Source organism: Canis aureus, chromosome 3, assembly GCF_053574225.1.
Source record: "Canis aureus isolate CA01 chromosome 3, VMU_Caureus_v.1.0, whole genome shotgun sequence".
Classification (NCBI taxonomy): domain Eukaryota; kingdom Metazoa; phylum Chordata; class Mammalia; order Carnivora; family Canidae; genus Canis; species Canis aureus.
Genome location: NC_135613.1, coordinates 42,248,273 through 43,259,749, shown reverse-complemented (window position 1 = coordinate 43,259,749; position 1,011,477 = coordinate 42,248,273). Strand labels below are relative to the sequence as shown.

Genomic DNA, 1,011,477 nt, shown 5'->3' with positions numbered 1-1,011,477 from the left:
TTTCATGAATCCTGCCCTGGCCACCCAGTGAAAATGAGCTCTTCATCATCTAACATTGCTTGTATAATTTGGCAATTAAAATTTTTCAATGCAATAAATATTTATTGAGTGTTTACCATGTGCGAATTACCATATGAGGTACCATACGGGATTCCAAGATAAATAAAACCCTTTTTCTGTAAATAGAGTATAAAACAAGTACTCAAACTTATAAATGCAGAACATGCTACGTACTATGAGGCATGGCAGACAGAGCTGTAGGGGTTTGGAGGTAGGAGGGGAGAAGGGAGCTAACATTTGCTGAATGGATGTTACAGGTTAGACCAATAATGCTGGATGCTTTATGTTGTCATTTATAATATACCGATTTTATAAAGGTGGAAGATAGGGTTCAGCAAAGTTAAAAAAACATAATCAAGATTACACACTTGATTTAGTAGTGTAGAGTCAGAATTTGAATCCAGGGCTGTCTGGCTTCTAAGTCCCATTCTTTCCACTAACTCTCATCTAGTTATAAGTTTAAGAACATTTTCATGAAGAAGGAGGCATTTTAGATGAGGCTTGAATCATAAGTAAATTTAGATAAATGAGAGAGAGGGAAATACACTCTCCAACATTTAAAATTCACAAGCAAAGTGCAGAGCCAAGAAAGAACAAGATGAATTTGGGTAATAATGAACAGTCAATTTAGACTGGTTCATAGAATATGTGGAATGGGCTAATAATAGAGTAATAACTGTCTTTTATTGTGTCAGATACCACTTTATATACTGTGAGATGATATATTAGTTAACTTTTACTGCTTTGCATACCACCCCCAAAACAATGTGGTTTCAACTAGCTCACAATTCTGTGGGTTAGCAGTTTGGGCTGTGTTCCACTGGGAGGGTTCTCTGGGTAATCTCACCTGGGCTCACTCATGTAGTTTGTAGTTGGCTTGTGGATTAGTTGGAGCTCGATGGTCTAAGACAGCCTCAATATATGTCTAGGGATTGGCAGTCAGTTGGAGGCCAGGCTGGGAAGCTGTGTTTTTCCTCCCCGTGGCCACTCCAAAAGGCTTGCTTGAGTTCATTCACAGGGTAATCCTAGGTCTGCAAGCATGCAGAGTGGAATCCTCAAGGCCTGTGAAAGCCAAAGCTCATCAGCTGCATAAGGTCTGTTACACATATTCAATTGACCAAAAGAAGTCACAAGGCCAAAACAATTCAAGGGGCAGGAAAATAAGGAACTGTAAAAGAGTTGTTGTTATCTATAAACTGCCTCAGATGAATATTATTATCCCCATTTTTACAGATTTTTTTTTAAAGAGGCTTGAAGAGATTAAACAATTTTCCTAAAGTTGCATGTCAAAGCCAGAAATTGAATCCAAGGTTGTCAAAGCCCAAGCTGAGGGGCGCCTAGGTGCCTCAGGGGTTGAGCATCTACCCTCAGATCCAGTCGTGATCCCAGGGCCCAGGATCAGGTCCCGCATCAGGCTACCTACCCATGGGGAGCCTGCTTCTCCCTCTGAACTATGTCTCTGCCTCTCTCTGTGCATCTCCCATGATAAAATAAATAAAAATCTTTTAAAAAAGAATCATATAAAAACCTCAATGTATGCTGAGAAGTCAGCCAGTAAACCTTACCCTTTATTCTTGATGAAAACTTTTCAAAAACTGGGTTTGGAAAGTTTATTAAAGAGGTTCTGCAATCACTATGACAACTCCCAAATGCAGCAGCTTGACAAAGGTTTACTTCTTGTTGACATCACACTTGGCGTAGTATATTGTGTGTGTGGTGGGAAGGGGGATGGGCAGGGCTGTTTCACTTTGGCGTTCAAGGGACCACTTCTATCAGTGGTCCACCTTCCACAGGGCCTCAGATTCCTCTGCTGGATCTTTTGTATTGAGCCAGCTGACAAGCCAAGGGAGAGAACAAGAGGAGAATCACACTAGCCCTGCTCACATTACATAGGCTAGAGGGAGTCACATGGCTTAATTCAGATGCCAGAAAACTGGGAAATGTAGTTCAATAGCAAGCCAAGAAAAAGGAAACTGATTTAGAAGGTTTGTGCCATTGAGCTTCTTTTTATCCCCTTTACATGATGCATATTTAAAACTAAGATAAACATTTATAGTTATTATAGACCTAACAGAGTTCTTTCCCCAGGAATGAATATAAGAACAAATTCTTTTTTTTTTAACATATATTTTTTACATATATATTTTTTCATTGGAGCTCAATTTGGCAACATATAGCATAACACCCAGTGCTCATCCCATCAAGTGCCCCCCTCAGTGCGTGTCACCCAGTCACCCCCACCCACCTCCCTTTCCACCACCCCTTGTTTGTTTCCCAGAGTTAGGAGTCTTTCATGTTCTGTCTCCCTTTCTGATATTTCCCACTCATTTTTTCTCCTTTCCCCTTTATTCCCTTTCACTATTTTTTATATTCCCCAAATGAATGAGACCATATAATGTTTGTCCTTCTCCGATTGACTTATTTCACTCAGCATAATACCCTCCAGCTCCATCCACGTCGAAGCAAATAGTGGGTATTTGTCATTTCTAATGGCTGAGTAATATTCCATTGTATACATAGACCACATCTTCTTTATCCATTCATCTTTCGATGGACACCGAGGCTCCTTCCACAGTTTGGCTATTGTGGACATTGCTGCTATAAACATTGGGGTGCAGGTGTCCCAGCGTTTCACTGCATCTGTATCTTTGGGGTAAATCTCCAGCAGTGCAATTGCTGGGTCGTAGGGAAGATCTATTTTGAACTCTTTGAGGAATGTCCACACAGTTTTCCAGAGTGGCTGCACCAGTTCACATTCCCACCAACAGTGCAGGAGGGTTCCCCTTTCTCCACATCCTCTCCAACATTTGTGGTTTCCTGCCTTGTTAATTTTCCCCATTCTCACTGGTGTGAGGTGGTATCTCATTGTGGTTTTGATTTGTATTTCCCTGATGGCCAGTGATGCGGAGCATTTTCTCGTGAGCTTGTTGGCCATGTCTATGTCTTTCTCTGTGAGATTTCTGTTCCTGTATTTTGCCCATTTCTTGATTGGATTGTTTGTTTCTTTGCTGTTGAGTTTAATAAGTTCTTTATAGATCTTGGATACTAGTCCTTTATCTGATACGTCATTTGCAAATATCTTCTCCCATTCTGTAGGTTGTCTTTTAGTTTTGTTGACTGTTTCTTTTGCTGTGCAAAAGCTTCTTATCTTGATGAAGATAAGATGAAGATATTTCTAGTCCTCCTCAACATACCATGAGATGCTGATAGTAACTGTTTAAGAAGAAAAGAAAAAAAGAAATGAAAATACAGGGAAAAGGAAACATATCTACAGATGACATATTTTTTATCTGTGGAATTCAAACAAAATTATAGTAAATTAGAAATAATTCACAAATAATCTCATCATAGATTTAGAATATAAACTATACATTTGTATCAGATCAAATCTAATACACCTTTTTAGGTGTCCTGGATGGTCTCTTTCTGATGATAATGCCCTCTGCTTCCTGCCTGTGTCACCTTTTAACTAAACTCCCTAAGTTTACTAGAATCAAATGGTAGCCCTGACTGCCTGTGCCACACTCCACACAATGCATTACTGCCTTTAGTCACCACTTCCAGACATGGGTATAAAGCTGGTTGGCAGTATGCATTTTACCTCTCAAATAGGCTCCCACCACTGGGTTGGATGACACAACTCAGAAGTGCAAGAGAGTTACTTTCCTGTGGGGTAAACATTGACCACTAGGGAACGGGAGACCAAAAAGATCTGTGTAACTTTCTTCTTTTCTGCCCATATGAACCATCTGTATAGTTCTTCCTTGCCTTTCTGGAAAGATCCTCAGTACTAAGCAACACCCTTTGTAGCCCATTGTGAAGTAGCTTATTGTATGTGTTGCCTCTTTCCTTACTTCACTTACCCTTTTTTTCTTTATTCTCTGGGCCTGTGCCTCCCAAATTTTCAGCATTTTATCTTTATCTAAAGCTCTGTTTCCTAGAGGACCTTGTCAAAGCTTATGTTCACTCACAAATAAACCACATTTGTTCTATACACTAATGCCCTATCTAGAAAATAAGATTAAAAATTAATATCTTTCAAAATAATAATTAAATATTGCTTTGGCTCAGATAGATTTATTTAAAAGAAATAATGAAAATACTCTGGGAGAAATAAATGAAGAAATAATAAGTGGGCATATAAGTTATGGTCCTTATTTAGGACCTTGGGAAAATGGAAAGAATTTTGGAGAGAATTCTTTGTAAGGTAATATATGCTTAATGGAACATCACTTCAACCTCCCATGAGATTCTTTATGTAGCAAGGTAAATTGAACGTGAAAATTCCACTAGAAAAAAATGAAAAGTCAGAAGTATATATTTATTTAAATGATACAAACTCTATAGATTAAAACCCATCTTATCAGAGTGCCTAGTTGACTCAGTCAGAAGAGCATGTGACTCGATCCCAGAGTTAGGAGTTTGAGCCCCATGTTGGGTGTACAGATTACTACAAATAACTTAAAAAAAAACTTAAACAATATTATTATCTTAAAAAAAACCCACCTTATCAGTATGATGATAAAATCATTTGGTTCTTTATCATTCATAAAGTACTTTCACATATGTTTTCTCACTTATTCTTCACAATGATAATGATATCTAATAGGTGATTAGAAAAGGTTTAATGTTATCTGTACTTTAGAGATTTTTATTTACTTTTGGGATTTAGTTATAGGTGGGCTCATTCCAGAAAAAAAAATTGAGATGCTTAATCTCACAGTTGAGAGGTTGGATAGCTCTCAATTAAAGGACTAGTATGAGGATACTGGAACTCCCACTCAAGCATTTTGACTCCAGAGCCCATGTTTTTTCCCACTATACTTGACAGTCTTCTGTTACAATATGACAATGAATCAAAATACACGGATTTATTTTAAAAGCACATCATGGGTGCTCGGGGAGCCAAGGGCTTTGGTGCAGACATGGCCAAGTCCAAGAACCACACCACGCATAACCAGTCACGAAAATGGCACAGAAATGGCATCAAGAAACCCCGGTCACAAAGATACGAATCTCTTAAGGGGGTAGACCCCAAGTTCCTGAGGAACATGTGCTTTGCCAAGAAGCACAACAAGAAGGGCCTGAAGAAGATGCAGGTCAACAATGCCAAGGCCATGACTGCGTTTGCTGAGGCTATCAAGGCCCTTGTCAAGCCCAAGGAGGTTAAGCCCAAGATCCCAAAGGGCGGCAGCCGCAAGCTCAATCAACTTGCCTGCATCGCTCATCCCAACCTCAGGAAATGTGCTCGTGCCTGCATTGCCAAAGGTCTTAGGCTCTGCTGGCCAAAGGCCAAGGCCAAGGCTCAAACCAAGGCCCAGGCTACAGCTGCATCCCCGGGTCCGGCTCCTGTTTCTACTCCTGCAGCGCAGTCTCCCAAAGGTGCCCAGGCCCCCACAAAGGCTCCAGTGTAGAGGCTTCTGCCTGCCAGTGTGAGGACGGAAGGACTGGAATGACCCCTGGGCTTCTGTCTGCATGGGCCTGGTGTCCTCCTGTGCTATTTGTACAAATAAACCTGCGGCAGGATCTGTCAAAAAAATAAAAATAAAAATAAAAATAAAAGCACATCATGTTTAATGGAATGGAACAGATTCCAGACACATATAAATTCTTAGAAGAATTTATCATAAGTTGGCATTATTTTCATGGTCCTGTGTGTTCATATCTTGTAAAATTACCTCAAATTATTTTAGGAAGTAGGAAAAATATAAACAAAGAATGAAAAAAATGAATGCATGAAGTTAATAATATATTTCAAATTTGAAATAATACTTAGGGGGAGAATACTTGTACACATTTTGTTGGAATAATCAACCATAGTATAGTACTGAAAATTAGTCACCCATATTTCACACTCAATATTGCAAAAAAAAATTTTCCAGGTAAGTTAAAATATTAGTTTCCTTCATAGTAGGCTCTTAAGAGATATTCATTAATTGAATAAATATCTTTAAAAAATTAGAATTCCTGGTGGGTTCATAGGTGATTTCTGGTTCCAAGAATTTATAAAAAGAATTGTATTCCATGACCAAGTGGGATTTATCCAGATGTGTATGTAAAGCTTGTTCAAAGTTCAAAACTCAAGGAATGAAATCCATTATATCAACAAGCTAATATAGAAAAAATATGATCAATAGATGCAGAAAAAGCATTTGACAAAATCTAACACCCATTCACGATAAAAAAAAAAAAAAAAACCTCTCGTAAATTAACAATAGAGGGGAATTTACTCAACTTGATGAAGAATATCTGAAAAAAAACTACAGCTAACTTCATACTTGTGGTGAGAAATTTAAAGCTTTCCTATTAAGATCAAGAATAAGGCAAGGGGGATCCCTGGGTGGCGCAGCAGGTTAGCGCCTGCCTTTGGCCCAGGGTGCGATCCTGGACACCCGGGATCAAATCCCACATCGGGCTCTCGGTGCATGGAGCCTGCTTCTCCCTCTGCCTGTGTCTCTGCCTCTCTCTCTCTCTGTGACTATCATAAATAAATAAAAATTAAAAAAAATGTTTTAAGAACAAGGCAAGGATGTCCTTCTTCACTATTCCTTTTTCAACACCGTGCTGGAAATCCTAGCTAATGGAATAAGAAAAGAAAGGAAATAAAAAATACACTGATTGGGGAGGAAGAAATAAAACTGTCTTTATTCACAGATAACATAATGGTCTATGTAGAAAATTCCAAAGACTCAAAACAAACAAACAAACAAACAAAACAAAACAACTCCCCCCCCTCCGGAACTAATAAAGCAATTATAGCAAGGCTGAAGGATGCAAGGCTTAAGATACAAAAGTCATTCATGTTCTTATATATCAGTAAGTGGGACAAGTAGAATTTGAAGTTAAAAGCACAATATCATTTACATTAGCACCCCAAAATTAAACACTTAGGTATAAATCTAACAATACATGAGACATATACAAAGAAAACTACAAAATTCTGATAAAAGATACCAAGGAAGAACTAAATAAATGAAGAGATATTCCATGTCATGGATAGAAGGAGGCTTTTTAGGGCAGCAAAACTACTCAGTAAGATTCTGTTATGATGAAGACATGTTATAGAATAGGCAACACCAAGAGTGGATCTTAATGTAAAATATGGACTTTGGGTGATAATGATGTGTCTGTGGAGATTCATCAATTATAACAAATGTGCCACTGTTGTGGGGGAATTTTGATAAAGGGCAAAGTTACAGCTATGGAGGCAGATGGGATATGGGAAATTCATGTGCCTTCTGCTCAATTTTGCTGTGAACCCAAAATTACTCTGAAACAAAAAATTAAAATTAAAAAAGAATTTTCTCTCTGTGTGTCTCTCATGAATAAATAAATAAAATCTTTTTAAAAATAAAATAAAAAATAAATTTAAAAATTTAAATGTTATGGGAAGGAGAGGAAGCTATACATCAATTCCAAATGTGGAAGAGGGATTCATGGAGGTGATCTGAGACAAGGTGAATTTGAACGGATGTGCACTTTAAACATTTGCACAACAAAATGTCTCTGGTTTTCAGTCTAGCTGCCCTTCCTAAATTCTTTCCAATGGCAGAGGAGTTGCTAATCTGATTGGACTAGGACAGGTAATGGGCTGTTCTTACCAGAAAGTGATGTTACTGTATGCCTGTAGTTATACATCCAATATTGCTGCCAGCCTGCTTTCCCTTCTTTTCTTTTTTAAAAAAGATTCTTATTTATTTATTTATTTATTTATTTATTTATTTATTTATAGACAGAGAGAGACAGAGAGTGCACAAGTAGGCAGAGAAACAGGCAGAGGGAGAGGAAGAAGCAGGCTCTCTGATGCGGGGCTTAATCCCAGGACCTCGGGATCATGACCTGAGCTGAAGGCAGATGCTTAACTGACTGAGCAACCCAGTGCCCCTCATTTTCTTTTCTTTGTCCTTTATGTAACAGGAGGGTTTGCCTTTGCCTGACACATCAGGTTCTTCTCTAACTTGCTCCATTTACATAGTAAGCTTTCAGTCTCATACTGCCTTCTTGTTTTAGGAACACTGTGGCAAAGTGTGACCCTTAGTGCCAGACCCAGCTATTTCCTTCCACCATTTCCTGCTTCCAAGACTATATAAAGTATAGGAACTTTTCTTCTTTCTTTTTCTTTCTTCTTTCTTTCTTTCTTTCTTTCTTTCTTTCTTTCTTTCTTTCTTCTTCTTCTTCTTCTTCTTCTTCTTCTTCTTCTTCTTCTTCTTTCTTCTTTCTTCTCTTTCTCTTCTTTTTTTGAGGTGTCATGGCTTCATCGCTTCTGGCCTCTCTTGTCTCAAATGGAGACTAAAGCTCTACTCTGACTCAAAGTTAGGCAGTTGTGCAGATACTTATTCAGAAATGGATATATGAAGGGAATAAGAAGGTGAGTTCTATGTATGGAGACTGCCTCCACAATCACATCTGTTCGACCCATCCACTCTGGCCACAGACCTTCCCCTTGACTCAAGCTGGACCATTCAGAGCTCTTTCCTGGGATTTTTCCAACTTGTACTGGGATAGGAATACTGTTATATGCCCATGACCTTGCAATGTGACTCTAAAGCCATTTGTAGCCATGTTCCCCATCATGTGACTGCCATAGAAGAATGAAGTTAAGAATTATAGACAAGCAGAATTGCTTGATAGGTCCCTAGAAATGTCAAGACACAGCTTCTAGTTAGCTTCAGCTTTTCTTAGTTTCATTAGTACATGACATGCATCAATTCACTTTTCTGCTTATGCCTTTTCAAGTTATGTTCTATCATTTGCAACCTAAAGGGTTTTGACTCTTAGAGAAATTGGAAACCTGATTCACCAGGTTCGTGTGACAAAGTAAGCATGGTCATCAAAATGGGAATAATGTGGGCTTAATACTCCCTGTTAGAGAAAATGCTAACAGAAGATCCCAGATAAGGCTAATTAATCATAGGTTCACAGAAATAAATTTAACAGACGTCCCGCTAAAGTTTATATCTGCATAACCCCAAACATACCAGCTCTGGTACACAGAGGCTTAATGTGAGCCACTGCACTATAGAATCATATCCTCTCATCCATTTCCAGACCCAGATACTCTTCCAGGCCCTCAGAATTTCCAGGAACCTACTACAACCTCCTCTGTGCCTGCTATGAATCTCCCTCCCCCAAAATGATATGTAGCCTATGTTACTATGCATTCAAAAGAGAGAAATATCCACATTTGGGATTAGGGGGTAGAGCACTATTGGATTTAGGCTCCAAACCCTCACTGCTTTGTGGCTACCCATAAATACCACTATGGATATTATGGGATCAGATGGTCTGAAGCTGAGTTCTAACTGAGTTCACCTCATAGATGGTTCAGTGCAACTTGCATCCATTTATAAGGTAATTTCTCTAGTCCTGATCTCAAACAAATATCCTGGCCAATTGAACCTCATACTGGATCCCGGATATAGCTATCATAAGGGGAAAAGCCAAGATGTTAGAGATCCTCTTCCGTCACAAAGTAAAAAACCAAAACAATATAAATCTCTTGGAGAGTTGCAAAGTATAGTAACATTAAAAGAAAAAATTACCCTTTGTTACTAGGTTGAAAGTTGATTACATATTTTTAGCTTCTCTACAGTCATTCACTCATTTTATTTTCTTACTTAGATCCTGGGTTTTGCAGCCACATTAATTTCTCTTCACTTGTTTTTTTTTAAAGATTTTATTTATTTAATTGTGAGAGACACACAGAGAGAGGCAGAGGCATTGGCAGAGAGAGAAACAGAGGGAGAAGCAGGGTCTCAGAGGGAAACCTGATGCAGTACTCAATCCCAGGACCCCGGGATCACAACCTGAGCCAAAGGCAGATGCTCAACCACTGAGCCAACCAAGTGTCTCTCTCTTCTTATTTTTTGATATTGTTTTAGTGTGTTACTTATGTTTGGTATTTGCTTATGAGCTAGTGGCTTTAAGATTTCTCTTCTTTTAAACTATATTTAAAAAAATAAACATGCGGGGATCCCTGGGTGGCTCAGAGGTTTGGTGCCTGCCTTTGGCCCAGGGCGTGGTCCTAGGGTCCTGGGATCAAGTCCCGCGTCGGGCTCCCTGCATGGAGCTTGCTTTTCCCTCTGCCTATATCTCTGCCTCTCTCTATGTCTATCATGAATGAATGAATAAATAAATAAATAAATAAATAAAATCTAAAAAAAAAAAAAACCTAAACATGCACAATAAAAATCTTCTTATTCCAACATATAAACAGAAAAAAAAATGTTAGGGAAAATAATAGTCTTGAATATTTAATGACATGAGTCAATAGGGCCAATGAGAGCTGGCATATACCTGAGTTATATATCAGTGAACCTCTGCCTGCTAGTCAGTTTCACCTTAAGGACTGTTTAGAAATACAGTTTTAAAATAAGTGCTTAATATAGAATGTGAAGGGAAAAAAGATCCTGTCAAATATTTCAGGTTTTGGAAAATCTTACTTGCTTAGTTAATCTATTTATCCAGGTAAGAAAATCTGTGTTTTAAAGCCATCATTTAAAAAAAGATTTTATTTATTGATTCATGAAAGACAGAGAGAGAGAGGCAGAGACATAGGCAGAGGAAGAAGCAGGCTCCCTGTGGGGAGCCTGATGTGGGACTCAATTCCAGGACCCCGGGATCATGACCTGAGCTGAAGGCAGATGCTTAACCACTGAGTTACCCAGGCATCCCCAAAGCTGTCGTTTTTTTAAAGATGATTTTGTGGATTTATAAAATTCTAAATAGAATCTTAGTTTTACTTTTTAAGAATGTATCAAAATAATTCTAGAAATTGCCTCTAAAATGGAAGAGAGGGGATCCCTGGGTAGCTCAGCGGTTTGGTGCCTGCCTTTGGCCCAGGGTGCGATCCTGGAGTCCCGGGATCGAGTCCCATGTCGGGCTCCTGGCATGGAGCCCGCTTCTCCCTCTGCCTGTATTTCTGCCTCTTTCTCCTCTCTCTATGACTATCATGAATAAATAATAATAAAAAATTTTTTAATAAAAATAAATAAAAAATAAAATGGAAGAGATATAAATAACAAGGCAGTTATTGAAAAAAAATGACTATTTAGTGGAACATTGTCCACTAGCAGTTACAGTGAAATAACTGAAGTGGTATAGTATTAATTCAAAGACAAATAGAAAGTTAGGAGACAGAGAATATGCTCCAAATGAAAGAACAGATAAAACCTCAGAAAAGGAACTAAAGGAAACTGAGATAAGCAATATGCCTGATAAAGATTTTAAAGTCACTATCATAAATCATCATAAAGATGCTCACTGGACTGGAGTGGAAGAACTCAGTGAAAACTTCAACAAAGAGAAAGTATTTAAAAGAGAACCAATCAGAGTTGAAGAATACAATAACTGAAATAAAAAATACACAGAGGGAATCAACAGTAGATTAATGGGTGCAGAAGAATGGATCTGTGATCTGGAAGACAGAGTAATGAGAGGAACCAAACCTGAATAGCAAACAGAAAAAAGAGTTTTTAGAAATGAGGATAGGGGTTAAGGATCTCTTGGACAACATAAAGCAAACAAATATTTGCATTATAAGAAGGAGAAGGGAGAGAGAAAGGAACAGAGACTTTATTTGAAGAAATAGTAGCTAAAAACTTCCCTAACCTGGGGGAGGAAATAGGCATCCAGGTTTTGGAAGCAAAGAGAGTTCCAAACAAAATGAAACCAAGGAAGTTCACAGCACAAAACCGAATAATTAAAATGTCAAAAATTAGAGATAAAAATAAAAGATAAAAAGTTATCTTTCCTTCTTTTTTGTCTCTGTGGCAAGACAGAAGCAAAAAGCTATATGCAAGGGGAACATCCCTAAGTTTATCAGCAGATTTTTCAGTGGACATTTTATTAGCCAGAAGAGAGTGACATGATATATCCAGACTTGAAGGTAAAAAAAAACTCTACAACCAAGAATATTCTATCTGGCTAGGTTATCATTCAGAATTGAAGGAGAGAAAAAGAATTTCCCGCACAAATAAAAGTCCAAGGAGTTCATCACCACTAAACGGGCCTTATAAGAAATGCTAAAAGTACTTCATTAGGTGGAAAAGAAAGGCCATAATTAGAAGTAAGAAAATTATGAATAAAAAGATGTGAAATATGACAACATATACATGAATTATGGGGGAAGGGAGTAAAAAAAATTCTTTTAAAATATGTTTAAATTTAAGTGACCATCAACTTCATATAGACTACTCTATACTTAGAATGTTATATATGAATCTCATGGTAACCACAAACCCAAAACCTGTAATAGATACACAAAACATAAAGAGAAAGAGAGCCAAGCATAACACTACAGAAAGTCATCAATCACAAGGGAGGAGTAAGAGAAGAAAGGAGCAGAGAAGAATTGCAAAAACAAGAAAACAATGAACAAAATGGCAGTAAGTATATATCTGTCAATAATCATTTTAAATGTAAATGGTCTAAATGATTTAATGAAAAGACATAGTTTTGGGGCACCTGGGTGGCTCATTCGGTTGAGCATCCAACTCTTGATCTCAGGGTTATGAGTTCAAAGCCCTGCAAAAAATAAAAATAAAAGACACAGTTTGGTGGAATATATATATATATATATATATATATATATATATATATGATCCATCTGTATGCTGGCTATAAGAGATTCACCTCATATCTAAAGACACATACAGATTGGTAGTGAAAGGATGAAAAAAAGGTATTCCATGCAAATGGAAGAAAAAAGAAAAAAGAAAAAAAAGTCAGAGTAGCAATATTTACATCAGACACAACAGGCTTTAAAGCTAAGATTGTAAAAAGAGAAAGAAGAGTATTACATAATGATAAAGGGGTCAATGCTACAAAAAATATAACAATTGTAAATATCTATGCATCCAACATTGCAGGACCTAAATATATAAATCAAATGTTAATAGACATAAAGGGAGAAATTGACAGTAATATAATAGTAGTGGGGTACTTTACACTCCCACTTATATCAATGATTGGATTATTCAGGCAGAGAATCAATAAGGAAACAGTATCTTTGAACAGCCCATTAGATCAGATGGACTTAACAGATATGCACAGAACATTCCATCCCCAAATAGCAGGATACCCATTCTTTTGAAGCATACATGGGACATTCTCCAGGATAGATCATATGTTAGGCCACAAAACAAGTCTCAATAAATATAAGAAAATTGAAATCATATCATGAATCCTTTCAACCACAACAGTATGAAACTAGGAATCAATCACAAGAAGAAAAAACTGGAAAAAAACACAAATTCAAAGAGGCTAAACAACATGTTACTAAATAGACAATGAGTCCATGAAGAGATCAAAGAGGAAATAAAAAAATACGTGGAGACAATTAAAAAAATACATGGAGGCAAATGAAAATGAAAACACATGGTCCAAAAATCTTTGGGACACAACAAAAACAGTTTTTTCTTGAAGATTTTATTTATTTATTCATGAGAGACACAGGGATAGAGGTAGAGACGTAGATAGAGGGAGAAACAGGCTCCCTGCAAGGAGCCTGATGTGAAACTTGATCCCAGGACCCGGGGATTAAGACCTGACCCAAAGGCAGATGCTCAACCACTGAGCCACCTGGGTGCCCCAACAAAAGCAGTTCTAGAAGAAAATTTATAGCCTCAAGAAATAAGAAAAATCTCTAATAAACAATCTAACCTTATACCTGAAGGAAATAGCAAAAGAAGAACAAAGTCCAAGGTTAATAGAAGGAAGGAAATAGTAAAAATCAGAGCAGAAATAAACAAAATAGAGACTAAACAAAATCAATAGAAAAGATCAGTGAAACCAAGACCTGGTTCTTTTTTTTTTTTTTTTTTAAGATTTATTTATTTATTCATGAGAGACACAGAGAGAGAGGCAGAGACATAGGCAGAGGGAGAAGTAGGATCCTCACAGGGAGCCCAATGTGGGACTTGATCCCGGATCCTGGGATCACTCCCTGAGCCAAAGGCAGACACTCAACTGCTGAGCCACCTAGGCGTCCCAAGACCTGGTTCTTTGAAAAGATAAACAAAATTGATAAACCTTTAGCCAGAGTAATCAAGAAAAAAAGAGAGAGGACATGAATAAGTAAAATCAGAAATGAAAGAGGATAAATAACAACTGACATCTCAGAAGTATTATAAGAGAATATTATGAAAAATTATCTGAGGAAATGGATAAATTCCTGAAAATATATAATCTTCCAAAACTGAATCAGGAAGAAATAAAAAATGTGAAAACAATTAATAGTAACAAAATTGAATCAGTAATCAAAAAACTCCCAACAAACAAAAGCCCAGGATTAAATGGATTTACAGATAAATTCTACCAAACATTTAAATGAGAATTAATGCCTAGTCGAAAACTATTCCAAAAAATACAAGAGGAAGGAAAGCTTCCAAGTACATTCTAGGAGGCCAGCATTACCCTGATATCAAAATCAAAGACGCCACAAAAAAAAAAAAAAAAGAAAAGAAAAGAAAGAAAGAAAGAAAGAAAAAGAAAGAAAGAAAGAAAACTGTAGGCCAATTACTCTGATAAACATAGATGCAAAAACCCTCAACAAAATATTAGCAAACCAAAGTCAACAATCCATTAAAATAGTTATTCACCACAATTGAGTAGAATTTATTCCTGGAATGCAAGGGTAGTTCAATATTTGCAAATCAACCAGTATATCACATAAACAAGAGAAAGGATAAAAACCATATGATCATCTCAATAGATGCAGAAAAAGCATTTGACAAAATCCAACATCTATTCATGATAAAAACTCTCAACAAAGTGGGTTGAGAGGGAACATATCTCAACATAATAAAGGCCATATGTGAAAAACTCACAACTAACCTCATACTCAGTGGCAAAAAACAGAGCTTTTCCACTAAGAGAAGGATATCCTCTCTTACCACTTCTATTCAACATAGTACTGGAAGTCCTAGCCACAGCAATAAGATAAGAAAAAGAAATAAAGGTATCCAGATTGGTAAAGAAGAAGCTAAACTAACTATTTGCAGATGACATGATACTCTATATAGAAAACCCTAAAGACTCCACCAGAAAACTATTTGAACTAATAAAAGAATTCAGTAAGTTTGTAGGACATATAATTAATATACAGAAAACAGTTGCCTTTCTATACACTAATAATGAAGTCACAGAAAAAAAATTTAGAGAACAGTTTCATTTGCAATTGCAACAAAAAAGTAAAATAACCAGGAGTAAACTTAACCAAGGAGGTGAAAGTCTTGTTACTCTGAAAGCTATAAAACATTGATGAAAGAAATTGAAGATGACAACAAATAAATGGCAAAATGTTACATGTTCATGGTTTGGTAGAATTAATATTGCTATAATGTCCAAACTACCCAAACAATCAACATATTCAATGCATTCCCAATCCAAATACTACCAACATTTTTTTTCATGTAACTAAAACAAATAATCCTAAATAATCCTTTGCATGAAACCATGAAAGACCCCTAATAGCAAAGAAATCTTGAGAAAGAAAAACAAAGCTGGAGCTATGACAATCCCAAATTTCAAGATATACTGCAAAGTTGTAATAATCAAAACAGTATGGCCTTGACACAAAAATCAATACATAGGGGTGCATGGCTGGCTCAGTCAGAAGAGCATGCAACTCTTGAACCCAGGGTCACAAATTCAACCCCCACGTTGGATGTAGAGCTTACTTTACAAAGGAAAAATAAAGAAAAGTCTATACATAGATCAATAGAACAGAATAGAGAGCCAAGAAATAAAACAACACTAATATGGTCAATTAATCTCTGACAAAGGAGGTAAGAATATAAATGGGAAAAGATAGGCTCTTCAATAAGGGTGCTTGGAAAACTGGACAGGTTTATGCAAAAGAATGAAACTCAATAATATTCTTATGCCATACACAAAAATAAACTCAAAATGGCTTAAAGATCTAAACGTGAGACCTGAAACCATAAAACTCCTAAAAGAAAACACAGGTAGTAATTTTTTTGACATCAGCCATAGCAACATTTTTCTAGATATGTCTCCTTAGACAAGGGAAACAAAAGCAAAGATAAACTATTGGGATCACACCAAAATAAAAAGTTCTTGCACAATAAAGGACACTATTAATGACACAAAAAAGGCAACTGCTGAATGGGAGAAGATATTCACAAGTAGTATATTCAACAAGTAATTAATATCCAAAATATAGGGGATCCCTGGGTGGCTCAGCGGTTTAGCTCCTGCCTTTGGCCCAGGGCTGGATTCTGGAGTCCCGGAATCGAGTCCTGCATCCGGCTCCCTGCGTGGAGCCTGCTTCTCCCTCTGCCTGTGTCTCTGCCTCTCTCTCTCTCTCTCTCTCTATCATGAATAAATGAATAAAATCTTTAAAAAAAATCCAAATGTATAAAGAAGTTAAATAACTTAATGACAAAAAAATCCTCCAATAATCTGATTAAAAGATGGGCAGAGGATCTGAATAGACATTTTTTCCAAAGATGACATAAAGGTGACCAACAAACACACGAAAAAAAGCTCAATATCACTAATCATCAGAGAAATGCAAGTCAAAACACAATGAGATATGACTTCACATCTATCAGAATGTCTAGAATCAGATAGACAAGAAATAAATAAGTGTTGGTGAGGATGTAGAGAAAAAGAAACCCTGTGCACTGTTAGTGGGAATGCAAATTAGTGCAGCCACTATGGAAAACAGTATGGAGGTTCCTCAAAAACCGGAAAATTAGAAATACCATATGATCCAGTGATTTCACTACTGGGTATTTACCCATAGGAAACAAAAACACTAAATTGAGAAGATATATGCATCCCTATGTTTTATATGCTTCCCTATGAAGCATTATTGATAATAGCTAAGATATGGAAGCAACCCTAGTATGCACTGATAGATAAATAAGTGTGGTGTACACACACACACACACACACACACACACACACACACACACACAATGGGGTGTTACTCAGCCATAAAAAAGAATGAGATCTTGCCATTTGCTGCAACATGGATGAGCCTAGAGGTTATTATGCTAAGTGAAGTAAGTCAGACAAAGAAATACAAATACTATATGATTTCACTTATATGTGGAATCTAAACAGAAAATAAATGAATAAACAAACAAAAAGCAGATATAGGCAGCCCCGGTGGCGCAGCGGTTTAGCGCCGCCTGCAGCCCAGGGTGTGATCCGGTGACCCGGGGTCGAGTCCCACGTTGGGTTTCCTGCATAGAGCCTGCTTTTCCTTCTGCCTGTGTCTCTGCCTCTCTTTTGCTCTCTCTAAATAAATAAATAAATAAATAAATAAATAAATAAATAAATAAATAAAAAGCGCAGATACAGATTTCTAAATACAGAGAACAAATTGGTGGTTACCGGGGGAGGGAGATAAGGGATGAACAAAATGGGTGGAAGGGGAGTGGGAGATACAGCAATAGAAGGTACAGCATAGGGATAATAGTTAATGGTGTTGTAATAGTGTTCAATGGTGACAAATCATATTTATAGTTGTGATGAACATAGAATAACTACAGAGTTGGAGAAACACTATGTTGTGCATTTGAAACTAATGTAACATTGGGTGTCAACTATACTTAAATTAAAAAAAATAAAAAGTCAATTAAATAGATAAAACCCCAAAGCTGAAACAGGAAGGCACAAAAACTTAATACACAAGGAAAAGTAAGAAAGTAAAGAGTGTTATAGATATTGGCTACTCTGGAAAAAAAACCAAAAACAAACTAACATTCATACCTCATGCTATTTATCAAAATAAATTAAAGTTATATTACATTTAACTATCTTAAACAACACAGAAATATTTTAATATATAGCTTTTTGGTCTTTGAGAAAAAAACTGAACATAGTCAACTAAAACACAATAAAGAATTTAAAAAATTGAAGGATTTGACATGATGCTTATATTATAAATCAAAAGAAATCATAAATATAATTTAAAAACTAATAAGAAACCGGGGAACACAATTTTCAAAAACATGACAGCTAAAATATCAGTGTCCGTAGTTACATAGAACTCATGGATGTTGATGAAAAAAATGCATGAATTCCCAATTAAAAAATAGGACCAAAACATCAACAGTCTGTTCACACACACATACCACACACACGCACGCACGCACACAAAGAAAAAAAAGACAAATGCTTAAAAATATATAAAAATATTCAATGTTTTGAGTTATGGCAGAAATGGCTAACAGATCATCAGACCTTATGCTCCTTCTCCACAGCAGCTTTTAAGTTAGGAACTACATTTCTCAGCCACCCTTTGCTCCATGAAGGACCATATAACTGGTCTTTGTCAATGGAATGTTAGTCATTTGTTTCTCTTCCCAGGTCCACCTTGATCAACATTAAAATGCAGACTTGAACAGAAAATAATTCATTAAAAGATGGAGTTGGAGCTAGTGAAAAGATAAAGCATTAACTTGGTCAGAATTCTTTCCTTTTTGGGGGGATATAGATGAGTGGTAAGTGGGGGAGGTTGAATTATTTTCAGGCTAATGATGAGACTGAAATTTTGTACATCCTCTGATAGAGAAATGCTTCTAGTTTCCAGAACCAGCACCAGCATGGGTTCTACTCAAAGCTGCTGAAAAGTAGAAAAATTGATACAGAGACTAACAAAATGAAGTACAGAGAATTCTTGATTTTTCTGTACTTCAGATTTTACTTCCCTGGAAGCTATGTATCCATGTATTAATAGTTTCTATGTAGTACAACACAGGATGACTTTCTTTTCCTTTTTTAAATTTGTATTTTCTAATTTTTCTGTAATAAATATATAAGATACCTATGTAAATAAACAGAAGAAATAATGCTAAATATAGAAGTGAAATTATTTGAGTGTATTTCCTTATTTTCTTCATTTTATTTTCTTAATCTTGTTGTCATCCTTTTGATATCTCTGCCACAAGGCAATCTATAAGCCCGCCAAGTCACAAGTTAAGATTCCAGGCTTTGTGCTATATACTAGGTTGGCTATTCGCAATTCTGAATTATGTGAAGTTCAGGTTATTCCTTCTCACACTTTCTTACTAACAAGGAAAATGTTTCAGATATCTGTATTATATTTTTAAAAAGCAGAATGTAAATTATAAGAATAAATCTATATTCATAAGAAAAGTCATGAGAAAGAAATGTACCAATTTGTAAATAATTTTAGCATTAAAAAAAAAGATGTTATTTATTTATCCATGAGAGACGCACAGAGAGAGGGAGGGAGAGAGAGAGGCAGAGACACAGGCAGAGGGAGAAGCGGGCTCCATGTAGGGAGCTCGATGCCAGACTCAGTCCTGGGACCCCAGGATCACACCCTGGGCCAAAGGCAGGCCCTAAACCACTGAGCCACCCAGGGATCCCCAGTAATTTTAGCTTTTAACCTAATGTCTGAAAAAGCACAAGTTGTCCAATTTGTAGGTGGTCAATTAATGTTGGTTGAATTTCTTTTCTTTTTTTTTTTAATTTTTATTTATTTATGATAGTCACAGAGAGAGAGAGAGAGAGAGGCAGAGACATAGGCAGAGGGAGAAGAATGCTCCATGCACCAGGAGCCCGACGTGGGATTCGATCCCGGGTCTCCAGGATCGCGCCCTGGGCCAAAGGCAGGCGCTAAACCGCTGCGCCACCCAGGGATCCCCTGTTAGTTGAATTTCAATTTGTAATCTCACTTTTAAGGAATCTCTCATAAGGACATAATCCTAAGGGGGGGGGCAATTTATATAAAAATATATATCTAGCATACCCCTACATTCATGAAAAATCAGAAATGAGCTAAATATTTAAAAATAGGAATACGGTAAGTAAACACATTTGGAAGCAATCTAGTTGGTGTTTAGTCTCTGGGTGGTAACAGTTTTGCCTTTCATAAATTATACAAAAGTTTACTGTTTTCCAAGACAATGTTTGACAATACTCATAAAAAATGACACAAGGATATGCACATATGATATAAAATTCATTGAAAAAAAGAAAACAAAAATATGTATGCAATGATCTCAAATATGAACCAACCTATATCCAGATTAATTAAGGCTAATCAATAATTTACAAGAGATGAAAACAAAGTTTTAATAGTAAGTAGATTCCTTATGTCTCTTGCAACCTGTGAAAGAATCTATATGTATACTAATAATTTTTAAAAGTATCAACAAAGGACATTTATTGAAGCCATTCTAAATAAAGTACACTAAGAGATTATTGAGTCTGTCCTACTGTTGAACAGTTTACAGCTACTAGATAAAGTAAGGATACTTAAAAGAAATGAAAAGTCTGCTTTTGCTTTCTAGTCTTGAAGGCATTTTCAGAATTCTCAGAATTTCCTATAACATGGCTTAGATCTTCACAAAGTTCTGGAATAACCACTGGAATTCTCTTTACTAGATTTTAGTACTTAAAAAAAACCCCATTATAGGGGTTTTATTATGAGATCTGGGCTACCACAGGACCTCAGGAAATTAGTTCTAGATGTGGTGGTCTCTAGCAAAGACTTAGATAATATTTTTTTCTTAAGTGCATCATACTTTAAATATGTTTATTCTGTAAATTCAGAAAATATGCTCTATGGCAATTTCCACTTGAAAACAAGTAAGATGCATTTCTATGCCTTGAGAGCACAATTGAATTAACATTTTTTATTATGAGTCCCCAAAAAGTTGTAAATAAATTTTCATTAGTAACTGCTTTAAAGATTATCTCAAGTTTTAAAGTATTTTTTCTACAAATATTTATATTAACTTGTCAGCAAAATGCATTAATTCTTTAAAAACCCAATCATTAACATCTCTGTGGTTTTTTCTGATACTCATAAAAAAATCCCTCATTTTTATAACACTAATCAGTAAATGCATTTGATTTTGTGTCCTGCTTTTCCTATTTACTATTATGTCATATGTATATTTCCATATATGAAGATTTTTCATGTCTGCTTTAAATCAATATTTTTAGCTATATATAAGTATTCATTCTTTTTGAAAACTCAGTGAATTAACTGAAAATTTAACTGAAAATTCACCTTTTACATTTCAAAAATGCAGGGATAAGGCATTTATTTTTATCTATGAGAAATATTTTTATAAAAAAGTCTACACGACCAGGAACATATTCTCTCCCCAGGCAATCTACTAATTTTGCTGCTTCAACTATAAATTCAGTAAAGATACTCACAAATCTTTCTCTGCAGTTCTCATCTCTTTTTGGGATTCCAATTTGGATCCCAAACTGCCCCCTGAACATGTTCATTGGGATGTCTTGATATAAATTAATTTTCTTGATTAATAGATAAAATAGGCATATTTACTTGTCAGTATTTTGTCTTATATGTAGCCAAAAGGAATTCTTGATTAGATTCATACCATACATTCTCATCCCTGGAGGAGAGAAAAAGTCTTTGGAAGAGAGATTTTTAGCATTTTTTAGCATGCCTGAAAGTAACAACAGATAAGGCAATAAGTATTATCCAGAGAGAGGTTTGTTGTTTTGTAGGTATTCCCATAGAAAAATGTCAAGATTTGTCATCACTGTCCATGGCAGAGTCAAGAACATAACGTCCTTGACATGGTGACAGGAGGTGGCAGCAAGTATAATGGAACTTGGAATCTGAGGGAAGGATAAAGGATAAAAAAGGAAGAATAAAGAAAAAGGACTTCCAGGTCTTCCCTTTTTCTTATCAGATATGATCTAATTTCTTGACATGACATAAAAGAGTCTATTTTTCTTGTGATTTCTCTCCAGTCTTCTAGGACTAGTCAAAGGTATTAAAATAATATTGTATGTTTATTGGAGTCAGGTAGGCCTGGATTTGAAATCTATCGATGACATTTGCTAGCTGTGTTACCATGAACAAATAATTTCAGTTCTCTGAGCTGCCATTTCTTCATCCACCAGTGGATTTTATAGGAGCATCAAGTGAAACAATTATTTGAGACACAAACCTTAGTGCCTGACACACATCAAATGTTCAGTAAATAAATGTTTTCTATTCTCTTCCTCTAGACAACTAAGCAACCTAAGAGGCAAATATCTATAGATACTGACATTTGGCAGAAAAATTGTCAAATAAGGAATTAGGACAATCCCAAAAGAGTATCCGGTGTAGGTAAGAGAGAACAGAGAGGCACAAGAAGGATGTCCAGCTACGAGAAAAATGACGTGAGAGATTATCTGCTGTGTTTGAAAATATGGAAAGAAGACTTCTTGTTCTGCCAGAAAATTTAGGGATAATTAAGACATGTTTGGGTGCTTTTATTAAGAGAATCCTTGTGGCTTAGGTGAAAATAATATTTTGTAGTTTTAGTAATGAAAATACTGAGTAATAATTTAACCACAAATGATGATGTAACTATTTTGAAAAGATGAAGAAAAAGGAAATGTGTACTTCTGTGGGGATTAGAGATCTGAGAGTCTTTCATCGCAGAAAGCAGGCAGGTAATATTTAAAATGGAAAGAAAAAAGATCAAGAAATAGCACTTAACATGTAATTTAGAAGTATAGAGGTAAATGCCAGAAGAAATGGCTGAAAGAGTTGGAAATGCTTCCTTATGCAGAATGAAATTAGTAATGGAGTCTGGCAGGATGGACAACTGTTCCAAACTACTTGTAGTATTACTTGACTTTTTAAACTAGAACTTGGATTGCTTTAATTCTAAAAGAGAGAGAGAGAGAGAGAAAAGAAAAAGAGAAAATTAAAAAAAAAAAAAAGAGGAGAGAACTGAATGTTTATCCACTTTCCTCCCTCACAGATTGATACGGTATTTTTTTATCAGCTATATATTTTTGTCCTAAGTATGAATGGCAGTGTTATAAGTTCTTGAAAAATTGAAATTCAGAAAAAAAGGGAGTAAATGATAGGGAACAGTTTTGTAAAGATTATTTATTTATTTATTCATGAGAGACACAGAGAGAGAGGCAGAGACCTAGGCAGAGGGAGAAGCAGGCTCCTCACAGAGAGCCTGATGTGGGACTCGATCCCACGACTAGGATCATGCCCCTAGCCTAAGGCAGACACTCAACCACTGAGCCACCCAGGTGTCCCAGTAGTAGGGAAAATTTAAAAGAGTTCCCAGAAGCTAGGGATTGAAAAAATTTAACGTGATTTGATTGTTTTAAGATGAATTGAGGTTGGGTGGTGTTGTGGTTTAAATATTGCTCATATGATAGGATTTTATTTATTTATTTATTTATTTATTTATTTATTTATTTATTTTTTTTATATGATAGGATTTTAAAGGGACACCAGTAGAGTGTTATAAGAAGCTAGTTTCAAAGATTGGGGCTGACATCTTCTAATCCAGTTCTTACTAAAAATACCACTCTATCTTCTAAATTTACAACCCAATGGTGTTTGAGGACTTTACCAGTTTTTCCTTCTAGAACATCAGCTCCTTTAAGCTCAGATTCCAAGTTTTCCACATATACGTATCCCACACAAAAGTTGACACAGTATTAGGTATGTAGATTATATTAAGAGAACATTCAGGAAAAGTAGTATTACACTAATTCCTTAAAAATTTTGTAAAATTTATTTATACATTCCCTGTAAAAATTTTAAATCTCTTTTCATATTAGCATTTTCATTAGAAAAAGTGGGCCTATTAATTACTTCATCCTCTTTTCTCATTTCTCTCTTTTTAAAAAAACATCATATTGAGTTTATATTAGTTAGTATATGTTATTTGCTATATTGGACAAGTATTTGCAATACCTTTATATAGTCAGTATCTTTAAAAATTATTCTTTTGATTATTTGACAAATATTTGTTGAGGATTTTTATTGTGTCAGGTCCTATGTCAGAAGTTGATAGCAGTGAAAGGTTTCCTATTTAGGAAAAAAAAAGGTTTCAAATAAAAAGTCATATAACTAATGTGTGATTGCAAATTGTGCTTAAAGAGTTTTAAGTGAGAGTTAAAAGGGAGGTTCTCTTATATATCCTTCGGTTCAGAATTCTGGATCCAATCTTTCTAGCTTAAAAAATTCAACTTCAAAAAAGTGAGTATACAGATTGGCTTTCTTTAATAAAAGCATAATAGTGTGCTAGGAGGTAACAGGCACCCATTATCCACATAGCTTTTTAATCTTTTCTGTATTAATTCTTCTATTTATAGCCACTCAATATATAAAATGCAGCTGCCTGTAGTATTTCTACTAGTTGTAAACAACACAACAAAGTCTTAGCTTAATTAAAATACTATAAATAGGGGGAAGAATCCCAATTCCTTTCCCTTTTCTTCTGCTATCAATAGGATTAGAATATTTTTCCATCCAACTTTGCCTTCAGATGCTTATCAAGGCATTCTCAGAACCACCAGCTAATGAGAGGTATCAGCAAGTCAGGGGGGGAGAGAAAGAGGCTTATTTTCCAATTATGAATGTACTGATTCATTAACCCTGACTCAAGCATTCATTTTAGATTCAGGTTGTCATGGGCTTGCATTTAAACAATAGTGGCATGTGGATCTATGCCATTTTTCAACAATGTAGTATAGGGATGCCATTTAAGAAACGGCAGAAAAAGAAGCTGAAAAGTAGTAAAATATGCATGGCCAAGGCCAAAACTGTATAATCTTTCAGAGAATCATAATTATTTTTACTCATCATTGGCAAATCTCAAAATACATTATAATAGTGGCTTATTCTACAAACTTTAAACTAAACAAAGAAATTCAAAGTGGAGAGATCATTATCTGATCTGATACTACAACTTAACTAAAGACATTGAAAAGTTAATGGTAGTATTAGTTAAAGCATCAAGTTAAAATAGTTTAAATATTAACTTACTATTATTCCTCAAAGTTTATGAACATACTCAATATTTTTCTAAAACTATACCTCCTTAGTAATGCACCAGTATAGTCAATTTTTAATAAAAAGTTTCATATTATCTTAATTAACTGTTTTGTTCAAATAACCATCTCAAACACAGTCTTTTGCCTAACCTAAATGTGCTTTGAACTTATAAGAATAATTTATACTACTGTTTGTCATAAATCAGTAATTTGGATACCAGCCTCAGAAATTTTGTCCATTTCCAGGCATCAATTGTACTAATATTTTTTCAAGTATTTTTTAAATTGACAAATCTCATTTTAATTAACTTGACTTAAGTAATAATATGATTAAAATCAAGGGATTGGTGTGATACCTTTATTTTTTTCAAATAAACATTGAAATAAAACTCAGAGGCCACAGTCCATAATTGTTATCAGCTGGAGTGTTAGTTTGAGGCAAGCTACAACTCTCATTCCTTTTAAAGCTACTGAAAGCTGAGATTTTTTAGTTGTTCGTTACAGATCAACTTAGCCTATCCTGAGTGATGAGGAACATACCTTTTATAATAATAGTTGTGTATTATCCTTCAAATTCTTCAAGTTCTTTTCAAATCTTTTAGCTGACTCCAAAACAGTAAATGCACAGAGTGAGAATCCAAGAAGCCTAGCAAAAATCAGCAGTTAGGAGGCAAAGGTTTCTAACTACAAGGACCTAGAGAGAAAGAATTTGAAATCCAAATTCTGCCAAGTGAGAAGAGTCTGATAAACATTTTAGACTTTACACTAGAACTTCAGAAAAGCCACATCTTATGGGTAGTTTAGGACTAAGGGTTCCAATCTAGAATTAAATGCAAAATGGAAATAAATTCACTATAACAAAACCTAAAGCAAGCTTCCATTTTACATTAACAGAATACAGACATGTGGTTATCAGAAGCAGAGGATGGGAAGAGAAAAAAGTGGAAGAAAATTAGATCATCAAAAAGTACAGATTTCTAGTTATGATGTAAATAAGTACTGGGGATATAATGTACAACATGATGATTACAGCTAACACTGCTATATGATATATAGGAAAGCTGTCAAGAGAATAAATCCTAAAAGTTATTATCACAAGGAGAAATATTTATTTTTCTTCTTTCTTTTTTGAATATTATATCTACATGAGATGATGGAGGTTAGCTGGACCTATTGTGATAATCATTTCACAACTTATGTAAGTCAAACTATCATGCTATACATCTTAAATTTATATAGTATGCCAATTATTTCTCAATAAAACTGGAAAAAATAAGATTGATGTGATCTACCAATAGCTTAGCTGTCTTAGTACAAACTCAACTTTCTCTGGAGGAAGGATATAAAAATACATTATCTCTATAATGCATCATCCACAATATCCAGGACAAAATATTACTGGATATTTGGAAAAGCAGGAAAACATGAGTCAAAGAGAAAACATAGTCAAGAAAAGCAAGCCCACAGATGACCCCTATGTTAGCGTTGAGACAGGACTTTTAAAACAGATATTAGAAGTATGCTAAAGGACTACAAATAAGAGAGGAGCAAAATGGGTAAGCAGGGAGTCCCAAAAGAGAAAAGAGAACTGTAAAATAATAAAATTGAGATTCTGGAGCTGAAACATACAATGTCAAAAAAGAAAAATGTACTGGATAAATTTTAAAAGACTAGACACTGTAGAAAAAAAAGAAAAGTCACTTTGAAGATAAATAAATAGAAATTATCCAAACTGAAGAAAAGAGAAAAAATTATTGATAAAAATAGCCAAACTGCAGACATGTGGGACAATAAGCTGACATACGTGTAATTAGAGTATCAGAAAGAAAGGAAAGAGGGTATGGGATAGAATTTATCTTTTTAGGAAAAAAAACAATTTTCTGTTTAGGAAGAGTTAAAAATTTTCCATAATTTAGTAGAAATACATCAACTCACAATTCCAAGTATTTAGAGAATTCCTAAGAGGATAAATAGAAACAGCACTACAGGGAACCCTGGGTGGCGCAGCGGTTTAGCGCCTGCCCTTGGCCCAGGGCGCGATCCTGGAGACCCGGGATCGAATCCCACGTCGGGCTCCCGGAGCATGGAGCCTGCTTCTCCCTCTGCCTATGTCTCTGCCTCTCTCTCTCTCTCTGACTATCATAAATAAATAAAAATTAAAAAAAAAAAAACAGCACTACATCTAAGCAAATGATCGTCCAATTACTAAGACCAAAGATAAAGAGAAACATTTTAAAATAGAGAAAAATACATATTATAATACTCTTATTTTCACCAGAAAATCATGGAGCTACCAATCAGCTCCATTACCAATATCAAAAATGATATAAGAGGCATCATTTCAAATCCCACAGACATTAAAAGGATATAATAAAAGAATACTATAGTTTGTGTTAATAAACTCATCATCTGTTAAGAAATGGGCACATTTCTTAAGAATCACCAATTACCAAAACTTCAACTTTCAAAAGAAGAAATAGAAAATATGAAGTGTCCCATATCTATTTAGAAATTGAATATGTAATTAAAAACTTTCCTACAGAGAAAACTTGGGCCCAGATGGCTGTACTACCAACTCAATCACACATTTAAGAATTAAATAATGCCAGTTTTAGACAAATCATTTCTGGAAATAGAGAGAGAGGGAGCTTTTTCTAACTCATTTTATGAGGCCAGTAAATCCTGATACCAAAACTTGACAAAGATAGTACCAAAACAGAAAATTAAAGATCAATAGCCTTCATGCACAATAGAAGTAAAAATTATTTTAAAAAAATATTTTAGGGATACCTGGTGGCTCAGCACTCACACATCTGGCTTTGGCACAGGTCGTGATCCTGGGGTCCTGGGATGGAGTCCCACATCTGGCTCCCTGCATGGAGCCTGCTTCTCCCTCTGCCTGTGTCTCTGCTTCTCTCTCTGGGTCTCTCATGAATAAACAAATAAATAAATAAAATATTTTTTAAAATTCTTTAAAAAAATTTTTAAAGACTTTATTTATTTATTTATTTATTTGTTTGTTTGTTTATTTATTTATTTATTTATTTATTTATACTACCAGTTGGGGGAGGGACAGACAGAGAAGGAGAAAGAATCTCAAGCAGATTCTACTGAGCAGAGCCTGATGCAGAGCTTGATCTCACAACTCTGAGATCGTGATCTGAGCCAGAATCAAGAGTGACTCTTAATGGACTAAACCACCAGATGCCCCAATAGATGCAAAAATTCTTAGCAAAATATTAACAAATTCACTCTTGCAAGGGTGATATATCATGATCAAAAGGATGATTCCAGGAATGCAAGGTTGTTTTGAGACTTAAAAATTAATGTGGGGCATCTAGGTGGCTCAGATGGTTAGCAGTCTGCCTTGGGCTCATGATCTTGGAATCCTGGGATGGAGCCCTACATTGGGCTCCCTGTTCAGTGGGGAGCCTGCTTCTCCCTCTCCCTCTACCCTACCCCTGCTCGTGCTCTCTCTCTCAAATAAATAAACAAATAAATCTCTAAAAGTAATCAATTATGTGATTCACCACATTACCTAAATAAAAGGGAAAAATAATATAATCATTTTGATAGATGCAGAACAACAAGCATTTGAAAAAATTCACCATCTTTTTTTGAGAAGAGTTTTAGCAAAGTAGAACTAGCAGGGAACTTCCTCAATCTAATAAAGTACAACTCTGAAAAACCTATGGTAACATTCATACTTAACAAAGGACTGAATCCTTTTCTTCTGAGATTAGACAAGGCTATGTTTTCACGATTTAAATAAATTGTAGATTGAAATATAAATGTTAAAATCATAACGCTCATGGAAGAAAACATAGGAGAATATCTATGCACAGTTTGTGCAGCCAAAATTTTGTAGCTATGACATTAAGAAAAATTAAAAAAGTGAAAATGTAAGCTATAGAAAGAAATAAAACATTCACAATACATTACCAGCAAATCACTGCTGCAAACACACACACAAAATTAAATAGGATAAAAACCTCCCTAGTCAGTTCATAGAAGAGGATATATATAGATGACCAATAAATAAATAATAAATAAGATTTTTAGTATCATTAGTCATCAGGTAAATGCAAATTAAAACCACAATTAGGGCAGCCCGGGTGACTCAGCAGTTTGGCGTCGCCTTTGGCCCAGGGTGGGATCCTGGAGACCCGGGATCAAGTCCCATGTCGGGCTCCCTGCATGGAGCCTGCTTCTCCCTCTGCCTGTGTCTCTGCCTCTCTCTCTATCTCTAATAAATAAATAAAACCTTAAAAAAAACACACACACAATTAAATACGACCTCATAGCCACTAAAATGTAAGGGATTAAAAGACTGATATTACTAAATGTTGGCAAGGATGCTATTATGGGTTGGATTGTGTCCCGCCAAAAAAGATATGTTGAAGTCCTAACCATCAGTACCTTAGAATGCGGCCTTATTTGGAAACAGTTCATTGTAGATGTAGTTAGGTAATATGATGAATCACAGTATGGACCCAATATGACTGGTGTCCTTATAGAAAGATGGCAATTGAAGACAGAGATACAAGGAGAAAGTCATGTAAAGATGAGGGCAGAGATTAGAGTGATAGAAGTCAAGGAATATCTGAGGCTATTAGTAGCTATAAGAGAAAAAATGATCCTCACCCAAAGCCTTTAGAGGCTTTAGAGGGAGCATGGCTTTCCTAATATCTTGATTTTGGACTTCTACTCCCCAGAATTGTGAGACAATAGAATTTAGTTGTTTTGATACTTTGTGATAGTTTGTGATACTTAATTGTGGCCACCCTAGGAAATGTATACAGGTATAAGGCAACTGGAACTTCTATATATTCCATATATTTCTTATTGAGCTAAACATACACTCACTATATGACTCAGTAATTCTGCTCTTATGTATATATCCAAGGGAAATGAGACTTATATGCCCATAAGAAAACTTGTACGTGAATGTTCATAGCAACTTTAGTTACAGAAATCACACCCCGACATAAATAAAATGTCCATCAACAGGAAATTGCATAGACAATATGATATATTCATGATATTGAACTCTACTCAGACATAAAAATGAATGAACTACTCATAAATGCAACAATATGGACGAGTCTCAAAAACATGCTGAGTAAAAGACACCAGACACAACATTTAATATACTGTATAATTCCATTTATCTGAAAATCAGGAAAAGCAAAACTAAGCTATTATGCTAGAAACCAGAATAATGGTTCCTTCTGTAGATTTACATCCAATGGGTCATGAAGAATGTTCTGATGTGATGGAAATAGTCCATATCATGGTTGGGGTATTGGTTATGTGGATGTATACATTTATCAAAACTTACCTAACTCTCTTTTCTGCTTGCTTCTCCTTCTGCCTGAGTGCTACTCTGGCAGCACCATGCTCACTCAGAGCTCCCACCTCTTGCTAAGCTAGCACTTCCATTGTCTCCCTCCAGCCACCATCACAATCATCTACCCAAACCTCATTAACCATGATAAGATGTTCTCCAAGATTTGGGATGGCCTACAGGCTATGCCCAGAGGTGGAGAAGAATATGGTCAGTAGGAGAGAGGGCAACATTGATGACTCACTCATTTGTGGAAATGCCTTCACCTACGGCCCTGAGGGTGAATGATACCTAAAGTACAGTCATCCCCAGTATTGTCATTGTCATGAACCATAGCTTGCAGGAAACCAGCTTCACAAAAAAAGCCTACAAGACATACAACAAAGATGACCTGAAGTCAGTCAAAGGCAAACTTGGAGCACTGAGGCCAGAAAAGAGAAAACCTTTTATGATGGGCTGAAGAACCAATCAAGAACATCTTTGCTAATTTCAAAACCTACAAGTTCTTTTTTTTAAAAATATATATTTTTAATGTATTCAAGAGAGACACACACAGAGCGAGAGAGAGAGAGAGAGAGAGACAGGCAGAGGGAGAAGCAGGCTCCATGCAGGGAGCCCGATGTGGCACTCGATCCCAGGACTCCAGGATCATGCCCCGGGCCGAAGGCAGATGCTCAACCACTGAGCTACCCAGGCATCCCTACATGTTCTTTATTAGCAAAATCATGAATCCAGATGGAATGGTTGCTTTGCTGGATTACCATGAAGATGGTGTGATCCCATATATGATTTTCTTTAAGGACGGTTTAGAAATGGAAACATGTTAACAAATTTGGCCATTTCTTTGGATGTATCACCTGCTGTCATAACTGGACCCTGCCTTTCATCCACATAATACCAGGACTAAGACAAATGGGACTGATGTCCTCTTGAGCTCTTCATTTATTTTGACCTTGATTTATTTGGAGCGGAGGTATTGTTTTAAGAAAAAAAAAAAAAAACATGTTGGGTAGGTTGTCTGAAAATAAAATGCATTTCAATTCCTTTGAGAGAATGTTTCTTTGTTTAATACATATTTCAATCCATCCTGTGTTGAGTCCTGGAGAAGCTAGAGTCTGGTTAAAACCTATTGTAGACTACTTTTAGGAAGTAGAAGATTGTCTGCAGATAACTTCTACAGTGAAAACCACTTCTGGGACTGGAACCTAAAAAACAAGATCCAAACATCTTAGTTCTGACTTCAAGTAAAGAGAAAGGCCAAGCTCATAGCTGAGCCAATATTTGAAGTGGATTCCTTATACATTTCGTCACCTACAAATGGGAGTAGTTAACTCTGGAAGAGATTACCAAAAAAATTTAAAAAGAGACTAATACAGTTGGAAGTAAATACAACAACAAACAACTTATCTAACTCTACACTTAAGATCTTTACATTTATTGAATATAAATTATATCTCTATAAGAGTAACTATTAAAAAAAAACAACACCCTTCTCAATAGAAACACAAAAAGCAAAGTTTAACTTCCACTTCTGGATAGAATGGAGAAATATGGGGTAGGTCAAATCTGTCAAAGACAACTAGGGGGCAGCCCCGGTGGCTCAGCCGCTTAGCGCCGCCCACAGCTCAGGGCCTGATCCTGGAGACCCGGGATCGAGTCCCACGTCAGGCTCCCTGCATGGAGCCTGCTTCTCCCTCTGCCTGTGTCTCTGCCTCTCTCTCTCTCCTCTCTGTGTATTCTCATGAATAAATAAATAAAATAAAATCTTAAAAAAAAAAGACAACTAGGAAAGCCAGCTAAAATACAAAAGCCATCTATGTCAAGCTCAGAGAATTGTAGAAATAATGAAGAATAGACAGATTAAGATTGTGAAGACAGAAAACCATGAGATCTGAGCTGAGGGTCTGCAGATGCTTTCTCTTTAGGAATTTTCACCAAATTTTTGGCAAGCAAGAGGGTGACACTCAGACTTTGCCCAGGGAGAAGTGACCGCTGGGGTCAGAAAAACAGCAAAGGTTTTGGGGATTTCACATGGCTAGAGAGACAAAATTGTAGACTCGATGAGTCAATCCCACTGCCAGTTTTATGTTCCAGATTTACCAGATCCCACAAGGCTAGAGGTTAAAGAGTGAAGGTGAAAATTTTTCATATTTACTTAGGAAACTCTACAGTTTGGTCTTCAATTTACCTTTCTGACTTTTATTTTTCAATGTACTATAACTTATAGATGCTAATCATAAGGAACGTTTCACCTTCCTTCCTTTTCTTTCTTCCCTTTTTTGCTTTGTTAATTACAGTTTCTATGCCTGGATGCCCTTTTCCATTACATGTCTTCAAATATGAAAATCAATCTATTCTTCAAAACCAATTGGAAAAATTTTTGTGTGACTTTGGGAAAGTTTCTTACTGAAACCCAGTGTTCTCTAACAAATGAAGATAAAATATACCTGCAAGATTGTGGTGAAAATTAAAAGAGATTATATAAATGAAAATATCATATTGGGTACCTAGCACATTGAAGTGCTTCAAAAAATTATTCTTCACAAAGGCAATATACAATAAATTATATTTACATATACCAACAAAAAAGAGAAAATGAAAATTAAAAAATAATACCAGTTATAATAGCATAAAACACAAATCACATAAGAGTATATATAGCAAAAATTGTGGAAGAGCTCTATACTGAAAGCTAGAAAACATTACTCAAAGTAAGAACTAAACAAATAGAGTGGTATATCATGGTTTTGAATTAGAAAATAAATATTTTAAAGATAAAAATTTCCCCAAAAGCTGATCTATAAATTCAAAAGTTTCAATCAAAATTACAGCCAGCTTTTTTGGACAGAAATTATGAACTGATTTTACTTATTTGTTTGTTTTAATTTCAGCTTTATTGAGGTATAACTGACATATAAAATTATGAAGATGATTTAAATTTCATATGGAAATACAAACAGGATGATATTGATGTAAAGATAGACAAATGACCAGTAGAACAGAATAAAATCCAGAAACAGGCCCACACATATGTAAAATCTAGTTTATAACAAACACAACACTATAGGGGAGAGGTAGTTATTTCCATAAATAATGTTGGTGAGTTGGATATATCCATGAGAAAAAATTTTGATTCCATACCCAACATTATACATTGGACTATGTTAAAATTAATAACATCTGTTCATCAAAATATCTTCAGATGTTAAGGAGACAACTTAGATCGAAAGGAAACATTCACAATACCTATATCTGACAAAGATTTCATATCAAACATATATATTGAACCCCTACAAAGTAGTAAGAAAAAGAGAGATAATTCATTTACAAAAAAGGGCAAAAACTTGGTCACCTCACAAAGAAAGGTAAAGAAATGGCCAATAACCATAAAAAAAAAATGCTTGACTTTATTGTTTTTCAAGAGAAAGCAAATTAAAATCAACGGATACCATTGCTGCCACCTGAATGAATAAAATTTAAAAGTAGGAAAATATCAGGTGAGGTGGTAAAGCAAGAGAATTCACACACACTGCTGGTGGGAGTGGAAAGGAAACAACTGTTTTTGCAGTTATCTACTCTAGCTGAGTAGGGACTGAGAAGGAGCCCAAAGGGATTTTCTGGAGGGTATAGCTTGATCTGGGGGCTGGTTACATGCATGTGTTCAATTTGTGAAAATTTATCAAGCTGGATTCTTATGATAAATGCACTTTCTGGATGTGTATTACATTTTAATAAAAATTTTAAAAAATAATCTTTCCCTTCCCTTCCTTTCTCTTTCCGTCCCTTCACAGATAGAATATTGGCAGGTCCCATGGCTTTTCCAGTCATGCTTAGATAATAAATAGTCCCTTTGTTTAGGCATTAAAAAATCCACTCTAGCCTAATAATCACATAACTTAAGCCTGGTCCTGGGTAACCAACACAACTTCAAACTCTTGTCTAATACTAAAGCTTCTCATCCCAGTGGGGGCCTGACCTAGGTGGGGAAGCCCACAGAGGAAGCAGTGATATTCCTGGTCGGCTTCTTCATCAGTTTCCAGCTATTTCTTCTCCTCACTGGCTGCTGGCTTGTCTAAGCCCCTAGATACAGGCCAAGGCACAGAGGATTAGGGGAATGGCACTGTTTTATATGGCCGGAGCAGCTGCAGTGTACTGTGCTCCCCACCCCCCCACCCCCGATGCTGGCTCTTATGAAGTGCTTTTGTGGGTTTTCTGGAGAGTGTCCCACTGAGACCTCAGATGGCAGTGGCTCCCCACCTCGCCCGCCCTGGGCTGCCCAGCCCCACCCGCACGATGCTTGTCCTCTGGCAAGCTGCCTGATGAGCTGCTCCCAGGCCTGGGCTTCCAAACATACCCTACACAGACTCTCTCAGTTGGGGTCCTTTCTCCTTGCTGGGGAGTCTTCTTGAGCATGACTCATTTTGAGGAGATTTCAGATCAGCTCCTTCTCATGGGATCTACATCTTTCCTTCCTGGAAAACACAAACATTTGCCCTGCTGTTTGTGGAACTACAGATTGCTGCCAGTACATTCCTCTCTCTGTGCTGCAGGCTAGTTGCTCATCTTTAGATGACTGGATTAGGTTAAGGCACAGGTCTTCATGTTCCCCAAACTTCTGAGGTGACTTCTGAGCTCCCTCACTTGGCTTGAGGTGAAGGAAAGTGACTCCTTTTCTTCTATCTGCAGAGCCAGTGAGTGAGCAATGCATAGCACACTGACTGTTCTCTCCAAAGAAATCCCCTCTTGATCTTGCCTTTGAGACATCATCTCCTCTACACTCTCAAGGTGAGTCTCTTAGTATCTTGCTCTAGAGCAGTGGAGACACAGTCCAGGACTTGGGACCTATTGGGTTGTTCTCAAAGTGAGACAGCAAAGTGTCATTTTAACATCCTCTTACATAACTAATCTCTTTCCTCATCTATCATAGTTTTTCTCTCCTAGCTTTTGTCACTTTCAATCTTGTGTTTTAGTTATTGATGTGCATATCAAACTTCCCCTACTAAACTATAGGTTTTTGGAGAACAGGGTTCAAATCCATTTTAACTCTATATGTCCCATAAAACCTAGTAGAGTGCTGGTACAGATTTGGAGCTTAGTGCATATCAAGATAATGAACAGGTAAATAATTAGAGCTGCCCCCTACAAGACTGGACACATTGAGCAGGGCTAAACCTGACCTTTTGTTTGGTATGCAAAGGTACTAAGGTTTCCTGATTTTGTGACCATGAGTTACAGGATTTCCTGATTCTATAACCATGTTTAAAACACATTCATTCAAAAATAAAATAAAAAAATAAAAATAAAACACATTCATTCATTTCCTATTCACTCAACAAATATTTCCTGAGAATTTATTATGTGTCAGGTCTGGGTAAGTGATAGGAAATAAAACAGACATAGCTTCTACCTTTTTGGAGTTTAGAATTGAATTAGTATGGATTCGACATGAGTGATGAGTAAGCTTTGGCTAGGTGGATAGGAAGAAGAACCAATTCCTGCAGGGAAAATAACTAGCAAGTACTCTTGACTCAAAGGTGAGAATGTGAGGATGTGTCCAGAGAGTGTAGATGAGCCAAGCTGTAACAGAGGAGCCTGAAGCAAGCCCAATCCAGGCTTGATCAGTGTACTGTGGAGAATGAAGTGATACTACGGAACAGACACAGATAGGCTTGGGCAAACAACATTTGTCTCTGAGGGTGGCTCTGAAATCTGGTTTACCTTAGCATGGGGAAGTTATATTCCTTAAAAATATGATTTACAGTGTCTTCTAAATCCTTTGTAAATGTACCCATCCTGGCTAATGAAAATAAGCCCTGGGATATCTTTTTGTGATAGTATCTGTCTCTCAATTGATAAATAACCTTGGTAATTTAACATGACATTTAAAGGTTCTTGCTTCATGATGTCACTGAACAAAGACTTGTTATCCCCCCTTAATTCTCCCAACTCCACAGACTTTCTCTCTCTCAGCCTCTCTCTCTCTCTCTCTCTTCACACACACATAGGCACACACATCCCAAGAAACTCATGCTATTTGGCTGCTCTGAAGTCAGGTACTTACTTACCTTTCATTAAACTGATTGACAAGAAATTTGGAAAGTGACCTTGGGGAAAGAAACGGATGATCCCAACTGAACCTTTAACAAAATCATGCCAAGTTTGCCTGAGGGAACAAAGGAGTTCTGGAAAATAGGCTGAATTGGTCACATTTTGTCACCATGAGAATATCATGCACAATCATCTCAACTGCAAAACTCAAAGCCACATGGAGAACTAAGTGTGTGGTCTGGAATATTAACAATACATTTTAATTTGAAGGCATTTTTGCCTGTAGGGCTTTGGGCACTTAAACAGAAAAAATAACTAAAAACAAAAGAAGATCAAATAAAATGACAGGCCAATCATAATCTCTAGTCTACAAGCAAAGAGCTGCCATGACTCCTAATAACATGTGAATAAGCAAGATTTATGGAATGTTGTGTAACAGGATAAAATATTTTAAAAATAGAGAAGAAACATGTCTTCATAATGCCATTGTTTATTGGTTCAAAACAACTCTAAGATACCTACTGTGTAATGCAGTATAACTTGTAAACCATGGGAAGCTCAAAAGGATCCAAGCACTAATATTGAGCCATAGTACTCAGGGTGCACTCGGATAGCTGCATTTATCTCTTATATGGCAAGAGAATTCCTTCGAATATTTTGTGGTCCTGGCAAGCATCAGTAGTCAATGTTACATCATGGCTATGGCCCATGCCATAGGTGAAGATCAAAGACATGGCTAGAATAAACATCTACCTGGAAGTTGGAAAGGATGTGTAAATAGTTAGAAGCAAGGGGAGGCTAGAAGTTAAGATCACGTAGACAGGAATGGGAACATACTATTTGGTGCAGGAAGTGGAGACCTAAAACACAGTGCAGAAGCCACATCTTACAGCCAGAGAGAGAATGGGTTCTTGAAAATAACAACAGCAACAACCCAAAAGCCAAGGCACAGAGCCCGGTGCAGAGAATAAGTCATGAAGTTTGAAAGCCAAAGTGGGTGAGTGAAGACATGAGGAGAAGATTCCAGAAACAGGGCTGGGTTGGAGTTGTCTTGGGAAACCAAATGGGGAAGTAGGGAGGTCTGTGCTTGCTCAGAGTGTTCAGACAGAAACACTATGTGACAATGAACATCTCTTTCAGATGACTGCGACAGAGATATTTCAGCTGACAGATGAAAAATCAGCACCAGATGCCTCCAAAAGAGAGGCTGCTCATGGGATTGCTGTTTTTTTCTTCCCCAAGAGGAAGAAAGTTGAGCGATAAAGCAATGCCTACCCTCCAAAAAGGCCTCTGAGTCTCTTTCATGGAATACATCTAATAAGAAACTCAAGCACAAACATGGAAATGCACCCTGTAAAATGCTCAAACTACTCTGTGGTCAAATACATTGAACTGGGGATAGGTGTGCCTTATTCAGAGATGGGCCAGAGCCAGCTAATGGATTAGGTCTACCTGAAGATCAAGCTTTTGCACTATGCACTGTGACAGAATAATGTTTGGTTACTTCCAACCCCCTTTCTGAAGCCGTGTACTTCCAATCATATTTAGCTGGAGGTGAGTTTTTTTCAATGCTAACTGAAGGTTATAAAGGATACACTGTGTTAGCATAAAAATAAGGGACGAGACAGATTAAGAGACACTGAAGACAAGTTCTAACATATTTTTAATTGGAGTTTCAGAAAAATAATAAAGAGAATGCAGAAAAGGAAGAGTTCCGAAGATAATAGCTGAAAGTTTCCAGAAATTACACACACACACACACACACACACACACACACACAGACAACTAATCCTTAGATATGGGAAGTTCAAAAAGTTTCAGGCAAAGATAAGGAGAAAGAAATTATCATTGAGATATAAATCATAGTGAAACTACAAAATATCAAAGGTAAAGAGAATACCTGAAAAGCAACTTGAGAGTCAAGACTTCCTACAAAGACATTGCAAATAGCCTGATTGAGTGACTTTTCAACAATAATAATGAAAACCAGAAGACAATGAAAGATATTTTTAAAGCACTAAGTAAAAATAATTGTCAACCTATAATGGAATATGTGGTAAAATAATCTTCCAAGAAGATGAAGGAAAGATGAACATATCCTGGCTAAAATAAAACAAGATAACAGAATTTACCAATAGATTCTTATTAAGGACAATTCTCAAGGATGAACTTCGGGTAGAAGTAATACCAAATGGGAGGTCTCAGATGTGGAAAGAAATGATCAACAGAGATTTCTGTAAATATGTAGGTAAATCTTAACAAATAGTGAACACATAAATTATATCTACTTTATCAAATTAAAAAAATATGAAACCAAATACATAATAATAATAATAATAATAGTAATAATAATAATAATTTGGGAGAAGACTGATTTGATCTGAAGCACTTTGTATTTGTATCTTTGTATTTGGAAAGTAATAGATTTTAATACTAGACTTTTTAAAGTATCCATGTTAAAGTATTTGGGGTAGGCAGGCCTGGTTGGCTCAGCAGTTGTCTGCCTTTGGCTCAGGTCGTGATCCCAGGGTCCTGGGACTGAGTCCCGCACCGGGCTCTCTGTGGGGAGTCTGCTTCTCCCTCTGCCTACGTCTCTGCCTCCTCTCTCTCTGAGTGCCTCTCATGAGTAAATAAATAAAATCTTAAAAAAATAAAGCATTGGGGTAATTACTGAAATAATATGGAAAATATAACCTTCAAACTCATAGAAGGCAAATAAAGAAGGGGGAGATAGCCTACCAAGAGTAAAAGACCTCAGTATAAGAGGTCTTTAGGTTAAAAAAATAATAAAGTCCATATCAATATGAGGAATTCTTACTCATCATTTCTTCCGGATTCCTCAGGTCCCCACCTTCATCAGTAGTATCTGGCAGTGGAGAAGATGACTCAAATGCAGACTACCAGAGGAGGAAGGACTTTTGTGCAAAGAAGCAGGAATTAAAACAACTGAAGAACTATAGAAGTTCTAAGGGATAGAAGGAGGGAAAGGATGCAAGAAGGCTCTCTGTTGGCGGTCTAAGAACACATGTGTGGTCAAAGCAGTTCAAAGACATGAGAAAAATAGATTCCTTAATATTGATACTGCCTGAAAAATGTTGAGAGGTAAACTCAAGCTAGTGAAAGAGTCAAGTCAATGCTCAAAGTAGCTGCCTGACTCATTGAACAAAAGAGGCTGTAAGCACTGAGGAGAATCCAGTGTTACAGGGAGGTGGCATGCGATAGACCGGCTTCTTTCTCATGTTTCCATAAGAATATCTGTTTGCTGAAAGATAGCTTATTATGTGTACAACCCCACACTAAGCACTACATCCCCAAGATCATTTGACATAGACCTTGCTCTCGTGGGGTGAGAAAATTCAAGTACATAAAAGGTTGAATAAAAGGTTCTGAAGAAAGAGAAGTAGAGGTGAAGACTTTGGGGAATGGGTCATTGGGATGAACAGGACCATCAAGTGTGAGTGGAGGGTGGAACTGATCAGTGGCAAGCATACAAAGCTGAACACTGATGTTAGCATCTCAATGGACTTTGTTTTTTTTTAGTTGCTTCTTTGTAGTTTAATGTCAAAGATTATAAAGGTGCTTAAACACACACACACACACTGACACTATTAAGACACAGTACTTGCGGAGTCATGGATCTTCTTGCTTCTGCAGTAACAATGCAGTGAACATTTGTCACTTTGGCCTCATGTCTGAACCTCCTTCCTATGTTTGGGAGTTTCTCACATTATGAGATGTAGCCCTGATTCCTCATAGATATTAAAATAGTAGACATTTTCTTCTCCAGCTTCTGTTGTAGTGTTGGTCAGATGAGCTAGGTTCTGCTAAACAGATTACTGAATTGAAAACTGGTGACGTGAAAAAGCGGGGTCTGCTTGTGCTCTGTTTAGGTGGCAGCAGTGGCAGTGAGAACAGGGTGCAAGGATGGTAATTGGGCAGTGGAGGCTCTGGTGGCAGTAGTGATGATGGTGGTGGAGGTTGTCAAGAGTTGCAGCTTTCTAGAGGCAGCAGGGACAGTGGTTCTAGTAGCAGCCTGACTGCCTAGTGTCTAGTGATGCTGGCAGTGCCAGCTGAGGCATTGGTTGCCCAGAGATAGCAGCAGTTTTGCATTGTGATTTTGGTCTTTGTACCTGGCACTCTAGCCTCCAAACCTGGTTCTCTGCAAGACACTGCAAGCTCCTCAATATACTTTTCTGCTTAAATTAGCCTAAGTAAGTTTCTGTGGCTTATGCCTAACAATCCTGACTGATAAATGGGGTAAAGTCTTTGCTTTTTAAAAAAATGTGGGTTGGGATGCCTGGGTGGCTCAGCGGTTGAGCATCTGCCTTTGGCTCAGGGCATGATCCTGGAGTCCCAGGATCGAGTCCTACTTCGGGCTCCCTGCATGTATCTCTGCAGTGCCTGCCTGTGTCTCTGCTTCTCTCTCTCTCTCTCTCTCTCTCTCTCTCTGTATGTGTGTCTCTATGAATAAATAAATTAAATTAAATAATAAAATTTAAAATGTGGGTCAAATTCCATAAGATACTGTTCTTGTGAACCAAACCAATAATGCCTCAGAGTTAGTTTTTCATTCATTCAACAAATATTTATCAGACTTCTATTTTATGACAGACATTGTGGCAGACACTCTGGATGTGTGACCAACACAGATACTATCCTTGCCACTGTACAGCTTACAGCCTAGCAGAAAATACAGATATGACATAAATAATAAAAAGTGTTTTACCTGAATTCTAGAAAATGCTAAGTATGGTTATATGCTATGGGAAGCCTAACAAATTGGGAAACTTAGCCTGGTTTTAGGTACCAGGAAAAGCTTATCATGAGACATGAATGATTTGCAGGAGTGAACAAGGGAAAGAGAAGTAGAATGACAAGATAGCATTTTATTTTATTTTATTTTTTAAGAGACTTTTTAAAAAAGATTTTATTTATTTATTCATGAGAGACACACACACAGAGGGAGAGGCAGAGACACAGGCAGAGGGAGAAGCAGGCCCCATGCAGGAAGCCTGATGTGGGACTCGATCCTGGGTCTCCAAAATCAGGCCCTGGACTGAAGGCAGTGCTAAACCACTGAGCCACCCGGGCTGCCTCACAAGATAGCATTTTATTTTTTATTTATTATTATTTTTTTAAGATAGCATTTTAGATGTGGGAACAACATTTTGAAGATCCAGAGGTGAGAGACACAGGTGGATTTTGAGAATCTAAAAGAAATTTCTGACTAGAGGAGAGAAAGTGAAATATGGGGAGAACTGATAGAAGATATCAAAGACGTTAGTGAAAGATTGTGAAGGGCTTTGTAAACTACGACACTTCTGTGGATTCCTGAGACCCTCAGTCGATGGAGTCAATTGCCACAACCTGTATTCATTTGCCCGGTGGAAAAGAGGACACAGAATAACCCAAAGAAAACTTACAAGTCAATTGAGTTACTAACTAGATTATTTTGTATTGTGGGTTGAATTGTGTGCCCCTCCCCCAAATTTGTATTTTGAAGTCTTAACACCCAGTACAACAGAATGTAACTATATTTGGAGATAGTACCTTTAAAATGAATTAAGGTAAAATAACGTCATGTGAGTGGGCCCAAACCAACAGGTCAGCTTTGCGCCTAGCAAAGTTGGTGTGGATTTGTCTAAGAGAGGCTAGTAGACTCAAAGGAGCTTTGAAATTGGAATAAGGAATACAGAAACCTGCCAGCTGGAAGTTGTGGGGAGACAAAGGTAATCTTAACAGATGCAGGAGACATAAAGGCCAAGGGCCAAAAAAGCTAGGGGAAGAGATGCACATCATCAGGTACCAGTAGAAGACAGAGGATGAAGACAGGCCATGTACCTCACGACATCAGAGCAACCAGACAAAGGTAAAGTCTCCCAACAGGCATAAAGCAGAAGAAAGCACTATATTTGACTGAGAAAGCAATCATTTGATTCAGAATAATAAATTACACAGTGACATAAAGAATAAAGGAAGTCTGTGGCTCATGACATTCATATTTATTGTTCTTACAGTTAAGGATAGCTCTAGGACCATAATGCAAAGAGGTATTGGTAATAAGAAAAAGAAGTGGGGCACCTAGGTGGCTCAGTCAGTTGAGCATCCACTTCTAGGTTTCAGCTTAGGTCATGAACTGAGGGTCCTGGGACCGAGCACCATATTGGGATTTGCACTCAGTGGGAAATGGTCTTGAAGAATCTCTCTCTCCCTCTCCCTCTGCCCTCCACTCCCCATAAATAAATAAATCTTAAAAAAAAAAAAACCAAATAGAACTTAAATTTACTTTAACATCTAGCACAGACTCAAAAGACTACAACTATCTGATATCCTGAGAAAGTTTCTGCAAAGGGGTGGCCCCAACTGCACACAATTCTTTATAAAGCCAATTAAATGATTCAGCAATAGCTCTTTTAGGTGCAACAAGAACATAATATATATTGGGCAGTTCCACAAAGGTTTAAGAAACTGTTTTGGTTGGACTAGATTATGTCATGCTATAAATACCTTGTATTTGGTAGGACAAATACCAGGATTTTAAAAAAAGATCTTATTTATTTATTCATGAGAGACAGAGAGAGGCAGAGACACAGGCAGAGGGAGAAGTAGGCTCCGTGCAAGACTCGATCCCCAGGACTTGATCCCAGGACCCCAGATCACGACCTGAGCCAAAGGCAGACACTCAACCACTGAGCCAGCCACCCAGTTGCCCCAATACCCAGAATATTGATGCAATAGCTAGGAAGGTATTGGTGGCCCTAAATTCACATTTCAGGTTTTTTCTACTTAAATGTATAATTGCCAAACAATGTAGGAAAATTTTCTGTGAGCTTATCTTCTATTGATTCCTAGAACAGAATATTATAGAAACATAGAACTACACTGGGGAGTCTAGACACAAACATCTCAAAGCATTGGAAAATTACAGTGTGATAGAAGCTAAGAACTAAAAGTGGTGGGTAATTTTGACCTTGTGATGAGTTTCTAAGTTTGGAAGAGATTGAATTTTGCATATCAAGGTCAGTAAGTTGCTGATTGTGGCAAATATTTGAAATGAACTCCATATTAATAGTTCTCCAATGATTTCTCAAAAGTCTTTCATATTTGGGAGTTACAGAATTGGCATGATTTTGTTTAAGATATTATGAATGTTTAAGCTCTACTTCTGTTTTATTTTCTGGTGCCAGAGGTACATTTCACACTTCCAAATACATTTATGTGCAATCTAGAAAAAGACACTCCCCTCCTTTTCTGGATAGACCTAGCTGTGCATTGGGGCACAGGGCTCAGATCTCTCTACTGGGCTCTCTGGTGTGGCCCAAAACTGTACAACTCTCCATGATGACTCTGGTTGGGGAATTTTGTTGGTATTTTTTGTAGTTTGTACTAATGAGATGAACAGTTCAGACACGGATTCCTAATGATGTGAATCACTTTCATCCTAAAAGGCTTGTGATAGACAGTCTTCAATGATCCCCAATTCCTGGTATTTATGCTCCTGTGTAGTTTTGCATTGAATAGGGCTTATTCTGTAACCAATAGAATATCCCAGGAACAACAGACCTCTAAGTCTAGGACATAAAGACATTGCAACTTCTTTTTTGCTCTCCTGGATCACTAGCTCATTCTGGGGGAAGTGAGTTCTCATGTCATGAGGCCTCTCAAGCAGCACTAGAGAGCTCCTACCAACAGCCAGGTGAATGAGCCATTTGGAAGCAGGTTCTCCAGCCCCAGGCAAACCTTCAGATGATTTTGGCCCTGATTTTAGGCCAGCATCATGACTGCAACCTCATGAAAGATCCCAAGCCAGAACCACCCAATTAAGCCATTTCCTAAAGGCCTAATCCACAGAAACTGTGTAAAATAATATGTTTATTGCTTATTATAAACTGCTAAGTTTAGGAACAATTCACATTGCACAGTGATAGATAAAGAATAGGGCCTTCATACTGTCTTGATCTTTTACCTTTAGTAAAAGTTTGAGACATACACAAGCTTTGTGTTTGTGGCACTTTGGGGGCAACTGAGGAATTAGAGTCATGGATAGTGTAGGATGAAGTGGGCTGGTGAGAAAAGGCAAAGTAGGTAATGGAGAATGTCAGGAAGGAGTAGGTAAGAGTGGGAAAGAAGGGTGTAGTATGCATTGACAGGGAAATCCTGAACCCCTTGGAAAAATTCAAGTTAAGGAGAATTTCCCCTATTATGTAGAATGGGGACTTCAGCATCTTTAGATTCTTAAGAGTACTGAAATTAGGGACACCTGGATGGCTCAGTTGTTTAAGCATCTGCCTTCTGTTCAGGTGATCCCAGGGTCCTGGGATGGAGCCCTGCATCAGGTTCCATGCTCAGTGGAGTCTGCCTCTCTCCCTCTCCCTCTGCTCCTCCCCTGCTTGGGCTCTCTCAGGAGTGCACTCTCTCTTTCTCTCAAATAAATAAATAAATAAATAAATAAATAAATAAATAAATAAATAAAATCTTGTAAAAAGAGTATTGAAATCATTCTTTTGTAAAAGAGAGTAAATCAGCTATCTATTGATTTGTAAGAAATAACTCCAAAACTTAGTACCTTATTCCCCCTACCCCAATTTATCATGTCTACATAAGTCTATGATTGGACTAGGATATTCTACTGATTCTGTTAGGGTTCACTCATCCAGCTCTAGTCACCACACAATTCAGATGGGGTGTGTTGGTCTAACTCACATGTCTAGGATCTCATCTAGGATGGTTAGAAGAGCTGGGATTGCTGGGACTGTCTCTTCATGTGGTCTTTCAACTGGCACTTCTGTGTGGCTTGGTGGTCTCAGGGTTCCAAGAGGGTGAGTATGGTAATCTCAATGTATATCTTCTGCTGAGTCCTATTAGTCATTGCCAATCACAAGTCTGGCTACGATTCAAGTAGTAGGAGACAGACTCCATTTCTTGACGAGAATACCTGTAAAGAATTTGTGGTCAATTTTAATCCACTACTATGATGTGGGTCACTTCTTGAAAATTCAAGTAATACAGAGAGAGGAATAAAGGAAGAAAGCTATAAATCACATCAAATCTCATCATCCATAAATAAGAAATGTTAATATTTGATAAACACCATTATTTAAAACATATCTAGGCACCTGGGTGGCTCAGATGGTTAAGCCTTCAACTCCAGTCATGATCTGCAGGTCCTGGGATGGAGCCCCACATTGGGCTCCCAGCTCAGAAGAGAGTCTGCTTCTGCCTCTTTCTCTGCCTCTTGCCCTGCTTGTTTTCCCTCTGTCATTCTTTCTCAAGTGAATAAATTAAAAAAAAAAATATATATATATATATTTAAAAAGAGTCTGTTTCTTAATTTGCCTCTCTCTCTTTAAAAAAACAAAACAAAAACAAAAGCATATCTATTTGGGGGCACCTGGCTGTCTGTCAGTAGAGCATGCAACTCTTGATCTCAGGGTCATGAGTTCAAGCCCCACATTGGGCCCTACATTGGACGTAGGGCTTACTTAAATAAAATATATCTGTGTGCATATATGTAGAGGATGGACAGATGGAACAATAGAAGGATAAATGGTTGTATAGCTAGAAAGAAAAAACAACTAAGAGGTGAGAGTCATTTATTTTTTAACCTACATGTTATAATTTTAGATGAAATGGATTGGCTACTTGTTAAAAAAGGCAAGGAAATGAGCTTTCTTATCATTTTCCCTACTTCTTCTTCCTGCCTATAGACTTGCTTTGATTTGGTGAGAGTTTACAAATTTATTTTTTTAAATCATAATCCTTTTGGTTGCTTAAATGTAGCTCTGTATTTAAATGAATGAAATGATCACAGGGCTCCTTCATTTTGGCAGGTTAGTCCCTTAAGATTTCCATGTCTTAGAATATCTGTCAATTGCCTTTATCTTTGAATCATTTTTTGGCTAACTATAACATTTTTCTTTTCCTCGGAACATCAGAGACATAGTTCCATTGTCTTCTGGCAGTCCATATTTCTACAATAAATGAGAACGATAATTGCATTTTTTCCTCACTTGTAGAAGGCCTGATTTTTTTTTTTTTGGTCTAGAGTCCCAGAGAATCCTAAAATTTTTTTAAAAAAAGATGTTATTTATTTCATGAGAGAAACAGAGAGAGGTAGAGACACAGGCAGAGGGAGAAGCAGGCTCCATGCAGGAAGCCCAACATGGGACTCGATCCCAGGTCTCCAGGATCACACCCTGGGCTGAAGGTGGCGCCAAACCACTGAGCCACCCGGGCTGCCCTAGAATTTATTTTTTTTTAAGATTTCATTTATTCATTCATGACACACACACACACACACACACACACACACAGAGGGAGGCAGAGACATAGGCAGAGGGAGAAGCAGACTCCTCATGAGGAGAACCATGTAGAACTCGATCCTGGGACAGCAGGATCATGCTCTGAGCTGAAGGCAGACAGTCAACCACTGAGCCTCCCAGGTGCCCCAAGAATTCTAGAATTTTAATGATTTCCCCAGAATATACTTTTTGTAGCATTTGTTTGTATCAGTTTCTTGGGATTCAATCTGTAAATTTAATTCTTCCTTTATTTTATTTTTATGATTTTATTTATTTATTCATGAAAGACACAGAGAAAGAGGCAGAGACATAGGCAGAGGGAGAAGCAGGCTCCATGCAGGGACCCCGATGTGGGACTCGATCCCGGGATTCCAGGATCATGCCCTGAATCAAACGCAGATGCTCAACTGCTGAGCCACCCAGGCATCCCTCTTCCTTTATTTCAGAAAATATTTCTTGCATTATATCCCTCCATATTTTTAATGCTTTATTTAATTGGTTCCATCATAGTGATCCCAACCATTCTTAGGCTGGATTTTCATTACCTTCCTTATCTCTTATCATCTTCTAGTTACTTTAATACTCTTTGCCTTTTTCTTTCACATTCATGTTGATTATCTAAAGCTTTTTAAAATTACATTATATATATATATATATATATATATATATATATATATATATATACTTACTATTTCTAATGTCGGGTCTAGAGTGATTCCATTTGGTTTCTTAATCTGTTTGCTTTGCATTCTTTCCATTTGCCTTTTCTTATTATGTATCATATTGCTTTTGAGCTCCTCCTTTCTTGAATTCATAGCTTTATTTAATCTTTTACTAGTATAAAGTACTTGTAGGATGTATACTTATGTTGTGTTATGTTTTCTCATAAATGCTATTTTTTTTTCTCTTTTGCATGATATATATTTCCTTTTTTCTTTCATTCTTTTTCTTGGTGACATCATATGTTTACATATTTACCCTGCCCTTTTTTCTGCATCTGTCCTATGTAAACCTTTGTCTTTTTTTTTCTTTTTTTAAGATTTTATTTATTTCTTCATGAGAGACACAAAGACAGAGAGAGGCAGAGACACAGGCAGAGGGAGAAGCAGGCTCCATGCAGGGAGCCCGACGTGGGACTCCGGGTCTCCAGGATCACGCCCTGGACTGAAGGCGGCGCTAAACCGCTGAGCCACCAGGGCTACCCCCTTTGTCTTTTCTGGTGTCAGTTTACTTTCATATCTGAGTTTACTTTCATTCCCTCATCCAGTTTGAGACTGCATATTGCATTCCATCCACTTTGCTGAGGCCTAAGGACTCAGGAGAGTAGTACTAGATTTTAGTGGAAACTGATCATTGCCTTTCTGTGAGGTCTAAGCTCTCCTTTTTTCTGGGATTCCATTAATTATTCTGCTCTAGGGCCCCCTTTACCCTGCCAGAGATGTATCTCATTTCAGTGTCCTTGGGTTCAATCCCCCAAAGACAGCACAATCCCTGAAAGATAAAATCTGTATGGATTTGCCTAATCCATTGTTTTCCCAAGGTCATATTAAGGTAGTGAAAATAGAATAATATAAACTCCTACTTTGAGAATGAAAATATTAAATCAGGAATATAATGTCTCTCCTCAAGAATAAAATTGGCCTCAATTGAAGGAAAGCTCTGTAGCAAATCACTTACATAAAAATACTTGTTTATAAAGGTACAATGCTATAAATTTCCTTTTCTGTGCTGATAGGAAAAAAAAATGAAGAATATAGGATATTTCTTATTCAGGTTGCTAAACAAAACAACTCAAATGCTGACTAGTCAGATCAAGGTGAAGCTCTAAACTAAGATTAAAATTGACTGTTTTTTAAAAATTGCAAATAACAAAGATTCTCCATTGATTTTCTTGATATTCAATGTTAAGTGATAAGGACTTTTTCTTGACAAGTTATTTTTCCATTGATCTTCTCATTACTTATCTGACATGTAACCCCTTAGCCTCAGTGTTTGAATGTACTTCAAGATTTTGAGAAATGTTTTATAAAATTGCATGAAGTCATAAAACATGGCTGGTGAAAAAGTTAATATTGTTTCACAAAATATATATATATTATTGCCCATTTCAGATATAAATAAATTTGCCATGAATTCACTATGATTTCACTATCCCGTCTCTTTTTACCATAGTTCTATGGGTCTTTGTTTTCAAATACTATAATAATCATTGAATATTTTCTTGTGTTGAGTTAATTTACTCAGTTGATTCTCTTGGAGTAGTGTTTGTAACAAGCTTGCTAAAAGTGTTTTTGACAGTTTCTAAACCTAACCTCAACATGAAGTCAAGAGGGATCAAAACAGATACAGTGTTTGAAGAGATGAAGACTGTCACAGAAAAGATAACTTTTGATTCTTCTACAATTAAATGGTGGTATGGGTTGGATTAAACATACACTACCATATAGCCAGTCAAACTCTAGGCTGAAACTTAACTGATCTCGTGTGCAGCAATATCAGTCAGAATCCACTACTTTAAAAAAAGAAATGCACAACATAGATTATATTGAGAGTCAATTTTGTGTCAACAAATGGGCTTGCATATGCGTCAGGTAATTGAGCCATGTGAAATTTGTTCTCTCATAAAATGTGTGTTTTCTAATAGTGATGGATCTTAATCAGATTAACCTGTCCTGAATAGGGGAAGCTAGTCTGTGAATTCCCCACCCCCACCTTTTCTTATGATAATGAAGATCTGGTGTCAGTCACCCTGGGCTTATGTTTCCTACTAAGCAGTTATGAGGAGTGTGATCTTGGGCAACATATTTACCTCTTTTGAGTCTTGGTATCCTCTGCTGTAAAATAGGCTGTAGTGAGAAATACATAAATAGAAATTTTAGTAGCAATTTATAATATGTGATTAATACTACTAAGTTTCTTTCTTTCTAGCATATTTTGAAGACAAAGTAACAGAAGTTGGCAAGGCATGGGGGTTTATACATATTTTAAATAAGAGATGGATCCCACTTCAATTAGCTTATCATCTGACAGGTCAGAGTACAATGGTGATTACCAGGTAAAACACAGGGCAGTCACTTCATCTGTTTATGTCTGACTTATCTATCTTTTAGCCATGACTAAAGTTTCTGCCTAAAGTAATAAGGATTCTCTTTTCTATTCTATTCTATGAATAATTCTATTCTATTCTATGAATAATTTACATAATGACAAAAATTACTAGATGTGAAAAAATGGTAATAGAAGGAGGTGAGTAGAAATGAAAAACATGGGGGTGCCTGGCTGGCTCAGTCAGTAGAGCATATAACTCTTGATCTCAAGTTTGTGAGTTCAAGCCCCACATTGAGAGTAGAGCTAACTTATAAAAAACATGCAAATTAAAAATATGGAGGACTTACTGGTGTGGTGGAAAAAGCCCAAAGGGTTGACATTAGCTCAATGTCAGAGACAAAACTTCATTCTTTGCAGAATATACTTGGGAGACTTTGGGTAAATGAAATTTTCTTTGGGCCTCAGTTTTCTAAAATAATAATAACAACAGGGATGCCTGGGTGGCTCAGTCAGTTTAGTATCTGCCTTCAGCCCAGGGCAAGGGGATGGAGCCCTGCATCAGGCTCCAGTGGGGAGACTACTTCTGCCCCTCCTCCTGCTTGGGCCCTGGGTCTCTCTCTCAAATAAATTAATAAATCTTTAAATAACAACAACAACAACAAGCCTTTACTGAGTGCTTACTATGTGCCAAGCTCAATGATAAGGTTTTCCATTCATGAAAAAAAAATTCCTCATAGCTACTCTAATTGATAGGTACTATTACTTTCTTTATTTTATAGTTTATATCAGAGAAATCTGAGGTTCAGGAAGATTAAGTAACCTGCCTAAGATCACGCAGCCAGTAACTACCTTTGCTGTTGCTTTTATGGAAGTAGCATGACTCCAGATTCTGGGACCTGGTCCAAACAATAGTGAATTCAAGATTTCTTTTCCTCTAAATTCCATATTTCTGAGTGTGGTGAAAATGCAGTTGGCTCAAGGATTTTGATAACAATATTTTGGAAATTGCATTGACTGTATTTGTGCCTTGGGTCTAACCAGTGGAATGTTCAAATCAGAGTCTCTCTTGGTTTCTGTACCCTTTGAACTCAAAACCACATTATTGTCAGGATGGGATCTCAACGCGTAACTTTGCCCTCTGGTACTTTAAACAATGATGTGTTAATTATGCTCATCTGGATTCTCCTAGGCACTAAATTACTCCCAAAGGAAAAATTACTTTCTTTTTAAGGTTATTGAATTACTGACTAGTTCCCTGGCACAAAAATCTACTGAATGATACCCAGATGACTTTCCATCATCACATCTTGTTGTTATTTTGATCACCATTAATAGAATGTTTTTTCCTTGACAGTATTTCAGTAATCCTACCCCTTGTGTAGGTACTGTTAATATTGTCCCTCTTTTCAGATCAGCAAACTGAGGCTCAGGGAGGATGAGTAGCAAAGATGACTAATGACATAATCCCTCCCTAGGGAAATTCACATTACCTAAAAATATTTGAGTGCTACTAGACTTCCAGTTATGCTCATTGCTTTATCTTCTTCTACATGACCCCTCACCACTGTCGGCTGTACTGAATGGTATAGGAAGTCCAGGCATATCTGTGAAGCCCTATCTGACAGCTTTTCCACAAAAGGGAAGGGAGTGTGTAGATGATATAAACTCCTACAGGGCAGCCCCGGTGGCGCAGCAGTTTGGCGCCGCCTGCAGCCCGGGGTGTGATCCTGGAGACCAGGGATCAAGTCCCACGTCGGGCTCCCTGCGTGGAGCCTGCTTCTCCCTCTGCCTGTGTCTCTGCCTCTCTCTCGTTCTCTCTGAATGAATAAATAAATAAATATTAAAAAAAAAACTCCTACATATGCCTGCATACCTAAAACAACAACATAATGGACAGGTAGGTGAGAAAGTGGGGAAATAAAGTTAAGAATTCAATGAAAAAAATAATTTAAAACTACCCAACTTCCTGTAGACCCAAAAGGCAGTGAGATAAATCTTTTCACTTTCAGCAGTTGTTCTGGACTTTTTACAGCCAGCTAGTCTCATGAAAACATAAAATGAGTTTATTACATTTTTTAAAAAAGTCTCTATCAGACTTCCTTCAGGCTTTAGGCACATGCTAATGATATGGACAAAACTGATTTTGAATGGAGTTCCCACTAAACAAATGAATGGTAGAGACAAGAAAGTTATATGAAAGACAGCCAACTCTTTCTGCAAAACCACAGCAATACACAAAGCCACAATGGGAAAAATTGCATGCATCTGGGAGGAAGGTATAAACTAACATGTTATGGGGAAATCAAGGGGGCTTGAGAAAGGGAGAAGGGTCAGAGATTAAAAGAACTCAAAGGATGGAGGCAAAACCCTAAAAGAAACCAAAGGAAAAATAAAAGCAAATTCTAAACAGCTCTCCTTACAAATGACTTTCATATGCATGGTAAGAAGCGAACTGAAAGAAAACAAATACCAAGAGATATAATAGACACATTATGTAACAAGGATTACGAAGGAGAGGCTAAAACCAGAAACAGATTCAGAATAATTTGGAGATGGAAAGTTTATATAAGAGATAGACACAACAGGCTAGGGGGAATTATGCCAACATGGGTCAAGAAGGGAGAAAGAATGTCACATAATAAATAAGTTGGCAGTGGGACAAAATATATTTGGATGGAAATAAAAGATAAAAGGAACATAGGACTAATCTAGGAAATTATTATAGACCATCTGGGTCAGATAAAAAGGCAGCTTGGAATGTTTATGCAGATAAGGGTGTCCATGAAAACCAGTTTGGTCTGGGACAGCTATACTAATATTGTATTACAGCAGAGGGATGTACTGGTCACATTTCTGGAAAAGATAGTGGATTCAATTAGAGTTCAGCTTTTGCATACTTTTTGGAGGCCAGAAACCTAGAAGATGGCCTACAGACAAGGATCCAGAATAATTGAGGGCAGGCTGTCACCAGACAGGCTTCCATCCCTCACTCTGAACACTGAACACCAGTGTTCAGTGGTGTCTGTGAAGACTTGGTGATCCCCCCTTTCCAGTCACACCAGCACTTTGGTCAAATGCTATGATTCGACACAGTTCTTATTAACTCCCCATTCCCATCAGTCTCTTCATAGACTTCTTCCTGCGGCAGCTGCACTTGCTCCTACCCCACTCTCCAAGTCCATGTAGCTGAATGCTCTCATAAAAACACAACTAGCCTCTCCCAGCAGCCTCTGGCATCCTCGACTAGTCAGAGGGCTTTGGCCTGGGGGTTGTAGCCAGGCAGCTATGGAGAAAGGGAACAAAACAGAGCCAACAGTTGGGGTTCTGGTCCACTTACCCTGGGACCCTCTAACTGGAGTAACAACAACAACAAGCAAATTGAATTGTTTTATGTGCAGTGACAACCCTGTTGACTTCCTGACAACATGACCAACATTTTGAGGACTTTCATAGCAGACTGCTAGATTTTCATTTCTTGATTGCATCTTCTCTTCTGGGCTCCAAAGCCTCTTTTCGAAGCAGGTATCATAGATACATGGGACTTGAATTCCCCCAAGGATAGAGACTGAGTCTCTCATCTCCCACTTGCCAGAGATTAGCATCCTGTCTAGTAATTGTGGATGCTCACTTATCATGTGGAATGAGTAGAATGATTGGGGAATGACTCAAAGGAATTAATGCTTAAGTATAGGATTTTAGGCAGTTATATTGGTAGTAGGGAAGCCCATTTGCTAAAGAGCTGGTTGGGTGGGAGGGAACAAGAATGATGCTTACCTGGTGTCCTTTAGTTTATACCTCAATCTGGAATTCCCTCCTCTGCTCATATAAATACAAGCCCTGGGCATGCTTTTCTGATCCAAGAGTTAAAAATTCCATCTCTGAAGATTGAAAAGCAAAATTATCCCAAAATAGATGTTCCTTGTATATTTTTCTTATCACTTCCACAAGAGTGTCAAGATACTTGTGAGTCAATTCCTTTGGGCCCCATGCAACACCTAATGGTCTTGCATAGAATTCTGTAGAATGTCTTGGTGAAATGAGTGTATATATTGCAATGATCTCAGCCCTGCTAACATGTTTTAGGCTAATAGTACCCAAAAGGCTAAAGGATTAGGATCACTTAGGGAATTAAAAAATGAAAAGGAAGAAAAAGAAAGAAAAACCCCAAATTCCTGGTTCCAGTCCTGGCCTCACAGAGTCTAACTTTCTATAGTCTAAAGGAATCTGTGTTTTCAAACCTCATGAGTTTCCAAAGCCTAGCTTGATTTAGGAGTTACTGTTTCGACCAAATGAATTTCTTAAATAAATAAAAGGCGACTTATTTTGTTTTAAAATATCCCTAGTTAACTTCTATACTATTTTTAGAGACACCCAAAGTCACACATGATAGTTGGAGTTAGTTTTAGTTTAGAGCAATATGTAATAACCTCTGCTCACTGGAACCTTCACCCTTGAAGGAGTAATGAGCCTAATTAGTAACTACAGTTCTTTTAAATGATAATTTTGTCTCTTATGTGGGCAATTACCGAATAAAATTCATTAATATTTAGCTATATCTTCATTCATCCTGTATAATGATAATGATCTATTAGTTCATCTTTCAATAGTGCCAATGGGTAGGGAGGATGTGTATAGGGCAGTGTGCCGAACAAATTACCCTCGATAATTGTCAATTCTTTATGTTGTCTGCTTAAGGGATTGCTGGATGTGACTGGACTGTGACTGAGAAAAGAGAGAAATAGAGGAGACAGAGTAGCCATTTTAAGACTGGATATTCAGAAAGGAAGAGAAGATAGCCAATTCTGGAGTTAGTTCCAACAGAAACCAATTGCTTGCAGTTGACATCCTCACTATATTTTGTGAATTAAAAAATGTGGTACAGAAAGGGGGACATTAAAAAAAGAAGTTTTAACAATCTCCAAATCCAAGGGGCTTTCTGTTTCTTCAGGGAGATGCTAATGTAGCCATAATTTATGGTAAAATGTAGCAGAGGTTAAAATCAAAAGTATTCTGAAAAGGAGAAATTAGCTTAGGAGTATACCAAAAAAGACTAATGACATTGACTTGGTCCACCAAATATTAAAACATATTATGAAATTATAGCAAATCAGTATCTGTGGCACATGTGCAAAAATTAGATGAATTGAACAGAAAGAGAGCCTAGAAAAAGCCTCTATCATATATAATTGTTTAACAAAGAAGGAGATAAAGTCAATCAGGGGTGAAGGGCAAGCTTATTCAACAAGTAGTTCTTGGGCAGCCCGGGTGGCTCAGCGGTTTAGCGCCGCCTTCAGCCTGGGGCCTGATCCTGGAGACCCGGAATCAAGTCCCACATCAGGCTCAAGTCCCACATCAGGCTCCCTGCATGGAGCCTGCTTCTCCCTCTGCCCGTGTCTCTGCCTCTCTCTCTGTGTGTCTCTCATGAATAAATGAAATGAGTAAAATCTTTAAAAAAACAACAACAACAACAAAAATCCCCAAGTAGTTCTTAACATATTACAAAGCAGATTTGGATCAAAATGAATTAGATCTTTCTCTCATATCAGCACTATGAGAATACTCAATGCTAGCAGGTCTATGGTGAGATGGAGATTGTCTTACATAGTGAGTATAAATGACACCAACCTCTCTGGAAATGGTTTTGTAATATGAATGAACAGACTTTAAAATTTCATAACCTTTTGATTCAGTAGTTCCATTTCTAGTTTTACACACACTTATAATCATATATATACACATAGATATATATACACACATTCCTAAAAATGTGAAATTTTAGTTAAAATTTAGTTATAAAATATTCACTATAATAGTAATGAAAGTGGGAATAGCATGGCTAATTAGGAGATTATTAAGCAAATTGTTACAAATTAGGAGATTATTAAACAAATTGTTACAAATTATGCTACTTTCATGTAAAGGAATAGAATGCATTTGTTAACCACATTTGTTCAAAGTGATTTATTGGTATGGGAACTTGCTTTTGTTATGTTAGAGGTAAAAGGTAGGGTACTAACATCTCAATTATATTTAAAACACATATGGGGCACCTGTGTGGCGCAGTCAGTTAAGCAAGTGTCAGACTCTTGGTTTCAGCTCAGGTGGTGATCTTAAGGTCATGAGATCCAGCTCCTCCTTAGGCTCCGCACTCAGTAGGGTGTCGCTTGGAATTCTCTTTCTGCCCCTCCCCACCCACCCTCCATGCTCACATGCTCCCCCTCTCTCTTTCTCTCTCAAATAAATAAATATATCTTTAAGAAATACAACACTTAGAAAAAGGACTGGAAATATATATCCCAAACAGTTAATTTTGTTATTTTGGGATAATAGGATTATGGCATTCCCCCTCTCCTTTAGCGTATTCCCTTTCTAAGTTTTTTTCAATCATCACATTTTAGAGTAGATTCTTGACCTTCACAGGGAACATATCCTAAAACAGTTGCTAATCCCTAAAATGCAAATACCTTCACTTTCTTAGACGTTAGTTTCTCTTTATTGCCATCACCAGCACTATCAATCTGCTTTTTTCTCACAAAGAACATTTCTGTTACATCACTAGAGTTACTATATCCTTGATAATGAGAGGAGAACAACAAAGCCACACTGCGCTCTGATTCTGGGTGGTCTGCTAGCTGTAATAGTAGCAAGGAATAAATTCCCTCTCCTCCTTTCTAAAAGCCCTCTTCCAAGACACCCCATTAATAATAATGATGATAATGGGATTCTTTAGTATGGACAAGCGACATTCTCTGATTCTCAAGTGAAGAGTAAATAAATGCATCTTTAGAAAATGTTGCTATTTTTCTTGATTAAAGTTAATGTAATGTTGACCAGGCAGGCTTCCCAAATAGCCCCTAAGTGACTCCTATAGAGAAATTTGAGAGGGACCATTTTGCTAGACTTACTTATCAATAAGCCCTTTTTGTCTTGCACCATCTTCAAAGCACTCATGATTAAAATTCACATCAGAGCAAAATTACCATCTGCCAGGTCACAGAACTTGGGTATTTTCCTTGAGTAAATAAACCTGGGAACAATGAACTATCAAATGCCAGAGATTATACTAAAACTAGAGCATGGGTAAAGCAGTAGAAATGAAGAAAAGAAAAAGATCAATTTGATGTGGGGTAATAGAAGTATGACTCTTATTAAGTATTGACAGGTACAAAATGTTATTCTGTTTATTGTTCTATGACTGAAAGCAACTATAACCCCAGCCTCCCCCCAACCAATTTCTTCATCTAATAATAAAACTCTCGATAACTCAAGGTATTTTCCATTGCAGTGTAAAGTATTACATTTAGCAGCTCAAAATACCACACCTTTGAATGATCTCACAGTCTCTGTGGGTCAGGAATCTGGGCACAGCTTAGCTGAGCCTTTAGCCAGGCTGCTGTCAAGTGCTGGTCATGGCTTGGTTCTCATTTGCAGGCTCAACAGGTGATGGATCTACTTCCTAGCTTACTCTGGTTGTCGGCAGAATTCATTTCCTTGCAGTTGTAATACTGAGGACCCTAGCTTCTTGCTGACTGCCACTCTCAGCTTATAGAAGTCTCTTGGCATGTGGCCCTCTCCATAAGCTTTTTTACAACATGGTAGCTTACTTCTTCAAAGCCAGCAAAGGATGAAGAGGGAGTCTACCAGTGAGATGGAGTCTCCTCCATAGTCACAGGAGTGACATTCCATTGCCTTTGCCATATTCTATTGGTTAGAAATAAGTGACAGGTATTGTACACACTCAAGGGGCAGACATTACAAAGGTATTAATACCTCATTAATAACATGAGGGCCATGTTAAAGCCTGTTTGACACACCAGGTTACTCAGTGTCTGGGTTTTCTTCAGTCAATGAATTTCTTCTGCTTCCATTCTCCCAAGGGCCTTATATATGTGGTGTTATGGCTTGAATTGTGTCCCCCCCTCAAACCTCACATGTTGAAATCCAAACATCCAATACCTCAAAATGTGATCTTATTTGGAATTAGGGTCTATATAGAAGTAATCAAGTAAACTGAGGTCATTAGCATGGTCCCAATTCCATGGGTTAGGGCCCACGGTGTCCTTATAAAAAGGGAAAATTTAGAGACAGACATACCTATGTGAGAACACCATCTGAGGATGAAGACAGAAATGCAGGGTGATACCTCTTCAAGCCAAAGAATGCCAGAGATTGCCAACAAATCGCTAGAAGGTAGGGGAGAGGCATGGAATGGATGTTCCTTCACACATCTCAGAAGGAACCAACTCAGTAAACATCCTGATCTCAGGGTTCTAGCTTCTCTAACTGTGAAACAATAAATGTTTCTTGTCTAAGCCATCCAGTTTGTGATACTTCGTTTCAGTAGCCCTAGCAAACTAATACACATTATATTAGGAGTGGGGCTTCTGGGGTCATATGACATCTCTGGACCCCACTAAGGTCTAGGTGTCTTGTTTGGTCTTTAAACATTGTCCTCTCTACTGCATCTGTTGTTGATGTATAAGGCCTTACCACATTCCTATAACTTGCGTTATCTAAATATTATTAATTGGCTGGGTTTGCATGTGGTCTACATGAAGCCTCTTTCCTCCTCTAGCCCTCTCTGCCTCTTGGAGTATGGATACATTTGGCTGCAAGCCTGTAACTACTCAGAAGTATCCAGGAATCTTTGAGAATTCCCAAGTCCATTCTTTAGCCATTGCTGCTTTGCTGGATCCTGGTTGAAAAACCTCTTCAGGAAACTTGAAGCCTCCTTAGGGAGGTGAGGTACAAGCTCTCAACCCTGAGATCTCTTCAAAGTTAAATGTGGTTGGTGACATGGTCCCTGCAGGACTGATCCCAGAAAGGATCAGCGACCAGAGCTCTCTTCCACCTCTAAGCTTACTTCCTCTTCCTCACATTCCTAGTCCAGAGAATATTTTTATATCCTGTCTATGATCTTATGTTATCACACTATCTTCCCATCTCTCGATTCATGGTATAAACTACATCACATGAATCCTCCAGATTTTACTTTTGATATTTTGGAACTCAAAGCAAGATTTTGACTCTTTGTTCTTACTAGGACAATAAGCTTAGACTAAAGGTGGAGTTTTTTTTTAAGGATTTTTAAAAAATATTTTATATACTTATTCATGAGAGACACAGAGAGAGAAAGTGGCAGAGACACAGGCAGAGGGAGAAGCAGGCTCCATGCAGGGAGCTCGATGCAGGACTTGATCCCAGAATTCCAAGATTCCAAGATCACACCCTGGGCTGAAGGCGGCGCTAAACCGCTGAGCCACCAGGGCTGCCCAAGGTGGAGTTTTAATAGTAGAAGTTTGGGAGAATAAAAAGGAACTACTAAGAGGAAAAATACCACGAGTCAATATCATAATATCATCTTAGTATAGGTAGTGGTTGACAATGACTTATTAAGAAGGTAATATATTTAATTGGTATTAAAGGAATGGGTAGGGTTTTAACACATTATCAAAAATACTCCCCTACCCCCAATTATAGCCACATTCTCTCTGCTTACTCTATGTTATTTTTCTTCATAGGATTTATTATTGCCAGAAATTACACTATTTCTTTTTTTTTTTTTTTTTTTTTTCACTATTTCTTTATTATCTCTCTCTTTTAATAAGTTGTAAGCTCCATGAAACCTCATCTTTCTTTTTCAATGCTGTGCCCCCCGGTGCATAGGATAGTGTCTGCCATATAGGACATGCTTAATAAACACATATTGAATGAATGAATGAACACCCAGTCAAAGATAAAATATATTCTAATGGCAAGAAATATTGTAAATAATGACAGTGGAGGGCAGCCCGGGTGGCTCAGCAGTTTAGCGCTGCCTTCAGCCCAGGGTGTGATCTTGGATACCTGGGATAGAGTCCCATGTCGGGCTCCCTGCATGGAGCCTGCTTCTCCCTCTGCCTGTGTCTCTGCTTCTCTCTCTCTCTCTTTGTGTGTCTCTCATGAATAAATAAATACAATCTTTTTAAAAAAAGAAAAAAAGAAATTCCACCCAGTCCAGAAGAATCCAGAATCAATGAGTTCCCCGTCTTACAAGATCTTTCTTAAAATCAATTAGTCTGAGCCCTCAACGTTTATATTGCTCCTTCCCTAACTTCTGAGATGTTACTAAAATTCTAAGAAGGTGGTACTCTCTCTTCCTAGTGTAGCTTGAATAAACTTAGTTTTACTCGATCAAAGTTGTATCTGATGGTCTTTTTCAAGAGATAGCCACATGACTTAGGTGAATGAAGAAGGAGCAAATACAGTGTGAACTGTAGCATATGGTTATATGAGTCAGGATGTGAGGTAGTATTTGATTTTCATGTAGGTGGGAGACAAGACTAGAAAGATATGTTGGGGTCTGTACTAGTAAGAGTCCAAGTTGAGAAAACAATGGCAGGGGAGAGAGAGAGAAAGAGAGAGAGAGAGAGCACACCAGCACAAAGGGGGTGGATAGCGACCCACAGTTTAAGCAACTACATGAAGCAGAGTTATAGTGCTAGAGCTGGGGACGGAAGAATGAAGATGGTCTGACCAGAGCCCAGATGTACAGAGAAGGGCTATGTGGTTTTGCTGGAACCATGGAGGAGACGTCTTCATGGCTGATACAGTTATTAATGGAGAAAGTAGAGATTGCCAGAAGGATGCAGCCACTTCCAAGGGAAGGTGCTAGAAGCAGAGGAGGAAGGATTCTCTACCTTCCTACTTTCTATGTCCTGACAGTGACCTCTACTGGCAGAAATAACAGGGAGCCTGCCATCAAGGAATCCTGGGAAAAGTAGTGCAGACTCCGAAGTTCAGGATTGTAGAGCAAAATAGAGAAAAGCAAACATGGGCTGACAGATGTCAGGTAAATAACCAGCACAGGGTCAAACTGAGAAATGCAAGTAAGGCATTTGGACTTCTAGATGGGTATTAAGGGCCTGTAATAAGTGGAATTATATGAACAAAGTCTTGGGAAAGAAGAGGCTAGCTTTCTACCCCACTCTGTCCCACTCAACCCACCAACCTACTGTGAGACTTTTTTTCTCTCCCTCCACACACATGTATTTGGAAAGAACGTGGCTTTATCTTACCCACCCTTTCAATTTCCCTCACTGTCAGGGAAGAAATCCAGGGACCAGGAATAGGAAATTTTATCATGGTGCTATTCACTGTCAGGGAACATAAGGAAGATCTGTAATGGAACCCAGGACAGGGAAAGGGAGGGAGAAATGTATCATTTTAACATAATAATGACCAAGATTATTATTTCACAAGATATATGGTCAACAACCTTAATATTAGCCATATGAATTTCTCATGTTGGTGAAATGATGTCATCTTCAGAAAATAAAGGAATATCTGTGGTTGTACATTATATTGGTTCTAGCTATTTGGGGAGAAAACCAGTTCCAGCCTGGTGAAAGTTCCATCATTTTGCCCTTCTTCCTATGGGTCATATTTGGGATGTATCTTCTAGCTGTGCCTTGAATGTTATTACCAAAGTTCTGTGTTTAGTTGAATCTCTTTCCCTTTGTCCCTGAAAGGACATGAAGTTATTTCAGCTTTTTGACCCTTCTCCTGGTCTCTGCCTCCACTTCTAAATGTTGATTGTGACAAAACTGTGCTATATTTCATAATTTGGTTACTTTAGACTTATCTGGGAGCTCCAAATTCTACAACAGAACCCAGTCTCTGGGCTTAAGTACGGAGTGGGCATATTCATATCCACAATGCATGCCCTGGTCTCATTACAAAGTTTCTTCAAATCACTTTACTATGAAGAGACTAAGTTCAAAATGCTTCTCTCCTAGCACCTGGTTTCTCTTTTAACCACTGAGGGGAGGGGCAGGGGTTTAGGTTATCTTACCACATATATCCTTATATATTAACTAGAGACACAGGGATATGGAGGCAGGCAGGAAACCCTTCATTCCCCAGGGATTGTGGGCACACATCTCCTACTTTTGCAACCACACAAAAAATACAGCTGGGCTGTTATATATAAAGGTTGTTGAGAGGTGTGGCAGTGAAGAGGATAGAGTCATCTAAGGCTAAAAGAAAGATGACTGCTCCCCTTAGAATAGTAGCCTTGAGACTCAGAATGTTCCATTAAGCTGAGTGGATGGTGACAGCTGATCAGATGAAAAAAATCAAGGATTTCCCAGGTTCCTTCACTTGGGGGAATTTCCAGGATTAGAAAAATTTCAGACCGATAGTCCTTCAGACCCCAGAAGCCACATTGAGGAGGGTCATTAAGGAGCAGCAGTAGGAAAATTGATGAATGTTCCCTTGAGTTTGGAAGAGGGCTTGGAGTTTCCTGACAGAATGAAAGGGAAACACTGTTCTGGAGCAAAGGGAGCAAAATCAGCAACAAAGAAAGTGTAATTAATGATACTGGGGCTTTTCTCTGATTCCCTTTTCTGGGTTTTTCTCCCTGTTCCTGAGAATCACCCATTCCCCTCTGGGAATACCTGCAAGGTCATGCACATCTACCTGTGTTTTCCATAGCCAATGACTACTACCAGGTACCAGGTAAGCTGGTCCCCTTATCAGAAGGTAGGACAACTCTTGGTGCCATTCAGATTTCAGTTTCCTGTGGAATGAGGCTGAGGCCTGATGTTAGCTGGACCCATATCTTTGTTCAGCTTCTTCCAGGTTTTTCCCATTTCCCTTCTTCATTATAAGTTTCACCCAGAGAAGTCTTATTAAATCACCTATATAAGAATTTCTGCCTTAGACTCTGCTCATAGGGAACTCAATTTAAGGCAGGCATGGTCTATTATTCCATTTTTCTGTGATGGAGGGAGAGGGTAAGAAGTATCCATTTAAAAAGGGTCCAGTAGGATTGGCAGAATGAAAGCCCTTGGGGCTGGAAGTAGGTCTCCACCTAATAGGGTCCTGGACTGGAAATGCTCTGTGTCCTTGAATATTTTCTGCTGCTCATTTTGTATGTCTCCCAGCTCCACACCATAGTGGGAGAGGCTACTGGTGCAATGGCTCTTCTGTGGTGTGCAAGTCCTGCTGTTGGTTGGTAAGCCAAGACCTCCTTCTCTGTGATTTGTTATATGGGATAAAAGTCAATATCCATACCAGCAAGTTCTGAGTTTTGAAATCTCTCATTCATTCATTCATTCATTCAAATTTGGATTTATTCATTCAAAATTAGAATCACATCCCCCCTCTGAACCAGGCACTGTGCTAAGTCCAAGGCAAAGAAAGGAATTTATAGTTAAGCAAGTAGGGAAATCCAAGATAGTGTGATATGTGCTATGATGGGGAATGGAAGAAAGAGCATGCTACCTGAGGAGTGAAAGTGAGTGTAGGACTACAGCTCATGGTGCTTATGTCAGAGAATACTGTAGAATTTGCCTTGATTTTTTTTTAAGATTTTATTTATTTATTCATGAGACAGAGAGAGAGAGAGAGAGAGAGAGAGAGAGAGAGAAGCAGGCTCTATGCAGGGAGCCCGATGTGGGACTCGATCCCAGGTCTCCAGGATTACACCCTGGGCTGAAGGCAGGCACTAAACCGCTGAGTCACCAGGGATCCCCTTGCCTTGATTTTTAAAACAGTGACCTTCATATGGAATCTCAAGGCACCTTGATTAACCAAAATAATTTTGAAAAACAACAAAGTTGGAAGACTCATACTTCCTGATTTTAAAACATATTATAAAGCTACAGAATCAAAAGTGTGGTACTGGCATAAAGACAGACATATAAACCAATGGATAAAATAGAAAGTCCAAGAACAGAGCTCTACATATGTGGTCAAATGATTTACAAGAAGGGTGCCAAGGCTACTTAATGGGGACAGAACAGTCACTTCAACATATGGTGCTGGGAAAACTGGATATCTACATGTTAAAAAAAAGTTGGACCCTCTTCCACACCATATACAAAATTAATTCAAGATGTGGGCAGCCCAGGTGGCTGAGCGGTTTAGCACCACCTTTAGCCCAGGGCGTGATCCTGGAGACGTGGGATTGAGTCCCACGTCGGGCTCCCTGCATGGAGCCTGCTTCTCCCTCTGCCTGTGTCTCTGCCTCTCTGTATGTGTGCCTCTCATGAATAAATAAATAAAATCTTTAAAAAAATTAATTCAAGATGGATTAAAGACCTCAAACTATAAAACTCCTAAAAAAAATACAGGGAAAAGTTTACTTACGTTGGACTTGATTTCTTGAATGTTATACCAAAAGTATAGGCAACAAAACAAAAATAGACTAATGAGACTACATCAAACTTAAAAACTTTTGTGTTTCAGAGGATATAATCAGCAGAATAAAAAGGCAGTCTACAGAATAAGAAAATATTTATAAATCATATATCTGATAAGGGGTTAATATCCAGCATATATAAAGAGCTCCTATAATTCAACAACAAAAAAATCAAATAATCCCAATTTAAAAATAAGCAAAGAATTTGAATAGACATTTCTCCAAGGAGAATATACAAATGGCCAATAAGCATAAGAAAAGATGCTCAATGGGACACCTGGTGGCTTAGTGGTTGAGCATCTGCCTTTAGCTCAGGACGTGATCTGAGAGTCCTGGAATGGAGTCCCACATCAGGGTCCCTGCATGGAGCCTGCTTCTCCCTCTGCCTGGGTTTCTGCCTCTCTCTCTCTGTGTCTTCATGAATAAATAACTAAAATATTTTTTAAAAAGAAAATAAAACCTCAAACTTACAAGCACATTTATATATTAACTTTACTTCAGGAGATAAATGAAGTTATATAGAGATTGAACCTAGTGAGGGTGTGAGACTTCATCTGGCCCATTTCCAACACCTTACAACACAAATATTTGAAAGAGCAAATGATTGAATCAAGGTCACACACTGGTGTGCTGTGTAGGGATGCTGAGATGTTTCAAAAACCAAGGAACAAAGAGAATGAAGTTCTAGGCCTGGGTGTCATGCCCTGGATAGGTCCCATCTCTCTTGGCCTTGGTTTTCTCCTCTGTTACTGGAGTGGTATGAGTGACCTAGATTGCTGCCCTTTCCAGGACAAAAGTGGCTGATGTGCTCACTGAGTATTTGTTCAATGAATGAGGCAGGCATAGACTGAGGTTCTGTAACATCTATCAATTTATTACTCATTTAGCATGAGTATCCTCTTCATCAAATGCTCATTCTCCGCCCCCCTCCTTGTGAGATTTCTCCTGTCAGAATATTCATTCATCTGTTAATGGTCAACCTTGGATGCAGGTAATTATGAAATTACTTATTTGATTGACTAACCAAGTAACATCAAATGTGCCTTTTAGCAATCTGATGCTTTAGAAAAGAGAATGCAAAGTCCACTCCATACTGCTGAGCACCGAGGACCACGTGACCTGACACACCTCTACCCTCAACAACTTGTATTTTTTATCTCCCCATTAAGGAGTGGTTCTTGATTACCCAGGGCTTTAAAGGAAATGTTCTTCTAAGGCCTATCAATCAATCTGTCAGCAAATATGTATTGAACATCTATCCAACATCTCTCTAGGAGTGGTGTAGGAGTGACAGAAAAGTTTAAAACAAGCTTGGCTGGGACTGCTAGGTGCCATGCTCCATATAGTCTTCTTCAAGGAGGCTAGATTAGGCTTTTTCCCATGGTGATGGTAGAAATTACAAAGGAGCAAGTCCCAACATGTTCTCAGTTTCCTGCTTGCTGATGTCTCCTTGGTCAAAGCACTTCTCATGGTCAAGCTGAGTCTCTACGAGTGCATGGATCCTGGAGGCCTGAATTCACTAGGGGCTGTTAATGTAACAACCTATGCTATTTAGAGGAAAGAGTCTGACAACATTATATAAGCTCTTGAATTTAGTCATGCCTAAGGCCAAATCACCCCTGGTCTTCCCTGTTTATTAAAAAAAAAAAAAAAAAAAAAAAAAAAAAAAAAGTAAATTAGTTCCAGTCCTAACTCCTACAAGAGTCTTATCTGTTACAAACACTTATAGAGAAACTAAATCTCTAGGCTCTAGGAATCCTAATCTCTGTGTATATGAAGTGTTAGATTGACTCCAACCTTTCATGCTTCTCTCTACTTTGAAACTAATTTAATGCCTGACAAAAATGATCACTGCACACCAGTATATATCCTTCGCTAGCAGTCACCTAAGGATGGATTGACCTGTATGAGTCACAGTACAAAGAGCATGGGTGCATGAGCTGAGTCATATTCCCCAAAATATTCTTGCACATAAAGCTGTCTCATTGCAGTATAGCTACACTTCTGGATTTCCACAGATAATAGGACAGATGTAAGATGCTGAGATGGAGGGAAGTAGAAGGTGGCTGTCTTCATTATGGTTCGTCATAAAGATTTGTGTGCAAGTCATTTGGGAGGTAATCTGAGGAAGTGCCATTAGAGTCATGGGAAAGCGAGACAGGGAAAGGAAGGATGCTAATCAGGGGTAGAGTAGGGAGCCAGTTACCGTGGGCCACTGGTGCTCCCTCCCTTTGAGAGCTCTGGGAGACAGTGTGGGACATACTTCAGAGTTACCTGCCATTCACTTGTTACTGCAGGTAATCTTGACTATTCTGACTTATATAGATACAAAAAGCTATATTTGCTGCTTTTTAAAATGCAAGTCAACAGAGTTCCACATGGGCTATGAAATATTTCAGAGGTTCTAATTTTAAATGGCTACAGGCCTCCTTAGGTCAGCTGCTTCAAAATCCACTCTGCTTTCACAGTTAAGTTCGGAAATATGGAGGACCAGCTGTCTTCGAAGAGCTCAAGGTTATCCCCTACCATGTGGTTTCATGTGGTTTTACACTCGTGAGTTAATTTAAAAGAAAACCTCTTCCTGTAGGCAGTTTTTTTGGGCTCATCTAAACCTATACGCCTGGATAATAGGCTCTTGGCCCCAAATCACAAAACATTCCTAAAAGAGTTTTTCCCCCTGAGGCTATTTCCATTCCTTTAACTTTTATTCATTTATTAATAATCTAAAATGCTCAAACCAGGAGCTAGACTAGACCACAGATAAAACGTTGGCCTATGGATCCCATCTGGATTAGCTGCCAACATTTAATCAGTACTGGTATTTGGTTAGCTGCCTGTGGCTCCCCCACTGAATTAGTTGTCAACATTTGAAAAGCATGAGATTTTTACCACCAAAAAAAAAGAAAAGAAATCCAAAATCTGGATTTCCTGCTTTTCTTGAAACATTGGGTCTTGCAGGGCAAAGACTGATCAGAAGTGATGCAGCAGGGCACCTGGGTGGCTCAGTGGTTGAGCATCTACCTTTGGCTCAGGGCTGGTCCCTGATCCTGGGTCCCAGGATCAGTCCCACATCGGGCTCCCTGTGGGGAACCTGCTTCTCTCTCTGCCTGTGTCTCTGCCTCTCTCTGTGTGCCTGTCATGAATAAATAAATAAAATCTCACAAAAAAAAAAAAAAAAGAAGCTATCTAGTGACCAGGACTTTTGGACAGTTCATGCATTCCCTCAGCTGGTAACAGTCTCCATCCTGACCATTCCACTTAGTTCGGTGACTGGAAATGTCTCTGAAGAGCACATTTCTAGGAGGCCATTTAGCGCATCAACATCATGGAGTGTACTTAAAGGGTACACACAATTTCAGCCATGGTGGCTTTAACACCAGAGTTCTAGAATAAACATGGGACAGATAGAAACTTACTTTTCTATGCCAGGATTTGAATTGACAGTCAATATATTATCTACTCAGTGGGAACTGGATCATGAAGATCAAGACTAGCTATAGCTTTGGGGGAAGAGAATTCTCAGTCGATCTCTGAGACTTATTACTAATAAGCAAACCAATGCACAGAAAGTTGCAGCCTGAGAAGTCAGCAGGGACATAAAAATAGCTGTAGCAATCTCAAAGAAGTTTTTCTCAAGGTAGATGATAGTATGACATAACATTCATGAGCACTTACTGTGTGCTAAGCACTGTCATGAGGGATTCACATGAGTTTTCATATTTAACATACACAGAATTTAATGAGCAATCATTGTCCCTGCTTTGCACGTGAAAACACAGAGGCTCCAAGAAGTAGAGTAGTTTGCCCAAGGTCACCTGGATGCTAAATTGTGGGGTCAAGTTTGAGTCAGTACGGAGTCAATGGCTTAGCTGGATGGCAGAGGCCACTACTGCCCTCCTACTAGTGATTCCAGCCTCCTAACTGATTCCATAGGTGTGCAACCTGGCATAGTTTCTGAAATTATTTGCTGCTCTTAAATCTCCCAGTATATTGATGAGATGTGTTCTCAAGATGAAAACAACTAGAACATGGAAACTATGTGAATCAGGTTTAATTCGAGGCTCATCCAACATTTAAGATACAGTGATCAGAAGCAGCCCCCTGTACCAGAAGTTAACAAGGGATTATTGCGAGGTGAAATCCCAGCTGTGTGCTTACTAGCTGTGTATCCTTCAGCAAGTCAGACTTACTTTCCTCCTCTGAAAGACCAGGAAGGTCATCCCAGTCTCTCAAGGTCATTGTGAGGGATAAGTGAGGGATCGTACATGGGTATGGGGTTGACGATGGGTAGCAAAAATGCTAAATACAACCCCTTGCACTGTCCCTCAACAGTTAAAAATTATAATTTTGTTACTTAGAATGGTATTTGATGATACATATATGGTTTTCTCTTGCTGCCTGATGAGGCTCTTGGACAGTTGTCACTGAGTCTCAGCCTGTTTCACCATGAATGTTTCCAGATGCCGGATATGGCTCCTACCAGCCTCCACAAGTAGATTTCCAGGGGGTGGCATGGATGGTGAATAATACTCTTTAATCCCTTTATATGAGGGACAACGCCTTGTCACAGCACATTGGACTTAACATGTGGGTACAAGGAGTGAGATTAAGGAGATTGGACTCTATAAAACCATAACATCACTCTCTCCCTAAGCAAAAGGATCATGTCTGATTTGGGGTTTCTGTTCTGTTCATGTGCATTGGGAACATTCAGTGGTGCATATCTCTCAGTCTTCTTAGGCTCTAGGCTGTCTAAAGATTAAACATAGGGGGATGCCTGGGTGGCTCAGTGGTTGAGCATCTGCCTTTGGCTCAGGGTGTGATCCCGGAGTCCTGGGATTGAGTTCACATCGGACTCCCTGCGGGGAGCCTGCTTCTCCCTCTGCCTCTGTCTCTGCCTCTCTCTGTGTATCTCTCACAAATAAATAAGCAAAAATTTTTAAAAATTAAACATATGGGTTTTCTTAATGCTATTAATTTGCCTATAATTGTTTTTAAATTTTTCTGAAGCCTCAACTCAGTAATTTCCTTTTTTTTTTCTCTTGCAAGCAATGGCCAACCTTAAAATGAACAGTAATCTGTTCATTTGTCCTAAATCTACCTTCTACTGACAGTCCATGAAATTGTCATTTTATTAATCATTATTTTTAAAACTTGTAAAGACTTATTTATTTGATAGAGAGAGAGTGCGTGCATGAATGGGAGGTGCAGAGAGAGAGGAGATAGAGAATCTCAAGCAGACTCTGCTGAGTGCAGGGCTCAAGGCAGAGCTTGATCTTACGACCCTGAGATCACGACCTGACCTGAAACCAAGAGTTGGACACTTAACCGACTGTGCCACCCAGGTGCCCCTGAACTTGTCATTTTAGATGTAGAGAGATCTAAATTCTGTCTAACTCCTTGCATTTTAACCTCCCTACTAACCAGGTAGAGAGCAGACCAGGACCTGGCCTCCTTGCTTCTTGGTCTGGTGCTCTCTGAGCTTCACCTACTACAAGTAAAGAGTGTTTTGATTAAGCTCTGCTGACGGAGAAACTGATGCACTAATGTTTTGCTTCTGAAAGTAAAAGCAAGAGGTGGATGTCTCATTACCTCCACCTGTAACCCCCTCCAAATCCCTGATCTCTTTACTGGACTCCCTACCTCCGGTTCTTGCCTCTCCTGCTCATCTGTCCCCACAAAGAAGCCAGAGGAACACATTAAAACATCAGGTAGGTCATGGCCCTGTTCAGTCCAGAACCCTGAGATGACTCCTGTTTTATCCAGAGTATGGAGAAGCAAAACTTCTTGCAACGACTGACGGTACCCTCCACATTCTTCTCCCCACCCTCCACATACGTTTTTTTGTGCCAAACATGGTGGAACATATGTCCCTTGGACAGCACGCATCCCAGTCTCAAGGTCTGACTAGCTGTTCCCTTTGCCTGAAACTTTCCCATATTTGCCTGGCTCACTTGCTCACCTCCTATGAGCTTTGCACAGGTGTCACCTCCATAAGGCCTTTCCTGACCACCCATATTAAAATGCCAAAACCTTTGTCAGCACAAGCCTGTTTTTTATTTCTCCCGTGGCACTTACCACCATCTGTGTTAGTCTTCTCAGCCTGGCATAACAAAATACCACAGACTGGGCGGCTTAAACAACAGACACTTATTTTCTCACAGTTCTGGAGGCTATTAGTTTGTGATCTAGTTGCCAACACATTCTGTTTGTGATGAGTCCCTCTTGCTGGCTTGTGGACAGTTGCCTTGTCCCTATGTCCTCACAGGGCCTTTCCTCAGGGCTGGCACACAAAGGCGGGGCAGACAGAGTGCCAGTTCTCTGGTGTCTCTTCTAAGGATGCTAATCCTATCAGATCAGGGCCATATTGTAGGCTTATGATGTCATTTACCTTATTACTTCCTTATCCCATTTGGCCCACCTCCAAATTTAGCCACACTGGTGGCTAGATCTTCACATATGAATTTGGGGGGCAGAGGAGACACATGCATTTAGTCCATAATACCATCTGATACTCTAGATTGATTCCTTTTTTTGTTTATCGTCTATCCTCTTCCATCAGAATGAGGGTAGGGATTCTTGTCTGTTCTGTTTACTGCCTACAAAGGTGACTGACACACAGTGGGTGCTCCATAAATATTTGTGAAATGAACAAATGAAATACCTAGTCCATATGTAGTAAGCAGCCTCTAAAATGGCTCCTGAGAATTTCTGGTACGTGGCTAAGCCAGGCCTGTCCTGATCCATCAGCCAGTCCTGACCTGGAGAAACTATGAAATAATGTTTATTATCTCAAGCTAAAGTTATGGGGTACATTTTTGTATGTAACAATGCATAACTAACATACTTAACAACATAGGAATGATTATTATGTCTTCAGAAACAGAAATATGAACACTAAATTTGGTAATGATCACTTGAAATTGTGGCTGTCCTCATAATTTAGGGCTGTTCAATTACTACGGGCCTACACTATTGACAATTCTGGTATTTTTTTTCCCCTCAGGGTATAACGCCAGAGGTTAATAAACTGGCCCATAGGCTAGCTCCCTCTTTTTGTAAATTAAGTTTTATTGGAACACAGACACGCTCATTCATTTACATACTGTCTATGGCTGCTCTTGCAGAATTAAGTAGTGACAATAGAGCCCATCTGGCAGTTAGCCTCAAGTTTTCACTCTATGGCCCTTTAAGAAAGAAATTGTTAACACCAATTCTAAAGGGAACAATTATCAGAGTTCTCTGCCTTTCTTCCTTCCTTCTTTCTTTCTTTCTCTTCCTTTCTTTCCTTCTTTTAAGATTTTATTTATTCATTCATGAGAGACACAGAGAAAGACAGGCAGAGACATAGGCGGAGGGAGAAGGACTCGATCCCAGTACCCCAGGATCACACCCTGAGCCAAAGGCAGATGCTCAATCACTGAACCACCCAGGTGCCCCTGCCTTTAGTGCTTTCTGAGGAATCCACCCTTTGTTCTCTCTCCACAAATATTTAAGTCCAGTTAGGGCATCTATTTGCTCCCATCTACACAGAGAAGCAGGATTGCTTAGTGGTTTAGTACAGTGGCCTTAAATCTCTTTTGACTATGATCTACCACGAGAAATTAATTTTGTACCGAGAACACCATATACATATCAAGAACACATACACATATATACATACATGTATAATTAGAAGAAATGTATCACAAATCAGTACTTACTCTTTATGTGAGATGTCCTCTATTATTTTCTATTTTACTTCATGTAATTACAAAGTGCTAGTTTTTCCCACCAAACTGATCTTTCTAATAAGACTGCTCGGTTGTTGTGACCTGCTAAGTGAGCATCCCTGGTCGGGGCTGGGTGTGAGGTCAGACCAACCTACCTTCTAGTCTCAGCTCTGAGTCTTGCCATCTCTGGCATCTTGGACTGGGGACCTGGCTTGTCTGAGCCTCTCTTCTCAGTGGGAATGGGGGGGATTACGGGGGGGAAGGTACGGGAGAAAGTCTGTGTAAAGCGCTATGTACTCAGCACAGCAACAAAAATCACAGATGCTTTTGTCCTAGTTGCATATTAAATTAGTTTCTGGTCCTTCAACTGGGTGAAAAAGATACCCCCCCACCCCCCCACCCCCCCACCAAGAACCTCCCAGCAGAGGGCTGACAAAGTCTTTGGGAGCATTGTTCCTTTTCTGAGGTTCAGATAGGAGTGTGTTGGCAACCCAAAAGGCTGTGTATTAACTGACTTGGAATGCCTGCAGGCCTATAAACAGCTGCTCTTTGCCAAATGGGTTTAAGGAACCTCCCTTCCTTTTATTCAGTCCCACAGCTATTATATTTACCAATCATTGAATTCTGAGGGAAGGTGAATGTTTAACTCAAAAAGCAAACGATACTTCGACTCTCCCAGCTAGATCAGCACTTCTCTCCAGGCCACCCTCCTTTGGGAAGGAAAATTTGGTCTTACCATCCAGTCTTTCACCTTTTCCTCTCCAGTTGCCTGGACTTCTCTCAGTGCCTCAGACTGCTGCCTTAAAGTCCATTTCTGTTGGGGAAAGGTTCAGTGGCACTTTTTTAGGGGCAGATAAGCCTGGATAAAAAGGAATTACGTTCAAAACTGGCCATGGCTCATTGCTGCCTCTCCTCCTAGTCCCTTAAAAGCACCCAAGATCTTAATTTCAAGTCCCCAGGGGCTCTCCGAGACCGCTTCATGGCACACCAATTTTCACTCTCAATTATAGAGACCACAACCCCCACCCAGAGTTCAAAGGGAGAGTCAGGCAAACTCAATCAGCTGTTGCTCGTTTGCTGCCAGATTCACTTGGCACCCCAACCTTCACAATCAGACCTACTTCAGGATCTACTGGAGCTGGTGTGACAGTCAGAGCTCTGTTTCTCAGAAACAGGAGTCAGCCACCCCTCCTCATCTTGGTGACTTCTTATCTGATCCCCCAAGTCTGATCAGTGTGTCATCTCAACAAATCATTTCATTACCTCTGACCCTAGGGAGTCAGAAATGTTTTCTAGAAAGAATTATTTCTGAAGAACTTCCAGCTCCTGGCTGTGGGAACCTGAACAAATAGGAAGGGAGTTAGACGCCCCCTTTTGTGAAGGATTGCTTGTACTAGGACAGCTTCCTGCTTTCCCTGCTGCCTGGTGGGACAGTTGCAAGAATCCTACAGTTAAAAGGCTGGGGAAGGACCTTTGTTTTCCTCCTCTTAATCTCCAGCCCTCTTCCGGGCATAAAAGGAGGAACAGTAATGTTTTGCTGTCTGTTCCTAACTGGTCCCTTGGGTTTCTTGATGCCGTAGGAACTTGTCTGTCTTCCCAGAGAGAAATGATTCACAGATTCTTGTGTGGCCTTGCTGGGTTCTGGGGCAGATTAAATTGATTCAAGGCTCATAAGGAATGGGTTTTTACATGATACAGAATAGGGCTTCTCTATCAGCCACTGAGTCTTGAGCCCATCACCTTTATGGGCCTCCATGTTCTCGTAATGTAAAGTAATTAGACTAGATTAGGTAGGACTTCTCTGGCAACCCAAATTACTTGATAATGGCTGCCAGGGACCTTGTGTAGAAAGCTTTTGTTGGGCCACATTAGGCTCATAATTGATCCATGATATCTGTCATGGATGGCGGGTAAGGGGGAGCTATATCATCCATCACACGTGCCATCCCTAAGCTAAATGCTCCACCAATGAGTTCCAATTCTAGATTTCTTTCATTCTAAAATCTTGTACAACTGCTTTTGAGATCTATCTCAATTTAATCTCAATGTTTTACGTATTTGCCTTTGTGCCAATGGGAATGGAACAAAAGAAGAGAAAAAGATTGATCCTCCAAATTGACGCTGCCCTTTGAATTACGAAGACCTAGAAATCTGGTCTACTGCTGCTCTTTGAACAAAAGCATTTTAATTGGCTACAGAAACTGGAAAAGATGAATTCTTTTGTTAAAGCATAGCCCTTGTTTTCCTTGTCCTAAAGTGGAAAAAATAAGGCTTATCTCCTTTTTAGCTCACCAGGACATTATGGACAAAATTCTGACTTACAGAATGGTCTTAAAATATTACTTAATAAAAAATTAAATCAAAAACAATTTAAAGATTCTCATTTGAAATGAGGACAATGGATAAACCAACATTAAAGAAAGTAATAAAATATATTTCTGTATCTTGCCAAAAGAATAAAGACAATAGTAACAAGGACCATGGAAAACTGTTGGTTTCAATGGCATATGTGTCTGAAAAGAGTGGTTCAGATGACAAACCACCTACTTAGAAAGAAAAGAAACATTCGTCTATCAAAAATGGTAGGAAAAAGGGTGCATATTCAGTCAACTGAGTGTTAATATACATGCCATGCACGAATTACAAATTTTCAAAAATTTAGAATATGAGAAGATTAGCCCCATAACAACTATTCAGAATAAAATTTAATCTTGCTTTGGTGGTTTGAATAACTCCAAAAATTTGCAGTGCTGCTGGGCCATAAAATCAAACACCAGTGATCCTTACTTTCTAATGAAGTTGTGAATTGTTGGGCTGAATCTTTTTTGCCTCTATTGTTTTGATACAGAGTAATAAGGGACATTTTCTTTGTCATTTTTCAAAAATTGTTACTGGTTTGAAGTTGTTTAGATTTCTTATAACAAGTTGTACACTTTATATTTTTTAAAGATTTTATTTACTAGAGAGAGACAGAGAGACAGAGATAGCAAGTATTGGGGGGTGAGGTGTAGAGGAAAAGGGAGAAGGAGACTCCTTGCTGAGCAGGGAGCCTGATGCAGGGCTCAATCCTAGGATTCAAAGATCATGACCCAAGTCAAAGTTAGACACTTAATGGACTGAGCCACTCAAGTGCCCCTATTGTAATTTTTATTACTAGAATGTTTACATTTTCTTTTTTTTGTTTTTGTTTTTTTTTTTTTGAATGTTTACATTTTCAATTCCATTTTTTTCTGGGACTGTCCTAGAGATTTAGAAGTGTACCACACCCAAATAGTAAGTGCATATTACATTGCCTTCATGTGGGCAAAATATTTTCCTCATTTCCCTTCACTGAAAAATGACCCATTAAGCATGAATATTCTCCAGGTGTATAAGATAGGACTGGAGCAGAGTTAGGTTTCCCGGAGTGGAAGATGGAAGATGGGGACTTTCCCTGATGGCATCTCGTCCATCATATAACACACAGGGTACTTTATTGTCATCTTCTGTCCAGACCTTTCTCTGAGCTCCAGGACCTCACATCCACTGCACAATGATTTAACATCATTTATTTATTTATGAGCCTGGCGTGTGCCAGAAATTAGGGGTGCTGAGATAAATAAGATAATGGCTGAGATGGACATACAATTAGATAATTAAACTTGTTGATATGAAAGAGCTGATTAAACACACAGTATAGTAGGGAGACAAAGGAGTGGTATTCAATCTGTGTAGACTCCAATTACTACAAATATGTCTCAACTTGACCTCATTAAATCTGTCCCCACCCAAACTCCTACTTCAAGAAACTAAAAGCAGATGACATGCAAACTATGGGGGCCTGACATGACTTGTTAGAACAAGTCAACTCTATTACAGAAGTTGTTTCAAGGCATCAACCCTATACTGTGAAGCTGTGAAGTCCCTACAGAACCCTCAGAAAGCCAGGTGAAGTGGGGAAGCCCTAGAATGAAGTACAGAGAAACTGTAATTTTTGTTCTGTTTCTATCTCTGTATAACCTTCAGGCAAGTTATTTCACCTTGTTGTTCTTCTGTAGAAGGAGCACTTGGAAAGAAAAAAATGAGGGATGGTCACCTACAAAATAAGAGTCTCTGAGGCAGATATTGGCAGTATCATGCACTATTCAGTGAGGGCACCTTACCCAAAGGACATCTGGCAGGGGCTCCTGAGTGGCTCAGTCACTTATGCAGATGCCTTTGCTCAGGTCATGATCTTGGGATCCTGGGATCGAGCTTGGGATATAGGCTCCCTGCTCAGCAGGGAGTCTGCTTCTCCCATTCTCTTTGCCCCTCTACCTGCTCATGCTCTCTCTCCCTGGTTCACACTCTCTCTCAAATAATCAATCAATCAATCAATCAATCAATCAATCAATCAATCAAATCTTAAAAAAGATATCTGGCAGCCAGTCCCTAGCTTTTGTGATACTTTGGCGTATAATATTCCAATGGTTTGGGCAGCCCCGGTGGTGCAGCGGTTTAGCGCCGCCTGCAGCCTGGGGTGTGATCCTGGAGACTTGGAATCGAGTCCCATATCAGGCTTCCTGCAGGGAGCCTGCTTTTCCCTCTGCCTGTGTTTCTGCCTCTCTCTTCGCTCTCTCTAAATGAATGAATAAATAAATCTTTAAAAAAAAATATTCCAATGGTTTGCATCTTAGGTTGTAGGTTAAAATTAAGTGGGCAGTTTTTGAAGCTATACACACATCGCAGTAAAACCAGCACAATTAAATCAAACTCTTTGGGGCCTGAGAAACGCTGCTCTAGCTTAATGTGAGTGAGCACCAAATACCTGACTTCTGATTTCGTGTTCATCAAGGAATCTTCTCTGATTAATATTTGGCTTCCCACACAGATTTAACAGGGGAAAAAATGGTTAAAATGACTATTTCTGGGCCTGTGATATTTGTAAATCGGTGAATTCATGAATTGGTCTTCTCTTTTCCCAACATCCATCCTATGAATGGAGTTAACGTGAGTCAGCTCCTGAGAGCTTGGCCTGCTGTCAGTGTGGGGACACATCACATGTGTAAGCTGGCAAGGCTGGGGCCAGAGGCTAGTCCTTGGAGATCTTACCAGCTAACGAATGCCAAGTATCCTCAGGAGGTGGGCTACTACCTGTTCCCACAAGAAAAGTGTGTGTGCCCATGAATTGCTTTGTGTGTGGGCAAAGTTAGTGAATGTGTGCTGCCCTTCCCATACCTTAAGGCAGGATTTCCTGCTTCGTTCTTTTGTTCTTATATGAATAATTTTTTTTAAAGTGTAGACTTGGACTATTTAATCTGTAAGATTCTTCCCTAGCAATCATTATCTATGATTAGCTTCACTATTCCTAGTATTTTAGTAGAAGGATTCTTACTCCTATAAGGAGTGATTTTTTCCAGAATTTCCCTGTATCATTTTATAGTGTTTTCTAGTAAACTCTGTTAAAAAAAAAAAAAAAAAAAGGAGGGCACTTTGGGTGGTTCAGTGGTTTAGAGCCGCCTTCAGCCCAGCTGCCTTTGGCCCTGGAGACAAGGGATCGAGTCCTGCATCGGGCTTCCTGCGTGGAGCCTGCTTCTCTCTCTGCCTCTCTCTCTCTGTGTCTCTCATGAATTAAAAAAAAAAAAAAAAAAAAAGACTTTAAAAAAGAATGGCCATGATTTAAAAAAGAAAAAAAAAAAGGAAAGAAATACCTATTTGTTCTCAACCTGGCACCCACTATCCTATCTAGTCAAAATAGAGCTCATTAAATGCAGTTGTATTTTTTTCAAAAGCATGATTCACAGAATTCTCAGGGACAGACATATCTGGGGAAATCGTGTCCCAAGATAAAATTCAAATTTATTCTCAGAATTTGTTCTTGTCCATGAATAGCCAGAGCCTCAGCAGGTTTTTCCCTCCAGATGATAAAGTTATCTTTTTATCTTTTTTAAAATTATGACAAAATGTATATAAAATTTATCTTTTAAACCACCTTTAAGTGTTCTATCCAGTAGCATTAAGGACATTCACAGTGTTGTGCAACCATCACCACAATCCATCTCCAAATTTTTTCATCTTCCTAAACTGAAACCCATGAACCATAAACAGTACCCATTAAACAATTCCTTCCCATCTTGGTTTCCCCTACTGCCAGGCAACCACTATTCTACCTTCTGTTTCCATAAATTTGACTAGTCTGGGTACCTCATAAAAGTGGAATCATATAACATTTGTTCTTTTGTGACTAGTTTACTTCACTTAGCATAATATTCCAGGTTTATCCATGTTGTAACATGTGTCAGAATTTCTTTTCAGGGCTGGTTAAATTCAGTGTGTGCGTGTACCACATTTTGCATATGTATTTATCCATCTATGGACATTTGGGTTCTACCCAATTTGGTTATTGAGAAGAATGCTGTTATGAACATTGGTGTAAAAAAACGTGTTGAAGTCTCTGCTCTCAACTCTTTTTGGTATACACCCAGAAGTGGAATTACTAAGTCATATGCAATTATTTGTTTAATATGTTTTTAGGAATTGTCATACTGTTCTCCACAGTGGCTCCACCAGTTTACATTCCCACCAGCAATACCAAGGGTTCAGGTTTCTCCACATGCTCACATTTCTTATTTTCTGGTTTGCTGTTCTTGTTGTTAACAGCCATTTTAAAGGGTATGAAATGCTATGTCATTGTGGTTTTGATTTGCATTTCCTCAATAATTAATGATGTTTAACCTTTTTTCATATGCTTATTAGCTATCTGTATATCTTCTTTGGAGAAATGTTTATGCAAGTCCTTTGCCCATTTTTAAATCGGGTTATTTGCTTCATATTGTTGAAAGGTGTTTTTTATTTGTTCTGGATATTAATCCTTTTTCTGGATACTAATCCCTTTTGGCAAATATTTTGCAATATTTTTTCTCATTCTTGTGCGTTTTCTATTCACTGTGTTGATAGGCTTCTTGGATGCAAAATTGTTTCTTTTTTTTATTTTGATGAAGTCTAATTTATCTATTTTTTCTTTTGCTGCCTGTGCTTTTGGTGTCATAGCCAAGAAATCAGACCCAAACCCAATGCCATGAAGATTTTCTCATATGTTTTCTTCTAAGAATTTTATAGTTTTAACTTTTATATTTAGATTTTAATCCATCTTGAGCTAATTTTTGTATATGGCATAAGGTATGGGTCCAACTTCATTCTTCTGTGAACGGATATCCCGTCTTTCCCATACCATTTGGGAAAGACTGCCCTTTCTCCATTAAATGATCTCAGTACCCTTGTTGAAAACCATTCAATCATATCCACAAGGATGTCTTTCTGGGCTCTCTATTCCATTGGTCTCTATGTCTGTCTTTTTGTCAGTGTCATGCTTTTTCAATCACTCTAGCTTTGTAGTAAGATTCAAAATCAGGAAGTGTGAGTGAGGCCTTCAATGTTCTCTTGTTTTTTTTTCAGGATTGCTTTGGCTACTTGGAGTCACTTGAAAATCTAAATGAATTTTAGGATGGGTTTTTCTATTTTTGCAAAAAATGTTATTGAGATTTTGACAAAGGCTTGCATTAGATCCATAGATTACTTTGGGGAGCATAGACATCTTAGTAATACTGTCTTCTAATCCATGAGCATGGATGTCTTTCCATTTATTGGTGTCTTCTTTAATTTCTTTTAGAAATGTTTTGCAACTTCCATTGTACAAGTCTTTCTCCTTCTTGGTAAAATTTATTCCTACATATTTTATTCCTAAAAAAATCTGCCTCAGTTGGGCCAAGGGAGCAGCTCCAGAGTTGGAATGGAGGAGAGCAGCTATCATGATGCAAACCAGGGAACTCAGGAGGAGGAATACTGTAAGTATTAGAGGTAGAAGGTTTAGTTTTGTTTTGTCTTTTTTTTTTTTTTTTTAAGATTTTTTAATTGATTTGAGAGAGAGAAAGAGAGCACAAGCAGGGGGAATGGCAGAGGGAGAGGGTGAAGCAGGCAACCCATTGAGCAGGGAGCCTGATGTGAGGGCTCAATTCCAACACCTTGGGATCATGACCTGAGCTGAAGGCAGGCCCTTAACTGACTGAGCCTCCCAGGTGCCCAGAGGTAGAAGTTTTTACATCAACTGCTTGTTCCCAGAAAAGTCACTGGCTTAAGACTAAAAAATGCTCTTGATATGATACGTAACAATAGCTGTCAAGCAAATGTGTTAGTATTTTTGTGCCCTTCATAATAGAGAATGAGACAGACAATTGATCTTGGCTAGGATGCTAGATGGTTCTTTAACTGCAAGCTTTTATTTGATATTTATTACAAGAGGTGTCCATGACGGTTAGGTGGGATCTATCCTGGAAGCCAGCCTTTACTCCTACTAGCGAGGAGTGAGATTGCACAGGTTTTTCATGTCTGGATAGCGTTGTGGCTTTATTTTTTTATTTTTATTTTTTGCTATTAAGATACCAAAATTTTCAGGGATGCCTGATTCATTTTGCAGAAGGAAGAATCCACTGTTATTACCTTTTCATGTCTTGTACTTAATATCCCCCCCTTGTAGCACAAGGTTTCCTGCCACATATCATGGATCAAAATATGAATTATGAGTCCCTGGTTGAAAATTGGAGTATGTAACTGTGTCATAGTCCATTTCCAACCTATAGGCCCAATTTCCAAAGAGGCAACTGAAAAATGTCCTTACAGATTTCAATATAATATAGTGTTGATTTTTTTTTTCCTTTTAGAGCTGACAGCAACTAAAGATTACATTGAAACATTGAAGGAAGAGAGCAGTAAGAAACAGGCAGACAGTTCCCCAGCAGGCATCTGACAGGACTTGGAAAGTCTGATTTATTTTCAGAGTGATGGTGATGGAGTGGGGGAGGGAAGAGAGAAGTTATTAAGTACCAATTCAAAGGAGATCTTGGGAATGATACTGCTCATAGGTAGCTATAAATCTGACTTATGTCTCTCACTCTATTTCTAGTCAACACTGTTACTGTTACCCGTTTTATAAATAATACCAAGGAAAGGTTAGTAAATACCGAATTGCCAGCTCACCTGGCAAAAAGATGTCAGTTTCATTTGGTCTTATCTGCATAATGAAAGCTGCAAAATGATTAACTCACATGACACCTGTTCTGTGCCTGCTGATAAAAAAAAGTGGCATTTTTACCATACTGACTGTATTTTAAGGAGTATGTAATGATGGATGGACTGATTAATACTGAATACTAGATCCTGTAACATAGCATCTACTGTTACAGGATGACAGCTGCTTGTGTATATATGTGTTTCTTCCTTGGAAGGTTGCAAGTTTCTTGAGTTTTGGCCCCCTTTTTCATTCATCTCTATACGACAGGGCCTTGTCTAGAGTAGGCACGAAAGAAACTCATTCAAAGGCTTTTTTCTTTTTTTTTTTCTTTCTTTTTTTTTTTTGGCCCTCTATCTACCAGATGTGAAGACAGAGATAAGATAAATCTTTATCCTGGAGACAGAAATGAATAAGACAAATCTTTATCCCACAGAAGCTCTGAGTTAGTGGGGGGAGAAAATTATCTATAATAGGTATCAACAATAGAAATACAGTTCTAGTCATAAATACTATAACAGAGAGCTGGTGTTGATGAATATAAGTAGAATACAAGGTAAGATTAATGCATTTCATTTCCAATTCTTTGTGTTTGGAGGTGAAGGTGATGGGTAAAGGTCAGATCTGTGTCTTCTACTGGCAGACCAAATTAGAAACTTCATTGTGTCCTTCCTGAAATAAGTTCAGAAAGAAAGGCCAACAGAACAGTTCAGCTTTGCAGGCTATGGGAAACATTGGGGGCAGTCTTGTCCTGAGTTCTCAGATCTTCCCACACTTGGTTGGAAGACTGTTAAGAGATAGATGCCTGGCTCTCCGGGCTTGCTTTGAAAAGTTTTGCTCTTAGGTCTTCTGCCAGCTTGCTAGGTAAAGATGTCTTCTGCTAAATATAGGAGCAGGAAGACAAGGTTCAAGCAGGAGGCAGAAAGGGGCTGAAGGAGATGTCACTCTTAAAGGAGCCAAGGGAGAGAAGGAAGTGAAGGGACTAAGGGAGGAAGGAAAGCAGCTCCCTTTCGTTTATGTGTTTTTTCTCTGGTAGGAATTTCCATGTGCTGTTACTTCATTTAATCACCTCAACAACATTGCTAGGTACATATTATTACTTCCTATTTTACATAGCCAATAATTCCTCACTCAATACATATGTATCCTCTTTCCTGTGAGCACTGTGGGAGGCCAGCATTGCCCTCAAGACTGCTTCTTCGGCTGGCTTTCCATGGCTAGCTAAGCTGGCTGGCACTGGTGCACTGGGAGATGCCTTGGATCCCATCCTCCTCCCATTCCAACTAGAGGGCCACTAAACTAGGAAAAGCATAGCTGTATTGACTGAGAATGCATTCACTTGCATTTCCAAGGCAGCTTGCAATGGGGAAGCTCAGGTTCCCTAAAGGGAAGAATTTCTCTCCTGCTTGTGAAATTGCTCTGATTGCAGCCACCAAGCAAATTTACAACCTATTAAGGCCTGGCTTTTGAATATCCATGGAGAGGCAAATGAAAAGGAAAGGAAGTTAAACAGATACTATGAGATTTTATGATTTCATTTTCATTTCAAAGCTTTGTTATGGGTTGAGTGGGGAGGGGGCAGCAGGCTCCAGGGACCCACCTTCCCCCTTCCTCCAGTATGCAGGAATTAAGAGGAGTGAAACCTGGACCCCAGAGAGCTAGGAGGGGTTGTTTTAGAATTTTCTTTGGGGAACTGAATTAAAAAGATAAAATACAAATAAACTCAACAGATCTTTCTAGAATAATGTACTGTATTAGGTATTGGACATGAGTGGGCACAGGGATAGTGAGGTTGGTTACAAAGGAATTTATACAAGTCTAGAGCTGTTGGTTAAGTATCTACGCCAAACATAAGACAGATCTAGCTATGAGTTCCAGTTCTGATACTCACTAGAAAAGTTTGTGTGAATCCTTTCACTTCTCTGAACCTGTTTCTCATGGCAATGGAACCAATAATATGTGTCACAGAGATCACTGTATATGTCTACTGAAAATGCCTCCTAAGCAGATCATTATACCCATGCTTAAAGTTCTCTAATTCTTCCATCATACAGATGAGGGAGGGAACAGAGGACTAGCTGAGGACAAAGCACATTGGCAAGTCCTTGAAACAGGGAAAGGGACATTCCTTTACGGACTTAACAGCCTCGATGTTCATACTTTGCTAAGGGCAAAAAGCAATCTTAGCCCGACGCCCAGGAGCCTGTGAGTCTATTTTAATATATAAAAATTCCTTTAGAAATTTCTTCTATCTCTAAACCCCCAAGATACATGTTAGCAATCATTCCCTAAGCACATGGTCCACCGATATACATCTGAAGGGTCTCATGACTCAGGTTTTTTTTTTTAAAGATTTATTTATTTATTCATGAGAGACACAGACTGAGAGAGAGAGAGAGAGAGAGGCAGAGACATAGGCAGAGGGAGAAACAGGCTCCTCACAGGGAGCCTGATGTGGGACTCAATCCTGGATCCCAGGATCATGACCTGAGCTGAAGGCAGGCGCCCAACCGCTGAGCCACTCAGGCGTCCTGATTCAGGTTTTATTAGACGGTAATAAGTGACCTTTTCCCAACAATAGCTAACCCTCTCAAGGTCCTGGAAACCTTATTTCCAAAATTCCTTAGAGAGTACGCCCTCCTCAAACCCCTCCCAGCTCTCAGGTATATAATCAGCCACCCCTCACAGGCCAGGGGCAGCAGCTCTTCCTGCCCACTGGTGTTGTCCCCATGCTTTAATAAAACCACCATTTTGCACCAAAGACGTCTCAAGAATTCTTTTTTGGTCGTTGGCTCTGGACCTCACCTATACTCCAGAACTTCATCAATACTTGGTATAAAAAAGTGTGAAAAAATCAACAAGGCCCTGAGTCTTCCAAATAATATAGATCACCCATTCTCAATAGTCTTCCCACCAAATCCTGCTCTTTCTTTTCATAGAATCATCGTGACAAGTCATCGTACAGATGCTGGCTTCTTCTCTTCATTATTGTTTGCCTGCTCTAAGAAATGCCATCTCTAGGAGAGCAGGGACTGCTTCTAATTTTGTTCTTTAATCCACCGTATGTTCACAAATGCCTAGATCTTGGGTGCTCAATAAATATTTGTTGTGTGCCTGGGTGGCTTAATTGGTTACATGGCTGCCTTCAGCTTGGGTCTTGATCCCAGGATCCTGGGATAGAGCCCCACACCAAGTCAGGCTCCTGCTCAGCAAGGAGTCTGCGTCTCCCTCTCCCTCTGCAGCTCCCCCTGCTTGTGTTCTCTCACTCTCTATCAAATAAATAAATAAATAAAATCTTTAAAAAAATATTTTTTGAATGATTTAATGAATAAATGATGGATGAATGAAAAGTGTCTGGCACACAGTAAACAGTCATAAGATGACAGCTCTTCTTATTTCTGTCATTAGTAATAATGAGTTTTTATACTTTTTGAGGAGACCCCCTACACATGAAGCCATTGGAGTGCTGGAGAGCTTTACAGATTAAAATATGCTTGTGAGAAAGTATCTCACTGTCAGTCTCAAACTAATCTTAAGAGATAGGCAGGCCAGGTGTCCTAACCCCCATTATACCAACAAGAAAACTGAACTAGAGTAAAGGAAAATGCTCAGCTTCAAAGTCCCACAGCCAGCTAAGTAAGATCAAAGTGTAGATGCTCAATGTTCCTGCTTGTAGTAGAAAGAGGAGAGAGTTTCAAGCCAGAGCTGAACGGCGGAGAAGCCTCCAGCACAATGCCAGGCAAAGTAATAACTTGGCCTTTCTTCAGATTTTGGAAAAAAAGGAGAGGTATGGAGTTCAAGATGACAAGGGATATTTATGACTTAAGGAAATATCCTTCCAGCAACCTTCTTCCCCAGCTTCATAAAAATGTAAAAAATAAAATAAAATAAAAAAGAAAAGAAAAACTTTTCAGAAAAAACTAAATCAGGAACTGCCAATACTGCCCCATTTTGTTCAATCTACAGAGTCTCTGCCTGAAAAAGCCCAGAGGGAGGCACACTTACATTGTTAACAGAGTCACCAAATCAGCGGAAGTGAGTGAGAGTCTTCCTGAGATGGGATTGGAGTCCTGAGGCAAAGCCACCTGGCCTTCTCCCCCAGATCTTCTCTGTCCATGAGAGCTGACCTTTTATGGTTTCTCCCACCCTTTTGAATGCACCATTGTTTGGTGGCTGTATTATTTTGCCATGGCTGCCATAGCAAATTGCCACAAACTTAACTTATAGGAACACACAATTGTTTTCTCTGGAGGGCAGTTCTGGAGGGCAGAGGTTCAAAAACAGTTTCACTGGGCTGAGATCAAGATGCCAGGGCAGCCACACTCCCCTTGAGGCTCTAGGAGAGAACCTTTTTCTCACATCTTCCAGCTTCTACGAGCTGCTGGCATTCCTTGGCTTGTAGCCACATCATTCCAATCTCTGCCTCCATGATCACATCATCTTCTTTTGTATAGTCAGATCTCTTTCTGCCTCTCTCTTATAAAGATACTTGGCTACATTTAGAGTTTACCTACATAATCCAGGATAATCCTCCTATCTCAAGAACCTTAACTTAATCATAACGGCAGAGTCTCAATTGCCATATAAGGTAACATGGTTAAAACATATGTTTCTTTTTTTTTTTTAAAGATTTTATTTATTTATTAATGAGAGACACACAGAGAGAGAGAGAGAGGCAGAGACACAGGCAGAGGGAGAAGCAGGCTGCATGCAGGGAGCCTGACATGGGACTCAATCCCAGGTCTCCAAGATCACGTCCTAGGCTGAAGGCGGCGCTAAACCGCTTGAGCCACCGGGACTGCCCAAAATATAAGTTTCTATACATGATGAGATGAGCACTGGGTGTTATACTACATGTTGGCAAATTAAATTTAAATTAAAAAAAAAAAAAGAATATGAGGCTCCAGGAATTTGGGCCTTTTGAGATCTATCAGGAACATTATTTAGCCTTAACCACAATGATTAAGAATCAGGATTCAGATGATCTGAGCCAAATCCTGGCTTTGCTCTTATCAGCCATACAACCAGGGACAAATCACTTTACATTCTGTGACTCCATTTCCTCATCTATGAAATGAAAGTATGAATGTTAATAATCCCTATCTCATAGAATTGTTGAGTGGGTTAAAAATTAAAGCATAAGGGTTTTTGGTACATCTTAATACTCAATAAATGTTAACTGTTATTACTTCAACTCAGTAAATGTTTAACTTTCTTTTTCTTTGTTTTGTTATTCTTCCTTCTCTTAGCAATAGAAGCCCTTCTTCAACAGACTTTAACACAAAACCCAATATATAAAGCAGAACAAGGATGGGTTACCTTGGTTGAGGTGAGGAGCTGGTCTTTTTACCTTCAGGGCCTCAACCACTGCCAAGGCACCAGTGAGATTCTTGGGGTTCTTTTCACAGGACACAGACCAAAAAAACACATAGGCAATCTGTCCAAATCAATTCTGTCAATTGAAATCTGCTTATGCCTGTGTGTCAGGCCTGGGTACAGAAATTAAAAGCAGGAGCTCCATCAGATTGCCTGAGAGAAATCCTAGTTCTGCTCCTGGTTGTGTGGCTTTGCTCAAGTTATTCTGCGCCTTGAATTTTCTCATCTATAAAACAATAATGATAATAATGCCTGACTCATATAGAATTGTTACAAGAAATAAATTAATTGATGTTTGTAAAGTCCTTTAGGATAAGGTCTGACACATGACACATGGTAGCTGTTTTCTGTTATGTGCTGGAGGCAGTGAGAGCACCAGGCACCATCTGTGCCCTAGGGGACCTAATAGAGTGCTAGGGATGGCAGACAAGGGGCCTTGACCCAAGGCTAGGCTTGTGTGTGAATGTGGAGAAAAGGGGCATTGGGCAAGGAATGGGAAGTCTGAGTCAAAATATAGATGAGGTGTGGAGTCACAGAAGCCAATTGGCTTTGAAAGAGGGGTAGCTCTGTGGCAAGGGAAGCATTCTGGGTCATGGAATCAGGGAAAGATTGGTAGACAAAATCAGTCAGTGGGTAGATGTGGCTGGATGTGGGAGGCAAGGGGGTGATGTGAGAGGAGATGAAATCAGAAGAGGCCAGAAGAGGGACCAAGGGCCTTGAGTGACCCAGGGAAGAGTTTCCATCTATTCTTGAGGTCACACAGAGTTATGAAAGGAGTTGTAAGCTAAGGGAAGATCACTTCTTTTTACCTCCCCCTTTCTTGAAAACCAAGATTCTTGGGTTTCCCTGGAGGGTTAAGAGCTCCATTTGGCCCTCACTGCTTCTGGGATGGCTGATGGCTGAAAATAGACTCCGTGGGGGTCATTGCAGGAATTGAGTCCTGTCCTCTTGAGGCTTATCTGAGAGTTACTGACACAGGGATTTGGGGCTGATCTGGTTTCTGGGCCACCCCTTGCAGGCCAAGCTTTCCTTGAGGTGATAATGAGCTGTGGGCACAAAGGCAGCAGGGCTCTGGGTCAGGAGAACCAGCCTTCTGGAGGCAACTTTTGGATGAAAATTGTGACCCTAACACAAAGAAATGTAACTATCTTTGGTTCATCAAAGACAACACAGTAGTTCACAGCTTATAGGAGCTGTAGAACCCTACAGCTGGAAAAGCCTTAGCACTAGGTGGTTTTCAGACCGGTTCCCCAGAATTTTAGGGTTCCATAGAGACAGGTCTGGAACTGTTTTGGCCTAGGAGAAAGGCTAAGCAGTGGGGCTGAGTCCATCAGTCTCTCTTTAAACAGTGCTTTGTTTTATTTACTAAAGTTCTATGCATAATCTTGTTAGGAATATGGGTTTTAGGTTAAAACTAAAAATTGGATGGGGTGCCTGGGTGGTTCAGTTGGTTGAGCATCCAACTCTTAATTTCAGCTGAGGTCATGATCTTGGGGTCCTGGGATCGAACTCTATATTGGGCTCTGTGCTGAGAGTGGAACTTGTTTGGGATTTTCTCTCTCCCTCTCCCTTTGCCCCTCCACCTCACCCTCTCACGAGCTCTCTCTCTCTCTCTCTAAAATAATAATAATAATAAAATTAAAAATTGGAAATCACTTTCTTAGCCAACCTCCTCTTGTGACAAATGGGGAAACGGAGGCTCAGACTAGGGGAAGTTCAACATCAGTGGGCAGTTGCAAAAAATGCCAGATTTAAAGAGCTAGGCCTTTCACTATATCATAATTGTGATTCTAGAAAAGTCATTTTAAAACAGATAAATGCTTACACTGGCACTGGGCTCCTTCTCGCTCCCCTGCCATGGGTCCTCTCTTTTTCCCTGGCTGGCTTCTCTCTCCTTCCCATCCTCTTCTATCATGTTTTATCTCTTCTCCCTCCATGAAATTAATTTCTTTCAATTTCTTTCAGATTTTTTTTGTCAGTTAGAATTGGGAGGGTCCCATCGATCTCCTTATCATCCCAAGTTCCCTTTTCATTTCTGAGGTCTTTATGAGTATATTTATATGGACAGAATTAAGATAAATGAAATTGATTTCCCTTTTTTCTCACTTCCCCTATCTCATCTCCCCAAGCCCCAAAGAGTTGAAGCCTGGGCCTCCCTTAACACTTGTATATTGTTTGCTTGAGGTTCCTGCAGCAGAAACAGACAGTATTTAATTGCATATACTGATGTTGGCTGGGTATATTCACAGTAAATCTTATTTAATTTTTGTTTTGTTTTCTTTTGTTTGGGAGATTATTTAGGGGGTGGTTGATTTTGTTTGTATATATATATATGTATATATAACCTGTATATATGTTTGTATATATATATGTATATGTAAAAAAAAAAAAAAAAAAAGAAGGGATGAAAGTAGCCTGATATGCAGACCACATTATCCACTCAATTTGGAATTCTATTTTACTTCTGAGGGAATTGGTGGGACAATCAACTACTTCCCCTCAATGTTCTCTGGAAATTTTCAAAGACAGGAAGATGTGTTAGCCTTTCCCCCCCCCCCAATGGTGGGTAATTAGTCTGGGCTCTTGAAATCGTGCATAGTGGCCTACTTTGGAGAAACAGCTAAAAGCAGCTCTACCTCAAATCTATTCCCTGACATTCACATATGCATGCACACATACATGGACACACCACCAGCATGGCCAGAGGGTGTCCTGTGATCTCTACAGGTGCCCTCCCTGTGGGGAACTTTGTTCATCACCAGCTCCAGATGAGGGAACTAGGTCACCTGCTTCTCTCTGAGTAGGAAGGTGAGGGCTGCACACCCATTGGCCTGGGGCTGCTACAGAGCAGAGACGAGGTCTGACCACAGACTATTTCACTGTCTTTCATCTCAGGACACAAAATGCTTTGGTTTAGAATCATGGACAAAAGCCTTCACAGTTCATATTTCTCTCCCTGCCACTGTCACCCACACCTCCTCCTTTCTCTTTTTATTTATTAAAGGTTTTTCTGACAAGTAGATGGAGCACCATAGCCTTCAAAGTTCCTATCCACCCCCAAGGCCTCCTTTTCTCCCTTCCAGAGGGAATGACTGAGTCACATAGAAAGTCATTGCTGTGCATGCAAACAGAAGTCACCAGATGGGGGCAATCAGGAGGTGAGGTGAAATAGACCACTTGCACCCACTCACCCTCCCCCGGCTCTGCCCCACCACCACTAAATACAACCACAGCCACACATTTATGCATACCCTACAAATCATACCATATACACACTCCATACACACAGGACTGGTGGAAGTTCCTAGTTCAGAATTCAATGGAGGAAAATAGAATGCATTGTATGTCCCATGTCTAGCACTGTCCACGTTGCTGCTCCCTCCTTGTCTAAGACCCTGCTCCCAAAGCTATAGAGTGGTCAGAAGAACAGCCCCTGTCTCAGGCATCTTGCCCAGGACCAGCTTCTCCTTTATTTTTCCCAACATGTCATCCTTAGTCTCCTGGTTGTATTTGGGCTTTTGGTACTCAAGTTTGGTCCTTCCTTGGCTTGTGTCTTCGGTTTGAGTTTCCCCAGAAACAGCCTGAGCCAGTGGTTTATTTGGGAGGTACAGACAACCTTGGTAGGAAAATTACAAAGGAAGGCAGACAACAAAGTGTTCCAGAGAGTGGCTGGAACACTGTTCTGTGGGGAAGCTCTTGGAAACTGCAAACCACATGCCTCAGAATTATGCTCCCCAAGAAGTGAGGGAACTGGAGTATTTATACACCAATTCCAGATAGTGTCTGGCTATTTGTAGGGGCTGAGAACTCCCCATTGCTCCTGCTCTGCTACTACTGGCAGAAGAGCCTTTCATGGTTCTGGGAAATGAAGCTCTTGAGCACAGGGATGCAGATGCTGACAGTGGAATTGAAGGGTTTGAGAGATCTGGATGGGGCACTGATAGTGTTTGCTATAGGTTGCCAAGCCTGGCCCCTTCCTTGGTTTTCCACACCTGTCTCAAGGTGGGCCAATCACATATCTTCCTTGGGATTTGGAGGTTAGAATTGAAAAGGCAGAGCAAGTGTTAGTTCCTCTCTGCTTGCCAGGGGTGCTGCCCCTCACTGTTTGGAATAAATCCAGGTTTCTATGGGAGAAAATGAAGCTGACACACCAAGAGAAGTGAACATGACTAGAGGAGAGAATTCTATTGTTCTAGTTCATGGTTCCAGTTGCCTTGCGATACAGCTGAACACCCTCTGTGAACCTGTAAGGAATTCTCCTCTGCTTAAGCTATTTGAGTTGGGTTTTGTTCACTTGAACTCAAATGAGTTCTGATTAATGTACCCCTGTATAATCTTGTGCTGTCTCTCCCTTGCCACTATTCATAAATAAAAACAAACACACTGATAATAATCATTGCATTGATACTGTGTGTCATATTTTTCTGATAAACACTAGAGTGTAAAGGGAGAAGTGACTATCCTATGAATAGAATCTGCCTGTGGAAAAAAAAAAAAAAAAAGAATCTGCCTGTGATCCTAGATATTCTTATCTTTCTTTTCTCTACTTTCTCTAATGGTCCTTTTTTGGGCCCCAATGTTCCTCTCTGGGCTATGTGTTTTATATGCCCTATTTCTACCCAGGCATGTTTCTTACTTAAGTGCTATCTCTTTAAGATAGATTTCTTCTCTCAGACAATGTGAAATTACCGTGTGAAATCCACTTAAAAAATAACCTCCATAGTCCTCCTGAAATTTAAATTTCTTTTGGCAAATGGAATAGATGTCCATTTGAAAGCTGGAAAAAAAATGTTCATGCATGGCTGTCAGGAGCCTTCCAGTTGCAAAAGGGAAACCTACTGACTCACGTAGTGAAAAGTTCAAGAATAACAGCTTCAGGTATAACTAGATCTGGGAGCACAAACAATGCGATTATAGCATAGTGTTGTTATATCTCTCAGATCTGTTTTCCTTGATACTGGCTTCATTCTCAAGTGAGCTCTAGCCACATGATCATCTCTTTCTTCATCTCCAGCAGGTTTAAGATGATACCTTATCAGCAAAACCCTGAAGCTAATGTTCATTAATTAGCTCTCATTGGCCAGCTTGAGCTTGGGTCTTGTGCCAATTCCTTGATTTATCACTGTGGCCATCGGCATGTGGCACTCTTATTGGTCATGTTTCAGCAATGTGCCCACATCTGGATTTAGGGGGAAGAATTAGGTCCCTGATCCACATGGCCTGGGGCTGAGGAAAGGAGAGTCTCTAAGAGAAAACAGGGATACTCTTCTCAGAGAAGTGTAATTGGATGCAGGACCCACAGAAACACTAAGTCCCTGAACCAGAAACTACCTACTTGAAAAAAACACTGCAGTGTATGCATTTGCAGTACAATGTCTTCCCTTAATCAATAATATATTGCAACATCTAATCACAAATTTTGCTCTGTTTTTCTGGAGGAAGGGGATGTACAGAGCAGAAAGACAGAAGGACTCTGAAGTGTGGTGAGGATTTCTTGGCATCAAAATGTTAGCACTTTGGGAGAAGGAGCTCTCCACCTAGAACTGCTTCTGGCCTCAGTGCTGAACAGTAGAAAGAAATGAATGCACAAGCTGAAGCAGGCACTGGGAGGGGCCAGTGGTAACTCCCTGGGGCTCTAGGGAAAGCCTTGCCAGAGCTAACATTTGAAGATAGTTATCACGACTTTTCTATAATACAACTTTGTGTTCTCCAAACAGAAAGCCAGTGAAATCTTCTCTGATGCCCTTGAGCAGGGTTAGTCACTTCGCATTCTGCACACACCCTGCTATCTGACTCACTTAAGTAGCATTGTATTATAATTGTGTTTACATATCAGTCACTACCAGAAAGCCAGCTCCCAGGACTACTACGTCCTACCTTACAAATCTCTCCTCCTTTGGAATAACACGGGGGAAGTGCTTTACGGGAGCACTTATTATCTACTAACATACCATACATTTTACTTACTTACTTTGCTTAGTGTCTTTCCCTCCTTCAACCAAAGTATAAGCTCCTTGAGTACAGGGACTTTGTTTTCTACAGGAATGTATCCTCAGCACCTAGGACAGTGCTCAGCATAGTGTAGGTGCTCAATAAATAAATTTATTTGATGAATGACCATTCATGGGACTGGAGGTGGAGGAGGAGGATAACCAGGAAGGGATTTGGTTGGCCCAGGTTCTCTTAGTAGAAGAGGGTAACTGGATGTTGGCTAGGGTACAGCAAGTGTCCTCTACCATGGTGGATAAAACATGAGTCATCTTTGTTCTTTGTGTCATTTTTAAAGTATCTGTTTCACAGTGACTTCTCTTTCTTTTTTTTTATTTATTTTTTATTTTTTGTGACTTCTCTTTCAAACAATGATCAACTGTTTTGATGAACCAATGAATTAGAAAATATGCCATAAATGCAATATTGAAAAACTTGAACAATAACAAAAACCCCAGCAACACTTCATTGTATAAGGTTAGCAGGATGTTTGTTAAGTGAGAGACTGCTCCTGCTTTCTTGGGAATTTTATTTGAGGACCAAAAGGTTAAGAACATCCACACATCCTAAAGATCTGAGAGAATGACTATGCCTGACTCACTAAGAGGGTCTCCCAGCACTAGCTCTTAACCAGATCAGTAGGAAGAACTGTTTTTGAAGAATTGCAGGTATGCTAGTTTTCATCTTTCCTATCTACTTATGGTACTTTCCCTTTACCTTGAACCATATGATGACAATGTTTTAAGAGAATCACTCAGAGAGATTTGCATGTGTTCTCTGGAATTTGGAGGACCCGGTGACTCTCAAGGGAGAAATCTAAAGGCTGTTGCATGTGGCAAAGCAAAATACAGAAAAGACTTTCCTGGTTGCTGCATTTCCACTATGGCAAGTACAGGGGCATCTTCCTTGTGGACTAAATAAAGTCCTCCTGGAAGGGCCAGAGTTGTGTCACCTTAAGAGGGACCCATCCCAGGAGGACTGCCTGGGGTGGTAATGTAACTTGACAGAGGGGTAGGCTACCCTCTGGCCAGAGAGGAGGAGGAAATGCCTGTCCAGGAGAACTTTGGAAAGGAGGTGTCTAGTAGGGAACCTCCAAGGGACCCATTAAAGTGTCCCACAGGATAAAGAGCCAGCAATTGTGCCTCTGCCACATAAGGAGACCTCAAAGCCAGAGCACAACTGTATCAGTAAAGCAAACTTGATCCTTTACTTTTCTGTCTTCCTTTCAGATCCTTGAGGGGCCCCAAGCAACAATGCACTAAAGGAGAAGGCATAGAATGAGGAAAGAGGGAGGTACCAACCATGTGTCTGTCTCCTATTGCAGGTTTCCAGGTCTGGGGTAGGGGAGAAGTTCACAATGGATGAGTTTGGAGTTTTGATTATGTAGTGGACTGGGCTAGACTGGACTGGACTTCATGTTATCTCAGAAAGACCTACAAAGCCATGAGATATGACAGCAATTTCATCCATCCCGTTAAATCAGAGCCCCTGCTGGAATAATTATCTGTCTTTGCACATTCTGCTCCTGCCTCCTAGAGCACTCTGCCATTTCATCTGAATGATCAAGTCCTACTCATCCTTCAAGACACAACTTGAAAGACATTCATTCTATGACAACTTCCCTGGTGCCCTCATTCTAAGGAAGGAAGATGCCCACAACATTTCTTTTCTCCTTCTTTAACAATCAAGTGGTACATGGACAAGTGGCACTTGACATGCAGACAGCCAGAAACTACATCACTCAGTGTAGTGATGGCAGTTAGCTGTGTTCATGTGACCAAGTTCACATTAATGTCTTATCAATAATATGCCCACTTCCATTCCTGGGCCTTAAAATGTCTCACTTATACTCCTTCGTAATCTTTTTCCTTTTTGCTAGTGGGAATACAGACCCATTGCCACCAAGCTTCAACTGTTCAGATGAGGATAATAACATAGGGACCAGCAGAATAACAGAAAGAAAGGAACCTGTGTCTCTGAACAATAGAGGTAGAAAAATATCTTCCCTCCTTGGATTATTACATAAGAGTGAAATACTCCTCTTTGTTTCTTATTCATTATTTTGTTGGCTCTTTGTTTGAGATGTTTAGATTTTTGACATAACTAATTTGATTTATGATTCTAGATCTTCCTATAACTCTTTACCTGTCCATCTTTCCCAGTAGACTTCGTGTTCCCTTGGGGGTTGGAACCAGATGTATTGAATTTTGTTTTCCCCAGTCTAGCAAAGTGTTTGTTCATGGTAGATATTCAATGTATACATATAAGATGAAAGAGGACAGGTGAATTAAAAAAATTACAGTGTCTTGTAAAATCCCCAAAGACTTGGAATAGTTCTCAAATGAACTGCTTTTGACCACTAAAGCAAAATATTCCCCTACTGTCTCTGCTAACTTCACTTTGCTGCTATCCTGCTATCACTTCACTATGGTAGAGCCCTAATGAGTGGGCTTGTTTCAATCACTGAATGTTTTTTAATAATCATGTTTAGGTAAGAAAGCTGAGGCTTTCATTTCTCTATTCTCAAGAGTACAAGCACAGAGTGTTAAGTGGTCTGTGGGTTGGTGAGAAATGTTTTTCATGTGCCAAAATTATTCCCCATTCTTCTTCCTCAAGAGCAAGTGCTTTGTATCTAGTAGCAAGAATGAAGAGGAAGGAGATTTTCCAATAATAAAGTTCACAGTTGATTTTGCCTGCCTGATAGAAATACCCCAGTTAGAAACATTAAAAATTGTTATTTCCTACTGGAATGACCCTTTTCTCCTCACTCAAATTGAAAAACATAAAGAGTACTCATTGGATGCTTAAGATATTATAGTCAAATAGCTAGCAATATGTAAAATTTCTGCATAGACTTAAGACCATTTGTGATAGAAGTTTCTGATAGAATATTCTCTCTCTTTCATTTATTCATCCAGTTATTCTATAAATATTTATTGAGTAGCTACTATGTTTCTGGTATTCTATTGAGCATTAGAGATTCAATAATGAGAAAATTTTCACATGCCTAAATTATTTCCTATTCGTGTCAATTCCTTAGAATATAACAGGGAAGATCAATAGGTATTCGATAGTAATTTGAATGTGAGGAGGGTGTTACGGACTGAATTGTTTATGTCCCCCCACAATCCCTAATAATAATACCAATATGATAGAATTTGGAGATGTGAAGCTTTGCGGAAGTAATGAGGTCTAGGTGAGGTCATGAGAGTGGGACCCTCATGATGGGATTTGTGTTCTTATATGAAGAAGAGGGTGGACTAGAGTCCTCTCTCTCCCCTCTTCCTCCTGCCTGTCTCCCTGCCACATGAGGGCACAGTAAGAAGGTGGCTGTCTGCAAGCCAGGAAGAGGGCTTTCACCAGGAACTGAGTGAGTCACACCTTAGTTTTGGCTGGACTTCCCACCTCCAGAACTGTGAGAAATAAATGGCTGTTGTTTAAACCGCCCACTCTATGATTTTTTGTGGGGTTTCTTTTTGTAGCAGCCAAAGCTGACTAACATAGAGTGTTATGAAGGGCAGTATATCAGGAGCCCATATAAAAGGGGGGCTGAATCTGGTTTAAGAGTCATGAGTGCCCTCCTTGAAGAAACTTAAGGTGATACAAGTAGGAGGTGGAGAACTTGGCAGGTGGAACAGCTTGACTTTGATCAGGAAAAGAAAATCCCTTTAAACATTTCAGGTATAAAGGGTCTAATGTAGAGCTTCCAAGAATGTGGGAGAAGCTGGGGGAGTGAAGATCTGGAGAAAGAGTCAGAGAGTTGGAGAAGCAGGTGCTAACAACTCCAGCTTAAAGCACAGGTGTCAGTGGAAAAGCTGTAGTTTGCAGGGAGGTTTGAGTTGTGTCTATCTTGAGTTGTATCTATCTTGAGTTGTGTCTATCTAGCTGTCAAAGTTAGACCATAGACCATGTGGTGGGAGCTGTGGTGAGGTCTGAGAAGCCTTTCTAGCCACTGCCCCTAACCAAACTCTCTGTCTGACCATCACCAAACTGCTGCCATGTTGGACTGCCATGGTTTTGCATTAATAAAGGACTCTACTTCATTTTCCTTTTCTAAATATTACATGAATTCCTTTTGTTGCCAGTGAGGAAGAGAGTTCTATGAAATGAAGTTCTTAATCTTAGCCAGATGTGTGGCTGTCCCAAGTTTACCATAGAGAACCTAGTTCAACAGGTAATAGGGGAGAAAGTTCTGGGTTTAGTAAAACAGGATAAGTGGAGACACGGAGGTAAGAAAGCATGGTATGATTAAGAAGGGGAAAGATAGCTAAGCCAATGTCAAGATGTGGTACGAGTTTAGGTTGCAGAAAGTTTTGGCAGCTTTTTATGGCTATTGAAACACTTTTCTAAGAGGAACAGGAAGCCATTCAAGGATGTCAAACAGGAGAGCACCTGATCAGATTTCCATTTTGAAGAGGTCACTCTGGTTGCAGTACGGGGAGTAGATTGGAGGGGGACAGGAGTGAGAGCAGGAGAGGCAAGATACAGTACTAATTTAGGCTTGTATGGTGGAAATGGGGATGGAGAAAAATGGAATGGCAGGAAATGCATTTTGGAGGTAGAGAAAAGCTCCTTAGCTGTTGCTTTTAAAAAGCACCTACTTCTGGCTAATTGCTTGAGCCACATGAAATGGCCATCTTATAGGTAAAGATGACCAAGTATTGGCAATTTCATATGAATAGGATAATAAAATATATTCTCTAAAGTTCTGTAACAGTCATGTTGCTGCAGAGGAAGGGTGATTAGAACAGTGCTGTGACTTTCCTTAATGGCCAGAATTGGGAGCCAGAATGGGCTTTCTGCCTACATAAATGCCTGCAAAGAAATTTTCAACCCAAAAGGCCTTCAGTGGCAAGTAAGAGAAAATCTAATTCAAACCAAGTTAACCATAAGTTAATCATACTTATAGGCACATGAAATTGAAATACCTATGGTATAGGGACTAGGTTTGTTTAGGAGTTTGGTTTCATTCCTCAACTCTGGTCTCCTCTGTGAGGCAGTTTCATCCTCAAGCTGATTTCCCTCCTGAAAGGAAGCTGGCTGCAAGCATCTTAGACATGAAGGGGCTAGGGCACATGACTGGCTTAGTCTGATGACCATGAGATTCCTGATCTTGGGATCACGAGTTCGAGCCTCAAGTTGGATGTAGAGAATACTAAAAAATAAATAAATGAATAAACTAAAAAAAAAAAAAAATGAAGGGCCTCACTGAAGTCTAAAGGATTTCTTAGGGTCAGTGCTAGCCTGGCACTGCTGACCACCGGGCATGTGCTCTTGGATCCTGAGACTGTTGCCCCCAATGCTGAGGTGGCAGCAGGGAAGATTCAGTTTGGACTCATTTCCTGAAATTTGCTCTGGCAGAGAATGAAGAAAAAGAGTCATTTTTTCAACTTGGGGTAATAATCCATTTCATATAATTACATTGAGATGGTACTTTAAATGCTGTCTTCCTACCATCTCGTTGAAACACTGTACAGATATGGTCTTAGAGAAAAGCTGAGTACTGTCTACAAAGAGGTTGTAAAATGTTTTCATTGTTATAAACTCAGAAAGGAAATATGCTAGACATTAGCTCTGTGTCACAGTCCAGCTCTAGGAATCGTGTCCTTGTGAAGAACTCTCGTTCATCATTGTCCATAATTTTATACCTTTGGATCCTCTGAACATTTACTACTGACCTTGATAACCTATCTTAGTTTGAGGACCTGCCCTGGAAAATGTTGTTGTCTAGGATGCTTTCTTGATATTACTAAAGTGACCACAGATCCAGATTTCACGGGACTGATTGTCCCTCTCTTCTAGTTTAACATTTATCACAGATAGAAACATCCTGATCTGGGTGACAAACAGTATGGTCATGTTAGCTCTTAACCACTTGGCTTGTGCTGAAAAGCATCCTGGGTGATGGAGAAAAAATGGAAACAGAATGGGTCAACCTCAATATAGCCCTGTAATTTCTAGTATATACATTGTGCCAAGCCTGCATTAAGTGCTTCATGTGCTTTAACTCAATCCTTACAACAATCCTTCAAGGGCAACAGTATCCCTTGTGTTTATTTTACAAATGAGAAAACAGAAATAAAACAAAGTAAATTGCCCAAGCAAACGTTCTCAGCTATTAAGTAGAAGAGAAAGGACTCAAACTCAGCATAGATACAGTCTAAAGGTCAAGTAACAAGGCACAACAATGTTGGTATCAGTATCTGTATTGTCAAAGTTGTTTATATCTTTGGGCCACAGAAAATCCAACTCAAAAAGAGTTAGGCTGCATTAACTGACAGAGGAGGAGCCCTGAGGCCAGGAGGCCCTCAGGTTGGGTAGACAAGAGGTTCAGTGGCCATGGCAAGGACCCAGTGTGTGTGCTCTGAGGTCCACAGTGTAAGCTTCACGCCAAAGCTGCTTTCTTCCATTCCTGTAGAATAGTTGTCAGTAGCAATCAAGAGAACATGCTTCCTTCTTCTCACCCAGTAGAGAGAAGCTGGTTTCCTACGATTTATCTCTTTAGACTGAAACAACGTTTTTTCCCCAAAACCTCCCTCCTGTCTCATTTGCTCAAAATTGTTTAGGCCTGCCCCATCCCTGAACCTATGGGATAACTCTTGCCTGGGCCTACATTTGAGCTGAACCATCAAGCAGTCAGCAACATCGACAAATACTGTGGGATCGCTTTTCTGTGTGTGGAATCTAAACAAATGAACTCATAGAAAAAGATGTCAGATTTGTGGTTACCAGAGGTTGGGGGGAGGAAGGTGGCCAAAAGGTACGAACTTCCAGATATAAAATAAATGATCACTAGGGATGTTATGTGCAACATGACGGCTGTCGTTACCACTGCTGTACAATAGACAGATTTCGCTCGCTATCTGAAAGCAGAGTATTCCTATGAAAACTCTCATAAGCCAAAGTGGCTTCGAATGAAAATATCCTCTGTTTTGTGAAAGTTCATGTTATGCCATTTCATCTTTTGGAAAGACCTACATTAGTACCCTAATAGCATTTTTTCATATAAGTGAAAATCCTCCTCAAATTTCTTTTGGTTAGTGAAAACAGGTACTAATGTAGGTCTTTCATAAAAATGAAGTGACTTAATGAGAACATTTGGAAAATGGGGGACACTTGTACTGGAAAATCGTTAAAAGAATAAATCCCAAGAGTTCTCAACACAGAGACAAAAACTTTTTTTTTTTCTTTTTATTGTATCCCTATGAGAAGGTGGATATTAGCTAAACCTATTGTGGTAATCATTTCACAACTTATGTAAATCGAGCCATCATGCTGTATGCCTTAAACTTCAATAGGCTGCATGTTAATTACTTTCCAACAGAACTGGGGGGAAAATTACCTAGTAAGAGGAAACAGAGTATATCCTTGGAATACTATGTTTAGAAAGTTTTCAGTGAGAATTCCAGAGTAGTCATGATGTTAAGCAGATATATTATTTTCCAGACTTAAGCTGGAAGACTTTCTGCTTTCCCCAATTTGCCTCTCTTCTCTTTAAAACCTCAAAAATGCAAAAATATAATAAAACCTCAAAATGCACGACCTCCAGAAGTTTTCCTTTAATTCCAGAGCAAGCCACCATTACAAGCTTTTTTCCAAAACAACTTTTTTAATCTGTAATTTAATTTTACGCATTTGTGTTCTCTACATGTATATTTGTTACATGCACTGAAAACCTCTTCTTGAATGGTGCTGTGTACCCCATGGGTGCTAAATAAAGACTTGACTTGCAAAAAAAAAATATATATATATATCAGAATACCTTGTCCTGATGTTCAGTATTTTCCCAATAAAAAGATAGAGATTAAAAAATACTGGGGAGACAGGGAAACACATGGACTAGAAGGGCAAAGGCAAAGAAAGTCAGGACACAGCCTCTTCCTTTCTTGGGCAGAATTGACCATCAGGGGAAATAATGGTGCTGAAAGGCGCAAGGGAGAGGAATTTCTGGCCAGAGATTTTCGGTTTGTCACTGTTGAATCAACTCCAGGGGTGGGTAGAGTGGAGTGAACTGAGCTGAAATCCTAGCTCCACCTCAACTATGAATTGACCTTAAGCAAATTAATCTATTCAAACTTCAGTTTTATCTTTTATAAAATGGGGTCCCTCTTCTGGGTATTAGGAGGATTACATAGCAAATGAACATGTAGTACACAGAGTAAGTATTCTGTGAGTAGTTTCCTTTCTCTTTCCATTTATATTCTGTCCCCCAGAATACTTCTCCCTGCCTCAATCCCAACCTTAGATACTGGCTATAAGGCTGCATCTAGCTCTATAATTCCAGGGTTTCAAAATCATGGCTGACTGACTGGGAGAGACCTTTCTGGTTGCTCTCAGGAGTGTTCAACTATATACATGGGAAGGAGAGGAAGGTGTGATGAAAAAAAAATCCGTCTGCAAAAACCCAGCAAAAGTGGCAGAAAATCAAGTTTAGAACTCCTTTAAACCAAAAACGGAATCATGATAGGGCTGGGGAAGGTCTACAGCAAATGAAGGGTGGATAAACTGAACAAAGGACAGAAAGAACAGACATTCAGTGGATCTCAAACAAATGCTGTCAGCACTCTCGCCTTCCACATTCCCTCTCCAGTGTTCTGCATACTGAATCATAATCTTTCCCTACAGATCAGTGTCTGGAGATCCTGCCTACAAACAGTTTTTAAATTTCATAGCTTCTGGCTTCTTTCCACAACCAGAGAAAGACTGAACCACCCTCTCTTGTTGGTGTCAAGAATAAAATGGGAGACTCAGCTTGAGGGATTTGTTTACCGTTGGTCCAATCAACTGTGACTTGGAAGGGGGTTTGAAAGAACATGGTGACACCTACTTGAAATAAGTGGATAGAGTTGAAATTGGAAGATTTCTACACACCAAAAAGGAAATTCTGTTCCTAGAATGAAAAGGAGGGTGCCAGATAGATAAAGCAATAAATGTCTTCTATCCAAAGTGTAAATCCCACAATAGTATGCTAGGTTGGTCACATTCAAGTTGAAATTTCTCAAGCTAGGAAATGGCTACACTTTAGAGGTGAGATGTCCCATCAGAATATTCATGGGCTGTCCTATAGATAAATCTCAATTCCAGGGGTGCAAGATTCTAGGAGTGCATGTTATTTCCATAGACAGTGTTAGTCTAATCTAACTGGTGAATTAACCAGATATATCTGAGGAAGACTGCCCTGTGAGCCATATGGCCTTTTCTCACCATAGCTGAGTGGACCAGGGCTGACAAGCTGACCTGAGGCTGGGCAACATGTTCCCTTCTCAGTGGTCTGTGAATTCATTTGTGCATTGATCTATCAATTCAACAAATACTTATCAAGAGAGGCACTGTTCCTAGGCACCAGGCAGATAGTGTCCCTGCCCTTATGAACTTCACACATTCAAAAGGGCAAACAGATAAGAAATAGATGTTAAGTGTCACGACGTGTATAAAGCGAGGCATGAAACTAGAGAGTGCCTTGTTAGCCTGACACAGGAAGAAAAGATGGGTAAGCAGATTTCTGGAATTGTGCACTAGAAAACTGAGTTAGTAAGCTGTGAAATCCTCAGAGCCTTAAGGCATGAAGTCCCCAGATTGGGTCAGATGTGGCATATGTAAGAAGAAGAACTCTCTCTAGATAACAAATGTAGAGAAAAGTAGAAGCAACCGGAATAAGCAGCTTCCCGGAGGTGGAAGAAGACACCTCAGTTCCTGATTTCTCCTCTTCTAGTTCCAGCTTCCAGGAGGCCCAGAGGAAATGTTCACCAGAAGCAGTGGTGTGCTAGCAAGAGCTGGCACAGGGTCATGTGAGCTGTTGTGTGTCTTCCCAACTCTGCGTTCAGTGACATGACATTGTAATTTGGAATTTGCCACGGTGGGAGTATTTACACCATGGGAACCGGCAAATGCTACAGAAGTGACAGTCATGCTTCACTCCCAGCACCTAGCACAGAGTCTGACTCATAGTAGGCTTGTCAACATTTTCATATAGAGAATGATTGTGCTTAGTTATCAAATGATTGACTTGTTCTCCATGGATTACTCATAGCTCTCCATGGATTACAGCATAGGCTCTCTGCTTCTGTGTCAGGCACTGTATCAAGCACTTTATATACATTTGCTCATTTAATCCTTTTTTTTTTTTTAAGATTTTTATTTATTTGACAAGGAGAGAACACAAGCAGCAGGGGCAGCAGAGGGAGAGGGAGAATACTGAGCAGAGAGCCCAACTAAGGGCTCCATCCCAGGATCCCAGGATCATGACCAGAGCCAAAGGCAGCTGCTTAACTGACTGAGCCACCCAGGCGCCCCTCATTTCATCCCATAACAACCTTGTGAGGCACGAATATACCTTCATTTTATAGATAAGAAACTGAGGCACAGAGAGGTCAAATGAGTTCCTGAAGACCATACAACTAGTAGGTAACAGAACAGGCATGAATAAATAAAATGAATGGTAACTTGCAGGCAATCAGTGGTGGTGCCATGGGGAGCTCACTACTCGAGCATGTGGCTTCCTTCCCCAGGTGGACACACACAGCACATTGGAGAGCTGGGGATGAGGGACAAGTAAACTGGCTGGACCTCATGGTAAACGGTGAAGGAGGGGGTCACAGGGCAGTATGTGGTTCCAGTTCCATGTGTGTGCATGATTCCAGCTGGATCTGAGTCTTTTTTAGACTGGTGTGAGCCTGCCTGTTAGCGTCCTCACTGATGAGCTGCACCTTGGGCTGTAGGGCTTCTAAGGGGTCTAGATCCCCCTGTACCTCTAGAGCCTCACCATGTAGAACAGGCCTTTGCTGGTCATCGTGGAGTTATTTTTGTTTGGATGCAGCTGCAACTGCCAGAGTCATTTCCGCCTAGGCCTAGCAAATGTTTCAATGCGGCCAGACTTGAAAGCTGAGCAAACCTCAAAAACCTGGTGGTGGGTTGCCCCCTGGAGCCAGCAGCTGCCAAGGACCTGACAGCCAGACAGCCATTAGGCCAGACCCCATTAAGAGTGGGGCCCTAGCCTAGCAAAAGTTAGGAACGGAAGCTCTTACTTTTATAATGTAGTGGGCTCTCTCTCAGCAATCTGAGCTGCCACAGTCCTGACAAGTGACCACAGAGCTGTCCTGTTTTCTTAGCTCAGTGAGGAGGCAGTCGGAGCCCAGCAAGGCTGCTGTGGGTCCTCAGAGGTGGATGGACAGAATGGGATTGTTCTGAGCCAGGGCAAGGCCTGTGGCGCCCATGAGACCTGAGTTCAAATCTTGCTAGCTGTTGGGTTCTAGAGCCAGAACTTAACCCTCTACACCTCGATTCCCTCCCCTGCAAAATGGGGAGAGTCATTCCTATCTCAGGGCGTGATGGTGAGAATGCATGAATAAGACTTGCATCACAGCCATGCAGGTGTGATTATCAGAACAGATCAATTCCCATCACAGATGAAGGCATGGATGCAACTTTAGGAAATCACAGGCTCCTAGAAAGTTAGTGTATGGTGAGATCTAAGAAATATTCAGCCCAATTTTCTCTTTTTACAAGGAAGGAAACTGAGGCCCAGAAAGATTACACCGCTTATAAAGTCATGGCTGCAGCTGGAATCCAGTGTCCCTGGACTTTCTTATTCATCCAGGTGTCATTCTTCATTGGGGTAAGGCCATAGCCAGGACTGAACATTTGCAGGCTTTTGAGAGGGTGCTGGGAAGGAGGTCTAGTGACCAGGACACCCCGAAAGATGAAGCTTCACATTCCTGGTGTAGAGCAGGAGCTCAGTAAGTGCTGGATAAATGTTGGATAAATCCAATGACTTTGGATGTCCCTAAGAAGATGTCAGGGTTTCAGCACTAAATACAGCAATACTTTAAACTCTGGCTACTCTCTTTTTCCTGGGCATGCCCCATATCTCAGGAATATTTGCTCATGTGGTCACCGAGGATGCAGAAGCCCTTCTGCTGAAGTCAGCAGGGAGAAGTAGAAATGGCAGTGGACTGGCCCAGAGGATCTAGATTACACAGCGGCTCTGCCAAGGTCTAGCTGGTTGAAATTAACCAAGCCACTCACTTTCTCTGAAGAACAGTTTTCTAATCATCAAAATAAACCAGAACCCCTGCCTTGCCTACTTTGCAGGGATGGTCTCGAGATTAAACGAGGTCCCTTCATTCTCTCCAACATAACCAGCACAATTGGCAGTCAGTGTGGGGGAGAGCCAGGCCAGCACTCTGGAGTCAGACTGCCTGGGTTCAAATATAGCTCAAATGCTTACCTACTAGCTGCATCACCTTGGGCCTAACTTAGTCTCTCTGACCTCACTTTCCTCATCTATAAAACGGGGATGATATTACTGCATAAGATTAAGACCGAAGATTTAAAGAATTAATCCATCGGTAGGTTTAGAACAGAGTCTAATACTATGTGCTCAATTAAATGCCAGCTCTTATGATGATTAGCTTAGAGGGTAAGTTTTTTCCACCTTAAATTCTTATGTGCCCTCATTTGCAAGAGTCTGTTTTCTACTTCATGGGCCCCACCTAACTCATGCTGTCCCAACTGACTCTTGGTCAAGTTGGCCAACAAGCTCAGAATTTCCTCAGGCCAGCCTGCTTCCAGATGCCCAACACCCAGAACAAATAAGAGAAGCTGACTAGGCTTTAGTTGCTTTTACTTCCCACTCTCAGCAGATGGTGCCTGGCCTGGCACCGTCACTCAAAGGCTTGTCCACAACAGTGATGCCCTTGTCAGTCCTCCAGCAGTGTCCCTTGGCTTGGCTCTAGAGCTGAACTCTCTCAGTTCACACTCACAAAGCTTCTCAAATCGGAACCCCGTGCTGGAAGGCAGGGTCTACAGTCTTCCAGCCTCAAGTCCAGGCTGTGCAGGGGCCAGCCCAGCCCCAAGAAAACCAGACCCTTTGTGTTGAACCCAGATACCCTTTGTGCTCCTGATGAGAACCCTTGCTGTGCTCTCCTGCCTGCTAGCTTTGGTCAGAGCTCTAGCTTTGACTCTCAGGGATACAGGTTTGGGTTTACAGCAGTTTTCTTACCCCTCAACCCAGCAGGCAAAATCTGTCAGGGAGGGATGGCCTGGGTACATATTTCCCTGGGGCAAGTTGTGCCTGCCCCTCTTGTGCATGTATCTAAGAAGACCCATTGGCTCTTGACAGAGCAGGTGTGGTCTACTCTGAAGTCATGCCTGGGGGAGTGGGTGGAGGTTGGCACACCCCACATATATGTCCATCTGAGATCTTATCTGAATAAAGGTCTTTGTAACTGTAATTAATTTGAGGATTTTAAGATGAAATCATCCTGATTACCTGAATGGACCCTAAATGTTCTATAAGAGACAGAAGAGAGGAAGACACAGACACAGAGAGGAGGCGGCCATGGGAGTTCAGAGGAAGAGATAAAAGTTATGCCACCACCAGTTTGAAATACCTGGAGCAACCAGAAGGTGGAAGAGGCATGGGGGATTTCTTTCAGAGCCTTAGGAGAAGTGGTGGCCCTGTTAACAGCTTGATTTACAATGTATGGTCCCCAGAATCATGAGGGAAAAATTTCTGCTATTTTACGCCTCCTCGTTGGCAATAATTTGTTCCAACAGCCCTAGGAAGCTAACACCTGGTGAGCACCTACACTGAGAGCAGGCCAGTAGCTTCCTGCATCCTGTTGTGCGGGCATTTATTAAGCGTACTCTCTGCTTGCTGGTGCTGGGCTAAGGATGTTAAAAAAGGAGAAAGCATGCTTGTTAACCACAAAGTGCTCTACATACAAATGCATATCATTAGCTCCAATGATGATTGATTTCTTAGAATCTGACTTTTAAAGTTGGGCTGTGATTTTAGAAGTTGTCAGGTTTAACCTTGAATGCCCAAGTTTGGGCAGTGATAATACCTAGCTTTAAATTTAGCCCTTTTTGCGAGGTACTGGTCTCTCTACTTTTCATGTATTAGTTCATGTAACCCTCTTAATGACTAGAAGTACCTGTAACTACAATTGCTGTGTTGGGATGAGAAATTCAGAGTGCAGAGAAGTCAGATAACTTGCCCCAGATTCCTGAGTTAAGTGTGGAAACCGGGTACCTAACAGTGAGCCTTGCTTAACTGCTTGATCATTTGACCACGGTGTCTCACCCATCACTTCGTGAGAGCTTAGAAGCCAGGACCTGAGCCAGGTGCTGGGGCTGCAGGGATGAATACGATATAGTCTGCCCAGAAGACAGGGATAAGGGAAAAATGTAAACAAGGTATAATAATGTAAATGTCCAAGTTCCACATGGATTAAAGGTACAACACAAGTCTAGAAATTGGTTGCAGACTGGTGTGGGCAAGCACTTCTGCTAGATCGAAGACTTTATTCTGTAGGCAGGAGCAAGCACAGGAAGCTTTCAGGGAGGGCTCTGCAGAAGAGCTTGCTGGCAGCCAGGGGCCAGGAGGGCACTTTGAGGAGAGGTGGGGAGGGAGTGCAGATACACGACTCCACTGGACTTGGCTTATCAGGATGGTCCGGGTTGTATACTTCTGGCTCTCTCCTCCCTAGGTTGGCTCCCGTTGTACCTCATCTGGCCCCAGGGAACTCACATGCTTTCTCCCAGGCTCCTCCTGGTTGCCAGCAAGTCTGAAACTGGTCAGCTTGTCTTCAGCTAGTCCCTGAACTCAAATCTTTTCTGATTGACCTAGTCTCTCAAATGGCATTCTCTTTTATAACTCCCTTTCCAGTTCCTTCAACCTGGACCAAATTAGCATTCTTTCCAGGCTCCAATTTCCTATTCTCTTCTTATCCCTGGTAACCAGCTCTCAGCTGCTGTGCAGCTGCGCTCGAGAAGTAATGAAATAATTCATCGGTTTTTATTGCCCACCCTTGATATTCAGGGCTCTGTGCTAGATACTGTAGAGGATAAACAGATGTGTCTGTCTCCTCCACTTGATAAGGACCTTATCTTCTCCCTGTGTTAGCACAGTGCCTGACTTGGAAGATGCTCAATTTTGTCAAATGAATGACTAAACAAATGAAAAAATAGTTTCTGCCTTTAATGAGCCTGTCATCTAGTTGGGCAGATAGGCACAGCAATGTCTTTCTCACCTGACATCAATGGGGAGTAAAAAAATTCTAGATGCATTTTCTAGATAAATGAAACACATTCCTTTGAATATCAAATTGTATTTATCTTAGACAATTTAGATGAGAAAATTTAACTTCTTCCTTTCCTTTCTTCTCCTAGTAGTTATTACTCTTCATATAGCCAGTGGAAGAATTGAAATTGACTTTGATAATAGAATTTTCTGATCTGAAAACCAGGGTTTCACACTTTCAGCTGTGGCTTGATCCAGGGCTCAGACAATGCAATCAGGATGTAGTTTTTCTTTTTGTTTTTTTGTTTTCCTCTCCCCATTTCTGGCCTCTCTCTAAATGTTTGCTTCATTCTCAGACAGATTTTCCTTCTGAAGTACAAGAGGGTGCCAGCAGATCCCAAGGCTGCACACTTCCTTGTGTCAATCAGGAAGAGAAGAGGATCTTTGATATCTCTTATAGAGGAAGGAGGCTTGTCCTCCTCTGAAGATGCAGGGAATGTCTCTGATTGGGTTATACACTCTCTGAACCAATCTATAGTCAGGGAATTGGAATTCTGTGATTTCTATGGATCAATCAAGCCCACTATTCAGGGTGGAGTCAATCATACCCCAATACCAAGACTGAGCACTGAGAGGGGTGGTTCCCTCATAGGAAGTCAGAAGAACGACAAATGGATGTTCCAGTCAATGTTTATGACTCCTTCCCTTCCTTACTTTCCATTCTCACCTTCTTTTCTTTTCTCCTATATGGCAAATTCTGTACCAGGGCAGGGGCAAAAACATGAGAACATACTTCCTGCTCTTGAGGCCCTTCAAGACAGGTCAGGGAGTGATAAATGAGAGCAATAATTATAGCAGTGGACAAATGCTAGTAATATAGAGATGGGAACATAGAGGAAGAACATGGATGGTGCTACTGACCTGAGGATGACATAGAAAGTTTTCCAGAACTGTTAAAACATAAGCTGACTTAGTGGATTGAATAAAAGGTTACCAAAGAGTGAAGAAGACACATGGTATTCCTATCCAACAGAAGAGAAAATGTGAATGCAAATAGATGTGAAGGGCTGAGGTGAACCTCAAGGAGCTCTGTGAGGCTGGAAGAGTGGCGGAGTGGGGCATGGAAGAGAAAGGAGGAGACTAAGACTGTTTATCTATTCTATCATCCACTAAACTGGGCATCGCACATCCATCACCTTAATTAGTTCTAACATTAACCCTGTATGTTCTATGATGAGATAAACTTACTTACAGTCCACCATCCTTTCTCTTTTTCCATTTAGCATCCCTCCACTTCCTCTTCCCCTCATCTCTGAAGATAGAAAAGATTTCAAAAAATGGTGGATAATGAGAACCGAAGAAGTAGAATCCCTGCTCTCTGTGCAAAGACATGACATGTCAAGAACATGTCATGGGGGTGGGGGCCATGGTAAGGAGAAAGGGGATGGGGGTGTAACCTGATGGAACAGGGAAGGCTGGTGAGAGGTTTCCATTAAAGTAGAAAGGGAAGAGAGTCCCAGAAGGCTGGATTATTGGAAGAGAGGAGAGGGCAAGAGATTTGATGCATTTCAATGAATCTTGAATTTTAGTGCTCTATATTAATTACTTCTGTGTAACTCAATAAACTAGCTCAAACCTTAGTGACCTAAAACAAAAATAAACACTGATCTCACACAATTTCAGTGGGTCAGGAATTTGGGAGTGACTTAGTAGGATGGTTCTGGCTCAGGGTCCATCATGAAGTGTCAGTCAAAGTGTCAGCTAAAGCCATGACAAGGCCTAGAAGAGCCACTTTTGCATTGGCGCATGCACAAAGCTGTGGGCAGGAGGTTCCTCACTACATGGACCTCTCCACTGCGTGTCCTCATGACATGGTAACTGGCTTCCCCCAAGGTGAGTGATCCAACAAGGAAAGAATGGACTTTGCAATGTGTCCCCCACACAGTCATTTCAGCAGTATCTCGTTAGTTACACAGGTAGGCCCTCCTTATTTGGAGTAGGAAGGGCCTCCCCATTGGCATGAAAACTGGAAAACCACTGGAGGCCATCTTGGAGACCCTGATACTGCAGACATCCTTTTATGTTTGAGGAAGACATGAAGAAAAGATGAAAAATTCCACTCTGGGCCATATTCATTAAATGTGTTGTGTCTCAGGCAGTAACTGAACAATTTTGAGTCCTGGCTGTATGTGCTAATTTTGGTACTTAAAAAACCCATTTTACAATGCAAAGTATTACCCTAGGTCAATAGTCATCTTGGCCTACCCAAATCCAAAACTCAAGTTAGGAAGATGTGTTGGGGTTCTGCAAAGGGGCTTCTGACTCTCGATTTCAGTTTAGGTCACAATCTTACAGTCATGAGATTGAGCCCCACACTGGGCTCCATACTCAGAGTGAAATCTGCTTCAGGTTCTCTCCCTCTGCTTCTCCCCTCACCCACTTGTGTGCATGAGTGCTCTCTCAAATACGTACATACATACATACATAAAATCTTAAAAACAAAATTAAAAGGAGGCTTTGCAGTGACTGTCCTTGGTTGAACAGTAAGGGGATTGCAGAGCCCAGGTACATCTTGCCCTCTAATTCAAACTCATTCTACTGTTCTATCTATTGTTCCTAAATTTCTCTCTTTTTCTTATTATTTGTATTCATTTTTAAATGAATGTTTATAAAATATAACAGCATACATTCTTCAAGGGAAAGTATTATTTCTTATTTATGTTGTTATTCCAACTTCAAAAACAGTCTTGAATGTATGTGTGTATGTGTGTGTATACATGGATATACAATGTCTTGAATGTATATAATATATATTAGTTTATCTGTAGTTTTATTATTAAAGTTTCATTACCAGTCAGGGTAATGTACCAGCCAGGGTTCTGTCAAGAAAACAAGCTACTCTAGGTATTTCAGGTTGGAATTAAACTTGATAAAGGGAGATGGAGGCCTACAAAACCATTGGAAGGGCTGGGGGCAAGGATAGGGAAGGTGGCTGCTCATTGTCAAGGAATCTGTATATGTAGGGATCCCAGTAAAGCTACCACCAGGATCCCGATGCTGGTGGCATCAGAGGGCCCTGGCAACTCCACAGCTACTTCAGAAAACAATGTCTCTCCTTGTCATCCATCTTCCAGATCTCTCACTGACAGAGTCTAGCCAAACCCTTGCTGACAAGGGGCTCTGGGAAATGTAATTTCTAGGTTTTCAACCTCTGTGGTACAAAGGGGAGTTAGAAAGGGTGGGGCATGTACTGGGCATCAAAAGACATTATCTGGTGTAGGCATCATTGCTTTCAGATGGTTATGGCCCATCTTCAGGGGCAATGGCATCTGCTTACTATTATGCAGTGTTCTTTGGAAGGATGATGACTCAAGAGATAGACAGCTGAAGTCTGAAAAAGATATTTCTTTTTAGTCTTAACTTCAATGGCATTAACTAGGAGCAGTAATTATTGTCCATAATGGCTATAACAGCAGAGTCATTATAGGTATGGGTTTCAGAATTCTAAGACCCTGTGTCAGTATCTAATCTGTGACCTTGAGGACATCATTGAACCTTTCAACTTCTCAGTTTCTCATCTGTAGGATGGGGATAACAGACTCTCCCTCATAGGCTTGTTGTAAAGATTAAATGAAGCTAAACATACAAAGTACTCAGCGCAAGGCTGGGAACCCAGTAGATACTTACAAACTGGGAGCTATTCATATCTAATATAATACACTACTATTTACAAAATACCTCAACACATGTGACCTCATAGGCCAAACCCAGTTAAAAAGGGACACAGGATGAGGGAGAGAGGAAAGAGTGGGAGATGTTAATTCAGGAGAGGGTCCAGAAGGCAACAGGAAAGCCCTGGATGCAGATGAGGGAGACCAGGGTCAGGAGGGGATGGGGAGTAGCTAGAGGGGTGGCTCTAGTTGGAAGGAATGCTGGGTTTGGAGTTGGCACACCCACAATCTTGTCAACAGTCTTTTTCTAATGGTTCTGTTTAAACTGGGGGATAAGAAAGTAGTAAGTACTAAGGATCTATAAAGCCTATAAATGATGACCATGGATTGAGATGCCTTTTTTTTTTTTGCCAAATATTAAAACAGAAAATGTAAATTAGGCCTCATACCAGCCTCTGAGGGTTCTGTGGTTCCATTTATAACAAACAGATGAAGAGCAGAGGCTGTGGGCTTTGCTGTACCCATTAACTTAGTCTAATTATTTGGGGATTTTTTTTTACACAGAAATTAATCACAGATGAACTATTCAACTGATTTTATGATTTTTCCCTTTACTGATACTGCAGGAGGCATGCTCAGACCTTCATAGACATCTCTGTTCCTATCCTTTCCTTTGGGGACAGCAGCTCCATGCCGCGCAGCTCAGTCAGTTTTGGAGAGGTACTGTGCTACCATGAGGAGAGCAGGAATTCATGGCCACATTCTCAAGAAAGATGTTCCTTGGTCATTAGCCCCCCGCAAAGCTAACATTTCAGGGGCCTTTAGTTTTTCATATGGACATCTGCTCTTTTCTCAATCTATAAAAATGAGTCAAAGCATTTTTAGAATTTTTTTGCTATTTCTATTAATATCTAACACATTCTAATTTAAAGTACTGTTCTGCAAAGTTTGATTTAGATCAAGTCTGCAAGTACCTCTGTGCAGCCACACTGCAAATCCTCATCCTGAATAGAAACTGTGGCACTGGTGCTGTTAACTACAGCTCTGCCTCTTATTAACCATGCACTTCAGTTATCGTTGTCACTTATGTCAACCGCAGTTTCTTCTGTAAACACAGATTAACCACCCCTATTCCTGGCATTGTTGAGACAATTAAATATGTACCGTAAGACACACAGAGCTGTATTGGGCACATAGTGAGAACTCAATAAATAATTGTCATCGTCATTAGCTAGCATTAGTCCCAAGGTCAAATTCATAGAAGGCAGAGTCAAGATTTGACCCCAGGTAAGACTCAACAGTCCTCTGCCCTTTTCACTCTAGAACTCTGCTTCTCAGCTGCATAAAAGCTTCAGACTAGGCAGACAGGCAGGTCAGGGAGAAGAGTGAAATATAAAAGAGCACTAGGAAAGGAAATATGCACTAAGTAGCCAAATCAGAAGAAAAAAAAGGATGAGGGGAGGCTTCAACTAGGCTTAAATTGAGACTTGATAAGCTGATAGGAGAAGGGGGACTTCTTGTTTGCATTTATCCTCATGGTTTACCATCAGATTTTTCTCTGGAATTAGGAGGTCAGACTTAGATTGAAGTCCTGGCTCTATACTTAGTAGCTGTGTAAGCTTGGGGACATTCTTCATGTCAGTTTGGATTTTGGTCTCCAGTTCTCTGAAACAAGGGAATTAGGCTCCATAAAGCTCCTCTCTACATCTACTTGTCCTGGAAGAATGCAGTGCTCTGTTCTCATGAGCCCAGGATGTTTTGTACAGTTATCTTGTTTCACTTTGGATTGTAGATTTTAAGAGAAACCCAATCAAAATTCATTTAGAGGGGAGATAGAAAGGTAGGAGAGGAATATAAGACTCTAGGAATGCCTCACTTTGACCCAAGAGTAGGAAGGCATTCAGGCTTCGTGACAGTAAATACCAAAGGGGAATTCTCTCTCTCTCTCTCTCTCTCTCACTTGCTTGTTTGTCCTTTTCGTGCTACACATCTGCTCCCTTCTCTTATTTATCTTTGCCAACAAGTTCTCTACTTGCTCTTTAGCACACAAAACCCTAAAATGTACACCCCCCCACCAAAATGCCTACTTTGGCTCCTGAGTTTCCAGGACCTCACAGACATAGGCCCTACAGCCCAGTAACTAAATTTGTGCCTAATTCCAAGGAAGGAAATCTGACTGGTCCAGCTGTGGTCAGGGAATGTTCCTTGACCTTACCAGCTATGAGTAATGATCCTACAGTGGAAGCCAGTTCCGCTCCTCAGGCAGGGACATGGTAAGGGCAGGATGGGAAAGCCATACTCATCCTTTCCTGGCATTGGGTCAAAGAGTTACATCTCTCCCATACCAGACTATGAGTTCCTCATACTTCTTTGCATTCCCTTGGCCAACAGAGGATCTCAAGGATTCACAGGGTTTGTGGAAGTGAGGTGACATATAATAAAACCAACATCTAATGTCCACATAGATCTTTATACCTTACATCATAGTTTTCCCACATGTGATCTCATCTGACCCTCACAACAACTCTGAGCTGTATTATTATTCCCTCCATCTTATAATTGAGGAAAATGAGGCTAGCCCAAGGTCATATAGCTATTAAGTAGTGGAGTCAGGATTCATACTTAATTATTTTGGTTTGAAAATACCAGCACCCAACCAGAAGGTTGCTAAGGATCCTTCTGCTCCTAATAGCAACCAGTCCAAGAATATTGATATCATTGTGTTTTCAAAAACTCCCACATCCCAGGGCTTCTTGCTAATTATTTCCATCTCCCTCCCAATTTTAGCTTTGAATTGTGATATGGCAAATAAGATGCTGCATTTTAAAAAAAACCACAACACACTGGATCTCATCTTCTCTGTCAAAAATGCATTTCACATGGAAGCAGGGAGAGTAGAGGAACAAGGAAGTTCTCAACAAAAAGAAGAAGGCTCACAAAGTGCCTCCTGGCTGTGTCTTTAATGAGAAGCTCTGCTCTTGAGGCCACCTGGGAGGAGTCTGGGGCTCTGGCTGGAGTTTCCCAGGGAACACTAGTCACTGGCTGCCTTGGGCACCCACATGAGTGGCCCTCTGAAGTTGAACTGGCAGGAATGCCTTTTATTTCTTTTCCTGGCCTAGGCCATGCTCTTGGTTGACTTGCTAGTGTTAGTGTTTGTGTAAAACCTGACCTAGGCTTTCTGCTTTCATCCCTGGGGAGCGTTCCCTGGAGACGAGCAATGATAAACACACTATCATTGATTGATTACCCTACAATGGGTCAGGCAGAAAGTAAACATACATAATACTAGTCATCTAATTCTCCAAATCCTATGAGATAGGTAATATAATCTTTCCTTTTTAGAGCTGGTACTATGGAGGCTCAGAAAAGTAGTAACATCCCATAGCTAACAAAGAGCAGAACTGACATACAACCCAGATCTGGTTGGCTGCAGAGTGCAAGCTCTTAATCATCTTGGGGTCTCCTAAGCCTGGATGGGACACCACGTGGCCGAAACTGGACATGAATCCGATTTTGCCTTGTTCCAAAGCCTGCACTTCAAAGAGAGCACTCTGCTTTTATATGCTGTATATATTTGGGTTCTAAGCAATATATTATTTTGGAAATAAAACCCTCTAACACTAACTAACACTAACACCCTGTAACGCTAACTTATCCCACAATAAGAATCATAATAATTTTGAAATACACTGAACTCCACTGCCATTCAAAACTTCCTCCGATTGTCTTTTTCTACCACCCTTCCCCCGATTTCCCCTTCCTCCTTGACATTCAGCTATATCACCTTTCTGAGTCCTCCTTGCACTTCTGAGTAACCCTTTGACTGAGTTCTGACCAACACGAGGCAGCAGAAGTGAAGGGCACCACATTCAAGACTGGTCCTTCATTTTCATCCTTCAGACCCCTGTCTGTACCAGCCAGGCCTTGCTTCCAGAGGAGACTCACATCATAAAATTCTGATGCTTGGTCCATGACTTCATATACCTGTATATCAAGACTGGGGGCATTTTGCTTGACATAATCCCAACTCTGTTATCAGAGAAATTATTTGTTTTCTACTCACAGCTGGCATCAAGTATTGCAGAGGGCCTCTCTCCACTCTTGCTTAGAAAAGACTGTTTAGCCATTTCCTCCTGCTTTGTGGCCACATGCTTTATTCTCCTTAGTGTACGTCTAATTTTCCACCATCGGAGCTCTTGAGTCAGCCTGTAGCAAAGAGGACCCTGTCATTTAAGATGTTTCTCAGAAATCTAGGCCAAGTTCCTCATTTTACCATGGATGAAGCAGAGACCCGGTACTCAGCCACCTACCTGGGGACATGCTGTAGTGAGTGGCAGAGGTGGTACTAGAACCCAAGGCCAGGACTAGGGCAAGGAAGCTTGATTTAAGAAAGCTCTCACCTCAGATGCTGACCCTGTGTTTATAACAGAACCCTCTGAGACGTTCTTTTATTTGAGGAAATAGCCACGTTTTTGGCTGGGTGGCTTTCTCATCCTGCTTCCCACTCCCAAACACTCAAAGGCAAAGAGACTTCTTTTCATTTTGAATTGTCTCAATCTGTTTTAGCTCATCCAGCCCCCTGAAAGTCTTTGTACTGGATTACAGTCCGCTCCACCAGACAAAAGCTACACCCATCCTTCTTTTCCACATAGGCCTTTCCTTCCTGACTCATTCACAGGTTTGGCTTTCTGTGGGACGGCAACCTACAGATCCATAAAGTTCTTTTGTCTAGCTGGGCTGGTTTATGAGGTTTAAAGAAAAACCTCAATCTTCCCCCTGCCTCAATCTTCTCTCCTGTCCTCTCACACGACCACCACATGCCAGCACTTCCAACACCAGAACTGTGGGGGTTTCTTTCCCACATCAAGCAATTCTGTGACATCAGCTGGGTGTCCTACAATTTAAGTCACTTCTGGCACTATTTTTCTGGAGACAGCATCATATCCCACAAGTTAAGGGCTCAGTCCCACAAGACTACTCCCTCAACCCTCCAACACAACATACTTCAGATGCCAATCACAAGAGTACCCACAAGTTCCATCTGACTGGGCACAGGTTGGAGGTTCTCATGACCTCCTCCCCTTGGATCCAAGTATTTGCTTACAGAACTCAGGGGAACACCTCCTTACAATTACTGGTTTATTAAAGGATATGATAAAGGATACAGATGAACAGCCAGATGATCCATAGGATAAGGTATGGAAGGGCCCTGAGCACAGGACCTGAGCACAGCTGCTGTCTCTGTGGAATTGAGGTACTTAGACCTCTCAGTATGTGGATGTGCTCACCACCCCAGAAGCTCTCTGAACCCCACACTTCAGGGATTTTTATGGAGACTTCATTATGTAGGCATGATGGAACATCACTTTCATTTCCAGCCCATCTTTCCTCTCTGGAGGTTAAGAGATAGGGTTGACACTTCTAAGCTTCTAATCCTGGCTTGGTCTTTTTGGTGACCAGCCCACATCTAGGAGCCCACCAAAAGTCACCTCATTAGAACAAAAGACCCTACTGTCACCCAAGAAATTCCAAGGGAGTTAGGAATTCTTTGTCAGGAACTGGGATCAGAGACCAAATATTAGAACAAAAGATGCTTCTAGTGCCCTTACCACTTAGGAAATCACAAGGGTTTTAGGAGCTCTGTGCCAAGAATGAGGGGTAGATGCCAATATATGTATGTTCTCTATTATTTCACACTAGTATCACCTTAAACATTTTGAAAGCCTTTTTTTTTAGAGTAAAAAAAAACTTATTCATGAGAGATACACAGAAAGAGGCAGAGACATAGGCTGAGGGAGTAGCAGGCTCCCCATAAGGATCCCAATATAGGAATCGATCCCAGACCCCGGGATCATGCCCTGAGTGGAAGGCAGATGCTCAACTGCCACCCAGGCCTCCCAGTTTCGAAAGTCTTAACAAAGGGTCTTACAGCCAGATCTTTGATTTGAGCTATTTCTTAAGACCCTTTGGCCCTTTGAAGAGACTAAGATGTGAAACAGTGTTATTTTCCAATCTAGCAAGTCCCTGGTCCTCTAAATTTCTTCTAAATTGTGCTTGCAAGCACAACTGTTCTTTCTTTGGCTCATCTTACTCACTGTGGCCGCTGAAAGCACCCAATGAACTTTTCCAACACATGTTGGGAAATCTTAGCCAGGATCAGAAGTTTGCTAGCTATTTGCCATCTTTCCAGTTACTGTAGACAATGCTTTGTTAGTTGTTTTGCTACTGATAACATGGGTCATCATTCTTGCAGCCCACCAGCCTAGTCTCCACTACGGACGTATTTATCATTTCCCTGGTCTTTGCTAACAGTTTCCTCACCACTTTTCCAGTATCTTCTCAGCCACTCCTACCACCAAGGCCTAACTTTGTTCTCCTAAGTTATGGTTACAGCTACCCCACTTCTGGTTCCAATTTATGCGCCAGTTAACTAATGTTGTGCAACAAACCACCCAGAAAACTTACTGGCTTAAAAAAAAAGCTTTTTTATCTTTTCCTTTTTTATTCTTTACGTTTCTGTGGTTTGGCTAGATGGGTTTTCTGATCTGGGCTGGCTGGACTAGCACTGGAGGAGCACTGATGGCCCAGCCACATATCCGATGATGAGCTGGAACAGGACACCTGGGCCATGCTTTAATAAATCTGCCATTTTGTACCAAAGACCTACAACTCAAGAATTCTTTCTTGGCCATCAGCTCTGGACCCCACAGAATCTTACATATATTCAAAAACTACATTAATAGGAACTGAAAAACATGTGGCCATTCTGAAAGTCAATAATATAAAGTAAGCATTGTTTAAGGAAGCATTTCATGCATGCTTAGGGGACTGCTTACTATCCCAGTGTGATGGACAATTTTATGTGTCAACTTGAGTAACCCAAAGAATGCCCATACATTCTGTTGAACATCATACTGGGTGTGTCTGTAATGGTATATCTGATGAAAATAACATTTAATTTGATATAATTGGTATACTGAGTAAAGTTGGTTGCCTCCCATATATGGGTGGGCTTCATCCAATCTATTGAAGACCTATATGGAAAAAAAAATGGGTAAGAGGGGTTCCATCTGATCACTTGAGCTTGGACATTGGTCTTCCCCTGCCCTCAGCTCACTAGTTCTTGGGTCTTTGGAGTGGGACTAGAACCTCACTACCAGCTCCCCTGGGTCTCAAGCATGCCAACTGTAGACTTTGTACTTCTCAGCTTTCATAATTGTGTGTGCCAATTCCTAACAAGAAATCTCTTTATAAATATTAATTTTCAAACATCTATCTGTATCTCCATGTCTCTTATTGGTTCTGTTTCTCTGGAGAATACTTACTAAATATAACCAGTATTCCTGGAGTTGTGGGATGGGTATGGGGAATCATCATCATACATCATATGTAATACTGATCAAGTGACTGTTATACTCCAGGTAATGTTCGAAGTGCTTTATTTTTATTAACTCATTTAATTGTCATAGCAATTCTATGAAATAGACATTTTTATTGTACTCATTTATAAAAGGTAAATAGGAGATATGGAGAAAGTAAGTAACTTGCCCAAGGACACACAGCCACCAAAGACAGGACTGGGTTTGCAACCAGGCAGTCTGGCTGTAGAACTTGTAACCTAACTGATGTGGGAAACAAAGGCAGAAAGAAATTATTACATTTCCTTACTACCTACAACCCATTGACAAGTCCTTGAAACAGAATGACATTCCTCAGGGACTCAACTGCCTCAATATTAATACTTTGCTAAGGGTAAAAAGCAATCTGAGCCTGACCCCCAGGATCCTATAAATCTACTTTAACATATAAAAATTCCTTTAGAACTTTCCTTTATCTCTAACTCCCCCAAGATACATGTTGGCTATCATCCCCCAAGCATATGGCCCACTGATATACATCTGAAGGGTCTCATGACTAAGGTTTTATTAGATGGTAATAAATGACCTTTTCCCAACAATAGCTAGTCCCTTCAAGGTCCTGGAAACTTTGCTTCCAAAATTCCTCAGAGAATTACACTCTCCTTAACGCCCTCCCAACTTTAAAGTCTACAATGAGCAACTCTTCATGACCCTGGTGAAGCTCTTTCTGCCCATGGATCCTATACCCATACTTTGTAGCAAAGATGACTCAAGAATTTTTGCTTGGCCCTCGGCTTCAAACTCTAATGTCTTTTCCTATATCACTAACTATTATACTTCACTAACTTTCTAAGAAAAGGATGTGGTAGAGCAAGGAACAAGAGATGGAGTAGAGGCCACAAGAGGAAAGGAGTTAAGGGATGATGTAAGAGAGGTCTGCAGGGCCCAGATCATAACAAATCTTATGTAACAAAGTAGAGGTATCTGTACAGGTCACATAACCTTCTTAAGTGCTTCTTCCAAACCAGACACTGTCAGGAGCTAGGTATGAATGTATTTTACCCCATTCTCCTGACTCTAGTTGGTTGAACTGGATCCAGTCTGTGCCAAAAATAATTTTGCAAGATTTTGAAAATGGGCCTGAGAGATGCCGGGTTGATCTGGACTTGAATGTTGTACCTGGAAGCAGCAAACTCAGGAGCTTGCAGTGGGGGTGAAGGCAAGTTCTGCCGACCATGTGTCCTTGAAAGACTGAGGAAGAGGAATTCTAGATGCAAGCATGAGCAGAGAAGATGGCTGGCTGGTCCTCGAGCTGAATCTCTGGCCTCTGTCCCAGGAACGTTTTGCACCCATCCTGCTCTTTTGGTCTGACAGGTTCCCCCACATCTACCATTTCCTGCTTCTGCCAGAGCCCATTAACCCATGGTACTTAAAACCCAAGGTCTGAGGGATTTTGTACTACCAAGAAAAAAAAGTTTGAACTTATTTGAAGGTGATGGAAAAGCTCAGAACAACTTGAGAACAGAGAAGAGGAAGTAGGAGTAGAATTGGTCTGTCTGTACCAAGGTGTGGAGGTTCAAGGGAGATCGATTTGAGCTCAGGAGAATGAAGGACTTCCCAACATTAACATGGTCTGAAAACAAAGCAGTGTGAACCCTGAAGTGGGGTCGGCACTTGGGTGGCCCAAGCCCAGAATAATCCACCACATGACAGAGGGAATGCGAACATCGGGAGGGGCAGGACTTGGAAGGGGCGATGATTTCTGGGGTCCCTTCCACTCTGTAACTTGTGATTCTGTGACTCTGGATTGGGGCCTAGATGTGTTTCTGTCAGGACTTGGTTTCTGTGAGGAGGCATTCTGGGTTTAGAACACAATTGTACCAGCCACCTCAGGGAACATTTGCTTCAGCAGGAGAGCTGCTGGGATGAGACAGCTGGCGTCCTAAGCCCCTACGCCCTGAAGGGTGAGACAGGAGCCAGGGCCTTTCTTGTCTCCATAAACAATGTTTCTTCCCCTCACCTGCCCCGATGGGCCAGCCAGCTCCTCCACTCTTTAATGAGCCTCTCTCTGGTGAAGGCCCCAGGCACAGAGCCCCTGAACTGCAATTAAAACTCAGGCAGTGTCTGAAAGCCTGATGACTGACTCCTGCTGCTCTGCACACCCTTGCGATGCCTCCTTTGGTCCCCACCCCACCACAGACACAACTGGTGTTTCGGGTTCTAAACACCACCAATAATTACTTATTAGTAAGGAAATCCGGAAAGCCTAAAGAAAATAGGAATTATGCAAAATCCTAGCACTCAGAAGTAATCATCACTCACTTTTTTGGTGAACATCTAGCGAGTCTCCTCCACGCATGCTATAATCTAATGCTCTCACCCTCTGAGCCTCGCTGTAAACTGCTTTTCATAAAATCACCTCTCCCGGACATGTTTTCACGACAATAAACATAGACCAACCTTACGAGGCCCCGTCTCCTCCCTTCCTGGAGCTTTCCCTGCTTCATCTGGGTTTCGGCAGCCATCTCAGCCCAGCCAGCCCGGCCTGGGGCCGGCTTCCCTCCCCGGACATCAATAATTGAACAAAGGCCTCGGCTGACTGAGGGCCGAGCATGGCGGCTGCCGCCCCGGCCCCGAGGCCGCTCTGCTCAGGCGCAACCTTCCCGCTGAGGCTTTGGAAAGAGCAGCTGCTGAAAGAAAGGGGCGACAGAGAATTCTTTTGGCTCTTTGACTGGCTCCTCTCATTCGTCCTTTACAGAATTGTTGGTTTTGTCTTTAATTATCTAGCACCCAGAGCTTCTTCTGAGCAAGGCTGTGACTGAGAGGATGCCATGCTTCAAATAATTTGTCAAGGGAGCTTTAGGATTTTTGGCACAGACACTATAGAAAAGTTGAATGTGGCTGTGGATCCATTAGACTCTTGCCAAATGAGACTTGTGGCTTCTCAGACAACAGGGATGGTGCCTGATTCACAGGGATGATGTCCAATGGGTGGGCCTGCCACTAGCGTCCCCACTGGAATGTTTATCCTGATGGGAACCTGCCCCACCGCTCCTCAGTGGTTTATCCTAAAACAACAATCAATGGTTACAAACCTACGCTTCATCTTTAGACTTGTTTTTCCTCTAGTTGGAGGCATTAAATGTAGAACACGTTTTCTCAACTTGGGCACTAGTGACATTTAGGCTGGATAATACTTTGTCTTAAAGGGCCATCATGTACAATTGTAGAATATTTATTTAAAGATTTGTTTGTTTATAAGAGACAGCATACAAGCATGGCGGGGGGAGGGTGCGGGACAGAGGGAGAGAATCTTCAAGCAGACTCCCTGAAGAGTGGGGAGCCCCATGAGGGGCTTCATCCCATGAGCCATGAGATCACAGCCTGAGCTGAAACCAAGAGTCAGATGCTCAACTGACTGAGCCGACCACGTCCCTGCATTATGGAATATTTAGAAGCATAGCTGGTCTCTACCCACTAGAAGCCAGTAGCATCCCCCTCAGTTGTAACAACCAGAGATATCTCTAGATACTGCCAGATATTCCTGGGGAGGAGAGCCAAATCATCCCTGAATGAGAACCACTGACATAGAGGTTAAAAAGGTAAGCATTGCAGCCAGACCAACCTGATTGAAGTCCTCATGATGTAGGAAACAAAAGCAGAAGGAAATGTAGATAAAATGTCTTATAACCCACAGCCCATTGACAAATAGTTGAGTATAAAATTCCTCCAGTGAACTCCCAACTGTCTTGATATTAATGCTCTGCTAGAGGGAAAAGCAATTTTAGCCTGACAATAGCAAGGCCTCCAGTATCCTGTGAGTCTTCTCTAGCATATGAAAATCCTTTGGGAATCTCCCTTATTTTTACTTCCCTCAACTCCAAAGTATATAATCAGTTGCCCCTCACAATCCCAAGGCAGCAGCCCCTTCTGCCCATAGGTCCTGTCCCTGTGCTTAAATAAAACCACCATTTTGCATCAAAGACGTCTCAAGAATTCTTTCTGGCATTGGCTCCAGATACCAACCCCAAAACCACTCTAAACTACATTGCTGGCACAGACTCTACTGTGTCACCTTAGGAAAGTTATTTTTAATATTTTTGGTCCTCAGTTTTCTTATCTTTACAATGGGAAGTTAACAGTACCTACCACAAGCAGGTTAGTCAGAGGATTAAGTAATACAAGGGAAATAAATCAGATGGCAAAGTGCTCAATGAATTATCTAAATTTGTTTTTCACAATAATTCTTTGATGTAGAGAACATTGAGGCACCTGGGTGGCTCCATTGGTTGAGTGTCCAACTCTTGATTTGGACTCAGGTCATGATCTCAGGGTTGTGGGATCAAGCCTGGCCTTGGACTTCTACTTAGCAGGGAGTCTATCTCTCTTTGTCCCTACCTCAGCCTGACTCTTGTGTATGTGCACTCTCTTTCTATAAAATTAATGGATAAATCTTTTTTAAAAATGAGGTAGATGGGGGTGCCTGGGTAACTCAGTCAGTTAAGCATCTGCCTTTAGCTCAAGTCATGACTCCAGGGTCCTGGGATCAAGCCCCACATCAGGGTGCTTGCTCAGCAGAGAGCCTGCTTTTCCCTTTCTCTGTTGCTCCCCTTGCTTGTGCTCTCTTGCTCTATCAAATAAATGAATAAAATCTTTAAAATAAAATAAAATAAAATAAGGTAGGTTATTTATAGCAATACATTCATTTTTTTCTGGGCTGAAAATTGTGCTGGAGGCATGTTGAGCAACTTCCTTGATTAGGAAGTGGTTTGTGTCATTAATTCCCAGGGCATGGGAACTTTCCAACAATGCCTGGAACAGATTGTGGTATGCTGAGGTACCAGCTCCCTCAAACCAAGGGCAGCAAGCAGGATTTAGGGTGCCTAAACTCGTGGACTTCTTGGCTTACCCCATGTACTTCATAAATATCTCTTTGCTCCATGACCAGGTTGTACAAGAAAGCCTTTTCCTAACCCCCAAGCCACCATGCAAATGAAAGCCGTTATTATTATACAGAAAGTATCCCTCTGAGGATGTAAATGCCCAAGGGAGAGGTTTACTTACTCTGTAGGAGTTGGACCTCATTCACTTTTATTTATTTATTTATTTATTTTTCTATTTTTTATTTTTTTCTCATTCACTTTTAAAATCCCTTTCCCTACTTAAGATTTTGTGGAGCCAACATCTTATGAGGATGCTGGGAACTGCTGCTGATGGTGAGAGAAGGAAGACGGAGTAGCTAAAGCTAGAGACCTAGGAAGGGGATATAAACCCCAAGAAAGCAAGTAATCCGGCAGATTATACCGCAAAATGGTCCCCCTGGAGGCTGTTTCATCCCTGAGAATGCTCCCCTTCTGCTCCATCCTCAACTTCCAGAACCAAGGTCAATCAGGGATGAATAGAAGGATGAATATATAGGTAATAAGCTAGTATAGCAACATGTATAGGACAGAATGTAGGTGGCAGGGGGATGCGGGTGTTCACTATATAGCATTACGTCACTTTGCTGTATGTTTTGAAATTTCTCATAATATAAAATATTTAGGGATGCCTGGGTGGCTCAGCGGTTGAGCGTCTGCCTTTGGCTCAGGGCGTGATCCCGGAGTTCCGGGATCGAGTCCCATGTCGGGCTCCCTGCATGGAGCCTGCTTCTCCCTCTGCCTGTGTCTCTGCCTCTCTCTTTCTGTGTCTCTCATGAATGAATAATTAAAATCTTTAAAAAAAATACTTAATCCCTGGAAGAATGAAAGAAAAAATACCCTAAGTCCAGAGACCCCAGCTGCAGGTATGGACAGACCTCAAAGCTGCTTCTTCTCGGCTGGCTTGATGCTGCTGGGCTGTGGCCACCCCTGCTCGGGCAGCATGTTATGCCCTGGGGAATGGGGGTGGCCTGGAGAGAAGCAGGGCTCACTGAGTCACACTCCTGAAGGCTGCAATTTGATTGCTGTGTTACCTAATTTCTCCTTCCTCATCTGTCCCCCATGGGTGAAGAAGTCCTCTAGATGCAGCCATTCCAGCATGGTCCCCTGCTCTGGGCCTCTTTCTTCACCTCTCATTTCAGTGGCGATCTCACTGGGCTTCCAGACCCTTAGAGACCCCACACTGGTTTCTGATGGCGACAGTTACCGGGAAGAGCTGGGTGTAATCACCTATTACAGTTCCTGTATTTACAGTTCTACCAGGAGCCTAGCAGAATATATTTCTTTCCTTTTGAATTTCAAACTTGAAAATATGCTTAAAACATTTGCAGGGGGCAGTCTGGGTGGCTCAGCAGTTGAGCGTCTACCTTCAGCCCAGGGCATGATCCTGGAGACCCGGGATCCAGTCCCACATCAGGCTCCCTGCATGGAGCCTGCTTCTCCCTCTGCCTGTGTCTCTGCCTCTCTCTCTCTCTCTCTGTCTCTCTGTCTCTCATGAATAAATAAATAAAATCTTTAAAAAAAATTTGCAGGGGCACCTGGGTGGCTCAAATGGTTAAGCATCCTACTCTTGATTTTGGCTGAGATCAAGATCTCTCAGCATTGTGAGATTGAGCCCAGTACTGGGAACCTGCTTAAGATTCTCTCTCTCTCCTTCTGCTTCTGCTCCTCTCCACCCCAAAAACTTCAAGGTCTTTCTAAAGAGCAAAAAGTATCCTACAAATCCTTTCTTCTAACCTGTTATTTCCTATCAGAAGTAGTTATTGGTTGAGATTATAGTTTTTGGACAGGCACAGGTTTGAATCCCAGCTCTGCCACTTGCTAGCTCTCTGACCCGGGGCCAATACTACAACCTTTCCAAACCTCCTTTTCCTTACCTAAAAAGTGACAATTCCTGCTTAATTTTGTTTGGAAATGAGAAAATATGTTTAAAGGTCCTTGTGGGGGCACCTGGGTGGCTCAGTGGGTTAAGCATCTGTCTTTGGCTCAGGTCATGATCCCAGGGTCCTGAGATAGAGCCTCACATTGGGCTTCCTGCTTCTCCTTCTCCCTCAACCCCTTATGGTCTCTCTCTCATTCTCTCTCTCTTTCTCAAATAAATAAATAAAATCTTTTTAAAAAAAGGTCTTTGTGTGATGCTTGGCACAGAGTATGTTGTCAATTAATGATAGCTATTAAGATCATTATCATATTTCTCTTAGCCCTTGTTTACAGATGTCTAAATTTTTATATAAGTGAAGGAATAGTTTACTTACATATAAACTTTTTGACAAAATTTTTGACACAAGAAGGCCCTGACTGTCCAGCTGCTAAGTACCAGGATGACATTTTCAGTGTCTCAGGAATTTATACATATAAATATAAATATATATTTTATATATGTATATATTTTAGGAATTTATTTGGGATAGTCAAACCCAAGGAAGGCTGAAATACAAATCTAAGAGTCATTTTTTTGAATGAGATATATATAACTGCCTCAGTTGTTTCCCCAAAAAATAGGAGAGGGCACTTGGGTGGCTCAGTCTGTTGGGTGTCTGCCTTTGGCTCAGGTTATAGTCCAGGGTCCCAAGACCGAGGCCTACATTGGGCTCCTTACTCAGTGGGGAGTCTGCTTCTGCCTCTCCCTCTGCCTGCCATCCCCCCTGCTTGTGGTCTCTCTGTCTAATAAATAAAATCTTAAAAAAAAAAAAAAAAAAAGGAGAAAATTTAGCCCAAGAGTCTTACATCTCTTCTGATGAGCAGGACGGTTTACCTAATTTATATAGGGATGGGTGAGTTTAACATGACTAGATTGTTGATTTGCAATTTAAGAGAATATTTTCTCTTTCTAATAACAAATATGCTAGAGGTTAAATGAACAATAAGGTATTTATAAGCTTTTGTGGTCATCCCTTGTTTTACAGCTGGAGGTTACATTCCCGTGAGATTAAACAGGAAGTCTGAATTGAATAGTTCTGGAAGAATTTTTTAAAAACTTGAATATCAATACAAGAACACAGATACGTAATGGTTTCCCAGCTTCCTTTTCTTACCTTATGAGGAAAGAAATGACTAGCCTCATGCTCTGAGTTGTCAAAGTACTTATGTCAATGAGATTATTTCTTCTCAGGCCTTCCAATTAAATACCCCTGTGCCTTATGGTCTATGCTTCCATTTAATTTTAACAAAAACTGAAACAAAGATTTTAAGTTTGTGATTTGTGTCCACACACTGAGCAACAGCAATGGCATATCAGTATGGTGCTAACCACTGGAAGGAAAACACTGGGGAATATGGGTTAGAATGCTCCCATGAGCATGATGAGGTGCTTTCTCTCTGTAGATAGACCACTTAGGAATTCAAACAGAATCTAAATTTCCTCAGTCAGAAACCACAAAGAAATAGTAAGTAAATAGGACTAGAGAAAGATATAAATTTCTTCAGGTAAAAAAAACAAACCAACAAATGAATGCGATATAAAGGGAAAAGGCAAAAGGCAAACTAGGAAAGTATTTTCAAAATATGTGGCAGAAAAATGATTAAGATCCTAATTCTATGCAATGAACATCCTCACTCATAATTTTGATTGTCCATCAGATTGAACAACATTTTTACAATTGGGGAAATCCCTAGGAGTTCAGTCTCTACTGTGTTGAGTCAAAACCAAAATTCCCAGGTTCCCAGCTGGACATCAGGTACAACAGGAGACTGATATGAAAAAAGCAAAGAAAGGAATTAGGCTTTCACAGAACTTCGAATTCTTTCTTTCTTTCTTTCTTTCTTTCTTTCTTTCTTTCTTTCTTTCTTTCTTTCTTTTCTTTCTTTCTTTTCTTTCTTTCTTTCTTTCTTTCTTTCTTTCTTTCTTTCTTTCTTTCTTTCTTTCAGAGAGAGAGAGCACAGAGGGAGAAGAAGAGGAAGAAGCAGACTCCCACTGAGTGGAGAGCCCAATGTGGGGCTGATTCCAGGACCCTGAGATCATGACCTGAGCCAAAGACAGATGCTTAACCCACTGAGCCACCCAGGTGCCCCTATTTAAATTTATTTTAATGATGGGATGTCATAAACCTTGGTCAGTTGTTGGGGAAACCACTTGAGACAAGATGGGGGTAGCAGATTTCTGAAGATAGCCCTAACAATATCTCCCATCCCACATGCTATTTTACAAAGTGACCTTGCATGCCCCCCATCAAGAGGTAGAGGGTAATTTCTCTCACTTTGAATCTGAAACTGTCCTAGGAGTCACTGATAACCAAAGAATGAAGCAGAAGTGCTACTGTATAATTTCTGAGGCTAAGTTAGAAAATGTGCTATATCTTCCAGCTGGCTTTCTTGGGTCTCTCTTTCTAGGGAGAATGAGAGGTTGAGCCAGCCACCTAGACAAGAGCTCAATCACCTAGAATCTCTACGTTGGGATGCCACATGGGGACACTCGGTTGATAGTCATAGACATACCAAATCTTCCAGCCATCTCCACTAAGACACATATATGTTTGATGAAACAGTTTCAGACTCTCCATACTAGCCCATTTGCCAGCTGAGTACCACAGTTAAAGAACATAACAATCACCTGACTAAACCATACTGCAATTCTTTGCCCACAGAATTCATGACGTATAATCAAATGGTTAGCGTTTTCATCATCTAAGTTTTGAAGTACATTGTTCCACACCAATAGTAACTTGGACAAGGAGCTTTGGGGAAACGTTACAATTTAATAAAATAACCAGCTACGGTCTTCTATGTGTGACGAACTGTACAAGGTTCTAGAGATTATAGCAAAGAGTCAAAGAGATCCCTATTCTCAAAGAATTTATAGATAACTTAATAGAAGCTGACTTGCAAATAAATACTAGCATAATTACATGTTTCAGGTGCTGTGGTAGACGTATGAGATAACACTGGGGGGCATAAAGTAGGGATAGAAAATGATTATGTCACTCATGATTCTAGAGATTTTGTTACCTTCTTTTTTTTTCTAGCCCTTTGCTTCTGACATGGGAATATTGACTAGAAGTAGGAAAAGCAGACATCCTTGTCTCATGGTAAAACCTCAGAGTAAAATTTAAATATTGTAGGAGATGGTTTGGGGGAGTCTTGTTTCTATTTTTTTTTTTTTTTGGTAAAACTATATGAGATTAAGGAAATTCCTTTATATTCATCAATATATATTTAATTATGAAGGGATGTAGAATTGTCAAATGCTTCTTTCTTTTATGAACATGATTTCCCTCCTTCATTTTGCTAATGTAGTAATTTTACTCATTGATTTTCAATATTAAACCACCTTTACCATCCTGGAACAAATCCAATTCGGGAATAATATCCTTTTTATATATTGCTAGATTTGATTTGCTAATACTGTAGGATATTTTACATTAAGTTCATGAGAACGATAGGCCTGAATTTTGTCTTATAATCTTCTTGTCAGTTTTTAACCTCAAGACTATGCTACCATCCATTTTAAAAATACATATATATAGGAGAGTTTGTGCAAGATAGGTGTAATTCCTTCCTTTAGACTGGAGAATTCGCCAGTGAAATCACCTGGGCTGGAGATTTCATTATGGGAAGATTTCTTTTTTTTTTTTTTTTTTTTTTTTTTATGGGAAGATTTCTAACTAGAAAATTAATTCTTTTAAAAATTATTTTTCTTTTAGTTGAAATACAATAGTTGTTTCCTGTTAGAAAATTATTTTTTTTCTTAGGAAGAGAACAATTCAGATTTTTTATTTTCTCTTGTGTCAGTTTGCTAAGTTAGGTTTCTTTTATTTTTTAATTTTTATTTATTTATGATAGTCACACAGAGAGAGAGAAAGAGAGAGAGGCAGAGACATAGGCAGAAGGAGAAGCAGGCTCCATGCACCGGGAGCCTGACGTGGGATTCGATCCCTGGTCTCCAGGATTGCGCCCTGGGCCAAAGGCAGGCGCTAAACCGCTGCGCCACCCAGGGATCCCCTAAGTTAGGTTTCTCAAAGACTGGCCATTTAATTTGAAGTTTCAAATTTGTTGGCATCAATTTACTTACAATATCTTATTATCTTTTTTTTTAATTTTTATTTATTTATGATAGTCACAGAAAGAGAGAGAGAGAGAGAGAGAGAGGCAGAGACACAGGCAGAGGGAGAAGCAGGCTCCATGCACCGGGAGCCCGACGTGGGACTCGATCCCGGGTCTTCAGGATCGCGCCCTGGGCCAAAGGCAGGCACTAAACCGCTGTGCCACCCAGGGATCCCTCTTATTATCTTTTTAATGTCTTTTGGATCTGTAATGATCCCATTTTCATTTTAGATTTTGGCATTTTTTTCCCTTAATTTTATTGCTAAAGGTTTTCAAAGAGCCAACTCTTGATTTTCTCTATTTTGCATTTATTTTCTATTTTGTTTATTCTCTTATGACATTATTTTTTTTTCTCTCTTATGACATTATTGTTCTATTTTCCTTAGGTTCATTTTGTTGTCTTTTTATATTCTTGAAAGTGACACTTAAGATAATTGATTTTCTTTATTTCTAAATATAAGGCTCTAATATCTCAACTACAGCTGCATCCAACAAGTTTTAATAGATCACACTTTCATTATCACTTAGTTTAAAATATATTCTCATTTTATTTGAGTTTATTCTTTGACTCATGGTTTATTTAGAAATATATTGCTTAATTTCCCAACATTTGGATAATTCGACTATTTTCTAGTTTAACTCTGCTGTGATTAGAATGTTTTTTAGGTTAATTCTACTGTGGTCAAAAGACATTATAATGAATAAATCACATTCTTTGGAATTCACTGTAATTTGTTTTATGGCCCTACATATGGTCAATTTTGGTAAGGTTTCATGTGCATCTGAAAATAATGTTTATATTGTCCTTGCTGCAGTGTTTCATATATGTCAGTTAGGTCAAGTTATTTTACTGTGTTGGTCAGATTTTCTATGGCTTTATTGATTTTGGTTTTTGTATGCTATTTTGTCAGTTCCTGAGAGTGGTATTTTATTTTATTTTAGTTTTTCAAGTCTTTTTTTTTTTTTTTTTGAAGACATTTTTTTGACAGAGCAAGTGAGTACAAGCAGGGGGAGCAGCAGGCAGAGGGAAAACAAGAAGCAGGCTCCCTGCCAAGCTCCCTCCCAGGAGCCCAATTCAGGGCTCTCTATCCCAGGACCCTGGGATCATGACCCAAGCCAAAGGTAGATGTTTAACCGACTGAGCCACCCAAACATCCTGAGAGTGGTATTTTTTTTAAGTTTTGTATTTGTTGTATATTTTTAAATTGGAGTTCAATTTGCCAACATATAGTATAACACCCAGTGCTCATCTCGTCAAGTGCCCCCCTCAGTGCCTGTCACCCAGTTACCCCAAACCCCTGCCCACCTCCCCTTCCACTACCCCTTGTTTGTTTCCCAGAGTTAGGAGTCTCATGATCTGTCACCCTCTCTGATATTTCCCACTCATTTTCTCTCCTTTCCCCTTTATTCCCTTTCACTATTTTTTATATTCCCCAAATGAATGAGAACATATAATGTTTGTCTTCTCCGATTGACTTACTTCACTCAGCATAATACCCTCCAGTTCCATCCACGTTGAAGCAAATGGTGGGTATTCGTCGTTTCTAATGGCGGAGTAATATTCCATTGTATACATAGACCACATCTTATTTATCCACTCATCTTTCGATGGACACCGAGGCTCCTTCCACAGTTTGGCTATTGTGGACATTGCTGCTATAAACATTGGGGTACAGGTGTACCAGCATTTCACTGCATCTATATTTTTGGGGTAAATCCCCAGCAGTGCAATTGCTGGGTCGTAGGGCAGGTCTATTTTTAACTCTTTGAGGAACCTCCACACAGTTTTCCAGAGTGGCTGCACCAGTTCCCATTCTCACCAACAGTGCAGGAGGGTTCCCCTTTCTCCACACCCTCTCCAACATTTGTGGTTTCCTGCCTTGTTAATTTTCCCCATTCTCACTGGTGTGAGGTGGTATCTCATTGTGGTTTTGATTTGTATCTCCCTGATGGCAAGTGATGCAGAGCATTTCCTCATGTGAGTGTTGGCCATGTCTATGTCTTCCTCTGTGAGATTTCTGTTCGTGTCTTTTGCCCATTTCATGACTGGATTGTTTGTCTCTTTGCTGTTGAGTTTCATAAGTTCTTTATAGATCTTAGATACTAGCCCTTTATCTGATACGTCATTTGCAAATATCTTCTCGCATTCTGTAGGTTATCTTTTAGTTTTGTTGATGGTTTCCTTTGGTGTGCAGAAGCTTTTTATCTTGATTTAGTCCCAATAATTCATTTTTGCTTTTGTTTCCCTTGCCTTCATAGATGTATCTTGCAAGAAGTTGCTGTGGCCAAGTTCAAAAAGGGTGTTGCCTGTGTTCTCCTCTACGATTTTGATGGAATCTTGTCTCACATTTAGATCTTTCACCCATTTTGAGTTTATCTTTGTGTATGGTGTAAGAGAATGGTCTAGTATCATTCTTCTGCACATGGCTGTCCAATTTTCCCAGCACCATTTATTGAAGAGACTGTCCTTTTTCCAGTGGATAGTCTTTCCTGCTTTGTCGAATATTAGTTGACCAGAGAGTTGAGGGCCCATTCCTGGATTCTCTATTCTGTTCCATTGATCTCTGTGTCTGTTTTTGTGCCAGTATCACACTGTCTTGATGATCACAGCTTTGTAGTACAACCTGAAATCTGGCATTATGATGCCCCCAGTTCTGTTTTTCTTCTTCAAGATTTCCCTGGCCATTCGGGGTCTTTTCTGATTCCACACAAATCTTAAGATTATTTGTTCCAACTCTCTGAAGAAACTCCATGGTCTTTTGATAGGGATTGCATTAAATGTGTAAACTGCCCTGGGTAGCATTGACATTTTCACAATATTAATTCTTCCAATCCATGAGCATGGAATATTTTTCCATCTCTTTGTGTCTTCCTCAATTTCTTTCAGAAGTGTTCCGTAGTGTTTAGGGTATAGATCCTTTACCTCTTTGTTAGGTTTATTCCTAGGTATCCGATGCTTTTGGGTGCAATTGTAAATGGGATTGACTCCTTAACTTCTCTTTCTTCAGTCTCATTGTTAGTGTATAGAAATGCCACTGATTTCTGGGCATTGGTTTTGTATCCTACCACACTACCAAATTGCTTTATGAGTTCTAGCAATCTTGAGGTGAAGTCTTTTGGGTTTTCTATATACAGTATCATGTCATCTGCAAGGAGGGAGAGTTTTACTTCTTTGCCAATTTGAATGCCTTTTATTTCTTTTTGTTGCCTGATTGCTGAGGTTAGGACTTCCAGTACTATGTTGAATAGCAGTGGTGAGAGTGGACATCCCTGTCGTGTTCCTGATCTTAGGGGAAAGGCTCCCAGTGTTTCCCCATTGAGAATGATATTTGCTGTGAGCTTTTTGTAGATGGCTTTGAAGATGCTGAGGAATGTTCCCTCTATCTCTACACTCTGAAGAGTTTTGATCAGGAATGGATGTTGTATTTTGTCAAATGTTTTCTCTGCATCTATTGAGAGGATCATATGGTTCTTGTTTTTTCTCTTGTTGATATGATCTATCATGTTGATTGCTTTATGAATGTTGAACCACCCTTGCATCCCAGGGATAAATCCCACTTGGTCATGGTGAATAATCTTCTTAATGTATTGTTGGATCCTATTGGCTAGTATCTTGTTGAGAATTTTTGCATCTGTGTTCATCAGGGATATTGGTCTATAATTCTCCTTTTTGGTGGGGTCTTTATCTGGTTTTGGAATTAAGGTGATGCTGGCCTCATAGAACGAGTTTGGAAGCATTACATCCCTTTCTATTTTTTGGAACAGCTTTAGTAGAATAGGTATTATTTCTTCTTTGAACGTTCGATAGAATTCCCCTGGGAAGCCATCTGGCCCTGGACTTTTGTGTCTTGGGAGGTTTTTGATGACTGTTTCAATTTCCTCCCTGGTTATTGGCCTGTTAAGGTTTTCTATTTCTTCCTGTTCCAGTTTTGGTAATTTGTGGCTTTCCAGAAATGTGTCCATTTCTTCTAGATTGACTAATTTATTGGCGTATAGCTGCTCATAATATGTTTTTAAAATAGCTTGTATTTCCTTGGTATTGGTTGTGATCTCTCCTTTTTCATTCGTGATTTTATTACTTAGGTATTTACTCTTTTGTTTTTAATAAGGCTGGCTAATGCTTTATCTATCTTATTAATTCTTTCAAAGAACCAGCTCCTGGTTTTGTTGATCTGTTCTACAGTTCTTCTGGTCTCTATTTCATTGAGTTCTGCTCAAATCTTTATTAACTCTCTTATGCTTGGTGTAGGTTTTATTTGCGGTTCTTTCTCCAGTTCCTTAGGTGCAAAGTTAGCTTGTGTATTTGAGTTCTTTCCAATTTTTTGAGGGATGCTTGTATTGTGACATATTTCCCTCTCAAGACTGCTTTTGCTGTATCCCAAAGATTTTGAACAGTTGTATCTTCATTCTCATTAGCTTCCATGAATCTTTTTAATTCTTCTCCAATTTCCTGGTTGACCCTTTCATCTTTTAGTAGGATGGTCTTTAACCTCCACGTGTTTGAATTTCTTCCAAATTTCTTCTTGTGATTGAGTTCAAGTTTCAAAGTATTATGGTCTGAAAATATGCAGAGGACAATCCCAATCTTTTGGTATTGGTTAAGACCTGATTTGTCACCCAGTATGTGGTCTATTCTGGAGAAAGTTCTATGTGCACTTGAGAAGAATGTGTATTCAGTTGCGTTTGGATGTAAAGTTTTGTAAGTATCTGTGAAATCCATCTGGTCCAGTGTATCATTTAAAGCTCTTGTTTCTTTGGAGATGTTGTGCTTAGAAGATCTGTCATTTGCAGAAAGCACCGTGTTGAAGTCTCCCAGTATAAGCGTATTATTATCTAAGTATGTCTTTACTTTGGTTTTTAATTGATTGATATACCTGGCAGCTCCCACATTAGGGGCATAAATATTCATGATTGTTAGGTCCTCTTGTTGGATAGATCCTTTAAATATGATATAGTGTCCCTCTTCATCTCTTACTACAGTCTTTGGGATAAAATTTAATTTATCTGATATGAGGCTTGCTACCCCTGCTTTCTTTTGAGGACCATTTGAATGGTAAATAGTTCTTCAACCTTTCATTTTCAGGCTGTAGGTTCCTTAGGTCTAAAATGAGTCCCTTGTAGACAGCAAATAGATGGGTCTTCCTTTTTTTATCCAGTCTGAAGCCCTGCGTCTTTTGATGGGATCATTAAGCCCATTCACATTCAGAGTTACTATTGAAAAATATGAATTTAATGTCATCATAATATCTATTCAGTCTCTGTTTTTGTGGCTTACTTCTTTGGGCTTCCTCTTTCTTTTACAGAGTCCCCCTTAATATTTCTTGCAGAGCTGGTTTGGTGGTCACATATTCTTTCAGTTTCTGCCTATCTTGGAAGCTCCTTATCTCTCCTTCTATTCTGAATGACAGCCTTCCTGGATAAAGTATTCTTGGCTGCATGTTCTTCTCATTTAGGACCCTGAATATATCCTGCCAGCCCTTTCTGGCCTGCCAGGTCTCTGTGGAGAGGTCTGCTGTTAATCTAATAATTCTTCCGATATAAGTTAGGGATCTCTTGTCTCTTGCTTCTTTAAGGATTTTCTCTTTATCTTTGGAATTTGCAAGTTTCATTATTAAATGTCAAGGTCTTGAACGGTTTTTATTGATTTTAGGTGTGTGTGGGGGGATCTCTCTATCTCCTGGATCTGAATGCCTGTTTCCCTCCCCAAGTTAGGGAAGTTCTCAGCTATGATTTGTTGAAATATGCTTTCTGGTCCTCTGTCCCTCTCAGCGCCCTCTGGAATCCCAATTAAACGTAGATTTTTCCTTCTGAGGCTGTCATTTATTTCCGTTAACCTTTCCTCATGGTCTTTTGTTTTTCTCTTTTTCCCTCAGCTTCCTTCCTTGCCATCAACTTGTCTTCTATGTCACTCACTTGTTCTTCTACCTCATTAACTCTCGTCGTTAGGACATCCAGTTTGGATTGTATCTCATTTAACTGATTTTTAATTTCGGCCTGATTAGATCTAAAGTCTGCAGTCATGAAGTCTCTTGAATCCTTTATGCTTTTTTTCCAGAGCCACCAGTAGCTTTATAATTGTGCTTCTGTATTGGCTTTCTGACATCGAATTGTAATCCAAATTCTGAAACTCTGTGGCAGAGAGTAACTGTTTCTGATTCTTTCTTTTGTGGTGAGTTCGTCCTTCTAGTCATTTTGCTCAGTGCAGAGTGGCTAAAAACGAGTTGTACTGGAAACAGAAAGAAAAAAAAGAAAAAAAAAAGAAAAAAAAACAGAAAAAACAAGGAGGGGTATCCTCTGGTTCTAAATACTGTAAATCCCTCGACTTCCCCTGGAGCTTTCCAGTGCTGCTTGGTCAAGAACTTGCTCTTCCCCTGTCCTTCCAGCTGGTCTTCTGGGGGAGGGGCCTGCTGTGCTGATTCTCAGGTGTCTGCACCTGGGGGAGCTGCCCCGCCTCCTGCCAGGTGCACGGGTCAGTGGGAACTGTTTATCCTGTGAGGCCTCTGCTCCCTGGCGGTCCCAATCCGTTCCTGGTACAAGGTGACACCAGGAGGAGCAGCACCACTGGCGGTGGCCAGGTCCCCAGCTCTGGAGGCAGCTCCCGCAGGAACTGCAGCATCTCCCAGTCCGCACTGGCCTGGATGCTCCTGGGACGGGGGGCGCTGACCTGCACAGCTCAGGGGTGCCGGGGGCAGGAGCATCCTCGCTGTCCTGTGCCTTCCCGGCCTCCGCCTGTGGGGTGTGGGTGGGGGGAGCATAGGATCCTGGGCTGTGTCCGCCAGCGCCTGGGCTCCGGGGCCTGCGCCGCTGGAATCGCGCTCCCGGGTCCGCGCAGCCCCCTCCACGCGGAGCCGCCGCCTAAGCTGCTCCCGAGGCCCCGCGGGGTGCGCGCTGCAGCCCTTTACCGAGCTCCGCCCGCGGGGTGTGGGGCGCTCATCCCGGGGCGCACCTCCTCTCCTAGTGACCCCGGGAACCTGGAGGCTCCACTGCCCCTCCTGTGACCCTGCCCGAGTTCCCTGCGAGAGCCTTTCCGTCCGGGAAGAATCCGGTGCGGATTTTTAAAGTTCCCGCATCTCCGGGCCTGGGCTTTCCTGTCCCGGGGGCTCTCGCCGCCCCCCTTAGCCCGGCTCCTCGCAAGGCCCCTCCCCCACTTGGTTCTTTTTTATTTATTTATTTATTTTCCATCTTCCTACCTTGTTAGAAGCGAAACCTTTCTCTCTGTAGCGTTCCAGCTGTTCTCTAAATCTCAGGCCGAAGTCAGGTGCTCAGGATGATTTGAAAGTTATCTAGGTAAGTTGGGGGGGCCGGGTGAGTTGGGGACCCTACTCCTCCGCCATCCTGCCCCGCTCCCGAGAGTGGTATTTTAAAGCCACACTCTCACACAAATACATACCCATCCATCCTATGATTATGGGTTTGCCTATTTCTTGTAGACCTGCCAATTTTTGCTTCTTTAGTTTTGAAACTATGTTAATAATGCGTACAAATTTAGAATTATTATATCATACTGAATGATTGACTTTATCCTTATGAAATATCTTCCTCTTCTGTGGTAAGTCTTCTCAACTAAAAGTCTGTATGTCTCCTGATATTACTATGATTAAAGCAGCTTGCTTTCAGTTTACATCTGCATGCATTTTTAAATGGAACGTTTTAAAAATAAAATTCTGCATATTGTCATCAATTTCTTGGACCATAATTATTAGCAATTTAAATCTCTGTGCCTAATAATACTAATGTTTATATTGCCTATGAGTCTGTTTTGATCCTCTTTTTCTCTTTGTTTTATTTCTTGGTGTGCCTGTTAATTTTGAATGCTGGGAGCTATCAGAAAAACTATGAGGCTCTGGATGAGGTTATATTTCTCCAGAGAAAATTTATCCTATCCTCTGGCAGGCATCTAGGATGGAGGCAAACTGTTTTAATCTAATCAGTGATTGAGCTCACTTGAAGTTGAAGTACATCCTTTGTAAGGCTCAGTTGCAGAATTTTAGTGATTTGCTCCCCCTTTGATTTGTCCCAAGCTCTAACGTGGAGTCTCAACCAAGAGACTGGAGTACCTACCAGGGCACCTGCCCTTGGCTAATTCTAAATTCTAACTCCTCAGCATCACAGAACTTCCCAAATTGCTCTTAGATTTCCAGCCATATTCTTCTCACTTTTTTAGTCTCTCATTTCATCTGGTCTATGAAACAACAAATTTCTTGAAGTAAAGCTCAAATAAAGCGTTAGTTTTAGTTCTTTGCATCTTTTCTTTCTGGAGTTTGACCCCTTGATTCATGGGAGCCGTAACACATCCAAACCCAACTTTTGCCTCCTCAGTCTCATTAATTTCCCGAAAGTTCTGTTGTTTTCTTTCTACCATCAGCTGTCTTCCACCCATCTTCTCAGCCTCTCCTCTCACTTTTTAATATTTAATAAATGCTCCAGAGGAGAAAGTCATGATCCATTTGTCAGGCTCAAATCAGTAACATTTCCTTCCTTCTAAAATCTTGATCCCTCACATCCTGGCTGCCTCTGTATCTTTGTGGCTTCCTGCAGATTTTTGTTGCCTGTTTCATTGTTGTGTTTTATCTAGCTTTTCTACTTACCTCATTGTTCTGCTGCAAGTTACTCCAGCATAGCCACCGTTAATTATTTACTTTTAAATATAAAATGATCTCGTGTATAGAACTCATACATTTTCTCATAATGTCCATTATTAGTTGTGTTTTGTAATAAAATCTATTATACATATAAAACTCATAGACTCTAAGGTTACTACAATGAACTTGGATGTAACCATAGAGGCTTGAAGAAATTAGGCTTATAAATGGAAACCATAATGGGAAATCTATGAGTGATATAGTTCCAAAAAATGGTTCTATGGCTTTATCATAAGTCTTTTAAAAAGTCCCTAAGAGGTAAATTTTTACCCATGTAAATTAAACTTTCCACTTTACAAAGCAATAAGAAAATTGGCTCTGTGCCTGAGACATATGTGTCTGAGACATACATTATAAATATGAGAATATTTATAAAATAAATAAAAGAAGCTGACAAGGTTGTAAAGGGGATTCTTTTACTGAAAAAACATCATGCTTGAGTTCTACCAAAATAAAACAAGAAATTGATAAAGACTGTGAAGATGATGGTTCTTTTGAGTGAAGAGACAGCTACTTTGATCTTTCATGCAGTGAATAATTTTATAGAAAGATGGTCATATTACTCTACTCAAGAGGTCACGCAACTGAAATATTTTCTCTTTACTTCCACGAGAAAAAAGAAAAACAGAAAGATAGCAACCAGATGGTAAGGAAATAGGGTTTAACAAATTTCAGGTTAGCACTTAAATAACTTAGAATGTACGTTCAGCTGTTCTGACAGACTTAAAATAACATGTTTTTAATTATATAGATCAGGAGTCCTCAAACTATGGCCTTGGGGTAAAATCAGCCCCATTGCCTATTTTTGTAAATAAAGTTTTATTGGAACATCGACATATCCATTCATTTATGAGTTGTCCGTAGCTGCTTTCAAGCTACAAAGCAGAGTTAGTAGTTGTGGTATGGATCACATAGCCTGTGAAGTCTAAAATATTTACCATCTGATCCTTTTTATTTTTAATTTAAAAAATGCTTTTTATTTAAGTAACCTCAACACCGAACATGGGGCTCAAAATCATGACCCAGAGAACAAGAGTCACATGCTTTTCTGACTGAGTCAGTCAAGTGCCCCCCTAACTATCTGATCCTTTACAGAAAAACAAACAAAAAAAAAAAAAAAAAAAAAAACAGCTTGCCAATCCCTGCTATCACAATTTCTCTTTCATGTAAATATATGAGCAGTTATGATGGCTCTGCTCTGTGAGGCCTTCAGGAGCCCAGGAGCCTCCCATCTCATCATTTGACTTTCCCTAGATGTTGATCCTGTCTGCATACTACACTATGGCTCACCATTAGGTCTGTATTACAGCCACTGGGAAGGCATCATGTAAATTCCAGTCAAGCTATATCTATAGCAAAATAAGTGAATTATATGATAGTCCTCAATTTCCTCAATTTAAGCTATACCAGAATATCTTGGGGTTTTTTTTTTAAGGTAGCAAAGCAACATATTTTAGAAATGTATTTCCATTTTAAATTCTCTATGCCTGAAGTGAAAACTCTAGTTATCTTGTGTACCTCTACTCCCAAACATGATTGATGAATGAGGTATTGCAGTACAAAAGCTATATGGTGAAGTGGAAAAAGGATGTGCTTTAGAATCAGATCAGATTTAATCTCAACTTTCCCTAAACAACTCAGACAAATTCTTTAATCCTACTGAGTCTCAGTTTCTTCATCTGTAAAAATGGGTTTGCTGAGCAAGTAGTTGTGAAGAGTAAATTAGATGTGTATGCTGTGCTGACAGCTAGTAGGTATTTTGTAGCTGTTGACTTCTACTTTTCATGGGGTTCCCAGTTATGTCAACAAGAACTTGATACTTGGAAATATTAGGCAGACTGGAACCTAATTGTTTCCCTTTCATAGCAATGTACCAGGCCCTACACACATTATTTCTTGCACCAACTTTGTGTAGTTAAGTCCCATATATGTATCAATTATTTGTGAGGAGCCTGACGAAGAAGCACATCTTTGTGCAGGAAGCCAATGACCATTCTTGGGTGGTGGGGGTATGTGGCTTGAAAAGCATCTTTGTCTACTCTACTTCTGAAGTCAGTAATTGATGCCTTAAACTATAGTATGTAATTTAGTGTGGCAGACTTCATGTTAATAAGAAGTTCCTCAATAATTCATTTCCTAGACCTCTCACTGTAAATCATGATAAACTGATGTGGTTTTAATGAGGCTGTAATATGCTTTTCTGAGGGAATTCTGCTGAAACAATTAGTGTACCATGATTTTAGGGCATAATTGCCTCAAAAATGGATGCAGCTTGGGGATCCCTGGGTGGTTCAGCAGTTTAGTGCCGCCTTCAGCCCAGGGCGTGATCCTGGAGACCCGGGATCAAGTCCCATGTCGGGCTCCCTGCATGGAGCCTGCTTCTCCCTCTGCCTGTGTCTCTGCCTCTCTCTCTCTCTCTCTCTCTGTGTCTCTCATGAATAAATAAGTAAAATCTTAAAAAAAAAAAAGAATGGATGCAGCTCAATACAAGGAGATGACACTTTCAGGGCCAGTGATGGGCAGGTCCCCAAAATACTCTCCACACAGTTGTGTGCTTAGCACAAAACTCTGAGATTCTGGCCTGTGAAATGAAATAATATTCTCCCACTCCCTGGAAATTACTGTCCACCAAGGAAGAAATGAAACAAAGAGACATTGAAGCTTTCAGCACTAATTGTCTTAAACGCAGTAACTAACTCATTCCAGGTGCTTGATAATATTCCTCTGCTTTCTAAATTCCTTTGTTCATTTTAATGGGATTAATTTTGTTTCGATGTTCTTTGTCCTTTAACATTTTGCTTAATTCTGGAAGATGCCTCATGTGTTTTTTGAAAGGAGGGAGGGAAAGAGTTACTTCTAAACAGAAAACCAAACAAACAAATGCATAGTACTCATTTCCCCTGAAAATGTCTGAGGACTGTCTCATATACTACTACTTAGATTTATCCTTCCATATACTAGGTGTATGGAAGGATATTATAACATTTATCCACAAGGAAGATAAGTGACCACTAATATAAATTCAATTCAATAAACATTATTTAAGCACCTCCACAGGTGCTTAATACAAACAAAAGGCAACACATTATGAGGACATAAAGATGAATAAATGCTCCTAGGATCTCATAACATAAGAGAGAATACAAAGGCATATACACAAAGCGTTGATATATGGAATTGTATGAAAGCTGCTATTATAGAGTACTGTGTATTGAGGAAATATAATAACTTTCATTTGAATTGTACTTTTGTGGTTTACAAAAGGCTTCCATGTACATTATTATTCATTTGGATCCCACAAAAATTCCATAAAAGTATATGAAGATTATTATCCCAGTTTTTTTTTTTAATTTTTTTTATTTATTTATGATAGGCACACAGTGAGAGAGAGAGAGGCAGAGACACAGGCAGAGGGAGAAGCAGGCTCCATGCACCGGGAGCCCGATGTGGGATTCGATCCCGGGTCTCCAGGATCGCGCCCTGGGCCAAAGGCAGGCGCCAAACCGCTGCGCCACCCAGGGATCCCTATTATCCCAGTTTTAAAGATGAAGAAATTGTGGCTCAGAGTTGTTGAATAGCCCAAGGTCATATGGCAAATAGGAAAAGGAGTCAGGCTCTAAGTTCTTTGCTTGATTGGCATTATTATTCTGCTTTTCATATATAATATGAACAGATGAGCCATTAGCATGTTCTCTTTAAATAATGTTAAGTCCAATAATTTTCAGGAAAGGCTGACCTGCTCATGTCATATCCAAATCCTTCACTGGCTTCCCAAACCCTGAACCTGGTATATGAAGTCCAAGCTCCTGGACCTGGTATAGGAGACCCTTCATTGCCCATGGCTTTTGCTGGAGCCTTCAGCCTCATTGCTTGCAGTTTTTGGCCTTGAACTCCCAACACAGTGGCACCTGTAGTTAGTTCCCCATGCACTCATGTGGTTTCTCATCTCTGCCCAAGTGGTCTCTTCTACCTGGAATAGACTTTCTCCCCATTTAACCCAACAACCTCCTATCACCTTTACGACTTGGCTATTCTACTTCTCATTGGGAGTTCTGCAAACTCCATCAAAATCAGTTAGGTTTTCATTCTCTGTGTTCCTACAGTATCCTTAGTTGCATTTTCCTCATTTTATTATTGTTATGTTCATGAGCCTTTCTCCTCTATCGAAGTGTGAGCCCAGTGAGTACGGGAGCTAGATATTATTCTTCTCTGGTGCCTAATACATAGAAAGTGCTTAATAAATGAGGTCTGCAAGTGACTGAATTTATTTAATACATAATTGTCCCTGCAATGTGGCTCAGCACAAACCATCAAGGTCTACGGGAGGTGCCTTCTCTCACATTCTCTAGGATGCCCTTGGTAGGTGAGTAGATAAGTTGGTCCCTGGTCAGCACTGGCCTGTTCACAGTGCTTCTTACCCTAGTCTAGAGGCTATACTAAGGGTAAAATACAATAAAACTTTTTTTAATTAATAGGATACAACTAAGATAGCTTAAAATGTTCAAATAAGTGAATTATACTTTTATTAAAAGAGAGCAATAATAATGTAAAGTTTGACTCAAAGATGCTTTATTCCTAGAAGCAGATCATTAGAGGTAGATGGAACCCAGAGGATTGTCTAGGCCTGCACTAATGTGGAATCATTACACGTACACAAAACTGAACTTCACTACTAATGCAAATAAAGGTAAGACGGCGCTATCCTACTACCACATCTCTCACTCCAGCTACTCTTCCACTCTTCTAGATGGCTGATCAACACTTTCTTTTCCTTTTATCGTTTCCTGCTTCAATGAGAAAAGGAGTGTTTTACTAGCACCTGGAACCCTGACCCACCTGATAGGGGGATGGGGAGCTGCCCATTCCAGCTAGCTCATCTCCAGCCACCTCAAAGAGAACCCCTGACGTCACCTAGTGGATCATCTTATCTCTTCACAATCACCTCTATTTCAGTAAATGACAGTTCTTTCTTTCTTTTTTTTTTTTTAAGTTGTTCAGGCTGAAAAACTTGTGTGCCTTCTTGACTTGCCTTGTTTTCTCACACCCTACATCTAAACCATCAGCAAATCCTATAAACTCTATATCCAAAATTATGGGTCAGTTGGCCCCTCCTTCCCTGTTACCCTCCCTGCTCTCTGCCACCCCATCCTCCCCTTAGAGCTCTGTACTAGTCTCCTAAACTCATCTCACAGCTCCCTCTTTGCCTTTATAGTTTAGTCACCACCCAGCAGCTGGTGGGGGGATCCTTTAAAACACCCCCACATAGGCTCAAAACAACCCAAGGGGTTTCATTTCATTCAGAATTAAAACCAAAGACATGACGGGGCTTTTACATGACTGGCCCCACAGCACTTGCTCTGCTTCCAGCACATGGGCCTGCTCTCTTTTCTTTCTTTTATTTTTTTAAAAAAAGATTTTATTTATTCATTCATGACAGACACACAGAGAGCGAGAGAGAGGCAGAGACAAAGGCAGAGGGAGAAGCAGGCTCCATGCAGGGAGCCCGAAGTGGGACTCGATCCTGGGTCTTCAGGATCATACCCCAGGCTGAAGGTGGCGCTAAATCACTGGGCCATGGGGGCTGCCCCTACTCTCTTTTCTGAAACACACCAAGTATGCTCTTACCCTAAGGCCCTTGGTAGCATTTTCTCCGCTCTGAGCCAGAGAGACTCTTCCCTTAGACAAATGCTTGGCTTAATCTCTTATTTCATTCAGGTTTCTGCTGAAGCACCTCTGATAAGAGAGGCCTTTCATGTGTATACCATACTAAATTCTAACCCTCTCTCCTACACTAACACCCTCACCCAGCTGTATTTTTCTCCACACTTATTATCACCTGGCCTATTGTATACATAGCATAAGTTAACAAACTTATTCCATTTATTACCTCTTTTACCTCTAAAACAAAGTTAATTGTATGGACATAAACTTCATGTCTTATACTGAAGTATTTCCAAGAACTAGAATGGCACCTAACACATGGTGGGCACTCAGTACATATGCATTGATTGAATGTATGAGCAGATGAATGAATCACACTGGAAAAACTGAAAAGATCAGTAATACTTAGTGGTGGTGAAGAAGATATGGAGCAATAGCATCCTATTCTGTTTGCGGGGCGGGGGGGAATAAATTGAGACAATCATTTTCAAAAGCTTATTTGAATCAAAATAAAAAATAAATACTTCTTTTGCTCCAGCAACTCAATTTCTAGGAACTTCTCCCATGACAGTACTAGTTCACAAAGATACATGCCAAAAATAGCAAAAATATTTTTTTAATAAAATAAAAACAACCTTCATGACCATCAGTGGGGAATTTGTTAAATAGGTTTTGGTGCCTTGGAAAACAGCTTTGAAAACAAACAAGGAAGACCCAAATGTTAAAGGTGCCTGGGAGGTACCATTGAGGGGTGGGGGGAAAAGGTAGGTTACAGAGTGAATGAATAGAATGAGCCAGCTTACTTTCTTTTTTTTTTAATTTTTATTTATTTATGATAGTCACACACAGAGAGAGAGAGAGAGAGAGAGAGGCAGAGACATAGGCAGAGGGAGAAGCAGGCTCCATGTACCAGGAGCCGGACGTGGGATTCGATCCCGGGTCTCCAGGATCATGCCCTGAGCCAAAGGCAGGCGCTAAACCGCTGCGCCCCCCAGGGATCCCGCCAGCTTACTTTCTTAAAGAAGGCATGATACAGATTTACATGTATACATGTATATGTGCACTAGTGGGTACCCAGCAGGATGTCATCAAACAGGAGGTGTAATTATCTCTGAGGGGGAGTGGGAAGGTGATTTTGCTTATTTATATATTTCTGTGCTACTTTAAAAAATTATTTTTAAAAGCCACATTTCTCAGCCTAAAAGAGCAACGAAGATAGATATGAAGACTTGTTTGAATATTGGCTCTGCAATTTACTAGCTATGTGACCTTCAGCAATCACTTTAATCTTTTTAGAAATCAAACCCATTACTTGTCAAAGCAGGCAGCATATATGACTCCCACCTGGCTGTATGATGGAGAACTTCTCAGACACAGAACTACACTAAGGAGCAGTAGATAACGGAATAGATGGGATTTGGGGAAGAGGTTAGCATAATGCTGCTTCATGTCATTTAATATTGACATTAATGGGCTCCATAAAGCTTTTTCCCCTTTTTACCCGGATGTGAACCAGACGTCTTTAAGATTGTGGGAGTTAATTTTATCCACCCAGGCTTCCCAATCAATGCTTTTACTTGGAAGGTCTTTATGTTTAGGATGCTGAAAAGCTTTCCCCACAGTCAGGTCCATAGGGCATTCTAATACACTTTCTAGAGTTAAGTGCTGAGACCTTGGACCCTTGATGTGAGAAACGATAAATAATAATGACTGCAGCTCTTGGGAAATCTAAGGCTCTGTGCAAAGTCATAGAAAGAATGTTCAAGGATGTGGAGTGAACAAGTGAAACAGAATGTTAATGCTCCCAGCTTTTGATCCTAGCAATTAGAAGTAAAAACAGCGGCTACAATTTTGAATGTTGGACTGTCCCCTTCTAAGCATTTTCTCTGTCAATTGTCATTGCTTGTTAGGGCACCTTTCCTTTTCTTCTCAGTGTCTGTACCCTTGGTCCTCCTTCACACCCCCACCTCACTGAGCTGATGCTCTGTTGGCCTACACCATACTGTAGTCACCACTCTCTCTCTCTTCCCGCCCTCACTTGTGTCCATTTTCCGTCTCAACCAAAACATTCAGCTTTCTGTAGCACTATTTTGACATGTCCATCCTCTGCTTAAATGCTTCCTACTATGTGTAGAATCAAGCCCTTCTTAAATTGGTATTCAAGAACTCCTCCGTAATCTGATTCTCTCCTTTTGCCATAAGAGAAAGAATAGATTATGTGGTGTTAAGAGACTTGGGTTCGACTTCAAACTGACTAGCTCATTTGGATTCCTTGACCTCTGTTAGCTTCAATTTTCTCATTTGTAGAATGGAACTAATAATAATACATACCTCCCAAAATTGTTGCAGGGATCAAATAAATGAATGCTTGTGAAAACACTTTGTAAGCAATAAACATTATAAAACAGAGTAAGAGCGCATTGATTGAAAAGTTGTGTGAAATGCTAGGCAGTGTACTAATCAGGTCTCACAGCACCTAGAAAGCCTATGACAGTTTCCACTTTACCCATGGGTTAACCAATGCATCCTAGTCACACAGGAGCCCCTAGCAGAGCTGAGAGTCCAACACAGGCTGTATGGCCCTACAGCTCATGCTTTCCCCCACTGTGCAGCCCTACTGTCAGACAGGATGACGGGCTGATCCTAACAGAAGGACATCCATTCGGGCTTCCATGCCAGTTCTCCCTTCTCGGTGTTTCAGAACATGCCACACTTATACGTACTCCTGCCATATAATCTCTCCTTTTTTCCCTTAAACAGAGCCAAATCCTTCCCTGCACAGTTCAACTCCCACCCCTTGCAGCAAATCTCCCTTGCCTGCAGAACCCATTAAAACCTCTATCCATTTCTCATCAGCAAATCTCACCTAGCCCTGGATTGCACCTACTATGTATTTGTGTCCTCTGTGGGCTTCTGCAGGCTACAAGGATCTAATTCCTATGTTTTTCAGGATTCAGCACAAGAGATGTTGCTCAGTGAATACTTCTTGAATAAGTATTACCTACTTTACTATTCTTCAAACCTATTTATATGAATCACTTGGAGCAATTGTTAAAAATACATTTCTGTGCCCTATGCTGGACCTGCTAAATTGGTAACTCTGGTGGTGGGTGGAGCCAGGAAATTATATAGTTTAACAAGCTCCCCCAGGTGGTAGGGTCAGGTAAGGCTGGGAAATACTGGTCTAATTCAATGGTTGGTAAGCAAGGTATACACCTGAAATCTCCTAGGAAGCTTTCAAAGGAAGCAAAGCTATTTTCACCTTAACCTGTCTCAGAGAGTCTGATTCATGAAATCTAGAATATTTTTAGAAAAGCTTCTTAGGTGATTGTTATGTTTTCCTTTATCATCTCCGCTTCAGTTAAGAACCCCTTTTTTTTTTTTTTTTTTGCTTCCTGTGCAGTGTGATCTGCAATCTCCACCCCAACAAAAGAGACTAAAATATTGGTGGTAAGCATCATGTCCTATAACTTTGAATCCACCACAATGCCAAGGGCATAATGGTCTTCAACGAAAAATTATTCATTTGAATTAAAAGTTCTATCCCATTCTCTACCCAAAGCCTGTCTCCCACCTAACTTTCTTTAGACTCTACCATGTGTCCAAACCTACTTTTTTTAAAGATTTTATTTATTTATTCATGAGAGACACACACACAGAGGCAAAGAATAGGCAGAGGGAGAAGCAGGCTCCATGCAGGGAACCCAATGCGGAGCTCGATCCCACTACTCTGGGATCACACCCTGAGTCGAAGGCAGACATTCAACTGCTGGGCCACCCAGGCGTCCCTCCAAACCTACTTTTGATTGAATTTATTGTGTCTTTTCATTTACCAATTTAGGTATCTTCTTACGTTAGAATCCATTTAAGCTACTTCAAAATCTATCCTGAGTGTCTCAGTGGGTTGAGCATCTGCCTTTGGCTCAGGCCATGATCTTATGATCCTGGGATTGAGTCCCATGTTGGGCTCCCTGCTCAGTGGGGCCCCTCCCCTTGCTTGTCCTCTCTTTCTCACTCTCTCTCAAATAAATAAATAAAATAATTAAAAATAAATAAAAATAAATAAATAAATAAAATAATTTAATCATGTCACTATATAATTTCTGACCATTGGAACAATGCAAACATAATAAGAAGGCATATTAACACCCATAAACACTCAATAGTTTGTTTAGTTAGCTCAGAAGAAGACAGAGTAGAGCATGGGTGGAGTCAGCTTTGATAGACGGGAGAGGAGAAGGGCTAGTCTGTCTCGGATTCAGGGCTAAGGGACTCTACTAAGGCTCTATGAGATTCATGTATTTGTGATGCAAGACAGATATTGACAAGGGCAAAGATGCTTGATGAAGATGGGAACTCATCGTGTAACACTTTGAAAACATAGGAATGAAATAGGACACTGTGATCTCTCAGTTAATGTAATTTCTAACCTCATAATCCTCGCTCAACATGATATTAATAGGCTGATACTCATTACTTATTTGGTGTTCTCATTCTCTCATTTGCCCTCTGTCTCATTCTTGTTTCACTTCCTGTCTCTAAGATCCTCTAACATGCTGTTTTCCCTCAGGCCTTGATTTTCATTCTTCAGTTCTCCTCAAATGTGAGGGGTGTTGGTAAAGAAGCAGAAAACAGGGGGCACCTGCGGGGCTCAGTCAGTAAAGCAACAGACTCTTGACTTTGGCTCAGATCATGAGCTCAGGGTCATGGGATCAGATTCTGCATTGAGTGTGGAGTCTGCTTGGGATCCTCTCCTCCTCTCCCTCTGCCCCTTCCCTGCTCTCTCTCTTGTGCATGTGTGCTCTCTCTCTAAAAAAAGGGGGGGAGAGAGAGAAAGACATTTAAAAAAAGAGGGGGAAAGACTTCAACAAAGAATGTATTTGTTTTGTAGTTGTGTGTGTGTGTGTGTGAGAGAGAGAGAGAGAGAGAGACTGACTCATTAATTCTGTATTGTCCTTAGAATTGGGACTTCACTGTATCATGTAATTATGCATGAGGTTTGGATTTCTTTCTTTTCTTTCTTGTCCTTCCCTCCCTTTTCCTTAAGTTGCTCTGGGTTAAAATAAAGGCCAAACAATCTGCCATTGTGTATAATTTGCACACAAGGTGCCAAGCAGGCTGCCAGGTTTAGTCCTGATGTGATCAAGAATGGCTGAGCTACAAAGCCACTGAGAAAACCGGTTTTCTACAGGAAATAGAAATTTATGAAAATCAAACCTCTGCAAATGCCCTGGCTGTTAGGCTGGCAGCCTGCCAAATCAGCTGTGTTGGTGGAAAGGAGACCTGTGATGTGATCTTCCAGGCCAGACTCAAGCCAGGCTGGGGGCACTGCAGGGGGCTGGGGATGCAACAGCCAGGCATACAAAAGAGCTTCCATGTGATTTCACCTACAACACCAGAGTTTTGGTCTTCTCCTTGCTTTAATTCCCAGGTTGTCTAGGGGGTGCCATTTGTGGATTCCGGACATTCTTGGGCTCCCAACTACATTTCAACTGAAATCTGATCTACTTATAGCTTTTCCCCAACAGAATAAAATGTTAGGACCTTTATAGAATCTTGGGTTCTAATCTCAACAGAGTTCCTTAACTTCTGAGCCTCAGTGACCTCATCCCTAAATGAGAAAAATACCCACTCTGTGAATTGTGAACTTAAATGAAATAATGCCCAGTAACTGATAAGGACTGCTTTTGTTACCTCCTCCAACCCCAGAACAGGGTTCACAGGATGACTGGCCCTTTCTAATTACCCACCATGTTTGGACAATGCTTCAATGCCGGGCTCACAGGCCTGAGGCAGCACTGGCCTGACTCTCCAGCTTCTCCTCCAACCCTGTAACAATGGCTAACATTTACTGAACACTTACTTGGACCAGCTATTGGGCCATCCACCTTTATTTTAACATTTTTTAAAAAAAGATTTTATTTATTTGAGAGAGAGAGCATGAGTGGGAGGGAAGGGCAGAGGGAGATGGAGAAGCAGACTCCCCACTGAGCAGGGAGCCCGCTGCAAGGTTTAATCCCAGGACCCTGAGATTGTGACCTAAGCCAAAGGCAGATGCTTAACTGATTGAGCCACTTACAACCCCCAGACACAATGTTTTAAGGTAGTGTGTTACACAGCAAAAGCTAACTGATACACTATTTGATCCCTTCCTTTTGTGAGCAACAAATCAACTACCACACCTTAATGGATGCTAAGATACACACAACAGGGATACCATAAATACACAAAGATAGATAACCCTAGTTCATAGAAAGATTGTACCTATGATTTGACTTTAGAACAAACTGGACTAATAGATTTTGGTAAAATCATGAGCTGGTGTTTTAAAGTGCAGAAAGTCATATTTTTCTTAGTTTACATATCTCTTTTTAAATTGGAAGGCAAAATGAGTTTGGAACATTGTATCTATTTGGATCTAAACTTCCCAAGCTTCTTGATGAAATTCAGACTTTTTTTTTCCCATTTCTAAATCTTTTACCTTAGTAGTACTTGTGTGTTTATTATTTTTGGCAAAGTGAGATAGGATACCTTTTAGTTGCTCTGACCAAAACAAGATAGCATGTTCTGGAGGTTTACTTCTTTGTAAGTAAATGTTCACTTGCATGTAGCTATCTTGAGAGTCTGAACATTCTTCATTCTTTGAAAAGATTCTGCTAACTTTTTTTGGGCAAAATTTAAATAATTAAAGGTAAAAAAGAATTATTAAGATTCTCTGTTTCTCTCTTTGTACAGATCAGACTCCTTAATATGGGACTATGGCACTGGACTTATTTTATCACTAAGGCAATCAACACAGGGCCCAAGTCTGGGAAACTTAGATGAAAGCCTCAAAATGTTCTTATTTAAGAGTGAAAGCAGTTTTGCAACTCAGAGTTTTTCTGCCAGGGTTGGTCTTGAATGGAAGTCCTCCCACCAACTCCCTAGCTCTAGGACACAGCACTTTACTACTCTTAGATAATGATCTAAATTGCTCTGGATCTTGGAGTACCTCGTTCTCCCATCAAGATCTCTTGGATTTAGACCTGCAACTTGTACTGGATGCTGACATCAAGTCTTCACTTTCTGGGGCCACCCTGGGCCTCACCAGCCTTGATGCTGCTGTGTGCTAGTGTGCTGTGGTCTAAGCACACCTTAGTTTATGACATGTCAACAGACTGTCTACATCATTGAAGTCTACAAATCCTGAGATAAGAATGGGCCTAATCATCCCATTATTGATTCATTCTAAGTTATTTTATGATTCAAAAGAAATTACTTCGCAGAGGGCTCCATATCATGACTCTTTTTACATCTACCGGTCTCATGGGAGATGTTAAAAGCTTGTGTCCTAAGCCAGCCAGGATATTTGGTAACCCAACCAAGATGTAAATTCCTAGAATTCTATAGTCTCAATTCCCTGTCTCCCATCTGTGTCAAAGAGACCTGGACATTTTTGCAAGTACAAAAATATAAAAATATAAAATACAAATTGATATATATATATATATATATATATATATAATTATCACATATATAAAATTACCCATTTTCTCCCTTATCAGTTATTTTTTTTTCCTTATCAGTTATTTTTTTAAAGATTTTATTTGTTTATTCATGAGAGACACAGAAAGAGAGGCAGAGACATAGGCAGAGGGAGAAGCAGGCTCCCCGCAAGGAACCCAATGTGGGACTTGATCCTAGGACCCCGGGATCACACCCTGAGCCAAAGGCAGACGCTCAACCATTGAGCCACCCAGGCGTTCCCCTTATCAGTTATTAAATGCATTTTAAAATGTAGCAAAAAGATATTGAAGGGACGCCTGGGTGGCTCAGCGGTTGGGTGCCTGCCTTTGGCCCAGGGTATTGATCCTAGAGACCTGGGATCGAGTCCTGCGTCGGGCTCCCTGCATGAAGCCTGCTTCTCCCTCTGCCTGTGTCTCTGCCTCTCTCTCTGTCTCTCATAATTAAATAAATAAAATCTTTTTTAAAAAAGATATTGAAAACTACCTATTTAATCAGTAATGAATAAAAACAATGAATGTATGGATAAATTATTAACAAGACTGACTTTAAATTTGCTATCAGTTTTGGTTTCTAACACTGAAGACACTGAATCTCTTTGAGGTAGGCATTTGCTCTGGGACAGAGGAATGGCAGCCAGCATCACTCCCCTTTCCTGTTCTCTCCTTCTTCCACATAAAGGTGAAACACAGGGGCGAAGTCTGGAGTGTTAGCAGCTATGTTGTACTTATGAAGCAAAAGATCTGAGGGTAAAAGCCAACAATCTAAAAATGTCAGAGTGGAAATACAAAAAAGGCTTGGTCTTTGATGGCATCATTACATAACTAGCTGGATCAGTGCCAGTAACTTCCCACCTCAGGGTTCCTTGTTTTGTGAGAAAAATAAACCTCTATTACTTTAATCCTCTATTAGGTCTTCTGTGCGTCATAGATGAATGTGGAAAAAAGTTTACTTCTAGTGGTCACATGATATTAGAACTCAAAGTTATTCCTGAACATTTTGAATGTTAAAGTAATACATTAATAGCCTTTATTGGTGACATAGACTGAAGTTTATTTTAGACTTATTATAAACTATTATATATACACTTAGCCAGGACAATAACTTAATTATGTAGTTTGACTTCAAAATGGATAGCAGCTTGTGGACACATCCGCTATGTATGACCTTTTCTCTAGAGAAAACATTCATCTCTATCAGTAGAGCATCGTTAACATGAGCTAGTCGTTGAGACACATAAAAAGCCTCCGGAGATCAGATTGGATATCACAATTATATTGCTGAAACAGAATTCAACTTGCAAATATAATTATCCTTGGTTGTTAGAATGATCATTTTTCATTTCAAGTCTAATCTGGTCTCTAGGACTTAAAAGTGAGATGAAGAGTCAGAAAGAGGGTTTGGACAATCAGGCCATGCATGACAAAAAGCAACAAAGGCTGGGGTTGGTTAGTACGGACAGGAGAGTATGGAACACTTAAAACTAGCCTTCAGATCTATTAAGGGATACTGTTGAGAAAATGAAAGCCAGCTGTTCTCCATCTTTTATGATGAAAACCTCAAATCAAGTGGGCTTATGCTTTTGCATCTGGGAATCAGATTAGCTAAAAAGAACTCCCTCTTGGAAGGTGAATATTGAATATTCCTTCTGGGATTGAATATTTGGGTAAGATTTAGATCTCACTCTCTGGAGGCAGTGGCTTAAATTTAATTCTGGGACTCCAGAAACAAAACAAAACAAAACAAAACAAAACAAAACAAAACAAAACAAGATAGTTAAATTCTGAGTCTCCTTATATCCTTTGTTAATAAACAAATAAACAGATATGCACAGGATGGGGTCTCCTGTGGTCCCCCACCCCACCCAACAATGCTTGTCATTTACTCTTTAGGGACAACCATGGCTGTAGGCGAGAAGCCAGAAGGCCAAAGTCTCTGTAGGTGGGGGACAGGCCTAGAGCCTTCTGGCTTTCTGCCAGCCCCTAGAGACCTTCTCCTTACCTCAGGTAGGAGGCAAAGCAGCTCCCAGTGGATGCACGATGTCTGGAATTCATTAAACAAAAACCCGAGCTTTACTGTTCTCTCTTTGTACTCATTCTCATCTACAAGAGGATGATGTCTGTGTGGTCCTGCCCAAAGGCAGTGGTGAGGACTGACAAATTTCTCTAGGAGGTTGGTTCTATGATTTCATCAATGTGCATAATGTGTAAGCTCTAGGTTATTTTCCTCTAAGTAAACCTTTCCCAGGACAAACCTTTTCCAGAGCAAACATCTTCCTGGGAAAGGAAAGCAAAAGATTCCTTCTCTTATAAAATGTTCATGGGCCACGCAAGTCTTTAAAAGCATGAGTGCCTGGGTTCCAGTGGACGTCAGTGCACCTGGACTAGAGTATAGAATATGGCAGCTAACTGGCGCCATCTGGAGGGAAAGAGGCATCTGAACCAAAAAGCACAATTTGAAAACCTAACTATAAGGTTCTAGTGACATAAATCTAAACAGTATAGGACATTTTCCAAAAAAATGGAATTTCCTGCTCCTTTTCTCCTGCCTTCTCTAAAAGCACCTGGGCTTATCACAAGGAGGCTAGGACTCATGTTCACACAGGACCTCAAATTTAGACTTGACATCTCTCTCCCATTTAGGCTATGCACTCAGTCATGGGACGTCATTGTAAAGTGTCACTCTCACCACCAGTTGGCACCACCTGTGCCATGTTAATCATATTTGAAATAAATATTGGGATTATATTGTGTCACAAAGTGTCAGCCACTGATAATTTCTTTTTAAAAATATTTAAATTCAATTTGCCAATATATAGTATAAACACCCAGTATTCATCTCATCATGTGCTTCCTTAATGCCTGTCACTCAGTTATCCCATCCCCCGCCCCCCCCCCCTTATGCAACTCTTTGGTCCTCTGAGTTAAGAATCTCTCTGGTTTGTCTTCCTCTCTAATTTTTCATCACTCAGTTTCCCTCCTTCCCTTATGGTCCCCTGCACTATTTCTTACATTCCACATATGAGTGAGACCATATGATAATTGTCTTTCTCCAACTGACTTATTTCACTCAGCATGATACCTTCCAGTTCCGGCCCTCTCCTCTCCCCGTGATGGCGTGTGCTCGTCCGTTGATACCTGTGTACTCCGAAAAGGGGGAATCATCTGGCAAAAATGTTACTTTGCCTGCTGTGTTTAAAGCTCCCATTCAACCCGATATCGTGAATTTTGTTCACACCAACTTGCGCAAAAACAACAGACAGCCATATGCTGTCAGTGAATTAGCAGGTCATCAAACCAGTGCTGAGTCTTGGAGTACTGGCAGAGCCGTGGCTCGAATTCCCAGAGTTCGAGGTAGTGGGACTCACCATTCTGGCCAGGGTGCTTTTGGAAATATGTGTCGTGGAGGCCGCATGTTTGCACCAACCAAAACCTGGCACCATTGGCACTGTAGAGTGAACACAACACAAAAACGATATGCCATCTGCTCTGCCCTGGCTGCCTCAACCTTACCAGCACTGGTCATGTCTAAAGGTCATTGTATTAAGGAAGTTTCTGAACTTCCTTTGGTGGTTGAAGATAAAGTTGAAGGCTACAAGAAGACCAAGGAGGCAGTTTTGCTTCTTTTTTTTGTTTTTGTTTTTTTTTTTTTCAGTTTTGCTTCTTAAGAAACTTAAAGCCTGGAATGATATCAAAAAGGTCTGTGCCTCTCAGCAAATGAGAGCTGGCAAAGGCAAAATGAGAAACCGTTGTTGTATCTAGAGCAGGGGACCCTGCATCATCTACAATGAAGACAATGGTATCATCAAGGCCTTCAGAAACATCCTTGGAATTACTTTACTTAATGTAAGCAAACTGAACATTCTGAAACTTGCTCCTGGTGGGCATGTGGGACGTTTCTGCATTTGGACTGAAAGTGCTTTCCCAAGTTAGACGATCTGTATGGCACTTGGCGTTAGGCTGCCTCCCTCAAGAGTAACACCCTTCCCATGCATAAGATGCTTAATACAGACCTTAGCAGAATCTTGAAAAGCCCAGAGATCCAAAGGGCCCTCCGAGCAGCATGCAAGAAGATTCATCGTAGAGTCCTGAAGAAGAATCCACTGAAGAACCTAAGAATCATGTTGAAGCTAAACCCGTATGCAAAGACCATGCGCCGGAACACCATTCTTCGCCAGGCCAAGAATCACAAACTCTAGATGGATAAGATGGGAGCAGCCTTAGAAGCCAAATCAGATGAGAAGGGGGTTCCAGGCAAGAAGCCCATGGAAGGAAAGAAAGGAAAGAAGGCTGTTGGTGTGAAAAAGCCAAAGAAACCTTTGGTAGGAAAAAGGCTGCGGCTACCAACAAACCAGCAGCAGACAAGAAACCTGCCAAAAAGAAACCTACCATGGAAGAGAAGAAGCCTGCTGCCTAAAAACTTATATTTGTTTATTCTATAAAAGTCAATCATTTTGGACAGCTAATTTTAAATAAAGACCTGATCAAAAAAAAAAAAAAAAAAAAAAAAAACCTTCCAGTTCCAACCACATTGAAGTACATGGTAGGTATTCATCCTTTCTGATGGCTGAGTAATACTCCACATCTTCTTTATCCATTCATCTGTCAAAGGATATTTCAGGTCCTTCCACAGTTTGGCTGTTATGGACATTGTTGCTATGAACATTGGGGTACAGGTGTCCCAGTGTTTCACTACATCAGTATCTATGGGGTAAATACCCAGTAGTGCAATTGCTGGGTCGCAGGGTAGCTCTATTTTTAACTTCTTGAGGAACCTCCACACTGTTTTCCAGATTGGCTGCACCTGCTTGCATTCCCACCAACAGTGCAAGAGGGTTCCCCTTTCTCTGCATCCTTACAAACATTTGTTGTTTTCTGTCTTGTTAATTGTAGCTATTCTCACTGGTGTAAAGAACCACTGATAATTTCCACCAAAATCACCTGGGCATTTCATAAAACTGCAGATGTATTAGGCTTTCTGAAAATGAATTTCTTTCACACTTCATTAGAATTATTACTGGGAGGAAGTAAAACATGTTTTTTATTTTATCCAACATATATATGGCACCATTATGGGTTAGGCACTGTTCTAAGCACTTAACAAATATTAATGTACTGATGTATTAGGTCTTCTCAACAACTCTAGGAACCTAGGTGTCATTATTATCCATCCTTGACTGATTAGGAAACCAAGATGCAGGAAGGTTAAGTAATTCGCCCAAAGTTACATGGCTAGTAAGCATATGACTGATTCAGGCCTTTTTCTTTGTTTGTTTAAAGAAAACACTTCTGGGCAGCCTGGGTGGCTCAGCGGTTTAATGTAGCCTTCTGCCCAGGGCATGATCCTAGAGACCCAGGATCGAGTCCCACATTGGGCTCCCTGCATGGGGCCTGCTTCTCCCTCTGCCAGTGTCTCTGCCGCTGTCTCTCAGAATAAATAAATAAGATCTTTAAAAAAATAAAGAAAACACTTTCATTTTGGCTTTTATGTATTTTTAGTATATTTTTCCTGTTTACATCCAAAAATAGAAAATATGAATATAACTATAGCTGGGTAATGAATGTGGTCTGACATATTAGGAAATGTCCTATTGCTTTGAATAAAGAGAAAGAGCAAAAAGTCACAATAATTAAGAGATACTAAATATTTACTATTTCTTTGCTCTTAAAACTGTAAAAAAAAATAGGTTAAAAACAAAATAATAGGAGTACCTGGATGCCTCAGTTAAGTGGCTGCCTTTGGCTCAGGTCATGATCCCAGGGTCCTGGGATAGAGCCCCACTTTGGGCTCCCTGCTCAGCAGCTTCTCCCTCTCCTTTTGCAGCTTCTCCCTCTCCTTTTGCAGCTCCCCCTATTTGTGCTCTCTCACTCTCTCTGTCAAACAAATAAAATATTTTTTTAAAAAAGCAAAAGAATAGAAAAAGATATACCATGTTAATATTAATCAAAAGAAAACTAGCTTGTCTATATGATAATCAGACAAAGTAAATTTCAAAGTAAAGAAGGTCATTTTATAATGATAAATACACCCATTCATCAAGAAGATTCAATAACTTTAAATGTTTTCAAACCTAACAACAAAGATTCAAAATACATGAAGCAAAAACTGACTGAATTGATGGGAGAAATAGGTTAACCTACAGTTTCAAAGAGGTCAACACATCTCTCTCAATAATTGATAGAACAAGCAGACAGAAAACCAGTGAAGATACAGAAAACTTGAACAATACAATCAACCAGCTTGACCTAATTGACATTAATAGAACTACCCATTCAACAGTAGCAGAATATACATGTTTTTCAAATGTATAAATGTATATGGAATATTTGCTTAGCTAGATTATACTATGAACCATTAAACATGTATCAATAAGTTTAAAAGAATTAAAATCATACATAGCATATTCTCTTTCCACATGGGACTATAGTAGAAATCAACAATAGAAAGATAACTACTGGGCAGTCTGGATGGCTCAATGGTTTAGTGCCGCTGTCAGCCCAAGGCTTGATCCTGGAGACCCAGGATCGAGTCCCACATCGGGCTCCCTGCATGGAGCCTGCTACTCCCTCTGCCTGTCTCTGCCTCTCTCTCTCTGTGTGTCTCTCATGAATAAATAAAATCTTTAAGAAAAAAAATGAAAAGCTCTGGAATAGCTTTAAAAAAAAAGATAACTACTGTGAAAATATATAGAATCAAAAGGAAATTAGATAACATGTGAATCAAAGAAGAATCAAAAAGGAAATTAGAAGCATTTTGAGTTGAATAAAAATTAAAACATAACACATTGTAATTAGTGGCAATCTGCCTGAGTGGTATTTTGAAGGAAACTGGCAGTACTAAATTCTTTTTTTTTTTAAAGTTAGTTAGTTATGACACAGAGAGGCAGAGACACAGGCAGAGGGAGAAGCAGGCTCCCTGTGGGTAGCTCCATGTGGGACTGTATCCCCAGACTCCAGGATCACGCCCTGAGCTGAAGGCAAGTGCTAAACCACTGAACCATCCAGGCATTCCTACTAAATTCTTTTATTAGAAAAGAAGAAAAGTCTCAAAGCTGTGACTTTAGCTTGCATTTTACAAATTAAGGGAGAAAGAAGGTAAATTAAACCCAAAGTAGGCAAAAGACACAAACCAATAAATATTATGGTAGAAATCAGTAAAATAGGAAACAAAAAACAACAAAGAACATAAATCAACCTAAAAGCCCATTCTTTGAAACCAATAAAATTGATAAATGTCTAGCCAGACTCATCAGGAAAAGCAAGAGAATATATAGGTGGTATAACTACAGAATTTATAGATATTAAAAGGATAATAAAGAAATTATTAATTACTTTATGCCAAAAAATTAGACCACTTAAACAAAGTGAACAAATTACTTGAAAGATGTAAACTAGGGGCATCTGGGTGGCTCAGTCAGTTAAGCATCTTCTTTCACCTCAGGTCATGATCCCAGGGTCCTGGGATCAAGCCCTGCATGGGCTCCCTGCTCAGCAGAGAGCCGCCTTCTTCTTCTCCCTCTGCCCCTGCTCATGTGCTCTATCTCTTTCTCACTCTGTCTCTCAAATAAATAAATAAATAAAATCTTTTTTTTTTAGAGATTTAAATTGCCACAGATCACTAAAGAAGAAATAGATAAGCTAAAAACCATAAAGGCATTTAAAATATGGAAAAGTGTAATTTAATGCCATCCTGCAAAGGAAATTCTAGGCCCAAATGGTTACACTGGTAAATTCTACCAAACATATAAAGAGGTAATAATACCAATTCTACAAAAATTCTTCCAGAAAATTATAAAGAGGAGATTTTTCCCAATTCATTCTATAAGGCTACCATTATTCTGATACCAAATCTAGATAAAGACACTAGAAGAAAACTATAGCTGATTTCCTTCATGAACATGGATGTCAAAATTCTAAACAAAATATTAATGAATCTAATTAACAACATATAAAAGGATAATATACAATGAACAAGTTGGTTTTGTCCTAGGAATGCAAAGTTGATTTAATATTAAAAGTAAATAAGTCAATGTAATACGATAAAAATAATTTACCATATTAACAAATAAAGGCAGAAAAATCATATGCTTATTTCAATAGACACAGAAAAAGCATCTGATAAAATCTAACTTCTATTTCTGATGAAAAACTGATAGCAAATTGGGAATGGCAGGAATTTAGTCGGGTAAGGGGTATCTTTGAAAAATATAAGCTAACATTATACTCACTGACAAGACTGATTGCTTTCCTCCTATGTTCAGGAATAAGAAAAAAACGGTGTCCACTTACACCACTTCTTTTCAGTATTGTAATGGGAGTTCTGAACCAGCACACTAAGCAAGAAAAAGAAGTAACATCTAGATTAAAAAGGAGGAAGCAAAACTGTTTTCATTTGAAAATAGCAGATTTCTATGCAGAAAATCTGAGGGAATCTATAAAATAGCTCCTAGAAGTAATAAATGAGATTAACTATGTATCGATATATGACTGATGTGCAGAAATCAGTTGTATTTCAATATTCCAGCAAAGAACAATTGAACATTAAAAAATAATGCTATTGGGACGCCTTGGTGACTCAGTGGTTGAGCGTCTGTCTGCCTTCGGCTCAGGGCATGATCCCAGTCCAGGGATGGTGTCTCACATCGGGCTCCCTGTGAGGAACCTGCTTCTCCCTCTGCCTCTCTCTGTCTCATGAATACAATAAAATAAAATCTTTTTAAAAAGTAATGCTATATACAATAGCACTAAAATTATTAAATACTTAAAGAAAAACCTGGCAAAAGATATTCAACACATGATATTCAAAATTATGAAGTATTGCTAAAAGATATTAAAGAAGGCCCAAATAAATAAAGAATTCATGTGTGGGAAGACTTAATATAGTTAAGACATTACTTCTCTTCAAAGTGAACCATAGATTCAATGCAATCCCAATCAAAATCCCCACACAATTTTTTTGTAGAAATTGATGGGCTGATTCCAAAATTCATATGAAAATGTAAGGGACCTAGAAGAGTAAAAACAATTGAAAAAGAATAACAAAACTAGAAAGCTAACATTATCTTAAGATATAATAAAGCTCTAGTAGTCAAGACAATATGATATTGGTGTAAAGATACACAGATCAGCAAAACAGAGAGCCAAGAAATATATACATACATATATGATCACTGATTTTTGACAAAGGTAGTAAGATTATTCACTGGAGGAAGGATAGTCTTTTCAACAAATGCTGCTGGAACAATTAAATATCCATATGGAAAGACATGAAGGCAGGAAGGGGAGGGAGGAAGGAAGAAGGGGAGGGAGGAAGGAAGAAGGGGAGGGAGCAAGAAAGGGAGGAATAGATGGAGGAAAAAGAAAGGAAGAATGGAGGAAGGAAGGAACAGAGAAAGGAAAGAAGGAAGGAAGGAGGGATGCTGAAAGAGAAACACACACAAACTTTGATCCGTTCCTTTTACATTTTACCATATACAAACATTAACTCAAAATGTATCATAGACATAGATAATATAAAATTGTAAAATTTCTACAAGAAACAATAAAAGAAAAATTTTTAATCTTGGATCAGGCAAGAATTTCTCAGATATACCACCAAAACCACAATCTATACAAGAAAAAAAATTGATAAGTTGGATTTTATCAAAATTAAAAACTTCTATTTTTTGCAAACACTGTTAAGACAATGAAAAGTGGCAGCCTAGTTGCTAGCTTGCAAATTTTGCATCTGTAGGTCATTTATCTGATAAAGGATTTATATCCAGAGTACAGAAAAAAAAATCTCAAAACTTAATAATACAAAAACAACCAGCCCAATAACAAATGGACAAAAGATTTGAACAGATATTTCATCAGAAAAGACAGAAGGATGACAAATAAGCCCATGATAATATGCTCATCATCATAGGCTTCAGGGAATTGAAAATTAAAGTGAGATACCACTACACATCCTTTAGAATGACCAACACTTTAAAGACTGATCATACCAAGTGTTGGCCAGAATGTAAAGAAACTGGAATTCTCATACACCACTGGTGGGAATGTAACATTATAAAATTCCTTTGGAAAACAGTCTGGCAACCTCTTAAAAACTTATGCACCTGGGGCAGCCCTGGTGGCTCAGCAGTTTAGCACCATCTTCAGCCCAGAGCCTGATCCTGGAGACCCCAGATCAGATGAGTCCCACGTTGGGCTCCCTGCATGGACCCTGCTTCACTCTCTGCCTGTGTCTCTGCCGCTCTCTCTCTGTGTCTCTCATGAATAAATAAATAAAATCTTAAAAAAAAATTTATGCACCATATGATCCAGTCATTTCAATTCTAGGTATTTGCCCAAGAGGAAATAAAGCACATGTCCATACAAAGATGTACACACGAATGCTCATATCATCTATATTAATCTTCCATTGTTGCATAATAAATTGCCACAAATTTAACAACTTAACACACATTAAAAAAAAAAAACCAGGGATCCCTGGGTGGCGCAGCGGTTTAGCGCCTGCCTTTGGCCCAGGGCGCGATCCTGGAAGACCCGGGATCGCATCCCACATTGGGCTCCCGGTGCATGGAGCCTGCTTCTCCCTCTGCCTATGTCTCTGCTTCTCTCTCTCTCTGTAACTATCATAAATAAATAAAGATTTAAAAAAAAACCACATTTATTATTTTGTAGTCCAGGTATGGCCTAGCTGGGTACTCAGGATCTCACAAAGCTGAAGTCAAGGCATTGGCCATGCTGCACTCCTTTCTGGGAGTCAGGCCTTTTCCAAACTCACACAGTTACTGAAAGATTCAATTTCTTTTTGTTTTTTTTTTTATAAATTCATTTTTTATTGGTGTTCAAAAGATTCAATTTCTTGCAGTTGCCTACAACTGCAAGGTCCCCCCCTCCCGTTTTTTTTTTTTTTTTTTTTGCTAGTGGTCACGCAGGGGCTGGCGGTCACGCAGGTCACTCTCAGCTCCTAGAGGTTGCAGGCAGTTCCTGGCCATGCAGCCTTTTTTAGAATATGACAGCTTATGTCCTCAAAGCCATCAGAAGAATCTCTGTCTGCTAAGATGGAATCTTAGATAATGTAACATAATGACAGGAGTGACTATCAAATCACCTTTGTCATATTCCATTGGCTAAAAAGAAATCTTAGGTTTTATTCATACTCATGGGGAGGGGATCATACAAGGGATCACATACAGTGATCATACATGATTTACTGTTAGTCATCTGCAGGTGGATCTGCCACACCAGCTTTTATATTTGTAATATCTCAAGTTGGAAATAACTCAAATGCTCATCAAAAGGTGAATGGATAAGCAAATTGTGGTATATTTGTACGGTGGAATACACGGCAATAAAGATAAATGAATCATATATACAAAACACGAATCAATCTCAAAATAATGCTGAGTGAAAGAAACTGGGCAAAACCAAGTATTTACAGTATGATGCCATTTACATAAAAATGTAAAAAATTCACAATAATCTATAATGACAGAGAGCATATCAGTGATTGCCTGGGAATGAGAAGTGAAGGCAGGAAGTGCCACAAAGAGGTATGAGAAAACTTTGAGGAGTGGCAGATTGGTTCACATTCTTAATATTAGTGATAATTACATGAGTGTCAGAACTTACCAAATTGTACCCTTTAAATATTTCAATTTACTGTATGTCAATCATACCTCACTAAGCCTGTTTTTAAAAAGCTAGCATCTTCTTTCAGAATCAACTCTTTCAAGATATTCCTGCTTGTTAATAAAAGCTTCCCTTTTTATTAATTTTGAATTCATCGATGTACAAATTTTTCAAGTTTATTTTTTAACAGCAGATTCTATGACAGTAATACAGGAGCATTTTTTAATTCAGAATTTTAATTATGTACATAAATAGCAACATGAGAACCAGGAGTTCTAATGCTGGACATTATCTCTAGGTGAAAGGATTTCCGATTAGTCCACTGGTAGTATGGCATCACCCAAGATAACAAGAAGCCTGGTATAGTTTTTCCTGAAGAAGAAAGCCAATTTACTACATTCAGTACTGACTTCTCTGCCATTTTTCTGTAGAAAATGCATGGATTTTCCAATGTTTACCTATAACTGATTACAATGGGCAGAGCATGGAGCATTCTACTTATTTCCAGGTGAATTCTTCACATTTCCTGGCTTTTGAAAGTTCTCCTTCCACATATCTTCTACGACTATGTATTATAGGAACATTTGTGTAAGGTGGAGAAATTGTGGCAACTATTGGTATGTGAGTCCTACATTATGAAATATCTCTAAGATGTAGTCTGATTGGATTATACTTTCAAGGTTTTGTGGAAGAGTCAGATGGGCAAACAGAAAATTTCAATATAATATAACTGCATATACATATACACATAGGAAGAGAGAGGAAGAGAGAGAGAGAGAGAGAGAGAGAGAGGCTGAGACTTAGCTCACCCTGGGGTGAGTCTGTGGCACACAGAGAAGGTTTTGTGGAAATCATGAATAGAGTTTTAGGAGGTGAATAGGAGTTTGCCAAGTGAGGAAGGGAAAAGGCATTCCAGACAGAGAAAGTGGCAAAAGCCAAGGTTACATGTGGAGAGGTAAACGGAGTTTGGTAACATTAGACACAATGTGGGAAGTTGTGGTGGATGCGGTTGGAGAGTGTGAGTGAGGGCTGACATGAAGGGCATGATGACCTGGACATTATCTATTAGGCAGAGATTCTCTGAAGAATTTTAGGAAAGTGAATGATGTCATTAAAGAAAAGTATAATCCCATCTGTTGATTAAAAGGGCTTCATAATACAAAGTAATGGTAAGAACAGGAATGAGAAGATGGATTTGAGACATCTAAAAGGTAATATTGCAAGTCTTTTGGTCATAAGACCATAAGACCTTCTGGTGATCAACTGGTCATAAGTGAAGGAGAGAAGTCTATAGCAATCCCCAAGTTTTTATCTTGTGATCATTTCATTAACTGAAAAAGAAACCCAGAGGCAGAAGGTGGAAGCGGAGAAATGAGTTTAAACCAGGCATGTTGGGCGGACTGTGTGCCCTGGGCGGCAGCTGGTCCATGGTCCCAGGGCAGCTGCGGCCCGCTCATAAAAAAATAATAATGAAATAAATAAACCAGGCATGTTGAGTTTCAGATGCATGGGGGACATGGAAGTGAAAATGCTTTTTAAGGCAGGGAGATAAAAGGTCCAAGGATGACAGTATGTGTGGGAGGTAAAACTCTGACAGTGGCAACATTTTCCAAGAAAAATATGTCGAGAAAAGCATTGAGCTGAAACCCAAAAGAGCCTTTTACCAAGGGTCAGAGGCGGAAGGGAAATTCCTATTGAGGACCCAGAATGAATGGCCAGAGGTATTAGTAAAGCTAAGTAAACAAACTATCCTGTTCTATTGATGAATGTCTCTATTTCAAAAATTTGTTCCCTACCCCTCCTTCACCCCTCACCCGCTTTTACCCCCAGGTCTTCTGGTTGCAGGAAAAGAAAGCAACAAACTTCTTTGTCCTGAAAGAAAAGGATTAAATGGAAAGAATAAAATACAACATATGACAGCTGATCTCAAGGAAATATTTTTGGTTGACTGTCATGGGTTTAATTTCTTGGTGATTGCTATATATATCTGTTGACAATCTACATGTTTGTCCCCCTATAAAACCACGAGGGAAGGGTCAGAGGCCCAGCCTCCATCAGTATGACTATCAGCAAAATGCATCTTTTGACTACATTCTATAATTTCACTGAGTTATGGGATGGGCCATTCACAATGGCACTTTTTATTGGGTATAAAAATAACTCTAATTGTTATCAAGTTGGATGGGATCATGAAGCTCTTCACTGTATTTTGACATTGACAAAAGGAGGGGAAAATCCGAAATAGCTGCTAGAATTTTGTGGTTGTGGTTGGGAAGGATAATAAAAATCAGGCACTACATCACTTAGGGCCTTATTGTCTGAACTACCACAGGCAGACTTGAAAACATCTAGCTAGCCAGGGTAGCCCAGACACATATAACAACTTCTTTTTTTTTTCCACAGGAAGCAAAATCCGTTTCCTTAGAAATGAGGGCGAGATCTATTTAACAACTAGATCCAGGGTCAGGCATCTATGTCTCTATATAGATATACATATTCGTATGTACACACATGTGTGGTGTTTGTGGGGAGAGGTGTGTGTGTAGGGAGGTGGGCATCAAAACAAGCCTCTTCAAAGGTGAAGCAATAAACATTAAAAAAGAGAGACAGAAGTGATCGATAATATTGACTATAGCTTAGAGGTCCTGTAAGATACGACTGCTATTGAGTTTTCACAATATAGAAGTCTCTGGTGATCCTAGTGAATTTTAAACAAGTAATATAAGCAGAAGATAGATTTTATCATCTGGAACGCAAATGGGAAGTGAACCAAAGAAATAAAGATGGCAAATGAGGGAAGTGGCGGCGGGGGGCGGCGCCATGGCTGAGGGTTCCGCCGGGAGAGGCACCTGAGGCGGGTTTGTCCCCGCGAGGCGGCTCCCCAAGCCGGGCTGAGGGCCGAGGGCTGAGGGCCGAGGGCTGAGGGGCTGAGGGGCTGAGGGCCGAGGGCTGAGGGGCTGAGGGGCTGAGGGGCTGAGGGGCTGAGGGCCGAGGGCTGAGGGCCGAGGGCTGAGGGCTGAGGGCCGAGGGCCGAGGCCGTCCCCGTCCAGGCGAATGTAAGAACCGACGACGGTGCGCCCGAGAGCGCGGCGAACGAGGGCGACACGGGCCCGGTGGCCAGCGTGGCCCGCCCTCCACACGCCCCGGCGGCCGCGGCGGCCTGGTTCCTCCCGAGCGCCCTCAGCCGGACGGCTCCGGCCCCGCGCGTCGTCGGCCTCTTCTCCCTGCCGCGTTCCCGGAGGAGCCGGAGCCTCAGCCCCTGGAAAGCGACGCCCCCACTGGTTCGTGAGACCCTGTTCCTGGGAGTGCGATCAGAGACTCAGGCCGCCGGGCTTGGCTCCAAATTCCCCCCCCCCCGCCCCCAAAGCGAGCCTCGGATCCTTGGGCGACGGTGACCCCACTTGACCGCTGTCGCCCCCGCCCCCTCGGGAAGCTCTCATGGTTAAGTCGCCCCTTGTCGCGGCACCGAACACCGATGAGCGTTTTCTCCCTACGGTTTCTCAGACCATGCTTGGGCCCGTCCTTTTTTAAAACCAAAGCGGTTTCTAATAGTTGACCTGCAGTTCGGGGCGTGAGAGTCCTGGCCGCTGAACGTCAGCCGTCTGAAGGTAGGGACCTTGGTCTTTGCGACCGACCTCTTGTGTAGTGGGCCAGGCTTTGTGTCGAGTCAGCGTCTGAACTGTTTGGTCAAAGAACTGTTCTAGAACCACTAACCCAGCGTCTTAAAAACTGTTCTAAAACCACTAACGGAATCTCCTTTCTCCTGCAAAAGGACCCAGTGCTGCCTGAGAAATCCAATCAGGATTAATCCAATCCTGAGAAACTGCATCTGAAAAAAAACCCTGCCTATGTATGTCTGCAATATCCGCTTGGACCCCTCGGGTTATTCGGGGATGGAGAGTCTTCAGCACCGTTAACAGTAATGCCGTCAGTTGAGGAGATGGCTTCTTTGCAAAGAAAAAGGCTGCAGGCAAGGATTCTCAGCTCTGAAGAAGAAGAGAAATTGAAAAGAGATCAAGCTTTGGTGTCCGACTGTAAGCAGCAAAAACTGGAAAAAGAGGCTCAGAAGAACTGGGACCTTTTTTACAAAAGAAATAGTACTAACTTCTTCAAAGGTAGACACTGGACCACCCGAGAGTTTGAGGATCTCAGATCACGTAGAGAATTTGAAGATCAAAAATTGACTATACTTGAAGCTGGCTGTTGGGACTGTTTATTCCCATTTTTGGAAGATCAGAATATCTTTGCTTATGCCTGTGATTTTTTTCCAAGAGCAGTTGAATATGTCAAGCAAAATCCTTTATATGACTCAGAAAGACACAAGGTGTTCCAGTGTGATCTAACTAAAGATGACCTTCTGGAACATGTGCCCCCAGAATCTATGGGTGTTGTCATGTTGATATTTGTACTCTCTGCTGTTCACCCTGATAAGATGCACCTTGTCTTACAAAATATTTACCAGGCATTGAAACCAGGCAAAAGTGTCTTGTTTCATGACTCTGGGCTGTATGATCACACCATGCTTAGGTTTAAAGCTGGCAGCAAACTTGGGGAAAACTTTTATGCTAGACAAGATGGAACAAGATCATATTTTTTTACTGATGAATTCCTGGCTCGGCTCTTTACGGACACAGATTACGAAGCAGTGGTGAATGAGGGCAGCCCGGGTGGCTCAGTGGTTTAGCAACACCTTTGGCCCAGGGCCTGATCCTGGACACCCTGGATCAAGTCCCACATCGGGCTCCCTGCATGGAGCCTGCTTCTCCCTCTGCCTGTGTCTCTGCCTGCCTTTCTCTCTCTCTCTCTCTCTCTCATGAATAAATAAAATCTTAAAAAAAAAGAAGTGGTGAATGAGTATGTGTTTTGTGAGACGGTGAACAAAAAAGAAGGCCTGTGTGTGCTAAGGGATTTTCCTTCAGAGCAAATTCCGAAAATGTCCTAAGAACCCAACTCCATGACCATGGGCTGGGCCACAAATCGTGACCTTTCATGAGGTTGACATTTGTGCCTCTGCTTGAAGAGGAAAGTTTAAAGCCACTATTTTGTATATTTTTATATCTCAACTTTTAAAATGAGTATATATAATTTTTATATTAAAAAGTAGCAAGTGAAAAAAAACGATGGCAAATGATAGACTATTGCCAGTAAACGTAACTGAGAAAATATGAATAATATAGCGTTTGTTTTTGTTTTTTAAAGATTTTATTTTTCTCTACACCCAATTTGGGGCTTAAACTTACAACCCTGAGGTCAAGAGTCCCATACTCCACCAACTAAGCCAGCCAGATTTCCCTGAATAACATAGTACTGAGGGAAGTAGGAAGTATAGGGTCAAAGGTGGAGACGTATTTTAAAATAGGAGAGACCTGAGTACAGTTGCAGATTGAGGCAATGCAGCAAAAAGAGAGGGAGAAAATAAAGATACGAGAATATGAGGGGATAAGGTCAGAGAGGAAACAATGTGTTTTCTTGGGAGAAAACAGAAGAGAAACACTGGTGGATGGATGACATCTCATCCCTTAAATATGGAGGAAACATGACACTAAACCAGGCAGATGTAATTAACTGTAAAGATCCTTCTTCTCCTTGGTTAATGTCCAGCCTCTGAAGCTCCCTAGTGCTCTCCTCCTATCCTAGCCTCTTTCTGACTCATTTCCTGCCCCTCCTGCAAAAACTTGCATCCCATAGCCTAACAACTGTGGGTGTAATACCAGTGATTGAAATGCCACAATGAATACCCCTAATTTGGTTAACTTATCTTCAAACAATGAAATAGAGCTCAAAAAATTCAAAGAAACATTCACTGATTTATACTTATATTTTTAATTTGTACTTAAAGTGAAAGCATGAGACCAACTTGAAAAAAATGGAATCCAAGTTCCAAAGTTGCTTTAACAAGTTGAGCTGTGGTTGAGGCTGTTTATTTTTTAAATCCTGGAGCATCAGTCTTAATCTTCTAAAATGTTTGTATTAAGAGTGTTGGTCCAGGTGACCAGGTCTTCCACTTCTTCTTCCCATGACTCACTCTCATTACCACCATCTGGTAAAGCTACACTCTTCCACCTCTCCTTTGTTCTACCAGTCTTCATGACACTATCCATTTCAGTTTGTGTATCAGCAAAAATTTCAACTGTAAGAGGAAATATAAAAGAAATTAACAGACATGGCAGGGAACACAATAAAAAAAGATGCATTCCTGCATTTATACTAGTGCCTAAGATTGTGTAGTGAATGCAAGCAACCTTTACAACTCTCTAAATTGCACATTTTGCAAATATTTTGTCATAAATCATTCTTTCTGTTATGGTCTATCTTTTTATGCTTTGTTAGTTCATTCATTTAACGTGTATTTACTGAGTCCCCACTAAGTGCCAGTAAGCATATGAGGGAAACAGTGTCTGTGAGTGCTTCAGCTGCACAAGAGTGGAATCGTTGGGTCTAAGTGAAAACAGGCTTAGATTTTGACAAAGGAGGGGCAGTTGGCTGAATAGAGAAGGGTAAAGAGGGAAGGTATGAGCAGTCTACACTAAGGACACAGCATCTACTAAGGCACAAAGGTAGAAGAGGACTTGACAGATTTGGAAGTAATCGGAATTGACACATCAGCATTTATGCTGTGCCAGCTGCTGTGCTAAGTAGTCTATTTGGATAATATTATTTAACCTAGATATGATCCTTGTGACAGGCAGGTATTGCTATCCTTATTTTACAGATGAGGAAATTGAGACCAAGCGACCTACAGTAACTTGTCCAAGGACATTTAGCTAATAAGAATTCATCACAGGTTCATCAGATCCCAAATCCCTGTGTTAAACTGGAGAGTTTGGTGGGGTTGGCTAGTTAAACTGAGGCAGGATTAAGGAAGCCTCCTATATCATACAAAGAAGATTCATCTTTTTTCTATAGTCTTGTAAACAGGGAAATAAACTAATTATATTTTAAGGGGAGAATATAGATACCATATCCATATTGCTCAATATTTCTACTCAAAATGGGGAACTTGTTTTCTAGGAATGTTTAACCCTAATTGGTGCTATTTGTTTTGCTACCTCAATGACCTTGTTGCATTTTCCTCCCTTCTGCACAATTACCACCGAATTAATTGCCTACTAAGGGATCCAGGACAAATTCTGTTGTCTCATGCATTCATTTCCCTAATTACCTATCAAATAAACCTTATAATATTCATTGCCTTCTAGTCATGCTATGGACAAGGGTGATGAGTGAATTGTTCTCCTGGTCTCTTTGTTTTGTAGATAGATTTATAGAGAGCTATGAGCTTAGACAATTGCCATTATCCTGGGAGAATCTTGAGGTCTCCAATGATTGAATTTTTAGTTTTCAATTTTAATATTAATTTCTAGCTTTAACTTAAATTTAAATGTAAATTCTGTCTTTCCCTTGAGAAAATCTACTTTATTTTCTATGAACACATCATTGATCAACTAATTCCAGCTCTTTCTAACCATGTGTAGGCTGTTCTGAATTTACATGTTTTTGGGTACAAGAGATGCAGAGCCCAATTCACACCAGTTTAAACAACAGGCAAATGTCTTATCTTACAGAAGAGGAAAGTCAGAGGTAGGGCAGGATTGAATGATCCAGTGACTCAACAATATCATGAAGGACCAGTTCTTTCCACTGCTCTGCTTTCCCATCTTTGGTGGTGTTCTCAACCTTAGAGTCACAGCAAGAGAGCTGCAGCTATTCTAGTATCCACATCAGACATGGCAACATCCAGAGAGAAAAAAAGCAATTTTTCTCTTCAGAGTCTCATTTTTAAGAGTAGGAAAACCTTCTCCTGAAGCCTTTAGCATACTTCCTCTCAGGCAGAATTGTGTCACATACTGCTCCTAAGCTAGTTCCTGGCAAGGGAAATGGGATTACCATGATGGGCTGACACCAGTTGTTGGCCAGGAATAAACGTTGAGAGTCAATCACTTTGACCATTTGCCTTCTAGCTCCTGCTCTGTTAAAAAACAAAACCTAACACACACACACATACACACACACACACACACACACACACACACACACAAAACCCTCCTCAGAACAATAAAAAGAAATTCTGGTTTGAGTAGCTGAGCATAATGTAAAACAAATATAAAAATGTTTCCTTATGACACAGAAAAAATATTATTTTGAACTTCCTTCTTTGAAAAAATTTTAAGTATTATAAATCCCTCCAAGAAACGTTGTATATACTGGTTGGAATCAATACAAAGGTGAGAACTCTGTTACTATGTTAACAAAATAACTTATAAAAGCATAAACACTAATTGCCATATAGTTTGTATGCCTTTCTGGGGATGGATCCTGGAAACTCTGCTTATATATATATATTTTTTTTAACCTGAAAATAATTTAATTGGTAAAGATATTAACATTTGTTCTGACTGATGAGCTCTGATTATTGCCAAATGATTTATTTCCATTCACTTCTGTGTCTGGTTCAGGTAGGAAAACCCTATAGCTAATACAAGAATGAGGAGTTTAATATAGAAAATAGAGATTACACAGGTGTGGGTAGATGTGAGGGAGTGAAGGTCTGGAAGGCTATAGTTGGAGGACTGGAAAAGTAGTCACTACCTACTTTAGCCTGATGTGGGAAAACCAGGATTTCCTGGGGTAGTACAAGGAGCTGTACACATCTCGCCACCCAAAATGGGACAAAAATTAAGAATTGATGGAGATATCTGTGAATCCACCATATCTATAAGTAAGAGTTTGTGGAATTGCATGGAATTTCAGTCTAAGGAAACTATCAATTTCTCAGGAATAAAAACCTCTTCTTTCCTCCCACCTCCTCAATGTCTGGTGAATTTTTCTCAGTAGCAAACTATGGTATGCTAAGCCCCTCTACAAAAGAGGAGCACAGAATTCATTCCTTTTTCAACAGTCATGCCTCCCTTTCATATGCTGTATAAATTCACTATTGCTACATGATAAAGAACCACAAAAAAAAAAAAAAAAAAAGAACCACAAAATCTCAGTGGCATACAACAATAAGCATTTGTTCAGATCACATGTCTGCAGATCTGCCAGAGATTGGCTTATCTGGGCTGGGAATAGCTGGGAAGGTTGTCTGGGGAAGGTCAGCTCTATGGCTCTAATCTTTCTCTGCGACCACACAGGCATGTTCTTGTGACGGTGGCAGAAGTGAAAAAGAGCAAGCCAAATTGCACAAACCCTTCCCAAACTCGGCATACCACACTCACCAATATTCTACTGATCAAAACAAGTCACATGGCAAAATTCAAAGTCAGGGGTCAAGAGAGTACATTTTGCCTGTGGAAATGGAACAGGATAGTGAATATTTATTTAAAAAAAAAAAGATTTATTGGGACAACTGGGTGGCTCAGTGGTTGACCATCTGCCTTTGGCTCAGGTTGTGATCCCAGGGTCCTGGGATCAAGTCTGCATCAGGCTCCCCATGGGGAGCCTAATTCTCCCTCTGCCTATGTCTCTGCCTCTGTGTCTCTCATGAATAAATAAATAAAACCTTTAAAAATATTTATTTATTTTGGGGAGAGGGTGACAGTGGGGTGAGGAACAGAGGGAGAGAGAGAAACTCAAGGAGATAGGGCTCGATCTCACAACCCTCAGATCATGACCTGAGCTGAAATCAAGAGTCAGATGCTTAACTGACTGAGCCACCCAGGGGCCTCACAGATAGTGAATATTTCTGAACAATAATCTAACTTACCATAACCTCTTACATATAGTTTCTCCTCTTGGCAGTAAGATTAGACACTAAATATAGTTTATTCCCTTTTCAAAGATGACAGGTTCAGCATGGAGATCTAATCAGTTTTTAGACATTCTGTAAAGTGTCTCTCTTCCAGCTCACCTTTCATACTTTGTTCACTCATCAAGGGTTTATTTATCTTCTTCCAGGATCAGAGATGATAAAAGCGTAACAACTCTACTTCATTCTAGTATTCATTCACTCATTCATGAGCACTGAATGGCTACTAGATGAAGTGCTGTGCGGTGGCAGATTGAGAGGTAGGCCTCTTTCCTCAGGAGGTCATTTCCTAAGGAGATTGGCAGTAAAGAGACTTGAACATAGCATGTATGGAGGACAAACTCTAAGGTGGCTCATCATGATCCCCACATTCCAGTGTTCACATCTTTATGTAAACTCCTACATTTTAAGTGTGGATGGCACCTATTATTTATAATCAATAAAATATGGCAGAGGTGATGGAATCTCACTCCTATGATTATGTTACATTACATAAGACTCCATTTTGCCATCAGACTTGCCCTAAAGACTCTCCTTGCTGGCTAGATGAGGTAGGAGGCCATGTTGGAAAAGCCCACATGGCAATAAACTGCAGGCAGCCACTAGGACCTAAAGGAGCTCTTTGGCATACAGCTAGAAAGAAGCTGGGGCCTCAGTCCTAAGGACAGAAGAAAATGAATTCCATTAACATCCTTAGTGAGCTTAGAGGCAACCCTTCCCCATGCAAGCCCCCAGATGACACTGCAGCCCAGCTCACACCTTGATCATAGCTTATGGGATGCCAAGCAGAGGATCCAGCTACACCATACCTGGACTCTGGGCGCACAGAAACCGTGAAACAATAAATTTGTGTTTTTTAAGCTATTAAGTGTGTGGTGATTTGTTACATAGAAATAGAAAACTTAGAGGTTCCTGGGTGGCCCAGTTGGTTGGGTCCCGGGAGTCCTGGGATCAAGACCTGCATCAGGCTCCCCATTCTGTGGGAGCCATGAGATGGCATGACAAAAGTGCACTAATAGCCCACAGGGAAAGTTTCCTTGAGAAGGCAATACCTGAGCTGAATCTCAAAGGATGGATGGGTACAAGAAAGGAAAGGAAGAAAGGGTGTTTCAAGTGGGAATATGAAAAAACACAGCACACTTGTCAAATTTTTTTGAAATGAGGAAGGAAAATAGTCATGAGCCACTAGGTCAGTATTGTGTTTAGGGTGAGAGTGCGAGAGTGTGAAGAGATGTCACTGAAAAGGCAGACAGAGATTAGAGCATTAAGGACTTTGCCATGTCAAAGAGTATAAATTTTATCCCAAACGAAATGGAGAACAAAAGATTTTAGACTCAGAAAAACACAAGCAGATGGGAACTGTAGAAAGAAGTCTGACAAAGCATGAACAGGAATTATTGTAATCATCAACTGAACCAAAAGCTCTCTCCCTCTGGTGCAGATGTGAGCATGTTGGGAGCACAGGGATGGCAGAGGGCAGAGAGTTCATGGAAGAAGCACAGTACAGCTGGAAAAGGCAAGTTTCTTGGAGAATGGAATAGAGAAGATTGAGGCTGATAGGTCAGATAAGGAAATCTGAGTGGTACATCAAAACAAGAAGGAGGAAGAGAAGAAGAATCTGAGCCAGGGAAACGCAAGTCAGAGATAAGGCAACAGGGCTCTTGAAAAACCACTGAATAAAAGGCGGCTGCCTGTGCCTGGCATGCCTATGCTGTTGTGTTTGCAGGACAGGTATCAGGGAAATGCAATAACTAAGACTTCTAGTACTTTCCTGTTTACAAAGAATGTTTACATATATGGAGTCACTTAGTCACAAGAATCCCATGTTAGGGCAGAATATTAGAAACAAGTATTTACTGAGCACTTTCTATGTACTCAATACTGGTGAGGATGCAGAAACTGGTGCCTTTCTCATAACTGCATAGGCCTGGTATCTAAACCCAATGCTTTCCCCTCCATAGCTGATTTCTATTATAGGTTACCAATTCTCTTCTTGCTCAAGAAACCCCCTCAACTTATCCCAAATGGTTGTTTTTTTTTTTTTTAAGCTTTTATTTATTTGAGAGAGACAGAGAGAGCAAGAGAGCACAAGCAGAGAGAGTAGCAGAGGAAGAGGGAGAAGCAGGCTCCCCCTGATGCAAGGTTCGATCCCAGGACCCCAGGATCATGGCCTGAGACAAAGGCAGACACTTAAGGGGCTCAGCCACCCAGGTGCCCTCCAAATATTTTTTAAAACATTTTAAAATGTTTTAAAATTTTTTAAATTTTTAAAACATTTAAACAATTTTAAAAAAGATCACCAAAAACAACTCAACCAACATTAGTTCTTTCTTTTCAGCCATATTGCATATATCTCTGAGTCTACAATGATCTTTAGGGATCAGTTTATTTGGAGTTTTTTTTTGTTTTGAATGCTTTTATACACCTTGAAACTTACCCTTAGATTTTCAAATTGTACATTAACTTATTAAAGGGTGGTAAGCTTCAAAATGTAAATAAATGAATTTTTTCAAAGCTTCAATTCCCATGTAAGTAATTTACTGAATTTATTTTGTTAGAAAGAGTTAAAGCAACCTTAAAAGGAGAACACAAGATTAGGTCTCACTGATTTATATTTATCTGAACTTAAAAAGGATTTACATTTATTATTATGACTAATATTCTAGTGCTAAAAACAAAGCAAAACAAATAGGCTGAACTCAATTTACTTGGAGTTGGGCAGAGCTGATTTCTTTCAGTTGGATAATTGGCTTTGGAAAGCCTTCTACTTTCTCTAGCCAGCCCAGCCACAGCAGCAGCATACCTAGAATAAGAAAAAGAAGTCATCTGAACTTCCAAATGAATTCTGGGAAGTGTACATTACTTTTGAGAAAGAGAAGACAAACATATCAAATCAGACAGACAAGCAGAGCAACGGGGTTTGATTGTGCTGACGTTCTGAGTGTTCACTAGTGTGATGGTAAACAGAAATTATTCCAGTATGTTTCCTAGCAGAGTAGTCATTAGAAAAGCAAACAAATGTGGTGTAAGATTAATACCATAAAAGTAATAAAAGCATCAACTGGTAAGGCAAGGCACATTTGTTTCCTAGAGCTGACATAACAAATTTATTCTCTCACAGTCTGGAGGCTGTTTTTTTTTTTAATTTTTAAAAATCATTTATCTTTTTTTATTATTTAAAGATCTTATTTGAGAGAGAGAGAGAGAGAGACAGTGAGAGAGAGAAAGAGAGCATGAGCAGGAGTGAAAGACAGAGGGAGAAGCAGGCTTCCTGTTGAGCCAGGAGCCTGATAGGACCCTGGGATCATGACCTGAGCTGAAGGCAGACACTTAGAAACTAGTGTTAACATTTTCTTCACCTATTGAGATGATCATATGATTCTTCTTTCTTACTCTATTTTACATTGTCCAAATTTTTCAAATATTAAACCAAGGTTACATTCCTGGCATAAACCACACTTGGTCATGTATAATTAATTTATTATATTATTATTACATCTATGTTATTTACTATAATTATATATATGGGATTCAGTTATCTAAGATCTTTGCATCAATGTATATGGGGTATATTTATGTATAATGGATTTTTATTTTCTTTCTTTTTGGTACTGTCTTTGGTTTTGTTATTGAAGTAATGCCGATTTTATTTTGTTTCTTTTTATTAAATTTTTTTAAATTCCCAACTATTTCTTTACTTTAGAGAGAGAGAGAGAAAGAGAGAGAGAGAGTGAAAGAGAAAGCAAGCATGCAGGGGGCAGGGGCAGAGGGAAAGAGTCTCCTAAGCAAACTGTGCTAAGCACGAAGCCTGATGTGGGGCTCAATCTCATAACCCTGAGATCATGACCTGAGCCGAAACCAAAAGTCGGACACTTAATTGTGCCACCCAGGCGCCCCATTTTTTTTAAATTGGATTATTTGGCTTTTTGGTGTTGAGTTGTACAATCTTTTTTATATATATTTTGGATACTAACCCTTTATTGGATTTGTCATTTGCAAATATCTTCTTCTATTCAGTAGGTTGTCTTTTAGTTTTGTTAGTTGTTTCCTTCCTTTTCAGAAGCTTTTTATTTCCATGTAGTCCCAATATTTTTTTACTTTTATTCCCCTTGCCCCAGGAAACATATCTAGAAAAATGCTATGACCATTCAGAGAAATTATTGTCTGTGATCTCTTCTACAATTTTTATGGCTTCAGGTCTCACATTTAGGTTCTTAATCCATTTGGGCTTATTTTTTTGTATGGTGTAAGAAAGTGATCCAGTTTCATACTTTCGCATGTAGCTGTCCAGTTTTCCCACACCATTTGTTGGAGAGATCGCCTTTTTCCCATTGCATATTCTTGCCACTTTTGTCATAGATTAATTGGCCATATAATTGGGGGTTTATTTCTGGGTTCTTTATTCTGTTCCATTGATCTATGCATCTGTTTTTTTTTTAATTTTTAATTTTTAATTTTTAATTTATAATAGTCACACAGAGAGAGAGAGAGAGGCAGAGACATAGGCAGAGGGAGAAGCAGGCTCCATGCACCGGGAGCCCGACGTGGGATTCGATCCCGGGTCTCCAGGATCGTGCCCTGGGCCAAAGGCAGGCACCAAACCCCTGCGCCACCCAGGGATCCCTATGCATCTGTTTTTATGCCTGTACCATACTGTTTTGATTACTATAGCTTTGTAATATATCTTGAAATCTGGGATTGTGATACCTCCAGTTTGGTTCTTCTTTTTCAAGACTGCTTTGGCTCTTTGGAGTCATTTGTGATTCCATACAAATTTTAGGATTATTTGTTCTAGTTCTGTGAAAAATGCTGCTGGTATTTTGATAGGGATTGCAATAAGGAGTAATGTTGACTTTATAACATGTATTGGGAAGTGCCCTATTTTCAAGAAGAATTTCTATATATTGATATTATGTTTTCTTGAATGCCTAGAAAAATTCCCAGCGAAGCCATGTGGGTTTAGCTTTGTCTTTGTATGAAGGCTTTTAACTATCAACTCAATTTCTTTAGTAGACATAAAATTATTCAAATTTTCCATTTCTTTTTAAGAGAATCTTGGTAAATATTGTCTTTTAAGAAATTTGTTCACTTCATCTATGTAGTTGGATCTATTGGCCTGAAAAATGTATTTCACTTTCATTTTGGAGAGAGATTGTCACTGACTATAGAATTATAGGTCAGTAATTTCTTTCAGGAACTCTAAAACTGTCATTATCTTTTGATTGTAAAGTTTCTCACATATAGTTATTGATTGTTCTTATCTTTGGTTACTCTACATGCAGTCTCTGTGTGTATGCGTGTGTGTGTGTGTGTGTTTATCCATCCTTTGCTGTTTTGTTGTTGTTTTTAAGATTTTATTTATTCATTCATAAGAGACACAGGCAGAGGGATGAGCAGGCTCCATGCAGGGAGCCCGATGTGGGACTCAATCCTGGGACTCCGGGACCAGGCCCTGAGCCAAAGGCAGAGGCCCAACCACTGAGCCACCCAGGCGTCCCTATCCTTTGCTGCTTTGAAGATTTTTCTCTTTATCACTGACTTTCAGTGCTTTGATTACGATGTGCCTTGGTATGGTTTCTTTATATTTACGTCTCTTGGGATTCATTGAGTTTCTTAATTTCTAAGTTTATAGCTTTCATCAAACTTGGAAATTTTTAGGCATAATTATTTCTTCATGTATTTTTTTCCTGTCAGTTCCTTTTTGGGATGCCCAATCACATGTAACTTCTACCACTTGATATTGCCATACAGCTCATTGAGGTTTTCTTTTTTTTCCCCAGTCTCTTTTCTCTCCATGCTTATTTTCAAGAGTTTATATTGCTACATTTTTAGTCTCATGGGTCATTTCTTCTATAATATCTAATTTATTGTTCCCAACAGTGTATATTTACATTTTTAAATTTACTTTATCTGTAGATGTTCCAGTTGCATTTTGCATCTCTTCAATTTCTCTTTATTATAATCATGGGTTTTTTTAGATCCTTGAGTACATTTTATAAGATGAATAATAGTTGTTTTAAATGTAGGTCAGTATCTTACAAATCAGTTTGACATATACAAGGATATTTAAGCTTTCCTATGGGTCTAGAACAGCTTTTACTGGGGGTGCTAATCTAGCCCTATTGCTAAGGCATGACCCCCTTAATTCAATGTCCCCTTGAATTAAGAGGTCTTACATTCCTAACTAGCAAGAATACACACAATTTTCAGCCCTCTGCAACCTCTGTGTGAGCACCAAAACAAGTAAACAAGCAAACACAAAAAATAAAACCAACCAAAAAAAATTGGAATCTTACTCAGAATAAATATGACTTTGGGAAAAAAAAATGTAACTGGGGCACCTTGATGTCTCAGTTGGTTAAGCATCCAACTCTTGATTTCAGCTCAGGTCATGTCAGGGCCATGAGATCAGGCTTTGTCCTAGGTATGGAGCCTGCTTAAAATTCTCTCTTTCACTCTCTCTCTCTAACCCTCCATCCTCCCATAAAATATAACTTGATTTATACCTTTTATCCCTCTCTGATAAATCTTGGTCTTCAAAAAACTACACAAGTATTAACATTTTCCTTTTTATTCACCCATTTGCCTTTATATAACTGAAAATATATGATTTTAAAAATGTTTAGCATCACTAAAGAAATGCAAATTAAATGACTGTAAAGGAAGATGTCATAATTATTAAGTTAAAAAGTAAAAGTAGAAATCCAAATCTTTGTTCATCTTAAATTCTTTTTTTTAAAAAAAAGATTTTATTTATTTATTCATGAGAGACAGAGAGAGAGAGGCAGAGACACAGGCAGAGAGAGAAGCAGGCTCCCTGCAGGGAGCCCGATGTAGGACTCGATCCCAGACTCTGGGATCACGCCAAGTCAAAGGCAGATGCTCAACCACTGAGCCACCCAGGTGTCCCGTTTATCTTAAATTCTTAACAATTTTATTGGCACTGTAAGTTGCTACCTGTTACCTAGAGTTGTTGAATATCATAAGCTATTAGATTTTAGTTAGAAATACAGGAGATTGGGATCCCTGGGTGGCGCAGCGGTTTGGCGCCTGCCTTTGGCCCAGGGCGCGATCCTGGAGACCCGGGATCGAATCCCACATCAGGCTCCCGGTGCATGGAGCCTGCTTCTCCCTCTGCCTGTGTGTCTGCCTCTCTCTCTCTCTCTCTCTCTCTCTGTGACTATCATAAATAAATAAAAATTAAATAAAAAAAAAAAAAGAAAGAAATACAGGAGATTCCAGCTGTTTGAGTGGTCCTTGAAGTACTGAGCTCCCTGTGTCTAAGACCATCCAGGCAGATACTAAGTAGTTGCTTGGCAGAAATTAATTAATTAATTAATTAATTAATTATCTTTAGAAATTATTTTTTTAAAGCGATTTTTTTCCTTTGTCTATATTTCTTTTCCATGTCTCTATTTTAAAGGGGATATTTCCAATGCTCATTCTAATGCTAATTCTCTCCTTAACCACAAGATGGCACTCAAGGTTCAGTCTTTGGGGAATAAACTAAAGCCAGCATTCCTCCTTAGAAATGCATTAGGTATATAATTATGCAAATCTATAAAAACAATGTTTAATATCAATAGCCCTGAAAAGACAGCACAAACATACATTAAATTAATGTATTCATCATAAATGTTTTCTATATAACTGGAGAAAAGAAATCAAATAGTAACACACAAAATCAGTAGCTTACATATTATGTAAGTTAAAACACAAACTCAGATACAGAAAGTTAGAAATAATATATATTAACCCCTCAGTTTAAAATACAGTACAACTATGTCCATAGTATTTTTTATAAAAATAGAAGAGTTTTATGAAGGAGAAAGGAGTTAACATTGTTTAATAATAGAATTTGAGATTGACCAAAAAACCCCTTTTTTTCTGCAAAAGGTAGACTTGATTTGTGCTTGCAACTGGGTGGACCATATTTAAACATTACCTGAAAATTTTAAGCATATTTTTAAAAAAGATTTTACTTATTTATTTGACAGAGAGAAAGAGCGCAGCAGGTGGAGTGGCAGGCAAAGGGAGAGGGAGAAGCAGGCTCCCTGCTGAGCAGATAGCTAGATGTGAGACTTGATCTCAGGACCTCAGGATTGTGACCTGAGCCAAAGGCAGACGCTTAACTGGCTGAACCACCCAGGTGCCCCCAAATTTAAGCTTTTAATACACATATGTTAACAGGCAATTAGGAAATAATTTAGTTTTAGTTTTCAAATACAAAATGTGTCTATTAATAACTTCAGGCAAGCTGGTTAATCTCATGTTTCTCTCATTAGTAAACTGTAGGTATTACCTACATCTATGTTTCCAGAATTTCTGTGGAGAACTTAGGGGGTTGACAATCCAGATACAGAGGAAGGCTAGGGATTTTGTCTTGAAGCTGTGTCTGTATAACAAAGAAGGGGTTTGACTTGGCATGCAAGCTGATTTGCTACAGCTTTGCAGGAGGCTGATGGGTACTACTGTGGGGTTACACTTAGAGGCCAACTCTATAGCATGGCCAGTATTACATTAAGGAATAAAAGAATGCCTGGCACATAGGAAGTGCTTCACCATTTGGTTCCTGTTCCTTCTGTACCCCTTATGTGTAGACAAGAGCAATATTCTCCTCTAAAGCTGCAAAGAATGTAAAACTGCAGAACTGATAACTTTTATTTAGATACCTTACTGTCTGACAAAGCCTAGGTTACCTACACAGCTACTTCCATGACCACATAAGCATTCATTAGCCACAGAGTATGACATCAATAGTTTTACTTTTGCAAAAGGGAGAATATTTAAAGGAACAGCTTGCAATGTTCTGATTTTGTATCTCTATTTCTCCAGAGAAAATACATACAAAGTACTGATTAGCCTCTAGATTCATATTCTTTCCGATGTCTTAGTAGAAATAAAGCATTTGCATGAATAGTCAAGAGACAGGCAAGGCAACAGAGGAGGAAAAAAGGCCTCAGAAATGATCAAATGACCACACCAAATGATCAATTCATGAATATTTATGAGGTGCTTATAATGACAATGGGTTCCTATTAATACTAACTAAAAACATGTGTACAACTTAAGAATTTGCATAAATATTCACAAGTCATTTGCATTTCCAGTTTTCAATCATTCTTCTATAACTGTACCCTTAGAATTCTCCAAATAGAATCATTATCTTTCTATTAGAATTGGCCTTAATACAAGTCAGCATCTACATTTAATTTTTCTAAAAGTTAACTGCCTTCACATTTAATTCACCTATTAAGTGGGGAAACGGTAAGTATGCACCATTCAACAAACATGACCAAGTGCCTGCCAGGTACCAGGTATTGTGCTAAGTGCCAAGAATATAAAGCTACAATAATGGCTTGGCCCTAGTCACTCTCCAGATTTCTATACCACAGGTGCTGAAAGAGACAGGAACAGAATGCTATTGAAGGAGAGCAAAACCATTCCTTATAGTGAAATATGAAAGGTATTTTCCCCAATGCAAGGAAAATAATCAGGATCAGTAACAAAGTCTAAGCGGCAGGTGTTTCAGGAACATTCTTGAAAACAGATTTCCACAGTCCTGATATGTTTCTTCTTCTCCAACAAGTGACTGTGCTTTCATAAGAGCACAGTCACTGCCCTATTCTACTCTGCACAACAACAAAAATTTTCTTTGAAGATAGACTTTTTTCCTTGGCACCATTACTATCTATCTGGAATGAGCCCAAAAGACCATGGAATGTCGGGTCTCTCCTCAAGTAGCTTCCTCTTCATTGGTTATGCACCAGCATTCGAGATAATAAAATTTCTTGTTCTGTGTAAAAAAAAAAAAAAAAAGAAGAAGAAGAAGAAGGAGAGCATGGGGAGATGTGGAAACCTTCACAAACATATGTTGGGCTGGATCGTCACACCATCCTTGTGATGCATTTTTTCAGGAAGGAGAAAAGGGAAAAGAACCACATGTATCATGGAACTAAAATAAATGCGGTCATGATACATGGCCTTGCCTATGTTCTAGCCAGAGAAAATTTTACAATTTTAACCCATTTCTGACAGACTATTTTTATTCTCTGAAAAGTTGGGAGGTGTGGGTTTTTATCGCCTCCTCTCCTCAGGAACTAATATTTATTGAATGTCTTTAAGTCAAAACTATCTGCCTACATATCTATGACCTTAAGAGATCAAATGTAAAACAACTTTGCAAGGTAAGTGATGTTATCTCTATTTAATAGATAAGAAAACAAGCTGAGAGTCGGTAAGAATTTCCTAAGATCTGTCTGACCTGAAAGCCTATGCTTTTTCCCCCCTTTGCTACCTCCAAAGAATGGTGTTCTAGCTGAAAATGGAACTAGGGCCACAGTAGGAAAAGCATGAATAACAGTGGACCTTGTGAGTACTTACTATGCACCAGATAGTTTGGAGAATTTTACTTGTATTCATGTATCAATCCTCACAAACTCCTTGAGGGGTAGGTACAGTTATTACTGCCATTTAACAGACAAGGAAACTGAGGCACAAAGAAATCTGATAACTTGCCCTGAGTTGGTCAAGGAGTTGGTAACTGACAGACCCAGGACTGAAATTCAGACAGTCTGGCTCCCATGTCCCCGTGCTTAAGGACTCCACATTCCACCTTTTCATTCAGACCAAAGCCTAATGCTAGACCACCAGCAAAGACCCTGCTGGGAAAGATATCCCAGGCAGAAGGCACAAAGTGGTGAAGAGATCTTATGTCCTGAAATAATAGTGAGAAAAAAGAACCTAGTGTGGCTTAAGAATGGAGTCTTGATTGATGAGGAGATGGGGTGGGGGACACTAGGAGGAGGGTATGAAGCAGGAAAGATAGGTCTTTTTCCTTAATACTATGCAGATGAAAGGCTGTTAATTTGCATTTTCTTTTTTTTTTTTTTAACAGGAAATTTCAGTGCAAAATAAGCATTTTCAATATTAAAACAGAGATATGCATAATGGTATTATGTTACATGTATATTTACACCAATTACTCACTTATAAAAATGCCCAAACATTTTCTATTTGAGTCTCTATGAATTGACCACTTTATTATATTGTATTTTGGCAGAACATAAGACTCCTAATAATTACTTGAAAAAGAGGCTAATTCACCATACTTTAGATTTTTGCAACATATTGTTACATATTTATGCCACAACAAAATTATTCAGCTAAATGTAATATCTTTAAAAAAAACTTTAGTGAAAAAAAAACTTCAGTGTTTTTAAACAACTCCAAAATTTAAAAGAAGCAAGTATCATTTGATCTAAATATATTCTCATCAACCACCAGATGGCATGAGGTGTGAGAGTTTTATTCTGACAGGGTCAGCCATGCACATGATAATTTGACCTGTAACTTCAAATAATGTATTTGGAAAAATGTTCTAGCACTCAAACAGCTCACAATTATTTCAGCCATATGTAGAAGTGGATGGATAAGTTGAAAATGACATGGCCCTACTATTTCTAAATTTGAGGTTCTGTGGGATGCTGGCATTACATAATGAATCAATGATCAAACAAATAAAACAAAGCAGTTCTGTTAAAGGAAATAAAAAAGGAAGTCATGTCAAAGCAAAATTAACCTTATATTCTAAGTAGCTTTAACTCTAAACAAAAATTGAAACATGGCTTTAAGAAAAAAACATGCTTGTACTCCTTCAAATTCTGCTTTAAAAAACTTTTCTACTGCTTGTAATTTATTCTGAAAGCAGAAAAGTATTGAATGCAAAAGCTTTTCTCCACTTTGGCTTGAAGGGAAATTGTCACAGAAGTCAACTAAAAAAAGAATATCCAACTGAAAAACCCAATCTGAATTATGATGTTAACAGTAGGAGAGTACATTTTTTTTAAGAACTTCAATTTCTACACAAATTCAAAATACAGCACATGGGTGGCTCAGTGGTTGAGCATCTACCTTTGGCTCAGGGAATGATCCCAGAGTACCAGGATCGAGTCCCACACGGGGCTCCCTGAGGAGCCTGCTTCTCCCTCTGCCTATGTCTCTGCCTCTCTCTGTGTCTCTCATGAATAAATAAAATCTTTTTAAAAATACAGCTCATTATTTTTATTACTCCCGTATTTCTATCTAGAAATAACCACATTGCTAACAAGCCAAAGAGCTAAAAACTGAGATAAATGACCTCAGGTAAATGCCAAAAAAGAGAAGGATCTTTAATTCCTCTTACATTGTGTAGAACATTTACCAAGTACCTTGAAATAAGCACACTGGAATAAGTACTATAGCCTCACCAACATCACAGAGCTGGATGTAATCTTTGCTTTAACATGATGAAAAAGAAAAACTGCCTTTAGGACTCAAGTGACCAAAGATGAGATTAAGATTCCTTCGTTAATGTGGTCCCAATAGTCAATAATTTCTGAATATATTGCAGTTTTATATTTTACTACATACTTTTTTGTTAGATGAAATAATTTGGTTCCTGAGTGAAAAATCTGTGGAAAAAGATATTTGGAACTATGAAAAGGATGAAACACTAGCTAGTGATAGTTCTATTTTGAGGGTTCTATTTTGAGTTTTTTCCTATTTTTAAAAAGATTTTATTTGTTTGAGAGAGAGTGCACACATATGTGCAAGTATGAGGGGTAGCGGGAGACAGAGAATCTCAAGCAAACTCCCCGCTGACTGAGCGTGGAGCCCCAGGTGGGCCTCCATCCCACAACCCCGACATCATGACCTGATCTGAAATCAAGACTCAGCCGCTTAACCAACTGAGCCATCAAGGTGCCCCCTTCCTATTTCTAAGTCATATTTTGACAAGGATAATGGGAATGGGAGTAAAAGAATTAATGTGGAGGATACCGTGAGAGTCCTTCACTGGGTCTCATGATCATCTCTATTTTTGGCAGTCAACAGGTGAAAATTAATAAAGGGAACCCTCCCAAAACGGAGTTGGGGCCAGAAGGAGGAGCTCTACTACCTAGCATCAATTCCAAGAACTGTCCATTATGGACTCCAACAGAAGAATCATCAACAGGAAAGAATTCTCAATCACAGATACCAACGGGAAAGATGCCCATTGCATTTCCTATAAGAAATGGACTACTCCAGTAACTCAGCCAATGACAAATGGGCATCATTCCAAACATTTGCTTTTCTCCAATGGACTTCCTTTCAAAACAACTCTTCCCAACTTCCTCCTTTTCTATAAAGTGTCATTCTTCTTCCTACATTTCTTGGACTTGCCCTGGAGTTTTGACCTAGTTTGTAAATCCCAAATTGCAATTCTCTGCTACTCCTGAATAAATCCCTTTTTTGCTGGTCAAATAATCGACATTTCTAAGATTAACAGTAGCAAAAGATGTTTCCCATCTGGGTTCATAGGAAAGGAAAAAATGATACCTTCTCATTATTGTTCTTATGTTTAGAAAAGGGCAACCATTATTATTTCCAAAGATTTCTTCTGATGAGTCAGACAGTAGAAAGTAGAATGCAAATTACTTACTTTAAATTCCATTCTTTAGTATGTTTTAATTCAACTTTCTTCTGTTTATAATACTCTCCAATAAAATTTGGGTCTTCAAGCACTGAAATTAGAGTTTTGAAAAAGGAGTTGTGTATGCATTTTTTAATAATAGTTCTAAGTTTAAAATAACTTACTTTTCATTAAGTTGATATATGGCAATGATGTACACTATATCATTCAAGTCATACTACAATGTTCAGTCACTTAACAAATTTCTTCCTTTGACTTGAACTTTGAAACAATTAGACTTTTCTTCAGTTTTCATTATAATCACACTTGCTTATATATCATTTGTAGTAATGAAGGTGTTAAAATAACTCATACAAAAACTAAAGATCCCAGTTTATCAATATTCTAGTTCAGCACTATGAGTGAAGACATAAAATCTTGGAGTTGGAAATGATACGGTGTGTCTTGATCTTTCACAAAGCATGAGTCGTCAACAGATGATCATCCAATCCAGCCTCCGAATGAATCCCTTGCCAACAACAGAAAACTCCCCTCTATTGTTGGGAAATTGCCTATTGCCATTGCCGGACAGTAAGGTCACAGTGTTTCTCAATCTGAGTGCTGAGTTTCCACTGGTCTCAGTTCTGAGCTCTGGAGCGATACTAGCTAAGGTATCCTTTTCCCATGGGAGAAAGCCCTTCTAATATTTCACGATGGCTCTCAGAGCCACCTCAGTTCTGTCAGCTCCAACCAAGGACATGGTTTCTGGAGACCTAACCATCCTCATCATCCCGGTGGTGAACTTTGTTAATGTTCCTATGAAAGTTTACATACAGAACTGGCTCAGGATCTTGATTTCTTTTTTTTTTTCTTTTTTTTTTTATTGGTGTTCAATTTACTAACATACAGAATAACCCCCAGTGCCCGTCACCCATTCACTCCCACCCCCCGCCCTCCTCCCCTTCCAACACCCCTAGTTCGTTTCCCAGAGTTAGCAGTCTTTACGTTCTGTCTCCCTTTCTGATATTTCCCACACATTTCTTCCCCCTTCCCTTATATTCCCTTTCACTATTATTTATATTCCCCAAATGAATGAGAACATATAATGTTTGTCCTTCTCCGACTGGCTTACTTCACTCAGCATAATACCCTCCAGTTCCATCCACGTTGAAGCAAATGGTGGGTATTTGTCATTTCTAATAGCTGAGTAATATTCCATTGTATACATAAACCACATCTTCTTTATCCATTCATCTTTCGTTGGACACCGAGGCTCCTTCCACAGTTTGGCTATCGTGGCCATTGCTGCTATAAACATCGGGGTGCAGGTGTCCCGGCGTTTCACTGCATCTGTATCTTTGGGGTAAATCCCCAGCAGTGCAATTGCTGGGTCGTAGGGCAGGTCTATTTTTAACTCTTTGAGGAACCTCCACACAGTTTTCCAGAGTGGCTGCACCAGTTCACATTCCCACCAACAGTGTATGAGGGTTCCCTTTTCTCCACATCCTCTCCAACATTTGTTGTTTTTGATTTCTTTTGAATAGCAAAGATGTAAATGGGTTACTGTCTCCCTTGACCTGTGTGCTACACTTCTATCAATTCAGCTCAGATCTGCTATATTATTTCCTGGAAATCACATTACACTACTGGCACATATGTTTGTGGTTAATTATATGCCTTATGTCTTCAATCACATTAACATAAAATTTATTGAAAGCCAGATCATACACACACACACACACACACTTTATCTATCTATCCATCCATCCATTTCCCTGTTTCTTGTAATTGTCCTGGGTTTATAGTCTTGCACTATTTAACCAACTAGATGCTCTCCACCAGTCTTACCTACCTTTTTCTGCAGCTTCCTTCTAAACAATGATTGATTAACCTCTGCTAGCTTGATGAAATATGTCATTGATAGAAACATTTAAACTGAATAGTTCTCATTTTTGCCTATTAATATTACATAATTTTCATCAGTTCTTGTCTTTAGTTTTTTTCTTCCTTCAAACACACACAAATACACATATACATATTTTTAAAAAAGATTTTCTTTATTTTATTTGATAGACTGAGCACAAGAGAGCACAAGCAGAGGGAGGGACAGAGAGAGAGAAGCAGACTCCCTGCTGAGCAGGGAGCCTGATGTGGGGCTTGCTCTTAGGACTCCAGGATCATGACCTGAGCTGAAAGCAGACGCTTAATCAAATGAGCCATCCAAGCACCCCTATATATATATTCTTATGGCCTTTAGTAATATTTTTGTTGGTATTTAGACTTATACTCCTCCTTTCCTTATTAAGGAAGCAAATCTGGGCTCCCTAGGGTTCTTAGTGAGGTCTCATTATTTCCTTTAGATGATTATAAAACTAATATTAACAAGAGTTCTTCCTACACATTGGGCATTTGTAAAGTAGGAAAGCAGTGGTTACCATTACAATATACACTTCACAGATGAACAAACAAAATTTGAGTAATGTCTTCTCATTGAGCCTCTTCATTATCACTTAGACGAATTTAAATGTGAGGTTTGTATTCAAAGATAATTCATATATTTTCTTAATTTTTTTGAAATTACCTTCCCTACATTTTCTATTTGAATATGTACATTAGTCTCTTCCTTATATATTATGAAGCCCCATATGTTATGGTCATCCTTCCTGAATATTTCCATTAATATTTTATCACTGACTCATTTTCTTCATTGCTTTCTCTAAGAGTTGGAAAATGCCACAGTATTTGTACAAACTTTATTTTAATGCTTTCTATTTTATCCCTATGTTTTTTCATTCACCTATTCTGCCATTTGATCATAAACTTAAAACACTTATTATAATATGTATGTTATCTCCAACACACAGCTCATTGTTTAGACATGGAAAATGCTCAATGAGTGATGGTGACAGGAGGGAAATAATGCAGGGCACCGGGCACATGAGGGGAAGCAGGAGGAAAGGATCAGTGAAATTTTGTCCAAAGTTTTTGAAGCTGAAATTCCCCATCATGACCATATCTTATCTTTGTGGCAGTTTTGTATCTGTGATGGAAAATCATCTTCTACTGGTTTTGTAACCCACTTCTTTCTTTCCCTTCCTTCTAAGGATAACTGTGCATCACCTTTATTTTGTTTTTTCCATGACACATCTCTTATCCAACATCAGTATAGGTTGATTTCAATTTTGTTTTCCACTCCTGGGACTGTCACACCCAAAGAAATATAATAGCATCAACTTGCCTTAGCATGTTTTATTTTCACACACATGATCTCATACTAATCACAGAGCAACTTAACATAGAGTGCTTCTGTCAGTGAAAAGAAATGAAAAATAAGGCACAAAGAGTTAAATGACTAACATAAATTCACTTAACTGTATGTGGCAAAACCAGTTCAGAGCTCTGGAGTCCCCAACTTCCAATAGCATGCTCTTCTCACTGCAGCCTTTCCAACCTTGGCTGCACATTGTAATCACCTGGGGAGCTTTAAAAACTACTACTGCTAGGTCCTGCTCCCAGAGATCCTGATGTAATTAATCTGAGGGTGTGCCTTTTACATGGGAATTTTTACAAGTTCCTCTTGTGGTTCTAATGAGCAGTCAAGACTGAGAACCACTGCATTAGAATGAGATGCTGCTGCCTCTTCCATCTAAATGCATCCTAGGGATACTTGCCCTTATTTCCCACTCAAAGACTCAAAGAATGGAAGTCTTTTAGGCAAAAGCAAGCATCCCCATGATGCTCTGGGGTGTCTAGTCTGTCTGATGACAGCAAACAAACACCAGAAAGCCTCCTCTCAGTATTACAGGGTACACTGGTCTGAAGGAATTCTTTTCCTTTAACATAAACATTTCCTTATGGGGATCATATTCTGTCATTAAGGTGCTGTTGCCCACAACCATATGTATTGGTTTGTTCTCTGCCAAACTTTTATTTGCCATTCTATACTGATGGACAGAGAACAGTGGATTATCAGTACAAGTTCCCATATGATTGCCTATGATTATAAACTAATAATTATAATTATTGAAAAATGTACTGTATATACTTTAGAGTTTAATTTAGATCTCAGGCTCTATAGAGATGGCATTTTGATACCACATTATGGAGGCAGGATAGCATGATAAAAAGAGCAACAGATGTGAGTCAGAGTTGCTGGTTCAAGTCCTAGAGCCATAGTCTACTTGTACTAATTAATAACAGCCACCTTCATTGAGCACTCATTATGTGCTAGGCACTACTATAAATGCTTCAATGCTATAAGGTATGTGCTGTAATTATTCTCATTTTATAGACACGGAACTGACACAGAGAGATTGAAAAGAAAACTCACCTAAAGTCACACAGCTAGTAAGTAGCAGAGCTGGGATTAAGTCTCAGCAATTTACACTTTTTACCAGTATATAATATTCCCTCCTACCTGTGTGACCTTAGGTCCATTACTTAGCTTCTCTTGGTCTTCGTTTTCTCATCTGTAAAACAGAGTAATAATAATAATGCCTGGTTCAGAGGCTTGATATACTACTATGCATGACATATATTAGGCATTCAATAAATATTGGTTGACAAAGACTGGGATGATTAAGAAACACAAGAATATACTCTGTAATCCATACTGTACATGAATAAACTTACTATTATTATGGCACACGTAACTATGGGTAGATTCGTAGCACAAAGATATGGAAAAGAGTTAATACCCCAAATCAAAATATAACCACTCATCAATATTCATAAAAAAGTTTTTAAAAATATGCACAAGAGTTTCATAATCTTTGCAGCAATAAGAATATAACTGTAGAGGGGCAGTTGGGTGGCTCAGTCAGTTAAGTGTTGGACTCTTGATTTTGGATCAGGTCATGATCTCAGGATTGTGAGATGGAGCTCCACGTCAGGCTCTGTGCTGGCCAAGGAGCCTGCTTAAGATCCTCCCTCCCCATGCTTCTCCTTCTCTAAAAAACAAACTAAAATTTTAAAAAAGAATGTAACTGTAGAAACTGAAGTTATTAGAAGTTTCCCTTTTATTTCTCAGTAGCTGAAGAATCATTCTATAATCTCAAAGCTTCATCTTTATTATTGCCAGGAAATTAGGCTGTTAAAAAATAGTACTGGATCTCATCCAGCTGAATTATCCAAAGACAAAATGGCCAGCAGCACATGTAAGGTTTAAATTTAATTTTTAAAAATTAAGTGCTGGTTATTATTGAAGGAAAGCTCCTGAAACATTCTTTTAACAAATCCCTTGGGGGAGAACAGGCAGGGTGATTGTGAAATCTTGCATCAAGGGCTAGAATCAGTCTCAGAAATTCTTCTGGGCTAGAGGCAGCCACTAAAACTATTGGCTTCACAAAAAGGGATGAATTACATACTAACGGCATGGACATGAGAACCAAATTAAACATTTTGGTGTCAATTCTTTTGAAGAAGAAACTATAGTCAGTGGTACTTCATGATTTCCTTCCATTTTTAATTATTCTTTATTGCAAGACAATCATTTCCAAATTCCCCAAAGTTCTGGCAGGTGCTTTTCTTTTCTTTTTTTTCTTAGCAGTTTGGAGTTTCCAAGTACTTCTATATAGTTGCATGTTATTCCATAAGGCACCATTCTATGCCAGTTGGTTTGTTTTATGGTTAAAGGCGCTGGATGCTGAATCTTTCCCTAAAGCGTGCCAACTGTCTCTGGATACCTTGTTTGTTAAGGGTTCCTGTCTTCTGGATCCCATCTGAGTTCCTCAGTGCCTCCACATACAAGGTGTTCAAGTTGTGTTTGCTGGGTTGACTAGTGAGCACCAACCACAAATCTTTTTTTTTCTTTTTTCACAAATCTTTCAAATGAAGTAAATATTCACATACTCTGGCATCGAAAGTAATAAAATTATTTATACTGGTAGAGTTGCCAAAGATTGTGTTTCTTTAAGCACCATAATTATTTTTCCCAACTACTACTAATCTATAATTAGTGAAGAAGGTAATGTGTGATAATAAAATAATAACATCCTGAAAGAACATGTAATTTCTTAGAAATAACTGATCTAATTTATTTTTTAATATTTGTTAAACTTAGTATTACTTTTTGCTCTAATTTGTGCCGTAAAATTACAAACTTTTTTGGTAATATTTTGTTCTGTTGAAACCAAATATGAGATTACCACAATGATGAGATGAAATTCAATGAGACTAGGTGGAGTGGAGAGGGGAAACATTCCTAATGTTGTAGGAGATAAAGTAAACGAAGATTAATCTGGAAAGTAAAGAGCTCTAGGAAACATATGATTTTGGTTTAGGCAAGTAAATGTAATAGTGGTGAGCTACCACTAAGGGAGGCAATAAGGGGGAGAGGATAGTTTGGGGTCAAGATAACAAATTCATTTTGGGACATCTTGAGTAGGAGACGCCTATTACCCATGTTGGTGGTTATCCAATGCCTAGTAGTAAATATGCATGCAGAATTCAGAGGAGAGACTGACTAGAGATGAGGCTTTGGGGATTATTGACAGATAGGCATAGTGAACAAGGAAGACAAAGGCTAAAAAGTTATCACTGAGCCTGGGAATTAGGAAGTCATGGGTAACTTTAGCAAGCGCCATTTCAGCAGGATAGCAGAGAAGCAGGCTGGATAACCTATTTGGATCTAAATAACAAAACAGCACACTCTATAAGTTTTGATTAAATGGGACTAGAAAGTTGTCTAGTTCTCCCCTTCTGTCTTTTTAGCTCCTAATGTATGATGGCAACAGGTGATTTTCCTGAGACTGATATAATTGAAAGCCATAGGTTCATATGTTTTCATGCTGTCTTTCTACTTAATACTTTCTCTGGCTTTGAAGATAATTGTTTTTAGAATAAAAAATGCTCCTCTAGCTATGAAGATTCCACTTTTGGGGGTGGAGTAAAGTAAACCTCATAAGCTTGAGAACTTCATCTTTTATCCCTCTAATTGTCTATATTTCCTTCTGGCTTTTAATGAGACTTTAGCCCAGGGCTCTATACAAAAGAGGAACTAAATTAATAGTTGTTGAATGATTTGTATATAAAGGTAACAGAGAAGTTTATCACCTTCAGATTACAAATATATGTCAATTAGTCTTTGAAAGCAAGACAAGTTCAGAGTAATTAAGAGATTAATATATACTGAAAGGACAGAAGATAAGGCTAGATCACCTTACATGAACTTCTATAATATTCTGTGGCTTTTGATGTGGCTATTCCAGACCATGTCTTGTAGTAATCATTAAATGAGACTGCTTTAATTGATCTGAAAATATACATTAAAATCAGATAATGAGTATTTGCAAGTTTCTTTTTAAAAATTATTTTATCAGAGTAGACTGTTTCAGATAACAATACCCGGCCATAAGACATTACACTGATTTGCAATTTTTAACAAATGATCTAATATATCAATTTCTCCACTAATACATACAAATCACAAAAAGGGAAAACTATCTAAAACATATTTCAAAAATAAATGCAAAAAGTGTACACTCGTGTGTACATTTTTTAAAAGATTTTATTTATTTATTCATGAGAGACAGAGAGAGAGAGAGGCAGAAACATAGGCAGAGGGAGAAGTAGGCTCTGTGCAGGGAACCCGATGTGGGACTCGATCCCAGGACTCAGGATCATGCCCTGAGCCGAAGGCAGACGCTCAACTGCTGAGCCACCCAAGCATCCCCATGTGTTCATTTTAAAAAGAGAAACACAAGTTTAAGATATCTGCCTTTCACGACTAATATTAAAAAAGAATTTTAAGAAAAGCATCACACTTGCATATTTTCTCTTTCTACAATAAAGTTTTCTTAAATATTGATGCCAAATTTTAGTAAAGCTACCTTTGTTTCCTTTTTATTATGAGGAGAAATAAAACACCAGAATTGAGATCAGTTAATTTTCATACATAATCTGGCCATTTTCACAGAGGGAGAAAAACTCACTTTTCTAACAGTCCTGCCGGCATGTTTCCTTCCCTGTGCTAATATTACTTTAGCCTAATGGGAGAGCAAAGGTTGTTATAACATATTGAACAGGATTTGTGAAACACTTAAGTAAGTTCACTTCTAATTTTTTCTCCCCGCAAATATTTTACTTGCAGAGATTCTCAACACTCTACAAACAAAATATTCCTTTGGGATGTTCTTCAGACATGTGAAATCACCAATTAGCTGGCTTAAATAGATGCAGAAACATCAGATGTAAAAGATCTAATTTACGTCCGTTTTGAATTTGAAGTCCTCAGCTCTCTGAAGGAAGAAGCAACTTTTCGGTCAGAACAAGTACACCAGCATTAATTTTTTTTATAGGTGAATTGTAGGTACTTTAAAGTAAATATTGGCCTTGATTTGGAAATTCATGGGACAATATCTAAATTCTTTACTGCATCATTTACTTAAGTGATAATTACAGATATCTAATTTTAAGAGTAACATTTTTCAAATATATTATTGTTTTTGCAATCACACTTTAGTAGAAATCTAAAACCGGATAAAGATAAATTAATCACTACCATTATTGTTTCCAGAGCTACCTGCGGAGCTTTACACCACTAAATGACATATTAAACCAACATTAATTTTGCCAACAAAATGTTTCAGCATTTGGCAAAAGAGGTAACAAAATGAAAGGCTGCATTATATCTCCTGCATGAAAAAGCTTGTGATCAATTTGCTGTCACAGATCATTTAGCAGACAACAATGACCCAAGAGGAAGGAAACTGTCAACACACTGTCTTGTGAAAGAAAATACACCGTCTTTAAGCACAATCGTCTCCATTGTTTTTTTTGTCTGTTTGACGAGACGACCCCTGACCCTCTCCCTTCCCAGCAGTGTCCTGTTCAATTTCAAACTGTTAGCCTTCAGGGGCTTTCTTTTCTTCCCCAGAATAATTAAAAATATTACCCTAAAAGGTATAACTTTGGTATAGTTTGAATATACAAAGCAGAAGGTCTTAAACATTTGAGAATATTGCATTTTCAATTCTGTAAAAGAAACAGTGCCTTAAAATAAGAGAACATGAACACTTGTTAGGATTATTCAGATAGGCTACTAAGTTTACAGGGAAGTATGAAAAACACATGTGTTTATAATTTGAAACATTAACAGGAATTTATTGAGTATTATCATTGGCATTATGAATATGAAAAAGTAGAAGACATAATTTAAAACTGAGTATCAGAGCTTATTATCCTATTGGGAAAATAAGATATATACCTAAATTGGCTAATAGAATAACTTTATATATTAACATATAAACTGTTTCATCATTTAACACAGACATTTGGAAATGACAATGACAGATACTTCTTTGGCAGTGGTACTAAGCTAAAAAAGTTGGAAGAGAGAGATGTAACTTTGTCTTGGGAGTCTTTAGGGAAGGAGTCACTTGGGATATGGACCTGGAACAGTTGGGGGAGGCATTTCAGGCAAAGAGAACAGTACTAGTAATGGCTCAGAAGAGAAGGAGCATGGTGTGTGCACTTCCACAGATAGAGCATGTTGGGGGATGAGACAACAGTAACGAGATCATTGACTAGAGTGGAGAGTTCCAATTTCAGAGGAATTGGAATTTGATAAAATAACTGAAAATGGGCAACTCAGGTCTTCAGATTTAGGCAGAGAATGGGCTAGAGTTGACTCAGTAATCTGATTTATTAGGTGATAGAGAGTAATCAGAAGTTCTTGAATAAGGCAAGTAAATTATGAACCGAGTGTGTAAGAGTTTTTTCTGGCATTAGTATGCGGAGTAGAGTATATGAGAGATTAAATGCAGGGAGACAAGTTAGGAAAGAGATGCAGTAATTCAGGCAAGAAATGCAGAGCTAAGAGAGGGTGGGAGCAGAGACTATGAAGGGGAGGAGATGAATCTCTGACATGCTAATGAAATGACTGGGCTGGTTTTCTGATAGAGTGTGAAAGGTGAAGGAATCTACGGGTCAAATATTCTTCTAAAGCCCAGAAGACCATTTAATTTTGCTATTAACAGAAAGCATCTAGAGATTCTGAAGTAAAATATGAGTTTAAATTTAAACATGGGTTTTAGGTGATGACCTTTAGGAGTGTGACTGAGAAATTGAGACTGGAAGTAAGAGATTTGGGTCAAATCAACATAAAGGTTGATAGATGATGCCATTAGGGAAAACAAACGCAGAAAGAGTAAGTAAGTGTTTAGAAAAGAAAGATCAGAAACCAATTAAGAGTTAAGAAGAGCCAGTGAAGGAAACAAGAACATTCATTAAGGGAAGAAGAGAGATGGGGTAGTGCTAGTTCATGGAAGCAACACTGATCACAGATCATCATAACTAATACCATAATGAAAAGTTTAAAATATTGCTAGAAACAGGAGTGAAAGTTATCTGCCCAGAGTCACATAGCTAATATGTAGTGGTACCTGATAATTTTATTTTATTTTTTATTTTTTTAAGATTTTATTTATTTATTCATGAGAGAGACAGAGAGAAAGAGAGAGGCAGAGACACAGGGAGAGGGAGAAGCAGGCTCCACGCAGGGAGCCCGATGTGGGACTCGATCCTGGGTCTCCAGGATCACACCCTGGGCTGAAGGTGGCGCTAAACCGCAGAGCCACCCAGGCTGCCCAGTACCTGAGAATTTTAACACAGGCCAGATGATTCCAGAGCCTTTACTCTTAATCATGATATTACACAACTAAATATCCAGAGAGTTGTAGGGGTTTAATCAGTAGGCTCATAAGTTTGAGCCCCATGTTGGGTGTAGAGATGAAAGAGAAAGAAAGAAAAAAGACAGAAAGAAAGAGAGCAAGAGAGAGAAAGAAATTGACATGGAACAATATAAACTTACCTGGTAAGTTTATGTGGATCTTTAGGAAACTCAAGGCTGTTCTCTCTCACTGTAAAGAAAAATATGAAAGGATTCTGGTTGACTTGGAAGAATGAATACATAGCTTTATGTAAACTCTTTCCAAAGTCTCAATAAAATGGTAATAAAAGAATAAAAATAAAGCATAAAACCTCAAGAAGAGGAAAAGAAAAATAGGTAAGAAAAAGTTTCACAGTGAGAGGTGCCTGGATGGCTCAGTCAGTTAAGCATCCAACTTGTGATTTCAACTCAGATCATGATCTCAGGTCATGAGATCAAGCCCAGTGATGAGCTCTCCATCTAGTTCTGTGTGGAGCCCTGTATTGGGCTCCATACTCAGCAGGAAGTCTGCTTCTTTCCCTCTCCCTCTTCCTCTGCCCCTTCCTCTGCTCACACATCCTCTCTCTTTCTCTCTAAAATAAATACATCTTTTTAAACAATTTTTTTCAAGATAAAAGATGTCAAGTGGTAATTGTCTTAGCCAGAAATTTGAAACCTAATGACATGATGAGGGACACCAATAAAAAGCACGCAGATTTACACTTCAGAACTTAAGAGACAATGTAGGAAACAACACTTGGAAAGTGCCCTACAGTTTGATTCTACTGCATCTCTGGCAAACACCTGGTCTGACTCAACTCAAGCCTGAAGTGGCCCTAGACCAGTCCACTAACAACACAGGGACAAAAGCCTGTTTCTGACAGGAAAAGAGAGCCACTAAGATGACTGAAGGCAAAAATAGGTCATCTACAATAGTGGTGCATGTACAACACACACAGGAGGCAACACACAGGGCACACAGAACATTCTTTAGATCACGTTAGGCCACAAAACAAGTCTCAACCAATTCGGAAAGACTGCAATCACACTACACATCTTTTCCAACCACAACACTATGAAACTATAGATCACCTGCAAGAAAAACTCTGGAAAGAACACAAATACATGCTACTAACAATGAATGGGTCAACAAGGAAATCAAAAAGCATATAAAAAAAAATACAGGGAGACAGATGAAAACAAAAATACAATGGTCTAAAATCTTTGGGTTGCAACAAAAGTTGTTCTTTGAAAGAAGTTTAGGGGCACCTGGGTGGCTCAGGTCATGATCCCAGGGCCCTGGGATCAAGCCCCGCATCAGCTCCCTCCTCAGAGGGGAGTCTGCTTCTCCCTCTCCCTCTGCCCATCCCCCCACCACCTTGTTCATGCTTGCTCTGTCACTCTCTCGAATAAATAAATAAAATCTTTTAAAAAAAATGAAAGAAGTTTAAAGGAATACAGGCCTCAAGAAGCAAGAAAAATATCAATCTAACCTTACACCTAAAGGAGCTAGAAAAAGAAGAACAAACAAAACTTAAAACCAGTAAAAGGAAGGAAATAATCAAGGTTAGAGCATAAATAAACAAAATAGGAAATAAAAAATAGAACAAATCAATGAAATCAGGAGATGGTTCTTTAAAAATATCAACAAAACTGATAAAACTTTAGCCAGACTCATAAAAAGAAAAAAGGGAGAGAGAGAGAGAGAGAACTCAAAAATCAGAAATGAAAGAGGAAAAATAACAAGTAACATCATAGAAATACAAAGGTTTATAGGAGAATATTATAAAAATTCATATGCCAAAAACCTAGAAGAAATGGATAAATTTCTATCTCCCAAAACTGTAGCAGGAAGAAATAGAAAACATGAACCCGATGTGGGACTCGCTCCCGGGTCTCCAGGATCAGGCCCTGGGCTGATTCCCCATTCATTTGGGGAAAAAATGATTCATATAATTTGTTCTTTGAAGCTATAAACATATTTCTTTGATAGAAAATAAATAATATTTTTAGTTAAAACTAGCAACTAGATACTTTGCTAAAAGTTACTGGACTACCTGGTACAATGAAATACAAACAAGAAAAAAAGGTTCTAATTTTGCCAAGGAGATCCACACACACCATCCTGTTAAACTTGGTTGCTGTATCTCCTGACATCTATGAATAACAGGCTATCTATAACAACAACGTAATCATCAACAACCACACTAGGTCTGTACAATGGTGCTAAAGCTCATGTTCTTTAATGAGTAAGCTATGCTATTGGACTAAATTTCTTTTTTGCTGACATCCAGGAAGGCGTATTCCTGCAACTAACAGTAAAAAACAGTCCCTCTAAAGAGAAAAACCAAACCAGAAGTCCTATGAGACATCACCTACTTTAAGCACAGAACCCATTTTCTTTAAAATTGTTCTACTGTTAGGAGGATGAAACAAACAAAAAAAGCTGTCAATGAACTAATTCAGAGCATGAACTGAAGAAGGATCAAATGCCTATCATAGTATCTTCCTAACCACAAGAAGAATGGGATGGATTTGCAGAATGACCAGGTTTTTTTTAAAGCTGTAGGATATAAATTAGTATTATAATCTCCCTAATATTTCTATAATTCCTCTCTATTCTAATGATCACTGTCATAATATCTGGCAGTTATTATATTACAGTTTATTCAGATAAATATCTGAAACTTATTAGTATGACTCTCCTTTACTTAGCAAAAGCTACAGGAATATGCCTGGCGAAAAGAAAAATTATGTCAGGTGTGACCACTGATAGTGAATTTTACTATTTTTATACTCTTCTATTTTCTTTCAAACAAAGATTTTTAATGATTATATAAACTTGATGATTTTAAAAAACCCATGATAGGGATCCCTGGGTGGCACAGCGGTTTGGCACCTGCCTTTGGCCCAGGGCGCGATCCTGGAGATCCGGGATCGAATCCCACATCGGGCTCCCGGTGCATGGAGCCTGCTTCTCCCTCTGCCTATGTCTCTGCCTCTCCCTCTCTCTCTGTGACTATCATAAAATAAATAAAAAATTAAAAAAAATAAAAATATAAAAAAACCATGATAAACAGAAGATAAATATTATTTGACTATATAACCACATAGAAATAAAAATTCACTCAGCTTGGGAAAAAAAGTACATACAGGCTTATATAAAATCTCTTTGTGACACTTTAGTAAATAAGTAGCAACACAAAAGCTGGGAAGCAAGATAGCTGTTATGCGTTATCTCCTTCCAGACCTCTTCTCCTCCCTCTTCCAAGTTTTCATAAACAAGTTGAGGCCTAAGTTGGAAAGTACTTGAAAAACCCCTTTGTTAGTCCAACTCTCAACACTGAGTAAGAAGCTCTCTCACAGCATCCACAAAAAAGAGCTCTTAAACTTTACTAACTGAACACTAGTTCTCAAAGCAGGCTATTAGTGATGGCAGCCTTTTCCATTCTTAAGCAACTTGAATTTTTAGAAAGTTCTCCCTGCTGCCAGCCAGGATCTGGATGGGCGTTACCGCCAGGGATGCTTACAACTTCCACGGCATTTGCTGGTAAGAGAGATCAGTCAGGCATCCAAGTGACTATGTAATTTGTTGTGCAAACCAGAGCACAAAGTCAAAGGGGATGCTAGAAATAATTATACCAGGACTGTCCTGGGCAGTCTGGGACTCACTATCAGTAAGGGAGAGAGGGCCCAGGTCCAAAAGAGGAGGGCAGGATTGGGGAATGTCTTTGAGACCCCCACCTTGAGCTGGGTCTGGGCTCAGAGCTTAACATGTTGTCAATTACACCAAGTTCAAGACCTAGCTGCTCAGGCTAGGCAAGCAACACGTTATGTAAGGTTTGGGGAATGAGAGGCATTTGCATGTCTGCATACCAAATACCAGGCTTAGGCTTAGGATAAAAAATTAATTCCAGACCACTGATTATGAGGGGAAAGTCCCCAGTATAGTCAAGGTATGTTCTGGTACAAGGCAGGGCCAAGCCGGCAGATTCTGAACTATAGCAGCTACAATCTAGTAGGCCTGGGGAAGGTAGAGCTGAGTGTAGCTACTTTAGTTTTTTGAAACAAAGAAGAAACTGCCGTTTTCTATATGAAAGTCTTTCAAATATTTGAAAACAGCTTTTACAACTGCCTTTTGTCATTTCTTCCCACCAGCTAAATATATACAGTTTCTTCAGCTCAGTAAATGTGCTGCTCCAAATTGAGCATGCTGGTATTCCAGACAAGGGCCCACCACATCAGAGTGGAGTGGAGTTATCATACAACACATGCCTAGAGGAAGGGCACTTCCTATTAGTGGTTCACATTAAGTTTATGATCAAATAGCTCCCCAAGAATTTTTTCATAGAGTTCTGTTATCAAGTCAGGCCTCTCCCATTCTTTACTTGGAAATTTTAATCCTTTGATTCCAAGTGAATGACTTTATGCTCATTCCATTAAATTTGTAGGCACAAGGGAAGGGGAATGCCTAGTTTGAAGCTCTGGCTCTGCAGCTTGATCTCTGCAGCCTTGAGCCAACCACTTCATCAATGATCCTCAGCTCCTACTGAGGAAGAGTCTGAGGATCAGATGAATAAATATATGTAAAAGCATTCTGTAAACTATGAAGTAAAATCAAGATCTAAGTTTACACGTATTTCTTCATTTGTTCATTCTACAAATTTTTATTCAATACCTACAACCAGAGCCTACACTGGATACTGAGGATATAGTTCTGGCCTATAATCAACACCTACAGAGATGACACCATTCGCTGGCCCTTGAGTTTCTCATTTATACAATAAACTATCTGTTCCAGTTTTGTGTTACTTAGAAATGTGGCAATTCCCTTTATGCTTTTTCTAGACCTCTTTATTAACATTTGAAATAGATGAAAGATGATTCTTGCAGCATTCTAGTGACACTTTTCAAGTAGTTACAAGTAATTCTCACTGGATGCAGTTTTTCACAGACATCCACATAGTTCTAGACTACCATATAATTTAGGGTGAATGAGTTTTCTGCAACTTCTTTCCCACTCCTTGCCCCTTAGCAGATGTCTCTGCTATATCATGGACACTCTTTCCCTTGGAAGCTGCAAGAAGTCATTCTATTCTCTTCATGGTACCCAAGGCTACCACTCCTAGTCTGGCTGAGATGGCAAGCAAACTTATAACTATTTACTGTCTTGGATTTCCACATATTTCACCAACATAACTAAAGAATATAGTGAAAACCTGCCAAAGTACTATTTGCTGTTGCTCATCAGCAGGGTGATTTGGCAACTGGGGCAGCTTTTCTGTCTGGCTTGATGATACAGCTGGAGAAGCAAAAGGAGTGAAGGATGGCATCTAATGGGCAGGTGGACAAAAGGAAGGGCTGACTTCTCTCCAGTTTCTTTCTCATCATTCTTTTTGGCAAGGCAAACCCAAAATTTGTTGCACAGAATCATTTGCCATATAAAAGCCTTTAAAACCAGTTTTTAAATTTCCATTTACCAGGCTATGGATATAGTTTTTTTTTTTGGGGGGGATATACTTTTATTACAGAATATTTCTTTAAAGTGGTAGTACCACAGAGCTCAACGGAAGGTTAAGTAATATAAATTGTTCATTCATTCATTGCACAAATAGTAACTGAGCAGAAAGGATACAGTAGTAGATGCTACAGTATTCTGGTAGGTCAGAAATGTGGTCAGAGTGATGCAATAGGATACCTCCGTGTACTAACCAGCTTCAAAACTCAGGGAATGTTTGAGGGACTCCACAACAATCATGAAATGTTTGAAGGCACCAAAATGGATGCCTAATCGACATTGCTTGATTTGCACCAGACTCAAAGTGCTGTGGGGGAGCACTTGAACTTCCTCACAATTGTACAGACCCAGCTAATGGACTGGCAGACCCTGGAAGGGGACTGGAAAAAGAAACAGGGGACATCTGAAAGAAAAAGCATGTGAGAGATCCCTTTGGCAGAATGAGTCTGAACAGCAAGGCTTGCTATTAGGGAGATAATGACAGCAGCCGCTATGCCTGGCTGCTGTGCACAGCTGGGCAAGATATAGAGGAAAGAACTATGTCACTGGGGGCCCAATCCTCATTTGTGATGAATTCCTCTGGCATAAGGAGCCAACAGTATTATTCTGCTAACCACAAAGAGAACACAGAAGCAGTAGAAATGCTGGGTTAAATCATGAAGAGGTAAAACTAGGGTATCAAAAAACTACTCCACCAATACCAGTCAAGAAAGCAGAAAGATTGAAGAGCCTCAGGTATCATTTCCACATGGACTCTTAGAAGGAATACTTTCAGGGGTGATCTCTTCCAAACAAAAAGCTGAACACTTTGCTAATCAAGAGGAAAGGAGTCCCAGTTCAGTAAGATCTGGGGTACTGCAGGTGAAATCTGGGAAATATCCATCATAGAACAAAGAGTTAAAATCAGATGTCATATCTTTATGATGGGTAAATAAGTTTTAGTCAGTACCATCCATCCATATGACTAGAACATTTAAAACTACTAAGCTTATGATTGCTGATAATCTCTAAAGAACCACTTTTTAATTGTTTTTTTGATAACTGATTGGCTTGACAAACAGGTACAGTAGGAGAAATCTTAGGATGATTTCATTACTGAAAATGGATACAGAAAATACTATAACAGTTATTTGCTAAATCATTTATTTGCTATAAATGCATAATTAATAATTGGCAAAAACAATAAGGAGGCACTTCTTACATTGTATTGGTTGGCTGAAAAGTCTTAGAACTATTTGTTTGTACAGAGATTCATCTTTAATCAGCATTCGGGCTGCTTCCAAATTCACTGGATTTTCTAGAACTGGATTAGAAAGCATAACCTATAAGAAAAAATATAAACATTCTTAAACTCTTTTGCTAGAACAAAAAGACAAGCCAACACATCCAACAGTAACAAGTGTTTATTACATGCCTACTCTGTATCCATCTGGAGACAGATACAAAGACAAATGAGACATGGCCCTTACTCTCAGGGAACTCTTGGTCTATCTTGGTTTTATTTTTTATTTATTTTGTATTTTTTAAATTTTTTTCTATCTTGGCTTTATACTGTTGTATATTCAAGAGCCAAATATTAGGATCAAAGTAAGCTACAAGTTCCTTCTTAGCCTATTCTTTTTTATCACATGAATTTTTTTTTAATTTTTATTTATTTATGATAGTCACACAGAGAGAGAGGCAGAGACATAGGCAGAGGGAGAAGCAGGCTCCATGCACCGAAAGCCCGACGTGGGATTCGATCCCGGGTCTCCAGGATCGCGCCCTGGGCCAAAGGCAGGCGCCAAACCACTGCGCCACCCAGGGATCCCTCACATGAATTTACATTTGATTTACATATAAAGGAAACTCAACATTAGGCAACACTGAAACATTTCCGTTAAAAAAATAAGTGTAATTTTTAACATAACATATTATTTAGGTCATGGATAAACAAATATATGTAGTAAGGCTATGTATACTTCAACATCCCTCCAGATTATTGAATGATTAATTTGGTATCTATAGTTTTCTATTGCTGCTGTAACCAATTAGCACAAATTTAGCAGCTTAACACAATACAAATTTATTATTTCACATTTTGGTAGGTGGGAAGTCTAAGGTGGTTAGTCTGGTTTCTCTTTTCCAGATTTAACAAGACTAAAATCAAAGTGCCAGCTGGTTACACTCTCATCAGAGGTTCTGAAAGAACGTTTCCAAGCTCAGGTTGTTTTTAGCTGAATTCAGTCCCTTATCTTTGTAGGACTGAGATCACTGTTTCCTTGCTGGCTGTTAGCTTGGGGCCATTCTTAGCTCCAAGAGGTCTCTTGCAGGTTACATTTGGACCCCAACATCTCACAGCAATTAAGGTATGAAAAATCCTTCTTATGCTTGGAATCTCTCTGCTGTTTCCTCCTGCCACATACATTCTCCTCCCATTCTATTTCTCTGACTGACTCTTCTGCTTTCCTCTCCTATTGTTAAGGGGGTCACATAATTACTTTGGGTCTGCCTCTATAATCCAGGATAACCTTCCTATTTTAAGGTCAGCTGATTAGTAACTGCAATTCCATCTGCAAAGCCCTTTAACAGCAGTAAGTAGATTAGATTGAATAACCAGAGGATGGAAGTCTTGGAGCAATATCTTTAAAATTCTGCCTGCTATAGTATATGTGCATCTAGACTAAATAGGGGTCCCAGAGTAACCAAAACTTTTCGGCCAGACCATGATCTTGTTTATCTAGCACCGCAAAATTATTATTTGCCCAAATTGCAAATATGTATTCAATAATTTCAGTATTCTGGATATTACAACATGCAAATTAGATAAGATGCAGCCAAGATAATAACTACTAGCACACCTAAGCATAGATGAAGGTCAAAATGGATAACTGTGACTTAAGTGTCATGGAAATGATGACACTCATCACTAATGAAAGCAATAATCTGTTGTCTGACATTTCAAAGGCAGTAAGAATTTACTGCTGTTATTTGAGTTTTCTGTTTGGAAAACACATTTGAGCTATATCTCCAAGAGTAAGTATTCTAAGTTGCTTAAATAAGGATTCAGTGTGGATTACACCAAACCTTTCAAAGTGGGTAGGAAGCAGATGAAATCTATCTTCAAGAACAAGTTTTTGGTCTTTAGCTGGAGTGATAATCCTACTCAGAGAGGCACATCTGGTAAAGTTTATTCAATAGTCTTCACATTGACACTGTGCCTAAGACCTTTTGATATTATGTGTACACAAGCTACTAAGTATACTTAATGATTTTTAATAACTGGAATATATTAAAATGTGTGAGTCAGACACCCTGCTAAAATAGTAAAAAGAAAAGGTCTAACTTTTATTTTTTAATATTTTACTTATTTATTCATGAGAGACACAGAGAGAGAGAGAGAGAGAGAGAGAGAGAGGCAGAGACACAGGCTGAGGGAGAAGCAGGCTCCATGCAGGGAGCCCATTGCAAGACTCAATCCAAGGACTCCAGGATCACGCCCTGGGCTGCAGGTGGCACTAAACCGCTGAGCCACTCAGGTGTCCCAGGTCCAACCTTTAAATGAGCCATGTCATGTGATAGTGTGGAACAACAAAGCAGCTTTCCAGAGGAAAAGTACAAAAAAACTGGAGCATTAGTAAACAACAGCAACAATAGGTACTATTTATAATTTCCAATTAGTTAAGGCCTGTGAATTTGGAATTCCTTTTATGGATGGTGTTGCTATTTATCTTTGCATTAAGTACAAGTGTTCTTATCATCTTCTGTAAGATTATAAAAGTTTTAGGAGATGATTGGTATATTTAGACTTTAAATTTTTTACACACCATTTCAAAAAGCCACTCCCCTGGAAAAAATGTGATCATTATACATAATCTCATCTATTTTCTTTTTTAAGATTTTGTTTCTTTATTCATGAGAGAGACACAGAGAGAGGCAGAGACACAGGCAGAGGGAGAAGCAGGCTCCTCGCAGGGAGCCCAATGTGGGAGTTGATCCTGAGTTCAGGATCATGCCCTGAGCCAAAGGCAGATGCTGAACCGCTGAGCCACCCAGGCGTCCCTATATCTCATCTATTATTCAAAGGGAAGTACTCAGAAATTATGGTTTATTCGTGTACTGTCCATTACAGTGGGCACAAGCCATATGTGGCTATTTAAATTGAAATTAAACAAAATACATGAAAAAAACAGTACTCCTCAGTAACACTAGCAACATTTCAAGGGCACAATAATCAAGTGACTAGTGCCTACTGTATTGGACAGCATAGATATTGGATATTTCTGTCAGCACAGAAAGGAAGCACTGGCCTTGAGAGGGCTATTAGATAGCCATTAAAATATTAGATTCAACAATAGGAAAATTGAGATAAAATGGTCAGTGAAAAATAGGTTAAATAATTTATACATATAAACCATAATTGGAACAAAGTAAAAAAAATTCAGGTTTATTTTTTCATTAATGTTATTTAGCATTTACTGTCAGCATTGTCCTGGGTATTGGAGATGAACTGGACCTGCTTCCTGACCTCAAGGAGTTTGTAGTCCAGTAAGGGAAGCTTGCAATCCAGTAGGGGAAGACAGGTAAGAAAACAGTATGTGTGTTACGGTATTATAGCCCTCTGACAGAAATTTCCTTCGAGTACCACGCAATGGGTGGGAGACAAAAGAAATCCCTCAAATACCAAAGCCATCAATTCGACCTCTGAAGAAAGTCCGGAAAGGCATCCCAGTGGAGGACTCATTGGCCCTGACTCTTCCAATGTAGGCAGCTGCTTCCCGGACAGACTGAGCAAAAGGGAAGGAGAAAATGAGTTGCCAGTCAGAAACTGGACTGAGCACTTTTTAAGATGCAAGACTCGCTTGGGTTTGTAACTTTAGAATTGAGAACTCTATAAATACTGTTTTTAAACTGGATTGAACCAAACACTGTGAGTGAAGAAAAGCATGAGATATAATAGGAATGGGGCTGCACTGTGCTGTTAGGGAGAGTCCGAAGCCCGGGTGTCAGGAAATAGAACTGACATTAACCTTGCAGTGAATGGGCAACTGAAAGATTACACAAAAATATGGGAGAAAATATTAGCAGGAAATGCTAATCACATTAGGGTTGGGGTTTTTCTTTATAACTTTCAGTGATTTTCTTTTCCTTTCTATTTTTTTTTTTTTTAAATTAGAGAGAGAGAGAGAACCAGTGCACGAGGGTGGGGAGGGGAAAGCGAGAAGGAAGAAGAGAGAAAAGTCTAAGCAGGCTCCCTGCTGAGCACAGAGCTGTGAAACAACGTTTTACTTTTTTTTTTTTTTTTTTTAAGATTTATTTATGTGGGACACCTGGGTGGCTCAGCGGTTAAGCGTCTGCCTTTGGCTCAGGGCATGATCCTGGAGTCCTGGGATTGGGTCGCATGTCGGGCTTCCTGCATGGGGCCTGCTTCTCCCTCTGCCTGTGTCTCTGTCTCTCTCATGAATAAATAGGTAAAATCTTAAAAAAAAAAAAAAAAGTTAAAAAAAAAAGAGATTTTATTTATGCATTTTAGAGAGGGAAGGAGGGGCAAAGGGAGAGAGAGAATCTCAAGCAGGCTCCATGCCCAGTGCGGAGCCTGACTTGAGGCTTGATCTCACAACCCTGAGATCATGACCTGAGCTGGAATAGAGCCAGATACTTAATTGACTAAGTTACCAGGAACCTTCAGTTTTACTATTCTTAAGGCAGATTCTAATTCAGGTGGAATAGACAGAAATAGGACTCAAGTTGAAGGAATCCAAAAGATCAACCCCAGATATTTGCAAATTATGTTCACTTACTTTAGATTTTGCTCAAATGTCTCTTCCCAAACATGACCTAGCACATGTAGGTGCTCAGCACATATTTGCAGAGTGAATGAGTGAATATATTTGAACACTTAATCTTTAAAAAAGACTGCTTTCCTCGGTGCACTAAGATGGCTAGACAGAAAATTTTTTTTCAGAAATAAAAAATGGGATTTGTATTATAATTCTATATGTTTGAGAGAATTCAGTTAAGCCAGAATATGTAAGTATTCTAGATAATCAAATTTAATAGATTATCTTCAGATAATATTAATGAGTAGGTACATGGAAACATTACTGAGCTGGATTATAGGTGGTCAAAGCAAGTGCTATTAAAATAATTTATTTTAGGACCAGATGAGAAAGGAGGTTCATTGAGGGTCAGAAATAACACAACACTGAGGCATGCTTCTAAGGACAATGTGTGAATCCAGGGGCAAAGGAGCATTCCAGAGACAGGTATCAATCTGAGAGGAAGACACAATCCCTGCTTTAATTGTTCACTGGGTTTGATATGAAAGTTTACAAAAGAGAAAGTAGCAAAGGATAAAGCTGAACATTTTAAATTGTAGCTATCTGATTCACCTTTCTGAGGAAGGCAACACTCATGAATGAGGAAAGATCCATTTCCGATATTATGAAGTCAAGTTAGAAGCCAAAAGAAAACTTAAGACTATATTTCTAAAATTGAAACCATCCAGTTCTTTTTTTTTCCCCAAAGATTTTATTTATTTATGAGAGACAGAGACAGATACACAGGCAGAGGGAGAAGCAGGCTCCATGCAGGGAGCCTGACATGGGACTCCATCCTGGGTCTGTCTCCAGGATCATGCCCTGAGCTGAAGGTGGCTCTAAACCACTGAGCCACCTGGGCTGCCCCTATCCAGTTCTTTTTTTAAATAAAATATGTATTCTTTCATTGTAAAGGGCCTTAACTATCAATTTCACTTTAAAATAATAATCTTTCTAAGTTCTACTTTATAGCCTTGGTATAAAATTTCTATTGATTTAAAAAAGCTTATTCAAATCCTTCAAACAAACAAAAAAACAAATCCTTCAAACATTTAAATATTCATTGCACATCTTATTCCTTATATTTTGAGTAACTGGGATAATTGACAGAATTAAAGAGTGTTATATTAATCTCTTCTTACCTGGAGAGCAAGTAAGATGCTGCTCAATGTATAGTTTGTATTCCACTTTTCAGGGTCATCCAAAAAATCTATACAGACTCGACCAGTATTTTGATCTACTGCATTAAAATAACACATGAATATTGACACATGTCATAAAATTATTTAAGATTTATGAACATCAAAATATCATAGGCAAAATCAGAAAGCAAAAGACAAAGCAGAAAAGTATTTTCAGTGAAGATGACGGATAGCTGATATAGTGTAGCTATTAAAAGCATGGGCTTTGGTATAAGATACACAGAGATCTGAATGTTGACTCCCTGACTTGTCAGCTCTGCAATGTTGAGCAATTTAATTTCACTTCTCTAGGTCTAACTTTCCTAATATGTGAAATGGGGATATGATGAAAGTACCTTCCATCACTGAAAAGAACTTAAAAATATTTAATAGAGTACCTGATGTCTAGCAACTTCCCCCCAAGTGATAGGTATCATTTTAATAACTGTCTTATTGATATATAAAAAAACTTCAGCAAATGAATAAGGGAAACATTTCTGCTATATTTTTAAAGTTTTTATTTATTTATTCATGAGAGCGGCAAAGACACAGGCAGAGGGAGGAGAAGCAGGCTCCATGCAGGAGTCTGATGTGTGACTTGATCCCGGAACTCCAGGATCACGTCCTGAGCCAAAGGTAGGTGCTCAATCGCTGAGCCACTCAGGCATCCCACATTTCTACTCTAATAGGAAAATCTTGCAATAAAAAGTTAACTAAAAAGAAAATTTTGAGAAGGTGAAAAGAGAGGTGTTGGATTTGACACTGTACTGTAAAACTACAATAATGATAATTGCAGCGTGGGACATGAGATTAAACAATGTGGTAAGAGCCTTTAGAAACAAATCCTGGCCAAAAAAAAAAAAGAAAAAAGAAAAAGAAAAAGAAAAAGAAAAAGAAACAAATCCTGGCATGTATTAAAATTGTTGTATGTTAAAAAATAAATAAAATAAAATAAAACTGTTGTATGTTAAAAGTGCAATGATGACTCAGCAGCAAAAGAAGAGTATCAACAAATGGCATTAACAAGTGCTGTGAGGGCACCTGGGTGGTTAAGTAAGTGGTAGAGCATCTGCCTTTGGCTCAGGGTGGGATCCCCTGGTCCTGGGTCCTCCCCCACAGGGAGCCTGCTTCTTCCTCTACCTATGTCTCTGCCTCTCTCTCTCTCTGTCTCTCATGAATGGAAAAATAAAATCTTTAAAAACAACAAGTGCTGTGCAAACTACTCATTGTCCTCAGGTTAGGCTTCCTTTCTTCCATCTCTTCTGGAATAAGGAGCACTATGTCTGCTCCCACCCTCACCCCCAGTCTCCATCCCTGTGGTTTTAGATAAATACGTGGTTGCCCATATTTTCCCCAGCCTTTCCTCCAGCAAGATGTGGCTATGTAACTATGCTGTAATCGTGGGATTTCAGCGGAAGGAAAGTGTGCAATTTCTAGATCATACTTCCTGAAGGAAGCTGTTCTGCCTTGTCTTTTCCTCTTCCCACTGGCTGGAAATGGCCACAGAGTAAAGTCTTACATCCAAAAATGATACCTGCACATTGAGGATGGTGAAACCTCTCTGCCAGCTTTGTTCTATTATACACAGAGCAGAAAGATACATAGAAGCTTGGCCTATGCCCTAACACAATTAATTAAATCAGTATTTTTTTAAATGGAGTTAAATGAGAAAAATAAGACTATGTAATAACTAAAAGAATATTAAAATGATGATTTGATTGTGTTTGGGGGAAACAATCATCTAAGTTTAAAGGTAACTGCAAGGGCAGCCTGGGTGGCTCAGGGGTTTAGCACCGCCTTCGGCCCAGGGCCTGATCCTGGAGGCCTGGGATTGAGTCCTACGTCGGGCTCCCTGAGACATGAAAAAATGTTTAACTCACAAGTATTCAAAGATGAGCTTGTTAAAATTAACATTGAGATTCTTATCAAATTGGCAAAAAAAAAAATGTCTTTGAAGTTTCAATGCTCAAATTTGGAGTGCTAAAATGAGGACTTTAGACACAGTGACTGGTAGAAGTGTAAAAAACATCCCAAAAGGGAACTTGGCTTTAGGCCTCTAAAGAGAACTATATAGAGCCATCCTTTGCAGTTTGGGGACTAATAAATAATACTCTTCTCCTCTCAAGCTTATGGATAAGGAGACAGACCTAAGTGTTGAAAGATGTAAGTGAAAAGATATCAGCTTTACTGTAGGTAAGACTGAATTGGAAAATGCATGTGATCTGTGGCCTTCATTGAGCTCCACAAAAGCTTCCTGCCCCCCTTTCCCCCGCCGCTTTGAACTAAACACCCAAACTGGTGGCCTACTTGTGTCCTGCCTGGAGAAAGAGAGAGGCCACCCATTCTAAGGGAAGACTGGTAGGAAAGAAAGTGCTGAGCCACAAATGTTCACTTTTTTCTCCTATTTCCCCAACAAGTAAGTCACTCAAGGACTGAGGGAGGGAAAGAAGAAAAATCACAGGTTTTCTGTACTTTCCCTTCTAGAGACAGAGGTTCTCTGTACTCTGTGGAAATGGAAGGTATAAGGACTCAGGGATGAGAGCACTGACCTCTCACTACATTTAACTGGTGACTCCACAGGTGTTTATGTTAAGCAAGTAATAGCAAATGTACACAGTAAATTGTGTACCATTAATTTAATTTTATCCCTTAAAAATAAGTTTTTTTTTTAAAGATTTTTATTTACTTATTCATGAAAGACACAGAGAGAAAGGCAGAGACACAGGCAGAGGGAGAAGTAGGCTCCCTGCGGGGAGCCTGATGCAGCACTCGATCCCAGGACCCCAGGATCATGCCCTGAGCAGAAGGCAGATGCTCAACAACTAAGCCACCCAGATGCGCCCAAAATAAGTTTTAGTTACAAACTAATAATGTACTTGGAAAAAAATTATATAAATATACATAAAGTAAAATATGAAACCTCCCTTGCCTATTATGCCACTCTTTAGAGTTATTATCAGTTGGCCTGGAGGTGCCTAGGTGGCTCCGTCAGTTAAGCATCTGAGTCTTGGTTTCAGCTCAGGTCATGATCCCAGGTCCTTGGGATCAAGCCTTGCATCAGACTCCCCCTCTGCCCCTCCCCGCTATTCATGCACTCTCTCTCTCCAAAATAAATAAATAAAATCTGTAAAAAAATAAATTTACCAGTTGGTCTATACAAATATACATATAGACGTGTATAACTGTATTGTTTTTATTTTTTATTAAATGGAATTATATCTTACATATTCTCTGAAGTTTTTTTCATCTAACAATAAACATCAGCATTTTTATAGACATATTTATGAAAAAATACTGGAGCACCAGCTCTATGCCAGGTAGTGAATATTCTAGGAATACAGCAGTGACCAAAAAGTCTAGCTTTATATATCCACCTTGTTATGTATATAGCTGTTAAGATATTTTACTTAAAAATTCCTATATTAATGGACACTGAGATTATTTCCCTTTTCCCTATTTTCAAAATTTTTACTGGGAACAAGCATCTTTAAATATGAAACATACTCTTCCACACTGTGCTAGTTTATCTATGGAATAATTTATAAACACAGGATTACAGGGATTTAGGGCTATTTGCATTTTACAGCTGATTAGAAGCTGCCAAACTGCTTCCCAAAAAGGTCACACTAAGGTTATCATTATGTCAGAGTTTTTAACATTTTGCAAACATAAACGATGAATCATAATTGTTTTAATATGCATTCATTTTCTTACTAGTGAGGCTGAATATCTTTATGTTTATTTTTGTTATGTTTCTTCTATCAAATGTTCGTTTATAACCTTTGCCTGCTTTTTTATTGCTTTATTTTTTTCTTATTGATTCTTAAGCATTCTTTACATGTTGTAAGTATTCTATTTTACACATTGCAAATATTGTCCCTTTGTTTGAAAAAGTCGATGTATTTTGTCTGTTTATAATATTGTTGGCTGTAGAACTTTTTAAAAGTTTAGTAGTTGTCATGCTTTTTTTTCATAGTTTCTAGGTTTTATCATATTTAGAAAAGCCTTCCTCACCAAGTTGATTAAAAATTCTATTCAATTTTCTACCTTTTTAGTATCTAAAACTTTTAGACTTTTTGATACATCAGGAATTCATTTTGTGTATAACTTCAATAGCAACCTAACTCATTTCTTTCTAATGTTAATTTGTCAGTGCATTTTTTTATCATTGGATAAATCAGAGCCAATGAGAATACTGAATACAAAAAGTTAAGTTTATCATTTAGTCATTAAAAATAACCTTTTGAAGAATGTTTAGTAATGCAGAAATAAACATGTCACTTTATAAACTTCACATGTAGTCCTTAAACTATCCAAAAGAAATACATTTTTTTACTATGTATATAGTAAAAAAAAAATTGTTTAAAAGTTAAGAGGAACAGCTCTCTGAATTTGGATTCAAGGTGATAATTTTTTTCTGTCTTTTTATATTTTCCCCAATAACCATGCTTACTAATATAACCATAACAAGGTTGTTAAAAAGAAACATTTCTTAAAGATTTTATTTATTGATTTGAGAGATGGAGTGGGGAGGAACAGAGGGAGAGAGAGAGGGAGAAGCAGGCTTCCCACTGAGCGGGGAGCCCCAAGTAGGGCTCAATCCCAGAACCCTGGGATCATGACCTGAGCCCAAGGCAGATGCTTAAAGAACTCAGCCATCCAGGTGCCCCAAAAAGAAACATTATTAAACACTTATAAGGAACAAGGATAATAGGGACAGAATCCCAATGATAAAAATCTCATTTGGTCCTTACCATTTGGATGAAAAGGAATTGTTATGAATTTCACAACTGGAGGGACAAAATTGTACTGTGATGTAAAATTTATTGTCAGTTCGAAGAATAATCCTATAATAAAGAAACAAACATTTTTACTAAAGCATCATGTTGTACCGATTAACTGAAACCTGAAGATTCTCTATAGTTTAGCCTCTGAGGTCCCGAGAGTTTAATAAGTAAATTGGATCACAGGGTACATAGAGTCCTCTAGATAATTTCATAGACTCCTCACAGTCTAATCTGTATTTTCAGTCTGTTTCCCACCAGGCCTTTTCATCCACTAACTCCATCCCTGAACACCCGCCCCTTTCACTGTATTGCTCTTATTTACTGAACTCACTCTTCCAGAACCGTCTCTTGTTTATAAGCTTTTGCCATGCTGTTTACTCAGACTGAATTTCCTTTCCCTTCTAAATCTGACAAACTCTTACCTGTTCTTCAGGACTCAACTCAAACGTTACTTCCTTGAGAAGCCAGCCGGTTCCTGACTTTCCAAGGCAAAATTAACTAATCCACTTTCTTCTCAGCATTCAAGACCCATTAATAGCACATGTTAGATGTACTGTAATTAGCCACTGACATTTTTCTCCCCTACTTCACTCAACAACTCTATTTTGTCAATCCACAAAGAAAGAGTGCATGGCCATTAAAGTTTATAGTGGCCCAGTCTTCTTGAGAATTTGACTTATGAAAATTTTGGGAAAAATCATAAAGGACAAAAATGAGAGATAACTGTGGGATTTTTATGCAAGTAGAAATTTTTATACCTATTCTTTGATTTCATGGAAGACTTACATGATATTCCCAAATGATATGCTTTATTGCATCTGCTTCTTAAAAAGTGTAATGACATTAAAATTTGGCATAAGGGAAAATTCAAACCTAAAATTCCCATCTACATTGACAAGTGACAAGAAATTAAGCCACATGATGAAAAAATAACATGAATTCCTCTGGAAATCTAGAGAATTTATATACCGTAATCTTATTATACATGTAAAGAAGATAGGCTAATAATGGTATAAAGACTTTTAAGGGGATCCCTGGGTGGCTCAGCGGTTTAGCGCCTGCCTTCAGTCCAGAGCGTGATCCTGGAGTCCCGCGATCGAGTCCCATGTCGAGCTCCCGGCAGGGAACCTGCTTCTCTCTCTGCCTGTGTCTCTGTCCCCCCCCCCCCCCCGCCGTCTATCATAAGTAAATAAAATCTTAAAAAAAAAAAGACTTTTAAAAAGTAAATTGGTTTTGAAAATACAGACCATGCCAAAATGTATTCTGTAGACCTTCAATATTGGCTCCCCATTCCATCAGATCTTCACTTACAGGAAAGGCAGTAATACCCTTTAGTTTAAAAAAAAAAAATCAAAGCAGAAGTAAACGTTAAATTTTGCAGCTTTGAAAGTCAGATGTCAAGTTATAATGAATTCCAGAAACTCCACATTTTCTTTTCCTGATAAATTTATTTGTTGATTTGGGAAGATGTTATATATTTTATATTGTCTGATTACGCAGAAGTTAAGGTAGATTCCAAGAAATGCATACAACAATAAATTCATAATAAATCATAAGCATGAAAATCACAAGTGGGACTACAAAGCCAAGATTGAGATGTGGCTTATATAAATCAATAGCCAACTGAAGATTCCAAACAGAAAAGAAGGAAATAGTTGGAAAGATGCATCTTCAAAGCTTCAAAAAACTATATGGATGCTCTATGGAGGGCATGAAGAAAAGTTTCATTAAGAAAGACACAACTCCAAAATTACTCTGTGTATAAAAATAAAATTTTCTTTCACTTGAGTTAATGTCCCAATGGAGGGATGACAATCTATTTCATGGAAAAGTTTATCATTTATGCTGAGGGATACAGTTAGATACAGTCAGCAAATATTTCTGAGCAACCAACATAGTTATTAAGTATGTTAAATGCTGGGGACATCTGGGTGGATCATCAGTGGTTGAGTGTCTGCCTTTGGCTCAGGGTGTGATCCTGAGGTCCTGGGATCGAGTCCCACGTCGGGCTACCTGCATGGAGCCTGCTTCTCTCTCTGCCTGTGTCTCTGCCTCTCTGTGTCTCTCATGAATAAATAATAATTTTAAAAGTATATTAAATGCTAGTCTGGATAAACATTTTATCTCTATTATCTACATTTTTTATAGTTACATATCACGTTCTCTCTTCAGCAAATTCTCTTTTACCAGAGAACTACAGAGTTCAGGTAGAGCAGAAACAACATTAAGTATTAGGTTCGAACATCTTGGATGTTTGTTGTTGGACTCAAGAGTTGTTCCTAACATCTCCAGTGAAGACAACACTTCTACAGCAGGGATGGAAATAGAACAGTGCCCGTGAACTACCTACACCTGAAGCAAGTGTTGGTAGTCCTCGAAGCCCTCCCTCCAAGGTGGCTTTCTTTCTGTTCTCTTAAGCACTCCCTCCCCGCCTTCCCTTTTTTATTCTCCACACCATAAGCGACACACATAGCCTGTCGCACTTATGGACCTCACTGTGGGGGGATTCCCGGCAAAGCCTTCCTCTGTGTTGTAATTATAAAGGAAAGGCACCTAGGCGTTATATCTGATAGCCTTGGGTGGAAAAAAGTGCCTTAGACAGCGAGTAGTAGAACTTAAGAGCAAGGGCTTTGGGATCAGAAAACCCTGGGATGGGATCCTGGGGCCAAATTTTTACTGAGCCTTTCTGGGACTTAGGCTTCTGGTAGATAAAACCAAACACTACTTATTTAATAATGTAATTCATGAGCACACCCTGTCTCTACTAATCACTACCTGATATTCGAGGTTTAAATACACACAAATTACCACAATGTGCTCCATATTTTTAACTATTATGATTATGAAGTAATAATTCTTATTAAAAAGTAGATTCTGGGCAGCCCCGGTGGCCCAGCGGTTTAGCGCCGCCTTCAGCCCAGGGCGTGATCCTGGAGTCCTGGGATCGAGTCCCACATCGGGCTCCCTGCATGGAGCCCGCTTCTCCCTCTGCCTGTGTCCCTGCCTCTCTCTCTGTGTGTGTCTCTCATGAGTAAATAAGTAAAATCTTTAAAATAATAATAATTATTATTATTATAAAAAGTGCAATCGATTCATTAATAATACTGCCGTGGCAAATTAGGTCTAACTAAATTATGCCTTACAGAATAAACACGGATCAAAATGCTTTTAAAAACCTGTACCCCAGAGGCACCTGGGTGGCTCAGAGGTTGAGCTGCTCTGCCTTTGCCTCAGGTGGTCACCCTGGGGTCTGGGATCGAGTCCTGCGTCGGGCTCCCTGCATGGAGCCTGCTTCTCCCTCTGCCTGTGTCTCTGCCTCTGTGTCGCTCATGAACAAATAAATAAAATCTTAAAACAAAAAAACAAAAAACCTCGTACTCCCAACAAAACACACCTCTCCAGGTTCCCACACTCACCTTAAAATCGTTCTCCTTCAACTCTTGGAAGTCTCTCTCCAGCAAGAAGTAAGCTCTGCAGTGCATGATAAGGCTCTGGCACCCGTCCCCACACTCCTAGGCTTCACTCGGAGACAGATGCCTGAGACTTTGGGTCGCTCGGCACACCTGGCCAGCTCACAATGACTTGTTTCCTAGAGCCCCAGAAGGCTCTGTCCTCCCGAGGGAAGCGGCTCTAAGCTGGACTTACAACAGTGACTTACTTTCCTTTTCTCCTCTGACTCCACCAAACTTCCCCAACGGCGGCGTGTCACGCGGCGCCAGCCCACAGCCCAGCCTCAAGGCAGACGGGGGGGGGAGCACCTGGGCCAACCCGTGAGGTGCGTGCATGACGCGGGGACGCCCGGCGGAGCGCAGGGCCGCACGGTTGAAGTTAGGGAGCGCGGTTAGGCTACGCCTCACAGGTGTCGCCAGGCGCCCGCCTCCCGGGAGGTCGCAAATTGGTTGCTAAGCGACAAGACCCTGAGGGAAAGTTGTGGCACTTGGCCGCCCCGCATCCAATCAGCGACGGGGGGCGGGCCTCTGGAAACCCTCGCAGCCAATCGTCTAACCGTTTCACTTTGACAGGCTGTGAGATCCGTTGTCAAGGCAACACCCGCCCGCCCCCTCACCACGCCGACTCAGTCCAACAACGTGGAGTGTACCCAGCTAGTGTAAGACGGTGGGGATAAAGCCCTGGGATCTTTCAGAAGCCTTCACTCGAAGTCCTCTGAAATGTTTTCCTTTTTCTTTGAACATTAGAAACTATCAGGTCACGAGTGATCACTAGGCACAAGTCTGAGTTTATTAATCGTAACTTACATAGCAACGTATTCGTAATACGTTCGCGTACATTGTTATGTCATCGTACCTTGGGGGGATGTTCCAGGAACAGGGACGTACTTAAAATGTCTCAGGCTCCCATCCTTTGCCACAGGGTTTCACTCCTGCTGTTCCTCCTATCTAGACGTTTACCACAACCCTTCCACCCTCTCTCCCTCCATTTTTCCTTTTCTCATCTTTCGGATTTAAATTTGCCCACGATTCCTTATGGGAGCCCCTAAAACAAGACTAGATTCCTCTCTTTTGTGATCCTAGAGGACCCTGTATTTATCTCCTCATTAACATTTATCACATTGCGGACAGTCCAGGTGGTTCAGCGGTTTAGCGCGGTCTTGGGCCCAGAGCATGGTCCTGGAGTCCCGGGATCGAGTCCCGCGTCGGGCTCCCTGCATGGAGCCTGCTTCTCCCTCTGCCTGTGTCTCTGCCTCTCTCTCTCTGTCTCTCTTGAATACATAAATAAGTCTTAAAAAAAAAAGTAATGAGAGTGTAGCAAGTAGTCAAGGGTTGTACAAGATGGTCAGGGAAGGCCTCTGTCTGAAAAGGAGTCAGCTTTATGAAATTGAGGGCAGATACTTCCAGGAAGATGAAAATACAATAGTTCAAGTCAGGAAAAACTAGGCTTAAAAAAGGAACTAGGAAAGACTTGAGTAAGGGTATGAGTGAGATGTAATTAGGGTGGGGCCTTATAGGATGGGAGGTTTGGGTTTTATTTGAATAGCCACAGGAACCCATTGGATGGTTTTAAGTCTGAGAGCATCATGCTCTGATTTACATTTACAACATGACTTTGGCTGCTTTGTGGGGAATGGATTGGGGAGGGGGGAGATCTTTTAGAAGACTCCCTGTTCATTTTTTTTTTTTAGAAGACTCCCTGTTCAATTTCATCATGTCCAGGTATGATAGCTTACAAATTCCCAACAATATATTAATCTTACTAACATTTTGGCATGATAAAATGATTTTATTCTATATTTCGTAAAACTGAATATAAAGGAACTTTTCCATTTAAAACATCAACTAGGATCTAAGATTGATTTTTGGGGGGCTGCCTTTCAAATCCATCGGATTTTAACTTGGATTTATGCAGGACTGTGAATGTAAGGTTGAAAATGAAGACACAGCACTTCAGTGAGGAGAGAATGTACCAAATTTGGGAGTTTTAGCTAGATTTTTTGATGCTATCATGGTGGTCCTGTGACTCCTTCAACTCCAGTAGGGGAATACTGTGATAGTAAATGTAGGATCCTTTGTTATGTCTTTAGAATTCTGTTCTAGGAGCCCCTGGGTGGCTCAATCAGTTGAGCATGGGCTCTTGATTTCAGCTCAGGTCCTGATCTCAGGGGTGAGAGTCTGCTTGAGGTCCTCTCTCTTCTCCCATTCCTCTCCCTCCTCTGATCCTCTCTCAAAAAAAAAAAAAAAAAAAAAAAAAAGAAGAAGAAGAAGAAGAAGTTTTTTTTTTTTTTTTTATTTTGTTCTAGGGGAAATTATGTTAAGGTAAAATAAAAAGGTAAATTAAAAGGTAGCCCTGGTGGCTTTGAGGTTTAGTGCCGCCTTCGGCCTGGGGTGTGATCCTGGAGACCTGGGATCGAGTCCCACGTCAGGCTCCCTGCATGGAGCCTGCTTCTCCCTCTGCCTGTGTCTCTGCCTCTCTCTCTCTCTCTGTGTGTGTCTCATGAATAAATAAATAAAATCTTTTTTTAAAAAAAGGTAAATTAAAACATTATTTGTTCTGAAGTTTAAGAAATTGGTATTTCTAGCAATGAAATGAATTTAATGCAATGAAAATCAAGTTAGTGGATTCTCATTTGACCCCTCCTGGACCTCTTCTTGGGACTTCAGCCCAGTATACTCAATTGCCTGGTTCTCAACCAGCTGTTTCAAAGACCATTCAAATTCAAAATGTCCAAAATGAACTCATTATCTTTCCTCCTCTCCACTAGCCTTCTGTTTCATTTTGTTCATGCAGTTTCTCAAGCTGGAAATCTGAAGGCCCCCCTGACTCCTCTTCCTCATAACTCACCCTCAAGACCTGCTGCTTTTCTAGCTTCTTCTCAAGCCTTATCCCCGGTGCCCAAACTCACAGCCTTGTTATTTCTTGCTAGAACACAGAACATCTTCATACTATACTCTGCCTCCAGACTTGTGTGTGATGATACCTTATAGTAACGTATAGAAACTAACATGTCATTATGTAATTCTCTGCTGAAAATAGTGCAAGAGATCCCCCTCACCACCCCAGCTTACCTTACCTCCATCTACAGGGTTTTAAATGTGGATTGACCTCTGGGGGTGTGGGTCGGGGGTTATATTGTGGGCAACTTTGTATGTGTCTGTATATCTATTATGGGTACGTGTGTGCACATAGCCTTTTCTTTTGGTAGAATGGGGTCATGGAATTCATTAATTTTAATACTAGTGATGTAAGGGTCAGCCCAGGTGGCTCAGTGGTTTAGTGCCGCCTTCAGCCCAGGGCCTGATCCTGGGGACCCGGGATCGAGTCCCACGTCAGGCTTCCTGCATGGAGCCTGCTTTTCCCTCTGCCTGTGTCTCTGCCTCTGTGTGTGTGTGTGTGTGTGTGTGTGTGTGTGTGTGTGTGTCTCATGAATAAATAAATAAAATCTTAAAGAAAAAAAACAAGAAAATTAAAAAAAAATACTAGTGATGTAGAAAGCTTAAGAAACCATGCACTACAGGGTTAAATCCAAGCTTCTTAACATGTCTCTGCAAAACCTCTCGTGATATTATTCCTATCAATCCTTCCTTTAGTGATGCCCACTCTGCTTCACATTTGTTTTTTTTTGTTTGTTTTTTTTTTCTGTTTTGTTTTGTTTTTTTTTTCTGCTTCACATTTGAAGCAGCAGCATCACTGAACTGCTTGTCTTTTCCCTGTAGCTACCATCTTGCCTAAGCTCTCTACCTGAATTTTCTTCCTCTTCTTCTTTATCTGGCTAACCAGCTCTTCCACATGTAAAAAGACATAAATTCCTTCTCAGAATCTTCTTGCAGCACCACAGTGGGTTGTGTTCTCATTTAACCCCGGGCGCATCTTTGTGGGTCATTACTTCATTATTGTGAAATGATCTCTTTGTGTGGTTTTCTTCCTCACTAGAATGTAAATTCCTAAGGGCATGGAGACCCGTTTATTCATCACTGCATTCCCAGCACCAAGCACCTGACTCAGAGGGACATCACTCTATGCTGATTGAATTAAACTGAGCAGATAAAAAATTGGGGGGCCAGGAGAGTGACCCTTCCATGACAGAACGAGACATAAGCTGAGGAAGGGGTTTGCAGAGATGTGGGGTGGTGGGTGATTTAGAGGAGTTTGTTCGGCCCAATGGGCACATAGCATGTTCAAGTTGGGAGGCTAGTGACAAAGTAGACACGGAGCAGAAGAATCACTGTCAGTAGGAGCCCACCAAGCAGAGGGGCTGGAGAGGTGCAGGCAGGGTGGAGATTGTAAGTTCAACCCCAGGGCACCGAAAAGAAGGTGCAGACACTTAGAAAGGTCTGCAACCATTGGGTCTCGAGGGACAAACAGGTTAGAGCTCCTGGAACAGGTTTGGGAATGAAATTGCTGGGAAAGACAGCTTCCTGCCAATCTGCCTCTGGGGGCTTGGCTTTGTTGTATTTGGAGGTACTAAATAAATGGGATCACAGTTGTACTCGATGGCTGGCCAACACCCCGTGTTTTTACAATTAGCTTAGCTTCTGCGAAGATGGGAGATGGGCTTTGGTCACAGGCTCCTGTGCTGATAAGTGGAACTGGGGCCTCAGTGAATGGTGGGAGTGAGATGTGTGTGCACGCATTGAGCATGTGGGCAGCAACTGGCTAGGTGCGCTTCTTGCATGAATAGCAACAGAGCTGGAGACCAGTAGCATCTGCTATTCTGACATCTGAGTTACTTAAAATTGCAAACTTCTAAGTAGAAGCCTATCTGAAAATATTTTCTCCACATTGACTCACCTTCCAATTATAGTACATATTTTAATAATATTTCCATGTACATGACAGCATTGAAGTTGTGTCCTCGCCACTTATTATTCCTAAGCCATGTCCTTCTCTGCCTTGTTCATCAGATTTGTTGATTGTGGGTGTTTTAGATAAAGCAACACAATTGGGAAAACAGGAGAATAAATCCCATCTGTAGTCCTTCCATTGTCTTAGTTTAGTAGTTAGTCTGGGTAAATAATGTGTGCTCTCAGGACAGACCTGGATTGTCTCCCAAGATACCTATGTTTTAATAATAGCCAGCATGGCCTTGAAGAAGTTACTTAGGCTCCCTGTACCAGCACATTCTCACTTGTAGTGGAGGGTGCAGCCAGTAATGATACCTACTTCCCAGAATGACCAGGAAGCTGAAAGCAGCAATCGCTGCCAAGCCCCCAGTCACCAGCTGGCACAGATTGATAGGCAACACCCATGCTTACCATGTGCCAGGCACAAGGTTCTAAGTGCTCTTGGGGAATTCATTTCATCCTCAGAAACAGCTCTATGAGGTAAGTACTAGTATGATTCCAATTTTTGCAGAAGAGGTAAGTGCACAGTCACATAGCTGGAATGCAGCAGAGCCAGGAGGCGGCCCCACCAGTCTCCAACTCCAGATTCCATGCTTTTAACCACTTGGCTAGCCAGCCTCACAAATGTCTTGTGGTCAGGCAGCCCGGGTGGCTCAATGGTTTAGCACCTGCCTTCGACCCAGGGCCTGATCCTAGAGACCCGGGACTGAGTCCCACGTCAGGCTCCCTGCATGGACCCTGCTTCTCCCTCTGCCTCTCTCTCTCTGTGTCTCTCATGAATAAATAAATAAAACCTTAAAAAAAAAAATCAAACGTCTCTACCAAGTGAGCTCTCTGGCCTTCTTTAAAAAAAAACTACTGCTACTCTCAATAGTTTGTGTGTGCCTGTATCTGTTATTTTTGTTTTTGCTATTTTTGGTGTATCCATTTCCAGCTGTATTTCTACTTGTTTGCTTTCTGAGTTTTCCTCTGCTAAAATGTAAACCCAAGAAAGCCAGGCCACTGCTCTGCAATAATACAGTGCCTGGCATGTGATAAAGCCCCAGTGGGAATCTATTCATTGAATGAGATTTCTGTCTTCTCTTTTAGATTATAAATTCATCAACACCTCAGTCTGACTTCTGTAACTTGTAGAAAAATATGCAGTACCCTGTCTGCTGCTCAAAGAAAACCAACTACAAAATAATCATTTTTACATTAATTTTTATTACTTTTGTACCCTCAAGTGGAGAGTATATTTTACTAAGTTCTACCATATGCTTTTTTGGGCTTTCTCTCTCAGTCTTTCCCCCTAAAAGTAGGCCTAGAGGATTGAAAAGAGAAATGTTGCATTGTATTTCTTACGGTAGGCAGAATTCTAAGATGACTTTCAAGATCTCCACTCCCTGCATAATCCCCAGGACTGTGAATATGATGCATTTTACTCTTACGATTAAGTTAGATGGCATAGTCGACTTTAAGAAAGGGAGGTCATCCCTGGTGAGCCTGGCCTAATCAGGTGAGCCCTTAAGAAGGACTGGGCTTGGGCCCCTGAGTGGCTCAGTTAGTTAAGCATCTGCTTTGGGCTCAGGTCATGATCTCAGGGTCTTGGGATTGAGCTCCTGTGTCAAGCTCCCTGTTCAGCGGGGAGTCTGCTTTTCCCTCTGCCCCTCCCCCCTGCTTGTGCACATGTGTGCTCTCTCTCTCTCACACACACAAATAAAATAATAATTTTAAAAAAGGATTGTGCTCTTCCAGAAATTAGTAATTCAAAGTGTGAGAGGGGGATGCCCAGATGGCTCAGCGGTTTAGTGCAGCCTTTGGCCGAGGGCGTGATCCTGGAGACCCGGGATCAAGTCCCATGTCCGGCTCCCTGCATGGAGCCTGCTTCTCCCTCTGCCTGTGTCTCTGCCTCTCTCTCTCTCTCTCTCTCTCTCTCTGTGTCTCATGAATAAATAAATAAAATCTTTAAAAAAATAAATAAATAAAACCTTAACGTTGTGGTATTTGGTTGTGTGCTAGTGGCTAACAAATACAACTTACCCAGAGTGTACAGCTACTGACCAAGACAAGTTACTTGGCAAAAGGTCAGTCACATACTGAGCTGGGTTTACCCTGAAACAGTATGAAAAGAACCTGCCACCAGTTGGTACACATTAACACATGGCTTTAGACAGGGTTAGAGGATAAAAATGGGTGTGATATCTGAAAAACGAAGACTGAACTAAGGCTCAGATACAAACTTTCATCATCCTAGGTGAGCCAAGCAACCAGCAGTATAATTATTTAACATTTGCAAAGTGACTGAGGCCATCTCTGGCTTTAACAGCCAAGCATCCCCTCCCCCTCTTTTTAAAAACAATTCTTTCCCTCAGGACTTGGACAGATGTTTTCATTTTACTTAAACTAAAAAACTGTTTTCCTCATCCACCAGGAATATGTACCAGTACAAAGTGTTAACCTCGTTTGGATTTGAACCCCCATCCTCAAGAACAAAAAAAGGCTGAGGATCGCCAAATGTCAGCTCAGCTGTGAGAAGTGTTTTAAATCATATTTTGACGTATGTTACGCTGTTAACTAGAAAATGAAGTGCAGCACACATGCTTCTAGTAACTCTGGTTTCAAATCATATGATCCCTTCTTTGTCTTGAAGACCTTTTGATGTGCGTTCCCAATATTGAGTTTCTCTGCTTTTAATAATCTTATATTCCTTCCTCAATATAAATGTCATGAAAAATACCGAATGCTAATCTCCAAAGATCAAACAGGAAGAAAGAGGTGGGCAGCATAGTTCAGCAACTTGAATTCCTGAAATTTCTCATTTAAAAATTTTATTTTAGCTTATAAAACCCGAGGCTTAAAGAAATGCTCTATTCCCCTTTGTAAAGCTGCAGCAGAGGGCTCGCCCCCAGTTTCAGAATTGTGTTAATTACAGAATAATTCAGTCTCTCCCTCTAAGGCTCCTGAGGTGTGGGGGAGACTTGATCACTATTCATATCTGAATTTCTCAACAGAGAGGAACTCAGAGCCAATACATGCTGGCTTCTGTTTCACATTCTTCCCTTTAGGTAGGATGAGGTAGGAGAGTCCAGGTTTGCCTAGGCACGGGGGGCTCTCTTGGGCAAAAGGGCTTTCAGTGCTAACAGTACACTAAGCCCTGGAAAACTGTCACAGTTGGTCACCCTACCTTGGGCATCAAGGACATCTTCCAGGCGGGAATACTGTAGACAACCTGGTAACAGCTGCCTACTTGCTTCGGAGCTTGGTGTTTAAAGGAACCAAATTTGTTTTCTCTGTCAGGCTGGTGTCCAAATCCTATAATCCAAGTTCTAAAAAGAGTACTGGGCACTAAAAAGTAGTGCCCAGAATCCCATTAGGAGTGGATTTGGGGGGCAGCCCTGGTGGTGCAGCGGTTTGGCTCCGCCTGCAGCCCCGGGTGTGATCCTGGAGACCCAGTATTGAGTCCCATGTTGGGCTCCCTGCGTGGAGCCTACTTCTCCCTCGCCTCTCCCTCTTTCTGTCTATGAATAAATAAATAAAATCTTTAAAAAAAAATGGAGTGGATTTGGGTCTATGATGAAGGAATTCAATACCAGCCTGGGCACTTTACATGCACTCAAATGTTTTAGGAAGATCAGGTCTCACTTTATTTCACTCCCCACATAGGAACACCAATTGTTGAGAGATACCACATTCATATTATCTAAGTACAACTTTACTAAATGTGTGTATGGGGGGAGGGGAGGGAACCACTTAAACGATGTAATTATTCTAGGCTTCCTTCACATATATTGGTTTAAAATACCTTTTCATGGTGCTCTCAGTTGCCCCAGGGATGACTTTAGAATTCCAACATGGGAGAAGCTTTGAGGTGGCAATTGGCTTGGGGGTATAAAGGATGACATATGGTAGAGTGATGGTCTAGAGATATGTCCTGAAGCTGCTTTTATTTAGTGTATGTTTATTAGGGCTGGTTTGAAGGGAAATGATGGAAGTTATTGAAAGACTAAGCCTCCCGCCCATTGGCACTGGTACTGGGCGGTCTACGTTATGACATGTGCTTGAATAATAGGTAGAACACTTTGTGCTCTAGATATTTTACCACATTAGAAAATAACGTATCCCTGGGGCAGCCTGGGGCGGGGGGAGAGGTCGGTTCAGTGGTTTAACACCGCCTTCAGCCCAGGGCGTGATCCTGGACACCCGAGATCGAGTCCCACATCGGGCTCCCTGCACGGAGCCTGCTTCTCCCTCTGCCTGTGTCTCTGCCTCTCTCTCTCTCTCTCTGTCTGTCTCTCATGAATAAATAAATAAAACCTTTAAAAAAAGAAAATAATGTATCCCTTTGTAAAAGTCGTTTAAAACACATCTAATAATAGCAATGTCACCACTTTTTGAGCACCTACTATGTGCCAGATAACTCTTAACATACTGATACATATTCTCATTAAATGTTTGTATCAACTCTGACAGATAGATACTCTAGAAAAATCAGAAAATTATCTAGACTTTTTTTTTTTTTTATAATTTTGGGTCAGGTATACTTTACTGCAGTGTACATAAATTAGGTTAATTAGCTTCAATCCTATGAAGTAGTTACTTTTTCAGATGGATAAAAAGGGAGTTCAGAAACTTGTCTAAATGTGTGGTTACCAAGCGGTGAAAGGGAATTTTAAGCCCAGGCAGCATGACGTCAAAATCTTTACTCCCAGCCTTTATGCTACATTTACACCATTTTATGGATAAGGATATAGAGATTGCCTTACTTACTCAAGGTTATCCCGCTCCTGTGCAGGAACAGTTAAAAAGTCAGCAGTACTCTCCCAGGCTCTTCATCCAGGTCCCAGGAAAGAGGGCTAGACATACAGTGTTTTACGCGCTGAGGAATTTATAGGAGATTTTAAGGTAGCTTTTCCGGTACATTCTTGGATAGTCCTAAGGTTATAATTTTCAGAATCTTCCCAGACAATCTAAATAAACTGGTTTGACAATTGCTCTAATGCAGGGGTGGCTAATAAGTTTCATCCCTGGTGTTATTTCTGACTAATTATTAGGTTACCCAGGGCAGTCTGTTGAACATTTTAGGGATAACTCTGAGTCAACTGGAAAAGTATCAGTCAGTGAGGTCTGGCATGAACGCAAGAGGAAAGAAGGGCACTGGTGCTGTGGGTTCACTGGTCCCAACTCCTTCCATTCAGGGCTTCTGCTGGGTGGGGGTTGTGTTCCTATTCCCAATTCTTTGCCCCTTTTGCTGCATGGAGAACCTACATCCCTACATCATTTTCAGGCTGTGGCTGCAGGGCTTCTTACCAGGTGGAGATACATGCGTGTCCTACAGTCGGGTTCACCCTCAGAATTTGTGTTGGCCAAGAGAAAGTGAGACGAGGAGCATGGCCAAGCAGGAGGTTTTCAAGTGCCCACGTTTCAGTTCTGCTTCTTTCTCTTTGTTTTCTATGCCATGAGAACAGCCAGTCCTTCTGAGCCCTAGGAGCCGGGCTGCAGCACCAGACCTCCCTCTGGGAGCTGCGATGAATGACAAGTAAAGGTAAGGCAAGCACTGAGATGTGGGAGGTATTACTGCAGCCCAGCGGATGGATTCTGTTTCCAGAGTGAACTTTAGCAATACAAAGAAGTCCTAAACGGTCATTTTGCCCAAATATTACTTTTAGTCTTAGGATTTTCAGTCTCTTTGGAGTGATTTTAATGTGTGTAGACTCAAAAGATCCTTTCTTTTGTATTAGAAATTGTATTAGACTGAGCCCCAGTGATAACTGATACCATTTCGATGCCCCAGGCCTGCAGTGGTCATGGAGCAGCACCTGCTGTGGGAGGGAGCCTGACATCTCTCTGCCTCTGCTCAGAATCCAGGTGCCTCTAGGGTCAGGGAGAGCTTCCACACTGATCCATACTGTGTACTGTCCGTTCTGTTGTTTTGGGCGGGATTCGAATTTCGGTCAAGAGCACAGGTACACAAAGACTGATATTTAGAACCACTTTTCTTCCAATTGAATATCCCCTGCATTATCTGTATTCAGCGTGCTGGGATACTGGCCTTTTTCACAGTGGAAAGAATGTCCTATCTAATTTTTAAAGAAAGACCTTTCTCCTAACAACCATTCCTGGATAAGAATATGTACCAACCTGGTCGCTTTGGTGAGGATATGCACCGTGTCTGGCCTGTTCAGAAAAACGTTATGGTCCTTATTTGTGAATCAGCAGTTCATGGGTGCTTGGGATTCAGGTGGCCATAAATATGTCAGCAGACCTTCTCCCTGTATATCTCTATTGTTTGAGCCATCCCCCGCCTAATTTCCCAGGGGATTCCATTGACCTTGAGTACTTTGATGGTTTGTAAGACTCTCCTTCCTCTGAATTAACAGACTCCTTAATACTCTTGGCATTTATGGTAACAAGCTTCAGTGCAGTCATATCTTGGCTGCAAACATTTTCCTCTTTTGCGTGTGATCCCTTGCTCTTTCTCCTCTAATATAGCACTTCCTCCTTAGCATTTGAACTATTGGTTTAAAAAAAAATGATGTATAAATTAGGAAGAGTATGAGCTTCACCTCTAGCACCTCCCTTGGATCCCTCCTGCTGTTCTCCCTCAGGGGAGTCTCTAAAGGCTGTGGGGAGTGTAGTCTGAGCAGAGGAATGCTCACAGCCAGACAGCAAGGACTGATGGACTGCAACTGGCACAGGAACAGTGGAACATGCCACAGGTGACTGCATCCAGCCAACTGGGTCAGGAAGCTCAGGGGAGAGGGTAACCTCTGCAGCTGCTGCTTGGTGCTTACTGGGAGCTGGATCTTTCCTCCTCCCAAGAAAGACCAGGCTATCCCAGACCCTAACTTTGTGAAGTTACAACAGACAGTTCTTTTAGTTGTGCTAATCAACACTGCAAGGAGTCAAAAGTACACTAAGAGAGCAAGGAACTTGTCCACAGGAAGGAAAAAGCTTGTGATTACTATCCAAGAACATGGGTCTTGAGTGAACTAGACAAGGTAGCCTTGTCAAGGCCGGGGCTATTAGTTTTCTATAGAGAACAACTACAAAATATATAACCAATCGTCAAATGGTTAAAGCAAAAGGGTTTTTTCCTGCTAAATTTTTCATTAAGTAAAACTTGATTTTCCTTGAGGGGAGCTGAAGTGGCTAAAATGTTATTAAATGTTCATACAGACATTTCTAAGGATGTAGTGACCACCCCCCACCCTTACCCCACCCCCAGGCCTTTACTGTGATTCTCAATCTTTAGAATACAGGAGAGCTTGTTAAAACACAAATTGCTGGGTCCCACCCCCAGAGTTTGATTCAGTACTTCAAAGAGGAGGGGCGCGAGAATGTGCATTTCTGACAAGTTCCAAAGTCTGCTAGTCTGAGGACCACACTCTGTGAACCGCTGGGATAGGCAGGTAACAGAGTTCCCTTTAATCAGTAGTTAGTAGTTTGTAGTAAGCATTATCTGAGGTGGTGCTATAAATTTGCAGATGTTGGTGATTAGGGAAGTAAGAGTAAGGCCCAAATCACAAAGTTGAAGGGATTGGGGATGGTGGGAGGGGAAGACCTGGAGTCAGAAGGAAATAGGAGTGAAGGGCAGATCGAGGAATTCACATGAGAGGGAGAAACCCAACCTGACATCCATCTCACTGCCATGTGAAGTGACTGCTTTACTGAGTTTGATCGCTGAGGTGGTGACAAGAACTGTACCTAAAACAGATGGATAAGGCCCTGAAGGTTTTATTGTATTCCCTTCTGTATTAAATAGCAGAATGGACAAGTTCTTTGAACTTTCATAATGATACTCATTTTCCTTGACAGTGTGTATTAATTGCCAGATGGGGAACTCTTTCTTTTGGGCAAAGAAGGTCATAAAGATAAGCTGTGACAATTAAACGGCCACATTTCTTTTATTTTATCAGTATGGTTGGAATCTAAGTTGAACACGATAAGATGGACACAGCTTTTTCTTCTTCCGAGTTCTGACATGATTTTTGATGGCTAAGTTCACATGGAAACAAGGCAGAAAAGGACGCAACTTTGAAAAACCAAGTTTTACATTCCATTTGGTTGTAATTATTCATTATCTTGATTTTAGAAACTAAAATCTTGCCATATATAGTTGGATAGTATATGGTCATGGAATCATTGGGATTTTTCCCTTCTACCCGTGGTCACTGGCAAAAGAATGCCCAAGTCGTTAAAAGCCTACTGAAAAAAATCATTTCAATGAAATAGCAGTAAATAGGAATTATGATTTCTTTTTCTATGAAATGTCAAAAATTAGGAGAAATAATATTAAAATTCCCAAATACCTCCATGATAGCAATATTCAGGAAATAATATTATATGGTAAACATTTTTAATAAACAGCAGCATAAAGTAATCAGTGTTTAATATCATCTCTGGTGTGTGAAATACAAATGCACATATCCTCCATATAAAATAGCCTTTTTGTCATTACATCCATGCTTGTCTATTTGAAATGCCCGTAATAACAAATCAAACATTAGGTAATACAGTGATTAAATGCATGCAGTGAAAATAAGAAAAGATATGGGAGGGCAAGATAGCTGCATATTGCCATGATATATTTGAAGAAAATCTATATTGGTTAAAAAGAAATGAACAAAGGAAACAAAGAAACAGACCAGATATAAAAATGCAGAGATATATTTTCACTTCTGTGATACAAACCATAAACATAGTTTTGTGCAAAAAAAAAAAAAGAAAGAAAGAAAAGATCTGAAAATAAAGTCATCTTACAAAACATTGTCAACAAAGCGAAAGAAATTTTTCAGTTTGTGAAAAAAATACTATTTTAATACAAAAGGGACTGTGTTATGTAGTATCACAGTGCTATTATAAAACACATTATTACAAGTGGTTTTGAAATTTGGTTTGCTCACCTTAATGACCTCAGTAATTATAAAATGTTTAAAATAAATGTTATAGTTCTTTATAAAAAACTAACTTGAATTTATTTTTTAACCATAGTAATGTTTTTCCAGAGTACGTATTTTTACTGGCTCATGGAATGCTAATTTCCCTTTAAGGGACTCCTAGAAAAACTCAGATTCACTGAAATTGTGTTTACTTAAAATAATAAATATTCTTGGAAAACAATTGATTGTCGTATGATATACAAAATTGTGGTTTGAATCTTCATCATTAAACAGTTGCATAGCAACAAAAGGATACAAATATTCTCCTCTACCTAAAGTTAAGAAATGTAACTTTTGAATCAGCTTATTTATGTCACAAAAATATTTCTTAATTTATCTCCCAATAAAACCAGATATAGCCAATTCTTTAAGTTCACAGTACCGATAAGTCCATGTTTATTGTTTGAAGATTCAGTGTTTGGGAAAATTGCAACACATTTGGTAAACATATTTCCTTGATTTCTCATCCTAATTGCAATTTTTTTTTTTTTTTACAAAATTGAAAATCAATGTGCTTCTAATACTTTTGCATTCTCCTCATCAAATATCATTTCCAGGAATTATTTTATATCCCGGAAGTCTCTTTATAAGTTTTTTTAGCTGTAAAATAAGAAAAAAAAAAATGAGACCTTGAGACACTGTTCTTAGAATAAAGGAGTTATTTTCTAACAAGAGAAAATCAAACATAACATTCCTTTCTATATAGAACTTGAAACCCATAAGAATTCTAAACTTGGCAAAAGATGGCTAGCCAGTAAGTGGCATGAGATGCACATTTGATGCCTCCCTCCTAACTAAGGCCAAAAGGATTATGTTGCTTCTATTCACCACTTTAAAAATTCTGTTCATGGTAATCTTTGAAATGTGAACTCAGTGCCTGTTGTTGTTTTTTTAAATACTGTAATATTTTGCAAAATAGAATTCATAGTCTTTGGATTCCAACTAATTGTAGGAATAAGCTGTCATATAATAAGTTCTGGAGCCGGAATAAAATCTCTGAACATTTCCAGATCAGAAAAAAAGATGAGAGAAACTTGAACTCGGTATCGGTGTCATAGAGGTTCCTACTTCCCCAGAGTTCATTGATGGTGAGCACCCCTACACCTTGGACAGCTCATATGCGGGAGGCTGTAGGCACTAATGTGCTGGTCTGCAGCCACACCTCTTTTCTTCAATGGTATTGGTCCAGGGAAGCTCCTGTGAGGCTGTCCCCATGGGTGCTGATCTAGGCCAAGCGGCCAAATTCCTGACTGTGCTTCTTTTGGTTCCTCATTTCTAACGCAGCGGAGTGAGCTATCAACCAACAATCAATTCCAGCATCTGCATCTAGCCTTCTTATGGCCTGATGCCCTATATTTTTTCAAGCGCAAGTGTAAACACACTGTGGAAAAGGCCTTCCTGATCAGCAGAGGAAATTCACAAAGAGGCACACTTTGTGCCTTCCCAAAGAAGCCCCATTGTGTGGAAGGCTTCAGGGGATTTTACACTTGTCTTATGGCTCGTTTCCATCTGGGATTTCAAATTTTGCCTAAAGTTTCCTCCTTGATTCTGAATATCATTTCCATACAAGTATGCATAGACTCTAAATTGAACCAACATAATTCCTGAACATTTGTCCTGAAGATAAGACAGCAGGTAGACAAATGCTATGGTATATACATTTTGGGGAGAGACCAGTCATGGAGAACGAAGGCAAATACACAAAGCACCATTTGACTTTCCTTTTTGGTTTGATATTTAATCGCAAATTCTTTTCCTCTTCACTGGTTTGCAGTTTTTAGTACTTGAAACCAGATGTACCAATCCCAATGCCATGTCATGAGCCCCTGATGGAGTGTTAATCTCACAATGTTTTTTGTTTTGTTTTGTTTTGTTTTTCTGGCTGGTGTCTGCCCTGCTTGGTAAGACACAGTTAAACTTCACAGAAGATACTTGTTGCAATGTCTGCTAAATGAGAACCTTACTTTAATAAAAACATTTGAATTTAAATCTTTTCTACGACTTTCTAGTTTTTCCTGTATACCAACCACATTTACAAAAGTCGTGCAATTTACAGTTCTGCGGAAATCATAGATTCGGTGTGTCCGTGAATATTGGAGTCTCCTAGCAAAGATGGTTGCTTTGAGTCTATTTTGTAGGGCTTTTGAGACTTGTTGCCAAAAACAGTGATGCCCATACCACCTGGATGATTTGGGATCGACATGTGCGGTAGTAAGGGGATATTCGCTTCTTGGTTGGATCCTGAAGAGGGCAAGCTGGTCACATGACCAGTGCTTGTGGACCCACTGGCACTGCTTGGGGACCGACTCTTGGGAGGCGGGCAATGCTGAATGACTCTGGGAGGACCTGTTGGCTGGTAGTGGGCAGCTGGAAACGCTGCATATCCGGGAGGTATTGGGTATCCATTGATGGGGATGAATCGCTGGTTCTGAGGTATCGGTGGGCCAATGAAACCAGCAATCTGGCCCTGTGGTGTAATACCCTGGCTCGGGAACATATAATTGGGATATCTGGGGTTACTGAGATTACTCACGGGGCTGGCACTAAGGGAGGTGGTCTGAGTGGTGGCATTTCCTCCGGAGGGGGTAGTAGAACTGGTGTGACTGGAGAGTCCCTCCCAGGAGCGGAGCCGGACGTGAATATCTTTAAATCGTGGTCTCCTGGAAGGAATCTCGTTCCAGCACTCCGTCATGAGGCTGTACATTCTGGGTGGGCAGTCTTCAGAGCATGGCAGCAGCTGTCGCTTCCTCACCATTTCGATCACTTCCTGGTTACTAAATCCGTAGTAGGGCTGCAGTCCAAAACTGAAAATCTCCCACAAGACAACCCCAAAGGACCAGATATCCGAATCAGATGAGAATTTGCCATACATGATGGCTTCCGGGGGCATCCAGCGAATGGGCAGCAAAGACTTACTCTGCACCCTGTAGTAATCAGCAGAGTATATTTCTCTGGAAAGCCCAAGGTCTGAGATCTTGACGTGAAGTTGCTCTCCAATTAAAATATTGCGAGCGGCAAGGTCCTTATGGACAAAGAAGTGACTAGACAGGTACTCCATGCCAGCTGCAATCTGAATTGCAATGTGCAGAAAATCTCCGTGATCTAGGCTGGATTTTACGGTTCCGTCTTCGTCACTGCTACAGCCTACGTCGGAATGTGGGGATCGCATGATAAGGAACTCGTGGAGATCCCCCTGATTCATATACTCAAAAAGCATACACACAGGTTGCTCCTGGCTGACCGCACCTAGAAGGCAGACGATATTGGGATGGTGGAGTTCGGCCATCAGGGAGGCTTCCTGTTGAAATTCTGTCCATTGCTGGGGATTGTTACAGTCTTTCAAGGTCTTTATGGCAACCAACTGAGCATGGTCCATGCCTGGGAGATAGAGATGGCCCTTATAGATCTTTCCAAAGGCACATTCACCCAATTCTTCCATAAAACGGACAGCAGAGAGTGGCAGCTCTTTAGCCTTGCTCTGTATACAAAGAAAGAAAAAGTGTGGTTTCAAATATTTCTTAAGGCAAGACGTCTTGGCCTCTGCAAGAAGGGGTGGGGCATATAGGGAGAGGCTCTATAAATCAGACTGAATCAAATACTCTAGGTCCATAGGTCGTTAAAATTGTCCGCCACAACTTGGAGGAGGTGCCACAGGCAACGTGCTCCCCCTTCCTTCCCAGCCCATCCACATCCCTTGCTCCACATCCCATAAGCTGTTTGCAGCTGGTGCCTTAGAGTCTTTGCTATCCAAAGTGTGGTCCTGAAACAGGCAACACCAGCATCACTCAAAGCTTATGGCAGAGGAAGGCTCTCGACCCTGCCTCACACCTGCTGGATCAGAATGTGCAATTAACCAGCCCCTGGGTGATTTCAGCAAACCTTCCAGGCTGAGGGGTACTGCTGCAGATCTATGGCCTTGCTTCTCAGCCTGGCACACAGGGTGTGTGTGATTTGGTCCTACCCCGCCTACCCCTGCTACTTCTCTGTCCGTTAGTATCACTTTACTTAAATAGGTCTCCTCAGTGTCCACCCCTAAATATCTCAGCCATTCTTGCCTAACAATTCTGTTCCTACAATGCTTTTTTATTCTTAGGATATTTATTGGTTGAAAAGGCAGAGAAACCAAAGTGAAGGGCTGTCCTCCTGAGGTGCTCACAGTAGGAAGGTTTGGAATGTGCACCCCAATGCTTATCAAATCTTGCTCCCTCTCAAGCCTTTCCTGCTCCCTGAGGTCTCCGCCTTCTCTGGAGTCCTGGTGCTCTAGTGTCTGCATGCCACCACATGCAAGAGGCCCTGAGAGGGCAGCTTACACTCATGGCCTTCCCAGTTAGACAATCTGAATTTGAATCCTGCCTCTTCTACTTACCAGCTGGGTGCCTCTCGCCACAGTATTTAACCACCTTATGCCTCAATTCCCTTGTCCTTAAGGTGGGTTGATTACTTATCTTGTAGGGTTCTTTGTGAACTTTTAGTAAATTAACACTTGCAAAGTACTCAGCATGATGTCTGGTACATGGTTAAGTGCTATTTAACTTTCAGTTGTTCCCTTGCTGTTACTGTTCTTTTAATGTATATTTTGTCGTCTCAGTCAGATTTCAATTTCTTGAAGGGGAGGCTTTGCCCTTCATACCAACTGATAACCCTACAGCCTCACAAGTTTATTAACAGATGTTTAGACAGACAGGAAAAAAGCATCTAGCGCACGATGAAAATAAGTATTAAAAATTATCACATTTGATCTTGGCAACAATTTTTGAAATTCACCACAAATTTAGCCTGACTTCTAGACGAATCTGTTAAGAAAAAAATCACAAAAGCAATGCATTTGTTCTTAAACTAATTTAAAAAATAATCCCTGCACTTTGAATTTTTTTAGAAAAAGAATACTGCTCTGACCATTCCAATTAAAGCTGACCATGTTGCAAATACATACAGATTTCAGAGCTCTCTGTACAGTCTAAAACAAGTTTAGAAAATTAAGTAAAATATTTCTCTAATCCAAACACTATTAATTTAAAATTCATGATGATTAGCTCTGTTCTGGGCTGATATTTTCCAGGGCAAGGTGCCCATTAACCTAATTATATAAGTATAAATAAACATGCAGCAAAATACTTAAAGGGACAAAATAAAATCGACAATTTTGAAACATCAATTTTCCCATCCAAATATTTCCTATTTGAAATAGGTCTCATTCATTAAGGCAGATCTCAAGTGTTCTGTATTTGGAAATGTTTTACAGGAAAGTTACTTCTGCTGTAAGCAATGGTAACACATTGCTTTAAACATTCAGCAAATTAGAGCTTATTTATCCAGTTCTATTCATTATAGTATTACAGGAGCAAAAGAATAGAAACAACCTAAAAAGGGGATGCCTGAGTGGCTCAGTTGGTTGACTGTCTGACTCTTGATTTCAGTTTAGGTCATGAATTTAGAGTTGTGAGACTGAGCCCCAAGTCAGGCTTTGTGCTAGGTGCGTTGAGCCAGCTTAAGATTCTCTCTCTTCCTTTCTCCTGCACCCCTCCGCCCTCTGCTGCTTGTACTTGCTCTAAAAAAATAAAATAAAATAAAACTTCCTTTAAGAAAAAAAAGAAACAACCTAAAGGTCTACCTAGAGGAGACCTGTTACATTAAATAATAAATAGAGTATCTAGTTTAAGAATGAAGATGTTTTCTAAGTACCGATATGGAAAGATCTCCAAAATCCTACTGCTAAGTCAAAAATAACAAGCAAAAGAACAGTTAATGCTGCATGCTGCTTTTGTGTGAAAGGGGAGGTGGAAAAGAATGGATATATTCATAATTATTTGCATATGTATGAAGAAACTCTGAAAGGACATGCAGGAAACAGCGGTGGTTGGGGGGCGGGGGAGAACAGAGGTGGGAACCAGAAGGAAGGGAACAAAGCTGGGAGTGTTTTCACTTCATGCTTTTTAATACTTAAAAATTTTTTGAACCAAGAAAAAAGTAAAAAAGTAAATACATATGACCAATCTTTCTATCTGACTGTATATGGAAATTTCTTTTGCAGCTATAGGTCCCTCCACTATTTTTCCTTTTGCTTCCAGGAGCTGGATTCTTATGGGAGCTACGTTGATCTTCTGGGAGAACAGCATGCAGGTGATGGGAAAAGAAACCATTTGCACAAACCCTACTTTTTTCTCTTGTGGCACTCAGATGAGTTTGCTTTTTCTTTTTTAAGATTTTTTTTTTAATTTATTCACGAGAGACACAGACTGAGAGAGAGAGGCAGAGACACAGGCAGGGGGAGAAGAAGGCTCCTCACAGGGTGCCCGATGTGGGACTTGATCCTGGATCCTGGGATCACGACCCAAGCCGAAGGCAGGCAACCAGCCGCTGAGCCACCCAAGCATCCCAGATGATTTTGCTTTCGTGGGAAGACTAACCCCAGGTGAATTTCTCCCACATGATGTTCAGACTGGGATTTCTATCACAATTTTCCCTAATGATTTAAATGAATCTGATTTACATGAAGGTCCCTTGAATGGCATCATAGGGATTATTTACTGTTCCACCTAAACAGGATCTGGAAGCTTTGGTGAGAGAGAGGGGTATGTGACTGAGTACTAAAATTTTTGAGGGAAAACAGGAATTACTAATTACACTCAAAGAATATTAGACAAATGTGATTAGGAATTAGGACGACTCCTTTTTTCTGTCCCTGCTGAAATGCATTGGCAATGCAGCATATTCAAACTCTGTGATCTCTGGAGTCATAACAATCTGAATTTGCATCCTGGACCTGTTGCTTTCTATTAATATTAGTTAATACATAACATTTACTATATGCTAGATACTGATCTAAGCACTTAACAAATATTAACTCATTTAAGACAACATCCTGTAACATAAGTCCTGTATCTTAGCTGTTTGACTTTGGGTGAGCTTAACTTTTTTCTAAACCTCTATTTCCATATCCATTAAATAATATAATATGCAGCTTCCATAGTTACACTAGGGATTAAATGCAACAATGTATAAAAGTAATTTCTACCTAGTAAGTGATCTTTAAATCAATCTTATTATCCTTATTATGAAAATAATCCAGGAAGTGGAGTAAATGCAAATGATTTAGATCCATTTACAGTCTTAAGTAGTTCTGGACAGTTTTCTATGATTCCCTTTATATATTTTTTAAAATGGGGCAGCCCAGGTGGCTCAGTGGTTTAGCGCCGCCTTCAGCCTAGGGCCTGATCCTGGAGACCGGGGATCGAGTCCCACGTTGGGCTCCCTGCATGGAGCCTGCTTCTCCCTCTGCCTGTGTCTCTGCCTCTTTCTCTCTCTCTCTGTCTCTTTCTGTGTTTCTCATGAATAAATAAATAAAATCTTTAAAAAAATGCATCTAACTTCCTCCTAGTAATCTTTCCCTGTTCTCCTATAGTTATTGGTTTAAAACAAAAATCTTAAAATCTTAAAAATCTTCAATCTCAAAACAGAGTCTGTGTTATGGCAGCCTGAAGGTTGGTACATTGGTACACTCTCTAGGTGGCCTGCTCCTCTAGGATTCTGGGAGATGAAGATGGGTGGTGGGAGCAAGAACCCATGTCAAGAATACATGGTGGCCAATGGGACAAGAAAGCAAGCTAGCCAAACTTCTGGGGACTGGAAGAGAAGAGGGGTGGACAGGACCTTGGCACCGTCCTGACACAGGGCCCCTTGGGCTTCACGGCTAAGAAGACTGGCTGCATTCCCCTTCACTGAGGTAAGCAAATTAGTTCTTTTCTATTTGCTCTTGGAAAAAGAACTCTTACCATTTTATGGATGGAGAAAGAGGATTGAAAAGTATCAAGAATCTTTAGAAGAGCCAAAAAGAGTGCACTTGCACTGCAAGGCCTTCTGCTTTGAGCCACACCATTCTGTCTGAAACCAGAGAAGCTTGCTGGCCAGCAATCTGAACTTGACATTCAATGTCTCTGGAGGCTCAGCTTCGGGCCTGACACCTTACAGGGCTGTGAGGTCAGCCTTCAGTGTGTGGCCACTCCGCGGAATTATAATGGTTCTTCTTCCCTGTTCAGACATGTGAGAGGCCATTTTGACCCAAGTGTGTCTTGTCAGATCCCACCTGCACCCGGTGGGTCATAGAGCACAGAGTCCCAGCTCTTTTCTAGCCAATAGAAGGAAGGAACGGTTCGCCACAGCTAGTCATAACCGTACTTGGGGATTTGCTTTGGAAAGAGGCATGGAAGGCAACAAAAATGGCAGATTTCACAAAACCTCTCCTCGGAACACCTGTACGGCAGCCGGCATAGAAGTACCCAGAAAAACTGCTCAGAGCTTGGTTTCAGGGGAACAATTTACACAGTGATTTGCATTTTTAAAATGCTCAAGTTACTTGGTACAAATGTGTCTTAACTATAGACTCATTTTCAAATTTTACATAAATCCTGAACTAGTTAAAAAATCATAAAAACCCTTAAAGCAGCAGTCAGTAGACTGTACAGTGACGGCAGGAAATGAGCTGTATTGTTGAGGAACAGATGGTTTACATTATACAAACCCTTTAGGCTAAACTTGTTTAGGTCTGGCATATTGTAAATTATATTTTAGTAATGAAAGTGAAATGACCTCTGCTTGACCTCAAGTGGGGTTTGTCTGTTTGAACCAATGTAGTGGAAAACTATGAAAGAAAATGAAGTCATAAAGTTTTGGCAGTTCAATTTTGGCTCATTTCAAGTTAAGGGGTTATAAATCTGTTTAGTTTTTGTTTGACAAGTATTTGTCATACAGGGATGTACAAAATGTAAAGAAGTGTAAAATACACACGAGGCGCGGTGCCAAAGTAAACCAAGTACAAAGGAAAAATGGAATGAATTGGGTCCTGGGCTCCTATCTCTTTATCACTCCCTCCATTAGTTGAATGACAAGATGGGCTCGGTTTATTATATGCTGTAAGGCAATTAAGTACCTTAAAACCGAAACAGGCTTTCAGTTTAAATGTTAACATTTTTACCCCTCAAAGTAAACACACATCTGCCTCAGTGACGTTTTAAAAACGATACAATTCTGGGGGGAGAAAAATCAAAGTTAATGTAGAAGTTGGTACATGATTCTAAAATCCAAATCTGCTTCTTCCCTTAGAAATTTTTGAAGAGCAACTCAATTAGAGCTTAAATGAGCTCTTCACAGAAGGAAAATGAAGGGAGAACATTTTAGATGACAGTAGTCACTTAGCCATGGTTCCGATGTGACTATTGCAGTCCTGTCTAAACTGCTGATGGAGGCCAGGCTGATGTTGGTGGCTTCCTTCTCCTGGGTGACAAATACTAAATAGGATGTGGGATCCTTTTAGATATATTACCTTTAGATATATGCAAGCAATGAATCATGAGTAGAGTTTTAAAAAGTTATCATTATGTAGGTGGCGGATGGATAAGAGGACAGACTCAATGACTTTATCTCCTTCCACCTTTGGGAAGTTATACCTTAGGTGATAATACATTTGAAATGATTCCTCTGGGTGACACCGCTTATGACTGACCTGCCATTTCCTGCTCACATTATAGAAGTGATTACTGTAGGAGATGAGGTGAGGATTTCGTGATGGCTTGCATTTGTGTGCAGCACGGATCCATGGATTTGTGACTTTTTGCTTCTAACCTCAATAGGATATGAATGCTCTACTTTGGGGCCCAACTTGAAGTTGGACACAGATAAAAAGCTGATTGACATGAAGTGGAGGGGAACAGAGCCCAGGGCAGTTCTCCAGGACAGGAGGGTGACTCCAGCAGCAGATGTTGGGAAAGAACTGAACTCTCTTTATACAATTGACTCAAACCATCCCCTGTAGTCCCTTCAGCCCCTATACTGGTCCCTTTCCCGTGCCCTAATGCTCCAAGACTACTGCCCTTTTACAAATCTCATTTGCTATACATTTGTTAATTCTAGCTGGACCCAAGTATCTTCGGGAGAAGAGCATGTTCCATACGGTGGCATTTGTCATTATGTAGGTGGCAGATGGATAAGGAGCCTCATTAAAATTAAGAGCAGGATTTGGGGTAATAGGACATTACCAGGTTCTTTTTCTCTTTGGAAGCACAGTTCTCCTTGAGATCCAAAGATCTGTTGGGAACTTGCTCTCTGATTCTCAAGTACGAACCAGCATAGTCTAATTCAGAGCATGCATGGGAACCCCCTGGAAGGCTTGTTAAAACACAGATTGCTGGGACCCAATCCCAGAGTTTTTGATTCTGTAGGTCTGAGATCCTGCATTTCTGACAAGTCCAGATTATGAGGATGTTCCTGAACTGCAGGCTTCACTGTCAGAACCACAGAAATAAATGAATATGGCTTTCTGGATCAGACAATTACTAGGGGTCCAGATCTCTGCTCCTGGCATGATGAATGATTACAATGTGTCTGAAGAATCTGGCTGAGAAATTTTGACTTCTAGGAGCCAGAGAAAATAACACTTTGCTTCAAAAGATGCTTTGGAAATGCCAGTTAAAATAAACACAAGAACCATTGGCTGGTGTCTACTGTGTTTATATTCTGCTACTCTTAGTGAAATTCAAGGTTTTGAAATTAAATTACTCTATATGCTGGGCAAGGTCATCAGTTTATTCTACTTTTGTATGCAGCCAATGGTGTGGGATCTTTTTAAATAGCCAGTTGTATGCATCAGTTGACTAATACTTTGGTATGATACTACATACCAAGGAGCATTCAAGCAGAATAGTGTATGAGGACCCATGCAAGAAGCATTAAGAGTGAAAACACAGCTCCTACCCTAGATATCGGTACTCTGAGTTTAATAATGGTGACCATGGGGGCAGCCCCAGTGGCTCAGTGGTTTAGCACCGCCTTCAGCCCAGGGCCTGATGCTGAAGACCTGGGATCGAGTCCTGCATCGGGCTCCCTGCGTGGAGCCTGCTTCTCCCTTTGCCTGTGTCTGTCTCTGTCTCTCTCTCTCTGTGTCTGTCATGAATAAATAAAATCTTAAAAAAAAAAATAATGACCATGTATTGAATCCTTGCCCTGTGCTAGACACTGAGACCATAAAAATGCCTAAAATTTGTTTTTGGAGTGCTGATATGTTAAGCTGTAAGTAACCCCATGAAATTGGTTGCTGTGACTACTATCCCCATCTTACAGATGGAATCCTTGAGAAACAGAGTGGTTAAGTGATCCCACAGCTGGTAAGTCGTTATGTCAGACTGTGAAGGCTGTTTTCTTGGTGACTAGTCCACAAGCCCTTTGTTTGCTCTCTAAGTGCTCACTGCGTCAACTCATTTAACTTTTATCCCAATCCTCAGAGAGTCATACTACCGTGTCCCCATTTTATGGATCAGGAAATTAAGACATTCAAAGGTTAAGTGGCTTGCCGAAAGAAGCCTACCGATTAAGAGGTGAGGCCAAGATGCAAATCCAATATGATTGACTCCAAAGCTGGAGCATTTTTCTGGGAATAATTGGCACCTTTCATTTCGACTCTCAAAGGGATCCATAATTTTAGAAGCATAAAGCCCACTGGTATAAAAGTGGAATGTCAGGATGCCTGGGTGACTCAGCGGTTGAGAATCTGCCTTTGGGTTAGGGCATGATCCTGGGTCCGGGGATCAAGTACCACATTGGGCTCCCTGTGAGAAGCCTGCTTCTCTGTGTCTGTCATGAATAAATAAAATCTTAAAAAAAAAAAAAAAAGGTGGAATATCAAGGTATAATTGCTCTCTGGTCTCTGATCTAGACCTTACTCTGTGATTTTCTATTGTACTCATTAGTTGACTGGGACAAATGAACAGAACCTTTCCACATCAGCCTTTGCCTCCGTGGGGCACAAGAGTCCTGGAGAGTATATAGAGATAGCTGAGTATCTGGAATTAGCTATTGATAGGAATCTGCTTGACTCCAAAGCCTATTTTCCTTTCTTGTGCATTTTACTGGTTCTGAGGTAAACAGTGTTCAAATTGTGAACCAATTGGCTCTACTTCTAAACGGAAATGATTATGTTTTAAAAACTTAAAGCCAGAGCCATCTCATTTTGGGAGGTTGTGGACATTTTCAAAGACTATAGCTGAACTATAAGTGCCTTCCAGCTTATGCCATCAAATTTAGGAGGGAGTTTCAACCAACAGTCTGCCACACTTGTCCAGAGTTCAGCTGCACTTCTCTGGAAGTGATTTATTTTCAGAAGTGGTTCTTTTCTCTGTAACGTAAATTTCTGATGGTTAGTTTGAATGTTTGGTGGTCATCAGGGTTGATTCTGTGGTGGTTACTTGACAATGTCAATGGAAGAGGTTCTGTCCTGCCTGGAAACAGGCAGAACAGAAGCCAATATTTTTAATGTCCACTTGAGCCACCAAGTACTCATAACTTGAGCTCATGTGTTTGGTCAGTCTGAAAATTAAAGCAGTAGAGTGCCATGGGGAAGCAATGTGGAAGCACTTGGGCTCTGGACCTGGGCAGGCCCAAGTTCAAGTTTTCTTACTCCCAAATCAGGCTCAAATTAGCAGCTACTTCATAAGGTGGTAAGAGAGATCCCATTAAGATAATGCATGTGATATACTTTAGCTTACTTGTAATATCACTTATAATCCACCCATTTCTTTTTTTTTTTTTTTAAGATTTTATTTATTTATTCATGAGAGACACACACAGAGAGAGGCAGAGACGCAGGCAGAGGGAGAAGCAGGCTCCATGCAGGGAGCCCGACGTGGAACTCGATCCCGGGACTCCAGGATCATGCCCTGGGCTGAAGGTGGCGCTAAACCGCTGAGCCACCAGGCTACTCTAATCTATCCACTTCTAATGCCATTTTCCCTGGAAGTTAAGTTTCTACAGACATACATTGGAGCTGAGGCTCTGTGCTAGACAGCTTCCCAGCCCGAACTCTGGAGCTAGACCCACTCCACCCTCAAGGATTTTACTTAGGGTGTCAACAGGGTGTGGGGCAGAGGGATTTACGTCAACTGAATGGATTACCAGAGCCGTCCAAAGAGCTACCTTCAGTATCTACTGAGCTTCCGTTGCTTCTGTCCTCACCCTAGTTAATGTGGCCTGCTGGATCCTATGGCTTCCTCACAACCTACATTATCCTGTGCACAGCTTTTGGTAGTTGAAATATTTGGTATTTAAAATATTTGTGGTTGCTCATATCATCATTGTAACAAGAATAATAGTAACTTCAAGCTATTGAGTACCAGTGAAGTATCAGACATGCTATCTCAAAGTGATGAAAAGATTGGATGTGAGGGTGATCCATCCCTTCACTGATTGCTAGGGTTGATTTGGCTGATCTGGCTGCTGGTGGGGGTGTCCCCTTGTCCCCCCAAGGCTCCATGCATATCTGTTCTGAAGCTGTGCACTTGGTCAAAGAGGATGACCTTCCCAGATAGAGGAGGACCATTCTTTGGTCAAGGGTATAGAAGTAGCTGTGCTCCCCTGCTAGAACTTCTAAATAAGAAAAAAAAAAAAAAAAAAAAAAAAAAAAAAAAGGGATGCCTGGGTGGCTCGGTGATTGAGCACCTGCCTTCAGCTCAGGGCATGATCCCGGAGACCAGGGATCGAGTCCCACGTCAGGCTCCCTGCATGGAGCTTGCTTCTCCCTCTGCCGGTGTCTCTGCCTCTCTCTCTCTGTCTCTCATGAATAAATAAATAAAATCTTAAAAAAAAATCTCCAAGCACTATTCATATACTTGTTTTACAGGGGAGAAAACAAAGGTTCAGAGAATTTGCTTAAGGCCTTAAGGCAGGTAATCAACAGAGCTGAGATTTGTAATCATCTCTCTTTACTTTCAGTTCTCGCCCTTTGGAGTCTATCGAAGTACCTCCGAGAAATAGACTATGAAAAAATGTGGCTAGAAAGGTAAGTTAGGCCCAGAGAGTATGGATCCTTTGGTGCTGGGAGAAAGAATTTCATAACTTGAGACTGGCCCTTCCAGATTGGGGAATGTATATCAAATGGGAGCAAAAGTAATGCCAGACGATAAAATTAGCGAGAGAGAGAAAGAGAGAAGAAGAAGAAGAAAAGAAGAAGAAGAAGAAGAAGAAGAAGAAGAAGAAGAAGAAGGAGGAGGAGGAGGAGGAGGAGGAGGAGGAGGAGGAGGAGGAGGAGGAGGAGGAGGAGAAGAAGAAGAAGAAGAAGAAGAAGAAGAAGAAGAAGAAGAAGAAGAAGGAGGGGAGGAGGGAGAGAGGAAAAGAGGAGCAGAAGGAACTAGTGAAGGGCGCCTGAGTGGCTCAGTGGTTGAGCATCTGCCTTCGGCTCAGGTGGTGATCCTGGAGTCCTGGGATCCAGTCCCACATCAGGCTCCCCACATGGAGCCTGCTTCTCCCTCTGCCTGTGTCTCTGCCTCTCTCTCTCTCTCTCTGTGTCTCTCATGAATAAATAAATAAAATCTCTTTAAAAAATGAAGAAACTAGTGAAAGAAACAGAGGAGATAGGAGGAAAGCCAAGAGGAAAAAGTATTTCAAGATGGTGGTTCAGAATATCCAAGCCTCCAGGGAAATTAAAGAGGATAAAGACTTGGAAAAGGCCATTGGATAGAATTACATCACTGGTGATTCCCTAGAGGGCCCTGTCAATAGAATGATGAGCTCAGAAGTCTGGGGAGACAAAGGCTTTAAGGACTGAGTGGAACAGCTATTGAGGACATTTAGCACCAAGTGTGGTGATGCGGGGGAAGGCCAGGGCTTCAAAGGGGGGTAGCCAGCCCACAGCAGGGCTTTGTGGATGAAAGTATGTTGTGGCACAAGGGACAGACCCAGAGAATATAACCAAGTGTCAGTACAATTAGCAACTACTTTGGCTGGAAAGGGAAAGGAGAGAAGAATTGCCTGGAAGTGAAGAAACAGAGAAGCTGGCAAGAGATGAGGGTAAATTGAGAAATAAAATAGAGTTACCAGCTTCAGAAAGTGAGGCAAATCCTGCTTTCCCCCCAATGTTCTTTCTACCAGCCAGGAGTTGCAGGAGTCTGACCCATGGGCCTGTTCAGGCTTTGGCTGTGGCCCTTCCCGAACCCCACCCACTGTTCTTTGTTCTCCATTCTCAAACACCTTCTCCTCTTAGCTTCTCTGTGTCCCCGAGTCTCACGGAGCAGAGTCCCATAGGGAAAGATAGAAGCCCACACCCCCACCGCTGTGCTTGGCTGGGAGGCTGTCCCACCTCGCTCCCTCCCCAGGGAGACTGCTCCTCAGCCTTTGCTCCTTACAGACACTGCCCTGCTTTTCAGACACAGGACAACCGGGGAATGGTTTGGCTTGAAATCTTCTGCTGAACCAAATAAAAGGAAAACAAATGCACAGTACATTATACACGGGGCAGGGGGGCTGGAGCCAGAGAAGCATCTCTGGTCCACTGACTTCCTTTTTCCATAGATTAGTGGGAAACTCAAACCTCATTGAAGTCTAACTCCCAACTGCTTCATCCACCTCTCTGGGGACTCAAGCCAGGTCTGTCAACCAGTCTGTCTGTGATTGCTATTGCATCCTCTGAAGGGTATGGGTTTCTAATCTCCCTGAAGAGCCTCTTCTTCATCTGAACACTTGGTGGGGGTGGGGGGTGACTTTAGCAGCTCAGAAAGTGGAGAGAGATAGAAACAGTCTAAAGCCTGAAGGGCATATTCATTTGGATCCATAAAAATCCTGGAGTCTCTGATTTTTGAATTGACCAAGATAAAGTAAGAATAAGGCTCGGGCACACCAGCTTCCATGCTTCATATTCTTCTACATCCCAGCTTTCAAATATTCTTTTGATTCTATGCGGGTAGGGTGTTTGTTCTCAGGACTTTTTTTTCCTCTTTTGTTCTTATGTGTGTTCCTTCCTTCTCAATTTTATAGGTACATGTAATACTTATGTGTCAGTGACCTTTCAAAGCACTTTTAGAGATTGACTGTTTACAATTAGGAATTTTCTTTAAGGTCTTCGAAGTCCTTTGTGCTTTTTCCAGGAAGGGCACTCAGTAAGAACCAAAACAAACAACAGAATAACTCAAATTTGATTGGAGCCAAATCTCTGAAGAAAGTAAGAGAAAAAGAGCGAGCATGTATTTTTGTTGTTTCTTTCCCCCTCCTCAACCCTGTCAAATACACTTGAGCCATTCCTCCTTTCAGGGTGGCTCAGAATGACTTGAGAGCTGTGTAAGGCTAAATGTTCTTGTGTTGGAGAACTCTTGGCACTGGGAGACTTTGTAAGGGACACTGGAAATGATGAGAACAATCTTTACTTCACCAAGTCTTTGGGAAAATTTGTCCCAGTCTATTTTACATTTGTCTCTACGACCATGGAGGATAGAGGACTATTATTGCTCTGGCCAAATCTCACATGCCTTTGGCAGGACCGGAGCTGTATCATTTAGACGTGTAAGTGTTACACAAGCCTCTTAAGGATTTAGCCAGGGTGATGCCTGTGGTTAGTTTTCAGCCCAAACTGACCAAATGGAATCATATTCAGTTGTTTGCCTGACCCCCTCCCACTCTTCTTCCCCAGCATGATTTGTTCTGTGGAAAAATTATGGGGTCAGGCAAGTACAAGGATTTTATTTAGTTGTGAAAAATCCTATGTTCATGTTTCATCTCTTCCAATCTCTAGCTCTTTAATTTGGGGCAAATTACTTAATTTGTATGAGTCTCAGTTACCTTGGTTGTATGGTAGTGATTAACACCTATATTATAGAATAGCTGTGAGGATTAAATGAGATGATGAATATAAAAGCTCCTGGTATAGTTCTTGACAATTTGTATCCATCGACATAGCTTTCTCTATTTACGCCACAAAACTCTCTGAGATCTTAATTTGGAAGACTGCATAAATCCAAACCATCATGCCCACTGGACATTGTGCTTCACAAAACTAACCTCTGCTAATAATGGAATTGAGTTGCAGATTGAGGCTGACTTACAAAATTGACAATTTTCCCAAAAAGAAAGAACTCTTCCCATGGTTCCTGCCACAGCAACAAGGAGTCCACCTCTCTAGGATGCTAGTAGCTGCGCGGTGACTGCTGTAACCAAGCTGATCTGGGTCTCTCTCTGTCCAGAGTTCTGGTGTTTCTAAGGTTTCTCAACAGTTAATAACAGAAAAGATGGGGAAAGAGTCTCATGGAAAAAGACTATTGCACTGGAACTTTGAAAAATGGGAAATGTAAAAAAGGTCAACTGGGTATTACTTCAAGAATGTGCAATATTAATGCCTCTGTTTTCTTCTACTACCTTGTAAGGATTGAATGTAATACTATATAACATGCCATAATGTACGTAAGCTGGCTAGCTGGCAGCTAAAATGTCAAAACCAATTAAACCTCCACCTTTACCTGTCTCCCAAGCCACTTAGTGAACACAGTGGTCTTCAGGGTCTGTGGGGGTTTTTTAATGGTAAAAATTCACACTTAAGAAAACAGTGGTTTCACTTGGGATAGAATACTTACAAGTGAATTTTCAACATTTAAGAAATCCAATAACCAAAAAAAAAAAGAAAGAAATCCAAAAACTTACTAACAGATATGACTACAACAGAAAAATATTTTAAGACTTTAAAAAAAAAATCCAACTGCAAAGCAGACTAAAATCAAATGAGGGCTAGGAGTCAGTCCCAACATGCAACTCTACTTATTAGTTAAAATAATTAGTTAATTTGAGTGTGAAGACAGTTTTCCCTAAAATTTTATTAAAGAGAGACATCTTCTCTTTATTGAAGGTCAAACGAATAATATGGTCATTCACCCACAGAGAAGATAAATATTTGCAGAATGAGTGAATGAATGTCCTATGGAGTTGGAATAAGAAGAGACAGGCTTTTTGGATGTCTTCTAAATTATTTAAATGAACTCTCTTTGCCAAGAGGCCTGGGATTGAGGTTCTGGCTTTCTGGAGAGAAAGCCTCTATTGTATTTCAGCTTCAAGAAGCGGAGTGTGTGTTCTGTTTAAGGTAAGGGCCGGTGACCCTGGGTTCCTTGCCAAGACCCAGAGCAACCCATATGTTGAAAGATGAGGAGGGAAAACTAAAAGGAAGTGGCTTGATTTAGTAGAGAGATGAGAAGGCTAAGGTAGGCTATCATAAACCAGCATTCGAAGATCACAGGAAGGACAATACTTTTCTTTATGCTTAAACCAAAGAGAAATGGATTGAGGTTGGACATTTAACCTAACTTAGTTCCTAGGTTAGGATTTAGGTTATGTTGTTGTGGCAAAAAACACATCACATAAAACTTACCATTCTTAAGGGTATAATCTATGCGTGCTGTTGTGCAATAAAAAGGATTTTTTGACAGTGAAGTTGGTAAACCGTGTTTTTTTTTTCCTCTGTTCATCTCTTTCAGTGTGATTAGAAGAACGTGGTATTTCCTTCTTTTGAAATTTTGAAAAATAGCTCACACTCTGAGTCCTTAGGAGAGATGATGTCTTAAGGATTCTTTCTAGCCCAGACTCGATGGTGAGGCAGTGATGTGGCTGGTCCAACAACACTGGTATGGACACACTGATGAAAGAATGTTCCAGCTGCCTTGGATAAAGTTAGAGATACACAGTCAAGGCAGACGTGAATGCTAGAGCTTGTAAACTCTGATTCTAGATCATTTGATTTCTAAGTTGGGGAGGATGATACGTTCTGCTTTAACCTGAAGCCTACAGAATCTCTGCAGCTCTGTACTGCTAATTTTACCTTGGGTTTATATGCATTCAGCATTGACATCTCCACATTTTGACCTCTGACATGTTTCGGCTGCCTCTGGACAGGTGGTGATGAAGACTTCTGGTTATTGCGGCATACACAAATGAAGAAGAAGAGCAAAGCAATGGCCAGAGGAATAGCAACACTTGGCACGAGTATGTACAAGATTTCCATTTTATTCTTCTCCTTGGAATCCTTTGAATCTGGGTATAGAAATAAAAGAGAGCAAAAGTCATACTAGTTCAAATAACATGTATAATATTACACTGCATAGTTTAAAATGACCTCCTATTCTCCTATACACACAAATTCACTGGAGAAAAAAAGGAAGCATTGCTTATTACAATTTGTTTCTATCAAACCTTCAACATAATTTATTGAAGTTTAAAAGTTTAAAGTTCAAATGTTTAAAAATTGCAGAGGGACACTATGAAGCTTTTGCATGTATGTGGGTCCCCGTCTGATGCTGCCTCTCTTTAGCAGCAGACCTGCATTTCTCTGACACCTTAAACGTTAAAAAAGTCATGTGAATGGACCATAGATACCCAAGAGCATTCACGTGGACCACAGGGCTCTTCTTTCATTGGCTGCTAGCCTGGATCGACCACCACAGCATGGTGTTCCAGAACTCATGCCCTTGTCTTGCTGGTTTGGACTTACAGGGCCAGTCCCACATCTTCCAGAATCAATGTCACTCAAGAATTCTGGTCCCAGGGTCCACAAAGCCACTGGCCTGACAATATGGGGACCTGACCCAGTCTCTGATGAGTTGTGTGACCTTGAACAAATCATTCACCTCTCGGGGCCTCACTTCTTCTTGTCTGCAAAAGTGAAGTATCTATTTTGGATAGTGTCTACAATTCCCTCCAGCACAGCATCACTGAATAACTTGACACTTTTTGAAACCCCAGAATTCTTCTTAATTGATTTCATATGAACACAGTAACAATGAGTGCTAACACTCTGAAGTATATTTTTGAAATCTTATATATCTACTGTACCATTGCTTGGAAAAGAATATAATATGAATAGGAGGACATGAGGCATACTTTCTAAAAACTGATTTGAGTCTGACCTTTAAATACTTTGGGCATGTGATAATAAATTATTTGACTGACAAAACAAACACAAGAATTATCGGCAGTAATCAGAAAGGTTACATAATACGTGCCCTGATCACCTATAACCTCATCAACCATCTTGCCTTAAGAAAATCCAAAGTGTGAAAATTCAGATCCACCCAAAATTTGGAGATGATTATTTACTTAACTTAGAATTAACCACGCATCCATTCACTCATCCTCCCACTTGTTCAGTAAACAAAAACTACTATTGCCAAGCACCATTCTTGGTGCTGGGAATATAAAATTAAATAGGTATGTCCTTTGCCCTTAAGGAGTTCATGGTTGGGGAAAGAAAACAGAGAAAAGATAATTACAATATGTTATTGGAAGTGCTACAAGGGAAGTATGACTAGAGTGGTTAAGAGACCCAGAAAGTAAAAAAAAAAAAAAAAAAAAAAAAAGAGACCCAGAAAGTCCCTTTAAATAGTAAGCTTCCTTATTACAGATAAACAATATACTAAACATAGTTGGTGCTTGGACACACCTGCTTGGGGGAACCTATTGTTCAGTGAGATATAGCAGTAACTAAATCACACTGCCTTCTCCCTACAGATACAGACTCAACACATGAAGTTAAGAAGGGACACAAAACCTAGGTGTTGGAATTGCTGTAGGTTAACTCTCAGAGAGGTTTGAAGAGGAGTAAAATCTGCTTATTGGGTATAATAAAAATAACAGTTTTAATATTTATGGAGTGTTTTCTAGAACAAAATCATGTAGCTATTATTATTATTATGGGCCAGGTACTGTTGGAAGTACTTTTCCTTAACTCATTGATTTTATCCTCACAACGAACCCCATGAGGCAGGGGCCACCTTTATGCCCATTTTTACAGGTGAGAAAGCTAGGGGGACAGAGTGGTTAAGTACCTTGCCCAAGGATATGCAGCTAGTAATTTAAAAGCTGGGACTCCTCCCCTCTCGGTCTTGTTTCCTATCTCCTGCCCTAGATACTCCACTGCATGGCCAGTAATTTGAGAATGGCTGTTGTTTGGCACCCATTTTATCATGCTAGGACTTCTCTTGTTGCACAAAGGTAGGAAGGATGAAAGGTGGGAAATGACACAGAAGCTTTGCCAGATGTGCTGTTTTTGCACTCCCCACTTTATCCAGTGGCAGGTTAACACATAACCAGGCATCTTTGGAGGCCATTCTAGTCATTCTCATCTTGGGAACTGTTCTCAGGTCCTTTTGTAAGGATTGTGTCTGTATGTCTTGGGTGGATGGACAGAGAGAAAGAAATCACATGGAAAAATGTTTCCCACAGGGCCTAGCAGATAGAGCTTTTATAATAGGAATATAATAGATCCAGAGTGGATCATCTATCTATCTATATCTAAGATCTGTCTGCCTGCCTATCTGTGTAGACACTTTAGAGATGATGTAGCAGAATAAAGAACTGTGTGACTTAGAGTCAGAAACCTCTGAAGACTGCCTTTGTCCTCATCTGTGCAACCTTCAGTAGGCACTTAGCCTCTCTGAGCAAACCCACCTATAGATAAGAAGAGTAATACCTATTTCATAGGGTTGTTGTAAACAGTAAATGAAGTAACATAGGAAGTATCTACTCCAGTACCTATTACAACCCAATCACTCACTGTTTAACTCTTACCCTTAGAGTGGAAAAGGATTCAGAAATAAAAACTTTGGGCAAGGAATTCTAAATAACCTGAAGCAGGAAACAACCTCTTTTACCTCATCCCCTCATTTATTTACTTAAAGGGAATAATTGCTCTACCAATCTTATTTGCTCACATGAGAGATAATGCTCATGACAAAACATCAGAAAATCGAAAATTGCCATATACGTGTTGGATGCTATAATTATGAACATATAAAAACACTTTCAAATTTCTCAGTACCCTAGTGTGTGCTGGGGGGGGGGGGGGTGGATCCCTCTTGTTATTCTTGGATTTTCAGTGAAATCATTATGAGAGTAATGATTACAAAGGAATGAGATTAATTTAGTACTCATGTAACGCTAGTCATTTTTCTGGCCCAGGTTTCTAGCAATGAGGGAAAGTAGGGCTCTCACCTGTCTGGCAAACAAAGGAATCTATTCTGTTCTCATTCTGTATCAGATTATTCACAGAACGCCTGTGATTGTAAATGGGAGGTCTGGGACAAATCCCCCAGTGGGTCTGCAAGGAGCACAAACTTCAAGAAGCTGAATCCTTTAAACATAGGCAAACTTGGCTCCCTCTGATTACACCGAGGATATGCAAACGAGCCCACAGTGTCTTCTTGCCAAGTGAAATAATCAAGCAGAACAATACATGGCCATGTTGGAAATGACAGAAAACAAATTTCAACCGATTGTCAACCTGTGATAGCACATTTACTCCCCCCCACACACCTCTCTCCACATCAGGCCGGAAGAGAGTCAGTCTGGCTCAAAAAACTTTATATGAAAACATTCCACAGAACAACTAACCTTACTCATGGAAAATTAGAAAATTAACATTGGTCAACTTCTTTTAACAGCCTAGCATTTTTTTTTTTTTTTCAGTTCTGAAGTCTTTATTAGGGCGATCCAACACAACAGAGGAAGCCGCAGCCTGAACAAAGTAAAACACATGTGAGCCTGAAGTCTGGTTTACAAGCCTAAACAGAGCTGGGTGGGACGCGTGCTAAAAAATCCCCTGTGCTCTGGGTGCAGTGTGCGAAGTGCAAGGGTTTGAATGCCACACAGGGGCAGGAGAGGACAGGAGTGGCCTTTGCTGTGGGGGTCGCATAGCTTTTCACAAAAATAGTGACTTACAGTCTGACATAAAGGGTCGGCGGGGGCGGCAGAGGTCAGCGGCAGAGCCCAGCCCCCACCGTGGGCTCAGCTCTCAGGAACAGCCTAGCATTTTTTTTTTAATTTATTTATTTATGATAGAGAGAGAGAGAGAGAGAGAGAGAGGCAGAGACACAGGCAGAGGGACAAGCAGGCTCCATGCACCGGGAGCCCGACGTGGGATTCGATCCCGGATCTCCAGGATCGCGCCCTGGGCCAAAGGCAGGCGCCAAACCGCTGCGCCACCCAGGGATCCCCAGCCTAGCATTTTTATTCATCACTTTAACCGGGTACTTGGTGTCATCTCCATTTTATTTTTATTTTTATTTTTTAAAGATTTTATTTATTTACTCATGAGAGATACACACACACACACACACACAGAGAGAGAGAGAGAGAGAGAGAGAGAGGCAGAGATACAGGCAGACGGAGAAGCAGGCTCCATGCAGGGACCCTGACGTGGGACTCAATCCCAGGACTCCAGGATCAGGCCCTGGGCTGAAGGCGGCGCTAAATTGCTGGGCCACTGGGGCTGCCTTCATCTCAATTTTACACGTAGACTAAAGCTAAGAAAGAACAAATAATTTGACAAAGCCGGAAAGTGATAGAGTCTGGGTTGGAATGCAAGCCTGTCTGCCTTCAATGCTTCTATGCTTTTAAAATTATATTGCTAATAAAAATTAAAATATATGGAATTGTCCTTCATTATTCTCCTTAAGATTCCAAGGCTCCCTTTAATGAGGGCCAATATTTAGTAGAGATCACGCTATTAAACAGAATCATTTTAGAACAATGGACACATTCTTACTATTCACTTTAAAGGATACTGGACACCCTCAGTGCATTACAAAGAAAATTGGCTGGAGGGCAGCCCCCGTGGCTCAGCGGTTCAGCGCCGCCTTCAGCCCAGGTTCTAATCCTGGAGACCCAGGATCGAGTCTCACATTGGGCTCCCTGTCTGCTTCTCCCTCTGCCTGTGTCTCTGCTTCTCTCTCTCTCTCTCTCAATGTCTCTTTCTCTGTGTCTCTCATGAATAAATAAATAAAATCTTTTTTAAAAAAACTTGGCTGGAAATTAGAATGGTGAAGATTTTTAATACTTCAAAATAACCATTTAAAAGTTAAATGCACGTATTAGTTACATCAAATTAAATACTTGGGATTTTTGAAACCAACTATTTAGTCTGGATCACATGATTAATTTCCTTTTAAAAATCAACAATTTGGTATCACAGTTCACATCTAACATTCCTATTTTATTTTTACAAAGATATTCAATACTTTGATTAGTAATTAAATATAATGGAGAAAATACTCCTTTCTTATCCTGGGGCTTAAAACAAGGTAAACATGATTTCCTATTCAAGAGGTACTTTCATAAAGTGAAACATCATCTGGGATATTTGAGTTAAAACAAAAAAAGTCCTTAGATCTTAAAAATGGCAAAGGTGGGGGAAGAAATCTTACAGAACCTTAGAATCCTCCCCAAATAAACAAGTTAAATTATAATCTTTTCTGAAAAGAAATAAAAACTGTAGAAAACAAATAGGAATTGCTACCATCTATTATTTGAAAACTATAAAATAACAGTCTGTGGCAGATAGGAACTTGCACCAGCAATGTTTAAGCATATGCCTGGAAGCCAAAGGAGAAAATCTGTTAACTAGGCCTTCAGTTGGTATGCTGGGTCCACCATTCGGTCTCTCAATTTAATGATGGAAATACTAAGTAGATGATCTATTGCCTTATGTATTCTCAAATTAATTCTTTTTTTTTTTTTAAAGATTTCATTTATTTATTCATGAGAGACACAGAGAGAGAGAGGCAAAGACAGAGGAGAGGGAGAAGCAGGCTCCCTGCAGGGAGCCCGACGCGGGACTTGATCCCAGGTCTCTAGGATCAACGCCCTGGGCCAAAGGCAGGCACCCAACCCCTGAGCCACCTAGGCGTCCCTATTCTCAAATTAATTCTTAAGAAGACTCTGATTGGACATATATAGTGATTAAAATGTTTCTCTTCAGCAAATGTTTTAGACACATAAGTTAGGGACAGTAACTTATTGTGTGAGCACTTGAGAAAAATCTTAGTAACTAGAATCCAAACGAGGTCACTATAAGTTTCTATTAATTCTTAGGATCTCGGTTTTCTCTTCTACAAAAGGAGAGAGTTGGGCTAATCTTTGTTCTTTTACTGAAAAAAAATTTAGTTATGGAAAAAAATTAACAAAACTTACCATCTTAACATTTTTAAGTGTACAGTTCAGTAGTGCTAAGCATATGCACACTGTTGTACAACAGATCTCCAAAGCTTTTTCATCTTGCAGAACTAAAACTCTGTACTTATTGAATGATAACTCCCCATTTCCCTTTCCCTCTAGCCCCTGACAACACCTGGTCTACACTCTGTTTCTACGAATTTGACTATTTTAGAGACCTCATATAAGCAGAATCATACAATATTTGTCTTTTTATGACTGGTTTATTTCACTCAGTAAAATGTCCTCAAGGTTTATCCATGTTGTTGCATGTGTCAGACTTCCTTCTTTTTTAAGGCTGAATAATATTCCATTGTATGTATATATCACATTTTCTTTCTGGATTCATCCATTGATGGGCTTGCTTCCACCTCTCAGCTATTGTGAATAATGCTGCAATGTACATGGGTGTACAAATATCTCTTTGAGATTCCGTTCTTCTTACTATTGGTCACTTATATATCTTCTTTGGAGAAATATCTAAGTCCTTCATCCACTTTTTAATTGGGCTAATCTTTACATGCCAAAATTCAAAAGGTTTTCTAAAATTAAATCTCTTTCATTTTGATAGCATTATTTTAGAGTGGTAGACCAAGCACACTTAAACTTTTAGCAAGACATTTGATCAAGTGACCAATGATATCCTTATGGACCAAAGATGGAGGGTTAGATATTAATATCATTAGATAGATTTGTAATTTACCATGTGCCTATACCCTAACAGTGTTAATCAGCAAATCAACCTCAAATTGTAGAGAACTAAGCATGAGTGAACCTGCCTGTTTGACATTATCATCAACTACATGATGATGCCATATTCATCTAACTTGAAAATGACCCAAATCTAGGAAAGAAACCTGACTAAAGAAATAAAATTTTAGAGGTTTACTCAAAATAGACTAAAATAATGACCCAAACCAACAGTTGAAATTTTACAAATAGACATAGCTTGCCATTAGGTTCTTGCTTAAAGAAGCTCATTAAGCAAATCTACTAAATAACATTTTATGTAACAAAACCAAGAAAAAAAAAAGAGGAAAATAGAAGACTGATAAGTTTTAATGAAGACTTGAAGGCTCAGCTAGACTCAGCAATAGCATGATGAAATACTCAAAAAAATTTTACATATGGTACTTTAAGCAAAAACAAAACAAAACAAAACAAAACAAAACAAAACAAAAAACCCTTTTATTGACAATACAGAGTGATGATCAAAAATATCGTGGTCTTCTATCGTCACTAGTTTAAAAACACCAAAAAAGTGTTTTCTAAGGCAGCATTTTTAAGAAAGGCTTTAAAAAAGCAAGAAACATTTAGAGGAGGAGGAAAATGGGTAAGGAAAGTTTGGAAGAGTTATATACTCTTCCGACCAAATTAAAAATCAAATGAAGGATGTGCTAAGTACCTTCAAATGTGGATGATAAATGTTACCAGAGGTTACAGACTAGATCTAGATCTAGGACATAGACTTGTTCCTTATTGATTTTTTTTTTAATTTGAATTCATGGCCAACATTTTTTAAAAATTAGGGAGCTTTCACATATAAATTTTGGTTTCAGACTTACAAATCCAGATTTTGAGCAGTGGGGGCCATCCCATAACTTCTTCAGGGTGGTGAGATGTCCCTGTCTCTGACAGTCTCTGGTGATGTTCAAACAGAGGCTGGATGATTCCTAGGATTCCCCCTAAAGTTCTTTAATTTTATAAACTGAGTTGACATATCTTATTTAGGCACCTACTGTTCTTTTGACTTTCTTGTGAAGCAACTGATTTAAAGCTAGTGATGAATATTTTCCCTGAGTGTCTTCAGATCCAGTATCAGTCCTTTTCTACTCAGCTCTATGCTGAGGCTGACTTCTATAGACAGTATCATTGGGCATCCTTGCTCTCTGGCTTCTGGTTAGGTTCAGCCAATGGGAGACGTTGGCGGGACAAAAAGAATTGCCAAAGGCAAGAAGAGTATGGCTGACATGTTTATTCCTGCTCCCTCCTTGCTGAGTTGCAGAGGATTGGCTACCTCCTCCTACCAAAGGCCACAGCCTTTGGACATCTCTTTTTAGCCTCAGCTGGGCTCCATAGGGTAAGGTAACTAATCATTCCCTTGGCTCTTCAAGCCTAGGATGGTAATGCCTCCCACTTCTGTTGGCCCTGGGTTCGTCACCTTATTGGTTTCCCCTAATTCTGCCAAAGTCTTCATAAACAGTCTCTTTATAAAACTCTCCATAGTATGTTTGCTTGTGCCTTTTGTTTCCTACCAGAACCGTGGCTGATACAACAAATGGCAGAGATCATTGTGGTGGTATATCAGAATTCTGTCACCAAAGGGTTAAAGCGACAAGGAGCCCTTCCCATTGGCATGGTGGTAGGCCAAAAGAGTTAAGAGCTTCCGAAAGCTTATTGCTAGAGCAGCTGACACACTGGATAAATGACTCAATATATTTTGAGAACAATAAAAAAAAAAATCTCTGAGAAAAAATTATTTTATGGTTAAAAATGTTTATGGAACATGACTTAGTTATAAGTTTTGGGTAACTATTGTTCTTTACTTTGTCGAAAATGTATAGAGACTGGAGAATAAAGTACATCTTGAAAATCTCTGTAGCATAAAAATAACTCTTCCGGAAGACTTCAAACCATACAAAGCAGTGCTCTATTCCTCCCTCCATTTCCCCCTCCCCACCATCCAATTCACTGTAATGTTCAATTTTGGTTTGAAGAAATGGCTGAAAGACAAATTGCCTTACAACAGGTCTTCTATGAAATATGGGAGAAGGCTGCTGACAGAGTGAGTTAAAAACTGCAGTGTTCGCAATCTGGAAAACATCTGCCTTGCCCCGAACTGTAAACCACCACGTTGTAGAAAATGGTTTGTGACAAAGCAGAACCCAGGGCGGGGGTTTATAAGGTTATGGGACAAGTCAGGGCTCTTCAGGCACAGAACTGGGCACAGTGCCCTTTGGCAGACTGTTGCAAGCCAAGGACTTAAAAGGAAATAGAAAAGTAATAGGCCAGGTATGAAAACTGCAAGTGGAGCCAAATGGCCCACAACTTTTCTTATCAGTGGGTGCTCTTCGGTGAAGCTGGCTGAGGAGTCAAAACCATCCCCCTCTTGGAAGTTCTAGCTGTTTGGTAGAGGGAGAGACTTTTAGTGAGACCTCTCGGACATGCTAGCCTGGCTGGCGGAAGGAACGTGGCCTCTGGACTTCATCTAGAGTAAGATAAAGGGCCAAGGTATGAATATGAAAGCCCTAATATAATCAAAATTCGGCTTCCCCATACAATTCAAGAGAGGAACAAATGAGGGACAAAGAAAGAACCGAAGTCACGTGGTAAAATAAAGCCAAAGTAAAATGGCCAGATCATGAAAAAGCTGCTCCCGGAGAAACCAGCATTTTCCATAGTTCTGCCCCCAGGCTGTGTAGGAAAGCAATGATAGGGCTACGGTGGAACTGTGAAGCTGGGAGGTGTGCCTAGGTGCCAGTTGGAAAGAACATAGGCAAATGTTTCTTTTTCGACGTAGTTTCCACCCAACCCACAGTATTTGTGTTGGAAGGTGGCCACAGTGACTAGAGGTAAAGGTGTAGTGAACGAAGGTTTGCAGGCAGGCTCTCAGGGAAGATGGCCAACTCTGAGGATGGGGGACCTGCTGCCGGGAAGGGAGGAGAGAGCTGGATTTAACGGGAAACCAGCAAATGCTGTGAGCCCTGCATGGAGCTGCTGGGGGAGCTAGTCCTCTTCGGGGCTGAGGCTGAGTGGAGCACCTAGGGTCCCTCTGAATAGATGACTTTGTGGCTGTGGGCTCCATTCCTGCGTGTGCGGAGCTGCAAATCAGAAAATAAATGAACAGCATCCCAAACACCTAGAGAGTTCAGAATGATCAAAGGAATGTTCATTCCTCTGAATACTCTCAAATTTGTCCTTTAGGTGGTTGTGTCACGGTGGACAGAAGACTGACCTACAGTCTCATGGACTGGGTTTGAATGTTGGCTCTAGTAAAAATGTTGCCTCTGCTTCTCCATCAGTAGAGTCGAGAGGAGACCTTTATCCTGTGGTTATTACGAGGATTCATTCATTCAACACATTTTAAGTCACAGGCCAGATGCTGGCATTACAGAACAGACAGCAGTCATTAAAATGCCAAGCGCATGACAGCGCACAGAAATGTTGGGAACTATAAAACAGTGCTGAACGTGATTCATATTTTTACCATCTGAGTCTTTTACTAGATTGTAAGCTACACGAGGGCATGCTGTGACCTCCCCATTCACAAAATCTGAAGCATAATAGAAGCTCAACACACATTGTGTTTCAGTGAATGACTAAGTAAATAACTGACCATTCTAATTGTTAGATGCCTGGGATAGATAGGAAGGAAAAGACAGGGAGGATGAGAGGTCAGATCTTGCCCAAAGTATCTTTGGTCCTTTCACTTCCTCCAAGCACTACCTGGGTGCATGCACAGAGTCTTAGCAGAGCCAATTCCCAGAATTCATAGAAGACATATTTGGTTGTGTTTAATTTTATCTTCTGTCTTAGAGTGAGTTTGCAGATAAAAACGGTCTGTGGCAGACCATTCTCAAATGCCTTTATTCTAGAAAGTACAACAAATGCTCACATTCTGCATTTAATTAGGCCTATACTTCTTTTAGCCTTACTTGGTTGAAATGAAAACAAAAGTTATCAGTAGGAAAATGAGAAACCACATGGAGATTTTGAAATCTCCTTAACTTTGACTTAACTAAAGAATGCAGGAACATTCCCATGAGACTCCATCTCATTTGGGAGGGAGAAGGAAAAAGACTCACTTCAAATCTGCCCCACTAGCTTTTAGCTCGCTGTAAGATGAAACATTATTCTCAATACCTATCTATCTATCTATCTATCTATCTATCTATCTATCTATCTCAGCAGATACACATACCAGCTATAGGTTTGAGTCTTTAGTTCATTGCTTATTAACCATTTGGTCTTGGATAAATTACCCTTTCTAAGTCTCAGTTTTCTCTTCTTGAATAGAATAAAACCCAACTCATAGGGCTATAGGACTGCTATAAATGAGATAATGCACAAAAACTCTTAGCATGGTCTTTGGCTCATTGTAGGCACTCAATAAACGGCAACTGCTGTTTAATGTTATTGTTGTTCTATAGTTTAAATTGTGTAATTCCTATCCAGTCTCAAGGTTCCTCCACCCACCCTGGCACTATCGACATTTTGGGCTGGATAATTCTTTGTGTGGGTCATTCTGTGCATTGTAGGGTGTTTAGCAGCGTCTCTGACCTCTACCTAGTAGATGCCAGTAGCATCTCACAACCCTCCTCTTCTGCCAGGAGTGAGGACCGAAGTACTTGAGACATTGCCAAATGTTCTCCGGAAGACAAAACTTCTGCCGTTTGGGAAGCACTAGTATAGAACAAAGAGCAGTGAGTGGTCCTAGAGGTAGGAGATCTAGATTCTGTAGTTGATTTATGATCTTGGGTAAGTCCTACCACTTCCCTGGGCCTTGGTTTTCTCATATGATAAAAGAAGGCAGGAATTTCAACTTTCTCTTTCTTAATTTTTCTATAAATGAAAAAAGAAAGAAAATCAAATGCTCTTAAGAAGTGTTATAAAGTAGGATGCTATTATGATTAGATTGCTACAGGTGGTCTATCCAGGGGCAATTCTGAGAAGCCTTGCCCAGGAACAACAGATGATGCTAACCTGCTTTCTTTTTTAATTCTTACATTGAAGAGCCACTGGCCTCTCAGCAGCTGCTTCTTGATCAATGTTAAGGATTCCCTGTGCCCTTAATGTATATACTTGTGGCTTGGCTTGAAGAATTCAAGAGCAACTGTTTTCTTTCAAACTGAAATGAAAATGTTCTTTTTAATAAAAATGATTATTATAAGTGGTGAGAACTACCTTGTCATCTCTAGATTTAACATTCATCTAAATTTATCTCTTATATGACTAGAACTTAACCAGTCATCAGAAGGTTAACTGTGTCTTCTGCCATCTAATATGCAGAATGAAATATTCTCAGGGTTTCTAACATCATTGTATTTACTGATACTATGAGAACATAGAGTAATACTAGGATGGATTTCCTCATCAGCAAGGGAACACTTTTTGATGTCACATCATATTATGGGAATCTGTATACTGGGACCCAAAGGTGGAGCCTATTGTCATTCTTTTATTTATTTCTGAAAAAAAAATCTTTAAATGGGAGCTAGGGAGTGTCTGGGAAAAGAGGATGAGCTTTGAGTTTGGTCAGAGCTTTATGTAGATAGATGAGGTTCAAGGTCCAATCTCATCACTGGTGTGATTTATACCAGTTCTTTAACCCTCCTGAACCTCAGTGGACTACGTTAATAACACTATTAACCCCATAGCGTGGATACGAGTTTTAAATGTACATGAATATGTAAAGCATGGAGCATTGTGCAGGCACATGGTAAGTAAGTGTTTTGTAGGGGATCTTTCTCTCTCTATCCAGTCTGAAAAACTGTTTGAGGATTCCTTTCATTCCTCAGAGTATGTATTTGGTCTGATTGCTTCAGGAAGGTCACTGAAATGAAAACCACATATTTCTCAGGTATAATTTTGAGTCTTGACTAAACTAAACTAATTGTAGTAAAGCTTGAATCAGCTTATTAACAAACCTTCTAGTTTATGACCAAATTATCTTCCTACTTCTGCTGGGTATTAGTTGGAAATTGAGCATCAGAAGTCACCCAAAGGACAACAGCACTTACCCAGAGAGGAACGAACAATGTGTTTCTTCCCTAAAATAATTCATCTGGTGTTCTTAAGGACACACACCAGTATTCTGAGATAGCACAGTAGAGTACCAAGAAGATGTAGTTGGGTGTAACATCAGTAACATAGGGTTAATAACACTCATCACAGTGTAAGGGCAAAGCCTATGAAAACCCCAAGCACCATGCTTGACACATTACTCATGCTCAGCAAGTGATGCTTTTTCTCCTTTTTCTCCTTACCTGGTTTAGGAGAAAGGGTAGACAACTAAGTGGATGATTATAAATCTACATTTTATTTTTATTCCTTTCCTATTAGCATTGAATATAGCATGTGGGAAAAGTCATGAATTATTAAGGGCAAACCATTTAAAAAATACCGGATAATTTGCTTTGAAGTTTCCGATGGTGGCTCTGGAAAAGTTTTACTTCATAATTTGTTCTTTATGCTGCATATGAAGGCATTTTAAAGCCCAGCAACACAAAAAGGGTCTGGTCACCTCTTTCTCAAACCTGGCATGCTTCACCACCCACAAAATCATTTTGCAAGAGAAGACAATATAGTAACAGGTAACACATAAGAACAAAATTATTGAATAATAGTTTCCCAAATTTTCATCACTGAGATTTCTTTTTAACATTTTTATTACTTCTTCTTATGGACCTCTTTAGTATGTTTCAGCTTTCTCTTCTCTGTTCCATAACATTCGTGCTAACTTCTATTGCATCATCCACATTACATTGTGACTGTAATGTGAATCACATTTTATTTCTCTTTCAAACCCCCTGCTCCACGGTGGACTCTCAAACAACATTTGCTAAACTGGGAGCAAACATTCCTCTTTCAATGTTGACTATATATGAATTATAGCAGATTTTTCTTTATATATTGACTGTATAATAATTATATAACAGATAATATTTGTTAAGCGTTTACTATCTTCCAGACATCATAGAGTTTTTTTAGTAACCCATTCATTCTCCCAGTAACCACTAGGTGGATGTTATTATTATGTCCAATTTACTGCTATGGCTTTCCCTGCAGAGACACCAGACTCTCCCTCTATGTCGAGAGAACCAAGTTGACATCATCGATGAGAACTAGGACCAGGAAGATGGGTCCGTTCCACAACAGTCCCAAACCAGGTTTCACCTTTATTTTCATTCTGTTTCTCCTACCTTCCACATATTTTTCTAGAAAATGGAACAAACTGATTCAGGTATTTCATTTGCTTTCCACACTTCTGTGGCATAAAAGGATGACAGAGAAGACACAGTTTGTCTACATGTTGCCCTGGATGAGTGCGTAATGGCTATAGATTCATCCTACCTTATGGTGTTCTCAAGGACAAAGGGAAAACAGTTCTCTTTCTGTTTCTAGTACACCTGTTTTGCTAACACTTGGACATGGAGCATTGTGGGTAATATCTTTTTCTACATGACTGATTGTGATGAGCCTGTTCCCTTGTGTCTGTTATACCCACTGACGACAGTGGTTACGGGGATAAGGCAGTTTGCCCCCTGAGAGTGTGTGTCGGTACCCTAAAAGACGTCTTACGTAGAAACGGCAAGGTTTAACTGTCTTAGAAACATAGTTTGAGATCTAACAAACACTATCGCTCTCCTTTGCCCTCTTACTGACTCTCCTCAGGGCAGGGAGATGGAGAGGGGATCCTTTAAAGGTAAGTGGACACATTAAAGGCATTTACCACATGCTGGGATGTCACACAGGTCAGACTTAAAATTTTCATCCAAGGTGAAGCACCAGGGAGCCTCCTTCTGATTCCCTGGGTTGCGGCAGTAGGAGTGGCCTCCATTCAGCTCTGGGAAGCGGAGGGCGGTAAAGGTGTGCGTGTGGGGGTACTGGGAATTCCACGGCTGGCACTGGCGTCCTGATTTGGTCACACTGACGGTCCCCCGGTAGTCCACACCTGTGCTGTTATAGCACTTGTGATCTGGAAAACAGAAGAGAAAGGCTTAAACTGTGAGAAGGAAACAGGAGATGCTGGGGTTTCTAGCCAGCAGTTTCTGGAGGGAGGACTCACAATTAACCTCATGGCTCAGGCTTCCCTGTTGGTTAGGGGCCATGTGAGCAGTCTCCCTGCTTGCTAGGCTGGGACACAGGTCCTGCCTCACAGTTACATTCCTGGGAGGATTTAAAGCTTATGCGGCAGGAATAAAACCAGTCCCCCACAAACATTTTTAATACTGAACACACACACACACACACACACAAAATCAGAACTGGGGTTGGGACTTGGGGGCACAGGAGTAATTTTCCAGTTCGAAAAAGGAAAGGTTCAAGCTACACTCTTCTTTCCATGCTTGCTTGATGTCTTTAGACATGAATCGTGTGATAAAGAATCTAGTTCCGTAAAAAAAAAAAAAAAAAAAAAAGAATCTAGTTCCTAGAAAATGTTCATTAGGAGCAGTGTGTTATGAGTTTCTAACAGGAGTTAGGGCCACTCTGTGCTGAGGCACTGCATATTCTTGAGAAGCAAGTCCTCTTCCCAGGAGACCACAGGGCTGTCACTTGAAAGCACTGCAAAAATCCACTGAGTTGAAATAAGTCAAAAGATGGAGGGCCAGCGACAAAATAACAGTAATAACAGTAATAATGAAGATATTGCCATCATTGTGTGCTAAGCAGAGTTCTAAGCATTTTAGATGCAATAAGTTAACTAATAGCATAATATTAAATTCCAAAAGGAAACCAAAAAATTACCAGTGAGTTTAATTCTAGGTGAATGGGAAATCACAGAGGAACAGAGGTGAGAGGGCAGTGGATAGAGGCAAGCCCCATGTATATATATTTTAAATTGCAGTACAATGCACACATCATAAAATTTACCATTAGTGTATTTTGGACATTCAAAATACTGCGCAACCTTCAGCACTCTCTCATTCCAGAACACTTGCATCATTCCCAAGAAAACACAATACTCATTCAGCAGTCAATGTCCAGGCTCCCCAACCCCGTCCCTGGAAACCACTAATCTGCTTTCTGTCTCTATGGATTTGTCTATCCTGGATATTTCAGAGAAACGGAATCATCCAATGGTGTCTGGCTTCTTTCACCGTCATACTGCTTTCAAGTTTCAGCCCATGTTGTAGCATGTAACAGGATTTTATTCCTTTTTCTGGATGAATACTATTTCACTATATAGATCTACCACAATTTATCAACTCATCCACTGATGGACACTTGGGTTGCTTTTCTCTTTTACAGGTATTGTGAATACCTGTTCTGAACACCTGCATAAAAGTTTTTCTTTGAGCACCTTTTCTAAATCCGTCTGAGTGTACAGCAGGAGTGGCATTACTGGGTCCTATGGTAATTCTGTTTTAAGTCACTGAGGAACCAGTAACCATATTTAAAAATTATCATCTTCATGAAGCTTCTTGAAGACAGTGACATTAGATAATCCACCACTGCTTGCTAAGCCCACACACAGCCTTTAGCCCACTGGAAGGTAATCTGCCTACCAGTAAGAATCATTACTACAGATCGAGGTCCAGTTTGCACTGTGCCATGGGGCTGCTGGCCTCCAGACAGCACAGAAAGTCAGGAGTTACCACCTACTTTTATTTATAGGATCTGCCATGGGAATTCCAATCCGGATGCAGTTTGCAGCTTCGGGGCTCTCGGGCTGGGGGAGATCTTCACAGTTGGGCAGTTTCAGCCTCATCAGGATCATGGGATTCGATCTGGCAAAAATGTACTCCGTTTGACACAGGACGTTTTCCAGGATTTCACATTCATCGCGACATAAGTCCCGGGGCTTTGGGATGGATGAGGTTTCATCGCAGTAGGGGAAGGCGTAGTGGCACAGGGAAGGAATGGCAAACTGAGAGCACTTGTCAGATAAGTGGCTGGAGGTGCCGATCATGGTGAAGGCAGCTGGAAAACAAACACAGTTATTAGCTCCCAGGGGCCAGGGTTTATCTCCTTCGGTTATCTAGTCAACAGATATCAGATATAAACACACGCGAGAAGGAATCCGCTGTACTCAACCAGACAAGGCCAAGAAGAGATTTGGTTCAGATGTCCCAGCGGCTTTACTTTCACTGGCTTGAAAAAAATCATTTTGACTACAAAGTTAAAAAAACAGGATTAAGTTACATATGTCCCGTTTCCCAATAAAAAAAGAATTAATTAGGTTAAAGCGCAATATATTTTTCATTTTTACTACAAAGCAACAGAACTTTGTTTTTCATCCGGTACTTTTTATTAGTTTTATGAAGCTTCTAAAACATTTGACAGCTGCAGGGCTGAACCTGTTGTCTGTGGTGGCGGAGCCTGATCACAGGATTTAGTTCTGTGTCTTACCTCTGAGGTATATGACTGGGAAACTTGTTTAATTTCTTTGTGCCTTCGATACTTCCTATTGCATCTTCTGAAAATGAGGCAATTCTCTTGGAAGTTCTTAAAAAGCACAACTCCGTTGTTCCGTGTGTGTGTGTGTGTGTGTGTGTGTGTGTTAGTGGTCACTTAGCCTAACTTCTTAATGAGTACGTGTACAAAAAGAGTATACCTGCCTCCCTTTGCATTGACGAGGAGCTTGTACCTCACAAGACAGTCTAGGGGAGGTTGGTACACTGTTTCCCAATGTATGTTCCTCCCAACATTCATTCTGTAGAACATTCATAGTGTTTGAGAAACTAGGGTTCCAGGGCTGAACAGGTTTGGGAAATGTCGAGTTAAACAAAAATAAATGGCTTTTTTTTTTAACTATAATATTTTCCAGTAAGCAGAGGTCCATCAAAAATGTCTAAGAGAGCATTATTATAGATGGGTGATGAAATATTTACACGGGAACTCCCACTTATTTTTGCAAATACTTAGTAAAAAGTACGTTAAAATGTCCTTATATTAGGATGAAATGTGTCTTCAACAGCCCCTCCCCATCAGTCCTTTTTCTGTCCTCTGGCCTTTCAGAATCCTTCCTCCTCAAAGTTCTCTAGCTTGTGGCAACCACAGCTTTTTGTAGTTGCTTCTCCAGGTTAAATAGCTCCCCTGGCCTCCCCTTAGTTCCTTCGTATTCCTCATGGGACATAATTTCTAGACTCTTTGCTGTTCTGTGTGCCTGTCTCAAGTTTGTTCTTGCCTCATAAACCCGAAGGTCACCAGAAACTACAAGGTACTTCATTACATGTGAATTTCAGGTAAACATTTGGAGCATACTTACACTAAGAAGTTCTCCATTGTTTATCTGGAATTCGAATGTAACTGGGTGTCCTGTATTTTTATTTGCTAAAGCTGGCAACCTTATCAGAATCCTATAAAGGCAATTTTTTTTTTTACTTTTAAAGATTTTACTTATTTATTCATGAGATACATAGAGAGAGGGAGAGAGAGGCAGAGACACAGGCAGAGGGAGAAGCAGGCTCCACGCAGGGAGCATAAAGGCAATTTTAATGGCTTGCAGGGCTTCATGGCACCCAGGCATAACTACACACTAACCAGCAGAACCAGGTGTGCAAAATCGTACACGGTGGCCTACACTACTTCACTCCTGTGTGCTAGAAAGCGCCTCACTGTGAGATTTCCATTGAAAAGATACTTCCGATTCAGACAAATGAAGAAAGTAGTCTAACATACATTCCAGAGCACAGAGATCCTCTCTTCGGCTTCTTTGTGGTTCTGCTCCTAACCCCTCTGCCTAGCCTGATCCTCTGGTAAGAGAGGAGCTCAAGAAAGCGTTTGGTGAGGAAGAGTTACACAAGGTATCCATACAATTTCATTGGTGTTACCTACCTGTGATCTGATTTTCTATTTCCCCTTGCATGTGCAAGGACTCCATATAAACGGTGCGGTTGCCAATAAATCTTGCACATGCGATTCCTCTGTATGGCTGACAGAACCCATCTTCTTCATACTCATCTCTAGAAACAGAGCACAGATATTAATTAGCTGGTGCAGCGCATTCACACCCAGGTGGCTCTGACTGTGTGATGCCCGAAACGGTCGCTAGGGGGAGAAGCTGAGCACAGTATCCCAAAGGCTGCATTAAGGAGTCCGGCTTTTCCTCAGTTCCATCCATCACTTAAAACATCTGCTGGTCACGTTGGTCAAGCTTCCTTCACCCCCAGTAACTCATTCTGAAGCGCAAAATCATCCTTAAATATGGGAGAAAGCACTTTTATTTTCGCAGCTGGTGGTGGGCTGGAAGATGATGTAGTTATAAAAGTAAAGAGGAAATGAGTTGGGAATCTGGGCACATGTTCTACAGTATTTTTTTTTTTTAAGCACAGATTATTTCTGCTTCATTTGCTACAAAGGCGTGGGCACATTATCCACAAGATCCACTCCAACTGATGTGTCAATTAGGAGGATCCATGGGGTGAGAAGCTTGGTGCAGCTGGAAAGAAACCAGAGGGCAGTGCAGTTATGTGGCTCCACACTGCTGAAGATCCATTATCTCTACAGTGCACAGAGAGGTCCAGGCAACCCAGGGACTGCACAATTTCAAATGAGTCACTAAGTTCCAGGAACTCTAGAAAACATATCAATTAAAATCTTGCTTTCGTGATCCCCGAAAACTTTAGAAATAATCTTAAAAAATTTTTGTTGCCTCGAAATTATGATAATAAAAAAGGAGGGGGAGTAGATTTCATTCTGAAGACAAGGGGATGCCAGATAGTGTGGTTAAGTGACAGTGTGGCAAATGGCTGGAGATCTAAGGCTGGAGATAGGACCCAAGGTGGCAGATTCAGCTTGAAAGGACAGAGGCTGTAACATCCCACAAGGCCTATGATAAGCACAAGACACCAGAGCACAGAATATCCAGCTGGTTCTCAAAAGCAGACCACAGCCGAACAAAAGGCCACCTGCCACACTTTTAGGCTGACTTCACCCTGGATGCTCCTCCTCTGTTGATCTGGTTGGAATCAATACTTTGTCTGAATAAAAATATCACTTCTCCAGGGCACCTGGGTAGCTCAGTCGGTTGAGTGTCTGCCTCTGGCTCGGGTCATGATCCCAGGGTCCTGGGATGGAGCCCTGCATAAGGCTCACCCTGGAGCCTGCTTCTCCTCCCTTTGCCAATCCCCACCACTCATGCTTTCTCTCTCTCTATGCTCTCTCTCTCAAATACATAAATAAAATCTTTGGAAAGAATTATCACTTTTCCTCTTTGGAGCAAAAGTCAGGAGAAGGAAATTGTCTTCCTAGGTTTAACATTTGCATGTCCTTAGGCAATCTCTCTGAGTCCTCTGAGCTATGGCTTTCCTTATCTATAAGATGAAGATAATCATTGGCCTTTCTATCCTATAAGTGAAAGTCATGAGAAGCCTATGAAATAATGTAAACGCTTTTTAAAAAGTGCTACACATGCAGCAGTCACATATGCTTACTATTGAAGTATTTATGATTACCAAAGAAGACACTTATTTAAAGGACAATTATTTATTAAGCTCCTACTCTGTGAAATGGACTGTAGTCAGTCTAGGGCCACAAATGTGGGAGTCTAGAGAGCCCAAACTATCACAGGAAACCAAGTGAAAGAGATCTGATAAAGCTAATTATTAAAAGACCAGTTTCCAGAGTCTCTCTACTCCCCATTCACTGTAACAGTCATTTTGAAGGTGGACATGGGGGAAGTATCTTCACGTTAGTTCCCCAAAACAGTGTGTACTGAAAAGCTCTTATAAACATAACCTTTAAATACACATACAAATGAATATATCATATACCTGACATGAAGACATTGAAATTTTAATGTCGTAAAATCCTGCAAGCACTTCACATGTTTACTTTCATAAATCCTAGAGTAATGTTGAAGCCTTTTTGGCTTAAATTTTACTTGGGTTGTAAAATTAACTCCACTTTTATTGGGTAACTAATACCATAAACCTATGGGGAGAAAGAAATTTTTCGATGACCTAGCCTTGGGTCTTGGAAACCAAAGTACTGAGACCAGAAAGTACTTCCACACCACCCCCTGCTATTACAGATGATGCTTTTCTATCCCTAGGCATTAGCAGAGCCCTGGACTTTTAAGGTGTCATTATGAGAACACTTCTTCCTCCCCCACATTAAACTCTCAAGGCCTCAATTTATATCTCTTGGGAGGACAAAACTCTGGAATTACCCCCAGATATAAATCCCTAACCTACTGGGAGTTCCCATATTTTATGTGTGAGGCTTAGGCTAAACTTCTTACCACCTTTCCAGTTCAAGACTCTAAAAAGACTCTTTGAATCCTTTTTTTTTTTTTCATAATGAAAAGGAATGCAGTTCCTTGGCTGCATATTTCTTATCAAGGGCTTAGCACTGCAGGTGTATTGAATTTTTGACTGTGCCCAGAATTCCTGATATTTTGACCAGTCTTTTGGGGACAGATATAAAAAGCAAAACAAAACAAAACAAAACAAAACAACAGTGTGTAATGTCATCTGCTCAGGAACAGTTCCTGGCTGCTCTGAAGAATCTCCTCAGAAAGCTTTTGAAAAATACCAATGCCTAAGCCCCACCTCAGACCCATTAAATCATACTCTCTGGGGATGCAGCATAGGCATGCATGCTTTTTGAAAAGCTCTCGGGTGATTTGCATGTGGTCAAGAACCACAGCACTAGAAAAACAAACCTCTATTAAGTGTCTGACACTCTCCGTGCTGGGTACTATGCTAAGTGCTTTCTTCCAAGTAGCCCCTTATGTGGTATTATAATCCTTATTTTACAGAGGGAGAGATTCAGGTTCAGAGAAATAATTGGGTCAAATGCACAAAGCCAATTATAGGTGGAGCTAGGATTTGAACTTAACATATAAGCTTAAGCCATTGGATCACATTGTTGGATCTATCATGATGTTCTGCTTTTCAGTATTACTTTTAATTAGATCAGCCTAATCATAAATAAGAGGTTTTAAAATGAGCCTTTTTTCTGTACCAGGAACTGTTAAGTTCTGTGTACATATACAATTGATATTAAATCATTGAATCCTGACAACCATCTTATAAAAAAGGTGAAAGTGTATTCATTCCCATTTTACAGATGAGAAAGCTGAGAGTCAGAAAGAGCAAAGAACCTGTCTAAATACACATAGCAAGTAGAAGAGCTAGATTTGTCTAAAACTAGTGCTTGGAACCATGCTATACAGCTTCCCTCCAAATGGTTTATGAAAGTGTTTGCACTGCTTAGAGGAGCTTTCTGCTGTGAAGATGCTTGGGTGTTTGCTGGGTGGTGACAAGGTTTTCTCTTGAACATAGAGTCACAGTCACGTTTCATGCATCCCATTTTTCCTTCTGGCTTTGGCTGGAGGGGAACCAGTGCTCCTCCAACATTCATCAGCTCTATGCTTTTCTCCAGCTCATACTTCTTTCATCATTAATTTTGCGGAGCAAAATTAAAATAATGGAGCACATGGCAGCAAAAGGGCAAGGGCACTTGCAGTGAGTATGCCCAAGGCTGCATTCTTTGTACAGAGAAGAAGGGTGCATAGTGAACAGGCAAATGGAATTTTGCACATATATCACAATGGCTGGCACCAACATGTGCCAGCTACATTAACTTGATGTCAAGAAGCAGGAGTGCTTTGTGATGGGGACTCATGTTTTTCACAAAAGTAATTTAGGTACCATGTTGCCAATCCCTATCACCTTCTCCACGGGAGACCATGGAGGTGGAAGGATCTTGTAAGAGATAGTCATACAGGGCTAAGGGTCACCATAACCAACATGGTAGCAGTAGGGGTGTCCCATCCAGGGCCCTCTGGAGACCAGTGAAAGGAAAAGCGGCCACCGCAAGTCACAACCCAAGGGAGTTTTATAGTGACAATGAAAATCAATAGCCACAAGTTCCTGGCCCAATTTCTCAGGTCAGTGACTAAAGCAGAGAATTATGATGATGGAAAAAGTGCATTGCATGGTATGGGGCATGTGGAGACTATCTGTAGTTTTGGGAGCAGAGAGAAAGGATGAGTGGCTGCATGGGATTGGGAAAGTGAAAAGATGTAGAACACCCTAAGGAATGCCCAAACAGAGTTGTGCCAATTTTGGACCATGAGAGGCCCATGACTGCTCTTTTCAGCTTCCAGGAAGGGCAGGCTTTCCGAAGGCTGCCTCAATTTAAGGGACACAAGAGAACAAACTCAATGATTGTCTTAGATATATGATTTCAAAGGAAACCCTGAAATATGACTGGGAAAACTGGCATAATTCAAATAAAACCTATAGAGTAGTTTGTATTGTACCAATGATAATTTCTTCCTTTTTTTTTTTTTTTTTTTTAATGTAGGCTCTGCACCCAGTGTAGAGTCCAGAATGGGGCTTAAACTCACAACCCTGAGATCGAGACCTGACCTGAGATCAAGAGTCAGATGCTTAATCTACTGAGCCACCCAAGCACCCCAATAACTTCTTACTTTTGATCATCGCACTATGTTTATGCAAGACATTAACATTAGGAGGAATGGGGAGAAGGACATATGGAAACTCTCTGTACTATTTTTGCAACTTTTCTTAAGTATAAAAATATTTCAAAAATATCTTACAGGGGGAGAGGTGGAAACCTTACTGTGCGCAGAAAGACCTGGAGATGCTATGGGGTGAGGGGGTTAGGTAAGCCATCAGATGATCTCATTTCATCTTTATAACAACCCTAGAACACTCTCTCTGGGTCTCTCCCTGGGTGGCTGAATTGCCTTCACTAACAATTCACTTATTTGTTTGAGGCTTGGCCTACTTCTAAATTCAAACGCTTCCAGGAGAGATGACCTATTTGGTTGGGAAGTCTTCAGTGTAGATTGATTTTTGCTAGCTGCCGCAGGCACTGTCATCTTTATCGAAAACCATATAGGAAGGCAGGCTGGGGCAGCGGATGAGAGGTCTGTGTTGGAAGAAGGCAGCAATCTTTCCTGACTTTACAGTTAGGTCTGGGCCCAGCTTCAAGCCAGGATGACCCAGAAGGTGGGCTGAGGATGGAAGGTATGAGGCTCACCAATAGAGGGCACCTCTGTCATCTGGTTCATTATTCTCCTCTTCACAAAGTGATCTTTTCAAACACAGACCCGATCACCTCATTTCCTGCCTAAAATGATAGTTTCCTACTCATTTCAGGTTCCTGCCTACAGCCTACAAGGCCTTTCAATAATCTAGGCCCTCCCATTTTTCCTACCTTGCTCTTGCCAGTCAAGCCTATGAACTTGATCATACTGGCTACCTGAATGACTCTGCTAGTCTCAAAACAGGGAAGCCAAGTTTGCTGTTCCTCTGACTTGGTTTACACTCTTCCTGAGGCCTAGAATGCCTTCCACCCTCGCTCTCACTCTGTGAATGTCTTCTTGTCTTCAAGATCCAAATGCTAAGCTCCCCCCAAGAGTTAGTCACTGACCTCCACCCAGGCCGGCTTCTTTATCACACATCATACCTCTGACTCCATATTAGGTTTGTATGGTTACTGTCCACCTTGTGACCACTTTAAGGCAAGGACCATGTCTGATTCCGCTCCCACCCAGCACAGTGCACAACTCAGGAAACCTGCTGAACGAGGGAAAGGATGCTGCCAAGAACCATCCCCCTCCAGACCTTCAGAAGTGGAAACGGAGACCTGCTGCCTGACTGATCAACAACGGAACCAGACGTAATAGATGTGGGGCTGTCCCAGGCTAGCCCGTGGACATGCCAGAAGCACCCTCCAAACTGGAAGCCACTTTCTTCCTCTTCAGATTTTACACTGGAGCATGGGTAGGCCTAACAGACTTATTGATGAGTTTAAAAAGTTCCCCTTTGGGGGAATAAGACCAGTTAAAATGCATGCCTCTCCTTAGTGGGAAGAGAATGAGTGTAAAGGTATTTTGCAAACTATAAAATCTTACTCAACCCAGAAAATAGTAAACAGGTATTCAAATACTTGAATACAGATATTCATAGCAGCACTAGCCAAAAAGCGGTAGATACACATGATAGACTATTATTCAGCTATAAAAAGAGGAATGAAGTACTGAAACATGCTACAACATGGAAGCAACTTTTGTTTTTTTAAAGATTTTTATTTATTTATTCGTGAGAGACACACAGAGGGAGGCAGAGACACAGGCAGAGGGAGAAGCAAGCTCCCTGTGGGGAGCCTGATGCAGGACTTGATCCCAGGACCCCAGAATTGCAACTTGACATGGATGAATCTTGAAATGAGATAAACCAGACATGAAAGGTCACATATTTTAATGATCCTATTTACATAAAATATACAGAATAGGTAAATTCATAGAGATGGAAAGCAGATTGGTAGTTACCAAGGCCCCAGGGAGGGAGAAATAGGGAGTAACAACTCAATGGGTATGAAGCTTTATTTTGCTATGAGGAAAATATTTTGACACTGGATATGAGGTAGTAGTTACACAACATTGTGAATGTGTTAACTGCTATCCAATGGCTCACTTTAAAATGGTTCATTTTTAATGCTATGCGAATTTCACCTCAGTTAAAAATATTTATTTATATATACCCAAGGGACAAGGTTGAGGGACCTTGGGAGAGTGCCAATGGTTGGAATTTCAAGCTTCAGATCCAGGGAGAAGTTTTGGGGATGGCTTTATGGGCTGCTTCCAAGCAGACTGACTAAACTGCTGCAAGCATTGCCAATTTATGCAGTATTAGCAGGTTTCTTTGTTCTGATTCTTGTGGCTCTCCAACCAGAATGCCAGAGAGAGTGGCCTGCAAGCCCACAGCATGGCAACCTCCTGTATGTAGATCACAGTGAAGGAAATAATCCAACACTTTTGAATTTACCGCACTCTATGCCCCTTAAGAGCTCCATTTTGAGCCATGAAGATGAAATCACATCAAATTGCCTGCCCTCAAAGCTCTGAATCTTGGTCTGAAGGAAGGCGAAGTATTTCTAGATGTGTAGAGTATCCTTAGGTGTGCTCCAGAGAGCAATTTAGCAACTGTGACTTATCCTCTCTCATTTGGGAAGTAATTTCTTCCTTTTTTTTCTTTATTTAGTATCAAAATATTGTCATCATAGCAAAATAAAACTCCATACTCCTTGAGTATTTTTTATTTCTTATTTCTTATATTAATAAATATTTCTTATTTCTCCCACTCCCCAGCTCCTGGTAAGCACCAATCTGCTTCCTGTCTCTATGAAATTATCTATTCTGGAGAAGCAGTAATAACTTACCAGTGCCTGCCCAAGAGACCATCATGGCAACAGGTGGATGGAAAGTATACCTTACAAAATTTGTAAATCAGGCCACTAATATTAGCTGCTCAGTTAAAAGCAGAGCCATGGCAAACCCACACACATTGTGCTCTCCAGGGCCAGCTCTTAGGTGTGGGTGCAAAACTTTCCATCTCAGAAACAGGGTTCTCCCTTGACAGGTACAGTCACATCTCTCTCACTCTCTCTCTTAAAGATTTTATTCATTTATTTATTTGAGAGAGAGAGAGAGACTGAGCAAGGGGGGCAGTAGAGGGAGAGGGACAAGCAGACTCCATGCCCTATTCTTTAGGGCCCGATACCATGACCCCAAAACCACAACCTGAGCTGAAACAAAGAGGAGGCTGCCCAACCAAATGAGCCACCTGGGCATCCCAGTCACATCTCTTGAAGGTGAAAATTGGCTGTTTTTAATTTAAAAGGGGGGATACATGATAAAACTAAGAATCCAAGTAAAGAATGAAAAATTATTCCAATATGGATAAATGATCAGAGACATGGAAACTTTAAGAACAAATTAGAATCTGATGTGGTCTAAAAAGCTATTCCCTATCTAAAAATACCCTTCTTTTTCCTGAGAAGACTCTGGGCCATGAAGTATCTTTGGTTAACTGTGAACCAGAAGGACAGAAAATAATTTAATTATCTTCGGCTGTAAGTATACACCCTCAGAGAAGGGGCATCAGGACAAATACAGATGGAGATACGGAAAGAGCTGGTCAGAATGAAGGAGGGAAGGTGAGAGTCCTGGAAGGGGAGGTGTCTGGAGTGGCAAGAGTAGCCTTTGCCTGAGGCTGGCTGTGACCAAGAGATTACAGGTTAAATATGTGATCCCAAACTTATCTCACAAACTGTGTTCTCTAAAGACCAATCTACACGTCGGCATCAAAGAGGATAATGCGTTAACACACCTGACCTTAAGGGTCAGTTTTCAAAGTAAGCCAATCCAGGCACATCAACCCAGAGGGGCAATGACTCACAGAGAAGATCTCAATCTCTCAGGCTGAGAACTCACCTAACTCCTAACATCTCTTCTCTCACTACAATGCCTCTGTGAGCATGAGAGTCACTCCTGAGGTGACTGTGTCAAGTATCATGTGCTGTTTCCCATACCTGGACACTGACAATTATTAACATTTATTTCCTTAGCAAAAGCGTCCCTTACTCTTTCTCACATCACTTTTTTGCTTTAAAAATTAAGTTATAAAGGGCGCCTCAGTGGCTCAGTCAGTTAAGCATACAACTCTTGGTTTCAGCTCAGGTTGTGGTCTCAGGGTCGTGGGATCAAGTCCTGTGTTGGGCTCCTTGCTCAGCGTGGAGACTGCTTGTCCCCCTCTCTGGGCTCCTCCCTCTGCTCGCTCTCTCTTTTTTTTTTCTTTCTCTCTCAAATAAGTAAATAAAATCTTTTTTAAAAATTTAAATTTTAAAAGTTTTTTTCTTTGGCCATGAACCATTAAAACAAACAGATGAATAATGTTCTGTCATAGTTTCCACAGCAGCACATAATAGTTACTTGTATCCAACTTAGAAATGGGAAGGTACTGGCTTTGCTTCATAAGGATGTTTGGAAATACAAGGGTTGCATTTCACTTTGGAAAAGGAGCAGAATTACCCAGGCTTGTATCTCACAAATGCAATTTGAGGGAAAATTATGCATGTAATATATTTTATTATTTAAACACACATCTGAAATGATAGGACTGCCCTAGTACCTATTTGTAAGAATATGAAGATCACTAATAAAAGATTGAGTGATTTTTGCCCTCTCCTATTTGCTGAGGTTTTTGTGGTAGGTTTGCCTTGTATCTTCTAAGAAGTCCTGGGGTGTTTTCACTCTTCCTCCTATGAAGGGCCTACTTTGCCTGTCAACCTTGGGCTGGAGCCGGGAACACTTAGGTGGGACTTGGAGCCCCCAGATTCAGCCTCTGTCCCCACTGCCGACTTCTCATTAGAAACTCTTTGGATATTTTTTGGCAGTTCTTCAAATATCAGGCATTTGCCTGATTGAGATTGCCCTAAATTTGCCCATTGAGAATAAAAGGAGTTTAGAATAATATGAAATTCACACATACCAATCTGGTCAGATTTTCTACCACAAATGTTACTAGGAGTGCTTTGATTTGCTTTTCACTTTCCTTTTATGCCTTTGGCTCTGGGTTGAAAAAAAAAAAGGTCTGTGGAAAGTGGTAAAGGGAATTTAGGGACTTCTTAGGAGGGTTTAATTTCATATTGCTACTCAGAAGTGGGGTGAAACCCAATCCCCAATTCTTGCTTTTCTGTTTCCGCTCAGCTTTGTTTCCCACCCCTTCTGTGGATGGCAATTATGAAAGACTGTCATAAAAAGCAATTATGAAAGACTATCACCATGAAAAGCAATGGTGAACTCACTGCTTTCCCGACCCCAATCCAAAATAAGGCAATACAGAGGTGCCCCTGTCAAGTCTAGAATGTTACACATTTTTAAAAATTGTAGTAGAGGCAGAAATTCATGTTAAAATAAGGATGGATTTGTGATGCACCGAATGGCAATATAGTAATTAGACCAGTGATATCTGTTAGACAAGAGGTCTCTGAAAAATAATTGTGAAATCTGGTGGGTTCTTCAAGGAGAAATATGGAATAGGGATGGATTAGTGGGAGGAGGGGGCTCTTAGTTTTGATATTCAGGTGTTAACAATATAATCCCTGTTCACCAGGACTCTACAGTCTAGTAGAAGAGAAATATTAAGTGTGATAAATACAGTTACTGTTCCTCTTCCCTCTCTCTCTCTCTTTCCATTCCTTTTCCTTTTCAACCAACAAGTTTGTGGAACCCTTGAGCTGAGAATAAAAGAAGGGGCATCCAGTTAAGGCTGGGAAGGCTTCTGGAGGAGGTAGTTTAAAAGAGGAATAAATCAACAAATCGTGGATAAAATACAGTTCACCCTTGAACAACACAGGGGCTGGGGAGCTGAACCCTGTACAGTTGAAGATCTGTATATAACGTTTGATTCCCCCAAAAACTTAACTACTAATAGCCTACTGTTGACCAGAAGCCTTACTGATAACACGAACAGTTAATTAACACATATTTTATGTTATGGGGATTATATACTATATTCTTATAATAAAGTAAGCTAGAGAAAACATTATTAAGAAAATCATAAGAAAAAAAAATAAAAATAAAAAAATAAAAAAAATAAAAAAAGAAAATCATAAGAGATAAAAAAAAGAAAATCATAAGAGAAAACACATTTATAATACAATACTATATTTACTGAAAATAACCTGCCTCGAAGTGGGTCCACAGTTCAAACTTGTGTTGTTCAGAGATCAACTGTGGTAATGCTAGCCAAGGTAAGTGGAGTCAGAGGTAGAGTAAGGCTAAATGGGAGTAATGGGAGAAGGGAGGCAGGATAAGTCCAAGGGTTGGGCCTTAACCTGTGAAGTCGGGGAAAGTAAAGAGTTCATGATTCCATTACCTGCCCTGTGCATTCAAATCTTGGGTTTCATCTTGAAAACAAAAGGGAAAAAAAAAAAAAGAAATCAAAAGGACACCAGAAAGTGATGTGATTAGTCACAGTGTTTCAAATGGTGGGATTGGAGATCAGAGGCTATGGATTAGGGCCCAAGATGGTAGGTTCAGCTTGAAAGGGCAGGAGTCATAATCACCCATAAGGACTTGCAATAAACCCAAGACACAAAGTATAGACCATCTAGCTGTTTCAATGGAAAGAGCTGAGCCGGCATCAGAGGTGGTAGAAAATGAGATTGCTGGCAGAGTTGGTGTGAAAGGGGACTGTGAACTCAGGGCAGGCACCATGCCTGTAGCTGTTCCCTGAGCCTACCATCACATGGAGTCATTCAATTGGAATGGGACTTTACAGGCATCTGGCCCAACTCTTTCTAAAGGTGAGAGAACCAAGAGTGAGTGGCTGTGTGACTTGACTGAGTTCACTGAGTAGCAGATGGACAGAATGCAGTGTAGTGGAAAGAGCATGCCTTTGGAGACCCACAAACATTCAGGGTTCAATCTTAACAGGTGCTTTCTAACTGCATGTGGCCTTGGGCTAGGTATGTAATCTCTCGGAGCCTCTGTCACCATATCTGTTTAGCTGGCATGTTAAACAAAATAACGTATGCAAAGTATTTGCTCATGATAGTTGTTTATGAAGTATAATGTCCCTTTCTGTTTTACTTAATCTAAAAATATGTACTGATTTGCTTACTATATACCAGGCACTATTCTAGGCATGGCAAGAAGAAAGCAGACAAAAATCCTCACCCTTGTCACACTTATGCTGACTTAGATATTTACCTGGAAACTCTTTCTCCCACTCCTTTTTAATAATTCATATCTTGCAGTTCCTTCTCATTGTACCAAAGATTGGTCATGTGTAAAATTATGCATGTGTGAGTATGGCTTATGAAGTAAGTTAGAGAGGTCTAGACTCAGGGAAGAGAATTTTGATTAAACTGCCACTTCTACACCTACTTGGTCTGCTCCCTAAACTGCTTCCCATCCCATTACAGTGGATGGGCCCAACTGTTGCCTTGCACAGGTGGATCTCACCTCCTCACCTATTCATGGACAATTGTTCCTTTTCTGTTTATCTGACAATTGTTCCTTTTCTGTTTATCACCATTTTCCCATCTCTATTGGATCATTTTTCTCAATACACCAATGTGCTATAATATCTACCACTTTCTTTTTTCTTTTTTTTTTTAATTTTTAAAGAAGATTTATTTATTTATTTAGAGAGCATGAGTAGGAGGGGCAGAGAGAATCTCAAGCCGACTCTGCACTCAGCATGGAGCCCAATTGCGGGGGGTAGGGGGTGCTCAATCTCACGACCCTGAGACCACAACCCCAGCCAAAACTAAGTGTTGGCTGTTTAATCTACTGCGCCACCTAGGTGTCTCTTATTTTTTCCTTTTAAAGATTTATTTCTTCAGAGAGAGAGAGAGAGAGAGAGAGAGCATGACCATGAGAAGGGGCAGAGGGAAAGGGAGGGAGAGAGAGAGGCAGACTCCCTGCTGAATGCGGAGTCCCATGTGGGGCTTGATCCGATGACCCTGAAATCACCCAAGCCAAAAATCAAGAGTTGGACATTCAACTGACTGAGCGACCCAGGTGTCCCTAACTCCCATTTTAAAATAAATTCTTCTTGGATTGTGTCCCTGTTCAGCTACCTCCATGTTTTTCTGCTATTTATAGCAATACTTCTCTCAAAGGAGTTATCTACATCTGTTTTCCCCAGTTCTTTCACTTACTCTTGGACCAACCCCCATCAAGGCTTTGCCTTTCAATCCACTGAAAGAGCTCTTGTCAAGGTCAATAATCTCCATGTTACTAAATTCAATAGTAAATTTCCAGTCTTTATCTTTATTGACTTAGCAGCAGCATTTGACACAGCTCATCACTCCTTGAAACACTTTGCTTCACTTGGCTTCCAGGATACTGTTCTCTCTCGATTTTCCTCTTACTTTTCTGGCTGTGTCTTCTTGGTCTCCTTTGCTAGTTTAAGATTTCAGTCATTGAGAGCCTGATGTTCAGTCCTCAGACCTCTTTCTCCTGCTCTCACTCTGAACCTAATATTCTCATCTCCTAGCTTTATTTTTTATTTTAATTTATAATAATTTTTTTATTTTTTTATTTTTTTTAGAGAGAGAGCATTTCAGAGAAGGGACAGTGGGAGAAGGACAGAGAGAATCTTAATCAGACTCCACACCCAGCATGAAGCACCTTGCAGAGCTTGATCTCATGATCCTGAGGTCATGACCTGAGCCTAAATCAAGAGTCAGACATTTAACCCTCTGAGCCACCCAGGCACCCCCTTCTAGCTTTAAGTGACCATTTCTGTGCTAAGGACTCCCAAATTCATATCTCGAGCTGAGAATACTCTCTGAACTTCAGCCTCCATACCCACTTGGGTATCTAAAAGGAATTCAAACTCAGCATGTCCAAAATTGAACTCTATTTTCTGCCAAGACCATTCTTGAGTTCTTCATCCCAGTAAATAATAATTCCTTCCTTCCAATTGCTTACAGTAAAAACATCTGAGTTTTCCTTAACTCTATCCTTTCTCTCATAACCCTATCTAGACTATCAGCCCATGTTTTCACTTCCTTTAAAATTTATCCCCAATCCACCTTTACTGATACCCTCTGGTTCAGGCCACCATTACCTCTGCATGGTCTTTCCCAACAGCCTTATGACTAGTCTTTCTACTCACATTCTTGGCCAGTGGCTTCCCTTCTCATGCTAAGTGAAAACTGGAGTCATTAAAACATCCTGGCATAGCCTCCTGCCACCCCCACCATTTCTCTGACCTCATGCCTATCACTTTCCACCTTTTCCTTACTTGCCTGGTTATTACCCATTGCACTTAGTATCATCTGATATACTCTGTATCGATACTTTTGTTTATTATTTATATACAACCTTCATGGGGACAGATCACTTCTATGTCCCCATTGTGCCTAGAAAGTGTTAAGTTGTTGACAAAACAAAACAAAATATTTAATGAATGGATTAAATCTCCTTCACTTTTGATTTTAACTTCTTTGTGGTGGCAGCAAAGAGGGAGCCTGAGTTCATCTAGCAACCTCAAATTTATAATCAGTTTTTCTACTTCCCCAGCCTGGCCACTAAGTCTCCCAGTGAATTCAGTTCTGCTGAATGGAAAGAACAAAGAAGAGAAGAGGAAAGGGGGCAAACTTTGTGAGTAACAACATTCTCAGTCAAAAAGTAAGTTAGCTTCCAAAGCACTTCTTGAATTTGAGCCCTCTTGTCCCTCCTGCCCTAGGTACCCACCACCTCTCAGCTGATTCATTGTAACAGTCCCCTGACGGGACGTCAGCCTCCAGTTTTCTGCTCTTCCCATCTACCCTCCATGAGGCTACCAAAGGGCCATCTAAAATGGAAATCTGTGTTACCCCTATGGCTGACACTCTCCATAAAGCACACTGCCATCCTCAGGTACACAGTAAATTCTGATCACTTTAATAAATATAGGATTGAAAGGCCACAGGCTTTTTAGCTAGTCTACTCAAGTTACAAGGATTTTCTCCTCTCTTCTTTCTTCCACCTACCTTCATAAGTCATTGAGATCTTTCTCTGTGCTCAATGATATCCTCAGCTTTGAGGCAGATTAAAAAAAAATAACCTTTGACTTTTAGCTATGGATATCATTTGTATTCATACCTAGATGTTTGCAAAAATACTATATTGCCCCACACAGAAACAATATCCACAACAAAAAGGTGGGGATGGAGGGAAGAATGAATGTTTTCTGTACACCTACCATGTGCCAGGAACCCTCAAGGTGGTAGTATTTTCCACATTTTCTAGTTGAGAAAACTAAGGTTCAGGGATTAACTCTTGCCCAAAGCCTTAGGACTCACTCCAAATTTCCTGCTGTTTCCACTATGAGGAATACAATAACACCAACAAAAAAATATATATGAGAATGTGTCCACATACAATTTAGTAGAAAAGACACAAAATAGTATCTGCACAGATAATACTGTTATAGAAAATGGTTATATGTACATGGTCAAAGAAGGAATTTAGATGGAAATACTTGATCTTGATTTTATGGGACCACGTGTCCTCCAAATTGTCCCAATGCTTAGTAACGATACAGTAGTCAGATCATCATATTGAGAAAAAAAGCTTGAGGAAGAGGGCTCCCTTGTGTGGTCCAGTGCTTAGAGTCAGCAGAAGGAGACAATTTCTTAAGCAGTAGTCAGAGAAGGTTTTCTGGAGGAGGAAAGGAGGGTAGAAAAGGTAAGGGAGAGATTTAAAGCCAGACAGAGAGAAGATGAACAAAAAAGATCCCTCCTGGCAGTCCAGCTTGGTAGAAGTCCTCTCTATCCAGCAAGGACTGCTCCCACCTCCTAGATACTGACAGGAAAAATGCTGGCCAAGTAAAGTTTCAAGTTTCTCTAGGGCATTACCTAACAAGCAGGATGCTGGGACTGATCTTGGCATTGCTGAGTGGAAAAGTCATTGGGCTGGAAATCAGAAGGCCAGGGTCCTTGGTCCTGATTTAGCTGCCAACAAACTTTATTTCCATCTAACGTTGGATAGGTCACTAGGTCTCTTTTGTCCTCAGTCACTCCATCTGTAGAATATAGAAGTCAAACTATATGGTATGTTCTTTCCAATTCTAACTTTTTATGGCCAGTCTAGTTTAAGCTCTCATCATGTCCCACCAAGACAGTTGTGGTCTCCTCCTAACTGGTGTCACTACCTCCATTCTTTAGCCTGGAGATTGATCTTTCATGCTGTCACAATATGGGCTACCTAACAGGTGGACCAGATCATCTCTTGTTTACAACTGCAGTGACTCTGCGCTGTATAAGGGCCGCTGGAGACAGTCCTACCACGTTAACAGGGATCATAAGGCCCTGAAAGACTGGTCCCATCTGCCTCTTCAGCTCCTGCCACTGCCTCCCTTGGAACTCCAGGCCCTAGTGATAAGGAGCTGCTCATAGTTTCTGAGGATATCGTGCCAATATAGACATTCGTGCACTGGTTACTTCCTTCTGAGAAACACATTTTGACCTTTCTTCACCTGGCTCACCATTCTAGCTCAGTCCTATTATCTTTAATGTTCTTTCTAGAATCCCCCCAGAGTAGTTCATGTGCTCTCTCTAGCATCCTATATACACTTCATTCTACTGTGATTGTTGATATGTCTGTTCCTCTACCAGGAAGAATGTTCCTGAAGCACAGAAGCTATTCCTATTTTTCTTTGTAGTCTTAACACATCCTCAATCTCACTCTCAGCAGAGCCTAGTACATTCAACATGGTTTGTAGCAGTTGTTCAGTGCTTAGGAAACTGCACTGTGTGCTTCTCAGCTGTAGCCACAAAGACTCCCTCCAGATTCCAACGCCATCAGCCTTCGACGAGCCCACATTTGAATCCGATCTCAAAGGTGGACCAAGGCAGGTCCTTACCATTTCTTTAGTGCACTTAGCTAGCTCCCCAAGAACCCCGTAGCCCCAAATCTGTTAGTTTCAGAATAGGCAGGTCAAAGGTAGGCTCACCACTTCCCACCTCCATCCCCCAGTGCCTCTGACCAGAAACACAAAGACTTTGCAGTCCTGGCACCCAGGTTGCTGTTCCACGGGGCTCGCGGTACAGAATTTTATCGGACTCCACAAGGGTATTATTTTAAGCATTACTAAACACCCCTAACCTATCAACTCCTGGCTTTGTAGTCATTTCCAGTTGGAATTTCTTTGGCTGAAAAAAGACAGGTTTGTGAAAAGACATAAACATCTCTGGTGAGAGGTGACATATGTTTTCTCCTAGTGAAAGCAAGGCACTCCCGTAGATTCTGCAGTTTTTGGACACTGCATAAAATACATCTCTTAGGCAATTAATCTCCTGGCAGGCTTTGAGTGAAGCAATTACTCTATGTTTTTCTTTGTCATTGTTCGAAAGTTTAACAGTGCATCTATCTCCTTTATTTGCGTCTGGAAAGCCAAAGACCACCTCAAAACCTCTGCAGCAAACATATGTAAAAACACTTAGTGTTCACACGTTTGATTTAAATATTGACAAATTTTTTCATTAGAACATTAAAGCCTTAGCTTTATTCATCTTAAATGCTTTCCAGGAGAGTGACTTCCCCCATTAGAGTGACTCCCAGTAACTCAATACAAAGCTTGCCAGCACGAGAACCACGGAATCTGGTAATCTATTGTGCTCACATTCTGTGGTGAGGCAGCTGTAACTGGTTATGAACCAGTGCTGGAAATAGTATTTGGAGCTTTCTTGGCAGATTTCTTACATCGTTATTCAATATGAACTGCAAATCATATGCTCGTAGTTATGAAAATGTCAGGAAACTCCTAGTGTTCATGCTTTGTTTGACAAAGTTATTTTAGAGCAGTGTTGGAAGGCAGAGGCATCCAACATTTGGGACGTAGAAGAAAGAACATGCTCCCATGCTCAGCGGTTCCTGAGAAGCTGATAATTCAGTCCTCTACGACAAGAGCTCAGCTCTGAACTGAAGGGCGTACGTTTCACACAGTCTTGATTGGTCCAGGATGTGCGTCAGAGCTACTAGAGGTCTGGAAGGAAATGCAAGTAACTTGTTCACTTCTTGCTCAGTTTGGATCAACTGAGCTTCAGATCAGGGTCAGCAAACTGTTTGACTCTGACTCCTAGCAGCTGAGCCATGCCCCCGAGGACAGGAGCAGGACTATGGCAGAGCCCAGAGAGAAGGGTGAGAGCAGAAAGAGAAGGAGAAGGAAAGGGCTGGGTGGAGAGGGGGAAGGAGGGAGGAAAAGGAAGCAGGGGAGCAAGAAGGAAGTGGTGAAGAAAAGCAAACTATGAGATTACTTTCACATCTAAAAATAATGAAGTAGATTTGGATGACGTTTCCACAGTTATTACAGTTTAAATTTAGATTCTTATACTCTTGTAAGAGATGTGGAAATTTTGAAAAATAGAAGCATAAAGAGGTCAATTAAAATTACCTTGTATCCAGAACCCGATAATTGCTGTTAACCTATAGCATACATCTTTATACATACATATAACCACACTAATAAATTCTTTTTCTACCAAGTAGAATTATATTAGACATAATTTCTTCTCTTAGGTGTCATATGTATTTTCTACACTGTTTAATATTCTCCTAATAAATCCTAAATGATTTTTAGTGGCTGCAATTAAACATTTAGGTTGTGTCCAGCTTTTCATTATTTATAAAAATGTTGATCCCATGTCAGGCTCCCGGCATGGGGCCTGCTTCTCCCTCTGCCTGTCTCTGCCTCTCTCTCTCTCTCTCTCTCTCTGTGTCTCTCATGAATAAAAAAAGAAATGTTGAGGGGTGCCTGGGTGGCTCAGTCAGTTAAGCATTGGACTCTTGATTTGGACTCAGGTCATGATCTTATGAGATCAAGCCCCACATCAGGCTCCATGCTGGATGTGGAGCCTGCTTAAGATTTTCTCTCACTCTCTGCCCCTCCCCCCTCAAAAAAATGTTGAGATGAATATCCCTGTATAGGATTCTTTATATATATCTATGATTATTTCCCTAGGTTAAAAACAATGAATGGAATTATTTTCTAGGCCAAAGGTATGTACATCTTCAAGGCTTTTTACATATATTTTTAAATAGTCTTCTAAGAAACTTGCTATAATTTATTTCTTTTTTTTAAGATTTTATTTATTCATTTGAGAGAGAGTGTTTGTGCATGAGCAAGAGAGTACAAGCAGTGGAAGCAGCAGCTGGAGACAGAGAAGCAGGGTCCCCTCAGAGCGAGGAGCCTGATGTAGGACTCAATCCCAGGACCCTGGGATCATGACTCAAGCTGAAGGTAGACACTTAACCAGTTGAGCCATACAAGTGCCCCATAATTTATGTCTACCATCAGTATAGGATAGTGTCTATTTCCCTGCACTCACTGTTAATAAGTACCTTTTAAGATAACTACTAGATACTATCACTTTTTAAGACCATATCTCATTTTTAGCCTTAGTGAAGTTAAAACATCTTTTTCATTTGTTCATGTTTGTAAAACATTTGTATTAGTTATCATGTAAACTGCCTGCACAGTTTGTACATTTTCTCTGTTCCTCTACTGTTGGTATTCTTCTTCTTCTTTTTTTTAAAGATTTTATTTATTTATTCATGAGAGACACACACAGAGAGAGGCAGAGACATAGGCAGAGGGAGAAGCAGGCTCCATGCAGGGAGGTCGATGCGGCACTTGATCCTGGGTCTCCAGGATCACTCCCTGGGCTAAAGGCAGATGCTAAACTGCTGAACCACCCAGGTATACCAGTATTATTATTCTTATTAGGTGAAGAAAGATTTTCAGAGACTGACCAACTTGTCCAAGATCATGTAAGTTATGGGACAAATTTGAGTTTTATAAGTCAGCTTCCTGTCATTCACAGTGTTCTTTTATAAATTACTACAATAATCATAACCTCCTAAACCAAATCCACTGAATACCAAAATAAATAAAATCAAGGAACTTCGCAATAGTACAACAAGGTGCAATGTGCTGTAATGAGAACTATCAGATATCTTGTTCCTTGATTACAGCCACTAAGCTCTGGGCTTAGACTATTTATAGCAGTAGCCTAATAACCACACTTATAATGTGTTTTATTTGAATGGTCTCTAGTTTTCTTTCCAAACTGGCAGACTTAAAGTAAATCTGCAGAGAGATGATGTAAGGAGAGATGCTGAGGAAGGTGAGGCTTCCTAGGGTACATGGGGAGGCCATATTGGTTGACAGTATAGTCTACTGGTCAGAGAGGATAGGTAGTTTCCAAAAAAGGTTGATCTTTTTATAAAGATTTTATTTATTTATTCATGATAGACATAGAGAGGGAGAGAGAGAGAGAGAGAGAGAGAGAGAGGCAGAGGCACAGGCAGAGGGAGAAGCAGGCTCCATGCAGGGAGCCTGATGTGGGACTCGATCCTGGGACTCCAGGATCGTGCCCTGGGCCAAAGGCAGGTGCTAAACCGCTGAGCCACCCAGGGATCCCATCAGTCTGCTTTTATTACCATTATGTGCCTGCTATTCAAACAACGTCGTATGAGATACTCCTTCCCACCAGGGTAGATGATCCCACTGTCTGCCTTTGGTTTGCCACTGTGGGTGCTACAGCAGTGAACAAAACATCCTCAAACCACTGCCCCCATGGAGCTGACATTCTGGAGGGTGGTGGCAGTGGCTCTTCTCTTCTAACTTCAACTACTCATATTAACTGGCCAGAGACCAGAGCTACATGTGGCCATGTGGCTATGTCCTAGCCAAAGAGATGTGAGCATAAGTGAAGTGTACCACCTCTGAGTCAGGTCCTTGCAGAAATAAAGTAAAAGAGGAAGGAAAAAAAGGAACAAAGGGCAGGGTGGAAGGGAGAAAGAGAAAGAGGAGATATGTATAGAGAGGGGGAAAGAGGGAGAGGAAGAGGGAAAATGGGAGAAGAGGGGGAAGGGGAGGGAAGGAGGAAGGGATAATGGGAGGGAAAGGAAGGAAGGAAAGAAAAAAGGAAGGGAGGAGAGAGTAAATGGGAGAAAGAACAGAGGGCTGTGCTCTTAGAAAAGATAGGGTGCGTTCCTGATGGGACTATGGCCATGAAGATGCTGAAGAAGCCATCAACGACAAGATAAATGCCATGGGTTGAAGCTGGCAGAAGAATAATATGGACTGAGCTTGGGTCTCAGGATGGGCATGAGAACAGAGTTACCTTTCTAGCTTGGGGCAGCATCATCTGGACTAGAGAGAAATCAATTTCTATCTTGTTTATGCCATTTCTATAACTACCTACCTACCTGTATCTCTCTATCCATGTATCTATGTATTCAGTAATTTGTTACATCAGCTTAGACTATAATCGAATTAATACTGGGAGTAGACTATAAACAAATAAAGGAAACAAGTAGTTTGTCCAATGGCAAGTATATGCAGAAAACTGAAGTAGGGGTGAGAGTGAGTGCTGGTTGGTGGAAGGCTACAGTGTCACTGTCACTGTTAGACCTGCATGGCCCATCATAGTAATTGCTAGTCATACGTGCCCGTGTTGAGCACCTGAGTGTGGCTAGCCCAAACTGAGATGCATGGTAAGTGTAAAATACACTTTGGACTTCAATGATTTAGTCCCCAAAGCATGAATGCATAATATCTCATAATATTTTTATATTGATTAAATATTGAAATGATAATATTTTGGATCTACTGGGTTAAATAAAATATATTGTCAAAATTAATTTTACCTGTTCTTACTTTTTAGAATGAGGCTCCTAGAAACTTTAAAATGACATATATTTGCATTTGTGGCTCACATGACATTTCTCCTGGATAGCAGTGCTTTAACCTCCTATTAGCAATTCCTGCCCTGTTCTTCCCTCTTCCCAGAGGCTGCTGCTTCTATTGTGTCATTGGCTCCCCCAGTTCCCCACCCCCAATTCCAGTCTTCCCACAGTTCTTTTCATGGAGGAATAAGTCCTGCTCTCCAGGTATTAGGGTTTATCAAGAATAATCACAATCATCCAATAGACTCCTTCAAAGACCCAGGAGAGGGAGGCACCCTCCATGTGGGCAAGTGCACAGCTAACTCTTTGGAGAGCAGCTGAGAAGCCCCAGAAGGCTTTGGCTCTCAAAAGAACACCCTTCTTCCCAACTGGACAACCACAACACATGAACTTACCCCACAAAGGTTTTGCCTTTAACTTTAATGTTTTTGTTTCTAGAAGGCCCTGGTCAAAGAAAGTGGCCTTTGGAAACTAAGCCACAGAGTCCAAGAGCAAGGGCTTCAGAATCACGTAAAGCAGGGTTCACACTCTAGTTCTGCCCTTCTACCCATATGGTCTTGAGTGGTTTCTTAGCCATTCAAGGCAACCATTTTTTCAAAGCTAGAAAACTATGACCCACACCTCATACCATGGTTCTACCTTTAACACACGTGCCATGGATATAGCCCAACTCTCAGACTAAAGACCCCAGGTGCCCAGCCATCCCTCCTAAGAAGCTGTTCAGAATCAGGAATAAGGATAAAAAGAAAAATATGACTACAGGGGTATGAATCACCTTTGCTTCCACCGCCTCACGGAAAAATTCTGCCAACGGGGAGTGGGCTGGGAAAGGCAGTAAAAGGGGAACCACATTCCCATCAAGTACACACAATAAATGTCAAAATTCCTGTCATGCACGTACAGTATTCTACCTGGAGGCTAAAGGGTCAGGACTATGCATGAAAAAAATTAATTGAAATAGTTCGTCAAGAAGGGAAAACAGGGCAGCATGGTGTATCCTCAGTGAAATGTCCTTTTCACCAGGGCCCTCGGGTTACGCCAGCTAGAGAAGGCCTGTCAAGGTGATGCTGGCTGATGCACGATGAAGTGTTTCATTAACACTGTCAAATCATGACAACATTTATGGGTCCAAATGCTGTACCTTCGTGTGCTACTCAGACATAAATCTTCCCTTACTTCACATAGCTGGGAACAGTCGACATACCAACAGCTTTCATCCATGAATCACAGGGGGGAGTAAGTGCTTTCTACGCATTATTCCATTTTACTGTTACCGCAATACTGGGAGCTAGCTAGAGTTAGTTAACCCTGATTCACCAAGCCTCAAAAAGGCTTCTCGATTTTCCCCTGATCTGGTGAACACCAGAATGAGGGTGAGAATTGGTTCCCTCTAACGGTTGGCTATGCTGCTAAAAATATAGCAAAGTCAGGTGCACCATGTTTACATTTGTTATGAAATGTTAAACTTCTAGAGATGGAATTTTTGCTTTGAATATTTTAATTATTTTTAGGGAGACAAAATGCTAGCAAATGGATCTCCCTGACAAGGAAGCAGACCATGAGCATGTCTGTGATTGCAAATGCCTCTGGGAAGGGCACATGCCATGCAGGGCTGATATGGTGTTGTGGAAAGAGAGCTTGTCTGGGAGGAAGATGGACGCCAAACCTGTCAGAGTGGCGTTGGGGCATTTTTTAAAAAACTCTGGATCACTTTGCTTATCCATGAAATGGGAAGACTTGCCTCTGCACTGCCTGAATTCCTGGGTTTTTGTATGGTACTGCAGTGTGAAAATGCTTAAGTGAGCAATAAAACCCTACCTGAAGGGTTCCAGGCTACTTGGTGGATGCCATGGGTGGCTTGGTGTGACAGAAGGGCAAAGGCTGGGGGAGATCTGACTTCTTCTATAAGCCAGAGTGATTTTGGAAAATGTGATTTTTATAGCTTCTTCCCTCTCTCATTGGTTTGAGGAAAGAAAATTACCCTTAAAAAAAAAAAAAAAAACCAAACTGGAATTGAATTAGAAAATAGTGCTGTACAGCCGGATCCTGCTTACAAAGTACTTTCCACACATTATCTCATTTGATCCTCAAAACCACCCTCAGAGGCAGATATTTTAAAGATGAGTAAAATGAAGAGAATGAGCAGCTTCCATTCGATCACTGACTGTCAGCTGGCCAGATGGGGGGCTCAATACCAGGTCTGTTGATAGCAAATCTAATGTCCTTTCTTCTTCATTTAGTTTCCTCTGAACCCAGCCTCCATTCCTCTACTTCCCCATCTACCCCTTGCCCAAAAAAATCCTGGTTAGTGGAATATAATTTAACATCATTGGTCAATCACTGGTCTTCCTAGTTAATCAGGTGTTGGTTGAGGAGCATATTTGTTCTCTAGCACTCTCCTATATCTCAGGAGGTTTGAAAGACAGCTTAGACTTGGCCTTTACCCTCAGGGAGCATATAGTCTTTCTAGACAGGTGAGATATAAAATGTTGAAACAGCTAGAGAGGAGGTGTGTTAAATCACACTGCACGGGATCTAAGTGTAATAAACTCAGCAGAGGAAAGCACCACAGGAGGCTGGGGTAGTCAGGGAAATCTTCCTGGAGGAGATGGAAAGTTAATTTCCTCTCACAGTCAGAGTGGAATAGAAGCTAGAGGCCAGAGACCAGTTTCTTTTCTTTTCTTCCTTTTTTCCCCAGAGGCAAGTTTCTGAATCCCAGCCAAGTATTCTTTTTTGTTTTAAAGATTTTATTTATTTATTCATGAGAGACACATAGAGAAAGAGGCAGAGACACAGGCAGAGGGAGCAGCAGGCTCCCAGGGGGAGCCAGATGCAGGACTCGAGCCCAGGACCCCAGGATCACAACCTGAGCCAAAGGCAGACGTTCAACCACTAAGCCACCCAGGCGTCCCTCAGCCAAGTATTCTTAATACACGTTGGTGCCGGAGGAAAGAGTAGATTATACATTTAAAATGCCTTTTACTTTAAACATACACACACACACACCCACACACACACACACACACACACACACCCCACTCATGTATTACTTGGTTGTTCAACATAAGCCCTGCCAAGCAGATAGTTTTCTGAGGATGTCTGTTATGGTGGGTCATGCGTTAGTCGAAAATGAACCATCACAATATGGGTCACATTGTGGACAGTGCTCAGAATGACATACTGCTTTTGTAAAAGAGCTAGACGTTCTGAAGTAATACTCTTTGAAAAAAAGAAAAGGCATTCTTTCATGTGGCTTTCCCAACAAGGCAGCCTGGAAATCTAAACACCCAAGTAGTAAAGCTCCCCCCTTTCGAAACCTCCTTTATATCTACCATGTGCAGATCCACCAGGCATAAAGTTTAAAAAATTGTGACACAAAATCACGGTACCCTCCTTTCAAGTCTGATACAGCCAGTTTAATGTTCGACATCACTGCTCAGAGAAATACTTTTTGATCTGAGGAGATATGAAACACAGCCATCCCCTGGCTGGAAGGCAAGGATTCTACAGAATAGCATGGATTAACTTGAAAGTGCAGGGGAATTGGGATGGCCTTGTTTCCTTAGCGACCGAGAGCTCACAAGAAATTGTAAATCTATGTCTCCCGGTGCCAAACTCTGTATCTGGCATAGAGTAAGGACACAAGAAATAAATGTTGAGTGAATGAAGAGCTGCTTTCTTTGATGATTTTTTGCTTTCTAGTGCTTTGAGAGTCCTTATTACAAACATAATATTGACTATTTGTTGGCTCTTGTATGCTCACTACTTTAGAAATATGTTTTTATTTGCATAATACAACAATCACTAGTGGCAGATATTACTACTCTCATTTAATGGACATGAAACTGAAGGTTAAGAGAAATGAAACAATTTTGCACAGGTTCACCCCCGTCCTCATGACACCTCAGTTCTGATTCCAACCTCTGTTTACAAAGCTGCTCAGCCTTGGTGTGTATCAGTCAGGAAGAGAGAAAATAAAGGCAGATAATAAGAGCAATGCTAATAAAACACCTAATATTTATCAAGTATGTATACTTTTTAAGTGATAAATAGAGACTGTCTCTCACTTAATGATCATTGCAACCCTAGGGGGAGGTTCTAATCAACCCTTCATACAGATGAGTAAAATGAGACATAGATGCAAAGATTTAAGACATTTGTTGATGGTCACCTAGATAGTTAAGTAGTGGAATAAGGTACCAGATATGAAACTGTACATATTACTTACAGTTCCTTTTCTTAAAAAGAAAAATCTCAACTTTTTTTTGGCTCACTTACCCCTACTTTACAAAAATTGGACCATAACAATATAACAGTGAAATGATTCTGGCTAACTGAATACTCCAGTTAATGGAAAATTTATCACCCATCTGGTGATGTCCTGAGCCCTGGCTTTCTCACCTGGGAAAAGGGAAGGTGGGACAGGCCGAACGTGGTCCACGGTCCCTGCCAGGAACTGAGCTGGGCCGCTCTATGAGCCCCTCATCACTCACCACTTCTCATTGGTGCTGAAAGGCAGTGACGCCTGCTTGAATTGTGTCAATCAGAAAAGGCCATGTGCCAGTTCTGTTAATGCCATCTTAAACCACTTCTCAGTTGATCTGTCAGCACTTCCAATACCTGGGCCCTGACTGTGCAGCAGGAAAGCATGTCTCTCCCACCCTTTCTTTAAAGGTGCAGCAGGGCTGTGGGGCCAGGGGTTCTTTCAGTACTAACCTTCTGAGGAAGCCAGCTTTGTCCTTCACACCTGCTGCAGGCACTGATCTGCTCTCAATGACGGACCCCTCCCCAGCAGTCCCTCCTCCAGAAACTACTCCTCTTTCACTTCTTGACATTTCATACGATAGTATCAATTGGGTGTTCACTGGCTGGCAAGTGGCCAAGGAGTTCTGTTAGTCTGACTCGAATGACCTAGCTATGTCAGTCGTGCTGCAAGTTGCAGATGGCCCGGAGTGGCTAAGATGGGTGGCAAATGTGCAAGAAGCAGCTGATGTCTGCCACCACCATCCCATGATTCGGTCATTAGCTGGGTCTTTTCTGTTGATTCATTCCCATAGATGAGTGTCATCTTGGGCTCCAGGTCACTGATCATGGGCCCACACATAGCAAACTAAAGGCACAGAGGCATAATTCATGGGAAGGGGAAGGGAATGGATTGGGTGCTCTGTGGCAGGAGCCATGCTAAGCACTGTAAACTTTCCCCCTTGTAATCTGCACATGTCCCCATGAGGCAGAGTGTTAATACTTTCATTTTATAGATGGAGGTGGGAAGGAGGCTGTTAAATGTTCAAACTGCACCTCCAACCCAGATCTGATTCCCAAAGAAAAAACTGGATATTTTTAACTTTGTGCTCTTCTTATCTGAGCCTAAAATCTGGAACCCCCCGAGATTAACTTGCATCTGGGTTTCCTCCGAAGTGAGCTACTCTTAGGAGCTTCACATGAAGACTCTTGACAGACATGTGGAATTTGAGAGGTTGTGACATCGGACACACCAAATTGGACACATTTGTAATAGTTTCTATGCAAGATCGACCTCCCACCCCCCATGAAACTTCTCTTCCTCTTTGTCCCTTGTTTTTCTTGATTACATGGGAGAGGATATCATGATGGGGTTAATCTGTCTTCCAATTTAGAATCTTAACACTGGCTTTCTGACTTCTGAGCAGTGAGATTCTGGACTATCAACTACCACATTAACCTTTAGCTTCTTCATCTGTAAAACTGGGGCTAATGACTTAACCACCTACCAGCACAGCACACTGTGGAATAAAAAAAGAAAAGGTTTCTATCAAAGCTCTTCATAACCCGCTAAGTGCTTGGTCCACTTTTACTGACTCACTCTTTCTTTCTTTAAGATTATTTATTTATTTCAGAGAGAGAGAGAGAGAAGCAGACTCCCCTCTAAGCAGGGAGCCCAATGCAGGACTGGATCCCAGAACTCTGGGATCATGACCTGAGCTGAAGGCAGATGCTTAACTGACTGAGCCACCCAGGCATCATCCCCTGACTCATTCTTTCAATAGTGCCTCTTTCAAAGACTATCCACTGGAAGAAAGACAGTCTCTTCAATAAATGGTGCTGGGAAAATTGGACATCCACATGCAGAAGAATGAAACTAGACCACTCTCTTTCATCATACACAAAGATAAACTCAAAATGGATGAAAGAGCTAAATGTGAGACAGGATTCCATCAAAATCCTAGAGGAGAACACAGGCAACACCCTTTTTGAACTTGGCCACAGTAAATTCTTGCAAGATACATCCATGAAGGCAAAAGAAACAAAAGCAAAAATGAACTATTGGGACTTCATCAAGGTAAGAAGCTTTTGCACAGCAAAGGATACAGTCAACAAAACTCAAAGACAACCTACAGAATGGGAGAAGATATTTGCAAATGATGTATCAGATAAAGGGCTAGTATCTAAGATCTATAAAGAACTTATTAAACTCAACACCAAAGAAACAAACAATCCAATCATGAAATGGGCAAAAGACATGAAGAGAAATCTCACAGAGGAAGACATAGACATGGCCAACATGCACATGAGAAAATGCTCTGCATCACTTGCCATCAGGGAAATACAAATCAAAACTACAATGATTTACCACCTCACACCAGTGAGAATGAGGAAAATTAACAAGGCAGGAAACCACAAATGTTGGAGAGGATGCGGAGAAAAGGGAACCCTCTTACACTGTTGGTGGGAATGTGAAATGGTGCAGCCACTCTGGAAAACTGTGTGGAGGTTCCTCAAAGAGTTAAAAATAGATCTGCCCTACGACCCAGCAATTGCACTGTTGGGGATTTACCCCAAAGATACAGATGCAATGAAATGCCGGGACACCTACACCCCGATGTTTATAGCAGCAATGTCCACAATAGCCAAACTGTGGAAGGAGCCTCGGTATCCAAAGACAAATGGATAAAGGAGATGTGGTCTAGGTATACAATGGAATATTACTCAGCCATTAGAAATGACAAATACCCACCATTTGCTTCGACATGGATGGAACTGGAGGGTATTATGCTGAGTGAAGTAAGTCAATCGGAGAAGGACAAACAGTGTATGTTCTCATTCATTTGGGGAATATAAATAATAGTGAAAGGGAATAGAGGGGAAGGGAGAAGAAATGGGTAGGAAATATCAGAAAGGGAGACAGAACATGGAAGACTCCTAACTCTGGAAAATGAACTAGGGGTGGTGGAAGGGGAGGAGGGCGGGGGGTGGAGGTGACTGGGTGGCGGGCACTGAGGGGGGCACTTGACCGGATGAGCACTGGGTGTTATTCTGTATGTTGGCAAATTGAACACCAATAAAAAATAAATTTATAAAAAAATAATAGTGCCTCTTTCTAAAAAGCACAGTGTTAGGCTATCTGGTGAATACAGATGAATAAAATGCAATCTCTGCTCTTAAAATATGTACATTTTTGGGCAGCCCCGGTGGTGCAGTGGTTTAGCGCCACCTGCAGCCTGGGGTGTGATCCTGGAGACCCGGGATAGAGTCCCACGTTGGGCTCCCTGCATGGAGCCTGCTTCTCCCTCTGCCTGTGTCTCTGCCTCTCTCTGTGTGTCTCTCATGATTAAATAAATATAATCTTTTAAAAAAATTAAAGTATGTACATTTTTGAAGAGAGATTATATTTACATAAATAATTATAACAGAATGTAGGGAAATAATGGGTATCACAACAAAGAGAAACATAAGGTGCTATGGAAACTTTGAGCAGGGTAAGTGGTTGGGATTCAAGAACGTGGAGAAACCAGCATAGATAAGAGCAATCTAGAAGATAAAATCTATGAAACTTGACATTGTCTCGTTAAGTTTTGCATTCATGGGGCACCTGGGTGGCTCAGTCCATTAAGCGTTTGACTTTGGCTTAGGTTGTGATCTCAGGGTCCTGGGATTGAGTCCCGGCTCCCGTTCCCCACTCACAGAGGAGTCTGCTTCTCCCTCTCCCTCTGCCCCTCTTTCCTGTTTGTGCTCTTTGTCTCTCTCTCTCTCTCAAATCAATAAATAAAATCTTTAAAATAAAAATGTAAAAAAAATAAATTTTGCATTCTTTCATCTATTAAACATTTATTACATGACTATGTGCTGGCTACTGTGTAAATTACTGGGCCCACGTGGACAGGTTGAGTGGGAAATGCTGGCAGGCTGGCTATGGGGCAATTTCCAATGGGAAGCTGAAAATGCAGGTCTTAAGTTCAGGAGTCTAGGTTGGTTGGCAGATTGCAGCCATCCTTATAGAGCTAGCAGTTGAATCTACAGGAACTGATGTGCTCCTCCAGGTATACAGGTGAGTTTAAATGGCAGGGTAAGTTGAGAGGTCACAGACAGAAATTGTAGGGTGTCCATAAATATGGGGTTGAAAGAAAAAGGAATTTAGCAGAGCAGGTGAAAAAGTCTCAGAGAGGTAGAGAAAGGGTGAATAAAGTGTAACCAGCACCACTCTACTCTACAAAGATATAGGACATTGACCATGGAGAAGAAACCACTGGAATTACCAGTTAGTTTTTCAGTCTCCTTGCATTAGCATACAGCTGTAATTATCTGATCTCAGCAGCTAGTAACCATGATAGCACATATGGATTTGAATTCCAGTTCTGTCACTTACTAGCCACGTGACTTGGACGACTGCTTTCTGTGCGTCAGTTGGGGAAAATACCTTTATTTGCTTCCTATGATGATTAAGAGGATTCAATAAACACAATAGCCCTTATCTACAATAGCCCTTAGGACAATTCTTGACAAATGATGAGTACACAGTAACTGTTAGCTATTATATACAGGCCAATCCATGTAGAAAGGCCTGTTTTTCCAAAGCTCTTGGCCTCTGAATTGAGGAGCCAAAGATCAGATCAACCCCTTCATCCTCTGCCAGGCTCCCACTCATGCGGGACATGCCCTGCTTCGTAATGGAACCCAAGGCTCTGGGCTGGCATTCTTGGGAAGGTATGTCATGTGAACCATACCATTTTCTGGGGCTTTTGCTACAGAGCTGACCAGGTTTTGGAAACATAAGGACTTTTTATTGATGAGCTTTGGGTAAACCACTGTAAACAAGTCTTAAAAACCATCACATTAGACTTGTGTGTAAGTTGTGGAAAGTGAACCCAGATCTAACACATGGTAATAAGAAAAAAAAAAATAACAGGGAGATTTTGTTACCTTTAATCATAGGTTTTTAATCCACAGGTTTTCTGTTCATCGGTTCAAAGAATTTAATTAGCTCTTTTCCCTCTATGTAGCACCTCATATTTCACCATTATTTTACAGATGGGGGCACAGAAATGTGAAATGACTAGCCCAAATCTATCTTCTCTGACCCCACTCCCTGCCCTGCCCTGTGGTGCCTACTGAGGGGCTGTGGACATGTATCAGGGCAGCAAGCAGCTTAAAGTGGTGACTTAAACTCCCTCAGGCTTCATGATGCCCTAGGAGCCTGTGGCCAGCTTATTGGGGGCCTGTGCTCTTGGGCATTTTTGGGAAGTGTGGCAAAACTATTAAGTGCCTTTGAAATACATTTGGATTGAGGGAGTAGGAACCTGGGGAAGCTGAATTTACTTACAAGTCAACTGGATTAGCACTGAAGTAATTTTCCTTGTGTAAACCCAATTTTAGGGTAATGCATGAGCTAAATTTGGAGCAGGGAGGCTGAGACACAGATTTCCTGTGTTGTCGAGCTCCTGCAGATCTCAGCAGATAACAAAGCTATTATCCTGGCAGAAATGGAAGCATCCTCAAATCCTTGTCAGAAGGCAGCACTGACAAAAATTACAACCAAATGTAGTTTTATACTGATTTGCTTTCTTAAGTCTGGGTCCTAAAAGCAAAACATTCTCTCAAAGAAGAAGTTTAGTAAAAACACAAGAATGCTTTTGCTTAGGAAATCTCCAGGGAATACCAGGGGCAGACAGCAGAAGATTTCTGATAGAAGAAAGAGAATTTGGAACAAGTCCCTCCCTCTTTTCCTCTCTCCCTCTCTCCCCTCCTTCTTTCTTTCCTCTCCTTTCCTTTTTTCCTTCTTTTTCCCAAAATTACCTGGGCTCACAAAAATATGATCTGAAAGTATTTTTTTTAAAGATTTTATTTATTTATTCATGAGAGATACACAGAGAGAGAGGCAGAAACATAGGCAGAGGGAGGAGAAGCAGGCTCCATGCAAGGAGCCCGATGTGGGACTTGATCCTGGGAATCTGGGATCAGACCCTGAGCCAAAGGCAGATGCTCAACCGCTGAGCCACTCAGCCATCCCTGAAAGTTTTTTTTTTAAGATTTTAATTTATTCATTTGACAAAGAGAGAGCACAAGCAAGGGGAGTGGCAAGCAGAGGGAGAGGGAGAAGCAGGCTCCCGGCTGAGCAAGGGAGCTGGACGCAGGTCTTGATCCCAGGACCCTGGGATTATGACCCAAGCCGAAGGCAGACGCTTAACCAACTGAGCCACCCAGGCATCCCTGAAAGTATTTTTTAAATTATTTCAAGTTAAAGACTTTACCCCACTGCTCTGAACATACCCTCTTAGTCCTTTTTCTACTCTTGGCCCCTCCAGAACTATCTTGTATCCTGCTTCCAAGATAATACAGGCCTTGTGAGGAGCTTGTGAGGGTGTTCAAACTTCCTTGCCTTCATTTCTTACCTAGTAAAATGAGGGAGACAAAGCTTAACCCTCACAAGGATTGTGAAAGAATATGTAGCTAATGAACACTTCATGATTTTCCATTAAGATACACTTTAATTGCATTAGCACTAACCTTGAAATTGGAAACAAAAACAACCCTCATTAATTATCCTGTTTCTTAAGTAGGAGGAAAGAAGAAACGGACATGGGAGTTAAAAGACCCGAGTTCTAATTCCAGCTGTGATACTTGGTAGTTGCCTGTCCTTGGGGTTCAAAGTCAGACAGGCCTGGATTCAAATACCAGCTCCATGCCTCATAGGCTGTGTGACCTTGGGAAAGTGACTTGCCATCTCTGACCTTCAGGTTCCTCCACGTCAAATGGAGGAAGTAGTATCTACCTCTAGTGTTCTCTTTTCCCACATTACCATATTTCTACATAATAAAACTTGGTTAAAATGGACAAATGGGTAAGAGAAGGATAGATGGATTTTAGAATAGGCATAGGAGGAAGGTGAGCTACCTTCCATTGCTTTGGATATTAGAAATATTTACACACTGATTCTAATTGCAGTTGCTCAGTCATATGTTTATTCCACAAATAATTAAGCATTTGTATGTGCCTGCTGAATATGTGAATACTTGGCCTCAGTGAACAGTCAGACTTGGCCTATGTGGAGGGGACAAGGAGGCAAGCCTGGGGAGTGCAGAGGAGGGCATGTGACCCTGAACTGAAGAGTGATGTGAAGGCTTCCCAGAGGAAGTGAGAATGTTCCAGATGTAAAGAACAGCCTGCACCAAGACTGCTGAGCCAGCCACCACTGAGAGTCATTTAGGATTCTGGACTGTAGAGGGTGGGGGATAGGGATGGAGGCAAAAGAGGCTAGAAGGGCAAAGCAGGACAGGACAGATTAGGAATGTCTTCCTACATTAAGGAAAGATGTCTGTACTTATCCTGAGGGCAAAAGAGAAACACAGGAAGATTTTAAACAATACAATCATTTTGCAGCTCGGAGAGTCATATGTCTTAGAGCTCACAGCAACTGGCTTGATTTTCTTTACCAAAGGGGCACCTATGGAATGCAGATCTGTAATGACCACGATCCACTCTTTTGGTCCAGTAAAATGAGGGAGATCAGTTCCTAAATACAGTGTGCCTCAGACCTACAAGTGATAAGTAAGTGCTTACAATGATTACTTTTAGTGCTTAAAATTTAACAAATCCATTTGGGTCTTTGGGCCTGCCCAGATCAAAGGCACTAATTATTTGCTACTTGCAGCCCATATGCTAAGTGCCACTCAAAAATATTATTGGATGGTAGCAAATGGAAACTGGTTTCAAGTATGTAGTGATACACAGGGTCTGAGTTTTATTTGCCTGCAGGGTGAGGGTGAGAGTAAGATCCTTGGAAGTTAAAAGCACAAAAAAGACCACTTATTCCCTGCCCATCCCCCACAAGAAGGTATAGGAGATTATGCTGTCTCAGTTCTGACAAAGCTCAGAGCAATCCTGGGCACAGTGCTTCTCCAACTGGGGTTCCATAAGATGCACCTAAGAGGGCATGCACTTCAGATAACCTAAGAGGGCAGGCTAATGATGCAGATTGTCAGGAAACACTCTCAGAGATCGGACTCCAAAGTCCAGGGTGGGATCCAGGAATATACACTCTTCATAGGCTACGTGTAGAATGCCCACCAGACTTTCAGAAACATGGGGCAAGAGACAGAGGACAGTATCATCCCTCCAAACAGAATAAGGCATGAGAGTGACCTTGAGCTGCCTTTCAAGCAGGGGGTTATATCAGAGTTATCTGTGGAGTTTCTTCCATATTTCTATATCCTGGCTTCAACCCTAAGGATTCTGATTCAGCAGGTCTAGGGTGGATCCCAGATCCCTGAGGCTCTTTTAAGAATTCACTTCTGCCAGTTCTTCTAGACATTTTGATTCAGTAGGACTAGAGTGGGGTCACTTCCCCAAGGGAGGCTTGTGATCTCATATAACAGAAGCTTGTTGAAATTAGTTGCTAAACACATTTCCCCTGTCCTCCTGTACACAAAAACTCTAGGACAGAGGATATCCCTTAGACCTCTTCTCCGTGATTCTTCTCTATCAGTATTAATCACTTTCATTACTGATAAAAATCCATTCACTTCTTCGTTTTAAAATGTGGTATTGGTGTGTGTGTGTGTGTGTGTGTGTGTGCATGTGTGTGTGCACACGCATGTAGGGTAGAGTGAAGGCTCACTCAACATGACTTGTTCAGGGCTCAGGAGCTCCATAGTTATTCCCACTGCCAGCTTCTACTCATGTCACTTACCTCTATCCTAGAAGTGGTGTGCTGAACACATGTGGTTATTTGAAAGTTCTGGTTATTTGAGATTTTGCTTAGACCACAGTGACCACATGTTCTGTGACCCAGCAGTTACAGTTAATAAGTGAGTAAAAACAAAAACAAAAACAATAGATGGCAAAAGTAGGATGCCCAAATCAAAACAAAAATTTATATATCTATATAATATAATTAAACATGTCATTTCCTTGCCATTAAAATGATTATGACTTAGCACAGAGCCAAGCTTTGACCACTGCTGCTGAATATTTATGGCTGGCCCTCTCAGAACATAGAGGCAGCTACAGAAATATGCTCTTTCTCTGCTCTTACCTCCACTTGATGAATGATTATTTTACTTAGTAATAGAGCAAGCGAGACCAAATTTGAAAATACCTCAGGGGTGAGGCCCAGTACAATTATATTTATAAATATGGGTTATTGTAATCAGCTCTAAGTGGAGGACTTAAAATAGAAATTTAAAAAGTGAATCAATGAAAAAGTCTGTACATAGCATGAAAAGGACTTAATTTGCTGGCACTTTAAAGTGTGTTCTGGGGATCCCTGGGTGGCACAGCGGTTTGGCGCCTGCCTTTGGCTCAGGGTGCGATCCTGGAGACCCGGGATCGAATCCCACGTCGGGCTCCCGGTGCATGGGGCCTGCTTCTCCCTCTGCCTGTGTCTCTGCCTCTCTATCTCTCTCTGTGACTATAATAAATAAATAAAAAAAATTAAAAAAAAAATAAAGTGTGTTCTGAAAATTTATTAACAAAACCAGACTTAAAAAAAAAAACCTCTTGCTCCCCTATTTAAAGTTGAGAAAACACAAAAATGAAATATAATAGGCACCTTACAAAGATTATTTCCATGATAACACTGAAAAAGAATTGGTTATTATGGCCCAGTGAAGACTCTCTGGAGTACATAAAGGCTTTCTAATTACCTAAATTAGTTATTATTGCTCGTAATAATTGTCACATTTGAGCAGCGCTTGACAGAAGGCTTTGTGGTTAAGAGGGGCTGGGCCTTACAACCAGACATCCCAAGTTCAGACTCTGGCTCTGCTACTTACTGACCATTCGTGCTCATGTAAATGGCCTCATTTCTCTGTACCTCACCATCCTCATGTGTAGAATGGGGATGACATGTACTTGTAAAGGTTGTTCTAAAGATTAAATGAGATAACACATGTAAAACACTTAATAACATGCGTGTAATATACGACAGCTCTATTTTTCTCATACAGGCATTTCAACAACCATGTGAGAAAAGTATCATTGTCCTCATTTCAGACGAGGAAAGTGAAGTTCATGAGGCAGCAATGACTTGTCAACTGCATGCTGCTCCTTAGTGGCAGGGCAGGGACTCTAGGGGGACAGAATGTCAGAGTGCAAACAAAACATATGCACAGACATGTGAGGCAGACAAAAAAAGTGCCATATTTAGAAAATGGAAGAAAACCAAGTATCACAAATGACTGTACCTGTGGGCCAAGAATTGATTACTCATGAGAGGCTAAGCCATGCTGTATTGCTTATTAGAGTCCTGGGCACAAAATTGATGATCCTCCTTCTTTACTAATCAGCATCATCCCTGCAAATCCCACCACATGTGGCTTTAAGCAAAAATAACTACAAGAATAGATGGAAAACTACCCACAGGAAGATAGCCGGCCATGGTCAAGATGACCAACTACAAGGGCCAAGGTGTGGAAACAAACGCTGGCCCTTGCATATGCTAGCTGTAGGAGCCTGAGCAAGTTACATCACCCCACTGAGCCTCAGCTTCTTTGTCTACAATATGGGATTCATAAGACTGAAGATTTTGTAAGGAAAGGTATAAGGAAGTCTACGAGATAACATAGATAAGGAGCCGAGTTCAGAGTGAATGCTGGGCCTTGGTGCTAATGCTGTTTTGCGCTGGTTAATTGTTGTGGGGGCGCTGTGCTGTGCATCACAGAATGTTAAGCAGCATCCCTGGCCTCTACCTGATGCCGAGAGTGGCCCTGCAGTTGTCATAACCAAAAATGTCTCTAGATGTTGTTAAATGTCCTTGGGGGGCGGATGCAAAATCACCCCTGGTTGTGAACCACTGTCCTAGTCCAATGCCTGCCACATAATGGGTGCTCAATACATATTAATTCTTTCCTTCTTTATAGCTGAAATTTTCTTTCTTGGTGAGGTAAGATCCAACTAATTTGGAATCTGTGTTAGTTGAAATACTGGCAGAACTGAAGTCCATATTTTCAGTAATATGGGAAAAATTAGCAGTGTACACAATAATCCAGAAGACAAAGATTCACTTATGAAAACAAGCTATTTATAAACACTCATGTGAAAGTCATTTATATTCAACTAGTATATAAGTGAAAATAATTCTTAAACGTTTATTAATGTCTTGAGAAATAAATTGACTACCAATCATTTTTAAGCAAATTTAAATTGATAACTATACTTCAAAGTATTGAAAGAGCAATTATATTTTTTAAAACCCCAGCTATTTCTGATTTTGTCCTCTATTGCAGATTAACTTTGACTATAAAAAAGAAATGACTTTTTAAAACATTGAAGTAGGGATTCCTGGGTGGCGCAGCGGTTTAGCGCCTGCCTTTGGCCCAGGGCGTGATCCTGGAGACCCGGGATCGAATCCCACATCGGGCTCCCGGTGCATGGAGCCTGCTTCTCCCTCTGCCTATGTCTCTGCCTCTCTCTCTGTGACTATCATAAATAAATTTTAAAAATAAATAAATAAATAAAACATTGAAGTATAATTAACATATAATGTTATATTAGTTTCAGTGTACAATATGATTCAACAATTCTTTTTTTCTTTTTTTTTTAAAGATTTTTTTTTTTTTTTTTAAGATTTCATTTCTTTATTCATGAGAGGCCCAGAGAGAGGTAGAGACACAGGCAGAGGGAGAAGCAGGCTCTTTGCAGGGAGCCTGATGTGGGACCCGATCCCTGCACCCAGGATCACATCCTGAGCCAAAGGCAGGCGCTCAACCACTGAGCCACCTAGGCGTCCCTGATTCAACAATTCTATATTACTTAGTGTTCACCATGATGTGTTGTGGTGAACATTATTACCATCTTATTGACTATATCCTTATGCTGTATTTTCATTGCCAAAAATTATTTGTTTTGTAACTGAAAGTTTGTACTTCTTAATCCCCTTTATCTATTTCACCTATTTACCCTGGCAATCATCAGTTTGTTCTCTATATTTAAGAGTTGTTTTTTGGTCTTTTTTTCTTTGTCCATTTTTTTAATTTATTAAATTTCACATATGATTGAAATATGATTTTTGTCTTTCTCTGACTCATTTCATATAGCATTATGCCACTACGTCTATTCATGTTGTTACAAATGGCAGATCTCATTTTTTATGGCTGAGTAATATTCCATTGTACAAAGATACCACATCTTCTTTATCTATTCATTTACTGATGGACATGAGTTATTTCCATATCTTGGTTATTGTAAATAGTGCTGCTATAAACATAAGGGTACAGGTATCTTTTTGAAATAGTGTTTGAATGAAATTGGACCACTTTCTTATATGACAGACACAAAAAAAACCTCAAGACAGATTAAAGACCTGTGAGACCTGAAACCAGAAAACCCCTAGATGAAAACATAAGCAAAATGTCTCTTACATTGGCTATAGAAACACCTTTCTAGATATGTCTGCTGAGGCAAGGGAAACCAAAGCAAAAATAAACTATTGGGACTACATCAAAATAGAAAGCTTTTATACAAGTGAAGGAAATCATCAACAAAATGACAAGGCAACCTATGGAATGGGAGAAGATATTTGCAAATGACATATCCGATAAGGGATTAATATCTAAATATATAAAGAACTTCAACAACTCAATACAAAAAAACTCCTAATAATCCCACTTAAAAATGGGCAGAAAACATGAGCAGACATTTGTCCAAAGAAGACATACAGATAACCAACAGACACATAAAAAGATGTTCAACATCACTCATCATTAGGGAAATGCAAAACAAAACAGTGAGATATTACCTCATACCTGTTCAAATGGCTAAACCAAAAAGAAAAGAAATAAACAAGTTTTGGCAAGGATGTGGAGAAAAAGGAATCCGTGTACACTGCTTGTAGGAATGTAAGTTGGTTGTCCACTGTGGAAAACAGTATGGAAGTTCCACCCAAAATTAAAAATAGAAATATGAGGGGATCCCTGGGTGGCGCAGTGGTTTGGCGCCTGCCTTTGGCCCAGGGCGCGATCCTGGAGACCCGGGATCGAATCCCACGTCGGGCTCCCTGCATGGAGCCTGCTTCTCCCTCTGCCTGTGTCTCTGCCTCTCTCTCTCTCTCTGTGTGACTATCATAAATAAATAAAGAAAAAAATAAAAAATAAAAAAAATAGAAATATGATATGATCCAGTTATACCACTGCTGAATATTTACCCAAAGAAAACAAAAACACTAACTTTCCCTTTTAATAAGCAGGAGGGTTCCTGCTGGCCCAGTCAGTGGAGTATGCAACTCTTGATCCTGGGGTTGTAAGGTCGAGCTCCACTTTTAGTGTAGTGATTACTTGAAAACAAAATCTTAAAAAAAAAAAAAAAAAAAAGGCAGGTTAATGAGGATTTGCTTCACTCACACATCTAAAGCGGAGGATATTTTATAACTGCTGTGTTGAGATTTTCTACATTCTTACTAACTTTTTAAGCAGGAAATTCTTTTATATGGTTAACCTAACATCTTCCTGCTGCCCTGTTAGCCTATTTTCCATTGTTCAAGCTTCCGTGGAATACAAGACCAGCTGTTCATCAGAAGAGCTTCATTCTTATATACTTGGAGATTTTAAGTAGCATCAGGCCTGGACTGGGACTTCTTTTGACCAGTGGTTCTCAATAGGAGGCAAGTTTGTACCACTGGAGACATCTGGCAATGTCTGGAGACATTTTTGGGGTTTGTTGCAACTAGGGGCTAAAGAGCTACTGGCATCTAGTGAGTAGAAGCCAGAGATATTACTAAACATCCTTCAATGCACAAGACAGTCCTCTACAACAATTATCTGGCTCTAAATGTCAGTGGTGTCAAGGTCGAGAAATCCTGTTCTAGACCTTGGCTCTGAATGATTTTGGCAAATGAACAATGAGCAAACTGTAAAGCAACAACAACACACAATAAAACAAAGTCAATTAAATCCTGCTTGCCTGGCTTTGAGATACATGTTGCCTTCTTTAGGAAGCTTTTTTAATGACATTTGGGAGACCCTCTCTGGACACCAGAGGCTTTTGTTCATGCCCCCATCATAGCACTTACGACATCAGCACAATGCTGGCTCACAGTGGATGTGTAATAAAAGAGAGCTAAATGAATGTGCAGGTATGGGACCCAACAATGGGTCCTTGAGCATTTAGGGTTCGTGGGGTTGCTCTGACCTCCCTCTCTGGACATGTCCCATGTAAGCTCTGGGGGCCTCCGAGGGCCTGCTCTTGGTGACAAGAACAGAGACGGGGTGAGGAGCCAGGTTTGCTTGCCTCACTCTTCCCTGTCTACACCAGGAGCTGGAGTTTATTTTCCTTCTCTGCCTCACACTGACAGGAATATAGATTTGGTTCCATTTAACATTTCACTTAATCATCTGAAATGTAAAAATTGAACAAACAGATCTGATTCTACACTTTTCACACTCCTTCTTGTCGTGCTGCTATAGTAGAGCTGTTAAAACAAACAGGAGAAATGTGGAGGGCAGGGTTCTGCTACTTGTAGTAGTTAGTTGTTTATGCCTCAGTCTCCCATCCTTCTCAGGCCCCTCCCTAGCCCTACTCTGTACTTCTGGAGAGCAAGGCCTTCTCTTCCTCATTGCCCAAACACAGAGGTGCTATGGTTATTGACGCGCACCAGCTCTTAACAGGTGGCCAATAACTATCAAGCACACAGAGGATTCCAGCGAGTTAAAGAGGAGATCACAGTTGATCTTTTTTTTTTTTTTAAAGATTTTATTTATTTATTCATGAAAGGGAGAGAGAGAGGCACAGGCAGAGGGAGAAGCAGGCTCCATGCAGGGAGCCCGACGTGGGACTTGATCTGGGACTTGGAGATCACATCCTGAGCCAAAGGCAGACACTCAACTGCTGAGCCACCCAGGCGTCCCTCACAGTTGATCTTAAAGCTGTCCTCAGCTTCTAAGATTCTTTGCTATTTCTGGATTATGCCAAGCACACTTCTGTCAAGAAGCTTTCACACTGACTGTCCCCTTTGTCTGGAACACATGTCTCTCAGATAGACTCCCTCACTTCATTCAAGCTTTTGCTCAAAGGTCACTGTATCAGAAAGGTCTCCCTTAACTAAACTGAGTAAGGTAGCAGCCCTCTACCATAGCATTTCATTTCCTCTTGTTCTGCTTTCTATTTCTTCTTAAGCAATCATTCCTTCCTGGCATCACTGAGTTTCCCCTCAACAACGTAAGCTCTATAAGAGATAGATCAGAATCTCTCCCTATTTTTCTCACTGTAGATCCTTATCTCCTAAAACAGTAGCTGGCTTGTAGTAAGTGTTCAGTAAATATTTGTGGATCACATGAAAGTCTCATGGCCAATCTTGGTCAGGAATTGGTACCATGACCACCTCCACCTCTTCCCCATGCCAGCAGCACGTGATGGGTTATTGAGTGTAATTAGTTAACGTCCCCTCTCTTAATCAATTTCACATGTTCACATCTGGTCATTACTTAGTGTTTGTCAAGACAGCCTAATTAAGGTCTCCTGAAGAATCCTTACGAATGAGACAGGATCGTGGTGAGCAGAGCTTCCTGTTTTCTACTCTGTGGCAGTTGCCCTCTCCATGCCCTCAGGTACAGAGTCCTTTGAACTCTCAGTTTTCAGGTCTTTATTGTAAAGGTGTAAGTTAAAAACTCAATTTACATTGAGAGCATTGCATTCAGAGCAGTAAACTTTTTCTCAGAGCCATCGTAGAAGGTAAAGATAAAGAATTTCTATCCATATAACTGTAAGATACTCTCATAGTTTCATCTATGATCCTGAGCCTTTCTTTTTTTCCATAACCCCTTTTATATTTTTGTAAAGGAATTCGCTGTGTGTAGGCATCTGGCTTGTAAAAATAAATACAGAGTCTAGTTTTCCCAAATAACTTAGTCTAATCGTCGAGGGCTCCTGAAAAGACTTGTCTCCTGAGATGTGGCAATCTTCTGGAGCAATCTATTCCATGATCCAGGCACAGAGAGGGCACCTACTTAGGATGAATTATAGGCTCCAGAATGTCTGGATTTTGAATCAAGACTAACTCTGGACTCCACAGAGTTAGATGTTTTCTTACAGAGGGTGGATCACTAGTGTTCATTATATCCTTAAAACAGATTTGTTATGACTCAGATATGTACAGGTTTGACCAGTTGAGGGCATATACTAGCAAGGGTTTTATTATTTTTCCAGTTTAATTTTATAACTTAAACACAGAATGAATGTTGGGAGCATTTATTTATTGAAATTAAGTGAGCTAATATGAAATTATTAGAGATCAATTACCTATACTACACTTGATCTTAGCCAAAAGGCCGAGAAGCAATGAAAATCGATTACCTATAAATCAAGGTGTCAAAATTAATATTTGGGGGTATTATTGATAGACATTTTAAAAAATCACCACATGAAAAGATTCAATTTAGTGCAACATAAAATTATTAAGCACAAATTGTAACATTTTTAAAACTTAAAAAAATGTTTTTTCCAATTTTTAAATTCATTTGCAACAAAAATCCCACAAATGTATTTATTTCAGTAAAATGAGCGTATGTTACTTGAAAGGTTACAAATAAGTATTAATTAAATTTATTTCACGGGAAAAAATATCTGCCAATATGCAAACTTTAAAATATCGTAACTAATCTGTTACGATCATTATTTCTCTTTTCACAACCAGCTAGAAAATATAAACACTTTGTTTTTGCTTTTACAGTTTTCAGTTAGAATGCAAATGCTCCAGAGCAGAATGTTCCTTCAGTGGCCTCTGATTAGTTCAGATGCTCAAATGAGTTTTGCCATCCTTCTCATGCTACACTAACAATTGTAATAGCAGGTGGCACTGACTGAGCACTTAGAAGCTATTCATGATTATAGAGTGCTTCCTATGGGCCAAACACTGTCCTTGACAACAAACCAAGGATCACTGGGATTTAAGGCAGATCTAACATGTCAATCTGTGGGGCTTTGGCAAGGCTCTTCACCACTCTGCCCTTCAGTTTTCTCATCCTTGAGATGGAGGTAGTATACCCTCCCTGCCTCAGAGTTGTTTGTTATTACACACACTGTGAATGGAACACAGCGTGGTGGTGGAGGCACACTCTGATATGCAAGATTATAGGTTCTCTCCTCAGCCATCCCACCATACAATTCCAGAAGTGTGTAAACCTCACTTCCTGGCCTATCTTCACCACTGGATCCCACCAGTAAACATTTCTTGATTAAGTGGATAATATATGTGAAAGAGCTTGACAAATGGTAAAACATGCAAGATTCTATTATTTTTATTTATAACATTAATTCTCTTCCACAGTTTATTTCACTCACAGCCCTAATATTTATTTCTCAGAGTTATGGGTGAAATGATTTATTTATTACTAAGAGAAAATTACTTCAGGCTGACAAAACCCTAAAGTATGAAAGCGTCTGCTTTAGCTCTGTAACAATACTACAAAGCTTCTTCTGCCCCACACACAGCTGGGATGACAGACTGAGGCACAGAGCACATTCATGAACAGCAATCACCTCTAGCCAGGCTATACAAGACTGGTGCTGTAGTCTTAGCTTTGTTATCCTCATAAACATGGAGGGGTGAATACTGTGAGGAAACCTAACGGGAGAGTGATACACAAAGAGTGGCAGACAAAGCCAGGCTTGCACCAAGCTAAGTGTTCTGGGCTGTGCTTTTGTGTGTTGAGCCAGGAGTCCCCGTTTGCTCCTAGGTAGAGCTCAGCTGGGAATTCTGGCCTATGGAGGAACATGAGAAGTGGGCCACATGAGTCTCTGTAAGAGACTGAGGAACCTCCATGAGCAGATCTCAAGCCAAGAGAAGGGTCAAGAACACCTCTTTTCTATTTATCCCTGGGAGAGCACAGAACTTGTGCTGTTTGTGCTGTACCATCTGCTTCCCCTTCTTTGGCCATTTTAGAGGCTGTTTGGGGGGACGCCATGACTGAGGGCAATGAACTGGTGGTGGGGGGTCAGGGGGACCTGTTTCTGTGGAGGGGCACAGCATATCTAAAAGCCAAAATGCTTATGATGAGGTCTTCCTCCCTGACCACAGCTGTCTGGACTTCTCACCCACAGAGCATGCCCTCAGGTCCTGTCAATTGTGGCTGTCACTTAATTTCATCACTGACCTGGGTCTCCCCCTCCCCAAGTACCTGGAACAAATCTGAAAGGACTGAAGTTCTCTTAGAACCAGAGAAATATTGCTTTGTGACAGGCACATGACCCAGGATAAGGGTTAAACATAGGAGAGAAGGAGGCAAATGTTAAGCCTTACAGATGAGTAGCAACTGTGTGTAGATTTAATGGAGAATGCAGCTCTCTGCAAAAATGTGTCCATCCACGTAGCAGGTAGTCATGCAGCAACGCCAGTCCTCCACAACTCATGTGTTTCAAACTGCCCACCACAGCTGGGTCTCAATAGGTTATGGAGCTTGGAGAAACCAAGAGTGGGTTTGGAGGACACAGGCAGTGGGTTTGGAAATCTGGTTTGTAGGACTTGACTCTGCCTCAACCAGCTGCAGAAATGCAGACAATTTATGTCACTTCTCTGTTTTTTTTTTTTTTCCCCTTGGCAAAATGAGAATCATACCCAGAACAGAATGACTTTGTTCCAGGTGTTTCACTGCTTTCAGATATGAAATATATATACATACGGAACACTATTTTGAAAAATGCATAAATACAATCCTATTATAGACAGAGTAATGGTCCTCAAAGATGTTCATGTCCCAGTCCCCAGAACATGTTGAAGGGATAATTAAGGTTGCAGACGGATTTAAAATCAGTAATCAGGGATGCCCAGGTGGCTCAGTGGTTGAGTATCTGCCTTCAGCTCAGGGCGTGATTCGTGGGTCCTGGGATTGAGTCCTGCATTGGACTCCTGCAAGGAGCCTGCTTCTCCCTCTGCCTATATCTCTGCCTCTCTCTCTGTCTCAAATAAATAAATAAATAAACAAACAAACAAATAAATAAATAAATAAAATCTTTAAAATAAAATAAAAGTCAGTAATCAACTGACCTTGAAACAAAGAGATTATCCTGGATTAACTGGGCCCAATATAATCACAAACATTCTTTAAATTTGGAAGGAGGTAGAAAAGTCAGTTTAAGTGTGATACGGTACTAAAAAAGATTCAACTGGCTATTGCTGGCTTTGAATACCCAAGGGGACATGAGCCAAGGAAGGCAGACAGCCTCCGAAAGCTAGAAATGGCAAAGAAATGGATTCTCCCTTAGAGCCGCTAGAAGAAACACTGATGTTAGCCCTGTGAGACCCATTTTGGACTTCTGACCTCCAAAACTGTTAAGATAATGAATCTGTGTTGGTTTAAGCCATCAAGTTTGTGGTAATTTGTCATAGCAGTGATTAGGAAACTAATTTCACAAATTAGAAAACTAATGCCTTACCCACATGTAAGATTGTATTGCTGTCATCATTGACATTATCATCACCTCTGACATTATCATCATCAATATGATATAATAATATTTCAAATATTAGCTGGGGAATGCGATTTCTAGCAATGTGTAATTTTGCCAAAATTCTTAGAAACTAAACCAGATGGCTATTTCATGAAATGTGTCACAGACGGATTTTATCTTTACAAATGCTATCATATTGTCTCTATGTCAACACTGATAGTATTGTTCACATTATTTATTTATTTTACAAACCTTTTGTTCTTAATACAAAAGTACACTTCAGAGTGAATTGATTTTAGCATATTATTCTTTAAAAGGTTTATTTGGAATATCTTTGTTAACATAGCTAAGAGATCTAAACACCAATCTTGGCTCAATTATAAGCTGTAAAATTTATGGCATAGCATTTCACTTCTTTGGCTCGGTTTCTTATTCTGTAAAACATCTGACAATTGAACTAGATACTCTTTCCTAGATCCCCTCTAGTTTTAAAAATGTTGATTTTATTTTATTTTTATTTATTTTATTTTTTTGAAGATTCTATTTATTTATTCATGAGAGAGAAAGAGAGAGAGAGAGAGAGAGAGAGGCAGAGACACAGGCAGAGGGAGAAGCAGGTTCCATGCAGGGAGCCTAATGTGGGACTCGATCCGAGTCTCCAGGATCAGGCCCTGGGCTGAAGGTGGCGCTAAACCGCTGAGCCACCCAGGCTGCCCATACTTTTTGTTTCTATGCAGTATTTCACTTTTGGTTGCTATTCAATATGCTAGGACTATATAATATCATAATTTATTCTATTATTGATGAAAATCTGGGCTATTTCCATTTGGAAACTATGATAGCTTAGATTTTGTTTCTCAAATTAATCTGTTGGTGAAATATACAGCACTTCATTCCACTTAATTGAGATTTACATTCCAGCTTAATTTATTTCAGACACATATACTTGAGATTTTCTGTCCAGTGGGGAGAAGTCTAGGAGATAAAGTCAATAGGGCCAGAAGAGATTGGCTTTCTCTGGATAGTGTACCTGTGTAAAAAGGGACTTTACAGAGTTCCTTGTTTCTGTGTAAACAAAGAGTAATAAAATAGCTCATTGCTGAGGCCTCTAATAATGGTAGCCTTGTACAGTTTGTACAAACAATAAGCATGCCTACAACAGGAAGGTAGTCTGAACTCACCTGAAGAAACTTCAGATCACTGGATATGATGATATATTAAGTAGGACCGGTTTGTTTGCAAGTAACAGAAACCAAAGCTTAAGAAAGGAAAGGTGGACGATATTATGTAGTTAGAAGAGTGTCTCACTGAACTGAAGGACAGACATAGAACCAAGATGGATGCCTCACTGGATGCCTCTCCATTTCTATCTTTCATTTTCTTTTCATTGTTCAATCCATATAGCGAGTAAGCCTCTTGATTTTACATGTTGATTCTCTCTTGGTCCTCATTCCTACTGTGGTCCACTCAAGACCTGATGATTCAAACACTAAAATCATGGCTCTAGAGGCATCTGGGTGACTCAGTGGTTGAGCATCTGCCTTTGGCTCAGGTCATGACCCCGGGGTCCAGGGATTGAGCCCCGCATCAGGCTCCCCACAGGAAGCCTGCTTCTCCCTCTGCCTTTCTGTGTCTTTCATGAATAAATAAATAAATAAAATCTTTTTTTTTTTTTTTAAATCATGGCTCTAGAAGCCCTAGTTTCTGGATGGGGTGTGGTTGGAGTGACAGGGAATGGTCCCTAAAAGAACGGGTGTTGTTGGCTGAGGTTTGGGGACACATTCTCCAAGGTGCTCATAACAGAAACTTTGCAGAAGGGCAGTCTACAGTAGTTATTTAAGAAAAGCTACAAAGAATCTCATGAAATATGAGTCAGGCTTTATTACCTGAGCTTGTCGTGTTAAGACATGGCTTTATTCAGGACAAACATTAGTTTGCAGTGTTTATCCTGGGGTATAACAGGAACAGCTTTTGAAATCAGATAAAACTTTAAAAAAAGAAAAGAAATCAGATAAAACTAGCTTTCGATTCAAGTTCAGCCACTTCTGGCTGAATTTCACTGGACAAGTTCCCTAACCTCTCTTTGTCCATATCCCCCATCTATAAGAAGATAATACTAATGTTGCCCTCCCTATGAAGTTGCTCTGAGAATTAAAGACAGGTATACACATATCAACCACACTGCCTGGTACAGAATTTTTTGTCCTCTTTTCGAGTGTTAAAGCTGAGGTGGCATGGTAAATTAGAGGTAGGGGTGGGGATGGATGGAAGGGGGATAGTAAACTAGAATCAGAAACCTTGCAATCTGGTACTGACATCACTAGCTGTGGGGTCTCAGGCAAGTCATTAAACTCCGAGGAAAGTGTCTCATTTTCCTGACTAACAGAAAAGACAGGTTCAGTGGAGGACTATGCAATTAAGTTACTATAATCACTTCTAGGACTCAAAACACTCCCGGTGATGCTCAGGTGTTGCTGAGCATGTGTGAGGGAGAACAGCAAGGGGGGAGTGCAATTTGGTAAAATTCTCATCTCTCTCTCTCTCTCTCTCCTTTTATCTGTTTCATAAATTGAGGTTTTGCATCAGATTTGTTTTAGGGGGGAAAAAGTATGCTGCTGAAAAAATTACAAAGCATCTTGAAAAATACCAGATGACATGCCCTCTCAAGTCTTTCCTGCTCTAAAACATGAGGCTCTGCTAAATGCCTTCCATTGTTGAGCTGAGCTACCTCTAGAGCCAGAAGCAGCCTGGATATTTTCAGCAACCCATTAAGTCGTCTGTCATGGGACAGCAGGAAAAAAAAACCCTACAAAGGGCTGTGGCTAAAACAGAGAGAGACTCATCCAACTTGTCCAGAAAACAAACCAAATAACACCTTCCCAAAACACATTATTAATATAACATAGGAAATGTTAGCAGGATCATAAGGATGTCTCTTTCAAAGTGAATGAGCAACCCAGGCTTTGCTTTGATTATGGCTTATGACTTCTCATCTAACAGAGGACAGCTCAAGAGCACAAAGGTGTCCTACGTGGTCACCCTTACCACAACAGTTGGCCCTGTGTGGCAACTGTGAAAACATTTATTTCTTTCTTAAGCCCACCATTGATAGACGTGTTTAAATAGAAGATATTCACAAGGGGATAGCGGATTTAGCTTGTGCATTTTGTGCTATATTGAGCCAGGTAGGAAGCAGGATGAATGGGAGATTATTCTTGTGATAAGAAATTTGTTCTTAGAGCAACAAGCACATGAGAAAAAGAAAGTTTCCATTCTTTCTGTAAATGAAGATCATAAACAGATGATTTATATATTGAAATCAGATATGCCAAAAGCACCTTAAAGATAATCTGGTCCAGTAGTTTTCTACCTTTTTTGGAATAGATCTTTTAGCAGAAGCTCAAAAGAATGATAGAGTTAAAAACAGTTTAACAAGAACATTAATTCTGGTTGAAGGTGGGGTGGGGGCAGGGGGATTAGTCCTGACTGTTCTATACAATCTCCCCCATTTCTATCAAAACACCCCTCTTGGGACAGATCCCAAGGCACCTCCATGAATATTTGAGGGCTCCTAATCCTCAAATCACTTACTAGACTAAACTTCCCTACTTATAGATGACAAAACTAGGTACAAAGAGATCAGTGATTTGCCCAGAATTCTGAAATATGAAAGTGAAGACTAGGGCCAAACCCAGGGCTCCTGATGTCCAGCCCAGTGTTCTTGCCTTATATAACATGGAGTCACTCTGAGAAGACATTTGAAACTACCTGCATTTCACCTCTTGTGAGTCACTCAATCAGATATGGACCATTTAAAGTCTCAATGAAGTTCTTTCTTTTTTTTTCTTTTCTCATCTAAAGGATATTTGGAAAGAAGGAAGGAAGGAAGGGATGGAGGGAGAAAGAATGGAAGGGAGGAAAGAGAGAATTAAATTTCAACATTAAAAGCATGTTCAAGGGGGCACCTGGGTTGCTCAGTGGTCGAGCATCTGCCTTTGGCTCAAGTCAGGATCTCAGGGTCCTGGGATCGAGTCCTGCATTGGGCTCCCCTCAGGGAGCCTGCTTTTCCCTCTGCCCATGTCTCTGCCTCTCTCTCTCTCTGTGTCTCTCATGAATAAATAAAATCTTAAAAAAAGAAAGCATGTTCAACTACCCCATTCTCCATAGAATCACACTCAAAATTATATGACTAAGTAATGTGAGGGAGGAGAAAAACATATCAAAATGATTATTTGGTTATTAAGCTCAATGACTTTGATGAGTCTTGAAAGCAAAATGGCCCAAGGCTGCATCTACCCACTGACCCATCCCTCCAACTAGTAAGACACACTACTTGCTGCTGGGATATGGGGGTGAATGATTCCAAACTTGAAGAAACTCATCTTTGATGATGAAAAGCATCCTTGATGCTAAATCTTATTCTGGGAATGGAATGAGGAAGAGAGAGAGGGAGAGAAGAGCAGGGAAAGGGAGAGGAGGAGGGAAGAGAATATTATGGTGGTCAGTGGTTGGGGGTCAAAAGGAAGAGTACCAGGTAGGCATTCTGTGTGGGAGGGAGGTACATGAGAGTATTTCCATGCCCCTGGGATATGTACTGTGGGATACGGAAAACCAGACTGGCCATCAGTAGGCTGAGAGAATGATCTTTGGGATCCCAGGATATAAAGGGATGGAGGTGTGCCATGTTCTTCCTCTCCATAGGTGACCCCAACCAACGAAATATGATTATTAGTATGATGAGTTTTAATAAATTAAAAAGAGTCTATAACTCTAGTACAGTTTATAATCCTAGTCTATAGTCAATAGCTTGAGTATTGTGGCCTCTGGTCAGCTGATGAGGTGTGTCAATGTCAATGTAAAAGAAACACATCACCGGTTTTGTTCTGTGGCTGGGCCCAATCTGTGTTATCCTAGAGCATACAGACCTTTCACACACTTACATCACTAGGCTAGGGGATGGAGAAATCTCATCCCTAATAACTTAAAAAAATAAATATATCCATGGGTCAGGCATAGCAGCTTTGCATATGAGGGAGTAGATAGCACACAGCAAAGGGTTAAATGGTAAAGATGTCTGCTTCAGACCAGGACAGATGAGTATTCAGATCCTAGCTGCTCCTACCCATCTATAGGATCTTTGGCAAAGTGTTTCACTTTTCTGAGTCTCAAACAGGGATGGTGACAAATGTATCAAATTATTAGGGCTGCTTTAAAGATTACTTAATTAATATAGACAAATGGCCATTATTACAATAGGTCCATTCATAAGTGTGGGCAGTAACACTAGAGCCCTTGGCTAGAACTGAGCTCTCTAAGCTGTAAAACCAGAAAAAGGGTATCCGTCAGGGAAAAAGAGGGGCACTTTACTGATATTGATGGGCTAAACATCCTTTCCCCTACTTCCTCACCCTCTTCTAGGCTGGGAGTAAGACTTCACATTGATTTTTACTGAGGAAAACCATCTCAGCGCTTGCTTCTCACCAGGACAGCATTTTTTTTTCTTTCTTCCTCTGTGTAATCAAGAGCAAACAAAATCCAGATTCTCACCCATAACAATGGCCACGTGGGGTAGAAGCTGATTTCCTCTCAGAAAACACTTAATGCTAGAACATCGAGCTTTTGGGTCATTTCCTGGCACTCTGATGATATCATATCCCGACTTGTTTATTTGCTCATTGTTAATTGTTACTCTATGTACATTCAACAACAATTTGAGGTACTTATGTACTGACTAAACAGAGCATCAAAGAGCTCTTACTAAGGCAGCTTAGTGTTCATGAGATTTCTGACATAATTAATGTTTCAATGAATCAACTAAAGTTCATCCAAATGTGACTTCTGAGATTCTCTGCTTTTTAATAGATCCTTAGGAACATGACTATGTTTCTCCCTAGAGGCCTGTCATGACCCACTGTGGGTGTTCCCTGAATGAGCTATGAGACATCCCTCAACTTAGGATAAATGCAATTGATCTGACAGTGAGAACACAACAGACATTTTCTCCTCAGTGTGCAGAAGACATGTTACATTTCCCTTGTTCCGCTGGGAATATCAGATATCATCCTGTCTTCAAAAATTATAAGTTGTGGCCAGATTTTCACATATTCTTTCCTCATTTATGGAAAGTGTAGATATCGACATAGAAATGTACCCTAGCCATTGTTGACACTTTCAAAGAAGATGAAAAATGAGGGATGTCTGGGTGGCTCAGTGGTTGGGCATCTGCCTTCGGCTCAGGGCATGATCCTGGAGTCACGGGATTAAGTCCCACACCGGGCTCCCTGTATGGAGCCAGTTTTTCCCTCTGCCTATGTCTCTGCCTCTCTCTCTCTCTCTGTGTCTCTCATGAATAAGTAAATAAAATATTTTAAAAAAAGATGAAAAACGAGTTTGATGTGTACATTCCAGCCTGTTTATTCTCCAGTCCATGACCCTCAATAGAGGCTATCCATACTGACATTACCAAACCTGCTGGTTTGATTATTTCACTAATATTATCGAGGCTGGCTAAGATGTAACCACTAACTTGGGAAATAATATAGTTTATCAAAGATTAAATGTACCATAATTTTTAGTACAATCATTTTAATCACTTTTGGAGTGATTTTCCTGAAAATACCAGTGATAGTCTTAAGTCACAATGAAAATGTATTCCAAAACATAGTGAAACAAATTCTAGAACTCTCGTGTCCAGAACAAAGCAGACATCATTTTTTTAAAAGCAGATATCATTTTTAAGCTCTGCTCTTTCACTTCTGCAGAAAATGTTGTAGAGATTGGTTTTCCCATAAGATTTTATTTTCTGCAGTCTGTATTTCTTTTCAAAGATTTCAAACTAGCTCTTGATGTCTGAAAGCGTACTATCTTTTGCATATGCATTTTCCTTATTTTATTTAATGTAAACCTTGCCTGAATGCTTTTCCTAATTATGAGGTAACTAATTATCAGGATCACATTTCTCTGGGCCTGATCTTCTGCTCATTTGTATCACTCAGGATTCCTGGATAACAGAAACCAACTTGATCTACCGTAAGCAATAAAGAAATATTTATTGGTTCACAAGCCATTGCCTGGGAAAAGTGGGGGTAGAGCTGGCTCAGGGAAGACTGGATCCAAAGAATCAGATAATCCTATCTTTCTCTCATTTCTGCTTTTTGGTTTTATGGCCATAGGCAGTTCCAGATTTATATAGCAGTTACATATCTAGAAATACAAGAAAGCTCTTTTGTCAGCTCCATATTAGAAAAATTTTGTGGAAATATTAGGATTGGCTTGGCTTGTGTCACTACTCTTCCTTACCTAGGTCTCTGTGGTCTGAGAGTGAAGCATTCTGATCGGCACTACTATAAGAATCATTACAGTTGGCAAGGAGAGAAATATATCCTCCAAAGAAAGAAAAGATGCTCTGGACATACAAAACATATGTGCCCATGATCCTTTTATGAGAAGGTGTAATACTAATAGATCACTTCTTTCTGGATCATTCCTTACATTGCTGCGTGCTCAATGATATTGGGAAGTAATAATTGCTGGCACGTTCTTTTGATTAAGGAGATGGAATTGACTTGTGCCTATATGAAAAAGACTGTAGATTTTGAGGTTGGCCTAGAAATTTTAAATCATGTTATTTCAAAACCATAACTGGCAAAAATGCAGCTTTGGCAAGGTATCGCTCTTCCAGCAAGCCCCACTGAAAGCAGAAGTCTTCCTTTAAATAATCACAACCATTCACGGGAGACCCAGTCTACCAGCTTGCCATTCTCTGACTCGACTCACCAGTGGAGTCATTATCCACATGCAGGAACCAAACAAAATCTCATTACACATGTAACTCATTTGTTAGCCAATTCTTCACGTTCAGAAATTATCAGTTACTTGTTGACAGACTGATTGATAAAGGTTGCAAAAAGATTAGGATTCCTTTCTTCCTTCCTCCTTTTCTTCCTCCCTCCTTTCCCCTCTCTCTTCCTTTCTTCCCTCCTTCATTTTAATAAACTCTGTCATGCTACAGGGTTCTCCTTACTATATTTCTGTAACTTTACATCCAGACCTTGAAACTGCCTGCAGTTTCAGGAAGTGCTGCTTTATATCACCATTACCACTTATCACAGGACAATAATAAATACATTTCTGTGTAGATGGAAGAAAGTAAATGAAGATTAGATGACATTACTTTAAGTGGAAACTATGCCATCCAAACTGAAAAAGCTCAGTCTCTACCTAGTTTCCTGGACCCCAGTGGCTCCAGCTGGGTTCTGTTTTTCAGCAGTTGACCCATGCTCTGGCTCTGGCCTGCCACCTTTTCTCAGAATATATACCAACTGCTAATGTACTGTGTATGGTGGTTCAGACGCCAATGCACTGTGTGAATACTAATATTTTTAATAAGCCGGTTATCACAAGCTCGTGTGAGCCTACCATTGCCCTCCTTGACTCTACCCAATCTGTGATTTGTCACTTTTCCCAAGAATGTAGGGATCCTTTGCAACTTGCTGTATTGGGGGAAAAAAATGCTGTTATGGACTGCATGCTTGGGTCCACCCAAAATTCATATGTTGAAACCCTAACCACCAGGTTAGGATTAAAAGGTGGTGCTTTTGGTAGGTAATTAAGGTTAGATTAGGTCATGAGTTGGGACCCTCCTGATGAGATTAGTGCCCTTATATAAAGAAGAGACAAAAAGGCACATACCAGAAAGGCTATCTAAAGATATAACCAGGAAGAGCGCCCTCACCAAGAGCCTGACCATACTGGCACCCTGATCTTGGACTTCCAGCCTTTGGACTGTGAGAAATAAACTTCTGTTGCTTAAGTCACCCACTATATAACTTTCTGGGATAGCATTTGAACTAAGACACGTGCCATTCTTAAACGATCACATAATGAAGGATGGGGCAGGAAACTAAGATATACAACGATCTTTGCAGGATGCCTGGGTGACTCAGCGGTTGAGCGTCTGCCTTTGGCTCAGGGCATTATCCCCGGGTCTGGGATCGAGTCCCACATCAGGCTCCTTGCGGGGAGCCTGCTTCTCCCTCTGCCTTGTCTCTGCCTCTGGGTCTCTAATGAATAAAATAAATAAAATCTTTTAAAAAATGATCTTTGCAATGAAGGTGTAAATGATTAGATAAATCATTGGTAGAATGGCCGTAGACTTAAAGTCACCCAAGTTATTAAATTCACCCTATTTATCCTGCATATAATGTAACAGGGGCTTTTGATGTTCTCTATGTGTTTCAGGGTAGCAAAGATTCAGTCACTACTCAGGCCCAAGTACCTGGTGGAAAGATATTGGGACTTTTGAGTCAGACCACGTCAGAATCGGAGCTCTGCTTCTTACTATGAGGACTTAAGCAAGCTTCTTAGCCACCAGAAGCCACATCTTCCTCAACTGTAAAATGGGACTTCTAGTCAGGTTGTATTAGCATTACTGAGACAATGAACATTTAGCAAAGTGCTCAATAATTGAAGCTGCAAGAGTCAAGACCTGAATAAGGCCCTTGATGATCTTAAGATCAAGTAATAAGGAGTTTCTGCAGCAGAGAAAAAGCCCAATGCACTTTACCTAATGCATTGTGCTGCATGAAGAGTGAAAAAGGAGAGCATTAGAAAGCAGCCCTGCCTTCATGTGGCTTTCTGTCTAATCAGGGGAGCTAAAGGGAAAACACCTGCATGAAATAACAACAGGACAACACTCAACAGCAAAACAAAATACAAAACTGCAGATGCAGACTATGCATGTGAAGATAGTTTGGAAGAGAGAGTGGGTTTTGAAAGCTAGGATAATGCCCTCTAAAACACAGACCCTGGGATCCCTGGATGGCTCAGCCATTTACTGCCTGCCTTTGGCTCAGGGCGTGGTCCTAGAGTCCCAGGATTGAGTCCCACATTAGGCTCCCTGCATGGAGCCTGCCTCTCTCTCTGCCTGTGTCTCTGCCTCTCTCTGTGTCTCTCATGAATAAATAAATAAAATATTAAAAAAAAATAAAACACAGACCTTGCAATGGCAGAGATGCTGTCACTTTTGTCCATTGCTGTATCTCCAGCAACCAGACCACTGCCTGGCTCTTTGTGTGTGGTTGAGAAATACCTACCGAGTTAACTGATGAACAAATTGTTTGAATAACTAGTAGAAAAACACCAGACTAGGAATAGAAGGACCTAGGTTTGGATCCTAACCTCCCTGAACCTCAGTTGCCTTATCTGTAAAATGGCTATATAATCCCTACCAACTATGTAGGGTTGTCATACAGATAAATAATACATTTGTGTGAAAGGTAAGTATAATGTAGTAAAATGTAGCTTAAGAAGGAACTAGAACCCTAAGGATGGTTACAAATTTGGACAAGTGGTAAGAAGCAATTTTAATGATGCATTTATCCATATGTTCCTTAACTTGGGCTCTAAGACCAGCGAGGGTGTCCATGGAATAACAGGATAGAAGGCTGTTTTTCTTTCCCGCCATGGTAACCAATGGCACATGCTCCACTGCTGTTAACAAGATCAATAAACTTGCCACATTCAGAAATCGACAATTAACCCCTTTTACAACACTTAAAGTCACAGGCCTCTCTATTTTATATGGCCAAGCAGGCTGCTGAGCACATGGTTTTTATTATTGCCCCCCCCCCCCCGCACTGCAAAAAAAACCCCTACTACTAATAATTTAACACCTTATAGAACCTGTCCCTCTCTTAATGATTTTGCAGGGAAGCTCTGTGCACTGCAGCTGTCTTTGCAAGGGCCACCTCTAGGTCCATGCTGCTTGGGGGGACCATATTATCTTTAGTCCTGCTTACCTTTCTAAATGTTTTATGGTTTACAGCTGCGGTGAAAAGCATTTTGGGGTCGGCAGAGATTTATTCCCCTTTTTAATGTTTTTACTAGGCTGAATAAACACATTCTCGGGGAATGAAACCTCTGGTCATGTTGGGAATATGGAAACCGGGCTCTACTCCGTAATGGCAGCTCTTTCGTGACTGACGCTTGCTTATAACAACGAGTGCCATTGTTGTCTCTGAATGGGACTGTGGTCAGGAGCCCTCAGAGGGTTCCACAGCACCCACCCCACAAGCCACTCTGTCACAACCCTACCTGAAACCGCCTACCTCTTTGCAGGATCCCATTAACACCTGTAGAAAAATGCTGCATTTTAAGGGCTCTGGAGAGTCTGGAAGGTGGAGAATGTATAACTGACACTGTTTTTGGTGTTCTTACCTCCAGCATGTGCTCATTTAAATATTTTTGGCAAATGAGTTTTGATAAAATGAGTCTTTCTCCCAAATTCAAACGAACCCTTAATTTTTATGAGGTTTGTAAAACATCAGCATAATGATTTCTTAAAAAGGAAAAAAAAATATTTCCTCGAGCTTGCTCATTCCGTTGTTCTTGGCCAAGACTGCTCATAGAATTACCAGTATGCTATGAGAAAGATTATTCATATAGTGATTTGGAGCTGGGTGGAATCAGAAATTATTATAAATCTCTTCACATGACATTCCTGCAAGCTTTGCCAGCCCTGGAATAAAACGGGCTTGGAAGCCAACAGGCAGCACCTGTATAACCCACTATGAGGCAAAAGCTGGCCTATCATTAGACCTTATCAAGAGGTTTCCAAGTGGTGCTTCAAAGTAGGAGAATAAAGCACTTTGTCTTGTTGAGGACTCTGGGGGTAATTAGCAAGCATGTCACACTTGCAGACATATCACTAGTCGCATTGGAGAAACTGACATGCCTGGCTCATTTCTTTGCTTCCCAGTGGTTTTCTCGTCACAAGATCAATGGAAGGGCCCTTCCGTGAAATGACTCCTAGAGCCACATCTGGCCAATACCAATGAGAGTTGCCAGGGATCCTGCCTTTCTGGTGATTTCAGGCTACTGTGCTGGGCTCTGCTTTGCTCTAATGTACAGTCATGTTCCTAAGTCATGTACCTAAGATATCACCAATAATATCGCAGATATTATTACTGAATATATTCTGATATTATTCTCAGTTATTAAAAGAAGGTACAGTCATGTTCCTAAGTCATACACCTAAGATATCACCAGTTTGTAGATATTATTACTGAATATATTCTGATATTATTCTTAGTTATTAAAAAATAATTCTCAGTTATTGAAACAGTTATTCCAATAGGAAAAATACTTGGGAGCTAGGCACTTTCCTGCTCAGTAATAGGGATTTTTTTTTTCCTGTAGGAATGTCAATACTACAGTTTTCCTTGGGACGCCTGGGTGGCTCAGCGGTTGAGCATCTGCCTTTGGCTCAGGGCATGATCCCACAATCCCGAGATTGAGACCCACATCGGGCACCCTGCATGGAACCTGCTTCTCCCTCTGCCTCTGTCTCTGCTTCTCTGTGTGTCTCTCATGAATAAATAAATAATTTAAAAAAATAAAGTTTTCCCTTATAGCTGTAAGACCTGAGAGGCCAGGATGGAGCTATTAAGCCTAAACACTGTGCAAATCCTGTGCAAAGACTCTGGTTATATGGAGCTTTTGCTCAAGAGCACCAACATTTCTTTTCTGATCATATCAGCTCTGCTATAGAGCATGGTGATTCTTGGTCATTCTTATCATCTTTATCATTCATTGTTATGATTATATGATTATAATGTTATGTTATATCATATCATATATCATAATATATATGATGATTATATGATTATAATGTTATGTTATGATTATATGATAAATGTATCATAAATATAAATATTTATATAAATATATAAATATTCATAAATATAATGATTATAATCTGTTATGATATGATTATATGATATAATCATATCATATAATCATATGTCACATGATTATATGATAAATAAAGTATAGTGCCACCCAAACAAAGCAAATGGGTAGCTATGCACTAGTTCCTTTTCTATGAGTATTGATCATTATAATAGTAGACTGCATAATGCCAGTCCATATCTCTGAACACTCAGATTATATCTGAGCTGGGGAAACTCTGTAAGAGTAATATCAGTACTTACCTGTCCTTTCTTGCCAGTTAGTCACAGTCCTCTGGGACTAGTGCCTTTAGGGAGATCCAACTTCATGCATTTAAGGCAAGAAGTTCTTTCACCCCATTACATTTCTTAAGGGACAACATAGCGTGCGCACCAGCGATTTCTGGCCTTCTTCTCTCTTTAAACATTTTTCCCAACTCATTCCATTAATCTCAGAGGTTGTCTTTGTCATTGTTATAATTGTAAGATATACTGTGTATGCAATTCCTCATCCTCACCCCTTATTCTCATCCATCTCTGTCATTCCAGCCATGTTCTCTTTCTTCCCTCCAAGTTCCAGAGAAGAGATTTTTCCCCTTACTATTGAAATCTAACCCCTCTACCTGGCCTCTGCAGCTTTTTTCTTCCCACTGCCTCCAGGATTTTAATCCCACAACGGTCATTTTTTTTCTCTTTAACATCTTCAAAGACCGCTTCCAGATATTCTCTCTCTCTCTCTCTCTCTCTCTCTCACACACACACACACACACACACACACACACACACAGAGTCTTACTTCTCATTATCCCAATTTCCCTCTTTCTAATCCTGGTAAAACATTTTAAACATGATCTACATCATTCCCTCCAGCAATTTCCCACTGTGTTGCTTCTTGATTACTGGAAATTTGGCACCTTTTGCCATACTTTCTCTGAAATGATCTCCTGATGCCCAGCCACCATTTCACTCTTTAAATGCAAGATCTTAGGCTCCACTCAGATTTTCCTCAGACATCTTACCTGCTCCTAAGAAATTCTCTTCTTCCTCCTCCATGGTTTCTTTGATCTTGTGCTTTCCTGGTTTTCCTATCTGTCCATGATATTTTTCCTCTCTTTCACCTGTACCCCTCACAGTTATGCGTGTCACTTAAGGTTCAAACCTTGTTCCTCCCTTTTTCCCTATGATTATGCTGTTAGGGAGGCCCTTGTGATTCAGTTCTCTCTCAATCCTGACTGTCTTCAAGACCCATACATAATTCCCACATAATTCCATTTGGATATGCAACCATCACCTATATTAGTTCCAGCCCTCGGGAAGCAGATGCTAAGATAGGAGTTAAAAGGACAAGAGGTTTATTGTCAGTAGCTTTTGTGGATGAAAAGAGGGGCAAGACTGAAGCAGGCAAGGAGAGGTTTCAGACTGCCATCTGAGATCAGAGAAGGGGAAGGAAGAAGGATTGGGAAGGAGAAGCATCAGATCCAAGTGCTGCTCTGAAAGTCTGGGCCAGCCCAGAGGGGAGCCTCAGGTCAATGACTGCCTATCAGAGGAGGCAACATGGGACAGAGAAGATCAGCTCTATTACTCCTTCTGAGCTTAGTTACTGGTTGATTGAGAGCTGCCCAGGAAGTGTGATCCTGGCTTGTGTGCTCTGGCAGATGCCCAAGCTCCTGCAGCTAGAAGCTCTCTCTTCAAAGGAAATCTCAAACACAATCCATACGAAACTAAGTTTAACTTTTCCTTTCTCCTCTCCCACCATCTATGCTTTCCTCTCAAATTATCTCATCTCTGCCTTTGATATCAGCATCCTTCCATCTTCCAAGCTAAGATATCTCCAAGTAATCTTTGCTTTTTCCAAGACCCTTATCTTTTATATCCAACTTGTGGCTCTTAGATTCTTTTCAGTTTTCTCAACCCCTCTCTCTTCTCAGTATTACTGTTCTAATCCATCTAGATAACTGTCTCACACTGATTGCTGCCAAACACTTAGTCCCTTCCCTGACTCAGCTTCCTCATTTATTCTATATGTGTTGTGGTTCCCTAGGATTCAGTCCCGGACTCTTGTCTCCTCATGCTACAGGCTTGTCCTAGATGATCTTATCCAGTAATTGGCCTCTACTGAAATACCTATGACTCCAAAATTTTCATCTCCAGCCCCAGTTCTGTCTAGAGCTCTAAATCAATGTTTCTCAAACTTCAGTGTTACACACTTTTAAAGAGAAAAAATATATTGTATATCCCAGTGTTAAATTATTTTATTTAAAATGTTAAATATGTACCAACTCAAAACTAAGCATAAACTTTTGGTAATAGTTTGGTTTCCTTTCAGACTTTTTTTCCTACAGATATTTCACATAGTTGAGATAATATTATATGGATATAGGGGTGTGTGTGTGTGTCTGTTGTGTCTTGCTTCTTATTCTTGATGTTAGAACACAATCATTTTCTTAGTCAATAAAACTCTTCATGAACAATATTTTTTGATGGGCACATATCATTTCATTCTGTGGATGTCATAATTAGTGTTTTATAATGATGTCTAATGTTAAATAATGAAGCAGTAAATAACTTTGTACATAAAGTTTTGTTTGAATTTTTTTACAGTATTTTCTTCAGGGACGCCTGAGTGGCTCAGTAGTTGAGCATCTACCTGCCTTTGGCTCAGGGTGTGATCCTGTCTTGATCCCAGGATCAAGTCCCACATTGGGCTCCCCACGGGGAGCCTGCTTCCCCCTCTGCCTGTGTCTGCCTCTCTCTCTGTGTCTCTCATGAATAAATAAAATCTTAAAAAAAAAAAAAAGAGTACTTTGAGTAGATTTCTAGAAATGGGAAGGTAGATGTTTTCATTTCAGAGATGAGGAAACCTACGTTCTAGGAGTTTGACTGATTTTCCTGAGGCCACTTAGCCTATAAAGGGTAAGAGATGAAAAGGGAAATCTCATCCCTGGGCTATTTCTATTGGGACAGGCTACTCATAATGGGACATGAAGGGATGCTGTCTTAGGATTCTTTAGGGGGTAGAAGATCTGGAAACTAGCAAGGGCTAATTTATGATCTAATTCCCTAAAAACTTCAGCCTGATTTGGGATCAGAGGTACAAGGACATATACATGAGTTCCATGGGATCTTTCAGAGGGTCAGAAGATTAGGTAGGTATAACCTAGTCAGGCACTATTTTCTCAGTGTTCATTTGTGCTGAAGTCACATTTGCATTAGTACCACTGTCTTGGTTTTGTCCTTGCTTGAAAAGGCTGCAGGGGACCTTCATGGTGGAGCTCTAATACCCAGTCTTTAAATATCGTATGAGCTTACTCAAAATCAAACAAATGGCATCACATAGTTGTATTTGTATCTTGTCCTTCATCCACACCCTTGGCCTAGAGCTGCTGCAGATAGGAGATATCTGATGCTGTGACTCTGAAAGCCATGGCATCCCTGCCTTTATCTTGGGAGAGATCTGGTTATATTTAGACCCCAACCAAGAAGTGACTCTTCCTGCCAAAGGGAGTCAAAAATGTCCTGCTTATTGCTACAGCATGAACCAAGGGATGGGCAAAAAGTGTAGAACACTCAGGCATGCAAGAACTCTCAAATTAGACAATCAAAGTAGCCATCTAGGGTTTTACAGAATGTGTTGATAGTAGCTGATTTAGAAGAAAGACTTAAAAATAGACCAAGAGGGATGTCTGGGTGGCTCAATGGGTGAGCATCTGCCTTCGGCTCAGGTCATGATCTTGGAGTCCTGGGATCGAGTCCCCGTGGGGAGCCTACTTCTCCCTCTGCCTACATCTCTGCCTCTTTCTCTCTGTGTCTCTCATGAATAAGTAAGTAAAATCTTAAAAGAAAAAAAAAAAAGGATTTCTCAACCTCATCATTATTGACATTTGGAGCTGGATAATTCTTTGTTGTGGAGGCTGTCCTGAGCACTATAGTGGTTGAGCAGCATCCCTGCCCTCTACTCACCAGATGCCAGTAGCCCCCCGCTCTAGTCATGACATCAAAACTGTCTCTAGACATTGTCAAATGTCCTCTGAGGGTCAGAATCATCCCTCCTGAAAACCACTGAGTCAGACTAATGGATTCCAAAAAAGAAAGCAGCCCATCCCAATGCAGGAGGCAAATGAAAAGAAGGTGACTTGAATGGAATATGAACAAAATGTCTTCTAAAAGGAGGACTCCAAAGTAGAGAAGAACCAAAGGTCTTCTTTAGTCACCCAGCTAAGGGTCTTCTTCAGGTCTGTAATGAAATGGGATGGGCATAAAAAGAGAAAGAAGCCCTTTCCTAGTGAATATAGGTTGGTTTTTTTTTTTTTTTTTTTTGTGAATATAGGTTTTATAGACACATCATGTGTGCTAATTAGATAATATCATGTATATATAGTCCATAGACTAGAACATGGCTTCTTCACAAAACTCCTCCTGCAATTAATAAAAATTCCAAAGTTGTTCCTACAGTTATTGAACTGCATAAACCTGACTGAACATTATAATCAAAATCAAGGACTACCTTGATTTGATATCAAATAATCAAAAAGCAGGGCTACCTACAAGAATGCTGAGACCAGTCTCCCCCTACTTTGCTGCTCCCTGTGTTATGCAACCATAAGATCTTAGTATTAAAAGGCTCTAATAAACCATCTGATTCGGCTTATCAAGTTGCCAGCATAGCATCCTTGACAGATGACTGAAACCCTTTGCAAGGCAGATTGTCCCACTGTTGGGTAGCACTACTTATATGTTTTTATGTTGGGGACTAGAACTGGCCTCCTAGTAATGACCACTTGTTGGACCTGGTGCAGCACCTTGAAGCATCATGGACTAAGTCCACTCCCTTGTTGAGAAGTCTGAAGGTAGATCCTGAAGTCACCTAATAAAGTCTTATCTTCATCATCTTTTCTCCACTCATATCGACCATTCCCAGTACATTCAACTGTTTCTCACATGCCATCACCTTCACTCTCTTCTCCCCTCTTTGAACATTCTTTCCTCAGGACCCAAAGGGGCGTCATGAGCACCTCACAATTGCCTTCAACACTGATTCCAAACTTTCATCAAGGCCCTAAAATGCTCCATCATCTCTCACTTTCCTTGGAAGACTTGTCTTTGATCTCACAGACAGGGGGCAACAGGCGATACAACTCTCAAGATCATATCTTTTCCTTCTGCCTCTTCCTGTGTAGGTCCCCCTTACAACACCTTTTCTTATGAACTTACTTAAGTCTTTAGGTCTCTTTTTATCTTTATCTTTCCTCCAATTTGGAGAAGCTGTAGACCTGTCTCCACCAATCATTCTTTCTGTTCTGCATTTTTAGTTTTCCCCTCTCATTGCCCCTTCTCAAGCTTACCTTTACCTATATGTGTTGGCTTCCCATCTCAAAAGCCAGAATTTTCATGGTCATCCGTCCTTCTGCCTAAAGTTCTACAGTACTGAATCTGCTTCCTCTACATCTCAGCTCTGCTAAGAGTCATCTGTATTTGAAAGCTTATCTCATTTATTCTCACTTCACTGCAATCAGCATCCTCATCCAGCATACTCTCTATATGCTCCCTTTGCACCACAAATACCAGGGAATCTGCAAGTCTCCAAAGAGACCATTTCGTTTTCTATGCCTGGAATGGCATAGAATGGAATGATCCACCCACTGTGTGCAGTTTGCAAACCCCTATTCTTTTTTTTAAGACCCTGAGATGCCATGTCCTTTGCATGGCCTTCCCTAGAGAGTTAGGAAGCCAATAAAATAATCAGAATGATCAGTTTTCTAGTTGTGCTTCAAGAATTAAATGAGGTGATCTATGCTAAGTGCTTAGCACAGTGAATAGCACAGAATAAGTGCCTGACAAATTATAGCTATTATGATTATTAGCTCCTTCAGCAGGCTCTATTTCCTTTTCTCTAGGTGTCTCTCACTGTCTCCAGGATATTATACGGTGCTTGTCAAAGCAGGTGACAACTTCTTCACCAGTCCACCAGATTATAAGGACAGGGATGCCATTTTTTCATCCATATGTCCCCAAAATTAAGCATCATACTTAGTAGGAACTCAATTAATATCTGATGAATGAGTGAAGGACAATTCATTTGCATGAGCAAGGCAATTATTAGGTCTTGTACTTAATAAGGATATACTGATTCCATGCTGATGGTTCTGCCCTTTTCAGCAATGATATCACATTTCAAACCTCCAATTTACCTCTATGAAATTTGGAATGAATTAGAATGCCACAGGGGGGAAGGCAATGTTCCCTGAGACTGGTTCCCCAGTGGGGAGAATTCCTGTGCCAGATCTTGGGTGCTGAGTGAACCCTTGACTCTGGTTGGCGCTCTCTGTCCTTGGTAGGCCAAAGTTGCTCTGAACAGCCAGCCTCTCTGGGTTCAACTATGGGCCAGCCACTGAAGGTGGAACAAAGCAGCATTGATGCCACTATTCACAAAGCAGGCCCTTGGGCAAGGATCAGAGGACTTGCCTGTCAGTTTCTCCCTTCCCAGACATAGAGCTCCACTCTTCTCTGCCCTCGGGAACTGGGCTAGTGTCAGCTATCCAGGTACAGGAAGAAAAGGTATGGTATGCTGGGTGTGAAAGCGCTCAGAAGAATGTTGTCTGGTAGCTACAAAATGGAGATGAATTTAGTGGATGTTTCATTCTGATGAGTGTTGATAATTATTTCATTTAAGTAACCAACACTAGTCAGGGCCAAGGAGCTGTCCTCCAACATTTTCACCACCAGGGAAGCATTTTTAAATTTTACATCTCCTTGCCCCCAAGGACCCATGCTTTAAATGCTTTTGTCTAATATATAAATTTGCAGTTTTTATGAGAAAAACATTTACACACTGAACCCTTACTGTATGACAGGTACTTTGCTTCTGTACTATGTGCTTTGTATATTGTATCTTTTATTCCTTATAATAACCCTATGAGGAGAGTATATTATTTCTTTTTAAAAAATTTTTATTTAGGGGATTCCTGGGTGGCTCAGCAGTTTGGCGCCCACTTTTGGCCCAAGGCGTGATCCTGGAGACCCAGGATCGAGTCCCATGTCAGGCTCCTTGCGTGAATAAAATCTTTAAAAAAATTGTTATTTAAATGAGGAGAGTATATTACTTCTATTTAATAAATGAGGAAATTGAGTGAGGCTAACTTGTTCAGGATCACACACCTTACACATGACCTTGTTAGTAGTCAACCAGGTTGTCCAAAGTCATATGGCTTTTCAGATGATTTCAACTAAGTAAGCTAATTAAGTAAAAGAGTAATTGTTCTCCTTACTGTTACTTTTTTAAAAAAGATTTTATTTATTTATTCATGAAAGACACAGAGAAAGAGAGGCAGAGACATAGGCAGAGGGAGAAGCAGGCTCCCTCCACGGAGTCTGATGTGGGATTCCATCCTAGGACACCGAGATCATGACCTGAGCCAAAGGCAGAGGCTTAACCAACTGAGCCACTCAGGGTGCCCCCCATTATTGTTATTAAAATAATAACTATTTTTGTAAAATATAAAAATAGTTAACCAAAATTTATTTTTAAATATTGTCAATTAAAGCTTTCAATTAGCATGAGATTGCAAAAAAAATTTTTTTTACTTAATCTAATTCAAGACCAATAAGTTTGTTGCTCTAGTTGTCTTATGCTGTTTTTAAAAACTAATAGTAATATACAGTTACCAATAGGACTATTGAAATTTTATAGTCGGGCTTCTATTCTATTACAGTTACCAATAGGACCATTGAAATTTTATAGTCGGGCTTCTATTCTATTACTCACTCCAAGTGTCCAGGGAGCCTGAGACTTCCAGGAAAGACCACTGTCTAAGTACTGGGCTTTGCTGTTTATCCTTTGAAAACTACTTTTCAATGTACTGAATAAATGCTGAATGCCATTTTTGTTCTTGGTGATTTTTTTTCTAAACTTAGGCGAGATTCTGTTCATCAGGAAGGCATGCAAGGTCTTCCCTTTGACCTGAATACTTATCTAGAGAAAACACAATTTTAGGATTTCCTCAAGCTGTCGCTCTGATCCCTAAAGGTACAGATCATAAAGATTTCAAAGGATCCTTAGGGCCTAGAGAAGAAAGGAAAATCTCACCTTTGCCCTTAGTTTTGTGTGTCCCTCAGCCAAGAGATGTGCCCTCACCCCCACCCCCCAGCTTACTGGTGACTCCAGGTGTACGCAGGAGGGTCCGATTTCAAAGTACTCTAGGACCTAAACAAGGGCTTGAGGCTTTCATTTGTAATAAGAAAGACAGCCCAAAATTGTCTGCAAAATCTTTCCTACTCCAAGAAAGAAGATTCAGAAAGAACAGGGAATGAGTTCCAGCGAAAATGTACTGGGATTCCTTTCGCTCCGTCAGCAAGAACAGCAGGGAGACTGAGCTGACAGACCCACAATAAAACCACTCGAAGGAGGAAGCACAGAATATCACGCCAGAGGGAATTCACTGATCATGATCAGTGAATGATCAAAGATCATGACAATCCTATCTTCCGATGGCCGTCCATCAAATTGGCAAAATCCACTATTTGGCAAAGGTCTTCACTAACTTGGGTGTCACTTTCTGGAAAGCTGTGGGCAGAATCACAAGCTGAGCTCAAAGAAACAGTGTTTCGAGACCCAAGCCCTTACCAAGAGCCATGCTACAGAGGTGTGAACTGCAGCATTATTTATAAATGTTGAGAAATTGGGGGGTGGGGGGAAGACGAGTTGCTAAATGATAGTTTCAGTCAGGAGAACACAGACATTGGTAACGAGAGGCAGAGATTCTGTTACCATATAGAAAATATCTAAGATACAATATTAAGTGGAAATGGAAGATGGAAGCTATTGTACAGATGAAGTTACTGCAATCATATAGGAAGTGCACGGAGGAAAGGGTCGAGGGGCATTGACAACATTTATTGTGAGTGTATTATGTGCCAGGTGCTCTATAAAGTATGAATTGTTTCATTTAAGCCCTACCAAAAAATTCTGATAAGGAAGCTTCTATTCCATAAAGATAAATAAGAAAACCGAAGCTGAGGAGCATCTGGGTGGCTCAGTAGTTGACCATCTGCCTTTGACTCAGGTCATGATCCTGGGGTCCTGGGATCAAGTCCCGTATCAGGCTCCAGTCTGCTTCTCCCTCTATGTCTCTGCCTCTCTCTGTGTCCCTCATGAATAAATAAATAAAATCTTTTTTTTTTTTTTTAAAGGAAATCACGGTTGTGTTGTAGGTAATAGAGTTTGGTTTACATTCTTTTTAAAAATCTCTTCTTCACATGTTCTGCAGTGTGATTATATATTAAATTCAAAACATTTTAAGATGCATATTAAAAAATTAGAATTTGTAACCTTTAAGAATGTTCAGATAATATACTCAGATCTCATTGGACAGTGAATTTGAGCTCTGATAAGGCTTATTGTTCCATTAAGCACAGGAATGAAAATGTTACCCCAAATCAGATGTAGTAAACTTTTTTGAGCTCTGGTTATTGGGAGGATTAATGAGATAAGGCATGTCAGGTGCTCAGCACAGTGCCTGTGGGACCCTAGTAAGGACTCAACAGATATTATCTACTCTTAGTGCCAAGTGCCAGGTATTGCCTGAGTGCTCCTCACAAACACCCCAAATCTTTAGCTATTGTTATCTGTATTTTGCAGATAAGAAGATTGAGATTCAGAGGGATTAAGTAACTCATCCATTGTAACTCAGTTGTAAAATGGTACAGCCAAGTTCAGTGGCCTTTCCCCTTCATCGTACCAGTTTCACTCCAGCACAGGTGAAACACACATGGTGGCATATACTTCCCTAAACTGGTAGCACCATCTGGGGTGGATTTCCCCCACCCGTACATCAGCTCACACTAGTGAACTATCCAGGTAAGCTCAAACTTTTCTTTTTTTCTTTTCTTTTTTCTTTTTTTAAGCTCAAACTTTTCATTCTGGGATTCCAAGTCCTTTGGTATCTGCCCTGATTACATATATGTCAAAAATCCACTTTCCATTTTTTATGCACATAGGATCTTCCTTGTTACTGAGGTCCCCCGTGCCTCCTGCAGAGCACTGCATTCCCTCAGTATCACTACACCTCTCCATCCTTTACCACCCAGTTTAAGTCCAACCTCTGCCAGGAAGCCTACCCACTCACATCAATTTCTCCCTCTCCTGGCTTCCCACAGAACATATTCTCTATGTCATTTAATTATACACTGTATCATTTATTTAATCCTTTAGTTAACGTCTCTAAGACTTGATACTCTAAGGTTATTGGTTTCTAAGAGTGAAGGCAATTTAATATATGTTTCTTTTCAGAGTGTCTAGTATAGCACAAGTTCCTCTCACATTTGAAATAATCAGGATTCTTAGTTGCAAATGACAGGAAACCTAACTCTACCTGGGAGAAGCTAAAAACAACAAGAAAGCAGGGGTGGGGGGTAGGGGGAATCGGTGTTTATAGGCTCATGTAATTGACAGGTCCTGTGGCTTGGGCCATGATTGGATTCTCAAATACACCAGTGGAGCTGGGTTGGTCGTAGGGTCATCCTAAAGTGTGTTGGGCCAGCCTTACCAAGACCGAGAGGGGAGAAGAGGCAGTTCTCCCCCAGAGGAAAAGCAAGCTGCTCTTGTCAAAAGAAGGATGAATAGATCCTGGACAGGCAAGAACAACAGATGTCCCTGACTTTATTGAATCAGATTCCTTGGCATTTATTTAATACCACTACTACTAAGTGTTCTTCACTGGTCAGGCACCAGACTGTAACCCCATTAGGAACTGCCAGGCAGCAACAGAGCTCTTATTAACCTGATCTCAACTGAAGTGAGCCAGGCCTGGGGGCAGAGCTACAAAGGAGAGCTTACAAATCTCTGACACAGCATTTTAATACCACAGGGGATTTTTTTCCTTTCCCACAAATTGTGTTAACCCTTTGGGAACAGGGGGGCAACCCAGCGTAGAGCTCATTAGTGGCTTTCCTTCAGAGCTCTTCAAAGAGGCCCTGTCAATTGCCAATGTGATTTTTCTTAATATTGTGCAGACGGCAGGCTAATCCATCTTCAAATGATCTAATTGCATCTAACTTTCTCTTAAGAAACACTGCGTGGAGTTGCAAAGTCTTAATTGTGGGGTGTATGCTGAATGTCTCCAAGATTACAGAGCCAAGCACTCAGACCAAAGCTGGGGAATTTCCAGTGGAAACTTTCGGGGGAAGGAAATGGAAGGTGGCTAGTGGCAGACTGGGAAGCCTCATTGGGTCCAGTGCTCTTAAAACTAAAGAAGCGCCTCAACCTACTACTTAGGGATTTCCACTGGGTGTTCGTGGAGGCTCCGTCTGTGCCACCAAAGATTCACATTTCCATCCATGATGGAGGTGATGGGTAAAATGAAGGGTCACGTGGAGGGGAAGGGGCAGACAGACAAGTTGCTGGTGCTTCTGATGAGCTGGGTGAGAATAAGGACCCCAAGTGGACAATATTTTCTAAGAGGTTTCCCTGGTCTTTCCACTCTCTTAGCCAACTAACACCTTGCAAAGGGCCTAAAGAAATAAAACATTTACATCAAGGAGGTAAGCTAATGGAAGTAAGGGGGGGGGGCAGAGAGGGGAGGATTGGGGGGGGCAGAGAGGGGAGGATTGGGGGGGGCGAGGGGAGCTCCAGGAACCACACTGCTTCCCATGTTGGTGGGAGAGGGCACACACAAGCAGGTCATGTGAGTGCAAAAAAAAAAAAAAAGTCTCTTTAACGGAGTGTTTCCTTCAAACCTTGTTATATTATTTATGGTGTTTATTCCTCACAACTACTCTGGCAGGGTGCAGAGGGGTCCAGTTGTTTTCTGAGTGTGCATGAGGGAGAGCCGAGGCTCCCAGCTGAGGTGTCTGCAGCAGCTGGTGCCTGGAAGAGCTGGGATCCAGACTTCTGACTCCAGGGTGGACACCATTTGCTGAGCCCCTCCCTCAGACACACCAGGAGGGTACCGGCGGCCGAGTCAGGGTCACGTGCAGGCTGTCCCCCTCCCCAGGTTACTGGCCTGTGTAGGTACAGATAACACATCTCTCCCATTCCCTGGCAGGCCTGGGGGGAACTATCATTTTTTACTAGGATGAAGTCATTTATTGAACAATAACATGGTTTCTGTCAACATCAGGGCTTTAGGCCTTTGTTCTGTCCTCCCCCACAAACATATTTATATTGGCCTCAGCTAACAATATCCCACTTTCCAATTGCATTTGCAATCCCTTATGTCTCATCTAGTCCCCAGTACACAGGAAGTCAGGCCATAAAGGAACTGGCGGTAAACCTAAGGCACTTTATTAATTCCACTTTCAAGTCCCTCATGACAGTGAGAACTGGGAGGGCTTATTCAGGCTCCTGCACCAGGGCCCTGCTTTCTTGGACATTGGCCCATATTCTCCTCTTAATCTAGGGTTCCCAAAGGAGTCTCTACAGGCCATTTATGTACAATAACTCTGGAAGAAGAAGCCACAGAAAGCAGACCCCTAATAAGAGGAATAATAGCAAACTTCCATTGAGGGCTTGTTATGTGCCAGGCACCGTGTGCTAAGTGAATTACACACATTATCACACTTAATCTTCACAATCCTTTGAGTGGATGCTATGATTACCCACATTTTTACAGAAGAGAAAACCTCACTGGTTCTTCTGCAGCCCCATAAGTTTCTCTGCTCTAAACCAGGCAGCAATAGTATATTCTGGTACTCACTCATTGAAGGTTTGGATAGTAATCAAGTGCCCTCTTTGCACCAGGGATGGAGGACACGAAGTACAAATGTGTCAAGAGATTAGAAGAAGGAAATTCCTTTCAGGTAGGCTCTGCTAGCTAAAAAAAGGAAAGAACAGGGGTGCCTGGGTGGCTCGGTTAGTTGAGCATCTGACTCTTGGTTTTGGCTCAAGTCATGATCTTGGTTCATGGTATCGAGTCACCAGCCCTCAGGCTCCATGCTCAGTGTGGAGTCTGCTTCAGATTCTCTCCCTCTCCCTAACCCCTCCCTAAAATAAATAAATAAAATATTTTAAAAATAATAAAAAGGGGGAAAACACCTTCCTTATTGGCTATCCCCTCTTCTCTTAGAATATGGCCAATTACCTCATCCCACAGAACTCTACTTCTCCATTGCCTGTTGAAGGCCAAGGCCAAGCATTCTAGTTGACTAGAAAGTGGTAGATTTATTCTCTCTTTATCCCATGAGACTCAGAGACATATCATGTCTCTCTCTGTGTAGTTCCCACTCACCCCTGATGACAGAGAAGTCCAGATGAAGATGGAACCCATAATATGCTTCCTCAAAAAGCCTCAGAGGTTTGTGAGTGTGTGCATGGGGGTGTGTAGCTCTGTCCCAGGCTCTCTGAGTCATATTCTCATTTGATTTCATTTATTCTGTTTACTTTTATTTATTTAAGATATTCATTTTTTAAAAAGATTTTATTTATTTACTCATGAGAGACACAGAGAGAGAGCGAGAGAGGCAGAGACACAGACAGAGGAGAAGCAGGCTCCATGCAGGAAGCCCAATGTGGGACTCGATCCTGGGACTCCAGGATCATGCCCTGGGCCAAAGGCAGGTGCCAAACCACTGAGCCATCCAGGGATCCCCTATTTAAGATATTCTTCATACCAGCCTCCTCTCCTGTCCATTTCAGAACTTCTCACTTCTTTTTTTTTTTTTTTTTAAGATTTTTATTTATTCATTCATGAGAGACAGAGAGAAGCAGAGACAGACATAGGCAGAGGGAGAAGAAGGCTCCCTGTGGGGAGCCTGATGCAGGACTTGATCCCAGGACCCTGTGATCACGACCTGAATCAGAGGCAGATGCTTAAGCACTGAGCCACCTAGGCATCCACTTCTTACTTCCTTATAACTCTCTTAACCCACTCTAGCCCAAGTCACCAAACCACCCATTTTCTGTGTCTGGACTTTACAACAGCATCCTTCTACTAGTCTGGCAGCCTCCATACCTGCTCCATCCTCCAGACAGCTGTCAGAGTGCTCTTCTGAATGTAAGTTAGAACATCTCGCTCCTTCAGCTAAAACGCTCCCATGGCTTCCATTGCTCTTAGAACGAAGTCCACAAGGCACTGCAGCATTTGGCTTTTGCTTACCTCTCCAACCTCATGTCACACCCCCCAGCTCTCACTCACCCATCTTCAGCCACATTGGCCTCCTTTCCATTCCACAATTGTGTCAAAGTCTTTTGGACTTCAGGTTTTTTACTCTTGCTGTTCTCTTACCTAAAACAGTCTTCACCCAGCTCTTAACAAGACTGTCTCATTCCATTCCACAGATGTTGGCTCAAATGTCAGCTTCTTGGGAGGGAGATCTTTGCTCATCAAGCTGTTAAAGCAACTCCTTTCCTACACCCAGACAATTACACCTCACCCAATCTTCTTCCTATTTATCTGTTTCTGTGTTTATTGCCTACTTCTATTACTAGAACCAGGTTCCACGAGGACAAAGAACATGCCTGGTATCATTCACCGATATATTTTTGAAGCCTTGGCCTGGTACTTAGTGGTTGCTCAATTCATATTTATTGAATTAGCAAATAAATAGTTCAATATAAGCAAATGAACCTTCCCGAGGACTTCTGAAGTAGACATTTTAGGTTATTCTCATTGTGTAGCTCAAGAAACTGAAGCTCAAAGGCAGGGCCAGGATTCAAACCCAGGTTTGCACAGCTCCCATGCCAGGCCTCTTGTTACTATTCCAGAAAGTAACTCAAGGTCATCAAAACACAAGAAAGATGCATACTACAACATGGATGAACCTTGAAAGCATTACGCTAAGTGAGAGAAACCAAACACAAAAGACTCCTTTGTGCATGATTCCATTTCTATGAAATGTCCAGAAGAGGCAAATCCATTGAGACAGAGAACAGATTAGTGGTTGCCAGGGGCAGGGGCAGGGAGAGATAAGGAGTGACTGCTTCCTGGGTCCAGGGTTTCCTTTTGGAATGACGAAAGTGTTTGGCAACCAGATTGTGGTGCCAGTCCCACAACATTGTGAATGACCACGTGCCACTGAAATGTATACTTTAAAACAGGTTAAATGGTACATTTCACATGTATGTATATTTTACCACAGTAATAGCAGTGACAAGAAAAGGCAGAGATCCCCAGGACAGGCAGGTATCCATAGCCATTTGGAGGCCAAGGCAGGCAACCTTCTCAAAGCCCCGGTGCCCTGGCCCCTCTGCTGTGCTGGCTGCAGACATAGGAACAGTGCTGCCTCCTCTCAGCACCCTGACTGACCCTCTGCAGGATCTGCCTGCAGGATCTGCTGGCATGGTGGACTGTTGCAAAATTAACCCTAATCTAAAAGAATAACATTTCACTTTGCAATGTGGTGGTGTTTCTCTTTGCAATTTACCCTTTCTCTTTAATCAGGGTGATTCCCCCAAACACTCACGCATATATATATTTTTAATCCAAGAGGAAACGTAGCCTGCTGAATGCAGCTTTGAAATCCCATCCAGCTGCTCCTGTTTTTTTGAATTTCTATTTTTAGCTCTAAACAGAAAAATGATTCAAACAAATACTATTCTGGAGAAGATTGAGTTCTGTAGTGTTTTTGCCATGGAGAGTCTCTCTGGAACAGAAGTGAGGAAGGAGGTGGTGGGGATTGGGGTGGAGCTGTTGGCTGGAAGATGCCTAACAGCTCCTTCCAGTCCCAAAGCCAGGACCTCACTCACCCATTTCCCCAGTTTGTTTGTTTATTTATTCATTCATTTTTTCTTTAAGATTTTATTTATTTATGAGAGAGAGAGAGAGAGAGAAAGAGAGAAATAGGCAGAGACACAGGCAGAGGGAGAAGCAGGCTCCATGCAGGGAGCCTGAGGTGGGACTCAATCCCAGGACTCCAGGATCACACCCTGGGCTGAAGGTGGCACTAAACCGCTGAGCCATCCAGGGATCACCCCCATTTCCCCAGTTTAACAGAAAGCTTCTCCTTTTGCCTCCAAACATCAAGTCTCCCTGTGCTCTCACCACAGAGTGCTTTTCTAGGGTTAGAAATCCCAACTTCTTGATTTTTTTTTTTTTCCTGAATTCAATTAAATCGCCTGAGCAACCCTAGGGGCATTGAGCTTTTCAGGACGGCTTAGAATAAAGCCATAGTTGGATACGCACTGCCTTTTGCCAGGGAAAGTGGTCACCAGGGGGTAGTGGGCTCACCAAGAGGCCATGGCTGCCTGAAGACCAGGTCACTGATAAATGAATGAGCAAATGGCACATCATTCATTCAATCGGTACTTCAACAAAGGCCTACTAAGTGCCAGTTACTGTTCTAAGCCCATGATTTTAATTTTCATTGTAATCGAACAAACTGTATTTCAGCTCCTACTGTGCTTTGTAATGCACTGGGGACAAAGAGTGAAGAAGATGCACAAGATTGCTGCTGCCACTTGGTGATCCCTCCAGATTCTGGAGTTGTACTGTCCTCTATCGGAGCCACAAAACAGGTATGACTAGTGAACAGCTGAAATGCGGCTAGTGTTATTGAGAAAATGAAATATGAATTTTATTTAGTTTTAATTAATTTAAAAACTGAAGCAAGTGGAATAAGTTTGTTACACACAACTTTCTTGTTTTGGTAGGACTTCATTTTAATTTCACTGCTGCATCACATAAGATTTTATTCTTTTAGGGACGCCTGGTTGGCTCAGTGGTTTAGTGCCCGCTTTCGGCCCAGGGTGTGATCCTAGAGTCTGGGGATAGAGTCCCGCGTCAGGCTTCCTGCATGGAGCCTGCTTCTCCCTCTGCCTGTGTCTCTGCCTCTCTCTCTCTGTGTCTCTCGTGAATAAATAAATAAATTAAAAATAAATAAATAAAATGAAAGCATACTATTGATGCAGAACTGAGTGGAGATTTGGAGGACAGCACTATGACCAGAACAGTAATGGGAAGAAGAATCTGGAATAAGATAGACCACAAAATTCACAATGAATGTCAATTGGGCAGAGCCAAAGAAGTTGTTTGTGTGTGTTAAAAAAAAATAAAGATAATAAGATAGATAACATAAGGAGGCATTTTCAGTAAATACTATATAGCGATTTTGATTTTAAAAAAGGTCCCTTTTAACAGGCAAAAAGAATCAATGAAATTAGCTATCTAAAATCAGAATTAAATGTCCTAACAAAACTTTCTTTTACACAAATTTAACAGAATCTGAGCTTGTAACTTTGGCATGTATAAAGCCACTTTTAGAGGGAGAGATGGCAAAAAAAAAAAAAAATTACCTATGGATAGCCTATAGAATGTAAAACCTTTCTAATAAAATCAAAGATCAATTGACTCATAATTTAAAAACTTGCAGGTACTTTCCTTTTGAGTTAGATGAGCCAAGAGATAAAAGAGAAACTGGCCAATTAATATTTTAGGTACATTTTACTTAAATGGCTTCCAAACTGACACACAAAAAAGCCAATTTGCAGCCTATAAAATTGAACTCCAAAGGGCACCTGGGTGGCTCAGTCAATTAAAGGTCTGCTTTCAGCTCAGGTCATGATCCTGGGGTCCTGGGATTGAGCCCTGCATCGGGCTCCCTGTTTGGCAAGGAGTCTGGTTCTCTCTCTCTCTCTGCCCCTCCTCCCTACTTTTCTCTCTGTCCTTCTCAAATAAATAAATAAAATCTTTTAAAAAACCCTGAACTCCTAAAGTAGTTTTTAAAAATCTCTTACAGGGGCAGCCCTGGTGGCTTAGCGGTTTAGCGCCACCTTCAGCCCAGGCCATGGTCCTGGAGGCCTGGGATCGAGTCCCGCGTTGCGCTCCCTGCATGGAGCCCGCTTCTCCCTCTGCCTGTGTCTCTGCCTCTCTCTCTCTCTCTCTCTCTCTCTGTCTCTAATAAATAAACAAAAAATCTTTTAAAAAAATCTCTTATAGCTGTCAAAGAATTTCAGTCAGATATAAAAAAATTAGTTTCTGTCATGATGGTACCATAGCTGTTAGGTCAAAAATCTAGATTTAGTGGAATCTTAAAATGAGACTGCTGGTTTCTTCATTGCTTTTTTCTACTGTATGAAATATACTGAAAATATCTTATGCTCAGTTTTCTGAAGCAGACTCTGAAGAGCATCTTGGATACAGTTGTTAAAACTTTCATATATGCATGCAAATGGAATCATTGCCAGTTTATAGAAATGTTGAAAGGAATCAAAGGCAATGAATTTAATGATCTTGTGCTCTTTGCCAGTACTTGTTGATTGAATTGGTGAAGAGTTTTGCAATGATTTACTTTGCTGTTAACTCCAATTCAAGATTTTCTTTGAAACTGAAAGGACGCTTGCCAAATTCTCAATAATCAAAGACAAAAAATGGCAATATGATTTACGTTTTCTCACCAATACCACACTGGATATAAATAAGCTAAAGTTGCAGCTCCAAGAAAAGGAAAAGCTTATTGTAACCTAACTAGACAGGTATGAGAATGTAAGTTGTAACTGAGACTTTTCATAATACAAACCAAGAATCATAGCTTTTACACACTTAGCATGAATAAGTATGCAAGAGATTTTAATTGTAAATGGCAGAGTGTTGTAAATTGCAAAACCTGCAGAAAAAAATTTGAAGAAGGCTTTGTTGGTATTGATAAATTTAGTGCTGTTTTTGAATTTATGCAATATACAGCTGAGTTAATGTGAATATTGAGTTGATAAAAGATTTAGTAAATTTACATAATGTGGGTAAACATAGTTTAAAAACTGATATGTTTTTTGCAAAGTCAAATCAATTCTTCTGAGAAAGATGAACTGGTTTTGGAATATGGATGTGAATAATATCAAAGAAAAATAATTTCTTGGTCAATTTGGTTATTGGAAAACTGAGTAATTTGGAACAATTTGGGAATGGAAATTTGTTTTTAATTGTTCATTTTATAAAGCATAAGTATAGATCAAGTATTTCAAATGAAAATTTATTATCCAAATTAGGATGTGCTGTAAATACAACAGACATACTAAATTTTGAAGACTTCAATAAAAAGAATCTATCTCAATATCTTTTATACTTTATACTGACTTCATGTTGAAATTATAATATTTTAGATGTAGTCAAGTAAAAAAATAGGCATTAAAATTAATTTCAGGGAAGCCCGGGTGGGTCAGCGGTTTAGTGCTGCCTTCAGCCCAGGACCTGATCCTGGAGACCCGGGATGGAGTCCCATGTCGGGCTCCCTGCATGGAGCCTTCTTCTCCCCTCTGCCTGTGTCTCTGCCTCTCTCTCTCTCTCTCTCTGTCGCTCGTGAATAAATAAATAAAATTTTTAAAAAAAATAAAATTAAATTAATTTCACTTGTTTCTTTTAACTCGTTTCTTTTCTTTAATGTGACTACGAATAAGTCTTTTTTTAATAAAAAATTGTATTTACTTAGAAGTATTCAGAATGTCAACAAAACAGCTGCACCTTTTTTTTTTTTTTTTTGCAATTACAGAGTGGTATTCAGTTAACAGAACAACAATTATTTCGTAGAAGCTGCATCAGAGACAACAGAAGATGAAAAACTACCATCCTCATATATAACTAATTTGTGCTGTGCACCAACAAGAACCTGCTTTAAATTTTCATGCCAATTTACAACCCCCATACTGTACCAGGCAAGGTTAGTGGCTATTGAAAATACCACCAGGACAGGGCTATCTAAAGACATTTGGTAGTGTAGTAACTATACAAAAAAAGACACTGTACTGTTTAAAAACAAATCTTACACAGCCTTACATTTCAATTTTTTTCTTTAAAAGGAGTGAGTTGTGTACAGGGGGGTTAAATGCTTTACAGACAAGAAAAAAAACACTACGCTAGAACCAACTTATTCATCATCATCATCTTCTTCTTCACCTTCTTCATCTTCTTCCTTCTCCTCATCCTCATCTTCTTCGTCTTCCACCTCTTCCTTCTTTTTCTTGCTTTTTTCAGCCTTAATAACTCCCTTTTTTGCCACATCAGGCTTTCCTTTCACTCGGTATGCAGCAATATCCTTTTCATATTTTTCCTTCAGCTTAGCAGCCTTCTTTTCATAAGGCTGCTTGTCATCTGCAGCAGTGTTATTCCACATCTCTCCCAATTTCTTTGCAACATCACCAATGGATAGGCTGGGATATTCTCCTTTGATTTTTGGGTGATACTCAGAACCAAACAAGAAAAAGGCTGAGGGAGGCCTCTTGGGTGCATTGGGATCCTGACCTTTTTTGTTTCCCCTTTAGGGGGGAATGTAAGTTTTCATTTTTCTTTCATAACGGGCCTTGTCCGCCTTAGCCACGTCTTCAAATTTTCCTTTCTCTTTAGCAGACATGGTCTTTCACCTTTCTGAGGACTTCTTAGAAAACTCTGAGAAGTTGACTGAAGCATCTGGGGGCTTCTTCTTGTGCTCCTCTTGGCAAGTTTGCACAAAGAATGCATATGATGACATTTTGCCTCTTGGCTTCTTAGGATCTCTTTTGCCCATGTTTAATTATTTTCCTCAGCGAGGCAAAGAGTCGCCCAGTGCCCGTCTGGTTCTCACTTGCCCCGGCACTGCCTCTATGTAGCTCAATGTACTGCAATGGCTGTTGACTACTAATAAGTTTATAATTACTTATATGACTTGCATTGTTTCTAATAGGCAACGCTGTTCTAGAGACCCAGATAAATATCACAGCACCCACCATATTCTATTCTAATGGCCTTTAGAAAAAGTTAGGGTTCCATGGAAGCACATAGAACATCTACCCAGCCTAGTCTTAGAATAATTAGCAGAAGGGCACGGACATTGGATGTCAGCCACAAAAATACTAGACCATCTGCTAAAGTAAGAGATGTTTTTAACGACAGAGCCATGATACCTTTTCCATTATTTATAGAATACTTCCCATCCCAATGGCAAGTATTTGCATTTGGGTTACTTCACTGTCCAAGTTCTAGGAGTAGGTTCCTGACTTACACACTAAGCAAGGGCAAGAGGGTTGAATAGCATGGGTTAATCTCAGCTGACCTACATTGACCCCAGACTAATCTGCAGAGCCACCAGCTATTGGCAATCACTATGGAATGTATTTACTAAAGATAAATGATGTTGCATGAGTTGGTTAAGTCTGAATGTATCAGCTTGAAGCATTATTTGGTAGCCCTAATTGGATCTATAATTTACACCTGGTTTCAGTGGAGTCATGTCACATTAGGTGGAATGTGCCTATGTGACTGACCAGCTCATTATGAGACCTCCACTAGGACCTGACTAGACTTCTTGGTACCCAGATGCTTCACATGCATGCCAGTAGAGGTTCAAGACCTGCAGACAAAGGGTGTCCAGTGCAACCCACTTATCAGGGGGAAAATGCTTGCACCTGAGGTCTCTGGATTCTTTGTATTGGCATACTGGTCTCTTGCTGTTGCTGTGCTGTATCCCTAACCAGTAATAAAACTGCCCCATAAGGATAAACTGTTTGAATGCTGTGAGTCCTTTTAGCAATCAAACACAAAGTATCACTCATGTGTAACTCATGTAAGAGTTCATCAATTGATTGCCTTCTCAAGAGAGGAGGCAACAAATCAGACTGGCTAAAGCTTGAGCCTTGGAGTCTACCTGCCTGGGCTCAGATTGAGGCTTCATCCTTTGCTAGCTGAGTCTCCTTAAATGAGTGCATTGACTGAATATTTGTGGTACCACAATTTATGGCACACACAACACCCCCCCCCCCCCGGCATTTATGTTGAGAACTAACCCCCAACGTGATAGTATTAGGAGGTGGGGCCTTTGAGAGGTAATTAGGTCATGAGGGTGGAGCCTTCAGAAATGGGATTAATGCCCTTATAAAAGGGAGCCAGAGAGCTTCCTTACTTGACCATGTAAGCATAGAGCAAGAAGATGGTTTACAACCTGGAAAAGGGCTCTCACAGGAATGCACCCAGATCCCAAACTTCCAGCCTCCAGAACAATAAGAAATAAAGAAAACAGTAGCCATGCAGTCTACGGTACTGTTACTGCAGCCCAAACTAAGTGACTTACTTAATCTGTACAATGGGAAATTAATAGCGTCTACCTCGAAGGATTCAATGAGCTCATCCTTATACAAGGTTTTACAAAGATATCTGGCACACAACAGCATTTAGTGTTAACCATTTAATAAATTCTATCTTTAAAGTCTCAAGAAGCAGATTTCTGCAAGTTTTCTGTCCTTGTTTTTAAGCCCCAGGAGTTCATTAATATTGAGGTCTAGACTCAGAGCACCCCTCTACACAATTAAAAAGAACTTGTGATAAGAAAGAGCACAGGGATGATAATTTATCAACTTTTCCATTTTTCTAGACAGGAAACTAAAACACCAGGCTACCTTACCAAAACTATTGTATGCTATAAGATCAAAAAACATTAAAAAAAAGTTCTGAAAACTATAAATAGTTATATGAATGTAAGAGATCATATTCTTGTACCTTTTTGTAACTTCTCTTGGGAATTTTACCCTTTTTATAACTTCTCTTGGGAATTTCACCCTCTTCAAAGCTGTGCCCATTCACTTAGGCAAGATGACCATCATGTCCACCCTTTTAGTCCTGACTTCTGTCCTAGGTCCCAGTTCTAAAACCCAAATTGTCCACTGGATGGTTCCACCTGAGACTAGGCAGGAACAGCAACACTGAATATACTATTTTTAATTTACGGTTTCCTCCTAGCCTGCATACTTTCCAATGGCATGGGAATCAGTGTGGGGTATTGACACTGTTGCTAGGCCTGTTTGCACTCAGATTCATTCCTTGCCCTCTCCCTGCTCAGGATCCACAAGGCAGGTGACTTGTATAAGCTCAATTCTCAGACTTCCGGCCTCAAGTAGCTTCTTGTAGAGTTCCCCTATTGGAAGGCACTGGCAGTATTTTGGAAGTGGAGAGGAAGGGAGAAACCAAGTTGTTTCCCCTCACCTTCTTTCTGCCTAGGGTGATCAGTAGGAATGGCTTCTCATGCTCCAGTGCCCACAGAATGGGTTTACCATCATCCCAACCTCCAAAGATGACCCCTACCCTTGGGCTCTGGTCAAACCACCTGTTCTTTTTATCCTTCCAATCTAGGCATAGCTGTGCCTTCTATTTGTTGCTGATCTTTTGAGTAGAATCACCAACCTTTGAGCACAGTCAAGAATATTCATAACATTTCACTGTGTTTGTTATAAGATCTGTTTGTTTCTCTTAGAAAGCTTTATGGGTATACAAATCAGTAATGAACCTGTATTCAAGTCATACATGCACACCAGTGTCCTTATTTTCCCATCAGCCTTCAGGGTCTGTCAGTCAGGCATCAGGATTATCTGATGAGTGCTTTCAAAACACCCATGTGAAGACATCAGAGGGCTGTCTCCACTATCACATCACAATGCCTCCTGCTGTGATCCCACTGCTTAGCTCCAAACAGAGGTACCTAGCCCACAGAGAGCTACTTTTACCCAGGAGGGCCCGATGTCACACCAGTTCATAATTTGGTGGTGGTGAGGTGAGTTCTTGCATGGGAATTTTCTGTAAAATAATTTTCACTGATGGATCTAACTATACAATGTCGTGCTTAGAATGGGTAGCATGCAAGCACAGCCAGATAAAAGAGAACTATTGACACCTCAGGGCAGAGAAAGAGAACCCAAGGGTAAATTGTATGAAATTCAGAACTCGAAGAGGTCTTACTATTAAGAAGGCACTAGTAAATTGAATGTCAATGAGTCATCAAGTTTAAAGTTAGAAACATTCTTAGATGACATTGAATGCAAGCTCTGCATTTTGCAAAGAAAAAAACTGAGGCCCCCAAAAGGTAAGCAGTTATGTCCAGGGTTACTAGCTAGTGAATGACACAGAAAGGACTAGAACTCAGATAGGTACCTTTTCTCTGGACCCTTATTTCTTACCCTATGTGGACCAACAGCACCAGCACCTGCTGGGAAAGTTTTAAAGATGCAGAATGTCAGGCCTCACCCCAGACTTATACCTTTAGAATCTGCATTTTAACAATATCCCCAGGTTACCTACATACACATTATAATTTGATTCTGACTGGCAGGCCCTGGAGGCTGATGAAAAATAAGAACAACTGGTTTACGTGTGTGATTTGTGAAAATAGGTTCATTACTCATTGACGTACACTCCAAGCTTTCTAAGAGAAATGAACCAGACTCTGATTCCTTTGGGGATTTTTGTTCACCCACAGCCAGAGTTGAGGTGGGGGTTTTCTCCATTTCTTGAAAAGTACTTGCTCTGTAACTTACAGCAGGAGCTGATATTAAAACTCATAAACACAGGAAGGGAAAGTGTAAATGATGTAGAATGAGGACTTTTAGATTGGTTTTGCTGCTTGGCACTCACTTGTATGACTTGAAAAAAAGCTTTTAAGAATCAGAGGCCTGGAACACAGAAGGCACTTGATAAAAATGTGTTGATTAAATGAATAAAACCTTGTCATATGTGGAGAAAGGATTTCAGGACACAGACTCTCAATGTACAATTTAACACACATTTATAGAGCATATCTTGCATGCTAGGTGCTGTATGAGGTATGGAGATACCTTCATATCTATCATGTAGACTGAGCAGCTCATGGCCTGGTGGACAAGCTTTCAGAATGCATGTTCCTAGAAAGCAAGACCTTATCTTCCCTCTTTTCTTTTTAAATGTGCCCTGCACACAAAGATAAGCTTTGCCAATATTCACAAGTATCGTTTTAATTGGAAGCTTTCCACACCCCATTCATACGGTGGGAATTGTTGAGTGATGGAGGTGGACTGGGATATGAGAGTTTGGCTTCTCAACCTCCTGTGCTTTTCCATCTATTCCCTACTGGGATTGGGAAATCCTTCTTATCTAATCTTTCCACATTCCCTCCATCTGCCCTTCTCTGCAGAGCACTGAGTCTCAGGCAGTTTGACGAAGAGACAGAGGTCAGCTACTTCACTGGAGCAATGGCCCCCTGTGTCCTGGGCCAACTGCTGAATGCCTTCCTGGTTTCCCCTCCACAAGGCACCTCCACCCCTGGACTGCCTGAGTTGCTGTGTTGAAAGTTATCCTTGAGTTTATCTTGAGTTGAAAATTACATTATCACTTCCTGGGCTGAGCCAGCACCCAGCTACATTTCTTCACTGTGGCTGAGACTTGGAAGTAGATGAAAGAAGGAAAGAATTCATCAAAAGTAGGTCACTTTGTCTGTCTGCAGAAAGGGACCTTAGCCAAAGATCAACAAGAGAAAAGGAAATAAAGTCTTCGAGGTCTCTTGTTGGGGTTCACAGCAGGGAATGTTGTCTAGAAGGACTTTGGCTAGAAAGAAGGTATATATAGCCTCTTGGTTCAAATAGCCATGATGAGTCAATTACACTTCAATTAAAAAAAAAAAAACTATCAACAATGAGGATGATGATGCCAGTCAAGATTATTAAGCTCCTAATATTTGCCAGGAACAGTGCTAGCTACTACTTTACATGTATCATCTCATTATTTTATTTAATCTTCACAACAACTCTATGAGACAGATACCTTTTTTACCATGCTTTTACAGACTGATTTTGCAGGATCTCACAAATGATGAAAGAAAAAAAAAGAAACACAACTTAAATGTATTAAACTTTATATACTAGGCCCCATGCTTGATTTTTCATATGGTCACAGCTATATGAGATAGTAGAGTCAGTCAGTCAATAAATATCATTCACTTGAGGAATAATTAAGTGAATTCTAAGTGTCATATACTCTATAGTCATTGTCTCATTACTGCTAATGACAATACTATGAGATAGATCCTGTCATCACCATCTCATAGAAGAGGACGATTAGATGTTTGCCCTTCCTTCCTTCCTTCCTTCCTTCCTTCCTTCCTTCCTTCCTTCCTTCCTTCCTTCCTTCCTTCCTTCCTTCCTTTCTTTCCCTCCCCTTCTCTTTCCTTTTCTTTCTTTCCTTCCTTCCCCCCTTTCTTTCTTTCTTTTTTTTTTTTTATTATTTCTTCCTAGTAAAAATTTACTAAATGCTAGTAGCTATGTTCTAGGTATAGAATGGGATATGAAGCAAAGGAGGTCCTGAGCTTGTGAAGCTTATTTTGCAAAAACATAAACAAATGAATAATAATAAAAAAAAGACAATGTTAGGTAGTTGTGGTGCAACCTCAATCTGAGGAGAAGGAAGGGGGAAGAGAAGAGGGGGGAGGAGGAGGAGCACCATATGAGTGGTAAAAGAATTCACACAAGGCACAACAAAGGAGATAGAAGTTTATTGAATACATTGCAAGGAAGCAGCAGGCAGGACAGTGAAGGAGAGACTGCCTGTCAGAGGCAGAGCTAGAGAGCTGTAGTTAAGGGAAGGAAGTGGGTAGGTATGAGAATATATTGAATTTTCCTTTTTTTTGGTACCTGTGCCCGGTGTGAGTAGCCCATCAGTCAGCTAAGGGCCTATGGCTATTTTGAGGTGGGCCAGCCTGTTTGTATTCAGCCCGGTGGTCACTGTGGGCCCTTCTACTTTACTCAGTTTCCATGGTTCAAGCCTGTTGCCTAAAAGCAGCCTCTATCATAGTGATAACTACCATGATATAAATGAAACAGGGTTATATGATAAAAGTGACTGGGAGCTGAGGTAGATTCAGGGTTATTTCTCAGGAGATGACATTTCAGGTGAGAAGTGAATAGTAAGAGAGATTGAGTCATGCAAAGGTCTTAGAACAAAGCCCTCCAGGCAGGAAGGACTGTTAGCACAAAAATCCTCTGGCCTGAAGAACAAGCCTGGAGTATTCAAGGAGCACTCAAGTTGAACGATCAAGGTGGGAGTAGAACAAGGGACAGTCACAGGGGTAGGCAGGGAGCCTTCAGGCCAGGGCAAGGAATTGGGAATCTATACCAAATGAAAAGTCCAGAGCTGGGAAGAGGGCTTAGGAGGGCAGAAGGTATTTTTCAAAGCTCACTGTGGTTTCTTTCTTTTTTTTTTTTTTTTCTTTTTTTTTTTCACTCTGGTTTCTGTGATAAGAAATACCCTATAGGAAGCAAGGGTGGAAGGACATAAATTTGTGCTACAAATTTAGTTTGTTACAGGATTTTAAATGAGATATGATGGTGGCTTAGAGGAGGATGTGGTAGGGAGATGGAGAAGAGTGGGTGGCTGGTTAAAAGCACTTACTGAGGCTATGGAAGGCCCATTTCTGTGGCCCCAGGATACTGGGTAAGTAGTTTGAGGGTGAAATTTAGTCTTCGGAGTTTCCACAGAGGTTGGACGAGAGCCTGGCATTTTATAGGTAATTAATAAATGTTTGTTGAACTGAATTCAACAGTTATGGGATTAGATCTGGATATTCACCAGGAGAAGACCTAAAGCAATCATGAGTCATATAATATGGTGCTCCCTTCACTCAATTTAATGACCCCACAATACTAAAACTGAAGAACTTAAAATATGAACGAAATCCAAGCCATTTAGTGTTTGTGGAGCATCTTAATAATATGGGGATCAAAACACCTTCCCTGGAGAGCTGTTTTGGAACAAGGAGGTGATGTTTGTAAAGATTCCCAGCACACTGCCTTATTTTGAGGAAGGAATTCAACAAAGGGAGGCTGTCAAACGGAACAATGTCCTTGGGCCTCAAAGGACTTCTAAGACAGCATCCACCCTTAGTATTGTCCTTAGACACAGAGGAGAGAGAAGCCAGAAATATGGAAGGACAGTAAGGACTACTAAAAATCTGTTCTTCCACTAATGCAATGAGAACACCAGCAAAAATATCGTGAAAATCAACATTTGCAGAACTCTGGAAATTAGCCAAAGGCTTGCAACACTCTGAGGAGCATTTATTCAAGAAAAAAAGCGAAAATTTGGTTAAAACAGAGTTCTGTGGATTTTTAACATGCTCTATTCTCATTTCCCCCTTCTGAGTTCTGTGGTAACCTTGAAAACCAGCAGCTCTACCACCACAGCAGCTGTGAAAACCAACAGCCCTAGCAGTCACTGGAGGAGGCAGAGGGGATTGGAATGCCTCAAAATCCCCATCTCTAGAGAATTGGCTCCATTTGACCTGTCTAGCAGCATTCTGGAAAGTCCTATTTACAACTCTTGTCTTTATTTGACTAGATTCAGAACTTCTCAGTGGGAAAAGCCCTAGCCTCAGGATATCTGTTGAAAAAAACTCATAGTTGCCTGGGGTAGCAATACGAGCTGGGAAAAACAAGAGCCTGGCCAGAAAGCTCAAAAGCTCAAAGGGAAGATTTAAGGAACAAGATGTTCACAGGGGGCTTTGAAAATCTCTGACATATTTCTGGAGAGATAGAAGGATGTGTTCATGTGAGGGACTACGTGCATGCCCAGGAAAGACCTGAGAAAGTCCTAATCCTCACCTCTGGCTAGGTAATACTCTGCATGAGCATGAAATGGAAGCAAAGGCAGTGTTAAAAATTATGGGAATGCCGAAGGAATCCCCTGAAACACATCCAGAGCCCCTCTCCTACCCCACCCCCCCAGAAAAGAGTAGGAGACTCCGTGGTTTAAGGAAATTTTTGTCTTAGCTGATCAGTAAGCTAACTAAGCAATGACTTCAGTAGTCATATATGATAGGGAAAATAGATATACAGAATTATTTTAGGATAGTCACTAAACAAACAACACACAGCAACATCAGAGGAGAGGTAATCTAATTTGTGTTGCCACATTACATTATTTAAATGTCCAATTTTCACACAAAAGACCACCAAAAGTTAAAGTAATCTTAGTAAAGGAAAACAAAGCTAGAGGTATCACAATTCCAGATTTCAAAATATGCCACAAAGTTGTAGTAATCAAAACAGTGCGGCATGGCACAAAAACAGACACACAGATCAAGAGAAGAGAATAGAGAACCCCAAAATAAACTTATGTTTATATCGTCAATCCATCTATGACAAAGGAGGCAAGAATATGCAATGGGGGAAGACAGTCTCTTCAATAAATGGTGCTGGAAAAACTGGAGAGCTATATGTAATAGAATGAAAGTGGATCACTTTTTTAACACCATACACAAAATAAACTCAGAATGGATTAAAGACCCCAATATGAGACCTGAAACCATGAAAATTCTAGAAGAGAATATAGGAAGTAATTTCTCTGACATTCGCTATAGTAACGTTTTTCTAGACATGCCTCTTCAGGCAAGAGAAACAAATGCAAAGGTAAACTGTTGGGACTACATCAAAACAAAAAGCTCTTGCACAGTGAAGGAATGGTTAACAGAACAAAAAGACAGCCTACTGAGTGGGAGAAGATATGTGCAAAAAATCTGATAAGGGGTAAATATCCAAAATATATAAAAAACTTATACAACCCAACACCAAAATACCCTCACAAATTGTCCAATTAAAAAAATGGGCAGAAGATTTTTTTCCAAAGAAGACATATAGATGACCAATAGACACATGAAAAGATGCTTAATATCATTAATTATCAGAGAAATGCAAATCAAAATCACAATGAGATATTACCTCACACCTGTTAAAATGGTTAACATCAAAAGGACAAGAAATAACAAATGTTGGCAAGGATGTGGAGGGAAAGGAACCCTTATACACTGTTGGTGGGAATGCAAATTGGTGCAGCCACTGTGGAAAACAGTGTGGAGGCTCTTCAAAAACTTAAAAATATAATTACCATATGATATAGTACTTCCACTACTGGGTATTTACCGAAAGAAGATTAAAACGCTAATTTTAAAACATATATGCACCCTTATGCTTACTGCAGCATTATTTACAATAGCCATGATGTGCAAGCAATCTAAGCATCCACTGAAAGACAAATGGATAAGGAAGAAGTGGTATACCTATATGAAATATCACGCAGCCATAAAAAGGTTAAGATCTTGTAACAATATGGATGGACCTAGAGAGTATAATATTATATAGGATAAGTCAGACTGAGAAAGGCAAATACCATATGATTTCACTCATATATGGAATCTAAAAACAACAACAACAAACAAAAAGCGGAATCAGACCTATAAATGCAGAGAACAAACTGATTGTTGATTGCTGCCAGAGGGGAAGAGGGTGGGGACAGAGGTAAAATGGGTGAAGGGAAGTGGAAGCTACCATCTTCCAGTTATGGAATGAATACATAATGGGAATAAAAGGCACAGCATAAGGAATACAGTTAATGATATTACAATAGCATTATATATAGGTGACAGTATGGTAGCTACACTTGGGGCATAGCAAAATCTATAAACTTCTTGAATCACTACGTTGTACACCTGAAACTAATGTAATAGTGTGTCAACTATACACACACACACACGTCTAGTTTTCAATAAAAGGTAGTTATTGAAAAGATCAACAAAATCGAATAACCTTTAGCTACACTAGGTAATCTGACCAGAGAAAGAAAGAAAGAAAGAAAGAAAGAAAGAAAGAAAGAAAGAAAGAAAAGAAGAAGAAAGAAAGAAAGAAAGAAAGAAAGAAAGAAAGAAAGAGACATAAATCACTGAAATCAGAAATGAAAAAAGGGATATCACTACTGATTTTATAAGAAGTTGAAGAAATAATAAGGGAAATTATGAACGATTATATGCCAATGACTTAGATAATCCAGATGAAATAGATAAATTCTTAGAAAGACACAAATTACCAGAATTGACTCAAGAAGAAAAAGAAAATCTGAATAGACCTACAAGTAAAGAAGTCAAATTAGTAATTTTGAAACTTCCCACAAAAAAAGCTCATGACCAGTGGCTTTACTGGGAAGTTCTACCACAAACTTTTGGAGAATTCTACACAATCCTTCACAAACTCTTAACAAAATAGAAGACAAGAGAATACTTTCCAACTCATTCTAAGAGACCTGAATTATCCTGATATCAGAACTAGACCAAGACTCACAAGTACAAACCAAAATCTTTTATAAACACAGACACAAAATTCTTCAACAAAATACTAGCAAACTGAATCTAGTAACACATAAAAAACAATTAGACTATTACCAAATGGAAATTATTCTAGGCATGTGAGCTTGGTTTAAAAAAAAATCAATGTAGTAGATTACATTAATATAATAAAAGTCTTTAAAATGTGATCATCTCAATAGAGAAACAGCATTTGACAAAATCCAATACTCTTTTGAAACTCAAAATAAAAAAAAAAATCACACAATAAGAATAAAACTTCCTCAATCTGCTAAAGACATTTTTTAAAAAAACCCACAGCTAGCATCATAAAAGTTTTCCTTTCAGAATAAGGAAAAAGTCCAGAATGTCCATTCTTGCTGCTTCTATTTAACATTATACTAAAGTTTCTAGTCACAGTAATTAGGAAGGAAAAAAAAATCATACAGAATGAAAAGGAAAAAGTAAAATAATTTCTATTTGCAGGTGACACGATCTTATAGAGAGAAAATTATAAGAAATCTACAAAAAAACTATTAGAGCAAATAAATGAGCTCAGCTACAGTATAGAATACAAGATCAATACACAAAAATCAAGTTTAGCTCTATAGAGTATCAATGAACAATCTAAAAATGAAATTTAAAAAGCCGGTTCAATTTTCAATAGCACAAAATAAATATTCTAATAAAATAAATAAAAAAATAAATAAAAATAAAATAATCTAATAAAATATTAGAAATAAATTTAACAGATGGGACACCTAGGTGGCTAGGTTGGGTAAGCATCTGACTCCTGATTTTGGTTCAGGTCATATCTCAGCATTGTGAGATTGAGCCCTGTATTGGACTCTGTGCTGGGCATGAAGCCTGCTTAAGATTCTCTCTCTCTCTCCCTTTGCCCCTCCCTCAGCTCTCTCCCTCTTAAAAAAGTAAGAGAGAGAGAGAGAGAGAAAGAGAGAAAGAAAGAAAGAAGAAAGAAATTGAAGAAAAAAGAAGAAAGTCTTGAATATTGAAATCTATAAAACATCATTGAAAGAAATTTAATAAATGGAAAGATAACCTGAATTCATGGATTGGAAGATTTAATGTTTAGATGGCAATATCCCCCAAATTAATCTACAGATTCATTGCAATCCTTATCAAAGCCCTAGCTGGCTTTTAGGCAGAAATTAACAAACCGACCCTAAAGTTCATATGAAAATGCAATGGGCCCCAGAACAGCAACCCCTCACCCCTCACCCCCTGCATCGTGAAAAAGAAGGTAAAGGACAACGTCACAGAATGTGATGATCACGGATGCCTGGGTGGCTCAGCAGTTGAGTGTCTGCCTTTGGCTCAGGGCATGATCCCGGAGTTCCAGGATGGAGTCCCACATCAGGCCCCTGGTAGGGAACCTGCTTTTCCCTCTGCCCGTGTCTCTGCCTCTCTCTCTTTCTCTGTGTGTGTCTCTCATGATAAATAAATAAAATCTTAAAAAAAAAAAAAAAGAATGTGATGGTCAGTTTATGTCTTCACTTGGCATAAAAAAGGATGAAGTGTTGATACATGCTGTAAGATGAATAAATCCCAAAACCATAATGCTAAGTGAGAGAGGCCAGACACAAAAGGACAAATAGTATATGACTCTATTTATTTATTTTATTTTATTTTTTTTTAATGAACTTTATTTTTTTTTAATTTTTATTTATTTACCATAGTCACACAGAGAGAGAGAGAGAGAGATGCAGAGACATAGGCAGAGGGAGAAGCAGGCTCCATGCACTGGAGCCCGATGTGGGATTCGATCCCGGGTCTCCAGAATCGAGCCCTGAGCCAAAGGCAGGCGCTAAACCGCTGCGCCACCCAGGGATCCCTATATGACTCTATTTATATGAAATATCTAGAATAGGCAAATTCATAGAGACATAAAGTAGATTAAAGGTTATCAGGGGATGAGAGGAGTTTCTTTATGAGATGGTGAGAATGTTCTAAAATAAGAGAGCAGTTAGGGTTATACAACTCTGTGAATATACTAAAAACACTAGGTTTTATACCTTAAAATGGTCAATTTTATGGTATGTGAACTATATACCAGTAAAACAGTTATTTAAAAAAAAAAAAAAAAAAGAAGGGCCCCTGAGCTGGACCTACTTACAAAAAATACACCAAAAATCAGTTTAATATACCCATGGAGTCCTTTGCCTCTTGAGACTGGCACTTGGTGCTGGCATAGTGTAACCAAAACTTTGAACACCCACTCTTGTGACAAACACTAATCTGGCCCCAGGGATCACTTCCCTACACCTCTTGCCCTATGTTCTTAGAATAGAAGGCAAGTGTGATTCTATACTATGAAGATCTGCATGTTATATAACTGCCAGTGGAGGAGATGGACACTGCTTAGAACCCAGGAAAGACTGCAGCGGCAAAGGCACTTCAGTAAAAGAAATCAATTTGTCAAATCAATTTGTCAAATTCTTCCTCAGTATATTCTTGCACAACAAAGTATCATTCCCAATATTGCCAAGCATCCATTTTCTTGTTTTTCTTTGCATTTATTTATATTCTGAAAGTTCTTACAAATTAAAATAATGTTTGCAAGATTGGGGTGCCTGGGTGGCTCAGCTGGTTAAGCATCCATCCAACTCTTGGTTTCAGCTCAGGTCATGATCTCATAGATCACGGGATCAAGCCCTGTGTCAGGCTTTGCACTCAGAGGGAAGTCTGCTTTGGATTCTCTCTCTCCCTTTCCCTCTACCCCTCCTCCATTCTCTTTCTCTCTCTCTCTAATAAGTAAATAAATCTTTAAAAAATAATAATATTTATAAGATTATATTCTTATGGCTGAGATATTCTGCAATATTCAGTGTTATGAGTTGAACTGTGTTCCCTCAAAATTCGTATGTTGAAGTCCTAATTCCCAGGACCTCAAAATGTGACCTTATTTGGAAATAGGGCCTTTACAGAGGTAATTAAATTAAAATGAGGTCATTGGGATGGGTCCTAATAAAATATGACTGATGTCATTAGAAAAAGGGGAAATTTGGAAATGTGCACAATGAAGGGAGAATGCCATGTAACTAACATGGCAGAAATCAAGATGATGTATCAACAAGCCAAGGAATTATGGCAAGTCACCAGAAGAAGAAAGAAACCCTCCTCACAGTTTTCAGAAAGAACCAACCCTGCCAACATCTTGATCTAGGACTTCTAGCTTCTAGAACTGTGAGGTAATAACTTTCTGTTGGTTAAATCAATTCAATATTCTTTGTTATAGCAGCTGTAGAAAACTAATACATTAAGCAATTGATATTGTTCTTAAATTTGTGCATGTATAGGATAATGTGAAGCAGGATGCTGATTTATACAAAATCATAATATACATTTTATAACAATATACATAATACTATAATATTTTGTAATATATTGTATAATACTGTGATTATGACCCCATATATAATATGTTGTATAACATATATAATATATAATAATGTAGGTTTATTATATTATTATATTTCATAATATGTGCAATATTATGTGATTATTTATCACATGACCTCATTATTATGTTTGAATATGAAAAATAAAGTTCTTAGTTTATCTGCTATAATTGTTAGCAAATCAAACTATTGCTTTAGGAATTTCATTGATCATTATAGCTGTTACTGGCTCAAGGTAGTACAGTTTCTTCAAATTAAAATTAGTTTTAAAAAGTAAAAATGATAATCACTCAAATAGTTTGTCTAATTTGGCACTGTCGGGATCCCTGGGTGGCGCAGCGGTTTGGCGCCTGCCTTTGGTCCAGGGCATGATCCTGGAGACCCGGGATCGAATCCCACATCGGGTTCCCAGTGCATGGAGCCTGCTTCTCCCTCTGCCTGTGTCTCTGCGCCTCTCTCTCTGTGACTATCATAAATAAATAAAAATTAAAAAAAAAAATTTGGCACTGTTGTCAAAAGAACACATGCTAAAATCTTGTGTAAAAAATCTGTGTAAAACAACAGAGGTAGTCATTTTGCTGAACTGAACAGCTATACGCCAATAAATTAGGCAATCTAGAAGAAATGGACGCATTCCTGGAAAGCCACAAACTACCAAAACTGGAACAGGAAGAAACAGAAAACCTGAACAGGCCAATAACCAGGGAGGAAATTGAAGCAGTCATCAAAAACCTCCCAAGACACAAGAGTCCAGGGCCAGATGGCTTCCCAGGGGAATTCTATCAAACGTTTAAAGAAGAAATCATACCTATTCTACTAAAGCTGTTTGGAAAGATAGAAAGAGATGGAGTACTTCCAAATTCGTTCTATGAGGCCAGCATCACCTTAATTCCAAAACCAGACAAAGACCCCACCAAAAAGGAGAATTACAGACCAATATCCCTGATGAACATGGATACAAAAATTCTCAACAAGATACTAGCCAATAGGATCCAACAGCACATTAAGAAAATTATTCACCATGACCAAGTAGGATTTATCCCCGGGACACAAGGCTGGTTCAACACTCGTAAAACAATCAATGTGATTCATCATATCAGCAAGAGAAAAACCAAGAACCATATGATCCTCTCATTAGATGCAGAGAAAGCATTTGACAAAATACAGCATCCATTCCTGATCAAAACTCTTCAGAGTGTAGGGATGGAGGGAACTTTCCTCGACATCTTAAAAGCCATCTATGAAAAGCCCGCAGCAAATATCATTCTCAATGGGGAAGCACTGGGAGCCTTTCCCCTAAGATCAGGAACAAGACAGGGATGTCCACTCTCACCACTGCTATTCAACATAGTACTGGAAGTCCTAGCCTCAGCAATCAGACAACAAAAAGACATTAAAGGCATTCAAATTGGCAAAGAAGAAGTCAAACTCTCCCTCTTCGCCGATGACATGATACTCTACATAGAAAACCCAAAAGCCTCCACCCCAAGATTGCTAGAACTCATACAGCAATTTGGTAGCGTGGCAGGATACAAAATCAATGCCCAGAAATCAATGGCATTTCTATACACTAACAATGAGACTGAAGAAAGAGAAATTAAGGAGTCAATCCCATTTACAACTGCACCCAAAAGCATAAGATACCTAGGAATAAACCTAACCAAAGAGGTAAAGGATCTATACCCTAAAAACTATAGAACACTTCTGAAAGAAATTGAGGAAGACACAAAGAGATGGAAAAATATTCCATGCTCATGGATTGGCAGAAATAATATTGTGAAAATGTCAATGTTACCCAGGGCAATATACACGTTTAATGCAATCCCTATCAAAATACCATGGACTTTCTTCAGAGAGTTGGAACAAATTATTTTAAGATTTGTGTGGAATCAGAAAAGACCCCAAATAGCCAGGGGAATTTTAAAAAAGAAAACCATATCTGGGGGCATCACAATGCCAGATTTCAGGTTGTACTACAAAGCTGTGGTCATCAAGACAGCGTGGTACTGGCACAAAAACAGACACATAGATCAATGGAACAGAATAGAGAACCCAGAAGTGGACCCTGAACTTTATGGTCAACTAATATTCGATAAAGGAGGAAAGACTATCCATTGGAAGAAAGACAGTCTCTTCAATAAATGGTGCTGGGAAAATTGGACATCCACATGCCAAAGAATGAAACTAGACCACTCTCTTTCACCATACACAAAGATAAACTCAAAATGGATGAAAGATCTAAATGTGAGACAAGACTCCATCAAAATCCTAGAGGAGAACACAGGCAATACCCTTTTTGAACTCGGCCACAGTAACTTCTTGCAAGATACATCCAAGAAGGCAAAAGAAACAAAAGCAAAAATGAACTATTGGGACTTCATCAAGATAAGAAGCTTTTGCACAGCAAAGGATACAGTCAACAAAACTAAAAGACAACCTACAGAATGGGAGAAGATATTTGCAAATGACCTATCAGATAAAGGGCTAGTTTCCAAGATCTATAAAGAACTTATTAAACTCAACACCAAAGAAACAAACAATCCAGTCATGAAATGGGCAAAAGACATGAAGAGAAATCTCACAGAGGAAGACACAGACATGGCCAACATGCACATGAGAAAATGCTCTGTATCACTTGCCATCAGGGAAATACAAATCAAAACCACAATGAGATACCACCTCACACCAGTGAGAATGGGGAAAATTAACAAGGCAGGAAACCACAAATGTTGGAGAGGATGCGGAGAAAAGGGAACCCTCTTACACTGTTGATGGGAATGTGAACTGGTGCAGCCACTCTGGAAAACTGTGTGGAGGTTCCTCAAAGAGTTAAAAATAGACCTGCCCTCCAACCCAGCAATTGCACTGTTGGGGATTTACCCCAAAGATTCAGATGCAATGAAATGCCAGGACACCTGCACCCCGATGTTTCTAGCAGCAATGTCCACAATAGCCAAACTGTGGAAGGAGCCTCGGTGTCCACTGAAAGATGAGTGGATAAAGAAGGTGTGGTCTATGTATACAATGGACTATTACTCAGCCATTAGAAACGACAAATACCCACCATTTGCTTCTACGTGGATGGACCTGGAGGGTATTATGCTGAGTGAAGTAAGTCAATCAGAGAAGGACAAACAGTGTATGTTCTCATTCATTTGGGGAATATAAATAATAGTGAAAGGGAATATAAGGGAAGGGAGAAGAAATGTGTGGGAAATATCAGAAAGGGAGACAGAACATAAAGACTCCTAACTCTGGGAAATGAACTAGGGGTGGTGGAAGGGGAGGAGGGCGGGGGGTGGGGGTGAGTGGGTGACAGGCACTGAGGGGGACACTTGACGGGATGAGCACTGGGTGTTATTCTGTATGTTGGTAAATTGAACACCAATAAAAAATTAATTTATTAAAAAAATTTATTTTATTTTATTTTTTGGCAATAAAAAATTTTTAATGGAACTAATATATAGCAATCTATGAATCATATATATATATGTATATGTATGTATACATACATATATATGTATACAGTATCTCTGGCCATGAACAGAACACCCAAACAAGCATAATAATGATTAAAGTAGTCATTTTTGATAATTCTTGGCTTTTAGGCACATACAAACCATAACTTTATAAGTATTTTTTGATTTTGTCATTATGAAGGTTTACTTGTCAATGTGGAGGACAGATCCTATTTCATTTAACAGTTTGCTAGCTTGATTTATAACTTCTAAATATTTAGACGTTCGTTATGTGGGTCTCCACTTGTACTCATGCCCCAGGCCCTATAATTGTTAGGGGTGGGCCAGGACCCTGCAATGACAGAAGAAATAAAGCCTGAAGCTATGAACAGAAGCCAAACTAACATCTCAGACTTGCTCCTGCTACATCCTAAAATGCCATTCTGTGAGCTTCATGTGGAAACCTGATATAGTCCCTAGAGGCAGTGACAAGTGTCTCATCACCTTTGCCTTCCTGGGTCATTGTCTCAAGGACCCTTACAAGTCCTTCTCAATCAGGGATTATGTAGCTCTCTCTGTGGTCTTAAATGGCACTTGTCTCTCACCAGGTTTCCTAAGTTTAATACATTTCACTGTTTTAGACATTAGGGCTGTGCCGTGGACTTGCACTGTATTCTTTTTCTTTTGCATTAACTCTGCTATGCCACCCTCAAGTAAGCAGAGGAATGTTATACTCTGACCTTGGAAAAAATAATGCGCAACCTGAGAAAATGCTTGCAGAGCAATCCTCAAAGCTGTGGAATTCACAGTGGCTATCATTTTGCTAGATTCCACTGGTTCTCTTTCTTTCTTTCTTTCTTTCTTTCTTTCTTTCTTTCTTTCTTTCTTTCTTTCTTTCTTTCTTTCTTCTTTCTTTCTTTCTTTCTTCTTTCTTTCTTTCTTTCTTTCTTTCTTTCTTTCTTTCTTTCTTTCTTTCTTTCTTTTTTTTTTTTTTTTTTAAGATTTTATTTATTTATTTGAGTGAGAGAGAGAGCAGGAGCCAGGGGGCAGGAGAGGTAGAAGCAGACTTGCTGCTGAGCAGGAAGCCTGACACAGGGCTCGATTCCAGAACCCCGGATCATGACCTGAGTCGAAGGCAGACATTAAACCAACTGAGCCACCCCGGTGCCTCTCTATGTCTCCTCTTGCGGCAGGTTTGCCTGCTTGTTGGGGGCTATGAGGATAGGGAAAGGAGATTAGCATTCTATCTGGGAATTAGTCTTGATTAGAGAAGAACTCTTAGGAACAGGCCTAAGAGGTAGCAGTAAAGAAAAGGGAAAAAGTAGGACAGGTCACCAGTTTCTAAGGGAAAGAGAAAAAAAGTGCATCAAAACACCAACTGGTGGGGCGCCTGGGTGGCTCAGTTGTTTAAACTGCCAACTCTTGATTTCAGTTCAGGTCATGATTGCAGGGTCCTGGAATTGAGCTCTGCCTGGGGTTCCGTGCTCAGCAGGGAGTCTCCTTGAGATTCTCTCCCTCCCTTTCCCTCTGCCCCCCCCCCACCCCATACTGCACATGTGTGTGTGCGCGTGCTCTCTCTCTAAAGTAAATAAATAAATCTTTAAAAAAAGAAAAGGAAAGCACCACCGTCAATGCCTAAACAAGGAGGGTGAAGACTGAGCTGCAAAAAGCCCCACTGGATTTCCAACTTCTTTTATTTTATTTTTTTAAGATTGTATTTATTTATTCATGAGAGACTCAGAAAGAGAGGCAGAGACATAGGCAAAAGGAGAAGCAGGTTCCCTATGGGGAGCCTGATGCGGGACTCCATCCCAGGACCCTGGGATCACGCTCTGAGCCAAAGGCAGATGCTCAACCACTGAGCCACCCAGGTGCCCCTCTAACTTAAATTGTATCTTACTGTAGCTCTCTCCAAGCAAACCTGGCAACTCTCTTTTACTTTTAGCTGTGACTGAGCATCTTTAAGGACATCCACATCCTCTCTGTAGACTTCAACTCACAAAAGCCATATAGTATCTTTGTATAAAATTACAAACCATGAGAGACTCAGAGTGGGCTCAGCAGAGAGATGGTAGCTAAGGAAGAATGAAAATTTCAAGCAGGAAGGACATAGAAGTATTTAAAAATGATTTTGATAATAAAAAAGGAATTCTCTGATGCAAATACAACAGTCAAACTTCAACAGCCCAGTGCTTCACAGTCAAGGCAGATTAGCAAACTGCATTCATCCTACTTGGATGCAGATTATCTACCACATTTGAAACACAGATTATTAACAGGAACAAATAAGGCACCAGGGTGGGAAGCAGTTTTATAGCAAGTAACGAAAGTTTTCATTTTCATCTTTGTTTAAAGAAGACTTCAAAAGGATTCCACATATCGACCAATAGTGAGATCATTAAAAAAAAGAAAGAAAAATTAACTTCAAGAATGCAAAGCGGAATGACCAAATTTCTGACCTGTTTTAAGATCAATCAACATTTTCTACCTAGATAAGTAGAACACAATTAGCACTTGGGTGATTTTAAAGGCTCTTTTATAGTTGCCTTTAATCAGCTGACAAAATAGCAGAACAGGGTGGCTGAAGGCCAATGTTTATTTTTACCCATTACCTGTTTTATTAATGGGACTGTGGGCCACTGGGCCCTCCAGGCACACACAAATATATTACAATATCCCACACTGTAATTAAGTGGCACAGAGGGGATTAGAGCAAATTCAGTAGTCTAGGTCAGACATTCTGATGCTCTCGTGGTCGAGCCCAGTGAATTCTACTTCAGAAGTCTACAAAATATGGAATATATTTTATTGCAGAGCAAGGGTTTTAATAAATGGCTCTTATCCCCCAAATAAAAACATACATTAAAAAAATGCCCCAAGTGGATGCTCCTACAGTGAAGGAAGAGAACTCCTTAGCCAGAGTAAAAGACAAATGCATCACAAAGAGCATTAGTTTAAGAAATGAGATCGTTAGACTCCAATAACAAAGGACCCAAAATGAATCAAAGCCATGTAACTCTCAGTTCTGGCACAGTACTTTCTTCCCTGCCCTATGTGAGTCGGAACTTCTATCTCTGAGTTTTTTAAAGGGAATAAAAATAAAGTGATTGCCTAGCTGTTGGCCTGTTCAATAACTAGAGCATCAGGAATGCAATGCTTGCAGAAACACAAAAGAGATCCTTTTAGGCTACAGGCCTAACCTAGCACTATATCCTTTTTTGTGTGATTTGACCAAATCCATTGTTGTAAATGTTAGATTGATTTTAAAATAGAAAACGTAACTAGACTTTTGCTTTCATCAACGTGTTCAGAGTCAACAAGACCACACTTGAGATTACTGCCAGTGCTGGTCTCTTGTGAATCTTCATATCAGAGAAAAGGCCAAATGGAATGAAGGTAGGGTAAAATGGACTGAAATCTGTTAATAGTCTTTGGCCCACGCAGAGGACACCATTGCCTTTGCCCTAAAAACCTCTGGAGAAACACTTAGAAGTGACAAGTAGGGAGATAAAAATACTTACGAGGATCCTGGACTTGCGGTAGGAGGCGGGCCTGGAGAAGTGAAAGGAAAAGCAACAGTCAGGTTGGGTTATTGGAGGGTGAGCGTGGGTACAAACCATTACAGATGGAAGTTCTCAACCACTTCAGGTGATATTTATTTTTCTGGGATTTATTATTTTGTTTCAGTTCCCCACAAACACCTCTACAAGAAAACATACCAGCGAGAACCTGCCTATACCACCCCATAGCTCAGGGCCTGGGAAATGCTAGGACAAGTGCTGACAAATGAGTCACTAGAGTAGGGATCCTCCTGCTGTGCAGAGTTTGCAGCAGGAGGCTGAGTGGTTACAGAAGCACACTGGTTGAAAAGCAGGGGTCTTGGTTGGCAGCTGGACAGAGAAGAGGCATACATGCTGGAGACCTCATCTTCTCTCTCCCTTGCATGGTGGTTTTGGTTTAGAGTAGGGCTGTGGAGTCTGACAAATCTGGACCCCACTTCTGCTCTGCTATTTACTAGCCGGGCAATCCTGCACATGGTATTAATACTGGCTTTGGTTTCTTTACTTGTAAAATGGATGCAAGTGTACCAGCTTTGGAAACTGTACCAGTTTCTGGGCACATAGAACATTCTCATTATGTGCCCATTCCCTCCCTCCTCACCCCCCAGGGATGCTGGGGGCCAAAGGCCATCCCCCACAGAGGGTGGCTTACCAAACTTGACGAACAAGACCCCAGTGGTGGAAACCACCTTCTTGCCATTTGTTGCCACACACTGGAAGTAGCCTGTGTCTGTGGTGTCCAGGTTTCTGATCCGTAGCCTAGAGCCATAGTTGGTTGCCCGAAAGGAGATCCTCCGGGGCTCCTGGACCACAGGTGCATCATTTTTGAACCAGCGGATGGTGGGAGGTGGATTCCCAGAGACTTTGCAGTGCAGTTCAGCTGTCTGCCCCAGGGATGTGGTGATGTTATTCATCGGTTCATCGAGGGTCAGGTAAGAATCTGTGAGCACAGGGTGAAGGAGGCATGTGAGAGGGGCAGACTGCTAGTGAGTACCTCCAAGCAACCCAAATCCACTCCAATGTGCCCCAGGACCACAGAGTCACTGTACGGGAGAGACATAGTGGAGACAGACAAGGTATGAAATTATACATTTACTGAGAACCCATGACTACTGAGCAACCACCCACAGATCCTGCTACTTATGAGGATACTTGTTACTAGCCATCGTTTAAAACTTTATTTATTTATTCATGAGACACACAGAGAGAGGCAGAGACACAGGCAGAAGGAGAAGCAGGCGTCCTGGAGAAGGCCCAATGCGGCGCTTGATCCCAAGACCCCGCCCGGGGATCACGACCTGAGCCAAAGGCAGACACACTCAACTGCTGAGCCCCAACCCAGCTGCCCAAATCAAAGTTTTCAAGTGACTATATGGCAACCTATAGATGAGTAAATGTACCCTCTAAGGCAAGACAGAATGAGATTTTGTGTTTCAAAGCATAAGAAAGACACACAGTCCTTGTTACAGATTCAAACGATACTGTGAAGAAAAAGCAGCAAAATTCACCTCAAATCTTTTCACCCCAAAATGACACATCCTTAAAGTTCTGGCAAAGATCCTTCCAGTTTGTCCACTTTTGATATGAAAGAAAGCATGAAAGACTGGAAAAGTAGGAGCAACATATTTATATCCACATGGCACAAGATCAGGAAGGATGCTGAAAATTTTCCCACCAGTGATGATATAAAGGATATGGAGGTCTCTGGCAGACAAAGTAATGAGGCAATGAATATATTTATAATGTTACTCATATCAATCATTAATATGTTACAATATTTAATTCTACTTTTAATTGAGATATAATTCATATTTTAGGAAATGTACCAATCTTAAGTTATATAGTTCTCTAAGTACCAACAAATGCATATATCTATACAACAAATGCCCTTGTCAGATAGAGAACATCCTGAACATCCTAGAAAGTACCCTTAAGATCCTCTGTAGTCGAACATTGCTTCCACCTCCACCCCCATCTCCATTCTAGGCAACTGCAGTTCTGATTTCTATCATCATAGACTAATTTTGTCTGTTCTAGAATTGCATATAAATGTAATGATACTGTATGTACATTTTGCTTTTTTAGAAATTTCTTAAATATTTTAATAATGAAATACATTTTATTTAAGCTTATTCTTCAATAATATGTATTAAACCTCATATTAATATTAGTTGCAGAATCCAGTTACAGAGAAAATAATTTCCTATTTAAAAAATTAGGTTCGCCATTTTTTTTTAAATCGTTCTTTTGAAAAAAAAAAATAAATAAATCGTTCTTTTGTTTACAGATAAGGAGGTTTCTTTGACTTCATTTTCCCTGATCACCCTTTCATCTCCCCTGCCATACCCTCCCAGTGCCTTCCGTCCTTCCCTCCATCTGGGATGGCTTGTTAAGCTGCTGTCCTCTCTGCAGGACTATTAGCCCATAAGTGCAGGCATCTGGAATGTTTTGGTCATCACTATATCTTTAGTGTATCCTACTGTCTAGCAGCATTGTGCAACAGAAATTTCTGTAACGATGGAAATGTTCTATAATCTGCATTGTCTAAATGGTAGCCACTAGAAACAGGTGAGCTTCCGAGCACATGATACGTAACTAGAGCAACTGAAGAACTGAATTTTTAGATTTTTTTAAAAAGATTGTATTTATTTATTCATGAGAGCCACAGAGAGAGAGGCAGAGACACAGGCAGAGAGAGAAGCAGGCTCCCTGTGAGGAGCCCCATGTAGGACTCGATCCTGGGACCCTGGGATCACACCCTGGGCTGAATGCAGATGCTCAACCACGGAGCCACCCAGGTGTCCCTGAATTTTTAAATTCAGATTTAAACAGCCATATGTAGCTAGTAGATACTATATTGTACAACACAGGCGGACACAGTAAATTTGTTGACTTCAATGGAAATTTAAAATTTAAAAAAAAAATGAACTTTTTTTGAAGAGACCTGCATGCCTAATTTAAGCACTCAAATTCCTATACAATGCTCTCATAAATGCCAAAAATAAATGTTTCACTATTTACCTTAAGTTTCCACAAAATGATTAGGGAGAGATGTGAAAGTCTAGGCAGCCCCACAGGAGTATGTCACACATGTGAATGACATTCATCTTATGTGAGTGTTAGAAAACAGATTAAGTATTACTATCACTCACTGTGCTATTATGACACTTTTCATCCCACTTAAACCAATGAATAATTATCCTTCACAACACAATCATGAGCCCATAAATTATTTTGCTAAAGTCTTGCTTCTTTCCATTGATATTCTGATCTTTATCTCTGAACTTGTTTCTGTAAGCTCTATCCATATATACTCTATCTGTGAATGTTTTTTGTTCATAGATACAAGCACATGTGTTCCTAAGACGTTTGAGGTATGCCCACAGAGTAGAGAGACCAATTAGCAGGTGGCTTTATGGAGCTGTCATCATGGCTTCCCAGCTCCATCTCCTACCCAGAGAATGGCTAACTATATACCCTCTCTGTAGGAAAGAAACACAGAAATAGCAATGCCAACATAAGCATAGTGATTAATACTCTATGAGGCAGGTTCTGGAACTTGACTGACTGGGTTTGAATCCTGGGTCTGCCCCCAATCATCTGAGAGAACTCAGGCAAGTTACTCAACTTCTGGGTACCTCAGTTTAACTGAGAAATAGGAATAATAAATAGGACTCTAACAGGCAAAACCGTTAGAGGATTAAAATTAAATTGGGTGACGCATGGGAAGCACTTAAGCTAGTGCTGGGCAAAAAGGGAAGCACTAAAAATGTTCATCAATGTTATTACAATTCTTTTTAAAATAGTAACAATTTTTGTATAATGCTTTTCAGGTCACTCAGTCACGCGTTCTCTAACAATGTGGCAAGTAGGAAAAGAGCATTAATTACCACAATGAGGAAATTACAATTGAGAGAGGCACCGACTGGCCCCATGATCTCTCAGTGAGCTGGCTGTACATTGTGCCCAAAGCCTCTGGCACTAGCAGCCAATTCTCAGGCTCAGCCAAGCACAAAGTCCAAGTGAGCCAACAGGCCAATACAGTAGTGAGCACAGATAGACTATTTAGAATCCTACAATACGCTGGAGGTTTCAGTACCCACCTGCTCAGTAACCCCACAAAGCAAGAATCATTATCAATGCTTTATAATGAGGAGATGTAGGATCAGAGAGGTTAAGTGACTTGCCCAAGGTAGCATGGGTGATCTGAAGGTCTAATCTAGACCTGACTCCAAAACCTAGCTCTTTCCATCCCATCAGACTGCTTGGGCAACTCAAGCCCCACTAGGGGTAGAGACAGAATTTGAGTTTCTTCCCTAAAAAAGAGCAAGCTGGGGACACAAACACATACCCACAGGGCTGAGATCTGCCCCTAACTCCAGTCAGGATTGTCTAGCTCATGGGTCTAAGCTTTTGCTGATGTTCTTGTTTCCCTCCAGAAGCCAGGTAACTCACCTGACCTGATATATGAGGATCCCAGTCCCCCTGCCCATCTTCTGGCACATTTTTTTGTTTCTTGACCTTCCAATAGAGTGAGTTGAGCCTTGAGTTGGAGGAGTCTCCATAGTGATAAGAGGTTCATCACCTGGGTACTCCCACAACCTGACTTTCCCCTCTGAGATTCCTTCCTTCCTTCCTTCCTTCCTTCCTTCCTTCCTTCCTTCCTTCCTTCCTTCCTTCCTTCCTCCCTCCCTCCCTCCCTCCCTCCCTCCCTTCCTCTCTCTCTTTCTTTCTTATAGCTTTATTTATTTAACTTATTTATTCTCACCTCCCAGATTTCTATCTTCTCTTCCCCCCCCCATAGCTTTATTTATTTATTTATTTATTTATTTATTTATTTATTTATTGACTTACTTACTTACTTTAAAAAAAGAGAGTGGAGAGAGGGACAGAGGTAGAGGGAGAGAATCTCAAGCAGACTCCACACTGAGCACATAGCCCGAAATGGGGCTTGATTCCATGGCCCTGAGATCATGACCTGAGTTGAAAACAAGAGTTAGACGCTCAACCCACTGACCTACCTGGGAGCCCCCTACCTTCTTTCAATATGGAAGCACACCAACCCAAGCCACACTCCCAGAGGCCAGGATAACAGTTACTGGGGTGCATACCTCAGGGGTTAACATTACCTGCTGAGTTTTAGTCAAAAACGAAAGACACTTCTACTTCTCTTGGTTTTTTTCTGACAGGCAACAGGCGGTGGCAACCAAAGCCGAGCAAGCTTTGTGGCCAAACCCACATAACATATCACATAAAAGGGTGAGCTGGCTCTTTAAACTATTTCTTTGACTCCAAACTCTAGTTATTTTGCATATCATAATCACAGAGATACAGAGCTTCAAGTTTTTTTCTTCTAGGAACATAAATTTGCCAAGAACCAGAGAGTTCTATAACAGGAGGTAGTTTTTCAATTACCCTCTGGAAGTGTATTCAAATTTATTGCAAACAAATTAATAAGGGCTGATCTAATGTACAAGAATCAACCCTCACAGACTCTGGTGCCAGAATGCCTGAATTCATGTCTTGGTTCTGCTCTACATCAGCTGTGTTACCTTGGGCAAGTTATTTAACTTCTCTGTGCCTCAGTTTTGTTATCTGTGACATTAGTATACTAGTTGTATCTTCCTTGCAGGGCTATTTCAAGGATTATATGAACTAATACTTGCCAAATGCTTTTAATAGGCTCTGGCACAGAGCAAGTAGCATATGAGTTCCTGTTATTTTATTAGCTATATTTTTCTTTTCTTTTTCTTACAAATATCTTATTCCTAAAAGTAGGGAAATGATTATTCATTCAATTGATTGGTTTCCTGACCAAGTTTAGTCTTGATTTTTTAGAAAAGTACACCTGAGGGGTGAAGTCACCTGTCTGAGATCACATAACTAACACACTGCAGGCAAGAGTGGTTAATTTGTCCATGAATACCCACCTAAAAACAAAAATGAAGATTACAGGGTACTTTGAAATCAGTGTAGTAGCTGGCCCACACAGTATATGTCCAGAGATCAAAAAGGAACTGTAAATAAATCTTTGTATTTACTGAACAAAGGAGCCCTGCCATAAATACAGGGAATTTGGTTTTAGCTTTTTTACTGATAAAGAATAATGTTCAAATTTGTTTGCCATCTGTAGCTGCTCACTTAGAACACACAAATGGTCTGGTCCTCAGTTTGGCAAAGACTAGAAGCATCAGAACAACATTTGGCCTAAACAACATGAAAGCATTTTGTGATGGAATAAAATAAAATAAAAACGCATGTCTGTATCATTACTATCAGTCTTGTTGTTAACAAGCCCCTGGCTACAATCCATTCTCTTCCCAGAACCAGCTGGATCCTTCTGCAGCAGCCTCATGGGGCGCATTGGGGGATCCATTCCCTTCTCTACACCTAAAGCTTGGTATGGCCACTGCAGGTTCTGACCCAAATACCTGGGTGTCTCTGTGAAGAAGCCCAGGGCAGAGGAAACCTGCAAAGTGGACCCAATACCAGTTGTGCCACAAGCTAGCTGCCTATGTCAGACAGTCATTTCACTTCCCTAGACTCTGGCTTCATGATCTATTATATGGGCCTGTGCAGGCTGCTCCTCCTGAGTAATTTACTTTTCCATAAGGAGTAGACACAGAAGCACTGGATGGCAGACAGCAGGTACCAACTGGGCCTGATGCCGGACAAAGCAATGGGGCGTCAACATTTATACCTGGCTATCCATATTTTCTTTCAGTGACTTGATTCAATATCTCTGACACTGTGTGCTTGAGCTGTGGAAGCTTTCTCATCCTTCTTTCCCTTCTTAGGCCACAAATGCTGGCAGACTGGCCAGTAGCAGTAGCAGGTGGGATTTAATCTGGCTTCAGAGAGAAAAATTTTCCAATTCTGCTGACTCCACCCTCTAGCTCTGTGTTGCTGTGTCTCCCAGTGGTGGTACATAATGACGATAATGATAAAAACATCAATGATGATAATACAATGATAGTGGTAACAGTTAACACCTAAAGGGTACTTACTATTATGGTAGGTGTTGTTACAAACTATTATTATCCTCATCTTACACATCAGATACCTAATGCATAGAGAGGGTAAGGAAGCTGTCTGAGATTCCACACACAATGAGTGGAAGTGAATCAAATTATTGATTCAATGTAATTACAATCAAAATCCCAGAAAGTTATTTTGTGGATATCAACAAGCTCATTCTAAAGTTTAAATGGAAAGGCAAAAGATCCAGAATGGCCATAATAATATTGAAGGAGATCAAAGTTGGAGGATTGATGTTACCCAATTCTTGATATAAAGCTAACATAATCAAAACAGTGTGGTATTGATGAAAGAATGGACAAACAGAGCAGTGAAACAGAACTGAGAGCCCAGAAATAGACCCACATAAATATAGTCAACTGATCTTTGACAAAAAAGCAAAGGCAATACAAAGGAAGAAAGAGTATCTTTTCAACATATAGAACTGGAACAACTGTATATCAACATGCAAAAAAAAAAAATGAATCTAGACACAGATCTTATACCTTTCACAAAAATTAACTCAAAATGGATCACAGACCTAAATGTAAAATGCAAAATTATAAAACTCCTGGAAGATAACTTAGGAGAAAATCTAGATGATCTCAAATATGATAATGATTTTTAAATTTATTTTTTTAATATTTCATTTATTCATTTATTTGAGAGAAGAGTGCATGCATGTATCAGTGGGAGGAGGGGCAGAGGGACAAGCCGACTCCCCACTGAACGGGGATCCCAGTGCAAGGTTCCAGGACCCTTATGATCATGACCTGAGCCAAAGTCAGATGCTTAACCAACTGAGCCACCCAGGTGCCCCACAGTAATGACTTTTTAGATACTACCTGGGAGATATTATCCATGAAAGAAGTAACTGATATGCTGGACTTCATTAAAGTTAAAAAAAAAAAAGTATGCTCTACAGAAGACAACATCAAGAAAATGAGAAGACAAGCCACAAAGTAGGAGAAAATATTTGCAAAAGAAGCATCTGATAAAGGAATGCTGTCCAAAATATATAAAGAACTCTTAAAACTCAATGAGAAAACAAAAACTGATTAAAAAACAGTCTAAGACCTTAACAGATAACTCATCAAAGATACAAAAATGGCAATAAGCATATGAAAAAAATACTCCACATCAGATGTCATCAGATAAATACAAATTAAAACAAGATACTACTATATCCTTATGAGATACCAAAATCCAGAACACTGACAACACCAAATGCTGGTGAGGCTATGGAACAACCGGAAATTTCATCCATTGCTGGTGGGAATGCAAAATGGTACAGCCACTTTGGAAGACAGTTTGGCAGCTTCTTACAAAACTAAACATATTTTTACCATATGATCCAATAATCTCTGATGTTCACACAAAACTCTGCATACAGATGTTTGTAGATTTATTCATAACTGACAAAACCTTGAAGAAACCAAGATGTTCTTCAGTAGGTGAATGGATAAACTGTAGTGCATCTAGACAAGGGAATATTATTCAGCACTAAAAGAAGATGAGCTTATCAAGCCATGAAAAGACATGAAGGAAACTTAAATTCATATTATTAAGTGAAAAAAGCCAATCTGAAAAGGCTACATACTGTAGAATTTCAACTACATGACACTCTGGAAAAGGTAAAACTATGGAGACAGTAAAAAGATCAGTGGTTACCACAGGTTGGAGAGACAGGAAGGGGATGAGTGAATAGGTGAAACATAGAAGATTGGTAGGGAATTCTATAATGGTGGATATATGTCATTACACAGTTGTCTAAACCAATAGAATGCACAACAGCAAGAGTGGTCTAAAATACAAGCTATGGGCTTTGGGTGATTATGATGTGTTCATCAATTGTAAGATGTACCACTCTCATGTGTGATGTGGATCATGGCGGAGGCTGTGCATGTGTGCCAGCAGAGAGTATACAGAAAAATCTCTGTATCTTAATTTTGCTGTGAACCAAAAACTGCTCTAAAAAAAGTCTTTAAAATAATTAAATGTTCTCAGTTTTTATTCTGTTACAGAAGTTCTCAAACGTTCTGGTTTTAAGACCCCTAAAGACTCTACAATATATGAAAACATTTAAAAACATTTTTGGGCGCCTTGGTGGCATAGTTGGTTAAGCATCTGGCTCTTGGTTTTGGCTCAGGTCGTGATCTCAGGGTTGTGGGATTGAGCCCCAGGTCAGGCTCCATGCTAAGCACAGAGTCTGGAGGTTGCTTGAGATTCTCAGTCCTTTCTCCCTCTTCCCCTCCCTCTTGTGCTCTCTCTCTAAAAATAAATAAATAATAAAACCCCCATTTGTTTACTAATTTATTAAAAAATAAAAAAGTAAAAAAAAAAAAAAGTAAAAAAAAAAGTAATCTCATTACCTGCTAACTAATATATTTTACAAAAAATAATTATCTTTTATATACACGCATAAATAGTAAGAAGGATGGCATTGTTTTATATTGTCAGTTTATTTGGCTTAAGAACAGACAGCTGTTTTCTCCTCTTTCTATATTCAGTCTGTTGAGATATGTTGTTTTGGTTAAAGCATATGAAGAATATGTAGCTTTACACAGCTGGAAAAGGGAAGGATATTTTAATAGCCTTTTCAGATAATTTAGAATATCCTTCTGTATACTACACTAAAATTTGATAAGTCTTAGTTTCTTAGAGGTTAGTTGTGATGTGAGTCTGAAGCCTTATCAGTGAACTTGTCATAATCTGTTACATTATAATGGGTTGTTTCATCTTGGATTTTAAAGATCTTTTACCCATATATGATTTTGCAACATTACGCATTGTCCATTTAGAAAACATTATTCCAATGATTTATGTAGATCTTCCAAATGTGAACACATTTAATTATATAAGAGAAAAAAATCATTTTTGATTTTTGATTTTGAGAAAAAAATCATTTTGTTACTATCACCACCAGATATTAATATCATCATCAGTAAGGACCAGAAAGCTGTTGGGGCACCTAGGTAGCTCAGTCAGTTAAGCGTCTGCCTTCAGCTGAGGTCATGATCTCAGGGTTTTGGGATGGAGCCCCTTGTGGGCCCCAGCTCAGTGGGGAGTCTGGCTTTTCCCCTCCCTCTGGCCTTCTCCCCACCCCTGCTCTTGCTCTCTCTCTCTCTCCTCTGAAATAAATAAATAAAATATTTTTTTAAAAAAAAGACTGGAAATCTGTCAAGCTCATGGTAGTGGCTAAAAGTTTCCTGAAATTTTAATTTTTTGCTTAGAAGCTCAAATTTTATTATTGGCTAATACTATCTCCCATTTATTTGAAGTGCAGACTTATTTTGTTCATTCAAAAATAACTAACATTGTTTGATTTTTTTTTTTTAGTATAGTTGACACACAATATTATATTAGTTTCAGGTGTACAACATTGTGGTTCGACTTCTCTATATGTTATGCTATTTTCAGCTACCGTCTGTCACCGTATGACACTATTATAACACCACTGACTATATTCCCCTATATTGCGCCTTTTATTCCTGTGACTTACTCATTCCAGAACTGGAAGCCTGTATCTATCTCCTTCTCCCCTTTACCCATGTGCATCCCACCCCCTGGCAACCATCAGTTTGTTCTCTGTATTCATAGGTCTGATTCTGCTTTTTCTTTCTTTGTTTATTCATTTGTTTTATGAGATTCCACCTATGAGTGAAATCATATGGCATTTCTCTTTCTCAGTCTGTCATTTTGTTAAGTAAAAAAGTGGCTAGTTCAGTTCACAACTCACATGCTTTTGTGACAGCTATAGTACTTCAGCCAGCAGTCAGCACTCTTGTGTATTTCCCATTTTGCCATATGGAATATTAAAGACATGTACTCATGGGTCAAGATTTAAGTTAATAAATAATAATTAAGTAAATAATTTTTACTGCTTCATCAAAGACATTCTTAAGTACAGTTGTCTTAAAAAACAAATAAACCTACAAGTGCATGCTGGTGAAGATTACAAGGACTTCTAGCACAGTTTGGTATAGTTTGCTACCACTGTTTTGATTAGGCTAGGGTCCCAGCAGTGTTACCTAATCACTGCTTTTGGATCATCAGGATGGGTAAACTGCAGTTTAGAGGAATTAAAGACTATCCCAGCCAACCAAAGCAAAGCCAGGATTTGGATTCCATGCCCTGTGCTCTTCCTGTCACACCCCACAGCGGCCCTTTACCACCCCTCTGGGCCCTGGACTGGTGTAAAGCTCTCAGAACAAAATAGTTTAGCTTGGGCCCTGTGCACCATATGTCAGAGAAAGAAAGGCCTGTATGGCCCGTTTCCCATTTCTGAAGAAGCAGTCTGGGATTTGGGGGCAACTCTAAGTGATTGTGGCAGATCTGGGCAAATTTTGGGACTCTGAATAAAAAAGGATTTGATATTTTTTTATAATATAGGGAAATTAAATACTAGTATTCTTTTAGTGCTAGCATTTCCTCCATTACCCATAGAAATGGCGCTCAGAGCTAACACTTTTTTGAGCATTTATAAGGTGCCAGACACCACTCTCAGTACCTTGTACACTTTAACTTATTAATCTTGAAAACAATCCCATGGGTTAGACCTTTTATTACCCCCGTTTTAGAGATAAGGAAACAAGACACAGAGAGGTTAAGCATTTGCCCAAAGTCACACAGCTAGAAAGTGGAAGAGCCAGGACCCAGACGCAGACCTTTTGGACCAGGAGGCCATATATTAGCCAATACACACCATTCCCAATAAATCCAGACGGTGGTCCTTCATTGTCCCCCAGTCTCCCTAACCAGTACTACAGAATATTCTTGCCCTTTTTATAAGTCTATCCAGCACGTGACAATGCCCCGGGTACTGAGAACAACTAAATCACTACGAGTTACATATGACGTAACTGGAAGTCACCATTGAGAATGAGCTTTTTAAATCCAGTACAGGCATCGTTCATTCTGACGCTTAATCAACCTAAAAAGTGAACTGTGAGAAAAAAGAAGTTAGTTTATGAGCTTTCTGGGAATTGAGACCCTATTTCCTCCTTTTTTTCCTTTTTGTATTCCCCTTAGCACTCCAGGTGTTATTGTGAACTTCGTAGGCATTTAATAAAGGCTAGTTGATTAAGTAAATGGAAGGCTCAAGTGTATTTTGGGCAAATGAGCTTTGGAGACACCCCATTTATTACTTACCCATTTGACAAGACGTCACATCCACAAATCCTTCCCAACATTTATTGCTTAATTTTCAAAGTGCCCTCTCACTCTCCTCAGGGAGGGAGGTGGGGCCAAGAGTTATATTCTCATTTTGACAGGTGAGGGAAACTGAGATATAAAGAGTTTAATGGTCCTTTGCCATGGCAACCCAGCCAGTCGGCCGGGGAGCCAGTCACAATTAGGCCCAGGGCCTGGGTCTTGGTATCAAAGAGGCATACGCCAAAATCCTGGACTCCTACAGGACCGATCCTTCTCAGAAGAGGGAGGAGGCTCCCGACATGAAATAAAATGCTTAGCTAAACATAAAGGAAGGCTGCCAAACACAGTTAGGTCATCGCATTTGACTTTGAGGGAACATTCTGTTCACGCTATCAACCTGCATTCACTTTCAGCACACTTCACCATAAATATTTCTGACTCACTATCTCGGGAAATATTTTTTATCTTAATAAACTCAATGCAAAACATAATCTACATCGGCTTGCACATTCTTGAGTTGGAGCCACAAGCTGCATTTAATAAAAATCAGTGGAAATAGCAGGGGACTTCTGAATAACCACAGTTCGTTATCTGACATGGGGCTGCTGGGAAGTCTCGAACACACGGGGAGCAGGAGGTCGATAAGTTGAAGGTAGGGAGAGGGCTCAAGACCACTGGATGACCCCACTTGCTGGAACTCAGTTCCCACTAGAAGCACTATTTATAATCATGGGCTGCAGCGTGGTAATTAAGAACACGGCTCTGGATGCTTGGCTAAATATCTGAGTTCCACCTCTCACCTGCTGGTATTTAGCATCTCCAAGCCTCAGCTTCATCAACTGTAAAATGGGACCAAAAACTGTACTTAGCCACTAATGTTGGGAGGGTGTCGCATGAGATAATCAATTTCATAAAATCAAAAATGCTCACTACAGGGAAGATGTATACTTACCTACCTCCAGAGATTCTCAACCCTCATGAACATCACTCACCTGCGGAATAACAAACAAAACCAACACTGATACCTAGCTCTCACCCCTAGAGATTCGAATATAACTGATCCTGGGTGGAGGCTGAGTATAAGGATTTTTTTAGGCGCTCCTTTAAAGATTCTCCAGAGCAGTCAACAGGAAAACACATGGCTACATAATTATAACCCCCACTTTCTGGCCGCTAAGTTTTGCCTGGCTTCCTGCTAAGCCCACTTTTCACTGCTCAAAAATCCCCAGGATTGGGACACCTGGGTGGCTCAGTGGTTGAGCATCTGCCTTCAGCCCAGGGTGTGATCCTGGAGTCTCGGAATTGAGTCCCACGTCGGGCTCCTTGCATGCAGCCTGCTTGTCCTTCTGCCTGTGTCTCTGCCTCTCTCTCTCTCTCTCTCTGTCTCTCATAAATAAATAAAATCTTAAAATAAAAAAAAAAAAGAAATGGTTCTGCAAATGTGCACTTAGAGTGAAAACTCCTGTAAATCTGGACTAATGGGGAAAAGCAGCTGCCTTTATAGGTCTTTCTTTAGGAAGCACAATAAATAAATACACAGCAACTCAAAGGAGTTCAAGAAAACTTTGCTACCTAGAGGCTTGATTTAATGAGTAGGTCATTTTTTACAAGTAGGCCAATTGTATGTAAATGATCTCTTAAAAGCTCAGGAAAACTGCTTTTTCCTCTCAAGTAGCTAAGATCTACACAGAATGAGAATGGCTGGCCTCCAGCATTTAGATCACTTTCTGTCCAGCTATAATTAATAAAGGTGGAAGGAGAAAGGAACACGGATTCTATCAGGCACTTTACATATATTACTGCATTTCATCCTTTCCAGAACCCCATGACATACAAAGGTTTTTGTTACTCAATTTTAAGGAAGATACCAATAGAGGTTTCAGTGTAGCTAGGCCCAGCAAGGCCAGGACTGGAATCCAATTCTAGCTGACACCTTCCCTGTCCCCATTCTTAACTTGTCCCCTCTCAACCTGCTCGTTTCTGCCCCACTGTCATTAAGAACCTCTTCCACTATGGGTGTCTGGGTGCCTCAGTCAGTAAAGCATCTGCCTTTGGCTCAGGTGGTCATCCCGGTGTCCTGGTATGGAGCCCCATGTCGGTCTCTCTCATCAGCAGGGAGCCTGCTTCTCCCTCTGCCCCTCCCCCTTTTTGTACTCTCTCTCTCTCTCTCTCTCTGCCAAATAAATAAATAAAATCTTAAAAAAACAGACTATTAGCTCACCTGAATGCATCCATATGAGATCTCCTTTTCATGCCAAAGATGCCATGATCTCTATGTACCCTTATTTTTTATCGAGGAGCGGACTATCTAATGGGATCACTGGCAACTGCCAACAAGGTTACTCTAGTGACTTTTTTTCTAGTTTTAAACATTTTTGGACTTCTGTGACTTATTTAAGTATACAATTTATTCTACTACAATTTGCAACCATTTTTATTATGTAGGGGGTTATGATTATTATTGTTGACTTGGATCATGGACTTGGACTTGGATCAGCTTGGATCAACCCCATCCAGCTGACATTCACAAGGATACAGGTATCTGGTTTGACAACTGGCCCCTGCCTCTTAGAAAAATATTCCCAATCTTGTTTCTGACTCTCCTGGTCTTCATCGACCCTAACTATATACTACTATATAAAGTAGTAATTATTTTAACTCAATTCCCACCTTCAGCTGAATGCTAGGATGATAAGTAAATTCACAGGCCTAAGAATTCTTCAGATATAAGGTGCATCTACATTGCCATCCATCCCTAGCAGCTTTTCCTGACCCCGCAAAACCAAACTAAGTAATACCAGCAAAACCATCAGCTATTACCTTGCTTCTCTAGAACGTAGAGAAGTTCTAACTTGAACATAACAAAAGTCGTAAAGCTTTTGACTCTCAAGGTTAGGCCCTGCATGCCATACTGCAACCCGAAAACTGCATTCTTTCCCCTTTATGGGTGGGTTATAAGCCTTTGTAAAATGCTGACAGACCTTAACTGTAGCAGGACAGGATGAGTGGGCTTGCATAATGAACTTTTAAATTACCAGAGATAGTATCTAGAAGGCCAAGCCTGAGATAAGTCTCCGGTTTGGGCTTTGGGCCAACACAAACAGAGCACATTATAAGTCATCTCTATGATTTCAATACCGTGAATAGGAGAGATGCCTCAGCATCAGGACGATGTGTGATCCTCGCTACGGAAGTCTAGAGATGCTTCTGCGTCATGCAAAGGTCACAGTTTGCTTTCAGCCCTTTAGGGAGCTCTTTCTGAGGAAGAACCAAGCCACATTTAGGGCCTTCAAAGACGAAGTCATTGTGTATTTTTACTGCTCTGGCCTGACTCTGCGACGCAGCAGCTTGTCCAGTCATAATAAATTCTTAAGCATTTGATGGCTCTAAGGGATGCCCAGGTGGCTTTCAAAATAAAAGTTTGCCATTCTAGCCAAGGAGTTTCTATTCCTATAGGGACCACACAGCTATCCCAGCTCATTTTTCTAATCACATCTTGATTGAACAGATCCCGAATCCCTTTGAGTGCCAATCAGCATTCCAACGATTCCACTGAGGCCCACATTCCAGTTTCAGGTTTTCCCAGAATATAAACATCAGGGGACACGAAAGGGCACAAAAACCATTCTTTCCCCTCTTCTCCATTCATTGTGCAAGGTTTGTATTTCAAATTTTGAAAGAATCTGCTGACTTGGACACATCTCAGATCTGCTGCTAGGAGGGCAGTGCACTGGAGAGGACCCTGTCACCTGAATGTTCTGTTATAAATGGAGTGATTTTGCTTTCCAATTTTGAACCAAATTCCTCAAAAACTAGACAGTCTCTGCTCTACTGCCTTTTCAACAAAACAGAAAAGTACTAAGCAATCTGGAGGTGAGAACTGAAGTGGGTGGTATTTTCTCAATAGCAAGAGGCAAGAGTCAGTGAAGCAGACAAGTCAGGGAACACTGGGGCTATGTGCATGCCCTTTCCACGGGTATGGCACCTTACACTCTGTGTGGGTTTGCTATGAATAGATGTGGAAAACGTTTGATGAAGAAATGAACAAGTGGATGGACGTGCTCAAAGATCTCTCATCCTGGCTGCAGAATCAGACAAGTAAAGGGACAGTCATACTACAGTGTGATCTGAGTGTGTTCGGGGTGATGGAATACCCTAGAAAAGGGGAGCTTAATCTGCTTTCTGGGCCAGAGGTGTCACGTAGCAATCGGTAAGATGTTTAAAGAGGAGGAGATATCAGGGGATCCCTGGGTGGCTCAGTGGTTTGGCGCCTGCCTTCAGCTTGGGGCGTGATCCTGGAGTCCCAGGATCGAGTCCCGTGTCACGCTCCTTGCATGGAGCTTGCTTCTCCCCCTGCCTGTCTCTCTCTCTTTCTCTCTCTCTCTCTGTCTCTCATGAATAAATGAGTAAAATCTTTTTTTAAAAAAGAGGAGGCGATATGACCACTGTCCATCAGTAGCTGCTTAAGATCTTGAAGGGAGGAAGAGGAGTTATCTCAGGGTCTAATTTGAAAGTATAAGTCAGAGTGAGAGTAAAGCTAAGTGTGTGGTCAAGACATTGAGGGTTGAAGGAGAGGGAGGGGGAAGGTAGTGAGGCCAAGGTGGCCATGCCACAGTGGCAGAGGAGCCAGACCGTTCCCTGTCCTTTTATCAGGCCTAGTGGCCAAGACCCAGAGCAGAGTGGAGGGGCAGAGAAACTGCAGACTTCCTGTCCTCTTGCTGGAATCCACAAGCATTTGGAGAAGAGGAAGAAATAAGGGGGAGACAGACAGAAAATAAGCAAATACTCATTAAATACCTGTGTAGGTGCTGGGGACATACCTGTCCCATCTCTCCTCATGAAATATTGATGGAAAATAAACCAATAAAAATAATCAGAAAAAGGGAAGATGCGAGGAGGGGGATGCTATTTTCTACTTAGGAAGGGGTAAGCATGTCCAGCTGTAGAAATCAGGGAAGGCTTGACTGAAATCAAGGCCAGTCTTGAGCTGGGCCTTGCTGGAGAGCAGAAGTTGACAACTGGGTTCTCAGATCAGAGAGAGTGAGGCTGGGAGAGCAGAGGGAGTGAGGGCAGAGAGCAGGAGCCAGGCAGTTGTTGTGGAGAGTGGGGACATGCAAGGTGCCATCCTTGAGGACCGTCCCAATGTGACCCATGTGCCTCTGCTGACACAGGGTGGCCTCCACAGCTTCTGCCTCTGCTGACACAGGATGGCCTCCACAGCTTCCTCACTTCACTGTGCTCTGCAGTGAGGCATGGCTGATGGGAGGCAGGAGGGTTCTTTATCCTACCCGACTGCCCTGCACATGGCAAGGCATATAACATCCCAGGTCTCTAGCAAATAAATGTCCATGGCATCCCCCTAATCATTGTGATAATGAAAAACAGCAGCACACATATTCAGCCACCTTAAGGAGCCCTGAAGCATCTTCTATTTTTTTCCCCTCTCTCTCTCTTTTTTAAAGACTTTATTTATTATTTGAAAGAGAGAGAGAGAGAACACAAGCAGGGAGGGGCAGAGGGAAAGGAAGAAAGAGACCTCTTCCCCACCCCACTAAGCGAGGAGCAACATGGGGCTCAATCCTGGGACTCCAGGATCCTGACCGGAGCCAAAGGCAGACGCCCAACTGACTGAGCCACCCAGGTGCCCCACCCGAAGCATCTTTCATCATGGTCTTAATAACCATCATATAACATAATACCATTAAAATTTGTTTAAAAGACATCACTTCAGGAAAATGTGCTCTTGGGAAGCTCCCAGCCCCTCCCTTTGTACCTCCCCAGCTTGGCTTATGGTGGCAGGAGTCAGGGAAGGTCTGCTTTCGGGAAGTGGATGTGGAGGAAATGGCATTCTGTGGGTAAAGGAATGGTTTGAGGAAAAGTTCAAAGGCACAGGTGTCTAAAGTGGGTGGGAGCAACAGAGAATAAATCATCCTTATTTGCTTTCTGAGAAGCTTATGGATAAACAAATGGTAGGCAAGGAGGCCATAAAGAAAGGCTGGGCCAAGAATGAGGAAAGACCTCAAATAGTAATGAAGGATTTTGTACCTCATCTGCCTCATCTGGCCAACAATGGGCAGTTTTTACACAATACTAAGCCAGGAAACATGTGCCTGGACCTGAGCTTCAGGAAGTGTGAGCTGACCCAGTAGGGCAAGGAAGGTAGAGCTGATGAAGAGTGTGACAGAGAGGAGGGGCCAGAAGGTTCTAATTTTGTACTCCTATTTCCTACTCCCCAAGTAGTATGATCTCAGGAATCCAAGGAAAAGCAGTCACAGATCTCTGATCATGGATTTCCATCAGAGATCACAATGAAAGGATATCCCTAATTGGGGAAAATTTAGCTCCCCAAAGAGTATTTCTTTACTCTTAAAAAAAAATGCTTCAGTGTATATCTTTATGCTTTAATATTTTTTTCCTTTTTGTATTATTTCTTTAAGTTACACTTTTAGAAATGTCTCTCACTCTTTCTTGGCAGGGCCCAAATGTGAATCTTCTGTTAATTCCTCTAGAGGGCCTACCACAAAACCCAGCACGCAAGAGTTTTATGATAAAATGAGAGACCCTGATGCTACCTGCCTGCCCATACTAACTCCTAGGCCACAAGTACCTGGTTATCAAACACTGTGATTAATTGTGGTTAGGAGTGGCAAAGTAGTTGGAAAAGATCTAGCTATCATGGGGCCAGAAACCAGCAGTTGCCTGAGAACCATGGCTCCCAGCTTAAACGTAAGCAACATGGGGCCAGAGATTAAGAATTCATTTCCTTTCATATCCCCTTCATGTGCAGAAGAAGCATAAAGCAGAGATGCAGAAACATGTCTGTAAATTCTTGAACACTCCTCTTATCAAAAGATGAAGTCTGTGCCCCCTCTCCTTATACCTGGCAGGGTCTCTGTGAATCTTTTGAGGAACAGAATGTTACAGAAGTAACATATGTGAGGTGAGTTCTGAGGCAGGTTATGCAAGTCTTTGTAGCTTCTGGTAGTTTCTCTTGGGACAGTCTCTCTGGGGTCCTCTAGCCACCATGAAATGAGTCCAATTATACGGAGGTCACCATGTGGAGAGAGAGAGAGAGAGAGATTCCCATAGAGCTCCAGCTGTTCCAGCCCTGTGTTTGTACTCTCAGCCCAGATGTCTAACAGACATGTGAATGAGAAAGCCTTCAAGATAACCTCAGCCATAGCCACCATCTGACTACAACCATATGATAGACCCTGAACAAGAACCATCTGGCTGAGCCCAGTCAATTCCCAGAACCATGAGCAGTAATAATAAATGATTGTTGCTTGAAGCCATTAAGTATGGAGTGGTTTGTTATCTAGCAATAGATAATTGATACACAGTCCGCATCTGAGACTCTAAGGAATGAAATAAGTTCTCCAGAATAGCAGACATTTATTGAAGATGTACTTTGTGACAGGTTCTGTACAAGGAAGTGAAGGTACTGATTCATACTGCTTTCAAAGGGCTGCCAAAGGAAATTGGATATGAAGACAGATTATCAGAGATATTAGGAAAGACTGCCACAAGAGAGGAGCAGAGAATATGTGATAGGAATACACTCCGGGAGAGTTCTAAATGAATTTTCTCTGATGATGGGCTAGAAAAGGTAGAAAAGTGCCCTTTCAGATGGGAAGTGAATGAATGAAGTGAAAATATACATAAAGAACTTTAATCCTACCACATACTCAGTTCACTGAACACAGAAAGCATATATTCCAGGACCTGTCATGTACTAGGAGCTTGCTTACTCTATGGTTTTTGGTTGGATGGAGAGACAGATGGATAAGCAGACAGATGGATGGCACCAGGGAGCCAACCTGGAAAGAGCATTGGCTGCCCTGAGAACCAGAAGGCCAGGGATCAAGTACTGGTTGTGTGTGAACCTGGGTAAATGACTTCTCATCTATAGTCTTTGATTTCCTCATCTGTCTGATGAGAGGATAGGACTAAGACATCTCTGAGGTTTGTTCCCAGCTCAGACCTTCTAGGGTACCAAAGAGTAAGTATGGACATTCATGTGTTTGTTTACTTGGCCATCTCTGTAATTAAACAAATACATATGGAGAGAGGGAGAGAGAGAGAGAGAGAGAGAGAGAGAGAGAGAGAGAGTGAGTCAACCTGTCTTTGCTAAGACTGATTGAATGTAACAGAAGCTAACTCAAGCTGGCTGAAGAGGGTGAGGAGGAGCGGATGAGGTGGATGAGGAATTTAACATAGAGGTTTCTTGTGGAACTCTGGTAAGGTGTCTAGCCAGGCCTCAAGAAGAACAGGAACCAAGACAGGTCAGGACTCTCCCTCTGCCCTCTATCTTTGGTTCTTTCTATGAATCTGTTTAAGTCTCTTCTCTTTGTTTTTCTTTTTTTTTTAAAGATTTTATTTATTTATTCATGAGAGAAACAGAGAGAGAGAGAGGCAGAGTGAGAAGCAGGCTCCGTGTGGGGAGCCTGATGTGGAATTCGATCCCACGACTCCAGGATCAGGCCCTGGGCCGACGGCAGGCTCTAAACCGCTAAGCCACCCAGGGATCCCCAGTCTCTTCTCTTTGTAAACCAACATTCTTGGCTTTTCTGCACACAGAGGAGAGGATGATCACTTCATGTTACCTACCTCAAGTTAATCTCATGGCATTACCAGCAGCTTCAAACACTGGCTGTCTCTGAGTCTCAATTTCAAGTTCCCAGGAAAATCACGCTGAGTGGCCCAACCTGGGTCTAGTGTCCTTCACCTCCCTGGTCCAGTCAACTCCCCAGGGAGGGACAGAGTTACACAACATAAACATAGCTGCTGAAGGCCCATCACCATGGGTCATAGGAGCAGTTATCAGACAACAGGGAGTTTTTGTAAAGTAGGCAGCCACCCTCAAAGGTGTTTACTTATAAAGTCCAAGAAAATGAAATGACCACTGTATGGATTAGTGATAAGAATGATTAATCTCCTTCTTCACCAGCACTACAATCCTTTCCAAAGCCATTCTAGAAACTCTGACAAATTTCAGGAAAAAAGAGTTCATTTTCACACTCAACCAGGTCCTGTACAATTATTATAGCTTTCTAGCATCTTCAGAATGGTCCTGTGAACATTACGACAATAAAGACTCATTGGGAAACCTTATTCTAGGTTGCCAGCACATGCCAGAAAGACTCCTTTCTTGCTACTTTATCAAAAGATAGGATTTTAAAAACATAAACAAATGTCTTCACTGAACTCCCAGACCAATTACTGAAAGCAATTGAGGATTTGGGCATCACTTTAGAAGCCACTCTATTTGTGGATGGTCCAGCATGAGAATCAAGTCAAGCCATTAGGGAGATTTTACTGAAAGGTAAGTGCCTCAAGATTAATGCTACTGAATAAAGAAAAAGTAGTTATTTTTGACATTTTGATAATCACTTTAGGGTCTGGTTCTTATTAGCCCTATTTTTGCCTTTTAAAATGTATTCCTTTCTTTTTTCTTTTTTTTTTTTTTTTTACTTCTTCTTCTTCTTCTTCTTCTTCTTCTTCTTCTTCTTTTTTTTTTTTTTTACTAAAAATGTCAGGAAATTTGGAACAGAAACTTACAATAAAACATGTCCCCTGACCCTCTGATCTATCAATCTTTCAAATAAACAAAAATACTTAGAGAACCCTGGAATAAGGCATTTCTTAGTAGTTACCTGATATTAGTTGTTATATTGGTGATTACCATATGCAATTGATCTTTGGGAAGCAGAGAAGAAGAGAATGAAGAGAACAGGAAAATGCAGAGAATGAGTGTGTGTGTGTGTGTGTGTGTAAAAGAGAGAAACAGAGAAAGAATTCAATAACTCATTTCAGCTATAAATGCTTTAAAATCTTACAGATGCCAAAGGATACTCTCTGGCATATGTTTTCTCCAATCATTCCATTTTGCAAGCTACATTATTCACAAATGAGACATTCAAGAAACACCAATTCTGAAATAAAACTGCACACTACCAGTGGAAAAGCAAATAAAAGCAGCTAATGTACTGTGGCTAAAAAAATTTTCAAACAAAGTGGCAGTAATTTACTGCCCTTGCTCTTAGCTGGACCCCATGAATATAATTAGAACCCCCAGGACTGATGGGAAAGTGTGATTTACAGTAAGTCTCGGGATAATAAAAGAAAATGAAAAAGCAAATTGCGCATGAACATGAAAGCTGTATTTCTTCCGCTTTCAGCAACTGAATCCAATTTCCAGCCAGAATTTCAGGGTGAAACTTAGAAGTCCCTCAAGAAGCAAACTATGAGCCAACCAGCATCCATACTTGGGTGTTGCCTCAGCCGCCTGAATGACATAATTAATATTTAGAGATGGCAGTGATTAGAAAGGCCTACACTGCCCTATCTGTTTTGAGTGGGAAAGAGGGAGGCAGACCTGGGTTTAAGTAGTGACTCTGTCACTGGCTATCAAGTGTCCTCTGGCAATTTATTTAACATCTCTAAGCTCCAGCTATACCTGCTACCTCAGACTGGTATGTGGATTAAATGAGGCAAAGTATACAAAGCACTTTAGAGGGTGTTTAGCACATGCTAGTCTTGACAAATTTTGTTCTAAATTATAAATAACACGCTCTGTTAAATGACTTACAATAGCCTCTGGCACATAATAAAGTCCTATATAAGTGTTTGTCAATATCATTACTATATAGCAAAACCTCAGTTAATCAGAATATTTAGACAATGAGTTGTCTAGAGTTTACTTTATTTTCATTTTAAAAACCTCTCCAAACTACTTGTGTTCAAAGTCTTTGAAAATCTTTCTAAAATATATGAGTCTACTTTCTTTTTTTAAATTTTATTTATTATTTATTTGAGAGAGAGTGAGAGAGAACACAAGCAGGAAGATGGGCAGAGGGAGAGAGAGAAGCAAATTCCCCATCCCGTTGAACAGGAAACCTGACTTGGAACTTGATCCCAGGACCGCAGGATCATAACCTGAGCCAAAGGCAGATGCTTAACCGACTGAGCACCCAGGTGTCCTGGTGAGTCTACTTTCTAGGATAACTAAGTATAATATGTTAAGTATCGATTCAAAACTTCTTAACACGGATCTGGCATGGTTTGAGGAACACAAATCAGAAGCCTTGGGTTCTAGTACCAATTCTTTTATCCGTCAGCTGTGTAACTCTGGCCCTCGGTTTACTCATTTGTAAAATAAGGAAAGATACCTGTCATGCTTTCCTCATGATAGTGTTAATGACTACTAAATACAATCATGGACGTGACTTTACTTTGAAAACAAAAAATGCAAGGCAAATAGAAGACAGTATGTATTTGTTATTAGCACTCTTTAGGACATAATAATGGACTGTTTCTGAGAATGCATACACACAAGGGTATGGAGATTCAAGACTGCATCAAGAACATTGCTTTCTGTGTGTGTGTGTGTGTGTGTGTGTGTGTGTGTGTGTGTATGTGGTAAAATATACACAACACAAAATTTACCACTTTAACTATTTTTAGGTGTATGGTTCAATGGCATTAAGTACACTTACCTTATGTACAATCACCACTATTCACCCACAGAACCTTTTTCATATTCTCAAACTAAGATTCAGTATCCATTAAACAATAACTCCCCATCCTCTCTTCTCCTAAGCCCCTGACAACCACCATTCTCCTTTCTGACTCTACCAATTTGACTATTCAAGGTACACAGTGAAATCCTATAGGATATTGCTTTTTCAAATAAATCCCTTATTTGTTGTCTTATCCTTTTCCATCTTTGCTTTGAAAGGTGAATGTAGAAAACAACAGTAGTTAGTTGAGGATTTCGTTTTGTGAGTTCCAGATCCTTGAGGTTTGTAACAGGACCATGATTAAGGAAGAAAAAGCACACTGACTGCCCTGGTAGCATCCTCAAGCCCCGATGGGGTGGATTATTTAGTTTGGTCTCCATTGCAATTTTGGAAGACTTCTTAGAAGCTGTGATATTTTAAGGTTATGCAATGACAACAGGGGAACAGGGTCTGGTCTCACCTCTACCACAAAAGTACTGTTTGATATTAAGTGACTCATTCTCCTCTCTGAGTCATGTCTGTTAAATTGACGGGATGTCTGGAGGCTGCGGGATTAAATGATCCTAAAGTAGTGTCAACTTCATATTCAAATGTTTTGATGGCATTTCTACCTTGTAAGATTCCCAAAAGTATCATTCTTTCCCTCTCTCCACCTCCATCCGGGAACAATGTCTTTTGTCTAGTAAAAATGGAAGAAGAAGAGGATACCTGTGATATTTTTCCTAGGAAAACAAAGCAGGTGCAAAGAAAAACTCTAAACAACAAGAACAACAAAATTGAGCTGGTTTTAAATGTTCATGGAAGCTTATTCTGTGTTGTCACCTCTCATCTGACCAGGGGTTGGGGCTGGTGGTGGTGGGACCAGAGTAGAGTTTCATAACATATGCTGAAATGTTATTTAAAACACATGCACACACAGGAGCAAAAGCTTTGCTCAAATTCAAGGCTATTCTCTTTCACAATAGGAAAGAGAAATACAGAGTTAAATAAACCATCTGAATTGAGAAGATAGAGATAGTGATCATTCTTAAAGAGTCTCTAAAGTTACACCAAAATGTACACCAGCTCCAGAATTCAGACCCAATTCTGTTGAATGCAACTAGCAGTATAGCCAAACATGAGATGTCATAGACCAAAAGAGTTATGTATTTGGAGTGAACAACTATCGTTATCATTCATAAATGTTCCAACTTGGATGCATTTGTATGAGGAGACACTTCTGGGCTGATAAGAGCCTGGCTCTGGAAAGAAGAACAAGATGACCCAGATTCTTATGGAGGAGACACTTTCACACATGAATCACCCAAGAAAAATGGCAGTTGCTTCAGAACATTGGCTGCCTGCCCCAGAAGCTGATCCTGGGAGGGCTTAGTCTACAGGGACCCACCTTCAGTATGGAATGCAATTAGGATAGCAAGGCTAAGTAGTTCATTCATCTGACTTCTAGAGTTAGGTGACAACTTGTGCCTATTCCTTTTTCCTCAGATAGAGAAGCTCTTGTTTGAAAATGTAGCCCCACTTGACTAGGATCAAGTCAATTTTATTTATTTATTTATTTATTTATTTATTTATTTATTTATTTTTTATTTTATTTTTTTTTAAAGATTTTATTTATTTATTCATAGAGACACAGCTAGAGAGAGAGAGGCAGAGACACAGGCAGAGGGAGAAGCAGGTACCACGCAGGGAGCCCGATGCGGGACTCGATCCCCGGTCTCCAGGATCATGCCCTGGGCTGCAGGCGGCACTAAACCGCTGCGCCACCAGGGCTGCCCTCAAGTCAATTTTATTAATAATAAGTATTTCCAAAGCTGTGTTCTCCAAACAGCTTCATAAATATAAACTAATGGGACCAGTAGCACATTTAATACTGTAATGATAATTTGCAATAATCTTAGGAAGAGTTTTATAATATATCTTTCCAAAATAAGACAGAAGATAGGTTTTATAGGTCTATTCCCATTAAACAAATGTCAGGGACTGAGAATTTCTGAGTCACAGGATTTGAGAGATGAAAGAAAACAGAAATATGAACTATACCAACACCCCCCAGATCTTCCAGAGCTCAAATTCCTGGAAAGTGGTCAGGCAGACTGCTTCAATACCTTCAGGGAAAGGAAGAGTGCTTCTTCATGAAGGACTGGGCAGAGGAGATCAACTAACTAACTACATGAAATCACACTAGGTCTTTAGCCTTTTGGAACTTTGATTTTCTCATCTGCAACAGAGGGAACTATTTTATAAGATCATGTGGGAGTAGAAATAATGTATGTAGAGTAACAGTTTAGCTCTTGGTTATCAATGAATGTTATTCAACCCTCCTTCTTAATTAAAAAGATCTTCCCTACATTGGAACAAAATCTGCTTCTTTGAAACTTAATTTGTAGTCTCGATTTGAACCTCCCAGGGAACATATAACTATTTTTTCTCTCTTCTGTAGGGCATCACTTCCAACAGAGCTTCCTGTAGTCTCTTCTCTTCTACAGCCTAAACCCACCCAATTGCCTCCACCATTCCTTAGAACTAATGAATCACTCAAGTCATACCTTTAGAGAGTACCAACACAATTAGGGCCAGATCGGTTGGGATCACATCAAGGCAGGGTGTCTGCTTCCAAGGGGCCTATAATGCAGTCTGGCTAAAATATGAGCTAAATCAAAATATAAAATATTATTAATATAGAGGAGAAGGAGCAACTGGAATGACTAGAAAACAGAGAAGGCTTCAGGGGAAGTGACATTTGAGTTGGATAGTTAAGAACCAGAAGGATTTTGAAAGGCAGGAAACTTATGCTAGGGGAACAGCTTAAACAAAAGTATGGAGAAGTAAAAAGGTATGAAATGTTTTGAGAAGGGTGCTATGGACTGAATTGTATCTCCCCCAAATTTGGTGTTGAGGCCCTAACTCCCAATGTGGTTGTATTTGGAGTTAGGGCTTTTAAAGCATAAGTAAGGTTAAAGGAGGTCATAAGGGTGAGGCCTTCATCTGATAGGATTGGTGGCCTTATTAGAAGAGAAAGATCTCTCTCTCCTTTTCCCTGTCTCCACCCACCCCCTCACCATATAGTGACACAGTAAGTAGGCAGCTGCCTGCAAGCCAGGAAGAGAAGCCTCACCATAAACAATTTCCTGCCAGATGTTGATCTTGAACTTCCCAGCCCCCAGAACTGTGAGAAAATAAATTTGTTCTTTCAGCCATGTAGTCTGTGGTATTTGTTATAGCTATTTTAGCAGACTAACACAAAGGTAAACTACTGAGGAGTATAAAATAAAGACCCAAGAAGAGAATGAGTAGGTATATTGACCAACTGGACAGAATAACAAAATGTAAATGGCCAGACTTTGGAGACAGAGAGACCAATGTCCAAAATCTCAGTTTTGCTGCTTTATTAGTTGGGTGATGTGAAGCTAGTTACTCAATCTCTCTGCGCTCAAACTTCTTCTTTGTTAATGGTAGAAAGAAATAATATACATAAGGCACTATCCATGGTACTCTATAAATGTTAGCAATTATTATTATATTATTATAATTATTGTTGATCACAAAACTGGTACTGAGGTAAGACACAGAGTGATATAGGATAGATTTTCCATGCTCTAAATATTTCTTAAAAGTGTCCATTAGCTGAAAGATGGTACATATTCTCTATTCTTAACATTCCTGGATGGTAATTCCTTATCTTAGAGTGCCAATAATAGAAATATAATTCTAAACAAAGAGATATTGTTTGCAGAAGAACAGCAGAAACTATGAGAGAAAATGGGTATGTAATTTTGACATTCATGTAGTCTAAGGGGAGGGAATTTGAAGCGTGGTCAGATGTATCCTTGATCTGCTTCCTGCTTTGCAAATTCCTTTGCATCTATAATACCCAGCTCTGAGCAGCCCGGGTGGCTCAGCGGTTTAGCGCCACCTTCAGCCCAGGGCCTGATCCTGGAGTCACGGGAATGAGTCCCACGTCAGGCTCCATGCATGGGGTCGGCTTCTCCCTCTGCCTGGGTCTCTGCCTCTCTCTCTCTGTCTCTCAGTCTCTCATGAATAAATAAATAAAAATCTTAAAAAAAAAATAATACCCAGCTCTAATATCACCACCTCCACAAAGCCTTATCCACAACTCCCCCACTCCTTCTCTTTGTGCACTCACTTCTTTTTTTTTCTTTTTTTTTTAAGATTTTATTTATTCATGAGACACACAGAGAGAGGCAGAGACACAGGTGGGGGAGAAGTAGACTCCCTGCAGGGAGCCCGATGTGGGACTCAATCCCAGGACCCCAGGATCATGACCTAAGCCAAAGACAGAGGCCACAAATGAGCCACCCAGGTGCCCCTGTGCACCCACTTCTTTTAGTCTGTTTTCCCACTCAACTGTGAGCATCTCAAAGACAGACCCATATTATTTGTTTCTGTACCCAGGACCCACTGCAGTGTCTGGTACATAGCTCAACAAATGTTTGTTAAATGACAAAATGAGAACAAAATACAAATATTAAGTTGAAAAAGGTCACAGAAACAGAAAGATGCTAAAAACGATCTGTGGGGTCTCAAAAACATTATCTTAACTATATACATTTGTATGAGAGGCAGCAAGACAAGATATCATCATAACAGGAGTTCTATCTACACTCTTTCCAGCCAACAGTCACACCAGTGTCTTAGATGAAGACCAAATTAATATGGACACAATGTTGCAAGATCATGAGTATGCTAAATGATATCATTACATGATTTACATGACAGATTGAACATGTTGAAATATAGGAATAAAGCATAGTGAGTAGTGGGACATAAGATATTGATTACACAAATATGAGAAAAGAGAGATACAGGTATATAGCTAAAATTGTGAGAAACTCACAAGAGATTTGTTAACTAGAAGTTCATCATAAGTCAACAATAAGATGATGCTACTCAGAAGCTGAGAATTTTGGTTGTGGAAAAAAAAAGTGTAAAACAAAGATAGAGATGGCCCTGCTGTATCCTTTATGTCCAGGTACTCCTGGAGTGTGGTGTGCTCACTCTAGTGGGTTACCTTTTATGGGGGAGGAACATAGACAACAAGTTAGGAGGAGAAATAATGAAAAGAATGGCAACTGTTCAGTCAGAGCAAGAGATTACATGGGCAATGATATCATAATGCTGACACACTACCACAGTCATGCAGGATCTCCCCTAATCCTCACAGTAAACTCATGAAATCTAGGTGTCCACACACCAGATCCTCCAAATAAGAAGAGAAAAGGTCCCTAGGGGTCATTTGTCATTTTATCCTAAAGTTCAAAGCAACACTGGAATAAATGAAAATACATGTAACAACTTTCATAACACATTGTTGGGAACAATACATTATGACACTGATTTTGCCTCTTTTTTCAATGTACTGACAGATTAATCTAGATATATTTTGGCTTTCTTTGTTAATCACTAATATGGCTATAAGACATTACTTCAAATACTGCATACACACTTTAGAAGCTTTGAATTAAAACACAAAAAACAAAAAAGTCCTAAGTCATAGTCAAGTCTGAAATGACCAGACACAATGCTAAGCAAGGCAGAGCTCATATTGTCTTAACCTAGCATTTAATTCTATCTCAAAGTTAGAATGGATTATAATAGGAATTTTTGAATCCCCATTTTATACATGATAAAGCCAGAGCTCAAATAGGTTAAGTAATTTATTTAAGGCCATATAGCTAACTTAGTTCTAGAATAGACACCCAGGCTGATATGACTGCAAAGTTCAAAGAACAGCCTTTATCCATTTTCTGAGAAGGAGTAGACATAGCAGGGAGAGGAAGAATGAAGACCAATTGGCTCAGTATAAGAAAGACCATCTGAACTTTAGGAGGACTTCTCAAAGAGAAGAATAGGTTAACCTTGTGTGATTACACTAAAGAAAGTGTTGATGTAGAAGCTTTCTAATTAGAAAGAAAGCACTGATGTAGAATCTTAATATAGAAGGATTTATGAAGCTTTTGGAAGAAGAGAGTCACATATCAGCTGGAAGGTTGGATTACATAACCTCTAAGGTCCTTCAACTTGGAAGTAACTGAGTCTAGGTTGTAGAGAAACAGTTGACTCTGGCACTAGATTCATTTCCTGTCCTCTCTACAGCTGGAAATATTGCTCAGTTGACCCAGACTTTCGAAAGACAGTGTTTACTTATAATATCTTCAAGGAACTAAAAGACCTTCCATCATCTTAGGGAAAGGAACCCTTTTCTAAGCATGATACCAAAGTAAAAAAAAAATGATAAAAGATTGGTTTATTTGATTTCATAAAAATTAAAGTTCTCTGTACTATAAAAATACACATCATAAGCAAATTTCAAAGTTAAACTGATTTTTTAAAATGCAGATTTCAAATCAGTGAGAAAAGATAAATACACCAATAGTAGTAGAATAGAGGGAAAAAAGAATGAATATTCTTTAGAGAAAAATAATGGCTATTAAATGCCAATAAAATTCAATCTTAGTTATCAAAGACATGTAAGTTAAAACATCAATAGCATGTCATTGTTGCTTTCAAAACAGACAACGGATTGGAGCACCTGGGTGGCTCAGTCAGTTAAGTATCTGCCTTTGGCTCAGGTTATGATCCCAGGGTCCTGGGATAGAGACCTGAGTTGGGACTCCCTGCTCAGCAGGAGCCTCCTTCTCCCTCAATTTCTGCCCCTATCCCCATTTGTGCGTGTGCTCTCTCTCTCTCAAGTAAATAAAATCTTTTAAAATAAATAAATAAAATGGACATTGACTAAGAAAATGACAACCTAGTGTTGGTGAAGGAAAGCAGAATGGCGCATTCTCCTGCGCTATTGCTAGAGACCGTAAATATGCAGATAGGTTTATGATAACATCATGTGGAAGGCCTTGGTGGCTTAGCAGTTGGGCCTCTGCCTTTGGCTCAGGGTGTGATCCTGATCCCAGGATCAAGTCCTGCATCGGGCTCCCTGCAAGGAGCCTGCTTCTTCCTCTGCTTGTGTCTCTGCCTCTCTCTGTGTGTCTCTCATGAATAAATATATAAAATAAAATCTTAAAAAAAACACGCAAAAAATCATGAGGCTAGGTACTGTCTGTCCGGGCCCTTTAAAGCAATTTTCATCACAGTGTTATTTATAACAAAAAACTGGAATGATTTTTTCAACTATGGAGGATAGGTTAAATAAATTAAGAAATGCCCCTACAACAGAACATGTCTAATAAGGCCCACAAAAATGTTGTCATTGAAAATACTTAATAATACAGAAAGAGGATTGTGATATTGTGAAAAGACAAATGCTGTTCAGCAACACAGAATGCTCAATATGGCTCCATTTTGGTGACTATCAATATAAAAACGTGCATGAAAAAAGACTAAAAGAATATGTGTTAGCAGTGACTATATAATTTTGGTTTAATTTCATTTTCTGGGTTTTCTATAACAAATACATTGAGCTTCTATAAGTACTTTTAAACCTAGATTTAAAAAAAATTTTTTTTTATTTTTTGGTGTGAGTTGGGGAAGGGGCAAAGAGAGAGAATCCCAAGAAGGCTCCAGGATCAGCATGGAGCCCAAAATGGGGCTCCATTTCACAACCCAGAGATCATCACCTGAGCCAAAATCAAAAGTTGGTCACTTAACCAATCAAGCCACCCAGGCACCCCAAATCTAGATTTGTTAAAGAAGAAAACATTTTGAGGAAAATATCAATAGAAGTCACAGAAGACCCTCCAGGCCTGCTTCACATCTTAAGATCTGAGCTGCTGATCCCAACATCCTAACGAGGTCTCCTGGAGACCTTAGTTTTCCTGAAACCAGAGGTTAATGAGGCCTGTTTAACTGACCCTGGAGAAAGGACCCAAGCTATTTAGTTGGATTCTTCAGTGGTCTTTCAAGAGTTCCTCAAGCCTTTCCCAAATCTTTCTCTTAGCAAGACGAGTACTGTGGAGAATTGAGAGGACACACCTGGGAGGTTTGTGCAGCATGGGAGGGATGGGCTACAGCAGGTGACACTGACTTGATGCAAGACCCTCTATCATCAGCATCTAAGTGGCACTCATTTGAAGGCCAGCATCTCAAGGTCTGCCCAGGATTTATCTGTGATCCCAGCCCAAAGTTTGAGATTGTTAGACTGACCTGATTCCCTTTGGGAATCGTTAGCAGAGAGATGCCCATCATCAGCAGAAAGACTTCCTCTGAGCTCTTGTCTTCTGTGTGGTTCACCATTCCGTCTTCCATGTGGTTGCACCATTCCCCCTCCCAGTTGCTCAGTCCAAACATTCCTATTTACCCGAACAAACTTTATTATAAAGTATAGGCAAGAACAAAACACCCACAAATAGAAAACAATAATATCAACAGCAACAAAAAGTTAAGGTCTCTAAAACCATACACTAAGATTCTACCGCCTATTTCCCTAGTTCTTATAACACACATGCCTGATAAGCAGTTGGAGAGGATTTCAGATCACCTAGCAGTTCTTGATGTAAAAACAAAAACTAGAAAAGCATATGCAGATCAAATCTTCAGCTTGCAGAGCACAACCTTATCATATTAGGATGTAACATTGAAAAAAAAAAAAAAGGATGTAACATTGATCTCTGTGGACATTATTACTCTTGCATGACAACAGAGGGCCCGGAAGTTCAGGTTAAGTGACTGGCCCAAGCAAGGTTCCTTTATCAGTTAGTTGCCATGCCAGGGCTCAGACTCAGGTTAGGGGCAGTAGCAGTAAGTAAACACACTTTCAGGATTGAGACGTCAAACCCACCTCTGTAGCCCTCAGAGGACCAGCAGTACCGCAAAGAGCATGATAGAAGCTTATCTGTGTGTCTATTTTACTGATTTGGGGTTTTCTTATTTTTGTTTTATTTAGGCAAAACTCACATAACATGAAATGAACCATTTTAAAGTAAATAAATCATTCAGTGGCATTGAGGACATTATGGGTATTATGGAACCACCACTTCTCTCTAGCCCACAAACATGTCTGTCACCCCAAAAGGAAACACCATATCCATTAAGCAATTGCTCCCTATCTCTCCTCTCTACAGTCTCTGGCAACCTCTACTTTTTGTCTCTGTACATTTAATGATCATGGGGACTTTTTGTATCTGTTTCCTTTACTCAGTATAACATTTTTGAGGTTCATCCAATAATATTGTAGCATGTATCAGTACACTGTGCCTTTTATGGCTGAATAATATTCCATTGTATATAAGTATGTATGTATGTTTACCTATTCTAAGGATATTTGGGCCGTTTCTACCTCCTGGCTATTATACACAGTGATTCTATGAACATTCATGTCCATGGATTTGAGTACCTGTTTTCAATTCTTTGGGGGTATATATGAGTCTTCTTATTTTCTTATGTATTTTATATTTTATCTGACTATAAGAGTATAGGATATTTACTGAAGAAATTATAGAAATTAGAGGGAAAACACAAATTTAAAAAAAATCACTCAAGGATGATTAAGAATATTCTCTTACAGAAAAGATATTCTATATGCTAAAAAGCTTATAAACCCATGCTTTCTTTCCTCCCTATAAACATGGGTTGTTGTTATAGAACTAGGTAATCATTGAAAGTATGGACTTCGTAGTCATAAAAACCTGGATTTGAATCCTGGGTCTGCCATATACTAGCCAAGTCACTGCACCTCTGTAAGCTTGTTTTACCAGCTATAAAATGGACACAAGAGTACCTACCTCACAGGGTTTTTATGGCACATTAAATGGGATGATATTGTGATTAAAGTATCTAGCACAGCACCCGGGATTGAACAGACATTCAGGAAGTATTAGCTGTAATGGTACTTTCCACACACAGATTTGCTAAATCTACCTAATGTAAGGTTCGTGAGAGAGGAATTTTGTGTTTTTACCATTGTATCTTTAGTGCAGTACCTGGCACATGGTTGGCACTCAATAAATATCTGTTGAGTGAATAAATGGATATAAATGTTGGAGAAAAACCCCTGAAATTAGAAATCTGGGCAAGCTCCCTGGGAAAGCACAGCTTCCTGAATTCAGAAGACAAGTGGTGACCAATAGAAAATTCTTGCAAGCCATTTTGAATTCTGCACAAGCATATTAGAGTGGCTGGCTTTGGTCGAGTCTGACTTAGGGCCCACATAAAATGGAATCATATGCAGAAAACGGTCAGAAAATAAGTTTATCTTAGTTGTAGCAATTGGGTGCAGAGCTAGGAGCCCTCTGAGGCATGTGGTGAATTGAACTTCCTAGGCTGCTGGACCAGCTAAGTCCCGGTGCTTTTTTTTTTTTTTTCAAAAACAAATGAAGCATTTGATGGAATAAACCCAGGCAAAGAGATATTTAAGCATGGGGCCTTGACAGGAACTGCCCTGAAGTAATATCGCTTGGAACTAAAGAGATGATTAGTGAGCTTCTCATGGCCCTACAGGAAATCTTGCCGGGCACAGGAATGCAAAATTTTCCAACCTTGTCTAAAAACAGTTTCCCCACACTCCACTGCCTCATAATGATGTCTGTAATGGGTTGCAGAGCTCACTGCCTGCTGAAGGCCTCACTGCCTTCCTCCTGTTGTGGGTCCATCTCCTAGCAAGGGACTTGCCCTGTTGGTAGACTACCTTCAGGAAGGCTGACATGGATTTGTAGGCTTGGAGGTTCCCAGGAGACAGGCCAAGAAAATGAAGGGTTGACCTCTACCTCGGGTAGCTATTAGGAGGGCCTAGCCAGGGAGAATGTGAGAATCCTTTGTTCCAGGGTCACAGGCTCTTTTCATACAAGTATGCTTTCATACTTCTCCTCTAAAGCCCCATCACTGCTAAAATGAAATGATTTTTAGTATATGTGTGCATGTGACCTTCATTCTTAAAGTCTCTCTTTCACTGAGCGGTTGACTATTTTTGTCTTGTTCATTACTGCATCTTCCACCCCCAGTAGAGGCTTTGTCCACTCTAGGCACTCAATAAACATTTGTCGAGTAAATGAGTCTAAGGCATTTTATTACAAATTTCTTTTCTTTTCTTTTTTTAGAGAGAGAGCGAGAGCATGCGTGCATGTGAGGGCAGAAGGAGAGAGAATCTTTTTTTTTTTTTTTTAAAGATTTTATTTATTTATTCATGAGAATACACAGAGAGGAGAGAGAGAGGCAGAGACACAGGCAGAGGGAGAAGCAGGCTCCATGCAGGGAGCCCGACTTGGGACTCGATCCTGGGTCTCCAGGATCAGGCCCTGGGCTGAAGGCGGCGCTAAACTGCTGAGCCACCCGGGCTGCCCAAGGAGAGAGAATCTTAAGCAGGTTCCACACTCAGTGCAGCGTCCAATGCAGGGCTCCAGGTCGTGATCCTCATGATCTCAGGATCATGACCTCGGTTGAAATCCAGAGTCAGATGCTTAATTGATTGAGCCACCCAGGTACTCCCTATCACAAATATCAGTTCAGTTGGAAGCAATATAATATATTGGTCAAGGACATGGGTTTGAATTCGACTTCCCTGCTATGGGACTTTGGGCCAACTGCTAAAATTGCTTTGATCAGTTTCCTGATGTTGCTATAACAAACTACTACAGACTTGGTGTAAACAAAAATTTATTCTTATAATTCTGAGGCCAGAAGTCCTAAATCAGGCAGAACTATGATCCCTCTAGGAGCTCTAGGGGGAGTACAATCCTTGGGTCTTCCAGTTTCTGGTGGGTGCCCCAACATTCCCAGGTTTGTGGGACTATATCTCCCTAGTCTTTACCTTGGTCTTCACAACACCCTCTCCTCTGTGGGTTTGTATGAAATCTCCCTCAGCCTTTATCTTATGAGAACAATTGTAGGCATGTAGGTCCCACCCAGATAATGTGAGATAATCCCTTCTCAAAATTCTAATTAACTTACATCTGCAAATACCCTTTTTCCAAATAAGGTAAAATTCATAGGTTCTTGGGATCAGGACATGGACATATCTTTGAGGGGGGCCACCATTCAGCCCATGACATTTCTCAAAGGCTTATTTTTTCTCACCTGTAAAATGGACACACTATCTCTTAGAACTATTATGAGGATTAAGTGTGACAATGCATGTAAATCACTTCACATGATTTATGACATGTGAAACGCTCTTAATAGATGGTAGCTCTTAATAGTTCATGAGGTAAGGAGGTATTACTCCTGGTGGCCATATAGAGGTGATGGAGTTATGCCAAGTTATTCAGACATAAACTTTTTTTTGTCAATATTAGTATCAATATCTATCACTATATTTATTTATCAGGGCTGAAACCTGAGCTTGACCCTCTTACATGTCATCACATTCAGTACTCACAACAATCGTGGAAAACTGGTATTCTCCCCATTTAAGAGATGAAGAAAAGAAGAAAAAACCCACTAAACTAAAGCTCAATTTTCAAGAACCTGAGTTAGCCATAGAGCTTAAATATACACCAAGGACTTCTCTCTCCAAACCCACTCCTTCTTTATACTACCCCAGAAAATTGAGAACAGAAATGGAGAAAGTTCCAAGCTTCTGTACCTGGATAAATCACGTGTTAGAGACTATTATGGAAGTTGTCAACTGCAGTACAGATTAGCCTGGAAGAACTTGAAAATGATGGTTCTTAAACTTTGTTGCAAGTTAGAATCACTGGAAAACTTTTAAACCCTTCAATTACAGACTGGAGAGAGAGAGCCAGATAACAAAGTGCTTTGTATGATCTCTCTTCTCCTGCCCTTAGCCAAAAGACTTCTAAGTCCAAATGTCCTTGTGAGTCTTCGAGCAAAGCTTGACCAAAGCCATAGGCCCAGGACTAGAAAGGCCTATGATCTCTATGAGCAGGACCTCAGTCCACAAAGTTCTTGAGGCCAAACTCCAAAGCCATTTCTAAAGTGGGTGGACAGGAGGTTCAGCAGGAAGGTTTAAATCCAAACTAAAAGATGTGCAGGAAAGGAAAAGGATGGCCTGAGCAAATCAAGAAACTCTCTGCTGCCTCCTGTTTTATGCTTCCAAGATTGTGCCTGGTCTTAGACAGCAACTACTGAAAATGGTACCAAGGGAGTAAGGAATCTGAGACCCATGATGGGAAGTAGATAAATCTCTATCCTGATAGGAGCATAAACATTTCCAAGCTTATTTGACTGCTCCTCTGTCTCAACTGGGTGGTGGTTGCTGGGAGCAGGGAGCAGGGAGCTCTGTGCTCCTCACACAGCCAAATTGGCCTCTTGTGGAACACCCTAGGGCCTCATCCCTCTAAGCTGAATGCCCTACTGACAGCAGCACATGGAGGAGGAGACAAGAGGGCTGATGGGAGGGATTGGTGCCAAGAATTGGAGCTGGAAAGACCATTGAGTGGGGAAGCTGATCCTCTGCTCCTGTGATGGGCCCCACTAGTAAGCTCCTCCCCTCTGAGCAGGTTCTGAAGAAGCAAGATTGACCATATAGGGGCATTTTCCCTGTAATTTAGGACAGAATTCCATAGGCCTTATCTTGGAGGTTCCTTCCCTAAAACAAATAGGCTTATCAAGTAAAGAAGATTAACAAGAGTCCTATAGAGAGCACAGCTTGGTTGAAGGGTAACTGATTTCTATATCATGTGCTCCACCCTGGGTTCTAGCCAGAGGGACTAAGGACTTGTCAATTAGCAAGGGATAAAGCAGACACAGCAGAGCTGGCAAGAAGCTCCTCTACTTCTCTACTTTCCTATCAAGAAGGTATTCTCACTGCTTCCAGAACTAGACTGGATTTTTTTTTTTTTTATTAATTCCTATAAAGGAAAAGAAAACTAATGGTGGAGACTAACTTTGGATGGTTAGGAATAACTTACCTGAGTGGCTGACAACTATGCCAATATCTGAAAAGGGAAAGAGGATTCTGGGTAGAAGGAACAGCATATCAAGTGCCCCTGGTCAAGAAAAGAGCTTAGCTTGCTGGAGGAACCTAAAAGGGAGTGAGTGCATCGGGTGCATAGCCAGCTTAGGAGAACAGTGTAAGACTGGGTTTGAGAGACAGAGGCAATGCAGGATATGTAATAGGGCCCTGTTTGAAAGTGCTCAACTACTGCCCCAGATCTGCAATTCCTGCATTGCTCTGTGATTCTGCTATTGTCCTTCATTATCAAATTATAATCCCTCGATGCTTCAGATTTCTAACCTGCAGAGTTTTTCTCCACAAAAAGTACATTACTCAAAATATTGCCTTTTTTGAGTTAATGATCAGATTATAATCAGTAACGATAATCCCTTATGCCTAGATATTTTAAAGTATTATATACAGACACAGGATCTGTTTTAGAAAAGTTTCTTTTCATAAAAAGTAGTTCTTAGAGTTTTAAAACTGGAATGGGCACAAGAATATCTCATGCTCTAAGGAGGAAACACAGGTTAGGAGATTTACCTAAGATTCCAGCTGTTGTTTCATTACGGCAGCACCTTTGAATAGAAATATAACACAAGCCACACATGCAAGCATCATGTGTAATTTTATGTTGTCTAGTAGCAGCATTAAAAAGGATTAGGTAAAATTAATTTTATAATATATTTCCCCTTAATTCAATACATGAGAAATGATCATTTCAACATGTAGTTGATAGGAAAATTATTAATGGGATATTTCAAGTTCTTTTATCATGTCAAGCCTTTGAAATCCAGTGTGTGTTTTATAGTTATACTACATCTCACTTTGGACTGGAAGAGAGCTATGAATAGAAACTCCCAGTAGGCTGAGAAACTTACCCGCATAATAGGGCAACCTTATTTTTCCTAGCATCTGTCACTTTCCTGCATAATGGCCTTCCTCCTCTTTGTATCCTCAGGCCCTACCTCTCTCCTTAGCTCAGATAAGCTTCCTACTGCCTTGTTTTTGGAATCTCATGTCTGTGTTGGGTTCCCCATACATATGCCTATTAAATTTGATTTTCTCCTGTTAATCTGTCTCATGTCAATTTGATTCTAAATCCAGCTAGAAGGACCTCAGAGGACAGAGGAAGGTTTCCCTTCCCAACACCTACTGAAATGGTGCTGTCTTAAACATCACAGGCTACCCCAGGAGTTCCACCAGAAATTCTTCCCACCAACTACCAGTTTTGAAGATGGGACACTAAATGGATAAGCCTTCAAAGACCCCAGTCCTAGGAAGACTGTTCGTTAGCCTGCCAAGTACCAAGACTCCTGATCCAGTCCTTCTTTATGTTGTTCCTTCACCCACTGCCACTGCTCCAAATCCATACAACCAGGAGCACAAGTAAAGGATCCAGCTACCCTATTTGGGCTAAGTGTACAGGCCAGTCAATATCACTTAAACAGATTCTTTAAGTGCCAAATCAAGTAACAGAAAAAAAGGGACAAGAGGAAGCAACCACTCCTGAACCAGAGAACCTGGTCATATTTCTTGACAGGCAAGCTCTCAGGGAAGAGGTAGGCTAAGGGACCGAGGCCAGCATGTATCTATCTGTTTGTTATGACCACGCAAGCAGATGTCCTTGGCACAATACACAAGTGGTACTAGAGATGTGTTTGTTGGCCAGCAAAAGTCTTAGGTGATAGATTCAAAGGCCCTCACTCCAGAGGTGAGTAAAAGGAAGCTCAGAGTCATAGTAACTCCAGAACTCATGCTCATAAGAATCACACTGTACACTTCCCTACTGTGTGTAAAGCTCTAAGCTTCATAGAGAAAGCCAGGTCTCCATTTGAGAAAGCAAAACAGGACAAAAATACCCCCAGATCTAGTCTGTCAGCACAGAGAACTATTTGAAGTTGGAAGCAAGCCTCAGTATTTTTTTTAAGTAGGAGGCTCCCTCCCTTTCTGCTACCTACGGGTGCAATTTCCAGTCCTTTCTCCAAAAGAAACATTTGGCTTTCTACAGAGAACCTCTGAGACCTCATGTGACTGAAAATGCAAGAAGGGGAAAGAGGCCCTCATCACACCCCATCCCAAAATCCCCATGGGGAAGCTGAGGTGGGGCCCCCGTAGATCCATTTATTTTAGAAGGTACTCAGTTCTGAAGCATTTGTTTCAGAAATTACCCCCATGCCTCATCAATAGTAGCTTTCAACGGCTCTTCCCGGGTGGCCTTGTCTCTTTTAGATTTCATTTCCTGTTGGAAAGGATAAACAGGTAACTGTTTAATGCCACTGACTGGACTCATTTAACAGAAAAACAGGACCTGAGTGAGTCTGGGGAACCAGGGTGGGGTTGATGGGTGGAACAGAGTAGCTGGGTGAAGAGAAAGGCATTAAAGAACACCAACTGATGGGGCTTACTTTACTGCTTCTACCTTTGACAAACTTGGCCCAAGAAGGAGGGAAGGGGAATGCATAGGAGGGGGTGTAATCAGCTGCCACGTTGAAAGTGGATCCCTAAACTTGGCCTGGAGGCCTTGGTGGGAATCCTGGCACTGCCACTCACCACCAGAGCCCTTCAGCCAACTCCTTTAAGCCTGATGAGCCTCAGTTGCTTATCTGTTCTACCATAAAGGGTGGTATGAATTCGAATGATGCATGCAACATGTTTACCCAGTGCCTTGCACACAGCAGGTATATTCACTTGCAGCAGCTATGAATTGAAATAGCTGGGATATGAACCCAAGCAATTTAGCACCATGTTTCCTACTATACACAGCAGATATTGTGTTGGGTAATTAGAGCATGCCAATAGATAAGGGAACCCTTAACTTCAAAAAGCAGGCACAAACTAGGTAATTTCAATACAGCATGGTAAGGACTCTGATCAAGATAGATGTGGGGTGATGTGATACGCCACATATGAAGTATTTCAGGGTACCGTAGATGGCATGGTCAATGGGACTGATAAATGGATTCATACATTCTCTCTCTCTCTTTCTCTCTCTCTCTTTCATGCAAGGTCAGCAAAGCAGGGATGCTGCCTATCTTATTCAGCACTATTCCCATTAGGAGCACTAGGGGAATGCTTCAGACAATACTTAAGTAAAGGAGTTAGCCAGGAGGAGAAGGAAGTTCAATGCAATCCAGTCTGAAGAAACTGCATGAACAAAGGTGCAGAGACTAGAAACAGAGTGGTACATTTAGGGAATTAGAGGCAGGTTGTTGAAACAAATGGAGCATAAAGTACAGGGGTAGGGATGAGGTGAGAGGAGTCAGCAGGGGTAAGACCAGGGAGAAGCTTGCTTATCAAGCTAAGAAGTGGTGCTGGGGGATCCCTGGGTGGCTTGGTGGTTTGGCGCCGCCTTCGGCCCAGGGCGTGATTCTGGAGACCAGAGTTCGAGTCCCATGTCGGGCTTCCTGCCTGGAGCCTGCTTCTCCCTCTGCCTGTGTCTCTGCCTCTCTCTCTCTCTTTTTGTGTCTCTCATGAATAAATAAATAAAAACTTAAAAAAAAAAAAAAGTGTGGCACTGGTGTGGGTGAACATGCACTTGTGGAAGGCCAGAATGGAAAAGCTGAGGACATGGGCTGATTGAACAAGATCTAAAATCTCTAAAATATGCTTTCCCTACAAGCCTGCCAAAGTGCCTACGACTTTTTTTCCTATAAAGCCCAAAGTAATAATCATATTAACCCACAACAGCTGTTACTGCTTTCTCTCCAATTAGTTTATCAGATTTGCTAGCCAGGTCAATTTTCACAACAACCAGATGAGGTAATTACTTTTGTTATCTCATCTTACAAGTGAGGAGACCAAAGCACAGATAGGTGGAGTGCCTTGCCCAAAGCCACACAGAATGTAGGTAGTAGCTACAGGGTTCAAACTTTGTCACCTTGGCCCCAGAGTTCATTCTCTTAACCACTATGTTATTTCAAATCCATCTTCTTTTTTTAAAAATTCATGAGAGACACAGAGAGAGATAGGCAGAGACAAAGGCAGAGGAGAAGCAGGCTCCATGCAGGGAGCCTGACATGGGACTCGATCCCGGTTCTCCAGGATCACGCCCTGGGCCAAAGGCGGTGCCAAGCCACTGAGCCACCCGGGCTGCCCTCAAATCCATCTTCTAGTTCACCATTTTTCTCTTTAGCTGAATGCATCCACTATTTGACCCATTTGATGAGCTTCTAATTTCTATAACTGCTTTTCAGTTCTAGAATTTCTACTTAGTTCTTTTAAAACCTACTTTTTTTATCATATTATCCTATACTTGCCCTATGGTTTCTAATTTCCTCTTCACCATGAGGCAGTTTATTTATTTATTCTTCCCATGAAACATACACACACACACACACACTATATATTCTCTCTCAAATCGGTCTATTGTCTAGTTTCTAAGGTATGACCTTTTCTGTGTGTCTTGTCTGCTCACTCTTTTATTCCTCTCTTGCGTGTACTATAATTTTTATTTATTTTATTTTTTAAAGATTTTTTATTTATTTATTAATGACAGACACAGAGAGAGAGAGAGAGAGAGACAGAGACAGAGACAGAGACAGAGACAGAGAGACACAGGCAGAGGGAGAAGCAGGTTGCATGCAGGGAGCCTGGCGTGGGACTCGATCCTGGGTCTCCAGGATCACACCCCAGGCGAAAGGCAGCGCTAAACTGCTGGGCCACCAGGGCTGCCCTGTACTATAATTTTTAAAAGTAAACTCAACATCAGTAGGAATTTGCTGTTGTTATTTAGTGGTTTTGATTTTTAGAATTTTGTTTTTGTTAGGGTGCCACATGCACTGGGATGTTGAGACATTTTGTGAGCTGGTTTTAGGTTGTCCCCTGTCAGAGTTTCAGAGTTTAATCAATTCCAGACCAAGTTTTTACATTATCTTCTTGGTTTGTAGCTTGTGTACTACATGAGAACTCCAACCCCTAAGCCCCATATAGTACAGGTTCGGGCTTGCATTTCCCATCGGTGGCCCCAACAGCCCAGGGTGGTTCATAGACCTCCACACCACATCCTCAGTAGAACTGTCCTTTCACACTTGGTCCAGTCTTTCCTCACTGACAGCTTAGGCAGCAAGTTTGTTTCCTATGGCCTCAGTTCTCATCCCCATGGGATATTGAAACTCTAGCCCCTGAGAACCATACACATTTCCTATATTTATTATAAAACCTTTTGTTTAATTCCTTTTTGCTGATCATTGCTCTACTACTGAGCTTGCTCTTCTGGCACCTGGAGATTTCTACTTTTTGTGTGCCAGCCTGTCAATGATTTTTTCTTTTCATTGTGTATTTCCACCAGCAATTAGAGGGGAATGTCCCTTGACAGCCCAATCTATCAAATTGACCAGAAGGCTTTGATTATACATTTAGATACCAGTCTTTTCCACCTGGCTCTGTGTTCATGGAAGACGGAGGTCTTTGTCTAATTCATCTTTCAATACTAATTTTTCAGACAGTGCCCAGACCAGAGTAGGAAGCCAGAAAGATTTGATCAATGAATGAAAGAATTAATCAGCTTTCTTTCTGATTCTAGATGGGAATGAAAGACCATATACTAAATATCTTCTAGAGAAATAGGACACCAAGAATCCCTGGAAAGTCACCCATGCCCTCTGGAAGGCCATGCTGAACAAACAAAAATTTGGGGCCTGCCTAAGTCCAGCATTTTAGCAAGAGGTTCACAACTATTGACACTACTATTTTCCTAAAGGACACTCACTGCTAATTACAGTGTTGGTCTGGTAGAAATTCAAAGTCTGGCAGCCTAGGTTCTTGACTGGTGGTTCTGCTAACTTTTTAGTACATAACTGATGGCCTCTTATAGCCATAACTGGAACCTGATCAAATGATAATGATATAATTTTTACTGTTGGTGCCATAAGGAGTTTGCCAATTATGTTCACATTCTTGAAAGCACCTAGTAAAGTGCTTGTTACAGAGTGGGGACCGAGTTGACATTTAGTGTGGTTTATGTCTTCTTTCACATTAAAAAAAAAATCATAAGTATTTGTTGAAAATCTACTGACTCCTAAGCATTGTACTGGTGCTGGACAGAGAAATACCATACAGTCTCTTTTAAATCCTAAACTAGAAAAAGAATGTCCAAAATAAATTTGACAAGAGAAAATTATTCCAAATGTCCTTTTTTTAAGGTGAAAAGATAGCTCACCTCATCCCACCACTCTAAGAATGCCTAATAAAGTCTACAACCGGGATGCCTGGGTGGCTTGGTGGTTGAGCATCTGCCTTCAACTCAGGGCATGATCCCAGAGTCCCACATTGGGCTCCCCATAAGGATCCTGCTTCTCCCTCTGCCTATGTCTCTGCCTCTCTCTGTGTGTCTCTCATGAATAAATAAATAAAATCTTAAAAAAATAATAAAGTCTACAACCATCAACATAACCTTGCCAATTACTGTTCTATAAGGTTTTCTCTCTTCAGAGATTAAATACAACTCACAGTGAACACATGAGCTGACAAGAAGAGCTGATTATAAAAGGCATCTGATATAAAAGACAACGATTTTTGAGCTTTTATCACTATACTCCCAGAACCTGAATCATGCCTAACTAAAGCAGAAACTCAGTAAGTTTAATGAATTTGCACATATATAGACAGATGTGCCCATCCATATATATTGCCTGAGATAAGTTGTGACTCATTATTTCACACATACTTACTGAGGATTTCCTAAGAACAGGAGTCGGTGCTAGATTTTGTGATGGAGACAAAGAAAAAGAAAGAGGACAAGAATAAAACAGAATTTCATTTACAAGGAACTTTCAGGCTTAAGAATGAGATAGACAGGTATATAAATCACCATGATATAACACAGAAAATGCTAAGAGAAGAACAGGGAAAAGGGCTATGGGAGTTCCAAAGAAGGAAAGGCCACTTCCTGCTCAGGGATTAGATAAGACTGTGGCTAATATAGAATTCATTCTTGGTCTGGAAGGATAAGTAATTTGTGGCATGCAGAAGGGAGAGAATGGTTACTGGCAAAGAAAAAAGGAGTGATTCAGGTGGAAAGAATAGCTTTGGCCAAAGCAGAGAGGAAGAAAAGCATGGAGTATAGAAGAAGAAATAGAAATTTCACTGGAGATGCATAAAGGGACATTAAGGGGACTAAAGAGAAATAAGCCTGGAAGGGTAGGATGAGCCAGGCTGTAGGGGCTTTGATCGTGTTCTGATTTACCATTCCCAGACAGAGGATCCCAATCTAGTGGCCAGTGCTTAGCATATGGTGGAGCTTAATTAATACTACAACAACTTCATAGCAGGAACCTGTTCCCCACGTGCGCACAGGAAGCCGCCATCTGTACGCACAGGCAATTACAAACATTCCAAATACTCTGCCCTGAACCCTGCAAGCACATCAAATAGTCACTGTAAAAGGTCACCCAGCAAACAGCTCTGATCAATCCTGGCTCAGGCGGAATCAAATCCCCTAAATAAGATCCACTAGATGCAGTGTCAGGAAGGTCAGAAACAACCCTATTTCACATCTTGAAGCATTTTTACCATATGGAACATTTTAGAGGAAGAAGGGAAAGGAAAGAAGGGGGGGGGGGGAAGCTCTCCAGAAATAATAGAATTCCAAGTAATTAAATGTTAAATAATCACAAAGTAAGCAAGGGATTTATTTTGGCCCCCGCCTCCTTCTAATGATCTAAAAAGCAGCTGATTTCAAAGAAGGCCATGCCAGGATTAAAAATGGAGTTTCACTCACGCCCCCTCCCCCATGCCTCCACCTCCCCTATGCATCCCCATTTTGTACCTTTGTCGAGTTCACTTGAAATGTTCCACGATGAGGTAGGCACTAACTCAGCAGTGACTGACAACTCTGTTTCTGGAAAGAAAAAGAAGGAAGGGGAGAAAGACAAGGGTGATATTAAATATATAAGTAACTTATGGGCTGTTAGAAGCATTACAGGAGATTTCCAAAGGCCCTGCCTTTTCAGAGAGACCACTGCAATCCCATAGCTTATTAAACCGGAATGGCTGCTCTGCTTGCCAGACAGAGGCGCCTGCATTACAGAGGCTATCCAGATGAACAATCTGTAGGCCAGATTGAAAGGGTTTTTCTTTAAAACAAGGGCTTGAAAGTTAAAATACAAATATTTCATTAACAAAAAAACAAACCTAGAGAAATGACCACACATTATCAAACATAGACTCTGCTTTTTCTTGTGAGAGGACTACTCCTAGACTAATATAGTCAATAGTCTTTCCATGAAAAATGAGAGCTAAATTGTTCTTGCTACTGTTTTATTTTTTGTATTTGTGAATTGATAGGGTTTCTGTTAATAGAGAAATCTATTTCCTTACATTGAAACTTATAGTTAAGACAAATGAAAGCTAACTGTTTGAATATGAGAGTTAATTGAGGTAACTAAACTTAAAGGCAATTTTCAAAACCACCATAAATTAAAGCAAACATACAAATCAATGCACTATCAAAATTTAAAAATTTTAAAACTCTTCAGTAATAGACTGTAATACCCAAATGATGTTTTTGTTGTTGTTTTTGAAATTTTAAGTCACGACACCATCCTACGAGTACATTTTAATGGGGTTTCACTAACCTCCCCTTAGGCCGTATCTACACACACACACACACACACACACACACACACACACGGTGTATTACAGAACATTAGTACTGAGCAGGATCTCAGAGAACTCAGAACCAATGACATTAAGATATATGGCACCCAGGAGCACCTGGGTGGCTCAGTCAGTTAAGTGTCTGTCTGACTTTGGCTCAGATCATGATCTCAAGGTTTTGGGATTGAGCCCCTTGGAACTGAGTCTTGGGACTCAGCAGGAAGTCTGCTTATCCCTCTCCTTCTCCCTCTTTGCCTCACCCAGTTCATGCTTTCTGTCTCTCTCTGTCTCTCAAAATAAATAAATAAAATCTTTTTTTTTTTTTTAAAGAAAAAAGATATATGGTACCCATGCTGTCAATTCCCCTTCCTTCAATCTGGTGCAGACATCATTAAACAATTATGGTCCTTTTTGCTTATTAAATCTGGGATCTGCCTTAGAGTCTTTTCAACATAGTGCTCTAGGTAGCCACTAAAAATGGATCTGAAATGCAAGGTGAACTTTTTAGTAAGTGGAAGAACTGCAATTCAAATTCAGGCCTATTGTCCACACATCTCCTAGTAGCTCATGCTACCTGGTACTCAAATCTGTGGAACCTGATTTGTTTTTCATCTTACCTCTCTCTGACTTCACCTTTTTACCTAGATAAGCACACTTTCTAACATTTCCTTATTTACTGATGGGGCTTGGCTGCCACTTGGCCATAGTAGCCACACACCATAGTCAGTGAGCTTTACCAAGAACAGGATGTTTACCCACTGAGACCTTGCAAAGACTCACTTCTAGTTTGTCTACGGGGCCTCTGATCAACCTGTCACATACAGCAGAGACAAAAGAGTTGTTTGGTTTGTGCAGACCTCCTTGGTTTCCCTCTTTCCCTGTCCAAGCAGCAGTGGGAAAGAAAGACAAACCATACACATCCTCTCCAACCCAAATTGCCCCAGTCCCCTCCTATGTCGTGAGCTAAAAACAACATAGATTCTTTTAAGGGGATCTGAAGTCAGATGGGCAGTATGGCAGGAACGTTAAAGCACGTAAGATTCAAAGTATGAAGTGAAAAAGAAAAAAGTATTCCAAGTAGGAAAAATGCTTAACCCGAAACCACAAGAGAAGGCAGTGCTTCTGCATGGTATTAACAACTTGTCCTAGGAATGAGTATTTCATGCAAGTGATTTCATGAGGAAGATCTAATTGTCTACAATTGGGGGCCCCCATGAATGACTCCAACCACAGCTCCAATCTAACCCCAATCCTGCTGCCACCCACTTGGGCTCTTTGAATAATGGCCCCTTGTTTGCAATATTATGGACTACTGTGGTTCATCGTATAAAGGGCTCATGAAGCCCTCCAATACCCAGACTTCAGGGAGCTTGGGAATAGAAGCATGGCAGCCAGGGCAGCATTTCAGGCAAGGAAGCAAAAGGTGGGGAAGTGGTGGGATTAAGACAGACCTTGACAGTATTTACATTCAACATTTTCATAGCTTCATCTTACTGCTGCTCACAGTTAAACTGCCAGAAATATAGGTTTCATTTTACAGTATTAATTTTATAGAAAGTTAGCTCTATGTCACTTGGTTTTTCTAACCTGAGTTTGAGTTGCTGATTAAATATAATTTGGGACCGATGACAAATGAATAGATTCTTGGCACTGCTAACAGTAAAATTGTTCCCCATGTGTCCCTAGACACTAATTACTACTCGGCTCTTGGACTATGGCAAAGATAATTTCAATTCACAAGCTTATTAAGTGATTGTGATGATTCTGAGGAATTTCGTTCTCAGCCTCAAGATCTATTCCTTTAGATAACCACATGTTCAGCTTTTCAGATAAAATGATAATAAAAACAGATAAAATATCTTAAAATATGAATAACCTCCCTGAAAAATATTATCTTCCAAGGCCACATTTTTTAAAAAGAAAGGCTGATTATTTTATGTGAAAAGTTTAACAGTAGTAACTCCCTCTCCACAAAGAAATGATGTTTAATAAGCTCTCCCTCCCCGAAAAGGAAGGTTGGCCTTTAGGTGAGAAAAATTCAGTACTTCTCAACTTGCACTCTATGGAGTCCAAGATCAGTAGCAGCTTTAGAGAGAGACACAACCACCAGCCTTGACCATGCAGGATCTCCAGTGGTTGTGGCTTCTTTCCTACCTCCTCACCATGGCAAAAGGATGAGATATTTCCAAGTACATTTAGCACCTGACTAGCAACTTTTCTTTGTGTAAAATTACTGTGGTAAGAGCAAATAATATGTGCCAACTGGGAGATAGTAGAGTACTTAATAGAAACACGTACCTAGATTAAAATACTGATTTTATGATCAGGAACAAGTTACTTAACATCTTCTGACCTCTATTTTCTTGTCTGTAAAATGGAGACAATAAAAGCCACCTCACAGGACTGTGGTAAGGATTACATTAGATTATGGTCCAAAAAGGTCCTGCATACTGTCCAGCTCAGAGTGGACACTCAAGCTCTTTTGTGACTTCTCTGTCTACTAAGGCAGATAATAGTCATCCTCTAGGCAGACATATTCCTGTTAGCTGCTATGTCACCGTCTAGGTTTGAAATAACATTCTCCATACTTTTCAGAAAGACTCTATTTCTCATGCCTTACTAAACTAAGCCAATCTTTTCATTTTTGTGAGGTTTTCCCGAATTGGTCACCAGTTCTCTTAAGAACTTAAGTGCTTTTATGTATTTTTATCCAATTTAGGCAAATCAAGCATGTTTTAGAAAACTCCAGCCCTTATCTTCCCTGACCTCTGCAGGAGGGCAAACCATTCTTCTCCCGATTTGATCAATAGGAGCTATTATCTTTGCAGTTTCACTGATGATTGACTTCTTGGCACTGATTCTGCAAACCATAAGGTTTTGGTATTTAAGTCTGAACAGTGGGAGTGTTATTTGGAGGAAAGGAAAAAAAAAATCAGCCTTGAATCCTCCTAATTGATAAAAGCCTGTGCTCTCTGAAAGGATTACTGGTTCATCTCAGCAGTTGGCAGGTAGAGACTCAACGTTCACAGGATGTAGAGGCTCTTGCAAGAAGCACCCAGCCATGCCACATCCTGTATCCTGATCCAGGGATACGTGAGGTTACACAGACATAAACCAGCATATTCAGGACATCGGTGGCCAGCCCAGTGGTCACAAAGGCCAAGTATGAGGGGACAAATGGCTACCCCCAGTGTCCTTCATGACCGGAGCCACTGGGTCCCAGAATGTTACATCTGGATATACACTAGATATAACTGCTTTTCTTTTTTTTTTTTGCGTCCACAGGATTTAGTGGGGGTATCTTTACAGAGCAAAATTAGAAGATACAGGGGGAAAGAGGACAGGAGGACAGGACTTTAGACCCTCCTGCAACAGGAACAATTTCCCATTTCTCTGTTTCACCTATCAGATATCATGGAAAAGGGTCCAATGCTTTATTAAATAAATAAATAAATAAATACATAAATAAATAAATAAATAAATAATAAAATTTTTAAAATTAAAAAAAATAAGCTTCTAATTTGGTATATATGAAATGTTCATCTTCATTTTACAGATGAAGAAAGTGAGGCCCACAGCAGTTGGGTGACCTGGCGAAAATCACAGAAGTCCTAAATAGAGCTAGGCCTTAGAAATGGCTTAGAAATAAATGCATGCCTTCTCTCTGTGCTCCATTCGCTTCTGTCTGTGCCCCTAAGTTGTGACCTGTACCCTTAAAAGGAGTTCAGAGAGACACACTGGGCATTTTCAAACAGCTAGGGTCAGTCACACAAAATGAGTACACTTCTCTGTTCATGGTCAACAGGGGCCAGGGGAGAGTAGAAAGGAGGTGGGCGGGCTGATGGCTTCACGTTCTTGGATACACAGTGTCATTCTAGATACTGTTTGGTGATGGCTCTCTGCCATGGTTCCTTCCTATTTCCAGTGCCTCAGTGGAAGAAAAGCCCATGTAGCCCTAAGTTACCTTTACTCATAGGTTACCTTCCCCAAAATTACCTGTTTGGGAAAGTTGACAGTTGGGCAGGCGACATTCTCTAACAGTGCAAGGTGGTTTATCAGCCAGGGCTTTGCTCCTGCTCTGGGTTTACAGAGCATCTGGGATCCTGAATGAGTGGCCCCTCCACTCTGGGGACTTAACTTACTGAGAAGAGATATAAGTTAGAGACTTTCTCACCCTATGTGAGACAGTCAGGACTGGAGAATTACTATGCTCAGGGTTCACGACGACCCTATAATCCTTAAGGCCCTCAAATTGGGACTTCTGATATAATCTTTAAATGAAGTTATCGGTACAGTCACAGAGAGAAAAGAAGGCATGATCCTGCCACATTAAACCACATTCCCAACCACACAACCTACATTGCACTATGAAACCATGTTTTTAAAATAAAACCTGTAATGACTTTGTAAATAGCAAAATTACTATGCAGGTTGGCAAGCCATTAACTTGCTGAAAAAAAATTTTACACATACCAAAATTTGTGGTATTATTCATATTTTTATGTAGAGGGAAATGTAAAAAAAAGGAGGGGGAGTCCAGGTTTTCTTAATGTGAGAGGCTTGGAGATCTTGTCCACAAGTCCATCATTAAGTGCCATTACTATCTCCATTCTCAAATTGAAGAACCTGAAGCAGACACATGAAGGCACTTGCCTACTCAGGTTGTTGGAATAGGGGGAGGAATTCTGATCCACCTGGGCAGGGAAGTCTGACAGTAGAACCAGTGCATCTCCAACTGTACTAAGATCAGGGGGCAGGGGTATGCTGAAAGGTGTATCTGCTTGCTCTCTGGCTTAAGCCCCCTTCAGCCTCAGAGGATCCCTGTGAATTCTAAGCTACGCAGCCTCAGAGGATCCCTGTGAATTCTAAGTTTGAGAACCAGTACCTGAGATGAACACTTCCTCCCTGTTAATGCCTGGTTTCCTAGTTCTAAAACCCAAAAAGGATAGTGAGGGACACAAAGGGAGGGGAGGAAATACTTCTGGAGGAATCACCATTAAATGCCTTGTTTTAATTTGGACATACTATTTCCAAGTCTGCTAAATTAATATTACAGACCACATGCACTTCTTGTATTTAAAGGAATTATGCTACACAAAGCACCACAATAACACACATGTTCTTTACAGTCAATAGCAATAATCTTGAAAACTATCTTACTTAAAAACTATCATACTTGGATTCTCTTCCATGGAACTCTACAGAGTCACTCACCCACTCACTCATTCAACTTATTCATTCATTCAATATACATATGTATTAGTCCTTTCTATGTATAAGAACTGGGATGAAAAAGCATGTCCTGGTCCTTGACATTTTCAAGAACTCACAGTCCAGTGGGAGAGTACAGAAACACAATTATAAACAGTGTGATAGGGTAACAATAGAAACTGATAGAAATAGGCTCTTCCTCCCATGAGTCATTCCTCCTACCCCACCCCAACGAGGCTACAAACACCCAGAGTACTGAATAAAATATCACAAAACAATATATAATGCATAGCTGAGATTGAATGGAAAGAAATTCTCAGGTGCCAAAAAAGAAGAAAACTAAATGGAAGATGATGCAGAAGGTGCCTTGTAAATATAGACCCTCTGGCCTGGGGGCTCAGTTTCAATGTTCACTTGAAAGCCAAAAATGTGGCCAGAAAGATATCTGGGTTCTTGCTTAATGCCTTTACTAGAGCCTGGGAGAACATCCCCATCTGTGGGAAGGAGCTGAAAAAACACTTACTCCAATGGCCCAGAAAAGCTGCTAGATTCCTATAGTCTAGGAATTGGGAAGGGGTGGAGGGCACATCTCTTCAATAAATCAAAGGGTGTGTAAAGACCAGAGAAGTCCAATGTACCTTTCACGCAGTTTCTCTCCATGATTACAGCTTATATAATCATGGTACAGCATCAAAATGATGAATTTGACATTGTTACTGAGCACATGTCAAGTTCTGTCATTTTGTCATTTGTAGATTCATCTAACCACCTCTGTAATCAAGATCAAGAACTGTCATCACCACCAAGATCTCCTTCATGCTATCCCATTATAGTCACACCCATCACCCTCCTCCCAACCACTAACACCTGACACTCACTGATCTATTCTCCACCTCTATACTTTTGTTGTTTTAAGAATAATATATAAATAGACTCCTACAATGCCCTTGAGATCCACCCAATTTGCCACATGTATCAATGGCTTATTCTTTCTCATGGCTGAGTAGTATTCCATAGTATGGATGTACCACACTCTGTTTAACCTGGATGTTTGGTTATTTCCATTTTCTGGCTATTAAAAATAAAACTATTATAAATCCACTCACTGCCTTTTGCGCTATTTCAGTAAGAAGGAAGGTGAATCTAGAAGGAAAGAGTTGTATGCAAGAAGCAGTAACAAGGAAATAAACTGGAAAATGTGTTTAGAATGTTAAATAAGCCTTGATTCTAAAAATAAATATGTGATTAGAAGTACAACAGAGGTAAATAGAGAGTTCCAAGATAGCATTGAGGAAGGTATGTTGTCCAGTTTGGGGACGAGGAACCCAAAGGATCAGCGGGTGGCAAAGACTGTCCCACTCTGAGAGGAGGTCTGGGTATTGGAAATACCATGGCACATTAGTGGAAGAGCAAATAACTCAATAATGGTCATTCTCAGTTACACACTATCAACTTTTTCCAACAAGTAAACAAATGGTCATTTCAAAATCCAGAGCCTTCTAATTGTTTGTTTTTGTTTTTTTCTTAAAGACAAAAAAGGAATATCTCAGCTAATTTCTGGGCAGGCCGGATCTTCTTAGGATCAATGCAAAGTCATAAGAGAAATTTCAAAATGGCTCAAACTCTGATCTTCCCCAAGAAGAAGTTGAAATAAATGGATCCCCAAAGTTGGCACTCCCTCATTCACCCATGGTGCCACTTGACTCAAAGGATACTTAGTAGAACAAAAGAATTAGTTTATTTAGGGCTTCAGAGCACGCTGGCAAAGAAAGTTTAAAAAAAAAAAAAAAAGGATGAAGCATGCTGAGAAATGCTTAGCTCAGAAATTGGCCCTATCTCTCTATGTAGGTTTTTTTTTTTTTTTTTTTTTCAGGTGCTGCACTGAATCTGTCAATGTCAGATTCCCAATGTCAACAAACTGCACTCGTTTCTTCTGGTTTCTGCTTCACTGCTCTTCCTTATAGGCTTTTCCCCTCAAAAGTGCCTTTTGGCCATTTTTCCTTCTTCCCTGCTGTGTCATCTGTTTGTCTTCGGAGATTTGCCATTTAATCCTTCCCTTTGTATGGCCCATGTGAACTTTCATATTCTATAATCAATTTTGTAATAAAAATCTAATACCCTGTAGTTGTCTCTGGTCAATTCAAAAACAACTGTCACTCAGAAGAAAAAAGAGACCCAAGAAAGATGCTTTCCTAGTCCAATGCCATGACTCTTGACTCTTGCAAAACAAATGAAATCTTGGTTAAGTTCCACACACAATGGGAACAAAGTTAAATTATGCTGGGGGATCCCCAAAGGCACAGTGCATTAAGCATATAGCTCAGAAAAACAGAAGGCCACTAAGAATCTCTTCAAAAACTCTTTACTTTCACCCAGAGTTTGATATATTTGTTTGTTCATTGAATCACTCATTCAATGCTCAATAAAAATTTATTGAGCACCTACTCTGTTTCTGATCAGCTCAGTGCTAGCTAGGTGATAAGGACTTTACTTCATGGAGCTCACTGTGTGGTAGAAGCACAGAGAAGTAAACAAAGAATTAAATGATTGTATGATAAATGCTGTGTATGTGTGGTGGAAGTAGGAGTAGGGGGAAAATGGAACTAGCAGTCTTGAAGGATCCTGTCCTGACCAAAAACCTTGGTAACAAACCTTTATGGAGAGCCAGATGTTTAGATGGACACAAGGAACCTGGATAATCAAATTTCCTCCTTTGAATAAAACTGGATTTTATCTTTCTCAAAAAGTGAATAAGGAGCTAAGAACTCTATACTGGGTGGGTCCCACCTGCCATAAACACATCACTTCCTTTGCCTGCAGGACTTGGCTACTAGAAGAAGGCTTTGGGGATCCCTGGTGGCTCAGTGGTTTAGCGCTGCCTTCAGCCCGGGGTGTGATCCTGGAGACCCGGGATCAAGTCCCACATCAGGCTTCCTACATGGAGCCTGCTTCTGCCTCTGCCTGTGTCTCTGCCTCTCTCTCTCTCTCTCTCTCTCTCTCTCTCTGTGTCTCATGAATAAATAAGTAAAATCTTAAAAAAAATAAAAAAATAAAAGAAGGCTTCTACTAGAAGCAGAAAATGCTTCTCCCAAGTCTAGTGATTTGACTTTAGCCCTGCACACTTCCTAAATCAATTCTTTGACCGGGTCGGGGTTCTATGTGCTTTTCTCTTCTTAGCAATGTAAATATCTGCTGGGAATGGAGGGTTAGTCTAACCTAAGAGGTTCCAAATTTTCAGCTCCTTTTAGCTTTCTAATTTACAACTGGCTCTGGAAAGAGAAAATAATGTCCATTCAACATGCTACTATGCACGGGTTAAATGACTTCTGCTCCAGCCAGACCAGTGAGGAAACAGAATACATAAACCAGAAGGTTTCATGCACAAATTTCATCTCCTTGAAATAGTATAACACTGACATCAATAAAACCTTTCTCATGCTTGAAATAAAAAAAAAAAGATTTTATTTATTTATTTGAGAGAGGGCATGAGCGGAGGGGAGAGGCAAAGGGAAAGGGAGGAAGCAGGCTCCCTGCTCAGCAGGGACCCAACATCAGGGCTTCTTTCCCAAGACACTGGAATCATGACCTGAACTGAAGGCAGATGGTTAACCCACTGAGCCACCCAGGTGCCCCATCATGTTTGAACCTTAAATAGGTTATTTCTATGTTTAAATCACAGCAATACAATCATGCAATTCAACAGGAAAACAAATCTGCTAATTCAGTGATATTCAGTTTTTTGTTGAAAAGACAAAAAAAAAATAGCTGGAATTACTCTAATTTTCTACTGCACTTAATTCTATGGTCTATGCATCCTTTGACCATCAGTAAGTGGTCTTCCTATCATTCTGATTAGACAGTTGACTTCTTGAGGGCAAGGATTCCGTCTTTGCACCCCACCCGGTCTCTACATGATCCTGAAGAGGCCAGATGGGAGGGTGCACAGCACAGGGATGAAAGGTGTTACATTGCCTGAGAGTCAAACATGTTTATTTTTTTTAAATTTTTTTTAAATTTTTATTTATTTATGATAGTCACAGAGAGAGAGAGAGAGAGAGGCAGAGACACAAGCAGAGGGAGAAGCAGGCTCCATGCACCGGGAGCCCGATGTGCAATTTGATCCTGGGTCTCCGGGATCGCGCCCTGCGCCAAAGGCAGGCACCAAACCGTTGCGCCACCCAGGGATCCCATCAAACATGTTTAAATCCCAGCTCCGTCACATACTAGCTTATGACCTTGGGCAAATTACTTCATATCTTTAAACCTCAGGTTTTCATTCATAAAATGGGCATAAGAGTAATGACCTCACGGGACTGTGATGATTAACTAGGAAAATATTCAGACATGAGTTCAGCGCCCAGCAAAAGGTAAAGTAGCAGTTATCATTATTCAGTGAAATTTCTTTTTGCTTACCATAGATATAGCTTGAAGGGCATTTAATGTACTGATTCCAAACCCAGTTGGGGAGCATGTTAAACAAATCCAGATTCTGGGACCCCTATTCCTACACTACCAAATCTCCCTAAGTGAGTCTTACATAACCACCCTAGCACTAGTCTTCTATAAACCACCGGTTTAGAGAAACTCAAATTATGATATGCCTGCAAAAAAATGAAAAACACAGAAAGGTTTAACTAAACTGATAAACTTAATACAATTTAAGAATAGAGAGGAAAGGGAATTGGCAGACTAAACCTTATCTCATATCTATTGTAAAATTCCAAAGTGGTCAGCAATTTCAATATTGAGACAGCTCAATGCGTATTAATCAAGAACAAAACTAGTACCTGTCGAATGACTTCCAAAGCCAAGTACTTTTATTTAACTTGAAACTTCTCTTAATTGGTTGACCAATGATTCAGCCAACTGCTCTTTTAGGAGCAAAATTATCATCCTGTAAAGAACGAAACAATATTGTCTCAACCAGTATCTATGTTACACAGGATCTCAATGGCTGGGAATTCTGTTTGTGGAACTCCCTCCCAAATGGGTAAGTTGGGGACACTCTAAACCTATGCAGTCATCCTATCCTAGACATAGAAGGAGAAAGAAACAAAACCCTTTTCAGCTTTGATTCTCAGCCACTTACAGCATTCACAAAAAGAAGCCCACTTAGGATGCAGTTGAAAAAGCTATTAAGATTCCAAGCACCTTACAGTAACACAGATACCTTGTGTTTAGGTAGCACTCTTCATTTTAAGAAAGTCTGTACACAGAACAGACATGAGCTCATGACTCCACATGTAAAGGATCAAGGCCCGAGATAATCATACCCTGGTTGGAGCTGAAGAAACCCAGACTCAGTCAGGGAACTTGCCTAAGGTCCCCTGGCATGTTGTCAACTGCCAGGAGAAGGTAGCAGTCGTCTTCCCTCACCCGGCCCTGGCTCTAAGCAGACTCTTTATTACATGCCTAGTGAAGACTCTTCCCCAGTTGTAAGGTTTTTTGTTGTTGTTTTCTTTTTTCTTAATTTCCTCCCACATTGTTAATTCAATCATTTCAAAGTTCCATAGAGTGAGGAGTAAAATTTTTAAAAAGAACTATTTTCAGAAAAAAAGACCTATTGAAAGTGTAATTTCTACCTTCTGGTTGGCCCTGGAAATGAAGTGTTTAAGATAATGGAATTGAGGGACTCTTGGATTGGTGGAAATTATTTTAATCAGAGAGGTAAATTTAGGAGGATTACTATTATCCTACAAGATAGTAAGATGGTTCTGTTTCAGCCGTATTAGCCTAGGCGTGGAAGATCTAGATGGCTGGCAATTTTCAAATACTTAATTTGCCTCAAATTGCTCCAGTTTAAAATGCTTTTGCCCATCTGGACTGGGTTTCCTGTGCCATGTCATTGTTGATAGCCTAAGGAGATCAATAATTAAAATTAAATAGAGGGAAACATTATGCAGAGCCTAAGTTGGGACAAGAATCCCTTCCCAGAACCCCTTAGTTCAATCTCTCCCTCTTCTGAGGTCCCAAGGTGTTTCATCTAGTCTTCTCTTAAGACGTGTTACGGTTTGTAAGCTAAACTAACAATTGCTTTCGCCTGCTTCCCTACTAAAATTGTGTGTTTCCTGTGGCTAGAGAGGCAGTCTTACTTATCTCTACATTACATACAGCATCAACTGTTGCACTGCACACAGAATAGGCACTAGCAAATGTTTTCTGAATGGATACATGATGTAATAGCAGCCCTCTCCATGTATTATTACATTTATTAGTATAACATAGTGTGGTAGGATGCAAGATGGCCACAATTCATTCCTTCCTGTTACCCACACCTTTTTGTAGCTCTTCCCATGAAGAGATGGAGTCTACCTCTCCAACCTGAATCTGGGCTGGCCTTTATGACTTGCTTTGGCTAACAGAATGTGCTGGAGATCTTAGCCTAGTCCAAATCAAAGAACCACACAGTTGACCCACTGACTCATGAGATAAGTGCTTGTCACAAAGTTTTGGGGTGATTACAGAGAATTATGTGTGGGTAATAGATATTCATTGAATGACTGATTGATGCCTATTTAAAGATAAGAACACTAAGGCTCGGTGAAGTGAGGAACCAGCCTAAGCCATAGAGAGAGAAGCCAGTATTTGAATCCAGTCTTGCAAATTCCAAAGTCCACGGTCTTTTCACTAAATAAATTGACCAAATTTCAAATATTCCTGTGCATTCAGAAATAAGAGACAAATGTGGGAGGAGCTTTCACTACTGTAAAGTGCCATGGAGAACCACCTGTGGGAGTGAGCCACCCCAGTCTGGCAGGGCTGTTGGTCAGTGGTTCATTGGATCAGATGAAGGAGATGCAAAAGTACAGGATCTTTTTCAAACAATGATCTGGAAGGAATGATACTTCCATATCCACAAGCCCAGAGCTCCACGAATAGCAACTGTTACTCAAAATTGGCGATTTGGTCATCCTCTCATGCAACATACTTTATTAATTGCTCTTATCAGTAAGAAAAATAATTTTGCCTGTAATTAATTTTGTCACTGTTCTCTTCTACCATCAATCTGCCGAGACTGTTTTGGTTTTCAAACCTGATGAAAACAGTTTGAGTTGGTTCCCAGGGGTTGATAGCTGCATCTGAAATGTCATTCTACCTGCAGCCTTTAAGCAAGCAGTCTTGGCATTTGTGGCTGCAGGCCTGGGAACTTTTCACAACAGTGCAAGACCCTGCTTTGGATTTACCAAAGAGCCCCTCTTCTGTGAAAAGGATGGCTTTTCCTCCTCCCAGAACTGTCAAACAGCAGCATTTCAGGAGGCCTTTCTAGTCAATTGCAGTGAACAGGAACGACCAATGCTACTGTGCACATGATGGATGGGGCGGCCTGTTCACTCATGTGTGTCACCCACCAAGATAGGCTACTTGATCTCTGGCTGATAAGAGAATGTTCTTAATAGCTGCTTTGCTCAGAGAAGATGTAAACCTTCCCCATATGGAATGTGGTTATCCATTTCCAGTCAGGGATGACCAAGGTATTTGGGGGAATTTATTGTGGCTAGTGGAACCGTTTGGGAGAGAGAAGCAGTCTGATGGGTTCTGTCATTCTGCCTCTCCCTTGAATTCACAGTCAAGGTCCCACACCATGACACCATCTACTATAAGGCCTTCCTCACTTGTGCTGAACGGTTGCTGCAGGGACCCATTAAGCAAGTATACCTTCAGCACATAGGAGAAATTTATGCAGCAGTCTTGGATGAAGAAGGCTTTTCAAAGCTTGACACGAAATTTAAAAGCCTTAAAAAAAGGGAAAGATGATCAATTTGATTGTATTAAAAATATTCTACAAGGCAAAAAGCAAAAATAATATCAAAAAACAAATGAGAGACCAGGAAGAAAAAATTATTGCAACTTGAAAGGCAAAGAGCTAGCTGCCATGATATAGGAAGCAAAAGTTCTACAAATAAGCAAGGAGAAAGATCTAAGAATGCAAGAGGTAAGCGGAAATGAATAGACAATTTACAGGTAAGGAAATATAGGTGGTTTTTAAAGACATGAAAACATACTAAACTCATTGACAATATAAGAAACATAAATTAAAATGTCAATGAGATGTTGTTCCTCCCCAATCAGATTTTTTTAAAAGATTTTATTTATTCACGAGAGACACACAGAGAGAGAGAGAGAGAGAGAGAGAGGCAGAGACACAGACAGAGGGAGAAGCAAGCTCCCTGTGGGGAGCCAGATATGGGACTTCATCCCAGGACCCCAGGATTACGACCTGAGCTGAAGGCAGATGCTCAACAACTGAGCCACCTAGGTGCCCCTCTCCCAACCAGATTTAAAAGAACTTGATAACTCACTGTATTGAGAGGGACACGAGCAAACAGGCACCCTTATACTGGTAGGAGTATAAGTTGGTACAAGTTGGCAGTCGATGAAATTTTATTTATTTATTTATTTTTTTGTTTTTTTTTTGTTTTTGTTTTTAGTCGATGAAATTTTAAATGCAAATGCCCTGAATAGCAATTCTACTTCTAGGAATGTATCTTACAGATGTTCTCTAACATGTATGAGATGACATTTATATAATATTTTCAATGTAGTATTGTTTACAACTGAAAAACATTGGAAATAACCTACTTATCCAGCAACAAGGGACTGGTTAAATAAATTATAGCCTATCCAAAATCTACAGTGGAAAATGATATGACTGTTAAAATGAATAAAGAAGCTCTGTATGTACTGATTTGGGAGAAAATTCACCAAAATATAACCTTAATTTATTAAAAAAATAAAAATCAAAGTACTGACCATATCAGAGAAAAATAACACTTGCATAAAAAGAAAAAAATGCTTATGTGTTCTTGTATTTGTGAGTATATATTATATTGTATATAACATGTATATGCATTCATATGCTGTGTTCATATACATATTCTTATATGTACAAATAGACAACCTTATTTAGATATGTATTTGTATAAAATAGCTATAAAAGGGATACACAAAAGTTGGGTAATGTCAACATCTGAGGAGGGGAACTGGGGGCTGCAGGTCAGGGATGAGGAGACTTACTTTTTACTATATATCCTTTCATAGTTTAAAATTTTTATAGCACGTGCAAAATGAGAGAGTTAAAAAATAAAGAGTGCTCAATGATTATTCTTTTGTATGATGAGTGTTTCTCTCAAGGGTACGTGTAGTACATTCTGGTACCCCAAAGGAAGAGCACCATGAGTGTGGATGGGAGAGTAATAGAACTGATCATCAAAGACTGTCAAGGGATGTTGACTCTCGAGTTGAGTCTTCAAGAGCAAGTAGACATTAGCTAGGCAGACAAAGGTTCTTTTGTATCAGGGAGCTAAACAAATTTAGGGAACTACAAAGAGTTCATTATATACTGCTGCACATTCATTTTGCTTCTTTTCAGTACTCATCTTTATATCCTCCAGTGCCAGGCACTTATTAGATACCTAATATTTGCTGAATCTCATTGACTGGCAGGCAGAAAAGGACACGAGTCAGAAGTGCAGGACCTTTCCTAATGGTTTGCAATGATGGGAATGAGCAAGAGGAAGAGGCAGTGGGGGAGGAGGACTTCAGCAAATACAACACTAATGGGATAACCGTACTAGTCATATTTCCTATATCAGTGAAAGCTTCCAAAACACATTTACACATATTTTCGCAAACATTTATTGAAGAGTTAGGATCCCCATTTTCACTGAGACAAAACTAAGGATTAGACAGTGACATATCAAAAGTCATTGTTAAAAAGGGGCCAATTAAGACTTGAACCTGCGATGCTGTCCCCTATTCTACAGTGACCTCTATTTAAACCATCATTAAGGAAACCCTTTTTACTAGAATATGTGTATAGATTCCATCTCTTTAAACACAGATACTCTGAGCAGAAATCCTCATGACATAATTAACCAACAGAGGGATGTTTGCTCAGTTCTCTGGGCATTTTAGGTATCACCTAGTACTTATATTTCAAATTCTGACACCTACAAGGGTTGTGTTGTTTTTTGTTTTTTGTTTTTTGTTTTAAAGTTCACAAAACATCACAAAAAGAAATTCTCTCCAAAAAGTTACAATGTTAAAATATAAGGTCAGAGAATTTTGGTCACAGTGGACAGACATCACTTTCTCCTTTCCTATTGTCATATCATGTTCTCCACACTGAAATGTGAAATGTGGGATGCAGAGTTAGCCAGGCAAGAAAGGTGATACAGAAGAGAGTATGGCCATTACATTTCATGATAATGATGTTGGCGATGGTAGACTGACTTCCCTAACTTGCTTAGAGACCTCTAATAGCTACTGATAATCCCCTCTTAGGGTGTCCCTTTTTGTGTAGACACTCCCAGGTCTTCTTTTCTTTACCTCAAAGACACTCAAAGGCATTAATTCCTGATGTCTGCAAACTTCCCCAGGTGGCAGATGTCAATGGATATAGCAACTAAATCACAGTGTAACAAAAGTGAAATCTGTAGCAAGGTAAACCAACCAGAGCCCAAATTAGACATGGAGACAAAGGTGACCACAAGCTGTCTCTATCTGCCATTCATTCACTGGTGATTGGCTGGTTTTCTATACCACCAGGTGCAGAATGCCTGTGCTGGGTGCTTATCACCAGGCATGCATGGCATCATTCCAAATGCATATGTGGCAAACAGGCAAATTAAGCAATGACTACATTGCCTTGACCTTACAAAATAAGATCTTATTTAGCTGTATGTCAGCAATTTGGCCACCCCAAATATTTGAAAAATGGCTGCAAACTACAGATAAATATTTCTGAATGTTCTCAATGGGTAAGATAAAAATCACACAACCCATGCCATAAAGCTCATTTATATTGATTGTAAGTGAATCTATCAGTCCTGTCCTAAAGATAGGGTTTTTAGTTTACACACAGTTTTAACATGCCTTTCAACTATAACAGTGCCTTATGTTAGGAGGATTCTGGGTATTCTATTAAAATGCCAAGAAAGTGAGTTATTCCCCCTGCCCTGTCACTTTTTTTGTTTTTAAAGACAGGAAGAGAATCTGGCTTTTACCTTTTTTTAATGTAAACATATGACCTGATACACGAGGAACTAGGATTTAAAACACACAGTTGAGTTGCTAGAAAAGAATGCCATTCAAATATTTTATCCTTGACAAAAATACAACTTCCCTTCTCTGGAAAAGAGGTTTTGGGATTTTGTTTTTCAGGGTAAAAAGGTTCATGATGAAACAGAAAAGTCTTCTTGGATGTTAAAGAGCACATAAAGAAAAGACACTTAGATAAGTCAGGCATGTAAATCAGAAATTTGCAGAATACTTTCAACTGCTCAAGTCGTTTCAAAAACAGCACTCCGTTCATCCACCTAAGGGCAAATTTGGAAACTGGCAATTTAGCTTGGCATTGAAGAGTCAATGAATTACAGGACAGGGTGGGGTGGGGTGAAGCAAGCCCTCCCTAGACTATCCTGTCTGATGCTCCAAGTTAAAAGTGCTCCTTGGAATTTCAGCCAAAATACCCTCCCACCCCATCTCTTCCTAGGCAAGTCTTCAGGTGTTCATCTCAACAATGGAAAAGACCTATATTCCAGCCAATGTTCTCAAAGCATCCTGTGACTATGTCAGAATACACAGCTCTATATCTAAGAGCGCAACTCACTTTTATCTCAAAAATACATCCCTTGTGTCCTTTGTGTGCTGGTGGGACCATGAGGAAGTATATGGGAGCAGGGACTACCTGTTCCCTCTTAAGGGGCTGACAGCTAGGGAAGAAAAAACAAATGGAGATGAGGTGAAATGAGGCAAGATTGATCTGAAACTGAAGAAAAAGCAAGTGCTATAGACATGAGGCATTCTGAGCAATGAGGAAGAAACACTGGAAAGAAATGAGGGATAGCTAAGTCTGTTGAAGTGATTCACCAATATCCACACATTCGTTCTTCCGTATGGACATCACTGTTAGGGAGCAAAGCCAAAAGAATGGGAGAGATGATGAAATTCCCAGTCACTCTATTCTCTGAGACAAACTGCAGTCTAGAATCAGTTGAGACACATGATAAGAGATGTAGACACTACATCCTTAAAAACAATGAAGGAATCTAGAAGAATGTTTGCTCAAAGCAAGAGAAGACTAGTAAATAACTGATGGCTGTTTTCAAATATCAGAGATGATACGTGGAAGGAAGGTATGGTTTATTCTGTGACGCTGCAAGGAAGAGAATCAGGGGGCTCCTGGGTGGCACAGTTAATTAAGTGTCAGGCTCTTGGTTTCAGTTCAGGTCACAATCTCAGAATAGTGAGATCAAGCCCCACACAGGGGTCGGCACTCAGCACTGGAATCTGCTTAAGATTTCCTCTCCCCACCACACTAGTGCACACACATGCTCATTCTCTCTCTCTCTCTCTCTCTCTCTCATTCTCTCTCTCTCTCTCTCTCCCCCTCTCCCCCTCTCAAACAAATCTTAAAAAAAAAAAAAGAACAGAATCAAGACATACAAATTGTAGGCAACTGTTCCACAAGTTATAGAAATTACATCAAAATAGGTTTTAATTGAAAATAAAGAAGATTAAAAAAAAAAAGAAAATAAAGAAGATAACCTAACAGAGTAGGTCCCAAAATAGAATGGACTGGTCAATGACCACCAACAAAAACAAAAACAAAAACAAAAACAAAAACCCAAAATACTGATAGTCTGCTATTTTCAGACAATGGACTATTTTTTACAGGAAAGTTCTCATTTTATCCTCATAATTATATAAGGTTAATCAACAGCAGCAGCAGCTCCTTATTCACATTTTACAATATAATCAACTGAGGTTGATTAAATAATTTGTCCAAACTCATACAATCAGTATGAGGCTGAGCCAGGTTCCAAAGCCAAAGTCTACACTCTTACAATTATATTATATTGTTTAAAAAGGAGTTTAAAAACACAGAACAGAGCAAGTGCTGGTGAGGATATAAAGAAACTGGAACCCTTGCTCATTACCAATGGAATTGTAACATGGTGCCACCACTGGAAAATGGGATGGCCGTGCCTCAAAAATTTAAAACTGGCAAAGCTAAATTGCCAGTTTTCAAGAATTGCCATATGATTCAGTAATTCTATTTCTGGATATACACCCCAAAGAGCTGAAAGCAGGGTCTTAAAGACATATTTGCATACATATGTTCATAGAGGTATTATAGCCAATAGATGGAAACAACCCGAGTACCCATTTTCAGATGATTGGATAAACAGAATATGGTCTGGACATACAATGAAATAGTATTAAACCTTAAAAAGAAGGGAAATTCTGACACATACTACAAGGATGAACACTGAGGACTTTGTGCTAAGCAAAATAAACCAGGCACAAAAGGACAGATACAATATGGTTGCAATTACATGAGGTATCACCAGTAGTCAAATTCATGGAGACAGGAAGTCAGATTATAGCTGCCAGAGGCTGAGGGGAAGGATGGAATGGGGCATTATTGTCTAACGGGTACAGTTTCAGTTTGGAAAGATAAAAAAGTTCTAGAGATAGACGATGGTTATGTCTATAAAACAGTATGACTAAACTTAAGACCACTGAACTATATACGTAAAGATGGTGAAAATGGTTCCTTTAATTTGTGCATTATTTAACCACACTATTTTTTTTAAAAAAGGAATGAGATGTCCATGGCTGGAAGTGTTCAAGCAGAGACTAGATGTCCATAGGTCAGAGATACTGAGGAAGGAATTATTATTCCAGGAAGGGGCTGGATTAAATAACCTCTGAGATTCCTTCCAACTCTAAAATACTATGACAAGATAAGCACTTCATCAGTTACAGAAGTAAAAAAAATATTTTATTTTTCCATAAAAATACAGACTACCTTTTATCCTGGAGCTTCCTAGCCTGGACCTGGAGACAGCTGGGTCCTGGAGTTGATTTACAATCAGATTCTCTCATTGTTTGTAAAGCATGTTACCAGAAAACCATTTCCAGCTCCATTTTAATGAGGACCAATTTGTTATTATTATTATTATTTTTTGAAATCTCTGACTACCATTGTTAGAGAAAAGATACAAGAAAAGAAAATTCAGGTCTTGCAGTTCAAGGCCCTGAAACAATTATGCCTTAAATATACAGAGGTCTTCTTAATGTAAATAGACTGTATTTCACAGCAAATCTTCTTAGAACAAGGGATCCATTTCAGCATGACAGAGTGGGCAATGTAGCAGAGCTATAGTCTGTACTCAATTTGCAATTTTACTTCCGTTGACGTTGACTAATGTACAAATAGCCTGGCTTTAGTCTGGGAAACACTAGGTCACAGTGTGAAATATATGCTAATATAGCACAATTTATATAAAAATAGAGGAATGTAAATAGCTAACTGAAGCCAGAGGTAGTTGCTCTAGCCAAGTGAGGACTGAGAAACATTGATAATGCACAGAGAATGTTGTTCTCATTAAAACCTCCAGGAGCACTAACCTCAAATTTTCCTCCAGTTGAAAGGCAATGATAAATTTAAACTGAATTTTTGCTGCTCTTTGAAAGCAAGTGTATGTGTATCTGCATTACTGATCAGGATGTGACACGTTAAATAATCTAAATTAAAAGTCAGTATAATACAAAGATTAATTAACATTCCTAGTCCCCAAAATTGAGGAGCTAACAGAATAGTGGGGATAAGCTGAGAGTCCACCTACCTTAAAAAAATAAAAAGCAAGCACATTAAATTGGCAGGCAGCGTGACAAAGTGGAATAAACATGGCTAAAAACAACTGCTGTTTATTTAGTATTTATGGGTCAGGCATAAGAATTTCACACTCATTATCTCATTTAATCCTCATGATTTGGGTTAAGAACCAGGACAACATGGGATGTAATTCAGTCATTAATAAATTCCACTTGAATCATTCCATAGCAAAACCATGGCTGACTCATCTATTAGCCTATTCCCAGAGTCAGGCAGCCTCTCATACTTCTTACAGGTCCTGATTGCTTAGATCTGCATAACAGCAGCTGTTGAGCAATTCTGGGGAATTGAGGCTGAAAACCCAGAATTTAAGCTGAAAAGTAAAGTTGAAAATTATGTATAATTTATTAGATGGTACAGGTTTGGTTCCATGATGTTGCCCTCTTCCATGTCATAACTCACTGCCATATGGCCACACTTTTGTAAGAACCTCCTGGTTAGAATCTTCACTGGGCATCTATCTATCGCACATGAGGTAAGTTCAAAGCCCCCAGCAGAGCAAGCCAAGACTTTTATCATCTTATCTCCCACAACTCTGGCCATGCTAAAATTCAGCTTACCAGTCCAAACACTCTACCTCTTCATTCCTTGACTCTCTTTCCTGGGCTGCCCATTTCATCCCTCTCTCCTCCTCCCCATTCATTCTCTGATATTCAAATTAGAAAAGGGATCACATTTGTTTTATCCACCACTGCAATCTCAGTGCAAAGAATATAGCTGGCGCTGAATAAATGTTTATGGAAGGTAAGAATGGGAGAAATATAGAAAGACAATAAATGAAATAAAGGAGGGAGGTGGAGAGGGAGCAAATTTTCTCCTCTTGTCTTTCATCCTTCTAAGCAGACTCCATTCCCTTCTTTGAGCTGTATGGATACTGTAGTATACTCTGAGCTATATACACTCCTTCATACCATTTTCAAGCTTTTCTATTTCTATATTTTCTCTTCACCTAGGCTCAAAGAATCCCAAAGGTAGGGGCTGTGTCTGTCTACACAGACAAAGCTTAGCTCAGGGCCTGGCAGTAAATAAGAAATGATGGAATGAATCTTTTGAAGGTCTTAAAAATCCCACTTAAAGGAACCACTTTAGGTAGTAGTAACTTGGAGGTCCCAGTCAACACTTGGACTGGGTTCCTGTGACTCAAATGTGGAAGACTAGGTAAATAAATATCTGACATAAATATTGTCCAAGTAAGAACTCTTTCTGTTTTAGTGAACCTACATAAATTTATGCATTGAAGGTTTACCCTTAGAAATGCTCAAAAGATCTTTACTCAGAAGCTATTTAAATGCACTTTTCACAAGCTTAGTTATCAGATCTTCCAGTCTAGAATTGACTAGACACAACAAATTGAGAACAGGAAAGGAGATGTAGGCAGATAAACTAGAAAGTACTCTAAGGAGGAAGAAAGGAGACCCAAGGATTCAAAAACTTTAACAGCTCAGGGCAATTAGTACAGATTTCAACAGACCCTGGGTATGTACTCTACACCAACACCATCCAATAACTCAAAATGATGACCATGCATTATTATGAAAAGGTAGACCTTTTTAGTAAGACAGAGGTGTGTCGGCAATCCATCAGGGAAGATTTCCATTAAACAGCAAACCATTTGGCATTAAATAGAGAATCCTTCAATTAGTTGGAAAATTCACTTAGGTGGAACAGTTAATGAGATGACAATGCCAGATAGAAAATGTGTGCCTATAGAAACCAAGGAGACTTCATCTTGTATATCTATTTCCAGCTATCCAATGCATGGAAAAGGACAAAAAGAAACATCAGTATTAAAAGACACATTAAATCAGGATCCTAAATGCAATTCCAGGAGAGGCTGCATTCTCATGCATCCCCAAACCAACTTTTGAAGACTGCCTGAGCCCTTAAATGGCTCTCTGTATGGGAACTCTTTTGGGAATTTATGTTTGATAAAAAGAAAGTCACCATGAAGTCAGCAGGAGCAGCTAGCTCTGAGACCCTAATGGCATTTACAAGATTAGTACCCAATGTGGACTTAGCCAGGGACAATTCTCTATCTGAGCCACAAGGCAATCACCATGCACTTAATTTCATCCTATTCTGTATGGCACTCATTTGAGGACAAGAAGCTTTGAATGTGATTGGCTGTGGTCTGGCTTGGGGATGGCCAAGGGGGCAAATACTTAGGGCAGAGGGGGCAGCAGTATACAGGCCCCAAAACAGAAAAATTTCCTTCTTCTCCCATTTTGACTTCCCTGGGTTTCAGTTTCCTAGAGCAATCTGGGGACCCCTTGGGAGACAACATTCTCAATACCCTCTCTCCTACCTTTTGGCCACTCTTATTCATTCCAGCTAACTGAAAGCCCATTTTGTCCCAGGCATTAAGCTAGGCAATTCCATATAAATGATCTCATTTCTGTAGCAAATTTGGGAATGTCATGTTTCAACCTGGTCTTCATGAACTATAGGGCACATAGACAGAGAGTTTGTTAATGAACAGACCAAATTGTTTAGAAAGGATTATATGTGACTTGCTAAGAGAATGTAATCACTAAACCATAGTTTAGTGAGCCACATGGGATAGGGTACTTTGGGTCCCTCTGGATCTTCTTTGATCTTTGATCTTTACAATAACCTGGCAAGGTAGCATCACAGATGAGGAAACTGTGCTTATCACATGAAAATTCACACAGCTGCTTGAGGACAGAGCCCAGATTCAGACCTGGGGTCTCTTGCACCTTGCAGGCCAAACTTACTCCACTTTACCATGACAGCAAAAAAACAGGACATTTTCTTTTTGGAAGAGTTATAGGAAGTTTTAAAGCTGTTCTCTGATATAATATCATCCTGTATCAACTCAGTTGGAAATCCTGAGGTATTGCAAAGTATCAGCCCCAGACTCCTGCCTTACTGAATATTTTTAAAACTTAAAATCTGTTTCAAAGCAGCTTCAAGAATAGCCCAAAGTGGGGAACATAATCACAGATCAGCCTAGAACCCTGAAAAAGTGTGGAAAGGCCAACCTAACTTTTTTAGCCATTGTTTCTAGAGGGGTCTTCCTTCCCCTGGTTGCCCATCTCTCAGCAATGTGGGCCGTGCTAGGACACTGGACAGTACTTCTCCCCATCCTCAGGATCAACCAGATCCAGGACCAGAGGACTTGTTACCAGCTGCCAGGCTTTGGTCGTTTGGGGAATTTGCAAAAACTAAAGAATTCTTAGAGAGCAATTCAGACTATTGCCCTCTGGACCTCAGCTTCCATATCTGTGAAATGAAGGGTCGTAAAATCTCTTTGTGGTGGTTGTTACAATGAGTAAAGTGATAATATTTATAAAGTGTGGAGCATATTACCTGGCACATTGGAAGCTCTTAGTCATTACAGTTGAATTTAGTATCTTTAATATTCTCCTCTTGTGTTGTTCATGTTTTGTGTGCTTAATAAATTATAATAATTGCATGAGGTGACCTTCACTAAGGGGTTACTATGTGCCAGGCATTATTTCAGTTATTTATTTAATCATCACAACAGCCTTACAAGATAGGTACTTTTACTATTCCAATTTTTGCCGGTAAGAACACTAAGGCACAGATTAAATAATCTGCCCAGGTTATGTAGGTGGTTAACCAGGAAGTCTGATTAGATAGTTAATACACTTCCCACTACTCCCATGGCTGTAATTACCATCGTTATTATTTTGTATTATTATTATAGCTCCCTTTGGTCCCAAAGAGATTGCCATTTAACTCCCTGAAAGCAACTCCTAGGAACATTCTAATTTATCAAAAGCATCTATTTTAAACTCTTTGAGTCTGTGAAAGGACATCCAATTCTCTGACGCTTAATGCAGTCTCTTCAGCTTAACTTCCTGGCTCTTTAAAGACTGCTTGAGCAGGCTCCAAGTTTACTGAGCCTACCCAGAAAACAAAACCTTCCTAATGGCTTTGGTTTTGTAGACTTCATAAACATTCCTTGAATGATAAAAGGATCACATGTGGTGTTATCTTATTGAATAATGGTCTGGTGTGTCTTCTCCTAAATGAAATGTTGGAGCAGTGTTTTTGTAGGCCAGTGATACATTAGAATAATACCATATATTTATATAGTGCTTTGCAATTTTCAGAGTGCTTTCCCAATTACTGCCTCATTTGATTCTCACCGCAGGCTTGCAAAGCAAGCAGGGCAACTATTATTACCATCCCCACTTTACAGGCAATGTGGTCAAGCAGAAAGTATCCTGGCTTTGAAGGAAAACAGAATAGGGTTCTGTTCCCTGCTCCTCGATTTTCTAGCTTGTGGGATCTTAAACTAGTTTCTTAACCTTTTCAAGTGACAGTGCCTGTCATGGATTATTACGATGGTGATTTTTAGTTTTTACTTTTAGTGTCTTTTGTTACTAGGACAAAACATTGTTAAAAGAGGAAACCAAAGGGGAGTCAGCGAGAGCACAGTACTGAAAACAAATTGGCAAAAGTGGGCCATAGTCACATTCAGACACCGGTTGCAAATGGAGTCATTCCTGCAGGGGCCTGTCAGCCCAGCCTGGCATATCTCTATCCTGATTGTGTGATTGCATGAACACCTTTCTCTTCTGAGGGCCTTTCAGAAGGTAGGGTAGGATCACTCTCCAGGCAAGGAGAGGAGAGAACAATCCCAGCAGACATCCTGGTCTTTAAGACAGGCATCGATCCTGAATTCAGGAAGGTTCCACCTAGCACCACCTGTGAAGTTTCAACCTTCTGTGAGCCTCCAGCTTCACATCACCTGGTCCCAGCACCAGCACAGACTAGCCCTCCAGAACTGGGGCAGTACCTCTGTGAGGAAAGAGCAGAGGGTGGGGGAGCTGCAGGACCAGAGTCATCTTCGAGCTCCATGCTGGGCTCAGCAAGCTGCTTTACTGTTTGACTTTGGTCTCCCCATCAGTAAAATGCAAGACTGTCATGAGGATGGAAATGAGAAGACAGACATCAACCTTGAGCACCCGGCTTCCTATAGAATAAATGACCAAATGATGGTAGTAGTTTTCATAATTACTCTAACTACTATCGTTGTTATTAATCACTCTAAACTGATGCAGGTTTCTCCAGTGTGGTGGCATGAGGGATCCACAAAGGCATATATTTTTGCTTCTAAATGATTCCCAGAATCAAAAGCATCATCTGCCCTCCTCTCATAATCTGCTACTGTGATAACTACAGCTTTCGTGGGGCCATTCCTATAAATGCCCTGTCCTGGAAATCTAGCCTGGGGAGCTCTTCAGGGGTGAGGACCATGATTGTGGACAGACAACCCTTTGGCCCTGGATACAAGCATCCTTTGAGGGGCAAGTGCTCCTCAGTCCCCTTACACAGAGCCCCAAAGTGGCTAAGACCAACCCCTCAGCCTTTTCTTTCAGAGCCAAAAGGTGGCCAAAGCCATCCACCCTCTAGCTAAACCCAAACCTTATTCTCCAAGCTTAATGTAAACCAAGTGAGACGCCTGCTAACAGATGGAAAAGGCCAAGAGATTGAAAGCGACCTTGCAGATAACAGCTGAGGCATGTGTCTGCTCAGGCCCAACCTGATCACTCCCACTCTTGAAAGGACTCCATTTACAGAAGCTTTGGCTGAGAATACGTACAAGGCCAGTGGTGGTACTTTTCTAAAGTAAGTCCTCAAACCCCAAAAGTTTCTCACTGGTTGCCTGGAAAGGGCATGAAGACGAAGAGCACTTAACACCGCTACATGGCATGAGGCAGGTGTCCCACGGAAGCGGGGTCATGGCAATGTGACCGATGGGTCTGCACCCAGGATGGCTCCAGTTGCTCGTTTCCTCCAGGGATTTCCCACTACCTTCATCACCTCAGGCTGGCTCCTCAAGCTCCTCAGGCCTTAGCTGCCTCATCCTCATCTCCGAGAAATTACTACCAACTACATTTTCAGTTTTTGTGAAAGTTGGACCTTTGATATGGAGGGTTGAGATAATCCCTCCCCTCATTCATAGCACATTATCAACACTGGTCCATGAAAGACCCCTTCTTATTTGTGTTTCTGGTTAATCCCTTTAAATCCACATTCCTCTCCTCTACCATAGGCAGTCATCACACAGGGTTTGACGGGTATGCTTTTGCTCCCAAATACTCTCTGGCAAATGCGCATTATAGTTTTATGTGGATGTATTTTCATTTTTATCACTGGAATTGTTTTAGATCTCTTTCTGTCTCTTAACTTTTTTTGCTGCACGCTATACTTTCAGATTCATCCATGTCATTTAAAAGCTCATCTATCTCCTGACTTCTAACTGCCACATACTGTTTATGCTGGCCTTTTGTCCTTGGCCCTTTCTGGGCCATCTAGTCATTCTTTGCCTACCTCTGTGCACCCAAGGATGATCTTTACAGATACATCTGCCAGAGCCCAGGCCTACTAGCTTCTTCCCAGTTGTGTCTGACCAGTGGGAGGCACCAAAAAAGATTGAAGGGAGGAAGAAAGAGAGGTTAAGTCAATAGGTTGCCACCCTGCAAGCTTTCTTGCTCTCTGTGCCTCACTGAGAGTTGGGCAGTAGGTCTGTTTCTTTAAGGTCACAGCCAGCTTCTGTTGGGTCACCTTCCCTCTATGGCTCTGGTCTCTTTAGGCTCCAACTACATCATTCTCTCCCCTTATCCTTTGAACCTAGGGGTGATAAGGGTTTTCCCTACTTGATAGTCCTTGGGTGATTTATTGTCCCTGTTGATCCCTTAACCTCATCTACCACCATAAGCAGTATCTTTGCTAAATGCTTTTCAGCCGAACTCTCTTGAACAGGCCATCTCTTCCCTATTGGGACACTTAATGATACAGTACCCCAGGGTCTATATCCATTAAACTTTACACCTATCTAATCTTGCAGGAATGGTATGATAGCTAATTTTGCATTGACTTGGGTGGCCCACAATGTCTAGATGTTTCTGTGAAGGTGTTCTCAAATAAAATTAACATTTAAAGATGTGGACTTTGAGTACAGATTGCCTTCCATAATGTGGGTGGGCCTCATCCAAACAGTTGAAGGACTGAATGGAACAAAAGGGTGACTCTCCCTAAGCAAGAAGGAATTCCACCAGCAGAGAGCCTTCCAAATTGAACTACAGCATTGGTTCTTCCCTGGTCTCCAGGCTGTCAGCCCATTCTACAGATTTTGGACTGGTCAGCCTCCATAATTACATGAGCCAATGCCTTAAAATAAATCAATCTAGCTAGCTAGCTAGCTATATTGAGAGAGAGAGTATATACATATCCTAGTGGTTCTGTTTCTCTGGAGAACCCTCACACATATGGGCATCCAGATTGTCTCCAATTCCCAGCTACCACCACCAATGCTAGGATGAACATTCTTATATATGTTCCCTTATGGAACTATATGAGAATTTCTTTGGCTTGTATACCCAGAGGTGAAATTTCAGGGTCATAGAATGATATCAACTGTATTGTGTTACAAAGCATAATGTTATAACAAAATTAGAACATTTTGTAATTATTTACAGATCATTTACTGTGTGCCAGTCCCTATATATGGGAACTAGAGAGAATAATCTACAAAATAAATGTGATGCCTGCCCATGCTGAACTTTCATTAAAAAAAAAGTGTGTAAATAATCTGACACGTAGTTGAGGCCTAGGAAATGTGTAATTATTGCTGAGACCAAAATTATCTACACCATACATCTTACTATGCACATTCATATGACATTACTATTTCACTATCTTCATCGGTATGACTTTACTATTGCAGGAAAATCCCAGCCAGAAAGATAAAGGTTGCAGATAATTTCCTGGAAAATCCATTTAAGAAACATCAAACTGATCAACTTTTCCATAGAGACCATGACATAACTGTTGTCTCTCAGTCTTTGTCATACATGGTTGTGTTCACTAATTCTAAACTATTATGGCTTGATCTTTATGCACTCCAATCACATCCTTGCATTCAAAGATCCATCTTAACACAAATCTCCACATAGCCCTTCCTCTTTTTTCTTTCTCTTTTTTAAAGACTTATTTATTTATATGATAAAAAGTGAGACAGGGGAGATGGGGCAGTAGGAGAGGGAGAGGGAGTCTCAACAGACTACTTGCTGAGTGAGGGGCCCTCCACGGGGCTTGATCTCAAGACCTAAGATCATGACCTGAGCCGAAATCAAGAGTTGGACACTTAACCAACTGTGCCACCCAGGTACCCCAGCTTTTTCCTTTTTTCCTTTTTCAAGATACTGTTCTCCCTTATCACAAAAAGAAACAGCTTTGCCCTTTCAACACGTCATTACAGTGGTACTTTTAGGAAGCTAGCATTGACTATCTCTGTAAAGCATGTCTTAATTCTGTCTTCCTCTCCTTCAATGCAGACATAAAGGGAATGATTTGAGGTTAAAGTCAAGATTCCTGAGTTCCGGGATCCCTGGGTGGCGCAGCGGTTTGGCGCCTGCCTTTGGCCCAGGGCGCGATCCTGGAGACCCGGGATCGAATCCCGCGTCGGGCTCCCGGTGCATGGAGCCTGCTTCTCCCTCTGCCTGTCTCTCTTTCTCTCCCTCTCTCTGTGACTATCATAAATAAATTAAAAAAAAAAAAAAAAAAAAAGATTCCTGAGTTCCTTTTTTTTAAAAAAAGGATTTTATCTATTCATTCATGAGAGACACACAGAGAGACGTAGAGACATAGGCAGAGGGAGAAGCAGGCTCCATGCAGGGAGCCCGATGTGGCACTCGATTCCAGAACCCCAGGATCACAACCTGAGCCGAAGGCAGACACTCAACCATTAAGCCACCCAGGCTTCCCCATCAGTTCTAACCATATCCTCCGATGTACATCCACCACAGATGGGTAGATAACGTCTCCACGGCTCAGTATTCTCACCTTTAAATGAGAGGCTATTGCTTATGATCCCTAAGGCTAAATGGTATGAAAATCTGTTCAGGCCAGTAATCAGCAACAAAAGTGGTAGTTTCTGAGGAGGCTGAACAACAGCATTCTTACCCATATCTAAGAATTGGAAAAGGAGGTGAAAATCTGGGGACAGTGTGTGTCCTGCAGCTATATAGCCTGAGAGGAGAGTGTGTCAGAGGCAGGGATAAGAATGATCGAAACACACAGATAATGGTGGAAATGAAGACAGTGAAAAATGCTACTGCACTTGCTACATGTTTGGCGCTGTTCTAAGCTATATGAATTCATCTCATTCTTAGGACAATTCTATAAGGTCGGTACAAACTACCATCTCCATTTTATTGATGAGGAAATTCAGTGAAGGCACACAATTTTCCAGGGCTGCAGAATGGCAGCCAATGTACTGGCTTCATTTTCTTACACTCCTGTGAAGGTGCTAATGGACAATAAAACCAAATGGCTCACAAAAGGAAGAGGGAAAAAGAAAACACTGAGAAACCAGGGATCTAGATTCCCCTCACACTAGAAATTTCTCCCTCATGGTGAAAAGTTGATGATGGTCTTACCGTACTGTAGTATAGTTTGACAATAATGTATATCTAGTTAATGGCATCATGTTGCCATTGGACTAGAGAGTTGTGTATATTGTATCTATCAAATCAATTCCTGTCTCCCTGAGAGAGTAAATAGATGGTTCCCAGAGGGGAGGTGGGTGGAAGGGATGAATGACACTATTGAAGGGGAATAAGAGTACACTTATCATGATGGGTACTAAGTAATTTGTAGAATTGTTGAATCACTATATTGTATACCTAAAACTAATATAACACTGTAGGTTAATTATACTGGGATTAAAAAATAGAAATAATAATTTTTTTAAAAAACTGTGTCTCTTTGCTTCTATGAGTTTCCTGAAGTAATACTGGAATTTTGATTTTTAAAGTTGACTACTTTTTCCCTTTTGAGCATCTACAGCTTTTCCAAAATCATTGATTATATGCTCAAGCAGTCTCAAGTAATAGAAAACAGAGTCAAAGGGCATAAGGATGTCTGCATTCGAGCCTCCATCCTTTTCTGGCTGTTTCCTCAGGCCTGTCTTTTAAAATTCTCTGTGCTTTAGTCTCTTCACTGGGAATGTGAGAGTTGGACAAGGGCACCCAAGCAGTACTCACTCTGTGACCTTATCTTTCCTCTACCACTAGAGCACAGCAGGGGCACCTCTTTTTCATATTTGTTGCTATTTAACTTGTGAATGCATGCCCTGGCTCTCCAAAGGACTGTTAATTTCTCGAGGGCAAAAGCTCTGCCATATACTTGTTTAAAACCATATAAAATACATTTTAAAAAATTCCATAGCACTGTGAGCCCAGTGGATGATCAAAAATACTTTCCAAATGAATGAACGTACCCTTACAAGTCATGATTTATGCTTTAGCCAATTAAATGCTATCTGTTTTAGCAATTCTCAGCATGAACTTGGGAACACAGCAAGACACTGGATGTGGGCTGAAATGATGGAAGCCTCTGGGCTTCCCATTCACAGGTCCGTAACACTGACAAGTTATCACCCACCAAGGAAATGCCTGATGGAATACTGCCCCAGCAGATTATATAGCATCAACCTCAGACAGGATCTTGGGATCTCAAAGCCAGGGAGAAATTACATAATGCTCAGAAATTTGCTTTGGCACAGGGTGAGGACACTGTGGCACCACTTCGTGTGTGTTCAGCAATCTCAGCATCCCATGATTTTTCTGTTTGATACTTCCGGGCATGAAATAGAAAGAGCTCTGCATAACTGCTTAACTGGTAGACCAAAAATAAAAATAAAAAAGAAAAGAAAGTTGACCCACAAAAATTTCATTTCATAGAACTCACCCAAGCAGTTAATTATGCCCTCATAGTTATTAATTCACTTTTTAAAGACTAAAGATCTTCCACTTTAAGAATTCAGATTTCATTGCTATTTCTAAGGCAGAAAGAAATACAGAGACACAATTTATGAATCACTATCTAGTCCAATGCTAGGATGATTCCATTGACAAGATATGCATTGTCAAACTATAGTACTATAAACACATAATCAATTTTTATTCATTTGAGAGCTATTTCTAACTTGTAGGAAATCTATATTCCTTGTTCCAGAGTCTTCTTTTTTCCTCTTCCATCTGCCAGTCATTTGGTTTTACTGCTCCTTAGTACCTCCAAAGAAACATGAGAAAATGAAACCAGGAAGTCAAGAAGTTTTGGCAAATCACTTACTGGGCTAAAATGATATTCAACCTATGTTATCTTCCACTTATTTCAGGAAACCAAGAAATAACTGATGCAAATAGAATGAAGCTGGGAAAAGCCTTGGAAGCCTTCTAGTGTGAACCCACTTTATAAATTATAAAACTAAGGTACAATGAGGCAAAATGTCATGTTGGATGTCACTTAGATAGCCAGAGGCAAAGCTGGAATTAGGACCCAAGTCTTCAGACTCTCAGTTCAGTGCTCTCCCCTTAAATTATTTAGTAAGTGTGGTAAAGCCACATCTAAAAAAAAAAAAAAAAAAAAAAAAAAAGCCATAAGAAAATGATAGTTTCTTTTTCTAATATAATTCTAGGAAGATTAAAGTAATGTCTAGAGTAAAGATTCATATTCAATTAATATTTTAGGATAATTCAAGTAATACTTAATAATATTTGACCACCTATAATGTACTCCTTTACTTATGTTTTTGCTTATATTCTTTAGCACAGATCAATAAAGTTGGTTTTAATATTTCCATTTTGCTGAGAATAAAGCTAAGGCTCAGAGAGGGAAAAAAATCTGTTCGACGGGAACACAGCTAGTAAGGATTTAATTCTAGATTTAAATTCAAGTCCTCTGGCTCAATTCAGAGCTTTTACACTCATCTCAGTATTTCATAAATTCCAATTATTCACATCCTATTTTCACAGTTTTTGTTACTGAAACAATTATTTAGTTAATATTTCCCCTTAAATTGATTCATTATTTTTACTCAAATAAATTTAGCCTTCACTTAAGAAATAATATCCATGAAATTATGAGCTTAGTGAGTTAATTAAATACATGTGTTTTATGTATAAGTTAAACATAAAACTTTAAAAATTAAAAAATGTTTATTTACATGTCATCTAAAATTTCAATAGCAAACAGTGTTATCTAGGTCACACTTTGAGAAACAAGTACCTCATAGGCATGCTGTAAGGAATAAATATACAGCACTTAAAACACTTAGGGCTCTGTTTTCATCATTATCATTGTTATCATTAGTCAAAGCTTCCTAATCTTTGCACACACGAGAATCTCAAGATACCTGTTAAATGCAAATTCCCAGACCCCATTCCTAGATCTGGGATGAAGTCCAGGAATTAGTACTTTTAACAAACCTCCGGCATGTCTGTTGCTGATGCTCCTCAAATCATGTTTTAAGAAACACTCTGCCACAATATTGAGGACTATATGATTTACTGAAGCAGATGTCCCTTAGCTCAACTACCTCTATGAATACTCTAAACAAGTATCGATATTATTTTATAGTCATTAAATCACAAAGCGCAAGTGACTCCATGGGTCTCTTAGTTTGGACCCTATCCTATGATGCGCACCAGCCACAGAAAATTCCAGGTTGTCCTTGATTCTGTTTTCAGAGGTCTTCCTTTGATAACCCCTGTACAAATCTCTCTCTTCCCACTGGGACAGAGCAGAAGTATCCAAGGGGGAGCTCACTCCCCACAGACACCACATTCTCATGGGTGGAACTTCCCAAAGCAGCCAAGTCATAAATATGCTGCCGGCAGCCCAGTAGGAGCTTTTGATCTTCTGCCCAGTGAACCCTGCTTGTCATCTGCTCAGCCTCATTCATCACAATGAAGACAAGGAGCTAAATTAGAGAGCAAGATCCAGTGTCAGTGATCTCTTCAGAAGAGACAGAAAAGTCATCACCCTCTCCACAGGCCAAGAGGGCAAAGGGCATGGAGGTGGTGTGACTGCTGCAAAGCCAGGCAGGCCTGCAGGTGAGCTAGACCTGCAAATAGGATACTGAGGTGGAGGAGGAAGGGGAGGGACCTGATCCTTCTTCAACAGTAGCTCCTGCCTCAGAATTGCAGGCACTGAGAGTTGGGAGTGCAGGCACTGGTTGCTCAGGTGCTGTGAGTGCAGGCACTGGTTGCTGCATGGTCAGCTCAATAGGCAGCCTTTCAAGATGGTGAGTGGGAAACCACCAGCCAGGTGTTGTTTAGCTCTTTAGTCCTTTGTTTGAAATTAAATTAGCTGCAAATGTTGAATATAAGGAAATTTTATAAGTAATCCAGACTTCCAATTTTTCGGAAACAACTGAAAATCTCATAACACTAGGCCCACATTCCATTGGGGCAACAATTATCCGGTCACTTCCACTAGACAGAGGACTGATGTTCAGTTAGCATGAATCCACATCACTCTATAATGGATTATACCCAGCCTTCTTAGCTCAACCACTTGGCTGTCCTGTTGGCATTTGAGTTTCTGAACCATATGAACCCCATTTTACTAAGTAAAATACAGATGCCATTAACCACATTATCTTCTTTCTTCCCACAAACATCTATATTTGTTTAATGCTATTTTGTTTAATACTAGGGCCCAGTAACACATTGTAGGTTCAATAAAATGAGTTGAATCAATAAAGAAATTTATTAAGCCTAAAGCTGTGCTACACATTTCAAGGGGATACAAAATTGAACAAAACATGCATATGACTTCAAGGAAGGAGTCTGGAGCAGAAAAAAGAATATCAGAGTTGGAGTCTGACTTAGCTTTGCATCTTCACGGAAATCACTTAACCTTTCTGAGCCTGGGCTTCCCCATCAGGAAAGTAAGGATGATGATACCTCACAAGATTGATTGATTGATTGATTACAAGATTGTTTTAAAAGTTAAATGAAATAATGTATTTGAAAGCCCAGGCTAATGGGAAATTCCCTAGAAGTACAACAAAATTAGAAAGTAAAAATATGCATAAGAGAAGTAGGCATAGTGTGAAGAAGGAAGAAAATACAGCAGGTCAAGGGGCTCAGAGAAAGCTTCAGGAAGAAAATGGGCTTTAACTGAGATGCACACAGGCTCAGGTCCTATTGAGATATGATTGAGAAAATTCTAGGCAGAAGAAAAGGTAAGAGCGGTAGGGTATAGAGTAGCAAGGTGGGTTTGATTATGACAGGGAATGTGGACCATGAATATCAGGCTAAGGACCCAGAACCTGATCCTGCCCTGCAACTGTTGATATGAGCAAGACAAGGGCTTTATCATCTTCAAGTTCCCCTTAAGCCTAAGCTAACTCCTCTTACTCCCATTCATCAGGTAGATAAGACCATGGTTCCAGTGATCCTCCCCACACACACACTGCTAGCCAAACCATTTCAGATCATCCCTCTATAAACACCCCCATTAGAATGTCCACAATAAAGGGCTTTATATCAATCTAGGCATCAATCTTTAAATTTGGCCTAACTTTAAGAAGATTTATGAAAACCTTTCATGTGCGGTTTTGTAGATGATTTGTTTTTATCTCTCTGTGTAAATATATATATGTGTTTATCTCTCTGTGTATGTATGTGTGTGTGTGTATATATATATATGAAATGAAATATATATATATGAAATTCCACATATATATATGAAATGAAATTCCATAATGAAATGAAAGAATGAGTAGATTTCTACATCTCAAATGGTAGTAGAGCTACCCTGGTGCTTAGGTACTTTTAGGATGCTCAACGCATCCTAAGAACAATTTGAGTAAATATTAACAAGATCATTTTTAAATTATGAGAACACTAAAGCACACACTTAGTGCTTATGATGTACCAAGCCTTGTTCCAAACGTGTAAGGTAACATTAATTCCCATAATCCTTACAACAGCTTATGGGGTCCGTAATATTATTAATATTATTAGCATCTTCATTTTACAGATGAGGAGAGTGAGGCATAGGGAGGGCAAATAATTTGCCCGAGGTAACAGATCTAATAAGTGGTTGGTTTGAGCCCAGGTAGTCTCAATTCCAAGTCTGCTCTCTAATCACGATGCTATTCTGCTTCTCATGAAGAATACACACATCTCTACAAGAGGTAAGGATGGTGCCACAGAAGGCTTTGAGACAAGGACTGATCCCATCTGGATCGGCTGGGTCCAAGGACAATCTGGGACAATGATTAAGGGAGAAGAAGACCTTAAGGGAAGACTGAATGCCTAATTGCCCACAGACCCAGCTTTTGCTCCTGAAAACCAGAGAAACGTAGGTCAGAGCTTTAGAGTTCAGCCAGGGATGCAGGAAGTATGCTGGCTAATACTGTGGGCCCTGGAATCAGACTGCAGAACTTGGTTCCACCACATTCTGCTCTGTCCCCTAGGCAGGTTACTTAACTTCTCTGGACCTCCATTTTTTCATCTGCACAATGGGGGTTAATCCTACTTCCTATCATTTTTTGGGAGGATCAAAAGAATTCATATAAAGCAATTAAAATGGTGTTTAGCATATAAGAAGCTCTCCACAAATGCCAGGTATTATTCTTACTTCAGCTTTCCCCTTTTTCTCATCAGAATCTTACACGGTAGCTCCATGTATGGTTGGTTTTATTCCAGTTTTAAGTGTGGCTGATCTTAGGGTTCGGTCACATCCAGGCAGGGCCTATGAGAGTAGACCACCCTAGGTAAGCTTGATAGAGAGCTTGGAGCATCTTCTCAAGGAATAAAGAGGTACATCCAGGGTTTGGGCCAAGGAAGGACCAAGAAAACAAAAATAATAGTTCTGTTATTCTTATTTTGGCCTTATCCTTATGCCCAGATTAATATGGTCCGTAGAAATAAAGAATTGTTTTTAATCAGTATTTATTAAGTTTTATTACCTATTAATAAGTAATCGATTACCTATCATTGGGCTAGATTCTAGAAACACAGGGTATGATGTCCCTGCCCCCACAGAGCCCATGGTCTTCTGATGACAGATGGACCAAGCATTTTCCTAACAGTGATAAACAGTGTTGGATGGGGAGGCTATGGGAACAATTAGTAGAGGTAGCAACCTGGACTTGGGAATTTGGGCAAGATTCCCTGGAGGAAATAACATCTGACCCAAGACCTAAAGAATGAAATGGAGTGGTCCAGATATACGAGGAAAGGAATGGCTGAATCTTTAAGATTTAAGGACGAGGGGAGTAGGTAATGAGACTGGAAAAGTCAGCAGGGACATGCTGAAGAGACTAGATCTTATTCTGAGGGCACTGGGGAGCCAGCAGGGGGTGCTATGCAGAGGAAAGATGTAATCCGGTTATATCAACAAAGACTAATTGTCTAGAATGTGAAGAAATGAACCTGAAGAAAGAAAAGAAGTAGAAGTTAGGGTAAAGAGAAGAGGACGGAAACAAATACTACGTCTGTAAGAGAGGCAATCTCCTGGTGGGTAAGCCATTAGAGGTGGACGGCAGGCAAGAAAATGGAAGCATAGAGATTGATTTCTGGTTCTGACACAGGATGGATATCAGGGCTTTTCATGGACACAGGGAACACAGAGAGAAGCCAGTTTGGGTAGGGAGGCAGGAAGATGACATCAATTGGGTTTTTGATAAGCTGACTTTTGAATGATCCTTAGACTCCTAAGGGCAACAAACAATAGGCTCCATGAGTCTGTAGCTCAGCAGAGCCACCCAGGCTGGACACACAGATGGGAAGTCATCACTCAGTACATAGTGTCTGGAGTGACGGGAGGGTATGAAATTCTCAAGTGAGATTGCAAAATATAGACCAGACCATGAGGAACAGCAGCATTTCGTGGAAAGGTAAAAACAGAGGTTGCCAAAGAAGTGAAATAACGTGTCCATATCTACACCCTACCCCTGAGGACACGGAACGTTGTGTGGGCAGGTCCTTCATGTTGTTGATTATTTTATTCCCAGCACCTGGCACAGAGCCTGGTGCAAAGCAGCAACTCCATGATTATTTCTTGAGTGAATGAGTAAATTGTCTAAGGTCACACAACCAGAAAGTAGCACAGCCACAGTAGTCTGGACGACTCCAAACAGGATTTTTTTCCCCTGTGAACTGAGAGAAGAATCCAGGATTTGAAGTAAAGTGCTATGGAAGGTTCTCTGATTGCTCTATAACTCCAGGATTCCAAGGAAGGGCCTGTTCAATACACCTCAACACAAAACACTTAATGGGAAATTGTTCAATCATTTTATTATTTCCTGGGTCTGCACCACCTTCTGTAAACTGAACTCTGGATTGAGTAATTTCCTGCAGACTTGGACATACACTGACTGTGCCACCGTGGTTACCGGCAGAACCATGCACAGGGTGACCTTCTCTTTCTACCTGCAACCACAATGCAATGGACATGAACCCCAGCTAGCCAGTCCACTGGATGCCACAGTTAGGGCCTTTCAGAGAAGGGCCTGCTGCCACGCATGAAGCTGGTAGGTGTGCTCAATAATGCTGGGGCTTGGATAGTTCAATCTGTCCCACTCTATTCTGGCATGTTTTGCATGAAAATCAGCACTGCTTTTAGTGTTTGTTACAGGAATATGATATTTTAGGTAAGGTTCCTCTATATTTAAGTAAGGCTTATCTAAATATATAAATAATCAAGTACATATAAATATCTAAATATTAGATATTTTGACAAAGCTCTGTATTTAGATAAGGTTTCTATATTTTAGATTTCTCACAGGAAAAATAGTACATATGGTTTTAAAAAAAACTTAGAAGGAGAAGCATTAATAAGAGGATAAAAATATTTCATAATCCTACTAGCCAGAAATAATCATTATAATTTTAGATTACTTCCTTCCCCCTTTTTTTATAGGCTCTGCATCTAGTGTGAAGTCTAATGCAAAGCTTGAACTCATGGCCCTGAGATTAAGACCTGAGCTGAGGGTCACCTGGATGGCTCAGTGAGCCATCACCTGATGGCTCAGGCAGTTGAGCATCTGCCTTCAGCTCAGGTCATGATCCCAGGGTCCTGGGATCGAGTCCTGTATCGGGCTCCCTGCATGGAGCCTGCTTCTACCTCTGCCTATGTCTCTGCCTCTCTCTGTGTCTCTCATGAATAAATACATAAAATCTTAAAAAAAAAAAAAAAAGACCTGAGCTGATATCAAGAGTCACACGCTTAACCAACTGAGCCACCCAATTCTAATTCAGAACTGTAATCTACTGTCTACCTGTAGATTACAAACAGATGAAAAAGTATACACAGATATATATATATATATACACATAGTCATGCACACATATACTCCTACCATCTCCTAAAGGCCTAAAGGTACAAAATACAATGAGGAGTTTATGCGTCAGTTGTAAGGGGAATTTCCTAAACAGATTTCTGCCTAATTCACTTTCCAGGATTAAAAAACAAACAAAAAACTTGCGTAAAAAAAAAAAGTGTAAGACTATACCTCATCTTCACGTGAATGTTGACTCATAATGGGTTACAGCACACCACCAGCCACAGAAACCTGAATGCCATAGGGGATGGTGCAGCGCCAGAGCCAGGAGGGTCTCGGGACATCCTCTAATGCAAACCCCTCTCTCATCGTATGAATGAGAAAGCTGAAGTCCTGAGAGAAAGACTGACTTGATCTCCCACTTCAGCGATAAAGCCACACAAATAGTAATACAGCAGAATTAGGGTGAGGGCAGGCCACTTCAGGTCAGGTCAATGCTTATTAAACAGCTTGCATGGCAGATACCATATTGAGCTCTGGAAATACAGAAGTGAACACAACAGAGCTGATGACAGTGGCAGGGGATGGCAACTGGAGAAGGAGAGTAGAAGGTGTTAAAGGAACCCATATCTATGTTCTTCTGAAGGACAGTATCTCTAACTCTGTCTCCTCTGTCTTATGAAAGAATTGGGTTTTTTCTTCACTTGGGCTCTAATGATGTAATTTCTTAAGAAGAAATGGTAATTTCTTACACGTATTCCCAAAATTGGATGCAGGACATAAATAATTATATCCACCAGGTTTCATAAAATAACAGATTAATAAAAACAACCGTAATTGCTAACATTTACTGAGTGGTTACTATGTGTCGAGCTCCAATCTAACCCCTTCACTTACAGTAATTCATTTAGATTGAGCTTCTACTAAATCAAAGCAAGTCCTCTTAGGGACTAATTTGAGAAAATCCTACTTGATGCGACCAAATAACTAAACTTTATAGAGCCTAGAGAATTCAGTCTGACGAGGCTGTACCTAATCAAAGTAGAATGCAACCACGTAAGTGGGAAAAATAAAGGTCTTTGAAAAACAAGATGTGAAGGTTTGCTGGAAAGGTGGTATCATCAGGCACAGGAAATTGATCTGAAGCTAAGAACTTTGCAGACCAACTGGTTCAATGCTTTGGTCATTCTCCAGTTAAGGAAATTAGCTTCCCAACATGCAGTGCCAATTCCCTCAGTTCAAACGGAAACTAAAATTTGACTAACCTGAAACAATACTATTTTATTTCTCAGTTGGGAGGTTTTCAGAGGCAGTCAAACAAAGAGGAAAAAGTCACTCATTACAAAATAGAAAAAAGTGGCTCTAAATAGAACTGCTTGGTTGAGACAGGCCAGGGTATCACCCACAGGCCAGGGCATGGGATCAGGGCACGGCACCACCCAAGACTCTTTCAGCCTTTCTTGAAGCTTCCTCCAATCTACAAACTCACCTCAGACCAGGTAAGTTCTTGCAGTCCTCTGGGAGATCACACCTCCCTCCCAAATTACCCATCAGGAAATTTTACAAACCTTGGTATCTGTTTACCCCTGTGCAAAATTCAAAGACTTCAGGGTAGAACAGACTGTTCTCGCAAAAATCAACAGTGGGGACTCTGTCAACACACTGAGCTGGGGTGTGTCCTGCAGTCCGTGAGGTGGAGGGTGCGACACGCAAGAGACCCAGGAGGCATATCTTGACACGCACAGCTGACGCTCAATGAAGGAGATTCTGGCTGTCGCTCTGACAGTTCTGGGTAACTGAACCAACAAAGCGGCGTCTCCAGTTGCTCAGCATTTTATGCCTGTCGACTTGTTTGGCAATGTCCAAAAGAGCTAACCGGTTTTAACTACATCCGAGACATTACATGATAGAGCATGAAGATCATAATGGAAACTAATTGTGGGTGACCGGCATCCGACGTCTACCCTGTGCCAGATGCTGCACTCAAGCTGTACCTGCCCCGTAGGATTTAGTCCCCATAGCAAGCCTATGAGGGTTACTATGGGTAATAGTCATATCCTCACTTTAAAGAGGAACAAACTGAGGCTGAGAGGTTTAGTGACTTGCCCAAGGCCACAGAGCTGGCTAGCAGGGAAAATAGAATTAGAATCCATGTGTGTCAGACTCCAAAGCCCTTGTGATATTCATTTCTAAAACCACTGCCTCCCATGTTTACTTTAGGAGTTCGTCAAGCTTAATGTGTTATTTTGTTAACAAATTTGAAACCTAAAAGTCTCCAAAAAGGAGCTATCATCTTTAATATGCCAATGATCTAATAAAATTAAAAATGATCTTGTCTCCCTGGACACAAGAAGTAGAACAACTCTGGGTCTTATGCTCTGAATTGCTGTGTTCCCCTCAAATTCCTGTGTTAAAACCTAATGCCCAATGTGACGGCATTAGCAGGTAGAGCCTTTGGGAGTGAGTAGGTCATGAGGGTACAGCCCTCATAACTGCGACTAGTGCCCCTATAAAGAAGACCCCATGAGCTCCCTAGCCCTGTCTGTCATGTGAATTTGCAGCAAAAAGATAGGTATCTGTGAACCAGGAAGCAGGCCCTCCCTGGACACCGAACCTCCCAGCACCTTGATCTTGGGCTCCCAGCTCCCAAAAGTGTGAGGAATAAAATTCTGTTGTCTATAAGCCATCCAGTTTATAGTGGGGTTTTCTTTGTGTGTGTTTTGTTTTGTTATACAGCAGCCTGAACAGTTTAAGACACTGGAATTATACTGAATGAGATAATAAAAGCATAACAGCATAAAATAATTTCTCTCAACACTCCTGATTCTCAGAGGCTGTGATGTGCAGCTATGCAAGTCCCCAGGAGGAGTCCTCACATCGCCTTTCAGAAACTTTCAGAAACTCTTTTCCTTATTTTAAAGAAAATACTACAAATTATGATCAGTTTGCTCAGAGAGGTTTAACAAGCTGGGTGTTTCCCTAAACAAGTGTAATGTCTGGGAAAACATTAGATGTAAGGACACTGTTACTGCATTTTCCAGTGACAACACTATTTGTGATAATAACCAGCCACTGGTAGCCACTGTCACCATGATCGAGTACAGAGAAGCCAGGTGGTCTAGTCCTTCCTGCCTAGCCTCACCAGGGACAGATTATAAGTGTATACATCTGAGGTCACCCAAGGAGGCAGGAGAGTTCAGTGGGCAGCTTTGGAGTCATGAATACCTGGGATTTCTTAACTCCTCCAAACTTCAATTTCTTTCATCTATAAAATACAGATGATGATATTTCTTCATGGAGTTGTTAGCATAAAATAACTGATGGAAGGTAAAGTGCATAAAGTATTAAGAGCTCACTGAACAGTAGCAATTAATACTAGATAATCTTCTATTTCCTTGTACCTGCTGGGGCATAAGGCCATGGGAAAATTTGAACACAAAGCTAACATCTCAGTGAACCTTAACCTAGGTTTTCCACTATGAGCCTCTTCATACCCCACTGAGAAACTCATACTGTTTTTTAAAAGTTGCCAAAGCTTCAAGTCATGCCTCTAGCCCAGATAGCCAAGTGTTGAAACTCAAACTACGTAGTTGAGATGCACCAGCACACATTCAGAAACCAAGATTCACAACCAAAATCAGACCACTGTGTGTTAGTAATACCACATGGGTGAGCAATCAAAAGTGCCCTGCTGATGAGGGTATTATGGGCTTTCTCTGAATAACCCAATTAATTTCATATAAACTGCTGACATTCTCAAGTTGATCTATACTCACCTCAGAAGTATGAAGGGAAGGAAGTTCTTCCTTCAAAACCTTGGAAGATCAACTGTAGGTTCCTTATGGGACAAGGAGTGTGATTCATTTATTTCTGATTCCCTTGCTCCCAGCACAGCACTAGACATACAATAGGACTTTCACAAATATTTGATGAAGAACAGGTGGAATGAATAAATTGAATTCAGACTGCTATGTCAGTCTTTACAGAAGGGACCCGGATACTATCTATCTTACTGCTTCACCATCCTCAGAGAGATGCTGGTACCCTACACACTGAATCTACATTCTACACAATAGCAAGGAAGAAAAGGGAGTGGAAGGGGAGGGGCCAAGGGTGCTGCTTCTTCTCCCAAAAGACTTTCCTGGAGTTCCAAATAGCACCTGTATTTGGATCTCATTAGCTAAGGCTTAGTCACATGACCACACCTAGCTGTAAAGGCAACTGGAAAATGTAGGGCTTTCTGTTTGGTTTTAGTTTTGGTTATGTTTTTTTAAGCTGGGACGCAATGTACACAGCTACAAATCACAGTTCTTTTTCCAAAAGAGAAATGAATATTGGAAGGCAACTAGCACCCTTTAACACAGTATATAGGTTACTATAATTAAAGAATTAATTAAAGCACTCATTAAATAAACATCATTAAAATTAAAACTTTACTGGGTTCCAGATACTGATCTAGGCATTAAGGATATAAAGATAACACATGGCGTCTATTATTGAGAAACTCACTGTCTAGTATAAAAGGCACCATACCCTACTAGTCAATCAAGGTGATCAAGCAATAAGTTCTAATTCTTCTTAAATCTATCTCCACTCTTCATCCTCTATCATATCCAAGTTCGGGCCTTTACCTGGTTTTACTGAACCATCTTATCTAGTCTAATGAATAGCTTCCAAATTTTCTTTTTCTCTTCAAAGACACTCTTAAAACTTCTTGCTTAAGATCCATCATGTGGGGCAGCCCGGGTGGCTCAGTGGTTTAGTGCCGCCTTCGGCCCAGGGCGTGATCCTAGAGACCTGGGATCCAGTCCCATGTTGGGCTCCCTGCATGGAACCTGCTTCTCCCTCTGCCTGTGCCTCTCTCTGCCTTTCTCTCTCTCTCTCTCTCGAATAAATAAATAATAAATAAAATCTTAAAAAAAATAGATCCATCATGTGTCCCATTATGTCCAGACAGAACCCACATTCTTTCACTTGGCACATATTGTGGGCTCTCACCGACTTCTCCCAGCACCACCTCCCAGCCCCACTGCCCTGGATTTCCCCAACGTAGCACAGAGACAGTGTGGGATCACAGCCTATGCGATGACGTGCTCACCTCCAGGCCTTTGCTCATGCTTCATCCCCCTTGAGGCACTCTCTGCATACACTTAGCTGATGGATACCTAATCACTATTTGAGACACAGTTAAATCATCACCAACTCTAGAGGCTCTCTGTCCCATCTCCTTCCTCCTTCTGTAGCTAGTAGATGCTGCCCCTCACCTTCTGCTCCCTTAGCAGCCCCTGTCCATGCATCTCCCTGTACTATGTCTCCACATTGCAGGGAACTATTTCTTTTCTCTTCTAGATTATGTCTTTCGTCTTGGTATTCCTAGTTCTTGGCACACTACAAGCATCCATCCCTTCTTCCATTCATTCAAGAGGACATCTATCAACAAGTTAGATCCATCCCCTGCTCTGATAGGCATTACAATCTTAAAGACATCTAAATAGGAGTTGAAAGGAGAGAGGTATAAGAAAAGGTGTGAAGGATGGAGGGAGGAAGAAAGAAAGGGAAAGGGAGGAAGGAAAAGGAAAGAGAGGAAGAAGGATGAAAGGAAAGAAAGAAAGGAAGGAGGTAATTAAATGCCAGTTCAGCCCTCTGGTGCATCGAACTACTTAGCTTCCTCATAGTTCATAAGATATCTGAAAGCTGTTCTCATAGTCACGTTAATTCTTTTCCTAACTTAAAAATGATTTTAGACTTTTCCTGCCCCACATCCTCTAATACCATGTCTACAGTTACGTCTTCCCTTTCAAAACTGCCCATTTTCCAAGCTTGATTCCCTTAAGAATAAACATTTCTTTTACAAGATCTAATCCCTTTTGTATTTTTTTTTAGAAAAATGAAACTTAAGCATATCAGTAATTGGCAAAAAATGGAAAGGCTGGGAGTTCAAAGGTTTCAACCAGTCTTTTGAGGGGCTCTACAACACAGGACCCTTTTAAGGAGCCTTGACAGGAATGTTAATTACTTAAGCAAAGTCATGCATGACACACACTTACACCAAGTGTCTGGTCAAACTTTAACAACAAATGTAACTTGAGGTCTCTGGCTCATCTTTCTGCTAAACAGAGCTCCAGAATTCAAATGGGATTAGTGCCACAGACCTGTTCTTATTTAAAAATAAACCATGATAGAAAGCCTAGCATTTTCTTCATGGGGTCTCATGAATCCCTTCAGCTGCACAAACTCAGACTTTTCTCCCTTGAAATAGCAGCAATTTCAGGCATGCTGTATGCTTTGATGAAGCAGAGAGACATCTTCATCACGATATGGCTATGTATAGGTCTTCCATCACCAAAACGAATTTCCATCAGAGAAATTCTTACTCTTCCTCTGGATCAAAGTATTGAACATTGTCATTCATTCATTCCTTCATTCATTCATTCATTCATTCATCCATCCATTCATTCCACAAACAGTAATGAGGATTTTTCTACACATATAAGGCTGCGTGGTAAACTCACTGTCCTGCCCTCAAGGAGCTCAGGATCTACTGGGGGAAGACAGACTCATACATTAACTTGATGACATATGTGATAAACTGTGACAGCCGTGCACTCCAGAAACTGTGAGCTCAGCAGAGAGAATATTAATGCTAAGGAATTAGAAAAGGCTTCTTAAGGGGCACTTGGGTGGCTCAGTCGGTTAAGTGTCTGCCTTCAGCTCAGGTCATGATCCTGGGATCCTGGGATCAAGTCCCGAGTCTGGCTCCCTGCTTGGTGGGGAGTCTGCTTCTTCCTCTTCCTCTGTCCCTTCCCTGGCTCATACATTCTCTTGCTCTCTCTCTCAAATAAATAAATAAAATCTTTTTAAAAATTTTAGAAAACGTTTCTTGCAAGAATGATGCTTGAATGGGGTCACTTAAAGTAAACAAGTATGTTATGGATGGGGCTGGAGAAGGGGTGAAGAAATGAAGAGGACACCCCAGACAGAAGGTCCAGCTTGGGCTAGTCTGAACTTCCTAAAGGATACAATGAACCCAAAGAAGGAATTCAGGGGACACGTGGGTAGTTCAGTGGTTGAGCATCTGCCTTTGGCTCAGGTCATGATCCTGGGGTCCTGGGATCAAGTCTCACATCAGGCTCCCTGTAGGGAGTCTGCTTCTCCCTCTCCCTGTGTCTCTGCCTCTATGTGTGTGTGTGCGCGTCTCTCAGGAATAAATAAATAAAATCTTTTTAAAAAAAGGAAGAGAATTCAGCATGGTTGCAGTTAAGAATTTCAAAGAATGAGAAGAGCAATGGAAGTTGGAGTTGGAATGGTAAACTATGAATTTCTGGCTCCTTAATTCCTATTGATTCAGTCAGCAAACCCACCCAACTGTGCCCAGCAAAGAGGGCACACAGAACTTGGAAGTTTTAAAGGAGAGGCTGGGGAATAAGAAACTGAATACATCAGCTACTTCTAAATTATGGCCAAGTGCTACACTGAAGTTCTCCAATCATTCAGGAAGAACAGTTTATGCCAAGACCCTTAAAAGAAAGGAAGCAGAAACCTAGATGATGGGAGAGGTCAAATAGATACAAATTTAAGCTACTTCACATCTATGCTCTGAACAACTACTATTCCATATACATCAGCAGTTGGTGAAATGAGAAATCAAACAATAGGTCAAACTGCATAAGATGGAGACTGCTAGCTGCCTTCCCTCATCCCTTACTAACAGAAGCCTAGTACAGTTTAGTGTAAGCCACATGGCCAAGTTCTGGCCAATGGGATATAAAGATAAGTGTTATGTGGGATGGATGTCCTTTAAGCTCTTAAAAAGGTAGACAGTGAACACATGCTTCATGTGTCCTTTACTCTTTCACTTTTCCCTACCTGGAGTGCAATGTGATGGATAAAGCCCCATTAGCCATCACATGATCCTGAGGATGGTACTACATACTATAGAGGTACCATAAATGTAGACGGAACAGAAAGATAGAAGGAGCCATGATTTCAAGGCACCCGCATGTGAGCTTCAGACTTATTGCCTACTTCTAGACCTCTTCTTTGTGAAAGAATAAAACTTCAAATCGTGAAAGCAACTATATTCAGGTTTATCCTACCCATTCAGCCATATAGTTCTACTTTCCTTCCTTTCCTTTGGGCAAAGAAGAAGAGATGCCAATCCTGTCTGAAAATGTGCTTCTCTTACCCAGGACTCAGAATATGCACTTAAGGAAAAAACATGCACCTGGGAATTTGAACACTCATATGCCATTGCTGTTGCTCCTTTCCTTGAAACCACAATTTTGTATTTCTGTTGTCAAAATTGTCAAGCAAAAGATTATAAGTATAAAGGAAGAATGGGCAGCAGCTGGAGGACTCACCAGGAATAAGAAACTCTTTAACTGACATACTGTTGTTTGTGCACGAGGTGACAAAGGAATTTCCAAAGGAAAAAAGAAAGAAAATATGAGCAGAGAGCATGAAGTGTTTTTCAGACATACTTGTATAACCATAAATAATCTATGTCAACCAATAAGAAAACGAGTAAATAAACTTTGATATAGCCATACAATAAAACTCTAAACAGCTCTTTGAAGGGATGAGGTATTCATATACCCACTGCAATGGAAAGATCATCAAGGGATATTAATCAGTACAAAAGCAAGTTGCAAAATACTTCACAGGGAAAAGCTCCTGAATGAATGAATGAATGAATGAATGGTTAGATCAATGGACAGATAGACATACTGAGTTATGCCCTGGATATAATGTCTTAAAGACATGCAAACAATGTGCTTTCATTTCCTTCCTAGCAGCCATTCTACTAGTACAACCTCAGGAGACAGGAGGAGCAGAGCAGGAAAGGTGGATATAGGGGGAGTCCTACTCTCCTGCCTTTGAGAGAAGTACAAGAAGAAAGCAAATGCTTCTTGGCATCATGGATCCTCATCCCCCACAGTGGGCTGAAATTACAGAAAGGCAAAGGGGAACAGACTTATGCTTATTAAGGGGAAAGCAAAAAGCCACTCAGTGCACGTACTACACTTCCCACCAGGAACTCTTAGAAGGCAGGGGAACCTCCATACCTGGAGGCCCTGTACTGACACACAAGTGCAACAGCACAGGAACACTGGTATTTTCGAGCTGCAGGAGGGCACTTCAAGGCCGCCCTTGACTCTTGGGAAGATGTAGCAGGAGCCAGTCGTGATAGTAGACAGTTGGCCACGTGTGTCATGAATATATAATCTGGGTGAGGTTTCCACGGGGAGCACTGCCTACAAGTTCATCAGCCACAGAGTTATTCAATAGACACAGGCCCAAGAACGGGCCCAGGCAAACCCAAAGCCGAGGATGCCAAGAGGCCAGAGGCCCAGGCTTGAATCCAAGTCCCTTTCACGCCTCCACTGCTCCACCGTAACCAGGAAGGAGGCAGAACTGAGGAAGACTAGCTAGTTAGTAAAAACAAAAAAACACAAAAACAAAAAAACAACAAAAAAAACCCCACTACCTTTTCTTAGCACATCTCAAAGGTAGTGCTCTCAACTCCAGTATATTCGCATATGCATGTTTTAAAGTCTGGAAGGATATCCTACAAAATGGTGAATGGCACTGAGACTCCGGGCAAGAGTGGGTGGAAGAGTTACTTCTTACTTTATACTCTTCAGTCAGGTTTGAATTCTTTTACTGCGACTTTCTCTTACTTTTGATTTTTTTTAAAGATTTTATTGATTTATGAGAGACACACAGAGAGAGGCAGAGACATAGGCAGAGGGAGAAGCAGGCTCCATGCAGGGAGCCCGACGTGGGACTCGATCCGGATCCCAGGATCACACCCTGGGCCAAAGGCAGAAGCTGAATCACTGAGCCACCCAGGCGTCCTGTTCTCTTACTTTTAATATGTCTGAAAATTAGTTTTAAAAATATGTTCGTCAATGGAGTTGATTATGCCAGCTTTTCCCACGAGGTATCGGGAAGTTTATGAGCAATTCACAAAGTAAATCTCTGACGGTGATACAGGGCCCCTCCGATACACCGAGTTAGTGGGAGCAAAAGGACATGCGTGGAATCTGGGCCACTGCCTGGGCGCATCTGATAATAAATAGCTGATGCTTACTGAATGCTCGCTCATGTCTTAGGTATCGTGTTAAGCACTTGACGTGTATTAACTCATCTACTCCCCAGCAATGCTAGGAGTTAGATTTTGGAACTCTACGTAAAATCTGGGAATATTTGGGTGTGTCTGTGGGGTCCCTGGTTACATCCGCTTCTCTCTTCAGCCTCCCGAGAGCTGTGCTATGTTTCCTTATCATTGAATTTGGGATATGACAGCCAGAAGTGAGGCTGTAGGTAGGAAGTAGGTGAGCCCACAACACAATTGTAGTGCACACAGTAGGCACTCAGAAGGTAGTAACCACAGTTACTATAGATCTTGGAAGCACATACATCTGGCTGTCTCAGAGCCTTGACCACCAAGCTGCTCATCCAACTGAGATATGGCAGAGGGAAGGGGAAATGGAGAGTGGAGGAAGGAGCTGTGAAGGACATACCACTCCCCCATTGACTCCAGGTTTGTTAAGGATATAAGCTGCACTAAGTTCCTTTCTGGTCCTGAGGGAAAGATGGAATTTTGGCATTTTAGTTTCCCTCCAAAGAAGAAATAGAAACACAAAAACAGGAAGCCGGCTGAATTTATCTCTCCTGCTTTGATTTATGTCCCCTTTCAGCTCACAATCATCGTTTTTAAATTAATACTTTAACTGTCTCTCCCAAGAAAAAGGAGGGATAACTTATCTGTTTTTAAAAAGAATATAAGCCCAAAGGGCAAAGAATCTGGCCCCCTTGAAATAATTCTCTTTAGAAAAGTTATAAATAAGATTTCTGATTCAAAATTGAGATAAGATTATCTGAAGGAGATGGGAAAAAAAAAAAACTGCCAAAGAAAAGAATTTATGTCTAAATTAGCAAACTCCCTAAAAGGATTAGTTCCTTTTGGTTAAGAGGATTTTTTTCTTTAAAAGCCTCTTCCCAATAAAAAAAAAAAAAAATACAGTAAAATTAATATCTGTAAACCTCTTCAGACATGTGAACTTAATTTCACTTAACCTGGCTGGCCCCTGGGGTTTCTGCTCCTCCTGAGGTCCTTCTGACTGCCAAACCTCTCCTGGGGGACTCACGCCTACAGCCTCCACTGTCCAAGCTTTACCTCTGCAGTTCAGAGTTCCCTGTCCCCACCTCCCACCAACTGAGAATGTGTCTCCCCTCCCCTGCCCACCATGAGCTACTAATCACCAATCCAATTCCCTTGGACTCTGCAGGATCTGATATGGCTGTTCACCGTTCTGTCCCTCAAACTGTACCAACCTTCTTTGCCTCTTGGTCTATCTGCCATGTCTTCTGTTCTCTTCTTAGATCCCTCCATTGTCATAACAGAGAGTCTTACTAAAAAGTCCAATTTGTTACTCCCATCTCACCTTTTTCTTCATGACCTGACCCCCCTCCAATCTTTATTTAATAGGACCTGTGGAAGAGACTGTTACCTGCCCCAAGCACCTCTTCCAAAATAGTTGAATTGTAGCTAGGAATCTGGCATCCCACAGAACAGAGACTCCGTTTCTCAGCCTCCCTTGCAGCTAGGCATGACTGCATGACCGAATCTGGCCAATGGAATGTGAGAAGCAGGTATGCCCTCCCACCACTCCTATTACTCCTTCCCCTTAGATGGAAGGTAGGCATGCTAGCATGGGTGTCTTGGCCTACCTGAATGAGGACTACAAACCAGTACAGGTGGAACAACAAGAGACTGAAAAGCCCTGAGTGGTTTATGCTGACTTCTCTCTTGTACAAGCCACTGTTGTTTGGGGTCTTCGTTTTAGCAGCCAAATTTATATCCTGACTAGTATTCTGTCACAGTGATGATTATATTAAACCCATTTGTTTAGCTCAGGTCTCACTCCTGAGGTCCACTGTCTCTTCCCACAACTGGAGACACATCTCCTCTTAGCTTTCCCTTAGATTCAACCTGCAATGTGATTTCTTCCCAGTCTACTTTCTTCCCAGTTCTCTTTCTCTCTTTCTCTTCTCTCTTCTCTCTCTCTCTCTCTCTCTCTCTCTCTCTCTCCCTCTCTCCCCCTTCTGAGGGGAAGAGGGGTGTTCAAATAGTTCCCTATTCTCTGTGCTGAAAACCTTAATGTTACCTCTGAATACAGCCTCTCGTTCAGGTTCCCAGTTCTGGTCAAGGTGGTCTTCAAAGCCTTTCAAAATTGTCCTCTGCTTGCAGTCTGCCCCTTCGCCTTACTTGAGGCCCTCGTTGTAGCGAATCCATGCTGCTGTAGTAACTACTTCCCACTTCCAGTGTCCTAGTATGAGCCACCACTTATTTAGCACCTGTAATGTCAAGCCCTGGGTTGGGCAGTGTCTACACATCATCTCTAATCACAGCAAGCACCAAGGTAGATATCATTATTGTTATTTTACAGGTAAAAAACCTGAGGTCCTAGGAAATTAAATAAAACCTGTCTGAGGTCACACGGCTAGTGAGTGGCAGAAATAAGGCTTGAATTCAGGACTGTCCGAGTTCTATTCTGCCGCTTGGCATATGGAGAGTAAATGAGTGAACGCCTCCCCACACTCACTCTTGCCAACCTTCCTAAATCACAGCTTCCATTATGCAATTTTCATTCTCCCAAGATAGAGCCAAGGGTTAAGCTCCCATAATTTTCATTGCCCCCTACCCCTTAGTAACCCCAAATAGGGATGTCATCCAAGTAAAAACCAGTGCTATGCCATGTAGCTTTACCACCCACCCCTCCCCAAAAGCCACCCTCAAGTAAACATACAATCGAGGTAAAAACTTTTGCTTGCTGGCTCTAGGACAAATCCTCTGCCCCTCTCCATCACCCCTATTCTCTAACCAGAAAGCTATCCCCAAAATGTTCCTACACAGAAATTTTGGAGTCCTCATTGCTCTACTTGTGGCATCCAGGAATCCACATTATAAATATCAAATTCCCTGGCCCGGCTTCAAGGCTCTCCACGATTTGCACAAATCTTGCCTTTGCAATCTAATCCCCAGTATTTTCCCACATACAACTCCAGCTCCAGCCAGTGCTCACCTGTCACCTGGCCCACAGATAGGTCTCCTTTCACAGCTCCTCACCCAGGCTCCTCATGTGGCTCCTTCTTGGCCCTCTCTTTATTAGCCTATCCTACTGCATCCTTCCAGGTCCAACTTGAAGTCAACTCTGAGGCCTCTGATACCCAATGTTCTCTCCTTCTTTAGATTTCTAGAGCACTGGTCCTCCAAAGGCTGCCCACTGCTCTTTGAATGAAATCCAAATTCCTCACTTAGGGCCTCCATAACCAACCCCTACTTTCTTCTATGTCTAGGGCCTTCCTCACAAAGACCTGGCGTGTGCCTGCTTTGGGGCCTTTCTATTTGTTGTTCCATTGCCTGGAATATTCTTCCCCATATGACCTGTTCTCTTTCCTCCTTTAGATTTTATTCCAGATGGGAACTATGAGACAGGCCTTCCTTGCCCACCCCTTAATAAACAGTAAACCTGTTTATTAAACCTGCCACCTCCCTCCCTACCACACACTCTATGTCCCTCTTAGCCTGCTACTTTTCATCATCATCTGGCATATTATATATGTATTTCTTTATTTTCGTTCCTCTCTACTAGAATGAAAGCTCCAGTAGGACAGGGATTTAATTTGCTTTTTTTGGTTGTCATGCTATTACTCAATGAATTAATATTGGATGGATGAATGTATGAGTGAACCAATGGATGAATGTATGAATCTAGCACACACTCCACCTTGAGCAGAGATTTCTCCACACCAACTTTATTTTTTCCTTTAGGTTCTTCCAAGTCCATCCCTATTTCAGCACCCTTATATTTCACATTCCCAGAAGTAGGTCTAGGTTTTGTGGAATCTGAAGTTTTTATAACCGGGGGTGGGTGGGGTGTGTCTTAAGAAAAATCACAAACACAAAATATCTAAGGCCTTTCTCAGGGACTTGAGGGGTTGTGTAAGGCAGAGCCAAGTGCATCATCTTCAGTGGCTTGCACGGAAATCCTCCAGGACACATTCCCCTTGCTTGGACCACTCTTAGTTCTTCAGATGGCACTTCCCTTGCTAGCCAGGCCTCCATTCAGAGTGGTCTCCTCTCAGAGAAGAATTCTCCTTAATTCCCTTCCATACCCTGTTTTCTTCATGTCCCTTATCATTCACTGACATGATCTTTTTTTTTTTTTAAGATTTTATTTATTCATGAGAGAGAGAGAGAGAGAGGCAGAGACACAGGCAGAGGGAGAAGCAGGCTCCATGCAGGGACCCCGACATGGGACTTGATCCCAGGACCCCAGGATCACGCCCCGGGCCAAAGGCAGGCATCAAACCGCTGAGCCACCCAGGGATCCCTGACATGATCTTTACAAACATTTCATCCACTTGTTTACTGTCCATCTTTACCACAAGAATGTCAACTCATGAGAGACTCTGTCTAGTTCAACAGTACATGGAGCCCTGAACAATGTTTGCCATGTGGCTATTCTCTAAAAAGATTTGCTGCATAATAAAATGAGCCCAACAGCCATCTACCCATTCTCTGAAGACCCAAGATATAAATAAGATCAGGGACAAAGAAGGTTGGTAGTTAACTCTCCCTTTTTCCACGACTTCTTGTGACCTCTAAGAAAGGGGACCATGACCATTTTGCTGCTAATGAATAAAGACAACAAATTACTTCTGGCTTTCACTGGGTTCCTTCTATTTCAGTAACTCAAAATGTTCAACAAAATATCCAGAAAGAACTTCTTACTCAGAAAGGATCAAAGGCTTTACTTCACATACTACATTTGTGGATGTTGGAATTCTCTAGTAAATTTAATGAGGTTTATTGTTTGTTATTTGTTTGATGAAAATGTGGTTGTCTTTTCATTATCCTTCCCCACGATGAGTGGTGATCTTCCCCAACTAAGTTCATAGCTTTGATGACATTTCGGTCCCATTTTCTGCTTCCTTCAGTCTGGTATCAGAATAGTTAAACCTCTATGAGACATCCACCATTATTTCCTTTTTTAAGTGTCGGGTATACCACTGGTTCCCAAATATGGCTGCCCTCCAATCTACCTGTGATGTTTTCTACCACCATGCTTTTGGGGTCCTTCTGTGTGCTTAACAAGCACCTGAGGTGACTCAGATATGCAGCCAAATTTGGAAACCGTTAGAAGGATTCCAAGAGAAAGGAATCTCCAAGATATTTACAAGACAAAGGTCAAAACAACTGGACCTACTCAGAAAAGATGAGTAGGTTTATCAACGTCGCATAATGAAAAATGAAAGCATCCATTCCCACCCCTCAAACACATGCACACGCACACATGCCCGATTTTCCTTGGTCTGTGCAAGTTACAGGATGAGGGCATTCAAGAAAAAGAAGATTAGTAAAGCCTTCGAGTTCCCAGATTACTCCCTCTCAGAAATATAAGCACTTCTGGAAATGATGTGCAACCTTTCCAGTTTTGAGACAACCCGACAGGGTGCTGAAGGACAGAATCACAAAGCTCTTAGCACCTAGAAGAAATTGCATTATCTAAGATTCCAGACACATCCTAAGAATGCTGTGTAGCCCGGGTGGAGTGCAGCAGAAAGAGAATACCACCATAACCAGAAAACTGGTGGTGTAAGCTCCGGCAAGCCCCCATTGCTTGATTATAAAATGGGCATAAAACCAGGCTACCCCAAAGAATAAAACAAGTTCAGAATTGTATACCAGACAATATTCAAATGTGGCTCTTCTCCTCTCCACCTATCCAAAGCCAGGCTTAAATCTTAACCTCCTCACTGGGACCTTTCCCTATTACCTCACTTTGGGCAAAACTCTTTTTTCCGTGGGGATACAATGGGCAACAGGAAAGTTATCACCAAGCAGGTCAAGAGCAGTAGGTGATCACTGAAATCACTTCATGAAACTGAATTTGGATGTGATTCTTTTATTTTGGCGTTCCCTTCTCTCCCTTCTCCATGCTCCTAACTTGCCATAACCTTTTTCTCTATGAAAGCCCTTAGCCCTGCCTTCATTACATGGAAAAGGTTAGTGCTTGTGCAGGGCTTGATGAAATCACACCATGCTCACCCGAGTTTTTTGCATAGCACGTCAAGCTCTGCATTCTCAGTGAAGGATAAGTCATTAAACACACTGGGCAATGTCACTGAGCACATCATGTATTATGTGACAGCAGTAACTTATTCATTAGGAATGTTCACTTATGTTTCCAAATTTTATCACCACCTTTTATATCAAGTGTCTACCACATATTAGGTCTGGTCCTGGGAATATGGTAGTAAGCAAATCAGACAAAAATATCTGCCTTTAAGGACCTTATGCTCTCCAGATGTATCAGATTTCCTATGATATTATCAATATCATCTACTTCTCAGAAAATCTACTTTCAAGTGGACTTGGTACTTAAATGCAATAATCTCCAAATTTGTTTGACCCATAAGTAAAAAATATTTGATGACAATCTTTCATTATATGCATGTCTATTCAAGACTTACATTTATGTGGTTCTATACATAGTGTATTTTATAAAGTATAGTCACCAAATAGAAATGTATAAAGATGGCTCAATCAGTTGGGCATCCAACTCTTGATTTCAGCTCAGGTTGTGATCTCAGGGTCATGGGATTGAGTCCCAAATCAGGCTCCATACTCAGAAGGCAGTCTGCTGAAGATTGTTTCTGTCTCCCCCTGCCCCTCCCCCCCTCACACTCTTTCTCTCTCTAAAATAAATAAACAAATAAATAAATAAAATCTTTTAAAAATGTGTAAAGGTTACAATAAGGAATAAGTCTAAATACAAGTTCTAATAGTTCCTTTTTAATTTTTTTTCCCTTTTATTATCCCAGTGGGATCACCTTGCACAGATCTAGACATGATCTCCAAATTCCAGATCAGCCATTTTACTACCTATATGATTGTGGACATGCTATGCAACCATCTGTGCCTCAGTTTTCACTGTAAAATGGATACAACAGCAATACTTATGTCGCAATGTTATTGAGAGGGTTAAATTAGATCATTTAGGTAAAGTACTTATTCCTGGCATATTATAGACATTCATAATGATAGCAAGTATTATCAATATATTATTATTATTCTAAGTGATATCTGTTCACAATCACAATTTTGGAAGACAGTGTGTCTCTGAACACAAAGCTCTAAAGGCTATAGGACATGCTTCTCAGCCATTAGTATTAGGTATCAGGAAGGCCAAGGGTTCAAGACCCAACTGGAGATCATGTTCTGCATTGTAACAGATGCAGGTAGGACACTATGGTATTTAGTATCTGTTCCCATTGTAAATCTTCTTGTTTTGACCCCTGGGAAGGTTTTCTGGATGATACTAGCTATGATGTCCTGCCTCCTGTCCCATCTCCTTCAGAGGCAGCTGCCTCAGACCACGGGGAACATGCAGTGGAGCTACCTGGTACATGCATTACAGCTTATTAAAGGGCATGGAAAAGTGCTCAGGCCCCAGTGCAGATCCAAGAGTAGTTTTCAAATTTCCCTGTTTGGATGGGAATGCTTTAAAACTGAAGTATGTTTTCCTTGGCAGAGGTACCCCCCATTAGACGCAATTTCTTCTTGACATTTCAGGAATTGTTTTATGTCTGCATTCTCTGTAAGGACTGTCCATGGAGGTCAGAACGGAAATTACAGTTCTAAGAATGCTCGCATTAGCATACAGGGTAACGCACAAGTCCCAAGCTAAATATCTCCATCCTGGCCAGCCTGCCAGTGGGATGATTAACAAGTCGGGCTGCCACACGGGACTACACTGGGAGCGCTCCTGGGACTGCTGCTCCCTGGGCCAAAGCAGGCAACGTGTGTTTAGTCTATCAGAGTATTTACTCAGGACGCCTATCACCGTGGAACCGAGACAGCCGAGACAGCCGTCTGAGAGAGGACTGCCTGCGTCCCCTGCAGAGCACGGATTGGGTGAGGTGGATCTATTTTTTTCACAAGATTCCTTTCCCAGCCTAACTCAACTCCCACTGTCAGGAAAGATCTGGCATGTTGGTCAATCATGGTAGCCTTAGGCAAGCCTGACTCCCAAAAATAAGGTTTCAGAAGGGTGATAGGTGTGGTAAAGCCTAACTACCTCCTTTGGGACTCAGCATATTGGGGGGGAGGGTACCCACCATGTCGAACCCAACCAGGCTTGTGCCTAGCACTATTATACCCTTTCTATCAGTCTTTCTGCTTTCGGTCAAAAAATGCCTTAAGGAAGCAAGAATAGCCTATCAGACATACAGAACCCTGACGTGTAAGAGAACAGCCATGACTTAGACTCTAAAGACCTGGGTTCAAATCCCACCTCTTACATTTCAGAGTCCTGTAAGTCACTTCATCGCTCTAAGCCTGTTACATATAATTTCCATACAGTGAAAATTATAAAATCTCTCTTCAAACTTTGCTTTAGAATCGGAAATAACAAAAGTTAATATGTTCAATTATTATATATTGAAATTTGAGTACATTTGTTTTTGTGCCATTGTCCAAATTAGAGGCAATATAGTACAAATTAAGCAGACAAAAAAAAAAAAAGGTTCACAGACACTGGGGGAAAAACTGGGAGAAAATTTTAGAAATAATATAAAAATTGGGAAATAGTTATGGCCCCATGGAAATAAAGCAGAAAGAAGGAACCAGTGGGCATCCAATTAGGCTGCATATTAGAGAGGATGTCCTAGGAGAGAATATGAGTTTTGAGTGCCTGCCCACAGTCACATACCAACCAACAGAAGTAACAGCAAAGTCAGGGCTAAAGATGTGATGGAGAATGACAGGGCTGCACTGGCCAAACTGTTAATGAATGAAGAGAGCTGAGTATTCTCTGTAGCTGAAGCAAACCTATATAGAAGAGCAGGATACACAGAGGAGGAGCACAAGCATGGGAAGAAGAGGGTCTGGGCAGAACAAGAGGGACACAGTTTTGTTCACCACTTTTGACCTAGGGGCCTCCTCAGTTCTCTTCTACTTTTCCCTCAGGGGTGTTCTGAGGGTAGAATGACCTAATCCAGAGGCTCTCAACCTCGGCTGCACATTAGAATTACCTGGGGAGGTCGTAAAAAATACCCTTTGCTAGGTCCCACCCAGACTGATTAGGTCAGAATCCACGGGTGTGGGACCTGGGCATTGATAATTATTTTTATGTCCCAGGAGCTTCTATTTTGGAAACAGGGTTGAAAACCAGTGAAAATCAAGGAAATAATACCCTGCATTAGGACGATGCTCTGGTTCTTCCTTCCTTCCCTCCTTCTCTCTTTCCCTCCTTCCTTCCTTCTTTCCTTCTTTATTTATTTGAGAGAGCGAGAGAGAGTGTGAGCAAGTGCACAAGTGGGGGAATAAAGAGCCTAGAATTAGCATCAGCACCACCATGCTGCAAGCTAGCACTGCCAATCAACTGTCATCTCTTGCATTCACGCTAAGGAAGCCCTTTAGTAAAGTATATATAATTCAATGGACAATGTAGGTTGAGGTTGTTTCACAATTCTGTGTGAGGTATAAAGTATAACATCTATGGTGTAGTTTCTACCATTTCAGGGATTTTCAGAGATTACGACATGGAAGAGAAAGAGAAAGCAAGGCTCCAAAGTCACCCAATTAAGGGCCAAATACGTTTCGAAGCAAGACAGCCCTGGGGGGTATGTTTGAGGCAGCAGGTAAAGGTGTAGGTGGGAGGGCAGTGGGGAGGTGGATCTGAGCACCAGTAGTCTCAGCCTAGGACTCAAGGGAATAAACATCAAAGAGGAAGTAAGCCTGCTTCCCAGAAATATGCCACTCTTCATCGGAGTTTTTCAGGCTACAAGTCAGTACTCATTAGCAGATCATTAAATCAGCTCCATGGCTCTCCACTAGCATAAAAAGGAAATAGTCTAAACTGCAATGGAATAAAAAAGAAAAAAATGTTAGTGTGAATCGCACACAGAAAAGGAAAGCATTGTTCTGTGACAGCTGTATTTCCATGAATCTGAGTGCATTTATGTGTAACTAAGTGTGTATAGTGTGATGTGAGGGTTTTTTTTTTTTTTTTAGCTTACTGTAAAAAAAGTTTGAATGCCACTGCCTTATGGGCCCCTGATAGGTTTCCATGTGATACCATTTGAAAGGTGCAGAGTAGGGCACCTGGGTAGCTCAGCTGGTTAAGCATCTGCCTTTGGCTCAGATCATGATCTCAGGGTCCTGGGATGGAGGCCCCTGTCGTGTCTCTGGGCTCCATGCTCAGTGGGGAGTCTGGTTATCCCTCTCCCTCTGCATCTGCTCCTGCTTATGCACTTGCTCACACTCTCTCTCGCTCTCTCAAATAAGGAAGGAAGGAAGGAAGGAAGGAAGGAAGGAAGGAAGGAAGGAAGAAAGGAAAGACCAGAGCATCGTCCTAATGCAGGGTATTATCTCCTTGATTATCACTGGTTTTCAACCCTGTTTCCAAAATAGAAGCTCCTGGGACATAAAAATAATTATCAATGCCCAGGTCCCACACCCATGGATTCTGACCTAATCAGTCTGGGTGGGACCTAGCAAAGGGTATTTTTTACGACCTCCCCAGGTAATTCTAATGTGCAGCCGAGGTTGAGAGCCTCTGGATTAGGTCATTCTACCCTCAGAACACCCCTGAGGGAAAAACAGAGAGAGACAATTATCCCTACTTTTCAGACAAGGAACAAGATCCAAGGCAGTTAGGAGATTTAGCCAAGGCTAAATCCACGTGTCCACGTGTCAGTGTCAGAGCTGGGTGAGAAGCCAGGTCTCCTGCCCATGGGGCCAGAGTGTCCGCTTCCCAGTGTCCCACACTCACCACTTTATCCAGCATTTTTCAGTTTAAAACAGGGCCACCAATGAGAAGACAGACAAAGATGGTTAGAATCTCAGAATTTCTTTGCACAATCATTCTCAGAAATGCGTCAACAAATACAAGTCCCTCCTTACTGGAATAACGAAATAGACCACTTAAGTAAATCAAGCCATTTGATAGAGGCCAAGAGAGCTATTGATACTAGTTTGCCTGTCTCCAAGGAACAAAATACTGAAAGGCAAGGGCTTAAAATGAATGAAAATGTATCCAATGCACAATCAAATGAAAATGTTGTGGGCCCGTGGCCAGGGATTATCTGCCAATTGGATCTCTTTCAGCGCCCTAAATTTAACCAGCTGGGATTCTTTTTTTTCTCCCTCCCTTTTCTTTAAGTATCATCTTTTTTCAACCTTCTGAAAGGAAGAGATTTTCTTTTTAATGGGAAATCTGTATTTCATCATAAAGATGGAACACAATGTGCATGGTTTAGCCAATCTCCTGGGAAGTAGGTTCTTTGTGTAGTATAGATTTGGCATAAAAGAAAGACATTCCACGAAGTTTATTTCAGGAATGATAGCCTGGAAGCATGTATCTATGGAATTTAAGGTATAACTTTACCCTCATTCCCAACATATTAATAATACTTTACATTTGTAGATCCTTGATCACCTTCACCAATCAGTGTAATCTCAAAGTTTCCAAGCTGTTCCAAAAGACAATGAATAAAAGGAAGTGAGGGTATGGAGCGTGTATGTGTGTGTGTGTGTGTGTGTGTGTGTGTGTGTGTATGAGAGAGAGAAAACTCAGCTATTTACAGTGGTTATGACTCAGTGAGAGAGAGTATAGGTATTCTTTCTTTCCTTTTTGCTTGTGTCTATTATTATTATAGCTTTTCTGTAACAAATGCTTTAGCACTTTGCAATCTTAAAAAATTATTTTCAGAGCGTCTGGGTGGCTCAGTTGGTTGTGTCTGACTTTTGATCTCAGCTCAGGTCTTGATCTCAAGGTTGAGTTCAAGCCCCATGCTGGGCTCCACACTGGGCACGGAGCCTACTTTTAAAAATTTTTTTATTTTAACTGGAAAACAATAATTTTAAGTTATAAGTGAAAAACAAATTACTCTAGCTGTAATCAAATAACAAAATCAAGGTTCTCTCTGCAAGTGTGATCGATCAGCCTGGAGCCAATTAACCATGATGCTCTGACTCCAGCCATCAGAACCAGAGTGCTCACCTGGCATCTGCTCTGCCAGTATCGGCAATTACCCAAATGAACTTGTTTCCTTTCCAGCAGCTAGGGAGAGTGGCTTCTGAGGAAAGTCTTGGAGACCATACGGTGAGAGTTGGGAGAGACCAGTTCCGCTGCACAGGAATCTTTTTTTTTAAGATTTTTTTTTTTGAGATAGGGAGAGAGAGCGTGCATGAGTCAGTGGGAGGGGCAGAAGGAGAGAATCCTCAAGCAGACTCTGCACTGAGCACAGAGCCTGACACCTGGCTAAATCTCACAACCCTGAGTTCTTGACCTGAGCTGAAACCAAGAGTTAGACATTCAACCAACTGAGCCACTGAGGCGCCCTCTCTGCACACCTCTTAAAGACCAAGTCTGTAGAGTCTGGGGTCCTGTCCTGAGCCATGCCGACTGTCTGCTCTGACCTGGGAGGGGCAATGTGGATTTGGTGCGGGTGCCCTGACCCAGGTTTGGGCCTCAGCTCTAGAGCCTTCTGCTCTAGGTCTGTTATAGAGGAACAACCATCCTCACAGTTAAGACTCAGAATATCAGTTAGAGATAAATCCTGTGATAGCATCATTAAGTGTAAAAAATTTGACCAAGAAGATAATGGTAAGTGTCTGGGGTTACAGATGAAGCAACCATGGGATCACTTCTCTGGCTGAATCATAGCTAAGTGCAGAAAGGAATCCAGGAAGAGATGAGTCACTTGCTCACCTATCCATTCGCTCATTCATTCCACAGACATTTCCTGAGTAGCCCATAGGCACAGCTCTTGCATCCAATCACTTACCTTGTGGACCATATACAGTGTCTAGCTATAGGGCAGAGTGGGAGATAAAATATAGTTCCACTTGCCAAGCTGTGCCTCCTCATGGAAGACTGTGGCTCTGCAAAAAAAATGATGCTTTTCTTAATACAGAGGTGGTATTGGTGGAACAGGCCTTGTGCCTGCAGAGCTGTACCTGGCCAAAGGAAGAGCCACGTCCTAAATTTCACAAACGTGTGCTATGGGCCCTGACAAGGGCCCATGCATCATGGTGGGCAAAAACGATACAAAGATAAAAATGGCATGGCTTCTGCCCTCAAGAAAATTAATCTAGGTGGAGACAGAAAGCAAATAATTGCAATAAGGCATCATGATAGTCTGTAAAAATCACAATAGAAGCAATAAAAAAAAGCCCAGTTTAGAGCACTGTCCGCAGTGGTGAAATGTTCAAAAAGGAAGGTAAAAAGAAAAAGATAAAGAAGGAAAAGGAAGAGAATTCTGACCATTTATTGTCCTTATCAAACATGGGAAATGAGGCTCAGAGAGGCTGAATGTAGCTAGTAAAAGCAGAGTGAAGATCTTCAGTCCATCTGTTTCCAGAACACTTTCTGAAACACTCAGTTCCCCACTATTTAATCTACAGACATTTATCAGGTTTGTGCCATGCTGTGCCAGGAAGGGTGTTGGACATATGAGATACAGATTTCAGAAGCCATAGAAAGGTCTAGCTGAGGGGCACCTGAGTGCTCCATCAGTTAAACATCTGACTCTTGCTCTTGGCTCAGGTCTCAATCTTGGGGTTGTTGAGTTCAAGCCCTACACTGGGCTCCATGCTGGGCATGAAGCCTACTTTTTAAAAAGGAAGGGGGGATCTGGTTGAGACCATAAACTGAGAATAGACTGCCTAGATTTGAATCCTAGCTCTGCCTCCTCTTCTTGCCTCTGTGTCCTTTTCTATAAAGTGGAGAAAACATACCTACCTAATGGGGTTTTAGTAAAGATTAAATAAGGTGATATATGTAAGACAAGTAGAATGGTGCCAGGGACACAGAAAGCACTATACAACCCATAGAGTACTATGCAAGTGTGGTTGTTGTTGTTAAAGGTAGTGGTAGTAGTATAATCCTTATGTCATAGTTTCATGATGAAGGGAGTACTTTACAAACACAAATGACTGGCAAATAAAGCAGAAGGTGCCAAAGCTTTGAGATCAATACAGAGCCCAGGACACGAGGAAGTGTTTAGATTAAAATGTCATGAAAAATATCTACAGCTCTTTGCAATTAGAAAGACTGCCACACACACAATCCTATAAAGCAAAAGGGATGGGTATTATGTTATCCCCATTTGAAAGGCAAGAAAACAAGGATTAAAGAATCTGAATGACTTGTCCAAACTAACAGAGCTAAGCCATGGCAGATTGCTGTGTTCTACTTATTTACTGTATCACAATACTTTTAAAAAACTTTCAATTTGAAATTATTTCAAATTTACAGAACAGTTTAAAGGATCATCTAAATGACTCCTGTCTACCCTTTTTCACCTGATCTGTCAATCTTCAAAATTCACCACAGATGCTATCTCATTCTGTGTTATTTTTTTCTGAACTACGAAGAGTATTGGTATAGATCATTTCCCTTCACCCCCTCATGTTTCAGTATGTATTTTTTTTAAGAATAAGAATATTCTGCAACTAGAAAATGAGTAAGTTCTGGAGATCTAAAGCACAGCATAGTGATTATAGTAAACAATACTGTATTATATACTTTAAAGTTGCTAAGAAACTAGATCTTAAATGTTCTTACCACATAAAAGAAACAATAATTACATAAGGTGATAGAGGTGTTAGCTAATGCTACAGTGGCAATCATATTACAATATCTAAAAGTATTGAATCAACACCCTGTATACCTTAAATATACATAACATTATACACCAATTACATCTCAATTTAAAGAAAAGAATAAGGATATTCCAAAGTAAATGATCAAAATCAGGAAATTAATTTTGACATATATTTTCATCGAATCCAGAGGCTATATTCCAATTTGTCAATTGTCTCAATAATGTCCATCATGGCATTTTTTCCCAGCACAAAATCCAGTCCAGGATCACTTATAGTATTTAGTGGTCACATCTCTTTAGACAGGCTTAGCTTAGACAACTCTTCAGCCTTTGTCTTTCATGATATTGGCCTGTGAAGAAAACAGGCCAGTTATTTTACAGGATGTTTCTTGCTTGGATTTCTCTGCTATTTCCTCATGATTAGATTCAGGTTATGCACTCCTGGCCCGAATACCACATAAGTGATGCTGTGCCCTTCTCAGTGTATCACATTCCTGGATCTGGACATCTGGATGCCTCATGATGTCTGTCTGTTTCTCATTGGCTCTATTAGCCTGATCATCTGGCCAAGATAGTGTCTACTTTCTCTGCAGTAAAGTTACCTTTTGCCCACTAATAACCAAAAACCAATATATTGGGATACATTTTAAGACCATACAAATATCCTGTTCCTTATCAAATCTCCCACCCCAGGCTTAATATCCATTGATGATTTTTGCCCAGACAATCCTAAGGTTGCAAAATGTGACCTTCCAAATCCACCACATCCTCCACATTTATCAGCTGGCATTACACTCTAAGGAAGAATCCTCTTTCCCTATCTATCATCTATCTATCTATCTATCTATCATCTTTAAAAAAAGATTATTTATTTATTTATTCATGAGAGACACAGAGAGAGAGGCAGAGACACAGGCAGAGGGAGAAGCAGGCTCCATGCAGGGAGCCCGATGTGGGACTCGATCCCAGGGCTCCAGGATCATGCCCTGGGCTGAAGGCAGGGCTCTAAACCTGAGCCACCCAGGCGTCCCCCTGTCTAAGTTTCTATCACAGAATGGACTCATGGATTCCTATTTTATTCAATGGGTTGTTATCCATTACCATCCTTATTTATTTCATTACTCAAATTGTTGGCTGGCAGGAGCTCCTTCAAGCTGGTTCTTGTATCTTCTTGACATCAATCACATTTGCTTACTTTCTGGCACAACAAAATGTTACAGGCTTAATGTGTACCTTTCCAGGCCCAGTAATGGAATCAACATCTTTTTTTTTCCCTGAAGGACCTCTGCTTCTTTACAGTGCAGAATGGTATAACCGCCACTTCTATTCTTAGCCTGGCACATAGTCATTGAATGGATGACTGAACGAATGAAAATCTGCTTTCCTTGTGCACCATATGAATCACTGCAGAGACAGAAAATTGTCATCTGACTCTTTCAGAATAGAGCTTTTAACATACTCCCACCTGTAGAACACACAAATCCAGCTCCTAACTTCTTTCCTTCACACTCGTGCTTCCGCCCTGCACAATAAAATGAGGGCAGACATCCACTGAGTTGTCCTTGGTAATTCAGAAAGCACTTGGGAAAGTGAATCTCTCTAAACCTCAGGGACCTTTGCAGTGGACCTATTGTTGGTGAAAGGCTTAGGAAAAGACAGCTGAATCCACTAACTCAAAATATACAGGGAAAGGTAGGAGAAATGGAGGCAACATTTAGTACTAAACCCCCGAAGGACATTATTCCTGGTCGTTATAACACTCTTCTGTATTATTTTCATCCTTATTTTTGCATTTGCAGCCCACAGAGGTATAATGATCCCTATTGAAGATCACAGAGCTGGTGAGCTATACAGTCCAAACCCAGGACCATTTGAATCTAAAGCAAAAGCTCTGATATATATATACTGAAGAAGCCCGTGGGTAGAGATTTTCCTCCCATTTGTATCTTTTACTTTTAACCTATATTGCATTTCTGAAAATAACTTTCCTGATATTCTGAAAAATAACTTTGTTTCTAGATACTTTCTCTTTAATTAAAATAGAATGCACAATGTGTTCCCACAACCTGTTTCTTGGAACTTCATATCCCTGCATTTCTGGGGAAAAAGTTTCCTTAGTTGTTACATGCCTGATACACCACTTTCATAAATAACAACAAAAATCCATAAAGCAATATTGCCTAATTTTATTGCACATTGGGATCACTCAGGATCTTTAAAAACGGCTGGCATTCCTGCCCCAGGCATCTCATTTAATTGGCTTGAAGCTGAGCTGGGCATTGGGATTTTTTCTTTTTTAAGTAGGTGGAGCCCAACACTGGACTTGAACTCATGACCCAGAGATCAAGACCTGAGCTGAGATCAAGAATTGGATGCTTAACAGACTGGATTCTCAGATGACCCTAATGTGCAGCAAAGTTAGGGAAACAATGCCATACACGATGAAAATAAAATGGATAGGGAATCACTTCTCAATTCTTTAAGGAATGAACAGCCATCCTGAAAATTAACCTGACCCTTTTTTCTTCAATGGCCCAGGGTATTCTAGGAAATGCAATTAAAGCTGAAATTTGTTTCTTAATAAAATTCTGAAATGTAAAAATAAAACAAAAATGAAAAACAAACAAAAATTTAAAACTGGCTTACTAAAAAGACATGATTAAAATTACGGATGACATTGCGATTCCATGAAACAACAATCCAGTCAGCATTTATAGGGCAACTCAATGCTAGGCATCTTGCAAGGCACTGGGCGCACAGTGGAGAAGCATGTCATCGTGCTCAGGGCCTAAAGGAATCTTGAGTAAAAAGGCAACACCCATCAACAGTGGTCAATGCTAGGAAAAAAAAAAAAGTCACTAAGTCCAGGTGCAGGGGATTCTGGGAGCATCAAGCCAGGTGTACACCATGTGGGATAACAAGGAAGACTTCCCTGAGGAGGTAAAGTCCTAGCTGAGCTTGGGAGGATTAAAGGGTGTTAAAATTTGGGAGGAGAGATGAGAAAGAAGCTGCTGGTGGTTAGTATTTAGGCAGAGGAGCATTGCAGTAGACGAACTGTGAGCCTTCTGAACTTTTGGTCAACACGAAGCCTGTCTAAATGGGCTCTAAGTTAAAATGAACTACCAAAATACCAGAAGAAGCAACTAGTCAAAACTCACAGACTTAGCAGGTTGCTCCTTGATCATCTGTCTTAATATGAACATTAAAAACATGCCAACATGGGACGCCTGGGTGGCTGAGCGGTTGAGCGTCTGTCTTCGGCTCAGGGCATAATCCTAGAGTTCCGGGATCGAGTCCCACATCAGGGTCCCTGCATGGAGCCTGCTTCTCCCTCTGCCTGTGTCTCTGCCTCTCTCTGTGTCTCTCATGAATAAATAAATAAAATCTTAAAAAAAAAAACATGCCAGCAAAATACTAACTTCCTTTTCTGTTGTATTTCTTGTCTCTAGGTTCAGGTAATTCCCATTTTCCAAGAGCACCTTGGCATTCTGATTTACAACCGTTCTGCCAATGTGGCTTCTCCTTCTCCCTTTCCCTGTTCAGGATGAGGGTTATTCACTTCCCTGAGCCAGGCACGTTCAAGATGGCTATCTGAGGCAGCTTGCATTAGAAGATGAGAAGTGATCACCACATGTGAATAAAGGATTCGGCTATATACTATATATATTTTTTAATCTTTGATGACATCTGCAGAAGTTAGAACAGTGGGTTCTTAAGTGAGCAATTAGGGATTATGTAGTAAACACACTGTAGAATGTGGAAGGGTCTATTTAGAGGAGTTTTGGCAGCAGCAGGACAGACCAAGAGTGGAACAAGGACAAGCTCACAAGCCAACGTCCTGCCAAAGTCCTGCACTAGCTTCAAATCCCAATCCAGAACAGGAAGTGGAAAGAGGTTTGAGATGGCAGCAGATGGCCCAAGGCCATGGGAAATTCCTTCTAGTAAATATCTCTAGTTTAGGGGCAAATGCAAAACATCATACTGTCAGTTGCTTAGAGATAGAAAAATGAATGAGACATGACTCCCGCCCTGAAGGAAGCAGAAAATTTTAACATTTTTGCCCATTTCTTTGGCTAATTATTAGGCATATCCTAATTGAGAAACCACATCATCATTGACTCATAGCTTAAAAAAACTATCAACCAAAAGGTTCAGATAGGAAATAGCCTGGGCACGTAGTAAAAATTGGGCCACTGATGATATAAAATTGTCTAATGGATGACTGCCTTCTTGATTCAACAAATGGCCCTGTGCTTGGTGATGACAATATAGAGGGGCCTACGTCAGAGATAGTCCCGGCCCTTAGAGAGTTTACTTTCATCCCTGTACATCTGTACAAATAGGTACAAATAGGTGCCTTACAAATATGCAGAGAATTCTTATATACAGAACGTCACGTGATCCTGCTAACAACTAGCGAGGATCTCAAAAAAGGGCATATCAGTCCCCAAGGTTCAGAGGGGTTACAGCACTTGCCCCAGATTTCCAGCTGGAAGTGACATTGACAGGAGGTGGTATTCCAAGGCCAGTTCTCAGGTCCCTCTATCCCCTTGCATGTGGCCTGAATGCCCACAAGCTGACAAGGCAGACAAGAAGAAAAAGAAGAAAACAGTCTAAATAGAGCCAAGTACAATTTCTTTCTTCCTAACCAATTTCTACATTTTCAGCAGCTGTAAATGTGTACCCCCCCCTCCAAAAAAAGCAGTTCTTGACTTAATCATGTATCCCAGAGAATCTTAATCTTCCAGCATTTGAGGTAAGGGTGTTTAAAAAAAATAATAATCATTATTCCCCCAAAGCATGTACTTTATTGTTGAATACAACCATTGTAGGAAAAAAAAAAAAATCAGAAAGCAGCCGAATCTGGTTTCTACTTTTCCCCTTTAGAGCACTCTCTTTCTTTCTTAGCTTTGATAAGCCAAGGCAGGAAACTAATAGATTATAAATGCTTTGTGATGATGCCTTTGGAACCAATTGATTTTTTTCACTTATTTCTAGACAATACTAGATCAGCTGGAAAACACCGGTAGAGTTTTCCATAGCAACTCATGACACAAAAGACCTCCAATCAAAAGACTGAAGGCATTAATCCTTTCTCCATGATGGTCACTTACATTTCTTTGGACTGTCACTTTCAATCAGCAGGTAATGCCACTGGAAAGTACTTAAATGGACTTTCCCATTTTATTCCTGGCTAATCTCCCTAACACCCTCTCAGAAACGCCAGCCCATCTAACTGGGGTTTGTTACCAAAGTCTTCAAAATTTACAGAACATTTTTTTCTTTTACATTTGAAACCTCATCTACCTCATAAATAACTCCTTTTATCACAAGTGTGGATGTTCCTGTAATGATACCTGCAACATGTCAAACATTTCAAAAGTTATCTGCTTTTGACCTCTGGGTTAACCAAAGTTAACCAACAAATCTGACTGCTTTAAAGGCGCCCTCCTGCTCCAGCTGCTGTTTCAAGCTATAAATTACTGCTTCGCAGGGCAGTGACAAGACAAGGTACCAGGATCTTTGCTGACGCTGCGTAATTTGTGATTAAATATGGTCTTGGCTTCCTTTCCCAGCAATCAAGTATGTGGACATTATATACAATAATGAGAAGAGGCCTTCCTGGTAACCTAACCATACAATGATTACAGTGTCTTAACCACTTTTGGAGTTCCAATTAGAGAAAGTTGATTTTTCCCTAGTTCATTACACCTAGGCCTAATCTATGCCATGCTCTACAATAAATCTGTAGTATGCCACAACTTCCCACTACCTGTGCCTTCTATTGGCAAAGCCTTCATACACACACACACACACACACACACACACACACACACTTCCTCATCAGTGCAAACTCCTGCTTACTCACCTCCGAGACCCAGTTCAGGTAGAACCTGATCTAAGAGACCCTGCCCAACATCCCAGTCAAAGGTAAGTCTCTCTCACCCATGTTCCCAAGGCACCTTGGACACCTCTGCTTTAACACACACCACCCTATATTCTAGTGATTTCCTTGTACATCTGCTTTCATCACAGCACAGTGAAGCATCCTGGTTTCCACCACAGTCTGAAAAGGCAGGTTGAGGTCCAAACCCAAGTCGATCTTGTTCGCTTTGGAGACTTGGGGATCTTTTCCTACCATACCTATTTAGTGAGGTTAAATATACCTCCTTGAAGCAGGCATTTGCTGTATGAGATGATTACATGGGAAAAGATGCAGAGAGTGACTGGCACAGATGCTGCATGAATGGCAGCTGTTCCTCTTCCTCCTCCTCCCTCCCAACATCATCATCAATATTATTAAGTTCTAAACCCCATCAGTCACCATGTCATCTATTCATCATTGTATTTTCATCTCTACAATATGAAGGGTATAGGTACTCAAGTATTTGTGCTGAACTCTGAAGACAAATACAGTTTTACTAGTAGTCAACAGGGCCTGAACTTCAGGAGGTACAGAGCTGCATCTTAGTCCATCTGACGCCAGTAAATGACCTCCTGGACTGGTATAGCTAAGTTATAAACATGAAGTTCCTCCCACGTTGTTTTCCTAACCAAAGGCTGGAAATTAGTTCTTGCTGTCAAGGAACATAGACAATAGTTTTTGTTCCTTTGGTGGTGTTGGGGGTGGTATGGATTACTGAATCATATTTTACATTTCAACAAAAAAATAAACAGGTTCCTCTTAAACGTTTGGTTTATAAAAATTCTCCCAAATCACACGGAGCTGGAGATGGATGGCAGATTGCTAAGTTCTTGCCGAGTCAAATGTAAAAGAATCATGACAAATTGTTTCTTGGCTCCCTTGTTTTTCCTTTGAAAAAATAATTTACAATGTGGGATGGGTTAACTCCCTTGTATCGTCTAAATCCTCAGAAAATCTATGGCAGGCTCTGTCTGAAAGGCTAATTTGACCCCGTGGGCCTGACTCTAACTAGATTTTCTCAGCCCTAGACATTAGACACGCTGTCCGTCACTCAAGACCCTGACAGAGCAAAAACAAAAAATTTTAAATAAACTTTTTAAAAAAGGAGACTCTGCCAAAGCCAACCTAAATGTTTTCTTTCTGTGAAATTTAAATATGTGTTAAATTGGATTCCACCCAGCCATTCTTCTAAATCTAAGTCAGGGGGTAAGAATTCAGTAAACAGCTTTATCTGTCAAAATCACCCCACAAGATCCATTCAGGACTTAAGTTCATGGTAGAATGTGGTCTTTTGATCAATGATAACACCTAACATTTGTTCAGATGCTTACTAGCGCCAGATACCGGGTTGAAAATTGTATGGGCCTGAGACCATTTTGACTCCACACAATTAGCCCATGAGGCTGGTATCATCCATATCATGATCCATTACACAGATGACCAAACTGAGCCCTGTCCAAAGTCGTACAGTGAGTGGCAGGACTGGGTTCATTTCAGGAGGGTGTAGCTCAGAGGCAGGGCTGTCACTGCAAAGGTCTAGGGCCCCTTCCTGCTCCACAGTCACCACCTGGTTTCAAACCCCTGTGGTTCACCCACAGGCTCTTGAATTTGTCCTTGTTGTTAAACGTCTTATGTTTGCCATCATTGCTCTCCCTGACATTGATCCCCACACTGCCCTCAGCCCAAACCAAATCGCACACCTGCAAAGCAGCCACTGAATAGAGACTGAACAGCTTGTCCAATCAGCCTTAATCTGCTTCCTTCCAATTCTTCTTTGATGATCATATAGAAGCTGATCATATAGAAGCCATACATATCCCATGTCCAGATATTAAAATGTGGAAGATCATATAGAAGCCATACATATCCCATGTCCAGATGGAACTTGTTGCATGTTCAATTCAGTCAGATGGTATGTCTCACCTGAGATGTATAGGTTCAATATTCTAACCTGTGTGGTAGATGGGGATACAGATTTGGAAACAGCTCTGGATACAAAGTCCACCCCCACCACTTAGATCAGTGCCCTTGGCTTTCTCACTGAAACTCTTAGAGCCCTAATTTCTTCATTTTAAAATAGTCATAATGAAGTTCTTCAAGATTGTTGCAATTACATGTATAGCACTTGGTGGTAGCTGGTTTTCAGTAACTGTTAACATCTTTGCCCATGAAAAGGCAGCATCTTTCAATGGCCTCTTGGCTCTTCTGTAATCTAGCTGGAAAACCTCTGAAAGAGAGCAGAGCAGCCACATCCATCCATCCAACAAATACTTATGAAGCACCTATTGTGTGTCAGAAATTTCATGAGAGTTTGAGACCCACACTAGGCTATCAAGGCTCATTTCTGGGAATGTAAAGGAACATTGCTTAAGCTCCTATCTAGTGTTGAGCACTTACATAGAGAATCCCATTGACCCTCAAAACCATTTGAGGGCAACGTCACTTGCCCTTGTTTACATATTAGGAAATGAGGCTCCCTCTGAAAAACCCGGAAGCATGGTCAAGGTCCCACAGCTATGAGAGGCAGCATGAGTCACCACTATGATAACCCTTTATCGGGACTACTGGTCATCTCCCATCATCTCATCCTTCCACAGTGTTTAATTTAGGAAAACTTAAAGGGAGGATCAGTTCTTTTAACTTTCAACACAAGTCAATTAAGTCTGGCATAATCCTGGCCTCAACAGCAGGGCTTGCCACTTGACAGGGAAAAGGTATCTTCTGGGATTGCTGGCAATTATAGCAGAGATGCAGAGACCAAGAGTTTAGGGCAGGTGGGCAAAGAAGGCTTAAAACTATCACTGCCCATGCCACCAACTCTTTCTGACCCCATACCTGCCCTTTCAAAACCCAGGTCCAGTTTTCAAGCTTTAGGTAAAAATCACTGGAATGGATACTCAGAGATGGCCAGGCTTCCTGAAGGCAGCTGGGAAACACCCATGCACAGCCTCTCCCCAATAGCAAGAGCCATACTGTCGGAGGGGAGGAGCAAGATGGCGGAAGAGTAGGGTCTCCAAATCACCTGTCTCCACAAACTACCTAGAAAACCTTCAAATTATCCTGAAAATCTATGAATTCGGCCTGAGATTTAAAGAGAGACCAGCTGGAATGCTACAGTGAGAAGAGTTCGCGCTTCTATCAAGGTAGGAAGACGGGGAAAAAGAAATAAAGGAACAAAGGCCTCCAAGGGGGAGGGGCCCCGCGAGGAGCCGGGCTGAGGCCGGGGCGAGTGTCCCCAGGACAGGAGAGCCCCGTCCCGGAGACGCAGGAGCTGCACCGACCTTCCCGGGCGGAGAGGGGCTCGCGGGGAGGTGGAGCAGGACCCAGGAGGGCGGGGATGCCCTCGGGCTCCCGGGGACAGTAACAGAGCAACTGCGCGCCCAGGAGAGTGCGCCGAGCTCCCTAAGGGCTGCAGCGCGCACGGGGGACCCGGCGGGACCCGGAGCAGCTGAAGGGGCTCGGGGGCGGCTCCGCGGAGGGGGCTGCGCGGCCCCGGGAGCAGCTCGGGGGGTCTCGGGCAGAGGAAGAGGCTCCGTGCGGAGGGGGCTGCGCGGTTCCAGGAGCAGCTCGGAGGGGCTCGGGCGGCGGCTCCGCGGAGGGGGCTGCGCGGCCCGGGAGCGCGAATCCACCAGCGCAGGCTCCGGAGCACAGGGCGCCGGGACACAGCCCAGGATCCGGCCTCCCCCGGGACAGGCAGAGGCCGAGAGGGCCCAGGACAGCGAGGTCGCTCCTGCCCCGAGCTGAGCAGATCAGCGGCCCCGCCCGGGAGCCTCCAGGCCCTGCAGACGGAGTTCCTGCCGGAGCTGAATCCAGGTTTCCAGAGCTGCCCCGCCACTGGGGCTGTTCCTCCTGCGGCCTCACGGGGTAAACAACCGCCACCGAGCCCTGCACCAGGCAGGGGCACAGCAGCTCCCCCAACTGCTAACACCTGAAAATCAGCACAACAGGCCCCTCCCCCAGAAGACCAGCTAGACGGACAAGTTCCAGGAGAAGCCAAGGGACTTAAAGTACACAGAATCAGAAGATACTCCCCGGTGGTTCTTTTTTTGTTTGTTTTTGTTTTTGTTTTTGTTTTGTTTTGCTTTTTGATTTGTTTCCTTCCCCCACCCCCTTTTTTTTCTCCTTTCTTTTTCTTTCTCTTTTTCTTCTTTTTTTTTTTTCGTTTTTTTTCTTTTTCTTCCCTTTTTTTTTCTCTTTCTCTTTTCTTTCCTTCTTTCTCTCCTCTCTTTTTCTCTTTTTCCCAATACAACTTGCTTTTGGCCACTCTGCACTGAGCAAAATGACTAGAAGGAAAACCTCACCTCAAAAGAAAGAATCAGAAACAGTCCTCTCTCCCACAGAGTTACAAAATCTGGATTACAATTCAATGTCAGAAAGCCAATTCAGAAGCACTATTATACAGCTACTGGTGGCTCTAGAAAAAAGTATAAAGGACTCAAGAGACTTCATGACTGCAGAATTTAGAGCTAATCAGGCAGAAATTAAAAATCAATTGAATGAGATGCAATCCAAACTAGAAGTCCTAACGACGAGGGTTAACGAGGTGGAAGAACGAGTGAGTGACCTAGAAGACAAGTTGATGGCAAAGAGGGAAACTGAGGAAAAAAGAGACAAACAATTAAAAGACCATGAAGATAGATTAAGGGAAATAAACGACAGCCTGAGGAAGAAAAACCTACGTTTAATTGGGGTTCCCGAGGGCGCCGAAAGGGACAGAGGGCCAGAATATGTATTTGAACAAATTCTAGCTGAAAACTTTCCTAATCTGGGAAGGGAAACAGGCATTCAGATCCAGGAAATAGAGAGATCCCCCCCTAAAATCAATAAAAACCGTTCAACACCTCGACATTTAATTGTGAAGCTTGCAAATTCCAAAGATAAAGAGAAGATCCTTAAAGCAGCAAGAGACAAGAAATCCCTGACTTTTATGGGGAGGAGTATTAGGGTAACAGCAGACCTCTCCACAGAGACCTGGCAGGCCAGAAAGGGCTGGCAGGATATATTCAGGGTCCTAAAGGAGAAGAACATGCAACCAAGAATACTTTATCCAGCAAGGCTCTCATTCAAAATGGAAGGAGAGATAAAGAGCTTCCAAGACAGGCAGCAACTAAAAGAATATGTGACCTCCAAACCAGCTCTGCAAGAAATTTTAAGGGGGCCTCTTAAAATTCCCCTTTAAGAAGAAGTTCAGTGGAACAGTCCACAAAAACAAAGACTGAATAGATATCATGATGACACTAAACTCATATCTCTCAATAGTAACTCTGAATGTGAACGGGCTTAATGACCCCATCAAAAGGCGCAGGGTTTCAGACTGGATAAAAAAGCAGGACCCATCTATTTGCTGTCTACAAGAGACTCATTTTAGACAGAAGGACACCTACAGCCTGAAAATAAAAGGTTGGAGAACCATTTACCATTCGAATGGTCCTCAAAAGAAAGCAGGGGTAGCCATCCTTATATCAGATAAACTAAAATTTACCCCAAAGACTGTAGTGAGAGATGAAGAGGGACACTATATCATACTTAAAGGATCTATTCAACAAGAGGACTTAACAATCCTCAATATATATGCTCCGAATGTGGGAGCTGCCAAATATATAAATCAATTATTAACCAAAGTGAAGAAATACTTAGATAATAATACACTTATACTTGGTGACTTCAATCTAGCTCTTTCTATACTTGATAGGTCTTCTAAGCAAAACATCTCCAAAGAAACGAGAGCTTTAAATGATACACTGGACCAGATGGATTTCACAGATATCTACAGAACTTTACATCCAAACTCAACTGAATACACATTCTTCTCAAGCGCACATGGAACTTTCTCCAGAATAGACCACATATTGGGTCACAAATCGGGTCTGAACCGATACCAAAAGATTGGGATTGTCCCCTGCATATTCTCGGACCATAATGCCTTGAAATTAGAACTAAATCACAACAAGAAGTTTGGAAGGACCTCAAACACATGGAGGTTAAGGACCATCCTGCTAAAAGATAAAAGGGTCAACCAGGAAATTAAGGAAGAATTAAAAAGATTCATGGAAACTAATGAGAATGAAGATACAACCGTTCAAAATCTTTGGGATGCAGCAAAAGCAGTCCTAAGGGGGAAATACATCGCAATACAAGCATCCATTCAAAAACTGGAAAGAACTCAAATACAAAAGCTAACCTTACACATAAAGGAGCTAGAGAAAAAACAGCAAATAGATCCTACACCCAAGAGAAGAAGGGAGCTAATAAAGATTCGAGCAGAACTCAACGAAATCGAGACCAGAAGAACTGTGGAACAGATCAACAAAACCAGGAGTTGGTTCTTTGAAAGAATTAATAAGATAGATAAACCATTAGCCAGCCTTATTAAAAAGAAGAGAGAGAAGACTCAAATTAATAAAATCATGAATGAGAAAGGAGAGATCACTACCAACACCAAGGAAATACAAACGATTTTAAAAACATATTATGAACAGCTATACGCCAATAAATTAGGCAATCTAGAAGAAATGGACGCATTCCTGGAAAGCCACAAACTACCAAAACTGGAACAGGAAGAAATAGAAAACCTGAACAGGCCAATAACCAGGGAGGAAATTGAAGCAGTCATCAAAAACCTCCCAAGACACAAGAGTCCAGGGCCAGATGGCTTCCCAGGAGAATTTTATCAAACGTTTAAAGAAGAAATCATACCTATTCTCCTAAAGCTGTTTGGAAAGATAGAAAGAGATGGAGTACTTCCAAATTCGTTCTATGAGGCCAGCATCACCTTAATTCCAAAGCCAGACAAAGACCCCGCCAAAAAGGAGAATTACAGACCAATATCCCTGATGAACATGGATGCAAAAATTCTCAACAAGATACTGGCCAATAGGATCCAACAGTACATTAAGAAAATTATTCACCATGACCAAGTAGGATTTATCCCTGGGACACAAGGCTGGTTCAACACCCGTAAAACAATCAATGTGATTCATCATATCAGCAAGAGAAAAACCAAGAACCATATGATCCTCTCATTGGATGCAGAGAAAGCATTTGACAAAATACAGCATCCATTCCTGATCAAAACTCTTCAGAGTGTAGGGATAGAGGGAACATTCCTCGACATCTTATAAGCCATCTATGAAAAGCCCACAGCAAATATCATTCTCAATGGGGAAGCACTGGGAGCCTTTCCCCTAAGATCAGGAACAAGACAGGGATGTCCACTCTCACCACTGCTGTTCAACATAGTACTGGAAGTCCTAGCCTCAGCAATCAGACAACAAAAAGACATTAAAGGCATTCAAATTGGCAAAGAAGAAGTCAAACTCTCCCTCTTCGCCGATGACATGATACTCTACATAGAAAACCCAAAAGTCTCCACCCCAAGATTGCTAGAACTCATACAGCAATTCGGTAGCGTGGCAGGATACAAAATCAATGCCCAGAAGTCAGTGGCATTTCTATACACTAACAATGAGACTGAAGAAAGAGAAATTAAGGAGTCAATCCCATTTACAATTGCACCCAAAAGCATAAGATACCTAGGAATAAACCTCACCAAAGATGTAAAGGATCTATACCCTCAAAACTATAGAACACTTCTGAAAGAAATTGAGGAAGACACAAAGAGATGGAAAAATATTCCATGCTCATGGATTGGCAGAATTAATATTGTGAAAATGTCAATGTTACCCAGGGCAATATACACGTTTAATGCAATCCCTATCAAAATACCATGGACTTTCTTCAGAGAGTTAGAACAAATTATTTTAAGATTTGTGTGGAATCAGAAAAGACCCCGAATAGCCAGGGGAATTTTAAAAAAGAAAACCATATCTGGGGGCATCACAATGCCAGATTTCAGGTTGTACTACAAAGCTGTGGTCATCAAGACAGTGTGGTACTGGCACAAAAACAGACACATAGATCAGTGGAACAGAATAGAGAATCCAGAAGTGGACCCTGAACTTTATGGGCAACTAATATTCGATAAAGGAGGAAAGACTATCCATTGGAAGAAAGACAGTCTCTTCAATAAATGGTGCTGGGAAAATTGGACATCCACATGCAGAAGAATGAAACTAGACCACTCTCTTTCACCATACACAAAGATAAACTCAAAATGGATGAAAGATCTAAATGTGAGACAAGATTCCATCAAAATCCTAGAGAAGAACACAGGCAACACCCTTTTTGAACTCGGCCATAGTAACTTCTTGCAAGATACATCCACGAAGGCAAAAGAAACAAAAGCAAAAATGAACTATTGGGACTTCATCAAGATAAGAAGCTTTTGCACAGCAAAGGATACAGTCAACAAAACTCAAAGACAACCTACAGAATGGGAGAAGATATTTGCAAATGACATATCAGATAAAGGGCTAGTTTCCAAGATCTATAAAGAACTTATTAAACTCAACACCAAAGAAACAAACAATCCAATCATGAAATGGGCAAAAGACATGAACAGAAACCTCACAGAGGAAGACATAGACATGGCCAACATGCATATGAGAAAATGCTCTGCATCACTTGCCATCAGGGAAATACAAATCAAAACTACAATGAGATACCACCTCACACCAGTGAGAATGGGGAAAATTAACAAGGCAGGAAACAACAAATGTTGGAGAGGATGCGGAGAAAAGGGAACCCTCTTACACTGTTGGTGGGAATGTGAACTGGTGCAGCCACTCTGGAAAACTGTGTGGAGGTTCCTCAAACAGTTAAAAATATACCTGCCCTACGACCCAGCAATTGCACTGTTGGGGATTTACCCCAAAGATACAAATGCAATGAAACGCCGGGACACCTGCACCCCGATGTTTCTAGCAGCAATGGCCACGATAGCCAAACTGTGGAAGGAGCCTCGGTGTCCAACGAAAGATGAATGGATAAAGAAGATGTGGTTTATGTATACAATGGAATATTACTCAGCTCTTAGAAATGACAAATACCCACCATTTGCTTCAACGTGGATGGAACTCGAGGGTATTATGCTGAGTGAAGTAAGTCAGTCGGAGAAGGACAAACATTATATGTTCTCATTCATTTGGGGAATATAAATAATAGTGAAAGGGAAAATAAGGGAAGGGAGAAGAAATGTGTGGGAAATATCAGAAAGGGAGACAGAACGTAAAGACTGCTAACTCTGGGAAACGAACTAGGGGTGGTAGAAGGGGAGGAGGGCGGGGGGTGGGAGTGAATGGGTGACGGGCACTGGGTGTTATTCTGTATGTTAGTAAATTGAACACCAATAAAAAATAAATTAAAAAAAAAAAAAAAAAAAAAAAAAAAAAAAAAAAAAGAGCCATACTGTCAGCTAGACACAGGTTCAAACCCTGCCTGACCCCAAAGCCCACCTCTTTCTACTGTTTTACACAATCTCTGAGCAAAACTTTCATATTGTCTGTGATCTACTTTAAAGCCCTGCAGTAATGACAGTGAGTTATAAATATTTCTCTTTTTTAAAAAGATTTATTTATTTATTTATTTTAGGGGAGAGAGAGAGCAAGCACACAAGTGCTAGAAGGAGAGGGAGAGAGAATCTCAAGCAGACCCTGCATTGAGCACAGCTTGAGGTGGGGGTGGGTCTCAGAACCCTGAGATCACAACCTGAGCCAAAACTAAGAGTCAGACACTCAACCCACTGCACCACCCAGGTGCCCCAAGATATACACGTTTCCAAGTTAAATTTCAATCTACCTCTGAGGGGTAGATGATTAACATTTACATAGCCTAAACGAAGATCTGTATTCTAGGGGGAGTGGTTATTAACATCTCAAGTATCCTAATTAGGAATTCACACTGAGGGGTGGTTAGTTAGAATAAAGGGAGCAACTGTAGGCACTTCAAAGACTGTTGTCTAAATCTGCACAGGAGTCGTTAATGAATATTAACATATAAGGGGCATTAGAAAAAACTAAAAATTCCCCATTGTTAAAATGAGCAACACTCAAGAAATCGGATTGGCTAGTAGCACTGCATGGACATCTCTACTCTAGCATGAAGAGGACTTAGGAGTAGCACCAAGGTCCAGAATTCTGTAAGATCTCCCCAACACTAGGAGTCTCTCACCTGATGCAGCCAGAAGACTGGCCAACTCTAACACTAGAATGTTATTATGCATGTTTCAACGTAAACTTCTTATACAAGTATGGTCAGTGGACCTCCAGGACAGAGAGAATGCATTTCACAGAAACCTAAAGGAAAAGGATTTATGATGGCTTCTATGCTTGCTGGCTAAAAATGCTTATACTTATGAAAAATTTAGCCTGTGACTTGCTTGCATTGTAACACACTGGTTACTGGGGAGGAAACACAGTTCCTAAACCAACCAAAAAGAACCTGACCACCCTTGAACGGATAAATTAATTTAGGTCAGTGTCCAAAAAGCCAGAATGCCTGGCTTCAAAGTGAGTGAGAGGAGGACCCTTTAGAGATTCTAAAGTTCTCCCTGAAGTCTCAACGGTGAAATACAGTTCATGTAGCTGTTAGAAGGCCAGGTTCTGGATCAGACTGTTGGGTGAGAATTCCAGCATGAGTTCTCACACTTCGCTGTGCCCTCTGTCTCTTCACTTATAAAATAGCAACACTGATCGACGTCCTCCTACAGCAGTCAGGAGAATCAAAGGAGCTACTGAAGGGAAAAGAACACAGATCTAAAAGAAGCCCTCACAGGGGCACTAGGGTGGCTCAGTGGTTGAGCGTCTGCCTTTGACTCAGGATGTGATCCCGGGGTCCCGGGCTCCCTGCAGGGAGTCTGCTTCTCCCTCTGCCTATGTCTCTGCCTCTCTCTGTGTGTCTCTCATGAATAAATAAAATCTCTTAAATAAGGAAGGAAGGAAGGAAGGAAGGAAGGGAGGAAGGAAGGAAGGAAGGAAGGAAGGAAGGAAGGAAGGAAGGAAGGAAGGCCGGCCTCGGAAACCTTAGTTACCATTACAACAGAGGAGGACTAAGAATTGCTTTTCCAAAAGCACTCAGCTGGTGTTAGCTATCATTTCATGACTTACAATTTACATTTACTTTTTTATTCAACAAACATATCCTGTGTGCTCATGCCACAGGGGAAGTGATGTAAGAACCACATGATACCCCCTAGGCTGCTTGCCAGGCTCTTTGCCCTCAAGAGAACCCTAGACTAATGTGCAAGTCAGACAAGTAGACAATCACAATGTCAATGAGGTTAAAGTCAAAGTTTTATGGAAGCAATCCACTCCACCATCCCTCCCTCCCCCCCCCCCCCACCAAAAAAAAAAGAACAGAAAACTGCTAACTGTGCAAGGAGAACTCTGGGAAGGCTTCCTAGAGGAAGTGACACTTGAGATGGAGGTGGAAGGACTAGAAAACGTCAACACCCTACGTCCCTGAGGCAGGAAGTATCAATCTGCCTATTTGTGTGTTTGCCTGTATAAACTGTAATGGGTCTTTTAAAATGTATCCTTTTCATCTGGGACTCCCCAGCTGTGTTATATTTCCAAGCCCTTCCCTCTGACTTTTATGAGCTTTGGTCTCTAATAGGGGCCTATCTGAGGGCACATTGTTTCCTCTCATTGTTAGAGCAGTGGGCTATGCAGCTCAGATTCTCAAGGACTTCCCTAAAGGCCTCTGAGGAGGGATTGAGATATGCAATATGGAGATCCAGCCAGTTTAATGTCATTGAGAGCCAATTGGCTATTGAGCACTTACTACATGTCAGATACTGTTCTAAGTGCCTTACCTGTATTAACCTGCCTATTCCTAAAAACAACTCTAGGAGGTAGATGCCATTAACATCCCTGTGTTACAAATGAGAACACAGAGATTGGTCCGTGACCACAAAGCCACAGAGCTAGTAAGTGGCAGGACTACAATTCAAATACCACACCATGTGACCTAGGAGAGACCGACAGAGTCTTTCTAGAAGCAAGAGTATAAATCAGGTCTTACCACTACACTAGTGAAAGGTGTGCTGTGTCTGTAATTGGGACTTCTGTGAGATGCTGGATATATCTGCTCCTCTTAGCCACATTTGTATCGTGAGTCTGCATGGTAGGCACTTCTGCTTTGCCCACTGTAAAATGACTAAGTTGCTAATAAAAGCAATGACTCTCACTGTGACTCGTGCCAACCCCAGTTTCTAAGTGCCAATGGCCTGTTGGCTTTTCCCACCGACTTTTCTGCATGGCTCTAAGCAGACAAACCACCCAGACTGCTGCAAATGTTACTCAGAGAAGAACACGTGCCAGGAGCAACAGGAAAGAGGGGCCCACCCTCATTGCAGATGGAGCTTTCCTAAGTAAATCCATCCTCCAAAATAAGTTAATTATTCTTACCAGGGATTCTCATGAAACTTGCAATTGCCAAGTACTTCAAGATCAATTTCATGAGTATTTCCCCAACCGGCTCTATAAGATTGTATTGGCCATTTTATAGAGAGTTTTGGTGACTTGCACAGGGGTGGGGATGCAGGTACTCAGAGGCAGCCTCAAGGTTCAAAACCACTCAGGCCCAGTGTGCCAAATCACTAGGCTGGCTGGCTGGCATAAAAGGACCTACTTGCATTTTGGTTTCTCACTTGCCAGGAGATCTCAAAGGACTATGGATATTGAGACATTTTGTTAGGGCTGAAAGGAACACGTGTCAACTTTTTAACTACTAAAAATCCAGAATAGACCAAGCAGTTGAAGAAACAAAATCAACCAGATGGAATCTCCTGAACCATAAATCCTTCATGATCACTAACAAGTAGGTATACCCAAAATTGTCTAAAGGAGTGTGGGGCTTGGAAATCATGAAGACTTGGGGCCTAATCCACCACTTACCAGTGGCATGAATGGACAAATCATCCTACTTCATCAAGCCTCAATGTCCCTCATATGCAATGAAGATATCACCATCCCTCCATAGCCAATGTTACTACCTATGGGATATTTTATAAATGGAAGAGAGAAAAAGGTATCATCTGGGTGGAAGGATTCAGAAAAAAGTGCACCCTCTTTGCTGGCTCCACCTGCACAACTCTGCATCCTCCACAAGGACTGATTATAAGAAATTCATGAGAAAAATGTGGGCAGAGTTAGACATCCTTCAGCTTTGTTTCAAACCTCACTCTCTTGCAGAGGCCTCCCTGGTCTTTTGGGCTTCTGCACGGTTCTTGTCAAATACTTGTTTCTTCAGAAATGTTTGTGCTGTGTGCCAGTCATCTTGGACCAACTGTAAGCTCAGTCACGGTTGAGCCTAGATCTCTCACGGTCAGCTGCTGTAAGCCCAGAGTTTGGTACACAGTCTAGCACACAGCAAGCTCTTATTGACTAACTCAACAAATAAACAATAGTGGTTGGAGGCAGGGGCTAAAGAAGATGCCCTCCCACCACACCCCTTCTGCTCTGAAAATGGGTTGATTCCTCTAACTCACCCACACCCATTTGGCCTATCCATGACCAACAGATCCCAAATGTCAAATTGAATAGAAATCCTGACAGACTTCCTCTTATTTTTCAGCTTGTTTATGTCTATTTTTAATTTATAACAAAGATAACATTTATTCATTGAATCAGTAGATGCTTGCTGATTAGCTCATCTCTACCAGGCACGTTTCTAAGAATTAGACATGTAATCATGAGCAGAGTCATGGAATTTACCTTCTTGCTGGGAGAGATAAACTACAAATGATTAAACAAATGGGGGATCCCTGGGTGGCGCAGCGGTTTGGCGTCTGCCTTTGGCCCAGGGCGTGATCCTGGAGACCCGGGATCAAATCCCACGTCGGGCTCCCAGTGCATGGAGCCTGCTTATCCCTCTGCCTGTGTCTCTGTGCCTCTCTCTCTCTCTCTCTCTCTCTGTCACTATCATAAATAAATAAAAAAAAATTAAAAAAAAATAAATAAACAAATGAACAAGAAAATTTCTGGTCATGATGAGTACATGAAGTATCATGTTAGAAACAAAGTAGCATGTTAGAAAATAATTGTAGGAGGGGACATGGTGACTTTCTACTGAGAAGCTGAGAAGCTACCCTAAATGACAAAACATTTCCAGCTATGCAAAGATCTTGGGCAATGGTGTCTCTGGCCGAAGGGACAAATAGCAAGTGCAAAGGCCCTTAGGTCACTGAGCTTGGCACATCCATGGACCAGAAAGAAGGTCACCATGATTGGAGCACAGGGGGAGAGGGGCATGTGGTGAATGTGGGGCAGTGGGCAGGGTTCGTACCATATAGCGACTTGTAGAGAAACTTTTTTTTTTTTTTTTTTTTTTTTTTTTTTTTTTTTTACAGATTGGTTCTAAGTGCAATGGGAAACCACTGAGGGTGGAAGGGGTTAAGGAAAGGAATGGATAATCCTACCTATATTTTAATAAAATCACTCCAGATGTTCTGTCAACCAGGAGTACAAGTGAGAGGCCAGGTAGGAGGCTAATAATCTAGGCTAGAGATAAGGCTGGTTTAGACTAAGGTGATAGCTGGGTACAAAAAACAGATTTAAGGGATCATTTAGAGATAAAGTGACAGAATGTGTTATTGGATTGTAAGTGGAGAGAAAGAGACAAAACAGGCTTGATATAGTCCAGAAGAAAATAAGCTACAATGGTTCTCTTCAACTGTGTACTACCATGGATCTGGCCCCACTGGCTCAATTAACCCTCACAATTCTGAAAGGGAGGTACTTGTTATCCCCCACTTAACAGATGAATAAACTGAGGCTAAGAGAGATTAAGTAGCTCAAACGAAGCTAGGATTCGTGCCTCCAGTGATTTGTGCCTTTCAAGATTCCACAGAGTCTGGGATCCTATTCCAGTGGAAGTTGCAAAGTCATATGGTCTGCAGGAAGCCCTTCCAGGGATCCAAGTACTCTGATGGTAAATTAAGCATTCTGTGAGCTCAGTGGGGCTGAAGTAGCATGCTGCGAAATCCAAGGGCAGGTGTCACGTGCAATCTGTTTTACGGCATTCGCCCAGAGTTATTTCAGCCCTGTGATCTCACATGCCCCGTGAAATGATGGGATGTGACAGGGCCAACCAAGGGGATCCTATCAGCAAAAGAGCAAGCTGGCAGTTGTTCTAGTAGTAACAGTTGTAGTGGTAGTTGTTTCAAGTAGTTCTTTCCCACTGAGAGCCACTGCCAATTTCTAAAACTGGATGGTCAATGACAGTGGTTAATCCATTGGATATGGTGGTAGATGGAAATGAGCAGGAGCATGAGGACCTAAAAGACCAGGACTACACCCCAGGTTGACCCATCTGGGAGATGCTGGGCCTTTCAAAAGTTTCTTAACTCTGAGTTTTCAGCTTCTTCTTCTCTAAAACATGGGCAACAAAGCCACCAACCTCATAGGGCTATATGAGGATTTATGTGAATGACCTGTGGAAAAAGCTTAGTCCTGCAGGGCACATAAAAATTAATAAAAATCCATCAGTATCATCCTCCTCCTCAAATACTAAAAAGAATGAGCCACTGTCTTCAGCTACAGCCCTCCTGTATTCCTAGGAGAGGTGAACTGCAGAATTCTTTTTAAAAGTATGTGGTTTTTAAATTCAGAGCATCCTGCAATAGTCCTCTAATGCTGTAGCAAAGAGATGGGTGTTTAAGGACAAAATTCTTGACTTCACTCTAAATTCATGGTATCTACCTCTGGAATAGCATGCACAGAACAAACTGTTAACCAGATACCAGATCTTGCCAACTTTATAGTCTTGTGAAAGTGAAATAATCACATCTTTAGAGCTACAAAATTGAAAAAGGCTTCTCTTTTACTAAGAGAAACAAATGAAACCCCAGGCAAATGAGCTTGTCTGAGCTTTAGGCGTCTCATCTGTAAAACTGCAATAATACCTTCCTTTAGGAGTGTTGTAAAGATTAAGTAAAATAACTCATAAATGTTACTTTCCTTCTGCTTCACCCTCTCCCCAGCTCACTGTCAGGAGGGACAAGCAGTTAGAGTCTGAAAGTTTCCATTGGTCAAGTAGAGGCTGAGATGGCCAGTTCTTGAATATCATGAAGTTAACTTCCACAGGGGTTCTATACATGCCATGAATCAGAATAGGCTGAGAGTCATAAAAATCCCCCAGAGAGGCATAAACCAAAGTAGGAGCTCATAAGACACCTTCTCTTTCCTGCCACTGCTAAAGACCCTATAATATTTAATTATAAAAAAGCATATTTGTAACACTTTGGTTTTTCCATGAGCGTTGATTTTTTGCAGACCCTACCTCATCTACTAATGCCCATAGTCCAATGAAGGCAGGGCAGCTGTTACCGGTCTGTTTTACAGAAGTGGAAACCAAGACACAGAAAGGCTAAGTGATTTAACTAGAATCGCACAGTGAGTCTGTAAATGAGCTCTGATGAGAATGCAGATTTCCTGGCTTCTAGTCTACTACCTTCTCTGCCACACCGTAACAATCATGTTCTTAAAAAGAATAGCTTGCTTTGCTCCTTTAACTGTGTTATGAGTTATAACTGAACCATTGTGCCTTGAGGGTCCAATCTCTTACATTCCTGCAGGTGCACATGGTAAGGACAATGACAATAATAATCATGCTAAGTGCTCTGCTGGGGTCTATGGCCAAATCCAGGCCTGTTGCCTCTTCTGGCAGCAAAGTGACAATATGTTCCTGCCTTTATTTTTTCTTGTGTTTCCTCTGCCATTTATTCAGCTCTCTAAAATCTTGCTACTTAGAAAGGTCATTCAGGTGAGCAACATCACCACCCCCTCTGAGCTAGTGAGAAATAGACATTCTCAGTTTTCATCACAGCGCTTCTAAATCAGAATCTGCATCTTTTTTTCTCTTTTTAAAAATTTTATTTATTTGAGTGAGAGCAAGAACAAGAGAGATCACAGAGGGAGAGGGAGAAGCAGACTTGTGGCTGAATGGAGAGCCCGACGCGGGGCTCAATCCCAGGACCCCGAGATACCTGAGCTGAAGGCAGACACTTAACCAACTGAGACACCCAGGCACCCCTCAGAATCTGCATCTTAACGTGGTTCTCAGATGATCTATATGCACATTAAGTTTTAAGTAAGCATTCCTCTCAAGAACTCAGTATGTGTTCAATAAACAGCCAATGCAGAATGTGGGATGTTGATAGTGGCTGTTACAGTGCGATTTCTGAGTTGCTTCAAGTATCTATTCATTAATTTCACCAGCATTTAATTACAGTACGTGGTACATAATAGACATGAAATGAATATTTGTAGAACAAATTGGTTGATTTTTTAACCAGTTAATCTATGTGTTATTACATCTCCCCTTTCTCCTCATGCTCCTCTAATCTGGAGAATTCAGTGAATTAGTCAGTACATGTGAAAGTCTTAGAACAGTGCCTGGCACATAATAAGTGCTCAACAAGTGTCAAATATCATTATTAACAGGCCATGAAGGTAGCTGCATTCAAAACGGCCACTTTGGCTTTGAGAAGGAACACGTAACATGGGCCACCTTGGCTCTTTGTGGGAATGCCAGTTGGTTGAAGGAATACAAACTTATCTTTAAAAACAGACACTCTGAAGCATACTTTGTAATGCATAGGAAAATTATTCCAGTGGATTCCAGGAAAATGATTAAGTGTCCAGGAGAGGTGGGCTGACAGATTATCAGTGTTGGTATGTAAACTATGTTTGGCATAGCAGTAAAAAGCAAAGTACTTCCTCATATCTGTATCTGCCTCTGGTCTTACTTTTGATATAAAGATAAGAGACTCTGAGGTAATGAATCATGGTGGTGGAGAATGGCTTGATGGACAGGCCTACTCAACCTATTCAGATAGACACTTCTGGTTCAAAGGTAGCTTTAAATGTTAATAAGCCTATGAGCCTGCACTTGCTAACCATGTCTTCTTCGTGCCTTGCTCTTTTCCACTATACTGACTTTGCCTCCTGCCATTAATCCCTTCCTACAAGAGAACTTCCCACTTCTCTCCACATCCCCACCTTTAAACATCAGCTCAAATCCATCCTGCTTCCCACCACCCATGCTTCAGCCTAGGGTCTTTCCTTCCCAACATACTTGGCAGCTATAGGTGTTGTTACGTTAGTCGACTTTTCTTTTTAATTCCCCCAAGTTTCACTAAAACCACCACCAGAACAGGGATGGCACATCACAGTTCTTTGAGCTCTCCCATATGCTCAACACTGTCCCTTGCACCCAACAGGTGCTCAGGGTTTATGGACTGCCCCAGCTTCTTTTACAAACAGATGAAAGGAAGGCAAGAGATTTCGTATGTATTTCCTAACACTTTTAATAAGATAACTGCATTTCTATAACATTTAAGAAATAAAATCAGCTTTCAGCATTTGAAGCTACATTTATTTTGCCCATGCTAAACTTATATTGGGTAGTTTTTTCTAGATAGTCAAAACATCTTGTTTTCTGCTCATTCCTTCTACCATCAAATCATAAGAAGGCCTTCTCTGAGCCAAAGTGCTAAATTATATATGGCTGTGCATCACTAACTGTCAGTGCTACAGGCTGTGCTACATGCTTTAGGTGCATTGATCATCACAACAACGTGATGATGTTGGCACTACAGTGGTCCCCAATCGAAAGAAGAAACAGGCTCAAGGAGGGTAACGCACTCAAGGTCACAGAGTTGGGAAGTAGTGGGGCCAATGGTACCCATATCTTGTTCCCAAAAGAACCTAGGCCTTTACCAGAATGCTCTGCTGTCTCTGCTTAAGTTTCTTTCATCTTTCAGAAACACTGAAAAGGTGCGCTGGTAAATGGATATTGGTTCGCTATCTAATAAAAAAAAATAAAAAAAAAAAAAAACAATTCAGTGAACACTACTCACAGGAAAACTACCTGTAGGGCATTTCAGCTCAAGCTATAAAACACACTCTCTAGGCTGATTTTTGGCATAAAATGTCAAGGACAAAATAAATTTTTTGCTGATTGAAAGAAAAAACTCTCTGTGGCAGCTATTAAATTTTGCAGTTTAAGAAAGGGGGCATTCATCAGAGTTGGCTCCTTTTGGTCCTTAATCATAATGCCTAAGCTCCTATTAGTTTTAGAAAAACAAAAAGTAATTTTTTTCCTCAATGTATCAATAGAATGCAGTCCTTCCCAAAACAAAGTAAAATAAAAATGAGGCATTTTTAAAAATACTTGAAGAGAACCAGTTCTACCCTTTGACCCTGTGCACTGAACCATCATTTCAAAGATGTTTTCAAAGCATTTTTGTCCTGTTATTTACTCTCTAGATATTTCTGTCTTTTGTAAGAATTGCCAGTTTAAAAAAAAAATCATCAAGATGTACATTAACATTAGTTCAGATTGATCTTTCAAGACTAACTGGTTTTATTTCCTTGGCAAATTTATCTGTTTTAACATGAACAGTTAAAGATACTTCTTCATGCTGGTCTTTGTCTCCTGGCTGGATGGAGTCTACGACACCTACAGAACAAAGCCAACTTAGCCTCTGCTGGCATTGTCTGTCCATAGATCCGCAGCCTGGGATAAGGCCTCGGGACACTATTCGGAGCCCCGGGCCAACTGTGAAACTGTTCCACACACTCAGCCTCGAGCCTCACTCCTTGTGTGGGCAGCATTTGGCCTGCTCTCTATTTACACAAACTCCCTAACGGTCTCTGGCACCACGTCTCAGAGGGAGGCACAGTACATAGAGTGTTTCACATGAAAATCTTTAAACAAAAGGAATTAAAGAAAATCCCTGTTTAATAGTAAGTTTTTACCAAGCTCCTAAATTCTCGAGAGCATGTGAAATATTAACTTTCCCCAAAAGGGAACACAGAGCATGCCTTGTTTCAATTCATACTGTTGGGTCACAAATGCTCTCGAAAGTAGCATAACTCGTGCTTAAGAACCCACTGAGATTCTTCAAAAATAATGGTTAAAAGAGCACAGGGTCTGGAGTCAAACAGACCTGTGTTCAAATTCCAACTGCGGCACTCTGCAAGTCTCAGGTACTTTGTTTACAAATTGGGGATAATTAGATTGTTGTGATCCTTATGGAGTATACCTATTCATCATAAGCATTCAGTGGGGATGGTGGTGGTTGTTGAAATATAATCAGCCTTCCACCATCCTAACTTGTGGAGGGACCCTTCAGCAGGACGTACAAACTGGTGAATCTCTAACAAAAATTCCTAAAACCTCTTCCTGTTCCAACCTGAGTCTCTTTGCTTGGTTTTAGCACAGATGCCAAGGCACCCAAGTCAGAGTCAATAACTCTGGGCAGCCACAGGGGGGCACTAAATAAGAGTCAGAGAGATGGGATGATGGTGGGCACCTGGCTTGGGTCAGGTTTCTCAGCTCCTCTGCCCTGCACTAGGCTAGGAAAACAGTACTGAGGGATTCTCTCTCCACACTTAGTCACCACCCCATCAGCCCCAGAAGCTCCCAGATAATGCTAAGGCAGCCATTTCGCTCGCCCACATCACTGAGCCAGCACAGACCCTGCCATAATGTACTGTGGCTTTCCCTCCAACAACGCTGCTCCCACTAGGAGCAGGTGGTAACTCCGTAACAGCCCCACTGCTTTCCCCTCCAGCAACCACAGCCATTTCCCGTGGCCAGGACTCTCCCCATGTGGTCCAGAGTTCCATCTGCCACACGTCTCCACGTTTCTGGACAGCCAGTCCCAATTTGGCATTTCACACTCCTTTTGGATAAGGTAAAATGTTGACTCAGTGAGTAAACATGACACAATTCTTGATTATTTTCCATCAGTTTCCATGAAGCGTAGATCACATGATCAAATTTGGGGCCTAACAATAAGGGATTAAATAAAATGATGGCACAAAAAAATAAATAAAGTGAACAGACATTTCATCTTGTTTACAATATTTTTAAGTGAAAAATAATAATATTATTTTTTGAATGAAAAAAAAATCAGGAGAGCCCTATACACCAAAAAATTGAAAGTGTTTTCTCCTTGATGGTAGGATTCCAACTGCTTTTTATATTATTTCTTCCCCTTGGCTCATTTGGATTTTCTAATCTATCTGTAATAGACTCAATAACTCACTCATTAAACGAACGCTGACTGAATACCTACCACATGTCAGGCTGGTTCTGAGTGCCAGAATTACTATGGAGCACAAAGTAGATTTACCATCATGGAAACCACAGTCCAGTGGCAGAGGGAGACATTAATCAAGTAATCACGCAAATATATAATTATAAACTGGGAAAAGAGCCATGAAGGAAAAGTAGAGGGCTTCACGACCAAATATAGGAGGGGACCCGATCTCTTCTGGTGTGAAAGTGGGCTCAGGGAAAGCATCCCGTAAGAAGTTCCATGTAAGGCTGATTTATGGAAAGCAGAATTGCAGGGGGAGGGAGGAACAGGGAGAGGGCATGGCAGGTAGAGGAGCAACAACAGCCCTGCAGCTGGACGGTGCACAGCAACAGCCCAGGAGCTGAAAGCAAGCGGGTCTGGGAGCTGGGGCTGGGGGAGCGAGGAGAGGATGGTGGGACCGGAGGCAAAAAAGCAGGCAGGAGCCTTGGAGAAGAGATGGAGGACTTCAGTCTTTCTACTTAATGCAGGGGGGAAACTTTGAAGCAGGAGAGTAAAATGATCTACTTTGGCACCGAGCACATATACTCCTGGCCCACTGCCGCCCTTCTCTCTGCTCTGTCAGCAGCCCAGGAGTCTTAGATGAACGCCAGGTAGAAGCAGAGTTGGCCACAAGAAATGGCGGGAGGTGTGACCTGCGAGCTAGCTGGAGCAGTATTTTTGTCTCTGAGGACTGTTGGGGACAAAGTGTACAGTCAGGGCATGGGCAAAGGCAAATCACACTGGCACAGTGTTCAAAATTCTATTTTATCTTAAAACCTGGAGCCAGTGCTTCGGTGAACAAATGGCAGGTGTATTTACATTAAACATGAAACTCATTCAATCCTGTATTTGTGAGGCACTGGGCTCTTTTATTCCTGGCTTCGCTGGGGTTTTGTAGTCTGTTATCTCTTATTACCATGTTATTAGGCTTTTCCTCCAACCCTACCACTCCCTCACCCCTACTTCTTTTATACTTTCTCCCCAAGTATGTGCCACTTGGTTTTCCACCTTGATGAGCCCTTATTGAGAAGGGCCTGGCCCACTAAATGCTCTTTTTATCCTCTTCCCTGCCACAATGGTAGCCAGATCAGATGGATCATTTTCCAGTTATTGTTCATACTAAGAGGGAGGTTATGAAAACCTTCCAGGGCAGCATTTTCCTTATGTGGCCTCAGCAGCAGAGGAAGAAAAATAGGGTGGGCATTCTTATTTTCAGTTCTAAGCTTTGGAAGCAGCATAAATAAAATAGCAGTTTCTGGAGGCGAGGCATGGATTGGGGAGAAAATACCTAGATCATTAGAATGTGTCTGATCAGGAGACGGATATCAAGGAACAGAATCAGGCTTCCCAGAGGGACACTGCAATGGCCCAGGGGTGGGTCTACACATGTACGCGTAGTGAGCCCAAACCATTTCTTAGCAGAAGATACTGGCCTTTGGAGAAGGAGAATTCTTCCTTGGGCAAAACTGAGTTTATATTGCAAGATATTTAGCATGTTTTGTTCAGGGGGCACCAAGTGCCAAGCACATCCCTTTACACACAACCAACACACCCTACCCTGCCAATCGCTGTGACAACCAAACATGTTTCCAAGCCCAAGGAAGTGGTACCAACTCAGGTGAGAATTGCTGTAAGAACTGTTCCTACATGCTAGCTGGCAACCATCTTCTATCTTGACGAAAGGAGGTGAGGGGTGGTGGTAAATGTTATGAGCTTGAAGTCCTTGATAATAACAAGAAGTGACCAGAAAAGCCTCATTCTCATGCCCCCCTCCAACATATCTTACATTCCGCCCCACACCCCCACCTTTATTCATGTAGGTTCTTCCATTCTTTGTTCTCCATTTCTGCTATAAAAACCCTACCCATTCCTTAAGGTGTAGAGGAGGCAAGCACTGTCCACAAAGCCTCTTTTTTTCCCTAAAAAGTAACTCCAATCTTCAAACAATTTTCACACGTGCCTTCTTGGAACCCTTTTTATACCCTATGCTGCTGTAAGTTATCTGGCAGTGACTATCTTACTTCACCCCAGCTTTCATGCTTTTGGAGAGATAGCTCCTTCCCCTTTGAGTTCCCTATTGGCCTAGCAATATGGCACTGTGGGGTCAGGACCACGGAGCCAGAACTGGGTTTAAACTCTAACTCTTAAATTCTAACCACTTTCATTTAGGTGGCCTTGGGAAGACCACTTCTTAGCCACTCTGAGACTCAGCATCCTCATCCTGAAAAAGAAGGGGATCATAATACCTACCTTCAGGTGGTTGTTGTAAGGACTTGCTGAGAAAATGCTAAACACGTATTCAGTAAAGGGCAGTGATGAGTACACGATTACAGTGCTTTACAATTCACAACCTTCATATGTATTATCTCATGTGACCCTGTGCCAGTTTCCTGGAGAGGCTCTCTCTGACCCCATCTGCTCCTCCATGCTGTGACTGTCAATTCTAACAGTGGCCATGAGCCAGGTCACACGGAAGCAACATGAACAGTGATGGACTCTGCCTCCCCAGGGGAAGAATGCAGAATGGATGAAGAGAACGAAGGGGGGGGTCAGATTTAAATAATTTTTTTTAAAGGCTCAGACTTCACTGATCACTTCTAAACTTAATCTTGAATGAGGATTTAGAGTTTGCCAAAGACTGAAGAAGAGCAACATTTGGGGCTTGGAAAGATTAACAGAATTATCTGGAAAGGGTCAAACTATAAAAAGCCTTGAGAGTCACTGAAGGAATTTGGACCATCTTCCTACCTCAACTTACAGGTCCTCAGCTTTGCCTAACAGCTATAGCACACTCGCTCTCTCATGCACTCTCTCTGTCTTCTGACCTCTGACATGGGTTGGGATGCTGGAGATGACCACAGCCTGACCTCCACAGTAACCTGGAACACCCCCCATTCTCACCCCTCCAGCCTACCCTCACCCCAGGAAGCAAAACCACACAATAAACCAGACAGGGCAGATTTCTCCTTCCGGCCACACTTAAACATGCTTGAAGCCATCACAGCCTTGTAGGCCTATACCTGAAATTTCACAAATAATTTGTCACAACTAAAAAGCCTGTTTCTAATAAAACATTTCCCTCTGTGCTTCACCTTCCTGAATACTCTGGTTCACTTCAGGGTCCTGGTTATTCAGCTGGTGCTGGAAAAGAGAAAGTGAGAGCTACTCATGGCCAATCATTATTTTTTTAAAAGCTTTCTTCAAAATACCTATTTTTAAAACACCTAACACAGCCTCTAAAACTTAGCCATGGCTCTGCACATCTAACCTCCAGCCCCTGACACAGGCAGAGGGGCCTCTGATATTTGTTCTCAGAAGAAACAACCAGAGCCGTCCCTTGAACTTGAGGCTGCTTGGTTACAGAAGGCTCCCAGGAGAGGCTGGCATTTACAGGGTGGTCGTGTGAGGATAGCGTTTTGAAGCACACACAGTAAAGTGCTCCTCATGTGTGAAAAGCCATTAAAAGCCTCAGTGTGAACCACCTTGGCCATGCCATCCTCCTGAGTTTATTATTGTCTTTTCCCTGCTCTTATCCAAACAGCCTGGACAGCTTGTTTATGGAGGGCTCTGGAGTGGCCCCTCGCAGCAAGAGAGGCGATGACAGACTCACAGGGTGTTGTGGCCTCACTGAGCCCAGCTAAGAAAACCTCAGGGGGAGGCAGTGGGACCAGCCAGGAATTGGCTTGCAGTCTAAAATAAGCCTGCCCAGAAAGGCATGGCTGGTTGCTGAGTAGTTGCTCAATAAATCTACATCAAATGAATAATAAAACAACCATCGAAATCTTTAGTAGTGACAGCTCAGCAGAAGTTATCAACAGGAGAGGAGCCCAACTCTTTCCAAAACACACAGCCTACCCCTAATTCTATCCTTCCTCCTCCCAAGTAGTTCGTTTTTGTTTCTCAGTTTGAGTACAGGGATGACGCTGAGAATTTTGGATAAAAAATACTTAAGATTCGGGGCACCTGGGTGACTCAGTCAGTTGAGTGTCTGCCTTTGGCTCAGGTCATGATCTCTGAGTCCTGGGATGGAGCCCTCCTGTCAGCTCCTGGCTCAGCAGGGACTCTGTTTCTCTCTCCCTTTCCCTCTGTCCCTCCCCACCCCTTGTTCCCTCTCTCTCTCTTTCAAATAAAAAGTTAAAAATCTTAAAAAAAAAAAATAAAAGTACTTAAGAGTTATATGCTCCCTAAAAAAATATGGAAAATATAAAAGAAAATCCTGTAACCCAAAGGGCAATTTATATTACATATGCATATATAGTTTTTCTTTTATAAATCTGAGATCATGTTGGAGATAGTTTTATAACCTACATTTACACCTTATGCCCTCTATCAAGCATGGAAAAATCCAGAGGTTATATTTTCTTCACTTCTGACTGGGAGTAAAAACCACACTGCATTCTGGAAGATGGAGCCTTTTTTTTTTTTTTTTTTTTTTAAACTAGAAGTACAATAGTTTTTTAAAAGAAGGAAAAAATAAAAATAAAAATAAATGGCCAGCCAAGTAAAATTAGGGAAGATTTGGCATTACTACCAGCAACCTCATTAAGGGGGTTTGCCCATTTTTCATCTGAAGGGCTCTCCTCACACCCTAAGTTAATTTGTTTTGTTAATCTCAACCAAGATAAAGGATATCTGCGTTTCCTATGACTGCCAGATTTCTCCTCCTCTGCCCTAAGTGGCAGCATTCCAAGTCAAAAGAACAGGGAGATGAGGAGCACAAGCATCAGATGAGAACTGCCCACATCATTCTCTTCCTTTTAAAGGTCCTTGGCCTCCCCACAATGGAAAAGGGGCAATCCAGCTCTGTAGGCAACTGCGTCAGGGATCCATCTGCAGCCTCGTGTCCCCTAACCCTCCTCTCCCACGTCCTGAAATGGAATAGGCCAGCTGCAGCCACCATCACCCTATTGCTTTTTTGTGTCTTGTCTTTGTCCACCTGATTGCCCCTTCCTTGACTGTTTACCCCTCTGGTGAACTCCTGCTCACTCTTCAGGACCCTGAATGGAAACAGGTCTTATTTTTTTCAATTCCTATAGACAGGCTTCTGGAAATGCTGCACTTAGAGCAGTTTTTCCTTGTCTTTTTTTTTTTTAATTTTTTATTTATTTATGATAGTCACAGAGAGAGAGAGAGAGAAAGAGAGAGGCAGAGACACAGGCAGAGGGAAGAGCAGGCTCCATGCACCGAGAGCCCGATGTGGGATTCGATCCCAGGTCTCCAGGATCGTGCCCTGGGCCAAAGGCAGGCGCTAAACCACTGCACCACCCAGGGATCCCTCTCCTTGCCTTATAATGATCTTTGTCTTCCCCATTAGACAAAGGGCTCCTGAGGGCAGAGATCAAGACTATGTCTTCATTTATCTCTGTGTGTCCTATACACATGACATATGGGAGGAGTCCAAGAAATGTCTACTGAAGGAATAGAAAAATCCAGTCCTGTCTACATGGCCAAAACCTGATACCCATAGGTTGAACAGGACTTCCTTCTCTAACGCTCTAAGTATATCCCTTATACAAGTTCAAGTGTTCTTTTAATGCTTTATGGCATAAACACTTTATTCATTTGGTTTTTGTTTCCTCCTTTCCTGGAATAGCAGCCTTGGTAATTTCACTAGTCCAGACAAAATAAAAATATACTACTACAACAGAATCTACTAACAGACATGATAGCATTCTAAGGCACAGAATGACATTCCCAACAGGTAGCTACCCTGATCTCCACATTACAGATGAGAAACTGAGGTTGGGGGTGAGTGGGGTGGGTGGGTTATGTCACTCCATGGCGGGGAGGAATAAAGTCAAGGGTCAAATTCAGGTCTGTTTAACTCTTTGTGTCACAGGCCTCCTCAGTTAAAATTGAGACCACAGATTTTGAAATAGCACAGAGGCTCAAAGTATCTCTCATTCCATTTCTGTCCCCTCAGAACAAATAATGCCCCTGCAATCCCAAAGTTGTAAGTGGTGATAAATCACACACACACACAGAGTCAATAACAACAGTTTCCAGTTTCCATAAACACTTTATTTCCCTCTGACACAAAAATCAAGAAGCATGTAACCCAGCGCTGCTGGATGGCTCTGTTGCACACAGGGATAGAGGCCCTCCCCAAGCCATTGCTCACCATCCCTACGTGGGATTCTTGTTCTCCCAGTCCAAAATGGCAGCACCTGCATTCTAGGCAGACAGAAGAAAGCGTGAGGAAGAAGGCACAGAGGGCATCTACCAGCTGTCTCTTAAGGAAGGCTCCAAGAAGCTACCTCACAACATTTCCCCTTACAGCCTACAGGCCAGAACGTGGATGCACAGCCCTACCCACATGCAGAGAGAGGCCAGTCAAAGATCAGGTGCTCTATCATCACAAAAGAGCAGGAGAATACATACAGGGGAAAAAACTAACAAGCTCTGCCACAAATAAGAAATTATGGAAGAACCGAAGCGTGGTCTGGAACCACTTCTGCTCTTACCAGCAGACATGGAACTTTGGACAATAGGGAGGAAGGAAGGGAAAAGGAATTAACATTAAGTATCTAGGGCAGCCCTGGTGGCGCACCGGTTTGGCGCCGCCTGAAGCCTGGGGTGTGATCCTGGGGACCCAGGATCGAGTCCCACATCGGGCTCCCTGCGTGGAGCCTGCTTCTCCCTCTGCCTGTGTCTCTGCCTCTATGAATAAATAAATAAAATCTTTAAAAAAAAAATTAAGTATTTAATACTGTCATTCTACTAGGCACTGGGGGCCCCTCCACTGGTAACAAGACAGACATAGTCCCTACCCTTAAGAAATTCATAGTTAGTTAGAGGTAGAGGGAATTTCAACCTTTCAATCATTTCCTAGGGCTGCCATAACAAATAATCATAAACTTGATGGCTTAAAACAACAGAAATTTATTCTCTCAAAGTTCCAGGTACCAAAATCTGAAATCACAATATCAGCAGGGCCATACTTCCTCCCAGAGTTCCAGAGAAGAATCCTTCATTGCCTCATCCAGCCCTATGTGGCTCCAGTCATTCCTTGACTTGTGGCTGCAACACCCCAATTTTTGCCTCTGTCTTCCCACGGGCTTCTCTCTGTCTTTCTCTCTTATGTCTCTTGTAAGGACACTTGTCATTGGTTTTAGGGCCCACCCAGGTGACTCAGAATGATCTCATCTTGAAACCCTTAATTATATCTACAAAGACACTTTTTCCAAATAATATCACATTCATAGTTTCTGGGGATTAGGACATGGGGAGCCACCGTTCTACCCACTATAGCTAGTAAGCTAATAGAGACCAACATCATTGTCTCTTATGGTATCAAGGTATCATTCAGCATCACCATTCATAATTTCTATTGATACTAAGTATAATTAATTATTTCATTATGAGCTATTCAAAACAAGGACCATTAAACCTATGATTATGTATTGTGAAGGATAACTACCGCAGGGAAAAATCCAAAGACACAAATCCTCAACTCACATTTGCAAGATCCTTTTTAAAAATAAGGTCACATTCACAGATGCAGGGATGTAAGTCACATTCACAGATGCAGATGGGATGTAGACTTGTCATTTTAGGGGTCACTATTCAAGGCACTACACTACAAAAGCCCTGCAAAGAATGAATGTCCTCATCATTCTGAAATTCTGGGTTGGTAAGTCTGCTTCTATAAACATCTGTGCAGTGGACTGAGTAGAAGACACTATGCTAGGCACTCTAGGAGTCATATGGACAAGTCAGGAAGAGTCTAGAAGTTATTCATAATCTAGCGGAAGGTAGGATGCTTGGGTGGCTCAGTGGTTGAGAGTCTGCCTTTGGCTCAGGACATGATCCGGGGATTCTTGGATTGAGTCCTATGTCGGGCTCCCTGCAGGGAGCCTGCTTCTCCCTCTGCCTGTGTCTCTGCTCTCTGTGTGTCTCTTGTGAATAAATAAATAAATTCTTGAAAGAAAGAAAGAAGAAAGAAAGAAAGAAAGAAAGAAAGAAAGAAAGAAAGAAAGAAAGAAAGAAAGAAAGAAAAAAGAAGGAAGAAAGGAAGGAAGGAAGGAAGGAAGGAAGGAAGGAAGGAAGGAAGGAAGGAAGGTAGGTCTAGTGGAAGATATCAGATAAGAACACAAATGGCCATCCAGGAGCAGAGCCAGGAGAAAGGTCCTGACACAGAGCTATGAGGTCCCAGGAGGTTAATTATCTAGTTCGGGGATCAGGAAAAGATGGATGGAGGAGACAGGCTAGACTAGATTTCAAGAGGCAAGACTGGAACTCAGAATCCTTAGATCATAGCCCACTGCCTCATCCCACTCCACTCCCATGAGAACCTGGGGCACAAGCCTTCCTTCACCATATCTGCCCTGACTAACCTCTCTTGTTTCTGCCTAAACCAGCCAATGAACCCTTACTGTGAATACATCCAATGAGCTCTGTCTGAAAACAGTACATTGTACAAATACACTGTCTTGTTCCCTAATTATTTACACAGAAATCATGTTTCTAGCATTTGTTTTTTGAAATATGGACAGCTTATGCCACTCCCATTATTTACACTGAAAAATTCACCATCCACTTCATCATTCAAGGAGCTTGGGCAGTACCTATTAGCTATGTCTGTGCTGCTGGAGAACACAAAGATGTACAAGATGGAATCCCTGCCCTAGAGAAACAAAAAGGAGCCCCATAAATACTGCTTAATAAATGAAGTGCACTGAATGATGATGTCATAGAGTAAGTGTCTTATTAAGGGAACTCGAATCAGCACATGAGGGGCCCTGTCCCTCGAGACTAGTTTTTTCCTCACTCCCATATACTTTCAAACCAGGAAACACAGTGTAGACGTTCTCTCATATTAGAGAACAGGCCACATTTTTTTGCAGCATGCCAACCACCCTTATTAAAGATTGCTGAAACTCTTTGAATGCTTAAAAATAAGTCCAGGAAGTGAGGCTGAAGAGAATAAACAACTGCAGATCACTTTCTAGCATTTCCAACATATTTATTCCATTTTCTTCACGGTTTCATGTAGCAGTTACTTACACTGACTGACTTAAAAAAAAAAAAAAAAAAGAAAAAAAGAAAGAAAGAAAAGAAAGAAAACTGGAATAAAATTGACCCAGATGTGTACAGCGCCTTGCTCTGGGAAAACGCACAGACTTCAATACTTCACACGCTTGAAAGGTGGCAGGCAGACGAAGTTGGATGCACTGCATTCATGTCTGAGAGTATTTAACTGAAGCAGGAAGGTCAAGTTAAGGGTAAAAGAGCTGTGATTGTCTGCATCTCACCTAAACAACTCAACCAAGAATTCAGACCTTCCCTGGGACACGAGGGTAGGGCAAGGCATGGAGTGGCTTCTAGGGGTCCTTTAATCCACCTATCACCGAATGGTCTCTGAAGGTAACTTTGATGACTACTTTTCTTCAAGTGCATACAGATGTCGCTGTCATTAATAAAATCTGTTTCACTACAAGTCATTGCACTTGGGGTATTTTCTCATATGCACTTACCGAACAGAGAGACAGTACAAATGTGGTGGCCATCACCTCAGCTCAGTTTCCTAGGTCCAAACAAAAGAACCTGAGAAAAAGTATCTATGCTAAAGCCTATGGGATGGGGCAGAGAGGGTTTGAGACTCAGGGTGGAAAACTGGAGGGGAAAGAAAGGTAAAGTAGGAAAGGAGAGAAAGCAAAAACACAGTGACATGTTAATTAGTCAGCTGTCACCACCCCATAAGAAGCTGTTGGCTGTTGGTCACCAGGACAGGGTGTATAGTACCCACCATGGCTCAGAACAGTCTCTCCATCTTCTTGGCCAAGGTTCACCTATGGGCTTCAAATCCCTCACACTTCTAGGTGTATCAGCCAGTCTCTATGTAGAGTGCCTGGAGAAGCTGATGCCCACCCCGTAGAACACTGCTTCATCTGAGTCCTGGAACAATAGGACAAGCCAGGGCTTCTGTCGTAGAATTGAGTCAGGCCTGGGTGCTGACTCTGCTGGGCTCCACTGCAGCAAGAACTATAGAAGCTGAGCTGCAAGCTTGGCCCTGGGGGGGTAATGAGGTGGAAGTAATAACAGCCGACTCTCCACGGAGCCGGCAGCCTAGGGCCCAAGAGGCAGGCATGGAAGCCATTCTGGAAAGCTGCATAATCTGGGTCCCTTCCACCTATCTGTGGGCAACCTGTATCATTTTTTGTTACTAAAGATGGCTCTTGGGCAGCCTGGGTGGCTCAGCGTTTTAGCGCCGCCTTTGGCCCAGGTTGTGATCCTGGAGACGCGGGATCGAGTCCCACATCGGGCTCCCTGCATGGAGCCTGCTTCTCCCTCTGCTTGTGTCTCTGCCTCTCTCTCTTTCTCTCTCTCTCTGTCTCTCATGAATAAATAAATAAAATCTTTAAAAAAAATAAATAAAGATGGTTCTTAAATAGTATGTGCACATTCACATACACATCAACATATGAACGTGAAAAAAATCTGGAAAGTTATATAAAAATGTTAATTAATAGTGGTTATCACGGGAGTATGAGTACTTTTTATTATCTTCGTTTTTGTTCATCTGCATTTTACACATATAATGAAATAATAAACTCCGTTTGCAAAAATAAATAAATAAATAAATAAAGCAGGTACTCATATAAAAAGATGCTGAGAATCACAAGCCTGAGCTTGTGAGTCATGAAGGATTGAGCATTTCTATATCCTCTTTCCCATTATGACTTCATCCTTTTCTTTGCCTCTCCTTCTCATTTATAAACAAAAGGCTCCAGTACTTTATAAAGGAGCCTTGTCAGTGACAGAGGTATGTTCTTGCAGTAAAAGACCTGAGTATGAACTGCATATCTGCCAACTCTTGACCATACGATCTCAGCAATCCAGACTTCGGTTTCCTCATCTGTAAATTGGGGATGATAATGAACCTGCCATGAGGAATTGTTTTGAGGAGCCAAGGTCATAATCTACAAGATAGTCTCGAAGCAACAATGTACTACCTACACATTAGATATTACCTTAAAGTAGTAAGGAAGATCAGAAGTTTGAGAGGCAGAGAATACAGACTGGGGCTATGGGAGGATTTTTAGACTTATAATAAGACTGAGGAACAGTAAGAACAGATTTCTTTCTCTTGCCTTGATACCAGGATGATGAGAACTGCCTAAGGCCCAAGGCAAGTTCTGATCACCTTCCGCAAAAACTTAACCTGAACTCTGGGAACTCTACCGACTGCTAGGCACAGAAAATATTCTTAAGGGTTCACCAAGGCTTAAGAGGGGCTTCAAAGATTCACTGAGTCTTGGAACTACAAGAGGCTACTGTTTAAAATTTCACATTTTATAAATAAGAGCAGAGGTCAGTCACCTACCCAGCATGAATTACCCAACGTCACATATCTGTTTGTGGCAGAGCCATCTTTTGTGAACATAAAATAACAGCTTTGACTTGAGCATTTGTAATGTGCCTGGCTTGTACTACACACTGGCATAGTTGGTTTCATTTCATTTTTTAATTTTTAATTTTTCTAAGTCAACTCTAACCCCACTCAACATGAGGCTCACCACCTCAAGGTCAAGAGTTGCATGCTCTGCCAACTGAGCCAGCCAGGTGCCCCTCAATTTTATTTTCATAACAACTCTATGATGTAAACATCAATACCCCCTTTTCAGAGAGGGAAACTGAGACTCTAAAACCTTCGGCAATTTGCCTGAGGTTGCACAACAGAGCCAACAAGAGGCCGCCCAAGCCCCCATTCTCTACCTGTTAGATTCCACCTCCGGGGCATCCCAAAGTCCCTGTCTAAAGTGCTTCTATGACACCAGGGGCCTGGGTAAGGTGATAACCACCTTTCACCTAGAATGTCCTGTGCCTATGAGACCTTAGCTCATTTCCAGCATAAATCAGACCTGGGACACCAAGGTGAGTATTATGGAGAGAGTTGTTCATAATCGGAGTTCATTGTTTTGTTTTTTAAAAAAATAACTCTTATTTTCTCTTCTCCCCAAATCCAGCCAAGGAACAATGGCTGACTACTCATCTCTGGGCAAGTCAGTTTGGTTTTCCTTCTGGTCTTCTGTGAATTTAATTTTCACAAATTTTCCCTCTTGCCTTTGGCTCTGGATAAAGTGACATCACAGTATTTGCTTTTATTTTGATTCAGGAAAGTTTGTGGCTTTTCTTTTGACACAACAATAATAGCAATAATAAGAAAGTTTCACGTGTAACCCAAAGAGGATTTTCTTTTTTGTGCACGTGCCTCAGGGGTGAGCAAAGTGGAGAATGCTGTTTCAGAAACTTAAAATAAAACTAAAGCACATCTGTTCTGTGAAAAGCATTGTTTGACAAGATCAAGTTACCTCAAGAGAGAGAAGTGATTTCACTAGCTGTGCCTCTCTTGAACGTCTGAATCTCCCCCATGACTCTGGCAGAGAAGGTGGGGGTGCAAGGGGTTAAACCCCACCCAGGTGCATCTGGCTAATTCCCCTCTGGACACTTATGAAAGAGCTGACACGGTAATGCTTAACCCTGAGCAGGCACAGGAGGGGTTAAGGGAAATGACACAGCTGGATTTGCATTTAAGAGAAATCCAGGGAACAGGCCACAATGTCCACAAGCTGTGTGAGATTCTTGGAAAGGTCACTCAAGGCATACATAAAACGTCTTTTACAAACACACACACACACACACACGTGCACACGCACACACAAATCTTGATAGCATATGTGCTCCTGAGATGAAACCATATGTTTCCAAACTGATCCTGACTCTCTACAAAAGAAGACGCAGGAGGAGTGATCACTCCTGCAATCAATACCAAAAAGGAGGTCTCAGGTTATCAGTACCTGTATTGACGAGCCGGAGCACATGTAGGAACAGGCAATTTACTCTGAAATGTGTGTGGAGGTGGATGGATTTTCATCACCAGTTTGTTGTGGTTAGTGATCTAGGAAAAGGCCTGGAAGCCATCCCATTTGCCAAGCTCTGTTCTTCTCCATAGTAAAAGGGTGTTGTATTTTACCTGTGCTTGGAAAAGATCTGCAGGAAAACACAACAAGAATCCAGATTCTCAAAGGGCATTTTAAGTGGGAGGGTTTGACTGCATTTGGCTAACTGATAATAACTATTATTATCAGTTCTTTTAAAAAAAAAAAAGTTATTTATTCATGAGAGTCACAGAGACACAGGCAGAGGGAAAAGCAGGCTCCATGCAGGAAGCCTGATGTGGGACTCGATCCTGGGTCTCCAGGATCACACCCTGAGCCAAAGGCAGACGCTCAATTGCTGAGCAGCCCAGGCATCCCTTATTATCAATTCTCTTACCTACATAGTCCCAATGTTATCAAATGCATTATTTTAATATTAGTAACTTAAGTAACAAGACCTCAAGGAATTGCACTTCAAGTTATGGTGAAATCTGCTCACCTCTGTTTTTCTGGTGAAATCTGGCTGTACCTCTAGTTTCTGAATCCAGTTCATTTTTCCTAATTTTAGCTTTTTTGGTTGGGGGGAGGATTAAAAATACTGTTTAATCCAATAATTCTTCTTTTTTCCTTTTTTCTAGTTTTAAATTATACTGCCATCTTCACCTTCTTCCCCCCAACTACAATTGAGGCCAAGCCGGATGTCAACAAAAGTTTTTTCCATGATATTGCAAGTCAATTATCACATATCCTTCGCCACAACCCAATTAACAAATCATAAACATCTTGTGACAGCTTTTTCTATTCTCAACCTGATTAGTATTTCGTATTTTATTACTTTTAGATCTACATTCCCTTTTATACACTATATGTCAATTTATATAAACCATATACACCGTTTCATTAGCATTAGAAAGTTTATTAGTTTTTTCCATATATGGAGGTGTTTTTAAAATAATAAATATTCATGAAGAGCTTTATATATCCCATGCCCTACAACTATTCTCATTATCCATTCATTTAAAAGTGTGCTTTCTTCCTCTGGAACTCCTTGAAGTTAAGAAGATTCATTTACTCTTGTTTGGTTCTAACACAGGATTGGAAAGGAATTCTTTTCAACCTTATGATCCATACTTCCCCAAATCTTGGCCGTAAAAGTCATGTGTGTTTATTAAAGAAATTTTTGAAAATCTAGAAAGTCATAAAGAAGAATATGAAAAGAAATCATATTCTCACCATCTAATTTTAAAATGTTAACATCTTGGTGCATTAAAGTCTATAGTGACGTAGAGCATTTGAAAAAAGGATTTCAGGGTGCCTGGACAGCTCAGTAGGTTAAGTGTCTGCCTTTGGTTCAGGTCATGATCCCGGAGTTCTGGGATGGAGCCCTGCATCAGGCTCCCTGCTCAGCAGGAGTTGGCTTGAGGATTCTCTCTCTCTTCTTTCCTCTACCCCTCTCTCTGCTCTCTTTCTCTCTCAAATAAAATCTTAAAAAAAAAAAAATCTGTTTTCAATTAAAGAAACAGTAATTTTTAAAGTTTCAAAATTTCAAATCCCTGAGTAATCATTTAAAACCAACAATGAGTTTTTTCTTTGTTACTTGTAGAATCCAGTAGTTGGAAATTATTTCAAAGACACCTACATCAACCACACCCTTGGAAGCCAGAGGTTAAGGATCTGTTGATTGTGAATGGCTCCATCAGGCTCCTGACCTGCTTGCCCTGTGCTCTTCTCTGTACCACGACAGACTCTCCTCCACGATTCTTTTGTCTCTGGGCAAGGTAGCTGAGTGGGTGACATATGATAGGGCCTAACAAGGGGAGACTGAGGAGCTACATGATCTGAGGCTGAGACAATGGGCTGCTAATGAGATCCCACCAGCAGCCCCAAAGAACTGGTTAAGGCTGTGTTATGGTTTGTTCCCACTGCATAACAAAGTACCACAGACTGGGGGGCTGAAACAACAGAAACTTATTTTGGGGGCACCTGGGTGGCTCAGTCGATTAAGTGTCTGTCATGATCTCAGGGTCCTGGGATCGAGCCCCACATTGGGCTCCCTGCTCAGCAAGAAGCCAGCTTTTCCTTCTCCTCCCCACTTGTGCTCTTCTCTTATTTTTTCAAATAACAAAATAAAATCTTAAAAAAAAAAAAAGGAAAGAAAGAAACTTGTTTTTTCACATTTCTGGAGGCTAACAGGCTAGATCAAGGTGTCTAGATCAAGGACCATTTGATGAACCTTGACCTCTCTTGTTGGCTTACAGACGGCTGTCTTCTCTATGTATCTTTCTCTGTACATGTCTGTGTCTTAATCTCCTCTTCTTATAAGGACACCAGTCACAGTGGATTAGGACTCTCCCTAATGACCTTATTTTAACTTAATTTCCTCTCTAAAAGTTCTACCTTCAAGTATAGTCATATTATGAGGTGTTTGGGGTCAGGACTTCAATATATGAATTTTGAAAGAGGACAAGAATTCAGCCTGTTACAGGCTGGTTTGAGTTTGCTGTTAGCCTGGGTGAATTTTAGGATTTGGGATTAAATGAACTAAAATTCCACACATAAGCTGGCAAAGGAAACAACTGCCATGTCTGAGAAGCACAAGGCTGACTTCATGTTCATCTGAAATCTTAGATCCTGAGGAAAAGAGCAGGGGACTGTGAATCAAGAGCATGACTATTTCCAACTCTAACTGCAACCTGACTATGAAACTTTGGCAAGTCTCCTTACTTCTTTCGGCCTCAGTCTCTTCCTCTATAACATGTGCACAATGTTAGTTTAAAACAAGTTGCTAGCTGATCTCTCAATTTGCTCTGAACCCCATAAACCAAGAAAAGCACACAACACTCAGGTTTAGCTTCCTACATTATTATCACTGTCCTATCACATCCTTCCCCATAGATTCACATTCTTCAGCTGGACATTCATTCTCTCCACCATGAGCTCCCCTGAACTGACGCCCCTGACCTTGGTCCCCTTCTCTGACATCCAATTAGGCTAAATCAGCTATTCCCCTCCTCTCCTCTATCAATGTCCAGAGAAAACCCTCCCTTCTTTGTCATATCACCCATTCTGATGACCCTGCTCAAGCACAAGGTCTTAAGACCTTCCCTAAGCAGATGTAGTCTCTCCTTGCCTTATTGGGTTTGCCTCTCTTATGGTACATTTGTCATTCTCCCTAGCCCCGCCATTATTTCATTTCTTAATACTATCCACAAAGACGCCCAAGTGCAAAAGAAAACTATAGAATATGACCTTTTTTAGGTAGGAAAAATGAGAAAATACACATGTATCTGCACATTGGTACAAAAAGGAGCATAGGAAATCAAAAACTAGTAAGATTGATTGTCCGCAGGGGTGCAATGAGTAGTAATGAAATGGAAGTGTTAGGAGGATGGGAATGGGATAGAAGGATTGTGAGGAGAGACGGTTCTTTGAGTATACCTGTCTATATAGTTCTGACTTTTAAAACCGTATTAATATTTTACACATAAACACATACCTAAATAAATAAGTAAAGTCAATCAAGATGGGTGGGAGGAAAACCTAAAATGGAATACACACTAATGAACCCAATTTAAATTCAAATGAATGAAGAGAGAAATAGGAAAGGCAAAGTAATCTTGGCATCCCAACTCTGACTTCGGTCAAATAACACACACTGTTACATGGACCTGGTAACTAGACCTGTGAAGATTTAGTGATGGAAAGGGGCGGAGAGTGTACTAAAAAAAAAAAAAAAAAGTTAGCTAACCACTGATTTAGTTCATTTATTTCATAGTTAATATGACAGAGATTGTTAGATTTCTCCCCAATATCCAAGCTCCCTTTTCCCCTTTCATAAAAGAGCCCTGATTTTATTGAGGGCAGCAATGCACTATGCAAACATCTTTTTCCAGCCTCCCCCCATTTGAGGGTGGTCACGGGACATGGTTTGACCAAGGAATGAGATAAACTCAGAAGAACAGAGATAGGGGGCGTTTCTGAGCAAGCTCTTTAGAGGCTGACTCAGACTGTGCCTACACTTTACCTGTCCCTTTCTTCCCATGAAGAACATGGATGTGAGTCAGAGCATGAATCAGCCGACCAATGACCATAAGATGACAAGCATATTTACAAGGATGATTAAGAGGGCAGAAAAAAGGTATCTGGGTCCCAAAGACATTGCAAAATGGAAATGTCAGCTTTTCAGTATATGAGAAAATGATATAATGTGTTGCTCCACTTTTTAAACCATTATTTTTCAGGTCTCTGTAACACACAGCTGAATAGAGATTCTAAGACAGCTGAGGCTAGTGACAGCAAGATTTAGAATCCATACCTCTCAATTCCCAGTTCTGGGTACTCCCAATGACACATGCTACTTACAAGTAATCCCTAAACTCCTGTTATATATCCAGCACTACATAGATAATGGCCTTCGTATTTATAAAAAAAAAAAAAAAAAAAAGTCTGTATTACTGCATACATCTGATTAAACTGGGATTGGAAAGTTTCCCTGGCTACTGTTGATTCTATTAATTCGTACAAAACTCTGAATTACGTTTAAAACTTTGCACATCACAGGTCTTCCTTCTTTTCCTTCAACTAGGTAATAGAGAATGCTTTTAAGCTGCGGATAAGCTCATTTCCTATATCTACAGACTCAGACTGCATATATTTAGAAAAGCATTGAGGGCTACTCCTTGAAAACATAAATTGAATATATCATGGTCTGGATGTTTTAGTAACAGGATACCACACCATAAAGAGGTCTTTATGTATTCCCACCTTCACACCCACCTTCCTTCTCTGTGCTTTACCTCAGTGTTTAGAGAACTGTATTGCAATTCTTTGGTATTTATCTGTCATCCTCAATAGATTGCTCTCGTGGGCTGGACATTAGGTCTCATACATTCACTAGCTAGCATAACCTTCATCTCAAGAGAACTGTCTTCATTAATAAATGGATGGAAAGAAGTATGGGAGGATTTTTAAAGAAGGAATTATTCTGGACCTCAAAGAAGCAAAATACATAATGAGAAAGATTAATTTTATGCCCTTCAGAAAACAAAATTAATATAAAGAGATTTGACTCCAAAATCAGGAAAATATATTTTGGAGCTTCTTTGGAACTAAACTTTTTATTTGGAATCAGACTCTGTTCATTGATTCAAGAGAAAATTTTCTCACTAAAATAATTTAAAGACATTATTAGCATCTGAAAAATGGATTAATTTTTACTGTGTCCATTTGGCTAGCTAGAAATCACAAACAAATCCAGGAGCACTGCATGCCCATCAGCACACTGGTACTACATCCTCTATTACAGCTACCAACACAGGATACTGACTTTGGAAAGGAATTAGGTTGGAGGTTAATAGGAGCCAGCCAACAAGATCCAAGGCTAAATACAAAGTTGCTGTGTTACAACTTCTCCAGACCCATAGGCATTCCACTGCTTGTTCAGAATCCTTGCTAGAATCAAGGCATAGAACAGCAAGTGCATAATTCACATGTCAGGCATGCATAGTCATCATTCCCCAAATGGAGCCTTTGCTCATTCGTCAAGCCAGTCTTCTCAATACCAACTCTCACTCAGCACTTAAGAGTTGCCAGGAGCTGTGCCAGGTCCTAGGGGACAGAGAAGCCATACCTCATGGGTGCCTATTCTGGCTGTGCCACTTCCTGTGTGACCCTGTAGTTTGTGTAACCCCCCTGTGCCTCCATGTCCTCCCCTGTAAAAGGGGGTAACAACACTACTACTCACTCCTCGGGTTGTTGTGAAAATGAAATGAGTTCGTGTTTGTCATGTGTATAAAAGAGTGCCTCATGAAGTGTTAGCTATTATCATAATTTGTCAAATAAAGGCATTTGTATGTATTTAAATGTTTCAAAATACATTTCAAAACGGATATATATACAGTAAGATGTCAAATTAATATAAAGTAGTCCCCCCATCTGTGGTTTCAGTTACCCAGGGTCAACCACCACCCAGAAGCAGATGATCCCCCACAGGATCATCACAAGATCAATAGAAGCCTGACACTACGTCACAATGCCTACATCATCCCTTCGCTTCATCTCATCATGCAACTGTTTTATCCTCTTACATCCTCACAAGAAGGGTGAATACAGTACAAAATATTTAGAGACAGACCATATTCCCATAACTTTTATTACAGTATATTGTTATATATGCTCTATTTCATTACAATGTTATTGTTCATCTCTTACTGTGCCTCATTTATAAATTAAGCTTTATCATAGTATACAAATCATATATATAGGGTTCAGTACTATCTGTGGTTTCAGGCAACCACTGGGGGTCTTGGGGCACATCCCCCGTGGATAAAGGGAGGGGCTCCTATATGTTGTATATCAATAGAAAATAGACTAGCATTAGGTTAAAAATAAGGTTAAAAATATGAACAGTGGCTCCCTCTTAGATTTGGAATTATAGATTGCTTCACTTTTATCTTGTTCTCTATAGTTTTCTATAGAACTTGTACTATAAAAAAGTTTCATTATGATTAATAACACCAGCCTCAATTTCCTAATCCATAGGATGAGAACTGCCTGCTCTCTAAGACACCTGTGGCTCTCACTGTCCATGGCTTTGCCCTGTAATACATGATTATCAGATGGGCAGCCAGAAAAATTAAATCACACAGAGCTCCTTTTTCATTTCCATAATGGTAAGAATGTCCCGTTAGAATATCTTTCTTCAAACCAAATCAGAGTCAGTGGTATGCATGGAAATTAGTATAAAGAGTAAACAGTCTTGTCTTATAAAGTTAATTTCAGCAACGCCAATCTCATTAAATCTTAAATCCCTTGATACTTCTCCCAGCCCTGGATCATGTGGTGACAGACGGTTACTGGAATCTAGAGGGAAGAAATAACACTCTCTTTAAAGGAAAAACAAACAACAAAAAACTGCCATGTGCTGTCCATTCTGCTGTTTAAATGATTTCCCCTTTCCTAACACTGGGAGTTCTTCACCAGGCTTGATATTGAAAACCAAGAGTAACAGTTTATGGTTTTAGCAATTTTACAGCAGCAACAAAACTGCTTTCTTCAATCCTACACATTAGAAGAACATTGTGAAATCCAAGCAAACAGAAGAAAACGTCTCTATGAAGAACAAAAAAACAATTCCTTTCCTCCTCTTGGTATTAAATTCACTGTTAGATCCCAGTCATCTAAGTGCAGCTTAGATATCTTAGATATCTGTGAGTGTCCCTGAGAACTCATGACTACATCTTTGACAGCAGTAGGGTTGCAGCATTGTTGAAAGGGGGCTTGGGGTAAAGACTCTGAACAATCCTGACTGATCCCAGCACCATGAACAAGACACTGAACCTTTCTGGGCCTCAGTTCTCTCATCTATAAAACAGGCATATTCATATCACCTTTGAAGAACTGCTGCAAAACCAGTGTGAAAGCACTTGGCAAAACATATTGCACTCTATAAACGTGCAAATGGAGGATGCATGAAGTGGGGGAAATGTTACAGGCACAGAAGGGAACAAAAGGCAAAGATTCCAGCGTGTGTAGATGGCAAGGCTGCCACTCACAGCACTGGGTTTGTGGTCAGGGACTCTGGTAAGCATCTGAGCGCCATATACCCAGGCCTGTGTATGCAGCTGCCATCAATCAAATCACCAAAAACCTTCTGAATGTGGATCTTGTGGAGAAACTCAATGAGCCAGAAGCAAGGCAGGCTGATTAGAGAAGCAAACACAGGATCCTCAGGCCTTCTGAGGCCACCAGGTCCACACCCCAGACCGGCACACAGCAGCCTGACCCGGGGAGAAGTGTGCTGGAAGGAACAGGTCGCATGACTGAGTGCTGGCCCCTCCTGGTGCTTCTCCGTGGGTGGCAGGAGTACTTTATGGACCGTTTCCATACAGAAGCACAAACTTTCCAGGAGATTTATTAACTTCATTTCTCCATTAGAGGACAGGGAGATATTTTTGTCCTGTACTAGGGTGGGCAGATCATAAAGTCATAGAAGTTAGGCAGAGGGACCAGGAAAGGCTGAAGCCAAAGCCAGAGACTGCTCTGGGAAGCCTTCCCTGACTTCCTGGCAGGGGAGACCCTTCTCTTTATGAGGCAGAGGCCACAAAACTTCTCTCAGGAACCTCCTGTGTTCTCTTTCTCTTTCCTTCCTCCCTCCATTCCCTGCTCTCCCTCTCACTGTGTCTGCGTCCCTCCTTCTCCCAATCACCCCAGCACCATCTATCTCCCTTCCCCTTCCTTTCTTGTCCCTTCTTTCTTCTCTCTCCTTCCTTCCTCCCTTTCTTCCTTCCTTCATGGCTTCCTTCTCTTTCTTACTTTCTCTGTCTTCTCTTCCTTTGTCTTCCTCTTTTCACTTTTTCTTTTTTGAAATTTTTTTGAATACCTTCCATATTGGTTCCCGTATTGGCATACCTTCATTGTAGCTAACGGTTTCTTATTCCTCTGTTCTTTCTCTTTTTCTGTTCTTTCAGCAACAACAAAAATTAGGTGTCTATTATGGTGCCAGGTACCCAACAGAAAAACTATTTCTTTATTTCAATTCAGAAAACATTTACTGACCTGTTGGAATATGCCGAGAACTGTGAATAATTGAATTAAGTTATAGCTTTTGCCTCCCTAGGAGCTCACAGGTTGCAGGACACCCACATGTGAACAAAAAATAAATGGCCTTTTGTCTGTGAGGTAGAGATGTGTCCACTGACCCAAAGATTCATGTGACTCTTTCTTTAAAAAAAAAAAAAAAAAAAGATTTTATTTATTTATTCATGAGAGACACAGAGAGAGGCAGAGACACAGGCAGAGGGAGAAGCAGGCAGGGAGCCCGAGGACGTGGGACTCAATCTCCAAGATCACACCTTGGGCAGAAGGCAGCGCCAAACCGCTGAGCCACCCAGGCTGCCCCTCATGTGACTCTTTCAAAATGCAAACTTACTGCTGGGAAGTAGCCAACAAGAATCTACATGTCTTGCCACAGTCCCACTCCTGTTGTCTAAATGTGGTCAGGTAATGAAGTGAGTTCTGGCCAAAAACACCTTCTTTGTAACCATCCACATTCTTCCTCTCTCTTATCTCCCTTATCTGGAGACTGACATTAAGATAACAACCATAGAGGCCACAGGTTAAGGATGGCGGAGTCCCCATTAGCCTGCGTCCCTGAGTGACAATGTGGCACAGAGTCACCTAATCCACTGCAAATTGGTCTTCACACAGGCAAGAAATAAACTTTTATTGTGTTAAACCTCTGGATTTTCAAGGATTATCAGTTATGCCAGCTAGTATTATCTTAACTAATATTATCTGATAGTTCATTTGACAAATATTTATTAATATTATATTATAAATTACATACCAGATACTGTTTTAGGGATGTATCAGTGAACAAAAATCTCTGCCTTCCTGGAGGTAAAATTCTATTGGGTACCTAGCACCACAGGAGATGCTCAAAAAATATTTACTGAAGGTATAACTCCAAGCTTATTGAGCTTATGTATTAGAAAAAAGAGTGGGGGATCTGAGGAACAAGTAAACAAACCAAAAAACTGATTAAAAACACTGAGTGACTTAACCTAGAGTAAGAACACTTTCAGAATGTAGTCCGAATTTTACCAAGTAGAGAAAACTCTCTCCCTCTTTGCCCTGCCCTCTGCCCCTAACCCTCAGATAGGGAGTTGTCCCATGGTAGGGACTCTCTCATTTGTGTGGATATCACCAGGACCTGCCTAATGTCAAGCATGTCGTAAGCACTCAATAAATGTTGAATAAAACACGGTCTTATGCTTTAAGATTTATATATGTTATGCATATCCTTTTATTTTATCAAAAGATATTACATACTTTATTATTGTACAAAATCAATTTAAACTATTAAAACAACCGACCTGTCAGAGAGAGCACCTCTACCCAGAGGATGGGTTGACTAGCATCACAGATGGACCCACAAAAGGGCCAAAAGGCAGTACCAACAGTGAGTTCAGACAAAGGCAAAATCCTGAGAGCTGAAGTAGCCAGGAAAATTTTACAGAAAATACCATTAATAATAACAGCTTGCCTATTTATGACTTTGTAGAGCTTACAAGGCATTCTCACACATATTACTTCATTTGACATATTTAATAGCTCTCTAGGGTAGATATTATTAACCTCAAAGGGATTAAGGGATTTGCCTAAACTCAACAGCTAATAATTAATAGAGAGTCAGAACTCGAACTCTGGTCCTTTTATTCTGCATCTGGAATAAGGTTCCCAGGTGAGGTGGGAATGTGCAAGGCATACTCAAAGAGCTTTGCAGAGAACACCCTCCCTAGATCAGAGGGTTAATTAAATGTGCTCACATACCACTCAACTTTCCAGTGACTGGCTCTCTACTTGTAAGAGAGGTCACATTCAGGCTGTCTCATAAAGGAACCATGGACTAGCCAGTTTGTCCCTAATGTCCTGCCAGTCAGTGCTGGTGCTTCACCAACAGCACCAGGTTATCCTGCTTTTATTATTAGGAAACAGAATCCACCCCACTGATTAGATGAAGAAGGAACACATATGTTCAACTAGTCAATTTAAAATGAGGGGGAAGGGGGAGGAAGCATTCTTTGGTGCCTACCAAGTGCTAAGGAAAAATTTCAGAGTAAAGGAGGGACCCAGTACACATTGGAGGTTTCAGATCGCATGAAGTTCAAGTTATTGAACATAAAATTATACAACACTGGAGGGTTTGTGCTCATATTTCCAGAAAAGCCACCACAATCCAACCAAAGTCTTGGTGATCCAGGTGCCAAAAAATCATGTAAAAACTCCACCTGCTATCAAAACGACTTCACATATGTTGTTTATTTGTATGTTTCTTTTAATAAAATTGCAGAAGTTATTGAGTGAATGTGACACAATCTGAAGCCTGTTTAAGAGAAGGCACACTGTGAATAAAGACTTCAAGAATTCAATCTATCTAGGGCACTGTAGATGGAAGCATGCATCATGTAAGAGGCTGGATACCATGACCTCTTAGTCCATCTAGTGAGTCTGTGATCAATGTACTGAACAGAGGCCAGCCAGGATCCAGAGGAGTCATAAATCTAATTTATGGATGCCATCTCTAAGACATGTGTAGGTCTTACTTTCTGAGCAGAAAACAAACCCAGTATCAAAAAAAATTTTTTTAAGATAAAAGAGAAAGAAAGATAAAGATCTAGAATCAAGATGAAGAGAAAAAAAGTTCTAAAAATGTTCCAACAATGTTAAAAAGAACACGTGTATTTAATAGCTAATGAACTGCTCAGGACCAATGATTTCAACTCTCTGAGTCTTGGACCACTTAAGCAAAATGAGAGAGAGAGAAGACATTGACAGAGTACTTCAAAGTTCTCTGTTACCTTAAATAGTCTGTGATTCAGGGACTCCAAAAAAGAGGCTAATGGTGCACTGGCTGCCTAATCAAGATGAGTGGATATCGATTTTCGATCATCACTCTATCTAGGAGACTCCATGTGCCAGAATCTCAAGCTGACTCCATCCTGTCCCAATTTCAAAATCCAACTTGGTAAACAGATGTGGTCCTCCTCCTCAGTTCTAACCATCTTTCTAAGGAGACCTAGATATAGGGCTTATATTCTTGAGTAGGTGGTGAAACTTTACCCAAAGTTTCTAGTCCAGAAATGCAGATAGCTTTATCCCACTACCAAACCAGAGACAATAAAGAAAAATATGAATATCATTTGATTTCCTAAATCCAAGTAATAGGCCTGTGTCCAAAGAAGAACACGAACACATTACAATAATGCAATATTCTGTTAATTCTGTCCAAGGCTCTTCATCAACCAATTACCATGCTGTTGGTTGCCACCTCTACCTACAGGGATTCCGACATTTTATTTAAAATGCTTTATAACTTTCCCCAACTCTGGTCAAATCATAAGTTTACATAAAATACAATCAGGCCATGAGACTTTTCAGTGTTACATGTCCTCCAAATATGTTTTATAAAAGGTATTCGAAGCTGGCTTACATAATGTGACCTAAAAGCTCCTGTAATTCATGTCCAAGAATTTTTCTGGACCAAGGGAAAATAAGTACTGTAGGATTTCCCACACTCCTGTCAAAGATTTGAAGGACTTCAGTCTACTTGGCAAAATAAAGAAAATACATTTAAGATGCAATGGCTCTTGCCAGAGAAAGGGTTTTGACCTTCTGGCCAAGCAGATTCCAACCTAATGGCCAACTCAAATGAAAACCAGCTTTTATTCTACAATTTGTAGAATATTTGTAACTACCACTTCCGTCCTTCCCACTTTGCCAACTCATAATCCATTGCCCTGAAGGAGGGATTATGCAAAGGGCAGTGGCTTTTGTGCATAAACAATGAAGAATCAGATCCTCTTTGCTCCTCCTTCCTTTTTTTTTAAACCCACCTAACCCAGAAATCTTCCCTATGCTAGAGGCCCAATCCTGAGCATGATAAGAATAAACATCAGGTTCACAAAAATCAATTGCACTAATATAAAACATGTGTGAAGGGGGTGAGGGGCTATACGTATATTAATGATTATTAATTGAATGAATGCACAAATGAATGAATGAATGAATGAATGAATAAATGTGAGGGGTTACTGCAGAGAGCAACACAATGACATTTACTGTCACCATCAACTGCTTTCTCTTATATTATAAACACATCAGTTGACCCAGTTGGAATAGTACCAACCAAAGATTACCAATACTTCTGATGTCATTAATTGAGTGAAAAGATTATTCTTTCTCTTATGTCCCAGAAACATTGAAGGCTATAAATCTAGAAAAGAAGACCAGAAAAAAAAAGTCTATATTCAGTCAGTAAAAAACAAAACAAAGAAACCCACAAAAACCAAAAACCCTCGTCTAGACTTCATGGAGATATATTTGAAATAAAATTGTCAAAAATCAGCCTCTTTTCTACCTAATGTGACATAGAAGCAGTCACAGACAAGTGAGTAATTATCTTCAAGGATAAATTTAATGCAGCTTTTTTCCCTTCTCTCAGTACCACGTTTATGTGTGCACTTCCAGCAGTTCAATTTTCCCATGCTCCCATATCAGGGAAGCAATACTTGAGAAATAAGGACCAGAGCTGGGAACTCTGAACAGCAAGCCTGTGACATCACTTTGGTAGCAGGAAGTACCACAGAAGCCTGAGGTTTCACGCCTCACTGCCCTCTCCACACAAAATCCTCCCAGTGACACTGTGCCCAGAAGATGTTTACTGCCTAAATGTAGTCAATCGCCCTTCAAGGAAAACACTCTTCCCACTGCACACCGTGTCTCCCACTGTTGAGGCAGAGAATTCGTACCCTCTGTGGCTGATGGCATAAAAATAAATTCATCTCGAAATCTACTGTGCCACTCTTTGCTTTCTTCTGACAGTTGGTCCTTGGCAGAGGTATGTGATACAGCCCAACACATCCTGTTTCATAGCACCTGGGGTAGAGAGGCAAGGATGGGGAAGGATCCTCCCTCTGGGAAACCAGGCTTGCCATAGAGCTTCTCTTTGTGCCTGCAGCTGCTGGTGTCTCCTGCCATCCCCTTAGCCACCCCCATCACCCTTCCTGATTCTGTTCCTAGGAATCACAAGCTGCATAGCTGGGAGGGCCTCAAGTCCTACTCTCTCCATTGTGCTGATGAAAAAACAAACATTTAAAGAAACCTGGCAATTTGTCTAAGCTCACGGGACTCCTTAGTGGTGGCAGAGCCAGGCCAAGTCCAGGACTGCTGGTTCTAGTCCAGTAGAGACTTGCACAAGCATGGGTTTTACAGTAAGAAGAATAATTCTGGGTTTCAGTCCTAGAGCTCGTTGGTTGGTGACACGGGGGAAGAAACATTCACCTACCTCTGCCTTCTCAGGCTTTTCTGTCTGCATAAATACCCAGTACAACTCAGTAAGTACATGTTCAATTCTGACAATACATTTGAAAGTCCTTAGAGAAATGTAAAATGTTCCAGCTTTTAGAACAAATCATTCTTTGTAAATCATATCAATTTTATTCCATTTGTTTAAAGATCTGTTAGGCCTCTGGGTCAGATTGATTCTTACTCTCTTTCAGGTTCAACTTGCCATCATGCCCCTGCATGTATCTATCTTGTATCTATCTCTATCTATATTTTGATGATCTTTTGTGCCTTTTTCACATTTTATTGAGAGAGTCTCAAGAAAATGGACTATGTCTTAATCATTTTTGCATTTCTAGTACCTAGCACAATTCTTGGCTCATAAGAAGTGAATTCAACTATTATTTTTAAAATAATAAAAAGAACAAAATCACTAAGGGGCAAGGTGACTCAAGACAAACTGAAGGTGGCCATATCCTCATCCTTTGCCTTGCAAATCCTGAAATGAAACTCTCAGGCAACCACTCACCTACAAGTCATCCTATGAGGTATATCTCCAGGTGACCAACTTCATCACCTCTGAATGCCTCCCACAAATGAGTCCACTACAACTCTCCTGTCACTGTCACTAGACTAGTAATAATCTTTCCAAAGTATTTTCAAATATATTACTCTCTGACAGCCTCTGGGGTGACCCTAACTCACTCCACACACATACACACAAAAGAAAGATCTTTACCTTACTATTTCTAACAGAGTCTGCATGATGCAAAAAGATTGGAAATCTTCATGTTATAAATCGAGCACAGGGGAAGTTCTTACCAGACTGGAACTTGTGACTGTTGCAAATCTGAAGATGAGAAAAGACATTGAGAGAATCAGCATTGTGGTGGGTTTTTAAAAAAAATTTTTTTTTAATTTATTCATTCATGAGAGACACAGAGAGAGAGGGAAGCAGAGACACAGGCAGAAGGGGAAGCAGGCTCCATTCAGGGAGCCTGACGTGGGACTCGATCCCGGGTCTCCAAGATCAGGCCCTGGGCTGAAGGTGGCGCTAAACCGCTGAGCCACCCAGGCTGCCCTGTGGTGGGTTTGATTAACAGGAAGCAGTGTGACGTAACATACTCCCATAGCTGACTCATGGTGGTCCCACATGATGTGTCCTAGAGGTGTCTGTCGCCAAGGGTCCTGATGAACATGAAGCAGGAAATGGAGTTTTAAAATATTAGCCATGGTGACGAGAATAATAGTAAAAGCTGCTGTCTTTTGGGCTTTACTATATACTGTCTCTTTGGGGGTAAATGATACAGTATTTGTATTTGGAATAGTCCTAGAGAAATAAAGCATTGTGGTTGCTGAAACTGTGGAATGTAGAGACAGAGTCATCAATTAGAACCCAGACAACTGGAGCAGCCCCAGTGGCTCAGCGGTTTAGCACCACCTTCAGCCCAGGGTGTGATCCTGGAGACCCAGGATTGAGGCCCACGTCAGGCTCCCTGCATGGGGCCTGCTTCTCCCTCTGCCTGTGTCTCTGCCTCTCTTTCTCTCTCTCTGTATCTCTCATGAATAAATAAACTCTTAAAAAAAAAAAAAAAAAAGACAACTTGTTCCCAAATGGGCCATCCTGTCTCTCAGTTTGTGTCTTTGTAAATGATTCCCTCTGCGTGGAAGTCTTCCACCACCATCCTAACCCTCCATTTTCTCTCCTTTGCTGCTTCTTTTAGCAAATCCCTCCTCATTACCTCTGGGAAATCTTTCAGCACCTCCTATTCAGAATAAAGTACTCATTCCCCTATGATTTATAATAAATCAAAAATAGCCTTGGGTTGTAGTCATCATTCTCTACATTAGAATCATTGTACTGTGAGCTTCCTAAGGATAGGAAATTTATCTTTTTTCAACTTTTTATCCCCAGTATCTCTTAAGGAATTTTATACCTATTACTTCTAGCACAGAGTAGGTATAAAATAAAATGTTAACTGAACAAGTGAGTAGAATGAATAAAGAGTTCCCTTAACATAAGTAGGACAAATTGGCAAAGTAATAGTAAAAAGAAGGAATTGGTGAACAAAACTAGAAAGGTGATATTTTCCTATTTCCATAAGATATTCCATGATCACCAAAAAAACCAAAAAAAAACAAAAAAAAAGAGCTTGAAAAGTATGTGTAACTTTTATTAATTGCTTGGTATGAACATTAAAAAGTAGATAAATGTTTACCTTTTTAATGGGCCAGCTAGAGACCATGTAATCTCCCTGAGTTCTTTCCCTAAAATGAAATTCCTTTAAGTAGGTCATGACAGGGAAATTTATCTCAGTGGTCAGATCCTCTTGCAGTAGAACCAACTATAAAAAAATGTCCTTTTCTGGATGTGGTAAGCCAGGGTGGCTTGGGATGGTCTGGGAAAACACCACTGACACATCAACTCCTTAAAATCTTAAACATGACTAGACTTTCACACAGTTTATTAGTATCCTCAGTGGATCTCAAAATAGTTTAAAAGGTGATCTTATACCACCCTTACCCTAGAAGAGGAAAGCAAAATCTTCCTTCACTCATACCCAATTAGAATATCACTGGTGTACTCCAATATCTGAACATCTATTTAAAAATCAATTACAAATATCAACAGAGGGCTACAGAAAGATACAAGCAGAAATCTTTTAAATATTGAATTCCCATGATACATTTTAAATAAAACTGAATTGCAAATCTTTATTTTATGTCAAGCTCTTCAGGTACATACTAATTCTATAAAGGTAGGAATCTATAAGCAAACTGCAATCTGAGGCACCCTCAGGAACATGCTAAAATACTCAAGGCCAGGTATGCATATGCTTTGTTCTTTCTTAGGGCTTCCCTTTATTGGGCCTTCTGGAAAGCACACAGACAATGTAGTCAACCAGATCAGTGTTCAAATTCCAGCTTACTCACTTCTAGATACATAACTGGGGAACTCACTGAACCTCTTTGAGCATCCATTTGTCATCAATAAAATGGAGTTGATAATGCCTATGATAGTCAGCCTCCAAGATGACCCCAATGATCCTCAGTCTCCTGGTTTTCACACCATTGGATAGTTCCCTCCAACCTTTTACCGTATTACCAGGGTCAATCTCTATGATCAATGTCATACAACAGAAGTGATGGTATGTCACTTCTAAGAATAGGTTATAAAAGACTGCGACTTCCATCTTGGGCATTTTCTCTCATAACTCACTCTGGGAGAAGCCATGTTGTGAGCCACCACATGCAGATGCCCATGTGTCACTGAGTGAACCTGGAAGCAGAGCTTCTAGTGCCGTCTAGCCTTCAGGGGCTGCAGACTCAGCTTAATGGCAATCTCATGAACCACTGAGCTAAGCCACTCACAGATTCCTGATCCTCAGAAACTGTGTCTGATCCTCAGAAACTGTGTAAGGTAATAAAAGTTTGTTTCAACTGCCAAATTTCAGGGTTATGTTGTTATATGTTTTGAGGCAATAGGTAACTCATACAATGTCTAGTGGGCAGAGTTACATTGAGTTCCACTGAGGATCAGAAATAGTATATGCCAAATGCTGTGCATATGCTTGACACATAACAGCACTCAAATGCTAGCCTTGAACATTACAATTATATTATTAATAATTATCAATTAATTGTTTTATTATTAATAATGATGTACTATAAAAATAATAAACATAATTTTATGGTAGATTCATCACAATGCTTTTCTATGGGAAAGAAACTAGTAGAATGGTCATCAATCCTAATGACAGATTTCTTTTTTCATATTTCCTGTTGTTAGCTCAAAGCTTAATCTTAGCACCAACAGTTCTTTTTTTTTTTTTTTTCAAGATTTTATTTATTTATTCATGAGAGACAGACAGAGAGAGAGAGAGAGGCAGACACAGGCAGAGGAAGAAGCAGGCTCCAATGCAGGGAGCCTGACGTGGCAATCAATCCTGGGTCTTCAGGATCAGGCCCTGGGCTGAAGGCGGCACTAAACCACTGAGCCACCCAGGCTGCCCAGCACCAACAGTTCTTTTTTTTTTTTTTTAAATTTTTTTTAAAATTTTTATTTATTTATGATAGTCACACACAGAGAGAGAGAGAGGCCGAGACACAGGCAGAGGGAGAAGCAGGCTCCATGCACCGGGAGCCCGACGTAAGACTCGATCCCAGGTCTCCAGGATTGCGCCCTGGGCCAAAGGCAGGCGCCAAACCTCTGCGCCACCCAGGGATCCCAGCACCAACAGTTCTAATTGGCAGATACTCAATGATGTCAAACATTCTGAGGAGCTATAGAATTTTTATATGTAAATATTTAATAGGTAATGGGGGAAAAAGGAAGATTATATTCTCTAACCAACAGATACTACCTTTAAAATAATAATGACCTCTGCTTAGCTCTTACATCGGTTTATGAGTCTTCCATGCATAGATCTGCTCTGGTGAAAGCCCTGGACACATAAGCTCCTGACTTTGAATCATAGCTGACTGCCGTATGGCCTTAAGCAAATTACTTCACCTCTTTGAGCTTCAGTTTTGCCATGTATAAAATAGGAAGAGTAGTACTTAGTTAAGGGCATTGTTTTGAGGACTAAAGAAATAATGAAGTGATTAGAAGAGTGACTGGCACAAAGTAAGCGGTCAATAATTGTGTGCTACTTCTCTTTCCATTTTTCTGCTATGTGGTAGGAATTATTATCATTATATTCATCAAGGTCCAGCATTTCAAAGGATTTGCTCAAAGTAAGGAGGAAAAGTGGCCCTTAACTCCAGCATTCTGATTTTTGAAGGTACAGTCTTGAATAAAATGAAACTCTATTTGGATGTGCACAGGTCACAGGGAATACGTGTTTTTCAAAATGACGCTGTGTATAGTCAGTCTATGGTAATAGACATCAGAAAGTGATTGCCTGGGTTGGGTAAAGGGAGTAGAGACAGGAGATACGATTAACTGGGAAAAGGGGCACAAGGGAACTTTCTGGAATGATGAAAACATTCTGTAACTTGCTTCAGGTAGTGGTTTCACAAGAGGTCACAATTGTTAAAACAGATGGAACAGAACACTTAAAATCTGTCTACACTTCAATAAAAATTATAATAAATGAAGACAAAAACAAAAAAAATTACCTTACAAAGTCAAAGCTTCAGTCCCCTATCATGACCTCAAGCCCACTCTTTTCTTCCTCCCTTCATATATTCTTCATGAAAGAAAAGAGAGCAACTCAGAGTGGACAGACAGAGCATGCCACTCCCACTTGCCAAAAAAAATCCCTAAACCAAACAGGAAACAATAGAGCAGAGAACAGTGAGCTCCTCAATTAGCCCTCAGACAGCCTCCTCTCTCTCCCTCAGAGGTGGTCTTATGCTCACTCTCCAGGGACATGCTCTGACCCACCCATCTGGGCCATTGCCTGACCTGCCAAGTAGAGACAGAAAGCTGCAGTCTCCTGGACTGCCAATCTAGTCCCTCAAACAAACAGGAAATTCATTGGGGAGGAGGAGGGAGCATGGAAGGGTCAGGATCCTTCCATCCATCTTTAAACAAAGTAGAAAAACATCATATATCCAGGTAACTGCAATAATTCAAAGTTCCTCAAACTTCAACTCCAGCTCCCATCTCACTTGCTTGGTGGTAATGCAACAGGGCTTAGGGGTAGCCCAAGATTCCACATTGCAGCTGGATCTGTGCTAGTGTGGAGCTGAGTGGTGGAGTATGTGGGGGGTTTTCCTAATTTTTAAAATAAAAGTGTTTTTTACATGAAAAAAAAAGTGTTTTTTAGAGAAGAAAGAAATATGAGCTCCAGAAGGAAAATATTTACCTTTCTCTAAATCTAAGAAAAAGTGGTACAGCCACGGGCTTTCAACAGGAGAAGACTCAGACCTCTGCACCGTCCAGGTTCATGTGCACCACATGTGGAGGTTCGGTGGTCGTAGGTTTACTCACCAGCTAGCTACATGATTCATTCTTGTCAAACCCTTGCTTCAGCAGAATTACAAATTACTATGTGTCTTAGACCTTTCCAGCTTCTTAACAAGTGAAAACAATATATATAAAATCCATAATGCCAAGGCCCAAGAACTAGAATGTTAGAGCTATCAGGAACCCCAGAAACCATTTACCTTAACCACCTCATTTTCCAAAAGAAAATTTATCTATTCCATAAAGATGTGCTTTCTAACACATAGGAGGGTTCATACCCAGAGAGATCAAGTCTGCTCTTGCATTGATTCTATATCCAAGGGCATCTCTGTGCCTCTATTTCTGGAAGGAAAATGCTTTCAGTTGGCAAACAAACAGGCTGGAGATGCTAAAGAAAGAAACAAGAAGAGGGAACTGGGACCTCTCTTAGATGACATTTCTCTGTTACCTAACAAGATCCTAAAGTGCTGCTTTCCCTCTTCTTTTCCCCATTGCTCTGGGTAGCACCCCAGGGCACAGCATCTATGGGCACATTTGTCTTCACCTCTAAAAAGAAGTTCCTTCAAAGCAAGAGTCATGCCCAGAACCACTCCTGGTCCTCCAGAGCCCCAGACACTGAGGATACCTATTGTTTATCAAGGAGTAATGCTCACTCCCTCCAATACCCAATTTAGACAAAGCCATGAAAGGAAAAATATCAGTCTTCAGAATTTCTTCTCCTCCAAATCCCTTCTTGTCTGCTGCCTCCACGTGGTACACTTCCAATCCATGTGCCTGGTTCCCCTCTGAGGAGCCCCAAACAGAACCACCATCTCCCATTAGGAACTAGGCTACCATTTCAGGATCTTTGGTCATCACTAAAACAAGAGGTCTGTCCCACTCCTCTGGACACTATCTGAATACAGCTTTTTGCTAACCATCATCATCATCATCATCATCCAGGTTTACCCTATTACATTTTTTTTATTTTTATTTTTTAAAGATTTTATTTATTTATTCATGAGAGACACAAAGGGAGAGAGAGGTAGAGACACAGGCGGAGGGAGAAGCAGGCTCCATGCAGGAGCCCAACGTGGGACTCGATCCCGGGACTCCAGGATCAGCCCTGGGCCAAAGACAGGGTCTAAACCACTGAGCCACCCAGGGATCCCCTACTCTATTACATTTTTTAAATGCTTTATAAGTATTTACTTGTTAAACTCTTGCAATAACCCTAAGCATTATGTATTATTAATTTTCTCACTTTCCAGAGTGAAAAACTGAGCCACAGAGATTAAACAACTTGCCCAAGGTTATATAGTGGGTAAGTGGCAGAACTTGGTTTCTAATGCAGGTAGTCTGGCGTGGGAGCCCACTTCATGGTCACTACTATGCTATTATTATCTCTCCAGATCACCTTCATGCCTTTTCCTTCCCTCTCTCCAAAAATCAGCCAGGCAATTCCCCCTCTAATGTCTGTCCCCTTATTTGTCAGCACTTTCCACACTGAATAAAAACTGATTTTGTAAATGCTTGTCTTCTCTCCTGGACTACAAGTTGCTTATGGAAACAGACTTTATTCATCTCTGTCACAGTTCAATAAATATTTGCTGAATCTGAATAAATAGATGACTATGTCCATTTCAAAGGGGGCAATGCTTTAGCCTCAGAGAGAATAAAGATCCCTGGATTAGAAATAAACCCAAGCATATAACAATCAACTAATATTTGACAAGGGGGCCAAGAATACTCAATGGAGAAAAGACAGTTTTTTCAATAAATGATGCTGGGAAATTCAGATATTCATACGTAAGAATAAAACTAGACCCCTATCTTATGCCACTCACAAAAAGTAACTCTAAATAGACTGAAGACTTAAGTGTAAGCCCTGAAACCATGAAACTCCTAAAACAAAACAGAGGAATAAAGCTCCTTGACATGAGTCTTGGCAATGATTTTGGATGACATCTTAAGGTATAAGCAACAACATAAAAATTAAAAAGTTGGACTACATCAAACTAAAGAGATTCTGCTCAGCAAAAGAAACTATCAACAAAGTGAAAAGATAACCTACAGTATGGGAAAAAATATTTGTAAACCACATATCTGATAAGCAATTAATATTCAAAATACATAATAAACTCATAAAATTCAATAGCAAAAAAAAAAAAAACCCCAAAACAAATAATCCAACTTTTAAAAGGGCAAAAGACCCGAACAGACATTTTTTTCAAAGAAGGTATATAAATAGCCAAATAGGTAAATGAAGAAATGCTCAGCATCACTAGTCATTAGGGAAATGCAAATCAAAACCACAATTATCTATCACCCCACATCTGTTAAAATGGCCATCATCAAAAACACAAGAGACAATAAATACTGGCAAGGATGTGGAGAAAAGGTAATCCTTGTGCACTATTTGGTAGGAGTGTAAACTGGTATAAACTGGCCACTACGAAAAACAGTATGAAGATTCCTCAAAAAAAAAAATTCAAAATAGAACTACCATATGATCCACTTTGGGGAATATATCCAAAGGAGATTATATATATAGATTATATATATATATATATATATATATATATATCCAAAGGAAATGAAAACACTAACTTGAAAAAATACCTGTAGCATTATTTACATTAGCCAAGACATGGAAAAAAACAAGTGTCCGTTGATGGATGAATGGATAAAGAAAGTGTGTGTGGTATGTATGTATGTTATGTAATATTATTGGAATATTGTTTATTTAAATAATGGAATATTAAATTAATGGAATATTATTCAGCCATAAAAAAAGAAGGAAATCCTGTTATTGTGACATATGGGTTGACCTTGAGGGCATTATGCTAAGTGAGATAAGTCAGAGAAAGACAAATACTGTATGATTTCATTTATAGGTAGAATCCTTAAAAAAAATTCATAGAAAATAGATCAGATTTGTGATTACCAGAGGCAGGTGGTGAGGGGAGGAAAAATTGCAGGAAGGTGGTCAAAAGCTACAAATGTCCTTTACAAGATAAAAAAGCACTATGGATATAACACACAATGTGACAATTATAGTTAGCACTGCTGTCCAATATACAAAAAAACTGTTAAGGGGCACCTGGGTGGCTCAGTGGTTGAGCGTCTGCTTTTGGCTCAGGTCGTGATCCCAGGTGCTAGGATCGAGTCCCACATCAGGCTCCTCAGAGGGAGCCTACCTCTCCCTCGGACAATGTCTCTGCCTCTGTCTGTGTGTCTTTCATGAATAAATAAAGTCTTTTTTTAAAAAAAAAGAAAGAAAGCTGTTAAGAGTAAATCCTAAAAGTTCTTATCAAAGAAGCAAAATTGTTTTTCTTCTTTTTGCTTTTTCTTTTTACTCTATCTTTATGAAATAATGGATGTTAACTAAACTCCTTGTTGTAACCATTTCACAATATGTATAAATCTAACCATTACGCTATATACCCTAAACTCATGCAGTGATGTATCTCAATTACATCTCAATAAAACTGGGAAAATATGTAAATAATTGAAATGGTCAGGAGGGGACATTTTAATATTAAAGAAGGAAAAGATCCCTGGATTGTGAGTCAAGAGGCCAAGGTCTCAGATCCTACTACCAACTAGCTATGTGACCTTGAGCAACTTCCTTCACCTCTCTGGTCCTCAGTTTCCTCACAACTACAGTGACAGGGTTAGGCTTGAAGACCTCTGAGTTCCCTTTCAGTTACAGCATCCTAGGATTGTGGCATCCGGGCAGGTCAACAGGAGAAGAGACTGGAGACAAGCCTGTCCTCATCTGTCCCTCACTCACATGTAGAGGGACAACTCCACCAGTCTGACTTTACAAATAATCACCAGGAAAGGGTGAGGTACACCAAAACCACACCAAGCCCCATGACACCAAGTTCCATATGGGAACCGCCAGAAAGGGGACAGCCAAGCAGTACACAGAGTCAGCTGCCTTCTGGGGGCTGCTGGCCATCAGTGTGAAAAGAATGAGACCAGCCACTCTGTCTGCACCAAAGCCACCGAAACGCCTGTAACTCAGGAAGGGATTACTCCACTTGAGCAAAACCTGTGATGTTCTTTTCACTGCTTTTTCCCCTGCTATCATTACCCAGTCAAGCATTCTTGGCAATGTAAACAGATGATTAACAGGCAGGTTTTGGAAGAAACGGGAACAGGAGCTAGATCCCAGGGGCTGCTGCACAAGCATGTGCATTTTCTGCTTCCTCCCCGCCCCTCTCCTGAGAGCTGCCCCAGGGACAGCACATCCCCACCACCTCATTCACAATGGCAGCCCAGCCCTTTGGATGAAGATTTTCCCTCGAGGAGGGGGAAGGAGTATCATGATGGTGGGAACCTCATTTATTCAGCAACAACAAGATGAACCTGGCATGAGAAATCAGACTCAGAACTGAAGCTGGCAAAACATCTGACAGGGTGCTGGCAGCCAGAGACAACACGGGTTGCGTAGAGTTGCAACCAGCACAGAACGCCAATCAGCAAAAGGGCTTCCTCATGTTGTCTGGCCTTTTCTCTGAGGCCAGCTCATTTCATCCAGTCATAACACAGGTTTTAGCAAAAGCTCAGAGCTGGGAAATGCAGCTTTTTGTGTCTTATCGTTCAGGTTATAGGAATTTTTATAGAAAGGTGCTTTCCTTTCAGGGGAGTGTTTTATGGGGTGTCTTTGATGTGAGTGACCCAAAAAGCAAGGGAGGGGGAAATTAAAAAAAAAAAAGAAGAGGCTGAGGATTCTAAAAACAGAAGAAGGAAGGGCCAGACAAGGGCAAAAGCCTTGCTGTCATCATAGCAGATCAAAACTTTCCCAACAAGAAGTCAATTCCACCAAGAGATTCAACTTAAATGTTGGGCTCTCATTCATAGGTGTTATTTTCTGGCTTCAGGAAAGACAGTACAGTGTTGGGACATCTTACTTTCTCTAGAATAAAAAAGTCTCAGAGTTGGAAGGGTCTATGGGCCCAAATCCTTATCTAAAATATAAATCCCGTCTACAATATTGCTAGCAAGTGCCAACCCATTCTCTGCCTCATTACTTCTGGGACAGGAAACTTAGGATTTTCCTTTTTTGCTTGGGAGATCTTATCAGTGGAGGTTCTATCTAGAAACTGAGCTGAAATTTGCTTTCCAGAAATGTCTATTCATTTTCATCATTCCATATAACATAAACCCATCCTTATGCTACCAATAATCTTCAAAATTTGGGGGGACAGTTCTTGTGTTTTCTCTTTTGGAGTTTAGCAATCTCAAGATCATCAACCAAAATACCTCCCCATCCTGGTTCTTTTTCTCTGGACACATGCCAACTGATTTTTATCTTTAGATTCTTTACCAAATGAACATTCCTTCTGTGGTTTGAACATGATAGACAAGGACAGGACTATTATGCCTCTTTCTTTTCTTTTCTTTTTTTTTTATTATGCCTCTTTCTGAACACTCTATATCCATCATTACTATTTTCTCAATGAGGCCACATCACACTGTGTGGACTGGTAAAGTTTGCAACCCAGCTCTGACCCTTTTTACATATATTATTGCTAGGCCAACCATTCTTCCATCCTGCTCTTGTACAATTGGTTGTGTGAACCAAATTACAGAATTTTACATTTTTCCCTATTAAATATCCTCTGGTTGGAGTCATTCAAGCTGTTTGAGACATCTGGCTTCAGATTAAGTTATCCACAGATTCACAAACCTTCCAAACATTGTGTCTTCTACTAATTTGATCAGCATGTATGTAATCTTTGTCTAATCAAGTCATTGATATAAAAGTTGAACAGAATAGGCTAGAGGCCAGGACTCTGAAAGGGTACAAGAGCCTTCTTTCCAGATTAATATTTATGAGGCCAACAGTATTCTACAGTGCTGTCTCACTGTCCTCCGGGCTTTAACATCCAAACTACTCAGTGTGATCTGGCCTTTGTGAAGTTGCTCATTCTCACTATTACACAGTGAAATTTGCCTTTCCCCAAACACATCTGACTGTCCTTGCTTCCACCTTTCCAGTTTTATGTATCCTAAATATCAATTAACTGATAATAATTTTAAGAGATCTGAACGCCAGGGTTGAAAATGGGTCTGCCAAAGTTTTATCTACAAGAAATATGTATTATGAAGATTTCCCCATGGAACTCTTCAGAACCAGCCACTTGAACCAGAAAGAAAAATTCCTAAAGAGACTTACTTATTATCACATGTCAGTGTTGTTAAAGATGCCCCTCCTGGGGTTAAAAAAAAAAAAGCCCCTGGGATGAGTCGGGGCGGGGGGGGGGGCAGCTGTACTTATGCAAAGGTCAAAATAGGGCCACCATCACCATTGACCCAATTATTTAGTAATCAGCCCTTCTTTGTGTATTTCTATCTATGGAATGAATATCCAGATCTTAAATCTAATCTCCAATATTACTTTGGCAGAGCCACAATGTGCACAGAACAGAATTTGTCAATGAGGAGGGTAAGCAACTTAACTTAGAGCAAAGTCCTCTTGCTTTTCATAACTAACTTTCAGAGTCCTGTTTAGAATTCCTAGTACTGTATTCAAAACACATCTGGGGCTTTGTTCATTAGAAGTGGTTAGCAGCACTTGGCTAGAGCTAGGTGGTCAAAAACTTTCTTACATGGATGGATGGGTAGAAGGATGGATGGATGGATGGAAGGAAGGAAGGAAGGAAGGAAGGAAGGAAGGAAGGAAGGAAGGAAGGAAGGAAGGAAAGGTGGGATGCAACTTTGTCAATTGAGTAATTAGAAAACCAGACATCCTATCTTTTGATTCAACTTCTTAGAAACCAAAAAGACTTTGGCATAATAAACAAGAAAGCCAACACGTCAAAGTTCAAATAAGTATACTTAAGTATACTAGGCTCAAATTCTTTTCAGGGAAAGTATCATTTAAAGAAAGAATTTAAAAGATTATCAAGGAACACTTGGATTCAGCCACCGAGCTAATTATGATTAACAATTTGGATATATATACATATGGTATGACTTCCACAGTGGTACTGTAGGACCACACAGTGCAGTCCTCCCTGCTTATCATGGAGCCCAGGGTTTTTCCAGCTGGGAAACTATTACCCCATCAGCTTTTAAAAATATTAATACTCGCTTTAAGCTGGAAAAGACCCCATGAGAAGAATAACTTGGCTTTTGGAAGTTTCTACATTTTGTTCTGAGTAAAGGATTCTAATGTTTTTGTGCTTATTCATTCCTTGGCATAACTTAATCAACAACACTATTAATAATAGCCAATATTTATTAAGCTCTTACTTTGAATCGGGCACTGTTCTCAGCATTATACAAGCTTCGTCACATTTAGCTTTCAGAAGAAGCTTATAGTCATTACTAGTATCACCCACATTTCACAGATAAAGTAGGCATCAGGATGTCAGGTGATTTCCTGTATCACCCAACTGAGACATGGTAGACTCTGAATTCATACCTAGCAACTTGTCTCCCTCAAGACAAACTCCCTCTATGAAATGAGTGTGATCTATACCATCTTCATCAAGGGAAGATCCATGATGGTTTTTTAAGTCAAAAATTTTTAAAGACTTTATTTATTTATTCATGAGAGAGAGAGAGAGAGAGAGGCAGAGACGCAGGCAGAGGGAGAAGCAGGCTCCATGCAGGGAGACTGACGTGGGACTCGATCCCAGGTCTCCAGGATCAGGCCCTAGACTGAAGGTGGCACTAATAAACTGCTGAGCCACCCGGGCTACCCTAAAATCAATATTTGAAAGAATTCTATTTCATCTTTCTTTTCAACAAAGGAGATAACTCTACCTTGATCTCCTGTGCTAGTTATTCTTCCCACCAACTTCTAAATTAACATTTCCCCAGGCCTTTTCTGAGGGAAGTTCTGTAATAATGTTTCTGTGGTCAAGTAAGTTTGAAAAATGGTGGACTGAAGAGCTAACTCCTTTTTTGTAAGATTTCTCAATGTCTTTGTGTATGTACACTATATATCTTCATCACAAGGCCAGGATATCATACAGAGTGTTCTGCAAACATATCTGACTAGAGAACCCTTATTCCCCACTGAATACCTTGAGGTCCCACAGAATACATACAAGAAACACTGCCCCATGGGGAGATGGTCCCCTCGTCCTTTGCGACGTTGGCCCTCATCTCAGATTACAAAACATCTCCCTAGTTGTCTGCATTTCTCCCAAAGTTATACACAGGCTCAACTCTCATCTCATCTGGCCTCTCCCCCTCTCACAAACCCTGGACCTTTGGCAAAACCACAATAGAAGACATCATCCATGACAGGAGCAAGAGTTGGGTTTTTTCTTTTTTTTTTTTTTTTTTTTGTTTTCCCCTTTATGGATTCATTGTCTAATTTTCAGGGCACATTTGCTACCAGGAAATAGTTATCACTCCAAATGAGGTTCCTTTCACCAGATAGTAGGAACACAGTTAACTGTTTGGGTTTCCTTCTCTACTACCAAGAGGAAATTTTAAAAATAAACATTGTGTGATCAAGCAAACAAGCAAGCTTTGCTCAAAGCTTATGCTCCTGCTCAACCTTAAGACTCATTCCAAATTCCTGTGACTTGTATTTCTCCCTCTGATGGTTTATTTCCTTTTAAATAAAATTGTTCATTCAATATACGTTTTAATATTGTAGGTTATCAGTCCCTTTGGAGAAAGAATGAATTAATGAAACTACTCAACAAATATATGTTGAGGACATGAGATGTGCCAAGTGGTGATGAAACACAGTGGTGATGAAACAGACTATGGTCTCCACCCATAAGGAGTTTATAGTCTTGTGGGAAAGACTGACAAATAAACACATGACCATACAATAGTAACCAACGTTTACTAGTGCTCATAAAGAAAGAGAAAGAATGGGGTGCCTGAGAGTATTCATGGTGGGGCAGGAGATGGATGGAACCCCACCTGAAGATGATGTGTTCTGGCAAGGGGAAGGGTGACACAGGCTGGTTCTGACAGCAAGGCAGGCAAAAGCCAGACCCATCGTGTCCTGCAACCCAAGCCTCGGTAAGGAACATCTTCCTTAGCCTATAGGAGCAAGTGGCAGCCATTAAAGAGTTCTCAACAAGGAAGGCTCATGATCAGATTTCTGTTTTTGAAAAAAATCATTCCAGCTACAGTGTGGCAAAGAGATTAGATGAGGGCAGAGAAAAGGTACAGAGACTATCATGAAGCTGCTACAAGTTTCATGGCTTGAAACTGTTAAGTAAATAACAACTAGGTTTATTTCCAATCAGTCTCTCATTGCCAAGGAATGCTAATAGTGTTTTCAAAGCCAAAGGGAAATGCAGGAACATAAGAAGCATGAGAATGCTCAGGTATGTATGGAAATCACGCATTCCCAAGCGTACCACAGGAATCCTATAAAGATAAAATCCTATAAATAACTATTCCTCTCCCTGGTTCCCCACAGGTGAACCCTGCTACATTTTCCATGTTGGCAGGGAAGGGCAGTGAGGGTGTTGTGTAGTCCCCAAGGCCACACAATCAGCCCACCCTCTCCCTGGCTGTGTACCAGTGTGGGGTAAGGAAGCGGATACAGTGGGGAAAATAGATGGCATGAATTCCAGCAAGATGACAGAGAGGTCTCTGGAGGTAAGAGCTTGACAAGCACTCTGTACCTCAGGAGGGAAGTCTCTGTGGTGAGAACAGAGGCTCACAGGTAAGAAGAAAGGGTTTACACTTACCCCAAAGCAGCCTGGAAAGCCACAGCTGCACACAACAATCCAGCGTCTCAACAAGAAAAGTTTTTGTCATACCTGACAGGCTCTTACTAAATTCATCAGATAGTTTATAAAATGTAACGGCACATATCAAAGCATCCCAGTCTCATCTTTGAATGCTTCCCGGTTCCACAAAAATGTCTAATAAATTGTTTCTACTGAATATAACAGCTAAACTTTCCTCTTTACATTGGAAGTCTAAATCTTCCCTGAAAATCAATATCCCATAAATTTTCTCTAGAAATAGTAAAGAAAAATATAGAGGTCTCCTCTGGCCTGCAGTAAGAAGAAATGCTATTGCTCAGTCTCTAGCCACGAGATGTCAGGAATTTCTGCTGTCTTCCACACACTCTCATCCCACATTTCAACAAATTGCTCCTCACCCTTTTCCTACAAAGGCCAGTCCTCTTGGCATAACTTCACAAATGAAGGAAGAATGAAATCTATAATTTACCATGTCTTTCTTTAACTCTTTCCACATGCTCTATTCTACACTTCTGCCTTAAACTGCTACTAAATCGTGACAATAAATTACGCAGTGTGCATGCATTACTATCCCCATCCTACAGATGAGAAAACTGAGATTCCAATTAAGCAATTTGCCCTACTCACACATTGAGTGGCAAGGCCAGATTTCAATCCATGTCAGTCTGGTTCCAGAGGCCAAATTTTTAACCACTGGGACTTTCTACCCAGAGGAATGTAACTCCTCTCCCAGAGGAATTTTTCTGTCCATGTTGGGCAAACCTGTGAGCTCTTTGGATTTTGATGGCTGAATAAGAACAGAACTGGAAGCCATTGCTCTTTCCACTACATCAAGCACCCAACAGAGGACAATCTTGCCTCACCAGAAAACCAAAAGCTGGACATCTAAACTAGAGAAGTCAGCACTAATCTGTACATGCTCTCATTTCCTAAGAAAAATTTTTCAGAAGGAAAAAAAGTGATATTTTCATTGCAGAAGAGTCATTGCTTTCTTAGTCAGAGCTAGCTATTTACTTTTTTCTGGCAAGCTCATTGACAAGAGTACAATACGTGAGATTCTCATTGGATGAGCTATGCAGTCTTCCACATGGTATACTTTGGTTTAGAGGGTGAGGCTGTGCAGCACGACCTCATTTCTGTACAGCCAACCTAAAATATAGCTTTGAGACTGCAAAAAGGAAGAGAAAGAGAAAGAGGGAGAGAGAGAGAGAGAGAGAGAGAAAAGGAGGGAGGGAGGGAGGAGGGGAAGGAGAGAGAGACAGAGAAAGAGCTGACATAAACACATGTATGCCCCCCTGCCCCCTCCCCTTCACGGAAACAGTTTCCAATTTGTTTCATAATTGCATTGAGTCATCTGGGCTAACACTCAGACCACTTCTCAAATTCACCATGCCCCTTACATGCAGGAAAATGAGGCATTTAAGTAAATTTCCCTCCTCCCCACATAATCTCTTTCTCTTTGGTTAGTTGGACGGATGGAGGTGGCCTGAGAGAGGAGGGGGAAGAAATTTTGGAAATCACAGTTGATGAATTGCAAACGTGTGCAAGTGATGCACAGGGTGGGAGAGAGTGAAAAATGAAATTCCTCTGTGAAAATAATGCACATGTCCCAGGGAAATGAGCCACACATTTTTTATGAATCAAGAGACCAGTGCTTTCTTTATATGTGCGCCAAACAGCATTCCTGGGTAACAGTTCCATATCTCATGAGGTGCAAGCCACTTCACTCCATCTTATTAGAAACATTCAAAACAAGGCAAGTATTTTGAAACCCATAAAATTTATGGAATTCTAAGCACACCAAAGACAGAATGGACGAGGGACTCCTCTGTTTAACTGGTTTTAATTTATATTCACTTTAGCAGTTTAAACCCACCTTTAAAATCCAACCAAGATTTGAAAACATTAATAACTATAAACCATTTTTAAATGGCCTCCCACTTTCTCAACAACCTTAAAACTCACTTGTTTAAGGCTTCAAGGACACAAGAAAAATGAGTCCCAGAATCCCTAGAAAGTTGGCTGTAACCTTTGTCACTCACCGGATTACCTACCCACCTCACAAGCCATTTGAAAGGTGGGAGAAGCCTCCAGCTGGTGACCAGTGCAGCTACCGGCCTAAATATTCCCTAGAAACTCCAGACAGCAAATCATGAGGAGAGAAGGGATCAAGTGAGTCGATTTATCCTGAAGCCCAAATAAATTAGCCAGTGCATGGCAGCAAACAGAATACATTCTTCGGAACAACCACGCCAAATACCATCATGAACTTGTGAGCACACAATTTTCAGTAACTGAGAAGAACTTCATTTTTCCAATTACCCCGAGGTAAGACCCAAAGGGAAATTTACTCTTAATTTAGCAGTCCTTAGACACAGGCCATGTCAGGTAGAGTTAAAAAAAAAAAAAAAAGTGAAGTAGCAAACCATAGTCCCTGCCATCAAGGATCTTAATTCAAATGATAACATTAGCAAAAACCTTGTACCAACCACCAAGCCTATGACCCTATTTTATCCTCCCAACCAGCCTCTAGAGAAGATCTTGAGGCTTTTATTCTTTTATTCTTGAGGCTTTTATAGTTTTATTCTTGAGGCTTTTATAGTTTTATTCTTTTCTGCCCTGTTTGCAGATGAGAAACATGAAGCTTTCTGAGAAGCTTTCAGAAGCTTGGAAACGTGAACTAATTTGCCCAAAAACTCAGAAAGTCACAGCACTAGGATTTAAGCACAGCCTAATTCTAAAGCCTCCTGAAATCATAAGACCTAGAGGTTTTCCATTTTAAGTTCAATAAAAGCCAACACAGAGAGCATAGTTTGTTCTTGGCATTGTTGGTGGGCACTTGGCATAAATTTACTCATTTGTTCTTTATAATAGACTGGTAAGTATTATGATGATCCCCAACTTTATAGATGAGGAAACTGAGGCACAAGGAGATTAAGCAACTTGCCCAGGGTCCTCTAGTTCATAATTGATGGAGCCTGGGTTCAAATCCAAGCAGCTGGCTCCAGGCTGTTCTCCTTGCCACTCTGCTATCCATTTGTCTAAGCATGGTGGCCCCAAGAAGCCTGATAAATTCTGGTTCTATTAAAAGGATACTAACAGAGTCCAGAACCATAAGAGAAATGTTCCACTGGATTTTGTGCTCATCTGACTATACCAGGGACACTTCATTCACCTGAATGTATTTTTACAACATTTTAAGATAAACACTAACAAATTGGAACTTGTCCAGCAGAGAGCAAGAAAGGAAGAAAATAGGGTGGGAAATGCCCTAAGAGTAGAGTATGGAGTGATTGGTACTGTTTGACCTGGAAAGGAAATTTTGAGAGCACACACATACCATCTGACTAAAATGCCCAAAGGGCCCTGGTCACCATGTGAAGATGTGAGCAGCAGACCTTGGGCCTGACTGGTTTATCATTCATTTTCTCATCAGTTTTACTGAGTAGACAGTATATGTCAAATGGAGGGAAAGTTCTCTAGCTTAACAACCCCTACAGTTCAGAAGTAGAAGATCTGCTCATTCATCAGGGAGATCCACCAGAGATGGGAAGAACAGAGACCAGGGATGCTTCCTGCACGGGGTGGAACACTGGACACATGACCTCTGCAACTCTGCAATGATCCATTTAACCTGTCTAGCACTTACCACTATCAAAAATGCTGTGAAAGTCCTCACAAAACACAACCCTTTATCATCTCTATGAGGCTAAAAAGAGCAGCACCCACAAAAGGAAGAAAAACTTATTCAGTGGCTTTTTGCATTGAGAATTTGACAAGTTTGAACACGGGTAAAACATATCACACTTTGAAAATACGCCAAAGGACTAATTGTGTTCTAAAACAAGAGTGTAATTGAGAAGGAAAATGCAATTTCCTTCTTCTACCTCTTTCTCAAATTCCTCATTAGCATATCTCATTAACAATCATCTTGCTCCTAATTTCTAGGTGTGTCTTATCTGTTTTTTATGCCTTTACACTGAGCAAGAAATTGTGGCATTACCATTCTAGGACTCCCTGGACCACAGAACCAGCTCCTAACGTGTCAGCCCTGGGCCCTATTTACAGCCAGGGCAGGCACTCGCCGTTGGCCCCTCTAGCAAAATGTTTTCCAATTTCTGAGTCAGGAGAAGCATCTGAGGTCAAGATCTATAAACACATTCCAGAATATGAGTACTTCCAAGAGAAAAAAAAAAAAAAACAATCAAAACCACTGCAATGGTTTTAAATTTAAGTCAGACAATACTTTCCATGAACTAGTGCATTCTTTTTTCTTTTTTCTTTTTACTTTTTTTTAAGATTTTATTTATTCATTCGTGTGAGACACACACACACACACAGAGGCAGAGACATAGGCAGAGCGAGAAGCAGACTCCCCTGCAGGGAACTTGATGCGGGACTCGATCCCAGGACCTTGGGATCATGCCCTGAGCCAAGGGCACACGCTCAACTGCTGAGTCCAAGTGCATTCTTTTTTAAAATGAAGATGCATACATACTTTCCATATTACTATCAGTGTGGTTTTTAAAAGTTTTTCTAACTTCTTTTTCTTTTAAACAATGTATTACTTAGTTTAAAAAAAAATACTATGAATCTTATGCTATCTCAAGGCATTCTTCTAGATAGGATAATGAATTTTCCCTATGGTAAAAAATATTTTTTCCTGAACCAATTCTGATAGTTTTTAGTGATGCTTTTTCTTTTTTTGTCTCCATGAATGAGACTGAGAGATTTGTGTGAATCAGTCTGAAACAGCTGAAATTAGCCAATCGAAAGGATGGTCATAGGATTCTACTGTATTATCAGGAAAAGGCTTTGGCACAGCCTGCTCACTTCCAGATGTTTTCTCAGTGCAAGTTTTTGTTTGCTTTGTTTTGCTTTTTAAAGAATGGCTTGGAGGAGTGAGTGTGGAGGAATGGGACTAAGAAGAAGAGAAACAAGATCTCCCAACCAAAAAAATATCGTAGTCGTTAGTTTACAATACTATTGAAACAGAAACACCATTCAGCAGTAGCTGGAATCACTCAAACAGAGGCATCCAAACTGGCCCCTGAATGTAGGAGCAACCATTATCAATATCGATGGCCTCAGAACTGAGTGCAAACAGAAATTATAGCAGGATTTGTTGAAAGCAGTTCAGAGTGTATCTTTCCCATCACTTACCATATTCTCCAAATCCAAATGAGAGAGACTGGGAGAGAATACTTCTCTATAGGAATACTGTCTTCATAAAAATAAAATCATCAATATACCCTGATTATCTTGTATGTAAATGACCCCTCGAATCATCTTCTATGCTCTCCCCAGCCTTCTTTGGGTTTGGTAGGCCAAGAGAGAACATTAACAGACAACATATTTTCACTATTGTGGGAACTGAAGAGACCAAGAGATTATGACTGACAAAGTAAGAAGATAATTATGTCTCCATTAGCATCACTTAATGAAGAGGAGAAGTGAAATATATATAATGAACAATCCAAAAACCATTTGCATTTGATCCTGCAACAAGATAGATGGGTTCTCTTGCAGTAGGCTTGCTTTCCTAATTATTTTCCTCCCTCCGAACCAATGATAAAATTGGACTGCCGTCAAGAACACACACTGCTAACAGGAGAGAAGGCCAAGAAAGGCTGGGTGGCCTTGGACAAATCTGCAAGGAATTCAACTGAGTGATCTGTGTACCTTTCAGTGGACCTTTAAGTGGGTACCAACTGTATGTGAGGCACTACATTATCTACCTGTATTATCTCTACTAAACCTTTCAACAGCAGTGCCCTAAAAATATCGCCATCCCTATGCTGCAGATGAGAAAAATCAAGGCAAAAGAAGGTTAAGGAATTTACCTGGAAAACCAAGTGAGGAAGAAGAAATCTGGGACACAGACCTAGATATGTGTGGCTCCAACATTTCCATATTCTTTCCACTATGGCTTGTGGCTTCTCATTTTTAAGAGACAATTCTCATAGTGGGTAATCCACAGACAAGATCATCAACAGCTGGTGTGTACAGCATTTCACATCATATATGTGAGTAGGCAAAGTTACCAGAGAAGGGTGATATTTAGCTGTTTACTGATAGGACCTAGTATAGACCACCCTGGTATCATATAAAATATATTCACCATGAATTTCTTCCCAGATATGATGTTGACAGTTTCTGTTGAAACCAGGCAGTTTGTTTCCATTTCTCTAGCAAGTTTAATACAGAGGATTTTGCAAAGCCACATCTCAGGTTAGATCTTACACTTTGGCAAACACAGTGTAAGATTGGTGTTTAATCTTGACAGAGTCTCATTAGTGTAAATTAGTGACTTAATATTAAACAAGCAAACAAGTGGTTAAGAGACCCCAGCTAAGACAAGTTTCATTAAAACAATAATGACTTAATACACGTTGTGCCCAGTTCCAGAAAGCTTCAAGCTCCCTAATCATTTTCTGGATGGTTTCCATTCCAACCAGTTTCCATGTTGGTATAAACCCATCAATCTCCAGTGAGGATGTACATGGGAAAATGAACAAAATGTTAAGTCTACAGAGACCTTGTTGCAATGTCAAAATCAAGTGATGTCAGTTTAAATTATAGGTTAAAAAAAAAAAAAGGCAGTGTAAAGACAAATGTCTCCTGGAGCCTGTCTGGTTGCCTAGAGCACATGCTCCACCAACTTGGGTAGAGGAACCGGTTTACATTTGCCTAGCAGTTTTCCCACTGCTTCCAGTTTCCAAAGAGGCACTTGGCAGTTAGAGTGCATGCAACAAGCCAGTTAACATGACTGAGCACTGGGGACTCCACAGCATATCAACTGCTAATGTTCCAAAGAGAATGATCACTTGTACCAATCAATCAAGTCATTTGCACGTACCATCTTCTATTTACTCCCACTCCTACTGGAGACCCACAAGCTTTCATTAAGAACTTGCTAACTTCCTGAGTTGGAAGACCCAAGTTATTCAGCAACAAGGACCCCTTTTGTTATTCTTCCTTTGAGGGTGCCATGCTTCAAAGACGATACCATGTGCTCATTACAATGACTGGAACTGCCTACTTCTCTTAGACTTTGCAATAATACTAAACATGGTTTACAGATCCCATTACTACCTTAGTCCAGGGATACCAGTTCGGAAAGCAGTAAGATTGTTATATGAAACAGGAAATCACGAAAATAGTAATAACACTTCACATTTATTGAATGCTTACTATTTATGCCAGGCATTGTGCTTAAGTGCATTATTTACATTATCCAATTTAATCTCACCACAACCTTGTGAGGTAGGCACTGTAATTATCTTTCTCATAGAAATACTCAGAAATGTTAAGTAATTTGCCCAAGGCCACCAAACTAGCGCCAGAGCAAAAATTTGAACCATGCTATCTGACTTCAAAGCCACTGCTCTTCTCCACTCCACTGGCTCCCCTGCCTCTCCCTCCTAGCTGCATTCCAAGATCTTTCTCAGTCCCTTTGGAAAACATCATATGCATTATGCTCACTTTGGAAATGTTTCATAAAGATTCAAGTTATCATCTTATTCTCTGAAACCACATCCTCAGTCTGTGGAGGTTTGCATTCTAACAGACAAGAGAAGGAGGGGAAAAGAGAGAGGAAAGGGGGTGGAGCGGTGCCTAGAGCATTAGAAGAATTCAAACCCAAAGTGCAGAAGCATTCCAGAATAAACCAAGGTGCTGGTTCCTTTCAATTACCATTTACCCACACCTAACTTCTCCATGCAAAATAATAATAGTAGAGATCTATGACCTGAATGTCTCAGGACATCCTCAGATATTTCCTTCTAAATATCCTCAAATATTTCCTTCTAAATATTCTCAAATTTCCCTTCTGAATTCTCTGCTTTGAACGTGAGAAGCAAAGAGGCTTCACTGATAGATGGTGCTTCTAGGTTTCTGAGAAAAGGACAGCCTTGGACAATGAACTCTAGACAGTTCCCTCTTGCCACCATGCCTAATTCCCCGTCTCAACACGGAGAGAAAAGAAAGTACCCAGGTGGGGTAGCGTAGGAGCTTCCTCTAGATGCACAGAGTTTAAAACACAGGTTCTATAAAAATATGTAAACGTTTGCATGCAAGTATAAGCAGTTTTGAAAGCATGTGAATAACATAATGCTGTATGTAGAGGGGGTAGCTGGGAAGAACAGAATACCAAATGACATTTACACTACTGTTTCAACCATACTGTCATGGATACATGAACAGGGACTCTGAGTGAACCTAAGAATACAGTAAAAGGCTTGATTTGTATAAATGGTAAGCCCACACACATTTTTCCTCGTGTTTTGCATTCAGTTTCTGTTATAATATTTGTGCAATAAATAATAATTTCAAAAGCATATTATATACAGAGTGTATAATTATGTGACACAAGCATAAACAAATTAGCTTTGTAACATGTCAGCCAAGCATTAACCATTCAGAAAATTCCAAGTTAGGATGCCTATGTGGGGTTACTTACTTACCTCTGTCCTTCCTCAAAAGGAACTAGGTCCAGTTACAAGGTTCCTTTGATCATATGCTCTAAGTGTCCAGATTCAAACCTTACAGACAGCACGCTACCAGTTCCTGGAGCTTAACAAGTATTCTAGAATGATGGAACGAGGTCTTCTACAAGTGTCACTTTCCTACTAAGAGAAAGACCAGCAAAATTACTACAGTGAATATGGGTTGAGTTCCTAACAATCCAACACCACAAAGCTAAGTTCTGTTCTTGGGAAAAAAATGAGAAGAAGAGCAAGATTCAGCTCAGAAAGTGCAAAGAGGAGAACACACTGTGAGTTCGACTTATGCCAAGGGCCTCCTATTTATGCTTGTCCAGAAGCACAAAGCACCTTCTTAGCAGGCCTGACAAGAGATGTAAGGTGCACATTATCTCAAGTACTTGGCAGGCTAGCACAGAGGCCAGGGACACACACACACACACACACACACACACACACACACACACACAGGCTGAGCACAAGGGCCAAAGTTAACTCAGGCCAAATGAGCTGCAGGCCAGCACAGAAGAACACTAAGATGATGCCAGCATTTTCAGACTCACCAAGGAGTGAGGGGTCTTTGACATAATTCTAAGTTATTGGAAGTCCCAAATAATCAATAATAATCACAACTATCATGAGCATTGTCAAGGGCCTGCCATGCACAGGCCACACGCCATGATCCTACTCTAACATCCTCAGGCTCTTACTGTTCTGAGAAGCAACTAGAACTTAGGACTTGGGCACCTTTTCAGAAAACACCTCTGGTCACAGTGGATTTAGAGGGACATCTCCACTAAATGCAGAGATTTCAACACAGCCAGGTCATGAGCCTCTGCAATCATTCAATAGGTGCTGTTTACAGAGGGATGAGAGACAACAGGAAAAAACAGAAGAAACACAATTCTTGGCATTTGGATTCATGCTGAAGTTGAAGTGACATGATGATTTGATTCACATACTGCAAATAAAAATGATGCAAAAAATTGGTGCCTATTTCCTAAAAACAAAAAAGATATAAAAATATCTAATAAGTCTTAAATACAGTTTCTCTCTGTTGCCCTCCCCACATTTCTAAATTCTACTCATCTTTCCACGCTCAACTCAGATGCAGGCCCCCCGTCAAACTCCTGGCCCTTCACTGATACTGTCCCCTCGCCACCCTCAAGCTCACATGGGAGTTTATCTGAACCTGGCTGGTCGTTCTAAGAAAATAAGAGCTGCCATTTAGCAAATGCCTACTCTGTGCCAAGGCCCTTTTCTCAGTTTTTTGAAAGTCTAAAGCAACTCTTCCAGGAAGGGAATGCATTATTCATGATTGAAGACTTAGAAACTGGGGCACCTGGGTGGCTCAGTGGTTAAGCACCTCACCTTTGTCCCAGGGCATGACCCTGGTCTTGGGATCAAGTCCCACATCTGGCTCCCTGCATGGAGCCTGCTTCTCCCTCTGCCTGTGTCTCTGCCTTTCTCTGTGTGTCTCTCATGAATAAATAAAATCTTAAAAAAAAAAGAAATATTTAAATATTTAGAAACCAACCGTGAATAAGATTGAAAAAACTGGCAGACCCTGAATTTGAACCCAAGCCCTCTTCCTCTACATTCTGCCATAACCCATTGGGCCAGCCATTCTCTGACTCATATTCGTTTCTTACCAAGTGGCAAGATCCTTGAGGACCAGACCCACATCTGAATCATCACACATTCATTTATGAGCTGTCTTATTTTAAGATTTTATTTATTTATTCATGAGAAACACACACAGAGAGAGAGAGAGAGAGAGAGAGGCAGAGACACAGGCAGAGGGAGAAGCAGGCTCCATGCAGGGATCCCGATGCAAGACTTGATCCCAGGACTCCAGGATCACGTCCTGGGCTGAAGGCAGACGCTCAACCACTGAGCCACCTAGGTGTCCCTTTCCTGGGCTTTTAATGACAGAATGCCCTCCTTTTCACTCAGTCCCAGTTGAGTCACCCTGACACACCATAGCTACTTTTTTATTAGTGGCCTCGCCTCAGCCCCACCTGGGGCCTCCTATGTGGGACCAAAGCATGAAGCCCCAGACAGTGAGACCAACAGCTTATATTCCTTTTTTTTTTTTTTTAAGATACACAGGGAGAGGCAGAGACACAGGCAGAGGGAGAAGCAGGATCCCTGCAGGGAGCCTGATGAGGGATGCAGTCCCAGGACCCCGGGATCAAAACCTGAGCCAAAGGCAGACGTTCAACCGCTGAGCCGCCCAGGTGCCTCAACAGCTTATATTCCTAAAGAGAACTGAGTACATTACCATTCTCTGCAGGAACTTTCACTGCACAAGCTCCAACATCCCCAAACAGCCCAAACAAGGAAAGACAGGCATACTAAGGATAGGGGAATAGTTGGCCCCTGCCCACCATTTACATGGTCCAACAGTAACCTATGAATCTTAATCTAGATTTATTTTTTCTTTTAAAGCATAAAGGACAAGTGGTCAGGAGCAGGCCCATAAATTTGCTCTGACTTTTATTAGATGGGGAATATTTTCATCTGAGAGGTCAGTATCACTTGAAGGAAAACACAAAAAGACTCTCTGAACGTGAACCACCACGTGACCCCTGACATAACACAGGACTGCTGTCTACTGACAAGCAGGCTGCTTGCTATCGCATGCAGTTAGAACTCCTTCAAAGTCATGAGAATAGGTTAATTTTTCCCATTCAATGTTATCGGCCACCTATTTCACATCTCATACAGATTCTATGGAGAAAGGCACAAGATTGGGACTATTAAGTTATGCAGCTGAATTCTTTAATGATGAAAGAACACTGGACTCCCCACATAAACCATCTCATTGAAGGATCAAAGCACAGACAGGAGCTGAAGAAGGGGCTGAAAATGTTAAGAGGAAGTCCAATAAACCAACCCTAGTGTTTTGTTTTGTGAAACTACCTGATCTAACATTCGGGTTCTAAAAAAGGCATTATTCGTCCCATCATTTTTTTTTTTAAAGCATTAATTGTGTGCCTACTGTGGTGCCATGAACTAGGAATATGCTCTAATGAATAAAGCTTTGTCTCTGTCCTCTGTAAGTTTGCAGTCTAGGAGGAGAGAGGCTGTCTCAGTTCCCATACAGTAGAAGAGCAGGAGCAGAGCAGCACGCCAGCTATATAGCAAGCATCATATCGTTCAAATGCGCAATGGGCCGTACAACCTGGTGGAACCAAAATTAATTAAAATAATGGTTTTCACTATGCATACCCAATGACTTCACCTATGTTATCTGATTTCTTCATCCTCAATTACTCCATCACAAGAAAATATGCTTCTTGGAAAAACCTGATCAAGTCTATTCCTTTCAAGTCTATATAAAAGAACACCTGGAATTTCACAGAAAATAAATTTCGGTACAGAAAGGAAACAGTTTATGACAAACTCAGATATTTCATGAGATAGACCATAGCTTCTCCATAAAGGTTTCTTAATAAAATAGTTTCCAGCCACTGGACAGGCCTGGTCTCAAAGCATAGTCTTCACAACCATAGCTAATGAAAGATACTTTGTGATTTTGGAAAACTCAAAAAGATACGATTAGGAAAAAAAAAAAAAAACAGAAACAGACACAGAGGTCCCTAGAACTTGAAGGGAAGGAGCAAGCTGCCCTGTCCTAACTTTGACTGACAGGAGGAAATCCAAGCAGTTCTCATCCATACTTGACGCAGGAAAAGGAGAGCTCTTATTTTCAAAAGAAACGACTTATTCACCATGATCAAGTGTAAGTAACATTCTAAGTCATTTGGGGAGATGTCGTAGACACCTTGGTGGGTTCTGCATTGAACAGCCATGTCCTCCTTGCCCATATTTCTTCGTGTTTGATACTTGGATTACCCCAGCAGGAAACGAGCAGTCTTTGAATGGAGGGTTTTGTTCAGAATTCTAATAGCTTCCAGCATTTGCCCCAGACCACAAGAAGTACACCAAATTTACTTAGACATCCAGGCCAGACGTGAAGAATTTCTCTGTCAGATCTAGTAAGCTCCACCAATTTAACATTTTGGCTTCTCATAGGCAAAGAGAAGACAGCCAAACAGCGCTGGTGCCGGGGGGCAATCTGGTGACATGTGGCAGTTCTTGAAAGAAAATTAATGAACACAACCAGTAACCTTTCTGCCCCTCCCTCCTCCCCTCTCCTCATTCAAGGGAGAGAAGCAAAATTTTAGCAATCAGGGTGACTAGGCAACTGCTGCTCCTTAAAAGGGCTTCAAAAAAATTTAAAAAATAAAAATAAAAATAAAAAGAGCTCCAAGGTTGTTGAGGTTTGTTTTTTTCCCCACCAAACTTGCCACATTTCATTGTTTGCTTTCAAAATCACCTTGCTACGAAGTTTGTTGACTTGAAGGTAGAGCCATCATTTGTTCCATTCAGCAATTTCATCCTTGTTAATCTAATAAATAAAAAGGTACCTCTAGTCGGATTCAGTCAGAAAAGCTAACTATGTACAGTCAAATCCAATAGAATATTTGTTTGGTGCCCATTCATGTGCCAGGCACTATATTAGGCAGATTACACATATTAATTTAACGGTGATGTTAATATTATCATATATATATATATGTGTTATTATGACAACAATAATAATAAAAACAATCAATCAACAATAATTACTTACCAAATGCTTACCATGGGAGAAGCCTATGGTAAATGTATAAACATGTCTGATATCACTCCTCACAACCCTTTGAGCAACATGTAATTATTACTTTCCCCTTTTATGGATCAGGAAAAGAGGATTCCAGGAGATTAAATAAACTTGCCCAAAGTCACACAGCTTGTCAACGACAGAGCTGGGATCAGAACCCAAGCCTGTCTCTAGAGGCAATGCCTTCATATCCTTAAAGATCACACTGAATAACATTAAAAGTTTGTTGTAATGGGTAAGGATAAGATAGATGGTAAAGTTTTATAGATGACAACAAAACAAGCCAGTTCTATTACTCATCTAAACCAAGAGCAGAACAAACCTACTTTGTAGTGGAATTTTGTCATCTCTAGCATAGTATGTGTCATCCTCCTAAAAAGATCTAGAGTAATCAACTATAAACAGAGACTAGGAAAAAATAGGTGATATAAAATAACACAGCTACCAAAATAACATCCCTAAAATTTTTTGCCCTAGCAGATACACTCATTTCTGTGAACAGAAACTAAATTGCCCATGAGTGTGTATGTGTGTGCGTGTGTAAGTTTTCTGTTAGATTATCTGGTTTTACCACTCTGTTCTTATATTAGTATACAGTAAAACATACTTACATGGTTTTGAAAGCACTTAAAAACAACAAAATCATAAAAGTTAAATGAGAAATTGAACTCATGGGTTGGATGAGTAATAAAAAGCTTAGGAACATTTGATTTCTGAACAAAACCTATAAGGAAGAGATAAAACAAAACAAAATGAAAAATCCTCAAAACCCTGGTGTTCCAAAATTTTAAGAGGGAAAAAAATGATTGAAAACTTTGGAAGGCATCAAGAGGAGAAAAGAGCACCGTCCAACTGTACCAAAGCAACAAAGCTCTGCGCAGCAGATGGACATGTGGAAAGTCTCTTCTATGTTCCCACAGCCACTCGATTGTTCAGTAGGTGGTTATGCCCAAACTTCCAGCCTGGAATATCCACACAGATTTAGGCCTGATGAGGACCTGCATAGCTAAAATTACACCAGTGGCAGAAGGGGCCCACTCTGATAACAGGCAGGAAATCGGCAAGCAACCTACCCCCACTCACACCAACACACATGGACACAAAAATGCAATTTGCACACGATTTCCAAGAATTCATGAGTCACTGGAGACATGAAATCCAGACTAAGAACACTTTCATATAGTAAGAACCCTCATGCTTAAGGATCTAGCCAAGTTTAGAGCTGCAAGTAAGATGATTCAGCTGCTTTCTTATTTCGTAGCCTCCTAACAAGCAAGTCTCTCCAGTTTCTCCGACATGAGCTGAGAGTGAGCAGCTTTCATTTAGGCGATCATCCAGCCATGAAAAGTACAGCTGCAGAGGCTTCCAATCCTGCCTCTGTCTCTTACAGCTGGGTAATCTTAAATTTTACTTACTGCTCTGTTCCTATTTCCTTACCCCAAGACAGAGGCAGGGGTACTTCAAAATGTTGCAAAGATAAATGAGTCTTCACATGGAAAGCACTTAGAACAATATACCTTCCTAGCACATAAGCAAACACAAAATAAATGTTAGCTATTATTATTCTATGGTCCTTTTTAAGGAAAATGACCTAATATAAAGATTTGTATCAGAAAAGTACTACAGAAGTGCAGAGAGCAATAGTTAATGCTGGTATATTAACTTTTATGCCCCTGATTAAATCACCATCAGATGCCCATTTTGCTATCATTGCAAAGTTGACTGGTTAACTAAAAAGTGTCACTAATCATTTCAATACAATGGTAGTGTTTTGGGTGTTAGAGAATGTAGTGAGCTTGTGAAATTTATCATAAATAATGATTAAGAAAAATATGCCATCAGTTTGTGAAGGCTTTGGAGTCATAAAGATCTATAGATGGTGACAAATCAGAAGAAGCCTCAGTGATGGTGACCATTCGGCACATCTACTCCAGTGCTCTCACTGGGCAGCTGGGAACCCTGAACCCAGAGATGTACATGACTTGCCCAGCTAGATCCTGTGAGTAAGCAGCAGAGACAAAAACTCAGATTTGCAAAAAATAAAATAAAATAAAATACCAAAAAAACCCCTCAGATTTGCTCATCTGTTTCCTTCCACTAGAGGCCCCTGGAGGCCAGAACCTAGTCATCTATTCTTCCTACCTTCAGCCCAGCCCAGCACATGGAGCCACAGAAATGCAACGATAAATGAGGGTTAAAATGAATGAAAGTGACACCATGTTTTTTGCTTCTTCTAAGGTACTATGTTAGCCTCCCGAAGGAGACTGGTACATCTCACTAAAAACACAATGCAAATGAAAAAGCAGCCATCAAACCTGAGCATTCTGCTGGTCTATGAGTCAAGAGATCGGAGCCCTTGACCTGCTTCTACCGTAACTTGCTTTGTGACATTGGACAGCACTTAACTTTTCTAAAAGAAGATAATGAAACAAAATGCTTCCCTCAGTAGAGCTAAAAGGAGTCAAATTTTTTTAGGTCACAAAATAGAACTAAATAATAGAAGCTAAAGTAATTAATTATATGTTGCTTTACATTTATTTTACACTTGATAATTCTTAAAAGGCTTCTTTGTACATTATCACTTAATCCTCCTGGTAACCTTGAAGTAAGTCAGGAAATACAGCCCCATTTTACAGATGATGACACTGAGGCACATGCCACATGTTTATATCAGAGTTAAATAACAAATGCCACCTATACCAAAGGGCAGAATTTACACAAAGAAAGAAAAAGAGATGTTCAATGGCAGATGAAGGTTCCAAGAAGAGGCAGCATGTAGCTTCAGGCTGGAATAAAGAAGAAGCCGTCAAGCCTGGCTATCACTCCCTAACTGCCAGCTTTCTTTATTCAAAATTCCACCTCCAAAGATATGCCTCTTCCAGGGCCACAGGAAGATCAGATGGCTTATGGAAGACATAAAGTCAAGGCATTTGGCAGATGCATCAGACACAGAGGGGTAAGAAAGCCTTTTGAAATGTATCCTGCCTATAACAAAGCAAAATGTATTTCTCAGTATTTCACTGAAACTTTGCAGGAAGAAAGATCCTGAAATGCAAAAAGTGATAATAAATGGAAATTATACGACACTCATTATGTACTGCTTAAGCTGAATTAAAATGTCACTAATATTCACTTTCATAAAGAATATGCTATTTTAAAATTTTATGTTAACTTCAGCAAATGCATAAAATCAACCCTAGACTTGTCAGGAAGGGTCACTCCATCCTGAAGCCCTATATTGTCACAGAAAGCCCAATACCAACACCCTGGCTGACTGGAAGGGACATTTGTCTTTCCAGATTCCCCAAAACCTTCTGAACATCCTTCTCGACATCCTGGTGGTTTTCCAGTTTATTGATAAGGGCCATCATCTCAAAGTAAAATTCAAAAACACTCTATTTCCCAGGTTCCCTATGATGAGACAATCACAAATCCCTCTGCAAAACACACCGCTGAAAAAGGAGGCATGTGAAGCAGAAGCTACTCTCTGGAACACGATTTCCCAGCAAGCCCAATGATGAAGGGGACTCTGGTGGGGTTTAGGTATCGTCCTCTTGAGTCCAGTCAGTTCAATGTGTTGGACACGGTGGCAGGGATAATTTCTCTAGAGCTGTCTCCTAGTGTAACCAGGCACTGCTACAGAATGTCCTTGGCTATCCAACCTGGCTTTCTGGCCCTCCTAAGGAGGCAAAACTCACACAGGCTAGAACAGACCAATTGCCAAAGGAGAGGGAAAGAGACAAAATCCCAAGGGCCATTTGACTATTTGTAAAGTGAAAAAGTTACACTCAATTTGCATATGCAGCATTTAATTATTTTTCCAACAAACTCAAGAAAACCATAAAGATAAAAGTTCTGGCAGCCACATCCCAATGTGCAGCTTTGTTTCATCACAAAACTAATAACATCCTTGTTCTGCTGGCAAAACACTAGGGGAGTGGGAAAAAGACAGAAGTTCCTGGTCTCAGCAGTACCAGATTCCTCCTGGAAAGCTGTGCTCTTCCCCAGAGCAAAGTCCCTTTCCGCAGAGTGAAAGGCTTTTGTTTTCTGGTACAGTCATGTTCAAGACAACCTAACCCAATTCACTCAAAACATCACAGGCAAAACAGAATCCTTTGCCATGACCAACTTTGTGTCAGGTACAGGAAGAGATGGCAGAAAGACAAGTTACTTTTTTGAACTTTAAAGACTTCACAGCCTCTGTTTGTCATTATTATTATAAGGGATGGCCACATAACTAAGTAATTCATCATCTCTATTGCTTTTGCTCAAGAATACTATCTGCTGGCCAGAATATTTTCAAGTGTTGTCAACCGCCAGACTGTTTCTTCAATTCTTTTTAATTTCTTTCCAACTTTCCAATACAGAATCTCATTAACTGGTTTGCTTCTGTGGCTGCTATTTTATATTGTTGTAACTTCCCCCATTTTAAGATATTATTCTATTACGCATTTCCCTTTAGAGACTCAGAGTTACCCACGTTCCCACACACAAAATCCATAACCAATTAAATCCAATAAAGTTTTATTGAAGAGCTACAATGTATATAACTCAGTGTTAGGCAGTATGGTAAAGAAAACTGTAAATTGTAGAACAAGAAAAGTAATAATAATAATAATAATAGTAATAATAATAATAGCTGTTTAATCTGAACTGTGTGCCAGAGATCTTAACATACTTAGACACATGATATAGCATGTGATGATAAGGAGGATTGTGGCTTCTGCTCTCTGACAGGCCTGAGATCAGCTCAAAGCTCCATCAGTCAGGCCATTTTTTTTTCCACCCTTCTGTGCCTGGTTCTTCATCTGTAAAATAAAGATATTAACAGGATGTACCTTATAGAGCTATTCTGCGGAGTCCATAAAATCACAAGGGTAAAGCACTTAGCCCAGGACCTAGTTCATAATGACATGTGACAAATACTCTGTTATCTCCATCTTAAGAAGTGGGGACTGACAGTTAGAACTAGCACATGAAGCAGCTGACTTTCAAATCCACATCCACTCAGTGTGAAGCCTTTCCTCTTTCTACTCTCTCATATTAACCAAGCGTTGGAGGAGAGCACATCAGAAACCTCAAATGTGACAACCAGGAGAGCCTTGAAAACTGTCCAACCTCTCCCACAGCATCCCTCTCCAGTGAACTGGCAGGTGATCACCCCCACTACTTGTACCCAAGTTCTAAGTCCTACACATTTCTGAGTCCCCAGACCTGAAGCAGCACCTGCAGAGGAAATATTTGCTTGTTGAATGAATGAATGACTGAAGTGATTCAAATAAAGTAATAATAATGACTAAGTGCTCTAAGTACTAAGCATGAACTTAGTGGTACCATTCTAAGGAATCAACATGTGCTAACATTCGATTATATATTTAATATTTAACTTAAAAAATCAAACAGACTTTGTAGAATGATTCAAGGGGTTAAGGGGGAGGGAGTAGCATCACTTCATTCAAGAGTAGCTACTTTAAAGTGGGCGTTAAAGAACAGAAGCTTTTCTACAGAATTAGTAGAGGCAGTAGAAGGCACCCAGACAAAGGGAGCCACATGGGCAATGGCAAAGAAGTATGAGTGATGAGCCCACCATGATCAATGGCCTGAGGAGAAGAGCAAGACCAGGGTATCTGTGGAGGAACTAAATGAAATGTGATTAGATGTCTAGAGTAAAGGCCAGTGCGAGAGGGATCTCAAACACCAAGATGAGTGACTGGCCTTGACTCCAAGGAAATGGGAGAAGCTAATAAAGCTGCAGGTTGCAGCAAGGCACACAGCATTCTGGTCTAAATCTTCAACAAAACAGACAAATATCAGAGAGAAAATGAATTTGAAGTTGGGGAGGCTGACAGGGGCTTAACAAAAGAGTCAGAAAGATAGAATGGGAGGATCCTCATCCTCATTAGGCCTGTTCTTCACTGACTAGGAAAGGGCCAATTGCCCTCCTTGAGACCAGGTGACACCCGAACCCACAAACAGTCAGAAAACAATGCAGTCTAATTTCCTATTCAATTATCATATCTCATATCCCAAGACTGCATACATTTAAACCAGTAACCTGGAGACTTTTTAAACTAATAACTATATAAATATAGTTGAGTTATTCACTTACACACTCACATATTCATAGTTTTTTATGTATAGAGTGCTATATTCATATAGTGGGAGATAATAGAGCTTATCATCTGATAGACATAATTATAAGTATCATAAACAGTAGGGCAAAAGAGAATAAATATCTTAATTAGCATTCTTGACAACATCAAGAAACTTGCTGCCTAGGTCACAGTCAGGGCAGCTGTACCAGACCAGCAAAGCAAAAGGTTTGATACCCTCATCTAAACAAGACAAAAGGAAAAACAACACTATCATCAGATTTAAATACAAAGTACACTTGAAAGTTAAACTCAACTAGTAGTTTTGAAGGCAACACAGTTTACTCTTTAAGGCAAAAGTTCAGATTTTTAGAACTTGCAAGGTCTAATCTTGGTTTAGCCACAGAATCACTGTGCCATTCTAGGAAAATACGCAAATACATCCAGTCTTCCTTTGTGCATCAGGGAAAGGTTTAATCAATAACTGAGAGGTAGAATGAGAAATCACTTAGCTAAGGCACAGCATTCCTGTAAATTAAAGCCACCCTCTGCCTTGGCCATGGATTAGAAGAAGGAAGGACAAAGGTAGATTTAGACAATTTGATCACCAGGCAAAGAAGTAAAAACAAAGAAAAGCAGAAGACTGTACTTTAAGTCAAGAAAACACCATTTCAGGAAAATAAACGTCTGGCCTAAAAGTAAAGGAATGTACACTAAACCTTAAAGGAAAAGCTGCTAAGAAATACAGATGCAATATAACTCCATGTGTCTGTATATTGGTAGCTAGTCAATAAGATTCAACGTTAGAGGCAGAGAGCTTCCTTTTAGACTAGGCTGAGGGGGAAACAGGGAGCCGGGCCTGTGTGCCTAAACTATGATAGGCAACTTACATTTATTATTTCATTTAATCATCATAATAACCTGCCAAGTTAAATCTCACTATCCCTACTGCAGAGAAAAAAAATACTGAGTCTAGAAGAACCCAAGCCCCAATCTACTGCCATCATGCTGACTGTGTAATGGGGATGGCTGGGGGGAGGGAGGACTCCAGAGGCACCTCCGGTAACCAAGAGCTGAAGAGGAAACAGAGTTAGATAGTCTTAAGAGGCTTACCAAATATGGTTCATTCTACCAACTCTAAAAGATCCAAATATAGTAGGGACTTGCACTTGACCATGGCCCCAGTGGCACATATCCACTGTCAATTGTCTCTAGTTGATAAGAATGCATAGACTCACAGCTATTTGCAGACCAGCTGCGGTAGACTCAGATAACAGTGATCCAAGTACATCCAACATGGAAAAGCCACTTGAGATAAGAATACCACCTCACCAAATTTCAGCCTTGGGATATACCACACCTGGGGTCAACCATAACCTAGATTACCTAAAAGTAAGTCTTCATTTTGTCTATGATATGGTTATTCTCTTCTATGTTCATTTCCTTTCACATTTTATTTAAGCGTTAGGTGGACTTTAATAACACCATCTAATGGTGTTTACAAAAAACAGATAAAAACCAGATCTAAGCCATCAAAAGCACTTGATTATCTAAAAATTTAAAAGACACTTCAACTGCACATATAAAAATATAATCTATTTGCTGCTAAAAGAAAGCTTCTGAAAGTTGTTCATAAACGGATAACTTTGAAAACTGAAGCCTATTTGTTCATTCGTTCATTCAACAAACGTGTATCCAGTAAGTGTTAAATGCCTGGGACTACTATGTTAGATGTGGGAAAACAGAGATGAAAGACATTCCCTCCTCTCAAGGAAATCACATCTGATGGAAAAAGAGAGAGAAAAAAACATAATAATAAGGCAGGGAGGTGAGTGCTGTGCTGGTGAGCACAGGTATGATGGAGACACAGAGGAAGAGTTCCTCACCCAGGGTCATAGAGTCAGGAACGGTGAGATTTGGAAATTGAGAATGAACATTAAGTCTAGGCAAAAAGAATTAAACAGGTCACTTCCACTTCTGTCCAACATGGACTAACAGGGACAGTTGTGAAGAGCTGGATAACAAGTAGCAAAGGGCAGTGATCTCTGAGAGAAGAGAAACAAAGTGAGTCCTACAAACCTCCCCTTACACCTGAGAGGGTTTCCAGGTGGAGGTGTGTAGGGGCAGAGAGAACTCAAGTGGACATCCTGAGTTGAGTAAATGAGCTATCAGTCCCTGGAGACCAAGGCAACTAGAATCTGTCTTGTGGACACAGCCAAATATTTTGAGAGACTGTGTAGGTTTAAGAGACTTGGATTTTTATATCTTGTCAATAAATAAAAGTGTTAAATGGTAAAAAGAAAAAAGAGGGCAGCCCCGGTGGCGCAGCAGCTTAGCGCCGCCTGCAGCCCAGGGCGTGATCCTGGAGACCCTGGATCGAGTCCCGCGTCGGGCTCTCTGTATGATGCCTGCTTCTCCCTCTGCCTGTGTCTCTGCCCCTCCCCTCCCCTGAATAAATAAATAAAATGTTTAAAAAAGAAAAAAAAGAAAGAAAGAAAAAGGAAGAGTACCAGAGAAGGGAAAACTACACAGAGATCCAAAGGAAGTTCTCAATACTCAGTGGAATACTGCTTGGGCCATGCATGTAAAGCCACTACCCAAGGCTGTGGGGGAAAGCATCCATAAATTGGTTCAAAATGGAAAACTCCATGATTCCCCAAACACTAAGTAGAGTACACAGAAGGGCCTTGTCTCTGTCATTAGGAATGATTAGTCCTCGACTGAGTGCTGTACCAATCCTACCTAAGAAATCTTAAAAGCAAGATCCAAATGCATTGAACTGCTTCTAAGCAACTTAACTACATCCCAGAACAAAGAACATCACAGAAATACAAAAATATCTAGCATTCACACACCTGATTGATATCCAATCAAAATTACCAGGCATGCAAAAAGCAGGAACATGTAACTCCTGATGAGGAGAAAAATCAATTAATCAAAAGTCACCCAAAACTAACAAAAGATGTGAGAATTAACAGACAAGGACATTAAAACAGTTCTTATAATTATATCCCATATGCTTAAGAATAATAGAGACATTAAAGATATGGAAAAGACCCAAATCAAATTTCTAGGTGAAATCTACAATGTATGAGATGAAAACTACTCTGGATTAGATTAACATCAGATTAGATGTTGAAGAAAAGAAAGATCAGTGAACCTGAAAACACAAAAGTCAAAACTATCAAAAATGAAACACAGAAGATAGAATTTGAAATATAAATAGGAAAACTGTTATATTTATTATTAAGCATTAACACTGATAATTTTTAATATTTAATAAAATGTAATATTTATCTCTGTCCTCTAATAATTTTTAACCTTTATATGGAAACAAACTGTAATAAAAAATAAAGTCAGAAATCACTGAAAACCAGAAAATATTATAAAACAGAGAAAAATGTCATGAAGTACTACATAACTAATTACCAAACAAATAGCACACCTGTCTAGAGGAGAGGAAAAGGGTATTTCAGGCAGAGGAAATAAAGTTAAGAATGGTCAAAGAGGGAGGGGCAGCCCGAGTGGCTCAGCAGTTTAGCGCTGCCTTCAGCCCGGGTGACCCAGGATCGAGTCCCACGTCGGGCTCCCTGCATGGAGCCTGCTTCTCCCTCTGCCTCTGTTTCTGCCTCTCTCTCTCTCCTTGTGTCTCTCATGAATAAGTAAATAAAATCTTTTTTAAAAAATGGTCAAAGAGGAAATATCTGAATTGCCTGTTTCATAAGTGAAAATTTTCATATAATTTAATGCATTGTTGGGATCCCTGGGTGGCTCAGCGGTTAAGCATCTGCCTTTGGCCCAGGGCCTAGTCCCGGAGTCCCAGGATCAAGTCCCACATCGGGCTCCCTGCATGGGGCCTGCTTCTCCTTCTGCCTTGTCTCTGCCTCTCTCTCTCATGAATAAATAAATAAAATCTTTTAAAAAAATTAAAAAAAAATAAAGCATTGTTCATTAGTATATTTTTGGAAATGCAATTTTTCTCTTCTTTATTCATTCATTCACCATTTACTGAGCAACATCTACATGCCAGATACTAGCTAAGCAGAGGCATGTTCTGTCTGTACCCCTGATGGTCTCATAATCCAGAGAAGGCAAAAGAGAAATGGCTGCTGACTACCCTTCAAGAAAAACCCTAACGGATGTGTGTTCAAGGGTTGTGAGAAGGGAGCACTTCATTCTGCTGGGGAAGGAAGCAAATAGAGAAGAAATTCACGAGACAGACAACTATCACCCATTTTTTAAATGTCCATCCTGTCCTGCTTTCGCCAAAAAGTCCTGCTGAAAAATAAGTGGAAAAGTCCACCAAGGAAAGAAGAAGGCAAGCAGTTTTTCAGTGGATTTCAATTCATTTTTCCATGTGAGGAAGTCAGGACCTCCTCCTTCCAAGCAATCAGCCACACCTAAATGGTGCTAAGATTTAGATAAGCCCTGACAAGTCTGTTGGAGAAATGACTAACAGAGATAGGCAGCAGACAGTAATACGTCCTTAGTTTCCATGAATAAAAAAAAATTCAAAGCAAGAGATTGGCATGAGATTGGATATCTGTTATTCTCATTAAAGAACAAAGACACCTTGGGGATCCCTGGGTAGCTCAACAGTTTGGCGCCTGCCTTCGGCCTGGGGCGTGGTCCCGGGGTCCCGGGATCGAGTCCCACATTGGGCTCCCTGCATGAAGCCTGCTTCTCCCTCTGCCTATGTCTCTGCCTCTCTCTATCTCTGTGTCTCTCATGAATAAATAAATAAAATTTTTAAAAAAAGAAAAAGAACAAAGGCACCTTATTTTTCCTGAAGCTAACAATCACTATACACTATGCATTTTGCAAATCTAGAAGGAAATTTTATGATCAGAGTTCGACACTCACATTTTACAGATGGGAACACTAAGATCCAGATTGAGTAAGAGGCAAGACCAACGCCACAGGTAGGACTAGGGACATTGCTAGCTAAAATTCATGTCATCCTACACCTGAGAAACTGGTGAGTTTTACACTAAATTGTGTTGCCTTTATCTTTTAGGGTGAACCACTTCATGCTATGATTTTTTAAAAAGATTTTATTTATTTATTCATGAGAGACACAGAGAGAGAGAGAGAGAGGCAGAGACAGAGGCAGAGGGAGAAGTGTGGGACTCGATCCCAGGTCTCCAGGATCATGCCCTGGACTGAAGACGGCGCTAAACTACTGTGCCACTGGGGCTGCCCTCATGCTGTGATTTTAATAGAGAATTATACTAACATAGAAAAGGTATATTTGGATGTGGAAATAGATGCTTTATAATAAGCCTTGGTTTAACAGTTTTCCAAGAATGAGTATCTAAGAAAATCTCATACTGGGAAAATGTTCATTCATGTTCCATTTACAAAAGACTTCTTAATGTGTCCCCAGTGCGCTATTTAATGTTCAATTTATAGTCTATTTGCCAAGAAAGAAACAAGGTATAGGAGCAAAGTGTGAGCTACAACTGGCTCGGCTACACACAAGGTACATGATCTTGAGCAGGATACTTAACCTCTCAGTTTTCTTATCTGTAAAACAAGGCTAACAATAGTATCTACGTTTTGAATTTTGAGAATTCATTGAGATAACTTGATGCAAAGCACATTGCCACGCACATCACAGGTGTTCAAAAAACATTAGAAACGATTGTCGCTGAAGTTAATGACTATGATGATGAGGGAAGAAGGGCCGTGACAATGATTAATATTTTGAGGTTCATCCACACTAGTTTTTTTCATTCTGGTTCTCAAAGAGAACTCAGGTGCATATAATGCCAGGCACTGACAATGTCATAGCCCTTTATTCTTAAAATTCTCTCCCTAAAAGTTTGTGTTTCTCCATAAATTTCAATCTAACTGAATATTACCACAATTATTTTTCTTATAATAATACTCTTCTGGGGCACCTGGATGACTCAATCCATTAAGCATCTGCCATCAGCTTAGGATGATCCCAGGGACCTGGGATACAGTACCTTGTCAGGCTCCCTCCTCAAAGAGGACCTGCTTCTCCCTCCCCTTCCCACTCATGCCCTCTCTCATTATCTGTTTCTCTCTCTCAGATAAATAAATAAAATCTTTAAAAAAAAAAAAACTCTTCTAAGTCTGGGAGCTGCAAATTTCTTTGCCACCTTATGTTGCAAACACTGGGTCACAGATCTTGGTAATAAAATATGGGAGTATCACGCTTTCTCCATCTCTGCAATGTCCTCACATAAAAGCTGGGCTCTATTACAAATGTCAGCCTGAGTTTCCCATGGTGAAAGTATGTGGTAATACTGAACTGTCATGCTACAGATTTGTCCTAAAAGTAGGATGTGAATTCTACACTCTCTCAGTGAAAATGATCTGGTTCATTTTGAATTTTTTCCCTTCCATCAATACCCAAAGGAACTGGTTTGCATTAGTGAGTAAGTGCCTACAAAGGTTTCTTCCTCTTCTAGACAATTAATTTATATCATATAAGACAAATATTGGCACATCTGGACAAACTCAGCATGAGTCTAAAAACCATGAAATTTCCCAAGGCATCTGTGAATAAAAACACCTCTCCACGTTTTTCAGAAATGACAGACTGAGGTAGGGGGTGGTTGTAGGGGGTGGTTGGAAAATGGGCATGAGAACCCTCTTCAGGGATGGGAAGGGTTGTCATTGAAAGAGGGAATGGACTTCTGATGCTGAGTGCTCAGGAGGGCAGGATGAGAACAAATGTGTGGAAAAATTGCGAAGGAGCAGCTTGCAGCTCTATATAAGGAGAGCTTCCCAGGGCAAGGATGCGACACATGGATGCCTCAGTAGAGCAAAACAAGCTGGGGTAAATCCATGCAGCACCGGTGATTGGCCCCTCAAGTGGGGCAAGTTTTTTAACCTATCTGAATCTTCAACTATCAATCAGAAACATTATTTCTACCTTCCATGGGTGTTCCAGCATTGAAAGAAAATGCAGATATTTAATGCTCAATGTAATAAAAATTATGATTATACCCAGTCTTATTGTTGCTCTGACAAATAGTATGGATTTGTCAGATGCCTTTCAAATGAGATAACCTACACAATCTAATAGTTAAAATCTTCTCAGTTGTGCTTTCTTTCTTTCTTGGTCTTAAAACCAAAGGAGAGAATTTCGAATTGTTCTACGCTTGGCTTCACCGCTGCTTTTATGTAAGATGCTGGTCTAGTTGTTTTTCATCTTTCCTGGATATTTCCAACAGCAATACATAAAGAAAGACACTTATCATCCACCAACTTTAACCCAGGAAAGGATTATAGGAATTACCTAAGAAATTATTATAAATCATTTTTCATATACAGGTGTTCCCCCTTTTCCCAACACATGTTTTGTGTAAATCACATTCTTTTTTCCAACAAATGAGCTATAATTGTTTGCATATGTTTATTATTTTATTCCAAGAATATTACTATATGACCATTAAAGAAAATTTGTAAAACAGAAAAATGGGGCAGTGAGGGGGATAATCACTCACAGTTTATATATTGTTGCACTATCTCCCCTATTGTCTTAATGTATAAGCAACAGTGATCTTTTTCTACATAGTTTTAATTTCAGTTGCAATTTTGAAGGTGACTTCTTAGCATTTTTATCTGCTCTTCACTTTTTTTAAAAATCTGGCTCCTGTATAAGTTTCTCTGTTCTCAAGACAAATCAAGTATCAGTGATTCAAAAATATTTTTAAGTACCAAGAAACATTACTATTTAGAAACAGAATTTTGAGACCAAAAAAAATTAGCACTTGAAAAAAAAATGAGTAATGCAACCCCTTATTTTATGGATGGGAACACAAAACCTCAAATACAAGCTGACAGCAGTCTCTGCTAGAGCAGAGACCCAGGTCTCTTACAAAGAATCCACCATAAATCAGGCCATAGTGACCATGCATCTCCAACATAGATTCTATAAGTTTGGATTCTGCATCTTCATTTTCCTTTGGAGGGTCCACAAGAACATGTTCCATGTACAATGAATGCATAGCAAGCTAATTAAGGCCAAAGCAGCCCTTGACAACAATGACCCTATCCAACCAGAAATTCAATCCCACCCTGCAATACAGCTGGAACAAGAGGAAAAGGAGAAATCCCCAGTCTTTGCTCAACATCTTTACTCAACTTTTGACATATCTTTGTACATCCAAATTATGATAATGTATTTCATATCCATTGAATAAACAAAAACTAAAAATACTTCTAATACCAAAAGTTAGAAAAAGTGAGGAATGTAAGGGACTCATACAGCAGGCAGGAGTTCACAGTGGCACAAGGCATTTGGAACACAATTCAGCAACATCTAGGTAAGCCAAAGATAGTCACACTCCACAGTATTACTAGGCCTATAGCCTGGAGAAATTTTCCCACATGTTCACAGAAGGAGAGGTCAAAATCTTTCACTATAGTATTGTTTATAATACAAAGAGAGAAAGAGAGAGAACAGGAGAATGAATATATTAATTGTGAAATGGTCATATAATAGTTACTGCACACCAGCTAAAATAACTCTCTAGATTAACATGTAGTCCTAAATTAACAAGGTTAAACATCAAACACTTAACATTGAACAAAAAGAGTAAGCTGTGGAAGGTCAGATACAGTAAGTTAAAGCTTAAAAATCTACTTTTTAAAGCTTAAAAATCAGCGGTTGGGGACGCCTAGATGGCTCAGTCCATTAAAAGCATCTGGATTCATGATTTCCACTCAGGTCATGATCTCAGGGTCATGAGATCAAGCCCCACCATGGCCTCTCTGGGTGTGAAGCTTGCTTAAGATTCTCTCTCCCCTTCTTCCTGTCCCTCCCCACCTCCATCCCCATTCCCACTCTTCCTCACTTGCACAGACACACTCTCTCTCTCTCTCAAAAAAAAAAAAAAAAAGGTTAAAAATCAACAAAAGCAAAACCATACTATCATTTATGTGTTTATACATATTTAGCAGCCATTTTTCCATATACTTATGATATTTCAAAATTTAGAAAAAAGAAACAAAGCATGATAGCTTAGCCATGGATTGGTCTAGAGATTCAGGAGTCTGAGAAGGTATAGGAATAACAAATATCCACCCCTTCTTTCTGGCATAGTAACAAGCCTGAGGGCCATCACTACTCCTTTGTATCCCTATGCCTCAGCACAGTGCCTAGTCAAAAGTGATACAGACTAAATGTTGAATGAATGAACAAAAGAACGAACGGACAAGCAAATGACCAAATGAACTGAATAGGTTGTTATACTCATCTTTGATTAATAAAAATGGAAAAACCAAATAGTTATTGTTAATTGTTAATAATTTGAAATTCAAACTATTTCTAAATATGGGTTCTGGGAGAGTTCCTCTTACAGGCATTAGTAGAAAAAAAATTGAAAACGAATATACAAAGTAATCTTTGAAGATTTTTCTATCCTTAAAATTCAGTGCTTTTTCTTTATTTCAGAGGCAGGGACAGCATGCTCAAAACATTCTATTCATCTAAAGGATCAGGAGTTCATTGCCAGCAAAACCCAGAATATGGCAAATAGCCTGAAATAAAAATAAGTCTTACGGTAAGTCAGTCAATTAAAGTGCTCTTCTGATCCTTAGGTGAAGAATTCCCATGATTTCTGGGCCTTGTTTACCAGGTGCACTAGGATTCTAAATCATTCTATCTTCATGAATGTAAGTTGTCCCTAAACTTCCCTCAAAATGCTAGAATGTAACAAAAAATTGCCAATGTGGCCATGATTTCAAATTCTTCCCCACTCACTATAGGGGAGTATCATCCATGAAATCAAGCAGAAATCTGCTACTCTACATTTTTGCCATTGTTTTTTTTTTTTTCCACAAAACTCCAAGTGAATTTAAAAAGAACCAAAATAAGATACATGATACATCCACCCAATCCTAGTAATTAAATCCAAAAACCAGTTTAAAACAGTGTAAGCAAAGAGAATAATTTTAGAAAGTACCACAGACCTCTTCTATCTGAAATGAGGTGGATGTTTTCTACTGTTTTCTTGATGTTATTAAAATATTAATTTACTTTCAAATATAATCCTGGAGCTTCCTTCAAAATACCTTCCCCACAAAAGGGGGAGCATATAGTTATGGTGTCCCTTTAAAGTTTAACAAAAGAAGGATTCAAATGGAGTTACCTCCACTCTGCAAAAGTTGTTTTTTTTTTTTTTTTTTTTTCAAATGTGTAACAGGATCTTACTGCAGTCACTAGGTCTGCTCTCCACACAAAGAAAGGCTGGAAAACATTTGTGTTATGCTTCTGGAGTTAAAAATGAAGAAGCCTTTTCCTTTCCATCAGTTCTTTGTTATTAATAAGGTGGCCACACTAAGCCAGAAATTATAACCATCTGCTTTAGCCATTAAATGCAGATTCAAAGGCTTAATGATAAAGTGACCTCTTTATTAATAACAGAAAGCGACAAGTGGCCGTTTTCTCAGAACATGCAAGGAAATAAATCAATCCATACGTACAGGTTGATGGTCTACCTCGGCAATATCGCCTTGTAAGTTTTCTCTTCTATTTGGCCTTTATGTTTTTAATCACTAGATAAACAAAATGGCAGCTCCAGAAGTACCTTTTCCAAGAGTTCTGTTTATCTCTTCAATTGATGAGATGCCCCTCACCACCTCACGTAATTTGAAGACCGTACTTTTTATTTCCTCCATCACAAAAGAATCATCCAACCAATGAGTAGACACATGGGACTTATTTCCTGCAAAGATTATGTCTGAATCAAGCCCTAAAACAAAGAAGGTGTGTGGGAAAGCCACAGATCTGTAGAAGGAGACAATAGTAGAATCACGACAGCTGTACTTCAATATTTCAGTAACACTGCCCATGTTTTCTTTAACTCCTATGTTAGAATTTTTTTGTTTTTTTTTTCATATGTTAGAATTTTAATTATCAAGTTGCTAAATTATGGTGGCTTTCAGCTGAGGTGGGCTTTACCAACCCAGCCTTGTAGGGCAGACAGAAGCTCTTTGTTGCACTGCCAGACGCATGGAGATGCAAGCATAGCAGCATCCATGTCCTCTGCCTCAGATCCATCTGGCAGGAAGCCTCCACCACCATCTAGAGCACAGGAGTCTCTGGGAGATGAATCTCCCTGGCACTTGTCCAAAGGCTTTAGTACTAGAAGGACCAGAAAGACCTCTTTACAAACTCCATCTTTCTCCTAATCCAATACAGAGGCTATCACCCTAAAAGAGTGAACCAGTATATCTGAGCTAGGTCATGAAGAATGAGTAGGAGTTCTTGGGTGAAATACTTTGGGAAGGATATAGAAAACAGAGGGGATTCTTCAAGTCCTGTCTTCACTGCAAAGTTGAAATCCTCTAAAAACCTATAACCCAAAGCAAGCAACCAGCACCTCTCACCTGCCAGCACCTCTTGCTTCACTCCCTTGCTGCCTCTCTCCTGGGTTCCCCTCACTGGTTCCCTCACACCTGCAACACTGGAGAAGGCAGTCCCATTTATCAAGGAAGAAGACTTTCATAGGGCTGAGAGGGCAGAAGTAAGAACACCAGACGAAGAATTCAAACAGAGACCGTTGGGAACCAACCTGAAGGGGATATCAGGGAACTCAGCCTGTTTATAACCTTATCAAAAGAAACTTCCTTCTCCCCAACCAGAAGTAAACATGCCCCATAATGCAAGGAGAAAGGATGCTCCTCTACCAGCCCAATCCCACAGATCCACCCTGGAGACTGAGCTAGGTCACCGGTCCTGGGCCTGAGGCCAGAAATCCAGTGGAGTCTTGGCTCTGAAGTAACAAGCTGTGTGACATTAAGCCTCACTATCCTTCCCCATAAAATAAGAGAGTAGGATGAGGTCATCCCCAAAGTCCCTCCCAGCCTTGGCATTCTAAAATTTTCAATCACCTCCTTTATCTAGTGCCTCAGTTTACTCAAGTACAAAATCATGCAGCTGGAGTAGAGGGTTTCAAAGGTCCTTTCTAACACTGATGCTTTATGATTCAGCTGATGAATTTGGATCACAAGCAAGGATTATTATATTAATCTTAGTGTCCCATTCTTTGCCAAATCATGATAGGACTGTGCTTCAGCTGAATGCCCCATCCCAGCTACCAGTACATCTGGTTGGGAAACATACAGCTACTTCTATCTACTCACTTGCCAACACAGAAATCTTCAAACACAGACGGGATGATTAATAGCATCTTTAATAGGGCCCTCACTTTGACATTAAATCTTGGGCTGAAGTTATCAAAAACAGCAAATACACAAAGAACTTACTCACAGCCTTGAGAGCAAGCCAGAGAGAAAGCCAAAGACTGTGCAGGTGGCTGGAAGGAAAACTGACATGAATTACAAAGAAAAGGTACATTGAGTTAATAGAATATAACTCTGGTATTGGGGTTGGGGGTTGAAAACAGATGTGAGGGGCAGTCCACTTCAGCACCATAAGGAATGAAAGCAAGAGCCACTTTTCTCAATCACTCACACACATACACACACACCATGCACTCAAGTAAAGCATATGAAATTCACTATGTTGGCTAAAGGGTGTGGCTTGTAGTGTCCTTGGAGGGATATTATAGAGCCAAAAGCTGATTAGACACAGCCCCTAAAAATCAATATTCCAAAAGAAGTTTCAAGCTAAGTAGAGTGAAGGTAATTTCACATACCAGAGAGGGAATTGGGCGTAAAGACTATTAAAATCAACTTCCACCTTCATGATCTTTTACAGTTGAAAACCCCTTGACCAAACTCCTTGCCTATAAAATGAATATTATAAATATTCAGTCTATCAGAAGACAGATTTTTAAAGTGTTTAAAACACACACAAGTATTTGGGGCACAGTAGATGCTCTAAAAAATTAGAGCTTATGATCAAGATGCATTCAGGTATCAAAGATCAGAACACAATGGTGAGTCAGTCCAGAGAAACTAACAGAAATCAAGAAAGGACAGGTAGTGACAAGCAAGGGGAAATGTGGGTCAAGGGCTGAAACAGCAGGCTACAAGAAATTCTTCAGCACCATCACTTTTAATAAACATCTATTGATGTGAAGGAGGGAAAAGTAGATTGCCAGATGAGTGGTAAAATATGACCCCACTTCACGTTGAGAAAGAGAGAACACAGAAGCAATAACATAAAGTAAAGGAAGAGAGACTAGAAACATGGTATAAATACTAAAAGTACTTGTCCCTAGGTTTAAATATTAGGTTATTTTAGGGTTTTATACTTGTGTATTAATATTTTCCAAAGTTTTATACATATACACCCACATACACACACACTTACTTCAGTTTTTCTTATTTCAAAAGTAATGAAAGTTGTAGATAAGAGATTTAAGGGCAGCCCTGGTGGCTCAGCGGTTTAGCGCCGCCTTCAGCCCAGGGCGTGATCCTGGAGACTCAGGATCGAGTCCCACGTCGGGCTCCCTGCATGGAGCCTGCATCTCCTTCTGCCTAGGCCTCTGCCTCTCTTTCTCTGTCTCTCATGAATAAATAAATAAAATCTTAAAAAAAAAAAGATTAGACATTGAATAACATGCATTGAGAAGCTCCTATAACAAGGAATCTGAAGTCCTGGGGATTACTGGCATTCTGAGACTAGGACTGTGTTCTAATTATTCAAAAGTTGTTATCACATACATGGAGAATCCCAGTCAGTCAATAAATATATGTGCAGAGACTTCATAATTCAAAAGCACAACATTAAACATTTCAGGAAACAAATATAAATTCCCAAAGAGTCTCGATCTCATTACAGAACTAGACATGTTCACATAAAATCATAACTCATAATTCAGGGTGTACCAGTAGGACAGTAAATTCAAGGAGGGTGATTTGAGCCAGGCCTCAGAGACCTGGGGGACTTCAGAAGGAAAGATAAAGTCACTTTCTGTTGCAGAGACAATTTAATTAAAAAGCAGCTCCACTCTATCCATTCCACCAGGTAACAGAGAATTCATTGTCTTCTGAGGAATTGAAAATCTTACAAGGAGGCAGATTGCATGACCTTCCATTTGCAATAGCTTGTTTTAGGGAAGGGAATACTTAGAATCACATAGAAGGGGCTGCTTTCTCTCATTCAATAGATAACTTTAAACAGGCTTCCTAACCATATGAACTTACTCAATGAGCAAACTCCCTGTGCTAGACTCCTATAGGACCTAATTTTCACCTCAGCCCAACACTTACTCAGATTCCCTTCACTGTTATTAAGCTACTTAACTGCCTTCCATCCCTCTTCCCCAGCCTCCACACACCCCAGTAGACCATGAACTCTTTTTATTCTTTCATTCATTCGACAATTTTTCAACCTGTGTTATGTGCCAGCTACACAAAGATAAATAAGACAGCCCATCCTCACAAAGCTCATAGTCTAGAGGCAGCAACTGACTTGTTAACATACCGACACATGTACTGCATGTGTAGGTGTCATCTGGCCCTCTTCAGGACACTGTACACAACTGGTGCAAGAAAATGCTAACAGTCTGGCTACTGCTATTGCTATCAGTAATAAATTCCTTTGTCTCTAACCTGGGAATCTTGTTTCTTCTGCCAGCATCCATAAAACTGATCCAGGCTAACTAACTTATTTGCAGGTGGGATAAAATCCCAAATCCTTCACAGTTCTTAGGATTTATTTTAGCTGGGAAAATCAGTAGGATTGATGACTGGCTAAATGTCAAAAGTAAGGGAGAAAAAGAAATCAGAGTTTACTTCTGGTGTTTTAGTTTAGATGAAGGAGAGAGCAGTGGTGTCACCAACTGAGATAAAATATATGATACAAAGTTGGGGCCCAGGAGGTGCTGGGGATTAGATGGCAAATTTAGTTTGAAGGTGTCTGAAACATCCACATGGACATATCCAGCAAAGAGCCAAGGAAATGAGCTAAAAGGAAAGGATCTGGGTTAAATATACATTGATCATTAGCATCAAGGAGTAGCTGAAACCATGAAAGTGAATAAAATCCTCTCTCCAGCAAATATAAAGACTTCTGGACCTCGGTGAGCAAAGGCAGAGCAGTCAAAGGAACCATCATATTCATCCTTAAGCCTTCAGCGTCTGGCAGAGGATGTGACACAATGCACACACTAAATAAATGTCTATTAAACAAATGGCCAAAACCAGACCTAGAATTAGTTATAGCCTTTGTTTAAATTAGAGCCGTTTCAATAATTACCTACATAATGCTAATCTAGATTTTCTCAAATCAGGATCTCAAATACAGAGTATCTAAAACTTGTTTCATATGAAATAGTTTCACATGCAAAAAATTAAAAATCTATCATTCCCTCATATGCAATGTTCTATCCAGAGCAGAACACAATTCTACCACTCATAACTTCACGGTCATTAAAAAAGCAATACTTCTATTTTTCTGGAGAAAAGTTCCACCTTCTCCTATCCACAGGATCATTTCTTCATTCACTCATTTAAAAAAAAAACAAAAACAGCCTGGAGTGGGCTGAGGTGACCTCCAAAAATGGTTCGCTACTCGCTAGACCCAGAAAAACCTACAAAATCATGCAAATCGAGAGGTTCAAATCTTCGTGTTCACTGTAAGAACACACGTGAAACTGCCCAGGCCATCAAGGGTATGCATATCTGAAAAGCCACCAGGTTTCTGAAAAATGTCACTTTGCAGAAGCAGTGTGTGCCATGGTGGAGTTGGTAGGTGTGCACAGGCCAAACAGTGGGGCTAGACACAGGGTCGGTGGCCCAAGAAGAGTGCTGAATTTTACTGCACATGCTTAAAAATGCAGAGAGTGATGCTGAACTTAAGGGTTAAGATGTAGATTCTCTGGTCATTGAGCACATCCAGGTGAACAAAACCCACAAGATGCAACGGAGAACTTACAGGGCTCATGGGCGGATTAACCTATACATGAGCTCTCCCTGCCACATCGAGATGATTCTTACTGAAAAAGAGCAGACTGCTGAAGACTTACATTGTTCAGAGAACTACACTAAAATTCATTAAGAAATTGAAAAGTATAAAAGGCCCTTCCTTAAAGGAATTTACAAAAGCAGAGCAGTGGTAAACAAGCCAGACCAGAATTTAGTTCCTAGATCCATACTTAGCAATTTTATGACCCTGAACACATTAGTTAAACTTTATAACCTTTAGTTCCTTCACTTGTGAAAAGGGGATAATAAAAATGCATACTTCATAAATGGTGATGAGAATTCTATTTTATAATATCTGTAGAGCATGCAGCATAAAGTACTCCCTCAAAGTGGTAGCTAGTATTAGTACCATTATCGTAAGCCGGTTGGGGAAGAAATGCTCAGAGAAAAGTCACTCACTGAGGGATATTAAAGAATGTTATAAATGCCACTGAGTGGTCTAAAGCCCTAAACATGCAGAGTCAGGAGTGTGGTCAAAACAATAATACTGTAGTTAACACTACTGAATCTCTACTGTGTTTTAACATATTTCAACCGTTCCAACAAACTTATGAATGAGTAGCATTATTCCCATTTTCCAGATGAGAAAACTGACACCCACACAACTCAAATAACTTGCCCAAGGTCACCCTGCAGTCAGTGGAGGAACAGGAAGTAAGCCCAGGCTGTCTGGCTCCAGAGTCCAGTGCCAAATTGCCTCCTCAGGGAGAAAAAGAATGCATTTTTACTACTTATATTTTTTAAAGGAAAAAAACAAGGAACTTTGGAAGCATTTACCTTTAATCTACAACTACAAAGATTCTACTACTCAGGATTGAAAGATTATTCATAAATATCTAAACAGATAAGCAGAGTTTTCTAGGTTGACTGGGGTCCTATTTCACAGATTCTGTAAATTGAATAAAGAAGACTTAATGTCGCATACTGAACACTGAAATCATGGTGTATCATGGCCTGACTCATGAAATCAAAACGGACTCAAAATTGAGGGTATGGGGCTTAAATCTCTGAGGTACTTTTATAAAACAAATGACTCCATTTACCAGCCTTCACTTCTAACTGACCTGTTGGCTGTTCATAAACACTTTCTTAATTAGAGTTTAATATATACTCCTCATGGATGCAGAGTGTTTTTTCCCCCTCACATTTCCATGTGAATAATATAATAGACTACTAAGCTATATAGCCATTGTTCTGGGCCATCTAGGACAATCAGGTTTTTGTTGTTGTTGTTGTTGTTGTTGTTGCTATTTGATTTTCAAAAACAGTGCAGGTGAAATACTCAACATAATCCCACAACTAAGTGGCTAATTACTTAGGCTAAACCCACTCAGTGTACTATCACACAGACATAAAAGACAACATTTATAAAGACTTGGAAAAAATAATATTTTCACATTAAGTGAAAAAAGCTTGATTCAAAGTAGTATATACAAGATATACATACATCCATACATCCATGGAATTTTGTTTTTTATTAATCATGTCTATGGAATTTTTAAAAATGTATCCATAGGGCAAAAGAGGCTAGAAGCAAATATACCAACATGTTAAAAGTGATTATTTGTGGGGTGCCTGGGTGGCTCAGTCAGTAGGGTGTCAGACTCCTGACTTTGGCTCAGGTCATGATCTCAGTCAGGGTCGTGAGACTGAGACTGATGAGCCCCACGATGGGCTTCATGCTGGGCATGGAGTCTGCTCAGGATGCTCTCATTCTCCCTCTCCCTCTGCCTGCACCCCCTGCCTGTACACTCTCTCTCTCTCTTTCTCTCTCTCACTCTCTCTAAAAAAAAAAAAAAAGTGACTATTTGTGTTTGTAATGTGTAATGAGCCTAATGGAGACTAAAGTTTTTCACTTTCCCAATGTTCTCTATTTTATTTGATAGACATGTTATTTGTATGTTTTTAATTGCAGTAAACTTATATAAAAACAATGTAAGAAGAGGAGGTGATGGAGAGATGGAAGAGATCAAAAGAACAGCTCATTGAAACCATTTAATATTATCTCTACTTGATGCTTTCAGAGCTCTCTGCTCAAAGTAGTAATCTCTTTCAAGATCTACATTGCTTATGTTTCTTAAATGTTTGGAATATTGTTTTACAGATAGACTAATGGACAGATGAATGACAGATCAATAGATCGACTGACAGATACATAGACGAATAGACAGAGGATACAGAGACAGAGATTCTTTCCCCAAAAACATTCAAGAATAGCACCTCTTAGAAATATACTCAAGACGTGGCTTCCTTGTCCACCTCAGCTGCCTCTCTCTTCTCTAAACTAATCAACTGTTTTTTAAGGTAAGGGAAATTTATTCATAGGCATCCTAGACATATAGCTTTGACCTCTGACATTGAATGGATGGTACAGGTAGCTCATTAATGTATGAACTAGTCACCATACGGACACAACAGGAAGAGTAATTTAGGGCACACACAATTAGATACATGCTTTCTTCTGGTAGTCACAAACAAGTAATTATCAATATAAGTACCAATATGACCAAACTGATGCTGCTTTTCAGAAAAGGTTATCCAAACTTAGCTTAGCTGAAGAAAGAAATGTACTCTTTTTTTTTTTTTAAAGATTTTATTTATTTATTCATGAGAGACACACAGAGGGAGAGAGAGAGAGGCAGAGACACAGGCAGAGGGAGAAGCAGGCTCCATGCAAGGAGCCCGATATGGGACTCGATCCCGGGTCTCCAGGACTGATACTGGACCAGCTAAACCGCTGAGCCACCCAGGGATCCCCAGAAATGTACTCTTCTGGCCAGAGTAAGTTGAGTCTCGTAAAACAAGTCGAATAGCTATACAAACTATATAATGAACTTTAGCGGCTGTTTACATCTGGGAATGTACATCACGTACACATCACCCCATATGCAACCAGTAATCCTCCAACCACTTTCAAAACACCAGTCATAACACAACTCAAAAAAGAATAGTATGCACATTTTTTAAAAAAGAATACACTTATTGGAAGATCTTTGGGAAACTAATGCAGACCTACGGTGGAGGTCAAATTCATATGTAGTTTAAAAGGAAAACAAATCTGACATACTAAACATTTGTCATATGGCTCTCCCTGACAGAGCAAGCAGGATTTCAAAGCAGAATGGAAACTGGAGATCAGCTGGAAGTACAGATGCTTGACTACCTTTCTTGAAGGGGAGCAGAAACATTCTATTAGTTGCCTGCTGATTTGGCCGAGTGAAGTCTTATTCCACCCAGGACAGAGCTCCAGTACCTTGATGCTAGTTAACAGAAAATTCAAATAGGCTCACACACTTCATCACCAGAAGAGGTACCTTCTACGTGGTTGTCAGCATTTAGCATTATCAACTCACCAGACTCACATGTTTTTTATAAAATAAACATGGATTAATTGAGGCACAAGGAGAATGAAAAGGACGGGGGCGGGGGCAGTTTTAAAAGATGGAAAGTCAATGGCATTTGTGGTCACAGAGGATGTTTTTCGTTTGGCCATGGAGCAGCCACCTTCAAAATTTTAAGCTCTTTAATTAAGGTATCAATGATTTTTAAGAAATTATCTCCAGACGGGGATCCCTGGGTGGCTCAGCAGTTTAGCGCCTGCCTTTGGCCCAGGGCACGATCCTGGAGTCTCCGGATCGAGTTCCACGTCGGGCTCCCGGCATGGAGCCTGCTTCTCCCTCCTCCTGTGTCTCTGCCTCTCTCTCTCTCTCTCTATCATAAATAAATAAATCTTAAAAAAAAAAGAAATTATCTCCAGGCTTGATCTGTGCCAAGGGCAGAAATTCTGCAGTAAGATATCATGGAGCAGAGGAAAAATCTACAGTTCCTACTTCTTTTTCTTTTTATGATCTCTGGTCTTAAGTATCATCGCTTAGACTATCTGAAGAGGCCTTTTTATATCATTTGCTCAAAATTACCCCTCTGATTATGAAATATTGTTTTTAAAGATTGTATTTATTTATTCATGAAAGACACAGAGAGAGGCAGAGACACAGGCAGAGGGAGAAGCAGGCTCCATGCAGGGAGCCCAATGCAGGACTCCATCCCGACTGCAGGATCACGACCTGAGCTGAAGGCAAACACTCAACCACTGAGCTACCCAGGTGTCCCTGATTATGAAATCTTAAGAACCTAGATGTAGAGAACTTTTTTTTATCATAACTTTTTTTCCTACTTATTATCTTGACTCACTTAAGTAGACTCTATTTCTTGTTCATAAATTTAGCTCTCCCACTGGTTCAGATAAACAGGTCCCCAAAACAATTTGTGACAAGTATCTTTTCAACGAACTGTCTCAAAAACTTGCAATCATCTTTAGGCACTACCACGAGGATGAATCATGGATAAAGTATGATACAGAGGTTGAAGGTTTGGCCTCTAGAATCAGACAGACCTGAATACAAATCCTGACTTTGTATGTTAAGTTGTGTGACCTCGAGCAAGTTCCTTAAACCCATAATGGTCCAAGAGAGCTACTGGGGGGGGGATGGAATGTGACAGTTTACAGAAAGCGAGTAGCAGATCTAATGACAGCAAGATGGAGAAGAAAGAGAGGGCATTTTCAAATTAAGTAATGATACAGGTAAAGGTTGCTGCGGGTCTAGTCTCAGCTTTACTTGTCCCTAAAATGTGTGATGTATTAACCACTCCTGGGCTCTGTTTCTTCAGCTGTGAAATGAGAGCACTACCTCTATGAAGCTCTAAGTTTCAACATCTGCATATCTGGAAAAATGCAACCTACATTGCTACATGCAGCCTATATTACTTAGCAAAGTAAGTGCCTTTTAACAACCAGAACATATTGTCTTTCCATCTGCTTTCCCCACCCTTAGGTTTATTTTATTACATTGTGAGCTTCTCAAAGGAAGATCTACCTCACATGCTTTTTTCTATCCATGGCGCTTTTAACAATATCTTGGCACACAACGGATGACCTATAAATGTGGAATGAATTAGTGACTGAATCAACTTAGTATCCTCCCCAAGAGCACAGGGCTTTTGCACACAGTAGGTATCAAAATATGTTTGTTGAATTAATGGATTTGAGTAAAACTGGAAGTGGCTTCATAGGCAGAGTCTTCTTACTCATCTCTGAAGCCTCTGGGCCTTGGACAGAGCCTAGCACAAAGAAGAAAGCAGGATCAACTAATCTTTTTGCCCTGGAGACATTTCAACTGGGGTTGGCATACTCAAAACAAAAAAGTAACTGGTAAAAGTTTGTGTGGATTCCGTTCCGGAAGGCCTTCTGTGTGTGACTGGCGCTGTAGTAGACACTTTACATTTTTTTCTCAACAGCCCTCGTAGTGAGAGACGAATGACATCATTTTTTAAATGAGTAAGCAAACGCTCGGAGGGATTAAGTCACATTCCCAAAATTACACAACCAAAAACTAACCGAGCTGGGATTGAACCCAAACTCTGCAAGGCTAAGGGAGAGGGGAAAGCACCAAAATAGATGGGACAACCATATTTATTTGAAGTCACATGATTCTAGGGGAAGAAGGAGGTGGAAAGTGGTTGATCAGGCTTAAGGGAGAGGGACTGACCAGTTGGGGCCACTTGCCCCAGCCAATCATTGACCCATCTGATTGCCGCTGCAACCATGCCCAGGTGGGCTGAAATGTTGGTTAGAGTTATTTCCCAAGCAGGATTGTCCATCCAGGCTAGTGGCTCAGAAAAATGGCAATGCCAGCCCAATTCCTTCTGCTCATTATCTATGAGTCTAGGCCAGCCAATCAGAATGCCTCAGACTCAGATCTCAGAGCCAGTAGTCCCTTTCTACCAAGTTCTTATTGCCAATACACCTAGCTCAAGAATTCCCATGTGGAAAGATCATCCACATATTCCAGAGAGATTGAAAGGGAGAACAGATCCCAAAGGAAGGAATTTATTGGTTTTGGAAAAATCAACTTAAAATCCCATGTGCTCTTCACAGAAACAAACAAAAGGATAACATGCATTTTCACAGCATCAGGACAAGAGAGTTATCATTAAAAATATGCCATTTACATTTTTTAAATAGTTTTGTTAAGATTTAGCATGGGAGGGCATCTGGGTGGCTCAGTTGGTAAAGCATCTGCCCATGGTCCAAGGATGGAGCCTGGCATCAGGCTCCCTGCTCAGTGGGGAGTCTGCTTCTCCCTCTCTCTCTGCCCTTCCTCTCTGCTTGTGTTCTGCACACTTGTGCTCTCTCTTGCTCTCTCTCTCTCAAAATAAATAAATAAAAATCTTAAAAAAAAAAAAGATTTAGCATGGGAACAGTGTTGCCCCATCTATGATTAGAGAGAAAACTGTGATAAAATCGAATATGTCTGAAACATCTCCTATTCTTTTTTTTTTTTTTAAGATTTTATTTATTTACTCAGACACAGAGAGAGAGGCAGAGACACACACAGAGAGAGAGAAGCAGGCTCCTCGCAGGGAGCCCAATATGGGACTCGATACCTGGACCCGGGATCATGCCCTGAGCCGAGGCAGATGCTCAACTGCTGAGCCACCCAGGCGTCCCAAAACATCTCCTATTCTTAATAGCAAGATCAGATAGAGACTTAGCATTTTCTACATCAGAATATAGACAGATTGCCCAGCATAATTAATTTTTATTCAAAAAAACCCTCTAAAAATAGTTCCTCTATACCTAGCCCTCATTTGTAGGCTCAGAGTTTCCCACTACAAATACTTGAGGCAGACTACCAACCCTCAACTCAAATTCTCCACATATCCTGGTGCTTCTCCATTTTAGCTCAACTGAGAGTGTTTAAGACTAGGATGACATCTTCCTATTACAAGAGCTTAACAGCCTAGCCCAAGTGGAGAGGATGCAGGATATTAAAGAGAAATTAAAGCCAAATCAGCAACTAGTTGAGCTTTCTCCCTGAGTTGGAAAAAAAGAAGAACTCTGGATGGAAAGCAGTGATGTGATTTCACTACTCCTAAGCATGCGCAAGCCATAAATATTTGTAAAGCATGATCTTTAGATTTCCAGCATTGAAGGCCACCACTAAAGGAAAATCAGTAGGTAAATATGTATACATGTAAGCTATTCTTTCAGACCATTAAAAAAAGGAAGCAAAAGCCCAAGTATTGCTGGAAAACTTCAGGTTGTTTTTGTGTAAAATTTCTTCTGGTATACCTGCAGGTATCTTTCTTTTTTTTTTTTTAAAAAAAAAAAAAAAAAGGAACTGGGCAGCCCCTGTGGCCCAGCAGTTTAGCACCGCCTTCAACCTGGGGCGTGATCCTGGAGACCCAAGATCGAGTCCCACGTCAGGCTCCTTGCATGGAGCCTGCTTCTCCCTCTGCCTATGTCTCTCCCTTTGTGTTTGTGTGTGTGTGTGTGTGTGTGTGTGTGTGTGTGTGATGAATAAATAAATAAAATCTTAAAAAATAAAAAATAAAATAAAAAAGGAACTTTAAAGGTAGAAACTCCAAACCCAAGATTGAATTCTTCCTGTATTCATCCACCCCAGAGCAGTCACAGCATCCCTGAAGCAGCCCTCTGAACCCTGAAAGCTTCTGCTTTGTGTGAAACTCCACAAAGCAGAGCAATCCTTCTTCCCACGGCAGCCCTTTAAATTGCTTAAAGATCATTCTTATGGCTTCTCTCTTCCTGGATTGCTCTTTTCCAGACACATCTGCTTTGTCACAGTAATACCCCAAGGGTACAGACACACTCGGAAAAGACAAGCACCATAACCCTTCCACTCAGGTGTTCCATTTCACTTATGTTCACAATCAAAGTAATTAAATGCTAGTTATCCCTGCCCCAATACAACATCATACTTAAATGGATTAATAATAAAACAGCTACCTTTTAGTAAGTGCCACTTGTCTGCCAGGAGTTGCACTGGGTTCTTTAAATACAATCAGCTTTGCTAGAACAGAAAAGGCAAATTCCAAAGTACCATCCTGTTATGCGAAATCATGCAATAAAAACTAGAAGGCTTACGGGAAAATGAGATTGAGGCACACCACTTAAAAACTTCATTAGTGACACAAAATACAAGATAAGAATCTAATAAAAATGGTAGCACAGGGCAGCACAGGTGGCTCAGCAGTTTAGCGCCTCCTTCAGCCCAGGATGTGATCCTGGAGTCCCAGGATCGAGTCCCACGACAGGCTCCCTGCATGGAGCCTGCTTCTCCCTCTGCCTGTGTCTCTGCCTCTGTGTGTGTGTGTGTGTGTGTGTGTGTGTGTGTGTCTTGTGAATAAATAAATAAAATCTTTAAAAAAAAAGTAGCACAGTTTTGTTCACATATGCTGAAAGATGAAGACATATATAAGTAATAAATGTGGCCCTATGCCCTGAAAAAGACCTAAGTTTGTTTGCAGAAGTGGGTGTTGGAAGGGTTACAGCTCATGGGTTATTGAGAAGTGGTGGAAGGAGAGTTATCGGAAATGAGACTGAAAATTCTAACACCAGAGGCAGCTGGGTGTGGCCCACAACACTGTCAGTGAACTGAGATGTGTGTTCTGCATATTCCTACACCCTACTGTCGCTGGGTGCAGTCTTCTGAGTTCACCTAGCTTTTCTTATGAATAACATTGATTGCGTTATCTTCAAATTGTTCCCTAATACATCAACCAAGCTGGAACAAATTCATGTCTAAAACAAGTACTACAGCAGAACTAACTATACTTTATCTCACTGAATCCTAAAATCCCTGGAAGAAAGGTAAGCATTAATTCCCTTTTCCAGAAAAGGAAACTGATGATCAAAGAGGTTAGGTCCCCAAAGCACATATTTTTAAATATTTTATTCCTTTATTTATTTATTTGAGAGAGAGAGAATGAGCGAGTGAGCTAGAGAACACAAGCAGGGCAGAGAGGCAGAGGGAGATGCAGACTCCTCACTGAGCAGGGAGCTGATGCCAGGCTTGATCCCAGGACCCCAGGATCATGACTTGAGCCAAAGACAGACACTTAACCAACTGGGCCACCCAGGCATCTCCCCACAAAACCACATCATGAATAATAAATTGCAGATCAAGGATAGGATCAAGGTCTGCTTGGTGTCCCCTCCACTGCCTGACACCCCATTATTGCCACTTTATTTCTATTTGGCAAGTAGCACTGAGTAGGAAATGCTGTCACTCCTTCTGGGTCTAAAAGCAGATTAGAACTTTCTCTGCCTCCTCCACACTTGTTGTATTTGTCTGCTTCACAGTGATGTTGATGTCTATAGCAACACCATGTCCCTAAACTCAAGCCATGAACTATACACCCAAAGATAATGAAGCTTCTTAAGCATCTGGGGGTGGAAGTGGATGGACTCTAAACTTATTGCTGTGAAACTCAGCAGTCAGATTCAACAGTATTTCAGCAGACTTTATGGAGCCTAAAGATTCACTTTCTGGAAGCCCCTTTAACTGTCTTCAAAATCTCCCTTCCAGGAGCTTGTGTTCAAGTTCCTCATCTCAGGAGAAAAAACTGTCTTACTCAGTAAAATGACTGTTGTGAATGAAAGTCTGGCCAAGTCACTCCTGTCCGTGGAACCCTTCCATGCCTCCACAATACTGGTAACATCAAATCCAAGCTCCTTAGCATGGTCTTCTAGGCTCTCCTTTCAGTTCCCACATATTCCATGGTTACTCACTGTCAGACCCTGGATACATTATTCTTCCTTCCTAGAACCCTCATTACATCACCCATCACAGCGCTCTGACTCTGCCTGTCCAATGCCTATTCTACCTCTGGCTCTCAGCCGTGATGCCTCTCCTTCCTGGAAGCCTTTGATGGTCTTTTCTCCACATCTGGATTAGGAGTCTTTCATGGGTGCCCCCATAACTCATTGTACCTTCCCCATCACTGTTACTAGTCCACTTTACTAGAATTACTCATGTATTTGTCCAATTCCTGCTCCCCCTCCAAGATTAAGCTCTCTGAAGGTGGGAACGGTGTCTACCTTCTTAAATGACAGCATGAATGGATCCATTGGCAGAACATAGCATGAAAGAGCTATGTACACAGTGCAACACCTCATGTGACCTACATATGGCACTTCATGAGACAGATGCAGAATCAAGCAAAAGATCCAAGAAAGCAAATGCACTAACCATTGCCACATAACCAGTAAAGGGTAGAATTTTCATTCATTCATTCACTCACTCATTCATTCATTCATGTATTCATCCATTCATTCAACCAAGTTGTAGCAATGATTATGTTCTAGGCAGTGTGTACATAGCAATGACCAAATCAGACAGAAACGCTTGCCCTCGTGGTGGCAGAACAAATGATACCCAAATAAATAAACAGGATACACAGCATATCAGTAAATCAGTTTATCTGATGGCGATGAACCTATGAAAAAACAAAGCAAGGAAAAGAGATAGGGACTCACTGAGACGGTGTCTTGGAACAAAGACCTAGAAGAGGTTAGGAAGTGGTCCAGGCTGGTAACTGGCCTCCAAGAAGAGAGAATAAAAAATGCCAAAGTTCAGAAACAGGAGTAGGCCTGGCAAATTCAAAGGAGAAGCACACAGGATAGTGTAGCTGGGAGGAGTAAACTGCATCTCAACATTTGAGGGTGAGACCATGGAAGGTGAGAATACTAATAGTTATTATTTCCTGAGTATCTACTATGCACCAGAAGGACATCCCCTACCCATATGGGCTTTACAATCTGGTCACATAGGTTTAAATATGCCAGAATCGAATCACATCCTCTGAAATACAACAACATCAATATACAGATCACTTCATTCCTCAGTCTAGCCATAGGATGCCGATCCCTTGAAAACTGCTTTGTCAGACCTCGTACTGAATGAAGAAACAGGTGGTAAAAGTTGCCCCCATCGGTAATTTTAGTGTTGGCTTCCCAGAGATGAACAAGAAATATTCTGTATGTCAACAGTGCCAGCAGCCACATCACAGAACTCTGGCTTTCTGATCAAACATATGAAATTAACACAGAAATGTTTTAAAACATATTATTGCTAGGGAAATTATGTAATAAAGACAGAAGCTTCCCCATTACTTAAGGTAATGAAAACAAAAATAAGGATTTATAAGCTTCCCAGCTCTGACCTAAATTTGCTGTGCATTATTTTTCTACATCTCTTTCTACTTTGGAAAAACCACTACTAATTGCATTCACATTACACAGTATCAACCAAACCTGGATTTGGGTTTCTTCCAAGACCACCAACAGGCTCAAGTTACAGTGAGTTTATTAAATGGTTTTTTTTTTCTCTCTTTTAAGCAAAAACTTAGAATGCCGTTACCTTTTGGAGGGACTAAATAGAAAAATGTTTGATAAGTAACATTTTAAGAAAATCCCAAGCACATGAATAAGGGTAAAAAGCACTTTTTTTTTTAAGCTCACAAAATAATAAAGGATTTTTAAAAACACACGGTTTATTGGTGGCTGGGAGCCTGGAGCTAATGAAAAAAACATTTACAAGTTAGGTATCCACAGCTTTTCTTTTGTGTTTTCTGGGTACAGATGCTGCTGGCTGTACTCTAGGAAAACCTGGAACTCGGCTGGAAACTGAGAACCCAAGGAATCGGAGACCAGTTCTGTCTCACTCAGTTTAAACTCTCCCTTGGAAGGCAAACATGATGACCTATTATTTTCATGGCAACATTTCTAAACTCTTGACTCTAAAAGTATATCCAACCTCAGTATTCCTATAATGAGCTCTACATTCTTACTTGGGAGTACGAAACCTAGATAGCTTCCTGGTGATCAAATCAGCCAATGGTGCTCCTCCCCATGGCAAGGGCCATGGCCAAGCAGAATGCTTCCAGTTTACAAAGCAGACCCACCCAACTTCTTGTCATCATTTCATCTTTGCAACTTCTCCTGAGTCTCCTCCAAGTTCTGATCTTCTCCTTTGTGACAATCACCTCAAAACCCTGCATACAGTTCCTACTGACTTCCTATCGCACAGGAGAGCAGGAGGGGACCTGGGTGACACGGACACGATGGTGGGGTAAGTCATGAGTCACTGGCCTCATAATTCTGGGGAAATCAGTCTTTTCATTACCCCTACTACCATGTTTTCTCTTCTGATCCTCTATCCCCTAGTGCCCAGTATTTCCTTGTGTCCACTTCTTTTCTAGATTTTACAAATGAAAAAACTGAGGTTCACCCAGCTGGAGGCAGAGCTGAGGCCACCTGAGGTTCCTTGCCCACTGGATTAGGATGTATTCCACTAAATCATTTTTGTTTAGGTCCAATGGCTCAAACGTAACCTACTGAATATAGATGTTGGCTAAAAAACTAGACATTTCTCCCAAGTCACATATGATAAAGAAATGAAACATTCAAGCAATGAAATAGGATATTATTAAAAATTCAGTTTTCAATGAATATTTTTAATAATTTTATTGAGGAATAATTTATAGACCATAAATTTCCCATTGTAAGCATATAGTACAATAGTTAGTTTGTGTCTCATTATGTATTCATCACCACACTCCACTTTTAGAATATTTCCATTGCCCCAAAAAAGTTCTGCTATTCCTGTTAGTAGCCACTTCTCAATCCTACCCCAGCCCCAGACAAACACTAACCTGCTTTGTCTCGTTTTATGCATTTTCTAGAAATGTTAAATAACTATAATCATACAGTATGTTCTTTTGTGTCTGGCTTCTTTCATTGAGCATAATGTTTCTAAGGTTTACCCATGTCGTAACTTGTATTATATTTTGCTCCTTTTTATAGCTGAATGGTATTCTATTATAAATATGCCATATTTTGTTCATGTACTCATGAGCTGAACATTTGAATTGTTTCCATTTTAGAGCTATTATAAATAATGCTGCTTTGAACACTTGTACACATATCTGTGTAGACACGTATTTTCATTTCTCTCAGATAAGTTAGCTTGTTTTTTTTAAATTATAGACATTCTGTATATAGTGGTATCTTATTGTGGTTTTAGTTTACATTAGAATAATTAGCAGCACTGAAAAATATTACCATATAGTATTACAAAAAACAAAACAAGATCCAAAATTGTTTATATAGAATGACCTGTCACATATGTAAGCCCACACATACGTGAAGACTAAAAAGAAATACATCAAAAATGCATCTCCTATCCTTGACAAGGGATAAGAGAGCATTTTTTCTTTACTCTTAACTATAAAATTTCTATAGTCAATTTCTGAGTCAATATATAATAAAATACATTCAGAAATTTAAAATATTGCTAAAACACTAAAAAATATGCGTTGCAAGTCATTAAGAGTCAGGATATACCCAAGCTTCAGGTAAACTCAAATTTATCATCCCTTTATGAATTATCTATTCTGAGGGTGTGTTATAGCAAATTTGCAAAACCAGATTGGCTTCTCTTCACATTAAAGCATACTGAGCAAACTAAAAACGGCAGGCCAAAGTCTAGTTCACTGCCTATTTTTAGTATAACCCACAAGCTAAGAAAGGTTTTTACACTTTTGGATGATTGAAAAAAGTCAAAAGAAAAATAATATTTTGTGGCATGTGAAAGTTATATAAGATGTAAATTTCAACATCTATAAATAAACTTTTATTGAAACATAGCCAGGCTCATTTGTCTATGGCTGCTTTTGCACTACTAGAACAGAGTCAATAGTTGCTACAGAGCACGGCCTGCAAAACCTAAAATATTTACTATCTCGCCCTTTACAGAAAAAGTTTGTTGAGATCTGTAAGGTTCTCAGAAAAGATAAGTTTAAGTTCTATTATCCTAAAGAAAATTCATTAGGGAAAAAAAAATTTGGATTAGCCACTCTTTGTATTAAAATCATATCAACGTGTCTTTTCTAAAAATGTAAGATTTGTAACTGATAGCAGCAATATCAAAACCTTTCAAAGCACTATTTTAGATTATAAAGGGATGCCTGGGTGGCTCAGTGGTTGAGCATCTGCCTTCAGTTCAGGTCGTGATCCTGGGGTCCTGGGATCAAGTCCCGTATCAGGTTCCCTACAGGGAACCTGCTTCTCCTTCTGCCTATGCCTCCGTGTCTCTCATGAATATTTTAGATTATAAGCCTATATTTCTCTGCCTGGCACCTAGTAAGTCCTCAATACTTGTTAAATAAATCTACAAATAAATAGATAAATGGGTAATATAGATGGGTAGCTGGGTGGCTGAATGGGTGAATGGGTGGATGGGTGAATGAATGGATGAGTAAATGGAAAGAATCAACAGTTACTGAGGGCTAACTGTGAGATAAGTGTCATAGCAAGTCCCACTGTGGATTGGAGGGGACCAAGAAAAGATCTGTCCTCGTGAGTCTCTGAGTCAGAGAGTAGATATGAACTAGCAAAGGGAGAAATACAAATGACCAAAAACAATATTTATAGCACTACCAGGAAATCAAAAGTATGTAAACAATAATATTCACTTTTTTAACCCAGAAGATAGTCAAGTATTTAAAAAATGATAATACATCGTGTCAGTATAACTAAAAATCCCCTGTCAATAGAATATGGAGAGGGGTATGCATTTTCCCAGTCTTTAGGGTAAGCAATGTGATTATATGTATCAAAAGCCTTTGACCTTTTAAGGTAAGGTAATTCCACTTCTAAGAATTATCGCCAAGAAAATAATCATGGATATGTGAAAAAGTTTACAGACAGTCACAGCATTGTTTATACTAAAGAGAGGGAGAGGGGAGGGAGAGAGGGAAAGAGAAGGGGGAAAAACCTAATGTCCAATAATAGGGATTAAGAAAATTGCGATACAGGGGTGTCTGGGTGGCTCAGTCGGTTAAGTATCTGACTCTTGATTTCAACTTAGGTTGAAATCAGGGTTGTGAGAATGAGCCCCGGGTAGGGCTCTACACTCAGCAGGGCATTTGCTTGAGATTCTCTCTCTCTTTCTCCCTCTGCCCCTCTTCCTGCTCATGCACATATGCTGTCTCTCTAAAAATAAAAAAGTAAATCTTTTAAAAAAATTAAAAAGAAAATTACGATATAATCACAGATAATACTAAATTGTACAATGTTTTAAAAACAATTGAGAGTTATGTATTTTGATATAAGAAATTATGCACAATAACACTGATAAGTGAAGGGAAAAAGCAAATCATAAAATCAACTTTGCCTGAAGATGAGCCTATTTTTTTAAATGTTTATTATTTACATAGAAAAAGTTTTGAAAGATATAAACTTAAATGAAAATAATTACGTCTTAACTATTTTTCTCTGTACTTACCTGTTTTCTCATTTTCTAAACAAAAACATCACTGGTTTTAATTTTAAATATAATTAAAATAAAAGAATAAAAGAGATTAAAGGGCAGCTCTGGTGGCTCAGCGGTTTAGCGCCACCTTCAGCCCAGGGCATGATCGTGGAGACCCGGGATCGAGTCCGACATCAGGCTCCCTCTGCCTGTGTCTCTGTCTCTCTCTCTCTGTGTGTCTCTCATGAATAAATAAATAAAATCTTTTTTAAAAAATAAAATAAATAAAAGAGATTAAAGATCTAATAAAACTGAGGACTCAAGGACACTCATATAAGTAGAATAAAGGAACAGAATGACAAATTAGTTCATGTTAATTAATTAATCAAATGCAAATAAACTAGGTTGCAAGCTCTGATGGGCAGACCTCTACTCACTCATTCAACCAGTACCTATTTGCATCCACTCTGTGTCAGACACCCTTCCAAATACTGTGGTGTATTAGTAAACAAAATAGACGAATCCCTGCTCTCAAAGAGCTTCCACTCCCGTGTTTCTCAGACCCCTGCCTCAGCCACATCAACAAGCACAGTGCTGAACCCAGGGGAAAGTCCTTACTTAGAAATCTTTGTCTAGGGACGCCTGAGTGGCTCAACAGTTGGGCGTCTGCCTTCAGCTCAGGGAGTGATCCCAGAGTCCTGGGATCGAGTCCCACATGGGGATCCCTGCATGGAGCCTGCTTCTCCCTCTCCCTGTGTCTCTCATGAATAAATAAATAAAATATTTTTAAAAAAAGAAATCTTTGTCGGTTAATTTCCGAACAAGAGGATTCAACAGAGCAAGCTTCCCAGTACATTTATTAAATGCCTTTATAAAAAAAATAAAATAAAAAAAAATAAATGCCTTTATATTCACACGCAAAAACGCTGCATTTAAATACAACCTTTCTTTCACAAACGGTCTGGTGTGCAAAGTGAGGTAAATCTATAATGCCAAAATGACAACACAGGTTCCTGGAGCAACTCTGACTCGGTCCCCAGCCACGTGGGGAGGGAGAAGCTATCAGATAATATTTCATGAATAGCGAGGCTTAAGTTACTTGAACCAGCTGGGGCTTCTCTTAAGCTACATTTTCCTTTGGCCAGAATATCCTCCTGGCCGAAGCTGCCTGTTCAGTATCACTCCACAGAGAAATGGGTCTCTGCTTTCCTCATAACTACAGATGCTGCTCCTTTTTTCAGGCGAGGGAAATCCATGGACCTGGTATTCAGCTAATGTAATAACTGGGTCCCTGCTGGGGTAAGCCACTAAGAGACCTGCACTCAATTTCGGAAGACAGATATTTCTCCTTTTGGGCCAGACTCATTCGTGACGTCCTGACTCAAAAATAAGTACACACGGGTGCTTTCAGTTTCCCAGAAGTCCTGAATCACTAACACGTCAACTCATTATTATTTTTTTCCAAATGTAGCAGTGAAAAGTTTTGACAGTTTCCAATGGATACCAAATAGATCAACCTGAAACAATTTAGAAGGTCTTTGACATTAAAGCCACAAATATAGTATGATTGTCAGGCAGAGGTCATCAGAAACCGAAGAGGCAAGATGGTGTACTCAACACCCGAATTCAAATTTTAATAATTTTTTTTTTTTTAAATTTATGATAGTCACAGAGAGAGAGAGAGAGAGAGAGGCAGAGACACAGGCAGAGGGAGAAGCAGGCCCCATGCACCGGGAGCCTGATGTGGGATTCGATCCCGGGTCTCTAGGATCGCGCCCTGGGCCAAAGGCAGGCGCCAAACCGCTGCGCTACCCAGGGATCCCCGAATTCAAATTTTAACACCAGCAATTCTCCCTGGGTGAACCTGGGGACAAAATACTTGCTTTTTTGAAGCTCATCAAGAAGAATGATGATATCCTGGTTCAATGTAAGCATTATGCAACACACCTAACTCTGATCAAGGCACAACAGGAGTACTTAATACCTGGTACGTCCAGTGTTTCTATCCTTGTCATAATATTGAGTATAAAAAGGCCTAATTGGATGAAAAGGGAACACAAATAAGTCCTCTTTCCCTTCCTCTGCTACCAGGGGCTCCATACAGAGCACCAGCAAACCCAGCTTCCTCTAGGAGAAAAGTCTAGAATGGAGAGAGCATATTTCACTGCAATTCAGAGGGAGGGCTTGGTGTCACAGATTTGGGTTCAAGTCCCAGCTACTTCCTAGCTCACCCACACAGTTACTGATTCTCCTATTCCTTCTCCGTGTCCCCATCTGTACAGCAGCAATAAAAACAATGCCTCTCGAGATACAAATGACATAATATACACTGAAAAAATCTATCTTATAATAAAGGGCTGCTATAAATTATAGATTATATAGAAAAATGCTTATCAAGTCCTAATACTCTCATTACAGAACCACTCCAAGCAGGTGACGCATCGAGAACCTCATCTGACCTTTAGATTTTACTGGCAACCCTGTTTATCCGCATACTCCTCAAGGCCATAAACAAACTAATTCCAGCTAAACCAACAAGTCACATCAAACCATCAAACCTTAATCTGCACACAGCAAAAATGACTGCAAGGTAAAGGAAAGAATAAAGAGAAAACAAAAATCACTCTCTCAAAGTACTAGACTAGGATTTCAGTTTTTCTGAGGATGACTTTCCTCTCCTTGACCTCCCAACTAAAAAACTACAAGCAAAAACAAAACAAAAACCAAAAACAAGAGACAAAACCAAGAAAAGTCTTCAACAGTGCCATTACAGCCTCAATTTTCAAAGTCCATCTTACTAAACACTGATCCTTTGTGCCTGGGGCGGTACAGGGGGATAGATTTCATTAAATAACCAAACAGGTGTGTAGAAAATATGGCTGTTTGCAGGGGCTGCAGAGGGCAGGGGGATCCATCAACCTCGTAAGGCGCCTTGTAGGGATCCCTAAAACATTAAAAGAGCATCAAATGTGTCACCCAGCTGAGCAATTCCACCTCACCAACATGGGCTTCAGCCAAAATGAGACCAGACATTTTCACATTTTACCAGTGACATTTTATCAAACTTTGGCTTAAGCCACCATTGCCTTATTAAGAGCAAAAAGAGAACCACACTTCTTGATGCCCACATCACATTCCACAGTGGTATTTGTAAGATCCTTTCAGAAGTGAGTCATTTCATGTATCCAAATCCACTCAGAGTTCAAGACCTACCTCAGCTTCCCCATTTCCCACGTACGGGGATATTTCTTATTGTCAACTACCATAAACTGCCATGTTAGGAGCTTCACCTATGTTATGTAAGCTTAATCCTCACAAGGGTACTATGCTGCCGGTATTATTAACCCCATTTTATGATGAAAATTTGAGTACCTAAGAGTTCAAATTATGCAGCTACAAAGTGACACTATTGGTATTTGGATCTAACTTTAAGCCCTGGCTACTTTTTATTCCTCCTTTCAACTATTCCAACTGACCACTATTTCTTCTCCTCGCTTTCTCGTCGCTGCCTTTTATAGCAATTCCTCCCTATGCCACATCCTCAGTCTTTAGCAGCATCTTCTTCCTGGGTATATGCCTTGGCTCCTTAAGAAGATTAAATTTTCTGATGGAAGGAACTCTGTTATCTTTTCTCTACCCTCCGGACAATAATTACTGTTGCAGGGAGGCCTAGATCTTAAGAAACTTATGTGATTTGCTCAAGGTTACATCCAATCATCAACAAAGCAGATTCAAGCATAAATATGTCAAAAGGTACCAATTGTCTTTCAAGAATGGTCCCTTGTCTGCTCTAGCACAAGTTAGTGCCCACAAATGCTAACTTCTTCCCCAGGAAGGAAAGATGCCCTGTAGGTCTGAGGAGGCCACAGATGATCCTATCATAACAAAATTAACCTTGCCCAAAGGTAAGGGGTGTGTGTGTGTGTGTGTGTGTGTGTGTGTGTGTGTGTGAAAAGAAGATATAAGTCAGTCCTAAGAAACTCCAAAGGCCGCATACTCAAGGCCATAAACAAACTAATTGTTCTCCCTGCATGGAGCCTGCTTCTCCCTCTGTGACACTCTGGAGAGAGCAAAACTTCTGTCCCTTCCCTAATGAGAGTCTGACAAGGATCCTCAGGAGAACTAGGTCTTGTCCCAGAGAAACTTTGGAAATTACTGAGAGCCTTCAATTTCTGAGGCCTTGGGAATTTTGGCTCATTAGTGACCTTCTAGGACCTCTCATCTAGAACTTGATGTTCTAAATAATATGACATTGAGGAAGAACAGAAATACAGGGAAGAGAAATTTGAAATGCAGAGGAATCACACCCCAGTCTCCATGTACCAATTTCAAATCCCAGCAATGCAGCTTACTAGCTAGAGAAGCTCAGAAAGTTAAACCTCTCTTAGGCTCAGTTTGCTCATCTATAAATTGGCAATGTTGAAAGGATAAATGAAATAAGGCTAATAAAGCAGCTAGCATTGTGTCTGGCACCTAGAAGAAAGTAATTGGTTAGAACTTATTCACTATCATTCCACTTTTTAATATGTTTGACATTTTCATGATACAATGTTTGGAGGGAAAAAAGTACATCTCAGTGCTTGTTCTACCAAGAAGCCAACACTGAAGGATCCTTGCTAATGAAAGAAAGGGTTAATGTGGTAAAAAAAAAAATATCTAGAAATAATCCTCCAAATTTCATTTTACTCTTTTCAAACTACTCACGCCCTTCCCTCCAAAATCTCAAATTCTTTTTTCCCCCTAAAACCCTACTAAAGTATAGATACAGCATACAGAAAAGGCAAGAACCTTTCAAAGAGACAAAACTGGATTCCAACCTCAGCTCAGACCCTCACTGGCTGCAGATAATTTAATCTCTGTACACCTCAGTAATCTCATCCTCAATACAGGAATAATAATTCACGTCTCACAAAGGTATTGTGAAGATTAGAAGGCGCATATACAAAGTGCCTCACCCATACCGCAGCTTCAATAAACGCCCACTCTATCACATTTCAATTATTACAGTGGGCTCTCTGGAGACACTCTGTGTTTCTCCCACAGACCCTAGAGGTAGGTGGCTCCCAGGAGCATTGCCAAGAGTGGGGGGAGTCAGGAAGATACAGAAGATCTCATTGAGGACATTCCACAAACCAAGCCAGCCTCAGCCTCAAACTCTCCCAGAGTCCAGAGAGAAATAACCCAAACAAATGAAATCGAGACAAGAAAACAGAGTTCTGCCCTCATTCTAACCCTTCTCTTGAGTGAGTCCCCGTTACTACACTTTGGTTTTGATTAGAAAGCTCAATTGTGCTTCCCTGCACCCTTGCAGTCCCCCAAGCCCCATCCTAAACAGAGATGGCCTCTTATGAAAGACAATCGTGCTTTAATCTATATACCAGAGCTTGCTAATGATACTGTACTGGGTTTTGGTCGTTTGCCAAAGAGCGAACAGTGCCAACATTTGTAGACTTCCAACAGGAAATTAAATAACTACTCTGCTGGAAATATGAACCAATTTATGGTGGTCAAGCCTGAATCTTCCAAAACATTGGCATGGTTTATGTGCATCAAGCACTAGGGACATTGGAGGAAGAAGATAGGGAGAAATCCAAGTTAAAACTCAACAAAGTCTCCGAGAGACTTTGAAAACAGTCCTTTTCTCCCTCTGTCCTGGACATACCCAGAATCCTACTGTATATAGGCCACAGGACATCTACATCATGCTGCCCTGGGAAATATTAACTGCTGAAACCTCAGGCAGGGCAGCATTACAGCCACAAATTCAAAAGCACAACCAGGCAGGAAATGCAAAACTCCAGTTTCCTCCCAGCAGACATGTTCCACGCTTTACCCACTACATTATGAAACACACATTTAGAAGCCATCCTATTACATTAAAGCTTTCCTCTTCCATACAGAGAAGAGTAATGGTTTGAAAATGTTCTCTGCAGGGCTTTCTCATTGTTAAGCTCCACAACGTCAAGAACCACATCCATCTTTTTCTCCCCATTGCATCTCCAGTGCCTAGCACAGTGCCTGGCACTCAATGAAAAGGAGCTACTTCCACTGTCCTTATAACGCTCATTTGCTTCACAACTAGCAAGAGTGCAGGGCATTGGTCAGCCCCTTCCAGGATGACAGCTGTACAAAACAAATGCCTGCAAGCAAGGAAGCAGCAAGGAAGATGCCTGCCATGGACTGAGCATCTGCAATGTACCGAGCAGAATGAAATGTGTTTTTCTTACTCTCCCACACACAATCCTCATAACAAGCCCATAAGGTAGTATCCTTACCTTGCAAATGGGGATATGGATACTCAGGGAGGCTGACAGGTCTAACAAACACAGGAAACACCCCAGTCCTATGAGGTGCGCATCATTAGCCCCACACCACAGGCAAAGAAAAATGAGGTGAAAGAAATCCATGTTGGTGAAAATCCACCAAATCATTCTTCTTGGATCACATCGCCTAAATCCAACTAAAGGCTCATTTTCTTTCATGGGGCTTGTAACACATGTCTCTGACCAGGGAACCAGTTTAAATGGTTACATGAGATAATATGTGTAAGGATCCTCTAGGACAGTTACTGGGCACAAATGCAAATTTTCGGTTGTTAAAACAGTTCAATAAAGCTCTGCTTGTGGCCAACAGCAAGTGTGAATGCCACTGGGGGTTCTACATAAACCCAGATCAGTAATTACTCCGCTTGGGTTCCAGTCACAGAGGACCTGGCATCCCAGCCTCGCCAGATGACCATAACCCCTGGAGGGGTCCAGTAGAGGCAGTGGACTGGTGTAGTGGCTCTTAATCAGAAGGATATAGCAGAATCACCCGAGAAGCTTTTTCCAAATGTCAGAGATCTCTCTCCCTCTGGACTGCCTGTATCTGTAGGTCCCAGGCAGGATCCAAGCATGTGTAATTCACAGAGGCTTTCCAGGTGATTCTGCAGTCGCCTCTGATTAAGACCCACTGGGATGGAGTCTCTCAAACTCACCTGCACAGCCAGACAAGCTCCCACAGATCCATCATCACTGCGGGGGGAAAGTAACTGAAATCACCTTTCTGGCTGATAAAATAAGTTCATAAAAGGAACTATGCTTTGAAAGTTAAAAGCATTTCACCACTGAACATGGTATTATTATTATTAGTTTCATCTTCATACACAAAGTAGTATATTATTATACTGACACATTCTCCTGGTTTCCTTTCATGAACATTCAAGAAAACAACAACAAAAAGACAGCCTTATTTCCACAGCAAGTCAACATAGAAGGATTAGGCATTTTCCCTTCATACAAAATTACAGACCACCACCCAAGAAACAAAAAGACAATCAAACTTCAAAAACGACAGAATTGCTTATCCAAAAATGTACAATATTTGAAGATTTAATGCTCTCAGATTAGCGTAATTACTGGTATTCCCCTGGCTCTGCTTTTCTTCATTTCCAAAAAGTCCTCATCACTCAAATACTCTGAACCAGTGTCAATGACAGAAATGGGCAAGCCTTAGTATTCTCCTGGAGAGTAACCTGGAGGGATCAGGGCCGCTGAGGGTCAGGTGGTCTCAGGCTGGCTAAAAGACAAACCACGAATTATATAGTGCATTTGCAAAAATAAAAAAACAGAGGCCAGCGATAATATTCCATTGTCCAGGTGCTTTCTTTCCAAATAGATCAAAGCAATGGGCAGAAACAAATTTAAGTGAGAAGAAAGCTGGTGGAGAGGGGAACTAGGCAGAGTAGAACCAACCCCTTAGCCAAGAAGAATAGTGACAGGCCAATAAAATACAGAAATAGTAAGAGGTCATAAAAAGGCTCCAGCCACAGCCCTGATCCTTTAGCCTGAATAGTGGCATTCGCATTTTAAAGGAATTGCCCCAAATCATATACAAATACAAAAAAGAAAAAGAATAGGTGAAAAAGCTGGGGAACCAGAATCTCCCCAGGCTGAGATTCTGGTGTGTGACTTTGTCTGCTCTTCCTGTTTACCAAAGGGCTTGGAAGATACCAGTGTTGGTCCAGAGCTCCAGGACAGCTTCTTCCATGGAAATCAAAGCAGGTGAGCATTTCTGACCCTGGCCTTCTCTAAAACAGCTGCCTGACTCCCAAAAGCTAAAAATGTTCAGGTGACTATTCAGGTGTTGCTACTTCGGCAATCCAAACCAGCATGCAAATAAATAGGTCATACACAAAGCCCAAAAGAGATAAACAACTAATAGGCAACAGAAGAGACTGATGAGGAAAAAATCCTGAATCAGGGCCATATACACTATAAAAGTTTCACTTAAAAAGTTAAGTATATGCATTAAACAAGCCCACAAACTGGCAACTTAGTAGAGTGGGGGAAAGCAAGCTCAATGATCTTCCATGAATATATTTTCCAGAATAAAAGAAACAAATGTGCTTTCTGTCTAAAGCAACAAATATTTTTTTCTTTGCTTTCACTGGACTTTTTGTCCTCAATAAAATTGTGTTGAAATCATTCCCCTGAGAGAAATCCATCTGATCTTCACATTAGTTTCTTTCTTTTTTTAAAGATTTTATTTATTTATTTATTTATTTATTTATTTAAGAGGAAGAGAGAGAGTGCAAAGGGTGGGGAGGAGAGGTAGGGAGAAAGAGGGAGAGAATCTTCGGCTGAGTGCAGAGCCCAACGCAGGGCTTGATCCCATGACCCTGAGATCATGACCTGAGCTGAAACCAAGACTTGAATACTTAACTGATTAAGCCACCCAGGCACCCCATCAAACTAGTTTCTTTTTTTTTTTCAAACTAGTTTCTGACATTTCATTCACTCAGTCCACAAAAGCTATGGGGGCCACATACCATTCCTCACTTTAATGCCACAAACATTTATTAAGCATCTACTTAGTGACAAGCACTATGGTAGACAGACTTAATAAGGGGTACAAAGATGTGGCAAGGCACAAGTGCTTCCTCTGTAATAGGTAGAGATACACACACACACACACACAAATATACTGGAAGGCAGAATGTATGAAGTACTAGAAGGCATTTATTCATTCATCCACCCATCCATCATCCATTCAGTCATTCAACCAACATTTTATTCAATGTCTGCTATGTGCTGGGCACATGGCTCTGAGTGAGGTCCTCTCAACTAGAGCAGATTCCTGGAACAAGTCGACATTTAATGCATATTACCATTACACATAACATTGCTAAACAAATGAAAAATTTCCAACTCCCTGAAACTGATCAGGATTTGTCTTTCTAAGGGAAAAACACGGTCTCTGATTTAGCTTTTTCCATAAAACATAACTGAGCTGAATTTTAAAGAGAGTTTTCTAAAGTGTCCTTTTAATGGGGAGTAACCTCATGGTTCTCTAAATTAAATAGTTAAAAAATTTGAAAACCAATCTTTTTCACTTTGCAATTCCTATCTTGAGAGCTACCCCCACCCAAGATCAATACTTGCTTCTCTTAGTTAAAAAAGCACTTAACAGCACTCAGAGGCAGCAGGACATGGTGTAAAGACACATGGAACCAGACACACTGGAGTTGGATTCCCAGCTCAATCCCTTACCAACTGCGTGACCTTGGCAGGTGACTCAGTCTCTCTGGACTGGGTTCCTTCATTTATAAATTGGGGTCAATAATTCTTCTCTCACAGTGGTCAGGAGAATTAAATGAGGTAATAAAAATAAAGTCCTTAATAGAGTGCTCAACACATATAAAGCTTAATAGATGGTAGTTATATTTTTAACAGCATTTAAACACTCAAAGTTGTAGTATGGGAAATAATCCTCATAAGTACTGCTTATTTCATAAGTACTACTGTTCTTATTTTATTTAAAGGGAAATTGGGACCTATAGTGTGTCACAAAAAGTTGGTTGTCAACATATGTACTTATCCAATAAATTCAGGGTTTTTGTCCATGCATTCATTTAATCAGAGTTTTTTGAGCAGTTGCCATATCTTCAGCCCTCTTAGAGCTTATGACCCAAAATAGGAATCAGCAAATGCATCTATAAAAGGCCAGATGATTAATATTTTAACCTTTGCAGGCCATACAGCTTCTGGGGCAGCTACTCAAGTCTGGCGTGGTAGCACAGAAGCCCCCATAAACAATGCATAAATGAACATGTGTGGGTATGTTCCAATAAAACTTTATTTATGAAAACAAGCCACAGGCCAGATTTAGCCTGGAGATGTTAGTTTGCCAGCTCTCAATCTAAAAGCATGGTTTTATTTCCCAAAAGCCTTCTTTTTTATTGGAAATTATTCCAGCCTGGACCTGAGGAGGCACAGCCAAGGTTAAGACAGCTCTTCTTCTCATATCAATTACCTGAGCCACCCAGACCCTTTTAGATTATAGGTCACTCCAAGAGTACAGAGGGAGAAGTCAAAATGAGCCATGAAGCCAGGCATTATCTTACCTTGGAAAGTCATAAAAAACCTTGAGTCTCCACTACCCTCACCTCACAAATTAAGAGAAAAGAAGTGCCATTTTGTGTCTCTAGTCACCAGGTACCTAGCAGAACAAGAGTTAGAACCAAGCCTCCAGTCTCGAAGACCAAGGTCCTTCCTGCAACACTTCACTGTCCCTTTCCAGAAGGAAGAAAGATGGAAGGAGGGTTTCCCCGGGAAAGTCTACAAAAAGCAGCTTGCCCACAGAAGTTTTCAGGATTTTGGTAAAAAGATCAGCCACAAGGCTCCCCTTGACCAAATGGCATTTTGTGACAACTGACTCTGAGGAGACAAGAAATCCTGATTTAAAGAGTAACCTAGGGACACGTGGGTGGCTCAGCGGTTGAGCGTCTGCCTTTGGCTCAGGGCCCGGAGTCCCAGGATCAAGTCCCACATCGGGCTCCCTGCATGGAGCCTGCTTCTCCCTCTGCCTGTGTCTCTGCCTCTCTCTGTGTGTCTCTCATGAATAAATAAATAAAATCTTAAAATAAAAATAAAAAATAAAGAGTAACCTAAAAACACCTGGACCAATTTCTCTCAATTAATTTCCTATCTGACACTTTTAGGATCACTGATCATTCACTTCCATCCATTCAGGGGTTCTCCAGCTACAACCAACTCAGCTCCAGGCCACTACTCATCCAGACTTCTCAGGCATTGCCCTACATGAAAGGATGTTCATTTCTTTCTGTGCCCAGTCCTCTTTAAAGGAAAAGGTGCTCAAAGCACATAATTATCAGATAAGCATGAACTTAGCTTCTTGCCACTCTCCCTACTCTATATTTACTCAAGTTATAGCAAATTATACATTAACCTCAATCCCACAATTGTGTGTAGTTGGTTGGTTCTGTAGCCTCTCAGCACTTCCTGTGTCCTTCAGGGTTAGTTTTCTAATACAATTCAGGTTTCTAGCACCCCACTGGAACCAAGAAGAGACCAGACAATATATATGAGTCCCTGAGGTCCACACACTCAGAAGCTCTGGCTTTTTTGGCAAACATAATATATTTCTCTATCACTTAGTCATTTTCCTACAGAAAGACTATTTCCTTCCCAAAAGATTATACTCAGATTCCCCTACCCTAAAATATCAAGCCATTGTAGTCCAGTCTTATTTCTCAAAATATCCTCCATGGGCCTCCCAAAACCCTTGCTCCAGCTAACTACCAGCCATGCTACAAAGGGCAGCATCTGTTTCACACCTCTGGGCCTTGGCACATGCAGATCCCTCCATCTGGTATGCCTTTTTCTTCTCTTTTTCTTGGCAATCACCTTCTAGACCCTTCAATATCCAGCTCAAATTCCATCTTTGCTGTGAGACCTTCTCTGATGTTCTCCAGATAATTAATCAATCGATCCTTCTTCTCCAAAACTGCCACACTCTATACCACTTACCACACTACATTACATTATTTAGATTATATGTATATATACCCACCTACTTCTGAGTTCTTTAAAGGCTGTAACTGTGTCTTTTCATCTCCAGAACTCAGCACTGGATCTGAACATATGGTTAAGTTAAAGAAATAAAGTATGTCTTCTAGTTCTATGTGATTTCCTAATGCATATAAAAGTTTCAGGGCCAGAAAACTAGGAAGGCATTAGCAAAAAGGAAAAAAGATAATCCTTCAGAATGTTCCCAAAATATCTCTGACTCCTCTGGCCACCTCCCAAGAAGCAACATTCTTCCCCCAAAATCAACCCAAAAGGCTTTGTGACCAAGTCCACTGACCTGCTGATAATTTCCCAACACACCTATAAAATGAATATATGCACTAAATTCTCAAAATAGACATCTCCTTTCTTAATTGAATACATTTTTTCTGAATACATTCTGTATGTTTTTCCTTCCCCCACACAAACACCTGGCCTTTAAACTCCACTGAACCTGGGCAAGTTGCCTGCATCCAGCCTGTTCATAGCATTGGAATTCAGGGGTTGGTGAGTTAAACCACTGATGAGTTTTCTTTGTTTCATGAAATTTTTCCTGGTAAGATGAGTTAACCAGAATTAGGGAACTCTGTGTACCTCCTTTGTCAGCATCTCAGAGCACCTCCTCTGAACTTCCCATATGCCTAGCTTTAAGAAAACCCAAAATCTAAAAAGTTAAATGTCCAATGTATACTTGGCTTTGGAAAGGTATCACAGATGATTAGTTTACCAAGATTTTCTTATACAGATATTTTCAGGCTTCCATATCCATCTAAAGTGAAGTATACTGAGGAACAACTTTCTTTAGTCAAGGAGAAAAGCCCCTTTGATGAAACTTGGCCCTTCCATGGCTCCCCTGCTCAGGTGTCATACTGGAAGTGGACTCGGGTTTTTTGCAGTGCTTACCCTAGACATGGAAGAGGATGCTGCCTCTATTCTAGACTTCTTTGAAACTCTCATTCCCCACAATGCATATACAACACAAAAGATGCTAACTTAAACAAATTTTGAAGCAGACTCAGTATTTGAGAGTGCTGGAGTCTCATTAGCACCAAAATAGAGAAATTTCAGCTCCAGGCACCTCCTCCTGTTCTTCCTTGAAGATTTTCTGTCTTTTCTCCTTTGTTCCCAATACTTATTATAGATACTCTATATGAAATTCATCCACTGTAGAGTAGTCACGAATTTGCCTCCCCATCTCCCTCTTAATGGCAGAGAGAAAGCTTGTTTCTGGATCTCCAGTACCCAGCTTGGCTGGTACACAGGAAAGCTTATTATCTGTTGAATGTTTTTTACTCTCCTCATACTCTCTTCCAGCTCACCTGCAGACTCTAGGATGGCCATACCTTACCTGGGACTGGCTATGGCCCCTAAGTATTTAAGACACTGAATGTAGCAGGTGGCTTCAGCATCAGTATCCCTTTGTAGTCAGTTCCAGGTGGCCATGAATCAAGTTGTATGACAAGATGACTACATCTAGCCCCAGGGCCCCTACTGATAATTATCTATATTCTTTTGAAAATATCTTAACATAATCTGGTTCATCTGAGATAAGAATTGTATCTCTTCTCAGTGATACTCAAATTAGGTGGCTTACAATCTTTTTTTAATTAAAAAAATGTAAAGCCCTGTAATTCTAAACAATATAAGTCAAAGCTAATCTTGTGACTGATAGGTACTACAGATTGGTTCACTCATTGCTTCCCTTTCCTGACCCCTTTTTTGCCTTCTTCAACTATGGAGAATAGAAAATGAAATTCAAATTCACAGCCTCGTCTGCAGCTAGAGAGACACATCTGCCCAGTCAAATGTAGATGAAAGTCACTTGAGACCATTTTTCCCAAATTAAATGTGTGCACTGTCTTCTGCTACAACTATAAGACAATAAGTTAAGGCAGATAGTCATTCATTCATTGAACAGACATTTACTAAATAGGAAATTACTGGATTAATCATAATACAAACTAGGCTGCTGTAACAAGAAACCCAAAGTTACAAAATAAGCTAAAACAAGACAGAAGTTGATTTCTCTCACACATACACATTCTCTTTCAGATAAAAAGTACAGGTATTCAGCCCAGAGCTACAATGCCAGCTCAGTAGTGAGGACCCAGGACCCTTCCACCTCATCGCTCTGCTATTTTGAAAGCGTTACCTTTTTTCGTAGATTTGAAGTTGGCCCACACGCACTCCAGCCAAAGATGGAGAAAAAAGGGAAAGAGATGACCCACTCCTTTCAAGAGCAGAACTCGGCAATGCCTAGGTGGCTCAGCTCGTGATCCCGGGATCCTGGGATCAAGTCCCATATCTGGCTCCCCACAGGGAGCCTGCTTCTCCCTCTGCCTATATCTCTTCTTCTCTGTGTCTCTCATGAATAAATAAATAAAATCTTTTTAAAAATTTTTTTAAAAAGAGCAGAACTCGGAAGTTAAATATATTTCCTCTGTTCACATACCTTTAGCTAGAACCTGGTCATATAACCATATTCAGCTGCAAGAAAGGCTGGGGAAAAAATGTGCCTAGTGAAAACTCCTATTACTATAGAAGAAGGAAGAGGAAGAAAAGAACAACAAAGACTGGGAGGAAAAAGTAGCCGCACTCTAGAAGCTAGGCTCTAGGTATTAAGGATAGAGATGAATAAACACTAGCCCTTCCACTCAAGGAACTCAGAGTTGTTAGTACAAACCGAAAAGTATGCAAGCACCTTTGTATCACCAGAGACCAGCTCAGAGCCCTGTATTCTATTGATGATAAGTAAATGTTTGTTGATGCCAATCAGTAGGGAACTCCCCCTGGGATCAATATGTGCCCACTACCAAACTAGGACTTGGGAAACAACTGTGGATGTGGCATCGTTCCTGTCCTCAGGAATGCCCAGTCTAGTCAAGAAGTCAAGAGGGGACCCATGCATGGAAAGATGACACTGTGAGAAACTGTGAAGCCCAGTGCCAAGGAAGGAAAGCTCTCAAAGCCTGGGACAGCCACAGATGGCTCTGGATGGGGAAGAACAACATCAGTTGACTCATGCCTGCAAAATCAGATCTTAGGTGAGATGTTGGGATAGGTAAAGGCACAGTAACAAAAGGACCGAAGCTAGCACCAGCTCAGCATGTGAGAGAGCCCTGCTAGTCAAGCCCAGTTGGGGGGAGGAAGATACTGACCTCTTCTTTCATCAGGCAGAAATTGTCCTAGATAATCCCAGCACACAGCTGCTGCTCCCCCCACCCCCCAGAGAGATAGGCATTGAATCTTTATATTCCAAAAAGAAGCCCCCCAAGACCCAGCTTGCCCATCACTAATGATTTCATGGTCCCAGTTAAAACAGCATTTCCCTAAAGCAATTTTCCCAGAAGTGGCAGAAGGGGAGAGATTAGCTGCAGTTGCCATGGAGAGTCTTGGAAGACCATCTGTCCTGGATGGTTTAGACTTTCACCTCCCTCAAGGTTATTTCTTAAGGTCAGATGCTCTCAAATGTCACTCCCAGTTGTAAAATTCTGAGACTCTAAATTGGAATCCTGAGATTTGAAACTTACCAGGATAAAAGTGAGGAACACCTTGATCAAATGAAGAAGAAATCATTTATGCAATGGACTCAGTATAGGGACTGATAAGTAGTCCCTCAGTAAAGATTCATTATTGTCATATTTAGTTATTTATGTTATTATTAGTTGTTTCTTTGTTTACATCCATACCCCATCCTAACAAAGAGACAATTCCAAGGGGCTTATGATGCAATGAACAACATAATAACAAGTATTTTTAAGTCAGAGCCAGTGAGTCTATCAACAAGACAAGGAAAGAAAACATAGTTCAAAGAAATAAGGTCATAATATCCTGAAATGGAAGCTAATCTGAGTTATAAATTACCTCTGAGCTTCCTTGAAGCCAAAGCAAAAAAAGAAAAACTAAATTAGTTACAAAATGTATACCATATAAAAAACACAAACAAGCAAACAACAAACACCCCAAGAACTCAGCTCAAAATTTTGCTGAGCCATATAGTAGTTTTAAGGGATTTAACCCAGGTATGAAAAAGTTAAGAGAAAGTCAGAGAGCAAGAAGCAGGGAGTTTCATGGATAATAAACTGAGGAATAACTGGACTAAACAAAGTCAAACAGCCTTCTTGGTTGCAGGGCTTTGCAGAAACCATTAATACATTCATCATAAATCTCCAAAGGGCAGTACAATGTGCTTTACTTAGCCAACAAGCATGTTTGTTTTGTTTTGTTTTGTTTTTAAATTTTACTTATTTATTCATGAGAGACACAGAAAGAGCGAGAGGCAGAGACACAGGCAGAGGGAGAAGCAGGCTCCATGAAGGGAGCCCGACGTGGGACTCGATCCCGGGACTCCAGAATCACGCCCTGGGCCGAAAGCAGGCGCTAAACCGCTGAGCCACCCAGGGATCCCCCAAGCACGTTTTAATGGGGTGTCTTACACTTTGGGAAATGCCCCTATGGACGAACAAACACTACCATAATTTTATTATTATCATGATAAGGCAAATCAGACTATTTGCCATGTGAGCATCTTTTTTGGTGCTCACCAAAAAAGAACCATTTCTTTAAAGAACACGAACAAGGTACTGCATTTTCCCATCTTTCCTCTCCTAATTTGACTTCGTAGTTTCTTTCTAGATAATGCATTACTACTGTCAAAAACAGCACTTGAGGGCATCTTAGACTTTGCAGTGAACTTGCCCCCTTCCTCATTCTGCTATCTACATATATCAGGAGGTAGGAAGAACCTATATTCTCATCTCCATCTTAAAAGGATGAAAAAAAAAGAATCCCACAGAAACTGAGCTTCATGGTCACACTTATTAGTCAGTGACTGAGCTGGGCTTGGAGCACCAGCTTCCCAGCTCTGGGCTTCAAGGGTGGCAAAGCCTGTCCTCTCCCTCCTGGGTCTTTCTCCTCCCTAATCAGATGCTACTTTTATCTTACTGTGTGTCTGCAGGTGGGTGGCAATACTGCTGACTCCTTTCTGGCTAGTTTGGGCCCTTCTCTTTTATCCATTAATTAAATCATGCACTTTTGGGGAGCAGAATCTTCAAAAGAGGAAAAAGAACCCTCCCTTTCAGAACATTCAGGGATTAAAGTTCATCTGGCTATGGAATGCTCACCAGGGACTAAACACATTACTGAGAGGCAAGTGCTGAAAGCCAGTGACACATTAATATGGAAACGTGCAGAGCGAGTTCAGGCTGCCAAGACCCTGTGTCTCCAGCATTCCCAAGGTGGGGTCAAACAGCAGAACGACAGCTCCAGGGACATTCAGGTTTGGAGACTGCTCAGCTGCTTTAGGATGAGCACTGTCCACTCCAGTGACCTCGGACAACCAGAACGAGAGGGCCCTTGGGAATGATCAGTACAGAGGTGCCTCCTTATATGGGGAGAGTGTGCAGCCAGGTCATGACCACGCCCCCCTGCACGGACATGAGTCCAACACCAAGTGCACAGAAAAGACAGTCCTGAATAAAGGTCTGTGTACTTTATTTATTCAGTTTCACTAGGAATTCTGGGCAAGAGGCTTTCCAAATAACAGAACAACTGTTCAAACATCAAACTTTTTAAAATTTGAAATAATGATATATTCAGAGGAAATCGCAAAAATAGTACAGAGAGGTCTCACAACCCTTTCCCCCTACTTCCCCAGTGATGGCATCTTACATGGCTAAAATATAACAGAAAAATCAGGAAATTGACTTTGGTACACCAGAGACATCTGCCTATTGTCTGTGGATGCTCCTAGACAAGTCTTACTTTTCTGCTTCCATCTCATCCTCACCAGTTCTTGAGTTTTATTCTAATGGTAATCAAAAATCGGTAGAGTTTGGTCCCAATGCTCATTACACAGGTTTGTTTGGGGTTTCTTGTAATTATGACTTCAACTGTATGAGATGTAAATTGATGAAACAAATATGAAAGAGGGTTGTTACTCTTATGAAAACTAAGTCAAATTATTTGGAAAGGTTAGATAAAATAATACCCCCTGCCATGCCCTCCTCCCCGCAAATCACCAATAACTGTGAGATAAGGAGAAAAACTTGGGAAGGGAGTAAATATCTAAAAGATTTCTCCATTTGGATTGCTTTACATGTGTCTTTAAGTTTCTCATTCACTTTAGAGAAACCCAAACTGCACTTCAGAGAAGATAGATTAGAAGTAAGGTACAAAAAGTCTGGAAGGCACCAGAGATTCCATAGCTCTAATCAGCTTCCAGGTGATGCTGATGCATTTGGTCCTCAGATCACACTTTGAGTAGTAAGGTCCTGACCTAGAGTACATCCACTCGTCTTCTCAGAGGGCCTACTTTCCTCCAGGTGGCAAAGGTCATTCAGAATATCATTGCCCTCTCTGCCTCCCCAGCTCCTGGTCCTCACCAGCTTCTTACACCCAGGACAGGAATATGTGGGTAAGAGCTCCAGGTATCTCATGGATGGATAGGCCCAGGGGCACCAAGGAGAACAAGAAAAAGGCCCACACCTCTTGGGGTTTTTAACCTCAAATCCAGAACCTACTCCTGAAAATACACCATTACGGTAAGTTCACAATCAACTGGTAATTTCATAGGTAACAGAGCATGAGCAATATCAAAAAGGAGATGACAATGGTTTGGAATACCTTATAGGAGTTAACACTCTGCATTTTCAATACCCATGTGGAGAAACACTGAAGCAAACATGGACCCAGGGTAATTCCCAGACCCATTCCTCCTAATGTCAAACCTTCTTATCTGTCTGCACAGCATCCCTGTCTTTGAGTCTGGCTGCCTGCCCATCTCCTGGGCTGAGAAAAGGAAAATACTCATGATCCTGCCTTCATTACAAGGGGAAATGTTAGCCTCTGCTTTTAATTAAGCATTTTATACTGATTTTCTTCTTTGACTATAAAAAATATCCGACTGCATATTTTCTAAATGACCCATACAGATCTAATAAACAATGTTTTTCCAGTAAAAAGGCAACTCCCACTGTCTCCTATATCTGCCATAAAAATTTGGGCTTTCTAACACTCATTGATTTTACAAATATTTAAGGACTATCTCTTATTTGTGCCATGCTCAATAGTTGGGCACTGAAGCTAGGAGGGAGAATTAAACACCATCCCTCCCCACCCAGAGCCCACAGTCTAGAGGGGAGACAAACATGTAAGCAAACAATCCCAACAGTGATAGCAGCTGTTTAAGAAACACACACACACAGGAAAGGAAGAATGGATGGTTTTTTTCCTCCTCTTGATTCAAATGCTAAATCATAATCCTTTTCCATTCTGAAGGGGCTAAGAGGTATAAACACATGGAAAACAAGCAAAGTTGCACCGTATTCCTGAAATACATTGTGGTTAGGAATCAACAGCCACACACACACACACACACACACACACACACACACACTGTATACCAGGTGCTCTCCTGGGCAGTCAAGGGGTGACATAGAATTCCACTGCCAAGGAGTTCCCAATGCCCTTGAGAAACAAGATACAGAAAGAACAAAAACCCCAACCACACTAGCATTCTCCAACTAACATTCTCCAACTTTTCTTTTTTTTTTAAGATTTTATTTATTTATTCATAGAGATGCAGAGAGAGAGAGAGAGAGGCAGAGACACAGGCAGAGGGAGAAGCAGGCTCCATGCAGGGAGGCCGATGCGGGACTCGATCCCGGGTCTCCAGGATCACACCCTGGGCTGCAGGCGGCGCTAAATCGCTGCGCCACTGGGGCTGCCCCATTCTCCAACTTTTTAAAACACTATTGGGAAAAAGTTAAGCAATGTAGACTGTGGCTAGAACATGGAGAGCCTTGACCCTCCACTGCCATGGGCAATGGGGAGCCATTGAAGATTGTTTTGAGAAGGGGAAATGACATGATGAAAGCTGCCTGTATATCATTCATATACCATATTTATGTAACCTTATAATTTAATAATAAGAAAAACTACTCTTTATTGACCACCTACTATGTGCCAGTCACTATTATTTCCAGGGCTTTACAAGTATTATCTCTAATTTCCCAAAACCCTTCAAGATAGGCATAATCAGGGCAGCCCCGGTGGCTCAGCGGTTTAGTGCCGCCTTCGGTCCAGGGCATAACTCTGGAGACCCGGGATCAAGTCCCACGTCCGGCTCCTTGCATGGAGCCTGCTTCTCCCTCTGCCTGTGTCTCTGCCTCTGTGTGTGTGTGTCTCTCATGAATAAATAAATAAAATCTTTTTTAAAAATAGATATAATCATCCCCTCTCTAGAGATGAGGTGACTGAGACTCACTTAGGTAAGTGTGTGTAGGCCATATGGCTAGTAAGTGATGGACCTGGGATAGTTAATCCAGCTAGTTGGATAAATATGAGGAAGAGAACACTGGCAAGGAAATTAGTGCAAGGTATGTGCAGAGTCCAGTGAGAGGTATAGCAATGACACTGAAAAAGGATAAAGCTCTAATGTAGTTCACCACAAAGAGGTTCATCTACTAATTCAAAGCTATCTAGTGATGATGCTCCACAGGACAACTACCACACCATGCTAAGAACCTACTATGTGCTGGGTGCTATGAGTGGGGTTAGGGACGCAAAGAAGAATGCAAAGAGTGAGTTGTCTACAATCCCAGGCAAAGAAACTGGACAGTGAGAGACCGTCCCTCCTCTCCTTCCTATCACAGCTGACCCCAGGCCGCCTGCTCAGTCCCCACACCAAACTGGAATCCACCACTAGGGGTCAGGCCTGTGGTGGTTGCCTCCTCCCCTTCTTTCTCCTCCTCTTCTTCCCTCTCTTCCTTCTCCTTGCCAAAAAAGCTTCAGTCCCCACTGATTTGTTCCTCAGGGGTTCTTGGTTCCAATTCTGAATTATTCTAACAAAAATCGGCTACCCAATTTGCAGGGCCCCGTACAAAATAAAAATACAGTCCCCTTGTTCAAAACATTAAGAATTTCAGGACTTCGAACAGCAGAGCATTACACCCGCAGCTGAGCCTGAAGGCAGGGGCCCTGTTCCGCTGCACAGGTTGCACAGCCATGAAGATGGCTCAGATTCTAACCCAGGTCCTACTTCCCTGGATTGGTAACAATTGTATGTGGCACAGGATGGTGCCCTACTGCTTCCTGGAGAATGATTCTCCTATTCTTATTTTCTGAGGATCAGGAGATCTACAGCCTAGGAGACAGCTTCTCAGTTCAATGAGAGTCAGCAGTAAGCTGTGAGCTCTTGTCATAGACGAAGCTGCCTCAACAGCCAGTGCCAACTTTCTCCCTTTCCATTACATGGTTTCCAATGATTATGTGATACTGTACTCAGTGACAAGGAATTTGGTAGTCTGCTCCCTCAAAGGTTATCTTTAAGATAGAGATCTTAGTGGAGGGAGTCAAGGTTACAATCATCCCAACTGTTTTTTTAAGATTTATCTATGAGAGAGAGAGAGAGAGAGACTGCAGGAGGAGGGACAGAGGGAGAGGGAGAGAGAATCCCAAGCAGACTCACCACTGAGCACAGAACCTGATGTGGGGCTTAATCCCACGACCCTAAGGTCAGGAGCTGAGCAGAAATCAAGAGTCAGAAACTTAACTGACTGACCCACCCCGCCGCCCCCACTCCAACTTTTAAATTTAATATGCAAGCTTGGTAAAATTTAACATGCAAAGCTTGGTAGATTTAATATGCAAAACTTGGTTTAAAAATGATAACAGAGGGCAGCCCGGGTGGCTCAGTGGTTTAGCACCACCTTCAGCCCAGGGTGTGATCCTGGAGACCCAGGACTGAGTCCCACGTAGGGCTCCCCACAGGGAGCCTGCTTTTCCCTCTGCCTGTGTCTCTGCCTCTCTCTCTCTCTCTCTCTCTCTGTGTCTCTCATGAATAAATAAAATCTTTTAAAAAAAATGATAACAGTAAGAAACAAAAAGTTATAATGGTAATTTGAATACTTAAATTACAAGTGACTATGCTAAATCCTTTTTAAAGATATATAAATCTTTACAAATCCTGAAATTAGTACAAACAGTGTTCATTTGCTTTCACAGAAGGGCTTGCTTCACTCACCTACTCCTCTTGGGAAAAAAATACATCTATAAAGAGCTGAATTTCAGTAGAGAAATATCAAAGCATGCAAACAAACCCAACTGTCTGATCTTAAACAAATTAAGTTCCTTTCTCTTGCTGGGCCAGATGTGCTCACCTGTAAATACAGTGATTGGCCCAGATGCCAGATGCCCATGACGTCCTCACAGTTCTGGCAATCTGTGCTTCCCATAGCAGAAACAGAAGAAAACTTTCCCCTCTCCATTCAATGATCCCACTATGCTCCCCTGGAGCACAGATGGACAAACCACTAAGTCTGGCACAGCAGATATAAAACTGGCTGACAGCCAGGACACCTGGGTTCTAGTCCTGGATCCACCAATCTCTCCCTCAAGGTGTGATTCAGAGCAAGTCACTTCACTGCTCTGAGCCTCAGTTTCCATATCTATAAATTGATTAGCAGATACCTAAGGTCTTTCCTTGTAAGACACAGTGTCTGGTATTCCAATGGTTCTCAATGGTTTCAAGTAAGAAGATGCCTTTTATTGCAAAAAATGATATTGACCCCCTTCCCATCTAAAAGGTTTAATGTTTAACATCAATTAGGAAAATAGAATATCAAAAAGTCACTTTGAATTTTTATTCAGTCCATCAAAGCAGCATTCATATATACATGAAAAATATAAAACATCATTTTACAATCACTGATACTGTTTGATCTTCAAAATCCTTGTGATGACTCCGAGGACCTGAGCTGGGGACCCACTGCTCTGTACCACCGCTGCCGGCTCAGAAGGTCCTAATCCACTGCCAACTCCACCTTCATTCACCTCCCACCTCCTCCTCTTCTCTCTCACAGCTGCCAGTAAGGCTGCCAAGACCTCAAACGCAAGGCAAAAAGGAAAAATAAGTATATATGGCATTTGGAACTGAGTGTGTAACTATTAGTGCATGTCTCTGCCTTTAAATCTTTTTCTCTCACAGAGTTAAATCATTTGATGGGTAAGAATGCCCAGCCCAGTCTTAGACAAATTCTTCATAAATGTATTTAATAATATATTGGGTAAAAAGTACAAAACATTAAAATATTAGAACAAGAATCAGTTCTTTAAAACAATGCTTATTCAACTTTAATTTACATACAAATCACCAGAGCATCTGGTTAAAATGCAGATTTCTAACCCAACAGGTCTGGAGAGAGGACTTAAACTCTGCATTTCTAACAACCTCTCAGGTGATATTTATGCTGCTGGTCCAAACAATCCAGCCTCATTGCTTTATGTAAAAGAACTTGAAGATCAGAGAAGGCAAAAGTGTTTTGTTGGTGTCACACAGCTAGTTAGAGGCAGGACTAGAAGATGAATTCAAGTTTGTTGACTTTTAGTCTAGAGTTCTTTCTGCTATGCCCTGATGTTGTCCTTTCTCTTGAAAAGAAAAAAAGTTTCTGAAAAAAAATCTTATTTTCCATTCCCTCAAAGGCATTACACAACCTCACACATACGTATCTCCCAGAAGACAGGAGCTAAATCATAGTCTCTTCCTCAGTTTCCAGCACAAGGTCTTGAAAACAAAAGATACTCAAAATAACCTATCAATGAATTATGCGATGGGGGGAGAGGAGTCTTCTGGTGACAGGAATGCCTTCACTTTTTTCCTCCCTTTTTCATTCCTTTAAAGACACCCTTCTAATCAGCTACCCCAAAATTTTCTATCAACTCTATACTGAGTTTTCCCTAGAGGTATTTTTCTAAATTAAAAATCAATTTATTGAGAGAAAGTTCAAAACAAGCTATTATTCTAAATCAATATTTGGGGAGGAGATAAGGGTTTTTATCCCGGTAGCAGTAGGAGATTTTATGTTCCCAAATACATTTTGCACTAGACCATTTCAGGCACGTAAAGTGCTTAAAGAGTTACACTCAGCAGTCTAAGTGTTCATACGGGGCAGCTTCAAAGCCTCCCTCAAGCCTCCCACCTTTCAGAAATCGCTCCCAAAGGCTTCTGCGGCTTTGAACTATATTTTGACAATCTTAGGAGTTCGAGAAAGCTTGTTTTCCGACGTTATTTAGCTAAGGCCCAAGTACACATCAGGTCCACAGGTCCACGATATGTACCCGACTGTCACACCCGCCGCCTAGAACCAGGTTTTCAACAGAACTTTATTAAGAAGGTCAGAAAACACAACCTCACAGGGAAGAAAAACTGGGAGTATTTCAGCTGTTTCAAATTCTTACTCTACTGCTTCGTTAAAATTAACGGGTTTAGTGCAAATAATTTGTGTTTAGTTCCTGCCACCCTTAGGAAAGCATTAGGACGGAAAGGTAACACTTAAATCAGAAATGACTTTTTCTCCTTGCAAGAGGAAACGTCAGCAAAGCTCCAAAGCCACAAGAGTCCCACTCAGTGGGGCTTCTGATGGTTTCTAACTGGAGGAATGTAATCCATCAGCCCCCCGGAGCTCTGGCCTGGCTGCCCGAAGGCGAACCCTCCCACTCCAATCTTCCTGAACCTGCTCTTCAACCACAGACTCCCCTGCCCCAGCACTCAGGGCCTAGGCTCCCTTTCACCGTAGACCGTCCGAGTCATTCCAGGGCTGTCGGTGGCTCTGCACGTGCGGGCAGCCACACAACACAGGGGGACAGCCACAGCCATGTCTGGGAGCCACAGCTCACCGTTCACATTCCTCTGACAGCAGATGTCAGAACAAATTCTAATTCTTCTAGTTATTTGTCTCTCCCTAGCCTCACTGCCCTGCCACTTCCACTAACCACTTCCACTAACTAGTCCAGAAGCCCCTAGAAAACAGGGAAAAAATGTTCTGGTCCCGGTGTAACCCGGCCCCCAATATAGTTCCTGGCACACAGTCAGGATTTACAAAATGCTAGCTGTTTTTATTAGAATGTACTATTGATACGTCCCCTCCACTTCTCTTTTCTGGCTCTTTGCTTCTTCTAGTAGGTGTCTTTTAAAAAACTTAGGGCCTGAGGGGCAGTCAGGCCACCTCATTTTACAGGTAACAAAATTAAGTACAAACTTCAAAGGATGTGGTGATCCAGTTAGTGGTCTAGCTGGAAGAGATGCTCTAACCTCTGCATCTATTGCTGAACGATCCCACTCCCTCCTCTTCCAGGCCAGGCAGCAGGGCATGGAGGGTCACCACTGGTGAGAGAAGGAAGTTGGTTCATTGGTGGCCTCGTGCTAGAGACTGGGAAAGCTGAGTTCCACTCTAGACTCCGGCCCTGATGAATTTTGGGTGGTTAATTCCAATCAACACCAGTGTGGGCCTCAGGCCACCCTCCTGTAAAATGGTCATCTCAGCTCCTAGTTATTGATGCTTACTGTGTACATGCAGTGTGTGCCAGTGGCCCAGGAATATTATCATAGTTCACCCTCACCAAAAGGTAATGAGGTAGGCATGATTTGTACCCCAAATTTTATAGAGGGGGAAACTGGGCTTTTGAGGTTTCCCCAAGGTCACAGACAGCTGAATGGGTTTAGCTGACTCCCAGAGCCAGTATTTTTATTTTGTTCTCATTTTGCTTTCTCAGGGGCTCCTCTAGCAGCAAGGAAAGGTAAAAGTGAGGAAAGTCTTCACTGGGGCAGACAGGAGGTTCACCTCCATGCTTCCTGTTCCCAGCAGTCACCCCTCGTCCTTACCTAATTAAGTGCATTAGCCACAGCTCTGCCTAATCCGAGGTGCACACAAGGAGAGACAGGATTCTTTCCCTGGGGGCTCTGCTTCTCCTGAGATTAGCCACGGTCCCCAGGAGGCTGTTAGCCCAACCCCAGGGGAGGGCGGCATCACAGCCAAGATGAAGCTTATCGCAGGAAGCCACTGGCGTGCTGGGGAAACAAAACACAGACTGCATGACTCACGGAGAGGTCTAAAAATCACAGGCACCAGATGATGTGCCAGCTAGATAGGTGCAAGTGACAACGAAGCAACTCCTACCTCTGCATTTTCTGGAGGTGCTGGGAAAGGCAGCAGTAAATATTCAAATTAAAGAATATATCCTGAGCATCTCCTAAGGGCATTCCCAAGAGCAAGCATCACTGCATTCCCAGCACTTAGCATTGGGCCTGGCACAGAGAAGGTGCTCAATGGGTTAATGAACAAATGACATTCCTCACCTACCACCATGGTGATGGAAGATGGTACCCATTCTCATCTCCGCAGAAATGAGAAGGGGTACCAAGGCTCACTATCAATTCTCCAGTTTGGGTTTGGTCCTAAAGCCTCAGTTTTCCCACTCTGTAGCCCGAGATAATAATACCTATCTCTCCAAATCCCCTCGATTTAGCCATTCATCCCATGAGACTCTGGGATGAATGCAGAGAATAATTGATTTAATAGAATAATTTGAAAGGGTACATATAAAAAAATAATAATGAAAGGGTACATACAATTCTTTAGGGCCACTTACTTAAAAGTTATTGAGCAACTACTATCTACACAATGCAAAATTAGAGAAAGCTACCATAAAGTTCTAGCTTTGGAGATTACAAGGAGCCTGGCATTAGGGAAGAGAGTAGACTAGGAGTTCTAGGACCTCAAGCAATTTCTTCAGAAATGTGAGAAGCCTCACCACCAACTGTACCTCATAGTTCTTTAACCTTTCAGAAAAATACTTTCTAACTCAATTAGATACCTTAGTTAATCACCCTCAGCGACTTTAACATAAAATGTCAGGAAAGAACAAAGAGAATTATAAAAGTTACAAACTTTCATTTCTCGCTCATTCATTCTCTTTTCAAAAGGCTAGGAAGGAGACCTGGCTAAGCAGTAGTCATATAGTAGTAGTAGTAGTAGTAGTAGTAGTAGTAGTAGTAGTAGTAGTAAAGTAATATTTTCATGGTGCTATGCAGTTTGCAGAATCCTTTCATCTAATTTCTCACTTAATATACATAAAAATCCTCTGAGATTTTATTAGCCCATTTTACAAAATAGATGGCTGAGGCCCAGAGAGGTGAAGCACCTTGCCCAAGATTACACAGCTGGTGAACGGCCCAAACGCAGATTTTCTTTTCTCTTCAAACCATGCATTCTTTCCTCTGTGCAGAGCTGCCTCCTATACACTCTGCTGCCTCTCCTCTGAATGCTTAGCCTGTTGCTGGTGATGCTTTAATCTCATTATCTATGAAATAGGCATGATAATAACATAGCCTTCCTGATGGGGTGCTTGTGAGGTGATGCTTGCCTATTGCTTGGCATACAGGTAAGCACTCTACAAACATTCCTAGTGGTAATAGCAGTGGCTGTTGTATTGTTAACTGAGAACACGCTCCTGAGCACTTCAAGACTTTTGAACTCGCTGGCCCCTCCTGGAGGATCCCCCTGCCACACACAGCCACCCACCTCCCCTCCTGAAGGATCCCCCTGCCACCCACAGCCTTTACTTCCTGCAGGTCTCTGCTGGAGAGTCACTTTATCCTGGGGTCTTCCCTGCCACCCCACACAATGGTGCCCACCCCACGCATCACTCCTCACCTCTCAGGTTCTCCAGCCCTGCTTCATTTTCCTCAGCACTTACTGTAATCTGATAGGACATATATTTCTCCATTTTTAGACCTCTCCCTGAGCAGGGCCTTTGTTTTGTTTACTGCTTCACCCCCAGCATCTAGAACAGTGCCAGCCACATAAATATTTGTGGAATGAATAAAGGAAGCTTCATGGGTCCATTCACCAAGAAATGGAGACAAACTCTTGCTTGCTATCTGACCCCTGGATCTCAGATAAAACTTGAAAGTTTACCAGGTGTTTTTACATCCTTCATCTCCTTTAATCTTCCATAATCTTCTGGGAAGGCATTATAATCCCCACCACAGAGACAAAGAAATGAGACACCAGAACTCAGAGCAGAGCAACTTCCTGGAGAGGCAGAGGCCTGGCTTGGGTTCTGAACCCTACCCCTACCTCCAGCACTCGGGTGGAAGGGTCTCGGCCTCCCTCTGAGTTGTTTTGGCTCTGGAAGAGCAGCTGAGGTTCCCTGAGAAGGGCTGGTTTACAGAGACGGGCCTGGGAAATGCTTTTTACCACTCAGCTGAACATCGAACATTACAGACAGCAGATCCTGGCTAACTCATTTGTCAAAATAAACCCATCCATTATTATCAATGGTGTAAAAAAATGCGTGATGGGTTATTGTTTGAGGGCGTCCCAGACTCCGGCTTTCAGCAAAGCCTCCCTGAGACCTTTCGTGATGCCCTCTGAGCCAGTCCAATCCCAAACCCTGATTAGCCGGCCCCCCTCCACGCTTTCAGACCCGGTGCCCAAGTCCTTACTGCTCAGCGGTCGTGCTCCCCACCAGGCCAGCCGTGGAGCTCTCACCAGAAGTGCCGGGAGCCCCAGCCCAGCGTCCGGCACCCAGGAAGCCCCACTCAGTGCACATGCCGACCAACCACCCTCCTGAATTAACACTGGGAGGGCAAGAACTGACCCAGCTCCAGCTCTTCCTCTCCCCCACCATTGCCTCAGCAGCCAAGAAACCTACCCAAAGCTTGGTTAAGCTCCCTTTCCTCCCTCCTGTGTGAAGGAAAGGTAGGCCAGCCTGAAGCAGACGGTTCGAGGGATTTAAAAAGAGGTGCCGTACAAAATGCAAGGACATCCGGGCCCTTCTGGCCATCTTTGCATCCAGATTGCTTGCAAGTTCCAAACTTAGAGAATTTTCCCCCTCTGCTTATTAGTCGAAAGAAGGGAGAGTAAGAGTTCCCCGGGGGATATTTCCCTAGTAATGAGACCTCTCAAAATTCCTGAAGAAAGAAAGGGAAGGGAAGAGCAGAGCCAAAGGAGGGAGGAGAAGGTTTGTCAGGGCAGGGAAGAATCACTCACCACCCCCTCTCCCGGGCGGCCCTCACAGCCCAAACCTGCCTGTGGCCTCAGCCACAGTGCCCTCTCCCCTGTGGCAAGAGGCCAATATTTTCCACATCTTCCCCCAAACATGAAAGAAGAGAAAGAGGAGGACTGTAAGGGAGAATTTTAATTTGTTGCCAATTAAGGACAGAGTGACCCTAATTTATAGCAGCAGAACTGAAGAGTTATCACAGATTTTTCATCTTAGGAAAACAGCCCAGCTCTCGAGCTGCCCACTGCTTCCCTGCAAAGAGAGCCCACAGCAGGTTTAATTGAGTCCAGATTGACTTTTTAAGGGGTTGAATTCCTCATCTTTCGGAAGAGATAGCCTTGAGATTTTCAGTTGCTCAAAGATGCATTTTTAAATGGCCAGATAGTAACAGCAAAGCAAGCTGGAAGTATCCCAGCCTCTAGGAAGTAAGACCAAAGCCTAGTAAAAGTAAGTAGAGTCGATTCAAAGGGCCACCAGGCACTGTGCTGGCTGTGATCCAGACTCAGACCTTACTCTAAGAAGCATCCAACCCAGCGATAGAAAAGGTAACAGCTGTACAAATAAATATTTAATTACACACTACAACGAATAGTATTTAAAAATAGAGGGTGCTATCAAAGCAAGTAAGTGGGAACCCAATTGAGTCTGGCCTGTCAGGGAAATTACAGTGAAGTAGAAGAGCAGAAGCACTGGTAGCTGATAGGTTGAGGAAGGACGTTTCTGTGAGAGGGGACAGCCCATGGAAAAGCCACCATGTACAAAGGTGCCAGATGAGACCCAAGAGAGGCAGCAGCCCCAAAGTCCTGTTGATGTGTCCTTGGTAATATTTTTGGTTGTGTCCCCATCCGCTCACTTCCTCCTTGATCTCTTTACACTTGGTTCCCTATAGCCCCAATAGCTATGAATTTCCTTCTGGATACTATGTATCTCTTTCTTCAGCCCTCTTTGCCATGTCCACATGGACACCTTTCACTTCTATCCCTCTTGCATTTTCAGAAAAAATCTCACATGTAGTCATTAAGTCTGGGGCAGTGCACAGCTCTGACAGGTGTCCCTGCTTTCCAGCTTTGACTTCCCAGGACACTGCATATTGGAGAGAAACAATTTATTATTGGTTCGCCATCTCCACCTCCTTCAGAAAACCCTCCCAGTCGTTCTGAACCATGCACACTTCTCTCTTTGATCTACAAAACTTACTGTACGCACCTTCCTTGTGGCACTCAATTACACTGAATTGAGCATTTGCTCAACACATACTTAGTGATTTCCTACTGAGTGAAATGTAATTAACTGACATAAGATCAGGTCCCTGCTCACACAGAAGTGAATAGAAAGGAAAGTGGCTGAGGGAGAAATTACCTAACATCTCTGAGTCTCAATTTTCTCTTGGGAATAAAAGTGTGACTTCCTTTTATAAATACAAATATGTATAGAAAACACTATCAGAGATTATTTCTGAATGGCAGGATTGTGGATGATTATTGTTTTCATACTACATTTATGATTTTGTTTTTATTGGACATATTTTCCCATGAGAAAAAGCACTAAAAACGCTTCCTTTGGGTTAAAAATAATGACTCCATTTCATTTTGTTGTGATCACTAGTGAGGTAAGTTGTGTGCATGGTCAGGGATAGTCACTTCATCCAAAGTAGAGTCTATGGGCTCTGAGCAGAAAATCTCAGAGACATGGAGATGACACTGGACCACTGCCAGACCTCTTGGAATGCCTGCCTTGGACATCAAAGTCTTTCTCTCCCTCACACCAGCTTCTTTCCAGGGCAGAGATATGGCGGAGGGTGTCTCCTAGCTTCCCTGCCCCAAAGGAACCACTCCTAAATCCCAGGGTTAGCCCATCATAGTGAGGCTAGGGGTAAGAGGTTACAATCGGCACTCTCCCCATAACAAGGTCAGCATATAGGCAAAAGCAGTTTCTTTTCCCAACTGATAAAGGAGCAGAAGGAGGAGGTGAGAGGGAAAGAGCAACAATTCTGGAGAGATAAAATAATAGGATTCTGCTACAAAATACAAAATGTCTTGCCAGATGTATGCCCCATTGTAGATGCTCAAAAAATGATGGTGACTATGATCACAAAGATTAAGATCTAGGTGCTGGGCTAAATAAGAATAGGTGAGTGTGACTTAGGTGGCGTCTGCAAATACTGGCTGAATGTGGGGGCACAGGGGAAGGAAGGCAGAAGGTGAATTCTTGAATGTGGAAGACTGGGGAGTTGAAGAGTAAGATTTCAGCAAGGAAAGATGAGGAGAGGGACCAGGGTGACCCTGCTGTGCCAGGGAGATGGGGCAGGTGCTAGAGTACATGGCTTCTAGAAGCTGCAAGACAGAGAAAGAGCCCTAAGCAAAGGTCAGAACAGGAAGTTTGATTTAATATTATTCTCATACCATTTAGGGGTCTCAATATTGCCTAACAAAAACAATGAATGTCCTACGGGAGAGGATATTGCCGTATATTTCTTCTGCATCCACTTTATTTTTTTTTTATTTTTTTTTTATTTATGATAGTCACAGAGAGAGAGAGAGAGGCAGAGACACAGGCAGAGGGAGAAGCAGGCTCCATGCACTGGGAGCCCAACGTGGGATTCGATCTCGGGTCTCCAGGATCGCGCCCTGGGCCAAAGGCAGGCGCCAAACCGCTGCGCCACCCAGGGATCCCTGCATCCACTTTAGTTGCTAAATAAATATCTAACCAAATGGAATTGCCAGTGACTTCTTGGTAGTTTACACAGGACACATCACTCGACAGGTGACAGAGCTTTGCCTCTCAGGGCCCCTCTTTCCTTCGTTCCTCTACACCCACACAGCAGACAGACCAACTGTCGTGGTGACTTGAGTCTATGAATCTGGGGGAAGCCACTTTCACCAACGCCTTGGGTCGGTTGAGAAACTTTCTAAACCTGAGTCCTGAGGCAAAGATGTGGGAGAGTTATTTAAAAAACATTTCGACCATCTCATCTATGTATATAGTTTTAACACCAACAAAACCATGAAATCTGGCAATTACTCCTTAAAAAAAAAATCAAGTTGTAAGCCAGTGTGAGGAGGGAATGCTTTCCTTCTCCACATGGGGAGGGAAACAAATTAGTGCTAGGTGCTGGACTCTCTCTGTGCCCTTTTACTAGCTACTTCTTGCAGAAGCTCACACAGTATGACCCAGGAACTCACTGATGAATTAGGTAGAACAAACTGGGTATGCTCAGCTCCAGGCCTTTGTTGCTCAGTGGGGAAGAGAAATGTCCTTTATCAGGGGTCCCCGAGGAGCCCCCCCAACACACACACACACACACACACACACACACACACACACCCAGCAGATAGGAGATTCTCTGAAGGTTATCTGGCCACAGGCAAAGCACTTGATTCTTTAGTTTAAGAACAGCAGATGTGAGTGGGCAGAGGGTTGTGAGCAGCATAGACAGAAAGAGGGTAACTCACCAGTCCATTCAGAACATCATCAAAAAATGTTGCTTCTTGCTGTCAGCAGTCTCCACAGCTACTCTCAAACAGGCAACATTTGGGAACTGAAGTTCCTAGACAGCACATAATCCTTCTAAGGGAGGAGGTAAACAGCCACCACTAAGTTAAATACTACTTTTTTTTTTTTTTAAGATTTAATTTATTTATTCATGAGAGACACACACAGAGAGAGACATAGGCAGAGGGAGAAACCAGCTCCCTCCGGGGAGCCTAAGGCAGAACTCGATCCCAGGACCCCAGGATCACGACCTGAGCCAAAGTCGTATGTTCAACCATGGAGCCACCCAGGTGCCCCAAGCACTACTTTCTGAAGGCATGCCTTCCAGAGGAATCCATAACGTTCATCACACAAGAGTTCAGGTGGGGAAAGAAAAACAATCAGTACTCTCAGGGAGTATGAAAATGATGTAAAAACTATTAAATACCCAAGTTGGAGTGAAATCTAAGAGGTGAGGATATAATCTCTCTTATGGAGAAAAAAATAGAATAAATTGCTTTGATGTACACTTAAGCCCATCAGGAAATGGGGTCAGTTTCCCACGAAGAACAGATAGGAGCCTTTCAAGGAAATCTAGGATTTCAGGCAGCAGGATCTGATTTTACCGTAGGGTGTTTAACCTTCACAGAGCATAAGAAAGTCATGTCCATGGCAAATATTAACATAATTGTAATCTAAAAGTTCCAAGTGCTAGGAAGGTCTGCCCCAGAGATGCTTATATTATAATACTGATTATATTATAAAATAAAGGCCCACAAAATGCCAAGGTTCATCAGTTTTGCCCCATCACATCCTGGGAAAAGCTCAAAGGAGGAAGTGCTCTCTTGCTGGCTTCCATTTAATTCTTAGGACTAAGTGAGAGCGCACTTGGAACGTGACCCAGGTACTATACAAGCACTTCCCATAGTCCCACCCCCAAACCTTTCAAGCACCATGAACACCATTATGCCTCCCATTTTACAGGTGAGGAAAGCGAGTCTCAGAGAGGTCAAGCAATTTACTGGCAGGGAAGCAGTGAATCCAGTTTCACACCAAGACCTTCTGATACCAAACAAAGCCCTTTCACCAATGGCTCTTCCCCCTGCTGAAATCACCAACCACTTAGGACACTCTTTGTCTTTAAGTAACTTCTCCCAGTCTAATAGCAAGTGAATTTTCATGGGTTACAGGAATCCTAGCTCCAGGTCCTATCTACAGATGCCTTACAACCATTTCTGGGGAAAAAAAATAGCTGATTTAAGGAGAATCAGGAAAATTTGTTTGCTGGTAAAAGTACAGTGGAAATAGACATGTATTAGTCTCTTAGAGTCATGAATTCCAAACATAGGTAGTCTTTTAAAGCAGAAAGCACTATGGGCCTAAAGTCAAAGAGGCTGGGTTTCCAGCAGATTCCACCAGCAACAGTGACCTTAGGTGAGCTGCCAACTTCCCATGCCTAATATTAAAAGGAAGAGAGAAAGAGAAAGAAAAAAAAATCCTGTTTTATTGGATTATTTGGAAAATTAATGGTAACATTATACATGAAATAATTTTGTAAGCTGAAAAACCCTATACAAATGGAGGATTTAATTATAATCATTTTAACTCAGCTATTTGGCTGGGATCTTACAGAGAATGTGAATCATCAGATTAAAAAAAAAAAAAAAAAAAAACCACTGAGCTGCGGTATGGCATAATGCTTAAGGACAAAGCCCCGGACTCAGAATAACTAGGTTCAAATTCTGGTTCTGGTAAGCTTAACTTGCTGTGTGATCTAGAGCAGGTTACTTACCCTCTCTGTACCTCAGTTTTCTTATCTGGAAAATGGGGATAATAATTCATGCCTACCTCATAGTGTTCCCTGAAGACTGAGGGAGTTAAAATACCTAAAGTACTTGAAAAGGTTCTTGGCATACAGGATGCTTGATGTGTTAATCATTACAACACTATTATGATTTTCATCAAGGAGGCAAAATGTGGACAGAGATTTAGTAGCCTGTACCACAGAACAAAAAAACTCTTGCAGCAGACATGCTATTCCTTTCACAAGGAGCCTGGAAAAGGACTGCATTTTTAACTCTCTGGGATCATCTTCTGGAGAGAAAGGTAAATCCTCATGCTCCCAGTGAATCCATGCTCCCCCAGCCACCCTCCTTCATATGCAGAAAAACATAACAGGCACCACTCAAGGTCCTCCTTTTTCTCCATTACTCTCCCATCTCATAAAAACGAGCCTTATTCCAGGGTGAAGGCCCAGTTTAAGAAGCCAGGACAGCCAGGGCAAGTCCATGGAGAGACAAGAGCAGCTACAGAATGTCTAGCTCCCCTCCTCCTGTGCCCATCTTAATCCTCCCCACCCTTCAAGGTTCCCATCATATCCCACTTCCTCCTGAAAGACCTCTCCTTCTTCAGCATTCTGCATCTATAATTGCCAACTCTGTACTCACTGGGTGTATAATTATTTCACAAGTGCCTATTTTATTGCCCCTAAAAGGTAAACTCCCCAAGGGCTAGTCATAGTGCTCCTAGATTCTCCACAGTGCTTAGCACGGTGCTAGAGCCACCATATATGTGCCATAAATAATTTGGATAGAGGTTTAATCCACTGGAAGGAGCCCAGATTCTATGTGAACTGGTCAGATGCCAGCTAGTTCTGAGCCTCTACTCCTCCTCCGCAAGCCCAGGGCAAATGCTGCTACAGATCACAGCATTCTCTCCCAGGGATCCTGGAAGAAACCTCAGATTCCTTCTCAACACTGTACCGCAGGCAGCCAATACCAATTGACAGGAAAAATGAACCCATTTTGCCATCTCTGCTCCCTAGGCACTTCCTTAACAAAGTCTCCATTTCAAGAGGACTTAACCACTATTGTCATAACTATTACACTCCGTGGAACAGAGCTGTTGGTTTGTCTGCTTCTACTAGACCAGTGGCTTTCAAACTTTTGAGCATGAGCCTGATAAAACCCAAATCAGCAAAAGCAGAACTGAAGCTAAAGCTTCCTAAAACAGTACTCATTTCGTTAATGTAACGTACTCTGAAATGTCCTATTATATTCTATCTAAAAATGCTGGTCCTGACTGCTGCACTGTGGGATGGAGAGATAGATCAACAGGGACCTAAATATATATAATGTCAGCTCCATAGAGGTAATGTTAGCAGTGATAGCTGATATAACTCTGAAATCTCAGCCTTTACTACCCTAAAAGCTTATTTCTTCCTCACATAAAACCTAAACAAGTGTGGACTGGCATGTGGCTTCCACAGTGCAGTGATAAAGGGAGATTCCAGGCTGTTCCGGGCTGTATGTATCTTGCAGTATCCTCAACACGTGATTTCTACACTACCATGTTCAGAATCCTAGCAATCCTGCCTGAGAAGTTTTTTAAGGGCCAAGCTGTTAAGTGTCACTTGTAAGTGACATTCATTGTTTCTAATCTCATTCCATTGGCTAATATTTAGTCACCTGGCCTCACTTAACTCCAAAGAACTGGGAAATGTAGTCTAACCAAGATACCAAGAAGAGATGGAAACAGATTTTCTGATCAGCTAGCAATCTCTGCCATAGATCTGCCATTTGAAAAACACTCCAGGCAAGGACCTCGCCTTATTCACCCTTATATCTCTAGTGAGTAGCAAAATATTTGGCTCACAGTAAGTGCATAGAAAATGTATGATCAGGGCGCCTGGATGGCTCAGTTGGTTAAGTATCTGCTTTTGGCTCAGGTCAGGATCCTGGGACGGGGATCCAGAGTCACGATGGAGGCCAGGAGGAGGCCCAGGCAGCTGGCTCCTGCTCAGCAGGGAGTCTGCTTCTTCCTCTCCCTCTGCCTGCCCCCCTCGTGTGCTCTCTCTCAAATAAATAAATAAAATCATTTTTAAAAAAATGTATGATCAGTGAAAGAATGGGAAACATGATAGATCCTAGCCAGAGCTCCAGGAGTGTTATACTTCATGATTAGGCATCATGATTCTCTCCAAATACACACCTGTGCAAATTCCCTTCCCCACCCAAAGCAGAGCTGAGCCCCAAAATCTGGATTAGGGCAGGTGGGAAAGATTCCATAGAAATTGTCTTAGTGTTGTCCTTTCCATTTAGGAACTACACAGCCACCACTCTTCCAATCACATGCCTGTTGAGATGGAACACAGTGGAAAAATTAAGAGCACAGGCTTTTGAGGCAGATAAGTCATGGTGGGGCCTTTCTCTGGCTACTTAATTACAGCAGAACTCTCACTGAGCACTCACTACGTACAAGACAAGGTGCTAAGCATTTTCCACGTTGGCACATGGAGATACGTGTCTGTTCATCCCATCTCCCCAATTATACTTCAAGATAGTGGAAATAATACACACTTGAGTCAAAATACCGATTTCCAACATCTAGGTTCAAATGCCACATCCCAACTTAATAGTTTGTGTGAGGTTCAGGTTCACCAAGATACTGCCTGGGACTCAATTTCCATATCTGTAAAATGGGGTCAGAGGTCCAATCACAAAGGGCTGCTGGACATAAAAACCTGCTATCTATAAAGAACTATGCCTGGCACCTAACAGTTTCTTCAAAAAGTGAGAATTTCCCTCCTCCATCTCTCCTGAAGGGCGAGGGTAATGTTTGATTCCTGGGCACCAACACTGTATTTGCACAAAATAAACATATAATAATAAGTGTGAGATGAAACACTTTGAATGACAACTTTACTGTTAAAAAACAAAAATAAAAAAGACAAACCCTGTCTTGGTCTTTGGAAGTTCTTTTTATCTCCTCTCCCCCTTCCCACACTTCATTACTCTTCTCTCTTTGGGTAATGTGAACTTTTTTTTTTTGTACTCAGAAATTTTAAATGGCTAACAGAGCACCTCAGGATTCTTTCCTCCAGCCATTATCCTTCTCTTTTAAGTTGTGCTCAGCAAGATTATTTGGATATTGGAGCTAAAAACGGTCAGATTACAAGTGGAGGTCCCTGAAATGTAACATTCCCCATTGCAGGATTCTGGAATTACACCAAGCACCAGGGAGGGGCTGCTCTTCCCCAAAGAGCTCACTGTTCTGAAAAAAAGCCTTTGTTTTAAGGCTTGCAAAACCGCACTGTGGAATCTCCCATCTGGGTCCCCAGCACTGGCCTGGGTACTGCTCAGTTCGGGAGTGTCTACAAGCACCCTGTAAAATAAAATACTCAAGTGTCTTAAAATATTATAAAAATTGCTGCTCTCTCAGTCTTGGTTCCTATCTTAGAGCATAATGATCATTGCTTAGAAGCCAAATTTTGTGATTTCTCCAGCAAACCTCTGATAATGACAGTAAGCTAACACACTGTGTGCTTACTAGGTCCATGGCACTGTTAGGTGTTTTCTGCTCATTGTCCCCTTTAATTCCCACAAAAACCTAGTAAGTCAAACAGTACTATTATCCTCATTTTTCAGAGAGAAACTGAGACTCAGAAGTTCAAGGAATTTTGCCCAAGTTCACACAGCCAGCAAGCAGCAACGCCCTAGTTCAAACCCTAGTCAGTCAGGATCCAAATCCCATTCCATTTCTGTTCCTCCACAATACCTCTTTAAATGGCTATAAAGGAAGGTCCTTTCTGCATAGCAATACTAGAGAAAATAAACAGCTTGAACTGGTTGATCTTTTAAGGTCCCTTCCCCCCCTTAAAAAATCTATGATTCTGTGGAGAGAAGGGGGGAAAAAAGGAAATGTAAGGGGCCAAACATTATGAGGCTTGGCTTATCAGTATTTAATAACAGCTTTTGGATCAAAACCTTACGGAACCTTATTTATGGACAGACAGTTACTGTTAAGCAGAGCCTTTTTATACAACCTTTTCATCTGAGGATGTTGTAGCCTTCTACTGCCTTTCTATTAGTGAGAGATGGGGTGTGAAATTTGCTGGCCCTGCCAAGATTATCCCATTAAATTATCTGCCCTCTTCCAGTGTAATTCACTCAGGGGCAACAGTTTGAGACTCGGGCCGGTGGATGTTCATGCCTGGGCGCTCTGAGGGGGAAGCGTGAAGGAAAAAGTTCAGGTGGTGGGAGCATCCCAATGACATAACATCAATCCACGTTTCACTGCCTTACCAAAATAAAGTGGATGCCACAATTATCCCATTCCTAAACAAACTGAAAACCCCAACCGAGCTTACTGCAACAAAGAGAGAGCCTTTTTACTGCTGTTTATTTTTATTTTGTATTCGTTAGCTTTTTAGATATTCCTGGCATGCAAGTCAGGCTCCGTGTAACAAGCAGCTGCATTTAGTTAAGGATTTCGAAGAGTTTTCCCCACCCTCCCCACCCCCTGCCATCCCCTCCCCCTCAACTCCAGAGAACCTTCTCAGACTCCTAGAAGACTATTCCTTTCTCTTCAGGGCGTCTCCAGAACAGTTTCTCCTGGCACACCTCGGGGGAATTGGGAAGGCCAGGTTGAGGCCCTGTTGTTAGAGAAGGCCTCAGAGATTTGAGTGTTTCCTAGCTGGGGCTGGATTTGCCAGTCTGGTCTACATAGGGACCTGGAAACTGGCAAGCCAGCTCTCCCGCTCAAGAGTACTCTCATAAATCACTCTGCTCAGCCTACAACCCCAGTTGTACACCAAGATGCAAATACAAAGGCACTTCATCAAAATGCATCTCATCACTGGTTGGAAAGAACTGCCAGACACACTCCCCAAACCGCATCAAAGTTGCAGTTCAGTACAACAGTGTAATTCCTCCTGTCAGAGGTGCAGACCACCAAAGGCCCCTTGAAACCCAGAGTTGCAGCAAGACTGGCTCAGAGAACTCCAGCACAGAAAGAAAAATTGAAATTGGCTGTCTCTGATCATTTCTTGTAACCCCTAGATATAGCTAAGAAAACATCCCATTGCTCTTGGAAAACATGGGGAAATGGCACCTTTGGCCCAGACATAGTGTAAATTTTAAAGACTTAAACCAGGAGAGACTGTGTAAGGCAGCAGGGAAGAGCATGAACTCTTACAGGGTTTGGAAGCCCAGCAATCCATGTCACCTTAAGAAAGTAACTTCTCTGTGTCTACATTAAAATGAGCTAATTATGCCATCCCCCTCGTAGATCTGTGGGGAGGATTCAGTGAACTAATATTTGCAAACTGCTCAGAATGGTCACTGGCCCATTGTAAGGATTACCCAAGTGTTTGTTAAATCAATTGTATAAACAGGCATTTCAGAATGCTTGGATTCAGGGAAATACATACTTAGTTGAGGCCAAAGGACTTGGCACCATTCTTCAGCTTCTCCTAAGCCCAGTAACAACTGGCCTGGAGGTGGTGGGGGGGTGGGGGAGGGAGGGACTGGAAAGTGAGGAGAGGTAGAGGCTCCAGGAATTGTGCAGATCTAGGCTCAGGCCCAGGACCCACCACCAGCCCTCAAGCCCCAGCAACCTACCCCGGAAGGCAACTTACTGCCCCAGGCATCAAACCCTCCAAATCAATGGTTTCTATCTTTTGGGGATTGCTGTTTTTTCAGGACATCAGATTATAGTTAGAAATATACAACCACAAAAATGCAGAGAAATTTTTGTATATTATTTCGGGGGGGGTTGCATATCCTTGGTTTCAGGTACCCCAACTTAAGACCCTCTCAGCTGGCTGCTTTTCTCTAGTACTTGACATACATGGTTTCATTTTAAATCTCTTTTAACACTCTGGTAAGGTTCAGAAAAATGGAGCGACCATCCCAGCGCATGGCAGAGAAAAGATTCAAACTCATGTCTGTTAAACTCCAATGCTCATAACCATTAAGCTCTACGGTTAACTTTACTATACTCCAGTCATACTAAAAGTTGGAGCAAGAGAGGGAAAAAGTCCTTGAAAGTATGTCACGTTACGTTTTTACTAAGAAAAGCAAATATTACACCACAGTCTTACATGCAACCAAGAAAGTTATTCTCCATTCATTCAACAAAAATGTATGGACCACTTACTGTATAGATGTGTACACATATGTCATTTATATGTAGACATACGTTTACATTAATACACATATAGGCTACAAAGCATTCCTTTCTACATAGGATACTGTATAAAATTTTCAAAAATATTCAAAACGGGCTATGTGGTCTCCAGCAAACCACAGCCAAAATAGATACTAATGGATGCGAGTGACACACCACTTATAAACTTTAAAGTCTAATTTGAGGGCTGTGCTCACCAGGCAGGAGATGGAGAAAGGAAAATGCAGACCAAGTTTGAGTTTTTTAAAAAGACTCCTAAGTAAATATCAGAAAGATAATCCCAGCATCCGAGTAGCAAAACAGCCTACCAGGTATGCTGAATCAATATTGAGGATTAAATATTTCCAACACTGTGCCAGAGGCAGCTAGACCAAACCCTTTGTCTATTGAGCCTCTGTGTGGCTCCCCTAGGGAGGATTTTTAGCCATCTCCAATAAAGTTGGGGCTGGCTAACTTGGCTTTCAGTGTTTTCACCAGGAAAGCTGACAGTCTTATTACCCTCAAGAGACTCCTATTCTAAAAGTAGACAGGACAGACACCTATTAAAATGGCATTGGAAGGTTTATGAAATGACAGCAAACACAGTAGCAGGCCACCTTCCTCTGAGTCTAAGAGGCAAACCACACAATCTACAGGATTCTGAGAAAGGCCCAGGTGGGTTCCTAAGGCCCTGACTCTGGGTACACAGTATTAATGGCTTCTGCTTCCCAGAAAGGTTTAGTGCTAGATTGGTAGGAGGTAGATGAGGAGATCAACACTGCATAGGCCAGAAAAAGTAAATGTAAAGGTTTGCTTCTCTTGGCCAACAAAATATTTTTTTAAAAAAATGGGACAAATTACTGAGCATTTTTTAAAATAAGTAACTGAAATCTATCTCCCCCTTAAGCTGATTTCTTGAGCCACTGGTTGGGTTAAGAATTCTGAATCAGACAAGAAACTAAATCGGAGTTCCACTGGAAAACTTGCCCCCAGAGAAAAGATCAAGGATTCAGAAAAATGGAAAGGGATTTATAAGATGACAAGTAAGACAATAATAACAGATTTGACCTCACTATTGACTTGTTTGGAATAGGCAATACTCTTTTTTTCTCTCTCTCCTTTAATTTCAAAAGCCTGTAGACAGTTAAACAAGACAGAATTTGCCTGACTGCTGATAACAAAATTGTCTTACACTCAGCAAAATCATTGCACGGACATTCATTTAAAGGCAGGTGACCGAAGAAAGGTTCGCTCCTCCCCACTCTCACCCTCATGATCCAAAAGCAGCCACTGTTGAAAGGCTGCGCAGAAGTAAAAGAAGCCGAGAGAGGAAATAATCAAATTCATCAAGGACTCAAGCTAGGAGTCCTGCCCCGATTATCTTCACTTCAATTTGCCGGGCAACCTGACTTAAGAAGGATGTTTCTTCCACGGTTTAGTCAGTATAGCCCAGTTTTTACTTTTCACCCAGGTGTTGTGGCTTGGGGCCAGATGTTTGGCATCTCCGAAGGAAGCAAACATCCACGAGATCAAGCTGTTTACATTTCATTAGTATTTTTCATCAGGAAGGTGCACTCCCTGCTGATGTACATCTTAATCACAATTAGGAGCTGTATTTACCCTGAGGAATCTCAGGACCTCACCACGGGATCAATCTTAGAATATCTCTCAGAAAATGTGGTTCTCACTTCCCCAAACCCAACTCTAAGAAATCAACATTCGCTGGCAACTTCCTTCCAGAGTGCGTCCCTACAACGAAAACCACCAGCCAGATCTTAAAAACTAACTCTGTTAACCACAGTCTACGCAGCGAATAGATCTTTTCCCCTCAACTGCTAAATAGCCCAAAGTCTTTTCTTTTCCAAAGCACAGCACTAACTTAAAAAAAAAAAAAAAAATGAAAGATGCATGATAAAAGAGCAGGGACCTATTAATCTGCACCGGTTTGGGCAGGGAGGGCTGAACCCAGGGACTCCAGCACCCCCCTCAAGGGATGCATGTTAAAAGTGAGGCCCCAGACCCCGGAGACTTTAATCAACTTTCCCCCTCCAACCTCCAAAGAATGAATCGGTTGTCTCCGCAGGCGCAGCCGGGCTCTTCCCTCTCATTGTGTACCGGCTTAGACGCAGCAAGGATCCGAGCTTCCCGCAGCGAACTGAGACGCTCGGGCTTTCGGTGGAGTCTTTCTCTAACTGTTGCAATTGTCTTTGGAGATTACCAAAATCAAGTATGCATTAGATGGCTCCCCCCCGCCCGCCCCCGGCTTGTGTGTAGCACACGCACACACAACACACGCACACGCACGTGCACGCTCAGAGCACTCGGAGCTGCAGGCCGCCTCTGACAGCACATTTTGCACAAAGTGGCGGCGACGGGGGCAGCGCGCACGTTGGGGCCTCCGGCGTGAGCCTCCAGAGGCAGGAGGGCCGGGGGCGGTGGATCCGGGAGGCCGCCGGGGCCTCGGGAGGCCGGGGCTTTTGTTCGGGTCGGTGCGCGGCCGGCCTGGGCTCTCGCACGCACCGCCGAGGGCACCAACTGGCTCCCGGACCGCGCCTCCCGGGACGGCGGCCCCGCGGACGGGTCAGGGCGCTGGCGGGGTCCGCGAGACGCAGCGGGACCGACGGCACGGGAGGGCCCCCCCACCCCCACCCGCGCCCGCGCCCGCCCCGCGGGGCCCTCCACGCCTCCTGTCAGCGCTGACAACTGCGGCGGGGCGCCGAGGAGGGCGCCGAGGAGGGCGCCCCCGGGCAGACGGGCGCCCGCGGTGGCGCTGGCGAGCCCCCCGACGGCTCCGGGCCCGGGGCGGGCGGACGCGCTCCTACCTTGGGCAGCGGCCCCGCGCGCAGCCAGCAGCAGCAGCAGCAGCGCCAGGAGCGGCGGGGGCGCCCCGCGGCGGCGCGGCCGGTGCATTCCTCCTCTCGCGGCGGCGGCGGCGGCGGCGGCGGCGGCTCCCAGGCCGCGCGCAGAACATCCACGGGCTCCGCCCGGGGTCCCGGCCTCCTCGTTCCGGCCGCTGTCCCCGCAGGATGCCGGGGGACTCTGCAAAGTTCTTTGTCCCCCTAACCTGCTCCCTCGCTCCGCGCGGGTCGCTCCCCGGCCCTGCGGCCGGTCAGTCCCGGCTGTCGGGGTCGCGCTGGCCGAGGGCGGGTCCCCCCGGCCCGGCCCGGCCCGGCCTCTCGGAAGAGCGCGCCCTCCGCCCGGGGGCTGCCGTCCCGGGGCTCCCTCGGCGGCTGCGGCGGCGGCGGCGGCGGCGGCTCCTCCCGCTCGGCGCGCTCGCTCTCTGGCTCTCAGCCTCCCTCAACTTGTCACTTTGCACCAACTCTCCAGCCCCGCGCCCGAGCCCGACCAATGGCAGGCGCGAGCCCAGGCCGGCGACCCAGCGCCCTCTGCTGCCGTCTCTCGACACCCGCACCCTCCCTGACTTCCAGAACGTGCCCCGCAACCCACGCCCCTCCCCCCACCGCGCCTCAAACCCCGCGGGCGAACCTGGGGGGCCCTCTGACCGGGAGGGAAGTCGAGGCTCAGGGAGACTTGCCCCGACTCGCAAACCAGGCTGATGGCTCCACCGGGAGACCCCGGTTCCAGCCGTCCCGGCTCTGCCCCTGGGAGCTGTGGGCCTCTGGATAACAGGACGTTTATTGGTATCACACGGTTTCCCTTTTGATTTCCTCTTTGACCCAAGGGACTTACGTTTTCCCATTTTGTCTTTAATTTCTAGTTTCGTTGTATTGAAATCGATGTCGTCTGTACCGCCTCCGAGGATTTCTCTGTGATCAGTTTTTGTCAATGTCCTGTGGCCGCTTGAAAGAAGGAGTTTTTCTATCTTCAGAAGGTGGAGATAGGTGACTATCTCAATTTTATCTTCTTTACATTTAGGCCTTCTGTATCTTTGCATATCGTTTTGTCCAGCTGTTCTACTATGGACCTAGGGGGTCATTAAAGTCTCCTACTAACAGTATGTTTTGTCTGTGTATCTTGCTTAAGTGTTGTGAATTTTATGATACATAAAAACTCAGGACAGGGGATCCCTGGGTGGCTCAGCGGTTTAGCGCCGCCTTCAGCCCAGGGCCTGATACTGGAGACCTAGGATTCAGTCCCGCATCGGGCTCCCTGCGTGTGGCCTGCTTCTCCCTCTGCCTGTCTCTGCCTCTCTCTCTCTCTCTCTAATAAAAAAAATAAAATCTTAAAAAAAAAAAAAAAAAAACCTCAGGACAGTTTGACTTTCCCCGTGGAGAGACCCCTTGATCATATACAGTGGTAAGTACCTGCACTGCTGCAGCCCTACCTGAGGCTCTGGATGCTAGAGCAATAGAGACAGCAGTCGGTGTTGCCTTAGAGGGACACCAAAAACCAAGTCTATGATAATCACTTATTGAATACTTCCTATTGGCCTGGTGCTTTGTGTACATTTGTTCATGAATCTTCCACTGACTTTTTTTTAAGTCATTATAAATTTTTCTGCCTCTGTGCACTTTTACATAGATTACCCACATATTACAGTTGTAGAAATTGAAATGCAAAAAGAGAGTACCTGACTTGCCACCAGTCACATAGACAACGGGTGGCCAAGCTAAGACTCAGTGTTTATACCATGACGAGGCTAGAAGTTCTTGGCCAGGACCTGGCATATGCCAAGCACTCAGTTAGTGGCAGTGGTCATCATTGCTGCAGCAATCACCTCTAAGAACCCAGCTTTAGGATTTCATAATGAGCAGTCACCATATGGAGGGCAAGGACCCTGTAGCCCAAAGTATGTCCAGCAGGTCATAGACTCTAGACTCGCAGCCCTCTGCCTTCAGGCAGGTGAATGACTAACCCATGTGGGACAAACAGTCACTTATTCATCTCCAAGACTTCAGGGCAAGAGTGCCCCCAGCTGCCTCTGTAGCTTTCCTCCTTTCTACCACTCTGACCTGAGGTCAAGGAATGATAGACAGAGAGGCCTTGGGTCAACCAGTTCATTGCCCAAATAGGTTTGTCCTCCAAGTTTCTCTGCCTGAGACCCATTCAATCCTGTCTCAATTATTTGGTCACTTGCCTGAGGAACTTACTGCACAAGGTTCCCTTGTTAGGAAACTGTCTTTGATGGTCAGTCTCGATACACTATGGCCCGGAATCAGAGGAAACTCGGTGACACTGCACTTTGCTGAGCAGTCTCCCTGGTCTACAGTACAACACATAGTTTCCAGACAAGGAGCCTTTCCTGTCCACCCACCCTGCCCCCAGCCCCAGCCCCAGCCCCACCCCCACCCCATAACTGCTGGTCCCAGGTATCTTAGGTAACAGAAGGCTGCCAGTGCTGAGTATACAGAACTTAATGGCACTTTTATCAGTACTTAAACCTTCCAGGAACTTAATCACAGAATCATAGACGTGAGGAATGTGACAGCTGGAACGGGCCTTGGAAATTAACTAGCATACCCCCTTCAACATTTTATAAAAGAAAAACGTGGGACTCAGGGAAGTGGAACTTCCTTGCCCAAGGTCACACAGCTGGTCAGAGCCAAAACTGGAACCTTACCTCAACTGGTCCAGACCTGGGTAAACACTCCTTTGGGCATCCCAGATCTCTTGAAGTTTAGGTCTAACACACTAGTTCTCAACGAACGGGTTAGAAAAGCCTCTTCCTGTTTTATTTTGTTTTGTTTTTAAAGGACAAAGGAAATATTTATGCAAGTTACTAAATGCCAGTGCTTAGGATCAGGCTGCGGAGGCTCATGCTCCAGGTTTCCTGATCTCTGCTGAGTGTGGACAAATATCTTAGTTCTCTGGGCTTTGGTCTTTCATCTGTAAAATAGTGATGATGATAATAATAGTACCTATTCCATATTGTGAACTTTAAATGAGTTAATTTATGAAAAGCGCTCTTATGAGTATCTCACACAGACTGGGCACTTGATAAATGTTAGATGTTATTATATTGTTATTTACATACAAGAGCTTATGGTTACTTAGACCATCAAAATTCCTATGAAGTCAGTCTTGTCTCTCTCTTTTACGAACAAAGAAACTAAAATGAAAAGAGGTTAAGAAACTTGCCCAAAGTCACAAGAATTAAGGCAAAACGGTAGGACTCAAGCCTGAATCACATCTCTCTCTGCACAATACTTAAGTGGTAGGATGTTCCAAAAGCTATAGGCAACCCATAAGGAACCTATGGGTCCTGTGGGTCTTCTATGGCCCTGCCTTCTCCCTTAACCAACCCAGTGGTGGATGCAAATGGATTAGAGTCCAAGAGGAGCCACTCTAGAGGGTCCTGGCTCAGACTCCTAAGGTACTTCCTGAGGCTCTTGCTGCTTACGGAGGCAGTCACCTACCTAGGCCTCTCCCACTAGCACACACATGGCTCTGTTTATCACCATGGACACTTAGAAGGTATAGCCAGGGTAAGTCATGGTGGGAAGGTTGAGAAAGAACAGGGAAGTGACAAGTCACTGAGGGCAGGTGCCAAGAGGGGTGTAAAAGAAACTACCTAACATTTGAAAAAGTTGTTGGAGAGGGAGATTCATCTGGGGCATTTGCTTGATTTACCCAACAAAAACAGCCATCAATTATTCTTGGAGAAACTGAGTAGCATGGTGACTACAATTAAAGACTCAAGAGCCAGATTACAGGGATTCAAATCCTGATTTTGCTCTTAGTAGCTGTGAGAACTGGAGTCTAGTATGTCGGATTCCTCATCTGTAAAAAGGCATAATAGTCATACCTGCTATCTACTTTTGTTCCAAAGATTACATTAGTTAATACTTTTATTTTTTATTTTATTTTACTTTTTAAAGATTGTATTTATTCATGAGAGACACAGTGAGTGAGAGAGAGAGGCAGAAACACAGGCAGAGAGAGAAGCAGGCTCCATGCAGGGAGCCTGACGTGGGACTTGATCCCAGGTCTCCAGGATCACACCCTGGGCCAAAGGCAGCGCTAAACCACTGGGCCACCGGGGCTGCCCTAGTTAATACTTTAAACATTTTTTTTAATTAGCTAGTACTTGTAAAGGGTCTATCACACAGTAAGCAGCCAATATTTATTAGCTATTATTATTGATGACTAAGAACATGGATCTAGCATTAGACAGACTTGGTCAGATGATCTGAATAAGTTATTTTACTTCTTTATGTTATAATATGCTCATGTGAAAAAAGAGATAATAATTGAACCAAAATATAAAATCATTTTAAGTATAAAATAATATATATTGTACCTTGACTATAAAGTTCCCAACACAGTGTTTGGCATGGCACCTACTCAATAAATCGTTGCTTATTATTCTTTTTTTCTTCAAACCTCTACATTATGGGGTACAAGAAGGATATAAATTTGGTGATCATACAGCGTGGATTTCTAATACAACCTTGATTTGATATGTTTTGTTCCATTTGTACAGTGGGTAAAAAAAGATGATAAAAAGACAAACTGGCTTTCTTGCTGTATAGTCCATGTGCCCTTCTTGTCCATGCTATATCTCTGTGCTGCCATGTGTGTGCGTGTGTAACATCTCCCCAATCTAGTATCATCATCAGAAATTCATGAACAGTAGGGGATTTTTAGTAAAACCAATACCAAAATGGGATAGCCTATACAACTTCTGAAAGAAAAGATAGGAGAAAATCTTAGTTATCTTGGATTTGATAAATATTTCTTTAAAGAAGAGACAAAAGCCATGAACCACAAAACAAAAATATTGAAAACTTTGACTTCTTCAAAGTTAAAAACTTTTGCTTTTCAACAGACATCGTTATGAAAATAAAAAGTAAGTCATTGGAGTAAAATATTTGCAAAATATATGTCCAAGTAGAGACTTGCATCTGCATATACGAAAAAGCTCTTACCATTCTATGATAAAAAGACAAAAATCTAAAATTTTAAATGAGCAAAATATTTGAACAAACACCACTAAAGTAGAAATACAGATGGCAAAGAAATACAAAGAAATACATGAAAAGATTTTCAACATCGTTATTAATCAAGGAAATGTAAACTAAAACCATAATGAAAGATTATTACATACTTACTAGTGTAACTAAAGTTAAAAAGATGAACCATATCAAGTATTGGCAAGGATGTGGAGAAACTAGACTTTCATACATTGCTGATGGAAATGTAAAATAGTACAATCACCTTGGAAAATAGTTGTATAGTTAAAACCTACACTTGTATCTACCACATGAGCCAACTATTCCACTTCTAGGTATTTATCCAAGACAAATCAATACATATGTCCATACAGACTTTCACATGGAGCAAATCAAGGAAAATGAGTTTTAATGAACAAAGAACATGAATAAAGGGCATTGGATAGTCTTAGAGGCTTTTAAAAAAGTAATTAGATATACTTTTCTTCTCTGTACCTGTTTCTATTGGACAACAGGTACAGTTGCACCAAAACCAGGTCACTCTGGCTCCCAGACAAGATTAGATGAGCACTGACAAATCTTTCCTTCTCTTTTTGGAAGACCTTATTCAGAGGACTCTCAATTAATACATCAGTTACAGCCCAATTGTCATCCAAATCCTCTGGGCTCTGGATTATGTCTGCTGGATTGGACACCCGCCCATTACCTAAGACCTGCTCTAGTCCCAGTGGGAAGGTTTAATTCCAGGTATCCCCATCTCTAGTCTGCTCAAGCCTACAGCAGCAAACATGTCTGTTCTCAGCCCCATCATGAACTAGACTCAGACAACTCATCTTCCATCTTTTAATGTATTCAACTAGCACATATTTATAATGGTTATGTTTTCCAGACTTGATTCCTAATTCAGGGACTTATACAATCCTGTGCTTTAATACAATGATCATATTTTAAATTTCAAATGTGTTTTTTATCAAAATATTTAGAATGGAACATAGAGGTCATCAAGAACAGTCTTTATTCCAGGCAATTAACAGAGCCTCCTCAAGTAGAAGTAATAAAACTCCATCTTAAAATGTTGCTTTGGATATCATTTCAGTCCTAAAAAAATACCAGACTTATTTTCACATAGCATAGATCTGAGAAAATACTACAGAAAAGCATTTATTTATTTATTTTTAAGTAAGCTCTATGACCAACGTGGAGCTTAAACTCATGATCCTGAGAATCACATGCTCTACCAACTGAGCCAGCCAGGCAACCCCAGGAAAGCATTTTAAACTTAGTTAAACTGAACCAATATACTAGCGAAGCACCCTAACTAGTCCTAGTCTATGCAATTAATGAAAGTTTAAATTAATAGATGCTAATAAGTAGTCCCTGAATTAATTAATCCAAGTCATGTCAATATGAATTATATAGTCAAGTGAGTAAAAACAATTTACTGATGATTGAGAGAGTTGCAATGATATCCAAACTTTGTCATGGATATTATATGCCCTAAGCAAGTCATTTGACCTCTTTCAACCTCAATTTTCTCATCTATAAAATAACAACTGGGCCAAATAGTTCCCCACCCCCAAAAAAATTTCATATGAAAATTTAAAACAGCTTGATTTGTAATGGCCAAAAATTGGAAACAATCCAAATGTCTACCAACAGGTAAATGGATAAACTTCAATGTGCTCATACAATGAAATACTATTTATCAATAAAAGGAATGTTATTAAAATATAAAATATAAAAATTATGCTGAGTAAAAGAAGATAGATTTTTATATAAAATATATACTACATGATTTCATTTTTTTTTAAGATTTTACTTATTTATTCATGAGAAACACAGAGAGAGAGAGAGAGAGGCAGAGACACAGGCAGAGGGAGAAGCAGGCTCCATGCAGGGAGCCCGATGTGGGACTCGATCCCAGGTCCCCAGGATCAGGCTCTTGGCTGAAGGCGGTGCTAAACCGCTAAGCCACCAGGGCTGCCCTACATGATTTCATTTCTATAAAATTCTAGGAAGTGCAAACTAATCTACAGTGACAAAAAAGCGTATAACAGAGAAATGAAAGGATGGATGACAGACAGGCATAAGGACATGGCATGAAAGTGATGGTTAGATTTATTATCTTGATATGGCGATGTTTTCACAGGTGTATAGATACATTAAAACTCATCGTAGTGGGGTGCCTGAGTGGCTCAGTTGGTTGAGCGTCCAACTCTTGATTTCTCTCAGGTCATGATCTCAGAGTCCTAAGATTGATCCCCACATTAGCTGCAGTGCTGGGCTAGAATCTGCTTAAGATTCTCTCTCTCAAGTGCTCTGCATCACTTGCCATCAGGGAAATACAAATCAGAACCACAATGAGATACCACCTCACACCGGTGAGAATGGGGCAAATTAACAAGGCAGGAAACAACAAATGTTGGAGGGGATGCGGAGAAAAGGGAACCCTCTTACACTGTTGGTGGGAATGTGAACTGGTGCAGCCACTCTGGAAAACTGTGTGGAGGTTCCTCAAAGAGTTAAAAATAGACCTGCCCTACGACCCAGCAATTGCACTGTTGGGGATTTACCCCAAAGATACAGATGCAGTGAAACGCCGGGACACCTGCACCCCGATGTTTCTAGCAGCAATGGCCACAATAGCCAAACTGTGGAAGGAGCCTCGGTGTCCAACAAAAGATGAATGGATAAAGAAGATGTGGTTTATGTATACAATGGAATATTACTCAGCTATTAGAAATGACAAATACCCACCATTTGCTTCAACGTGGATGGAACTGGAGGGTATTATGCTGAGTGAAGTAAGTCAGTCGGAGAAGGACAAACATTATATGTTCTCATTCATTTGGGGAATATAAATAATAGTGAAAGGGAATATAAGGGAAGGGAGAAGAAATGTGTGGGAAATATCAGAAAGGGAGACAGAACGTAAAGACTGCTAACTCTGGGAAACGAACTAGGGGTGGTAGAAGGGGAGGAGGGTGGGGGGTGGGAGTGAATGGGTGACGGGCACTGGGGGTTATTCTGTATGTTAGTAAATTGAACACCAATAAAAAATTTAAAAAAAAAGAAAAAAAAAAAAAGATTCTCTCTCTCTCTTTCTCCCCAGCTCACATACTTAGAACCCTTAATAACTGACATGCTCATCAAATCACACATTTTAAATATAGTTAGTTTAATGTATGTGAATTCTACTTCAATAAAGTGATACATGCTGACAGCCAAAGAACACCCTTGAGGAAAGGTTCGAAACATAAAAGAAGTAAACATAAACAAGAAAAAAGCAACTTGGAAGCAATAGACTATTTAGGTAGAAGAAAACTTACTCATACAGACACTCACACACACACACCATCATTCATACATGAAAGATAAGTGAAGATATTGCTTTTATGAAATAAGAAGAGCATCAGGTGGTTGAGAGGGGACTAAGAGGCAATGAACAATAGTCTTGGAAATTAAAAATAATTATGGCTGAAATGAAAAGAAATGGCCTTGGAGAAATGCTTTAAAAACTCTGAAGGAAAATTATTTTCTACTTAGAATTCTATACTCAGCTAAACTATCATTTAGAGTGAGAAAAGAATATTTGGGACATGCAAAGCCTCAGAAGTATCTCCCATGTACTCTGCGTTAGTTTTCTATGGTCTCTGTAATAAATTACTCCAAACTTGGTAGTTTAAAATAATACACATTTTTAAAAAAGATTTTATTTATTTATTCATGAGAGACACAGAGAGAGAGAGGCAGAGACACAAGCAGAGGGAGAAGCAGGCTCCATGCAGGGAGCCCGACGTGGGACTCGACCCCAGGTCTCCAGGATCAGGCCCTGGGCTGAAGGCGGCGCTAAACCGCTGAGCCACCCGGGCTGCCCCAATAATACACATTTATTCTCTTAGTTTGGTAGGGAAGAAACCCAAAATCAGTTTTACTGGGCTAAAGTCAAGGTGTTGGCAAGGCTGATTCTTTCTGGAGACTCTAGGGGAGAATATGTTTTTTCCAGCTTCTAGAGTCCATGCTTTGCATTCCTTGATTTGTGGCCCTTTCCTCCATTTTCCAAGCCAGTGGTATAGCATTTTTCAAATCTCACTGTGCCTCCACATTCACATCTCCTCTCTTATAACAAGTCTTGTGACTACATAGGACATATTTGGATAATCCAGGATAATATCACAAAATCCTTAATTTACTCAATCTATAAAGTCCCTTTTGCTATGTTCTGGGGATTAGGACACAAAGATCTTCAGGGAGCCATTACTCAGCCTGCCACACACCCTCTCTAAGGTCATGATCAGAGGATATATGCCCATATTCAGGAAATTAAATCTAGGAAAAAGAGAGAAGAAAGGTATTTTCAGGATGACAATGTAGGCATGTTCCAGGAGGAAAACTGAATAACTGATTAGAGGAAATTATCCAAGAGTGAAAGAAGTCTTAAGACTCTGAGAGAAAAAGCATCATCTAATAGACTCTTAGGTAAATTTAGGCCTCAGAGAAAGTTTTACTTTTGAGGAAATTTTGGGATGAATTGGTATAAACATATATAAAACTAAATAAACAAAAATATAAACAATTATTTTTCCATGGAATACAAAATGTGTGCAAAAATGGAAAATAAATATAATAGGCTGCATGGCTTAACTGTAGCTAGCATTTGCATAGGCATAATATTGCAAACAATGAATCTAGCCAAAATTATAATAGATTATGATGGAAGAGTAAGAGGATGGGAAATGTTGGTAATGGTGCTGGTGGTGGTGATTGTGAGAGGGAGCCCGTATTTCATAGTGGACAGTCAATAGATAATGACTAAAACTGAAAAAACAAGTTGTAGCTATATGTTATTTAAGATCATTAAGATAAACATGAAAAGAAAGAATTGAAATCAAGAAGTAGGTATGGAAAAGGGGATGGACGTCAGTGATGGCCCTCATCTGCAGGCCAGAATAAGAGTTGCTGTTATAAGACTGGGAACTGTTGACAGTAATAGAGATGATAATATCCCCAAATAAAGACCAGATAGAAGTGCTTTATTATTTTTTTACAGACTAACCTTTTTTTTAAAAGATTTTATTTATTTATTCATGAGAGACAGAGAGAGAGAGAGGCAGAGACATAGGCAGAGGGAGAAGCAGGCTTCCTACAAGGAGCCCGATGCAGGACTGAATCCCAAGACCCCAAGATCATGCCCTGAGCCAAAGGTAGATGCTCAACCACTGATACACCCAGGTACCCCCAGGTAGAAGTGCTGAATGTAGACACAACACTGACATGACTATTGTGACGAACAGTGAAGTTGAAGGGGCAGCCAGAGAAGCCTGGCTCACAGAATTGTGGAGATGTTTATAGAACACAGAATCCCTAGAAACAAGATACATGGGCAGCCTACCAAGGGCATTGCTAACCCATCCAAACAAAAAAAATCAAGGATGGATGATTAGGAGGCAGAGGCAGCTCCCCCAGTAAAAATTCATGATACTTTACCCAGGTTCTAGGCCAGGACCAGTTTTCTGACCAGAAGTCAATTGACTAAATAAGAGGTCAGATTCTCAGGAAGAAGGTCCCTACAACACTACAGCAACTATATAAAAGAAAGAGCTCTTCTGTAGGACCAAGTGGGGTGCAAATGGCCCTGCTGCTTGGGTCCATGTGACCAGTAGACCATATGTTATTGGAGGATGTCTATGGCAGGAAAAGATGTTTTATGGAGTTAATGGAAACCTTCAGTAGGAGGATCACTGTATAGACCTTAAGGGTTCTGTGTGACCATGCCATGTGCAATAAAAAGTTACTTTCAAAAAACAGCATCTTTTCCTGATGATTAGGGCCAATTATTCCTGCAAGGATTTTAATTCCTTTACTTTTCTAATGGGCTCTTGGCATGAGGAACCCAAAGTAACTAGAAAGCAGCTTAAACTTTAATAGGACTCTTTTTTTTTAAAGATTTTTATTTATTTATTTGAGAGAGAAAGAGCATGAATGGCAGGGGGTGGGGGAGAGGTTGTACAGCTGAGGGAGAGGGAGAAGCAGACTCCCCACTGAGCAGGGAGTTCAACACAGGGCTCAGTCCCAGGACCTCAAGATCATGACCAGGACCACAAGATCATGACCTGAGCCAAAGGCAGACATTTAACTGAATTAGACACCCAGGTGCCCCTAAATGGACTCTTATTATGAGCCTAGTAGAAGAGTTTTTTCTATGGAGGCAAAGTCCAAGGTTATGAGGAGAGGAAGCACAAATTTCCTATTTGCTGAAATATGAAATGTGAAATATTTGTGAAATATGAAAGCACAGATTGAAAACAAAAACAAAAAAAAGATACACCACACCAACAGTAACTTTTATTTATTTTTATTTTTATTTTTATTTTTTTCCCAACAGTAACTTTTAAAACACTGGTATGGCTTTCCTATTATCAGAAAAATAGTCTTCAAAACAAAGAGTATCATTATAGAAAAATAGGGTTATTTCATAATGACAAAAGAGCCAGTTCATCAAAAACACATAGAAATCTTAAATTTTTGGATGTTTATATGTATATGTTCCTAAATGTGTATGTCCTAATGATAGAGTTTAAAAGCATATGGGAAGCAACAATTGACAAAAGTAGAGGGAGAAAAGAAAATGAACAATCATAGTTGGACACTTGAACACTTCTCTCTTAGTAACTGATACAAAAATAAAATAGAGAATTAGTGAAAATATAAAAATTTGAACACTATCAACCAGCTTGATTTAGTAGGTATTTATGGAACACTATATCCAACAACTGAAGAATACACATTCTTTTTTTTATTATTATTGGAGTTCAATTTGCCAACATATAGCATAACACCCAGTGCTCATCCTATCAAGTGCCCCCCTCAGTGCCCGTCACACAGTCACCCCCCCACCCCCGTCCACCTCCCTTTCCACCACCCCTTGTTCGTTTCCCAGAGTTAGGAGTCTCTCATGTTCTGATTCCCTTTCTTTAAGCACCTACAGACCATTCATCAAGAAACACCCATATGCTGAGCAATAAAATAAGTCTGAATATATCAAAATACTGAAGCCATAGAGTATATGCTCTATGAGTCAAGTAAGTTAGAAATTAATATTAAAATATATGTGGAAATCCATGGAAATCCGAGAATTAACATTTTTAATAACCTTGGGATCAAAGAACAATTGAACTAAAATACATTGACTAAATGACAAGGAAAGCTCAGTTCATTAAAACTTGGGGAATTCAGGGGTGCCTGGGTGGCTCATTTGGTTAAGCGTCTGCCTTCAGCTCAGGTCATGATCCTGGGGTCCTGGGATGGAGCCATGCTTCCTGCTCCACAGGAACCTTGCTTCTTCTCCTCCCGCTTGCCACTCCCCCTGCTTGTGCTCTCTCTCCCTTTCTGTCAAATAAATAAATAAAATCTTTTTTTTTTAAAATGGGGGAATTCAGCTGAAAGAGGAAGTTCATATATAAAGAGGAAGTTTATAACTTCATATATTTATATTAGAAAACAGGTAGATCTATAATCATGATCTAAGCTTACACATTAGGAAGCTAGAAAAGAAAGCAAAATAAGCTCAAAGTAAGCGGAAAAAGGTAATAAGTATAAAAAAAATTCAGTGGGGACGCCTGGGTAGCTCAGCGGTTGAGCGCCTGCCTTTGGCTGAGGGCATGATCCTAGGGTCCAGGATTGGGACCCACATCGGGCTCCTTGAGGAAAGAGGGCAGCCCTGGGGGCTCAGTGGTTTAGCGCCGCCTTTGGCCCAGGGTGTGATCCTGGAGACCCGGGATCGAGTCCCACCACTTGGGGCTCCCTGCATGGAGCCTGCTTCTCCCTCTGCCTGTGTCTCTGCCTCTCTCTCTCTCTCTCTCTCTCTCTCTGTGTGTGTGTCTCTCAATAATAAATAAATAAATAAATAAATAAATAAATAAATAAATAAATAAATAAATAAATAAAATCTTTTTAAAAAATGAGGAAAGATGGGATGCCTGACTGGCTCAGTCCATAAAGCGTGGGACTCTCGATATTAGGGTTGCAAGTTCATGCCCGACATTAGATGTAGAGATTGCTTGAAAATAAAATTTTAAAAAATAAGCAAGAGAAAAGAATCCACAAATAACCAACATCAAGATCAGATCCTACATACATTAAAGGATAAGGCTATCATAAGGGGTTATTTTGAACAACTTCATGCCAACACATTAAACAATGTTGATGAAATGAATGAATTTTTTGAATAACACAACATGACTGCTAAAGATAGCTGCTTACCTATGAAAGAAAACTGAATTCTTAATTTAAAACCTCTCCACAAAGAAAACCCCTAGCCTAGATAGCTCTGTAGGTGAATTCTATTAAACATCTAAGGAAGAAATAATAGCAATACTACACAAACTCTTTTACAAACTGAAGGAAGAGAGAACAGAGATCACTGTCTTTTTTTTTTAAGATTTTATTTATTTGTTCATGAAAGATACACACAGAGAGAGACAGAGACACAGGCAGAGAGAGATGCATTCTTCCCACAGGGAGCCTGATGCAGGACCCGATCTGGGGACCCCAGGATCATGCCCTAAGCCAAAGGCAGATGCTCAGCTACTGAGCCACCCCAGCACCCCCAGAGACTACTTTCTAATTCATTTTATAAGCCATGCCTTAATAACAAAACCTAATAAAAGATATGTCAAGAAAAGACGTAATCAAACCAATCTTTCTCATGAACTAGATACAAAACTCTTTAACAAAATATTAGCAAATTAAATTCAATAATATAAAAAGGACAATATATTGTGACCAAGTTAGGTTTATCCTGGTAATGCAAGGTTGTTATGACATTCTTTTTTTTTTAATGATTTTATTTATTTATTCATGAGAGACACGGAGAGAGAGGCGGAGACATAGGCAGAGGGAGATGCAGGCTCCCCACACGGAGCCCTATGTGGGACTCAATCCTGGAACTCTGGGATCACATACTGAGCCAAAGGCAGATACTCAACTGCTGAGCCACCTAGGCATCCCTTGCTCTGACATTCTAAAATTATGTAATTCACAAATCTAATCAATATAGTTAACAGACTTAAAGATAAAATTATTTAATGAGCACAATAGCTAAAGAAAAAAGAAAAAGAGCACATGAAAAAATCCAACATGCATTCATGATTTTAAAAGAAATATCTTATAAATCGAGAAATTAAAGAGAACCTCCGCAATCTGATAAAAGGTATCTAAGGAAAACCTATAGCTAACATCATGATTAATGGTAAAATATTAACCATGTTCTCCCTAATATGAGAGACAAGGTAAGGATATACATTCTCACCTTTCTGTTCAATATCCCATTAATGGACTTGCCAGTTTCATGAGGCAAAAAAGATGAAAAAAAAAAAGGCATAAATACTGGGGAAAAAATTAAATTGTCTTTACTTAGAGGCAATATGATGTGGACATAGACACCCAAAAGAAACAACAATTTTTAAAACCCTACTACTCAATTTGGTAAGTGAATTTAGCAAGGTCTCAGTATACACAGCCAATAATACAAAAATCCATTGTATGTCTATATGTTAGCAACAAACAATTGGAAATTAAATTTTAAAATAAATTCCATTTATAATAGCACCAAAGCACATAAAAAAAATCTATAAGTAAATTTAACAAAAGAAACAAAAAGACTTTTGCACTGCAAAACTACAATGTATTATTGAGAGAAATTAAAGATGTCCTAAACAGATGGAATGCTGTATCATGCTTGTGGGCTGGAAAAAATACTGTAAATATGTCATAAAGGCAGAAAAATATATCAATGGAAAAGAATAGAGAGAAAAAAGAAAGAATAGAGAGTCCAGAAATAGGCTCACACATACCCTGATAATTGATTTCTTCTTTTTTACAAAGGCACCGATATAATTCAATGACAAAAAGAAAGTCTAACAAATTATGCTGGGGAAAAAAGCAAACTTTATCTGTACCTTATAGTATAAAGAAAATTTAATTTGAGGTGAATTAGTGCTTAAATGTAAAAGCTAAACCTATAAAGTTCTTAGAATAAAATAAAATATGAATATCTTTATAAAGAGGGACTAGGCAAAGATTTCTTTGTACAGAGAAAGCAGAAATTCTAAACGAGAAAATTGATGAATAAGAATTCAACAAAATTAAAAGCATTTGCTCATCAAAAAACACCTCTCAGTGAATGATAAGTAAACACTGAAAAATGCTCATCATTAGTCATCAGGAAAATGCAAATTAAAATTACAATAAGCTATTCACATATGCACTACTATGGCTAAAACTAGACTAAAACCACAGATGTTAAGAGTATGGAAAGCCACTAGGTTTCTCATATATTGTTGGTGAGAGTGAAAAATGTTACAACCACTGTGGTAAACTTTTTAAGAGTTTCTTTTTCTTTAAGACTTTTTTAAAAAGATTGTATTTATTTATTTATTTATTCATGAAAGATACAGAGAGAGAGAGAGGCAGAGACATAAGCAGAAGAAGAAGGAGCTACCCGCAGGGAGCCCAATGCAGGACTTGATCCCACAACCCTGAGATCTTGACCTTAGCCAAAGGCAGACTCTCAACTACTGAGCCACCCAGGTGCCCCTTTAAGAGTTCCTTATAAAGCTAAATATATACTTACTTACGATCCCACAATTTCATTCAGAGATATTTACCCAAAAGAAAATAAAAATATATGTACAAAGATTTACACATCAATGTTCACTGCAGCTTTATTTATAATGTAAAGCATTGGAAACAATCAAATGTCCATCAACAGAAAATAAATAAATAAAATGTGGCAAACCCATCTTATGGAATACTACTCGTTAATAAAAAAGAAGATGGGGCACCTGGGTGGCTCAGTAGGTTAGGCGTCTGCCTTCAGCTCAGGTTTGATCCCCAGGTCCTGGGATTGAGTCCTGAGTTGGGTTCCTTGCTCAGTGGGGAGCCTGCTCCTTCCTCTCTCTCTCGTGCCCTGGGCCAAAGGCAGGACCAAACCGCAGAGCCACCCAGGGATCCCCTACCCCTGCTTTTTAAAGGACACTATTAAAAGAATGAAAAAATTACACCACAGACTGAGCGACAATACTTATAAGTCATGTATCTGATAAAGACTTGTATCTAGAGGCACTTGGGTGGCTTCAGTCAGTTGGGTGTCTCTGCCTTTGGCTTGGGTCATGATCTCAGGGTCCTGGGATCAAGCCCGGTGTTGGGCTCCCAGCTTGGCAGGAGTCTGCTTCTCTCTCTCACTCTGTGTGTACACTCATTCTATCTCTATCTAATAGGTAAAAAAATTTAAAAAGGCATGGCTCTTTCTAAAAAAATTAAAAAGTAAATACTTTATCCAGAATTTGTAAAGGATATTCAAAACTCAATAATAAGAAAAAAGAGGGACTTCCGGGGAAGATGGTGGAATAGGAGGACGCTAAGCTCACCTCATCCCACAAATACAATTGAATAGCACCCACATCGATGTAAATAACCCAGAAAGCAATCCAAAGATTGGCAGAACAGACTCTCCACAGCTAAGTGTAGAAAAAAGACCACAATGAGAGAATAGGAAGGGCAGAGATGCAGTCAGGAGCTAAATGGACCTGTGGGACTGTCCCTGGGAGTGATGGACACAGAAGGCATGGAAATGGGAGAGAAACAGACTGTCACACTGGGGACCCCTAACAGATAAGATGAATCCCCATAACATAGAGTTTTGAAAATCAGAGGAGCATAATTTTGTGAGTTCTTACACTCAGCGGGGCTTAACACCTTGGATGTTAAAAATCAGCAGGCTCAGCTCTGGGAGAGTAAGGAGAGTAAGAAGAAACTGAGTCCCTGCCATTAAAGGGACAGCACAACAAACAGCCCCATGAAGATACACCATAGAAGCAACAGTTTGAAAAATGCCTGGGGTACACAGCAAGGAGATTTGTTTATTAATCTCAGAGCATGTGCTGGAGGGGCAGAGAACTTTGGGAGACTTTTCCAAGAGCAAAAGAATTGGAAGGTGCCATTTCCCTCCCTTGTCCCTCAGCCTAGACACAGGGACACCTACAGAAACCAGCATAGCACCAACACTTTCTACCAAACTTGTTATTAGTGCACTCATCCCCCTAAGTTCTCCTAGAGACATGTCCCCTCCCTTTCTGCCTGGCCTGGCTCCAGTTCCCCTCCCATTGCAGACCTGCCCAAACATTGCTAACACTGCACTCCCAAACTCCCACCCTCCTACCCCATTCTCCTGCGAACCTGCATCCTCAAATATACCCTTGGTTGGAGCCCCCCCAAAGTGGTGCTTTCATAAAGCCACTATTTTAAGAGCAGGAGATACAGCTAACTTTCCTAACACATAGACACAAGCACAGAGAGTTACACAAAATGAGGAGACAGAAGAATATGTTCCAAATGAAAGAACAGGACAAAATCACAGCAAAAGAGCTAAAAGAAAAGGAGATAAGTAATATATCTGATAGAGAATTTAAGACTACTCTCTGGACTTGAAAAAAGAGCAGTGGACCTCAGTGAGACTCTCAATAAAGAGATGAAAACATAAAAAAAAAAAGAACCAATCAGAGATGAAGAACTCAGTAACTGTAAGTGAAAAATAGCCTCAGTGGAGTAAATAGTAGACAAGAGGAAGCAGAAGGACAGATCAATGATCTGGAGGACAGAGCAATAGAAAGCAATCAAGCTGAACAAGAGAGAGAAAAAGTAATAATAATAAATAAAAACAGACCAGGGGAATTCACTGCCACCATCAAGCATAATAACATTTGCATTATAGGAATTCCAGAAGGAAAAGGGAGAGAGAAGGGGACAGAAAATTTATTTGAAGGAATAATACATGAAGAATTCCCCCACCTGAGGAAAGAAACAGAAATCCAGATGTAGGAGGCACAGAGATCCCAACAAAATTAACCCAAAGAGGTCCACACCAAGATTCATACTAATTAAAATGGCAAACAAATAGTGACAAAGAGACTTTTAAAAACAGCAAGAGAGGAATGCCTGGGTGGCTCAGAGGTTGGACCTCTGCCTTCTGCTCAGAGTGTGATCCCAGTCCCAGGATCAAGTCCCGCATCTGGCTCCCTGTAAGGAGTCTGCTTCTCCCTCTGCCTGTGTCTCTGCCTCTCTGTGTCTCTCATGAATAAATAAATAAAACAAAACAAACAAACAAATAAATGCAGCAAGAGAGGAACACCTGGATGGCTCAGTATTTAAACTCTGCTTTTGGCTCGGGGCATGATCCTGGAGTTTAGAGATCGAGTTCCACATCAGGCTCCCTGAGGGGAGCCTGCTTCTCCCTCTGCCTATGTCTCTGCCAATCTCTCTCTCTATCTATCTCTCATGAATAAATAAAATATTTTAAAAAAGCAGCAATATAAAAGTTACATGCAAAACAAACCCATAATGCTACCAGATGATTTTTCAACAGAAACTGCAGACCAGAAGGGAATGGCATGATATATTCAAAGTGCTGAAAGGAAACAAAACTTACAACCAAGAATGCCCTATCCAGCAAGGCTACCATTCAGAATAGAAGGAGAGATAAAGAGTTTCCCAGACAAATAAAAATTAAAGAAATTCATGACCACTAAACCAGCCCTACAAATAATTTTAAAGGGGACAATGAATGGAAAGGAAAGATTATAATCAGGAGTAAGAAAAGTAGGAGTCATAAAAGCAGTACAATTAAGTATATGTATAAAAAATCAGTCAAGGAATTTACAAAATAAAAGGATGTACAATATGACACCATATGCCAAAAACTTAGGTGAGAAAGGAATTAAGAATGCAGCGGGGTCCACTTAAGTGACCATCAACTTAATATAGACAGCCATATGCATAAGATGTTATACACAAAACTAATGGTAACCACAAATGAAAAACTAATGGTAGGTATGCAATAAAATAGAGTAAGGAATCCAAGTATATCATGAAAGAAACCAGAAAATCATGAGAGCAGAGAGCAAGAGAAGAAAGGAACAGAAAAGAACTACAAAAACACCCATAAAACATGTAACAAAATGGCAATTAAGTAAATTACTGAACAACAATTATCCTGAATGTAAATGGACTAAATGCCCAATTAGAAGACATAGAGTGATGGAATGGACAAAAAAGCCAGACCTATCTGTATACTGCCTACAAGAAACTCATTTCAGTCCTAGAGATATATGCAGATTGAAAGTGAAGAGATGGGAAAGCATTTATCATGCAAATGGAAGTGAAAAGAAAACTGAGGCAGGGATATTTATACTGGATAAAATAGAATTTAAAACAAAGACTGTAACAAGAAACAAAGGAGGACACATAATCATAAAGGAGAAAATCCAACAGGAAGATTTAACAATTGTAAATATTTATGCACTCAACATGGAAGTACCCAAATATATAAAGCAGCTAATAACAAACATAGAGGAAGTAACCAATAGTAATACAATAATAGTAAGGTTTTCTGTTTCTTCCTGTTTCAGTTTTGATAGTTTAAATCTTTCTAGGAATGTATCCATTTCTTCCAGATTGCCTAATTTGTTGACATATAGTTGCTTATAATATGTTCTTATAATTGTTTGTATTTCTTTGATGTTGGTTGTGATCCCTCCTCTTTCATTCATGATTGTATTTGAGTCCTTTCTCTTTTCTTTTTGATAAGTTTGGCTGGGTTTATCAATATTTTTAATTCTTTCAAAGAACAAGCTCCTAGTTTTGTTGATCTGTTCTACTGTTCTTTTGGTTTCTATTTCATTGATTTCTGCTTTAATCTTTATTAGTTCTCTTCTCCTGCTGGATTTAGGCTTTATTTGCTGTTCTTTCTTCAGCTCCTTTAGATGTAAGGTTAGGTTGTATATTTAAGACTTTTCTTGTTTCTTGAGAAAGGCTTGTATTGCTATATATTTCCTTCTTAGAACCGCCTTTGCTTCATCCCAAAGGTTGTGTCTTCACTTTCATTTGTTTCCATGAATTTTTTAAATTCTTCTTTAATTTCCTGGTTGACCCATTCACTCTTTAGTAGGATGCTCTTTAACCTCCATGTGTTCCTTCCAAATTTTCTCTTTTGATTGAGTTCAAGATTTAAAGCATTGTGGTATGAAAATATGCAGGGAATAATCTCAAACTTTGGTACTGGTTGAGACCTGATTTGTGACCCAGTATGTGATCTATTCTGGAGAATGTTCCATGTACACTCGAGAAGAATGTGTATTCTGTTGCTTTAGAATGGAATGCTCTGAATATATCTGTGAAGTCCATCTGGTCCAGAGTGTTATTCAAAGCCCTTGTTTCCTTGTTGATCTGCTTAGATGATCTAGTAGGTATATTTATAATAACCCCAATCGGGAATAGCCCAGAATGTCCATCAACAAGTAAGTGGATAAACAAACTATTGTGCTTCCATATGATGGAACACTACTCAGCTATCATAAGGAGTAAACTCATGATACACATTACAATATGAATAGATATCAAGATAGTTAAGCTGAGTAAGAGAAACCAGACCAAAAAAAGTATAACCTGAATGGTTCCATTTAGATAAAACTCTAGGGAATACAAACAAATGTATAGTAAAAGAGAACAGATCGGTTGTTATCTGGAACAGAGAGTGGAAAGTCAGGGATGGATTACCAAGGGGCATAAGGAAACTTTGGGGGTGATGGATATGCTTATCATCTTGATTGTGGTAATGGTTTTCATGGGTGTGTTTAGGTGTTAAAATTTATCAAATCATACACTTACAATATGTACCCTTTATTTTATGTAAGCTATACTACCTCAATAACTTAGATTTTTTAAAAAACAGAAACAATTATTTAGGCCCAACCAACTATATCTCTGAGCAAAATATAGCCATCAAAATACCAATTTGAACTTCTTCTCCAGTCTTACTTCTCCCACTTAAGAGTCAAAAAAACTGAGACCTAGAGAGATACAGTGATTTGCCCAGGTAAGATTTCACTTGTAAACTCTGTGTCTAGTGGCTAGACAAGAACAAGCCAAAATACTGCTGCTGATGAGGATGATGATTTAAATGAATTATAGCTCCTTATCTATTTTAAGAATTGTTTTCACAGTGGAAACCAGAGCTTAAAATCAAAAGCTCTGCTCTGATTCTCCACTCTATCACTAATTAGCTCTGTAAACTTGAGCAATTTCCATAAAATTTGCAGAATCTCAGTTTCTTCATCTGTACATCCATGTTAAGAATATCTTAAAAGGCCTTTTTGAGAATTAAGCAAAATAGGATATGGTCAAGTAAATTTTTAATAAATATTAATTGGGTGAATTTTATATGTGAGATAGATGAGGGAATATGTATTATGAATTGATGTATTATAAAGCTGAGGATAAGAAGTTAAGGGTTTTCCCTTGATCATGCAGTCAGGAAAGATAGAGTTGGCTTACCCAATCTCCTAAATCCCAGTCCAGTGTTTTTTTGTTTAAAAAAAAAAAAAAAGACACTCACCAAGGTTCCTGGAAAGACATATATCTAAATGCAGAGTAGGGAGGTTCTTCTTAGGGAGTCACTTCATTCAGAATTCTCAAAATGGTAGGCTGGTGGCCATATTTAGCCTTCTGCAGTATTTAGATTCTAAGTGCAAAGAGCTTTAGGAAATTAAAGTCAACACTTAAAGTTTGAGAGATTTCATATAAAAATCTGAATTTCCTACTTGTTTTGGGGAAAAAAAATTAGCAGATTTGGCAACACTGAGCCTCTGCTGAAAAAGGGCAGTGGAGGGCTAGAAGTAAGGTGAAGATGCCCCTTCAGATGGGTGGGTCCCCTCAGGTGTTCACAGTTCCTACCATCCCTCACACCCTGACTCTAGACCTGCCTCACTTATAAACCTGGCACCTGACATTTATATGTGCAGCCCAGGTTTTCCACCATTCTGCCTCACACAGTTAACCATCATTTCCTGAGCGCCAGCCATGTTTATGATTTGTCATCTAAAAATGGCAGTGAGTTGTGATGACATTTTGACAGCCACTCAACAGAACTGACTCCCTCTAGGCTGCATGTGTAAGCAGTTTGCATGCACACCAATTGCAGTAGAAATCTGGCAATCTAGCATTTTTGAGCAACGTAGATATTCAATCTGGATTTTCTCAGACACCAAAGTGGATATATTTTGCGGGTCCTGATTCTTCTTCTTTTTTTTTAAGTGTTTTTTTTTTAATATTTTATTTATTTATTCATGAGAGACACAGAGAGAGGCAGAGACACAGGCAGAGGGAGAAGCAGGCTCCATGCAGGGAGCCCAATGTGAGACTTGATCCCGGGACTCTGGGATCACGCCCTGGGCCAAAGGCAGGTGCTCAACCACTGAGCCACCTAGGTGTCCAGGGCAGGCGGGGCGGGGGGGAGGTCTGACTCTTGAATGATCCAACTTGACATTCTACCTTGATCAAATTTACCAGACAACTACACTGTTTCCACATACCTGTGCTACTATAGCCACAACTTGAAGTGGTTCATAATCACATTAAACTTTCTAAGGAAGCTGATGGGTATGAAAAACTTGTGTTTCCCAGGACACTGAGATAATTCCACATTAAACCTTAAGTAAGCCCATGAAGTAAACACTCAAAACATATTCAGGATGAGAGAGAGGAAAGCCAATGGATAACACATTAAAACATTATTTTTTTATATAAAAACTACCAAACTGCCTATAATTAGTGAATACAATCACTTTTTGGCTCTAAAATAGTTCCTCACAGCACACACACACACAAATAAGTTAAAATGTATGCTTGAGACCTTGGTGTACATCTGCTCCTGATCTTCTGTCAATACAAAATATTTTTCCTCTTTCAACCTAAACACTGGATCAGGAGCCCTGTAATGAACTATATACCACTAGCCAATCTAAAAACATTTTTGAAAAACAATGTCTAGAAAAAGATGTACCTTCTCATTCATCTCTTATCATAACTACAAAACACAAAGAATAGCCAACTTTTAAAAACATTTTATTTATTTATTTGAGAGACAGAGCATGAGAACCAGGGTGGAGGGGTGCAGAGGGAGAGGGAGAAGTAGACTCCTTGTGGAGCAGGGAGCCTGACGCAGGGCTGAATCCCAGAACCCCAAGATCATGACTTGAGCCAAAGGCAGATGCTTAACCGACTGAGCCACCCAGGCGCCCCAAGAATAACCAACTTTTAAGTATCTTGACTATCCTGGATTTTGCCACTATGGAACAGAGGTCACTGTGAGGATAATTGCCTTAGACAGTTATATACAGCTATGGAAGAGCCACACATGGGAGGAAAATCAGCTGACTGTCTGTACATCTATAGTTTGTTTTGTTTTGCTTTTTCAAACAGTGAAATTCTTGTGGTTAATTATTTTTGTGATTTCATTCCCTAGAAAAAAATGCACTACATGCACAATCCACTTTCTATTATTATTTTGTAATAATAATAATAGCGTTAAAGATCTATTGCCTGGTGTGATTTGTAAACCCTAGCAAGCCAAGAGAGGACTGCAAAAGCTAGCAATCATTTTAAGGGAATATGTTAAAAATTCTAAATATTCGATAAAGGAGCAAAGACTATCCATTGGAAGAAAGACAGTCTCTTCAATAAATGGTGCTGGGAAAATTGGACATCCACATGCAGAAGAATGAAACTAGACCACTCTCTTTCACCAGACACAAAGATAAACTCAAAATGGTTGAAAGATCTAAATGTGAGACAGGATTCCATCAAAATCCTAGAGGAGAACACAGGCAACACCCTTTTTGAACTCAGCCACAGTAACTTCTTGCAAGATACATCCACGAAGGCAAAAGAAACAAAAGCAAAAATGAACTATTGGGACTTCATCAAAATAAGAAGCTTTTGCACAGCAAAGGATACAGTCAACAAAACTAAAAGACAACCTACAGAATGGGAGAAGATATTTGCAAATGACATATCAGATAAAGGGCTAGTTTCCAAGATCTATAAAGAACTTATTAAACTCAACAGCAAAGAAACAACAATCCAATCATGAAATGGGCAAAAGACATGAAAAGAAATCTCACAGAGGAAGACATAGACATGGCCAAATGCACATAAGAAAATGCTCTGCATCACTTGCCATCAGGGAAATACAAATCAAAACCACAGTGAGATACCACCTCACACCAGTGAGAATGGGAAAAATTAACAAGGCAGGAAACCACAAATGTTGGAGAGGATGCGGAGAAAAGGGAACCCTCTTACACTGTTGGTGGGAATGTGAACTGGTGCAGCCACTCTGGAAAACTGTGTGGAGGTTTCTCAAAGAGTTAAAAATAGACCTGCCCTACGACCCAGCAATTGCACTGTTGGGGATTTACCCCAAAGATTCAGATGCAATGAAACGCCGGGACACCTGCACCCCGATGTTTCTAGCAGCAATGGCCACAATAGCCAAACTGTGGAAGGAGCCTCGGTGTCCATGGAAAGATGAGTGGATAAAGAAGATGTGGTCTATATATACGAATGGAATATTAGCCATTAGAAACGATGAATACCCACCATTTGCTTCGACGTGGATGGACCTGGAGGGTATTATGCTGAGTGAAATAAGTCAATCGGAGAAGGACAAACATTATATGTTCTCATTCATTTGGGGAATATAAATAATAGTGAAAGGGAATATAAGGGAAGGGAGAAGAAATGGGTAGGAAATATCAGAAAGGGAGACAGAACATAAAGACTCCTACTCTGGGAAACGAACTAGGGGTGGTGGAAGGGGAGGAGGGTGGGGGTGGGGGTGAATGAGTGACGGGCACTGAGGGGGGCACTTGACGGGATGAGCACTGGGTGTTATTCTGTATGTTGGTAAATTGAACACCAATAAAAAATAAATTTATTTTAAAAATTTAAAAAAATAAAAATTCTAAATAATAAACCCAGTTACCAACCGACCGGAGACAAAAGTTGGTAACAAGGTACAGAAATGTTCCTGTTTTCCTGTCTTACTCAGAGTATACCATTTACTCCAGATGTCTTTATCTTTCTAATAAATGCCAGATTTTATTGACACATTTTATCAGCTTCTTGCCATAGACACCAAAAGGTCTGGAATGCAAGCTCTCTTTTTGAGTCACCATTTATCCCCACAACATTTGCAGGGAGAGCATCGTTATAATTCTCCCAGGCTCTTGACTGTTTTAAACAGTCCCTATACACACATGGTGCATCTGTTTTCCTCTCAGAAGAGAAGCATTCTTGATTACTCCCTCTTTTCCCCTCAGAGAAATGTATGTACTACCTACAGATGACACAGATCATTTAATCAACAAGCTTCCGAAGAGATACAGATTTGTTCTCCACAATCAGCAAGGAAACTGTACCCAAATTTTTTTCTTTACTACATTAAAAAAAAAAAAGCGGGTGGGAATCCTATGAAACTATGATGGAGAAGGCTTCCTTTAGGGAAGAGAGTAGAAAAACATTGCAAGTTTATCCCAGGAAGTTGCACGGAAATTGATCCCCAAAGTTATGCACAATCCTCAGTTTGATCAGAGGGTACTTTGGGTTTTTCCTCTAGGATGCTGGATCTTTCTCTTTTTTTCTTTTTTTTAAATCTCATTGAGCTCTGAGCTCTAGACTCATAACAGTGTTAGGCATGCATTGTCACTACAGGGTTTTTCATCTCTGTGTCATTTTACAGACTAGCTCAAAGAATCCCTGAGCTAAGGGGGAATTATTTGGATTCCTGTTTTACAGCTGAAGAAACTGAAGAAGAGAAGCAAAGAGTTTCCCACTGAGACACAGAAAGAGCCTGTTTGAGGGGCTCAGTCTGCAGGGTTTCAGAGTTCAAACGCCCACTCAGAACACTACAACAGGGGAACAAGACAGCCTTCTAAATCTAGCATGAAATGCTGGATTTTGTTATTCTCCCTATATAATGTGATGTAGCATAGTTGCATGGGGAGCGACAGCAAGAGAAAAATGTGATGAAATCGTAGCTATATCCAAAATAGTCTTATTTTACATAATTGGATGTGATTTAAGAAATGTACTCATTCTCCCCTGCCACAACATTAGTGAGACGCTTGGCGCCAGATACCTCTAAATTCTTCCATTTAATTGTGTATTTGATACTAGCTATTCTCACAATCTAAAAAAGAGATCATTTGGGTATGATTGAACTGTATACTAAAACTCCTCTTGGAAGATGTGACTTTTAGTACAGAAAGCAAAAGCTTTTTGGTCACTAAAAAGAGGTAGGCTTCCTGGGCATATAAGTTTACCAAAATTTCCAATTATAGTATAAAGACTTCATTTCACTTGCAGAGAAAAAAAACAAAAACAAAAACAAAAACAACTCTAATGGGGATTTGTGACCCCTGCTGGAGGCAAAAAGAGTAACAGAAAGAGAAGAAGGTCAAAGGCCAGAATAACCTGGCTCTAGTGTTGGTAATAGCAATAGTATTGTATCTACCATTTAGTGAGCTTTTTCCATGCATTTTCTGATTTAATCCACACAACTCTTTTTTTTAAGAGTTTATTTATTTTTTTATTTATTTGAGAGAGAGTGTGTGTGCACGCACATGCATGAGCAAGGGGAAGGGACAGAGGGAGAGGGAGGAGCAGCCTCCCTGCTGAGCAGAGAGCCTGTCACAGGACTCAATCCCAGGACCCCAGGATCATGACCTGAGCCAAAGGCAGACGTTTAACTGACTAAGCCACCCAAGCACCCTGTACAACTTTTTACATTTGATATTTTTATTTCCATTTTACAGATGAGAATATGAACTTGGAGAGGCAAAGTAACTCCCTCATGATCATCTTCAGTGTCTGTGTGGTTAAAGTAGTATTTGGGAACCAGACAGACTGGGAGGTGTCAAATACATTTATCAGTCGTACAGTGGCCAACCATCCTAGTTTACTCCAGACTCAGAGGTTTCCTGGAAGGCAAAACTTTCAGGGCAAACCAGGACAATGGCTCACCCTACAAGTTGTGTGACCTTAAAGAAAGTACCTCTCCCTGCCCTGGACCACAGAGGAATTTGGACCAGGATGATCTCTAAAGTTTACTGGAGTGCTGTCGCCTGATTTCTTTCTCTGCATAGTGACATGGAATCATCTGTCTAATCATTGCCTCAAGGAATCTGTAGCATCACTGTCTTTATTCTTCCCCCTCTTTATGATTGAGTTCTTGCAGTGTATTCTAGAAAGCCCCTTCTGTTTCAATCTACACAGATACAAGAGAACTCATAACAACAGTTTTCCACTGAACAGGTCTGGGCGTGATAAGCCTCTATGGGCATCTGCCTTAACATTTTAAGGGATACTTCACATTTATCACATCTACTCAACTGAGCCTCTCAGCCTCTGTTGTCCTACCAAAATGAGAGTAGTAAAAATTGTATCTCACAGGGCTAGTGAGATCAAACATGTAAAAGTGCTTTTATAAACTATATAAAAATATAAAAATGTATCCATGCTACCTCTTATCAGAGAGTGGGTATGTGAATCACAAACCAATTTGCATGTAGTCCCAACCTGAATCTACCCCCACGCTCTAGTCCCACACAACACCTAACCTGTATGGGCTCTTAAAGATAGAGTTTTATATTTCAAAGGCTCTGGATCCCTTCTTATTTTAGCCATGGAGTCTAGTCATTTGCTGGCCATAACCTCCTAATTCAATAATCAAGAAACAGGAAACTTGTTCTCTATATCAAATTGGAGATGGAGACTAGGAAAATAGGATAGGAATCACTCAAACTCTGGGACATTAGTTAAAATGTTTAGAAGAGAAAAAAGGAAACCCATCACTAGGGTGGTGCAATTGTCTAATCTCTTATATAGGCAAAATTGTCTCTATTCAGTCTAATTCAGAGGTATTTTGAGGATTAATGGGGCAAGGATGTGAAGGCTCTTTCAAAACCACATAAAGGAGGCTACAAAATTAAACACTAGTCATGCCTGTAGGTGTGAATATAGATCTATATATTTCAAATATATATGCAAATATATTTCATCTAGTCTGATGCTCTTATTTTACAAGTGATAATATGAGGATCTAGGAGAGTTAGTGCCTTGTACAGAGCCAAGAGCCATGATGAAAACTCAAGTCCGTTGATTTCAGCCAGTGCTCATGAAACATGAGGATTCTCTTATTTTGAAATCCTCCAGAAGCAGGCTTTGAGGCAAGAATTGAAGAGCATGCAGTTTATTTGGGAAGTAGCTCCAGGGACCACTAGTAGGGCAATGGATAAAGAGATAGGGACAAGAAAGAATCAATCAAGCAAGGTCCCACTGTGGACAACTGGATATTCATCCTATTGAGGAACACAGGGAAGCAGCATGGATCCTGTGTCTCAGTTATCCCAACTGAGAGACAAGAAGATCACAGTCTTTATCCCATCAGTCATTGGGTGACAGCTGCTGGAGGAATGTCAATTCCTTCATCACTTCTAGCATACAGGTAGAATGGGCTTCAGTGACCACAGAGGGCCCTTAGCAAAGATTCACAGGATTTGAGATTTAGAGGTTGAGCCAGCATGCCCAGCAGTGGTATGAGCTGAGGGAACACTGGCAGGCACAGATGTCCATCTATGACTGGTGTCTTGGGGGTCCACTAGTTGAATATACCAGAGAATGCTGTAAGGACCTCTACCACTATATTCCATTGCAATGTAAAGCCTATGAAGGCAGGAATATATACTTTTTGTTCTGTTTTGTTCTTTGCTGAAACCTCAAGTTCTAAAACAGTGGTAACACATCATAGCTACTTATTAAATATTGGTTGAGTGAATGAATAACACCCCTGACAATTGGCCGGTCTGCTTCTCCTTGAATGCTCCTCCAGTGAGGAGGCACACAGGATGAGTTAAGGCAGCTGGATCATTTACTGAACCATCCTCTGATAGGAAGTTCTTCCTTGGGCAGCCCGGTGGGTCAGCGGTTTAGCACTGCCTTCAGCCCAGGGCGTGATCCTGGAGACCCTGGATTGAGTCCCACATTAGGCTTCCTGTGTGGAGCCTGCTTCTGCCTCTGCCTGTGTCTCTGCCTCTCTCTCTGTGTCTCTCATGAATTAAAAAAAGAAAAAAAAAAAAAAGAAGTTTCTTCCTTCCCGACATTAACTTCCTATGTGCTTCCCTGTAACACTTACCTTCTGGCTCTAATTTTCTCCGGGACCAAAGAAGAATAAATCTAGCTCCCCGTTCCACTTAACAATATTTCAGATCTATTTGGATAGCTGTGTGTGCCTCGTTTCTTCAGCTGTCCACTTATTATATGGTTTTTACAAGCTTTCACTTTCCTGATAGTGGAAAGAATGTGGTGTTAGAAGCCACTTCAGCCACTTTCAAGGGGAGGAATCTTGGGTGAGCTTCTTCCTCTAAAAATATGCAGATAAGACTAATAAGAACTATATTCCAGGATTGGTGTGAAAGCCAGGTAGATAAAGACCCATGTAGATAAAGCCCTGGCCCAGTGCCTAGTACTTAGAAGCCCCCTATAAAGTTCGTTTCCAATGCCCACTGCCCAGTCAGCAGCTTCTGGTTATAGTCCAGCTTGTCAGTACACGGTTTAGGCATGACATCTGCAAATGGGCCTTCTTACACATCTGCATTAAATACAGAATACAGAGGGATTACAGCATTCCTCACTCTTCAACGTTTAAAAACTAGAGTTTCTCACTCAGTTTGTGACAGGCTCAGGACTGGTAAGCAGCCCTGTTAAAGCACTCTAAGAGTGCAATAGCTTTTTAGGCAACCGCATAGCAATATTATTTCCTACTGAGCTTATATGACTAGCACCCCAAGGCCCTTTCTGTGTGGAATATTCTATCATCCCTACATCTTGCATAGTTGTCTTTTTGAACCTAAGTGTAGGATTTCCTTTGTTCCTTACTGGATCTCTTTTTTTAGTGATTCCTTCTTACTACACTGTACCTGCCCTTACAACAGATAAGACTACCCTAAATCCCTACTAGGCCTTCCTTGTCTTCCAGTTCACATCATCATTTGGTGGCATGTCCTACAACGATAAGCAGAAGACAGGGGATATCAAACATCCCTCTTCCAACTTTGCTATTTTTCAGCTGCTCTTGAAAAACTTCCACATGGAGGATGCCTGGGTGGCTCAGTAGTTGTGCATCTTCCTTTGGCTAAGGTCGTGATCCCTGGGTCCTAGGATCGAGTCCCACATTGGGCTCCCTGCATGGAGCCTGCTTCTCCCTCTGACTGTGTCTCTGCCTCTCTCTGTGTCTCTCGTGAATAAATAAATAAAATCTTAAAAAAAAACTTTTACATGGGGAAAGAAGTGGAAGCTCTTAAACCACTAGACGGTTATAGAGGATGTGCATTTGCCTCATCCAAACTCTTTTTTACCTCTAATTCCACAAATACAAGAGAAGTAGTAGTTTAGCAAATGGATGCAAGTAATGAGAGGAGATCCTAAAACACAAACTAGAAAATGTCAGAACCTCACTCAGCCCAGTAAAGTAGCAAAAGTGCTGGACTGGAGGTTGAAGAGTTATTTTCAAGTCATGACGCTGTCACCAACTAGCTATAGGACTTCAGCAAATTTTCCCAACTTCTTTAGGATTCAGTTTTCTCATCTGTAAGATGAAGAGTTGGGCTTAAAAAAAACCTTAATAGGGATCCCTGGGTGGCGCAGCGGTTTGGCACCTGCCTTTGGCCCAGGGCGCGATCCTGGAGACCCGGGATCGAATCCCACGTCGGGCTCCCAGGGCATGGAGCCTGCTTCTCCCTCTGCCTGTGTCTCTGCCTCTCTCTCTCTCTCTGTGTGTGACTATCATAAATAAAAATTAAAAAAAAACCTTAATAAATAAACTATAGCTCTTTGCCACAGCTCCTGCAAAAATGAAGACTATTCTCAGCAATCAGACTGTCAATATCCCAAGAGATATGGACATCACTCTGAAGGGACCCACTGTTATCGTGAAGAGCCCCAGAGGAACCCTGTGAAGGGACTTCAATCACATTAACGTAGAGCTCAGTCTCCTTAGAAAGAAAAAGAAGAGGCTCTGAGTTGACAAATTGTGGAGAACTAGGAAAGAACTGGCTACTGTTCACACTATCTGTAGTCATGTACGGAACACGATCAACGGCGTCATATTAGGCTTCTGTCACCAGATGAGGTCTGTGTGTGCTTACTTCCCCATCAATGTTGTTATTCAGGAGAACAGTTCTCTTGTTGAAATCCAAAATTTCTTGGGTGAAAAATCCATCTGCAGAGTTCAGATGAGGCCAGATGTTGCTTCTTCAGTATCTCAAGCCCAGAAAGACGAGTTCGTTCTTGACAGAAGTGACATGGAACATGCATCAAACTCATCAAACTCAGCTGCTTTGATCAGCAAGCCAGTTGAAAACAAGGATATCATAAAACTTTTAGATGGCTAATATCTATGTTTCTGAAAAAGGATCATTGCAGAAGGCTGATGAATAAGTTCTAAGTTGTCCAGCTACAGAAATAGCAAGATGATTTTTCAGACTTATTTATAATATTTTAAAGACACTATAAAAGCTGTATTGATTTGGGAAAGGATAAATAAATACATAAACTATAATGATCTGGACCAGGGGACATTATTTAGCACTGAAAAGAAATGAACCATGAAGAAGTGAAATGACCTAGAGGAACTTTAAGTGTATATTGTAAGTGAAAGAAGCCAACCTGAAAAGGCTACATACCATGTTTCCTACTACATGTGATCCTCTGGAAAAAGGAAAAACTATGGAGATAGTAGAAAGAGTGATTGCTGTGGGCTGGGGTGAAGGAGGTATAAACAGGTGGATCACAAAGGATTTTTAGAGCACTAAAACTATTCTTTATGGTACTAGAATGGTAGATACATGTGATTATATAGTTATCAGAATCCTTAGAATGTACAGCACCAAGAGGGAACTGTAATGCAGAAACAAAAGCAATAAAAAAACCCCACCTACTCATGTTAAATAATAACAGTACCACATATGCTTTACCATGTAATCCCCATAGGTAGGTTTCACTGTCACTGCCACCTTACAAATGAGGAAGCTGAGGCTAGAACATGAAGGCCAAGGACAGGATGTGAACCTAGATCTTCTGACCATGAGCTCGAGGTCCTTCGCTTTTCATCATATTGTTTGCCTACCAGATCTCAAATCCGATACCATTTCCTCAGAAATGAATTTGCATCTATTTAGTGTCCAGAATACAAAGAAGATTCTGTGCAAAACTGTTTCATTTGTTTTGTGCTATTTACAGCATATGCAGTGTACATGGAAGGCAGTAAAACAATGATTAAAAGCATGGGCTTTTGAGTCATTTCCTAGCTATGTCATGTCTGGCAAGTTAACATCTCCAAGCCTCAGATTCCTCATTTAGAAAATGGAAGTAATGACAGGACTTTCTCTCCAGAAATGTTTTAGGGATTGTGGGAGATAGAGCGTGTCAAACACTTGAGCACAGTGCTTGGCATAAACAGGACTCAAGAAGGTTCTGTTACTATTATCCTTGGGTGCATTGTGCAGGCAATGAGAGGCAGTATAGTATGATTAAAAGTGTGGAGTCCCTGGGTTAAAATCCCAGCTCTGCTACATACTAACCATTTAACTTTGGGCCAATTGCTTAGCCCCTCTATGTTTTAGTGTCCTTAATAGGGAAAAGGGGATGATCACAATAGCATTTACCTTGTAGGACTGTGGTGAGAAGACAATGAGCTAATGCATTTAAGATGCTTAGATTAGCACTTGGCACAGAAGCAGCTTGTGTACATGCTAGCTATTGAGATCACCCCTCTTTCTTTCCTTCAGCAAATCTCAAGCCCACGGTTGCAACCAATTGATTGCAAGAGCACTTTGGAATATATTCCCATTTGCTTAACACACATCAAAGGAATCAGATCTCACCATAGACTCCCCACGCCTGACTCGGGGCTACATCTCATCTGTTCTGATGAGCATGCTGCAATTGTCCCTACCACCTGCATAGACTGCCAGCATCAGGAGGCCTCTCTGAAGCAAACAGCCCACTGACAAGGGTCTAGGATGAATAGCCAAGGTTGAGAAGGCTAGCTGGAGCCAGCAGAGCCCTTTGGAGTCAGAGTTACAATTTAGAGATCCTGGCCTCTTGCAGGGAGTAGAGAGGAGAGTATTCCCTGGGTGATAGTGGGATCTCTATTCAAGGCTCTGCCTGGAAAGAGTTGCCCAAAGGGTGATGTAAGGTACTATATAGAGCTTTCAGCAACTCCAAGGACCTGAATCCTGTGTTCAGCTCCTTACCTGAACACTCCACAGCTAGTCGTTTGGCTAGGCTTGCTCCCCAGTTTTGGTTCCCACCTCAAGTGCACGGATTCTGCTCTATATATGCACTCATTGCATCTGGCAATGCCCGAAAACTCATTCCTTCAGCCTCTCAGATGCTAAACATACCTTACAAACATGTGTCTTTCCATTGTCAACACAGAATGGAATGCTTGGGGCAGATGGTTTAAAGGAAGACCCAGCCAACAATTCCAATTAAAAAATAACATCCTTACTAGAGGCTAATACAAGCATTTCTTCAGATGGTTGCTGTGGTTATATGAGTGTGTGTTGCACACTCATCTTGCCCACTGGTTGAAAGTGTCTAGAACCTAGTGTCACAAACCCCTGAAGTTACCAGGGGTTAAGCAAAGCCATGTTCCTGGAATATTTTATCTGAAAGAATAATAAAACCTTACTTTTATATTAAGACTATGAAACGATATTTAATATAAATATGACATAATTATTGAATTAGAATTCAGAGTCTGAATGGCTTTTTTTTTTTTTTTTTTAGATAAAACACAAAGTCTGGTAGTAATTTTGCATTTCCAGGATGTTCATTCCCCGCCGCCGTAAGGGATGTTGCTATGGGAAAGTTTTACAAATGTTGGGCCGAAGTCCTGGTGTAAAACACAAGAGAGAAGACAGCATAAAACAGGATGGAGTGCTGGGTGTGGGGTCCAGAGACCTGTGTGTGGGCTGGGACACTGTCACCCAACTTGCTGTGTGACCTCATGGTTAAACAGGGATGTTAATCCTTGTCCCGCCTTCCTCCTGGGGCTGTTGTGAGAATCGAATGAGACACTGTATGTGTAAAGAGCTTTCAAGCTACAGTGCTCCACAAATATAAGTTATTAGATTCAGCTTTGTTGTTTTTGGAAAGCTTGTTTCATTTTATATATCACATGTATGCTCCACCCTGCTCCTCCCCCCACAGTCAGATCAAAATTGTTTACCTTTCTCCTTAGAGTGAGCAACCTCTGACCTGACAGAAAGAAATGAAGTCACCAGGCACTCTGGCCCCGTTCTAGTTCTAGGCCACTGGAGGGGCACGCTCCCTGCCAGGCTGAGCAGCCCAGCCCTTGTCACCCATACTGAAGGGAAGTTAGGCAGAGGCCAGCTGGCACCACTGTCTGAATTTCATTATGCAGGTCTCCAGACAAGCAGAAGGGAAAAGTGCAAAGGAGCAGGTCAGCGTCTGAAATGTGAGAGGGGCAGCAGTCTCTGAAGTGTATGGGAATGGAAGGAAACTTAATACAGCTCCAAAGGGGCGAGGGAACATTGCATCATGTGAAAATAATAGCAAGCGGTCAGCAGAGCTTGGGGGTTTGGGGAGGCAGGCTTGCCCACTGACCCACTTGCAAAAGGGCTTTGAATCCATTCTATGCCATTCCAAAGTGAATCTGCACCAGGGCACACTAGGACATCAGCCTGGGTGCTCACAGGGACTACAGATTGGGCTCAGGTCCTAAGTGAACAGGTTTCCTGGGAATATGGGGTGAGGGGGTGGGGGGGCAGTATGAATCCAAACCAGAGTCCTGAAAGGGAGCCCCAGAGGTAGGAACTGGAGAGAATGGGTTAGGTAATTAACCAATTAGTCAAAACTATTATTTATTGAGCACTTCATATGTTCTAAATACATACTTCACCTAATCCTCACAATAACCCTAAAGAGTATCATCCCCATTTTTAGTACAAAAAAACTGAAGTTCAATGAGTTAAGGCACATTTCCAAGGACTCACAGCTAGTAAGCAGCAGAGCCAGAGTTTAAATCCAGATCTGTGCAACTGCAGGTTTCCGGATTTTAAATTCTCTGCTATAGCTCTCTCTAAACTGGAAGGGAAGCCATGGTTGGGGATTGAAGTGGAAATGGATTAAAATAAAAGTGTGGGAATAAGAGAGAAAGATCTGGATTTCTTCCATGTTGGTGACCTGTTTTTCTTGACTAGGGGAGCATGAGTGTGGTTTCCTCTGTACATTTGTAATATAAGAATTGGCCACCTTTTCTAAGTAGGTAACTCATGGCCTGACTTCTGTGGGTCTGGGTGAGGGTGGAGCTGCAGCCACTAGTGGAAGCAAATGCAAAAGAAGCCATCAGGGACATAGGAAAGAGGCCATGTTGGAGGGGAACAGACTTCCTGTGTCACTGATGAGATTTGCCTTTGGTACTTTTATCATTTATCTATTGCCATTAGTAGTGTTGCATAACAAACTGCCCCAACAATGAGTGGGTTAAAATCACAACCGTTTATTGTTTCTCAAAAATTTCAGGGTTAGCTGAACATCTAGGCTGATCTGAAATGGGCTCCCATGTCAGCTGGGCTTGCTCATGTGTCTGCCACCAGCTGGAAAGTCTGCTGGAAATGGCTGATCTAGGATGGCCTCAGCTGGGATGACTCAGCTCTGTTCCACAGTGTCCCATCTCCAGCAGGTGAGTTCAGTATTGTTCTCGTGCTGAAGGCAGAAGAGCAAGAGAGGAGCAGAGGTGTACACGACCTGAGGCTTAGACCTGGCATATCATACCTTCTGTCCCATTCTACCAGCCAAACCAAGTCACAAGGCAGCCCAGATTCAGCAGGTAGGGAAAAAGACTCCATCTCCTAATGGCTGACAAAGTCATATTGCAAAATACTTGAAGAACTGCAGGCATTTTTTTTTTTTGCAGTCTATCTACCACAATATTCAATCTCGATCTCAAAGTAGATGAAAGCAGTGTCATTTTTCAAATATTCTGGGCTATGCCCACTTCCCTGTCAAAAACCCTTTGTCCACTACATGTCATTTCTTTGTCCAATATTTATGTGTCATATCGGCACTAAATTGGGAAGGGAGTGATATAATGACTGTATAGTTGGACAAATAAAAGAATGCCTTTTTTCTAGGGGTGCTAAAATTTAGACTGCTTACCCCTTGACTTCAGCTCTATAGTTTTTTTTGTTTGTTTGTTTAATTTTTATTTATTTATGATAGTCACACAGAGAGAGAGAGGCAGAGACACAGGCAGAGGGAGAAGCAGGCTCCATGCACCGGGAGCCTGACGTGGGATTCGATCCCGGGTCTCCAGGATCGCGCCCTGGGCCAAAGGCAGGCGCCAAACCGCTGCGCCACCCAGGGATCCCCTCTATAGTTTTTATAACTAAGCTATTTGCATTAGGAAGTATACTTACACTTTCTCGGTCAACCATCCCAGCCTATCTATATGTATATGGGAATGCTGTCAAAGTTCATTTAATAAGATGAATACTACTAATACTTCACCCCACTGCTAATACTGTGCTTGCAATCTGAATTAAAGACACTAAACTCCAGCAATTTATTTCTTACAATGTGACTGAGATCATGAACTCCCCAGAGGTATGCCTTTGAAATCTCTTATATATGAAATTATTGGCATCACATTTGACATCTATATGCCAAGAACTGACTGTTAATATACTGAAAAGACCAGACTTTGCTGGTGCTGAAGTCAAAGGACCAACATGGTTGCCTGCTTTGACATCAGACTGCCTAGATTTCAATTTCAGCTCCATCACATATGATTTGTAACCCGGAGCAGGTTACTTAAGCTCTCTGTATCTTGGTTTCCTCAACTGTAAAATGGGGACAAAATAAGTATCGATGTCACAGGAATGACATGATTCAAATAAGATGCTGAAAACCAGGAAACAAAATCACCATCTCAAAAAGATACCTGCACCCCCATGTTCATAGCAGTATCATTTACAGCAGCCAAGATGTGGTAACAACCTAAGTGTCCACTGACAGATGAATGACTAAGAAAATGTGAATATTATTCAACTGTAAAAAAATAAAGAAATCCTGTCATTGGGATCCCTGGGTGGCGCAGCGGTTTGGCGCCTGCCTTTGGCCCAGGGCGCGATCCTGGAGATCCGGGATCGAGTCCCACGTCAGGCTCCCGGTACATGGAGCCTGCTTCTCCCTCTGCCTGTGTCTCTGCCTCTCTCTCTCTCTCTCTCTGTGACTATCATAAATAAATAAAAACGTAAAAAAAAAAAAAAATTAAAAAAAAAAAAAAGAAATCCTGTCATTTGTGACAACATGAGTAGACCCTAAGGGCATTATGCCAAGTGAAATAAGTCAGACAGAGAAAGATAAAAACAGTATAATCTCACTTATTTGTGGAATCTAAGAAACCAAACTCATTGATACAGAAAACAGACTGGTGGTTGCCAGAAGCAGGGTGGGAACTTGATGAAATGGGTGAAGGTGGTCAGAAAGTATAAACTTCTGGGGCACCGGGGTGACTCAGTTGGTTAAGTGTCTTGTCTGACTCTTTATCTCAGCTCAGGTCTTGATCTCAGGGTGGTGAGTTCAAGCCTTACATTGGGCTCCACACTGGTGGGGGGACTGCAATTAATAATACTGTATTGTATATTTGAAAGTTGCTAAGAGAGTCTATCTTAAAAGTTCTCATCACAAGGAAAAAAAATTGTAACTATGTGAGGTGATGTCAACTGAACTTATTGTGGTGATCATTTCATAATATCTAGACATACTAAATAATTATTTCATATACCTTAGATTCATACAATGCTACAGAGCCATCAAATCTCAATCAAACTGGAAAGAAAAAAATAGATGCTGAGAACCATGTCTGCAGAGAGTATCCATCACCAGAGATCTACCTATCATTATTAGCTTTAGGCCTCGCTGCCTGGAGGACCTTGAACAAGTTACTTAGTCTCCCTGGGCCTCAATATCATCAGCTGTAAAATGGGGGAAATATTACCAGTCAAACTTATAGCACTCACCTTATTGGATGCTTTAACTTTAGACCTCAGATGGTCTTTCCTGTTCCTGAGAGCCCCTTGGAACAAAGACTTATGGAAGTCTGAAGCCTTTCCAATGGCTTCTGTGAATTCCCAGGGATCTGTCCCCAAATGTACTCCCTGCTTCTAGGCATGCTGCCTCTGGTCTGCCCAATGTTGACCCCAATATGACCAGGGCCATCAAATAAGGCTACATAGATTGTGCCCTGCTCAAGGGTACCACCAAGCTAAGGGGGGCAAGGAGGTCTAAAAAACCAGCCTGTGCTCTGCTCACCTTCTTTTCCCTTCCCTTCTCCTCCTCCTCCCTCAGCTCTTCCTACTCCTCCATCTCTCTCCCTCTTTCCCTCCTTCTCCTCTCTCTCTCCTTCTCCTTCTTCTATTTTCCCATGAGCAATTTAAGCACTTTATTTGTTCTTTATTTTTCTGCCAACCTAGACTTTCTCCTTCACCTCAGGAATTTATCAGGATGCTTTTGCAAACAAAGAATGTTCATTCCCTAAGGGATGCCAATTGATATCTACTGTTAAGATAATGTACAGTTCATATTATTACACACATGTCTGTTTCCCTCCATGTCTATTAATTCTTGAAGGGTGGACGTTGTGTTTCCATGGTTCCTATCTTAGACTTGCAGCCAATATTTAGTAAATGAAGAACTGAATTCACTTGGGGCTAATCAAGACCAGGCTCAAGTTTTCACTCTGCCACTTATTAGATGAGGACTTCAGACAATTAGCCTCTTAGAGCCTCAGTTCCTTCATCTATAAAAGCATTAGGACTAGCTTGAGGTAAGTGAGGCACTCAGGGCTCAGAATTTAAGGAAGCACTCATTTGTAGGCTTGACAAAATTTAAGGAGCCTGAGAATGGGTGCCTCCTTAAATTTTGTACTCTGAGAAACTCACTTGCCTCACTTTAGTCCTGACCCGGCTCTATAAAATAGGGAAAATAATGCTATCCATGTCATGAGCCACTAGCATTTCTTACTAATTTTTAGTGAAGTGTTTTAAGTGCAGTCCTTATTATCATTTCAAGCTGCTTTATATGAAATTGCTCAAGGAAAATCATTAAATGTAATAGAAGCCATTTGAAAATTAATGTTTAGAGTTATAATGATTCAGAGACCTCTAATAATTTTCAACTTAATGGAAAACAATGTAATGTTTTTTATATACCCATTTGTTGTCCTATGGGTTGGAATATGTGTGAGTATATCTTCATGTCTTACTCTGATTCATTATTACCTAGAGTTGTCATATGAGAAGCAGATTCATTATTACATTTTAGAATGTCTATCCACAGGAATTTTGAGTTAAGCTTCATATTTGACACAACTTAATCCAATGCCTACCTCTCCCATTTGGCATCATAGATGCCTCTATTTGTACTTCAGTTTCATTGCTCTGAAAGCTGAATGCCAATCAAGTTGGGTGTTTCAACATTCCTAGGTTGGACACCTGCCCTGGGTGTCCTTGGAAAAGTGTGCCTCTCTTGGCCAACTGCCATGAAAAGTCTCATCACATGTGTCCTCTTTGGATTTCAAACAAGATCCCATTCTGACAGGTTAGACTTTTCTAAAGTTTTCTTTTTAAAAAATTCTTCCTGACATCAAATCAATGCCTTCAGAGGACATTAGGCCAAGTATAATTTCTTACATGTACCCCCTGGGGAAAAATTATGATTATTTTGAAATATATTGAACCCATCCATAAAATTATAGGAAACTTTTAAAACTGTAAATGTCTGAACTCAACTTAGTAAAATCTCCAGAAAGAAGAGTCACGTTACTCCCTCTGCATAGAAATAAAAAACTAAGCCACGTCCCTCCCCCTATATACACATACCTGAGGCTTCCCATGGTGAAAATTTCATGTCATATAGCTCATTTGAAGTAAGATCATCCTCAAATACCCTCCAAACTGGGTGAAACTTCATCCAGCTGTTTTCACATGAGGTGATGCCAAAGAAACAGGAACTTAACCACATTTCTGTAGCCGGGGCTGATGATGGAGAGGTGAGAATGTCAGGCAGGTTGAGGGATACTGAGTAGCGGTGGACAGAACCTGGCACATAGCAAGGCTTTCATAAATGCCATTATCCGTTATGTGAAAGATGCAGAGTGCAGAAGCATCCACACCCCGTCACTACATCTATGAGAAACAAATGAGGAAACATATATAAAGCAAAAGGATTGCTAGAAAGTGCATGAAAACATCAACAATAGTTGTGTTTGGACAACCAGGAATTCTTTTTCTTTTCTTTTCCTTTCTTTTCTTTTCTTTTTTTTTTTTTTTTAAGGTTTATTTGAGAGAAAGAGAGTACATGAGGTGGGGGGGTTAGGGAGGGACAGAGGGAGAAGTAGACTCCCTGCTGAGCAGGGAGCTTAACCAGGGGCTGTCCCAAGAAGCCAAGATCATGACCTGAGCTCAAGGCAGATGCTTAAGCAACTGAGCCACCCAGGTATCCCTCTCTTTCTTCTTTTCGATATGTTCCATTTTTCTTTAATAAACATGTATTGGGTTTATTATGGATTGCATGCAATGTTACTAAATTTTGAAAGATATTTTTTGAGCTGCTCTATTTTGTCTGTCCTCAGCCTTTACAAATCAAATACTCTCAGGACCTCTGAAGTGTTCTGAGAGAAAGGATGTGAGGAAGACTTCATGGGAACTGACAGGGAGCCATCCTCTGGCAGTAAAGCTAATGGCTTTTTTTTCTTTTTGTCTTTTTTTTTCTTTTTTGTTTCCCCTTTTTCTTCTCCCTCCCTCCTTCCCTAAGTGAAGCTGAATCAATGATTTGCAGCTGTGAGAGCTGCCATTTATTTCTCTAATTATTTTTTTCTACCAAAAATTCCCATTGCCAAAGCTGCCTGTGCAAACAAAAACACATAAACATTTACAAGTTTGTTGTTATTGTTTTTTAAGCAAAACAAAAATGAATTTATCCTAAAAGCAGCCAGACTGTGAGGGTCAACCTTTTTTTTTTTTTTTTTTTTTTTTAAGTTCTTTTTTTCACACCAGCAGATTTAGTAGCCAGAAGCTGCTGGAGTCTCTTCGCAGATTCCAAGCAACATAAAGGCATTGACCTCTGTTAAACTCCTGACCAGCTCAGCCAGTGAATAAAGTAAACAAAAATCCCACAACTAAAGCTTGATTTTATGCCCCAGCTGTGGAACAGGATGTGGATATTTTAAAACAAACAAACCAACAACAAAATGCAACCACTGCCACCAAGTCCCAAGCACCAGGGTGTGGCCCCCCTCACCCAGAGCAGCACTAGTCCTTCCCAAAATGCTCCTGCAATAAATCCTGGATGAAACATGACTCAGAGCTCCTGGACTGGGTTAGAGCTGAGCTGGAGTCCACTTGGCATTAATTAAAAGTCCCGATTCAGGTGGTATATATAGAGGGACTTAGCATGGGTCGGTGCAGCAGCTCATAACCTTGAGTGCACTGGGCACTGTCCTGATTCTTTGTGGTGAAAGAAGGAAGGAGGGGGTTAAAATGATTGAGCACCTCCATAGGTCAGGCCCCCTCACCTACCTTATTGTGGTTCATCTCTGCTACAAGCCTATGAAGTGAGGATTATTGTTCCCATTTTGCAGGAACAAAATGAGGAAACTGAGTCCCAAAGAAGCAAAGTAACTTGAGGAGAGTCATCCAGTAAGTTCTTGGCAGAGCCTGGAATAAAACCCAGATCCCCTTGGCAATTGCCCAATAAGGATGGACCAGGAATTCCCTGGTGTGGAGGATGCATCCCTGGAATCTTCTACATTAGGAATTCTCAAACCTGATCTTTACCCAAAAGTTCAAGTACCACAACCTGACCCTGTGTCTAAGAGGGTTTCTGAGTAGTATTTTTTAATTTTATTAAAGATTTTATTTATTTATTCATGAGAGACAGAGAGATAGAAGCAGAGACACAGGCAGAGGGAGAAGCAGGCTCCCCTCAGGGAGCCCAATGTGGACTTGATCCTGGCCTGGGATCAAGCCCTAAGCCGAAGGTATAAATAATAGTGAAAGGGAATATAAGGGAAGGGAGAAGAAATGTGTGGGAAATATCAGAAAGGGAGACAGAACATTAAGACTCCTAACTCTGGGAAACGAACTAGGGGTGGTGGAAGGGGAGGAGGGCGGGGGGTGGGGGTGAATGGGTGACAGACACTGAGGGGGGCACTTGATGGGATGAGCACTGGGTGTTATTCTGTATGTTGGCAAATTGAACACCAATAAAAAATAAATTTATTATTTAAAAAAAACAAAAACGAAGGTATAGATGCTCTGCTGCTGAGCTACCCAAGTGTCCCTCTGAGTAGTTTAAAGAAAAGGTGAGGTGTTTTTTTTTTTTTAAATAACACTTTTGCTCCTAGTGCATCTATGTCACCACAGCAGCCCTAACCCCAACTCTCCATGGAGTCTTAGGAGATGAAGAGGGCGAAGGTGATCCCATCTTGTCTCTGAATCTTGTCACCAGATAGCACAGGAGCCAGACTTTCCTGGCCTGATCCTAAATGGCCACAGCTCCCACCACAGCAGGCTTTATTTTAGCCTGGAAGGTTATGGGGTTAGAAGATAATGGGCAAATATTTTAGGACCAATGCCTCATAAAAGATCAGGGAGGCCTAGGAGACCATTTCCCTAAATCTAATCTCTCCCTAGTTGGACTACAGTCAATCTTCAGGACCATGCTGGTTGACATTAAGAGGGCTGTTTACTGTAAACTTTATCAAGTTCTCAACCCAATGTTAAAATCAGGAGAAAATGCTTTTTGAAAAAAAAAAAGTGCATGTCATGAGGAGATCACTTCAAAATTAACAGTATATTTTAAGGCATTCAAATAATTTGTCTCTTCTAAAGCTTCATGTCTTAATCAACTATTATAAAATCTCCCCTCTTTAGAATCTTGGCAGGATATTTATTTATTTATTTATTTATTTATTTATTTATTTTATTTATTTATTTTTTATTTATGATAGGCACACAGTGAGAGAGAGAGGCAGAGACATAGGCAGAGGGAGAAGCAGGCTCCATGCACTGGGAGCCCGACATGGGATTCGATCCCGGGTCCCCAGGATCGCTCCCTGAGCCAAAGGCAGGGGCCAAACTGCTGCGCCACCCAGGGATCCCTTGGCAGGATTTTTAGATTGGGCACTGATTCATTTTGGGGCAGAAGGAAATTGGGAGAGAGTTCTTTCTGAAGAGAAGGAACAGAGGTGAGATATAAAAATGTAACCCTCCCCGTAGGCCTTGGCTCCCACAGCTGAGCTGTTAGTTCTATAAGCAGGGTTCTGCTTCATTAGACAATGACCCCTTAATTTTGGCTCTAATTTCATTTTGGTCATAATTATCTGTTATTATAACAATCTTATTACCACAATACAAAGCTCTAGAGGATAGGGAAAATAGAAAAATCACCACTGATCCTTATCACCAGCTCCTAACAACACTTTAGGGTTTTGTTGTGTGTGTGTGTGTGTGTGTGTGTGTGTTTTCCTGTAAGTCTTTTTCCCTCTGTATGAATGTTATTCATCCATCCAACAATGATTTATTGACTAACTGCTATGTGTCAGATCCTGAGTTCTCCATTGTTGTAGCCATTGTGCCAACACAATCTTTTCCCTCATTCTCACTGAAGAGTATAAACATATGCTTATATTTCTAGCATCACAAAGAAAAAGATGACATAAAAACCCTTAAAATTAAACTCTATTTTCAAAGCCCAAGGTGATGTTCCAGGAGCGCCGTGGGAAATCCTCAGAGTGGGAAGTGACTCTCTGGGTCTAAACTCTAGGTTGTTTTCTTATTCATTTGTGCCCAGGATAGGGGGCTGCCTCACCTGGCTGGTGAGCCTGGCTGGTCACTTGTCTCTAGGCAGATCCATCAGTCCCCAGTGCGTGGGCCCTAGACAGGAAGAGAAATCTCCTCCCTGAGAGGAGCAGGCCCTTCTACTCCACACCTCCTGCACCTTCGCACCTCCACAGACCTGGCTCTTGGACAACCTGGAGGCCTTGGATACTCTGTCCCAGGGAAAGAGCACAAAACCTCTAGACCATCTGTTCTGCTCCTCAGGCCCTTGAAACAAGATAGCAGCCCCCAGCTGGCCCATCTTGCCCTCTGTGACAGTCAGCTTGGAGTCCCTGGCCCCCTGGGCCACCCACCCCAGAAAGTATAAATGCAGGGACCACCAATCCTCCCGGGATCCCACCCCCAGCCCTGGATGTGTGTGTCTTCATGACACCTGACAGGAATCCAGCACTCTCCTCATGCCTCTCCTCCTCCCCCATATCAGGGCTCTAAGCTGCTCTCCTGTGCTCATCAGCTCCCCTACCCAAAGCACAGGAAGGAAATTGAGCTGATAGAAAATGGGGAGACAATGAGTCCAGCAGACTTCCTGGAGGCCTCCTCCTAATGCAGTGGGGTTTACTAAACATGAGGAGCTCTGAGGAAATGGGGCATTCACCTCCTTCCCCATGGCTCATTCACCTCAACTCCCACCATGGTCTTTGTACTTGGAGTGAAAGCAGCACACATGAAGACAGAAACAATATTCATATGATAATAAAAACAGTCAAAATCTCTTAATGATGACAATTAGCCAGATCCTTTATGTTGTCCTTTATGTGGATCACCTCATTGAATTCTTAGTTATTGTCTCCATTTTAAACATGAGGAAATTTAAGCTCAGAGAGGTTCTTGACTTGCCCAAGGTTGCACAGCTAGTAGGTGGAGAAGGGGGAATTGGACTCAGGCAATCTCACTCCAGTGCATGATTCCTGAACACTGTCCTACACCACTTCCATGTCAGGTACATGGTACCTACTATGTGCCATGCACTATGCTGGAGCCTTTATATAGGTTTCTTTAATCCCAAAACAACCCCATGAGGGAGATTGTATCAAATGACAGTAAGTTTTTCTGGAGTTAAGTGGACTTTGCCTACAGTCTTTATTTTTTTAAGGTTTTTTATGTATTTATTTGACAAAGATCACAAGCAGGGTAACCAGAATGGCAGAGGGTGAGACAGCAGTAGGTTCTCTGCTCAGCATGGGGCTCGATCCCAGGGCCCCAGGATCATGACCTGAACCAAAGGCAGATGCTTAACCTACTGAGCCACCCAGGCGCCCAGCCTACAGTCTTTGAAATTCAGTTAAAGAAGTCACCTCTGATTTTGTGCATTCCCCCTTTGCCTTAATGTGCCACGTTGCAAAAAACATGAATTTTAAAAAATATTTTATTTATTTAATTAATTATTTAAAAACAGCATGAGTGCAGGTGGGGAATGGCAGAGGGAGAAGGAGAATCTCAAGCACACTCCTTGCCATGCCTAACCTGCTGATCCCACAACCCTGAGATCATGAACTGAGCCGAAATCAAGAGTCAGACACTTAACGGACTGAGCCATCCAGGCTCCCCTGCAAAGAGTATGAATTTAAAGGGGAACAGACCTGCATTCAAATCCCAGTTCTTTCACATAGCAGCTTTGTAATCTCAAGGCCCAGTTTATTCATACATAAAACAGAAGTCCATAGAACTTCCCAGTAGGGTTGGGAGGAGAGGTAGTTAAGTAAGATAATGCAACATGACACCTGACATTAGTGTCCAGTGAATGGCACGCTTATTAGTAATAAATGGTAAGTATCAGAACCACACTGCATACTTAGGGCTTCTTGGCTTGGCTGCAGAAGCTCAGCAACTTGGGCACATGGTGTGTTAAAAGGGAATTTAGTGGTATTTTCCAACATCCCTCATTTAAGTGGGAAACGTAAATGAGGCTTTGCCCCTTGTCAACTTGCTAGTTTGAGCACCTTGAGTCATACTACACATTCATAACACAAGGATAACGTATTTACTCACCTGAACCATATGCTTCCCCACACTTCTCCTTCTCACTCTTCCTAATTTCCACATAACAAAATGTTATTTTCTCTGTGGAGAAACTCTCAAGAGGAAAGCAAGACAACTGGCTCAGCCACATATCCTAGGGATATTTGCATTTTTAAAAAAGTGTAAACTTTTGGGCTTGGGCATGGTGGGAATTTTTTTTAACATTTTAATTTTAAGTAATCTCTATATCCAATGTGGAGCTTGAACTCACAAACCTGAGATCAATGGTCGCGTGTCCCGCTGACTAAACCAGCCAGGTGCCCTGGGAACATTACAATTGCAGATGGTGGCAATGAAAAAAGCAAAATTTTTTCGTTCCATCTAATCCTACTTATAACTCAGTTTGGCCTTACAAGTATCTCCTAACTGTAGTAAAAGGCAAGAATGCTGCGTCTGGCATCAGGAAACCTGCTTTTTATTCTTATTTTTTTAAGATTTTATTTATTTATTTCAGAGAAAGTGTGCACAAGGAGGCAGAGAGGCAGGCAAAGGGAGAGGGAGAAGCTGGCTCCGTGTTGAGCAGAGAGCCTGACACGGGGCTCAATCCCAGGATCCCAGGATCATGACCTGAGCTGAAGGCAGATGCTTAACCAGCTGAGCCACCCACGTGCCCCAGGAAACCTGCTGTTCAGATTATGCCTTGTCAACCATTAGCTCTTTGATTCTAGGAGCCTCAGTTTTCCTATCTGTAAAATGAGAAAAGTGCCTAGCTGCTAGTGCTGTTGTGAAGTTTTTTTTTTTTTTAAGATTTTATTTATTTATTCATGAGATACACAGAGAGGGAGAGAGAGGCAGAGACACAGGCAGAGGGAGAAGCAGGCTCCATGCAGGGAACCCGATGTGGGACTTGATCCCAGGACTCCACGATCACGCCCCGGGCTGAAGGCAGGTGCTAAACCGCTGAGCCACACAGGGATCCCCTGTTGTGAAGCTTATATAAGATATTGGACACAAAAGCGCCTTGAAAATCCTAGATAGCCATAAGATACGAGATATTATTGTGGATCACAATAATTAAATTCTAAATTGTCATTGATAACCATAATACTAACGGTAAGCTCAAGTTGCATTTAATTTCTGGTAAAAAGCTTTTCAGAACGACATCCAGCTTTGGTCTGTGTCATATAGTTTACTGGTAAATACTTGTGTATGCATGGCAAGTGACATTCCAGATGTGTCTAAGCCAATAGGAATACAAGACATCATTCCAATGTCTGATTCCTCCTCTCTGAAAAATGTTGTCCTGTTGTAAGTAATGGCACACACTTGACATATATGAAGAATGGTAAAGAAGCCAGTGTGGCCAGAGCGGAGTGAGCCAGGGAGATGGTTGGAGGGAATGGGCTCAGAGAAGCAGTAAGCGACAAGGGCCTGTGGCATCATGGAGGGGGGGAAAGCCACCAGAGGGCTGTGAGCAGAGCATGATGTGACCCAGCTTAGGTCTGACTGGATTCATCCTTATGGAAGCAGGGAAGCCAATGAGGAGAACATAGTCTCTACAAGAAGCATGGTTTGGAGCAAGGAGTTAGTGATGGAGGTGGTAAGTGACAGGAGTCTGAATAGAAGGAAGGATGTGTAGGAGAGAATGATGTCAAGGATGAGCCCAGGTTTTGGCCTGAGCAACTGGAAAGAGCACAGTGGAGCAGGTCATGGAGAGACCATGTGTTCTGCTTTAAAAATATTTTTTAAAAGTATACTTTTGAGTTTTACTAAGAAATTTTTTTAGTAAAAAATTTTTAAATTTTTAGTAATCTTTTTTTAAAGATTTTATTTAGTTATTTATTTGACACAGAGAGAGAGAATGCACAAGCAGGGGGAGCAGCAGGCAGAGGGAGAGGGAGAGGGAGAAGCAGGCTCCCTGCAGAAGAGAGAGCCCAACACAGGGCTCTACCCCAGGACCCTGGTATTATGACCTGAGCTGGAGGCAGACGCTCAACTGCCTAAGCCATCCAGGTGCTCCTCCATATATTTTTTTTTTTTAAAGAAAAGGCCCCCATATACCTAACACACATTATACTTTTCAAAGTGATTTCTCATCCCTGACCTCATTTGATCCTTAAAGCAACCTCATGAAATTGCTATCATTCTCCACTATATTAGTGAGAATTTGAGCAGAGAAGTGGCATCATTGTAGTTGAGAGAGAAGAAGGGATTTGTGATAGAAATAAGACTTCGTGATGTGTGAACTGCCAGAGAAGTGTGCATCAAGTTTTGTGCATCAGGTTGATATGGGTCAATGGACCCATATCAGTGGACCCAACAAATGGACAAGCTGGACATGAAGTGATATGAACAAGAACAAACCAGAACCCACATGGAAAATCTAGACCCCATGTAGATCAACTGGAACCCACATCTGTCATGGATGACCTGTAGGAGAAGCTGTGTCCTTTGCATGCAAATGCATACACTCTGGCCAGGACTTGACAAAGCTACAGGAGGATCTAGTAGGAGCTGAAGGTGCTACAGGCTCAGCTCCACCAACTAGCTGAACTAGTACATCAGCAGCAACATGCCTGTGCTGCCACAGTGCCTGCTACAGCTTGCAAATGGTTTCTGCTCCACTTCCACCTTCCAAATCTAGCACACATGTGCTCTGTGGCCAATTCTTTTTTTTTTAAGATTTTATTTTTATTTATTCATAGAGACACAGAGAAAGAGAGAGAGGCAGAGACACAGGCAGAGGGAGAAGCAGGCTCCACACAGGGATCCCAACGCGGAACTTGATCCCAGGTCTCCAGGATCACACCCTGGGCTGCAGGCAGTGCTAAACCGCTGAGCCACCGGGGCTGCCCTCTGTGGCCAATTCTAAATGGGATCCACCAGGAAGGGAATTCTGGGAACCAGGATCCCAGCTTAGTTAAATTGACATGGTATAAAGCCACCACACCTACTTTACAAATGAAGAAAATTAGCACCCAGAGAAATCAACTGACTTGCTCATTGCCTTCCAGAACAATGGTAGTAGACATTTTATCAGGACCCAGGTTTGTTGACCCCTTGCCAACTGGCTTTAGTTTGTATTTTTTGAACGTTTGCTATGTGGCAGACACTGAACCATCATATCCAATGCTCACCACAACTCCGTGGAGTAGGTATTATTATGGCCATTTATAGATTAACACGCTGAGGGTCACACAGAAGTCAATGAACCAGTATAACAGAGCTATGGAAAGGGAAAGCTGAAAGTCAGACACTGGCTGGTCAGACCTCAAGCCCCACACTCTTAGCCTCTGGCTATGTGGTCTTTCTTACCACTAATCTACACCCACCCTGTTTCCTAGGGTGGAGTATCAGAACATGGCTCTCAGTAAGAGAGGTGCTGGCACCCCAGTTTCTCTTCTGTAGCCTATTGGTGCTGGTCTGGAGCCACTTCCCTTCCATTCCAGGGCCAGTGTGAGCACATGGTGAAAAGTGCTTTGATTAGTGCAATTGAACTTGCACTGAACATGTACTCCAAACACAATGGGGCGAAAGCACCAGAGCACAGGCTCAGACCTGGAGGAAGACCACCAGTTGTTAGCCACAGGAACCAGAAGCATAAAAGTCAAGCAAGTTCTCCCTCCATGATGAGAAATTTCCCATGATTCTGGAGAGGCCAGAAAATAGAGCTGGGTGGGCATGGGGGAAAGCCTATTGCTTTAGTAATGAAACTGAAGATTTGTGGCTCTGGAGTTAGCAAACAACTCAACGTTCATTTAATTCTCTCTTTTTTAAAGATTTTATTTATTTATTCATGAGAGACACAGAGAGAGAGAGGCAGAGACACAGGCAGAGGGAGAAGCAGGCTTCCTGTGGGGAGCCTGATGCAGGACTCGATCCCAGGACCCCAGGATCATGACCTGAGCTGAAGGCAGATGTTAAACCACTGAGCCACCCACGTGCCCCTCATTTAATGCTTTTGATGATGATGATGATTATCATCATTATAACAGCTATTACTCGCTGCAGTTGCTTATTTTATGCCAAGCACTCTTTTTTTGTTGTTTTTGTTTTTGTTTTAAAGATTTTATTTATTTATTCATGAGAGACACAGAGAGAGAGACAGACACAGGCAGAGGGAGAAACAGGCTCCATGTAGGGAGCCTGATGTGGGACTCAATTCCAGAACTCCAGGATCATGCCCTGGGCTGAAGGCAGGCTCTAAACTGCTGAGCCACCCAGGGATCCCCCCAAGCACTCTTCTAAGCATTTCACATTAATTAACTCAGCTATTCCTCAGAATAAGCATATACAGTAGGGAGTATTATTGTCCCCATTTTACAGATGGGAAAACTGAAGCACAGAAAGTTTAAATAACTAGTCCATAATCATAGGAGTGCAGGGAGTCTGCCTCCAGAATCTAATCTCTCAATCTTTACCCTGGTTCCCAGATAAGGGAACTGGCCCCTCAAAAACTCTTTTTGGGAAGGAATTGGAATGGGAGAGTGGCAGGACTATGTTCCCATTTTGAAAATGAAGAAACTGAGGCTTGGGATGGTTGAATAAGATGTCTAAAGCCTTCCTGGCAAGCCCAGGTTTGAAGCCAGAGCAGTTTGAAGCCAGAGCAGTTGGACTACAAAGTCTATGCTCTTTCCACTCTTGCCCCTCAGCCCTGTTGAGTGGTACATTCAGGACTTGAAACCAAGTCTTTCAATGTATCACTCAAACCCAACCACAGTTTCTTATGATTTGCTAGAAAGACTCATTGCTTTGAATCTCCAAGTGGGAAATTCATTAGTCAAAGTCAGCCTGGAAAAAACAAACAAACAAACAAACAAAAAAACAAAGTAAGCCTGGAAGTCAAAGCCATCTACCTGGTGAGCAGACGGGTCCTCTCACACTTTCAGTCGGCAAAGTACCAACACTGACTTCTCCACCTTGGAAATGGTGTCTCACACCCTGAACCAGAAGAACAAAAATAATCCTATTCTTAAAGGTTAGGCAACCCCAACTCTGGTCTATGGTCATCACCATGGTGACCTCAGTGCTCAGCACTGTGGAGGCAATGGTGTAATCACTTATCCATAATTCAACAAAACTCATTTCCCCAGCATGGGCTTCCTAGGCATCCCCTCCATATAGGTACACTAGGAGGAGGACACACATAAGGGAGCTCACACACAGTTCCTGCCTTCAGTGACTTTACTGAGTAGCTGAAAACTTCTAGTTCCCTTCCTCTCTCCTCCCCACCCCCACCACACACAATTAATGTCAAGAAACACCAACACAGGGACACCTGGTGGCTCAGTGGTTGAGCATCTGCCTTTGGCTCAGGACGTGATCCTAGGGTCCTGGGATCAAGTCCCACATCAGGCTCCCCACAGGGAGCCTGCTTCTCCCTCTGCCTGTGTCTCTGCTTCTCTCTATGTCTCTCGTGAATAAATAAATAAAATCTTTTTAAAAAAAAGAAAAGAAAAGAAACACCATCACAGGAACCAGTGGAAGTTAGTAGGAAAACAGCTGATAAAAATTCCTTTCAACATTTACTCAATTAATAGTAAATATACATTGACTTTCCCTTATTTGTCTACTCTGCTAGGCACTTTGGATGTGAATTACATTTAATCTTCATAACACCCCTGTATGGGAGGTATTATTATCTTTATTTTACAGATAAGGAAACTGAGGAAAAAGGCAGGGAAAATGACTGGCTCAAGATCATCCTGTGAGATAGTGCTAATAATTCTAGCACCCAGATCTAACTTCCAGCTCAGAGTTCTTTTATTTTCTTTCTTTATTTTTTTTAAAGTAAGCTCTATACCCAATGCGGGACTTGAACTCATGATCCTGAGATCAAGATTTGTATGCTCTACCAACGAAGAGAGCCAGGTGCCCTGTTCAGAGTTCTTCTAATCCTATCATACAAGAAAGGGAATTTTAAGATCCTGGAGACCCACCAGCAAAGCCAACACACAGAAAAGAGTCAGAGAGGCAAATCAATGAGAAATGAATTTAAGTTTTTTGCTTGTTTGTTTTTACCTACCAGTGAAAAGCAGATGTGACTAAGACAGCTAGTTACCAGACAATGTGTCATGTTCCCCTTCCATAGTGGAGAGATATTGGAGGGATGTGACTGCCAAGCTACGGTTTCCCTTTCCCCCTGCATCTTGTTATGGCCACATGACTTGCTCCCACCAATAGAATGTGGACAGAAGCAATGTGTATCACTTATGGGTGGGAGTATTTAAGAAGTAGATGTGCCTTCTTTACTCCCATTTCTCCCATCAACTGGAAAGCAGATGAGCCTAATGACACTGGGTTTCCCACAACCCTGCTGGGAACAGAAATAGACATTTGGCTTGATGTGAACAAGAAATAAATTTCCATTCTGTCGGTCCATTATACATTTGTGTGTGTGTGTGTGTGTGTGTGTGTGTGTTGGGGGGGTGTTACTTGTTACAGCACCTAGCATGACCTTAACTAAATATGGTAGATAAGGCCAAAGTGTCAGGCTCTGAGTTATAATGGAATATAATTCAATCCACCTTACAGGTAATCAATAAATCAATCTATATGTACCTGTTTCTTTTTTTTTTAAATTTTTTTATTTATTTATGATAGTCACACACACACAGAGAGAGAGAGAGAGAGAGAGGCAGAGACACAGGCAGAGGGAGAAGCAGGCTCCATGCACCGGGAGCCCGATGTGGGATTCGATCCCGGGTCTCCAGGATCGCGCCCTGGGCCAAAGGCAGGCGCCAAACCGCTGCGCCACCCAGGGATCCCTATGTACCTGTTTCTAATCACAAGTGCATATACGTGAAACAGCCTTGGTCAGAGGAGCAACCTTCACTAGACAGCAACGTGCTCAAGGATAAGAGCTGTTTCACTGCTCTCTGCATCCAGGTCTTGCACAGTGCCTGATTCCCAGTATACATCCAATATGTGTCCAATGAACAGACAACTTCCTAGGTCCTCCTTGCCACTAGAGCATAGTAAACGGATGCAAGACTAAAATTTAGTGGCAAATATCATGGAACCAGAAACAAAGGGAGTATTTCTAGAACATCCAGGAAAGAATCTTAACTAAGCCTTGAGCCTCTCCCCATCAGACAGACCCGACACACATGACAGCAGATAGCAATACGGAAATATTTTGGACTTAAACGACATTACACTTACAGTAAAACAAAAAAAGAAATCCCTTAATACAATATCTTTGTGACAGCCCCGCCAGGGAAGGTATCCTATGGCATGAATTGAAGTGTTTCAATCCTTGTCCTAATCCATGACCAGCCCTCGTATTCCCAAAAGATTTTTCTGCTTAGGAAGTTGTATGGGGAGGGCCTTGACATACCCCGGGGGAAAGCTTATGGTAAATGTTTTAACAGGGTACAGTAGCCAAAATATGATACTTGATGTGGAAGGAAACCCAGATGGTGGCTGAAATGTCAGGAAATACAATTTTCTGTTTTATCTGGGGAAAAAATTTTCCCTAAATTCCAGAACCTACGGTGATCTGGCCTCAAAAAGAAGGAACTTGAAGCCTCAACACAAAAGGATCTCTTTGTATTTGTTTGGGAGGGGGTGCTGGCCCTTTACATCTGGGACCACTCAGCAGCTGGACTAGGTCCCTCTAACTAAGCTCCAGTAAAATTCAAGTGATTCAACTAAGAAAGAGATTCATTCATTTGAAGGCCTGCAGGCTGTTAAATACAGAGGAGATGAGGAAAACCCACACTAGGTGGCAAGTGCTCTGCAGATAGTGCTCCTTTACCATGGGTACTTTGAAGATATTTATCTTCACAACAACTCTGAAAAGCAGGCATCCTTCTACCACCTTAAAAACTCATCCAACTGAGGCATACCAGCCATCCAGCTAGGAAATAGCAAGGTCTGGCTTCAAGTCCAAATCTAGTGGATGCCAGAACCCACAGTGCACCACAGATGTCCCTTAGGCAGTACCCTCCTGACTTCAGATGCAACATGCTTCCCACCACATCACCACTGTCTAGAGCAAAGGGAAAGACATTCTAGCCTTAAAATACACACAGTGCCTCCACATCAGGATTTGGCTTTGCTGAAGGGGCAGGGCTAAAATATCTATAATTTAAAGGGTCAGGAGATATCATAAATACATGATCTCTCAGGAAACCCCTTGGCCCCTTGCTTTGGTGTCTAGTTAATTCAACTGCCATCACCACCAAAGGCAAGAGCATGCATTTCTCCTCTTTTGCCTCTAGCCTTGTGAGCATAGCATTAACTGCTGTTCTGTAACCTTCTTTTACGATGAGGTGCCTGAAATATAACACTCTCAGCAGTTTAGAGCACAAAACTGACTTTAACACATTATGGTACATTTGGGGATTCAAACCTCTTGGAAGTAGGTCAAATGCAGGTACTGAGTCTGCTGTAGAATTCAGCTTGCTGAGTTGGACACATAAAGCTGCGTTTGCATTCCAACCTGATATACCTCTAAGCCCAGCTAGACGATTTCCCCAAGCCCCAATGCTGGGGAGTGCCAAGCTCATTCTGGCTGGAAACCAAGTACAGTCTCCAGAGCTTAGGCCAAAATTGTTTCTTCCAGGACCCCTTGACATGCCTATGTCACCTCCTTTTCCGAGCCTCTCTGAATTCCCCTCTCTCTAGGCCAGCCATTCTTGCTCTTTACCCAAACCTCCTCTCATGGGTTTTCTTTTCCTTTTTCTATCCTTGTCCCATAGAATAATCATTTTAAAAAAATTATATTTCTTAGGCATTGTGCATTTGCAGACACAATAGCGACAGCGTTTAGCATAATTATATCACAGATACAATTTTGACAGCTGCTATATTCCCCTATGGCTGGGATGGCAAATGGGCCTCATCTCTTACACTGACTTTGGTCAGTCTACTTGGGGAGTTGACTTGAAAAAAATCCTAGACTCAGCAGGTAAGTGTGCTGGATAATTAGTGATTTTTGCCACTGACGCTTGTTATGGAGAAAGGATAGTGTGAGAGCACACAGACATATCTGCTTTTCTATATTGTCAATGTCTGTGATAGACTGATAATATCACCTCTACCAATTCCTCCCATCCCTGGGGGCATGGAGATTGAGTCATTTCCCCCCTTGAATCTGGGTTGGCTTTTTGACCAATAGAAAGCAGTGGAAATGACCCTGTGACTTCTAGTCCTTTGAGGTCTTGGAGCCTCTGTGTATCCTCTTGGGGTCCAGCCACCATATAAAGAAATTCAAGTTAGATTGGATGAGTGATGCTGTGGAGAGAGAGAGAAGCCCAATCAGCTCCAGATGCTCCAGCCACCTCAGTACAGCATCAAGCATGGGAGTGAAGCCACCTTGGATTCACAGGCAACACCCTGCTCTTAGCTGAATGCATCCACATGAGTGACCTGGTTAGTACCACATCACCAGACGAATTTTCCAGCAATACCCAGCCAATGCACAGAATCTTGAGAAATAATACAATGTTGTGGGTTTTAGCCACAACATGAGAGGATTCTGTTACACAGCAGTAGATAACACATGCAACACTATTATTTTAATAACTAATTTTCCTAATTTCCACTTTAGACCATCATGTCACCTCCTGCAAAACATCTTCCTTGACCCTTCTCCACCTAAATGGAACTGGCAATTCTCTCTTTTGTGTCCCTTCTGACTCCTAATCTGTCTCCCCTACTGGAGTGTGGACTACTAGAGGCCACTGTCTGCATTTCATTCATATTTATATCACCAGCTGTATAAGAGAAGCAAGCCCCGATATAGTGGTAAGAGCTCATTAAATGTTTAATGAATGAATGAACCAAATTAAAAAATTGACCATTGCACTGTGTTTTCTCTTTGCCTGCAGTACTGTCTCCCCTCCCTCCATGCATTGGCATGTCTCCACCATATCCACAATAGCAATTTCCTCTAACCTTCTGTAGCCTTTTATTCACTGAACATCTCTCCCCATTAGAAAGTAAGTTCATGATGTCAGAGACTTGTTTCACTGCTGTGCCCCAGTACCAAGAACAATGCTTGACCTCTAATAGGTGTTCAATAAATATTTATTGGGTGAATAAATAAATAAATGTATGTATCATAACAAGAACAAATTTTGGCAGTCTTCTCACTTTTGATTTGGGTTGTCCTACATGTCACCTTGAGCCTTTGGGATGGCATGGTTAGTACATACCACATCCAGTTCTTTCTTCCTGCCTGTGCATATAGAAAACTAGGCATCCCAACAATCTTGCCATCAGGTGTGACCACATGTGTAGATCTGGTCAAAGGGCTCTGAGGGGAAGTGACAGCTAGCACTCCTGGGCTGAAGCACAGCTGAGAGGACGTGTTTTCTCCACCAGCTCTTGCCCTGCCTTATGCTGTGATGATGGGGACACCAAATCAAAGGAGTGTGGGATTGCTGAGACACTGTATGGAGAACAGCTGCCCTGGAGAGTCGCCCATAACCACAGGGGACTTTTCATGAGTCAGAAATAAACTTGCGTTAGGTCACTGAGATTTTAGAGTGGGCTGTTAGTACAACAGCCCAGCCCAACCTGATTTTTTAAAAAAGTCTATTTGGTTCAAATTCATTTACATCTGAGAAATAGATGAGGCACATGTGTGGGGAAGAGGGGAAGAATGAGATGTTTCCATCACCCAAATACTAATCTACAATTTCCAAGTATAAGAGTGTCCACTCTGAGCCAGGCATGGTGCCAGGTTCTGGGCTTGGCACTGAGAAAATAGGGATGAATCTGACTCTATTCCACTCCTTGCATAGATCACAGACCAGTAAGAAAGACAGGCATGTTGGGGCACCTGGATGGCTCAGTTGGTTAAGCATACAACTTGATTTCAGCTCACGTCATGATCTCAGGGTTGTGAGATCGAGCCCTCTAATGCACCCTGATTCAGAGCAGAGTCTGCTAAACATTCTTTCCCTCTGCTTCCTCCTCTACACTTCCTCTCACTCGTGCCCCCCCCCAAGTAAATAAATCTTTAAAAAAGAAAGACAGGAATTTACTAAAATATGATGGGATACTGCATAGTTAAAGCTCTTCTATGTACAAAAGGCTCAGGGCACACAGAGGGTGGGACAATTCATTCTGCCTATTTCCATATTCAGGTACCTCTGGGCTCAGCCACACAGGCACCATTCCTAGAATACTCACAGGAGCCAGACCAGGTCAGACTATCTGTGGCAATTAAAGTGGGCAAACAAGGAAAGGGGGCAAAGTTTTCCTTTCTTCCTTACCATGCCTGCTGTTGGCTTCTGCACGCCAGCTCTCCTTTCTCAATGTGGAAGGCCTCCCCTGGCTCTGCAGGCCTTCCCTGAGGCCTGTCTTCTAAACTCAGAGCCCTCAGCTGCTATACTGGTCAGGATTCTCCAGAGAAGCAGGAGGATTGATTGATTGATTGATCGACTGAAAAGAATTGGCTTATGTGATTATGGAGGCAGAGAAGTCCCAAGATCTGTAATCAGGAAGTTGGAAACCCAGGAGAGTCAATGTTGTAGTTGTAGTCCAAGTCTACATGCTTGAATCAAGAGAGCCAACAGTATAACTTCCAGTCTGAAAGTCTGCAGGTTCATGACCCAAGAAGAGCCAATGCTTCAGTTCAAGTCCAAGGGCAGGAAAAGGCCGATGTCCCATTCCAAAGCAGTCAAGCAGAAGGAGTTCCCTCTTATTCAGCTTTTTTGTTGTTGTTCCATTCAGATCCTCCATTGATTGAATAAGGCCCACCCACATTAGAGAGTGCAATCTGCTTTTACTCAGTCTATTGATTCAAATGTTAATCTCATCCAGAAACTGCCTCACAGACAAATCCAGAATAATGTTTGACCAAATGTCTGGGCACCCCATGGCCAGTCAAGTTGACATATAAAATTAACCATCACAGCTGGTGACACCTGTCCAGGCTGCTTTCCCATTGATTCACAGCTAGCTCACTTTTGGAAACAAAAAGGAGAGGAAGAGAATCCAATAAATCAATGCACAATGACAATGAGAGTAAATCTCATTCATTTAGTGGCTACTATAGCCAGGCATGTTAGACACATGCTCCCTAATGTTTGTAACAACTATGCAAGGTGGGAAAATGAGCCCCATTCTCCAGATAAGGAACTTCAAGGTCAGAGAGGTTAAGCACTGGCCCAAAGTCACACTACCAATAAGTCATTGTATCTGCTAGTGGCTCTTAGAGGTCTATAAAAGCGTCTTCTAATTCCTGCCCTGTGGCCAAGATCCTGACTTTAATATCTGTTCTACCTGCTTGGGAGCCCTACGGTTACAGTCTCCCTCCTATGTGTTTGTAATAGCAAAGTGAAAAATCCCAACTACCTGCCCTTTAATAGGAAGAAAAGTATTGGGATGCCTGGGTGGCTCAGTGGTTTCATGTCTGCCTTCAGTCCAGGGCATGATCCCAGGACCTGGGATTGAGGCCCACATTGGGCTCTCTGCATGGAGCCTGCTTCTCCCTCTGCCTAGGTCTGCCTCTTTCTGTGTATCTCAGAAAAGTATTACTTTTATCTAAAAGGATGTGGTCCTGTCAGGAGGACAGCAGCAGAGCATGTAGATCAGGTGATCGCCAGAGTCTCAGGAATCTACGTTCCCTGGCTTCTCCTAGTAGCCTCATCTTGCTACTACTGCAAAGTCACTTAGAGAACAGCTTCTGGCTCTGAAGGTCACCCAAGGAAGACAATTCAGAAGCTGGTACTCTGAGGACATGGTGTCTTCTAGGTCTGTTGCTCTTGAGCCCGGAGCACTCTATCATTTCTCTGCCTAGGTTGGTTTTACAGATTCTTTAGGACCAGGAGGCTGCCACTTCAAACGGCTCCCTAACCCTTATTCACTGGTCACTTCAAGAATGTGACCTGATCGCTTCTTCAATCACAAGCAGTTAAGGAGGAGGTGGTGAAGTCAGCCAGCTGGAGTGCAGGTGCAGGGGCCTCAGAAAAAGTCAGAGGGATTGCTGCCATTGTACCTTTGGGTGCACGACAAGAAGCTAAGGAGTCAAAACACAAGCAAAGGCCAATGTCTTCATCTGTTCACGCTCCTGTAACAGAACATGTATACTTGGTGGCTTATAACAACAAAAGTTTATTTCTCGGAGTTCTGGAGACTGGAAAGTCCAAACTCAAGGCGCTGGTGGATTTGGCATCTGTTGAGCCCACATTCCAGTTCATAGATGGCTATCTTCTTGCTGTGACCTGACATGGTTAAAGGGAAGGACAGGGATCCCTGGGTGGCGCAGCGGTTTGGCGCCTGCCTTTGGCCCAGGGCGTGATCCTGGAGACCCGGGATCGAATCCCACGTCGGGCTCCCGGTGCATGGAGCCTGCTTCTCCCTCTGCCTATGTCTCTGCCTCTCTCTCTCTCTCTGTGTGACTATCATAAATAAAAAAAAATAAAAAAAATAAAAAATAAAGGGAAGGACAGACCTCTCTGGTATCTCTCTTTTAAGGATACTATTTCCAATTCATGAGGGCTTTGCCAAAGGCCCTGCCTCCCAGAGGTCCCACTTCCAAATACCACCACACTGGGGATTAGGTTTTTACATATGATTTTAGGGGGCACAAATATTCAGTCTATAGCAGCCAGAGAGCACAAGATCTTTAGGAACAAAATATTTCTAATTTGTATCTTTTGCTGAGAAACTGTTAACCCAAGAAGGAGGACATTTCCTTGATTACAAAACTAAACTTTATTAGGATAAAGGGCAAGATAAACAGGCCATTCTAAGAGCTAAGTACAAGCCCAGTGTGTGTGTGATTAAAATAGTTCTTACCGGGATGTCTGGGTGGCTCAGTGGTTTAGTGCCTGCCTTTGGCCCATGGCGTGATCCTGGAGTCCCGGGATTGAGTCCCACATCGGGCTCCCTGCATGGAGCCTGCTTCTCCCTCTGCCTATGTCTCTGCCTCTCTCTCTCTGTGTCTCTCATGAATAAATAAATAAAATCTAAATAAATAAATAAACAAACAAACAACAAATAAATAAATAAATAAAATAGTTCTTACCTACAATTACAGTTGGGCCAAGACTGTAAAGAAACTAAATAACCCTTACTCCAAAATCCACACAATACCATGCATCTTCCATTTCATCCACTGTTACCTGTACGGGTGACATGTTTTGTATAAGAAATGCTTATTCTTCCCAACTGAAATATAAGCTCTTGGGATTTCGTAGGGACCTTTTGAGGAAAATCTGTAATCAGTGATTTTTACTCTTTGCTTTTGGCTCCAAACAAAGAAAAAAATAAATATTCATGTTTCCACCAGCAGCAGTAACTCACTGTGGCATAGACACAGAGTTTCACTGCATGGTGGGAGGATGGGGTGAAGACAACGCATATGTGAACTGAAAAAGCCCCGCAAGTGATTTGGATGCACAGTGGCGAGATAATTAGTGTGGGCTTCTACACGACACAGATCCTAATAGGGGACAGCTTTGTCAAGCTTCGTAGACCAGACAGATATCATTTTATTTCTTTTTTTCTAACAAATTAAACAAATTTTCATTAACCAGACAATGAAAAATAAACTTGTATCCCTTTGGACCACTCTATGTTTTCTTTATATCTTTTCTGGAAAATTAGACCAACCAGGAGCTGCATTTGCAAGATGTGGCCTTTGGAATCAGAGAGATCCAGGCTTGAATTCTAGTTCCTCTTGAGGGGGGGCATGAAACCCCTTGAGTGTCACTTCTCTTCATCCTATCAGGATTTGATGTGTCTTATATGCAATAGAGACTCAGTAAATGTTTTCTGGTCTACTGCCCCTCACTGAATGTCACCTCACAAGTACATTTCCAAGAATTGGCCTGCTGTGTATATTTGTCATTTTTAGTATCTGTAGAGTATTCCATTGCAATAATGTCATAATTTGCCCTGCCATTTCTCCAGTGGTGGCAATTTGGATTGTTCCCAGTTTTCCTTTCTTATAAGCTGGACCACTATGAGCATCTTTAGACAGATTCCTTTTTTCTCCTTATTTCCTTGGAGTAAATTCCCAGAAGTAGAATTACTGGATCGAAGAGTAGGAACAGCTTTGTAGCCCTTGTTGTTTATTGCCAGATGAGTTTTCATTTTCTAAGAAGTCTGTCAGCTGGGAGAGCCCAGCATATGTGGTAGATATTATGGATAGTTTCCATCTGTCATTGCTGTTCCTGTCACAAAACCTACTGGAGAAACCATTCCCAGACTCTTAAATCCTGCAATGGGCACTAGGTGGTAGGAAATTCAGACTAAATAGAGAAGAAAGATAAAGAACTGGAATGTGTAAAGAGGCAGGGCTGGGAGAGTGAAGGTTGATCAAGCTCTCTTGGACAGGATGTGACATGACCAAGCACTTTTGTCTGGAAGTAAAGGATTCTGGGAGACAACTCTTCAAATAAATTCATGTTTACTGTTTTACTCTACATACATTTATGAGCACTTACCTAACATGTTTCACCACTAACATTTATGTGGTGTCAGAACCTGTCTTCCCACTCACTTTGAAATGTGAAGACCATGAAGGGTTAAAGTCTGGCCCTGCTGACTAGTGACTTCCCTCCCCTAAGATACTAGAACAGAAAAATCTTGCTTAAGACGCTGAGGAAGCTGGCACCTGGGTGGATCAGTGGTTGAGCATCTGCCTTCGGCTCAGGTTGTGATCCCAGGGTTCTGGGATCAAGTCCCACATCGGGCTCCCTGCAGAGAGCCTGCTTCTCCCTCTGCCTATATCTCTCCCTCTCTCTGTGTATATCTCATGAATAAATAAATAAAATCTTTTAAAAAAGTTGCTGAAGAAAACTCATTGAGTATATGTGTGAATAGAGCCTCAAATCAGAGGCAAAAAGTAAAACTGAGGCACAGAACACATGCAAGAGCTTCCCTGGGATAAGTAACTGAAAGTGCTAGAAGCAAGCATGATGGGAGTATACTTAGATTAAAGGAAGGAACTGGACAGGGTGGGGAAAGGGTGATGACAGTGGTAAACCAAAGAAATTTCCTAAAGCTTTTTTTTTTATTATGCTATTCAAATCTTAAATATCCTTGCCAATGTTATTTTCTGCTTGATCTATTGATAACCAAGAAAGCTGTATTAAAATACTGAAAGATTTGTTAATAACTCTTTATAGATCTAACAAAGAGTTTATGGTTTTTGAAGCTATGCTATTTGCTGAATATGTTTTAGACTGTTATCTTTCTGATAAATTGAAGTTCATAGCATGATGCTCTCTTTCTTCAAGCTTTTTCCCTCAAAGTCTATTTTGATTTACATTGATTTGATTAAATCTGCTTTCTTTTGGTTAATATTTTCCTGGTATAGTCTCCCACTTTAAAGCTTCTCTGTGTTCATACATTATAATTGAATCTCTTATAGAAAGCATGTAGCTAAATTTTGCTTCTTTGTAGTCTGAGAGTCTTTATATTTTAACAGGAGAGTTTAATCCATTTACATTTATTTGGATTACTGATTGATTTGGATTTATTTCTACTCTCTTATTTCTATTTGTCTTTTCTATTCATACCACTTTTATTGTCTCACACTCACCCTTCTTACCTTCTTTGACCTGACTGCATTTTTTTCTCTTATTAATTTCACTTTTCCTTCTACTTGTTTGGAAATTAAACATCCCATTCTACCTTTTTCAACAAAGCTTAAATGGTGTCATTACCTTTTTCTCAAAAAATACCATGAGCTTTGAAGTAGGCAGGGCCAGATCTTCAATCTGATCACCTACTCCTCCAATCTTACATAGTATTTTTGTCCATATTATAATTCTAGTCTCTTTGCCCCAACAGACATTAGACATTACCATTATCTTGGAAATTAAATGTTTTCTTAGTTTTGTCTACAAATCTACCAAAATCTTTATTCACCATATCTTTCTTCAAAAACATCAGCTGCTCCCAACCATATCCATGCAATTCCATTCCCTTTATAGCCTGTCTTCTTTTAATTACCCAAACACTTGACCCACCCACTGTATGGAAATATATATATTTCCATACAGGTATGGAAGGAATATTTGTTTTTTGTTTTTTTTTTTGGAAGGAATATTTGTATAACTTCCCAGTTCACCATGGTGAAAATTTTAACAATTTTTCACTCCCACCTTGTGACAGGAACATACATGTTTTATCTTCCACCAGTCATGGCATTCTTATTGCTAGCGATCAGATCAAAAATTTCATATTCACAACTGCTTTCTTGGGACACTCCAGGAACTGACTGCTGAAGGTCAGATTTCCTGAAAAGCAGACTCTGGGATGGACATTAGCACATAATAAACTTACTGGGGGAATACTCTCAGAATAAACACACTGAAGAGCATGAAAAAGCAGAATTGAGCAGAGGGAGAAGTTAGGCTGCTGAAGCACTCACAGCAAAGTTCTCGGCTAATCCCAGGTGGAGCTCTGGAGTGTAGAGACCTTCACAGGGTCTCTCAGGACCCCTCAGGAAGGGGGTGTGACTTTGGATAAGAGCTACTGTTCACATTAAGTTTTAAGTAAAGAAGAAGAAGAGCAAAAAGGGGTGCCTGGGTGGCTCAGTGGTTGAACATTTGCCTTTGGCTCAGGGCATGCTCCCGGGTCCTGGGATCAAGTCCTGCATTGTCTTCCTGCAAGGAGCCTGCTTGCAGGGATCCTGCTTCTCCCTCTGCCTGTGTCTCTGCCTCTTTCTGTGTGTCTCTCATGAATAAATAAATAAATAATTTTTAAAATAAGAGCAATAGGACCCCAGTTTGAGGATGTAGTATGGTCAGGGAAAGATTTCTTTAAGTGAAAAAGATGTTAAGCTAAAGGGGAGGAATTGCAGCGAGAGAATTTTCCAGCCATCAGGAGGGCTATGGCCCACCAGTGGATAGGATGCCCTTTGTTGAGAATTATGGTACTGTAAGAGAACAGCCTTGAAAACTCTGGACCATTTGGGAAACGAGCTCTGTGTATGAGTGCAGATGTGCGTGTTTAAAAGTTACTCATTCAACACTCGTGAGAATGGAGAGGTACTCCTGAAACTCACACAGATGGGGAGATCTTGAAGGGAACCAGACCTAGAAGAGAATTTATGCTTTCAGGAAATTTATAATTTAAAAAACCTGTTGAATTTACTGAATCACTATTTCCCAAACTTATATGACCACTGAACTTTTAATTTTTCTGGAATATCTGTTGATGTGTCTGTCTCATAACCCACAACCCTGAGATCATGACCTGAGCCGAAATTAAGAGTCAGACACTTAGTAGACTGAGCCACCCAGGTGCCAAAAAAGCTTTTTTAAAATCATCCTTCTATTTCATTCAATTTATGTCCTGATTTGTGAATTGGCCATTGGAAGACTGAGCAAAATCTTGAAGTTGTTACTAGGCTAATTATTTCCCAAATTGCCTTGAGGGATGTTATGAGTTGGTCACCTGTGAGGGGACTTAGATGATCTCTAAGTAAATGTTATACTAAGTAGTGGGCCCCTTGATAGGAAGAGAGACCCCAAGTGAGCAGCACAGAGCCTTGCTTGTCCAGACATGGCCTGGACACCTCCCCTTCAGGAGAACGGCTCTGAGGAAGGAGGAAGATGCAGGCTGGACCTGGGTGAGGGGCCTTCTGGAGAGATTGAGGAGCACAAGGGAGGCCAGGATTTGGGGCCAGGGTCTCCCTGGGCTGATGCCTGCCATTACCCTCTCACATAATCCTGGCCCAGGCCAATTTTTAATCTCCCGGAGCTTCTGTCTCGTTTGTAAAATGGAGGAGAGTAATAATCCACACCTCATAGGGTCTCCATGAGAATCAAACAGGAAAACAGGGATGTGAAAAAACTATGTAAACTGTAAAGCACTCCACAAAGAGGGATCTTATGACTTACTTATTCCTTCACAAAGTGCATTTCAAAGAAAGCTAAACAAACTCCCCCAAACTTTCCACTCTCAAGGCTATTTTTATTTTGTGATTTTCCAAGCCTCAAAATGAAATTGAAAAAAAAAAAAAACCTTCAGCGGCTGCTTTTTATATGGTAGTTTATAAGAGTCAGGATGAAATAGAAATCATGATAGCACAAGGCCCCAAGTTTACATTCTCAGAGGGAGGCCGAGGGCTGGGAGCGCTGATGACTTTCTAGAGGGCAGCTGAAATCACTAACGCCAGCCTGGCTCTAACTAGCCTGTGTAGTTTTAAGTGGTCTAATCAGCCCTGCTTTTCACAAACACAAATAAATAAAAATTGACATTACATCGGGCAACAATATGGCATGCCCTGTGCAATTAGAACCAGCTGAGTTTATGCACCCCATGGTTTACAGAGAAGGCAGCCATGCACTGCACTCTGGGGACAGATGTCTATGTGGCTTCTTAACGCACATGTTCCAGAGCAGTGGTTCCCAAACCCTCGGGGGGATGCAGACTTCTTTCAGATGGCTCTGGGTATCCATACGTTGCAATAGCCATGTCAGTAGACTAGCTAAACACTGCTCCCACATATACACAGGCATAATTTTCAAGTGTGCATGCATCTACTGGGGGCTTTGTTCTTCAGGTATTTTCTCAATTAACAGATATGAAATGTACAAGACTGTGACGTTGGGGGGGGGGGTGTCATATTAACCAAGGGTTGTCATGCTCAAAAGGGTTGGAGCTCATTGCCTTCATGTGACAAAAGCCCCAGAATTTATCAAAATCAAATTTAAGAATGCTGTGACACATGGGAAAAAAGGAACAACAGGGGTCTGAGAAAGGCAGGAGACAAAATTTGTTCTAGAAGTTTCAAAGACTAGACCTGCTCTTTGGAGTTAAAAAAGTCTTCTATATTGTTCTTCCTCTCAGGTCATGTCTGGTCCTCCAGCCTTGCCTCCTTCCAGAAGAAGCTCCACACTGCAGCGAAAGCTGTCCCTAAAATGCACATCTGTCACACCCCAGCTCCAGAAACTCCTCACTACCCTGGGCCCCAAATCCAAACTCTTTCAAGTGGCTCGCAAGGCTCTGTGCAAGACGTAAGCCACTCTTCTCAGACCTCACAGCCTGGCCCTTCATAGCTCACACTCTCTACTTAGCCACTCAGCCTCCCTATTTACACCCCTCCCCCCACCTTGGCTTCTTCATTTACACACACTTATACCGTCAGCCTCCAATGCTTGCACCATCCTCACCTTTGCCTGAATAACTGCTTTCCCAATTTCACATCTTGGTGTAGATGTCATTTACTTTGGGAAGGTTCGCCAGAAGCTTTCCTCTCAAAACAAGTCTACGGGGGAAGGGAACTTGTTTAGAACGGAGCCAAGAGGCCAGCAAGGGGAGCTCTCTGCCCCAGCATTTGTCATTAATTGCAGACCCAATAGGAAGACAGGATACCAGCTGCATGCGGTTACCCCTTTAGTATCCCAGCAGGAGGAAGAAAGCTTTTCCTCTTCCCGCTGCAACAGCCCAGCCAATGAGAGCCTGTCACTGCTCAGCCAATGAAAAACCACTATACTTCAAACTCCCAGTTTACTCCAATGGATTTTTTGTTATATAGCAGCCTTTGTAACTTCCTTTCTTTCTCTCTAAATGGGGGTTCCTCTCCTTTGTTCTGAAGATTTGTCTATGATTTTGTCAGAGCTTGCATGTCCTGCATTGTAATTCTCGGCTATTTGGGTATAAAAACTTTTTCGCTCATAGTTAACTGGCAATTTTATTTTTTAAGGTTAAGGGGTCCAAATTAATTAGCCCTCCTATAGATCTAGCTCCCTATTTCGTTGTGTCATGGAAGCATGAAATGTGCCTGATTCCTTAACCACTTCTCTACCCCCAGACCTTAAGCTTCATGAGGGTGAGGTCTGAGCTTTGCTCCCTAGTGTGTCCTTGTGGCAAAAGGTCAATGAATAGTGGCAGAATAAATGTGTTTCAGCGTTTAGCTCCCCTACGTCACTGCACGTAGCCAACCACTTCCTCCTCAAGCCCAATGGTCCTGGGAACTGGTGCTAACTGTTGTTGAAGAACAGAGCAAAAGCCCTCAGAAGGTTTTGGCATTGATTACAGGCTCTTTGAAAAAGATGCTTGAGTTGGGGGAAAAGACAAAAAAAGAAAAGAGCTGACTCAGTGGAAAAGACCAAAAAAAGAGAGGGAGAGAGAGAGTTAAGGTTCTCTCTCTCTCTCTCTCTCTCTCTCCTGAGTCACTCACTGATCAAAAAATCATTGACATTCTCTCTTGAAGTTGTAGGTGCTACTGAAAACAAAATGTTCAAGAGAGGGCAGTAAGTTGCCCCACTTTCCCCAACAAGAGAGGTGCCAGGGCTCAAACAAGAACCCAGGCCTCCCAATGCCATGCTGCCTCCTCTTTGCAGAATGCCATGGTGCTTAGGTCTGTGCGCACACTTTCCTGGAAAAATTGTGCCAACTCTCAAAAGCAGCATGTGTGCCCTTCAGCCGGAAATGGCCTCAGTAAATACGTATTGCTCCTTGACTTGCAAAGCAAATATTTACTCAAAACCCACATAGCATGGAGCATAAATTCCTGACAGCCCTGGGCAGTTTCTAACTCACTTATCGTTTATTTTTAATTTGTTTTTTAGTGTGTATATTTTCTGCATTAGACCTGGAATAAACAGAGTGCAGAGGAGAGGCTGGGGGAATTGAAAAGTGGTTTTTACTAAAAAACTCTAGTCCCTGGGTGTTACCTTTAAATTCTAGTTTCTGACAAGTCCATGAGCAAAACCAATCAAGTTGAAACGGAGTCGGTGCTCTATTTAAGGGTGGTCTTGAGAGCAATGCAACATGCTGAAGAATTAGGGAGACACAAGTGGCTCTCAGTACACACATCAGATTGAGCTCAGGATATCAGGGTTTTGGTTCTGACCCTGTCTCTAACTAGTTGATGACACAGAGCAAGTCACTTAACCTCTCTGAACTTCAATTTCTTCAACTGAATAATGTGACTAATGATGTTCCACCTACTTCACTATATTGACAAAAGACCAGGGGCACCTGGGTTGCTCAGTTGGGTAAGTGTCCAAATCTCAGTTTCTGTTCAGGTCATGATCTTGGGGTCGTGAGATCCACCTCTGTATTAGACTCCATGTAAGGGGGGAGTCTACTTGAGATTCTCTCCCTCTTCCCCTCCCTCCATTCACTCTTTCTCTCTCTCTCTAAAATAAATAAATGTTAGGGGGGAAAAAGACCAACTTGAAGGTGAAGCTCAATATTCATCCACCAAGTATTTAACAACAGGCTACTAGGGGCCTGGCAGTTCTAGGAACTGAGAAGACAGCAGCAAACAAAATGAAATGTGGGTAGTTGTTCTCATGGAGTTTGCACTCAGTGTGGGGCAGATAGATGATAAACACAACATAAGTAATAGGCCTGATGCTAAGCAATAAGAGGAACAATCATCATGATAAGGAAATAGAGGATGATGGGGTGGGTTGCCATTTCATAAAGGGAGGACAGTAAGAGGCTCTGATAAGGTGAGTCCTGAAGGAGGTGAGGGAAGAGAATCCCAGACAGGAGAGAGAGTAGAAACAAGTCTCTGGTGGCAATGCTTGGAGTGTTCAAGTAGGAAGACAAAGGCTGCTGGAGCAGAAAGAGAGTGAAGAGGGATAGCAGGTGGGATCAAGGGGGAAGGATGGGGTTCCCAAAATTTAACGTACATAAGCATCCCTGGGGGTACTGGGAAAGGTTATCCAGAGAATCCCCCCACCTTGTAATAAATGGCAGCCCAGAATCTTGCATGTGCAAAGGATTCCCCACCACAATCAACACCATCCCAAACTGATTCAAGATGCAAAAACACTTCCTAGTAACCTATGAACATATTCCCATTCACACCAGCTCAGCTCGTATAAACTACATGGTATAAATTTTAGCCCATCTTTAGATAATGACACTGTGTTTTAGAATCTGCAGTTCATCTGCAGAACTGGACATTAATTTGGACATTGTTAGCTATAGGCATGAGGGACTGAGCCATTTCTTTATTCATGAGATGGGCTCTGTTTCTTTGTGTGAAATCTGGCAGACGTTCCCAGTCTTGATGGCTTACCTGCCAGTAACTTGCCTGCCTGTACTTCCCAAATCAGAGAAGTAGATTGAGCCTGAGTCTTGATCGTAGCCAGGGAGCAGCTGGAATTCCTGGCAGGTAGACGGGAGCCATCAGCAGGTGTGCATGGGCTAGGGCAGGCTAGTCAAGTTGGGCAGCGTAGGAGAGACGCAACAAGCCAGCCCAGGGCTCCACTGTGGTGAGGGAAGGATTAAGCCTGGCCCCAGGACCACTGAGTAAGGCTTGGAAGAAATGGAGAGAAACATTTAATAAGCACCTACTGTTTCCATGCACAATCTCATTAAATCCTCACTAACCTGCAAAATTGAATAGAGAAAAGTGAGACCCAGAGATTCTGAATGACTTGCCCAAGGCCACAGTTATTATGAGGTAATTGGTGGGATTAGAACACACTGACTCAGGGGCACCTGGGTGGCTCAGTGGTTGAGCATCTGTCTTTGGCTCAGGTTGTGATCCTGGGGTCCTGGGATTGAGTCCTGCATTGGGCTTCCAGCAGGAAACCTGCTTCGCCCTCTGCTTATGTCTCTGCCTCTCTCTGTGTGTCTCTCATGAATAAATAAATAAAATCTCTTAAAAAGAAAAAAGAACCCACTGACTCCAAAGCTTGGCCTCTTTCTAGGCAGGACACCGCAACTATTGCTTTGAAATGAGTTCTTTTATCTTGATCAGTTCAACGAAGTTCTGTCTGGAGGTGGGTAGTTGAGGCAAGTCCTTCTTCTTGCCATCCCAGAGATCTGGAGAGATGGCCATATTTTCCAGACATATCTGGGGTTCAGGTAGGAGAGAACAGTCCATGTTCCCTCGGGAATCTGTTGATCTGGCCCTTTGAAGGGATGCCCATCTCTTTGTCATCAGAGCCCTCATCCTTAGCATCCCTTCAGTCTGGGCAGGGCTTCTGGCCCTGGGCACCTATCCCCCTTCACATCGACCATCTAGCTACCCAGCCAGCCAGGCTGGCTGACTCAGAGATGTCAGTCCAGCTTCTGTGTCTCCCCAAGTCTGAAACACTGATTTGTTTTATAACCATCTGCCTCTGTTTCCTTCTTCCTTCTTGGGCTTATTGGCACTCGCTCTCATTTGTGGGCACCCTTGTTAATGGAATAGCATCTGCAAATATGGGAATCTTTGCACCAGTCCCACATTGTTGATATCTCTGGAGTCATTTATAAAAATATCTCTGGCATTCCCTGCCTGACATGGTTCCACATCATGCTCTACTTGCAGGCAAGCTTTGCCAGCCTGATAAGGAGCCCTTTACTTGCCCTGTAGGGAATATGACTCATATCACCAGCTTTCGTTCCCTTTCTAGAGCTCATGTTATCCATAAAAGGGGCCATTATAAAGGTCATGGAGAAGATTAATCCCAGTCCTGGGTCTTAAACATTTTCTGTAGGATACAGTTGATTCAGTGGTAACTTGAGGACAAATAGTTTGATTTCAAACGAGTTAGCTTAACTGAAGGATGTTTATCTCAGTGACCTGTCTATTCATCTTGAGAGTGGCTAGTTTGGCAAGGCGCTGGATAGTTCAGCTGAAATCTGGCTAGCAAAACCTTGGGCTGGTTAGCTCATATTTGGTTTGCAAATTATAGCTCAAGGGTTAGTTAATGTATTTTTCTGGCAGAGTAGCTCAACTTGCTTTAACACTGGGCTTTGGAAGAAAAACCCTGATCTTTATCTCTGACAGTAAGTCAGCATCACTCTACCAGATTCATTAACCACATACTTCAGGCCTAACCCCAGGTAGCAAACATCCTGGTACTAAGTATGAATGGATCCCAGGGAGGAATCCCTGAGATCTACATCACAGGAGGAATAACTCTAAGTTCAACATTTAGCTCATATATAGGAAATTGAGTCTATATTGTCTTTGAGCCTGCAGCATTGCTCAAGTAGAATAGTGACGATAAGCAAATGAGATAATGTCCATCTCCTCATTTATTTAGTGGTGCTTACTCAGCATCCACTCCATTCTAGGCCTTGAAAGTATAGACAAGACCATATTGTGCAAATCATTTAATATTCCTCCCTTGCAGTTAGGAGTGGCCATGTGATTGAAGTTTGGCCAATGGAACGCAGGCAAAGTGATGCGCAACACTTCCAAGAGTGGCCTATAAAATCTCCTACACAATCCTCCACAGTCTTTCTCTCTTCTTGTATTTGCTAGCAGATGCAGAAGGTCCAGAACAGGACTCTGAGATCCTACAGGAGCCACAAAATGGGGAAAGGAGTCACACACCACTCCACAAATCAAAGCCCTCTCCTAAGCCCCTAAAACTCAGAGACTGCCTGTTACAGCACTTAATCTATCCTGACTGGTGCACTGCCCTTCACCTTATACTCATCACTTTCTCAGGGGACTTTGCCTCTTTTTGTTCCCAGAAAGACAGGCCATCCAGAGAGTTCCTCAACTTCCTTCTGCTACCTCCTTGACTTGTCCATGTGTCTTTCTCCTTGCTTTTCCCCATCCACACCACTCCAGAGGACAGATCCATCGATGTGGGTGCTCCATCTCATCCTGTCATCTGTTTTGCTCCTGTGTCTTGCTGACTGCCCTCTGCCCCCACCAAAATTCATTTAACTCTCCTCTCTCCTTAAAGAAAAGAGAGTCCCACCTAAAAGTGGGTAGTTGAGGCCAGTAATCCTCCCTGTCATCCCAGAAATCTGGATAGTTTGCCAGATACTCCAAGGAGATTTGAGTTCAGTGGGGAGGGGGTGGCCCATGCTCCTTGAGAGCTCTGTTGATCTGGCCCTTTGCAGGGGATGCTTCTCTCCCTAAATAAAATATGTGAGAGAGGATGTATATCTATCCTGTATCTCATTGAGACAACTGACCTAGGTCCCAGTTTCTGGTGAAGAGGCCAGAGTTTCTATTTCTACCTTATCAGTCATTGATTCCTTAACCCACAGCAATCTGGCTTCCTCTCCTGCTGTCTTGGTACTTTCATGCAAAGGTCACTAATGACCGCTAACTGTCAAATTAGGGGATTTTTCTCAGCATCTTCCCACTTAATCTCTCAGAAGCACTTGACACCTGGCCAGCATCTCTTCTAACTCACTCTCGGTCAACATTTTCAACCCCTCACTCTCATGGTTCCTTCTGATGCCCCTACATGGAAGGATGCCCTTAGGTTCTTCTCTCTGCCAACTCTTCTCTTGAAATTCTCTTGTTTGGAAAATAGGGCTATTCCCACTAATAATAATAACAACAATAATAATAATAACAATAATAATAATAACAATAATAACACTAATGGCTAACATTTAGTGAATCCAAATGTCAGACATGTGCCAGCATATCACATGTGTTATCCCACCTCACCCTAATAAGGACCCTCTGAGGTTGGGGCGCTACAACCCCATTCCACAGATAAGGAATCAAGGCAAAAACTGGGTTAAGGAACGTGTGCAAGGTCACCACTGGCAAGAGGTGGAGTCAGATGAGGCTAGTGCAATGCCCTTAAGGTATCTTTTCTCATATTTGAAAAAGGAGCCTCTTTCTTCTGGGCAGATGCAGCCCTGATCCAGAGAGCTTGGATTGGCAAACAGAGGGGGCATTTAGCCCCACTTGCCTCCTTAGCCATGCCCCCTGACTCAGGCACAAAGTGCAGGCGTGTGGAGGTGAAATTCATACCCTGGCCTCTCTGACTCCTGAGACGCTGTGTGCCTCTCCAGTCCTCAATCCTGGCCTCGCAGGGCATTGTGGGGATTAAAACTAAACAGATCACAGATCCAAAGCTCTTGGCTCTGAGTTGGCATGGGAGAAATACATGATATAAGAAAGTTACTATTACTGTCACTACTATTCACATCATCGTTCTCAAGGACTTGCAAAGTCTCAATAAGCAAATTCATCAAAGACTTCATTTTGTCCCCTGTGCCAAGCTGTATGCCAGGTGTGGAGGTTACAAAGGAGTGAAACACTCTTCCTGCCTCCTGGAATTAAAAATCCAGCAGGAGAGAAAGCCACACAAACAGCGAATTAGAGTAAAAGGCGACCAGTACAGCGATAGAGGTGGGACAAAGAGCTGTATGAGCACGGAGAAGAGAACATGATGCCAGCCTGGGGTAGGGATGGGAACTGAGGCAGCCTTCCCTACAGCTTCAGAGAGGAGGGGATATCTTAGAAGCATCTGGATCACTAGGAGGGGCAATCCAGAGAGGGGAAACCGCATAAAGAAAAGCATGCAGGGGATCCCTGGGTGGCTCAGTGGTTTAGCGCCTGCCTTAGGCCCAGTGCGTGGTCCTGGAGTCCCGGGATTGAGTCCCACATCGGGCTCCCTGCATGGAGCCTGCTTCTCCCTCTGCCTGTGTCTCTGCCTCTCTCTCTCTCTCTCTCTCTCTCTCTCCCTCTGTGTCTCTCATGAATAAATAAATAAATAAAATCTTAAAAAAAAAAAAAAGACAAGAAAAGTATGCAGATGGGTGACTACCTGGTGTGCGTGACCTGGAATTTGCCCTCAGCAATGGGAAGTCACTAAAGTATCTAAGCAGGGCTATGACATAGTCAGATCCTGGTTTTAGAAAGAAAGCCTAGCATCTAGAACAGTGTTTTGCACATAGTAGGTGCTCATTACACACTTGATGGATGACTAGAGGGATGGAGGAATGATATAAAGAATAAGAAAAAAAAAAAAAAAAGAATAAGACACTCTCAGGAAACTTTGCCTCCTGGCAGAAGCACTGACATTCCACGTGAATTTCAACGTCCTCTGGGATTGTGTAAACATGTGTGCTCACGTATTTATTTTAATCCACTGTGGAACAAACTTGGACTAAATGGAGAATGTTAGCACTGGAATGGTCCCTGATGAGGAATTGTTCCTGTCCAATCTTTCCAGCCCAGAAGCTGAGGCCCAGAGAGGGAAGTGGCTTATTAAAGTGATTTGTCTCATGAGCCAGCCACAATTTTGGTTGCTGCAGTGTGGCCTGCCTTGTGTCTAATTGTTTTTCTAACTTTCTGATTTGATCAGGTGCTCCATTCAGGGACCTTACCCTCTACTTTTTTTTTTTTTTTTAACTTTTATATTGCCACCTCCATGCCTTGTTTAGATGTCTGTGCCCTGCCTAGAATGCCTCCTTCTCTATTTTTTCCAAAGATTATCCTTCAGGGCGCTTTCCTTCCAGGAAGGCTTCCTTGACTACCTTGGCATGAAGTGATCTTTCTCTTCCACTGGCAGTGGCTCTTGGATACTTATTACATGCCAAGAACCATGTTTAGCAATTTTTAAAAGATTTTATTTATTTATTCACGAGAGACACAGGCAGAGGGAGAAGCAGGCTTCCTGCTAGAGGCCCGATGCAGAACTCAATCCCAGGACCCCGGGATCATGACCTAAGCCAAAGGCAGATGCTCAACCACTGAACCACCCAGGCACCCCCCCCTCATGCTTAGCAATTTATAACTTTTATTACACTTAATCCTTACAGTGGCCCTGTGAAATATAGATCATTGTTATTGGCAGTTACAGAAAACGAAACTGAGGCACCATCAAGATAATAAAAACAAATCATGTACCAGAAGCTGGACTAAACATCTTTCACAGATTGCCTGAATCATCCACATAACAACCCCATTAAGTCAGCACTCTTATTATAATTTCTACTTACCTGATAAGAAAACTAAGGCTCAGAGATGAACTTGTCCAAGTTCCCATAGAGATGAGCTGGTTCCAGGATCAAGCCCCGTATACTGTCTCTATAGGCCCATTGACTTCCCAGTGAGGTGAGTGAGGACTTAGGAAGGGCCAGCCTCCAGCACAGCAGAGCCAGGGTGCCTGCTGAAAGCTCACACTTCATCCCCTGTGCTAGTCAGTCTTCTGCAGCCCCGACTGTGCACCCGAGGCATCTGGCTCTGTCCATTGTTATTAAATCACATGTCTGTTCCCATGTTTTACTCTAGCTGGATTGCAAATGCCTTCTGGATAGAGAAAATGCCTTGGAGATCTCAATGTCCCTCAGAGCCCCAACAAACTGCTACCAACACATAGGTGCTTATGCACTACTAGATAATTGATGAATGAGACTACTCAGCAATGGAAACAAATCTTGCATCTTCTGAGTATGGAGAAGTTGGTGGAAGGCAGCAACCCAAAGCTACACTGTAGAAGCAGTAGTTGCAGATCCCATTTACTTTTCATATCCTATAAAATAGATACCAGAACAAAAATAGCCAACTTATTGTTACGTGCTCAATTAAAAAAAATCTTGATATTCATATTTCCTTTGAAGGTGTGTTGCCTTTTTTGATTCCACCCGGTCCCTGGAACACCACCAAGTAGTGACTCTCTAAATATTGCTAATCAGCTAGTACATAAGGACAGATTACATTTTAACACTGAGGAATATATTTTCGTGAAGTTTTTGGTCCCCTGGACTCTTATTATTATAACCTAAATCCCACTGATTTTACACGGGACCTGATTTCTTTATGTGAATTTCCTCCCTCACTAACATAAAAACCTACTCCCTAGAACAGACTGTAAAGTTTTGAAACAGCTTTCTATAAAAGAAAAAATATATATATATAATTATAAGTAATATAATTTTATATATATATATAAAAGAAAAAATATATATATATTATTGCCAGACTTTTATTTTTCCAGCTCCTACAATGAAGAGGTTAGATGTTTCCCGTAGGAGTCCGTCTCAGGACCAGTTTTAATCCATCGTGTTGTTGCCCCCTACTGGTGACAGTTGGACGGTGACTTGCTCTGTAAGCAAGTTAGGACTGGGAGCTTCTTGTCTTGAAAACATCCCCATGCCTTTGCAGCTAAAAACATTTTGCTTTCTACAGCAAATCTGCCAACCAGAGGAAACATGTTTCTCTCACTAAACAAAAAGCTTACCCCATTCTTAGAGCCCTCCATCACTAGCTGTACAATAACTCCTACTTTCAGTTTATCATGATCATACCCCACATTCTCATTGCATGGAGCTCCTTCTGAGGAATTCTTTTTTGTTCATCTTTGTTTCCTCTGAGCCTAGCACAGCACCTGAAACATAGAAAGTACTCAGTAAAAGTTTGTTATGTACCTGTATGCATAAATTAATGAAAGCACGAAAGGATGGGAGGGAAGAAGGAGGGAGGTAGGAGGGAAGGAGGGAGGGAGAGAGGGAGAGAGGGAGAGAAGCAGGAAGGAAAGGCATTGTCTAAGCCTCTCAGCTCCTGGTGAGCTACAGAGAGTCATGTTTGGTTTACAGAATAATTTAGTCATCAGCAAGTGCTTCAGAATTTTCATCAGCAGATTCTACAATTAGGGTAAAATTCTTGTTTTTTCCTTCCTCCCTTTTTCCTGTGGCTGAGCAGGATGAAAAGCTTGGTGCTCTTTAGGTTGTCGTTATTAGACTTTCAGGTTCACAGGCTGTGCTTTCCACTTTTTTCCTTGAGGTTTTCAGTAATTGTACAGCAGCTCAGGTATTTTCTCTGTTCCAGAAGGAAGACTAAAGGAGACTAACCCTGAAGAGCTGTGGTGGATATTTGTAGGTCGGATTGTCCAGCATCAGTCCTCTATTAGGGAACTGTGCACTGGAGCAGCCTGCAAGGTGCAGTGCCCTGCTTCTTCCTGGTCCCCTGGCAGCCACTCCTAGAATTTAGCCCGAGAGCAGCCAGCTGATTACTCTTGCCCTTGATTGGACTCCTGAAGGGATGGTGAAAAGTGAATGGTCATTAAAATTCCTTTGTAGTAGCAGCTATTGTGGGGAGCAGAGGGGTATCTTTGGCTGGAGTGGACATGAGGGGACAGTGAAAGAGCCACATCTCTTGAGAAACATTTGGAGTTGGGGTTCTGGCTTCTTGACCCTCTGGAGCTGTTTCGCTTCTAGACTCTATTCCATGGTCCCCTAGACTTTCTGGGAATTCTGTGAGCCCACATAGTCTGCCAACCAATTTGTCTTTTGACTCTACGAAGTGAGAGTCAGTTTCTGTTATTTGTACCTGCAAAAAGTTTAATACAATCGTAATCAAAGGGAAAAGAGAAATCAAAAGAGAGAGAAAAAGAGAGATAGGAAAGAAGGATGGGAGGAGGGAAGTCTTCTGATCCACAAATGAGGGTCTAGCTCAATGCACAGAAGCACTCAATTGGTTGAATGCAAGGCAAATCCTTTTATAAAAAATTAATGTCTAGACGATGCTTGTTTGGTAGTCTCCTAACTTGATTCCCATCACAGCTCTAGGGGTTCTTTAAGGACAAGGTCAGCTCAAGTCAGTTTTTCTCTAATCCTTGTTACTCAAAGTGTGTGGTCCACGGACCAACAGGAACGACTTGGGAACTTGCAGAAATGCCGAATCTGCCCCTCCCCAGACCTACTGAATCAGAATCTGCACTGAGGCAAGGTCGCCAATGATTATATGCACAATACAATTTGAAAAGCATGGATCCGATTACGATTAAGTTATTTACCCTGTCAAATCTCAGATTTCTCATCTATATATTGAGAATAACAATAATAAGATTTAACCCATGTATAGATTAGAAGCATATGAAATTGTCGACATTTAACCATTTTGACCTAAAGAAATGACAATTCCATATGGTTCAATCTAATGCCCGTTCTTAGTATTAAATACAATTATCCATAGAAAGTGCTTGCCACAGTGCTGGACACAAGGTAAGATTAGTAAATATGTCCCCAGTCCAAGTTCTGGCAGATTTTTTTCAATTCACGTTTCACACACTCAGGACATCGGAGATAAACCACAACAATTCTTGGACAGAAGGAGAAAAGGTGAGGGGCACCTGGGGGGTGCAGTCGATTAAGCGTCTGACTCTTGATCTCAGCTCAGGTCTTGATCTCAGGGTCGTGAGTTTAAGTCCCGCACTGAGATCCACCCTGCATGTGGAACCTACTTTTAAAAAAATGTAAGAAGGAGATAAGGTGATGAGTTAATTGACATAGGGAGAAAGCAAACGATTATTTTAATTCAACATTATTTCTCATGCACCTGCTCTGTGCCAGCCACTCTGCCGGCTGCTCAGCACACTGAGGGGAGCCCAACAGCCAGGGTCCCTGAGAAAGATATCAGCCACATATTCAGCTTTAGTACATGCAATAGTGGAAAGTCATTTACATACATTCTCTCATTTCATTCTCTCAGAACCACGAGGAGGGAATTAGCTCCATGTATAAATAAGAACTAAGACTGAGTTTAACAAGGGTCCAAAGCCATCTATGAACTCATAGATGATAAAACTACATTTAGAATCCAGACACGGTTAGCTAACCATTGAGCTCAACTGCCACAGTATGTCCCCATGGTGGGCTTTTTGCCTCTCCAGTTTCAACTGCTTTTGTAATTTTCCAGTCTTTTCTTCATCTCTATCACAGTGGAGTCTCAAGACTCCCAAAGTTGTCTTACAGTTGTATCCAAAAGCCTGGGGCACCTGGGTACCCTGCCATTTCATGCTGCCCTCATAGGTTACCTCTTCAGCCATCACTGTGGCCTTTCTTTTCTTTTCTTTTTTTCTTTTCTTTTCTTTCCTTTTCATTTCTTTTTTCTTTTCTTTTCTTTTTTTTAAGGTTTTATTTATTCATTAGAGACATAGGCAGAGGGAGAAGTAGGCTCCCTGCGGTAGCCTGATCCCACTGATCCTGGGATGGAGTGACATGAGCCAAAGGCAGACGTTCAACCACTGAGCCACCCAGGTGTCCCCACTGTGGCCTTTCTAAAACAGATGTGGTCATGGATTCATTCATTTGGTAGAAAAATACTGAGTGTCCACTGTGGCCAGGCACTGTGCTGCAGCTGGCAATACTGGGAGGTAGCAGATGCTGCTGGTACCTGCTTATATTCCCTCAGGTCTTCCCATTTTGGGGTGAGCTGATCCAACAGACACCCATGCCTTAGGGTCTTTATTTATTTATTTTTTTAAAGAGAGGGAAACAGCTCTGCCTACGCACAGGGCAGGTCAGAGAAGTACCAGAATTAACACCCCTTGGGGCAGCCTTCTCACCATGATTTATGGGAGATGGCATATAAATACTTCAGCTCTAGCTCCTTGAGCAGGATAAGTCTAAGCCAGGTAATTTACATGGGCTCCCAGCATCCCTCAGCAGGGTCAGGCTCTAGTTTCCTCACAATGGAAAGGTGATTGAGAATGCATTCTTCATTTGCTGCCTTTCCTTTCCTGTCTGGCCTCCCCACCCCTCTCCCAGTGCTGGGATCACCTCCTAAATAAACTCTCCACATTTTCCTGGTGTTGGAGTTGGCCTCTGGGAAAACGCCAATCAAGACAAACTATGCAAAGCTCATGTCCTCACCCTTGGAAGCACACTAATGCAGCAATCATTGCTATGTTTTCAAATCACTATTCTCTGATTACTTATTCACCAGTTGTTAAGTGGGGCTTGCAATTTCCTATGGATAAATATTATGAACAAATATGGATTTCCTGTGAAGAAATACAATTTAACAGAAACAAATTAATTACTAGGCCTGAAGCAAAATCAATATTTGGGAAAATCTGTCAAAATGTTCCCCCTTTCAGAATTTCTGATTCTCTCTTCAGTTTTCTTTGCTGCCTTTCTGAAGTGGACTTCTTAAGGAGGCCCTTTAAAGGATTTTTAAATTTAATGATAAAATAAGTTGTAAGTTCCCAGTAAATAACACTAAGCATTGGAAGATTTTCACAACCTCCTCAGATTCTGACTGATGGTGAATTTCACAAAACCCCAATTGTGATTGGCAGGGGATAGCAAGGAGCATTTTTAGTTCCCAATGATAAATGTCATCTCCCTTAGTAGAAGCAAGAACAGCTTATATCTTGTGTAGATCGACATCCTGACTGGCCACTGCCTGGCCTGCTCCTTGATTCAACACCATTTGCCTGCATGTTGCTCTGCCTTCCCTTTGGTGTCCTTAGATCTGCAGTAAGAGACCCTGGTTGGCAGGAGGTTTGGGATCCAGGGCCAGATGTCACGGTGAGTCCTTCACGTCAGTCAGACTTAGGACATAGCTTCAGCATCTGCCTTTCTCTCCACCCAACCCCTACCCCTTCCCCAGGCCCTCAGTGGGAGCTATACTGCTGTCAACACAACCTGGCAAGAGCCACAATGATGGCATGGACCCCAGGACATGAGCGTAGAGATTCAGAGCAAGCATACACGTGGGAGCTCTGGCCCGAGTGTGGGTCTTGAGAACCTGCTAGGCAGCTTCCTGACTTTTTTTTCTTGACAACTGAGAGAAATGGGTGAAACATTGACTCCAATTTGACCTGACAACTATGGAGTGCTCACTATGCCCTTAGCACTGTATTGAAACCCCATGCAAGAGGAAAGATGCTAAAGATGCATAAGATGTGTCCTATGCAGTTAAGGAATTAATAGGCTTCTTATCAGGGAAATGATTTATACACATTTAACAATTAATTAAGAGCCTGAATCTGAGTCAGATGTAGTACAGACCGTTCGTCCAGTGTTTTTAGAGAGAAAGGCGCAGAGGGGAGAGGAGAGGAATTAACCTGGATTAAGCATCTACTGGCTGCTATATAACTTACATTCAGCTCCTTATTTAATCTTCCAACTACCTCATGAGGTAGATATTATCATTATTACTATTCTTTTTATTATTATTTCTAATTCACAGAAATGAGGAAGTCAGAGACCCAGAAGGAACAATTTACTCACATAGTTATGGAGGAAGCAGAGCTGGGATTTGAGCCCAGTCTGCTTAATTCTGAGTCTTGTGTTCTTTAATATTACATCCAATCCAAAGTTACACTGAGCTCATTTGGATTAATGTAGTGAGTGGAGACTTCAAGGACGATGAGGGACTTGAACTGGATGTGAGAGCTGGGTAGGATTTGGATGGGCAGAGAGGAGAAGGGAAGTCTGTCTGAATGTGGGACATAATATGAAAGGCAACGTGTCATGGGATGCCAGCACCTAGAAGGGGGCCTGGTACATGGAGGACTGTAGGATGGATGGATGGACAGATAATTGAGTAAGTGGATGGATGGATGGAAAGCTGAGTGGATAGGTAGGTGGGTAGGTGGATAAGTGGATGAACGGGTGGGTAGGTGGATGGATAAAGGAAAGGACAAGTAAGTGAAGATAGATGCCACTGCATGTATAGCATGATAGCCACTTACAAACCATGAATATAAAAATGGAAGTGGGAATGATTTTTAATAAGTGTATCAATATCTCAACTCAAAAATCAATGTTGTAACTCAAATAGTCTGTGGACATATTTCCTAGAGGGTTTCACCTGCCATTAGAGTTAAGATGGTGCCGTAGTTAAGATTAAAGACTGATTTGAATTTGTATTTCACAATTTCCTGGCTGTGGGACTTTGGGCAATTTTCTTAACCTCTCTGGGCCTTAGTTTCTTCATCCGTGTAATGAGGATAATACCTTACAGCAGTCTCCAGAGGAGTAAACGAACCAGTGCTTATATAGCTCTTAACATAGTGCCTGGCATTTAATGAATGCTAAGTTAACTTTAAAAATAAATAAATACTGCAAGGCAAATTATTAATATGGGAACTTTTTGTGGCCAACAGCCTACCTTATAAGCAAAACCTATCATTCGTTAAAAAACATTTTCAGGGAGACAGAAGTAGTCTAGATTAAAGTATACTAATTAAAGCTTCTAAATAAACACATGACAGGCCAGAAAACAAAATTTCAAACCACTCAGCTTCTAAAATCCAAAACACAGCTCAGCAGCACAGGGACTTCATACTCAGAGACTTCAAAGGCACAGCCATTTTGAAACTTGAAGGCACCCATTGCTTACTTTCATGGCAAATCTGTGGCTTAAGAGTGGGAAAGAATCCATCTCTCTACACAGCCCAGAGGCTGTTGAAGCTAGTGGAAGCCCCAGTGTGGAGTCACAACAGAATTACCCAAAGCACAGGATGCAGCCATGGACAGCTATTGGCTTGTACAGCTTGAAGCTTGTAAAATTTGGGGGGCCTTCTTCAAGAAAAACAAGAAGAAACTGCGTTACTATTGCACATTTTACAAAGCACATGACCCTGTAAGCACATGGTGAGGGTCCTTCCTAAGGTTTCGCAGGGAGTCAGTGCAGGTGAGGGAGTCTGAAGCTTAAATTCCATTAGCCTTGTGGTGCCTTGCCTCTGGCCATAGGTGTGCCGTGCCTCTAAGCGGGGCTGTATTTGCCCTCAGCAAACATTACGTAGTTTGGATAAAGACCTCCAGAACCTCAGAACTGAAATACACCTCAGAAAGGAGCTATCTATCCCATTAATTATACATACAAGGTGACAAAAGTAAAGTGTTTTGGTCAAGGACATATTTCCTGTCCAAGGACAGACTAGAATAATTAGAGTCTAATGATCAAATGGGTTCCATAAGAGAGACTGCTCCTTGGAAAACTAAGAATGCTGATCTATTCTTTTGTAAATGGATATTTTCGGGGATCCCTGGGTGGCTCAGTGGTTTAGCGCCTGCCTTCCGCCCAGGGCATGATCCTGGAGTCCCGATCTAGTCCCACATCAGGCTCCCTGCATGGAGCCTGCTTCTCCCTCTGCCTGTGTCTCTGCCTCTCTCTCTCTCTCTCTCTCTCTCTCTCTCATGCATAAATAAATAAATTTTTTTAAATGGATATTTTCCACACAAGTTTTACAAAAGGAAAAGCATAAAAATATATAAATCTACAGGCTATGTGGGCAGTTGAGAATAGCTTTTAATATTTTTCAAGACTGTGGTGGGGAACGTTTCTTAAGTTCTTTTGAAATTGTCTACCGCAATCGAACCATTCATGTGCTCAAGAACTATGAAGCACCACCTTAGTTTGGGAACCCCTGAAAGAGAGCCCAGGACAAGGATTTGAGGAGGTGAGAAAGAGAGCAGGAGGCAGTGAGGGAAGTGGGAGGAAGACAGAGAAGGATGAACCACGAATAGAGGGTGTGAGCTAGTTTCTGCTCTGGGCTGCTGTTGTCCACTTCTGCTGGCAACTCCGTGAGGAATTGTGAAGACTACATCTCAGGATAGTCCCACTAGAGGATGCAAGGCCTTTTTTTTTTTTTTTTTTTTAAAGTAATATCTACACTAAACATGGGACTTGAATTTACAATCCCAGGATCAAGAGTTGCATGCTGTACGGACTGAGTCATTCAGGCACCCCAGAAGATCAAAGTACTTTATTTATTTATTTGTTTCTGTGTTTGTTTATTTTTAAAAGATTTTATTTATTTATTCATGACAGAGAGAGAGAGAGAGAGAGAGGCAGAGACATAGGCAGAGGGAGAAACAGGCTCCATGCAGGGAGCCCAGCACGGGACTCAATCCCGGGTCTCCAGGATCAGGCCCTGGGCTGAAGGCCGTGCTAAACTGCTAGGCCACCGGGGCTGCCCTCAAAGGCCTTTTATTCATCAATTCCCACTCCCTGTGTTGAGGTTTGCCGCCAAAACATGACCTTCCTAGGTCTTCTGGGCTCTGCTGGTGACTTTTTCTTTCTCTTCTTGTCTCTTCCTTTTTCTTTTCCCTTCCTCTACTCTCCTTTGCTTCCCTTCCCTTTCCTTTCCAGTTCTTTGAAAAGCCTTAAATAAAAAAAAGCTTGATAGTCAGCTTGCCACCACAGAACTGTCCGCCATAGCTGCAGCTGAAATCAGAAGCAAGCTAAGGAGATGTGACATCGGGCACTAGAATTGTTTCTACAGAGATCAACTATGTGCCAGGAGCCAATATCCGTCTAACCCAATATTTATTTTTAACCGGGCTGATCTACCCTCATGCTCCAAAGAGGCAAGAACATACCATGCTTCTCAAAGCCATAAGTCAGTCATTTAATAAATGTCTGTCTCATGCCCACCATGGCCCCAGTATTGTTTTAGGAACTGGATATAGAGTAGTGAACAAGACAGATCTTGTCTCTTTCTCATGAAGTTTATACCCTGATGAGGGGAAGGCAATAAAGATAGAAATGAATAAACAAAAACACAGTAAAATCTTTGCTACTAACATGCTAACCATGCTGACAATTATAATATTGTAATGGGATAGTGACTAGCTACTTCAGAAGGATTAACCATGGAAAGCTGCCCTGAGGTGGCAGCATTTGCCTCAAGAGAATACTGGCAGGGGGTCTAGGAATGGAGGGGATTCTGGAAAGAGGAAACAGCTAGTGCAAAGAGTCAGTCCAAAAAGGAAGTTAGATGTGTGAGGAATCAAGAGAGGCCAGAGTGGAGGGTTGAAGGGGCAGATGGGGAGATCATGTGGGCTTTGCTGGCTACGGCTAGAAGTTTGGAGTTTATTCTAAGTATGTTGTGAAGCCTTTAGAGGATTTTAAACAGGGGAGTGATGTGTGGTGACTTTGTTTTTAAGAATTCACTTTGGCTGCTATTTGAAGACCCAGGCAGAGGCAGAAGAAGCAGCAGTACCATTAAATAAAAGCCACTGCTACAATCTGGGTCAGGGGTCTGGGGCCTTGGGCTGTGGTGGTACTCATGGAGAAGAGAGAAATGGAGAGTTTAGGATGTGTTTCTGAGGCCAAGCTGATAGCACTCTTAGATGCACTGGATAGAAAGAACCGAAGGATGATTTTTGGCTTGGGCATAAGATGCCTGGGGGTTATTTATTGAGATGGGAAAAAAAACCAAGTGTACTAGTTTGGGTTCTCCAACAGGAGATACATACAGATTGAGAGGCAGAAAGAAAGATAAATGATAGACAGATAGATAGAAATAGATATAGATATACATGTATAAATATATCTAAAGAGAGATATAAAGCAATTTACTATAAGGAATTGGCTCACATGGTTATGGAGGCTGGGAAGTCCAACATCTCCCATTGGCAAGCTGGAGATCCAGGAGAGCTAACGGTGTAGTTCTAGTTTGAGTCCAAGTCCAAAGGTAAGAAGATACTGATGTCCCTATTGGAAGACAAGCAGAAAGAAAGAACTCTCTCTCTCTTTTTCCCCCAGAATAAATACTTTTGTATACTAAGGGAAAATAAGCCACATATTTTGAGGATGACTCCACTGAGAAAATAACACTAAATTTTAAAAAGGGGATTTCCATAACCAATGAACTATTTAAAATTTTTTGTTTAATTTTTTTGTTACTTAATGTACTTAACGTATGAAGAGCTAGTGTTGTTTCTTGCATCAGATTAATGTCTTAGATGATCTGTTCAAGGAAGGTCACTTAGTCCAACCTGATAAAGCTGATATCTTTCTCATCCTGATGGAAACACTGACAGCCACATTGAGGCTGTGTTTCTGGATCTGACCATGACAGTTTGGGCAGGAACAGCAAGACCAGAGCTCCAGCTACATTCTCACAGAAGAGCCCAGTACACCTGCGGGTGATAGCATCTTGCTTTCAAGGGTACAAAAGTGCAAAGCAAAAGAATACTTTTTATCCAGACTTTTATTCTACTCAGACCTTCAGCAGACTGGATGAGGCCCACCCACATGGGACAAGGCGATCTGCTTTATTCAGTCTACTGATTAAAATGCTTGTCTCCTCCAGAAACATCCTTATAGACACATCCAGACATAATGTCTGACCAAATATCTGGGCACCCAGGGGCCTACTTAAGTTGACACATAAAATTCAGCATCTTACCAGGGAAGAAATAATAATGTCACAATAGTACAAGGGAATCAAGATTTCAGTTTGAACCACATTAATTTGAAAATGACTCAAGTAAAAAAAAAAAAAAGAAAAAAAAAGAAAATGACTCAAGTAAATGACAAATGGACAGTGAGGTATAGAAGCTTGCAGTTCTGGGGAGAGGCTTAGGCAGGAGATATAAATTTGAGATTTATTGGTTTATGAACAGTTGGAAGCCAAGGAACCGGATGATGCCACCTAGTTAGAGAAGAGGAAGGGGCAGTCCCACATATTCCAACTCTGTTACTTCCCACCGCTGTCACAAAGCAGGGAACAGAGATGGCTGCTTCCACTTCACAGATATAACTCAATTAAGGATCTTGAGCTGGAGAGAATATTCTGGATTATACAAGAGAGCATTAAATGCAATTCCAAGTGCCTTTATAAGACAGAGAAAGAAGGATATTTGGCACAGAGGAGAAGGCAGTGTGACCACAGAGGCAGAGATTGGAGTGATGTGGCCACAAGCCTCCAAAAGATGGGAGAGGCAACGAGGTTTTCCTCTGGACGGAGTGCAGCCCCACTGACCCCTTGATTTCAGACTTCTGCCCTCCTAGACAATGAGAGAATAAATTTCTGTTGTTTTAAAGCACAGATATTTTTAAGTAGCAGGGCTCTGGGGCAGATTGGTTTCTGTTGTGGCCATTTGTTGCAGCAGCCCCTGGAAATAATACATGGTATGACTCACTGCCCAGGGCTGGGCCAATGGCGTGCCACAGCTCAGCACACACCCGCTCTGATGGCTCACTGTCGTTCTCATCCTCTGCTATGCCTTGTCTCCATCACGTAGCCCCTGCATGCTCACAATGAAGGGGCAATCCCCTCGTTAAATATGGCATTCTTCCTTCATGTCGTGTTTGTGTTCAGTTGTGGGGCTAGAGCTGTTTGGACAAGGGAGAAACTGATCTTTCTTTTTAATTTAGTTTTCTAAATGAACAACACTTGTGTTGACATCATTAAAAAATTGGGTGGCTGAACAAGGCCTGTCTACTTAAGTGAGCTTCTTGGTCCTGATCTTAGCGTGGCTATACTCTAATGTAGAGCAGGGCTCCCAAGATGCTAGTGCCTTCAGATAACCTGGGATCCAGTGGGTCTGGGGCATGCCCTAAGAGTCTGCATTTCTTTCCTTCTTTTTTTTTTTAAGATTTTATTTGTCTGAGAGAGACAGAGAGAGCAAGCACAGAGGGAGAGGGAGAAACAGACTCCTTGCTGAGCAGAGAGCTTGATCCAGGGCTGGATCCCAGGACCCTGAGATCATGACCTGAGCTGAAGGTAGACACTTAACCACTTAACCAACTGAGCCACCCAGGTGCCCCCAAGTCTGTATTTCTAAGGACCTCCCGGCTGATGCTGCTGTGCTGGTCTGAGCACTTTAAGTAGCAGGGCTCTGGGACAGACTGGTTTCTCAGGATTTAGTTTCAGGGATGCTTCTAGGTGTGCCCTGAAAAGCATAACTAGATCAAATAATTCAGGGAAACCGTGGGTAAAGCAAATTCATCGAGTTTCCTATTTTCAGGACATCTTGCAGACCCCCATGACTTGTGCCACTAGGGGGAATCAATTATATGCAGTGGTTCCCAAATTTATTTAACCACAGGTTTTTTTGTTCCCATATATCTCAAAGACCAGGATGTTATAAAGTATACCTCTAGAAATGCTTCTATGGGAACACATTCCTCACCTCTTGCTTTTGGCCCAAGACTCCAAGGGGAATCTTTAATAACAGGAAGGAGCAGGAAACTGTGTTCTTGGCTTCAGAGCCAGACTCTTCCTTCAGGCAGAGACTTAAGTCAGTGAGATTAACGGCTCTGAACACTGGAAAATATGCAAAGTGCAGTGGCTGGAGTAACACAAACCTGGGTTTCAATCCTTGTTCCACATTTACTAACTATATGACCTTGAGCCAGTCATCTTCTCTGAACCTTGGTTTCCTAATCTGTAAAATGGGGGTTCTAGTATATTCCTATTTTGTGAGGTAATGATGAGAAGTAAATGAACTGAATGCATGTTGATGACTCAGTTGCCCGGTACCTAGTAGATGCCCAATGGAAGCTCTTATTATTACAATGATGCAAAAAAGTCACCACATTTCACGTGCACCCCATTTTTTACTCTAGTTTTTTATTTCAAGAGAGAGGGGGAAGGAGACGGCGAGAAAGAGAAAGCACAAACATTCTGACTTGGAAGGGAACTTGTGCTTTGAAGCTGACAAGTATAATTTGTCTTGAGACTGCCAAGCTCTTGGGTTGAGCCTTCATATTGGAAAAAAGAGACAAGTTTGATTAATCTGGGGCCTTCATTACTTACTCCATCTGGCCTGGCTTGGCACAGCCCCTTCCCTCTACAAACCGATTACTCCTTCAAAAGCCTCAGCGGAGTGGCCTCTAATGGGCTCTGACACGGCAGGGATGGGGCTCACGCAGCACAGAGATAAGGGCCCCAGCACCAGGGCCAAAACACTTCCAGCGCTACAGCCCAGATGCTGCACCACAAAAAGAAAGAAATGAACTGAAAAGGAGCCAAGGCCTCTGGGCCGGGGTAGATCTCAGGATTCCCAGGAGACCTGCTTCCCCACAGCGGGAGCAGCAGCAGCAAGGCTCACATGGATGGGACTGGTGATGTGGATTATCTGGCTGGGTGTGTTCCAAAGACTATGGGCACTTTCTAATCTGGCTTTACAGTCACACCGGGGAGAGGAAAGTGCTTGGGGGAAGTGAGGAAGGTTGTTGTTATTAGACATTTGCCAGTACAAACCTGCTGAGGAGGTGTTCTCACTTTGCCTTCAGTGCACATGGCCCCACAGTGATGGCCGGGGGGAGGGGGAGGGAAGGGAACCGTTGTTTCCTAAGCGCCTACTATGCTCCAGGCAGGGTGTAAGGGGGTGTGCACACCACTGGCTCTATCACTCAGCACAAGCCTGCGAAGCAGACATTACTATTCTTTATTGAGAGATGGTAATGTGTTTAGTCTGGGCTGCCCAGGAAGTGATACAGCCAGAATTTGAATGGAGGACTGTCCACTGGGGCATCCATGCTGGTCACTGGCCTATTTTGCACCCTCAGTAGCAGCCTGTGGGTTGGAGAGAAATTGTGAGTGGGGAGACTCCCCACAGCCTTGGGAGGTGCTGTGTCCTGAGCCTTCTCTCCTAGGAGGTCGTAGAGCACAAAGGCTGACGCCCTGAGGAAGGTGGAGTTCTAGAACAGAGTACCACCCCACATAGATCATTCCATCCATCAGGAGCTTGTTTGTCTTGGATCAGGGGACTGCTGGTCTCTGAAACAAAGATCTGCTTCAGAGCTTCTTTGAACAAACAGCTATTTCAAAGGGCCATGGACTTTGGCTTCCAGGACATGAGGTGCCAATGTCCAGCAAGGTATCTCCCAGGCCTCAGAGAAGGGAGTTTGTTTTGGGAGGCTTGATGAGTCAGAGACTGTACAACACTGCCATCTCCTGGGAGCAAGGCCTGCATCAGCCTGGCCAGGTAGAAATCCAGCTCAGAATACCTGACTCAGGGGTACCTGGGGGGCTCAGCCGGTTAAGCCTCCTACTTGATTTCTGTTCAGGTCAATGATCTCAGGGTTGTGATCTCAGGGTCCTGAGATTGAGCTCCAAGTTCAGAGGGAAGTCTTCTGGAGATTCTCTCCCTCTGCCCCTTACCTTACTCTCTCTCTCTCTCAATCAATAAATAAATCTTAAAAAAAAAAAAAAAAAGAAAGAAACCTGACCAAATTAAGCTTCCCCAAGGGAACCTTCTCTAGTCACATTATGAATCAGGATCCCCAGTGTTCCTTCATTGGTTACCAAAGCCCACAGAGACCTAGAGTATGGGCCTAGGAGTCCAAACACTCAACTGTTCATTTTTTTCATTTGGCAAATATTTACTGAGCACCAATTTTGTGCCAAACAATGTGCCAGGCACTGAATACACAATGGTCAAGGCAAATGGTCCATAACTTCATGAAGTTTATATTCCAGCGGAGAAGATGAACTGTAAACAAGGAATTGTCTCATAGTAAACAAGGAATGTGTTCATTATATGGTGATGAGTGTTTAGAAGAAAAAGCACAGGGTGATGCAGGAGAACTTGGTGCTGATGGGGAGATGAGGACTCTGGCCTAGTCAGTCAGTCAGGAGAGCCTTCCCTAAGGACATGATCTATATGCAGACACCTGAAGGAAGTATAGGGATATGTCAAGCCAAGTGACTGAGGAGAACAACATGTGTGAAAGCCCTGAGACAGGGGCACCTGGGTGGCTCAGTGGATGAGTGTCTGCCTTTGGGTCAGTTCGTGATCCCAGGGTCCTGGAATGGAGTCCCACATCAAGCTCCCCTCAGGGAGCCTGCCTCTCCCTCTCCCTCTGCCTATGTCTCTGCCTCTCTCTCTGTGTCTCTTATGAATAAATAAATAAAAGCTTAAAGAAAAGAAAGCCCTGAGACGAAAGAGACCGGAACATTTGAAAAATGGAAAGTTCTGTATTGACGGGCCATCAAGAGAGAGAAAAAGACTATGTGAGGAGAAATAGGCAGTGATCAGATCACACAGTGTCTTAGAGTGCCATGTAAAGGATTTGGCCTGATATTGGTCAAGTATCTTTGTTATGTATGTCAAAAATCTAACTTAAACTAGTTTAAGTGATAAGGCAATTTATGGATTCATAAATTAGGAAGTCTGGAATAAAGCTTCAGTTAGGGCTGGATCCAGGAGCTCATATAGTATCATTAAGACTTCCTTTTCAGCTAATCAATTGTTTCTGTTTATTTCCACATTTTGTATTAAGTAGGCCTAATTTTCTTCTGCACTGACAGATTCTATCAATCCAGTAAGAAAATAGTAATTGATATACACTAGGCCTCCATCTTCACAATCCTATGGTTCAAAAGGAAAAGAAGGTTACTCCTCCATCTCCATTTGGAAAATAAAATGCAGACAAGACTCTGATTGGCCCAGTCTGGGTCACATATATATCCATTAGGCCAATCACTATGTCCCTGGGGATGCCTTACCATGATTGACCTAACCTGGGCTGTGTTCCTAAAACTGTAGCTAGAACAGAAGTGGAGGGTGAAGAAAGGAGAAAGGGAGGCACCATGCCTGACAGCCCCAGGGCCATATGGGATAGGGGAGGAGTTTCCCCCATGGAAAAGTGGTTCTCCATCACAGGAGAGAAGTGGAGAAGATTGTAGGATATACAAAAACATTGACAAAACAATATCATAATTGGTAGAAAGCTATGAGAAACCCCTGGAAGGTTGTAAGCAAGTGAAAAACAGGGTAGCATTTTTTTTTTTAAAGACCACACAGGCTATTGTAAGATTGAAATGGAAGGAACAAGAGTGGAAGCAGAAAGGACTTCAGATTTTAAGCAACTGAAACACTTCCCAACTACCTAGGAGTTATCTAGAAATGTTCCGAAAACCATAGCAAAATGTTCCTTTTAAATGCACGATAGAACTTGCAAGAAATTATGAGAAATCCTCATGGGGTAAAGCTAGAAGACAAAGGGTTAATTTGGTAGCTGAAATTATAACTCCCCAGGAAAGTTCTACCAACCTCTGGTAACCAAGAGACCAACATTTTAACAGTCATGTGAGGAAAGAAGAGAAGGTCTTGGGCCTACATATATGGTATTGGATCTGAGAACCTTCTTCCCTCTATACCCATACCACACATAAAGCTGGGCACTTCAGTGAATGGCAAAATAACGGACCAGGAAAAAAAAAGCACCCATTGCGACTGAGAGATAACAAGAAAGCATTTGTGTCTTGGCCTAGTCTGTGGATGGAAAAAAGCCATCCCCTTGGAGGGGCACCTAGGTTGCTTAGTTAAGCATCTGACTTCAGCTCAGGTCATGAACTTGGGCTCCTGGGATTGGGCCCCAAATCAGCCTTCTCACTCAGCAAGGAGTCTGCTCATCCCTCTCCTTCTCCCTCTGCCCCTCCCCTTGCTCATGCTTGTGCTTGGTCTCTCATAAATAAATACATAAATACATAAATAAATACATAAACAAATAAATCTTAAAAAAGCCACCTCTTTGATACTTTATAAACATGAGTTTCTCATAGGTTTGGGTTGAAATTCATTCCACTTGCATGGTCCTAGAGCCACCAAATTTAAAAAGGGCTCCAGACTAGTCACACCCTTGGGGTATCTGGGAGAAACAAACATAGAACTTCTCTGGAGACCCTCAATCCAAGATATACCCAAAGGAAAGTCCCACTGAGCAAATGTTCACAATCCCAAGCTGAGGCTTCTGGCCATCTCTTTCCCCCATGATGACCACACAGACCTTCAACTGGCCACTAGGGCATTCCTGGCTCCATCCCAATCTGTTTCTGACCTTCCTAATTTCTGTCTTCAAGATTCCTCTTCGGGATCCCTGGGTGGCGCAGCGGTTTGGCGCCTGCCTTTGGCCCAGGGCGTGATCCTGGAGACCTGGGATCGAATCCCACATCGGGCTCCCGGTGCATGGAGCCTGCTTCTCCCTCTGCCTGTGTCTCTGCCTCTCTCTCTTTCTCTCTCTGTGACTATCATAAATAAATAAAAATTAAAAAAAAAAAAGATTCCTCTTCCTATCTCTGTCCTGAACTGAGCCAGCGCTAGCCCTGATACTTACATCACTTCTCTGGGTGGGAACCTTTACCACCCTCTCTACATGGCTACAGAACATGGTTCCTTTAGTTGTGAGGCCGCTGGCTGCCTCCAGGGTGAGCAATTTTTCTTCACCTCTTAGACCCAGCCTAGTGGTGGGATACTACATCTGGGCACGACCCCACATGCATGGGGGGCCATGTGCCTGGACCCTACATGCTAGACCAGTACAGAGAGAATGGGGGGAAAAAAAGGAGAATCAGGGGCAAGCTCTAGGCTGGTCCTCATCCCAGTCTGTAGCATCTCGTGGACATGGCTTGGCCTGGTGGAACCTGGGCTTCTCCTGCTACCAGAGCCCTCTTGTTGGCCAAGCCCAAGTCTGGTACGCATTAGACAGTGGGTGTGGGGAGCCTCTCCTGACTCCACCCACCTGAATTGAAGAGTGTAATCTCTGACCGTGCTCTGGGAACCTGAATTCCTTCTTACACCACAGCCTGTGGCAGTGAGGCTGGCTACATGGAATGCTGGCGCTAAGTTCTGAGGTGGAAATCAAATCACTATCTGACTTAGAAAAACAGATTCAACACAGCAGTCTTTGTGAGAAGAGAAAAGACACGGAGCAGGCCAGAAACACGAAAGGAGTTGGTTGGCAGCTCCTCCCTGCCCTGCAGTAGGGAGCAAAGGCCCGCCCGCCTGTTTTCCTGAGAGACAAAGGCAGGGCCTTCACAGCCATTGCCAGGGCAGAATTCTCTACCTGGACCCTAACAGGCCAGGAAAATAACCAAGTCGGGGCACCCCTCCCAGACATGTTGAGGGTGTTGAGGAGGGTGTTGAGAGTGGTGACAATGAGCTCCATGAGCTCACACGTGGAGATATGCTTTGTTAACAGCAGAGGACAAAAAGGTTGGTTCAGGCCCTGGGCTGTGTGCCCTGCATAGTGCCTTGGGCCTGCCATTCTTACAGCCCTCGCTGCACACAAACACGTGACCCAGTCCCTGTTGCAGGGAATTGCCATCGAGGGCTAGCACTGGCTCAGTTCAGGACAGAGATAGGAAGAGGAATCTTGAAGACAGAAATTAGGAAGGTCAGAAACAGATTGGGATGGGGCCAGGAATGCCCTAGTGGCCAGTTGAAGGTCTGTGTGGTCATCATGGGGGAAAGAGATGGCCAGAAACCTCAGCTTGGGATTGTGAACATTTGCTCAGTGGGACTTTCCTTTGGGTATATCTTGGATTGAGGGTCTCCAGAGAAGTTCTATGTTTGTTTCTCCCAGATACCCCAAGGGTGTGACTAGTCTGGAGCCCTTTTTAAAGTTGATGGCTCTAGGACCATGCAAGTGGAATGAATTTCAACCCAAACCTATGAGAAACTCATGTTTATAAAGTATCAAAGAGGTGGCTTTTTTAAGATTTGTTTATGTATTTATTTATGTATTTATGTATTTATTTATGAGAGACCAAGCACAAGCATGAGCAAGGGGAGGGGCAGAGGGAGAAGGAGAGGGATGAGCAGACTCCTTGCTGAGTGAGAAGCCTGATTTGGGGCCCAATCCCAGGAGCCCAAGTTCATGACTTGAGCTGAAGTCAGATGCTTAACTAAGCAACCCAGGTGCCCCTCCAAGGGGATGGCTTTTTTCCATCCACAGACTAGGCCAAGACACAAATGCTTTTTGGCCTTGACCTTCTTCCTATACCCATACCACACATAAAGTTGAGCGCTTCAGTGAATGGCAAAATAATGGACCAGAAAAAAAAAAAAAAGCACCCATTGCCACTGAGAGATAACAAGAAAGCTCTAAGGACACAAAAGGCTACAAATCATACAATTCTATTTATATGAAATTCTCACATCAGGTAACCATAGAAACAGAAAGTAGATTTGTGGTTACAGGCTGGAAGGATGAGGGAATGGGGAGAGACTGCTAATAGGTACCAGTTTTTTTTAGGGGTAAAGAAGTATTCTGGATTGGACAGTGGCAATGGTTGCACATTGTACAACCTGGTGAATACACTAGAAACAGATGAATCATATACTCTAAAAGGGCGAATTTCATGGGATGTGAGTTATAATTCATTTTTTTAAAACAGCACTCTAGAGTAGCTGACTACTACTTACAGCTACTGGACCTTGCACAAGTTTTACAACCTCTCTGGGCCTCAGTTTCCTCATCAGTGAAAAGAGGGATAGTAAGAATCCTCTAACAGAGCACTGAGGAAAATAGCTCACTCGCCACACTGCCTTTGTCAGTGCAATTTTATTGCTCCATGGGAATGGATATCCTTCCCCATCCTTCCACTTCCAGTCTCCTTGTCTTTACCTCTGCAGTGAGTCTCCTGCAGGCGGCATGTGGATACGTGTTTGGTTTTTATCCATTCTGCCACTCTAAGGAGCATTGAGGCCAATGACATTTAAAGCAATTATGGACAAGTAGGTCCTTATTGCCATTTTGTTCACTGTTTTCTGCTTATTTTTGTAGCTCTTCCATGCTTCTTTCTTCTCTTGTTCTCTTTCCTTGTGACTGATGACTTTCTGTAGTGGCTTTCTGTAGCTTGGCTTTCACTCTATTTTCTGTGTATCTATTGTATGTTTGGGGTCTCTGGTTACCATAAGGTTAATATACCATCCTAAGTATATCGCAGTCTACATGAAGTTGATGGTCACTTAGGTTTGAACACATTCTAAAAAATCTTTTTTTTTTTCAGATTTTATTTATTTATTCATGAGAGACACAGAAAGAGAGTGAGAGGCAGAGACATAGGCAGTGGGAGAAGCAAGCTTCCTGCAGGGAGCTTGATGCCAGACTCAATCTCAGAACCCTGGGATCATGACCTGAGCCAAAGGCAGACGCTCAACCACTGAGCCACCCAGATGCCCCCAAAAGAACTTTTTGAAATCCCCTCTGGCATGTTTTATGTGTATATTATCATAGTTTACATCATTTAATTCATAATTTTACTTCTAATTATGGCCTTTTACTCCACTTAAAGAAATCTCCATAACATTTCTTGCAAGGCCAGTCTAATGGTGATGAATTCCTTTAACTTTTGTTTGTCTGGGAGGCTCTTTTTCTTTCCTCTGAATCAGAATGACAGCCTTGCCAGGTGGAATATTCTTTCAACACTTGAACATGTCCTGCCAGTTGTGTCTGGCCTGCAAAGTTTCTGCTGAAACATCAGCTGATAATCTCATGGGGATTCCCTTGTACATACCTGTTTGCTTCTCTCTTGCTGCTTTTAAAATTCTTTATCTTTAACCTTTGATGTTTTCATTACTGGGTGTCATGGTATGGGCCTCCTTGGGTCATCTGGTTCCACCTTATGGAAATTTTCAGCTGTTATCTCTTTAAATAAATTTTCTGCCTCTTTCTCTTTCTCTTTTCCTTCTGGGGCCCCTATAATGTAAATGCTTGTTTGCTTGATGTTGTCCAAGAGATCCCTAACCTATCCTCATTTAAAAATATTTTTTTCTTTTTGCTGTTCAGCTTGTGTGCTTTCTTTCCATCATCCTGTATTCCAGATCACTGATCTGTGCTTCTGCATCCACTAGTCTACTGTTGATTCCCTCTAGTGGACTTCTCACTTCAGTTATCGTACTCTTCGACTCTGGTTGATACTTTTTAATATTTTCTCTTCATTGAAATTCTCAATGAGTTCTTCCACCCCCTCTCTCCAGTCCAGGGAGCATCTTTATGACCATTGCTTTAAGGTCTTTGTCAGGAATATTGTTTATCTCAGTTTCATCTAGTTCTTTTTCTAGGGTTTTGTCTTGTTTCATTTGGAGCATATTCCTCTGTCTCCTCATCTTGGTTAACTTTCTGTGTTCGTTTCTATGTAGGTGGAACAACTACTTCTCATAAACTTGAAGGAATGGTCTTATGCATATGGTCCCCAATGGAGACTGTGCATGCCTGGTGGCTGGAGCTGTGGCTGGATGGGCTGGGTGTCTTGGGATACTCCATGCTGGGGCTGCCCTGGTGGAAGGCTGGAGCTGAAGGGGGAGTGGGCCTGAATGGTCCCAGAGCCCCAGTAGAAAGAGTGTCTTGGCAGGAGAATTAAAGCCAAAGTGGGTGCAAGCAAGGTACCCCAGGGGACTCCACGCAGGGGGCATCCTAGCAGGATGGCTAGAACCAAGGCAGGGATGGGCTGGGCATTCTCAGGGTGCTCTGCACAAGGGGCACCTGGTGGGGCAGCTAGAACTGAAACAGGCATGAGCCTGGAGGTCCCAGAGCACTTTGTTCCAAGGATGTAGAAAGCTGTCTGGAACTGAAATGGTGTTGGTCTGGAGTGTTCAGGGTTCTTTGCACCTGTGTCATTTTGGCAAGATGTTAGAGCTATAGTAAGCACTACAGGGGTGTCCTGAGGAGACAGGCTGGCTATGATGCTCAGCCCCTGCTGCTATCTATCAAGGTGGAAGGGGAATGTAAACCATGGCATTTGCCAGCCCCTCTGACCCAGAGAGAGTTCTAGTGGCTCCCTTGACTTTCAGCAAGTTCTAGGGATGGTACCTTCATATTCTAGTCGCCCTTTAAAAATTTTTACTTACTTATTTGAGAAACAGAAAGAAAGAACAGGAGTGGGGGACAAGAGGCAAAGGCAGAGGGAGAAGCAGACTCCCTGCCAAGAAAGGAGCCCGAGGTGGGGCTCGATCCCAGGACCCTGGGATCATGACCTCAGCCAAAGGCCGACTGAGCCCCAGGCACCCCTCTAACTGCCTTTTTAAACCATGGTTTTTTTTTTCCTGTTCCCCAGGGCAGACAAATCAGCTCACAATTGCTCAGTATTATCCCTCCCCACTGCAGTTGATGGCATGGAGGTGGGAAGGGTAGGAGTTCCCTTCATTTTCACGTCTCCTCTCTGTTGCTGTTCACTGTGTGGTCTATTTTTGGGGTGCCAAAGCTGCTCAGTCAGCCCTCAGTTCTTCAGAAGGAATTGCTTTATCAGTACATGTAGATTTGGTGTCTGTGGAGGTGAGTTCAGGGTCTTCCTGTGTTACTATTTTGGAGCAGAAACCTCTTTACCAGTGTGATATTAATGCACTATATTGCAAAATAATTCCAAATCACCAGGCAGAGAATGACGAGAGTAAGATCCATTAAAAATTTTTTTATAAACATACTGCTTAGGTATGTCACATCACACTTCACTTTATCTATGGGAAATATCCAGAGTATTTGGAACCTATACCAATTTGTAACTTAAGCTCCAACTTCCAAAGGAAAGCACTCTAAGGCTTGACTTGATCTGGAAAATTTTACTCTGAAGTTAAATTTTTCAAAAAGGAAAGCATCTGGGCTTTAAAAAAAGAATCCCTTCCTGAACCAACAGCACCTTGAATTAAGATTTCAAAATGTATAATTTTCAACCATATTTAGTCAATATTTCTCTATATTCCTTGAACAGTAACTGGCCTAAGGCAAGTACCCATTGTTAATTCTAATTACTACACTAGGGAAGTTCTCTGCAAAAGGTGTGGATAGATTAAATATGATTGAAATAAGTGCTGAAGAAACATGCGGAGAGGAACTAATTGATGGTGGAAAGGAGTTGTAGGTCAGAAGAGCATTTTATTCATTCATCAGTGCATCACAATGATGGACACGAAATCTGAGAGGTAGTGATTAAGAGCAAGAATTTGACTTACTGTGTTTCATTCAGAGATCTGAAACTTACTGTAACTGTGACTTCAATCAAGTTACCTAGACTATCTGTGCCTCTGCTTTTTGATGTAGAAAATGGGAATAAAAATCACACACAGTGTCCAACAAAAAAATTCCTGGCAGCCTATTGGAATAAGGGTCAGAGCCAGATTTAAATTGTATTGAAATAAAAAGAAATGTGAATTTTTCTTTCATGAGTTTATGGACTCACTACATGTTTATCGAGTCCCTACTACTCACAGGCATTGAGCTAGTCCCTGGGAATACAATGCAAGGCATCATTTTTCTACTACTGTAAGGAGGTATGAAGTGTTGTGGTCACCCAAAGGAGAGAGTCTTACTCCTGGCAAGGCAAATCAAGCAAATTTGTTCCTGTCTTACCTCAAATTTCCAATAGAAAGTGTGATTATTCTAACTCATCCTTTTGAACCAAGCCATAGGTCATAGGTGATGAGTTGCTGACTAGCCAGTAGATTGGCTGCCCTTGAGTCAGGAGTTCACCCCTGGTCTAAGCAGACGTGACCAGGAAATGTGATGGTGTCTCATTGTACCAAGCATGGTTGTGTCTTCCCTTCTAGCAGAAGCTAGTTTCTCTTAGAAGAGGAATGGGGGCTGGCAGCCGGGTGGCTCAGCAGTTTGGCGCCACCTTCAGTCCAGAGCATGATCCTGGAGACCCAGGATCCAGTCCCACATGGAGCTCCCTGCATGGAGCCTGCTTCTCCCTCTGCCTGTGTCTCTGCCTCTCTCTCCCTCTGTGTCTCTCATGAGTAAATAAAAAATAAAAATCATAAAAAAAAATAAAAGAAGAGGAATGGGGACACTGCAGACAAGACATTGATACAAGGAAAAATTTTCCAACAGATGTCACAGTATGAGCTAGGTCAGGCCAATGTGGAAAAGCATGAGATACCTGGGGAACAATACAGACAGGGAGTGAAGAAGTGGATTGTGATTGGAGATAAAACTGGAAAGGGCAGCTGGAAAGGAGCCAGCTGGGCTGAACACTGTCCCCCTGCTCTGGAAGTCAGGACACTATTGGACTGCAGGGCAGGTGAGATGGTGGTCACTATACCCCAAATGCTCATGGTGGGCCCACTCTGGATCACAGTCATACTGGATATTGAAGCAGGAATCCGTGGTCACTGTTGTCAGAGGTCCTCTTCCCACCCATCCACACACATAAAAGACATTTTGAAGGTGGTCTTTTATTCTCTGGAAATTGCTACATGATAGAAAGCATGCTCAAGGCAGATGAGCAGAGAGATAGGAACATAAACATGAATTTAGGGGTTCTGAGAGGAGCTGTTCTTATGATGCCAAGCAATTACCCCACAGAATAACCAGTATCAGACTGGTTTGGAGAGACTACAAAGATGGGACAGACCCCCAAGTCTTTCTTCCATAAATCAACCACACTGCAAGGGGTGACCTACTGAGGACACTTGGGACCCCTAAACTTGGGCTTCTATTTTAAACTAGCTTTGACCCCTTCCCAACTATCAGTTGCATAAATATGTCTGACCACCACCATCCATCAGTAGAAAACATTATATTATCAAATTGTACACTGGGGTGCCTGGGTGGTTCAGTCAGTGGAGTGTCCAACTCGACACTCGACATTTTGGTTCAGGTCATGATCTCAGGGTGGTGAGATCAAGCCCTCTGTGGGGCTCCATGCTTGGCAGAGAGTCTGTTCAAGATTCTCTCCATCTCTGCCCCTGCTCTTTCACCCCTTTCTCAAATAAGTAAATTTTGTAAAAAGAATATACATCAAATTTTATTATCAATTTATCTTGCCAAATTCATTTTAAAAATTAGACCTGAAAAAATTATTTTCCAACAGAAGTGAGGCTTTGGTTCTAGCTCCAGATTTTATTGGACTTTATAATCTGATCAACTCAGGTTCAAATCTCAATTCTACCACTCGCTAATTTCAAATTTAGGCAAATTACCTAATCTCTCATAGCCTCCATTTCCTCATCTGTAAGATGGAGCTAATAATTCCCATCTTTAGGGCTGTAATAAGGATTTAATTTAATTAAATGACAATCCACCTTGTCATTTAATAAGGTGATTGATACATGTTAGTGGTAGTAGTAATAGTAGTAGTAGTAGTAGTAGTAGTAGTAAAAGTAGTAGTAGCAGTAGTAGTAGTAATTTGTACACTCTGGGGCAAAGAATCTGATTGCTAAATGTCAGGTTTACTGCAAATCTATTGCACAGGACAGCTTTGAGGATGAAATGAGATAGTGAGCTGAAGTGCTTTGAAAAGTGCTATGCAAGCTGTAGGAATCATGAAGTCAGATATGGAGGATGATTATAGCCAAGGCAGCAAAGTGGCAGATGGAAAACACCAAAGTGTAGGAAAAAGGTGGGTCCATGACCTTAAAATAGTGAAATCAAACTCCAGTTCACTTCGGAGTTTAAAAATACCAGTAAAATTATTTTATTAGTATGTTTTATGCTGTTTCTGAAATCAATGGCGATTTATTTCATTTGACAGTAATCACTAATGTTCTCCTTATTGGACACATATTTTTCATCAATTTACAGACAGACTGATCTATTTTCAAATAGGCTTTTGCACCCTCTGTGAAGTATTAGTTAGACATTGTAAAGGTCAGAAAGTAAGAATATTCCCAAGTAGCAAATAAGTCTTCATTCATCTCCCCACTGCAATTGATTACTATTTCCTGTCTAATGTATTGAGGTTGCTGGAGCCCCATCTGAGCTTAGTTGAAATAGTGCTGCGATTGATTCATTATGTCTGTACAGGGTATGAGAATGTGAGGTGATAGCACGTGTCTATACTCAGATAAGTGAGAGATGGATGCTCCTGGTGAAAATAATTTCTAAATCAAATTTCTTCTCATATTCATAGGACTCTGAACGGCTTATTTACTGGGAAAAAATTTGAAAATTGTGACAGATTGTATTGTATTTTCCAAAGACAGCTACAAGAGCTCCCGTCTTACATGCTCTTCTGCAATGTGACCTTGCCACTCCCCTCAAGATTGGTAGAATGTAACTCTCCTGCCCTTGAATCTGGGCCGGCCTGAGTGAGTTGGGCAAAACCGGTTGGATATAGGTAGGTAGGAAAGAAAAACACAGCTCCTGCCTGGTTTTCTTGGTACACTTGCTCTTGGGAAGAAGCTCCTTCCTAAGTAGCTAGCACCATGCTGTGAGAAACTCAAGGCTAAAGAGGTCATGAACTGGAGCAGCTGTCCATCAACAGTTCCCACTGAACCCACCCTTCCAGTCCGGGTGCCTCCACATGATACCAGCCCCTGGGCATTTGAGTCATTCCTCATTCCCCAGCTGGTCGAGTCTTCTCAGGTGAGGACCTAGACACTGTAGGGCAGACAAGCTATTTCCACTGTTCCCTGATTTCCTGACCCGCAGAATCTCTGAGCATAATAAGATCATGCACAAGTTTACCAACACTAGATTTGGGGGTGCTTTGTTTGACAACAATGGTAAACTAGAAAAAGAATCCCAAACACCAAGGGTTGGAGGTGGCAGGTCTGCTCTCTACATTGTGATTGTGAGACTGCACAGGCCATGTAAGCTCTCAGAGTTTCTATTTCTTTATCTAGGATGATAATTGCCCTTCTAATCACAGTACAAAAATGAAGTCAGAAAGCAATAGATAAAGAACTTTCACAAAATAAACGCTGTCGTGAAAAGCAAACAGATTGCTACTCTTAACTGGAAAATAGCACTCTGAATCACCGAAGACATGCTTTTTACAAAATACTTATTAGCCCACACCCGCAAATCCAACTTAACAGATCTAGGTAGAGTCTTCACATTTGTTGAAAACCAAACCAGAGCCCTCAAAAGTCCCACAGGACAAGCAGACAGACATGAGACAGACTCTCGCTGGCAGTGACCTCACTTCTTTTGTATAATGACATGCCAAATTGTAAGATTGCTTTTTGCTCTCATAATGGGAACCAACACAAGCCTCTCCCTCTTCCAGAAGGTACACACTGTGTGCACCCCAACACTGGGAGGCCCAGGGCTGCTGTGCCTACCTTACCCCATTGCTTTCCATGAATCTGCTCGGAGGTGGTCTTCAGGACTTGGGCCTGGCTTTGTTGATTCTACTTCTTGAAGAAAAATAACTTCTTTCCATACCAGGCTAACTTGGCAGAACCCTTCCCCGACCCTACCCCCAAATAACTTTTGTAGCAATGGGAGATAAAATACTTAACATTTAAATTTAAGTTTTATTCAGAGTGACCATGACACACTTATCTCCCATCTGCTGCTGTTATCTACCCAGACCCTCTGTCCCAGGTGCTTTCTCACTTCCAACCTCTAAACTTTATGAGAGTTCCTAGTTGGCTATTCACTCACTGTGAAAGTTGGTCAACTCACTTATCACCTGCAAAATGAAGATGATCACACCCCACAGGCCGGGTGAGGGCAGGGGGTCACAGCTGAAGAAAGCATCCTGCCATGCAATTAGATTTCCTTCACTCTTTCCAAAAATTGCTTTTTGAACTTTTGCTATGTGCTGGGTGTGAGGCAGATCCTGGTTCAACACTGATGAAAAACCAGTCCCTGCCTTCTAGGAGCTCCCAGGGCAGCAGGAAAAATGGAAAGAAAACAGGCTATCAACATGGAGCATGTTAAGTGCCATGTGGAGGGTTCTATAGGAATACCCAAATTCCCAAACCAGACATTGGAGGCTCAGAGAAAGCTTCTTAGAGAAAACAGTGTTTAAGGAACAGGCAGGAGTTAAAGGGATGTGGTGGAGGATGGGATGGAAGGGAAAAGTGATCCAGGCAGACAGAAGAGCAGCTACAAAGACAAGGAGACAACAGAGCACAGTATTTCCAGCAAACTGCAGGTGGCTCCGTATGTCTGAATGTAAGGCAGAGAGCAGAGGACAAGGAGCTGGTGGGAAAGGCGAGAGGCAGGATATATGGCCTTACAGGCTGTACACACAGAGGCATTTGGACATTAGCATTGGAAAGAGCACCTAGCTGATGACATGGAGAATGGACTAGAGGGGCAAGAATGGAGGCCCAAGGCCATGAGGGGATCTCTGTAGTCATTCAGGCAAGGTGATTTGACTCCGTTCATAATGGTTGCAATTACTCCTATCATACCCCCCCTTGCTGGGGGTTCGGAACGTGAAAACATGAGGGGTGTGTCTGCTACAGGAAGGCCAGTTTTTCTCTAGTGGATGAACCCTGAGGCAGAGGAAGCAGAGGGATCAAGGACTGGCCTCCCCCTGAAATGCAGAGAGCTTGGTATTTGTTTTCATTCTCTGAAGCAGGGCCCATCTCCTGTAAGCCTGGCCATTTTTTGGACCTGGGGAGTTTCCCTGAACTGGAATCTGCTTCTCCAAAATGAAAGCTGAATGTCAAGAGGGAGGGGGAAATGTGAAATTTCAGAGTTTAGCTCCAACAGTTCCAACCCAATTTTCTCACTATAATCCCCACCACACCCCAAAGAAAACAGGCCTGACTCACAGACCACATCAATCCTGGCAGGCGGGGAAGCTTGGCTGCAGGCTGCTGGTCTGCCTGCCTCTCAGGGCCCCATCCCCCAGCATTCCTGGCGGGCACATGTGTTGGGGTGTATCTCTAGAAGCCACAGAAAGAGGAAATGTGGTACTTACCCATGCCCATCCCCACTGCTCCTTGGCCCCAGCCATCTCCCTCTTTCACTCTGAGCTTTTAACTCCCAAACCTGTAGCCACATGGGGTCAGGGAAAGCAGCTGAATTATGATCCGGGGTGAAGAGGAAATTTCTTTCTTTCTTTCTTTCTTTCTCTTTCTTTCTTTTCTTTCTTTCTTTCTTTCTTTCTTTCTTTCTTTCTTTCTTTCTTTCCCTCTTTCTTTCTTTCTTTCTTTCTTTCTTTCTTTCTTTCTTTCTTTCTTTCTATTTCTTTCTTTCTTTCTTTCTTTCTTTCTTTCTTTCTTTCTTTCTTTCTTTCTTTCTTTCTTTCTTTCTTTCTTTCTTTCTTTCTTTCTTTCTTTCTTTTTTTTTTTTTTTGGAAGAAATTTCTAAAGCCATTCCAGGGGCCACAGACTTGGGAGTTTCTGCAGCTGATTCAACAGATGGAGAGTCAGGAAAAGGGTCAGGGAAGTCGGTGAGATTCACATTCAAAATCCCACTTCCACCACATGATGGTAGCTCGGAACCTGGGGTAAATTACTCAGGCTTCTGTTCTGTTTCAGTTGTCTCAGCTCTAGAACAGGAATAATAATGTCTTGCTTGGAGGGTTACTAGCAAGCCTGGAGCCCAACATCTGAAACTGAATAGGTGCTTAGAAAATCTGGATTCCAGCATCAAGTACTACCTACCCAGCTCGTTAGGCAGTTCTCCTGTACAGTCTCCTACTTGTGCTGGCCTTCATTCCCTCTGCTAGCCTTAGGGGCAGCTGGAGGGCAGTAACTGTGTGCCACACATTCTTCCCTTCCTGTGACATCTCACACCTCATGTGGATCAATATATATTTCCTAGCTGACTGATATACCCAAGTATCAAGATCCCAGGGCCAGGGCCACTTGGGTGGCTCAGCCAGTTAACCAAGGTGTCTGACTCTTGGTTTCAGCTCAGGTCATGATCTCAGGGTCATGAGATTGAGCCCCATGTCGAGCCCACACTAAGTGCAGAGCCTGCTTCAGATTCTCTCTCCCTCTGCCTCTGCCCTCCTCTACCCACACCCTCTGCATGCTCTTTCTCAAAAAAAAAAAAAAAAAAAAAAGATCCCAGGGCCAGAGGGTGGTGGAGACATTGATGCCAAAATTAACACTCTCTGGCACCCAAGGCACACAACATGACCCCTTAAAAAATAAAATACAGGGGCATTTGTGCAACTGCACAAACCTTTCTTTCACCTGTTTGAAGTAGCCAGTCAATAAAAAGGGCAAGACAAAGTATTGGCAAACCGTGCAGAACAGAGCTTCACCATCGGGGTATATGTCACCACTATCCAGTGGTGCGACATTGGGCAAGTAACCAGATCTCATCTCTAAAAAGGGAATATTTGGAGTATGTCCCTCACAGAGTGACTGACAGCATGTAAAGAGTATGTGGAGGATCCCTGAGTGGCGCAGCGGTTTAGCGCCTGCCTTTGGCCCAGGGCACGATCCTGGAGACCTGAGATCGAATCCCACGTCAGGCTCCTGGTGCATGGAGCCTGCTTCTCCCTCTGCCTATGTCTCTGCCTCTCTCTCTCTCTCTCTCTCTGTGACTATCATAAATAAATTTAAAAAACTTAAAAAAAAAAGAGTATGTGGAAAGCACTCAGAACAACGTCTGACATTTAATGTTCAATAAGCACTCAGCTTCCTCTCATCTTTGTGAAAACTGAGTTCTGTTTGCTGGGCTAGACCCTCTTGTGAAGTGACAACACTGGAAATCTTACCCCAGAGACCCTGTCACCTGGAGCAGGGAGTGCACTCTGGGTGGAGGAAGGGTACAGGGCTGAGCTGCCTCTCTGGCATAGTCTGTATGGCAAGATGACTTTGTGGAAATGCCCTGTAAACCATAAAATGCATTACAAGTGTTAATGTTACAGTTTCTTTTTTCCTAACACCTTAAAATCTTGAAACAGTATTATAAACCTAATCTTAATTTCCACTTGATAACCTACCGTGAGCTAGATAGATAAAGTGCCCACTGCTTTACACAGGTTCACTCTCAATGACCCTATAAAGTAGGAACTATTTTCATCCTGATTTTTTAAAATGTTTTTTAAAAGTAGGCTCCATGTCCAATGAAGGGCTTGAAACTCACAATCCTGAGATCAAGAGTTGCAACTCCACAAGTGAACCAGCCAGGCACCCCTTCCTCCCAATTTTAAAGATACTGAGAACATATTCAAAGGTGACTCAAAGTCTCAAGAAGGATTCAAACTCAGGTCTATTGGCTCCCCAAACTATGATTTTAACTACCACATTACACTCATGGGTTGAATATAAATGTTTTAAGATGGGGTGCCTGGGTAGCTCAGTTGGTTAAGCACCTGCCTTCAGCTCAGGTCATGATCCTAGGATCCTGGGATGGAGCCCCATGTCAAGCTCCCTGCTCAGCAGGGAATTCTACTTCTCCCTCTCCCCTGCTCGTGCTCTCTCTCTCAAATAAATAAAATCTTTAATTAAAGATAATAATTGTTCTAAGATGAGTAAGATGCCAAAGGGCTCAAGATATCCAGCCAAATGCCAGTAATCCTGCTCTCAGATTCTAAGAGTTCTGCTTCTGTCCTCTCAATAGGCATTATGGTATCTCAACACCACAAGGCACATGACCGTGCTTGCTATTTAATATCTCCTGAAAAACAAACAAAAAGATCTCCTAAAAATCATCTTGCTTTTCTTCATTCCAAATTAACTATGTTGTGCTTACTTTATCTGCCTCAGATGGATCCAGGGCTCAGTTGACCCTACCAAGATATGAAATTACAGTTCCTGAATATAAGAATTTTAAACCTAGCACAGAGAACATTTTGTTTTCTAGCTAGGACATCCAACAAAACACAATACCTTCTTTAAAAAAAAAAAATCTACTTTCTTTTCTGAGAGAGCATTTTGAAGTTAAGAAAAAAAAGACATCAAGAAATAGTGGCTTATTTTGCTTTAATATCCCAAAATATTCTTGTGAATGGGACTATGTGGCAAAACAAGGCAGAAATCTGTAGACAAGTACGTCTCACTCTGAGGAAAGAACAGATCAGAGAGAAGGCACCAGAAATTGCATTTTGCTGGATCACATGTAAACAATTAATGGGGGAAGAATTCACCAAAGAGAAAGGAACTTGTGCTGTCATTTCATTGGCACATCCTAAGGATGAGAAATGGCCTCACTAGCTGATGTTCAACCTCCATCTCACATTGTAAACAGAAGGTGGTGCTAGGGAGACAAAACCCATACAACAGCAGGGCCTAGGGGCATGAAAAGGGAGGGACATTAGCAAAAGCCCCTGGGTCCTCTTTCCCTCATGGCATCTCAATCGGCAGTGTTGCACTAATATGCCATTCATCAACAACTGGTTAGTAGAAAACACCAAATCCTAAAAAGCCTGGGTGAATACATTTTGTTTGTGTCCATGCTCTTCCATCAGATGACTTGGAGGGTCCTAGGGTAGAGAGACGTACCGCATCTGGCCTGTCTTCTTAGGTGATAACGGTGGGTGCAGTGCGTCCTGTCTTCTCTTGGAGTTGGGACACCTTCAGAGCAATGGAAATAAGGGGGGCCAACATGACCTGAGGGAGACACAAGGAGAATCTTTTCCATTACTTTCTCTAGACACAGAGCCATAGTACCAGCCCCAAGACTGTCTCCAAGAGTCATCTAACTGCCTCCTCCCATATTCCAAAGTCTCCTCAAACTCTGTAAGTCTAAACACAAAGATGTGATCTTTCCCCCTAAAATCTGCTTCCAGCATTCCCTATCTCAGTGACTCAACACCTCAGTCTATCATGTAAAGCTAATGAACAACTTAGAGTTACACTTGACCCTTTTCGTCTCCCATATCCCCCTTGTCCAATTTATTCATAAGCCTAAGTGGCTTTTACCTTTCTAAGTATCTCTCAACAGCGACCATTTCTTTCCATCCTGGGGCCACAGATCTTGCCTAATCAACATTCTCTTTCTCACCTGGAACAATAGTGCTTCCACTTCCACTTCTGCATCCTCCACTTTGTTTCCTCCACTGTACCCAAAGAGATCTTTCCAAAATGTGACAGCACTACCCTCCCAACTACCTCTCACTTAGGGGGAAAAAAATAAAAGAACTCTGCTGTTGCAGAATAATAGAACATTATATTTTATAAATATTATTTAATATTTTTTAATTAAAAAAATTTTTAAAGACCACTTCTCTAGCTCAACGGCCCACTTTAGAGATGAGTAAACTGGTACCTAAAAACATGAAGTGATTTAACCAAATGACTCAAGGACAGAGCCACGAATAGTTCATTTCCTACTGCCCGCTGTTACTTTCCCTCATCTTAATCTCCACCAACTCATTATTCCTGGATGAAAGCTGGAGAAGCAGCTCCGTATGCTGACCACACCACTTGCCTTTCCCCTTGGGGCTCCAATGGTCCCATTAAGGGCCGAGGCTGAGGCCCAGTAGCTCCAGAGTAAGGGAAGGCATCTCCTAGCTGGAACGGTGGTACACCTAGGCAATGTGGGCACCACATACCCTTCAGAGCCCTCCCCCCTCCTCCTCTCCCTTTCCCTTCTCGCTTTCCTCCCCTTTTCCCTCCCACCTACCTCCCTCCTTCCTCCCCCATTTCCCTCTCACCTCCAGAGGACTATGTTTCAAGGACTATGTTTCATCTTTCATTCATTATTATCTACCACATGCCAGGTATTAAGACAAAAAACACAATTCCCTGCTTTTTTCCCTCTTGCTCTATTATTTTGTGGGTCTACAATGCAGACACCACTGCCTTTGGTTTAAGTTTTAGGGACACCTGTAGCACAACAGAGATCAGGTAATGACTGAAACTGAAGTCTGGCCACCGTAAAAAATGTAAAAGTGAAGCATCCTCTCACCTCCCTCTTTTTTTATAATAAAAATAACTCTAAGAGCTTCCTCAAAAGCTAATCCCATGTGCCAGGCACAATGTTTAGAATTTTGCACCCCGTGTCTCCTTAAATCCCTATAGTAACTCTGAGAAGTAGGTCATGTTCTGCCAGGAAACCAAGGCTCAGAGCACTGAAACGCCTTGCCCACAGACACACAGCTACTCAGGTAGCAGGAGCTGAATCAGAAAACAAGATCTGGGCAGCCCAGGTGGCTCAGCGGTTTAGCGCCACCTTCAGCCCAGGGCGTGATCCTGAAGACCTGGGATCGAGTCCCACGTCGGGCTCCCTGCATGGGGCCTGCTTCTCCCTCTGCCTGTGTCTCTGCCTCTCTCTCTCTCTCCCTTTCTGTCTCTCATGAATAAATAAAATCTTAAAAAAAAAAAAAAAAACAAGATCTTTCTAAACCCAAAATTTATGCTCAAAACTGCTATGCCAAGGTTGTCCAAATGAGTTTCCGAGGATTTTAATCAGGTGTTAGAAGAAAAAATCTTTGTGGAATAATAAGCATAGTGAAATGCCACTTTCACGGGGGTCTTTCCTGTAAGTTCTCCCAGAGTCCTCAAGGTACAGTGTGTTATGAATCCTGAAGAAGGGGTTAATGTACCACAGGACCTCCTACAATTCTTTTGGCTACAGAACTCTGGTTGGGGAGCATTTGTCAAGATCATTGTGTGAGGAACAAATGAGGTGAAAGTCCCCTGTGGGTCATAGTCTCCCCGTGGCTCCTCCCTTAGAGTGGCTGTCATCCCAGTTTTCTGCCCCAGCCCTGGCTCCAGGGACCCTCCTCACTCTGACATACTTCTGGAGACCCTGGGCAGCTGGGAGTCCAAAGCACCAGGCTTCAAGTCTGCAGACTCTTCCACATAGACATTTGTTGCTGGGTCATGAAACTCTCTGCCCCACCACCAAATCTGGAACCAGTGTGTGCTCTGCCAGAAAAGGCTATCAGCCCAAGCAAAGCGGCAAGTGACCAGTGACAGACCAGAATGCCAAAAGAGGAGCTGATTTAAAGATGACTTATCCTGGGACACCTGGGTGGCTCAGCGGTTGAGTGTCTGCCGTTATCTCCGGTCGTGATCCTGGGGCCCTGGGATCGAGTCCCACATCAGGCTCCCTGGGGATCCTGCTTCTCCCTCTGCCTATGTCTCTGCCTCTGTTTTTCTATGTCTCTCATGAATAAATAAAATCTTTAGAAAAAATAAAGATGAGTTATCCTGAATCGCTGCTTACCAGGCATGTGACCCTATTAGCTGCCACTTCATCTTTCTCTGTTTCTTTATCTCTAGCAGGGAAAATAATAGAGTCTACCTCATTTGAGACTTAAATGAGTACCTCCATTTCGGTAATGGGTTTAGAACAGAACTTGGCAAATAGAAAATGCTGAGATAATTGTTAGCTCTTAACTGTTGTTACGATGTACTGAAGGAGACACGGAGAAAAGTGAGCACACGTGTTTGACCATTTGAGAAATAGTGCTACTACCATCATTCCCTCCAACGGAATGAGCCAGTCAGGGCACAGGGCTTGGGCATCACCTGAGGGTCCTGGTAGATCTTGGCGATGTCCTTCTCATAGCTGTCGATGTACAGACGAATGGTGGCTCCTGCACTCCCAGTGCCGCTCAGTCGGAAGATGATGCGAGAGCCATCCGCAAAAATGAGCCGCAAGCCCTGGAGAGGATAAGCAGAGATGTTTTCCTCACTCGCTGGAAGGGAAACTGAAGACTGGCAAATTACAAGGGATTAGCCTGGAGATCTAATTTCATCCATACTTGATCAATTGGAGGATTATATCTGTGATAAATGACAGCAGTTAAGCATCATGATCCTGCCCTGGTCAGACTGTCACTGCGTCCAGCCAAGGGGGACTGAGCTCATGGGGAGAGAAGCATTCTCAGGGTCAGGTGGGAAATCTGATCCAGGGCCTAGAGGTGCTGTATGACACAGGCCTTCCCTCCCTTGCCTCTCCCCACTTCCCTGTAATTTATGGACTAACCATTCCAGTTTGAAGCCTAATAAGTAAACAAATAAGTCGCTAGATGCAGAAATTTGACCCCCAGATCAGGAGGAAAACCTGGGCAGAATGGGCTGAAACCAGAGCAGAATAGATTCCAGACAGATGAGAGGAAGACCTCTTTGCAAATCGCCAATAAAGAGCCTCAAACAGAGAACATGGGCCACATGCCCTCACATGAAGCCAGCTATTCCCAACCTAGCAAGCAGGATTGAGTGATCACCTCCCCTCCCCTCCCCTCCAGGCCTGAGGCCTCCAAGCAGGGTGTGTGTGGGCGCCATGCCAAACCCATGCCCCTGACCCCCTGCTGCCTTCTTCTTTCCCTCCTGGCAGCATCTCTCATCCTCAAGAATCTTCTTACTTCAGGGGACTTGAGGTTGAAGACTCTTGGGTAGGTATTTTGTCATCTGAGGTACGAAAGTTCAGCAAGACAGTTATCTGAGAACTCTCTTGTCTTCGTGAGCCCATCATCCTTCCATACAAAGAAGAATTTCACATAAAGTCAAAAACCAACCAGGAGGAAAGACACTGCTCCTCAGTGTCACCAAAGACAGCTCTGCTTGTCACCAAATCCCACCCCATGTTTCATCGTGCCATTCGGCAGTAAAGATAGCAGATGAAACACTTGAAGTACCTTCCTGATTCAGTCATCATCAAGGGGGAGGATACCGTTAATTCTCATTTATCGTTTCTTGCTTCTAGAAACCTACCAGGTTGGTCTACCTCTCCCACAGCTTCAACTTGAAGCTTCCAAATTCTTTTCACTTGATGGTAGATGCTATATCTACTTTGGAAGATTCTCCCTCCTACCTGGTCTTCTATTTAGATGCTCAGACTTTCTGATTATAGAACATGAAGCTGTTGAGTCCTTCCTCACAGAGTGCAGAGAGCAGTACCCGTGCTCATGCCGACACCCATCCCACATTCACCTCAGCTCCCCTCCTCCTTCCTCACAGATGTTGGGTACACTGTAGAGTTGGGGTTTACTTTCCCTAATTGCCCACTTTCTCTCTGAAGGCTTCTCTACAAAAACTTATACGCTGCCATCCTCTGGACCCCACTTTCCCTTTTCCATACCTACTTCCTACTCTACCCCTGACCTCTCTTTTTCCAATTATCTCAGACATTGCTTACAATCATCTATACTGGACCCAGAGTTCTCACAGGGGGTGAAAAGGCATAGGGAAAAAGCCTACTGTGCTAGCATTTTGAGGATGGGACACTTCTGGCGCTGAGGGTCGCTGTGGCCATGCTCCAACCACCCATCCATTGCCTGCTCTCCAGACAGACACTAAATCAATCCTGCGGTCCATCTCCTTCAAAGTTGTTGGATGCCTTGAGAAGGACCAGGCCAAAAATCTAGGTCCATGAAAAAAGCAACCTGGAAAGCTGTAAAAGAATTTTCATTTCCCTCTTTATTATCTCTGCTTCTAAATTATCAGTGGTGAGTCTAACCTGTGACAACAGCAGAACCAGAGGAGAGAGGACCCCAGGCCCTGGGTATTTGTGAGAAACCTGGTCAAGGACCAACCCAGCCTGCAACCCTGGGTCTCTGGCACCCAATGAGGGAAACCCTAACAGCTCTGTCTGTATCCAGACAGGGTCCAGGTTCTCAACTGAGATGTCTTGCTTATGCACTGCTGTGTTAGGACTGGCTGCAAGTCACGTGCTGCCGACAGTAACAGCTATCTAACATTTCTAAGTCTAGAACGCCTCATCAATTATTTTCTTCTTCTTCTCTCTCCTTTTTTTTTTTTTTTTTTTTAGAAATTAGGACATACCAGAGAAACGTCTATGATAATGCCACTCTCGTGGCTGGCATTCCACTATAATCTCTTGAGAGAAAAAAGGGGATTGGTAGCTAAGGCAGTAGTTCACCTTTTCAGCTTTAGATTCTAGGTCTCCCTTCTGCACATGCACTCAACACATGTCTTGCACAAAATTCTGGGGGATGTAAAAATCCCTCTGGAGCCAAGGCTAAGAATCTCAGAATGAGGGCCGTAGGGGAGTACACAGAATCAGGGCATTTTCCCTACAAGTATATTTGCAAGTTATATGTGACCCAGCAAAAAGCTGGCAATCATTTAAAAAAAAAAAAAAAAAAAGGTAGCAAAGGACGAAGGATTAAGTGGCTTTTTGCCTTATTCTCTTGAGATTTCAGAGATGAAGCTCTGAGGCCTCTCTCCCACTACACATAAATCTGTTCCTACCTGATTCCTTGAAACGCTTCCATCCACTGGATCACTGTATTCAAAGTTATCAATTTTCTCCACGGTGTAAACTTTGTCACCCACTGAGAACTGTTTGCCCACGAAGGAGCGATCAGATATCAGGGCCTCCAAGTCCTTCATCATTTTGTTGGCACCCTCAGCCTCCACCTCCTCGTAATCATACCTGCAAGAAGTCACAAAGGTCGGGCCATGCACTGACTTCAGATCACACTGAGGTAGATTACGACTTTCTTCATCATTTGTTTGGCCCTCCCCTAAAACCTCCTAACTTTAGAAGAAGCTGGCAAAAGGCTGAGCTTGTCCATCTCTGGGGAGGGAGCAGATCAGGGATGAGAAGAAGGCTTTGCAGGATTTCAGGGAAGGTTTAAGAGATTCCGAGTAAACAGAAAACCCCCATCTTGGCTTTTCTACAGAACAAGCTCGCTCTAGAAGCTTCAAAGGCTTTTGAGAAAGTCTAACATTTAATCACTGCATCCTGAGGAGGTATCATTAAATGCAATGCTCTCCCTAGAGGACTCTGCATCAAGAAACACATGAGTCAGGCATTTCTCTTCCAAACTCCTAGAGTTTCTTTGGGATAAATGCTGAGATGGTTCCCAGTCTGGGACCTGCCTGAGGCTGCTGAGATTTTGGTGAAGGAGAGTTCCAGTCTCCACAGGAGCTTCCTAAAGGGAGGCCAAGTTTTCACTGACTAGATAGAAGTGGCTAAACCCTAACTCTTTATATCTGAAACACCCCTGTCCTATCAGTGAAGGTGGATTCTGGTCCAAACTGCTTTGGGTTCACCCTGGCAGAGAAGAGCTGGTGTAGACACAGAAATGTCAAAAAAAAAAAAAAAAAGAAATTCTGACTGTTATGACTATTATTATTACTCTAAGAACTGTTCTTGATTTCTTTCTTATGAAGTTAAAGACTCTTACAGGTGGCTTTTCTTTTTCCCTTTTTTTTTTTTTAAAGATGTTATTTATTTATTCATGAGAGACAGAGACAGAGAGAGAGGCAGAGACTCAGGCAGAGGGAGAAGCAGGCTCCATGCAGGGAGCCCAACGTGGGACTCGATTCCAGGTCTCCAGGATCACGCCCTGGGCCAAAGGCAGGCGCTAAACCACTTAGCCAGCCAGGGATCCCCAACAGGTGGCTTTTCTTGACCCTCTTGAGAGAGTTATTTTTTTAGAAGCTCAAGACAGCAAAGTCTATATTTATTTGTGATAGTGAAACAAATATGATATGTGCAAGATGACACCTCTGAGACATGAGAAATACTGGAGAATTAAGGCCAACCTGTTCTGGCTCCAGGATTCTATGAATCAAGGACAACAGTCTCCTTAATCTTTAAGTCAGCTTTTTCCCCTAGTTAAAATGATAAACAGCAAGAAATTATAACCAGGTGTTTGTGCTTTACATCTGTGACCTTTGGGTGTTTGAGGGAAGCGTTCTATAAATCCTAGACACAAAAGGGCACAATCAAAAGAATCTGGACTTTGGCATCAGAACTACCTACGAATCTAGCCTCTATCACTTACTAACTGTGCAACTATGAGCAAGTTGCTTCATCTAGCAAAATCTGTTGCCTTATCAATAAATGTTTTGAGGCTGGCATGAAAGAATGCACACAAAGTGCCTAAATGCAGGTTCTAGAGACTTTATTTGTGATAGTTAGCTGTACTTGAAATTAACAAAAATATGTTAAAATGATTTTTAGAAGGAGGCTTTTAACTGATTCAAGAGTGATCCCTTCTCTGAACAAACCTTCATAACCTTATTCCATTGTGGCTACTATTCACTTGTTAATTCATTCATTTATTTATTCAAAGCATATTTACAGTGTCACTATGAGTGAAGTGTTTGGTGATCCCATGAAGCACAAAAACAGACATGGTCCTGTCTTCATGACATTCTAGGCTCTAGAGAGTTCATGACTACTGCTCTGAATTACGAGGTTTTTCTGGTTCTTAGAAAGTAGAGATCCTTGTCTTGGTTTTCAGGGCTACTGTTGCGGTACCATGTGATAGTTTTTACTTATACCATCCTCAAAAGAATGACTTGAGGGAGAAAGACAGCAATGAATGTCTCTAAAGTCGAGAAAAGCATTCTAATTAAGGAGGCTGAGTTGCTTAAGGTTTAATTCTTGTGAGACTATCCAGAGATCATGGACTATTAAATCTGTGATGTATTTTTTAAATTCTCCAATTTAACTCACCTATTTTATAGAAAAGGCAAGTGAGGTCCAAAGAAATTACATGTATGCCTTTCTTACAGATAAGCAATTCATCCACTCTTCTTTTTCTCATAATTCCTTTCAATAATTAGAACAGTGAGGTCTAGGAAAAATTTTGTTAGATTTTTATGCTTACCGGGGGAAAGGCATATTGGAATTAGTAAAAAGCCACCACTTGAAAAAAAACATTAATGACTTTTAAAAATAGAAGTATGCAAGGCAAAGAAGAATTACTAAGTATTCTAAGTATTTTGTTCACTGCTGAATCCCCAGTGCCTGGCAGAAAGTAGGCACACAGTATTTATTGAATCAATGAATGAAGTATTGACAAGTATGCAGCCCTTGGGGACCTATTTTAATGAGTCAGAAAAGTTGATTTAGACTAAGCATAATTGTTTCCATAATTTCAGGGAAAAAAAAAGTTTCCATACTTTGAGTGCTCCAGAGTTTATAAAACACTTTCAGACTCATATTTCATTTAATCCACTCAACGGTGGACTGTTATTTCCATTTCTACAAATGAGAAAAATGAGTACAGTTTTCTGTTGGAGAGAGGTTAAATGATTTCCCAATCCACAAAGGGGCAGAAATAAATTTCTAATATGTTCTTCTGAATCCAAATCCAATGCAATTATCATGTCCACCTGCAAGTACATTTTAAAAAGGCTTACAAAACATTTATTCTTTTGACTATGATAACTAAATTTTTAAGCCTCTTCTTTGTGGCTGACATAAAAGGTGACCCAGACTGAATTATTTTAAAAATTCTCAATTTGTAGAGGCTAGATGAACTAGGATTTTATTATCACTTGAGAGACAAAAAAATTTGTACACATGAGAACTCTCTCTGCCTACTTCCCCACCCTACCTCCGTACCCCAGCCAGGCTGTGACTTACCTGGTGAAGAAATTCCGGCCATACTTTTGCCAGTGATCTTTGAGAATGTCCTCCACACTCTGTTTGCGGGCAGCTAGAATGGAGAGCCAAGCGAGGACAGCCCAGAGTCCATCTTTCTCACGAATGTGATCAGAACCTGGCAGGTGGACAGTAAGCAGCAATGAGAATTGTGATTTCTCCAAACAATTTGGGAATAAACTCAAGAGTAAACATATAGACCCAACCAAAAAAGTCATAAAACTTTACTGAGGAACTTGAATACATGGAAGGAACCACATATTGAACAAAGCAAAATAATATTGAAAAGAAGTTGATGCTTCCCAAAGTAATAGAGATATTTATAGCAAATGCCAATAAAAATGTAAGTGGAATAGTTTGGTGGAACTTGATATAGCATTTATAAAGTATAAATGTGAGCAAAAAAAAAAAAAAAAAAAAAAACAAACCCCAAACAACAGAAGAACATCACCATTATAAATATTCAATAATTAAGTCTGGTAGTTTAATGAAATAAAAGAGAGCACCTAGAAAGAGACCCAAACACATATATGACTAGAATATATGATAAAGGTGTTACTTCAAGCCTGTAGGAAAAGAATGAATTACTTTTATAAGCAGTATTTAGATAACTAGCTAGACAGTTGGAAAAAAATTCAACTTTTTCTGCTATAAAACACTGTACCAAAAAAGATTTTCAGATGGATTACACATTGAAATATAAAATTTGGAAACCTTTAAATCCTCAAAGAGATGTATAAATAAAATATATATAGAGATATAAATATAATTTAAATATATAATAGAAATGTAATAGAAAAAATATATAAATATATTTTTTAAGTCATGGGGATGGCAAATACAGGTAAATTCAGAATTCATAAAGGAAAAATATGTATCTGTCTATTAAAAATGATCATTTCTACCAGCAAAATAGCTGTAGATAAAAGGCCACTAGAAAACTTTTTAAAAAACCACATTTGCAATATAAAGTAGATGTTTAATTCACCTCAGTATAGAAAAAAATTTATGTATTAACAAAAAAAAAGTGAGATTTCAATAGAAAAATAGGCCAAGGATATAAACAATCACCAAAGAATAATTACAGGTACCCAATTACATAAGAAGCTAGTATTATTTTTTAAAGCAAATTAAAGTTAAAACTACAATAGGAAATTGCAACTTGCTTGACAAATGGCCACAGATTTTTAAATGAGAATACCCAGTACCAGAAGAGGTATAAGGGAAGTGGGATTTCAGCATGCTGCTGCAGGGAAAGGTATAATCTTCTGGAGAGTAATTTGGCAAAAAGTATCAAAGTCTTAAAAATGGATCTACTTGTGGATCCAGCAACCCCAATCTAGGACATCTTACTTTAACCAACAGGGATTTGGTTAGATCAACTATGGCACATCTGTCCCCTTCTAAGGCACTTGCTAAAATCTTTACCAAAACTCACAGAAAAAAAAAAAAAAAAAAAAACTCACAGATTCGCTCATCTGGATGTGCTTCTAAGCACGGAGACCCTTTTCCAAGAACCTGATGTGGGACACAACTCTCGTTTTTTAACCTTAACATCCTAATGCTAAAAAGGAAACAAAACAAAACAAAAAACAAAACACACCACACGAGGACCATATTGAGCGCTACTTTCTGACTTCTGAATAGGACTCAGTACAACCCCTCTCTGACAGTGCTTTGTATATTAGTATACCTTGAATTCTTTATGTGCCTTTGTGCACTTCTTGACTTCCCACTGGGTCTTACTCTTCCTAGAACATCAAGTATCTCACAATGCTGGCTATGTAATAAGTATGAGTTAAGTTTGTTTCCTTCCTCTTTTCATCCTTTTAGACCCAACTCAAATGTCCTCTCCCATCTGGGACTAGTTTCCAGCTTCCCTACTCAGTTATGAGCTACTTTCTTTCTCTTTCTTCTCCCATAGCAACCTGCTCAAAACCTCTGCTGTGGTGCCATATTCCTTAATCATCTATTTATGAGCCTTTCACCCCACTTTTTACATATTTCTTAGAGACATCTCATACTTATCCTTATAACTAAGTCTGGTGACTAGAATAGCACATGGAATAAACTCATCCACTGCATTCCTTTACAGTTGTTCATCAGTTAATTAATCTACTACAATATTTTTTCCTTCTCTTGTTTGGTTCATAAAAACACCAACTTTTTTCAAAAGATCTCTTCAGTAAGATACCACTTTTATAAACAACAGTTGTCAGAACTTGGAGGCTGACAAAACTGGAGGTTAGGCAATACTTTTAGCACCTTATGTAACAATTTTTTGGTTTACCTGATTTTATTATCTATGAACTTTTATATTTGCCTGTATTGCTATCTCAAGGAACAGAAATTAGCTCTCTGGCTCTTATAGTGTTTACAAATGATGTTTTGGCAATAGTTCACCCTGAGCAGCAAGATTCTGGCAGCTTCTCCTATATATTGAGAATTCATGACAAAAGTATACAACTTGGAATTATTTGTCTGTGCTCCCATGGGTATTTTTCTTCCTTCCTTCCTTTTTCTCTTCTTTTTCTTATTTTGTATTTATTTATTTCTTTAGGCTAGACTGAGAACATAGGAGGCAGTTATCCTTTGTGCTTTTCCTGTTCTAAGTAAATAATTCAGCTTTTTATTTTATGAGGAAATGAAAATAAAATCTAAACATCTTACCCAACTCTGACCAAGTTACTTGGAGATAAGTAAGTCACATACCTAATATCACCAACAAAATATCTGCCTTGGATAACATACTCGAATATTCTATTCCATTTGCACAATCTCTAGTCTCTCTGGAAATTCTAACTACTCTCACTAATTACCTTCATGTTATCAAAACTCTAGGTAACTTTAATACTCAGAAAGTCTGGGTACATTTTCTTTCTTTCTTTTCTTTCTTTCTTTCTTTCTTTCTTTCTTTCTTTCTTTCTTTCTTTCATTTACTTATTTTAGAGAGAGAACAGGGAAGAGACAGAGGGAGAGAATCTCAAGTAGACTCCCTGCTGAGCATGTAGCTCAATATGGGGCTCAATCTCAGGATCCTGAGATCATGACCTGCGCTGTAATCAAGAATCAGATGTTCAACCAACTGAGCCACCCAGGTGCTCCAAAAGTCTGGGCACATTTCATTTTCTTTAGGATTCTGATGAATGATGACAAGCTATTAGTTAACAAAATAAAAATAAAAAAATAAGGCAATAGTGTATATGTGTGTGTGTTTCTAAAGTTGCTGCTTATGTAGTCATGGCAGTTGTGTTTCAGTGGAAGATGCTTTATATTTAAACGTCACAAAACCAGAATCTGAAACTCTGTTACTTATTACCTTAATTTTTCTAAGTCTCGGTGTCTTTGACTAAAATGGGGATAATGTTACCTTTTTCACACAACTGTAAGACTTTACTGTGATAAGAGAGTTGAAATATTTATGAACTGTTAAGTACTGTATAAATGCAAAATACTATTATGGATAAGAGAAAAACAAAGAAACATTTGGGGAAAATGAGGGCTTTCCACTATCTTATTAAACTTTCAGAAAGAATCTCTCTTAACTGTACATATTGGTAAAGAAAATGGAATAGGACCCAGTATGTTTCTTTCTCTGGACAGTGGCATTACAGAGTTTTCCTCTTCTTCCTCATCTAATTTTCCTACTATGAATGTGAATTATTGGCATCATTTCTTTTAATTTAAAAAGAGGAAAAGAAGCCAAGCTCCCATAATTTTGAGAAAAGGGAAACACTGCCAGCAAACACCCCTCTGTGTCCTAGCTGACACACAGGCAGAGGTGGGGTTTGCACTGGGTGTCTTCACACTTGGGCCAGCTCACGGACTGAGTGCATGGGAATCCTGCCCCATCAGCATCTTCAAACACCTGCCACTTCGCTTTAGCCTAATCAGCACCTTGTGATAAGTATAAACCCAGCTCAGTCACGGTGTACTCTGGGCCTCAGCCAAGAAAAATGTCAATCCTTGCTGAGGGAGCCAAAAGCCAACAGTTTAGGGATCAGGTTCAATTTACCAGTATGGGCATCTAGGGAGTGCTGGTTGCCTGCCTCTGCCAGAGGATGGGTCTCAGGATGGGGCAATGGCAAGTGAAATAGAGCTATATGGAGTTGTCTGAAAACACTTGCATCTGTCTTTCTCTTTCTCTGTCCATCTTTAGCTCCCCTTTGGTCTTCTTCATCTTTTTTTAAAAAAAGATTTATTTTACTCATTTTAGAGAGAAAGGGTGGGGAGGGGTAGGGGGTGAGGGAGAGAGAGAAACAAAAGCAGGCTCTTTGCTGAGTGCAGACCCTAACACAGGGCTCAATCCTGCAACCCTGAGATCAGACTGAAGCTGAAACCAAGAGTCAGATGCTCAGCCAATGGCACCACTCAGGTACTCCTCCCCTTTGGTCTTCTACACACGCTACTCTCTCTGCCTGAAAATTTCCACTCCATAAACACCTATTTGCCTGGCTAACATCTGCAATTACTTTCAACTTCACCCCAGCCCAGGATGGCTTTCTTGTTTCCCTCTATGCTCACCCCTAGTCTATCTAACACCCCTATCTGTTCTTACCCCACCTAGACCATGAGCTGTATCCCTAGCTGGTGTGTCTGGCACACAGTCAATAAGAGTTTGCCCCAAGAATGGTCAGATGCCAGCTGACTGGCTGGGAGGTTCAGCAGAGCTGCTCTGTCCACAGTCTTGTCTTCTTTGGCTTTTATTACACAAATGAATTTACTCTGAAAGGACAAGTAAGCTCCTCAGGCTTTCCAGATCACTCCAACCTTCAGGGGCTCTCCCCCAGCAACCTCCAGACCTTCCATTTAGCAATTAACCCAGAACTGCCTTGTGACTAACCCTGGAACTGTTTCTTTTGGAGGAATCTAGTAAGCATCTGACAGGCAAGAACCATGTCTTAACCCAAACTCCATTTTATACTCAACAAATACAAATCAGTGCCTACCATGTTCCAAGTACATGAGAAAATACCAAGATGAATAAGACATGTTCCTTGCCCTCACAGATAAGCATAGACATACAGGTGAGGGAGATGGACATGCAGGTAATAGTTTAACTGAGTTAGTTATAATTAGGTTATCAGCCTAGTTTTAGTGGGGTAGTCTGTCTGGGAAATCTCCAGAGACAGGATGTTCTAACTTTTCCATGGGGACTTTACCTACAGGAAAATGTATCAGCAAATGTATCTGCAAATTAGAATGTGCTGAGAACCAGACAGAAAATCAAATCCCCTACACCACAGAACCAGGTTACCTGACAGTAAAGCATCCAGGGCACCCTGTCCTTCACCACTGATCATTTTGCACGCTTGTAATTACCTGATTACAGCCTGACTTCTTTTCCCAAATGTGGACTCTACAGAGCCCTGCACTAGATCATACCCACTATGCCCCAAAGTCTCACTCAGTATCTGGGATACAGTTAAAGTTCAATACACATTTGAGGAATGAGTCAATGAAAAGAAGTACAAACATGAAAAACTTTTCACAAGAAATTAAAAGAAATTTGCAAAGCATCAATGCTGTGCTCCTTCAAGTTATCACTCCTATATGATGCATCATCGCTAAAACCTTTTAAAGATGAAACAGGAAAAAATGTTACTAACCTCTAGACCTGGCCAGATCACAATTTGCTGGCATATTTCTATATGATACCTGGTTCGTCCTCAACTCTTTCCTAACCCTCTGTCCCAGCCCTCCATTTTCCTGAGGGAGAATTTCAAAGGCAGTGATATTCTATTCTATCTGGGACTGCACTTTCTATTTCCTTCCCAATTTCCCAAAAAATTCAAGGCCGGACAGAACACCATTTTGTCCTCTGCCATTGTGTATAAACAAGTGTATCATCATCCACAGTTAGGGGGAAAAATAACTTTGCATCATGAGATCAACCCAAAATAATAGGTTCACCCTGTCTAGTTCTGGGGCCCATTTCTGAGTCGCTTTACCCTGGCATTTGTAATGCTGATGTGTGAGGAAGTGTCCTAACCTCTGTGGCTATGGTAATCCTGTGGACACTTGCTGTTCCTCCATCACGGACAGACTAATGTATGCTTGGTAACATTGGTAATATTATGGCTTGTGTTTTGAAATGCTGATGGTTTGTTTTATTTGGTGAGCCAGTTCTTCTGAAGTCTGACTCCTTTGCACTTCTTTGCAAGTCAACTTCCTTTCCTTTATAAAAGCTCAACAAAGACCTTGGGTCCCTGACTCTGGACTACAGAGTGGGAATGGTGTTAGAGTCCCCACAAGAGTGGCAGATGGCTTCAAAACATCAGGCAAGGATTCTTCACTGAGATGGGTGCTTAAGTAGAAGAGCACTGACTGCCAACTATGATTCCAACAACACACAGGAAATCACACTGAATGACTTTTAAAGTCTGTTCATTTCCAACACTAGGATTCTATTTATCTAAATGGAAGGTACCAAGTGAATAGTGTGTTCATTCACTCATGCATTGAACAAGTGTTTGCTGAGCCCCTATTCCATGCTGGCCTGTATAGGAGGCTCTGGGGATATGATGGAGAATAAGACAGATGTAATTCCTGTCTTCACGGAACTTATAGTCTAGTGCTGCCAACAGATTTTAGTTAAGTAACCATAAATAATTTTAAAATTACAGCTATAATATACGCAACAAATGTGTATGCCATGGGAGTCAATAAGAAGGGGACTGGACCCACAGTGGAAGGTTAGGGAGGCTTTCCTGAGAAATTGCCTCTGCTCTCACCTGAAAAAATACGGAAATAAATGACCCTGTACTCAATGAAGCTATAGAATTGAAATACTGCAAGGCTTGTTTAATCACTAATGTCCACTCTGAGAAATTGTAAAGAAACTTCAGGAAGCAGTCACCAGAAAGGAACTAGCAGGTGGAAATTAACTCCTCTATAAACAAGATCAGAAGTTCAGTTAAATGACTTCAGCTGCCACTCATTCACAGCAGTAGAGACCCATAGCTATGCAGCTTGGTTTTTAAAATGTTTATTTCAGAAACATTACAGAACAATTTTCTCTTTTTTCAAAGGGAAAGCTTGTGGATCATTCTCATGATGCATTTTTTCTTTGGATAGAAGAGACATCTAAGGGAAGATAAAATCATGGTTGGCACTTAGTATTTGAATCGGTCAATAAATAAAGAGGTAGAAACTTTAGCAAGAAATAATTTAAAGTCTAATGTCTGGGTTCAAAGAAATCAATCCCTCAAATGAACAACAAACTTTCGTGGCAAATTTGCCTGAGTACAAAATTAAAGGGGATTAATTATCCTCATTATATGGGCTAAACAGTATTATGAACTGTCCTGAAAGCTAACATAAATGAAAGCTATTTCCAAAAAAAGCACAGGGTCCAGTTCTCTAGAAATAATCATTCCACTCTAGTCTTTACTTCTCAGTTAGGTCATTTGGAGATTTGGGCTCAGTTCTGGACATGATCTAAGGGGCCCGGTGAACTTGGAAGCATCTAGAAGCTGGTAGCTGGGTATATAAACAATGTGAAGTGAGGAATGACCAGGGAAACTAAGGATGGGTAGCCTGGAGAGGAGAGGACCCGTAAGCTGCCTTCCAGTAGGTGAAGCCCTGTCATGTGAAAGGAACCACTTGCTGTCTCCAAGTTTGTTCTCAGCCAGTCCATATCAGGGACTCCTATATGGCTCCAGGGTTTGGACTCACCTTGCCCAGTGCTTCCCACATGGATCTGTAGGGCCAAGATGTTACTAGATATAACACACACACACACACACACACACACACACACGACAGAGAGAGAGAGAGATACAGCTAAGTACGTTTAGGTAAAACTGTATAAAGAGGATTCCTTACAGTAGAATGTTTTGGAATCTTTGAATGCTAATTTTATTATGAATATCCAAGACAGAGAGCTATATTCTAAGTTTCCCAATCTCTACTGAACTCAGAACCCTGTTCTGGAATTAGTATCCTTCCACACACCCATACACCCTGGGAAACCTTGTTCTAAACTTTTCTCCCTTTCACTATGTTCAGCATTGATACATGTACAGGGGGTTAGGGAACCAAAGGTTAAGACATGGTCCCTTGCCTTCAAAGACAGCTTCATCTATAAAAAAGAATGACTGAAAGCAAGCCTGTACTTGATAACATTGGGAAGGGGTGGGTATTTCATGGAATAAGACCACCCTCATCGGTTCGTGGACATTCATCTGGTATCCCATGGAGTAACATGGCATCATCCATATTTATGAAGTAGGATAGGGCTAAGCAGTGGCCTTGTATTCCCTGACCAAAGACAGAGAATGTTCAGAAACCATCAATTCTTCTTGGTGGACACTGTTCAACCCCAAGATTCATCTATCTTTTTTATATTCTCCAATTCTATCAAAACAATTCATTACCAAGGAGCATTACAACTCCCTCAGGGATACCAAATTTCTAAGAACTTTGTATATACATGTCTCAAATTTACCAGCTCATTCTACCGATCCTATGCCAGATTTTGTAAGAAATGAAATAAAATCAGCATTCTCCTTTCTTTAACCTAGTATGAACTACAACTCAGTTGCAAGGCTTAGAGAAGGCTCGATTTTGATCCTTGCTTTGCTTTGGTACTGAAGGACCAAGATCAGTCCTTTTACTTCAAAATATTGGGTAAAAAGACTAAAGGGCCATGTGCCTGAATGGATGTTTCAAGAGGTGAGAAACTGATGTAGGTCGGAGGAGGCAATAGGGAAGGTCATGGAAGTTAGGACTTCAGTATTTGGACAGACAGGTAGAGAGGAGGAGGGAGAGCACAGAAAGTAGGGTGTAAGGGTCCTGAAACGTCTCCCCAGCATGCCACCACGTTCCCCTCTCTCCTCAGACTAACAATTTATGCAGACATCCTCATGGACAAGGACATATTTTTAATTTCTTGACCACCTAGCAAATGTTCCACCCTAACAGTTTCCTTTCTTTTAACCGAAATGAATCATAACTTGTTGCCACAGCAAACTTGGGCCTGTGAAAGATAAAGATTTAATGCTGCACTGAAACCTCCTTTTAAATAAAAACGAAAAACTGACTCGCTCCACCATATTTCTTTCCAGAAAGGAAAACATTTATAAAAGTTTCCTTGACCACGGAGGGAAGAAACCTATGTTTATCGCTCTGTTTAATCTCTACAGACGCACTAACCATGCCGCCCAGGAGGCCCCCAAACTTCCTGTCTTAGTGGATGCAATCCTCTGGAAGTAAAATTAGCCCTCCTCAGCTGAGCACACTCATGGCTTTTCAAATGTGTATACTTCATCAGGGTTGTTATAAATAAACTGCATCTTGATTTAGGCCACATCAGCCACGGGTGCTATTTCAGTCCTGCCTTAGCAGTGGGAAGCGTTCCCCACAAGTCATGTTTACAGGCAAGGAAACGATAGCACAGGCCACGCACTCACCAGTCCCGAAGCTCTCTTCCCCACAAAGGGACAGTTTGCTTGCATCCATCAAATTCCCGAAAAACTTCCAGCCAGTCGGGGTTTCATACAAAGCGATCTTTGTAGCATTAGCCACCCTTCAAAGGCATGAAATCAAAGTTACATCACAGCAGGACTGTTAGCTTAGCCACGTGAAGGAGGAAAACTAGCAACCATTATTGTAATCAAGGGTCCCATTTAGCATTGCTCAGAGGTACACATAATTCTAAGATGGGTGGAAAATCGTAGGAGAAAACTTGTGCACAATGGGCCATTATACGTGGAGTCAGAGGAGGGGGTAGAAGAGGAAGAAGGAAGAATTAATTCAGGTCACTGAGTTTAATATCTTAGAAGAAGCAACAGAAGCAAAAATGTGCAAAGCTAATTTTGAGGCTATTTAAACTCAACATGTTTTGGATACAGACTGCATCTGTCACCACTCCATAGAAAACAAAAGAGTGATGTTATGCTGCAATTAGAATCACAGAATCATAGAATATTGGGTCTAAGAGATCACCATTTTACAGAAAAGGACACAGGGTGTAGGTTATGTGACCAGCCTAAGGTCACACAGCCAGGATGACCAACGGCCTGCTATTCAGCTGCCCTGTCAATGCTCCTTTCATTTCACCAGAAGGCCCAGAAAGGACAGAGTCCAGGGGGTCTCCCATTTGTACAACTTCTGCACACTGCTCCTTGGTCCCTTGTCCCCTTCAACACATCTTTTACTCCTTTCTATGTATCTGTAGACTATTTAAGACTTTTAAATGACTTTTTTTTTTAAAAGATCCCTTTCCCTCTGAAAAGGAGGAATAATCTGCATTTCATTCACTGTTTTAATAAGTTCTGCCTTCCAGAATGCTCATCTTATTGCTAGCAAAGCAATGTCAGATGCTAACATTTGAGGAAAATTAAATCTATAATCTTGAAAGCTCAAAGTACAATAAACTTTTACCTGGGTAATGAGTTATTTCCATTGTGATTCTGTATTTAGATTATTAATTTTTCCAAAATTTAGAATTAAACTGCTCTTGGATGACATAGAATTAGACCTGCTAGATCTAATTACAACAGCCTGGCTGAAACCAGCTCACAACTTCAAGTGCAGGCTGTGGAGGCAGAAGCACCAGGTTCTAATTCTAGCTCTGATTTAGCTATCGGGTCCTCAACAAGACAGCTAACCTCTCTGACCTTTAGGTTCCTCTTCTTTAGGATAGGATTGCTCTGAGGATCATTTAAGATGGTGAATGTTAAAAAGCTCCGTGTAGAGTATAAACCACTCTATGAATATTAGTCATTAACTTCTTCTTAGCAGAAGGAAGTCAGCACTAATTCTATAACACACTTCTCCCCTCCCCCACAGTAGGAAACTACTACATGGCCCAGTTGGGCCAATTAGAAACAAAGGTTCTGGGTTCAAATTCTGACTCCGCCATTTACTAACAGGGTAATCTCAGGCAAGTAACTTTATTTCCTTGTCCTTTTGTTTTCCCACCTGTAAAGTAGGATTATAGATAGCATTGACCTCGCGAGGTTGGCTTGATAATTAAATGACTTAAAACACAAAGTACTCAGTGTCTAGCACAAGGCCATGTTCAACAAACATTATTTATTACTAGAAGAACCTAGCTATATCCATTTTGCTTTCTTCTCTGACCTTGACCTTTTATTCATTCACTCATTCCTTATCCATTCATTCAGCAAAGATTTACTGGGCACCTAACACATTCTAATTAACATTCTCCCTAATCTTCATTTATTTCTTATATTTTTGCAATTGTTTTACATGCAGTCTCACAAGACACCTTAAAGCCTTTTTAAATGAGGGGCTATGAAATAAATAAATAAATAAATAAATAAATAAATAAGCAAATCAGAGATGTCAAGTGTTTATTGTCACTGGTTCCTTTCTTATAAAAACTGAATATAATTTTCCTTAACTATTTGAGCTTTCTGTTTATTTGCATTTGGGATAAATGAACCTATACTGTGTTTGGGTATGGATGGGCATCCAGCAAGGGCTGGAGGTGGAACGTCTTTCTGAAAGTTCTTTGATACACTCATCTTACTTCAAATCACTCTTTTGCTCAAACTGTGCACCTGTGCTAAAGGACAGTGATGATTCCCTAGAATGATGTCTTCAGGGTAGTGAGGCCGCCATCTGTTCCTTTCTTCATTAACGTTTGATTGTTCCCTTTTTTAAAAAAAAAAGATTATATTTATTTATTCATGAGAGACACAGAGAGAGAGAGAGAGGCAGAGACACAGGCAGAGGGAGAAGCAGACTCCATGCAGGGAGCCGGACATGGGACTCGATCCCAGGTCTCCAGGATCATACCCTGAGCTGAAGGTGCCGCTAAACTGCTGAGCCACCCGGGCTGCCCTAATTGTTCACTTTTTAAAGGTGTGTTGAGTGTGTGTCCTACTACGTACCAGGCACACTATGGGATATAAATGAATAAATAAGATAGTCTTTGCTCTGTAGAAGTTTACAGTCTAGCAGAACAGACAGTTAAGCAAACAAGCTATCAGAACAGTGTGGTAAGTGCTGGAATGGGAGAAGTGCAGGGTCATAAGGAAGCATGGGGAGGGGACATCTAACCCAGAAATAAACCCACCCACTCTTCATAAAATAAACACTAATATGTGGAATATAAAAAGCAAAACAAACACACAAACAGACTCTTAAATACAAAGAACAAATGAGCGGCTGCCAGAGGGGAGGTGGGTGGGGGATGCTGAAATAGGAGATGTGGATTAAGAAGTACAAGTCACAGACATGAAAAGCACAGTATTGGGACTATAGTCAGACATATTGCAATAACATCATATGGTTATGCGTAACCATAAGATGGGGACTCCATTTATTGTGGTGAGTACCAAGCAATACATAGAATTGCCGAATCAATATATTATATGCCTGAAACTAATAAAACACTGTATATTGATTATACTTCAATAAAAATTTTTAATACAATAAACATTTCGCATATACTATACCTCAGATGCTCTAGCTGCAAGGGGAAGAAGAATGTTCTTAACATAGAGAAGAGCCTGGTGAGGCAAGGGAATTGAGAGACTTACCTGTCCAGGGCCCCACTGGTAGGCATACTGCGGGCAAAGCCTCGGACCCCAGTTTGCTGGAAATATGGAATGCTGAAGATGTTGGCAGCAATGACAGCCACGGAGTCTGAAGGGTTCACAAAGAAACCATGCTTGCCAAGAATCATGTTTCGATCCTTTGGGAGAAGGGGGAATTCAAAGGAAGAGCTTTTAATAAAACTGCTGAAAAAAAACAAACTATCTTACATTGGGGCAGGGGAGGGGTTATAGAATTTTAAATGATAAACTTTAAAACGGATGCTTTTATTCATACTGGGTTCTAAACACTGGACTTTGTTTCTAATGGATCTGTATAGTACCACGGTGCCCAAGGCATCCCCATGCCAAAAATCTAAAACTGTTTTCAATTAAAGTGAATTGAAACTCCTTCTGAACCGAAAACTCTGTTCTTCCTCCAGAGGCCAGCTGACTTTAACCTCCCAGACCTTTTCCAAACTCTGGAATCAATCACCTCTCTCCCAGAGGAGAGAAGAAATTGAAATAAGAAAGGAAATGTTGGCTATTCACATAGTTTGGTGAGTCTACCAGGCATCTTTCAAGGGACAAAGCAGATTTCTTCAAGAAAGGGCTCCTAAATTATGACCCCTTCATTTTGATGCAGAAACCAGCAAAACATGCTGCCACCATCACTGCTTCCTTGGTGCCTGGTATACAGGAAGTACTCAAGTAACTCAGAGTATGGAGGAAAACTCCCATCATGCACTGCTTCAGAAAGATTCTGAAAATTTTGATATTGGAAAGTTAAATTTTTAAGAAATAATGGGTTCTAGCTGAATTTAAGGAACAGAGCAACAAAAATTTTTTTCAGCTAAGTATACCATCTCTAAGTACCAAGGATATAAACCTAACTAAAATACATCTCTTCCTTGTCTGTTTTATAGTCCCCAGTGTAAATAAAACAGCCTGTTTATTATAAAGATACTAATTGTAGAGAAAGAATAAAAGGTTAATTCTCTCATTATAGTTTTATCATTTAGCTAAGGTGAATGAACAAATGGTTATATTATAATGCCAAAACCTTTTCCAGGGGTTGAATAAACCTAGGATGGATTTCTAGAACGTGACCAGCTCATGAAGTACACCAGTCATCATATCACAACTGAGCCCTGATCACCCTGCCACTCTTAGAAAACATGAATGTCTAGGGCAGCCCAGGTGGCTCAGCGGTTTAGCGCCGCCTTCAGCCCAGGGCGTGATCCTGGAGGCCCGGGATCGAGTCCCACGTCGGGCTCCCTGCATGGAGCCTGCTTCTCCCTCTGTCTGTGTCTCTGCCTTTTTCTCTTTGTATCTCTCATGAATAAATAAAATCTTTTTTAAAATTTATTAAAAAAAAAAAAAAGAAAACATGAATGTCTAAAACTAAACACATGGGATAGATTTCAAGGACTCATTCCTGTTCAAGAGAGTCTTCTAATAACTTAGCCCTGACTGTCACTCACTCATGAAGTCCACAGGGCCCAACAGAAGCAGCCTGCTTTTTCCCACTTTGAAGGACCAGGCCTGGTCTATAATCATAGTTCACTTAAACTCACGTGCACCCACCCCATCTCCATCAAAGGCAGCCCCAAAGTCGTGTTCTCCTGTTTTCATGGTCTCCACCAGGTCAGCAGCATAGGTAAGATTGGGGTCAGGGTGGTGGCCTCCAAAGTCCTCCAGAGGGACACAATTAACTGCTGAGTTTGCAGGGGCGCCTAGCTCTTCGCAGAGGATTTTCTTCACGTATGGTCCCACAACTATGGAAAATGTAAAATGAAGAATCAGAAAATATGACTTATTAAATAAAGCACATCAGGATCAGGGGAGGAGGTGGAGGCATTCTAAGGAGAATGGCATGAATTACCATGAGAACATGAAACCTCTATTCAGGGACTGGTGGAGAAGTAAGTCAGGCAGAAGGATTTAGCAAAAGGAATAATGAGAGGTTCGGTTGGAAAAGGTAGGGCTAGTTGAGGACAGCGCATAGGGGAAGGGACGGGAGCTAACTTCTTTGAAGGACCTACTGCATACCTATGCCATGTGCTTGGTAACCATTTTCACCTTCAAAGCCCTCACAATGTGGTAGGGCTGAGTGCTTACAAGCTTGGACTCTGGAATCAGAGTGTCTGGGTTCAAACCCCAGCTCGGTTCATCACTAGCCATACAACTTTGGGAAAGTTATTTAATCTCTCTAGGTCCCCAACTGCCCTATCTGCAAAATGAGGATAATAATAGTAGCTAACAGAGTACTAGCTCACAACCTAACAGGGTTGCTGTGAGGATTCAGTGAGTTAATAGATAGGAAGCCCTGAGAACAGTACCTGGTACGTATGTTATAAATGTTTGCATTATGATTATCACCTCTACTTTATAGATAAGAAAACCGGTCTGAGTTGAAGCCATGTGCCCAAATTGTCAAATCCAGTAGGAGTGGGAGCTGGGATTTTGAGCCCTAATCTTCCCACTGTACCCAGCTATCAGACAAACTCGTTAAAAACACAAACCATAAACAAAAAGGAAGAACTACGAACATCAGGAAAAACCAGTCATATAACGTTTATGGCGACATTCAATACAATTACCGAGAACATTCATCTCTAAAACACTGAGAATGTGTTTTCATCAAGGCAGGTACTGACACCAGTGTAGGCCACAGAGCTCAGAGCAGTATAGAATATGCATCTCCAGTTAGGGGCCACATGTGAAGGAGGCTATGGACACACCATGGGATAAGGTCAGAACAGCCAGGGCTATGAAGGATATGGAAACTGAGGCATTAGAGGAACTCCTGAAAGGCCTGAAGAACAAAGTCTACTTCATGACCAGCTTCTCCTACCCCACAGCCTATCACAAGCCCATTCTTTTTGCTTTTTCATTTCAAGTTTTTATTTACATTCTAGTTAGTTAACAAAGTCCATTCTTAAGCCATTCTCATTCCCTACCATAATATGTCTTACGACTTCACGGCTTTGTGGCAGCTGTTGCCTCAGCTGGAAATGACCACCCTATCCTAGATCTTTCTTTCATAAAAGCTGAGTTGGTTGCCAAATTCTTCCAGGAAGCCTTTCTTAATACTGCTAGTCAAGCTATGTCTTCTTCCACACCACAAAGAGAATACTTGAAATTCTATCGAACCCTCATTTTGTTGGCCTGGCAGTGGTTTTTCGACATTATCTCATCTCCCCAAGCATCGTGTGAGTCCCTGCCTGCCTGCCATGCGCATATGTAGTAGAGTGCTCAACACATGCCTGTTGAATAGTTCGAAATGACAAATCGTATCGTCTAAGTAAGGAAGTAGACTCATCCTGTGGGACTCCAGAGGCAACTGTGGACCCAAAGGTGAGGTTCAGGGATGGAAGATTTCAGCCTATGGGAAGAAGGTTTTCTAATTGTGGTTTTGCAGTATAATAGGAGGCTCTGAATAGCACCATCAAAAGGGTTCAATTACAGAGAGAAAGTCTTCCCAACTAGGCAGGCAGCTAGATTCCAAAGTTAGGGAGAATCCTTCCCGCTCAACGACTCTAAGATTCTAAATTTATTACAAAACAAATAAACCACCTCAGTGCTGGGGAATGCCCGTGTTCTTCCATGTGAGAAAGCCTCATGGTTCCGGTTCACAGTGATGGCTGCTGTCTCAGCTGACCCAGCCACACACCCACAGAGGAAGAAGAGGGAGAGACACCCAACTGTTGTTCCTGAATTTAATCCTCAGCTTGCTCTTGTAAGCTCTGCTCTTCTAAGAAAAGGCACATGTGGGGGCAGCTGAGTGGGGTATGGGACTCAGGAGCATTTTTACCTCATCTAGCAAATGACACCCACCCCCTTGGAAGAGATGGGGGTGTTTAGGAAGAATGTAAGGTATCTTCTGAGGGGGAGGAAGCATCCACAGAAACAGTTACACTCAAAACCTGATGCTTAATGTGGAAACTCTGATCTTCGCAGCCCTACTTTACCATGAGGAACGCCTCTACCGTTTTTGCTGCCAACAATTAGATGTTTATCTATGTGAATAATGCTCTGATATGGTTGCAAAATCACCATTTAGAAACCCATGCCACAGAGAGTCTTGAGAAAAGGCATGTTAAAGCATTATGATATACAAAGTAGAGAGCAGCTTCATATCTCTGAGAGAAAGGAAAGAAAGGAAAATGGCTCCATACCTCCATGCATGGCATCTATACGGATCTTTAGTCGGTTTGGACCAGAAAGCAGTTCTTTCAGTGCATTGAAATCAAAGATGTTTCTCAGCATTGTAGCATAAGCCTCCACTGAATCCACAATTTCCACTGTGAGAATAAAGCAACATTAAAACACGGGAACTAAACACATTAAGAAATATTATCCAGGGCACCTGGGTGGCTCGGTCTGCTAAGCATCCAACTCTTAATTTCAGCTCTCAGGTCATGATCTCAGGGTAGTGAGATTGAGCCCTGTGTCAGGCTCTGTGCTGAGCGTAGAGCATGCTTAGGCTTCTCTCCCTCTCCTTGCCTCAAAAAATTTTTTTTAAAAAAAGAAATATTATATCCTGAAATGATTATATTTCTGTAAACCCACAATAGTTATTTTAAATGGATAATTATCAGGACATCTGGGTGGCTCAGCAGTTGAGTGTCTGCCTTTGGCTCAGGGTATGATCCTGGAGTCCCAGGATCGAGTCCCACATTGGGTTCCCTGCATGGAGCCTGCTTCTCCCTCTGCCTGTGTCTCTGCCTCTCTCTCTCTGCCTCTCATGAATAAATAAATAAATGGATAATTATCAAGTAGCTCCAATATACCCGGGCTGTTACATGATCTCTTTTTTCAATACTAACAATATTCCTGAGAGGTAAATGTTATTAGTCTTATTTTATAGACAAGAAAGCTGAGTCTGAAAGGTTAAGTAACTTGCCCACACAGCTGGGATGGGGCACACTTTGGGTTTTTGACAGAGCTTTGCCTGACTGTAAACTCTGCTCTGCTGCTACACTCACTCCTCGCCTATTACCGTAAGAAGCATATTTTGGTGTCACAAATAACAGAAAACGTAATGCTCACTTTTCTTTCCTTTTTCTAGGCCAATTGCCATAGGACTTAATGGTAAAAAAAAAAAAAAGCAGGGAAAAAATTTTTTAATAAACCACTTTTCACATGCACTGCTGAAGGAATAAAACAAATATAAGAACTTAGTATTGCTCTGGTAAGACGTGCAGGGGTCTGAACATTTTCAAAACATTAAGAGTTTAAGCAATTCTCTACTGGTGTTTTCTAAACTGTAAGAATGTCTTCAAGGTATACCAAGGTGCTAGTTTATCTTTGGTAGGGTGCAACTGCCAGCTCTTGATGTGTAGGTTCAAACAAAAAAATGCATTCCATTCCATCAAATTGCAATCCGGAGGAATGAGTACATGTTGGAACAGTCCAAACGCAAGTCCCATTACTAACCATCTCATCCTCGTGAACAATGTTATAAACATTTACTCCATCAGTTACCGTTAATACCTTGGCACTCAACCACAAAATGTCTACCACAGTTTCCTATGTAGGGAGTTTCAATTTAGCCCCCAAGAAGGCTTATTTTGACTTTAGTGAGTTTTAAGGCAGGAAAAATAAAGATTCAAAGCCCAGTCTTCGGAACCATTCACACCTGAGTCTGAATCTGGTTACCACTCACTGACTATGGGATCTTGAGCCGGTCGTGTAACCTCTCCCAACCTTTGTTTCCTCATCTGGAAACACTGAATTGAGACAGTGCTGCCCTCACAAGGGCTCTGCAAGAATAAAGCAGGATAATGCATGTTAAGAGCTCAGGATGCAATAAAAGCTCAATAAAAATTAGCTATGAAGGTCATCTTATAGGTCTTCTGGTCAAGGCTCTGCATTTTTTGGCTATGGAAGCCAAGGCCAAGAAAGTTGGAAAAGATTTATCCAAAGTCACAGGGCTGATACCCAGCAGGGGCCAGAGAGCCCAGGTCTCTGGATTCCCAGACCAAATCGCAGAGCTGCTAATGAAGGCATGCAGAGGTTAGTGACCACGATCTTTCCAAAACTGAAGACCCATTTTATTAAAACCTTGGAAGGCAAACTGTTGAAGCTGGAACTAGAGTGAGCAGAGGCAGGAAAGTCAACGTGCCTGTGAATGGTTTGAACTTGTTTTCCAGGTCAAACTGCTGCTTTCCCAGAACTCCAAGGTCTACTTTCAGGTCAGGGCAAATTGCATATTCTTCGATTGTCTTGCTGATTTGGAAGATTTTATCGGTTATTGCTTCTGGAGCGGGACCTGGGAATCAAACAGTGAACCGTGGGTCACTTTGTGGAGCTGACTCAAAAATGCAAAGAACACAGAGCTTGTCAATTCCTTTTCACCAGTACATTTGCCATTCCATCATTTAGGCAGCAAAGTATCAAAATTTTCTAGAAGAAAATATCATGTTAATGAGCATTCGTGCATGGCTTCTCATATTCAGGTACAGCAGAATAAGAAGCATTCTACTTTCACTGAAAGGAAACAAAGAACTCCTTTGCTAAGGATCAGAACCAGAACCCTGGCCTTCCAAGGCTTCAGTTATTAGTTTATCCTAATGAACATAAATTGACTATCCTCAAAATGACAGCAAACTCACCTCCATTGGAAATATTAAATTTGATTCCGAAATCTCCATTGGGCCCTCCTGGGTTGTGGCTGGCTGTCAAAATTATCCCACCAATGGCTTTGATCTTTCTAATGATGCAGGATACAGCAGGGGTAGAGAGGATTCCATTCTGCCCAATAACCAAGCGACCAATCTAAGAGAAGAAATTCAGAACACACACTAACATCGATAAATTCAGAGCTACTGCACAAAAAACACCAGAACAACATGCAGATGGACAAAGAAATAGTATTGAACCAGAAAAGGTGTTCTTTAACAAACATCTTTATTTTGGGTTATTATTATCTTATTATGAAGTAGAATATTATTATTATTAAATAGAATCAGCATTGCTGAACAAAGTCATTCCTTCACACAAAGCCATTCCTTTAGATAGTGTTTTGGGACTCTGTAGTTTTAAAATAGTGTATGGTCTGGGGGAGCTCTAAGGCTCTGGCAAGAAAACACAGAGTATTTGAAAGAGTCTTTCCAGAACAGGTTCATAATTTTCGCTGAAAAATTGTTAGAAGAAAAAAAAAAGAAAAATTGTTAGAAAACCCACATTTTTATCCAATTCAATCATACTTTTAAACTACATTGAGGGAGAGGATATAAGTTTAGCTAGTTAAAGGGATTCTACACAAAGAGAAGGCTTTATGTAAATTAAAATTTTCTGGGCAGCCCGGGTGGCGCAGCGGTTTAGTGCCGCCTGCAGCCTGGGGTGTGATCCTGGAGACCCAGGATCGAGTCCCACATTGGGCTTCCTGCATGGAGCCTGCTTCTGCCTCTGTCTGTGTCTCTGCCTCTCTCTTCGCTCTCTCTGAATGAATAAATAAATAAATCTTTAAAAAAATAAAAAAAATTAAAAAAAATTTTCTTAAAAAGTAAAAAGGGCAAACTTTATATGAAGAGTTTTACAAAATGCACCTCATAAACTCCTCTTTCTGGCCAAGCCTGGATGTTGATATGGTGGCTTCCTCAAAGCAGGACATACCGACCCGTGTGTGGGTGTACCTGGGTAACCTGCCGGGCCTAAGGCAGAAGATGCTGGCAGTTATTCCTGATTAAACCAGTCAGAACCGCCCACAGAAAAGGGCTACAGGTGGTAGTTTGCTGTGTTATTAACTCATCTTCCCATATCGCTCAAAGATGCTATCAGCACAGCTCCTAAATCCTCCTTCACTAAAATATAATTTATATTTGTTTCAACATGACCCAAGTTGAAAAAGATGAAGTTCCATCAGTTCCCTTAACATGCTTGGAGAAAACCTAACTACCATAAAAAGATTCATAAAACTAGGAGTTTGTGCCCTCATTCCATTCTCCGTTTTGAGAGAAGAAAGGGACAGGAATGTTTTAAACTTTTCTGGTTGTTATTTCTTTTTACCCAGCCCAGATAAACATGCTTGAAGAAATAACTTATGGTAGAAAATGTATCGATGATACTTGGATTCCCTGGGAAAGCTTTCCTGGGACTGTTACCTTTGCCCCCCTACAAGTCACTGAAAGCTTGTCTGTCTTATCATCAACCCTTCAGCTGTCGACCACCTCCCAGAAAGCAGCCAGCTCATTTCAGTTGCTTCTTGGCTTTCATTTGTCCATCTCAGAACAGTGTTTGTTAGACTAATACATTTGTTATGCCTTGTCTCTGTAAGGAAGTGGTGATGACCAGGGTAGATACTATACTGAGGCTCCTCTATAGACTAGAGGGACCTGTGGATGGTGTGAAATCAAGATTAATGATTATCCCTGAGCCACAGATTGCTTTCTAAAACCCATGGCATTTTGATTCATTCTCATAGCTGCTCCCTCATACTGTCTTGTAGATGAAGAAGCTGAAGTTCAAAGTTATGATGCTGCTCATTTGTCTATTCTTGCATCCATCCAAAAGCAATAATAAGTGTTTATGGAAAGTTGATATGGGAGGCACTGGGAGAGATGACAGGGCAAGGTCACGTGGCAAATTAGTAGCCAGCGATGGCCACTAACTCAATACAGTGGGAACAGTAACATCTCATCCTTCCAGCAGTTTCTGGGTGTGGTTTTGATAAGAGTGAAAGTATATGGTTGAACAGTAGGAGGAGCTTAATTAAGGATGGCAATTTAATTAGCCAGAGTGGGATGGAGTTATCTGGAAATTGTACTTGCACATCAGGCATACTGACATGTACTCAGATTTTATATGTATTTGGTATGGAAAGGGAGACTGACGAATGAATATTAAGCTGCACCACCCGAGTCACCTCTTACTCTACCATTCATTATGGTGAAATCTGCAGTCAGTAATGGTCCAAGAACAAGGGGAGTATATTGGGAGTAAGAATAAGAAAGTCAAGAGACCAGAGCAAGGAAGTCCATGGTACCTTCCTTCTCTTCAGCCTAAGAAGAGGTAACAGCTAATCCAAGTCTCTACTCTCAAAGAAGACTCTCTCCTGTGAATCCCACTTGGGAATATTAATCCTCAACCCGATATCGAGGAGATATTACTCTACTACCCTCCTTCCCTTAACAATGTCTGGAGCACTGCCACAGCTCCTGACTCAGGCTCCCCTTTCTCTCTTCCACCTGTATCTCCCTTATTCTACCCTGGCTGAATCCAGCCTTCCAACTCAGGCCCACCTAGTTCATCTTTTTAAACCATACTTCTGTGTCTCTCCTCTACTCAAAAACCTTTCCTGTACTATACGATACAGATTTTCCATTTCTAACTATAGACACAAAAGAAAGCAGGGACTCAAAGAGGTAACTTGTATACCCAAATTCATAGCAGAATTATTCACAATAGCCAGAGGTCCATCAACAGGTGAATGCACAAACAAAATATGGTATACACACAGAATATTATTCAACCTTAACAAAGGAATGCAATTCTGATACATGCTACAACATAAATAAACATTGAAAACAATACCTAGGTAAAATAAGCCAGACACATAAGGATAAGTATTATAGGACTCCATTTACATGAGGCACATAGAAGAGGCAAATTCATGGGCGGAAAGTAGAACAGAGGTTGCCAGGGAGTGGGGAAGGAAAAATGGGAAGTTACTGTTTAGTGAGTAGAGAGAGTTTCAGATGGGATGAGAAAAAAGCTGTGGAAATGGATAATGGTGACAGTTCCAGAATATGGTGAGTGTAATCAATACCACAGAAGTGCACACTTAAAAATGGTTGACTTGCTAAAATTTTATGTATAGCTCACCACACAAAAAAATAATTTTAAAAAAGAAAAATCCTTCCTTGTCTCCCAAGTGTCTACCAACTCACAGATAACTCCTTCTACCCAGTACTGAAAGTCCATCAAACTGTCTTTTCCTTTCTCCTCCCACCCCTCTTTCCCAAGTGACATAATTCACACTACCAGAAAGGATACCTCACTGTTTACCCGCCATTTTGTACTCAAACACAACAGAGAGCAAACTAAATTTCCTTTTAAAAAGTAGGGCCTGGTAAAAAAATAATAAATAAATAAATAAGTAAGTAAATAAATAGGGCCTGGTGTTTTCTTATATTTCACAAAAAAATAAGTTCCATTTTCTTGCCCTGCTAGTCATACATACATATTCTTATTTCTAAACATATCTCTAGGGATCCCTGGGTGGCGCAGCGGTTTGGCGCCTGCCTTTGGCCCAGGGCGCGATCCTGGAGATCCGGGATCGAATCCCACGTCAGGCTCCCGGTGCATGGAGCCTGCTTCTCCCTCTGCCTATGTCTCTGCCTCTCTCTCTCTCACTGTGTGCCTATCATAAATAAATAAAAATTAAAAATAAATAAATAAATAAAAAATTAAACATATCTCTAAGTTTAAAGTTCTGGGGACCAAAATGAGATATCAGTATTATATACAGGGCCCCACTAACGTCTAATTTTGTACATTAAAATGTCCTGTACTTCTTAGCTCACAGAAGCATCATGTAAAAAAAAAAATTCCTGTAAATGCAGACAGCTCTATGCAAATAAAAACAAAGGGGAAACTCCTAATAAGGGCAAATTATGTTCCACGATCTATAAGTGCCCCAGATAAAAGTGTAATAAAAAGAAAAAAAATGAAATGATCTTCATTTAGCTCACTAGGCTGAAAAGCCTTCCAAGAATCAGCTTAAGTGTAGAGTGGGTATTGACAGGGGTGAGGAAAAAACACTGACTTTTCCCAAAATCTGTGGCAATGAATTTTCTTTCCTTTACATTTCCTCCCTAGAGCTCTGTCCACAAGCAAAGGGATGTGAAAATAGTCAGAACTGAGGATATGTTAGGAAAAGAAGGAATCAGACCATCTAGGATTTGATAGGCTTTAGATTAAAGTGCTTTATTGGCCCTCTAATAAATGTTTTACATAATTCAGTTTGGTTGCATGACTGCTTTAAATGCAACACTATTTTTAATAAAGAATGCCCTTGAGAAGATTTGAAAATATTGCTTGGCTGCCACAGCTCTAACAAATAGGCAGTTACCATATTTAGTCAATTATTATCACTTAAATGTATTATTTAGCAAACCTTCAGATCGTAAATCTGAGCAAGTCTATAGGGTCTGCCTAAATTACACATTCCTACCACCTCTTCCACATCCTTCAGCTTCATACAAAAATGAAATGAAGCCAAATATATCACAGCAAAGGGGACAGTGTACCAGATCCACTCAACGATCTAGATATATGCGAAGAAATAATGTTCCTTTCGTTCTTTCTCTCAAGATTAAAAGCATCTTAATACCATTCCCTTTGCAGCTCTCCTCAAAGGTAAAATTTATAGCATGTCACATTTTATCTTAAAAATGTGTATGCTTCATAATAATTTCATATTTGAGTGCTTTATCAGCAATTTTTACATGAGAGGCATTCAGATTCCACAATGGGGTAGGAAGGAAACTTTGCATTATAAACAATAGGATCTACAAACATTTTAAAATTTAATTTGGTGGTGTGTTTTTGTTTTTGTTTTTAATTTGGGTTTTGCAATCACACCTGCTTGGCATATTATTAAAATAGACTGATAATGAATGCCCAACACACTTGGTTGCCATGCTAAATTTTTAAAAATTCTGAGGGACCGTGTGCTCCAAATTATTGCTAAGTATAATCGAAAACACTAAAAATATGTTTTTGGTGCCATGGAGGAATCTGCAGAGCCAAAACAGAATGTCCTGATGTCTACCTTCCTGCAAATCCTTGAGACTGGTGCAAGATTCCTTCTGATTTGGCTAATTCAGCCAATGCAGTTTTTCACAATGCAGAGCTCCTAGCAGAGCCTCCTTATATTATAGTCTTACAGGAGTTATTAACTCTACCCTACTGCACAAATTCACCGCACACAGGGCTTCTTTGTGTCCAAGGTCATTATAAGCAGGTTCCCCTGTAACAGGTCCTCTTGGTAGGCTTACACCTAACATTTTCCAATTCCCTCCTGGCATTTCTGCATGACTACCAGGATCCACAAACAACAGCATGCCCTGGCTTTTGTTCTCCTGTTTGACAAATGACTGAACTTCAACAAGGAAGCCATTGAAAGAAAACAAAATCCTTCTCTCTCCACCACTCATTAGAGCCTTCTTACACAGGATAGGGTACCCCTGGGGACTAGGTTAGAATGTAGATAAGACAGCTGAAGGCTGGGGGTGTGCTTTAAATGTCTCAAAAGCAACAGGTATTTTTTTCAAGCAAAAGGCAAAAAGTACAACACATAAGGAGCCGAATTTACATTCCTATACCCTAATGTGACTAATGTAATTTCAGGAGTAATATCACAATATATGTTCTCTGAAGTCACAACAAAACGCTAACTGGATGTTAGTAGAACTGAAGTGTAAACAACATACTAATCTTTGTACTTTTGTATATTTCTGCAAAATGAAGAAAGAAACATATGTGGAGAGCCAGATACGTAACAATAATTATCGTATACCAACCCCATTGGCGGCTGCCATCTGCACTATTGTTTCTATCGCCGATTTATTAAAATACCGCCCATCTCCACCAACCACCATTGAGGATCCCTGGCGATCCTTAAGGTCTATGGAAAAGAACAGACTTTGGATGAAATTCTCCAGATAACATGGCTTCGCCTCAAAACAATAGGTTTTCTTCCGTAATCCACTAGTTCCTGGTTTCTGGTCGTAGTAGGGAGCAGTAGCAAAAGTCAACAGGGGGAGAGGCCCTTCTTCCATTTTTCTGTATTTCCCAGAAATCCATTCATCAAAATCACTCATCTTTCATTTTCACCACTTGGCTCAGCGGGTGTCCAGAGAGCAGTCAAGGGTCCTCAAAATAGTTTGTCCGATCTGAAGCTGCAACAGTGTCATCTGAGTAACTAAAATAGAGGTCGCGCCTGGACGATCACTCTCAACGAGGAAGCTGGGTTAATTCCTTGCTGTCGTCACCCCTTGTGAAAAGTTACGGGCCACACGCCCACCCACACCCACACCACATCTTCAGAGTTGTTTTGGTGAAGACACTTCTGCCCACATAACCGCACCAAATACCCTTCAATTATTTTTGCCTCATCTCCCCGTTAGATAGCTCCATAGGATACTGCATGTGGCAGACTTTAGTCACAAACACCGGATGCCTGCCAGACTCCACTCTCAGAGCCCAGGCAAAGATGCAGCAAGTGCAGTCCCGAGAAACAGGCTCCTGAACAGGACACCCTGGTGTGGCTCCCTCTGCTCCCAACACCCCTTAGAGCAGAGCCTCTCTGGGTACTCATCACTGAGAAGGCCATCTGCTGCTACAGTTGGCCCATGCCATCTAGCAAGTTAAAGGTCAATCTTAAAATGGAAGTGAGGGATCTCAGTTACCTCTGGTTTCCTTATATCACCATTATTTTGATACCCAAGTAATTTTTTTTACAAGCCACATGCAATTCCAGTTGGAAGAAGTCATCCAACAGAACAGATTTATTCACTGCCCACCAAGGATTTAACAAAACAGTAATTCAGCTCTAGAAGAACCGATATCTACAAATACGCCCTGAATGATCAACAGCTTGGTCAGTCCCTGGAACTTAAGGAAATGTGGGAATGGAGATACACCAAATCCTTGAAAATGTAAGCAACACAGGGAGGGGAAAAAAGTATTTTAAGTGCACGAGGTTTGATCAAGTTATTATCTGGAAAAATAATACAAACTTAAGATTAAATTTTGTTTTTGTTTTCTCAGTCTTATTCATTCATTCATTCATTTATACATGGGAGACAGAGAGAGAGGCAGAGACATAGGCAGAGAGAGAGAAGCAGGCTCCGTGTGGGGAGCTCGATGAAGTACTTGATCTCAGGACCCCGGGAACACCTGAGTCGAAGGCAGACGTTCAACCACCGAGCCATCCAGGCACCCCTCATTTTCTCAGTTTTAAATAGACTTGGCTTTTAAGAAAATATTTTTAGTGAAACAGATTAAGTCCTATGCATTTGGACTAAACCTAAGATGTTCTTAAGACATTCTACCTGAATAAATTTAACATCCAACCTCCATTTGGTCCCTCAGATTTCATTAATGATCTATTTAAATGCATACATGTGTCTTTTGTATGTAGTTCAGCAGAAATTGACAATTAAGAAACTTCATTATCAAGGTTTTGGTGAACTTGTTAAGGATGCTTAAAAAGTAAACCAGGACTAGTTACACTACATGTTTAGAGAGTCTGACTTGCACTGGGAGTCCAGGTTTTCACGTGAAACACGAATAATCCCTTGATAAACAAAACCTGGCTATTTTTCGACTAACTCATTAAGCAAGGTCCAAAAGCAAACAGGATGGGGAGCAGCAGACTACCTTCTCTGAATCAAGAATGCTCTTTTACTAGGGGGCTGCTCTGTGCAGGACCAGCTGAATGAACAGGCCCAAGAGCCAAAAGCAGCCACTTGGCAAGGAAGCCTGGTCTCCTTCAAGTGACAAATGGTACTGGCCCAAGGGCAGGGAAGACTGAGACATAACATTAAAACAATTCTCAAGACTACATCTATTAAGGAAAAAACCAGTTGGCCAAAAGACACTTTTTATAATTTATTTGGGGTCTTTATTTACTTTTTAAAAATAAAATTCTTTAGAAACTAATTTATGAACTAAGCTTGCAGTTTTATTTATTTTTTTAAAGATTGTATTCATTTATTTATGAGAGACACACAGAGCAAGGCAGAGACATAAGCAGAGAAGCTTGCTGTTTTAATAGTAGTTTACATACCCACTGTTTTGCTATTTACAATAAACAGTTTTTTTAATTCTTTTTTTTTTTTTTAAAGTTTGGTGCCAAGTTTTCTCTGGTTCTAGATAGGTTTGCAAATTAGGCCAGCATATGTGTCTTGACATATTTAATAATCAAGATTTATGAAGTATCAACCCAATAATCTTTTCACTGGGAATAACAGAGCAGCCAACCACATAATTGGTAGTTTTCTTAACAAGTTCTTGAAATCCCAGGGTAGACTGAGGGGCAGTTGGTCATAAGGGTGCTCCAACATCCCCAGCTGAAGCTTCTCTGCCCACACATTACAGCATGTTCTCTGCTGCTGGTCTGCCACTCTCTCAGTGAAGCTCCTCCTGAAGCTGGAACTAAGAGAGTTAACATTTTGTTAGTTTTTTGCCCGCGCATTGATTTTATTTACTGTTTATAGTTAATGCAAATCAATTTCATAGAATGAGAAGTTATGAAGAATCAAGGTATAATCATGCAAATTCAAAATAGATGTTCAGTACAAAAAATATATAAGCATAAAAGTAGGTTTGTTCACAGCATGAGATCCAACAGATCTGGCTTCAAAGGATAGGAAATACTTGCTTTTTTATCTTGAAGCCTGTAGCCACATCACAAGCTAGAACACCTCTGCTTACCAGTGTGTTTTTGTGCGAACCATAACTTGTTTCTAAAAATATTTTTTTACACTCTAGGTTTATAAAAAGCTGCACTTTTCCAGAATTAAACCTGGACCGAGCAACAGTTTCTAATGCATCTAAAAACTGATACAGAAAGTATTCCAAATGTAACTATTCTGATTCTTAAAAGTTAAAAAACAACAGCTTTCCAAAGTAGTTTTGAAGGAAATATTGCAAATTTAGTAATACTGGTGCTTTTCCAATCTGAACCTTCTAGGTACCTGATATGCGATCTTGAGGTTATTATTTGCCTCTTAATTTCAAGATTTTTAAATATACCTCCTGTGTAGATCATCTTCATATTTTAAAAACTGTTTAACACAGAAGGAAACAGATAGCAGTCACTGAGCATCAAGAGATCATGTGTCTACCCTGTAGAATCAGATCACTAAGTGAACCCAGTGGCTGAACCACTGCATCCTTCTTGCAGGAAACATCTAGGCAGGATTGTGGGCCTTCTTACCTTCCTGTGCATGAGCCTCTTCAGCGAGGCATGGACTGGGGAAGATTCCCTCTCTCATGGCTCTGGCACATGTCAGTAAATACCCAGCAATTTAAGGGCACAGTGATTCCAAGCCTCCACAGGAAAGAATTCTGTACCCCAGAACAGAGAGTAACGCGGCCGGAAACTATATATGTCTGGCACCGTGTCTGTCATTATGCAAAACTAAAGCAAAAAGATGTAACCCTTGCCCTAGAAAAGCTTCTATTCTAAAAATGGGCTTGAGCCATCATTTTATGGACACTGTAGAACTCAACCCCATATAAAAATATGACCAGAAGCAGCAATGTTAGATGAGCTGTGAAGTGTGGTAAAAAAGAAGGGGCGGTAAGAACATGAAGCTTCCTACAGTGTTCAGACTAAGTAGGGCAGCGATTAAGAAACTCATCTGTTTTAGCTTCTCCAGCAAAGGTTGAACTTCATCTTCGGAAACGTTACTGTCGAGCATAGCGAACCCAATTTGGCCTAATGAATTCACCTGCGTTGCCAGTACTCCTTCACAATGACACAAATTACATTTAAACCATATGGGGGATTTAAGGATTACTCCCTTCAGACAAGGAACTTTCATACTGGTCTTGGGTACAATCAATTTCACAATGGCAGAGTTATGAACCCCTTTGCTCCCGGCCTCACAAAGACTTCCAACTCCTGTTGTGAGCTGCGGATACCTCCCTAGTAGAACACAATGGAAACTGCAAGCTTGCCCATCCTTTATTCATTTTGGCTTTCTTTCCATCAGTAAATACTTACTGGGTAGCTAACTACGTTCTTTAGCTGATGCCACAGTACTAGGCATGGGGAAAGGGACCGCTAACCCTGTCTCTGGGGTAAGCACTAGAATGAAAGCTATTAATTGTGCCAAAAGCAGCAGAGATCATCAGACCCCCAGCCTGAAGCCCTGCCCTTGTGACAGCTATGGGTGCCTGCTTGAGTGGTTCAGGTGTGTGACCCAATGGATGGGAAACATTCACTTCTCCCACCAACAGTATGGAAGCATAGAGTAAATGTTAGCCCAGGCTAGGCATTGCAAGATAATGCAAAGACCACATGTTTAGAAGCCAGATACAAATCTCTGACTTTCAACTGCATGATAAATTTAATCTTGAGCAAGTTACTTAACTGAACTAAGCCTGTAAGATGGGGACAGCTCTCAAGGTTGTTCCACGAATTGAATCAGGTGCCATATGTGAAAACACTTAGTGCTGCATCTGGCATCTAGTAGAATGTCAGTAACTGTTAGCCCCCTCACCTTTCCAATCCTCAATTTCCCTATCTCTACAATGGGATAATATCTGCCTCACAAAATTTTTGTGATGAAGACCTCACCAAATGTCTGTGAAAGCCTTTGTGAACTAGAAAATGATATAAAATTAGGAATTTTTTTTTTCATATTCAGGAGGTGGAGAAGAGAAAGAAGAGCATGGACCTTTGTTCTTAAGTTTATGTCAGAGAAGCCACCCTCGTGTGGTGGCCTCGGCCCTGTCCCAGAGGTACATGAACAGACCTATGGCTCTTGAGAGGTTACAGTAATGGGGTGAGACAGGAGAAACAGTTGGGGCAAGATGACAAAATCTCATGAACCACGCTAAAGTTTCTTTTGTAGGCACTGGAATCTATGGAAATTTTTAAGCAAAAGGAATCTAAACTGGTATGTTTTTGGAAAACGAATTGGCTGCCAGTGGTACATCAAATAGCTTTGAGAAGGAGAGACTAGAAAAAGATTAACAAGGATGCAAAAACAGATTCCTTCCTCAGCTGAGGCAGCTCTGACAATCCTGATCAATGGTGTCTTGCCCAGAGCTGCTCCTCTGCCGGCTTCCTGCACAAGACTTCAACTCTGAGTCCTTGGCTACTCTGAGCCCTGTTGGAATTTTCCCCTCCATCATGAAGACACCACCCAAACAGCCTCTTTCCTCTGACTCCTTCTACACATAGTATCTTCCTTCCATTTATCCCCTCTCTTCTCTGAGAACTATCCCTTACCCACCACACAAGAGTAGACTCCTAGCCATGTTCTACTATAGGACCCTGATGCCAGGCCATGATCACCAGAAGTGGATGCCTGACCAAAACTAGATCAATCATATTTTCCCTCCCAGGTATCTAGAATTAGGACTCAAAAGTATACAGATTTGATTCAGTTAGTCTTTGGACTGGGAAGATAGGTAAACTCAGGAGCTGTGGGCCAGGGACAGACATGTCATGAGAATATCCATAAATTATGACTGACAGTCACATAATATGTAAGAATACCTGAATGCTACATGCAGGATGCAACTGTGAATCATCTAGACGTCTCTAAGATTTGTAGACCCAATGTACGGAAAGAATTGGAAAACAATTTAGAATAGGATCAAGCATAAAATAGGTTAGATGAATCTCCTCAAGAGGGTAGGGATTGTGGATTCATTAGACATGAGAATTAGGGAATGTGGTCTGTGAACAAAAGCTGCTTGAGACTCCCTACTGGCATTGTGTTCTGGACAGGGGTGGTTTCATATCCCTATCTCTGGTCAACACGCACTTCAGTCAGCTGACAATGTCACCCCAATTCAATTGGAAAGGTCACCCTTAATTATTTGGGGTGAGAGACTGGTTTTTGAAGAGGGCATTTTTTTAAAGATTGATTGATTTGAGAGAGGGAGAGCAAGTGCATGCACATATGCTCATGCATGGGGGGTTAGGCACGGGGAGAGGGAAAAAAGAGTCTTAGGTAGGCTCTGAGTGGAGTGTGGAGCTGATGCAGGGCTTGAGCTCACAACTGTGAGATCATGACCGTGTGATCACGACCTGAGCTAAAACCAAGAGCTGGAAATTCAACCAAATATGCCACCCAGATGCTCCTTGAAGAGGGCATATTTAGACACAGATTTAGAATTAAGTATGCACATGAAATAAATCAAACTTATAGTATACAAATAATAAAATAAATCAGACTTGTAGCATTAATATTTTTGCAGTAAGTTTGGGAGAAAATCTAAGTATATTTGGTATTTTAAATATGTTAGGAGAATCTGGGGTATTAGTTTATCTAACAGATTAGTCTTGCATTTCCAATTTATAATGTGTAGTTAAGTAACCTATTTTGACTTACAATTTTAAGGAGGTAAGAGAATTTTATCAAAATTATAAACATTGGAACATGCAAGAAAATTTTGTACCATATCCACAGTTTGAAGTTTCAATCATCAGATGCAGATAATTTGCTGTAGTGTTGCAGGGAATAGGGCTGGAAACCCAGCTCTGCTGGTCACTAGCTGTGTGACCTCGGAAAAGTCATTTAGCCTCTTTGTGTGTCCATGGCCTCATCTGTAAAAATGGGAAGAATAACAGACCCCCTAGCTCACTCGCTGTGTGCAGCTATGGTTGAATGAGGTAATACACAGAAAGTTCTAAAACCAGAGCCGGTATAAGATGCCCTAAAAAAGTATCTGCTGTTATCATTATTAGATTATACGGGAACAACTTGAATATTTTCAAGATTTGCTTGTAAGACAAAGAATTTTAGAAGTATATAAGCCTATTTGATTTATAAATGTGCAATGTTCATAGGAATTTGAGTAAATGACTTTATAACTAAGATCACATGCACATACACACACACAGAAACCCACCAACTTACACTGACAACCGAGTCAACAGAGAGAGAGAGGAAAACAAAGCTGAGATAAACTGAGCGGGTAGACAGGGACTGGCTGCCAAGCTTCCTCCAATCTCAGGCTCCTGGGAGGCTCTGCTTCCACTCTACCATCGGCTTTTGGGAGACACTTCTTCTAGAGCAATCCTCCTGGCAACTCACCATAGTCTGACCAGCTTCCTATTACTTGCCACCACCTGCAGCCCTTCCCAGCATTGAGCAGAGCTCAGTGGTGTGTGGCTCCCATTTGCCAGCTCTGAGCCATCTGCTGTCCCACCCAGGCAAGAAGAGGAAGAGAGGAAAGTTGTCCTCTTTCTCCCTTTGAGCAACCCCAGTCAACAGCAAGGTGAAAGGCAGAGTAACATTTACTAGTTGGGTCATCTTGGGCAAAATATCTAACTTCTTGGTACTCCTACTTTCTCATCTTTAAAATGGGACCTGAAAATAACACCTACTTAGACTTACTGTGATCATTTTGCAATACATACAAATAAGCAGATCATTATGCTGTACACCTCAAAGTAATATATTACATGTCAATCCTACTTCAATTTAAACAATGCATCCTTTAAAGAGTTAAAGAAAGAAATAAAACAGTACATACTGCATGGTTTGTTGTATAAAGACACGATGAGTTAATAAAGATAAAGAATAGGATAGCTGGTTTTAGCACCTTGTGAGTCCTCCGTAAGTGTTAGCCTTTATTACTGCCTTGAATCAATCTGAAACGATGTAGCTGTGTTTCATACCTATCTATGAGTATATGTGTTTTAACAGAGTTAGGAAATGTCCTTTAAAGAAAAGGAGAAATTACATTAAATGATAAAGAAAGTACAAAGTCTGAAGAATCCCAAGGGCTGGATGGCTCAGAGTTGCACAGAATCTCAGGCTCAAAGACTCCTGGAGCAGGGCAGCCCTGGTGGTGCAGGGGTTTAGTGCTGCCTGCAGCCCAGGGTGTGATCCTGGAGACCCAGGATTGAGTCCCACGTTGGGCTCCCTGCAAGGAGCCTGCTTCTCCCTCTGCCTCTCTCTCTCTGTTGCTCATGAATAAATAAATAAATGATCCTAAAAAAAAAAAAAAAAAAAAAAGACTCCTAGAGCATATTTTGAAATTAAAGCCAAAATGGTTGCATCAGAGCAGATACATCCTTTAGCATTGGTCAGTCTGTTGTCCATCTGTTTATCCACCCACGTACCCAGCAGTTACTACATAAACTGCTGCATTCATTTCACCAAACACCATGCATCATGGGAAGAGGACAGACTCAAGTTGTCAAGAAACTTTTGGTCTAAAGAGAAAGCAATAAGTCAACAAATCATTACAAAAAAAAAAAAAAAAAAAGTAAGAAGTGCTAATCTGGAACATCAAGAGAGAGTTGTGAATTCTCAGAGGTGAGGGAGAAGGTAAGGAAGGCAATCCCCATCTCCACAAATGCCATTCTTAATTCATGTGGTTGAATCTAAAAACAATCTTTGAAGATGCACAAGGCTTGAGAGACCTTCTCCTACATACTGCACTTAGGAGGAGGGCTCCTGTTTTATTAGAAATTGCCAATATTCAACCATTTTGACCTATAAAAATGGCAATTTATATAGAATTTTTATGTGTCTTTTACTTCCTTTTTGGAGCATTCTCAAGAAAATTTTCATTTAACTCCCTTAAGAATATTCATTAGGTGCTAATATTTTCCTATATTCTGGATATTACCAGAAACTACATATGGAAACCCCTCAGTTTTTTTTTTTAAAGTAAAAATTAATTAACTAATTAGCTTAAAAAGTAGATCTAAAGAATTGCTTTATTTTCAAATCATTTGTGGTTGCTTGCTTCCCTCTTGTGGTGGAAAATGGAAAAACATGCAAGATTTCTCACGACTTCACAAGGAGGCACACTAACACTAGCTGGGCTTAGTGGCATCACACGACTCTAGGGGGCCCTATTCACTTCAAATACAATGGGAATCATGCCCCCTCTAGTTTTGTGCCAGTGGCTGGCCCTTTATCAAATGATTAAAACACAGTGGGATTTCTGGGCTTTTAATAAGGGGAAAGGTTTGGTGAGGTTCTCTGTCTCATTATTAAGGATTTTCTCAATTGCACAGCCTGGAAAAACTAGGATGTCCAGCTGTAAGGAAGTGAATGAAGGTGCCCACAAAAAGGGGATGTCTTTCTGTGGAATCTTTGTGAGCCTAAGTTTCTGTGAAATAGAGATAGTAAAGCTTCCTTTAAAAAATCTGAAAGGATGGACGCCTGGGTGGCTCAGTGGTTGAGCGTCTACTTTCAGCTCCAGGTGTGATCCCAGGGTCCTGGCATCAAGTCCTGCATGGGGCTCCTTGCAGGGAGTCTGCTTCTCCCTCTGCCTATTCTCTGCCCCTATCTCTGTGTCTCTCATGAATAAATAAAAATAAAATCTTTAAAAATAAAAAGTAAAATAAATAAAAAATCTGAAAGTATATGAGAAAAGGCATGTAAAGTACTTATCACCATGCCTAACCAGAGAGGGGCACTCAATAAACATTACCCAAACTACCAAAATCAGAAAGACATGTTGAAAAGGACAGATCACATCCTTCTAACACAGCCTCTGATCTCTAGAGCATGCTAGACCAGGCAGGAATCAATTAATGCTATAGGAGGGTCTGGGTGGTGAACATGTATAATGGGCCAGAGAAAGGCAGCGGGCAGTGTGTGGGAGGTATGAGGGGTGTGGTAGGGAATCTACGAGCCCTGCTCTAACCAAAGGGCTTTGGAATCAGATAGGCCTGGGTCTGAACCCTGCCTTTACCACCTCTGGCTGTGTACGGCCTTTCTGGCCTCAGTTTTCTTATTTGTAAAATAGAGATGACGACACCTGCTTTAGAGGTTGTTGTATACAGGAAATAACCACAGTAGGTCAGTGTGTTGGGCAGTGTTCCAAGAGCTTTATAAGAATTAGCTCATTAGGGATCCCTGGGTGGCGCAGCGGTTTGGTGCCTGCCTTTGGCCCAGGGCACAATCCTGGAGACCTGGGATCGAATCCCATGTCGGGCTCCCGGTGCATGGAGCCTGCTTCTCCCTCTGCCTGTGTCTCTGCCTCTCTCTCTCTCTCTGTGTGACTATCATAAATAAAAAATAAAAAATAAAAATAAATTTAAAAAAATTTAAAAAAAGAATTAGCTCATTAGATCTTTAGACTTAAGATCAATGCTATCATTCCCAGACCCATCTTAGGGACAAGGACACCTGGGGATACAGATGATACACATTTATAATCTGCCCAAGGCCAAATAGCTGAGAAATTGTGGAGATGGATTTTGAACACAGGCAATTTGGCTCCAGAGCCCACACACAACCATCATGTTATGCTGCTTCTTACTGTAGTATGTGGCCATGTGAACAGCAAATAATCAACAATAGCTTTTAAAACAGCAATCTAGGGATCCCTGGGTGGCTCAGTGGTTTAGCACCTGCCTTCGGCCTGGGGTGTGATCCTGGAGTCCCAGGATCGAGTCCCACGTCGGGCTCCTTGCATGGAGCCTGCTTCTCCCTCTGCCTGTGTCTCTGCCTCTCTCTCTTCTGTGTCTCTCATGAAAAAATAAATAAAATCTTTAAAAAAAAAAGTTTAAAAAAATAAATAAAATAAAACAGCAATCTAAAGAACTGTGCATGTTTTCTCCACTCTGAACCATGTATGGGAATTCCTGGGATGAAAAGCAAGCAGTTCAAGTTGGCTGCATGGAGGCACCCTCTCCCGCCCTTAAGGCTTAAGTGCAAACAAGGCTTCAGAGAAATAACAAGTTGGACCACAACATGAAAAGGTTGGGAACCATCAGATTACAGCTCTAGATAACTTTATTCAAAATGTCTACCTTGAAAAAAAACAAAAAACAAAAAAAAAACCAAAATGTCTACCTTGGCAGACACCTGGGTAGCTCAGTGGGTTAAGCATCTGCCTTCAGCTCAGGTCATGATCCGTGGGATCAAGCCCCACATCAGGCTCCTTGCTCAGGGGGGAGTGTGCTTTTCCCTCTCCCTCTGCCCTATGCCCTGCCTGTGTTCTCTTTCTTTCTGTCAAAAAATACATAGAATCTTAAAAAAATAAAAAAAATAAAAAAAGGTCTAATCTTGGGGCACTTGGGTGGCTCAGGCATCTAATTCTTGACTTTGGCTCAGGTCATGATCTCAGGGTCATGAGATTGACTCTGTGCTCAGGAGAGTCTCCTTGAGATTCTCTCCCTCCTCCTCTCCCTCTGCCTCTCTGCCCCTCCACTTGCTTATATGTGCTCTTTCTCCCCCATTCTCTCTATAAAATAAAAAAATAAAATCTTAAAAAAAAGTCTGGCTGTGTACGGCCTTTCTGGCGAATGCAGCATAGTGGAAATCTGTGTTTGAATCCCAACTCTGGATAATTTTTAGTATCTTAGTGATCTTGGGTAAATCACTTACCTTCTATTTCCTCAACTGTGAAACAGGGGTCTAAATATCAGTGTCTTCAGCGTTACTGAAAAGATTAAATGAGAACATATAGCACAGTGCAGAGCAGTACATGTAGGTTCTCATATAGGCTTAATAACAGCCTAGTGATGCAGATAATCTCACTGTTCCCATTCTACAGAAGAGGAAATGAGGTTGAGTGAAGTGAAATGACTTGCTCCACATCTTGCAAGTAATACACTGGGAAGGCAGGTTTCAACGTTGGTTTTAATGCCCAAGCTCATGCTTAAGCTGTTTGATTCCTTTGGATGACCAAGCATATTTGAACTAGAAAATGAAAACAGATCCCAAGGGCAAAGCACATGAACTTTGTGGCCAGCACAGCCCACCTGCATTTGGTGGATAGAGCCCAGGCTGTGGGTTGAAAATTCCACACACACACACACACACACACACACACACACACACACACAAAATTATGTTAAATTTCTAACCCCAGATGCCTGTGAATATGACCAAATATGGTCATATTCACAGGGTCTCTGCAGAGGTGATCAAATTAAAATGAGGTCATACTAGATTGGAGCAAGCCATAAACCTAATGTAAGGAAGGGGAGATTTGGGGAGAGACGCAGAGGGAAGAAAAGCAAGTGAGGCCAGAGGCAGAGACTGGAGCTCTGCTCATTGGTGACTATGGCCACCACTAGGAGCTGGAAGAGGCAGGGGAGGATTCCCTGGAGCCTTCAGAGGGAGCATGGCCCTGCTGACACCTTGATTTTGGACTTGTAAGCCCCAGAACTGTGAGAAAGTAAATTTCTGTTTTAAGCCACACTGTTTGTTGTATTTTGGTACAGCAGCCCTATGAAATTAGTATTAAAAATTAATAAAAATAAATAATATTTTTAAAGGCAAGCCCAGCTCCAAGGACAGCTGATCACTCTGCAGCAGGGTGGCTGGTCTGAGCAAGAGGCCCTTGCACAGACTTCTCCCCACAGATATCCCTTTTCTTTGCCCCAGAGTGTTTGGTTCTTAGCACTAAATAATGCAGTATGCACCATGGCTTGGAATATACAAACACGCCTCTGCCCTGCCTCAGTGAAGAGGAGAAAGACATTTTCGAACTTTGGTACCTGGAATTAGAAGAGTGGACAGTCGCTAAATATTTGATGCCTGCACTGCTGAAATAAGAGCATTCTATGAGCCCTGTGACTGGAGTTTCTGAGGGCAGAGATGAGCTTTTCCAGGCAGTGGCCCAGTACATGGTCTCCTGCCCTGAGACCAACCTCAACTATAAACTTACTATCAACATTAGACGATTCCCAAACCACAAGACATCCAAAACAGAGCACACTCTGCCTGAGTACTGGCATTTAATTTCTAGAGCACACAAACTTGTGCAATAACAATTAGGAACAGAGCTAGAAACTGCAATAGTGAAGGGAGTAGAGCTGGTCTAGTCCATATGGTTGAGGCCCAACACTTAGGCTGCTTCCAAGAGGAGCAGACAGGCAGCAGACAGACAGACACTCATTCCCAGAAGCAAACTTCAGTGTGAGGCAGGAAAGTGATGAGAAACAGTTGGGGGAAGACAGAGACTTAAAGCTAACAAGAGAAAAAAAAGGGTCATGGCCCACCCAGCACCCTTCACTAATATCAGGGTGAGATCTAGAGGAAACAGCATAGCTACAATGCATGTCTAATTTTTTTTTTTTGGTAAATTTTTGTGCCTGTAAATTTTTGTGATTTAACTGAGTGGACTGTGCATCATCATACATTCTACAATATGGATTTAGATCAACCCACCCACGGTACAAGACTTGCCCTGATGAAAACATCGGGTCGCATACAGACTATCATAGGTCATATATTCTGCTCGTCAAAGACAGGCAGCAAACAGAGCTTTGATGCATTACTGGACAAATACTGTGGCCCAGTCCTCCTTATAAATAGCTTTTTAGGTTTGCTAGCCTAAGTCTCCATGATTCTCCCTTCCTACCAGAGTCATAAGACAATTCTTAGATTGCATCTTAGGCTGGCCTGTATGTAAAAGAAAGCAATGGGGGTTAAGGACTTGTGTGGTGATAACTCACCACCGGCTACCTTGCCGTCCTCCTCCCTTCCTATAATACAGGAATTATGAAGACTTCTATTTTAAAGGTCTAAACCTGTGGGCTTACTTTCCACAATGGCCTCCTTGTTTCACCCATACTCCCTCCATGTAGAATGTCTCCACTTTTTCCCGGCTTCCTTTTCATCATCCTTTAAGACCTGGCTTGAATACGTCTCCCTTGGAAGCTTCCCCTGACTGCCCCTCCAAGCACCCTTCTCTAGGGCTCCCAATGGCACCCTCCAGGAGGCACTTGGCACACCCTGTCATAATGCCCACTGGACAATGAGCTCTGCAGGGTGCTGAGACTGTCTCACTGCGCTTGTGTGTGACCCCAAATGCACTGCACAATACTGAGCAATGACAGAATGCTTGGCAAATATCTGAGGGACAGATAGCAACCCCTCAAATATGATTCAGCAGATCCAACCATTTAGTGGAACCACTACACTGATGGGTAGACCCGGGTGCAAACACCAAACATCGTGACTAGCGCTTAAGCTACTCTGGGACGGTTTTGCTTATTTGGGGTTATTTGGGCCAGTTGCTGTGTTCTTTTGAGATGAGATAACTAAGTATCAGGATGGTATATCACTGAAAACCTAAAGTTATACAGAACAGGTCACCCATCCCCCTCCATCTCCCAGGCCCTGGGCATGAAATACTTCCTCCCTGTAAAAAAGACCTATTTGTTCTGAAATTTCTAGGCCAAGGGGTGGGGACATTCTTGATAGGTCACTGACAAAGCTGAGAAGAAAAATGAGAAGGGGGGAGCTGACTGGGGGACCCCTCAGCAAAGAGAAGTTTAAAGTATCTATATTCATATGTGGAATATAAGAAATAGTGAAAGGGATTATGAGGGAAAAGAGGGAAACTGAGTGGGGAAAAATTAGAGAAGAAGAGAAACCATGAGAGACTCCTAACTCTGGGAAACAAAGGGTTATGGAAGGGGTGGGGGGATATGGTGACTGGATGACAGGCATTAAGGAGGGCACTTGATGGGATGAGCACTGGGTGTTACATATTGGCAAATTGAATTTAAATAAAAAATTTAAAAAAATAAAGTGTATATTTCCCATCAAAATCCCCACTAGCAACGTGCTTATCACAACTATGTGTGAGGATTTATGCTAGGTAACTTCCAATGTGTATCATATTTCCTAAACACACCTCTATGACAAATTATTTTATTTTTTAAGTGGAATAAAAAAAAAAAAGTTCAAGCAGGTTTGCCCAAGATTAAACTGCTAATAAACTGGCATATCCAAGAATCAAATTCAAGTCAGTTGATATCAAAACTTTACTGTCACAAATTTCTAATGTAAAAGAGGTCATTTTGATATCCCACTAAGATCCTCAAAATGGTGTGATATCTTTACTCTCTGGTTATTGTTTAGCACATCTGGGATTTGGACTTTGAGAGATGCTAGATCAAATCACATGTGGAGATTTGTTTTGGCAGGAGGTATACATCAGCTCGGTGGGGTGACTTTCCTGAAGCAACAGTGGAATTTCAAAACAACCATAATAATGCACATTTGGGTTGCATCTTAGAGTTCCCAAAACCTTTGTGTGCCTGTTATTTCTCATAAAACCCTCTGATTAAGACAGATATTAGAATTAATCCCTTTTTACAAGTGAGAAAACTCAGCTTTACATCAGTTAAGCAGGCTCCATGATAATTGTACAGTAAATTGTACAACCGAGATTTGCACCAAAATCTTCAATTCCAGCCCATCACTATGCACTTAAGTTGTTTGGTAAGATTTGGGTAGCTACCATGTGGCCTGCCTTCCATCTAGCATTAAGTCAGTAGTCTACAGAAGCACCTTGGATTATGGAGTTCTGGAATCTTCCCAACAATTATTCCCAGCAGTATACTTTTAAATAGAACAACAAAGGTATTATGCATTGAAACCATATGCATTAAATCAGTGACTACTTCCTGCCTCCACCTTTACTTCACTCTCAGCCAAGGTCTCTCTCATTGATTTGTACTTGCCCCCAAAATCATCTCATCAGAGAAGGCATCCTGTTCTTCCCTCCCCACTCAAGGTAGGGCTGGTTGCTCTCCTCTATGTTCCAGGATTCTTTGGACTTCTCTCAGATGAAGCGGGTTGAAGTGTAGCCACTGCCACCTACTCCCTGCAAAGATATGTCCACCCAGAACCCACGAATGTGATCTTGTTTCATAAAAGGGTCTTCGAAGATTAAGGATCTTGAGCTGAAACCATCACGGATTATCTGGATGGGCCCTCGATCCAATAACAAGTATCCTTAAAATAGAGAGAAGAGAAGACAGATACATATGAAGGCAGAGGCAGAGACTGGAGTGTTATAGCCACACATGTGGAATACTTAGCGCCACAAAAAGCTGAAAGATGGAAGGAAGGATTCTCCCCTGGAACCTTCAGAGGAAGCGTAGACCAGCCAACACCTTGACTTCACATTTCTGGCCTCCAGAGTTGTGAAAAAAGAAATTTCTGTTGTTTTAAGCCACCTGGTTTACAGTCATGTGTCAGCAGCCAGAGGAAATGAACACACTAGCATTTGCACCATATTTTTGTTAACTGCCTGTGGATGCTCCTCTACCAGCATGAGCATTCTGAGAACAAAGACTTTGTCTTACTCACCTCTGCACCCCTAGCCGTCTCACACAGTGCCTGTACATACAGAGAGTGCTCAGCAATGCTTGGTGAATGAATAAATCCATCTAGTCCAGGAGGTTTTCAGCAATGCTGGCATGTATTTCTTGCAGCTTCCCATCAGCAGCAAACATTAGCCTGGGCCACGGAATCAGTCACAGATTCGCCTAAAATATCCATCTTCAACTACCCACTGCTGCCTGAGAACTCCAACAGGGTAAAGGCCTCAAATCAATGAGCCTGTGACAGAGAGTCTCAGCAACCATAAACCTCTGCCTCACAGATGGAATTCAAGGGATAATGCATAAATAGAGACAGAATAAGACATCTATGTGGTAGATATGGTAGCAGACACAGAAGACCTCCCCTTGGCCCTTCAATGGCCTCGGCATTTGGAGAAACCATAATAATCATTAGAATCACCCAAATCTTCTGTTTACTAAAGACTATGTATGTAAGTGCCTCACAAATTTTGCTTCATCATCACATGAATGTTTCAAGGCAGATATTATTAGTCCTTTTTTTATACCAAACCTACACACAGGGCAAATAGCTATGGCGAACTGTATGATCATGTTTTTCTCGTGGGTTTGACAACCTAGGACTTGGTGCTGACTGGGGGCCCAGCTCAGAGAGGCAGTATATGGCTTTTGTAACAGGTGCCAACCTTACTCTCAACTCCATTTGAATTTCCTATACTTATTTCCCTTTTGCTTCATTTTTAAACATACTTTGCTTCATTCTGCTCCACAGAATGCATTTCACTTGAGACAGTGTAACATAATAGTTTTATCACTAAAGCAAAAGATCTTTCCCCAGCCCCACCCAGTTATGCCATCGCAGCTCCATTTTCTGGCCTCTTTGTCATCATGGATGATCTCTTGGGAGTCAGGTGGGCACAACTTTAACATCTAGGTTTCTGGCTTCTGTGGCTTAGAGCGGGCAGGACTCTCATCCTAGCTCAGGGCCATTTTGTCTACTCGTGTTTTAACAATCCTTCTCATAGTGCACAATTTATAAATGCCTAACCAAAGCATGTTTAAATATATACAAGAACGGAAGAGAACGATACCCCCAGGCCACTGTGGGCATCTGCAGAAGGAAAGCAGAATGCTAGAATCTCCCTCAGCAGGAACTGCCCTCTAAGACCCTCTTGACGGCGCAGTGTGCTTAAACTTAAATATGGTAATTCATTTTAAACAGTTATGCTAGAGTATTTTCATTTAAATTAATGCTATCTTCTTCAAAACAATCATCTTGGGAAGCAACATATTTATTCAAACAATGCTCACATTTGTACTAACATTTCTGGAACTCTTTCTCAGCAACTCTCTTAACAGTCTGTGGGCACTTCCTTTGAAAATCTTCAGTCATAACAAATTTCATCCTCTGAGAGTAGATTTGAACTTTGGAAAGAGACAAAAATTGGTTGGAGCCATGTCTAATGAATAAAGTGGGTGATCAAATCTTGTTACATCGTTTTAGGTGAAAAATGAGGCATGACTATAAAATAATGTGACTGGTTTTCCTAGGTGACCCATAAACCGACTGGCTGAAAAATAATTCCCATAGAGGAATTTCAAAATGCTTTGAGCACTAGACGCATCACTGGAGTAAGTGTACAGTTCCCAGAGTGGTGATTTGGCAGGGTACAATACTAATTTGGATATATAAGTTCAAATATGTTTGTAAAAAAAGAAATCTGATTGCTTACACTCATGAAAATGAAGAAGCTATTCTGGCGAAATTTCTCCTCCTTTTTTTTTTTTTTTTTTTTTTTGACAGCTGATCTGCTTTGGACAGGGAGTCTGCTGAGAAAAACCTAGTGGTGATTTTCTTTTTTGTGTGTCGGTCCTCCCCCATTTAACTAAAGACTCCTTGAGAAAGGGGACATCTTCAACTCCGTATCTCTGGTACTCAGGACAGCACAACACAGAAGTATGGGATGCTAATTCCACTGCTCTTGACATAAACCCTTTGACTTTGCTTCTCGCACACCTGGGGCTTCCCTTGCTAAAGGTAACTTCTTCTGCCTCGAAATCGAAACTGGACCATGCAAAATCCACCCACACAAATTTATAGAGACTTAAGGTTTTTAAGGTGTTTGCTTACGGCCAAAAGCTTAAGGAAACATGAGGGATTGACTGCTAATACATAAGGCTTCATTTTAGGTTGTGGAAATATTCTAAAATTAGATTGTGGTGATGGTTGCACAACTCTGTAAACACATTAGAAGATACTGAACTGTATACTTGAAATGGGTGAATTGTGTGACATGTGAATCATACCTCAGTAAAGTAGTTTATTTAAAAAGCCCTCCACAACAGGAATGTTTGTACCTTGGTTCCTTTCTCTAAGATGGTGGTTGGAATAAATGATAGTCAGGTTCTCTTCCAAAAATCTAGTTCCCTATAGAAAATTAAGTTTCTGTCTTCTGTAATTCTATCTCTTGAAAATGACTTCGTGGTTTTCACCAGATTTGGAAAGCATGTTTAGGGTAGTAAGGACTGCTGAATGTCCCCCAATAGCAATTATTTTCCTTTACCTTGACACCCTAATGTTTAGCCTGACACACTGCACCCAGAATAACATGGATATTTCCCAGCCGCCCTTGCTGTGAGAGGAGGCCTTAGACTACATCTTGGTGCAGAAGGCGTGAGTAAAATTAATAATACGTGGTTTCTGGGCAGCCCAGGTGGCTCAGCAGTTTAGTGCCGCCTTCAGTCCAGGTTGTGATCCTGGGGATGCGGGATCAAGTCCCACGTTGGGCTCCTGCATGGAGCCTGCTTCTCCCTCTGCCTCTCTCTCTCTCTCTCTCTCTCTCTCTGTGTGTATGTCTCTCATGAATGAATAAATAAAATCTTAAAAAAAAATAATGTGTGGTTTCTGAGAAAGGTGTGTTTTTGTTCCACCCTCTCCCCTTCCTATTGCCTGGAATGACCATGTGGTATACGCAGCCATCTTGGAGCATGTGGATAAGGGCAACTCACTAGGGAAGGCTGAGCAACAGGAGAAAAGAAGGGCACCTGAGGGGCTCAGTGGTTGAGCATCTGCCTTTGGCTCAGGTCGTGATCCCGGGGTCCTGGGATCGAGTCCTGGATCGGGCTACTCTCAGGGAGCCTGCTTCTTCCTCTGCCTGTGTCTCTGCTTCTCTCTGTGTCTCATGAGTAAATAAATAAAATCTTAAAAAAGAAAAGAAATATAAATATAGAGCCCCTTATTCTACAGACCCACCAGATTAGCTCAGGACTGCTATCACAGAAAGGGTTCTATTACTATAAAATTTTATTTTGTTCAAGTAACTTGAGACTTTGTTTTCACAGCCAAACCTACATGTTAACTAATGATAAAAATCTTATCTTCTGTACCAAAACAGGATCTAAAATATGCAGCATCAGCATACCTTTTATGCCATGACAAAATTATTACCACTGCTACCTTGGAAGGCAGACCACTGGCCAACCAAAGTTAAGCAAATGGTTGGGAGAATTCAGAATAGGAGCGGTTGTTGGATGTTTCTTGCTACAATGGAGAGGAGTTCAGGCAAGGGCTTGCCAGTCCATAGGCAAAAATAAAGGTTAAAGCTCTGCTAAGGAAATTTTCTTTGTGGCCTGCAAACTGTGTTGCCCAAATCCAGTAATTTGTGGCCTTGTCGAGTTGAGATGACTGCTCTTTATTTACCCAAGCTAAGGCAGCTCTCCATGAAGCAGCAGGTATATAAGAAAGGGCTCTTGCCTCAACTCTTTCCCAGGACTCTTTGCTAGACAATGAAAACTGACCCACCAGCAAAGATCTGAGTAAGGATACTGCCTTCTCACTCAGCCTAGCTTTTCCTGTCTCAAGGCAGCCATCAGTGATAGAGACATCAGAGGAGGGACAGAGTAAGAAAATAGAGGCCAAAAATAAAAGCTAAAGTTTTCAGGGTTGGGGCACCTGGGTGGTTTAGTCTGTTAAGTGTCTGACTCAGTTAAGTGTCTAATTCTTGATTTCAGCTCAGGTCATGATTTCAGGGTCATGAGATGGAGCCCTGCATTAGGCTCCATGCTCAACGTGGAGTCTATTTGGGATTCTTTCTCTCCCTTAGCCTCTACCCCTCCCGCTGCTCACTCTTGTGCTCTCAAAATAAATAAATAAAATATTTAAAAATTAATAAAGTTTTCAGCCTTAAAACCCTATCTATGTGAGAATTTTCATTGTGGTTATCAGTATATGGAACTGATCAGAATAAACTAGAAAAAGCCTAATAAGGTTTCAAAGTAATTATATAGTGAAACAAACCAAAAACTAGGTCTGCAAAAGCAACCCCTGCCCCTCTCCTGCCTTCCTACATCCCCCAACTTTCATCAGCAGAGCGCAGGATGCAAAAGCTGTGCAGATCCAAAAAGTCTCAGAACCTACTCCCTAGTGTCCAGGACTAAGTGAGCACAGAAGACAGAGAGTAAGAGACTTTGTCCCAGAAGGCAGAATCAGGGCTCCCTGTGGACCTACTCCATTGTCATGGCCTAGAGTCTGCACTCCCCACCAGCAGTAGAGTGTGAACACTATGGCTGGTGACTGCTCTACTTGTATAACTATATAGCTGTATACATTTATTGGAAGGAATCTGAGAAGCTGCCTCAGGGGAAGAGTGATGTGTTTCATAGGTGGGAAGAAGAGTAGGTTATCTGCATGCTCAAAGAGATGGCCCATGGCAGAAATTTCTACCTGCAACTTCCTTTCTTAAGATAGCAGAGCCACCCACATGCCTTCCAGTATAAAGTCTACATTTCTTTTGCACTTCTTGCAGGTAAGTGCGGCCTGGATGGAAAAAATCAGTCCTGTCCATTCCTCCATCTTACGTCTTTCTGCTATGTACCCCCTCCAGTCAAGCAGCCTCTTCTCTATTCACACTATCCACTCAAATACCACCACCTCTTTCCCCAACCCACAATGTTCTCTCGCTTATCTGCACTTGGTGCTTTTTTTTTTTTAAGATTTTATTTATTTATTCATGAGACACACACACACACACAGAGAGAGAGAGAGAGAGAGAGAGGCAGAGACACAGGCAGAGGGAGAAGCAGGCTCCATGCAGGGAGCCCCACATGGGACTCGGTCCTGGGTCTCCAAGATCACACCCTGGACTGAAGGCGGCGCTAAACCGCTGAGCCACCCGGGTTGCCTGTCACTTTCTTTAATTCTGTTCTTTGCACGTGTATGTATTTCTTGTGTCTTATCTCCCCCAAAGATTGCACACTCCAGGATAGAAAAGTATCTTCTTTATCCTGATATTTAATGCCAATTCAAACTCAGAAAGCGTAAATAGGGGGAGAACGATCATTCATAAACCCATCTTGATTAAAAGGAGTTTAAGAAAATATATATCTATTTATTCATGAGAGACACAGAGAGAGGCAGAGACATAGGCAGAGGGAGAAACAGGCTCCCTCCGGGGAGCTCAATGCAGGACTCGATCCCAGGACCCCAGGATTACAATGGGAGCCGAAGGCAGATGTTCAGCCACTGAGCCACCATGTGTCCCCAAAAGAACATTTTTTTTATAATGGGAATTATAGCATATTAAAAAGTGGTCCAAAAATGGTTCTCTGTCAAATCATCCTTGCCCTAAGGATATCAGGTTTTAAGTAAGGTAGCAAGGTGCCTCTACCTAACACCAATTACCTCAGAGTCCCAAAACATTCCCCTTCCTGCCCAGTATTCTTTCATTCCCTTCTCAGAACTATATTTAGAAACATGTCCCTTCACCTGTGTTTGCAACTGGCCTCATGAAAGTTCAGGAAAGTGTGGTCCATCCCAAGTGGGAGACAGTGGAGTTCCTCTACTTAAGGCTAAGTTCTCAAAGCCCCACTGGTTTGGTCTGAGAACCTAGACCCTTAATCTCTGTGTCATGTATTTGATGCCCATTCTGGTGCAACCAGTACCTGACACTAAAGAGGATCATTTGTTTAATGCAGGGGGTCTTAACTCAGAATCCTTTGGACCACCCCCGCAAGAGATCCCTGGGTAGAATTCAATGGAGTGAATCTGAATGGCAAAACAAAATCTTTAACCTCTAAATGAAATTTAGCATTTCCTTGAATTATGAATCTAGGCAATAAACCACAGAATTATTATTACCTTTACTCAGTCCACCTGGGACTTTATCATCAATAAAAATCACAGATATTTTCAGGGGCACCTTGGGTGGCTCAGTCTGTTAAGCATCTAACTCTTGATTTTGGCTCAGGTCATGATCTCAGGGTCATGGGACTGAGTCCCATGTCAGGCTCAGCAGGGAGTCGGCTTGAGATTTTCTCTCTCCCTCTGTCCCCACTCCCCTGCTCATGCTCTGTTTCTAAAGTAAATAAATAAATCTTTTATAAAAATCACAGCTATTTCATAGTACAATATTCTCAAAATATTAAGATTGCAGACATACTGGGGCACCTATGTGGCTCGATTGGTTCAGCTCAGGTGATGACTCCAGGGTCTTGGGATCAAGCCCTGAGTGGGACTCCCTGCTCAGCGGGGAGTCTGCTTCTTCCTCTCCCTCTGCCCCACCCCCCACTCATGCTAGTGCTCTGCTCTCTTCTCTCTTTCTTTCTCTCTCCCCCTCCCCACCCTCTCTCAAATAAATAAATAAAATCCTTTTAAAAAAGATTGCAGGTATATCAAAATATCACATTTATCACTACTCTAAAATAAGATAGTATTAGACCTTCCACTAAATTTTGTTAATGTGTCAATAAAGAAGCATATATATCTTGCTGTATCACAAATTATTAATATTTTGATAATTTTATTTCCAACATAATTCTTTTTTTTTTTTTTTTTTTTTTATGATAGTCACAGAGAGAGACAGAGAGCGAGGCGGAGACATAGGCAGAGGGAGAAGCAGGCTCCATGCACCGGGAGCCCGACGTGGGATTCGATCCCGGGCCTACCAGGATCGCGCCCTGGGCCAAAGGCAGGCGCTAAACCGCTGCGCCACCCAGGGATCCCCCAACATAATTTTTAATTTCCTTTGAAATCCTCTATATTTTCTTTATTTTAAATAAAAAATTCCCATGAAGGCATTTATTTTATTTTCCTGAAGATAATGATAAGCTCCTTCAAAATATCCAAACATTCATTTACTTGTGAGTTCAAACTCTTCCCAATTCCTAATACCGGTCATTTGTAGATCACTGGGCCCAAGAGCAACTTTTAGACACCAGGAATGGTTTGAACTAAGTTGTCTGCACTGGTATTGGTTAGACTTCTCAGTCACACAGACCCATAAATTCCTCTCTCACTGCGCTAATCTGAACTAGGTTTTTGGCACTTGAACCCAATTGGCTTCTGAGTAATATGGAATCCCTCTATATTGGTTGGGGCCATGACGGGTAGATGAAAGTGGGGGACAGTGATTATAATCTATGTAGGGCAGAGAAGAAGTATTAATATTTGAATCAGGATGGGCCTGATTAATGCGTAGTCTCCCCATACGGGCAGAACACTGAAAACACAAAGTCCTGCCCCAGGTCATGAGGTTTCCCCACAAGTGTCATCCAGTCAGCTTCCAGGTGAGAAGAGACTGCAGGTACTTTTTAAACATGTCATTTAATTCTCACAAAAACTGTCAGGGTATGTCTCATCATTTCTAACCTTTACAGACAAGAGGGAAAAAGGATCAGAAGTCAACTAACCTGCCCAACAGTCTCCAACTCCTTTTTTTTTAAAAAAAAGATTTTATTTACTCATGAGAGAGAGAGAGAGAGAGAGAGATGCAGAGACACAGGCAGAGGGAGAAGTAGGCTCCATGCAGGGAGCCCGACATGGGACTCGATCCCGGGTCTCCAGGATCACGCCCTGGACTGAAGGCGGCACTAAACCGCTGAGCCACCCAGGGATCCTCCAACTCCTATATTTTTCTTTTTTCCTGCCTAGAATTCTTATTCTCGACAAACCCACCTTAGGAATTCCAACTCATACATTAAGTCTCAACTCAGCTACCCCTTTTTGTGTTCTCAGACCCCCAAAATAAACCTTTTTGGGTTTTCTGATAACTTAGGAAACATCTTGCTATTGGATGCACAGAATAAGTCAAGATAAAGCACAGAAGCACACAGAAGCACAGTTCAAAGCCCTAGAGATGCCAAATGTAGTTCTGGAAAGGTGATTGGTGGGCCACTCTTCCTACTGGGGGGGTGGGTCCTTGCTGCTTCTCCAACAGCTCCCTGTACACCAAATTGACTTCTACTTTCGCTTTTCGCCTTTTTTCATAAGAGCACAAGTCATTTTCAGATTTCTTTGGGTTTGTCGTTTGCAAAAACAGGTACTTAGTGTAGGTCTTTCATAAAAATGGAGTAACATATACTTTCAAAAAGCTGGATACACCTGTACAGCCCTCCACACTCTTCCCCCCTTCAGTGCCTGGCACACACCTCCACAGTAACACCTAACAACTGTGCTCTATGTTTATTCTTGTCTACCTCCCCTTCTACACTGCTTTTGCTGAGGGCAAGAATATTTTGTATACCCAGTACATGGCACAAACATCTGATACCAAGTAAGGATGTTTGGCTTTAAGTGTTGGAATTTGCTTAACTTAATGTGTATTCCACATCCTTCACAATTCAGGGCAATTAAACAAGGACTCACTGAAAGCCACACCATCCTAGCTAGGTACTATGAATATAGATAAACCAGATTCTGTCTTAAAGAAGTTTACTCTCTAGGGGACAGTGTCACACGTAAAGATAATTTCACTAGAATTTGATTAAACTATTCTAGAGGTATCTATGAGAAAAGAGTACTTCAAAGGGGAATGAAAGTGTCAGAGAGAGGTTTTGGGAGAAAGTTTTCTGAAGATGCTATCTGAATTGGATCATTCCAGAAGAGAGGAGTAGCATCCCTGGTGAGGAGAGACAGAGACGGTGGGAACAAAACCAGAGAGCAGAAAGCTGAAGACAGAAATCTAGGGAACAGCTAGAATGTGCCCAGGGCGAGCAGTCCATGAAGGGACTCTCAAAAAGTGAGTAGAATCAGGAGAGTGATCAAAGCAAGGGAAGGAGGACTTTAAAAAATGCAAAAAATCAGTAGTGCCAAAAGCAACAAAAGGCCAAATAAGGCCTAAAAAGGTATTCAATGGGTTTAGCAACCAGAAAGTCACTAGTAACCTTGGCAAGAACAATTAAGTGGAATAGTGGAGGAAGCCGAAGCCAGACTGCAGTGAGGTGGTAAGTGAATGAGTGAAATATCAGTGGTAGCAACTGGCCAAAAGGGGAAAAGCAGTAAGGCAGTAGCTAAAAGGGGATGAGGTTTTAAGAACATATTTTTTTAGTCTTAGCCTAATTTTTTTCTTTCTACTCCCCATTACTCCCAAATGCACAGCTTTCCATTTGGAGCCCTAAAATTCCCACCATGCTGTAAGCAAGGTCCTTAAAGATGAGTCTTTTTTTTTTTTTTTCTTAAAGATGAGTCTTGTGTCTGCATTGTCCCTTTACTCCACACATTTCTCTGCACATAGTATAGGTTCAATCTTTGTTGAATGAATGAATGAATGAATGAATGAATGAAATCTATATTCAACACAGGTGATAAGGAATTGAAGGTATCTACTGGTATACAGCTATTGTTTGCTCTTCTTTCATGGGAATTTGTGGTTGTCTGAAAAAACTCAGGAGCATATTCTATCCAGAGGACCTTCTTTCCTTGATGCTTATAAATGTCTGACCCAGGGAGGCACATGTAGGTTCGGCCCATTTTAGATTTTACAGACTACGGGAAAATAGATCTTTATAGACTCAAGATATTTATTCCCAGAAGTTGGGACTGGCAGGTCTATATTAGCATTCTGGATACTGTCACTGCAGTTTCTCTTTAACCAGCCTGGGCTTCAGTTTTCTCACTGGCAACTTGAAGATGCCCATAATAGCATCAACCTCTTAAGGCTGCAGCATAAATGAGATACTGCACGTTAAGTGCTTTTCATAGTGCTTGGTAAAATGACACTTACATGTTAAAGTACTACTAAAATGAATAAAAAGGGGCATCTGGGCGGCTCAGTGGTTGAGCATCTGCCTTTGGCTCAGGTTGTGATCAGGGGGTCCTGGGACCAAGTCCCACATCCAGCTCCCCATGAGGAGCCTGCTTCTCCCTCTGCCTATGTCTCTGCCTCTTTCTGTATGTTTCTCATGAATAAATAAAATCTTTCTTAAAAATGAATAAATATAATATGAAAGGTTATGAGTTCCAGAAGAGTTGGGTATAAGTCAAATATTTTAAATACAGAAAGAAAAACTTGCTAGAAAAGGTTTTATAAAAGCGAATGAAAAATCAGCCCCAATTTATCTGTTTTATAAATTGACCTCCTCATACCTCAGGTTTACTTAAAAATGTATTTCAGAGTTTCACCGAACCAAGTGAACCGGCCGGCCCATAAAGTCAGTTAATGGTCCTTAGCTGGGGGGAGGGGGGTAGATGATGAGGGGAGGGGCCAAGGTGTTGCATTAACTTCCTGGGCAGCCACGACGGCTTGCGTAAGAGTGCCCTTGGGTATGCAGTTTTTTTTTCTCTTTTTTAAGATTTTATTTATTTATTTATGAGTGACACAGAGAGAGAGAGAGAGAGAGAGGCAGAGACACAGACAGAGGGAGAAGCAGGCTCCCCATGGGGAGCTGGATGTGACCCTGGACCCCAGGATCACGCCCGGAGTCCAAGGCAGACGCTCAACCGCTAAGCCCCCCAGGCGTCCCGCGCCGTTTCTGTTGTAATGAAAATTCAGTTCCAAGTCCTCGAGGGAACAGATCTAGAAGCACCGCCGTGCAAACAGCGGCCTTGTCAAATGCCTGCGCCCCAGCAAACCAGGCCGTGCAAGGGCTGGCAAACCGTCCCAACCCCAAGCTGGGTGTGGGGAGCGGGACTTCGCAACCTCCTGGTCAGCCGGCTGGGCGCGCTCCCGCCACCCCGGCCCCACCTTCCCGGGCTCCCTGCCCGCGGGAAGCGCCAGCCCCGGACCAGCACAGCAGGCAGCGCGCGGGATGCAGGGGTTCTGGGCGAGGCACAGGCCGTCTAACCTTTCCGGGTTGAGGCGACTGCACCCCGCGCTGTAACCTTATCTCCGGCCGCGGGAAAGGTTAACAGAAATGTCAGAGGCCTCAGCAGGAGGCGGGAGAGGGGCGGAGCGGGAGGCGGAGGGTGGGCCCTCCCAAGGTCACGGCCCGCGCGCGCGCCCCCGGGGAGCGGCCCGCGGAGCCCGGCGGAGCCCGGCGGAGCCCGGCGGCCACCTCCCTGCAGCCGGCGGGGCCGGGGCGGCGGGGCCGGGGCGGCGGGGCCGGGGCGGAGGCTGGGGCGGCCGCGCGCGGAAGTGGCGGGGCCCGAGCGCCCGGGGGGGGCGGAGACCGCGGCCGCACGTGCGCGCGCCCCTTACCCCGTTCGCGGCGGCGACGCGGACGATGAGCTGGATGGCCTCCTTCATGTAGAACCTGCCGTCCCCGCCCACCACCAGCGTGGCCTCCTGCCGCTGCGCCGGCTCCACCGTGGAGATGATGCTCTGGATGAAATTCTCCGCGTAGTTGGCGCTGCTCTGAAACACCTTCACCCGCTTGCGCAGCCCGCTCGTGCCCGGCTTCTGGTCCGGGTACGCCCGGGTCTTAACGGTCACAATCTTCACCATGGTGGCGACTCGCTTCCTGCGGCCCGAGCTGCGGCTGCGGCTGCGGCTGCGGCTGCGGCTGCTGTGGGGCGAGGGCTCGGACCGGGAAGGGGCCACGCCAGCTCCCCCGCCTGCGCTCGGCCCGCCTCCTTAAAGGGACAGGGGACAGGGCCCTCCCTCCGCCGCTGGCCCCACTTTGCAGGTCCGCGAGGGGGCAGGGGAAAGGGGAGCGCCCATCTCCAGGCCTCCAGGGCAGTGGGTGGGGCCTCCCTCGTCTCCCCGACCCACCCCACCGCCGTGAGCCAATCCACTGTAAAATAAAATCCGCAACTCCTCCCCTAAATGGAAGGGCAGGACCCGGGGTAGGAAGTCTGTCCTAGGGGCAAGAGCTGGAGACGGAGGGGAATTGCTGAGTATAATGATTTCCTGTGGTTTGGCTTGAGTACCATGTGTAAAGAACGTTCTGGAAACCTGTTCTGAGGGATAGAAGTGCCAGGCTTAGGTAGATTCATGATTCCTTATTCTTTATATCCTCTCTCCAAATACTAGAGTATTTGTATCAAAAAGTAGTCAACTCCCAAGGTCTAATTCGACCTACTACTTTCCTTGTGTTGACTGATGGATCAAACCCTTTACTTCCATGTTACGGTGGGTATACTGATAGCTAAGGTTTGTTAAATATTTCTAATCCTTGCCAAAATACAGGTTTCATTTTTCCCTATTTCATGCTTACAAAGCTGAGATTCAAAAACTCAGATGGCTTGCCGCGGCCACAGAGATAAGTGTACGCAGGAGGCCAGCTCGGGTGGGTGTGGCTCCAGAACCAGGGCTGTCACCACGATTTGCCTGCCATGTCACCAAGTTTGATAACAGAAATGAAAAGGGAGGCCTTGATAAATATAGGCCTTATATTTGGCAAGGCTGAGTATAATATAATTCATCACCAAAATAAGCCAGTTATTCATGCAATAGAAATTTGGTGAAGAGATGAAGTACTGAAAGAGTTCATGGAGGATACAGTCAAAAAAGAGACTTGATTATTAAGTAGGAATATTGATTCTTTCCTTTTGGTTTAGCATCCGCCCTGGATTTCGTGAGAGGAATTGTCTCCTCTGCTCAGGAAATGTGTCATTTGTAGAAAAGCCACAGCTTCCCCCACCACCACTGCTTATGAAACGGTGTGACTTGGAGAAAGTTAGTTAGCAACTATGGGCATCCATCTCTTTACTATAAAATGACATAAAACCTACCTTAGAGAGTTTCTGCAAGAATTAATGGGGTTTTGTATGTCTATACTTCTCAATCATGGATACACATTGAATCACCTGAAGACACTTGAAATTACCCAGGATCCAGTCCAAACAGGTTAAATAATAATCAGCTGATGTAAGTAAATCACCTAGTATGGTCTGATGAATAAACAAAATCTTAAAAAAAAATTCCTAGCATGGTACTAATAAGTATTCAGAAAATGGTAATTCATTATTATAAAGTAATGGGTTCAAATTCAGATCCCACGTTCTCTATATTCTTATCTTTTGTACTATGATGGGGCTTTCCATTTAAGAGGATTTTTTCCATACTTCTCTTACCGCCAAAGTTGTAATAACTAGGGGCGCCTGGTTGGCATAATCCGTTAAGTATCTGACTCTTGGTTTTGGCTCAGGTTGTGATCTGAGTCCTGAGATCAAGCCCTGCTCCAGGATACACGCTCAGCATGAAGTCCGCTTGAGGTTCTCTTTTCCCCTCCTGTTTCTGCGTGTGCTCTCTGTTTCTAATGAATAAACTTTTTTTTTTAAGATTTATTTATTCACGAGACACACAGAAAAAGGCAGAGGGAGAAGCAGGCTCCATGCAAGGAGCCTGATGTGGGACTCAATCCCAGGACCCCAGGATCACACCCTGGGCTGAAGGCAGCGCTAAACCTCTGAGCCACACTGGCTGCCCTGAATAAATCTTTTGTAAAAAGAAGTTGTAATACTTAGCTTTAATTACATAATAAGCCACTCTTTAACTTAGTAGCCTAAGACAGTTACCATTTATTATCATTATTGTTTATGACTTTTTAACTGGGTAGTTCTGCTGACCCAGGCCAGACTCTGCTGATCTCTGGGCTGGGCTCCTATGACAGGTAGTCCCCATGATCCTTGCCTCCTGGTAATCATGCCTTCATGTAATCCCCTTGTATTTTCTTGCTATACAACAAATTACCACAGACATGGCAGCTTAAAACAACACCCATTATCACGGTTCTGTAGGTCAGAAATCTGGGTGAGTTTGGCTGGACTGAATTCTCAGGGTATACACATATATAACAAGGCTGAAATCAAGATGTCAACTATTCAGGGCTCTTGTCTGGAAGCTCTAGGAGGGCTCTGCTTCCAAGCTCAGTCAAGTTGTTAATAGGACCCATTTCCTTACAGTTATAGTTCTGAGGTCCTTGTTTCCTTTTTGGCTGTCAGCCAGGGTCCAGTCTCTTCTGCTAACGGCCACCTACATTGGGTTCTTTCATAATTGCAATCTCTGACTCCCTCTTCTGCCACCAGCCAGGGAAAATTTTTGCTTTTCAAAGGACTTGTGTGACTAGATTAGATATACCTGGATAATCTCCCTTTTGCCGTGTAATGTAATAATCATGAGAGTGAGATCTCATCATACAAGTTCTAGCTACCCTCAAAACTGACTTTGGAGAGACTTCCAATTTGTAGTGTTGCGAAAAGCAGCAGAATGATTCCTGTTCCCTCGGGGTGGCACTGGAGTAGGAAAAGAAGCCATTGGAACTGAAAAGCCATACAAACAGAAATGAAAATTCTTGGCTGGCCAATGACCAAGAATAAAAATGACTGTGTGCCTCCACAGACACGGGCCAGATGTTCTTCCCTAGTGCATTGGCACTATATAAGAAAACTGTATTTAATGATAGCCCCAGATGGTCTCAAACAAAATAGAAATCAAGAACACCCAACTCTGTGGACTGAAATTTCTCTCTGCTCATAGGAATATAAGTATCTGCCACCAGAGCAGAATGAAGTTTTGAAAACATTGTTCTAGAAAAAGTTGTCTTTCTTGTATAGTTAGATTATGGTGAGAAGTATACCCCTTTCATCTGTTTTCTGATTCATTTTTTTCATGTTCATATAGTATATCTAATTTCATTAATTAATCCTAATAAAAAATCCAAGATGTAGTCAAGATTTATTAAGAGATACTCTAACTCATAATTATACTGCAGCTTAATAGTATAAATAACAGAAAATTGTATAGATAGTATTATCCCATTTGATTATTTTATTTAAGAAACACACATACAGGGGTGCCTGTTTTCTTTTTAATACCTCTTTTAAGTAATAATTCTTATGTGTGTGTTTTTTTTTTTTTTACTTTATCCTTTAGGTGGTATGCATACATTTATGCACTGATTCATTCGTTTCACAAATACGTTTTGTACTTCTGCTAAACACCAGCTCTTTAAAAGGTGTTAGGTGAACAAGTCAGAATGGCCCTTGGTCTCATAGAGCTTGCAATATGTTGGAGGAGACAGATCCTGAAAACCAATCATGACTGTAAAGAAGGCTACAAAGAAGTATAGGTGCTGTCAGAATGTAGATAGGAGGAACGGTCATTGGAGGGAGACAGGGAAAATATCCTGGAGAGAGTGATGTCTAAGGTAAGGACTATAAGCATAAGTTGAGTTGGCCAAGTGAGAAGGGAGAAAGACCATTTCATTCCAGGGGAGGGAACATTAAGAGAGATTTGAAAGAAGGAAATGTATTGTCATTGAGGATTTAATGGGCAGCCAGTATAACGGGAACAAAGAATCTGAGGGGTAGATTGGAAGGCCTGAACACGTATCAGGCTTCTAGATGGTGGCAAGCATTGCAGTCTTTATCACGACAGCAATGAGCAACCAAAGGTTTTTTGTTTTAATTTGGAAAAATATACATAACATTAATATTACCACTTTATCCATTTTTAAGTGTAAATTCAGTAGCATTAGGTATTCACATTGTTATGCAACTATAACCACAATCTATCTCCAGAACTTTTTCCATCATCCCAGACTGAAACTCTATACCCATTAAACAATAACACCTCATTTCTCCTTCACTTGGCTCTTGAAAACCACTGTTCTACTTTCTGTCTGTATGAATTCAACTATTCTATTCACATATAAGTGGAATCATACAATATTTGTCCTTTTGGTCTGGCTTATTTCACTTAGCATAGTGTCTTCAACGTTCATCCCTGTTGTAACATGCCAAAAGGGTTTTAAGCAGAGGATTACTGCAGTCACTAACATTTTTAAGCGATCACTCTGCTGCTCTATGAACAAATCAAAGGGAAAAAAATGAAATGAAGCCAGATAGGAAGAAACGGGTAGACTGTACTAGGTCAAAATCAATGGAGATGGACAGAAGTAATAGACTCAAGATATTTTCAGAAAGTGGAATCAGCAGGACTTGCTGATAGATTACATGTATAGGGTGAATGAAAAGGAATGGTGTCTCCTAGCAATTGGAGACTGAGACTATTGTAAGAAATGTGAGATTGGAGGGTGGTGCAGTATGATCATTGAGTTGTTTTGAACACATACAGTTTGAGGTTTCTGTCATGCATCCAAAAGGAGGTACAGAAAGAAGTGTTAGAGATCTAGAGCTATGAAAAGAGACCTGGTAGAGTGATATGAATTTATAATCCATTAGCATATAGATAGCATTTGAAAACTTGAGAATGAATGAGATTACTAAGGAGAGAATATAGAGGCAAAAAAATAAAGGAAAGAAAGTCTGACACCGAAGTCTAAGAAACTCTAACATTTAAAGGCCAGTAAGTGTCCTTATGAAACAGGCTTTTCTATCTTTTATATTTTTTATTTATTTATGGTAGTCACACACAGAGAGAGGCAGAGACATAGGCAGAGGGAGAAGCAGGCTCCATGCACCGGGAGCCCGACATGGGATTCGATCCCGGGTCTCCAGGATCGCACCCTGGGCCAAAGGCAGGCGCCAAACCGCTGCGCCACCCAGGGATCCCAGGCTTTTCTATCTTTGAAAGAGAATTTCTTTAAGAACATCAATCCAGCAAGAAGATTTAGATGTGTTTCTTCTATAAACCATCCAGCTTTCCATAAACCTGAGCTCAAATCTACTAGGTGACATTCAAAGGCAAGGAAGGTCTACTTCTTCAGCAAGTTATTAATATGCCATTTAGGAGTCTTCCTACAAGTCAAATTATCCAGAATTTTGTCAGGTTTCATGTAGGTTTAAAAAAAAAAAAAAAGCAGTTGGCAATTCTGTGAAAAGTGTTAATGATTTCTCTATGTACACAAATATGTATAAATAGGAGCTAGGTTAAGTCCTAGCTAGATAAATGTACAATGTTTGGTCAATCCCATTTCTTTTTTTTTTTAAAGATTTTATTTATTTACTCATGAGAAACAGAGAGAGAGGTAGAGTGTACACAGGCAGAGGGAGAAGCAGACTCCATGCAGGGAGCCCAATGTGGGACTTGTGGGACTCGATCGGGGGTTTCCAGGATCACGCCCCGGCTGAAGGTGGCATTAAACCGCTGAGCCACCCAGGCTGCCCAGTCAATCCCCTTTCCAAATACAGTGGTCATTGAAGCTTTACTTTCACCCTTTACAAACCATCATTTGTATTCCAACTGTAGTGATGTAAAGATGTATTTGCATAGGATATCAATCTCTGATAAATGCAACAAATAACAAGTGGCATTCATATGGAATTTATAATGAAAAAGACATATGGAATTTATAATGGAAACACTGGATGGTGACGTGGGTGATCCAGTGGCATTAGTCATTAGCAGTTATTAATTACATGGCTCAGACAGACACTGATTATTAAAAAATACTGAAAAGTAATTCATTAACATGTAGACAAAGCTTTAGAAAGCACTTATATCGTTAAAAAAAAAACACTATATTTGTGTACACTCAACTTCCAATAGTATCAAGCGATGGCTGAAAAATCTGTACTGAAGAATCTTTACTGGGATAGCCTCTAGTTTAGGCTGAGAATGGTCGCCCAAATCTCTCTTCTACCCAAGAGTTCTACAAGGCCTGACAGGTAGTCTCTCAATTAAGAAAGCTCTGACATTATAGATAATGTTACAAGAATTTTTAATTATTTATAGCTGGCAAATAACTGATGATTCCATATGAATCAATACAAAGTAATGCTGAGCAATGCTGCAACTCTCAGGTTATTTGTTAAACCCAAATCACAGGTTCTTCCTGGCTGCGGACTTTGTTCGTTATGTTAAATTTTGATTTGTAACTTGCTGAAACGACTAGCTCCTACATATGGAAGCAATATGAAACCATTTAATCTCTTCTCTATTTGTATCCATAAGTTATTCAGGTGGCTTAAAACTTTATTTGAAAAAAAGTTCATGGATATCTGGAGTCTCTGATTCTGAAATTAAGTTTGTTCCTGTGCCAAAATAATAATAGTTTCTGAACTCATGTTTCAGTGTCAAATAGTTATTCATGAAGCTATATGTGAAAAAGATTGATATGTAATAAATTGGGCTTTTCCCTTAGAATTCATTTTTGGAATCTACTATAAAGGATATCAGTCTGAATTAATTTATATGAATATTTTATATGCAAATATTAATATTTCAAATGGCAAAAGATAAGATTCTTAAAAATACAGATTATGAAGGACATTTTTAAAGAGATAATGAATGTCTTCTGTTATCCCATTTCACTAGTGTTCTTGACTAAGGAATCAAGATGCTATGGTAGGCTTAATAACGGCCCCCTGCGAAATATCCACATCCTAACCCTTGCAACCTGTGAATTATATGGCAACAAAAGGATTTTGCAGATATAATTAATGATCTTGAGAAGGGGAGACTATCCTGGATTATTCAAGTGAGCTCTAAATGCAATCATAAGTGTTCTTATAAGAGGGAAGCAGACGGAGATTTTATTACAGAAGAGAAGACAATACGACCAGAAAAGCAGAGACTGGAGTGGTGCAGCCACAAACTGTGTAATGCCAGCAGCCATCAAAAGCTGGAAAGAGCAGGAAATACACTCTCCTCTCTTCTAGAACCTCTAAAGAGCAAAGCCCTGATGACATCTTGATTTTAGCTCAGTAACATTGATTTTGGACTTCTGGCTTCCAGAACTATGGGAAATTCATGTGGTTTTAAGGCACCAAATTTGTGGTAATTTGTTACACTGTCCATAGAAAACTAATTTTATAGAGGAGTATGAGCCAGGAAGCTCAAACCAATGGCCTCATTCCCTAGAGGCCTAAAGTGTGACTTCAGATGGTGAAGGCTATATTCTAAGTCTCTACCAGTGAATAAATAACTAAGGAAAGTATATTAGGCATAACACAAGTAAAACAGAATCAAGAAATCATGGAGGTAATTGTTTCCAAATTATTTTGCTCAAATAATCTAAGTTAATTTTTTTTAATTGGGTAGGAAACAGTTTCATTCACTGTATAGAATTGGATGCAGACTGTGAGTATTCTATATACCAGCTTGAGGTTTTGAATACTCCCTATCAAAACTAACTTCAACGGGTATTAGCAATTTTTCGTAATGAGCGAATTGTTTCTTTCCTTCAACATTACTGACTCCTGTAGCTCCCTGTTATATATTTTTCTTAATTCTGAAAATATCTTTGAAATAATTTATATTCATTGCCCTCACTCTCCTTTTATCCATCCATCCTTCCATTCACATTCATCTATAAAATACTAAACACATAGTACAAGATACTTAGGCTCAGATTAGTCACCTAAAATAAGATCCAGTACTTAAGGAGTTAAAAATAGAACAGTAGACACATGTAAAAAATGAATTATGAACCACAAAAAGGTTGATTGATTTTTAAAGCTAGTATTAGAATAAAAGATTTCAATCAATAAAACTTCTACCTTAGCAAACTAGGAAAAGAGTAAATAAGCTCAAGGCAAACAAAAAGAAGAAAATAATAAAGAGCAGAAATCAATGAAATTGAAAACAAAAATAAAGAAAAATCAATGAAACTAAAAGTTGGTTCTTGAAAAAGATCAACAAAATTGATAAGCCTCTGGGAAGACTGACAAAGAAAAAAAGGTACATCTTATTAATATCAGGAATGACAAAGGAAATATCACTACAAACTTCATAACAATGCTTTATAAAACTCTCTATACATAAATTTGACAACTTAGATTAAATGGACCAATTCCTCAAAACCCACACACTACCAATCCCTTCCCCCCCAAATGAAATAGATAAACTGAATGGTCCCATAACTGTTAAAGAAATTGAATTAGTACTTCAAAACCTCCAAAAATTCTCCACACCCAGATGGTCTCAAAAACAAATTGAAACAAACATTTGAAGAAGAAATAACTCCAATTCCACATAGTCTCTTTCAGAAAAATAAAAGGAAGAAACATTCCTGACTCATTCATGAGGTCAGTTTTGCCCGATACCAAACCAGACAAAGACATTACAAATCAAGAAAATTACAGAGGGGCACCTGGGTGGCTCAGTCAGTTCAGCACCTGGCTCTTGTTTTGGCTCAGGTCCTGATCTCAGGGTCCTGGGATCGAGCCCCCACTAAGTCGGCTTGAGGATTTTCTCTTTCTCTCTTTCCCTTTACCCCTCCCCTTGTTCACATGCTCTGTCTCTCCCTCCCTCAGGAAAAAAAAAACAAAACAAAAAAAAAACAAAAACACCCAGAGACCAATAGTCCTCCTATACATTGTCACAAAAATGCCAGGGCAGCCCTGGTGGCTCAGCAGTTTAGTGCTGCCTTCAGTCCAGGGTGGGATCCTGGAGACCCAGGATCGAATCCTGTGTCAGGCTCCCTGCATGAAGCCTGCTTCTCCCTCTGCCTGGGTCTCTGCCTCTATGTCTCTCATGAATAAATAAATACTTTTAAAAAAGCCAAACAATGTACTAGCCAGTTGAATTCACAATATATATTATAAAAATTGCATATCACAACCAAGAGGGGTTTATCCCGGGAATGAAAATCTGGTTCAACATTTGAAAATCAATCAGTGTAATCCATCACATTAAAAGTCTAAAGAAGAAAAATAATGACAAACAAAAAAATATTTGACAGAATTCAGCATCCATTCCAGATTTTTAAAAAATCTCAGTAATTTAGGAATAGAAGGCAACTTTCCCAACCTAATAAAGGACAAAAAACTAAGGCAAGAAAAAAGAAAAGGCATATAGATTGGAAAGAAATGAAACTGTCTGTATTTGCAGATAATATGCTTTTCTATGTACAGTATCCCAAGGAATCACTCCTACGACTAATAAATGAGTTTAGCAAGTCTCAGGATACAACATTAACATGCAAAAATCGACTATGCTTTTGTATACTAGCAACTTATAGCTGGAAACTGAAATATAAAAAATTATACCATTTATAATAGCTTATAAAAATAAAATATTTAGATATAAATCTTTAAAAAAGATTATAAGATTTGTAAGCTGAAAACTATAAAGTGCTTTTTAGAGAAATAAAGGGAAACCTAAATAAATGGAGAAATATACTATGTTCATGGATTGGAAGCAACACAATAAATATGTCAATTCCCCAAAAGACCAATACATTTAACATAATATCAATCAAACCCCAGCAAGAGATTTTGTAGATGTAGGCAGCTAGTTTTAAAATTCATTTGGAAAGGGAAAGAAACTAGAACAGCTAAGATAATTTTGAAAAAAAGAACAATAAAATTGGAGGAATCACATTACTTGATTACAGACTTACTATATATAAAGCTATATAATGAAGACAGTGTAGTATTGGTGAAAAGAAAGACACATAGATCAATAAGATAAAATAGAGTCCAGAAATATACCCACACAAATATATGGATCTATACACTCAGTTGATTTCCAACAAATGCTGAAAATGATAGTCCTTTCCGCAAATGGTGTTGGGACCACTGACACCCATATGAAAAAAAAAAAAAGAACCTCAACCCAAACCTCAAAACTCATACAAAAATTAACTCAAAATAGATCATAGATATAACTGTAGAAAGTAAAACTATAAAACCTGTAAAATAAAACAGAAATTTTTGTGACATGGGGTTAGGCAACAAACTTCTTAGATTTGACACCACACATATGATCCAATAAAGAAAAAAATTGATATACTGGATTCATCAAAATTAAAAACTTTGCTCTTTATATGATACAGTTAAGAGAATGAAAAGATAAGCTACAGACTCAAAATATTTGCAATTCACATCTTCAACAAAAGGTATATCTAGAATTTATAAAAAGCTTCAAAATCTCAAAAGTTAGAAAAGAACTCAATTTAAATGGACAAAAGACTTGAAGAGATGTCTCACTGAAGAGAATATACAGATGGTAAATAAGCATATGAAAAGTTGCTCATCATCATTAGCCATTAGGGAAATGCAAATTAAAACTACCACACAGTATCACTGCACATTTATTACAATGGCTAAAATAAAAAAATACAATATCAAGTGCTAAGGAGGTACAGAGCAACTGAAATGTTCATACATTGCTGATGGAAATGCAAAATTATACAGCCACTCTGAAAAACATTTTAGCACTTTGGCAGTTTCTTAAAAAGTCAAACATACACTTACCATATGACTAGCAATGTCACCTCTCTCTATATGTGTCTTAGAAAAATGAAAACCTATGTTCACACAAAAGAATCTGTAATCTGTGCATGAATTTTTATAGCAGCTCAATATCACCAAAAACTGGAAACAGGCTAGCAAATGAATGAATAAACAAATTATGGCACATCCATATAAAGAAATACTACTCAGGGGTGCCTGGATGGCTCCGTTGGTAGAGCATGCAACTCTTGATCTTGGGGTCTTGGATCATGGATCCACATTGTGTGTATAGTTTACTTAAAAAAAAATACTACTCAGCAATAAAAGGAACAAACTAATACATACAATTTAGATGCTTCTCAAAGGAATCAGGCTGAAAGAATTTAGTTTCAAAAAGTTACATACTGCATGATTCCATTTATATGACATTCTCAAAAAGAGGAAACTATAGTGATAGAAAACAGATCAGTAGTTGCCAGGGGCTAGGAGTGTGTGTGTTTGGGAGGGGAAGGAGAGAAGGATGTGACTCTAAGAGATATTGTAATGGAATCTTTTGGTGATGGAACTATTTTGTATCATGATTGTGGTAGTAATTGAATGCATCTATAAATGTTTTAATAGAACTGTACAACTTCATCTTCCTCCAAAAAACATCAGATTTATTATATAGTTCTTTTTTTAAATATGAAGTGCTAAATGCTAACTAGACTTATTGTGCTATTTTACATTATATACAAATATTGACTCATTACATTGTACAACTGAAACTGATGTTTTATGTCAGTTATACCCCAATAAAAAAAGAGTTAAATCCGTAACACTAAAAGTCTGTGTCATCTTGACCATCTGTTTCTCTAACAAGTCTTATAATCTGTCTTAACTAGGCTGTGCCAGGATTAGGAAGCAGTAGATAATACTTAAGTTTCCTAGATTCATTAATTTGTCTTTATTTTTCTTATTAAGGGAATGATGCCTGTGACGGCAATTCAGCCAAAGTCTCAGAGAACCTCATCTGTAATAAATGTCCAGGCCTTAGCTTTTGCAAGGAGAGCCATAGATAAAAAGAGTCCCTCTACTTCAGTGGTTCTAAGAGTGTGATTCATGAAACCCTGACAGTCTAAACTTGTTTAGGGGGTTCCACAAAGGCAACAGTATTTTTTTTAAAGATTGTATTTATTTATTCATGATAGACATGATAGAGAGAGAGAGAGAGAGAGAGAGAGAGGCAGAGACACAGGCAGAGGGAGAAGCAGGCTTCATGCCAGGAGCCTGTCGTGGGACTCCATCCCGAGACTCCAGGATCGCGCCAAACCGCTGAGCCAAAGGCAGGCGCCAAACCGCTGAGCCACCCAGGGATCCCAACAGTATTTCTTAATGCAAGATTTTTTTTCCCTTTTTTTTCCTGATGGTGCAAAAGCAATGGCGGGTAAGGCACCTTAGCATGAATCAAGATAGAAACACCAGACTGCAGTGTAAAGATTGTATCCTTCACTGGTACACCCAACTTAAAAAAACAAAACAAAACAAAACAAAACAAGAAAACGCCAAGCACCTGAGTGGCTCAGCGGTTGAGTGTTTGCCTTTGGCTCAGGTCATGATCCCCGTGTCCTGGGATCAAATCCTGCATCAGGCTTCTTCCCAGCGTACCTGCTTCTCTCTCTACCTATGTCTCTGCCTTTCTCCATGTATCTCATGAATAAGTAAATAGAAAAAAAGCCAGTTTCGCTTAACTCTCAACCCTTGGCTACATAGTGTATTAATACACTGTGTGATGAAGAGAAAGAACACATAAAGCACTTCTGCTAAGTACTTGTACTTCCTAAGTATAATGGGTATTTCAAAGGAAAGTCCTTATTTAAATTGAAAGTGCATGAATTACCTTATCATTTACACTCTTTTTATTTGAATTAAAACAAAGTGAGACAAAAGAAACAAAAAGACTCAGAGGGAAAAAAAACTATTAGTTTTAAAATAGAAACTCAATGGGACGCCTGGGGGGCTCAGCGGTTGAGCGTTTGCCTTCAGCTCAGGGCGTGATCCCAGAGTCTCAGGATCAAGTCCCACATCAAGTCCCACAAGAAGTAGAATTGTTTCTTCTGGATTGGAGAAAGGATTAAGGGCTTCATGAAAGAGGAGACATTTAAAAATGTATGTTAAAGGTAGACTGTATAATACTTGTCACAATCTATCTTCTCTGACAAAGCAGAGAAGACTATATATTTGGCACTCAACAAGTATGTGATTGACCTATTGCATATGATATTAAAGGCAGAGATACAATACAGGAAATTCTAGAAAAAGTGAAAAACAGAAAATGCCTGAAATTTCTTTCTACCCCTTTTGAAATCTCTCTTATCCCTTCAAGTTCATTTAAAGTTCTAGCTCATTCCAGATTCTTCCAGGCCACACTAGTCTTTCCAACTTGTGCAAACTCATTCTAACAAACTTGGTCTAATACCTTAGTGTAGTACCTTCACCAGATTCTAGAGCTATTAAAATGTGCTTTATTTTGTATTAAATTTTAAAATACATTATACTGTATGACTAAAAACAAAGTACTACCTAGCTTCAAACTACCCTTCTATTCCTTCAATCTTCTGAGTCTTATTCCCCTGGAAAAAAATTGGGCAAGTGTTTCCTTCCTTTTCTGTTCCTATACCCTCACCTATAGTTTATGCTTAATGATCAGTATTTATGAATTTAAGACTTAATATTATTCCTTAATAGGCTAATATATAACACATTTTCTCAGCTCTCTTTTTCTGAAGTCAGATCATGTCTACTACTTTTCTATTATAACTAATGCAACATGTAATAGAAACTTGTTAATTGGATATCCCCACGTACCATTTACCAGCCTAGTCATCTCCTAAATTTTAACTCCCTTGTAAGAAAACAATTCTTTCAAAAGCTAAATCCAATTTTTTGCAACAGATATTTAGAAAAAGGCATAGAGAAATTTACTTTTTTTAGCAGTGCTGCATATTCATATCTTGAAATTGCCAGAAAGCTTATAGTGCTGGTTATCCTATAACCAGCAGTATTGTATTTACATTAGCCTCATTCAGATGACTGAACTTAAGCTGGCCATGAATTTAAGTTGGTTGATCTTGTGTTAAATTGTAAAGGAAAAAATAAAATTAAGAATACATATAAAATGTTGGATATTTGTCAATTGTGTCTTAAAAAAATTAAAAATATTTTTCTTAATTTGGGGGGAATAGAATCATACCTCTACCCTTTTATAATATGTAGGTCTTCTTTTTAACATTAATATATGTCTTTATTTTATTTTTTTTAAATATTTATTTTTAGAGAGAGAGAAAGGGTACACACATGAGGATGGGGTGTGAGGAGGGAAGGGCCAGAAGGAGAGGGAAGAGAGAAAATCTCAAGCATATTCTTCACTGAGCAGAGTCCAGTGTGGGTCGGGATCTTACCACCCCGAGATTATAACCCAAGTGGAAATCAAGAGTTGGACGCTTAACCAACTGAGCCTAAGAACTGAGAATCTTATTCTTCATCTTCCTTAGACAAAATCAGTCATAGTTAACAAGTACAGACACTTTTAAGCAGCCAAAATCCTTTACCCCTTAGAGTTTCAGCAACCATTCCTAATCCAGGGCCCCCCAAACTGTCTCTTACATGAATTTAATCTACTTTCCCTAAATCATTTCCACTATTTGCTATGTTTCTTCTCCAGTCATTATGTAGTTCTTTTTTTTTGGACCCAGAAATCAAGCGAGGCTGAGTAGCAAAGACAGGCTTTATACTACTTAGGTAAAGCTAGCAGCACATCTTAATATGTCCTTATACTTGTAACTTCACGAAAAAGTGCGCCAGTACCTTTTTAAGAGAAGACTTAGTATCTACTTCACAAGTTAGACATAATTTTTACATATTCTCTAATAGGATAGGTGTATATGCCTGTGTATAGATAGATCCTTAATATACAATATATTTCACTGAAATAGTCTTGGAAGTCATAAAAGACTTACCCCAGTGCTGAGAAATATTATCAATCGGTCTCTTTCTCCCTCTAATGAACATTATGAATAATAAATAATATGCTTACTCTCTTGTAGCCAAAATCAGAAATATATTTTCATTTTCCTGGATTATACCCAAAATATGATTAGTGTGCTGTATTAAATTTCTGTATCATATTCAGCCTACACCAAAAATAGATCTAAAAGAAGCCTTCTGGCTTTAAAAAAAAATTAACAAGTCTACAAGAATATCTAATGAAAAATCAACAAAATTATTAAATATAGTTGTTTTGTTAGTTAATGACATGAAAAACAAAATCTGGATAAATAGAATTTAATAGTAATGAGACATTTTTTTCTTATATGCCTATTTTAAATTTACAAATAGCCCTAATAAACAAGAACAACAAATAGCCCTAACAATTAGGAAAAATTCATACCACAGGTAAGTTTATTTTAATTTACTGCCCACTTTATTCAGCTGTCCAGCAAATATTTGTTGCATATCTATTATGGTTCTATGGTGTATATTGGAATTATAACTGTCCCTGCTTTCAGCCTTTTACCTTTTCAGGTAAAAATAAACAGTAATTCCTGTACAGTATGATGAGTGCTACAACAAAGAATAAGCAAAAGCTTTCAGAGTCACCAAAGTAGTCTTGGTAGGGGAGTAATCAGGGAAGGAGTCCTAGAAAAAGTGGCATATTCACTGAGGCCTGAAGGAAGAAGAGGAAGTAGAGAGACAATTATTATTCTATAGGCAGAAAGAAACATTGCCTTCAAAGGGCCTGAGGTGAGAGAGAATGTGAAAACTGGGAGAAACTACAGACATGTGGGTGAAGAGAAATGTCAGAGGCGGGAAGAAAATCTGAAGAATATCAGAGAGAAGATGTTAAAATATCCACTACAAGGCACTTGGGTAGCTCAGTAAGTTAAGTGTCCAGCTCTTGATTTCAGCTCAGAGCATGATCTGAGGATCATCAGATCAACCTGTGTCGGGCTCCATGATGAGTGTCGATTCTTTCTCTCCCTAACCTTCTACCCCACCTCCCCTCCCTTCTCTATCTCCCTCTCTAAAAAACAAGACAAAACAAAAAACAAAAACAAATCCACTAGATTTAGTGACAAGGAAGTTATCGATGTCCATGGGGGAACAACTACTTGTTGAATTAACGGGAAAGAATGAAAGTCAAGAAAATGGGCATAGCAAACATGGACAATTTTTTCAAGGGAAAGACAGAAATGATAAGGATGGGGAATGAGAGGTTTCTTAAAGATGGAGAGTCTAGAACATCTGTAAACAATAATGGGAAAAAGTCAATATTGAGGGAGTGTTTGTAAGTAAAACTCATTCACAGTAGCTTTAATGCCAATACTAAGGAGACAGGCAGGAATGGGATTTACAACACAGGAGAGATTTGGGGTTGGCATCTAAAAGTCTTTTAGGTAAGCTGGATCCTTCTGCTTTTTAAATTAAACCACATGCAAAGTTACCTCTGAAAATAATATAGCCATCTGTGCAAAACTATCCTGAAAAGGTTTTGTTTTGTTCGACTCTATCTAATGAGTAATGGGAAGGGAGTGGAGGGGGGGAAAGGCTTAATATGTCTAAGTGGAGACAGCAGTGGAAGATAAAACTTCCTGCAGCTCAATACTTTGTGAAAATGGAATATACGGTCACATTTATTGGATTTACAAAGCATTTGGCAATTAGTAAAATGCTTTCACGTTGCATTACTTTTTAGACACATCAACTTAACATTTGAAGTTGCTAAATAATGACAACCCATTTTACAGGTGCCTAACTCAAGAGCCAAAAATCAAATGACATTTAACAATGGGCTAGTATGTACCAGCACAAAAATAATATACTGCCATACTGGTATTCCTATTTCAAAAGCTGACATTAGCTGGCAACATATTCTATTATTGATATGGTCGTGCAGTTCTTAATTGCTTAATATAGTTTTTCATGCACTGTACTAGTCTTCATTAAATGTTTAGAATTCATTCTTATTGTTTTTAAATACATTTAATTAAAAGTAACCCATAAGTAAATTTATTAAAAAAATAATTGGCTGTCAGAACAAAACAGTTGACCCTTGAACAACACGGGTTAGAGGGGTGTGCACTGCCTGCAGTCAAAAATCCATTTAGAACTTTTGACTCCCCAAAACTTTACTTATAGCCCACTGTTGACTAGAAACCTCACCAAATAAGATAAACGGTTGATTAACATGTATTTTGAATATGTATTATATACTCTCTTCTTACAATAATGTAAAGAGAATACACTTATAGTACTGTAGTATAAAAAAATCTGCATATAAGTGGACTGATGTTGTTCAATGGTTAACTGTATCCCTACTGTTGTGATTAGATTTTGGTTTAACATAAAAATGAATTTCTCCAAATTTTGCTTAACTGTATTTTATTTTTAAAAAATTTTTATTTATTTGAGACAGAGAGAGGATGAGTTGGGAGGGGAGAGAAACAGAAGGGGAGGGAGAAGGAGAAGCAGACTCTGCACTGAACAACCTATGACCCTACGATCAGGTCATGTTCTGAGCTGAAATCAAGAGTTGGACGCCGAAATGACTAAGTCACCCAGATGTCCTTAGTTATATTTTCTGATTGGAAAACTAAATATATAATTAAATGGCAATTTTTGCATCTGCATATTTTTCCTTTTCAGATTGCACTAATATGGTCACAAGTTTGACATCATAGTACATAGCTAAACGCAATATTTGATAAGTAAACTGTATAATTGTGGCAAGTTTCAAAATGCAAACTCTGAGTGATCGTGCATTTCCGGTGTATTTGTATCTTAACCAACCACAATTCAGTCTATGTTTAACCTCCTCACTAGGTTTCAATGTATGCCTCAGTTAGGTCATGGACAGAAGCTGTTGTGTCTTTTTGCAGACCCAGATTTTCAAGAGCAATGGAGTGGAACTCAGGTATTCCATGGAGCATGGTGGCAACATGGGATTTTGCTTTTGTTCAGATAAAAATGCGATTACTGACTATTGCTTGTGTGAGCCACCTAATCCCCCATGTTTTGGGCTAGCACAAAGGGTCTTTTGGTATCCCTGAATGAGGCCAGCAGGCAGTTTCTATAAACTTGTTTCTTCCTGGGGGAAAAGTTGAGAACTAGAGATTTCCAGTCTTCTAACATGCTGTCAGTGACACAGCTGGAACCAAGATGGAACTCATAACCACATTTTTATCAAAGGTATTGAGAAGTAGCAGAATATGCCACCCCAAAATGTGCCGCTTTAACATGTGGATACTTTTGAGCTGAAGGCAATTTGGGAAAAGCTTATTACCTCCCCTTAATTGCCTAAAAGAATTCAGATACATGGCTTATACCAGGAAGAGATCCTTTTGGGAGCCTGATGTAGGACTCAATCCCAGGACCCTGGGATCATGACCTGAGCTAAAGGCAGATGCTCAACCACTGAGCCACCCAGGTGTCCCACTAGAGATAATCTTTTTAGATCAGAAAGACTTATCAACAATGGCATGGCAAACATTTGTTTACCCAACATTCACTCTTTTCATCTTTCTGTGAATTGTCTTCCCCTTTGAAGCCCCAGACTCCTATCCTCTCTCATCTGCTCAGGATGGTATATAAGCCTCAATTGGCTGACTGCCTGTGAGTTTCACATCTTTGTCAGCCTCCCATATCTATATAATGAAAATTCTTTTTCTCCTGTTAATGTTTTATGTTTATTTAATTATTAGTCCAGCCAATGAATCTAGAAAGTGAGGCCAGATGCTTGGTTTCTGGACCTGTTTTGAAAGCGAATGCAGGGACTCCTGGGTGGCTCAGCAGTTGAGTGTGCCTGCCTTCAGCCCGGGGGATGATCTGGGAGTTCCAGGATGGAGTCCCACTTCAGGCTCCCTTGTGGAGCCTGCTTCTCCCGCTGCCTGTGTCTCTGCCTCTCTCTGTGTCTCTCATGAATAAATAAGTATATATATATATAAAAAAAGCAGAAGCAGAACTATTTTTCTATTAGTTGATTATTTTAGCTTTATATCCTATTTTGTTCCCTACTTGTGTTTTATGCATCTCTTAATCTCATGCACGCACGATCAATCATTACATTAACTTTGCCTTTTTCACCCCAACTCCCTGTTTACCCACTGCAGAAACCTAATGGGTACTGGATGGTAACATTTGTCTTAAAATTATCTGATGTACCTGATCATACCAGGTCCCAAATGGCACCTCATAGTCTGGAAGAATGCATACCTCTAGATTCTTTCAAGGCCTCTCACTTCATGGTTCAAGAAATTCTTCACCCTTCTCTCATGTATTTACCTCTTTCTCCAAACATATATAAACTGTCCCTAGGCTCAACAGGGAAGGCAACTTTGGAAATGATCTCCTGTCTTCTCAGTGGGCTGCTCTTCTGATAATAAAGCTCTCTCTCTCTTTTTTAATATATATATATATATATATATATATTTAATTTTTATTTATTTATGATAGTCACACACACAGAGAGGCAGAGACATAGGCAGAGGAAGAAGCAGGCTCCATGCACCGGAAGCCCGACGTGGGATTCGATCCCGGGTCTCCAGGATCGCGCCCTGGGCCAAAGGCAGGCACCAAACCGCTGCGCTACCCAGGGATCCCTGATAATAAAGCTTTCTTTGCTTAAAAACCGGGGTCTCAGACATTGGCTTACTGCACATTGGGTGCACAGACAAGTTTGAGTTCAGCAACAAAAGAAAGAAGGGAAAATTTTTCACCAGCAACAATATGAATGCCTTTCACTAACTACTTTTTTTTTTAAGATTTTAAAAATTTATTCATGAGAGAGAGAGAGGGAGAGGGGCAGAGCCACAGGCAGAGGGAGGAAAAGCAGGCTCCATGCAGGGAGCCTGATGTGGGACTCGATCCCAGAACTCCAGGATCACGTCCTGAGCCGAAGGTAGATGCTCAACTGCTGAGCCATCCAGGCGTCCCTCACTAACTACTTCTTTGAGTAGTATAGGGATACAATGGATGAGGAAAGCTTTTGCATGAGGAAAGCTGAAATTCCATACAAGTACTACAAGATATTATGCATGCTCTAATTCAGCAAAATGTCTACTACCACATGTAGTAGACTGAAACACATGTATCATAGTGTGACTTCCTATCTCCTGGATGGCTAAGGCTCCAAGTTCTGTGAGGTAATGTCATTATGTAACATAATGATCTGTCTCATCTTATTGATCACTTTTGGCAAGAAAGAGCACATGATACCAGAGCAGATTGTATAGTTGAAGAAACTGCATATACATTTTCCCTAGAGCACCAGTATTACATTTGTATGGCCTCTAAGAAAACTGTGATATTAATGGTTTATGTTAGAGATCTTCTTATCAGGGAAATCATTCCTGAATCTGTGATTTGCTGCAGAATTAGGTTTTATTTGCCAAATCACTCATCAACCACTACCATCAGTTGTCATACCTACTGTGCTATGGTGCATTAAGACAAGAATCCCCTCAGAAGTAAATTCAACATCCAGCTCTGGGCCTGTTGCTCCAATTGTACCTGCCTTCCAAATGGCCGCCGCTATGGATGATGGTGGAACAGTTTCCAGGGCTTGAACACCTGCAGGCCCAGAAGGGGTTGGAAGAGGAAGCATCAGCTCAAAGCTAAAGAGGTGCAACAGGAGATAGAAGCTGCTGGTGGAGAGGCAGGTTTTGCAGGAGCTATGCTGCTGCAGCAGCAGCAACAGGAGGAAAGCGAAAAAACCCAGGAGGCCCCCAGGTCCTCCCACAGCCACATGCCTGTGACCACAGTGGCATGGATGGGAGTCTGTAACCTGTTGGGTTCCTGGGATAGAACAGTGAGAAGTCAGCGTAAGACCCCAAGGCACTAGCTGAAGCTGGCCTATTTTCATTTTCCTTGAGGTTTTTTTTTTTTTGATGAGTAAAACTAAACCAAAAGTATACATGATTTTGTAGAATTCATCGAATATTACTTTTTTTAATTTATTTTTTATTGGTGTTCAATTTACCAACATACAGAATAACCCCCAGTGCCCGTCACCCACTCACCCCCACCCCCCGCCCTCCTCCCCTTCCACCACCCCTAGTTCGTTTCCCAGAGTTAGCAGTCTTTACGTTCTGTCTCCCTTTCTGATATTTCCCACACATTTCTTCTCCCTTCCCTTATATTCCCTTTCACTATTATTTATTTATTATTATTTATTTATTCCCCAAATGAATGAGAACATATAATGTTTGTCCTTCTCCGACTGACTTACTTCACTCAGCCGAATATTACTTTTTAAAAGCTTATCTGTAACTTTACTTTGATTTACTGCTGGTAAATGAAATATGCCCAGATTTACCATTAAATTAATAAGAAAGCCATGCATTAAAAACACTATTTATTTATATTTCAATAATAAAGTATATAACATGGGTATAAAAATAAATATAATTAGATTATTTATGTACATCATTTAAATTGATTAGCATTTAGTTTATCAACAAATAACAGACTAACACTGAAATAATTCTTAGTTTGATAGTCTCCAGTAGAATTAAGATATTTAAGACATAAGGGAATACACACAATAATATATCCATTCTTGTCGTTCATTCAGAGGCATTACATGTTGACAAACCTGCATATAAAAAAAATAGAAAACTTTTACTTTCCTTTCACATGTTGTTATTTTTGGCTAATTTTTAACAGGAAAACATTTCTAGACCCTATGCAAAACATATCCCTCTGCAGATAAAATTCTATACCATTTGTCCTTAGTGGGGAACTACAAATATAACCCGGTGTCTAACAGAATAATTCAGTATAAATTCTACTCAAATATAGTATTTGATAGTATATAAATGTGGGTAAAGAGGAATAGTGGAAAGGGAGTAAATATCCTTTTTTCACCAAGCCTAGAGCATTTTCCAAAATCCTCATTGGGATTCTGTAGAATCTCTCCTCTTTATTTGGTTCTAGAATATTTTAGGATTTCATGGACAGAATGGAGGAAGAAAGGATAAGAATAGAAGGTTTCTTTTTTTTTTTTTTTTTTCCTTTTTCCCTTCACTACACCAGTTCCAGGATCTCTGCCTTTGAACCTCTGACTAAATTAGAAACGTACAGCTCTGCTAACACCAGAAACTACAACTATTCCTGGCTCTTGACTTAGATGGTTATTTGAAACTTAGAGGCATTTTCTCTTTCAGGTTACATTAGAAAATCTTAATAACGTAGATGAAAATATTTTGGATTAGCAAAATTGCCATTTAGTATAAGCACTACATTGTTTTTCTGTATGATGCTGCAAAGTACTGTCACGTACAACATTTTATTTTTATCTTACATTAACCTGTGAACTATCTAAAGCTGGTAATATTATACTAGTTTTACATTTAAAGAGACAGGAACAGAGTGGCTAAGTGAATCTCTCATAATCATTCAACCAAACAGAACTCTACTAAACCCAAAATCTCCTAATTCCTAATATAGCATGATAATAATATAAATATCACACTCAAAATAATTTTCTACTTCATTTCATATTTCCATTTAGTCATAGTGTTAATAGTAAAAATATTTTTTCAAATTGATAAAAGAAAAAACTTTAATTAGAAAACACCACATTACCATTGTAGATTTTGGTGCCACTTCTACTGCAAATATGTTGAGTCCTCTGTTGTTTACGCAGTTTTTACTTAGCTCATTGTTGATGTGAATAATCACTTTATTATCTGACTATATAAATGCAAACAAAATGATTATTACAAAACACTTTGTAAGTCTTATGATAGAGGTATTCACAGAATCAGTAGAAACACAGAAATTATAGAAACACAGAAACATTACCTCAGACTGGGTTAGCAAGCAAGACCTAATGGAAGAAGCAATACTTGAGATACTTAGATGTCAGATCATAGATAATAGATAGCCTCTAGGATGGATAGGAAGCAAGAGAAGGCAGAATGAAGTTGGTCAATGAAAGAAATGTAGGTACCAAAGTATTCCCTTGCTAAAGAAGCTACAAGCACTCCCCAACGAATTCAAAGGGGCAGGATAACATTAGACTACCTGGATTCATTTCTCAGCTCTACTACTTAGCATGTGACCTTCTGCAAGGTATTTAACGTCCTCATGCTTCAGTTTCTCTGTGCGTAAAATACAGATAGTATTTATCTCATTGGGTTGTTGTGAGAAGTAGATGCATTAATAAATGTAAAGAGCCTGGCAAATGGGAAACTCTAAACTATTATTCATTTTGGTGCAGGGAAGTTTAATTTTCCTTGAGGGAAAGGAAGGTGATGGAGGGTTGAGAATTGACAGCTAACTAGAGAACTCAGAAACTGGTAAGATAGTGACTCCCAGCCACCCTTTTAGTTCTAATAAAATGTAGAGGATGGAAGGCAAGGCATGCTAGGTCTTAGGAATCACCCTTCAAAGCTTTATGATCCACTTGAAGATTGGAATCTCCTGGCTGGGGACCCTAGTCCTCTACCTCATTTTTAAGAATATATATATAATCTGAACCCATCCAACCTATGTTACTTATCTTTGTAATACTCCTCTCCAAATAAAGTTCTCTGTTTCTGCATAGTGGATGTTCCCACTCTTTCCTCTATACTTCACATTAACCGTCTCATGTTACTCCTTACACTGTTTCTCTGCTTCTTTTTTTTTTTTTTTTGTTTTTTTTTTGTTTTTTTTTTTTGTTTTTTTTTTGTTTCTCTGCTTCTAATGGCTGTCTCTACATATCTAATCCTACCTCGTTTGTCTCCAATCCCATACCACAGTCCCCTTCCCCTCATCATAACTCCTTCCTCAACTTCTATGGTCCAAACTAACATCAGCTACAAGAAACACAAAAACAGTAAAACTACTACACAAATAAACAGTCTTATATAATATAACATCCAATTATTCTCTGGCTTTTGAGAGTATTAATTTTGTCTTCCCAAGCAGCCTATGAAAGCAGAGACCATATTACACTTATAGTGGCCCCTATAATGACTAGAAGAGTTAGTTACATAGTATGTCCTCACATTGACTCAAAACTCAGCCAAACCTTAAGCACTTTAAGAAATTTATGGTAGGCATAACAATAATGTCTCACCCAGGAACTAAAAGAAATAACCCAACAGTCCTAAAAACTAGCCATCTAGAGTTAAGATTTTATGAAAATTTACGTTTCTAGAAAGCTTGGTATCCCTTAGCACTTATGCATGTATTCTCTTGGCCTGCAATATCAGAAGTAGCAGGGATGGTAGCTAAAGTTAGCAATAATTGGCTTGATAAAAATAGTTCCTGGGCAGTGGAATATATTAGATAAAATGATGACAATCTATAAAATTTCTGATATTTCAAAGTGTGTAAAAAGTTGAGTAAATTATTTTACTTTGTTTACATTTCTTTAAAACCCACTGTCTGTTATTTGAAATAATTGTGTGAAGACAAACTACTTTGTACCCAGATTATGCTCTATCTTCAGAGATCCCAAATATTTAATTTTCATAATATAATTATCTCAAACTTTTAAAAATGCGTAAAAATTATGATGCTCAATTTGAATTAGAAACCAGAGAAGAACTGCCCATTATAAATATTATTAATACAATGTGATACTAATTACTATGTAAGAATAGAATAAGAAAGAAGATGGAACACATTAGTAAACAATGCAGTTATGAAGAGAACCACCTCATAAATAATACCTTGTTTTCAATAACTGATGTTATCCAGGTGTCATGCTTATAAGTATGTACAATTATATCTTCATAGCCATCCATTACCCTGGCATTGCCTTTGTTAAGAACAGATTTACAGATGGCCTTCTCGAGTTGCCCACTGCATGCCTCCATATGGACAGCTTTAATTCTTGGCTTGCATTTGTCTGCATAGATATCAATGATAAATGGACATGCCTGATAAGAAAGAAAAATCAAATCTTGCTTTAGCCTTCTGATAGAATTTAAAATAAATTATTAATATGTTTATAATGATTTAAGATGTACTGTACCTTCTAATTTGTCCTTTTCAATACACATTTCGAAGATTTTAGTACTATGAATCCAATAATATAAAAAGCATGAAACTATGATTCTTTTTGTTAGCATGTTAACTGACAATTTTCACAGAAAAGGAAAGAAAACCAAGGCAGCCCAGGGTGGCTCAGCAGTTTAGCGCCGCCTTCAAGCCCAGGGAGTGATCCAAAGACCCGGGATCGAGTACCACATAGGGCTCCCTGCATGGAGCCTGCTCCTCCCTCTGCCTGTGTCTCTGCCTCTCTCTCTCTCTCTCTCTCTCTCTTTCTTTCTCTGTCTCTCATGAATAAATAAAATCTAAGAAAAAAAAAAGAGGAAGGATGATTTAAAAAAAAGAAAAAAGGAAAGAAAACCATAATCTCAAGCAAATCGGTAATACCTCCTTTAAGTCACAGCACCATCCCTCCATTTGGTTTAAAACGAATATATGTCATATTAGGTATTTAATATCCTTTTCTAACTTTAAGGCTACAGAAAGAAGTCATCAAGGGAATATAAAAGAATTATTATACTTACAATTATAAACTTAAATCATGGATATAGAGCACCAAAAAGAATGTAGAAAAAGAAATGTACAGTTCAAAGTTAGTGTAAAAGTACCTTCAAAATCTGAGATCTAAGTGAATTCTGCATTTGGAAATGGATCTTTCTAATGTCCCTTATAGTCTTTACCACAGCCAAAAGATGGTGAACACAACACAGGAGCCTTTGTCTCTCTGTCCAACCAAGTCCTCCTGCCTTGTTATAGTCCCAATACTCTGATCATCCAGATCCCAGAACAAATAAAGCTCTTTCCTACATCAGAGACTTTGTGTATAGTATTCTATCTGCTTAGAAGATTCACATCTTTTTACATGGGTATCTTCAGGTTGAGGCTTATGGATCACCTCTGCAGAGAGAGTTGCTCGGGTCTTCCAATCTCCTGTCCCCCCGCATTATTCTTCCCTAGTTTGGTCTCTGGTTTGTTTCTTTCCAAATGTTTCTGAAATGATTTTATTTCCCATTTAATTTATCATTCTTCTTCATGGAATGTAAATACCATAAAAGCAAGAATTCTGACTATTCATCATTGATCTTTGGTGCCTCTTTATTACAGACTCACCACATGGTAGGCATCCAATGTATTATCTGTTGAATAAATAGTGAATTTATACATACAGCTGGTCATCTTTTTATTTGGGGGACAAAAGAAGCCTGAAGTTAGCAGAACATCAGCAGAAATTTTTATTTTTAAGAAAGTTTTTAATGATTCCAACCTTTGGCAATAATAAAGTCATTCTTTTTTTAAAGATTTTATTTATTTATTCAAGAGAGAGAGAGAGAGAGAGAGGCAGAGACACAGGCAAAGGGAGAAGCAGGCTCCACACAGGGAGCCAGATGTGGGACTCAATCCCGGGACTCCAGGATTACGCCCTGGGCCGAAGGTGGCGCTAAACTGCTGAGCCACCTGGGCTGCCCAATAAAGTCACTCTTATAAGAGAGACAGTAAAATGAAACATCACTGGACTAGAAAGCAGAAGATCTGGGTTTGTAATTGGATTTTGCCATTTGCTTGCTATGTGACCTGGAAAAGTTAGTGAACTTTTATGAGGATTAGTTTCTTCATTGAAAAAAATGGGAACAAATAGTATATATTCTGCCAAGGGTTGTTGGAAATATCTAATAGGTGATATGTGTGAAAATATTTTATAATGTAGAATTCTTTAAAAAAGATTATGATAGTTGTAAGAATGATTATGGAATTTTATTTTTTTTAAAGATTTTATCTGGGGATCCCTGGGTGGCTCAGCAGTTTAGCGCCTGCCTTCGGCCCAGAGCATGATCCTGGAGTCCTGGGATCAGGTCCCGCATTGGGCTCCCTGCATGGAGCCTGCAACTCTGCCTGTGTCTCTGCCTCTCTCATGAATGAATAAAGTCTTTAAAAAAAAAGATTTTATTTATTTATTCATGATAGATCTAGAGAGAGAGAGGCAGAGACACAGGCAGAGGTAGAAGCAGGCTCCATGCAGGAAGCCCGACACAGGACCCGATCCTGGGACTCCAGGATCATGCCCTGGGCCAAAGGCAGGTGCTAAACTGCTAAGCCACCCAGGGATCCCGATTATGGAATTTTAAAGGTTTAATTTATTTTTTTAATATTGAACAGATTCTGGTATTTTGCTATTTTTCAAGGGTTGGTTATCATTTTTATTCAATCAAAGAATATCAATACATAAAGATTTGTGAAAGTAAAAATCTTAAAAGGCCTTTGTTAAAGATTTTATTTATTTATTCATGAGACACACACATACACAGAGAGAGAGAGAGAGAGAGAGGCAGAGGCACAGGCAGAGGGAGAAGCAGGTTCCATGCAGGGAGCCTGATGTGGGACTCGACCCTGGCACTCCAGGATCACGCCCTGGGCTGATGACAGATGCTCAACCGCTGAGCCACCCAGGCATCCCTGTTCTCTAAAACTTTAAAAATCTTTATCTACTCTAAAAAAAGCTTCCCTATTAATATATAATATAATTATACATTATATTTTCTGTTCATGGGCTTGATCTTTTATTTATAGGATAGTATAGGAAGGATACTATAAGCAAGAATACTATTCACTATAAATTGTTAATTGCAGAATTACCAATATACAGTAAGGAAGATGAGGAAGACTGTAATAATAAAACCCAGCTTAGGCCATGATACTTAAATTTAGCACAAAATTTGGCTCTCAGCTACCTGTTAGGCAAGACAAAACTGAGGTAAGATATCACATAGCTCTCAAAATCTAAAAAAAGAAGTAAAATTCTCCCAGTTCTGAATTGTAAAAGGAATTTACACAATGAAATTCTTTTTAAAAAATAGAAAAAAGAGGGGATCCCTGGGTGGCTCAGTGGTTTAGCACCTGCCTTCAGCCCAGGGCGTGATCCTGGAGTCCCAGGATTGAGTCCCAGGATTGAGTCCCGCATCAGGCTCCCTGCATGGAGCCTGCTTCTCTCTCTGCCTCTCTATCTGTCTGTGTCACTCATGAATAAATAAATAAAATCTTTAAAAAAATAGAAAAAAGAGGGAGAAACTAGACATGTGTTTTGTATATTCAATAAAGGAACAAATTATTAAGTCATGGTGAAATAGAGGCAATGCTCTTGTAGTAAGAACAATAAAGAAGTTATGTTGCTCTTTGATAGCCTTCACAGGTTGATACAGTGAATGGATAATCTATTAATTCTGAACACTGAATTAGAGGGTTTAATAAGAAAAAATAAAGTAAAAATGACTGGTTATGCCTGACTATGGAGGGAAAAAATAAGACAAACTGAGAGTACATAGTAAATTCTAGAATAATTAAAATAAATGGAATTTTGTCTTGGTCTACTAAAACCATTCAAATAATGAGATTTCCAAAAATCCTAAGTCCTTTCCCAAAATGTAAACTGTAACTGATACTTTGATTATTCTTTGTGACATCATATCTATTAATTTAATAGGTGGGATCAAATTAGAACTCACCTAGACATTAGATTTACCTACATTATACATGATTCAAGAAAGTACCACAGAAGGTTTCCAAATTCCTCTCAGCAAAAGACTCAAGAGATATATTCAAACCAACTGGAACACATTCATAAGACCACAGACCGATTCTTCCTAGATTATCATAAACCTTTTATTTTTTTCAAATATGAAAATGTCAGGTCATGCTCTTGGTATATTAACTCAATAAAATCGCACATATCAAAGAATCACTGCAAATTAAAGCTAGTATCTTAACTGAATAGCCTCCTTGTCTTAGAACAATTATAAGCATTAACTAAATCAGTCAGAACAACTTCAGGTCTTACATGAACCATTTATGTTTTTATATTTACTTTAATACCAGTATAGTTAACCAGTGTCATATTAGTTTCAGTGTAATATCAGTTTCAGTGTAATATTAGTTTCAGGTTTTATATTTACTTTAATACCAGTATAGTTAACCAGTGTAATATTAGTTTCAGGAGTTTTCAGTAATATTTGTAATATTAGCAAATTAAAGCTAATATCTTAACTGAATAGCCTCCTTGTCTTAGAACTATTATAAGCATTAACTAAATCAGTCAGAACTTCAGGTCTTACATGAACCATTTATGTTTTTATATTTACTTTAATACCAGTATAGTTAACCAGTGTAATATTAGATTCAGCATTTCCATGCATCAACCAGTGCTCATCACAAGTGTCCTCTTTAATCCCCATAACCTATTTTCATGCATCCCTCTGAGCTACCTCCCCCTACTCGAATCCTTTTTTTTTTTTTAAATGTTTATTTATTTATGATAGTCACAGAGAGAGAAAGAGAGAGAGGCAGAGACACAGGCAGAGGGAGAAGCAGGCTCCATGCACCAGAAGCCCGATGTGGGATTCGATCCCGGGTCTCCAGGATCGCGTCCTGGGCCAAAGGCAGGCGCCAAACCGCTGCGCCACCCAGGGATCCCTCGAATCCTTTAAATCAAATGTTACCACATATATACATTCCTATCACTAGTGGAAAGTACCTAATATTTTTATACCAATTAGTTAATTGTGAATTGTTGTTTTCTCCTAGCATTACTGTCTGCTGGTGTAATATTTTCAGTCCAACAACTCTATAAACCTTACTGAATTAGGACAATGTCTCCACTATTATTCTGTAAACCAAAAGTATCTATGCCAAGAAGACTTTTTGGATGTTCCTGACTAAATTTGGATGCTCCTGACTAAATTTTGTTTGTTAATGGGTCTCATACTAAAGAAAGAAAGAAACGAAAAATAACACTAGGTTTGACATACAGTAAGTTGCCTAGTCTCTTGTAAAACCTCTTTCCTTACCATGAGATACACTCAAATGATGAAACTGTGGCTCTCTCTCAGACATAAGTAAAATATACAAACTAATAGTATGCTTTTAGAATAACTGACTTTTTAAAAATGCTATAGAAAAAAAAGGGGGATTCTTTTTCCCCTCTGATCAGGTACCCTTTAAAAACGAACAAGGAGGGATCCCTGGGTGGCGCAGCGGTTTAGCGCCTGCCTTTGGCCCAGGGCACGATCCTGGAGACCCGGGATCGAATCCCACGTCGGGCTCCCGGTGCATGGAGCCTGTTTCTCCCTCTGCCTGTGTCTCTGCCTCTCTCGCCCTCTCTGTGTGACTATCATAAATAAAAATAAAAAAAAAATAAAAAAAATAAAACGAACAAGGAAAAAACAAAAACAAAACAAAACAAAAAAACACGAACAAGGAGGGATGCCTTGGTGGCTCACTGGTTGAGCGTTGGCCTTTGGCTCAGGGCATGGTCCCGGGGTCCTGGGACTGAGTCCTGCATCAGGCTCCCCATGCAGGGAGCCTGCTTCTCCCTCTGTCTGTATCTCTGCCTCTCTCAATCTGTGTCTCTCATGAATAAATAAAATCTTAAAAAATAATAATAAAAGAACAAGGGGTGCCTGACTGGCTTAGTCGGTAGAGCATGAAACTCTTGATCTCAGGGTTTTGAGTTTAAGCCCCACATTCGGTGTAGAGCTTACTTTAAAAAAAGAAAAACAAATATATTATTTGATACCTAAAATAATGACCATAAAGGAAGAGACACAAAGTAAAAGTTCTATAGAAGCCAATATGCTATATTATAGATACTATACAAGTACTTTAAAAGTATTATAGAAATACTTTTAACAGATCATACTAAGCAGTTTGTTCTGACTAAATTCCTTATGTAAAACCAGAATGGCCACCTGGATGCTAGATAAAATTCTCCATGAAACCACTCACACCAATAGAGATAAATCAGCTATGATATTAATCATTGAGGAAAAAATTCCCTAAATTGATGAAGGATGTGGTTAGTCTTTATCTAACTAAATTAACATGGAAAAAATGGTAGTAAGTGTACTGAGACTATGCTCCAAAAGACTCTCTAAGCATTTCCAAATTGATTTTATACAGTTGACTATTTCTCTATGGTTTATGAATAGACACTACAAATAACAGTATATTTATTTTCAGGATGGGTCAAAATATTTCACTGTCAAAAGGCCACAACTGGGGCACTTGGTTGGCTTGGTAGAACATGCGATCCTTTATCTTGGGGTTATAAGTTTGAGCTGCATGTTGGGTGTAGAGATTACTTAAAAATAAAACCTTTGGGACACCGGAGTGGTTCAGTGGTTTAGAGCTTGTCTTTGGCCCAGGGCGTGTTCCTCGAGTCCGGGGATTGAGTCCCACATCAGGCTCCCTGCATGGAGCCTGCTTCTCCCTCTGCCTGTGTCTCTGCCTCTCTCTCTGTGTCTCTCATGAATAAATAAATAAAATCCTTAAACAAAAAAAATTTTTTTTAAAAACAAAACAAGGGTGTCTGGGTGGTTCGCTTGGTTAACCGTCCAATTGTTGCTGGTTTCAGCTCAAGTTGTGATCTCATGGGTTTGTAGGATCAATCCGCGAGTCAGGCTCTGGGCTCTGCAAGGAGTCTGCTGAAGTTCCCTCTCCCTCTCCCTCTCCTCCTCCCTGTGCACTCTTCTGCTTTCTCTCTCTCAAATAAATAAATAAATAAATAAATAAATAAATCTTTTAAAAAAGAGTTTTATCTCAGAAATCCTTCTTGCCTATGGTTTCAAAGGCCAATGACATCAGTAAATGCTGTAAAATGTCTTAAATTGCTCTTAACTAATTTCTCTTATTAAGCTAAGGGATGTGTAGTAGATACAATATTATTCAAAGATTTGAAGTTAATTTTGCACCATAGTCAGAATGTGGGATTCACTGAACTGTTAGGTTAAAGTAGGATATAAAAAGTTACTGTAACTATTCACCTCTTCTTTTTTAAAATGGCAAAAAAATTATAGAGAACTTCTCAGAAAAGAGGTTTAAAAGAGATTTTGAATGATGTCAAAGCTAGGTCTTAAACCAAAGTCTCAATACACTTTGTTGATACTACTAGTATTATCCTCCTGAGCTGATGTATTTGGAGAAAGGACAGATACTATTTTTAAGGATACAAACAACAAATGTACTATTATCTGATGCATGGCGTGAAACTCATTAGTTCTTTATTTTAAACTTGACACCAAATACAGAATTTAAGAAGTAAGGCCTCATTTTTATTATTTCTCTGGCTTACTGCTAGTCTTAATAGTAATAGCTAATATATACACAATATATATATAAGTCAAGCACCATCCCAAGTGTTTTACAAATATTAACCCAAGGAGTATTTTTTGTCAAAAGATCAGAATTCCAATTCTTATACAGACACATTCCCCTTATTCTTAGGCTTTATTCTTTAGGACAAAGAATTCCCTATAGAAATGAGACTTTAGCAACTAAAATAGCCATCACCAATTAAGAAACAGAATTTTTTAATTACCAATATTTTTCTGCATCTCATATACTCAAACTCCTTTGTTCCTGAATTACTTAAATGTTGGCAGTAACTAAATTTCAGATAAGAACAGGAACTTAATTACATAAACTAGCAGAAACACATTGCTGCACTCACTATTCATATATTGAAGTTCAAGGATTTGAGTGCCCAATTCAAAAGTCATGTGTCAAGAAAATGTTAACAAAATAAATTATTATGGACATTAAACCCACTGCAAAACTTTCAGATTGCTTTACCTCTGTCAATTCCAGAGCTTTATTGTAGCCCATTGAGTGTACAGTTACCCAAAGGTCACGAGGATCTCCTTCTCGATCATTGGCTTCCATTAGATTCAGATCCATAAAGCCTTGTCTTGTTAGTTCATTCTTCTTTGTATCAAAATTGTCTGTCAAAAAACCCAAAAGCTTCTTTCTTACCTAATTTCTTAAAAGGTTTATTTATTTCAGAAAGAGTGTGTGTGTGCAAAAGCAGGGGGAGAGACAGAGAGAGAGAGAGAGAGAGAGAGAGAGAGAGAAACATAACCCTGCCAAGCACAGACCTCAATGTAGGGCTCCATCCCATGACTCTGAGATCATGACTTGAACTGAAATCAAGAGTCAGATGCTCAGGCAGCCCAGGTGGCTCAGCGGTTTAGAGCCCAGCGTGTGATCCTGGAGACCTGGGATTGAGTCCTGTATCAGGCTCCCTGCATAGAGCCTGCTTCTCCCTCTGCCTGTGTCTCTGCCTCTCTCTCTCTCTCTGTCTCTCTCTCTCTGTCTCTCATGAATAAATAAAATCTTAAAAAAAATCCAACTTCAAGACATTCTTAAAGCTATAGTACTCAAGATAGTGTAGTAGTGGCAAAAGATTAGACAAACAGATCAGTGTAATAGAGAACCCAGAAATAGACCTGTACAATATACATGACTGATACTTGACAAAGGAACAGTCAATTCATAGGAGAAAGGATAGTTTTTATCAATAAGTGGTGCTAGAACAACTGGACATCTATAGGCAAAAAAATAAATGTAGATAAGGATCTTACATCTTTCACAAAAATTAACTGAGTCATAGAACCAAAGTACAAATCTATAAAATTTCTGGAAGATAACAGGAGAAAATCTGGGTGACTCTGTGTTTTGCTATGTGTTCTCAGATACAACATCAAAAGCACACAAACCAAAAGCATGACACGTGAAAGGAAAAATAGTTAAGTGGGATTTCATTAAAAGTAAACATTTTTGCTCTGTGGAAAACACGATTAAGAGAATGAAAAGACAAACCATATACTGGGAGAAAATACTTGCAAAACACAGCTAATAAAATTTGTATACAATATATACAAAGAACTCTTCAAACTCAAAAATAAGAAAATGAACACTTCAATCAAAAAATGAGCAAAAGATCTGAACCTTACCAAACAAGATATACAGATGGTAAATAAGCATATGAGAAGATCCCATCATTAAGGAATTGCAATTTAAAACAAGATACACACCTATTAGAATGGCTAAAATCCAAAAAACTAACAATACCAAATGCAGAGGAGGATGTGGAGCAACAGGAATTCATTCATTCCTGGTGGGAATAAAAAATGGTACAGCCACTTTGGAAGACAATTTGGCAGTTCTTTTAAAGTTAAACATAGGTTTACTATGCCAGCAATCACTGAATTGAAATGAATTGAAACCAATTGAAAACTATATATACACAAAAATATGCACGAGTGTTTTTTTAAAAAGATTATATTTATTTATTTGACAGAGAGAGAGAAAGAGAGAGAACATAAGCAAAGGGAGCAGCAGAGGGAGAGAGAGAGAAGCAGATTCCTGCTGAGCAGGGAGCCCAATGTGGGGCTTGATTCCAGGACCTCGGGATCATGACGTGGGCTGAAGGCAGATGCTTAACTGACTGAGCCACCCAGGTGCCCCTGCACATGGCTACATTCGTAATTGCCAAAAATTGGAAATAACCAACATGTCTTTATAGGTGAATGAATAAACAAACTATGGTACCTTCATACAATGGAATTATTACTTAGTGCTAAAAAGAAATGAGCTATCAAGCCAAAAAAGATGTCTAAGTATGAAATTTTCATATTGCTAAGTGAAACAAGCCAGTCTGAAAAGGCTACATACTGCATGATATTTCAACAACAAGGTACTCTTGAAGAGGCAAAACTAGAGAGACAGTAAAATGATTAGTGGTTGCCAGAAGTTTGAAGGGATGAATAGATACATGAATAGGTAGAGCACAAAGGATTTTTAGGGCAATTAAATTATTCTGTATGATACTGTAATGTCAAGTACACGACATTATATATTTGTCAAAATCCAGAGAACTGTACAGCACAATAAAACCTTAATATAAGCTATGGATTTTAGTTAATAAAAACGCATCAGTATTGGTTCATCAATTTTAACAAATGTGTCATACTAATGGCAAGATGTTAAAAATAAGGGAAATTGGTAGAGTGGAGAAGGAATATATGGGAGATCTATGCAATCTTTACTATAAACCTAAAACTGCTCTAAAAATAAAGTCTTAATAAAAAATAATAAAAATTAAGGTAACTTTAAGTATAAAAAAAGTTTATTAAAATGATCTTCCAGATAAATAATACATTTTCTCATTTTCATGGAGAAGGATGGATAAAATTAATATTATGTAAGACAAGAAAAATAAAATCTTCAGAACTTAAAAAAAGTCCAATTATTTGCAATAGTTCAATGTTGATGAAGGAGACATTCCCTCCAAATCATTTTTTAAGTCAACCAGTCTTGAGGAATTTTTTGCAGCAGAGTATTCAAGGTTCTGGAGTTTAACTGCCTGGGTGTGAAACTCAGCTGTGAAATTTTACCCTCTTTGATTCTGTTTCCTTATTCGCAAAACAAGCGTAAGAATATACCTCAGAGAGCTGATGTATATAGAAGTACTTCCAACTAGGGGCACCTAGGTGGCTCACTTGGTTAAGCATCTGACTTGATTTCAGCTAGGTCATGATCTCAGGTCATCAATCTCAGGGTTGTGAGATTGAGCCCTACATTGGGCTCTGTACTGGGCGTGGAGTCGGCATAAGATTCTTTCTCTCAGGCAGCCCCAGTGGCCCAGTGATTTGGTGCCACCTTCAGCCCGGGGTGTGATCCTGGGGACCTGGGATCGAGTCCCGCGTTGGGCTCCCTGCATGGAGCCTGCTTCTCCCTCTGCCTGTGTCTCTGCTTCTCTCTTTCTCTCTGTGTCTGTCGTGAATAAATAAATAAAATCTTAAAAAAAAAAAAAAAGATTCTCTCTCTCCGTCTCTCCTACCACTTCTAAAAAAAAATAAAAATAAAAAAGAGAGAGAGAGTACTTAGAACTAGAATACGGGGTATCCCTGGGTGGCGCAGTGGTTTGGCGCCTGCCTTTGGCCCAGGGTACGATCCTGGAGACCCGGGATCGAATCCCACGTCGGGCTCCCGGTGCATGGAGCCTGCTTCTCCCTCTGCCTGTGTCTCTGCCTCTCTCTCTCTCTCTCTCTCTCTCTCTGTGACTATCATAAATTAAAAAAAAAAAAAAACTAATATACAGTAATTTCTCAAAAGATGATAACTATCGGGCAGCCCCGGTGGCTCAGCAGTTTAGCGCTGCCTTCAACCCTGGGCATGATCCTGGAGACCTGGAATCGAGTCCCACGTCAGGGTCCCTGCATGGAGCCTACTTCTCCCTCTGCCTGTGTCTCTGCCTCGCTCTCTCTCTCTCTCTCCGTGTTTCTCATGAACAAATAAAGACAAGAAAAAAAAAGATAATAATTATCAATTCTACCAATTAAATTATTATTTTTTAAGTAGACTCTACTCAGGGCCTGACCTCACCACCTTAAGACAAAGATCTGAGCTGAGTTCAAGAGTCAGATGTTTAACCAACTGAGCTACCCAGGCTCCCCCAATTTAATTAAACTAAAACTTTATTTATCAAAAACTTTACCTTAAGAAAATTCTAATTATGATTCACTCTTACTGAATGTGCTCTAGTACCAACAATAGACTATCAAAAGATTGTATCATTAAAGTTATAAGATGATTATATCTTCCTAAAAATAATATTCTTTTTACTATCAATCTTATTATTCAAAGCTTAATAATAGATCTTGGAAACTAGCCCTTTATCTGATACGTCATTTGCAAATATCTTCTCCCATTCTGTAGACTGTCTTTTAGTTTTGTTGACTGTATCCTTTGCTGTGCAAAAGCTTCTTATCTTGATGAAGTCCCAATAGTTCATTTTTGCTTTTGTTTCTTTTGCCTTCCTGGATGTATCTTGCAAGAAGTTACTGTGGTTGAGTTCAAAAAGGGTGTTGCCTGTGTTTTCCTCTAGGATTTTGATGGAATGTTGTCTCACATTTAGATCTTTCATCCATTTTGAGTTTATCTTTGTGTATGGTGAAAGAGAGTGGTCTAGTTTCATTCTTCTGCATGTGGATGTCCACTTTTCCCAGCACCATTTATTGAAGAGACTGTCTTTCTTCCAATGGATAGTCTTTCCTCCTTTATCGAATATTAGTTGACCATAAAGTTCAGGGTCCACTTCTGGGTTCTCTATTCTGTTCCATTGATCTATGTATCTGTTTTTGTGCCAGTACCACGCTGTCTTGATGACCGCAGCTTTGTAGTACAACCTGAAATCTGGCATTGTGATGCCCCCAGATATGGTTTTCTTTTTTAAAATTCCCCTGGCTATTCGGGGTCTTTTCTGATTCCACACAAATCTTAAAATAATTTGTTCTAACTCTCTGAAGAAAGTCTATGGTATTTTGATAGGGATTGCATTAAATGTGTAAATTGCCCTGGGTAACATTGACATTTTCACAATATTAATTCTGCCAATCCATGAGCATGGAATATTTTTCCATCTGTGTCTTCAATTTCTTTCAGAAGTGTTCTGTAGTTTTTAGGGTATAGATCCTTTACCTCTTTGGTTAGGTTTATTCCTAGGTATCTTCTGCTTTTGGGTGCAATTGTAAATGGGATTGACTCCTTAATTTCCCTTTCTTCAGTCTCATTGTTAGTGTATAGAAATGCCACTGATTTCTGGGCATTGATTTTGTATCCTGCCACGCTGCCGAATTGCTGTATGAGTTCTAGCAATCTTGGGGTGGAGGCTTTCGGGTTTTTTATGTAGAGTATCATGTCATCGGCGAAGAGGAAGAGTTTGACTTCTTCTTTGCCAATTTGAATGCCTTTAATGTCTTTTTGTTGTCTGATTGCTGAGGCTAGGACTTCCAGCACTATGTTGAATAGCTGAGTGAAGTAAGTCAATCGGAGAAGGACAAACATTATATGTTCTCATTCATTTGGAGAATATAAATAATAGTGAAAGGGAATATAAGGGAAAAGTGTGTTGGAAATATCAGAAAGGGAGACAGAACATGAAAGACTCCTAACTTTGGGAAACGAACTAGGGGTGGCGGAAGGGGAGGAGGGTGGGGGGGTGGGGGTGAATGGGTGACGGGCACTGAGGGGGGCACTTGACGGGATGAGCACTGGGTGTTATTCTGTAAGTTGGCAAACTGAACACCAATAAAAAATAAATTTATTACAAAAAAACAAAGCTTAATAATATAAATCAATATGTATTTCTTGTTCCTGATTATACTATATAAACTTTCAGTCAAAAATATATATTTTTGAAAACTTTTGTATTAATAACACTTCTACTTTATTTGCTGTTTAGATAGATAGATTTAGCAGACTCCCACCTGGCTCACTGATTTTGCCAAGCTTAGACCATTTTAAGAACCAAAGGGGTAGGATACGTTGTTACCCCAATGACACCAATATGTGAGTTAATGTGCCTCCTGACTGCATTCTGGCCTTCTTACTCTGTGATCCATAGCTGGCTATGGCTTTTTGGTTTTCCCTTTGATCTTTCAGTCCTTGGCTTAAATATACAAGTCCTACCCTCTTCCCAGACTTCTCCTAAGAGATAACAGAATTTGTCTCATTCTCAGTATTTTTCTTTGCCCATCTTGGTATTTTTAGTTTTTATACCTCCATGTACTTTCTTAATTCAGCTCAAATACAAGAGACTAAAGAATTCTTAACATATATAAAGAACTTCGTGGAGGGCCACCTGGGTGGCTCAGTCAGTTAAGTATCTGCCTTCGGCTCAAGTCATGATTCTGGGGTCCTAGAATCATGTCCCACGTGCTCAGCAGGGGGCCAGCAGGGGGCCTGCTTCTCCCTCTCTTTCCCACTTGTATGTGCTCTCTCGCTATCTCTGTCTCTCTCTCTCAAATAAATAAAATCTTAAAAAAAAAAAAAAGTCCTTGAAACTGCTTAATTTTTAATAAAACCCTAGCCTATTAGTTCTTTGCTGCCCTCTCCTGGGCACAGTTTGGGGCTCTTGACAACTTCAATCCTATTAGTATCAAAGAGCTGGGACAAAGTTTTTTTCCATTCTAAGTTCCAAAGAGCAAGGGCTAAAAATGAAATTACATTTAAGTAATTGATATTTTCTTTTGACTTACATATTACAATAACTATCAATTTAAGGAAAACAAATGTTTACATCTTTATGGTCTATACACAATGTTATTCCTTTTTCTTTTTAAGATTTTATTTATTTTCGAGAAAGAGTGTGAGCAGGAAGTAAAGCAAGAGAGAAGGTGAAGTAAGCTCCCCACTGAGCAGAGAGCCTGCCTGTATCATGACCTGAGCCAAAGGCGACACTTAGCAGACTGAGCCACCCAGGTGCCCCACAATGCTATTACTTTTTAACTGTCCTAATTGCCGTAATAATATTCTATCTTCATAGTTTTATATTTTATTTCTTAACGATGAAAGGATGCTACATATTTTTAATATATCCACTAAGAAAAAGAAAAGTGTGGGGTGCCAGGGTGGCTCAGTGGATCAAGTGACTGACTCAATTTCAGCTCAGGTCACGATCTCAGGGTCTTGGAGATTGAGCACTGCATCTGGCTCTGAGCTCAGCACAGAGTCTGCTTGTCCCACCCCTTCTCCCACTTACATACTTCTCTCTCTCTCAAATAAATAAAACCTAAAAGAAAAGAAAAAAGAAAAGAAAAAGATAAGTGCTTACCTCGGCAGACAGCCCAAGCATCCTCATCACATTTCTCACCACTTGTTCTCAATTCAAAAAAATTATATTCTTCAAGGCTTAGAAGACCATTTCCATCTAAATCAATTACTTCAAATATATCTGATAAAGTTGACCTAAAATTATAAAGATAGGAAATAATTTGTCCCCAAGGCAACTAGACTAAAAGGAAGTAATATTAAGGCATTAAAACAATTTTTGTGAACTTAAATGTATCTAGATATATTTCTTATTCAGTGTAATAGGAGATAAACAAGGTTTTAAAAGAACCATAGTATCTCATAGTAAGAACTCAATGAATAGTAATTCCCTCCTTCCTTTCTACTTTCTCTTCCGGTTTTCTTGTCCTTCCCCCTCTCCCTCCCCCTCCTCCTCCTTCTTTTTCTTTTTCTTCTTCCAGATATTATTGTATATATCTAGGGTATGAGAGAACCACCTAAGCATTTGGATTTCATATTTGACAGTTATCTAAGTTAACAGTGCAACTAGCAGGGTCTATTCCTAAGGCAGTGTCTAGTCAGGTAGAAATCTATACATGTGTGACTAAAGTTATTTTGCCAAATGTGTGGAACCCAGAAATGAATGGCAATCCCAGACCCGTGAATGGAAAGTCACTTTCAGATGCCTAGTGAATGAGCTGAATTACTGTATTAGAATCTGGGGGTGGAGGTGGAAGCTGGCCAAAGGATAGGCTATTGATCTATAACCAATCTAGATGTTATAGTCCTAACCTTAACAAACAAAACTTACCTAAATTCCTTTGTAAGAAATAATTCCCCTGTTTCATCTCTGTACACAAGTTGGGCCTCTTCAGTTATTGGTTTTCTTTCTTTCCTTAGCCTACAGCCAGTTGTGGAAGGAATTAACCAGTAAATTCCAGGTCCTAGTTCACCAGTCCAACCAAACACCTTTTCTCAAAAGAATTAAAAAACAACAACCACTATTAGTCTTAATGATTTTTTATCTTTCTTCTGAAACAGAAGTATTAGAAGCAATTTATCAATATTCACCAACTCTATTATGCTTCTATCAATTTTTTACAGGCTTCAAAATCTTTTTATTAAAGGTAGCCCTAGCATAAGACCATTAGATTAAAAAAAAAAAAAAAGACCATTAGATGTAGTTTGTAATATTTTTTATTTATTTTTTTATTTTATGATAGTCACAGAGAGAGAGAGAGAGTGAGAGAGAGAGAGAGAGGCAGAGACATAGGCAGAGGGAGAAGCAGGCTCCATGCACCGGGAGCCCAATGTGGGATTTGATCCCGGGTCTCCAGGATCGCGCCCTGGGCCAAAGGCAGGCGCCAAACCGCTGCGCCACCCAGGGATCCCTGTAGTTTGTAATATATTTTAAAAACAAATGCCTAATACTATAACAGGTAAGAAGTTATATAACTTCTAAATCTTCCCCAATAATCTTCAAAAACATGTGATACAAACGACTTCAACAGGTAGCAAAGAGAGAGATCTCAGAATAATTTTTGAGTTACAGTTCCCTAGTTTGATTCAAATATAAAAATATGAAAAAAACAAATATAAAAATATGACTTATAAATCAAATTTCAATAAGCAAAAGTAAAAATTAAATGTATTTCAAAGAGTTCTCTATTTGTATGAGCTAGCCATATGTTTAAGAGTCCAGTCATGTAGACAGAAGCACTGGAATCTAATTATTATGCAATATGGACTATAAAACTATAAAAGATGGTAGAATCCCAGATAAAACTGAACCTTATACAAAATTCTTTTCTATCACAGTATATTTATAATGAGAGCCAAGAATTTTGTATAAGGAACATTTTATTCTACTGTTTCATAAAAGAAAGCATAATGGCATCTCTCTGTGGACCTTCTAGGTGCATTCTGCAACCAAACAGCTTCCTATAAAACCTAGGGGTTACCTCTGTCAAATACATTAAATCTAAGCATCTTCTAATCATGTGTAATAGCCAAGTAAATAGCTATATTTGCCCTTCAGCACAGAATCACCCTACAAAATTTTATCTAATATTGTGTCCAAAAACTTTCAAAACACAGATGTATTTTAGATCATCCCAGTGACTCATACACAAAATAAAAGTTGCTTATGTGAATTCTGGGTTCAGCCCTATTTCTGTCTCCACAAGTTAGAGGAACCATAATCATCCTAAAGTAACCACATCCTATCTTGATACAAGATACAATCTAATAAAATCAGGGTCATTTCAAAGACTAAAAGATTGACCAAATCCCTCCTTGGGAAACCATAATCTTGTAAATTGGCCAGATGTAGACTGATATCCAGGAGTGAAAAGCAGTTCCTGCTGCTTCTTATGACATGTTATCCCAAGAACTTCCCTTATCTCCACATATAACCTTGAATTGCCACTGTGGATGGCAAACAGAAAGCCTTCCATGGGCACAAAACTCTTCCTAAAGAAAATAATTGTGAAACTAAAACTGAAAATAAAATCCTTTGTAAATATGACATATTACAGAAAAACAGAAGCCAATATAGTAAAAGGGTAAATAGAAATTCATTCAAAGTTTATTATAGGCTTGCTATGTACTAACATTTTTATACATGGAATATCATAAGAAAGTAATTTTATCCAAAACAAAATGGGAAAAGCTATTTGGACAATGCTTTATCTTGAACTTAACTTCGTAGTCAGTTCTGAAGAAGAGTTTCATCAAAACATTAACTTCTGTCATTTTATTTGTTTCTTGCCTATAACTATTCTCGTCTGTTAGCAAGCCTACAATAAAGACTTTTATATAACATTCCATCAGGGAAATGTTTATCTGTCATTGGACCTATATAAAGATTAAATATGATATTGCAGTAAGCCCTTGAATAGTATTATTCCTGTTGTTGTGTAGCAGATGTATTTTGTAGTCCTCATAAAATAAATAGCCACATTTATGTATCTGCCTCACATATTTGGTCTCTGAGTAAATATATAATTAGAAAAGATCAGAACAACCCCACAGGCAATATATAAAATCATTTAAAAGCATTCTTTCAGATCAATCTGTTTTTGAACCCTATAATATGAGTCAAGCCTGAGGATAGTAATCTTGAAGTTTTTCTTTTTTGCAGTAGTAGTATAAGTAAGACAAACATCTAAAGCAACTTTTCCAAAGTCTTGAATTGCTTGTATTTAGGAAAAAAATCCACTGGCATTGATCATTTTTACTGCATTAAAAAAAAAAAAAAAGAAAAAAAAAAAGACACATGTGAGGCATCTGAGCATTTAGAGAAGAAAGTAAAATGTCACACAACTTGTAAGTTATAAAGCCAAGACTACTAATCAATCCTCAGCTCTTAATCTCAGCAAACAAGAAGAAATCCATTACAATTAATAAGGCACATATAATATGCATAGTGCTTAAGTACTATATATATCCTAATTGGAGGAAAGATAAAAAATTAAAAACAAATATAGAAAAACTACTGTGTCCCCAAACTTGAGATATTATATTTTTAAATTAAACATTAGGAAATAAACATGTATACTTCTCTATTTCGTAGTTCAGTAAAACACATGAGTTGTAGGGTTGCTTGATTCTCATTTTCCTTAAGAATATACAAGGTAGTATCAACTGATAACCAAGGGGATGGTTTTCCTATTTAAAAAAAAAAAAAATCTTAAAATAAGCAATTACTACTTACTCTGTCCCCTATCTAAAAAAGAAGTTAGTAGTTTCTTTCCCCTTTAGATTTCTTTTTAAGAAATACACAACCCATTTTCATATAGAAACATCATAGCATTTGTAACTATATACGGTGACCTTGCTAGAAATATTCTATTTACTTTCTAAGAATCATAACTTTCTTAAATTTATCAGAAAGCTGAGGTTGCAAGGCAACCAGTAGCCAGAAATTCAAGGAAAAACAAACCCTTTCAGAGAGCTGAGATCCAAACACTAGCTTACCTGTGAAGAGGCACTCATAGAAAAGATGTTAGACCCCATCTATGTGCTCACAACTCCATAATTTATGTCTCCAGCTAGAATCTTTTCTCTGAACTTTACACCCATATAATCAACTGCCTATTTGACATTTCCACTTGAATATCTATATCTAAAACTGACCTTCCCCAACCCCTTAAAAAAAACTCTCCATCTATACTCCTCTCTCAGGCTCAGTAAATAGTAACTCATCCTTCCAGTTGCCACGCTTCTAGTCAAGCGAAAAATCTTGAAATTATCTTTAACTTTTTTCTTCTCTCACACATCATAGCCAATCTTCAGAAAATCCTATGGTTTACCCTTCAAAATATATCCAGGTCTACCTCTTATTACTTCTACATTCCTGGTTCAAAACATCATCAGTACCATCCTAGCAGTCTGCAATAGCATCATAGCTGGCCTCCTTGCTTTCTCTTAGGTATTCTTCAATCTATTTCTAATATAGCAACCTGACTGCTTTTTTTTTTTTAAGATTTTATTTATTTATTCATGAGAGACAGGGGAGGGGGCAGAGACACAGGCAGAGGGAGAAGCAGGCTCCATGCAGGGAGCCCGACGTGGGACTCAATCCCAGGTCTCCAGGATCAGGCCCTGGGCTGAAGGCGGCACCAAACCGCTGAGCCACTGGGGCTGCCCAACCTGACTGCTCTTATCAAAATATGTCAATTATGTCCTGTCTTTACTAAAAATCCTCTGATGGAGTTGAGAGTTGGAATAATGTGGCTCCCAATATAACAACAAGAAAAAGTACATGAACTAGAAAATCATATTTTTTTGAACTCATCAGAGCTGAGGTCTCAGGGCAACCAAGGATCCTGAAAACCAAGAAAAGACACCTTTGCAAGAAGAGAGGAGATGCAAGCATTGGTTTATCTCTGGTACAGCACAGAAGACAAGATGTCATGCACCATACAAGTAGAAGAAGAAGAGAGAGCAGAAAAAATACTTGAAGAAATAAAGGTAGAAAATTTTCAAAAAATAATGAAAGACAAGAAGCCAAAAAATCCAAGCAGAGTAAATACAAATGAACCTCACAATAACAGCATTAACAAGAAAAACGCAAGCACCTAGACATATATTCAAACAGTTATATTAAAGATAAAAGAGAAAATCATGAGGGCAGCCATGGGGAAAATCCTCCTATGCTTCCTCATTTCTCTCAGAAGCCTAAGTCTTCATTATGGCAAAAACAAACAAACAAACAAACAAAATCAGCTCTACCTAATTTTGTCCTGGTTCCTCCCTGTCCTCCTCTTCTACTTCATTCCTTCATTCTCCTACCTTATTCTAGCCATCCTAATCACCTTGCTGTTCTAACTCTCTCTCTCTCTCTCCAGGCACACTGTCACCTCAGAGCCTCTGACGGAGTATTCCCTCTGTGTGGAATGCACTGCCACTTCTACTCTTCACCTCTCCTTTCCACCAGCCCTACATCCATAAGGCTTATTTCCTTGCCTTCTGTGGAAGACAGCAGAAATGGCTGCCTTCTCTGTAATCACAGCCCACTGCAATTTGACTTTGCAGCTCCTCCAACAAGAGATGAAGTCTATTTCTCTATCTTATAAATCTGAACTTGCTTTGTTACTTGCTGTGAACAACAGAATATAGCAAAAATAATGTGCCAGTTCTGAGCCCAAGGCTCAGGAAGCCCTAAGTGCTCTTGCTTTTTCTTCCCTTTTTTTTCTTTTTAAGATTTTATTTATTTATTCATGAGAGACACAGAGAGGGAGGCAGAGACATAGGAAAAGGAAGGAGAAGCAGGCTCCATGCAGAGTGCCTGATGCAGGACTCCATCCCGAAACTCTGGGATCACACCCTGAGCCAAAGGCTTCTTCCTCTGTTTCCTCTGCTTCTTCCTCTGCCTATGTCTCTGCCTTCTCTCTGTGTCTCTCCTGAATAAAATAAAATCTTAAAAACAAAATTGTTTGTATTTCATATTGCTCCAAATTATGTTTCTACATAACTTCTCTTAAACATATTAATTTAAAAAACTGACAAATGGAAAAGCTAAAAATTAATTAGTAAATAAAAAGTTCATTCTGTGTCATGAAGAAACCAGGGTACACTTTGTTCTTGTTTTTAAATTATTTAAAATAGGGGATCCCTGGGTGGCTCAGCGGTTTCGTGCCTGCCTTTGGCCCAGGGCGCGATCCTGGAGTCCCGGGATCGAGTCCCACGTTGGGCTTCCGGCATGGGGCCTGCTTCTCCCTCTGCCTGTGTCTCTGCCTCTCTCTCTCTCTCTATCATAAATAAATAAAAATAAATTAAAAAAATAATAAAGCCACTAACTTTAATAAATAAATGATTTAAAATAAAACATGCTTTAAATATACATGAAAAGAACTTAAATACTTTGTAAAATATAATAACACAGTCAAAGTATAAACTAAAGCTTTCTTTCTTGAAATGTATGTAACCAGGATGCATGGGTGGCTCAGTGGTTAAGCGTCCACCTTTGGCTCAGGGCATGGCCCCAGAGTCCTTGGATCGAGTCCCCACATCAGGCTCCTGGTGAAAAGCCTGCTTCTCCCTCTGCCTCTCTGTCTCTCATGAATAAATGAATAAAATCTTAAAAAAAAAAAACCCTAAAAACACAAATTTATTCTAAAAAAAAAAAAAAAAGAAATATATGTAACCATGTTTCTTAGGTACATTTTCTTCAGTAAGGCTACCAAATACTTACATAAGTATTTTCAAAGGGAACATGAATTGATATTTTTAAAAGTACATGAAAAATTTAAACTTGCCTTCAACTTGACTCAGGTTTAATGGTTTAATTGTTAGATAAACCATGGATCTCTGAACTATTTGCATCCTATATTGATGACTAATGATTTCACCATCTTCTTCTAAGAAAAAGCAACCTTTTGATTGTACACACGGCCATTCCTGAAATGAAGGAAAAAAATTTTTTCAAACATTTATTAAATGTTTCCAGCATGCAGAGTAATAAAGAGAAACCTGAGGAGGATATAAAAGAAATGTCAAATAGAGCCACTGACTTCCAGGAATTTGTGACATCATTAAGAGGTTAAAAACAACAACACACCCAATAGGCATAACACAATTCAATTATAATTGACAGTTCTATATGGTTAGAACAAGAAAATAATTACATGTGCAAAATAATAACTCTAATTCCTAAAATAATGCCTGGTACATTGTAGGTACTCAATGGTATCTGACTGATGGGATGGTGGGGTGGCCATCAATGTAAACTGAGAGGGCAATCTATGAACTGTATCTTGAAGGATTAGTGGACTTTAGATAGTGAAAAGCTAAGAAAAAACATATGGAAAGAAAAAAGAAAAATAAGGTTCATGAGAGTGGAAGAAATACTGAAACAAAGTAATAAATAAAAATGCTGCCACAGGGGCACCAGATGGCTTAGTCCATTGAGTGTCGACTCTTGGTTTTGGCTCAGGGCATGATTTCATGGGTCTTGGGATCAAGGACCCGCCCCACCTCCCACCCTGATCAGGCTCTGCGTTCAGTGGGAAGTCAGCTTGTGGATTTGCACCTGCCCCTGCCACCACTCACATGCTCTCTCTCTCAAATAAATAAGTATTTAAAAAAAATACTGCTACCATAATTAGGGCAGGATTAGTGCTTGGAACATACTAAAGATGACTAAGGACCACTGAAACTGATGTCAAAAGGAAAAGTGATGACTTTGTATTTAAAAGTTAACGTATATGACAACCAAAATAACTGTTTCAAGTCCAGGTAACTAAAAGAACACTGAATAAGTTTTACAGCTATAGTGAAATGCTGATAAACATTAGTTTAGAGAAAAGTTTTTCTGTATGATTTATTCTGCCATTTCTGACTAGCCAAATCCCTTCTGATCGAAACTAATAGCTCTATAAGCGATCTATTAACTAAAAAGATATAAAAAATATAAAGAGATATAAAAATAAAAAATAAAACTCAAAGATGATGCCATATGTAGAAAGTAAAAAATTGGGGCAGCCCGGGTGGCTCAGCAGTTTAGCACCGCCTTTGGCCCAGGGTGTGATCCTGGGGACCTGGGATCGAGTCCCACATCGGGCTCCCTGCATGGAGCCTGCTTCTCCCTCTGTGTCTCTGCCTCGCTCTCTCTGTATGTGTCTCTCATGAATAAATAAATAAAATCTTAAAAAAAAAAAAAGTAAAAAATTCTCCACTGAAGGTATGAGGAATTTTGCCATTGCCATATGTATAAAAATGGTCTTTAATTTATTAGGCTTGTTTACCTATAATGTAAAATATACCTCTGTTCTACTCCTAATGACTTTCAAACATATTTATAAGGTTTTGAAGTGACTTTAAAAAAATTATTTTGAGGGCAGCACCAGTGGCGCAGCGGTTTAGCACCGCCTGCAGCCCAGGGCATGATCCTGGAGACCCGGGATCGAGTCCCACGTCGGGCTCTCCTGCATGGAGCCCGCTTCTCTCTCTGCCTCTCTCCCTCTCTCTGAATGAATAAATAAATAAATATATAAATCTTTAAAAAAATTATTTTGAAAAATTATCTGGAAGGATATTTAGATAAGGCCAAGATTTCACTAATATTAAGAAAGCTACTGAAAAGGTATGCATTAGATGTGAATAATAAAATAAAAAAATACCAGTAATCCCTAGTAGAATTATCTACTACGGCACTAAAAAGGTGAGAACAAACATAATTACATTAAGATTTCTTTTTTTTTTAATGTGTCAAGATTTTATTTATTCGAGAGAGAGAGCAAGCATGAATAAGGGGAGGGACAGAGGGAGAAGCAGACTCCCTGCTCACTGAGCAAGGAGCCCAATGCAGGGCTTGATCCTAGGACCCTGAGATCAAGACCTGAGTGGAAGGCAGATGCTTAACTGTCTGAGTCACCCAAATGCCCCGAGACTGACTTCTTACTAACTTCTTTTAAAGGCTAAATTATCCTAACATGTATTTATGCATCATTTTGTTCTTGTACAAATGGTAATTAATTTCATATTTAATATTATTTTCATAGTACCAATATACACTTAAAATTAGAAAATTTAAAAATAGGGGAAAAATCTCCATAATTCTATCATCCTAGTTTGATTTCCATGTAATCCATCCTAATACTGGCTTTACATAAAAACCTATTATTTACATTCTAATTAACCTTTTTTATATTATGTCTTTTCCATTTAATGTCATATCCAAAATATTTTGCTATTAAAAAATAAGAACAAGTTGGGAGGACTTATATATCCTGATTTCAAAACTTACTTCAAAGCTACAGTAATCAAAACAGTGTAATACTGGCATAAAGACAAATATATAGACTAATGGTATAAAAAGGCCAGAAAAAAATTCTCACATATATGGTCAGGTAATTTTCAACAAGGATGCTAAGACCAGGGGCATCTGGGTAGCTCAGTCAGTTAAGCCTCCGACTCTAAGTTTTGGCTCAGGTCATGGCCTTATGACCATGAGAGCTGGCCCAGTGCCAGGTTTTGTGCTTTGCTCAGAGTCTGCTTGTCATTTTCCCTTCCTTTCTAAATCCCTACATCCCTATTCCTGCTCACATGCAGGATCTGTTTCTAAAATAAATAAACAAACAATTTTTTTTTTAAAGGATCCTAAGACCATTCAATAGGAGAAAGGACAATCTGGTCAACAAATGAGGCTGGGAAACCTGGATATACAAGTGCAAAATAATTAATTTGGACTCTTACCTTATACCGTATACAAAAATTGATATAAAATGGATCAAAAACCTAAATATAAGTACTAAAACTAAAAAACTCTAAGAAGGAAAGAGTAGAAAAGCTTCATGATATTGGATTTGGCAATGATTTCTTAGAGATGACACCAAAAACACAGGCTAGAAAAAAATACAAACTGGACTTCATCAAAATTAAAAACCTTTGTGCATCAAAGGACACTATCAACACAGTGAAAAAGCAGCCCACAGAATGGGAGAACATATTGGCAGTCATATATCTGAAAATGAATTAATATCCAGGATATATTAAAAACTTACAACTCAACAACAAAAACCAAAAAGCCCAATTAAAAAATAGTCTTAAGACTTGAGTAGACATTATTCCAAAGAACATACCAGATGGCCAATAAGCACATGAAAAGATGCTCAATATCGCATCATTAAGGAAATGCAAATCAGAACCACAATGAGCTACTACTTCCTACCCAATAGGATGGCTATTAAAAAAAAAAAAAAAGCCAAAAACACAGAAAATAACAAGTGCTGACAAGGATGTGGAGAAATTGGAACTCTTGTACATTGCTGGTAAGAATGTGAAATGTGAAGTCACTGTGGAAAAGTTTGTCAGTTTCCCCCAAAATTAAACACAGAATTATTATATGATCCAGCAATTCCATTTCTGGATATATATTGAAAAAAGAGACTCAAACAGATATTTGTACACCCATCTTCATTGCAGCATTATTCACAACAGCCAAATGGGAAGAATCCAAATGTCTACTGTTGGATGAATGGATAAACAAAATGTAGAATATACATACAAATGTAATATTATTCAGCCTTAAAAGGGAATAAAATTCTAACATATGCTCCACATAGATAAACACTGTAGACACTCTAAGTGAAGTGAATTTTTTCAACTTAACTGGTTCTATAATTACTCATTGAGTTGGTATACCATTACTTATTTCTAAAATATTAGATATTTAGGTCATTTCTAATTTCTCTCAGTATAAATAATAATAAAATGAAGACTACTGGGCAGCCCAGTTGCTCAGAGGTTTAGCACCGCCTTTGGCCCAGGGTGTGATCCTGGAATCCCGGGATCAAGTCCCACATCTGGCTCCCTGAATGGAGCCTGCTTCTCCCTCTGCCTGTGGCTCTGCCTCTCTCTCTCCCTGTGTCTCTCATGAATAAATAAAATATTTTTTTAAAAAATGAAGACTACTTTGTCCAAATGCTTTTCCTTTCATGAATAGTATCCTTCAAAAGAACTCCTAGGCCAAAAGTATACACACTTTTAAGGCTAATGAAACTGATCCAATTTTATAATACTATCAACAATGTACAATGTAACAATTTTGTCACTACCATAACTTGGTCGGTAGTATTATCATTTAAAAAACTGGGTGACGGGGAGCACCTGGGTATCTCCGTGGGTTGAGCATCCAATTCTTGATTTCAGCTCAGGTCATGATATCAGGGTCCTGGGATGAAGCCCTGCACCAGGCTGTCCGCTAAGCAGAGAGTGCTCTGGAGATCCGCTCTTTCTGTCTCCTTCTACCCCTCCCCCAGCTTGTGCTCTCTCATTGTCTCTCAAATAAATTAATTAATTAATTAAAAAAAATTTTAGTAGTGGTAGGGAATTTAGTAGTGGTAGGGAATGATTTCTTAAGTATGGGTATATAAAATATTCATTATAGTATTCCACATATTTTTGTATATGGTATTGCATCACTTTACATTAATGCAGTTAAGAATGACATAACAATTAAAATGGTAGTGAAACAACTTTGCATTAATTTGAATTTCTCTGATTACTAGCAAGATTGAACTTTTACCCATGTGTTTATTGTTTTTGTCTCGTTTTGTGTGAACTGCCTACTCATTCTCTTATTTTCTTAGCTCTATCACAGACTCAGTAGTTTTGTTACATATTTTAATAAATTCTTTTGATTGTTTTAGATGATGACTACCCTTTGTAAGCTTTGATATATGTATTTTCTCTTATTTTAGTTTTGGTTACTTTTAAACTTATGTAAGTTTTTGATTTTTATATTCTTCTTTGGAGATTTCTTCTTAAACTGAATTTTAAGAAATTACCATTATTGCTGAACTATTACTCAAGCTTTCAGTCAGTCATTAATCACAAGCACTGTCACACCTTTGGGGTATAAAAAGATATGTGTACTTTTAATTCTGAGAAATTAAAATGTGACCTTAAATTATTGAAATTCATCTTCGTAAGTATATTGCCTATGACAGAAACGAGTCATTATATATGATATTTCAACAACATCCCTATGAGGCAATAAGGGGTAGATATAAATTAGTCATTTTAATAAACAGAGAAATTAAGGTACCCAGAGGTTATAAAGAATCTGAATTTTACAAGAAGTTTGTAGAAATATTAGGTCAACAAGTCTAAGACTTTTGGATCAATGCTTCTAGGATTAGATCATGTTTCCAAAACAAAATATACTCTAGATACTAAATCCTAAATTTTATAACTCAATGAGGCTCAAATAGGGGCTTGAGCCAGAAGTTCAAATTCAAATATTAATGATGAGTAAGAGTGTATACAGATTTTCACGTAGCCTTCCTGTGAATTTATTAAGGACTAACAACAGATGCTGACATTACCTCAAAGCCAATTGACTGTAATATAATCAACACAATCCTAGATGCTTACAATTGTTACAGAGAAGAAAGGGAAAGATATACTCACATAATATTTAGACAAGTTACCATTTGAGATAGTTTGAATTAAGATTCTGACATCAAATGGAAAACATGTTTTCCTTTCAAATGAATTTTGACTATAGCATTATCAAATGGAGTTTCATCTCAAATATTTTATAAATATGTTTTTTATCATCACCCATCTGGAATGGTAAGGGATATTAGTTTAGAATTATAAAATATTTAAAGTAGATGAAGTATAAAAAGCAATCCAGTCCAGGGCAGCCCCGGTGGCGCAGCAGTTTAGCGCCGCCTGCAGCCCGAAGTGTGATCCTGGAGATCCAGGATCGAGTCCCAGGTCAGGTTCTCTGTATGGAGCCTGCTTCTCCCTCTGCCTGTGTCTCTGCCTCTCTCTCTCCTCAATCTCTCTCTCTCTCTGCATCTCAATAAATAAATAAAATCTTAAAAAAAAAAAAAAAAAAAAAGCAATCCAGTCCAGACTTCTCTTTTGATGGAAGTCTGAAAAATAAAGGAATTTACTTGACAAAATTCTTCTTGATTGCAGAACCAGAGCTGGATCTAGATCTCATTACTTTCTCTCCAAACTACCAGCTATATTTAAAATTCTGTTCTTTTTCACACTTAAATATTGGTCACGATTTTTCAAAAACTAGTATGTAAAGAAAGTTCATGTTAAAAAGAAAGCTCAGGTTTATAAAACTACTATAATAAAATATAAGAAAACATTATCATTTGGAATTACCCACATATTGAAATGTTAAGATAAACATAATTATCTGGGTTCCTTATTGAAAAATGCAGATTCTTTAGTAGCTGGAAAATCTGTATTTAATCATGGGTGTATTAGCCCTCTCTCCCACGGTTAAAAAAGTGTTTAAAAAACAACAGGCGTACCTCAGAGATATATTGCAGGTTTGGCTCCAGACCACTGCAATAAAATGAATACCACAATAAAGCAAGTCAAACAAATTTTTTGTTTTCCCAGTGCATATAAAAGCCATGTTTACACTATACTATAGTTTAAGCATGCAATAGCATTATGTCTAAAAAAAAATGTATATACCTTAATTAAAAGATACTTTATTGCTAAAAAATACTGATCATTTAAACTTTCAGTAACTCATAATCACTGATCAGAGATAACCATAACAAATATAATAATAATGAAAGTTTTATTATACTTTTAAGAATACTGCAAGAATTATCAAAATGTGATACAGAGACACAAAGTGAGCAAATACTGTTGAAAGAAAAAATGGTACTAACAGACTTGCTTGATACAGGGTTGCCATAAACCTTCAATTAAAAAAAAAATGCAGGGACTGGCTCAGTCAGAGGTACATGCAACTCTAGATCTAGGGGGTCATGAATCTGAGCCCCATGTTGGATGTAGAGCTTACTTAAATGAATGAATAAAACCTTTTAAAAATGCAAAATCTGTGGAGTGCAATAAAGTGAAATGTAATAAAATGAGGCATGCCTGTAATGCATTTTTCCTGGTACACTGATAGTGAACATAATAATTTCTGACATTTGAGAAACTCAAATGTAAGAATTTTTCCATGTGCGTATTATACTTCTTGGGGGCAGTGCCATGGGCTGGCAGGAGATGGCTTTACATGGGGAGTGGGTTTAAGCATTATTATTGGAGGTCTTTCCTAAATTCCAGTTTTAGAAAAAGTACAGAAAGGAAATTTTTAAGTTTCCTTGGAAAGACAGCCAATCTAGATACTACAATACATGGTTAACAAGGCTGTAAAAAGGGATGCCTGGGTGGCTCAGCGGTTAAGCATCTGCCTTCAGCCCAGGGTGTGCTCCTGGAGATCTGGGACTGAGTCTCATGTTGGGCTCCCTGCTTCTCTTTCTGCCTATGTCTCTGCCTCTCTCATAAATAAATAAATAAATAAATAAATAAATATATTTTTAAAAGATTTTATTTATTTATTCATGATAGATGTAGAGAAAGAGAGAGAGAGAGATAGATAGAGGGGGGCTCCATGAGACACAGGCAGAGGGAGAAGCAGGCTCCATGCTGGGAGCCCGACGTGGGGCTCGATCCCGGGACTCCAGGAGCACGCCTTGGGCCAAAGGCAGGCGCTAAACCACTGAGCCACCCAGGGATCCCCTAAATAAAATCTTAAAAAAAAAAAAAAAGGAAGCTGTAAAAAGGTGGAACAACAGCTATTATAAAATAGAAAAAAGACAAATGCCACATTATTTATATCAAGCTTCAATGTAACAATCAGATTATTCTAATACTGAATAATGACAGTACTAGAATTTGTAGCTCTCCTGCATAAAAGGAAGCAAATTCTTAAGATCTGCCAGAGTTATTAAAAACCCAATGTTTATTCAATCTAAATTTCTTTAAAACAAATAGACTTTTAATCACACAAAGCTTTTCCTCTAGAACTTAGACTAAAATGTTATAACTTAAAAGAAAAAAGTACTGATAAAGTGGCTGGCTCATTCAAATAAATCAATTTGAAAGGATTATAGATTAAGTTGACAGTTTGAGTATTATGAGAAAAATGGAAGGAGGCTGAGTTTTTAAAAAAATATTAGAATGACAAGAGTAAGAAATTTTACGTGTGATACAGTTTTTTTTAAAACAGTATAAAGCAGAAATAAAATAGTAGCTTGTAATTCTTACACAGGGCATAAGGTGGTGCTATATTCTACCAATTCAGGTAAATATATAAAAGGAAAAAGAACTATTAACTCATTTGTTATATACAAATTTTATTTATTTTAAATCACAATGTATAAGGAAATGCTGAAAAGCACAAATTAAAAATAGTTGAGTTGAAAATGCTACCTATCAAAAAACTTAAATGTATCATCAGTAAAGTTACATTTTTCTTGGAAAGCTGTAGAGAATGTAATTTGTTTTGACATACAATTCTATATTATTATTAAAGTTTTAGGTGAGGTAAAATTATTAAGCTGTAGATCTAGCATAGACTTAGAGGAATTTATATGTATTGCCATCTAATTGACAAGCTGAATTGATCATCATTTTGAAAATATGAGAAACTTTTATAACAAAATTAGAGACTTCACAAAAATTCAGACAATATTTAAACTATTTGTATTGTTATACACATAGACATACATAAAACAAATGTTATACAACATATTATACACAACATATGCATATGTTATAGAACATTTGTGTTTTATACTCTATCAACACATACTTAAAACACATTCTAGGAGCCTGCATGTAGGAAGTATTGCATCTCTGGAGTTTATTTATTTATTTATTTATTTATTTTTTTTTTTTATTTTTTTTGCATCTCTGGAGTTTAACTCATGGTTTGGGTTTTCTCTAACTCTAGTTTTTTCTAGAATTAGAGAAAATTCTAGTCTATTTTCTCTATTCTTCTCTCAAAGAAAAACTCCTGACATTCCTTGCACATTATAAAACCTAAGCAGACAGAATTCAGGATTAGAAAAATAGTGATGAAGTACCTATACGTGATCTATAGAAAAGCTCTTGTAATACACATTCTTCACTAATTGTGTGAATTTGTAGTTTAAAGTCTGGTTTATGCATATCCCATTTCAACAATTTTCTAAGTTCTGAAAAGAACTTCCTCTGTCCTAATCCCATAATTCTCTACTCCACATGAAATTGAGGTACTCAAACTTGTTTAAAATAAAGTATTTGAACATAATTAACAGTTCTACTAGTAATTTACTCTATCAAGCTCAATTAAAATAAATCACACGCTAAGTGTAATAAGTCAGTCAGAAAAAAGACAATTATACACTTTCATGCATGTGGAATTTAAGAAACAAAAGAGGATCATAAAGGAAGGGAGGGAAAAATACAAGATGAAATCAAAGAGGGAGACAAACTATAAGAGACTCTTAATCATAGGAAACAAACTTGAGATTACTGCAGGGGAGAGGGTAGAGGTATAGGGTAACCAGGTGATGGATATTAAGGAAGGCAGGAGATGTAATAAGCACTGGGTGTTATATAAAGACTGATGGGGGGAGCCTAGGTGGCTCAGTCCATTAAGCATCTGCCTTATGCTCAGGTCATGATCCCAGAGTCCTGGGATCCAGGCCTGCATCAGGCTCCCTGCTCTTGCTGGGAGCTTGCTCCTCCTTCTTCTGCCTGCAGCTAGCTCCCCCTGCTTGTGCTCTCTCTCCCTCTTTCTGTCAAATAAATAAATAAAATCTTTTAAAAATATTAAATTATAAAAATAAAATTTATGAAATTTATTTTAAAAATTCAAAGTAAAATGCAAACAACTGAATCATGCTAAATAACAGAATTTTTTTAATTTACAGATTAAAAAAAATCATTTCAGCTCATCTAAGAAATACCAGATAGTAAACAATAGCAGGCAGTATCATGATCAGAAATAGGATATAAAAAAAAAAAAAAAAAGAAATAGGATATAAAAAGTCAGGTAAATTATGTAAGTAATATGAAGATTATGAAGTATTTCCAAAATGCTAAATTTTATATGAAAGCCACAGAATTTAAAAGTAGACACTATGCCATCTTCTTTTAATCATTAAATTCTTCTAGTATCTTTTACTTAATTCCTACTTGTCATCAGCACCATTCCATGCTTCTTGAGTCTTAAATGCAAAATGTTGTCTTTTGTTACACAATCACTACGGCCTATAGACTAATTGTGGCATTGTCTGTGAGATCTGTCCCTTCTGTGGAGCCTGGGTGGCTCAGTCGGTTAAACCATTAAGCATCTACCTTCGGATCAGGTCCATGATCCCAAGGTACTGGGATCGAGCCCCAAGTCAGGCTCCCTCTCCCCCTGCCTGCCACTCCATCTGCTTGTGCTCTCTCTCTCTCTCAAATAAGTAAATAAAATCTTTAGGAAAAAAAAAAATCTGTCCCTTCCTTATTATGTTCAGCCTACTAACCTAGGCTGAGCTGGCATCACTTTATATCAGGATGTCTCTATCAGCTTTTCAGATAGTCTCTCTAAATTGAGGTCTCCATATACAACATATATAGTATAAGTTCTTTATATTTTCATCATATCATTACCATATAAATATCTACACTTATTTCTTAGTTCTCTAATAATATTAGTAACAATATTACTTATTAAAGTGATTATTACTATGTTCTTGGCACTGTGCTAAATGCTTAATACATGTGAGATGATTTAAATCTTTCAAAAACACACTAAGCATAATTATTCTCAATTTATAGATAAGGAAACTGAGACTCAGAAGGATTGTTGACTAACTTACCAAAGATCACACAGTTAATATACTATGTGACAAAGCTAAGATTTAACCAAAGCTCTTAATCAGCATCTAAGGTTAAAGCTCTTAATCAGCTTCTAAAACAGTGCTTGGCACAGTTACCAGTCAATAAATATTTGTTGAATAAATGAAATACTATGCTGGATTACCTTGGTATAATATTAAAAGTCAAGTAAATTTTTTATTTTTTAATATAATATACATGTTTTATACTAAGCAAAATAGCTGGCATATATTACCTTTTTAATAAATATTTGTTGAGTTGAACTACATTAAGAAATTGTATAGATCAAAAAAAGAAAGAAAGAAACTGTATTGGTAAGGGCCCAATTAACAGGAGCACGAAACAGAAAAAGCCTTATTACGATTTTAACATAATCCATATTAATATTTTTGTCTTTACACTGGGTAAAATTATTTGTTTATACTTTTGAATTAGGTAACCCACAATTATTTAACTAAGTTAATTTTATGAGCATTTAACTTAGTTGCAAAATACAGAAAGCTTTCATTGGTGGAAAATAATATTGTCAGAACACTAAATATTGTGTGTGAACATTTTGGACATGCACACGAAATTGCTTAGGGTGTAGAGATTCCTAAACAGTCTGAACAAAATTCCTTGGAGATAATGTTTTAAAATTTTAATATAGAACAAATGTCACTCTCTAGCAATTTAAAGATATAAGGGACTTCAGAGTTCAATAACAAATACAGAGTTGTTATTTGAAACAAAAATGTAGCCCTTGAGAACAATCAGTTCAGTTTTCTAACAGCAGTTACAGTATGTGGTCATAACCATTTTTCCCCCTTTTACAGAGGTCTCTAGGTACACATTTTTAATGTATCCTAGCAGTTTCCAGTTAATGTTTTATATTTCTGTAGCTATTATTTTCTGTTGAAAGAAAACTAGTAAAGGTTGAGTCTAAAAAGGGAAAACAAAGGAAGAAGATCAATATTAACACTCCACAAATATTGACTTAGCAAAGTGACTTTGTTGTCTTTCTCTCACAGGAATTGATATTGAATGAATGATTTATTTATAAGAAATACCTATGGAAAATATTTGTTAAACAAAACTTAAAAATTGCTTGGCAAAGTACATGATCAGATAATTCTTCAGGTTCAAAAATTAAAGGATCATCATTTTCAAACTAAAGACCTTTTAATAATATTCTTATTCATCATTTTTACTTTAGTATTATTAAAATAGACTTATAGGTAGAAATGCTGTAATCCAGAGAAATATCTCAAGAGAATTATTCACAAACTTTACTGGTTCTCTGTAGACACCAAATAGTTACTTATAAACTTAATGTCAAATTTTTTTTTAGAAAAAGTCTTACCTATTAATTTAAAATACTCTACCTTTGGGGAGCCTGGGTGGCTCAGTTGGTTAAGTGTCTGACTTCAGCTCAGGCAGGTCATGATCTCAGGGTCCTGGGATTCACCCCCAAGTCAGGTCTCCTTGCTCAGCAGGGAGAGTGCCAGTCCCTCTGCCCCTTCCCCTGTTCATGTATGCACTCTCTCAAATAAAAAAATTAAATCTTAAAAAAAATATGTGTGTGTGTGTGTATATATATATATATATATATATATACACACACACATATATATATATATATACATACATACATACATAAAATACAATACCTTTATTGAATCTGGCTCAGTTAACTTTGAGTTTCGGTTGCTATTAACATCCATGGTAATTGTACAGGAAACAGATGTTTTGAACTTTCTGGTTGCTGCCAGTAGAGAACTCCTAGTATCACCTGTAACAAGTAATAGTTATTTGGTCTCACATTATGAAAAGTTGTCAATACTAAGTCTGTTTCTAAACAGTGTAGCAAAAAACTACATGTGCATTAATTTCCTTCTTTTTGTTCTTCCTATTGAAATAAAGTTAGAAGTTTCATATTTATCAGACTTTAATGGTCCCTAATATATTGGCTACTAATAAGGTTCTATATTTCAACATGTCACTCTTACCCTAAAATTTTAGTTTTAACAAAATATAATAAGCATAGCCAGGTCAAGTTCCATAATAAAATTTTTACTTCAATAGATTTTTATAGCTGAGAGTCTAGAAATAGTAGCTAACAAAAGTTGGATTCTCATTTATCATTAAGATAGTAGAAAAATATCCCCAAATATGACTGTTCATTCTTGATCAAGAAATCCTTAGTGTCAAAAGTAAATACCTTTATTTGAGAATGTTTCCTGATCAGTTTTTCTTATGGTTCTAGGCGATGGTTTTGGTACTGGTGATGGGTCCCTTTCAGGGGATCCTTCAATGTGGCTTCCAAACTGTTGACGCCTCAGTTTACTATCAACCTCCAGTTTTTCCACAGTAGTTTTGAGACATTGCTCATTGGTTGTCATATATACTTTACAAAACTACAGGAAATAAAAAAGTAGTCCAGTGGGTGAAACATTCAATCATACATCTACGAAGAGGCAAATGCACATTAGTAGGCAAGGGATAGACTGATAGATGGCATATATTTCCTATTGAACTTGGTTACTCATTTTATTTTCTTGAATCAGATTGACCACCCTCAAGTGACCTAGTGAAATGCAGCCACGATTCAATGAGGAGGTCATACTCTGAGTGAAAATAAAATGTTACACAAAGAGAGGTGATTTATTATTTTTTTATAAGACATGTGTAGACTTGAGTTTTTTTCTAAATGATTTTTTATGATTCTTCCACCACAGAAAAGGTATATTCCTGAAGAGTCTCTATGTTTTAGTGTGTGTCTGCTGTGTGTGAGCACATGCATGTATTTTACCTTTATTATTTCAAATACAGTCATCCGATTACAATACTCTTCAGATTTAATTTCAGGTACAATTTCTACACAACATATTCAGTGTGTCACTGCCAATATTAAAAAGATGTGCCCCTTTAAAAATTCACAGGATGAGCACTGGGTGTTATTCTGTATGTTGGCAAATTAACACCAATAAAAAATAAATTTATTATTAAAAAAATAAAATAAATAAAATTGCAAAACACAAAAAAAAAAGAAAAAAAAAGAAAGTTTTGTTTTGTCTGAAAAAAATAAAAAAATAAAAATAAAAACTCTTCTCCTACACGGTATACAAATTTACATTAACATGAACTGACGTACCTTGATATAGTCAAATTTGCCATCAGCATTTACATCTGCCAAACTTATTATAGCATCTACTTCTTCTGGAGTCATCTTCTCACCTCTCTGAAAAAACAAAATTTATTTTAAAGCAACATGAATATCACTTTGTTACGTGGGGGAACAGGGAGAGTGGAAATTCATTTTAATCTTTTCTACAAGTCAGTTTGAATATATAGTTTCATTATAAATCTCAGAATGAGTATTATGTCAAACAAGAATGAAACCTATATAAAATAAAATCTCATGATTCTATTAAATTTTGTAAAAGTATAAACTTCAGTTTACTAAATTTCAACAATATATATCATATATCCAGTAATAATATTACCACTGAATTTAGGGTAATGATAATTTCTCACAGTTTATCAAGAATCAGAATGGATTCCCAATCCCATTTATACTTTGTTTCTCCTTTACATACATATATGAACCTATTCTTGAATTACAAAAAGTTCTGGGCAGCAAATAATTGCAAAGGAACACAATGGGATTGCAACATGGATTCAATTTTATACTTTATGTTTTATTTACAAAGCACCTTTCATCCAGAAGGATCCTTAAGTACTTTATAAACAACATGTATGTGATTCATTTCACCTGCCAATGAAATAGTTATTTTTAATGTGGCCTTGGTAGCTAAAGCTAGATTCCAAATAGTTTTACTAGCAATTTGCATATTATAAAACTGTTTCACAAATCTTACCTTTGTTAGAAGTTTATAAAGGTCAGTGTGTAAAATAGAGCCATTATCATTTACATCTAATTGCTTAAATGATTTTAGTAGTTCTGCTTTTGAAGTAGGTTTTTCTTTCCTTAAAATTATACAAAAATCATCAAAATTCAGTTTGGCAGTTTGAGGAGTCCAATATTTATTAATGGTTTTTTGGGATGGATTTCTTCCTGCATGCTGTAGAGCTGCCCAATAAAACAAGTATTATTTGTTATTGTAACATTGAAATTGGTATCTAAGTGTCTTTTTTCTTTAAATCATTATACATTACAATATAATACAGAAGTACATGCACACACCTTTGGGGTTGATAATCTACTGATATCAATGCATGCCTGACTTTCAAAAATGAAAAAAATACATATGTTACCAGATACAGATTCTTGATCTATTAATGCCAGAATTAAATACATTTTTTCTTATTCTGACAGTTGGTTCTCAACCTACATTAACTATAACATCTGATTTACTTTGTAAAAGTGCTTGGAAGAAAAAAAAAGATTAAAAACCACCATCTACTTAATTGTTTTGAATACCTAAGAATAACCACAAAAAGCATAAATTATTACCTTTCCTGGCCTAACAAATACCTTAATGAAATGAGGAAATCATTAATCTGAGAAAATTATTGCCAACAAGTCATGATATCTAAAATGTTCATTATTGCTAGATAGTAAGGTTTCAAGAATATTAATCATGTCACAAAAGTCAAATACATGCACAAAATTTATCTATGAGCAGTTATAGCCTTGCTAAAAATCAAGAATGTCAATATAGTTTGAGAGAAGGCTATTATGGAGATGCAATGGTTAAATTACTCTGGATTTTTAACCAGAATCTTTAAAAGTCTTATAACAAGTTATTCATGAGATATTCTTGTTTTAAAAGGCATGCCCTTATATACGTGAATGGCAACAAATTACGATGTGAGGAAAGCTATTTGTATGTCATACACACTAAAATATGATGGTTTTAAATAACTGTATTCTGTACAGTTTAAAAGAAGTAAATTGGTAGTTTGCACATAAACAAATCTGTACATATTAAGATATAACACCATCTAAAATGAATCAGTGATTACGTTTCCCAAGCACAGAGGAAGGAAGTAATAAAATTTTAAAGGTATAACTGTCCTGAACTATGCTACCAACTTCTATTATAAAACTTTATATTGGGCATTTCTAACTATCTTAGGTAAGATTTTACAAGATCTGGGCATTATCAACTAGCACTAAAAAAATGATAATCTGGATAGTCTACAATATAACGAATAAGGACTAATATATATAAAACAATTTTTAAAAATACCCTCAAGGAAATAGAAACTAGAGCAAGGTAATAAATACAGACATTTGTGAGTCCATTATATTGAACATTCATTGTGTATGAGAATACAGGGGTGTTTGTTTTTTTCAAGACTCAAACTTTTTGGTTCCTAAATTTTATAATCTAAACAGAAGTCCACACTTGAAGTATAAAATCTCTACCCAAGGTCATGATTTATGGTCAGTAACAGATTAGAAGTCCACAGACTAAGAGAAATGTTCCCATCCTCCAGATTATGACAGTACAGCATACCTAGACAATTTAAACTTTGGTTAGAGAAAAGGAAACAAGACAATCATTTAGAGCTAATAGAGCTAACAGAAATTACACCTAGAAAGCCTTTGTGGAAACTTCTAGCAATGGAGATAATATAAGTTCTTTTTATTTCCAAAGGTTTATTTTGGATGTAGACAAAAGCCCCGATTACCACACTGCCCTAGGAATGAACAAAAGGTAAGTATTTTGTCTAGCATAAAAATGGACAATTCCAGGGGGATCCCTGGGTGGCTCAGTGGTTTAACGCCTGCGTTCAGCCCAGGGTGTGATCCTGGAGTTCGGGATTGAGTCCCACATCAGGCTCCCTGCATGGAGCCTGCTTCTCCCTCTGCCTATGTCTCTGCCTCTCTCTCTCTGTGTCTGTCATGAATAAATAAATAAAATCTTAAAAAAAATGGACAATTCCATAATTCAGCTATTATGAGAATCAGGGAAAAGATACATGTGTTTTTAGGATCTCCAGCCAACCTCCATCCTTTAAAAGATAAGAATAGGGCAGCCCGGGTGGCTCAGCAGTTTAGCATCGCCTTCATCCCAGGGCCTGATCCTGGAGACCCAGGATTGAGTCCCACATCAGGCTCCCTGCATGGAGCATGCTTCTCCCTCTGCCTGTGTCTCTGCCTCTCTCTTTCTCTCTGTGTCTCTCATGAATAAATAAATAAAATCTTAAAAAATATATATATAATAAAAGGTAAAAATACAAGTACGGCCTAAATGAAGTCATGATTTGAAGTCAAAAGTCCATGTGAAAGAAAATACTGGGGTGCCTGACTGGCTCAGTGGGTGGAGCATGCAACTCTTGATCTGGGGGTCATGAGTTCGAGCCCATTAGGGCTGGAGATTACTCAAAAAAAAAAGGAAGAGAGAAAGAAAGAGAAAGGGAAGGAGAAAGAAAGAAAAGAAAGAAAAGAAAAGAAAAAAGAAAAGAAAAGAAAGAAGGAAGGAAGGAAGGAAGGAAGGAAGGAAGGAAGGAAGAAAGAAAGAAAGAAAGAAAGAAAGAAAGAAAGAAAGAAAGAAAGAAAGAGAAAGAAAGAGGTTAAGTGTTTGGCTCTTGGTTTCAGCTCACGTCATGATCTCATGGATCATGGGATCAAGCCCCATTTGGCTCCATACTCAGAGGGGAGTAGGCTTGAAGATTCTTTCCCTCTGCCCCTCCCCCTACTCATGCACTCTTTCTCTAAAACAAATAAATCTTTAGAAGAAAAAAAAAGAAAATGTTATTTTCTGTACAGCTTTGGGAAAATGGGTAACTCTTTCCCACAAGTGGCAGTCAGCATACACTTGATGCTATGTTCAATAACAAAAATGGGGTTTGGGGCACCCAGGTGGCTCAGTCAGTTAAGCATCCAAACCTCAATTTCGGCTCAGGTCATAATCTCAAGGTTGTGAGATCAAGCCCCACATTGGGCTCTGTGGTGGGCATGGAGCCTGCTTAAGATTCTCTCTCCCTCTCCTGCTCCCCCTCCCAAAAAAACAAAAACAGTTTTTAAATATACTATTAATTACAAAACAACTTTCTCAGAATAAAATGGATTATGCCTAAACATGTACTCAGTAAGTAGACAGTGTCATATCTAAGAAACAGGTATAACTTAGTAATTACTAATCTAACTAAATTTCTACTTTTAGAATTACTTGGTGCCCATTATTATGTCTAATAATAGTAAAAACATGTAACTATAAATGTTTAAAGGCTTACACCAAAATACCAATCTTTTGCTAGGGTTTACTTTAAGCTTTGACATGAGTCTATAGTACCTGTATTATCTATAAGTTAAAGTAAAAAAAAAAAAAGAAACTATAAACCTCTAGTAATGGTACTGTTCTATCCAACCTTGAAATGGAAAGTCAAAGCATATGTTATATGCATAAGTGGCAGAAAGATACAGATGAAAGACATAGTAATAAGAAAAATATCACTGCTTCACTCTACTTTATAAAACTCTACATTATCTGAACTCAATTATTAGACACTAAAGAGATAAACACTGAATAATCCAGATAATTCTCTAAGACTGAGAGCACCTTAGTAATTCGTATACTCATTGATTCGCAAACTAAATGCCATAATAATGAAAGTCAGGCTAAACTTTTAAACAGGAGATTCATGATCTCAGACTACTTTCAAAAGAATTTTTAAAAACCTAAAATTATAGTTTATAATAAAATATAAATTTTAATCTTTTCAATTTTCATATTCCCCAATATGGACTTCCTCAAATGATATCTTATTGCATACTAACCCGAGACATTATTGCAAAAATATGTCAGAATTTTTCTTTAAGGAAATCGCTTGTAACAGTTGGCAGAATAACTGTTTCTCCATTCATAAAGTTATTAGCCTTGATGAAACTGACATGAGTATTCAGTATTATCTGGTATTGTTTACATTCTCTTGAGAGTAAAGACCTCTAAGTCACTTGGTATACCTAGCAAGGACAAAATTCGTTGGGTTGAGGGATGCTTGCAACCAGAGAAATTTAGAAAATTCTAAATTTTCTTTAGAAACCATGAAGAGAAGCAAAAAAAGACCCAACTTCCAACTTCTCCACCCACTAAAAACAAACAAAAAGCCAACACTCTTTCAAAATTTTACTTATTTCCTAATATTTATCTTTTATAATCATTCAACCCATTTTTATATGTTCTTTACATTTTCCCCAGCATAGGTCGAATTCAGGTCAGTGATTCAGATGCCAAGTGTTTTAAATTCTATTATAGGGAATCCCTGGGTGGCTCAGTGGTTTAGTGCCTGCCTTTGGCCGGGGGTGTGATCCTGGAGTCCTGGGATCGAGTCCCACATCGGGCTCCCTGCATGGAGCCTGACTGTCCCTCTGCCTGTGTCTCTCATGAATAAATAAATAACATCTTTAAAAAAAAATTCTATTATAAATCTCAAGTTACCAAATAAGAATTTTTTAAAAAATATTTTTAAGCAAGTAATTGATAGAAGCTCTAAAAATACTAATCTAGTCTGTATAAACACTGAATGTTTTATTTTGAAGCTACCAGAATATATGAATATATAAAATGCACAAAAGCATAATGTAGTTCCACTGCTCAAGCTTCCCTAAGAAATTAGGATGATGTAACAATGTAATTCTTACTCCTGTCTTTCTGATCTATTAACTTTCAACAAACAAGGCAAAATACATATATTTTAAGGAAAAATTTACCCAAGTAAAGTTGTTCTTTAGAAATAATGTTTTCTAAGCTGCTTTTAAAAACAGTTAAGTAGGCAGCTCTACAATTCATATAAAATATCTCTTCTTCAGTTAGTGGAAATCTCTTTGTTCGAGGACTTTCTGAAAGCGCTGACTTCTGACTGGAGAAAGATGCATCTCTTCCTGGACTGATGGCCATTCTATTAGAAAAGGATTTAAAAATTTTAGTCAGTGTTAATCCCCTAAAATGTCAATGTTATCTTGCCATTCAAATGGGGGGGAAGGGGAATCAAAGCGTTAAAGTTTTCATATGTGTGGAAAAAAGACATAATATGCATACAGTTGTATTATTATATGCTAAATTATAATAAGACTTTGCCAGTTTATATATACATATATATAAATATACATGTATATATCAAATATCTAGTATATAGAAACATAAAAATCAACTGAGTGGAAATACATATAGAAAAAATATATATAGGAGAACAAGAATAAAGCCAAAGCAAAGCTGTAATATAAATGCAAAAGAAGTATCATAGAGCAAAGGCAAAGCACACAGCAATACTCTCAAAATAAGAGGATAGTAAGTTGGGGCACCTGGGCAGCTCAGTCAGTTAGGCATCTGCCTTCAGCTCAGGTCATGATGCTGGGGTCTTGGGATTGAGCTCAGCGGAGAGCCTGCTTCGCCCTCTCCTGTCCTCTTCCCAACTTGTGCTTGCTCTTGTTCTTGTACTCTCTCTCAGTTAAATAAATAAAATCTTCTAAAGAGAGAGGACAGTAAGTTAAGTCTTCATAGGGTTGTCATGAGGATTTAATATGTGTAAAGCATACAAACAGTGCCTTGCACATAAGTGCTAAATAAACTTTGAAAGAGTGGAACAGCAGCAATAATGAGAATTTGGATGTCATGTGACTGGGAGTTGGCCATCACCTCAGCAGTATCAACCAGGTCATTTCACCAATATCTCAATAATGCAGGCGCACATTTTGAATGAATTTTTTTGGATCCTATTTATAGCATTATCCTGAGATTTTACTGCATTTGTTACTAATAATGCGTGGGGTTACATAGCACCTCATCTCATAAGGCTTAAAGAACTATCCTATATCTTAATGCATCCTTAGCACTGCGGTCAGGAATCTTTTGTCCCTTTTACAGGTAAGGAAATTGAGGGACAGAGATGTCACCCAGCTAGCGGTTAAGTATCAAGAGGCAGTAAATTTTGATAACAGTTTCTTCTTTATTAGAGTGAATGAAGGCTTCTTGTACAACAGTTAGCTATGAGGCACTAAATTGTGCTGGTGGTCTAACAGCTTCCAACATTATTTTACCCAGCTTTGACTTCTAAAAATACATTCCAACCTAATAAATTGAATATTTCAAGTTCAACAATAAGACGACACAGGTAGGGTCCCCTTCAGGACTCATTGGATTCTTACTCAGGAGGCCTAAATCACTTGCACCTTCTTGAATTATATAGGTCTTTTACACTTGGGAAAGAAAGATAATAATCGCTTATCATGGATGAAGTACCCTATTTATAATACACAGACTGCCTGCCTGACACTTTCATATTACACCAGATTTAGAAGGACCCCATAGGGATGAGGTGTCACAGTCTGCTTCCTGCAAATTGATATCACTGTAATTAAGCATCAGTTTTAAACACATATGCGTGCACGCAGCTCCTCACCAAAGTGGCGGGGGGTCGGGGGGGTGGGGGGGGGTCGGGGGGAGGGGAACTGTTCCGAAAAGAAAGGAAGAATACGTGTTCATTTTGCAACAAATTTGCAAACAACTTTTAAGTTATTTATTTTTTTTTTTGGACCGTCCTCGAAATAACTCTTGGCAAAAAAAGGGGATTCCCTCCCATGGAAATCCCACAGTAGAAAAATGTTCCAGAATTCTATGCTTTCCCCTTTTGTGTGTGTGTGTGTGTGACGAGAGACTAAACGGAAGCTTCAATAAATATATAACTGCACCCCTCAGGTTTGGAAACCTCCTTCATTTAAAACTCCAGCCCGAGACCGCAACAGGGGCCCCCCCGCCCCCTCCCCGCCCCCCCCCGCCGGGAGCCCCGAGAGCACGTTGCAGCAAACGGCTCCATAAATAACCCGCCACACAATAGCAAGAAAAATAAACTGTTCGCCAGCGCCCACGGCTTCTGAAGGGCCAAGTGAAAGCAGCGGCGCCCAGGCGCCGGCCCCGCACGGTGAAACAGGCTCGCGGCTCGCCTCGGGCAACCTCTCTGTGCTCCGGGATGTCTCTTAGCACCACAACCGCGACCGCGGCGTTAGTATGACAGAGAAGTAAAAGCAGCAGCTGAGAGAGAGAAAAAAAAAAAAAAAAAAAAAAGTCGAGGCGGGGTGCGGCGCCGAGACAGAGACAGCGAGCCGTCTGCTACCTCATTCCAGCTCACACGCGAGGAAGCGCGGCCAGTTCCCTCCACGGATTCCGCGGTCCCCGCACCAGCAGCCGGACCGACCTCGGCCTTTCCTTGAATCACCATGGCAACTGCGCCTCTCCGCCACCGGAAATAAGAGGCGGAGCACCTCCCCAAACAGTCCGGGTAGAAATCGCCGGGCGTAAATCCGGAGAGGACCGACTGCTGTGCCGCTCGTCTGTCGGGGTCTGGAATGGCCGGAGTGGAAGGAGGGCGCTGTGTTGCACTGGCAGGGACCGGATGAGGTCCTAGGTCCTTAACTAGACTCTTCTCTCCTCCCTCCCGCCCCTTACAGTCGGATCCCTCGAAGCCGAGACGGTGTTTCCAGCGGGCCACTTTGCGTGTGACACCGGCACTGGCGCCCGCGAGGCCCGCGCTTTTCAGGCGCCAGTTTTTAACCCCCGCGAAGGTTCTCCGCTTTAGGAAGAGGCTGCTCGGTTCCTTCTATCCGGCGGTGGTGCTTTCCTGAATGTCGAAATGCCGTAGGTATCTACCGTCCCCCACCCCATTGCTGTTTCCTGGGTCGCTTTTTTGAGCAAGGAGAGTAGATAACTAAGTTGTCCTTAAAAATAACAGTCCGTTATTTTCCTAGCAAAGATGGGCCTACTGGGGGCTAACCAAGCCGTGCAATCCACTGCGTGCAAGGTATGGCAAAACCACAGGTAAGTCCAACAAAGTAGAGGAGCTATTTTATGGAGAAGGAGGAAGACGTTGGGAGGGGGTAGGGTGACCCAGAGTCGGTGGGAGAACAGTCCGTTGAGGTCAAAGGTGGTGACGATTTCTCCTTGGCTGAGTTGCAGGGTGGCCTCTATTTTGTAGGAGATGCAGTGTTTATCTTTCCCTATTGGGAGCTGTGATTAACGACTCTTTCCTGTTGAAATTCTTCTGTCGGGGTCTGTGATTGACAGTTCTTCCTAGAATTGACGTTCAGTGGTATAAATTCCCCGTTGAGCCTCCCCCTCTCTCCTCCTACTCCACTCCAGTGAAGTTTCCCCTTTATTAATTTTCGCATTTCCTCCCTTTGGTCGAGATCTTTGTCCAAACACATCGCTGATGAAGAGTCAGATTTTTCTGGTCAGTGACCTTTTTGCCACTTAGTGCCAGGACGGATCTTTCCTGCATGTCCTGTTCCACTGTGGAGCCAAATTGTACAAACTGGAAACCTTTTGAGGTAAAATTTGAGTAACAAGGAGGGGTATTGGGAGAACTTTCAGGCAGTTCCCCTCTGTAGTCCGTATTTATCAAGATTGTAAGCATTGAAGATCATCTTATCGGGTACCTCGGGTTTTTTTTTGTTTTTGTTTTTGTTTTTGTTTTACAAAGATTTGACAGTCAGCAGGTACAGATTCAAAAGTAAGGGGACAATTCCAAATTGTTGGATGGTTCTAAACCAGGATCCTAGATCTGAAAGTAGCCAACTAAAAATATTGGCACTTATTCCAACTTAGGAGAGAAAAGTTTCCCTTACAGAGGCAAACCCAGAGTCGTGTATGCCTCCTGGAAGTCCCTCCTTAAATCGGTCACGAAAGCAGAACAGCGATGACTGCAAGAGCACACGGAAAGGATTAACCCAGTGCATTTGAGAAGAAACCGTGTCAGTATAAACATGAAGCAATAGCTGGTTAACTTTTTGTGAAAGAGCAAAACTTCAAAGACTTTTTAAAAAATATTATCTCAAAAGAACTTGTTGGAACCAAGTGTGTTGTTAATAATATGGTAAAGTTGAAAATTCAGAAACCATGAATTTTGGACAAAAATCCAGAGTCAGTTAATAGTCCAGATGGAAAAGAGAGACTTCCGTGAATCCTGAACCTTTCAACAGGCCTGGTCCAGACATCTTGTGAAAACTCTGTCATCAGATGTTACCTGTTTCAATTCCAGTAAATCTTTCAGATCATATAGGGCTCGGGTCCAGTCAGAGTTTGATGCTTTCTTTAGATGTGTCATATGAATCCTAGAGTTCATTCCCTTAGGTGTGGTGCAAAAGGGTTGGCTAACAGTCCAGGGTAGGGAGCTTTCCAGCAAAGTTGAAGAGAGTCTTTCTGGACTCTTGGAGTCTTTCAATCCCCAAGTTGCAAGGTGTGGTGCTTAAGGTCGTTGTCTCCTGGGAGTGCACTGTGAAAAGATCACTCTACCAAAGCATGGTTGCTTTTAATAGAAACAATTAGGCTTTTACAATATTGAAATATATCTCCTTTTACCAACTGTGGATCAAAGGAATCAGGAACCAAGTGCACTGGATTTTCTGTGACTGTCTCAAACAGTGAAAGGTCTATGAGTTCCCAAGGGAGCAGGTCTGAGATTTAGAAGTAATAAAGGCAGTGCATTAGGCCAATTGAGTCTTTAGGCCAATTTAGAGGGTCTCTACAAATTTTGTCAATTGAGTCTTACTAGTGCCACTAGTGTGTTGGACTGACCCTGGGGATTGATGATTGGATGCACAGTAAAAGTGTTGTAAAACTAGCCAAACAGCAGACTTGTTAAAGCATCTAACTGATAAAATGGGCTCCCCAATCACTGAAGTTCAAGAGGGGTTCACCAAGTAGGGATAAGTTTTTTCTAACAGAATTTTGGTCACAGAAGAGGGGGAAGCCAGTCTACAAAAGAAGACTTTAGTCCAATGAGGAAACATACAAACCATGACCAAAGCATATTTATATCCATTAGATGGGGAAGCTGTATGAAATCCATTTGTGAAAATTGAATAGTCTTTGAGGTAATGTAAAGTGTTGGAGAGCCGTGCAGACAGATTTTCCTGTGTTGTGTTTTAGACAGGTGGGGCAAGTGAGGTATAGGTACCTCACTAATATTTCCCCACCAATATTGGTTCATAAACACTATCATTTTGTTAGTAGACCAATGATTTAATGCATGTACAGTGGTAAATAGTGGAATTTTTAAAATTTCTGGTAGGGCCAGATTGTTATTTGGTCCAAGCAAGTTTTTTTCTTTTTATCAAATGAACAATTATTAGGTTTCCAATTTTTTTTTCCTATTCCGGGGCCTATTGTTGGATGTCTCTGGTCAGTTTTTCAAGATTATCATTTGAGACACTATTCCTTTGGACCATGACAGAGGTTTGGCTATTGATTTCCTTGAGAGCAGCATTTTTGGCAGAAATATCAGCAAGGTGGTTTCCTTTGGCGTCCAGGGAGTCAAGTTTAGAATGCCCAGGACCTTAATAGCCAGAGCGGCCAACAAAAATATGGCATTTAATAAGGTCTGGACATAGGAACCATTTTTAATTTATCCCCGTCAGAGGTAAGGAAACCTCATTGTTTCCATAACATTTTCAAAGTATTGAGCTACCCTAAAGGCATACTGGCTATTGGTATAAATGTTTGTGGAGAATAGCCAGATTAAAGTTACTATAGTGAAAAAGAATTGTATGAGGACCAGTTACAGGAGGGTTTCATAGGAGACAAAATGACTAAAGAGTGTTGAGTGTAATGAGAATTAAGGAAGACTTCTTATGCATAGGGCACAAAGATGGGATCCCCTGACTATTCTTTCAGTTGCCTTATCCACAAAGGCAGTGGCTGGAATGGCTCTGAGGTGAGGTGGATATCCCTGTGCTGCAGGGTCCAGTTGTTAGCTGGAGGGTCACTATGAGTTGATGAGGGTCTCCCTGTTTTGGGGTGAGTACTCTAAGGGTATTATTCCCTTCCCTTTCATATACAAAGGGAAGTTGATAATTAGGACATCTGAAGGCAGGGGACTTTATTAGGCTTTTCTCTAAAGTCCCAAAAGCTTATCTTTCCAAATAGTAGGGTCAAGTTTGTTATTTTCAAGTAAAGCATATAGAGATTGAATCATACGAGAAGTTTGGAATCAATTTCAACAGCAGCTACCTGGCCAAAAAAAACTTGTAATTGGTGCTTTGGGTTGGGTTTTGGGAAGTTGAGAATGTCATGAATTCTGGATCTAAATGTAGTCCTTATTTCAAGATCAAATGCCCTAAGTATCAAACCTGGGTTTGAGCCAACTGTAGTTTTTCTTTGGAGATTTTTTTTTTTTAAGATTTTATTTATTTATTCATTAGAGACACACAGAGAGAGAGGGAGAGATATAGAGGGAAAAGCAGGCTCCTCACAGAGAGCCTGATGCGGGACTCAATCCCCAGACCTGGGATCACATCCTGAGCCACCCAGGCATCCCTTCTTTGGAGATTTTATGTCCCTTTAAGACCAAAAGTTTTTTTTTTTTTTTTAAAGATTTTATTTATTTATTCATAGACACAGAGAGAGAGGCAGTGACACAGACAGAGGGAGAAGCAGGCTCCATTCAGGGAGCCCGATGTGGGACTCGATCCCGGGTCTCCAGGATCACACCCCAGGCCGCAAGCTGCACCAAACCGCTGCGCCACCAGGGCTGCCCAAGACCAAAAGTTTTTGTTTTTTGAATTTATCATTTATCATTTAATTTTATTTAAATTCAGCTAATTAACATATAATGTATTATTGGTCTCAGAGGTAGAAAAGACCAAAAGTTATAACAGGTAGATGTTGTCTTCCTGTGAAGAGGTTTGAGAAAGACAGCAGAGAAGCAATCATCTGTGTATTGTAACAAAGTAGAACCTACAGGAAACTTTATATCATCCAATTTAAAGGTTTGTGAAAAGGACTCTCTGTGTAACCCTGGAACATTACTATCTGGGTGTATTGCCATCCTTCCCAAATGAAAGCAAAAATACTTTTATCAACTAGAATACTAAAAAATGCACTGCAAAGATCAATTATAATAAAAAGTTTTGCTTTCAGTGGCAGTTGGTGCCAGCAGTATGAGGGGGTTAGGAAAAGTCAGGTGCTGAGGGAATAACAGTGTTATTTACTGCTCAGAGGTCCTGGATAGACCTTTATCATTGGACATTGGGTTTTCTCACAGGAAAATAGGGGTATTGCAGGGACTAGTGCAAGGAATGATATAGCAATGACTCTTGTAATCTTATTTTTATTTTTAAGATTTTACTTATTTATTTATTCATGAGAGACACAGAGAGAGGGAGAGGCAGAGACACACAGGGAGAGGGAGAAGCAGGCTCCATGCAGGGAGCCCGATGTGGGACTCGATCCTGGGACTCCAGGATCACACCCCGGGCTCAAGGCAGGCGCTAAACCGCCGAGCCACCCAAGGATCCCCGTCTTGCAATCTTATATATGGGCTTGATGCCTTGAAAGATTTCCTTATTTATAGGGTATTAATTCTGGGGAGAGGTTTTGAGAGATCTGTTTGATTCTTGATTGGAGGTGTACTGTAGATTCTACCAACACCAGTTGAAGATTTTGTCCATAAAAAAGGTAATAGCTGGTCCAATAGGGACAACTGATCATTGTCCCCAGACTCAGCTATCGTGCCATCAGAGATGGAGCGAACAAAAGATGTCAGAGGATCATTTAATTTGCCTGGTTGACTATTTTGGTTACTACTATCAAATTTTAGAATTATTCCCCTCTTTGGAAGAAATTCTAGCATATTTTTCTAAGAAATCTCAGCCTAATAAAGGAATAGGGGTAGAGGAACTAAAGATGTAAATAGGGGCGTGTTTATGGATTTGAAGTCTCGATAATGTAAAAATAATAGTTCTCCCCAGTTGATCTTTAGATTCAATGCTGCTTATCAAAGGACACAATTAAGAAAATGAATTGTCAAAAGCTGGAGATAATTACAATTCCAGATTTCAAGTTATACTACGAGGCTGTAGTAATCAAAAGAGTATGGTACTGACACAGAAATAGAAACATAGATCAATGGAACAGGATAGAAAGCCCAGAAACAAACTCATGATTATATGGTCAGTTAATCTTCAACAGAGGAGGTAAGAATATGCAATGGGAAAAAGTCTTTTCAACAAAATGGTGTTGGGAAGCTGGACAGCTACATGCACAAGAATAGAACTGGACCACTTTTTTTTACATGATGCATGAAAATAAACTCAAAATGGATTAAGGACTTCAATGTGAGACCTGAAATCATAAAAATTCTAGAAGAGAGCACAGGCAGTGATTTTTCTGCAGTTGGCTGTGGCAACATTTTTCCGGATCTGTCTCCTGAAGTAAGGGGAACAAAAGCAAAAACTATTGGGACCACATCAAAATTAGATACTCCTGCATAACAGAGGAAACAGTCAACAAAACTAAAAGACAACCTACTGAATGGGAGAAGATATTTGCAAATATATATCTGATAAAGGGTTAGTACCCAAAATATGTAAAGACTTATACAGTAGAACACCAAAAACCCCTAAATAATCCAATTTAAAAATGGGCAGAAGACATGAACAGACATTTCTCCAAAGAAGGCATACAGATGACCAACAGACACATGAAAAGGTGCTCAACATCACTCATTATCAGGTAAATGAAATAAAAACTACTATGAGACATCTCACACCTATCAGTATGGCTAAAATAAAAAACACAAATATGTGTTAACAAGGATGGGGAGAAAAAGGAGCTCTTGTACATATTTGGTGGATATGCAAACTGGTGCAACCACTCTGGAAAATAGTACATAGGTTCCTCAAAAAATTAAAAATAAAAACACCCCATGATCCAGTAATAGCACTATTAGGCATTTACCCAAAGAATACAAAAATAATAATTTGAAAGGATATATGCACCCCTGTGTTAATTGTATTTACTGCACCATTATTTACAATAGCCAGATATGTAGATAGATAGATATAGATAGAATATTATTCAGCCATAAAAGAGTGAAATCTTGCCATTCACAACAACATGAATGTAGCTAGAGAGCATAATGCTCAGTGAAATAAGTCAGAGAAAGACAAATACTGTATGATTTCACTCATGTGGAATTAAACAAAGGGGAAAAGAGACAAACCAAAAAAACAGACTCTTAACTATACAGAGCAAACAGATGGTTACCAGAGGGGAGGTAAGTAAGGAGATGGGTGAAATAGGTAAGAATATACTCATCTTCATGAGCACTGAGTAATGTATAGAATTGTTGAGTCACTATTTTATATACTTGAAACTAATATAACACTGTATGTTAACCATACTGGAATTAAAGTAAAAATTAAAATTTTTAAAAATGAATTGTCAGGGTGCCTTGCCTTAGCATGCAACTCTGGATCTCAGGGTTGTGAGTTCAAGTCCCACATAGGGTATAGAGAGTACTTAAAAAATATATCTTAATGAGACACTGGGGTGGTTCAGTTAGCATCTACCTTTGGCTTGAGTCATGATCCCAGGGTTCTGGGATTGAGCCCCTCGTTGGCTCCCTGCTCAGCAGGGAACCTGCTTCTCCCTCTTCCGCTGCTTGTTCCCTCTCTCTGTGTCACATAAATAAAAATTGTTTTTTTTTTTTTTTAAATTGTTTTTGTAAGATTTTATTTATTCATGAGAGACACACAGAGAGAGGCAGAGACATAAGCAGAGGAAGAAGCAGGCTCCCCCCAGGAAGCCTGCTGAGGAACTCGAGCCCAGGACCCCGTGATCATGACCCGAGCCAAGGGCAGACACTCAACCACTGAGCCACCCAGGTGCCTCAAAATCTTTTTACAAAAATCTTTAAGAAAATGAATTGACAAACCACTGAATAGGAGAAAATATTTATAAGACATATTTTAAACAGTTTATATTGAGAATATATGAAGAATTCTTATAACTTGAACAGTAAAAAAAAACCTTATTAAATTATTAGTTCAAAAACTTGAACTAATAAATTTTTTTAAAAAGTTACATAAATGGCAAGGAAAAATTTTGTTAGTCATCAGGAAAATGCAGTTTAAAACTATATAGAAATACTGTTAACACCTGGTAGAATGACTTTTTTGTACATTTTACAATTAATAATATGCAAATACTGAATCTTAGTAAGTAGATTTGCTTTGCAGGGGGTCTAGGTTAGCACTTCAGAAACTAGTTTTTATGTATTCTAGGCTTGAGCAAATGATAAGTGTTTTCCAGATAATGGGAGCTAGGTTTTTAATGTTAGATAGAGGAATTTAAAATATGTTGGCTTGGCATTAGAGGTATCAATATGAAATCACAGATTTTTAAAAATATACATATAAAGATAGAGAAGTGTATTTTCTGTTCTAGCTCTGTCCATTGCCTATAAGCAATGACATAAGTAGCAACAGACACATCCAGTGCCCAGATCATGATTTCTACATACCATTGTCCATTAAAAAGAGCCAAGTCTCACTGAAGCAAAAGCAATATCCAGGCCCTTGGGCAGAGGATGTTTGTGCTGGAAGGTAAGGAAGATCAAAGAATTATGGACATATAGGATATACTGAAGGCAGTGTGAAAGGGGAATGGTTCATTGACAAATCTGGAACAATTAAACATCAAAATATATGACAGGAAACAGTTATAATCCATTGAATAAAATAAAATTCCATGATTCCATAGTGATATAAATAAGTGAATAGAGGGAAAAGGAAAGCTCTTCCTTGGAGTAAAATGCCAACTAAAAATTTAAACGAATGACAGAATTTGAAAATCATTAGTGGCTCTTTAAAATACTAGGAGAGGGTCCCTGGGTGGCTCAGCAGTTTAGCGTCTGCCTTCGGCTCGGGGCGTGATCCTGGAGTCCCAGGATCTAGTCCCACATCAGTCTCCCTGCATGGAACCTGCTTCTCCCTCTGCCTGTGTCTCTGCCTCTCTCTTTCTCACTGTGTCTCTCATGAAATTAATAAAATCTTTACAAAAAATAAAAAATAAAATAAAATACTAGGAGAGGAATGCCTGGGTGGCTCAGCGGTTGAGTGCCTGCCTTTGGAACAGGCCATGATCTTAGGGTCCCGGGACGAGTCCCACATCAGGCTCCCTGCATGGAGCCTGCTTCTCCCTCTGCCTGTGTCTCTGCCTCTCTGTGTGTGTCTCTCATGAATAAATAAAATCTTTAAAAATAAAGTACTAGGAGACAGTTTTATATGAAACAAGGTATTTACATATAAGGCTTCTCATTTATTACACTGGAGAAAATTGGTAGGGAATATCTTAATGATCAAATACATATCACTGATATTGTGACAAACCAATATCATGTACCTCAAGTTATCAGGCTCTCAAAAAAATACAGCATCACTCTGTTTTATGCCAAAAAAAAATGCATAAGCTTATCATGGAAAAATATCAGATAAACCCAAATTGGCAGGTAGTCTACAAAAATAGCTAGCCTATACTCTTGAAAAATTCAAGGACAAGAGAAAGTTTGAAGAACAGCTCTACATTAAGGAAGACTAAAGAGGTGAGATGAATAAATGCAATGAATGATCCAGGACTGGATCCTAGACTGGGGGCAAGGGAGAGAGGTGTGGATTGGCTATATTGGAACAAGTGATAAAATTTCTTTGTGGACTGTTGATAGATGGATTTTTTTTTTTTGCTTTCAATAAGTTTATTTTTTTAATTTTATTTAAATTCAGTTAATTGTCATATAATGTATTATTGGTTTCAGAGGTAGAGGTCACTGATTCATCAGTCTTATATACTACCCAGTGCTCATTACATCACATGCCCTCCTTCATGTTCATCACCCAGTTACCCTTCCCCCCCCCACTTTCCTCCCCTCCAGCAACCCTTAGTTTGTTTCCTATGATTAAGAGTCTTATGGTTTGTCTCTCTCTCTCTGATTTCATCTTGTTTTATTTTTTCCTCTCTTCCCCTATGATCCTGTTTTCTTTCTTAAGTTCCACATGAGTGAGATCATATGATAATTGTCTTTCTCTGATTGACCAATTGTGCTTAGCATAATATCCTCTAGTTCCATCCACGTTGTTGCAAATGGTAAGATTTCATAATTTTTTTGGTGGTTGAGTAGTATTCTACTATATACATACACATATGCACACATACCACCTCCTCTTTACCCATTCATCTGCCAATGGACATCTGGGCTCTTTCCATAGCTTGACTATTGTGGACATTGCTGCTATAAACATTGGGGTGCAGTGCCCCTTTGGATCACTACATTTGTATCTTTGGGGTAAATACCCAGTAGTGCAATTGCTGGGTTGTAGGGTAGCTCTATTTTCAACTTTTTGAGGAACCTGTATACTGTTTCCTAGAGTGGTTGTACCAGCTTGCTTTCCCACCAACAGTGTAAGAGGGTTCCCTTTTCTCAGCATCCGTGCCAACATCTGTCATTTCCTGGCTTGTTAATTTCAGCCATTCATACTGGTGTGCGGTGGTATCGCATTGTGGTTTTGATTTTTATTTCCCTATGCCAAGTGATGTTCATTTTTTCATGTGTCTCTTGGCCATTTGTATGTCTTCTTTGGAGAAATGTCTGTTCATATCTTCTACCCATTTCTCTCTCTTTTTTTTTTAAAGATTTTGTTTATTCATGAGAGACACAGAGAGGCAGAGACATAGGCAGAAGGAGGGGGAGACAGGGAGCCTGATATAGGACTTGATCCTGGGATCCAGGATCATACCCTGAGCCAAAGGCAGATAGATACTCAACCACTGAGCCACCTAGGCATCCCTCTTCTACTCATTTCTTGATTGGATTATTTGTTTTATAGGTAGTCCTGGATATAGAATATACAACATGGTAACTACATTTCATAAATACTGTATATTTGAAAGTTGCTAAGTGGGTAGATCTTTAAAGTTCTCATCATGAGAAAAATTTTGTAGCTGTGGTGATGGTTCATTACTAGACTTATTGTGATGATCATTTCATAGTATATATGCATATCAAATCAGGTATGTTGTATACCTGAAACTAATACCTTATGTGTCAATTCTATATTAGAAAAATTTCCTGATTTTGATCATTGTGATTATGTTAGAGAATGTCTTTGTTCTTAGAAAAGCACACCGAAATATTTATGGTTAAATGTATATGATATCATCAACTTATTTTCAATGACTTATAAAAAAGATTATACATATAAAATATTGATGATCCCCCAATTTATGATGATTTTACTTAAGATTTTTTTCCTTTATCATCGTACAAAAATAATACATATTTAGTAGAAACCATACTTCAAATTTTGAATGTTGATCTTTTCCTGACTAGTGATATTCAATATGATAGTCTCTTGTGGTGCCAGGCAGTGACAGTGAGCCATAGCTCCCCATCAGCCCCACCCAGTTGCAAGGGTGAAAAACTGGTATACTTAAAACCATTTTGTACCCATATAACCATTCTGTTTTTCATTTTTAGTATAGCATTCAGCAAATTACATAAGATATTCAGTAATTTATTATAAAATAAGCTTTGTGTTAGATTATTTTGCCTGATATTAGTAAGACCCTTTATTAATTGTACATTAATGTAAGTGTTGTGAGCATGTTTAAGGTACACTAGGCTAAGCTATATTTTGTATGTTAGGTGTATTCATTGCATTTTCAATTTGAGATATTTTCAACTAGATGGATTTAAGAGGACAAGAAATTCAAGAAAGAACTACAGTGAGCGAGTGAATGAGGAAATGGTAAAACAAATAGGACAAAATGTAAATAAGTGATAAGTCTGGGTAAAAGATAACAAGAACTCTTATTCCTAGAAATTTTTTTTAAGTTTAAATAAGTAAAAATTAAAAGTTACCCATCAAAACTCATCAAAATATTTTTTAAAAGAAAAGCAGAACACCAATGGGTGGATTAAACAGTAAATTAGATACAATTGAAGAAAGAATTAGACAACTGGAAGATAGATCTGAAGAAATTGCCCAAATGCCCTACACAGAAAAGAAATACTAAGAAATAAGAGTTTAAAGATCTGGAAAGTGGAACTAGAAAGTCTAAAATTACTTCTAGATGAAGTCTAGAAAAGAAGAATGAAGGAAAGTCAGTATTTGAAGAGATATAGTTTAGATTTTTCCAGAACTGTTAAGACATAGATCCATATAAAAGACTACCTTAGAGATAAGACTGTTAATATGACATCTTTTAGGAACCTGCATTTAAACTACCTTAAACAGGTTTGGAAGCTCATAAAAAATTAAGGGAATTAAATATATTCCTCAATTTGAGACTGAAGTTTTAAGTTAAAAAAAAATACATTAATTAAATAAATCATTGATTTGTATAATACTTTTGTGCCCATCACTGTGTCAGGTTTTGGGGATTCAAACATGAACAGATGCTATATATGCTAGGGGTTTTAATTTTTGTTGAACTACAAGGATGTTTAACCCAGAGAAGTTGCTAATGACATAAATATCTTAGTTCAGGGAGGAAAGACAAACATATAAATAGACTATTTCAACATAAGTTTTTAGAGGTGCATGTTCAAGTCCTATAGTTCTATAGAGTAGAAAAGTCCTTAATGCAATGTGGACTGTGTCAGGGAAAACTTAAGAGGTAATTGTGCAGGGATCCCTGGGTGGCGCAGCGGTTTAGCGCCTGCCTTTGGCCCAGGGTGTGATCCTGGAGACCCGGGATCGAATCCCACGTCGGGCTCCCGGAGCATGGAGCCTGCTTCTCCCTCTGCCTATATCTCTGCCTCTCTCTCTCTCTCTCTCTCTCACTGTGTGACTATCATAAATTAAAAAAAAAAAAAAGAAGTAATTGTGATAGAATCTCAAGGGGAGGGTAGGCAGCATTGTAAATCTATTATTAATTTTTATGCTGTAAAATACAATAATACAAAAATATGTAAAATACCACCTTTTCCCCATACTTAATTCTGATAAAACTATGTGATCCCTTTTGATAGATTTTAGAGGGATTTAACTTATATTCTTTATGTGTATGCATGTGTGGTGACACACATATATATGTATAAAGTATATATATTATGTATTATATATAAAAGTTTCTGAGGGAGGAAATAATTATTAATGTTTTCTTGTTCATTTTTGAGAATACTCATGTGAGAATGAAATTATTTTAGGTCATTTCTTATTTTGCCCAGTGACAATTTCACCTCTATTTATCTTCTGGGGTCAGTATTCCCAAATATATTCCTTTACCTCTGTAAGAATTTTTTAGCTAATTCTTTGTTAATCTTTTAATAAGGAGGCTTTTGACACAAAAAACATCTGTTGTCCAATAACTGCTTAAGGTTTTGGTCAGTTTTGTTGTGAATAATAACAAAGGATTGAATATTTAGGTGCTTTCACATGGTAACTATATCTCTACATATAACAGAGTAATATTTCTTTCTACTCACCCATACATGATAGTGAATTATTGTATGACTACCATGAATGTTGAACACAAAAGAGCAAAGGCTTAAATGAAAGGGAGAATATAATATATTAAAAAGGGTATGAAAAGATTCTTTTCCCTTCTTTTCTCATTCTCATACATAGAATGGGAAATAAATCATTTCAGATATCTCAATTTACACCAAAGGAGTCATATGGGATGTGAATTTGGTAATTGCCTTTCATCAAAGGATTTCTAAGCATCTCACAAGTATAGTCAATCCTTTAAATATTCTTTCAATATTGTCATCACCATTATAATGAGAAGTAAATGGAAGCACTGATGTTGTAAGTGATTATTTTCCATTGAGAAATTCCCTGCTAGTTTACAGGCCAGTGTTATTACCAACTTTATGAAACTTAGGTTATGTGATTTGCCCAAACTTAGGGGAGGAATTTGGGGTAGCATCAAGGTCCTCTGAGTCTTATCTCTTTTACCAAGTTTATCGCTCTCCCTCCCTACACACACTCTACCCTCAGCTCTACTGTTAAAATTATATTTAATCCAGTATTTTAAAGGGAAGCTCAAAGGGGACCTGGGTGGCTCCGTCATTTGGGTGTCTGACTCTTGACTTTCACTCAGGTCATGATCTCAGGATTGTGAGATTGAGCCCTGCATTGGGCTCTGCACTGAGAATGGAGCCTGCTTGAGATTTTCTCTCTCCCTCTCCCCTTTCTGCCTAATCACACTCTCCCTGAAAGAAAAAAACAAAAACAATGAAAGAGAAGCTCGAAGCATGTAATTTTGTGTCTTTTGAGGTGTCAGTCCTCATTCTTAATTAGAAATCAAATGAAAGTTCATTTTTTTCTAGAGTAATTTCTTTTATATTGTCGCCAGTGTTAGTACTGTTGTACACTGAAGCTCATGTACTAGTTCTGTTCTGATAGAATCAGAGAATTCTGTTCAGGATTCAGGTAGTATCCTGATACTACCATGTGATAAGTTAAATAAAATAGGGAAGGATAGTCCTACTAGTACGACTAATCCTAAAAATATGGTTACTTTCTTCTCTCCTTGATAGAAATTGCAAGTCAAATGTATTTATCTTTCCTAAATTCTAAAGAGCAAAATGCCAGTAGCAACCAGAATTTTCATCCCAATGAGTCTAAACTTAGTACACCTAAAAATGAAACAGGGTAATTAAATTTGGTATAAATTTGGGTTAAGTTGGAAGTGGGAAGTAACCTGCAGAGGTAATAAGGTTACCAGTAGGACGGAGGAAATTAGAATATAGTAGATAAGTGCCCATTTGAAAAATTATTTATTTGGGATGCCTGGGTGGCTCAGCGGTTGAGCGCCTGCCTTTGACTCAGGGCGAGATCCTGGAGTCCCTGGATTGAGTCACACATCGGGCTCCCTGCATGGAGCCTGCTTCTCCCTCTGCCTGTGTCTTTGCCTCTCTCTCTCTATCTCTCTCTCTGTCTCTCATGAATAAATAAAATCTTTTTAAAAAATTGTTTATTTTTAGGAGCACCTGGGTGGCTCAGTTCAGTCAGTTAAGTGTTTGCCTTTGACTTAGGTCATGATCCCAGGGTCCTGGGAGTCCAAGGCCTGTGTCAGTCTCCCTGCTCCTCAGGTGGAGGTCGGCTTCTCCTTCTCCCTCTGCCTCTTCCTGTTTGTGTTCTCTCTCAAATAAATAAATAATTTTTTGAAAGTATTTATTTTTAAATTGTGGTAAATATGTATATAACAGAATTTACCATTTTCTTTATTTTTTTATAAAGTTTACCATTTTTTAAAAGATTTTATTTTTATTAGATAGTGCACACAAGCAGGGGGCAGGGCAGAGAGAAGGGAAAGAGAGAATTTCAAGCCGACTCCACACGAAGCGCAGAGCCCAACATGGAGCTCCATCTTACGACCCTGAGATCATGACCTGAGCCACAATCAAGAGTTGGACATTTAACCAACTGAACCACCCAGGCATCGCTGAAGGTTACATTTTAATCATTAAGTGTATAGCTCTGTGACATTAAGTACATTTACCGCGTGCAACTATCACCCTCATCTATCTCCAAAACTTTCCCTCTTATAAAACTAAAACTTCATACCCATCAGACAGTAAGTCCCTATTCTTCCTTCATCCTAGCCCTTGGCAGCCACTATCTATTTTCTTTGTTTATGAATTTGACTACTTAAGAACCTCATTTGAATGGATCATTATAGTATTTGCCATTTTGATATGGCTTTTTCACTTAGTATGATATTTTCAAGGCTCATCTGCGTTGTAGCATGTGTCAGAATTTCTTTCCTTTTTAAAGCTAAATAATATGCCTTTTTGTATATGTATACTACATTTTGTTTACTCATTTACCTGTTAATGTACACTTGCATTACTTTCACATTTTGGCTACTAGAAATAATGTTGCTGTGAACATGCATATACAAATACCTGTTTGTGTCTCTGTTGTCAGTTCTTTTGGATATATACCCAAAAGTGGAATTGCTGAATTATATGGCAATTCTACATGTAATTTTTTGAGAAACTGCCAAACTGTTTTTCACAGCAGCTGTACCATTTTCCAGTCTCGCCAGCAGTGCACGAACATTCCAGTTTTCCATATCCTAGCCAACGTTTTCTGCATTTTCTGTTTTTTTTGGTAGTAGACATCCTAATGGTTGTGAAATGGTATCTCATTGTGTTTCTGATTTTCTTTTTCCTAATATTAGGGATGTTGAACATTTTTTCATATGTTTATTGGCCAGTAGTATATCTTCTTTGGAGAAATGTCTATTTGACATTTCTTTTGGGACATCCCGTTTTTTAAACCAAGGTAGCAACCCCTAAAACTGCTTATAACTTTACAGAATTACCATACATATATCATGTTTAATTGCCAACTAATACTGGTAACGAGTAAATACTAAAGGAAAATACTTATCCCATATATCTAATCAAATTTTGTCTTCTTCCTTTATATGTTTCAACCGTCTCTTTCTCTATGTTCCTATTAACATCATCCTTTTCCATGTAACATAATTTCATGTTTATATTACAGTTGTTTGTGTATAAAAGAGTGGAAAAAAAATAAAAACATATAGTATGTGCTCAATTTAATAACATATTTTAGCAGCGGGCCTAGTTCTAATAGATCTCATAAAATCCTCTGCTAGGTTTGTTCTTTACCTTTCCCCCTCAGTTCAACAATGATTTATTATGCACAGAACCTGAGATCTGAGTTTCTGCCCTTCATGCTGTGTGACAGTGGGCACATCACATTAACTCTTCCATATTGGATGAATTAAGTGATTTCTTATATTTCTCCTAGTCACATCTATTAAATCTTTTCATGATTCTAGTAAATAATACCAGGTTTTAGTTTACATGCCTGAATTATCTGAAAACCATATCATCTACAATAAATCATGTTTTTAGATTCTCACTAAACTGTTAAAGTGGGAAATAACAGTCTAACCTGGCTCGCTTTCTTGTTTACATTTATATATTTCCTTGAGCTTCTTAGATCAACCCTAGGACCTAAACTGGAAATCTAAATCCAAACATTTAGTTACTTTCTCTAAGAATTAATCATCAATAATAAAGCAATATTTTGAACGGTTAATATCAAAGTAGGGTTTGCTTCCTTCTAATAGGTAGTATTACATTTTAGTTTTTAAAAACAAAGGATAAAAAATGATGTGCTGTGTACTTACTTTTTTTTTTTTTTTAAGATTTTTTATTTATTTATTAGAGACAGAGAGAGAGACACAGGCAGAGGGAGAAGCAGGCTCCATGCAGGGAGCCCAATGTGGACTCCATCCTGGGTCTCCAGGATCATGCCCTGGGCTGAAGGTGGCGCTAAACTGCTAAGCCACCAGGGCTGCCCTGTGTACTTAGTTTTTGATTTCTACTTTTGAAATTTTATAAAATACCAAAATATCTCATACACCTAAATAGAGCACTTTATATTTCAAAACTAAATATATATACTTTTTTTTGGGAATCACTTGCCATTGTTATTTGTTTATACCTCTATTCTCTTCTTGCTTCATTGAGAATTAACATTAATTCCAAGTGGACTTCTAAAAGATATAAGTAAGTTTTCAAAGTGATTTAATTAATCTCAAGAAATAATGTTATGTGATAAGCTAATGTAGATATAATAGCAAAAGAAGTGAGCCCTTTTTTGATAGATTAAATTTTTGTATTTAATATTTACTACTCCATAGTGATTGTAAATTGTCCATCTCTCTTCTATTTTTTCTTGTTCTTGTCACTTGTTTGAAAGTCAATAGTCAGGAAAAAAAAAGTCAGTATTTATGAATAGTCCGTTTCTAAGATGTATAAAAATTTTTGTTTTCTGTAATACAACCTTTACAATGTAATCCTCTTTTTTCTTTCTTTATTTCTTTCTTTCTTTCTTTCTTTCTTTCTTTCTTTCTTTCTTTCTTTTTTGCTTTATGCACAAATTCTCTAATATTTTAGATAGAGTAATTTCTATTTCTTAGGGATCAAGAAAAGTACTTTTAACGTTGCATTTGTCACTGGGAAAACTAGTTTTAATTTATATTGACCTTTTCCTCCTTTGAGCATTTAGTCTGCATTCAATAAAATGTTGATGACTGCTCTTTAGAAGACAGCTGTACGAAATAAAGTATTATAAATATTCAGCTTTCCTTTCTAAGCATTGTCACCAACAGCTGGGCATCCAGTTTAGCAGAACAGATTTTGCACAGAGAGAGCCTGGCATGTTCCTGAATCAGTTTAGTGAGAGAGACAAAAAATAGTTTCTTATGGATTGGGGACTTATAAAGACATAGAACATCTGTTCCTCAGTTAAGTCATAGTCTGGTAACACTGAATCATGTTTAAAGCTAGAATAATGTGCAAAACTTTTTTCACCTTGTTCATACTTTAATACCTAGTGCATTATTACCGCAAATAATATACTTTCAACATCTCCATTAAGGGAGTGTAAATTATTTTGTCCTTATGCATAATTTTTCATTAGTGATATTTTAAAACACAAATATGTTAATATTTACTAAGATTATTTCATAATATTTTAATGCTTGAAGAGTACAATTTTGAAATATGCTATTAAATTTAGTTTCATCATCCTGAAAATTGCTTTGCTTTCATCATATAATATTCTGCTTTAGTTGGCAAAAGCAACTCAGAATCTTTGTTTATATATATTGCTCTTAAATATATAGCTGCCTAAAGCATATAAATCTAAGATTTTATATATATATATGTATTTTGTTTGCAGTGTTAGGAGATCACTGAAATTGGATCATCTACTAGAAGCAAATGTAAGTATTTACCTGTGAATTTGTAATTGTATAACAAGTGTATTTTTAATTTTTTAACAGATTTACCTTAATAAATAGAAAAATTGTCAAAAAACATTGTGACATAATTGTGATTGCTACACCATTTTCTACATAAAACGGTTTTTGTAAATCTAATGTATGGATGTTCTTGGCCAGATTGAGGTTTTCATTTAAGAGGCAAATTATTTAGAAGCCTTAATAAAGTAATTCAGTTGAAATTAATTTACTACTATTTGTGGAAAAAAATATTCTGCTACATAAAGGCACAAGAAACAATATGGAACAGTGGCAGTACTTTAATCTGCATTCGCTAATCTGCTAAATTGAAATAAAAACATTAACAGCATTTTTATATCAAAAATGTAATTACCTCCCTCAAGCTATCCTGGCATAATTAAACAATAAAATACTAACACTGTAATAAATTCCACCATGGTTGTCACAATAAAAATAAAAATGTACTGTTGCTATTACTTTTTGTAAATCTAGTCATAGTACATTGCCACTGCCGGCATATCATGACATATGTTGGTTTATTATCTTTTCATATCAACTATAGAGCTAGATACAAATACTAATATTGAGATACTTATGGCCTCAGTAATCTTAAATGCAAGTAAATTGGTGAGAAAGTAAATTAAAACAAATAGTCAATAAACAGCGCTCTTACAAAATCCCATATGAGGATGTCATTTCAAGAAATGGGTGTTATATGGAATTTCCCTTTGGAAGACTCACTGTTATTTAACAATTTACCATTTTTAAAACTTCCTAGATGCTTTTTAAAAAAATTTAAACAAAAGTGGCAAAATAATGCAATGCCACTAAGAAAATCGTTAGCAGTGTAATTAGCAGTTTAGAGTACCATTATCCTACTTGTTCTGTACAGAATGCAGCTGTGACTGTAATTCTGCATCTGTTTCTTTGGTCAGAATGGTATTTTGGTAGAGGAGTAGTCCAGCTTGAAATGAAATACTGTTCTTTCCTGCCCCCAAACCGTTCTTTGGGAGATGGTAACAGTATTTGAATAGCAAAGATTGGCTATTTAGAAATTCATCCTCTTTGTGAAGTACAATTGTCATCATGGCAGGCTTTTTATCCATTTTTACTTCAGATTAGGATGTGTCAAGATAGCCAGTGCCACAGCTAATATCCTGTATTAGAAAAATAATTGTTGTGTTTGGCTCAATCCTATACCTTTAAACCAAAGGGATTTAGCTTAATTTAGCTTGGTATGGCCACCTCTGTTAACTGCAGGTTCCTAGCATCTAGCCTGGGCCTTTCTTCAACATTTCTATTTTCTGACCTATTTCTGATAATTTCTGCTTTTGTACTCTGACCTCATTGTTTGTTGGCAGCTCTATATTCACAACTTAGAATTGGCAGCTTTCGTTCTGGTGTTAAGTCTAAAATTCTCTCTTTAACTGCATTTATGCTTGCATCCACTCCAGTTACAACTTGGCCCTGAAGCAGCCTGGCTCCTCAAGTCTACCCACATGTCAGTGATCCTGATGAGGCTGCCTTAGCCCATGCAAAGAAAAATCAGAGATTCAAGACATATATCTATAATTCTAAGAGTACCTAATTGCTATAAAACTGCAGAGGAACTAATAGTAACTTTATGGTCATTTTGCCTTACCAGTATCATACTGAAGGAAGAAGACTGATATCCACAGAAGGGAGATGGCCCTTATATACCAATTGGTTAAAGTGGAGCCTATTCATTCTAATCTACTGCTATTTCCTCTCTCAGAGATGTTCGAAACTCCCAAATCCCAGTGTTCCCAAAGCAGCTACAGACCTTCATGGAGATTAATGCACCATGATGTTAGGGCAAGTCTGCAAAAGTCATTTTCCTTATGAGTCTCCTAATGGAGAAAACAGAGGTATGAATCATCCCCTATGACCTTCCTTTAATATCTGGAAAGCATATGACTAGTACCATTTTTTGCCAAACCTCCCAAATTATTGGGGGGTAGTGAGGAGTAAAGAAGGTTCCAGTGTATCATCACCTACAGTATTTGAGCTGCTCAAGTTATTGTCCTCCAAGAACTGTTTCTAGATGGATTTTCAGAAATGAAGATGAATTTTATTGCAGACTGCTGCCAACGGCAGTTCAGATGAATTTACCTACCTGATCATATCCATGGTCTTATTCAGGCCACCTCGGAAGGAATGGAAGAAACAGATGCTACAGATAGGAAGAGAGGGAACATACTTCCTACCAAGGCCAACTCAGTAGGCTTGCTGCTTGAAGGAATAGCAGTGCAAGTTGGGAGGAGGGCAGGGAGGTTTGCTAACTTAGACACAGATTCCCAGGCTAGATTACTCCATTACTATTGGTAGAACGCTTCTAAGTCTGATTATTCTTGGAACCTAAACTTGTCTGATTTCTCTGAGACAAGACTTCTGCCAACTCCTAAAATTAGAAAGAACTTTGAATTTTAGGGCATTAGGAAATTTTGTAGTTCACATTCTGTAGTCTTACTGATCTGGTTCAAAATCTACTTTCCTCTCTCCTTCCCTTCCTCTCCTTCCCTTCTTTCTTCTTTCTCCTTTTATTACAGAAAATTTCAAACATAAATAAAATAGAATAATAGGGGATCCCTGGGTGGCTCAGCGGTTTAGCGCCTGCCTTTGGCCCAGGGCGCGATCCTGGAGTCCCAGGATTGAGTCCCATGTCGGGCTCCCAGCATAGAGCCTACTTCTCCCTCCTTCTGTGTCTCTGCCTCTCTCTCTCTCTCTATGTCTATCATAAATAAATAAATAAATCTTCAAAAAAAAAATAGAATAATAAAATGAACTTCCATGTTCAACAATTAATAATATTTTGCTAATTTTGGTTCAGATATGTATGTATGTATATGTACTTAGGTGTATGCATGTGTGTATATCTATATTTTTTCCTGGCATGTTTTACAAGTCCCAGAATCGTCATTGCATCAGAAAATTCTTCAGTATATTATTTTCAACAGATAATGACTTTTTATAACCACAGTGCCATTATCATACCTTACAAAATTAGTAGTAATTCCTTAACAGTAGCTCCTATACAGTCCATATTCATATTTCCATGATTGTTTCAAAATATCCTTTTATACCTGGCTTTTTAAAATCAGGCCCCAAGGGCAGCCCCAGTGGCGCAGCGGTTTAGCGCCGCCTGCAGCCCGGGGTGTGATCCTGGAGACCCGGGATCGAGTCCCACGTCGGGCTCCCTGCATGGAGCCTGTTTGTGTCTCTGCCTCTCTTTCGCTCTCTCTGAATAAATAAATAAATAAATCTTAAAAAAAAAAAAAAAAATCAGGCCCCAAACAAGGCTTATACATTGTAATGTTTCTTATATATCTTAAGTCTTTTTAAATGTTGTTAAACTTCACCCTCTTTTTTTTAAAAAGTATTTTTATATTTTCTTTTGAGAGACAGAGAAAAAGAGAGCACAAGCCAGGGGAGAGGCAGAGGGAGAAGTAAAAGAGACTCCCTGCTAAGTAGAGAGCCCATTGTGGGACTCGATCCCAGGACCTGGAGGTCATGACCTGACCTGAAGGCAGACGCTTAACCATCTGTGCCACCCAGGCACCCTCACCTTCTTTTTTTGTACAGTAGTTTATTTTTTGTAAAAACCGAGATATTTGTTTTATAAGCATATTTCACATTCTGGACTTAGTTGATTTGTTTGCTGTGATGTCCTTCAAATAATTCTCTAGTCTTCAAATTTCCTATAAAACTAGTAGTTAACGTTAGAGACTTGATTAGATTCTGGTTCAAATTTTTTATAAGAATACTTAATAGATAGTCTGTGTAGTTTCTACTGCATCCCCTCAAGAGCACAAAATGATCTGATTTTGGGGTTCGGATATTAATCAACCTGATCCACCCATAATAAATTCCCCATTAATCTTTCTTCAGTTTTTTTTTTTCATTGATGATTATTTCCTAGATCCTTTATTTCACTACAGTTACAGGATAGTGGGATTTTTTTTTTATCTTTTTATTATGAAGAATTTCAAACAGAGACAAAAATAATGCACTCCTGTTCATTACCCAGCTTTGATAATTATTAATCTTATTTCATTTATACTCCCATACATATGTCAGTACTCCATACTAGATTATTTTGAAACAAACCTGAAATATCATCTATAAATACTTCAATAATTATTTTTAAAAGATAAAGACTTTATTTTTTTATTTTATTTTTAGTTTCTTAAAAGAATTTATTTATTCATGAGAGACATACAGAGAGAGGCAGAGGCAGAGGCAGAGGGAGAAGCAGGCTCCCTGCACGGAGCCTGTGCAGGACTTGATCCCAGGACCCCAGGATCATGACCTGAGCCAAAGGCAGATACTCAACCACTGAGCCACCCAGGCATCCCAAGATAAAGACTTTTTTAAAACTATTATAGTATTATATTTCTCAGAACTGATGATAATTCCTTAACCATCAAATGGATAGTCTTTGTTCATATCTTCCAATTATCTCATGTAATTTCTAATAGTTATTTTAATTTCAGCATTTTTATTGAGAGAAAATTCATGTAACATTCATCATTTTAAAGCATACACCAGTAGTTTATCTTATACTCACTATTTTGAACAACCATCACCACTATCTGATTCCCCTGCCCCTACCCCCCAAATCTTATATCTATTAGCAGTTAATTGGTCCTAATTTCTTCCTCTTCTCTTTCCCTGGCAACTGATTTACTTGCTGTCTCCATGGATTTGCTCATTCTGGACATTTCATATAAATGGAATCATAGAACATGTGACCTTTCATGACTGACTTCTTTCATAACATTTTCATGTTTCATCCATGTTGTTGCATATAATAGTACTTCATTCCTTTTTATAGCTGAATCATGTTTCAGTTTTCTTAATTAGATACCTAGGAGTGGAATTGCTGGGTTACATGATAATTCCATCTTTAACTTTTTAAACTGTCAAACTCTTCTATAGCAGCTGCACTATTTTACATTCCCACTACCAGTGAGTGAGGGTTCCAATTTCTCCAGATCCTTCTTCCTATTATCTGACTTTTTGATTTTAGCCATCTTACTATGTGTGAAATATTATCTCATTGTGGTTTTAATTTACATTTCCTTGATGATGTTGAGCATTTTTTCACATGCTTAATGGCCATCTGTATATTTTCTTTGAAGAAATATCTACTCAAATCATTTACCCATTTTTATTTTTTTATCTTATTTTTTTTTTAATTTTTATTTATTTATGATAGTCACAGAGAGAGAGAGAGAGGCGCAGAGACACAGGCAGAGGGAGAAGCAGGCTCCATGCACCGGAAGCCCGATGTGGGATTCGATCCCGGGTCTCCAGGATCACGCCCTGGGCCAAAGGCAGGCGCCAAACCGCTGCGCCACCCAGAGATCCCCATTTACCCATTTTTAAATAGGATTTTATGTTTTTACTTTTGTATATTCTGAATACTCTCACCTTATCAGGTATATGATTCTCTGGGTTGTCTTTTCAACTTTCTTGGTAGCATCCCTTTGATTCAGAAAAGTTTTAAATTTTGATGAAGTCCAGTTTACTTCTTTAATTGCATGTACTTTTGGTATCATATCTAAGAAACTATTACATGATTCATGGTAATTCAAGTTTTTACTTTGTTTCTATGAATTTTAAAGTTTTAGCTCTTATATTTAAGTCAAAAACCTAATTGAGTTAATTTTTATACATGATGTGAGAGTAGGGCACGGATATTCAGTTGTCCTAGCACTATTTGTTGAAAAGATATTCTTTCCCCCTTTGAATAGTGTTGATACCCTTGTGAAAATCAATGAACTATTAAAGTATGGATTTATTTCTGGACTCTTAAGTTAATAACTCCATTTATCTATATCTGTCTTTATGCCATGACTACACTTTCTTAATTACTGTACATTTTCACAATAAAAAGTTATAATTACTGTAAATTTGAAATCAAGAAGTGTAAAGCCCCTTTTGTTGTTTCTTTTCAACATTGCTTCTGCTATTTTGTGTATCTTGCAATTTCATAGTAATTTTAAGATCACCTTGTCCGTTTCTGATAAACAGCCATTTGGAATTTTGATAGGGATTACACTCAAGCTACAGATCAATTTTGGGAATTTGCCATCTTAACTTTAGTAATTTTTTCAAACTGTGAACATAGAATGTATTTCTATTTATTTTTATTTTCTTTCATTTTATTCAACAATTTTTAAAATTTCCAATATACAGATATTTTTGGTTAAGATTTTTTGGTTAAATTTATTCCTAAATATTTTATTCTTTTTGATGCTAATGTGAATGGTTTTTATAATTTTACTTTATATTGATCATTGCTAGTATATAGAAATACAATTGATTTTTAGGGGTGCCTGAGTGGCCCAGTTGGTTAAGTATCTGGCCCTTGATTTTGGCTCAGATCATGATCTCCAGGTCATGAGATTGGGCCCCATGTCAGGCTCCACACTGGATATGGAGTCTGCTTGGGACTCCCTCTCTCCCTCTACCTCCTCAAGCATGCTCTCTTTTTCTCTCTTTCTAAAAAAAAAAGAAAGAAAGAAAGAAAATAAAAAATAAAAAGAAGAAATACAATTGATTTTTTAATTTTATTTATTTATTTATTTATTTATTTATTTATTTATTTATTTATTTTAAGATTTTATTTATTTGTTCACGAGAGACACAGAGAGAGAGAGATAGAGGCAGAGACACAGGCAGAGGAAGAAGCACGCTCCATGCAGGGAGCCCGACGGGGGACTCGATCCCCGGTCTCCAGGATCACACCCTGGGCCGAAGGCGGCGCTAAACTGCTGAGCTACCAGGGCCGCCCCATACAACTGATTTTTGTATATTGATCATCTATTGTGCAACTTTGCTGAACTCATTTATTAGCTCTAAAGTTTTTTATAGGTTTATGGTGTTTTATACATCAGATCATGGCATCTGCAAATAGGCAGTTTTACTTCTTTCTTTCTAACTGAATGCCTTTTATTTCTTTTTCTTGCTTATTTTCCTATCTAAAACCTCCAGAACAATGTTGAGTAAAAGTGACAAGAACAGACATCATTGCCTTCTTCCTGATCTCAGCAGGAAAGCATTCAGTCTTTTACCATTAAATACGGTGGAAGCTGTGGGTTTTTCCTAGATGCCCTTTATCAGATGGAGTTTCCTTCTATTTCTAATTTGTTGTTCCTTCTATTTCTAGTTTGTTTTTATCATGAATATTGGATTTTTGGCAAGTGCTTTTTCTACATCTACTGAGATGATCATGTGGGTTTTTTTCTCCCTTTATTCCATTAATATGTTGTATTTTATTTTTTATTTTATTTTTTTTTTTAAGATTTTTATTTTTTTATTCATGAAAGACACAGAGACAGAGAGAGGCAGGATCACGCCCTGGGCCGAAGGCAGGCGCTAAACCACTAAGCCACCCAGGGATCCCCAATATGATGTATTTTATTGATTGTTATTTTTAAAAAATAAGACTTGATGCCCAGCATGGAGCCCAATGCAGGACTTGAACTTATGAGCCTAAGATTAAGACCTGAGTTGAGATCAAGAGTTGGATACTTAACTGACTAAGCCACCCAGGTGCCCCATATATTGATTGGTTTTAACCAATCTTGTTTTCAGAGGATAAATCCCACTTGGTCATAATGTATAAATCTTTTTATTCAATTCTTATTCCAGCTCGCCAGTATGTTGAGGATTTTTGCATCTATATTCATAAGAGATATTGGTTTGTAGTTTTATTTTCTTGTGATGTATTTGCCTGATTCTGGTATCAAGAGTAGTTATGGCCTTATAGAATGAGTTACAGCGTGTTCCCTATTTTTGGAAAGAGTTTGAGAAAAGCTGATGTCCATTCTTCTTTAAATATTGGTAGTGGGACACCTGGGTGGCTCAGTTTTTGAGCGTTTGCCTTTGGCTCAGGGCATGATCTCGGGGTTCTGGGATCGAGTCCCACATTGGGCTCCCTGCATAGAGCCTGCTTTTCCCCTGCCTATGTCTCTGCCTCTCTCTCTTTGTGTGTCTCATGAATAAATGAATAAAATCTTTAAAATATATAAATCTCTTATATATAAATTATATATGTAGAATTCCTCAGTGAAGATCTCTGGTCCTGGGCTTTTCTTTGTTTGAAGTTTTTTGAATATTGATCCAGTCTCTTTACTTTCCATTGATGTATTCTGATTTTCTGTCTTACTAGGTTGTATATTTCTGGAAATTTGTCCATTTCATCTAGGTTGTCTAATTTGTTGACATAAAATTTTTGTAGCACTCCCTTATAATTCCTTTTATTTCTCCAAAGTTAGTTGTAATATCTCCCCTTCATTCCTGATTTTTGTAATTCTAATCTTCTTTGTTTTCTTCTTTCTTTCTTGGTCAGTCTAGTTAAAGTTTGTTGATTTTCTTTTCAAAGAACCCACTTTTGGATTTGTTGATCTTCACTATCTTCTTATGGCCTTGTCACTTTTTTAATATTAATATTTCATATTTGTTTTCTTCAGCTTCCTTTGGGTTTAATTTGCGTTTTCTAGTTTCTTAAGGTGGAAGTTAAGTTTATTGATTTGACAGCTTCTTTCTTTCTTCCTTTCTTTCTTATTTAAAATAATCCCTATGCCCAATGAGGGGCTTGAACACACAATCAAGAGTCACATGCTCTACTGACTAAGCCTATCAAGCATCCTAGCTCCTTCCTTCCTTCCTTCCTTCCTTCCTTCCTTCCTTCCTTCCTTCCTTCCTTCCTTCCATCTCTTCCTTCCATCTCTTCCTCCCTCCCTTCCTTTCTCTTTTTGAGAGAGAGTGGGTGAGCAGGAGTGGGAGGGGAGCAGAGGGAGAAGGACAAGCAGACTCTGTGCTGAGCTCAGAGCCCAATGTCCCACATGGGGCTCCATCTCACAATCCTAAGATCATGACCTGGGCCAAAATCAAGAGTCACACATTTAACCAACTGAGGCACCCAGGTACCCTTCTTTCTTTTTGGATGTAGATGTTTGTTTGTTTGTTTGTTTTTTGGATGTAGATGTTTAAATTTCTCTCTTAGAACTGCTTTCTTTGCATCCCATAAGTTTTTATATACTCTATATTTCATTTTTGTTCTCCTCAGTGTGTTTTCTAATTTCCATTTTGATTGGTTATTTAGGAGTGTGTTGTTTGATTTCCACATATTTTTGTATTTTCCAACTATTATTTTGTTACTAATTTCTAATTTAATTCCACTAGGATCAGAAAACTCAAAAGAACACTTAGAAAAACAGATGAATCACCAAATCAGCAACTTAGGAAGCTTTATAAGTATCAGACAATAAAATAACTAGAAAGGAACATTGGAAATGACAAGAACCCTGGGTCAGACACATCACCTGACACATTCTGTTGTATTTTCTCTATTTCAACATAGCAATACAGTTTTGCAGTGATTTTACAGCTTGTAAACTAAACCCTTGTTCTTCTTTAGCTAATATGATACCATAGTTACTACTACAGCAGGACACTGGCTTCAGTACAACAAAAAAAAGCCCTAACTAAAGAGTCTTTCTAGAAGCCAACCAGGAAAGGTCCAGAATTGTAAGGTTTTTCCTTCTTGCCTTTACATTCATTCATTCATGGGCAGCACAGATGGATACAAATGTATCATTCTTAAAACCTTTGCATACCAATTTAGATCTTTAGTACACACGCGCGCGCACGCACACACACACACACACACACACACACACATACATGAATGATACCTCAAACCTAATCCAGTGAAGGATGAATATGGATGTGAAGCAAGTCCTGTGCTCTAGAATTAGAGGTTTGAAATAAGAATACTTTATTATATATATAGATGATCTTTCATCCAACTTAGCTTCCTCTCTAGGCCCTTCACTTGGCTCAGCCTCTATTCATACGCAGCACCAGCTTCTTATTTATACTCATTCCCAACCTTCCAGTAGAAGGAGATTGAGTCAGGGAACAAACCAGTTAAAACCAAGCATCCCATGAAACATTTTCAAGATGAAGGAATTTCAAGAGAACACTGTGGTAGAAAAGTTAGGTAGTTCAATATGCTATATTCCCCCAAAAGATAACTGATAGAAGAGTCTAACCCACCCCCAAGAGATTCCCTCCTGAAGAATGTAATGGCTTCTGGGTTGGGTCCATCAATTTTGTCTCATTCTGAATCTTTTCACTCTGGCATAGGAATTATTATTATATATCCTTTTTTGAAAGGAAAACAACTTCTCTGTCTAGGCCACTTTCAGAAGCTTAAGATTGTGGGAGTTTCAAATAAAGTGTACAAGTTCTAGGGAGATTTTCCATGAAAGCCTGTGTTAGGATAGCAGTGTTGGAGTTCCTTTGCCTCATTCCTTCCGCTCATCAAGAGAGAAGAGGAGATGATGCTATGGATCCTGAACTAAAAATTATGGCAGTACCAGCTGCCCTATACTGACCCTAGCTATCCTGCTTTTTCTACTGTTTTCTGATTGATGCCTAACCCTTGAACTTTTCTGATTGCAGAAGGATAGTCACTTACCCACCATGGCAAAATTCTATGCCTCTAGGAATAGGGCAGGTCTGTGAATCTCATCCTTTTCCTGAAAGTAAGCTGGCTTTCTCTGTGATGTTGGGGCCTGCTGGGCTTTCAGTGGATATGAGGCCATCATATGGCCAATGCTCTGATAGAAGTGGCATTTCTTGGGCTGGAGTAGTATGCATTCCTTGGCATGATAGTCTAGACATTCATTTGTAGTACCAGTCTTATTTGCATATGTGCTTCTGCATGTTCTTCCCGTTTGGCCACCTCTCATTCCCAATATTGAATACCCTACCAGCTCTGGACACAGATTCCAGGCCCTTGCAGACTTCTTATAGGTGAACTCCAGGGGCACCTGGGTGGCTCAGTTAGTTAAGCATCTGCCTTGGGATTAGGTCATGATTCCGGAGTCCTGGGATCGAGCCCCATGTCATCAGGCTCCCTGCTCAGGGGGTATCTGCTCCCTTTGATACTACCCCCTCTCATGCTGTCTCACTCTTTCAAATAAATAAAATCTTTAAAACAAACAAATAAATAAATAAAGTATTTTTAAAAAAATGAAGTTGAACTCCACTGCCTTGTCCTCCTTCCTTCAAGCTCTGGAAGCACTCCATATCAAGTGGCATTAATATTCTTATGATATGCTAGTTTGGTTAAGGAAACTAAAATTCAGAGTAAGTGGTGTACCCACAATAGCACAATGTCCACAGCTAGGACACAGCAAAACTATTATATGATCCCAGGCTTCCTTCCATATAACACAACTGTTTTTCCTTTAGTGTAATTACTTAAATGCTTTATGAATCTTCATTCTCTTTGGCAACATCTAATTTCTAATACCCTTTTTGGTTCATATTATCTTTACAGTTGATTAAATATATGATAAATTTTAAAAAAATATTTATTTACTTATTTGAGAGAGAAAGGGAGGAGGGGCGGATGGAGAGGGAGAGAGAGAGAATCCTAAGCAGACTCCCCACAGAACAAAGAGCCCGATGTGGGACTCAATCCCACAACCCTGAAATCATAATCTGAGCAGAAATCAAGAGTCAGACGCTTCACCAACTGAGCCACCCAGGCACCCTTGAATTGTTTTTAAATATTGGGCTGAGTCAATAGGAAAAAAGAAAGTCTTAAATATCCATATGGAAAAAAAAAATAGCCTCTATCTTTATCTCACTCGATGCACAAAAATTAATTCAAGAAATGTCATAGGCATAAAGTAAAAGTTAAAAGCATCAAGCTTCTAGAAGGAAATATAAGAAATTATCTTTGAGGACAGCCTTGGTGGCTCAGCGGTTTAGCGCCGCCTTCAGCCCAGGGCCTGATCCTGGAGACCCAGGATCGAGTCCCACATCAGGCTCCCTGCATGGAGCCTGCTTCTCCCTCTGCCTGTGTCTCTGCCTCTCTCTCTCTCTCTGTCTCTCTCATGAATAAATAAATAAAATCTTTGAAAAAAAAAAGAAATTATCTTTGAGACTTAGAGTAGGCAAAATTTCATACAACAGAAGTACTAATTATAGAAGATAAAGTTAGTTAGACTTTATCAAAATTAGAAATTTCTACTCATCAAAAGACACCATTAAGAAAATGAAATAGGCAAGCTGAGGATTGAGAAGAATATATTTGTCATGCATATATCTGACAAAAGACTTGTATCTACAATGTATAAATAAACAATTAAAAGACAGTACAGGGCACCTGGGTGGCTCAGTGGTTGAGTGTCTGCCTTTGGCTCAGGTCGTGATCCCGGAGTCCTGGGGTCGAGTCCTGCATCGGTTTCCCCATGGGGAGCTTGCTTCTGCCTGTCTCTCTCTATTTTCTCCCTGTGTCTCTCATGAATAAATAAATAAAATATTTTTTTAAAAAGTGCAATAAAAATGTACAAAAACTTAAACCAATATATCACAAAAAATATTTAAATGGACAGCACATGAAAAAGGTTCAACATCGTTTATCATTGGAAATACAAATGAAACCCACAAACGGATACCATGCCTGCTCACTAGAAGAGCCTAATAACAAAACAGAGTGGCTTTTAAAAAACAGCAGAACTAGGGGTGCCTGGCTGGCTCAAGTGGTAGAGCATACAACTCTTGATCTCAAGGTCGTGAGTTCAAGCCCTATGTTGGGAGTACAGATTACTTTAAAACACACACACACACACACACACACACGCACACACAAGAAGGCACCTGGGTGGCTCAGTCAGTTTAATGTCTGCCTTTGGCTCAGGTCATGGTCTCGGGGTCCTGGGACTGAACCCCATATCAGGCTCCCCACTCAGTGAGGAGTGTGGTTCTCTCTCTCCCCTTTCCCTCCACTTATGTTCATGTGCTCTCTCTCTCTCTCTCAAATAAATAAATAAATAAATAAATAAATAAATAAAACCTAAAAAAAAAAAACCACATGAGAATGACTAAAACAGTCAGTCTTAAGGTTGCTAAGGTGTGGAGCAGCTGGAACTCCATTTTACTGATGGGAATTTAAAATGATAACAGGGAGTACCTGGGTGGCTCAGTAAGTTAAGCATTTGCCTTGGGCTCAGTCATGATCCCAGGGTCCTAGGATCAAGCCCCACAATTCCATTCCTAGCTTTCCCAAAGAAATAAAATGATGTATCCACAAAAGACCTGTACAAGAATGATTTTTTTAAAAAAGACTTACTTATTTATTCCAGAGAGAGAAAGTTTGCATTCTTCGAGTGGGAGAAGGGGAAAGGGAGAGAATATCAAGTAGACTCCCCACAGAGCCTGGGGATCCTGACCTAGGCTGGATATCATGACCTGAGCAGAAATCACCAGTTGAAGCTTAACTGACTAAGTCACCCAGGCACCTTGACATATACAAGAATGTTGTTAGCAACTTAATTCATAGTAATCCCAAAATGAAAATAACCAAAATCACTTTCAGTTGGAGGGTAGAAAAATCCTGGTATATTTATTTTTAAAAAGTACTATTTAACAATAGAAAGGAACACACTACTGCCACATGCAACAATGCAGACTATCTCAAAAACAGGTTGAGCAAAAGAAACCAAAACCAAAATTTACATACTTAATTTATGTGAAGTTCAAGAATAGACAGAGGTATCTATGATTATAGAAATTAGAAAGTGGTTACCTATGGGCTAGGAAGTGGAATTTGAGTGGAAGGATGTACAAGGAAACTGGAGATGGTTGAAATGTTCTATATCTTTGGTGATAGTTGCATCAGAGTATACGATTGTCAGAACTCTTAAGGTGATCATTTAAAACCTGTGCATTTTAATGTATGTAAACTATATTTTAATAAACAAACAAAAATATATTTGGGGTGGAATTCACTTTATATTCCAAAAAATATGAGGATATGTGAAAGAATGATGGGAAACAGCCATGAAAACATTTCATTAGCGTCTTACTGAGGGTTACATTCAAGAGAGTTACAGAATAGTGTTATCTTTAATATTAAAATTATTATTTTAGGGATGCCTGAGTGGCATAGTCAGTTGTGTCTGACTCTTGGTTTTGGCTCGGGTCATGATCTCAGGGTTGTGGAATTGCGCCTTGCTTCGGGCTCTGTTCTCAGCGCAGAGTCTGCTTAAAGATTCTCTCTCGGGACAGCCCCGGTGGCGCAGCGGTTTAGCACCGCCTGCAGCCCAGGGAGTGATCCTGGAGACCCTGGATCAAGTCCCACATCGGGCTCTCTGCATGGAGCCTGCTTCTCCTCTGCCTGTGTCTCTGCCTCTCTCTCTCTCTCTGCATCTCTATGAATAAATGAATAAAATCTTAAAAAAAAAAAAAAAGATTCTCTCTCCCTCTGCCCTTCCCCTCACTAAAAAATAAATAAATCTTTAAAAAATAATATTTAAACATTTTTAAATTGCAGAACAATAATGAATATAAATAGAAATACCAGTGTCTCAACTTTTTTAGCCAATGTTTTCTTTTTTCATTAAATTTTTTTATGAGTAAAATTTATATATTGTAAAATCCACAGATCTTTAAAAAAACAAACAACAAAAAAACCCCCCAAATCCACAGATCTTGAGTGTACAATCCAATGAGTTTTAATAAATGTATACCCCTGTGTATCAAACACCCAGTCAAGAAATAGAACATTTCTATCACCATAGATCTAATATATTGGTTATAGTTTTTCTCTGCTATCTCTGTAAGATCACTGAGATTAGTGCAAAATACTTTTGTTTCCATAACTATCATTACAAATAATAGCAACGAAACCCCAGCATTATTAGAACCATGAAGGATGATAATCATAGTAGCTGATAAGAAGTTAGTTGATCTCTAGGGCTGTTCTAAGAACCCTAGGTCCAAATTGTGAAAAGTACCTGAGACAGCTAGTATTTAGAGTGTTATAATATAAATTCCTTAATAGTACTAATAATGGATAATAATATCTTAGGTAATACATTCCAGTGACCTAATTAACCAGTGTGAAGGTTATAAAGAATTATCTCCCTTTAGTTGCCTTAATTTTTCTTTTGTTTCTGGTTGTCCAAATATCTGTAGTACCTGTGTTTTAAATATTTCAGTGATAACATAGGATAGTACTTCATAATAATAATAGCAGACCTTTTCCATCGTATTTCACCACAAAAAAACCCTTAGTACTTTCTAGACTGTTTATAATAGCTAAAAATCAATGAAAAATAGGCACCTTTTTTGTAGAATGTGCTTTAAACAAAGTGACAAAGCAAGCTACAATTTGTGAAAGATACTAAAGGAAAATGTCATCTATATTTGAAATTATGAAGCGAACATTCATTTCTTTTTTTTAGAAAAATCAATGCCCAAAATTTAGTTTTGCTAATATACAAGATTTGAACTCTTTATAAAAGTACAGTGATATTTGGGCTGATCATAGAATCCTTTTTTAATAATGACATTAAATACCTCTAAGGAGTCACTAAATATTACAGGCAGTTATAAATTACTATAGAATTGTGACTTACTGATTTTCCTTTCCCTAATTTTATTCACATCCTGAATTCCTTCCCTTCTCTGGCCAAATCTAGTCTTCTCACCTTTTCTTCCTCTGTTTTCTAAGGATCTGGGAGCTAGTACTCATTGCTAAGTGGAAAGAAGGCTGGACTTCTCAATTAGTAGCTCACTCCTCCCTGAAATCCCAATTTTAACTGTTCCTGCTGTGGATTACATAAGTTCTAGGATCATTTTTAAGCATCTTTGGGGTTTTAAAGTTAGAGGACCTTGATAAAACTTTGAGGGGAAAAATCTTAGAGAAGTAGGATTATGCCTTTTTGTATATCAGTAGCCAGATACATAAAAATGTGTTATTTACTAAAGAACATATAGTAGGATAGTGGGGGAAGGTAGATTTTCATTTATCCCTCTTTGTATAGTCATTGTAGACACATATTTTTCCTTTTAACCAACACAGGTGGCCAAAAATAGAAAGCAGAAGAGAAGCCTCAGTATTTTTTCTCTCCCCGCCGCCCCCCCCATGAAGGCTCAGTATTTTAAGGTGAAGGGGGAAAAATACACACACATGTGTGCACACGCAGACTTATGAAAGCTAGAAAATGGCTTTCAAAGAAAAATGTATGATCTATAGTTGTAATGTTTAGATATCTGGCAATTGAAAAAATAATTTTTTGGTAAAATAGGAAAACAGATTGACATAAATGTACATTAGTGTAGTGACTTTCATTTCTTGTACATACACAGTGAAATAGTTCTGGGCAATAAATTCTTGGAAAGGTAGGGTAGGATTGGATAAATGTCATAGTTTATGACTGAATACATATAAACAGGTGAGAACTCAAGATGGAGAGGTAATAATAACCACCTGATAAAGAGACTTAAAACCTTTTCACCCTACAAAAAGATTGCTTTAGAGTTAGAACTTGATATTACAGTTTGATTTTTAAAAAAGATATTGGTTATATTTGTGGCTACTATGGATACATAAAATAAAGAATGGAAAGCCTTCTGTTTCCCCAATATAAAAAAGTATTTATCATTTAAAACCTTAACTGTAAAAAAAAAATTGATGCTATAGATTCTAGAACTAATATCAAGATTATTGTAAAAGGTGACACAGCCACTATTTCTGCCAGGGTGTTTTAGAAATAAAGAATCATTGACAGTGGAGAATTATATAACAATTTCAAGTCAGCTACCAAACTAAAGTTTAATTCTACAACGTTGGCAACTTCATAAGCCATCAGACCCTTTTTTTAATCCCCCAAATCCAGCCTGGTAGCACTTCTAGATTTCAGGTTTTCACACCTTTTATTTCTGCTTATCTAAGCCTCACCCTTCCTCCTCACAAGAATCCTTCTATAAGATTATTACAGCCCACTTTGATTTTCCCTTTCCTCTCAATTTTTGTAGCACTCATACTACTATTAGATCTCTTCTCTGCTGTTTACGAGGCCAGAACAATTTGTTCTCTTTCTTTGTACACATTAGTTAGCAAGTGCTGGGTGATTAGTAAGCATTACAGAAAATAGTTTAAAAGGAATTCAGAACAGCAAGCAATTAATAGTGTGATAAATGGTGTTTGGAGGAATTGGATCATAAATGGGACCTAAACTAAAGTAAGATTTGATCCTGGTAAAGAAAGAAAAGGCATTCTAGCCTAGGATCACAGAATGAGCTGAGGCCGAAGTGTGCATATCTAAGTGACTGGGACTACAGGTGTCATTTCATATTAGATTAATTAACTAATGAACAAATGAATGAATTCAGAGTAGGGTGGCTTGGCCAAGGTTACTGGACTATTCCTTTTAAATTTTTTTTTTTAAGTTTTTTATTTATTTATGATAGGCACACAGTGAGAGAGAGAGAGGCAGAGACACAGGCAGAGGGAGAAGCAGGCTCCATGCACCGGGAGCCTGACGTGGGATTCGATCCCGGGTCTCCAGGATCGCGCCCTGGGCCAAAGGCAGGCGCCAAACCGCTGCGCCACCCAGGGATCCCTGGACTATTCCTTTTACATCATTCATTCATCACACATTTTTTACTTTTAGGGTACAAGATGAAGAAATATTTATTTTCAGGAATTCAAATTTTAATGGGGCAGACAGAAATATAAAAACTATTAAAATAATTTTTAATTTTATTGAAGACAGTAGTTTCCAATAAGAGGTATGCACAAGGTGTGTAGGAACACGGAGGAGAAAGCTGCAGAGAGAATAGGGGGATATCCTGAAGGAAAGGCCAAATTTTCAAGGGCTTTAAATGTCATACTCCATCATTTGAACATTATTTTGGTTATTCTTGAGACAAGTCACTGTGTCAGAGCAACTTTATGAACGTTTAAGAAAGCACTTACCCTTCCTAGGATTTCCTTGTGGGTTTTACTAAGAAACTTCTGAGAGTTTTCTTGGCCTGGCTCCATAATTATACTTCAGGTTTAGCAGACAGCAAAAGTCAAGATAAAACTGGAAGAGTCAGCATCTCTAAACTGTTTGGAAATACCATCTCAGAAGGTAGTAAACCTTTAATATTATATTTTCACAAATATCAAATTGAGATGCCCTAATTAGTGTGGAGAGCTGAAATATCTACAAAGTGATACTTGAGTTTATTTACAAAGGTGATAATTGAGTACATTTAAAATCTGAAAAGAAAGAGCAAGGAAAATAATACTGGTTTGAATTTTGCAAGTTTTAAAAGCATTCTCAAAGAACTAAACATAAGTATTTTTGTCTCAAATATTTATTTTCAGTCATTTAATTCTTCAAAAATCACAAGGAAGAAAAGTATTAGAACTTATTCTCCAACAACTGGAACTTGTCAAATGAGCCCATTTGGTGCTTCTGCAAGCTCTGAAGAACAAGAGCACAAAAATGAACCATCAAACGGTTAGTTGAACATTCTTTTCCATTTATTGTAATATTTTTCTAGTTATTGGTTAAATCAGAATTTTTATTTAATAATCTATGGATCTTGCAGCTTATTTTTTTCTTTTTTCTTAAGGAATTTGATGTAAAGAAGGCTAGAATATAGGTGCTACTTTGGATATAAATGTAAACTTTCTAGGTACTTATTTTAAAATGCTACTGCAGACTTTGTTCTCTTACTATCCCATCCATTAAATAGAAATTATGGTCTGACTGCCTTCAGCTACTATCAATTATAATGGTTACAGATATACCCCTTAACAAGCTATCCATCATGTGCATAAATTGAAGAGCATATAATTCAGGTACTGCTGTACTACAGTTTAAGAGAGATACTTCTAAATGTTATTTTTATTCATGTTGTCCATTTAGTTTTATCCACATTTCGTTTATCTTTATATAGCCTGCTTTTATTATATTTCATTACCTTCTTTTCTTTTACTATTTTAAATACATTTGCAAAAAACTTACAGTTTTCCACTAAAGAATAACCTAATTTTAATATGAAATTGTTTATTTAAAAATATTGTTAGTTTAATTTAATATATATTTCTTATTCTCTGGTAGTTTATTGCTAAAATATTTATTTAAAAGATATATGAATCTAGATTTCATAGATTTAATTTTTAATATTATAAAAGGTCATGAATCATTGACATGTCAAGTTTCTATAATATAAAATTCTAAGTAGGCTCAAATTTAATAAAATATATTTTAGATGTGCTGTGATTAGCCTAATTCATATTTTATTGTTTAACATTTATTGAGTGCTAAGAATATACTAGAAGCTACACAGAAACAAAGAAATCTCATTTTACCTAATTTGTTGTAATGAAACCCATAATGAGATCTTAAACTTTTGAATGACTTTTATTTTACTTTAATCAAATGCTTTTTATCTTACAGCTATTACTATTAGGTTTGCTTTCACAAAAATGTATGAAGATGTATACATTTTCTTCAAGCTCTATCTGTTTTTAATACACTTAATATATCCTTTGTTTAAAATTAAAAATTAGTGTCTTAGAGATGGCACATCTCTATACTGAAATATGAATAGATTTTAAGTGGATACGTACTTGATTTCCATATTGAAATTAAATATGGACTTAAGGGAACATTCCTTTTGCCCATAAAAAGATTAGTCACATGATCCTGGTTGACATTTAAGTGGATAATTATACATATTATTGTACTAAGTAAGCTCTTTTTTAAAAAGTCATATAGCAAGGGTTCCTGGGGTGCTGGTAATATTCTATTTTTTAACTTATATAGTGGTTACACTGGTTCATTAAACTATATATATATGTTTCATACACTCTGATATATATGTCTCACATACAAAAGTCTCAACATAGAATTCTCTAGGATCTTATATCACATTATGTCACTTGTAATCATTACATTGCTTGTCCTAATATTTCATCTTGTACATGTTTAGAAATAAGAAAGCCTGATTCTTATGAAATAATTTAAGTTCCAAATGATCTCATAACTTCTATTAACAATTCTCAGTTTTTAAATATTGTACAAACATAAGGTGCAACTGAAATAAGCACTTTTATTTAAATAGCATTTTCAAGGGCATTTTAGGTCCAATTCACTTCCCATTACACTTAGGATATAATTTAAAACCATATCATGACTTTTAAGGCCATATATCATCAAATACCTGACCATCTCGTCTATCTCATTTTCTGTTACCCTTCCCATGTTTACACTACTTTAATAACTCTTACTTTCTTGCTATTCATCAATCATGTTAAACTCCTTCCTGCCACAAGGTCATTGCACTTGAAGGTCTCTCAATCTATATTCCTTCTGGAATTCTCTTTTTCTAGGTATTTATATGTACTTTCTATATACATTTGAACTGTGTACTATGTGAACAGGTGACTTAGTATTAAATTTAAATACATTCGTATTTATAAAAGAAAGAAAAATCTATTTCTATGTCTTCCCTCTACTTAGAGTCTATATGTGGGCCAAAAATGAGGTGAGTGATTCCAGTTCATACATTTGAGATATATATTTATTTACTTATCGTCATATATGTTTCTCATTGTTATATATGTTTGTATGTGTATCATTATATTGCTGCCCTCCCCTACCCCTTATCAAATTTCTCCAAACTATTATGCTTTTCAGTAAAGAGGAAGGATGCATCAGACTTATTAATAACTAGAGTAGAAGGATAAACAATAAATTTCCATAGTCAAAGAGAGTATTAGAGAATTAGACAATAGATTAGATCTGTAGAAATCATCCAGACTGTAGCAATGTAATAACATAGAGAGATAAAGAAATGGAGAATATGATAAAATCATAAAGAGAAATGATGAGTAGAATAAGAAGCTCCAACATATGTCAAATAGGAGTTCCACGAGGAAGAAATAGGGAGAATGGGCTGAGGCAGTATTCTAAGATAAAAGGACTATCAATTTTTCATAATCTCAATTTCACAGTTAAGGAAAGATGAGAATTTCCAGGTTGGAATAGCATACTTAGTCTCAGCAGGATGAATGAAAATAAATCCACACCTAGTCATATCACAGTAAAACTATAAACTATGAAAGACAAAGAAAATTTTAAAGGCCACCAGAGAAAAGACATATAACCTACAAGGGAATGACAGACTAATAGTGAATTTCTCATCTGTGTCAACAGATTCCAGCAGGAAGTGGAATAATACCAACTAAAAATCACAACTGATTTTTTTTTGCTGTTCAGGAAGTGAAGATGAAATAAATAAAGATTTTTTTTCAGACAGAGTCTGAGAGAATTTACCATTCATAGATACTCCTTGAAGGGACTACTAAAAAACGAACCTCATATAAGTAAACTGAGCCTCAGGTAAAGGAATGGAATACAAAGAGCAATGGTGAAGAAAATAAATTAGCAAACATGTTAGTAAATTTAATTTAAAATCTAATTATAGGGACACCTGGGTGGCTCAACGTTTGAGTGTCCGCCTTCGACCCAGGGCTTGATCCTGGAGTCCCGGGATCGACTCCCACATCAGCGTACTTGCATGGAGCCTGCTTCTCTCTCTGCCTATGTCTCTGCCTCTCGCTCTGTCTCTCATGAATAAATAAATAAAATCTTAAAAAAAAAAAAGTCTAATTACAGAAATGTGACTACAAATTCTGCTGACTATAAAGCAAAAGACAAACAATTTGAGATGGGATTAAAAGCAAATAGGCTGTAATGGCATGGAATATTGATGAGGGAACAGAAAGGAGCTAAAGTGTTTTAAGATTCTTATAATCTTTAGAGAAAAGAGTATCTGTTAATTGACTTTGTAATTTTTTTTAATTTACTTGCCTGTAAAAAATGGGGAAAATAATAATATCTGACTCAGAATTCTTGTGAGAATTAAATAAAGTAATATATAGAAAGCACTCAGAACAGTGCCTGGCGTGTAGTAGGCTTCCAATACATATTTCCGCTGTTTTTATTGATATCATTATTACTTAGTCTTTAAAAAAAGACATAGGATAATTAAATGTAAAGGGAGAGAAAAAATATGTATTAGCTTTAAAAAAATAAAGAATAGCTGGTGTAAGAATATTGGTATAGACCAAAATAGACTTTAAGGCAAAAAGCCTTATTGAAGTTGATAGGAATCTTTACCTAGTGAGAGAAGGAAAGAGTCACTACCAGAAAAAAAAATCCTGAAACTATGTGCATCTAAAACAAAAATAAAACCTAATGAAATAGGGCCAGATTACAAAGAGAGATTCACAGATCCCTAGTTTATAGAAAATGTTAAAGTACCTCTTCAAAAACTGATGAAATAGATAAAACCTTAAGAAGGCTATAAACAATTTGAACACAGCTAAGCAAACGTGATCTAATGAGCTGTGGTCAAACAAGTCTGATACCCAGCACGTGATAAAGCATGACCTAGAACTTTTACAAAACTATAACCAGTTTGCAATCACAAAGAAGTCTCAACATACTAAAATTGCTGTCACATTCTCAACCAAAATTCTGTGCAATTAGGAATCAGCAATAAGGGCAGCCCCGGTGGCGCAGCGGTTTAGCGTCGCCTGCAGCCCGGGGTGTGATCCTGGAGACCCAGGATCGAGTCCCGCATCGGGCTTCCAGCATGGAGCCTGCTTCTCCTTCTGCCTGTGTCTCTGCCTCTCTATTCGCTCTCTCTGAATGAATAAATAAATAAATCTTAAAAAAAAAAAAAAAAAGGAATCAGCAATAAAAAGGCAGCCCTGGGATCCCTGGGTGGCGCAGCGGTTTGGCGCCTGCCTTTGGCCCAGGGCGCGATCCTGGAGACCCCGGATCAAATCCCACATCAGGCTCCCGGTGCATGGAGCCTGCTTCTCCCTCTGCCTATGTCTCTGCCTCTCTCTCTCTCTCTCTCTTTCTCTCTCTCTCTGTGACTATCATAAATAAATAAAAATTAAAAAAAAAATTAAAAAAGGCAGCCCTCTAAAAATTTTAGCCCACAAGTTTGGAAACCTAGAGCCTTCTAAATAATCCATTGTTCAGAAAAATCAAAATGGAAAATATAAAATATTTAGAATTGATTGATAATGACAGCAGAAAACACAGGAAAACTTTACACCTAAACACTGCATTATACTAAAAGAGTTCTTAGTGGAAACTTTATGCTTATAAATGCATGTATTTAGAAAGGAATAATGATTGAAAACAAATAAGCCAAGCATTCAGTTTAGAAGGATGGAAAAAGAATAGAACAAATCCCACAAAATACAAGAAAGGAAATAAAAGATATAAAGAGAAAATATTAAATAGAAAACAAGGCAATGATAAAGTAACAAGATCAAAACCAGATTCTTTGAAAAGACTAACCAAATGGTAGACCTCTGGCAAGATTGATCTCTTTTTAAGTGAGAGAAGGAACAGACAATATGTATTTCTAAGGAACTGATAAATTACTATGAGTTTAAATATATGATGAGCAGTTAGATATATGAGCCAAATGCTTCTTAATGTGGTCCACAATCTAATTTGGGTGAAAGATTTTAAAACTTACCATTCTGCTTCTTAAATATTAATGTTTTAGTAGCTAAAAAGCAATTCCAATTTTCTCATTGATACCTTTCTATTCAATAATATAGGTAATATTTTAAGAATATTACATTTCTTCCATAGGATCAATAAAGGTATTGAATTTTAAAAAAAGGAACCATTAACATTGTTATTTTTCATGAATTGATCCTCTAAAGAGATTCTTCACTCTCCACTCTTGTTTAAAAATAATAACTTAGTTAATTAAAAGAATATATGATTTTGGGATCCCTAAGTGGTGCAGTTGGTTGAACATCAGACTCTTGGTTTCTTCCTTGATTTCATTTCATTCTATCAGCAACTTTATCTCCCAATAACTCTTTTTAGAAAAAAATTACTAACCAGTGTTTAATACATTAGACAAATCACGTGAACCTCTCTGAGTCAAAGTTTTCCTCAACTCATAATTTTTGGTTTGGGACCAAATGATGCCTAAGATGCATACCCGCTATAAACTATATGTGTCTAGAAGCAGCATCATACCAGCCTAAACCTGTTTAAAGAAGCATAGCATCCTGCTTAAGAAAACAATCTTAGTAGCCAGATGACTGGCATTAGATCCTGACTCTGCCGCTTACTATCTTTAGGGCTTGGGTAAGTTATGTGGCTATTCTGTGCCCTATGTTTCCTCATCTGTAGAATGGGAATAAGAGTGACCAATTCAGCGCACCTCGGTGGCTCAGTGGTTAAACATCTGCCTTTGGCTCAGGTTGTAATCCCAGGATCCTGGGATGAAGTCCAGCATCAGGCTCCCCGCAGGGAGCCTGCCTCTCCCTCTGCCTGTGTCTCTGCCTCTCTCTCTCTCTCTCTCTCTCTCTCTCTGTGTGTGTGTCTATCATGAATAAATAAATAAAATATTTAAAAATATATATTTTCTGTTCTCTGATATTCATAATATCACTAAGTTGGTTCAGAAACTGATTAACAATAATTTCCCTCATTGTTACTTTGGATCTTATGGCTTCTCTCCAAAAACAAAAAAAAAAACCAAAAAAATAAAAACACCCAAAAATCAAAACCAGTATCATAACTAAATTATTCAAAATAGTTTTTAATTCTAAAAAGAGAAAAACTTGTGCTTTAGAAATTTAGCCAAAGTACTAGTTACCACTCTTGTTTATTAACTTTCCATTATTTGACTCGTCTACATCCTTAAATTCCAATAGTAAGTTTATTTAACAAAGGATTAAAGGGAAAAACAGTAACAATATTTTATTGATGATTTTAAAGAACTCTGAGGAAAAAGTCTATTAAAATCCATTTCTCAAAAAATAAAATCAAGCTGGATATGAAATCCCATGATACACATGAAACCTTATTCTCAGAAAATCTTTGCCTAAAGGTTAATACTAATTTCCTGACTTTTGTGCTATGCTATTTGCATTCAATAAAGCTCCACAATTAAATATTAAAATATTTTGTTCCTTTAACTGTAATTAATTTTCACATTTTAGAACCATTAGTCAATAAAGTTAGGTGAGAAATAGTAAAAGAATGCTTTATTTGAATTTTCACCAGGTGTTCAATGCCTGCTGAAACATTTTTATTATTGTAAGGGGATCAGATATCTTGTCCTATAAAAAGTAATCAATAGCCTAATAGCATTAATCTCGATCTTCTCATGGAAGGACTTATATTTCTAATATACTTTCCAACTGTTAAATAGGAGTTTTAATATCTCTGAGAATAACATTTGGATCATTTAGCAGAGACTGGACTCTAATATATCATTAAGAGTATTCCAGTTACTGAGGTGCCTCAGTGGCTCAGTCAGTTAAGCATCTGACTGTTGATTTTGGCTCAGGTCATGGTCTCAGGGTTGTGAGACTGAGCCTTGCATTGAACTCTGTGGCTTAGGGTTCTCTTGCTCCCTCTCCCTCGGTCTCTCCTCCCCCACAATTAACATGTGATAAAGAGCTACACGTGAGCCGACGGTGGCGCTAAACCGCTGAGCCACCTGGGCTGCCCAGAAAATATACTTTAAATAAGCTTTTTCTCTAGTAATAGGTGCAAGTAAGAGTAATGGATTAAAAATTAAGTGAAGAAAAAAGTACAAACCAGCATTGGAAAAGTCTGTTCCAGACATTAATACGTTAATAAATTACATTTGAAAATTTAAAGAAATTGCCTTTGTGTTATCTGTGTACTCGGTACTCGGTTTCTGGTGTGTGTGTGTGTGTGTGTGTGTGTGTACTCGGTTTCATCTAAAAGTATTGGATCTTCCTGCTGTATTACATAGAGCTATACTATCCTATACATATACATATAGAGCATTTGAAATGTGGCTTATCTGATTTGAGATGTGCTGCAAGTTTAAAACACACCAGATATCAAAGGCCATGTGAAAAAGAGAATATGAATGACCTCATTAATAATTTTATATTATTATGTGTTAAAATATAGTATTTTGAGTATATGGGGTTAAATAATAAAAATTTATTTCACCTGTTTTTCCTTTGTGAAGAATAAGGACATTGAGTTAAGTAATAGTTCCTGTGCCAGTTGTTGAACAAATGGAACAACATGAAAATACAAAATGTAAGGAGGTTGTCACCAATGATGCATTTTAAAAAATTTTTTCTCTGGACTTTTTTTCATTAGTAGTAAAAAGTTTGGATTATTCATTCATTTGCTTGCTTATTCATTGAATAAACATTTACTAAAGGCCAGTACACATAAGCCATTAAGAAACTTTTTGCTAATATGTCCTCAAATACTTATTATACATCAAATTGTTTAAATTTTATGGTGTACTATAGTATGAAGTACAGTAGAACCAATGAAAGGGAGAGCTCATAAAACAATTATCTATTTGACCACCAGTAAGTGCAAACATATCCTACTAGAGCTATAAAATCAAATTTACATTTCAACCTCACACAGAGGATCTTTCCAAGAATTTACTAAGTCATTATGCATTTTTTCAATATGCATTTTAAAGTCAAGCACATTTATCAAATTTATTTTACCGTGACATCACTGGAAACTCACTATTTTGTAGATGTTAATATCACCGACTCCTTGTTAACTTTGAGGCAAAAAATAGGGGTGAAATAATACAAAGTGGAAACTTTAAGATGACATTTTTTATTAAAATATTTGATGAGGGATCCCTGGGTGGCGCAGCGGTTTAGCGCCTGCCTTTGGCCCAGGGCGCGATCCTGGAGACCCGGGATCGAATCCCACGTCGGGCTCCTGGTGCATGGAGCCTGCTTCTCCCTCTGCCTATGTCTCTGCCTCTCTCTCTCTCTCTCTCTCTGTGTGTGTGACTATCATAAATAAATAAAAATTTAAAAATATATATATTTGATGAAAGTATCCTTTATCTAGTAAAGATTTTTTTCTGTATAAAGTCATCATGAATAAAAATTGGGATATTGGAAAATAAAAACAATAGCTATTGAAAAGTTGATAATAGTGATTCCCAAAGCAAATTCCAGGATACTTGTTATTTTCCTACTTCCCTTTCATTAGTCTACCCTTTTATTTTTTGTTTAAACTTTGGCAATCTAAATTCTATTTAGAATTTGACAAATTTCCCCTTAACTTTAAGTTCTTCTTTTTATTGCATATATATAGAAAAGAGGAAAAAACTGAACCACCTCAGTTTAACCAAAAGGAAGGAATCTACAACAAAAGACAATAATGAGTAAGTCTGTTGTTTTTGAAATCATAAATACATGTATCTTGAAAGAAAAGGATATTTCTTAAAGTGATAAATTAAGAGAAGTAATTTATTTGCAGAATTTTAAAAATACACCTGAGTTAAAACATTTTTTTTAAGAAGTAAAATATTTTGTGATGTGTTTTACAGTATTCATGTGATCATAATACATGGTATCTTAATGTTTTTTTAAGATTTCTTTCTTTAGGGCAGCCTGGGTAGCTCAGCGATTTAGCGCCACCTTCAGCCCAGGGCATGATCCTGGAGACCTGGGATCGAGTTCCTTGTTGGGCTCCCTGCATGGAGACTGCTTCTCCCTCTGCCTGTGTCTCTGCCTGTCTCTCTCTCTCTCTCATGAATAAATAAATAAAATCTTAAAAAAAAAAAAAAAAGATTATTTGAGAAAGAGAAAAAGAAAGTTCAAGTGGGGTGAGGGGCAGAGGGAGGGGGAAGGAGAGAATCTCAAGCAGACTCCCCACTGAGCACTTAGCCCCCATGTAGGGCTCAATCTCACTACCCTGAGATGAAATTATGACCTGAGCGAAAACCAAAAGTCAGACACTGAAGTGACTGAGCCACTCAGAAGCCCCTGTGATATCTCAATTTTAATACTCATGAGTACAGTCTCCCAGCCCATGAATAAGATACCAGCTTAAGATAAAACTGAAGAAAACACCTTTTCAGATTTTATATAGATGGAAAAGTAATCTATCATCTGGTAACATAGTGCCTAACAAATAGTTGGTTCAAGAGCTAGGAACACAGTGAAGCCAACAGAGTAAGAGATCCAGAGGAACTCAGGAGGCTTATATGCCAGTACCCACCTAATTTCATATTGGCCAGCCATTGCTGCCTTGAATGAAGATATTATCTATAAAAATCTACTTCCCATATATAATCTGGAAAGAATAGTGTATTTATTCATTGAGGCTGGAAAATTGAATTAAGCAGAACGGGGGTTAAATTTTCAAAGTAGTTCATATGTTCAGCTCATTTACTCTTTCAGCTATATTAACTGTTTGCCACACAATATGATGGATAGGTAAAGAAGAAAATAAAGTTTCTCCCATTGGGAACTTCTGGTCTTATGTTGTAAGTTAATATACCTTTCCAAACTTAGAAATAGGTTATGTGTTAGGTTTCAAATTTTTTAAAAATCAGAATGCATTTTTCATACAAATATTATTATAATTTATGGTTATAATGCCAGAATTCTCTTTCTCATAATATAGCTGAACTATAGTATTAATCAGTAGTAGTCTAGATTAAAATATATAAAAATTGAGTGCCATTTAGAGTACAACAGGGACAAAGGGAAGAGTTTCTCAAAGAAATTTCCTTTTGACATCTTCTATATCATCATACCCCCTTTATCTACTTTTACTAGATACTTTTCCTAGCCACATTTCCCTCAACTCCAGATATTTTCATGCACCCTGTCCCACTAATATTTTTGTTGTAAATTACTACACCTTCCTTCCCTTAAGTAAAGTTCACATTTCTTCAATGAAGCCAATATCAACTAGATATTAAAAGGAAAGCATTCTTGGGGTGCCTGGGTGGTTCAGTTGGTTAGGTGTCCAGCCTTGGTTTCATCTCAGGTTATGATCTCCGGGTTATGAGACTGAGTTTGAGTCTGGTTGCCTCAGCACAGAGTCGACTTCAGATTCTCCCTCTCTCTCCCTCTATTTCTCCCCCCACTGGTTCTTGTTCTCCCTCTCTCTCTCTCTCTTTCAAATAAATAAATAAATAAATAAATAAATAAATAAATAAATAAATAAAATCTCCCCCCCCCAAAAAAGGAAAGCATTCTTTTTAACTTATTAAATACATTTTAAAATTGGCATTCTATACACACAGAAAAATCTCAAATTGTACAAAAGGACATACAGGGAGAGCAAGTGACAAGTAACAATTTTTGAGGCATGTATAATCTTATATTTGAAAGCAGATACTGAGTGTAATATAAGACTGATGATTCACTGAACTGAATAATAATATCAACCTCTATCTCTGAAACGAATAATATACTATATGTTAATTAATTGAATTTAAATTAATAAAAAGTTAAAAATTAAAGCAGATACCTGCTAAATAAACCAAATGAATTTCTGATATAATTATATGAAGTATAACAAACTTAGAAGTAAAAGTAGACAGTGAAGGAGGAAATGTTTTTGGACAACAGTGATAACCATGTAAGCAACCAAACTTAACTCTTGCTTTCCCCTCAGTCAGCTCCACTTAAGCTATTCTAACTTTTTATAGGTTCTTCCCTTCCTTATTCTTCTGAACCCATCAATTTGCTTACAGCTCCAGATTTTTAACAACAGATATCTTAGCAGTGAGCTTTCAAGTAGCAAGGGAATAAGAACCTATGGTTCACTTAGGAATTTGCCTGTATTTATTTAATTTCTCTCAATATTTATTTCTAAAGATCCCAGTTATTTATATATATCACTCCATGACTTAATACTAGAATAAGTGAACTTAAGGACAAGCCAAGATATTTTACAATAGATAAAAATTATGGCTTGCTGATTGTTTTTTCTACTCATTATAAAATTACTTAATCCTACTCAATAAAGCTATTTTACTAGCTTTTGTAATACGTCCTTCATTTGTTCTATTTGTTTAGATTTCTTTTATTACCTTGTAAAGCCATTCTAAAGACTTGGTTTTTTAAAATCTGAAATTGAACATTTCTTATTTGCACATCAGTTTTAAATGATCATAGCATTTTGTATTTTGTTTTGGCAATTGTATAGGTTAGGATTGTCCAGAGGAACAGAACCAATCACAGATACATATATGTGTAATAACATAATAATAAGGTATTAATAAAATATAATATTTAATGATAATAAGATGGCATTGATGTAATTGTTATTGATAATTAAAATGTATTGGGGTGCCTGGGTGGCTCAGTTGGTTAATCTTCCAGTCCTTGATTTCAGCCCCGATCATGATCTGAGGGTCGTGGGACCAAGCCATTGGGCACAATGCTCAGCAGGGAGTCTGCTGGAGATTCTATCTTGCTCTCGCCCTCTGCCCCTACCCCTACTCACATGCATGCACACACACTCTCTAAAATAAATAAATCTTTTTTTTTAAGTTTTTATTTATTTATTCATGACAGACAGAGAGGCAGGCAGAGACACAGGCAGAGGAGAAGCAGGCTCCATGCAAGGAGCCTGACATGGGACTTGATCCTGGGTCTCCAGGATCACACCCAGGGCTGAAGGCAGCGCCAAACCGCTTGGCCCACCGGGGCTACCCTTAAAATAAATAAATCTTTTAAGAAATAACTAAAATGTATTGATAATGAGTTATATATATATACTTGCATATATAGAGAGAGATTGATTGTTAAGAATTGGCTCATGCAGTTACACAGGCTTAACTCTCATCCCATCCACAAGTTTGAGACCCCAGAAAGCCAGTGGTGTAATTCAATTTCAGATCCAAAGGCCTGACAACCAGGGGAGCTGATGCTGTAAATCCCAGTTCAAGAGTAGAAAAACATTCCAATTCAAACAGGCAGGCAGGATGAGTTGCCTAGGTGGCTTAGTGGATAGTCTGTGCCACCTCTTCATTTCGGCTCAGCTCACGTTTTCAGGGTCATGAGATCAGCCCCATGCTGGCTATGGAGTCTGTGTCTTTGACTCCTAACAGCAGCAATGTATTTTCACATTTGCTTAATCTTACCACAAACACAAAATAGTTTCAGAATTCCTATACTCATAGCACTGTTAAAAACAAACCTGCAAAGCATTCAAGATTTGTTTGCAGTCTTTTTTTTTTTTTACTTTAATTTGACAGTATATAGGCAAATTACTATGTTCATAACTACTTGGATTAGTTCTTTATTGTTGCTTTTTATTTTAATTCCAGTTTAGTTAACATACAGTTCTGTATTAGTTTCAGGTGTATAATATAGTGATTCATCAATTCTAAACATTACTCATTTCTCATCATGATAATTGTACTCTTTAATCCCCATCACCTATTTCACCCATCTCTCCCACAAAGCTCCCCTCTGGCAAAAATCAGTTTGTTCTCTGTAATTAAGAATCTGTTTCTTGGTTTGTCTCTCTCTTTTTTTTCTCCTTTGCTTGTTTGTTTTATTTCTTAAATTCCACATATGAGTGAAATCATACAGTATTTGTCTTTCTCTGACTTATATTACATAGCCTTATACTCTCTAGTTCCATCTAGGTTGTTGCAAATGGCAAGATTTCATTCTTTTTTGAATAATACTCCATTGTTTATATATGTCACATCTTCTTTACCCAATTCATCATTTGATGGACGTTTGGACTGCTTCCATAATTTGGCTATTGTAAATAGTGCTGCAGTAAACATAGAGGTGCATGTATCCCTTTGAATTAATATTTTTGTATTTAGAGGGTAAATACCCAGTGATGCGATTACTGAAGAATAGGGTAGTTCTCTTTTTAACTTTTTGAGGAGCCTCCATACAGTTTTCTGCAGTGGCTGCCCCAGTTTGTATTCCCACCAATAGTGTAAGAGGGTTCCTTTTTCTCCACATTACTTGGATTAGTTCTTTCTTTGAAGAATTATTCATTTGAAATAGTTCGGTTTTCTTGCTTCTGTTTGTATTCAATTTTAATTTTTTTCTCTCATCTTTTTAAATTTAATCTTTTAAATGATGTCAAACATTAATATGGTTCTAAAAGCCAAAACTTAACAAAAAAGTATATTCAGAAAAGTGTCACTCCCTGCCTCATTTTTCCTATCTACTCCCTGTAGGTAAACAAATTCATTAGTTTCTGGTTTACATTTTATTTATTTTTATAAAATTAAGTTGTTTCATTTCTTTTTTCGATTTCTCTTTTTATACAAAGATGGCATACAGTGTATACTCCTTTACATTCTTTGTTTTTCTGTTAGTATATGTCCTAAAATGATACCTTGTTAATCAATTTGGCAAGTTTTAAATATAAGAATTCTTCCAACAGGAAAATATAGTTCCATATTCTAGGTTTAAATTTTTTTTCCCCCAGACAACAAGCAGTTAGTGACATGTCAATAAAGCTCATTTATAAACAAACACCTACACATTAATATTTTATGTGAACTTCTATATCCTTTGTACTCTGAAAGGAAAATATATATTTCACTGGCATTGGCTTTTCTTCCTCTTGGAAATTTGCTGCTGGCTACTGTCACTGCTATGAAAATGCAATAATGGAGACTATCCTTCTGCAGGGTTTACTTCCATTAAACTTTTTATTTTCAGGTTGTAGATTCACACATATGCTGTTATAAGAAGTAAAACATGATGCTATATATAGAAAATCCCAAAGAATGCACAATGACTATGTTCCTTTCTATGTAACTGTGAATAATTAGTGTTTTAGTTTCCATATATGTAAAATGGAGATATTTACCAAAGAGTTATTTTTAAGATTAAGATATAGCTTGTGAAGTAACAAGTACCATGCTTTGACTTTAGAAAGAGCTCAAAGAAACTTAGCAATATATTTCATCATTACAGTCCAGCTATCATCCAAAATAATCAGTTTAGATAAACAGAATAAGTATAAGTATAAACAGATAAGTAGAGGTTCTGTGACCTATTTACCTTTTTCTCTATAAGACATAGTAAGTAGGGGGATCCCTGGGTGGCTCGGTGGTTTAGCGCTTGCCTTTGGCCCAGGGCGCGATCCTGGAGTCCCGGGATCGGGTCCCGCGTCAGGCTCCCGGCATGGAGCCTGCTTCTCCCTCCTCCTGTGTCTCTGCCTCTCTCTCTCTCTCTCTCTCTCTCTCTCTGTCTATGATAAATAGATAAATAAATATTAAAAAAAAAAAAAAGACACAGTAAGTATTAAGAGGATAAAGGAAATCTGAGGATTTTGTCCCTGTAATGTACATATAACTTTCAGGTTTCTTGAAATTATATACAAATATAGTCTCTTACAAATAGTGACTTTTGATATAAGTTTTTGGTAATGGAATTAATTACGAGTTCATTTGTGGCCTTTGAGAGTATAGTACCAGTAGAGTGGTAAGGCAGAAATCTGAATATAAGAGTTTAATTTCAGTACGGAGGAGTAGAGATTGGGTTTGGACCATTATTTTGAGCAATGATTTATGGGGGGAAAATTCATTAAATTAAGTAAAAGAATTAAGGGCCCTCAAGGGCCAAGCAAATCATATACTTGTAATATTAACCATCAGTACTGATGTAAGATTCCTGTAGCACTCACAGCTTGGGCCAGAGAGTGAAGAAAACAAATAGGAAATCTAGGATTACACATTAGAAGGACATGTGTGTGGCAGAAGGTTAAGGGACTTCTTTTTCTTTTTGTTATTATCCCCAGCTTTATTGAAGTGTAATTGACAAATAAAATTATATATATTTAAAGTTTGTAACAGAATGGTTTGAAATATATGTGTGTACCCATTCCATGAAACTGGTTGCAGTCAGGATGGGAGGAGTTGATTTCATCTAGGAAGAAGTAAAAGAAGGAGGAAGAGAAGAAGGAGATTAAAATAAAAATGGGGGTCACCTGGCTGACTCAGTCAGTAGAGCATGCAACTCTTGATCTCAGAATCATGAGTTGAGCCCCATGTTAGATGTAGAGTTTACTTAAAAATTAAATTAAAATTAAAAAAATAAAAATGAGAAGAATGATGTATTGTCAACTAGTCCATTGGTCATGCAGTGAAGACAAGTTTTCCTCTAAAAGCAGCTCAGGCATGTGAAGGATATCCTGGAAAATAGTTTCCCCAGTTATTTGATACTCAGGCCATACAGCTAGCTCTCCAAGGTTGTCAAAAACAGTTTGCCTAACTGAGCCCCTCAATAACTATCTTAATTTGAGAGGCAGAAATACTAACAGACCCTTTGGGGATATTACATTGCACAATTCCTGGGGACTCCATTTACATCTTACTCTATCTGAACAGAGAGCCCCTTGGAGTCATTCAAGATAGCAGCCCTGCAGGACCCACCCTTCCCACATAATTACATGAGGGTCAACAAGGAGTATCATCAGTTCCTTAAGGTGTGGTAAGATAGTGTTGAGAGAATCTGCCACTTCAGTCCTCCCAGGAAAAGAAGACAAGGTAAAGAGCCCTTCGGAATGCTTCTCATGGTGAAGTAGCCCGTTTGCCTCAGCTTTGCCTCCTTGAGGCAGTAGTAGCATTGGTTAATGTAGGGGAAACTGGAGGTTCCCAGCCTGGGTGGGAGTCACTTAAGCCCTCTTGCTCCTTGAGGCTTTTGGAGCTCAATGGAAGGAGCTGGATTTCTTTTATGACACTCTTTCAAACTGAGGTTCAAGTGATAAGCAAGTAAGGCTTTTCATTGAAAATACTTGATAATCAAGGAAAATATTTAAAGAAAAAAGATCACCTGCAATTCCATTTTCCTCACATAAATTTTAGTTTTTGCATAAATGCTGTTTTTCATTCCTTATTTGCATACTTCATGTATTTTACTTGGAGGGAACATATTGTACATATTCATTGCATATGAAAATTTAACATACCAGTCTTATTTTTAATAGCACAGAAATGTTAATGGATAATATTGATGTAATTTTGAAAAGCATTTAAATAAAATTTCTTTTTTTTTTTTTTTTTTTCATAAAGTCAATAGCATAGATTTGTGGTCTCTGAAACAGTAGTCACTAGCCAGCCACACATGGCTAATGAGCATTTGAAATGTGACTAGTCTGAAATGAGATGTGCTATGAGTGTAAAGTACACACTGGATTTTTAAAAAAAAAGCATACAATATCTCATGAATAATTTTTATTGATTACATGTTGAAATGATAATACTTTAGATATGTTTGTTAAATAAAATATATTATTAAAATTAAGTTCACTTCTTTTTACTTCTTTCCATGTATCTACTAGAAAATTTTAAATTACATTTGTGGCATACATTTTATTTCTATTAGACTGCACTGATGTAGATTATCATATACAGCTATGAGATCATAAAATTGGACAATAAGGGAATAGTTAAATCATCTTTGGCATGTTTACTAGATATAATATTGTGCAGCCTTTAAAATTATAAACCTATGGGTGATGTGGCCAAAAAGTATATGTATTATATTGTATTAAGGAAAGAAAGTATGATATAAAATTATAGAAATTGTTTTTAAAATACCTAAGAGAATTTTTCCTGTATGCTAACATGCTAACTAGGGATATGTTCAGAGATAAGATTACAAATGAAGTTTTCTTTGTTTTCAAATTTAAAAGAATGCCTTTGTAACCTTTTTTCACTCTGAAATTATTAAAGCCATCAAACTTACTTTTTTATTTAAAATAATTCCTGGGTAACCCTGACTCAGATCAAGGTAAATAAGGAGATGGTATATTAGGGTTCTCAAAGTGGAACTGTGGAGAAAGGAGCAAGCCAACTAACTAGATCTTCACATCTTCTCCCACTGTTCAGAGGAAATGAAAGCAAAAATCCCAAAGACAGGTTGGTTTGTAAAGGGATGAAAGACATTTACATCTTTCACTCCTTTGTAAAGAAAAGGATTAGAAAACTGAATCTGAGATCTTTTTAAAAGAATTAAAGGTGTGAAAATGACTTGCTATTTTAAATGCTTCATCTTGCTAATTTTTTTTTTTCATTTATAGATTCATGATGTTGCTATCTAAAGTTGAGAAATCATCAGAAGAAATCATGGAAATAATGCAAAATTTAAGCAGTATACAGGTTAGCTTTTTTTGAAGTTTATAAATAAAATAAATTTTATTTATTTATTCATGAGAGACACAGAGAGAGAGAGGCAGAGACACAGGCAGAGGAAGAAACAGGCTCCATGCAGGGAGCCTGACATGGGACTCGATCCCAGGTTTCCAAGATCACGCCCCGGGCCAAAGGCGGCGCTAAACTGCTGAGCCACCAGGGCTGCCCAGGTTAACTTTTTTTTTTTCCTTTGGGGCGTATAATTTTTCATATGTCTACTACTCCATTTGAAAAAAGAAAATAGGAAAGAAGCCCCAGATTGGAGAATCCAATCCAGGAAAGAATTTGCAGGGAATATGTCTAATTTACTTTTCATGAGAATTTCTTTTCTTATATGAACACTAACCATAATCTTTTAGTAATATCTGGCTTTTTCACATTTTAAAGTTTGCAGTGTTGACCTGCCAGCAAAAGTTAAATTTCTTACCACAGAGTTTAAGTTTTTCAGATGAAAGGAACAGTAATGAAAGGAACATTACTGATAACTAGACTTACCAGTAATGCTCTATATGTAGAGAACTTAACTCATTTAAGATGTCTTTCTTTTAGGCTTTGGAGGGCAGTAGAGAGCTTGAAAATATCCTTGGTATCTCCTGTGCATCCTGTTTCTTACAAAGAGAAATGCGGAAAACGAAAGAGCTAAGTAAGAAAAATTCATGGGTTTTCAGTGGCATCTCTCTGATTCCTTATTTCTAAACATTAGAATATATCTAATGTTTTCAGGTTTAGAGATAAACTCAATAATCTTTCTCAAATTTAAATCTGATAGACTTTTTTATATATGGCACTACTGGACATGTAATGGAAATCTTATTTAAAGAATAAGCTGGGCAGCCCTGATGGCCCAGCGGTTTAGCGCCGCCTTCGGCCTGGGGTATGATCCTGAAGACCCGTGATCGAGTCCCATGTCGGGCTCCCTGCATGGAGTCTGCTTCTCCCTCTGCCTGTGTCTCTGCCTCTCTCTCTCTCTGTGTCTGTCATGAATAAGTAAATAAAATCTTTAAAAAAAAAAAATTATAGGGATCCCTGGGTGGCTCTGCAGTTTAGCGCCTGCCTTTGGCCCAGGGTGTGATCCTGAAGACCCGGGATCAAGTCCCACGTCAGGCTCCCTGCATGGAGCCTGCTTCTCCCTCTGCCTTTGTCTCTGCCTCCCTCTCTCTCTCTGTGTGTCTCTCGTGAATAAATAAATAGAATCTTAAAAGAAAAAAAATTATAAGAAGCATATATCTTTTCCCAGGATATGTTACTTCAGAGATTCTTGTTGAATATGAAGGAAAAGAATATGCCTTCAGCCTGATAATCAGGCTTTTTAAAAATCTGGTGCTTATTCTTTAAATAAGATAAAATAAGGTATTACATTTTGTACTCGATACCTATTATGTATTACTTCAAATTATCTTTTTCTCATGAAGTTATCCAAGGATGAGAAATTATTCATATTCTATGCTAATTCATAACATGAGTATTTTTGTTTTTGTTCTTTTAGTGATAAAAGTAACAGAACAAAAACTGTTCGAAAAGAAGTGTTCAGAATTTTCCAACAAAGGTAAAGAGTTGTGTTTTCATTTATATTAAAAGATCCTTTCATCTCATTTGGCCAATCATCATGAGTCCTTTTTTACTGTGGTCTTCTTAAAAGATCATAAATCTCATTTGAAAACCTTATACTGAATTTGGCAGGCCATGTCTGATAAGATAACTTCTCTGATTATTAAACTTTTAAAATATGTTTTGAAATATAATTTTCAGTTTAAGATTTAGATTTTGTCTTTTTATTAAAAGTTCTTCTTGAGCATACAGACAAATAGGAACAAGCATTAATATATAGCAACTTTTTTAATGGTGAATTAGGATTACACAAAGCATAAAAAGTTACTTTGTAACCAGCGTTTTGAAAACTTTCAGATCATTAATGATGTTTGATCTACTGTGAACTCATATGCCTCTGAGCATTTCACAGCATGGGAAACTAAATTAGCAGGCTTCCCATAACACATGCACGTCCATACCTCAGTAAGCAAAATGATCATGGACTATAAAATATTAAAACCTTTAGACCAACTTAAGAGGGATCTTTTTAATATTACTGACATAAATGCCATTTTGCAATCTCTGCAAGTGGAACTAGGCCTTTAAGCGGGTAGCTATGTTTTAGTCTACCATTTTTGAATACCAATGACTACCAATTATTGAGGACCAGTAATTCTAAGTTCCCAGCACTAGGATCAGCAGATCTTTACCTCTACTCTGCATGATATCTATTATCACTGTCATTATAGATAAGGAACAAAAACAAAAAATGTTAAGTAACGTGCCCAAACACACTGCTATTTTTTTTTTAATTTTTTAAAAAGATTTTATTTATTCATGAGAGACAGAGAGAGAGAGAGAGAGAGAGGCAGAGACACAGGCAGAGGGAGAAGCAGCCTCCATGCAGGGAGCCCAACATGGGACTTGATCCTGGGTCTCCAGGATCACACCGTGGGCTGAAGGCAGTGCTAAACCGCTGAGCCACCCAGGCTGCCCAACACACTGCTATTTAAATGTCAGAGCAGGAATTCCAACTAAAGACCAGTCTAACCTCAAAAAAGTATGGTTTTTTTCCATTGTTCCATGTTGCCTCTTCCTACAACAAATGAAATCACTTAGTCAACCCAGCTTTTAGATTCAAATGAGGCAAAACTGAAACCACTTCAACCAATCTAGCATATTGGATTATATTTAGGATCTTTATTTTTTATTTTTTTATTTTTTTTATTTTTATTTTTTTATTTAGGATCTTTAACAAGCCAGTGATGAGTTTGCATGGAAAGTACTAGGATTCCCTGTTATTTCCAAAGGCCACCTGGTAATATAGGGCAATAGCCCTGGCAGGACTCCTCCAAAGCTCATGAAGGAAGAGAGCTGAGCAGGTTTCCCGAACCATTCAATGGAGCAGAGTTAACTTCCACTGTGATCCCAAGAATTTAAGAATATGAAGTTAGCTCTTAGAAAAGGCTTAAGACCTCTTCTTTCCTATACTGTGAAACTTGATTATAATGTGTAGCTGGATTTCAGTGGTTTCAGTTTCTTTTTCCTTGAGAAGTTTTAGAGGATCATAAATGGGAAATTAGATTGTTGATTATTTCCCAACCAGAGGAAATCTATATATTATGTGCCAATGGTGTGGATTTTTTTTTCAATCTGTAACTTCCTAGAAGTGACCAGAATTAGGCTTTACAGAGTTGGCTTTCACCAATTTTTGAGAAATGAGGAAGGGAAAATTATAGAATAAATAAGTGAATTGTCACTTTAATATTGGGGAAGAAATTTCCAAAACTATTGTTTCCTTCCCTAAACATTTATTAAGACATTAAAGGTATATTCCATGTATTAAAAGTTATCTCCTTTCAGTTATCTATTATATACCAATTCTTTGTGTGTTTATGCATGACCAGCTTTAAAACTATTTTCTAGGATTTTAGGCATTAAAACTGACTTGCCCATTACCAGGTTTTCCCTAAGGACTGAGTGTTTGTTCATGCATAAAGGAGATCCTGTGACTAAATCATGTTTTAAAATTTCTAATAAGGGAACCCTGGGTGGCGCAGCGGTTGGCGCCTGCCTTTGGCCCAGGGCGCGATCCTGGAGACCCGGGATCGAATCCCACGTCGGGCTCCCGGTGCATGGAGCCTGCTTCTCCGTCTATGTCTCTGCCTCTCTCTCTCTCTCTGTGTGACTATCATACATAAATAAAAATAAATAAAATAAAATAAAAAATAAAATTTCTAATAAGCATTGATTATTTGTTGTGGCCAAAATGAAAACTGAATCTAAATATATATAAAATATATAATAGCTGTAGAAATATATATTAGAATATATGTCATCTTCCATTTGTTTCTTGGCAAGAGCTGAATTAGCTCTTTATATTTCCTGAGGTATTCAGATCTTCATTAGCTTTTCAATTAATATTTTTTAAAGATTTTTTTATTTATTTATTCATGACAGTCACAGAGAGAGGAGAGAGAGGCAGAGACGCAGGCAGAGGGAGAAGCAGGCTCCACGCAGGGAGCCTGATGTGGGACTCGATCCCAGGACTCCAGGATCACACCCTGGGCCAAAGGCAGGCGCTAAACCACTGAGCCACCCAGGGATTCCCTCAGTTGATTTTTTTTAAAGTATTGTTGCCTAAAAAATCTTTTGAAACTTATTTCCTTTAAAATTTGAGTGTTTTTACTGAGTGTTTTTTCCTCTTCTCTCTATAGCTCATGATGCATTTTTTTATTTTGGTTTTTGATTAAAGATGATGCACATCGACACATTTATATATGTATATATAATTTTTTGCTGAGTTAACAACTTTAAACCCTTTTTATTTGTATATTCATTTTACAAGGATTTAGCTAGTGTTTTTGACATCTCAATCTAATTTGGGGATAAATAAAAAATTTGGGGATCTAGCCTTTAGCCTTTTATAGAAATTTCTACTTTACTTTCACTATGCTATTATCCATAATTGCTTAAATTTTAAAATATTTGGGGAATCTTGATAATATTAGAAGTTATGTAATGTTAAAAATAACTCCTATAAAATATATGGGATTTGTTTTATTAGGTACTTAAAATAAGAACAAATTACTTTTTTCACAGTCAAAAGAATGTCCTTCAGATTATCATAAAATTTTCCTAGAATAGTTAAAATAGACAATATCAGGAAAATTCCAACATTTAGGCTATTGTTGCTCCTTCAGGTCAGCCCCCTGGTTCTGTTTATTTTTCCATGTCACTGCTAGCTAGCTTGTTTAGCATCAGTTGCAGCCTTTATTACAGAGAAGTACAATTGTAAAAATAACATGCTAGTGTTTTAAATAAATAGACATCTGACACATTTTTTAAGGCTTTACAGAGGAAATTAAAACATATACAATAACATGAAAAGGTACACTGAGATTTTCATAGTTTTCAAAAGAACTGGATGTTGCAAATCAGGGGCTGCTTTGATAGAGCATATGAATAAAAGAGGCTCTCCCTTGCTAAATACAAATTTCTTAAAGGAAGGCTTTCTTTCTTTTTTCAGTTACTTAGGAAGTAAGCCTAACTTCATTTTCCTTAATAATATTGGCTTTATGACTCTTAGAAAAATAATGAGATGAAAGGTCCTTTTTCTGTTACATTTGGATGTGAATTTTCATAATTATTCTTAATTTGTTATGCTAAAGATTTAAAACATGACCATTCAATGGGTTGATACAGATGGAATGTCACATTATCATCACATGGTAAGGCATGAAATTTATTTACTTTACATAATCAACCTCTACTTAAAACAACTTGATACAAATATTCCTAAGTCAATAGAGGGCATTATATAGCACTTAGTATTTTCATTTTTTCTGGAAATATTAGAAAATACCATCATTGTTTGTCTAAGACCAGTACTTCCAGTAAACAAAATGTTTTTCAAAAGAATGTAAGCAAATTGTAGAACAGTTGCCAAGATATGAAATCTAGACACATTAGCTTTAGTCCAAAACATATTTTATCTGTTTTGAGAATAATTGTGTAGGTTGCAGTATGCATATTTGAAATGAAATGTAACCATGTGAACTTTACAATTGTTCAAAAAAGTTGATTGTCTCAGCTGTTTGTAATACAAAATATTTCAGAATTTCTAGCCATGGCCTTCAGAAGAAAAGTACATGCTATAACGTTTCTGTTTTCTTTAGCTAACTTACTGTCTTACATTATTAAATTCATCTGGGTTATAGGATTTTAAAGTTTTCAAATTCTTGGACTACAGGACAAATTTTAAGCTCTTTCTGTTCTGACTATGAAATAGTTTGATACTGCCCTTTCATTCTAACCACCCACAGAAGTATTTTTTAATTTAAAGATATGTTGTTCTTTCCCCCACTCAGGCTTGAAAATGTATTTATCATATCAGCCAAATAATTTTACTCCCTAGAAGACTACTATCCTTTTAGTTTTTTATATCCTAACATTAAACGGTATCTTTTTTCAAATAAATACTTCAGTTTTAAAAGCACTAAAGTTTGAAGCATAGACATGATGCGTTTTAGAAGAAACAAAAATTCCTTCCTGTGCCTTCATGTTCTTGGTTTATCTGAAGATAAAAATTGGAGATATTAGTTTTGGTGACACAAATCTACATAATGTACAATTGTAGTCCTAGCTCTTTATCAGAATTCTCCTGTCATGTTGTACTTGGTTCATATCTTTCCTATTAATAATGTTAATGCCCTTGTCTTACACTATTCATCACTGTTTTGGGGATACATTTTGACTGCTTACTTGAGATTTGTCTACGATTTAAGGAAAAACAAATTGATTTATTACTTTTCAAAGCCTTTTAAATAATTTCTTCCATGATTCAAATTTTTGTATACTTCTTTAGAAGTATGATAGTTTTTATCTTCTAAATAATCAGTAAAAAAAATTTAACCGTAGATTTTAACTCACTTAATAGCAATTATATGTTTAAGAGGTGTAAATAACTTGCTATCAGACATTACGAATATCCAGGTGCTCTGTATGTGCTGATGACAACAAAATTGAAACGAAAGACTGTAATAATTCTGACTGGTTTTCTCTGCAGAAGATATTGATTATTTGTGTGTGGTGAGAGATTTGGAAAATTCAATTAAAGGAGTTGTGCAAAGGTTTCATAAATTTTCCTTCTACAGCATGTACACAGACATTGTTGCGTATTAAATCAATGCAGCACTTCACAATATATTTTCTTTGAAACATAAAAATAAATAACATTTAAACAGTTCTGCTTACTACAGAAACAAATTTTATTTTCTGTGAAGCATTTAGTCATGTGCTATCACTGACTCATACACATTTGCCAGCTGTAACAAATTTTATAGACATTTTCTCCAGAGACATATCTCACATACTATGAATTTTTAAATGAGCAAATGGTGAAGAAGGGATGTCAGCAATATAAAAATTGATCAGTTAAAAGATAAAAGCATAAGTAAAGAGATTTGTATGGTAGTCTTAATAGGTTTTATTAAATAAAAATACTATAAAAAGACAGTAATGAACAGACTGAAGACTAACCGTTCTTGAGATGGAGAAAAATTATTCTGGCACAGTTAGTAGAAATTGGTTTTATGTCACCTGACAGGTGAACATTTTTTTCCCCTGTTTTAACTCTTAGAGTAGTCAAAAATCTCTTCAAAAAAAGAGTTAGATAAATTTTCTAAGTGGCTTATGTATTAAACACACACATAGAATGATAAAGCAGATATTTATAGTGTTACATAGATAATTATATAGTTAAAAGCAGGACTTCTGTAAAAAGTATTGGGTGAATTTTTCCTCCAGCTCAGACTCATACAAGAGGAAAAGAAGCATTTTTTAATTTATACTGTTCATACCATATGCTTCACCTCTCTGGAATCTCTCTCTTTGTGAACTCCAGGCCTCTCTACTGCTTCTCTCTCTACCTGGATTGCTCTTTCTTCCTTCTCTGTCTAGCAGATTCCTCCTGCTCATTCTTTAAGATCAGCCTCAGATGTCACATCTTTTATGAAACTCTCCCCAACTTGCCTAGGTAAAGTTAAATTACTTTTTCTTCTGGCCTTCTACAACACTTGTCTGAATGTTTATAAATGTATTATGTTATAGAGTTGTAGTGTATTGTAATTGTCCGATTATATGGCTCCTCCTGGGCTCCTCCTTGGCAAACAAAAGTCGTATCTCTATAGTATAGCCCCAGAGCCTAGTATAGAACCTGATAGAAGGTCCATAGTGCATGTTCAGTGAAAAAATAAAGACAAATGCAACTCTAAGAATTTTTTAAAGGAATTTAAATATTTTCAAATACTTATAAATTACTATCTCCTTACATGCTTCATCCATTTAATACTTACTGCATGCCTACTATGAGCCAGGCACTGTTCTAGCACTGGGGATACGGTAATGACCAAGGCAGACATAGTCCTGCCCTCATGATTATAGAATCTGTCACAAAAGACAAATAATTATAATAAAGCATAATCACATAATAATCATAATAATTATATTAATAAGTTTTGGGGCACTTTTTATCCTAAATTCTTAAATGTACATTCTGAAACAGAATTGGGCAAATCAGTAAAATGTTGAAATGAGAATTTATAACCCTGAAGCTGTTTATAATGTAAAAAAAACTTTATGTTTGGGTTCTTTAATTTCATTTGATTCAGCATTTATTCTGTATCACATATTGTGACAACTTACTTTGAAATGTTTTCTGAAAAAAATCTTTTTTCTTATAGAATTGCATCATCTTGACAGCTATGAATTCCTTAAAGGCATTTTAAACTGAGGTAGGGTTTCACCTTTCTAACTAAGGTTATTAGCCTTGTGAAATTTCACTGTTTTGTTCAGATGGAAACATTTTACTTATATTATCAAATTTGGTATTGTGTGTCTATGAAGAAAATAGGGACATGAGCTTTGGAAGTGTTTTTGAAATTATATTGAATCTATTTTTATAAATTATAAAAGGACAATCTGACAGGATGTGCGAGTTAGAAGCTGATTGAAAAGAACCGTTGAGCTCATCAGCCTAGCTTTAAAAGTCAAGTGCATATTTTTAGGTTAATATTTAGAGCACTCTTAATTTAGCATCTTTTTTTTTTCTTTAAGATTTTATTTATTTATTCATGAGAGACACAGAGAGAGAGGCAGAGACATAGGCAGAGGGAAAAGCAGGCTCCATGCAGGGAGCCTGATGTGGGACTCGATCCTGGGACTCCAGGATCACACCCTGGGCCGAAGGTGATGTATTTATTTAATTAAATAAAATATTAAAAAAAGAAAAAAGAACTAGCCTATCCCAGACTTAGTGGCATCAATATTAAATAAGATTCTTAGAAGCTAACTAGATGTTGCCTACTGTCTCTTAGGGAAAAATATTAATGCAAAATAAATTCTATAGTGAAAATACATTTCTTTGGAAATTGTATTTCAGGGAACCCTGGGTGGCGCAGCGGTTTAGCACCTGCCTTTGGCCCAGGGCACGATCCTGGAGACCCGGGATCGAATCCCACGTCGGGCTCCCGGTGCATGGAGCCTGCTTCTCCCTCTGCCTATGTCTCTGCCTCTCTCTCTCTCTCTCTCTCTCTCTCTGTGTGACTATCATAAATAAATAAAAATTTAAAAATTTTTAAAAAAAGGTAATTGTATTTCAAATGATTAGTATTAGCTTCCTAACTTTAAAAAATATTTGCAAAATATACACAAAATTGTGTCACTTTCCTTCATTAAAATGTTTATTCTGTTGTATGTAACAAATAATAGGTGTTTTTTTTTTAAGATTTATTTATTTATTCATGAGAAACAGAGAGAGAGAGGCAGAGACACAGGCAGAGGGAGAAGCAGGCTCCCCGCGGGGAAGCCCCATGCAGGACTCCATCCTGGTTCCCAGGATCACACCCTGAGCCAAAGGCAGACACTCAACCACTGAGCCACTCAGGTGTCCACAAACTATAGTTTGTAAAAATAGCTGACATTCATTAAGCACTGTCAATATGCCAGGTACTATTGTAAGTACCTTATACATATTCCATTTAACCTTTTCAGCAATTTACATGACATACAATTATCACCTTTATTTTATAGTTAAGGAAACAAGTACAAAGATGTTAATAACCTTGTCCTAGAATGATCTAAGAGACAAAGCCAGGATACTAAGCTGAGTAGGCTGGCACCAGAATCTTTGCTTTGCCCAGTCACAATAGTAAACTACGATTGTCAGGTGTCACTACTGGTCAAAGGTTTTAGATCCTGTTAAATAGTAAGGATCTAATATATATGCATATACATATGTACTCATTATAGGTTAAACATTTTATACAATTTCTGGCCCATGGCAATCCAACAGATAACTATTAGATGGAGATCCTAAATACATAGTTACAGTTATACATCTGGCAAATAACATACATATTGAGTATTTGATGGTCTCATTTGAACTTTGGGGAACTTAAAGTACTGAGAATAGCTTTGTGTTCCTGGATCCTAATAAAGATTAGAACATTAGGGGTGGTCTTCTGAGTCTTTAATATGAATAGTATTTAACAAAAAACTGTCAAGAATGAAGGTTGTCCTGCCACTCAACTTCCCATTTAGTGGGAAGCGTTGGAGAGAAATAACAATGAAATGAAACTGGACTTTACCTTTGAGGCATTTTCCTGGGTTCTTTTGATTTTTTTTCTTACTTTGGCACTTTCTTCATAATCTTACCCTACCCATTCCTTGACTTTAGTTCTCACCTTAATGCAGCTTATGGCTTCCGAATCGATGTTGACCATCTTTCTGAGGTATAAACTCACAACTCAGCTGCCATATGTTTTGCCCCAAGTGTGCTGATTTCATCATTCCCCCCCAAAAAAAATTCTTTCTCATTTGCCTTTTTAGGGATTACATGTATCCAGTGATAAGACTCAAAACCTCAAAATTCTGTCCTTCTTTGTGCCCTCATATGCAACTGCTGCCAGGCCAGATCACTTCTAAAAATGTTTACCTCTTCTTTCCATGCCCCCTGTACTAGGTTATTCCTTCCTGACCTCTCATCCAGATTATCCTCCCCATTGTAATCTGCCTCTCTGCCCCCTTGGTCTCTTTCCCCTATAGCCTGTCCTGCTACTTGAAAAATTATGCCTAAGAAGATACCAATCTGCCATATTCACAGTAAAATCCAAATTTCTATTACATTCAACACTCTCCCTAATGTGACCACAGCTTACCTTGTCCTGGTGCCTCAGTCACTCCAGATGATGTGCCATTCTTCAGACACATTCCTCAGAGAGAACATTTCTCATTCCTTTATCTTTGTTCTTGTCTCTCCTCTGCTTGACATGTTTTCTTATCAAAACTTTACCCATCTTTCAAAACCTACTTATAACTCACCTTACAGTAGGCTTTCTCAGATCCCTCTTTTCCATGTTGTCTCATTGTTCCTTTTTTATGCATTTGTCATAGCTGCCCAACTGGTATGACTAAGCGAGGGTATTAAATTCTGATTTTGTCCCGTGCCTTAGAAACTTCTGACTGGCACAGTACTCCTGATGCCATTGTGGCCAACTCCCCTGTCTGCACATCAAGTCCTGCCCCCTCTCACACTTATGTGATTACTCCGCCTGATATTTATTGTTCAGTGGGGGAAATAACCCATACAAATTCACTCCCAGAGCCTTTAACAAGCAAAGCCTTTATAAAATAATGTTACAATAAGAGAGACAGCTACCTATGGGTCACAGACTTAGACAGTAGCAGTACAAAGACCAGCAAAGGGGTGGGGGAGCATGATTTGGGCTAATATTAACAGAGGACACTGCAGGAGATATTGGGATAATTTATCTAGAAACAACTGGATAAATCACTTGGTAAACAAAAGTAGAGGCTTAGTATAAACAGAGCACTTGGGCAGCCCCGATCGCCCAGTGGTTTGGCGCCGCCTTCAGCCTGGGGTATGATCCCGTAGACCCAGGATTGAGTCCCACGTCGGGCTCCCTACGTGGATCCTGCTTCTCCCTCTGACTGTGTCTCTGCCTCTCTCTCTCTCTCTCTCTCTTTCTCTTTCTGTGTCTGTCATGAATAAATAAAATCTTAAAAAAAAAAAATAGAGCACTTGCATAATGCCAACCTTCTAAAACCTAGTTGATTAATCAAGCTAAAGATACAAGATTTATATTATATACACAAAACAATAATATAAGCCAAGCTATGATAAGCAATACAAGTTCAGACCCACTTCTTTCCAGGATTCTGGCCAACAGCAAGCACAAAAAGGGATTATGAGTCCATTGAGAATCAAAGTATCAACTTTATTAGTGGAGGAATTGATAACCTCAACATGGCAGGCCCTCTGATAGAAGATTAGGGTAACTAATGTGGAGTGTGCCTAAGACAGAAGTGGAACCTCCTCTCCCATACTGAGTCTAAATCTTGAACGCTGTGAATCCCAATCTTGAACCTGAGGAGAAAGCTGTATCTTTGAAGTAGACCCCATGTCCATGTGCCTCTACAATGCAAAGACCACAGACATACCTATGCTTGATTGCAGATGAGATCAATAGAATGGGCTGGTATCCTTACAGGATGAAATTAGGAAGCACAAAGACCCACTGGACTTGAGAGGAGACAGTGAAAGGGAAACTGAATAGTGGGAAAGAGGTATAAGAGTGACATACGGGGATCCTTGAGTGGCTCAGCAGTTTAACCCCTGCCTTCAGCCCAGGGGGTGATCCTGGAGTCCCAGGATCGAGTCCCACATCGGGTTCCCTCCAGGGAGTCTGCTTCTCCCTCTGCCCCGCCATCCCACCCCCCACCCCCCCGCCGCCGTGTGTCTCTCATGAATAAATAAATAAAATCTTTAGAAAAAAAAAAGTGACATGTATTATTACTAGTGAAATGTGTTGATGTTCTGGACTTTGGCCAATCAAGTTTGTCACTCTTCCATAGGGTATAGAGAGCAGAAGAGCTGACAGTTCCTTCCTCTTCAGACTAAGGATTATAAACCTTCCTTTCTAAGAACCAAGTGAAGAATAAGCAATAGTATACGAATACACAACAAACATCGATCACCTCAGGATGGAGTGATTAGGTCATTATTTAAGAGTTCATGATTTTAAAATCAATTCTAGTTATTCCACTCTACATTATCTCTGACAGAGGACCGTCTGGACCCTAGTAGTGGAAACTCTGTACTTTACTAGGAAGCCTGAATTTGAGAAATGGGTCATTTTGATGGGCTGCATAAACATACCAGATAGAATAACATGAACAAAAAAGGCAGAATAGTAGAATGACTGAACAATAGTAGGTTGGACCACGTCATTGATAGCTATGATCACCAGGCTTAATAGGTTCAGACTTTATTCATAGGCAAAAGTAGACCAGTGAAGATTATTAGGGAAGTAACAATCCAAAAATATGTCTTAGAAAGAATATAATTGCTATATGAAGGATAATTCCTGTCAAAATACTGCTCATGAACTGCATCACTATATCTAAATTGCTTTTCATTTGTGTTCTGAGATATTCATCTCCAGAACCAGTAGGGCAGTGTAGAGATAATATTAATGCTACTGTAGTCTTGTGTTGTGACATATTATCACATTGAACACAGTTATTTGTTTTTGCTGGATCCTGAATTTGGCCTCAGAATCTTTCTCAACACTTCTAGCAGCCCTGATCAACTTGTAAAACTCCTTTGCATGGTCTGGCATTATAACAGAGAACAGGATTTGGATTCCATATCTAGCACCAGTTCTGCTACCTACTTAGCTCTGTGGCCTTAATAAGGCACTTGGCTCCCCTAAACCTTAACTATAAAATGGGACTGATCCTTACCTTGTGGGATTCTACAAGATAAGCTTAACTAGCACCTCCCCCACAGTAACTATTTAATGATAGTCTTACTTTTCTGTATAGTATTGTCATTAGTTCTGATAACTCTGGATCGGTGACCTCTAGGGATATCAAGTGAACACTAGAGTGCTTAAAATCTCCTCTAGGAATTCAGACCAGGCTCAACTTGGCAAGAGATGGTGGTCAAGTTGGCAACCTACCTCCTGGGACAAAGAATATATGTGGATGGTCAAGTTGGCAACCTACCTCCTGGGACAAAGAATATATGTGGATTCTCATGAATAGGGAAATATAGGAGCCTACCATCATTACTTCTTAATAGCTGCAAACATAAGCATGGAAGGGGTATTTCAGGAGTGAAAGGTCCAGATGCCCTATGGGAAACATGCTATCACTTGCCAACGGCTGCTTGGGGGGGAGGTTTCCTCACCCAGAGGTCCTGAGCCAAACTGCAAGAACGTCTGCCACCACTGGGAGGCCCCCGAGGGACATGCTCTGAATAGGAATGCCAGTAAATACGGTCTCTTTTTTTGGGGGGCAGCTGTTGGAGGAAACACCTGCTGAAAGGCCCTTAAGGCTTATAGACCAAAGGCATGTAGATTTTGGTGTTTTCAGCAAGTGGGTCATGTAGGAGTTTCAGAGATCTCTCAGAAGTATCCCAAGACCGATCTTCAAAGTGGAGAGTGCGATGTCTGAGTAACCCTATTGACAGTTATTTATGAAGATGAATCTTGTTAGAAGACCCAAAAATGAACAAATGAGAGTGCCAGTATCTCCTCTAGGTGCCAGATCACATGGTAATGGGTGCTTGAACCATGGAAGTAATGCATGAGAGGCATGTTAATTTGGAAACTAGTTCTTGATCTAATAACCATCCTATTTATCCTGCAGGCATTAGAAGAAATGTGCCCACTCTGAACACCAACTTCGTCTGCATCTGCCTGACCGTATTTAAAGGAACAGAAACGTCTGTAATTAATCTGCCCAGTAAATACCAGATCAGAGCACTAGGCAGGTGTGTGTCTAGATAAAATTTCTTGCAGCTAATTTAAACTTTCTACACACACCAGTGGATAATCTCAATGTAAATAATACATTTCTCCTGGACCCTTTAATGTGAGCCAACATGCAGGAGAGGATATTAACTTCTGTTCTCTGTCACATACACGTCTGTGTACTTTTAGCTTTTATAGATAGATTTGAAGCATTTATGAAAAGAGCACCTTTGGTAAAAGTGTAGGTTTTAAGACTCAGATTAAATTTAATGAGTAGAAGTAGGTACCACTTTCCCATTGAAAGCCCCAGATGCATATTAGATTCTTTTTAAACTTTTTAAATTTTTCTATGAGTTTATTATGTAGCCACTATCTCAGGGATGAGTTTTTCTACTTTACCTATTTCTATGCTAGTATAGAAAAACTATTTTCAAAGTTTTAAAATTGTCACACCTTCTTTTATAAAATAGTGGAATGCATTTTTCAGTACAAATATATTTTTAAGTAGGAAGTTATTCTTAAACTGAATTATACAGACTCTACTGAATTTAAAGAGATCTTTCTTATGGGTCAGTATGTGATCCCCTCAAAATTACTTTGGAGCATTTTCTATTTTTCTATGGTGTTCTTTTGTATCATCGTCGCACTGTCACAAAATTAAAGGGAAGAGGGAATCACAGGATGTGTTATAACTTGGGTAACATGGTTTTTTAAAACCTCTATTTTTCTTTGATTATCTCTACAAGGGAAAAAGTGCCATTCCCTTGGTACTTGCCCTAAGTCTTGATAAAATTTGTATATTATGGTATCATGTAAATAAAAATACTATATGAAAATCTAAAACAAAATTTAAGTTTGAAAATAACTGATTTTCCAGTTAGAGAAATTTCAGATTTACCTCTTAAAATGAAAATGAGTTTTTAAAAACTATTAAATGACATAGATACTAAATAGTAACCCAATTAACTATTAAATCGAATTCCCTTCACTAATGATTTTATTGGTACTACATAAGATTTTAAAGATAATCTAACAAAAAAATAAAATAAAATAAATAAAATAAAATAAAATAAAGATAATCTAACAAATATTAAGAACACTTTGTGATACACAGTCCTTATAATAGGACATTACCTAAAATATACCAAAATGATAATTCCTTTGTGTTCTAGCATTCCTTTGTGTGAAAACTAACCTTAGGATGTAAGCCAAAGCATATAAACTTGTATTAGTCAGGAAAGGGTTAAGAAGTAGATTGGTTGCATATGTAATGCAACTTACGTATGTATGTGCTTAATACTATTAAGTCAGTTACTATATGTTTGACCTCTTGATACACTAAGCTTTTGCCTTTCAGAACAGCTGGGTCTGCTAAGAATCATTTCCCAGTTCTCTTCATTGTAGATCAGATGACTCTCGCTTTATCACCCTTGGAGGCCACATGAAGGACAAAGCAGAAAGATCCACACACAAAACTAATGTTTATATGGGGGAAGGGGGGTGCCGCATGGAGAAAGGGGGGATACACGTGGCCCTGATCTTCCAATGAACAAAACAGAGAGAGACCAATTGAGACTTGAAACCCCTGTGTTACTCTAACCATTAGTTACATCCTATCCGTCTTTTACTCTTTCTATTGAACAGAGAGGCTCCTTTGGCTGTCTTGACTTTTGTAAATGTTTCACTCACTTAGTTGTGGTTTATCATTTGGACAGAATGCTACATCTGGGATTTTTCTCCCCTCCTTAAGGCCTCAAGGGAAAATGGCTTCATATTTGATACATGAACATACACCCTGTTCTCTTCATTTTAAGAAGCAAACCTAAGTTTATTGGTATCAGAAAACTACATTTCTCAGAAACGACCCTTCCCACTAAAATAAACTTGAAAATCACTTAGAAGGGTTCATTTTTTGGCAGGTATATTCATGAAGTGAGAAATCTTTAACATTTTTGCATTATCTAAATATCTTTATATTAAAATATCCCAATAACCCTGACTGTCTGAGAGAAGTACTTGGGATTGCCAATATCTGTGATCTTAATTCATCAGACATTTTTGGTATTTTGGAACCTAATCCCTCAAAGTGGACTCTTCTTAAATTGGTTTCTAATAGATACAAGATATTTGACTTAAAATTGCTACAGATCTCCATAAAAACTGCAGTGTTACTCAATATGATTAAATTATCTGGGGAAAATGTGTATTTCCCTATATATAGGATTTACCTATGAGATACTTTGAATATGGGTGCATTCTATTTTATTTATTAATATTTACGTAATACTTTGATTTTCAAACAATGTTTCTCTGCTCCAGCTTTTCAGAAGTTAGAACTTCCTCATCACTGATTTAAATCAATATCCTGTGTTAAACCCATATATGCTATTACGAAAAATATAAAATAAAAAAAATAGGACTATACCAGCCAGCCAAGATGCTGACATTTGGGCACAGTGATTACAGATGGTGACCATGAACAGCAATGTTCCTGCTGATTCGGCAGTGATTCAAGGCTGCTTTTCTGTGCTGACCTGCCCTTTGAGTCTTTATGCACATTTGCTTTGAGAAAGAATACTTCCTGGTTTTTGCTTCGTCTAAACCTACTTCCTTTATCAGACTTAGAAGCACATACTTTCTTGCAGCCTGTGGCTTTCCACGTCTAGAAACAAATTTTTTTTACATATATGTGTTCATTGTTTTAAAACAGATCACCGCTTAGTCAATACACCTTGATGTCTTATGAAAGAAATATATTCATTAAAAACATAGGCTGATGTGAAAATAATTGTTTTATTCTTATCACAGAGACTAAAAGAACACGTTTTCCCCCCACCCTCCCGAGAGAACAGTCTTTACATAAGAAGCTATAACATGAATATGATACATTATTTTTACCAATTGAGTATGATAGTAAAGATGAGCTTCTCCTAATATAGAATGATACATTATTAACGGCCAAGTTAACATGAAACGTGATATGAAGCAATGCTTATGGAAGTGGTAATCTTGAACCACTCAAAAAAGATCAAAAGGATGATATCTTGTATAAAACTATTTAACTCAAAATGATCCTAGAAGTTTAGAACTAGTGATCATGAATAATTTTTTTAAAAAATTACTCCAACTGCTTAAGTTCAGTAAAATTCACTCTTTAATTGCATTCAAGTAAATCAGCATTTTTGGAAACAAAGAAGAACATGGTCTAATCTCTACTTTGTTATAAAAGAAATCAAATTTGAACATGTATAAGACATGTTCAAACTCCAAGCAGTTTAAATTGCCTTCTCACAATAATTGAAAAGATCATGACAAATTTAATCCCTGAGATATAATTTCTAATGAGTGAAAAATACACATTATTTGCATCCTAAAATGTAAGGAAAACTAAATTTAAATACCAAAATTAGTAATTTCCTTTAAAAAGAAGGACTTAATTCACCCAGTAAATTCATTGGATTTGCAAAAAAAAAATTTTTAAGACAACAAATCATAGAGTACATTTCCTAAATATAAACACTGGGATTAAGGGTAAGCATTTAGATAACTGAATAATAATAAAACTACAATATGTTGTGGCCACTCCATAGTTAGAAAATAAAAGCCTCCACTGGGCTTGGGTCCCCATATACATTAACTTTGTACAGACAACAATGACTTTTTATTAATTTTTTCCCTATAGTTTTGTGATTATCAAAATGATAATTTCATTTATATGTAGCCAAAAAAGTTCAAAACAACTTTAAGCACTGTTAATACTTTCACATCTGTTTGGAGATAGAACTAGTTGATTTTCTTCTGGTTTCTTCCATTTTTGAAATCCCACATGATTATAATGTTAAAGTATACCAAGAAGAACAGGAAGTTCAAGCAGGATACAAAACAAATTAATACAGAAAATAAGTCCGGTAATTTCTGAGGAGGTTCCAGTGTGACAGTTATCAGTGTCAGAAGTACCATAGTGATGACTGAGATAAGAAACTACAAGAGAAAAAACATGTATGAGTACATTAAAGATAAATGCCAAACCAACTGAGCTACCCAGGCACCCTACCATATTGGGACAGTTTAGCTCTCGACTGAGCTTTAAGACAAGGATCAGCCACATCTTACCCATTTTACCCCCTGGCAAAGCACATTGGTACACAGACGCTGCTCAAGTAAATGTAGAAAGCAAGCAGTGAGAAACCATAGTGACTTTCATGAAGGAGGTGGCACATAAATGGAACCCTAAAAGATGTCTTAATGGCTATATTATAACAGGATTTAAAGACCTGAAGAGAGTGATGCAGTGCTCATTCCGGATGGAAGCCTAGGAAAGACAGTAACCAAAAAGGCTCACAAATAGGTATAAACAGGCGGCAAATATCCTCCAAAGGGAGAATCCCTGAATCAACCTTACTGAAAAGTGAAAACTTCTGAAGTGAAATCATCAAATATAAAGTTTCAAACTTAAGGGCCACCTAGGTGGCTGAGTCATTTAAGCATCTGACTCTTGGTTTTGGCTTAGGTCATGATCTCAGGGTCATGCCTTGCTTCAGGCTCTACACTCAGCACAGAGTCTGCTTGAGATTCTTTCCCCCTTTTTTTCCCTCCCCCTCTGCTCCTCCCCCCACTCTCTCTCACTTAAATAAATAAAACTTTTTTTTTTTTTAAGTTTCAAACTTAAAAAATATGGGACTGGTTGAAATGTCATGACACTATGTTCCTGAATGTTAAAGAGGCATGCTAAAATTCCTCCTGCTTTAAACAAACTCCAGCTATTACCCCATTTGTCTGCTTCCATTTACAGCAAAGTTTCCCAAAGTAGTTGCTTATAACTTAACTGCATCCACTTCTCTTCCTATTCATTAGCGAATCCACACCAATTAGACTTTGACCTTTTCAGTTGTTTCAATGAAACTGCCCTGGCCGAAGATCAATAGTGACCTCTACTGTATTAAATCTAATGGTTATTTCTTGAATTATTTGATTTCTCAACAGCATCTGAAATAGCACATCACTCCCATCTCCTTGAAACATTTCTTTCACTTGACTTCCATAACACCATATTCTTCTGGTTTCTTCCCACCTCAATAGTTAATCCTTCTCAGACAACTTTCCTGGTTCCTCCTCATGTCCCCCACCTCTATGCATTGTAGTATCCCAAGGCTCAGTAGTTAGTCATCTTCTGTACTCACACCTTTGGTGAGCTCATTTGGTGACATATATTACCTATATGCCAAAGACTGAAATTACTGTCTCCAGCTTAGGCCTCTTTCCCCCTAAACTCCAGACTCATTCAAATGGATATGTAATAAGCATCTAAAACTATGAATAACAGCTATCCTTAATAAGATTAACAGCTGGGCAGCCCTGGTGGCCCAGCGGCTTAGTGCCGCCTTTAGCCCAGGGTGTGATCCTGGAGATCGGGGATTGAGTCCCACGTCGGGCTTCCTGCATGGAGCCTGCTTCTCCCTCTGCCTGTGTCTCTGCCTCTCTCAGTCTCTCTGTGTCTGTCATGAATAAATAAATAAAATTAAAAAAAAAAATAAGATTAACAGCTGATTTCTTGTCAAAAATACTGAGGCCACAAGGCAGTGGGATGGATGATATTCAAATTGCTGAAAAAGACAAGAATTCTTTTTCAAGCAAAAATACCCTTCAAAAATGAAGGAAAATTAACAGAAGAATAGAAATAAGTTTAACATAAGAAGTGCAAGACCTGTACACTGAAAAATATAGAACACTGTTGAAGAAAAAGAATATTTAAATAAATGGAAATATGTCTATGTTATTAGATTTGGAAAACTAAGTCTTGTTAAAACAGCAATATTTCACAAATAGATATACAGATTCAAAGCAATCTTTATCAAAGTCTTAGCTGGACTTTTACAGAAATTGACAAGGTGATCCTTGTCAAGGAAACACAATCCTTGGAAATCCACAATGTCCTTGGAAATGCAAGGAACATAGAATAGCTAAAACAGTCATGAGAAAGAACAAAGTTGGAGGACTCCCGTTCTGAGTTTCAAGGCTAACTACAAAGCTACGGTGATCAAAACAGTGTAGCACTGTCAAAATGATTGACACATAGATCAGTGGAATAGAACCGAGAGTCCAGAAACCAATCCTTAACACTTAAGATAAGCTGGTTTTCTTTTTTTTTTTAATATTTATTTATTTATTATTTATGATAGAGAGGCAGAGACACAGGAGGAGGGAGAAGCCGGCTCCATGCCAGGAGCCCGACGTGGGACTCGATCCCAGGGCTCCAGGATCGCGCCCTGGGCCAAAGGCGGGCGCTAAACCACTGAGCCACCCAGGGATCCCCATAAGCTAGTTTTCAACAAAGGTACCAACACAATTCATTGGTGCTGGAACAATTGAATAAAGCTGGACTCCTACCTTACACCATATACAAAATTAACTCAAAAGGAATTGACCTAAAGATAAAACTCTTGAAAGAAAAAGGGTAAATCTTCATGACCTTTACACAGTGGCTTCCTATATATGACATCAAAAGCATAAGAGCACCTAGCTGGCTCAGTCAGTAGAACATGCAACTTTTGAACTCGGAGTCATGAGTTCAAATCCCACATTAAGCATTGAGGTTACTTTATTCACTTATGTTTTTAAAGATTTTATTTATTTATTCATGAGAGACACAGAGAGGCAGAGACATAGGCAGAGAGAGAAACAGGCTTCCAGCAGGGAGCCCGATGTGGGACTCAATCCTAAGACCCCAGGATCACGCCCTGAGCCAAAGGCAGACATTCAACCATTGAGCCACCCAGGTATCCCATTGAGGTTACTTTAAAGGAAAAAAAAAGAAAGAAAGAAAAGCACAAACAACAAAAGAAATAGGTATATTGGACTTCTTAAAAAAAAAAAAAAAAAAAAAACTTTCATGCTGCGAACACCACCATTAAGAAAGTGAGGGAAATCTACAGAATAAGAAATATTTCCAAGTCACGTTTCTAGTAAGGGACTTGTATCAAGAATGTATGAAGAACTCAGAAATGGAAAGACAACCTAATTAAAAATGGGCAAAGGATGTGAATAGGCATTTCTCCATAGACAATATACAAATAGCCAATGAACACATAAAAATTTGCCCAAATCATTGGTAACTAGGAAAATACAAATCAAAACCTCAGTGAGATACAATTTCACTCCCACTAGGATGGCTATAATAAAGACAATAACAAAAATGTCAAGAATGTAGATGGGCACCTGGGTGGCTAACTGGCAAGGTATCTGCCTTTGGCTCAGGTCATGATCCCAGAGTCCTGGGATCAAGTCCCATATCAGGCTCCCTGCTCCACGGGGAGCCTGCTTCTTCTCCTTCTCCCTCTCCATCTGCCTCTGCCTCTGCTTTTGTCTATCTATCCCTCATGAGTAAATAAATAAAATCTTAAAAAAAAAATGTAAAGAAACTGGAATCCTCATATGTTGCTGGTGGGAATGTAGAATCATATAGCACTGTGGCAAGCAGTTGTGCAGTTTTGCAAAATGTTAAAGAGAATTACCACTTCTGAGGATATATTCAAGGGAAATGAAAAAAAAAGTGCTGATAAATTTGTAAACATATCTCCACAGCAGCATTATTCACAGCAGCCAAAACGTGGGATCGACCTAATACCCATCAACTGATGAACAGATAAACAAAATGTGGTATATCCATTAAAATAGAATATAGTATGGCAATAAAAAAGAGTGAAGTATTGATGCATGTTACAACACAGATGAACCTCAAAAACATGCTGAGTGAAAGTAGTCAGTCACAAAAGACTACTTTGTATTTTAAAGTAGGCTCCACATCCAGCATGGAGGACAACATGGGGCTCAAACCCACAACACTGAGATCAAGATCTGAGCCCAGATCAAGAGTCAGATGCTCAACTGACTGAGCCACTCAAGCACCCCGACTATATTTTCTATGATTCCATGTTACAGTCTGAATTATGTCCCCACAAAATTCAAGTGTTGTAGCCCCAACCCCCAATGTGACTGCATTTGGAGACAAAAACTTTAGGAAGGTTAAATTGACGTCATAAGGGTGGGGCCCTAGTTTGATAGGATTAGTATCCTTATAAGAAGAGAAAGAGGGCAGCCCAGGTGGCTCAGCGGTTTAGCACTGCCTTCAGCGCAGGGCCTGATCCTGATCCTGGAGACCCGGGACTGAGTCCCACGTCAGGCTCCCTGCAGGCTTCTCCCTCTGCCTGTCTCTCTGCCTCTCTCTCTCTCTCCGTGTCTCTCATGAGTAAATAAATAAAACCTTAAAAAATTTTTAAATTTAAATTTAAAAAAAACTGAACAACTTCTGGCCCCTAGGTGGCTCAGTTGATTAAGCATCCAACTCTTTGTTTTCGGCTCAGGTCATGATCTTAAGGTTATGAGATCAAGCCCCATATTGGGCTTCTCATCAGGGCATCCAACCTGCTTAAGATTCTCTCCCCCTCTGCCTCTCCTCCCACGCAACTCGCCTCTAAAAACAAAACAAAACTGAACAACTTACCAAATATTGTATAATTCTGGGAAGAAATGTAAAACATGGAAGATATTTCCTAAGAGAAATGGAAAAGGATTTCAAGTGCAGTTCTTCTTCAGAAGTCTTTTCAAATATTGAAAAGGAAATTACACAAGCTATAAAAAATGCCATTGTTGTCACAACTGAGGGGATTAGGAGTTCATCCTTCAGAAGGAGAGGTAGCATACTGTAAGGGAAAACAGAAAAAACATCAAAAGAGACTTGCTAATTCAAACCATAATCACTGTATAAAAATTTTTAAATAAGCCTATGAGAATTATACTGAAAATATTATATGAATATTGGTTTGACTCACCTAAATGTTGACACAAGTAAAAACCAAGTAGACATAAAAGGAATTTCACTCAAAACTAAGCAGACTGGTCTAAAATGATAAAGAAAGAGTATTTTAATCTTAGAGAACAGAATTTCAATTGAAATTACATATGAAAAATATAAACGCATTTTATCTGTCTAATGTTTAGGGTAGCTAAACAAGCAAAGAAAAAACAGCCAGTAAGGTCTCCATATGGATCACTGATTAATTTTTTAAATTCAATCCAAACTAAGTCTAAACATAAACAAGGTATGAACTCCTCCTAATAACTGAAAAACTGCTTCTTCCAATATTCCATTAATGTATTTTTTTTTCTGTCATACAAACAGCTTACAGAACAGATCAGATAAACAAATTCAGATATTCAGAGAAAGAGCTTTTTCATGTTTCACCCTACTTGGGAAATAAATTAATTCCCAGGATAGTGGTTTCAAACTTCTTTTATGATCCTTCATGTTACATATTACTAATCTAAGTTAAAAACTAAAGTTATAACAGAGAGGATCGTCCTCTGCCACTGAAGTGAAAACAACAGAGACAAAGAAGACTTATAAGAGGAAATAAGTTGATAATGGTATAAGAGGAAAAAACAAGTAGGAAGCAGCTACGTGAAAAGAGCAATAATACAGGAAGAGGAAGCATAATGCCAATAAATGGAATGACTGGCTTTATGACTGAGTATAGGGTCATGGGTCCCAACTCTGTGACCTCCTTACTAGCACCCCTAATCTCATTCCATTCTGGATTCTACTGTGGCAATGCTCGGGAAAAGGGGGACCTGAATCCTAGTCCCATCTGTGCCTCTTACTTTATGGTCTTGAACAAATGATTAACCATTTTTCTCAGGTGTAAATGGAAATCGTAATAATAATACCTTATATTGTTACATAATTGAAAGCACTCTTTTGCAAGTATTATCTAATTTAATAAGTAACTTTTTAAACCTTTTAAAATAAGGAGACCCAAAATAGTAACAACAACAATAATAGAAACAAGTATTCAACAACTGCCCATCATTACTAAAGGTTTGAACATTCTCCTTTCTTAGGATGACTTTTCCCCATGTCAGCTAGCATATGAAATGTAAAACCTGGGATTACAAACTGAATGAAAACTACTGCAGTAAAAGAAAATACTAGAGGACTTTCAATTTCACTACTTGATTCATTTTAAATCAGAATTTATGTTAAACACAAGCACATAGTAGGTGCTCAATAAACATTATTTTCTCTTTCTAGGTCTTTTTTTTTTTTTTAAGATTTTATTTATTTATTCATGAGAGACACACAGAGAGGCAGAGACACAGGCAGAGGGAGAAACAGGCTCCATGCAGGGAGCCTGATTCAGGACTCAATCCAGGGATTCCAGGATCACGCCCTGGGCTGAAGGCAGACACTCAACCACTGAGCCACCCAGGCGTCTCTCTTTCTGGGTCTTAACTCTTTCTCATTTATTCTTTCAATATTAATTTACTGAATACGAGCATTTATTGAAAACTTATGTACAACTGCTCTGAAAGAAATACAAAGAGGAATATAACTCAGCCCTTGACCTCAATTCAAGGTACTTAATATTTATACTCAAGCAGCAAAATTCCCTGCATCCTCAACCTCTAACTCTTTCCCTTCACCATCCTGTTGAAAATGAATCCTGGATCCCTTCCCCTAAGGAAAATGCTACCCCTCAGCCCTCTCAACAGGTTTTGTTTCCACAGCCTTGAAAACAGCTTGACGTAGCAGGAGATAACCTCTTTGTGCTTTATCACCTCTTCCACACCAGTTCTCCCTCTCTCCACCCTAACAATCTCCAGGTTTTAATCTCATGTCCTCCAGCTTCATCCCTCTCAATCCTCTCTTTGTTATCATCTACCATCCCCAAGAGTCACTTTCAACTCCGTACTCACTGTCACTTTCTACAACCCTACTCATCTTTATTCCTGGCAATTTTTACATGTAGATGATCTTCCAACACCCTGACTTCTCATTTACTAGAACTCCTGTCTTCTAGTGATCTCACTTTCATTCCTACATCTTTGGGTTATACTTGGGATTGCAACCCCTCCATAATCACAATTTAGCAACTGCATCCTGACCTCTATCTCCTACCTTTTCAGCACTCCGGAACTCCAGAAATCTTTTGATCCCATCAAGACCATCTATCCATTATTCCTACTACCTTTTTCACTTTGCCTCACTCCTTTGGTGTCTTTTCCCCTTCTCAGCCAGCTTAAATTCTAAGGTCAACCATTAAAATCACTCCCATGCATTCACTCCCAAACCCTGAGCAAGCCTGTTACCCTCACTAGACAAAACCGCAAACCTGGAAAGACCTCTCCACCTGTACTTATTCCAACCATACTGAGCAACTGCTCTTGAAGAAAACATTTACCCACACTGTTTCACTTTGAAGATGTATTTATTTATTTTGAGAGAGAGAATGGGGAGGAAGGGCACAGGGAGAGGGAGAAAGTCTCAAGCAGATTCCCTGTTGAGTGCAGAGGAGCTCAACAACCAGCTCATTTCAACCCTGAGATCAAAACCTGAGCCAAAACAGAGTCAGGCACTTACTTAACCAATTGAGCCACCTAGGCACCCCTGCTTTCACTTTAAATACATGATGATGATATTCAGGGGTCTAACAACTACTGTATATTCTCTTAATCTGTTCACATTGTAACTCCTTAGAATAATCCACACCTCATAATCTCATAATCCCAACAGTTCCAACCTACTCTTGCCTAATGACCTTGCCTTCCACTGCATTAAAAAAAATTGAAGCAATTAAAAGAACTTTCACAGATGCCACCATCACATCTACTCTATTCCCAGCATCTTTACCAATATACCCTGTTCCTTTATATTAAAATGAACTTCTCCTGCATCTTTCCAAAGCCAGCCCTTCCAATTTGTGCTGTAACTCCTATCCTATTTCCCTTTCCAAGGGGCAATTGCCCCAACTCTTAACCTCCCTCCTGTATGATCATTGTTCACTCTTTATTGACCATTCCCACACCATCATTTCTCCTATCTTAAAGCAAACCTCAGTTGACTTTTTTTTAAGATTTTATTTATTTATTCACGAGTGACACAGAGAGAGGCAGAGACATAGGTAGAGAGAGAAGCAGGCTCCATGGAAGAAGCCCGATGTGGGACTCAATCTGGGGACTCCAGGATCATACCCTGAGCTGAAAGGCAAACACTTAACCGCTTATCCACCCAGGCATCCCTGACTACTTTATCAATTATTGCTCTCCCCTTTTCAGCAAAGCTCACCTGAAGAACTGTCTACCTATCTCACACCATATACAAAAGTTACTCAAAATGGATTAAAGACCTAAATATAAGAGCTAAATCCATAAACTTCTTAGAAATAACATGAGAGTAAGTCTGTATTACCCTGGCTTTGGCAATGGTTTGTTAGATACGACACCAAAAGCTCAAGCAACAAAACAAATAATAGATAAACTGAACTTCATCAAAATTAACTTTTGACAGTTATTAAAATCTTAAAAAATGCTCAACATCACTAGTTATCAGGGAAATGCAAATCAAAACCACAATGATGGGCAGCCCGGGTGGCTCAGCGGTTTAGCACTGCCTTCAGCCCAGGGCCTGATCCTGGAGACCCGGGATCGAGTCCCACATCAGGTTCCCCGCATGGAGCCTGCTTCTCCCTCTCCCTCTGCCTGTGTCTCTGCCTCTCTCTCCTCTCTGTGTATTCTCATGAATAAATAAATAAAATCTTTAAAACACACACACACACACACACACACACACAAAAAAAAAAAACACAATGAAATACCAATTCATACCCAAGGATGGGGGGGGGAAAAAAAGGAAAAATAACAAGTGCTGGCAAGGATGTAGAAAAACTGGAAACGTCATCTATTACATTACTTGTGGAAATGCAAAATGGTATAGCTACTGTGGAAAAGTTAGATGATTCCTCAATCAGTTAAATAAAGAATTACTATATAACCCAGGAATCTCACTCCTGGGGATAGACTCAGAGAGTACTGAAAACAAATGTTCAAACAAAAACCTATGCAGGAATATTCATACTGTCACTAGAAACCCAAATATTCATCAAATGATGCATGGAGGGCAGCCCCGGTGGCGCAGCGGTTTAGTGCCGCCTGCAGCCCAGGGTGTGATCCTGGAGACCCGGGATCGAGTCTCACATCAGGCTTCCTGTATGGAGCTTGTTCTCCCTCTGCCTGTGTCTCTGCCTCTCTCTCTCTCCCTCCTCTGTGTGTGTGTGTCTCTATGAATAAAAAAAAATTTCAAATGATGCATGGATGAACAAAATGTAGCATCTCCACACAATGCATGGGCATGCATGAGGATGAACCTTGGAAATACTATTTTACATGAAAGAGGTCAGACACAAAAAGCCAAATATTGTAGGATTCCAATTACATGAAGTACCCAAAATAGGCAAATCCATAGAGAAAGTAATTAAGTGGTTACAAGAACTGAAGGATGGGGAGTGACTGCGTAAAGGGTACAATTTCCTTTGGGGTGATAAAGATGTTCTGGAAGTAGACAGTGGTCAGGGTTGCAAAGCATTGTGAATACTGGTGTATTTTGGGGATCCCTGGGTGGCGCAGCGGTTTGGTGCCTGCCTTTGGCCCAGGGCGCGATCCTGGAGACCCAGGATCGAGTCCCACGTCGGGCTCCCGGTGCATGGAGCCTGCTTCTCCCTCTGCCTGTGTCTCTGCCTCTCTCTCTCTCTCTCTCTGTGACTATCATAAATAAAAAATAAAATAAAAATAAATAAATAAACTGGTGTATTTTGCCACAATTAAACAAAATGATCTAGACCTATTAAAAGAAAAATTAAAAGAAAATGATCTAGACCTATTTTCAATTTTTCTCTTCTCATTAGTTCTCAAATCCACCCTAATCAGGCTTTCCCCTGCATCACTCCATCAACATTATCCTTGTCAGAGTCACTAGTGACTCCCATTTTGCTAAGGCAAATGGTCTATTCTCAGACCTCATCTTATTTGAGTGGTGGCATCCAATACAATTGATCACCTCATTTTCTTTTCTTTCCTCAGCTTTATTGAGATATAATTGACATATAAAATTATATAAGTTTAATGTATACGACACAATGACTTGATAGAAGCACAATGATTTGATATAGGTATATATAGGTATATAATAATGATTATTGCAATAAGGTTAGTAGCACATCCGTCAATTCAGTTACCTTTCATGTGTGAGCGTGCACAGTGAGAATTTTTAAGATCTATTCTCTAAGCAACTTCCGAGTATATAATACCTGTTAAATATTATGTACAGCCATCATGCTGTACATTGGATCCCCAGAGCCTATTCATCTTAAAACTGTAAGTCTGTATCCTTTGACCACCTTGGCCCATTTTCCTCCCTTCTCCCCTGCCCAGCAACAACCAATCTACTTTGTTTCTAGGAGTTTCTATGATTTAGATTCTTTATTTATTTGAGGTCACACAGTATTTATCTTTCGCTGTTTGACTTATTTCACTTAGTATAATGCCCTCATGGTTCATCTACATTGCTGCAAATGGCAAGATTTCTTTCTTTTTTATGACTACTATTCCAGAGTGTGTGAGAGAGTGTGCGCAGTGTAGTGTTTATCCATTCATCTGTTGATGGGCATTTAGGTGGTTTCCATGCCTTGACTATGGCAAATAATGAACATGGAGATGCAGATACCTCTTTAGGATCATGATTTCATTCCCTTCAAATATATACCCACATATGGGATGGCTGATTATATGGCAGTTCTATTTTATTTTTGGAGGAACTTCTATAGTGCTTTCCATAGCTACTATACCAATTTACATTCCCAGCAAGAGTGTACAAGTGTTCCCGTTTCTCCTCATACTTACCAGTACTTGTTATCTCTTGTCTTTTTAATAAGAGCCATTTGATAAGAGCCATTCTGACTGATAGGAAGTAATATTTCATGGTGGTTTTAAAGATTTTTTTTAAAAAATTCATACGGAACAGAGAGAGGCAGACATAGACAGAGGGAGAAGTAGGCTCCCTGCAGAGACTCCGATGCAGGACTTGGTCCTAAGACCCCAGGATCGCAACCTGAGCCAAAGGCAGACGCTCAACCACTGAGCCACCCAGGTGTCACTCACTGTGGTTTTGATTTGCATTTTCCGGATGATTAGTGATGTTGAGCACCTTTTCATGTACCTGTTGTATAGCTTCTTTCAGAAAATATCTATTAAGGTCCTTTGCCCATTTTTTTTTTTTTATTGAGTTGTATGAATTCCTTATGTGGGATATTAACTCCTTATCAGGTATATGGTTTACAAATATTTTTCCCATTCCATAAGTTTCCTATTCATTTTGTTAATCATTTCTTTTGCTATACAGAAGTTTTTTAGTTTGATATCACCCCAGTTATTTATTTTTCCTTTTCTTCCTTGTGTTTTTGGTGTCAAATCCAAAATATGATTGCTAAGACCAATGTCAAGGAGCTTCTTCACTATGTTTTTTTTTTTTTTAATTTTTATTTATTTATAATAGTCACAGAGAGAGAGAGAGAGAGAGGCAGAGACACAGGCAGAGGGAGAAGCAGGCTCCATGCACCGGGAGCCTGACGTGGGATTCGATCCCGGGTCTCCAGGATCGCGCCCTGGGCCAAAGGCAGGCGCCAAACCGCTGCGCCACCCAGGGATCCCTTCACTATGTTTTTTTATCTAGGAGATTTATGGTTTCAGGTCTTATATTTATGTCTTTAATCCATTTCAAGTTAATTTTTGTGAATGGGGTAAGATAGGTGACGTCATGTCCTTATATAATTTCTTCACTCAGGACATCAACTCTCGTGGCTTTTCATCCTGCCTTATTAGCCATTCCTATTTGCCTCTTCTCCTAATACCCCCTAACATCGTGTGGCCCAGGACTCAGTCTCTGGTACTCTTCTCTATATATACTCACTCCCTTGGTGATCTCATTCAGTCCCATGATTTTGTCCTCTCTACTAACAAACTACTAAATTTGTTTCTCCAGCTCAACTCCCCTTAAGAACTCCACTCATGGGCAGCCCGGGTGGCTCAGCAGTTTAGCGCCGCCTTCAGCCCACGGCGTGATCCTGGAGACCCAGGATCAAGTCCCACATCGGACTCCCTGCATGGAGCCTGCTTCTCCCTCTGCCTGTGTCTCTGCCTCTCTCTCTCTCTCTCTCTGTCTCTCATGAATAAATAAATAAAATATTTTTTAAAATTTTTAAAAAAATAAAAAGAACTCCACTCATATGTCCAATCAGTTGACTCAGTATCCAAACTGATAGCCAAAGATCTGTCCAATACTGAACATGGGATCCTCATACCAGGTCCGTATCTAGCCTAATTCTGTTTCACCTGCAGTCTTCCCATTTCAGTCAATTGCTATTCTGTCCTTCCAGTTCCAAGCCAGAAATCATGGACACACATTTGATTTTTCTATTACATGTTACACACAAATCATCAGGAAGCCTCCTGGTTCTTTTTTAACATCGACAATGACCACTTCTCACTTCTTCCACTATTAATATCTTGGTCCCAGTACCACCATCTTTCAAGTGGATTATGATAACAGCCTCCTAAATGGTCTCCATGTTTTCTTGCCCCATACAATCTATTCTCAACCTGCAGCCAGAATGATCCTTCAATTTTTTTTTAACATTTTTGAGGTATAATTAATTTACAAAGAATTGCACATATTTAATGTATATAATTTGATAAGCTGAGTGATCCTTTTAAAACACCAAGTCAGACCATGCTTATTCCCCAGCACCCTTCCATGACTCCCCATTTCCTTTGGAATAAAGCCAAAATTCCTAATGTGGCCCACAAGGTCCTATAGAATTTACATGTCTGTTACCTCTTCAACTTCACCTATTACCTCCCACCTTTGACCACTCCGCTCTGGCCACAATGGCCATTCTATTGTTCACTAAACATACCAGGCATACTCTCATCTTAGGGCTTCACAGAGGCTGTTCCATCTATAATGTTATTATCCCAAATATCCACACAGCTAATTTCCTCAACATCTCCAGTCCACTCAAATATCTCCTCAATGAGGACTACCTTGACACCTATATTAAAATTACAACCTATACTTGCTCCTGTACTCTCACCTCCAATACTCCCAATTTCCCTAATCCTGTTTTATTTCTTCCTCATGGCCTTTATTACCTTCTAAAACACTATTTACTTTTATCTAATTATTAGTGTCTATCCTTAAGAATGAAAGCTAAGAAAGTAGGAATTTCTGTGTTTTGTTTATAGATATATACCAAGTACACAGAACAGTACCTAGCAAACAATAGGCACTCAATGAATATTTATTGAATGAAATATCTAATGATAGATTAGGTAGGACCAGATCAAGAAAAACTTTTAATGCTGACTTTAAAATATTTTATCAAAATTATATTAAAGCCATGCACTGGGGGCGCCTGGGTTGAGCTCTGCCTTCAGCTCAGGTCATGATCCCAGAGTCCTGGGACTGAGCCCCATGTCTGGCTCCCTGCTTAGAGGGGAGCCTCCATTCTCCCTGCTTGTGAGCTCTCTCTCTTTCAAATTAATTAATTAAATGAAGCCATGCATTGCTATAAATAGTCTAAGTAGAGTTGTAGAGTAGGAACTCCCAGAAATTCAAGGCCCAAGAGCTAATCTGAGTGGTCATATTACAGGTCAATGAATGGGCTTCCTTAGTATGGGGTAGAAAATCTGGAAAAAATATACATACTTGAAAGCAAACTTTTCCATAGTTCCATCCCCTGGCATTAGGAATTTGTGGAGGGTCAGCCAAGCTTCACATAATAGTGGTAGCAACTAAATCAGGTTTAGACTTTGGGGGATGAAACTAAGGTGTCCTCCTGGTCTGCAATGATATGAGGCTATTTAGTTCCAAGCAAAGAAGCCTTCCACATAGGCAGCTTACTATAAAGCTCTGCACTGAGTTTTCAGTACAAGACTCCACTTAATAAAAGCAATCCTCCCTGCCATTTACCATTGGTTATTCTGTACATGGATCTTCCATAGGAACCTAGCAAACACAAGATAAGGGGTGGGATTGATCTAGGGCAGGATTCAAATATTCCTATGTGTTCCGGGCAAATACTATTTTAATATTGGGATAATATAGCCCCACTGTTACCCAGTTTCTGTGATAACCAGTAAAAAATTGTAATGCTCTTAAAACAAAGTAGTCTAATTAGGGATTGCCAATAGGGTCTGAACAAAGATTTTAACAAAAGAAACAGAAAGGAGTCAACATATGAAAGCCCCTAAAGAGGTGAATGAAGAGAACAGTTATTAAATAGATGTGGAAATGAATGAACTGAGAAAGGCAAAGATGACAAACAGGCTCCAATCTGAGGAAAATCTCTTTGGTTTATTCAATTCTTTTATTATCATATAAAAATATATATGAAGAAACAGAAATATGTCAGTAATAATTCTATGAAACTTTCAGCTTAAAATACTTTATAAAGTAAAATTAGAAGAAATCATTCTGGAAAAATATAATTTTGTGAATAATTTTATGCAACTACATAGTAACATTTGTGTGGTTTTGTTTTTGGACTTAGGTGATTATATGTAGCTAGTAAATTTATGTATATATTATAAACACATAATAATAAATTAACAAAACACATACTTGAAACATTTTTACTTACAATGATACCAAGAGAATGGACTTTTCATGTACTTGGAAAGAAAATAAAAAGAATGACAGTGCACAGCTAACCTTTAAGGAAAGAGGGGGGAGAATGAAATAACTTAAAAACTATAATAGCAGTTTAGTTATGAATCTAAATAAAAATCATCTTAAGTAAAATTTTAAAGCTTAATATAGTTTCTATCTAGAAGGAAAATATCTACACAATACTAATATACATAATATTTTATTCAAATATAGTAAAACATTACTTGAAAAAATAATGATTATAAAGCTATACTTAACTATCTAAAACAAGTTCATTCAGACTCAATCATTAATAAACAAAACTACTAAACACTTCAGACGTAACAATCGGACCTTCATCCTTCCTTGGAATCTTGGACAACTTAAAAAGCACTGAAGAACAAGGTCAAAATATAAAACTGTCAAAACAAATCTATTTTAGTGTTCTTAAATGTACATTTCAGTAAAATATATTAAATGTTTTATAAAGTAATCATTGCTATTTGGGATTTAAAATGGAAATGACTTAGATCTATTTTCAGAGGTTTATGATCTGCATATTACACATCTATCTACACACATCCAATCCAGAGCAAATCCTATCTATATCACCTTCTAAAAATAATATCCACCCACTTCTCTCCATTCCCCTCTGCTGATGGTGAGAGAGGAGTGGTCTAAGCCACACTCCTCTTTCTCCTGGACTACTGCAATAACCTCCTAATTGGTAACATCCTTGCTTCCTTACAGTCCATTATGTACTCAGCCACCATACCAGATCCTGTGAATTTCCCTGTTTAAAATCCTCCAATAGCTTCCCATTAACACTGAGAATAAAATCCAAACTCTTCTCTGGGTCCTGCCTTCCTCTTCCAATCTACTGTCTCCCTCACTCACTTCATACCAGCCGCTTCAGACTGTCCCTTTATGTGCTGAAAATGTCAAATGTGTTCCTGCTTTAAGGAAAAACTTCATTTTATCAAGTCAGAGCACAGATCTTGTGAATGTTCCTTCTGGCCATTCAGCTCAAGGCTCAAATGTCACTTCCACAGAAAGGCCTTCCCTTATTCAATCTAAAGTAGCGCCCTCTCACCAAACCCCACCAGCACTCCTTTCATATTACACTATTTTCTTCATAGCCTTTATTACTCCCAGATATTTTCTGGTTAACAGATCTATTTTGTTTATTGTCCTTCTCCTGCCACTAGCGTACATGGCCCCAATTAAGAGAGCAGGGATGTTAGCTGTCATTCACTTACATACCAGTACCTAGAAAAGGACCTGGCACATTAGAGGGTACACAAAAAATACTATTTGAATAAATTAAATATAATCATTTTGCTGCTATATATCTATCAAAACTCACACTATCGATTACCTCAATTATAGACTTGTATTTAGAAATAATTCAATCTGTATTGAAAGGAAAACACTTCAAAATAATTATAATGGAAAAAAAATAATTATAATGGGAAATGTTTTCAAAGTTCTCAGAAATATTCAGTAAGAATTCAAAACATCAACAACAATAAGAATCATTAATATGAATCTTTTTAGTTTTTAAATATAATAGTTTATATTAAAACATAGCAAACAATAAAGTTAGGAAATTAAGAGAAAAAAAATGTTTTTTCTGGCTTATTATCCTAAAAGTAATTACCTCTAATACTGCTACAGTTACTCAAATTCTGAAATTCCATTCAATTATCTTTGAAATATACCTTTATTTAGCATGTTATTCCCTAGAAAAATAACATAATCTTATGTAAGCTTGCAAATATTTCAAGTTAGGCCTAGTAATCAGAGCATTACTATTAGTCCTTCTATTCTAAAAAGTCCTATAGAATATTAACAGTAGATGACATAGAATGCTTAGAGTTTATTCTCAGAATGAAATGAGAAATTGTCAATTTAAAAAAAAGGCAATAAAATAGAAAAGAGGAACATGAAATCCTTTTCGCACCGTGGTACTCATGCACTTCTGAAGTATTTTACTATTATACTGTGTTCTGGCCTGTTTTTGAAATGCAATGTAAATAAGTGGTACACCACCCCAAAATTGAAACACTAATTTCCAAGATATCATCCCCTTGTAAGTCCGCTAGACTTTTGTTTTCATAAACTAAATTTTCTTGATTAAAAGATATTTTAAAATGTCATTTTAAAGACCAAGGCACAAAGGAATTAAATTTTAAATACCACAGAAATACAACCAGTGAGGAATTTGTAAACCCACTTAGAGAAGCCCAAATTTGTAGGAAGTACAACCAATTCATCTCCAAACACACACAAGTCATCTTCCCAAAACAGATCTGTCCCCTCTCCTCAAAAATCTTTTTTGGCTTCTCTGGCATACAAATCAAACTCCAATTTTTTCAACCCAACGTTCAAAGTCTTACCCAATTGGATCCTTTTCGACTCTTATCTCCACTATATCCTTTCCTAAACTCAACATACACACACACACACACACACACACACACAAGTCACACAAATTGCATTATTTAATTGCTATTCCCAGCATTGCCTATCCTTTACCACCACTGTATCTTCAAGCTCTTCCTCCTGCCTTCAATCCTCTTCTGCTATATAACCTTCTATTCCAAATCTTGCCCAGCTTTCAAATTTTGGCTCCAATCCTATGTACTCTAAGAAGCTGTCTAAAATCTGCCCCCAAAGTAATACCTCCCTCTCCCACACTATCACAGCACTTAATGTGTAACTAATAGAACTTACTAATACCATCTGCTTAATAGCATAATTATTTGAACATGTCTATCACTATTCTTTTCTTATTTGTATTCCCTCATTAACTAATACAAAGCAGAAATTAAATAGCTGTTGAATTAAACTGAAAGATTCTGATTATCCAGCCTAGTATACAACACAGTACCAAAGTATGTCAGACACCCAGTAAATGTGCACCAAATAAATGAATGTCTTATTTCCCAGTCCAGTAAATCTCGTTCAGAGCAAGAAAATAATTATCTGTATTTTTAAAAGATCAGCTGCAACAAGAATTAAATATATAAAGTAATGAGCAACTTACCAGAGTAAACCTGAATCCTTTGGGAGAGGGCTGAAGTGTTAATTTTATACATGCAGGAAGCAGGCTCAAAAATGTAAAACAAAAGCTAAAAACATGAATAAAAATAAAACATTTGTTTTTTTTTTTTGTAAAGGCATATAATTAAAACAAGGAAATATTTTTTATTATAAGGATCACATTACTTACCAACTTAAGTTTATTTCAAATGAAAGTTTTTTTAAGATTTATTTATTTATGATAGAGAGAGAGGCAGAGACACAGAAGGAGGGAGAAGCAGGCTCCATGCCGGGAGCCCAATGTGGGACTCAATCCCAGGACTCCAGGATCGCGGCCTGGGCCAAAGGCAGGCGCTAAACCGCTGAGCCACCCAGGGATCCCCTCAAAATGAAAGTTTTTTCATTTATTAAATGTAAATTTAATACCAAGTAACATTTAAATAAAACCACATATTGAAATATTGTAATATATACATGATTATATAATACAGAAAAAATTACAGTGCTTATGTTATTTATAGAAAAGATATATAAAGATAGATAACTAAAATGAATTATCAAACATTCAAAAGTAAGAAAACACTACCAGGCATAAAGAGACAATATATGTAACACAAACATTCATGAAATTTAATCACAAGAGAATCTCTCACAAAAGTTGATTATCTGATTTTCCAGCCCATGGCAAATCAGAAAGAACAAGTTAGAAAGGGAGTGAGCAACTGCAAGAACTTCTCCTAATGATGGCTGATAGGCAGGGAGGAAAAAGAACTCAACAAGCAGAGCAAGCTGGATCCATTTAGTACCATGGCAAACAGTTTTTGAAAGGCCTAAGGACAAGTATCATAACACAATACAATAACTGGTGTTCCCACTGTTGGTGGCTTTGTGGTGTGCCAACTTGGCTTGACTGAACTATGGCTCCCTGAATTCTCTCTCTACTATGCTCCCAGCTACAGTGGGCTACAAGGGATATTCTCAACGGAATTCAACAACAGAGAGAGGCAGCACCCATTTTGTAGCATACACACACACACACACACACACACCTACCTTCTCTCGGTTACTCAGACACTAATCTTGGTGCTGCTGGGATGAGATTTCGCAGTTGTAATGAAAGTCCCCACTCAGTTAATTTTAATTTAATCAAAAGGGAGATTCTTGGATGGCCCCACTTAATCAATTGGAAGATTTTTAAAAGAGAGCTTAGGGCATCCCTAAACTCAGATTCCAAACAGCAACTAGGTTCAGACTGACTGTTCTTCCTTCCCCTTAGATATTGCTTCATGAATGCCTGCCTTCTGGACTTCCGGTTGGTTCAGTCAGACCCCACGATTATATGAGCCAATTCCTTGTTAATAAATTCTCTCTCTCTCTCTCTCTCTCTCTCTCACACACACACACACACACACACACACACTCCTCCTACTCATTCTTCTCTGGTTGAACTCTACCACTGAAAATCATGACTCTTCAAGATAATGTTTAATCGTGTTTAGTAGACTTTGTTTGAGGAGGAGGGAAATACAGAACAATCCAGAGAGATTATCATGTAATGTATTTCAAATAAAAGTTTTGGTGTAGGGACACCTGGGTGGCTCAGTGGTTAAGCATCTACCTTCAGCCCAGGGCATGATCCTGGAGTCCCGGGATCAAGTCCCACATCAGGCTCTCCGCATGCAGCCTGCTTCTCCCTCTGCCTGTGTCTCTGCCTCTCTTCCTCTGTGTCTCTCATGAATAAATAAAATCTTAAAAAAAAAGTTTTGGTGTGTAGAGGGATAGGTTTATGTTATATGGAACACTGACTAATGAAGACCACCTCGTTTCCTAATGACACCAGCTAAATGAACTATTACCATAACACTTTTAGAGAACAGTTTATACAACACTATATACAAACTTTGTATCTCTCACCTGATTATTATCTGGATGTGATGTGGCAAAATATCCTTGATCTTCAGAAAGACGCTGAAGCTGCACCAAATATTGGCTACTTTATCCTTAAAACAGATTTGTTAGTTTTACCTTCTGATATAATTGAAGGAAATATTAATCTCTATCAAAGTACAGCCAGCCCATAATCTCTAAATAAACTTTTGAGACACAAAGCTTTTGTTCACAATTTTATAAATAAGTTGCTTAAACTCTCTAAGGAACACACACACACACACACACTCTCTCTCTCTCTCTCCTTCTCTCTCTCTCTCCACGTTCTGCAATGGGAGTTGACCTAAATCACTAGCCAACCATAATCTAGACATTCCAAAGAAATGTTTGTTATTTTTCAAAGAGCAGCACACTACCCCTAATACTTAAGTTATTCATCTTTGGAAATTTTTCCAGGAAATCTTATTTCCTAATTTGTAGAATGTGTGTTTTCTGACCCTTTTCATCACACACCTGAAATTATCTCAAGTATAATCTACTAGCAACTCACAATGACAAGAGTTAATTGCTAATAAATCAAGGCATTTAAAGACATTAGCAGTTGTGGTAGGATCACTTTCAAAATTAAATTTGTAACTACAGCTCTCTGCTTGTGAAACCCATCCTCTACACAGCTGCTTAACTCACAGCTGTGTAAGCATAACATCAAGAAAGTAACTATCACTGACAACTGTACCATCCCACTTCCCTCTGTCGATCAAAGAAAAGGCTCTTCAGATTTTGAGGGCAGTAAGTGAACAGAGGTGGCCAGCAACACTATCAAACATGTATGATACCCATTTTTATGATTATCATGATAAATGCTATTTCTGAAGTGGAAAGCAAGGCAAGTAACAGCAAATAACCAAGCAGCTTAGATGGGGAATTAGTTTTTCTTTCTTTTTTTTTTTTTTCAAAGATTTTATTTATTTATTCATGAGACACACAGAGAGAGAAAGAGAGAGGCTGAGACACAGGCAGAGGGAGAAGCAGGCTCCATGCAGGGAGCCCGATGTGGGACTCGATCCCGGGTCTCCAGGATCGTGCCCTGGGCTGAAGGTGGCATTAAACCACTGAGCCACTGGGCTGCCCTAGTTTTTCTTTTTATAAGTTTTAAGGTTAGAGGAAATATAAAGAAGTTAACACAATTTTCAAGATTCAAACCACAGTTCTGCCAAGTACAAGCTACATGAATCTCTGACTTCAGTTTTCTGATCTGTAAAATGGATAGAGTAGCTACCTCAGAGCTATTATAAGATTCGAATAAAATTACATGTGAAGTGGGACACCTGGGTGGCTCAGCAATTGAGCATCTACCTTCTGCCCAGGGCGTGATCCCGGATTCCCAGGATCAAGTCCCACATCGGGCTCCCTGCATGGAGCCTGCTTCTCCTCCCTCTACCTGTGTCTCTGCTTCTCTCTCAGTGCCTCTCATGAATAAATAAATAAAATCTTAAAAAAAAAATACATGTGAAGTATGCAGCACCTGCTAAGTAAGAGTGGTGACAAAAATAGTGATTTTTTGTGATTATCAGCATCAGTAGCACCAGTATCTCCATCAACACATAAGTCATATATTCCTGTTCCATCATGACACCAAACTCTTTCTTGATCTCTTTCAAACTGCTGGTACCATTCTCCTATAGATCCATTGAAAGATAATCTATAGCAATTTATATATTCAAAAATTATAAATATATATATGAAATATATATATGTATTTCTACTTTTTAAAAGAAATGTTTATCAAAAGCAAATTACCTATAAATATGTTGTCTCTAACCTTATTACAAGGCCTTTCTGTTTCATAAAAATGGTTTGTTTAATTTAATTACTAAATCTAAATCATCAAATTATCCATGTAATAAAAGTTTAACAAGAGTGATTAAGCTAGCATTAAATGAAATGAAAGATTCTCATTAAAAATCACAATGGATGAAAATTATATATGAATTATGAGATCTTACTGAAGCAAACATGATTATTAGTTTAATAAATAATTTCCTAAGACTAAAAAAGAAAATATAAACCAAAAACTACAGAATGTTTAACTTTGTAGCTGCAACTTCTCATGCTGTCTTTCACCATAGATTCTATTTCATTAGAAAAATATATAACTGAATTATGGATTTCATGATAGCATAAATATTATCTATTCACTTAATGTACTAGAAAATGCCAGCCAAGCTAGAGGTCATATACTGGATTAAATAACTGGCAAGAAATGACTCCAAGGAGAGCAGCTGAAGTTACTATTCCTTGTATTGTCTTCTATATGAAATCCCCAGAGGCCACAGCAAAGGTAGTGTTAACAGAAAGGAATGATACTGGACAATAAATTTAATTATAAATAGAAAAAAAAAGAAAGAAAGGAGTGAGAAGAAAGGTTATTTTTTTTTTTTTTGAGAAGAAAGTTTTTAAACATACCTCAAATAATCCACGATCAACTGGGAAGAGTCTTCTTAGAACTTGCAGCGTTTGCTCCCTTTCTGTAAAGAATGGCAGCCAGCAGAGAATGAAGGAAGCCACAACTGTACAAGCTAGCTTAATTAACAACACGAACCTAGAACAGAAATAAAGGTACCTAGTAAGATAGGGAGAGGTTAATCATTCTGAGAAATCAGTCTCAGTCTCACTAAAGATAATAAATACAAATGCATAGTAATGATAAATCTATGCCACTAACAAAGGTTTAATATGGGAGTCTACTCAAATCAGAGTTCACAATTATTAAAATGTATAAGCTCTCCAACAAAAAGACTATCACCATCTTAATTAACATTTAACTTTTACGTCTTTCCAATGCAGCCATGAAGAAAAATGTCAAATTAGAATGTATTTCTAATGAGTATAAAATGTAATATGCTCTAAATGGGTGAAATCCTATAGCAATGTTCTAACAAGCCAATCCACATTACCTCCAGTAAATGTACATTGATCAAAATATTTCTCTAGTTAGGAAGATTTAAGTAAAATAATATAGAACATGACTTAATCTCTCTTCCAACTCACCACACAGTCAACACACTAATAAGAAATCACATAAAGGCAAAATGAAAGACCACCTTCATCCTAGTAAGTATGCCAAATAAATTCTCTGAAGTACTTTAAAAATTCTGTTATTTAAAAGCCACTCACCCCTTTCCTTTCAGGCCTTTTTTAAAACACTTGCCAAGTAAAAAGCAAAAAAATGGCAAGGAATGGTAAAGTTCCATCTGTTTATAATTTATAGCTAAGCAAAATGCCAGTGAGCCTAGTAGGTCCCAGTCACAAGATACTCCAAGAACACCCCACAAAGCAAAGCCAAGACTCACAGAATTATATATGTTTCTATGTCAAGGAAATTATCTCAAAAATTGATAGATCTTGCATTTTATAGAGAATATTTAAAATCTTTAAAAAAAAAAGAGAGAATATTTATTATGTAATTTTTAATTTTTAAAAAATCTTTATTTATTATTTATGATAGACATAGAGAGAGAGAGAGAGAGGCAGAGACACAGGCAGAGGGAGAAGCAGGCTCCATCTCAGGAGCCCGACGCGGGACTCAATCCTGGGACTCCAGGATCGCGCCCTGGGCCAAAGGCAGGTGCTAAACCGCTGAGCCACCCAGAGATCCCCTGATTTTAAAATAATATATAATGAAAGTTATTTCTAAGAAATCAAAAGTACTGAAGTGATAAATTATTAAGAAATTGTATATAATGGCCTCAAATATATTAAATTGACTGCTAAACAGAGCAACTAATTTGTTTAGATTTAAAAGACCACTAAATAGTTAACACATAGCTTTGTTTCTGCTAGACTATTTCACAATGTTAGTATAATATAACAAAATCTAGAGAATAAAACAATGATTCAGAGTAAAACACACACACACACTTTGTTGATATCATCACTTTCCTCAGGGTCATGAGATCAAGTCCCTAGTAGAGCTCTGCCTTCTGTGAGGAGTCTGCTTGGGATTCTCTCTCTCCCTCTCCCTTTGCATCTCCCCACACTCGCATGCATGCTCTCTTCTCTAATAAATAAATAAATCACTAAAAAAAGAGGTGAAAGCTCTAACATCTATCTAATAATAATAAGCTCAAGAAAGAGTAAAATGAGAAAATCTACAAAGAAATAATAGCATTTTCCAGAACTAAGGAACAGGAGTCTTCAAAATTAATGAGTCATGAGAGTAACCAAAACAATTGTTGCAAACACCTCTACCTAAACAAATTATTATTAAATTTCAGAGCCCAAAAAGTAAAAAAAAAAAAAAAAAAAAAAAAAGTAACAGCAAAAACAGTAACAACAGATAATAACAGCAATATATACTCATAGAGAGCTTAGTATCTCCCAAGTACTATTTTATTTATAAATAATAATTACCTCAATTCTCAAAGTAAGCATACAAAGTGGGGTGCCTGGCTGGCTCAGTCAGAAGAGCACTGACTCTTGATCTTGGGGTTGTGAATTCAAGCCCCATGTTGGGCACAGAGATTACTTAAATAAATAAGTAAACATTAAAAAAAAAGCATACAGAGTAAGAGTAATTATTATCCCTATTTAACAAATGAGGAAAGTATACAGTGGTTAAAAAATGTGTCCCCACAAAATGACATAATCCCAAAAGCTTCAAGACTTTGAATTTAATCACAGAGGAAATGCCACGACAAATTCACCAGAATGGTTAAAATGAAAATGACTGATAGTTGATGAAGCTGAGTACCTGGAAGTCCCACATCATTTCCCTCTCTCTCTTTTTTATTTAAGATTTTATTTATTCATGAGACACACAAAAAGAGGCAGAGACATAGGCAGAGGGAGAAAGAGGCAGAGGGAGAAGCAGGTTCCCTGTAGGGAGCCCAATGTGAGACTTGATCCCAGGATCCCAGGATCACACCCTGAGTCAAAGGCAGACACTCAAAAAAAAAAAAAAAAAAAAAAAGGCAGACACTCCATCATTGAGCCACCCAGACATCCCTGTGTTTTCTCTTTTATATAAAGTCCAGCAAAGGGGGAAAATTAAACTATAGGATTAGCAGTTAGTATGTGGCTATCTTTGGGGAAGGAAAAGAGAAAAGTACTTGGGAGTTGTACAAGTGAATATAGGCAATGTTCAATTTTTTGACACAGGCAATAGTTTGTCAATACACTGAGCTACACGTTTATATGTTGTGCACTTTTCTATATAAGTATTACATTTCAAAGTAAATATCATTTTAAAAATCGTGTAAACAGCTTTTTTCTTATCAGTGTTTTGGATATTATCAGAGTATCAGATGGCCACGATCCCAAAATGCAAAGCAAACAAGTCAACTAGGAAAGTGGACCAAAGAAGGACTCTGATTTAAATCTTTTCCAAGTCCTTTGATAAATACACATTAAATTTGTTATAACTAAAACAGATTGGCTTCAAAAGGAGAAGCTAGGGCAGCTCGAGTGGCTCGGCAGTTTAGCGCCACCTTCAGCCCAGGGCCTCATCCTGGAGACCCAGGATCGAGTCCCACGTCGGGCTCTCTGCATGGAGCCTGCTTCTCCCTCTGCCTGTGTCTCTGCCTCTTTCTCTCTGTCTCTCATGAATGAATGAATAAATAAATAAATAAATAAAATCTTAAAAAAAAAAAGAAAAGAAAAAGCTATTCATTAATCATGTTGCTGTGGACTAAGGCTTTTTTTTTCCTTTTAGGACAGCTAGGAACAGACAGTAACAGTTAATTAATACATCCAAAGACACACTGGAGAGCCATGTCCAGATTTATCAACTTTCCTCTAAGATCTGTTTGAATGTTCCTTATTTTACATTTCAAAAAATTACACACATAAAATCCACATAGATTCTAAATACTCGATTTTAGTTCCCCGAAGCTTGCATTTACCACTATCTGTAAGAGAAACATCTTGCTTTAACACTCGAAAAACTTTAAGACTCTTTTCCTTTTGTCAGTGCTGTATAACGTTTACAAAAGATAGAAGATATGTGAAACCTCTTTAGAATGAGGAGAGCACAACCATACTTAGCAACCATACTCTTTTTCTAACTCTTCCAAAGAGCTAATCAGTGACCAACATTTTGTTGACAAGCCAAAGAGCAAAAAAGAGCAAGTCTACTTTCAATAAATCTGTACGTTACCCCTTCAAGTAAAAGCCTAGTGAAAAGATTCCTTTCCATTGTTGTGAAAAATAGTTTATGTAAGCAAGTACCCTTTCAAACAGGACATTAGTGGATGACAACATTATACACATTGAGCCTAGATTTCAAAATATGCATCTGACTTCATTTCCGAATTAGTAAAGGATACTGAAAATGTCCATAGTCGATAAGAATAAGGCCTGGATACAGCAATATGCATAAAGCATTAGCAATCTGTAAAGAAAAATATTGTGAAATAAGAAAGTAATGTTACTCAAATCAAACAAGGTAAAATTGCTGTCTGATTTAACACAGCGAATGTTTCCCATTAACCTCCTATTTAATAAAAATATTCCTTTTTATAAAACAATTCTCTAAATACTAAAGTTTTCATGGAAGTGATATGATACCTCCGTAAAATGGAAAAAAAATCACTAAAGGGTATTTGTCAGAAAAAGCACTCTTAAGACATACAAATCAAGTAAACTAATTTACTGATTAACCTGTATAAAATGACCCAAAAGGATATCTGTTTAATAGGAATAAGAGAATAGTCAGTGACTTTTCAAAATGCTTTCCAGTTTAGTTATCCTCCCAAGCCAATTCAAAATTCAGTTTTACCAGTAAAGTCATAATTAGCATGCTGTGCAATTCAGTAGTACAGAACTTCTCAAATTCAGAGCATCTTATTACTAGAATTGAACATTAAAATTATTAGTCTAAGGTAAATTGATGTTTTCTAAATGAAAGGTAATTGACAAAAGAATCACTGTTCTACAATTGCCTATTGCCCAAAGCATGGCTTCTGTAAGCTCTATACTTTAATAGTTAAGCAAATCAAACATTTCAGAAATGAAATTTCAAGTTGCTTTAAAACTTACCTTTTTCTTGGTTGAGATTTCTTTTAAACAACAACAGTATAAAACCACTGCAGGTATATAAATCAGCAAATCAGCAATGAATACTGAAAAAAACAAATCATTTCAAACATGAGTCCATTAGGATTCATAATAACCTATTCAGTGCCGTCCTTCCCCCGCCTCCAACCTCAAGTGGGAATTCTGTTAACAGAAGGCTCTCACCCACTCTGGACAATGCCTTTACATGTCTAGCCCCTTCCATTCATTCCCTTCACCTGTGCCTGATTTCAACTGCTATGGTGCTACAATTATGATTAATAAGAGTCTCTTAATTTTCTCTAACAAATTCACAAATTAAATCAATTAGGTGTATCCAAAATTAATTCCGTCTTTGCTCTGAGACTTAAAAATTAAGAATACTCAAAGGAACACACATTTTTTTCCCCCAGTATCTGTATACTCTAAATTTTCTGGTGTGAAGTATACCTCAAATGTGGCAAATTATACAAGAATCCTTCTAAATGTTAATATTCATAAAAACTGCATAAACTTTTACTAATTTGGAATGTTCAGTCCCTCTAGAACAAAGAAAAACAAATATAGTAAGTTCTTCAACAGTACAACATAGCTATCCAAAGAACCTATTTTTTTCTTGTATCACACTAAATGTAGTGTCCAGAATAAGATAAGCAACAGTAAACTGTCAGTTTTAGATGCATGCAATCTATTTTTAGCCCTAAATGCCACATTTAAGATGACACTGAAAAAAATGGAATATATTCAAAGGAGCACAACCAGAGGCCTCAAACCATAATCACATTCAACAAGCTAGCCATCTAAGAAGTAGTTAACGTATCTAAGAGTACTTAACCCGGAGAAGAGGTGACTTCAAATGTCGGTAGAGTGTTAGGTATACAAAGGATCAGACTTGTTCTATGTAGCCCAAGGAAACAGAACCTAAAGTGATGAGTGGAGGTTCAACATAAGAAGGAAATGTTTAGGGGTGTCTGGGAGGCCCAGAAGGTTGGGTGACCAACTCTTGGTTTCCAATCCAGTCATGGTCTCAGGGTCCTGAGAGTGAGCCTCATGTAGGTTCCATACTCGGCAGGGAGTGAGCTTAGGATTTTCTCTCCCCCTCCCTCTCCCCCTCCCTCCACTCACAACAGTACATGTGCACCCACCCTCACTTTCTCAAAATAAATAAATAAATCTTAAAAAAAAAAAAAAAGAAGGAAATGTTTAATGACTGGGGCTCTCTGAAAATAGAACAGAATGTTTCTAAAGATTGTGAGTTCCCTGTATATACAGGTGTTGGTTCAGAAGTTAAATAATCTTCCAGTGAGCATGCAGTTCAGAGAGGATTAAAGCACTGTCGGGTAGGGTTTGGGGGGCAGCAGAAAGAAAGATAGTCAAGATAATCAATTGGGGCTGAGATTCCATGACTGGATGAATGATAAAGAGAACAAACTCTGACTAAATTTAGACTAATGAAGGAAAAGGCAGCAAGGAGTATTAAAGTCTAAGTCATGCTAAGCTTTTAAAGAATCTAGGTGGGGGACGCCTGGGTGGCTCAGTGGTTGAGCATCTGCCTTCCATTCAAGGGGTGATCCCAGGGCCCAGGGATCCAGTCCTGCATCAAGCTCCCTGCGGGGAGCCTGCTTCTCCCTCTGCCTATGTCTCTGCCTCTCTCTCTGTTTCTCATAAATAAATAAAAAATCTTAAAAAAAAAAAAGAAATCTAGATGGGGGGCATCTGGGGGCTCAGTCAGACTCTTAATTTCCGCTCAAGTCATGATCTCAGGATGGTAAGATCAAGCCCCTCATCAGGCTCCTCACTTAGGCTCCATACTCAGCATGGAACCTGCTTGAGATTCTCTCTCCCTCTGCCCCTCCCCCTGCTCACACTCACTCTAAAATAAATAAATCTTAAAAGAAGAAATCATCATCATCATCATCATCATTATCAACATCATCTGGGGCACTTGGATGGGTCAGTCAGAGGAGCACACAATTCTTTTTTTTTTTTTTTTTTTTTTTTAAATTTTTTATTTATGATAGTCACAGAGAGAGAGAGAGAGAGAGGCAGAGACACAGGCAGAGGGAGAAGCAGGCTCCATGCACCGGGAGCCCGACGTGGGATTCGATCCCGGGTCTCCAGGATCGCGCCCTGGGCCAAAGGCAGGCACTAAACCACTGCGCCACCCAGGGATCCCTCACAATTCTTGATCTCAGGGTGGTGAGTTCAAGCCCACATTGGCTGTAGAGATTACTTAAATAAACTTACACACACAAAAAAAAAAGCTTTAAAAAAAATCTAATCTCATTACTTTCAAGCTCTTAGAATGCTCAATAAACATTTGTTGAATGGATTAACTAATTTAGCCAAAATGTACAGCAATACAATGTATAAAATACAACCAAAAGGTTTACTTTAAAAAAGGTGAAAGAGATTTGGAATGAAGATATTAAAGCAGCAGAGTGGCTTAGTCCGTTGGGTGTCTGACTTCTGGTTTCCACTCAGGTACATGATCTCAGGTCCTGAGACTGAGCCTCCCGCGTTAGGCTCAGCACTCAGCATGAGTCTGCTTGAGATTCTCCCTCTCCCTCTTCTTTCGCCCCTCCCACTGTTCACATTCTCATGTTCTTTCTCAAATAAATAAATAAATCTTGGAGAAAAAGATATTAAAGTACAGCTAAGCAACTAAAACTTCAATTTATGGCTATCTGACCTCAGATAAGTTATTAGCATCACTTAACTGTGCTTCTGCTTCCTCAGATTAAAGTAAGAATAATAGTATTTGGGTATTGAAAGAATTGAGATAATAATAAATGTAAAGTACCTACAATGATTCCTTTTTATCGTTTTTTAACATATATACATTTGGTCATGTATTATATGTTTATATGTATACTTACAGTTATACAATATTACAAGTAAGAACAATAGAACTTTTTATCAGTTTGTCCAAAATTTTAAAAATCAATATTTGATTTAGAAAATCAATGCCTATTGCTCTTTTACCTGTAGTACGCATGAAGAGCTTATGTGCCTGACTCTCATATCCACGTGATGAATGGAGTTCAATCCAGTCTGGATTTATGAATTTTGCCCTGAAAATCAACGCAGATATACATATACAGTATTACTCATCACTTTTAGCAATAATAACATCTAAGAACATATGAATCTATCTTAAGAAGTGGCCATTTCTCTTATTAAGTGAGAGAATCGAGGCTTTATGCTTTACTCTTTATTTAATCATGTGAAAGTGCTTTAAGCTATAACACAGGGTCTACCTCACTCACCTTCCAAAACCATGTAACAATTCGTGAAAAGCCCTACGTTTACAATTCTTTCAGGATAAAAACAATCTGATGTGTCACATTTCATTCATTCATTCACTCATTCATTCATTTATTTTATCCTTTGGTTACTACTAAAGGATAACAGTTGACAATAATAAACAGCTAATTATAAATCCTTGAATAAAACTAAACATAATTGTTAAAACTTTTCAACCATATTATATTATTCTGAATACTGAAAAGTATATCTGAGTATCATGAACTTTAGCAACTAACTTTTAATCCAGGAAGCTAATTTTTACAAAATATAAATGGTCTATTCCAGAAAAAAAGCTTTGCTATATACAACTAACCATGACATATTTGTGAGTAATCCATGTATAATTAGTAGTATCTCAGTTTCAACACAAAGATAGATTTTTACATTTCTTGTCTACAGCCATTCTACCCTGAATGTGCTGATTGCATCTGATCTCAGAAGTTAATAAGCAGGGTTGGGTCTGGTTAGTACTTGGATGGGAAATTTTTACATGTCTTTTAGCCTGCCCACCAAAGAAATTATGGAAACATTCAAGCTTTGATAGTTAACTATTGGATTGCAACTGATTTATAATCCAATTGCAAAGGTATAATAAACCACAATGTAAAAGTAGCTACAAACATCTATCCCCTATTCAACAAAGCCAGATCACAATGTTTCTTTACTAAATCTGCTAAGGGCATAAATATTTAGTTACATTAAGGAAGAAAACTGGGGCATCTGGGTGGCTCAGCCAGTTAGGCAACCAATCTTGATTTAGGCTTAGGTCATGATCTCAAGGTTGTGGGGTCAAGCCCTGCATCGGGCTCTGTGATGAGCCTGGAGCCTGCTTAGGACTCTCTCTCTCTCTCCCTTTGCCCCTCCCTGCTTGTGTATGCTCTTTCTCTCAAAAATAAAAAAATAAAGGAAGAAAACTTACACATATGCACATAAAAGACTATGATAGGCTGTAAGAGGTGGATAATCCAATCCCCAATACTGCAAATTGTTATCACTACTGTTAAAATACCTGAAAAAAAAAAAGACAGTAACATTCCATTAATTTTCAAGAAATAGATTTATACTTTAACATCTCATTTAATTAAAATGAAAAAATGTCATGCAAGGTAAAAAGAATTCATCTAAACTTTTGTCTATTCCCCTTCACTTAAAATTGTTCGTGAAATCACAATTAAAAGCTTTTGAGTTAAGTAAATAATTTGTTGTCTAAACCAAGATACTCTTGAGAGTAAAAGAGTGAAAGAAGTTATTAATAATTAAGCCATAACAAGAAATGTAAACCAAGATTGTCCCCAGCAAACCAGAACTTATTGTCATTCTATTAATAGAGTAAGTTGATTATATACAACAAAAAAAATTCACAGCAAAAAAGACAATTTACTTCTGATTATCTAACAAATTAGAGAAGCAATAAAAAATCACAATTTTAAAAAGTAAAAATATTGGCATGCCTGAGTGGCTCAGTCTGTTAAGCATCTGCCTTTGGCTCAGGTCATGATCCTGGAGTCCTAGGATCCAGCCTCACTGCTCAGCAGGGAGCCTGCTTCTCCCTCTCCCTCTCTGTCACTCCCCTTGTTTGTGCTCTCTCTTTGTCAAATAAATAAAAACCTTTTTAAAAGTGGGAGAGGACAGCTGGATGGCTCAGTCAGTTAAGTGTCTGCTTTCTGCTTAGGTCATGAACCCAGGGTCCTGGGATGGAGTCCCACATTAGGCTACCTGCTCGGCAGGAAGTCTGCTTCTCCCTCTGCCCCTCCTTCCACTCATGCTGTCTAAAATAAACACATAAAAAAAATAAAATAAAATAAACACATAAACTCTTAAAAAAAAAAAGGTAAAAATATCAGTGCCAAAGAGCACACAAAGATTTGATTTATGGAAAGAGAAATACCTCATGGAACAGGTAGACTTTTTTTAAAGATTTTTAAGTAATTTCTATACACAACACAACGTGGGGCTCAAACTCACAACCCTGAGGTCAAATTGCATGCTCTACCAACTGAGAGAGCCAGGTGCCCCAGAACAGGTAGACTTTTAATAAGACTTTAAAAACAATAGGAGGGCAGGTGGTGGGGGTGAATGGGTGACGGGCACTGAGGGGGTCATTTAACGGGATGAGCACTGGGTGTTATTCTGTATGTTGGTAAATTGAACACCAATAAAAAATAAATTTATTATAAAAAGAATAAAAAAATAAAAATAAAACAATTCAACCAACTTATAATGAGAGCTTATTATATGCAAGATTTTATGAATTGAAAATGAAAACTAGGTCTAACATCCATAAATTAATTGTCTCCTAAAGTTAGCCAGAATACGAGGGTACTATATACAATCACTATGACTGAAGAAAGGAAAACTAAGTTTACATAAACAGATTTCTTAATTATATCCTTTATAACTAAGGAGCTTCTTCTATCCAACTTATTTTCAGTCCTAAGAATAATTTACAGTAATGGAGACCAAACTATATAACCCACAAATAATCAGTGTTCATAACTCATTTCAAATGGGTCACAATGTTTTAGTGTCACAATCTCTTAATTTGGGATTATAATTTTTTTCTTTTAAATTAACATTCAGGGGACGCCTGGGTGGCTCAGCAGTTGAGTATCTGCCTTCAGCTCAGGGCATGAAGCTCCAGGGATCGAGTCCCACATCAGGCTCCCTGCGTGGCGCCTGCTTCTCCCTCTGCCTGTGTCTCTGCCTCTCTGTCTCTCTGTGTCTCTCATGAATAAATAAATAAAATCTTTTTAAAAAATTAACATTCAATTCCATTAAATAATCTATTGTTCATCTTCAGAAGGTCTGCTTTGCTTAGTCACATAAAATGTACGTTTGTACAGAAGGGATGGGGATTAATAAAATGACCAATGCATGCTACACAGCCAAGAAGCCTGAGCATAGGGTACTACAGTATGTACCATCTAGTAGTACTTGTCTACTCCAGGAGCAACATCCATGTGAACCATCTAGGTCCTATATCTGCTGGAACTTGAAGCCAAGTAGCAGTAAATTCAACAATCTCCAGGTTATTTGGAGTCCCTTTTGACAGCTTGATTCTGGGAAACTGGACTTCTTTGGTACCCTCTGCAGACAGGCACCAATTGTGTTATTTCCAAATTCGTCTTATTACCAGGCACACTGGCACAAAGTCTTATTGCATCTACCTCCCAGAGTTGTTGTAGGATCGGGTTAAATACATAGAGCTGTTAAATCACTGCCTAACAAGTACAGAATAGTAGTTCTAACTGCCTACTAGCTGCAAAACTACTAGAATGGATCTAGCAATGGAAAACCACTTTGACCAATAAAATTGCATTTGGTTTTCTGTTCCTTATTGGGCAACGCTATTTTTTGTTTACTTTAAATTTGAGATCCTCTGGAGAGAAGTAAAAGAAGCACTGCAAAAATATATACTTACAGTAAAGTCATTGGTTGAAATGAGAAGAAAGAATGATAGAGCTAACAACCTTTATGGAAAAAGTAGCTTTAAAATGTTTCGAGTAAAGCTGCAAAATCTACCAGTAGAAACAAAGCAACTAGTTAATTCTCCTGCTTTATATATTTCGGATATATCTGAAAAGTTGTGTAAATGCTACTGATATGTTGAAATGTATTTTCCCAATGAATTCCCATATAATCTCAGTAGATGCTTTGTCAGAAAAAATTTGGTTGCCATATGAATTATGAAATTATATTCAAGAGTGTTATCATTAACAAAGATAAATTTTTTCTAATATACAACCTATAATCATGGGTATTTCGGCTTTTAAAAAATACACGTTTTATAAATTTTTTTAAAGATTTTATTTATTCAGAGAGAGAGAGAGGCAGAGACACAGGCAGAGAGAGAAGCAGGCTCCATGCAGGGAGCCCGATGCGGCACTCAATCCTGGGTCTCCAGGATCAAGCAAGCCCTGGGCTGCAGGCAGCGCTAAACCTCTGAGCCACGGGGCTGCCCTAAAAAAATACACGTTTTAAAGTGAAATAGTTTCAGACTTACGAAGGATTTCAACAACAGTTTAAAGAACTTCTGTACATCAAAATGTAAAAAATTTTATGACAAAAGACATAAGTTTAAAGACAAGAACAAAGAGGAAGAAGATATTTAATTTATATATACACATATATACACACACACAAGAAAATTATTAAAATGTCAAATACTGCTGTAGCAGACAGACTTTAAGGTCATCACCATGAATCCCATCTCCTATTGTCTGTGCCCCTGAATACATACAACTCCCTCCCCTTGAACATGGGCAAGACTGGTGACTGACTTGCTTATAACCAACAGAATATAAGATGATAGATATCACTCTTGTGCTTATATTTTATGTATATATAAGATTCTGTCTTGTTAGCAAGTATCCTAGAGAAACTTTGACTGACTTTGAAGAGGCAAGCTGTCATGTTTTAGAGGCAAGCTGTCATGTTTCAGTAAGTGACCATATTGGAGAAGCCACATGGCAAAAAACTGCAAGTAAATTCTAAGAGCTGAGAAGCTTCCAAAAAGAAACTGAAGCCCTCAGTCTTGTAGATGTAAGAAAATTAATTCTGCCAACAGCCTGAGGAACCTTGAAAATGGTCGCTTCCGCAGCTGAACCTCTGAGAAGACTACAGCCCCAGCTAACAGCTGGATTGCATGTAGCCTGAGGCTCTGAGCAGAATATCAAGCTAACCCATGCCTCGACTTTTGACCTAAAAACACCCATGTGATTAAAAATGTATGTTTAGGTGATCCCTGGGTGGCTCAGCGGTGGTTTAACGCCTGCCTTCGGCCCAGGGCGTGATCCTAGATACCCAGGATGGAGTCCCATGTCGGGCTCCCTGCATGGAGCCTGCTTCTCCCTCTGCCTGTGTCTCTGCCTCTGTGTGTGTGTGTGTCTCCCATGAATAAATAAATAAAATTTTATTTAAAAAATGTATGTTTAAGTAATTACTATCTGTGATCATTTGTTAACACAGCATAGAAAATTAATATATAGTAGTCTTCCCTTATCCCAGTTTACTCTCTTGATTTCAGTTACCAGTGGTCAAATGCAGTCTGCAAGCACATTGTCCTCCTAATGTATCCTCAGGAGGTTAACAGTAGTAGCTTAATGCTGCATCACAATGCCCATATCATTCACCTCACTTCATCTCTTCACATAGACATTCTATCATCTCACATCATCACAAGAAGGTAAGTACAGTCCAATAAGATATTTTGAGAGAGAGACACATTCATGTAACAATTCAATACATTGTTACAGTTGTTCTATTTTATTATTATAGTTATTAATCTTTTACTCTGAAAAAAATAAAAATAAATAAAAATAAAATATTTTACTCTGCTGATTTATGAATTAAACTTTATCACTGGTATGAATATATAGGAAAAAACATAGCCTACAGGGTTTGGTATTATTTGTAGCTTCAGGCATCCACTGGGGGTATTGGAACTTATGCCCCATGAGTAATGGGGGACTACTGTTACTTTATTTATAAGTCATACAAGTTGAAAAGAAATAATAAAATCAAATAAATCATACAAATTGGGATGCTGGGTGGCTCAGCGGTTGAGCATCTGCCTTCAGCTCAAGGTGTGATACCGGGGTGCAGGGATCAAGTCTCACATCAGGCTCCCTGTGATGAGCCTGCTTCTCTCTCTGCCTATGTCTCTGCCTCTATCTCTCATGAGTAAATAAATAAAATCCTTTTTTTTCAATCATACAAATTATTATTTTTTTAGATTTCTATTTATTTATTCATGAGAGACAGAGAGAGGGAGAAGCAGGCAGGCAGGCTCCATGAAGGGAGCCTGATGTGGGACTCAATCCCAGGATTCCAGGATCATGCCCTGGGCCAAAGGCAGGCGCTGAGCCACCCAGGGATCCCCCCACACAAATTATTATTAAAAAGTTCAGAAACACACAAAAACATAGAAAAAAAGATATGAATATGCAAATTTGAAAAGAAATATGTTGATCAAGAAATATATTAAAAGATGTTCAATGTCACAAACTCAAGGAAATGGAAATTTTAAGAGGCTGGTTTTAAAAGATAAATTGATATATACACTGATATATATATAAAGCATTGATAAATACATGTGGAAAGAAGATATTCTGGTGTTAGTATCCATTACAGCTACTTCAGAGATTCCACTTCTAAGATTCTACCTAGAAATAACATGTGCACAGAGAAAACTTACTTTATTTAATCATTCCCCTACTAAGATATTTTAGTGTTTCAGATTTCTCATTATTATAAACAATGCTGAAATAAACAGCCATGCCGACCAATTATCTTGATTTATAAAACTTATTTTTTTTAAAGATTTTATTTATTTATTCATGAGAGACACAGAGAGGCGGGCTCGATCCAGGGACAGTGGGTTCACACCCCAAGCCAAAGGCAGGTGCTCAACCACTGCGCCACGCAGGCATCCCTGATTTCATTTACAAAGCAACAAGCTGAGCATAAGCAGACTCTTCCCCTAGCCCTAGGTATAAAAACCATGCCTGCACTAAGCCAACCATTTCTTTTTAATGATTGCTTTAAAGGTGGGAAACATTTTGCTCCTTGACAAAAAGGTAAAAAGAAGGTATTCTATTATTACTGCCTTGAACATGGTTGTATAAAGTTACAATGCTTGTAGCCTGAGCAGTCATCTACTGACCATGGAATGAAAACACTCAGGGGAAGCCTGAGTGGGGTGGCTCAGCGGCTGAGCGTCTGCCTTTGGCCCAGGGTATGATCCTGGAGTCCTGGATCGAGGCCCACATCAGGCTCCCTGCATGAGCCTGCTTCTCACTCTGCCTGTGTCTCTGCCTCTCTCTCTGTGTCTCTCATGACTAAATAAATTAAATCTTTAAAAAAAAAAAAAAAAAGAAAAGAAAAGAAAACACTCAGGAAGAAAAGCCAATATGCCAAGAAGAAAGAATGGCAGAGGAAGGAATGGAAAAAGCCTGAGTCCTTGATTGCTATTACTGAGCCACTTTACCAGCATTACGACCTACCTCTTGAGATAACTGAATTATTGTGTAAGCTACTATTACTCAAGTTTTCTTACTTGATGCCAAAAGTGCTCCTGATTCCACACATAAGGAATTTTCATTATAAAATTCATCATAAAATTAAAGAAATAAGTTCTCTTTTCCTCTATTACAATAATACACAACGAATAAATAATAAAAGTTTTCTTTTATTTTAGAATTATTATCAAAGCTAACACTTTTAAAGTGAACATGACCAATCCTGATATCATATTTTAAACAACCATGTCACTTGAATGAGTTTTGACTAATTACACTATAGTTAACTCTCTAAGTAAAAAGAGAAAGACTTCACTCTTAGAAAATAAGAAATCACAGAATTCAAACATGAATTGAAACAGATCAGTTTCTCTTAGAATTGCCAGGTGTACATTTTTGGTTTTTCTAGTCTATCCACTCATAAAGAGAAAATTTCTGACATTTATTATACTAAATTGTATTTCTTAGATTTCTTATGAACTTTGTGAAGTATTACATGACCAACTAATGATAAATCATACTTCTTTATACCATATGTCTCTGTTTCTGAGCCTACCATTCAGGATTCTCATGCCACACATTGCTTAATAAAGATTTCAACACTAGGGATGCCTGGGTGGCTCAGCGGTTTGGCGCCTGCCTTCAGCTCCAGGTGTGATCCCGGAGTTCCGGGATCAAGTTCCGGGATCGAGTCCCGTGTTGGGCTCCCTGCATGGAGCCTGCTTATCCCTATTATTATTATCTTATTCATGAAAGACATAGAGAGAGGCAGAGACACAGGCAGAGGAAGAAGCAGACTCCATGCAGGAGCCTGATGCGGGACTCGATCCTGGAACTCCAGGATCAGGTCCTGAGCTAAAGGCAGACGCTCAACCGCTGAGCCACCCAGGTGTCCCTGTTGGTTTTTTTTTTTAAGATTTTATTTATTTGAGAGAGTGCATGAGAATGAGGAAGGGGTAGAGGAAGAAGAAGTAGACTCCTTGCTGAGCAGGGAACCCGATGTAGGACTCTATCTCAGGACCCCGGGATCGTGACCTGAGCCAAAGGCAGATGCTTAAATGACTGAGCCACTCAGGCACCCATTTAAACATTCTGGCACACCATTAAAAACATTTCTGGTTTTTAACAAAGAAAAAGAATGAAAATGTATACAGATAGTCAACTCTTGATTTTCTGGGCCAACGTAGGAGACAACTGATACAGAAATTGAAAAATGAGATAGATTAGTAATAGAATAACCCACCCTCCATACTGAATTCAGATTATATTCTCACTCCTGGAATCAATGTTTTCCCTGCCTAACATTAAGCCAAATGCTTCAATTTATCACTTTTCTCTAATCTTTCAATACTAAATATCACAATTATTTTTTATCAAAATCTTTGTTGAGAAGTACTTACCAGAGAATAGCCAAAAATATAATTATTTTATCCATGTAATTTTTTCGAAGTTATAAAAAGAATTACAAAACTCAAAAGCAACAAGCTGGTTTCCCTCAGCAAATACTACCTTATTCTATCAATCAAGCAAGAAAAAACACATTAAGAATGTACTAATAATTAGAACAATAATACTCACCAGTTAAATCATTGTATGAGGACATGAAACATGCTCAAAATAGTACAATAGTACTATAATACTATTAATAAATAATGATAAATATTTAGCTGATCTGTTTTAAATGCTATGATACTGCCTACCAACCTATTAATTTGTGCATGAAACTCTCTCATAAATGAATTATATAAAAGTAGTGACCAAGAACAAAGAATCCTAAATTGTTTATGGAACCACAAAAGACCCCATTATAGCCAAAGCAATCTTGAGAAAGAACAAGGCTGGAGGTATCATACACTCCCTGATTTCAAACTATCAAAGCTATAGTAATCAAAACAGTATGGTATTAGCATGAAGCAGACACAGAGATCAATGGAACAGAATAGAGAGCCAGAAATAAATATGTGGATATATGGTCAATTAATCTATGACAATGGATGCAAAAACATACAATGTGGAAATGACAATCTCTTCAACAAATGGTGTTGGGAAAACTGGACAGCTATTTGCAAAAGAATGAAACTGTACCACTATCCTATACCACATACAAAAATAAATTCAAAATTTATTAAAAACTTGAATTTAAGATCTGAAACCACAAAACTACTAGAAGAAAACATAAGCAGTAAGTTCTTTGATATCAGTCTTAGCACTATATTTTTGGACCAGTCTCCTAAGACAAGGGTAACAAAAGCTAAAATAAACATACAGGATTACTTCAAACTAAAAAGCTTTTCCACAGTGAGGGAAATCAACAACAAAATAAAAAAGCAACCTCCTGAATGGAAGAATATGTTTGCAAATCATATACCCAATAAGGAGTTAATATCCAAAATATATAGAGAACTTACATATCTTGTACCAAAAAACAAACAGCCCAAATAAAAAATGGGCAGATGACCTGAATTGCCATTTCTCCAAGGACATACAAATGGCTAACAGGCACATGAAAAGATGCTCAACATCACTAATAATCAAAAAAAATGCAAACCAAAACCACAATGAGGTATCATCTCATTACACTGGTCAGACTGGCAAAAAGACAAGAAACAAGTATTGGTGAGGATGTGGAGAAAAGGGAATCCATGAACTGCTGGGATATAACCTGATACAGCTACTATGGGAAACAGCACAAAGGTTCCTCAAAATATTAAAAATAAAACCAGCATACAATCCAGCAATTCTACTTCTAGATATTTATCCAAAGAAAATAGAAACACCAATTTGAAGAGATATATGCATCCTTATGTTCCTTATAGCATTATTTACAATAACCAAGATAAGGCACCAACCTAAGTATCCATTGCTAGATCAATGGATAAAGAAGATGTGGTATACTAGTTAACTCTTGAACAATATAGAGGTTAGGAGCCTTGACCCCTGTTACATTTGAAAATCATATAGAACTTCTGACTCCTCAAAACTTAACTATTAATAGCCATTGACTGGAAGCCTTACCAATAACACAGTTAACACGTTTTGTATGTTTTATGTATTATATACTATATTCTTACAATAAGGGAAGATAACGAAAAGAAAATGCTATTAAAATCATAAAATCTGGGCAGCCCGGGTGGCTTAGCGGTTTGGTGCTGCCTTCAGCCCAGGGTGTGATCCTGGAGATCCGGTATCAAGTCCCACGTCGGGCTCCCGGCATGGAGCCCACTTCTCCCTCTGTCTGTCTCTCTCTCTTTGTGCGTCTCTAATAAATAAATAAATAATCTTAAAAAAAATCATGAAATCAAATACACTGATAGTACTGTACTATATTTATTTTTAAAATTCGCATGTAAGTGGATCTCTGCAGTTTGTTCAAACCTGTGTTGTTCAAGGGTCAACTAAATAGGGACACCTCGCTGGCTTAGGTGGTAGAGGATCCAACTCTTGGTTTCAGGGTTGTAAGTTCAAGCCCCATGTTGGATATTAGGGTCACTTAAATAAGCTTTAAAAAAGTGGGGGGTTGGGATGCCTGGGTGGCTCAGCAGTTGAGCATCTGCCTTAATGATACTGGAGTTCCAGCATCAAGTCCCGCATCGGGCTCCTGCAGGGAGCCTGCTTCTCCCTCTGCCTGTGTCTCATGAATGAATGAATGAATGAATGAATGAATGAATAAATAAATCTTTTTTAAAAATACGTAAATAAAATAAAATTAAAATTAAAGAAGGGGGGGGACCAACTAAATATCCACAGTGGAATATTATTCAGCTACAAAAAAGAACAAATTCTTGTCATCTGCAACAACACGATGGACCTAGAGGATATTATAAGTGAAAGAAGTCAGACAAAGACAAATCCTGTATTATTTTCCTTATATATGGAATCTAGAAAACAAATGAACATAATAGATTCATATAGACAGGAAACAAACCTGATTATCAGAGTGAGAAGGGGTTGTGGGATGGACAAAATAGGTGAAGGGGATAAAGAGGTACAAACTACTTATAAAATAAGTAAATCATGGGGATGTAATGTACAGCACAGGGAATATAGTCAACAATACTATAAGTTTGTATGGTGACAGGTGGTGACTAGACTCATCATGGGGATCATTTCATAAAGTATAAAAATATTAAACCACTATGATATTTACCTGAAACTAACAGGGTTTTATGTCAATTATATTTCAATTTAAAAATAACAATAAATGTATTTTAACATTGAAAAAAAAGATATATTTCCTCAAATAAAATCCCATGAAATGGTTCTTTTGGGTGTTAATGACTCGAATAATTTATCAACATACAGAAAATAAAAAGCAGTGACTAAAGCAATCAACAGAACAATGCAAACAGTTTATACAGTCTCTAATAATCTATTAGGCATCCAATACATCAATAAATAAATGTTACCAGAATATGTTCAATAAAAATGGCACAGGCACAAATTTCTGTAAAGATATAACCATACATAACATTTCCTGAGAGCTCATTTTGTTGCAGATGCTGTTCTAAGTGCTTTACATGTATCATTTTATTCAATTATCGCAATAATACTGTGAAATATGTATTCTATCATTTGTACTCTACAAGTTTGATAAAACCATGGCAGAGGGCAGCCCTGGTGGCTCTGCGGTTTAGCATCGCCTTCCACCCAGGATGTGATCCTGGACACCCAGGATCAAGTCCCACGTTGGGCTCCCTGCATGGAGCCTGCTTCTCCCTCTGCCTGTGTCTCTGCCTCTCTCTCTCTGTGTCTCTCTGTGTCTTTTTTAAAGATAAAAATCTTTAAAAAATAGAAAAAAAACACCATGGCAGAGAAAATTAAATAATTTCACCAAAGGTCACACAGCTTGTAAACCAGGATCTGAACTCAGGCAGTCTGGGCAGCCCGAGTGGCTCAGCAGTTTAGCGCCACCTTCGGTCCAGGTGTGATCCTGGAGACCCAGGATTGAGTCCCGCGTCCGGCTCCCTGCGTGGAGCCTGCTTCTCCCTCTACCTCTCTCTGTGTGTCTGTCATGAGTAAATAAATAAAATATTTAAAAAAAAAAAAAAAAAAGGACTCAGGCGGTCTGACTTGAGCACCAACATTCCTTACCACTAAGCTACTGCTCTTTCACATCTCATTCATTTCTAATAAAAAAAGCTTTATGAAACCACCAGAAAAAATACTGTTAACTCAGGATGATTCTTCAGTTTATGTCCAGACGAGCTTCTAAGGCATATAGTGTTCTATCCTCAAAGTTCTTATCATATTCCAGCTGGTGAGTACATAGGTAACATTCATGAGTATAAAATTTCAAAGATGACCCTCAATATGCAAGGTAATACATCAGAGATATCAGTATACATGAAAATGAGGATGCTGATGAATATTTTCCTTTTAAATTATCTTAAATAATCTGTATTACATGATAAACAATAAAATCAAGTTAAAATGATCCATACCATTGTTTGACCGGTAAATTAAAAGTAATTTCTTGCCAGTGTCTCTGAGCTTCATAATCACCAAACATAGGGGGTTTTCCAGCACCTAAGATGAAAGGTAAAAAGAGCCAGACAACAATGTACTTTAATATATCAATGACATTTATTTCCTTATGAAAATTTTCTAAATTACAGAAAGGCAGTGCAGGTTAAAGAAAAGAACACAGACATTATCAAAATAGCAGAGATGAGGCCTGAATTCTAGCACTACTAGTACACTGAATGACTATGTGACCTTGGACAAATTACTGAACCTCCTTAAGCCTCAGCACATTAAAACAGGATCTACCTAGAAGACTATTGGAATAAATAAGATAATGATGTAAAATACCCAGTAAAGTATGTGGCACACAGTAAACATTTAATAAATATAGGCTATTGTTAACATTAGTTAATAATACTAATTATAAAATATCCAAGTTTATTTTTACTTCATGAGAAAAAGTCACATACTGTCTGGTAAATATCATAAAACAATAATAATGATAATCAGTATCTATATTTTACAAGGAGCTTTTGCAAACTAAATATAAATAACTGTTCAAGTATAGAACCAAAACCAGATTATATGTTACAAAGACATTTGTTAGGTCAGGCTTTGCTGTCAAATGAGTGATATAAAGACTGTCAGTTTACAACTTTTTTTAAAAATTTCAAAACTGCTAATACAGGATAATAGAGCTTTAATAACTAACAGTTGAGAGTACTTCCTATGTGCCAGATACAGCAATGAAACAAGTATTATTATTATCCCCACTTTAGAGCTGAAAAAAGAGGTAATTCACCCAGCATCAAGCAGCAGAGTTGGACTTGAACCCAGGCAAACTCTCTCTGTAATCCATGCTTTTAATACCTAATTTATATTGCATACAACTTGGTTAAATAAGTTATTAACCTTAAGTCATGTTAGATGATATAGAGGTAATTCCATTTAGTAAATATCCACTATTCACCTAGCAGGTAACTATAAAAGTGTGAGAAGCCCAGACATGTACAGTACAGTCACAAGGTTTTAAATCAGCAACTGAATATCACATACCGTCAAATATACTCAATAATCCATTAGCTATTAATTAATGCCACATTGGAGAATGATATATTAACACTCACTCAAATCCAACCCAGATTTTCTCCAGCTTTGTAACACTACACTAAATAGGGCTTTTTGCATTTAATGGCTATGTTATACCAATATTCTTTAGTGGCAAGCATCTTCACCCAAGGAGATATCCCCACTGTTGAGATAATCATGAGAAAAGCAGATTAACATCTCCAAAGTATATACAGAGAGTAACTGTCACAAGCAATTACCCACAGTATAGACACACATATACACATACACCTGTCCCTCTCAAAATATACTGTATCTTGTTCATTTTTGTATTCTCAGATGTAATGGCACCTGGTAGATTGATTCTCAGTTAATGATGCTGAAGAATACTGATACAATCGGCATGCTATAACAAGGATTTTAAGTTCAAAAGATTTGAAACTTTGAATCCCTGATTTTCCACTTACCATATGTGCAACATTAAGTAAGCAATTTGTGATGACAGACCAAATTATGCTATTCTTTTTTTTTTTACGATTTTTAATTTATTCATGAGAGACACAGAAAGAGAAGCTCTAGAGACACAGGCAGAGGGAGAAGCAGGCTCCCATGAGGAGCCTGATGTGGGACTTGATCCCAGGACTCCAGTATCATGCCCTGAAGGGAGACGCTCAACTGCTGAGCCACCCAGGTGTCCCTATGCTATTCTAATACAATGTTCATTTATTGGTTCTTGCCCAAAACATCTTCAATTATTCTCAGAGGCTGAAATTCCTAAACCTCTGTTCATGCTGCTTACTCTCTATTACATCCCTTCCATCAACTCATATCCAACCTTCAAGAATCATCTCAAATTCCAAATTCTCCATGAAACCTTCCTTGTAAATTAGAAACACCTTGTTGACTGATTTTTAAAAATTTGAGAGAGAGAGCAAGGGCAGGGGGAGTGGGACAGGTAGAAGGAAAGGAAAAAGGAAAACCAGACTTCCACTGAGCACAGAGCCTGACAGGTTACTGGGATCATGACCTGAGCCAAAAGTCAGATGCTTAACTGACCAAGCCACCCAGGCACCCCTACTGTTCACTGATTTTTGACTTTGTGTAATACTTATATTTTCAGTATCACATTATTTGTCATATGACTATACTATTTCGCAATTGCTACCCAACTAAGAATTTTAGTTCTTATGAACAAGAGACTATGATTTTACAGATTCAAATTCCTTTGAATGTACATATTGCTATGTACATACTTTCATTAAAAACTTAGTTAACTGAACAGAAGAGGAAAAATAACCTATAATTTTTTTAAAAAGGGAAAATATATCCCCAATGAATTGCAATTTTTACATGTGTATTTTATAGGATAGGGATGTGTTTCTCTTTTAAAGAATACAAGCACTGTCTATGGCTTCTTTTGTGGGAGGAGGAATTGATTTCTATTTTTTGTTTATTTTGTTTTTGTTTGTTTAGTTCCACTGGAATAATAAAAGTCAGAGAAGATCTTGGATAATTTTCTATACCTGAAAAAATCCAACTATCTAGATTTTCTATAATTGCTCTAGACTTGTGGTCAATGTGGAAGAATTTACTACCATTCTCGAACAAATAGAAGAATGGATAATGACTCTCTTTAGGTTTGAGAAACAAGTTTCTATCCAGAGTCTGACCTACTTCAATAAATCCAGCTGACACTGGCCATGAAATTAGTACTTAAGTTTTTAAAACTGCTAAAGTGCCCTTAAAGCAACCCAGAAGGACAACCCAACTGTACCTATGGGAGCTTCACCTGGGAAGGACAAAAAGGATTCCTTCCACAGTGATTAATTCTACAAATTCATTTACATAAAATTCAGAATTATATAAAGAAAACACACTAATGTATATTCCTGGAGTTTCAATTTTGTCTTGTTTTTTAAGGAAATGGGCTTAAGAGCACTTAAATATTCCATTTTATTAATTGTTGAACTAACCAGAATTATGCTATAATTAAAAAAACAAGTAGTTTCTTTGATAACAATACATTCTAACTGCCTTTACATTTAAATTTTAAACATTCTAAGAAAAGAGAATTTGGCTAAAATTTTCCAGAACAAAATCCTCCTTTTATATGTTCTTGGTGAATAAAAGGAAACATTATAAATAGCAGTGGATAAGTAGAGAAACCAGTATAATTAAGATTTCTTTTCTTTTTAGTTTTTATTTTTTTAAGATTCTATTTATTTATTTGAGATAGAGAGTGAGAGAGACAGAGAGAGAGAAAGAGAGAGAGAAAACATAGGCAAAAGGACAGAGGGAGAAGGAGAAGCAGATTCCCCACTGAGCAGGGAGCCCTATGCAGGGCTAGATCCCAGGACCCCAGGATTATGACCTGAGCCAAAGGCAGACGCTTAACCAACTGAACCACCCAGGTGACACTCTTTCTTTCTTTTTTTTCTCTTTTAAAATTTACTTATTTAATGGGGTGAGAGTGCAAGAGCAAGGGTAGAGGCAAAGGGAGAGGAAGAGAATCTTCAAATCACCTCCCACTGAGTGTAGAGCCTGATCCCCTAACCCTGAGATCATGACCTAAGCCAAAACCAAGAGTCAGATGCTTAACCTAGACTGAGCATCTGCTTTTGGCTCAGGTCATGATCTAGCATCAAGCCCAACGCTGGGCTCCCTACTAAGCAAGAGTCTGCTTCTCCCCCCTCTGTGCTCTCTCTCTCTCAGTAAATAAATAAAATCTTTTAAAAAAATAAATAGGGGCACCTGAGTGGCTCAGCAGTTGAGCGTCTGTCTGCCTTCGGCTCAGGGCTTGATCCAAGAGTCACGGGATGGGAGTTCCACATCGGGCTCCCTGCATGGAGCCTGCTTCTCTCTCTGCCTATGTCTCTACCTCTCTTTCTGTGTCTCTCACGAATAGGTAAAATCTTTAAAATAAATAAAATACAGTCTACTTTAGTAACTGATATGTTGCAAAAAAAGATTCTCTATGGCTATCCCTTCTTAACACTCTACACAGCTTTTGGGGGAAAATTTATATTAGAATAAAATAATTTTCCTTTGTTCAAGTGTTGCTTTTTGCTCAAAAAGATGGATAACACTTGGGATCAACTATAGAGGAACTGTGAATCTCTACAAGACATAAACAACCAATACTGAAATCAGAATTTGCTTCCTCCCTGGAGCTCCTGGCTGGCTCAGTTGGTGAAGCCTGTGACACTTGATCTCAGGGCTGTGAGTTCAAGCTCAATGACAGGTGTAGACATTACTAAAACATAAATAAGCTTAAAAAAAAAAAAAAGAAATAAGGAATCTGTTTCCTCCCAAAGCTTGTTTAAAAGTAACAAGCAATATTTATTCAAATTTTTAGGTCTATAAAATTAATTACATAAGCAGCACTTAATGGGTATAATGTAAATATGTAAGAGGTATACATTTTAGATAAATTTAAATTACAATACATTTAAGTAGTTTGCCTATACAATATATGCATTTCAAAGGAGAAGTAATGGATTAATACTTAGCAAGCAGACCTGAGCTTCCTCACTTGAGTGCTTCCTAATTACAATCTTAAAATAAGATAAATGAAAAGTAAACTAAAATAAGCATGTTAAAAAGAAATTATGATAACAGAAAAAGTATTCTAATTAAGAGGGAAAAAAAATCTCAGCAGAATCACAGATCTCATATTTAATTCTAAATTCTCCCAGCCTCCTATGATATAGAAGTTCTTCACATGTGAGTGCTAAAAATGTTATATTCTTTACAGTGGGGCTAAGAACTCTGACAGAATCACCATTTTTTCTTAGTGCTCAGCATTTTATTCTTCTCATCTGAAAAATGACAAAAACATATAATAACCACCTATAAAAGATGCCTACAAATATTCTACTACTGTGCAATAACAATACTTGTCCTATACAGTAATCCAAAAGTAATCTTTTTAAGTTGACTTTCTTATGGGACAACTTAATTATTTTTTTAAAGATTTTATTTATTTATTCATGAGACACACACACACACAGAAGCAGAGACATAGGCAGAGGGAGAAGCAGGCTCCCTGTGGGGAGGGGAGCCTGATGGTAGGACTCAATCCCAGGACCCCAGGATCATGACCTGAGCCAAAGGCAGACGCTCAACCACTGACCCACCCAGGTGCCCCAAGAGTGAAGTTTAAAATAAGCAGGAGTCCTGTTTTCCAGAAAAAGTAATTGAGTAAACTCAGACTTTAGGAGAGAAATGTTAGAATAAATAACGTAAGTAAGCCACAAGGATAGAAAAGTATTATATATGCTTATTGTCCTTTTCCAGTTTCCATTAAGCATCTGATTACATAGGCCAGTAACACTAAAATAGCGTAATTTCTTAAATTATATTATTCTACTCTATACCTTTAGTTATTTTCAACTTCACCTCAACCCAAAAAGTTCAAAGAAAATAATGTACCTGTCAAAATTAGAAGACAAAAAGAAAATTATATAAGAACAACATAATGGTTAGGAATAAAATAGTTCTTAAAAAAATAAATAAATAAAAATAAAAATAAAATAAAAAGGAATAAAATAGTTCTGAAGGAAGAAAAGGAGATGACCATCCAATGGACCAGTTATGGGTTGAAAGCAAAGGTAACATAAATTACACATTTTACATAACAACTTTTAACTGGGCTTTTCTTCTGACCTCCTTCCCCCATTCTTGCTACCAAACTAATTCCCTCCTTCCATTCACAAACTTCTAAGAGTTGAGGCAGCCCCGGTGGCTCAGTGGTTTAGCACCGCCTTCTGCCCAGAGCGTGATCCTGGAGTCCTGGGATTGGGCCCCACGTCAGGCTCCCTGCATGGAGCCTGCTTCTCCCTCTGCCTGTGTCTCTGCCTCTCTCCTTCTGTGTCTCTCATGAATAAATAAAATCTTTAATAAGAAAATAAAAATAAAAATAAAATCTTTAAAAAACAAACTTCTAAGAGTTGATATGCCCTCTTGTTAACTTCCATTTAGTACTCAATTCATTACAATCTGATAATTGAAAGGCTCACAATGGCCTACTGGAGATCTTTTGTCTAGTCTTACCTTTCACACTACTTGACAGTCTAGAATTTAGGTCAGTCCTTATTTCTTAAAATTCTCTAATTTCCTGGTTTCCAGGCTCTAATACTCCTTCCTCAAGGTTTCTTCTCAACCCCTTTTAATAATTCCTCTTCTCTGTTAAAGTGATCAGTGGTCAAAAAAAAAAAAAAAAGTTTTCTTTTTGCACTATAAATGTCCCCAACACTGTGGCTTTAACCACCATTAGGATCAGAGTAACAGGGGCACCTGGGTGGCTCACTGGTTGACTTCTGGCTCAGGGCATGATCCCAGGGTGCAAGGATTGAGTCCTGCATCAGGCTCCTTGCGATGAGCCTGCTTCTCCCTCTGCCTATGTCTCTGCCTTTCTCTCTGTGTCTCTTATGAATAAATAAAAATCTTTTTTAAAAAATGAAAGAAAAACAGTTTTTTAAAAGATATCATCTATAGGGGATCCCTGGGTGGCTTGGCGGTCTAGCGTCTGCCTTCAGCCCAGGGCATGATCCTGGAGTCCTAGGATCGAGTCCCGCATCAGACTCCCTGCATGGAGACTGCTTCTCCCTCTGCCTGTGTCTCTGCCTCTCTCTGTCTCTCATGAATAAATAAATAAAATATTTAAAAATAATAAAAATAAATAAAAGATATCTGTAACAATGAGAGAAAAATATGTAAGATAGCTAGGAATACATCTAATAAAGGATACATAAGACTTTCATGTAAAAAGAAGACTTAAATAGGGGTGCCTGAGTGGCGCAGTCAGTTAAGTAGAAGACTCTTCTTTAGGCTCTAGTCATGATCTCAGGATCATGAAATCGAGCCCTGCATCAGGCTCCTGGCTCAGTGCTATCTGCTTGAATTTCTCTCTCACTGTCCCCCTCTGCCTCTCCTTGTTAAATAAAGGGAGAAGATACATATCATCTTAATGGATTAAAAGTCCCAGTGTGGGGGTGCCTGGGTGGCTCAGTAAGTTAAGCATCTGCCTTTGGCTCAGGTCATGATCCTGGGGTCCTGGGATCCAGCCCTGCATCAGGCACCCTGCTCAGCAAGGAGTCTGCTTCTCCCTCTGCCCCTTCCCCATGGTTTGTTCTCTTTTGGGTAAATAAATAAATAAATAATCTTTTTTAAAAAATAAAAGCACAAATCATAAAAGAAAAAGATTAATAAATTTCACTATTTTATCCTGTCTATCTAGACATCTTAGGATGTGGGGTGCCTGGCTGGCTCAGTCAAAAAGCATGCGACTCTTGATCTCAGGGTCTTGGATTCAAACCCCATGTTGAATATAGACATTACTTAAATAAACTTAAAATAAAAAGAACCTTAAGATATGATAAGAAGGGAGGCCTGGGTGGCTCAGCGGTTGAGCATCTGCCTTTGGTTCAGGGCATGATCCCAAAGTTCCTAGGATCAAGTCCCATATGGGGCTTCCTGCATGGAGCCTGCTTCTCTCTCTACCTATATCTCTGTCCCTCTCTCTGTGTCTCTCATGAATAAGATATGAAAAGATAACCCATAAACTAGAAGAAGATATTAACAATTGTACAAAGGTTAGCTTCCAAAATATAGAATGCTTGAGGAAAAAAAAATACAGAATCCATAAAAAAAAATGGAAATATACAAATGATAGCAAATATCCCAGAAAAGGAAATAGAAATGGCCAGTAAACAGGAAAATAGGTTTAAGCTTTTAGTAATGAAGGAAAGTCAAATTAAAAGCATAATAAAATATCATTTCACACACTCCAGGGAGGCAAAAATTCAAAATCTTAATACTACCAAAAGTTGTGAAGTATGTGGGGTAACAGGGACCCTTTCCTTTGGGAACTGCCTGAATACTAAAAACAGCTTAGAATGGATGACTGAGATGAAATTTGAGCCTGGGTGGCTCAGCGGTGTGGTGCCTGCCTTTGGCCCAGGGCACAATCCTGGAGTCCCGGGATCGAGTCCCACATCGGGTTCCCTGCATGGAGCCTGCTTCTCCCTCTGCCTGTGTCTCTGCCTCTGCCTCTCTCTCTCTCTATCATAAATAAATAAATAAATAAATAAATAAATAAATAAATAAATAAATAAATAAATAAAAAATAAATAAATAAATAAATAAATAAATCTTAAAAAAAAAAAGGACACAAATGTTTTCTGGTTCATCTCTTGCACTTTGTTAAGAGCTAAGGTTGTGTGTGAGCTTAGAGAGATACTGAATGAAAATAGGACCTGCCTACTTTGGTTCTAGCCAAGATAAAAGGATTCCTGCAGTTGGCCCAACTTGTTCATCATAGAGCTGCACTGAAGTATGAAGCCAGAGCCTAAACTGTTGCTCTTTGTGACCAGCTGAAAGTGGATTTATGTCTTCTTGTGCCCCCAACCAAATTCTATGTCTCACAATTGACCCTTTTTTTTTTTTTAAAGATTTTATTCATTTATTCATGAGAGACACACAAAGAGAGAGAAAGGCAGAGACATAGGTAGAGGGAGAAGCAGGCTCCATGCAGAGCCTGATGTGGGACTCGATCCTGGGACGCCCTGGGCTGAAGGCAGGCACCAAACTGTTGAGTCACCCAGGGATTCCTGACCCTTTTTTATATGACTAAAATGTACCCAACCCTTAACATATCCAAAATGGAATTCATTCATTACCTTCCCCACTGAGCCTGCTGTGTTTTCAAGTCTCAGGATCTCTGAACTAGAAATCAAACTCACTGTCAAAATCTTCCTTCTTATCCCCACACACAATTTTTCATTACATTTTGTTGATTTTTATTCAATGTGGCTCAAAATTAGTCACTTAGGCCTCATCATCCTTTGCCTAGACCGCTGCAACCAGCTTTGTGCAACACTTCAAATAAGTGTTATAAATTGATGTAAGGCCACAGCACATATATGCTGCCAGTATGGTCTTGCTACCATCAGCCCCTCCTTGTTCTACTCCAAATTCCATGCTGCCTCTATAGTTGTCTTCTTAAACAGCATACCAGATCATGTGAATTCCCTGCTTAAAAGCCTCCACTGCCTAAAAGATAAACCCTCACACATTACTTTGGCTCACATTCTGGCCCCGTTTATTCCTACATCATCGATGGTCCATCTTAACCATGCACCCTGTATTCCAGTCACAGTTACATCCTCAACATATCACAGAGAACTCTTGGTCTTTGTTCATGCTATTTCCTGTCCCTGGAATAGTCTCCCCGCCTCCGTATCTGCCTAGTAAATCCTCCCTCAATCCCTTTCAGAACAAACGTGTTATCATTGTTTTACTCTAAGCCTTTCTTTAAAAAAAAAAAAAAAAAAAAGATTTTATTTATTTGTGAGAGAGAGAGAGAGAACACAAGCAGGGGGAGTGGCAGATGGAGAGGGAGAAGCAGCCCCCCCGCCACCCTCCAGCAGGAAGCTGGATGGGGGGCTCCATCCCAGGATCCCAGGATCATGATCTGAGCAGAAGGAAGATGATTAACTGACTGAGCCACCAGGCATCCCTACTCCAAGCCTCTCGTCTGAATTACAAGTCTCTTGTGTTCCAGTCTACTTTGTTTATATCACACTATATTTTTATATAGTACATATTTACAAGTCTGTTCTATCCACCTGACTCTGAACATCTGTAGGGAAATAAAAGGGTGATTCAGGGACCCAATTACAGTGTGGGGAGAGGGGGGATTTCCCCTACACATGCAACAAGCAATTCTCAGACACCAACTCCATATCTACAACTCAATCCTAACACTATCTGCCCAAGAGATGCCATCAGATTCCACAGGTTATGGGTTCAGTACTATAAGATTGCCCCCACCTTCCATGTCAGAGGCCAGTCATAAGCCCAGATTCTGGCCAACTAGTTATCAATCAGAGGTTCCAACAACCTCCTCCAACCCTGGATGACAACTGCAAGTCTAAACTGTTACCTGTGCTTCTGACTGATTGGCAGATGTTCCCACAACCTCCTCCTTTGGTCTGATTAATTTCCTAGAGCAGCTCTCAGAACTCAGAGAAACATTTACTTACTAGATTATCAGTTTATTATAAAAAGATGTAACTCAGAATAGCCAAATGGAAGAGATGCAAAGGGCAAGGTATGGGGAAAGAGCGCTGAGCTTCAATTCCCTCTGAGTCTCCATGTGTTCACCAGCTCCATCCTACTTTGGGGTTTTTATGAAGGCTTTATTACAAAAGCATGATTGATTAATCACTGGCCGTTGGTGACTGATTCAACCTCCAGCCTCTCTCCCCTCCCTGGAAATCAGAGGGTGGGACTGAAGGTTCCAACCCTCTAAAGACCCAATTAGGTTTTCCAGGCAACCAGTCCCCATCCATAGATGGGTCCAAAAGCCAGTCATTACCATAGCAAAAGACAACTTTATCACTTTCACTTAGAAAATCCCAAGGGTTTTTAGAGGCTCTGTGCCAGAAGGAGGACAAAGACCAAATATATATTTCTTATAAACCACAATATCATAAGAAAATACCATTTATTATTCTTGGTCACCCTAAAAGCCAGACTGAAAGACTTGATCACCAGTAAAGTATTTTTGCCCGCACAGCAGACACTCAATAAACATTCTGGGGTTAAATGATCTGATGTAAAGATCAAATAACAGAACAGTTGTGAAGCATTAATATGCTGATTATATTCCTACACTACCAAAAAAGAAAATATGTTTCATACATATGATCTCAAGTAATCCCCACAACCCTGTTAAAATATATATTAATATTCCACTTTGTAGAAGAGGTACCTTTGTAAAAGAGGTTCATAGAGATTAAATAACTACCCCAAGATCCGGCAGCTAACAAGCAAAGAAAAATGAAGATTTGAGCCCAAGTCTACTGCTGCATTGAAGTGATTTTACTTCTTCATTATTTCTCAGATTCATTTATCTATCTTTTAAATAGCTTAGTTCAGGACTTCTTAGAAGCACAGAGTGGTGTCATAAAAGCACTGATTTTGGAATAAAATACAACTATATTTGAGTCCCAGTTGTCATTTATCAGCTGTCTTATTTTCCACTTGTAAATTAGAGACAATACCTATCTTCAGTAGTGTGGTAAGTAAAAGAAAATGCTAAAAAAATAAATAAAATTAAAATTTAAAAAATGCTTAGTGTCTAGCATATGGTAAATACTTAAAATAGCTCTTATTTCTATTATTATGATTATGTCATTTGTCTCTTTACCTCCAACCTGCTTCCTATAAACCTTGTGCATTATTACAAAGTTATCTTTCTAAAACACAAGTAATTTGCCAAGCACAGTGTTTAGCTAAATCTCCAGCCGCTCCCTCCGCATCGTTTTGTTCCTTCTTTTTATACTCCAATACTGACTACTTAAAACCATGTTCTCGGGGATCCCTGGGTGGCTCAGTGGTTTAGCACCTGCCTTGGGCCCTGGTCGTGCTCCTGGAGACCCGGGATCGAGTCCCACGTCAGGCTGCCTGCATGGAGCCTCCTTCTCTCTCTGCCTGTGTCTCTGCCTCTCTCTCTCTCTCATGAATAAAATCTTTAAAAATTAAATAAATAAAACCATGCTCTCACTCTACCATCCTTTTGCCCATGTTCCCTATTTCATTTGCCTAGCAAGTTCCAACTCATCCTTCAACCTTGAACTCAAATGTCATCTTCTCTGAAAAGTTTTTTCTAATGCAACTTGATCATTCACTTCTCTATGTAACCTTTGTACTTTACAAATACTTCTTTTTTTATTTATTTTTATTTTTTTTAAATTTTTATTTATTTATGATAGTCACAGAGAGAGAAAGAGAGAGAGGCAGAGACACAGGCAGAGGGAGAAGCAGGCTCCATGCACCGGGAGCCCGATGTGGGATTCGATCCCGGGTCTCCAGGATCGCGCCCTGGGCCAAAGGCAGGCGCCAAACCGCTGCGCCACCCAGGGATCCCACTTTACAAATACTTCTAGTCATAATTACCACATTGTCCTGTGACCACTTACCTACTAAAATGTGGACACTTTCAGTACTGGATATTCATGTACTCTAGCACCTAGCAGTGCCTGGACCATGAGCAGTGCTAAATAAATACAGGATTGAATATAATCCTATCCCCCGTCCAGGACCATGTACCATTAATTCTCCCTCCTCTTCTCTTACATCATTCCCAGTCTTATTCTCCATTCCTCTCTTCCTTTCAGTCTAGTAACATGGCCTCTCTACCCTAAACAAACAAAAGCCTCTTTTGATTCCATTCCCACCTTCAGGTACTAGCTCAGTTCTCTTTTTGATACTTAATATGTAATCATTTATCAACTTGTCATCTTCCCCATTAAAATACATTTTTGTTTTCTCATGTCATAAAGCCTATGCTTCTATTTAGCTCTTACACATATTATTTTCACTAGAATTCAATGTTTATTTTCTTGACCATATCAAAAAAGCCTCGAATTCTTCTGTCCCATGGGATCCCTGGGTGGCTCAGCAGTTTAGCGCCTGCCTTCGGCTCAGGGCATGATCCTAGAGTCCCAGGATTGAGTCCCACATCATGGAGCCTGCTTCTACCTCAGCCTGTCTCTGCCTCTACCTCAGCCTGTCTCTGCCTCTGTGTGTGTGTGTGTCTCTCATGAATAAACAAATACAATCTTAAAAAAAAAAAAATTCTTCTGTCCCAGTCAGATATCTATAAACTATTATAAAAAGGAGGACGACAAAACTGTTTAAAGGAATATTTATCCATCTTTTAAAGAGTAAAGATGTGTTACCTGAGTAAGAATTAAGAGAAACTGTCCACCGTACTGTTAGTCCTATTAAGACCACAATTGTCATCAAGTGCCATTTCTCCATATTTCTTCTTCAAATCTAAGGAGGGAAAAAAATAGGACCAATGCCAAAATACTTTTAATGCATAGTCAGTTACTTCTTTTCTTCATCAGAGAAATGTTATTAAATTATTTGGGATTAGGAGTTTGAGAGAATTTTAAGTGATACTTCATTTCCAGTTAATATTGACTTTTAGGTCTATGAAGAAGTAGCCTGGAGGGAAAAAAAAAAAAAAAGAAAGACCAAGATTTAGCTGAGCATGGTACAACAAAGAACTCATTAAACCAAGTAGGAAGATAAAGAATTCGGGTGTCAGCAAGAAGGAAAGTGGGTAGTTTTAAGTTCTTTATTCCCTAGTCCTCTAGTTGGGAAATATACCTCAAAAGGCAGCTCTCCATGTTGTTAAATGGGATTCAATATATGTAGTAAAGATATGGTAAGGATGTGGTAAGGACTGGTTCTTACAAGGTAACAAAGAAAAACAACAGATATATAGATAGCAGAATCAATTCCATCTAAAGCACGTTTGCCTACATGTAAAAAAAAATATAGTTTAAAAGGCATGATTTATCTTTGGTACAGAGAGGAAGAGGAATTTTACCTTTCTATTTAGTTTCAGAAAGTATTCTACTAATTTATGTAGTTTGATTTTTACTGTTCTTCCAAAATATACTTTGACTAACCACATCTTTCTATCTTATAGAATGAACCTCTACAAGAACTAATAACCCCAAGTCTTTTTTTTTATGCCATAATGATTTTGGTTTTTTTTTTTTACATGTTTTTATTTAAGTTTGATTTGCCAACACATAGTAACACCCAGTGCTCATCCCATCAAGTGCCCTCCTCAGTGCCCATCAGCCAGTTACTCCATCCCTCAACCCCTGCCTCCCCTTCCCCAACCCTTTCTTTGTTTCCCAGAGTTAGGAGTCTCTCATGGTTTGTCACCCTCTCTAATTTTTCCTACTCAATTTCCCTCCTTTCCCTCATAATCCCTTTCACTATTTCTTATATTCCACGTATGAGTGAAACCATACGATGATTGTCCTTCTCCAACTGACTTATTTCACTCAGCATAATACCCTCCAGTTCCATCCACATCGAAGCAAATGGTGGGTATTCATCATTTCTAATGGCTGAGTAATATTCCATTGTATATATAGACCACATCTTCTTTATCCATTCATCTGTCGAAGGACATAGAGGCTCCTTCCACAGTTTGGCTATTGTGGACATTGCTGCTATAAACATTGGGGTGCAGGTGTCCCAGTGTTTCACTGCATCTGTATCTTTGGGGTAAATCCCCAGTAGTGCAATTGCTGGGTCATAGGGTAGCTCTATTTTTAACTCTTGGAGAACTTCCACATTGTTTTCAAGAGTTGCTGTACCAGTTCACATTCCCACCAACAGTGCAAGAGGGTTCCCCTTTCTCCACATCCTCTGCAACATTTGTTGTGTCCTGTCTTGTTAATTTTCGCCATTCTCACTTGTGTGAGGTGGTATCTCATTGTGGTTTTGATTTGTATTTCCCTGATGGCAAGTGTTGCGGAGCATTTTCTCATGTGCTTTTTGGCCATGTGTATGCCTTCTTTGGTGAAATTTTTGTTCATGTCTTCTGCCCATTTCATGATTGGATTGATTCTTGGGTGTTGAGTTGGTAAGTTCTTTATACATCTTGGACACTAGCCCTTTTTCTGATATGTCATTTGCAAATATCTTCTCCCATTCTGTAGGTTGTCTTTTAGTTTTGTTGACTGTTTCTTTGGCTGTGCAGAAGTTTTTTACCTTGATTAAGTCCCAAGAGTTCATTTTTGCTTTTGTTTCCCTTGTCTTCATAGATGTATCTTGCAAGAAGTTACTGTAGCCAAGTTCAAAAAGGTTGCTGCCTGTGTTCTCCTCTAGGATAATAACTTTTAAGACTGGAAACCCAAGTCTTAAGAGAAAAAGCAGTAAAATGCAATTAACTATTTATATCTTTCTTTCTTTTTTTTTTTTTTTTTTTTTTTTCAGTTTTTTCCTTGGGTTGGATGGTTTAAAAGCAAAAAGCTTTGGGCAGCTCGGGTGGCTCAGTGGCTTAGCGCCACCTTCAGTCCCGAGTGTGGTCCTGGAGAACCGAGATTGAATCCCGCTGTCAGGCTCCCTGCATGGAATGGAGCCTGCTTCTCCCTCTGCCTGTGTCTGTACCTCTCTCTGTGTCTCTCATGTATAAATAAATAAAATTAAAAATAAATAAAAATATAAAAATAAATAAAAGCAAAAAGCTTTGAGAAATTATGGGCCACAATTATGCGCCACAGGATATACTTTAAATATAACCAAAAAAATACAATAGCCAACTGTAAAAACTAGGAGAAAATTGGCACATTCCACCTACTGAGCAAAAAAAAATTTTTTTAAGGATGTAATAAAACATGTTAGTTTTATTTATTTTTTATTTAAGTTTTTCATTTTAATTCTAGTATAGTTAACAGCGTTATACCAGTTTCAAGTATACAATATAGTGATGAAAATTATTCTCTTATTTAAATATCGCAAAGGTCAACTCTAGAACTAATGAAGTCCAGCATCTCAATTAAGTAGAATGACTCAAAGTAGTAAATAAGACTATGTAAAAATATCATGCAAATTTGGATTATATAAATGCCCTTTCCTCCCTCCTACAGCATCCATTTTTAATCATTTTACTATTCACTAGAACTTCTATCACAGAGGCAAAGTAAGGGGAAAACTTAAAATTCAATCCCTTTCCAAAATTGATTCTTGATTTCATACAAGGTTATTATAAACTACTCAGATTCTTTTTTTTTTTAAGTAGGCTCCACGCCCAGTATGAAGCCACCGGGGATGCCCATCAAAAAGCCCCTTTTCAATATGCTGCACTCTACATTCTAGAATTGCAATACAACACTATATTTTACTTAGATATCATGTTTAAAATTGATTTTAGAAATGCTAATTCCGGGATCCCTGGGTGGCGCAGCGGTTTAGCGCCTGCCTTTGGCCCAGGGCACGATCCTGGAGACCCGGGATCGAATCCCACGTCGGGCTCCCGGTGCATGGAGCCTGCTTCTCCCTCTGCCTATGTCTCTGTCTCTCTCTGTGACTATCATAAATAAATAAAAATTAAAAAAAAAATTTAGAAATGCTAATTCCTAGATTTGAAAATATAGCTTAACTAATATTCCATCTAGGAAATTTAAATCACTAATATGACCAAGTTAAGTCAATAATTCACAGTTCCAGAAAATCCTGTATAAGTACTTCCTCAGGAATCTTAAGTAACAAAAATAAGAGTGCCAATAACACCAAATAATCATAACAAACTTTAAAAGAACATAATGCTTAACTAATATTTGCTGCTGATCAAGTTGGCTAAGAGCACAATGGTGGAAAGGAAAACATAAAGAATCACAACCAAGGGGATCCCTGGGTGGCTCAGCGGTTTAGCGCCTGCCTTTGGCCCAGGGCGCCATCCTGGAGTCCCGGGATCGAGTCCCACGTCGGGCTCCCGGCATGGAGCCTGCTTCTCCCTCCTCCTGTTTCTCTGCCTCTCTGTCTATCATAAATAAATAAATAAATCTTTAAAAAAAAAAAAGAATCACATCCAAAAAGATCTGAACATCTATGATGAACTAAATCTAATTCCAGAAATGACAGAAATAAAATCAAAGCTCTGCACTTAAATGTGAAAAAAATCAATAAAAATCAACTGCATGAAGACTGAAAGGGAGGTAACATGTCATAAATAACTGTCAGTCCTATAGGAATGCAGAACCAATGACCAGTGTACTTTGATTTAAAAGTAAAAAGTTTAAAAATGAAATTAAAAGTAAAAAAGCTTAATTAGGTTTTTTTAAAGTTTTATTTTTTGTTTTTTAGTAATCTCTATACCCAATGAGTAGCTCAAATTTACCATCCTGAAAAATCAAAAGTCACATGCTCTTCCGACTGAGTCAGCTAGCCAACTGGCCAACTAAAAAGCAAAAAAATATATATGTTAGGAAAGGTTTTTTAACAATGATAGCTGTCCAAAAATGAAACAAGCAGCTTGAAAAGGGGGTTCTTCTCTAACAGGTTCAAAAAGAAAACTGAACAACTACTTGAAAGAATATTTTTAAAGTGTAGAACAGATGACTAATTTTTAAAGTGTCTACTAAATCCAATTTTGGAAATATATTATGTGCTAAATTAATATAAATCCTGAAAATACAAAAGAAGAGTTGGTTTCCCAACACATTAATGTTTCCATAATTCCCAAGTTACCCAGGATCATCAGTTTTGAGGTGTTTCTTTGTTATTTAGTAAAATGGATAGGCCTTCCCATCCTTTACAAGTGACTCCCAGTAGAAGTTGAAGGGCATAAAAAACATCTCTTCCTCACTTTCTACTTAGAGTAAAATGCAAGTACTCCAGCCATAAGACCCTTTAAGATCTGACCTCTGCCAGCCTCTCAGATTTCATCTCCTCCCACTTTCCAAGGTCTTCCTACTCTTCCAAGGACCCATCAATTTCATTATCCCTGTTCCTTTCCTCTACTTGGAATGCTCTCACCCAGCTCAATGGCTAACCTTTTGTCATTCCTCTTGTGTATTAAATCACCCCTACCCCACTCCCAAAGATCATCCCTGACCATCCTATTAAAGTTTCCACCTCTTACTGTTTGAACCATTTACCTTAATTATTTTCACTATCAGAAATTATCTTTTTACACAACACAGAATAATCTCACAAATACTTAGTAAAAAAAAAAAAAAAAAAAACTAGATAGGGGCACCTGGGTGGCTGTCACTTGGGCATCTGCCTTTGACTCAGGTCATGATCTCAGTGTCCTGGCATCAAGCCCTGCCATCAGGCTCTCTGCTTAGCAGCGAGTCTGCTTCTCCCTTTCCTTCTGTGATCTCTCTTGCTATCTCTCTCCCTCAAAAATAAATAAATAAATAAATAAATAAATAAATAAAATCTTTTTTAAAAATAAAGACAAAGAAAAAGCTAGATACTAGGGGTGCTGGGCTGGTTCAGTTGGTGGAGTTTGTGACTCTTGATCTCAGGGTTGTGAGTTCAAGTCCTAAGTTGAGTGTAAAGGTTACTTAAAAACAAAACCTTAAAAAAATTAAAAAAATAAAAAAACAGGCTAGACACCAAAAAATACATATTTTATGGTTCCTTTTATGAAAGGCTCATAAATAGATAAAACTAATATATGGTTAGAAATCAATAAAAAGGGATGCCTGGGTGGCTTAGAGGTTGAGTGGCTGCCTTTCGCTCAGGTGGTGATCCTGGTGTCCTGGGACTGAGTCCCGCATTGGGCTCCCTGCATGGAGCCTGCTTCTCCCTCTGCCTATGCCTCTGCCTCTGTGTGTGTGTCTCTCATGAATAAATAAATAAAATCTTTAAAAAAAAAATCAATAAAGAGGTTACCTTTGGGGAGAAGAAGGAATGGTGACTGGGAGAGGTCTCCACGGAGGCTTTCTAAGAAGCTGTAAATGTTCTGGGGCTTTGCAAGGGGAGTGGGGGTGAGGGGGGTCTTGTTTTTAAGAGAGAGAGAGGGGACGGAGGGGCAGAGGGGAAGGGAGGGGCAGAGGAAGAGGGAGAAAGAGAGATTCTTTGACAGGCTCCATGCCCAGTAGGGAGCCCCAAGCTGGGCTCCATCTCAAGACCTTGAGGTCACGACCTGATCAAGAGTCCTTGTCTTAAAGGCCTGGGCCATCCAGGCATCCCCAAAGTTGTTTTTTGATTTGAGTGGTGGTTAAAAGATGCGTTTACTTCACGATATATCAGCAAGTTACAAATTATGATTGCTGTATTTTCTTGTACATATGTTATATTCCAATAAAAAGGCATAAAAGGAAATTACGTTTAAAAAAATAAAATTATATTTCTTTGACAACTAGAATATAAATTTCGTGCAAGCCAGGCAGGATCCTCTCGCCTTTGCCCCTAGGTCTATTCCCTGCACTTAGAACAATGTGGCAGAAAGCAAAGTACTCCTAAAATACTTGCCGAATGGAGTTCTTCCTGTGTATGAAGGCGGCAAGTAATTTTAGGGTCATTTGTGGCTAATTATAAGGCTTAACGGATCTCTTCTTGAACAGTAAGAAGGGCTCTGTATTACTTTTTCCATCTGCAAAGCAAAGCACAGTAACTTTCTAACCGACCCACACGACACGAAGTTTTCACGCAGGTGGCAGGTTAAGTTTTCCCTCCTACTTTGCCCTAAGATGAGTACATTTCGGTCAAAACCAAATATAAAACAAAACCTCGGCGGTTCGCTTCGGAACAAATTCCAGGGCCGAATTTGTTCTTTTTGAGTCTGAACGGTCCGTCCCCCAAAGTGGGCCCGACACCCAGTGAGGAGCATGTCTGGCATAAGGGGGGGGGGGTCCTAACGCTTCTCCTCCGCTCCTGCAGCACCCAGACCCTCAAGACCGCAGGATCAAGGGCGCCAAGGAAGCCCAGGCCGCCGCCAAGCCAACGCGCCCCCCGCCCCCGCCCCCACCCCCCAGCGAGCCAGCAGGCCGACCCGGGGAGGCCCCGCCAGCTGCCCCCTCCTCTCACACCTGGAGCGGGGGAGGGAGCCCGGCTGCCACCTGCGCGCGCGATCGCTGCGCGTCGCGAGTCCCCCTCCGCCGCGCTCCCCTCCGCTGCCCACCCCGGCCGCGCAGCCCGGACGCCCCAGGCTCCCCGCCTCTTACCCCTCAGCCCGCGCCACGGCGGGGTTCGCGCCCGCAGCTCCCCGAGGCAGGCGCCTGCGCGCTCGCCCCCGCGGCGGAGCGCTTCCCTCGCGCCTTCCGCTTCCGCGTGCGCGCGCGTGCCGGGCGCCGGAGCGAGCCCGTCGGGCGTGAGGGGCGGGGCCGGGGGAAGGCGCGGAGACGGGGCGGCGGGCTTAGGAGGCGGAGCGGCGGGCGCTGGAACCCGAGAGGCCTCCGGTCCCGGGTTAGGCCGGGGGCAGGTGGAAAGCCCCTTGCTCTTCTTTCCCGGGATGATGGCCAAATCCTGAGCGGCTGCTTAGTCCACGGATTCCTGTCAGGGGCGCGTCCCGGCTCCCTTCACAGAATGGAGAGCCCTTGGCTGATCCTCGCCGCCGGGCAGTGGGTCTTCCTCAGACCAGAAAGCCAACCTGCTTCGCCCTCTTCAAGCCTCATGCCTGCGAAGAAGAATGTACTAAGGCTGGTAAGTCACTTCATGCAAGAAACATCAAGCGTCCGACCACTTTTGAGAGCCTGTGGGTTGTGCGGAAGAACAGGCCTGCCTGCCCTCAAGTAGCCACTACCCCTCTCCTGTCGGACGGCTTGGATCACCTCTTCCCAAACTTGCCCGAAATAACTACCTTCCCTCCTTTGTTCAGAGAATGCACACATTTCTGCCTGCTGAATCCTGCCCTTCTCTATAAACCAGCACCTCTGATTCATAATCCATAAGTACCTGCAAATATTGGACTATGGCTTTATACTAAGTGGGTCTGCACAACTCTCTGGATCTACTTTTCTTCATCTGTGAATAGTGGTGAGTCTAGGTAAACTTCTAGATCTAAAGATCTAAAAACGTTATTGTATATTTAAAAGACTGTCAAGGGGTACTTGGGTGGTTCAGTCTTTTATTTATTTTTTTTTTATATTTTATTTACTTATTCATGAGAGACACAGGCAGAGGGAGAAGCAGGCTCCATGCAAGCAAGCCCGACGCGGGACTCGATCCCAGGTCTCCAGGATCTGGCCCTGGGCTGAAGGCAGCGCTAAACCGCTGAGCCACCCGGGCTGCCCGGCTCAGCCTTTTAAACATCTGCCTTCAGCTCAGATCATGATCCCAGGGTCCTGGGATCCAGCCCCATTTGGGCTCCCCCACTCAGCAAGGAGCTTGCTCCTCCCTCTCCCCCACCCCCACCGACTCCCCCCCCCCACCCCCCTACCCCGCTCTGGCTCTCTCTCGTTCTCTCTTTCTCTCAAATAAATAGATAAAACCTTTTTTTAAAAAAATAAAATGAGGGCAGCCCCGGTGGCTCAGTGGTTTAGCGCTGCCTTCAGTCCGGGGTGTGATCCTGGAGACCCTGGATCGAGTCCCACATCGGGCTCCCTGCATGGAGCCTGCTTCTCCCTCTGCCTGTGTCTCTGTTTCCCTCTCTCTCTGTGTGCCTCTCATGAATAAATAAAAATCTTTAAAAAAAAAATAAAAATAAAAAATAAAATGAATGAAAAATAAAAGACTGTCAAAACTAGAAATATGGAGAAATGTGTGACCAAGTCCCTGCCCTCAAGAGATTTTTCATTAGAAAGACATTTTCATGCATAAAAAGATAGCAAAAAAAAAAAAGATAGAAAGCAATAGAAGGGAGTACATGCTAAATGTCAGATTATTGATATAGGCATTGAGTACTGTAGTTCAGAGAAGAAATTAAAACTAAATTAAAAGCTATCAGGAAATGCTTTCCCTGGAGCAGTCAGCTGAGCTTTGAAGGAAAGCCTGGAGGATGGGAGTAGAACTCCAGGCCAAGGAGGAAATGGTTAAAGCCAAAGTTGTGGCAGCTAAAAAGTGCAGAACATTTCCTGCAGTTCCAGATGGTAGGTGACAAAACTGGAAAGGAATAATTGGGGAAGAGCCCTGAATGTGGTGGCTGTGGCATTTGGAATTTATTCAATGATCAGTAAGGAGCCATTAAATGACTTTTAGCAGGGAGTCAAGTGTACAGTACAATGTTAGAGAAAATTTAAAGTGGTGATAACCACTTTATCAGATGAATCAGAGAAAGAGATAGAAATCATTATAGTAGTCCATGCATGATTAGACAAAGGCCTGGACTGAGATGGTAATAGTGGAACCAGAAAAGAAAAAAATCAATGCAACAGGAAGAATGGACAGGTCCTGGTAAACAGATATGTAGAAGTGAAACAAAGGAGAGGGTAAAATCATGGAAAGTTCCCAAGGTTTCATGTTGAATTACTAGAAAATCTGGGATGCCTGGGTGGCTCAGTGGTTGAGTGTCAGCCTTTTGCTCAGATCATGATCGCCGGGTCCCAGGATCAAGTCCCCCATCAAGCTCCCTGTAGGAAGCCTGCTTCTCCTTCTGTCTATGTCTCTGCCTCTGTGTGTCTCTCATGAATAAATATATAAAATCTTAAAAAAAAAAAAAGAATTACTAGAAAATCTGAAAGATCTAGGGAAGCTTAGGGAGAAGCTGGTTTGGAGGGCAAGACCATGCACTATATTGAGTTTGAGGTGACAGCAAGACAACAAATTAGTAATCTGTAGATACCGGTTATGAATCAGAGCCTAGAAAAACAATTGGGGTTGAAAATAGAGATATGAAAGTCTTTCATTTGGCTGAAGAATAAGGGAGACAGTTCAGTGGGATAATAGACAACCATACTTCAATAAACCCATATTTAAGGTCAAAAGGAAAAAGACAAGATGATGAAGGATATTTCATGGTTACAAGTATAGGGGAGAATCCAGTACATTGCAAGATACAA

The 1,011,477-nt window shown here is 40.1% G+C and overlaps 6 protein-coding genes, 3 long non-coding RNA genes and 8 pseudogenes across 55 annotated transcripts; 8 read left to right on the top strand and 9 right to left on the bottom strand.

Annotated features, from left to right (window-relative positions):
• The first annotated feature begins 4,955 nt into the window (after positions 1-4,955).
• Positions 4,956-5,576, top strand: LOC144305230 (large ribosomal subunit protein eL29 pseudogene; annotated as a pseudogene).
• Positions 5,577-30,324: 24,748 nt separating this feature from the next.
• LOC144305226 (translationally-controlled tumor protein-like) lies at positions 30,325-31,026 on the top strand (annotated as a pseudogene).
• Positions 31,027-151,739: 120,713 nt separating this feature from the next.
• Positions 151,740-166,025, bottom strand: LOC144310735 (uncharacterized). 2 transcript variants are annotated; one of them, XR_013376412.1, is made up of 7 exons: positions 165,877-166,025; positions 158,926-159,030; positions 156,410-156,571; positions 154,711-154,892; positions 154,066-154,145; positions 152,700-152,741; positions 151,740-152,065 (listed from the first exon to the last, which is right to left on the bottom strand). It is a non-coding gene; the product is annotated as an uncharacterized LOC144310735 (long non-coding RNA). The 2 variants fall into 2 exon arrangements; XR_013376413.1 differs by lacking the exon at positions 154,711-154,892.
• On the top strand, positions 153,776-155,129 carry LOC144310734 (large ribosomal subunit protein uL4-like; annotated as a pseudogene).
• Positions 165,518-167,117, top strand: LOC144310733 (tRNA N(3)-cytidine methyltransferase METTL6 pseudogene; annotated as a pseudogene). Its single transcript, XR_013376411.1, has 2 exons — positions 165,518-165,927; positions 166,092-167,117. The product of XR_013376411.1 is annotated as a tRNA N(3)-cytidine methyltransferase METTL6 pseudogene (transcript).
• Positions 167,118-168,123: 1,006 nt separating this feature from the next.
• Positions 168,124-217,344, bottom strand: UBE2U (ubiquitin conjugating enzyme E2 U). 13 transcript variants are annotated; one of them, XR_013376410.1, is made up of 12 exons: positions 216,848-217,340; positions 214,679-214,760; positions 213,399-213,491; positions 208,606-208,703; positions 202,867-202,987; positions 196,310-196,358; positions 192,663-192,751; positions 185,530-185,611; positions 174,776-174,870; positions 172,827-172,898; positions 172,170-172,356; positions 168,312-168,449 (listed from the first exon to the last, which is right to left on the bottom strand). XR_013376410.1 is itself a non-coding variant. In XM_077892120.1 (11 exons), the coding sequence occupies exons 1-11, from the start codon at positions 216,911-216,913 to the stop codon at positions 168,268-168,270; spliced, it is 1,026 nt and encodes a 341-aa protein (XP_077748246.1). In that variant the 5' UTR covers positions 216,914-217,340; the 3' UTR covers positions 168,124-168,267. The 13 variants fall into 13 exon arrangements, 12 of the variants coding, with proteins under 12 accessions (XP_077748246.1, XP_077748250.1, XP_077748245.1 ...); XM_077892120.1 differs by lacking the exon at positions 172,170-172,356 and having other exon boundaries at positions 168,124-168,449; positions 208,606-208,700; XM_077892124.1 differs by lacking the exon at positions 172,170-172,356 and having other exon boundaries at positions 168,124-168,449; positions 217,090-217,340.
• Positions 217,345-230,359: 13,015 nt separating this feature from the next.
• On the bottom strand, positions 230,360-677,909 carry ROR1 (receptor tyrosine kinase like orphan receptor 1). 3 transcript variants are annotated; one of them, XM_077892081.1, is made up of 9 exons: positions 677,768-677,909; positions 411,956-412,027; positions 367,346-367,633; positions 366,655-366,685; positions 267,925-268,052; positions 265,750-266,067; positions 263,876-264,121; positions 249,260-249,471; positions 230,360-234,127 (listed from the first exon to the last, which is right to left on the bottom strand). In XM_077892081.1, exons 1-9 carry the CDS (start codon positions 677,907-677,909, stop codon positions 232,700-232,702), a joined length of 2,865 nt encoding a protein of 954 aa, XP_077748207.1. In that variant the 3' UTR covers positions 230,360-232,699. The 3 variants fall into 3 exon arrangements, with proteins under 3 accessions (XP_077748207.1, XP_077748209.1, XP_077748208.1); XM_077892083.1 differs by lacking the exon at positions 677,768-677,909 and adding an exon at positions 637,872-638,342; XM_077892082.1 differs by lacking the exon at positions 677,768-677,909 and adding an exon at positions 637,103-637,234.
• Positions 309,551-309,630, bottom strand: LOC144311602 (U2 spliceosomal RNA; annotated as a pseudogene).
• Positions 319,434-325,101, top strand: LOC144310731 (uncharacterized). The gene is made up of 3 exons (XR_013376409.1): positions 319,434-319,765; positions 321,977-322,151; positions 324,935-325,101. It is a non-coding gene; the product is annotated as an uncharacterized LOC144310731 (long non-coding RNA).
• LOC144310730 (high mobility group protein B1 pseudogene) lies at positions 344,801-347,033 on the bottom strand (annotated as a pseudogene).
• PGM1 (phosphoglucomutase 1) lies at positions 649,237-806,670 on the bottom strand. 9 transcript variants are annotated; one of them, XR_013376407.1, is made up of 17 exons: positions 778,537-778,851; positions 772,624-772,786; positions 772,134-772,280; positions 770,185-770,310; positions 767,591-767,781; positions 766,010-766,164; positions 762,908-763,023; positions 753,477-753,612; positions 750,341-750,524; positions 747,653-747,787; positions 744,677-744,784; positions 722,451-722,567; positions 713,642-715,571; positions 712,334-712,866; positions 706,707-706,945; positions 677,768-678,073; positions 649,237-650,291 (listed from the first exon to the last, which is right to left on the bottom strand). XR_013376407.1 is itself a non-coding variant. In XM_077892090.1 (12 exons), exons 1-11 carry the CDS (start codon positions 778,834-778,836, stop codon positions 744,695-744,697), a joined length of 1,743 nt encoding a protein of 580 aa, XP_077748216.1. In that variant the 5' UTR covers positions 778,837-778,851; the 3' UTR covers positions 741,551-741,765; positions 744,677-744,694. The 9 variants fall into 9 exon arrangements, 6 of the variants coding, with proteins under 6 accessions (XP_077748216.1, XP_077748215.1, XP_077748214.1 ...); XR_013376406.1 differs by lacking the exon at positions 649,237-650,291 and adding an exon at positions 673,368-673,589; XR_013376408.1 differs by lacking the exon at positions 677,768-678,073.
• Positions 668,708-669,293, top strand: LOC144305218 (large ribosomal subunit protein uL6 pseudogene; annotated as a pseudogene).
• A 19,327-nt stretch (positions 806,671-825,997) lies between the features above and the next one.
• LOC144304498 (glycerophosphodiester phosphodiesterase 1 pseudogene) lies at positions 825,998-826,803 on the bottom strand (annotated as a pseudogene).
• A 590-nt stretch (positions 826,804-827,393) lies between these two features.
• EFCAB7 (EF-hand calcium binding domain 7) lies at positions 827,394-874,388 on the bottom strand. 2 transcript variants are annotated; one of them, XM_077892084.1, is made up of 14 exons: positions 874,156-874,384; positions 871,757-871,944; positions 866,952-867,163; positions 866,225-866,311; positions 865,292-865,487; positions 864,741-864,862; positions 852,201-852,342; positions 848,999-849,108; positions 846,251-846,408; positions 845,483-845,616; positions 838,660-838,808; positions 830,721-830,930; positions 828,643-828,750; positions 827,394-827,650 (listed from the first exon to the last, which is right to left on the bottom strand). In XM_077892084.1, exons 1-14 carry the CDS (start codon positions 874,158-874,160, stop codon positions 827,576-827,578), a joined length of 1,896 nt encoding a protein of 631 aa, XP_077748210.1. In that variant the 5' UTR covers positions 874,161-874,384; the 3' UTR covers positions 827,394-827,575. The 2 variants fall into 2 exon arrangements, with proteins under 2 accessions (XP_077748210.1, XP_077748211.1); XM_077892085.1 differs by lacking the exons at positions 848,999-849,108; positions 852,201-852,342 and having other exon boundaries at positions 874,156-874,388.
• On the top strand, positions 874,258-943,677 carry ITGB3BP (integrin subunit beta 3 binding protein). Of its 18 annotated transcripts, none has more exons than XM_077892106.1 (11): positions 874,301-874,676; positions 874,787-874,856; positions 892,553-892,595; positions 910,828-910,963; positions 919,634-919,703; positions 928,349-928,427; positions 929,010-929,103; positions 929,947-930,006; positions 935,955-936,027; positions 936,734-936,784; positions 937,432-937,586. In XM_077892106.1, exons 1-10 carry the CDS (start codon positions 874,664-874,666, stop codon positions 936,747-936,749), a joined length of 654 nt encoding a protein of 217 aa, XP_077748232.1. In that variant the 5' UTR covers positions 874,301-874,663; the 3' UTR covers positions 936,750-936,784; positions 937,432-937,586. The 18 variants fall into 18 exon arrangements, with proteins under 18 accessions (XP_077748226.1, XP_077748232.1, XP_077748231.1 ...); XM_077892105.1 differs by lacking the exon at positions 937,432-937,586 and adding an exon at positions 942,726-942,848 and having other exon boundaries at positions 874,304-874,676; XM_077892100.1 differs by lacking the exons at positions 935,955-936,027; positions 936,734-936,784; positions 937,432-937,586 and adding an exon at positions 942,726-943,677 and having other exon boundaries at positions 874,258-874,380; positions 874,490-874,676.
• A 1,926-nt stretch (positions 943,678-945,603) lies between these two features.
• ALG6 (ALG6 alpha-1,3-glucosyltransferase) lies at positions 945,604-1,008,822 on the bottom strand. 5 transcript variants are annotated; one of them, XM_077892097.1, is made up of 16 exons: positions 1,008,706-1,008,808; positions 1,001,956-1,002,226; positions 995,261-995,392; positions 989,119-989,203; positions 977,578-977,667; positions 976,335-976,423; positions 973,335-973,417; positions 972,623-972,687; positions 969,474-969,659; positions 968,763-968,898; positions 966,324-966,409; positions 964,414-964,498; positions 961,357-961,427; positions 951,658-951,726; positions 951,330-951,528; positions 945,604-946,810 (listed from the first exon to the last, which is right to left on the bottom strand). In XM_077892097.1, exons 4-16 carry the CDS (start codon positions 989,184-989,186, stop codon positions 946,613-946,615), a joined length of 1,425 nt encoding a protein of 474 aa, XP_077748223.1. In that variant the 5' UTR covers positions 989,187-989,203; positions 995,261-995,392; positions 1,001,956-1,002,226; positions 1,008,706-1,008,808; the 3' UTR covers positions 945,604-946,612. The 5 variants fall into 5 exon arrangements, with proteins under 5 accessions (XP_077748223.1, XP_077748224.1, XP_077748219.1 ...); XM_077892098.1 differs by having other exon boundaries at positions 1,001,956-1,002,052; positions 1,008,706-1,008,745; XM_077892093.1 differs by lacking the exon at positions 995,261-995,392 and having other exon boundaries at positions 1,001,956-1,002,052; positions 1,008,706-1,008,822.
• A 50-nt stretch (positions 1,008,823-1,008,872) lies between these two features.
• On the top strand, positions 1,008,873-1,011,161 carry LOC144310724 (uncharacterized). Its single transcript, XR_013376405.1, has 2 exons — positions 1,008,873-1,009,183; positions 1,009,359-1,011,161. It is a non-coding gene; the product is annotated as an uncharacterized LOC144310724 (long non-coding RNA).
• The last annotated feature ends 316 nt before the right edge of the window (positions 1,011,162-1,011,477 follow it).

Coding starts and splice junctions, on each gene's coding strand:
- UBE2U (XM_077892119.1), bottom strand. CDS start 216,913: ATGCACTGCAGAGCTTACTTCTTGCTGGAGAGAGACTTCCAAGAGTTG. Junction 192,752..196,309: donor GATCCACATAAACTTACCAG/GTAAGTTTATAT, acceptor GTATATTTTCAG/ATCAATTAAAGCAGTCTCAT. Junction 172,899..174,775: donor TCAGCTCTGCCCAACTCCAA/GTAAATTGAGTT, acceptor ATTGTTTCACGG/TTTCTGTGCGCCCAGAGTCC.
- ROR1 (XM_077892081.1), bottom strand. CDS start 677,909: ATGTGGTTAAGTTCCTGTTTCTTTGGCATCACCTCATGTGAAAACAGC. Junction 366,686..367,345: donor GGTCTTGTTCGTCAAGTTTG/GTAAGCCACCCT, acceptor TCACTTCTCCAG/GCCCGCCTCCTACCGCAAGT. Junction 234,128..249,259: donor TGAATGCATATAAACCCAAG/GTAAAATTAGCA, acceptor CTTTGTATACAG/AGCAAGGCTAAAGAGCTGCC.
- PGM1 (XM_077892090.1), bottom strand. CDS start 778,836: ATGAGTGATTTTGATGAATGGATTTCTGGGAAATACAGAAAAATGGAA. Junction 772,281..772,623: donor ATTTAATATTTCCAATGGAG/GTGAGTTTGCTG, acceptor TTTGATTCCCAG/GTCCCGCTCCAGAAGCAATA. Junction 770,311..772,133: donor CAAGTTCAAACCATTCACAG/GCACGTTGACTT, acceptor TTATTCTCACAG/TGGAAATTGTGGATTCAGTG.
- EFCAB7 (XM_077892084.1), bottom strand. Junction 866,312..866,951: donor TTTATAAACTTCTAACAAAG/GTAAGATTTGTG, acceptor TTGTTTTTTCAG/AGAGGTGAGAAGATGACTCC. Junction 828,751..830,720: donor CATCAGTTATTGAAAACAAG/GTATTATTTATG, acceptor GCATTTATATAG/TCAGATAATAAAGTGATTAT.
- ITGB3BP (XM_077892100.1), top strand. Junction 874,857..892,552: donor AAGGTATGGCAAAACCACAG/GTAAGTCCAACA, acceptor TTTTGTTTGCAG/TGTTAGGAGATCACTGAAAT. Junction 919,704..928,348: donor ACAACAAAAGACAATAATGA/GTAAGTCTGTTG, acceptor TTTCATTTATAG/ATTCATGATGTTGCTATCTA.
- ALG6 (XM_077892093.1), bottom strand. CDS start 1,002,037: ATGGAGAAATGGCACTTGATGACAATTGTGGTCTTAATAGGACTAACA. Junction 976,424..977,577: donor AGTCTTTTATGTGCATATGT/GTAAGTTTTCTT, acceptor GTTGATTTTCAG/GGCAAAATTCATAAATCCAG. Junction 946,811..951,329: donor CCAGAATTATACAATATTTG/GTAAGTTGTTCA, acceptor TTTCTCTTGTAG/TTTCTTATCTCAGTCATCAC.